Here is a 1,153,433-nt window from a genome sequence, read left to right as displayed (position 1 = left end):
AGTGTAATATTAACACAGCCTTTTAATGCACGTAAAAAGAGATCAGTTAGTTTTTATTATATTACCTAATACAGGTTAGATTCTCTTTTGGAGTTAAAGCTTTGCTGGTTCTAAATGTCAAAGTTAGTGGAAGACAGTGAAGTGAATTCACGTCTTTTGAGAGGTACTGGGTAGGCAGCATTGCAAAGTGGAGTTAAATACTGTCTATACAAGTGATGGACAATGTTACTTTATGCCTGCTCTGCACGTATGCTCTGATAGGGTACTGTGTCCTATATGGAGCAAAACCCCAGGAAGTGTAACAGCTCAGTTCTCAGGTTCCCTGCTGGAATTCTTAAAAGCACAATGTTCAGTGAGCAGATATGAAAACTGTCAGCAATCATAGATTCATTCAGGTTGGAAAATACCTCTAAAATCATCTAATCTAGCATTTAACCTAGTACACCACTAAACCATGCTACCAAGTTCTACATGTACATCTACACATTTCTTGAAGTCCTCCAGGAACTGTGACTCAACCACTTTCCTGAGCAGCTTATTCCAATGCCACACAACCATTTCTGTAAAGAAACTTCTCCTGATATCCAACATAAATGTGTTTGCTGGTCTGATATGTATTTAACAGAAAACAAACAAAAAACAAAAACACCCCACAAATTATTATGTAGCTGAGGAATGTTGAGGGGTATTATAACATATCATGCCCACTTGAGATCATGTGGTAGATTCCAAATGATGGCTCAAGAAGTAAAAGGATGAGTATCTCATCATTTTGTGGTTCTTGAATATAATTGGAATTTATTTTTTAATTTTTTTTAAATATTTACATTATGCCCTTGAAAATACAAGCATGAACTGAAATTCTCACAACAGCTGAAGTGAGCAATAACGTTGGATTTTGTAGAAAAATTCTCCAAAAAATGTTAAGTGATGTGAAGAAATATTATCAAACCTTTCCAGTTCAAAAAATGTCTTATATTGCATGCCTCTGTCTGCTGAAAGTTCGGCAATACTCTGCAGCATCTCTTCTTAAGTTTCAGTTAAAATCTGTACATTTTAAGGAATTCCTGTCCTTCATTAAAAGCAAAGAGATGTCTTAATGTACACTTACATCACGAACACATGATTTTTCACTTGGAATGACGTTATTACTTGAATGTTTCTTTTCAATCCTTCCAGTGTGACGCTTTTTCTTAGTATTTCTTCAGTGACCTTCTCATATCCCACAAGTTCAACTTTTATCAGAGAATTTCCCTCATTTTTCTTTTTTTTGTACCTTCCCTATGATTAAGTTCTGTTAAAGTAACCAAGCACAAATTCTTCGAATTTCCAGGAAATCCATCTGTTTTTGCTAAGCCAGTAATTGCAGCTTATTTTTACTTCAGTGTAAGGTGATGAAATAATTAATCATCTTAACAGTCTGAGGTATTGTTGCTAGATTTTGGACTCAGTATATTTTAGATAAATGAACCTGCCTTTAGAGCACTTGCATAACCATTTCACTGAATAACAGTATGGCTTTGGTAGTTCGTAAAATAGTTATATTGAAAAAAAAAAAAAAAAAAAGACAAAAAAAAATCTGCTGAAGATAGGAGTAATTAAAATGTATAGCGTGTCAAGATGTCCCAAAGCCTATGCTTGCCATAAATATTGAAGATTTCAAGAAATCACCTAATTATCACTTGGCTCCGTTGTAAGATTGTATTTCTCAGTGTTTTTCTGTCATAGTAAAATTCATAATAGAATAGTTACACCAGTTGTTCAAACAGTGGTATGAATTGATCCTTTCAGAGCTGATAGTGGTGGTTTCTTGAAGTTTGCTAAATGCCAGATAAAACTAGCATTTTGGTGTTATGCAAGACACATTATTGCTATTTGTATTTATTTCAGAGACATAAAAATCTACAGTTTATTTACGTTTCCCGAGGAACGTTTTAAACATTGATTTTATTTAACAATATTAAATCTATGTCACAGACTAAATTGTTGAATAATAGTTAATTACTTCTATAAAAACTTCTTGTTTGTTGTATGAACCTCATAGTCTCTGTGAGGTGGGTAGGTTATCTGGAGATAATGCTCCTGAGTTGCAGAGCTATTGTTCATCTGAAGATTCTGTCTAGGATAATTATACTAGAAAATCATTTCCCATAAACCTTGCTATAAATCACTTGAATAAAACCCAGTATGCTTATTATAGGCAGTTTGTCTTATTTAGTGATGGTCTTAGAAAGCTGTGATGGGGTCACTGGCAACATGTGGAGGTTCTGTTGGAGTCAAATTCCAGAGTTAATATTCTGCTGTCATTCTCAGATATGTGACTAGTCTGAATTCCATCTTGGGAGAGAAATAATTAAATTTACTTTCCCAATTAAGATCAGACTGCAGAGTAGCAATTGGCTGCAGGGAAAAAAAAAAAAAAAAAAAAAAAAAAAAGCCTACTATTATTCAAGCTAGAAATTACTCTCAGTGGCCAGGTCTTGGCAGGTAGTTGGACATCACTGTTTTTGGAGGGACATGCTGACCCAATCTAGCACAGAATGGAAAGTTTCATACCTAATTTAATAAGCTTGCAGTTAGGTTTGTCAGGATTTCAGTTATATCCCCAGTTCAAGAGCTTTATACTTGACAATAAGAAATAATTTTGAGCTGAGACACCTTTTTTTTTCTTCCTAGAACCTCTGTCCAAGACATTACTGAAAAATAAATGCAAAAGACTGAATGATTTATTTGTACAGAGACAACTGCACAGAAAACTCCTGTGATTTTAGGATTGCTGGAAGAGTTGCTGTTATAAACCACAAAAACATGCACATATGGTGGAGAAAGTAGCTAAAAATAATGCAAAATCTGATGTAAAGAATATGTGCAAAGACAGATACATATTACTTAAAAATGTAAACTAAGGAATATAATAAAAATATGGTAGCGTTGAGACAGAAAACCAATAACATTATACTGTTTCTCAAATGTTATAGGAGAATACAAGTTGAAATGTAATTTTTTTCTAAGAAGTATACAGAATTTCCATTTAAAATGTGTTTTATCAGAAAATTTGTATGAGCTTTCCACTTCATCACAATAAAAAATAATAATTCTGTAGGTGCACCACTGCATACCTCCCTAGACTTTCATCAGCTAAATAAGGTAGGTAGCTAACAGTTAAGAGCAGAGGAAAAGGAACATAAAAAGCATAAATTATGTCTTTGCATATGAAAAGTCAAATTGTAAGTGCATCTTTCTAACCACAAATAGAATGCTAATGTATGTTTTGTATGAACTTTATGCTTAGCAAAATTACAGTGTGTAGGGTGAGATAACATCTACAGATCGATTAAGATTTTTTCTCCTTTTTCTCAGGCAAAGTGGGGATATCTATCTTTTGAATGCAGTAAACAAAAACAGAACTTCATAATTTCAGCAATGAATCCCAGTTTCATACATGCTACAGAAAAGACAATTTACAAAGATTCGGCTCCCATTACTTAAATTTTTAGTCTTTCTGTGCTTTGTCCACATACTATTCAGAGGGAGTTGGGTTGCATTCTCAGTTTAATATCTTGGTAGATCAGCTTCCAGTGAATTGTTTTGTGTCTGCCTTTTTGCGTGCTTTTCAGAGTTTTATTCCAAGTAGATTTTAATTCACTAAGTAGTAGCAAGGTCTACGTATAATACACCATTTTACTTGAATCAGTTCAACAAACCTGAATGCTACTGATATCACTGAATTATACAGTTTTCCAAGTAGCAGTATTTTTTACTTCTAAATGTAGGTCTGGTTCTTTGGGCCTGTATTCCACAAAGTACAAATACTGTTGAGTGTTGATGTGTCCCAGGTTGAAATGTGAACTACAAACAGTAATGAACATTTCTTCCTTGAAACAGCAGCTACATTCCTGTGACAAAACACAGTATACTTCTGAGCTTCTTCCTCCCATTTCAGTGAGTCAGAGTGTTATGTTATTGTTGAAACGCCTACAGTCGTCTTTAGAGATTCCCAAGTCAGAACAGCCTGAAACTTTCTCAGGATGTGGCTGACAAGTCCTGTGATCTATGAAGTGAGCAGCATGAGAAGTAAAGAAGGTATAAGCAAATTCTCCCTTTGCACACTTACCTTAACAGATGCAATTTTTACAGTAGTTACTTGATTACTTAAATTACTGAAGCTTGTTAGGGATTTAAAACTTCAAGGAGTATTTTTAAATATATATCTATATATATCTGCTTTGTGTGTGTGTATATTCTCAGTTCAAAAAATAACCTTTTCTGACTGAAAGGGCAAGACAAGAATGGTATTCAGTAGCTGATTCAAGTGGAAGCCTCAAGTTCTGTGGAAAATCTGTTCAATTTTTCAGTACATTTGAGACTTTGTTGTTACCTCTGGAAAGCTTGATAATGTCTCTATACATGCACAGAATTAATTTTATGTTGCTGCTATTCAACTCAATCATTGGTATTTTTGGGAAATGTGGAATAGTTACTGAGAGTTTCTACATTCGCAAATCCATGACAGGTGACCTGAAATCTACATAGCTTCTCAGATTTGTTTTTTATCAAACAAAGATGCATGCAGCCTTTCTGGTGCTCAAGATCTTCCTCTCAAAAGTCAGCTTTCACTTTGTAAGGTAGAATCATGAAACCTCTAGCTGCTATATGTGTAGCAGGGACAATTCTTACTGTATGTATATTACAGTTTTGATTTGGGCTTTGATTTTAAGTTTAGGCCATTAGAGTTTAGCCTTGAAGTTGTTCATGGGAGGTGGGTCCTGCTGACTGTGATTCCATGATAAATACTGCCTCTTAGCAGTGCCCATTTACGCACTCCTGTTGTGCTCTAGTGTTCTAGATGAGCTTATTTGATTGTAGATGTGATTCTTTATGGGAAGGCAGAAAACTCACGTGAGACTGATGCTAGCAGTTCAGGATCTTATGTTTTGATACCATTGGAGCAGAGGATGCATATGAGTGCTAGTCACAGCTGAGAAGCAGTCACAGCAAAAAATGATTCCGCTCTGTACTTATGCATCCTCAGCTATGCTTTGTTCTCAGCTAAACTTGTTTAAAGATACTGGTAAAGTTGAGCAGAATGGTCATTCCACAGACTTCACTTGGGAAGCAGGAGTAGCAGCTATATTTCCTACACAAGTTCAGAGGCCAATTGCACAAGCATGTTAAAGGTTCTCCTGAGAAGAGCTGCATATTGATCTTAATGCTAAATTGGTCACTTTACTACATAAATGTAGCACGGGATGAGTATGTGTGCAGACAGGTTCTAGTTTCATATCAGGAGCAACAACTAGAGCTTTCTAAACTTCCACAGTTAAGTCTCATCATTTTGTATATCAAAACTTAGTTGTAGCACCATAGCCCCCAGATTCAGACATCTTCAACGGGCTGATATATCCTGAAGTTCAATAGTATAGAGGCATGCAGATTGTGGCATAATTTGTGCTCAGAATCGTGGAAGGTATAAAATACTGAAGAATAGCTGGTATGCTCTCCCAGGGAGAGGGGAAAAAAAAAAAAAAAAAAAAAAAAAAAGGCAGTTATTTTTTCCTGTTTGTTTGTTTGTTTGTTTTAGCCTAAAGCAACTAACTGAATATAGCTACTTTTTGGATATAGCTAATATCAGGCAGTTCTTAGAAAGGCATAGTACTCTAAAGTAACTGTCTGTAAAATGAAGACCTCAGAGATAACGTGAGAATTATATAGAGTCAGCATAGGTAGACCAGTAAGATCTAACTTGGTCATATCTTTTCAGAGATATTTTAGCTCCTGTGCAGCAGATCTAGTAAAGAGAACAAAATTGTAAAATCCAAGCAGACAAAATGTTTCCTCTTGCATTTTTTTCTTCCTTATTGCAAACTTGGCGCAAATCCAGGTGCTATCAAAAAAGCAATTATATTACTTGTCTTAATGAATTCATCTTTGGTATTATATTTTATGTGAGCTCTATGCTGCATTTCCAGTGCGTTCCATTCATTTTTCAGGAAGGTGTGTTTAGTATAATCTTTATTTATTTTGCATATTTCTTCTATTGGCATTCAGCCATATAAAATAAACACTGTTTATTATCCCCTTTGACTACAGTATTTCAAGGACTTTCCCTCTTGGACCTTCTCATGGAGGCTCCTTTTCCAAGGGTTCTTTATGACTAGGCCTGTTAGTCTTAAGAAGATGGGATGAAAAGATGTGTGTCTGACTTTTATTACTTGAGAATGCAGGTTTACTTCTTTCTGAACTGTGAAATTTGCAACTGTTTTGTTACATATTTCAAAATTCTTAGAAGACTGTATGCAAAATGGGAAATCGAATAAAGCTTTTCTGGAAAGCAAGTTTGCCACTAAAACCATATACCGTATATAGAAAGTGTTCCTGTTGCTGAAATCATTATATATTATCAGATAATTGTATGATTGCCAAGTTATGAAACTAACCTGTTTTTATCCTACACTTTAAAACTGTTTTATATAAACATATCTTTTTCAGGAAATATATATATATATATTTTTTTTTAACTTAATTGGGATCTTTTGCAGAGGACCTCGAGGCTTCCTTTGGGCTATAATGGCAACTCAAATGATACTGAAAGTCAAGGAATCTATAGCCCCACAAAAATGAACTGTTGAGGAGAGGAGTGAGCTGAGTTGCAGAGCTTATGTTCGTGTAACTACAAGGATAGTGTGCTGATCTAGTGTTGGCTTAACCTAAATTTGGATGAGTTTAGACTTTTAAATCAGCCTGGAGTGTGCTTTCTCTCAGCTCACAGCTGCTGAAGAGAGAAGTACAAAGTTGAGCGACAGTGAAATACTGGTCTTGCCTCTAATGCAATTAATCTAACTTTCATTACAGTGGCCAGACCTGGACTTATAGGTGTGTTTAGGCAGATTATCAGAAGTACCTTGATAGCTCTGGTTTCTGAATACCCTCTCCAGACAGTGTGAGTTGTGTTTCTGTCTATCTGAGAAGTTATTAAGAATCTTGACTGGCACACTTCCCAATATTGTAAGGATGCAGATCTTAGTAAATCAGTGCATTCACCTACCAGTGGAGCTAATTGTGTTTAATAGTATATTTTAGCAAGGTTGTGAGTGGAGCAAATGGTTTGAGGAAAGCTACACAGAGCTAGGAAAGTACTAATTTTAGTGTGAGTGGCTTCACAGATATGGTTAAAGAAATGATGGATAGTTTTTAAAGCTGTCTTACAGTGTATTTCCAGGTTCTCCAAAGCTTGATTTTTTTCTACATTTATTTCCACAAGTATGGACTGTACAATCCTTTGAGAACCCCAGATTTTAGCATTTGAAGTTGTACTTGATATCTTGTGCCCAAAGTTGTTCCAAAAAAGTCAGTGAAACTCAGGAGTGCATGGTATGTAATGTGGTAAAACCTCATAAAATTATGGCATAGTTTGGGTTTGTGTTTATTAGACTGATGGGATCTTTTAAAAGAAAAAAAAAAAAAATCCAGCATATTTGACAGTACAGATACAATTGCAGTATGTCATAATAAGTATATCAACTTATAGGAGAGGGTATGGATTTATTAAGGGTTATTTTACAATCAATCTTTGATGCTTTAGAATGATGAAGTCCTAATTTAAATTCCATTTATCAAACCTACTAAAATAAACTTAACAGCCGAATAGCAGCATTAAGGAATTGCTTTCCCTAATCTTAATTTGGAGATTGCTATTTTCTTGACAAAGTGCTGCACCTGGCAAGAAAGTCAAATCAGTATTTGATAGATGTAGCCCTTTTGAAGGTATTAACGAACAATTTGAAATTACAGTCATTATTTACTTTATTGGAAACCTCTTAGAGAATATGATTTATACCAGTGACAAGCTTTTTTGTGCAGCATAAGAATCTAGAACTGCAGGCTACAAACCAGAGAGCTTTGACTGCAGAAAGTTCATTTAAAAGTCATGTTTCCAGTATAAATTATACGCAGTTGTGCAAACATGTCAAAGTTTGGTAAATTGGATTTGTTTAATGTAAACAATATTTGACCAAAATAATAACACAACTTCAGAAAAAAGACATTATGTTTCCACTTTCAAAAAGTTTGTATAACTTAACACAAGAAAGAGCTCAAATATAATTCTATGAATTACAATTTATTAGATCCAATCTCCATAAACCTAGCTTGTAAATATGTTCTAATTTCTTTTACTGGTCTGTTTTCTAGAGACACTATTAAGACACAGGAACATAGATGCATTATTTTTCATTGGTTGAAATCTCTTGGACATCAAAGCTGTAATAGGTGACATTAGGACAAACTGCTTAAAGAAAGAATTGATTTATGCATGTGATGGCTGAAAGTGAAAAGAAATTTGATAACCATGTCTTCAAGATGCAGCAAAAAGCAGTGTATGTAATGCTACTTTTAAAAAGACATAAAAATGAACAGACATCTAACATAGTATCAGTATTGTTTTTGGATGCATCAATATTATTCCCTCTTTCCCGATTTCTATGTGTACTAGGAGCTGTACAAACAGAAGTAGTGACTTATTTCCCAAATGATTTAGTATTTAATATGTTGACCATGGCAGAATCTGAAATTTGCATTTGCATGTAGTCCTAGAACTCATTGAGTTTGTATTTTCTTAAAAAAAAAAAAAAAAAAAAAAAAAAAAAAAAGGCATATAAATCCATGAACTGAGATTGCTGTCAGAGGTTTTTGCAGAATCTCCTGAAGTTTTGAGTAGTCTGGCCCTAATCCAGAACATAACTGAGGCATGTAAACTGTTCTGTTGATGTCTTCAGAAGTGAACTTAACCTCAATTCCTAGTTATCTGAATTTCAAGGTAACATGATGTGAATTACTGAAATGTTATGATAATTGTGGAATTGAGGAATAATTCCTCATATCAACCATGTTCAAAACAGTAGGGTCTAAAACCATGGGGACAATGAGCAAAAGGCTCTTTCCAAAGAAGTCTGTGCAGTGTCACCAGTTGCCAAGAGGCTGCCAGGGGGCTTAAAGGTCAGTACATACCAAAGTAATGAGTCTAATCTAATGCCTAGAAGAAATAGGTTTTCCAGCTAGAACTGGAAAGTTTAATTACATTTTGAATTATGCAGATTCATGAGATATATTTTTCCATTAACTAGGGAGGATGGGAAAGAGCTGCAAAGAGAAAAATCAGATGAAGCTTGTTTTTACTGATTTGAGGAGGGAAAAAGAGTTCCATCAGTTGGGAGATATGTGAGGGACCTGCACTGTCTTACGGTCTAAAATGTCTGCACTGAATCCATCAAGATTTTTCAAAGCAGAAAAAGAATTATAAATTCACACTGACCTTACCCTCCCCCAAAGCAAAGTTAAAACTCACCATCACAGCCCCATTATTAGTTAATGAGTCATTTGTCTGTAAATCTGTGTTTAACAGTGACACGGGGCCTGCCTTCTCCTTTCCCTTTCAAAGACAGAGAAAATATATATATGGCTGTTCCAGTTCATCAGGAATTGAAGTGGCTAACTGGCATGTATTGAATCATGGAAAACTGTATGGGCTCAAAGTTGATTTTCATGTCCTCATGTACAGGTCAAATTACATGCAAAGTTACTTGTTTTGCTATTCCAACTACCACTTGTGTATAGAATCTCCAGAGAGGGCTTTGGTTTAAAATGAAGAGAAAATGCTGCTCTGTTGTTGACACTGGGTTAGCTGTCAGGGATGTTCTGCCTTCCACAGAGGTCATAAGTTGTTGCTGAATCCCATTCTTGGCAAGGAAGAGTCTGGTTTTCATGGCATTGCTATTTGTTTTGATTTGGTCTCCTCCTGGCTGTGCAGATTATAGGCCAGTAAACCCCTCTTTCACTGACTAGTGTGGGAAGTTCCAGGCTCTCATAAACCTTAAATAAGTCTTAACTCCAAAATGGTGCATTTTGGAGATTAAATTTCTCAATGTTTTGGTGTGTTTTTAGCCCAAGGGTGCTGTTGACAGAAAGCAGTGTTTTTATTCCCTGATTGCTGTCTCTCTCTCTCTTTTTTTTTTTTTTTTTTTTTTTGTGTGTTGCATTTTTCTGCATTAGTGGAGGTATCTGTGTTTGAAAAGGGATTATATTAGTCAAAACTTAACACAGATGATTTGCCCCCACTCCTTACTAACTGACAGAAGCCTAAACTGCACATAATCTTTTGCAAAATACAGCCCTTTTGCAGCATCTCGGAAATTTCAGAACCAGAAGATCAGAAGATTTAACCTCTTAATACATCTAATTGAAAAGCTGTTGATTTTTGACAGTGCCAGACAATGGTAGTATAAGCTGCCTGAGATCTGCTGACATTGATTTTTTTGTTGTTTGTTTAACTGAACAGATAATTTTTCCCTATAATTCTCTTATTTTGCATGATATTTTTCTGCAGTAAGGGCAAAAATGAGCATTCTTTAAAGAGTTGCCTTGAAGTCAAATGAGAAATCATTTGCCCTCAACCTGAATTTTGAACACTGTAATTTTAGTGAAGCAAACTTAAGCAGATCACCCGTGTTCTATTGAGAATTTCCTGTAACATTGATATATCAAAGGCATAGCAAGCCTGTGTATCTTTCAAGTACTGAAAGACAGTCTTTCAACTGTTTTTCAAATATTCTGAAGGATGAGTTATCAAATCTGAGCATATTTCAGTCAGATGTAAAACTATTTTGAGTACAAAGCACTAGAGCTGCCTCTCAGTGCAGATGCTTGTGTCACATTTTATTTTTCTTCAACAATAGCTTCCAGAATTTTCAGTCCCCCTTCTTGTGTTCTTCCATTCCAACATGAACGGTAATGAAAAACTGGTACAGACTTTCTGGAGAGCTGTTTCCTAAGGCCTTCATTGATAAAATGTTGGAGTCGGGTGCATTCCGCGCTCCAGTCACAGGAATTTTTGTCCTATGGTAGTTCACAAGTTCACAGGTAAAGTTAAAAGTTACTTGCCGCTTCTCTTCCAAAGCGAGCTGTCTGTTTGTCTGCCATGGAAACCTTTCCTGAGATTTCCTAGTTGTCAAGGATGGGGTTCAGAGTTCATAGAGCTTTTTATTGTGCCTTTTTTGAGGGATAGAGGCTGATTTGCAGCACTATTTAAAGCAAAGATGCCAAATGAAAGTTCCTCGTTTTAAGTTTGTGCTTACACAAAGCTTCTTTGTGGTTTTTTAGGCCTGTCAGACTTGTCAGGCGTGGTAAGAAAAAGTATATTGTTTCCAGCACTTGGATTCCTTTCCTTCTGACATCTGCCACTCTGTAAAGATGATAAATTCCTGCCTCATTAGCCAGGGGTGTGGGATTACAGGCTGACAACACATTAATCACCAGCTTCTGTGGCAGGCTGACTAGCAATAGGCATTGTTAACAAAACTTTTCTAATATGTCAGTCTTCTCTATGACAGCCTGTAATCAATCATCTTGATTGACAGTGCTGATAGATTACACTATTTATACTTTGTGTAATGAAAGATAGCGTTTCCACCTACTGTCATTTCTAGGCTAGCAATGGAGGATCACTGAATAGAAACAAACACAAAAAAAAAAAAAAAAAAAAAAAAAAAAAAAAAAAACAGGCCTCAGCTTGGCATTGTGAAGTTAAGTCAGACAGCGTTGTAGGTCTTTTCTGGTAGCTTTCAGATGAGGTGTATTGTTGGGGAACCTGGTAAGCACAAGCCTTTAAGTAACTCTTGAACTGAGTGTTGCTTTGCTGACTTGGTTTCAATAAGCTGTCAGGTCAAGTTCAGGCAGGTAGGAGACTGTGTTAATCTGGTGGCTATAGCTTCCTTTCCCATCCTGTATTTCTTCTCTGGCTGCACCCCAGCCCCCCAACCCCAGCCAAGATGAGAGATGATTTAGAGGTTGATGAAGTATGTGTGTTTCATGATTTAGAAGGCAAAATTATACGTGTTTCCCGTAATTGTATGGTGCAGGGAAAGTAAACACAGGGAGGAAGTGCAAGCCAACTTGCCAAGACAGAGCAGAATCTGTGTTGGAGCTTTGTTAGCGTTTTGAAACTTATAAAACTAGAAACAAGATCAGGATTAAAGTGCATAACCAAATTAATTTTGTATTTTGATACAGCTGTTTCTTGTTGAAGAATCACTTGATTATGATCTTGAATTATTTTTAAATAAATAATAAATGTCAGTCAGCTGTATTGAAAAATTTAACATTGATTGTCACAGGAGGACAAAAGTTTCTTGTAACAAGTCTGTTATCATGGATTATTTTTTTTACAGTTGTCTTCTTTAGTTTCGTTTGATATTAAATACAAATATTAAACTGCCTTAATATAATTATAGAAGCCCAGTTGTCTTTATAAATCTTTGTTTGTATATGCACCTTGTGAATTTTTGTCATGTTCTGTACCGGTACATTTATTTCTTTACATATCTATCCTTCCACATATGTGCTGGTAGCTTTTTTTCCTTGATGGCAAGGTTCATGTGCTCAGTCACAATAAGAAACTTAAAATCAACCTTTTGATAAGGAAATAGGAGATGGAGCTTAAATTACAGTACTTGGGAGTTGTGCTAAATTTAGGCAGTTGGACAGGAACAGGGGTGGAGAAGATAGTCTAAACTTCAGTCTCCCTGAGAAGAGTTTCATTGTGAGGCCACAATGATTAATGAGAAACCTGACCATCTGATTAAGCCCCTCTGTGTCACAGGACATGATTAGTAGGTGACAGAGACTGTAACAGTATCCAGCCAAGCCTTGTTTCTTTCACAGCTCAGACTGTTATATGATTAATGTCCCCAAGGGCTATCTCCAGGTCAGGCAGGGAGAACCTGTCAGAACAGGTGGAAGTGACAAATTCTGCAGAAACTCCTTTTGCAAGAGAGGCAGCATGCAAGAATGGATGAATGGGGGAGGATTCCAGATGGGCTGGTTGACCTTTCTGTACTCCGAACAGACACAGAGAGCATCATGGGAATGAAACATAGTAAGTATCAAAAAACTGCAGATGTTCCATAGTTATTGAAGAATTATAGCATTGCCAAGTTGGGTTGGTAAAATGCACAGCACATCATATTATCGCCAGTGGTTTACGTTTTCTGATATGCTACAGGAGACTGTAGATCTAGCGTGTGTGTGTGTATAGACTAGATAAAATACCACACACTGTGTTTTATGGTAAGAGGGGAAGATTCTTTGCTTCAGTACAGATAAGGCTTGATAGAGCTGATGCTTTAGTATAGCGTTCTCTTGTGCTAGTATATATAATCTATCTCATCCTCATCAATAGTGGTCCATTTAGGGCAAGACAATCTTGGAAGTTAAAATAGTTTATAAAATCCTCATTCCTTTTTATTAGGTGGTGGTGATCTAGTAAGGTATTTTATATCATCCGGAGTACTTTCACCTCTTAGGTCATAGGTTCAAATCCCAGTTTAAGTATCTAGATACGCTCTACCTTGCAGTATCACACAACAGAGAATTAGGAGGGGAATTGCTAATATTGTCATCTTTCAGAGAAATAGACCCTTTCCTTGTTATCATAGGAATGCTATAAAATATCTTTGTAGTACTATAGAAGCAGAGGGAGGGGATGTTAGCACTTCCATTCTTAGGAAATTCTGTCAGCATGAGGTTAATATTTGAAACAAAACCAAGAAATTAAACTAGAAAATAGGATTTTATTTTATTTTTTTTCCCAAATGAAAGTTTATTCTGTTTAAAAAGTTTATTCTGTTCAAATTTGATTTCTGTTATACCATTGTTATCAATATTTGGTACTATTTCGAGCCATTTGTAACCTTGTTTTTTTTTTTACTTCTGTTTTAGTGTATGCAGAGTATCTTCTCCAGTTTAATGTTTCATGTCAGTTTTCTCTTACATCATGAATGTTTCTTTCTTCAGCCTTACAAATATTTGAGAAGAATGTCTTCTTTCCATTTTACAGATAGAAACATGGAGTACAGAAATTGGACGTAACACACAAAAGCCAGCACAAGCTAAATTATAGTGGTCCAACAATTGGCTTTTACATTCAAACCAATAAGTTCAGTCTGTGTATTTGCCACTTAAAAAGGAGCTGTTCTGAATAAGTGCTCTTATTCCTGTGGTTCTAAGACTTTCTGCTTTTTGCCTCTGTTTAAACTGTCAGAGCCAGGTTCGGGTATGGTAAATGCCATGCTCCCCTGAGCAAATCCTCTGCCATATGCTATAATTTACACTTTCTGAATTGTTACTGGCTAGGCAAAAGGTCATTTTTCATAGTGGTTTTCCCAATGTAGAATTAATAGAGGAAACAGACACACTTCGGTGGACCAGTGACCAGAGATGGCAGAACACCTGGATGTGCATAGTCACGAAGTGACATGTAGAATATCTATAAGAATAAGCTCTAAAATCTACAGAGGGAGTGGACTGAAATCCCTCATTTGAACTCTCCAGATTTTGAAGTCTAGGTCTGTTGGAAAATCTGCAAACCCAGAAATCTCTAGTAGCATAAAGATTTTAATACCAATTTCAAGTGATATCTCTTACTGTGTTCCCACAAAAATGATAGACTTTGATAAATTGTGACAACTTATCTTGTAAATAGTTTGCCTAGCTATTGCTTGTTTCAAACTTTACTATCGGTTTTTCAAATGGTTGTCACTGTATATCCTGTCCATTACGTTGATCAGTAAATCAGAAAGAGAGCCTGGATATGAATTGCTTGTCAGATACCGGAGGAGACTAGACTGGCTTTTTAACCCTCTGTGCAGCCCTGGGGCGAAAACAAAACTGTATTTCATATATTTTCAGCAACCAAATGAATATAATTTTACTACCCAAAAGAGGCTAAATCGTGTTAATTTGAGGAGTAATCTACTAAACCACATGCAGAAAATCAGTATCATGGTGGAATATTCTGAAGTGACCCAAGTCCTTCAATGAGCTTTGAAAAGAGCATTTTTGAATATGATTGCATTAACAACTTATATTATTTCTCTCATATAGCTCACTGCCTGAGGTACCTGACCTGAATTTAGAATTACCCCAATGATTCTTAGGAGCAGTGATACAAGTGTGCATCTATTTATTATATTTCATAATACACAGGTTTATTTCAGTTGTTATCAGTAATACTAATGAAAGCTTAATGTTGGTTTCAGTAGAGAGTTTTCAAGAACATCTCTGTTTCCTCAACTTTAAGGACATGTGCTTATACTTTCAAAGCATCTTGTGAGACAGTTGTAATTAAGATGTACATGTATGATTCCTGTAGAAGAGCACATGCAATAGAATGGACATCATAATCCAAAGCAAATGCAAGATAGTGCTTTATTTAATGGAGTAAAAACACAAATCCCTGTCTCTTTACAAAATGATGCATTGAAATGTTTCACTGTAGTGGCTATACTACCAGACAGAATAAGCTGTCCTGTCCATGATATGCATACAACTTGTACAAGTGCTATTTTTCTCCATACCTGTTTTGAGAAAACTGCTGCCACATTGCCTAATGAAACAATGTGAAGGGGTATTTCTGGTTTTCATTTGAGATATTTACTGTTGGTACAAAGAATGGGAGGGAGAAGTGGAACAGCACTCCTCACAAGTGTAGCTGTGCCCACAATGTGCCAGAATGTACCCCTGCTCCTTCAGAAAAGCCTATTTCATTGACAACTAACCAAAATTATTCAAGACAGACAACTCTTTGGGCTGGCGTGGATGCATAGTGAGAACCTGTGGATAGAGGTATACCAGCTGTTCTGGTATAGCTGTATCTGTTCATTCTTTCTAGCACACATGGAACCACAGCTTTTGACAAAGTCTGCACGTAGAACAGCAGACTGAAAGATAAGGTTGGGTCTGTCTTGACCCAACATTGCCACAGGAGAACTTAGCTGTTCTTCATAACCATAGTGCTCTTTTCCAAGAGAAAACATGAACTGAAAATTAGATGACATTTGCATGATGTTGCAGTTTGCAGAAAGAGTGTAATGCACCATCAGCAGGAAAGGAAATGCTTGGGTTTTCTGTAAGTACAAGTTTGAGTTCTGGTTGAGCTGCTGCTGTGGAAGATAATTTCTAGTTCCATGCCGTTTAATCCCAGGTGGATACTTTTAATGTGTTCTCTCACCTGTCATCTTTATATAGACGATCAAGATGAATTTTTCCCTGTATACTTGGCCAAATTAGGAGTAATGCTAATTATCAGCTTGCGGACTTGGGCACAAAAATGGCTGCTTTAAATTTTGTGTTTTGGTCACTAATCTATGTAATAGATAGAGGCACTCTTAAATATCAGCTTGTTTTTTGTTACAGGGAAAAGAAAAATGTGGCTTTGGGCATTCCTGAACAAAAGGAAAAGCACTGTAACATGTCTGAATTTTCTTTATATCAGCACTCTCTTTAAAGTATGCATTTATACTGTGAATGCTGCTCTGCTTCATTTCTACCTGAAATAGTACTGTGCTAATAGCTATGTATAATTTTTCTTGGCATAATCCATTGTGAAATTCAGATCAGGACTGTACAAAAGAGAATCTTCCTAGTACTGTGCCAGCTCCCATACCACTTTTTAGCAGTTTTTCAAAGAACACAGGGCAATATGCCAATAATAAGCTTAGAAAGTATGTATGAAGTTTCTGATAATGTGACATGATTTTTTTTTTCTTACTTTAACTCTTCATTTCATCTTAATTAGTCCCAGTAGAAAAGATTGATTTTTTTTTTTTCTTTTATTCTTTTAAAGCCTTGTAGCTAACATCTGTTGGTATTCCTGGGGTCATTCTTGCACTGTCCTATGTTTGACATTTCTTGTAAAAGAAGAGGCATTTGTTCATATTGACATTAGCTGCCTCTGTATCTCTCAGTGGTGCAGATGGCCTGTGAATAAAGACATCAAGCTAATAGGCAAGATGACAAGCCTCGATAGTGCTGGTGCTCCTCATGCTTAAGTGGCAGGACAGCATAGATTGCTTTACTTGGGAGGTGCTAGGTCTGTTGGCACTAAAGCATATGGAATGAGTTGAAAATGCAGTGGGTTCCTGGGAAAAGAATAGTACCGTGAAAATCTCTGGCTAGCCAGAAGTGTTTCTTTTTCTCCCTCTCCCTCTCCTTTTTTTTTTTTTTCCTTTTCATTATAGTATTTTATATTTCCTTGAGTGGCAACACTTAAAGCAAGCTATATGCATATGGAGGAAAGATCTCTAATTTACTTTACGTATTTAGTGAGTGGGACTGTTTAATATATCAGAAGACAACATTGCTGAAACAGTTCTTCATTACATTGTTTGCTTGTGCAATATTGTTAGAAGGAAACAATGAGCCTCTTGTGTAACAAGAAAGGTAAAATCATAGAATGGTAGATCTAAATGAAGATGCATTGTAAGTGCATATTAAAATTATACTGCAGGAGTGTTTTGGAAAATGTCATGGAGTCCCAAACGTGGAAAGTCTGTTTTGTCCCACAGTGGGCATTTACATTATCCTGTGGAGAAGAGACACTGGAAAAACTTGGCATTTCAAAGTCAGCTGATTATTTCTTGGGGTAGAATAGAAAGAAAGCTGGAAATTCAAAGTCTAACAAAGCATGGAAGAGAAAGATAATTAGGCTCAAAAGAAGTGGAAGATTAATAAGTCACTATAATTTTAACTAGGCAGTTAGTTGGCAGAGTTGGTGGCTTGGGGATCTTATGTCTGTATGGTTTGTAGGTCTTTTTCTTGGGGCTCATTTTGGATAAAATATAGCTTAGGAAAGTTCAGAGAAATAAAGGGATTTTGCCTAATCAGGGCAGACTCCAAATGCAGGCTTTTTAAAGGAGGCATTCACAAATACTGACTTTAAATATTGTCATGGTATTAAAGCTGTAAAAAGGGGGAAGGGAAGGAATATAGCTTCTCCTTCCCACTACTTCTAACGGGAATTGCTTTATTTAAAGTAGAAATACAACATTTTCTTTTTCTCCCACAAAAACACGGTGAAGTTAGTAAGCGTCTCTATAATAAAGAAAAAACAATCTTGGTTGAAATATTTCCACTTCATGGAAAGCAGAAAGAGAACAAATATATGAATAAAAGCCACGTTTTTATTTTTAAATTTAGTTCCAGTAATCTAGTGTATATAATTATAACTGGGTGAAATTGTCATTAAAAAAGCCAAGCAACAAAGGACAGACACTTAAAAACATTTTGGGATCTACTTCAACCACATGAAAAAGCCAGTATTTTCTTCAAGCTATACTTGAAAAAAAAAATCACATTTTTGAATTTACCAAAAACTCAGTGAGCAGTGCAATCAAGAATGATCATATATATTGTTGTGGTATGTTTGAGTCTACCATACCTAGGAACTGCAGATTATGTTCTTGTTTTTCAGCAGTTTAGAATCATCTGTTCTCAGTTGCTTTGGACAGTTTTTTGAACCTCTCAAGATGAAAAGGATCTTTAGTAAGGGATTTTAACAGTTTTATTTACTTTTTAATAGGGCTCTGAAGGCAAACACCTGCATCAAGAAACATTTATATCCATGAGGATTTAGGAGTGTTTGTAATGCATAATGACATATTGTCTACATTAGGCAATTACTGTATTTCTCCTTTGCCTTCTTTCCTCATCTCAGCTTTAAGAATTCATTGTGGAGCAGCCTCAAAGTAACTTTTACGAGGTTCCCAGAATTTTGCAAATGTGAACTAGTTAAATTTCTTTCTGTATCTCTTTGAAGAAGAGGAAAAAATTGAAAATTTTGCACGTGCAGTTTGTTGAGGTTAAATGGTATACAACAGATACATGAAGTGACATAGGGACAAAAGGTTCGAGGCTGGCTTGCCAAACTTTCAAAATGTTCAGATTTGAAGTCACATAACTGCTTATTCAAAAAAGTGCTTTTTTTCAAAGAGTTACCTGGTGACCAAAATAGACTTGTTAAAGGAGAAAGTCATATAGGTGGTCTTGGCAGTTGCCATTGCTTCTGGGAGAGGCTTTACCTGCAAAGATTTTGATGCATGCAATGTTTCAGGGTAGTGCAAGTCACCATGATAATGCTAGCAGAAATGGTGTCTTATTGTATAATTATCAGATTTTAGGCCACCTATCACACTTGAAAACCAGCTGTGACTAAGGCTTGTTAGGGTTCAGCTTATTGAGTTCAAGGACAATTTTTGGATATGTAGGCTTGAGTATCCAGAACTCTGATCAGTGCAAATATCTTATGTCTGTTTAGGGAGTTGCTCTTTAGTTGCTTCTTTGCCAGATCTGTTGACGTTAGTATACCTCGTGAGATCTTTTTTCTGCTTTTGGTTGTCTTCTGGTGTCTCACCTGAGCACTTCATACCCTGCACTACCTTGTGCCCACAATATGGGCCATCACTGGAGGGACCTGCTTTGAACTTTGTAAAAATGAAGGACTTCTTCACAAATTTAATTATTTGTGTTCTTTCCTCTATTAATATTAGTAGGCAAGGTAGATCTAGTCTAGTCCTGTTAGGATATCATCTGATGGTCTTTATTTAGTGACTTTGATTGTGCATGGATGGTTTGGCTATTGACAATGCACATACATCTTATTGTGACACATTGTGAAGCCCCGTGATTTTAATAGGGCAATTGTGTTGTTCATCTCTGTATCTTGAAATGATGGTAATTGCACTACCTTAAAGAAAAAAAAAAAAGTCAGCCACAGTGATGATGCTTGAAGACCATGTGGCAAATCAAGTCTGAAAGTGCGAGCAGTCTTCTGTTTGACAGTCACATAGTAGGCTGTCTTTTGCTATAAATATGATCAGTTTTACACTAAGAAATCTTTAAAACCTTGTGTTACAAATGACTACATAGTTTTTAAATGGCCCTCAAGGAATCCCATGTTCAAAGTCTTTCTAGTGCTCAAAATAGATTTACAGTGTGGCAGAAGACATCTAAAAACCTGAAGCTAGAGTGTTTTTTGTACAAATGAGATATAAACTGTTTATCTTCAGGTTTCACTATATGCAAGTTTAGCATCTCTGGAAAATACGGAGCTAAAATTAACTTATGCTGAAGAACCTGGAGAACTAGGAGAAAACATAGGAAAACACGTTGCTAGTTCTTGATTCTAGCTGTAGCGCTTATAGAAGCTTACAGGTGTACTGGTCTGTGTACATACAGTCTTACATAATCAGTGCATATGTGTATATATACATATACTTTATGTGAAATCATGAAATATTTCATTTGAAAAAAAAGCTAGATGCAAAATACCAGTAATTAAGACATGGCTGAGCATTGCTTTGTAAGACTAGCAAGCAAAGTCTAGTTTTTGTTTTTGCTATTATTTCACTGGTATTTATAAGCAAGAATTTTCCATGTAGCTTGGGTTGGGCCCCTTAGAATCGTAGAACAGAATCATAGAATCATTAAGGTTGGAAAAGAGCTGCAAGATCATCTGGTCCAACCATCCCCATATCACCAATATCACCCACTAAACCATGTCCCTAAGTACCACGTCCAACCTTTCCTTGAACACCCCCAGGGACGGTGACACTACCACTTCCCTGGTGGGCAACCTGTTCCAGTCTCTGACTACTCTTTCTGAGAAGAATTGTCTCCTAATTTCCAACCTAAACCTCCCCTGGTGCAACTTGAGGCCATTCTGTCTAGTCTTACCAGTAGTTATCTGCAATAAGAGGCTGACCCCCAGCTCCCCACCACTTCCTTTCAAATAGCTGTAGAGAGCGGTAAGGCCTGCCCTCAGCCTTCTCCAGACCAAACAACTCCAGTTCCCTCAGCTGCTCCTCATAGGCCTTGTGCTCCAGGCCCTTCACCAGCTTTGTGGCCCTTCTCTGGACACATTCCAGGCCTTGATGTCTTTCTTGTAGTAAGGGGCCCAAAACTGAATACAGTAGTCAAGGTGTGGCCTAACCAGACCTGAGTACAGGGGACGAATCACCTCCCTGCTCCTGCTGGCTGCGCTATTCCTGATACAGGCCAGGATGCCAGCCATTGGCCTTCTTGGCCATCTGGGCACATTGCCAGCTCATGTTCAGGTAAGCATTGACCCCCAGATCCTTTTCCTCTGCACAGCTTTCTAGCCACTCTGCTCCAAGCCTATAGAGTCGCATGGAGTTGTTGTGACCAAAGTGCAGGACCCTTCTTCAATCCCACATTCCCTCATAACTTGATGTTCCCCATACCTGTGGATTTCCTCTTTGGGACAGGTCATTCTGGTTTAAAGTGACTTTGATATGGCAATGGCTTTTGCTTAAAAACACCTTAAAGATATACATTGTGTTGAAGTGAACTGAGGTGCTGGTTAATTTGCACATGGATACGCTGAGGATGAGATGCTGCTTACTGTAATGGTTGGTAATGTGCTGCTATGTTATAGTCTTATGAGGCACTGGAAACCTTTTACCAGTCATGTTACAGTAAGTTTTAGAACAGCAAGTGAGCCCTGAACTCTGAATGTGATCCTGTCATTGTATGGTACTTCTAAGGTACAACAAGGTGTTGCATGATGGGAAAGCAGGTTAACTTCAGTGTTTTTCTAAAACCTCCTTCAAAGTATCCTAATGTGAAACAGTGGAAAGTGTAGTTTATGCTTGTGTTTCTTAAGTGCATGAAATCTGATTTGTCACATGACAATTTCATCTTGTTAATTTCTCTTTTTAAGAAGCATTTTTTGATAATGATTTTTTTTTGACTTATTCAGTCTTTGTCTCCAAAATGCCTCCAAAATTCTATAGTGCATAATTTTTGAGCTGTGAGTTTGTGCGTTGATGAGTTTTGCAGGAGCTTCTTCTGATACTCCAAATGGACTGGTACAACACCTCAGTAACAATCAGCTTGACAAGATCTCATGGGTGAAGCCTTGCTTCAGTTTGATACAGCTGATAGTGGTTTGCTGAGCTGAACTCTTTTGAGGCAAATCCAAGACCATAAATGAAAGGTTTAAATGACAGGTACAATGTGAACATCAGGAGATAGTTTTGGGATGTACTTTCTGTTTTGAATTGTGAATCCCATTTCAACAAGACGTGGTTGATGCTGCAAGTTTTAGAGGATTTTAGAAGATGATTAGCAATAGTTATCAGGGAAAAAGCAAACACTGGTGCACAGAGCATTTATAATTGAGGAAGTCCTTGAGCCATGAAACCTTGGAGAACATAATGGCAAAGTTGATAACTTCCTCTGTTCTTCTATGTTTTCAAGGCACCCAGAATTAACCAGGCCTTTATCAAAGAGTAGATCTGTTACTCCAGGCTGCTGACTGGGCCACTGTCTGAATAGTGTTTTTTTTTTTTTGTTTGTTTGTTTGTTTGTACAGTTGGCTATATCCTTAATTTACTGTTAAATAGACTAGATTAGGAGTAAGGTTTAGGGATTAAATATAGACCACTGCATCACAAGGTGATTTAGTCTTTTCTAGTGCAAACAGGTAGTAGTTAGGTCCTGTTGTACTCTTGTTTTCCCTGACTGGTGCATTCAGTGAACGTATGAGACAGTCCAGTACTGGAACTGGAGCTAATTGGAACATATGTTGTCAATCATGGGCAAAGAACTGATGAATACTCTTTGTCAATGAGGATGAATGGAGCAATAAATTTGAGATCTAAGTGGAGTTCTGTGAAAAATGATGTTTTGAATTATGTGGAGGCTTGTGTAACTGTATTCTGGGATGTGCCATTTGCAGAGTTTTCCATCACCTCAAATTTGCATTTTGTTCTCTGTTTGGACAAAGGTTTGGCCAAACCTCAGAATTTAAGCTGGACTGAAGTTGCCAAAAACTCAGGTCAAAACCATGTACAGAAACAAACTGATGTTGCAATATTTGGTTGAGATTGGAAGCTATTACAATGGATTAAGTATGAATAAACTTGAACAGCTGTGGTCCTGTCTAGACAAAGCAAAAGGAATCGTTCGTTTTTTAATACCTTTATGATGAATATATGATGTTGAAACTCTGTGCATGTGTTTGTGTGGTTCCTTCCTGTAAACTGGCCAGACAGTTGTTAATAATGTTATATTAGCACTACATTTTTGTTCTTAATTCAATTTCTTTGCTTTATCCAAACACTTTCACTAGTCAAAAAAAAAAAAAGTTGCTTTTTTTTTTTTTTTTTTTTTTTTTTTAAATCTGTTACTCTTATATATTTTTCTGTCATATAGAGAAGAGCATAGGGATGTGTGGAAGCCATAGGAAGAGGGAACTTGCATTTCTTGCTTGGTGTCTCATCTACAACATCTCTAGAGGCAGTGTGGAGGAAACGTGACATACCCAGTCATGTTTTAACATTTTTAGCAATAATATTTTGTTAGTAGTTTGCACTGCAGTGTGAAAGTACATTGTGGCTGAAATTGATGCTGTGGGTGTATATGAAACTAAAATGTTTTTCCCAAGCTGAATCTCTATGGACTGTACATACTGCCCTTAAAGTGTCATAGCTATTGAGCAAACAATGAAGTAATGTGTTCAGAGGGTAGCTAGTGTTACCTCTGTTTTGATTTTTTTTTTTTTTTTTTTTTAATAATATATGTATTTAGCAAACTATACTTTATTGAGTTCTAGTTTCTTTACTTCTTTGTCTTGGTTGCTGTTTGTCTCTAGCACTCATGATACCTATTATTACTGCCATAGAATTGATTTTGTTTAACGTTTTTGCTATTGCAAAACTTCTTTTGTATACATTAAAACCTGTCACTGTATACAAAACTAACAATCCTTATTCCTTAAAAGAAGGAACAATCTTCAATTTTAATTTGTGAAACATGGATTTTAGGAACCATTTTATTCCCAAAAGTAGCTATGTAAGTTTTCCACAACTAGTTTTTATTTGGATAAATAAACAGGGTGCAGTTTAAGTTCAGAAGATGTTTATCTGGCACCGATTGTTGCATGGCATTTGTTTATTGATTGTGATCTACTTTCAAGTAATCCAGGTGTCAGATGAAATGTATATTGGATGTTAGTAAAGTTTTTTAATCCAGTTAAAAGAATTGGGAGACAGTGTGAAAAGTCTCAAGCAAAAAGTCTTCAAGCAGCCAATCTGCTTATATTGCAGAATGAATGATTTGCTGATACGGATACAGCCTGTGATGTGCTCTGGAAGGTTTTGGTCTATTACATTAGTAGCTTTTTCTACTTCGGGAGAATTGTCTTATTTGTTTCAGACAGTTGTCTCATAACTGTAGCTGTTCTTTTCAAGTAAAGATTAGCTTTCTCGTTAGCAGAATCCTTTGAAAGAATTAATACTAAGACTTTGATCTACACTGTATATGTTGAATCTGCTTATGTATAAAGCAGTCTATAGAGTCTTCAAAGAAATTTGGTAAGTTGGTAAAGTGGATTTAAACCAACATGGAGGTTTTTAACACTTTTAGAGGCCTATGAACAATACAGACAAGTTCTAACACATCTTTAGCTCTTGTAGAATTGTTAGAGCTGAGTTTATCCACTTAACCAGTAAAAGGCTTAGTTCTCACATCAGGAGTTTTACAGGTTTTACTTCAAGCTGTATGGTATATATTTGCTGCATCTTATAGAAACAACACAAGAATGCTGCACCAAAGCTGTCATAATAGCATGTTGCTCAAATGTGTAGTCAAAGGTTCATACCTCCAGTTTTGGTCTTAAACTATGTTTATATCTTAACTGTAGCAATTTGGAACCCCTGTTGAACATGAACAGTGTTTTAAAATTAAACGTGGCACAGATTTGAAATTTCCACATCAAGTAAGTATCAGCAACGTTCTTCTTTGTTCCACTTCCATTAATCAACTGGAAAAAATATATACTCAATTATTTTTTATTAATTTATTTTTTCAGCTATGAGTTTTGCAGTTGAACTGGTTAATATAATTTTGAAAGTCTACATGTATGTCAATATTATGTATTGCTATCATCAAATGTATTTGTTTACAGTTACTGGATTTTTATTTTTTTTTCAATTTGTTTAATGGTCTTCAAATATACTTCTACTGCAGATCGGGTATGTTTTTTTCAGCAGGTGCATTAGCTTTTGCTACTTCTGCAGTTTCTGGCACTGGAGATGTGTCTGCATTTTGTACTAATAAGTGGAGTAATAAATGAAGGTAGACCTAGCAGATGGTTATTTTTTTGAGGTTGTTGTCAAGAGTTAGTTGTCTCAAAAGGTAAATATTGATTGAGAGGTGTAGCATCTTATGATAATGCACTGTGATAGTCTGGAAGCGATAGTAATTTTTTTTCTTTTTATGAGTGATCATTTAACTGGAAAAAAAGTCTTTTAGAAGCTTGAATTAGATAAAATATATCACATTCTGGCTTATCGTGTGATTGTTACACGCAATATCTGTATTGCTTTTAACAGTAATTAATGGCAACATGATGCAGAACTGCAGTGTTGTGAATATGAAAACTACCATATTGGGATAGTCAATAGATGAAATATCCTTTAATTCAGAGTAAGGGTAGTTACATGGTTTATGTGTTTCTTGCCAAATGAAATAAATTGAGATTATAATAAAGTAAAAAATTAATACTCTTGAGGTGATGCTTTTTCAGGAGACCAAAGATGTGAAATTTCATGGATCTTTGTAAAATTCATTAAAGTGCTCCTTAGATGTTCTGTTCAGTAAGCATATCTATGACTCGGGACAACACTCAGAAATAATTACTGAAGGACTAAAGCTGTATTCATTACATGTGTGCAAGCAAACATTAATTTCATTTTGAGTTTCTAAACACACAGCTGTTACTTGTAACAGCCAAAGTAAAAACATAGATTTTACCCAAAAGAATAGATTCTGTGAACATCCCCTTTGAAACACTGTTCTTGGGCTGTATGTAGCTAGGTACTGTGGAGTCAGCTCAGATCCTGTATGGTGTGGTACTTGTTCCTGCAATGTGGAGTCTTTCAGCACAGCTTCCCTTCGTAGAATCTGCCTGGCAAGTAGCTTCTCCGTTTTTACTTGTGACCCCTTTCCTGCCATCTGTCATTATATGAAAACCTAACTGTTATTTTCTTTTGCCCCAAGTGTCAGAAGCAACCAGGGAACACTTGCTGTTTCTGTTTCTGGATTTGTGATTATTATTAATCAGAATATGAATTTAATTAAACTGCACAGAAATTAATTGAAGGAGGACTGTGATGTTATAAGTTATACGTACACATGGAACAGCTCTTTAGAGCTTATTCAGTTCACACCAGTAGATTAGCTATTTGGTTCCCCCGTTCTCACCTGCCTCTAGCACCGTCTGGTGTTAATGGGATGACCCCAAAATGCAACAGGAGGTTTTCCATATCAATAATAATTCTGTGATGTACTCTTAACAAAAATAGGTAAATAAAAATAAAGACCTTGTGCAGAAAGCATAGATCCGAAGGCAGTGCAACAAGCAGCTCTAAATGAAGAGCTAAAGGCAGGCAGTTGTGATCTGTCCGTGTACAGTGCCCAGCACTCTGTCCTGTCAAGGGATGCAGCTGAGGAGAAAGAGCAGAGAATCTGACTTTCCAAGAGGATTGCTTCTTGATCCATTAAAGTTGGTGAAGTGTTCAGTGGGATTTTTGGACCTTTTTCACAGTGTGCTTCTGACCTGGTTGTAAGTTATTAAGGAAACGAGATACGAATTTTAAAGCTGTTTTTAAACAGTAAGGGTAATTTGGCATATTAAGCTTGATGCCCACTTCTAGTGGGATGCTTAAAGAGGTCTAGTCCTCCAAAGATGCAGGATTCCATTAGTGTCAAAATAAAAAATGATACAGGTTTGGAAATAGTTTGAAAAGAATTGTGTTCTCTACTGTTTCATAGGGTGATGGAAGTTGCAGTGCTGGAGGGAGAAGAAGGTTGTGCTTAATTTTTTAAGAGACTTCTTTATACAAGCAAGCACGATAAACCTGAGAGATTCTCTTGGTTAGGTGATCTGTGTTCAGTTATGTCATGGTCTTTTTCCCCCATTAAAGAATTCCCATTATCTAAACTTTCTGAAAGACTGACTATAACTTCAAAGACATTTATTTTTCTATCTAAAACAATAATGTAAGAAGAAAAAACATGCAAGAGGAATAAGAAAAGTGCACTCATATACACACTAGATATATCAGCATGCTGGGAGAAACGGTAGGCTTTGATTTTGGACTCTTTCTCCAGCCCATGCTGGAAGATTTTTTTTTTTTAGAGAGTTTGATTTTTTTTAGAGTTTTTTTTTTTTTTTTTTTTAAGTTACATAATTAGGTTCAACAGCTCACTGGATTTTGGGATTGGATAAAGTATATTGTGAGCTTCTCTGCAGCCGTAAGGTCTGTGCAACCTTTTACTTATTAATTGAAGGCATTTTACAATCTTTATTGAAAATAGTGACTGTGAGTATGTCCACACCTACAGAATGTGATTTTTCACTTACATTCATGAAACTGAAATAGCTTGATAGCTTTATTCATGAAACAAGGGCATTTTTAAAAGTAGAGAGAAGTTTCCTTGGATCTTTTATACAATCATTCCCCCCAACAAGTAATCATTTAGCAGATGGATATATTTTCCAGTTGTTGCCTACCTGTAGAATAATTTAAAATAGTGCTTTTCATCATATTATTGGAAATATTTTCATGTAATCTTAAAACCTTACTAGGCCCAAGAGCATCACAAAAGCAATAGAGACAATTATTCATAAAATAATTTATTCACACCATAAAATAAAATTGGAGTCATACTGGCTTTTTCTTTGGGATGATTACATGAACACTTATACAACAAATGTGCTTTAAGGATTGTTGAAGCAGTGGCAGTCTATTTCCTCTGAATGAAACATCTGTGGAAAAATACAGAATCCTGTACTTTACATGGGATATCTATCTAATGCTCTACAGTGCCAAACAACATGCTAAAATTTTGGATCCCATTCAGGAAAAAAAATACTTTGTCCCAGCATGTTGGCATGAAAAATGTGTTCTTTCTTCATTAAGTTGTCTTGTTTTCTAGCATTCACTTGACTTGTGACTTTTTCTTAAAACTTGCTTCAACTTTCATGTATATTCATATGCTTGTGGTATGAAGGCGAGACATAAATACGCTTTCTCCAATTTGTGCTGAATTTTATTATTTAGAATAATTATTTTTTTTTTGAGTAATTCACAGGAGTAACTGATTTAAATAAGAGTTTACAAATGATATACATATCTGTATGAAAATGTTTCAAATATATATATTTTTTTCTGATGTCTCATTACTTAAAATTATGAATGTTTTCTATAGTTTTCCTCACACCAAACGGAAAAATTTGCAGCTGTGTTTATCTTCTGGACAACTCCTAGTGCTTTTTATCTTTAACTTTGTTTGAATGCTAATAACTCTAGTACAGTACCTAAGAAGCATCTTACATTTTGGCATAAAAATGGAAGCTTGAATAGTAATGGAATCTGAATCGTTCTTTTATACCGCTAAGACTCCCCCACAACTGTCTGGAAATCAGGTTTGAGTTGCATTGGTAAGGTTACTGGGGGGTCAGCTTTGACTGTCATAAGCTGTACAAGTTCATGGACATGAATGCATAGTTGCTGGTGATATTGACCTTCATGTTTGTACTAACATTGTAGTAACTTTAAGTCATTTACATGATGAGTAAATCAGTGGCATCTTTGATTTGTATCTAGGTGTACGGTAATGAAGACAGTACTTCTCTTGGGTGCTGTACTTGAGATATTTCATGGTCTGTTCTTAAGGTTTCTAAGGGATTTGGTCAATTACATTATTAGGTCATAAATTTATTCTGCGTGATGGTTGCATGTATTGCCTTTGACTGAGAGTGTATATACTCTACACATTTTCACCAACTTGTTTTATCAAGTGATTACCTTGCTTCAGCAACACAGTTAGAATAAAATATTCCTTTATTTCTTTGCAGACAGCAAAGCTTAATTTAATTAGTAATCCCATGCAGTTCGAGAATTGCCAACAAGGGTGATGATGCCCCAAACAGTTGTCTGCAAAGTATGCTAAGTAGTCAAATGCTCAATAAATCTAGAAAGTAATTAATGGTGTGGAATCATAGTTTACGAACTGTAATGATTGATATTAGAGGAAAGTTTGATTCTCTGGTTCACTGCATATAGTACTGCCTTGTAATAAGATAGGGGATCTCACCAGCTCAGGAACAAGTTTGCAGGTAGAACTGTCTCTAGGTAAGACGCTAGAGCTCTGTCCTTTAGATGTTTGAAGTCCTATCAAAAGCTGGGTTATACCATTAGGAAACAAGTAGTGCCTACTCAATCTTGAAGTTGGTAGTCAGTGAGAGGTACCTGGTATTACATAGAACCATCGATTCATTTATGTTGCTAGGAACCAAGGGTGATCTCCCTGGAAGAATCTGACATACTCAGTTGAACTTCAAAGAAGTAGGATACCAGCCACACAGAACTTGGTGTATTGGAATGACAACCTCTCAGAAATGAATAATTAAGTACAGTGCAATGAAATCAGATATTGAAGTAGTTTGTGCAAGTGTGATCTATAGGCATTCTATAGAATTGGCCAGCCAGTTGCAGCAAAATTGTGTTCAGGGATTGGATGAGGAAGAATCTTGGTAAAAGGGCAGAAAGCTATAGGTTCATTGGATTTATTTGATTTATAGATGAATCCTGAGACTGCTTTATAGCAGAGTGCTGTGTGTATAACTCCTCATGTATGTTAGAAATCCTTTGGTGTTCAGTTTCAAATACTTACATCTTGAGACTGTATATTTAGGGTGTTTTTAGCTAGAGATCAAGGGTACCCTTAATTTGAATGTGAGGAATTGCTGGTCTGAGAGCCAACAAACTGGCAAAAACAATCAAACCACTAGTAAAAACTTATCTATGATACTGGCTCAACTTATCTGTCTACTACCAGTCAAGTTAGAAATCAAAAAAGTAGAGTTGTATGTGGAACCTTTGACATTTGCCAACTTGAAGCCTTGCTGTCAGAAAAGGAGTTGCCAGTTGGAATAAACAAAAAGCCTTTTTCAGGGATGATAAAATGTGTTGGAAGTGGCAGCTAGATTAAAGCCTCCACATCAAAATGAATGCAGAAAAAGCTCTTTTCAGGACTAAAGAGGAGATTCAAGTTGTCAGCAGCCAGTCTGAGTCTGGCAAACAATGTAAAGCACTTAGGGCTAGAGAACTTTAATTAGAGCTCTCTTCAGGCTAAACAAAAGTTCTTAGTCTTCATCCTTGATAACTTTCTGATTGGCTTCTGTTGTACTGACAAATATTGATATTAACTTTGACAAGAGTTCATATGTGTGTGCCATGCAATCAAGCCCTATACTGTTATCTGAGCAAGAAGTTTAGTCTTGTTGGATGCAATGGATAATGTGGGTGATATACATGTATTGCAGCAGTATCTCAGAAACAAGATTGTTCCACTTCTGTGTTTGTTTTTTTTTTTTTTTTTTTTTTTTATATATATATTTTTTTTTTTGGGGGGGGTGGGGGGGGGAAGGGGGTCCTGTGCTTTACTATAAAAGGTCTGTCAAGTAATGAGTTCCTTTATATTTTATCTTTCTCTTAAAGCAAAATCACTGTGTGTAATTTTTACTAAAGTTTACTACTACTTATGAAGTTAACTGAACTTGGCAAGGTTTGAAGATAGATCAGGGGTGTTATTATTATCTATTAGTTTCAGTGTCAAAAGAGTTTTTAAAAAGATAATTTGGTTCAAAAGCATGCTCTTGTAACTCGAATAAATAATTAGAAATGTATATCAACCAATAGTACACTATAAAGTGAGGTATATTATTTATGAAATGCATTAGAATTTGATCAGGAAAGTTTTAGAAAGAATATTTTTCTACTTTGATCAAAGTCTGATTATTTTGACCCGGAGTGAAATTATTCATTAACTTTTTTTCTTAGACTGTAGGGAAATGTCCCTCCCCCCCCCCCCCTTTTTTTTTTTTTTTTTTTTTTTTAGTAAAGACTTGGTTATTTTCCAGATTTTAATCTCAAGTTTCTGTCATTCAGAGTATATATCATATATATATATGATGGTGAGGCTAAAATACAATATTCTTCTTTAATATAAGTACTTTCTTCTTTAATATAAGAAGCATATCTTTTCTTTTGAAAATACAGGGATGCATGAAGTTGTTACCATTTGCATTAGATACCTGCATGCAGTTGTGGCTTTTGGTAGAAGTAAGATACATCACAATTGACTGATCACTGAAACGAGATAATTCACTATAGCAGATCTATACTGTTGCAATTGGCTATATAGATGAGCAGATCTATACTGTTGCAATTGGCTGTATAGATGAAATGCTATTTAAAGTTCTCCAAATGTTTCATTGAATTCAGAGCTATAAATACCAAAATTATTTGAAGTCACATTATGTTCTAGAGAAACGAATATATTTGTCACATTTGTCAAAAATGTGTTATAAATGTGCATGAAGCAAAATGGGTCTTCTTTTGGAGGTCTGTGCTAGTGATCTTTGCCAGTGATTTTTGCTATCTTAGTCCTCTCATGGAAACTGCAAGAAAGCTCTTACCATTTAAAAATACCATTCTTCTAAGAATGTTTCTGCTTAAAAATTCTAGTACATTTTATCTGCATTTTTATTGCTTTGACAAGAAAAGAACCAAAAAAATAATATTGACAACATACAGAAACATATTTCTTTGATATATTTAAAGCCTTTTAGGCAAGTAGCAACAGTAGACTTAATTATATTTCTGGTGATCTCTGAATATTTATTTGTGGTAGTCATTTAGACCAAGACACGTGAAAAAGTCCAATTCTTAGTGGAATTATTTTTAAAGAGATGAAATATTTTTTCCTTAACATGTGGAATGACAATATGTGTGCATTTCTTTGTCCCCACTACACTTAACCTAAACTCTATTTTTTTATACTGTTTGCCTCTTTAAGACAGTACCATTAGAAGCTGCAAGGTGTAGTTGTTTCTGTTTTTTCTTTTTAATGTCTTGTATCATACTTTCCCATGTTCTTTACTTTCTTTTTTTTCTTTTTTTTTTTTTTCCTCCCTATGGCCTAAACTTCATTTCCTTGCAGCATTTCATAAAGGAAGTAACAGTAACTCATGGAACTGTCTTCTACTTTCTTCTTGCTGCTCAGATTAGCCTAAAATTATGCCAGAGGAATTTTAAATTCTGATAGATTCTGGAAATCACCATGGTCATGGTTGTTTGATAGCCACTTGTCTTTGGGCCTTACTAAGATGGGTTTTGCTAATTGGAAACTATTGTACTTTTTGACTAGGCCTTTTGTCTTTCTGTTTTCATTGACAAATGAAGTGAAGGCTTTTTCAAGTGAAGGCTTCAAAGTCCATCCATATTGTCTTGGGGAGCACAGTGCTAGTAAACTAAAGATTTAGAGGGCCTATGAGTTGGAAATATTGAGTAATTCATAGAGGAAGCTCTTCTGTGTCAATGTTGATGAATCCGTCAGGTATTGTTTGCTTGGCTTTGCACTGAATATTTTCAGCCCAAGCTGGGAAGATATAAGTCATAGAGAACATCATCAACACAACTTCCTTCAGTGGTTAACTTTCAGCTCCACCCAAAATGGAACAATGGGTGTTGGGGTGCTGTGCTTCATTAGCACTGTGTCTCAATTCTAGTGGCTCAACATCTTATCAGAGAAATGCTATTTCAATTCTTGTGGTGGAAAGGCTCAGCTCCAGTCTGTGTAGAATGCTTAATTACATAAAGGATAGTTTCTGAAGCTGTGGGATCCCACATCATGCAGGACTTAACACGTTTATGTCTTCCAGTGGATTTCCATAGTAAAAAGTAGCTAGCATAGATTACAAAGAACTGATGTTGGGTGATTAATTGCAATAGGGTAATTAATTGCAATTAATTGCATTCTGAAGTGGCTCAAATGTCCAAATAGTTGGACTATGGCACTGCATACGATTTGTTGTAGTCACTCAGCCTTGTGTTGATAGAGAAGAGAGAAAGAGGTCTTACGACAAAATCTGCAAATGAAAGAACTTCACAAGATTTGATTAGCCAAGGCTGTCTCTAAACTTTCAGTCATTGACCTCTGTTGAGGGTTAACCCTGGCAGGCAGCTAAGCACCACGCAGCTGCTCACTCACTCGCCTCCCACCCAGAGTGGGACAGAATAAGCACAAAGAAACTCATGAGTCAAGACAGAAGTAGTTTAATAAGTGAAAAAGTGGAAGAAAGGAAGAAAACAAAACCGGTGATGCAAAAACAATCCCAGCCAGTTTCTGAGTAAAAGACAGCTAACCTACTTAAACCATTTTACTTTCTGTTTTATTGCTGATCGTGATGTTATATGGCATGTAAAAATCCCTTCTGATAATTTGGGTCATTTGTGTGATTGTGTCCCCTCCCAACCTCTTGTGCATACCCAGTCTGTTCACTGGCAGGGTAGAGTGATGCATATCTTCCCAGTTTGAGCTGGAAATATTTAGTACAAAGCTAAGCAAATAATGCCTAAACAGTTCATCAGCATTGATACAGAGGAGATTCCTCTATGCATTATTACTCAGTATTTCCTACTCAAAGGCCCTTTTAAGTCCTTGGCTTACTAGTATGATGCTCCCAAACACAGGGAATGCCTTGATGCAGGGCAAACACAGTTCAGCAATAGTTAAAACATTAGTGTGTTAGCAGCATTGTTTCTGTCACAAATCTGAATCACAGCACCACGTGTGCTACTATGAAGAAAATTAACTCCATCCCAATCAGACCCAGTTCAGTCACATACTTCTCCCTCTCCACCTCTGTGCCAAGTTTTGAATTTTAAAATTCTCTGTTCAAAGCCAAGAAGTATAAACAGATTAAGAGACATGTAATTAAATGGAATGAAGATAATAACCAAAGCAAAAAAAATCAGTATATCTTATATGCTCTTGCTCATCTAGATCGGTCAGAACCTAACTTGCTTGACAGTTAATGACTGACAAGCAGTGTCTTTGAGGTTAAGCTTCAGTGAAGTATAAAGTAAGTTCCTCAGCTGCTTCCCAGCAGTCTTTGGGTGGTCTGTTGCTGTCCAATGCAGGAGCACCCTCTTATCCTGCTGAAGGGAGGTTTTTTTTTTGTGTTTGTGGCACACTGAACACAGACAGTGAATACACACCAATTTCTACATGAGGTCTTGGGGAGAAAGCAAAAAAGGGAAAAAGAATGGGAAGGAGCCACAGCAGCCAAATACAGTTTAAAATAAACAACTTCTAAATTAAAAAGAATGTTAAATACAGATCATCTGCTCAATCCATGACAGCAGATTTAATTCCTTCCTCCTTTTACCTGATGGAGATGCGCCTGCAGGGCTCGCATCAATTACCTGTCGACATGTGGAAAATGATTGATGAGCTGCCTCAGGCACTGGAGTATACTTTGTCAACCACTCATAATTTATACATCTTATCTCTGCCAGAACAAAAGACAGGACAGCATGCACACTGGAAGGAAGAAAAAAAAAAAAAAAAAAAAAAAGAAAGGCACAAAAAAAAGGCTGTTTGGGTTCCAGTGTGTAGCATGAGTTGATAACACTGATGGCTATCTATTTGCTCCCTCATCAGACATCTCCTGCCACTTTCTGCTGTTGGTGCTTGGATTTTCCAGGCTATCTGGCCATTCCTTGCTGGAAAGATGCTGACACAGAAAGCATGGAGCAGTCTAGAATTACATTTTAATTACGCTACTATCTACAAGAGTCTCTGGAGCACTGATGTTTGCTCTGACCTTTTGTTTTAATCAGCACACTCAAGGCGTACTGTTAACTACCACTGACAGAGATTGATAATTTATACAGTGGGGTCTTCTTAAAAGCTTTCATTTTGAACCATTACAGAAATCAGATACTTTTACTTTTGCATCCAGATATTATTTTAAAATATACTTAATCTAGGTGATTCTTACAGTAACATAGAAATCAAATTTGAACCTTGACCTCAAATTGGAATTGGACCTAGAATAATATTTTTGAATATTTTTTTTTGAGGAGGAAAAATATTACTTTTATTTCTTTGAGGCTCCTGAAGCACTTTCAATCACACTCTTGTTCTTGTTAAGAACCTGCAGACAAACCTTAGGTTAAATATGTCATATTCTAGTTGAACTCTTAAGGAATAGCTATTTATTTATAGAGACCTCATCACAGTCTACAACTTCCTCGTAAGGGGGTGTCGAGAGGCAGGAGACCTTTTCTCCATTAACACCAGTGACAGGACCCGCGGGAACGGGGTTAAGCTGAGGCAGGGGAAATTTAGGCTGGACGTCAGGAGGGGGTTCTTCACAGAGAGGGTGGTTGCACACTGGAACAGGCTCCCCAGGGAAGTGGTCACTGCACCGAGCCTGTCTGAATTTAAGAAGAGATTGGACTGTGCACTTAGTCACATGGTCTGAACTTTTGGGTAGACCTGTGCGGTGTCAAGAGTTGGACTTGATGATCCTTAAGGGTCCCTTCCAACTCAGGATATTCTATGATTCTATGATTCTATGATTCTATGATTTAGGGGAAGAAGGGGTCTTGTTTGAATGCCAACCTGAAAGTGTGAACAAGGCTAATTTCCAAAACACCAGGTATTTATTGTCTTTCAAGTGTCCCAAACTGAAATGTAAAAATCTGTTGTGAGCTCTGAAAATGTTATTTTCTAGTTTAATAAAATAATGAAATGTAATGTGATTGTTACTCCACCCTAAGATACTAAGATACTTCTTCATTGTCTCCTGTTTTTGAAATAAGGCTTTTAGGGATGATGCTCTGTATTTGCTTGGAAAGCTGTACTGAAGTTGTCTACAAAACATATTGTAGCATGGGATTATAAACATCTGTGTTACTCTGAACCTACATGGTAATAGTGAAGGGTTAAACACGCAGTCCTGAGTTGAAAATTTCATGACAGAATGTTTAAGATTATTGGAAATTTTAGTAAATACCATACACTCCAGTGGTATATAAAGTCCAGTGCTGCTACACTGCTAAACTCTGTTTATGTAACCTATTGTCAGGTGCTCCTTGTCTGCTATCTTACTATTTTTAGAGGTAATTAGAGATAATGCTCTGACACCTCTGTTTTTTTTTCGAGATTTCTGAAAAACGTTCATTTTATGTATTTGTTTTTCTGACACTGCATTTTACCATGTCTGTATAGAATGGGGTTATGAGATAACTTAAGACAAGTTCATTATATAAGCTGTTGGTCTGTAGTTCTGTATCTGAAGAATTAGATGGCTTAACAAAGAACACTTCTGGCATAGGACATCATTTTCTCAGTCATAGCATTGCTTTACACAGTGCAAATGTGAGCAAAGCTTTCAAACAAGCAGTTCTATATTTTTCTGTTTTTTACTCTGAGTTGCTCCAACACAGTTCTCATCCTTCTGCCATGTAATACATCTAACAGTGGATCAGATTACCAAGTGGCAAAGAATTAAATTATTTACCAGTCCAAACCTGCAGTCATGCATGGACTTCAATGAAAATTAAGAATGTGTAATGGCTGCTGATTGTTTAGTTTCCACACAACTATTCACATATTTCTTAAAACGCTATTTAGTTGTCTCAGTAGAGCTGCTAGAAAAATGTGACCATTTGTATCCTACGTAAAGAGAAGCTGTCTCTTTCCTGATAGCAGCATATGTATGTTTATACTTCCTTGTTACCAAAATAGACCAAAAATATGGAATTTGTAAACGTAGGAACAAACAAGGAAGAGGTTTTACTCCAAGATAGATACTGGGACCTCACATAAGAGTGACAGCCAAGTGTCTCTACCTCGAGTATATGATATAGTAGAACTGAAGAAAGCAAATGAAAAAATTTTGGTCAGGCGTGGCATTTTGATGATTACAAGTAGCATTATAAGATTGCTGCAACCCTATTAGTAAAAATAATTTAGAAATTGCTTACTCTACTTATAAATCCATGAGACTAGTAAGTGGTGAGTCAGCAACTTACTTTTGTCCAAGTTCTGAGTGGATGTAAGCTTGCTTTTCTTGTGTTTCAAGTTGAGAAAAAGCTAATAAATGTAGTCACTGCTGAGCCTCAGTTGGTGAATCCAACATGCTCATCAGGATTTATTAGCTTCAGTATAGCACTGGACTAATGCAGATACGCAGCATTTGACTGGTTTGGTGTGGACAGTGTAAGCTCTTTTCTGTCTGTGATGCAGTGTGTAAGCACATTAATGTCGTGTTTAAAAGGGAAACTGATGAAGATCATAGAACTAATATGCATTAGTCAGTATGAACAAAGAATTTCACACAATAGTGCTTTGAGATAAGGTTATATATTACAAAGGCAGTTTAAAAGAGACATAAATTTCCAGTCAGTGGGGGCAAAAGAATTTTGATGTGGGAGAAACAATTTTGTTTCTTTCTTTGCTATCAGACTGCTATGTGACATTGAAGACATCGAAGAAGGTACTTCTATCTGTGTTTTATGCGCTCTCTCTCTCTTTTTTTTTTTTTTTTTTTCTGTCTTGTCAAGACAGACTGTATGCTGTTCAAGCCAGGGCCTGCGTGCTATTCTGTGATTGTGTAGAGTGCAGCAGTGGTGGTGCCTGACCTTGGGTAAAGCGTGTAGGTGGTGCTGTAACATGAGCGAATAACCATAATGGTGTCTTTGGGTAATGGTAAATGAATTGTTTCTGTTAAGTATGACAGATCAGCAGCAATCATTTTAAGAAAGAAAAAGGTCTGACAGCCTTGTGAAAATCTTTCCTAATTACTAAGGGTATAGCTACTAAACTATGAAAATAGCACATTTGTTTAATTTCTATATTCTTTCAGACTGCTTTGAAGCAGTCCTTTGTATTGGAGTAGTCTAACTTATCAGGAAACTAATACTCCTTGCCAGGTAATGCCACCCTTGTGACTTTTTATAAAAATGCATGTTCTCATTATTCAGCTTCCATGAGTGGTGTTTTAGAGATGTGTGATACACCTTCCCAGTTACCTCTCCACTCCTGCCCTTTTTCCCAGCTTCCCAAGCCTGCATCACAGCATCCCATTCTATGTGGTAAACCAGACCTTGTGTATGTCTGAAATGGACTTCAAAAAAAAAAAAAAAAAAAAAAAAAAAAAAGTCCTTACTTTGTTTTAAAGAATTTTATTTCTTCCTAGTGCTGAGCTGCTTTTTTGTTGTTGTTTTTGTTTTTGTTTTGTTTGACACGCTGCTGCTAGATAGAACAGTTTTCCATAAGGAATTGAAATCATACATCAAATGTATTGTTTTATATGTAAGCCACTTGAGAACAATGAAAGCAGTTGCTGGAACCCAAACACCATTACAAATAGATTTATTACAGTATGTTTTCTCCCACCTTTTTCTAGAAGTTATTACTTTAATCTTAAGAATTTATGTAAGTAGGCTTGTAGCTTTTATATGCTTTATGCATTCACTTTTGAGACTTTTTAGCTATTTAGTGGCATGGTGTTTAAAACAAGTGTTATCAAGGAAATAATTTCAGCTTTACATCATCTTTTTTTATATATATATTTCTCTCTGAATGCTACATATAAAATAGCCAGATGGTAATATAGAAGAGTTATAGCAAATGTCATGGAAACTTATCTTCACAATGCCCTTTAGCTTGGTGTGTTCATCTCAACATACAAATATCCAGAAGAGATAAAGATGCAATATCCCTTTGTCACAAAATTATGTAAGATTTCAATGTCTTTAAACTTTAAATGTATCTAAGAAAAAACTTACTAGAAATACATGCAATTAAAGTAATTCCAGCATTTGTAAGAGTAGAAATGCTTTTAAACTGCTCTTTCCTCCTCAGCAAGAACAAAACAGTTTTGAAGTGAAAATAATTCCTAAACCCTAATTATGACAAACTAGATCAGATGTTCCTAAGAGAATACATCTTTATTTTTCTGTCATTTTAATATTGTGCCTAAATTGGATCTCAAAGGGGGAGAAAGTTATTTACATGTTGTTCACCCAGAACTTAATACATTCAATAAGCATCAATATGGAACAACATATTTCATTTACAGCAATATCTAAAACGTTTTAGTCATCGTACTAGATGAACTAGAGTCTTGATATTTTTTTTTTATTTTTGGTCTCCTGATTTGAAAGGATACAAGATTGCCAATTACTCAGAAAGGAGATATATTTGAAGTTTACTATGGTGATAGAGAGAAAAACTGCTGATTAGATTGCTGCTGTAAAACGTTTTGTGTTTCCCCAGCATTTCTGTTTTCCAGTCCCTATAGCCCTGTGTAGTAAAATGGTGTCAAGTGGAATTGTTACTGCTCTTAATGTACTTTAGTGAACTATTGGATGAAATCTAGTACCGATAAAGTTGATGATACAATAGAAATGCGTCATTCCTGTTGAGTATTCAACTGATGTCCAAAAATACTGGAGGCGTAGTGTAAATGGTAGGTTGTGAAGCTATACTCATCATGGTTAACAGACGCAAGATTATTAAGCCCTTCTAAGTTGCTGCCCAGAGGAGGTGGCTACATTCTTTCAAATGTTGTAGCTTTCTAGAGATTGACATGAAGAAATTAGAGAAGTAAATATCTCAGTGAAAAAATAACAGTAATGATCAAATGAAGACAAAAACCATGAAAACAAATTAAGGAGGCTAAAAGAGACAAAATTGTAGCTGTGTTGAACCAGACTGGTAATCAAAGTGTTGTGATTGAGCAGTGAGCAATTTCCTGCTGTCTAGAGCAGTCCTTACCTTCTCTGTGAGAGTGGCACAGAATTAATTGTTATATTTCAGAAATGCATTTCTTCAGAAAAAGAAAAAGGCTATTTCACTTTATGGATCTTCTTGTCATGTAGCATCATTTAACTTTGCTGAAGTGATGTCAGCAGTATCTCACTTTTGCTGTTAAATAACCCTCTGCCTTGAAGTCTGTGGTATGTATTTTAGTTAAAATTTGGAAGAAAGCAAGGTAGCAAGGTACAGGTTTGATTTTAGTCTTGCCCCTACCTAACAGCCATTGGAATAAAAAAAAAAAAAAAAAAAAAAAGAACCGTACCAATGTGATTCTTCTACCTTGTACTTCAAAGTAGATACATAGATCTATGATTTGACACAACCTCTATTTTAGTTCATGAAGAAGCTCCTGAGTGCTATGTGCTACTGAATCAGTTTTGTTAAGAGCTCTTTATTAATTAATAAGTGAATTGCTATTGAAGAGAGAACAGCTATCTTGTGTATGCATCAGCAAACTTTTGTGATAACAAATCCTTTCTTTCACCATGTTCCATCAGTTTTGTCCCTAAACTTTTATGTTTAAACACTAAGGTTTCCATAGCCCTTCTTGCTTCCATGTCTTTATGTCCTTCTTCCATGTCCTTAATACTAAGGATAAGAAGTAAATTCTTTGTATCTAAGGAAACAAGTAGGTAATGTCAGGTTTTTTTACTATGCTCTTTGGAAGGAAGAGAAGGTAAAACTACCTTTATTCTTTCTCTTATCTTGACCCAGTGTCTTTACTGGTTAGTAAAGCTAAGGTGAGTAGAAAACAGATGCGTAATACTTCTTCCACTCTGCTTGTTTTGTGCCTGTTCTTTCTCAAGGGCATCCAAATGCAGAATGCAGACATCATGAAATCATAATTGGCTTTGTCCTGAAAGGTGGGATTGATGATTCCAGACCTTTGCTATGGGTGTGAGTCAATGGATTCCTGTTTAGTTCATCCTGATTTAGGTTTTTAAGCATTAACTGAAAATGAGTTCTCATGTGTATCTTCAGTCTCAGAAACTGTGGTTGTATGATAAATACTATATCCAATCTTACACATACTTTGCTGATTGGTTTTGGCTTGATGTCTGTGAAAATGCTTTTTTTTTTTTTTTTTTTCCATATGAAATAACTGTATGCTCAGGAAACACCGTGTTGTCTAGGCTGAGCTTATTCTATTGAGAAAGGGAGGAATAATCTTCCCTTTTGCCTTTTAATCCTGACATGGAATGAAAGCAAATGGTGGACACCGCTATTCAGAACCTGAGCTCTCATTTACTTTCCAATATGTAACAGAATTTGAAATGCACTTTCCAGATCCAGGCCAATAACCTCAATTAGTGCCTTGTGGCCATAGAATATTCCTAAAAAACGGAAGTTGCCAGATTAAAACATATTTCTGGAAGTGGCCAGCAGCTAAATAAATAAATAAATAAAAATCACAGGAGCAAAATGCACCAATTCCCAATCAAACTTGATGTTCTGCTTGACTGCATTGTAACTGATAAAGAGATTAAAAAAATATATATGTAATGTTATATATAAAAAGAATCCTACTTCACCATGTAGCTTTAGAGGCAAATAAATTATCATTTTTGTGTGCCTACCAGTGGCAGTTTAAAAAATAAAAAGGGAAGTCTGAATGAGTAACATAAGAAAAACGAGCATGTAAACATATACATATATATATATTTTTTTTTTTTTTGAAAGTATGAAAACTATTATGCTTAGACTGCCATTTTCTGTTAGGTGGCCAAAGAAAATTTGGGTTGAACATAGATGCGCTTATTTAGCACGATCATCTTCATGGAAATTTCATGGAAGCTCTGTATTTCTATTGGTATAGTATTTTTTATTGAATTCTCATTTTCAGTTTTTCTAGTTTCTACTTTAGGAAGCTGCAGAACCCATTGTCCTGAATCCATTGTCTCTTTATTGTGATGCATGCAAGAAGTGCAGTTTTAACCTTCCAATTTGAAGTGTAAAAAAAAATTGGATTGCACATTCGAAGTGGAATGAAAATGATCCATAGAAAAGTAGATCATTTTATAGCTACTGTTCTATTTTATGGAATGATAAATAATGATGTAAAATATGTTTTCCTTTGCATATTTAAATTGCTCAGTGTACATAAATGAATTTAAAATAAATTCAAAAATGAGTGCTCAGCCTTGCTGAAGGACTTGGAGAAGTACTTTATTCTTACTGTCTGTTTTAATAAATAAGCTGCTATGAATACAGCTTCTTGTTTAGATCTTAAATTTTAACTGGACTTTGACAGATTTAAATTTAATCAGGGCACTGGAAGAGCATATACTGTCACTGTTTGTCTGCTGAGTTTCAACTGACTGGTTTCTCATTCCCCACCCTCCCCCCGTCCCCAAGGAGTTTTCTATACCTTCATTTCAAAAGGAAGGTAAGAAACACAGACTGACTAATTCTTTAAGTGTATAAACTTGTACTTGGTCTGTCTGCAATGGAGTCAGTTTACTTTCTAGTAGCCCATATCGTGCTGTACTTTGAATTTGTGACCGAAACAGTGTTGATAGCATACTGATGTTTTGTCTGCTGCTGAACAGTGCTTGCACAGTGTCAAGGCTTCTTGGTTTTGCAACCAAGCAGGCTGGGGGTGCACAAGGAGTTGGAGGGGACATAGCGGGCACTAAACTTTATTATTAAGTTAACATCAGTTAATCTTATCAAATCAAAATTGTGGAGAAATATTACCTCTCCACCAATAAAATAATGTTAAAACAATAAATTCTTCTTGCACTTGGACCTTTCCATAAGTGTGTGTTGTTAGTTCAAATTAAGTCTTTTCTAAAGAAATGTTTGTTTTGCATATGGTGCATCAGACTGAAGGAAAGTTCAATCTTTGTTCTGGTTTAAGGAAGTCACATTGAATTATTTTATTTCATTGCCTCAGTCTCTCCAGCCTCTCATCTTCTAGTCTGTATCAATAGCCAGGGTTGCCCCATCCCAGGTGCAGAGTCCAGCACATGCTGTAGTTAAACTTCATATGGTTTGTGAATGTCCAGTCCTCTAATTTGGTAAGGTCTGTCTGCAAGGCCTCTCTACCCTTGAGGGAGTCAACAGCTACTCCCAATTTAGTGTCATTTTCAACTACATTCTAATATGACATATAAATATTTTAAGTAACTGGGATTGATGCTTGTGATCATTCTTTGATAGAAGTATTATCTAGATGTTTCAAATTGAAATTATTTGGTTTGCACATGCTTGTAAACATATATAAAAGAGTAAATTAGCAGCAGCATCTTTAGGGCATTTTTCTTAAAGACAACTCCATTGACTGGATACAGTGACGCTTCTCACAAGGTCTTTCACTCTCACGTCTTGTGCTGTTTGTGAAATTCACATTTGAGTTAAAAAGAAATCATAGATGAATAAATGTACATAGCAAAGGTTTTGGTTGTTCAAGAGATGTGCATTCTTGACAGTGCAGTTGTAGCATAAATGTCTTGGGTTTCACTAAATTTTATTTGCTCTTAAAGTGTGTCACACTTGGTTATCATTTTTAAAGCTGCTTCTGTGAGAGAATGATACTGTTTGAGAGTGATGTCACAGCATGAAAACTCCAGAGCAGGTTTTCCAGTCATTATTCACTTCAGTACAACACTGGCAGAGATATGGACCAGATGATCTAATATGTCTTCTCTGTCTCTAACTTCTGTGATTCTGTGAGTGATAGTGGAGTACAGATGATCAACAGAGAGTTTATTGGCAGTTGCAGAAAGACAAGGCACTAAAAATGCCCCTGCATCTTAGATGTGAATATACGATTGCATGTGGCAGTTACCTGTAGAGATCACACTTGAATATTGGGAGATTACTCATTTCCCTCTATTCACTCCCCACCCCCAGGAAAATCCTTCTTTCACTGTTGAAGCTGATACGTCTTAGTTACGCAGCTGATCAGTTTTCATTGCATCCCTAAAGTAAAAAGTGTGTGGCATGTGTGAGAACTGATACAGAACACATCTGTAAGTTGTCTCTCACCTCTTAGGACATCTGGAGAACAACAGTGCTTACTGTTTTTTTTCTTTTTTTTTTCTTTTTTTTTTTTTTCTTTTTCCTACATTTCAAATTTTATATCAAAGCTTTGGAAAGAAATTGCAATGGTCAAGAGTAGAAGCTATTTTTAAAAGGTATTCTACATTATAATAAGATCTGCCCAGCTTTGATATTCAATCTGAACTGGGCTGAGAATTCAAAGATTGGAAGTTGCAGTCAAATTCTATGGTCTTTCTGGGTTATATAGGACATTCTGCGTGTTGAGATATCTACCAACAGAGCTTCAGCTCAGAGTATATACAACCCATTTGGAGCTTTTAAAGGAATCAAAAACAGATTCTTATTGAAATTGAATTGGAGATTTGACTTGGAAGTGGAATTATTTCTAAATATATGTGTGTATGTATATTCTACATAGCTTTCTGAAATGTGAATGCAATATATATATATATTTGATATGGGGAATAAAATGATAAAACAGTATCAAAACTTGGGAAAATCTGGGTATATAAGAGAGAGTTCTCTTAATATGCTTTAAATGCTTTCAGAAAACTCAGAAAATTCTTGCAATATATAAGCCAGTCCAGATAGTATATGATCTGGACAGACAGACCTAGAGTTAGTTGTTAGCTGATTTTTTTGTTTGTTTGTTTAACCCAATAAACAAACATCTGAACATTCCTTAAAAAAGAAAAAAAAAAAAAAAAGAGGAGGAAAGAGGACCGACATATATTTCTCTGCTTACTTCACATACTAAATCTTTCTCTAGAGCCCTTTATTAGTACTAAGAAAGCACTATCTTGAGTATAAGAAATAGGTAGAAAAATATAGAAAAATGCAAACTGTATTGTGATAGTTCTCGTTTTACTTGATCTACCTTCTCTAATGGTCGGGAATAAAAATTAATGTTTTAGAACGTAAGATTTAGATTTTTTTTTTTTGTCTACATTTGACCAGATAACTGTGTATTGCCTCGTATGTTGAACATATGACTGATGCTGACACTTCACAAAACAGGATTACAGTTCTCTATGAGTGTAGTTTGAGGAAAATTTTACAGACATGTAGGAAATATTATGCATTTAATAGATAAAATTTAAATATTCAAGAGATGGCAAATATTCGATGGAAGCCTGAAACAGTTTGTTCTTTGACAGGAAGGTGAGTGGATAGAAAGAAGGAAAAGTACAAAATGTGGAATGTTTTGTGTGCGATCTCGCCTCATGTTTTGACCATGTTCTTGTTTTCTCTTCTCCATAACCCACGTCTATACTGATGTTCATTTTTCAGACCATCAAGTTGTTTATTAGAGGGATCTTCCTTTGATAAAGGTTTCAGCTTTGGGTATGTTGCATTAAACAATTATGGCAGAAAAAGAGAACTTAAATAATATAAAATGGCTTTCTGCTCCAGTGTATCTTCATTAATATTGCAGTCAGAAAATCAACAGTGAAAAATACAAAGTATAAGGTGGCATGCGATAGGAGGATGGTAGCGAAGAAAAGAGTGGACAGGAAGCCTAAATAATGATTAAGGATGATTTGGGAGGATTAGAATATCAAATACCTCTACTAAAAATGTAAAATCCAGGGGAAAAAAATCTAAGTAGATTAATTGTACTTTTTTTTTTTTTTTTTTTTTTTAAATAAGTTATCTAACAATGTGGAAAATTTTTGTTTGTTTGTTTGTTTGTTTTTTAACATTGCAGGGATATCCAATATTGAATCCGTAGCAACAAGAGGAAGTTTTTATTCTCATTTGTTAGTAACAACAAAATATTTACATGCTGTGCTGTCTTGTTTGAAGATGTGGCTACTTACGGCATTACTTACACCATTTGCATTTTTGTCATTACAAGCTGTAGAAAAAGTTCTTTTTTCTTCTCTTTTCTGTTATGGCATTTGTTCATGTGTTGTGTGTGTTTTGTTTGTTTGTTTTTTCAACGTTTTTCTGCTGTGTATCCAATTTTATTAGGGTTTCGATATTTGTCTAGCGCACTGGGCCACTGATTTGCTCAAAGGGAAACAGACTATTTGTGAGAGTTGCTAATTTTATTTTTAAAATATTAATAATAATAATTAAAGCCCTACCTTAAAAAAAAAACGCAAGAGAACTCATGTTAACGAAGGTATTTCATTTGCCAGTGTTAAACTAAGAGTTTTTAAGTTGCTTTAACAATAAGGCTGCTGTACTATATTGTATTTATCGACTTCATTGCTGTTTTTTTCATTCAGAGATCAGAGGTATATAGTGTGTATATAGGGTATCAGGTATCTGGAGTAATCTGCGGAAAGTAGCTGGGAATGTTTGTTAGCTCATTTAAATGGAAAAAGGCGAGTATAACTTGCTTTAAATTTAAAAGCCGTCACATTTTTTTTTAATCTGAAAGGCGTCTGTCTGAACTGTAGCCATTTCAAGACAAGGATAAGGCCTGTCAAGCTCCTTCTCCTGGGCCGTTTGTGTTAGTGCTTCATCTGCTTTGTCTGACATCTCTAAACAACTCTTTAAAAATGTCGATTTTGGCATGCTCTACAAAGGAGAACTGAAGGGTGTTGTTTAAGTTATTTGGGCCTTCTCTGTTTTTCTTTCTGTGGCACAAAAATGTGCATTTTTCCTCCGCCTTTCCCCCCAACAAATGTGTGTTTTAGCCTCAAATGACCCTGGCATCTTAACATGTCAGAGTGTTAATAAAGCGCTGAGGCTGTCATAATGTGGGGTTAAATAAAGTCTTCATGAGCTGTCTATTAAGCTGATTTTTTGTTTGTCACTTTCTGTAGTTTCTTTATGGATGCAGCTTGTCTTGATTTGTGGGCAGCCAAGCAAACGGGCTTTGTCTTTGTTCACTGCTCTGTTTAATTCTCCCCTTCATTCATTAATCATTCCTTTGACTATTTATACCAATGGCAAGTATAGCTAACACACTTAACGTTTTCCTTTGTCTCAGTGGCACTCTTTGTGCAGGCCAGAGGAGGGCTAATTATTAACTGTAAAGTGACATTAAAAACCCATAGATAAGCGTACAAATGCTGCATCCAGTGAAATGCTTTTTTTTTTTTTTTTAACCTTCAAGTGCTTGTGGCCAAATTAATTTTTCTTATTCTGTATAGTTGGGTGTTCACAGTAGCAGTGCCAATGTCTAGATAATTAATGAAGAAGCTCTGTTAAACCCAGTGAGTCTGCCAGTGTCAGGTTTTTTAGTTTCATCTCTGGACAGCTTAGCTGGATAGTTTGTACCTTATCAGGCAAAAGCAGGGATTTAAATTGCTGCTATTAGTTGGAAGCAGTTCCTTTTCTCTTTAAAGGTCCCACTTCTGTGTTTATTAGTATTCTGTATACATAAGGCTTTGGAATGTGCTTTTTGTTTTGTTTTCTTATGATGTGAAAGTTTTTAGCATTTTATTTCCTGCGCCATTCTGTCTGTGAAGTTGTCCTGAAATTAGAAGCTTTTTTTTTTTTTTTTTTTTTTTTAGCAGTGTCATTGATAATGTCTTTTTTGCTTATGCAGAAGTCCCATTTTATGACCTGCTTCTTTCTTACTCGTGATTTCATGGTATCAGCATGACAATTATTCTGGAAAGATTTCTGTGAAAAAGTATTACATAGAAAAAGTGTATGTTCTCACTGAGGGAAATAATGCTATTATATCACAAGATCTTTGGAACTGTAACCACCTTCATTTGTATTTTGTTCGTACTGTACTGTCTGCCTAATTCTGCCACTTGTTAATAATACATAGGTTTGAAGCAAGATTTTGTTTTTCTGTGCCTTTAAAGAAAAGTGCTGTGTGATACGAGTGCAAGTTAAAATACCACAATCAGCTCTTTTTATCTTTTAAGTGACTCTTCTGGTGACTGTGGAGTTGCAACTGGAGCCCTACGTACTTTTTCAGTGACTGTTGTATTGCTCTTTTATAATGATGGGTGTAATACAAAGATGAGGCCTGATGTTGAAGTTCAGTTAATACTTTCAAATGGCTGGAACAGCCTGGTCCACTAGTGGTCTGCTGAACAGAGCTGGAGCATTCTGGTCCTGTGTCATAGCTGACATTTTTTTTGGCTGTCAGCATGAGCAAAGATCATACTGAGTAAATAATATCCAGTGAGATGGGTCTTTGATAACAGCTAGAAAGAGGTTGTGCTCTTATTCAAGCCTGTATATAAACAAGTGAACCTGCTTCTTCGTTCTATTGTTATTGCCAAATTGAATGTCTTTCAAAAATTTCAAGCTAGCAATAATGTGAGGGTACTCTGCTTCTGGCTAACTTTGGCACATTACAGCCCCAGCTAAAGCAGGAGAACACTAGCTAGTGATGGCTTTCTACATGTTTCAGTTAGGACATTGGCATTTTGATTATAAAGAATCCTTATTTAGCATGAAAGTGTGAGAGGGAGAATTTGTCATTTTAAGAAGTATGGTGATTTAGTAGATTAGGTCGTCTAAATATCTTTTTCTATGTGATGTACTAAACTGAGCATATCCATTTAAAAATAACTCTAGAATGCTGTGTTTTGATTTTGAAAGAACAAATATTGGTTTTGTACCTCATGCTGCTTTCTTGTTTTCCCACGGGCTAAGCACAACTTCACCTCTGCATTAATAGTCAGCTTGAATGCGCTAAATTAAATGAATCTTGCTCTAGAATTATGGAAAAGCATTCATTTTTCCATAGTAAATTTTCATCTATTAAATTCTTATGACATTACCATCCTGAATATTGATATAGTTCATACCTAGTTTTAGTAGCAAGGCCCTGAAAGCAGGAATTCTTATTTAAGGAATTTTTCCTGGTGTGATGAATTGAATTGGTCTCCAGGTAGGTAAGGCTCCTGCTAAAAGATAGCAAAAGCTTTTTGACTCTTTCTTTAGGTCTTGACTGTGTAGTTTATACAAGACTGGGCCTATCTTTTAGGCAGAATGTCAGCAGCCCAATAACAAAAATGAGGTTAGAGGCTTTGATATTTTAATTATACTAAAAGTGAGAGATAAAGTCTCTGCAGAAAGAGGTAGATATGATTAATTTATTTAACCTGAACATACAAAAAAATGCAGTACTTCAGAGTATAGCATGCACAGACAATCTCTTAGATGAGGTAATACCAGCATTGTGATAATTTGATTCATTAAAAGAGAGCTGTTAGTTTTAGTAAGGTAGTTGTTTGAAATAATTGTACAAAAAGTTTCTTCTGTGTGTCGCCTACCAGGATGTGTTTGCTGATAAGTCTTACAGAAGCATATAGTATTTTGACAGCTTAGAACACTCTTGTAAAATGCTGATGGACTTCTGGCATTAGAAGATGCTGGGATTTGATTGCAAGAAGTGTGGAGAAAGTCAAACACAGATCTGATCTTCTCAGGTGCAGAAAAGCTGTAGTGATATAATAGATGAAAATGACCATAAACTTAGACTTACAGGAACAGTATGTGATACTGTGTCTTTTTTCTTTTTTCTTTTTTTTTTTTTTTTTAACACATTGTTCTATTCTACTGACATCTTTCCTGGATTTGCTTATGAGTCATGGTAGATGAAATCTATTCACCGATTTATTACGCCTATTCATTTAAATGTGCTATTCATTTATGGATCCCTTAATTTCTTGTGGTCTGTGTTTTCTTAGTTGTGTTTATTGCATCAACACCACTACACAATATTGGCATTTCTGTACACAGAGAAAGCTGTATGAAGAGAGAGATGAGTCCATAACTCAAGTTACATCACACCGAATGTGTGGTGATGAATAAATATTTTAAAAATGCAATCGTTCCAATATGTCACCTTTTCCTGAGGTGTTTCTCTCATAGAGAACATTTTTCATGCTAAAATAATTTATGAAGTGTTTTTTAAAAATAAATAACAATAATTTACACAGTGTCAGCACATGCACCCTGGGCATCCTCTGGCATAATCAAGAGTGTAGACTCTTGTGACCCAAGGGTGATAGTTCTGATCAGCTTTGCTTTACAGTTCTCTCATCCTATGGAAGTGTGATGCAACACTCATGATTAACCAAGAGGCACCAGATTACAGCTACATGCACACACGTGCTTGCAGATTATTTGAAATAATTACTAAATTCCAAGATTAGGATTTACATAGATTTTTGGCAATGCAGTTATTATTTTTTATTAGAGAGCTTTTGTGTATCAGACTAAAAACACAGGATAACCTGGTGTTCAGGGACTGTATAGGAGAGCTAGGGGAATTGTACCCAATTTGCATTTCTGCCTTTGACCTTGTTAGGTAGCCTTAGGCAAATGATTTAATCACTGTCTAATCCTGTTTTCTCCCTGCCTCTCCCTGCCCACTACCCTCTCTACGTGCCCCCCTCCCCCCCCCCCCCTTTTTTTTTTTTGCCTTATCTACTCAGGTTTTGACTTTTGGAAGTCTAGAACTGTTTTCTATCACACTTCTGTATTCCACTAAGGAGTGTAATCATTAATGTGAATAAACAATAATTTTATGTAAAATATTAGATCTTCCTGATTCACCAAATGAACTTGGGACAGACCTTTACAGATCAACAAAGTTGAGGGTTTTCAGATATTCTGCTAAAATAGGATTATTACTATCAGAATACTAGACTGAATAAATTATATTATTGCATAGTGGAGAAAAATATATTAAAAAAAAAATCTTAGGGGAGGCACAACATGTAAATCAAGGTGATGTCCCAGGTGTTTGGAAGAATGGCAAACAGTTGCCTAGAAGAAGTGATAATGCTTGTTTTTAGTGTTCTCTTTTCAAGTGTCTCCAGATCTGAATGCTATCTCCCTAGGAAAAAATTAAAAAAACAAACAACAACAAACAGAACACATTTGGTCAACAGTTTTCCTGTCTCTGTTCTTAGAACATTGTCTGCCTCCCAGATAAGTATTTCAGCAGTACAGTTACTTATTTTTTTCTTAAAAATTGGATGGAAAAAGCTGACTGATTCAGTAATACAGAAGAAGAGATCAATCCCTTCAACTATCTCTGTTGCTAGTAATGGCTTCAGAGTTTCCTTCAGAATGTCTTCAGATTCTTGTTTATAACATTCTCCAGGACTTCTATGAAGCAGTTGAGCTATGAACAATATAAGAATCATATTCATTTTAGAGTAAAGAGTGTATTTATTCATATATATATATATATATATATATATATATATATATATATATATATAGGTACACACGCATATTTTTGCTTCTGTGTGTGTTGGAGTGTCTTGGGAGGAATTAATTTAATTATTAATTTAATTTAATTATTGTTCATCGTTTTTATGGCTTAAGTGCATAGTAACTGAACATCATGGAAGGCTGTATCTGAGGTTTTTCAAACGTCTTGGAAGCTATTTTGATTACAGATTGTATGTTGCCATTATAAATACCGTTGACAGTTGCTTTTTCTGTAATTACTTTTTGATATAAAAATGGCTTACGTAAAATAGAGATAAAAACTCCAAAACTTTAAATCCAGTTTGGTGCTTTAATATTACTAAAAGAAGTTTCAGAATTCAGAAGTTGAGACAGAAACAGGGACGCTTGTGTGAGATGGGGGAAAAAGGAAAAATTAAGACATTTGTCAAAAGTTTGGCTGCAGAAACAGAACATTTAATAGAAGATCGATTGAAGAAATATGAGAGAGAGATTGTCCAAGTCTCAGGTATTTACATTTGAATTAATAAATAATGACATATATTAAAAGTTTTATTTTCTTTAGGGAAAAAAAGTTTGTTATTCTTCAGGTAACTTCCAGTTCCTACTGAGTCTAATCCTCCTCTGTGAGATAGGGGAAGACCTTAAGCATTGACGTTATTTGAGCATGTCCTTTCCTTTCTGGTATAACTGTTATTTTATTTTTTAAAGTTACACAATTTTCAGAATTTGCTTGACTGCACCAAGTGAATTGTAGTTGTCCATAATCAGCTGGGTTATAGCATCCTCTCTATATGTTATGTATTACTTCTTTGTATTCCTTCACAATTTCATTATTTTTATTTTTTAATTTTTCTTCTTTCTTATTTTTTTATTTTTCTTGCCTTTTTTTTTTTTTAAATATATTATTTATTTATTTTTATTGCCTTCTTACCCTAGTTACCTCTGACAATTCTGGAAATAAGTATGAATCCAAAACAAATTAGCAGGACAGTATTTGTGTCCACAGTGGTGTGGGAAACAATTAAAGAAGCAAAAAATGTAACTGTAAAGTAATTTCTGGCTTAAGATTCTTATTTATTGAACTGAGGTCACAAACTATGCCTTTAAAAAATGAAAAGGTGGGGAGGGAGGAATAGATTTACTTTACTCTTTCACCTGTCACACCCAATTATGATTACTCATTTCTGCTAGTTGCACATGTGTGCTCTTAAGTTTAATTTAGTATCTTGCATCTTGAAAAGATTAAATCCAGACAGGGACTGCATGACTGTCCTTGAGTTTCATTTTCTATATTCGGTCTTGCAAATATTCCTTGTTGGTGAATAATCTTGCTTTCCAGGGTTTTAGGAGTCATCATCTAGAGTTTTTGCAAGTAACTCACCTGAGTTAAAGGAGTGATACGGTAGACATCAATATTCTGTAGTTTATGGTAATTATTCTTTCATTCAGTTACTTTGTTTATGTATAGGAGAAATGCATAAATGAGACTGTTGATAGGGGAGTTTGTCCTGATGCAAATATCAAGGACAGTTGTTTATATATATGTGGCAGGCTGATCTATGTCTCCCTGTAATAGAGTTAGAGAAAGATAACTGTAGCTTCAGTTTTCAATATGGGTTACTTATGTTGGGCTGCTTGTTGATGGTTTTTATTTTTAGTTCCTGTAAGTAATGTGATGTCAGAGAATCAACTTTTTTTTTTTTTTTTTTTTTTCCATTTAAAATTGCAAGTAGTCATAGATAATATGTATCAGCCAAACTCCTTAAAAAAAAAGAACAGGTCAATAACAGGGTAGTCTTAATTACGTATGTAGAGATTCAAAAGATATAGTGTATTTTGTTTGTTTTTTAAATCTTCAGAGATTAGGAGGTTTCTAAACAAGTTAATGAGATCAATATATTTATACGTCTAGCCTACCTACTTGTGCGTACGAAGGGAGATAGAGTCCAGATAGCCCAAATTTAGGTCAAATGCCCTTTGCTCTTGGAAGGCTGGAAGGAGAATCTCATTTTAGTTGGATACTGCAGAGGAAACTTCCACATGTCCTTATTGAATGCTACTACCTTATTGAATGCTACTACCTTATTGAATGCTTCTTCCACATGTCCTTATTGAATGCTACTAACATCTGTTTGCCTAATAATATCTTTTCATGTCTTTAAATTTTATCATCTTTAACTCTTACTATATTGATTTTCCATAAAAAGGAAAATGTTTGAGTCTTTTAGTGGTGTTGTTTCTTCCTCTCCCTCTCCCTCCCCCTCTCCTCCTCCCATGTAAAGTATTAGAAAAAAAATGTGTTTCAACAACTTTTCATTTTCCTTCCACTCTGTATTTTGGATCTGACTAAGCTTTTCCCTAGTTAATAATACAGATGGGCAGAGATCAGGAATTTGCTCCCATCCGTATTTCTTTGCGGTGATAAAGCACCAAATGTGTGTGTGTGTGCACCTTCTTGGGAGCATCAGTAAATAGGTGCACACTGTCTGGAAACAGCGATGCTACTTGTTAAGCATCTAGAAAAAATCAGTGGTCAGTTGTTAAAATGAATGGGCAGAAGATCAGCCACTGAACACAGAGATGACTGATAGGAGTATTTCCCTGAACTCCTCTTCCAGCTTTGCTCTGTGACTTTAAATACCTTCTTCCCCCCTCTTCCCACTCTTCATCCCTGTTAAGTCTATTGAAGCTCTGATACAAAAAGTGACAAAAATAAATGAAATATTGTGATTTCCTACTGTCTTTGCATTACTATAAACATTTAAATTTGGGGAGAGTTGGTCTTAAAATGCATATAATTCTGTGTAGAAATGGATTATTGGGAAGGTAGGACCATGGTGTATTTGCACGTCATACTGAACAGGTGTCCAACAGGGATATTTCGTGCAGAACCTCCTATATGAGACATCACAGAAAGGAAACTGGACACAAAGAATATGTAGTTTTAAAGCAAGAGGACATAAAGATAATCACATTAGGCTATTTCCCATTACGATAAAAACAATTTGTCTTGTTTTAATGTCATCTTCCAAACTTATCTACGGTAAAGATGGAATCATATTTTTGTATATGCATGTGGTTTCACTTCACTAAACAAAAGGGGTAGCTCAGTGGAAAACTTAATAAGTATATTGAGCTGCACAGCAGAAGAATCTACTTTCAAAATGGTTTTATGTGAGTTAAGATTGTAATTTTTAATTTTTATTTAATGTTTGTTTTTTTTTTTTTTTCAGAATAAATTACTGTCTTAACTTGCTTAATCTGCTTTTAGTTAACAGAGAAAAGGGCAAATGTCTGGATCTTACGCTAAGACAAGAGTAAGAACTCCAGACAGGATTCCTACGTTTTCTATATGTGCTCTATAAAGAAAAGGACATTGGCTTATTCACTCTCTGGATTACAGAATCACAGAATTTCTAGGTTGGAAAAGACCTCAAGATCATCGAGTCCAACCTCTGACCTAACGCTAACAGTCCCCACTAAACCATATCCCTAAGCTCTACATCTAAACGTCTTTTAAAGACTTCCAGGGATGGTGACTCCACCACTTCCCTGGGCAGCCTGTTCCAATGCCTAACAACCCTTTCGGTAAAGAAGTTCTTCCTAACATCCAGCCTAAAACTCCCCTGGTGCAACTTAAGCCCATTCCCCCTCGTCCTGTCACCAGGCACGTGGGAGAACAGACCAACCCCCACCTCGCTACAGCCTCCCTTGAGGTACCCATAGAGAGCGATAAGGTCGCCCCTGAGCCTCCTCTTCTCCAGGCTGAACAAGCCCAGCTCCCTCAGCCGCTCCTCGTAGGACTTGTTCTCCAGGCCCCTCACCAGCTTCGTCGCCCTTCTCTGGACCCGCTCGAGCACCTCGATGTCCTTCTTGTAGCGAGGGGCCTAAAACTGAACACACTACTCGAGGTGCGGCCTCACCAGAGCCAAGTACAAGGGGACGATCACCTCCCTAGCCCTGCTGGCCCCACTGCTTCTTATGCAAGCCAGGATGCCGTTGGCCTTCTTGGCCACCTGAGCACACTGCTGGCTCATATTCAGCCGACTATCCACCAATACTCCCAGGTCCTTCTCTGCCTGGCAGCTCTCCAACCATTCCTCTCCCAGCCTGTAGCTCTGCTTGGGGTTATTGCATCCCAGGTGCAGGACCCGGCACTTGGCCTTGTTGAACTTCATGCAGTTGACCTCAGCCCGTCAGTCCAGCCTATCCAGAACCTCCTGCAGAGCCTTCCTACCCTCAAGCAGATCGACACACGCACCTAACTTGGTGTCATCTGCGAACTTACTGAGGATGCACTCGATGCCCTCGTCCAGATCATCGATGAAGATATTAAAGAGGACCGGCCCCAGCACCGAGCCCTGGGGGACGCCACTAGTGACTGGCCTCCAACTGGACTTGACTCCATTCACCACGACTCTTTGGGCCCGGCTATCCAGCCAGTTTCTAACCCAACGAAGCGTGCGCCAGTCCAAGCCAAGAGCAGCCAGTTTCTTGAGGAGAATGCTGTGGGAGACGGTGTCAAAAGCCTTGCTGAAGTCAAGGTAGACCACATCCACAGCCTTTCCCTCATCCACCCAGCGCGTCACTTTGTCATAGAAGGAGATCAGGTTCGTCAAGCAGGATCTGCCTTTCATAAGCCCATGCTGACTAGGCCTGATCACCTGCTTGCCCTGCAAGTGCTGCGTGATGACTGTCAGGAGGATCTGCTCCATGAGCTTCCCTGGCACTGAGGTCAAACTGACAGGCCTGTAGCTTCCCGGGTCAGTCCTCCGGCCCTTCTTGTAGATGGGCGTCACATTTGCTAGCCGCCAGTCAACTGGGACCTCCCCCAATAGCCAGGACTGCTGATAAATGATGGAAAGAGGCTTGGCCAGCTCCTCTGCCAGTTCTCTCAGTACCCTTGGGTGGATCCCATCCGGCCCCATCGACTTGTGCACATCTAAGTGCTGTAGCAGGTCACCAACCATTTCTTCATGGATAGTGAGGGCCACATCCTGCTCCCCATCCCCTTCCGCCAGCTCAGGGTACTGAGTATCCAGAGAACAACTGGTATTGCCGCTAAAGACTGAGGCGAAGAAGGCATTAAGCACCTCCGCCTTTTCTTCATCTATTGTAACTAAGTTTCCCCCTGCATCCAGTAAAGGATGGAGATTCTCCTTAGTCCTCCTTTTTGTGTTGATGTATTTATAAAAACGTTTTTTGTTATCTTTAACGGCAGTAGCCAGATTGAGCTCCAGATGAGCTTTGGCCTTTCTAATTTTGTCCCTGCACAGCCTCGCTACATCCTTATAGTCCTCCCTAGTGGCCTGCCCACTTTTCCAAAGATTGTAAACCCTCTTTTTTCTCCTAAGATCAAGCCACAATTCTCTGTTGAGCCAGGCTGGTCTTCTTCCTCGCCAGCTCGTCTTTGGGCACGTGGGGACAGACCGTTCCTGCGCAATTAAGATTTCCCTCTTGAAGAGCAGCCAGCCTTCCTGGACTCCTCTGCCCTTCAGAACCGCCTCCCAAGGGACTCCACCAACTAGTGTCCTGAGCAGCTCAAAGTCAGCCCTCTGAAAGTCCAATACAGCGGTTTTACTGGTCCCCTTCCTGGCCTTGCCAAGAAGGGAGAACTCCACCATTTCGTGGTCACTCTGCCCAAGACAGCTCCCAACAATCACATCCTCCACCAGTCCTTCTCTGTTTGTGAAGAGAAGGTCTAGCGGGGCGCCACCCCTGGTAGGTTCACTAACCAGCTGCGTCTGGAAGCTGTCTTCCATGCTCTCCAGAAACCTCCTAGACTGCTTTCTCTGGGCTGTGTTGTGCTTCCAGGATATGTCAGGGAAGTTGTAGTTCCCCACGAGTACAAGCGCTGAAGATTTCGCAACTTCTGTCAGCTGCCTGTAGAACTCCTCATCCATCTCCTCATCCTGGTTCGGCGGTCTATAGCAGACCCCGACCAGGACACTAGCCTTGTTGTCCCTGCTGATCCTAACCCAAAGGGACTCGACCTTTTCATTCCCAGCCTTGAGTTCTACAACCTCGAAAGACTCTCTAATATAGAGAGCCACACCACCACCCCTTCTGTGCTGTCTGTCCCTTCTGAAGAGCCTATAGCCAGGCATTGCAGCTCTCCAGTCATGAGACTGGTCCCACCACGTCTCCGTGATGGCAACCAAGTCATAGCCTGCAAGCTGCACGATGGCTTCCAGCTCCTCCTGTTTGTTACCCATGCTGCGTGCATTGGTGTAGATGCACTTCAGCTGGGCCATTACCTTATCCCCCGGCCTTGCCATTGTTCCTCCTGGCACAGCCAGATATTAGATAGCCCTGTTAGTCCAGATGGAAAGCTCTAAACAGTAATTTAGAACATCAGCAAACTAGAAATGTATTAGGTTTTCCAGCATGAAATTATCATCATGATATATGGTTGTGATTTTTTTTTTTTAATTTCTTTTTACTTAGAGATCTAGGCTTAACTTTTTAACTTTTCCCTAACAACAGAAATTACTGTCTGAGAATTACTTGAATTACTTTCTTTGTCTAGGGCTCATTTCTCTCTCTCTCTCTCTCTTTTTTTTTTTTTTTTTTTTTTTTTTTAAAGCCAATATTGCATACAATCTATTTTGGCTTACATGCTACAGAGTATTTCATAGATGCATGAAAAAATTTACCTAATAACCTACCTTAGAGAATGAAACTGCATATTTTGTCCTGAGCACTTAAAATGCATAACAACTTATTACTAATGATAATTATAATGGTATTAATATTACAGTGTTCTAAACCTTGGTATTTGTATTTGTATATTTGTTTTTTTCACATTCTGCATAATCCTAGTGCAGATGACTTCTAAGTATAAATGTTTGTAGCATGGTGCTTCCTGTTGTGCATGTAGGTATTACAATTTGAATCCTAAAGGAATCTAAAATAACAAAAGGAATATCTGGCATACAGACAAAAATTCATGAATCTGTTGACCACCAGTGAGTATCACCCTCCCTGAATACATGGAGGTACCTACAATAGATCTAACATTATCATCATCCAGCAGTTTTCCCTTCTTGTAGCTTTTTGTTGTTGTTGTTAAGCAAGCAGAATATGGCATTCGTCATTACTGTGATGACAGTGTTAAAAACACCCTTAGTTATAAAAATGCATAGAGTTTGTAATACAAAGGGGGAAGAAATTACTTTGACATTGTATCACATCAGCCTTTCCAGTTTTGCTGATTAATTGCTTGTCCTCACACTGAAGTAGAGAATGGAAACGAACCCTCATACCCTTGGCTGTATTTTAGCATTGAAAGGGATGGCAGAGGCTAGGAGCTGTAGAGAAAAGGACTGGCCGCTGATAATTCTTAAAAGAAAACTATGGTGAGAAATATTATTCTCTAGCAGCCAACAGACTTCACCCAGCATCTGTTTTCACGAACCCCCAAAGACACATCTTTAAGGGAGAATGCTATTAGCCAGTACAGATTGAACATCTTCATCAGCAGTGTGAATAGAGGCCCAGACTGTAATTGAGACGCATGTGGCTCTGTCAGCAGGTGATGGCAGACAGACACACCTGAATGACAGTGTGACAGGGAGCAGAGACAGGGGGCCCCATCTAGCCACTCTTACTGCCGGAGTGATGAGCGCACGGGAACACAGTCTGTGAATTATCAGCAGGCCAGAATGAGATGAGGCTTAGGGAGGGCTGCCAGACAGTTTGCAATGTGCTACACATTTCTTTCAGCAGTTACTGTTTTGCTATGCATAGCCCCTTGCTATTAAGCAGACAGAACAGCTCATATCCTGTGGACGGATGATAGATATGTCATATCACTGAAAAATTGTTTGTCTTCCACAGGTGTATGGGATGCCTTCTAAAGCAGGCAGAGCACATGACACTTTTCAACACTCTTTTCGATACTGATTTGGCATTCAGGGTCTATCAAAGGAGAAATCTTTCACATGCAATTATGACAGAAAATAAAGGTGATGAAGTGTTGTATACAAAGAATGGAGAGAGATCAAAGGACTGTAATGAAAACTGATTACAATAAAAGAGCTGCTTCAACTCTGAGAACTCTACAGAACTGCTTGGGGCATGACAACACACACACTTGCATGCACAAAGGAGAAAATGTAGATAAAATCACACACTAATTCATAGGAATGAATGAAGAAAACAGTACGTAGCTGCTTGCTTGGGTATCATATGGTATTATTAAGAAACTAAAGTGATGTGAAGCCACTGTTCTAACTTGGAAGAGTCTGATCTTTTAGTAAAGCATGTAAAAAAAAAACAAAAAAACAAAAAAACTACGCATGAATAACCTGGGGTATACGTGTGTTTCTTTCCATTTAAACTGCACAAAGACTTCCTGAAACTGTCAAATATTAATGATCTGAAAAAAAATAATTTTGTCACCTGTATGTACAACAAAAACTTTGGAAGTGGACAATCAATACTGTTCACAAAGAAGGTAACCCATATTTCTTGTAGTTGTGCTGTTTAGCACAGTAGAACTTGCAATGCTAGCAAAAGTTGATACTCAAAGCATTTAGTCTTTCCTATATCCTTATGTATTTTTTAAGTTATGAAAAAAGAATACTAAGGACTGTCTAATGTACTTCTTGAGAGGGAAATCTGTTGATGTTTTTTATAATGATGTATAGAACCAGGACAACAAATAGCAGGAAAAAAAGTAAATTAATGATGCTGTTAATCACTCTTGGATGTTCCCAGCAAGTTATTGTACTTTCACTAAAATAGGATTTCCATAATAATGATAGTAGAGCAGTAATTTGTTGTTGGATCTCGGTCCACTGAGAAAAAGTTGTCTTGAATTGCCCATATCATGTGCCAATGATTTCAAAATCAGTGAGTAGTCCATTGAAATCTCTAAATAGCCTGTACAGATCCATTTCAAAGTAAATTGCTTACAACTTAATATACATGTATGTTGTTCATATACATTGTTCAATATCTTCAAAAATCACTTTGTATGGAAAATAAAATCTGCTTAGAAATTAGTGTAGTTAGATGAATTTTATGTACTAAGGTTCTTTTATATTAGTGGATTAGAAATAATAAAATGGTCATATTATTTTAAAAAGGAGACTTTTAAAAATAGTGTTAATGATTTTTGGCAGTGGTTGAGAGATATGGTGAATAATTTTGAGCCTATTGTAACACAATAAGATGCTCCTGTTAAGTTTAGATCTGCTAAAGTAGGTTCTTAACGTCATACTTACAGGTATGGGGAAAGCCAAGGTACCTAAGAGCCTTCTCTTCCATCTCCCTGACCATTGCACTTTTTTTTGGAAGTGTGTGATGTGGGGACATTCACACCAATTTTGTACTGCTATAGTGCTCTTATGTAGCCTTATATGCTCAGTGGGGCTCCCTTCTCAACTCATAGTGAAGGTGTGACACGCAACATTCCAACCACTAGGCTGGGGCTAGTAAAAGTAAACTTTTTGATAAATTTAGTACTTATTACGATGTTATAGGTTTCTGACAACCTATTTGTATTTCTGTAATAAAATTCCTTTAGTTGTTTTTTTTTTTTTTTTCCTGTTTTTGTATTTTTTATTCCATATGAAGGCAAAATATGTATCCTTTTGTCTATGAGATCATTAAAGACTGCTTTTACAGTTTCTACTTCCAAATTATTAAGAAGTATATCTGAAGTTCACAAGCTAAATGTTCCTTATGCTGTTTCTCAGGAGCCTAGTGTCTGCAATAATTTTGGAAGAGGTCTCTGTGACAAAAGGAGTAATGGTTATTTATAAAGGCAGAGTATGAAATGTCCTCCAAGTATTTTTATATAGTGTTAGCTTTGTAGTAACTACATATTGTCAACTTTTTAAGATTTTATTTATTGTCTTCTGCAATCTTATGCAATATTGTAATTTTTGGATGTGCCACTGGGTAATTGTAAACAAATGAAAGTATGCTTGACCTGTATAAAATGTTCAGAAAAACATGGACTGTGAGAGTCCAGTAGACCAAAGCTTTAGTATGACTTGTGATTTTGGAAATATTAGTCTTCATCTGTTGAAGATAATGCAATTTGTGGATGTTTGTAGAGATGCCAAAAATTCCTTCCCAACCACATGCCTGTAGTTGATTTGGCTCTTCTGCTAAAGAGGCAGTGTAAGAATCCCTGAAGTGAAGGGAAATTGCAGTAGTGCAAAAAGCAGCCTAGTCTGAGAAACTGAGATCAAAGGATCCCCTGTGGCTCCTAATCCTGGCTCTGACTTCAACTTCTATTTAATTAGAGTCAAATCACTGAGGCCTACATTTTAAACTGTCTGCTAATTTTGGTGACTTATTTTTTGGCTACCTGACTTTGAGATATGTAGGGTTATTTTTCTCACTCTGTGCATTTGCATCTTTCATGATCTACATGGAGTTATGGATACTCAGTACCTTTGAAAATCCAGTAATATCTTATTTCACATTACAGTAATGAATGAAGAACTCTAAACTTGTGGACTTGTTAACGTTAGACCTCTTTCTTCTCTGCATTAATTCTCCAAAATTCACTTAAATATATCACAAGACTATTAATACCTATAACGTAGTACAAAAACAAACAAACAAACACCACACGCAATAAATAACTAAGTGATGGAACAGTTATTTGAATATTAAAAGGTTTTGCTGTCGTATTGTTTTTATTTAAACAAACAAACAAAAACCTAAGCACAGTGTATAGGCCCTAGAATAGCTTCTAGGGCCAATGTCTGAAGCCAATGTCTGTTTTTATAGAAATACTATGTTTTCATAGTTGCAGCCTACAAAACTATTTATTTAACATTCTCCAAAGTCACCTTGTGCCTTTGCAATGTAACCATAATTAGTTATGCGAAGAGGGAGAACTTTTGTTATGTTTTGAAGAGCAATCAATCATGATAATGCTAGACTGTCTGGATATATTTTATCGTGCTATAGAACGATATACTATACTGACGTGTTTGAATACTGCATGGTCTATGCGTAACAACTTTGGTGCATTAAACTATAAGAAATAAAATTTACTGCTCAAGAGTATTTATCTGAAGACTTGTTAGATCCTAACTATCCAGTGTAGAGAAGGTATGAAATCCTTAATTTTCGTATCTTCTGAATTTTGAGATTATAATAATTATTGTGTATTCACACCAATGAAAGTTTGGGCAGGAGAAAGGGAGTAGAGATGTATAAATACATCAAGTTGCTCCTGCTTTCTTTCTGCATTTATGAAAATACAGACCTCCTTTTGTGCATGGTATCTGCATGTGTTTGCATATACCTTAGATATATTTCTTAAGCCTTACTAAGTAAGTTTTGTTTCTAATTAATGAGTAATTAATTAATGATTAATTCTAATCAATTTTTATAAATAAAAAAATCTGCCACCAGGTGTGGTATGTTAATTGTCTAATATACTAAGGCTGTTTTTATTTTAAGATGGGCAAGATGAACAGCTGGTATTCTGTAGCCACTGGAAAGGTGTTATAAGAGTCTTCAATCCCATGCAGTTCAGTCCAGGTCTGGGGTAGGAATGCTTCTTTAATTGCATACCGTTTAGCCCTCATACTTACTCTGTACTTGGTCCTGCAAACACAGTATCTCTTGTGCTGCTGTTAGCAGGTCCCTCAGTGTATACACTTTTCTGATGCTTTTTTGTTTGCTTGTTTGTTTTGTATAAGTATCACTCCAGAAGAGTGAAGGCTAATCACTTGCTAGACTAATACAAAAGAAGAATTTTTCTTCGCATAAATTTTAGCTGTACTGGAAAACCCCACTGACAAATACCAAAACTGGAAAGAAAAAAAAAAAAGTCTTTTTGTAATGTGGAAAGAGAATTACACCAGCCTACCTAAAGTGCAGGTGGCAGGAATTTTCAGTCATCTCAGAAGTACTTAATTTTCAGAAGTGCAGCCCAGCAGCACTGCTTAGTTTATTTCTGTCTTGGGTATTGCAATCTACATTTATAGGGAAACAAAGTGGTAGTTTTCACTTTTTGTCGCAGCATGGCTGATTCATTGAGGCATTAGGAGTGGTTAATGACTATCAAGGTACCAACATTTTGTGGTTGGAATGTAGAAGTAAGCAGTCAGCAATGGGTAGCTCAAATGTTTTATTACAACCTGTCTAGTTTAAATGGAATCACCTGTTTCTGTCAAGTAAACACCAGCCATCCTATTTTACTCACATACAGAACAGCAGGTCAGTACAAAAGCTACTTACCTGTATGAGCAGGTTATGAAAGATTTCTCAACTTTTATATGCAGTTGTCTGCTGCATCTTTTCTAGATTCAGTTGCTGTGATAAAAAGTAGAAGCGCATTTGAAGAGCATCCTGGGAAAGGGCTGTGCTCATCTCTTTCAGATCAAAAAAAAAAAAAAAAAAAAAAAAAGCAAAACCTGAACAAGAAAACCCAATAAAAATCTTAAAAGTCTTTGTAGAGTACAGAGTTGGGATTCTGGCACTGCCCTGTTAAGAGTTGGACTGTGTCTTTTTACAACGTTTGAGTGACTGGAATGAATAAAGAGGATCACACATGATAGAGCTCTGGCTATGGGGCAAAAGACTCTAAATCAAGCAATTTTGTTTTGTAGTAAAACTGCATGGGACAAGTGTGTGTGTGCTGTGGATTAGTGTTAGCATATGTACTTTCTCAATTGTATTTTTGTTCTAAAGAAGTGACAGTTGCCTTACGTTCAAGGCTGTCTTGTGCTCAGACTGATTAAACTCTGCTTGTCTCTGTCTGTTCCTTTTCCACCAGGGGAAGAGGTGAAGCTCACTGACCTTTTCAGTATGGTACTGATTGCTAGCACTTGATTGATTGATTCTTTATTGTCCAGGAGGTAGCAAAGACTTGATGTTTCAAAACTCCTCTGAAGCTCTGAAGTTTCTGAAGCTGTTGTTTCTGCTTGTGCAGCCTATTAACTGGGGAGGGTGTCTGATAATTTGTGTGTGTCTGTGTGTGCTTACTGAATGTCTTGGGCTTAACCTTAAATTGGTGGCCGAAAATTGTGCTGGTGGTAATGGAGCTCTCCATATCATGTTCCCTTGTGCTTCAAGACATGACTCCTTTGAGACTTCTTCAGGAAAACAGCAAATGTCCTTCCTTTGAGATGTACTTCTGCTGGGAGCATGCTTTTTGTGAACTTTTGAAGGATACAACCCTCACTTCACAAGTAGCACATGGATGTGCTGCTGGTCTACAGCCAGTATACACTCACAGTCTTTTCTTGGAGTTGCTGTAATCTTCTATTGAACTTCTGTTTGTACTATTGTACTTCTATTTCAGAGGTAACGTCTTCAAGCAGTTAACTTTTTGTGAGACTTCACTTACTGTTTGTATAAATACAGTGACAGAGAGAAGTCAGTTTAAAGTCAAGAAGTTGTACAGCCAGGGCCATGGTATTTATTTGTCATGGCACAGTCTCTCTGGCACTAGAGAACTGAATCCTGACAGACTTGCTAGCAATTCAAAACATGTGCTTCTTCTGCTGAAGTTCCAGTAGGTTTACCATGAAAGCATAAAGAATCTTCTCTCAGTTCTTAGTTCAGCTGGAGTTACTCACCTAGAGCCACAGACGGAGAGGCTGATTGATTGATTTATTCTTTATTGAAAGAAAAAGGCATGTCTGAGCCAGGCACCCTCTCTTTGTTAACATTCCTGTCTGCTCCACAGATATTAACCATCTTTTCTCACAGATTATCTCACTGATTAGCAAAATCTAGCAAAATTCAGATCATCTTTTCTCAACTAGTATTTTTTTCCAATGTTGCTGCTCCTGTTTCAGTTGTGAAGAATGATATGTGTGTCAAAAGGTTTGTCCAGTTTTCATAACTATAGCCCTTGGTCTAATAAGTTATTACCTCTAACATTCTTCACCTTGCTTGTAGCGTATTCTTGTCTATTGTGTGTTCTTGAGTTTACAACATCTCAGTTACTTGCCACCTGATATAATAGCAGCCTTGAAGATATGGGGTCCATCTTTTTTGTTGGATTGATTTCCTTTGCTGCTATCTATTTGAGAGCAGTTTCCTTTGTTTCCTTTCACAGTTTCTTGTGAAAGCTTTGCTACCTAGTAGTTTTTGCCTGCTAGGGAATACAGCAACAGGATTTTAATGTTCTTAAATCAAAGCTTGGCGCCCTTGGGCATAAGGTGCTTTCTATGAGTAATTAAAAACAAAAGTAAATTTTACTAAGGCGTCATGTCTAGCTAATAACTGCATTGCCTGGCTGAGTTACGAACTATAGTCAGTTTATCTTTCTGGATTTACACTGCTGAGCCTTTTGTATTTCAGGAGCTTCACATTTTCTGGACTGTTATGACTTTATATATATATATATATATATATATATATATATATATATATATATCTTGTTGCAACCCTGAGTGGCTATCTACACCAAGGTTTTAATAATATTTCTCCTTGGTGAAGCTCTGCTGTGGGGTAGCAATGATGAGAATTCTAGTTGAAAAGTAGAAAAGACATCAGCATTTTTATCATTACGTCATCTACCCCTTCTCAGAGTGACCCCACAGTGGTAATATTCTGGCAGCTGACGGTATCTTGTCTTTTATAGTATGTACACTGTTGTCCCTGTTGGGAGTGTTGCATTGGTGGAAGATTTTGAAGTAAAGTTAAGCTACGAAAAGCATTGTGTTAAACTTCAGTGAGCCATCAGAATAGCAAAGGCAGTATCACCAAAGATAATGACTCCTTGTTTTATGAACATTACAACAACTTTATAACCTTATGTGGTGTTTCAAGAGGAAATGGAAATCTAAATGCTTATATTATCTGAATGGTTGCTGTAGCAAACCATGAAATCTAATCAAATGTTTCTGCCATGTGTTCACACTAGTAGCAGCCTTCTCAAGCAACAAAAATCAGCTCCATCTCTTCTGAGGTATGCAGTGGAGGGAGTAGGTAGGTATTTTTTCACTCTGGCAAGTGACCTCCATTTGTCAACAAATATTAGCAGGCCCTTTAGTATCCATAAACCTAAATGTAAGGGATTGGCTGCTTGAAGTGATCCTTGAGTGTTCATAAGCATTGATGGAACTATTACAGGACAGCAAAAGATGTGGTTAATTGGTAATGATGATTAAAGCTGTCTGAAACCTGATTCCCTGAATTTTTAGAACACTTAATTGTTCAATGTAATCCAGAGCGGCATTACTCTTTCATCTATATGAAGAGATCAGAAAAGAGAGATTTACAGCTTAGGTTGCCCTGAGCCACACATAGCTGACTTAATTTTCCTTTCCAAGGGAATTTAAAGATTGTTGTTGTGACTGGTTCTTGGTGGATTATGTGTTATTTTGAGGTCACCTGTGAGTTTTTGTTAAATGATTGATTGACTGAAATTAATTATTCTGTCAGGACTGTAATGGAGGTAAGATTAAGGACACTGATAAATATAAAAGTTAAAGAAATTCTTATAAATGCACTTTGGTCTTTTTGAATTTAAATAAATCAGCCAGAATACATATATCCTTTTTGGTGTTTTATGTCCTTATGTTTTTCCATGCATAGCTAGAGTGTTTTTTTGGGGGGGATCCCTAGCTTTGAAGAAAAAAATCAGTCTTCTTATAACAGAGCAGTACTTAGTGGTTAAATGTATTCCATATCCTAAACATATGAACTCAAATTGTTCATTTTTTATTTTATTTTTTCTTCCCTCAGATAAGCAGCTCTTGTTCTCTGTGACAGACTAATTTCAATTAAAATTATGGATTAAATGAACAAAGTGCAGACAAAACACACAAGATTAACAATTGATTTAACACTGGAAATGATACTGGAAAAGTAGAAACCTTGTGTGAGTTATATCTGAGAGACTGACCTTCATGTAAAAAGGGGAGGGGGGAAAAAGTCAAGAAAGGGCCTTTCAGCTCCTTATCCTTGTCTAAAATATGCCTGGTCAGTTGACCTCTTAAGCATGTGGCAAGGTGAATATATTTTTGTTGGTTCTTGAAGGAGATGGGAGTTAGTACCATATGACAGGAATGGATATCCTGGGTTTTGTAGGTGTACAGTTCTGAGACAGTGTGACAAGTGTGGAGGGTGTAGTTGCTATCAATTTTTGTTCATCTTCTGTGTCAGAGATGCCTAAGCATTTGGATGAGAATCAGTTCTACTTTCTTTGTGTACTGCAAGGCAGTGAAATAAAGGCATAATGGAGTTTTTCACCAAAGTCCTTTAGGCCTTTGTGAACTTTTTGATTAGTGAAAACATGATTTTCTTCTTCTAAAAAAACATCCTCTTCTTGAAAGTAATATAAAGGATGCATTTGAAGTGTGGTGCTATGTATTTTACTTTTATTGACAGTTCTTATTAGTTCCCGTTCTCTTCAGGAAGAATGATATCAGGAGACATGCATGACTATGAGTTTGGGTTTTGTGATTGGCTCATAGATAATTTTATTAAATCTTCCTGTTTTGTCAAGCTTTTCCTGCTTTCAGTAACAAGTAAGCCTATTAAAATCCCTTAATATGCTGTATATTCCTATGAAAGGGTTAAATTGTTATTGAATCAATGAGTTCGTCAGATGTACCAATTTTTCCAATTACTGAAAGCTCTCTTTTGACTACTATTGTGTGACAGGAGGTCCCTAGAAGCATCCATTTTAGTGCCATATCTCTGAAAAGAAACTGTGTTAACAGTGTAAAGCTACACAGGCGCTACCACAATGGCAGATGATCACGTATGTGTTATCTTTCTTAATAAAGCTGTTTTGCAGCTGCAAAAACAAAAGTTTAAAGGGTAATAAAATGTTTTCTTGTACAAGTCAGTGTGTTTTTATGATTACAGTGTGACCCACTTTCCCCTCGAGAGTCTCAGTATATGTGTGGGCAAGGGTTCACTGAACACAGTAGTAATCTTTCTCATACTTGTGCGTAGAAGATGCCAGACTTTTCTTCAGTTCATATTCCAGCAGTAGGTGAAAAGAGTTGATTCATATCTTGGTTCTTGAAGACACAGAGGCTTTTGTATCCTGCATATTCGCTTTTGCATTTTTTTGTCCATTCAATTTATCCTTATTACATTTTTTTTATGTTCATGAAGTTATAATTTAAATGGCATTTAGGAGAGCTAGAGCTAATGCATTGAACAGATCCGTTTCATGAGGTCTTGAATCACAGAATACTGCACTCTAAAATGTAATAAATGCTTTTCACGTGAAATTTGTAATTTATTTTATAGCTCTTTTCCTGAATTATTGTGTAAGTTTTGGCCATCCGACTGTAACCCTTTCTTTGTTGCATAGTCTTGTAATGTTTTATTTAAAAATTAGAAAACAAAGATGTTGATCCAGTTGATGCACTATTGGAAAAACAATCCTTAATACATAAATATGTAGTCTTAAGTATTTCAAAAGTATTAAATTGTTTTGTGGTGATTAACTATAGTCAGAAAACTGGAAAATTTGTTTCTGCAAATTACAATAATCAGTTGAATAACAAATGGAACAATAACCTGGTCTAGTGTGTGCTTGACCTAAATGTAATTGTTATGTAATTTGTAAAGAACTAAGTTCTGTTTGTGCATGCATATGTCTTAATGAAAAGGGGCTGCTTATTTTGAAAGACAAGCATATGAGCTGAGTGTAAATGCCCTATCATTTGTTACTATCAATAGTGGAGCTTAGTTTTAATTTTTTTAAAGCATTTAATTTGCTTTTAAATATGAGGTTTACTGTTTCACATTTATTGCTGCTAAATATGTCTTACAAAAAGCCATGTATGCTGCTCATTGTCTGTCTTAGATACATTGCATAAATATTTAGGTGTAGCTAAGGCTGTTTCTTGAAATCCAACATATGTCTGGGTTACTTTAGCAATATTTTGTTTGCTTTTATATAAAGCCTTTGAAATTTTAAACAGAGAAAAATTAATTTTTAAATAAATATGTTTTTGGAGGGAAGCATCAATACTGGTCTTGTTTGCAGCTGCAGCAGCTATTTCAGATATGCTATTTTATGTGCCCTTCATTATTTGCACCAGGTTGTTTATTCTCATAGATTTTGTTATAATTAATGTCTTGCCTAAAACTTTAGTAAGTCTTCATAAAATTGGCATTGGAGAATTTGCAGATATGTCAGGCAGTGGAGGTGGATGTATGGTTAGTGCAACTAGTGCCTTAGCCAAGAAGTGGTTAAGATGTTCGCCTTGCACAGTCCTTGTATGTTATCAGATCCCAGCCAGTTCCAGAACAGAGACTCAAAAAAACTGCACAGAGGACAGTTATTGAAATAGCCTGCCCCTGGGTAAAGTTTCTACTTAACCTCATCAGTTAGTTGTTGACTGATGCATAAAAGCTTATGTGTCCTTGGAGTCTGATCTAACTGTGTGTGTGTTCAAGTCTGTTGGGATAGCTGGAAATGAATGATAGAGAGACCATAGTTTAAAAGCAATTTGGTGGAAAGGAACTAATGTTTTCTCGAGTCTGAAACTAACACCCTTAGTTAGTGAAACAAATTACACATTTTCAGAATTTTGTGTAAGTCATTCTCAGGCATCTATCTGTTGTTTAGGGATATTAAAACAAGCTTCACAAACCAATTGTATCACCTTTTAGGGATTTAATTGGAAGCTATTTTGATGCATTTTTTTTTCCTTCATGTAGTTATGTATGAACTGTCTGGGACAAGCCACTGCTGATGGGACTGAATGTTTTGCCTGATCTTGTAATTCACTCAGTTACCTGCAGTTTTTGCTATGGGTTTTGTCATGTTTTCAATCTGAAGCTGTAAGTCTGTCATGCTTTGAAATAAGACCAAGATGGTCATATAAAATAAAAGAAAAACTTGTATATAAAAAAAAACAGTTTAATGTTCATTGATTTATTTAAGGTTAAATTACTGAAGTTATTGAAGTGGTACTGAATCTGAAGAATAAGCATGCAAGTTAAAGGACCATTGGTGAATTAACCACCACTTTTAGCACCTAGTTGGTAAATATATAAGACCCACTTCCAGTAGAGTCTAATACAACTTTTTCAAAGATGTCACTAAATAAACTGGGATAGGAAATTTGTAATATGTTAGTGTTTTTCACAACAGAAAAAAAATGCCATCCAGCACATTGATGAGAAGATACTAAAAATCATGTGATGTCAATTAGTGTTTTGCTGAGGAAATCTTGTGATTTGTGCCCTGAGGTGTAAATTACAAGAGTTACTCAATTGGTAGATATGGGTAAGTGTGTTAACAAAGTGGGCCTCGAGGGTGAGTAGAGCTTTGCAACCTACAAGTGCCAGTTGCAAAGATCTGAGCTTTGGCTCTGTGGATAATATGCTGTTCTTCCTCTCTATCTCTCCCTCCCTCACCCCCCTCCAGAAAAGGAGATCTCTTCTGAGAGGGAACATTGTGTTTGGCCTACATGCTGCTGGTCCTGAGAATGAGACAGTGTACTGTGGTAGCAGTATGGATCCAAAACAAAGAAATCAAGATCCGGTGGGGTGGAGGTTGGGAAACTTTGACACTGAATTTAGATGATACATTTGAATGCCATGTATTATCATTTTATTGTTAGCTATAGTGTAGTGATTTATGGACAGACTTATTATACCTTTATGTTGAATTATGCAAGGCTATTGAGGAGTAGGAAAAGCATGTACAATGGGTTTAGATAATTTACCCTGCAAAAGCACAAGTCATCTCCTTTAGAAATAGTTGCAGGTCATTAAATTTTTAAGAGTTCTACTTGCCCTCTATAGTGCAGAGATATATGACTGTCCCATTATGGGCTGAAATGGACAAGTGGAGAAAAATGTTGACGTTTCTTAAAAAAAAAAAAAAAAAAAAGCTAAAAACTAAGACAAGTTGGGTTGGATGAGAATGACTAAGTTACTGAACCTTCTTCTCCAAACAGGAAGTCATCCACTGGTTTTTAGGTCCTTCTGACTGGAAAAATGTCTGGGATGGGAAGCGTCTAACTCTGGGCAAGGAGTGGGCAAAAGTGGTAGCCTGACAATCTTACAGTATGCACAGAATGCTTCTGTTTTCCGGTTCCTAAGCAGGCTTTCCTCCACATGTGATAAGCATGCTATTTGTTTCCTGCACTCTTATTTGTTTAGGTAGCTGCTGGGAATACAACAACTTTGAATGCATGCAAAAAATGAGACATCATTTGCTGTGAGGTATTAACATTCTTCAGCCCTTAATATCTATGTACTCCAAGTGTAACAACTGAGGGAACCGTGGTCACCAGTCTAAGCCACCGGTCCCAAGTGTTTCAGAGGAAGTCCTTAGTTCTACAGTTGTTCACTGTGCCTGCAGCATACTCACTGTTGGCAGAAGAGGTTGCAAGCTGGATGTTCTACCTGAGTAGTCAGCTCTGTAGCAGCTCCATGCTGGTGCTGGCAATGACAAGATAGGTGCATTTAGAGAATTAGTTCAAAAGGTCAGTGGTTCAATTAAGTGTTACTTTGACAAGCGTCACACCTATCTTTTGACATCTAAACAATGGTAGATGAATAGCCCACTGTTTTACATTGTCAGTTACTACAAAAAGGTGGTGTAGACTCCACCAGTGTTTATACCATATGAAGCTACTGTGTTATATAATAAAGTTAGAAGTTAAATTGTTACAAGTGGCCACCATATGGATCTGTGGTAGAGATTATGTAGTATAATGAGTGTATATGTTATAATATTATTGGTTTACAGATGGTTATTCAATAACATGTTTCTAAATTAACAAAATATGCTGAGACTTACAGGGGAAAATATTCTTTTTTTATATACTTCGGATTCCAGGCTTGCGTGTTGGGCATCTCTAATTTTGCACATTTCTCTTTGTTCTGTAAGTAGGTGTGTTTTGACAGCTGCATTTTCCTCACATTTGTTTTCCTAGTTCTGAGCTACTTCTGACTAGGCAGAAGTTTTACATCTGAGATGATGGTAAGGCCAGTGTGGACTGTCAGGAATCTCAGTCTTTTGCACATTTCACTTGGCATTACCAATTGATGGTCATTCTTCTACATAACATCCTTCTGCCTTTGAATCTGTCGTCCTTTGGGAGCTCTTTATTCTCAACCTGATGCCAAATAATCTTTTCTTCAATTCCAGTGTGAATATTTTCTTACGTTGCTGTTTTCTTCATGCTACCCTCTCAGTCACTGATAACTTTTAACTTTGCTTGAGACAAAGCGAGCAGATGATGATTGAAAAATAAGCTTAAGAGTTATACCAGTTCTCTGCTGTTACTTTTATGTCTTGGTGAAGCCTGTACCTTTACTGGGAAAATGAGAACATTAGATTAAACGTACTCAACATCTTTTTCTCAAGAGACACTTGAGCAGTGTGGAAGTAGCAGCTTCCCTCCTCTGTGGTACTAGCAGGGTCTAATCCCGGGACTGTGTCTCTGTCACTAGCAATTATCCAGCTTTTGGTTTAGCCATCCCAGGGATTTAAAGGAATAGGAGAATGGTCTTTGAACTGACAGGCTAACCAGCTTTACAATGGTGAAGAGCAGAATTGATTCAACAATTTTACAGTCTCTCCTTCTGTTTTATTATGTCTTCTGTTCCAGCACCATTCTCATTCTGTTCTCAGTGCCTCTCTCCCTGTGCTCTCCCCCCCCCTTCATATTAGCTACTTGCATAAGAAATCATTGGAAGCACACTTGGAAATGATTATTTTTTTAATCTGATTAATTAAATAATCAGCCAGCTAGGCTACATATATTTCTCAGTTAAAGAAAGAGATTTGCACTGAAACAGGATTTTTTATTATTTTATTCAGATTTAACTGGAGGGATTGACAGAAACTAGTAACAATACTGTTACTGGGTTACAAAAAAAACCAACAACCTACATAAATAATTTCTACAAAAGAAGTTATTTCCACATGGTTTGCAACTCTCTCCTATAATTTTTATTATCTTTCTATTGTCACTTGTCATATTTCAAAAGACCTTTCTTTACACTGAGAAGTCTGAGAAGTATAAATTTAAGAACGTGTGCATTATAGTGCTGAAAAATACATTTTTTCCAAAATTTAACAATCTAATTTTTTACCTTAGTTTTATTTTCTATTTTTGAAAAATAAAACAACAATGACAACAACAACAAAAATTTTGAAAATAAGGTTTTGACTATTCAGTGGCTGCTTCTCTAAAGACATGAGCTGAATCTGAAGATAAAACACTTCTGAGATCTCAGTTTGGGACTCTGATACTCATGAGTGATGTCATTATGAAAGAAACAGAGATTTGCTTTTTTCAGGTCTCTTTGTGACAGCAGTGATATTTTCCTGCAAAAGGGAATATTCTGCAATAAAATAGAGCAAGTGAAAGATAAGTTGCTGACAAAAAAAATAAAAATTAATTATAGTGGCCTCAGTTGTAAGTGCATAAACTGAATCCCAGAAAAGAACTGCAGATGTTGAATAGTGGTTGAACTGGTGAGGAGACTTTTTGAAGAACTGAGAAAGGAGAAGCTTATCAAACCTAGAATTCATGGCAGTGAGAGATCCATCAGATAGATGAGATTTAGTAGGAAAGAATATAAACTGTGCTTTGGATCTTGGGAGCTGTGATTGGTAGGGTGGTCCTAGAATTGACCCTGAAGCACAGTGTTTGTATGCTAGGTAGTTTCATTAAGTTGTTCCCCTGGCCATATTCCTATGAAGACTACTGACTATTTCTCAGTTTGAGAGCTTGACTTGGTTGCTGGAATTTAACTTTTGATCCCTGTCAAAGTGGTGTAATAGGAAACAACTGTTGTGAAAAGTGCAAGGTTATCTTGTTGTCACCTTGACTGTCATGTAGTCTTTATATGTCCTGCAAATAGCTTGTCTTCCAGGACCATTTCACTGCGCTGAATGATTTGTTCATTACTATCACAGAGAACTGATTTTTACATACTGGTTTTCCAACACTGTATCTTCAGAGTACGGACAGTCTATTCCTTTGTAGCTTGTGAGGTTCTTTATGCATAACTAAAACTACCTAAAGAAACTATATTTACTGTGTTGTCTTTTACTGCTATTAAAGAAAAATTAAAGACTTATAAATCCACTTGCTCCTTCCCTGTGATGGGGACATACTGATAACTCATACGTCTAGATACAGTCCTGTTATGAATTTCAGTATGAGTGTTTGGGATCTTTTAGATGGATACTGGCCTGGAAATTAAGTAAGGACTTGATGTTTCTGCTTCTGATCACACTTGAAAGTCAGGAAATTCAGGAACAAATAATTTTGTTTCAGAAATCAGTTGAAATGGTTTAAACAACACATTTGATTATTTTTGTTTGTTTTCCTGGGAATATATTTTGGGCAAAACATGTACTTTTGTCATTCAGTTTCAGCCTGAGGTTTTTCTTGTCTTATTCTTTACACTTCAGAATATATTTTAAAAAGAACTTCCCTTATATCACAACAATAGAAGCTATTTTTATTTTTTAAGAAAGATAGTGCACCTCTGATTTGGATCGCTGTCACAATAACCTTTAAGTCACGGTGTATTAACATGGATAGTCATTTCTGCGTTAGCGCAACAAAAGACACACAGCCTGTAATGGACTGGAGTAATGATACTCAGCCCACAATGTCACACAGTTGACAGGCAATTTTATTTAATTATAACATGGTACTAGGAAATAAAACAAAAACAGTAACACTGATTTTATGTGGAAACTGTAACTGAAAAACATTTCCATAATGAAAACTAAAGGAAAACCCTCTAATCACAAGTGATGGAATGCAATTTCCATTTGTTTGTTTTTCTATGTGGCACATCATTTCTGAGTATTAATAAATTATTCTGGGTGTTGATTTATAATCTTTCACTATAGAAGCATCACGTGTTGAATGTATTAAGTGTTAAATCCTTTCTGCCCCTTTCTCATTATGTATGTCATGGATGAGGTAATAAATCAGGCCAGTTTGTACCACTGTGTATCAAAACTATTTAATGAATTCTTTGAGTTAATGAAACCAAATAGCTCTATTCTTATATATATAGTTTCATTTAACATTTGTATATACATCACTGTTAATTCAAAACTGAATTTTCGGTATTAAATATAGTAGGTTTCCCATTAGAAGTGTAAGAACATAAACACCTACTGTGAGTCTTAGGACCTTAGGGAAAGGAGAAATCCACAAGGGTGTGATGGAGGCGATTGCCTCTGTCTGTTGTAATGATGAGTTGCAGTGTTTCAATATTTCAGTTCTTTGCTGAGGTCTGTGGATTTTATATTAAGCTTTTTTTCTGGTTCTATCTGGTGCTCTTTGTGCCTTTTTTTTTTTTTTGTTTGTTTGTTTGTTTGTTTTTTGTTCTTGTTTGGTGCTTTTTAATGCCCTGTTTAAGTAAGGCTTCCTGTTCCTTCCTGTTCCACTTGAGAAGGAACTTTTCTGTAAAAGTATTGGCAGCAGAACTTGGATTTTTTTTTTAACCAAGAAAAACTATAGCTCGAAAATAAAAACAAAACAAAACAAAACAACAAAAAAAACCACAACCTTGTCCAGATATTATGCTATATATTTAATGAATTATTAACATCCTAGACTATAGTGCCTGCCTCAGTGCTGTTAAGTTTTATCAGGTTAATCTTTTGCTGTGAATGTGAATATGCTAAATTTTGTATAAAATTTCAGAGACGGGAAAAACTTACAAAATAGAACCAAGTATATTTTATGAAAATCGTATTTCCACAGAAACTAATTCAATCTATTTTTTATTGGCTTATTTTTCATAGATCCCACAGGCACCAGTCTATGGTATAAACATCCCCCTTGTAAATACATAGGATATTTTTGGCTTGTTTTATATTTGTAGGAAATGGAAGTCTGAAGCTTAGAAATAGCATCTTAATCATTGACAGATTTTTCCTCTTTGATGTACTTTTTTCCTTTTGTGTCCATTAGATACTCTTCTGTACATTAGAAGAGTATCTAATGGACACAAAAGTAAAAAAGCCTGATTAAAGTGATTAAAAAAGAACACTTTGGGATGAACCCTCTTTAACTTTACTTTTCAAATTGAAGCCTTGACATAGTAGTCATCACAGAATATCCTAGCCTGCCATTCACTATGTAGTGCTGAAAAATACCAAGAGGGATAAGATCCAGAAGCAGGACAGCTTCAGGAGCTGTGCAACCAAGGCTGGTGGTGCATTCTGTGAGAATGTGGGGTGGGAAGAGCCACCAGCTCACATTCTCCATGGTGTGTGGCTGGCTCCATGAGTGTCTTGGAGCAAAGAGCTGATCTAAGTTCCTGTGTTCAGACACAGGAGACAAGTGGAGATGAGAGTCCAACAGCATTTTAAAAAATGTCTTGCCAGCCTAAGAAAGATAGAAAGAGCATATCTGAATGTGACTGTTTAAAATTAAAGTACATCCTCCTAATTATATTGAGGGTTTTGAGCATATTTTATTGAATTTGCTGATTGCATGGTATAGATACGCATTTCTTGTAACTCTATCACTTATCTGTGCTATTTCACATACTAATATTATGAATTTATTTTAAGTTAATGTATACTTATGAAATCAGCAAGAAGAGGAAAAAAACACCTTACAGAATAGAACCAAATGTTTTATGAATAGTGAAATCTCAGAGCAAGTAATGAATTAGTAATTTATGTTTTAATTGAATTAGTGTGATTAATTAGTTTAATTAATTGTATTAATAATGCATTTTAAATATATTTTTTCACAGCATTCCTTTTAGTAGTGTGGTTTTGTTTCCTTTTTATCAGCTTTCCTGTTTAGAAATGTGCCATGTCATATGAGGAAAAAATTAAGTGAAATGTGTAGTTTTTTTTACAGTGATAGTTTTTACTATAAATAAATAAATAAAATTGCAAGGCTAGCTGGTAGTCAAAATCACTAAAAACTACAGCTAAGCGCAATTAATGACTTCTTCATTCTTATCTGCAGGCCAAATTGAGGGCTTAGTCTTACATAAGACAGCTTAGTGATGCAAAATGTAGAAAATGACTAGTGTATATCAGCTGACTGTTTATTAACAAATGAAAACAAATACCTTAAGTTCCTCAGATGCACATGAATTGTTTGGATCGTGCTAATAGATGACAGTTATAACCCTTAATACTTAAGGGAAAGTAGGTCATGTCATCAGGTAATTATGCTAAGAATACGTTGTCAAATTCTCCTAAATTATAGAACTTTTGGATTACAGAGGATGATTTTTTTCCTCCTTTCTAAGTTATTATCACTTACAAGTTTTTAGTATGAAGAGATGTATGTGTAGTATGTTTGGACATAGGTAACTGGGCTTGGATTTGGAGCAGAGGATCCTTATTACATAATGCTGGATTTACATAGTGAACCACATTGAAAGCTGTGCATTGTGAATGATGAAGAAAGGCTTTGGAGAATGATTCATCAGTCCATCCGATGTTTTACATATAGTGCAACTTACACGTCCTGCCCTTCTACAGAGACAGAACTCTATGTTCTGCACTCGCAATTTTTGCATAATGGAAAATTAACTTCAATAGATGGTTAATAGAGTAAAACTGCCCAGTGATGGGAATACATACTGGGATCACCTAGAGACTGGCTGCTTCAGTAAACTCACCAGCTATCTTGATAGATCTGATTTTTCAGGTTGCATGTTGTGTGGAGTATTGGGTCTCCTCTCCTCTCACTGGTCACATTCCCATATAGGTACTTAGTGGGGAGAAATGGGTTTGTATATACCCCAAATTGTATTGCTTTTCTTTAAAGGCTTAATATGAATCAGAGTTCTTAGGCAAGTGCATTTTTATGTCTGGAAAATATCTAGCTTGTTGAATTTAACCTAGAAGTAATATCCCTCAGGTTTAGGTGTAGAGAAAATTAACTGAATAGTACTTTTGTAAAGATTATTTGCCCCTGGTCTGTTCAGATATCATAGTGGAAAAAAAATAAGTCTGTATAATTGTATTTTCTGTGGGATTGATTTAATATGTATTATGATTGTGTTGAAGATATTGCTTGAAATTGTCCAAACCTTGCAGTTTCAGTTGCAGCATATTTGCTTCTTAAGTTTAGGTTAGAATCCTTTTGTCACAAACCTTGACAAAGAGTTTATTCCTTAACTTATTCTTAGTTACGGACTTTCTAAATTTATCTGTATTTTTATCAGCTGATTGAACTGTGGCATGTGTTATTTGGCAATTATAGTTGAAGAGTGCTTTGGGTATGTCTTGTGAGAAATTCTTTAGTGCATGCAGTTGAGGTAATATAACATTGGTAGAGATCAACCTGCCTCTTGGCAGAGTCTAACATTATACAAAATAGCAAGGTAAAAATTAGAAGGTAATAAGACTAATATCTCTGGGCAGATGAAATGTGAGGCCTAGAACAAATTGTACTTCATACTTTGTTTTAAAGCTTGTTTTCAGTGTTTAGAAGTTGGCCAAATATTGGCCATGGTGATTGTAAAGCACAGGTGCAGCTTTGTTGCATCTAGGAATTTTCATTTATGCAGACATTTGCTAAAAGTTTCCTCTCAAACTCACTAATAGAACCCTTTTAAGACTCTTTTGGATCTCAGTCATTTCTTTATGTCCTACAGAGGCATTTGTCAGCTTCTTAATATTTTGACTGGTTCAAAAAAAGCAATTATAGCTTTAAGCTTGTGTTCATGGTGTAACTGCTGGTTCTAAGTATTTAGGTACAGATCACCAGGGTAAATTTTTGACTTCTGCAAGATATCAGTGTTATTGTATCTATCTTCTGTTAATCATGGAAACTGCATATACTACAGCACCTTTTAGGTGATAAAATTAAGTACTTAACATCTATAGTATTAGAAATAGCTTCCTTTAATTTATTCCTTCTTGTGTACATTATGTCCAATTTATATTTATACAGTTACAGTCTTCTCATCTTGCTAGGACAGAGCATGATGCATGCAGGAATAAGAGGTAAATAGAATAGATTACTGCAGAATCAAGGAGACTGTCATCTTGTGTTCAGGTATTAACCCAGGAAAAAAAGGTTTATATTCCTGTGCTCTGCTCTTAGATTTGCTAATATTGTTGTCATATGAAGAGTAGTTGTACAAAGCAGGTTTCAATTACGCTTGCACAAGCAACATTAATCTTGGCATTTCTAACTACTGAATTTATTTTATTTTGTAGCCTCTTACAGAATGTCTCTTTATATGCACTCTTTGTGTATTATCTAGATGGACTGATACAGGTAAAATTAACAAACACAATTGTAAACATTAATAATTCACTTTGATGACAGTTTTAGCAGGGTATAATTCAAATTCTTTTTCTACCTCAAGCAATTCTTCAAAACTGAGGGCTAATGTTTTCTCTGAAAACAAAGTCTTCAATAAACATCATAAGATCTTAGAGAAAATCACATGGGATATTTCTTCAGGGCAGGAATGAAATTCAAACGTGACACCAATGTATGACATGTAACAGAACTGCAAAGTAAATAAAAGAATCAAAACAAGCTCTGTTTTGGGAACGTTTATTAAATAATTTTTGATGGCATGTGAAAGGTATGTGATTGTTTGTTAATGTGGTACTGAGCAAATAAGAAGCAAAATACAGTTCCTAAAAGAGCCCGTGAGGTAAACAGACAAGAGGAATTAAGAACTGAATTAACAGCTTCTGGCTGAGGAGTTTTTCAGCTTGAATATATTCTTCTCAGGTTGTTGGACAGCCAACATCATAGTTAATGCAAAAGAAACATTCTCAGACTTCTTGGTGTAAAGATTTATGTGCATGCAAAGGATTATTTTGATTTATTATTTGTTTTATTTAAATAACAGTGACTCGAGACTCTTTTCTTGCAGTATTTCATTTCTATTAGCTTATAGTATAATCCTACTAACCATCTTATTATCAGGATATTGATGATTCTGATCTGATACTGGTGGTGCTTCAGTCTTGCAAGTAAAGGATGACTGAACCAAAATAATTTAAAATGTATGCTTGGTAGGCATATTGGACAAAGTATGACTGACTGAAGAAAACAGGTTTGGATTTATTTTTTCTGCCTTTCAAGTCCATTGCTCAGAACTAGTGAAATACACTATTTCAGCACATTACTATTTTGCTTTAAGCCTACACGAGTGTCCACAGTATCTGCAGTCTTCTAGCAGGAAAAAAAAAAAAAAAAAAAAGTGGTTTTACTTTTTGGTAACTATTTATCATGCAGTTTAATTTTGCTAATTCTGAACTCTTCCTTTAATTCTTCATGCCACTAAATTATATGAGATGTTCCAGAGCTAAGCCATCTGGCTTCTATAAAAGCCACAGAGAGATCAAGGACATCTCCTACTGCTTTTATTGACCAGAGTGCCTCATGAGCCTTTAGTGGGGGTGGGCAGAAAGTTTGGTTTTCACAACGTAAAGTGCACTTACTGATAGGCCTCAGCTTTCTACACTGTGTTTCATAAACCTTTTATGAACACAAGAGTGTAAACAAGGTAAAGGTCCACTTTATTTCTCATTGAATGAAAAGGACATTCTAAAAATTTGAGACAGATTTTTTTACTTAAAGTTCTTCACAAGCTGCATATGATACTTGTACAACAGTCACTTCGAAGTGAAATGCCCCAGCCCTTAGTGTCTTGAAATAAAACAGAAACAAAGATTCTGTCTAGGAGATGAAGATACAAATGGTGATTGGGTAAGACCACCATTTTTTTATTTTTATTTTTTGTGTATGTCTGTCTGTCACAGTAAACTTAGAAAATGCTGAAAATGTGCATTGCATTTATAAAAGACAAAGCCTGTAAAGAAGTAGTTTTAGCAGTTGGGAACAGTGCAGTCACCAGTATTGCCATATTTCCAATCATCAATTTATTACAAGGCCATTATAAGTGGGTAAATTAGCTTTTTCTATATTCTAAATTTTACTTTTACAATAATTTAACTGAGAATAGTTGGGGTGTTGATGGCTGTTTCTTGCCTGCATTTTGCAACCATAGGAAAATTTTACTTGGGGGTTGGAAAATTGCTTTTTATGTTGAAGCTATTAAAAATGCTATAGGTGGAGGAATAGGAATAATAAAGTTCTTTGTTACATTTTGCAAGGTGCCCAAGCTGGTAATCTCATATTTAGAAGTTTCTCTGTCTTTTGACTAGATTAAGGCTTGTTCTCTCAAGTAAATGACTTCAGAGAATTTAGTTGTAAATTAGTGCTCAATGCAAAGATCACAAACACAAATCTTCAATTGCCTCATTCATAATATATGTCCCTTGCTTTCATACTTCTTCCAACATCCATATGCCCTCTCTGCCCCATGACTTCTTGATACAACTGATAAAGAGCTCTATGACTCTGACTGTGTCTAGAAGCCAGGACAGGTCCTAATGTCAGGTTCTTTCAGGACTCAATTGCTGTAGATATTATACCTTAAATAATTTAAAGACCTGATCACCTTGTAAACTATTATTGATTTGATGCGTACATTTTTGTTGGCTGCTTTGCTTCAAGTAATTTTGAAAGGATGCTAAGGTAAAAACAAAATGAACAAGCAAAAAAAAAACAGCAACACTAGAATCCATGAGACATGATGCAGGAATATACAGCCAAATATCTTGGTCCCAAACTTAGGAACCTGCAATTGCAGAATTTTGAGCTGACTGTAAGAGGCCTGCTGGAATCAGTCACAAGCATTAATTAAGTACAGCACATCTTCCAAGATGGGATGCTGGTGTGGGCTGTTGTGGCTGAGAGTGTGGAACGTGTGTTCCACAACTTCCAAGCAGTAACATAACAGCAAAGTTTCATAGGAAGGAGTTAAAACTGCTGGGGAGCTCTTGAGATGTCTCCACAGCATCTGCAGCTACTGTAGCTGTTGCACCCTATCTGAAACATGATCCAGGATTCTCAAATAGGTTTAGCATCTGTCCCCAGTCCAGATTGTGTGTAGAACCAGTAATCCCAATCATTTCCAAGTAGTATTTCAATACAGTACCTGCCTTGAACAAGAGAAAGACACATTCTTTTTTTCTTGGAGTAGCTGGAGTGTGCTGGGGTGGAGGAGAGGAGAGTGGGACAATGCAAGAGCAAGCAGTTTCATACTGGTTCTACATTTACCACAGCAGCAGACTGTCAATAAATTGCGTAAGAACAAGAGTTCATCCATTTTGTTATTAGATAAATTCAGAGCATTTTATTTCTGCAGCATAACCATTTATTCTGCATTACAAACTAATAGACAAATTCCAAGTATGAATACGTTGAAACATGTAGTACACGAATAAGGCATAATAGGAAAATGGAACAGATAGAAAAGAGTGGGCAGATTTACCACCCACCGCCCAGAACTATGAATCTGTCTGCCATTGTCACTGGTTAAAAGAGACAGATCTCTGCTTTGGCTTAATTACACGTAATTTGGCTGACAGTTGAAATACAAACCTAAACAGTCAGTCAGTTAAAGATACACAAAATTAAGTATTTCATGCAGTGTCCAACCCCTTCAATCTTTATTAATAACTTAATTACATTAATTACACCATGGTTTAAAGTATTGCTAGTACAAGAGGGGGGGAAAAATAATAGACTCCCCTAAGTAATGAGCTGCATAGCAATTCTGTTAGAATTAAGACTATTAGCAAAATGCAAAATAGTAATGATTTGTAAATATATGCTCCACAGTTTATATTTCCTGTTATTCCACCCTGTAATTTTATTATTTTTTTTAGCAAACTCCAGCAGACATCATTTTAGAGGTCAATTCAAATATGCCAGAAACATTATGAATCATAGAATATTCTCAGGCTGAGGAGATATTTGAGTACTGTGTCGTTTTTACTTAATTTTCACTCTTTTGGATTCATTACTGTTGCTATTTAGATGGAATTTCTGTTTGTTTTGGCCCTGTCTCAAGCAACCATCTGCAGAGGTAGAATAACATGATTTTTCCTTGTTTTGTTCCATTCTATGTTTTAGCATAACTGTCTCTAATTGAATCATTGAAGCCTTTATGTATCAACTAATGCCTCAAGACTATGTAGAAGGTCTATGTAGTGGATCATGTTTACTAGCCTTTAGCCTGCTTTTTTTTTTTTTTTTTTTTTTTTTGATAATGCTCTCCTTAAAGAGTAAAGAGTATAAAATTTATGGAAAATACCTTGGCAGTTCTTGAAAGAAGTTATGTCCCTGCTAATCTGTTTGAACAAGCAAGATCATATAAAACGTCAATTTGTCATTAAACAGTATTAGAGTTTGGAATTATAAGCACTATTTTATGGTCATCTATATTGTACCTTATGGAAGGAGGCTAAGTATATATATACTTATATAGCCTATAATAATCATGAGTACAAGATATTTATAAATACAACTTTTATATTTTGTCTCCATTGCTGCATGTATCAGCCAATGCTGAATTGCAAAGATGTCTGCTTTCTTGTCATTTAACTAAAAAACTTATTTGAATCCTTGTAATAAAACTGGAGTATGTTCAGTATGATTAGGAAAAGCAATTATTTTTGAGTTGTAATCTTAAATTCAAAGGGATAGCACCTCCTTAATGGCCAAGTAGTAGTCCATGTATTTAGTTAAGCATCTTTTCTAATAAAATTAGAATTTACTTCTAAAGTCAGGCTTTAAATTTAAAATGACTTTGAAAGGCTTTTTCTAGTAGGCCACACCTTTGGAAAGAAAGATGATAGATATCCTGTAATTCTTTAAGAGTGTGTTATTCTTCAAGAGATGACTGCAAGTATTCATTCCTGTAAGAATATGCCTCTAAACTTTCATAAATCATTTCAAGATTTAAAATTATTGGAATTATTTAAATTGTCTAAATTAAGGCTCATCCTTATTAAAATTTAAAACTATTATTGACAGGGGAAATGCTCTTGGCTAGACCTGGCAGGGATGATTTGAGAGATCTTGCTAACTGTAACATATTAAATATGTAGAGATACAACAAAATTGAAAGGTATTTTAGGGATTCATATTTGGGCTTGCTCAAGAACTCATTCACAGTTGAGGAGTTGGTTACATTTGCAGTTTGTAAAAGATTCTGGTGCTTTGTCATTTCCATGTTTACTTCACTGAGTGTCTATGCCTTGGAGATATCAGTAACTAAATCACTGAAGTGCCTGCCTAAAACGTTTGACTGTTTTTCTACTTACTGTCTACGGAAACTGAATTGCTGTATGGTGTAGACTGCAGGTGCTACAGAAAGGTGGTTTTCTTATTCTTGCCATGATAAATTATGGAAATGTCCATTGTACTCTCTTTATTACTGTTCTTTCTTTTACTACAGGCACCTGTCATCTGCCTTTATCATTCAGATCAGTGATTTGATGCTTATTCTTTGAAGATTCCCCAGATGTGATCTTTTTTATATTCTTTAATACTTCTGAACTTTTGAATACCTAGTTAAAAAGCTGTCAACAGTGATAGATATCTACATAGATGTCTCCATATTGTCACAATGGTGTGTCTTCATACCTTTAGAATTATAATGAAAATATTTTTCATGGTAGAACTGTTAGATTAAAACATGCTATCCAAGATGGCAAGTCTGGGGGTGAAAGGAGTTAAAGGCATGCCATGTAGGCTGTTTGTTTGTCTAGGAGTAGATCAGCACTGATGGAAAGAAGAAAAAAATGTTCTTTGCATATTTAGTCTTTGCAAGACTCTATATCTCACTCTCTTAGAATTTAATTCAAGTACTGTTTTTAAATTTATTTTGAAATTGAAAAATGCAAAGAACTGACATACTGAAAAAAAAGTTAGAAATTTTGAACTAGCATAACCATAGGCACTAGAAAGTGTGAATATGATCCTGAACAAGTCAGTATCCTTATACTTCTTTTACTGAGCTTTGATTAATACAAATACACTTTTTTCTTTTTTTTTTTTTTTCTTTTTTTTTTTTTCTCCCTGATTTTGAAATATCTTTTCTCAGCCTGCTGTGGCCTCACTTTTGGAAGTGTATTTGAGTGGATACAGTGGAGTGATTTATTAATTGTTCTGCCTAGTGAATGATGCTACAATACATGCTGTAAACATTAGGGGAGTTATCTTTTCTATTCCTTTCATGATAGATTCCTAAAATTAATTTAAGTTACTTTAGTATTGTTGGTTTTGGAATACAATAGAAAGAGGAGAACTCTAAGAACCTTGCATTTTGGGGCTGTTCTGATTTAATTGAAAACTTCAGTTTTTTGTAAGCCTAATGTCCAGTTTATAACTCTAGGCATAGAATTCCCAAAGGCAGTTCTTTATAGAGTTTTTGCAGAGCCACATTCTTTATTTCTTTTAATCAATGAGTACAGAGGTACTGTTTCCTGAGGAGTATTGCATGAGAACAATTTATACTGAATTATGAGACGCTGTGTGTAAGTTCTTCTGTTATGATTTTCATTCCTTTTTGTAAGATTGTCTTGATGATGTAATGATATAGGGAAATAAATACGGGCTAATAAATTAAAAATATAGCTGGACTTATCTATTTTTCTATTAAGGAATGTTGGGTTTCTTGTTCTTATGTTCTATTTTGCTCTACAGATATCTAATTTTGAACTTGGTAAGACATTCAAAATGCCACTGTTTCGTGTTTTAATGGGTTTATGAATATATATAAATTATGATAGATTAACAGTCACTATCTGCATTATGGCTGACTGTTAAGGTAAGGAAGTAGGAAACTAGTATATTGAGAAAGCATTTATGATAATATTTACTTTGTCAGTTTCTTTGTAACTTGCTTCCTCACTGAACCAGTTGGGTATTTTTCTCTTACACTGATGAATATCTAAGCACTGAATCTTCAGGTGTGTCCATGATTGGATCAGAACTGTTTGTCCAGCCCTGAAAAAGCACCTGTATTTGAAGTGGATTCTGCTATTGTAATATTTGGTGAATAGGATTTCACTGGGAACTGATCTGTGTGCAGTGAGAAATAGGTCCTTTTGCACACTATTTGTAATGGAGTGGAAAATTACATTTGCCATTGCAAGAACAGCCCCATTAGTGGGAAAGCAGATTCTCGTGCAGAGAGCTGGAATGCACCTCAGGCAGTGTCAGGGTGACAGTCCAAATAATGGGAGTTTGGAATGAACCTGGAGACACTAAAATGAAAAAATGTTTCTCTTCATACATTGTGGTTCCTTCATAAACTTACTGCTACATAAGGAACAGTTTGATTTAAAACAGCGTGAAGGAAACACACATGCTCTTGAATAACTGTTTTTAACTTGTTTTGAGGATGAAGTCTAGTGTTGTGAAAAAGAAATGCAGCAGTTTTCTTCCTGTTGCATTGTCTAAACCTGTATGAAACCACTAATGTACACAGGAATCCTGAAGTGTTTTGTTTCAATTTTTAAATAAAACTGCAAGTGTTGCTAATTCTATCCCAACCACATAGATGCTTTTGAAATTGAGTAGATGATCCTCTATGCAAGTACAAGCATCTAAGATGTGATGCAGCCATCTCTCTTCTGCCCTAACCCTTTTTTTTTTCTTTCATTGTGTGACTGTGTTAATCTTAATCCAGCAAAGAACAGTGAACTTCTGAGTAGGTATGTAAGAGGAATGGTGTCAGTTGTATTTTAAACTACTTAGAAGTCTCTGTCAATGAAGATAAATTGCAGATGTTGGCAGTACAAAGAACAAAAATCATTTATATTCCCTTGACGCTTAAAAAAGAAAAATAGATATTGTAATGACTCTGAAAAATGTAACATTAAGAACACTGGAAAATGCACTACTCTTTGTTTTATTTTGTAAATGTATTGGAAGCTATAAAGCTTCCCTTTCACCCTCAGATGAGGGGATAAAGATCCCTTTCACCCTCAGGTATGGCCTCCTGCGTAACAGAATTCAAGCATCAAGCCTATAGACATTCTGGTAGAGTTAGAATTAGAGTCCTCTAGAATTACAGTCTGACAGTCAGACTTGATCCTTGATCTATTTAAAATCTGCCATTTCCTATTGAAGTTGTACCTTGTTGCTTGAAAGGAAAATAAATAAATAAATAAAAGCAGATTTTTATTTTGTAACCAAACTGGAAATACTATCAACTTGCACAAAATCCACTAAAAAGGTTGTGAGGTAGCAATGTAAAGAAGTGGTAGTTCTGTCCTATGGACCAGGATTTTAGAGAGAATTCAATGGTCTTAAGTTTTGTTGTCATTCTTCAGACAATCCCGTCACCCACTGAGTTTATAGTAATTAACTTCTCTAGGAACCAATCTAAATGGTAACATTCAGATCAACATTAGAGTGAAATATTTGCTCTTGAAGACTGCTGCAACCATGTGAGCCTTGATGATTCACATATCCCAGCCTACTGAGACTGAAATGTATTTTGGGGTTTTCATATCCATCCCCTATTTTGCAATAGAATTTCTATGTAGACTTGCATCTTACTGCCATAGTAATTACTTTTTTTTTTTTTTTTTCTTGTACAGTAAGAGACACTTTTGTTTCATGACTATTAAAGGAATTTTTTTTTTTATTCATCCCTCATGTGCAGCATAACTTTACTTCTTCTCTGTGTTAGGAATGGCCTAGGAATACGAGCTTAAATTTTGAATATGTTCCCTATTCTGACACAGGTGTGAGAGAACTTTAACACGGGGGGTAATTAGTGTCTGTGCTTGATTTGGGGTCCCTTCCCCCCTCTTTTTCTTCCCCTTAAAAGTGAGATTTACAAGTGCTGACTGCTATCCTCAAGATCTAAGGAAATGCATAGTGTCAGGCCAATTTATATGGTTCTAATGATCTTATTTTTCATCATCAGGGCAAATTACTCCTGTTTTGGGTTTTTATTAGATTTTTGCCAACACTTGTTCTGTATCTTGGTTTATGTAGAAAGGCTTTCCTTATACAGATCAAGTTTTTATTGTACAAAAATGCAATACGTAAATGAGGCCTGATACTCATGCCTTATGAAAAGCAAAATATAGCATCTTTTGATTGTTACAAGTATCTTTTGGCAATATGGGGGAACGAATGCCAGTTAGTGTCCTGGCCCATTGAGGCAACTCTTAGGGTTCATAGTGGACAAACAAGCTTACATAAATTTTAGTCTTTGTTGAAACATAAGTTTTTGAGTTAAAAAGGTCTTATTAAAGAGGAATGTCCACAGCTGCACAATGCAAGGTTTTAGAGTAGAACTGCAATTGAAATACTTATCTCATTAGTAAAGAACATTTTTTTTCCCAAATATTTCTTCAAAAACTTAAAACCCTGAGAACTTTTAATTGGAATGATATATCCTGGTTTTGTTTTCTCTGATAAGAAGGTGCAAACAGCGTGGGATGAAATAAATACATGTTTCTGGATGACACCACCTTGGCATTTCTGCACATTCTTTTCTAAATATATTCTTTATCTTAGCTGTCTTGAAATACATTTAATATAATTAAAAGCATAGAATGAGTGCCAGACTTGTCAATTCCAACAACAAAGTGCTGAAATTTTTCAGTGAAACTGAGAGATCCATCTCCCACACATTGTAATGAATAGGTTCATAAAAGGAAAATAGTTTAATTACATTTTAGTTCATGGATTGTTAATAGGCTGGAGTATCTAAATTGAATAATGTGATTCTGGTAATAATTATGTGTAAATGAACTTGTTTAAATGATATTTTACAGCTTCTTTATAAAATTACAGCTAGAGGCAATCCAGTGATAGACAGACAAAGGCCATGCAAAAATTATCATAAACTATTAGCTTGTTTGCAAAGGGTTTTATGTTAATCTTTTAGTACTTAAAGCACTCTGCAATTAACATATCACGGGGAGCTGCCTCGCAGCAAAGGCATGCAAATTAAAGTGCTCAGATAAAAAGCCATTCACATAAAAAAAAATCAAAGAAAGGGTGGCATAGCACTGAAAGGGTACTGGTTTTATATTTGAGATTAAGGAGGTGTAATGATTGTGTTATCTAACTAGGGCTGTAATTAAAGCTTTTCTCCTGCAGACATGACAATAGATACAGCATTGATTTCGGTGTTTTAATTGTGAAAGTCATTTTATTTCAGGGCAGAAGATATGAATAGCCTAAATCAAAGGGCTAGAAGATTGCTTTGTTGATAGTACTTGTTCAACAGCTGCCTTGTTGCTTAATACACAAATGGGGAGAATGGTGAAAGAGATCCTGGGAGGTGCTCTGTATTGTAATTCTCCTGCTGGCTTCCTTTCCTTTTATGAAGAAGGCAAGGTTCTGTGTACTGATTGTAAACAAGCCATCTTTTCATACATCACCAATGTTTTTCCTCCTTTAATTTCTTCTGAACAAAAGAAGTCATAAAAGCCTTGAACTAACTTTTACTACTGCTCTTTCCAAACTCCAAAAGTTTTTGTAATGAAACCATCATCTGCTCTCAGAGATATCACACTTCCTGTGGGGAACAAAAAGTCTTCTCGAGACCATAATTCCTGTTATCAGAAATGCCACCCTAACAAAAGAGATATGCTGAGGAGAATTGGATGTTAGATTTTATTTACATTGTTTGTGGCTATACAGTCTCCATAGTGTTAGACTGGGAGGGGGTGATTTTATTCCCATCACTGTAGTAACAGAGTAGAAAATGAATGATCAAAGTAAATACATCTAGCTGGATTCGTTACTGACATATGTAACTGTTAGCATGGTGGAGGGGATGAAGAGCTCTCCTGTTCACTTGTGCTAGCTAGAGTGTGCAGCTGTGCACCTGAATGGATAGGAACACTGGGCTGTTGCAGAAATAAATGAGACTAAACCTAGGATGGATACAGTTGATTGATTTGATAAAGATGTATCAATATAGCTTATTTCCTCTCTAGTGTAGAAGGAGTTAACTCAATATGATTTATGTCAATGTAGTTTATTTCCTCTCTGGAGTGAAAGAAGTTAGCTGAATATGTACCTACATGCACAAATGAGGAATGGTATGTGTTCCATTAATTGCACTGGTATTCATGAAGTACCTCCAATCTTTTTTTATTATAGACAAGATGCAAGTCTTAAATGAGTGTGATTTCTATTTTCTTAACAGAAACAAAACAGGGATTAAAATGGTGCAGGGTCTCACAGAATAAGAACTGTCACAAATTCCCTTGGAACCTTTCTGTGAGACTCAAATATATAGAAATAAGTCTGACTTTTTGCCAGTAGACCTGTATATTTCCTAATTTGGGTTTAAAGTAGGAGACAGCATGCCATGAGAGAAGCTATTCTCTTGCAATTAAACATAGTAAGGACTGGTGACACTGGGACTGCACTCTACTGCTGATTCCCACCCTTATTGCTGCTGGAATATTGGGTTAAATTCACTTTTTTTTTTTTTTTTTTTTTTTTCCCTCCATAATCTTCAAAGCCCTCCATGGAACTGGCTCAAACTATCTAAGAAATTGCTTTTCTCCAGCTGCAGTGACAGATTCCCTTGACAGCTACGTTTCACAGGAACTATGAAACTGCCAACCTTGAGGATGATGCTTGTGAGAGCAACAGACAGCTTTCTCAGCAGCTGGCTCAAGGCTGTGGAGCCTAGTTCTGGAGGAGAACAGAATGACCACAAATCTCACTACTTCCAAACCTGTGTAAAACTTGCTCATTCAGCTGTTATCCACAGCCAGAGGAGAAATGGTGATGATTAAAGTAAAAGGTGGAAGAGACTGCAGACAGAAAAATTTCTTGGGGGAAGTGAAGAGATGAGACCATCTGTCAACTTGTGTAGCAGGGTGGTTATAACCTTTGTTAAAGTAAGACATACTGGGGAGAATGATTTGCTTACTGTGGAAGCAGTGGAAACAAAAATTTTGTACAGCTGGCCTGAGATTCTAGCCTGACTTCTAGGCTGTGGGTTTCAATAGGTTCTAAATGTGTGGTGCCATAGTTAGGAAACCTAACAAACATTTAGGAAGGCAGTGTGATCCCTATTTGCTTATATTTACATATGTACGCATGGACTATTGACATTCATTTGAGTGTGATGCTACTAATGTAAAAAGATTTTAGGGTTTAGGATTAATTTTATTCCTTTAAATCCAGCCTTGAATAGATCAGTGAATGGAAGAATCACACAGCTACATTTGCATAAATTCCACTACTACAGAACAAACAAACAAAAATGCTATGCCCAAATGCTTAGTGGAGTAGCTGCTTCTTGCCTGAAAGATTTAGAAAAACTCTGTGGAGAAATAAAAAGATCTTGTTGGAGTTTTGCTGTAGATTGCATAAGAATTTTCATTATGGGTTGGGTGGTTCGTGTGTGTGTGATGTAGAGTTTTGTAGCTGTTAGGTTTTACTGAACCTTGCTGAGGATTTTTCTTTAGTCTTACAAGCTCCCATATTTGTAGGCTTCTACTCCTCTAATTACAGAGAACTTAAAGGCAGGATACTCTCTCACCAGATCTGGTTCTTAATTCAGTATGAAAAGCCAGACTGAAGATAAAGATATGTCTAGACAGGTAACGGCAGATTTATCTGTAGCCCTGTGCTGCTGTTTTCAGTACTTTTAATTGAGGAAGCACACTCTAAGAAATCACATCAGATAGCATAAAAGTATTTTATGAAACTTTGTGTACTTAAAGAATTAATGTAACATCTTTACACAGAAGGAGATTATTTCTACAAAGTATTCCTTGATTCTTGGGGGGGGGCGGAATCAAAGCATTTCAAAAGCTATTATGTGTCTTAAAAGTATTTGGTAATGTGGTGAAACCTGTAACAGCAAGATCTTTAAAACAACTTCAGAGATCTCTGAAAAAAGCCTTTGTACGTTCCCCTCCCCTCTCCTTCCTCCAAGAGATGATTTCCAATACAGCTCCAACTGGAAATGTACATGATCTGTGTATAACCCCTATGGGAGAAACAGTTCTTGAATGCCTTAGGTCTTCAAGACCTATACTGATCACTAGGAGCTTGCCAGTAGCTTGTGTCTATCAAAGGGCTAGATCTCTGAGAATAAAATAGGCTTACACTGCCTCTCATTAGGATTATGTGTATATGGTCATTGACACAAACAGATGCACGTTTTAGAAGCATCCCAAGAATAATCTGCTTTCATCTATCTAAGTATTGTTCTACTCAAATAATACTGTCTTCCTGTAGCTTCAAGATTTGGATTTCTCCCAGTCTTGAGTGATCTTTGAATTCAACCTGGAGTCAAAGATTTTTCGTAGAATCATAGAATATCCCGAGTTGGAAGGGACCCATAAGGATCATCAAGTCCAACTCCTGGCGCAGCACAGGTCTACCCAAAAGTTTAGACCATGTCACTAAATGCACAATCTAATCACTTTTTAAATTTGGACAGGCTTGGTGAAGTGCCTACTCCACTGGGGAGCCTGTTCCAGTGTGCAACCACCCTCTCAGTGAAGAACCTCTTCCTGATGTCAAGCCTAAACCTCCCCTGCCTCAGCTTAACACTGTTCCTGTGGGTCCTATCACTGGTGTTTAAAGAGAATAGGTCACCTGCCTCTCCACTCCCCCTCACGAGGATGTTGTAGACTGCGATGAGGTCCTCACTCAGACTCCTCTTCTCCAGGCTGAACAGGCCCAGTGTCCTCAGCCGCTCCTCATACGTCTATTTATTTTATTTTTTTTTGTTTCTTGATGCCATATTTTCATATGGCATTTCATTTCATATTTCATTTTCAAGATTCCGTGTTTTTCAGACACTATTTTTCATTTAGGTGATTTGTTTCTCTCTCACGAACACAGATGTTCTTTTTCCTTAGCTGTTAAGAAACTTAGAAGATAAATCAAACCCCTCTATGAAAGTTCTTATGTTATGCTCTCCTGATCAAATGTCCTGTATTTTTGTTAGCCTTATTGAACAGTGGGACATATTAAGTTCACTCCCAAAATGTCTCAGGCTTGGTGTTTTTACTAACATAGCATCATTTGCTCTTCAGTTTTCTAATGAGGATTTCTGCTGCTGAAGCCACTGTTACTTCACTGGGGCTGAAGATGTTTTGCTGAAGTTTCTTTTGTGTAACTGATGAGAAGAGCATGTATTCAGTGCTTTGGTCAAGGGCCATCTGTGCTTGTGCTTAATGCTTGCTTATTATTGTCATATCACTGCTTTGTCTTCTGAAGCTCACATCTTTAGATATAGACTTTGTAACTGTGCACTTTGTAATAATTCTCTTCAAAGTTATTGCAGGGAAAAAAAGTAATGGATGAATAAAATGGTCACTGCCATCTTTAGTAGTTGTTAAAGATGTAAGATAAGGCAGTAGAAGATTAGTATAATTCCAGTTCATTTAGTGTTGCAGAAAGAATATGAATTCCTTAGAGGTTATGAAATTCCTGCATCATTGAACATCTCAGTTTGTGTGGAACAAGTTATATGCCATATATCTATTTCCCGTATCAGGGACAATGGAAGGTCGTCATCCCTAAATGACTACTGTTTCACTGGGCAACCTAGGGAAATCAGCAGAGTAAAGCCCTCTCATAAGAACACCTTTATCTTCAGAAGGCTGCAGTGATTATTTTAAAACATAAATAAATAATGATTTTAAGTATGCTATTGAATCATTAGACTCAGGGAAGCTACTTTGCTTTTTAGTTGTAAATATGTGCTCAAGTTCAGACTTCTGCTCATGGAACTGGCTTGAAGTTGGCTATGTTTCTAGAATACATCAGATAAGTATTGTTTGCAGGATCTGACCTTACAAGTTATCCTTACTGATGATTTGCATTTTAGTGCTGAGCACTTTTAGTTCCCCTTGCAGTAGAGCATGCTAGAGAAGGAATTCCCCAGTGGAACTGAACTCTTATTTGCTGGGAATTGTGAGCTTATAGCAGTAAATCCTGAATCAACAGGCCTTTGGTTTTCTGTACTTTTTTGAGCTTAGAGTGTCAGCTTAGAAGCATGTTTATAAAATACTTTTTCTTGCTAATTACCACGGTATTACTAAGGGCTATGAATATATTTTACAAGAAGTTAGAATGTCAGAAATATAAGATCATTCAGTGTTACTAATGAACATTTTATATAGTACTGACACAGGGATTTGTTATCTAGTCACAGAAGAGAGTTTCAGCTTCTTTAAAGGGGAGGAAAAAAAGCCCACCTATACAGAAACAATGCAAAAATATTATACTTTATTTATCCATTCTACTCTTCCTTTTAATGTTGGTGAATCTCTTATTAACCTCACCTTATTTTGCAACACGTTTGTGCAGCAGTACTGCTTTAACAGGAAGTTAATAGACATGATGAGCCTTTTTTTCTGTGATTAGCAAGACCTTCCTCCTCCTGTACATTATAGTTACTAAATAGTCACTACCATAGAAAAACTGTAGTCGAGACTTGTCATGGCTTACTTGATTTTTACAGGATTCTGCAATTTTTGGGTTTACTTTCCTTCCTCAACATTTTATGAACAGTTATATATATACGTGTATATATTTTAATGTGAGTCTTTCTAGGCTGGTACTACTTTGTATTTTGGAAAAATCTGGTCTTTAGAATGAAGGCGAGAGCGAGAGAAAGAGAAAGAGGAAGAGAAAGAGAAAAGAAAGGCCAACAACAACAAAAACAGCTTTAACATTGCTCCATTGAAGCCTGAAGTTGAAATTGGAGATGGGACAAATATTAGGAGTGACAGAAATGATGCTGGCCAGTGAAGGAGTTGCTGGAGAACTAACCAGGTGTAGCTTTACAGTGTTTATGTTTATGATGATGTGCTGTCATGAAAGTGTTACATGTGGTAGACTCATTACTGACCTGCATGAAAAAAACAGAAGTAATTGCTATCTTTTTCCCTTAAAGCAGCATTAATGATGCCTTATATATTAAGGTCAAAGCATGTATTTATTCAGTGCAAGTTTAGACTTAGGTAACTCAGGTGTCATTAGTCAAGCTAGAGAGTTCCTAAAGAAACAAGCCTTTCTTGCAGGAGTGTGTTTCTAGGGCGGAACATGTGAGAAGTGTGTTAAAGCATTGGCTCTACAGCTGAAAACGGATGGTCACCGAGACTGGAATATTTTATGTAACACAAACGGGCAACAGTTTGAAAAGAACACTCACTTCTAAAAAATGAGCTGTAGCACTGTGATAGGAATATGCATTGTACTTGCAACAATGGGAGTAATTCCACTCTGAGATGGGGTGCATGTGCATAATATGTTTTATTACAGCTGAATGGAAGTGAGGGCTTTTTAGATGATCCAGTCTGTCGGCACTTGCTGTGCTTTGACCAGTGGAGACAGATCCAAAAACTTACGTAGTCTTCTAGACAGATTTCAGTGTCTCAAATGTTGTATGTCAATGTTGTTGGAAAAAATCTGATATGGAAATCTAGCAGAAAAGTAATGGGAGTAATGGATATGGGGAGCAGTGGATAGACATGAGGCAGCAAGGTGGAAGTCCTCTAATTCCCATCTGGGCCAGATGTTTTGGTTGTTGAAATGCCCTGCTTTCCTTGACCTTGTTGGATGAATTAGTTGTCATTGTCACTCTGAAAGACAGAAAATCTGAAAACTGAAACAAAGTAAGCAATTGAAGTTCTCATTTTATATTGGGGTAGGTAAGCAAAAGAAAACTTTTCCCACTTTTCAGTGTATCTTCCTTCACAGCTGATGTGTTTACCTGCAGTCTGTTTACCTGCACCTGGTGGGCAAAAAATAAATAAATGAGGAAAAATGAATTATAGAGGGAAAATTGTAATCTAGCATTGGGCTCAAAAATTAGATGAATATTCTAGAAAGGAAAAAGCTTACTAAGCAATTGTAACAAGAGAAACAAACAGTTCTGTATGTTCACTTCACCTTCTGTGTAGTCTGAAAGGAACAAAGCAATCCTTGGAAGAGACAGACAATATCCTCCCCCAGGCTTAGCAGCACAAAAGATGGGTGGCACCATTATAGTGGGAAACCTACTCCACTCCTGTAGGATGTTTCTTTTAATCCATGCAGAATAGAAATCTCTGAATGCACAGAAATGCTCATTTGTGTTAAATAGAAAAGCTGTGCTGAATCCTTCAGTACTCACATTTATAACAGAAATAGCCTCCAGACTCGACTGTTTATTTATCAGTTGTTAATTGAGTTGATGTTTACTCATGATTGCAAACAGATGATTAATTTATAGCTGAGTTTTATTACTATGATAGTGAGGAGATCATTAGTGAGAAGGATTATAATAGCGTTCTCTGCACTTGTGAGGCTAGTAATAAAGATTGACTAATATAATTAGATAAAGCTTTGTAACAAATACTATTAAATTGGATCCGGACTTTATTTAAATGCACTGGCCTGTTATCTAAAATGTATTAGCAGGGTGTGTGGGTTAAGTGGAACACCTGCTTCCACTGTTTACTGTTGCTTTCAGAGATTTAAATGGGTCTATACTTGTGGGTTAAATTGCAATATTATGCTATATGTATGAGTATTATTTCTATTGAAAACTCTAAAAAATACTAGTGTAACAAATAATATTACTTTAAATTTTAACATGGGATATTTAACATGGGATCTTCTGGAGCTGCTTCAGCTACAGATGGCCATATTGTGAACCCTCAGGATATATAGAAATGGTCTCGTCCTGAGGAGTGCTGAGTCTCAAATGAAGTTGTTGTGCTGCTCTGCCAGCTCTGTGCTCAGATACATGATATTGTTTGCAGTTAGGAAAGCCAACAGGTTGACAGTCAAGTTGCTACCCCATCGAAAAATTACTGAAGTATTTTAGTAATGCTTTTAGTAATTCTGTCTTGGAGAGACTCCGGACGCGTTCATGGAGAGTTTCCACAGATAGGTTCTCCTAGTTTGAGCCTTGCACAGCAAGTGAAGAGAGACTTTTGATCTTGACTGACTTGATGGGGCAGGGGATGAAACAGACTTTAATCAGAAGTGATTATAAATTGCTCCCAAAATATAATTTGTCTTTCCTAGAGAAAGTCAATGTTTTTTTGAAACTCTTTGGGGAGAATAGAATTTTTAATGCTTTGTATAAATCTATCAACAAGTTTTAGCATTATCAGTTTTTACCATTACTCTGTCCCAGGGCTGTCTACTTGACTATGCTGAAAAGTTGTCATTCTCAATCCACTCTTGTCACTGGCTTGCCATATGTGGTGGTTTTTACCGTGCTGGGCAGCTAAACCCCACAACCGCTCTCTCACTCCCCCTCCTTTAGATGAGGAGGGGGAGAAGTAAAGCAAAGAACAACTCACGGGTTGAGATAAGGATAATTTAATTAAAGGGAAATAATAATAATAATTAAATAAAGACTACCATGAACTAAACAATTTAACTAAGGGGAAATAAAAAGGGAAAGGGGAAAAGGAAAAATAAAAAAGAAGGGAGGAAAACAAACAAACAAAATAAATGAAGGCTATATGGAAGTCCAGAGGAAAGAATTTACTCTCTACTTCCCACAAATGAACGATGATTGACCACGTCCTTGAAGCAAGGCCTCAATGCACGCAGCCGGTGTTCGAGAGGAGGACCGACAATTTCCCAACGAGAGCCCACCCCTCCCCTCTTCTTCCTGTTTCCACCTTTTATTGCTGAGTGTGACACCACATGGTATGGAATATCCCTTTGATTGGTTTAGGTCAGCTGCCCTAGTGATGTTTCTCTCCTCACTTTTTGCCCACCCCCTAGGAGGGTTAGAGAAAGGCCCAATGCTGTGCCACTGCTGCTCAGCAGTAGACACAACACTGGTGTGATAACACTGCTGTTCCAGCTACAAGTACAGAGTACGGCACTGTATGGGCCGCTGCCGGGAAAGTTAACATTCCAGCCAGACCCAGTACACCATATTACCAAATAAAGGTAAGGGAGGTATTTAAAAAAAAATAAGTGAAGAGGTGGTAGAAGTGAAAAGGTGTCATAAGTGAAGATGTATGAAGCATCTGAGAATGGAGTGAAGGCAAGGCAGAGAAATGTTTAAAAATAAAGTTTAAAGCTGAATTTGAGAAACATACATGTTACATATTTGAGGAAACAGAAATGCAGGTTGATAGAAACTGTGTCACCATGTTTCAATTTTGTTATTTTATGAGAATAAAACATGCTTGTTTTCCCTATAAAAAATTTGCAATCTGAAGCCCAGCATGGAAGGTGACTTCTGAATGAGGCTCACAGAAGCAAAATAACCACTTGTAGGCAATTCAAAGAATCCAAGAGTTACTGAGGGAAAAACTTTGGGTTTCAGAACAAATTTGTATGGAACAAGCTTAAGGTTGTTCCTGAGAAGCAGTTGGAATTGGTCAAAAACATGGATAATTGTATTAAACGTTGTTCTATATGAACTCATGAAGGCTTTCATTTTCAAAACAGTTGTAATAGTGTTGGCGGAGCACTTTCCATAGAGATTTAAATTTTAATTCCAGAATTTATTTATCCTTCCAAGTACCTGTTATAGCAGTGCTCATAATCAGGATCCCAGTTGCAATGGATCTGTAATTTGGGCATTACATTAGTTTTACTCCTAGGAATTTCGTGTTAAGGTATAAATGAAAAGACTCCAGATCTTACTGCTGTTAATATAATTGAACCTGTAAGAATAAGTCATTTGTTGTTATTGCTTTTTTCAACTTTGTGCTGTTCCTTTGGATTTAGTTCCTTTATTGTTTAGATTATATACTCTGGAGACCATAAACAAGGGAAAAAAAGAGCAGGTATTCTTTATAGAAGTTTATGAAAACTGGCACATAGCTGGCATGTGAAAAGCTGTCATGATAATAAAATCTTTGATAGATTTGACAATGATATACCTGCATAGATAAATCTATACAATCCCTAAAGACATCAAATGGGTACTTAAATCCTCTCAAATATAGACCATTTTATTCAGTTGCTGAACATTAAGCGCAGAAGAATTAGATAATTTTAGCTAATGTATATAGAGCAACTACAAGTTGACTTGTTTTGTTTTCTTCTAATCTTTTTCAAAGTTGCCAAGTCAGCCTTTCACTGAAGAATATACAATATTTAAGTTGTTTGATAAGTCTTACAACAAGAAAAGAAGAAAAGGCAGCATGGTGCAGCTGGTGTTTTTAAAGTAAGTAGTTGTTTGACAACCATAGAGATATTATAATTGTAATTCATTGAGAAAGGCTCTATGAGGAAGCAGAAGTCCCTGTTGGAACTACTCCATAATTTTCCAGCTGTTATCTGTTTTCTTCACACAAGGAGGGCTTGAATTGCATCTTAAGCCTTCAAGAATGTATGGTGCGCTGGATATAGTGTGTATTTAATTCTGGACTGGAAAATGAAGCCAATGTAAACTTCAGTTATTGCTGGGCCTTTTCATTTTTCTGACATCAGACACAAAAGGTCATGACTGCTTATATCCCATTTAAAACAGCAGTAAAGTTTCAGAAAACTAAAAAATGTCAGTGTCTTAATTAAATACTTCCAGAGAAACAGTCTGTTTACAAGTGCTACCTGTAGCTCTGTTTATATTCATATGCCATTTCTTAGCAGTGATGAGATTAAGAGATCTGTGGAAGAAAATGCCCATCATCTCCAAAACCTAATGGCATTTGAGCAGTCTTACTGGGCGGTGTTTTTTTTCAAACTGGCTTGTAAGCCTGTTGGCTTTTTGACTGGGGTGGAACCATGGCACTGAAATTTTAATGAAAGGGTAGAGCAGAATTGATCAAAATCCCCAAACTCATAATGGATTTGTGATCCAGTATGTGTTGTTCGCCTGCTATACTTGTTACAAATCAGAAAATCTAATTTAGTATTGTTCAATCTACAAGAGAACTGCAGAGCAAAGGATTATCTCAGCTGATGTTTGTTCTTTCTAATACTTTCTGTTTATATTCAGGAAAGGAGGTTGTCATTTGTATTAAGATTTCAAAGAGTGTGTGGGATTGAAACAAGATGGGTTAAAGTGAAAAAAAAAAAAAAAAAACATTTACAACAGAGAAATAACTTCAGATATTTTTTCTCAATTGAACTAGAAAACGAGGAGAAACTGGGACTCAGCAGAGCTTCTAATTGATTTGGAAAACAAAAACTGGAGAAAGAATATTACTAAGGGGAGAGTGATCTTAATTGGTATGGAGTAAGTGAACTATTTAGCCTGTTGAGTAGCTGGGGGAAAACAAGCAAACAAACAAAAAACAAAACACTTCTAGTTAGAATATCACAGTGAAACGTCTCCTGAAAGTTATTCACTGCTGATATTGAACATTCTAGTCTCTTATTGTGAGCTTGTAACATCAATTTTTGTTATCTAACTGAAACATTAGAACTGCTGAAGAGTTCTCCATTTACAACTTCTTCAAATTAAATATTGTGAATGAGATCTTAAGAAGGCCATAAAATGAATACATATTTATGTGAGATTGGTTTTAAAAATCACTTATATTTTTCATTAAATATGTGGCCTAGAGTGTCTTACATAATTAATATTATTGACTTTAGCTGTGTTAAATATATGTAACAGCTGTTGTTAACTAACTATCCAAAATGTAGTGAAAATCTAGTTCAGGTGATATTTTTTCATTTGTCTGAAAGAAATGTTTCTCTAGAAGGACACATGGTATGTCTTGAAGTTAGTTTTTAATTAAAATACTGTATCTCAAGTAGTATATTCTATTATTTCTTTTCCTTTTGTTTCTCTTTTTTCCTAACAAAGGACAAGAAGAAGCAATGAGCACTGGGTTAGTAAAGCCAAGTGCCTTACAGGAACTTAAATTTGTAATATTTCCTTGGATAAGGTTTAGTATGTTGTCATTTTAGATTGCAGAATTTTTGGACTCATTTAATACTAAAAGCTGGACAAATCCTTTCTATTATAGCCTGTGAGACTAACTCTGGTCTAAGAGCTTGTTCAGGGAATATGATTTTGGCATCCACATCAGCTGGAACCCCATTAATTTCTTATTTCTCAAATGTTGGATCAGACTTTTGTGTTGTGGTGTCTGACACAGAGTATTTTCAAATTGATTAAATAAGTGTAAAACCCTTGTTTTGTGTTCATCTCTGAATGTCCTATATGCTAAAACAGAAGTGAAAGCAAGGAATTTTAACAGAGTCTGAGTGGACAAGTTATGCACCTTGTGCTTATTTTCAGTGAAATTTGATGGTTCAGCTCCCCTGTGCTCTTTAAAAATTCTCATTGAAGTGTATTCATTGGGGAAGAAAAAAAAAGCCGATAACTTTCTGATGAATGCAGTTACATTTGAGTTTAGGAGGTCATGTAGTGGGGAAGTCACAGGACTCTGCCCTATGTATCTAAAATGTGCTTTACTTGGTTTCTGAGTGCTTAGCTAGTGATAGATGATTCAGTCCAAATGTTAGCTTTGTGTACTGACAGTCTGTCTCTCTGATATACTTTGAACTCTGGATGAATTTTTATATGGCTTTACACGAGTACTCATGAAAACAGGAGCAAGCTATTTCATTGCCAAATCTCAGGTGGCCAACCTGGTGCAACTGCTATAATTTTTGTAGGTGACTTGAGAAATGTAGTTATTATCCAGCAGTGGGGAACAATGAATGTGTTAATGGCTAGACTGGCAGGGCTGCTCTTGAGGTATTCAGAACAAACACCTTAGTCAGCAGTCACAGGTGGGGAAAAAATACCTTTGACTGTGGAAAAAAATCACAGATGCTTGATTCAGTTTTTACAGTACTTTGTCCTGTAGGCTTTTCCTGAGGCTTAGTCCCCAGCAGCTGCAAGGAAGTTTGTTCAGATAAGGCTGAACTGGTGTAGAGGGCAGAAGGAAAGAGTTTGTTGAATTCTTGAGCATGGTTTCCAAACTTTCTTCTTGTAGCTGTTCTGGATCATTCAACAGATCAGAGACTTTTCCCTTCATTCCTAATGCCTGGAACTGTGCTTTTGTGGACTTAAGCAGAGGTATTTGTAAAATATCTTTATGGGAGATTTACTGCTGAAAGAGGGGCCAAAAATACTAAATCTTTAACTGCTTGTGCAGAAAAGCTAAAAAAAAAAAAAAAAAAAAAAAGAGAGAGACTGTTTCTTCCACTGTATACTTCATTAAAAGAATCACTGGTTATGGCCAGTTTTTAGCAGCTACAAGTCCATTTCCCAACCAAAAGTAACCACGTGACTGAGTATTTGAGAATTTTGTACCCCAGCAGAAGACCCCAAAAATGGTATCTTAATGCTGGTATGTGCCAGTGTGCTGAATCACGCAGTGTGCCATGTAAAAGAGAGATGTGGTAGAAGGCATCATAGACCCAATTTCTAGTAAAGTATCCAGCAGTGAAGAAGCTCTCTAAAGAAAGGAAATGTTGCTCTATAACCCTGCAATCTGTACACAGCTCTGTTTTTCACCCTCCAGTCACAGGTAGATAGTGGATTAGAAATTACTTTTAATTTTTGTCACGGTGAGGTTGTACAATGGGACAGACTGTTTACCTAAAACAAATAAAACCATTAAGTTAAATTCCATGTATCTCTAGATATAACGAATCTTTTTATTTTAAATCTCATCATCTATGGGTTTAGTTAGACTTCTGTCAAACTTAATTCAAAATGTAGATAGTTCTGTTCACATTGTGGCAGTTACAAGCAGAAGAGAATTTTAAGATATATTTTTAAAATGTTATTATAAAGGAAATATCCAAAAATGAGTGTTACTTTAATTATTCAGGATGAACAGATGAAAGGAAAGTGGTCTTTAAGTGGGCTACTTTCAAGATTAAATGTTTGTTTTTTTAGTGTTTAACCAAGTCTCGCATATACATTTTTAAGCTTCAAAGGCATGTGAACAAGACCTGATACTATAAAACATAAGATTTTGAAGTTTTTAGGCAATGTGATACGCCACATTGTGTGATAGTGTGAAATACCATTTGTGCTTTTCAAGTTGATGCTGAAATGAATACTAAAACATTTGTATATTGCACAGATTAATGGAAGTTTAAGTATCTCTAATTGTCCTGAACATGTTTTAAAATCTAATGTAAGCTGCATTCGTAGATAGAAAGCTAGGTCGAAGTTTGAGATGATAATAGTACTGTGTTAGGTAAAACTACATGAAATTAGATTTTCCCAGGAAGTATTTTCTATATTGTAATAGTCTTTGGAATTAGATTTAAGGATGAAGGAAGTACTGTTTTCTACTGGTGGGGTTTGTTTGTTTTACATTTTCTGTTGATTACAAAGATTATCAAACTAAACTGATGTTGGGTTTAATCCTAAATCTTCTTTAAAATAGTTTGGCAAAGAGAATACAGATATTTAATATCTTTAGCATACATCTTTGATTTCAGCATGTTAGGGTTGTGGGACATGCTTTTCTGGTTGCGACCCTTTGAAGATGCCCTGTAGGCTTCTTTCAGATCAAATCACACCTCACAAAAACCCTTAATTGAGTCCAAGTTCCTCTTTTGTTGGTCTTCAAAAGCTTTAAAAATAGTCACTGAAAATAAGCCATCCTTTTAGGGGAGATACAGTGTGAATTGGATCTCTTTGAAGCTGTTTAGAAAACATGCTTCCTATTTAAGGTTACCTTCACTCATTTCTTTCAGTATCATGTGAACGTTTAACAGAAAAGCTGACATTCCTATCATAGTGCTGTGTGTATTCTTCTCCTGTCCTACACAGCTATTTCCCACATTTGTCAAGGCAAAGGTTGAAGGGGGTATGGACAAGGGAAATAGGTCGCCCATTCATTCCTATCTGTCAGGAGTTCACTTTGTCATGATAACATTCAAGGAGTATATTTATCTATCCTGCTACTGGAGGTTAAAGCAAGGGTAAAAAAAGGAGAAGGGAAGAAATCATGTTTTAAAAGTTTACAAATTCTGCTGCAAAGACTGTAAACAGAGAGAGGCTTGCCGTGGAATGTGTAAAATACTGCTGCATTGATAGCGATGGGGCTGCTAGCTGCTACAAATCCACTCATATAAACAGAGGAACTCTTGCTGCAGATTGGGTCTGTTTTGGCTTAAAGTCTGAGGAACACATTGCTTTCAAAGTGAATTCTTAGGTGTCACTTCCCATAACTTATAGCAGAAGATTACAAAGCTACTGATATAACATATTAGTTTGATGGACAGAATTATACCCCCAACGCTTCCTGCTCTCCCCAATGACGCACACTAACTTAGTGTGCTGTGACAGCTGCCTTGATTTACCACCAGGCTGGGAGGCCAAGTGGGAGAGGGAACATTCACATGAACGCAGGGGCTGATACTGGCCCACAGCCTAGTTTATAAAGCTGCCCTGTAATTCACCACAAATGTGTCACCATTAAAAGGGAAAAAAGGATTGCAGATAATAAATACTCTTTAATTTATTAGCTAACAACAAAGAGATCAGAGCCAGTTGTGATGTGATTGTTTGACATAATATTGTCAAGGAAAAAAGCTAAGTTGACCAAAGATGTATATTACACATTCAAGCAGATGCATCAACTCTTGGCTTGTCACAAGCGGAGCTAAACAAAACGCCAAACAGAGGAGAGAACTGGCAAACAGCACAGTCATTTATCTCTGAAAGAGACATATTCAAGAGCAAGTGAAATAAGACATAGTTCTTTGGGCTTGGTCAAGGGCCAAGTCCTAACTATTATAAATTAAATGTTTTGTGTATCGTATTTGGCAACTGCAGCAGCTCTTACCATCTTGGTCATGGTAGGAGGGCGTTAGATTTTCCTGTCTCCTTTTGCCAGAATGATGGCTTTTGTTGTGGGGGACACTATTAGAATGTGTCCATGCATACCAATTGCCACAATGCATGCTGTAAAAAAGGCATATAGGTTTTGCAAATACAAACAAGAGCTGTTGGGCTAGACACCCTACAAAACCTAATTTTTCCAGAGAAAAGTTTAAAAAGTCATGACTAAAAATCTCCTTCTCTGCATTGTTTGAGTTTACAGAATGTAGTCATCAATAAAGTTATTGCAGGTTCATATGCTTTTCATCTGTTTTGAACTTCATATAGTTTATTTTGAGAAACCTTTGCTTTTTGTTTTCTATAAGAATTGTTCATGCCACCACAGTCAGCTTTGTGTCAGCATTTCCATCATAAACTATGCTTGAGTGGTTTCGATGTCAGCTATAAAAATTTTTGCCCTGGTTTGAAAACTGATGCATAGAACAAAGCCATGCAGATTATATGTTTTTGCAAGCATGTCCACATACTTTTTTTTTTTTTTCCTTTAAATATATATATTTGAAGTTAGGTTTATGGGTGTTATCTTAGAACATTCTATCACGTCATACAGTCCCAAATGTGTCTCATTGATGCTGCACAGTATATTTCTAATATTGGAGGCAAGTTAATAATATGGACTGTCCCAGCTTCTGGCCATTCTTCATTCAGTGCAAAACTGGGGTAAATTTAGAGGAGTATCTCCAGATATGTTATACTGTAACTGAATGCTTAGATTTCAGGCTGGTGTAGTATAAGCTTCGTTCTGTACAATACTCTGATACACACACTTCCACACTTAGAACATTAAATGTGTAAATCTGTAGCTGAAAAATATGTTGATTGAGCTGAAGCAGTGTTTTCTGTACTATTAGAACAAAGACCTAGGGGTCAGGTATTCTGGGGGGTGCTTTCATGTGCATCAGTTATAGAAAGAATGCAGTTCTGTCACCTTTCAATTTTTCAGAAAAATTAAAAGTTTAAATCATCAAGCAAACCAGTTTTTCATAGCACATGGCCCTCATGTTAAGACTTTGTGCAGATATAAATATTCTCCCGTAGTTAAAGGACTGTTAAATTATTCGCTTGGACATCATCCTACACACCTGAAATTTTGTCTGCTTTTAGTGCACTGACATTGTCTTACAAACTTCCACAGACTGAGTTTAGAATATAAACTGAAACTCCATATATATTTTTTAAGAGCTTGCCTTTTCTCCATTTCTCTTGACAGCTAGATCATGCAGTGGCTCTCTGAAATAGGAGATCAAAAGTACAATAAGCAGTTTCCCTTAGTACAAATTTTTGCTAAGAGAAAAGGAAAGACTCAACTTATTCCCTCCCTTTTGGGAGGCTGCTAATTCTCAGAACAATCAAGGCCAGCAGCTCTGAAAGGTGAATAGTTCTTGGTACAGCAGCACGCACGTGTGTGTGGCTTTTTGAGGTGATGTGATTTTCTGATGTTGAACAGAGAATAGAAGCCTCTGTGGAGGTGTGGACGGAGCAGGATGCCTTCCCACAGCCATTTCTAGCACATTTAATGATCTCTGTCCTCGAGGCAAAATGTGTCACAATTTGCACACCTATCTGTGATGAGTAGTTAAACTAAACTTTTTAGTTTAAATGAGAAAGAGAGAAGGGGTTATAAACTGTGCCAAAACCTGGAAACTTACATTGCTCTTTTTTTGATGAGCTGGGCAGTCAATTCCCTGGAGGAGGGGTCCAGCATATGCTGAATGTGGAAAAGCAAGATTTGGGAAAGAGAAAGAGCAGTGCAGACTCCAGTCTGGCATTGCATGGGCTAATTAATGGCAAGCTAGATGGATTTGTAGCAGGAAGTCCTTTACCACGTGTTACAGGTTGTTGCTGTTTTGTTTTTATGCAGCAACATAGGAAGAAACAATCTCTGCCTTAAGAGTCTGGTGGTCTTGCAGTCCATCTCTTCATTCCCAGCCTTGGGGACGTAGCTGCAGATAAGGCCAAAGTTCATCTTCTGATTATAAGGCAGATTAATTTTGATTTTGTGCTAATAGTAACATAACAGTTTTTGTAATCATTCTGAAAGTTTATAATTTTTTAGTGTCCTGTCTCCTGACTGAAATTATTATTGGAATCTCAAGTGCTTTTTAAGAAAAAGAGGCAGAAATTGAAGATTTATTCTTCTCATATGTACAAAAAATCCCACAAATAAGGCCCATTTTTTCCTCAAAAAAACAAATATACAAAAAGAGAAGAAATCAGCATTTCACTAGTAGTTAATATCTGAAAGCTAAAAACCATAGAACTGTTGTGAAATCATACATTCTGATTTGTGGGGATTTGAGTTATGCCCTTCAAATGCTTGGTTGCTGTATTTCCTTACGAAATGGAATTCATCTTATTATTCCTAAAATTCATGAAAGGGAGGAGCATAGAAAACATGAAAGTGAAATAAGATATATAGGAGACTATACTAGTCTGCTATAGTTTAAAAAAAAAAAAAAAAAAAAAAAAGATTTATAGTATTAATTCCCACTGAAATATGACATTTAGAAATTCAGACACTTCAGATGAATTCAACAGCACACCATGATGTCTTCTTGGAATTATTCTTTATAAAGTTAAATACTAAATTGTATGCGTACATGCTTATTAGCACTAAACACATTATATTTTACCTCACTGCTCTCTAAGTATGAGGTAGCTTACGGAAAATAAATGCTGGAGCAGATGAAAAACAAATTGCATTAATCCCACATGCATGCTCTAAAAATTAGAAGCAGGATGTAAAACCACATCAAAACTGGTATGTGCTAGAACACATGACAAGGTGGATGTAAGAGATGAAGAAATAGACACAACATGCTGAGGCCTTAATATAACTTTTAGCAAAATGGATGCAACTCATACTGAAATAAATAAAACATAACAAAATAAAAATATTTTGTAATGAATAAAGCAGATAATAACATTGGTTAGAAAGTATACTGAACTGAATAAAATATGTGTCATAACTGAATCAAATAAAAATATAAAATTAACCTGTATTAAATTTATTAAAGCAAAAAGGCTGGATCTAAATGATGCTGAGTGGTAGTGAAACAATATACAACATGTAAAGCTCAAGAAAACTCTGGGTATGAGTCTGTCAGGGTCACATATCTAATCTCATCTTTTTGGCTGCATGCCACGAGCAGAGAATATGATTTAGGGACTGGACTTTGGAGAAAGAAGATGTACGTTTCATGTCTAGCTCTACCAGAAAATCTTTTAATTTGATATTATGTATGTGTCATGTTATTTCTTGAGTACTTTCTGACCCTCCCTCTCTCGCTCTTCGTTCTTGCTCTTTCTTTTCCACCCCTCTCTCATACCCCTCCTCACCCACTTTCTTCCTCCTTCTACCCTTTCTCCCACCTTTTACACTGCCTTGTGCACACTTTCTTGCTCTTAGACTCTTTTTCACATTAACCTTCTTTTGCCTTCACCTTCTTGTTTTCCCTCTCTCCCCCTTCCCTATTCCTCCATGTCTTCCGTAGTCTTCTTCAGTCTCCATGCTGTGTGCTTTCTGCTCTCTATTCACGCACTTTCCATTTGTTCTTTGATCCCTTTCTTGCTCTTTCTCCCTCTCTTGCTCTTCCTTGCACACATGCTCTTGCTCACATGCATGCTCTGTCTTCACCCATGCACCATTTTCCCTTCCTCCACCTATTTTTCTTTGTGTGCTATTTCAGTAATAATGATTCCTTCATCCTGGTTTTCCATCTCTCCTTTACAAATCTATCCAATCAGAAACTGTATTTGTTTTACTTACTTTTTGTGTTTTATTAGTAATAAAAACCTGAGCTATTGCTCAGGTCTTAGCAATATGATGGCCTGTTATCAGTAAAAAATGTTATGGATTCTGTTAGTCCAATCTCATTTCAGGCATGTTACATGTTAGCTGTGAAGTGATTTACGTAATCTCATACTTCCTCTCAGAGATGTGAAGGAACACTGCCTTCTGAACCCGTGTTTCTGAAATTTCAGGTAGCCATTTGATCTTGGAAATGTGCTTCAAAACAAACAAAACCAATATATTAATCTTTTAATAACCAATTACTTCAGAGTAACTTCAGAGTTGTTCTTAGTTCCAGAATTTTTCTCCTAAATCAACCATTATTTTCTACATAATCTCTTTTGTAATTCTATGTAAGTCTCCTTGGTTGCTCTAAACAATGTTCAAGAGAGCTTATGTATAGTGTATGTGTGTTTCATATACATAATTTTGGGTATAGAAATGACTGAGGTGACCTGTAGAAGGGATTAAGAGATTAGATATAAACTTGATTTGAAATCAGATGTGAAAATCCCAATATCTTGTGTGATTATCTACAGAAATGGAAATTTCACAAAACCTGCCTCTCTAGGCTATTTTGTTTGCATCTGAGCAACCTCCTCCCTGCTCTGTCCTTCTCATTCATGTCAAAACTTTAAATTAAATTTAGATTTGGAGTCTGAGTTTGATTGGAGCCTTTTCTCCTAATTCAAGCAATAAAAATCATACTGGTGTTTTGGATTTTACAAGCTTTAAAACAAACAAACAGCAATACTTCAAGTTTTGCCAAGACAGGTTTTAAAATTTAGGTTCTCCTTTCTTTCTTCTCTTCTGCCTTTTTAAAATTCAGCCCATTAAAATCCTAAAAGTTGGAAGGCCAACAAGCTCCTATCTTTGTAGTTTTATTTGTAAGCTATTAATCAGACTGTAAATGAGAACTGCATTCCTGCCAAGGCTGGCTTCAAAAGTTTGCCCTATTAAGTTCATTTTATAGTAATCTTCATTCTAAATGAATAAAGGTTTGCTCTATTTCAACTGCAGCCGATGATGATTTGATAGCTTCCTAGTGAAGTAATACTTGATATAGGAAGTCCTCAGTTAAGGAAAGAGTGACAGAAGAAACTCGTTTTTTATTGTTTCCTATTGATGTCTGTGTGGAAGGAAGTTGACTTCTGCAGCTCTTTGGTCACAAACTGCTAAAAGGAAAACACTGTCCGTGGATTTTTCTCTTCAAAACACATCAAACGGTGTATCACAGCTAGAAGATTCAAGTTGCCCTTCCAGTAATGAAGCTGACATGCTATGTCCATGGTGCAAAGTGTCAAAATATAATAGGATATTTAAAGCAAAGAATTTGGTGCTGAAGACTTAATATCCCCACTGTAGACAGTGGAGTACTTCGTTTTCTTTTCTGTATTTTTTCACTCTACATACAGTGGTGTCTGAATAGAGGATGCACCATATTGAGTGAACGTTTGTTAGAATTTTAAAATTCACAGTTTAAAAGTGTTTAAATTAACTCCAGCATTGCACTGGAGAGGCTTATTTTAAAGTCAGTATAGGATATTACTCAAGATACTTGTATCACTACCATTTAGCTGGTGAATTCTTTTTGAAGGTTAGTGATGGGTGCAGCAGGAAACTTGAAGAATGGCCTATAAGCAGTAAGTTTTGCCAGCTTATATTTTGTTTTGCTCTCTATTACTTAAAAAGTTGTTCTTATGAACTGAGGTTGGCTTTTATACAAATGGAGACTTTTTTTTTCTAGGATGTCCTTTGTTTTCTTCTTTTTTTTTTTTTCTTTTCTTTTTTTTTTTTCCTATTGTATTTTACTTTATTTTCTGTAAACTGTGTTCTTAAAAGTTCTTATCCTGTTACCCTTCATCATTCTTTCTAAGGTGTAACATTGGCAACATATCAATAGAAGAGAATGTACCCTAAGTCTGACTTAACCTCTTGTGCTTATTTTGCTGATACTTGTTGACCATTCCAATCCATTAAACAAGCATTAGTCAACTGTATACTGAAACTGCCACAACTTTCCATCAGCTGGAAAGACATTAAGCTTTCACAGCAGGAATCAGACAGCCTTCGAAATATAAAGGAATCTGTTGCAATTTTTAAACATTCATACCATATTAATTCCAGTGACAGTTATCCCTTAAGTCATTTCAGGCAGTTGCACACTTCTTCACTTTCACAGCTTTCATGTGGAGATCATGATTTTTTTCTGATTGAAATATTTCCCCCATCTCTGATACTTATATTCATACTGGGAATGTTTTGAATCGGAAGAAAATATTTTTGTAAGTTCCCAGGTAGTGGATTAAACACCTACTAGTTCCTTTAATGGCACTTTAATATGACTCTTCTGATATTCTAATCCTCTTGGTTTAAAATGGATTTGCTGGCTGATATTGAGTAACTTCCAAAGGCAGACCGACTATCTCTTAGTTCCAATGAAAGTTTATTGGATTTTTTTTTTTCTTTAGCAAATTCTTCAGGAAAAATAAGTAAGCTAAGTGAGGATATCAAAAGTTTTTTTTTTTTTTTTTTGTGGCTAGTTCAGTCTCTTCCATGTCCCTTCAGTAAGCTATTAGTTTACATAGAGAAATTTTGAGAAGTTGTCTGCTCTGAATTTGGAATCCAAATCTGAGCAGTGCATTGTTTATGTTCTGATCTAACTGTTATTTTCTGGAGCATTTGAAGGAGTAAATGAAAATTTAGTGTGGTTAAAGAAAACAGACAAGCAGAAGGCATATGCATAACTTCATATAATGCATCTGCTGTAATAGTTTTTGTGAGACAGTCTTATACTGGCTTTAATTTGACTGGTGACCTCTGAAAATTTAACCATTACATATTATAGCTCTTGAATTTACTTCTTCAGAGTGTAGCCTTTGCTTGTGCTACGAATCATCTTTTTCATTTCCCCCTTTTCCCACTGGACTAAATTATCAAGGTGTATTTAATCATTTTCATTTTTTTTCATAGTTTTCAATTTTGATGCTGGGTCTGCATCAAGGACATCACTTAACTTCATTTCAGACTATGGCCACAATGACTATGTCCATTTCCAACTACCATAAAACAGCAATAAATCAGGAAAAAGTGCCGTGCTGCTTAAAACTGCTGAAATGAGCTTTTGAGCATTATGCTTACAAGAATGTCAACCTGTCACAGAGTAAATCAGCAGTGTCCTTAAACCTTTGTTGCATCAGGGAGATCTCTGGCTTCATGGCTTGAAGCTTGGTTATTCATTTTACTGCCCCATTTCCGTCCGCTGCAACACACAGACATGATTATTATTTTGTTTGGACACTGCATCATGCTTAATTCTGTTTTATTTATGGCTGGTAATTATAGGTTTTATTGCTTACTCCTCTTTAGATTTTGTCAGAAAATGGTAAATGAAACTTCTGGTGACTCCAGGGCTCTGAAAGGCCATAAATGTGTGTTAATGCACTGGGAACTGTGAGTTTATTTTACAGTATTAGTAGATGCTAATTCTACAGATTTTTACAGTTCCCAGTCCTGTCTTTCTTGTGACATTTTTTTTTTCTGTCTTTGAGGTCAAAGTTCACATGTTGAAAGCAATCATCCCTGGAGATTGCCACTTAATACTTATGCTGAATTGCAGTGCACCATACACATCAGATTTATTAGTGATATTTGCACCATTTGAATCTGGCATGCTGTTATTGGACACTTCATTTATCTCTGAATTAGTCTTTGTCTTACGGAAATTTGCATGAACCCAGTGTGTTTCTTATTGCTTGCTTATTCACTGTCACTGAAATTCTTATTCACTGTCATCAAAAATCTCTTTCGTTAAGTTCAGCTATTGCTAACTGGTTTCTGAAGTGATACCATGTTGGAAGGTCAGCTCTGATGTTTTGTAAGAACTTTCTAGGAGAAGAAGTGGCTGTATTACACTCTAATTTTTAAACAGATAAAACATGAGGGGGAGTACGTGGCTGGGTCAAAAATCTTGGATGGTGTTTCCATTGCCAGGCAAGAGTTCATTCCTTTCACTACTGAGACCCAAGGGAGATGGGAGAAAAACTGTTGTTCAGAGGTAGTTCGGTATGCCTTGAAGTAGTTAGGGGAATGACTTCAACACAATGATGTTAATTATATTTTAATTGGGTTTTGAATTTTTCTTTCTGTTTTTGGCTTTGTTCTCCCTGTCAAAGTAGGATTCTTTTATTTTTATTTTTATTTTCATTTTTATTTTTTCTGTCAATCACATACTGTATATAGCAAGTTCAGTGCATCAAAATAGATCAAATTTTGCATTTCTAAGCTTTCAAGTATTTTAATTTCTGCTAAGATTGTGTTTAATCTCTGAGTTTCTTTTGTATAACGATTGTCAGTTTTAGGGATACCCTGGCATTCTTGTAATATATCTTATCCTCAATTGTTAACATATAAGTAATTTAATCTTCAAACATAATTTGGTATTAAATTATATTTTGACCTTTTTATTATTATTATTCCTTCAGGTTATATAGTATACATAAAAATAAAAGACCTAATATTTTTTTCAGAATATTTAATTATGAAACATGCCAGATGAAGACAATTTAGAATCAAGATAAGGAGGCTAGACCGGTAGATTTGTAGATAATTATTTTAAAGTTCCATTTGAATTTTATGTATAAATTAGGCAGCAACTTACATATAAATTAATAACCAAATCATTCTCTGATCAAAGAGTAGATATTTGAATTTTATGAAATATACCCTATATTCTTCATTAACAGCAGCATATTTAAGTCCTGGCTTCATCCATAAATTTCAATTTATCCTTACATGTGGTGCTTTAAGTGCTACTCTAGGAATGTGTTTCTCTACATGGAGAGAGAAGGAAATGACCGTGAACACAGAGGTATTCTGAGCTGCGATTGTGGAATGTTAGTTTTTCTTAAATCTGTTTTGAGTAGCTGCAAATTATTCTTTCAAGAGAACTGCAAATCAGTCTTGACTTTTTGTGTATCATCTTTTTACAGTCTTTTCCTGGCTTACTTATATTTATCAATTGCCTTTGTTCAGGTAGATAAGGCTGTCATACCAGGTGCATAACTGACAAAGTAAATCAAGTGTTAAGTAGGCTATATTAATTTGCATAATCCTTCTTCAAATCCTTGTAGGTGTATATTTGTTAATGACTTAGATATAATATTAGGAGAATATGATAGAAAAAGTGTATTGATGAAAACCTAGTGTTTCAACTTTGTAATTTGTTCACAGCTCATTTTCCCTGTTTTAATTATAGGTCGACTGGCAAATGCTATATTGATAAACAACTTTATAAAGTCTAACATAAACATAAAAATGAAACATAAAAATGAAATGTAATAAATAATATAATAACACGATTAATAAAAGGTTCTAAACTACTTAACATGATTAATAAGGTATACCCTAAGTTCACAGAGAATAAGCAAACATTATACCTCCTTTTTTGTGTTTACAAGGTTTACTCTCTTACATCTGTCTTTACCTCTAGAAAGTTCCTCATTGCTCAAGTCACTGAAATTAAACAAGAAAGCAAACCCCACCATTCCTTAAATTATGTAGAAGGATGTTTTCATTCCATCTCTTCTGACCCGGTTTTATTTTATTTTTTTCTGTATTCGTATCTTTTTGGAGGGAAGAAATTTAGTTGTAACTTTTTCCTGAAACAGTTATTGAAATAATTTGTGAGCTATTGCTTCCTCAATATATGACATGATGAAAAAGTAGACGTGTGCAGTAATTTCAAAGATGGCAGCTTCTTCACATCTTGCTTTGGCTCAACTGCTGATTAAAATTCATAGATTAATCTACAAGTTTGAAATTAAATGTGGTATTTAAATAGCAGCCGTGTGTTTCTAGTATTTCTAAATTTACTCTATATGGCTGTAGTTTTTCAGACTGAATCTGAAGAAATCTTTGCTTTCCTAGTTGCTTACCTGTGTTCTAATGATTATAAGTACTTTGTCAATCTTTGTTATGCATTTTGCAATAATACACATGGCTAATTAGATGTTTAGAATTGCTTTTTAAATGCAATTTGATGAAAAAAAAATCTTTCAGACTATTTTCTACGTGTCAATCGGCAGGAGACAGTGTATGTACACTCAAATGCTAGTGAATAGGGGCAAGACTATACTTACTGGTAAGTAAGGAGGTGGTCATGTTACACAGCTACCTGGCAATAGTGGTTCAGAAAAACAAACAAACAAACAAAAAACATGAGAATGTGCCTGTGACAGTGCTAAAATAACAAAATACAACAAGCATGAACACTGTAGAAAGAATATAGATTATTAATAACAGTGTAAATTACACAAACTGTCTATAGTATTGCTTCTGTATTAGTTGAGGTGATGAAAATAATTTCTTTGTGGTAAATGCCCCTACAGGTCCTTGTTGTCCCTTGTTTTCACCCTCCCTCCTCCCCCCCCCCCCCCCCCCCCCCTATTTGGCTTGCACAGTCTGTATCAGCTCACGAATATAATGCTATATTTTTATTTGTGTAATTTGTTTAGGGGGTTTGGATTTGTCCACTCAAATGGAGAAAGATTGGGTACTGCTTCTTAATTAAGTAAGTTTACACCTGGAATGAATTATTCTTATGTATAAAGAAGCAAGTGAAGCATTCTGAAAGGTTACTTATGCTCCTTTAAACAAGCTGTAATTTTACCACACTGAATAATTAATCAAACCAAGATTGTTCTGTTCACAACAATATCTTTAGAAATTATTTTTTGTATTTTGTTACTTTACCTCAAAATAGTTATCTTCAGTGGAATGCAATTGCTATCTGGAAAGTATGTGGCCATTTCTATCAACAAATTTTTAATTCTCTATAAAGATGGAGTTGATTATACTACTTCCAGTTAGTCTCTGGCATATTTAAATTGAGGTATTAGAATACTAGTGAATCTTAAGAGATCTTCAGGAACTTGACTCAGTAACAGATCAATAGTTTCTCATTCAATGTTTATCTTGTTTTCTGCCAGGACTTTGAGGTCCATATTCCTAATTTCAATACTATTACTTAATGGCTCTTATGTAGAGTATTGTTGTATACTCTAATCTCCTGCATAGATGGACTTCTGTAACATGAAAGATTCAGTGTATAAGGTCTCTGGAGCCGGTGCTGTCTTCCCTTCTCTGTAATGGCTGCCTAGTGAAGGCACAGAAATTCTATTGGTGCTTGTAGGTGATCACACAATCTAAGTAAACAGTAACGATAATCATATGATGTCACTGCATGAGTGCCTCATTAAAAAGAATAACCATGCTTGGAACAGAAAAAGATGTGGTTCTTTGATGCTTTTATCCAGTTTATTCAGTAATCAATCTAACTGTAGTTTTAATTATGCTTTAATAACATTACTAAAACCTGAAAAGGAATTACATTTTCCATGCAATATCCAGAACAAGTATGTTTTCAATGCACAGGAAATGAGTACTTGCCAAAACCCCATATATGAATAATAAGGTTATATTTCTTGTTCCTCATTCCTCTATCTATGGTCTCCTAATGGACATAATCAGTTTTGCTGATTCAGCTAAACCAGGTAGTTGTAATCCAAAATAAAAATACAAACCAGAAAATTACCTCATACATTTCAGCACATATCGTCATATTGTCACATTATTTATTTTTTTTTCTGTGACAACTTCTTTTGGGAGTTGGAAGGAAAAAAAAAGAAAAAGGAAAGAAAATGATGGTGTGTTCGATAACTACCGTATTCTTTGATATCTGTGGGCCAGGGTTTGGACAGGGGCAATAGATGTGTAAAAAGTTGTCTCTAGCTCATTATCTCCCTTATGCATATATTGTACAGTCCAAACAATATTTTTAAAAGCTAATGGATTTGGTTTGAATAAAAAGATCCTGTTTTGAATCATAGTTATTATGGAAAACTAGTTAATAGAAACGGAGAGGTCCAAGATTTTGAATCCTGCAGCTGACAGGATGAGCACACGTGCAACCCTCTTGGCTTCAGTAGGACTCAGCAGTGGTGCTTTAGGTTGTCATGGTAGGACCAAAGCTTAAACCTTCAGGACTAAAAACCTTCTCCTAAATAGATATAAAAATTAAATATATATTTACTTTGATATTGTTGTTTCCCATTGTCTAGTTACAGTTAATTACATGAGACTACTTGATGGGATTAAGCATGTGCTGAAACGCCCTCACTTAGGAAGATACCTAACTATCTGTGCTCCAGTATCTTTAACCAATTTGGGGCATACTTTTTGTCTTACATACCAGATGTTGCTTGTATGGAAGAGAAAATTCGTACTACATGCAGTTTAAGTAACATTTTCCTGTGAGAATTAGTGCTGCTGTCATAGTAAAAGACATAAATGTGGACAAATGAGGAGGATGTTTCAGATAAGTGATAACAAGGCAAATACGAAATATAATAGTACAAGTAGATGTCAATTGATGTTGGTTGTTACCTTAGGGACCCAGCTTTGTATGTTTACCTCATTTTTCAAGGACATTTGTATCATGAATCTTGTACTGTCATATTTTACTTTAGGAACGAAGGTTGCAGATAAAAACTGGTATGCTTTTGCATCTAATCACTATATAGAATCACTAATCACTATATAGAATTTAACACTTTTATTATTCTGAGTAAACTTACGTATGGCATCATTACAAATGAAATGTATAGATTTTCCCCAGATATTTGGTCATTCTAAAGTTTACTTCTCTGTCTTAAAGAGTAGTGGGAAAAGATTAGATGATCTTAATGCTCATTTACTTCTTTTTCTTGAAGTTTTTTTCTTTGTTATGGGAAAAAATAATGTTGTTGATATGAGATCAATTAATATGATTTGAAATTTATATTTTGTTTTGGAAAGTATGACTGCCGTGTGTGGCATAGTGTGAGGTGAAAACACATAGGTTAATAGAATTTCACACAAATCGTTATTTTGGAAAAATATTGTTAAGCCAAGTTATATACTCATTCTGGCAAGTAAAAGGATCCCAGAAGTAAGTATGATGCAGAATGTAAAAACTTAATTTGTTCACCTTCACAAGGAGAAGACATAATGACAAACATTTTTTTAATGATCTCTGAAGTCATCTACATTTTTTTTCCTCTAATGTACTTGTATTTAAGAAGTTTAATTTAGTTGTAGAAATTATCAAATGCACAGATTTTTGCATCCTTTTCCAAGCATTTTCCACTGTAATTTCCTTGATAGATTTAATATTATTTTTTTCTGAAATCTAGAATACCCAAAACATTTAGTGGATGTTCTGTCTCTTGGAAAACTCAGTCTGCTGAATAACATTCTATCAACTTGCAGCTGATGTGTGAAATAATAATAACAAAAAATCATCCATTGCACAGAATGTGCCCAAGAAGTATTTTAATGTACTTAGTCTGGATATAGAATAAAAAATTCCTCCAAATTTACAAGGCTAAATCTGAAAATTTTACTTTATCTTAATATTGACATATGATGGCTTGTTGTCTATTTCACCATGTTTTGTTGTCCATTTCATGATTGTTTTGATAAAAAAAAGCATACTCTTTCTCAAGCAAGTTTGTGATATTTTTCAAATTACTCAGAATTAGTCGAAGTATTTTTCAAAGTATTTTTTCATGGAAGTTTTGTTCTCAGATTTCAAGTTTTTTTTTGTTGTTGTTGTTTGTTTTTTTTTTTGTTGTTGTTGTTTTTTTTGTTTTTGTTTTTTTGTTTTTTTTTTTTTGTTTTTGTTTTTTTTTTTTTTTTTTTTGTTTTTTAATTGTTAGTATCATCCCAAAACTTTGTGGTTGTTTGGTTGTATAGCTTGGATATACTTTTTTGCCCCTTTTCCTTTTGTTCAAAATTTTTTTCAATTTTTTACTGAAAATTTAATTCCTCCACATAAACATAAGAAAGTGCTTGAAGCAGAGATAGCTGATTATTTGATAGCAAACTGAAGTAAAGTTTACCTCATATTCTTTTGCAACCATTTCTAAAAGTTTGAGAATATTCACGTAACATTCATGAATAGCTTTCAAAATAAGTGCAGAAAAGCATGTTCAGAAAGATGTTGTTGCTTATTTTTAAGCATGTTCCAAAGTCTCACTTTCTTCAAACAAACATCTCTCTGCTTTAGAAAAAGGGATAGAGGGGTGTTAAAGTGTTTTGTTATTGTTACATTATTCTTTGCTAAACGTGTTATATTTTGAGATGTTTTTCCAATATACTATTTGATGATTGTTCCAAACACCACTAACCATGTATCTCCTAGATGTTGTGTTTTTTTGTTTTGTTTTGTTTTGCTTTTCAGAAAGAAAAAATGTTTTGAATTGGTCATTAGAAGAGTTCACAACTCATATCAGAGCGGTGTAACTTGCAGGAAAAGGTCTAAAATAAACCAAACTGACTCTTCTTCAAAAGAAAATTAAAACAACAGCCCTTACAATGAAAACAACTGTTCTGCTGACTTCCTACCCTCTACATATTTTCTTTGATCAAAACCATTAGACCTCCAGTTAGGGTTAAGAGTGTAGTTTTGTAACATCAAAAAAAATCATGAAGCAAACCTGCTCCCCCTCCTCCCCCCCCCATGAAAAACAAAACAAAACAAAAAAAGAAAACAAAACCAAAAACAAACAAACAACAACAACAAAAAACCAGCAATCCAGATAAAGTAGTTTTACTTTATCTTTTAGTTCAAATTACAAACAACAGCTTTAAAGTATGGACACTGTTGTGAACCTGTATTTATGTAGGGCACTGTTCCTATGGACGTTAATTTTGGGCAGTTATGCTATAGGAGGCACTTCATCTATGCAAAATTTTGCACCATTAAATCTTGTGATTAATGGCTGTGATGGGACCATAGCTCCATTAGAAGTTAGAGGTGAATTTTCCTTCTTTCTTTCAGAGTCCTCCCTCCAAAAAACACTTATCAATTTTTCAGTCACATTTTTTTTTTTTTTAGATCATGAATTGGAATACAGAATAAAAAAAATCAGAAAGGAATCCACAAAAACTCAAAGGAATTTTGTCTACATATTTCTGCCTGGGCCTCCATTCTTTGGAGCAGGTCCTCTCCTTTAGGCTTGCTCCTAATCACAACTTGTTGGCTTTTCAGAATCTAGCAAATCTATACAGTCTCCCATGGACACCTAGGGAGAAAAACCTTTGTTAGCTCTAAGGCTAGTCTCCTCAGTGATCTCCCACTCTTTCTGTGGCATATTCCACAGTAGCTGAATTTTCCCTGCTCCTTCAGTTTGAACCTACATCCCGGATACTTATCACAGCTATCTGAATGAGTTCAGTTGCCCATTGCAGTAGTTGTGTCCTTCCCTCCAAAGGGTCCCACACTGTGGAACAGAAGGTTACAGTGAAGGCAACGAGCACTGATACTTGTATTTTATAACAATGCAAAAACACATGCATGTGCTCAACAAAGAGGACATGTATTGATGAGAAACTAATTTCTTGTTTCACTGACCCAGTCATGGCTTATTTGGTAGTAAGTAGAGACTAGGAGCTTGCTGTCTGAGGCTGAGCAAGAAAGCTATGATTGACAAGATAGAGGTGATAATAGATATGCAGGGGAACAAACAAACAAAAACTAACCAAAACCAGCATATCTGTTGTTTGGATCTCATGGTAGGAGATGGGAGGAAAAAATATAATCTGACCACATAGAAATATTTAATGGGATCTATTTGAAGTCAGTGATGAGTATTTACTGCAGTCGGGCTGTTGTATATCTTTGATCCACATCTAATCCAGGAAATAATGAACTTTTCTTTGGAATGCATACCTTACTTCCATGACCCATTCCAGTTTTACTCTGCAATATTGTATTTTGTTTTGTTTGTATTAAGCTTCTCTAGGAGCTAAGGAGGTTAAAGTATTGTATGATTTCTCAGGGTATGCACATATGCCATGGGCTTTTCATTAAGGATAGTTCTTCAGCTTCCAAGCTCCCAGAATAATTTTGATGTCACTTTTGAGTGATCAACCTTTTTCAGATAATTTTCAACATGATTTCCCATTCTTTTACAGGTACAATTAGTATAGATTTTAATGTTACAGTTCTCTTGATATAATTAAAAGTACTCCCCCCCCCACCCCTCACCCCCCCCCCCCGGAATTTCTGACCCGTGGTACTTGCTTCCAGAACTGGTCTGCTATAATTGTATTTCAAATTATTCTATATGGCCCACCTGTTCACTCAAACTCTTTGTATTGAAGAGTACAACGTAGAAGTGATATTTGCAGATTAGTTATTTGACTGTGTTTTCTTAGACATTTTTTCTCACTTGAAATAGTGTGATGAGGAATTTCTGCCTTTTTTTGTGTGTGCGTGCGTTTATTACACCATTAATTATTAAGCTTTCAAAGATTTTTACAGCTGATTCATGACATATTAATGAAAGATATAATATTTATATCTTAATTTTAATGAAGACAGACTTTCAGAAATGAACACATTTTTATTTTTTTATTTTTTTTTTTTTACTAATTATCAGGTAACCACCGCTGTCAAACACTTTTGTCCATGTTTTTGCTTGTAGTCATTGCCTGCCACTGATAAAATTGAATCTCCTAAAAAGGGGCAAAAGCTAGTCCATATTTTAATTAATACTCTAATTTTTATCTTCTGAAAAAGACTATTTCATCTCATAGTTAGCTGTAACTGGGATATATTTGCTTTCACTTAAGGAAGAGGGTGTGCATGGGGGAAGAGGGTGAAAGAAGGTTAAAAGAAAAAATATGAAGTACTTACAAACGTGCATGTTCTCATGCAGACCAGTTTTATGTCTATAATAACCCAAAGTAAGTAGCTGTATTCATGCCTCTGTCAATCTGCCCACTTTGATTTGTATGGAGGACATAGTTCTAGATTTTCTCCTGCACTGCACTGCTGAAAATGTTTAAACTGATGTGAAGGCACTTTGGAAAGAATAACTTTTATTTGTTGTTGGTGGTGAGAAAATGCCCCAGTTATCTCCACCCACAAATTATGACTACCTAATATGACTTTGTGTGTGTGATAAATAGTATGCAAAAGGTGCTTCAAGAAAACTGAAACCAAATCATTTTGAAAGCACACCTAATTGACAGTGTTTACTTATGATAGTTCTCAGCTTTGATAATGAACCATTTTTTTCCCCAGGAACAATACTGTATCCTTTTAAACACTGTTAACATATAAATACAGTGTTTCAGAGAAAAACTTGTCTGTTTTTCAGGAGGAAATTTGATATTCCTATGAAGCTTCTGTAATTCTCTGAAGTTTATTTCTGTCCCCAGATGTCAGCAATCAAAATCTGCATAAATATATTTTGTGTAAATCTGTTGGCAGCTGCTCTCCAGTCAGGTTCCTCAAGATATTAGCCTGTCTTTGAGTTTATGACAAAGTTAAAAATTATTCATTAAACTGACCTGCAGTATATTCAGTAACTGTAAAATTGCCTTGCAGTTCTATTTGGTTTGTAGATGTGATCACGAGTAAATTTTTAACTTAATTAATTGGCCGTTTCTGTTGACAAGAAATTTATGTGGTAATAATTTGCTCGAAATAGATGCCGACTGTAGGAAATGAGATATCCATCATAGGCTTGTGTTCCACCAGCTGCACAGTGGCTATTATGAAAGTATTTCAGGCTGCGACGACCCCACTGTTTGTGCAGTCAGGATTATATATACCCACGATCCATTGCCTGCCTGAGAGGCGCTCATGGAGGTCTATGATAACAAAGACTTTGTGATTTATGGCTTGCTGTGAAAGCAGAGCTTGATGAGATTAAACAATTTCATAGCACAAGTGTTTCTTAAGACCTGATTTGTAGTTGCAAGCTGATGGTAAATCACATTTATATATCTGAAAGCATGCTCAGCAGAGGAGTGCAATTACAGTTTAAGACAGCTACTTTTTATTTAATTTTTATCCTGGTTTTGTCTCTTTTATATCCCCTTCGTCTGCAAACCATTCACCTTCACAAGTCCTTTCTTGGCTAGAAGGCCAGAGACTGAAGTCCCTGATGCTCTTGTCTTGTGTGCACTATTATTAAAAAATAAAAACAAAAATAAATAAAGTCTTAGAGGCATTTTAGAGTAGCACTTACTGGTACATCCTGGCTGAACTGGCTTACTGGGTTCAGCTACAGTTCTTCATTTGCTATTGTGTTCAAAATCCAGCATACTTTTAGGCAATTTCTAATCTTAGAAAGATTTTTAAATACTAGTCTTAGTATCCTGCGCTCTGTAATTTATATTTAATAATTTTTGGATTCATTTTTTCCTTTATTTTTATTTTGTCTGTGTGTGTATGGAGAATACAAGATTATTTCTATTTATATGAGCTTGCTCTGGGTTTGAATGGTTATTGGAATTATCAGAGTCATCTTTGCTATGTTTCATAAGCAGCTCCTGCTAAATATTGCAGAAAAGCTGTTTACATCAATATTAAACCATGATTTGTGGGACTGAGTGCTTCAAAAACAAAATCACAAATGCTTATGATACTCTTGGCTTAGATGGATACATTTATTACTCTTTTGACTCAAGATCAGATTGGAGTCCAACCTGAAATCCCCAATAAAGCTGAATGGTTTCAGCTGTTGCTACACGTTGGTGCATGCGCTAAAAGGAGAAAAGTAGAATAAGCAATGGAATTACCATTCAAACTCCTTTTCTTTTCACTATTATGATAAAAGACCTGGTTTCCTAATATGCCCAACATCTCTTGTGGGGCTTTGAGCAGCTCCTCAGCTCCCATCTGCTCTCTCCAAAGCTCCCATCGTCTTTCGTCAGAATGCCAGTGTTAGTTTTCTGTTGAGAGAAGTAGTGAAGATAAGTTTTTCACGATTCAGTTTCCACAGTGAAACTGAATCTTTTGTTTATTCTTCACATTACTTGGAATAAATTTCTGTGCCACAAATAAAAAACAATTGTCCTATTACAGGGTCAAATAGAGGGAGAAGACTGAAATTCAGGAGGGTATTCTTTAAAATGATGTATAATAGGTCAGTGCAAAAAACAGATAAGGCACTTCAGAGAAAAAATTATGCTTTTACTAATATTTGGATGTTAGACATCTGAATGATCAGAAATATAATTCAACCAGGCATATTGTTTTTATGGTCAGTTTTTCACTCCCATTTCTCACTGGAGTTAGCTGTTGAATCACAGAAGTTGAGATGTCTTTGCCATAGCCTCTAGGATGTGTTCACAATGGATTATGGTTCAGAAGTTGACTTACAAAAAAATTTTTTTTGTAAGTACTTTGCACCTTTTCTCCAAAATTTTCAGCTGAATATCCATGTTCAAAATTTTAGTCAGGCAGTAAATTACTCACTGGAAAACGCACAAAAATTGAATGTATGTATGAATTCAAAAGTTAAAGCTTATTTTCCATTAAAAAAAAAAAAAAAAAAAAAAAGAAATGATAGAATACAAGATCATGCAGATGGAATACTTTACATATGGTAGTGAAAAGGTTTTGAAAATATGGAGGATTTTATCCAAAATTTTTGAAATAAGAAACTGGTATATTTTGGATAAGTTCTATGCTGATTCTTATCCAAAGATTTAATCTACAATGTAAACATTTGAGAAAATAAAACTTCATGGCATCCTTTTTAGACAAATACCTTTTCTGCATGTGCAGTGACTGAGAAACTAATCCATTTTACTACAGATGATGATGGTTTCTTCTAAATAGGACTGGATAGTTAGCAAAATAACATTTATAATAAACTATGTGTTTGAGCTATAAAGCAGTTTCATAAAGAAAAAGATGTGCAGTTCACAACCACTACTATTTTTTGACCAGGTACAAAGTACAAGATTCTAACTTCTCTCTTCTGTCAATGGGAGAAAGATGAGAAAATATATTTCCTATGCTTTTAACTATGAGGCCATGTAATGAAATACATTGTAGGATGTTTGGTATTTCCCTATGTGATAGGCAGTTGCTGAAGAATGATCAAGATTAGCTTCTCAGGTAAAATGCCTCTTCCAACTAGTGAATTACAAGTCCTCTTGCTAGTCACCCTTCCAACCCCCCAGGGTTGTTATTTTCCTTGGAGAAGCCATTATACCAGAATGTGCTGTAAGTACTAGAAGAGCTGATGTAGATGGTACTATGTGAAGTGGACTTAAAGAAAGGGGAAAGGGAACAAAATGTTTGACTTCTGCTAATGTTAGGTGGGTGCCTAGATTGTACTGCAGGCAGTATGATCTGCAGTTGAAATGATCTCTGTTATCTGGTCCTCCTCATTTCATTTTAAGTTTACAGAAAATGTGCTGTGAAAAGGCTGTTCAATGCTTCATATGTTTGACTATTAGAAAAAAGTTGAATCTATTTTATCCTCTTTTAGTCTAACCCACTTTGGGTTAGCCTTTTCAAAGGACCTGATAAAATAATTAAAAAAATATATAATGAGTATATATAATTCAGTCCTCTACGAGCTGAATTTTGGCAAGAATTTTGTGTTTTAGGACAGAAGATTTTTTTGTTGTTGTTTGGATATAGGCATAGTTTATCCTTGATTAGGGTTCCAACAACGTTTTCAGACATCTATACTTTTTGGAGAATACTGTTTTGGTGGCAGGGTGTTATGGGTCTCTTTTGTGTCAGTTTTTATCATTGATATACCTGCCAAGCAGTATAGCCCAGACTATAAAATGATTTATTTGGAACTTCCTCTGGTGGTTGTGCTAATCTGCATCTCTGAATTATTTGTTTGTGTTTAAAGCCACACCTACACTGCTATTCTCAGTCACTAGTAGTAAGATAGAGTGTTGCAGGTGAACTCCCCCAAGCAGGTGCACTGTCAGACCTGACAGTGCAAAAAATACTTTCAAAATCATATTGGTGAGCTTTAATATAAATGCAGTTTCCAAAACAGATTGCAATAGTATGGTTTCAGTGTAATTTTAAGTTTAGAAATCTATTAGTTTTGGCAAAGTTTATCACCTTCTTGTGCTGAAATGAAATGTGAAAGAAATATTCTTATTTGTGATTTTTTTTTTTTTTTGAATTTTAGAGCTTCTCTATTGGTTGAAAACTTTTTTTTTTTTTTTCACCCTTATTCTTTTCTCCTTTTTATTTCCTCTTGTCTCTCTTTTTCTCTCTTCCTTCCTTTCTCCTTCCTTTTATTTTTTTATTTTATTTTTCTTGCATTATTTCTTCTTTCTTCCCTACTCCTATATGTTCTCTCTCATAACTAATTAGATTTCAATCATATTAATTTACTTTTCAATGGGTTTTATACAGCAGTGTGTTCAGGCATACTTTAGACTGCAAACAAAGTGCAACTTGTCTTCTCTAAGTGAATAGCAGCTTCAAACTAGTACACCCCAGCAAATTAAACATTAAAACAGCATGACAGTGCCTTGTGTGAAATGGGAACCTGAAAACACCTGAAGCCCAGATGGCAAAAATGGTTGTTTGGCAAAAGCTGCGCAGATATCTGGTCTTTTGAAGTCAGCCTCATTCTGACATTCCTGGAGAGCAAGCTAATATGTTTGACCAGACATGCTAGAATGGATCAGTTCTGATCCTTAAGCACAAGAGAAAGTAATTCTGTCCTTTTGGATGTTTGCCTGTCTCTCATGTAAATAAGATCTTGTGTTGTATTGCTAGAAAACTGGGATGTACGTATACTAAAAAGGATGTGGTCAGGCTAGATTTCATTTTTTTTTGGTTATTGTTTGCTAACATTTTTTGAAACATAAAACAGTAATCTTTCCAGCATGCTGATGCTTTGCTCTTGACTGGTTTATTTCTGTAGAGTTGTTCATGAGTTATGAACTTTGGTGACAGCATTTGACATAGTTTGTATTTAGCTAGTCTTGAAGATCATTAAAAATACTGAGAAATGGGATCTGTTGCCACTGGAGTCAATGGCTAAATCTGCAGCATTTCACTTCCAAAATTAAACAAAACGAAGAGGAAGCAAAAAAAATAGGAATAGCTGTGCCTGGAAATAGGGTGAATCAGAGAGATGATTTTTTTTTTTTTTTGTATGCCTAGAGACTGTAGTCCTATTTCAAAATATGTTTACATGCCATGTATGTAGATAGCGTATATACACACATTGATGAGCAGTCCTGCACAGAACTGACAGCTAAAAAGACAGGACCGACAAATGTTAGAACGGGGTACAGACATGCAGAGAGTTAAAACCATGTGTGTGAGGTTAGTGGGAATGGCTGGAGTAGAGCGTTAAAACTCCTGTCCACATTCAGTCCCCACTGTGTCCTAACACTGCTCGACATCAAAGTGTCATGCCTTGCCTTTCCCATCATTCCCTCAGACACTGGTTTACATTGTTGGCTTGTTGTTACCTAAGACTACACTGCCACTGAAAAGTATGATCCTCTTCTCTGCCCGTATTTTTGGCTTATGATTGTACAGTAACTCAGGTTAGTTTGTTAACCTGATGGAAAATTAATCTTCTTATTTCTGTATTATTTTTCTTTGGCAACTTTCAGATGGATCAGAGAGATAATCCAACAGGTTGTGTGCATGCATGTGCCAGCACATGGGAGAGATGGAAATGCATTTCAGGCATAATTGGGAGGACAGGAAAAGGGTTTTTTTGTTTTGTTTGTTTGTTTTTCCCTTTTCAAATCCTACTGTCAAGTTGTATTTTTAATAATGAATATTATTTTGCATCTCTAGCATGACAGTGACAGTTTGGTACAAATGCTAATAGGAGCAAGGCAATTCCAATCAGATCAGCTGGCTTCTCATCTAGATTAGACTCAAATAGCTTTACACCAACTCTAAATTAAGAGCTTGCCTACTGACAGTTATGGCAATACTGGTGATGTGCCCTAACAGAAGTTCAGTCATATATCAAAACTAAAGTGCATAGATAAATGAAAAAAAATACTTTTTAATGATAAAATTCAAATCTTGTTTGATAGTGTAGATGAAGAAAGAATAAATAAGCACAGAAATTATCTTCATGTACATAGGCAACTAAATTTGCATTACTAGCCAGCATACCATTAGAAACAGAGAATAATATGATTTGAAAAGTCCCCCTCTATCTTTTATTATTAAAAGTGAGATAGAATTGCCCAATGTTTGTTTTTCACTAAATATTTTATTTGTAAAACAGGATTTAAGAGAAATACAGGTTTTAGAAATTTTTGATTTCTTTTACTCTTTACATTCATCATTTAAAATAGTAAGGCTGACTTAAAGATTACCATAAAATGAAGCAAGACCTCATTTATAGTTATATAATAGTAGAAGAACATCACTACAAATAAATTCAGAGTTCTCAGTGGTCTCAAGATCGATGTTATAGTTACTGTATATGGCTTTGTCTTCCTTTTCCTTAGGTTCTTAGAACAAATAATACAAGTACTTTAACTTCAGGTAATCAGAATTACAGACACCTGGGATAATGCAATGAGCAATGTAAATTTTATACACATATAGTCATAATAATTTAGAATGTCATCTTAATCTATTTATGATCGTCTAATGACTGAAATGTTTTACCATTGTGTGGGATATTTTATAACTGAAGTTTTAATGGGTGAATCAGTAACACCTGGCTGTCTGCAATGCTTTTCTTTCCCCCCTGTTAGACATTTAAATACATCTCTGGAAGGCCCAAGGGGTGTGATGTGACATATAAGCTCTTAAAAGGAAGAAAATTAGTTCTTGATACCATAATGATCAGTGGGATGAACGTTTGCATACTTAGCATTAATGCTGTTAAATGTAAGAGTTTGATTAAGACTCTTAAGAAGGTTCCCCCCCTACTTTCCCCACTCCCCCGCCCCCCTTTTTTTCTTTTTAATGCCCTTTCTGATTTCACTTTGAGAAATTACAAAAGGAGATGATGTTTTTGCTAATGCCTCTGGAGAAATCTTGCATCTTTTTATAGCCTTTTTTCCTCTTACTGCTATTGTCTATGTTTTCTTCTCAAATCATCTTTAACACCAGTAGATCTTCTTAGCTGGTAAGCATATTAGGCACCTAGGTGCCAACCGTGCAGGAATGCTAATTCAGTGAGACTCTGCTCCTAACAGAATACCTAGTATTACACTCTTAAATCCAAAATATCACTCCAGTGGCAACCAACTTTCTATATTTGCATGAAAGTGAAGTATTTATAACTTTTTACTCTTTTTTTTTTTTTTTTTTTCCCCTTCACAAATGTTTTCCACTTACCCATTTCAAGTATACCAAGCATAGGAATAGTAAAATCACAATAATTGGAACTTCTTGTCATAAGTGAATAAGTGTATAACTTCTGTCTTGATAGGCACATGTGCATATGTAATTGTTATCCTAAAAATCACTTTAGGACTGTCTTTTTGTACTACCCTTTCTTTACAGCGATATATGAAAAACAGAAATTATAGTTCATAGAATGAGATGAGTGAGAAAAATTAATGACAGTGGCAACTCATACGTTATTTGTTAACAAACAGTATCTGTGGAAACTTTGGCAGGTAAGTGGAAAATCCAGAAATCTATCTTGATCAATGGATGTTTCAAGTCTTATCATTACAGAAAACAAAGCTTTTATTTTCTCAATAGTCATTAACATAGTCTCCATCTTGATGCACTTTTAACTTAGAGAATCAAGTCATTCTTGTACTCTATTCGCAAGAGCATTCTTTGTATCATCCTGATTTGAAGAAATTATTCAAAATATGGATCTTTATACATATTAATCTAGAATACCAAATGTATATCTGTTTCCCCCACTAAAATAGACTGTATGTTTATCAAATGATACACATGAAAAAATGATAAACATTACTTAAAAATTTATTAAATAAGGAGGTCTGCTGAATCACAGTCTCATCCAACTTTTTTGTTTGTTTGTTTGTTTTTTGTTAATTTTCTTGCTTCAGTATCTGTTTTGGGTGGATTTAACTGTTGTTTTTATGAGGTAATACTCAGGGGCTAATTAGTCATTCTACGTAGTGAAACCCATCGTTTGATAAATTTCTAATAAGGACTTTTTTCCATACAACATGTATCATATATAATTTTCCACTTGAATAGGTAGCCTTCTGGGGCATTTTGATATTGCAGAGTTAGTTGTATAAACTGTAGAATGGTTAGTAGTGGCATTCTTCTGAGAAGACTACAGCTACCATGGTAAGTGTGAAGGTGTTGTTGGATGGGAAAGTGGTATTAATAACAGAAAAGTGTCATTAAATATTGAGAGTAAAGTCATAGTGTGAAAAATAAGAAAAAGAAAATGTTCCATTGTATCCCATACTGTTATCTTGCCAGGGGATACTCTAAAATGCATGGATGAAAGTGTGTTCAGAAAATTCTGAAGTGTCAAGGTGTTATATCGTATCTTATGCCGGATGCATCACGGAAGAAAACAGCTCGGAACTGTGGGTGGATTGTCTGGCTCACAGAAGTTTTGGGAGTATTTTTGTTACCTTTTGGGCTCTCTGTTAGGCAAATGATTGCAAGGATTAGATAGTTTCTAGGACGGTTGGTACTTTTCTTGTCTCATGTCATTGTTTAACGGAAACGCTAGAGAAATTTGCATCCAGCTTTCTCTCAGTACTATCTGGTGTGTGATAGAATTAGACCCTTTAAATTTAAGTTCCTTGTGTCATTTAAAATTAATTAAATATGTCATTTAATGGGTACAATTGAATGTTTTCTACAGTATTATCCTTCATGCTTTATGGAGAAGTTCAGTGTTAAACTTCTGATCCTCAGTTTTCAAACACTTTCTCCACAGAATGACTCTGTAATTGCAGTTATTTTTAGGGGGAAAGTGTGCATATAGAGCTATTTTCTATGTAAAAAATAAGCCATTTTATCTGGTATTATGAATGTAATGTATGTATTTTATTTCTGTTCCAATTCCATATCTTAGCCCTGATCATACTCACCACTGTGGCACTATTTCCCTGTTTGCTCTCTCCCCTGCTGTTGGAGACATGTTCTCCAGTCTGGAATAGAAATAAAGTGAACCTGTGATTTGTAGCTCTCAGGTATATATTTGGACAGACAGAGCAAAGAGATGAATGATTTATGTTTCAAAAGTCATTTTGACAAGTCATTTTAGAATGAGCACCCAAGAAATGGTGATGTCCAATGCTTAACTTCCTTTCTTGTCCCATCTTAATTTAATAACATCTTAAGCTGTTTGTATTCCTTTTTTGCACATTAGAGGGTTTCTACCGAATAGCCTTTGTCAAGACACTCTCTGCCAAAGAAAATAAACCTGGCAATATTGTGAAGCCTTCAGTATAATGTACTAGGATGTTGGATTTCGGTTCACCTGTTGGTAGATGTTATGTTGCTAGGTGTGAGGGAAGGAATAGCATGGCCGCATGGTGACTTCCCTTTATTCTTGCTGTGTGGATTATATTTTCTAGGAATCTATTAATTTGTGGCTACTTTATGACAGTTTGGAAGTCCTGGGTTGTTAAAATAGACCGAGAATTTTAATTCTGCTTGTGATGCCTGCTGTTGCTGTCTGTCACCTTCAGTGTTTTAATATATATACTACTTAATTTTAAGGTTCAACGTATGTTATAAATAAAATAGATGGGCTTCCAGTGTACTGATTTATAATGATCACTGAAGAAAGTTAGGCTTTTAATCTTTTCTGTGAAGTAATGAAAATAACATTTCTTCTTTTAATTACATTTCATTGGAAGCAGTACTTTTGATCACTGCAAATAGGTAGTGAATTTTCATCTTAAGCTGAATGACAAGAGAAATAGAAAACTTAACATGTGTCTGGAAGGCCAATGTATTATGTATCTGTGATGCATAGAACTTGCATTGCCCTTTTCTTAACAGATTTCAAAGCACTTTCCAAGGTTGATTAGGAATCCAGAAATGCCATAACCACGTAAGTCTGGCTGAGATTCCTCAATTTATAGAAATCAGGAAGAGTGAGCAAATAATTTAGTAACAAGCTAGAGACAGAAGCCAGACATTCCTTTATTTTAAGACTCCTGGTAATCAACAGACATTCCCTTTCTGGAGAGGTTAAAACACTTGCGTTCCATTTTACACAGCAAACTTCTGACACAAATACTGCATGTGTGCCCGCAGGCTCTCACAATTGCATGCTCATTTTCAGAATCAGCCCCCAAACATATTTAAGGGAATAATTTGATCCTTTTCCAAATCAAACTCAACATGCAACATTTGATATTTTTAATAGTTTAATGTACAAATAGCTGTACAGATGTTGTTTTCCAGTCTTTTTTATTATTGAGTTAAGCATTGTTTCTGAGTCTCAGTTCAAATTGTAAACAAATTATTTTTGCATAAAAATATTTGAAACAAGATACTTTTTTGAGCATTATAGTATTTCTTACCTACATTGGAAAGATAGGTAAATTTTAAATATAAGGGCATTTTTTGCCATTAGTAGTTTGAGTATCAAAAAGCTGGATAACTTCATAAAATTAGCAATTATTATTTTTGGTTATTGAGCTATTCATACAAATGCATTTAAATAAATGAATATTTTAAAAATGGTTTTAATTTCTGATAATTAAATGTGATTTCATTTTTTTTAAATTAAAATGTATTTGGTACTTTTAGGGAGTTTTACATAATATCTTTTGTATTCAAAGTGTATTCAAATAGTTTACAACTAATTAATTAGAAAGTAAATAATGGAAGGGCTCAGCAAAACAATTAAGTTTGTGCTCCAATTCCAGCACGTTCTCTTGATATGAAATATTGACATTGGATTTTAGATGTTGTTTTCTGTCCAGTGCTGTTTCAGTTGTTTATGTCTTATACAAGGGCTTTTTTGACACTTAAAGGGCAAACTTCTTCAATCTCTTGGTTCTTGGCCAAACATCTGCTGCCAGGGAGGAGATGCTCTGTGCAGTTTTGCAGGAGCACTCCCTGGTTCTCATGTACCCCTACTCGAATCTTGAAGCTGCCCCAAGTTTGTCTGCAACACTGCTTTTTCTGAGTTTATTTGATTTGAATTTCCTCCTTCCCTGAAGGCGTTATGAGTTTGACAGTTGCACTCTGATTTACTTATTCCCTAACATCAGACTGGCTTGCCAGTAAGATGATCTGTGCTAAGCAAGAAATAAGGCTAAATGTTGAAGTATCACATTGGAAATGAATTTTACTTTTACAGCCTTCCCTTTGTCCTACTTCACAGTCTGTTCTCAGGTTCCGAACAATCTTATTACCAACAAGTTCCCAGGTGAATCCAGACAGGACTTCAGCTGAGGGCTTGAGGAATTAATTCATCTTCTGAGTGCTATTGTCTGTCTTGTCACTAAAGTTAAGTGGAATCCCTAGACTTTGCAAATTCTCCCCATCTTTCTCTGTTGTCCTAGTCATTGTTTCTGCTTCTTATGTACAATTGCAGCCTTGATGACTCATGTTTCTATCTGTTTAGAAGATTAGGTTACAGAGGTGTAGATGATTTCAACATCTCTTAGTAAAATAGGACTGTTTTATTCTGGATGCTTTATGACTGAGTTCTTCGTTCATAGCTTTACCATGGCCTCATTTGTCACACAATGTGTATGGTCTTCCAGGCCCACTTGAAGCCTGCCAGCATACCCATATTTAATCTGATGCAAAATATCAGTTAAGCATAAACTTGTATCAGGTTCTTGATGTCTAGACAGACAGGTTCTAATGCACACGGATAACAGATGTGGTAGCAAGTTCACAGAATCACAGAATTGTCTAGGTTGGAAGAGACCTCAGAGATCATCGAGTCCAACCTCTGACCTAACACTAACAAGTCTTCCACTGAACCATATTGCTAAGGTCAACCTCTAAACGTCTTTTAAAGACGTCCAGGGATGGTGACTCCACCACTTCCCTGGGCAGCCCATTCCAATGCCTCACAACCCTCTCAGTAAAGAAGTTCTTCCCAACATCCAACCTAAAACAGCCCTGGCACAACTTTAGCCCATTCCCCCTCATCCTGTCACCAGGCACGTGGGAGAATAGACCAACCCCCACCTCTCTACAGCCTCCTTTAATGTACTTATAAAGAGCGATAAGGTCGCCCCTGAGCCTCCTCTTCTCCAGGCTGAACAAACCCAGCTCCCTCAGTCGCTCCTTGTAGGACTTGTTCTCCAGACCCCTCACCAGCTTCGTCGCCCTTCTCTGGACTAGCTCGAGCACCTCGATGTCCTTCTTGTAGTGAGGGGCCTAAAACTGAACACAGTACTCAAGGTGCGGCCTCACCAGAGCCGAGTACAGGGGGACGATCACCTCCCTAGCCCTGCTGGCCCCACTGCTTCTTATGCAAGCCAGGATGCCGTTGGCCTTCTTGGCCACCTGAGCACACTGCTGGCTCATATTCAGCTGATTATCCACCAATACTCCCAGGTCCTTCTCTGCCTGGCAGCTCTCCAACCACTCATCTCCCAGCCTGTAGCTCTGCTTGGGGTTACTGCGCCCCAGGTGCAGGACCCAGCACTTGGCCTTGTTGAACTTCATGCAGTTGACCTCAGCCCATCGGTGCAGCCTATGCAGATCCTCCTGCAGGACCTTCCTACCCTCGAGCAGATCGACACACGCACCTAACTTGGTGTCATCTGCGAACTTACTGAGGGTGCACTCGATCCCCTCGTCCAGATGATCGATGAAGATATTAAAGAGGACTGGCCCCAGCACCGAGCCCTGGGGAACGCCACTAGTGACCGGCCTCCAACTGGATTTGACTCCATTCACCATGACTCTTTGGGCCTGGCTATCCAGCCAGTTTTTAACCAATGAAGCATACACCAGTCCAAGCCATGAGCAGCCAGTTTCTTGAGGAGAATGCTGTGGGAGACGGTGTCAAAAGCCTTGCTGAAGTCAAGGTAGACCACATCCACAGCCTTTCCCTCATCCACCCAGCGCGTCACTTTGTCATAGAAGGAGATCAGGTTCGTCAAGCAGGACCTGCCTTTCATAAACCCATGCTGACTGGGCCTGATCACCTGCTTGCCCTGCAAGTGCCGCGTGGTGACATTCAAGATAATCTGCTCCATGAGCTTCCCTGGCACTGAGGTCAAACTGACAGGCCTATAGTTCCCCAGGTCTGCCCTCCGGCCCTTCTTGTAGATGGGCGTCACATTTGCTAGCCGCCAGTCAACTGGGACCTCCCCCGATAGCCAGGACTGCTGATAAAAGATGGAAAGAGGCTTGGCCAGCTCCTCTGCCAGTTCTCTCAGTACCCTTGGGTGGATCCCATCTGGCCCCATCGACTTGCGTACATCCAAGTGCCGTAGCAGGTCGCCAACCATTTCCTCATGGATAGTGAGGGCCACATCCTGCTCCCCATCCCCTTCCACCAGTTCAGGGTACTGGGTATCCAGAGAGCAACTGGTTTTGCCACTAAAGACTGAGGCAAAGAAGGCATTAAGCACCTCTGCCTTTTCCTTGTCTTTCACAACCAAGTTTCCCCCTGCATCCAGTAAAGGCTGGAGATTCTCCTTAGTCCACAAACATTTTTTGTTTTCTTTGACGGCAGTCGCCAGATTGAGCTCCAAATGAGCTTTGACCTTTCTAATTTTGTCCCTGCACTGCCTCGCAACATCCTTATAGTCCTCCCGAGTGGCCCACCCTATTTTCCAAAGATTGCAAACCCTCTTTTTCCTGCTAAGCTCAAGCCACAATTCTCTGTTCAGACGGGCTGGTCTTCTTCCCCACCAACTTGTTTTTGGGCATGTGGAGACAGACTGCTCCTGCACCATTAAGATTTCCTTCTTGAAGAGCGCCCAGCCTTCCTGGACTCCTCTGCCCTTCAGAACCACCTCCCAAGGGACTCTACCTATCAGTGTCCTGAACAGTTCAGTCAGCCCTCTGAAAGTCCAATACAGCAGTTTTACTGGTCTCCTTCCTGGCTTCTCCGAGAATGGAGAACTCTACCATTTCATGATCACTCTGCCCAAGACAGTTTCCAACCACCACATCTCCCACCTGTTTCTGTTTCTTGTCCCCTCCCTCTGCCTGACAACACTTCTCTGTTTGTGAAGAGAAGGTCTAGCGGGGCACCTCCCCTGGTAGGCTCACTAACCAGCTGCGTCAGGAAGCTATCTTCCACGCTCTCCAGAAACCTCCTAGACTGCTTTCTCTGGGCTGTGTTGTGCTTCCAGGATATATCTGGGAAGTTGAAGTCCCCCACAAGAACAAGCGCTGACAATTTCACAACTTTTGTCAGCTGCCTCCTGTAGAACTCCCCATCAGCCTCCTCATCCTGGTTCGGCGGTCTATAACAGACCCCCACCAGGATGCTTCCCTTGTTGGCCTTCCCGCTGATCCTAACCCATAGGGACTCAACCTTATCATTCCCAGCCTCAAGTTTCGCGACATTAAAACTCTCTCTGCTGTAGAGAGCCACACCACCGCCCCTTCCAGCCCCTTCCATGCTGCCTGTCCCTTCTGAAGAGCCTATAGCCAGACATTGCAGCACTCCAGTCATGACAGTGGTCCCACCACGTTTCTGTGATGGCAACCAAGTCGTAGCCTGCCTGCCGCATGATGGCTTGCAGCTCCTCCTGTTTGTTACCCATGCTGCATGCATTAGTGTAGATGCACTTCAGTTGGGTCATTGCGTTCTTTCCCAGCCTTGCCATTGTTCCCCCTGGCACAGCTCTAACAAGCTTTGTTTCAGCCCCATCCCCTTTCTCACCTAGGTTAAAGCCCTCTCAACGAGCCCTGTCAGGTCCTGGCCCAGGATCTATTTTCCCCTTAGAGATCGGGAGCCATCTGCGGCCATCAGGCCGGGTGCCGAGTAAAGCGCCCCATGGTCAAAAAAAAAACAAAATTTCTGTGTTGGCACCAGCCTCTAAGCCACGTGTTTATCAGGTGGGCTTTCCGTGTCCTCTCTGTACCCCTCCCTGCCACCATAGGGATGGACGAAAGCACCACCTGTACTCCTGCTCCATCCACTAACCGTCCCAGTCCCCTAAAGTCCTGTTTGATGGTCTTCAGGTTTCTCTCTTCAATGTCATTACTGCCAGCCTGGACTATTAAAAGAGGATAATAGTCAGAGGGGCGAACCAGGTTGGGAAGCTTTCTGGCAATGTCCCTGACCCTGGCCCCAGGGAGGCAGCAGACTTCCCTACAGGTAGGGTCAGGCTGACAAATAGGTCCCTCTGTTCCCCTGAGAAGGGAGTCGCCCACAACAATCATCCTTCTTTCTGTCCTGGTGGAGGCAGTCCTGAGGCGTGGAGTCAACTTCCTCGCCCTAGGCATCCTCCTGGGTAGACTTTCTACGTCTTCCTCAGCTGCCGGTCTCTCAAGCTCCAGGGCCTCAAACCTGTTGTGTAGGGGCACCTGGGAAGGTGGGGACAGTGGGAGAGGGCATCACCTGCAATGTCGAGTGGGGACCTGTTTCCATTCCTCCTCAACTCCTAGGTCCCCTCCCTTTGCCTGACAACAGCAGGGCAGGGGGTCCACCCCCATTTGGGGTGTCTCACCCCAGTGCCTGTCCTTCAGGCTGTGCAGGGAGTCGCTCCACGAGTCTATCTCCCGCTCACACTCCCTGATATCCCTCAACCTCTCGACCTCCTCCTTGAGTTCTGCCACGAGGCGGACCAGGTCGTCCACCTGCTCGCACCTCACGCACACAGTCTCTTTGCCCCCCGCAGGTGGTAGCAACAGGCTCAGGCACTGCCTGCACCCGGAGACCTGAACTGCCGCAGTTTTGAGCGGGCAGTCGGTCTGGGTGTGTACAGGCTTCCTGGAGAGCGCACTGTGCCTGGTGTACACCATTGCAGCTGAGCTAGCGGTAGACCGCCGTTAGAGGAGGTGTTCGTATGGGCGGGGGGGAACGCACTGCCCTTCCTGCTTGCCCTGCCTGCGCGAACTGCCGTGCTAACTGCCACGCTTCACCCTTCTGATGCGCCACAACCTGGTCACCCGTCCTGGTCGCCGTGCTCCCTAGGGGCAGTTTATGAACGGCCGGGGGGGGGGGGGGGGCGGGGCGCTGTTGGCTTCGGCCTTCACTGCTGGCTCCGCCTGTGCTTCCTTCTTGCCTCGTTCACCTCCCTCGCGAGGGCTGCCGGGTCCTGGCTGCTCTCTCAAGTGGGCTCAGTGCCGGAAAAATTACACCTGCTTGTCCGATCCCCTGCTCCGCTGCAGAACGCATCTGCCCTGGAGCCGATTGCCTCGGCAAGTGCCCAATTGCCTCAGCAAGTAAAGTTGCTTTGCCTGGGCATGCTTCTGCAAGACAGTTCCTTCTTCCCCTGTATTTCCTGAGCTGTCTGGGTTGCAGTGATCATAAAGCCTACAGGTGAATGTTAAGGAGAAACGGTATCCAAACAAGGCTTACTTATTGTGGTATTTTAACAAAATGCCTTTTTTTTTTTTTTTTTTTTAATGTGTTGGACAAATCATGAAAGGTTCTATATTTTGTAGGTTAAATGTACTTGCAGCAACCCTTGCAGCTAAAATTGATTTCACTTTGGTGAAACTAACATGCTAACGTTTTGACCAGAATACTGGTGTTTCTTCAAGTTGAAAAGCGGTTGAGAATTCCTCATTTCTGTAGTCTATAACTGTGGTAAAATAGTTTTGCACAACTGAATACAAACTTAAAAGAGTACATATGTTTTGTTAAAACTTAAAATCCCTTATATACAATATAAACGGAATATGCCTTACACAATTTGGCACGAGGATCTCCTCGCTTGCATCTTATTGTTGTGGTACTGGAAATATTATTTTCGTTACTGGTTTTAGGTTCCGGATTTTGTTAGATGCAGATAATAAACTTTCCAAGAATGAAATATTGCCTTTGTAGGTTGCATTCCAGACAGACATGTGGAACATGTAAGATTGAAGAGAGGTGTTGTTTACTGTAGATTTTAAAAATGATGAATGGAAGTTCTGTGCTGTTTTTAGGTTAAGAAGTTAGTACAGGTTACTAGCTGGTTTATGATGGGATATGGAGGCATCTTGTTGTTTCTATGGTGGATGTAAGGACTCAGAAATAAATAAAGAACTTATGTTTTAGGGTTTAGTGCTTGTGCTTAGAGTGAGGAGAAGGATTGACTTTACAACAGGTGGGTATGATGAAGAAAATCAAATGTCAGGTCCTGGACTGTCAGCCAGAAAATAACAGACAGCTGTGAAATGAAATGCATTTTTCTACCACATCACTCAACTGAGGTAATGCATGCCTGCACAGTGGCTGAGGACTACATCTCCCTGGGCCTTTCTTATCCTCCTGCACCATCTATTTAACAGGTATATTAAAATATATATAATAATGTTTGACTATACGTTTATCATACATGAAGTGGAATTTTAAAGGAAATGGAAACCATGGAAGTGTTGGCATGTTCTTGTATTTTAGCTTGGAAATTGTTTTTGGGAAAAAAAAAAAAAAAAGAAAAAAAGAAAAAAGAGCTAACCTGAGTGTTTTCTGTCTAGAAGAACTTTTCAGGTTGAGAGAGTAGTACGAACTGCTCTAAAGAGAATAATTTGGCTTACCGTTGGATTATTTTTATGGATCAGGCCTGGGAGGTAGGATTTTTCCTCAAATAAACTGTGCCAGGTTATTTACATCTTGAAATTTCTTTACGTATTGAAATAGGAACACTTGACAAATTAATTATTTCTTCATTAGTTTCAAGAGCAGTACTGAGAAAAATACTAAACACTGAAATCAAAGCATAAGGCTGAGGATCATTGCTTTATAATGTCTCTTACATTTAGAAATTGCTTGTGTTTTCTACAACATGAATGATTTAAGGTTTTGTTAGGTTCAAGCTATGTGAGTAGTAGCAGCTCACCGATCATGTATTCTTTTGATTTCATCTCCACGTGAAATGAACCTTTTTGAACTATTCTGGTTTATATTGCATTTCTAATTTTTTGGGGGAAGTGATTGTGATGTTCTTATCATTTTTAGAAGTATTCTGTATTCTCTTAATGGCTCAAGCACTCCTTAGAAACAGAGGGCAAGGAAACATTAAGTTTAAAATTAATGGAATTATTTATTGCAGTTTTATGTTTGTGTTACCTGAAGCAGAATATATATAAACATATATATTTTGTTTTTGTTTTGCGTCCTTTCATCCATAGAGAATGGGGATTAGCCTTTGGCTAAAATAGTGCTTTCAGGACCTTTCAGCATTCACTAACTGTTTACTTATCCAGGAATAAATGAGTAAAATGCAGTTAAAGCTTCCAGCTGCAAGGTCAGCTACCTTTTTAAAATTCAACCTCATGAGCTCTGTTCAGTTGCGGACTTGCTGGTATGAGCCATTAACTGCCTGTTGTATGTAACCTTCCCTTGTCTTACACAGAGCTGCACACGAACCTCTGGTACTATACAACAGACCCTCAATTCATGCCATGCGAGAAACAAAAGCAGTTTAACTTGTGATCAGTGGTCATATGATCCATTTACAGGGTGCAAGCTCAGTCAAGTAGAACTGGTAAATCATTAAAAATTCACCCAACACCATTCCTGCTGAGTAGAACATCACAATAATATATTTTTCTGTAAGTTAGCAGTCCAACACTATTAGCATGGTATAACATGGTATAACAAGTTTATCAAATAATAAATTAATTAAAAAAGTGTAAAATTAATGGCAAAGCACAGGATGTTAGTTAAAAGCTATAATGTTGCAAAAAAATATGTTGCACACAAATGGTCACTGTGGAAGCTAAAACACTGGGACATGCATGCTATAAAATAACAATAGTGACTCAGATTGCTGTATCAGGCCTACTTCAGGACAAGAAACTCACCTCTGTTCAGAATATCACGTAAGAATAGGCTTAAAAGCTGTCCTGAATAAAATAATGCTGCATAGAGGTCCCCAGCCATGACAGAACAGTTTCTGTATTTACCTTTTACCCCTTATCATGCAAAGTTTGCTTTGCTAATTTTTCTTTTTGTGGCTGTCTTAGAAAGCAGCTCCTGTGCATGAAAAATAGCTCTTTTTTATCACTCTTCTGATTAGAAATTAGTATAGTTCATCTGGAAGGGACTGAAAGATCGAGTCCAATTGCCTGACCTCTTCAGGGCTAACCTAAAGTTAAAGGATGTTACTAAAGGCATTGTCCCAATGTCTCTTGAGCATTGTCAGGCATGGGGCATCAACCATCTTGCTAGGAAGGCTGTTCCAGTGTTTGAGCACATTTTTTCCTAATGTCCAGTCTGAACCTCCCTGGGCCCAGCTCTGTGCAGTTCCCTCACCTCCTGCCTTTGTTTGCCAGGGAGCAGAGGCCAGTACCTCCCTCTGTGCTTCCCCTCCCCATGGAGCTGCAGAGAGCAGCGCCACCACCTGTCAGCTGCCTTTTCTCCAGACTGGACAATCCAGGTGTCCTCATCCTCCTCTTGTAGGATATGCCTTCCAGCCATTTTGCCAGCCTTGTTGCCCTCGGGATGGTTTCAAATATATTTTTTTTTTAGTTATATGTGGAAATGCATTTTGGAACCATATTAACTAGTGATAGCTGGAGCTTGTTTAAATTCTTGTTAGATGGGTATGTATCATTTAGAAACATGCTCAGTGCTTCTTGGTTTGTGAAGTCCGCCTTTTAGATTCATTCTCTATAAAATCATAAAAGACTGTTAAAACAAAACCTCCCTTCCTCTATTAAACAGAACAAGAGAGGAAAGGAGTGGATAAGGTAATGCTGTAAAATTAAAAGTAAAAAGTCAAGTATATTCTGAAAGATGAGAAACCCATAGATGAGAGTTTGTCTCACTGAAAAGTCTCCTGCTTACTTTACCTTTATTTTTCTCAATGAATTTGAGCCTGATAAAATAGGTTCTATACATGTAGTATTGCCGGTGTGCTAATTGACTTCTATTTTAAGTAGTTGAGCTGAAAAATATATATATTTTTTTCCATCACCAGGTGGATTTTTGCTGTTCCTGTATTTGTGACTGTTCATTTAAAAGTGCATGAGCGTGAATACAATAGAATTGAACTTTGGAAATATGTTAAAAATACGTAACAGGTGTTGTTTTCCCCTTAGGTGAAAATTGAGGTTACATTAAACATACATTAAATATTAGGTTTACAGTAATCATTACTTAGTCAATTGCTTCTTTTCTCTCAAAATTATAATCATAAATTAAGAAATGGATCTGTATTAACTTCTTTCTGAATTGCAGAAGAACATTCAGGTGTTCTGTTTCAGACTTCTATAATGGGGAGAAGAAAATAATTTTAGTATTCACAGAGCAATTTGAAAAATAAGAGCTTACAGAAATAAGATATGGAAGAATTTTACATATATGATATGTTTTAGGAGTAAACAAAGATGGAAAATTCTTAACCAAACCAACCTCTAAAGAAACCTAGGACATATCATTTTTTTTTCTTGGACTGATATACTTGCTGTTCTGATAAGAACAAATGCTTAAATCTCCGTATGTTGACATGGGAATAATTCGCTAATTGATGCAACTGCTAAGGGATCATGCTAATGGGAATAAGCCTAATTCCGTTGATGTTTCAATAGGAAATTAATGAAGTGATGCTAGTCTACAGGTGTCTACCTGTTAGTGAAAGGCATACATCTGATCTTCTCTAGCTGAAAATCACAGAAGTAAGAATGCTTAAAAGTGACCATCTGTTGGCTGCTCCTTTTGGGGAGGGATAAGAAATAATAAATGTTGGGGATTTTATTTGCTACGTAACTGGAAGCATCTCGGGCAATTTTTGTGATAATGATGCTGCAAGAAATAATGCTAAAAAAGGAAATTCAGTATGTGTAACTATGTAAACTGCTGGGGACACTTTTCTCATCTTGCTGTGTTGTATTTCCCCATCCTATTAACATGTAGTCTTCTGTGTATGGAATCAACAGGAGCTTTGACTACAATGTTTTGATTTAACATTCACTATTAGGTGATACTGTTCTTGAAGGCATGATTTAATAATATATTTTTTTAGAGTAAAGTACAGTTTTATTGCAGTAATAAAGTATTAAAGTAATAAAATCATATTGTATCTTAAGTGCCAGATTCAATTGCAAAAAAAAAAAAAAAAAAAAGTGTCCTTTAGCACAAAGGTGCTTCTATGTGAGAAAACAAGTAAAACTCAGATGTGAGAGTTATATATGTACTTCAAGGAACTGAGCAGTTTCAGTTTTTAAAATAGTGCTGTTGGAGCAACTGTTGTGCTAAGTCTAAAACATTTTATGCATCAGTCTGTTTCTAATAATTTGATCTAAAGGTATGAGTAACAGAAAATGAGTTCTGACATGAATAGTCAAAATATGTCATTTTCTTTTTTACTTTGATACTCTATGCAGCCTATAGATATAATAAGAAAAAAAGTCATGCCAGGTGGTAGATGCTGAGGCCAAAGTCCAGCATGGAAACCACACAGTGTTATGAAGGGCCTTTTTTTTTAGAATTTCTTCCAAAAATTTCAGAGTAAGTGTAACTGGAAATAAATCTTTCATTTGAATCTAAATGTCTGAAGATATTTGCCATGATATTTATTTCTGTTTTTCCATGCATGAAGCAGGATAACTGGAGCAGAGGAGTCAGATATATGAAAGCTGGCTCTGTTCATTTTGTTTCACTATATTGTCTGGGAATTTGTGGCAATAGAACAATTAACTCAGTGTTCTAGAGAGTAGACATAGACATTAGATTTGCTACCATGACTCCAATCTTCTAATTCCATATTGATAGATTTCAAAAAGAAAGGAAGAAAGATAGAAACAAATCAAAAAACTTGTAGATAAGCATTTCGTGGTATAATTTATGTAAATTCAGAGAGAAACAGCTGATTCTGAGTTGTCTGCTTGTGGCATCAGTATTGTTTCCACCTATTTTATTTTTTTTTAATATATGTTCAATGTGGGAAAAGGGAAATATTAATTCAGTTCCCCCTCCACGTTATTGATCCATTGTTATCTCCATAGTTTCTACTGTTCCACAATAAGCATAACACCAATTTATGTGAACAGTCTTACAATTCACAAGGCATTTGTTACAATCTGTACGACGTGTATGCTTTTTCTGAAAGTGTCATCTTATTGGCAGGTACCACCACTTCTGGTTCAACTTCTGATTTAAAGAAAGAGGGACAGAACAAAACAGGAATGAAAAAGGATATCATGTTCCTTTAGTCTTCTGCTTTGTCAGTGCAAGCTGTGGCCTTCACTATTGACTTTCATTTGGCTTTGAAATAATGTGAGGCAAATATTAAACACTTTATTTATATTACTAAGCTAGAATAGTACAAATTCATCACGGCATGTGTTTAATGAATTAAACACCAGTGAGCAGGTTTCATGTTGACAAAGTAGACATGCTTTCATGGAGATCTTGTTGGCCCTGTGCTATATAACATATTTTATTGATGAAATACAAAAGAAAACCATTAAAGAAACTGTTACCAGATTGTGAAATAAGATGGGAACACCAGTAAATAACAAGAAAGTGCAAGTCAAACTGGGTGCAAGCAAGCAGTATGCATTTTTACAAAGCCAGATGAAAACTCTGTATTTCCTAGCTAAGAATATAGAACTCTTCCATGCTTGGAAGAGTAGGGATTCTATATTAGAAGTCAATGACACTGAAAAAGGCTTGTGGTTACTCAGCTGAATATGCTTTCCCAGTATACACAGCTGACATAGTACTTTAAGGTACCAAGTATGAGAGGGAAATGTAACACCACCATTGTATTTATTAGTACAACCACTTGAGAATACTGTGTTTAGTTTTGGAGAAACCTGTGGTTACAGAAAGGTGCTGGGACACTGAAGAGAGAACAGGGTGGGAGTGGTGGGAAGATGACAAGACAAGTGATTTTTTACAAGAGAAAAAATGAGATGGGCCATGGTGAGAAATTCCAGGAAATTCTGTCTATCTTAAGTAACCAGGGGGGTGTGAAGAGATGCATGAAAATAGCATCAGTTCAGGTGAATGGCAACATGAGGAATAAAATTCAGCACTTCCCAGCTCTACCCAGCAGTGGATATGAGAAGAACGAGCTGTTGCACCTGGAACTTCACACATGCAGCACAGGAAAAAAAAAAAAGAATATCAGTGGCTCGGCTAATTTATTGGAACAGGTTTCCTAGATTTGCAACAGATTGTATGTAAATGGCAGGGTTTTAGCTAAGACTGGAAGTGCTCTGTACACGTAAGCCTTGTAATCAGAGGAACTGCTGAAATCAATAAAAATATCAACAATATTCTAAATGAGCGGTCACTCTCAGCCTTAAACAAAACAAAACAAAGAAACAAAAGCAAACAACAACAACAACAAAAAAGAAAAACACCAAAAAAACACAACACACAAAACAAACCACCCTACTCTCATCCCTGAACTGTAATATGTCCTGAAGATGAGCAAATCTGGGGGGAGTAGTTTCTGAGGAACCCTACTGAGCTGAGGGATAGACTTTGTCAAGTGCTATCTTTGTTTTACAGGTGAGGACAACTAGTTAGAGCATTTACTCACTGACAGCATAAAGCCTCTCAGAGAGGCAGAAGCTAATGTATTTTGGGATGATGTTCATTAAATCCATCATCTCAAGAAACAAAGTTCTCACCAGTCTTTCATCACCACACTCGTACGCCATCAGCATCCATCTGAACTCCTGTCCTCTAAATAAAATTTAAAAATGGACATCATTTCTTAATAAGTTGAAGAAAAGCAATTATAAAAATATGATATGGAGTTCACCCTCTTCTCATTATGCATTGCTGAAATACAAGTATGGATCAGAAATCACAGACAGGTCTGTACTGCTTTATGTGGGACATTATTTTAGATGTAGTTAAGGTAAATTCAAGTCCTAAAGTGTCAGCCCTGCAACAGTGTTTTTTTTTTTTTTTTTTTTTTATGTACAGCAGTTTTACCTTTGTGATTTTGTTTTTCACAAATTTGTATTATATTTTCCATAGCTATTTTTGATCGTTGCTCCCTCTTATAGCATCTAGTGTTTCCCAGCATTTTTAGTTTGATTCACTAAAATAGAATCTAGGTAAATATACTGATGTCATGCTGCTGATATAGCACTATAGTCTAATGCTTCTGTATCATTTATACCTTAATTTGTGAAGATCCTAATATTATTTCTTGTTCATTTGTTTAATCATTCCCATGGGCATTTGTTTTCTGTCTACTATGCAGGTGCTTTACAAATTAATGATACATCAGTTAACCACATGATTTATGTCCCCCAAATTTCCTGTATTTGTATTATGCTATGTCATCCAAGTCATAAAGCCTAAATGTGTTTTCCATGACAGCTCAGCTTTACTGTGACATTGCCTTCTTTTGGTTAAGCCCTCTGGAAACAAATCTGAAGATAGAATTTTAAAATCGTCAGTTTCCAAGAATGTTTTAATATTGGCAGGTGGTAGCTGAAAAGCCAAAAGGAAGACACAATGTGTCCTGTGTACATGCTGGTCCTTCTGTCTGGGAGAGAAAAAAACAAAGTCATGCAAGGGGGAAATCTCACTGTACATGCACATGAACAGTTCATACTGCTAGTTTTCTGGACATGACTGGGACTCCAGTTCTTCTAATTGAGATCCAGGTGTGAGATCCTTCAGAAGATAATTCTTCTTCCTCATCTTCCCCTCCCCCAAACCTTGGAAACTTTATGTTCAGTCAGGTCATCAACTCTATAAAGAGAGAAAGTGGAAGTCTGTTCTGCATTCTTCCTTTTTTCCTTCTCACTGTGATGTTGGTGTGTATTTCTTACTGGATCAACATCAGCTTCATCTGTGCCTCCTTTCTGATTCCTATAATCATGTTCAATTAAGTAATATTTTTCATGTATCTGGAAAAGGTCCCTTCAAAAGTTGCCTTTGTAGACCAGTGCTCTTCTTCCTTTTGTATTGCCTTACTTTGATGCAGTGGACTTACTCTAATATTATCATAATGATACAGTGCAAAACTTTGAGTGAATAGGTCTTTTTTTTTCATTGATTTATTATGTGGTTGTTTGTTGTTGTTTTTTATTACATTTTTAGCTTGTTTTTTTTTTATTTTTTTATTATTATTTTTTTAAGTGCTTTGTGAGAACACTGAACATTTGACAAATACAGCAAATTGAACATACAAGCTATTTCAGCAAAACTGTCCCTAGAACTTTCAGGATGGATGTTGAGTTACCAATACAACATTTTCTAACTGGAGTTGTGCGTGTTTGTTTATTCTTTTGTTTATTTTTGAAATATTATTTCATGCTTTCTAGTGTGTTCTGAAGGAAATCATGCTTCAGCTTAGCCCACATAGCAAGCAATACCCTCAGTAACTTTAAAATTCAAACCTTTCATTATATGACCTTTTCCACTGGCGGCTTTCCTTAAATTCCGAAATCCTTCAAAAGACACTGTACAACATGAAGCTATCATGCAAAGATGATTTTATGTTTGCCCAATCTCAACCTACTTAGTGCAAATAAAATTTTGTGTGAGTCAGCTGGAGATGTGTTACAGGCCTGTTAAAGCGCAGCCTGTTAATTACAAACCTTTTGCACTGTTTGTGTGATGCACAGATTTCATGGAAATACATTCTCTTTGGCAGTGCGTAGTTTTACAGTAGCCATCAGACTCTGTTGGACAACAGTGATTATACGAGTAAGGACAATGCAGAAGCTATTGGAGTGAATGCTTTAATGTTGATACTTCTTTTTTTTTTTTTTTTTTTTTTTTTTTCCTGATAAAAGGAACTTAGATTAGAGGATATGCAAGTTATTGTAGCAATTAGTTTTTCTAAGATGTCTATCTATAAGAAATGTTTCATGGTAGAAGAAAAAAAGCTAACAACTCTGTGGTAGAATACAAAGTTTATTACATTTCTAGACTACATTATCCTTGTCAGATAGATTAAAGCATTCTCCTAGTTTCTGTCCTATATTACCATAACAAGTGAGGAAATAATGTAGTGTTGTTACACAGAGCAGCTTATAAATTTTGACATAAGTGTGAGAGAAATCACTTGAAATGTGAAGCAACCAAGAGGAATAATTAGGAACAGCAGAATGATCTCAGTAATATGACAACAGTTTCTAAAGCACCCCACAGGATTGAAATCATCAGGTTTGCTTGACCTATATCTTTAATAATACAGCTCATTGCCCTTGTATTGAAGCTAGAGGGTAGGACAAAGTATAAGCTTTATCATGTTTTAGGAGAAATTGCAAAAAGTTTATTTATTAACACAGCACAAAATGGCCCATTTCTATGATTACCAAACAGGAAAGCAAGTTGGGCCACAGTTCACCACACAGAACATTTCACAGTCAGGCTTGGCTGGCAAAAAATATTATGTAACACTCAAATAAGATAAATGGCTGCACTGGCAGTGGAAATAACCTTCTGTTTAATTAGAAAATAAGAGCTATATGGGACAATAAAAATGGTTACTGCTGCCCTCAGTCACTGTTTAATAAATATGATAGTGCTGAAGATAATGCTAAGTGTTATTTATTTGTGCAATATCACAGCCTCAGTAATTGTTCATGTTCTTGATAGTTACCCTGCATGTAGAATGAGTCCCTTTTGCATTTTCTTTGTTTAATTCATAAAAAGGGAGGAAGATTTTTTAAACCTTTAAACTGGTTTTATAAGGCATATATGTGTGATAGAAGTTCATTCACCTCTCAGTGGTGCTGTAACCAAACTACTGGTTTTCCTAGCTGACCTTTGGGATAATTAAGTTTTGAGTCTAATAGTTCCTTACTTTTCCTGCTTGATTGTCTATCTGCCTTGAATATACTTCTGCATCTATGAGATGAGAGCATAATTCAATTTTTTTTTTTTTTCTGTCCATTTCATCACAACTGTGCTTGTAGTTAGTGCAGTTCTAAGGTCTGGCTTTAGCATGGCTTTGGCTTCCTTTGGAGTTGTAAACACTGAATGAAGTCCTGCAGGGCACGTTGCTGAATATAGATGATTTCAGTGAAGGCTTCTCTCTCTAAAGGGAATAACTTTTACTAGTAAATCGAGCATCAAATTGTGTTATGTGCATATGTATCAAAACTTCCCTTTCCCAATACAGCATATTCATGAGATACTGACTTTACTATGGTTTCATGTATTTAGGAATGCTCACATTCATCAAATGCTTGATAGAAAAGCAGGATATGGGATGTGTTTCACAATATGTTTTTTACAGGCTTGGTATCCCACCCCTATTGCTCTAATTTGAATCTACAGTAAGTACTGGGATTTGGAAAAAGGATGTCGAAGACTTCGCCTGTTTTTATCTAAGGGGAAAAAAATCAGATGTTTCATGAACAAGTTTCATCCCCTCCTTCCTTCCTTGCTTACTCTCCATCCCAAAAAATTACACTATATGTCAAGAGGCAAAACAAAACAAAACCCCTTTTCTTCACACAATTCACTTTAAGCTTCAAAATCCTCCAAAATCCCCAATCTCCCCTTGCAGTCTGGTTCCCACTCTCCAGCTTTCCTCATCTCCCTCTGAAAGAAAAAAGCTCTTCTTTAAGGGACTGATAGGTTGTAGAGCGATGCTTAGCAACAACATTCCTGTGCCTTAAGTAGCTGCAAGCCCCTAGCTGAACCCTTTGATGTGACTGTCAGGGCAGATTTATTTTGTTTTAGCACATTGTCTACTTGTCCAGATGTATCAGGAGATAAAAAGGAGTCATGTTTACACTCTTTTGGTGAGCAGGAGGAGGAGGAGGAGATGTAATTAAATCGCATTTTTGATGAATCTCTGAGAGATCGAGATGAAGAAAAAGGAGTTGGCTTGAATATATAGGGGAAACCCACTTGCCAGCCCTTACACCTGACATTGTCAGAAAATGAAGTGTAAAGCCATAGCACAATGTGTTGATTTGGTTCTGCCGAAGTCTTTAACTTTGTGTTTTCTCCTGTGCCAATGGTTCATGAGCGTCTAGAAAGACCTATTAGAAAGAAGTGGTTGTGCACCATAGACTCTTTCCTGTCTGTCTTATTTAATAAATTTGTTTGTCCAGGTTGAAAATAACTGTGTTTTTCTCTAGAATGTTAATGTTATAGATCACATATCCCAGGACCTCTGGCTGTGGTAAGTAGTTGTCAATCAAATACTTGGGGGGGAGGGGGGGGGGGGAAAGGAACCTCGGTGATCTTGGATAAACAAATGTGCAGTGTAAGGCAGGCCTTGCTGAATTCTTCCAGAGAACAAATACCACAGATAAATCCATTTTTGTTTATTTGCTTTTTAACTTGCGCATTTAGCAACACCACTCTGAGCTCTATTAATAACCTGCGGTGCGCAGTGACAAGTCTGATTCCAACATTCAGTATGCTGTGGGTATGCCAAGTGAATAAAATGCTAGTTTTAATCTGCTGTTACAGAAGTTACTCTATTTGCATTTTAAATAGGTTACACTACAGCACCCCCTTCTGCTGACTAAGTAGTGTGACAAGAGGTTTTAGCTCCAGTTCAGTTCTGTTCCCATTTGGCAGAATTAAGGTGCCTTAAAAGCGTTTTTAACCTTCCAGTTTCTTAGTTCCTGGGCCCACTAAGCAAGGTGATCAGTGTAACAGAACATTAGATATTAAACTGATGTCATCATATAACTTTTAGGACCTGTGTTTAATTTTTGCACCATTGTCCATACATGAAAAAATGAAGAAAGACGGGGCAGCAGAATGAATAGCAAATCAAAGCCAACCCTCTAACATTGCAAACAGTTATGTTTGGGCAATGAGACATGCATGCAGTTCTGCATTCCTCTGGTTGTCATTGACTTGAATGTGTTTGCAAGTGATGATATTAGGTTACTGATTTAATTTATGGAACAGTCTCAGAGGTTCTTACCCAGAAAAGCAATTTACCAAACTGATTTCCCCTTGACTTCTGGAAAATCTTTGGGCATCAGATTTGCAAAAACAAGTGTGGAAGCTCTGAGTCATCTGTATTTCAGAATATCATTCTGAGAAAAGCAATATGTCACAATACTGTAGATAACGTGTGCTTGAGTTTTGCATCTGGGTTTATATGTACTTTGTATGCTACTTATAACTGCCATAACGAAGCATAAATCACAGAATGACCCAATTTCATGCGTTTTCAAAAGTTAAAGGTATTTTCTCTTTGTAAGAGAAAATGGATTGTGAGTATCTTGTTTTGGATACTTTGTCAGACTAGTTTGATAATTATTGTACAGTGTAAGGCAATACACTGAATAGCATATTTTGATTTGGAGGCATTCGTGTGAAATTCCTGAGGAAATGCTTCACAGTATATTTATATGCTCAGGATATCATTCTAGCAAATACGGTATTCCAAAGAATATAGAGCATTTTGGGACAGTCTGCTTGAAAGAAGGTATATAAGAACCATCTGTCATTCAGTAGGATTTAGACATGAAAATTTAAAGAACTACAGTTGTGTTCTGCCGTTCTGATATCATTGGTTAAAAAATATTTTATGGGACAACTAAAAGAAACTTGCAGTCTAATAGATTATCAAATTATTTCCCTTCCCATAAGTGACTTGCCTGTGCTTTTGCACCTTCTGATGAAGTTATAATATCTAAGAAGTCAGTACTGTTCTCGCTCTTTCAGAGCCATTGTGTGATGAGCAAAATGCAGTGAATGGCACTGCTTGCATCTCGCGGTTCATTTGTGGTTTGCTCTACAAGACACATCAAAGAATAGTTGTGTGTGACTTTTCAAAATTCTGTGGCAAGACTTGCAGAGTTTTCTGTTTTGGGGTATGACATGATCATTTATTTATTTATTTTCTTGCATTTTCTTTATGACTGTACACCCATTGAATCCTTCTGCATACTGTAAATGAAAAGAAGTTAGCACATGTTCCCATAAGGTGAACTGGTGGTAAAGATACTAGTAAAGAAATTTAAGAAAAAAATGTAAACTTCTTGGTTGAATTTATTGTCCCAAACTCCGAACAGCTGTCAAGGCAGCAAATTCTTCTGCATAGCTTTATGCTTTTGGGGCGGGGGGGGGGGAGGGGGGGGTGTCTTGTGTAAATTTCCTGGTTAATTAATGGATCAATGCCTAAGAGACAATATGTATTCAGAAATCCATTTTAGGGAACAGTATGTTTTAGCAAATTCGAATTTATCTTGTAGTGTGATTTTATTCTCCTTTTAAAACTGAGCCTGAAGTTTTACAACAAATAGGTTTCTTGTGGGGATACATTGATGGGTAATCCTTTAATTCACTGTTGTGTTGCTAGCATTGGTAATTGGTCCTTTGGGGACAGATTCTATTATCTTGCATAATGAAAAATATTGAGCCACTTGAGGAATAACTCTCAACTTGTCACGATTGAAAATATTAGAATCTGGGATATGACTAGGGAGAAGTGATCTTACTGAAGTTCTTTCCTTAAGTTCATGAAACTGAATGGAGTGACCAAGCAGAATCTTTTGCATCCTTTTGCTGCTAAATGCAAATAGCTAAGATACAAATTTTAAACAGATAGAATGCAAATATCATGCATTAAGAAGCCACTTTTTCTGCTGTGGTTAAAAAAATAACATTAGGTAGTTGCTAAAATACTTGGCTTTCAGTGACAGAAGTTGAAAATGATTGGTCTTGAAAGTCAAAAAGACTTATGGGTGTTTTCATGTGTTATATGTTACAGTAAAACAAATCAATTCAGGCTTCTTAGATGCAGTCATTGCCTTGTGATTACATTTGTGTAAAGTCTTGGAGTCTTTGATCAAAGGCATTTGTGACTAGGTCTAATCCAAGCTCTTTAAGGTGTTTAACTTGCCGGGGGTGGGGTGAGAGGATGGGGGCTGATAACAGCTGGGATTTAAATTTAGTTTTGCTGAACTTTTGTTTTGAAAGGATTTCTATTATACACTGCTTCCTTTTCCATACAGAAGATGGATCATTGAGTAAACCTAAAAGGGAAAGAGGATATGGGAGGAAATGGGTGGGGACTTTGAATTAATCTTCTGAAGAAAAATGTTTGATCAGCGGGTAGGAGAGGATGAAAACCTCTGATGTTGACAGCAGGCAACTTTCTGACTAGTGTGTGATTGACAACTTTGATGCTCCAGTGGGGAGCTAGTGTCCAGCCGTGCTCAGGCATCCTCTGTCTGTGGGTGGTAGTGTTAATAATGTGGCAACTGGAAAGATTAATTGTGGACAAGCAGCAGGATTACGAGGAGGGCTTCACAGGTCTAAAAGGAACAGTGGTAGGAAGGCCTCTGATCTGTCAGCCCAAAAGGAAATTAGTTAGGGCAGGCTGGAGCAGGCTTAAAAAAGGGGAGGGGGGAAAAGGGGGAAGATGGAGTAATGGGAGAAGGGAAACATTTAGGATATTAAAGCAAAATGAAGAGGATATTGTAAGGGGTTGGGACCAATGTTCTCAAAAGACCTCAATATGTACATCCTTCTACAGTACATTCAGAGTTCAGCTTGTTTTGCAGTGAACTGCAAAGTGAGTTTTGTAGTGGTTAAAACCACCATGTTAGGTAAAACCTGTTAATTGTTTTCAAAATGAACCTGAGAATAAACTTAAATTCAGAATTTTTAAAGACTTCTTAGATGCAAAATACACAGGAGAGAGTTTACATAAGCTTCTCCTGCAAGTAGCTATTTGCTGTGTGTTTTACTTCCCACCCTTTTTGGTAGAAGTAGGGATTTTACCGATAAATTCTGTGTTACCATTAAAGAGGCCATTCATCATGCTTACTAATGTTATTAATCAAGATACACCACAGTACCCTTAAAATGAGATCATTTTGATAAATCATGTATGACATGAAAAGACTTTATTCCTTTTAAGTGCAATTTAGACTGTAATTTTTTTCCTCATTTATGATTCATGGAAGAAACATGGATAAAATTCCCTTTCACATTTACACCTTATCTTCAGTAATAATTCAAAACTGCTCTTAGATGAAAATTCAAGGTCTGATTCACCAAAGCTGAATGCCAGCTCATTATTTTCTGGCATTCAGTAGTCCAAAAATAATGTCCATGTATTAGGTGCTTTTCACAACAGTTGAATTTGGCTGCACACCAGACATATCGATTACACTCAATTAAGCCTAAATGCATAAGAATTATCTTATGTTCATTTACATCTTTGATCCAGTTGCACCTTGCTTTCAACCTTGCAATTTAATATTAAGTGCAAACCAAAAGGTAAAGTAAATTCAAGGGAGAAGTTATAACCTCTCTTATATGAGAATGAGAGAAATATATTCTGAAATGCTTTGCATCTCCTTCAGCTCCACTACTTCTGTTAAATAAGCAAAATCCTCTTGCCTTTTCTTGTTAAAGGTCATTGGAATTGGAAGGTCAACCAAAATATAAGATCGCTCGCTGTTCTTGTCTTCCTAGTACTACAATAATTTGATCTATTCTGTTAATAGCATCAGATATGAAAACAGCCTGGTAAAATGTCCTGAATGAATATTTGCTTAGTTCAAAGTCACACTCTTCATTATAGCTGAAACACTTGTGCTATTTATTAAACTAAAAAATGTCGGAAATGGGTTACGGCATTCTTTGCTAACACAGGTATGGATTTATTAGATAACTGCTTGTTTATTCTGACATTTAGAAATATGAAAGGGAAATATCTAGTAAAGAGATTTAATTTTGGAAACAGAGTCATTTAAGTTTTGCTGTTTCTCAACCCATGACTGAAAGAGGATTGGCTTATCTGAATTACAGTTCCCCCTTTACTTTCTTCAGCAGCTGAAAGTATTTGAAAGAACATGTGTGGTTGCCAAAAATAGCAGTCCAGGTGTATTTTTTGAACCATTGATCTATACAAATCTGTTTTGATGTAGCCGATGAACAGTATATCTACACGAGATGTTCCCTTCCTGGTACCTTCTAAATATTGCCTGTTTATTTATTTATTTATTTATTTGTTGTTGTGTTCTTAAGTCTAATTAGGTTTCTCTTAAGAGCCAGTTGCCACTGTGGGCCTGATTTTAATTTCCTCTGAAGTTAGAATGTGTTACCCTTTCTTTGTTTGTTTATTTTTTCTTCATGCTTTATTTTGTATTTGCATACTAGAGAAGCATTTTTCACTTCCATGTAGTAATGCCCAACAGACTTAGAAGTTCAGACTTCTGTTTATTGTTATTATTTTTTACTATTAAGATTATTAGATTGGTAGGAAGAAGAAACATAAAGCCAAATAAACCCCTTATCCTACCAATACCTGCCCTTAAGTTCCCTTCTTGTCTCATGAATTCTCTTTATTACTGATAAGAAAAAAACTTGGTGAAAAGAATCCCTGTAGTTAACAAGGAAATCATGTGTAATGAGGTACATTTATAATAATAAATTAAAATGGTGTATTAGTTCAGAGTAGTCCAACTGTATTTATCTTCTTTATTAGGACTGGTTAAATTACTTGTTTTATTTAATTTTAATGTCTGCTGATGAAAGAAAGTTGTTCAGATCTTTGTGACACTAGGCAAAACATAAAGCAGAGACAAAAAAAAGTGGTACCTCTTTTCTTCAATTCCACCTTCCGTACAATATTCATTTGTGGTGCTCTTGTTTTATTTCACTACCATGGCCTAACGTCTAAAACCAGATTTTGAAATAAATCACTGTTTCTGTGCAGGGTGAGGAGGTCATCCCAGTAAGCCTCTACAGATAGGCAAGTTGTGGTAACACCATGCCTCTGTTTCCCCCTCTCCCTCTTAATTAAAAGTTCCTTTAATTTATGCTGGAAGTTTATTAAAGACAACTGCTAACCTGTAGTTAATTGTGCTTGGCTGTGGAGCAGGGGAATTGGAAAATCCCATTTCATCAAGGAAAGCTGTCTTCCAGGTAGTCATGCCATGCCACCTGTTGGTATTTCTAAACATAACAGCTTATTGGGATTTGTCACAACTGCAGGCTAGCCCATTGGAGACCTGTATCCCAGTTCACAGGAGGGGAAAGGAAAGCAAGATATTTTGCTTTTGTAGCCTGCTGTATATAGTTGTCCTGTCAGGTTCTACCTTTGCATATTGTTTAGTATCCTTCTTTACCCCTTTTTTTAAACTTTATCTTTCTTTCACTGACAACCCTTCTGTGTGATTCCTGAATTCACAAAAAAAAACTGAACACATTATAAATAAAGTTCTTCCCTAGCCATTCCCTAGGATAAAGTGGTTAAAGACTAAGTGTATCATTGCTTTCTATAATATTTTCTGCTATCACGAGACTCTCAAAGACCTCACAGTGAAATTAAAGCCCCATAGCACTTGGTGCTGTGTGAATTTACAGGAAGAAACATTCCCTCTAGACTAGTGTTTTGATACTCTGTGCAAACATGTAATAAATTCAATCCACAATGGATACATTTAATTTTTTTCTATTACTAGACAGGCTATGTTTCTCATCACACATCTATACACGACAAGTATACATAAATTAATATTTTATCTGTAAAGGATGAATTTCTAGTTATGTCTAAATTTTTGAAAAATGTCGATGAGCAGGTGTGTGGAAAGTTTCTGTATGTTTTATCACAAACATGAACAAATTTAGATGGTTTAATATATTCATAGGATTGAGACATGTAAACGGCTGCAGCCAGTGGTAGTGAGTGAATCAATAAATAAATACCGTATTGGTACATAGGGCAAATTTTAAAAGTTAATGGAAATTACTGAAGACTGTTGCTATTGTGTTTCTTGGGGAAAGTATCTGTGCCCAAGGGATCCAAAACTAGTCCTTAGACTAAATAGATCACAGAATCACAGAATTGAAGGGGTTGGAAGGGACCTCGAAAGATCATCAGGTCCACCCCCACTGCCAAAGCAGGCTCCTTAGAGCAGGTTGCCTAGGTAGGCGTCCAGATGGGCCTTGAATATCTCCAGAGAAGGAGACTCCACAACCACCCTGGGCAGCCTGTTCCAGTGCTCCGTCACTTTCACCGTGAAGTTCTTTCGCGTGTTGGTGTGGAACTTCCTGCGCACTATCTTGTGGCCATTACCCCTTGTCCTGTTCCCACAAACCACTGAAAGGAGGTTGGCCAAGTCCCTCTGTCTCCCACACCTCAGGTATTTATACACATTGATGGGATCCCCTCTCAGTCTTCTTTTCTCCAGGCTGAACAGACCCAGGTGTCTCAGCCTTTCCTCATAGGGAAGATACTCCAGGCCCCGTATCATCTATGTGGCCTTCTGCTGGACTCTTTCCAAGAGATCCAAATAGATCCCATAGATGTTTATGTAGAGAATTCTTAAAATGATAGTAAGCCACCTTTTTGTTCATGTATAATTCATTTTAAGTCTTGAGTACAAGCACAATGAAGACAGAATAGGCTTATCACAAAAATATTGCTGTGTGTTTACATAAAGCAAGAAGTTTTTCAAAGGCAAGTATGAGTTGATCATTTACATTGGAACTATACCACAGATTATCTCGTTTATCGTTCTGGAGAAATGTTTTTGTCAATTAAAAAAAAAAAAAAAAGGTAATACAGTGATTTGCTTCCTTCTTAATTGTTGTTTCCCTGTGCATATATTAAAAATCTTTTGAATATTCATATTTCCTTAATGAATTCAAGTTTTGTATCTTGTAATGTGATAAGTACCATTGGTTTTCCATTTTTATTTGAACATAAGTCACCAAATGAGAAGCAACAAGCTTTCAAATTGCTAAGGTCACTTCTCTGTGACCTTACTAGATGACTTTGACAAGTGTTAAAACTCTGATGAATGAAAATAAACAACACTATCAGAGAACATAAGAATTCTTGATAATCGTGGCTCAGGCTTACAAAATGAATATCATACTGTAAATTTGCTTCTTGGTCAATTCCCTGAAAAAAATGATTGACAATTTGAAATGCTGAAGATTTGATATAATCATATTAACTGAGAAACACATTGTAAAGGAGAAATCTTACACACTTAAAGTATTTCTGAGATACACAAGAGAAACTTTATGTCTTGAGTTCCATATTAAGTAATATATTAATTATTTTGTTTTTCTCTGTTTTCTTATCTACCATTCTAATATTACTTGTCAAGTTATGTCTAAGTCTTTCCTGAGTACGTATTTTCTTACCTGGTGCTGAGAAAATATCAGCAGTGTACTTGTAAAGTTTAACACTATGCATATGTGATAAGCATAGTGATTTTTAGATGCCCAAATATCTGTAAAGAGATGCTAAGATTTTTACTAACATAGCAAAAAATATATAAATTTATGCAAATGATAGAAACTAGATATCCCCTCACTTCATACTTTGTAAACCAAAAAAGTATGGACTACTGAAGCTGTACAACAGTGTTCCAAGTTCATCTGCTATGTACAGTGTCTGCTATAAGGATGACCAAGGGTGGTGTTAGAACTCAGCATGAGCTGAATGATCATGATTCATCATGGCATTGTTGTCTCCTGAGGTGTATGGCTATGAAATTGCTTTAAATAAAATTGCACAAAGTTTAAATGCACTTTTATCCCCCCCCCCTATTTTTTAATTATAGCACTTCTTCCTACTGTACATTCTACAGTATGTCTCATTTAAATGAATGTGATTTGAAGGTCTGTTACTGTTTTACTATCTATTTAGGACCAAGTACAAAAATGTTTAGCTCAGACAAAACTTGTAGGTTAATATCAAGACAGAGGTAGAGACCTCAATTTAGCAAGTGCTTGGCTATGTGCATAACTAAGGCTGCAAGAAACTTTATTGGCCTTGTAACTTTTATACCTTGTACTATGATATACTGAAAAGTTTTGAAGACTATAATGCTTGCAAGAATACAAGCTTCCAGTAATAATACTGTTAGAATTTCCTTACTAAGCTGTCTGGTTACTTGTACCTGTAACACTGAAGTTACCACCTACTTTAACCAGCTTTCCTCAAAGCTGTTTATATTTGTAGTTTCAACTGCAGCAAGAACTCCTGATGCATATGCCACCAATACTTAAAGACATAATTGTCACATGTCAGTGCTATCACTGTCAAAATATTCTTGTGAATATCAAGAATAATGTGATCTGTACAAATCTATTTGGAAAATACTTGGGGCCAAACATAATCTGTAGTAGGGAAAACAAATTGTCTTTTTGCTGGGGCACAGGCTTACTCAGAAATGTGACTCAGAGCTCCAGACAATGTTTTTTCTCAAAACAATCCTAACTGTGGATGATATTCCATAAAATTAAAGCTGCTCTAACTGAATGCTTAGCTCAAAGATAATGAAAACTGTTCTATATTTGACAGGGAGTTATATACTGTACATAAAGTAGCAGCAAAACACCAATAAACAAAACCTCCTGTTCTTGCTTTTCCTAAAATTGGAAATAAAGCTAAATTGCCCCTTCACTGCAATATCCTTTTTAGAAGCTCTTGAATTTTGCTCATTCAATGGTATATTGCTGAAAAGGCAAAGTCTCTTCCAGTAATTTTAGGAAAAGCTATCATCAAGCTGTCAACAGTCTAAATTGAGATTAAAAATACTAAAGAGAAACCTTCACTATTATCAGAGTCCCAACTAAGTACACTTGAATAGGCAGATAACATCTAGAGTGTACAGTATGAGACCACTTATTCCTTCAGGTTTTGGAGTGATTTACAGGGATGAAGTCTTACGTTAAACAGTTACTGACATTTTTCTTCTTGGCTTTCCCAGAATTTATAGGCCCAAAGAAAACAGGTAGCTGTGGATAGATGCCTGTTCCTGGGATTATTTTCATATGTCATACTGTTGGCATTGATCTCATCCTCTGAGGTGTTAGGTGCCCTCAGCTCATATTGGTTGTAAGAGGGAGGATCTCCAATCCCTTGTAGTCCAGGGTAGATTGGGCTGCGTGTTTACAATTGGTTAAAATCAAATGATTATTCTCTTTCTCTGATGGCAAGAGCTGTGTTTGTATTATTACCTCTCTGAAAAGGACAGCTTTTTGTCACTGGTGAGACAACAGACAGAGGAGTTCCTAGAGTTTTCTTCATGTTTTGGCAAACCTGTCTCTATTATGACATCTGTCTTAATACATGATGTATTTTCATGTTATACATTGAGTTTTACTATGGACAAAAATGGGACTATAACTATGATCTGACATAAAAGCTTAGGGATAGCTTAGGGATATGGTTTAGTGGGGACTGTTAGCGTTAGGTCAGAGGTTGGACTCAATGATCTTGAGGTCTCTTCCAACCTAGAAATTCTGTGTGTGATTCTGTGTGAAAAATTGAAAGCTAGTCTTTGAAATCAAAAGCTTAGTATATTAATCTACTCGGTCACTTACCCTTGTACATCTTAATATGCTACCATCTATACAGCTATATAGCTATACAGCTATAAAAAAGAAGATCTATAAGTACTTTAACATAGCATTAACACTATTAACTTTTGTTATTATGGATTTCTGCTTGTTGTTCTCAGGTTTAGCCTGGTAATAAGCTTTTTCTTCCAGAAGTCCTATTTTGTGTTTACTTCTTAATCCACCTTTTAAAATCTGGTTTTGAATTAATTTCAATTAATATATATATATATATCTAAAGGTATGATTAATTACAAAATAATAAGAGATTTGGGTGGATTGCTTTTGTTGATTTTTGTGGCTTATAAGCCAAAATATAATTTAAAAACAACCTGCGCAGAAGATAAACAATTATTTTCTTAAAATTCCCTTAGTAAATTATGAGATTCAAGAAATAGTTTAGTTTTTGTACTTTATTTTATTTGCCTTATCTTTTTAATTAGAAATAATCATGTAACTTTTAGTGAACACTGTCCTTTGTCCTTTGTATCTTCTATTAAAAAACTTTATATTTGTTATGTACATTGTGATGGGTAGATTTTAAACACACCAGAGCAAACTCAGTGCCTGAAACTCAGTGCATGTCACCACCATGGTATCAGTCCATTTAACTTAAATTAGACTTTTTAAGATGCTGTGACGATTCTTTAGGATGCTTTATTTTCTTATCTCCGTCTAAGAATGTAACATTACTGTTCTATAACTAAAAAGCAAGATGGTAAACATGGCTTGTCGTTATACTGCTCTTTCCTTCAGATGAAACCTTCTTCAACTGTCTTAAGATTAGTTTACAGAAAACTATAGCTCCAGAATCTAATCTTGTAAAATCAGAATCATAGGATCTTGAAATATTTCTTTATTATGAGGAGGAAAAAAAAAAAAAGTTTCCTCTCTTCTTCCTTTAGCATTTTGCTTTTAAGGATTCTGAGTAAGTCTTTTTGGGACTTCTTTAAATTCCTTACAGTATTGAGGTGGGTTTTTCTGTTTATTATTAAAGAATCTGTATTCTTAAAAGAAAAAAAAAGTCCACTTTTTGTACATTATAGGCATTATCATTTTAAGTGATTCCTTGGTTTAGCTTACAGTGCAGTGGAATTATAGAATCTGTTTTTTGCTTCATTTTGAGTAGTATGCTACCTTATTCAAGCTATTTTCCTTTTTTATTTATTTATTTATTTATTTATTTTTTTTTTGTAGATTCATAACTTCCTTCAGGTAAATGTTTTTCCGTTTCATCAAGAGGAACATTTTTAACATTGTCCAAATATTTCCTGATAAAGATGTAATTTTTTAAAGCTGTGAGCTGTATGGGAATGTTATTTTAGTAATGATACTGAATATCATTGTGTACGTTCTGTAAACTTTTGTGAATACAACTTTTTAAAAAGATTGAAAGCAACCTTAACAAATTAAACTTTCTTTCAGTTATCAGTAATCTTCCATGACTGGTAATTCTGTGCACCTGTAAGAGCATCATATTGCAGATGCATCCTCTTTGTATAATCACTGACCTTCACTCAAGAGTACTGATAATATTTGTTTTATTACACAGGCCTCCAGCGAAGCTGCCTCCCTCTCCCCAGAAATGAACTATACACCTCTGCCTTCAGGATCCAGGGACCTCACCAATCATAGAGGTATGAACTGAACTTTTATTGGTATGGACTGCTGCAAGGTGGTAAGCTTTGTTGTAAGGCCTTCTCTATATTAGTTATTGCTGTATTAGCACTTAAATATTTAACATTCAAGCACTAGAAGAGAAAACCATACCTGTCAAGACTACAGATTTTAACTGGTATTAAATAGGAGTTCAAGGTGGTCTGCTGGGAAAGCACATAAATCTGTGGAAAACATTCAGTGATTTATTTTTTTTGTGTGTGTGTGAGAGAAAAACCTAAAGAGATTAGAGTACTTAAATATTGCTAAGTAGATGATTACATGCAGTATTGGTAATTTTGAGAGAATTGTAAACTTTCTAATATTTGTAAAGAGAGAGCTGGCAGTTTAATAATTTAAGGCTATAATTTTGAAACGTTAACATGTTTTCCTCCCAGTAAAAATGGATTCTTCTATGTTTTTCAACATTAAAGGTGGATCAGTGTCCAATTTCCTTTTTCACCAATCCTTAGAACTTAAAAAGCACCTTGGGCAAATTCTTGAATTCCTTCTGCATACCTATGGAGCAAGAAGTTCAGAGAGCAGGTGAAAAACTAGATCAATCAAGAAGGGCAAATTCCAAGATCTTTCACATTTGTTGTATAAAGGAAAGATTTATAAAGCTTGCAGCATTTTTCAGTATTTCCAGAGGACCAATACTCTTGTGTTTTCCACATTATGCATTTGATTACATGGGGATTTTAATATTTCAACTGTTTTCCGAGTTGTGATCATGTAAACCGTTTGTGTAGAGGTGCATTTTGTATAGAGTACCAGAATCAAAATCAATCTTGTATTTATGAATTGATGGTAACTTGGTTTTAGTGTGTGTTCAAATTCTACGACAGTGCAGGTGATAGAGGGTGTTTGTAGAATGCCTTATTGTTTTAAACCTTAAGAAAGAACCAGGTAGGCAGCACAACTGGACAAGGATCCATGACTCAGATGGGAAGAGTGAGGAAAGCAACTGATTAGACTTTCATTCCTTGCAGTCTATATCACTGTTGTTTTGCAAGGGCTCAGATGCATATCAGGCTACATCCTGTCCTCAGCGTAAACTGATATGTTGTACTGAAAATCAGATGTCATGAAAGTGCTGTAGTGTGTTGTGTTCTGCCACTGAGGTCATCTAAAGAGAAAGGACTGAACCGAAGTCCTGGATTTGAGCATACACCTGGACTTCAAAGATTATAAAAACAAACAGACCAAAATAATTTCAACCCTCTATCTCCCATTTCCTCATCCCCCCAGATAAAATAAAAGAGAGAGGGAAAAAAAAAAAAAAAAAGGAGAAAAAAGAAAACAAACCCAAGGTATGTGTTGTGGTTTTGATTTCCAGGTAAGTATATTTGCTTTGAGGTTGGATTGCTGCTGTTGGATTAAATAGGGTCTAGCATGACAATAAGTAGAATAACAGAATGTTATAAATGCCTAAGATCTATAAAAATACATTAAATATATATTTAAGCCAGGTATCCTCAGATATGTTTATCTATATGATGGTGAATTAGAGGTGTGGTTTCATGGCTGACTTTGACATAGAGATGCCAGTAGCTTTTGTGCATCAAAAGTTGTTTGTTTTTCAGTATGGATTGACTTTTGTAGCTATAGTAGGTGCTACACATGTGTCTATATGGGTGCCTGTTCAGATCTGGAAATCACCAAATACTGAATACCATTGTTTTCACTAGGGTTTGAGAGTGCCTCCTGCCTTGCTGTGAAAGGGGAGAATGATATTTCTCCCCAAATTATCAACTTTTTACCCTTAGCTATTCACATACTTCCATATTATTTCTGTCTTGACTCTCCCCAGAAATGTTCTGCTTTGCATACTAAACATATGCTGAAAATTTCCTTGAGGATTAAACACGATTATGTATTAAGTGAATAGAAAAGAGTGTCATCAAAAAAAGGGGGGGGGGGGGGGGGGAGGAGGGAGGAGGAGGTAAAATTAGCCCTAAAAGGCGTTGTTAACATGCTTCAATAAGTAATGTGTATATATACATGTATGTGTATGTATTCACAAGGAAATCATTAAGAAATCTTTCCAAAATTCCAGGTGTTGTAAATAAAGCTTGGAACAACCTGCTGGCAGGGCTTATTAACTCAATCAACTTATTTTACACAAAGAAATATGTCCAAGTTCACAAGCCCATAAAAGATTAATTGGAGTCAATAGAAAAATCTCCAAGAAAAGAATGAAATACTTAAACATGCTATTTTAGGTTATGAATATCTTTTTTTTTTTCTTCACTGAATGCTTTCAGTGTTGTAAAAAAAAAAAAAAAAAAAAAAAAAGATTGAATCAGCTGTTGTATATGTAAAATGTTGGCAGTTTTCAACCCTAACTGAAAAGAAGAATGCTCTAAGTTTGTCAAGTGCTCTTATGTGTCCCTGGAGAAACTTGTTTACCAGAGTCTGAAAGTCTGGCAAATGGTTTGGTACAGCTGTAAATAGATTTTCGGGATTGGGAGGGGGAGCAGAGCAAACAGTATTTGAATGGTAGAGTTTTACTTGCGAAATTCATAGCTATATATAGGGAGAAATATGAAAGGGGAAGAAAAGCATGTTATTTTGCTTGTGTTGCACTATGTATCTTAAACCTTTCATGTTCATATATTCGGTATATTGTTTCCAGACAGGATCTGGTCTTTCGGGGTTGACTCAGTATTTTGTACAAATAATGTTCAGGAATTTTAAAAATCTCCTTCTCAGTGTCAGAACCCACAGAATCTGCATATGACAGTACTGTATTAGAGTGGAATAAATACAAGGGAATAATCACTGTAAATATTATATCAAATGCTGTGATGATTGAGTGTCTAAGTACATGATGAAAATGATAAATATTGAATAAACATTTTTAAGCTTTAGAAATTTTCTTCCCATCATGGAAAAGTTGTTTTCCCATAAATTATATTGTTGCTCAGAAGCTCTTTTCTATGTTGAACATTTGCTCAGTCCCATTTATTTCTTAGTAGAAAATGTATTGGCCTTCTTTTGTGCAGGTTTTGGGCACCTGACAGCAATATGATTTGATTCTTTATGAGACCTAATTATTGTTGCATTAAGCAAGCCTTCCAAAGTGGTAATTTTATAGCTAGCTTTATTTTTGTTTAGATTTCAAAACGATGATCTTAAACTCCTAAGGGTCTTTGTTAAATTAGTATCTTATATCTGATTGTATATCTATTTTTATATTGTTTTAGACATCAGTGATTTAGTTGTGTGAATTTTATATATTTCTCTTACCCTGATAAAAAGAAGTCAGTTCATAGACACCTTCCCCTGCCATACAGTATGCTCTAATAAATAAATAAATAAAATCCATGATTTGTATTGTAGTAGTTTTCAAATTTGCTACTGAAACAAAACGGGCCTGACTTCTCTTCCTGCTTCTCCTGATCTATCTAAGAAAATAGCTACAAAAAAAAATCAAAGATATATACTGTTGTTTTTAAATAGAAATGGCCATGCTCCCAGTACACAAAATTAAAGAAATGTAATGTGTTTTACTAGAAATGTATTCTTAAAATTTTGCTTATGTCAATTTCACTGTTTTGTATACGTGGACCTGTTACCTTTCTGTTCCTTATTATCATCAATTTATTAACCGAGTAAATATAAAATCTTAAAATAGAGCTTTAAAATACTTAATGTAGTCATAATTGATGGAAAAAGAAATTTTAAAATTGTTATATTCTAATTTTAAGGATAATTTGCTGAATGTGCAGAAAAATGCCACTCTCCCCCCTTTCCCTAAGTGAGGTTCTATATTCCTTCTTCATAATGTCACCTCTGGTAAGGAAGTCCCTTTGTTATGTTTAAGCATTCAGACTCAAGTTGCCTTTCAAAAAGAACAGTGCTTTCCATTTGCTGGGGAAAATAGTAATTTGTCATTCTATCTCTTGAGAAGCAAAGTTATTAAATCATAAATATAATGAATATCTGTTTTTCCCATATAAAAAAAAAGTGCTGGATGCTCTTTGTATAAACAGATATTTTATAACATTGTCTAGTATCTGATTTACTTGAAAACTTATTAGTTTGCCAAAGCTATTTGGTTTCCAGTAACATTTTATAAATGACTCCCTTTCTTGAGATCTTGCTTCTGGGAACAACCAGAGGTAAGTCTTCCCCATAGGTTACTGGTGGAAGGAAGAAGAAGCAGTTTCCATTAAAAACTAAGCTTGTATTTATGTATGTAGTTTTTAGAGCCTTAGATTGGATTTATGCCAAGTTTTAATAGTTCCAATCTATTCTGGCTTGTAAGAACTTCCTGAACAAATCCACTGTCCTGTTCTGGTATCTATTCAGTTAATTATCCAAGCATTCTGGTATGCACAGAAATTATTTTGTCTTTTTTTCACCCTCATTTTGAATTATAAGTGCCTGAATGAAAAAATGTTATTTATTCTAGAAGTATGTTTGAATCAACATACTGACACATTTTCTTACTTTCTGAAACAGTCCAATTTGAGAAAGAAAGTCATAAACTACATTCAAAAGCAATGCTTAGAAGTCCAAAGCCAAAATATTTTTAAGTTTTCCATTAGTCCTCTGAAGGTAATCTTATAAGCCTTTTTTTATTATTATTATTTTTTTAGAGAGAGAGAGAGAGATTGGAAAAGAAGAGGTTCCTTCTCAATTTCTCTCTTGCTCTGATGGATGTATAGAAGAATTGATATAATTTGAAATTAAGATCTTTCTAAACATTAGCATTTTTAAGCAAGTAAAAGCATGTTGGTATATAGTCTGTTACAGAGACACCGGCATTTGATACACCTGTTTTTGTTTGATCAGAGAAAAATAAACATTATATTGTGCTATAGTGCTCAGAGTATATAGGTATAGAATTTTTAATAATGACTGGTAGGACTGTACATAATGCATTCTGACTGATTTTTAGGGTGTAAAATCCAGCTACTGTCTTTGTAGGAATGGAGATATGTACTAAGTCAAGGCAGAAGTATACTTTGGAATGCACAATGAGCACTGGGTGATCCAGATGTCCTAGAATTTACTATCCACTAGTTGTCAGAGAGACCTACTATTTTCCAAGTCTAGCGTTGTAGACAGAAGATGGAATTTTTGGAGAAACAGGAGGAGTATGTGTGAAAGAACCATTTGATGTAAGGTGTGGAAGTCCCAAATGATCCTCCAGGGATTTTCCTTTTCTACCTCAATTTGCTCTGCATGTGCAGATTTTAGACATGAATATTCTGTGGTTCATCTGGAACTAATGTGTACTGATCGTTCAAGGATTAGGTCTTGATTTTTAAAATGATGCTTCAAATTTAGAAGTAAAATTACAGAATTGGCACACACTTCTTAATAATAAATGTTAATACATAAAGTCCATATTTTTGAAGGCTTTCAACTTGATATATGTTCAGTCTGAAAAGCTGTGCTATCTTTAAATCACAGACATAAAAAGAAATCAGCATAAAAACTTACTTCCAGAAAGATAATTATCCTGTTTATATTATCATTGCAGTCTTCTCTGTTGTTATTATTGACACAGTTGTTAGGTACTCATTGTGTTTTCAAGCCAGAGGCTTATTTAGAGTTTGAAATTGATTGTTGGAAAAGTCACAAAGCAATTTACGTAGCAACTTATCATAATTAGTTAGTTTCCTTAATGTGAACTGCACTTTATGCTTATCAATTGATTTTTCTGTATAGCTGCATAAAACAGCTCATTGTGTGCTGTCCAAAAAGAGAATAATAATCATAAAATAACTGTGGGTTATTTTATCATTCAGCTAATCTGATAAATTCTAAAATAAATTTTAACAAAAGGTGTACATATATGTATATAGGAATATTTGCTTAAACTCATCTGATAATTCAGAGCAGGATGAATAAGAGAACTGTAAACGGGTGCAATATATGAAAATTCAGAGGTAGAGACCTGTGAATAGTGGGTAAATTTTTGTTGTTGTTGTTAGTTTTCGTGAGGTGCAACCATATTTCTAGTTTCTAAGCTACAGTATTTCAGATTGAGTGATAGGCTGCACACCTCTTAGGCCAGGATCTTCTGACAGTGAGATGACTGACCTTTAAAAAAAAAAAAAAAAAAAAGTATGTGTGTGTGTGGAGGTGTTGCAGTAACATGGAACAGAAAAATATCTTCCAGGAGCAAGAACACTCAAAAGCTGTGACATTTCTTATTAATGGCAGAAAACATGTCCCATCAGTGAGTTGTACTGTGCTCATGACAGCCCCAAGGGGAGCGTGTGGAAATCCTGTTCTTCTGGCACCGTAGGAGATGACTAAAATAAGGATTCTGTTATGATGAAAAGAAAAAATGTCATTTGGCTTGCCTGCCATGATATGAGAAATTGGTTTCTAATGCCTTGCTTATATTTTGAGTTTGGAAAATTTTCATTCATGGAAGCACAAGTTACACTAGAGAAGTATGGGAAGCAAAGTGATGGTAAAGATGAGTGCCAATGTGAGAGGAGATTTGAATAAGAAAAGATTTGGTTTTCCTGTCTTAGTTTCCCTTAGTTAAAGGCATTTGAAAGACAACCTCTCCTAGTGGTAGGCTGGAGTCCTTGCAGTTTGGAGGTGTAAGGAGATAACAGCAGATTTTTAGACTTCTCAATTGTGAACTAATTGTTTTTGATGCTACTGAGAGGGGTTCATCCTGCAGCCACTGCTAGATGGCCCTTGCATGTGCATATAGACCTGCCAAATCATGTATTTGGAGCTGATGTGAAAGGTATGGTCCCCTGTTTCTTCAGTGGTGAAGCTGATTTCATGTTTCTAACCATGTTTTTCCCTTCCAAACTGCACTCAAATTTATTTCCAGCCAGTTTCTCTGATGTGGTTGCTTTGTGGGAATGGAGAGGAATAGGTAGAAGGAACCAGTGGAACAATGTAGGTGGGGAAAAATGCTAGAAGGCACGTTTCCTTGCAGAGGTCTAGTGCCTTGAAGTACATCCATTGGATAACAGTAGCCCACATGTATTGGTATTTACCCTGAGTCTGCAAATGCATTAGACATCTGTCCCCCGTTGTGTGATTTGACACACAGTCACAGATGTTGCCTTTCAAAGGAATTGAGAGGTTCAGCACACACAATCCATTCAGCTTTCAGCCTTGGAGTGGTTTATTGCTGGGCACTAATGAAAAAGATTAAGGAGTATCTCATATAGTACCTCTCCTGAGCCTTAATCTGTTTATTTACTGGAATAGAACCACCACAGTAACAGTGGTCTTTTGTGGACCAATTTACCTCACTTGCTCAGTCATGATAAGTCTCTGCCAGTGCCTGCGTGTTTCTATGTAAAGCACAAAGACTTTCCCAAATGTGGAATAAATTGTGGTTGGATTTGAGTGTGACCTTGACTAATATGGTTCAAGAAATACATTTTCTGGGTCATTGAATTCATGTTCTTGACACTTAGAGGGTCAACAATTTCTTGTCTGTGTACAAAATGAATGTTGGAGTTGAATCAGTGTACTGTAGGTTATTAAAAATTCAGCATTAAGACACATTGTTATTTTCCATGATGAGAGCAACTAGGCATGTGAAATCAGGGTGGGGTGAAAGAGTTGGGAATGGTATATAAAGTGACTTTCAGTTTTGTTCAAAGCTTTTCCTGATGGTTAGAAAAGTTAAGATTTATTTTTAAAAGACAGTATAGTTTTAATTTATGAGTATTCTCTGCGTCCTGGGGTTTGAAAGTGAACCCAGGGGGTTGAGACCAAGCGGACAAGAAGTTCTAGGAAGATCACTTCCTGAAGTGCTACTTTTATGTTGAAATGAACTAATGGGGTTTTGGGGGGCAAGACTTTAAAAGGCACTAAGATTAACTTAACCTTAGTTACTTAAGGAATTAAGTGTTTAATCAAGTTTAGGTTAAAATTTTGTTCAACATCTAAAGAGTTGCGTACAAAATTTCAGTTCTATATCTAATGGGAATTAGGAATATAAAACTCAGCCTTTCAAAATTATCAGCCTTTTTTTTTTTTCCAGATATTACAGTTTCATTTTTTCCACGGTGCATATTTTCTAATCTGACTGTTGAAGCCTTTTTTTTTTTTTTTTTTTTTTTTTTTTCCAGTATTCCCATAATTTCTGTTGTTTTCATTGCAACTTTCCCCACATTTGCCAAAACTAACCTGGCAGTCTGGGGCTCAGTCACCCATACAAATGTCACATCAGAGTGAGTATGATTAATGAGGAAAAAAAACTTAGTTCAGATTTTTGGGTAGACTAGAAAGTGTCTGATGTTTCACAACATAGCTCATTTTGTCATGCTGGCAGTAAGAAAACAATGCTCAAGCTCCAAGCAATGTGAGTATAAGGTGGCAGAAAAACATGGAAAATGTTGGCTTCCTTAAGTGGAAACTCGAGATCCAAAACCATAAACCTATCTAAAATCTTTCGGTATGCAAAAGAACTAAAGATGCAATGAGTGTGTAACTGGTGATTAAAAATAAATAAATAAATTTAAATAGATATTAAATAGTCCAGTAAATTTGCCACTTGGCTTTATAATAGATAACCTTTTACAATACAGAAGGTCAGACGTAGGCAGTGCTACTACAGTCCTTCCAGAGGAAACATGTTCAAAGCTGAGCACATACAGTCTCCTGAGAGATCCCCATGTTTGGTTAACACTTCAGCCTAGCCTGGATTTTGCAGGAGTCCTCCAATTTTATCATTCAGGCGTTTTTACAGCCTCATTGGAACAAATAAACAAACATCTGGAATCATGTGGTATATTTAATTAAAAACCTTTTGTTTGGCCAGAAATAGTAAAATCATGAAAAATTGCCTGTCTCCAAGCTCAGAAAGGCCAAATGATGAAGCTGTTGGCTACAGACAGTTTTACAATGTATTGAAATTCATAGATACGCACACCTGCTACAAGTGCCCCCCCTTTATTTTGATTCATAACCATTAATGAGTGCTTAGTACACAGATTGTAACCCTTGTTTAAATAGGAATTTACTGTTTTTAATAACATACAGGCACATGTTACTATATTCCATACAGCGTATACTGTTCTGTAATAAACAGAGTAAAGCTTTATACTCTTGGCTAAAAAAAAAAAAAAAAAAAAAAAAAAGGAATCTTTACAGTACAGGTTCCAATTGAATATTCTGTCAGGTGAGCACATGTTAATTCCAGAGGCAGTAAATATCTGCCTCATGCCATGAGTCTGTATATCAAATGTTGGAAATGTGGTGATGGCATTTTCTCTTTAAAATTATTGTGTATAAGGAAAAAGTATATTTTCATTCTTTCATTTCATGCTTTTTTGAGGAAAATTTCTGGAGTCTCTTGATGCTTTTGCAGATAATACTGCTTGCTAATGATCTGAGATATTTTGAATTGCACATGCCACTTGGTCACAGAATATTATACGATTCAGGATTATTATTTATGAAAACTAGTTAGCCTAATGGACTACTACCATTTTGCATGCATTAATTAATGCCTTTGAACATGTGACACAGTCTTATTTTTGGGCATGTACATCTCAGTTTCTAAATAGCTAAATCTCTACTAAGAAAAGACGTTTAGATATAGAGCTTAGGGATATGGTTTAGTGGGGACTGTTAGCGTTAGGTCAGAGGTTGGACTCGATGATCTTGAGGTCTCTTCCAACCTAGAAATTCTGTGATTCTGTGAAAATGATATGCACGTAGGAAGACCTACTGCAGATGAATATTGATCACCATTCTTCATATTGATGAAGATAATTCGAACGTTCAATTTTGAGCTGCTTTTCTCTGAGGATTTAGATTTCTTAGTGGGATAGGATGCTTACATGACCTTGGCTTCTCTTCTGTGGTTAGTTACTGATTTGAATGAGGGAGAAATGGGAGTCATCAGAAACAAAGTACTCATTCCCACATAGTGAGTACATGTAGAAGCCTACTTAAAAAAATACTAAATAAAAAACTAAGAGAAATAGGTGAGGAAATAAATTTCCTGCACAGTCAAAAGAACAGCCATCTGCATAACAGCAGTGAAACTATTTTACTCCCTTGTGTGTTGGGTCTTTATGGTTCACACATCATACTGTAACGTATGTTTCTTCCAAGCTATGATCAGCCAAAAAGATGCAATGTATTTTGAATTTCTGCATTCCGTGTGCGTAGTTTGTTGGGAAGCTGTGGTTGAAGGTTCCTTTCTTTAACTTTGCCTTCAGGAAAGAAAGGGAAAATGTTTGTGAAACATTTGTTATGGGAAAAGAAGTTGTCAGTGTTTTATAGGACATGAATATCAGTATTCATGATCTAATGATATGTTTGTTGATCAAAGTTTCTTTCAGAGCCCTGAAAGCAAATGTTAGGAAGGTTGACCCCCCCAACTTTTTTTTTTTTTTCCTGTTTTGTGATGTTTCAGTGGTCTGTTAGTAGCCTCAGTGCTAGAAAAATAAATGATAGGAAGTACCATGACATCCTTCGTTAGCTTTGTATGCCCTTAAGCAGAGAGCTTGCACCTGGCGAGAAGAAGGGAAGGAAAGTGGTGAACAGTAAGTATAAACAAGGGAAATTGTTTTGTGTTCCTTGCCCAAAACAGGGTGGTTGATTTTTTTTTTTTTTTTTAATATCCATTGTTCTGCCTCTTGCAGTTTGGGAGATTTTGCAAGTTACTTCTATTTACACAGGAAGGAATTCTTTTACTGCATGATTGACAACATTGGTGTGTTTTTGTAAGACCTTTTTAAGAAAGCTTGTCTATGACTCTAAAGCGCCTAGTAAAGCTAAGCAACCACCTGAAAGACCCCCCCACCTGTGGCTGCATAAAACTGAAATAAAGAATTGAAAATAACCCATTGACTATGCACTTTCCCACCTACTGAGAGCAAAATGCAATGCAATGCAATTTTAGTACTTGCGTGCCACTGGGGAAAATAGACTCCTAAAATCACATAGTGAAACACTGAAAAAATTCAGAGAATTTGTACTAAGCACTATGTTATAAAACCTAAGGAACCGTAGTCTTTGCTTCTCAAGTGAAACAGATTTGTATTGCAGTTCTGTTACAATGCCTACCAAATGTAATGATGATATTTAGCACAGTAGGCTGAAAAAAAAAAAAAAAAAAAAAAAGTAGGAGTCATTTTGCAGGAATGCTATGCAGAAGGGGATGCAAGCAACCCTTGTTATGTCTACTTAAAGACCAAGCAAGATTGTAATCCCTGAACTTCTTTTCTTTTACTTCTGTTGAGTGTTATGTGGTCACACATAGAGAGGTGGAAAGTGAACATGGCCTGAGTTAACTTTTTTAAAACTGTTTATGGTAGTAGACTTGATTTCTCACAATGAATGGAAAACTAAATTACTGTTTATGTCTGGTCTGAGTGTAGTTAGAATAGATGTGTACCAAACTTAAGGGGCTGCTATGCCAGTGTGCTGGGTTTCCCTACATTGGCTTAGCTTCCTCAATACCAACTGCTGCAGTACATTTGGAACTACATTCAGTCAGAGATTTTGTTAGAGAACTGCATCTGTCCCATCTCTACCTTTTCCTTATAGGAGGGAGGCAACTCCCAGATGGTGTTTTTTTGCTGAACTGTAGGGGGGAGTAGCCTGTCTTAACAGTCATTTTTGTTCACATGAAATAAAGGGAACAGGCTTAATGGAAATCATTCCTTGGGCCCTGCTGGGCGAGCTGGACAACCCCCCACCAAAATCAACCAAACAAACCCCGCCCAATTAATTCAGTTGTTATTTTCTACATTGTGAGGACAGTGAATGATAAATTCCACTGGGGGAAAAAAAGAGAGCAACTTTATAATAACTAGATTACAAATAAGCTATTAGATCATTCAGAAGCAATTTGTGTTTCTGAAGCAAGCATTACTGATGTAAAGCATGTATGTTAAGAAAAAGAAATACGAGGTGGAAATGACAATAAGGTAAAAAGGAGGTATGTAGGCATCCCTTAGCCTCCAATTGTGGGTGTAAAGTTTGCCTCTGTCCTGTTATCTGATGTTAGATAATGACAGAAGTATGGAGGATGGCTGAAGGAGTTCCTTGCCTAACTGTTAATCATTGCACTGTTTTTTTTCACTTTAGTTCCACTCTGTTATTGTAAAAGGTAATCCCTTTACCAAGGTGAGTTTAATAATAAAACAAAACAGAAGTCATCTGATATTTTTTTATTTAAAAATGTGTTTGCAACAAAGGAGTACAATGGTACTACTCATTCAATGGTCCCACAAATGAGCATAATTAGATCATCAAGACATACTATGAAGGAGAGTGCTTAGTGTCTGTAAGTTCTCTTGTTCTGCTGAGCCTTAAGTACTTTTTTCTACTGTCTGCATCTTTATGAAAGATAACTGTTCAGATCTGGAAGAAGTGAACTAGTTAAAATAGACTGCAAGGCTGGTAAATGACATTCATTTAGGAGATACAGGTAACATCAATCAGGCAGAAGAGGTTCCAGTGCAAAGTTAAAATATGAATTGAGGTTTGATAAATTAAATAAAAATAAAAAAAATAAGGTGCAGGTATGATCTGTAGAGTACAAAGAAAGCCTGGAAGATTTCTAGGGGAGATTTGACCAGTGGGGATAGACACTGGCTTTCTGTAGCTAAGATACAGTAGCTAGAAATGCACTGAATGGGAGATCCAAACAAGACAAGTCACAAGCAAGAATGCACTTCTAACCCTAAATTGTCCATCCTGCATACAAACAGTGTTTTCCTGGCAGATTAATATTTAGTTTATACCGATGTAACAGTTCGCTAAAATCGTTCTTTGTCAACTTACTCCTTAAAGAAGCTGCAGTGTTTTACCAGGGAGTCAAATTTTGCTCTGGCGTTCTTTTTTTCATTGTCACAAGCAGGAAAGGTGAAGAATTAATACTGTTACTGTGGAGCTGTGGGGGTTTTGCTGGATTTGTTCTTGCATATTTAAGAGCTCAGATGTAGAATTCTTCTGTGGACACTCTAGAGGATGCCAGTTTATAAATCAGCTTACAAAGTTGTGCACTTAGTTTATACTTTGTTGACAGTTTGGGAGGGCAAACAGCATCTGATTCATAAAATGAGGTCCTGAGAGTAATGAACCAAGTTTTCAAATCTGAATAAATATTTTGGTTTATATTATGAGTTATTTAAAATTTGAACAGGATTATTCTGATAGCACTGAATTTTAACTAGTTCCCTCTTCAGAAGGCACTTTTAAATAGATAAAGGTGCAACAGCAAGGTCTAATCGTTTTGATCTGTGAAGGTCAAACTCACTTTGTTTCATCATAAGTAGTATTTAAGTATGGAGATGGAGCAAAGAGTGAAACGCAAAGCCAAAACCAAAATATGGCGGTCAAACTGATGTTTATATTTTTAAGTAAAAGAATTAGTTCATTCCTTATCTTAAGCTTTTGCTCACTTTGTGATTGTTTGTCTCTTAAGGGTGTTGAAGGATTATTTTTTTCTTAAGTTCCAAAGTAAGCTATTTAATACCAGTTTGCAGGTATTTTGGACTTTCCTAATTCATGGATTTTGAGATAATTTTTTTTTTTTCAAATTCTATGTTATTTCTAAATAAAAATGGCATCTAATTTTTGTTTCTTGACAATTCCCATATTTCACAAGCTTAACACACAAAAAAATCAGTCAATCTAGGAAATGGTTTCTTTGATATGTAGCTTAAAGTACTGCTTTGGAAACAAATATATTAGTATAGGAGTGGAATCTCTAGGCAGTTTCTCTTTCTGGCTGTAGTTAGATCTGCACAGATCTGTACTTTGAAACAACTAGCTGCAGGTGTTTTAGCCATGCACATGTGGATATATGATGAGGCTTTTCAAATTTTCAGCCTAGTCTTCACTTTCAGGGTAATGAAATGTTGAAGGAGCAGAGAAACAAGATATGTATATATGTTGATGTTATGATGTGCATAGTGAGTCCATATCAGCGTGGCTACAGATTGTTAAGTATCACATCTATACAATGTCAGTTTTGTATCACATCCTAAAGAGTCACCTCAGGTAGCCTAAAATTTGTTGACAGTATATCAGAAGAGTAACTTAAGAAGGAGAATTATTTCATAAGTGTGAACATTTCCTGTAGTGCCTAGATAGATAGGAAGCCCTCATCCAAATATTGATCATGGTTTTTGTTTGCTTTGTTTGTTTTTATATGTTGTTTGTCAAGCTTTACATGGCAACAGAATAAATTGAAACTTCTGGGTGAATTCTATCCAAGATGCATATGAATTTCTGCTTCTCTTTTAAAGTAGTTTAAATATTTTGTTTGATTGATCATCATCAGTATTAATTTTTTGGTGACTCTTGATTTGGAAGTAGACTTGGAGATGCCTAAGAACAGCTTGATGAGATTTAACCCCTGTAATAGGTTGATAGATAACATGTTTAAATCAGGAGGAGGGAGGCATTATGATATAGGTTATGTTGTAATTTCAGTAATCAAATTCACTGAAATACGTCATTGAAAAGGTACTTATGAATCTTAAATCTTAGGATGACTGTCAGATTTCTTTTAGTCTATGAACAATGGCAATCATAAACTGAAGATGAAATACAGTCAGAGCTTCTGTCTCTTTGACAATCCCTCCAATATTTAGACAAAAAAAAAAAGTGCTCTCATAGATGTCATTTAGTAGCTCGTGCTTTTTACCTTCTCCCTTATGTAACTCTAATACCCCATGAGAAGCCAAGACAGGCAGAATTGAGTGTTATCTCTCATAATTATAAAAGAAATTACATATGAATACGTAAAGCCAGAGGAACTTTCAAGTATAATCCCATGGATTGCTTGTGTGACCTAAGGAATAATAGGGCTGAATTTGATGAGTTTTGATGTGCTTTTGAGCAATTAAAAACCTTCTCTAACTGATTTAGAGCCTCCTACGTTTTCCTATACCTGTTGCATAGCTGAATGAAGTTCGTTTTTTCATATGCTGTTGCCTTGATGTTTAATAAGGAAAAGGAAAGGGGGAAAAAGAGGAAAAACTAACAGCAGTGAGACAGTCTTGAAGAGCTGCTTTGGCTAACAAGCCAGAGAGAGTGAAGAGATTCTGATTAACAAGGTAATCTGCTTTTATGAAGTACCTTTTATACAGTGTCTCTGGGCACTTACAGTGCAATAATCTGTGGAGTTTGGCTAAGTAAGGCAAAACCTTGAAAGAATAGGAATTTTGAAAGCAGGGAAAGAAGGGAGCTTGATCTAATGTCATAAGGCAGGGAGCTTTGGAGCCTTGGGGCACAATTAACAAAGGGTCTGGCACCTGCCGTCTCCAGTCTTTGTGTTCGTTAGAGAAAGATTTAGTAATCCTGCTCATGGGATGTAGCTCGTTCTTGTCTTGACTTCAACCCACCCTGGCTCAGAATTTATCTGAACACCTGTGTGGCAATAACATATCATTTTGGGCCCCTCACTAAAATAAAGATACTGAGTTGCTGGAACACATTCAGAGAAGAGCAACAAAGCTGGTGAAGGGACTAGGATGCAAGGCGTGTAAGGAGTGATTGAGCAAGCTGGGGTTGTTTAGTCTGGAGAAAATGAGGCTAAGGGGAGACCTCATGGCTCTCTTACAACTACCTGAAAGGAGATGGGTGTTGGTCTCTTTCTCAGGTGACAAGTGATAGGACACAAAGAAATGGCCCCCAGTTGTGCCAGGGGAGGTTTAGATTTTATATCAGGGAGAATTTCTTCACAGAAAGAGCAGTTAGACATTGGAACAGGCTGCCCAGGGAAATCATGGAGTTGCCATCCCTGGAGGTATTTAAGAGATGCTTTGGATATAGCACTTAGAGATGTGGTTTAGTGGGGAACTTGGTGATGGTTGGCTAGGTGATGGTTGGACTCGATGATCTTAAGGTTTTTTTTCCAGCCTAAGTGTATGATTCTATCTCATCTGCAGTGATCTTTTAGCCTTTGAAATAAAATTTGCATTTTAATAAATTATTTTGATTTGAATACATGACACAGTGCCCTTAAAAAGATTCTCTGTTTTAATAAAGATCCCACTTTTTGTATCAGCCTTTCTGTTCAGCAATTACAAAACACAGTTTCAGGGAAGGAGCAATACCATATCATTTAGTTTGTTCAAACCCACTGTTCTTTAAAGATATTGTGAAGAAAGTGACAGCAGCCCAGCTCAGCTTTAATGGGCAGGTGATGAAGAAGCCAATGGCTTTTTCATCTAAGCACAAGTTTTTTCCTGTCCAGTAAACCCAAATATTGAAGTGATCCACGCTATACTTTTTTGAGTTATTCACAAAAATAATTAACTGTTAGGTGATCGCTTCTGATGCTGTGTCATTTCTTTGCTGAAACTGATGCTATTATGTCTATAGCATAACAGCTGTTTATCAAAATATTCATTAAAATCTTCTATGACAGGAGAAATGGGCATACTTGTAATACTGTTTCCATGGAAAAAAATGCATGTGCTTAGATTTAGTCAAAATTATGGCATACTGTTCTAAACTTGACAGAACTAGTTCAGCACATAATCCATAATAAAATAGGAACTGTGGTATTTAAACACTAATTCAGTGCATATCAGTTTGTATGGAAAGACTATGTTTAAGATATTGCAAAACAGGTTTTTATAGCCAATGCTACCCAAGCTATGGCATATATCCCAGTCCTGGGATATGAGTAAGGTCTTTATCTGGGGTCCAGGCTGTGGTTCCATGGTTTGCTGTCTCTGCCCTGTAAAACAACTAGTGGATGTTACATGGATTTTTGATTGATGAGGTATTGAGGAAGATTTGGGAATCTAAAAAAAACGCATAATTACAAAGCTTAGAGAACAGTGGGAAATGGAGCCAGGAATGTACCTATAATTTAGGGTAAGGAGTAATGAGTGCCCATAAAAATAAATAACCATGATGTTAAATAGACTGCAGATCATTTGCACCTTGAGGCTTTTCTCAGATTTTGTGCCAGTAAAGAAATGTGGTAATAAGTCCTCATGGTTTTATCCAAAAGAGTTTCTTTTGCACAAATTTTATTTGTTTTAAGTAATTTGAATAATCTCAGAAATATCTAGGAGTATGAAGGGGAGGAGAGGAGGAAGATGAAGGCAAAAGTCCTAAAAAAAATTATGCTACTTTGAAGAAGTACTTTACATTCAGATTGTCATTGATCACAATTTTTATACTCTTTCTGAATCTTTCATATCTGATAATGCCATTCTGAAATATATTCTGAACAATTTTTATTTCAGTTCTATTCGATAAGAAGTCATTTTTGATCATTGTAGACATGCAGAATGAATTGGTGTGATTGCTGACCAGTTCTTATAACAGTCCTGAATGTTGTCTCTTAGCTTGTCCTTCTGCGTGTCAGTCAAAAAGTAAAATGCTTTGTGTCTTACTTAACTTAGTCATGTTGTTGCATGTAAATACATTGAGCTAGAGAGTGAAGTATAACTTTTCCTTCACTTCCAACTGTAGGAAAAAGTGAAGGATCAGCTTCCATAGTTGAGGAGTTAAAAGCTTCTGCGCAGTGTGTGGTGTTACTCAGTGCTTCTGCTTTATCACAGAAAAATTTGACCGATTAAAAATTACTACACTGCTGATTTTTAAATAATATTCTTCCATGTCAATATTTATTCACACCCCATGTTGTAATCCTATTTGTTGATACCATAGTAGTGTCTATATGTACTAATCAACATTTTACAGCTTTCCTTCTCATTCTTGAAGTTTCATAGAATTTATTATGTATTTAACATTGCAGATCAATCATTATCATCTTCTGTACAGATTCGGGCAGTTTACACTTGGTTGTCATACTGTTGTGTTAGAATTTTTGTGGATGTACTCTTTTTCTCTGACTAAATTTGTTGAACCACACTGAAAAGAAATTTGGAAAGCAACCTGATTTTAGTAAACTTTATTAGTTCAGTGAAAGGTGGAACAGTCAACAACTTCTCCATACTTCGGGTTCCCAAAGCAAGAAGGAAATTTATCCTCTCCATTGAGACATAAACTAGTTTATTTTCAGTCATTTATTTGAAAAGTTGATGCTCACTGCAGTAATTCATCAACCATTTTTTGTGAAGTGTATCTGGCAGGCCTTCTTGGCATCAGCCTTTGAAATTCTAAGAGTTCCTGCATCCTCCGGGAACAGAGTGACTCTTCTTATTGCATATCTGGAAGGAATGTTTCTGCCATTTCCTTTCAACAAGGAGAAATTTTTAAGATAGTAATTTCACTTCATGGTATTGTGTGCTGGTATCTTCAAATTTTTATTATTATTTTTTAAGATGTAAAAGGAAAAATGCTACTATTTATAAAATATTTTTGTATTACAATTTTAATAGCAAACCATAAAATAATCATTGCATAAGAATAACAATTGGAACAGAAAAAAAAACATTACTGGGAAAGCTTTATTAATGTTACCACTAAATCCACTAAATTAAAGATTTTTAACAATATTAGTGCATTTTAATTTGTTTAAACTAATATGAGTTACCCTATTGTGTTTTTTGACATCATCAAGCCTATAGTTTAATGAAACTCATGCTTACTTCTGTTGAATTTAGTGTTCCTTTTTAATAACAGTTTAGTAACACTTCATACAGAAAAAAAAAAAATCATTGTAACTTTAAGTTTTCCAAAGGTGAATTTCGCTACTAGGAAAAGTTCCCACCTTGTATTCAATTCTGCAGCATTAACAGAATGACAAGAAATGTCCTAATTCTTTGTTGCAAAACATCAATTGTAAATGTTTGTGCTTTATTATTTAACTTCTTAATTCAAATGAACAACTCTCAATTCCGTTTTCCAGTGTAAATAGTTATCTAAAAGTTCATCCTCTTTATTGTGAAGTTATTATTTATTACCATTATTAATAATAATAAATAATTATAATTAGGATCAATTACATTACTTACCCTAATCCAGCAAAACATCTGAACTGTCAATTAAATTTCATTCTGTGATTTGGCCTTTTGCTGAATATGGATGGCTTTAAACATATGCCTATAAGACTTATTGAATGAAAGGCTAGTTGTTGGAACAGGGGTTAATGCTGTTTGCAAGCTTTATGTTAATAAAAATCTAGAAAAGATTGAATTTGGTTTAATATTTCAGTGAAGAATGGTGTAAGGCAGAATGCCAACAGGAGATGCTTTAATAACCCATAAACCTGTGGTAGCCAACTAATTTGGGACATCATAGAAAACCTTGGCTTTATGTTGGCCAATATTTCTAATGTGAGTTTCCATCAATAAGTGCAGGAAATACTAAACTGTGTTATTAATCTGCAAGGAAGAAACTAAAATTCAGAAAGTCTTGATCTCTCTTCAGGAAGACGTTATAGGCATTAAATTTTTATCTACTGCATTATAGAAGAGACATAGATTGTTTTTTGGTCTTCAAAGTAATGTTTTCTCATTACTAATTAGTAGCAAAATCTCAATAATCTTTTATAAGAGTAGCTCTGTTTCCGCCAGTTTCTGATTCAGTCTCCCACATCTCTTCATTCCTGACTGGAATCCCAGTCCCAATATGCTTTTACTACTACAACTAATGGTAGTTATCATGGTGCATGTACACAGTGTTATCAGTCTTCTTGCCTCTGCAATACCATAATTAATTGTTCTATGCTACAAAGAATTGTGCAATTGAAAGTTCAATGTTTTCAACAATATTCTGAGAGGCAGTGTACAAATATAAATCAATTATAACTGTTAGTGGACATTTATGATCTCAGAATTTTCACTGTCCTTGGCAGATCTGCTTCCTTCCTTGTGGCTTGCCAACAGGGCTTCAATATATGGGCTGATGAAATTTGGATGTTACGAAGATGGTGTATGGGATTTGTGCTTAAGTGAACACGAGGAGGTTTTAGGCTGAATAATGGTTTTGATTTGACTTCAGAATTTCATTGTTTTCTTTGTTTTTATTCTTGTTTATAATCTCACTTTGTTATTTTATAGGAATTTCTTGGTTCACCTTTTTCTTGAAATTTCCATGTTCTTAAGCTGAATTATCATATTCACAACTGTTCCCATGTTATATATCCACACTGGAACTGGAAGACATGAACCTTGAATTGTATAGATTCAGTTTCTCTGTCTTGAGTTTTCTGTTGTAACTGGCCTTCGTGCAGTCAAGAACTAGGAATCAGGTTGTATCGTCTATCCAGTATTCACGAGTTTTTCATATTCAGATATTTCATGCTATCCCACTTATTGCTTCCATACTGTGTTTGTTAAGGTATCTAGATGCATGAAGATGCTTCTGTCTTAGTAATATGAACCTTAAAAATGTAGCCTTTAGACTGTACGAGACAAATATATTCACCCCTCGATAAATGCATTTGAAAGGTTAAATTTTATGAGTGGTTTCACATTCAGTGATTCTATGATTCCATTCAGTGATTCCTTCTCCTTGAAAGCTATGAAACGGAATGAAGTTTTCCTTCCATTATTCCACCTAATCAGGTGAATTAGTATATTCCAATTGATTTCTCTCTCTCTCTCTCTCTCTCTTTTTTTTTTTTTTTTTTTTTTTGGGGGGGGGGGGGAGGGGGGGGGGCAGGGGCAGCTTAGCTTTTAGTGCTCATATTTTGTCCCTTAGGGCTCTTACACTGTTTTCTGGATTTTTCCTACCCCTTTCTCTTGCTATTCTATATTTCTGTATTGGCTCTTCTTGATGTGAACTGACATGTTTTTCATTTAGGAAGATTTTAGAAACAACACCACTGTGATATGCAATGTGATCTGATGGTGGTCAGAATCTCTCCCTATGGAGTTGTATCTATTTGACTGTTCCTCTGAGACTTGCATTCCCAGGCCCTTAGTCCATCTCTGAGCCTTTGCTTGAGCTGATTCATCTGAACTAACTTCTGAAGAACTTAATAATTGTCTTCAATATCAGTTTGCTACCAATGCACTGATATGGAGCACATAGTCAATGCATTGACTGTTCTGAGCAGAACACAAACGCATTAGTATATTGCAGTCCTTTTAGACGGCAAATTCTTATACAGCAGCCTAGTTACTATGGATTTCATGAGACTGTTAATCCACTACAGGAGATTATATGATATTTTAGCTCTATTACATATGACTGCCCAAATAACAGATTTTCAGAGAATAGTAGAAATTTCCTTTTCATCTATGTCTGTTTGTTAGAAGTTTGATGATAGGAAATGTGTTGAAGTAAAAATTATTGATTTCTCACGTATCCATATATAGTGTTACTGATTTCATAGTTCAGCTTTCCTTTTGCTGTAGCGAATTTTACTTTTAGGGGATTCTACAGTGCTAATCTCCTTGGAATTTAGTGATTATCACACTCAAAATAGGCATTAAGTGCTACATTCCAGAAGGAATTATCACCTTCTATCATCTAGCTAAGTAGGAGCTATGACTAGCGCTTTTCTAATAGAGAATGAATGAATGTGGAATTTCTAGTTTCAATTCATACTGTGGCCACCACCACTAGAAAATGAAGAGGAATTTTCTGTGAACATCTGCAGGCACCAGAACAGAAATACCTCTGGAGTGGTTGTGCTCTTTCTAGCCTTCATACTTACAAGAAACAAATTGAAAAACTGTATGGTTAAGGATTACTTTTATTATTAATTATGTTCTTGATCTGTATATAACTCACCAAAGAAATCAAATACCTTTCCCTGATTGTTGTGGTATAGGCAGTAACATCTACAGTGAAGTTAGGGTATTACTCTGTGAAAGTCATAGTGCTTGTTCCAAGAAAACTGATAGAGTTCCAGTAGGGGCACCCACATGGTGCCTCCTGCCCATATATGGCCTGCTAGACCAATTTGTCCATCCTGTATTCTCTTTATGGATGCTCCCTTTCTCAGGAGCCCCTCCAATGCAATGCTGGCATGGCATATTCTGTAGTCATGATGAATACCTAGTATTAATGCTGCAGGTAGTTAATTGAACTGAGCATTGGGCTTCACTCCCTTGTTTCAGTGGCAAGTTCATGCTCCAGGTACAAATATTCAGAAATAATTCTTCATTGTTATATTCTTAGGGTTCAAACGTTCTTTTTTTCTACTTTTCAATAACCTCATTATTACATACTTCTAACATCCCAGAGAAGATTTTTTTTTTTTTTTTCTTGAGTGATATCCACATTTCTTTTTTCAAACTACTCACCATAACCTGGAAAAGAATAGAGCTCTCAGATAGACAGTCAGTGAGTGTCTCTGTCAATGGCTGTATCTTGGTACAATCTACTTCAGTGGACTTGCAAACCAAATTAATTATGAATTACTGTGCAAGCAATATTCAAGATTATGGATACTTGCTAATATGTCTTAAAATGTTCTTCCTATAGTAGTATTATGACTAACTGGCTGTCCATCTTTTCAGTAGCCAGTACAGCATGAAAGGAAAGGAAATTCATATTAGATTTTATGAATAGATAAACATAAATAGGTTTAAAACAGTCAAGAAATAAGTACTGGTATCGATGTGTTTTGTACTCAGATAAGTGATGCTTTTACCTAATATTGCTGCTTCAGTCACTGTACTTATTTTTAGTCTGGCAAAGACTTTGGTAAAGAACTTCTAGCTAGAACTTCTAGGTGGAACAAAAATTCAAAAATAACCTTCAGCTCTAAATGCTGAGCTGTTTTTTTGTACTCTGAACTATTATCCCAGTTCTGTTGTGTAGTTAATTCTGTCATTCATTCCTCTGGGTTTTTAGAGAATTGCTAGATGAAATGATCAAATATTAGTGAAATTTTAACAGTAGATATTTCACTCAAGGGAACTTGTTAACTACAAGTAATAAAAATAGTTTTATATTTCATTAGTTGAAAGTAGGAAAAAATATTAATGATGTATATAAAAGATACACCATATTGATCATTTCATAAGATATTCAGAAGTCTATTAAGAGTTGGGATACTAAAAGTTAGACTGGATTCTGAAGCAAATGAAGAAGCACAGGTCTTCACAATAAGATAAAAATGTACATTTTATAAAAGAGCATCAATACAAACATTGATTTTATGTCTCTTTATAGCCTCGTAATTGCTGAGGAAAGAGTGTCTTCCTATTTGGATTACAGTTTTCACAGGCATGCTGTAATCACTGGAACAACAGTAATGACTTAATCTCCCTAAAGTAATCCCATTGCAGTTTTCTGAGAGATGTTAGGTATTTACTCACATGGCATACAGCATGAAATTCAGACTGAGCAATGAAAGAGTTGTGATTCAGTTCTCTTCTATCTTCTGCTGGACACAATTCCCAGAACTACAGTACCTGTGAAGAAAGATAATATCACAGTTAAACTGAGGTTATATGCTTCCTGCTGCAATGCTTGCATATTGCTCTGATGAACACGAATAGTATATGAATGGTATGTTGACCTCTTAACTTGGATCCAAAGGAAAAATAGAAATGATGGGAACATGAGTGGATCATGTTATGAAATCCCAGATGCTGTCTAAATTTATTGCTTGCTTTTACTTTCCCATATGCCTATTTCAATATTTAGGTCTCCCAAAGTAGTGCAGACTACCTTTTTTTTAGTTACAGGGACTTAGTGTTTGGCCTGCATCTCTTTGTCATGATGGCATTTGCTTATCTCTCGTTTTCTGTCTGTCTCTGCAAGACCCTGTACTACTTCTTTACCTTATCTAATTCCTAGATTGCACAGAGTACAAGATGTGAGTGATGCTATGAGCCTTTTATGACTTTTCTGTTGATGATGTGGAAAATTGTGAGGACAGGGAATTAACATAGGAGAACTAAATAAGCTAAAAGTATAATCACTCCTGAAAACAATGCAAGATAATCTTTCAGGAGAAAGCTTGCGGGTTAAAGAGATTCACAGAGATGAGGCTAGGAAGTGTATGTAAATACATGTCATGACACCCACTGATATATATGAGAGTGAAAAGGAAAGTGTCCTGGTTTCATTTAGGACAGTTAATATTCTTCCTAGTAGCTGGTAGAGTGCTATGTTTTGGTTTAGGATGAGAAGACTGCTGATAACATGCTGATGTTTTCATTGTTGCAGAGCAGTGCTTACACCAAGCCAAGGACGTTTCAGCTTCTCACCCTGTCCTGCCAGCGGGAAGGCTGGGGGTGCAGCAAGAGCTGGGAGTGGACAGACCCAGAACAGCTGACCCAAACTGGCCAAAGGGGGTATTCCATACCATCTGATGTCATGCTAAACAATATATAGGGGTGGCTAGCTGGGGGGGAGGCCCGGACTGCTCGGGGTTAGGCTGGGCATCGGTCAGTGGGTAGTGAGCAATTGCATTGTGCATCACTTGTTTCGTATACATTATTAAGACAGAAAAATAATATTAATAGTAACAATAATGATGATAATAGTACTACGAATAATAAACTGTCTTTATCTCAATTCACAGGCTTCACTTTCCCCTTTCTCTTCCTCATCCCAGAGAGGGAGGGGGGAGGGTGGGCGAACAGTTGTGTGGTGTTTAGCTGCTGGCTGGGTTAAACCACAGCAGAAAGTTAGGAGATTACAATATGATAGAGAAGAACGGTGGATGAGCTGGGGATTGAACATGCATAACCCCTATGTTACCCTCCTTAAGTGTCATTGATGAGAGATCCTAATGTTGAGTAACTTGTTTGAAAGATATTTGGAGATTGTTAGGAGTTACGTATGCTAATGAAAGTGATCAGATGTCTAGAAATTGCCTTTACACACACACACAGAGTTAAATACCAGACACTTGATATACCTTGGCTAAGCAAAAGAGCACTGGTTGACGAGGAGTATGTATGTGAGCAATTAATGCTGCATATATAAGCAAGGACATAGAAGAATAATTAAAGTTAGGTTAATTAACATCCTTCAGAGCTGAATAGCTCATCAGGAGAATGGAATAAAGAAAATAAAATTAATTTTCAAAACCAGATAGCTAATAAGTATAAATAATAACAATAATAATAAAAAAATGCAGGACCTACCAGAGAGAACTGTTGAAGAATGGTGAAAATAATGTGTGTAGCTGGCCAAAAAAAGTCTGCAACTGTCTAGTGAAAGGAGACAGAATTATCACTGGGATGATTGTCTATTGTACATACAATGAGGAAATAGAAATTAAGTGAAATAAAAGCAGAAACAGTACTGGAAAAAGCTGCAATGCTATTACCTGCAGGGCAGCCTTCTGAAATCAGTAACAAAATCATAATTTGAAAATGGCCTTTAGCCAGAAAAGGTCAATATGTAAAGGAGAGGAAATTTAGAGATGATGGCTTATATGCAAAAAACATTATAGAGGGAAGATTTGGGAAATTATGTATAGTTTCTATGTTGTTTGGCTAAACAATGAAAAAAGAGCACCAATACCACTTGCAATCTGTAGGACTGCAGTAAATGTTTGTTAAAATATTGAAAGATAAAAAGACTTTATTCCCCTTTGGTGCAGTTTAGTAAGCTTTGGATCATGTTCACAGAAGATTTGTCTCTTAATTTTTTTTTTCTCGCTTTTTAAAATGTAATTAAAGGCACTCTCTACATGGTTGAGCTGTATTTGGTATTTTTAGGTGTCATTAATTGAATTAATGGAAGATTCATTATTTGCTCTTTTCTTTATTAGAAACATTGACATGAAAAAAATAATACAAATTTTACACCAGCACTTGGTTTTGCAGCTTTGGAAAAGTTGGATAAGTATGGAAGCTTTATGCTCAGATACGGTGAAGTTTATACGATTTTTCAATCTGTGTGAAATTACAGATATATTTATTGTGATGCCACAAGCCCTCAGATTTTCCAATCTAATTTAATCTCCTTGAAATAGAGAAAATATAACTTGAGTTGTTAAAGGATGTCATAATTTCAGTTAAGTCCATTTCAAACTTTCTGCTTTGTCTGGATGAATATGAAATCATGCAGAGAAAAACAAAGCAAAAAAAAAAAAAAAAAAAAAAAAAGGCAGCAGAACAGTCTCCAAAGGTTTCTTTGGAAAACTTAAGACCTCAAGTTGCACTTCAAGAATCTAATCTGGAGCTGCGTATCTGGTAAAATATAGTAAAGAGACTTTTTTAATGTCACATCTCTGGAGAGAGTCTTTTTTTTTTTTTTAATTGCAATCAGGTTTACTCTAAATATGTTACACCCTGCAGGTCAAAATGATTTACTTCTATATTTAGGACATCTGAGTTCTATTCTACTGTTGCCAGTGTGTTTTCAGCTGTGCCAAAACTGAGCAGGTCTGTGGTTCCTTTGTAATATCAAAACGAAGACATTTATCACTGAGATTTATCATGGGACAGCTAGCCAGATGGTTTGGTATTTTAAAGGTGAACTATTTGTGTCTTGATTAGCTCATGTGATCTTTTAGTTAAAGACAACTATATCAGCTGCTCAGTGGCAAGGGTTAGTGTTTTTATTTCATTGTTGTTGCTTCTTCATCCCTTTTTTAGCAATGCAGAAAACATTAATATAATAGCAGATGTGGCATAGATTGTCATTTTAAAGGAAACTAAGTCATAACCAACTGTATTGATTGCATTCTAATTATAATGTGACCTCCTGTTGCTTTGCATTGAAGAAGCATTCATTTCAGACACATGCTGATAAACAACATGCGCAATAAATGACCCTTTAGAGGGGCAATTGCAAGATTCAGGTTTGGAATTTTTGCTCGTACCAAAGGCATTTATTTTGCCAAGTTTGTAGTATTAGGCCAGAAAGAATTAATTTTATTATAAAAGAAACTAGGCTTATTGGGAGCAGAGCCCTGTGAGCTTTGAAATGCTTTCATTCAAATTATATTCAGATTTTAAGTCATTATTGATTATGATACAGACTGGCCATTTTAAGGCACCAAGGAGATGAAAGGCTAGACTGTGTTCTTACTAAAGCTAAAAGATTCTTCAGATGTTTGTGTGTTTGGGTACTTCCTACTAACAGAGGTGGCAATGCTTTGACCCTGAGCTGTAAATCAGCTTAGAAATCTCAAGAGAACACTGCTTCCCATGAGATTTGTATTACTTCCTGATGCTTGTCAAAATGGGGGATCGTGACAGTAACTTTCCCTATAGGATTTTGGTACTTTGCATTCTGGTCTTTGCATGACTAAGCAGGGCAGAGACAAGGGGAGAAGGAGGTATTTTTTCCCTTACTTGAGGGAATTTTCAGGGTTCTGTAGGATGGGGAAAAGAAACACTGAGGTTTATAACACCAGGTAATAGCTTTCATTACAGCAATTGATGTAGAAGGTAAAAAAATAATAAATATAATAAATGTTTTGGACACACATGCTGTTCTTCAGGTCTGTTGTCAGGACACAAAGCTTATTTGTTTAATCAACAGACAAAAACGAATACAGTACACAAGTATGGAAGGAAGAACAAGCCTGAAGAAGGGCATATGTGGCAAAAACATTTTATGTCTGACTTTTTTTCTGCAATAGTTGCTCTAATTGTAAATGTATTACATTGTATAACAGGCATACTTCACAGTGGAAAGTAGACTGTAGGATTGAGTGGTTCTTTGAATAGAATGATGTCAGACTAGAAATTATGGGAAGGAAATTTGAAATCCCAACTGATGTATAAAATAAGCTGGGTATTGTTACTTACTTTTACATCCAACAATTGGATTTAGATAATCTTGATAAATGACATCAGACATACAGTAAAAATAATCTGACAGCAGACACCTTTTGAGTATCTTTAAAAGTGTCGTTTTCTTTTTCTTGTTTTTTCTTTTTCTTTTTTTTTTTTTTTTTCTTTCCCATTATTTGTCTGTGGAATTGAGGATGTTAATTTCAATTTAAAACACTATTGTTTCTATGAAAATAAAGTCAAATAAGCATTATAGGGATACCAGATTAACATTTCAATTAAAATAAAAGGCCACCTGGCAGTATGAAAGGGGAGTCTTAAACTCCTCTTATACCTGCCTCTACCTTCACTTGGAAGGACAGAGATGCTCAAGTTCTCTGGTTGTCACTCTTTACTCCACAGTTTTTCCTTGGTGCCACTGGTGGTATGTAAAGGCTCTGATATAGTTTAGCCTTAAAATATCTGAGTCTCTTCTACTTTTTATGAAGTAACTGAAGGCCATGGGATTTGTCCTGCTTACTCGTGCTTTTTTTCATCTCCTTCTGAGGTGGAAGCTTTTGCCATGTGAGGCTTGCATGTGTTCAACTCAGAGTTTGTTCTAAGCACGGTCTCTTTTAAGAGTATAAGAGTATAAAAATGTTGCTTTCACCTCTCATTTCAAACTCTTGAGTTTCACATCATTAAATATTCCTATTATAATATATATAATATATATATATTTCTATCACTGTACCCATATAGATTTCAAAATAATTTGTTCCCCACAAGCCCCACCTTTTTTCTACTGATTTTTCAAGAAATCTGTCATACAAACTGAGTCCAAACTAACCCATCAGATTGCAAAATTGTATACTGTCATAGTCTGTATTGTATGTGGTTGATTGTTATTAAATCTGTTCTTAATTGAAATTACCTCATAGCTCTCCAAACTGCTTAGGCCTTCTGTTAAATTCTGTGGTCTCAGAAAATCAAGCTATCTTCTAAGTAAAATCTGTTGCTGGGTCGGAACCAGCATTAGATTGATTGTTCAGAAAAATGCATATTCCTTATTTTGGAATGAAAATGGAACAACAGATAGTATCTGTTAATATTATAATAATATGTTAATAACTTCCCCATAGGTTGACTGTTTAAGCTAGTCAAAGCTTTCTTTTAGCTTGAATATTAATTTATTTTTTTTTGACTTAGAAGAGGTTGCAGTATTTGAAGACTAGTCTTGTTGTGTTGTTTTTTTTTTTTTTTTCTTTTTCTTTTTTACCTCTCAAAAGACGAGCATTCTTCTGATTATACTAGTGACAACCAGTGGTTAGATGTGTTTCAATAACTAAAAGACAGGGAATTGAATGGTTTCATGCTGGTTACTACCAAAATGTTCTTTTTCAAAGAAAGTAAGGAAGATACTAAGAATTTTTGATTATATATTTACTACATCTTAGTATTTTGTCAGATTGGAAAACAAAAGACAGACAAATACTTTATCAAAATTCAGTTTGCATTGTTGATAAGAATCAGAAGTAGAAAAATTTTTATTGAACTTCCTATACTGTTTAGGTCTGTTAAGTCTGATGGGTTACTTACCGGCTTTCAGTTCTGGTTCAGTAAGAGCTATTTCTTTTCAAGGATATTCAGATCTTTTTATGTTTAGGAGTAACGTCTTAATTCCCCATTCACACGCACATACACAAGCACAAATGTCTCCATTTTTACATGCCCATTCTGTCAAGAATGATTGGAAAACTTGATGCATTGTTGAGTACTCCTAGATGGAGTACTATGGAACACAGTACTGAAAAGTCTTTAAGGAGTACACTCCCTTCTCTTTACTCACTTAGTCTTTGTGTTTGTTTTCTGACATCAGTTCTTTAACAAGATGGTTTGTTTGAAGATTTTATGGAAAGGTCTTATGTCTAGTAAGAACAGAATCTTAATTTTAGTCATTTTAGTCATTTTAGGCCCTGAATAGAGAGCTGGAATGTCTCAGGTCTCTATGTAGTTTTTAGAACTTGTGATGTTTGGTGATTTCATTAACTGACATAGGTATTCCTCTTAGAGCATTTAAACATCAGACAAGAATGTATTATGCACAACTTTGTCTTGTGATGATAATATAGCAGAGCAGGGATGCAGCAATATCTCCTACAATATGTATTAGAGGTGAATTTGGCATGCAAATACCAGTTGGGAATATCACGTTCAGTAATCATGTTAGGGTTATATATTTAAAACTTTGTAAGAAAGCATCAAGTAATATCTTATTTTCAAGAGTCTCTTCATTATTCCTTTGTGTTAGCTTGTTGCAGTATGTGTGTGTATAAATAAAAGAAAGGCAGAAAATAAGTTAGAAGAGATGGAAAACTAATGATTCAAGAAATCACATAGCATCAGATAATTCTATTTTGAAATCACAGCAGTAGCACCCAGAGGCATAAACTCCCCAAATTGTTAGTGAAAACCCCCTTTGATATATCCAGTGCTACAGGAGCCTGAAGGCACTCTTTTTTATTAGTGCCTAATGTTTCCTGAAAGAAACGTTTAGCAGACATTAATATATATATACCTGTTTAATTTTATAATCCAGTTTCTTTGACACTTATTTACTGGTGCTTCATCTTGCTATTTGGCTTTAATGTTTAGTATTATTTTTACAGCTTTGAGTATTTCAGATTCTCTAACAGATGCGTATGAGTGATTTTGTTAGGTAGTTTTTGTCCTGTCTTCAAGACTGTCCTTTACCTTCACCTTTCAGTGTATCATTATAAATATCTTTTTCTGATCTATTGGGCTATATGGCTCAGCGTTCAGTATAGTGAAAGCCTGGGAAGCACATATCCACAGTCTTCTCTGCCATCATATTTATGCAGAAATATGTAGTCTGTGGTTGTTGTTTAGGAATGCAGTTGGTATTACGAGTCTTATACTCGTAGCATTCTGATCACATAGTGAAGAAGTGGAGGGAGAAACTGAATGGACAAACATGAATAAGCTACTCTTTTTGAAGACAAAACTGTTGCTCCAAATGAATTGCACACTCCTCTAACTTAGCCCCAAATAAGCTCTATGTATGTAATCTCTCTGTGCAGGAACAGCTCTCTTCAAAATTGATATATGAGTATATGCTTTCATTCTGCTGAAGTGGAACTTAAGCACGGTTTACTGACAGACTGGTTAGAGAGTTAAGATCTTACCTTTCAGAAAAGTTTTGTTTGGGATACGCTTACTGTACTGAAGACATGTTGGGAAGGGATCAGTGTGTGTGTCTGTCATTCTGCTTACAGTAAAATCTCCATTGAAGAGAGACTTTGTAGCAGTTTTCCTTAAAAAGAACAGAATTTATTGCCCTGAAGTTGAATATCTAAGCATTACTGGGAACAAGGGAAGAAAGGAGGAGATGCAAGGAAAGTGATTCCTGAGGTTTCAGAAATTGGCACAAGTTCCTCGTTGTTTCCCATCTGGTTTAAAATGAAGACGTTTTAGAACAGAATGGAAATATTCTCACCTACTTTGTCATCCTTTCAGAACATGTCAATTCATCAAAGAAATTTCGATTATATGCTTCCCTTCTACCTCCCTTTGTCCTCTAGTAGATGAAGGGATAAAATACTTGGATTATGATAAAATTACGAAGTTGGTCCTGATGGAAAAGCACAATGCAACATTTGTATGGAAAAAACAGGGTAAAGTATCATTTTAATTTGAGAGGACAACCCACTTCAGTTTAAGAAGTTGATTGGATGATGAGTTTTGACAAGCAATGTCACTTCAAGAAGATTCAGATAAATGAATTCCAGAGGTCAGATCTAACAGCTGACTCCCAAATACTGTAGCTTTGACTAGTAATGGATTGATTTGAACCAGAAAAAAAAAAAAAAAAAGATAGAAAAAAAAAGAAATGGTATGTAATTATGTGGTTAACCTTAGCATTTACTTTTTTTTTTTTTTTTTTTTTTGTCTTTGCAAAGCCAGTAATTTAAGAAGGTGATCAGAACAGCCAAAAGCCTCAGATTTTCCTTTTTCATCCTTATAAAAACCCATCTGATTAATGATGGAACTCAATAAATTACAAAATAAAAAATTGATCTGGTAGATTTGGTTTACAATCTCATGTGTTACTTATTTAAAAATTGGATTGCACTGGAAAACGTCTGACTCTGCGGGTAAAAGAAATAATGGTAGATGTCTCAGAAAAGATGGAGTTGCGTAACCATATATTTATTCCTATTAATCTGCTATATTGAAAAGGAAAAAGTAGGACTATGTTTTCGCAACTGGAATCTGGATAAGAGTGGAAGCAAAAGCCTGATTCCCAACACACCTCCTTGGAACTGCTACAGTAATTCTGTGTGTCAGTCTTTGGGTTTGCTGATGTGACTATATGCATACTTCTGTGTAGAACCTGTTCATTTAGGCTTTAAATTTGCATAGAAAATGTTTTACATGGATGCGGATCACTATGATAAATGCTTCTTTTGGTAAACAGCATCTACTGCTGTTTAGATGTGGCTTCGGATCTGTAATGGTATTTCTGTGAAAAGGTAAGTAGGAATGTTTAACAGCAATCTGAGAAACAATCCATAATACCACCTTCTCCCTTGGAAGCAATCTATATCTCCAGGTTTGGCAACGAGGTGTTTTATCAGTTTAATTCCCAATGCTTTTTTTTACACCATTTGGATATTCATTTTTAAGATTAGTTTTCCTTTTTTTTTTTTTTTTTTTTTTTTTTTTTTACAGTTACAACTATTTTGAATGTTGCCAATTCATGAGATATGAATATGGCTCCCTGAAGCCATGACAAAAAGGATCATTACAGTCCAAATCCAAAGGTTGACAGTAATTGCAGGACAAATTTTTAATAGACTATAGGTCACTAAAATCATGATTCTATTCGTTATTTATTTCTTATGGCTTTTGGTTTTTCTACCCTTTTCCCAAAAAATTATATCCTCATTTAATGTTCTCTCTAACAAGCTGTGACTTGGAAAATGGTTTAAAGGGAAGAGTTATTGCCAGAAAGGTTCTGAAAACACCAACTGGTGAAACTATTTGCAATAATCATCATAGCTGGAAGCTTAGATTTTCCTTCTAAAGTGCTTTTAAGCTGGAATCTGCTGCCTTTGAAGTGAAGAGTTTTGTTATTGACCTTATTAATCAGTCAATTGGTCTGTGTTTCCATGAAGAGGGAATGGCAAAAATGCTATCATTACTAATTTTAATATTAATAAAATCAATAAAATTTTTGGTTTGATTTATTTGTGATGCTTTCCTGACAAGCTACAGTTGGCATTACTGATTAACATACGATTAACATACTTTTTTTTTTTTCTCATAAAAGAATTTAGTTTCAGGAACAACTCTGTGCCATTGTCAGGCCTTCAATAGAGGCACATCACATACCCTTTGTTTCTGTTCCCTTCCCTGCCATGTCATTTTTCTTCTTGGAAATCCTCAGTTTCCAGAGGTATGTTAAGCTGGTGTGCAAATTTTAGGTGAGATTGTGCTGAAAGAGTGGGCTGCAAATTGTTTGAGACAATTAATAACTGTTAATGAAAACTGTGCTTTCCACAACAATGCTTTTAATATTTGTGTGTGCCATATATGTGTGTAAGATAGGGTAGTAAGGAGAATGGGATAGACCAAGACATATACATTAAGGTATGTTGGAACTGTGCCACATGAAAATTGTAATTTGGTTCCTTCATGTCCTCATTCTCTTTGATGGTCTATGAGTCTCAGCTGGACTAGCAATCTATTTTATAGACACATTTCTCTCCTTTAGCAGCCAGTAATGTGTCAATAAAGTAACATAGTACCTTTTCAATTCATTGGCAGTTAAAAATAATTGAAAAATCTGGGAAATTTCAAAACTGCTTTAAACCAATAGTGAGCATAGTTTTAAAAATAAAGAAATAAAAGTAATGTAAAACATTACATTTCTAAAATTAAAAAAAAAAAAAGAAAAAAAATAGAAAAAAAAGATATATTTTAGGGTGTCTCTCTCTTACCAAATTGAAATCAAACACATATTCAGGAAATAGTTTAGTGTCACTATGTCTCAATTTTGTTGCTAAAGGAGTTTCACGTCAAAAGTTTTGTTTGGTTGTAAGCTAAGTATCCTAATGATGTGTACAGAAAATATTTTTATAGAAAAGAAATTGTAAGAAATGTATTGAAAATATATGCTATGCCTTACTTATCTCTTAGTTCATTTTTAGTAATGAAAAGAAGAGCAAAAAGCCATATTTTTTTTTTAACAGTACAAGTTGTTTGTTCACCACTTATGGTGTGCTGACCATCACTTGGTTGTCAGAGTCACAGAAGAATCTCATGCCAAATGCTGAATTTTTGTCACCAAATTTTACATGCTACAGAGAAATAATTGATCATTATTTGGAAGATTTATTTTTTTCCCGATCTTTTTCTTAAGGAAAAGTTTATACCATATCTAACTAAACGTTGAAGGAAATACTTGCTTTTGCATGTTCAGCTAGTCAAGAGATTATTTATTTAGTTCTTTTTCCCCATTGTAGTTCAGACTGCTATTTTTTTTTTTTTTGAAACTGAGATAGGGTAATCCATTATTTAATGAAGTAGTATTTCCATTTTTTTTCTCATTGGCATGTTCTTGCCAGCTTCCAAACCTTCCTTCTAAAAGGATTTGTGTTATTAGAACATGATGAAGAGCCTTTGTTGTATATTTAATTCACTGTTTAATGCTGAATATTTCATTCACTATTCTATAATATTCTATATTCTATATAATATTCTATATTACATAATAAACATTACATATATATATTATAAACATTATATATAAGTTTAGCACTTACATATAAGTGCTAAATTTCATGGAAGAAACTGTCTTTATTTTAGTGTAGCAGTTTTCTTGTTTGTTTACTTGTCTTTTGGATCATACCCTTAATATTGGTTCTTTATATTGAAGATTGAATATAGGATATGGGGATCCCGTTTCCCCTTTTGGCTGCTACTTTTCATTGTTATTCATTTTTTCATTGTGCTTTTGGAGAGTGTCCCAGTTCCATCTCTTCAGTGGTTGATATGTCATGTTGTCCACATTAATTACTGCTAGGTGGAAAACACCTAGCCATGTGTACTTCATATTTCGTTTATTTGAATTAGGTGCCTTGCAATCCATGGCTCTGAAATAGAGTGAGCTGGTATCATGTGCCTGGCCCTGTTAGTTTCAAAGCAATTCTGGCAATAAAAATGTTTTGTGGTTTTGGGCATGACATTAACATTTGTTTTCCCTTAGTTCTTGTTCCATTTCCTTGATAAAAAGTCTTTGATGCCTAAGGGGGTGACCTTTTCCTTCATATTTCCATAAATTGAGTATTCACTTAGTTGCTTAAAAAATTACACATGTAGCCCTCTTGTTCACAATCTGCATTTTGGTCTCTGTGCTTTGGCTGACTTCTGGTGGCCCTGTCTTCCCTGTATGCATGTTAGGGTGTCTCCATGTCAGTCATATGTCAGTTATCAGAAGCTGGCAGGACAGTGGGAAATTTTAATTAACAGCTCACTTTAGGAGATAGAATTTTACACCTGTTGTAGAAGGCATTTTGCTTCTCTTACCTAGTATAATGTTTCACTATCTAACCGGTTTCCTATTAGCTGAAAAACTGTCAGTCTGCCAGTTATTGCTATTCTAGAGTGATTATTTTTATTTTATTTTCATTTTTTTTGCCCCTCTTTTTTTCCCTTTTTTCTTTCCCTTCTCTGAATCTCGATTACTTCAGTGTCACCTTTGCACTGCTGGAATCTAACCAGTTGTTTGTATAAAATCTGAGATATTCCCTTCTCCCCATCACAAATATATAATATAATTGACTCTAGGCACTAGTATTGTATAATCATATATTGCAATTCTGGAACTATTGAAAGAGAGCAGTTTGTATTTCACATTTTGAAAGTTAGGCATGAATAAAATTTTAACAAAAAGTTTAAAAATAATTTAAAAACAACAATTCTTTTGAAACTTCGTAAATAAGTTTATAAGCTAGTTTCTATAAAACAAACACACAAAAAAAACTACCACTGCTTAAGTGTAGTTATATAGTAATTTACACTGATGGATTATCTAAGAAATCACAGATTTTTATTTTATTTTTTATTTTATTTATTCATTTATTTTTACCAGCCATCCTAGAGCAAGACATGGTTTGTGTCTAAGTGTGTGGGTAGGAGGATTGATAGGCCTTACGTAGAGTTGGGAAGTATATTGGGGAAAGGAAGTTGCCACAGAGTAAAAGAAAGATAAAAATTAATTTCATTTGCAAAATGAGATGCTTGGAATATTGTTCTAATCTACTGTACTTAGCATTTCACTAGAGGCTTCCACATTTTTAGATGTTTAGAAAATATTGTGGTAGTATGTATTAGCTTTGTTCAAACCTCGGGCTATATTTGGTTTACTCTGTGTATGAGTGTGTCTCTGCCCATGGCAGGGAAGGTGAAACTACATCATCTTTAAGGTCCCGTCCAACCCAAACCGATTTTATGAAATGCACCTTTTAGGGGTGCTGGAAGAGAAGAGGAGTTGTGGTTTAAGTCTCACAAGTAAAAAGGATAGCACCTTTATAGATTAGCCTTTGGTTTCTTCGAGAGTTAAGTATTTCCAAATGGAAACAGAGTTGAGTTCAGAAATTCTCATTGCTTACTTTCTTTTGAGGAGAGTATGAATATAATATATATAAACATCAAACAATAAAAGTAATAGCCTCTAAGGGGAAGGGAATTATTTTTTTTTGAAACCATGATGTCATGGTCTTACCTCACCTTTAGTTTCAGCCAAGCAAATAATGTGTACTGAGCTCTCTATCATGTACCATTATAATTAGCTCTGTCAGGTCTTAGCCCTGCAACCCTCATGCAGATAATATGATAATATGTCTTCATAACCAAGTGACCTTACATGCACAATATTTCTCCCCTTATGAAGATTGCATGTCAATAAAGTAATTGAGTCTCAGAGGCTGCAGCGAGTGAAGATTTAGATGATTGGACTTTCAGGGCAGTGATGTATGACCGTTATTATTCTACTTGTCAGAGAGCTGCGTACAAGCGAGGATGGTCAGAAGATGACAGGGATGAAAGGTTGTGTTTCATTAAAAAAAATATTGCTGTTAATCACCACTCTATTCTTTTGAAAGTCATAGAGGAAAGAAACTCCTTTTTCATTTTAGCTCTGGTTAAGAATTTAAACACGAACACATAGCAGGCTTTCAGAGACAGTTATCCAGCTTCATTATTGCTTAATTAGGGAAATAAATTATTATTTCGTTTAATAAAATACAACAAAATGATAGACACAGAGACCACCTGTATACTTTTATTGTATCATTTTAAATTAACATTAAATACATCATGCTTAGCTTTAAAGCATATTTTGCCTACAGCTTTAAGTAATTATAACAAGTGCTATGAAGCTGGTACAAAATCAAACCATACTCAATTCAACTATTTTTGCTTGTACTAATTTGTTTGGACAATTGCAGTGCTTGAAACATTTATATTTCCATACTTTGTAAAAGCAAATATTTTTTTTCTCACCAAGCTGTTTTGTAGCTGTAAATTTATCTTATGATATCATAACAGCTGGAAACTTGTAGCTTGACAAGATTTTGTTTCATATTTAAACAGCTTAGAAATTATGTTTGAAACATAGTATATTTCGTTCTCTCTGTGAGACTTTTTTTTATTTTGTTGAACATTATCTTGGAAGTATCTGCAGTGCATTTTAAAACAGATTATTTATGCATTCATTTAGTTAATAATCCCTAATGATTTATATATAGCAGAGCTTTCTAATATACATAAAAAGACCAAAACTAGCCCAAAATAGTATTTACTGGGTAGTACTATATAATGAAATACGGATGTAGGTTTTGGAAGGCCGATGAGCAAAGAAGCTTGACAGTGCTTTTAGTGAGTAGAAAATCCTAATGGAAGCACATTTTTGAAGAACTAGTTTCAGAAGTCTTTAAATCTTCACAGTTAGGAAATTGACTGAGATATAACAGCTCCGACGGAGAAAGAGCTTATCAGATGATTTTTGGCTATATGTAAAGCAATAATTTATGAACTAAAATTAGCCACTGCATCTTTTCAGGGTTGAATGCCGTAAGGACAATTTTGTAAACACAAGCAATAGAAAACAAGAATGAAAACTGTATGAAAAGTGAAAATGATGAGCTCTTTTATGCTTACTCCTGAACACATTTTTAAACTAGCAAGGTGCAGAGTCATTGTTGTTTGCAAACTTGTCTTCACTATTATTAATGATTTTTTTCAACAACAATGTTCCATGTGACTAAGGCCTTGTTGTTCTTATTGCTATATGGAAGGTAAGTGATGTTCTCTGTTCAAAGGAAAAATGGGTATTTGAGTAAGAAAACAGAACGCTCCCAAATTATGGGTATTTAATATCTGTATGGCTGTGTTGTTGGTAGGTGGTGGACAGGAGCAAAAGCCTCAGTCTCTTGAGCTCTTTGTTAAATAAACTGATCATTGTGTCTCTTTTTTTTTTTTTTTTCTTTTTTTTTTTTTTTTCTGTGTATATATAACATTAGGAATATGGCTGTTGGTAAATCAAAGTTGGTGTCTCTTGACATAGGTTCTCTCGAGTCAAATCACAATCCTGTTAAGTCAGCCACAGCATTAATGAGAACATTGGTTGCTTTCTCTGGTGCAGCTGTAGAACAGAGGCTTTCAGCTCTGAAAGTCCTGGAGAGTTCAGAATGTGGAGGGGTCACTAAGGAACCAGAGGGTTCCCTTAAGAAGAAGTTAAAACAAAACAAAACAAACAAACAAACAGAAAAACTTGAATAGCGATGCAAGAAGAAAAGCTAATAGCCCATTATATTTTTATATGTCCTTTTAAATAAGGGAAGAAGATTGATACCTTACAGTTAAATGGAAGACTGATGTGAGTGGTCCGACTCCCCTATCAATGTGACATGTGACTCACTGTTAACAGTTATTGGTGTTGATAGGCACACCCCACACAGCCAAATGCAGTTGTTTTGATCCCTTGTTCTTTTATTTCTGTCCCTTCTCCCCGTTTTCTGTCACAGTGTCATGTTAAATCATTGTTCGGTGGTACATGCGGAACCTCTCAAGTACTGAGATATCAGACTTCAGGAATCACATTGAAATGAATATAATAACGAGAACCAGAAGGCAGCACAAAACCACTTCTCAGGAAAGGAGGCAGTTAATAAGTGTTGTTGGTGGATTCTAGGGAGAAGAACCAGAGGTGCATCCCGTGGATGAGTGGGTGTTGGCTGGCTTGTCCCAGGGCCCAGTTTACAGGCACACTGAGAAGATCCGTGCTGATGTCTGTCACTTTGTACACATCAACATGCTTATTTGAAAAAACAGAGTAGTCAGTGGTTATCTGGTAATCAACTCTGGTATGAAGAAAAGTTACAAAAAAAATAAAGCACTGTGTTTTTTATTCTTCTCTGGAGGGTCTTGCTAGACTGGCTATCTGTATTCTCTCTGAAAGAATACTGTCTTGCCCCTGTTGCTTTGCCTAGGCTCATTACCTTGTGATCTAGAACTGCCTATGTATTCAACATACATGCAAAATGTGTGTTTTATTCTCCAGTTGTTCAGGCAGTTAGGTGGGACTTGCTTTTCAGATTAATTAAGAGTGCTTTTTATGTTTGCCTATTTGGAGAGTAGATTACAAATTTGCTTTCTATTTTGTAAGCTTGTAACTGGAAATTTGGATATTTGTCGCATTTTATCTGAGTCTAAAAGTTTGGCAAGGATGACGAGTTTGAATAATATTCCAGCTATAGCCTATTTTTACATGTGTTGATGTATATATGCATGCTAGCTTGACAATAATTCTATTTACAGCAATAGCAACAGCAATGATTGATGTGGCTTAAGTGTTTCCATTTGCTTATAATTATATGAAATTTTTTAGCTCTGTGAGATAATTTGGTGCCTTATTTCTGTCCAGAGGAGAAGGCTCTTTCAGTGTTTCTTTCTCGTTTTCTAATATTTCATCAGGTAGTCCCATTGTTTTTTATATGTTTATAGATTCATGCAGTCCAAAGCCATTCAGAGCAGCTGTTGTGCAAAATAGACCTTACATTTTGCATAATAATCCCTTAACTGTGGTCAGTAAATTGTATTTGCTAATGCCTATTTTATACAGAAGCAATGGCTTGATTCAAAAATGTAGACTGCACTGATTCATCTGATGGTCAGTTCAAACTGTTAATTACTGTGGGGTTTAAAAAAACAAACAAAAACAAACAGAAAAACCTACTTTCTGGCTTGCACTTTCAACCTTGTACTAGCTTTGTAATATTAATACTGAACATTAATCCTTTAATACTTATTATTTTGTTCTTGTCTAGGGAAATTATGCAATGTAATGAAATAGCCTCTCAGTCTTTTTTTTTTTTTTTTTTTTTTTGGATAAATTAAAAGCATTGTACTGTTGAAACCCCTCACTCTGAGGTATTTCGTCGAATTCCCAAGTATAGCTTGTGACTCTTCATCACCTTTTCCAATTTTCCAACATGCATTAAAAATTATGGCAGTCAGAACTGTTTGTACTGATCTAGTCTCATAAATGAACAGAAGTAAAACCATTTTAACCATTTTCCATACCTACTCGGTTCCTCTCTCAATTTTCTCTCTCTACCCCTTTACACATACAGAGCTTTCTTTAACCCACCTTGCTTTACCATCATATTAGGAGATTTTGTTGAATTGGATATTTGTTGCATTTTATCTAATTTTATCCAATTTTGTTGAATTCCCTAACTTATTTTCAGAGGCACACAGTTATGTAGTCTCACATTTTAAGGATATGGCCAATCCTCCCTCAGTCCCTGGTAAATACTTTTAGATGATGATGAAATTGATGACAGGCATTTCTTATATTAACTTTTATTTTATTGGTACTAATGGTACTAATTTGTTTATTTATTCATTTATTTTAGTACTGCATGGTACCAGTTCATTACTAGGTATTTATTACAAAGTGAATCTGTATCTCCTTTTTGCCTTTCATCAAAACCCATATACCATTTGTTGCTAGTGTATCTGGACAAGGAGTTCACATCTGAGGAGTCTTTACTGAGTGCTTCCTCTACCACCAAAACTTGGGATGTTTTCTGTGCCCAAGCAAAAGTAGGACAAGGTGGGATGTTGGCACACTGCAATTATAATGCTCATTCATTCACCTTCCAGAAGTGGCCAAAGATCATGCCATGAGGCTAGATAGCTTGTAAATGAGCAGAAAGCAAGAATGGCTTGAAGCCATTTTTAGTTTCTGCTTCCTCTTCATTCTGAGAATCTGCATCATTTTGTCTCTAGCAGCATACGTATCTCCATATAAGTATATGCTGTACCATCTTTGCTTAAACAAATTATGAATGTATTTGTCTGTTTTTCCTTAACGAAACAGCTCTGTCTTCCATTCCTTTCTACTGCTTTTACAGTGAACTTGCAGCCTGCCTTGGATTTAGTCTTTAATGTAATTAGTTTGCAACAGAAATAAAAGTGATTGGTAGCTTACCAATGTTTTCTTCACACCCATCTGTTTTATTTTCTGCCTTTTAATACTGGGAAAAGAATGCACCCTTTCATTAAATCTAGCATAACTCAAAGGTCACTTCTAATTTGCATTTTGAGAAAGAAAATGCATAAAAAAAATAATCAAATTCTCTTGGTTTTGTCACAGACAAGTCTAGAGACAAAATGTCTTAACTTTTGTTTGTCTTTTTGAGGTATAATCAATTTACTCCTAAATGCCTTTGCTTTGAAAAGCAAATCACAGTGCCACTGCCTTTCATATTTTAGCAGTTATAATTCAACATGCAAAAATATCTGTAGTTTTCATGATGGCTGGAACTCTGCTTTACAGTTATTTAATATTAAAGAGAAATTACCTATATGGTCCAAAGTTGTTTTACCTGGAGATTCTTTTAAATTTCCTTACTAGCAGACAGTGGAAACCTTGCCACATTTAACAACTTTTACATGATGATGATCTTGAATGTAAAAAGGCTGTCTGGGGAAATTATTTAGAATTCTGTACTTATTTCTTCCCTAACAAAGTTTTGTTAATTGTATCACCATTTTTGTTTTAAAATCAACATGTTTAAAATCTTCATGATGTGATGGAGGCTACCTACCAAAAGAATGGTTTCCAGAAACATTAGAAGTAGTGACGTGTTACTAATCGTATGGGAGTTCAGCTATCTGAACCACAGAAAGACATTCCCAAGTAAGGACTAGAAGAGGGTATTAGCTGCCACACATTTCTGGATTTTTATTTATGTATATGTCTATTATTTAAGTATCCTCCTCTGACCACTTCTTAACACATGCAAAAAAATTTTTTAGAAATTATCACGGTAGACTGACTAACTAAAAGTATATTCAGTAAAACTATAGGTTTTATCAAAGAAAACTTGTGGAGTTCTTCAGGTGGGTCTACTTCATGTATGGCCATTCACAGTCTTTATGTGACTTGGTATCAAAAGTCAGCTATTGACTTAGAAGCATTCTTCAGTGGCTCTGAGTTATTTTGTCGATCATAGGAAACATACATAGCAACACTTGTTGATTCAAATTGAGTGTTATTTTCTTCACTAGCCTATGTGGTATATTTGAAGTATTTAACGTAGTCTCAGTAGGTGCTAAATGATATTTTTAACAGCTTAACAGTGGAGATATAATCCAGTTTCTTTAAGAAGTTATTTATATTGTTGTTTTGTGCCCCTCCATGTGTTTTTTGTTCCTTACTTCGCAAGTACTACTACTTCCTGAGAAAGAAATAAAACACCAATTTTCTAATTCTGTTACTCCATTGTAAGGTCTTAATTCTTAACCTGTTTTTCACAAGGAGTCTTTGATGCCTGCGTGACTCTTCAGAGAAGGAATTGTGTGAATATATAATTCAATAAAAACATGTTATAACTGTAAGCTCCCGTGGCCTGCCAACCATTACATTATCTAGATCTTGCTGATGTATTTGTGTTGTTGGATTCTTTGACAGTGGTGTTCCTTCACTCTTGAAGATACGAAGAGCACCCAAAACTGCTTAAACTGGTAGCCAGTGGAAAGTAAAACTGGAGCTGATGAAAACTTGTCTTGAGTGGACAAGTATTTTAAAATTTGAAATGTGTTGAACCTGTGACTGGTCACAAAAATATGCTCCAAGTATTTTCTCTTTGCATGCTGTCCTAAGGAGAGTTGGTGGGGAGGATGACCTCTAAAGACTCACATAAAAGACATTCTGTCTATCTGTATCATAGTGAGAGAAAAGTACCTGTTCATAGCAACACCAGCCTTTAAGAGCTGCTGCTCCTAAAGGTGAGTTGGAAAAACTCATGGAACATGAGTTGGAACATGGAACATGAGAATAAAATAGTCATTCAGTGTATGTTTGGTCTGATCAGTCCTGCTGTCATTTACAAGTGAATAATTAGAAACTACTGGAGTCTCTTAAGGTAACACATTTTTCTTAGGTACTAATCTGACAATAATAATTCTTAATATTATGTAATTTAACACGTGTGAATATTATTACCAATTTAGAGTAGAATATTCACAACTTCTTTTAGAGTCTTCAAGGATAGGTGTTAGGCCCTTCTATGAGTAAATAATACTTTTCATTTTTAAGGCTCTTTTTAATGGGGTTCTCAACATGCCTGTACAGTCTATAAATAATGCATCTAGATTTGATGTTGACTGGTGTTGCTTCTGGTAATTTGTTTTAAAGTACGTAGTGTGTCAGCTCTAGGTTGATGTAAACTAACAATTGTAGCATGAATCCTATACTATGGACATTTAGCAGTAGGTTAGTTAAGTTATAGGAAAACAGATCTTGTTTTTTATGTGATAAAAAAAATAACAGGTGAATCATCATAGTGCCATGATATGCATGCACTGAAGTAGAAAATCACTGCAGTTCATGGGGTAGAACTGTTATCTCTTCTCAGGGGAGTTCTGTTGTATCTATGACTATCAGGAAGAATGTTTTTAAAAATGACTTATGAAACTACTGTACTTAAGCTTCAGAACTTGAGCTGAAGCTCTTTCAGTTGTTGTTTTATCAGCATGTGCCCCATTATATGCGGTGATGACCTTCTAAACCACTCCATCTGAATTATTTTCTGTCTAGCAGTAACTGCCCCAAAGAGAAGAGTGATTCTGTACACTTGCACATGAAGATTAAACAGCTTACTCCTGCTAGAAGTCTTAGGCTTTCTGGCCCAACCTCCAGCACAGCAAGCAAAGCACTACAGAGACATTTTGACATCTGAGTGCATGTAGCTTCTATTTTAATCCAAAGGTGGGTGTTAAAGTATTCTGATAGCCAAAACAAGTGTAGAAGGGTTTGGAAGGTGAGAGGAGAATCTCTTTTCACAAAGCTGATATTATTTGCAAGAATAGCAACCTAGAATCCAGCCTATTTCCTCTTTAAGCCTAGAGATTTGAACAAAATTGCTGCCATTCAAATACAGTAAAACAGCAGGGGTTCCTTAGTTTATGAGGATTGTTGATTTTGTTTGACTTGTCAATACCTGACAATACTGCTAGTAAGCATAACAAGAGGATGAATGTGACATTAAGTTGTGTGTTCTAGGCAGATTAATTGCAGATGGGAATCAGGAGAACGAAATCTTGTTTTGTGTGGCAATATCTTACAATGCAGGGCTTTGTCAGTCAAGAACAATAAACCATAAGGTTTTGGAATGATAATTCAGGAGTATATATCAGCCATCGTTGTTTCCTCATTGGATTTATGATATTTTTATTGCTCTTTACACCAATAGAAGTACTAAAATATTCAATAAAACACTAGTGCGTTTTTAGTTAATTTTAAATGTAAAAAGAAAAAAAGAATCCAAGACATGCCAAAAATCACGGCTGGTTTACACTAGAATAAAAAATGCAGTGCTACCAATTCCTGAAGGTAACTGAATTTCTGAATGTGACTACAAACCTCAAGTGAGTATTTTAAAAATGCATAATATTTTATTAATTGTTTAAAAGCTATTTTGGAAAGAGATGGGGCTTTGAAGAAAATGTAAATAAATAGACTCTGCTAAGGAAATTGGAATGGATTAGTTTATAAGGGGAAATGGAGAGGAAGCGTCCTGTTGGGCTCAGTAAAATCAGAGAGAATTAAAGCCTCAATTCACCAGTTTATAGTTAATCTTCAACAAATGAATGCACATGGTAAAGTCCCATTGGCAGTAGGATGGTATCAGAAAATATCTTTGGAAACACAAGTTGCTTGTGAATTTCTTTGAAAATGTGTTCTGAAATGTGACTACACTGCAAGTCTCTGTGACGAGCAGACTGAACATGAAGGGCAGGTGTGACCAACCATCATTGGTGACTTGGGCATAGACACAGTTTAAACCTAGTTTAAACGTTTAGGATATTGTGACATGTTTAAGTGCTTTGACTCTCGAGAAGAATTATTGTTAGGTTCCTTGTGTGCTTCAGTAGTTGCATTTTTGTTTGTTTGTTTTTCTGTCTGGAACTAGAATGCTTTGGATTATTATTATTTATTTTTATTTTTTTTTATTCTGTAATGTAGGTGGGTAATCCTGCACAGCAAATCTAAGACCTCAGCCCTGACATCCCAAGTCTTTCTGCTCTTATATGGTAGAACTAGGACAAAGGATCCAGAAAGTCAGATTACATATTTTTGTGATGACGTGATGACTGTCCACAGGGTTGGAAATAGGTCAAGTTCCAGAACAGAGCAGACTTTGGCCAAGAAATTCAAATATCGTTTCAGTTGCATTGATGCATGTACGGAAACTGTGCCACAAAATACTTTTAGTTAATCTTCTGGTACTAACTTCAAACAAGAGGAAATAGTTGTTCCTTTAAAGTCAGTCTTGTGATTTGCATCAAAGAAGATGTTTTAATTATTTCTCTCTTTCCAAATAACTAAGCTACTGCAAGCTAATTTAGATTTTTTTTTTTTTCATTTACTGCATGTTTCGGATGTCCAAAAATGTAACATTCTGTAGCCCTTATTATACATTCTTGTCCTACTATCCCCCACCCCACCCCCCACCCCCTGTAATATCTCATTTGAAGAGTCATTACTAGGAATGATTTCTGTCCAGGGTGGGCTAGGCAAACAGTCTTCTCAGCTTTCAGTCCCATAATATTGATCGTGATATATGGTGTGTCTAGGTATATTGTGGTTACTTGCCCTTACTGTAGCATAAACACATTATACTTTTTTACAGGTAAGAGGGCTCTCTCTGTATCTGTTGTATAAACAGAAAGAAACACAGCAACTCATATATCAGGTCTGGTAATTCACCTCTAAATTAATGCAGTGTTTTTTGATGCTATGTCTTTACTTGCTATTGAAAATTTGTGGAAAATGATAATTCTGAGCAAAGGGAATGTCTGGGAAGCTATATTTGAAATTTGAGTTTTGAAATGAAATGTGAATGGTGAATTGTATATATTTATATTTATATAATAGAAATATACAAATACATTCATATTTAAGAAGAAGAAGTAAAAACAAGAGTATGCTATACTGTCAAAACAATCTACTACTAAGTTTACTGCTTTGAAACTTCTTAAGTTTCACTTATTTTTTGTAAAATACCTGTTTTGGATGAGATTTAACTTTTTTACCTTTTCTTGCTCTCATAAAATGAAAATACTGTTGCATTCTTCTTCTTACTATTGTTAATCTCTGCTATGTAAATAAATTAAGAAGTGAAGGATTCCCAAAAGACTGATAGTGTTTATCATTCTCTAGCTACTGACAGACTGCTACCCTGACAAAGAATTATATTAATAAATGTCTTCAACTTGGAAACTCAGTCTGAGACGGAACACTGAAATGACCTGTAGTAAGGGGGGAATATGAGCCAGGGTTATCACCCAGAATTCAGAAAAGGAAAGACAGGACTGAAATGACCTGACATACCTCTCAAAGGGGAGTTGTATCACTCAAGAGCAGATGCTGCAGCATCAGTGCCACACACTCTTCTGCACTCCACCTACCTGGGATACAGACAGGGCTTTTTACAGAACCAGTCATAGCATGACAAATGTTCATTATGTTTAGGTAGCTAATGGGTCTACTGGACTACATGGACTACTTCTATTCTTGTGTTTCAACTAAGTCGATCTACATTCAGATGCACATCAGTGTAGACTGCTGTCATTCAGGATTTTAAAGGACAATACCTTTTTGATGGTTTGTTTTACTAGCAGAGAAGCACAGTTTGTTGGGACCTGTTTTCAGCAGCCTAAGGCTAGAAAGCTCAATTTTTCAACAATATTGTTTACTGGAAAGGAAAGGCTTCAAGATCTTTGTGATGAGTTGAAGACAGTTGTCTCAATACCTAGTGATAGGGCTCTGTAATACTCATAAGTCTCTAACAGACAGGGCAATGCTAGCAGATGTATTTATTTATTTATGTATTTTGGTAATGTAACACTGTGATAGCAAGGTTGTAAAGTCAGGATGACAATAATGAAGAATAAAATATATTAAAATAACTATAAAGTCTGTAAGTCCACTCTTGTGTACTAACTCTGCCATGTTAGAAACTTCTGTTGAGAAGGCAAGAAATGTGGTCTGTGACTTCCTAACATGACTTTTAATTACTTTTAGTCCTATTTTTGTCATTGTGACATACAATGTAATCTCTCTCAGCAGTTTTTACTTTTTAAAGCAGGGTTAGAAGCTTCACATGGGAGATCTGAAATGTACATTTGTTTAGTAAATGTTTATGAAATATCTGAGAGGTGGTTCTGGAAAATGGTAGGTTATTTTATTGCTGTTGCTGAAGCTGTGAAGCCAACTGTTGTTTCAGATGTTGTGGTATTTAGAGATTTCTATTAACTAACTCAGTTTCATCAAAAATATTGACTGAAAATGCATGTTAACATAACCTTTTTTTAGTCTTTACCTAAATAAAATTCTGGCATGCAATAAGAATTTGGACATTTGAGTGTCAATTTTATTAGTCAGTATTTATTTCTAATCAATCTTGGCTGATTAGAACTATAGCATCCTTAGGCAAAGCAAAACAGATGGTATTCTATAAAAAGCATTTTATCAAAGTGGAGTCAAGAGTTAATGCTATCATTTTATCTATTTCAGAGCACTGATTACTTCAGCAATTTGGGGATAGATTTCCCTGATCCAGGACATTCGTGTTCAATTAGCTGTTGTTGCTTTCAGTGGCTTTCAGTGTTTCTTTTCTTAAGAAAAATGTGGATTGTCTTCTCATATATGTTTTCTGGAAATTTGCAGCCAAGATTAGTAGTACTGTCCTTCATACAGGAAGAATTTGATGGTCATCGTAATTACTGATATTTTTCTTTAGTTAGGTGAATCTTTCTCATTCTTGTGCTGTTGTTGTCTTTCTCAAGTCCTTTCTTCTCATTCTGTCTCAGTCACTTCAGACTGATGACCTTAATGCCTGCCATTCCTTCAATGCTGTTTTCTCTTATATCTCTCTTCTGAAACATTGCTCATGGTGCCACCTGAGACTGTAGTCTTTCATGACCAGTGGCCATACAGCTTTAGAGATGAGCAAAACACTGATGCCAAATCAGTCAAATCAGTTACAGAGCTGTTAGCCTGGTTACTTGTTTTAAAATACTCCTTAATTCTTATCAGAGAGAAAAATAAGTTTGTGTAAATGGTGTATATTATACATCTATAGTAATGAGAAAAATGTTTCCAAAATTCTGTTTTAATTCCTCAAGCTAAATTGCTGCACACATCATGTGAAGCATAATTTTTGTAAGTGTGCCTGTAGAACCTGTAGTAAAACTGTTTCCTTTCACCATAGTGTTGTTAGCACTTTAGTCTGGCCAAAATAATTTTAATTCGTCATTTTCCTATAGCAGTAGGTTATGCATTACAAAAGAGTCATTAATTATTTTATCTACCATGTCAGTACTATCGTATCTACTACCGGATATGTAAGTTCAAGTTCCACAGTAGCAGTGAACAACACTACCAGAGATGAAAGCTCATAACACGTTGACAAATTTTGCATAGTTTTTTCAATCCCTAGTGCATAATAGGGGCTGGCAAAACAGAGTAATTATCTGAAATCTGGGGACTCTCTCTCAACTAATGAAGAGATCTTTAATTCTGAGATCCTGAAATTAACCATGAGACTTATTTAATAAAATGATACCCTTCTTCCACACACCCAAAACCTGGATTCATTGGATTCTTTCAATTAGCTTTCTTTTTGAGATTATAAGATTTAATTCAGGTCAATTTTCAAACTTTTCTTTTCAAACTTTTTCAAGCAGGAATCCTAATGTATCACAGATAGACGGTAGAAAAAAGATGTCTTAATTGCAGCAGCTAGATGTTAAAGACAAACATAGACCTGGAAAACAGTAGGATTTACAATGATTCTGTTTCAGATGCACAGCCATATTAGTGACTTAGGAACATTAATGTGTGGGATCACTGACACATTTTGTAGAATGCTCTTATTCAAGTATCAGGAGAAAAAAAAGATAAAATACGTATGCCTCATCTTTGCTTTTTATCCTTAGGTGAACTTTCTTAAGCACCTAATTTTGATAGGAAACTAAAATCCCACCAGCATCCAATAATATTTTAGGATATACAGTGCACTCAAAAATAGGAACAATGTAAAAATGCCTTGATGGTTTTAAACATTTCTTCCTTGTGCCTTCATGAGGATTGACTGAGGTTTGATGAAATTTTTGCATATATGATCAATGATATTTTAGGATGTATCAATAGAAGAGTAATACAAGTTTACTGCAGATGATTACTGGTTTTGTGTCACTGACCTTTGATTGGAATTGGAGCTGCTTTATTTTTAACCCTGAAAATAAGCCTGCTGAGATCAGAAATTCCAAACTGCTGCTTTTTTTCTCCTATGTAAGCAACAGCTGCAGAATTGAAATGTTGCAAATAAATTTACTTGTGCAAGTATTTTAGGAGATACAGACATTTCTACCAGCCACTGAGGCTCAGATAGACAAGCTCTTCGTATGCTGTCAAATACCAGAAGATTACCTGGCTGCTGACGATCATTTTAGGTTATGGCAGGAGGAGATTAGCTCAAATTTATAACAGCTCACATTTTCCATTTTTTCTCGGTTTTCAGAGTGGCATGGAAATTATATTTGTGAATCCCTGGGGATTCTCACATTGGTGTCAGTTTTCAGATTTTGCCAGATACATCTAAATGTGGACATAAAATGTAATGGAAAGAAATTGAAAAAAATATCAGTTTCTTGATTCTTTATTACTGCAGTTAAGAAAGCGATTCCTCAGGCTATTACACAAATCTTAAACTGGGAATTAATGTTAGGATGGAATCAGATTCTTTAAGAGTCCTTTGCCTGTACATGTCTTTAAAAGAATCATATCAGAAATACAGCAGCCACGTGGGCTTTGAACATTTTTTGGAAAGGTTGTACCTCAATCAAAATTTGCATAAAATGTTTATTTTGAGATCAGTTTTATAACAAAAGCTAAGTGTATTATATGTATGTGCTGCCAAAGAATCTTTCATTACTTCACTTTCATGTTCACTAATTCATTATCCACCTCAGTATCAGCAACTGTTAAGCAAAATATATTGGAAAAAGTTTCTGTATATTCCTTACAAAATCATCAATTTAAATTGGCATTATACGGGAATTAATGTTACTTTTAATTAAGCAAATAAATTGCATAAATTTGTTTCTTCAAGATATTGTATATAAAAATCGTAGGATATCGTCAGATAAAATGGGGCTTACCCATCTTGTGAAGTGCAGTGTCAGCAGGACGTACTATCAGTACGTAATAGAAAACTTGTCCAGTGCTTTCTCTAGCTTTCTCATGTTTTGTCTCCATGGATGCTAATCTCGTAAAGAACAGAGGAATTGAAGTGACAAAAAGCATTTCAAGTGTTAAAGTGAAGATTGACTCAGACTCCATATTTTTTTCCCAGTATTTAGAAAAAGGAGAACTCAATTTTACAAATACTTCCAATCTTTATTTTGAGCTGGATGTGATGATGCCTACTCCAGAACTTTGAAAAGTGTATATGCAGATACTAATGTCATGGCTTGTTTTTTTTATCTTAGAGGTTTTAATATGTATCTGAACATGTTAAAAAATGAAGCACTTTTATCATTCTTAAAATTATGGTTGGAATTTATAGGAAGCACAGATACGTTGAAGAAGCCAGAGGGAAGGAAAAGGATCTTTAATATTTCAGTGGTGTTCCAGCAGATTCCAATTGGCCAAAGTTTTTGAGAAGTGTCTGGACTTCACCAGTATGTAAGGAAACTAAGAACACACAAAAGAAAATATTTTACTGTATGGCAAAAACAAACAAACAAACTAAAACAACAACAAAAAACCCTCTTATTACCTACATTTTATCTCTTAAAACAAAACAAACAAACAAACAAACAAACAAAAAAAAACACCATAGAAACTTGCTAAAGTGGAGATGAAATATACCGATGGGGAACCACGTTATTTGTGCATCTTTTCAGTGTCACTTGACAAAGAGTGAAAGTGAATTTCTTGTATGCAATTTAAACAGCTCCCAATAAATTTGTTTTGAGGAATGGCCATATTGTACTGTTTGAAAGATAAGGCTTCTGTAGTTGATGTCAAGTGCGGAGGATACTGGAAGAGAAGTTGCTTCTTCTAACTTTCTTCTCTCAACCTCCTCAGTGTAGTCCTGCAATAGTGATCAAGATTTGGTCCATGTGTGTGTATATATATATATATCCTTCTCTCTTTTTTTTTTTTTTTTTTTTTTTTTTTTTTTTTTTAGTATCTCTTGTAGTGTATTAAGCTGGGTAGTAAGTGATTGATTATTCCTGGAGAGTGCTGTGTACACTGTTACTGTGAAGTCTGAGCTTTTATTTGACCGTTGTAGCTTGGAAATGTGTCTGAACTTGCTTGTTTGTGTTATAGCTTAAAGGTGATTTATTGCATTTGATCTTTGAGAGGTGCTACAAGAAATGGTTTGATAAATAACTGCTCATAAGAGGGTAATTAAACTTTTAAATTCTACTAAATAGTGCTATTGTTATTGCAATTTAAAGATGCCAACTTTGTTTCTTACCTGTCTGTGCCCTTCAGTGTCTGTTTTTAACTATGTATGTGTAGGAAAATATGTCAAATATTTAATCTCTATCGCTAGGCAAGTGTGCATTATTTGCAGCTTTCAATCTGTAAAAGCCATAATTGACTGGTTTAATCTTTACAGCAACGTGAAATGTGCTTGTTCATCTAAAACTTAGATGTTAGTTACTTTATCTGAAATTAAAAAATTACTAAAACGATTACTAAAATATACTTAAATTCCATGTTTTACAGTTACAGCACCATGATCAGACTTGTGCCAATATTTAGCTGAATAAGAAAACTTATTTTGATATTTGCATAGCACAAAGTGGTTACAGTAATTAGTTCAGATTCCAAAAAATGTGGATTTTCAGCTACTCATAACTAAGATATTTGTAAGCCTGGGAGATTTTTTTTTTAGTTATATTTTCACCAAAGATGAACATTTTTAAAAAGAAAAATTAAAGTTCAGTGCATGGAGATGTAAATAATTTGAGGTATAAGGAGAAGAGGTATGCAGTAACCACTCAATTCTCATGTATTGTTTCAGGTTATAAAAAATAGGCTTTGCAGTAATCAGCTATATATGTTTCAGTTGCATTTTTCAGAAACACTTTAAAAAAACAAAAACAAAAAAACACCACCACCAAAAAACAAAACAAAACAAATCAAAACTTAAAATAGGAATGTGTAAGTGTATATTTAACTACCTAGTGAAAATTATCCAAGAGATATTGTAAGTTGAGGCAAGAACAGTCCTCACTGCCACACGCTAAATGTCTGTATTCTATCTAATCTGAAGGGCTGGACAAGGCATTCCTCTTAGTGTTAGACAAATATTTCCCAAGTGTGGTGTTGCAAAGTGAGCTTTCCTTATGAAGCAGTAAAGCTTCAAAATCTTAATGTGTGCAATTTTTGTTGTGGGTTGTTATTTTTTGTTTGTTTGTTTTTGTTTTTGAAAATAGAATAAGAAGTTCCTTATCAGAAATATCTTAAAGATATCGATGTTTCACTTTTTGTGAAAAAAAAGGCACTATCATTTAATTTGTGCAAGTAAGAACTATGTCAAGAATATTTATACTTCATTTTCTGCTTTCTGCATTTGAGTATACTTAATTACAGGTTTTTTTAAAGTGAAAATTGCCCGGTACCTTTTCACATAGACATGGAAGATCTTAGAATATTGTACAATAGTTTGGAAGTAATTTACTAAATAATTTGGAAAGCATTGCGAAAATTACAGTTAAGTCCTTTCACTTAAATTACACCCATGTCTAAGTCTTCTCAGCTTGAAGTACAGGTTTATATGTTATCCTGCACAGAGATCCTTTTCTGACACAGGCTAATATTTTTTGTCTCTTTCTTTCTCTCTTTCTCTCTATCTTTCTCTCTTTCTCTCTTTCTCTTTTTCTCTTTCTCTCTTTCTTTCTTTCTTTCTCTCTTTCTCTCTTTCTCTTTTTCTCTTTCTTTCTTTCTTTCTCTCTTTCTCTCTTTCTCTCTTCCTTTCTTTCTTTCTTTCTAATTCTAAAGAAAACAGACTATAGCTTAGTTTAAGTAGCTGAGTAGTAAGGATATTTTATCATCAATTTTATCATTTTTTTTAATTTGATTTTATCAAATATAGATGTATGTTGCTTTAAATGTGTATTTGATCACTTTTTTCTATATACAGTGTGTGAAGAAGTCACTGTTACTTTTCAGTAAAGAAAAATATAAGAAGTAGTAATTAGAGCAAGACATTAAATACTAAATAGTTCATTTAAGCATTGGAACAGGTTGCCCAGGGAAGTGATAGGATGTGACACTAAGGGACATGGTTTAATGATGAGACTCTGTAGGTCAGGCTTATGGTTGGACCTGATGGTCTTGAAGGTCTTTTCCAATCAAGATTATTCTATGGTACCATGATTCTATTAAATTAAAACTAACAAATATTAGCTTTTTGGTATTATTGTTACATGCTATTTAATACTTACGTAAATACCAATATATACATATTTAAATATTTAGATACTAATTAATTACTATTTATACATTAATTAAAATTTATGTAAAGTAGCTGAAAATTAACTTAGTATTGATGTAGAGTATTATCAGAGAGAGACTAAGGAATCGTTTGACCAAAATATATGGAAGCAGTTGACTTCAGCACACAAGTCAGTGATAAGATTTCAGGGGGTCGTATTGATATGGATATATACCTTTACTTTATGCTGTTTCTATTTTAATATTTCCTGTGCATTTACTGTCTGCAAACTATCCACACTTTGAAACCTAGAACCCTCATTTGGAATTGATTTCAGTTTTATTCATGTCCCAACAGCTTTGTAATTTTTAGACAGAAAGAGACAAAATTACATTATCTTCATGCAAAACTATTAATACTATATAGTTTCTTGGTGTTTTTAAGACTTTTAGGTGTGCAGTTACTGGTTATGAGTATACAACTTGGATTAAGCATCTGTTAATAAGAAAATAGGGGCCACAGATGTTCATGTGCTGAGCTAATTTAAATATCTTAAAGTTTATACATCTAAAAGTGATGTTAAGCATCTAAAAGTTCTAATGGTGGTTACATTTCTGATGTATATTGTCCAACTTACTAGTGAATATATTAAATATGAGTACCTCTGTCTCTAACTGTATGCTTGTTTTCCCATATCAATAATACATGTAGTTAGGGCATAAAAGAGCTAAGATCAAATTAACATTTTGTCTGTTTAAGCAAGTTTTTTGTATACTTACAGTATAAAGATTCTGCTCATGTTTCATGTTCACAGAAAGCTGTCTCATCACAGCTAGCTTTAATTCTCTTTCCTTCAATCCTTTTTTTTTTTTTTTTTTATAAAGGTGTCTTGCTTTAAATAATGAGATTTCTGATTGTTTGCATAGCCATGCCAAGGTTGTGACGTAACTTTATATAGTACTCATGCAGTTTTTTGAACACTTGCTTTGATTATTTTCAAAATGATTTTAATGTTATAATTCCTAGTATACATTAGAGAAGCTTTCAGTTAGGAATGTTGCCTTCAGGATTTTGCTGTGTCAGCTATTCAGAAATGCTAAGAATACTGAACACTTTATATCACCTTTGATATCAATTTTCTGCCTGTCTGTTCATTGCAGAACTGAGTCAGAAGTGTTATTTCTGCTTATTCCAATAAGTCCTTCGCATCTTCTTAATTAGCTGTGCTGGTGGTTCTACTCTCCCTGCCAGTTCTACCACATTTGCTCCTTGTTCACTGCTGAGTATCTCAAACTGGTCAGAGTTCCACAGCACCCAGAATGTGTTTTTGAAAATCTGTGTTGAATACTTCTATTTTGATATTTTTATGTGTGTTTTAGCTGCCTCTTTTTATACAGTTTTGAGTTTTGAATTTTGAGTTTAAAGAGTGTATGTAGGCTTGGATCTTGAAAACTAACTGCAACTTACACAATTAGAATAGTGTAAGTACTATGGCACAACTCCTACACTTCCAGTGAAGCAGAGCTGCAAATGCAAACAAAATTCATTTTGATGTGCTCACTGAAAACTGAAAGCCATATTCGTGCAAGTAAGGGACAATATGGACTGTGATAATTAATCTGCTACATTTCCATATTGCAGTGTCTATACCTTACTTCTGATACTATCTATTATGGTGCTGTAGCATTTTTCATTCTTTCTTTCAGTTAGGTAGCATGTTTCTGACTGGTAGAGGTGGTTTTTGTACTGAGGGATTAGGAAGATCTAACCCACGCATTCTCTCCTCAGAATAGGTGGGACCATTTGTGCTATGGCCATTAATAGCCCGAACAACGACACAGTAGTTTTTGCCATTGGACTGGGGGACCTGAGAAGAGAGCGGGTGTTGCTTGGGGAAGTGTTTTAATATAAAGTCCCCATAGATACTTGCCTATGACTGTACTCCTCAGCTCCAGACTCCTTTTCTGTGAGGCACACAAACCAAACCTGGGATTTTGGTATTTACCATTTCTGACATTATTTACTGGTAAATACATGAGTCCCCCTGATTTGAAAAGTGTAACATTTCATGTGTTACGTAGCTGTGTTAGAACCAATAGAACTAATCCTGTGTTAATTAGCTTTGTATCTAGTGTGCATGGGATGAGAAAAAAGGACTAGTTCCTTTAGTTATATACTCGTCTTTTGTGTCTGTTCTTGAAGGCTTACTGCTGCAACAGCACTTGCTTTTCCCCTTGCTCTCCTTTAGAGTTATGGAAAGCTGAATCAAGGAAGTGCTTTTTTCCCCTTTCTCTGTCAGGTCATCTTCATCTACTGTGGTCATGTTAGAAAGCCTTTGCTGTCTCAAAGGACAATTACTTCTTTTCTCTTTATTTCAAGGCCTTTATCCAGCCCAGACTAGTAAATTAGTACAAAGTGCTTGCTCAGAACAAAACTGGAATGATGTGATTTTATTAAACGGGGTTTGCAAAGGCTACCGTAAAAGTGAGGAATGATTTTCAGTCACTTCTTCTGAACCGTATTCAAGTTCATGTCCCTGAGAGAGCTTAAAAGAGCTGCAAGCACTAATTGTTTGTTTAATGATTTGGCCACCTTTATAAAAACTGCAAAACTAAGTTTTTCTTTACTGCTTTGAGTCATTGCTCTAAAACCTTGCTGTTTAACAGTTAAACGTAAATCTTAAGTCTTTATTTTTTGATAGTGTGTTTTGATATGTCCTAATATTTTCACAGTCATTCACAATTGTCATTAAAATAATGATTACACTTGTGGGGATTCAGGCCAAGAATAAAACATAACTGATGGGTGATCACAGTGATTAATTTTACAGTATTGTTTTTGATAAAGAACAGTGTTTCACATAATATTCAAACTATTGCCTACTGTAAATTGTGCAATTTTTTTTTAACCTGTATCCCAGGGATTTCAACAGTGGAACATCTGTTTTATTTTGAGTAAAATATGATAAGCATCTCTTTGCATGGAAGATGTGAATGAAACCAGACCACATTTGTTTGCAGTGTTATGGATTATCTGGTCTTACATTGTTTATGAATAAATCATGCCGGATGGATAGCACTGGTAACCACCATAGTGTATTTTATACTTCGTTTAAAGCATAAATTTATGTATTTGTGATTTTTCCTGTAGACACTGAAAAAATTTATGTTTTAAATAAAGAAGCAGCCTGTTGCATTTCTAGGCCAGTATTAAGCTCATGGATACCAGAAATTCTTCTAAGCCAAACCATGCCCACTGTTGTTAATGTGTATGAGAATATAGGATGATAGCTACAAAAAATGAAAAAAATTAGCCTGAGCTCAGGCAAAACAAAACATTTTTTTTTATTTGAGAAATAATGTTCTGTCATGCATCTATGCTGTGGCATAATGTGGATAGGGTTAATTTTGCATGTGTAGCCTGGAAAACACATCTTGCAAGCCCTCATGCCTAGTTGTGTTACTGACTGTCATAAATCCTTTATGTCAACAACAAAATATTTTGGATTCAAGGGAGTGGGTGGATGCACAAACATTTTTGTGTTCAAGGTAATGTGGAGATGCCCAGGTTTGAACAGGACACTAGTTTGTGCAAATGTTTATGAGTTGCGTCCATCTGTTCAATAGTCATTGTATTATTATAGTTTAAAAGTTAGGTCTGCGTTGGGTTGTAGGTGTGAAACTAATGGGGTCTTTTGGTTCTGCAACAGAAAAATATGTCTTCTACTGACAGTTTATGGGCTGATTTTATACTTGGTAGCCTGCCTATACAGCTGCTTTGGGACTGTTGTTCCTACAGCACTTTTTGGTGTTTCTTGGAGTCAGTACTCCTGGGCTCAGTATTTGAAGATACCTTACTAAAGCAATTCACTGAAGTCTTAAAATACCTTGTAAGAATTTGTAAGCCTCTTGGTGGGTATGCAGCCTACAGTCCACCATGCACAAAAGATTCTGATGGGGCAAATAGATTGGGACTTCAGACCTAATACTAACTTCAGGATTCATGAAATGTGGGCATCAAGTTCAATGCTTGACTGGTAGCTTCATCCACTCAGCTGTGAGGGGGTTTAAATGGACTGCTCCCTCTCAGTGGTTAGGTACTGCCTCTCTCACCTTTGATGTGTTGCATATGCCTTTGTGTGGGTGACGTGGTGCATATTAAGATGTGAAATGTTAGCACAAATCTGGTGTGTTGGCATGAATGCTGGGATAAATTTGGGATTGAGTGAAATCTCCTAACCATGTATGCATACCCTTAATCTTAGCCACTGATTTACCTGTTGAGCTGCGGGTGGAACACCTTATATTTCAATTGGACAAGTGCGTCTATATTATGTATTAGTTAATTGAGTTTCTCTGTCCTGCAGGAGTCATTCTTTCTGAATCTTTCTTCTTTCCCTTTGTTTTGGGGTTTTAGGGGTATCTTTATTGTTACAGTTGTGGCTTCAAGGCTTTTTTTTTTTTTTTTTAATTTACTTTTTCTTTTACTTTATTTTTTACCTCCCTCACCACTTCTCAAAGTTAATCTCCTCAGTCAATTCATCTGCAAAACAGACTGGCAAAATCTAGTGCAATATTGTAATCTGCAATATTCACTGTAATCTATTATAACGTCGTAAACTGAGTGCGGATTTCTTCATCTTGTCCTCCAGTGTCCTAAAAATACATTGGTCTTTTGTAGTCTCTCTGAGGTCAGCTAAAGTGAAAAAGGCAAATTAAATTATTTATATGCACATATAAGAGATGAGAAAGGGGTTTTTGAATGGAAAATTGGTAGTGGGAGGTACTGGATAACTGTATTCTGATGTTACTTTTTTAATAGGTTAAAAAAAAAAAAAAAAAAAAAAAGAACAAGATAAAGAGGGTTGGAGAGGTTTCTTTCCTTCTTTCCCCCACAGCTCCAGCTGTTAAAAGAAGATGAATACTTGCTGGAAAAGGCCAGTGGAGAGTTCCTTTTATGGGAGCACTTGTTGATGTAAAGTGGCTGGGGTCAGTGTTAAGGGTGGTGGGATCTTTCCCTGCTCCACCACAGCTTTCTAATAGCAGCATGTAAGGGGGTAAGGTAGAATTTTACTCTGCTCTGTCAGTTCACAATTGATTTAAGGTTCCTGGAGGAACACGTGCTAGAGAAATAGTGTAGAAAATACTTAAGTTCAGACAGCTTCTTCAGGAGCAGAATAAAAACTCGGTGCTGCATCTTTCCTGTGCAGTAGCCCAGCTCAGTTGCATGGAGAATTAAGCCAGCTGTTTGGAAATTCTTTCTTAAAAGCTGCTGATTAGACATAAACAAGTGCCTAAATTATATCGGTCTAGATAATACGCGGTAATTACTGTAAAGTGTTCATAAAGATGAACATTAACAGTGTGACCAGCAGGGCTAGGGAGGTGATCGTCCCCCTGTACTCAGCTCTGGTGAGGCCGCACCTCGAGTACTGTGTTCAGTTTTGGGCCCCTCGCTACAAGAAGGACATCGAGGTGCTTGAGCGGGTGCAGAGAAGGGTGACGAAGCTGGTGAGGGGTCTGGAGAACAAGTCCTACGAGGAGCGGCTGAGGGAGCTGGGCTTGTTCAGCCTGGAGAAGAGGAGGCTCAGGGGTGACCTTATCGCTCTCTATAGGTACCTCAAGGGAGGCTGTAGCGAGGTGGGGGTTGGTCTGTTCTCCCACGTGCCTGGTGACAGGACGAGGGGGAATAGTCTTAAATTGAGCCAGGGGAGTTTTAGGTTAGATGTTAGGAAGAACTTCTTTACCGAAAGGGTTGTTAGGCATTGGAACAGGCTGCCCAGGGAAGTGGTGGAGTCACCATCCCTGGAAGTCTTCAAAAGACGTTTAGATGTAGAGCTTAGGGATATGGTTTAGTTAACTGTTTAGGGATATGGTTTAGTTAACTGTTAGCGTTAGGTCAGAGGTTGGACTCGATGATCTTGAGGTCTCTTCCAACCTAGAAATTCTGTGATATGAAATATCTGTGTTTTATACTGTTTTTTAAAAATATTTCTGCATATTTATTGCTTGGGAATAAAGATAAAAGTGAACAGAATAGAATCTAAGAAATAATCTAAGGAAAATTCTAGTCTTTTCCTTTAATTGTGTACACCACGTATTTAATGTTTTATTTAGAATTATTTTATTACTCTTTTGTACTTACTATTTTGACAATACTGAAATACATGTTTTTGTAATTTATATCAAGGTTAACACAAGAGTTCATTAGCAGTGATCTTCCAAACATTTTAGCTGCACTCTTGAAAATAGTGGCTTTAAAATCCTGAAAGTTAAAACTAGTGCACTTGGTTACTAGGTTTTGAACTTTTGAGTTCACAGTCTGAAAAACTGTCATACTAAAAAATTTATTTTAAAAGCAACTAATTCCTTGCTACCCAATGATCAAAGAATTACAGGTTTAATGAGGAGTACTAGACTGAAAGAGAATTGACAATATGAAAACTGGTCACTTCCAAGAGGACAAAGGACAGAGGCTGTGTTATGGCAGACAGCAAGGACTTTTACCCATTTTTGAATATTGAATTAGATGGACAAATCCAAGTATTTTAGTTGTTACTCTTTTTTTCAATGAAGTACTTTTTTTTTTTTTTTTAACCCTCAAATAATTTTTTAACTGTTGCCAAAAAAAAAAAAAAAAAAGGCATTGTGTTGCTTTTCTCTAGGCAAAAATTCAACTAGTCTTGGTAAATTTTTTTCATGAAAATCCAAGTCCAACTGATCAAGGTTTTGAATCATAATGCATTGAAATAGCGGAGGTGATACCTTAAGCTCTTAAAGTCTAACTGCTAAAATGATTATAGAGCAGTGTTAATATAAGGAGGAGAAAGATCCAATCTCATTGAGGCCAATTTGGATAAACTGGTAAGAGTACAGAAAATAAAATTCCAGTAATAATGTTATAATTAAAATTGTTGAAGTGGTAATCAATGTTTGTGTTTTAGCAGTTTGTTTTTTTTTTGTTTTGTTTTGTTTTGTTTTTTAATATTATTATTGTTTGTATTTATAAAAAACAGAAATATTGATGAAAATAACCCTGATTCAAAAAAGACCTTTATTAATGGAATGGCTTTGAGGTTTATGTTACAGTTGCAGATGCATGGTGAGAGATGATTTGAGATTTAGTAAAAGAAACGTACACACAGATGAGTGAGTCTTTCCTGTAATACTTCTTGTCATGAATGTTGGGTTGTATTTGCCTTTCAAGATCTTCTGTTATTGTGACTGCTGACATTTTTCTCTCTCCCTGGATCAGTTCTTGAGGTTGAGATGTTCCACTGAAGATATTTGCTCAGAGCCCCATGGGATGGTAGAATTTGACACAGTGGAAGGTGCCTTTTTGTCTCATTTCAGCCTTTCTTCATTCTTACTACTCCTGTGGTAGTTTTGTGATGGGAACAGTTTACTCTTCTCTCTTGTGTAAGCCTAACTTTCCTACATGGCTTGTATGTACGAGGGAATGGAATGATGACAAGGATTTGTGTGTTATTTCAGTGCTGCTTCGCTTAGCTTCTTGTTCTAATTTTTCCTTCCATGAGCCTCTGGTAAATGTGCTGGAGTAGAATGGGCCAGGCAGAAGTCTCCAGACTGTGTTTTGTGTGTGTTTGAAAGTGTTTAATCACATGTTGGACTGGGAGTCTGACAGCTCAGGATTATGACAATGGTGACTTAATTGCATGTGTAGAAGACCTTATCTGTAAAAACAGTTAGCACCATATTAATCGTAGACTTGCAAAAGTAGAGGTGCTTGTTCCAGACAGAGATGGGGATGGCTGGGTTAGTAATATCCTCTTTGTTGGCACTCATCTGTACCGTGAGGGAAGCACTGATAAGGGCTTGTTCTTTAGAGAGGTTATGGAGTCCAACTCGTTCTTCCCCCTCTCCAACCTGTTGTGCCATGCCCTGGATCATCTGCAATGAGAGACCAGGGTGCTTGTGCTGGGATCCCTGCTTCCAGCTTATGGCAGAGTATCGAGGGTTAAGGAGCTGCTGAGAGCTGCATGCTATAGGCAACATGGGAGATCAGTGTCCTATTTTGTGGATGGGTTGTAGGAAAGGTTTGGGACAAACTAAGTGGAAGTCTGAGATACAGTTTTCAGAGTACCTGATAGGTGAGAGGTGCAAGAATGGAGGAGTGGGCATGATGATTTTTGTGGCAATTGAAGGACTGGGAAAGGTAAGAATATTAACTGTGGGGGGTGTACTAGCAGAGCACGGGTGTGCCAGGATCCTGTTTTGAGTAGTACACACCAAGAGGCTGGGAAATGGGGGTGACAGCATGTAACTTCGAGTAAGGCCTGGCCGAGAATCAGAAGCTGTTATTGCTCCGGCTTGTTATCTTTACTGCCACTGGTGCCAGGATGAGTCTTACAAGCTGTCTTCACAACAGTTTAATTTGCTTTCTAAGCCAGACTTATGCATCTTATTCCTAACCCAGTGTTCTTGTCTCATTATGAATATCTACATGTATCTAAACTAGGCTTTGGCTGATTTTTGCATGTACTGTGTGTGTCCTGCCTTTTCTCCCTTTTCTGCAGGAAAGCAGTGAAATACAGTTGAAATAAGGTGCATGAGCTTAGAGCAGGTCCCTTGCAAAGCAGAAGAAAAATTGGTAATTCCTATTTAAAATAAATAAATAAATAAAATAAACAGAATGAAGGAGAATTTTGATTTGCACAATCAAAACTGCTCACCCTTTTTTAGCTTACTGTGTTGCTTCTAGAAAGGATTATTGTCCATGTCCAACACCTATACCATATTCAGAACGTGTTTGAAGCCTGAATGTCAGGAAAAGGTTGTAAGAAGCTAATATGGATTTTATTGAGTTCCAGGTTAAGGTTCTGACTGCTAAAATAAATCTCAAGAGTCAAAGTCATAGTATCTAATATTCAGTATGGTTTGTATTTCCAATACAGTCTTGAGATTTTACTTACATGTAAACATTTAGATGAACATTAAAGGGCTTATTGATTGTCTCTACATGGAATGATTTATTGATACTTTTCTCAGACTTCATAATATTAATTTGCTAATTGCTCCATTCATAGGTGTTCAACAAAGAAACCCCCACATTGAGGAGAAAAAAAAAAAAACAACAAACAACACCCAACCAACCAACCAAACATACAAAAACAAACACACCGCCACCACCAAAACCTGTGGAAGGTGAAGATGTTTTTTTTTTTTCTGCATAGTACAGCTATGTGTAGAAACATGTACTTAAAGTTAATAAGAACATATAGCAGTTGTAAACCGGTATAGTTGGTTCTGAATATAAAGCCACAATCTCTGCTAGTTGTATTCCTACCAGGAATCTGTATTATAAGGTTTGTACCATTACTATAGGCTGCAATGATGGCTTTACAATTTAATTGTTTATATTTGAAGGATCATTTAATCTCCTTAGGGACTGCAAGCTTAAAGCAAACTCATCTTGATTTTTTATTTTATTTATTTATTTTTACATATATATATATATATATATATATGTAAAAAATATATATATATATATATATATATATATATATATATATATATATATTTTTTTTTTTTTTTTTCTGTAGGCAGGCTCACATGCCTGTGCAGAATTTTAACATCTGTGGGATTTGGGGCAAGTTCTGCCATCCCCTTTCTTTAGCAGCTTGTAGTAAGTGTTGCCCCACTTCAAGGTAGCTGCTTCAGACTCACGAAATAGATGAAAGTTGCAGCTTCTCAACTTTGTTTCATCTTTACCTCAACACTCCCTTTTAAAACATGTTAATTTTGCATTTAATTTTTTGTATATTAAATAGAGGACATAACTGGCTTTTTACCAAAATCAGCACAGTGGTCCATTGTTTTATTACAGTGCATTAGGATACTTTATTTATGCATTTAACAATTCCGGATGTTATGATTAAGCATTTCTGAACCTCCCTTTTTATGTTAAAACACCTAAATGCACTTTGAATTCCCTTGTGTTGTTGTCTAAAAAGATGGAGAAGACAGTAGAGTTGCAAGCTTCAAAGCATTATGGAAGTTTTTAACATCAGGTGCATGAGTTAACTTGTCTGCCTTCATGAAATGCAGTGAGTTCAAGGAGATACAGAATTGAGCATGTACTTCTCAGTTTTCGGAATTAAGGCTAAATTGTGTGCTGAAGTAGTGTTTGTCCTTTGTTACCTTGTAAAAGTAAAACACTGGAGAAGAGAGGTTCCACTGTTAAATTCCTGCAAGTCAATATTTTGTTCCTAATATTAAAAAGAGTATATGCATTTTAATATTAGGACCAAAATAGTGGTAAAAACCTCATTACTGTCTCTTGCAGATGTACTGACTTCTCTTATAGAAGAACTTGTATCGTCTAAGCAAGAGTAGCATGGAGCTTAACTAAGTGGAGCATTTTGCCCTTAGTACTGTATCACTCTGTCCCACAATACAAAACCTAATTAGTGCGTCCAAAGAAGCGTTAAATAGATTTCATGCTGTTTAATAAAGGCATTACGTGTTTTTGTCTATTGCAAAACATTAGAGGGAACGTTCCTAGTGCATGTTTCTGCTGCCTCTTTCACAATTAAGGTGCAGTTTTACATTGTATCTGCCTCAGGAAGGCTCGGTAACTTTTTTGCTCATCAAATCTTTCCTCTCATTGTTATGCTCTATTTGTTTTGGTGTTATTGCGTAATGGTATTGAAATAGACTCTTAATGCATATCTTCACTACTCATTTCAAATTGTGGGGGACAGCTCTTAGCATCAGCATATATCAGGCTGTGGTGACCTGGGGTTCACTAATTCTTTTTTGGTGCTGATCTTTCACTAGTAACTAAGAAGAGTTTACTTTGTGACATCTGTAGCCTGAACCTTTTCATTCTTTTGAGTTCTCATTAAAATGTGAGATTTCTTCCCAAGGGTCACCATTACTGTCAGGTCTACACAGCCATAATGGTGACGTTTTGTTTCTGATTTCATCCCTTAGCTGGCCTTGTCTGGCCTAAAGTGTCTGAAGTGCAGACCTTCTAGACTATATATGCTGAAGTTTAAAAGGAGAAAAATATCACCTTAGGGAAGGGTAGAAAGGCTTCTTGAATTCTGCCCAATCTTGCCTTGTTGTACATGAACCTATAAAATTATCTAAGCAACTAATTAAGGAATAACTCACTGTATCCAACTAATATGTTGTTTGCCTGTTGGCAAGGTATCCATTTGATTATATTTATTTTTATTTTTATTGGGGGGGGGATTGTAGGCTCATCTTTGGGTTTAGCTCAGTTTCTTTAGTTGTTTTTAAGGGATGTGAGGTTTAAAGTATTTATTAAAAGTTTTATGTGAAATGTTACACATTATTCTCATCTAACATGTTTTGCTAAACATTTCTAAGACTTGGAAATTGTGCTGAATTATTCTTCATAACTTGTGTTTTATGTAGGCTTGTGATAGTGTGAACTGATGTAGAGAGCATCAGTGACAAAGCTCTGCATCAACCACAGAGCTTTGGTTACCCTTAGTCTACTGTAGACTGAGGACCTAGATCAGGACCTAGTGATATATAACTATCATTGCATAACATCTACTCAGTGAGTATTTGAGAATGGTACTTGCCAGCTCAATATTTATCAGGAAATCTGCTAAAGCTGTGCCATAGCACTTCAAGATCAAAACACTGTGGGAACTGTTCCATCATTATGCTCTCAGTTGCTGGTGCAACATAAATTTGTTCAGGCAGCCTTATTCTGTATCTTGTAGTTCCGCTAATCAGCATAAAATACCTCTAAGTCTTGCAACACAGTCTTAGATCCCACCTTGGAGTCTCAAACTCCTTATATGTTGTTTCAAGAGCATCGAAAGAGCTAGCTGCTTCCAGAAACACTGAAAGTGTAATAAAAGGCAACATAAGAAAACGCTTAATCAAGTCCAGAGACAACCAGTGTCTTTATGTAGTTACTTCATGTAAGCCTGCAAAACCACACAAGTAGCAATGCGATCTGAAGGTCACCAAGTGCAGTGAATTTTCCAAATGTTATATAATTAAAGAAACACCTGTGCCCCAGCCAAATAACTTCATGCTGATCTACTGTGAAAATGTTATGCTTAATAACCCTAAAAATGTCTAATTTCTTATGCCCAGTGGAGGTTACAAACAGAGCAAGAGTATATAAAACATGAGGCATTAGTTCAAGATGTCTTAATGGGTCTCTTAAGATTGATTTACTAATGTTTCAGTGTGTGTTTCTTAGTTGCTGCAATTATGTTTAGCACACTTCAGGTGGGTCAAAATGAATTTTAAGATTGCCAATGATTTATGAAGACTTCAGTTCTACTCCTGAACTGCTGATGTTCTTAAGCCAACAGAGGTTTGGAAGGGGGATCACAGGTCACATATCCTATTCTAAGGAGAAAGTAAAAAATACTCACATGCTTGATATTGGTCACCATATCGAAGTATCCTCAATTTTCTCTGAAGAGAGTGCTATTGGTAAAACATCTGAATGTTATAGATTCATACCAGGAGGGAAGGAAGTTGGTACCAATTCTGAGTTTCTTGAGGCATTTAAACTTTTCTATACAGGAGAGAAAGAAGAGGAAGGAGAGATGATGTTAACATTTTAGGACTATGAAGAATCCATAGAAAGTTGGAGGAGGGAAATCCCACATAAGCAAAATAAGATTTCAGTGTGGGTGGAACACATTTAAAAATCAGGTAAAATAAGATAAATGAAAAGGCAGGACAGATAAGCTGCAAGGGTATTTTTCTGCCTCTAAATTTTACAGATGCATTTCTTTCAAACCTTCCCCACTGAGTGCCAAACTACTGCTCACTCCTAGGTTGCACTGCGAAGCAGGTGAGAGCATAAAAAAGGTGTGGTGACAGTTCTGTATTCATAATAATTTCATCCCAACAAGCACTTATCTTTTTACGCAATTGATGTAGATGAATTATCTTGCTGTTGCTAACCACGTTCTAAATATTAAAGTTCATTTTTAAGGATAGATTGGCAAATTTCTGATTTCACAACTGAATAGGTTTACCCATGACTGATAACAACACTACTTGGAAGAGAAATGCACATCTACCTGCCTCTCTCCCTTAATCTGGAGCAGGTCCTTTCTGTTAGTGAGTTCAGAAAACACTCATAACTATCCTACATCATATTAAATGTCTAAACTGAGTGACTGATATGGGCTAGTTTGCATTTAGTCTCAGGTTGTTCTTGACTGTAACTGAAAACCACAGTGATTTGATGTTTGCTAATTGGAATTTATGAAACAAGTAAAGGCCATAAATCTTGAATCGGTAGTGATATCCAGGTGTTTGTATCTCTAAACCTGTACATCATCTGCCTAAGGAAAAAAAAAAAAAGCATCTTATATTTGGAGAGTCAGAGGTTGAATTATCTATAAAGACTTTACAGTCATTATTAGTTCCTAAAATGTAAGGTCTGGAATAAAAACCCACTGGAAGATAAACATTGGTGGTATTGAATTGAGCATGCAGAAACAAACTCACAAGAGAATTAAAAAAAAAAAAAAGGCAGGAGAGTCTCAGATCCCTGGCAGTGAAGGTACCTTTAAGATTCACTGGAATTTGTATAGTAAGTAAGAGCTGAAGGAATCTGATGCTCCATATGTCCTTAGCTAATTAAACAACTCTTTACACTAGGAAAATCAGTATGCTCCCTCTCCTCTCAGACTTAGCCAAGTCCCCAGTCAACGTACAGTTCAGTCAGGGAAGAACATCTTCATTCCGCAAAGGAGTGAATAGCACAACCTCACTGATCTACTGAGCTCTTTCCATTCTGCATAATGAAATCTGACTAATTAATTAACTTGGATCATGTATATTCAGGAATGCTTGTCCTCAAGCTACATAACCAGATGTATATGTGTTGTAGGTTGTGATAGCTCGTTAAAACCAAGCCCATAGTTTGCCATAGATTCTCACTAAATCAGGACCTAAAAGGTGAAGCAACAGCATTTATAGATAAAGGTGATTACAGTTATGCTTATTTTAAAGGAGTGTTGCATATTAAAAAATCTTGATAAGTAATTTTACCAGATAATTAAGTTTTTCCAAAGTCACCACGCTGTGTGAAATTGTTTCATCTAGGTTTAGTTGCAGAGCAGTATGTTGAAATCTCCCATTCTGGCATGGTTTGGAAGCTTTTTTTTTTTTTTTTTTTTTTTTTTTTTTAAGTGAAGCTTTGGTTTTGACTTCTTCAACTGGATTACAATGCGAAATTAAGAAAGATGAAATTTAGAGAAGACAACCTAGTCAAATACAAATAGACTTATTTTGGAATTCTCTCTCATGGAAGACATACTTTGTTATGTTCTCAGATGGACTGAACACAGATCTAGGATTTTTAAATCCTTCCTAAAACAGATTTTTTGTCCTATACATAGTAAGATGTTAGTGCCATGGTGTTCAAGAACAGTGGAAGTTATTCTGGGTTTTGTAGGATGAGTAACATGGTTTCTGTGTTCTAAATGCTTCCTTCAGCAACACTTATCTTCTATTAGCAACTCCCGCTTTTTTTTTTTTTTTTTTTTTTTTTTTAATTTTTCCTTTTAGATTCCTTAACAAAAAGACTGATTTTCAAACGTAAGATACCCAGCAGCATTCAATCAGTTTAGCTAAGTCGTTGAAAGCTGCTGAACAAAACCTAGGCTTTAGTAGCTTAATTTTAAGTAGTCAGTTTTGTAATGTTGACATACATGTAGGTCTTCAGACTCTGTTGACTAAAAGAGAATAAAAATGTAAATGAATACCTGGCCAGAATGCAAGCAGAGTTTGTGTAATCAGGAATAACAGAGCTGGACACTTCAGCAAAATCAATGTGGTGACTAGTTGCAGTGTTTGACAGCACTTACCTCAAAGCAGCATCTGCAAAATCATTGTTTCTGCTGCAGCTGTAATAGGAAGTGATTATGTGTTATACAGCATTATGTGATAACTCCGTGTGAATGTTGGCTTCTTAACAGAGATCACTAATCTATGCAATCAGCCCTGTTTCATAAAAAACAGTGCAACTCCAATGTTGCTCTTTTATACCCAGTAAAGTTCTGGGTTTCGTCCAGTGAGTTTGTATGTTTGACTTGTGTTCTGTGATGTTCTGAAATGGACCTTGGATCCTAAGATCTTTAAAGTTTTATGCTGAGTATATTTCTTAGATGATGTGCTTGCTGCTTGGAGGACAGATATGATTTATGGCTCCCAGAGACTTTGGTCTATTGTAACTTCTATGTAGGGAATAAGGGGCATTGGTAATGGTAACAGAAGAAAAAAAAAATACTGGGGAGGGAAATAGCAGAAAAGGAGAAACTTTCAGGTTCTGAGGCTGGAGTTTATTATTTCAGTGTCAGACATTAGTAAGAACATTTTCAAAATGATGCCTGTCTATTTAAGAGAGTAGTTATTAAAGAATGATGGATAATCCCACATTGGTGTTGCTTCATGCTTTTGGCTTGAGATAGTGTGTGTTGATGCATGAAAGCAAACATTAGATGCTACGAGGTTTTTGAACCAAGCACAGAAAATGTGCGTTGCCCTGCAAAAAAAACACAGTCCTTTCCAATACACAGTTATAGGCAAGATTGGGAAGTGCACGTATATGTCACTGTTGTAGAAACCAGAATGTTGAAGCCATATGGAAAAATGTTTTTAATGCCCTATAAATTGGTGAAGATTGCTGTGTTTTCAGTTTCATTGTTTCACTTTTAGTTCCTAAAACTTAGGACAGATAATTAAAAGTCCATGTAATAAAATAATACACCATACTCTTTTCAGTTTTCTCTAGGCATACTATGTATTTTTGATAAATTCAGTAATATCTGTTTTAAGAAAAACGTATTTATGAAAATTGCTTTTCACCTATCCTAATTGAGGTTAGGAGTTAAGCATTTTGATAGATTCACTGTTTTCTGTTTATTAATCTGAAGAATACTGCAGTAATCTTGCACTTGCGTTCTGTTTCAGACAATAGTGATAAGCTAGTTTTTTTATCCAACTAAATAAATTGATAAATACAGCAGATTCAGAGCGTTTACATAATCTTTCCAATGTCAACAGTCAGTTAAATTATCCTAACTTTATTCTGAATCTCCAAAATCCAATTACCAGCTAATAATAATTGTCAGTTTTACTTTAAACCTTTAATTATAGGTCACAAGGGATGTTGTACCAGAAGGATTAAATCGTTGTAGACTGTAGCTATGCCCAGCCTTAAATTACTAGCCTCTTATCTCATGGTAACAGAGCTACTATATGTTTTGTCGCCATTTTTGCTAAATAGAATAAATGTCACCAAAATTAATTTCATCTTTCTTAAATTAGCTTCTTAGTGTGATTTCTCACTTCAGTCAAAATTTATTTCTTGAAGAATTTAATTTCCTTCTTAATCTATTTTCTTTGAGAAAGAGGAGGAAGAACATTCAGGAACAAATGCCTTCTAAATCATTCTGTGGCTAATTTTGAAATTTACCCATTACTAATAATTGCTGACTCCTGCAGGATAAAGTTTTTTAAGTTGCTGTATTAGACTACATTAGACTGGTTCTTCCTAGATCATCCTGGCTAAATTCTAGGCAATAAAAGATGAAAAGGGGGGAAAATCCTGCTTGTAAGGAAAGGTAGTGCTTGATCATGTGAATACAAGATTTTCCATGTGATGAATGATTTGAGGGAATTTTGTAACTAGGTTGTTTCATTTAGTTGCACTTACTAGTTTTAGGACACATACAAGTGAAGGAAAACATACTTCATGTAAGGAATAGCTGTACAGCTGGAAGAAATGCTGCCTTGAAACAAAGGCATGGAGAATTGGCATTGTTGTACAGTACAGTGACACCAATCTCTAACTGAATTGCTGGCATACTTTAAAATATTTCCAATTAAATTAATATTTAAAAGGCATTAAATATGCACCTATTGGCAAACTGCTTTCTATTACATTTCCCTTTCTTTTGATTTTAATGACCTCAGTCCAAAACTTCTTGTAAAGTTATATTAGTTCTCCTAAAAATAAAATAAAATAAAGAGGAGGATTCAAAAGATAAACCTGAAGTGACAACCTCTTTTTTGAAATTATCACTCAGCTGGTATTATGAAAAGAATGGAGTAATAGGTAAAAAGAAAAAAATATCTATTTAAAGCTCATAAATAAAATCTATTTGAAATTATTGAAATCTAGAGGGAGTATATTGGCTGGAATAGTAAAATATATTAAGTGCTTATGATTTCCTTTTGGAATTTTGTTTCTCTTTAAGAATCTATAACATAAAGAACAGGAATGACTAGGAAAAAAAAAAAGTGATTTCTTCTGTCAGCTGCACATGCTTGTCAAGGTTTTGTAAACTCAATTAGTAAAGAAGAGTGTATCCAAAATCTGATTAAATATTAGTGCCAGCAGGGCAGAAAATTAAACAGAGCATACACATTAATAATCTATTTAATGTTCTATCAACTTTGAACAGCTGTAGTAGTTGTAATCAGGCATTTCTTTGTGGCATACTACAGACTTGTATAGGAGTAGAAAGTCACTACTAGATTACTGCAGTGGGTGGAAAGTCAGAAGTGTCTGTCACTATTCTGACTGTGAAGGGAATCTGTGTATAGAAAAACATTGCTTTTGTGTTTAGCAGAGCTGTCAGCTCCACTTTTATTTGAGATGTTGATATTTTTCTGTATTGTGGCACTGTATCTGTATCATGATATGTATCTGGAACATGACTGAAATATGGCCTCAGAGAAGAGGAAAGTCATAAGAACCTGTACCAGGATATGGTAACTCTTGCTACCTCATCACTTCTGAAAAAGAAAGCATATACCAGTCAGGTTAGATAAATGGAAGGTCACCTTGCCAGCTGAATGATATTCTGAGGAATTGAGCTTTAAGTTCTTTCATGAAAGACTACTCACTAGCCAAAATAAGTAAAAATAGAAAAAAATAGAACATGGAATAAGAACGTGCAGAGTGCTTGCACTGCCCACCTGGCCTGATATTCTCTTGTTAATTGTTGCTAGAAGCAGATGTCTGGAGACGAACTGAGCAAGTGTATATAATTCTTCGCCGTAGTACTTTCTTAGTTTACTGACCTGCAGTGGCTCTTTGGTCTCCTCTGGCATTCACGTAAGTGTCTTCTATGCCCAAAAGCTTTTGGCAAGCGTCGTGGTTCCGCTCAAGTGGGCAGCCGAGCTCCACCACAGCCGTTCTATCACTCCCCCCCTCAAAGAGGAACGGGGAGAAAATAAGATGAAAAGGGCTCAAAGTTTGAGATAAGGACAAGCAGATCACGCAGTAATTATTGTAACGGGCAAAACAGACTCAGCATAGGGAGATAGTAAGATTTATTGCTTATTACTAACAAGCTAGAGAAGTGAGAAACAAAGGAAAGAAACCAAAAGCACCTTCCCCCCCATCCACCCTCTTCCACCTCCTCCCCCTGAGCGGCACAGGGGAACGGGGGAATGGGGGTTATGGTCAGTCTACAGTTCTTCTCTGCCGCTCCTTCTCGGTCACTCTTGTCCCCTGTGCTGTGGGGTCCCACCCACGGGATGCAGTCCTTGATGAACTGATTCGGTGTGGGCTTCCCACAGACAGCAGCTCTTCCAGAGCTGCTCCAGATATGGGTCCGTACCACGGGGTCCATCCCTCAGAAGCAAACTGCTCCAACCTGGCTCCCCTACGGGCAGCAGCTCCTGCCAGGTCACCTGCTCCTGCGTGGGCTGCTCTCCACGGGCTACAGGTCCGGCCCGGAATCTGCTCCGGCAGGGGTCTTCCACAGGCGACAGCCTCTGTCAGTGCAGGTCCACCTGCTCCACCGTGGTCTCCTCCACGGACTGCAGGGGGACATCCTGCTTCACCATGGTCCTCACCACAGGCCACAGGGGACTTCTGCTCTGGCGCCTGGAGCACCTCTCCCCCTCCTTCTTCACTGACCTTGGTGCCTGCAAGGCTGTTCCTCTCTCCTCTCACTCTCCCAGCTGCTGTGTGGCGCAGCGTTTTTTTCCCTGTCTTAAATATGCTCTCACAGAGGTGCAAAACAACATCGCTTATTGGCTCAGCTCGGGTCAGCAGTGGGGCCCTTACCAAACATGGGGCAGCTTCTAGATCCTTCTCACAGAAACCACCCCTATGGCCCCCTGCTACCAAAACCTTGCCACGTAAACCCACTACAGCAAGGAATTTCAATCTTACATTTGTCATGTAGAGTCACATCTTTCTGTTTATTTTGAACCTATTTCCTACTTTCTTTTGATGAACTCCAGATCTTGAACTGGAGAAGACAGTTGAAGCTTAATCTGTCCTAATCTTTTCCAAATCATATCTGATTTTGTAGGCCTTTAGTAGTTCCAAGTCTAAACCTGGTATGACAGGATTTCTGCATGTTAATTGTTAAGCAAAGCTGAACACGTGTAGGGCTGGTATTTTGAAAAACTTAAAATTGAACAATTTTTCTGTAGTGTAATCTTGTATGTACAAATGAGAGGGAAAAAAAAAAAAGGAAGAAAAAAAATCATCTTTAGTTTTCTGCTGGTTCTATTCCAGACTGTATTTAGATGAAGAGGACTGTGGTTTCAGAGTACCGTCTCCAGAACAGGCAGGTGATCTGAATCAGTCTCTGCAATTTCTGGTATCGTGAGGCAGAAAGGAGGGTTCTCTTGTTAGTTACTATTTGCCGTCAAGTCCTTCTTCCTCTTAATTTATGTTAAAAGAAACATATGACAACAAATACCTTTCTGAAAAAGACAAGAGGTTTCTACCTTTGTAAATGCCCCCCTTGGAGGTATTATTTTAATGTTTCCTTAGAGGGTTTTGTTTTATTTTTGACTTTTTTAATAATTTATTTGCTTTGTTTTCACTTAATAGAAGTGGAAGGAGGCAGTATAACCATTTATGAAACAGCAGAAATCTGTGTTGAAGTGGGAACCTAGAAAGGCTACAAAAATGAAGTTTGAGGATGAAACATCAGGTTGAATTTCTGACTCTAATTTACTCCTGAGAGACAAGGTAATAGTAAGGTTTTGAAAATGGTTCATGATAACTAGTAGCATGTTTCTTATGTGTTCTAAAACATACTCCAAAGAATAATTTTCCAAAATATATTCCTGGTTTAGCTTAGCATTTTGATTTGTTAGGAAGTGTTTACTGTGCTCTCATGGTTGTAAATAATCATACTAATTTGGGCAATGCTAAATGTTTTCTTCCAAATTCTAATTGTATCTGGGTTTAGTTATAGTCACATCCAGTCAAAAAAACATTTTGGTAAAATTTAAGTTCATATTTCTAACCTAGGAAATGTTCTGGATTGAGTTATGTGGCATCATTTCTAAGAATAGCTTTTACAGTGACTGTAAGTAATCCTTATTACATTAGTCATCTCTCTTTTGTTCGTTTTTAGTCTTTCCTTTGAGTTGCCTTTTTTTTTTTTCTCACTGTTGATCTTTATACAGGCTAGATTAAATACATAAAGGAAAAATATTGTTTTGTTTTGGCCTGAAAAATCCAAGTGTATTTCTTTTGCTCATCTTTTCAGTTAGCAGGAGTACAATTTACTGCAGAATAATGGCACAATCCCAAATGTCTTTGCTGTGCAGTGAACTCAAATTAGGATTAAAGATTGTCAATTTTATTCTGAAAAGCAATGCTAGGATAATATTGGCCATCTACCAAAGCTGTACAAGCTTGAAAAGTTTTGCTGAATGTGCACAGAACTCCATCCAAGCATGGGCAGTTCACACTGGCAAAGGTCAGCTCTCTTTTTCATTCTGTAAGACCCCTAATTTTTCATCATTAGAGTCTTCAAGGATCGGTATGGAGTTCCACAAGAGATAAGGAGTGAACACAGGTTTGTAGTATGATGGCACAGGTGCTGCTCAATATTTTGAGCTACATGCCAGGGAATATTTGTAGGTGGAGGAGGATGCACAGAGAAGAAACTAAAACATTTCTTTCTTCCCCATGGAAACCTGGGCTTTTGATTAAAATAACATATATAAAGTCCATGCTGCTGTGATCATATAAGTACATTTCTCCTTGGTCTGCTATATGAATGTTGTTTAAGACATGCAACAAATGAATGGGATTTATTCAGTTTAGGGGTGAAAAGAACAAAATCAATCGCACTGTGCTAAAGGAATAAAATATGTGTTTGAACTAAATAAACAGGACCAAACCCAAGTACTCTAGAGTAAATGTTGCATTGCATAATGTTATGTACTACACATGTTGCAGCAAATAGTGATAACTGACTTTTTACTGCAAATATGCTATTTTTCCACCCCACAGCTGAGGAAGTGTTATACTGTGCTGAGATGCTTTCTTAGTTTCAGATAGGGGTTATTTCATATCTTACTGAGTTATGTTCTATTTGAGTTCTTGACCTTTCCGTGGCAAGTCTGTAATGCAAGCCTCTCCTACATTATTTTTTATAGTGATACGGCTATGCAAACATGGATATATCAGGATATTCTTCTAGTGAAGAGACAGCTTATGACAACAGATTTTTATTTTTTTTTTTTTTTAGATCTAGGCAGAGCATCTTGAAAAATACGAGCTAATTCTGTGGTGGGGTGGTCACTGCAGAAACATCTGCACTTGTTTGTAACGTTACAAATTACTGGCAAAGTCAGAAGGTTAAACTGGGTCAGAGCTAAGCTGGAAGAGGTTAGCCTAGCTCACCGTTGAAGCTTTTGCAAATTCAGTCAGCTGACTTTGCAGCGGAGCAGATGATGGGTCTTGCACACACTATTCCACTAGCTCAGATGTAATGATAGTGACCCTCAGCAAAGGATGTCAAAAGCAGTTAGAAACTGAAATAGAGATTAGCATCCTAAACAGGCACAAGCATTTCTCTAGTGACAATTTGTCATGGCTTACAGGATTGATAGATTCAGCAACAACACTATATTGTAAAATTCAATATTGTCCTAAGCATGGAAGATCGTCAAATGGTCTGACTTTGCAATATTTCTTACCCTTGCCACATGTGTAGGGGGTGGCTATGAGTATTTATTTTTAACAATAGGAAAAATCTGAAATATTGGAAGAAAGGGGATGTACCAATTGAGCCACTTACATTCAGTAATACCAGCTATTTCAAATCTGGATATTCCAAGTCCATTTCCTTTATGCACAGTGCTGTTTTAAGCATATTGGGATCTTCTCATATTCTGAATGTAGTTTAGCTACATTTGTATGGAACAGCACCAGAGGCAGAAGTTTTTATTTACTGACAGGCTGGCTACCTTAGGTTCATGTCAGAACTGCTGCTGTTTCTCTGATAGTGTAACGACCTGGATCTTCCCTTACAGTCTGTTGCAAGATGTAGATATGTTTTATATTCACTTATTCCATTGGTTTTCTTACCTATTTTGTTGTTGTTGTTTTGTTTTAATTCCTTTGAAATGGTGCTTATGGCTGCTCAAGGAAAAAGGAAATGTGAAAAGGGACACAGTAACTTTTGTTTTGGATCTACATTTGCACCATTCATCAAAACGTATTTCCTTCTGACCCCAACAATATTCAGGGCTATACTTGGGCTTGGTGATTGCAGGTGATTCCTTGCTCCCTCAAACTGCTTTCACATATCTCATTTCCAGATGAAACATGATATTCATGGTACATTCCTTTCCTTCCATTTCATGTAGGTGAAAATACATATAGGCTATGGGCAAAGTCTTTGCTTCCTTCTTTGCTCATTATTTCCAGCAGAGCAGTAATGTGTAACCTGAAAATCAGAAAGATGTGATGTCTGCCCACCCTAGCAAGCAATAAAGGGAAAGCTTCTTTGTGCACCAGCCATCCCCTGTATGTGCTAATAAAACAGCTTCTCTTGCTTTTGAATAATACCAAGAGGAATCAGAATAGAACTGTGCAGTTACTCATTGTAAGCCTCTATACCTCGCATAAATGCTTCCCCAGCTCTTAGCATCCTCCAGTGTGGTTTCAGCCCACCTGTAGTTTTGACCAGAGCAAGACCATGTAGCTCAGTGAAAACGTGGATATCTACGGCATGAAAAATAAGAAAGCATTTGACAACAGATATCTCTTTATTGCAGTGGTGAAAGGTTTTATTTGGCTTACAGAATTTTTAATAGAAGTTTAACAGACTTGGGGTGGGTAGGGTATGTGTGTATTTGCACTGGACACGGTAATTAAACACAATACTGGCTGGCTGCGGTATTTGAAGAGGCTTAGATAATACGAAGGTGTCTTTTCAGTTCTTACATAGAAGAAATTTACTGTGTATGTATTATAAAACTTTGATTTATAAACATCGATTACATTAATAACCAGGGGCTTCATTCTTGTTAGCACTGAAAACGTCTGTTAAATTTTAAAGTATTTATTTATTTATTTGAATTGTGACCTCATTGAAGCCATGTGAAAACATGGCTTCAGATTCTTGCCTGTTGTAAATCATCAAAGTCTTGTAACTAGTCCCGACTGAAGATCCAGGCTGTAAACTGAAAGACTGCCCTTTCCATTTGCCTCCTCAATCCTCTCTCAATCCTAAATTCTTGCCCTTGTGTTAGAAACATCCCCATACCAACATCAAAAGTCATTTCAGTAACTTGTTTTTTGTGGCTTCTCCTGGTTAATGCAGTAATCTCTCAATGCACCTAAAACTTCTGCGGACAGGTATATAAGAAGTAATGTGGTAAATTTCCTCAAAGAATTAGAGGAAGGCTGTTCACAAATAATATGAAGAAGTGGTGAAAGTTGGGATTGCAAAAACTGTGAATGCCAAATGAGTTTAGGTTTCAGTTTCTTTCTTTCTTTCTTTATTTTTGAGTGGTAAGAAAGCTTCATTTTTGAAGTTTTCTAAAGGACTGCAGTTAATCTGTAGAGTGTCTCATAAAAGTGGCTCAAGGGGTAAAACAGAATCATAGAAATATTTTTGAAATTAAAGTTGGCAGGTTCTGGTTAATGAGTGTCTTTTTTTTCCTTAATGTTCCATAATTCAAATTCAAAACCATCTTTAGATTATTGTTGGATTGTGGCAGTTGCACAACTTGTTGGGGGTTTGCTCTTCATAACAGGTTTATTTTTCTTTCCCTATTTTAAGATATTGGAAAACCCTGGTACCTAATCTTTTACACTAAATCCCGAACTGTTTTATTTATAGTTGCCAGAAGTAAGTTCCTAATGTCATCTTAATTAGAAACATGTGGTGAAAAAGAGGCAACTTTTAAGCTGACACTATTTTTGAGTTAAAATCTGGCATCCCCTTTCTACTGACAAGCCTGACAACTGCAGCAGCAATCACCTCATCAAATCTCTCCGTTGTGTCTCTCCTGGTTTTTGGCATCCTTCCTGTCTAAATTTTTATCAGATGAGTGCTTTTTTCTTGGCAAGTATTTTAAATACCTTCTTGTAGCTTTATCTCTGCTCCGTCACCCTTTGCCCTTAATGTCATTTCTCACATGTAAGGCTGTGGCAGAATTTGAAACAAATTAGTTAAGAATGTGGATTCAAAGATCAGTTTTTCTCCTTGGCTCACCACTCTGTTCTCCCCCTACTTTCTAAACACCAGCATGTCTCTGATACCACAGGAATGCTCAGTTTTTAAGATGCATTTTGGATGCTTTAAATTTTCAGCACTGCAAATACCTTCTTTCTGCTATGGTGTGGCCTGTGTTGCTTTTCTTTCTCTTGCTTCTTCATGCCATTGAACAGTTTTCAGCTGGTGATAGCGGGACGTCTAAAATGAAGTTTTTGAAATACTTGGTAGGCTATGTCAGCATAAGAGTGGGATGGTAGGGTATGGAGGCTTTAGACCACAGCCAAACTTGATATATTTTCTGCAGTTTTTCTCAAAGCTGGGCTGGAATAGACTTTCTTGCAAGAATTCTGATATTTACTCTTACAGCTGCTGTTGATTGCAAAGTTGATTCTGAACCTTGAAATTCAGATGAACATCAAGAAAAATGTTTCCTGAGAAAGTTATCCAAATGAATTTGTTTTTTCAAATAAATGCTTAAATATTGTATGACATTTGCTATTTGAATTCTTATGAATAATGATAGCATGCGTCCAAAGGAAATTCTTGTTTATCCTACACAACATCAATTATATGTCTTTGCTTAGATTAGAAACGTGTTTGATCTCAGCTGACATTTGTAAGTAAAGTAATATAAAAGTAGAGTTCTGTCTTCACCTTTATATATTGTTTAGAAATGAAAAATAAGTTTCATGGAAGCAGAAGCCTATCTGGCCTTTTATTTCTCAGTTGAGGTGTATAGTTTGTCAGACTCTTAGAATTTATGGTTCAACATTCAGCCTAAATTGAGACTGTTTTTTGTAGGTTTGAAGGAGGAAAAAAAAAAAAAAAAAAGAGAGGAAAAAAAAGTCAAGAAAAAAAATGAAGACAGTTTTTGAGCTTTAAATAAATCAATGGGTCTCAAAATGGTGTTATGTAGGCCAACGTATTTTGTGATAACCTGATTTAAGAATTGTATAGAGTTAACCTATCAGCAAAGTAACTTTATCTATAAAGAAACTGACAGGTCTTGTGAGCTTTTGTGGTCTTAGCCATTCAAATGTGTGGTCTGCAATGTAGATAACGTCCTGTGTTAAAGATGTAATGCATGGACACAACTACCAATCACTGATCACATACACTGTGGACAGGACTCTTCAGAAGAAAAAGTCTTCCTAGTAGGACTGTTTTTTCAGCTTTTTTTAAAAACCTTTTTGACACCTCTTCTAGCATTTAACTTTTTCATGAGACTATTGTATTAATATAAAAAGACGCACATGACTGCCTTAAAATGAATTTTAACCCTGATGAGGTACCATATAATTAGTGACAGTGTACACAGATCTAAATGCCAACACTAATGGCAAGGACAGTCTCTGATGGGCAAAGCTCCATGTCCAGTAATTTCTGTCCAGTTGTGGGAGTTGATACCATTGGCTGTTAATGTGTCTGCAAAACTGAATACTTTCCTCATAGAAACCATACCAACATTGCAAAGTCCTATCAGAAGCTGCTGGAGTACCATTGGGTTTAAATGTATTTATTTTTACAGTACTACAGAGCAGAACTACTATTTAAGCAGGTAAATTCATTAATAAAAGATTCTGCTGCCAATTCCCAACTATTTCTGTATTGTTAAAATGGTCCTTCTTATTCACAATTAGAAAAAAATATTTATCCTGTTTCAAAGGGTGCATTTTAATTAAAATTTTGATGACAAAGAATTTATTTAACCAAATTCCAGTTTATTCAATACTTCAAAAAACACATTCATCATCCTCTAGGAATACAGGTAATTATTGTAATGTGGAGTGGGGTTTTTCCTGGGTTGTGTTCTGTTTTGAAATTCAATTTTTAAAGACATTGTTTTACAATAAAGATAAGGATCCTTTTCCTTGCCAAACTAACTACTACTACTACTACTAATAATAATAAAAAAGCAAAACAAAAAACACAGGTGTTCAAGTTGGAAAAAGTGATTTTTGAAGTTATTCAACCACTTTCAAAAGGACTGTTAGAACAAAAATCTGTAGAATATAAGTAGTGACATTCTAGATCTACTTTCAGAGGGCACAAATTGTCACAACACCTCTTTGTAATTTGTGAATCTGTACTGCAGCATGGCCTTTTTATAGATAGTCTTCAAGTGTGCAAAATGCTGTCTAAGTATGGGTCTCTGCAGAGCCCAGGCAGTCGGTTTGTCGTCTACACTACCTGGGGAAGGAGGATGGAGGAGAGTCTGACTGGGTTTTAAGATGTAATCTATTCTGTTGTAGTAGTGTTCCCTTCATGTATTACATTTGTGACCTGCGTCATAGGTCAAGATTTTCAAAACATGAGCCTAAAATGAATCTTGCACAATTGTATTTTTAAAAAGTAATTAATATAGTAGCTCTTACTGAGAACACTGTAAGCTGCTGAATGCTCAACTAATGAAACCCCTCTTCAGGGTGCCACGAACAGGCAGTAAACTTCAAATGGTTTTGAATTTGAGTAATGGAGCGTTAAGGAAACATACTAATTAAGGTAAATTTGGCAATTTTATTGGATCCAGTTTTCTGGTTTCTTTAGTCAATGAAGGCCACTGTAAGCTGCTGGACACACGGCATTCTGAGGTGCTGGCTGCTTCTTTTCATTGCCTAATGGGAGTTAAGCTCTTCTGAATATCCAGACACAGTTGTAGTGCTACGTTCTTTTGAAAACTCCAGTTATAAATCCCAACTTAAGCAACTAATGAAGTGGACTCCTTTTCCAGTGCTCAGCACCAAACCTCCCCTGAAGGCAGTAGAAACAGCTAAGTGTGCTGGGTTTGTTTCTATCAATACATATCTGAAAACGCCTGCCCTGGGAGTTTAAAGTAGCTAAGAACTAGTCTCTGAGGCAAGATTGATGTGGTTCAAGCTTTTAAGAGCAAGAAAACAATGTACAAAATGGTGATGAGGTGCCTAAGTGTCTGAAAGTCTCCATCTGTCTGTGCTTTAGTTAGTAAAGTTGCCTAACTGTGTAATACTCTGCTGCTGCTCATGTCAGCAGAGGCTGCCATTTTGGCCATGCTGTGGCTTTGATGGCTGAGTCCTTTCCTGGTCTCTTGTGATGTGAAAATCCTAAACCCTTTGGGAGTAACAGGGTATGTCTGAGTGGGCACCATGCACTCCAGCGCTGGTCACGGCAGTCACAGGTACATTCACTCTGAAATACCAGGCAGAAGAGTAACAAAACACTAGTCAGGGTTGGGGCTATTGTGAAAGTCTGGGAGAGGAACATGTTTTTTTCCACCTCTCCAGGGCCATCTGACAATTTATTTTCATCTTCCTCTGTCATGAGGTGACCTCTGAGGAGAATCCTCTTTATTAACTCTACCTTGTGCTTGGTCACAGTGCTTGGTGGTGTGTCCTGTTGTCCCGGTTTTGCCAAGTGCACCCAGGCGACATCCCAGCTGGGGTTTGTGTTCCCCATGGTGCACCATGGAGCTTGAGTTTGACCCACCAGAACCTGTGCAGCAGCTTCTTACCTAAGATAGTCAGGGAAACAGAGCAGAGCCTTGTATCTTCCCTGTACAGAGATGTGCTTGGGTACAATATTTGCAGTTTGCAGAACACAGATTCAGTCTTTGAAAATCTATCTTTCTTCATAATCACATTGTAGGGATCTTAGTTGCTAGCTGGAAACTCAGAAAGGCATAATGGTTCTCTTTGTTGCCAGATTAACGTTTTTGTGGGTTTAGGTCTTCGTAAGAATTTTTTTTCAACCACCTAAATTAGTTAAGAATAGGATTTAGGGACTCCTGTAAATTTAATCCTTAAATACCTTAAATTCATTGGAAAATTTCATCATGTATGAGCATTGTAATTTTTTTGTTGTTGTTGCTTATGGTATAATATGCAGTCACTCTAGTAAATCCCTTTACATAAGAGCAATCAACCATCTAAATGTATCCAATCCTGCTTCAGTGTAGAGACTTCTTTCCTATGATCACCATCATGAACTAGTTCAGTCACCTCTTTCTATTGCAATGCCACATTGTTACTTAACAAGCAAAAGTATTTTTTGGGTGCTTTGTGTATTAGGATGCAGGACAACTAAGGCTATAACTGACCTGTCCCCTGGAAATGAAGATGAATGGTAACACTCCAGTCTGCTACTGAATGTTAGTGCTAGTTATTTTCCAGCCTTGCATAGAACATGTGCTGCAAGGCGTCAGCCATGGCACAAATGGACTACGAGCCTTCTTTCAAATTTCTAACTCTGTGCCATTTTAGGATCAATCTTGATGTTACTTAAAACAACATGTACCTATGTGGAGAAGTTAAAGCTACAATTCTCACATGCTAATAGAAAAAACTATTAGGAATTGAGATGCTGATTTATTAAAAAATCTTGTGGAATAGCAAGCTATAAAGCTCTTGAAGCCTTTGTTCAAAGGGAATGTTTAATACAAGGATTTAAGACCAAATGCAATTATTTTTCAGTATAATGTGATGCTGATTTGTAGAATCAGTGCACAAAAAATACTATAACAATAATGTTAGAAGAAGGTTAAGCACATCTTTATGAAAAACCAACATTGCACAGTCTCATTGCTGGTATTGTTCTCTTATTGCATTGTAGCATGTGCAACATCCAGGTCACTGCCAGTGCAAACCAGACAAGCTTAAGCTGTGATGAGTGATACTGAAAGGGGGCAGTGTGAGGGGGGCTGCATGTGCGGATCTGGATTGTCTCAAACTCAGACCCCAAGCAGAGATCCAGTGCTGGCAAATACAGTGAGAGTCTGTGGGGAAACTTTGCAACTGAATTCTGCAGGGAATGGGAAAGAGTAGTTCCAGATAGGCCACCTTGACAAAGGTATTAGGTGTAGCAGGACATGCTGGTGTTCTGAAAACACTGACAGTTATGAGCTTTTTAAGCAAATGTTTCTCATTTCTTTTCTCCCTTTGTTAGTTAAGTTGGATTGGGTGGCTGGTGCTGAAACAATTTAATCCTTGTCTACAAAGCAATTTATTGCAAGTTATTGCATCCTATTGCAATTGATTGCTTTATTGTTGTTGGCATGTTCTGTGCTTTTTCTCTTAGAAATTTCATTTTGCAAATGTAGTAATAATATTTTACATGTGTAGAGTGCCTTTCATCACAAAATACTTCACAAACTAGATAGAGGTTTTTCAGTCACTCAGTTTCAGCTGTTTGAAAGCGAGTGATGCTGGCATCAGGACATGCAGTCGCCTTTGCCCATGCAGTCTGGCCAGGCTGAAGCTTTATCATGCTATCTACTTTCTTGTAACTTATATTGACACCTGAGTAATAAATAGCTATCTTCCATTCCTGGCTCAGAGCATTTACTACTCTGGCTCAAAAACTGAAGTACTTGTTGGGTAGGAAAACAATTTCAATTATACTGACTGCCACCCTGTTTGTCTGACTGGCCATAAAACTGAGGAGAAAAACAAAAACAAAGCAAAACAAAAAGGTAGAAGAAAGGAACTTCAGACCGAAGCAAATGTATTTTTTAAGTCTTGTTATCTTGTGAATTGTTTTAGGAGAGTGTGATTTTAAAAAGTGTTACTGATCCAGATCCTGTGTTTGTTTGACCAAGCTCTGTTGGTTTTAAAATTTGCATTTGTCTTACATTTATTTTATTGTGTGCTATAGCCTAAAGCTAAGACATTGTATTAATAAACCAACTAGAGGTAAGGGCACAAGATTTGGTGTTCTGTGGTAAGCTGGCCTTAAATTTGAGCAAATCCATGGAAATCCTATGGCATTCAGTGGAAGAGGTGAATTAATTTAAACTGAACTACACACAACCTTTTAAAAAATAAATCTACTACAGATATGGATAATACTACTCTCTTAAATATTCAGCCTCGGTTACTTACTTTAATTCAGTGGATTTTTCACTGTCTCCACAAAACTTCTATGTAAAAGGAAAGGATAATCTACTGGTTCAGACAAAAGGCTTAAGCACAGCTGATCTGTCTTCTGTTTCCTTTGTATCACGTTCTTGCATTTTTTTCTCCATCTCTAAAAAGGAGATGACAGCACTTCACTGCCTCATGATTGTGTAAGGATAAATACATTAATTGTGATCTGTTCAAAATGATTGAGCTGAGTATGTAACTAGGCCAATGTTTATAGAGAGAGATGCTTTCGGATGAGAAGTTGGGATATTTGGGTCTTGGAGAAGTATGGAGGAAAAGATAATTGATCTTGTTCAAAGTATTTAGCAGTGAAACGGTTAACAAAATATATATACAGGCAATGTTTAGGTTTCAGAGTTAACACCCTATTGAGATGATTGAAAATAGTTCACATCTTGCTGAACTGTCATTTTGAGCTGTCTGCCAATTTAAGAACATATTGCTGCCTCAGTTAACATATGGTTCGAGTTGATACAGTTTTCTGTGCAACCATGAGAGCTAGACACATCATTATATGAAAATGAAAACAAATGGCTGAGTCCTGAGCTCCACTGCTTTAGCCCCCCTGGTGCAAGCATGAGTTCAAAGCCACCTACTCTTCCCGTTTAGAGATTCTGCAGCGTGAGAGAGTTCCCATGTGATGGTGAGCTGTTGTACCCAGCTCCTGTGTCACAGGGCCGTGCCACACAGCCTGTGAGGTACACTGGCTGTGTTAAAGAGCTGGATCCCAAACTCTTGCTGCATCTTAACTGTGTCATACTGTAAGTTAATGCTAGCAAATTGAAAAATAAAGGTGAAAGTTTTTAAGGAAACACTGTCTTTGGTAGTACCATGAGGTAGCTTTTGCTAACCTGCCCAAGTAAGTTGAAAACTCTTCCACAGGCTATATAATAGCTCTGTTCTGGGACACCTGCAAATGTTTTGCATACTATTGGGCTTTTTTTCTTTTGCGATGTGATAGAAATTCCATGGTTGTGCTACAATTTGCTTTGCTTTTCTTATTCTAAGTTGCGGTTTTGCCATTGCATATTTTTTCTACTTAAGCTAGGTAAATTTTGCAATATTCCCATCCCACTTGTTATCAGGGTATTTTCCTTGCTGAATCTCCCGGTATGTCTCCTGTCATAGCAGGAAATTAGTTCACTACAAACAAATTATATTTATATTATTTTGAAGGTCTAACTAAAGCTGATAAAACCAAAACAAAATAAAACCCATGAAATTGAAATTCCTCTTTTCCTTGTGTGGTGGGGCAAGATGCAGACCAGAGTGACTCAAGTTATGTGTACAGCATAAAACTATCCAGCTTTGTATAAATTGACTTTTTTCCTTGTCCATATGGCTTTGTAACTGGCTTATTTCCCAACATTCTTTTTGACTTGACTTTCAGATTCAAAGGAATCCAAATATCTGACCAAAACTCATTTAATTTTCTCCTGCCTATTAGAAGTAAGTATTTGTGCAAAATGAAACCACAAATCAGCTCAGGCTTGCTTGTGAGATTGATGAACCATAATGAATCTTTCGATGAACTCAGTCTAAATTTCAAGCATGTTATAAAATACAAAAGCGTATCCAAGATTCACTTTGACTACATCCCAACATATCTGGTAATTTATTTTAAGGTCACTTATTTGGCGGCACTTACAAGGCAGTCAACTGACAGAAATGCTCCTTAGCAGTGCCACCTGCAGACTGCCTATATACATAGTGGCATACAAATTGCCGTGGCATGCACCAAATGGCAGTTTTTTGGCTGGTTATATAATGGCAGGGCAGCATTTATTTCCTCACACTGCTTGAAGATATAGGCCAAAATCTCATGCTGCTTCACAGAGGCGGGAGGCTGTTTGGATCCAGTGTCACCTCTTCTGCCCTCCTTGGACTTGGTTAGAATTTTTTTCCCCGTTGTGCCTTAGTAGAGAGCATCCTGTGATGGGATCATGGCTCACAAGGATGTGAGAAGCCCAGGCAAGACTGCATAAGCAGGCTCAGCATGGCATCAGCCTTTCCGTGGTGAGGCCTGCAAGAAGCAGTACACCTTTATGGCAGATGTTTTGTCATTCACATGTGTAGTGTGCACCTTTTCCAAATCTTTGTAGAAAATCTTTCCTTTGCCCTGGGTCTCCCAGAGCTCCAGGGCTGTAGTTTTGACTGTCCTCGACCCCAAACTTTCTGAAGCTACATACTTGTGTAGCTCATATTGAATGGCTCTTTTGCACCTATGCCATGGCTAGGTTTGTGCTGTATTCAGGTGCTCTCTTCAGGGTTCTCTTCACCTGGGTTGATATTTAACAGTAAGTCCATTGCTGGTACTAGAAGCAAATTATCTCATACTTCCTTGTTCTCAAAATATATGCATAAATCCATGTTTATAAGATGGCAGCATAGGGATTGTTGCTGTAGGTGGAGATCATTAAATCCTAGATGATGTATTAAGCCCACCTGGAGATTTCTCTGATACAGGGTGGAACAGGGAAGCTGTCAGCTTTGTCTTATATCAGATCTTTGGTTTTGGGATCTAAATTACTGCCATTAGGCACAATGAGTCTAATGCTGTACCACAATGAGTTTAGCTCACACTGTGACACTCTTTTATTTATAGGTAGCAAAGAGGAAAGAAACCAGGATGCATTTCATTGATCTTTTCATGTTGTAAATGTAACATTCATGTGCATTTTTGTTTGCTTTATAGCTGTTCTCTTTCCTTTTCCTTATTTAATATGCACTTCATACTGTGCCAAGGGGTCAGTAGGGCAAATCAAGGAGCCAGATGGCTTACCTCTACCCTAAGGAAACATACCAATATTTAGCTGGGCATTCTACCAAATAAAGGCAGGACTGGAATCCACAATAAATGTGAGAGTTGGTTAAAGCTGTATCCTTTTCTTAGATTCACAGCTACAACCTCCTTAAGGCATGAGCTTTTCATACTTCACTGCCACTTTCCAGCTTTCTCCAAGTAACTGCATCTTAGGAGATATTAGGGAGGGGGGGGGTTGCAACTCATTTTATTTATGGCCTTTGCACAGAAACAAGTTTCAGTTATTTTAATCTGACTGAAATAAGAAACCATAATCCATGGATGAAAAGACAGTGGACAAACTCAGTTAAATCCCTTGTACCCTGAGGACGTATATTTTGTCCATTTCTGTTTTTTTATGTTCCTTTTTTTCTGCTGTTGTTCCCAACTTTAACTTCTGAAAAACCAAGCAGTTTAAGTGGCCGGGCCTGGGGAGCTTATTTGTATGCAGCACAAATTTCAGGATCTGTTCCCAAGCCTGTGCAGAGTGAAAAATGGCCTGCATTTTCTTGATAGCCCATGTGGTTGTAAAGAATAAATGGCTAATGAATTACAGATGAACATTGACGCAAATTAATCTTCCTGATGTCCCTGGGTTATATGGCAGCCATTTAAAAGTTTAATCAATACACTAAAGTTGAAAACATGCAGGCACTGCAGTTGTTTGGATGTAATAAACATCAGAGGGAAACGGGAGGCTTGTACCCAGTCCATGTATCATAATGACAGGTATTTATGTTTAATGGACTAAATATTTTTTATTGGAAGAGAGCAAATGTCAGCTTAACTTTGTAAGCCCCGCATTCAACTTTCCTTTGAGGTTGGTGAGAGACGGCTGACATGTCATTGAAAATGAAATGTAAAAAAAACAATTGAGACAAAGCGAGGATAAGGAGCTGTTTTGCCGACGAGATGTTGCTTTAATGCTCTGCAACTATTCATTAAATAAAATGTAAACTCTACCATTTCAAACGTTGCAGTAAAATGGTTTACTAGGGCAGACTTTTAATGGTTATTAGGGAAAACAAGAGCCAACCTCTGCCAAATATTCTTTTCTGGGAAGCATTTTATTTGAAAAGTCTTTTCCTGAGTTAGAATTTCAGAAGATTTATAATTACGGAGTGGTTCCCCCCCACCCTTCTTTTTGAGACAAAGAAAAACCGAAAAAAATAACTTTCAGAACAATTATTTGATAGTCTTTTTTTCCTTTTTTTTTTTTTTTTTTTTTTCCCTCCTTCCCTCCCTCCCTCCTTTGAACAGAGTAATAGCTTCATATAAGCTTCCCAGAGGCTTGGATATTAATTGCACTTGAAGTCAATAAATTTTAGAGCTGTGTGTGTCCAGGACTTACCCATCATTGCTATAAATGGGTAAGGAGGTTATCCAAGACTGCCAGGTTCACCAGGCCTGCACAGTCACTTGGCTATGTAGAATTTTTCTGTAGTTATTAAAAATATATATATAATCGTTGTCATATCATTTGGTCTTATTAGAAGACAGACTTCTTCCGTGTTAAACAAAAACTCTAATAAATGGAAGAAAAAGGAAGATCATGCTCTAGCATCTTTCTTTAATTTCTTTGAGTGCCCTCTTTCTTGACTGATCTTATCTGAATGGACACTTGAGGGTCTAGAGTGGTCTCATGAAACTTCTGGTAATGTGTACTATAGAAGAAAGGGAGAATGGTCTCAAGGTTTGTTTCTTTCGTGAGTAGCTGAACTGGTCCTCTCTTGACTTTATCATCTCTTTTAAATATGCCATTCACTTAAATCATTGCTTTTACTAGTTCAGTGAATCATGTGTTAGAGGTTTGATGCCTAACGTCCCACTCCATGATACATCTTCAAACATACTTTGTTGGCTTCACCAATGACTGTTTAAGGCAGACAGATGTATTGGCAGAATTTTCATACTTCTTCAAAGGCACCTGATGTATCTCACTTCTGTTCAGCAGGTAAGCAACTTCATTGTAACAGCAATATTAGTCTCAGAATCAGCTTGGTATGTGGCATTAAGTTCTACTTCCCATAAGGTGACTACTGACACTGTGAATAAAGCCAGATCTGGCTAAGTAATGTAGAGTGATAGTATCGTGTTTATAAGATGTTACAGACCGCTTCCTGGTAACAGAATAATTGTTGAAGAAGCATCTGGAAATATTAATCTTGTCTACTTCCTGGATGATGAACTATTTGCAATTTTAAGCAAGTCCATAAATAAATATGTTTACACCATGGAAAGCAAAAGACTAGACACTGGCCAGACAGTTTGTGAAGGCCAAAGAACTTAGTGCAGCACAAGATTGAAATAGTGTAAAAGTTGTCTTCTCTGGTCCCCAGCCCACTCCACCCCACCTCCACCCCCATGTCCCTGTGTCACTTGTCCTAAACAAAGTAGCTTTCTAGCCTCAGTGACCCAGTATGGCCTTATCTGATGATACTTCCAGATGTTTCTCCTGATCTTTCTCATAATCTTATATCCTGTGGTAGGCAGTGGGTTTCTCCTTCCATTGCATGACCACATCACACAATGATTAGGATTTACCTGGAATGCATACGGGGGACAACTGAGCCATGGCATACTATTCCGTGGCCATGAGATACGGTCTACTGCACAGCTCCGAGCTGACTTCAGCGTGACTGGTTTGCAGCCTTATCATTGTTGTAATGAAGCATCAAACACACAGAAGCAGGGTTGCAGTGTGTTTCTAAATTAAGTTAAAATTTGGTTCAGTTTCAAAAATCTTCTGTTTCATAAAGCTCAAAAACAGTTTTTCTGGTAACCTTTAGTAGTAAAGTAAAACAGCAGGTATCTATAGCAAAGAATTAACAAGATTGCACCAAACAGAGGCGGTGCTAGCATAAAATCAGAGATAAAGATTGGGTAACATTAGTTTGAGTCTCATTATCAGACAGAACACTCCCTTTTCAGTAACTATACACAATAAAATATGAAATCTTTTGTAAAAGGGGCTGTTGGGGAGTGCTGGTATGCCACTATCCAGCACACTACTCCCACAGCAGCAAACATAAGTTATTTTCTTGGTCAACCCATCATACTATGGAGTAAATTACTCCAAGTTAGAATTTCTCAAGAAGAAGTTTGAATTTCAGTCAAAGAATAACCAAAAATAGTCTTTTTACTGTGGTTTCTGTGTATTTAATTTCTACAGAGAGGCTGCTGCTGTGTACTATAGGCTTAATGGATAAAATAGAGGAAAAAAATGTAAAAAGATTTTTTTTTTAATGCAAAAAGCAACAAATGGAGAATAGAACTTCACATTTAAAAAGAGGTTCAACTTCAAGAAACTATCTAAGCATGTATGAAAAAATATTGTCAAATGAAAAAAATTATTAGTGATTAAACATGGCTTTGTGATGGCATGTTTCTTTCAGTTCAAAGTTACGTGGGTGTATATATGCACTTAAGTGCAGCAGCCTCACACAGCTGTCTTGAAGATTTACCAGCCCAGACACACAAATTTATCTGCTTGGTCTTAATAAGTGAGAATGAAAAATTTAATGGCATTTTATCTGTCCATCAAAAAAAAAAATGCCCAAGACTACTGGCTGGCTAATGTTTTGCAAGGCTGATACATACTGTGTATTTATGTATGTTTTTGTGTTTCACTTCCTTCCTACATAACACCAGTGCAAAACTGATGCAAAAATGTCAGTCCTATAGTTAAAATATTAATAATAATATAAAACTATTATTCTAAAATTATTTGAATCTAAATGAAAAAGAAGCTAGGGAGACGTGATTTGATGTAGTACCTTCTTCTTTACTGTGTTCTTCCTGAATTTCTGAGAAATATGAATGTGGTGCTTAAGGAAGATTCCAGTCACAGCCTTCTCGAACTGGGACCCGCAGCCCTGACAGCTATTCAAAAATGAAGTAACTTTTGGTTCTAGTTTTGTATAATGAGTGTATATAAAAAGGGGTTTACTTCTACATTATCCTGCAGGTGTAACTCTGCTGTCTGTCAGTTTATCCTGTATTTTATTTTGATGAAGAGAAAGCATTAGGGAGGGGGGAAAAAATCTCTTCATCAAAAGCTCAACGGGTAAGAAAAAAGTCTCAAGACAATGTCATGTATTGCTGGTTATTTGTGATGGTTAAAAGAATTATTCGAAAACAAAGAAGTCTTTCACAATGAATCTGAAACACAAAAGCTTTAATAACATTTACATCTGTGTATCATCCGTGTCTCCAAATGCAAGTCATGAATAACACATAAACTAAAGTATATAGGGAACAGAAGTGCTAGCACATCATTTAAAATCCAACACACCCCATCGTCAGTGGAATCAAATACACAGCAGGAACGGTTCCAGTTGATAGACACACAATGAAGTCATTGAAAATGAAAACATATTAATTATGTTCCTTAAGGTTAAGATAGTAATGGTTGAATTCTCTAATCCTGGAATAATATTAATGCCCAAAACCCATGCAGGAAAAGTATGTAAGGCTTCAAATTGTGGAAGATTTTGTTTTGAATTCACGTGTTCGTGTCTCACCCATGACTGACTCCACAGCATGGGGGGTAGCAGCAAGAGCAGGAAGTGCAAGACAAAGACAAAACCAGAGAGAATTATCAACAACAACAACAAAAAAAGATGTTATTGGTCCAAACAAGCCACTTGCACTACATGAGCTAATTGTAAGAATAGACCATTTCTAAACTGCAGCTGTTATGTGCTTAAGCAAACCCTGCTGGGAGAACTGCTTTGTAGAACACCTTTGCGAACATAGACACGGAGAGCCCTTTAATAGAGGGATTCAAAGTGCAGTGTTCCTTCCAATTCCTTTTCTGAATTTTCCTGAGCTTATTGCAGGATGTGATCCTAGCTTGTTACTCTGTCATAAATTTCCCTTTCCTATTTTTTTTTTCATTATCTTTTTGTCTATGTTGAATCAAAACAACAGCGGCTAAAGGCAGTGTGTATGTTGAGAAGGGGGGTGGGAGTGGCCGAGGAGGGTTGTTCATGTTGTGTGATAGAAAATGATAGGTGTCAAAAAAAACAAGAATAATAAAAAACACCTAGCTTGGTTGCGGTCATTTTCTTTGTACAGCAGTATTTTTTGTTTGTCCCTGGGGATTAGTAAGATCACTCATATGGTAATTAATTTTTAGATGTGTTCTTTACTCTTCTTTCTTCTCCCTCCTGCAAATCCTCATCCATGCAGCTCTGACACAAGACTACTGCACCTGGGCTTCTAATTATATTAACTCCATTGTGTCAGTGTAGTGAGTGCCCCTGATCCTTAACATCTCTATGCTAAAACCCAAATCCTCCCAGCAGCAAAGGGTTAATTGTCTTCTTTCAATGCACTTTAAAACTCTTAGCTCTTGGGAATGATGTTTCCATGAGGCTTGAATGTAATTACACAATAATATAGGTACTCTGTCTTATTTTCAGTGAATGATACTTCAGTCCTCGCTGTTGTTGCTGCGTGTGTTTATTTTGGGGCTCTTCCTTCAGCATACTTGATGCAAGGTATTTGCAAATCTGAGCCTTTGGGCTTTAAATGTTGTGCCACTTCTTCTGTTCCTTATTCACTACAGATTATGTATAATTGATGACCTGCATTTACAGACATGGGTGGTATACAGATGTAAATGTTATTATAGCTTTTATATTTTATGTTCTCTCTGAAAGATCATTTTGTCTTTGAATAATACTCCTGTTCAGATTTTGGGGGGTTTATCTCTAAAAGAGAATATGAAATGGATATTGCACATCGTATATTTCTTAAAAGTAATTTGGAATTTTAGGGTATGGGATTGGTGGTGACTGATACACTGCCTAGATGAGATATATCCCTTTGAAAATAACAGCGCCAGTACATGCCTGCATCTGTCTAACCTCATAATTCACTTTCACATTGGGTTATGGATGTCTGCATTCAGTGAGTCTATCTTCCCTTTAGGTATTATTTCAGCCCTTTGAGATAATAAGGAAAGTTTAATTGCGTTGTTAATTGATTTTTTGCACAACATTATTACCTTGATTGATTGCAGAGTTGATGAAAATGTTAGACACAGGCAGTGTAAAGTATCAGCCCAGTAAGGAGTGGGAGCCTTGTGGAGAATAGATAACCTTGATGTTAAGAGCTATATCCTTCAGATATGTCTTCCCTTGACATATTGATGGCCCTTGAAAAGGGAAAAGCTGATTGTATGCAGAATGCAATCATTAAACCCACTTCAGCTGGCTGTTGATTAATTTGTTTTTTCCTGAAGGATCTAGTTAAAGAGAAGGCCTCACTAGTATCAACAGCAGCCATTTTCCAAGCTTCAGATTATTCTTAACCCTCTCCTAGAAGAAAGAAAAATGATACTGTCTTGGTTTAGACAGGCAAATTGTCTGAAAACATTCAGTCCAACTGCAATTTGGGGATTATGACACTCACTTTACCCCGTTAACTACTGCTTCCTCAGCGACCTCTCCTCCCCCTGCCTTCAGTATTCAGCTTAATTCCAGCCACAGCTAGCAGAAAGTCACGTTTGATGTTTTCTGGGTAAGGCCTGTGTCTGTTCTCAGCAGAGATGCCAACAGGGATGTCAAGCTTGTTTTGCCCAAAGACTGAAATACTTCAGTAGCGTATAGCTGCTTCCCAGGAGCCTCTCTGAAAGGACCAGAGGGTTCACTGCACACATGTAAGTGGTTAAACTTTCCTCATCCCTGAAAAAGATCTTCCTTGAATATTTTTTTTTCTGTTATTGCTTTTGAGATCTTTGAGGTCTTCAGCAGGGCAGTTGTATTGTGTATTGCTGCTGTCAGAGAGCACAAAGGATGCCATGGAAGTTGGTGTGCCTAATAACACTGCTCCTAGCACTTACTCTTGCAGGACAAAGCCCAGGTTTTAACAGCAGCAGTCATGTACCCTGCTCCTTGATATGCTTAACCGAACAGTGAATGTACGTGACCAGCTCTCCAGTCAAATTCACATGATGGTTAATTCCAGAATAGCTGCTAGCTCCATAGCGCTTTCTCATTTTGTGTCTCAGTGTCACCCACTATGAGAGCAGAGGTGAGGAGTGTTACCTGTGAGAGCCATTGCCTAAATGGCCTTCCGGAGGCAGATGCGGCTTCCTTGGCAGAAAACAATCTCTGGGTAGGGGGACAGCTTCTGTCCTAAGCAATTCTTCCACTTGTATCAGCAAATGACCCAAGCCATCTAAAACGTTTATGTGGCTTTAACCAAGCAATTGACTGTCTTGGAAACAGAATGCTGTGGAGGCTTTATCCCTCAGTTAACCGTTTAATGGCTATTTGGTAAGGCAGTAGGTTATTGCTTCCTGTTTAGCTTGGTAGTCTCACAGACAGTCGCTGTTAATTTGTGCTTGTGAGTGATACAGTGATCAGTGTTGCTTGATTGTTTGGCCAGATGTGTTTTATTAGGTCCAACGTGCACATTTGCCAGTTGGCTCCTTTTTAATATGGGGACATGTTAACTTACGACATAGTCAAGTCTGACAAATTTGAACCAGCCAAATAAGTGAGTAATATTTCAAGCTGTCAAAGCGGGTGAATACTGATTAACTGACACACTCCAAAAGCTCTCACCAATATCCTTGCTCCAGTGGAAAACGTTTACTAAGCATAATACTTGTTAGAAAGTCTTTCGTGCTTTGACTAAACTTTAATAACTCTGACCCTAATGGAAGGGTTTTAATGTGCCTCTCTTCAGCTATTCCTTAGCCTCCTATCTTTAGCAAAAGATTCCATAGAGGCTACAAGTGTGCTTGTAAACTGCATTCTGCTGTCCACTATGATTTAACCTTCAGCCCCTCTCTCATTAGCGTATTTGTAAAAGGAGGCTGAGGAATGGGAAGAGAGTTGAAGATAGGAAACCATGACAGTATTTTGGCATTCAGTATTGGAGGCAGGCAGTGTTTGGGAATTAGACTATGGCCAGTAAGGATTTGGCAATAGGCTATGGTGGTGTAGATGTGATATAGCATAGAACTAAATTATGCTAAGAGACAAGCCCAGGCTTAGTCCAGAGAACTAGGCTTTTAGTGAACGTTTAGGGTGCTTGGATCCAGATGCATTTTTGATTTCATTTGGTGCTATACAGTAATAGCACCCTACAAGAGGGAAGGCATTTCACCAGTTATGTGGGGTCCGGATGTGTCTTACAGAGTGCTAAATGCCTTTAGCTTCCACTGGAAATCAAGGAAACCCAGGGCTTTGCAGTGTCAGCTGCTTAAGAATGCTTGTTTTTGTATTAGCAAGAATCATAGCAATTCTATCATTAGCAATTAGTTAAATGTTTCCTTTGTTTCTGAGGAAGGGCTTATGGAAGGGAGCAAGTAATAACATGCAAAGAAGGTTCCCTTAACTGTATCATAATGTGACAGCAGCACTATTTCATTATGCTCTTTAATTTTATTTGAGAGACTTTCTTTCCCAGCTTTAAAAATAAAAAGTAACTTGTCTTTATTTCAGATGACTCTCTTGAGAAATTTCAAACCATTTGAGCCAGACTGAGTTTTGTATGGCTTTTTTTTTTTCCTGATGTGAACTCCTCCAGCAGGAACACATTTGAGATCCAAAAGCAAGTTTTACTCATGAGATGAGCCAAATTTATGTCTAAACTCTCCAGAAGGGCTCTGCTGCTCAATTTTTTTCATATAAGAATTTGTAATTTTATTGGAATGCTTGTAGACTTTCCGAACAATTATTCCAAAAGTTTGCTTTCTGCTACATAAATCACAGTACATTTGTTTAATTCTATCACAGCTACTAAAAGAGCTTACTTCCCTCTTTTTTTCCCCCTTACATTTACTTGTAATGCAATCTGCGCATGGTTAAAGTTTGTAAAGTAAAATATAATTATATTCACTTTCTGTTTTCTTAATGATCCTTTCATTCTTTATGGTTTAATTCCGTTGCTGATTAATGTACATATTATTAGTAGAATGTTGCCCAAAGTCTAGAGCAGCCTATAGAAATGCCATTTTTACATATGTTAGCCAAATTAACTGAAAATCTTGGACGTTAATATGGTGAGTGTATGCTCAACAGCTGAACTTTAATATACAGTGAGGATGGGATTTTTACAACCTCCTTGCCCACTATAGCAAAGGTATTAAAAGTGTCTCTTAATGTCTTAACGTCACTTCAGTGATCACACTGGCGCATTATCAAAAGTAATAGAAAGACTGTTGAAAACAGCACTAACATTTATGTTGTGAGGGACTACAAAGTGCCACCCCACCTGCCCTTGGAGCTGGTAGTGTGCACGGCCATCACCTCCCTCCGAACAACATTTTGAGCCTTTTGTTCAGACCATTGCCCGGTGACATCCTTCTGCAGCTATCTGTATACACAGACTGATGCTCACTGAGGTTACTCCAGCCAGCAGTCAGGCTCCTGGGCGAAAAGCTGAAAGCAAAGACTGTATAAATATAGGCTTTGATCATGACAGAACAAGAAATTGGCTGCAAAACTAACAAACAGTATTGCTTTAATTGTCAGCGCGGCGTATTTCGCTTGCTGGTGTGGTCCGTTTTTTAGACAAATGCATGCTGCCCTCTAGTGCTGCTGCTCTCGGCGTGGAGCTGCTGGCAGGGAGTGGCTGGTGGCTGAAAGTGCTGGTCCAGTTTGGGTGCTTGGCCATCAAAAGAAAGCACTGCAGCTTTTGTGACACTGGTTGAGAGATGGAGGATGCTTAACAGATGCAACCTGATTGGCACTGGATCCTTACAGTAATTTATTCTGCTTTTAGCCTACTGCTTTTATTTAGACCAGTACGAGAGAATGAGGTATATGCAAAAGTGTTCAAAAGACTAGAAGAACTATGAACCCATACTTCTTTTCCTCCATCCCCCTCAAGAGTGGTATTCTATATATATGAATTTAAGTATAATTTAATCTGTAATATCTGGTGTGCTGATGTTTTCTGTGTATTTGGGTTTCTTTGACTGCAGTACCTCACTGAATATACAATTTATGTGCCTAACTATTTAAAAATATCTGCTTAAAAATGTCAGCATATTCAACAAGAAATATTTTGTTGTAAAGTCTGGATTAATTCAATCCATGACACTACCTGAGTGTAAAAACTGTAAAGACACAGTAAAGAGACAAAAGCATTTGGATTTTTTGTTTGGTAATTTTTACTTTATTTTCATTAGAGAGACAGATGCACACACCCCCCAACATATTTCTCTGATGATGGTTACAATAAGCATGGAAAGATTCCAAAGAAATCCCAAGTGTGGGACCTTAAATTGTAACAACGATACCCAGAGGAGTACAGTACTGGTTAATGATTTAAAGTATTATGCCCTAAATGCTCCTATTTTAGCCAACAGTAAAGAATCTGTAGACAGCACATGCCTAGATCAAAGCTGATCATGTCAATGTCATTCAAGGAGGGAGAGATACCCTCCTTTCTCCCTTTTCTTCCCCCTACCCTTTTTTTAAACAAAGTATGACATCTGAGGAACAGTGTGTTGATTGTTCCACTGCCAGGATACGCATAATGGAAACATTAGCTCCAAGATAACTTTTAATCTGTCAGCCTAATGGCTCCTTAATGTGTAGAGGGCTTTAAATGTATGTCAGCCAGGGCTGTATAAAGTAATATAGTTTGTGGCCTGAATGGATCTAGATGACTCCGCACCATGACACAATATGGTTTATTATTAAGTATCAGCTCATCAGCTTATTCCCACGGACTTGGACAAGCTTCTCAATTTTCCAGTAACAGATTATGTGAGAAAAAGCTTGCAGTGCATTTTTTTTTTCCTTTACTCTTTTTTCTCTTACTTCTCTCTCCCTCCCCCCTTCCAAATTACAAGTTTCATCCCCAGCTGCATTGGGAGCCCTGAAGTGTATTTACAGCAGGCTGCACTTTATCACACATCAGCTTGACTGCTAGTTTACACTGAACATTTATGCAGCTCCCTTGGCCTGGGATGCAAACTTCACATCTTTATATTCCTATCACCTTCATTGCAAATTTTTCCAACATCTCCCTGTTGACTGCTTTCCTTCCCCTCCCCTACTCTCACTTCCCCCTTTTTCCCCCCTTCCTACAAACAGGCCAGTGAGACTTGACATGTCGCAGTACTTGTCTGTGCAGGATGCTTGCAATAATTCTGGGTCTTAGTTTTGCCTGCCCTGATTCCTCTCAGCTCTAGCTTAGGTGTGTAATTCCAACACCATTGCCACAGAATGGATATGGATTTCATTTTGTGCCATTCAGTAATTTCTTTCAGTATGAAGGAGAGCACTTCATGCCCCATGCTGTAGGGTGTCCAGAGGAAAATATTATCATTTTTTGGAATCCCTGTGCAGGGAGAAGAACGAAGAGGTAATTCATCTCCCCTGAGCATGAAGGCTACCTTATTTTAGCATTGCAACCCACAAAGGGAGGGCTGTGATTAGGACAGTTGTTTCTGCTATCAAAAGGACATATTGAAAGGTACTGAGTCTTCCCATTAGGTCCTCACAAGCTTATAGGTCAAAATAGGCAAGACAAAAGAAATGGATACAGGATATTGATGCAGACTGTAACAGATGCCTACTTTATTCTTGTGTCTTGACTCCAACCTGTAGTGGGGCATTTGGAAACTGTGGTCACAACAGATGGGTTGAACTGTAGTAGTCAGGGATTCCTTCACATTGGCATTGACAATGGTAGCTCTTCTGTTCTTTTTCCATGTCACGTTGCAGTTTTTGAGCTTCAGCTCCTCCATACTGACAGTGGTTTGTTTGCTGTGTGGCACTGTGTTTTATCTTGACAGGGCAGGGTGAAAGCTTGCATAGACTCTCTGTGTTATGTACCTGGCTTCTCTGAGGAGGACTTAGTGACCGACCCAGGTGGTCCCTTACACTTTTTATTACATTACAGTTGATCTTTTCATGTTCTTGTGTCAGAAAGTTCATGGGCTGGAGCATATTCAATAGAAACTTGTTTTGTTCCACCAAAAGTAATCGTGAAGAACAAAAAGCCTGTCTATAGTTCCCTCCATTCTTGCCCTACAATAAGTTTATTATTTCAAATTTGTAATTAATTGGTCCATTTTACAGATTATGGGTCAAAAACATAACTAGAAAAGAGTTCTTTTCTGCTTTTGGCTCTAATAGATCTCTAAAGGTAAATGATTTCTTGTTCCTAAATTGCTCAGACTATTGTTCTTTATAAAAATGCATTTTCTACATTTTTACAGAAACAACTAAAAAGACCAACTACAAATGCATAAATGTGTGGAAGTTAAAGCAGGTGAATGAACCTTTGAGTGAGTGACTTGGACAAGCACTCAACATTTGGGGAAGGGAAGGTTCTTTTTTTTTTTTTTTTTTTTTTTTTTTTTTTTTTTTTCCATTTGTAAAGTATCTCCCTGCTATTACAGCCACAAGACTCAGTAGAACTAAAAGCTAACTACTTGGGCCTAAGTCAACTTTTTGTTTATTCTTTTTTTTCTTTTCTTTTTTTTTCTTCTTCCCTGTGAGAGATTTAGCATTTCTTCTCCCTCTAGCACCCTCCTCAGGTTCCCACCCTTGTGTGCTGTGAAGCTTTGCACAGCTTTATGCTCCCTGAATACCAGGCTGATTTACCTGATATTTTTTTATTTTTTATTTTTTTTTTAGTTTTATTTGCTTGCTTTTAAATAACTAGATGGTCCATTTCAATTAAGTTGTGCCAGAAATGATTTACTGAGGTTTAAAAAGTGAATATTTTGAAGGAGTATGTTTGAAAATATTTTGATGCTTTTTACAGCATTCAGATGCTTTAATGTTTTTAATGATGATTTGATGAAAATGAGAGAACCTATGTGCTATTGAGGGTCTGTAGGATCAGGCTACTAATTTATTGAAAAACCCTAGTGCTTCATTTCTGATAAAAAAAATCAAAGTGAAATTGAAGATAAGAAATTGTCAAGTACAAAAAGTTGTTATTTACATGAAGATAAACATAAAATGAAAAAAAAAATTAAACTCCTGTGCAAAAGGATTTTTGTTTCAAACTAGCTTCACTTATACCCTTAGAGAAAGAAGTTTTAGTTTTAAATTGTAGCAGCTGATGGATGTGTTTTGCCTAAATCAGTAGCATTGTATATATGAAACTGTTTGTAGATAGGTATTTATTCTCCTCTGAATGTTGTAGGTAGGGAATTATTTCCAGTAAAGGAAGTTCGTATTAATATTTCAGGGAATTTTGCAACTTCTGTTCATTAATTGTAGGAAATGCCCAAGTGCCTATGAAAAAAATGATAATGGTATTGATATTTCATCCTGAAGGGTCTCAAAACAATTTACAGACTGGTAGTATAACCACACTGAAATGCACGCAGCTTCTTAGTGGAACATGGCAGCTGTTTAATAGCCCATAGCAAAACTATACAACAGCAGGGTGTGGAGAAAGAGATGAATATGGATCAAATACAAATTGGCAGTGGAGGATTTAGGTACCATACTCAAATTAAACTTAGGCAAAGTGGAATCCTGCTAGAATATCAAGTCTGTGTGTGAAGTACTGCACTTTATCTGACCACAGTGCCTAGAATGAGGACCTGTGGTTAGCCCATGTGAAAAACAGGCAGAGGACTGTATGCTGAAATGTAATCCCTGCTGTGTACTGTAAACCAATGTGTTTGACAGACAATTTTAATTGTGAATACTTTGCTGTTTGCAGTTGCAGAGGGGTTTATTAAAAACATTTGATGTCAAAATGGGTGCCTTAGGGGGATCTTGGGCAGATGTGGCAATAGTTTTGAGGGGGGGATGGCAAAAGTTTTGGCTTGACTACTTAGTTTTAGTAATTACTTTTAAAGAAAACTGAATGCTACTGGAGAAGGCTGTGCTGCTAGCAGCTGCCCCAGCTGTGATGGCTGAGAGGTGCTTTTTAATAGGTGCAGAGCAGTTATTTACTAGGAAAAAGTGTGAACCACGATAGACAATGAGATGCTACCAGATAACAATTCCCATATGTTTCTGTTGGCTTCATCTGTATTTGGACCTATGGCTGAGGCTGTATGATCTGAAAGTTTAGCACATCCCATTACAGCTTTTTTATCATTTTCCCTGTAATACATGAACATCTACAAACTTTTTCTACTCTAGGAAAGTGTATGGAGTTCCAACTGCACAATAGCTCTCTGCAACACATGCCCAATTTAAAAGGAGCAAACATGACTTGAACAATTTTTCATATGCTTTAGTATGCATGTATGTATTTATTTATTTATTTGGATAATTGGGTTTTCCCTCAGCTAGGGAAAAGCTGGTGTTGCTGACATTACAATGTGTTTGTGAAAAAAGACTGATACCACAACACATGCAAGCAACTGCAAGGTCATTACTTACCCAGCATAATTAGAACATCCATTCCGAAGGGGGAAAACATTTAAAAGATAAAGGGTGAATTTAAAAATGATTTTTCCCAATGCATTTTTTTCATAATTATAGTTCTAACAGCTTGTGGTGATGGTAGAAGCAGCTACTTAAGAAAAATTAGAAGCCTCATTCAGGGAAGATGATCCCTCAGAAGACCTTGTGTTGTCATTCCTCAAGAACCGCGAGCAGCAACCTCATTCAGGATGCTGTGTGTTGTTTTGATGCATAGGCTGTGTACTTAGGTTATTATAGCCAAGCTGGATATTTTAATTAAAAAACACCACAAAAGTCACAGATGTATTGTTTCCCCCAATTCCTCCCCTTGTCTGCGTGCAAAACCATATCCATGTTCCTGAACTGCAAGGACAAGTACAATTACAGATGGGCAGGAGGCAAGCTGTAGGTTTCCTAAATTCACATACAACATATCTTAGCATCAAAACCCTTATTGCAGCACATAAGCCTTTTCTTGGTTTTCTGCAGTTGCCAAAGGGAGTGGGAAATGGAGAGGAAAAACAAAACAAAACCCAACCAGTCACCGCATTTAATTTATGAGCCAGATTATTGTTTTACAAATAACCTTCATGATAAATAAAGTCTCATGGCAACATTTTCAACTGCACTTTTATCAAGACTCTCTGAGCAGTGTGTGTAATATGCCTGGCAATCGAATCACAGCTGTGTGCCTTGGTAGGGAATCTCTGTGGAGACAACACTTCCTTAATTTAAACAATTGTAGGCTGCAGGAGTTCAAAAATTTCAGCTGACTTTAACTGTCACTAGCCCAAGCACCTTTATCCCCAGGCGAGCAGCAGCAGCTGGATTTCATTTCCTGCTGCCAGACTGTCCGACATCTTTGCTGAACATCCCAGGAACCGAGCGTCTTTACTTTAAGGATTTTATTCAAGGTGACAGCTCCTCACACTTCAGCGTTCAGATCACCTCAAGTAGCTGAGATATCAGTGAAAATGAGAGCACTTCTCCAGCAAACTCCAAATTTAGATTGACTGAGGTTATCCTTAGGCCTGTAGACCCAACCTCTGTGACAGAACAGGCCTGCCAGTAACTTTAAAACTACAGTGGAGTTTGTAATGATGTCTGGGGAGAAATATTCTGCTGGAGCAGTGGAGAATACTATAAGCGATAGGAAATGATGTCAGATTTAGTTAGGGCTGGAGACAGCGCTGGAATATACTTGGCATAATATGGCACCGGTATCTCTGTCAGCATCTCTGTTTTCTGTCACCGCACACAATTCGGGGCCTGTCTGTAGTCCTGACAGTGTCTTTTCAGATCAGGTTATTGCCAACTCGGAGACTCGCTCAGCGCAACACCATACAGCCCCCTTTGTTTGAAGTCTGCCCTTTTGTCGTTAATGCACTTGATGTCTATTTAAATCTGACGGTGAATGCAGTATCTGTTTTCCTGTCAAGAGATCATTGACAATATTAATACCTCATGTCCTTGCCTCATTTTCTAAGCGCTGACACCTAGCTACAGTCTCCAGCATTCATCAAACAGCACTCTCTCACCAGCATCTCTATAAACAGTCTCGCTTCCAGTCCTCAAGAAATGCGGCAGACCTCAAACAAGACTTTTATCAATGCCAGTGAAAAAGGACTCTGAAGAATGCCGTTAATAAACTGTTTGTATCCTTTACATTTAGAACTCTAAATGGTCTTGTTTCCAATCAAATGCCTGCTGCAGTTTGACTTGGAATATCATCTGGTTGGGGTAAAAGCTGGCTTTTCGTTAGACGCTTGCTTAGGGACGATAACATCACCCTTTGGAAACTGCTCCGCTACAGAAATTATGGAAATTGAAATTATTGAATAAAGCTTTGTGGAGAAGGGGAGTGGCACCAAACACTGCACTTGTCCCCATTTTTTCCTCTCCTGAAGAGGAATATGTTTTTCACAGTGAATGATGGGAGTATCTTTTTTTGTTGTTGTTTTGTTTTGTTTTCCATAGGAATGGGTTACCATGATGCTTTAGAAAGAAAGAAGAGCATGGTTTGACATTAATCTTCCACATCCCATGCCTTCCAAGGCTTTAGTTGCTTAGCTGGCACACATGGCACTGGAAACATAGATGCAGAATATAAAAGCTTGTATATCTGATTCATACTGCAAGTGAGTACATTTCCTGCTGTGTGAGTCCTGGCAAGCCAGAACTGAAACGAATTGAGGATCATGCTCCTTCCTAATCTTTACCCTTTATGTAAGGCAATGATTGTCTCCTTTCTAGGTTATATGTGCCCTTATGGGGGTGAACTACGTACTTCAGCGACAGCTGTGTCAGACGCTCCCAGGATAGGAGAGACTTTTTCACGTTTCTTCTGTGCATGGGAAATGACTTTAATTTGACTATATGTGCCTGGGGGCACAAAGAACAGCTCTGCTAGTAAAATTTAGCATCTTTGAGGATGTTCACAGGTGGGATGTGACTGTGAACTTACGCTTTCACATACCACTTAGTACCACCAGAGGGGATGCTTTTGAATAACGTAGTGAGATCTGCAGGTATATATGTCTCACCCACAGCAGTAAAGGCTTTGTCAGGCATCTTGCCTCCTGTACACACTGAGAATAATGTGCCTTTTCTCCCAAAAGCAGCGTTCTTGGTAATTTTTGAAGCCATCCTCTATATGTAACAATATTTAGCATAATTAACACTTGAATTGTTTTTAGTCATCAGGAATACCATGTAAACACATAGTAGGGAGATTGCAGACAGTACAAACTGTAAGTCCCATCCAGACTCTCTGTTTTTAAAAAATGGTCAAGGGTTACTGTGATTTACAATACAGCCTATGATGTTCTAGTGTGATGTCATTCCATTTTTGAAGACATTTACAGGTATTTGTTTAACAAGATAGCTCATGCAGCTATATGAACATAAGTTTTCCTAGTGGATTAAAAGCTGATGGTTGAAATGGTAATACTGAATATTTCCAACGTACTAACTTTCTTTTGCAGTATGACAAGAGAACTGTTCGTCCCCCTCCTTCAAATTTCCTTGTTGGTGTGCCTCTGAATGTTGTGCCACTGCTTTCCTAATTGTAATTCATTTCCTGTTTCCTGTAGGCATTTTGGGAAAATGTCGCTACATTTACTATGGAAAGCATTCCGAAGGCAACAGATTCATCAGAGATGACCAGCTGTAGAACACAACGCTCTTTCGTGCCTCTTCAGTCCCTCCACATGAGAAGCACAAATTGCATCTAAATTTTAAGCATGTAACTAAAGTCCTCTAGTGCCTTCTGCTGACTTTGCCAAGCCTGTCAAGATCATCCTTCTATCTTAGTCTGAGTAGCCACATAGAGATTGACATGATTGCCTTTAAGCAGGTCCCATCCACCAGTGTGACAGACAGCTGCAGCCGAGCACCCGGCCTGACAGGAGGAGCACCGTGATGGATTGCCTGGTCCAATTGCTGCTTGCAGAAGAGCAGGGGTCACACCTGGGGCTTCAGTGAGCATGCTCCATCAGTTGGCGCCTTAGCAAAAGCAGCACGTTTATCTCCTGCTTGCCTGTTGAGCGAGAGTGGCTGGCGATATCAAAGTGTTTATAATAGAGAGAGGCTATAATTTCAGATGAAAAAGCCCCTTATCTGTTCTAAGTTTTTTCCCTGTGAATTAAGTGCTTGTGTTTCTATCATCTCCTACATGCTCACACAAATCCTCTTCATAGAGCACGTTTGATTTTTCCACAATATGGATTATTGTTTCTTTCAACAGGAAAAAAAAAATCCTGAAAATATATTTCAGCTATGCAAAGTACTATCAATGTGTATTTTTGATTATATGCAAAGGAAAAGGGTTTAAACAATTTCGCAGACAAAATTTGCTCATTATTAAATTACATCTCAACATTTGCTTACTCTGACCTTCAGAAAGTGGGTCATTTTTAACACTGTAGTAGTTGCACAAGGTTGTCTGTCTACTTGGAAAAAGCCCTCAATTATGATATTAACAGTGTGCATTATTCCTGGTTTATTGCACAAGGTAGTTTTAACTTGTGTAGAGAGTACATTTTGAATGAAATGCTTAAATTTGGAATGAGAAAAGAGCTTAAAAAGAGGGATATAAAATAAAATTGCCACCAGATGGGTATGATTACTCAGATGGGAAAAAAGACAATAAAAGTAACTGGTGGAATTAACATAATTAACAGCTTTACTAGTATATTCTAGAGAAAAGTTCTGATTAATACCTTTTGAATTCTACCTAAGAAGGACTACTGTCAGGTTTTCAGTGAAAAAACAAGAACGCGTAGCATATTTCTTGCTTGTTTATGAAACACGTTGGACATGCATGAACTTCTTACTGTGAAAGAAAGCTCACAATGCCTAATAAATACATCATGTTAAACACTGCTAGTTACAATGTGAGTGACCTAGGAATATGCAAAAATTCTGCCCTCTGTTCCAAACCTATCCATATTGGTCCTAGTTGAGAGTCATCGCTGTCTGGCTGTTCTTGGTTTGTTTGAAATTATTTGATGCTCCTAATTTAGAAGTTGCCTAATGTTTTTGGCCATTGTCATGGCTGGTGTTGCATGCAGAAGTGGAACATGGAAGCCACTTGTAATACCTCTACTAACGTCATAGATGGTTACCAAGAAATGCCAATTCATCTTAGAAATCCTGGGAGATATTAGATAAAGGAAAAAAAAAATGCGTTTTTTTTTTTTTTGTTTGTTTGTTTTTTTCTCCACAAAAATAATTATTGGAAGTATGTAGGGCACTTGTCTTCTCTCTTGGTTACCAGAATAACAACAATTCTAGTTTGTTCATAATATTTTGTCTGTTTTGAAGCCTCCACATGCTTTGGCTGTGGCATATTATAGGCAGCAGGGTTCTGCTGGGTGTTGAGAATAACCTCATGTCACTTTCAGTCTGGTTGCATGTATGTTCTTGTCTTTATGAAAGACTTTAACCCTGCCTCAAACAATAAACAGCACTTGCAAACTGACCATACGATTTTTCCATCTTTATTTTGCTTGTTTACTTTTCCTAATGTCAAAACCATTTGTATCATTTTTAGGAGTGTTTTGTTCCATGCAAGGCTTTGGAGGCAAAAAATATTTTTGGAATGAGAGATGTGATCACAGTCTTGTCCATTTTGGTTTCTTTTTTCACTTGGAGGATTATATACCTATAGTTAAATATGATAAAGCCCTAATTACAAGATGCTCGAAGGGAATTGAAATTAAAAGTCACTGATTCTGGAAAAGCAAAAGGATAATATATGAATAATTATTTTATATTGCTAACAAGTGTTAGGGTATTGTTTAAAAACTAGTGTGTGCGTGGATGTTTATTGCTGTTTATACAAACAACATTGTTTTTTAGCATGTGGAGCATTTTCAAGTATCTTTTCTTCTTTTGGTGTTGTAATCCACTGGTTAGCCTAAGTGGGTTTAGCTAAAGAGAAGTGGGCATAAAGAAGAGTTGAAGACGTATTTGAACACCTGCCTCTTGAATGCCTCAATGCTGCAGTGGAAATTCATAACAGATACAAAATATAAATATATAAAAATGTGCCTTGCCATATATGCATTTAACATTTGTAAAGCTCTTCACTTTTTTTTTTTTTTTCCTCACATTGTACAGTGTCAGAAGATAGATTTATTCTGTATGGACTATAAAGAAAGCTTGAGCAAAAATCATTTCTTAAAAGCCACACAACCAGCAAATCACGAACACACACCAAAATAAAATAATAAAAAGAAACAAAATATTGTCCATTGTTATGGAAAATTATCTTCAGTAATCTGCTGGATCTTTATGCTGGACATTGTACAAGCTTTCAAGTTTTCTGATCCTTTGTAAGTACAATTGCTGTTAAGATAATTCAGGAGAAATACCAGTTCATTTGGCAGCATACTAATAAATATTTATAGTGCAAACTGTGCATATGAAGTTGTACTAGTGCTCCTCTGTTTAGTACAATTGCTTATTTTGAAAAGTCACTGAATTTCATCCAAATGCACTGAAGTTGTTGAACGTTGCAAAGTTACTGTTACAGTCTGCTGTTTATCTCAGTCTGAGGTGCACCTCTTCTAATCTGGACAGGGAGGCTTTCCATCCAATTTCTCCATGTTACCTGGCCCCTAGGAGTGCTTATGTTTAAGGAGGACACACTTGCATGAAGGACAGCAACATGTACAGGTGTCCTGCCAGCAACTACCCTGTGTTGTCCTTCTGTTAGAGTATCAGATGAGCAACCTCTGCACCCTCTTTTGTAATGGAAAGGCTTCTTAAAAAAAACAGCTGCTCTTGTTATCCTTTTCCAAATTTTTCTTAAAACTGTTTTTGTCCATAATACCTACAAATAACTTCACAATAGTTTCCTGTGACTACAGCTTCCATGCTGGGAGGGTGTTGTTTCCTCTTTCTGAGCTTTTTCTGCTGGTCAGTTCCCATCTGTTGTTTCTTGTGTGAGACTGAAGTTCTGTGCAGGTGAGAGCATGTACATGAGGATATGTCAAGGGATATCCCCAGCAGTGCTGGGGGCACAGTGTCAACTCCTGTCCCCAAGAAAGGGACAGGCTGCTCGTCCAGCCTGCGTCTTCATTTATGGCCAGTTGTATGTACTATGTAAGCTTTAAAGCTGTTAAGACTTGACAAGCTGAGAGGCAAAATGAAGATAGTTCTCTCCTTCTTCTGCTTCGAGGTGAGGGGATGGCATTTCTAAGTCTTCTGCGGAAGAATATGTGCTGCACAAACCAACCCTGAAGCCCCTTAGTTGTGACCGCATGGTATTGCCATGGCCTCATGGCCTTTGCAGCTGGCAGGTCCCCAGATACCTAAGTGGTCTTACTGGATTGAAATAAAAATCTTAGCTCATGCTTGAGTAGCTCTGCTAAACAAATAGTGTAGGCCCAGCTCTACCATCTTATTTTAGATAAGCCTCCTGCTAAAATCCCAGTATTTGTTTTTATTTGAATAAAAGGTGCATAATCAAGGCTGATGGGTCAGAATAAGGGAAGCTAACACTGAGAATTTTCTAAATCACTGGATATTGGTCTTATGTTGTTCCCCTTTAAGTCAGAAGAAAGAAACAAACCTGCCCGTGCTTTTGAAATTTCTTTCTTTAAATTACAGGGTTCGCTTGCTGCCAGTGGGTGTATTAATATTTTTTTTTCCTGTCAACCATACGAGCATGTTGGGAAATGTTTACCATCAGCAGAGCTTTGCTAGGTGTAGCCTATATGGGGAGGTTCTGAATCAGCCCATTTTGTACTGACTCAGACTGAGCCTTACCGTATATTTCTACTTTAAGTGGTGTGATAGCTGTCACAGGAGCCTCTGCTTGCGTTTCCTTTTTTGTTGTTGTTGTTGTTTTGTTTTCCTATTACTCTGTGTACGTCCGTCTGTCTGTCTGCTTTGTTAAATGGTTGGCATATGTGAAAGAAAGAGGTGAATTTCAGTTTTTCAGAGGTGTAGCTGTATAGGCAAGATTGTGGCTGGATGTTTGGCACGTTCTAAGTAGCCATTTGCCGGATTAGTCTGGGGAATTTGACAGTGAATCAGGTGATATCAAGTCAGGTCTTACATGCCTTGCCAGCTGTTGTCCTCTATTCCTGAAGATCTCTAGCTGTGTCTGCCTCAATTGCCATGTCATTGCTCTGCAAGCAAGTGATGGCGTGAAATAGGTAAGTGCTCCCATTTTCTTTTTAAAGTGAAATTTCTGCTTCACTGCTTGTGGTATAAGAATTGAAATGCATAGTTTGCTTTTTCAGTGTTTTTATATAAACACCTGGTAACCATTACATCTCACTGCCTAGTCTACTTCTGCTGTTTAGTTAAAATTTGTTTTCTGTATTCGTTTCTACTTTAGTAATGGGAATAAAAGAAAACAAGATATGATTGTGAGAAGACAACCATCTACTGTGGGACCATGGCTACACTAACAATTCCAAATAATGCCCAACAGTTGGGCGTTATTATATATACAAGCAAGTCTGAAGGTCTTGAAGGACCAAGCTGGTTTATGCCTTCTTGTTTTGAACTTACTTGAAGTTAACCTGTGACTGTGAGTAACTGATACAGCCTTTGATTTCCTTATGCCACTCTGTCAGTATTAAATGGTTAAAGAGTGTTGTCCTTTCTACAGCTAATGCTCATTTTACTTGTAATATGACCAGAAAAGCCTACAGAGATCTCAGATTATCTGAGAGTTAAACCCAAGAAAAGTGGCTTCTTCCAGTAATTTATAACTTGTTCTTAAGGAGTATTAAGAGTATTTTCTTTGGCATTTGTTATGTGAGAATGTGCAGGGTACAGCCAGCACTCCTATTTCATCAAATCTGTTTGAATTAATATGTTTTCTGTATGTGGTACTAAAAGAGCTGAATCTTTCTTAAAGTTACCTTTTAGGTTAGGTGACTCTGATGGACTTGCCTCTGGTGGTGTTGTCAACCTGAAGCTGACCCTGTCTTAGAGTTGCTGATAATTAGATTAAGGTTTCAGATCAGGATTTTCACAAGCCTTCAAGGAGCAGATATTTTTAAGGACAAACTAAGTCGTGGTCATGGCACATTCACAAAATATCATCATCATCTCAGCATCCTTAGCATTTTAATGTAACAACATCTTGGAAAATATATTTAGTTCAAAGTTAGTTGCATTTGGAAGTTGTAATGTAAAAGTCTATTCTATCTTCTAACATTGCATGTAATATGATGGCTGTGAGAGCCATCACTAAATATGTTCAAAACCACTTCCCAGCACAAGTTTAAAATTTCTTAGAAATATTTTGCATTCTGGTTGAATGTTTTGCTGCCAATTTAAAAACAAAACTATGTAAGGTCAAATTTATTTATTTATTTATTTATTTATTTATTTATTTATTTTTAAACTTACTTAATCTAGTAAATTTACTTAATCTAGATTTATTTTTAATCTTACTTAATCTTAATCTAGAAAGTTTTTAATTGACTATCTCACCCTTCATCCAGTTCCACCAATCCTCTTAGAATATAAATACATCCTTATAGTATTATACCTTTATAATAAAGTTTGTAGAATATAATATGTTTGGAAAAGTCTTTATTAATGTTATGTTTTAGTTTATTATACTTGGAAGTAAAGACGAGTTTCACAGAATCCCTTCAGATCACAGTCAAACACTAGAGAACATCAGTGGCAGAAGAGTGCAACTTAAAAATTTCTACATCAATTTTACATTTGCGTGAAGCAAATAAATAGAATACCAAGGTAACTGAAATTGATATCGCTGGCATAACTTTTATCTCAGATTGCACTGTTGCTTTTATGTTAATGCTATTTTTTGCAATTCAGTATTTAAGATTCAATAGAGTAAAAACAAAGAAAGGTTAAGATTTCTGAAGACAATCTGCTTATTCATTTTATAGGCTTCTCTGATTTTATAAGACCTTTGAAACAATGTGTGCACTCAATTATCTGGCATTCAGTGTATCTATCGAGTAAGCAGACAGTTGTGGACTTCAGGGAATTTTCAAACACACGTGCTGTTCAACCTTAGCAATCTTCTTTTTACCTAGAAATTGTTTTCAGAAATTCCCATATAATGAAATTTCTGTTTAAGTTGATAGCTGTAAATGAGGGCACAGTTGCTTCATTTCCTTTTGACAATAAGCCAAATGCATCCCTGGTGGAACTCCATTGATTTAATTCTACTTGAACTAAGCTACACTGGGGATGAATTTGGCCCAGCTTGAGATTTTTTTATTCATCTTTTCTTTAATTTCCTTTAGCTTAGTAGTCGATTTAGGGCTGGTCAGAGGATTACAATGCAAGAGAGGGGAAAAGAAAAACTTCTCTGCTCAAGATCATTTCCTTTTTAATACCCTACTGATTTAACCATGACTTGTAATGTGTTTCAGGTAGCCAAATTTCAACATCAATTTTGGAAAAAAGTTCACTATACTTGGAGTCTCCTTCCTTGGCTACTTCCCAAACCACCAAATCACCACCTACTATACAATGTGCATATTATAAAAGGCAATGGAAATGTCAGTGAGCTGGGAAATATGGACAAACTGCAGTTATCAACTGGTGCCTAATATGGTTAGCTTGAGCCCCAGTAATTGCACACCTCTTTGGCTATTACTTCAGATGAGGGTGGAGCTGCAAGATCTCAACATCTGTAATGCTAAACATACCACATACCTTTCCTCCCAGCTACTGCTTGCTGTGCTTGGGTTTCTGAGAGGCTTGGGGTGGTTTCTGTTCATGTGATGCTCATGCCAGTCTTCTTTTTTTTTTTTTTTTTTTTTTTTTTAATAAGTTTTGGTTATTGTGGGTTCACACCCAATAAGTTTCAGGATTGAGCAAAGGCTGAAAGCATCATTCAGCCAAAACCACTACAGAGCTGTATGTGGTTTTCATCTGAAACTGTAAATCAGCTACATTCACTGAGGGGTTAGCAAACCTGGCCTGAATGTCAAACCTCCAGCAACTCTCCCAAATCAGGCTAGCTCTGGGTTTCATTATGAAAGGTTTGCACAGCTCTAGCTAAGCCCTCATTTTCCACTTTCAGATAAATGCTTTTTCAGCTGTATTTATGAGGCTTAAGAGAAAACAACAACAACAACAACAACAACAACAACAACAACAACAACAACAAAAAACTACCAGCTGTTAATGTTAATCACAAGTTTATAGTATAAGCACATTCTGAGTCTTATCTTCTTCCCTTTCACGTCAGTGGCAAAGCTTTCAACATCAATGGCAGTAGGAGCACATATCACAAAACATAGGAATACACACCCATTTTAAAGGGAAAATATAGAGGTTTGCTTTGAACAAACAAAGCCAGGAACAGGACACTGTACACTTAAATGTTTTGCTCCATGTGCACATTCATTCTCTCATCAGGATGCACTCAGTGGCAATATGGAAGCAAGCACAGGTTTCAGCTTAATGCTGGAATGGTTTGCATTTTCTTATGAGACATCAAAATACATGTAAAAGCAGGCTCTTTGACATGAAAGTACCAAGATATGCAATATAAAATCATGAGCGTCTATCACCTGTGGTAAGAAGGAAGCCGAGAATTGTTAGTTCTGAAGCAGAAGCTGGCTGATAAGTTTCTGGAGGTTTTGACAGTGGAAACAGTTTGTTATCTATCAGAATGGAAATTACTGTTATTTTACAGAGGTTTAGTCTATTCCAGATATAATTATTTTAACCATTTAGTCAGGTCTGATGGTTTTGACTTGTGGTTTTTTGTTTTTTTTTTTTTTTTCTCAAATCACAACATAAATGATTTGATCTATAAGACATTCTGCTACATTTGTCATTTGGGTTTTGAGGCTTATAAAAATGTATGTCCCTGTTTCCATACTGGAAAATTATAGATGGTAGTTTGCTCTTCTTACCTGTTAGGATTCTGAGACTTAGTTAATTGAAACTTTCCCAGCTCTGTTGCAATAACATATCACAAGAATTGTATTCTCACTCTGTGTTGTTGTTTTTTTTTTTTTTTTTTTTTTTTTTTTTTACAAAATGCCACATTTTAACTTATATATATATATATATGTATATACACACAAAAGTAAATCCCAAATAAATGTCATTGTTAATGCCATTGTTAAAATTTATCCTTTAGGGCATTCTACCCAAAGTAGTGGTGATAACAGTTTACTTTTCAGAGCAGTTTGAATTTGAGGCTGTATTTTCTAAATATTATTTTCATCCATCTATCATGTTCATGTGTTTGAAAACGTGTAAATACTACAAAAAGCTTTGGTTGTGTTTTCTTGTTTAATCAGGTCTGTATCATGCATCGCAGTAGCTCCTGGCTAATGCAGAATACTGTCTTTATCAGAAGTCTCATATCATGCTGGCAGTCCTCCTTTCCTTATCCCTGCAGAGAAGAAAAGTAACATCATAAGAGGTTTGGAAATCTTGTTTATCCTTAGCTTATAATCACTGTATTATTGAGGATAATAAATGTATTCTTGCCCTTTCCACCTTTTTGCCTGCCTTTCACTCACTGATTTTCCAATTAGGCTGAACACAGTAAATTCTTGACTGTGTGCAGTGATAATTCTGGTTACTTGTTTGGTATTAACTTTTTCATTTAGTCTTCAGTGCAGCCTTCTTTAAGCATTGACTTTTAAAGTAACTTATATAGAGTTTAATAGAAGTTAATGAATTTTTGCTTCCAGTTATGGTCTTTCATCTAGCAATGAAATTAATGGTGAAACAGTGCCTCCAAGGAAAAATAAAACAAAAAATTGTAGTGTCCCTGGATGCCAGGATTGAATGTACAATGAGGTGCATACACAGCAAAGGTAGGGTGCAGCACTGAGGACTGGATTGCTCATCTATCCAGAGCAGGAATGGATGCATTTTACTTGAAGGTTTGGGAATGCCCTCTACAACAGAATCATGTCTCAGGTTACCCCCTGCTAAATGAGCATCTCACATCTAAGTCCAGCTTTCTTCACTGTCAGATGTAAATAGGCAGAATGGTTCTCCTAAAAAGCAATCGCTATTGTTAGGATCCCTCTAGGGGATTCCTCTAGTACTAGCAGGGATATGGACCTATATGATGTATTTTCAAAAAACATGATTGAATTGCATGTTTTCTCATATGTGCAGCCCCATGTGCCACCATTGCATTTTTGATCTTGAAGCTATTTTTTAAAAAATAAGAAATCTAACTAGGAGCCCAAATAATTATTTTAACAAGCTAAATTTTCTAAGTCCAACAGCCAGTCAAATCTGGCTGAAACATGGCCAGTTGAAATGGGTAAAGAGAGCCCCAGAGTAAAATTACACAGTGTTTAACTGTGTGAAACATGTCTGGCTGCCCATACACAGTCACAAATAACTCCAGGAGAATCTGAAGAACTCAGACTGCCCAGGGAAAAGGAAGAAAAATGACTATGTATTGTATCAATTAAACCCAAAGGGAAAATGTCATAATCAAGATGTCCAGTTCTATTATTTTGTTTTGTTTGTTTGTTATTTTTGTTTTTATCTTAATATTAAAAGACAAAGAAATCCCAATTTGAGCTTAAAAAGGATGTGCATTTATTTTACATAGGTGATAATGATATAAGACTGCTCTCTTCTTCTGAACTGTGTTTTCAGCTCTTGGAGTCCTGCCCTGAGACCTCTTAGTGTCCATTAGATGATCCATTTTGTACCCTTAACCTATGTATTCTTATCAAAATGTTAATTCTTCCAAGCCTTGAAAAAGGCACCCTGTTATACTGTGTATTTTGTATGCCAAATTATTCCACTTTAGTGGAAAAAGAACAGAAACGTTAAGGAATTCATGTGTATCTGAGTTGTGCACATCAATCTTCTAAGGCGGCACATAACAAAGGTCAGAAATAGCCTAGCGCTGTGTTTTGTGTAGCGCATTATTCTATGAGAAAATGTGCCCAAGTTCCTCCTAAAACATTGTTTTCAAGCATGGTTACTACTGAATATATTTCTAAATGACAAGGTTTATTTGCCTGTATTTTGATATGTTTAGGGGAAACTCAGGCTGACAGTTAGAGGAGGCAGGAAGAGGGAGCTACAACAAGTTCCACCCAAACACAAAATGTCATCTCTTCCCTAGCTAGGATACAGAAGCATCCTGATGAAAAAAAGAGCAGACATTTAAAAGTTTCTGACATGTGTCACAGATGCAGCCATTGAGCCACTGTTCCTGATGTAGCTCGAAATGACAGCATCCAAGCCATTGGAACTGGCTGCGGGACATTCAAAGTTTGGTGTGTGTCGCATTTAATCCTTGTCATGGCACATCTAGGGAATAAAAAAGACAAATGGACACAGGCAGTAGTGATAGTTCAAAAAACTTAAAATAAAGCTTCCCAGTCTAATTGATATTATCAAGCTGTGCTAACATTTACCAGCCACCAAGTAGGCAGACAGGAGGTCAGCACCCTTTTTTCCGGAAATTTTCCCCCAAGTCAGAAGGATAAATCTTTCAAGCTTTCTGTAAGGGTGACCCAAATACATGAACTGTGTACTCAGAAATAGCACTGACTTGCCAAAGAAACTCCTTAATAATCAAAACGTATAAAGACAACAAGGCTTCAGTCGCTGATGAAGCAACTTGTCATGTGTGCCCTCATGCTATTTATTTATACTAGCTGAGGATCCAGCCAATAATGATGATTATTGTACCAAAGAGTTGAATTTATTGATTTATTAATTGTACTATCTCTGGATATCTTACAGCTTGCATTTCTGATTATATCCTTTTAAATCTGAGTTGCAGACAACTTAAAATAACATTCTTTTTAAGCTATCATGTTGATATTTTCTTTGAAGTAGTGCATCTTTTAATGCCGGCCCCAAAAGTTTGTGCAAATAAAAGTGATTGTAATGGCTCAGGGACTGCAGCACAGATCACTTGAATCAAGAGCTTTATGTCGAGGTTTCCAGAGAATTTATGGTCAGCAACCCATTAGCTTGTCATTGATTGCAGTGGATGGGTGCCTGCTCCTCATCTAACTTCTAGTTTAACATAGGAGATACCTTTCTCTTTAACAGCCTGGGAGGTGAATACAGAGGATTCAATTTTAGCATTTTCCAAATACAATCAAACTCTGATAATGCGAATCCCCTGGCAAGCTGAAGTTGGAAAAAAAAATCTTTTGTATTAGAAAGTCAGTGGTACCTACAGGCTATTGGAGTGGTTTCTAGTTAAATCTTTTGGCTACCTAGGCATAGTGATAAATCAAGCACGGATTTAACAGTATTTCCTTCTGTATGTTAAAACAGACATTATAGATGTTAGGATGGAGGAAAAGAAGGCTCAGTGAAGGAATGTGTTTAAAACACACACTTTTTATGCAGCTTTATGAAAGGATTGACAAATAAATTTGTTACCTTAAATCCATCCATCACATTACTGGAGAAGAATGTTGTATAGTTTTGTTGTCTGAGGTTCTAAAATATTTTTAAACGTTTTTCTCTTTGCATCCAAAACTAAAGCTAAAAGTTGAAAACATTGAAACAACAACAGCAAAACCAAAAACCAAAACCCCACATATTTCTATCCTGGGTCAGAAATATGAAAACAATATATCCCAAAAGACCGCTTTTTTATCCTTGTATAAAATATAGCTTTAGGAGAAGTCAAGTTAGCATGCTAACTTAGACCTGAACTCCGAATGCTTTGAGGTTCTCCCTTTGACAACCTTAATACCGGTTATACTGACATTCAAACTTGGTTGACTTGGTTGCCCTCTGGAAGAAAAGGATGCTCAGACGGACTCCTCCATTACATGATTTCTTATGCCTTGAAGGGTATGTTCATGAGGTATTGCCTGGTGAACTCTTCCTGTGTCTAAATTAAGAGACTGGTGAGGCACATAGTTCAGTGGGGAGGTTGCAGCAGGCACCAGTATTGCTGAGGGACAGAGCAGGTAGGTGCTGACCTGCCCATAGAGATTCCCTTTGTACAGCACATTGTTCGCCTCAGTACCAGTGCAGGGGAAAACATACTAGCTTTAAACTCGGTCCTTTCTGCACAGGACAGGTAAATTGAAGCTCCCATGGGAAGCTAGGTTCACCTCCAAAATTCTTCTCTTCAAAGATATGTAATCAAGACCTACAGGGATAGCAGAGCAAAACCAAGGTAATAATATATTTTTCTTTATGGCATATCACAGAGAAAATAAGCCTTGGTCAACTTTCAGCTGGTTTTGACTGTCAGCATAAATGTAAATTAGTAGTGCAAGGTGGTTTCATTGCTGGCAGAGAATAACATTTGAAATTGTTTTGCTGAGGCTGTGCACCATTTCTGTGTATTGGTGATTGATGCACAAAAGACTTGGAATAAGAGAACATGGTGCAAGCTGAGATTGTGGGTTCTCTTCTCTTTTGGATCATGTCCTCTTGTTAAGCTTCTTGGACTCTGGAAACGTTGTGGCTGCACATCTGCTTTTTCCAACAACGTTTTTGCATGTTTATGGTCCTACACACAGTGAAATTAGAAAGTAACAACAAAAATGAATTAATAAGAAGAAAGTTGTAGAGGGGAAAAGGGATTGACAATTAATCATTCTTTTACAGTAATGACAATGAACAGTGGGAAAGAGAGTGGGTGGAAAAATATTTTTAAAACTGTTTTTCTAATATTTGTGGCTGTAGTTGGCAATCTTCATATATCATGTAGAAATGTTTACTGATCTCTCGTAGTGACTGTGTTCCACAGGGCAGAGTTAAGGTTGTGGCAAAAAGCCACTCCTAAGTTTTCTTCTTCATTGTGCATCATCTACTACTGCAAATAGGGTGTGGTTACTTTTTCCGTTTATCATATATGAACTATCAGTTCAAAGAAATGAGACAAAAGTGCGGGAAAGAATGTGTTCATTCAAATTATTGTATTGGATTTCATCTACTTATTTTGTCTCACTACAGAACCTGTTTGCATAATTGACAGCAATAGAAGTTCATTATTTCTCTCTGTAACGGAAACTCAGTTGTATTTTTTTTCCCTGCCAGATAATTCCAGAGGATTTATGTAAGCTAGGGATTTCCTATTTGCCTTAATGGGAGTTACCCCACATGGTACAATAGATCATTGGCACAGCAAAGGAAGATAAGTCAAAAGACCCCTAGAGAGCAATGTTGATTTTAAATATTTCTCTTCTGTTATAACTTCCATAGCATTCTATGCATTATGAAATGCCTGATAAAGTTAATTTGCTGCATTGTAAAATAAAGCCATCATTATCATTATTAACTGTAATTAACTGTGCATCTGATCACTGTGCATAATAGAAAAAGACAAATATAGCATAAAAACACTTTAATATCATAATTACTGGTCCATTTGTATTGTTCTTTGTAAATATGCAAATGCAAAGTAATTTGATTGAATGTGTTGAGCTATGTTGCTTTTTGCTTATCCTACTCTGATTACAAAGATTCAGTCTTTTCTACGAACATTTTTGGCTTCAGATGTTCTTTTAATGGCAACCCGTGCAAAGGAATGAAAACAAACAGCCCCATGAAGTGTGCTGGAGCCACTCTATAATGTCATTTCCTAGACTTGTACTTTCTAAGAATATTTTAAGCAAATTTATGCATTTAATCTGTGGACTCAAGTCTAGCAGTGGTAAACCTAGTCCTACAGAGATTAAGTTGGAAAACAGACTTTGCTAGGGAAGAGGAAGAGAACGTTGTGCTGTGCAGCAGTAAGTCATAATGTCATGGACCAGAATCTTTAGGTAAATCGGGTATTCTTAACTGCAGGTCTGGAGTGGAGTTACTAGTTTTCCTGGTCTGTTGAGGACTCTTGGTCCCAGCACTGATTGCCTGGCTCGAGAAAAGAAGTGGAGTTCCAAAGTCTGTATGGCCTTTCAAATAGCAGTCTTAGAAAAAGACTCATAAATGAAGGTAAGCCCAAGCCTGAAAGCCTTCCTAACACTAGATGAAATGGCCTGGATTTTTCTTCTTTTGGGAATTGGCCATTTTTGTCTGCATTGATTAAAGAGTCTAAACTCAGTGAGATTGCTTGGGAAATGAACTAATTAAGGAAAAAAGATTTCAGGATTTGACACTTTGGTAGGAATGTCATGGATTTTTAACGGGATTATTGACCAAGGGAAGAGGTTGCAGGACTTCACCATAGGCAGTTTATTGAAAAGAATCCATTTAACTTGCCTCTGAAATGAAACCACTGTAAAGATTAGCCTTTCTAAGATCTGCCTGTTACTATGGTCAGATGCCACCTCTTTTTCTGCAGCATTAGTCCTAGTGCTTGTTGCAACATTGTTCTGGGTGTTTTCTGCTTAACTCAGGGTGCCACTGATTCCCAGAAGCAGCATATTTCCAGTTTCCTTTAAGAGCTAGTAGTGAGGCTTGGGGTGCTTTATTTTGGTTTATTTTTATAATGGTCACTCCAGTAAAGCAAAGTTACAGATATGAAAGGTTTTAGTATGGCGCAGGATTGGAGGGGCACTGGTGGGAAATTTGCCCACAGATGTGTAAGCAACTTGCTGTGCTGCTGGACTTTTTCCTGTACTCTCTCACAGAGATTGGTTACCTTTTTTAATATAATAAAGAATGAAATGGTTAAATACATCACAGTTTTGCCAATAATAGGTGTTGGTGTATAAGTCTAACTGGCAGTCAGACTGCCCAGGTTATTGATTTTACTGTCTAATGGCTGAAAGAGATGTTATCTTGATTAATTAGAAGTCAAAAACAAATGCATCTTGCTTCTATTAGATCTTCTGGCATTTGCTTTCTTTCTTTTTTTTTTTTTTTTTTCCTCCCTCACTAATGTTGTTGTACATGTACCTTTAAAATGTTTTAAACTGAAAAGCTATCAAGGTCAGCAGTATACAAGCCCCAGTGACTTTATTTCAGCTGTCAGTGAGTCCTTAAAGCATACACCGATTTTGGTGGTTGGAAAGCACTCTTTTAGAGCATAACACTATTCATTTAACCTCAAAAAAGGAAAATCCAGTGGGCTACTAGTGCTCTTGAAGTAACTTATCACCTCATTATACTTTTGGGCAGAAATGCGGACATGCTGATTGACTATTATTTTCTATATTTGCTGATGGTTTTACATGAAAAAAAAAAATCGTCTTTTGAAGTATTTGGTGTTCTTCTGTAGAGGTACTTGATCCTTACTGTGAAGAAGCTTTAAAAAAACAAAAAACACATTCCAATAGTGAAACAAAGAAAAGTACACAACTTCGTATCTGCTACCTGAATTATGATCAGTAAGATGATGGAAAAAAATGATAGTTAGGGGGACAAAAAGAAAAAAAAAAAAAAGCTTAGGTTTAGTCAGCAATAACAAAACCTGTAGATTATAATATACCACATTAATTATGACTTCCTGGAGGTTTACATGCTCTCAGAATGTCATCAGCAAGGAATTTAAATTAAATAATAATAATAAATAAATAAATAAGGAATCTTGTGCATTTATAGACAATTTACACTTTACAGAGTTTACCTCAATCCAGTGAGTAGTCTTTTGTTTTTACTATAGTTTTTTTGTTTGTTTGTTTGTTTTGGTCTTAAATATGAGCATGATCTAGAACTAAAATTACCTTACAAATATACAGAAATATACTATATTGCGCATTGGGTTGCAAATCAAAGTGAAATTACCGCATTTGCATTTCATAGCATTAGAACAGATTCTTGTTATCACAACTGGTTTGATTCTAAAAATGCTATAAAAATACAAAAGACACATTTCATATATTTTAAAAATCTTGGGAATCCCGTAAATGCAGTAGCTTTCTGCTCATAACAGTGTGTACAGTATAACAGAAAAACACACAGCACTGACACAAGCTTTGCTGCATCACTTACTGAGCAGACGGTTTATGTGACTTCCTTTTCTTCTTACTTTCTCCACAATATTTTAGCATATAGTTAATCTGCTTGTCCAATTCTCTCCTCTAGATCTTGTTGTCGTGAAAGAATAGTTTCTAAAGAAGGATGGCCTCCAGCTCTGTACAATTTATAGGTGTGGAGTGGTTTAAATAGCCAATTTGTAAAGCTTCAGACTCAATTTATGTGCTGTTTTTCTGGTGGAGTTTATCTAGACAAAGTGTAAAATGCACAAGACTTCTAGTCAACTACTATCCCCATTTTGCTTGGCAACTCGGTATTCCCCCCAAAAGACTGGGAGCCTCTTCAGCCCAAGTGAGGAACAGCAAGTGTTTTCTGAAATAAGAACTTCAAATATGCTCTGAAAAGGACTTGATGTAAATCAAGGCAGCACTGTGGTTATTTTAATAGGCATTCTTACCACTTCTGCAGGTTCATGCAACTTCTTACTGTGCAGTTAAATAAAATGAGAAGTTCCCAGAGCAACAGCCATGAAAACATCCATGGTCTTTTTTGAGTATAGGCCTGCTGAAATATTGACCAGAATTTTATTTCGTGGAAATTTACAGTGGAGTTTCAGTAAACTTAATGATGCTGATTGCTGTCAGATTGAGTGCGTTGGATAGCAGGTTTAGGTACTGGTAAGATTAGCCATCTTGCATTGTTCTGCCACCATCCTTTGTCTCTAGTCTGAAAGGGCATCATCTAGGCAAAACTGTAATTCGCTATTTATTTTTTATTTGGAGACTATCTTGGGGGGGGGGGGGGTAGTAACAGTTGTAATGCTGAACCCTGTTCTGTAAAAACTGGACTGAAATTCACTCTATATGAGCTGTATGTATCTAATAAATATGTGGTATGTATATGGTTGTTTCCATCTGGAAGAAATGTTGACTCCTTGTTCTCTTACCAGCAACCACATCCATTTTGATTGAATTCTTAGACAGACAAGGAAGTTAACTGGAGGGCAAAACCATAGATAATGAGAAGTGCAGACCTAAGTCAGTGTTATGATCATCATTATTCTTATTACTATGCCCTCTATGCAAATAGGACCCAAATTTGTTAAGAATTGACAGATTTTGTCACATTTTAGGTATTTCAAGGTCTAATCTTTAGAAAAAAAAAAAAAAAAAAAAAAAAAAAAAGACCAAACCCACAAACCAACCAAAAAAAGAACCAACCAAACAAAAAAAAATTCGATTCTGATCTCTGATGGGTGTGAGGAGAGTGTCATGCTGACCAGGCCCTCTTTTTTTTTTTTTTCCTCTGGCATTTCCTCTCATTTTCCCCTTCACAGCATTACTTCCGATCTCTCCTCTGCTCCAAATGAACATTTTTTTTCTGAGCAATGTCACACTTCATTTGTGGAATAAAGGAAAATAAAAGCTGTAAAATATTGATTCTGGAAGTTTACATGAGGAAAATGCAGTCTTCCTTCTGAGCCTTGGAATTGCTGTCAGAGGGCTGCCTCAGCTGTTAAGCAGGGCCCAGCTAATGCAGTCAGGTTTGCTCTGTCTGCCACAGCTTTGAGTGACAGGTATGGCCCAGTGCACATCCACTGAAAACTAGCATCAGGGAATGACATACAGTTTGATAACATAAGATGCTTAGGTTTTTTGGCTCAAGTGAGATGTTCAGAGCTAATAGCCCTGTGAGCAGAGTTTCAGCTGTGATCTGTACCTTGAGATATCGGTTGTGTCTGGCTCAGGAAAAAGGGGAAAGAATGAAAGCTTATTTCTAGAAAGGTTTCCGATGAGCAGCATTTGTCATTGAAGGGGAAGATGGGTATAATTAGCTTGTCAGTCTAGTTTGGGCTGAGCTAGCTTTCTGTGGTAAGAAAGATGGACTAACTGCCAGAAGAGCTGACAGGCAGTCGATAATGCAGCAATTAATGTCATAAATAATTCTGGAACCAATTATATCAAAATGGACTCCAAGCTTTAAAAAGGAACAGAATTCCCTTATTCTTCCTGCTAACAGCAAGAAGCAGCTTTCATTTTTCTCTGTAATTACTTTTCATTGTATATAGCAATAAAGTAGGGCTTCTCTGTCCATATTTAAAACTTGTCTTTCTTGCCTTCCTCCTCCTCCTAAACCTTCTTTACCCCACAGGACAAGGTTGTTACAGTAGATCTTCACTGAGGTGAATGTATAATCTTTTCACATGGTTGTTACATGATAATTTCTGCTGCACCTAAATGACTAAGAGCCAAGTTTTCTCAAATGTCATGGGCAATGACAGCAGAAAGCACCAAACAATGGCATTTGGAAATAAAGACATTTGTGAAATAAATTGATTTGTCTTATTATTTTAAAGGTTGCTCTGACTTTGCTTACACTGAACTTATTGATTTTTTTCCACCCCTCTTCCTGTGCTGTTACAACTATGGAATCCAAGCCAAGCTATTCCCTTTATGCTGTGAACAGAATTCAGAACAGCCCTGTAAGTTAATGGGCTTCCCTTACTAAATACACTGAGTTACAAACACCCTCTTGAGTGATATTCTCCTTAGCTGTTTCCCCATGTTCTGTAATACATATGTAGATAACACAATGACTGTACTAGCAAAACCCCACACAGTACTGCTTTTGCTAATGGTCTTTTCTGTAGCCTCATCTGCTGTTTAAAAGAAAAAAAAAAGAGGGGGGAGTAGAAGTAAATTACTGTAGCATTCGTTCACAGCTTTGTTCAGAGCCTGACAAACGTTTCCAACTTTTCAACTATGGTGGCATTTACTCCTGGGAGGTTGGGGAAAACAGTTCATGAAATTCCCACTGTTTTAAAACCAGAAACATCTGTTGGTGTCACATGCAGTTTGTTGGCTGGGTCCAGGACTAAAGAAATCCTGCAGCTGATCAGCCCTCTCCTTAGCAGTAGGTGTCAGTATGGTGAGTGGTAATTACAACAGAGAGTTTTAGAGGACACACAATAATTAGGCTAGCTCACAAAAGCATAAACACTGACATTTACCATATCTAAAATGAGAAATGCATCTGCTGTGCATTTTTTCAGACCGCGACAAAAGAAGCATAACTAGTTTAATCAAGCTTTTAAGGAACAAAGGCTTTCAGATTTGGAGTATACAGCTCACTGTTTTAGGAGGAAGAATGGGAGAAAGAGTGAGAACTCTCTGGTGTGCAAAGCCCGGGCATGCAGCGGCTCAGAGCTGGCGTCCCTTCCAAGCCCTGCTAGAGAGATGCTGCTGAGTGACTGCAGGGAGGTCAGGGGGCCTGTCATCGCAACTTCCCCGTGCAAGAAGCACAGAGAACGCTCACCCCAGAAAGGTGGTGTGCATATTAATGCAGGTAAGGCTTTTTTAAGCAGTTGGAGATCCTCTATAGGAAGGGCATGGAAATTCAGTATTATTGAGGAAAGACCATCTGTTTCACATCTCATTAATTACTATATCCTGTTTCTACCCTGCAGCCCACTAAGGCCTGAAAACAAGGAGCTGTGTTTAAATAATACTGCCTCAGTTAAACTATGGTGTATGTAAATTAAACAGTTTTAGTCCAAATGACCCACCTCAACCTGCAGCTCACAGGAGTTATTACAAAATATAGCAGTAAGGTTTGGGCAGAATCTCTGAGGGACAGGCTCTGTAGCCTTTCAGGGGTCTTGCTGTCAACATTTTTTTTTGCTGTTTCTGTATTTTTAGGGACTGTACTTCACTATCCTCAGGCCCCAGATCATTCAGTGTACCATTTCTCTTCAAAGGAAGTTTTGATACTCTCCTTGTATTCATAAAAATGATTTCAAGCACCAAGGTAAAATCAGTTGGCTCTAGTCTGACAAGAGTGGTCTAGCAGTGGTCTAGACAAAACATCACTGTTTCATCTGTGCAACTCCTGTTGATCTCCATGCTGGGGAAGTTCTGCTCCATGGTCAACTGCAGTTCATAAACAGGCCAAGCAACTTAGAGTAAAATGGCAGATTATATGAGCCTAATTTAGCCACCACCACCTGTGATGCTACCTTTCCCTAATAGTACAGCTTTTCTGGTAAAACTGACAATATCCTTGATGACACTAGGAAATTTATGGTTAAATGAGCCTAAGCTTAAAACAAGTAACACGTTTCCTGTTGGTCAGGAAGGTGAGTTGTCACAGAGCAATCAATATTAGCTAAGGCTTCTAGTATCATTACTTGTACTTCTAACAACAAATATGGAATGAGCTTTTATTTTATTCTTAAATGGTTTTAAATATTCTATATTGTTAGTCATATTTTAATGACTCGTAAAGATATATCCTATGAGATATGTCGTAGTCCTGAAAAGGCAAATACAGAATAAATTAATGGCATGTCTTAGAAATTGCTGATCCTCTATCCTCTAAAGGCCTGAAAATAGCTCTTTGTAGAGGTGAAGTGCAAAATATAAAGACTTTAACACATTGGTTTAGCTCAAGATGGGTGATATTATCTGGTTTTATTCTGTGTATGTTAGGGTGTTATGTGTTTTTTTTTTTTTTTTTTTCTTTTTTCTGTTGCTTGAAGGTGCACAGCAAAATTCCAACCTTGTATGGCTATTTATGACTGAGATCACTGAAATCATACATACTAGTTATAATTTTGTGAATTTGTGCTATTAATGCAATAATGACTAGATTTTCATCATAAATTCTCATAAGTATCCTTCTGGAGTAACCTTAGGGTACTCCAAAATAAAGCACCCTACTAAAACACAAAAGTAGGAGCAGCAGTGTTAGGGCAGTAACAAAGCATGCAGAAGCAGAAAGAGGAAGGGGCAAGAATTCAGCTTCAGTATCTCTCTTTCTCTTGTAGAAAGAGGCTCACATACATCAATATAATTGATGTGATTTTTTTTTTCTTGATGACTGACTGATTTACATAATCATATAAATTTTTAAACATACCCCTCCTTTTTCCTTTAGGTCTAATTAGCTGCCATTTACTTCAGAGTTGGGTTTCTTCTGACTTTTACTGCAAACCCTCTTTTGCTGCATCACAGTTTGCATTGCTTGCTCAGATCTGGCTTGTCAGAAGGCCCAGCATGTCCAAACAGTGACAGATTTTTCTGAAGCTCAGTTCTCTATCATGCAAACAATTAAGAAGCCAGGTTGATAGTGGGCAGAGAATGAAGGGGAAAGGAGGGAGAAAAAAATGAAAAATGTCATACTAGTTCAGCATACTTAGATCTTTGAAATGTGGCTGTACATATCACAGACTTCTTCCAGGGGTTTGAAAAGCTGACCTTCATTAGGTACCTAAATGGGAATCTAGGAACTTTAATATTGTTGTCTTTGGACCGTGAGCTCTGAGGGCACTGACTTTGCACGTGAGCTCCTACAGCACTGTTTCAGAAGGGGTTTTCTGAATGACTTTAATAGAAACAGTAAATAATACAGCATGAGTGCACAGGATATGAGTTTCTTCCTAGCAGTTTTGTTATTGAAAGAAGTGTTTTATCTTCTGTGGTTTCTCCAGCAACCAGACTAACATACATTTAGTTTTAAAGCATCTATCATATTTTATGGCTTTGGTAGATAGATGCACTTAAAAATGTTTTTGTTCTTAGAATGTATTTTTTTTTATTTTTCTGAATCTTTCTAGATCAGTTCTTGAAATTGCTGGAAACAGAACAAGGGAAAAAAAAAAAAAGAACACAGAACAGGTTAATGGAGAGCATGCTAGTTACTAATAATAGTAAAACCATGCACTGTAATGTGAGCAGGTCTATGAATCTATCTTTGGCCAAAAAGAGCGCGGAAATAAATCTTGCTGAGGAAAAGGAAGAAAAGAGGGGCAGGAATATAGAGTGCTATCTACTACAGTATATACAGACTTGTCTACTGAGCCAACAGACTTTGTGTCAAGGAAGTTATGGATGATGATGCTATCACTTCTGTTGATGTTGATATGGTATATCTTGTGAGTAATTATTTCTTGAATGAAAAGGAAGGACATTTAGGTTAGTCTTATGATATTACTGATTCTCACCAAAACTCTGATTTCATTTTAAGTTTGTAATGGCTTTAATTTTCTTGATTATTGAAAGCGAGCTTAAAAGTCTTGTGCCCCTCCATAACACTGCCTTCTAATGCTCCTACAAAAATTAATGTATTTTTAATGTTTTGATTTTGATGAGGAACTCATCACCACTTGAATTCTAGGAATCAGAAGTCCTGCTTTTCTTTGGATGAGAAATAATGCCAGATGTTGTTTTAGACAAGTCTTAAGTCTGCTTATGGAAGAGGAAACTGCTACCCTGAGGTAAGACCCAAATGTGAAGCTACACTGGGACTCAAAGAGCTCATACCTTCCAGAAATGAATAAAGACAGTTAGCACAGTCAAAAGATACACAAAGAAGTGCAAGAGAGTGATGTTGAGACTGTCTTTTCTCATTAAAAAAATAATCTGTTGATAATATAGCGTTGACTACCTTTCTCTCAGAAGATGTAAAACTTTTATGCTGTTCCTTTAAATGGACAAATAGTAAAGTCACTAAAAGAATTAGGACATCCTGAGAACATAATGATATTACCTCCTCCAGTTTGTCTTCAGAGTGGAGGGTAGAAGGGTATTAAGTTACTACCCAGATTATTTAAGCATTTTCCTTTCAGGGACTGTTGCAGGATTAAAGCTGATATCCAGTTATAAATTTGAATTTCACCCATGCTTCTTCCTGAGGTGCCTTTTTTTTTTTTTTTTTTTTTTTTTTTTTTTCTTGGCAGACAGCAGGTGAGGTTAATTGCTCTTGATTCAACCTTAGCAGGATTAAGTTTTCTTGGCCTCTCCTCCTGCTGAGGAGGGTTCAGTTTCTTTCTTTTGGTTAATGTGTCAAATGCCTCCTTCTCCCCTTACCACCCCTTCTGCTCCCCAGTAACTAACTTTGTTGAAATACATAAGACAATAAGAGAATACACTGTGTAATCAAGAATGAAAAATAGTATCATCTACCACAGTAAATCATAGCCAAACAACACAGTTATAATAGAAATGCCTTTCCTATGTCTGATCCACTAACACATACTTAGTCAGATAACAAATAACTTATTCTTGGAGAGAATGCCCTGGATTTGATTTATCTCTGAGTGTAAGTAAATATGAAACAGCTGCCAAATCTGCCTATATAAATCTCAGCTATCTCAAAATGTTGTGTATGGGGGAAGTGAAAAATTAAGAAGGTGTTTCTAACCTAATATGGTATGGAGGCAAAAGGTTCTGCTTTTAATTCTTTTTAGAGATGCTATTTCTCTGCTTGATACCTGGGAAGAACTAAAGCAGGGCTGGAAAAATACAAATATATATATAGTGCCAAATTCTGGTCTTATTTTTGCTGATGTAAATCTGGAGTAGATCCACTACAGACTCTGGAATTAGTCTGGCTTTATCCCAGTGTAGCTGACAGCAGACTGAGAGCCTTTCAAATTAAGTAATGGTTAAATCTCAGTGTTGTTAAGATTTTTTCATTTTGGTTATAGTGGCTATTGTTTGTTTGAACAAATGGAACAAAAAGAAATCATCTGAAGATACTTATATACTGCTGAACAAGTAAGAATAGAAAAACTGGGTCAATGTGAAAATCAAGGGTAAGAAAATGATTTCTGTAACCATTGGTTGCATATGTGTATTCTTGTCTTGTAACACCACTGCACACTTAAGTGTCATTGTAGACAGAAAAGAAAGAGGAGGCATACAGGGCTAGATCATGCCACTTTAACTCAAGTATTAAGTAGTATCATAATACAGGCATAAATCCTGCCAGTTTGTAAATTCTTGCCCATGGGCTTTATATTTCTCTCACTTAATTCGGTGGATATCACTGGAATTACACCACCGTAGTGAGTATCAGATTAGGCATTCTTTCTCCTGAGTGGGCTGGTGAACAGGATGCTCTGTGTGACAAAGTGTGTCAATTAATCTGAAGTACTTGCTGAGCCCCAGTCCACCTGGGATTTCAAGGTAGTTTGTTACCTCCAAGGTAGAGGGTTTTAGTTGAATGTGTCATCCTACTCAAATTCATTAGATGAAAAGTGAGTATCATCTTACATTACATAGGTTCAGCTGGAATGTATACAATGTCAGTGGTATGGGAGAAGAAAACATGTGTTGAATACATCTAGTGTGTCTTGGGTCTCTGAAGGTCACTCCACTAAAGTAATATATAGTGCTAGCGCTAGTGGCTCAAGGTCAAGTCAGCTTGCTTTTCATAATGCATAAACCTGAAGCTCGCTCAGACACCAATCATCTGACCTAAACCTTGGAACAAATATTTTACTAAGTAAATCAGTGAGCATGCTGGCATTTCTATTAACCTTCAATGCACTGGTGACAGAAAATGAATAATGATAAATAATAACTCAGGCCTGTAAATCATGTTTAGCATCACAGGAAAAAAAAAAAAAAAAGAGGAAAAAGAAAAAAAAGGGTCTGGTGCACTCCATCTGCTAAGCCGGATGAGTCTGTAGGAAAAAACCTACAACAAAGAGAAATGTGCTCTCCCCTTCTCCTTCCCACGACTGTTCTCTGGACTCAAAAGTTGAGGGTAGAATGGAGGGGGCTTTTCAGAAGGACTGGTGAAGGAAACACTTGAAAGGGAAAAGCTGAATGTACACAAACTGCAGGGAGTCGGAGTAAGATGTGCACAGTTACACAAGCTGGTAAGATTGTTTGGCAAGCCTTGAAATGGATGAACTCTTCTCTTGTTCTTTCCCACTGTCTGACCATCAACAGCTGTCTGGTGATAATAGCAGACCTACAGCAATTTACCGGGGTTGAGGAGCAGCTTGTTTTGTTCTTCTGTTTTTCTTTTTCCATTGTTTTGCTAATGGTTAGGGTCACCATATGCACAAAATTGCCTTAAAAATGTCCATGAAGAATTGAAATACGGTTAGCTACACATAGCTCCTACCTCTGACACCTGCAAATCCTTCAGCTTCATTCAGAAGTGCTCTGTTTCTTGTAACCTTTGGATTTTAACCAATCTAAGTTTAGACAATGCAAGTCTGAATATTAATTTATTACAGAGTTCATTACAAAGAAAGATTTATGAAGGATTTTCCCAGCAACTGTGTTTAAAATATTTTTTGCCCTTTCCAAATGTGCTTAGATATTTTTTTATTACTATTTTGATCTATTTTTGATAGAAAATAAGTTTTGAAGAATCAGTGGTACAAACCGCTTGTGTTGAGTTCAGTGACTTAGCTGGGAATGTGTTTGTAAGGAATTTTCAGGTTGGAGATCTTGAGCATACATTGCACCCCTGCAGCAAGAAGGGAATGCAGTAAGCATCTTATGAGGATGCTGCTGCCAAAAAACATACTGGACTCTCTAGCCTTGTCCCTTTGCAGAAGGGTGTGCTGTGACTCTTGGATGGGAATGAAGATAGAGACCAGGAACATAGAATGATGGTTGCTGTGTGTGGGATCACAGCAGGTCATATACCTCAGGACCATTTATGGGTTGACAGAAAAAAACTAACAGTTGTTCCAAGGCTCATTTTGTTATTATGCTTTAGTCTGCTGGGGGATCACAAAAACCAAACCAACCATATCTAACCTGAGGAAGAGTAAGGACTAACTCCTGGGAGAAGATAATCAGAGTTAGGTACTTCAGTTAGTATTTGTAATTCACTTTTACTCAGAAATGAGTGTAGTGTAGAGCAGACTTTGAACTTTTCAAAGTTTAAAAGCATTCTTTTCCTTCATTGGACTGCAGTCCAAAATGCAGTCAAGTGCCAGCCATAAAGTTCAGGTTTGTATCTGAGTTCAGATTCCAGACCAGTCTTTGTCAGAAAAATTCCAGGTCCTTGAACCTAGTGTTCTTTTTGACTATTTCTCTCTTTCAACCAAAATACTAGTAAATGTATTCTTTACCATCTGGATGTATGCTACTTCAAAGGTTTGAGTTTAAATTATATTCCCAATTGGTTTACAGTAACATGATAATATCATGTACAGTGAGGTTACCTTGTGACATTAGAAACAAACAAACAAAGAGTAATTCTACACAACTCTAAAATTATTTTGTATGTATAGGTAAAATTATATCTTGGATGCAGCTTCTATTAATTTGGGAACTTTTTTCCTCCATATGTAATTGTATGAATCTGTTCCCTGCATCTGGCCCCCAAGAAGGATCCCTACTCAAAAACAAATAAATAAGAAATCAGTAATGCTCATAGCAATCCTTACGCAAGAAATCACTCAAGTCCAAATTAATTTCTGCTATACACATTGCATTCTTAAATACACTTATGAACGATTCTTTGAATAAATTAAATGTACATAAAAGTACTCACATACCTGAGTGATTCTTGACAAGCAGTAAGTATAAGATTGAGTTCTTTGTGGATTTCAGACTCCCCTCTTTAGATACCAGCCAATTCTCCTTTGAGGTCCGATGTTTACAGAAATGCATGAACTATTGACTTTGTGTATGGGAATTGTTAACAAATGAAAGGAGGAAGGTTGAACTACTCTATCAATATCTAGGACTAAATATCATCAAATCAAAATTCATAGAAGATATGAGATATTGTAATGGTATAATCAGAAAGTGTTCTACTGTCCCAAAACTATCTTTCAGTCTAAGGGGAATCTAGCATTTTCACTCTGTCAGATGATCACAAGCCTTTTTTTTTTTACCGAGTCAGTAGAACTTCTTATCTGTCTTTCCTGGTATAGTGTAGGTACTGTGCAATTCTGCATTTGCTTTCTTGCCGATAATGCTGTAAAATTTTCTTCATGTTGAGTGGTGAACTGTTATATCAGGCCCCTAAAATATTTATTTGATGTACACATTAAATTTAATGTTGTACTACTGAGATATGGCAAAAGACCACTTCACCTTATGGATGGTAGCCAGAAAAGGTTGCAGCAAAGGCAAGCATTCACACACTAAATGACAGTATATTCACCAACAAGGATGGACATCAGTAGTAGTGACTATAACAATTATCCTTGCATGATGGAAAGGGTAAACCATTTTATAGATCAGAATGTATGCTACACAGCTCCATCTAAACACAGAGCTGCATCAGGTACTGAGTGTGCTGCAGGTGAAAACTTTAAAAACATGCAACTTTAAAAACAACCTTTGTGTAACTGAAGTGAACCTGGCCTTGAAGCAGGTGCTGTAGGTGTCATATTGGCTATGTGTAACAAAGCACGTTAGTCAGTTTATCTCCATTTCCATACCTAAACCCTTACTTGATTCTTGTGACTCACATGCTATGGAATACAACAGGAAGTATGGAAAATCCAGTATTTCTTTCATTGCCAAAGTATTATGTGTTTAAAACCAATTTGGAAAATGTCCTCAACATAAGAAAAAGTAAGTGACAAAGAATGCCATAAACCAGCCTCCTTGTATCAAATTCAAAACAAGTATAATGACTAATAGTATGTTCCTTAAGTTTGGCTAAAGTATTTATTTTATTAAAGATCTGTTTCATGAAAAATGTCAAAACCTCAGAAAAAGACATCAGCAGATTATTTCACTAAAATGGATGTATGGACACTACTTCCAAAGAGAAAACTTATCCTCAGAAATTAGGTACAGTTGGCTGCTGCATTATTACACACACATTTTGCAGATTTCTTGAGGAAAAATTAGCCTCATCCCAAAGGGACCATCATAAATATATTTTATTCAGTCTACTGCTATATCACGACCTGCCCTTGAGAAGGCATTGTCCATTAAGCAAAAGTAAGCCCAGCTTGTATATATTATGTATCTGACATTGATCATTCCCAAGAAAAGACTGACAAATTAGTTTTCAAGCTGTAACATTCTGTATCTGGATTGGTAATGTAGATCTTTGCATCTTGATCCTCAATGTTTTTTGTTTGTTTGTTTGTTTGTTTGTTTTTTAATAAGAGGTTATGCTATTTTCTTTGTACTTAATTTAGCTATCTTATGCCATGTTTCTGAGGTTGCTCACAACTTTTAGGGTTGAAAATAACCCTCAAACAACTATGGCTGAAAATAATTCAATTAGCATATCATCACCAATGAATAGATTTATATTAGCCTTAATACCAAAAATCTTTAGAGATTTGTTGCCTATTTGTTCAAGTGGTTCAAAGAAATATAAATCTTTTATTATTATTATTATTATTTTTACAGACTAAGAAACTAAAAAGAGTTCAAGTGATTTTCCCAAAGTTTCACAGAAAAAACATACCAGAACCATGAATTATTCTTTCTATTAGCTGCAAACTACAATGAAGAATGAATTTATTGTTACAGGGGAATCCCAGGTTTCTCATCTGGAGAGTACTTAGTGGATCAATTTTATTTCTGACCCTGTTGTCAGTCCTATGCATTTACACACACATATACACAATGGTGAAGAAAACAAACAAACAAACCTACATGATGAATCCAAGTTGAAATTAGCATGAGCAAATGAGTACCCTGACCATCTTTTTAAACTTTTGATGAAATTGGCCCTATCCATCCGTAGGCATACAAGGGAAAATATCATTAGTAATTAGTACTTATTAACCACTTTATAATGAGACTCTATCAAATAAAAAATGAAAGTCTGTAGTTAAGATCGGATGTGTAATTTTAGCCATTGAGGTTTCTAAGTATTTCAAAGACGATCCCAAACATGAGCGCAGACTGGAAGATTCATTGAGATAAGCCCTGCAGAGAAGGAATTGGGGGTTCTGGTGGATTAAAATCTCGACATGAGGCAGCAGTGTGCACTAGCAAACTAGGTGACCAACTGCATCCTGGCCTCATCAACAGAGGAGTGGTCAGTAGGTCAAGAGAGGTGAACGTCCCCCTCTGCTCTGCCCTAGTGAGGCCCCATCTGGAGTACTGCCTCCAGGTCTGGGGCCCCATGCACAAGAAAGACATGAATCTGTTAAAGCGGGTCCAGAAGTGGGCCACAAACATGATCAGAGGGCTGGAGCACCTCTCCTATGAAAAGAGGTTGAGAGGGATGCGGTTCAGCATGGAGAAGAGAAGGCTCTGGGAAGACCTCACTGTGGCCTTTCAGTAAGTAAAGGTGGCTTATAAAAAATATGTGGAGTGACTTTTTACATGGGCAGATAGTGATAAGACAGGGGAACGGTTTTAAACTAAAAGAGGGGAGATTTAGATTGGATATTAGGAGGAAATTCTTAGCAGCTAGTGAGGTACAGAACAAGTTGTCCAGAGAAGTTGTGGATGTCCCATCCCTGGAGGTGTTCAAGGCCAGGTCAGATGGGGCCCTGGGCAACCTGATCTAGTGGGTGACATCCCTGTCTATGGCAGGGTGGTGGTTGTGTAACTTGATGGTCTTGAAAGTCCCTTCCAATCCAAGTCATTCTATGATTCTATGAGAGGAAGGACAGTGTGCTGAGCAGAGTTTTGGGGCACGAGTTATGATTAGACTCCCACCTTTGCCAAAATCTTAATATAAAGCTTTAAAATATTACTTAACTGTAAGCAGGTACATTACAAGGCTAGGGTGAGAGGCTGATGCATTTGCAGTTAAGCATGCATTTAGAAATATGACAACAATGGAAGTACCTGTGATTTGGTATTGCATAATTGGGGACCTAAGTTTTATTAAGCATTGCTAATGAGAAAGGCAAAAACTGGTCCTTTATATCTAGCCTTCTGGCCATCCATTTTCCCAGGAAGTTTGTCCTAGTGTGTGTAAACGTATGTAATGAAAAAGAATACAATAATTAAAGTAGAGCACAGCATCTTACATCTTCTCATGAAAATCATGTTAGAGATGGAAAACCTTCTAATAACTAACCATTTATTTTCATCTATCTAAGCAGACCTGTTCTTACTGAAGATGAATTCATAGCCTGAATATTTTGCTGGAAATGCATTTTGAGTTGTGAAAAGAGTGAAAAAAATTGAAGTTTTCAGAAAGAATTGAACTTGACTTTTTTTCCTCTATTTTCAGCTTTTCAAGAATATATTGTCTGTAAAGAATGCACATGTGAAGAAGGTTCTATATAAAGGAGGTCTTTCATCTTTGAAAATTCCCCTCTCCTTTGAAATTTGGTTTTATTATAATAGCCGTTGATAGCCGTTATGTTTTGTTTTGTTTTGTTTTTAACATGGATCTTTAAGGTTTCATTATAAATGTTTCCTCGTGCATTGTACTGTTCAAAATACAATACATGTAGAAGGGAGGCAAATATTTGTTTCATAACAGGTTTACAACTGGCTGACAGTACATCGACCTCATGATTTAGATACTGAAAAAAAAAATCTTGTAGATGATATATGTGCATCTCTCTCTTTGAATAATTCAGTAGTGTTTAGACAATAATTGTTGTGCACGGTATGTGCACCCAAAAACTGGATTTTTCCAAGTATGAGAATCACAGATTGAGTATAATATCTACAGATAACAGAATACATGCCTTATGATGTTGTGTTCTACCTAGCTTACAGGTTTTAAAATTCTCAGGGTAGAAATATCCATTTTAACTTCTAGAACTTCTGTGTGCTCTCTGAACAATCAAGATGTCAAGTACCCAAGCCTAAATAGGCCCTTATCAACATAAATGTAAGCTGGAATTTTCTAGAATTACTTGCATTCAAATTCAACAGCAGCTTCTTCTTTTGCATTGATGGGTCTATAGCTTAAAGCACTGAAATCCATTTCACAAATAAGTGATTGGCCCTTCAACTATTTGCCTTACAGAGAAGCAAATGCAATATATGGCCTCTACAGACATCTCAATGAACATAATCATGATATCACAATAGATCATGTTACACCAGTATATGTTCAGGTCATGTAATTTACTATCAGCAGTGCTAGGATTAACAAGGCTAGGTTATATGGATGCTTCATAGAAAGGTTTGGGTGCATTATGCTGACACTTTGGGCTTTAAAATGTTAATATTGCAAATGAAAGGTACACTTTGTGAATCATAAATCTAAGTGTCTATTCTTCCTGTATGCTCAATAAATATACTTCTCATCAACTTTTAATTATTCTGTTTGCATTATTCTGTCCTGAAGAGGATAGCACTCTGTAAATCATCCACTTCTAAAGTACACCACAGCATAAGTTTAGTTAATTAAACCATATATTTTATTAGTACGTACACTTCCATCTTGTAAAACTATACACACTGCTGGAAAAAAATAATATAGGGAGGTTTTTATTTATTGCAGCTGAATTTTAAATGGCATTCAAAAATTTTAATGTGATTAGATATGCATATTGCCTAGTAACTTTATTATAAAAATCTAGTCTCAAAAACTTATAAACTTATTGTTTACCTATTACTACAAGAATTGGAAACTTTTTGAACAAGTTGACTTTCCTAGAGAGCCACTTCAAGCGTATTTAATGCTTAGTAATATCAGAACTTTATCAGGTAAATGCTAATCCATTTAAATAATTCTTTACTTTATTTCACTAAATAATGACATCTCTTAGAATGAAATTCAAATTTAGTGGAATTAGAAGATCTTCCTATTCTTCTTAACTTTGAGTTTCTATTTGTTTATTGGATCAAGTACCACCTCCTATTTTAGGAAGCAAAATTTTCAAAGCTGAGTTATTTTATGGTCCAGTGTAGATGCTGGTACAGTGGCAAGTCATTCTTGTTGCAGGATCCCAGAAGATGCCATGATACATATGAAAAATAGTAATAAAGTATTGTGTCACAGTAGCATAATTTCATGAGATGTGTAAATATTTACCATAGCATCAAGAGCTCTGTGAAGATTAAAATCAGCTTTGGTGGGTATAGTCCCAGGTATTTTCTGCTTAGATGTAAAATCAAACCAGACCAAACCAACCAAAAACCTCAAAACAAAACAAAACTGTTTGAACATCTAAGTACAAATTCCCTGAGAAGATTTGACCTCAAGAGACATGTTTCTGATTGACATAGCTTCTACAGTAGTACCAAAATGACTGAATACTTTCTTCCCCAACTTTGATGTATAAATTAAAAAACAAAACCAACCAACCAAACAAACAAGAATTTAATCTGTTGTTTTATCTCTAGGATAGTTTGAAATTAAACATTCAGTATTCTGTTCCTTGAAGTCAAGTAACTTCTTTCCACCTACAGAGTCTACAGTATTGGAAGCATAATACTGTTGAATGAGCAGAAGAATGTTCTCTAAATGCTCCTTTCCATACCTCAGAAAGGTATTAGGACCAAAGGTCTCAATAGAATGGCAAGTTTCTAACATCAAATTCCAAACATTTTAACTGCAAGAAAAAAAAAAATAAATAAAGCCCTCTGTAGGGCTTTATTCATCAAAACCAAGAGTACAATGTTCAAGAAACTAGTATGATGTAGAAATTGCATGATTAGAATCATGTCTATGCACTACTTCGCTGTTTGGGTTTGTCCTTTCCTGTGATTTCAGGATTCTTGACTGGATAAAAAAACAGGGTATAGAAGTTAAAATTGTGTCCTATTCTTATTAGTTAGAAGGTGCAATAGGTTAACCTTGGTTGGCAGCATTAAGGGATCAAGAGCGAGCAATTGCTTGAAATATCCCTATTTTCAGTTGTCCCTGCCTGCAGATCATTCATAGGATTATACAAGTTAGAAAAGACCTCTAAGATTGTCTGGTCTAACCATTGCCCTACTACCAACGTCACCCACTAAACAATGTCCCTAAGCACCAATTCAAACCTTTCCTTAAATACTCCCAGGAATGGTGACTCCACCAGCTCCCTAGGCAACCCGTTCCAGTGCCTGACTACTCTTTCTGAGAAGAAATGTTTCCTAATTTCCAACCTAAAACCTCCCCTGGTGCAACTTGAGGCCATTCCCTCTAGTCCTATCGCTAGCTAGGACTGTGAGAAGAGGCTGATCCCCCAGTTCCCCACAACTTCCTCTCAGGTAGCTGTAGAGAGCAGTAAGGCCTGCCCTGAGCCTCCTCTTCTTCAGCCTTAACAACCCCAGTTCCCTCAGCCACCCTGCACGGGACTTGTGCTCCAGGCCCTTCACCAGCTTTGTGGCCCTTCTCTAGACACATTCCAGGCCTTTCTTGTAGTGTGGGGACCGAAACTGAACACAATAATTGAGGTGTGGCCTCACCAGACCTGAGTACTGGGGGACAATCACCCTCCTAGTCCTGCTAGCTACACTACTCCTGATACAAACCAGGACACCACTGGCCACCTGGGCACACTGCCAGCTCATGTTCAGGAACCCTGCATTCATGTTCATGGGAGCCCTGTGAGGCACAGCCCTGTGAGGAGCAGCCCTCTGTGGTGCAGTCCCCCTGAGGACCAGCCCTTTGAGTTGCAGCCCCATGAAGTGCAGAAGCAGCCAGCCCCCTGAGGCGCAGCCCTTGAGGAGTAGTACTTTGAAGAGCAGCCTCTGAGGCTCAGCCCCCAGCGGCCATTATCTGCCTGAGGCTGCCTCTCCCAGAGAATGAGCGAGAGGCCTCAGCGCGCCACCTGAGGTCGCCAGTAGAGGTTTTTCCCTTGTCTAAATACTTCTTACTGATAGCACCACAGTCTTGTTAATAGCGTCGTCTTACCTCTGGCTGGAATCACAAGGACTTGACTCACACATGATGTAATTGAAACTCCCAATTTACTTGGATTTGATTTTGATATGAAGTTTGATATTAAGTTTGTCACCTCTGTTTTGTGACTACTGTCTGCAGCGTCTTTGTTTCCTTCCCCTTGTGCAGAATGGTCCAAATCAAGAGCTAAGCCAAACGGAAGATGCTCTGTTTCCATTCTTAATTCTGCAACAAGAACAATGTTCTAAAGTAAATAATGAACAGCTTCTGCGAAATAAGCGGGAGTAGAAGAATATTTTTCCTTGATAGAAATTTTTCACTACTTCATATTTGGTACTGAATCGTGAGGTCAGTCTGCTTTTTTTCTGTTTGTCTTCCATCATAGAAAAGGTATTAGCGTAAGGTGCAGTAGAACAGAGAGCTGTTCCTACATGTTTTGGTCTCTATTGACACAACTGCCTCATCACTGTTGCACAGCAGTTCATGGTCTGGCACCATTGGTTAAAACATGATGACATTAGCTGGTTTCTTCGAAGCTTCTTTTATTTTTAAACAAAAATACCTATTGTTTGTTCATATGGTGGTATGAAAGCATAAGGACATAAAAGAAGATGTAAAACTATGGTTTTCAGCCAACAAAAAGCACACAGAAAACTGATGAGTTTTAGAAAGGCATTTCAAATGCTTATAAACAACTTCAAATCCCTAGGAGTACTGGCAGGATATATGTTTGGTTCAGTCTAAAGCAGTGTATGAAGACTCTGTATTTAAGGACAATAAAAGATTCTTTTTCTCTTAACTACTGCTGAGGCAGTTAAGAACCCTGTATGCTTCTTATACCCCTCAGGGTGCCTATGTTTTATTGATGGTGTGGACTTTTCCTTAACCCTAGCATACACTGTGCAATGGAGATCAGCCTGGCCTGGAGCTCTGAATCAGCATGCCCAGCTCTAAACACAAACAGCAGTGCTGCAGCTTGCTGCAGACTTTGACTTTTACTCACATTATTATCACCAGCTAGAGAGGGGTCACAGGAGGGAAAAACCCTTTTTTCTTTCAGCGGCAAGGAGGGGGGGGTGCTGTGCCCCTGAAGCAGGCGCTGACTCCGTAATGGATGCCAGCTGACCAGGGCTGCTCACTGATGTTCTCCAGTCACCAAGCACCTACACCTTTGATTTCATCCATGGAGGGTCAGCATGTTTGGGTCCATGATCCTGACAATGCAGGTGAAGTTAGCTGAGTATGCTGGTGTTCAGAAATGAACCTGTGCCAAGTGGCTCCACTTCCTCACTATTTACAGGCCTCCATTCCTTCTTCAGGGGTATTTTAAATGTGTTTTAAATATATTTTCTTTCTACAGGCTGTTACTAATTGAAAAGCTTGAAGCAAAGTGCTTTATTCTGATAACGTGTCTGGGATTTCTTGAGACATCAGAGTTTCACTCTGTGAGGGGACAGGCAGCAACGTCTACCAGGGTCTAGCTCACAGCTTGGTGAGGGTGCGATAATCCCCACAGTGTGCCGCCATCAGGGAGTGCCTGACATCACCCTGAATGTGAGTGCTTCGGGTTACAACTTAAACACTGAGATTTTACCTCTGTCTGCCATGAGCACACGTATGAGCACATTCATTATTCTTATCAGCAGAGCTGGGATTTGGAGAGCTGGGGAAAGTGAGACTGAGGAGTTAAATCCTAGCGGGGATTGCAGGGCCTCAGCTGGAGAATCTCCACAAGCTTGGAGCAATCAAATGCAGCTGAGGCCAATTTAAAACAAAACAACAACAAAAAAAATCTGCCTGTTCTCATGGCAGGGGAAAAAGGGGATTTGCAGAGCTGTTCTCAGAACAATAGCTCTAATGGTATAAAAGGCATGCTTGTGCAAGAAAATTAAGGTATACAGCAAGTAGGAGGATGTCTGTGTGTGCAAGTATGTGTGAGTAAAGGCTGGGTATTTGTTTGATTAGGAATTCTAGAACTAAACATGTTACAGCAGAGGAGCTTTTCGTTGTTTAATCAGGGTGTTATATGATCTTATAGCGGTTATGATCTGGCCCTGCCATAAAACCTGAAGGCTGAGAAAAAAGAGCATTTTTTTTTTTTCTTGTAAACTCTCCAAAATAAGTAATTTTTCTGACCAGTGAAAACCCTTTTGCTTTATAGTAGGTTTGTTTAGAATGTTGAAATTGTGTATATATAGATATATATTTATTATTTGTTTGTTTTAACTTCATAATAAAATTTCCCATGGAATTTTGCAAGTAACTCAGGATTGCATTTAGTAGATTTCTAATGAGCAGTTACTGTAGTTGGGTTTTGAACTTTTGATAGGTTGAAATCTGGTATGTAAATGAACGTACAAGTAATATTTTTTTTTTCTCACTCTAGCAAGTATATCTACCAGATCTAGCATATTGATATTAATATTTATGGCCTTTTAATCCTTAGTTCAGTACTTATTTAAAGTTTGTCACTTTTGCTTACACTAGTGTCAATAGAATGATTTGTTAGATTAGTGAAGAGCATGAAAAAAGAAAAAGCTTTTTTTTTTTTTTTTTAAAAAAAAAAAAAAGGCGGGGGGGGTGTGGATTTTTTTTTTTTTTTTTTAACAGTTGTTTGAATTTTTCTCAGCTTCCAGGTAGGATAAGATAAATCTTAGCTGGTTGCATTACCAGTTGTATATCATGCTATCTTAAAATGTCCTGCACATATCTAGTGTCATTGTAGGAGGGATTTCAAATTTGATTATTGTGGTAATTGTACTGAATAGAAATCTACATTCCTTCTAAGTTTACAAGGTGCATTTTATTTTTTTATGTTTTAAAGAAATGCCTCGTGCTATATTCATTCAAAGGTTTCCAAGGTTTTGTTTTTCCTTGGAAGGTGTCCTACATTTTATTCTTTAATGTTGTTCCTGATTTATTGAATGTCCATGTTTCCCAGGATAGTACCATCTTTTGAGTTATACATCATCAGAGTGACTCATTCCAATGATGTATTGCATTAATACATCATCAAAGCGCCTTGCTCTGCTGTTGCACTAATGATATGTTAGTATAATACATCATCAGAGTGAACTGCACTGATGATGTATTACTTAGATGGTGATGGCATTCTGTGAAGAAAAGGTTGAAGAGCAGGTTCAATACAGTCACAGGAGAAAAATTAGTCAATACAGGGTATAACTGTTTCCCTGGTAGTGATGCTGATGCTAAATTAGCACCATAGCCCCTGATCTGTACCCTTGCAGAAACAGTGAGACATGCATTATCCCCGAAAGAGAAATGAATTTAGAACACTCAGCAAAATGATTCCACAGAAGAGTGGAGAGGTGTAACTATACATATCACTGGAAAGCTAAAGGTTATACATATAGCTATAATTACTGGGTACTGAGAGATTGAATGAATCGAAGAGGGCCCAAATAGGACAAAAGTCTACATGTGTTCAGAAGTTACCTCTCTGGAGAACAAGTCATATGGGAGTATAGAGATTATAAGGGCTGTAAATGAGCTGTCTGAGTTAAAATGGCTGCCACTTAGAAACCTCTAACAGGGATATTTAAATGTTGTGAGGCATCTAGGAAGGCCATGGTACAGTATTTCTTTAACTTCTAGTTATGTTCTCGTCCTAGTCACGCTAACAGGCAGAGCATGTCAATAACTCAGTGCAGTATACTTTCTTGTGAGTTACTTGTACACTCAGTTAAACAAAATTTCCAAGTTAGGTGTGCACAGCTGTTATATATAGAAATTAAGGCAATAAAACTTGGTCTTTAAGTTGCTTAAAAATGTCTTTGTCCCAGATTAGAGGCAGAAACTCTGCTGCAAAATATGTCTGTATTATGCTGGCATCTTTCTAGAAAAATATGTAAATGACTTATTTAACATATTACTTATTTAAACATATCTCTTTAAATTTATTAATACAAAAATAACATCTCCTTATTCTTGTTTAAATAAGAATGAGTTATTGGCCTTCTCACCGCTGAGATTGTCTAGCCTTTCAAGAGAGGGCAGCTCCTTTTCTCCTAATTGTTAGTGATTTTTAGAAGAAGGTGTTGGAACAGCTGTTTTGTGAGTTTGCCTTCTAGAGGGATGGAGGTGAAAATTACAACATTAATGGCTTTCATTTTAATGTTGAGAACAGATATTATACCTGGATTTATTTATTTATTTAATACAAGGGACAGGCTGCTTTTCATGCCCCAGAACTGTACTCTGGCTGGGCTGGCAACGCATTAACATCTCCGGCTGGGTGTCTTTAAACTCTGAAACTGAGCGGAATTACCTTCATGCTCTAATGTAGGTGCTTGCCACACTCAGCATCAGCCTCATAGTCTCATTCTTGATTCCAGAATAAAAGAGAAAAAAAAGTATAAGTAAAACGATCACTGCTTTTTTTCTGTGTGGACAGCTTTGGATGCTAGTAATACTGTAAGGAAGGAGAAGCATGCAATCTAGGTGCATGGCAACGTGTGTCTATGCTTCCTACTAGTGTGAAGGGGAATGCTCTTGTCTGCAAATCCCAGCAGTCTCACCACAAAACTGTTTGAGAACTCCTATTCTTGCTGCTTCAGAGTGTCAAATTCCCAAAACACTTCTTTCTGTCTCTTTCTTTTTATACTTTCCTCCCTTTCTATCTCTCATTTGTTTCCCGCTGTTCCTTTTTGTGACTGTATTAAACTCAAGTAATGTGGTCAAGATAAACTTTAAATATAAGTTAGCCTTTCAAAATAAAGCATATTGTGCCAGTTCTTAAAAAGCCATAATGGTTTGTGGCAATATTTCCAAGATATTTATCAAGGCAGAAAGTTATTGTTTCTCGTTACATTCTTATATTGATGGATTCTACTCCTAGGGACTGAAATTGCTGTTTCAAGCTTTTATTTGGAAATGAATGCTTCAAAGCTACTCCCCTTGCTGAGGCGATGAGCTCTGGAGCAGACGCGTTCTGCAGTGGAGCGGGGATCAGACAGGCAGGGCTAACTCTTCCGGCACCAAGCCCATTCAAGGGAGCCGCCACGACCCGGCAGCCCTCACGAGGGAGGTGAACGAGGTGAGAAGGAGGTGTAGGTGGAGCCAGCAGCGCCCCCTCCCTGGCCGTTCAAAAGCTGCCCCTAGGGAGCACGAGCGACAAGGATGGGCAAACAGGGCATGGTGCGGCAGAAGGGAGTGGCGCGGCAGTTGGCACAGGCAGGGCAAGCAGGAAAGGGAAGGGCAGTGCGTTCCCCCCCGCCCATACGAACACCTCCTCTAACGGCGGTCTACCGCTAGCTCAGCTGCAATGGTGTACACCAGGCACAGTGCGCTCTCCAGGAAGCCTGTACACACCCAGACCGACTGCCCGCTCAAAACTGCGGCAGTTCAGGTCTCCGGGTGCAGGCAGTGCCTGAGCCTTTTGCTACCACCTGCGGGGGGCAAAGAGACTGTGTGCATGAGGTGCAAGCAGGTGGACGACCTGGTCCGCCTCGTGGCAGAACTCAAGGAGGAGGTCGAGAGGTTGAGGGATATCAGGGAGTGTGAGCGGGAGATAGACTTGTGGAGCGATTCCCTGCACAGCCTGAAGGACAGGCACTGGGGTGAGACACCCCAAATGGGGGTGGACCCCCTGCCCTGCTGTTGGTCAGGCAGAGGGAGGGGACCTAGGAGTTGAGGAGGAATGGAAACAGGTCCCCACTCGACATTGCAGGTGATGCCCTCTCCCACTGTCCCCACCTTCCCAGGTGCCCTTACGCAACAGGTTTGAGGCCCTGGAGCTTGAGAGACCAGCAGCTGAGGAAGACGTAGAAAGTCTACCCAGGAGGATGCCTAGGGCGAGGAAGTTGACTCCACGCCTCAGGACTGCCTCCACCAGGACAGAAAGAAGGGTGATTGTGGGTGACTCCCTTCTCAGGGGAACAGAGGGACCTATTTGTCAGCCTGACCCTACCTGTAGGGAAGTCTGCTGCCTCCCTGGGGCCAGGGTCAGGGACATTGCCAGAAGCTTCCCAACCTGGTTCGCCCCTCTGACTATTATCCTCTTTTTAATAGTCCAGGCTGGCAGTAATGACATTGAAGAGAGAAACCTGAAGACCATCAAACAGGACTTTAGGGGACTGGGACGGTTAGTGGATGGAGCAGGAGTACAGGTGGTGCTTTCGTCCATCCCTATGGTGACAGGGAGGGGTACAGAGAGGACACGGAAAGCCCACCTGATAAACACGTGGCTCAGAGGCTGGTGCCAACACAGAAATTTTGTTTTTTTTTTTGACCATGGGGCGCTTTACTCAGCACCCGGCCTGATGGCCGCAGACGGCTCCTGATCTCTAAGGGGAAAATAGATCCTGGGCCAGGACCTGACGGGGCTCATTGAGAGGGCTTTAAACTAGGTAAGAAGGGGGAAGGGGCTGAAACAAGGCTTGTTAGAGCTGTGCCAGGGGAAACAATGGCAAGGCTGGGAAAGAACGCAATGACCCAACTGAAGTGCATCTACACTAATGCATGCAGCATGGGTAACAAACAGGAGGAGCTGGAAGCCATCATGCGGCAGGCAGGCTACGACTTGGTTGCCATCACAGAAACGTGGTGGGACCACTGTCATGACTGGAGTGCTGCAATGTCTGGCTATAGGCTCTTCAGAAGGGACAGGCAGCATGGAAGAGGCTGGAAGGGGCGGTGGTGTGGCTCTCTACAGCAGAGAGAGTTTTAATGTCGCGAAACTTGAGGCTGGGAATGATAAGGTTGAGTCCCTATGGGTTAGGATCAGCGGGAAGGCCAACAAGGGAAGCATCCTGGTGGGGGTCTGTTATAGACCGCCGAACCAGGATGAGGAGGCTGATGGGGAGTTCTACAGGAGGCAGCTGACAAAAGTTGTGAAATTGTCAGCGCTTGTTCTTGTGGGGGACTTCAACTTCCCAGATATATCCTGGAAGCACAACACAGCCCAGAGAAAGCAGTCTAGGAGGTTTCTGGAGAGCGTGGAAGATAGCTTCCTGATGCAGCTGGTTAGTGAGCCTATCAGGGGAGGTGCCCCGCTAGACCTTCTCTTCACAAACAGAGAAGGACCGGTGGGAGATGTGGTGGTTGGAAACTGTCTTGGGCAGAGTGACCATGAAATGGTAGAGTTCTCCATTCTCGGAGAAGCCAGGAAGGGGACCAGTAAAACTGCTGTATTGGACTTTCAGAGGGCTGACTGAACTGTTCAGGACACTGATAGGTAGAGTCCCTTGGGAGGTGGCTCTGAAGGGCAGAGGAGTCCAGGAAGGCTGGGCGCTCTTCAAGAAGGAAATCTTAATGGCACAGGAGCGGTCTGTCCCCACGTGCCCAAAGACGAGCCAGTGGGGAAGAAGACCGGCCTGGCTCAACAGAGAATTGTGGCTTGAGCTTAGCAGGAAAAAGAGGGTTTACAATCTTTGGAAAAGAGGGTGGGCCACTCGGGAGGACTATAAGGATGTTGCGAGGCAGTGCAGGGACAAAATTAGAAAGGCCAAAGCTCATCTGGAGCTCAATCTGGCGACTGCCGTCAAAGACAATAAAAAATGTTTTTACAAATACATTAATGCAAAATGGGGGACTAAGGAGAATCTCCACCCTTTACTGGATGCAGGGGGGGAACTTGGTTGTGAAAGACGAGGAAAAGGCAGAGGTGCTTAATATTTTTTTTTTTAATTTTTTTTTTTTTTTTTAATTTTCTTTGCCTCCGTCTTTAGCGGCAAAACCAGTTGCTCTCTGGATACCCAGTACCCTGAACTGGTGGAAGGGGATAGGGAGCAGAATGTGGCCCTCACTATCCATGAGGAAATGGTTGGTGACCTGCTATGGCACTTGGATGAATGCAAGTCGATGGGGCCAGATGGGATCCACCCGAGGATACTGAGAGAACTGACAGAGGAGCTGGCCAAGCCGCTTTCCATCATTTATCAGCAGTCCTGGCTATCGGGGGAGGTCCCAGTTGACTGGCAGCTAGCAAACGTGACGCCCATCTATAGGCCTGTCAGTTTGACCTCAGTGTCAGGGAAACTCATGGAGCAGATTATCTTGAGTGTCATCACGCGGCACTTGCAGGGCAAGCAGGCGATCAGGCCCAGTCAGCATGGGTTTATGAAAGGCAGGTCCTGCTTGACGAACCTGATCTCCTTCTATGACAAAGTGACGCGCTGGGTGGGTGAGGGAAAGGCTGTGGATGTGGTCTACCTTGACTTCAGCAAGGCTTTTGACACCGTCTCCCACAGCATTCTCCTCAAGAAACTGGCTGCTCATGGCTTGGACTGGTGTATGCTTCATTGGTTAAAAACTGGCTGGATAGCCAGGCCCAAAGAGTCATGGTGAATGGAGTCAAATCCAGTTGGAGGCCGGTCACTAGTGGCGTTCCCCAGGGCTCGGTGCTGGGGCCGGTCCTCTTTAATATCTTCATCGATCATCTGGACGAGGGCATCGAGTGCACCCTCAGTAAGTTCGCAGATGACACCAAGTTAGGTGCGTGTGTCGATCTGCTTGAGGGTAGGAAGGCTCTGCAGGAGGTTCTGGATAGGCTGGACAGATGGGCTAAGGTCAACTGTATGAAGTTCAACAAGGCCAAGTGCCGGGTCCCGCACTTGGGGCGCAATAACCCCAAGCAGAGCTACAGGCTGGGAGATGAGTGGTTGAAAAGCTGCCAGGCAGAGAAGGACCTGGGAGTATTGGTGGATAGTCGGCTGAATATGAGCCAGCAGTGTGCTCAGATGGCCAAGAAGGCCAACGGCATCCTGGCTTGCATAAGAAGCAGTGGGGCCAGCAGGGCTAGGGAGGTGATCGTCCCCCTGTACTCGGCTCTGGTGGGGCCGCACCTTGAGTAGTGTGTTCAGTTTTGGGCCCCTCACTACAAGGAGAACATCAAGGTGCTCGAGCTAGTCCAGAGAAGGGCGACGAAGCTGGTGAGGGGCCTGGAGAACAAGTCCTACGAGGAGCGGCTGAGGGAGCTGGGTTTGTTCAGTGATTTGTTCAGTTATTTCAGTGATACTAATTGTGATTATTGAAATATTGGAAATATCTTTATCAAATTCCATTTGTGGATTTGTACTGAAGTCAGGTGATATCGCAAACAGCGAGGCATAATGAGGAAAACTGTATATGTCATGAAAAGTATTGAGCTTCCTACTGGGTATGTTTGAAATATTATGAACCTTTGTCCTGAACCTGTTTGCTTGACTTCTGTATCCCTATTAGCAGTAATGGCTATTAATAATGTAAGAACTGGAACATATCCTTTGGGTCTGGACAAACTGAAGCTGTTTTATATGTGGCCTATGCGTACGTGTTTTATGTCATCTAAGACTATCTGCCATAACACAGGACAAAACAAGATGTTTTCTCTCTCTCTTTTTTTTTTTTATATATATATAAATAAAGCTTTAAGATAGAATTGCCAATTGCAGAAATACACAAGTTGTTCATAATTTATAAACAATAAACACTCCTTTTGGCGGGCTGCCATGCAGATCCTTTTCTGCTCAAGGTCTAAACTGTGAATGAGAAATGATGTGAGAGTTACAAATGGTATGACTAGTGGGCCTGGCAGCGTTTGAAGTAACATTGGTGCCAATCCAAATGAATGTTAGATTCTGCTAGGAGAGGCTTGCTCCAAGATAAAATACAAGTTACTGGAAGTGACTGTATCAATGAAATGTAAAGTGAAATATACTGTAGTCTTACAGCCATGAGGTAAAGGCAGACCATCATCTGAGGCTTTTGCCATTCCTGACTTTAATGTAGTTTTGTGAATGCAGATAAGCGGTAACTTGTACATCTGGTTTTCTAACATTTCAAAGTTCACTTAGCTTTATGGTTATAAGAGCAATTTGCTATGAAGTGCACTTCTTTTGGTGAAAACGTGAGAGCTTTAGGCCTCAGACATTACCATATCTAGCAAATAGTTGAACACTCATTACTCTGAATCTGCAGCGATGTTCTTTCTTTCTCTGGCCTCATCTGACCTGGCTTACTTGTGGGGGATCACCTGTGATGTTGTTTCCTTCTTCTCCTGCTTGCCCTGCCAGTGAAAATCATAGAATCATAGAATATCCTGAGTTGGAAGGGACCCTTAAGGATCATCAAGTCCAACTCTTGACACCGCACAGGTCTACCCAAAAGTTCAGACCATGTGACTAAGTGCACAGTCCAATCTCTTCTTAAATTCAGACAGGCTCGGTGCAGTGACCACTTCCCTGGGGAGCCTGTTCCAGTGTGCAACCACCCTCTCTGTGAAGAACCCCCTCCTGACGTCCAGCCTAAATTTCCCCTGCCTCAGCTTAACCCCGTTCCCGCGGGTCCTGTCACTAGTGTTAATGGAGAAAAGGTCTCCTGCCTCTCGACACCCCCTTACGAGGAAGTTGTAGACTGTGATGAGGTCTCCCCTCAGCCTCCTCTTCTCCAGGCTGAACAGGCCCAGTGACCTCAGCCGTTCCTCGTACGTCTTCCCCTCCAGGCCTTTCACCATCTTCGTAGCCCTCCTCTGGACACTTTCCAACAGTTTCATGTCCTTTTTATACTGTGGTGCCCAGAACTGCACACAGTACTCGAGGTGAGGCTGCACCAGCGCAGAGTAGAGCGGGACAATCACCTCCCTTGACCTACTAGCGATGCCGTGCTTGATGCACCCCAGGACACGATTGGCCCTCCTGGCTGCCAGGGCACATTGCTGGCTCATATTCAACTTGCTGTCTACCACGACCCCCAGATCCCTCTCTTCTAGGCTGCTCTCCAGCGTCTCATCGCCCAGTCTGTACGTGCAGCCAGGGTTTCCCCGTCCCAGGTGCAGGACCCGGCACTTGCTCTTATTGAACTTCATGCGGTTGGTGATCGCCCAGCTCTCCAACCTGTCCAGATCCCTCTGTAAGGCCTTTACGCCCTCATTTGAGTCCACAACCCCTCCAAGTTTGGTGTCATCAGCAAACTTGCTCAAAATACCCTCTATTCCTACATCCAGATCGTTTATAAAAATATTGAAAAGTACCGGCCCTAAAATGGAGCCTTGAGGGACCCCACTGGTGATCGCCCGCCAGCCTGACGCAGCCCCATTTACCATAACCCTTTGGGCCCTGCCCGTTAGCCAATTGCTCACCCATCGTATGATGTTTTTATTTAGCTGTATGGTGGACATTTTGTCCAGTAGGATCCTATGGGAAACCGTGTCAAAAGCCTTGCTGAAGTCCAAAAAAATCACATCAGCTGGTTTCCCTTGGTCCACCATACGGGTGATCTTATCATAAAAGGAAATCAGGTTAGTTAGGCAGGACCTACCCTTCACAAACCCATGCTGGCTGGGACCAATGGCTGCTTTGTCCCCCAGGTGCGCCTCAATAAGTCCGAGAACCAACTTCTCCATGATTTTACCAGGCACTGACATGAGACTGACAGGCCTGTAATTGCTAGGGTCTTCTTTCTGACCCTTCTTGAAAATTGGCACAACATTTGCCAGCTTCCAGTCTACCGGGACCTCTCCAAATTCCCAGGATCGTTGAAAAATAATTGAAAGAGGTTCCGCGATGACATCTGCCAGCTCTTTCAGCACCCGGGGATGAATCCCATCCGGACCCATGGACTTGCAGGGATCCAGGTGGAGTAGCAAATCCCGCACACGTTCAGGGTCAGTTGGGAGTTTGTCATCCCCACCGTCCTGGCCCTCCAGCTCAGGGCACCCTGGGTCCCGAAGCCCATCATCGGCATTGAAGACAGAGGCAAAGAAGGCATTAAGCGTCTCTGCTTTGCCTACGTCATCGTCTGTGAGGAGACCTTCCCTATCAAGGAGCGGCCCTATGGATTCTTTAGTTCTCCTTTTTCCATTTACATATCTAAAAAAACCCTTTTTATTTTCTCTCACGGACACAGCCAGCTTCAACTCTAGCTGTGCTTTGGCCACTCTAACTTTCTCCCTACAAACACGAACAGCATTCCTGTATTCTTTCCATGATGCCTGGCCCTCCTTCCAGTAGCGAAACACTCTCTGTTTCCGCCTAATCTCCATTAGAACATTCCTGGTCAGCCATGCCGGCCTCCTGCCCCGCCTGCCTGACTTGCGATATTTTGGAATTGCCTTATCTTGTGCTTCTAGGAGGCATCGCTTAAAGAGTGACCAGCACTGGTGGACATCGAGGCCTTCAAGAGCAGTTTCCCAGGGGACCTTGCTGACTAGTTCCCTGAGCAGCCTGAAGTCCGCTTTCCCCATATCTAGGGATGAGGTTTTGGTGGCACTTTTCCTTCTGTCACCATAAATTTTGAACTCAACCACTTCATGGTCGCTATGACCGAGGCGGCCACCAATCACCACATCTCCCACCAGACCCTCTCTGTTTTCTAGCAACAGGTCTAGGAGGGCACCTTTCCTAGTTGGCTCCGTTAGCACCTGCACCAAGAAGTTATCATCTAGGTGCTTCATGAACCTCCTGGACTTGCTCGTGTCAGCCGTGTGGCACTCCCAGTTTGTGGATATACAATTTGAAATGGGTAACCCAGCTGCCTTGCATCACACAAGCATCATGCTCAGGCTTTTTGAGTTAGTAGTGGATTCACAGAATCAAGGAATCGCTTGGGTTAGAAGGAACCTTAAAGACCATCTGGTTCCACTCCCCCACTATTGGCAGGGATGCCACCCAGGGCCTTGTCCAAGCTGGTCTTGAACACTTCCAGGGGTGAGGCATCCACAACCTCTCTGGGCAGGATTGTTTTTGTTTGTTGCTTGACCCGGTTTTCTGACACTGCATAAAATGCCGATGTACCATCTGTGAGGCAGCGAACGGTTTAACGAAGTTGAAGTCTTGATTTCAGGGAAGTTTAGAACCTAAACGTTTTTAATGCGTTCATCTTTAGTTAAATTGCAGCTTACCAGCTCTGTTTGGAATCTGTACTGAGGAATCAGTACATCTTTAGGATCCAATGTGAGTTACTCACCTACCTCTGTAACCGAACCTTCTCTTCCTGTATAATTTATATACTAAAATTGTAATTCCCCATTGATTCAAAATCAAAAAGCCCATTGATTTTTGCAATTCCACTGTTTCAGAAATGGTTTGCTACATTGACTAAAGGCCTGAGCCGAAGCTCACTGAAGTAAGTGGGAGTCTTTCAGATGCCTCTTAACAAGCACTGGATCAAATTCTAACAAACACCTTTTTTTTTTTTTCTGCTAAAAACCAGCAGCAAACCTTTACAGATTACCAATAGGGGAATACTGTAAGGAGAAGAGAACAAATTCATGTTTATACACATATTTTCTCTGATGAATGCCCCCTTAATGTTGGGGACAGCAGTATAATAAATATCTGATTAAAACCAAAATAATTAATCTGCAATTATGACAGATGTCAGGCTCATTAATATGTAAATATTCATAAAATAGCTGACAAGTTGCACATTTGCAAGATGAAATCTTTAAAAATGAACATCCCTCTGTGTTTGCTGAACATAAGGGCAGGAAGTTTCTGATTTGGTTGGGGAGAAGAGCAACATGTATTTCAAAATAATTTTGCTTTTGTTTATCAAATACACATTCCCAAGAGTGAACAATGAACTGTGATGTGTATAAATAAAGTCTCTCTCAGTATTCCAAAAGTTAAGAAGTTTACTTAAAATTGGCAAAACTAGTGTAAATCTGAGTCATTCAAGCTCTGATAATATTAGTATGTATATGTAGTTCAGTAAAGAAGCTGCAGTTACTTCACTGTTTTCACTAGTTAATAAGTCACTAATTAACAATCTGGGTTAATTAGTATTTGTACATCAATCATGAATTTTTCATCCTCTGACTTTACTTAATTGTTAATTCATTGCCTATTAACCACTCATAACCAGATTTACGCTTTAACTAATGTTGAGGTAACCTATGTAAATTCATTTCTCCTCTGAGTTAATTATTAGTTAATTCCCTTGGAAATTATTCAGTAGCTATGCCTACTTCATTATATTCCACCTCACAACCATTATCTAGTCTTCTCTTAATGATTGAATAAACTCTTTCCTCTGATTTTTTTTTTTTTTTTTTAAACTAGACATCTCTTATTAACCATTAAATAACCCCATAATTGATATATCTGTTCAAAACCTCAGTTTACATGTGTCTGGGCTAGTCTCATTGTCATGTAGCAGTGAATTAATGCTGCATTTGACAACTTCATTAAATATAACAGGCCAACGTCTGAGCTGGATTAAACTTTTACCTCCTTTGCTAATGGCCATCCTGCTGTCAGAATGAAAGCACCACTCAGGAATGAATGCTATTGGTTTTGGAGAAGATGTGGGCATAGCGATATGTCTACAGCTCTGGTCTCTTTTTTTTTTAAAAAAAAAAAAGATGTCTAAGGTGTAGCGAGCCTGACTTGGAAGTTTTCCCCTAGCTTTGCTATAGCTACGCAATAGACTTTAGACTTCTGGCTATTAAATCCAAAAGGAAGAATTTTATTTATTTATTTATTTTTTCAGAGAAAAAAATAAGAAAAGTGTGGCAAGATGGATGAATAGGAGGAGCGTCATGAAATCTTCAGGGCAAAAAAGTGTATTGACAACCCTTCTGTTGATTTTTTTTTTTTTTTTTTTTTTTTTAAGTAGTGGAGAAGAGTAATCTACATACAATGATATCTTGTAAGGCATATGATGACAACTCTGAGCTGTTCTTAGATCTCACCTTTGCTGAAGCAGAGAGGGAATGCTATGTAATCAAGATTTCTGTTGTTGCCCACAGGACATTTGATGTGGCTAGCATATCTTCTTAAATTAAAATGGATAGATGCAACCAACCTATTTCATGTGGACTGCTGGAGGATCTCTGTCATTATGTCCAGAGGAAGTCCTATAAACTCTAAAAGAAAGTCTGTTTATGTAGGTACTTTGAAGTTTTCTTAGTATCAGTCCAAATCACATTATCGCAAGTGGCATCCTCCTGGTAAATAGAAAGAACTGGTTAGAATTTCTGTTAAAACTTTTCACTAAGAATACAGAACCTTCTGTAAGAAGGTAGTTACAAAGCCCATAGAGAGAGAACAAATGCTAGCTACCTGTGAGATACCTAATCTTGTGATGCAATCAGTTGAATTGGTGCAAAATAAAAGGCTTTGCTATTTTAAACCACTGCATTTTTCTTTAAAAAAAAAAAAAAAAATCCATCCCGCAAACATTCTCAGAACATTTTCTCCTAATTTCTTCTGGAAAATATTTCCACTGGAGGGACAGCTGTGCTGAAGAATTAAATCTCTTTCACCCAACCCCACAGAGAGATTCATACTGTTACTTGGAATATAGGGAATATAGCTTAAATACTTCCAGTTATTAATATGCAATTTTGAAATCTAACACTTGAACACTTTAATTTGAGACTTGTTTAACAATCTTTTGAAAATTGTAATTATCCAATGGAATGTAGATAGAGGTTTAGCTGAGAAGAAAGCAAGCAGAACGTAAGTCTGAGATATTCAGCTATCATGAAGGGATTGCATAATCTGTATACTTGACAAAATTGATGAATTCTAAACTTTTGAAGAAGTGGGCATTTAATGAAAGTCCCTTGACTTCTTAACGCTAGTCTACAGTGTCATTGAGGTTTCAAACTAGAACATCTGGTCCAACCACCACTATCACCCACTAAAACATATCCCTGATTATCACGTCCAAACATCTCCAGGGACAGTGACTCCACCACCTACCTGGGCAACCTATTCTAATAAATTTGAATATATATCTAAAAGTCTCTGCTTAATATATTTAAGCAGAGTGGGAGAGCGAGATGCATTTTGTTTTCCCCATGCAATTGAAAACAGAAATGTCTCTAATGTTTATAGCCATTTTGTTATCAAAAGCGGCTATTGTAAAAAGGAAAAAATAAAATAAAAACCTACTTTCAGCCACAACTTGTTTCTTTTGGGGAGTAGAGGGTGACATTTGTCTCATGGTGGATGTTCACGTGCAGAATATATACTTAAGGTTTCACTTGAATAAATACTTTTGAATAAATTTGAATTGAACAAATACTTTCCTTCAGACAATAATATTATCACAGGAAAACAAAGGAAAAGATAAGATTCAGATATGTACTGCAACAAAGTTAACAAATAAAAAAAAAAAAAGAAATGGCAGGTAATGATTTTCTAGAGGAGCAAACCAATTTGTCACAAAGAAATCACTCCCTGAATTAGAAGTAGTGTTTTATTAGTATCAATTTACTGAGTGTCTATACATAATGACAAAAAAGCTTTTCTCAATATACAGGTCTGAACCTCTGGTCTGTGGTTGAGAATAAGTGCATAGCAATAACTAGTGTAGCAAAGTGGTGACGGCAAACAGGAATTTCCTTGCACTTCATATTTCATATTTTCTGCATGAGAGTTCAGAGTGGGTGTCTGGGTAAATGAGAAAGGGAATCTGTGAATTGTCTCATTTGCTTTACTCATGATTACTTCAACCTTTTCCTGAATTATATAGTGAAAGCTCTGCAAAACCTTTATGCTAAGAACACAAAATACTCCTGGATAAGCTAATTACTTCAAAAAATGTTACGTTTTTTATCACTTTAAAAATACCAATCCTTAGTGTATTAAGGTGTGAGGTTTCGTTACATGTAGCAGTTTGACAATCTTGTCTGGTGTTGGCCTTTCATTCCTTTCCTTAACAACTGGAATGTTCACTGACTTCACGTTTTCTTCAGTGTTAAAAGACAATTCTGATGCCAGACTGTTACAGAAGCTCTAAAACCATGAATGCAATTAAGACCAGACCTAATGACTGTGCAAGGAATTACTTTCACAGGGTTAAAGATGTTTCTTTTTGAAGGCAAAGCAAACCATGAAATAAGATACAGTAACAATACTGAGATGTGTATATATAAACCCTTCTAAGCAAAATTGTAGATGAATTACAGTCAGAAGAACCTGTCTTAAGATAGCAAATATAACCAGCAGAGTATTTTCTTGTGTGTGTGTATATATATATATATATAATATAACAATAATAAAGTCTGATTAAGGAAGTAGGAAAAGGGGAGGGTGAGGGAGAACAATGAATAAATGCGTCAGAAACTAACAAAATTGCTTTAGAAATACCACCTTCGGCTACAAAGATAAATCCATAAACAGCCTTATGGACAAGGAGCTACTTAAAGATTTTGTAATGGGAATAAAAATGGGGAAAGCGAATAAACAGATGAAAATCCTAAGAGTGAGATGAATTCCATCTGTGGCCAAAGGCATCAAAAGACAGACTGAAAAGAAATTGTTAAAATTAGAACTAGTTTGGCAGGTATAAAACCAATGCTTTATTGCATTCGTTCCTCTGTTATTGGCAGTTTTTCTGTAAGCAGCTCCTTCAATCTTTTACCCTTTTTTAAGCAGAATTTTGATTTGTCTGGTTAACTGTTTCTCTTAAACTGTTGTTTCAAAGGCTTGTGACACTCTTTTGATATTGTCAAGTTATCTGACTCCATGGAAGAGCTTAGCACTTGGACAAGATGACTCCTGGATCTGCACATCATGAAAGAAAATGCTATGATTATTTATTTATTTATTTATTTTTCAAGGGGAATAGGAGCTATTCATTGTTTAGATAAGCGCTTCCTACTAGCTTAGCCTGACTGACATTTCAGGATGAACTTGTTCTATGTTTTGCTTCTTTACAACTCATGTGCCACTCTTTCAATATCTTTCCTCTAGCAAGAAATCTCCCTACTCCATCCTAAAATGTCATGCTTTCTGCTAAGCTACACTGTTTTCAAGTACTCAAATTTCATCACAGCTGTGATACCATAGACTGATTGCCCATGGCATGTTATTCTCTTCTTACAGATTGTTTTCCCGTATGTGACGTAGGGCTATAGAAGAGTTTCCCCTGTATGTATTTGAAATATAAAGCCTGAAAGTGTTGGTGTTGCCTTCTGTGCTCACAAAGATGGACAAAGCAGTGGTTCAGCAAAATGGTGGTTCAGTATTGTCACATGCAAGGATGATTGCTAAATGGGGATGCAGGCCTATCTAAATCTGTGTCATTCATAAACTTCTAAATTATATTTGTTTCTGCAAATGGGTTTCCCTAGGGTGTTACTGCATTAGGTTATAGAATGAATATAACCATCTGCAACTAAAATACATGCTATTTTCAGTTGTTCATTGTAGTGTTATCTCCTAGGCGTTATACTTGGTTTAGGAACCAATAATTTGTTTATCTCCCTATTTATTGGTTCATTTCAATAGTTGACAATTTGATCTTATCAGTCATATCTAGTCAAATGGTCTGACAATACCAGGAGAGATAAGCACTCATATCAATACACAATTACCGTTATTGATACCATTACTGACTGCATAATGCTTTTCATGAAAATTAGGATATTCACATTGTTGGTTTTGAGTGCTTGATTTCACATCAAATATTGCCAAAAAATGTCATCTACCTAATATGTGCCTGTGAAAATGCCAAAGACAACAAAAATAATTCTGGACTGTGTTCTCATGTTCCTATAACTTCTAGGAAAAATAAGGAAAATATTACTTATTTTGTTCTCTCCTCATTGATATCTCAGAAGTAACAGAGCAAATTTATAGTAATAGTAACAAGATGAGAAATTATTTATATTATTTGTACATGTTGCATGTAGACTTTTGTTGGCTATACATTGAAGCAGGCTCAGATTTATACTTTATAATACCCAGTTTAATTGTCTAAACTGTTGTTGCTGTAATGGAATAAAACACTAAATTTTGAGTGTTGGAACTGATGACACACTTCCTTGTTAATTGGCTGCATCTGGAGTAGAGGACTTGATGAAACTGAGTACATACAGCTGTTTTTAGCAAGTCTGAAGTATTTAGCTTCTTCAGTAAGAGACTTAGGGGATGAACTAAAGACTGACAGCTTTTGTGTGTCAAGTCGTGGTCAAATAGGTAAGACAAAATTCCTGGCATCAAAAGGAAGACATGAAAGTCTGAAAGAAAAGCTATTGTATGTGCTTGCTTTTTATTAAGTGGAATTATTTTGATAATTAAGCCATTATTTACTTTTCTTTTTGGGTATGTCTGAGAAAATTGATTAGGCAAATACTGTTGATGATTTGCTTAACAATTTTTAAAAGGTCTACAGTATGTGGCTGTAAACTGCATTTGTTAAAGACTTCTAACGTTATTTTGTTACGAGACGTGGAAGTGGAAAAGATAAGATGGTCTACTTTGGATTGCAAGTCTGAGAGCCGTTCTTCAGCTAAGGCATGTTGATGTTGTTAGTTACTTCAGAAGTAAATGAATTTCTAATCTCTTCGGTTTAGGAATTCAAGGCAGTCAAATATGTGCACTTGTTATGTGATTCCTTCAGAAGGCAAGATTTTTTTAAGTTCAAAGCAATACTGAAATGATGTGGTAGTTGAAATCATACGAAGTCCTCAGATATTTCCCAAAAATACTTTCTTTGAAGGAAAAACACATTCATTGGAATTTAGATATATTTTTATTTTACTCTTTTTAACTTAAAAAACTCTGATTTAATGATTTAAAGAAGTAGTGGTTTTCTAGGTGCAGCTCTTAAAATAACCAAATTTTTTCCTTTTTTTTTCTTACAACATAAAAATTTCATTAAAGGTTTCTTTTTTTTTTAAATGATCTTAAACTACTATTATACTTCTCAATATTCGTCCTGTATACTCTGTTGCCCCCTTTTATTTTTAGGGAAAAAACACTGTATAACCCGGAACAGATTGCTTTGTTTGTATGGGATCTTGTGTAGATTTGATTAACGCTACACTGTCAAGTCTTTAGGGTCAGGGCAGATTGTATTAGAAGCATGACAAGTGGTTAATGAATTTGCATTGACTAATCCATACAAAGCTAAAGATTTTTCTGTCAGGATTAATGTCCAAAAGGAGTAGGACACACTATTTGATACATTATCTTACACTGAATCACACTCTTATCGGACATAAGATTAAATAACTATGTTATTTTGTCTCCTTCCATAGATGCACAACTGTTTTTTTGCTATGATGCTGATGTATAGTCATTGCGTTAAGAACTCATTTAATCCTCAGTAATGTCCTGTTGCAATTCCTATGTTTAAGATAGGTGTAGTTGCAGTAATGGGATAAATACTGAGTCTTGCAGATCTTCGTGTCATAATAGTTATTGCTGCTGTGTAGCTATTCAGATTATTACAAATGTTTATTTATGCCTCCTGTTTGAACAGAACTGTTGGAAGACCTGGTGATGAAATGTTTTTTTTTTTTTTTTTTTTTTTTTACTTTCAGTTGCTGTCCAGATAGGTTGTGACCAAAAAGAGTTGCTGTTTATTAAAAATTTAGTGGCCTAAATGGAATGAATACTTGGTGATCCTGTGTTATTTCAGGAAGCAGAACTTGGCTGAAGGAATTGTTGGAATGTTTTTTCTAAGGAAATAGGACATTGCTAGTATTTTGTCAAAATAGTAAGAAGAGAGAGGATTAAGCCCCAGGTTCTGAAGAAAAGGGGTTAAGGAAGATGTCTCATTAAGTTTAGAGCACAATTTTGGAAGCTATGTGAAATAAGCCAATGAAAAATTATATCATCATTGTTATAAGAGATGTCCGTTAAAATCCCAATAAAGAAATTAGTCCACACAATAGCAACAAATCCTTAAAGAGAGCACAACAGGGGAGAGGTAGGGCAAGCTGTTCTCTTTAGGCTTTTTTTCCCTTTATTTTTAAAAGTTGATTGCTTTGCTTATGACTTAAACCATGTAGCTGTCTGGCAAAAAGAGACATTCACCAATTATAATGTGGCACCTTTAAATAGTGCAGTTTGTACTAGCTGTGTTTCAAAGAGGATAGTGAACAAATTGTGAACTCTTATTTACATCTTCATTAGTACCAGTTGTCTGTTATATAGAGAGATGGCTATGTAAAAAAAAAAATAATAATAAAAAAAAATTTCCAAACAATGAATCAATAAGTACCGTGTTCAAAATATATTTTGAACTAAATAGCAAGGCAAACTGTAAATGGGGACAGAATAGCAAAATGCATTTCTAAGCAAGGAAACAGGTGACTTTTTTGATAAGTTAGGCTATTAGCTTGATAATTCTATAAAAATTATATTCAGGAAAAACACTAATTACTTAACTTAAAAATCAAGGCTTTGGGTTTATGGTAGTTAAATGAAAATGACATTTCCATTCTCTGTAATGGTCTTAAAAAAAGAAAAAGCTAAAAAAAAATAAAATAAAAAAAAATTACATTGTACTAGAAAGATTAGAAAGCAAAACAGGAAATAATGCTGCTCTATAAACTCATGGTGTTCATGCATATTTAACACTTCAGCACTGATCTTTCCAACTTAAGAGGAAAAAAAAGTAGAATTGAACAAATTTCATAAAAATACAGTCAACAAGAATGTTCTAAGGTATGGAAAGAATTTCGTATGAAATCCTAAATTCAAACTAAATTTAGTGAGATTTCTTAATCTGGAATGAGAGAACTGGAAAGGTGTGTGGAGAGAATTATTATTAATAAATAAATAAAAATAACTTCTTATTTTTTTCCGTGCGTGAGTATGAGTAATTCTTACCAAATCAAATATTCTGAAGTCCATGGATGACACCTCCAGCTCAGGGATTTGCTTGAGGCTTGATGAACGTAATGGAAAACTTTTTGGTTTAAAATTATTTTGTGAGAATTGGTAGTAGATGGAAGTTACTTTATCATGCATCTGGGTCCCTCTTCCTCTGTTATCTAAGAGAGAAAGTTCATATCCTGCGTAAGAGTGTTTGTAATGAAGTCCTTTTGCTTCGTTTTCCCATTTTAAGAGAGAGCTATATCTTTTAGTTCAACTAGTTAAGTTGCTCTTTGAGAAATGTTTTGTTGTCCAAGGCTCAAGTCTAGTTTACTCTCTGTATGAAGTCATTGCACAGAAAATGTCTGGCAGTATCTAAAAGAAGCTTGAGTAGTCTCAGGGCTGCTTAAAAGTATCCAGAAGAATAATACGATAATATAAAGAATAAAAATTAGTTCATGAATAATATTCGCCTATAAGATAAGAGCAATGTGAGGCTGTAAATTAATATTTAGGGCACATCCTTCAAAAGTGGAGAATACTAAACGTGATTTACCTTGCTAGTAAAGCTGTTGGCTGTGCAGATTACATTCATCATTATCACTTATTACAGCCATCTCAAGATGAATGTCACTGGCTGACACCAACCGTTTGGTTCCTGAGGTGAATGTAATCGTACACCCCTCGTAAATACTGCTCACTTATGTCTCCTGCTGTCTTATTTTTGATCAACTCTCTGCTGTAAATACCAGCCACCTACTTTCATACCACATGGTACATCATGGTGCATTTAGGTGTTGTATATAAGTGCTTTCACAACCGCTGCAGCTATTTTAAACTGGGGATAGATCTCTGTAACTTAGATAAATCAAACGGAAACTCTCTCTTCAGGGAGAACTCTAACATTTCCACTATCCAAGAGCTTGCTTAGGCTCTTATATATGTGTGCTCCTCAGTTTCCCATTCATGGCCATGGAATTCATCTATGCCAAATATTCTCTTTTTATATTCTCTAAATGTTAGTGAATTATTTTTATCACTTTTTCCTCGACTGCTTGTATATGCAGTGAAATCATTCCTTGTGCATCTCTTTATTCTTCTATTTTGCCTGTGGCTTTTCAAGTTTGATGTTTTTGATAGTCAATTGAAATAATGCTGTTTGTGAATCTGAAATATCAGTTCTTGCAGTGTATTGGTGAAAACTTCATAAAAATCTTACAGAATCTATATTCGGGTTGGAGTGCAAGGAGTATGAATTTCATCTGTTATTCAGAAGAGATCGTTTAGTTTCATGGGATATTCAGTAAACTTGGGTGTTCTTATCAGGATGCCCTTTTCAAGATTCTGTTGCTACTTCTTTAACAAGAATAGGGAGGGGAGAAAAAAAAAAAAAATTAATAGAACTGTTGTGCTGCATCAGAATACTACAGATAATATTGCTATTTGCGTTCTTTTAAGCTACAGATATAATTGAGGCAAATGAGGTAATGATAGTGGTGCCCCATTAGAGCTCCAAGGAGTTTAAGAGGAAGGAGCGCTCAGAAGCGTAGTGGTGGCAACAGTTTTAAGTGCTTCACTAAGGAAGTGAAGCAGTACTTAGCTTTGCCATCAGATTCAGCAAGATTTCTGTTTAACCCATGGCATACTGTATTTTTGATATAAACCTGTGTAGTTGCTAAATATCGTTTGAACATATTTGATTTCCATCTAAATAAGATTTCTGTGTGGTTAGGAAATAATTACTTAAATGGGAGATCGTATCCACACCTTAGTCTTCTGCAGTATGGCATTTTTGCATATTGGGAAGCAGGGGGAAACAAATTTGGAGTGTTAAGCAATTGTGTGCTGCCATGCTGGAGTGGTGCTAGTGGAGAAGATGTAGTTTCCTTGTCCTCATCTGTCCACTCTGCCTTCTTAAGTGCTCTCTGTAGTTTAAAATGTTCACTCTGTCAGTCACTGTCTGTTATGTGGTGCAGACAATTGGAGTATGGTTTTATATTAATAAATATGTGGTAAGACTCCTACTGCTTTCCCATGTGGAAAGCCACTATCACATGCTTTGAAGACAAATACTTGTTTGTATTTCTTATGCTGCATTTTATTTTTCCTCTAGGTAATCAAGCAGCAAAAACAAAAGTTAAGTCTGGATTTAGATGTCATGAAACGGTGACAATGCAACTGAAAACCTCCTTTGGCATATTGCTCTGCACCACCAGGTATGAGGTATGGTGTGGTGGAGAAGAAGAGTCTAGCTTGCTTCACAACTCTTGTCTGGAGCTGCCTTATTTCTCAAGGTAATCAATGCTTCAGTCCACAGATCAGTGGTAAGAATACAACTGTTAGCGTGGGAACAGATGAATGCAAGTGTAACACTTTAAGTTCCCATCAGCTGTACATTAATCAGGATGAGACAATGAAATTCTACCCCCAACTACATTTGTTCTCTCATTTTGGTCACTGCAAGCACTTGTTAGCCGGCCCATAAGCATGGTGAGGTTGTAATGCAGAATGCAGTCAGCCAGGGGTCAGTAATTACAAAGCCATAAGTTGCCATATTTTGTAGCTTCACAGGTTGTTTTGTTGTTAGGAAAAATGTCTTTACCAGTAGTGTAGTGCAGCAATAGAATAGGTGATCCAGAGAGTCTGGGCAATTTGCTTGAAGGCTCATAGAACTTGCCTAGACAACGCAGTTGACCCGATTTACTGTTGTCAGTAGTCTCTTGTGAGGAAGCAGGGGCAGCTCTCTACCACGGAAGCGGTGGGGTCCACCAGCAAAAAAAAAAAAAACCTGGAGACCTCACATCTTTCTTGGCTGTTGTGGCAGATTAGTACTACAGATGTTTAGCTATGTTGTACAATGTATTTCATAAAATCATAGCATATCCCGAGCTGTAAAGGACCCATAAGGATCATCAAGTCCAGCTCCTGGCACCGCACAGGTCTACCCAAAAGTTTAGACCATGTGACTAAGTGCCCAGTCCAATCACTTTTTAAATTTGGACAGGCTTGGTGCAGTGCCTACTTCACTTGGGAGCCTGTTCCAGTGTGCAACCACCCTCTAAGTGAAGAACCTTTTCCTGATGTCAAGTCTAAACCTCCCCTGCCTCAGCTTAACACTGTTCCCATGGGTCCTATCATTGGTGTTAATGGAGAATAGGTCACCTGCCTCTCCACTCCCCCTCACGAGGATGTCGTAGATGGCGATGAGGTCCCCCCCCAGCCTCCTCTTCTCCATGCTGAACAGGCCTGGTGACCTCATGCGCTTCTCATACATCTTCCCCTCTAGGCCCTTCACCACCTTTGTTGCCCTCCTCTGGGCACTCTCCAACAGTTCATTGTCCTTTTTGTACTGTGGTGCCCAGAACTGCACACAGTACTTGAAGTGAGGCTGCACCAGTGCAGAGTAGAGCAGAGCAATCACCTCCTTCAACCAATTAGCAATGCCATGCTTGATGCACCCCAGGATACAGTTGGCCCTCCCGGCTGCCAGGGCACACTGCTGGCTCACATTCAACTTGCTGTCAACCACAACCCCCAGATCCCTCTCTGCAGGGCTGCTCCCCAGCATCTCATCGGCCAGTCTGTATGTATTGCCAGAGTTGCCCCGTCCCAGGTGCAGGACCCGGCAGTATTTGATATATCTGCAATGAGTTACAAAAATAATTATTACTGCAGTTACTCTGGGTTGCAGAGTACTCATGAATTGTGTCTGCATGGTAGCCCACTGGAGGATTCGTGTGCAGGTTTGCATTAGGCAACACGGGCTGAGTATGAAAAGGGGCATGCAGAAAAGGGACATTGCAACATCTTTTGCAAAATGGTGTGTTTTATTTTCTTCCTGCTTTCAGACACATAGCAAAACAATATTCTAATCTTGGTATAGAATAACCCATACTCTAATAGCCGGTATGATACTAATCATTTAAAACTGCTATAAGCGTCTGTGCACTTGTGGAAGTACAAGCAAACACAAAAGTGTGCAGCGCACTTGCACAACAAGTGTTAAACATACTGTAACATTTTTGACAGATTTCCAACAGATGAAAAGCATTAGAGCTGCCACTGAATGCGAGGCTGGTCTGGATAACCTCCAGAGATCTTTTCCAGCTAACATTTCTATGATCAGTCTGAGTCACTCTTCAGGAAAAGCTGAGTTTTGTCATACTAGAATAAATTTAAGACTGATTTAAGATCAAAGGTAGTCAATTCTGTAGGCATTTTAAAACATTCAAACATATTAACAAGCAACTGCTTACACACTAAGAATTCTTGTCTGTCTTATGGCTTTATAAAGCTGATGAGTGTCCATGCTTCTATTCAGATAGAACTGATGAAGCAAGTACATGACTTGCTGTCTTTTTGAGACTTGCTTTAAAGATATACGAGGACTTCAGGGTAAGCACTTCTGTATATGTTTGTACAGTCCATGATCAGTGTCTATCAGGACAGTTGTTTTACAGATGAAACCTATTACAGTCCTTCATTACAAAGTAAACTCTATAGTATTGTGATGAAGGATCCAAGAAAAGAAATTTTATTTATTTATATATATACATACATATATTATATATATAAATAACATATATATATACATATATATATAAATAATATTAAATAAAACAGGGTACGATAATACAGGTACTAAGGCTCAAATTCAAGAAACTTTCTTATGCATAGAAGAATGGTGTGGGACTAATTGGTATATATAATTTTTAAAATTGTGTTGCTAGGCTGTTTCCATAGCTCAGTGAAACATTTATTTTGTAACTAAATAGCATCATTGTCAGTACTGGTTAATTACTATCATTAACAAATGGGCTAATTTCTTTTGGTTCAAACTCCTCTTACTGAGAAGGATTTAAAATACATTTTTATATATGTATATATAAACTTATTCATATTTTATTTTTTAAAAACATAGAATAATATATAGAATATATTTAAATATACTATATAATAATGTTAGATTATATTTTCTGTTATACACTACATATACATACAATTTTGTCTTTCTTTTAATGAGTTCTTTGTTTCTAGTATCTATAATGACTTACTGAAGACGTCTGAACATCCTACAGATCCACTAGCTCTACTATATAATGTAGCTTGACGGAGGGAATGCCCAAAAAGCTACCAGTAGAAAAGATTTAAGTGGATTTCACCACTTGACATCAAGCTATACTGAATCTAACAAAAACTCTATTGTAGGTCTTACTAGATTTTAGATGCGTCATGGCTTAGATTCATGAGAAAATAGAGTATTTCAATACAGTGTTGTAAGAGGAGGCTGTGCTGCTAGAAGGATGGGAAATTTTCAAGTAAATCTTTATTTGTGGGGTCTTGGAGCAATATTTTACTGTCTAAAACTAGTTGAGTTTTGTTTTGTTTTGTTTTTTTTTTTTTTTTTTTTAGAGCAAACTCAGTGTGCTAACTTGCACCATATTTTTTGTATGACCTTTCCTCTTATACCTTCTGAAAACAAAATGTTGCTAATCTAGACTGAGAATTTTTGCTTTGTTTAATTTGACATAATGTGGATGGTCTAATCCTGAACAGCGTTGTTTTAATTGTTTGTTCCTTTCATTATGAGAGTTCCATTCTAGAAGAATATGGAAGTCAGAATCAAAAATACCTGAATTCACTGCATCCCAATTTGAATACAGTATCATCATATAGCTAGAAAAAAAAATAGATTACACTTTCATTTGATTAGACTCGTTTTTAAAAGCTAATATTTGGGTGGGGGAGTTGTAGGGATATGTAAAGACTTAATGTAAACTAAAATTGAAACAATATACTACTTCTTTCCTACTGGAACTATATATTACCCACTTATGGTAATTTATATTTTTTACAGACAGACATATTGAACTTGTAACTCATGTTGGTTGTTCTTGTACTGTCTGTGTAGCAATTTGAAAGGGGAATGCATTTCTCTTGGTCCATCAAGGGAGTTTGTTGCTGCTACTTTTCATCAGTTCACACAAACTGCCAAAACCGATGTCTGCCTTGCCCTCCTTAAGTCTAATGTACTTTCTTTTTAAACTCTGGGGATTAGACAAAGCTTTTATAACTGGCAGCATGGCAGAGCAAGGGAAGAAGGCAAGGAGGGAAAAGAAAGATACTAAAGCTTCTTACTAAGACGCTAGGACCATTGCTTTTCATCAGAGCTGCCCTTGTGAAATGGTGATCCTTCCAGCAGCCCTTGGAAAGTTGTACTCCACCACTAAATGGAAAACCACAATTATGCTCTGGTGGATGTTCCAGATTACAGTATTTCTTATTTTCACTTTTTACAGTTTCAAATAAATGTCTCCCTTGTTTCTTTCTGCCTTACTGGACCCAGAATCGCATTCACACGAGTGAAGAACTCCTTATGTTCACAGCTCACAGGTTTGCTGGACTGTTTCTGTTATGCCTTTTTCTACTATCATGGGAAGTCAATATTTCATGTACATCTCTTTCCTCTGAAATCCAATCTTCTTCCTGCCTGTCTCTTCTTTTTTCTGAATTTTAGAATCAGGGTGGATTTTTTTTTCAGCTTGCTTATTTATCCATGAACCAACTCCTCCTCCTTGTGTTACTGCTTTTTCCATTGAAAGTTTCAGTCCTTCTTATAACACACATTTAATTCTTCTGCTCCTGACTAATTCCTTGTTGGAAAAAGTAACATCTTGATGACACTTTGCTCATAGAGACTAATTGCTCTAGTGCCTGCCACATGCCATTTTCTATTCTTTAGCCCATCCTATTTCTTTGGTATTTCTCTACCTACGATTTACTGACTCCTCAAAGGAAAAAAAAAAAAAAAATATATATATATATATATAAATGTACACATTTAAATACTGTTTTAGTTTTCAGGTCTTGCATATGTATTTGAGGGACTAGACTAAAAATCAGAAATAGGTATAGGCTGTGTACCACAGATACTTATTAAGGTCCCTCCTTTCTAGGCAGATACTGACAGAGTTAAGTGAGATCCCCAAATTATGTATTCAACACATGGGCAGGGTTAGGAATCTCAAAACAGCACCTACAGCGTATACTATCCTCAGTGGGGATAAAAATGCTGTCAAAAATTCAGGAGAGGGGGGTGCCTGACTTATGTGGAAATATATGTCTCCATAATGGATATAGAGATAGAATTTCAAACCCATTCTTTCCACCTCCACAGAGCTCACTGTTTCTTTGCCAGAGCCCTCTAGGAGTAAATATTTAGTCCTGCATAGGGTTTTCTAGTGTGCACACTCCTGGCTGTGTTGACATATATTTTGCATAAAATAGTTAGAGATTCATGGGTGCACTAGGAGAACACGATCCTTGAGCTCAGAAACTCTGGTTGCAAGTGGGAGAAGGTGTCAGGTTTCAGTCCCAGACTCTGCTCAAGGACTATCCTTTACAGGAGGCAGGTGAAGACATTTGTCTCAGCTGATTGTTACAAAAAGTTGGGGGTTGAGGGGAGCAGGGAGGGGAGACAACACCTGACATATACAGGAAAGTCTTGACGGTTTTCTTCTAATTAATTCATTTAACTACTTAATTCCATAAATCAAAAAACTGTGACACAATCTATGACTGTGAAAAATGCATTTCTTCCCGAAGGAGTTGCCCTTTTGTAGGTGTGATCTATAAAACACATCACAGCAATCCAGCTTTTAGAATTTACATCTTAAATATTCCATGAGGTTAAATGAATTGGCTGTAGCTGTATTGGTAGTACTTTGGCATTACTCTCCATGCACTGTAAAATCACTTCAGACTGAAGACAAGATACTTGCACCGTATTTGAAGTTTTGTCCTTTTTTCTCTCCTTCCCAGCAACCTTGGTTAACATCCCATGATCTTTAAACAAAGATTAAAAAAAAAAAAAAAGTAATGACATAAAATTAAGATCCCTCTGAGAGCAGAGTAAGGCAAGATTTTAAAATATCAATGCTTATTTACTTATTCAGAATGAGTTTTGAGTGCAATGCAGAATTGATTGTAGAATAGGAAAGACTGGTAAGATTTGAAGGTCTGAATTGATGCAGTAATGTGACAGAATATAAGCACAAGTTAGTAAGTTCTCTACTAGTTTTCTTTGCGAAGATAGCATTTTTTTTTCTCTTTCAGTATTGCAGCACCCTTTTACAAGTCTGGTTTACATGGTATTCTTTATTAATTCACCAATTTTGCACCATTGCAAGCAGATTGGTTTCAGTAGAGTATGTTATGATTTACATTACTGAAGGACTAAAAACTTTCGTATACAAAATAAATTTTACTCAATAGATTTTGCTTTCTTGTTGTCACTTCATGTAGTATACTGTCTTTTTCAGTAATCTTTTAATTTCTCCATTTTTATCCTTACCTGTGTGTTTACTGACAGCTGTTTCATTTGTTCAGAAAGTGTGAGAATAGCTGAAAGACTTTTATTCCTTCACTTTCCCTTTCCCACAAGTAACAGTTAAAGCACTAGCAAAGAATGTGTAAGAATAAAACGTTGAGAGAAATATACAGATGGATCTCTGTAATGGTCTCAATAGTTCCAAGATAATGGTCCACATCAGATCATGCTTGCTGATAAGTAGTCAGTACAATCTGTCTGCTGCTGTGAGATCATGTATGAGGAAAAAGGATTGTTTTTGCTTTCTTTAAGTAGCCTTATTTACATAGCTATTTTCTCCCCTGTAAGTAGCAGAGCTGTGAGAATTCTTTTAATGCACAAATTTTTTAAAAGTCTGTGTTGCTACCCAAACTTCTATTTTTTTTCTTTAGTAGTAAGCAGCATCCATTTTCTCCTTGTATTGCAGATCCTTTTTCCGTATTTTATTGACTTCACGCCTTTATCTGAATCAGCACAGCTTTTAATGTAACTTGTAAGCCTGTCATTAGGGACTTGATGGAAGCATTCCTCAAATTGTAAATAAATTATACTTTATGTACAGCCATTATCATCTTTCTCTGGGGGTTTCAATGGCTCCAAGCTTTTGTGGTATAGACCATATCCCTTTAGGCAAGATATCCCTTCAGGATATTTCCCTTCAGGCATGATATGCTGGTTGTAGTCATTACAATATTACTTTGATTATTCTCCAAATTACCCCTCATTACTGTACATTTTCTCTGCTTTTCTCATTACAGATATAAACATCGTGTGTCTGTTGTGTTTTCAGTCAGTCTTTCATTCAACTCTGTAATATACAGCTTCTCTCAGTAATTTTTAATGGATTAAAAAAAAAAGAGAGACCCAATTTCTTGCTATGTATGTTAAGTATAAAATACAGGGAAATCAGAATATGGCTTGTTATTTAATTTAGAATTCAGCGTGCTTAATTAACTAATCAGCTGCAGTAGCATATTATAAAAGACGCCTTTACTTCCTAACAGAACTATATTATGAAATAGTCCTTGCCCTACTTCTTGATTGTCAACTGACCTGGGCTCTTTCAAAGCTATAATAAGAGAAGTGAGTTCCAGAGTTGAAGGGCCTTTGCTGAGAAATTCCTGTCAACATCCCCTGACATTTATATTTAGGGACTCAAGTGTTGCAGCTGACCTCAGCTGTCATGGTGGAACAAGGGGAGAAGTAGGTTACTTAATTACAGTCATTCAAAACCTTGACAATGCTTAACAAGTTCTCTGTTATGATTCCCATTGGGTTTACATGATTTCATGGACATGAATGCTATTGTCTGTTACATCATGTCCTATGGGAACATATGAGGATTTATTATACAGAGAAAAATTTGTATGACAGCATCTTAAACTGACATATTCAGAAATGTCTTATGACCTTAATGACTTCCTTTTTAGTTCTTTTTAATATAAAAGATATACCCCCAGCATATACACGTAACAGATACAATAAACTTCTGTCAATACTGGTCTATAATTACTCTACTTTTTTTTTTGACTGTTGAAGATTCACAGTCTCCATTTAAAAATATTTTCTTTCTTCAGTGCCTACAGTAGAAGACTATAAGTGTCAAGTGTTCCTCTTGTCATTGCTTTTCATAACCTCATAGGTTAATCTTCATTTTCAGCAATCTCTTCACTCACTGTCCACATATAATGTAGCTTTTCTTCTGTTTCCACAGAAGACATTATCCTTGTATTTGAAGTTGTGTTCCAAGGAAGTCATGAAACTAGAGTCTTGGATAAATTCTTTTGGAGGAGTTTGGGTTTTACAAAACTCATGGGACCTTCAGGTTTTCTGTGAAATATCATTAACCAAATAATTACTTCTGTACATTTTTTTCCCCTCTATTTTTTTAGTGTTTGATCCTGTTGGAAGTTTTCAGCAGCATTAGCCATACTTTCAAGCTTTCAGAAAGAAGCTTGATACCACATGAAATTTCAACATTGTTCTTCTGAAGCTGACCAAGTCCTGCTTTGTATAACAGTCAGGCTGTGTAGCTTATAACATTATTGTAACAGAAGTTAATTATTGAAGTATATCTTTTCTTACTCTTGTGTGAGTAGTAACTGAAGGGTACTAGTGGTCTTAAAAGTACAACCAGTGGTCATGAAAACAGAACCTGAATTCATCTATGAGATAGAAAGTACCACACATCTCTCCAAACTTTCAGTAGCTGATGCGAAATTTACTAAAGCAAAGTCAGAAGATACGAAGCATGAAGATGCATGTCAATCAGTGGAGATATGTGTACTCTCACATTCTTTTTTATTTTTCACGTTACCTCTATGTGGTTACTCCAGGAATTGCCAGACTGTTCTGCTACTATGCTGCAGTAGCAGAGAGCTCTGATTGGAGGCAGAAAGATAACTTCAAAAAAATAAGCAAATAAAGCTCTTGACATCTTCCTGTGGAACTTAAAAGAAGTTTAAGCAAAGGTATAGTTCTAAAGGACAACTTTAATTTTAAAACCAGCTTTTTTTCTCAGTCAAACCTTTGGTTCTTTTTAAGTCACAAGTTTCACAGAGCTTGTGAGAACATAAATTATTTGTGAGGCTTCTGAAATTTCATTTATGGGACCAAAACATTCAAACAGTATTCTTGAGGGACTCAGGCCACAGGAGAAATCTGCCCTGGGGATATGCTTAGTGATTACACCTAACAGAGCCTGAATTGCCTGGCAAGATAACAAGATAAGCAGGTGTTTATTCTATGTAAACATTGAAAAGTTAGGGCCTTTATTCTTAGTTTTTTGATTAGCCATCTTTGTATCTCTTGGTAGTCCCGCATGTCATTTAACGTCAGTTCCTGAATGCTCCTGAATCTATGGCAGTGCTTCAGGATCACTTTGGTTTGGCAGGTAACAGATGCTTGGTCCTAGCTTTATCCCAACACAAGCGGATTTTTATGCTAATAATATTAGGTTATTTTTCTTGTTAATTTTCTCTTTTTGAAAACAAACAAACAAACAAACAAAAAAACCAAACAACTAAAAGGATATCCTACAATCAAAACCATATAAATTACATTAAAAAAAATATGCCTGTTGCTAATATCTATTTGGTTTCATTATAGATGACCCTGCTGAAAGGGATTAATAAATGTTTACACACAAATATGCATTTATACATGTCTATAAAATAAAAAATAGTGTTCTGAGGGCTTGTTCTGTCACTTTAAGGTACAAAATCATCTGGAATACAAGTCTAGATTGTGCCTTAGATGGAAGAAGATTTAGGAAACAGAAATATGAGTTTGTTTGTCTCCGTAACCTTTGTTTTTGACAAGATGATGAAATATCATTTGTAGCTTTGGAGAAATTATGAACTACGGGGCGGGGGGGAATCAAACAAACAAAACCTCTTGAAATAGCAGAACTATTTGAACAAGAACTTTAAGTAAACATACATAAAGCATCACACCAAAAGACTCATTATTGAAAAGATTTTTCTCCAATATGCATTATTCAAATCTTCCTTTGTGTTTTAGTTTTTGATCTAAGTTTTATTGTGGCGAGAATTTAACTTTTATTTATATACAACTGTCAGGAAACTTATGTTTCTTTTCACACTAATTCTTCTTATTGGTGAGGGCACCATTCAAATGAAAATTAAAATACTGTCTCTTGATAGAGACAGTAATTGTCATCACTGATAATTATGAACTACCCAGAGGAATTCCTGCCTAGCAATCAGGAAATGACTCAATTTTAATGTTATCTATGCCTATTACAAACCTGAAAGGAATACCTCATATACTGTCTTCTATGATCTGTGTGATATCACAAATGCAAGTTTCTGTCTTCTCAGAGCTAATGATTAATGAAAAATATGCTGCTTAATTTTAAGAAGAGTAGCTTTGTTGTTTGTTTGTTTTTAAGTTATTGGAATTTGCTTCCCTCCCCCCCCCCTTTAGAATGGTGTGCTGTCTTGTCAGCTTTAATTTGCATTTAGAAATAGATCATTTTACCTCTTTTTTTTTTTTTGGCTAACTTGAGGTGGAGTTTCAATCATCATATAATGAGAGCTCTTAGTCATGTTTCAGAATTAATATATAAAAACCCGTCTTTTCCCAGTGTTCTTTTTCATACGTGCATGTACTGTCAGATTATAAAGTAATTCAAGATTAGAGAAACATGGTCAGGTTGATTAACAAGCAACAATTAAGTGATTTTCCAGTGAAAGACCTTAATGCTTCTAAATTCTTGCTATTGGGTTGTACAGGTCTAGAACCTATAACACATACTGCCACCATGGATGTAGAGAATAGTGTTAGCTGTACTTTATCAAACTCCAGCAGAGCATCCTGGAACACCATGGAACATCTGCCATATCTGCCTATGATTCTATCTAGAGAATCTTTTATGAGAAACATTTAAGTAAAATATATCAAAATAATAATGTGATTATATCAATGGAAATTTCATGCTACAATGGTAAGTTTGTACTCAAATGATAAATTTTCAGTTTGCCTGAAAGCAAATTGCACAGGTTTACTGATGTGTATGTGCTCTACCGAATTATGCAAAGTAACTAGCACTAATGTGAACCTTTTGTGCAACATAAACTAATCAAGATAAGAATACAACTGTCAATTGGTGAAGAGAAACATACATCATAAAACTTAATGTTGAAGAATTACAGTAAATGCTGCACATAGTACTGTATGTCATTACTACATTTACATTACATTTGCTCTCAAAGCAAATGTGATTAGGAATCCACTATTAAAATATTATCCTTTCCTATTTCCTATTTGGGATTGTGGGAGTAGCCATCTGTTTAAATTTTTTACTGCCTGTTGAATAAAACCTTAATCAAGCACTGAGGTATTTAAATGAATTCTGTATTTTTTAGCTTGTCCTGTTACAGTTCAAAGTCTGATAGATTTAAGACATAGAAACAAAGGTCTTCTGTCATATACAGCCTGGCCAGCATTGTGGCAGCGCTGCAAACTTCCCCGTCTGATCTGTCAACCTCTGGAGGGCATGACGCTCAGCAGCTGATAAAGTGCTCTATGCTGAAACCAAAATTATGGGTTCTAATGAACCTCAGAAATGCTGCTGTCTTTGAAATGTGACTCCCCGTCCAGTGAGAAGTGGGCTGTTTTCACAATATTGAACAGCCACTAGATGATAATGACCTTCAATAGCTACAGCTTGGGGCTAGATCTGAGTTTGATACTAAGAGGTGAAAAGCTTTCAGACTCAGTACCAGTCCCTTGAGCCATTTAGTCCTCCCAATGACTTATTTCTTGGTAAACATAAATCCCCTTTGTCCTCATAGTGCTTGTTACTCTGCAGCAGCTTTTGTACAGGCTTTGTATCATATCTGTATGATTTTCTGTTGGTTTGAACCCTAGTCTGTTCTCATTCACATCATCCGAAGGAAAAAAACAAAAGTGCTATTGGTATGAGAACTTGCTTCAAAGTCCACTGATGTCAATTAGCTCCAGCTTTGCTGGGCTTTGAATCTGCAATGAAAGGAATTTGTGCAGCTGTGTATTCTTCCTTTTCCTCAGTGCAATCCACAGCTCAAGCTCAGCATTGCAGTGCGTGTCTCAGAAGCCTAACTAGTTACGTTGAATTCAAATGTATTGCCAATTTTGTCAGTTAAAGTATATCTTTAAAGCAATGTGTGCACAAGTGGTAAAAATAATCTCTCAGTTCTACTAATAGATCAGATTTTCTCATTAAGACACACAAAGCATGCTGCCTGGGATTCTTCTTTCCTCCTTGTAACTTCTGTCTTCCTCTTGATTGAGTAGGTCAGTAATGTAAACTGATAAACCACAGAGAAAAAAGACGTGGACGTGAAGACTTTCATCGTCCTCATTACTTTAGAATGGCCTCTGCTGAAACTATCTATGCCTACATGCTTACACAGCTTTGTTTGATATTGAGTATTTGTTAAACATTGTCATGATAGCTATAAAATAAGGTACATAATGTGCACATGTATACTTGGGACATGTTGTGATACTGTATGGTTACGCTAGTTACGAAGTTACAGATCTAAAGCATCTTTGAAATAATGTTTGTATAGAATATTTACTTACCTGGAGTAGGACCCGTATGTGTAGATTAGCAAATATAGAATCGTGTTTTTTTTCCTTCAAACATCAAAGTCACTTTTGTTGTTGTTATTAAACTACTAGCTGATCATTACTGTATTTAGACTATACTTTGTCTCTGCACATTTATTCACAATTTGTAACTCCTGTTACAAAGAAATTAATTCAGGTCCATTCAAATATAACTTGGCTTGGAATGTATATTTAATATATATTTATACTGATGTACTTGATTATAAGGCCCCAAGTAGATTGCAAGCATGATCATAATAAGAATATCAGCCATAAAACATTGTGTGCCTTTGTTGTTGTACTTTAATTCTGTTAATCGCCCTAGGTAAAGATTAGCTGCTGTTGTCAATTTAATTCAGCCTCAAACAAAGCAACAAGGTCACTTTTTTCTTTTCTTTTTTTTTTTTTTTTTTAAACAAACAGGATTGAGTTGTCATGTAGTTCTAATAGGCAGCACAGGGAATCATTAGTCCACCTCAGCTCCCTGACTGATGGGCATTTCACTTCAGTCATCTGACTGAGCACTAGTGGCCCAGTACTATTGACACCATGTCAGAGCTGAGAGAAGATGCCTTAATCGGCTCAGACACTCTCTGCATTGATTTGACAAGTTGCTGTAATGACCTTCTTGTTTTTCTGAAGGATTACTGTTTACCCAGGGAGGTGCTGCTGAGTGCATGTATTGCATTGTCATGGAAACTATTATTGTTGCATCTTGATCCCATTAATGCTGTGGTGTGTGACACAGATATGAGAAGCTGAATATTTCAATGAAGTACAATCCACTTCAATAATACTGATCACTGACCATTCATCAGGCTTACAAAATTTGGAGCTAATTCTGCACAGCTTAGCCAACAGGAGTTAAAAGGCCATAGTGATTTAGGGTACTGACCCATCTTGTCTGGCTATTTTGTGAGGCCCAGGTAGCTCCTTAACTTTAAAGGAAGAAAGTGCCACTGCTTGTTTGTTTGTTTTCTGTTATGTGGTTGTTTTTTTTTTTTTTTTTTTTTTTTTTTTCTGACATAGATAGTTTGCCAGAAATTTAGGATATTTTGTATTTGAAGGAAGAGAAAACAAAACAAAACAAAAAACAGTAGGAGAAGAAAATACTCCTCACATACAAAACATGAGTACATGAATAACCATCAAAGAAAAGATTTTTATTATTATTTTTTTTTTTCCTCTTTCCCAGGGTGGGTGGGGAAGGAGGAAGTTATTTGGTGTACAGGACACTTTCTGGATCATGTTGGAAGTGTAGCAGTCTATAACTAATGTACTGTTTATTCCCCTATTTCCTTGTACCTTTAATATAATAGCAACATAAGACATAGCAACATAAGACATGTTATAACCTTATATTCTCCCTTTTCCAGAACAAGCGTAGTTTTCCTCAGCCATTTCCTTCTGGCATTTGTTATATGAATGTGTGGTAGTCTGATCTTGCTGTCTCTAGAAATTAGTTTCTTAGTACACCACGTTTGGCAACAGTCTGAAACAAGCGTGGTCTCACCAGTGATTTTGACAAAAAAGAGTGAAAGAGCCACTGATAGGAAGGAAACAGTCCTAACAGGTTAGTCTGTAAGATGTGATAGCTGATTTCTTGGAAAAGACAGTATAGCAGGCTCCCTTGCAGGCTAGATCTAATGATTAAGCAGCAACAGAAGTGGTTGTTCTGACAAATTTGAGCAATTTCCTTTTCATTGATTTTTGATGAGAAGAAAACCCCCAACGTTTTTTACGTGAAGAATCATCTTTCATACATGGCTTAGTAACTAGGAAATATTGTTGGAAAACATGTCAATAGTAGATGAGCTCTTAGCCAGTGACCATAAGCTGTGAATGAAAGAATGATGCTATAGAAGTAGCACTTTAGGAAAAGGGGGGTTTATTTGAAGATTAAGATTTATTTCAGTTTTATTCTCCATTCTTCATTTCACATGTTGCAAGGATACCTAGGCTTAGGATCTGTTATGTCTTAAGATGTCTAACTGAATTAAATGGTGAAATCAGTGCCTAGCTGTAGTAACACTCACCATTTCTCTTCATTCAATCCAATGTACAACTATCCAGTTATCAGTAGTAGTTTGGGTTATTGACAGATGCGTCTTATTGACTTCCGTGTTTAACCTAATGAATAATGAGATGCCTTTCACCATATTTGAGAAAGTACTGAGTAACTGTGTCATTGGTTTTCATCTGATCACATATTCATTAATCCATCTGCTTTGATTCTAAATGTTCTTGGTGAGATACTGTCATACAGTTCCTTGGCACTTTACTGCATGGTATAGTGTACCAAACGTTCTTCATGGCATTCTCCTTTGAGAAAAATGTGCAAAAATCACAATTTTTGAAGGTTTATTAGCCAAGCTAGGAAGTTTTTTTTTACAGTAATGTCTGGAACTGCAGACGCAAATATCTAAAGGTTTTTTCATTGATCAGCTATTTCAAACGATGTACTAATGTCAAATATGGTTATGATTATGTTTCCTTTTTTTTTGTGGAGAGGAATAAATCCTTCACAAGTATAGAATGGCCTGAAATCTTCTGAGAAGAGCTATTCTTGAATAACAGAATTAAAATACAGACAGAATACAGTTCCTGTATTTGCATTTAGGCCTATTTCTCAGTGGCCTCTGGGTTTGTTCTCAATGTGGGAAATATGTCTTTTTGTGCTAAGGAAATCCTTTGTTTTAGGGCTCACTTGAGCCAAAGTAAATTTATAAAATGACTTCTGGTTTGGAAAATATTTGTCAGGTTCACATTCTGAGCTTTTGTTTGCTTGGAACTTCCTAGTCCTCTGTTGCAACAATGAAAATCATAGATTGCAGTAGCCCAGCATTACATAAGCAAGTATATCTTGCACTGAGTAAGCTGTGGAACTAGGCAGGATCTGAGATGTTAAGGAACACTGTATTCATTGCTTGACTTCTACACGTGCAAAAGTGTGCTTGGTTCCATTAGGCAGAAGAAATTATTTGACTGGGACAAGAAATGATTGTTTTATTTTCTGTCCAATGTACAGGCATCTGCTTGTTATGTGCAACAGGAAATAGAACTCAGGAATTCTTCCTTCCCTGATGCAAATCGAAGCTAATTTATGCCATGCACAGTTATTTGCTTATTAAAAATACAGCCTCAGGTTGTCAACCTTAAATAATCAAGCATATACAAATGTAATTAATACCATTTCATATTTTTAAATTCTCTAGGGATTAATCTTTTGCATTTATTAATGTGTTTATGTGCAAGATGTATACACAGCTCAAAATAAAATGTACTTCTATACAGCTATGTCAGACAGGAAAAGACCAGAATATGTACTATAGTAAAGTAGATCATATGGAGTTTGTTTAAGTAAATATTGAAATGATGGACTCCAGAAGGGATTCACTGTAAACCTGCTAATCGACAGTATGTTGTCTGCTGTAACAATATACTAGTACCAATGATTCAAATTAAAGTGTGAGTGAATACATGATTATGTGTCACTTTAAATTCAAACATTTGAAATTGATAACTCAGCATAATTGCAGAATACTTACATGGCACTAGAATGTTCATTTAGCCAAAAGGGACACTGTGTGCAGCTGAAATAACACCTTAAGACATTGAAATTAAAAGTGGACCTAGCTTTATTTTATTTTATTTGTTTTTTTATTTTATGTTCGTATTTTATTTTATTTTCAAAATGCAAATTTGAATACCAATAAAATGCATTATACATTTTTAGAGACTGCTTCAGTCCTCTCCTGGTAGGCTTAAAGTAGGATCCTTGTTAGAGCTTGATAGGAAAGGGGAAAAAGGGTTAGGAAAGAGCTTGATAGGAAAGGGCTTTTATAAGAAAGGGGCTGTCTTTCCCATTTAAACCAGACAGTAGGGTTGTATGGCCCTGGGACTGCTTTGAGGTGACATAGTTCTGCTCTTGCTTCTTTAAAGGACACTCAATCTGAAACCAGTTTAACCAACTAACAAATAAATACTTGTTTAATATCCTTTTTGGAGACTTATAATACATGTATTTAGACCACTAGGACCAGATTTCTGCTACGATTTTAAAGCCAGTTCTATAACTAGTGTTGTGTGGAAAGACTCGGTCATGACAGCTAAGCAGTAATGTTTCAAGACTTCATACTTCACAAATTATCTCCAAGAGCTAAGAACTGACACTTCAAGATGGGTCTGCTGAGATGTAAGGTCTGGGAAAACATCAAGACAAAGTTATCTATTAAGCTTTCTTATTCAGTTGTGGTATTTCTGCATTTTATACAATCTTGCTGTTACTGCAGTTAAAAATAATAATCAAAAAAACACTGGTGGAGCATTTGATATTATGTTAGGTACGAAATGTGAACTTTAAGGGTTGCTTGACAAAGAAGTAACTTGACAGTGCACACAAAGTACCACAAACTGCAACTAGAGCAGCTGCTGCCTTGCATCTGAATGAGTTTGGAAGATGAGAAAGATGATTCTTCCTATATGTGCGTTGTCAATTTGTCTCAACTAAGCATGAATTGTAAATGTTTTTTTTTTTGTTTGTTTGTTTGTTTTAACCCCAAATGCATAGAAAGAGTTAGTGTGTTTAAAAACAAAGGGAAAAACAAAAACAAACAAAAAACAGCAACGACAACAAAACAAAAGTCAATGGTTGTTTCTGAGGCACAGATCAGCTCTTGTATTGATTGTGTACTTCATTTGGCATGTCTCAGCAGTCATAAAGGTGTTCTGTATGCCTAGCAGTCTTAGAAGAGTGTTGTTAAGCCAAGTAAGTATTCATGGAGCTTTTAAAGCTAGTGCTTTTAAATCATGATCAGTCATATGATGCATCAGTTTTTGTGCCACTTTAAAACCATTGAGAATGGAAAATAGGCCACCACTAAGGGATTTCTGTTCGTCCTGGGGTATGTTAGACCTTATCTGCAGCCAGACTGTTAGAGATTAAGTTTATACAATTAAAAACAGATTGGACAAAGAACTTGTAAATATAGAGTGATGAATAAGTTTTTACTGGCAGGACAGTGGTCTACTTGTTGTAATTTCAGTGGACATTTGAGATGATTGGTTTTGTCTGTAACTTGTAATTTCATAGGCCCAGAATATTCAACATGAAGCCACAGAAAAGACAACAGAGGTTTTCTAAAATAAATCCCTCCTGTTTTATGCCAGAATTTGCATTAGCTGTAATGATTGGTCCCAGTCTGAACAGCTGCTTGTCGCTGGCCAACTGCTATAACAACTTTTTTCATATGAGATATCAATGAGACTTCCATTTTCTCCAGGAGAGAATGCATTTGTTTGCTGAAACCAGTATTTTCACATTTTCAAGCAGAAGTTCCAATTGCCAATCTGGTAGCATTAAAAGGTTCTTTACCAGGATTAAAGTTTTAAGAAATATTTCACAAGAGATGATATAGACAGATTGTTCCAGGTATATGTTGCACACAAAGTATCTACTTTAATTGGTTTTAGATTTTCGTTTATGATGTTTATAATAACATCATAACTCTTGTTTCTCATAGCAGGGTACCAAATATTCTCAAAACTGAAGTCTGATTGGTTTTCATGTCGCTGTTTGCAATCAAGAATCCTGTAGCTATCCAACTTTTCGAAGTTGAATAACTATGAATTCTGCCAGTTTTTAATAGATTTATGTTCCACCATGCTTCTCAAAAGCTTTATTTCCCTTTTGTGGATCTTTTCAATTCCACTCTATTGTACTTCTGGTGAGGCAAAAACATACAATACTTCATATGAGGGCATCCTATTGTGCAGCACAAAGAAGCCCCAGCTCTTCCAAATAATTTGCTTAGGTTTTTATTATTATTATTGTATATGAAATGCACTTCATTTAGTAGTAATGGAAAATAAGAATTTCCCAAAGATATTTCTGTTGAAGTCAATTGGGAAAGTATAATCTGTTGGCAGTTAGGTGGAGCTCCTGGAGAGTAAGAATATGAGCAATTATTGCTCTGAATATTTAATTGAAAACGTAACATTTCTGGCACACTTGAAGCATTTGTTTAGCTAAGGGGAGTTGGACAGTGGTTTTTGTTTGGTTGTTTTTTAAGGAGAGGATATAAATAATTTATTGTTTAGCAGACCTGCCATGTTGCAATGAGAAGTTATTTTATGCTGCCATAGGGAAAAGACCTAGGTCTCCCCGTGTCTTTTAGCAGAGTGCAGCAATTGATGATTTTTACTATACAAAGCTTTATTTTTGTAATTCAAAAGGATGTTCTTTTTGGTTCTCCAAGTGTTTGAGTTTCTTTAATACCCTTTTACTTACTTTTTTTTTTTTTTTTTTTTTTATCCTTGTTCCATTTTTCCTCCTGTAAAAAGGGCAGCAGAAAAACAGAACCAAAGAACAGAATTTAATTGAAAAAGCTTAAGTCCAACCTTGTACTCATAATCTGGACCTCAGTCCAGCTCATACATTCTTGACACTCCTCAAGGTAAATTTTGGAGAAAATATTACAAAGAAAATATTTTTGTCTTTCTTTCAGCAGGACACATCATCTACTCTTCATTTTTTTCCTGCATTTGCTTATTTAAATCTCAAGCTATAACTACTCCAGCAGTCTGCTGGAAAGTAAGCAGGAGTGCACTCATGAGACAGCAGTTGTGCTGTGGTAGCTGCCAGCATACATCTTCTCAGGTAGATGTGATATAGCACAGGGCCCTGGTTGACAGGTGCAGGTGACATGGTATTTGGGGATTAGCCGAATGCCCACAGTTGTGGCTACACAGAAGGGATGCACATGGCCTTCCTCACCTTAATCTCCTGTATAGGTACCTTTGCTTCCTCAAAGCGGGATGCTTGGAAGTATTCTTTATAGAATAACTTCCATTTTGCTAAGAGTCTGCTGAAACTGCTTTTAATGATGAATTTATATAATTGCTGTGACAGTATTCCTGGCTTGATTTTCCTCTCTCTTGTGCCAGTGTGTGAACAGTGAAAGGTTCATCAAGCTCATTGGAGTGGGTGAGATCGAGTCTGGATTATTTCAGTCTGTATTTGGGTTGCTACCTTTGCTATAGTACTTTTGAGAAATTGCAAAATTTTTCATGTTTTCTTATTCCATTCATTTCTAAGAAAACTTCTAATGTTCCTAAAGCATACTCTACATATGGTAAAGGCTGTGGGTGTTGTTTTTTTGTTTGTTTGTGTTTGTTTTTTGCTAAGCTTAGTTTTGTTAAGTTAGCATGTCTAAGCAATACTATTTGATTTATTCATTCAAATGTCTCATTGCTGCTTTCGTCTGTTTCAGTAGCAACTTTTCCATTTTGTCTGCTGTTGCATATGCTATAGCATTACCTGGTCTTCATAAGTCCGTAGAGTTTTGAGCAAAGGAGTATGGTGATTTCTGCTCTCTTTCAAAGTCTCTTTCTGAAGGTAAACTTGCTAAGATGAGTTATTAGCAGCTTTACTACAGCCTGTTTTTTTTTTTTGTTTGTTTGTTTGTTTGTTTTCTACCACACAGCAATGAGTGGCAAGTCTGTCAGCATGGAAAGAAAAAAAGCCTTTGCTCATACTGTATTTTGAGGTTCATTGCATTGCATCATTGAATATGTTTTGTTTTGTGCTGGTCGTGATAGTAAATACAGCTAAGGTTGTTTTACATCACTGATGAGAATGTTTATCTCATAGAGCTTGGTTATGAGACTGACTTCAAATCACTTTTTTTTATCCTTCTTCTCCATTAAAACCAACCAAATGTTTTTCTATGTCATTATATAAACATGAATTAATACAGAGATGAAATATTAGTTATTCTTATTTCCTAGTTTTTGGACATTCAAGACTTCTTTGACTTTTTATTAAACACTAACAATTACAAATTCCACATTGTCTATGAACCCTGTTTATAGACAGCATTATTCACTCTATTGACTGTAAGAGTTATGATTACCATCAGTGATCTAAATATATGTTTATATTGGAATATGGAAGACATTTCATTATTAATGCATTCTTATAAATCCAGCTCTCATTTAGATGACAATCAGTTCAACCAACGTGGTTTCCAATTCTTACTTGTGTTTGATCACTGTGTGGAAGTTGCAGACTCATTTAAAACATCTTTGAATAAGACATACAGGTGTGCGGTAATCTTGCATTTTCCCAGATAGATCGCATATCCATGAAAGTTGTAAAATCATACAGTATTTTACAGCCTTTTAGACAAACTTGCCATCAATATTTTAGTGTATTTTAATCAAGAGGAATACAGCATTTATTTTTTAGTAGTTGGAGTAACAGTTAATGAATGTGATTTCTTTCTTTTCTTTTTTTTCTTTTTTTTTTTTTTTTGAAAGCAGTCATTACTTTTAAAAAACTAATAGTCATTAATTTAAAAAAATATTCAGTCAAACAGAATTCTTGGTATTCTTTTGATACATAAGCACCAATAATTAGCCTCTTATCTAAGCTTTGTTTCAATTTTATTTTTGATCAACTTAAAAATGTTTCTGCACGGTTAGATAGATTTTATGCTATTTCCAAGTGTTTGCCACAGTAATGCCTTATTTTGTTTAAATAAATAAATAAACATATATATATATATACACCAAATTAAATAAAACTGCTATTTTAGTTCTTACAGGAGGTATATGGTGGCAACTATGATCTTGTAGGCAGTGGCACTGTGTTTTGACACCCAAATTTAACCACATGAAGCTTCTTAAAACATTTTGAGTCTTTTGAATTTGTACCTTTTGTTGTCAAGTAAATACGATCATTGTAATTTTAAAGTATGAGCCCCTGGATTTATTTCTTTATGTTCTGTGACGTTGTAAAAATAACTTACACTGCCAACCTCCTGAAAAGTATAGTGGGCCTGACTAATGTTGGATTCACTTAGGAGGTAGAAGTAAGAGTCCAACTGAATCTGTCTGTCTGTGAGAAGACATGTTGATTTGCTATCTCTGTTCCTGTTAAAGCTATGTTGTTCAAAACAATATACTCTCAGAATGTTTTACCTATGTTGCTGCAGTCATGGTGAATGGGGAAAGTCTATTTCTCTGTGAACATGACTACATCACTGACTGAGAAATTTTAGAGCTGTGTAAAGCTGCGTCAGCCATATAGCTGGAAGGGTAAAGTGAGCACAAGTTCTAAAACACTGCAGTCTTTCCAGCTCTTCTCCAAACAACAGTACAGAAAGAAATCTTTGCTGCCGTGGGACTTCCGGTTCTGAGCAGACAAGTCTGCTCAGTGTTGGCTTTCTCAGGTATTCAGATCCCCAAGCTGTTAGGAACCTACAGCTATGCTCTTTGAGTTTAAAACCAATAATCCATAAAATCAATTTGTTTTCTTGAGAAGGCATCTTGAGGTGCAGAGTTGAAAATAATCTTGCTTATAGTTATAAAAAAACATCAAAAGCAGTTCAATAACAGCCAGTGGACAGAATAGTCCAGGGTGGGGTTTTCAAAAGTGGTTTAGGAGTGTAACTGATTGTGAAGGTCTGTGAGATTTATGCTCTTACACGCCTCTGGCACCTGATTAAAAAATCCAGTTTCAGCAGATAGGACTCTGTACTGGTACTTAAATTCTGTTTATTCAGCTTTTACCTGCTGTCATGGATCTGCTGTTTCAGTTCTCTGTGCAAACCTTATTGGCCATTCTCTATAGGAAAGCATTTTCAATGACCTCAGGACTTCCAATGTGCATTTAAATGCTCATAACTCTCAGGGTCTTTCTTTTGTCGAGATCATCCTTGGATTGCATGGCTTCATTAAGTGAAGACTATGTCCTAGAATATGTTTATGATGGACTCGGGTTTTGATTGTGTCCTCTGAATAAAGCTACAATGCAAAGAACGATTACCTTTCTTTGTGAGGTCAAGATGTTCTAAGAATATGAAGACTTACTGAAAACTGCTCTAAGAATACGAAGACTTACTTTCTTTTATTGGGTTATTTTAATTGCAGCTAACAACTTTTATTATCTTAACACTTGTGCTTTGAGTCTCATTAATGTAATAAGAATGTTACAGGGATTCACAGTCCTATAAGAAAACAAATTTCATTTGAGTTTTAATGCAACAGTGTACACAGCAGAGTGCAATAGGATATAGAGTATTTCATCTCCAGGTCACTAGCTTGCGTTTGGCTCCAAGGTTATTGACAGAAAGTAATTATAATATGACAGATGACAGTACAATATAGGCCTATGCTGATTTTTAGTCCAAACATGCTGCAAAAAAAACCACAACCCCAATAGCTTCCCTTTGTGCTCAGAAAAAGTATTTAATCTTAAGGTAGAGACGTATTGAGACACTTGTTTGCATGTTTCTTTAAACCAATCTCCCTGAGCATTTTAAATACCAAAACCTTCAGTGGAAGGGTTCTCCCTTCGTCATATTTGCACAGCACCCAAGGAAATAGTGTTGATTACTACCCAAAATCTGCGATTGTCTGGGTAATCTAAAATGCGTTTTGGATTTGCAGGTGTATTGTTCATAGTAATGAGTAATTACCTTGGGGCATGAGCTGAAAAACCATTGTTTCTGTCATGACTTGCATTTTCTGTGGTCTACAAATGATCAACATGAGCATCCAGCCGTAAATTAAACGCAATTCTGTAAACAGTAGCATTCAGACAGGATTAAATGTTTGAGCCTCATTTTAAATTACAGTTTCTGATTAAGCTTTCCTTGATGTTGGAAAGCACACAAGTTGGAAATCTTACAAGATTTATGTCTGGATAAATTTATAGGGGATGAGCTAGCAACATAAGTGACATTGTTAGAAGAAGCCTAACCTAGCTTTAGCAAAGGGTATTCTGGAATCTCTCTTTCTCTAGATACTCAGAAGAAGAATAAAAAGCAAGCTAATCTCTCAGCACTTAGATGAGTCAATGTGTCACTCACATTATTTTAAGGAAAAGAAAGTGGAAAGGGTTTAGATGCAGAATAGCTACATTTATTAATTCCTTATTCAAAAACAACAGAGACTGTAATATTGAAGGATTTAGAAATTAACTTTTTATTTTCAAATCAATGGGCTGCTATCATCTTCCAGCTACTCTGTGGTATCTCATCTCCTTTTTATGGCGTGTGTGTGGTTAAACATAAGTCAATTTTTTCCCTCAATTCTCTTTACTGTCAAGGATAACAGATGGGTGTTTATGTATGTATGTTTGTTTACATTCAAATCATACCATGAAGGATGTATAGCCCAGCACAAAGCATGCACTTTACTGTATCAATTGCACCGTTGCACTGTGTATGCCTTGAATATCACATGCTGACACCTTTTTCCAATTTTAAAGGAAATATGTACTTTTATGTTGACAATACATTTCACAGTCCATTGCATCAAGGAGCTTTAACATTGCTTCAGGTCTGCGTATATATTTTTGTTATTGCTGGTAAAGCTTTGCCGATCAGATGGTTTGTTATTATCTTCCACCAATTAACTTTTTTCAAAACCCAGAAAAGATAAATACAGTAATTACATGTAATAATTAGAAAACCTTGTATAATGAAGCAAGAATTTTCAGGTTAATAAATAGCTGAATGTGAGCCTGATAGCTTGCTTAATTAATCACTAAGCTGTGGAACCACTGCAATTCATATGTCAATCCAGGCTCTTTTATGGAAGTGATTTGAATCAATTGCTAATGAAATTGAGAAATTTAGAAGCGGCTTTCTGACTTTCAAGTGACAGGGCTCATATTTAACTCAAGAAATGTGACAGTTAATGACAACATAAAAGTGCCGTGAATCATTTGCCAGATCTTGTGAGAATTACAGCATCACACTATTGAAATAGCTCATAACTGATGAGTGTGAAAATAAACAGTCATAATTACATATTTAGATATTGAGGATGCTGCTTAAAATGTAAGAGAGTCTGTCAGAAATAACCAAAGGACAAAATCCTACAAGTGTTACAATAATATTTTAAGAATTCTCCTGCTTTGCCTCGTAGATGGATTTACACTTCTTACTGCTAAAACTCTAATCCTTTAGAAATTATCACACACTGTCTTTATTGAATCAATTTCTTTAAGCTGCCAAAGTATTTTATTCACTAATTCTTCTTTTTTAATGTAATTAACATGTTTATTCTTACTCGGTTCTTTGATTTTAAACTAATCTGCTGTTGCATTTGTTTCCTTAACTTTGTACTTCCAGCCACACTTTTAATTAATTAAAACTTCATCCAGATATAATGAGACGGTTATTGTGTGTTAATGAAATATCAGGGTAAAGTGCACTAATCAATAATTAATTTAATTAGGGTATATATGAGACTATTGCTATATAATTAACTGAAAACTGCATAAGTAACACATGGATATTTAAATTTTCATTAGTAAGTTTGTTAGGAATTTTTAGATCATGCTGTTTTATGGATTTACACAAGAGAGATAAAATTAAAGTGTTTGTCAAAGAGATTCTGAAATAGACATTAAATGGAGTACTGAATCATTTTGACAATACTGTAGCAAATTTAGGCAATGGAATCCACACTAAGAATGAAAGTGTACCTTCTCAGAAAGGAAATAAAAATCTGCGGGAGATTTCTTTTAACCTATGAGAGTCAAATATCTAAAACATCCTATGAGATGAAATTACATGAGAGAAAATATATTCTATATTTGAAAAATGTGCTTTAGAAAGGATTATGAATTATGGAAGCATTTTTGCTATTCCCTGCTAAAGCTGGATCATCCTACTAACATGTTCTTCAGGCACTCTACTTATTAAAGACTATGTTCTATTAATATTGATGAAGTTATCTCCTTTGCTCATTGTGAGTGACTTTTCTGAGATTTTACCAAGGAATCTGATATTTAAATGTGCTGCTAATTCAACACATTTGCTAAACTTTTAAATTCCAAATGAATAATACTCTTTATTTTTCCTGTATATTCAAAATTCATTACAGTTTGTATTATTGATGATTATTTATTTGCAAGGTATTTGAAATCCATAAAGCCTTTGAATCAAAAAAGCTTTTTAAAAATAATTCCTTGGGGCATCCTAGTAATATTCTACTTACACAGATGTTCAGCACAGAAGTCACAAATTTGACTCTCAGACTGAGTCTCTAAATTAAAACTTCATTATTGTATACTAGCAGTTGTAAACAGAATGAATTTTACAAGGTAAAGTAATTGTCACAAAGAACAGTGGTGTTTTTCACAATGGAGTTTGACCATAGTTAGGAGATGGAAGAGTGAGAGATTTGTGATAGTGAATGCCTTTTACAAAGTGTAGCCCATAGTTTGGATCTGTGTCAATTTTTTTTTAAGTTCAGTTAATGTACACGTTTGTTTCTCTGTCTAGGTGAAGCACATTGAGAACTGGTCTATCAATTTTTTTTCATGTTATTTTTGTCACGAGGCTTTCAGCATCCCCAGGACCATGCAGTACTCCTCTTGCATAAATGAGCAATTTTTTATTTTTTTTTTTTTCAATAACATTTAAAAGGAAGGATTCTAGCCTCATGTGATTGGTTCAGGCTATATATCTTTTAAAGAAAGGTGGACGTAAAAGACCTCATTTTCTTTTGAAATAGCTCTCAGACATCAGTATGCTCTATTTGTTATTTCAGAGAGGAGTATTTCTGGGAGGGCATATGCAGTATGTGTCTTGTGACTCAAAGTATTTTGGCTCAGTTTCACGGGCTGCAAGACTTCAATCAAATGGACTTAGACCCATTAGAGCCAAATTCAATGATTCTACTGTAAATTTCAAGTGGATTTTTTTTTTTCATTTTAGATCATAAATTCTTGCCTAAGTTTTCATTTAAAATGGCATGTTTCAATGTAAAATTACATTTAATGGGAATTATTTTAGTACACTTTTTCCTAATAATTATAACAACCTGGCAGAGAAAACCCTGGTCAATTCTAGAAATAGTGTTCTAGAATTTTTCTTATAAAAAAATAAAACATACTACAACATATGCAACTGACACAAAAGTCCATACCAAGATACAAATGAAGTACAAAAACATTCCAAAGAAGTATTTGGAGGTAACTCAAGCAGTTATCCCAGGAATTACCTTAATATTGCTTTGGAAAGAGAGCATGCTGTGACATGTTGTATTTGCAGTTTCAAATTAGAGCAAAATTGAGCTATTTCTAGCAATGCAGAATAAAGGTGAATTTTGTTTTCATGCCTTATGGGTCATATCCTTTGTCTCATGAAGTGTTGCAAACAAATTTGGACATCAAGGGGGTTTAAAATGAAATTTTAACGATACCTGTTTGGTATTATGAAATAAGTGCATGCCACTTTTATGCCATTTATTATGTGGATGATGTGTTTTTGTTTAGCTGAGTTCTGGTTTTACCTGTAAGAAACAAGAGCTGGGATTTTTTTTTTTTTTATTAAATTATTTAATGTTGATAAAATAGCTTAATAGCTTTAAAAAACCACTTTCCTTACTTCTCTGGACAGCTGCCATGAATCAGTACACCCATTAATTATATGAATATATTTTTGAATATGTTTAGCAATTTAGTTAGGTTTGGAATGGAGTCATAATTCAGTATTCTATATGAGCATTGGTTAATACTTTTTACAGTATTTCAAAGGGATGCTATTCACATAGAAATGTCATATAGCCACATGCTTATACTGTGAAATGAACTATTGGCCTTCTTTTCTACACCTACTAAGAGGAAATATTGCAAACTTTCTCTTTCAAAACTGCATATATTCATTTATATTTAAAAAAAAAAAAGTTGGACAATTTCTCTACCTCCTCTGCTTTATTAAATCAGAATTTTCAAACACCGGTCAATACTTTTCCAGGAAGCTGCTAACCAGAGTACTAGATAAGACTGATATCTAAATGCATTTTCAAAACCATGGATTCCTATTCACCACCAGTTAAGTTAGAATATAGTAGTCCTCCATCTGCATCTCTACCTCTTTTTTAAAATGGGAAACTGTAAAATTGCAGAAATTGTATAACCTCAAAGCTGAAATTGAAGAACTGATCCTGCATCTGAAATGATTTTCTGACCTCTATTTCAAGGTCAAATCAACCTCTTTTAATGCCTGAGTGTGACCCCACAGCCCGTGAGCATAAAGACTCCATCCACAAATTAAAGATTTCTCCTGCTGGCAGGCCTGCTGAGTAACCAAGCCCCAAGTCAAAAACACCTTCTGCTAAACACAGAGACTCTGGTAAGCTTCTGCTTGGGGTAGGAAATTTTTGCAGGGTATTGCACTCCCAACAAGATCAGAACTGATAGCCTGGATGCAGAGTAGTCCCTGGTACGAAATACTTGCTGCATTTTAAGAATGTAGGTCTTCTGTTCACCTCTGTTAAACTGCAGCTTTTCAGGTCTATGTTCAGGTGCAATTGCATCTGCTACACATCTGTATGTGTTCGCTTTTCATTTGAAATTCAGCGGGTTTCCCCTGAAGTCTCTTTCTCTTGTTGACCCACATCAGAAAAGACAGTCTTCATCTTTGTTTTGTACCAGTCTTAAGATCTGTTTGCATTTATTTGTTTCTCATACAACTACCATGGTACTACTCAAATGCTATAAAAAATTGTGATTTGTAGATGTCATTTCCTATTCTTGTGCCAAAGAAGAATCTCTGTTTGCCTTTTTCAGGACTTGATGGCCTACCCAGGCCTCACTTCTAAACTTTTCCTCCTTTTGCTTCTCATCCCAGGAAGAGACTCTTCCTCTTATCTCATGCAGAAATGTGTTTTAAAAAAATAAAAGCAACAAACATGATAATTGCACACATTCTATTATTTTTATCTTTTCATATAAAAATGTTTTCTTGTAGAGAGCTGTAACATACTATGCCATACATAGTTTTTGTAATCACAGAATCATCTAGGTTGGAAGAAATCTCCAAGATCACTGAGTCCAACCTCTGACCAAATACTAACAAGTCCTCCACTAAACCATATCACTAAGTTCAACATCTAAACATCTTTTAAAGACCTCCAGGGACGGTGACTCAACCACTTCCCTGGGCAGCCCATTCCAATGCCTCACAACCCTCTCAGTAAAGAAGTTCTTCCCAACATCCAACCTAAAACATCCCTGGTGCAACTTTATCTCATTCTCCCTTGTCCTGTCACCAGGCACATGAAAGAATAGACCAACCCCCACCTCTCTACAGCCTCCCTTGAGGTACCTATAGAGAGCGATAAGGTCGCCCCTGAGCCTCCTCTTCTCCAGGCTGAACAAACTCATCTCCCTCAGCCGCTCCTCGCAGGACTTGTTCTCCAGGCCCCTCACCAGCTTCGTTGCCCTTCTCTGGACTCGCTCGAGCACCTCGATGTCCTTCTTGTAGCGAGGGGCCCAAAACTGAACACACTACTCGAGGTGTGGCCTCACCAGAGCCGAGTACAGGGGGACGATCACCTCCCTAGCCCTGCTGGCCCCACTGCTTCTTATGCAAGCCAGGATGCCGTTGGCCTTCTTGGCCATCTGAGCACACTGCTGGCTCATATTCAGCCGACTATCCACCAATACTCCCAGGTCCTTCTCTGCCTGGCAGCTTTCTAACCACTCATCTCCCAGTCTGTAGCTCTGCTTGGGGATGTTGTGCCCCAGGTGCAGGACCCAGCATTTGGCCTTGTAGAGCCTCATACAGTTGACCTCAGCCCATCAGTCCAGCCTATGCAGATCCTCCTGCAGAGCCTTCCTACCCTTGAGCAGATCGACACACACACCTAACTTGGTGTCATCTGCAAATTTACTAAGGGTGCACTCGATCACCTCATCCAGATTATCGATAAAGATATTAAAGAGAATTAGTACTGAGTACTAGTACTGAGCTTTGGGGGACTCCAGTAGTGACCGGCCTCCAACTGGATTTAAATCCATTCACCATGACTCTTTGGGCCTGGTACCCCTCCAGTTTTTAACCAATGAAGCGTACAGCAGTCCAAGCCACAAGCAGACAGTTTCTCAAGGAGAATGCTGTGGGAAATGGTGTCAAAAGCCTTACTGAAGTCAAGGTAGACCACAGCCTTTCTCTCATCTACCAGGCACATCACTTTGTCATAGAAGGAGGTCAGGTTCGTCAAGCAGGACCTGCCTTTCATAAACCCATGCTGACTGGGCCTGATCGCCTGCTTGCCCTGCAAGTGCTGCGTGATGACACCCAAAATAATCTGCTCCATGAGTTTCCCTGGCACTGAGGTCAAACTGACAGGCCTATAGTTTCACAGGTCTACCTTCCAGCCCTTCTTGTAAATGGGCATCATATTAGCTAGCTGCCAGTCAACTGGGACCTCCACTGATAGCCAGGACTGCTGATAAAAGATGGAAAGTGGCTTGGCCCGCTCTTCCGCTGTGCTCAGGGACAAAACACAAATGGGCCTTCCCAGTTAGGTTGGCCCATTAGGTTAATACAAATAGATAATTTATGTAGCTCTCATACATGTTGGATGTGGACAGCTGTACCCAGACCCCAGGATCCCCATTTGCAGACCCAGTTCATGTTATGTTCCGAGTAGTTCTGAGAAAACAAGCATATTCGCCTTAGTGCCAAAGCTATAGACCTTAACTGTTCTCTTATCCTCTTGTTTATAGTGAACGTGGTACCAAACATAAATTACTGCCCAGAAACCCAGAAACAATATAACTATTAACGGGCTCTGGATGAGAGGGGGAAAAAATATATATATATATCCTTCAATTTTCTTACTTTTCAAGATTAAGGATAGTTATGTGACATGACATCAGTCCAATTTACTGAGTATAAAACTAAATTAAATCAATGCGTGAAGCTCTCATTGAATATGCCTCAAAATCAGTTCATCTACCATTATTGAAAAGTATCACATTTAAGTCTTAATAATTCTTTACACTAGAGTGCTATTAATGTCATCATTATTATTATACTTCCCTATCTTCGATACATTATAGCTGTTAGAATTCAAGTACAAAAATCAATGGGAAATTTGCATTTGATATAAAATATTCTAATCTATCACAATTAATTTTCTTCCCTGAATTATGTTAATTATCTTATCCCCACCTGGGAAGAAACCCCTATTGCATTCTTGACTAGATTTAGATCTAAAGCTGGTTCCCTGCAGTGCAAATCTTTGATAAAAATTCCATACTTGCTCTCTCTTTGCTTCTGTCTTTTGTACACACACCACAGTGAGAAACATTAAATGAAAGGTTTGGTTTGACCAACAGATTTTGAATACAGAAGACAGCTGTTTTTCCTTTGAACAGATAAATATATATGTATATATATTTGTTTTATATATGTATATATATATAAAACAAAAACACAACTTACTCCCTCAGCTCTTGCCCATGGGCAATTAAGCTGTACACATGCAATTTCAAGATCAAAAGCAGCACCAAAAACCCACTCATGATTGACTGCTCAACAGTTTATACACATCAGAAGAGATATCTTTGACAAGAAGTTTTCTTTAGTTGTTTCAAAGGTTAGCATCACCTATTTGTACCTCGAGGAGAACTTCTCATCCTCAAAACTATAAACTCTTCTTTAGTAAGAAATTATTTTAGATAACTGTTCATTGAGGACTTACAGTCTTGTACCTAAAATATTAAATGTCTGATTTATCATAAGGACAGTTCTTTTAGTCTCTTGACAGTCAACATCAGACTAATCATTGCTGGCTTTTCCAGGTCTTTCCCCAAATGTTTGAGTAACAGAGTTTACATCAGTTACCACTATTTGCGCTCTTTTATGTAAGTCTTACCTCTAGCTTTAAGTTTCCCCCATTAATTTTGCTTAAGGTCTCCTTTCCACCCTGATCCTTGCATCTGAGGGATGCTGTGATCATTTGTATTTAAAACACATTTTTACTTTCACTGAAATCCTCAAGGCCAATATATTTTCTACCAGTTTTTGCTCATGCGGATGAATCTCACAGTGCATGGTCATGAATCCTAGCTAATGTGGGGCCTTGAAAGACACATATGTACCACAGGAAAGTGTGTCATTGGCGGGGGGGGCGGGGAGTGGGGGGAGGAAAGCAGCAACAAACAGGTCTGTAAGAACAGGGCTTTACCCTAAAGGTTTAGGCTGGTTGTGCTGTTTATTCTGAATTGGCATCCAGGAAATGTACTTTATTTAATACTTTTCCCCATTAGCTTGCAGTTAGTATATGAAAACTTCCTAGTGTAATTTGTTAGTGTCCATTTTTACAATTGATCTAGGGAGATTTTATAAGAGGCTGGTGAGATGTGACCACATCTCTCACTTTAAAAGTTGATTTTCAATTTGAATGAGGTTGTGAAGTCAAAATGCAGGACAGACAGGGAAGGACTCTCTCTCAATGTCTCTCTAGATCGCAGCAAGAAAATATGAGGGTAAAACTTGTTCTCTAAACACATAGATTTACTGGACTGTGTCTTCTTGATATTTTTACTTTTGTAAAATTACCATTTACCCACAGATCCAGAGGTTTGTTGACATATGAAGTGTTTTAGCAAGATTGATTCTGCTAGGTGTAACGTGGCCTGGTCCCCTGTAAGGACATAAAGAATCAGATCATTGATTACAGTGCTTATGTGCTTTTGTTCACTTCCCCAACCTTATAACATTCTTTTCCTTAGCAAATAGATAACTACAGAACAATTAATATTCCCCTGGAAATCCTAACAATTACATTTTGAAACAAGGGAAATGACTGCTAATATCTTATGGGGAATAGACCGTTATACATAAGTACATGGGAATTTCTATGTACTTAAAAGGCAATGCATGAAACTAAAAGCAAAAATACATGACTTTTCATGAAGAGGCTTTCTGTGACTATCTGTGCATATATTTGAATTTAATTAAAATAAGACTTTCCTGGTGTCAGTTTGATACAGCTCAGACACTGCTGGAGTGGGTCAACAATAAAAGGACTGGAGGTTTCATCCCAAATTTACATACAGAGAAACCATTTTTGGGGACTCTGCCCTTTCTTGAGCAGAACAGTGCACTCACATGCAGGTCAATGGCGTTTGCCCAGAGTTGCACATTTGTGTTTTTGCAGCATGTATAGCACTCTCAGGGTTATTCTTTGAGTGCATAGATATCCACAGAATATATTCAAACAGTCCTAATTTAGTCAAAAATAAACTTAGAGCAGTCTTAGAGAACAGGCCACATTATGAGTGCATATTGGTATTTCCTGTCTTTCAGTCACTGTAGGAATCAGTTGACATCACTTGCATCCAGAAGATGTAAAGGTGTCAGAAAACTGTAGCTGGCACTACGTGTATGCACTAGCTCAGTTTGGAATTGCTATTGCTCTCCTCTAAATACGGAATGAGTCTGTGCCTTGGGTTTCTTCTTCCCTTCTTACCACCTCATATTGCTTGAATAGTTGATAAGTCATTTCTTGTCTTTTCAACTAGATTTTGTATACAATACATTCATATGTTGATAACCTCAGATACTTCATTCATACTTCTTCTGCATGATTTTCTGTTTCTCCGTGTCTATACTACATGTATGTGAACCAAATTCTGTGTGATAGATCATGGTCAATGTCTGCACTTGGTTGTCCAACCAGCAGCTGTTTTTGAATTGCCAATCTTATCTTGAAGAAACATGTCTTGTTAAGTTCTGAACCTGGTAGCTTATCTCACCTCTGAGGCTGCATATCAACCTGAGGTCTGGAGTGAAATGACTTCAGTGCTATCAGATCAATTTTCTGTGAGCAGCCCACATCGCAATACTAGTGCACATAAATCAGCTGGCTTTGGCAGTTTGCTCAGGAGAGAGCTAGGTCTACACCTTCAGGACCACTGAATTATTTCTTCTCTCTGGAGAAGTCTGAGAGTCAGAAAAGATCCCTTCAGGTCAGGGCTGAAGTCTCAACAGGAAGCCAACAGAGAGGCAGCTACATTTTACCTCAGTATGCTGGGCATCCAATGCTTTTAAGTGTTTTTAAGCTGTGCTTTAGTTTTAAGCTAAATAAGGTTAAGAGGCTAATCTCAGGCACAGATAATCAGAGAAACTAATGAGATTCATACACAGATCACATGTGGCTTCCTGATTATTATATATATTATTTGCTTTCTCTGAAATGAGGGTCTTTGTGTTACTCAGCAAATAGTACCATCTATTCTATGAGCATTGAGACGTATGGTTGATCAGCCTAAAAGACTTTTGTTTTGATTTTCCTTCATAGAAACAAATGTATTGCCCTTCACAAGCTTATTTCATGATGAAGATATGTTCAACAATTTTTGACATATAGTATGCATGTAACAATGCAGATAATACATAGTTTTTCTTTATTAATGACAATCAGGTTGTACTTTCCTTTCTGTAGTAATAAAAAGTAGTTTTAGCAGTACATCTGTCAAAATATTTACCTCTTAGGCCACCAAATTTCAAGTCAGTGTCTGCTTACAATTTTTAGTTCTGATATCAAAACCTGAAAGAAGCAGATGACAGCGTGGTAGTATGTTATGCAACTCACAAGTTAAAATGAAATAACAGTTTAGATTTGGGACACATCTTGGGGTCCCTAGATGTCTGTGAGCAAGGAGTGGGATCTATGTATTTATGTTGTAGTTCCTTAAGGTAATGCCATTAGTGCAGCACTTTTCAATAACTACTTTTAATTTGAATCAGTGTGGTAGCTATTAACTCTTGTCAGGTAGGTTTTTGTTTGTTTGTTTTGTTTTAATTATAGGTATTGAATGTGCCATTAGTTGTTCTCAGAACATAAAGGGATCAAAAAAACAGATATCGGAATTTTCTGCCAGTAGAGAGACTCCTGACTGAACAGGTTCAGGGAGGCTAAACCTTTGTTTCTGTCTCCCCGCTTTTTGCATGTAGCCCTAAAAGGCTGCCGAAGCAGAACTTGTCTGGTAGTTTGGCCAAAACTCATTTGCTAGCAGAAACATCTGTACCCCCTGCTGTAAACAAGATGAGAACTGCTGCTCACACTAAGGCATGCTTGGTGTTTTCCTGCAGCTTTAAATGTAATTAAAATAAGGGGTATGTCTGACAAATGGGTGAGGAAGTATACAAAAAAAGAAAAAATCAAAGATGTTTTTTCAAATGCTAGAGATGTTATATGAAGGAAACATTATGGATGAGAGATGGTTAAAATTATTTTTCTAAGCCCTCTCCCCCCTCACGCCCCTGCTCTTGTTATCAGCTCTGAAACAGGAAGAATCTATTCTCCTTTTACTTACCCACATTTTCTCTGACACCTTTCACTTACCTATATACATTGTGTACCCCGTGGAGGTGTTCATCTTGTTGTAAAAATGACACTTTCAGGGATATGACTGTAGAGGCTGAAATGTTGATTACCAGCATTAATCATTTCTGGAAATACCAGTCTCTAAAGATGCTACTTTTCTGGTGTGCATATAATGTACATAGAGAGGGACAGACTGATGGTACATGTTACTGTATGGGATAGGGGAGGAAGTGCCAGTACATATTTACTTTTGGCCATTTGGGGATTGATCTGTCCTTTTGTGGTCATGTTTTAAAAATAGTGTTGACTTTCCATTCCAGTTAATTAGTTTAAGAAGTCCTCTTCTTTTGGTGGTGCTTGATGCTGGTTTTGTTAATATGTAATGAGGTTTCCCCTTGCGCCTTCGTTGTCAATGTTTAAAAGTGCATCTGTAGGGAAGGCTGTAGACCATCAGTCTGGAATCCCACTTCCGTCTCAGCTGCTTCTCTCCATATTGATGGCATACAGGATAAACAGAACAAGTTAATTTGTAATCTTAGATAGAAAATGATAGCTGCGCTGTTTCTGTCATTGAGCACTCTGCCAGTTTAAACAGCTGATTAGTCAGCTTCTGTGGAATCGATCTGAATCAGTTCCACCTGCGTGCACCCACCAGGAGCCACTTTATTGTAAATCAATCATTCTGAAAACATCTCACAAAGGGGCCAGTCCTCACTAACAAGCCATCAATTTAAACTGTCTGTCTGGAGCACTCAAGAAATTAGAAGCGCAACAAACATTTATTCTAAAATTATGGAGAAGCCATTTCTTTAAACCACAATCTGTAAGTATTTGGTGTTTGTGGTAATTTTTTTTTTCTTTTAATTCATATGCATCGGGTTACCTTTCAGACATCCCAAAAGCGCATGTGCTTTCTCCTAGGAGAAAACAATATGTTCGGAATTTTAACAACAATGGATGGAATGGATGGCCTTTATTACTAGAAGGCAGCATTAACAGTAACTCAGAGACTTTATATCCTGCCCTTGTGCCCCTTGGGTGTTAAGATCGATCCCTAGAGTCAGAGAAGTTCTCCTTATTCTTTGACATGATGAATTGCTAAATTTTGCTTGTGCAGAGAGTGGGTCTTCCAGCTGGCAGTGGTTGGAGAAGGTGCCCCAGGGGGAAGATACAGATATATGGTTTGGTCTCCAAACTCTTCCTTTAAGACACTTCATACTACCCTAAATAAAAGAGAGTGAAGAAGGTATATTCTATTTTTTTTTCTCCTTTTATTGGTCTGTCTGGGCATTTCACTTATGTCAACAAAAAAAGCTGTGAGAATCATGTTTTCAGGTTGAGTGCATTGTTTAGAATCTCTGGAGTCTTATTCAGCTTGAGGAAAAAAATATGGCAGCACTATGTTTTCAAGGTGCAGCGCAAAATACTATGTGCAATGTTATGCTGTGTAATTACATGTTGCCACATGATTGCCTTGTCAACACTGTGTCTGATTACAAGGTAATTGCTTAGTTACTAGCTTTAACGCAAAGCCCCTCAGAGACTTGTGTGCTATACAAGTGTCCCACTCCTGAAAATAAAATCAAAAGTTTGGTGAAACCTCATGTGATAGCATGGAAGGTAGTTGTACTCACAGATGCTGTTGGGCCTGATCTATCTGTGATTAACCTCAGCTTAAATCCTCTTATTTATTGTAGGATAGTTTGCTGAGATACCTTTTAGAAATAGTGTAGGGTATTCACAGTAAATTTGGAGCTCTAGTGTCTCCCTCTCATAGCATTGGATTGTGGGCGGGTTTCAGACATTTAATACAGCTATAATTGTTGCGGTCTTCCAGCCCAAGCAAGTGACTTCTGCAGTTAGCCTCTCTAACCAGCCCTACTTATTTTAAGAAGTTAAGAAGCGGTAGATATAAACAAGACAATGTCAGCTGGTAATTCACTGTACCTTTTGACTTTCTTACTGTATGATCAGTCTGTATGACTGCATGGTACAGTCAAAAAAAAAAAAAAAGTACCACGTTACTATTAAAATATAGGATGACAGGAATTTGGGTGATGCCTCTTATGTATACTTTACCAACATCCATTTATGGGTCCCCTCAGTAACATCTGATTGACAGTATTCCTCTAGATAAAAGCTGAAGAATGTGGCAATGCTCCCTCCCTCCCTTTTCCTGTGTACAAATTCTTCCCCTCCTTGCCCATTAGTCTCATGGAGCTTGGGAAGCCTCTTCATTCTCCGTTGCATAAATCCCCTTCAGTAATCTGTTCAAGAGGGGAGATGCGTGAAAATCTTTGCAGCTGCCTTCAGGAACCAGAAAATACAGTAATCACATCCTTAGGTATCATATTCCAGACACTCTGAATAAGAGGCAGGATTGTTATTACCTAAATTGGAAGCAGTGCCAGAGCCTATTGATTTCTAATCTGAGCCACTGAACAAGAGAAACTCCTTTTTCAGGTCAGCAAGCTGTTTCTGGGCTGAAGGAGGACAAGCTTTGCAGGAGGAGGTCCTCTTTTCTCTAAGGAAAGTTCCCACAAGACTTTTCTGTTAGGACTTTCTTCAAAGGAACTTCATGTGTCTTTGTGGGCCGGGTTATTTTAAATGAGAGTTCCTCAGCTGTTTTCAGGTAGGGCTGGACCAGCTGCTTGCTGGATCTGCTGACTGGGTGCACTAAATTACTTCTTCTATTGCAAAAAGCCTATGTAATAAAGATGATCATTCTCTTGGTGTCTTCAGTCAACTCATGCTTTCACGCAAGTAATATTCATGCCAGTGTTGGTCATGATGTCTACTTAATTAATTTGGTACTATCCATTCATCAGCAAAAACTCCATTCCCATTTGTCAGCATGATATTTTTAATGGCAGGTTTTGAGCTGAGCAGGAGTACCTGATGATTATGACCTGCATGATGACTATAGTTTCCTGAAAAGGGAATGATTTCAATCCAAAGGTGGTGGTGATGGTGGAAATCTTAGAGCTAGATGGGAAAATAATCATTTTCTATATGTATATTATTTACTGTCCGTCTGCCCCGTTCATAGAATTAGACTGCATGCCCTTAACCCAGTTCTGTAGGCCACCATCAGGATGTGGATCTTTACTTCTACCTAATCCTCCCATGGCTGCTGAAACTGGTAAAATTCACCAATAGAATAGAATTCCCATGAGCCAGCAAGTGTGCTTTCTCTCTGGTGCAGTTGCCTGCTGTCTGATGCTGAGTTTTGTCTTTTCTGTGGAGGAGAACATAGCTTTAATTACCAATTTAGTTTATTACTGCTATTTTAATATGACAAATCTGATGATTTTATAGCATGTACTCATGGGATCCTCTATATTAAATACCTCACCATAGGTGTTTGAAGATTATCATGAAAGCTTGTTTCAGAGACATAGGAAAGATGATATTATAAAGTGAGGAATTGTCTGCTTGTAGCAAGTTCTGGATGAAGGAAATAAACAGGAAAAATGGTAGTCTGGAACAAATCTGGAGCTCAAACTCAGTACGGTAGAGGTATGCAAAGCAATTTTAAGCAGTAGGATTCTGATTTCGAAAGTACTGTTCAAGTCAGGAAAGGTAATGCTATGTACATAAGCAATGGATTAAGTAGGGGATGGTATAAGCTAGCAGGAACACTGACACAAACCAGTCCATCTGGTTTGGTATGCTACTGGTCTTCTTACAAGATGAGTATGTATTAATGTGTTCTTATTGGTAGTTCTGCAAATTACCTTTGTCATGTTGCATGAGTTATGCAGTGAAAGCCGGGTTCCTAGAAGTATCTTCTTTCTATTTGTGCTCTATACATTAAGGTGAATACCTAAATGAACACTGCAGTTTAGTATCTCTTTCCTGAGCAGTAATTTTTGGCAATTTGGACTCCTTTCCGCTGTGTTCTTTATTTCTTGGTGTTGAGCACTTATCGCTGCTTTGTAACTGTTAGTATATTTTTACTACTGTCTTGCTGCTAGTTATCGTGAATGTTATGCATTGATATTATTGGACCAAATGCTCAGGGGGCACAACAAAAGGGTAGAAATACTGTTTTTTGTTAATGTTGACAATATCTACGATCTTTAAACTGAAAGATGAAGAGGAAAAGTGCAAACATAATTACTTCCATATTATTTCATCCTGTTATTACAGGATGGTGAGTTATCATAAACTACAGTTAAAATGCACGTGTTAAAGAGATACCATGTACTTTCTCACCACTACTATTGTGGTGGTTTTACCGTGCTGGGCAGCTAAACCCCACAACCGCTCTCTCACTCCCCCTCTTTTAGATGAGGAGGGGGAGAAGTAAAGCAAAGAACAACTCACGGGTTGAGATAAGGATAATTTAATTAAAGGGAAATAATAATAATAATTAAATAAAGATTATTATGAACTAAACAATTTAACTAAAGGGAAATAAAAGGGGAAGGGGAAAAGGGAGAGGGAAAGGGAAAAATAAAAAGAAGGGAGGAAAACAAACAAACAAAATAAATGAAGGCTATATGGAAGTCCAGAGGAAAGAATTTACTCCCTACTTCCCACAAATCAGCAATGATTGACCATGTCCTTGAAGCAAGGCCTCAACGCACGCAGCCGGTGATCGAGAGGAGGACCGACGTTTTCCCAACGAGAGCCCACCCCTCCCCTCTTCTTCCTGTTTCCACCTTTTATTGCTGAGTGTGACATCACATGGTATGGAATATCCCTTTGGTTGGTTTAGGTCAGCTGCCCTAGTGATGTTTCTCTCCTCACTTTTTGCCCACCCCCTAGGAGGGTTAGAGAAAGGCCCAATGCTGTGCCACTGCTGCTCAGCAGTAGACACAACACTGGTGTGATAACACTGCTGTTCCAGCTACAAGTACAGAGTACGGCACTGTATGGGCTGCTGCCAGGAAAGTTAACATTCCAGCCAGACCCAGTACACTATGTGGTGAAAAAATATTTTAATAGAGATGTCATTAGCTTATTGAGGGAGATGATATCTGGAGGCATCTAGATTGTAGTAGCTAGTTCTGAAAATGTAATTTGTCAAATCTCTACTAAGACTATAGTCTCAGACCCTGGTGTCCGTCTTACTGGCTGCATTTCAGGGTGAAATGGGACAACTGAACATGGTCTAGCAGTATGCAGGGTCATCTATCTTCCCTTCCAGTCAAGTAGGTGATGCATTACGGATTTTTTTTTCCACGCCTTTGCTCGGGAACCAAGTAAGGAGGTGACTAGCTAAGTCAGAATAACATGATGGGACAATGTGGTTTAATGAGTATAACAAGTTGTGTTTTCTTTGGGACCCTTTTGTGCAAGATCCTGCAGGAGGATATGCACACTGGTTGTCTCTGAGACTGTGCAGATCTATCCTGAGACTTCAGAGCTCTCTGGCGCTAGGTGTTGACTCCCATAATGAAGTGTAAAGGCCTGGGCACTCCTGGCATTGCAACAGTTGCCAGATTCCAGAAGACCTGAGTTAACCAATGTGCAAGGAGGTGAATTGCAGGTATGGAGATAGATATTAGTATGATGACAGCTTGTGTGTGAAGGATTAAAGGGCTGACAAATGAGAACAGTTCCATCTGTTCTTACCAAAATGAACCAAGGTAGAAATTCACAAGTTACTTACTGTCTTTAGTATGTAAAGTGTATGTTCCATTAGTTATGAAACAGAAAAAAAGCACTGTAGCAAGACAGGTAAAAACTGCCATAATTTTAATCCAGATTTATCCATATTTTTTTCTCAGTCTGTCAGTGGTTAGAACACTTTCTGTTGTAGCTCACCCACCCTCTAAGCTGCATGTGTAGTACAGCACTGAAAGTGGCTCTTTTATGTCATTTGGGGCTTTGTATTTATTGTTATGCAATATTAGTTGTGCTCACTTTGCAACCAAGACAAACTATATTTACATTTAAATGCCAATTTTGCAAATTTAGCTTTGGAACGGGGAATAATAGTTTCTTTTTGAAATTGTATTTTGACCCTAGCAATAAAAGTTGAGAATTGGCAGAAACTTCCATAGCTCGGCTGAAACAATTCTCTAGTCTGAAGTCTAAATAGAGTACCTGTTTCAAAATAGCAAGGATTATGTGTGATCTGAAAAGAATTATGCTCCAGTTGCTGTAACATTTCAGAGCCAGTTGCACCACAATAATAAAAAGTGATAAAATATATCAGTCAAGTGAGCAGATCTAATTTAGGATGCACGTGCAAGAAAAGATAAGCAAATTCTGTTCTATTACTTTGATTTCAGTCTTCTATTATTCTGTTGATTTAAACTGAATTTCTGTGGATTTCTGCTAGCATAATTACGATCACATTTGAGTCTATGAAGTAAAACTCAGCATTGATGTGAATGATGGTCTAAATCACACTACTTGTTTGTTTGGAATATATTCCTGATCACTCTGAAATATATTCCAACAATTGTACTTCATATTCACACCCTTATGCATTTTACCCAGACCACTGTAGCATATGTAGCCAATTATTCCAGACTGTTTTACAAAGCTCGACTTCAAGGGAACCCATTCAGTCTCCAGTTTGTGCTGTACTCCAATGGCATTGTGCAGTTTAACAGAGTTTGGACTAACGGCTGTAGGACAGCAAGCATTAAATGAGAGGAATAGTATAAAAAGACTGTGAAATCTGTGTATTTTTGAAAAGACAGCAAATGGCATCTTTAGAAGCTATTCTGTCATATCCTTTGCTCATATTAGAAACCCAAATGTAATATTTATTTCTGATGGAGAATTTCATTGAGGCACTTAAATGGTTGTTTTGAGAAATGTTGGTGTTTTCAGGTCTCAGCCAGTAGTATTTTTGGGTGGGACAGACTGCTGCCTGAATTAAAAAGCAAAGAAACAACCACTCTCAGAATCCTGTTATTTACTGACATGATATTATTATGAGACTAAATGCAGAGCTGTGTGTAAAGAAGAATAGCTCTCTGCCCAGGCATCCAGTCCTACATAGTGCTCTACAGAAGACTATTAATTACAAAATACATTGGTCCCAGTAGCAAGTGTAACAGGACTGATCAATCCTCCTCAGCAATGAAAAAATCAGACAGTCTAAAACGCTAGTATGACAACAATGTATAGTTTGGGATCTAAGAAGTGCAATGACAATAACGATAAAAATTCCCATTTATGGAGCACTTTGTCAAACAAACATCTCAAGGCACCACACAGTAAAAACATAAGAAAATGAAATCAAACAGAGCCACAGGCTTGATCGAAGGGAAATCATTGATCCTTATTCCTAAAAGTACAATGAAAAAAATCCCTTCATCTCTGAGGTTTGGCTTAAAACTTAGAAAGCTTTGGAGGCCTAAAAATAATAACCCAGAGACTATTTCTTTTCTTGCTCATTCTAGATTTGTTCTGGCACTACATGGGATTGGGTGGCTGAAACAGTAGATTAAAACTGATTTAGAGAGCACTGTTACCACCTTCTAGTCCAAAGGGCTTTTCATTATTATAGAAATATTTTAGAAAAATATTTCTGGGAGTACTGTCTGCTCTACATTTGAGCAATAGTGCAAGAACTTACATCAGGCCTGATCCTTTAGCTATTTTCTTTCCTTTTCTCCTTTGCCGCCTTCCATCTCTGCCTCAGAGTCACAGAGGCAGGTCTAATATATTAATGTTGAAACAAGCCACAGAAATTTCTCTCCTTGTTTCCTGCTCTCCTAGTCCCATGTTCCCTTCAGTTTATACTGTGATTCCTGTCCTGCATCCAGCTGTATTAAGCTTGATTATGGCTGTAATCCCAAGTTCAAACCTTTTTGTCCATTCTTCAAATGCAAGAGTAGACACAGTATCAGTTTTCATCTTGGCAGATATACTAGGTAAAGAGAGTTATATATTAAAAATGTCATCACTAGTACCTCATTCTGCTGAACAGTGTGTGGGTGTGGAGGAAAGAAAGTCTATTATAGTCATTGATATGTCTTATAATTTACAATGATGCAGTTCCATGGGGCAACACAGCTACTCATAAATGCCAACTGTTTATTTACATTTAAGATCCCCGCCCCCCTCCAATGAGTTAAAAATAATTAGGATAATGACATAGTAAGGATAATAATGTGACATAGTAAGGATAATAACTGCATTTTTTTTTAATCATTAATTTTCCATTTGTTTTGATCTTAAAGGTGAAAGTTTATGTGAGTAAACTAACAGGTATCAATCTATCACCAGTAGTGCTCTGAGGTATTATTGCTACTGGAGGACTCCTCAGTGCTCCTTATTGTAATTGCAATAAACTATATGCCAATGTCTGTTGGGAGAAAGAATTCCTTAAATGGAATTCATCATAATTATTTTATTATTTGCAGTGTGAAGGCATGAATAATGAATCCTCACTGAATACAGAATATGCTTATGTTTTATTTTTTTTCCACATTTGTAAGCATGTAATTCTTTGCACTGGTTCCACTGACAGGGAAATACTTGGGCTGTAAGGTTCTGAAAAGTGTGTTAGAACCAAAAATTGGTGGTATTTCTAAATTTAAGTGTGTATTTGATAGCCAGTAATGCCTAATGTCTGCCTGTAGACTAAAACCAGTTTCTAGATATCTAAGTCTCAGTCTCATTCACTTATCGAGACAGCATAGACACTGTCTCCCCAGGAGCTGACACAGCACGGACTCCAACTATGTTCTCTATCTGTGGCTCAGAACAATAAAATAGTTACAATGTAAAGAAAAGCTAGAGTGAAGCTCCGAGAAGGATCTCCTGAGTGACAGTATGACCCATTATGGAGCTTCCTGTAATATCAAATTGAGACCAGTAAGAAAACAGGTACTGGCAGCTGAAATCATTCAAGTCCTTAGATTTTACAGGAAGAGTGTATGGAGTGTTGCAATGACCCCAAATAATTCCCATTTTCCTTTCGTGCAACAAAATGCAATACCTATCTGCTGATAGGTAGGAACTGATGAAGTAGAAATCAAAGCCTTCTTGACTGAAGGCCTGTGCATGGCTTCACAAACTGCAGAAGCATGAAGTGCAAGGAACAGGCCACACCGAATTGGCAGCAGGCTGCATTCAGAGACTGCCATGGGCCACGTACTAGATTTTACAGGTCCTGGTCACACAAAATCAGTCAAACCAGAACTGAATCCAATATCTCCTGAACCTGAAGGTCAGCCGATGTTGCTTTACATCTTGTCTGTAACATCATTGCAACTGGAGAAGCCTGTAAACTATCCAATTGCTGCAAGCTTTCTTGCAGCAAAAAGAAAGCTTTTTGTGTCTGTGTCTATCCCTCAGATGTAGTACAAGTTGATGATTTTCTATATGGCCACTCTAACCTTTCAAATGGTTCAGGTGTCTGTCTCGATCCTGAAGGGACCAACAAATGAGCTGAGGGTGTTCTGCCAGTTCCCTAACAAAAAATGGCACCCCCCATTCTCATGCTCAGAGGGATGTTTATGTTAACCATCAGGTGCAATGAAGAAATCCAGAAGAGCTCCCCATCGATATCCTTTTCCTCAGGTTCAGCTGTCATTGATATTATTTCCATGTTTGCTTGGAAAATGTTACCTTTTGTCATTTTTGTTTGTATGAAATGAAAAGATGCCACATGAATAAGGCTATCTGTAAAGTCAACACTGTTGATGAATTTCAGCATGCAAGTAAGTCTAGGTTGTGTTAACTCTATGTTTTGTGCATTCTGCATGAGCTGCATAGTTTGAACCTAGAAACTGTTCTGTAGAAACAGAAGACAAATGATAATCTAGGCAAACTGTGCTTATGCCAGGTGGCAGTCTAGGAGAAGTCTAGGGAAAAAAAAAAAAAAGAAAGCTGTTGACTTGGGCTAGGAGTGCAATCCTTCTAAATGTTTCCTGGGGATGAAACAGATCTGAAGTTAAACCCCCTTGTTCAGCAATATAAAGCAAACATATAGAAAAGCATAAAAGTAGGTTTGATTGCTTCAAATTTGAAAATGTATTTCACTTCTGTAGGAGTTAAATGGTGGCACTTGCATAAGAGCAAATATGGATTGCTAAAGGTCTCAACTAAACATTTTTCTTTACTCATCAGGAAAGTTTAATCTGCAAGCTACTAATGTTTTTAAATAAACATATCATTATTATTATTATTAATTTTATATTTTTTACTCAAAGTATATTGTAAAATAGTAATCATTGTGACATCAGACAAGGTAGTCTCAGACAAGACCTCCTGGCATGGTAGTCATTGACTGGCGAAACATCAAAAAGCGTCTCTCCTGAAATGAAAAAAATGAACAGACCTAATGTTGTTCATATGTAGCGTTAACATTGTCAGAGCCCTTCTTGTTTTCAACCTGAAATAGAGCGTGTGTTACACAGTACATGCGATGGCCTAATCACAAGTCTGCTTCGTTAATGATAGACTAAATATGAAAGAGTCCAAAGATTTTTCTAGCCATTTGAATGGTTGACAGAACATTTAAAGAGAGGATATCTAAGCAGTAGATGCCATGATACAGGCACACCTGTGAGAGCACGCACACCTGTGAGAGCAGTCTCCCCTAACTAGGGTTTTGAAATCTGTGGTGACAGATTACAGGACATGTAGGTGGAGCAAGGGGGAGAGAGGAATGGGAAGAGAAGGTAGCCAAGAAACCTTTGAACTTACTCTCATCATTTCTATTACCCTAGCTAATAGGAGGCGTCACCAGTATAGAAGAACCAGTAAGAGAAAAGAAGGTAGTAGAAAGGAAGAGGGGTGTGCATCAAGAAGGAATATATTATTTATTTATTTTTATGCACAGGTCCATCAAAACCTGGCAACCTGCAGCAACAGGAAAGATACATATGATAAAGCTTGGTAACCGGCATGTGTGATTGAACAAACCAATGAAGAGATAACATTTGAAAGCTTTACAGCTTGGAAAGCTGTTAGCAAGCTGGTGTCCCCTTCATCATTTTTAATTTTACTTTTACTGCCCTTCATTTGCTTTGACGGGTTGATGTTGCCATGGTGCAGTTGAAATTCTCATAAAAGTGCTGTTACCCTTTCAAGATGGCTATTTTTTCCTAGGGTTTATACCACATTTTATAGTTATGTCAGAAGGTTTACTTGGTTTATGAATTCTTCAAGCTCTGATGTTGCTCTGAAAACTCTGGGTTGCAGTTCAGCTTTTGCCTTTTAATTTGTGCGATTTAACAACCACTACATCAGTGTGTTATATCTCTACATAATTAGAAAGCTCATTTAAAATGTATTCTTTTGTTAATCAGGGTACATAAAATTTCAGCCTGTCCCTCAACTCTTTGATCTTTAGTTTCATTTAAAAAAAAATGTCTGTATACAGCTACATGGTTCCTTTTCATACTAACCCCCCAACTTGTAAACGATTTATCTGGTGTAGGAAAATAATTTTAAAAGGCGTTTTTATTCCCTATGAAATAACATCTCCAGTATTCATAGAGATACTCTTACACTCACAGTGGAAGTCGATTCATGTCAGATGTGAATTGGTCCCATGGTGTTTTTGCAGTCACTACTAATTTCCCTTTTGCTTGCTCTGTAGTGATTCAAGTTAAGGATATATGGAGTAAAAGGCTTGTCAGTAGCGGTACAAGTTAAACTTTGTTGGAAGATGTGTGTTTTTTTAAAACCAAAGTACATGTTTTGATAAACTTGAAAGGTATTAGTCATTTAGAAATGTGTTACATGACCCCTACTCAATGTGAACAATCGCCTAACTTCACAACTTGAGTAGGACTTTGGGGAAAGGATGGGTAGAAAGGGCAAGAGGAGAGTGAAGTATGACTCAGTATGAAAAAAAGAGGTCAGAGCTGGGCCCCACTACGTTAAATTCTAGAAAAGTAGTTCATGAAAGGTAAGTCCTGTAAGGGCAGCGGGTAAGATTCATTCATTTGCTACCATTTCTATTATTGTTTTGGAAGAAAAAGGGAAGTTAATAAGTGAAGCATAGCTGGCTTTCATAGCGATACCAGTGTTAGGGGAAGGATGGAAAGTTTCAGACACAACTCTATTGACTTAGTATTTAATCCTTTCAGCACAATTAAAACCAAAAATTAGAAGCTCAGATTTTGCTGTCTCTTCCATAAAGCCCTTCGGGAAGGCTCTGGAAAAAGATATCAAGCAGTGCGATTAACGGCAACACGAACTAATCCAGAGATGAAGTCAAGTTGCACTTGGACATAATATTTGAATGATCACAGTTTTTGAGTTTCTCAAACCTGGTTTAGTACAAATTTTGACACTAAAATAAAAAGAAATAAGCAAACAAAACTTAAATGTCAAATAAAAGTCAACAAGCAAATAGAGGAAGACCCAGAATCAGTCCTACAAGGAAGTACTGGAAACATCAGTTCTTGTGAGCAAGTCCTTTGGTGAAACAATATGTTGAAGAACAATGGTTAGGTATAACTTCATAATACTTTGGGCAAAACCTACAGAAAATCTTGGATATCTACACCTCTGAAGACACAAACTGCATGGAATGCATAGTCTAGCTCTAACGGGAACAGGTATTATTAGTGTCTTCCACAGCTTTGCTTTTATTTCCCTACACATACCTCTTTTATGCTGTAGAGTACCAACTGGTACAGTCGTTTATATTTATGCATAGAACAAGGACTGTTTCCTCACATATGACAGAGTTATATCCTCTAAGTGACAGAAGAAGGCAGCTAGTTTTTCTGGATTTATTACGCACCGAAAATTAGGTTTGCCCCTAATATAAATGTTGCATATTCAAAACCCTGGAATTTAGAAGAAAGCTTGTCTTTGGAAAACAAAAGGTAAGAAAATTACATCTAGTTATCCCAGTCATCCAGCAATAGATCCAATCAGGTCATCTGAAATAGGAATTTGTTTCTATTTGCATCTGTAAGTTAGGAAGGAGCATAAGGGAAGGGGAAAAACAGGCCATCTCAATACAAAAGTATTATTACAGCGCATCAGGCAGTGATGCATTTTTTCCTCCTAAGTTAATAGGTTTGTTCCCGTCACCCTTACCAGAGTACCATGCAGCTCTATGTCATTATTTTAGTTGAATGACAATGTAAATGTCATCATAACTGCGATCTACCCTTAAAACTGTATCATTTCATTTTGGTCTCTTGTTAAATACTTTCATCCCTAATTGCCTTTTCCTTCAATGAGAAGGCTTACAATGACAACTACAGCACAGCTGAAAAACAATTAATCGTATCAGTCAGACTCTCATAATGGAGCACCTTAATAAGAGCAAGTTCTGTACTTCCTGAAGGCACAAGATAAATTAGGTTCATAGTCTATTATTTGAACAAGAGTATCTGACTTATGGCAAATCTATCTGAAAGAGTATTGTAGAATTGTATTTTATCTTTAAGAAATGCGTTTTCTAAAAGTAAGATATTTACTTCTGTTGCAGTAAAGGATTTAAACGGAAGAATTTCTCTCTAATGTTTGTTGAATCGTACTAGAATGATGAGGTAGAAGAGAACCATACATTAAAAAAAAAAAAACAGCATGAAAAACTTAGCATTATATTTTATTTTGAGAGGGGAGGCTAAGCGTAGAACGCCCAAGGGTTTTGCCAGGAGCCCATTCTCTCTTCCTTATTTACCAAGCTATATATGCCATGAAGAAGGTGACAGCACCCTCTTAAACTTTTTCTACCGCTGAAATTTACAGAGGCGCACGTTTATTTCTTCTTTTTGCAAAGAGCATCAGAACGTCAGTGCTGGAGACTGCACTTCTCCAGCTTTGTATAACAGCTATAATGTAAAGAGAAGGAAGGCAGGTTTCTTTCTGCAGCTGCCCCATCAGTTTGCCCCCTTTGTCAAGTAGAGAGCCCGCAATGAGTGAAAAGAGAATTCTGGCCTTCTTCCCAGTCATGTTTTATGGGCTTTTTCTTCCTCTGTGGTAACAACTAGTGGCAAGTATCACAGGAAGGATTTACTCTGGTGGCCATTTTCTAATGAGATGTTCTCTACATTAAGCATTAAACTGACACCAAGGACTCATTTTTTGAGTGTCTGTGAGACATCATCGCAGAATTACTTGGTTTTACTGGGGGAGAGTCCAACTTACAGTGTAACATCTGAGAAATGCTATACCATGCTGAAATTTCCTATACGATTTTCTTGGGTATAGCTCAAATAACACAGATTTGATCTTACCATATAAACACTTGTTCCTAACCTTTACCCGATGCGTAAAGAGGTTTATGTGTCAGCCAGTACTTTATTGATATTTCCCAATTCCTGAGTAGGATACAAAAAAGATTTGAGGTGGTCGAAGTATCTCTTTATATAAAGTTTCTTAAGGTGTATAAGGAAGGAGACTTACCATGATTTTTTCACTTCGACCGTACTGTTGCCTTCATTTAACTGACTCGGTGTCTTTGGCTGTAATTTTGAACTCCTGCGATGAGCTGGGCTTTTTCAACGATTTAGATATGTTGGGTTAAAAAAAAAAAAAAAAAGTTTATCAAAACAATGAAGCTTTGCTATGTTTTCAACTACTACATCTGGAGGCTGAGGAAAAAGAGCAAGGCGAGATGGTAAACCCTAGGTGCAAATGGGCTACTAGAAGTAGGGTTTCATAGCCATCAAAATGTTAATAGGAGTTGAGTTCAGCGGTGCGGTTTTTCCCCATCACAGATACAGAGTGCCTACCTAACCAGGTGGAGATAACGGACCACTTAAGTCCTTCTGGTAAAGCAGCTTTGTTTCAGAGGAGTAGACGTGATGTCACAAGTACTTACAGTGATTATTGGAAAACCCGCACTAAATATGAAGAAGCAAGAAAACTGAGGAAAGCATTTACAGATCCTTCTTCCGACATTTAAGGGTGTACATAGCTACTGGGAGCCTCTCTCCTCTTTCCTGCTTGAATAAGTAAGAGTTCATCTTCCAAAAGACCGGGCTAGATACCATGCTGCTATCACAGCAGCAACTTTGGGCTCTGTTTTCTTCCAGTTGTGGAGACAGACCTCAGGCCTAAGGATCCGTAAATGAAATTAGGAGGGCTGTACGTCCATTATATATATATAAGTGTGTGTGTGTATAGATATATATACATATCTCTAAAGTGGCTTTATATATACAACTCTTCTTGCGACTCAAGAAACCTAACTCCTTCCCTTTTTGAGACTTTGGATTCACACATGGCAATCATCCTTTGTGCCTTGAGGGCTTCATGGGTCAATCTGTTGGTCTTCTGTGCATGTCCCACTAGTTCAGGATGGCAATGACCAGCTAATGTGTCTCCTTCAGCATGTGGGCACTTCATCACACGGGACTCTTCCATAACGTATTATAGGAAGCTCACGTTTCTGTCCTCCAAAGATGTATTTTTAATGACCAAGATCTCAGCTGAAGTTCTGGACTGTCCTGGGGAGACAGACGCATTTAGTTTATACAAAGTAAATGTAAGGTTTGGAGTGAAAACTGGTTTTCTGAACAGATGAAAGACAATTTGATGCCTGTCACATTGCAGCAGCAGGAGTGATAGTACTAAAATTAACTCAGCCATTAGATGTATTACGGTCTGCAGTTACAATAACGAGTCCATCTGTAAGGTATGTGGCAAGTTTCATGAAAACCCTCCTGAATATGCCAATAAACATTTTCCCAGATGCAAGAAAGATCTCCATAAAGATCACGCCCCAATGTTCAGCACTTTGAGACATTTATCTTTGACACAACAGTAGGACTACTACTCCTATCAGTTTTTCATAATGTTTACCAGTTTTAATAGAGATCCTTTCCATGATGTGGAAGCGGTCCTGCAATTCCTTACAATTTTGAGTAAGTATTGCTACTTTTAGAGCGGCTTCTTTCTCATAAGGGACCAAGAGGCGTGTTTCAGTGTTTGTATAGAGACAAGTTTGGCGGTTCCATAAGGTGGTTGACATGACATTACCTCTGCAACTGAATATTTTACAATAAGACTTCTACTGATATCCAGTAATACGATGAAACACAAAAGAAAACATGGTATCGTGGGGAACCGAGGTGATATTATTTCTGGAAAAAATACTCTCAGGAAAAAACATCACAAGCATTGATTTTCTATCCAGAAATTTACAAAACATTGTATTTGCCATATCGGTAGTATAGACCTCATCTTACATGCAAATAGCATTCTGTGGACCTCACTGATAGTAACTGAATGCCTTTCTGTCATAAATGGCAAAATCAGGACCGCAGTGATCACAGCAACAGTTGAACATGGCGTCAAGTCTGCTAGAGCTATCCTTCTCTTATTCCTATCTTAATCTGTGCGGAGGCTAATATAAGGGGCCTCTGATCTAGAAGCGAATGCACTGCAAATAGTAATACTAGGTAGTTTTTGCTTGTTTGCCTAAGATATGTGTTTCTCTGGCTTAGGGACTATCAGTATTCAGAGATACAAATGTTTGTTTAGTGTGATTTTGCTAGGCCACTCTAAATGGAGGAAAGGTTTGCCAGACAGTTTGTAGAATGAAATTGTACTGTTTCATTTCTGAATTTAAAGTTGTCAAACTTCTGAATCCTGGGAATAACAATTTTCCTCTCGGCTTTTCCTCCTCAGCTTTTCTTGTATTTTGAAGTGTAAATGCAAGGCTTTATATCCCATGTTTCGTAAGATCGGAGGTTTGAGGATCCTAGGAGCGTATTTCTGGTGAAGATTGTTTCTGAAAGAACTTTATCACAAGCATCCGGGTGGACTCTGGCACAGCTGAAATGTCTGATACCAAGGCAAATGACATTGCTTGAAAATGATGGCCATGAAATGTGAGTACACTGCAAATCACTCGGCTGCAGAGTCTCAGAATAAGAGTGCTGCAGAGCTGATGTATGGACCGATGTTGCCATTTAATGTGGTTTCCCAGCAAACCTTTCATAAAATTCATGACTGTAGCTGACCTCTGTTACTCTGTCCCTCTCAGGAAAAAAAAAAAAAAGGCTATAACACAGCTCTCTAAGGCAGTGCAATGAAAAGTGATGTGTGATGTGAAGCAAGGTGAGAGGAATCGTGTTCGCTTCACCACAGACACTAAAGGTGAGCCTGTAGTCAAACAGTTGATTAAATGTCACAGCATATTCGACAGCCTTCCAGACTGACGAGGTTCTCTGCTGGCCACGTTCAAAGCAGGAGTCTGATTCAAATCCCATTACCACCACCTCCGTTGCCTGTGAAAAGTCCAAAATGGCTTTACGGCTATTAAAATAAAAGCGGAATCAGCAGTTGGCTGCCATCAGGAAACATACAGCTTCTTTATATTAGTATTACCACAAAATATGAGACACGATGCTGCTCATAGTGTTTAACTCTTGTATTAGGTATAGGTTTTTGGTGTCTGACTTACATGTAGCTGTGAGTGCCGATGTTTCCTGAAAGCAGCAGTTCCGGTCCATCCTAGAAAGTCTTAGCTTGTAGTGTTAAAACTGGTGTACTATTTTTCATGTTCACCGTATCCTAAGGACAAGGGACAGTTGCCAGTGATATATATTAAGTAAATGAATGCCACAGCAAGCTAAATCAGAGAGGCTAAAGGACTAGCTGACATGGTCATGTCTGAGTTGCTTCCAGAGAGAGAAAAGGATTGGGGGTGTGTGTGGGGGGATATATCCAGAGGTGCTCAGGTACCATAATTACATGGAAAAAGGGTACACATTTAAACTATGAGAAGTGAGAAGGCGTAGTCTTTCACACTGTAAAATGATCCATTTAATTTGACTTGACACAAAGGAAAGATATCAGCTACAAGTGCACACTTGTGTTGCTATCATCCAGTAAAAATATATCAGCTCTTCCATTCCTTCAGATCATAGTAGTAAACAAATATGTGCCTGATGCATGTGTCCATGTGTTAGTTGATATCTATCCAATGAAAATAATCGGTGAGTACAAATGGAGAATACAAATAGTGAATACAGATACTACGTGGCTTGTAATTGCGTGCGATTTTGATACCCACGCTATCTATCAGTAGAGCATGCCATGGTATATTGGCTTCTCTAGAAAGGCGATGTATTAGTCCCTATTGTCTGTGGCACAGGTGAGAGCAATCGCTTTCTTCTCCTTAACTCTACATTCTCTGTTCCAGCGCGTGCGTGCATGTGTGTAAAAAATGAGGGAGGGCAGAAAGATGTAGAAGAGTGTGTTTCTGTTGCCTCTCTCCATGCTACCCCAGCCCAAGAGACAACATCTATTGACAACATCTATTGGCTGCTTGGACGTCTGCTCCCCGAGCAGGGACACCGTGTCTAGCTCAAGTGCCAATTTATTGCTGTGTAGCATAGCTTCTTATACCCATACACGTGACTGCCCTGGATCCCTGTGACCCTTTGCTCCACCCACAGTCCCTCCCAATCCTCTTCCCACAGTTTCCTGAGAGGAAAGGAATATCCCTTGTTCTAAGGCTGTAATAATGACGGAATGTCACAGGGTTTGCCTACTGAACAACGTGCCTGAAGTTTTTGCAGGTCAGCTACCAAAACCATTCTCTGCAATAGTGATGTGATAATACACGGTGGCAGCTGCATGTCAGACCTTCCACAGCTCCATCCCAGTCATAGCCCAAACAAGCTGTATGTATAGTAATACACTGCAAAAGAGTAAAAAAATTACAATATAATTATTTTGTGTTATTCCAGTTCTCCCTAGAATAACATATACAGTACCTGACCTGACTGTTCTTTTATTTACTCCATAGTTATTCTCGTTTTGTAGCTATTTTCTTTAGCTTGCATCTCTAAGGTCAGTCTAAGGACAAGATGTTCCTTCCAGAGAGGAGTTGCGAGCAGTAACAAGCGAGTTGCGTGTAAATGCCTCATTTCTTTTGCATTATTTCAAAACCCCAGAATGAGGGGGGGGGGGGGGGGGGAAGTCTCCTTCAGCTCAGGATTTAGGTCCTAAATTAAGATTTTGAGGTTGATGTTATCCTTTTGATGTCTGTTAGTAATTACAGTAGAAGAGTTGCAAGGCGAAACAAGCTATGCCCATGCAAGTTGTAATTCTCTACGTTTAGACTGTTTTTTGAAGTCACTAAGTGTAAGAGCCAGATTTTTTTTTTAAATTTTGCAAGATTTTAATATTTTGATAAGTTCATGTATGTATACATATGTTTTAATTTAAAAACAACGTCTTGATTGATAAACAAGGGTAGGGATCGCGCATCCCGCCAGCATCATCTGTCCCATGCCAGGACATTTAATCTAGGCATAAGTTACAACTACAGTTGTAAATATTTCTTCCATGAGGACAGAAGAGGTTAACATTTAGCCAGCATGATCAAGTAATAGAAAATGAAATGGTAGTAGTTCTATGCTCAGCTTCTCTGTTTCTTTCTTCTTCTGGACAATATAAATGTGCTGGCAGTACTAAATGCCTTCATTCATAAGCGAGTACAAAAAGATTAGTCTCTAATTATTTCTGGCACATGTCCTTTAAATTCAAAGTCTGTAAATCGCGTTGGGCAAAGGGTAATATGTCTTAACAGGTTACACCTCCCGAAGGATTTGCTGATTGACATCAAAATTGTTTCCCCTCCCTCTCCTCTGACTGACAGAATGGCAGGTGTGAGCCAATGGTGGCGTGCTGTAATAATGTGTCAAAAGACCTTAAATCAAGACTAATGCATCTTCAAGGATAAGCTCCCAAATGTCTGTACAGCACTAAATGCAACCATAGGGCAGGTTCATTCTGGGACTAGTATACGTTTGCATTCTCCCAAAACCTCTGCCCTATAATCTTCCCAGAATCCTAACTAAAAAGTGCTTTTGAAGTATTTCTTCTTACAAAGTCATCATCGGGAGAGAAATGTTTCTATACTTACTACTCTAAAGAGAAAAAACTGCTCACTTACATCTAGTGGTTTCTTTGCACAGTGATCTTTTAGGTAAAGTGTAATCTGGAGCCTGAAAGAGATAAAATATAAACACACACTCTGTTCAGCAAGTACCGATGGTCACGCCTTAGAACAAAGCTCAACATGTAACACTGGAAAAAGCAGATAATGGTAAGCATAAATAAGGGTGAACACCGCAGAGAGAGATTCATATAAGCCACCTCTGAGGCACAGTTTGTACAGAAATTCCCAGCCTACAAAGAAAGCAAACGCAGAGTCAAAAGCATGACAGGTCCATGTTATTTTACAGAGCAGTTATCTATATAAAGCCACTATGTATTTGTACAAAGAGACCATTTGTGGCATGCATAAACGTAAATAATAGAATGAAATAGCAAAGCAGCCATTGAAGTCCAGTCAAATGAAAAAACAGAGACTGTGTATGGAGTCCAGCAACGGCATGAATTCTGCCCAAGGGCAGATGAACATTACCCGACCCCCATGAAGGTTCAGACCAGGGCCTTGTTTCTCACTTCCCATTTTTGAGGGAACTTGAGGGGAGGAATCAAGCGTACCAAATGCAGGGATTTTTTGTGTACAAAATGCAGAATGCTTTTACGTGTTGTTACGGTGTCTCTCAAGACAAGAGATGTTGTATTTGCTGTACAGGTTTAGTCGGAATGTTATGAATTTTAATGAGGAAAAAACGACAGTCCCATTGACTATACGTCTTATTTGGAAAGCAATTTTTGTACATTAAAATGGTAGGGCATTTTAAGATAATCATTATCTGGAGAACCTCATGCCGAAAATTTGTAGAAAACCTGGAATTGGATACTGGCATTGTCGATGTAAGTAAAAGCCTGTCTATAATTAAAAAAATAAAAAATGAAAAAAAATGCAAATGCATATAAAATATTTATATGTGTAAAGAAATGGACAAATCATTTTAGGATAGGTACGAGGCATGGGCATGGGAAGACAGGGATTTTTCCCTTTAAATTTACTGTTCAGCATTTGCACAAGGTGCTAAGAATGGATGGAAAAGCATCCATGTTTCACAAATGGCATGATGGCTGATAGCAAAATGTTTTGGCCAGCACAATCTAGTCAGTATCGAATGTTCTAGTAATACCATGTCAGTGTGGATAGCATACCAAGGTTAAAATAGAAACTCTGATAAAAAACAGCAACAAAGGCTAATTATTTCTTTGGCCTTAGACAACACAACTGCGGGTAGAAGGCATGCCATCCCAGCAGGACTGGTGGGAGAAACTTACGATAATTTCTTCTGCGCCACTCCCGACCTGTGAGAAAATAGAGGTTTTAGGTTATCAGGGCTCCCCAAATAAATTAAACTGAAGGTAAAGCAATTTAAGAGCTTTATGTAATGTTTATGTGCAGCATCTTGTTTCATGCTCAGTCTGCCCGGCAGCAATGAGCTTGAGCAAGAAATGCCGGAGGTCAGGTCTTTACAGAGAAATCCAAGGAATGTTTTGCCTCTGTAGAGACAGTGCTCTTTAGGTGTGTTTCCCAAAATATCTGTTTGGGTATCTTTTAGTCCTCAGCAATAGGATGACAGATACTGGGAAGAAGGAAGGACTTGCATGATATTGCAGTCCAGGCCAGGAAAAAAAATTCAGAGCACCATATTGCACAGCACTCTATGGTTTCTGGACACACCCAGTCTGAACAGCAGCTCCAACTTCCCAAGTCGGTACTTATTCCCAAGGAAGCGGGTATGAAGAAATTAAAAGAGAAGGCAGGGCAATTCAAAACAATAACACAAACTAAACAAAGCTAAAGTGAACTAAGTTAAAGGGAAAGGGAAAAATAAAAGGCAAGGCAAGGCAGTCTCTATACGTCATAATTGTAGGTCAGGTAAAGGAAAAAAAAAAAATACCCAAGAAAATCTTGCTGTCTGGCTGACAGTGAAGTAATAATCATGAGAACTTTGCAGAAATGGTCTACCCACCTTTTTGAGCACAGCTGGGAGCCATTTCTTTACCTCTGCAAAACACAGCATCCTGTGACCTACCTTCACAGAAGCATTATGGCCCCCCAGCCCGTAATCCCATTCTAGGATCAAAATCCGGTTCGTGTAATTGCTGCACTGTTTTTTTTTTTTAAGGTAAGCTGCTCAGATATGCCTACAATCAATGATCATCAAGGCCAGCAGCACATAAAACAAAGTACATTGGCATATAGTCAGTAATTGTCATTATATGCTGTTTAAATTAAGATATACGACTAACGGCTATGGACAAAAGTTTCAGGTTTGCAAGTCAAACACCTAAACTGAGAAAGAAGTTAGGATTTTTTTTTTTTTCTTGGATTATTAGTAGTATTTAAGGGGAAAAAAATTGTTTGGGGGAAAAGAAAAAAAGTTGAAATAATTGATCTTTCTTTGTCTCCAAAGCAGCATTTTTGTGGTGGTTGTTAGCGCCATTTGAAGCAAGCTGACTAATTTGTGAAATCACCTATTTTTTAGATAAAACACTACAGAAATGCACACTATGATCAAGCCGTAACCTTCCACCCACGCAGCCTTTTCAGGAAATGTTTCCTTTGAAAAAGTTGGTAAACTACGACAATACTCTTAAAACTCATTTTTCCCTTTGAAGCTTTACTTAACCTTTAGGCAATAAAGTTAATCACTGAAGTGAGAAATTGAATCTTTTAGTAAGGCTTTTAACTACACGTCCTAATGGAACTTAAACAAATGGCGTCCCCACCACTGTGTTAGTTGCATGTGTGTTTATGTATACCGCAAAAGCAAAAGAAATACTGTTCATGCCTAGAGATTTATTGTCCTGTGGTAAGTGAGAACCAGGACTGGAATATAAACAGACAATTCTTTCTTTTTAAGAACCGCAGTTTGCCAGCTTTCTTCCTTGTGACTAACAACCACTGAGAAGAGCTTCGCAGCAGTATGGCCTGTTACCAGAGCCAGAAAATACTTGTTTTTGCCTACAAGGGCATTTTAAGGTATGTTTATTGTTATTTGTCTTGTTTAGTTGTTTGTTTCTTTAAAGACTTCTCACATCTCTGACCTCTGACACGGTCTAACCAGTGCCAAGGCCGCAGCAACAGAAATTTCCTAAATCCAGGCATTTGTGATGCAGTAATTAAATGCCTGCGTGCTACCTCCTTCCACCACCACCCCTCCCCCCCCCCCCCCCCCAGCCTTCTAATCCCAGTAAAATTTGCTGGGATTAGAAGCTTTTTTTTTTTTTTTTTTTTTTTTTTCCTGCTTTCTAAAATCAGGCAGTTTCAAATATGAATAAATCTGTATGTTAAACCACCCTCTTCCCCCGCAAATACAAATCTGAATACAAATGTCAGGACCCGTGCACGTGCCTAGTTTTTGTACGCGAGCATTCTGCCTATCCGGAGAAGTGATTTGACTGCTCCATATCGCATTAGACCACTGTCATTAACGACAGAGGTGTCATTTTGATGTGATCTGTGAGGCAGTAGAAGCTTTGAAGGTGAAAGATAGAATAGTCATAGATAAATGGTGCTCTGAGTATGCTGCTATCGCACCATTATCGCTGGCAATTATTTCACCGAGCGACACTTCTGATAAAAAGTCATCCGCCTCGCTATGGAAAGAAACTGCAGTTTGCTGAAGCACATGGCAGATCTGTTGATTTTTAGAGCCTGACAAAAAGCTTGTTAGTTTTGGCCCGCTCATTCCGCACTGATCTTGAACTCTTTTACAACGGTCCTCCCTCCTTTTCCCCCTCTGCCCTGTGTTTTTCTGTTAGCTTCCTTGTCTGAGATGGCACTTTTGCTTGTATATGTTAACGTGTCACTATTTTCTGTCTTCTCCGTACCACTTTCCTGGATGTAACCCTTTTTTATGGTGTTCCTCACCACACCCTTAACGGTGCCATGTTTATTTTTCTGTTGGTCTAATGAGGTTGTGTTCGTATTTTTCCCAACCTTTTTATTTTAATCTGTCAAACATATGAGATCTACCTTATACATATTAATAGCAGCAAGTCACAGGCAATGAAATTTAATTGTTACTTTTAGGTTAAACATGCGATACCGATTCGTTGTTTCAGCCAAGCTCCACAGGTTGAGAGCTACGCCTAGAGTGATACCATGGGCCTCCACCCAAAAGCGAAAGCTTCAAATAAGGGGAAGCATGTAGAGAAGATAAATTCCATCTGGAATGTGTTTATATTGACTCCTTTCCTTGGATGCTGATGCATCTCCGATGGGGAAAAGGGGACAGGAGAAAGCACAGGAATCCCTTATGTCAACTGTGTGATCAAGAAAAAGGTAAACAAAGTTACATGCCTAAGCATTTAGGGTGAAAGGGACAAAAAGTCCATAATTAGGGACAAAAGGTCCATAATTAACCATCAGATGTTTCTTTTCTCATTAAGCAAACAAACAAAAAACAAATGAAATAATGAGGATGGTGATCATAGAGCAATAGAACAAATACGTTGACAGATATTACAAAAAAGAGATAATATGAAAGGAGAAAACCATAGAGATCATGGAAAGCAAACAGCTTTGGAGCATGCTCTGCGAGATTTGGAGAAAGCAATGGGTCAGTTTCCAGCAACGTGAGTTTTACTGGGATTGTGCTACTCAGTCTGGGGGATTAAAATAATCAAAGCCTAACAGACAGTAGTATTTTTGCTCTAAATTAATGGCCTCAGTCTAGTCCTTATAATTATGTCTTTGCAACATTTATCATCAAGGGACAGGAGATTTAACTGGCAGGAGAGGCTCAGTCCCAGTACGAATAGGCCCATAGGTCAGAGGTCTAGTAATGAGAGAATCACAGGAGTATGATAAGCGGATCCCACAACCTCCAACAGCATGAACCTGATTAGGAGAGACCCTAAAGAACTGAAAAAAATAATCAGCTGATAACTATACAAATTGTACCGTGGATACAGCTGTCATTTTGAGTGCAAGCACGTTTACGGTTTGCAGGCTTTTTTCAGATGGGGGGAGGAAACTGCACCGCAGCTTGGGCCACATATAAACTCTCTGGTGGTCACGGTGTGGTGCACCACAACGTTTTAGAGGGACAATGGGAATAAAGTTTATATCCATGCCTTCCAGGACTCATATCCACTGTAGCTTGAAGCGTAAAAGACCCTTGTCTGTAGAGGGTTTCTCTAATCTGTATTCCTCAAGAGTATCTTAGGAGTTGAAAGTAATACAAGTAATAAACAGCTTGACATACAATGTACTATTAAGTATTTTAGGGGACAAAACCAAGAATGTTTAGTTACTAGAATGTGGCATTATTTGCATTAGAAAAGCACGCCATAGGTAGACATGGCATACAACAACTCTGCCTTCTGAAAGGGACCTCTAGGTGTATCTTGGAATTTCCTAATAAAGATTAATGTAAAGCATAGTTTATAACAAGTATAGATTTTCACATCTGTGTTATAGACAGTTTTGACTTGCCTCTTGCAAGCAAAGGACATGAGAATGAGAAATGACTCAAAGAAAGGATGTAAATGAGAAGGGACAATAATCCTTAGAGCTTCTGCACGCAGTAGGCAGTGGGTTTCAATCTGGGCAGAGCACTCACTTTTCACTGAGATTTGAGATATCAAAGAAGCGTTACAAAGCCCTGCCTGCTGCTTTCCCTACAAAACTGTCCACAGTCATTCAAGGCTGCATTAACAGAACTGTTTCTTGAAAGTCCAGCTACACCAAATTGATTCAAATGACTGTAGGAAGCATCATCGCTCGGAACTATGATCTTCCCTGCAAAATCTTTGGACTGAGTCCAAGCATGAGAAAGCATCCACAGAACCTAAAGTTACAAAGCAATGTATCCTCACAGAAGCTGATCCAGCACAATAGGGAAAGGAGGAATGCTGAATCAATCAGTGATTTTTAAAGGGGTTTCTTTGTTACGCGCACCGTCCATACAAACAACTGAGTTACCCCCACTACCAAAATCTACATGGCTCCAAATCACATCCTGTATTAAATCTTCCTAGCTATAATTGTCTCCACACCTAAGTATCAATTCTTCGACTCATTGCAGGTTCCCTAGTTCAGTCCAGGAGTCATTTAATAATTAGAATAGAATTGGTCAAATTCTGTTTCTCAGAGAGACGTTCAACAGAGCGTGAGACTACACGGCAGCCAAGCCTGTTGACTTTGTGTTCTCTACAGTCCCGTCTTTTGCAGTTTTCTATTTCTCCTTTCCATGTACGCTTATATGGAGGATGAATGAAGGATGTGAATGTATTGTATGGACCGTAACATCGCAGAACAAGCAATGAAGTTAGTGTGTTATGAAAAGACAGAACAGAGATAGCTAATCACATGTGGTGGGGGATTGGAAATGAATTTTATGGCACACCTCAGAAAGTCTATCATAAGGAAAATCTGCAAACTTGCTGGTGGTGCACTCACTTACTTACCCAATCCCATCATCTATATTGCAGACAAAGATATTGAAAATACCAGTGCCAAGACAGGTCCCTGAGGGTCACCAGCCGTCACCGACCTCCACCCAGATGTGGAGCCATTGACTACTACTCTCTGGGTGTGTCCATCAAGCCAATTCCTTATCCACAGAATGGTCCACCCTTCAAATCCGTATCTATCTATCAATCATCTCTCCAAGGTGGAAATCAGGATGTCATGTGGGACTGTGTCAGAAGCTGTACAAAAGTCCAGGTAGATGACATCAGTCGGTCTTCCTAAGTCAACTTGCTTGCTTGCTTACTTTTACTTGCTTACTTAAATGTGGTCACTCCATCACAAACGGCCAGCAGGTAGGTCAGGCATGATTTGCCCTTGGTGAAGCCATGCCAGCTATATCTTGGATCACCTCCTGGTCTTGCAAGTGCCGTAAAAAGCCTTCCAACAGGATCGGGTCCATAATCTTGCCAGGCACAGAGGTGTAGCTCCCTGGTCTGTAGTTCTCCGGGTCCTCCTTTCTACCCTTTTGAGAAATGGGAGTGATGTGTGCTGTTTTCTAGTTACCAGGGACTTTGCCTGACTGTTGGGACTTCTTTCTTTCTTTAAAAAAAATATGATGAATTACTGATAGAGAGCGGTGTGGCTGCTACATCAGCGAGTTCCCTCAGAACCCCAATATGTATGTCACCAGGCCCTATAGACTTGCTTATAGCTGTTCAGTTGCACTGGGAGGTCCTGAACTGCTCTTTGCCTACATTGGGAGGGACTCTGCTCCCTCAGGCTGTGCCTAGAGGTTTGGGAACAGGAGAGATGTGGGCAGCCTGAGTGCCAGTGAAGACTGTGGCAAAGAAGTAGTCGTGAAGTACCTCAGCTTTCTCTAGTCCTGTCATTACCAGCCCTCCAACAACATCTGTTAGAGGCAGTACACTCCTCTCTGTAGTCTTTTACTTTTCTGGCCAATGTACCTATAGAATCCCCCCCCCTTTTTTTTTTTTGTTTGGTTTGTTTTTTTGCATCCCTCACCACAGTTAGGTATGTTAGGTATGCCTTGGCTCTACTGATCCCATCTGTGCATGTCATGACAGTGGTTTTATACTCGTACCTGGGCACACAGCCCTGTTTCCACTGTCTGTGCAGGTTCTTCTTTCTTTTGCCTAAGGTTGACTGGGAGGGTATTGCCCAGCTGTGTCAGTTTCTTGCCCTCCCTGTCTGATTTATTGGATATGGGAATGGAGAGGTCTGGTGCTTGCTCTCAGAAAAGCATTCCCAAGGATTTGTCAGCTCCGACCAGATCCTCTTTCCCCAAGGACAGTGCATCCCATGGGCGCTCTTCCACTAATGGGGAGAATAACTAACTGGGAGTGTGTTCCTCTAAAGGTGAGGGTCCTGACCTTGATCTTTGACAGGCTCACGTCCCCTGAGATCACAAAGCCAACCAGGGCAAGGTCCCTGCAACGCAGACCGCCTCCAATCCTAATGTGTATCTCAAGGTCATCCACAGTGGTGAGAACTGGGTCCAGAAAAGCCTCTCCTCTGCTTGGCTTGGCTAATGCCTGGATGAGGAAGTAGGTGTTGTTCCCAGTGCATTCCAAGAGTCTCCCGGAGTGCTTACTATCTGCCGTATAGCTTTCCAAGCAGACATGCAGGCTCTCGCACCACTTTGACAGGCCCATCTGGTGTCAGCATTCCCAGCCTCTCAGGAAAGTGTCAGAGATTGTAGCACCTGAAGCCCTAAGAATGGCACTAGCTGCGTAGCTGATCTTTCACCTCATCTGTACGTTGCCTCTTCCCTGGGTGCCAGTCTCTGACAGGGAGGATTGAGGAGAACCATACCTGGGTGCCCAGTCCATTCAACATCTGTCCGGGGGACTCAGAGTCCCTTTTGATGCCGTGTAGTTTCCTTGTAGTGACCTCAGTTGTCTATAAATGAAAGAATAAGAATGGGTGGTAGTTGTGTGGAGGAACAACACCAGGAAGCCCCTATTTGTTTTATTATTATCCCTGACTTCTATGAGTCCCAGAGCATCATGTTTAGCATGTAGGGGTAACTCAGGAGCCAGGGTGATGTTCCCCTGTCAGCTCTCAGCAAAGATAAGGGCACAGCCTCCCTTGTCTTGAGAATCCATTGATCATGCCAATGCAGGGTTGGAGGCTCCCTCACCAGTCTCCTGAGAGGATATAAGGCAGGACTGCGGCTCAGCTGGTGCCAGTGCTTGATACCATGTGTCAATCTCTCATTTGGATCACCAGGTGCCTTACAGCCTGTAGAGCTCCTCTCGCCAGGTGGCCACTTGCTCAAAAACTGTGTTCACCTGGACATACTTGCACCCACAACGCCCAATTCGGCCCTGGGCCCCTCAGGAATGTGAAGTTCCCCACAACTCAGGGCCCGGGAAGCTTTTTCGGTCCTCAAGGGCTCTGTCTGCACATAGGCATCTGCCCCGGTGGGGGGTCGCAGCTCCTCTGTCCAGGTCATGGGCTGAGACCACGAGTCCCTGGGAGACGCCCCTGGAGATGCCCCTGGAGGCCGCAGCCTTTCACTGAGAGGCGACCCTGCCCGCGCTCTCAGGGTCGTGCACGGTCCCTCTTTGCCGGCCATGGTCGCCGCACCCCATAGGGGCCGCCTTTGTGCACGCAGCCGGCCCTACCTCGTCAGCCGCCCCTGCGAGGCCTGCCAGGGCCCGGCCGCTCCCACGACTGCCTCAAGGGGCCTCGGTGCTGAAATAAAGGCTGTGCCCGCCATGTCTGTCTGCGTGTATACGTATATACGTATATATACGCGTGTATATATGTATACAGGTACATATATATAAAAATATGCACATTTATCATGCCATGTTACAGTTCATTCTCCTGGTGCTCACGAAAGTGGAAGGATGACCTGATCCTATATACATCTATCCGGCCTTGCAATTTCTGCCACTCTTACTGTGTACCATACAGGACACCAGGTGCTATCGCTCTGTGATGTGCTCTGTTTCAGTGCTGTACAGCAGGCAGTACTGTGATGGCATGACCTGACAGCACTACTCCCCACAAGACCACGCGTAACTAAAGGGGAGGTTAAAGGAGATCAACCTGCACGTACCTTGCCCACGCATGTTCCACAGTCACGGTCTGGTGACAGGAACCCCATTTCTCATTTTTACCTGACTTCCTGACTATGCCTAATTGATTATCAGTGTTCAGGGAGAGAGAGGGTGTGGTGGTTTTACTCAGGTGGGCAGCCGAGCTCCACCACAACCGCTCTCTCACTCCCCCTCTCCTCAAAGAGGAAGGGGGAGAAAATACAACACAGAGAACTCGAGGTTTGAGATGAGAAAGGTTTAATTAAAGGGAAAGGGAATGGGGAGGAAAAAAGAAACAAAAGAAACAATCAGTCCTCATGGAAGCACAGAGAGAGGGAAAAAAATTATTCTCTACTTCCCATCAATGAGCGGTGTTTGGCCACATCCTGGGAAGCAGGGCCTCAAACGCGTAGTGGTTGTTCAGGAGGAACAGCCCCCTCCCCCACAAGAGCCCCCTCTTTTATTGCTGAGTGTGACATCAGGTGTTATGGAATATCCCTTTGGTTGGTTTAGGTCAGCTGCCCCGGTGATGTCCCCTCCCCATCACTTGCCCACCCCCGTCCGCTGGCTCTTGGGAGCTTGGAAGGAGTCCTGATGCTGTGCCAGCACTACGCAGCAATAGACACAACACCGGAGTGATATCAGGGCTGTTCCAGCTACGAGTGCAGAGTACAGAGCTGTGTGGGCTGCTGCAGGGAAAAGGTGACTCCAGCTCAGACAGACCCAACACAGAGGGTCGAATGTTGGGAAGAGAGCACACTTGGTCTAGCAAACAATACTGTTGGTAATCTCAGGGGACCAGTGCATACTTTCACTAGATCTTTATCAGTACTTCTGTCACTACCTGAGCACTGTTTCACTGCCACTGTCACAAACAGCAGGCTTACGCAGTTAAAAGTTGGGACTGCTGTGAGGCACTACAGCTGTTCATTGGCTCTGGACTCGCTTTTTAATTAGGGTCTTTAATTGCTATGTCCTCAGTACTTAGAAGCAGGCCTGAACATCCTCTACCTTTAGACTGCACATATGTACATATACACATGCATCTACATATATTCACAGACAGCTACGCCTGGACAAATATCTCCTTTGTGCCAGATGCTTGTGCAGGGACCAGGTGCCACATTACACCTACATCGACACTTATTGAGCTGGTGCCTCACTCCCTTTTTTTTTCATTCTCCTTCAGTACTTTTAACAGTCGGCCTTACTAGATAGTGCCTGACCATGACAGGGTATGAGGTCTGGTATGACCAGCTACAGTATTGATCATCTCAGTATATGTCTCTATGCAGATTTAATAACATTTAGGCACTCATCCATCACACTGTTTTACATACAGAAATCTTTGTTTATATGGCACAGTGTGGCCTCCGTTCCCCAGTGAGAGTACTTAAGGATGGCTTTGAGGTGCACTCAGGGAAGCTGGAACTGGTTAGCTATGCTGAGGGTGGTACCAAGCCACATTGTTGCACAGTTCCCCAGAGTTCTGCACAGGTACTATTGAGCATTGCTTTTTCCCTGGGGCACTCTATTATTTGCCTGGATTGCATCTGAAGCCAGTGCCAACGTTTGGTCCCAGCTTCTTCATATTGTGCATCTCCTGGTTGGAAGCAAACTAACTGCTTGCAGTGCTCTACCCTCCATCTTTCCTCTTCATAGGTTCATAGCAGAGAAGGTCTATCGTACTGCGGTTCCTTACCATTATGATGGCCCGGTACTGAAAACTACTGATGTCAGCTTTGATGACACGGTTATTTTAATTAGCAGAATCACAAACACATGTAGGTAACCTTACAGACTCCAAAGGGATTCTTGGTCTTCTTAATAAAAGTCACTTGCACATATCTGGACATAGGACTATACCTGGTTCCTTGTCTGCAATAGAGAAAGCATAATCCAAATTTTGCCATTGGATTTTACGTACATTTATGATACGGAATCAGAATCCTCCAGCAAAGTTTTGGATCCATTTTAACCTGAGCAATCAGAGCCGAGGTTGTCAGGAGATGCTGTGTTCAGCCACTGAAAGTAGCTGAATTGTGCTAGAATTATGACAGCTGTGACTAGAACTACGTAACTGGTGCTAGGGTGACATTAGTTGTTACAGCAGACTTACTTGCTTACAGCTGTCATGGGACCTTCTGCATTGGCTGATATGAATTATTATTAGACAATGGCTGGTCCAGGAAAACACATGAGGGCATTAGGTGCCTGCACTCCTCTTAGTTCAACGTATTAATAGCACTGGTTTCACAACTACAGTCTTATTAGTGACTCAGTGCTACAAGTTACACAATGTTTCAGGACACGGCCTGTCTCAAAGAAGATGCGGCACACAAACAGAGAAATCTCTCCTTGTTTTAGAACACAAATACATAAATTTTAATCTGAGAAAAATACAAAATGAAACCATGTACAAGTTATGTACAAACCCTTTTTACAGGACAATATATTTTTCCATGATTATTACATATGACAAAGTCAGGTAGATCATTTCTGAGCACCACCATTTTTTCTCTTGCCAATCCTTCACGTTAAAATGTAAAATGATGAAGTCATACTCCTTTTTCTCCATGAACCTCCTTGTAAGTTGATAGTTGTTTCTCAGTGTACTTTCCCCAAGCCCACCCCCAACCTACAACTACGTAGACAGGTGTAGCATCAGAATATGCTGTATACATGATTTTGTGTGTGTTTTCTTGGCCTCATTTTATTCATTTTATTTGTTATTTTATTTTTAAATTGTTTACTTATTTTTTCTGAGGAAAGGAAAGAAAAAATAGCCATGCCCTCTCCAGAAATGCAAAAGTTCACATTCTATCACTGACTTTTTTTTTTTTTTTAAATAAACTGACATGACATTCTTTGCATTGGCTAGGCATGTGTGTCCCGAGATACACTGTCACAGTAGCGGCACTTTTGAACAGCTACTTGGTGTAACTTCTGCTGACCTTTTCGCATGGCTCCTTTTTGTAATTTTCTAGTCAACACAATGCTTGAATGCCCCATTTTTGATTTCTGAAAAAAAATCTCTTTTCCTATTACACATACTCAACTGTCTATATATCATTGCTGTTGTTTTTAGGTTATAAAGCTCTCCTTTAAATTGCATTGACTGAGGCAGAAAGAAGCTTTCCCTTAACCTCACTGAGATTCTAATTGAATGCAGCATTCCCATCTTTTAGATTCATAAGAAGTTAGCTATTGCTGTTATTTAGACCCAAAGTGATACACAAGTACTTCTTAAATTTTCTTTCCTCCACAGAGATGTTATACAGGCAGCATAGAAATCTATTGATTTCAGTAGAATTTACTTGGTCCTATAGACTACTGAACATTAAAGACTACTTAGTTTCACTATGGCTGCGTGTTCTATAGCAGAGAATGTCTGTCTGTGCAGGATAGCTACATTGGTTGCATAAATATAGCTTTGATAAGTGCTGGGGCAGACTGTAGGCCGCAGTACCGTCATGAACAGTGGCGACAGCTGAGCAGCTTCTCGATTCCTTTCTTCATTTCAGATGGGGGCTGTACTGACAGCTACTAATATTACTCACTACAAAAACACTACAGATAGTATGCCTGCTAACTGAAGATTACCAGATCTATAAATGACATCTACATATATAATAAAATTAAAATCAAAACAGTCTGCCAGGCATGAGATTGGTAAAGCACCCTTGGACTCTACATGAAATAAAATTCATGTTCAAATGTTGTGGTCAATGGTGGTTCGGGTGGCAGGGAGAGGACAACAAATGAGGGAATACACAGACCTCTTCTTTCACCTTTCACCTGTTTTTTTTTGTTTGTTTGTTTGTTTGTTTGTTTGTTTGTTTATTCTTCCTTTTTTTTTCTTTCCTCCTTTTTTTTTTTTCTTCTACATCTGCCATTGACTGTGACAGATGTTCCCAGGCCCTCACAACACAAGGAAAGCATTTCTGTCTTCGCTTTGTCCTGCTTTTCCCCTTTTGCATGCTTGTTGGCTTGTTTTAGGCAGATTTTAAACTAGAAATGAAAGGTGGAATGCATGATTCTTTTGATGCTGAGGAAATTCACAATGATAACAGCTTTCCCCATGAATTTTCTCCCCCCCTGACCCACCCCCGGTATGCTCTCATTTCAAATACATTGCTCTGCAGTAGCCTTTAGGAACATGCTTTGCAATGAGAATCTGTGAATGCCTGCTCTGTTTTTTTCTGATTCCATGTGAGTGTCCCCATGTCCCGGGGAAGTTGTTAACAGGTTTATGGATTAAATGGTGAGTGACCGGGCAGTGAGGACAAACATGTAGGATTTTTACATTACTGCTTCCATCATGCATCCGTTTATGCATCCGGTTACTTCTAGACTTAGCTCGCACCCAAACAGAACTGCCAGAAGCAATCCTCTGCGATTGAATACACTTTCCTTTCCTTCCCCTACTCTATAAAGACTTCAGTATGTGCAAATACTCCTTTCATTGGCAAAACCAAAATCAAAACCAGACCACACAACAAACAAATGCCGTCGGTGTCTCTTCTTGCTACCTGTCGACCTGTAAAAAAAACGTTTAGACACCATTGTTCTAGTGTCCTGTTGCATATTCAGTGTCAACTCCTTTTCCCATTTTTCTGGTTTTGGCTGGGGATAATTCCCTATGCATGCAATCTGACTCATTGGGATGCTTTTCCTTTACAAGTGAAAAATAGTAAAAAAAAATATTTACTGCATCTGATTGTGGCTTCCTGTACATCCACAGCTGTTATAACAGCCTATAGGCTTCTGAAGACCCAGCGACTAGACATCTGTGTGGCTCAATAAGGCTGCATAGGGTCCTCATTACAGTCATTTTTACTGTCTTCACCTTGTATAAGTATTGCTGAGTTTCCCTTCATACACACATGGGAAACAGTTGCACACTGACATTTGTATGAGGACCTGGATGTCCCTGCTGTGCTCTTGCTTGTTGCCTGTCCTCACAGGCCTGTCTTTGGGGCTGCTAGGGTCTCTGCGTGCCATAGGTGGAATAATAACATTGTTCATGAACCTGTAGTGCTGCTTAAGTGACCATGTCCCCAACCAAGAGGCTTGTACTTTGAGCCACATGTGCCTGCTCTTTAACCACAGATGCTGAGTTCGACATGCAAGAGTTGTCAACACAGATGGCATTTTTAGACAGTCTTTGCAGTTTTCAAGAAACTGTGGTTGCCTTTTTGTTTTCTAATTTTACCCCTACCAAACAATACATTGCATGCCCATTGCCTTACACACACCACTAAAACAGCCCCATTGATGCTTTAACCATTGCATTTAGGCTCAGACTATCCTCTTTATGCATTAACTTGTGCTATGTGTGGCTGTCAGGGGGCTGTGTACAGTGCTCTGCCTGAGCAGCACCCTCTCAAATGCCAGGGCAGCGGGCAATTCTGTCCTTTCACTCTGGTGCTGGTGTGATTCAGAGGCTGCATTGTTAAAATACTGCCCACTAGACAGAGACCAGTTGGCTTGCAGGCACTGTGCTAGCATTCCAGCAAGTGCATATGGGACATAGTGCTGGCAGCACGCTGTAAGCATATGGCTGGCATGCAGCTAGCCACCTAGAGTGGCTTCTCCGTGTTCAGACCATGCGAGACCAGTAGATACATTTCCTCCATGTGTTAGCCCTTGGGTGATGTATGCCCTTTCTCTTTGTGTACATCTTCACCTCATCTCTGCTGTCCTCCCCCTCCCCTAAAAGACAAAACTGTCATCCTTTGGTGGTGGCTCTGACCTGTACCCAATACTTACAAACACCCCAAATACATGTGTCTGTATCCACACATATGTGTGTGTGTGCATTCACACGTGAAAACACATACATGGTGTCCACCACCTGATTAACAAACACCAAAGCCTGTTTAGCCTTGATTGATCGTGCATGCAACTCCTGAGAAAGCACACATTTTTCCTTCTCTTTTGAGAGAGGGCTAGGATTTCTTCAGGAACCTCAAAATTTCATTTCTCCTTCACTCCTCATATTGCCAGTCAGCTGTCCTTAGGCCACTTTCCCAGCCCCTTGCTGTGATGCCACTAATACATCCAAACCTTAGTACTGACTTTACTATGGTGTTTAATGGTTGAGGGTTAAAGATCTCCAAGAGGCTTGCTACATGCTCCTCCATCTAATTGCTAGAAGCTAGTCCTGAGCTTTTGATCGCTGAGAAGAAGAGCAAGAAAATATTTTTGATTTCTCTTAGGTTTTCTATAACTGGGAAGTCCAAAGAGCACAATTATGCCTGCTTGTCTCTTGTATTGATCTGTCTTCCTACCCTTATATACACACCTATCTGCAAGAGTGATCAGAGCTTGTCCTTTACCTGTGTACAGTTGGCAGCTTGGCATTTTGCTGTATGACGGTTACCTGGGACAGACACACAAACCTTAATGATGTAGGACTGGTTTTTTTTTGATTCGTTACTGTGTTTTGTACTTTGAGTACTCTGTTCTGAAGGACACTAAGAACTGGCACAGTGTGCACAGGTGTAATTTTCTATGCCCATAGTTTACACACCGGTCTTTGAAAAAGACAATTAATGCACACTTGGTGAGGTCCGACACCATTTTCAAGATTTCTCTTGTAAGTGGGACTGGCTTTTTCCGCTGAGGTTACCATGAAAGCAGTTCATAAATGAAAAAGGAGTGCTGACTTCAAAGAAAAGGCCTAACTTGACCCACTGCAGAAACTGGATGCAGATTATAACATGTCGTTAGCTTGAGTGGCACAGATTGGAAGAACTCGCCCAAATCATCTTCTGTTCTGGGACTGTGAAATGAGAGAAACATGGTCTAAATAGTAATGAGAAACTGCTTAAACTGTTTTGTTTCTTTGCAGGAGATATTGAAATATTTTAAACGATCCAATTCTACATATACTGCATAACAATTCCTGTTATTTTCTTTAAATACCTATTCTACAAAATGTAGCAACAAAGTAGTTGCAGTCCAAGAAGTCACTCCAGCATAAAGCCTATAAAGTGGTAGTATGGTTACATTTGTACCGCAGCCAGTGGACAAACATCAAGGCTGAGAGAGCTTAGCTTAAATGTTGGATTACATATTGGACATCATTGTTTTGACAACATATTAATCTGCTTTGTATCAGATTGATTCACGGATATTTCTCTAATGATAAAAGTACCACGGTATGTTTTATTGCGGTATTTCACTATTCTGCGGAATTACAGAGCCTACGGTTATCTTGCACCATGAAAAGCTGCCTTTCCTACTTACTGTGTCCTATGTTGTTGTTTTATTCCTTAATATCACAGCCTTTTAATTTTATTTATTTTTTTCTTCACACAATTGTATCTGATGTTGCTACTTTGAGATAGACAGGTTTACTGAATCATTTAGACCACCAGATGCTTGGTGTGAATAGATACTGCAGCACAGATATGAGAGCACTTTTCTCTCTGCTGGCTAGAAAGCTTGTTGGCAACTTTGTGAAACTGCTGACACAAAAGGCACCTGTTGAAGGCCTTTTGTAAGGTAGGATATATACATTCATTATTTTTACTTTGATTTGGTTATTGCCTTACCTTTAAGCATGGTGTCCCCGCAAAGCAAACTGAAATAGATACATAACGGGGAAAAAAAGACACTGCCAAACTGTGACGTTGCTTGGTACAGCACATCACTGACAACAGTGCATTGTCGTTGTCAAGCTGAGCCAAAGCCACAGGTTTTTATCCTGATCAGCGCTCAGCAAAGGCAATTCAATGCCCTTCATGGAGTCATGTGTTATCACCACAGGTCTGGGGCTAAAGCTTGCTGTGGATCAGGAAGAATTTGAGTCGGATACACAAGACTGATGCGGACCCATCAGCACTTCAGAGGTAAGAAACCAACAGAATATGGTAGATGAGAAAGCTTATGGCTTATGAGTTCACACACTGTTTAGGTACTCCAGCTCACAGTGCTGTAACGTGTGGCAAAGAAGAAATTGTCTGGAATAAGCCTCTGCTGATGCCAGGGTTGCCATTTATAACAAGTGCTGCCTGTGAGTGCCCTGCCTACATGTCCCTCGGTTTGGGGTGATGATGTTCCACAGCGCACTTGACAGCGCAGAGGGCTATAGAGGATGTGGGGCTTCTGCAGGGGCATTACAGTGCATGGGGTGGTTGGACTTGCATGTCACTGGCAATGAGGGTGAGCTGTATACTGTAATAAAACCAATAATGTCTCATGTTACATGTACAAAAATATGACTTTCGCATTTGAAAATAAATAGGTTCAGTTTATTAAGAGCTGGTGTCAATGCTGAACAAAATACACATCCTTCCGTAAAGAAACATGTTTTGGACTGTTCTTTCTTTTCTTTTTTCTTTTCTTTTTTTCTTTTCTTTTCTTTTCTTTTCTTTTCTTTTCTTTTCTTTTCTTTTCTTTTCTTTTCTTTTCTTTTCTTTTCTTTTCTTTTCTTTTCTTTTCTTTTCTTTTCTTTTCTTTTCTTTTCTTTTCTTTTCTTTTCTTTTCTCTTTTCTTTTCTCTTTTCTTTTTCATTCCTTTTTTTTTTTTTTTTTGGGGGGGGGGGGGGGTTACTGCAATACAAGCTGGGCCTTCACTTATTTCCTTTTTGTAAATATCTCTTTTGTCTCCCTGGATTATATATCCTTATAACTGTGACCATCATCCTCCTTTAGGCCAAAGACTGGGGTGTGGTGTTTTTGGTTATTATTTCCTGTCTTAGGAGTCCGGCCACATCTGCAGTTTTTGAAAGGGAAAATACTTGACAATGAAGAAAAAAAAGAAAAAATATATATTTTTCCTAATAAAGAAAAATAATTTAAACTGCTAGAGGCTATACATGACTAGTTCTGATTATGTTCATTTAAAACTGAAAGTTTCCAAAATACATGGAAGCAATATTAAAGGCAGACAAACAAAGATCTGTCTACTTTGTTTCCCCATTACGCTTGCCCTTCAAAAGTTCTCCGTCAGTGGTTCGGCATGTAAGAGGAATAAATGTCACGTCACCATTCATGAAGTTTGTCGGGCTTTAAAAAATTAGTTCTGGCCTTGAAGGAGTCAACATTCATCTTCAACTTCTCTGATCGGTGGTATCAAGCTGCTTGTCGATTTGTATTGATTGATCTGATTGGCCATGTGAGTGCTCATGGGCTTGATTTGAATGTTTCTGGGATAGGCATTATCCGGCTCATCTGTAAACCATTTCTTTTCTGCTAGGGAGCAAAGTGGGTAGAGACAGAATAAGGAGGGAAAATGAGAATTTCTCATTAGTGAAGCACACAGACACACAGACACCAGAACAAGGGGAGGGGGTAGCAGTCAGTAAAGTCTATAGAGAAAGGGCAATCAATAGAAGGTGACTTTTTGACTAATTACTAGCAGTACAGTGCATTAGATTAATGCCTCTGAAAATACTCTTTATAGACGGAACATGACGTGTTGGCATATTTGATAGAAGTTAAAGAAAACTGGCAGTTTGCTTGTTGGACGTGAGAGCTTTTGTACTTATTTTTTTCATGCCCAGGTGAATGTCATTTGATCCCTTTTTTGAACTAATGCTAAAAATAAAGGATTACACTGAGAAGCCAGTGTAAGAAGCCAGAGGATGGAGTAAGGATGATGTAGGAAAGAGCATGTGAGTTCTATACAGAGAAGTACCCCAGAAGTCAAAGACGTCTCTGAACTGTTTCAGCTGTGGGTGCTCGCTCTCATGTACAACGAAGACTCACAGCGTGTCCCACAGCTCTTGTGGCCAGAGGAACACGATCCTGCTGGGGATGGCTGTGACTCAGCTGCCTGGCTGCCAGTCCCTCGGGTCTGGGAAGGTGTGTGACCTACCTGATGATGCAGGAGACTGTAGTGGGGTGTCAGGCCTGAATGGATTGGTAGTGATGCATGACAGCAAGGCAAAGGAAGCGAGGATGTCCTTATCAGAGGGGACCCTGCTCCTTCCATATCTTTCAGCAGAGCCTGATCATAGGAGGAATTTTATGATACTGATTTGGGGTGGGCTGGGAGCAATGTGGGAAGGAGGGTGGCTGCTGAGAGGCTGTAATACTGCAGCTACACCCTCACCTCTTAGGCTTGCAGTTGCCATCCTGCATTGCTCATAAGCAGGTGTGGACAAAAACTTCTCAAATTTCACAGCAAGAAAAAAAAAAAAATCGCCACAATTTTCTTACGTTCTCCAGAGAGCAAGTACTGGTATAATTTCTAACTGACAGATAAGCAACTTGGCTCCATGCAAGGACTCATCTTTCCATGCAATGGCTCATCTTTCTGTGGCTTATGGTCCTTGCATGCTTGTGCTTTAACACGGATTTGTGAGGAGGATCTCCGCTCCTCTACCTCTCTCTGTCCCTCATTTCCAGAGGTGGGTGTGCAGAGCAATGAGCTCACGTGGTTCTGCAGATGCGATTCTGCAGCGGTGACGTTTCCATTGCTGCATGCCATGTTTAACATGAGCTGCCACAGAGCTGCTGCACTTACATTTATAGACTGCTTCTCATCACAATGGGGAACCCAAATAGCTTTGGAGGCCTTGTTTTCTCACCATACAATAAAAACTAGCACTTCTGCTTAACCCTGAAATGCTGCTGTATCCTGGCTGGAACTGGGGCAGGAGTGGATGGGGTGCTAATTTACAAACAAAACACAGAACGACGACAACCAAACTGAATGCAACAACACACGCACACAACTAAATCCACCTCAGACCAAGCACAAAAGCTTGGGAGGTGAGGCCAAGAACAGAAATAGAAAGACTGGGAAGAGTGAGGGACAACCATCTGAGCGCAGATGGATTAAAAATAAGTGACTAGCTTCAAAGGTAGGGGCTCTGAAGAGCTGCATGGATTTACCAACTTACTGTCCTTCTCAGTCACACCGGTGAATATGAAATTTAGGCAATGAAACCTCCTATGTATTTAAGGCGTCTACTTGCAACACAAGCACCAAACCCCAAACTCGTGAGGGCTTAATCCCTCTCTTTTACCGATACATTTGTCACCTGTGCTTATGCAATTATAACAACATAAAATAAATGTAAAAAAAAAAAGAAAAAAAAAAAAAAGAAAAAAGAATTTAGAGAAAGAAGTTATATCAGTTATTAGGGGTTGTTTATTGAGGGTAGGCAGATTTTCTGCATTGCTATTCCTATATTCAAAACTAGATTTTTCTTCTTTCTACATGTACACTGTCATGCTCACTTCAGATTAGGGTACGTGTTTTCCTGCCCACTTACAGTTGCCTGAGTCTGGATGTTGTTTCTTCTCCCATCTCTCTCTCTTACCTGTTATAATTAAGTTCCCTTTGATTTGAACAGATTGGACGATAGGAATTCATAATGTTACATCCTGCACACTGAAGCTAACTGATTAAGTGCTTTAAATTATTCTTCCTGACACAATGATAAAGTTACAATCTGTTCAGAGATGATCTACAGCTTGCCAGACTCCTACTGCTTCTTTCTACATTCATTTATCTTTTTGTCAGGCAGCTAAAAAAAAAGGGGGGGGGGGGGGGGGAGGGGGGAGGAGGGGAGGTAGGGGCAGGCCTTGATTCCATAGATCTTTTAAAGTCATCAGAACATCTGAATTATTAATGAGACTCTAAGGGAACAGCTCCTGATGGGGGCTGGTTTAGGAAAGGTTGTAGGAAAAAAAAATCTGGGAATGTGTACACATCAAAATAATTTCAGCTCCATTTAAAAAACCATTTAGTTTGAGTGTGACACATGAACCATTATGCATTTGTAGAAACCAATTTTATGTGATCTACGATTAAACTAACCTTTCAGAGAGGTGTAAAGTGTGATGGTTATCATATTTTAAAAGCCTTGAGAGATCATATAAACAATTTCAAACTAACAGTTTTCTAATGGGTTGTGTTTAAAATGATTTTGAGGCAAGTTAAGCGCCGTGAACTTTTATCTCCAGAATATTTTTTACCATACGGTGCACAAACTTTCCTTGCCAACAGAACTTGCTGCAAGTTATTGTGATCTCTATAGCGAGAAAGGGAAGAACGATGCTAGTACTACAGATCTGGGATGAACTGTGGTGAGCAAATAGTGATTCCGTTGCCCCTGCTTTCCCTGGAATGTATACCACAAGCCACTTCTTTATGTTTTACTCTTTACAATAAAACTCATGTCAGAGAGATGATCTTCAGAAATTGACACCATAGTCTCTTTCTGCCTTCGCTTGGAAAGTAATTAATACGGACGATAATTAGTAAGTGCAGAAACCTGTAGATTCTCCTTTCATTGGTTGGTTACATTTCGTTTTTAGGTGAGACCTTGATCCGTGCATTATCATCTCCAGCATCTACACTTGGACCTGGTTTTACACCTGTCTCATCTCTTTTTTTGCTGTTCAAATCGCCCATTCTGTCCATTGCCTGCTACACTTTGAAATGGGAGATGAATAATACTCCCCATCTTCACTTGTGGCCACTGGTGTGTTTTGCTTGCAGTTACTAAATGGTCTTCCTTCTTCTATCCCTCACACGCTTTTCCGTATTTTCCTTACTATGTTTTCAGTCTTCCAAAGTCTAGGTGCAGAGCTTTAGGTCTCTTACTAACCACAAACAATTACACCAACAAAACCACAACCTTCTTCCTTTAAATCTGTCCAGACAAAAAATTTCCGGGTCTTCACATATTGGTTTCTCCTCCAAAATAGTGGTGGGTCTCTGTCATGTTCTGTCTGTTTCTCTCCTTTCTGGCACGTGGATATTGATCCTTACCATATACATTTCTGTGTTACAGAGAGAAAGAGCCTTTTTTCCTATTTTTTAAACAGAGCACTTCAAGAGCGCTCTTGAAGTCCTCTTGAAGAAGATCAGGGACTGATCTTACTCTATTTGACAGGTTTGTTTTTGACAACATCACTTGGAACAGCTAGGTACCTTCAAATATCACGAAGCGGAAAACATTTACTTCCTCTCAAATGTGCGCTCATGTTTGTAATGGGCTATCAGCGCCTGAATGCATCCGTGGAGGTCTACAGGGCTTCATACTTGTATCACAAATAAATAGGTACTACTATCCTGTGTAGAATTTCCCCATGGCATCAACATATATAAATGATTAATCGTACAATGATCAAAATTGACATTTCATCAACTTCCGTTGGACTCTCACACTTTTCCTGAACAAATTTATTGCTCTGGTGCTTTAAAAATTCTGGCCTGAGCAATCATTTTTGAATAAGTGTCAGTGTGAAACACCCTCTCATCTGAGCAGAGGCACAGAAAATACCGGCTAAACATGCTGCAAAGTTTTATTAAATCTGTATTCTCACCACAATTCCAGGTTAGTTTACAATCCTTTAAACAAGGATTTCCATTTTTTTTTTAATTATTTTTTTCTTTTTCTGACACATCCATCTCAACTGCGTGCGTGGCCATGTGTTTGGGTAGCCCCTGTCCCCAAATGGGTAGTGTGTTTAAAACTAGGCTGAAAACTCTCCTCTGCTATTTCTTCCCATCTGAGAATAATAAAATGAAAGTTCTTCTGCTCTCAGTGATTCCTGGTTTGGCAGATGCATATCTCATTTGAGGTAGGCAGGAAGTAATTTGCAGGGATAGAGAAAAAAAAAGGGAAACTATTCTTACCTTCTGGGCATGCCTTTATTTTGCTCCAAGACAGTTAAAGATTTGGGATAGAAATGCTATACTGGACTTCCTCTTTTTGTTTTGTTTTGTTTTGTTTTTGTTTTGTTTTGTTTTTCCCTGTTTTTTTCAAGTGGCAAACTCCCTACTTTGACAATGGGATTTTACTGGAAAATGCCTGACTCTGATGGTTTAGGCCGGTTGGAACCTGTGCCAAGAGCCTGCGGGTGTCCAAGGTATTATTTTGTGTCGACATACAGATCCACAAAGTCACTTACAGTCCTAGTTTCCATTGTAGAAACTGTGCTTGGACTGAGACAAGTTGCAGAACCTCCATTTAAGGCTCTCATTTGTTATCTGTTGATATCGGTAATAGTGCAGTTTTTCCATTTTCATAACTATCGAGGGTAGCTATGAGTTTGATACTCTAGTTTGATACTATGAGTTTGATAAGTTTGATTTGGGATAGATGCCTGAACAAACAGGAGATTTCTTGGTATTTTCCAGTATAAAACTTTGAATGTTCCTCTACGTTTCATGACCGACCTTCCAAAGTCCTTAGTATTTCCATATCGGAACATTATCACTGAAAGAAACTATCAGGTCACTTAATGGTGAAAATTGTTCAAGGCATAACTGAAAGTCACAACTTTTGTCCTGCAGACTTAAGGTCAGAGGACAGAGGAAAATTAACTTCGATATGATCTGAGGACTTCAGACATCAGGTATTTCTCTTCCGTTGCACACAAAATAGACAAGTTATTTCTCTAATGCAGACTGTTTATGTTCTTCCTTATTTGAGCTGCACTGTTATACAAACACCATTTTTTGGTAAAATCATTATTATTTAGTATGTGACAAGTAGCTACATATTAACACTCTTTCTTCCTCTACTAAATGGAATACAGATAAAACATTAATGGAAAAGCATTTTGGTGTCAAAGCCATTAGCATTCTTCCAAAATGCATAACTGCTCTCCAGTATCTTCCGTCAATATCGCCAACATAAAAAGATGCTCATGTTCATACACGAGGGACGGGATAGCAGGGAAGGGAGGAACGGGGCTAGAATGAGGAATGGGAAATTACAGTAATGTCTGTACCAGGGTAGGCGTCTTCGTTGAGCTGGGTGTTTACGAGAGGACACGTGCAATTAGAAAGGCAAGCAGATGAGAGGATCAAAAATAAAACAGGATTGAGCAACAGCAGCAGCAGCAGCCAGTTTTACTTCTGGTTTGGAGGGAAAAAAAGGCAAAAAAAAACAACAAACAAACACCCAAACATACAAGCCAATAACTGCATAAAGTTTGTAACTACTATTTTTTTTTTTTTTTTTTTTTTTTTTAATCTCACAAGTTTTCACAAGGACAAAGTTATAGAAGGAAACCCACAGCAGTTGCTAGGTCATGCAGAACCATTAATTATCATACCTTGGCCCATTCTATTCATCCTTGTTGCACTTTAGAAAAAGAAGTAAGCTATGTAAGTTTTACAATGCTTTTAAACTGTCATATTTCCTGTTGAGCACTTTAACTGGCACATCCTTGTAGTCATAAATATTCTTAGGGCAAAACACGATAACTTTCTTTGAAAGAAGAAACACACGAATGTGTCTTTTATGATCAAGTGCGACTGCAATGTACTCGTTTGGGGGGGAGCGACCAAAATTTGCTGCATATTTCACTGACAGGAGTTACAGATGCATTTGAATGCACACATACATATATACTGCATTCCAATCGTGCTTAACACTGCACGGTGGCACTCTCCGTAGCCCGCTTAGATGGTTCCAGGTTTTGTCAGTAAAAGTGCTTGGCTTCTTTGTCAAATCACACAGCAAGCAATTCTTCAAACTCATCATGCTCGGGGAAGGGGAAGGTAGAAAACGACACTAACCATAAAAGCACCTTGTCTGGATTGGCCGTTACAACACTCATCGCTCCCGCATCAAAGTACTTATTTTCTCCCTGCATGCTTTCTTGCTGGGTAGCGATGTGGCGTGTTTCTCCTAGCCTTCCTACCCGTTACCCTGAGCACTTCTTCACATCGCCTAGAACTATTTCTATATATTTTGGAACGTTGGCATTTGACATTAAACACTAGGCCTCATGTATCCTTTCTGTGGCTGTCTAGGATAGATTCCTTTCCACTACTTCATTTACCTCCTTGACACAATCTCTGGCTGAATGAGTAATTCCTGAGAATATGCAACAATCAGACCCTGGCATGTGCCTAGAACATGACGCCTCAGCACAGCGGATGTCTTCACCTCGGCCCTCTTGTTCTGCTCGTTAGCCATCTAGGTACAGCACCTTTTCTTTCCAATTGGGAGAGGAACCTCTCAGATCTCAAAGGTGCTCTGTTGTCTTCCCTCATATTCCTGCTTAATGTGTACTGGCACAAACCTGTTGTAAAAAAACAGCTGGAACATTGCCTGGGATTTCCAGAGGGTCCTTGCGTATTGGGACTCTCATTGGAAAATTTATACCATCGCTCTAACTCGGAAACACTAAACTACCATCTGGGGAAAGGAATAAAGTCCCCCGAGAACTAATACTTAAGCATAGAAAAATGCTTGCTCTTTTCTGAACATTATTTATTCTATACATAAGGTGACTAATTCACCTTTTAAAGATGTAAAAGTCCCAGCAAGGCAGTTTTTATTGACTTACGTCCGATATTTATGATACATATGGCTTTTTATCCCAAATGTCAAAAGTGAAAGTAAATATAGCTATTTCTGTGGCCGTATAAATAGACAGAATAATAATTTAATATGCAATTAGACTCTTTCTAAATTGAAATTAAACCATTGGAGTTTGACAACTCCATTCCCAGACAATTTCAGGATTAAAGGGAAAAAACAAATGCTATCTCAAAAGGCTCGTATTTCAGAGAATAACCTAAAATGATCATCTTCGTCCCTGATATCGCTTTGGTATAAAGCAGGTGCGTAGCAATAATCTATACAAAGAGTGTAAGCCCTATACAATATAAGCTTTGAGAGTGAAAAATTAGTGTTTTTGCTGTTGTTTTTGTTTTACAGCTGGTTAGTTTTGTAAGCTTCAACTACATGTGGCAACTCCTGTAAATATGATTATAAAAACCTACTGCAACATACATCAACGCTTCTGTGCTAATGACTTCCTTTGTGTAACTCTAACATCAAAAGCAAGTGTTCATGTTAAATACACTCTGTTTTCTGATACGTAGAGTAACTGCAGTGAGTTATTTAAGTTTTCAGTGTGCCTATGGGTTTTAGAATTTTTATCTCCCCTAGCATCATAAATAACTTTTTGGTCCGTCTGCTTTGTTGCTGTTGTGCTTAAGGGTTTTATGGTGGTGAAATAAAAATGACAATCTCATGCACACTGTCATACATATGCAAAAAATGTGTACAAAAAGGGAGAGCTCCATGGCAAAACGGGGAACGTTACTGTTGGACACATTAACTGGGGAGAATGGGTGGTGAATGCAAGTTTCACACACAGTGGGAGCAGGTACACACATCAAAGTCTATCTTCCTGCACATACTTCTGTTTTTCCCGAGAATCCCTGGTCTTGGTGCGGTTGGGTCGGTTTGCTGTGGATGGGATGGAGTGAACAGATGAGCTCTTCTTGCTGGAAGAATAGGAGGAATGGGAGGAATGAGAAAGACTGGCTCGGGACTGGCCGGCGTTGTGGTCAAATTGCATCAAACAGAAGATCAAGTCTGTCGGCACAAGCTCAAACTCGTACGGTGGGTTTGTGATAACATAACTGGAAAGACAGAAAAGGCAATAAAGAAAGAAAGAAAGAAAAAGAGAAAGCGGGTTTAGATTTCACCTAAAAAATTAATCTAGAGATGTTACCTCATGAATACTTATTCAGATTTCTGTCTTTCTGTTTCTTCAATATATACCTGATTTTAGCTGACATAGTGGCAATTATTTGTTGCCATCTTACGTCAGATATTGCTCTCTGGATGTTTGTTGAGTGGGACAGACATACAGAGTAGGATGTTCTCCAAGGGAACTGCATCATGATTTTTCAGAGAATACAGCATACAGTTCACCCTCCTATCTCTAGCTGAATTGGAATGTAGTGACTCTAGCAAACAGATTCCTATATTGATAAAAAGCAAAAACAGACCTACCTGAGATGGCATTTTCAAGCAGGTTCAAATATATATTTACTATATATTTATTAAATATTTAAATACTGTCATCTGAGCAAAGAATACAGTTATTTGTCTGGCTTATGACTGTACCTAACACAAGTATATCAGGAAGGTGGCAGTGAGGTTAATTTATTTTCACTTTTTTATTTTTTCCTTTCCACTTGTGGATTTGTGATGTCAACCAAGCGTTTATAAAGATAAATCCACACGTACAAGGATCCAACATTGCTAATATACATCACAGGCCTCATATACGCATTTCTCAGTTTCAAGATTCCACCACTATTTTCATTTGTTGGTTTGTTTTAAAATGCATTTGGTGCTGGAAAGAGCTTGGCTGCCTCAGGGATGGAAGTCTCTTGTTATTCCGACTACTAATCCCATGTATAGCAAGTACAGTGTCAACCTACACTGATTCCGACTTCTACCCACTTTGTCCAAATCCTTACGGACGCAACTGCTTTGGTGGACTGGACTTACCGTTTAGTGCATTGGCTGGGAGTGCTTAGATGTGCATCCCTTAATCGGTAAATTCCAAAGCAAAGCATATTGTATGTTTTCAGTGCTTTACAAAATAGATCTCCGTAGCAACCTCCATCCTAAGATAGAAAAAAAAAAAAAAAAAAAAAAAAAAAAAAAAAGGAGGTAAAGAGAAACAAAAGAACAGCACATTTTTGCTCTTTTCTCATTTAAAACCATGACAGTGCAGTGGATTTTCAGTAGGATCTTCTACAAAACCAACAATGTATAAACAGCCTGTTTTTAATATGAATTTCCTTACCCAAGACAATGAATAAACTACACATTTCATTTCACATAAAAACAAATATATAAAATGATCATTATTTTTGACAGCCTTGGTCCCTGAAAAGTTACCATAGTGGTAAGAGAGAATTACTTGCTTTTGGATGGAAATGCAATTTGTGTATCAAACAAGGCATAATTCTATACATTACATTATCTGTTGTCCTACCATTATTCGTAGTTTTCACCCTTTTTGGCAGTAGCCGTAATGTCATCTTGACAAATAAAATCGCTGACAAAGACAACTGAAATACAGGATCTGGGGAGTTAAAAGGATACTAAAACCTCTCCCACTTAAAAAAAAATATGCTGATATGTATGCCATATTTCATAAATGATATCAAGTAATTGCTTTCACTAGCAAAACATGTTAGTTTTTAACTAATTACTTTTTAGCTGTTCTCTTAGGATAGTGAAGTGAGAATGTCAGAAAATTAGGCTTTCAGTATAGTTCATCTGGACACAGAAGAAAACAAACGTTACAGCTTAGTTTCCAGGCTAATACATATATTTTAACTGAGAACTGAAAGCTCCATGCAAAAACTAAATAAACTTATCAAAACCTGATGAGGGTGTACATATTGCTCATGTTTACAGCGCCTTATGATTAGGAGGGTTCTTTCCTCCAAATTGGCTCATCCATCTCTTTAGATGACATCTAGGAAGAGACAAGCTTTTCTTCTTTTGACTCTGCTTGAAATACTCAGGAAAGTATGCTAGGAGGTAATGTAGCTTCCTAAAAAGCATAAGAGCAAACCTAGCACCTGCGTAGTAAAGTGTCAAACCATCCAAAACATTTTAACTGAATAATCAAAATGATGCAATAATTAGGATAGATTTTTGATTTGGTCTCAGACACAACACCTAGACCACAAGACCGGCTTTGGTCCTACCTCTCTGTTGTGATCTTACCCCTAGGTCTGCAAATGGACCATCATACAAAGCCAACTGAGCTACTCGACACCTGTCCCTGTTTGCAAGTGTCTGTGGTGTGCTGTAACCTCCTCTCAACGCATTTTCCTCAGCAATCAGTGCTTCCAGCTCCGGTGTGGCTCCTCCTGTTACCAATGTCCGTATCAGTGTGAGGATATTGTCATTGAAGTATGTCTGCCAAGATAAAAGAAAGCTCTTTAGGCAAATACCATTAAAGTCACAACGGAAGACATCCAAATTACAACTTTTCTGGGTTTCTGCTGTTTAAAGTTCTCGGCTGTCTCTTCAAATAATTTTATATAGAAAGTGAAAAGACAGCAGCCTCCAATTACTCTATTTGCTTCTATCCCATTAGGCTCCTATACTAAATCCTTCCTTTTAAACACCAATTCGGGCTGATTTTTGTTAAAGTACAAAAATTTGAATGATTTATGTTTCCTATAATTGGTGTTAGTAGTGATGCGATGACTGCTTTCCTTCTCATTGCCTTCATGTCTAATAATGGGCTTTAGGACATGTAATTGTAAAATTCAGACCACATTTACAGCTTACGCAGGCTAGATTGCCTTTTTACTCTTGTCACCAATTCGTTGGGGAGCTGCCTTTGTGCTGCAAATGTCATTGCTTATTACTGCGGCTGGACTCTAGCAGTCTAACCGAGGTATTGTACTAAACATCTTATTACGAGACTTGACAGTGTTCAGACATAAGCGTGTATCAATTAAACATCTTGAGTTCATTCCAGATAAATGTATGATGAGTTTGGGATCCTGGTGGTCCTTTTAAAAAACTCTAGGGTATAGGGTAAGAGTGGTTTATTAGGAAAGATTTACTCCACACTGACATTTTGCCAGCATCTGTACCATTGCTGGTCTGTCAGGCAAACAATGGGCATTTTAAATATTAATTTAATGCCGAATGAATGACTTTCAAGTTCACTTGAAAGTATACTGGTATAGTTCAGAGATACACAGTTAGGTATCTGCAGTGTAACATACTGGGCAAAAAAATAATGATCAACAGAAAAAGGAGACACCATCGCTTACACTGACACCAATGTCTGGGTTTTCAGAAGCTTTGTGAGTGTGGAGGACGTGTGAGAAGAAAATGAGGTAGCTGTAGAGTACACAGGATTCACATTACTACTCTTATGACTTTTGTTGAACTTAGAACTTGGAACAAATCTACTCCGACACCATGTGAAAAAGGATACTGCATTCTCAAAGAGCGCTTGTTATCCAAATACCTCAATATACCTTTACCCAAATACCTTTTCCAGTGACATTTATTGCTCTATCCATATAGTGAAATTGCCTTCAATACATGGGTAAACTGAGGTACAGACTAAAATGTTTTATCCTGAGCTAAAAATGCAGACCAGACTCCCTATCCATGTTACTTTGATACTCTTTCTTTGCATAACGGAACTTCAGTTTCATTGTTTCCTTGATATGACAGATAAAACCAGAGAACATGAATTCTACATGGCAATGGTTTTCACCATTACGTTGAAGTTTCAGAACTTTGGGCACCTCTGCTTATTTCCATAGCCATATATGCCATTCCCCTCTTGACAACATTAGAATGAGAGGAAAATACTGTTACTGTGATGCAAGTCCTACAGCAAATATTTGCATCCCACTAGCTCTAAACGTTTAAATTGCCCTGGATAAGGCAGTATGTATTTTCAAATACGAAGTGTACTGTGAAGAGTATTGTGACATTACCTGGGGTTCAGGAGGAATTGGTCTAGAACAACAGCTATTCTCTATACAGCTCTTACATACGTGGATGGGCTGTGTAACCATTCAAGTGTAATTCAAACCTTTCTAAACATATGGAAAAATCATTGTGACCCCTTGTGAGACTGTAAGTCTGGAGTAATTATATGACGTTTAATAGGTGAGAGACCAGACAACCTGGCGTGACTGTTTATTCTTCAATTAATGACTTGTTCCTTGATGTCACTGAGGTGCGATTCACAGGTGCCCTTTTTGGCAACACTTTCCACTCCACATTATACTGGGGCCGTATTACTCAGTTTACTATGGATCTCATACTAAACTCATAACTGAAAGCAGCGGTACAACAACTTACCAGGTCAGGCACCAGTCACAAACTTACTGACACCAATAAAATAAACTAAAATAACATAAAATAAAATTGAACACCACCCTTCCCCACTCCCCCCCCCCCCCCCCCCCCCGTCCCCATCGCAACCCACTAGGACAAAAATAGGTCCAATTCTGACTTATGTCATAATGAGCCAACCAGGAGTAACTCTGGTAGCCATACACTACTATGAAACTGATGCAAATGAGAAATGAATCAGGTCTACTGTCAATGCAACTGAATGCTGTCACCTGAGAAGGGCCTCCCACTGCTAGACAAATGTTGAGGCAAAGCTGCAACACTTATTAGCAAAGGAACCACCATTTCTCTTGGAACAATGGCTTCCTTTGGGTTTCGTGCCATGACTGATATGGATGTCACCATTTAATCAGATGGATGAGTGCTGCCAAATGATGGTTTTGTTCGTTTGCCATCAATGAGTGAAAAGATTACAGCTTTCAGGATGGACTGTGTTGGCATTGCAACTGACCAGAAAATGCCCAGACATTACCAAGAAAGGATGGGTGAGGAGGAAGTAGTTTCTTGGCATCTTTTCCTAAATAGGGTTGCTTCCTCCTGTACTAGTATTTACCACTCCTCAGGAAAACCCCATCCACCACTGCTTTCAGTTGTGACAACAATCAGACTCTTTTCACTGCCTCTTGCCAGTTTGGAGCTGGGGAACACTGAAAAGCTGAACTAGCTGATATCCATTTCCTTTGGAATAATAATACACTGAAATTAATTTGAGAGTGATCTTGTACTTGCTCTGTGGGAGGGTACATGGCCTGGATATGCCAGTACTTGTAAGGAAGCAATCCACAGAATGACTTTGGAAAGGTGCTGCTGTGCTTAAAGTAACACTGCACTCTCCAGTAATGGCAGTGATTTCCTTTTCTTGGCTGTAAAATCAGAGCTGAAGACAGACTTGTTTGCGGCTGCCATTATCTGTACCCCACAATGAACATCTGTATAGCATCATTATAATCAGTGTCTGCAATGCGAATATGACATAGGTACCAGCTTGATAAAATAAAAAATGTAATGCATGATAGACATTAAAGCAGGGTAAACAGCAAGGAAATCCTGGCATAGATATCTGAGGTAGCACTGCCACCTAGCCTATGTGCCCGAATTGTTGTGTGGCTCTTTCTGATGTTTCAGGGACACTTTCCTGTTTGTTCAATCATTTTTTAAAGTATAATTACCAGAGCACTTATGTTTTGCAGTTAATGCTGTCAAGCCTCTTAAACTAATTGGTCTTTTACAGAAAATTTAACTGAAAATTAGCACATCTTTTAATAACATTGCTTTAACTTTAATAGCACTTTGCTTTTCATTTATAATTACTCTAAAATTGTCATTTTCCAAGTCATATCACCATTTTTTTTAATGTTTTCTAGGGTGTTTTTTAATATGGATTTCTTCTAGGAAGGCCCTCCTCTACCGTGTGCTGTTTTTTACCATCTCTTTCATGCAATTGTTTTAACTTCATTTTCTTTTCCAGTTGGAGGAATTCTGTTGAATGGATAATGTATATCCAAACATGGGGAATGACTGAGCCAGTAACTTACTAGTTACTAAACAGTTACTAAATAGTTACTAAACAGTTCTTTAGGACAGGATAAAGAGCAGAAAAAAACAACAGGGTTTTACAGTGTTTGACAGTGTACTGCTGCTCAAAATAGTGTCCAAAAGATAAAGAAGTTTGGAGCACTTTGTGGTAAATGATGCTGTTTGCTAACCACCTGAACAGACTCGCACAAAAAGAGTCTTGTGTTTCACAATACCCATATAATAGATTAAACCAGTTTATTTTCTTTCTACATGAGACTGTAGGAACTCTGAAAGGGGGAAGAACTATTGAATACAGGATGTACTGAAAAGTAGCTCTTACCTGTTTCACTTTCTTCCACTCTGCTGCTTTTGCTTATATGGGGAAATAGGATTTTGTGTTATAAAAGAAAAACCTACACCTGAAGTTCTAGCACAAGGGCATACATTCTAGGATATCAGCTGTTAAATTTTACTGTCTGGTTCCGGAGATCAGAAGGGAGAAACGCAGATGCTATCTGGTCTAATGCCAGCAGTATGTATGGCAGGAATGCCAACCTGCCAGAGCTTCTCTGGTTTTCGTAGCTTAGGCACCAAAGGCAGACACAGGCAAGCTTTGGCTCTCAGGCCAGATTTTCAAGACTTTGAAAGTACTGCAGAAAACCAAACACCTTGCTTCTCTTATGTTGCGTAAGTTTTGTTTAGATGAAGATGATATCTTTACAACAACTTCCACATTGTCTAAAAGATGCTTCTAATCCCCTGGTTATTATTTTGGTGAAGAAAATACACTTTGCTTTCCAGGACTGGACCCACCTTGAGTGTGACTACAAATATTCCTTCCCTGTTTTTGCATTGTTATGACAAAACCAATATTACTATATCACTCAAGTCTCTGATGACTGCAGATGTCTCTTCACAGACATAACAATGACTAGCTGGTGTGCTTTAACAATAGCCACTGCCACATTAAAACTTGAACCACACGTGCGGTCTTCACACAGAGTACAATCAGGCACTTCAGCTTAAGCCTGGAGAGATGACTCTTACCAAGTCATCAGAAGGCAGTGCAGTTTCTGAGCTCATTACTCTTTTCTGAGCAGCGATCTTCGAACTACCACAGTGTGAATCATATGCTTTGCGATAATGTGCCTTTGCTGCAGAGGACAAAGTGTAGATAGCCTGTAGGCGGCCTTTTGAGAAGTACACTTAATTACGTGTTTTACCTTTGATTTAGGAAAATATCAGACAATTTCAAATTTCAAATGTCTAATACTATCATGTACAGGAAATAACAATAACACAAAAGTAAAGACTTCCAGCATTCAGATTTGATTCAGCAAGTGACCACAGGTTTTCTGGGATTTGCAAAACGGGTTTAAACCACTATTCCTATATTAATAAAGTTACATATACTACAATACTATTTCAACACTGATTAATACTGTTGAATTGGTATTCCGTAACTGAATACTTTAACTAACGCATTATACTTGGCAATGTGATTTGAGGATACGACTCTGCATAGACACTTCATAGAAAAGGATTACTGTGCAATACATATTTTTTCCCTCTTTTTCTACATATAAACTTCCTTCAAGTTTCAAATTGCCTGGATGTTGGAAAGACTACTGTGTGAATGGGTATTATGCCACTGTCTACTCCTATTCTATTTTCTACTCTTTTAGCACCTGTTTGGCACACTCCACTGCTGTAAGAAGCGATTAATTCTTAATGAAGCAGTTCACGCAATGTGCATTTGTATTTTAGCACATACGAGGAATTGCCATTCCTGAGATATCGACAGAGATCATAAATTGGAACTTTGCTATAAAAATTAGGAAACAATAAAACTCAGTCACTGTATAGTAAACTATTTTCTTGTCCCAAAATGAACTGGCAAAGGCCTGCAGAATGTGATTTATTTCCTTCTGACAGAATTCCACCTAGTTGCACTGCAGACTGCAACTAATAGGATGAATGTACAACTGCACAACTCACAGTTTATAGGATTTGGGGTTTGGTTGGGGTTTGGTTGAAGTTAGGCACGGTATATAGATGATGGACCCCAAAGCTGAGCGCACTCTAGAAAACCAGGGATAATACAGTGCAAGTAAATTAGTTTGTGTGAGAAATGCTCCTTTCCTTGGAGAACTGCTGAAAGAAGCATACATCCTTCCCAGGAAAATAAGGACAGTAAAGAGAAACCATCTCACATATCTTACACTTTCTGGAGGGTTAGGAAGCTATAACATTTCCAAGTTTTTACTAGGCCTTTGAGGAATGAAAGAGAAAATAACACTGCCACAAATCAGCAAAGTGGTGAAAGAAAAGATGGAACAGTGACCAATTCTAAGTGACCGATCCTTAGCTTGTTTTCTTGACTTTTTTTTTTTCTTTCTTGGTTGGAATTTTCAATTCCTGTTATCACACCTCTCTGGCTTCACACTACATATAACATGCCACTTAGCTGTGCCATTGTTTGAAAAAGGTCTCTGTTGAAGAAAGGAATTACAGAAATGGAGGGATGTGTTGTCAAAATCTAAACGTGAATGAAAGATGACAATAACTAAAAATCTTGTGAGGATTATGTGATGAGTTCCAGGTAGAAATTTCTACAGAGTATTGTTCTATATGTTCCTTACTGACTCTCTATTATCTACATTATGTACGTTTGCACAAGAAAGCAATGGTGTACACAACATTCTGCTCTCTTTTTGTGGAAATATCAGCGGTGATTGGAAAAATTAACCCAACTTCTTCCAGGACTCTGGAAGTGGCCTGCAGAGAGATTCATTCGGGGACATTGCTTCAAATAATATGAGTAGATGAACAGTTCTCAGTATAAAACTTGGAACCTTCCAGTTAAATTACTGCCATTTACAATGTGAAAATGCTAAATATTTTATTGCTAGAGATTTTAATTAGAGAAGGTATAGCGTTTAGGTGGGTTTGCTTAGGCTTTCTGAATTTGTCAAGTCTGCAAAACATAGCCAATAACTTTTCAACAAGGTATTTTCTGAGCTTATTGCAAATTTCTATGCTGCTTTAGAATAAAATGTTGTCACTGTTGACTGATACTACTCAGCTGTGGATGGATCATAGGAGGAATAGAGCAGAGAATAAAAATTTGAAGTATAGGTACATAAATTTTAAATGTGAATAAAATATCAAATAATAAAGATCAATGTGGTTTTTCCTTACAGGCAGAAAGCTTCATTCTGATTTTAGGTGACTTGGCTCCTTAAAAGAAACCCGCTTGCTCTTTACTAATATTTTGTGGGGTTTACAACAGCTGATTTCCAGCACCATGGAACTATATTCCAGGGGGAACTCTGAAAGCTTACGCTCAAATTTTCAAAAGGCTACAACCTTGCTATGCTTAGCAGAGCTTAGGGTTCTTCTGAAAGAAGTGCAGCTTGCACGGAGCAAAACTGTTCTGAAAACGTAGCCAATATGAAGCAGGGGAGGGTGAACAGCAACATGACTGAGACACTTGATTTGAAACTGTACTATGGCTACAAACCAAAACCCTACTGTAGACATAACCAAAGGTCACCATCTGTAGTTTCTGGCACGCATTTATGGTTGGATTTAACCATAAATGTGAACTGTACTCTTCACACAAGTACAGTTCACTTGGTGTGTACATTGGCTTTCATATGGTTCTCTTGGTGCTCCTCAGCACTCACAGAATTGTTCCTAATTACAAGCTTAAAACATGGTTGACGCTGTCGGACATGAACAGTGAGCAGAGGCTAACACTGAATTTGGGTCTGGGTTTTAGAAGGGAGATGCAATATTTTTTGGACACTATTATCCTTCAGGCTGCACATGACACTCATTGCTTTTAAAAATCATGGTGGTCCTGGATATCTCAGCTGCTTAAGGGTCTCTGGATCCAACTGAGAAAAAACCCTTGCCTATGCTCTGGAATTCTCTTGCTATCTAGGAAAAAAGTATCATTTCTTAACTACCTGTGGAACAGAGATTACACCTTCATACTCTTTCACAATAAGTCTGATGGAGGAGAATTAAAAAAGGTTTGGTTTGCTTACTGCGCTCATGAGAGAGTCCAGCACACTGACAGCAAATGCGGTTCCACATGCAAAGGGCTGCGTGAGATACAGTTCTGTGTCTGGATCGTCATCATCATCTTGGTCCAAGAACTGAACGTTTGAATCATTTACTGAAAACATAATAATAATAAAATCATAAGGTGCTTCTGCATCTTCAGCATGTGACCTCACATTTTACACAGTCAGAAAGAAAAAGAAACGGCATATGTCTGGAAACACAGACTTGTGTCTTTGACATCACTGAAATTAAAATCAGGATGGATGTGAAAATGTGCATTTAAAAACCTTTGGGTCAGAATCCTGCTCATAAGAGGTGACTCTCTTGCTCTTCATAGGTGACTATCCCTTAGCCGTAGAAGTAGTTTCTTGGCATCACCTGCCTGCACTCCACATGAGATCTACAGGGCTCTTTTATATATTGAAACAATCTTGGTGTTAGTCGGGTACTGTGGCTAGGGTTGTATGCATGTGTAGTGAAATGTTATCAAAAGACAGCAAGCCCGAACCCCTTTGTAAAATCGAGGCTGCCCATAAAACTCTAATCTAGCCCACAGGCATCCGTTAGATGTGCTGCTGTGATTCTTGCTGGAGTGGTGTTAATGCACTTACAGCTCAAAAGAGGATACACTGTCCCTTCAACGGGCATCTGTCTGAATGCATGAGCAATACTCCAGCTGTTCTCCTGCAGCATCACCTTTTTCTCATGTATTTGTCTCCCTAACCTCGCTTCCACAAAATCTGTCTTAGCCAGTGTGAAAAAGGATCTATATCAGGCTGCTTTAAAGAAAAGGCCAAACAAAGTCACATTTGTCATTCAGTCTTTCTTTGGCATTTCATCGTCACAGTTAGGTTCTCTGCTTCCACCTCATGCCACTAAAAATAGTTGTTTCCCTGAGATCAGTTTATTGAGTGATTCATATTTCATTGTATATTTCATTTCCATATTAGTCCTCCTCTAGCATGAAAGCACTGATTGCTTAGCAATGTTATTGCAATACTATTTACCTTAGTAAATAACAAACTGATTCAAATTCCCTTGCAAGGAAAGGAAATTACAAACTTTTTTTTGGCATTTGCTATTGCACTCTTTGACTACATCCTTATTCCTTGCGTGAGCCCGTCTGCTGACGTCTCCAACACAGGGGAGCTTGGAAATCAACATGAGAGTTGCCGTTAATGTTATCAGATTCTGGCTCTGAACTCTTTAGTTTTAGCCATTCTGCCTGCCATTCTGAACTTCCTTCCTGTATAGTTTCATTTTCCACCCAATCCTTTTCCAACCCGTGTATACTATTACACTTGCTGTGCTTAGCTTACAGAACACAAATAATTATGGAGAAAACCTCGCTATGTCTTTCAGAAAGAGGTGAGCATTTCTATACTCCTTCTAGACCACTGCTGAGATAGTGCTTGGCCATGATCGTACACCAAGTCAGAACCAGAGCTGAGGTAGGATTTAAAAACCCTGCCTTCCCACTCCAAGACGTAACCATGTGAGCATAACACCTCAGCGTTTTAAATGGAGAAGTGTTCTGCTCTGTGAGTTGGATGATTTTCACCCTAGAAAACACCGATACCTACGCTACTCCTTTCTTTGTACAATGGCTATCAATTTATCCTCTGGGATCTTGAACAAAATAGTATTTGAAAGCCTGACGTATCATTTCAAAATGTACTTTTTGAAGAGCTCATGCCTTAGTTTAATTTGCTAGCTGAGAGCAGGCGCTATTGACAGTAGCATTCTTTTTCCACTTACATCTGGCAGACTAATACCTGACTTTGACACACACTTGCTAGCCGTGCGTGGTGTCAGTTTCCACAGTACTACAAATCTAATGTGAATCCTGTGAGTGGAGCTTCATCCTCAATATCTTTATCTGCCTGATGCAAGTTAGCTGCTATGATTTCTATGAAAGGTCTCCAGGCTACGTGAGGTAGGCTTGAACGTGTGGTGCTGCACCATAGGAAATGCTAATCAAACACTGCTCACAAAAGCTTCTGAGATCTCTCTTTACTGAGAGGGAAAAACACAGAAGCTTGGATGCTTTTTTGCAGCTTCAAAACCTGAGCTTCTGAGAGATGGCCTGCTCCCCCAAATAAACAAATAGCTGGAGGGAAAGTGTGATACTGGGGTTTCTTTCCTGTTTTCTTTACTTCTTCTTTGACTTCCTGTGAGAACTGCTAGGGCATGTCCACCAAATTGACAATAGGCTGAAATAACAAACGGAAAAAAAGAAGGAGAAAGAGAAAAGGAGAGAAAACTTGGTGGGGGAGGGCCCGGGAGGTGGGAATCCAGGCCAGAGAAAATGAATTGGTGAGAAGGTGCTATGAAAACAGCCGGCAGGTCAGACGAGTGTGATCAAAGGTTTACTGATGCTGCGTGAAAAAAAAAATCATTAAGAAAGGCCAGAACAAGACAGTCAATTTCAACCAGAACCACAAATAAAACACATTCAAAGCAGTGCCATGAGGGTAGCCCCTCTGATACAGCCAGATAAATAAAGAAAAAGCTGATGACAGTAAGAACAACAGTGGAAAATAAGACAGTGATGTGAAGGAAAAAGGCACTTCTTACCCAGTTCAGTTATCATTAGAATGTGGGTTCCACTGTTTTTTTCCTGACTGATTGAAACCAAAGGCAGAAGTTTGCCAGGCTTAGCTAATAGGTAAAGTATTTAAGGGGGAAAGAAAGTACAGAAAGAGAATAAAGTAAGGGAAAAAGACAGGTAAGGCTCTAAAAAATAAAACTGAAAAAGAAAATAAAAGGACAAAGGACCACAAATCAGGTTTGTATTTGCCGTGAAAAAAACAGACCAGCTTCTGCACTTCACATCACACCACTTGACAACATAAATACCCACAGCCAGAGTGGAAATCAGAGCCTGGTTACCTACCATCATCATATTCTCAGGGGTAAAATTTCTCATACTATTATACAGAGTTTGGTTACACATGATTAAACAGTTCTGGACCATGAAGAAATAAACAAATGTCCTCTTACTATTGATTAAGTGCACAGGAAATGTCTGCTCATACTTACTGTGCTTCTTTTTATTTTATTTTTATTTGTTTCTTTTCCTAACCTTATCCCAAAGAACCCTGTTTATTTGTTACACTATGTAAAAAGCATCTTGTCTGATGGTGTTTATTTAGGAAAATTGAGAAAACCCAAAGGAAAGAGAGAAACATAATTCAACTTTATGCATAAACTGAAACAACGGTTACTAATCTTTCTTTAGAAGGAATAATTCACAATAGTTATCAGAGGAGAAAACATGGCAGTATAAGATACAATTTAGGTAATTTTCTTATGTGGTCACACAAGAAGGGAGGTGGGAAAACAGACAGGGAAGAGTACATGAATGGAATAGCACACGAACGGATAAATGTTAGCTTGTCTTACCTAGCTCTGTTATAATAGGGATGTTGGCTCCTGTTGTAATGGAAGGTTGACGTAACAGGCCATGGACCGGACTGTTGTCTGGAGATGACCTATCCATCCCAGGGGGTGTAAAGCCTGAATAAATAAATAAATAAAACAAAATAACATGAAGAATAGGAGATTCTGTATGTAAAAAGTTTATTTAGGCTGTAGAAAGATATACTGATAGAAATTTAAAAAAAAAAAAAAAAAAAGGAAAAAAGAGACCATCAGCAGGGAATTTCATAACCTTTTTTTTTTTTTTTTTGTTGGCAGGGAGGGAAGGTACTGTAAAAACATCTTCCTTTCTTTTTATTTTATTTTATTTTTTTTAAATTGACTTGATTTTCACAAATTATTTCTTAAAAGCATAATCTTTCAGAAATATACAAGTCATTTAGAAAGCAGGTTATTTGGTAGCTAAATGTTGTGCTTGTGTAGGAATAAAAACAATAAATATACAAAAGGACTTTGATTTTAGGTAGGTTTATTTTAGTGTTTCAAATAACAGGTGTCTTTCCTTAAACCTCAATTACCATTACAAAGAGTACTGTTTGTACACAGTAGTACAACCACAAGGAACTTCCATTATCCTGTTGTAAGCTTCCATTTGTTAGTCTGATATTTGATCAACATGCAGGATTTAGGATTTGTCATTTTCCAGGAGCAGTACAACACAAAGTTTTTTTTTTTTGCTTTTCGGACACACCTTGCATACCCTGCATTTTTACGGGGGAACCCCAGTTATAGGAATACTGGGATGAAAGGGCCCATTCTTACAGAAAAACAAACCAAGAGTAAAGAAGGACAAAGATTTTCAAAGAACGTTTAACAAGGACACATGAAAAGAAACTAGAAAAAGACTTACATCTTTGAGGATATATGGGAAACAAAGGTGGAAGAGGAAACGCATCAGCTGGCACGCAAAGAAAGAAAAGACGTGGAGAGCAGCAAGGTTCACCTCTAACACAGACTGTGCTTTCAGCCTGATTCTCTGCATGGTTGGAAATGAATCCCTTGACAATGAGCATTTTTTATTTTATTTTCTTTTTTCTTTTATAATTTAAAGAATAACCAGGCAAAGCTTTTTGGAGTTTGATTGTTGTTGGTGGAAGATAGGTAGTTATACAAAAACTCATGTAAGAGTTAGCCTCGCATGCATTCCATCTTCCTTGTTCATTGCAGTTGTAGAAAGCATGGGAATGTTCATTTAATAACATCACTGCAGGAGTGATGGTGAAGCCAGCGTTTGACTTTAGGATTTCATTTAGGACCACTAAATCAAGGTGATATTTTAAAGGAAATATTTGTCATTTGGAACACGACTGACCCAAGCTCCCTTCAAAATACCCATTTATGAGAAAACTTTTTTTTTTTTTTTTTTTTTCCCCGCATTGGGCTTGCATTTTCCTGCATTGAGTTCTTTAACCTCACGCTGGACATCCAGGACCAGATTTCTGACTGCCTCTCATTACTGATCTGAAATATTTTTGATTTCTTTATATGCCAGTTCTAAATTAATCACAGCCAAATTCGTTCCTGATATAACTTCGTTATCTTCTTGCAGTGTGGAAATCATTTTATTGAGTTAAACTCATTGGTGCATTCATCTGCTACTAAATTCGGAACAAGATGACGTGATGTTATCTAATTTACTTTCTTCAGCTATAAAACTAATTTACGAAGTAGGAAATCTGAACTACACTGTAGTTTTTAACATGTGGTACTGGTTCTGTATTGTCATTGTGAGGAATTTTTGTTCTTTTCCAGTGATGATTACCTTTGCTGCCAAACTGTTCCAAAAATTTTGACCACTCAACTTGGACTTCTTGATGTAATGGGATTTTAATTCTTATTTGTCATTCATTTCACTTCTCCCTAGTTTTTTTCTATATCAAATATAGAATAGATAACTAATAAAACTAGAATCACTGATAAGAGAAACTTACTCAGCCCTCCAAAAGGTGCCAGTACGAATTTCCTTCTATCATGAGAAGCTATACACATTAGGATAAGGGAGTTAAAAGTCTGTAAAGTTGTTCTTTAAGAGAAAAGAGGTGAATGTGGTATCTTCAGCAGACTTGCAAGATAAAAGCATTGCCACAGGCAAACCTAAGACAGCAAAGCACTTCTATATCATATTATCAGTGCACAGAAAATCTTTTGACTGCAGATTTCTTAGAGACAATCAGAAATGTTGGCTGCATGAACAGTTGGTCATTTAATACTAGTTATTCCACTGAAACTATTTCGTTGAGACCAGCATGGTAACAGCGGTTTGCATTTCCAACTGATATCATTTTGCAGACATTTCCTTGTGTCTGGCACCAGAACTGATAGCCATTTTGACTCTTGGATTCCATACTGCTGTATGACAGAGCCTAGGACTCTAGGCTCACACTCACAAAGTGAGTCTAATGGAAATTTTCCATGAGCCAATTCACAGGTCAGAGGTAACTGTGACACTCTCAGAACAGCAGAACAAAATGAAAGTGGGGCCCCCAAAAAAGGGAATGCTATCTGAGGACAGGTAGATAATGTGAGACCTCCTCCTGCAGCAGGCTCCTATGTCTAAGTCTTGTGTTCCATTGCACTACAGGAACAGCACAACAAGGCCTTTGTGACACTACATTAAAAAAGTTCAAGTAGCTGTGGACTACTTGAACTGTTACAGTGGCACGCCTAACCAGGTTGTGCGGAGAATTACAAGTCAAAATGGCAATGGCAAGACTTTTGGCACTCACTTATATGAGAGAAAACTATTATTGCTTCCAAGCAACCTAGGGTTGTACTGCTGGGAGCATCCCTAGAAACCTCCTTTTCCCGAGGGCTCTTCCCATCTCTCTCTCCCTAAAACAACTTTCAGTAAAGCAGGCTCTTCAGATGGAATAAGCACATAAGCATTTCCCCTATCAGCTAAAAGCAAATTGAGGAAAGTTGGCACACCTACCCCTAAATGCATAAACGTTTCTTGCCCTGCCACTACTGCAACGTCCACACAGGTGCACATGACTGCGTGCACACACACATATACTCTTCATAGGTGGCTATTTGCAGACACCTCTCTCTAACCCTTCAAATATTTGTCTTCCTATGATGGTGTTAGAAGATTGAGGTAAAAGTGTCATTTCTGTTAGACACAGGCTGACAGGAGCTCTATAATTGCACACTGCATACACAGTGCATTCAGTCTGAAATGCAGGAAGCATGTTAAAGGGATTTTGTTTTCTCCTTGAATGAAACACAGACTCACGCCTTAGTATTTTTCATTCTATGGTCTGGGGAGATGTAAGAAATGTCTGCTATTTTATTTTAATTTCCCTGCCTCATGAAGACACCTCTAAAAATCTGCTTTTGAATAATATAAAAATATTGGAATATTTGGAGAAAAAGGATAATTGGAATTCTTGGAGATTTGGTGTGCCTAAGAGCTAGGAGGCAAAAGGCATCGTCCACTTTCAGGCCACACTCTTTCTCCCAAAATAAAATGTAAATTCCATAGATAGCCTTTTTTTTTTTTTTTTTTTCCTTTAGCAGAAAAAAAAAAGTGAAGGAAAACTAACCTGCTTTATCACAACTTTTATTTAAAAGCATGAAAAACTACAAGTGACAGCTGTGCAGATTCAGTGAATGTGACATTTTTGAATTTCTTCAACTTGACAAGTAAACACCTTAAATCGGTAATGCTATATGCATAATACATGACCTGTATTTTGACATCCATCATCAAATGCTGACTTGAGAAAATACAGGTTTGTACGTCAAGGAATAGCACCCATAAAGCAGGGAGAAATTCAGGTCACAGGGTATTAGGAAAACTCTATTTCATTACAGAAGCTGAAACAAGCTAAGGCATCAGATTTAAGATCCATTTTCAGCTGTGAAAAGATTCAATTCCTCTGCAGAGAGCATTCATTTAGAAATGACATGCTTTCCTCACAGCCTCTTTTCATTTTCCTTTTCATATTCCATTTTCTCCTTCAGTCCCCAAACCTTGTTCCATTAACTCTCATAAAAATGGTAAAACAGGGCTGATAGTTGTGATCTTCTTATAACCACAGTGTCTCCTTGCTCACAAACAACCGAGGGAGTTGCAGCTACAATTGCTCAATAGGATCAACCTCTAGAGTAAAATTTGTGTGGCCTCATAAAGCCTGAGCACACTAAGGAAATACAATGGCAGTGAGGGGCTTATGAGGAAGGACAACTGGGGTCATGCCACCACAGCTGGCGATAGTCCTAATAGCCATAACCTCCAAAGGAGGAAACAGCTTGGACTTCAGCAGGATGTAGCAAGTCCCTGCCTTTCTCTGGAAGAAAATGCTGCCAAACAGTGGATTAACTATATCACATCTCTGAGAAGAATACAGAACCCAGGCTCCTGACATGCTCAATGTCAGTGAGGACCAGCAGTTCCTGCTTCTTTCTCAGCAGCGGCCTTCCATGCTGAGAGGCTGGGACTTCTGTGCCCAAGATCCTTTACCTACACTGAAGCAGTCTGAGCCTCCTGAAGCCTCTGCAGAAAGCAGCTGGTTTCACACCTTGGTTCTGTGCAAAGAAATATTTCTCAGCTCCCTCTGGAATACTACTGCTAAAATGGGTGGACTAACCAAACAGTTGCATTAGAGACAACACTGTGTCTCTTTTAAGACATTCTTTGTTTTGCAGAAGGAGAACCCCTGGGAAACCTCCTCTCAGTGAGATAATCTCCTGTTTCCAAGAGCTGCTGAGGATCCACGTGCTGCCGTGCTTGGAGCTCAGCAGGGCCACTCAGCCCTGACCCCTCCTTGTCTCCGTTAATTCCACCTTCAAAAAGATGAGCAGTACAGGGCTTCTGTGAGACCTGTGCCTGATGAGCCAGGCCCTGGCACTCTCAGGGGAGCTATAATACTGGTTTAGCAGCAACATACAGGTACTCTGGGAGCCACAGGGGCACAGTGATTAAATCTGAAATTATGAAACGCTGGCATGGCTGAACAGTGACTTCTGCCCACTGAAAGCACTGAAAATAATGTTTGCTCTGCTTATGTCTTGTTTGGAGCGAGTGGCCCGATGGCCATGTGATCTGCTGATTTTGCTGGCCAGAAACTGCTTTTCCTTTGTTTCTGTGCAGTTCACTTGACTAAGTAAAGTCCTGAGAACTGCAGAAAGGCCTGCTCTATGTAGCAGTAGATATATCCTTTTACTTGGCTGATATACCAGTAAAGGCTTGCTGGGGTTTTGAGGTCAAGACAATTTTGGCTCTTGGATGGATGTACACCACATGCGTTCCACTGGCTTCACTGACACCCAGATGGGCATATTCCCAAACCAAATTTTTACTTTAAATTCTAAAAAAAATCTTCCATCTGAGAGGGTCACAGAAGATCCTTTACAGCCTCTTGCCCCTTCCCCCTTTGCCTCCCATCCCTTTCCAAACATGCATGTTTTCCTAAACTGGAACTCTGTGTAGCCAGAATGCAGTTTACCAAACTGAAAACCCGCCTGGTGAATCTAAAGTTTGTGATCCTGTCATTAAAGTGCCATTTAAATTGATAATGCATTTCAATTAATGCTATTCTAGGAAAAGGTGCCATGTGATTCATTGGGTACAGTAAGCACTACTGTCCTCAAAAATATAATTTATAAAGCATACATGCTATGAACTAGCTCTGGCTCATCTGAAAATGATGAAGTGCCATTCATATTTTGAGTAGCACACAGGTGGTGAACTACCAAACACATCCCTGCCAAGTTATTGCACAGGAATATGAGACAAGGATTTTCATTAGGCAGAGCCAGACAAAACGAAACAATTCACTTACAAAAGGACCTCACAGCTATATCCCTTTGCTACCATTTGCTGACAATGTCCATTAATATTCCATTGCATTCAAAGTAATGATAGACTATACCTGTTATTCTCCAAAGTACAGCCACTGGGGTACACCTGGAAAGTTCAGCAGCAGTCATGCAGCTAAAGAGCTGCTGACATTAATGGGAATCTGTTACCACCATTCAATTTAGAAACAATTCTAGCTTCAGTATCCCATGCGATCTGTCAGAGAGTTGTAGTTTGGCCTTAGAGCCTGAATATCCTAAATTCTGATTTCAGTTCTGACTTTTACTGTCATTTGTGCCTGAAGATATAAAAACCTCTTGGAGGTTATCTCTAAAGCTCTTGAAGAGAGGAGGAACATGGGAGAGCAGATGTGACTCTGTATGCTCCCAGCTTTCTTACAGTCTGCAACATCTTCAGAGATGCTCTCTTACCTGCCTGGGCCCAAACACAGGCCATGCTACAGCCAGTGGAGGGTGAAGAAGGATACCTGTTTCAATTGTAACAAGCTTCCAATGATCTGGGACTGGAACAACCCCTGAGGCACTGAATGCTGAGAAACACCGTTATAGAGAAAAAGCAGTTCATCTTCCTCCCAGGAAAGTGCTCTTCTCTGATATCTGTTCTTTCCTGTACTGTTAAATTACAGAATACTCATAGTGAAAATGTCCCAATTAAAGTTCTTAGGAAAGCATGGGGTAACACTGGTCTTTGTTCTCCCAGGGTGTGTAAGTGGTCCCACATAAAACTGTAAAGAATTTACAGGTTTACAGGTTCTAGCACTGCTCTTTTGAGGCAGAATTCAGCTGTAAAATCAAAGACTAGGAGAAGGCTTGGATTTTCATCATTTTGAGGTCTAGGACTGAATGATACCACATTGCTTCTCTTTTCTATTGTGAACTGCATAACATGTTAGAATTAGAGCTGTATTTTAATCATAGCACAGAATCCTGTATAACTTTGAGCCTTTCATTCACAGCCATACATGAGTCTTTTCCCAGTATGAGTCTCATTTTGAATTTCACTAGGGAACACACGCAAAAACTCTGATGAAGGCCTTTTGAGACTAATGTATTTTTACAAAAAATCTCACATAGTAATTACCCAGACCATACCTCTGCCCAGTTTCATCACAAACTTACACAACTCAAAATTACCAAAACAAACGGTCTTTCTTTACCACTGCTTTGCAAAGCATAGCTGTGATATTCTCTTTTTATACTCTGTGCTTTTTCAAATTCTGTTCTGGAAGAATCAATAGAAATAAAGACGTATTTGTCAAGAGGAAGAAGAAAGAGTAACAATTGTTCTTTCAGGATTTTTGGATCAGCAGCTATCCAAAATGTTTCACTTACTATGGAACATCCTTAAATTCATAACATCATCAGAAAATATAATTCTGGCTTTTTTAACTACTTTACTTATAACTTCAGTGTGCAAGGTGTACATTTTTTGAATTGTTCTTACATTGTTCTCCATTTGCCATTTAATAGGTTTCTATGCCGCATAATTCTACAGTATAAAGTTGGTAGCATCAAAGTACAGCACAGGTTTGCAGCTAGAAGATTTTGCTATATAACAAAGCCAAATCCTTCTCTGTTTATTCATTAATCACCTACGCATATCTAGATCTCAGGCAAACATAGATAAATATGTTGAATAAAACTTATCAAATAAATTAAGCTATATTATCTAGTTCACAGAGACAGGTATTCAGTAAATGCAAAGAAAATCGAAAGTTTAACATTAACAATTACATACAGGCATTTTAGGTAAAACTCTACATTATGTAATTATATTAAATAAAGTAAATTTTTCCAAGTCAAATAAGGAAGAGCAAAGCTGGATGTTACAGACAGAAATCAATAAAAATATTTTAATAAATAAAAATAACAATGCTGTCCACTGCATGATTGGCAATTGCTGAAACATAAATTAAATAAATTTCCCATTGCTGCTTATGGGAAAATTATGCAGATTAGAATGTGATTAGGTTTATATCATGAGACTCAATTTGGACTTTTAATCTATTAAGCTCCAATAAATGAGGCATCTGAATAGCTCCCCTGAGCTGCCACAGTAATAACCACAGCAGTCATTTTTTGCAGTATGTATTCCTACAATTTCTTTAGCAGATGAGGTTAAGAAAATTCCACATCTTTAAGTACAATTACTTAGTAACTTCTACAAAATTTTCAAGTGTATGCATTGAGGAAATGGATCCATACAAAATGCTTAAACAGACATTTTTTTGATAATCAGCATCTGTCACTATTCTAGCAATATTGTTTTTACATCAACTTGGATTTACTTACAGTTGACTTCATGGTCTGTGTGGGCTAGACTGTGCCAGCAGACTTGTAAATTACTCAAGCTGGAACTGAGCTGGAAACCTATGGTAAAATGTCATTAGGTTCTCTACAGGCTGGGTCAAAACTAAAATCCCACATTCAAGGCTGTCTTGGGGAAAAGATTTAACTGTAAAGGCTAAGGCCTCATTTTATTGAAAAAATCTGAACTGGATTCCCAGAGCTGAGACAGGCTGGATTCAGATCAAGACCACCTCTAATTTATACGGCAGGTATGCTCCACAGGCCTACTGCACATTTCCTGTAGATTAATTTCTTTACAAGTATCTGAAAGTTCTCCAGTTTTACTCCATTTTGTAAAAAAGCAGCTCTAGGCAAAGACTGCCAACTAGGGAGCATTTTGTGCCCGGGTCCAGTCCTGCAACATTTCACCATATCCTGCCACCACTCTTTAGCTCTTTAGTGGCCTGGATCTCATAAAAGCACACAGTCAAGTGACAGTATGCAGGTGATTCCAACAGATTAAATTTGTAGGGTTTGATTGAATGCTTGGAATAAAGGAACAAGTGTTTTGTGTTTTGGTATGAATATATTTTCAAATATATTAACATAACTATTAGCATGCATTAATATATATTTATTATATTATTAGAAAATTATATGTTAACAGCAAAATATAGGCATAGATTTTACATATTTTAGCAGATAATTTCCTTTCTGACTTTTTAGCATACTAAAATAAAGATTCTCCACAAGCCAAAATTTTTACCAGAATCCACACTGGACTCCTTCAATGCTGGAAAAAAAATCATTCAACCCTTTGTCGCTCCAGTTTTGCCTTCTATAATGCATAAAACTTCAAAGTAACATCTCTTTTAAAGACTTGTCATATAAGAAAATAAATATCAAATCTGCATAACACTACCTCAACCAACTTTTCCAGAGAAATGTCACTCTCCCCAGGGTTCAATAAACATTGTGGAGAATGATAATTGCCCAAGGAGCATTTGTATACTTTAAATAGAACCCTCTTGATCATAAAGGGAGCATACTACATCCCTACTACAGTTTAATCTCAACCCTGAAAATAACACATGGTGCCCAATTTGACATGGGAATAAGGAAATAGCATTTTAAGGATTGTAGAATATTTTCAAAACACATCATTCCAACAACACAATTATTTGTTCTGTAGAATTATCAGTCTAACTGGCCTGTATGAGGACCAACCCTGTCACGTACAATAAAGTAATAAAATACCTCCAGAAAGTATTTCCATTAAAACAAATATCAACCCTCTGATACTGAAATTCACAAGAATGGCTAACATATCAACCCAGCCTTATACTCTGATCAGCTCAAGAAATTATCCCTGTTTTGTATGTCATGTGTACAGAATACCACATTCTATTTTGACTCTGTCCAGGAATATACAGACAATAAAGATCTCCATTTCTCTCTACTTCTCTCTCTCTCTTTTTTTTTCTCCTCACATACCAAAAAGAAAAAAAAAATTAAATAGAAATTGCAGAGATATGGATTCAGGAAGAATTTGAGGTTTATTTAATTATAATTATTTATAATTATAAATAAATATTAACTAATCATTATCTAATTGCATATTCTTGAAGGGTGTATTAGCACCACCATATATTATATTATTATATTATTTAGGAAATATATACATATATTTCCTAAAGTTATGTCGACACACCTGCCTGACATATAACATTGATACTACTGGTGGTACCCAGTCTGAATCTCTGCTTTGGTCAGTACAGGCTCCAGAATCAAAAAGCCAGATACAACCTACACCTCTTATGGCCATTGTGGAGGAAAGAATGTCCAAAGCACATAGTCACCAGTTTAAATAAACAAATAATTTGCTAATATATACATATATATGTAGAAAACAAAAGTCTACAGAAAACCATTGAGATACCGTCTACTCTTAGGTAAAAAATGAAGTTTCAGTTGCTACCTTTGCACTGTTTTGGCTCACAGTTTTTTCCCCTTTTCTCTGAATATTAATCTTAGAAAGAAAAGTAATTTATTATCATGACAGAGTTACACACATACTCACATTATTTTATTAGAGTTTTTGTTAAAAACCTTAAGACTTGTCTCACTTGGTTCAAATATCTTTGTCCATTTAAAAAAAAAAAAAAAAACAAAAAAAAAACCACCAGCGGAAGTTTCTCTACACCAGCTCTGCTTCTATATTATTTATATGAGATCCCATTTTATTAGAAACTTGGATGATCAAGACAAAGGCAGCAGTAAAATGTTATGTGGTGTTCTTTAGGTACTGAAAAATCAAGTGGCAACCATTACATGTATGGCATGCTATCCAGTATACAGTAAAATTACACTGAATACTTACATTAGGCTGTTTTTTAGTTTTCAGCCTTATATTGACTGTTTATTGTCACTCACTCATCTATGTATTACTGTTTATGCCACTTACAAATGGCATAATCTCTATAAGCACTTAAGCACTCTATAATCACTTAAACTTTCCTACACAATATTATTTACTGTAAAGCTAGACAGATCAATAAAAATTCTTTGCTTTCATATTGGACTTTCATTACTACTAATATCAGTAGAAACAGCCATCCTTTCCAGTAGGGGTTTTGAACACTTTTGAACATTTATTTCTTGTTATTTTCTTCTAATAAATATTCACATTGATGTGATTTTTCATCACACAGAAGTGAGAGAGAATTCAAAAAGTTGGTGTCTGTGGTTTGTGGTGGGACCAGTCTGAAATTTAAACCTGCAGATACATATTAAGGTCTTCCTCTAAACTGCATTATAACAGAAAATTGAATTACCTGTTTACATGTGAAATCACAAAGTACATGACCATAAAGTAAGCTTAATAACGTGGAATCACTTTCCTCTCTTGCAAGGAAACTATCTTGAAATGTGTATTACAAGATACCTTGCTTAAGGACTGCCTTTCCTTATCTATCCTGACAAACTTTCCACTAGTTAGCAAAGGATATCTCGTGCTTCAACTCATATGAGGAGAGTCCTAAGGAACTGAGAACTGACAGAAGTTCTCCTGGAGGAAATGGGGAGAAATGGGTAGCCTTGGGAAGTCTCTGCTGCTCCCCTGCCTCCCTGGGCTGTACTCTCATGCCACATTTCTGGCTAACAAAAGGTTGCAAATATGGCTTCAAGTCTGTGTTTGAATGACTGTTTTAATTCCAAGAATCCTTTTCTATGATTCTCTGGCAAATCCCTTCCCAGCATAATACTGGTTTTATGAACTCTAAAGAAGATTGGTAGCAAGGGGCAGACAAGGAAGTGAAGTAGTTTATAATAGAGTGTCTGAACATGTGAGTTCTTAGGCACACACTAAAAATAGCTAGGTTCATAAATTGGAATTACATGGGAAAATCTTTCTGATATTTGTCTTCTAGGAAAGAGATCCCCAAAGCATTATTTAAAATAGCCTTAACACTGATTAGATAAATACATTTAGATAAATTAAATAATTAAAACAGATTAGATAAATTTAGTAGTGTTGTGTACATATAAATATACATATACATATATTTATATATATATATGTGAAATTATTTTGGAAAAGTTTTAAGTTACTTTAGTCTAGAAAGATATCTTCATACAGGAACAGTTAGAACAGGAAAAAATGCAAATTATTGTGGCATTTTAACAGATATAATTTCTAAATATACAGCTTAATATCCTAAACAAAATAGTGCACATACCTTTTTTATTTATTTTTGTTTACAACATAAACTGTTTTCGAGCAAGCTTCTTCTTGTCAGTAATGAAATGTTTGTTCGTAAGAATACCTCATATACTTGTAGCATTATCAATCTAATCCATCTGTCCTCAAAAAAAGGAAGAAACAATTCCCCATATTTTTTCCAGCACCTATATGACACTGTCTGATTTCAGAGAAATCTCTCTTTTTTTTTCCTTCCCCATCCCCTCCCCCCCCCCCTTTTTTTTTTTTTTTGTTTGAGGATACATTCTTTCAAAAATGACATTCTATCTTTGCCCTCATTTGGAGAATTAGTCAAGGAACAAGAAAACTGCCATAAATTTACCAGAAATAAAAAGTCCTATAAAGACATCTAATTACAGAGTTATAGTTCTGCCACTGTATTTTAGGAAAACTCTGTAAAGTCGAACAGAAAATATATATTCACAATGTTGAGATACTTCATCTTCCAATACTGACCAGTACTCATACTCCTGTATTAGTATTGTAGTATTCAAAATTTAAAGTTGAACAACAGCCAGTCCTCAAATCAATATGACGAGTTCAGTCTCAACGATACTCTCATAGGATATACATTAGAACTCTAATGAATGTTTGCAAAAGATCATGTATTCTTAGGACATTACCTAAACTAGATATTATCTTACTCTTGTATCCAATTAAGTCAGCACAGAAATTCTATTTTATTAATCTTGTCCTGTTGAATAAAATTAAGTCACAATACCTAGACAAGACCAAAGCTTACCCTTCTTCCTTCAATAACAAAGCCTACTATGCCCGTTGTAAAGTTCATGGCTTTAATTTTCTGGGTTTGGTTTGTTAGGATAGTAAAAAGAAAAGCCGCAAAAATACAGCATTAGGATCACAGCAGGTATTGAGACCCAAGTGAAGGGAGTGCCTCAGCACAGCCTGCATAACCAACTCTAAGGATGCTGAAAGCTTTGGATGTTGTAGGTAACCAGAAGCTACCAAGTTTTTAGAGAGTGCCTATTTTGGAAAGGGTGGGCAGCCTCCAATTTACTCATGTCAGACTTCAGGATTAAATATGTTCTGATAAAAGAACTACTCATTTAGTTTTACCTTAATGCTGTCAAAGTTTACTGGCAGTTCTGCAACTCAGTAGTGAGTGTTAACTTCTACACTTCTATAATGGATATCACAGAGCAGGATTTAATGGGCTAGACCTAAAATCCTGCTTTCTCCTGGAGCCTTACTAGCTCCAGTGGAATCTGCTGGATATGGATGCTTTGCAGTTCTTCCACATTAAAGACAAAAGCAGTGTCATTGATCTCTGAAGTCATGTGTGTCCTTTTACAAAAAATACAACCTTTATGTATATAAATAACCATCTATTAAACAAACAATACATACAAAAGAAAAGAAAGATAGTGGAATAGTGCTCAAGAGGCTGCCTGTTATGGTACATAACTTTCAAACTATCTACTAATCCTGTAATATATTATCTATATGTTCCATTTTCTTGAGGTTATCTTCATAATCAGGATGCTATCACAACTATCATGGGCATTGGAACTATTTTTAATTTTAATTTAAAGAGCAATTAAAGAAAGACAATGGATACACAAGATAATAAAGTAAGTGATTAGCAGCATGCAAATGACATAGGCTTAATGATAATATCCTGTTCTATTCTCCAAAGGGCCTGTTGAGAGAAGCCCTTCCTACATGTGGTTGTTCAGCTAATGTGCCTCAGCCTACAATTACGACATTGCTGACACCATTAACCACTGAAACAACATCACTTCATGAGATCCTTGTTGTCTCATTAAAATGCAAAGGGTCAGGTAATTTACCAGCATTGTGTATCTACTTCTGTTGAGGGTAATTAGCAAGCATTAGCCAGCACAGACTCCTACTGAGATCTAGTGAAACCCTCTGAAATATTAAAAAACATTTTTTCATATATTTGATGGGAATTTGAAAGATTAACAATTATAACCTCAACACACCTTTGTATTCAATAGCCCTAGAAATACAGAGGTATAGATATGTTCTGACTATCACAAGACTTTATGGTTGGTTATTTTAGAAACCATCCTTTAATTTTTCGAAAATTTACTCTTGCATACTTGGATCTGGATATGTATCTCCTTCTGCTATTAAGACTGTTTAAAAAACAAAGAGGCAGAACAGCAAAACACCTTGCAGCTTCTTGAAGACTTAAAAAACAATTTTTTTTTTTTTCAAAAACACATTTTTCTATTAAACGCAGAGATTGGAGTAGTACAGCCAAATGTCCATGTTATCTTTCCTCCTAGTAATTAAAATTCCATAATTCCAAAATTCCATTCCATTTAAAGCAACCTTGATGACATTCACTATTGGTTTACATCTCATCAGGGAGCAGAATGGTCTCTTATTCTTTAAATGGAAGTTTTGGAGCATAAAACACATTCCAATAAAAGTGAACAGAAAATTATGAATTCATTAAACTACTTTGGTATCTTGTGCTATATATAATATTTATATTCCAACTACTGTAAAATATGCTTTAATATCTTTAGGCAACTATAAGGACTTAAATATTTATAAAATGGCTAAAGATAAAGTATAGCTCTCTTATTCCTACATACAGATGATGTAAGGCATGCAATCAAAGACAATAACACTTTCAACCCATTTGTCATCTTAAAGGAGCCTTTCAACTTCAGATCCCTTGTGTGCAATCTACATAAGAGTTGTTGCCTACATAGGCAACTCTAGAGGAGTTTGCTCCTTAAAAACTACCAAGAGTGCTATACTTCACATAAAACAGGGTTTTCTGAAAATGGAGACAAAACTATAAATTTGCAGGCAAAACAGCTCCAAGTGGGGCTTCAAAATACTGCTGTATTTATCTCTGGGACATCTGGGAACAGGAAGCATTTTGATTTAATATTTCATAACATAGAGGCAATTGCTTCCTTGCCTGGTGTATAATTAATGCTCATAAAAAGAGCAGGTTTTTTTATTCCTCAGCATCAGAAATGCACAAAACAGTACACCTTCATAATAGGGGGTTTGCTTTCAAGATGTTGAACAGCAAATAAAAATAAAATAGAGTCACCATGGATTTATATCAGTCTTGGGATGGTTAAATATATTTATAGTATAAGTGTGAAATCACGTGCTTGATGTACTGTGCTATCTACCTCTTTTGCCCAGTTTAATCTTTCTTTCGCTGAAGCAGAAGGTATCTTGAAAGCAGAGGAGGAACAAGCAATTGTGAAAGTTTGATGGTATTTGAGCTAGGACCTTGCAGCATTTCTCAAATACAAGGAAATTGCATCAAAGAAATGCGTCTCTCCAACCTTTCACCAACACATTTTTAGTTCATAAGCACTAGAATAAAAAACTTATTTATTTATTTATTTATTTTAAAGCAGTTTTTCTCTCCACCTAGCAGAACTCTGAAAGAGACAGGAAACCCTTCTCTATGTGTTCAGGTTCCAGCAGCTAATGCTAGCATCCAGCTACAAGGAAAATACAAGACATGCAAATGCTGCTGTGTGGGAACTTTTCTCTCAAGGGTTTCTTGTGAGGGCTGGAATGCTGGCTGCATCCTGTGACAGAAGGAAATGACTCCTAACATTGATGGCTTCTGTAGCCCCTGAAACAAAGTTAAGTGAACAGCCTCTCTCCCATCTAGCCTCTTTAGTTTATTTAAGTCACAGTCTTGCACATAATCTAACTTCACACAGGTGGATAGTTTCATTGAAGTCAGAGAGATTTATTAACCTGTATAACATTAGTCACATAACTTACATTTTTGAACAACAAAGCATCAGACTGTAAACTTGCCAGGGCAAAGGCCATATTTTATTCTTGTATATATCAGGACTATGACAAGAAGCTCTTAATCCCATCCAGAGCCCTGTGTGCTATCATCAAATAAATAACAGATATCAGTTGATTCATCTGGTTCAGGAGGATAAGAAATCATGTGTATGATGCCAAAAGATAATACTGAGTTATTTATCACAGTGACCTAATCTTAAAAAAAAAAATAAATTATTTTATTTATTTATTTATTTATTTTGGTGCGCAAATTATGATGTAGGACCTGTGGTGGGAAGTCAGGAAACCCTTATCTCATTTTTCGCTTATTTACTTCATTACCTAGGATAAAGTTTTGAAAGCTAATAATGAAACAGAACTACAACAAACACTCCAAAAAATCAGTTGGTTAAACAATAACAACCAACTAAATACATTTTTTTTTAATAATCAGGTTATGAATTTTGTTTGTCTACACAGAAGAATATTTACACAAACTGATGCTAGCAAAAATACACCGAGAACTCAGGAACACGAAACGTAAGACTATCCTTACCAAGTGTAATCCCTGCACTAACCTACCAATCCTGACAAAATGATCATCCTGATGTATTTGAAAGTAAGGACTTTAATTTTTGCTTTTTCATATGATATAACAAATGAAACATAGGAAGCAGTGCTAGGGTTGCCACAGATTACTGAATTCTGTAACAGTCTAAAAGATAACTGAACTTATGATCCTCAAACCTTGTATTTTGAACTCTTCACTTTAAAGCTCTTTCTTATGACTGTAAAGACAGAGAAAAAATTCAATATTCACTAAAAAAAATACCCTTTTGGGATTATTCATATCAGAAATTTACTTTTTGCCTTTTGAACTTTAAACATTTCTAACGACACTACAATACAGTTACCTCTGAAAATGACACAGCACCTTTGCTAACTAAAGGTTTTCAGACAGTATTTATCCTTTCTCTTCATTTAAGACTTTCCCTTATTTCCAATCCTGATAACACTATTGTTCTCTCTCTTTTGCTAACATCTTAGATAAAACAATCAGGAATAATTTATTCGTAGAGGTGAAAAAAAAAATTATTACCTGCAAAGACAACAGAATATAGATCTGAAATTGGTTTTAATGGGAGTTTTCTTGCAGCAGATTGGGGGACAAAGTCCACCAAAAGTTGCAGTAATGTAAGACTCAACCAACAGGTTGAGAAATGAATCTAACGACACTCAGTGGCTAATGAGTACCAACATCTTCTCTTGTCATCTTCGTAAAACAAAATTTAGGATTGCATCAGCAAAAAAATGATGATGAAAGCACCAGTGATTTTTAAAGGAACTAGATCAAATGAAACTAAACTTGTACGAGGATATTTAGCTTATATAATTGGATACACGTGAAAGTCCATGTATAAAATCCTGTGTATGTTTACTTGATTTTATAGGATTTTCCCCAAAAGAATCCTACCATGATGTATGTGAGATGTATTACCCTGCAGTTCATCCTCTCTTTATTTTTTATTCTTTCTTATTTTTCATTGGAGGATCTTTTATGAGAACTGTAAATGGAAGCCTTAGGAAGATCTCTCATGTTGAAAGAGTTCCTAGGGAAAATTCTCATATGTTGAAGCCCTTCAGAAAGGACCTGCAATTGCTACTGTGCTGAAATACAACTACCTTTCTGTACTGTGATTTGTCTTGTAATGTCCATTGAAAAAATGTTATTATACAGCCTCCTCTTTCTGTCCCTTAAACCTGCTTGAAGCCATGACTGCTTTTTTTCTTTTATTTTTCTACTCTTTAGTAAGTGCTTTTTTAATGAAATGTACTGCTCTTACTATAAGGGACTCAAAATAAGATCTAAATCACTGTCCAATAAATGAAAATTATTGACTTGTGTGTCTGGAGTTACTACTCAAAGGCTACTCTGGTACAGTATTTATAAATCTATGAACAGTTAGGTATAATTGTCTTTCTGTTTTTGGGGGAAGAAAGCTAAATAGCAGTTTTAGTTACAACTGAAGAAAAATATTTTGTGTTGGGTTCCGTTCATCTGGTGGCTAAGCCAACAAGTAAAATTCCCACAATGTAAGACTGAAAGAAAATAAAGTAAATATGAAAAAAATATATGGAAACAGTTACTAGGTACTACTTGAGGAGGAAAGGATGGAAAGGTCAACAGAAGGAGGGAAAGGAGAATTACTGGGGATCTCCCAACATACTGCCCAAGGCAGAGCCCATCCTAGACTCCTTCCTGGGTGTTTTGGAGAAATGTTATTGCGACGGTACACAATTGCTTACCATGGATCTAATATTCTTTGGGCTTCTCTCCAAACTACCTCTTGATAAAATAATCTCACTTCCTGGTTGAGGGCACAGATTGAGAATTGGAAAGAACAAGGGACAGTTAAAACAAATCTCCAGTACCTGAGTGTGGCTTTTTCTTTTTTTTTTTTTTTTTTCCACCACCACAACTGTACCTTTGTATGAACAGTTCTAGAGGAAGTGAAAGATATAAGCATGACTTCTTTTATCACAAATTAGACATCTGACTGAGATTATGAGTCATTTTGTGAATAGGCAACTCTACAGCATTTCATATTTCAGAAGCTGAGGTATCTTAAGGAAAATGATAAGGTTTGCTGCAGCTTCAATGGGACATGCTTTGGCCTTGTGTCCTTAGAATCTACATCTCCCAAAGGCAACAAACTGCCCTGATGATTCGGAAAAGTTCATTTTCAGGACATCAGAGTCTGTACCCTTTACATTTAGTGGGTCTAAGGAGTTGCCAAGCCAGCCTTGAAACCTTCAAAGGCCCTGAGACTGCTTTCAGCAGGAGAGCCTTCAACAACACAAGTTCACTTTGAAGAAGGTTCTTGTTAATTTTGAACACAATTACATACTACATTTTATGAAAAGAAAATTAGCAAGTACCTCCAGAACAGTTAGTATGCTTTTTCTTCTAATGCATGTTGCTTCACAGTTCTGTGTAGCTGTCAACTAGACAGCTGATGATGACTGTAGATCTGATATCTAAGATAGTTTAGTCTTATCTGCTCTGGGTAGTCCAGTGTCTGCTGTAGCTCTGATCCAGTATATATTTTATTTTCTGTGTCTTGGAAGTGTATTTCCAAGTACACTAGTACTGTCTGTGTCTGCACACACAGGACTGAAAGCAAGAGCTGAAGCGTGAACAAGAGACATACCTGAGGTCGATGGACTGTTTGCTATCTCACTCATTCAGACAACTGATTGTATTAGTTCCCTCTTTGTTCCCTCTTTTGTTTTCTCTCTTTTTTTTTTTTTTTTCTCTTCTTCTCTTAATCGTCCCTAATCAGAAATCTGTCAAAATCCTCTCATCTTTGGACAGAAGATCACTCAAAGAGCTAAAAAACAATAGCAACAACAAACAAAACTACTCCTCATTTTACTTATTGTGTAGTGGGAGCAAAGAGGCATTTCCACCTGGCAGCTGAGCATCCTGAGCCCCTGTGAGCCAAGGTGGCAGGTCACCCTCAGAGAAGGGCTGCAGAGATGCTCCTGGTTCGGTAGTGGGGAGGTGCAGCCACTGACCACAAACCCCGCCAAGCTCATGGATGTGGGCACCCACGGGTACCTGCCTATGGCTGCCAGAGCCCCCTGGTCCCCCTAATAATAAACATAACTTATGTATCAGGTTTGCATATGAGATTCAAGTGACTACAGATTTATACTAACTTTTTACTTGGGATAGCAAGGGTAAGACTACACATTAATTCCCTCACCAAAGATCTTGCAATGTAGGCCATGTGTTTCTCAGGCTGTTCACATGTTTTGTTTTGTTTCTTTTCTTTTCAACACCCTGTCAATGGTCAGCTGACATTCTTTCACATACCCAGATTTTCTAATATCAGTTTTCCCTATGATCAGTAATAGGCATCACATAAAAGAGCAGCACAAAACATGGTGGTGGTGAGGAAAGTCAGAATTCAAAGTCATGTATCCAGAACTAAAAAGCTTAGACTGGCAATACTTAAAGTTTGTATAAGCTGATGTGAACTGGATTGTTTACCCAGAATAAGTACATTGCATAATACACAAATGTTTAAGCAAAAGTACAGTGCCCATTCATGCTGTAAATAAAAGTATTTACTTGGAGTAATAAGCTGTGAGGTGGTTCTAGGATGCCACTTCTTGACCAGCAAAAGTTGAATCATGTTGTTTATATAATTTTCAGAACAGTTGTGACCACTATATGTTAAAAGTTCATTTTGTCAACTAAAATGTTGCATTGGATATAATTTCTGGTAAAGTTTGTGCTATCTATTGATCTAATTGCTTCCAAAAAACTAACCATTGCATTCAAGGTCTTTCTAGAAAATTTACAGCACTGAAAGCAATGCAACCAATTCAGTAGTTATGGACACCATAATCAGAGAATTTACTGGGAAGATACATATGAAGCAACTAATTTTAGAAATAACACCTCCTAGTCGGTGCTCCAAACTAAAATAGGCTCCTGGTCATCTGCCTTATATTATGTCTTGTTTCCACAGAAAATCTGCAGAAAGAGTCACCTTTTTTACACACAGAATAATATTTGTCTGAAGAAATGGCCAGGAATTCCTGTGAACTAGCCTATTGTCCCCCTGCTTCTCTGCATCAACACCACTGAACAGGTCTGAAGGGATTTAGACCATGATCTTAGTCTACATTTCCTGAGCAATAGGGGCTGTACCGTAGAAGCAACCTGAGTATTACAGTCACAGATTCATACAACAGTTCAGGTTTGAAATGACATCAGGTGATGTCTAGTCCAACTTCCTGCTCAAAGCAGGGTCTGGTATTAAATTCCTTTTTTTTTTCCTTTCTTATTCTGAGCATTTTCCATATTTGAGACATTTCCGTATTCTATTCAAGAAGATATATTTCTGAGCTTCTGATACTTGACTCATAATTCTAAATTCCTGATTAGAGTGTGAAGACAAAGAGCTTAGTCTTAGTTCTCCCTCTTCTTGAGGTAAAACTATCTCTAGGTCAGGCTCATGGGGAAATTGCAGACCAAAACACTACCCTTTCTACACCTACATTTAAAGCAGGGCTGGATCCAGAGGGAGTATTTACTGTACACTTCCTAGGTTTATCATAGGTAGGACTTGAGCTGCATAAGCTGCAAGACCCTTCAGGGATGGAAAGATGATTAATTTTACACTGATAGTCTTTGCCAGGATGCTTATGACTGCTTTTCAGCTGCTTTGCACAGCCACAGTTGGTGTAAAATAGCCTTCAGCTACCAAGGAATCAGTCCCCTACTCTCAGCAAAGACTGAAAGATTTTGATCAACATCCTTAAATGGGATGAGTACATGTCAAAGCATGGGAAGACATCAGCTTTGAGTTAATTCTAAGTGGCTTTTTGAGCAAGAAGGCATACGAAGTATAAAGAGATTTAATTTAAAATTTTTGCTCTTTTTTTTTTTTTTTTTTTTTTTTAAACTTTGTGCCTTGTACTACTCAGCTCTTTTTCTCTCTGGCTGCAATGTGCTTTACATAAAAGAGAAATGTTTTTATACCAAGGCTTAAGGTATTCCAAAGTTACTATGACTTAGCTTTGACTCTATAACATCAACTGCCCTGATAAGAAAACCACTGAGCAGGGCATGGTGAGCAAGCAGTGATTTCATACATTTTTTTAGGACAATTTAAAAAAAAAAAGAGAAAGAGGGAAAAAAAAAAAAAAAAAGATTAATGTTCATTCATTTTTCCTCTACAAGATGTGCTTTGTGATGTAGCAGAGACACTACGTGACTGTCCCTTTAAAAGCCATCATACCAATCAGCAGGTTTAACTGTCAGGCAAGCTGATGTAGGGCTCTTTGAATTACTGAGTGAGGGATATTCTTCTTGCCAGGTCCTGTCCCCTGTAGGCACTGCAGAGAAGTATTATAGGGCAGTCCTTACCTTGGGAATTAGCCTGCAAGACCCCAATGCTGTCATCAAACTGCATAGATTTGATGTTGAGTGACGCCAAGATGCATTCCTTGTCCTGCAGCGAAGCATCATCAATATTATTCTGATTGGCTGACAGGATAACGCACATGTCGCAGAGGTTGATGTTGACAGCCCTTAAATCAGCCCGACTTAATGGCGTACCCTTCGGCACAGAGAAAAAAAAAGGGGGGGGGTGCAGGAAAGGAAAAAAAGAAAAACAAATTAAAGATTGAGAAAGAGCTTTGGGAAATTATTTAACAAGTATCTTTTTTATGCTCTGACATTAAGTTGGTCTAACTATGTGCCAGGGAATAGGAGATGTGTGCTAATCTAAAGGGTAGTTGGTGCTGATGGCAGCATTTTGGGTTCAGTCTCAATACTCAGTCAAGCTATTACTAACAAACAAGAAATAGGAATAATGCCAGCATTCTGCATCTCATCGGTGACTTGAAATTGTCTTGATTTAAGTTGCTATCATGTGGCAACCTCTGGCGCTCTGAATATAACACGGGGTATGTTTTAAAAGTCTATTTATCTGCTACCAAATTGCAACGGTCTTGGGCAAAAGAATAACAATTTAAACTGGAAAGCATTGTGTGTCCTAGACATCTGAAATGCAATCAAGATAAAGGTGGTTTTTGTACCTGGAGCAATCCACAAAAAAATTAATCCTTTTCATTGCGTGTTTTTGGTACTTCTAGAAGGAAAACATATTGATCTTCAAAATTGTGTGATTAAATGCTTTGAAACAGAAACAAGACTAACTAAATGGTCACAACTAATGCACCAGTCTCTGTTACCACAATCCTCTATCAGAGATTGCAATATTGAAAATGAAACATTGCAGTAGATCATGGGTTTCATAGTTAACACAACTAAGACATGACACAATCCATTCTGTTTGGTTTAACAACACTTGCCTTTCACATCCAACGGACCATATCTCTAGTTACAACATATTGTGTCTATGTCACAGAGGCTGCAAGTTCCAGGAGAAAAAAAAAAAAAGTATAGAAACTAGATTCTGCTCTGCTGCCTTGCATGGTTTGGCATCCAGAGACCCTAATGATGAGAAGGAGACTACGCTGTCCCCTTTTCATATGTCACAAAACAGAGTCAAGACCCTATTCTTCCATCTCCTGATCACTCATGGTGAACCACTCCACCAAGAATACTCAATGCAAAAGTGCTTTTAAAATATGCCAACTGAAGGCAGGGTTCAATTCTTCTGCAGTGATGGCCAGCAAGTTTCAGATATCAGCTTGACTGTTTCAAGTTACTTTCAAAAATTTTAGGCCAGAAACCCCTGGAAAACAGCATATATTGAAAGGATATGCTTTCATTATAAAATACTCAGAGCTTAAGATATGATTATTCTTGCCACCTTAATTCTGCTCTTTGTGTCTGTACTGTGCACCAAGTGAAGCAGGATTCCTGTGGGGAAAAATAATATGTAATCATGTAATTAATTGAAGACTTACTCCTACTGATTTTATGCAAAGGGACAGAATTAAGGCTGCCTGAGGATATTTAAAATTGGCATTTGCCTACTTTTTATGAGTTTACTCAGTAGCTTAAACACATCTTTTAGTACAAACTTTGTATGAATTTTTTAGGTAATTTTTTTTAAACACTAACAATTGTTTCTATGTCTAGCTGTAACCACATCCCTATCAGATATAAGCAGCAACCTTACTTTGTGAACCAAAACACTGTGAATAAAGAAATGAGTTTGAGTGGCCTCCATTTAACACATGATCTCTACCAGCATGACCTCAGTAATTTTATTAGACTTTTATCAGAATAATGCTGATAGCTTTACTTTATATCACCATTTTGAAGCAGATAGGCTGAGGGAAAAAAAAAAAAAAAAAAAAGGCCTTGAAGTCTGTGCAGTCTTCAGCTCCCTTGATACATAAGATACAAGAATTCCTTTACTTATTCTGTATTTTTAAAGGTATACTAACCAACAATTTAGGCTGTTTAACCTGAAATTAGACTGAAACTATTCTAGAGCTGGACGCAAACTGATTGGGGAAAGTAAAGGTAGTATACATTTCCTTAATGCCTCATCAGAATTCAGAATCAAAACTTTACAAACACACATTACAGTAATGTAATGTGCTGGATACAGCTGGATTCCATTTTGCTCACAGATCAAATATTATTATTTTGGTACTGATTCCTTAGTCTTTATCCTTCACAGTGACTGGAATTAAAAGCGATTGGCAGGAGGAGGAGAATATTAACTAACTGACCAAATCTGATACCAACATCATTTCTGTGACAGCAGAGAATCTTGTGACACCATGTGTTGGATCAGTTTCCAGAAAAAAAGCTACAGGCTAACACTAAAACTGCATTTACAGTAACAAGGACATACAGACTTAATCATAAAGTATGGGCAGTCTTTCCATTCTATTGCTATTTTCCTGATTATTCACTGCAAATTACATCCATTATTTACTTATTTTTAATTGTTGAAATGTAATTATTAAGAACAGGTAAACTCCAAATTTTTCATTCTGATAAAAACATCCACCCTCACTTTACTCTGTTAAATCTAGAGCATTGCTTTCGTGCTTTTACCATGAGATCATTTCCCTCCTGCCTGTACCTTTGTGGGTCATTTATAGCTATGATCATGCTAGTGATCTGATATGCATCTTCATTTGTTTGTACTGGAGCTCATGTTTCTACATTTTGTGCACACAAGTGAATGACACTGATACATAGAGTGGAGAAATAGGACCTCTGAATGGTGGTTTTAGTGGCTGTCCCTACTAAAATCAATAGGAGCTTTTCACTGATTTCAAAAGGGTCAAGGTTTTGCCATACTTCCTCAACTTTAGAAATTCCTCTTTTAGAATGGGTATGGCAGGAACTGAAATACCACAGCAATGTTCCTATAAAGTTGGCCAACCTACAGTAAGTTTTTATAAATTTAGACACTTCTTATGTAGATAGAATGATTTTTTTTTCCAAAGGTTTTGCGGGTATAAATGCAACAATAATGTCATAAATAACCACTATCATTCTGTGAGGGAAGTCACATCAAAACTGGCTACATGCAGTGCACTACAGTGAATGTTCAATATATAACACAGCTAATACATTTGATAGCAGCTGAAATTCATCCGATGAGGATGACGAGGCACTGAACACTGCAGCAAATATCTTCTAATAAGGTCTCACAGGGCTCTCTTTTCATAGACACAGTAAGGGAAAAGCTAAGTCCTCAGGCCTATAAGTAGACAAAGGTAAAAAAAAAAAAAAAAAAAAAAGCCTAAGATCAAAGTCAGTATGAATCTGTCCAGTTGGTGTCCTAAATCACAAAGTATCAATAATATGGCTTTGGACTTACAGGCAAGATTGAAACCTTTGGGAAGTTATGCAGTGTCTCCCACTCCCTTCTCAGGTATTCAAGTGAACCCACAAACACAATGTGCTTGAGTTCATGGTAGTGAAAGTTGCTGGCTCGTAATGGCATCACTAAATTTCTTAATCCAATCAAAGCAGATTTAACATCCCCAAATATGCAAACGACTACATGCCCACTTAAAACTGTCATCGCTGCTTCACTTCGAGTCTAAAAAACAAAACACAACAAAACAAAAAGACAAGGGAGAAATGAAACAAAGGGAAGCTTAAATCAGATACTGAGTTTTAAACCAGGACAAATACAACTGTCAATATTGTTCATGCACAAAGAAGCAGTTTGATAATAGCTGTTCATTTTTACACTTATTTATCCTTCGTTAAATGTGCTCAGCAGAAGAAAATTCCATTCTTGTTCACAAATCCTTCAGCACTCAAAAAGACATCGTAGTGGACCAAATTCTGATCCTGTATATGTTGCTGCACATGTGGATTAATACTCTGGTTACAACAGAAGCACTATGGATTTAGCTATGAACAGATTTTGACCTACTGTGCATTCAGCCATTAGAAGGGTTATAGGAAAGAGATGCAAAACCATGCTTTAGCTTACAAATCACTAGTGTTTTTTCAGAACCAATCTGAAAAGCAATGTGTGAGTGCTCAGTGGTCTTAATAAGGCTTTTGCGGCATCACAGGTATCTTGCGAATTGAGGACCATATTCTCTTAGAGTCAACGTTCTCATTTTAGAACAAGCTGCTACCACCCTGAGAAGCAATCAAAGAACCCTCTGCACTGCTCCACTTTACCATAGACGCCCACCATACTTCAAGCTTCTCTCAGAAAGAAAAATCTAGTGTGTAAGATCATGACTAATACTAACTTCTCAGGCCAATCAGACTTCCTGAGTATTTGGATAGACAGAAATAAATTTCATGAAGTATATTTAACTGATGTTAAGAATTATCTTCTTGTCTCAGTGACAAGAATTACATTTTTGCATTAATCTCATCAGTGGTAATATCAGTTGAGCAGGCAATTCAAACACCACGATGATTAAATAAAGTCGTTAGGAAACCATGACCTTCATTTCTGGAGCCAATCTTATCATTACTGCACTCCATCAAGTAACTGAAAATCCACTGATATCATATTGCCAAGAAGTTTTGCCAATGAATAAGGCAATGGTGAGCTCCATTAATTTTCCTCTCACTTATCCATACTATATGTCCTGTTTCTGAATTGTGGAAGCATAACAATGTGTAATATGGACTAGAATATGTAGCAGAGATGTTCATTACATAATAAGGGGAACTCTGATTAGAAGTTCTCTAATCTGCTAAAAAGAATACAAGCTTCCGGTTTCTCTCGGGTAATTAACCTGACGTTTGTACAACTCTCCCATAAGACTGGTCTTGGCCCTTCATATGAAAGAATACAAGAGTAAATGATGAAGTTAAGCATGCAAGTTGTCCCATGCCTCTACAGATAGTTCTGCATGGACTACTGAGACTTTAGAAGGCAGACCAAGTCTTTAAAAAAATATATAATAAAAGGTACTGCACAGTTGTTAATCTGTAAGTAGTCATGTCTATTTGACTGTATCAAAAAGGGGAGTCCTTACTACCTGATATTGCTCAAATGTTGCAGAGTCAAAAGAGATGCTGGGCAGGAAAATGAATTATTTCCTGACCAAGACATTGTCAAGTATCAGTTAGTGGACAACCTGGGAAATCTTTAAATTATGTACTAAACTGTATTTGTGTGATCTCTAAGGACAGTGTTAAATTTTCATGGATCTGAACATAGACATACATTGTGAACTGTGAGCTTGACATGGTGTAGGAAAGCATTTTGTTGGCAATGTCTTTATTGGTGATAGTGCACAAAACAAAAAGAACCTGGCCAGACTCACAGATTCACAGGCTAGTAGGAGTAAAAACTGACATGCCATCATCAAGAGATAAGAAGTGAGGCACTCCACAGTGACATTTTCAGAGAAACACTCTGAAGAGTGGTACAGTATATAAAGGTCATACTAAGTCATCTAAAATGTGTTCTGAACATGAAGGCAAATTTTTATCACTGTCTATTACAAAATATTGTGCAGCAGGGTTGCTCCTCCTTGCCTGCTGAATACATACATATAAATGCATACTAATTAAAGCTGTTTAGCCAGGCTCTGTCCCACAGTTCAGTCTCTAGAATTTGGAATTGACTTGCTCGACTATCTAAACACCAATACTGCAATTCCGAGCAATGTCATATTTAAAACAGAAACACCCAAGGAGAAGTGGAAACAATCATTTTACCCCTGATCATTACAATAAACTAGCGCTGTCACCATCATTGGCTACACCATACCACAGTGCAGGAAAATCTAAGATAGCAGGCTCAGGAAAAGCTTTATAATGTGCAACAAAGTGAAGATCCACAAGGGAGTTCGTTTCAGATATCATCAGTTTTGAGAATGAAATCTGGAGTTAGTTACTTGTTACTCTTAGGTATGAGTACATGAACACAAGTGGCACAAACCTTCACTGAGCAAAATAGACTGTGATAGGCCTTCTAATTATTTTTAATGACTTGAGTCAGTTTGATGCTTCCCCAGTTAAACAAATGAAGCAAACAGACTAGGCTCACTGCAACATGCTAGAAAAGCAGACTAGTAGTACTACTTACTCTGGCCTATTTGGGCATCTTGTCATGTTGGAAATTGAGAGAGAAGTTTTAAGAGAGCAAAATTCGTATAAAAAAATAAGAGATAATGCAAAGCAGCACTTGCCTGTATTAGAATCATTACTACCTTGTGTAAAGACATAAATGGGGTACGTAAACATTTAAATATTTCCAGCATGGATTCTCTAAAGATTTAAACTCGATATGCAAATTTCAGTTTATGAAAAAAGAAAACAACAACAACAACAACAACAAAACAGTATATTTTGGACTGATTTTTATTATTGATTCTGGCATACATACTTATATAATAATAAAAATAATTCCTTAACCAAAATGCTCGCTTCAATTTTAGCACATTGTATTTCTGATTTCAATATGCTAGTTTAAAGGATAGTAGAGATTAATTTATCAATATGTTAGACATCAGTGCTATTGGTTCAAATAATCTCTTTTCAAACACAACTTATCATCAGTACCTACCAAAATGACCTTTTCAATGTCCTTGGCTGGACACCAATGAAACATCCCAGTAGAGTCATATTTTTTCACATTGGCATCCATATTGTCAATCTGTTCATTGCCAGGAATTAACAAGGGGTCATGCCTGGGGAAAAACAAGTTGAGGACAACGTAAGTGGAAAATATTATGAATTATGGATGGAAAAATATCCCAAGAGCTGTGTACAGAGGGAAAAAAAGTAAAAAATGAAATGTATTTACACTTTAACATGCTTCTGTGCAGGCACTTTAAAACAAAGGCTAAAAAGAAAAAAAAATATTAAGTTTTAAATTTTGGGTGCAATTTGAAAGATTTTACATGCTCTTTCCACACCAATAACCATTTAGTTTTAAACAGGGCTTTCTGACACCATCATGTATATAAAAGTTTTTTGTTTTTTTTTTTTTTTTTTTTGCCAGTCCCACCCCTCCAAAATAAATATCAGAGTTGCTATTAGCATCTGCAATGAAGTAGAAAGGATAGGAATAGAGCCCCATGCTGACTGACTGGCATAAGTATGGAAAGCCAATTACTTGCTTTTACCACATATAACTTCTGACGTGATGCTCTTCACAGTAAAAGCTTTAACAGGCTGCACTTTAAATATTTTAGCAATTTGCCCAATCATATTTTGCTTTTCCAAACTGAAGCCCTTTAAAGATTCAGCGGTATGTCATTTTAGAGCGGACTGACTAACAAATGCCCACATCTGGAATACATGATCTTAATACCAAAGAACAATGTCCATTTTCTCTGACAACTGTATCCGTGATAACCTCCTAAGTGTGTGGTGTTGTTATTTTTTTCCTTTTGTGTGTGTATGTGTTTTCTAGCAAGATTTGAAAACACAAGGCTTCTCAAAGGAGAAGCAAATAAAAAGACATTTTCATAAACTTCCTTACAGCAGTACAGCTACACCTAAGCACAGATTCATACAATACACAGTCCTTTATTTATACACTGAAAAACAAAACAGAGCAACAACAACAAAAACAACAACAACAAAAACAACAATAAAAAAACATTAGGCTAAGAACTTCAACACTCTCACACTCTCAGTAAGGACCCCTAAGTGATTACATTACACAGCACAAAACATTAGATGGAGGATCTTCTTCACAGAGAACCAGTAAACTGATCCTTGAAATATTACAAGTAAACAAGGAACTGATCTTTCTCTGGGAAAACTACAGTCTTTACTTTAGGTTTCTGTCATGACTGCTAGAAATATACTGACACAGAATTGTAACCTTTCAAAGAAGACTATACTTCTACTTAAGAACGTGCCAAATATTCAGAGACAGGCAGACAAATTTTAAAGCAGTTTCCATTTTTGAAGACTTTTAACGAAATGCCCATATTGGCTGAACTCTCAAAACGGGAGTTTCCTGCTTTTCAAGCACTTGAGCCAGCAGAATGTGGTAAGACTCTTTCTTTTCAACTGTCCACTAAAGGAAACTTTGAATGTTGTGCATGGCATAGGTTAATTTACACTGAATACAGGATGATAAGTTACCATGTTTAACACAGTTACACTTGCACGACTAAGAAAGGTATAATCTCTAATTCCTTCAGGGTGATTATTTTTTGTAATTTCATAGTCGCTGATCATATAGCCATTGAAGTCAGTGGAACATTCTCATTCATTTCATTCAAACAGGGTCAACTCCAAAGACGGTAGCTTAGAAGAACTTGAGAAACTATTAATATAATGATCCAGTTAAGCCAGAGTCTCTTCATGCTTTAAGAAATAACAGTTCAGTGGGCAGCTAAGTCATAAATTGGACATTTGGAAAGAAGAAACACTGTTTTCAAAGTTTTTTTACATTCACTCAACAGAGATGGAGTTCAATGCATTTCACTCTCTAGGGGACTGCATGCAGTCTGACCCTGCTCCAGGTTTAGTAATGAAAGTTTTTGCAAAATTGTGCTCCCTGTTCTGTGGGAGACAGAGATGACCTGTACCAAAGTTTTTTTGTTTGTTTTTAATTTCTATAAAAATATCCAGAATCTGCATACTTTTTTACTCCATTGGTGAGTGAGCTGCAACCATAGCAATTTAGCTTGAAATCTGACTCTAATGCTGTTCGTAGTGTGTTCTTTTCTTGTCATACTTGCACGTGGTACAGTAAGGTCTGCAGCCATGGATGCAATACTATTTGAAGGTAGTACTGGAGTTCAGACATTTAATGGGACTTTATCCTGGTTATTGTTTTCTGATGGAATGTGTTAGCTACATGTTTCCTAATAAGAAACTTTGTCAAAAGGTGAGGAATCTTCAGGAGAGATGTTTTTATTTGTCCTTTTTTTTATTTTTCTCCTCAAATTTTTATGAGACAATTCTCCATGAACCTTTCCTAGCACAGCGCTGAAAAAAAAAAGGCAAAGTTCACTGATCAAATCTCCTCTTCTCATTCTTTTTCTCTGAGAAACCAGATGCATATGGGAGGGAATTTTCCCCTTTATCAGAAAAACTACCTTAAACCAATTTTTAAAAAATGCACCATTTTAATTTTCTAATCAGTGTATCTTGAATGCTCTGAGACTTGAAACTAAATAGATCAGTTGAAGCTTTCACACAAATTAATATTTAGCAATACTGTAATCCCTTTCACAGAAAGGTTACAAACTGAAATATAAGAACAGATATCTGACTTGAAATGATGGCCAACTGCCTTGAGGTCTGAGACAATTTTTAGTACGTGAGTGCTTAAAGCCTAGTTGTAGTCCTGTCTTGGATAAGGGCTTTGCATCCTAAAGGGGAAAATTTAAAGTAGCTTGTGCCAAAGGTAAATCAGAATTTTACCTCAATACTTTATTTTCCAGTTACATTAGGTTTAAACACAGGAGTGCTGTAGATGGCATGAGGAGTGTGAATAATCAAATATAAGTTTCCTTTTGAAGTTTTAGATAATATATACATATATAGAGAGAGAAATATGTGCACTTATTTGTAGGATGATAAACTATTTAGATCCTCTACTTTCACTGTTCGGAGTACAGCAAGTGGTGGTCTTAAAAGCAGCAAATTGGAAGGGGCACACAACAAGGAAGTATGCTAATAGAGCCTGTTGTACTATTTTTGTTGTAAGATAACAGATTATTGTCTGAGAATGAAACTGTGATAAGACTAGCCATGCTTTGTGTTTCAGAATCCGTGTTTTTTACAATTGTGTCCATTATATTGAACGTATGAATCTTCCGAGATAGGCTAATATCTTCATCTCTTTAGTCAATGATTTTCCATCCTCCATAAAGCAATCTCTGAAGATGTCTGCAGAGGCTGAAAATTGTTTACAACTTATTGTTTCTAGGGTCAAACTTTGTCCTCAGATAATAGTGGATACTTAGGGAAAAGAAATAATAATATATCTTTGGACTTGTTTTGCTGTTGTTGTTTCTCAGCCCATGTTGTTTTTCTGAAGTACTATATTAACAACGCAGTATTACTACTTTAGATCTATACACATTCATAAATCTGGTGATCCAAACTTGTTTTGCAAATAGTAAAAATTCATTAAGACAGACAAAGAGAGGCCAAGGCTGTCAAATCTGCCTAAGGGGTTTGGACACCCTCTTCCCATTAACATTCATACTACACATAGCATTATATTTGTTCTTATAGCCAAATCAGGGACTGAATGTTTCTAGAGCATCTCTGTCTGCCTCACCCTTGAAAATGGCCCTGTCAAGCTATGCTTGAGTCACATTGGCAAGTTACTCTGGAAGTATTTGTATTAGTGTTGTAGTTATGATGTCCTCCAGGGCTATAATACTATCTGCTTGAAAAATGCTTGAAAAATTCACATTATGGAAAAACAAAAAACAAAACAAACAAACAAACAAACAAACATAAAATCCTTTTTTTTTTTTTTTTTTTAGGTGAGATGTTGGCTTTTATGGTTTGCAATGACCATAGAATTTAGTCATTCCAGGCCGGAAAAGACAGGCATGAATAGCATGCATGGAAAAAAAAAGAGTGAAAGCTACATTTCCCTCATTCATAACTCCAGTTAAAAATTTGCTTCTCTGGCTCTTATGGCAGATATTACATACACATGACTTAAAATGAAGAGCAAAATGCCTTCTTTTCAAGGTTTTCAAGAGCATATTATGCCACTTATGATCAATTAAATGACATTAAATGCCATGTTACAGCAACAACTCCAAAAAGGCTGCCTGGAAGACAACAGCTAGACCATAAATCCCATTTGCAGCACCCCTACTGTGAAGAAGCCAACATTACATTTTAAAGAGCACTGCTTTCCTTGCAGACATTTATAACCACTCCAAACTTACTTGCAGATTTTGAGTCTGGAACTTCTGTCTGCAGTTTTGCCCTTCTCACATAGATACACTGTGTCTGATTCTTCCACACAATGAGATGGTAAGCAGTCTAGTATAGACTCAGGGTCTTGAAAGTCACCATGTGTATGAGCCAGGAACTTCGAGTTTTCCTACCTTACTTTATCCATGGATGTGCGTTTGCGAGCATAAGCACACACATAATTTTAGGAAGAAGGACAGGGTTTGCTGAAGATAAGGACTGAAGACACGCTAGAGAATGTCTCACGCCTTTGAAATTTCTCCTACAACTATCCTAACAAATTGTGGCAATTAACATGCTGTTAGTGTTAGATGTATGCAGCCAGTGCAGGTGCTAATAATTGAAAAAGCATTTAGAGCTTTTACACCCTGACTGAATATTTCATGATGTGCTGCATGTTTCACTATTTACTCCGTGGGCCTCTGTCACTTCAATCTTCGCTGACTGCTTTGACTTGTGCTATAAAGCTCAACCAAGATAGACTGACGGCTTGTCACAGGCAAACTCCACCGACTCCTGCAGCTCACTGGGACTAGCTGTGAAGGTTGTCACGACATTCTGATGGAATTCAGCAAATGTTTTGTGACTAATACACCCAACATTTGTCGGCTACCATTAGCCATTCCCCGTGACCCTCTGCAGTCTGTGTATGTGGCTGTGTATATTAAGTTGTAATGAGAATTTGTTGTCTATGTATTTTACACTAATGATGCTCCTACTGATCTTTACTTTCACAGGTTAATTAGCAATGAATTTTGTAAAGATTTAGTGCACAGATGCAATGAGCTTTACAGAAGAACATCTACTGCAACTACAGAAAGAAAACCTGGTGTTTTACTGTTAAATGCTTTTATTTCCATATTCAGAATCTACAGATACAATCCCACAATGTCTTACATTTTCCATAGATATACGAAGAGGAATGTAACTAATACAGTGGCTGGTACACAGTGCCCTGTGCTAGCTTACAGGCTGAACTACTGTGCTAAGAATACTAATGATTCTTCCTCCCCTGTTCTCCTCTCTACTCAAATATTGTTACAGTTTTTTTGTTTGTTTGTTTGTTTGTTTGTTTTTACCTCAGAAATCTTAGTGATGAGTTCATGTTAATTTATCAAGACTACTGAGGATGCTGATATAGAGCTGTTTACTGTCAGAATCTTGCTCATTAAAGTATCTTGCTACCTCAGGACATTCTTAGAATATGCTTCTGAGGTATGAATCCTTTTACACAGGAAAGTAACAAAATAGTTAACTTTCAGAGTTTTATATAAGCAACTTAACAAGGGAGAGACAGGCACACATCCTTTGTTCTTAAAATTTCCCATTTATATGTACTCAAGCTGCAGAGCTAGCAATCATTGCAAGGTAGGAGAAAGTACCTGAAAAAATAATTTTTCATTTGAAAAATATAAACCCACAGTTCAATGGCATCATAAAATATAGGAGTGATGTTTTCCACTTAAATGAACTGTAGCTTTTATACCTTATGATAAAAGCTACCTCTGTTGCAAATCAATGTTATAAAAATTAGCTACTTTCTTTAAACCTGGTTTATGGCTGAAGAACGTCTTCTTTCCTTTACCTTGATCTGAGTGGGTCTTCTCTTTCTCTGAACTTTATAAAAGAGCTTGTTGATTATTTATTTATTTATTTATTTATGGAAATTTCTTCTTTTCTTTCCTGACTCTGTTCTCTCATCTCAAAAACATTTGCACAAGATTTCACATTACTTTGAAAAACAATCTGATACTGTTCTTATTTCCATAGTTTACAACACAACTACCAATGGTAGCAATCATCAGCGGGCTAACGTATACTACTCCCTACCATTCAAACCTTTTAAATGTATAAACTTGATAAAACCCGATCTAAAATAACATGGTGATTACTGAACCTGATGCTTTTATTTGCAGCAGTGAACTTGTCAAACAGAACCAGGAAGAGAATTGTGCTATTAGGAACCTGCTGTGTCACAGCTTACTTTTAATTTCATATTATCAGTGCATAAAGTTAGCCTTGTAAATCCTTAACAAAAGCTGTCAATTTAGAGTATGTTATGAAAATCCAAGGCTGAAGGACATAAATATAAACCATTATTACAATTAAACTGTGAGCTTTCAGCTCTTCAAAACTTGCCTTCGTATCTGGTTTAGGGGAGTCTCCAAAAATGATCAGATTAAACTCATTATACCAGTTTTTGTTAAAGAAATATTCATCCTTTTGACCTCTCCTCATTTATTTTATTTTATTTTATTTTATTTTATTTTATTTTATTTTATTTTATTTTATTTTATTTTATTTTATTTTATTTTATTTTATTTTATTTTATTTTATTTTATTTTATTTTATTATTCCTGCATGAAAGATCACAGTTTCAGCTTGTGGAAGGGCAGTGCTACAGTGGCAGGGGATATGCAAATTCACTCTGAGAGGCACCAGAAGAAATGTGTTTGCACATGCAAGGACATGGACCTGGATGGGCAGATGAGGAGATAACATGTGCACAGCCATTGCTCATATACTTAGAATATTATAGCCAGCTTCAGGAAAACAGACATGAGGTTTCCCACTCAACTTCAGATAAATCTCATTAAGGTTTCCAAAAACGTATGCCAAAAAGCTCACTTTTTCCACGTCACTTAGCTGAACAGTCTCTTGACAGTCTCTGAACTAGTTTTATGGTTTAGCTGGGAATTATTTTGGGGCCTTGATCAAGAAAAATCCTCAGGCCTACGAAATTCTCCTTGGCAACACACTGAAAATCCAGCATCCTCTGATGTTGCTGATTCGTATATGATCAGGGACGCTAATGATAATGACCCTTTGCTGAGTATGCTACTTGTCTAGAGGCCTATGTCAACTACACCATTCCTTTCAGAGTGGACAGGGACAAACTATTTGTTTGCTCTTCAGGCCCCTTGGGCCCTGTCATATGCTATTTGTTCTTGCATTAAGAGGTAGTTCGACTCAGCTGGGCTGACATTTCCTTTAACTCAGTGTATTCCACTCATGCAATAGCAGCTACCAAAGCAGTAAGTGAAGACTTGAGCCCCAACAACAATCCTTTTAAGTGGCTTTTTTGATTTAAACCCAGGGCTTTTCACATTTTTACTGGTCACTATAAATCAACAATGACACTTTTTTAAAACTAGCTTTGCTACTTGATACTCAGGTGACATAGTCTGTTTACTATGGCTGTTCATCAATAGCATACATCGAAACTTATTACTGTCAGATAATGAACAGGTGACTATGTCACTGCCTGACACCAGAAGCATCAAATAGTCCCACTTTCCTCACCATCTCACGAAAAAGGAAACTTGATATGTGATTATTATTCACAAATTTCTTTCCTTTTCCTTTCAATTTCCATTTAAATTTTACTTCTTATTGCAATAGTATGCCCTTGTGTTTACCTCTCCACAGGAGAAGTATACTTCCTTTTTCCTTTTGGAATTCAGGTATATTTGAAGAAGACCCATGTTCTTGTGGGTTTAATAGGAGAGACTTCTGCTGGTGTGAAACAGATAAAAAGTAATCCTGACAATGCATAGTGGCTCAGTATTTTCCTAATTCATTCACATTTATAGCTACAGTTGCATTCTGAACTATTTTTACCTGATTAACCACTGGTTCTTCTGGCATTGCATCAGTGTGATTCTGCCAGTGTCATTGGATGTGATACAGGAGTCAGTTAGAACAATGACTTTGTAAATGTGAATGTAAACCATGTATGACATATACAAAGAACATTTGAATACGTATCATTTATTTATTTCGGTTAGTGACTTATTGATACCTAGAAACAACAACATGAAAAAATTGACATTGAAAAGATGTCTTCAGTCCATCTATCAGCATCAGATTTGATAATATAGATTTCTATTTATGTATGAGTGAATCTCAGGAATGCCCACCTTCTGACCAGGTCTAAATAAGCACCTGTCACAACTTCCAGGGGATACCTGTGATACAGCATCTGGTCCTCTGTTCTATTTCAGTGACAGCAGAGGTCGCATAGTTTCATCTCATGGCATAATACCATCTTCCCTGATTTGCCCCAGCCACTGCAGAAATCTAAAATCTATGCAGCATTTTCAACATTTTCTTAATTGTAAGGCTGCTCATAAAGTGACTCTAGAGTCACAGCTCTTATTATAATTTACAGATAACTTTCCACATACTACTTCTCCTTTACATGCTCCAGTCTTGTTCTTCAGGCCCCCTCTAGACCTAGGTCCGCAGCTGAGGAAACTCTGCCAGCTGTTTCTGTGGGAGGGACAGGGATGAAGCTGGATTTGAAAAGGCTCTTTTAATGTAAATTTAGGAAGAATATTGCAAAGGTATATATCAACTGCAGACATGACAATGTTTTAGCTGACTTATATTTTTGTGCACTTTTAGCTGACTTATACTAAATATTTCTGGGCAGGAAAGCAAAGCAAGTACCTGTCATTTTAGGTAACCGGCAAGTATACAAACTAGCAAATAATACAGCCCACCTTCATTTATTGTAAAGCTGAAAGATGGACATTGCACACAAAGCTATGCAGAGTTTTCTTCTGATTTAATCAGCTTTCTCTTATTTAGCACCTTGAACCAAAGATCAGTCAGTGTAGATAATGGATAAGACAAAGAGACCATTGGGTCTGGGGAGAGGCTGAGGGTGCTGGCGGATAAATTAGCAGTAAGAGAGAAGAAGAAAACAATGTCTAGATCTGGAAGCCTGGCAAGTTCTCTGCTTGCTGCTCGACCTGTATTTAGCAATTCTGATGTGCTACTGAGCAGACAGCTCAGGCTCAGGACGACTACTCTCCCTCAGTCCCTCTTCAGCAGGCAATGAAAGCAGGCTCCACTTTGAAAATCTTCCCCCATCATGCAAACTGACACAGGCATGCTTTTCAAAAACCCACAGCCAATCTGTTGATCATTACTTATTTACAAAGGCCTTCGGGCAGAAAGTCCTGTAAAAACCATACTTGATACGGTATACACTAGCTTTTTCTGCTTGTGGAAAAAAGTACCCCTAAGGCTACCTCAAACCATCACTTTCTATTGCACATAAAATGTACCGTGTAACACTAAAGTATTTAATATATATGGTATAATATATCTACAGGAAAGGCATTTGTGTAGAAGTATGTTACCCTGTATTTGGTAATTTGATGTTTTGCTGAAGGCTATGACTTGAAAAAGCCTGCACCTAGTACAGAGGACCTGTCATCTCAGTACCCAAGAGCCAATAGAATAAAGAAGTACCCTTAAGCAGCAAAACTTTGACACAGCTTTGAAGCATATGAAAACAGTATAACTCCACAGAATTATTATTACTCAAGATCAAAGAAATGAGGCATACTTTACATAGCAAACAGGGACAGTGCACTCAGCTCCAAATGTTTCTTTTTTTTTTTTTTTCCTCTCTCTCTTTCTCTCTCCCCCTTCTCCTTTTTCTTTTTATTTTTACTTCCCCAAAATTAGTATTTGGTGGCAAGACACTCTCTCACATTTTAAAAACTTTAAATGGTTAAAACTACTAGCACCAGATAAGAAGACTGTCCAAAGGTAAGTAAATTGAAAATGATGCTAGGATGACAACTGGCATAATAAAAATGAGAAGCTTGCCAGTATGCTCATTTTATTCTTCCTCATAAACTGTAAACAAGCATGTAAATCAGTGTCATATGGGCAAGAGTGAGCTAACAGGAAGGCAGAGAACTTTTAATGATACATTTAACAGAAATAGATGGTCAAGAGTCAAAAAAAAAAAAAAAAAAAAAAAAAGAGGACACAGCTGTGTGCATTTTCCTCCGTGAATCAATCTCACTTTTGGTTCTATAGTGCAAACAGAAATGAAGACTTGCAAAAGTTATGTCCTTAAATACGCCCTACAATGCAGAAACAATAAACAAGCATGGATGTTCTTTTAAAAATTCCCAGTGTGAAACGCAAAGAGACATATTATTTACCTACCTGTAACCCAAATTCTTAAAGGAACACAATAATTGTCAACAATAAAAGCAAACACAAGTGAATTTATATGGGAAATAAATATACATTCATACTTTTTTTTTCACTTAACCTTTCTGTTTGCAGAGCCGTTACTATTATACGTATACCCAAACCCCAAACTGCATGAAGGTGGCTCTATCTAAGGAAGTTTGCATTTTTTCTGTACATGTATGCAGTAGAAAATCACTGCTATGATATTTAGTTCTGGATACAATTATGGACCAAGGTTCTAGACTGGTTATTTTAGATATGCAAAAGCAGAGGAGGAACTGCCTCCTTACAGAGGACTCCACATCTACTATTTGATCCTGTTGTGACTGACTTGAACAGGCAAAGGGTGAAGAAAGTGAGACATAATGAAAATGCCATATTATTTTAATAGATTCCAATTTCCTGTTGTAGTTCTAATTTTAACAACACTCTTGGAGGAAAACTGTCCTACGGAATGAAACTACATAGTTATACAAAGATGTTACAAGTGTAAAATAATGTACATATAGCAACAGGGGAAAAATATTACTAACAAGATGACGTTTTCATCACCCACTTTTAGAGTATATACTACCCTTTTAAAAAATCCTTGTGTTTCATAATTAATATGCTTTTAACCTGAGTACAACTGCATTAGTTTTGAACTTTGCTTTGGCAAGTACATAGATTATTAGACTTTTTTATCAGTCTAAATCAATTAACAGAAATTTTATTTCAATCGACAGGATAAAAGGAAGGTAATATTCAGGTTCATTTTTGATTGTGATGATACATCTCACATATGGCCTTAAGTACAGAAAACAGTACTCAGAGGGAATCCAACAAAAAGAGAATTGCCTGAGGCAAACTAACCACACGAGTTCCTCTGATTGGATAGTGCTATCATTAGTGCCACTGCTGTTTAAGAACTACACACGGACAGGACAGGGTGACAGCTAAGACTTTAAAGCCTATGTATTTTTCAAACAGCTTTTCAAACTGTTTTTCATGACAGAATTTTTTTCAGCTCTATCATTAACTGCTGACAAGCTGACAGAATAAATACTTCAGCCTTTCAGAAACCATCTAACAATCTTTTTTTCCACCCCCTCCCCTTATTTTTTGATGTGGGGGGAGGAGAAGGGGAAGGGAGGAAGAAAGAAAGGGGATGAAGACATGAGTTTCTTACAGTCTTACCTCATCAGTTTGGGTGAGGAGTTGGGTGAATTTCTCATGCCTCCATTTCGTTGCTTTTTTTTGGGTGACAGTGTCGATGGCTGCTCATCTTCAACTGGAAATATAAGGAACTCATGAGATTAAGCACTGTTCTAAGTACAAAATGAAATACAAGTGAAGTAGCAAAGAACACACACTCTATGTCCATTCACGCACTGATAGTTCATTGCTAACATAGGCCCAACAGTAATAAAAATCAAATACATGTTAGTCAAAGAAATTGGTTTGAAGGAGAAGCAGGGAAGAGTACCAGGGTTTTGAACACAGGCGTTCAAATTGCTTTCTTACTTCAAAAACAAAGGGTGGGGGAACCACATTTGGGTTATTCTTAGCATTATTTTCAGTTAATCTGAGCTACAGAAAAGTAAAATTAGTGCTTTGCTATATTCCCAGAAAGATAAAGCACTATTTGCAATACCAACATAACAGCTGCCAGCCTGCTTTTGCTAATGAGCCAGACACCAGTTGGTTCTTGCTCCTCACATGCCAAACAACAGAGTCTTCGTGAAGAGATGTAAAATATTCAATGCCTTGATGTTCAATGATTCAGTTAGTCGGGACTGTGAGCACAGCCTGCCATTGTGCACAGATCTCCAGCACAAGTCAGACCTCATCACTCTACCCTTCTCACAAAAGGGAGTTGTAACAGGAGAGAACAGAATGAGGTTGAATGGAAGTGGGGAGACAATACCTGTGTAACAGAGGATGCATGTGTTACACAGTCTTTTAATGAGGATGAGGTGCACTTTCAATGACAGATCAGTTTCTAGATGTAGACTCAGTTATGATTTTGCCAATCATAAACTAATCTTGGATAACCTATGTCACAATGCTTATTGTTTAAACAAGTGCAGCTTCCTAATAGCTCATCTATAAGAATTATCCATCATTGTTACTGTTTCAAGACTGTTATTGCACTTAATAATCTGTGCATAAGGTTTACATTTGCTAGCAAAGGGAATTATGCCTGCTTTCTCATATTCACACTAATGCTGAGTTGTTCTAATGTAAAGAAGGAAAAACAGACTTTTTTCATCCTATTGTTAACTTGAAAATGAACTAGAAAGCAATATAACAGATGCCTAGAAGGCTGTTACTTTAGAGCTAAAAGGAAAGAGATTAGTAGCAGTAGTAGTATCTGTATTAAAAGAGCTTAATACACATTAGCAGTGCACAAGCAAAGGCTGGAAAAAAATCAATTTGCAATGAGCTACATAAGAACGACACCAAAACCACAAACCTGGATATGTGTCACCTGCCCTAGATTTATCTGGGAACAAATTAAGCAATATCCTTCTGCTATAGCCCTCTTCTGACACTACTTTATTACAGTCTGCGTTCTAGCCTGTCATGTCTGTCTGTTTTCCAAAGTCTGCTGTGGAACTTCATATTGCCTTGGTCAAGACCGAAGGACTGGGCCCTGAAAAGACAGATGTGCTGTCTTTTTAAATGACCTGGCATCATGTAACACATCCAGGCAATCAAAGCAAAAGAAAGCTTAGCAAAAGAATACAAAAGCAAATGAATCAACCAAACAAACAAATAAAAAAAATGCCCCAAACAGTTGTGTAAAAGGTTATACTTATTTCAGAGCAATGACTGTCTTATAATGATTTATTTCACTAATTTAACTCTCTGTTCTCTGGCAGCATCCCCAAAGACAAAGCCATTTCATTTTTTATTTTTTTTCCTGATGCTTATTGATGAATAGTCTAGTTCTGTTCTTTGGTTGAGATAGAAATATGTCCATAGAAAATTATCAGCAATATGCAATCGGAAATTTTCTTTCTGGTATTAAACTAGATCACTTCATTATTCAGTTATTTGTAAGCTGAAGTGTATATTTACAGAATTATTTTGTTAGTAAGGAACCTTTTTTTTTTTCTTTTTTTTTTTTTTTTTTTTTTTTTTCCCCTGATTATATCAAAGTTCAAGCATTTGTGCATTTCAGAATACCCCTCTTGGAAATGGCATTGTCTCGCTATAAACTTGTCTATCAAAAAGTTATTCACATGCTATCCCACAACACAGACAATAAGCTGCTTTCAAGACATACGCTGTGCTTTCTTGTTCTTTATATTATATAAATATTCAGTTCTGAACTAATGATTCTAACATTTAAAAGATCAATTGACACAAAACTATGCAAAACGTTCCTTACAGAAACAAGCTACAACGGACATGTTTCACTCTCCTGGTAGTAAAAATTCTAAGTTTCACTTAATTTCATCTACTACCATGGAGTTACAGAATATTAGTAAAGAGATTCAGTATTGCACCGTAAGTATATTGATATACGATTTTAATAGTGTAAGGAAGCTATATACCCATCAATACAATATACAAAAACTTAGGGGGAATACAAGACAACTGTAGATTGTATTATAGCTGTTATATTTCTATGAGCAATAAAAAACAATACTAAAAAAGAGTAATTTTCCAAGCTTTCAGCTAGTTCAAAAGACATGTCTGATCCTTTAAATAAGGATCTTTTGTACTGTATGGTCCAGCATTCATGTTCTCCACTGCTACTAGTTGGTACTACTTTGTTGCCCAATTGTAATACAAAGTCTTGGTACTAATCATCCAGAATAACCACCTATAGATTTCTAGCAGTCTGAAGTTATTTTTTGTTCTGCATATACAGTAAATAAGCACCCTCTTTTGATATGTGCTTGTCATACTCAAACTGTTACTTTCACTGATTGGCTGTAAAGTCCAAGGTTAATGTGGCTCACTAGTTAATACCTGTTAGCAAAGCCTTCTGAGATCTCAATTCATTGCTAAAGCAATGCCTTGCTAAGCCAGGAAGCCATTCATTTTCATTGTAGCAATGAAAGATAATCTGTCTTAATCATATTACATTCAAACAAGATTTTTTTTTTTCAATGAAATCTGTGTGCAGAGTTTATAGTGCATCTGCAGTTTAGATATGCAGCTCCATAAGAATGAGGGAAGGGAATCTATGTATCTGAAATATATGAATGGAATGGAATAGAGACCATTACCTATGGTGTGGTTCCTAAAAGTGTTGCAATGATCACTTCTTAGTAATAAGTAGGATATAAAACATATTTCATTACATATGATTATCAATTTCCTGTGTATTTAAAGAAACAGATCCAGAAAAAAAATTAGCAGTCATAAAATATCAATTTAGTTTCATGTTTTCTGTGTCTGCATTAATTTAAAGGGGAGTCTTAAATGTACTTGTTCTTCTGAAAGACAACCATATTTGAATAATGGGTTGTGATATATGACAACTCAACTCTGATGTTCTATGTTTGACTTAGTGCATTTGTTAATGAGAATATGCCCCCATTTTTAGTATATTTGATGTCTTTATGCTACAGGAGTTGTATTAAAATGCAGTCATATTATATTATGCAGACTTTCCTTACCAGCTTTCATGAAAAGTGCAAATAAGTTCAAGAATTGGACACAGAATTTTATAGAATCTGAATTCAATCCAGCCTCTGAGTTCTAACAAAAATCAAGATCTTGTTTTGCACATCCCTAAGTATAACACTTACTGTACTGTTGTAACAACCCAGTGCTCACTTGTCTAATAGGCACAGAATCTAACAGTTTTGCAGTTCAGGAAGACTCAGTGCTAGAAAAATGTCAAGCAAATCTAATGAGGCTTCAGATACTCTGGTTTATACTGGGGTTTAATTTAAAGTTACACTGATGTTTTAACATGTTTGCTTATTCTTGAGTAAAGAGGATTCATTATTTCAATGACATAACTTCCAGATAATGTTCCAGGAATTGATTTAAGATGTGCTGGTAATTTTAACAGCCTTAATGTGGAGCTGAACATCTGTAACAACATATTACTTGACTTTCATCCTCATTTCATTTTTTAAGCAAAATAAAAGGAATGCCTTTCAGAAACGGTAGACTAGTTCATAACTTCTTCCTTTGTTATTTTGTTACCATTTTTTAAAATAAATATGTCTCCTTCACTGTCTCCCTCAGGTCACTACTAGCACAGTCTATAGACTCCATTTTTTTAGGCCCCCAAAAGAGCTGTAATCTGAAACTGCATCTATGTTACTGAACAACACACAAACCGGAATACCTGGTAAACTTCTTTTGCCTAGAATGTAAATGCTTCAGAGCAAATAAACCATATGAAAGGTAAAGCACAAACCACCCAGAAACATTAGTTGACTAGCTATCTTGATTAACTTATTAATCACCACATCTGGAGAAACCCACATCTGTAAGCACTTAACAGAGCATTAGTAATGTCATAGTCACATTGAAAACAGATTGCAAAACCATGCACAAACCAATTGGAATTGCCTTATGCATCCAACTACGGGGCTACCTACGGAGATCTTGGTTCAACCCAGGCTTTTGGGAGTGGTAGCGGTATTTTACAGGCAAGCTGAGTGCCCTTTGCAATCTACAGTAGGTAGATTTTCCTTGTTCAACAGAACTCAATAAGTTAAGGTGCAGCAGCGAGGGATTGTTGGGTAGGAAGAGGCTCCCTTTACGGTTATTAACAAGTGAAACAGGTTCCGGGGCTCCTTCAGTGGACTTGGCACCAACCAGTGCATTAGTAGTTGCATTCTTGAATTGATATGAACTTTTTGGGTAACTTGGTCTAGCTGCATTCTTTACTTCTAAATAATAAGAAAAAATGTAAATTAATGTCTTTGTATTGAAAATGATTTCAAACCATGAATCAATTTTGATATCATGTGGAATTACAGACTTTAAAGCTTAAAGTATCAGTTTCTACAGTTGAAATAAAGGTTTATACCTGCAGCTTTTTTTTTTCTTTTATTTTTTTTCCCCCAAAATGGCTTTTTATAAAAGAATACTTATAAAAGGATTATTTCACAATATTATTATCTTTAAGCAATAATCCCATCCTAGGGTAAGTGTGTCTGAGGAAACACTTATTTCCCATATGTTGATAAAGGCTTTGAGATTTACTAGCTGTGGAAGATGTTTATTCCCCATATTCTACTGAAAATGACAGGGGAGGTAGAACAATTCTGCTATTAAAATACGTAAGAAATAATAGAAGAAAGGTCAACACTTTAAAATTGTGCAAGCGTATTTATGGAATTAAACTAGTATTAGGAACCTACATAATAGTAGTTGGGTGTTCAGAAGTGCTGAGTGCTGTAAATTTCAGGAGGTCATATATGTAGCATCTCTGAAAATAAGACTAATAAGTTTAATTTCTTAGAAACGGGTTTGATTTGAAACTGTGATCCTTTTTGTTTTTTCTTTTTCATTTTTTAATATATCAAAGCTAATTGAACTACAAGAACATATTAATATCTCTAACAAATGCCACCCTCTGAAAAAGACAATAATACAATGTTCACCAAATATTTTTGGTAAAAATACACAGTAATACTAGTTTCATTCTGAATGGGTATATTATAGAGAAGGTATACTACTGAGCCAATAAGATCTTATATTCTGGCATGTGTTATGAGGTGAGAAGGGAGTAGGGAGTAGTTTATGGACTGATAATCTTGCAGCATTATTTCCATATGTTTCAGTTGCCTTAAAGTTTCCATGGAGAACTTTGAATAGACAGTAGCTCAAAATCATTTGAGGAGGTCAGTGTGCTTTTTGGTATTTTCGTCTAGTTTATTATTAGCTAGAATCATTATATTGTAGATGGACAGATACATAAATAGCATCCACATGCTTGCCATTTGTGCTCAAGCACTAGATCTGTCTCTATCAAAAAAGCTGATTATACATGGATAACAAGAATACTTTGAATGTACTCTTTAACCAGGTTCACTAGGTTCAACCATTTGGTGACAAAGTCTCCATTCCTATTCAAGGATCTCAGAGTTAAAGGCTTGTTGCTACTCTGAGTGATATAGATTAAAAAAAATAATAATAAATAAAATAAAATAAAATAAAATAAAATAAAAAATCAGAACAGAACCGGAGTCTAACTCAGGGTTATTTTGCTCTTTTTCAGATAATAGTAACATTTAATGTGTAGTAAGAATAATGCATACTCAGGAAAGTTGAGATGACTTTTAAACCACTAGAGGATAGTGTATATCTTTCATTAGTAAAACTTCCACAAAAGAATTGCTGTGCATCATATTGGATACATTACTAAAAAAATTATCCATCTTACCTCAGAGTTACTGCTTTTTGGTCAAATCTTGTACTTCTATCTTTGGTATTCCTCTAGTGAAACAATTTTCAGATGATAAAATAAACCTGCAGAGCCCTATCTCCCTACGCAAGCTACTGGTCAAGCACGTATTTGTACAATTTAAAATTTATCTATCCAGTTCAACCTTTAAACTACAGACAGTAACATTGGAAATAATCTGTGTATATCTACATGCCTGCATCAAAGCATCTTCACATGTTATAGAAGGTAATAATGCTTATCCACCCTCCAATCAACTTAAGAAATAACACTTTTTCACAGTCTCTTCTGGAGTTCAATAGGTAATAACTTCAGATACAAGATGTAATCCTTATGCACTAAACTTCCATCATAGTGTATATCTTATGGTATATTCTATGCAGACATAAACAAGGATTGCGTGCTTTCTCCATTCCTCTAACAGAATTATGTATTTTTTTACCCTAGGAGAGTAAAATTGTTTGCTTTTATTCTAAATAGCCCGTCAAGATAAACTGTACCACCAACACATCAGGATACACATGGAAATACATGTGCAAGCACAGAGATGCAATTTTGAACAAAAATATAACTGCGTTCTTAGATTAAGGAGTATTGTATAACTAGGAGAGAAATATAGGCCAATGCTGTCACTTCTGCAGGTACATAACATTATGTGCAGGACTTAAAACACTTTTAAAGTATCCTGTTGTTCAGCAGATAATTTTTATAAATAGTTTCTTAAAAATCTGATTGGGTGTTTGCACTAGTACGTGGATTCATTTCCATGGAAAACATATTTGTGACACAGAGATTGCTCTTAATTATATGGAACTGAATACATTCTTACAGACTGTCACTGTCTCACAAGGTTTAGCAACCAAACTGCTTGGATCGGGGTAATTTGTTGTACCACTGTGCAATATTAAACCAGAACCTCCACATCCACAAGAGTTCTCCTCTAAGTATGTGAAGAGTTTAGCACCAGCAAGTCTACTGAAGGAGAACTACTTCCTTGTCACAGTTAAATTAGTTTTCTTTATCTAAAATGACATAAGCAATTATTTTCAATGAAAATGGTCACAGGATGAGCATGCTGCCTGCATTGTACATTTTGCCACAGTTTGTTAGAACTATTCAGGACATTCACCATGTACCCAAAGGCGTTATCATTAACTAAGAATCATAGCATTTATTAGTCATTTTGAGAGCAAATGAATAGCTTACTGAGAATGGCAAACAATAGGAAGTGGATAAGAGTAGGAATTTAGGAAATTCCATGTTTTCTGTAATATTTCCTAATTGCATTACAGAAAAATACTGTGCAGAACTTGATCAAAAAAAAATCTGTCAACATTACATAGTTGTAATACCTTTAAAATGTGAGATATTAATGGGATTTAGATAAAGACAGTTTGAAGCTGCATACATTTCTACCCTCTTTCCCCCACCGTCAAGAATTCTCTTTCAAGCTCAATGATTATACACTTGCCTACAGACTGCATTGAGGAATCATGCCTGTTTCTATTTCTATACATTTTATTTATTATAATGAAGATAATTTGAAATGCAATCTGCAACTCCCTGAACATTTTTAAAACAACCAACGTAGATAATATAATGCCTATGGCAATCTCTATTTATTCTTTGCAAGCACACACTTGCCATAACTTAAAACTGGGCTGAGCTTTAATTTAAATGTAACAAGGCAGAATACCAGTACAGTGCTTTCAACAAAATGGCTGAAACTGGCTTCAGCATGATTTGCCTGGAAGGGATGATGAAAATGTGTTTTAAAGGGGAAAAAATATCCTGACCAAAACCAGACATTCTAAACAACCACCACCAATGCCCACCACTCCTTTCCTCCCCCATCTCTATCAGCTGCTAGGCTTTCAGCACCGTTTTTCGCCAGACACTAACACAGTGTTTTCCTTCTTAGTCAGCCATCAGCCAGAGCTGTCACTTGCAGATACTTCATTTTTGTTTCAGTCTAATTCATACTGCACCCCCTTAATCTCTGCAGTGAATAATGCCATGTCCCTGTATTGATATGCCAGATCCAACACTAGAATCATAGAGAGTGCTTTTAACAGTCAGACTATCATTGTTTGAAACAATATTTTATTCCCCCCTATACCCCACCCCCTATCTCTTTCTCCTAAGCATCTTTCCAGCTGCCCTCCAAAGGAGCAATCACTGCTTTGCAATCTGGCTTGTCTTCCAAAAAGCTCAGCTTTCGTATTCTCGGTGAAGATGAACTGCAGCTCAGTATTACTAAATGCAGATAATCAATATGTTGATTGAGCTTTTGGCTACCAGAGATCTTTTGATGGGAACGACAGTGATCATGACTTCCCTCTTTCAATGACAAGCCTGTTTAGACTTTGCTACCTACCACTTTGTGAATCAGGCAACTGAAAATACCCACAGCAATTCCTCCAAACTGTCAGCTATTGCTGTGATTCTACCCAGCACCCCCTGCACAAGACAACAGATTAACCATTAGGCTAGATATGTTGAAAATATACAGCTTCAACCTTTCCCCAGTTAGCTCAGAGCGATGTATAGATGATTATTTCAACCGTCAGCTGCCGCATAGACTTAAACCCCTGCACAATAACTCCTGGATTCATCTGCCCCTTGTCAAACTTGCACAGCTTTAGTTTGAGCATACATAGTGTGGCAGTTTCACTGCGGATCTAGAATAATCCAGACGGCTGCTGTCTCTTTGTTAACAGGAAGCAAAACTGATGAGTTTGTAATGCATTTCTTATCAAAGGTAGTTTCAAAAAAAAAAAAAAAAGTGCCCAATCAGTTTGGGTTGGAATGTAACAGAGTATCAAAAGATGGTTTATTCAGAACATCAGTTATTTGTGCAGAAAAAAAAAAATATTGTTATATATATATAGAATCTGTTTAAAAGTCACTTTATACCAATAAAATATTTTAAAACAAATTTGTAATTATTACTTGATTTTTTTTGTAGTAACATATGATGAAATTATTGACTAGAAACTACAGTGTGATGGTGCTTGATAAGACACAAGAATTTTAGAAACTGCAGAGCAGTGTTTGGTTTTTGTCTGAAATGGTAATTCAAATGAAAGAGGATGGCTGTTTTGGTTTCTATGTGCATTGGAAACTCAGGAAAATGCATTTCATTGTTTGCTGTTTTTTATTATTTTGTTCTTTTCATGCAAAGAGAAACAGATATGCTGTATATCTACACATACTAGCACCATTAGAAGAGCAGGTGAGGCTCACTGACTCTTAGTTGCAGTTTGTGCCTTCTGAAGCAGATACTAAAACATCAAGATCTGAGAATGTCAAGAATGCATCATTTCAGAATATTTTACAAATACTGAATGGTGATTTTTACAAACATGAATGGTGATTACATGAGACACTCTCTTTGAACAGCACAGCCGAAGAAACATTTTATTTTTTTGGTGCCAGGCTTGCCCCTTTTGGCTAAAGGTACCTGAAATTGGTTGACTGTCAAATGAATTGCCCTTTTTTTTTTTTTTTGGTAATTCAATGGTTAAATTTTATACAGTATCTTTCTGTCTTACTTGTCATCACACAAAAGCAATTGAAACAAAGCTACAGGTTTCTTCCTCACCTCTGCTTTTCCCTGAATGCTATTAAAAGACAGTTAACACAAGATGTGGATTGCTGCTGGTCTGGATGTTGCTATATGTTCTATATAGCTGCTCTGATCTTCTGTTAAACTATGATAAAGTTAAAGTTCATGAGCTTTTAGGGTTACGCATATATATATATATAATGAAGGCAAACTGCAGAGGTGTTTGGAAACCCAACAAATTTTTAGCTTGCATCATTTGATAAAAAAGCTCAGGCTATTGTTTTATGGCACTTACAGCTCTTAATTTATTTCTAAGGGTAGAGCAACCCTCTGAGGTTACTGTATAATTTTGATTTTTCCTTGCTCCCTCCAGCTTCACTCTAGAGCATAGATATTCAAAATGCTTTCCAGAGATGCCAGTTGTTATCACTTCTCTATTACTATGACTTCAGACTTCATTTAAGGCTATTCAAATTGTGGCCAATCTACAGTCTATTGAAGTCAGAGAAAACAGTGGACATCAGTGGACTTTAGATCAGGAGTTTTTCATGCATCACGCTTCAGGGCGCAAGCTGATAAAACAGGACAGGAAGAAAGCATTTTTCATATATATATATGAAAATATATATATATATATATATATATATAAAGAGAGAGAGAGAAAGAGAGAGAGAGAGAGAGGGAGAGTATTTCACAATTGGTTTCGGCATTTTAGAGAAGAAAGGCTTCCAATTTCAAGGACCTAACTTCTTGTTCCTGCGTAGAAGTATATATGAAATGTGATACTGCTCGTACGCAACAACCATCTTCCCTTTCCCCTGAGAAGTGTGCACAATGGAAAAAGAAATATTTAATTCCCAATTAAATCCTAATTTATATTTATTCATATAACTATGACTAAGTCATAGTTCCACCAAACCTCGAACACATTTTCTGGTTTTAATTTTAGTATTTCCTCGTACATTTTTCTTGATTTTGAGAATCTCCATTCTTCATTGTCTTCTCATTTTATGATTCGCTCTGTTATGCAAGCCATTACATTGCTATTGGCAAACTGTCAAATAAAAAGCTACAACAACTAAAAAAACAAACAAACAAAAAAAAACTTTTTTTTGCCCTGTCCATCTCATTATCCAATTGACTTCTTCACACGTTGCACCCATACACAATACTATTCGAGTACAGTAAAGTTTACTTTGGGAAAGGGTGAAGAAAGGAAGATATCTAATTTATAGGACTTAAAACAAAACTTTGTCTGTGTTCATGGGGGTGTGCATTTCATGAAAATATCAAAGTCAGGTCACTTGACTTGTCTTTTGAGAGTACACTTTGTAGAATAAGGAAACTCAAAGTCTCTCATCAGGTGTGGTGGGAATAAATATTCTCCCAGTTAAATTTTAAAGTTTGTTACTCTATTTTGACACTCTATTCTGCTGTCTGAACACTGAGGAGGAGCAACAGCAAAACATTATCCCTGTGTCTCAAACAAGAGCTGTTCAGAACCTGTGTGTCCTACCCTGTCACAATCAGTGAGGAGATCCAACTTTAGAGCTCCAGTTCCTGCATCTGGCAAAGTACAATAGGATTGCTCAAAGCCACATGTTAACTGTTTAGTAGAATATCTGATGGCACCATGACTACAAAGACCTACAAAAGACCTACAAAGACCTGACTTGGAATTTCGTTCTGCTACTGATCTTTAACACAGCTGTGGGTTGCTCATTTACAGTCAATGTCATCTGAAGTGAGTTCCTCACTCAGAGCTCTTGCTATGACTCAAGTGGCCAAATTATCTAAAAACATTGCTGATAATGATTCATTTTCACAGGTCTGCAAGGTATAACATGATGAGGTTCTATTGCTGTTTTGAAAGTACATTTAAAATATATTCCATAAAAACATACAACGTGCACATGTGATGAGTAACTTCGTCCTAGAGTGTTTTGTTTAGTTAGTTTAAATTGGACATGAAGGTGTGTATCTCTTTCACATCAGAACAACTTTCTGTACCATATTTTCTATTTTGATTAATCTACTTTTCTTTCCTTAAAAAAACAACCAACAAAAAACAATGCACAAAAACAAACAAACAAGAGAAATAATACGGTGTGAGAAAAAACAAACAAGAGAAATAATACAGTGAAAGGACACTGATTTATTTATGAGTGGTCCTTTGGCAGTTCCCCATGGTATGGCATGTAAAGTCACAAGGAATGTTTTGGCAGGGATTATTTAAGAGTAGTATCACACAACGAATTGTAGTGTTAAAATTTTCCACACCCACAATTGTAAATTCAGTGCATTGTCAAAGACTATTCTTGTTTCAATAAATACATAGCAACCCAAAGTGTATTGCCCTCAGTCCTACTGGCTCGGAGAAGATTTTTGATACCATTGGTAAAGGACATGGGGGCAGAAGTTGCAGTAGGAGTAGAAGTAGGATGTAGTTACTCAGTTCTGTGTAACCGCAGGAAGAATCTGACCTGTTGCTACTAAGCAGGGGAAGTTTCCCCTTTGTGGCTGAATACGCTCAGTCACTCATCAGTCACTGCTAAAACCAGTGGCTTATGTGGACAAAAATAAGCCCCTATAAAATAAAAGATGGAATTTCAAAGCCCACTCATCACCATGCCTTGCTTGTACAGTTTCCCTCAGCTCCATTAAATTCAGTGGGAAAATATACAATGCACTGAAATAACTTAGGGGAAAAAAGGGAGCCCAGGAGACCTTGGTGATTGCTCTGCTCCTTAGGATTAGAAATCTTGTATTTACAGCACAGATTATGTTCCACAGGAAGAGAGAGTTACTCAGTGCATAGGAAAGGGACAGTTTACTTATTTGGAGCAGGCCTCTACCAATCTCAGCTAGGTCTTGCTGCAACTGTTTCCTTCCTAAGAACATTGGGAAGTCTAGATTTCACCCTGCAGATATCTAATGAGAATTATTACTTTGTTTTCAAGTTCAAAGTGCCAATTTATCTCTACATCTTAAATATACACATTTCCACTGCAATTCCAACCTACATATCCTGAAATTTTAAACCAAAATAAACTTTTCCCTAGCCTGTTAATGACAAGTTTAAAAACAGATTTGTGATGAAGATGTTTTTATCAACACATTTCCTGAAAAAGACATAGGAGGTACCCTTACACATTTCCTTACCAGTATTACATTGCTGAGTATGAAGAGATTTGCATAAACTTTTTATAAATCTATGGGACTGTATTCCTAACTTGCAAGATATTTTGAATTCTTCCTCTGCTTCGTGGTCAGTTGTCTTAGTTTCTTAGTTCTTAGAAATACACAACTTAGAGGACATTGCTGTTATGTTGTGTTTGTTTTTGTTTGTTTGTTTGGTTGGTTTTAAATATTATTATATTTTTTATTCGATTTTGTGTGTGTGTTTATATATATATGAGGTTAATGTGTCACCAGAATTTTTTTATTTTTATTTTTTTTTAATAAACTTTGCTACCATTGAATTTCTTTTCCCTCCTGGCAGTTGTTTACCCTGTACAAAAGGGTGTAGTACTGTCTGTGTCTCTGAACAAGAAGAACTGAAATCCTGACATTTAACTTTAGCTTTCTTATCATCGGCCTTATCTGGCTTTCCTCTACATCAGTGGAAAAACTTGCATTTATTAAATGTTAATAGGATCAGGCTCAGTGATCCCCAAGACTCTTTCAGGTTCAGCTGCAATATTCCTTAGGGATGAAGGTCTTCACACTACTGTTACCTGTGAACTCATAATATACTTTTCATATGTTAACTAAGCATAAAGTGCTGTTTATGTACATGTTGGTCTTAGATACACATGCTTACAGAGTATATACGTATTCAAGAACATCTGTATACAATTAAAATGAACCAAAAAAGTAGTATTTTTTTTTTTTTTTTCATTTTAAATAGTATTATTTCTTTAGAAAAGAAATACATTAAAAAGTTCTTGGTGGCTTTTCTGGGATACTTATTTCTAAGCTCGCAGCACCATCTGCTGGTTATATTTAGTTTCAAGAACCATTGCTGGTTTTGTATCTTCAAACCTACGTACAAGTTTAGAAAAGGATTTCTTACTGCTGTTATACATAGAAATTGTATTGTCAGAAGACAGATTTTTATCACACTGGTTGCAGTTAAACAATATTACTGGAAGTATGGCTTCCATAAAAATGGGGAATGCTAATAGCTGACAAACCAGTTCTCATACACAAAGTACTGTAAGTTGCAGGGTACACATCCAAATTAATCAAATATATTCAACCTCTTGTATCAAAAGCCTATGATGTTTTTATCACTTAGAGATACAAAGTTTAACACTGTTCATGACAGTAATAAATCAGTATTTATTTTTTCCTTAGGTGCTCCCTACTTCAGTGATTTCTATGATGTACTTCAATGTTGTAAAGCTCTATTTTTCTCTGATCAAGTGTATCTAAAAAAAAAAAAAAAAAAAAAAAAAACAACAATATAATCTGGTGAATACATCAATATAACAAAAACCCAAGATAAAAATAACTAAGATTAAATCTGCATAATAATAGTAAAAACAGCAAGGGCTAAAACAGAGGTGGAATATAATTCATTGTTATTGAGAATTAGGGAAGTATAGCTAAAAATAACAACAACAACAAAAATGGATATGCAATGTCTGCCTCTGACTGTATCTTCAAAAGAATTAATACTTACACCTCTGCCAAAGCTGAAATTGATTGTTATGGGTAAGCAAGGGCTGGCAATTTCATAAGAGTTGAAAATAAAGCGTAAGGTAACAAATCCAGTGGTGATAACTAATAACAATGTTACTTACAACAGCAGTTTGATCTCTAACGGAGTACTTAGAAGGATCAATGTACTTGACAAGGATCATATTTTTCAGATAAAACCTAAGCAGGATCAAAATATGTCCATACAAAATAAATAAATAAGACTGTTATACATTCCCTCTGATTAAATCTCTAATACTTAAAAATACTACACTGGTAATTCTGAAATACATATAGAAGTTAGGATTGAACTATTTAGAATTACTGTAAGAGGGAAATGCATGCTATCTCATATTTACTTCATGTAAGACTAACTGTAATGGCATAAAATATGCAGACTAACAACATATGAATGAATAAAATAACGCTGACTTTACCAGCAAAATAAATTGATAGTCTATTTAAAATAGTAACAAATCTGCTTTGCTGTTTTCTTAGAACAAAAGATACACAGAGATGTCAAGCTTGCTTATTTCACAAGGATCAGGAAGATTGCACAAAGAGATCATAATCCATGATGAGGAACAGCTTTAGAAAGGAAGCTTCATCAAAGGTAAATGCATTGTGCTACAAACCATGATGTGCGATATGAGAAGTGAAGGTAGCCTAACAACAGCATCCTCACTGTTAGTACACAGTGGCAAGAGGAGAGGAAAGAAGGTAACAGAGAATTTTGACAGATTATCACAGTATTGAATTAGCAGCACAGGTTGCTTAGCTATGTCCCACAAAACAGTTGGAATGTTCAGGGTTATACCAAGGAAATCATTTATACCCTGAGTGTAAAATAAAAGGCAGAGGATGCTCATTTCAAAGGAGCTAGCATGATGAAGAAGAAAGAAGACTAATAAGAAACAAACCATCAAAACAAAACAAACAAACAAACAAACAAACAAAAAACACACAAGAGCAACCCTTTAAAGCAAATTCTGTAGAAAATCACCATGATTAATTCTGTTTGATTATCACACCATTTTCATGATAAAGTCCACAATCACCTGGAGAAAGAGGAACTCTCTTCCACAAACTAAGAATTAATATACCAGCTATTATAAGATTTATGGGTCAGTTACTACCATGAAAGTAACTATATCAACCACAAATGCCACAGGATGTCAATATATTTAGAAATTGTGTTGCTGCCAGATGTTTTAAGAGTCAAATACTAAAAGCATCCAGAAATCCAGTGCTCAGGGGACAATGACAGCTATCAAGAAAGCCATCTTCCAAAGGCAAATTGCTTACAGCTCTACCTCTGAGGAGTTTATTTTTTCCTGCTTGTGGAGAAAGAAGAAGGCAGACAAAAGACTCATATGCTAAAGAAAGATTAAAACCAAATGCATATTTTGACAGTTTTTGTTGTTGTTGTTGTTGTTGTTGTTGTTGTTTGTTTGTTTCCCTTATGGGCAAAACTTCAGGATACTGCCGAGGAATTCTGTGGCACCTGAAGGACAACTCCAGGATATTTCTTGAGGAGTATACAGAGTTTGAGTATTAAGGCTGAATATATCAGCCCAAAGATACAATTCTTGCATTCCTCAAGCTACAATTTGAGATGCAAAACAGCAGCTTATCTGTTTAGCGGAAGTCCCAGTAAAATTGTGGATGAATAAGCTTAAGCATTCATAGATTCAATCAGCCAATGCAAAGACCATTAGAGCTTGATCATATACTAGACATGATAACACCATAAACTTGAGTCAAAAATAAGAGTATATATTTTCATTCAAGGAGGAGATAGTATATTCAGGAATTATTCAGAACAAAAAAGTTCCAAAGACCGTGTTATAATAAAACATGTGGTGGTCACAGAGGAGATCTAATACAAAAATTAAAATAACTGCATGCTCAAAAAGAGACAAATTTAAGTATAGGGTGTTGTAAGAATGGCAGAATTACATGTATACAATAGTGGTGTATTGTAGAGAAGGTACAGGATTCTTATGATGTAAATCAACATGCAGAAGACTTTGGTGCCAAAGTAAAAGAATACTCTTGCAGGATTTCAGACTGATGTTACATCAAAGCTAGACTATCTGATCACAGAGCCTTGGTTTGAATCTTCACTGTCACTGCAAATTGTGGGTTCTTTCAAACATAACCAAAGACTTTTGCTGAGTCCTATAACTCTCCAAAGTAAAAGATACCTGTAAGTTGGACTCCTTTTATGGAAGATCTTGTCAAATAGCTAGGATTACATTACTGATTCCATTCTCTGCAAATCCTTATGTTATGATTATCACCACAGAACCTGTGATGAATCTGACATCTGTCCCAAGTCTACTGCTCTCTCATCTTTCCTCCAAAGGCATATATTATATGTCTGGATGAAGAAATCAATAAAGTACATCTTGTTACTCAGGACAGTGAGACTCTTGACTGGTAACAATCAAAATATATTCAATGAAATGTTTCAATAAATATATTCATCTTCCCTTAGACATTTTTTTTTTTTTTTGTGTAGAACACTAGCGAAAAATCCAGCTTTTAAGAAGTCTGGAAAAACTTAGGTCTTTACCAAATGAAAACCGATTTAAATTTCTACAGATTTTTCTGTGTGCAAAATGCATCAAAAACAACATTTCCATGCCTACTTTAAACAAAATACAATTTATCAACAATTAAAATTAAATTCAGGTAATACTAAGAAACTGTGCAATCCCACACAATAGACTAGATATTTTCTCTGGAATATCAAAAGCAGTTCTTAGTATCCAAGAATTAGCAAAGTGTATTTTGGTATTTTGTTGCTTGCCCTGTCATTACAAAGCTTATTGGCCTATCTCACAACCAAGTAAAAAAGCAGTAAATCATGACAAAGAGAAAAAAAAAAAAAAAAAGGAAGAAAATTAAAAAAGGACAAGGTGCAAGAATGGCTGACTGATTCCATTCTTGGTTAGAAATATTAGTATGACATCTGAAAATTTCAGGAACGTTTTGTATGTGTTATAAAGGACACTACATTTTGGAAGACAAAATAGTACACCCTGTTCAACTCAGCAGTGTATCTCACTTCTTTTCACCATTCTGCTGCCTCATTTTTTAAATTATATTCATTTTCACACTCATGATTCTAAATAAATATTGTATCACTTCTTCACTGTCACCCATCTTATGAACTTATGATCACTGAGAGCTGGAAAGTCCTCTAGCATGTTTTGGTAAATCAGAAATAATTCAATAGAGATAAATAATGAATAATAATAATAAAAAAATACTTGGCAAATGGCATTGGTAATGGAACATATTATCAGTGTTCAACTGTGGATTATTCCTCATGTTACTTATGGAACAAGAATAAGCATCATCTCTACATTAGCCTCAAATGCAGTTGCTTTTACTCTTTGCTAAAAAGAATCTTGATTTATTAGCTGATGGAACTTTATCACCCAAATGTTTATCCTGACTTCTAAGTTGCTGTTCCTATATCACAACTGCTATTGTTACTGCAAATCCAAGCGATATGTCTTCTATAGGATCAATAGCTACTATAAAAAAGAGGCTAGTTATAAAAATAAACCTTCTACAATTCTAGATGTCACACCTGCTAGTCCATTCAGGCAAAAGAACAACATCTCCATTTCTTGTTGCCACTCTTCCCCCATAGCAAAGCTATCCTCCATAATACTCTCCAAAGCACTCTCTCCATAACGTAAGGCTGTCCAACAACATGTACCATTAGAGTTAGAGAGTGAAGATAATATCAGGAAAATGAGAATAGCGGTAGCGGGTTGTTCAGTGCAAATAAAACCTTTTATGCGAGAACAAATGAAGAAAATTGCATGACAAAGACCAGAGATTCTATAACGTGGATTTTTTTTTCCTTTTTTTTTTTTTTTGTTTCAATCAGCAGTTCCTCACAGTGAATAAGGTCTGCATTCCAATTAAAGTTCAGAAGCTGCTAAAAACTGTAGATGATTTTTTTTTTCTTCCAGAAGTCTAAAAAGAGATTCATCCCCATTGATGCAGATAAACAGAATTTATTCATGCCCTCTTAGTATCCCCTTTCACTTTCCTCTCCTCCTCACTGTGTATCTATGACTTCCTTCAGCAAAGATCGGAATACATGAAAATTGGCTTGTGTAGGGAATCACTAATCACTAAAATGATGCCTATTCAGCTTATATTCGGTACTTCAAACATAAGGATCTCAGAGCACTTCTCATCACAAAATATAATACAATATATGGAAAAGGAACGAAAGTCATGTAATAAGTCAGTGGCTCAGTCAAGGTATCTCTGTCTTGTGCCATTTGTTTCACTTCTGCCTAGCTAAAATTTCTATTCAAACCAAAATATCTGCAGGAATTTTTAACTAGATGTCACTAGCCACATCTTACACTTTAGTAATGCTTTGTCCGTCCTTCCTTTTCAGAATTGTACTGTACTAACAAGACCTGATCAGTGAAGCATATATGTCTGAAGTAGCATACATTATGTTTCCTAAAGTCACTGATAAAAAGTGAATCACAACAATACAGTATTAAATAATATATAAAATATCACAATGAAAGCTATATCAGTGTGTTATAAAAAGGTCAGCTAACAGAAGCTGGTAAATAGTTTCACAAACAGTAAAAGTACAACTGAAATTTAAGCTAAAGTATTGTCAACATACTTAAGAAATTATATACTATACAAAATCTATGGTTTTTGTTGTTGTTAAATCAACTAAAACTCTTCCTTTTCTGTTCAACTCCCTCCCCTCTACCATAACCTCTCACAAAGTGATCATATAGTATGGGTGCTGGTTTTGGGGCACTTCAAGAACCACACGTGAAATTACAAGACAAAAACCTTCTCTTTTTAGGAGACACACAGACAAAAATCATGACCTATGTGTATTGGCTTACACAAATACCTGGAAAGGTTCTAGGAGCTCAGTAGAAAATATGATGACCCAGAAAAAAATTGTCTTGCAAGTTGCCTCTGGCTCCCAGGGTGAGAGCTGGACAACTCTGCTGAACCTACACTGGACTTGATAAGATCCAAAGATCTTTTGTTTTAATTCAATGGACTCTCCTAGCTAAGGAAAGCATTAGTTTGGCTCCTTCTGGCTCCAATTCTAGCACGTACTGAATCACATAGTACGTGAATGAATGGACACACTACAGCTAATGTGACTATTAACCTCATTAAAAAATATATCTAAAATATATTGAATTATCAGATGATGGAAACATTACTTTTTTTCTTTTCCTCTTCTTTTTACGTCATCAGATAGATTAACAATCTGATATATAATGCAAGCACGTTTTAACTTGGTTTGCAGGGGAGTTATTCTATTTTTTTTTTCCTATTAAGCTGTACTTCATTTTAGATATCAATATTATATCATAGTCTTATGTATATTTCAGTAAGTACTTCCTTGTGTACATTACAATAACTTTAGATCAAATGAAATATAGAAGACCTAGGCCAGAGAGAACTTCTTTTTCTATGAACGTGATTGACAATATTCCAGGTCAGGGAACAACTTTTTTCTCTGAATTACAAAAGGATCCAACCAATAAAGACATCAAATAATATATATATATGTGTGTAATAAATACAAGAGAGTATGAGAAGTACAGGCTTTACAGATCAACTGTCTATATTAGTTTGGAAGCCATTTGAAAAGAACACAAATTATGCATTAAAGTATATCTATGATTAGGATGAGCTGATAGCTTTCTACTGTTATTGGTTCAATATTAATTTGAGACCTTGCCCAATAACATCAACATAAATTAGCTCAGACTCAAAATGGCAATCAGCATGGGGAACCTATCCTGAAAAGTGGTACTAACATCTTCCCAGCATCAATGAGCTTCTCAATCCTGCAGCTGTTTCTAAAAGCTTCCTCCCAAAGGTACATTTAAAACTAAATTAAATGCAACTTTGACTTAATTAACGTTTTAAATGATAATGAATACAATGTAGATTCATAGAAGGCATTTACATTGCGTTATAAAACTGATAAAATTTTAATAACTCTTTGTTAATAACTTATGTCTCTCCAGACCCATAAAGCCTAAGGCAGTTGGTGCGGTCTAATCTAGGTTCCTAATGCAGGTGGAATAAGGAGGCAGGAGACTGACTTGACATTTGACATTTGCTCCAAGCTTGCTCAGGATCAAGCCACTGTTTGTTCATAAGTACTTTATTTCATATAGTAAAGGTCAGAATTTGGGCTCAAGGCAGGGCTATGACAGAAATGCTCAAGCTGAAACTGAGCCAGCTCTGGCATCTGTCACTTGAAATAGCTCAGAAACAGTAGAGATGGAGAGCTAACCAACTAGCATCTGTCCCACACCAAGGAGGTAACAGGAAGAATCTGCTGCCTGGTGGTAAGAAACTGTCGTGGTGAGTTTCATGACAACCAGCCACACTCAGGAACTAAAAATGAAAACATAATTTCCATGTCACCTTGCATAAGACATGCTGTTTAATTCACTCCACAGGATGCTGACAGCATTTTTTTCTAGCTTGTCCCAATCAAAGCGAGCCACTCAGTAGTCTCTTCCCTGTGACCCTAGTAAAAATCACTACTCAATATAAAGGCCTAAAGGAATTAAATCTAGACTTCTTGATCTCTCCCTTCTTCACCTTCCCAATTCTTCAAAAGATTTGTTGCTAAACTTAGTAGGGCCTCCACAGTGACATGAGACTTCATCTCCTTGTTACAGACATTACAAACTGGGCAGAGCACCCTCCTATCAGCCTAGCAGTATATACCATATCAAAAAAGTCATCTGAAAAGCCGTGTGCTTCATTATTTATATTTTCTGGTCATGAGTAACAAGTCAGATTGTCTGATTTCTACCATTCTACTGCTTGACAAGGAACAGCTGGGGGGGTTATTTTTTTTTCCTACTCTTGCATTTCTACATCTCTATATTAATCTATATGCTTGTATTATATCCCAAAGAAAAATAAATAATTTAGCAGCACTCAGTTTCTATTAAAATATACAAGAATAAAAAGAATTAATTTTTTGACTGTTAGACCTACCTACATACTTGAAGTCACCTATCTTAAAATACATTATTTCATGCTACTTTTTCCCCCTGATATATTAATACCTTCTATCCAGTGTCTGAGAAGATAATATAAAAGTTCCAGCACATTCATACACATAAAGCAATACACAAGACTTGTGATTTGCCAACACCACAGGCTACAGAGCAGGCTGCAAATATGGCCAACCTCTTGCATGTACAAGCACTGACTTCACATCAGTGTCTACACCATAAGAACCACCATAGAACAGCACAGGAATCTCCCACTTGGGTATTTTCTTTTCCAATTGTTCCACTGCCTAGTTTTATATGCTTCAGGACACCATTACATAGTTTTGTTAACAGCAGCTTTCTTGAGAGTAGTTCATTCTGAGAAGGCTAATGAAGATTAGTTGTTTTGTTCATTATCCAATAGCAACATAGACTATCACAGAATCACAGAATTTCTAGGTTGGAAGAGACCTCAAGATCATCGAGTCCAACCTCTGACCTAACGCTAGCAGTCCCCACTAAACCATAGTGCTAAGCTCTACATCTAAACGTTTTTTAAAGACCTCCAGGGATGGTGACTCCACCACTTCCCTGGGCAGCCTGTTCCAATGCCTCACAACCCTTTCGGTAAAGAAGTTCTTCCTAACATCCAACCTAAATCTCCCCTGGCGTAACTTAAGCCCATTCCCCCTCGTCCTGTCACCAGGCACGTGGGAGAACAGGCCAACCCCCACCTCGCTACAGCCTCCTTTAAGGTACCTATAGAGAGCGATAAGGTCGCCCCTGAGCCTCCTCTTCTCCAGGCTGAACAAGCCCAGCTCCCTCAGACGCTCCTCGTAGGACTTGTTCTCCAGACCTCTCACCAGCTTCGTCGCCCTTCTCTGGACTCGCTCAAGCACCTCGATGTCCTTCTTGTAGCGAGGGGCCCAAAACTGAACACACTACTCGAGGTGTGGCCTCACCAGAGCCGAGTACAGGGGGACGATCACCTCCCTAGCCCTGCTGGCCACACTGTTTCTTATGCAAGCCAGGATGCCGTTGGCCTTCTTGGCCACCTGAGCACACTGCTGGCTCATATTCAGCCGACTATCCACCATCACTCCCAGGTCCTTCTCTGCCTGGCAGCTCTCCAACCACTCATCTCCCAGCCTGTAGCTCTGCTTGGGGTTACTGCACCCCAGGTGCAGGACCCGGCACTTGGCCTTGTTGAACTTCATGCAGTTGACCTCAGCCCATCAGTCCAGCCTATCCAGATCCTCCTGCAGAGCCTTCCTACCCTCAAGCAAATCAACACACGCGCATAGCTTGGTGTCATCTGCAAACTTACTGAGGGTGCACTTGATGCCCTCATCCAGATGATCAATGAAAATATTAAAGAGGACCAGCCCCAGCACCGAGCCCTGGGGAATGCCACTAGTGACTGGCCTCCAACTGGATTTGACTCCAGTTACTGTGTGCTTCTCTTCACTCTAATTTGCATGAATCATAGAATCATTAAGATCGGAAAAGACCTCCAAGATCATCTGGTGCAACCACCACCCTACTACCAATGTCACTCATTAAACCACGTCCCTAAGCACTATGTCCAACCTTTGCTTAAACACCCCCAAGGATGGTGATTCCACCAGCTACCTGGCAACCTGTTCCACTGCCTGACTGCCCTTTCTGAGAAGAATTGTCTCCTAATTTCCACCTAAACCTCCCCTGGTACAACTTGAGGCCCATTCCCTCTAAGCCTATCACTAGTTACCTGTGAGAGGAGGCCGACCCCCAGCTCCCCACAACTTCCTCTCATGTAGCTGCAGAGAGCAGTGAGGCCTGATCTGGGCCTCCTCTTCTCCAGACTAAACAACCCAAGCAGTTCCCTCAGGTGCTTCTCATAGGACTTGTGTTACAAACCCTTTACCAGCTTCATAACTCCTCTCTGGACATGCTCCAGGGCCTCAATGTCCTTCTTGTAGTGAGGGGCCCAAAACTAAACACAGTGCTCAAAGTACGGCCTCACCAGAGCAGAGTACAAGGGGATGATCACTTGCCTGGCCGAATCTACATTACAAAAGAAATTACTTGGACTGTTCGACCACTGTTCATGCAGCAATCTACCAAAAGCAGCTAAACCTGAAAATATCTGTAGACACACACAAATCTATTTCCTTATGTTTAGAAAGATCATCTCTATTTGTGCTTTTTTTTCTTTTTTTTTTTTTCCAAACAGCTGCCTATGAACTCAAAAGCTATTTTAATGCAATTATATTTAACCATAATAGGTTTTTCATCCACTGAAAGTACAGACAATATTATAGCAGAGAAAATCATTCACAGTGGAAAATTTACTGCAAGTGTTACTTTCTCTACATATTATACAATTAACACACTAAATCCTGCATACATCATTAAATACGTAAATTGATATCTTCTACTTGACATTAGATTCTTACCAACAGCATCAATTCTTACAAAAAAAAACAAAAAAACAAAAAAACAAAAAACAAAAAAAACTTCTTTTTTCAAGAAGTTTGGTTTGTGATTTTATCTACCTTAAACAAAAAGAAAAGCCTGCTTTTGTAACCCAAAGGAAAAAGAAAAAAAAAAAAAAAAAAGAGAGAGAGAGAGAGAAAGAAAGAAAGAAATGCATTAAGCAATTGTAGAAGCAAACCAACCCAACTGGGGCACCACGACCAAAGCAAGCCCTGTAATAGTATAATGACCTTTAATGAGTGTCTGGGGAAACAATACAGTCCTAGCATAAAAGACAAAGGGCAAAACCCATCATGGCTCCACTGACACTAATTTAAAATGATTTTCAGAACAACTAAAGAATGTAAGAGAGGTAATCTGATCCACCAATCTGACCTCACTTTGATTCTGGGGCCCTGCTGCTGCCATTTCTAATTGTCAAACACTCTACATTTCACATCTGCTCATATTTAATGAAAAGCTGAATCTCACCGCTATTCTTTGAGTTAACTAGCTCTGTCAAGATGGGCATCATACGACCCCTGTGCACTGCAGAGAAAACACAGTTATTTCTATTGAAGCCATGCCAGTGAAATTTTGCATGTGTGCATATATATATATATATACATATTTAACTGGAAAAGAAAGGCTTCTGCTGGTTTGTAAAGAGCATGAATTGGTATTGATTTTCATAGTTATTATTAACAGTCAAGGGTGAATAGTTGCACAAGGAGAAGAGTGAGTTCTCTTTTGATTTGATGGAGTGATGAAGGGGGAAAAGCCTCTTGAAAGATAGGATGCTAAAAATCCTCAAAGCTGTCAATACCACTTATCCTTAAAAATATATTTAATTTGTTTCCCAATAATACTGATTCTGGTGGCAATAAAACCATGCAGTGGATATTTTTGGCTCAGCAGGCAACACAATCAAAAATGTTTATTTTTTCTGCCTCTGTATAGTCCTAAGTGAACTCAAAAGCTATGATGAACCTACAAATTATGTTGTTTATTTCCTTGCCAAACAAGTGATAATGGCAGAAATCTCACCCATTTGTAAGGGACATATTCATTTAGCCCTGTCTGCTTGCTGTTAGCACCCATACTGGGACCTAACCAGTTAATCTCTGTACAAGTCCATATTAATGTAAACAATAGCAGACATTGTGTTGTGTTACAGAGGCTGTTAGGCCATAGAAGTAACACTGGAAAAAAAAAAACTTTTCCTTTCCAGGAAAGCTTTGCAGCCACTGTTCATAACAAACAAAAATATTTTGTTGTGTTTTACTCTAATACAGGACTCTCTGAAGAATAAAAACTCCTGTAGCTTAGAATAAAATCTAAAACTGTCTTTTCCCTGAGGTGATGTACAAGTTACAACAAAGCAGATAGAAATGATATTCTGGGTGCTTATACACATAAACAAAGAGAAGATTTCTGGCAAAATCTCTAAGAAATCCTATTAAATTCAACTTAATTGACACAGTCTTCATATATAAAAATACTAACAAAAAGCATAGTATTGTATACATAGTATATACTCCACATTTGTATCTGGAAAAATACTTCAAATGTCAAAACGGCTAGCAAAAAGTCATTTACCACATGGACTACGTACTGCAATACACATATGGCATCAAAAGGCAACCAGATGCGTAATCTACCAACTACATTGTATTCTTAGTACTGGAAGACATTTTTGTTCATGATGACTTGTAATGTAAAGTGGATATGTTTCCTGATAAAAACTCCTAATATTCCCTCTAGATATATCTGAATAATTTGTCAATTCTTCTTTGTTATTTGGATAGGGAAAGGAAAAGAATCCCTGTCCCAAGATACAGTTTTGCCTATTATGGATGTCTGTAGAGGATATGTAAAAAAAATAAAAATCACTAATTAACAGTCTTCCTCAATAGTTCACACTGATAAAGAAAGCTTTAGAAAGTTTTAAAATCCCTACTCAGTCAAAGAATTAATAGATACTTAGAGCTGTTCTAATTTCTCTTTCTTCTCCTTCTCAAACTCTGATCTTTCAAAGAGCTTTGGGGGCGTATTCCAGAATGGTACTATCCTGCAAGGCATATTCCACAGCTAATTTCAAACAGTTTGCATCACAGTTTCCATCAGTCTAGCCCTTCTACAAAAGCACTACATAAGGTACATCCATTTTATTAAGGTTTCTGCACTTTCAGTATTAGATGGAAGGTCCTGCCATATTAATCATTAAAGACTAAAGACAAAACTAAAGACAATGGTGGCAGTCTAAAATAGAATGCCAGTCTATAAGAAAATGCTAGAAGCAGTTCAGCAACTAAGTTGTATCCTTTATGTTTACTCACTGCCAATTATATACTGCTCTATTGCTAACCCTATTACAGTTGCAAACTTAGCACTCATCACAGATTTAGACACAGATCTGTTCCTCCAGTAAAGCATATACTGGTTAATTAATGACAATTTATATAGTATGAATTAAAAATATATCACCAAACTGCACTACTAGGGTCCTGCATGCTATGGCAAGAGCATGCTTCATAAAGAGCACACAAAGCAAAATAATGAATTCCATTTTTTTGGTACTAAAAATAAATAGAAACAGAAATATAAATACAGAGTTCTATTAAAATTTGGTTTTGAAATTTAAAAAGCATCAGCCCAGTAAAACTCACAGAACTACAATGTACGACACAAGACGGGGATGATACCACAGACACCACAGACATGAAACAGCATGTGTTGGTGTTAAAACTTACAGGCACGTAAACTGGTGGAGCAATCATTAACAGAGACAGAAGAAAGTGGGAAGGCTCTCTCAAGGGTGTCCATGTTACTATGTACACTGCCTGACATGCAAGAGCAGTCACGCTCAGAGCGTCCGCAATCAAAACAACATGCCAGTTTCATTCTCTTGTAGATGGACATCTTGGCTATAACCATGTGTTGGATGGGAGGAGAGGAAGAGCAGCAGGTTAATGGCAAGGTTATATATATAACAAGGCAGCTGGAAGGTAATTTAAGGGTTTTAATACAGGCCTTAGTTTATGTTAACAGTCTTGACCCAGGGAAAAAAAATGCATGAGATTATTGATAACACTTTGGCTGTACATTAAAAGTAGGGCAGAAGATAAATTGTTCTTTATTTCTCTTCAGTCTTAAAGGGTGACCGCAGATATGGGAAGTATTACTGATTACAGTCAAGTGTTTGGATCAAAAAAGAACATGGTAAAAACAGAAAATCCTAAGAATATATTTTTTTCCCTTGGCACAATTAATACTGCAGGACTAAAACAACAAGAAAATATAAAGTTGCTGATCCAATAGATGTTTTTGATCTATTCTGCTTCCTGTAAAAGTTGAAAACTTTTATATATATGTGTGTATATATATATATGTATGCATGTATACAAAGACAAAAACACACACATATTCTTACATACACACACTCACACATACACATGTATACACATACACACATGTATATAAATAAATTTATCCTCAAACATATACTGATAATTGTTTTGTATTAAACTGTGCCAGGGAACGCCTTTATTGCAATAAATTACATATTACTGGAGACTTACAAGATGTGCATAAAATTTTCTGAAAAATTGACTTCATTTACATTATATCTTCAGGAATTCAAATTAACTCTTGACAGAATACCAAAATTTGCCAATATAACAGACACAACTAATAATGGCAAATATGCTTGACATTAAAATCAGTTCACAAATAAGGCATCACCAAAAGCACACAGAGCATTGGTCCACTGAAACATGCTGAACCAATCACTGGCACGCTTTTTACCCTGAGGAGTACTGAGTCTGGACAATGCAACTGGATTGAAAGGCACATCAAGAACCAAATAACTGGATGAAGAATTAGGCATTGATTCCAAAAGAATCGCCAGGTTGGAATAGAAAATTTATGTTCTTTAGTCATGGGAAGGACGGTCTTATTGTTATGTATTTCTAGAATCCCATTTTATAACAGAATCCTATTTTATAAATGTAGATGTAATTACCATCACTCAATTTTGTATGTTACCTCAATCACAAGTAAGTTTAATTCTCAAGAACTGCAAAGGCCACTTAAATTGTTTCACATGTTGCACTGAACCAACACTTTTGGTAATGGTTTAGATTGAACTGACTCAATTATACTAAAAACAAAACAGAACACCAACAGGCAAAAACAAAACCTTAAAAGCAAATGCAAGAAAAAGGTAATGTTTCTCTAGCCTGTACCTTCAGTTTAGGATGTCTTTTTTCCTTTTTTTTTTTTTTTTTTTTTTTTTTGTATTATAGCAGTAACATTAAATTTTTAATGATTTCTCTCTTTTCTTTTTCCAGTTTTTTAATGCTACAGTCAACAGGGAAGAGGGATTGAAATTGCTCAAATGGGTCAAGTCCTGTTCTAAGGCCTTGATGACTTGCCATACAGTATATTTGTCAAGCAAGGGTAACATTATGATTGTGGAAAACAGGCATTGAGGGAGATGGATGAGTGATCTCTTCAGCAGCGACTCCATTCCTCTAAAACTTTGCTCACATTACTACTGCCATGTTCTTTCAGCATCCTAGTAGAGTTATCTTAGAGCTGTTCAGAAAGTCATCATGCAGCATCAGGCTTGTTCATTGCATGGTACATCATTCCTCATAGCTTGGCTTTTAGTTAGAAGGTTTCCACTGAAGCTTTTGATGCATACACATTCAAACTACATAGAAAATTCAAAACAGCATTTGTTTTCTCATAGTTTCCCTCTCTCTAACTTTTCCCAACATATTCTTTAAAATTGAAAAGTTGGGCAGAGAAAAAAAGTTACCAAAAATGTGGAAGTGTTTCCATCATGCCTATTTTGTTATTTTCACTTCAAGGAAATGAAAAAAAAAATAAAGAGCATTTGTGAGACACACTAACAGTAGGTGAGGGAAAAAGAAGGCCCATTTTGTTTTAATTACAGCTGTTTTGAAAGACTTTTTCTAATCAAATGCTGTAAGCAAAACACTGAGCAGAAATTCTCAACTGCTATGTTATTGGTTAGTAACAGTCCCTGGTTTTCATTTACTTGTAGCCATTACTTGTCATTGTAGCCATTACTTGTCAACAGTCAATAATAGGATAGGACATATTTATTAAAATCAAAATAAATTATTCTTAAGGACAAACACAGTTGGGAAGGAAAACTTTTTGTACCATTTTCATCAGACTTAAACCAATGAAGTTGGGAATTTAAGCACTTCTGTTCAATTGGGGAAGGAATCCATGGTGCTTCTCAAAAGTAACGCCCTTTCAGGGACTGTTTTTAACTAGTATTATCAGTTGTTCTGGAGATCATGCATCATTTTAATATTTCACATCATTAACATGCAGGAAACAGGCTTGAACCTGAAAATGTAAGTAGCAGATACCACTTGCTATAAGGCTTTTGATCAATATATAAGCAACTGCATATCAGAGCAATACATTTTGTAAAATTAAAAAAGTAATAAAAAAAACATGCTGTTACTCTTCATTCCTTTTAAACAGTCATTGTTACATTCATACCAAATACAATATTTATTTTCTTTTAAATAAAACAAAACATGGGTTATTATTAGGGATGGCTAGTGACAAGATCAAAGACAAGACAGAAATGATTTCAAATGGTACAAGCCACAAACATACCATTTCCTATTAAACTTCCATAAACGTTAACAAAAAATGGGAATCATCAGAGAGACAGGGGGACCTTAAGAACAGCTTATGGGTGGGTGTTAAGTTCATTTGACACCTGTAGTACCCGCGTAAGAATAATCTAATTTCTATTCATAGAAATGTTATGGATGTTCAATAAAACTGTTATTTGTTAGTAAAAAATTAAATTGAGACAAAGGACATTAATTCCCTATTTCCAATTGAACAATAAATGGATAAAAAGGAAGAGATCCTTCTATTTAGTATGATAACAATCCCCTAGCATTTGTAAAAGTATCAGGGGATGTAATCATGCAAACAGAAATTAGGCTAATATAATAATTTACTGACAAAACAAGGCATATATGAACCAGAGACATTTTCTGATTTTGTAAGAGCAAAAGGAAAGTAAAATTGTTGAGTTATTTATAAAAGCAAATAAATACTTTAAAAACTTTTTGTTGCAGTTTTTTTGAAAAGGCAATAGCCTTCCTATTCTAATGAGGAAGGAATGTGCCTTTGATGTCTACACTTCTAGCAATACCTTGCTTTCTGATGTCAAAAACTCAAAAAAGTCCAGTCAAAATTTCTAGATTATCTGGATCTGAAATGTTACTTAGTGCTCACAAACAGTAATGGGAAATATTTCCAGCTGCAAAAATAAGCAAAGGAAGCTGCAGATTATTCTCTATCTAAGATGTCATGGAACAGCTCCTTAAAAAAAAAAAAAAAAAAAAAAAAAAAAAAAAGTTAGAACAAAGTATCCCTTTATCTTGGCGCCTTTTTTTTTTTTTTTTTTTTTTTTTTTTTCCTGTTTTGTTTTGAACTTTACAGGCTACCCAATCCTAGCATTCCACCCATCACTACAGCAGTTTTCCTTGTGACCTCAATGGTAACAAAAAGTAGATCTACGAGGACATCTAGTGGATCTCCATGAGACAACAGCTGGTTACGAATCTGAACTGTAGCTTCCTTGACTAGCAAATGGTTAAAAAAGGGTCCCACTACACTTAAGAATTGAAATGCATGTCATGCAATATCATTTCAATTCATCAAGTTCTCATAACCCACACTAAAAGCAAAATAACAACAGCGTTAAAGGAAGACCAGACTGATTTAATCGCTTTGAGGGATGTTGGTTAACATGAGACTAAAATATTGAATGGACTTTGCCCAGAAAAATTTGTTTTCTGAAAAATACAGCAACATAACTTAATTTGTTTGTGATAATTTATCTCTTACCACAACAGGCAAAGCTCTGTCTCCACTATTTAAGTTTTACAGAATAACTTCAAGACCACCTACTCAGCTGTTCACTAATCTTACAATTTTTCTAATTAAAGGCAATTGGTTAGTTGTTTGCTGTAATTCATATTACAGCATATTACTGTTCTTTGTCAAAACTGTAGAAACAGTGGACATTCTGCCCCATTTTAGTAGCTAAAAGAAGTAATGCTGTATTTATAGACCAATTCATTTTAATATTCAATTATCTTCATGAACTTTCCTTCATTGCCATAAAGACTCTCAGCCAATGTACTCCCAAAGCTAGTTGCATTTCTAGGCAAACTGAAGCTATTGGGGATTTGGGAGAAGTAAAGAAAAGCCAAACATGCATGAACTTTTTTTTTTTTTTTTTTTTTAAATACTCTTCTAGCATGAAGAGCTTTTTTGATTGATTATTTATTATTATTTAAACTAGTTTATCTGAGTTTATCTGGTCCAGAAAGACCTCAATTTATTATTTTAAAATTATTTTAAAATGAATTATTTTAAATGAATTATTTTATTACAGTTTTTTAAAATGAATTTAAAATAAATACATTGCAGTAAATAAATCCAAATTACTTCCACTGTTTTGCCTCTAGGTCAATTGGATGCATTATTTTATCCATAGCAATTTGTTTCTTTTTTTGGTTTATTGATTCTTACTATACTGTCCTGACAATCTGCTTTTCTGAGTTCCCTGTCTTTCTGCTGTATCATTCTCTTGGCTAGCAATAGATACTTGGAGAAATTTCTGTTCTATATATGAATAATTTCTATTACAATGGGATCTTAATCCTTTAGTGTAGTAATGGCAGCACAATTCACAGTTTAAAAAAAAGTGATTAATGATTATCATAATGAAGGCCATCATAATTACAAGATGGCCAATGCTCTATCATGCAACTCCAGGGGCATCAACTTTTTCTGTATTCTTTTCAAGACCCTACAGTGTGTACAGCTGAGAGGGGAAAAATATCACAATCGGGATTAAAATCTTAAGTGTTATCAGAAAACAAATTCATAATATATGGTGAAATGGTGAAAAAATCTCATAGCCTCACTTATTTAGAATAGCTGTGGTTGTATAGTATCATTAGCACCCTCAACCTGGTACAGTAATGTTTCATTGCAGCTATGAATATTTGATCCCTCTTGCTGTTTGAAAAATCAAGCCAACACTACCTATAACCAATATATTTTTTGCAGTGTTTGTATTCCTAGGGAACTAATTCTTTCCATGTTTTATCTATTTAAATTATTAGCACCTTGCACACTAAAAGTGACTGACAAGAGCCTCCATAGATTCTGTATATTTTGAAGTGGTATGACTTAGTTTAACATGAAGTGGTCTATAAATTTCATATCCTATATATAATAATAATAATAATACAACACTTTACAGTTGTAAAAACTTGAAAAAACAATGTGGCTCTCTACTCATGTATTTTCACAGCAAGCAAAACTGTTATAGCTGGGGAAAATAATCACTGTACCTTGTTTGTTGTTGAGGATAGTTTTGGTTTTATATATTAAACATATTAATTCACTGTCTGGCTTTCCTCCTACCTCCCTTATTTTTGTCAGTGGGGAGAAGGGAGTTAGATAAGGACAGTATAAGACTGCTGTGTTGTCCATTGTGTCAACTATGCAATTGAAAAGACAAAATACAAAAAAAATATATATCTAAAACGTATCTGACAACGAATTCAGTTTAAATGGGCAAACAGTGCTATAGTGCTATTACCCCAGCCTAACCGATAGCCCTGCAAATTCATGAGAGATCTCTAGAATCATTTCAAGGAAATGCCACTGCCTAGATCTCACTTTCAAATAGGGATAAAAGAGAAGGTTCTGAAAAAAAGGACAAAAAAGTGGAAAAGGGGAAAACTGCTGTATTTTCTTCAACGTCACCCTAATCTCCGTGGGTGTAAACGATGAGAAACTTGTGGGTATGACGTCACTGCTACATGCAACATAAATAAAGAAAAGAACCAAAATACTGAACAAAAATACTCTCTGCTAGAGAAAGACAGGTTGGACCGCACTCTGGGCTACAGGGAACCCATTTTTACTCACAATAGATCACTATCAGTGTGCAGTTAAAATATAGTAGGGGCCGTGTTCCAAGGCAGCAAGAGGAAAAATAAATCAAAAGTTTGTCAATTGTCATAGATTACAAGAAATTTCTTCAAACACATCAATGTACACATGATATGTCCCCTCTGGGGTTCAACCCCCATGGTTCACAGCAAGCACTGTCACTGGAAAAAATATATGCAGAATTAGACCACAGCTGTTGCACAGAAGGAAACAAACAGGAGGAGTAGGTCATCCACTTTAGAGTTTTCATCCCAACATGGCTTCATTTTATCTAAATATATACATGTATTTGGCCCCTTGAGAAAAAACTACAGTTAAATGGAATTGGAAAGAAACTGAAAGCATTCTGAAAATATATTAACAATCTGTGAATAAAATTTCCACACAAGCATTGCTCTGTACAACGTGACATCAGCACTCATATGTTATTCAGGGACAGGGATGGGTAAGGAGAAGGAGGGATGGAAGAAACTGCAAAAGGAAAGCAAGGTTACTTTAATTATCCCTGGCCTTGTGGAAACGTACTGATCTGCCCTGAATTATTAATATTAGGTCTAACAGTTTTGGACAACTGGCTATGTAGGTCAGACTCACATTTAGACCCCAACAATACCACAAGCTAACATTCAGACAGCATCTAAATTGATGTGCAACCTCAGATGCATTATTAAAGAATGTGGTTTTCAAGTGTCACAGGAAGCTGCATTAATTAAAGCCACAATAATTCGGATTTCCATTTAAAGAAGATATTCTTTCACATATAATTCACCTGAATGTGCCAATATTTTTACATAAAACCTTTCATCTTACACATTTTTCCACATTCAGCTGTCTCTAATTGCTATGTTGTTCACTAATTTATATATATTTATCATATAGGACTATATATATGCATGTGTGATTATTCACAATGTCTTTTGAAAATCACATTGACAGATTAGCTGTTGACAGAGCAGTTGACAGTTTCTTAATTCAGTAGGGAAAGAGTTTTCATAATTTATGCTTTGTTTTGGTTAGACTGCATTTTTAAGACCAACAATTTGTGTAGCTTATAGATGGATAACATAGTGAAGATTTTCAAAAGTGATAGTGATTTGAAAGCTAAAACTAAGGCATCTTACTTGAATAATAGACTGCACTAAAGACTTACCTTTAAAAAAATAAATCCAATCCCATGAAAGGGATCTCAAGATCACCAAAAATCACTAATTACTGTTGATTTTCTTTTTTTTTCTGATTAACAGTAATTTGAAAGCAAAACAATGATATTATTCCTAATAGTTGTGAACATTCCACTAAGTGGAAGCTATTCTGAAAGCTGTGCTGAAAGTTGCCAAATATCATGATGTCCTCAACTGTATGCCTGGGTGTGGGGGGGGGAGAGGGGGGGAGGCGGGAGGGAAGGGGAAAGGCAATGGGGCGGATGGGGGATAAAGGTGAAATGACAACAAAAGAGAAATTTAAGATTTTGCTGTCTTTTTTTTTTTTTTTTTTTTTTTTTCTTCTTCTCCTTTCTCACCCTCCTTTGTGCTCAGTGCTCACTGCAGCAGCTCTGACAGCCTCCTTTCTCAGCCTCAGCCTAACCCCATCACCCCATCATTTTTCTTCTACATCTTGGCAACATCCCTTCACTTATTGAACTGATACACTGATACATGTGACCCTTCCTTCTGGGACATTTTCTAGTGTCGCACACAGAAGCTGTCACTCTCACCTGTCCTTGGCCTGCTGTTGAAAATAGAGCCATAACATTGGCAGGGGGACAGGATCCTCTGTTTCCTTGCTGATTTCCTAGCACTAAGGTTACATGAATGTTCACACTCCTGTAGTTTGTACTGTGTTTTCCAGCTTCTTCCAATATATAGATCTCCCACTAAAATGACAATCTTCAGTTGTTTTTTTTTTGTTTTGTTTTGTTTTGTTTGTTTGTTTTTGTGTGTGTGTGTGGTCAGCATTGGACAAAATTTAACAGGTAACATATTTCTCCTTCTTAAGCATTGGGTAATTTGGAAAAAAAGATTGGCTTTGTGAGTTACAGGCACTCTAAGGCATCTGTAACTTGCTTTACCAGAACTTGCTCAGCACTCACACTGGCTTTGGCAGCAGTTCCAAGGTCACGTTCTCACATGGATAAACTGTTCTTGAACAATATGTTAGGCATTTTTTTTTTTTATTATTTTTTTTTTTGAAATATGTTAGGCAATGCATACATTCCTTTCACATCAGGCACGCTTTCCATGTGCTTTACTCTCCTTGTGGCTACTGGGATAAAAATCCCATTTTCTGTCAGTTCCTCAGCTGTTTTCTCTCAATTATATTACTTTGTTCCACGCTCCTATTTTCTGGGAGAAGAGTTTATTTAGAATTCATCAGTTTCAAATGGCCCTTAAAGGTAGATAAAGTCCATTTTAGTTTTTTGTTTTGTTTTGTTTTTGTTTTTGTTTTTGTTTTTGTTTTTCCAAGAGAGTGCAATGATGATGAGGTGACTGGATCAATACATAAGACAGTTTTGTTTGTTTCTTTGTTTTCCTCCTCCTAAAAGTGCAGGTAGAATAGTTGTGATCAAACTCTTTTGAGATATTTCATTTTGACTAATCAGTGCTTTTGTAGTCTATGATCTTTTTCATAACAGAAAATCATGGAACGCACATATTCACACACCAATTGAGAAAAGGATCCCTAAACCCTTTAGATTTCAATAGTACAAATACGCATGGGTCAAACCCAACTGTGTCCCAAACTAGGTTGTGACAATTTCTGCAAAACATCTTTTAAAAGTATGTATAGATAAAATACTAATGTCTACATAGTTATAAATATACAAATGCAAAGTCTGATTTAAATTTCCAAGCTCAATTATTACTTCACACACAATTTTCCAAAGAATTTAAACAGCAGACTTAAGAACCTTACTAAAACAAATGTTAGCATTAGAGCTATGGAATCTATTGAGAGCAGATATTTAAGGCACCAATATTTTATTTCTTTCAGATAATCCCTTACTTCAACAGTAACAATAATTTATTTCAATAATAGTTTATTTCAACTGTTACAATATGAAATATTAATCCCTAGATTAATCTTTTGCAGAATTGTGTTCAGCAAGGAAAACAAAAGCTCTTTACAGAAAACTATTGAAATTACTGGATTACTGCACGGTATGAATGAGAGCCTCACTGTTAGCTCATTCTTAATTCAGAAGCCTCCAAATTAGATCTATCTTGGTTTAATTTAACTTTTGTCTGTTTTGGATGCTAATGGACTTTTTTATATGGAAACAGGTGTGACTGGTGTGAAATTTAATAAAATTATTTCCAAAATGCAAATGCACTTATTATTTTGTTGTGAAATATATTTTTTTATCTTTTCTATACCACCGTGTAAAACATGTAAATGCATGTACAGATATTCTTCAAGGCTGAACTGTTCAAGGAAAGAAGAGGAAGGGATTGATAGAAATATTACTTACGCCGTTTGCAGCCACATTTTTTTATCCTTTTGGGATCTGTGATGTCATCATGACAGGCCTTGCAGTAAAAAAATGCCCTAGAGAGACAGAATGGAAGAACTGACACATTTCTTAATCCATACAAATGAAATTAGTCCCACATTTCCTCTTGTTGCAGTGCCAAATTAATGAAACATGCCAGCACTAATTTCCTTTAATCTCTGAAGTTTTAGACATTTAAAGTAGGAAATATTTGCTGCAAGACCATTACATTCAAACATAAGACTCCAAATTTGTGTTTCTTTTCATGTACTTTTTAAAGTAATTTTTTAAAATAATTGGGAGAAGGGATGATAATTGTGACACAGTGTATCAGTGCAGTTGTCTTTCATCTTAGAGAAGAACATCCACTGAATTTTGTTGAGAGAGAGTGTGTGTGTGTATATATATATCAGTAAACATATATTTAGAGAGAAAAATATTGAATGTATTCTCTGTTCTTATCAGATATACTTTTTTTTTTTTTTCAAGACCATCTAGTATCCTGGGCCAATTTTTCAGCCCAGTCATAAGTAGGACATACTTTTATATAAAATAAGAGATTGTAATGTGATCAATGTGACAACAGCAACAGACACACCATTTGCAAGAAATACAAAAAATAAATTAAAAGAAAGAAAATCCACCCAAAATTAGTTAATTTCTAAAGGAATAATAAATGAAAGAACTAGCATTAGTTTAGATTAAGACTAGATTTTTTTCTTTGATATTAGAGCAGAATCATACCAGTTTTGAAAAGTCAAGCAAGTCAAATAGAAAAGTCAAAATAAAAAAAAAATGCAATTATTAAAGTGAACAGTCCAGGTCATTACTGCTCATTGACTTCGGATGGTTGGATTGCTACAACACTAGAGAGGTCATTGAAACAGAGAAATCTACAGCCAAAAGCATAAAAATAAAAATAAACAATAAATACACAGTCTCTGTGTAAACACAAACACAACTAGTTACCTAATTCACATTTAACCTAATTCACATTTTACCTAATTCACATTTTACCTAATACACAAATTTATCTAAGATATTTCACATCTCTGAATTACAGAAGATTTAGTGCAGGACAAAGATGGCAGGTCCAGTATATGAGGTATTGACCAAAAAATACAAATTGAAATTTGCAACAAGACTTCATTAAATGCTATTAATGTTTCTGACACCAAGATACCATGCAAACTACTGATAGAAGACGTAAGTCTTCAATGTAGCAGACTTAGTTTCTCTGAGACTTCCAGAAAATTTAGTCTTCCTAGCTGTTAAATTGTCTTAGTCTTTCCAAGACTCAAAACATAAAATGAAAGAACCCTTTCTGAGCATGTGCATACTTTGTTGCAGTAAGGTTCTGGCCTTCAAAATGTTCACCTTTCACAAAATAGACAATTACTACCTATAAGCAAATGAGAATTAAATATTTTTCACACCATGAGTGTGTGAGCAACGACATAAGGAAAGAGAAGAAAACTGTCTACAAATTCTATGTGTTTTTTTTTTTTTTTATATATATATATAATTTTTATTTTTTTTTCCACTTAAAACGTAGTTCCCAGTACCAAACAAGAATCAACTATCACAGATATTCCCTCATACAGTCTCCTGACCTCGCTTGGACTGAGGTTATTTCTACAGCATGTTTATAAAGTCCACTAAGGAACAAATGTCCTAAGGAGTTCTTCCACTTCAATGTGGAAAGAGCAAATGCCTGAAGTAACTGCTGTAATAAAATCATTCCTCTATATAATTGGGTTGAATTAAGTGTAGTTCTGATGTTAGAACTAAAATGTAAGCAGATAAAGAAGGATAAATATATAGCTCATGTTCTTTGTATGATATTTAAACACTCAAGATTTTACACGAACTTGTTTGCCTAGGTATAATTGTTTCTAATAAGAATCTATTATTCTAAAAATGCAAAAATAATTCTAGCAAGATGAATAATAGCATATTTCATTGTTTGAATATATGACTAGTAATTTAAAAATAGCCTAAAGGAGCTGCAATTTCTCCAGTAATATATAACACAAACCCATAATAATTTGAATTTCAGGTATATAACTTGTTTATTTTCATCTTATTGACCTTAAGAAAAAATAAATATTCTTCCTGATGAAAAAAAAAAAAAATCTCGAACATTTTCCTGACTTTGATTCATAGCTCTAAAGGTTGAAATCAACAATTTTCATATTTAAATTTTTTTTTTTTTAGTTGAAGCACATCTGATAATGATTTGTTTTGCATAGAACAGCTAAGGAATGTCTGAAGGGAGGTGGCATGTTTCTAAACAAAGCCTTCTGCTAAAAGCCATGCAGAAGTGGGAATTCCTATTCAGCTTGCTATTAGATAAAACATGCCTGATGAATGATGTGCAAATTTTCCCTAAACATATTAATAACAGTCAACCGGCCATAAAAATGATATGTCAGGTAATTTACAAACACCTAATACCTCAATATAGGAGCATGTAGACTGATATTTAAACGTAAAAAAGCGAAAGTGAAGAAAAGAACGCTGAAAGGCAGTGTGCCTGAGGCTACACTAGGTGCAAAGATGGTGCTTGAAAAGTGAGAGGACAGAGGCCTTGCTGTGCTCTTTTGTATTTTTCATCTAGACAAACACCACCTTAACTCTTCCAACAAAAATATAATTCAAGTTCTTAGTGATTTCACTATTTTGATGTTTTGACTTTCTTTAAATATTTATAACAAACATGCATTACTTAAATATTAATTTCATGTTAATTATACAAAGTTTAGGACTAAGTAAACATTATCATTTAGTATTTTATCTTTTTTCAATCCTATGGATAGACATCAAATAATTATTTATTTTAAAAACTATTTTCTCACATTGCTATTTTATTCCTTCAAAGCATCTTATAATCATAATAGACCAGAGTTCATATGTTTTGTCCTAAACACAATACCATAAAACTCTTTTTCATCTAAAACAAATCTAAAACATCCAAATACACTGAACCAGCGAAATTCTCTACAATGGTTGAATACATTATACTGTTCTAGTTTGATTTATGATTATGTGAACATAGAATATGTAGTTCCATCCAAGAAAAATGACAAGAACGTAAATATTATTATGCTAATGCAATTACCGAATAAATACAACAGCTTGCTCACATCAAATATCTGATAGTCTGTATATAAATAAGAACTACTCTAAACCTGAAACTTGGAAAAAACTGTCAACCCAGTTCTGTCTGAGAGTAACTCCACTGAGACAAATTAACTTACAGAGAAACCAGATCAAAATATTTTACACTTTCCAGTAGGACTTTGAATTATTTTTTTTTTCACATTTGTTGTAAAATTATTTCACTTCTTGATACTTAGCACTAGAGTAAAAAAAAAAATAAAAAAATAAAAAAATTGTTTCATGAATGTGTCAGTTCAATTTTCCCTGAGAATCTTCCAACATGTTAGAATGAAAATTAGTTGAGGTATTTATAAGAAAAACAAAACAAACAAAACAAAACAAACAAACAAAAAAAACCTGTATATTAAATTTTAAAACAAAAATTTGTGAATTACCTTTTTACTTCTTTGGCATCACTTGCAATGAAGAATCCTAAGGTACCTTCTTGAATCTTGACATGGTTTCCAGGATTGATTAATATGCTGTTCGATGAAACAAAAACAACAACAACAACAACAAAATTACTTTTAACTGAATATTCAAAAATATATTTATTTTATTCTATTATAGGGGACCCACTAGATAGGAAAGGCTGCCAGGAAATGTTAAGCCATTCTTCCTTGAAATTTCCAATCAAATAACATTTTCCACATGCCATTGCTTTAACAAAAACATAAATTTGAGACATCCACATGCTTTTCCCCCAAATCACACCATTCAAGTGTTTACATCTCTATTTATATGTTTTTGCATGAAATGCATACTGTGCAATATAACAAAGCCTCTCAGAAATAGGATGTGTGAAGCTGAGCTTTTCAGCTCTCTTGCTCTGCCATAAAAAGTGGTGAAAAATTCAAAATATTGTGAAAAGAACCAGCAACCACCACTCGATAACAACACAAAAAGTCATTTATGAAGCTAAACCCTTCTATGCAAATTTTTGCCAATTTCTAGTGAAATAGAATGTTAATGGGACCCCTATCTGGACATACAACGTTATTGCTTAAAATAATAAATACACATACACTCAAGGGGAATGGTACAAGACAACCAGTCACGATAGCTGAAAAAACATAAAATGAATTAAAAAAAAATTAAAACACTGCTATACAGCCATGGAAGAACAAAAATAACCCAACCACACTGACATCCTTAGCTAAATATGATGAAGGAAATTATAAACTGCTATAAAGAACTGAGGTACCCTATAATTCTTTATGAATTATTGTATTTTCATAAAGATTTAACAGTAGATATTACTTAAGGAAATTCACAAAACACCAAGCTAAATATGCATATGCAGATAGAGATAGACATAAGTATATTCTTCTATTACTATTGTGTAATATGACTAATTTTTTAACTTGATAAAATTAAATAAACTTTTCAAAAGTTCCCACTTTTTTTTTTTTTTAAGAAAAAAAAAAACAGTCTTTGTTAGTCAGTATAGTAATGGCACACATGCAATCCAAAGTGTATAAAGACTACTAGCAATTCAAATGCCAGTATAAAGATACCTATAGAAAAATAGATAAAGCACATATCTGGATAGACATACATTACTTAAATTAAAAGATCACAAATCTTTGATGTTACTGGTAGGAGGAAAAATGGATCTCAGAAGATCTCATATTCAAAATAGTATTTATTTTCTATATATTAGTAATAAATATTTGTGACAAATAATATACCTGAAAGCTTTATATATTCACATGCTTATGTGTGATTACACATGCACAAAAGGCTGTATAAAAAGAATATTCAGGCTGCAAAATAAAACACTTAAGAATTAAAAGGGTGGTCATACAGACATAATTTAGCCCCCATTATGCAGTCATTATGATAAGATCTTTAATTTAATATTCACAAGCTACATTTTTGTTACAATCTGAGACTACATTCAGGAGCATCTTACTGCCATTACTCTAGACGTGGATTTGTGTAGTTTATCTTCCTTATGTACTGCAGTGTTCATCAGAACAGCATACAGAAGACTCAAAGATATGTAATTTATTTTACTACAAAAATGAAGATATAATGCTATTCCATTTTACAGATGACTCAATAGACTGATGACTCAATAGAGTCACTACGAGATAAACCATCTATTAATTTGGGATGCCTACAGCCTATTTTTTTTTTTGTTAGTATTTAGCATTGCTTATCTCCTTATGCAGTTTCCAGGGACTTTTGCTGCAAGTAAAAATGCTTGGCATTTCCAAAAACCTAGCCTCTGGTTCCCAAAATAACAAACACTTAATCAGAGATCACCTGTAAAAATTTTGATTTAATTTATTAGCTCACTCTCACACAGATTTTGTACGGCAGAGGCAGAAATAGAAATTAGTTTTCAAAGTAAGTGTTTACCAAGATACCTTTCATTTTCCTTCATTCACAGTTTCTATCTTTGCAACACTTTGAAAGGAGAGGAAAACTAGAGAAAATGGAACGTATCACCAGAGAAAGCAGGTTCACCTCCATAGCAAAAAAATGAAATGGGATGGTTTAAACACGTTCTATAATGCACACAGATAAATGGCAATGAATTAAGGTTGCATAGCTGAAGTTCACATCTGGTATTTCATTTCTCGGTGTTTTGGGCTTACTGGTTGGGCTTGCAAACCAAAACATATATTTAATGCAGTTTTAAAATGTAATAAAGCTGACAGAAAACAGAACAATCAATCAAACAAAAAATTAAAATAAAAAATGATTTCTTTATAGGAAATCAGTCACTTAAGTCACAAACAGGCTTGGAAAATTTACATTCCTTGCACAAACTTTTGTCACTTGAGTCAACGGAATGCTTATTGGCTGTTCCAGAGACAGCTTAGCAGGCCATCATTAAGGCAGATAAGACATACACAGTCTAATACACCAATACACTCACAGAAAAAAATTGAAATAAAAATGGGAATGGCCAATCTCAAAAGCCTATGAGCCTAGGTAAAACACTTCTCAAGAACCATCAGGGAATCATTCTGATAAAAAATCTCCAAATTGTTTCTACCAAAACATTCTATCTTGTCCTTTTAAAGTACATCTTCCATCTTCAACCCTTCCTCTTCCCTGCCTCCTTATCCTTAATCTGCAGTTTTGCTCATAATTTAGCTATCTTCTACAGATGCTAGTCTCATTTGCTTATATATTTATATACATATATATATATATAAAATACAGTTAGGTTTGGCTATTTTTCTTGGGTACCAATGAGTACTGCATTGTCAGAACACTTTTTTTTTTTTTTTTTTTTTTTTTTGTTTGTTTGTTTGTTTGTTTGTTTGTTTTTGGACCCTATTTCATTCTTTGACATTAATTGTGGCAGTATTACAGCCTTTCAGTGAAAACAGATGAACACATTTCTTTACATAGACACAACTTTTTTTCTTCCTTTTTTTTTTTTTCCCCTCACAGAACTTAAAGCTTGACAACATAATGAGCAGCTCTTTTAAGAAGCAGTGAATGTAATCTCAAATCAGAAGGAACTGGCTTCATTTAAGTTGCAAACGTACTGAGAGCATGATTTTGTATCTCAATGTTTTCTGAGACACATGAAATCAGTTCAGTGAAATCAGTGTATAGACTTTATTTTTGTCATAATTCATTCACATATACTTATTTTCACAAATACAGTGTATTTATAGCCACAAAATATAGATATGATCACAGTTAATGTAGTATGACCCCAGCAGCAAAATTGTCTGCTGGGAATAAAAAATAATTTGCTCCATCACTGCTATTGACAATGAGTTACAGGAAAAACTCATAAAGCTTTTGTTTTATAGGGACACACTGATATTTAAACAGAGCAAATTCATGAACAATTTCTACCGAGTCTATACGGATTTATTAAATATGCTACTTATTAAAACACCAATCTCTCTTATGAGACCTGGAGTGTCATTAGCTAAAGCTATGCTTTGATAAGCACTCACTTTAATATGTACAGCAAGGGAAATGTTTTGAATTTAAAGACATAAGTAAAAGGAAAAAAAAGGACAAAAAAAGAAATAATATAACAGACTTAAGAGTATACCAAGAAGAATGCATCCATCAGTTATTTAGAGAAGCATGTATTTGTTGAAGCAGTTCATGAGAATGTGCATACATATATCCTCCCAGATGAGAAGTATATGACAAAGGAAATTTGTGTTTTAAGAGGGAAAGCTTCAGCTAACTTCTCCTATTTATATTTTGCCAAGGCTGTGGGGCTTTGCAGGTATAGAAAAACACAGGAAAAGGAGAAATGACAGAAATCCATTATGTTTAATGGGAAGATATATGGATAACCCATATTCATTCTGTGCCATGTATTGGAAAGTGTTATTTAAAATGACATCCCCAATTTTTCCAAATATGTATGTTTTCATCATATAACAATTTGATTTTCATGTCTGTGAAAAAAGCACACTAAAAGCAAGGAATAGCTAGTAGTTAAAATCTGAGATCTTAATTACATTTTACCCTTTTATAACATTTCTAGTTTAGGTTACCTCATACACTAATCAAAGCAATAGCAATCTCAAAAAACTTTCACTCATAATTTCCTTGACAATTTTAGTCCCAGAAATACATTCCTCAAAAGAAACCTTTTCATGACAGGTTTGACATGATGTTGCCATATATACATATATACATATATAACTTTTTGCATTGCTTGCTCCTTCATACATGAAAATTTAGAATACATGGCAATTAAAGCCATAGAAGTTGAACATTTATAAATCAAATATGATTTAATGTGATTAACAGTAATTTAATTTACTTTATCAGTATGAACTTAGGAAAAGTCATTTCCATTAGCTTATGATAAGACTAAAATTTGTTGGTAAGCCCCTTGTGGAGTGTAAAATGACATTTAGAAAACTCTGCTTTATACTTAGCTGTTATATAGCAAAGGTTAGTGCATTTGCTAAAGAAGATTCACCTGGTAACTATATGCAAGACTGTGCATCTAAGAGTAATGCTAATGTCATATATCAAAAATATGGAAATCATCTAATTGTACTCTCAGGAATCATGAATGATAAAAGCTATACAGTTGAAACTGGGTTTCCAGACAGACTGAAAGCATGTGAATCACAAATAGGAATTAGTGCATATTTAACAAGTAAAATTTAAAAAAAAAAAAAAAAAAAAAGAAAAAAAATAGTTAGAAAAACAGTAAAAGAATGCTTGGGGACGTTTTTTATTTAGACAGCTCAATGGAAACTTAAGATATGATGGCTTTTCCACATGTTGGTGGAGAAAAGGTATCTAATAGTAACTGTTAATTCTGATTTATTTACTCACTTACTAGATTATATACTATGATTATACTAGTTGCAGCTCTTTGATGCTTGCTTAACTTCAATTACTGAAGAATATCTGAAGGAGAACCTGACATAGTTTTGAACTGTAGGAGAGTTTGTGAACTGACACTAACAAAACTAATTCCTTTCAACTAATTGTATTTTACTAATTGCTGCTGCTGGGTGATATCTATTTGTCTCTTACTTACAGATGTCATACAAGTTGGAAGAGAATTATGTTCTTGTGTTGAATCACCCTTATAAAGTTTGATGGCTGATCTACTTGCATTTTATTAGGATTTATAAAATGTTACTTTTAATCAATTTTCAGTATTTAGTAGTATATGAAAATTATTTCCTGGAGCTTTCTACAATATTTAGCTCTCTATTATATGAGATGCATATGGGAAAAAAATAATAACCAATCAGCTTTAGAGTCTGAATCATAGTTACACACTATCTGCATTTATTGGCAAGCAACTTGTGAAATGGCATGGCTCTGCAATTTTCAACTTGAAACTGAGCAGGCTTCCATTACTGCGCAAGTTGAAAATGAACATAACTTAATGAAAATGTACTCTTAATCTAGGCATAGCATTTCTATGGTAGAAGATTCTTAGATTTGTATAACCGTCAGTCTTTTCTGAGAAAAAAATTGAGGCATAATTTTGGCATGGAGGAACTGCAGTAAAGGTCTTAAAACTAAGCTGAAAAAGGCATGCTAAAATACCCAGCAAGTACAGTACAGAAAAAAATCAGGCAAGGGCAACAACATTTTAGAAGCACTATATGCAGGCTAAGACTTGGAATATATAAAGAGATCAGTCAGCAGATACATAGACTAGAAGAGTTGTCTTAAGATTTTTCCTTGTCATCAGCCTCTGTTATGTACTATTCTAATTTGTTCTTAATTTCAGTGATGAATTTTAGACAGCACTAAAAATAAGATTTATCTCATCAATCTTAGAATGGAAGCTGCTTTCAAGAACTGTCCCTGTCTTCCCCTATAAGCATGTAAGTCTAAATAACTAAAAGGAGATCAAACAGCGACCAATTGAACAGTTCATCCCTTCATCCTTCTCTAAAAAAAAAAAAAAAAAAGAAAAAAAGAAAAAGAGAGAGAGAGAGAAATTTGTTGAATTAAATGAAATAAAAAATGGCAAAGTTTGGACTAAACAAATGACAAAAGCTGTAACAATTCTGTTTTAAACCTTTTGGTAGCTGTACTGTACCATTCCCCATGTGACTAAAATAGTAACATCATATATTAATCAGGAAGGTATAGTATTAAATGTTATTAATACATTAACTAAACCAAGACTATTTGGTATTACTAACTAAAGCTACCACATTGTTAAACACATCTAGTATTTTTGACTGTTTCATGCCATGCCCAGATGAAATGCACCATTATTAGCATAATGGCTTCTTAGAATATTCTATGTCATTCACACAACTACAGACTTAAAATTACAATATCAGTTTGAGGCAACATGTATTTCAGGGTATTTTTCTAAGTGGAGTGTGAGGGTGCATAAATCCCAAAATGGGAGTTGTGTGCATACCAGCTTCACACTGACTGTAACTTGTGAGTATTGCTTTTTTCTTCTGGGCTCTGTCATTGACATTAATTCAGACCCATATTGCTCTACACAGAAAAATCCAGTAAAACACTAAAAAGAATACAAGGCAAAAGACACAGGGCACATTACATGCTACAGTATATTAAGGCTTAATTACTACAAGCATATTAAAAGGTTGCTCCCAGGAGTTCAAGTCCTTTACAATAGCAAAAAATAAGTTATGGACTACAGGATGTGAGGCATTTTATTGGGGCATAATCCAAACTAGTTCAATGGTGTTGGTGAATTCAATATACTTTAAAGCAACTAAATTATTCTTTCTGGTTCCAGAAGTGATTATCAATACAATGAAGCAGCACAATATATTTTATTCTGGGAGCAAGCAACTTTACTTAGTACAACACTTTTTCATATTGCCCATCATGCCAGCGTTCACATGCCTTAACCACAAGATAATATATACTTAAAAGCAAGAAGCGAAGTAGAGGTGCAACAACTGCAGATCCTTGGAGATGCTAAGTGTTGCAGTAACTTCTCTGCAGTTGGATCATATCAATAATGCCAAACTGACAGGAAGCCACCTCTCTTTTCACACATCTACTCAGAAACCACAGGAGAATAAGACTAAAAAATAAATTTAACATACAGCACACGCAACAGAACAGACATGGAAAGTAAAATTTGGGGAGAATGACAAAGAGGGACATCAAAATGTCTGGACAATGAGAATGGGTCTCCAAAAAGCACCATCAACAGTCAGACTGCTGTGAGCAATAAGAAGAAAAAAAAAAGGCTGTAAGGGAAGAAGATGAGAGGGAGGAGAGGAGATGGGACAATATGGAAGAGCATGCCTTCTTGATTTCATACAAATCAGTAGCAGCAGATAGCATGTAGAGAGCATAGAGAAGGGCCTTCAGCATGGTGTAGAAAAAGAAAATACAAAACATGCAATTACAAAGGAAAAAATTGAGCTTAGAAACAAATTCAGTAACATCTTCATAAATGAGCTTAATAAATGTCATTAAAATGAATGTAACATATAGTACAAACTACCCACGGCACTTTCACTGAAACAGTACAATAACTTCAATGACTACTGTATTATGAATAACTGGGCTCAAAACAGGGTCAGCAATGCAAAGAATCAGGCATTTGGCTGTTGTTAATGGAAGGTAAGACTACAAGAGCAAATGAACTACTGTACTGTCAGATGTATTTTAAACGGGGAAAAGAAGGGCAGACTGGGGAAAGAAGGACATCAATGAAGGTGTGAATATGGAGACAATATGGCAGTGCAAGGGCTGGTAAAGACGAAAAATACACTGTTACAATGCAGTACAAATAAAAAAAAAAAAAAAAGATGAGGGGAGATGTTAACAGTAACATCTATTTTTCAAATATAACAGTCTGATACACCAATGACTGCATAAAGGGGAAAAAAAATAATCCTAAAACGTATACTTTTTTATTTTGTTTTTCCTGCAAAGAAGTTAGTGCATGAATCAAAAGAACCAACGGAGAGACAAAATGCTATCCTGTCTCCTTTTTGAGAGTGGGGGCTCATATGTAAATACACACACATATAGATATATATATATATATACACACATAGACAGATGAATATATATATATGTATGTATATGTGTGCATATACAGAGAAAGATAGACAAAGATGTTATCTTCCTGTGTTCTTGACAAGGAATTAGTCCTGAAGTTAGAAGGAGTGGAGGTAGGATTGAGGTTGGAAGGAAAGGTAACGAAGAGGGCATACCGCTTTCGGCTTCTGCGAACGACAAGAAAAAAATTGCAAATCAAACACTTTGATAAGAAATCAACTGACATCAAAGCAAAAGCAAAAAAACCCTTATATAAAAGTCTCCAAGGCTCAAAGGTTTTTCTGCTGAGAATGAGGACAAATATATGGATAGACAAAGAGAAAATTTAACAAGAGGAGTAAAAAAAGGGTGCAGGAGAGAAGAATCTTCTTTCTTACTTATGGGGAAAAATGAAGTAAAAATATTTGTAAAAGGGATTTCAGATGAGGAGTTTGAACGACTGTATTTTGAACTTTTGAAATTTTGCTATCTATTCATCAGGCTCTGCTAGAACACTTTCAGGTTGATATTCTCCATATTCCTTTAGCATTTTTTCTACAGCAGAAATAAAAGCTCCCTGCAAATGAACTATGAAAGAACATATTGTAAATCTAAAGTATTTGGCTTGCACAAGGGACAAAAAAAAACCAACCTTATTAAGTGCTTACTGCTATTAATAGCAAGGATTATAATATTCCTGGGTAGATAGAGATGAAGGAATGGCTGACTCATATTGTGACCTGGAACTACTAAAATGCAGATCTGAGTAGCTTGTCAGAAACCCAATAAGTTAAGTCACATTTTGAACAAAGAGGTTTCTCTGCTAATTGAACAGTAATTCAAACATTATTAAATATATAAATATTAATATATCTAATCATAGCTATTTTCACTAATCATTAAGCTATTCTGATGAGAAACAGTTATATAAATAAAAAACATACTGTATTTTGCCTATTATTTGAAAATTATTTTATACATATCAAATCTAAGAATATATTGCCTACATCAGGCTTTGCAAAATTCATTTTATTTCAAAGCACTTTAAAATTCTGTTTTTAAACAAGCATTTAAAATCTTTTTTTATATATAATTAACAATCAATACTATCAAAAGTTGTTATCAGATTTTGTTTACTGCTTTATGTACAGAGTTTTATGTACAGCTTTATGTGCTTTATGTTCAGAGTTGTGAAAAGAGGTGAAAAAAATGTGAGCAGGAAACTCAGCTATTGCTACCTGATAATATTGACTGAAATAGAGTTCTGATGATTTCAAATTAATATTGATCTCAAATTTCCTATGGTAACAGAATCTGGTTGTAAATCAGAAAGCTTTAGAAAGGAGCACCCAGGAGACTCTAATAGAAAAAACAAACAAACAAACAACAAAAAAAAAAAAACACGTAAGTTTGTAGGTAAATGGGTACTAGTGCTTTTCTACATTTACTGAAGACACCGAAAAACTCAGTGAAAAATCTGCCACTGACTTAAAGTGGTACTAGGATTTTTTCTTACTATTGAGGTGAACATTTAAAGAGGGGATTAGGAGGTCTAGGATGCCCTCGAATTACCATTTGTGAGAGCTGCATGCACTTCTTAATTCACTTTGCAGTTGCTTTAGCAGTGATTACAAAGTGATGAAGATATATAAAACTAATCATATATATAATTATATTTCTATATTAAATTTATACTATATTTTAATATATATTAAAACTATTAACAAAAATCAAAGTGGTGGAAGATCTCATTGCTTAAGCAGAAAATGATATGAAACTTTTCTCTGGTCCTAGACCTACTTCAAATATAGGAGCAAATCATGTCTCATACTATGAGGGTGACAACTAGATAGCATTCTAAATTTGTATTTATAGATATAATTGTTGCTATAAATCATAAACTATGTAAACTTCTCAATATTTTTACAAAATACGTACCTAAACTAAAAACATAAAATACATCAGCACGTATCTATCAGTCATTCTCCTGATAGAATGAGGGTTGTCAATATTCAGTTTCCCTATCACATTTATGAATTATCAATGAAAAATTGAAGATTTGAAGTAGGATAAAATATCTCCAAAGTTAACATCAATTAAAATAATTGGTGAATGATAAGTTTATCATGTTCAAAGCCAGCTTGCACTTGTAAACCATGTTATTCTACTTTTTATCTTAATTCCTCATCTTGTCATTTAAGAAGACACAAGGAAATGCAAATATACCTAAAAAGAAAGAAATGGAAGTTTTGTTCTATTACCTTTCTGATTAGACTAACAGACTCCAGCTCAGAAAACCAGAAATATGTACTTAACATATTTGTGCTGAAGAACACAAGGACAAGTAGAAATGTAAAGATATGCTGCAGGTAGCAGTGTGATTTACCAAACAGTGACCATAAAATTGTCACTGTTTTATGAAGTTAAAAGTTACTACTGTGGATCAGGGTTAATAAAATGATACGAGTATCACAGCCACTCTCCTCTTGTTATATATGTGTTTGCAAAATCCATCTGTTAACATCCCTTCATTAGTACTGCTTCCTGTAATTCTTAGGCTCTTTTATCTACTAACCTATTTCATTATGAGCTGTTACCCGTGTGGCCTTAAGTAAGAAGGAATATATGATTACATCACATTGTGTTACTTTTTCTGGGATCCTCTGCATCACCTTATGATTAAGAACTCAATCCAACTCCCACTGAAGTTAGTTCAAAGAATGATATGGAAGCCATGAATTATATGTTATTACTGAAAAAGACTATAATATTAGCACTTAAGAAACTAAATGACAAGTGAAGTAACAACAACCTAAAGTTGGTTAATAGTTCTCAGAGAGACCCAAAGGAAACCAAATACTTTATAAATATTTTAAATGCAAAATATAGTGAACAGTACCATTGCTGTTAATATTGCAGTTGTTTATTTTTTTGCTAGAAAATTTAGATTAAAATGCCCAGAGATAAAAGAATAATTACTCATTTGCTTTACATTAAGTAATGCAGAATGAGGTCAATGAATGGAAAAGTATTTATTTTAAGATGAGCCCATGGGAGCTGGAAACATTAAAAAAATATGAAAAATATTTCAAAAAATATTTCAAAAAAGGATTTTTTTAATCAGCATAGTGCAGACATAAGTAATATCCAGTATCACATACACCACTTCACATACCACTTACCACATATAAAAGAATAAAGTAAAACCAAGTACAGGGCATGGAAATACTGTCATTAACAGGTGCAATATTAGATTTCTGTGTCAAATGTTTTACTGATACTATCATGGGTGTTACAGATATTAATACAGAAAAAAATAAAAAGACACATATAATAAAAAGCATTAAATCAAAACCTCAGAAATCGTGGTATGAACTCAAATAACAGAATTGGTTCTTCTTCAAGAAGAAGCAACTGCCCTCAAAGGGTTAGATACTTGGTGGCCAATTACCTGCAAGATGGTGTAATATATATGATTCCAGATTTACTGCAGCACTTATGAATGTAACTTTTGACAGAAAAAATAAAATTCACCTCAGAGTCAGAATAATCAGATTTCTATTACATGCCCCTCTACATGTTGCAGACCACATTTATAACATTTTTGTTATACGATAATGAATGTTGTGTAAATGCACTGATGGACAAGTTGACAGGAACTTGACTCCAGTGTACACTCAAATTCTTAAGGTTTGTTTTACAAAAGGTAGAAATGCCTCCTGTCTGTGAATTTGTACTAATTATAATCATGAAATTTCTTCATTTTGGATGAAGAAAGATGTCAGTCAGTTGGAAATTTCACAGCTAAATTAATCTTCCAGTTACCTGATTGTATTAATATATACAGTCTTTGTCGGAATAGATACCATATAAATATTTATTCTATATTTCCATTTGTCCTGTATCCTATGTAGAGTGGTATTTCCAAACTTATTTACATGAAATTATTATTTTGATAAATACAAATAGCCATAACGAACTGTGATTTCACATCTGTTTTCCACTTTTCCATTTTCAGTAGAACATTGGACTTCTGATTATAGTTGATAGAGTATGAACAATAACAACAACAACACAACAACATTTAATAAAGTATATTTAAAAAAAAAAAAAAAATTGCACTTCTGGAGGTGGGACACAACACTGTCCCTCCCACCTTCTACTAAATGTTTTGACTTTGATTTGGCAAAGGAAAAACAGGGCAGAAATACAAGCCTTTCAGTGCTATGTGAAATGGTGTAATGTGATGGCATGTTAATTATACTCCTAGAAGTTTCAAAAGCATAGGGATATCTATGTTAATTCTGAAAAATAAGCAGGCAAAATTCTTAACAGTGCATTCCAGAACTTCTGAATTTGTAGACAAGGACATACCTGCTTTCCCGTTTTTCTGACTTGTATTCTATGGCTATCATTAAGAGCTTTAGTTTCGCAAACACCAGTCTGCAGAAAGACAAGACAACAAGAGTCAGTTCTTTTTCATAACCAATATCATTTTTACAGGGATGTTTTGCTAAGATGTTTACCCATTCTTCACTAAGATATACAAAGATCAAGTATTAAGGAGTTTCTTTTTTGAAGATAATAAACATGTTTTTTTTTTTCTTTAAAATATAAACTAACAACTTTCTTGAGTTGTCGCACAACTTAGCATAAACAGCAGCACTATATTACTCAGTCTACTTAAGCAATAATTACAATGGTCATAATACAAAACATAAAATTGCATTTGAGTATAGCTGTAAATACATTAGGAATTTTTTTCAAATCTTTGCTAGAATTTAGTCATATGCTGATTGCAGTGCACACTCCTTAGAAAGTGTGTAGAAACATACATTCACATACATTCAATGAGTCAATATTTGCTAGTTCCTGTCACAGAAGAAAAGAATAACTGGAATCTATTTCTGACCAGTATATGGGAAAATACACGCTGATACTGTAATATATATTTATTAACTGAAGCAAACTTTTCACATTTCTGAAAAGACAACTAATGTGACATTAGAGAGCACAGTAGGACCTTATAACCTCTGCTTTCATGTGCTGGCTCTTGCTGTCTTACAGGTGTGTCTAAGACTATTTAGCATGTATTCCTTGGCTGGGTTGGGGTGAAGAGGTTGGCCAGCCTTTTTTATTTGGGGGGTGGGAGGGAGAAGGGGAGGGGGTGCAGAGGAGAGGTTATGACAGAGCTTGGAGAAAAGTGTTAAAAAAAGATTTCATTGGCAGAGTCAGATAAGTCTGATTTTACTCACAGTTAGAAAACTGGAAGCTTTATTTAGAATCATGTTTATTAAGAGTCATAGAGGCTGGCTTGGCCATTACCTGAACTAAGCTCGGGTTTGTGGTGTCTAAAATTTGACATGTTTGCAATGCTGAATAAAATCCAGAGTTTGGGAAAACATTTAACAGCTATGGCCTGATCCAGCATCACTGCTTCAGAGAGGCAAAAATTGAAATGGGATTATTATATGTGAAATAATTAAATTTTAACAGTCCACAAATACAGAAGAGGTGCCTCACCCTCTGAGATAAGTTAAAGAGAATGACTCAAAGATAGAAGCAAGAACTTAACAGTGACAGACAGTCCAGGATGTCTGTGATAGTTAGTGGCTTAATTTGGAGTCACTCTCAGAGTAGAAACTGCTACTTCTATGAGTACAACCAGAAGAGAAATAATCTGTTCTGGAGCTGTGAGAGAATGCAGACAAATAGTGAGTGTTGCCTACTTGCCTAACTTAGTTCTTTGACATGGAAATGTAGTCTATGACTTCTCTTATTAGCTCCCCAAACATGGCCTATTATAAAAAGATACAAAAAATATCATGACTAACATGGGAATATATGCCACGGTTGTAAAACATGCAACAATACACTGCACAAATGAAGAGCAAATAAAATCTCTACAATTTTGCCTTTTCTTGAAATGGAAGAGAAAATAAAACTGTGCTAAACTGTCGTATTTTGGTGGCCATAATAGGTATCATTGCAACCCTACACGTATAAAGCTGTCATCTACAAAATGATTCTAGGACAAATTTAAAGATTTTCAGTCTCTAGAATTAAAGTTGTAGCATGCCTTATGCTATGGTTATACACCGTATGCTTAAAATACTCCCTTTGCCTTACAGAATATTTTTTTTCAGACATACATTTCTCTTGGTTAATACAGTTTGCAACCAGTTCCATAAAGCTCTGGATGCCATGCTGCTTGCATGACTCCAGTACATCTGCTTCAGTTAATGAATAGTTTCCTTGGAATGGGACATAAGCCAAGACAGTGATGCTGACAAACACTATTCAAAGAATGGAAATAATTAGAAGAAACAATAGGACAAGTAAATAACTCAGTTTAAACCGATTGCTAGTTAATTTGTTCAACACTGAAAACATTTATGCTTTCATTTAGAATCACTGAATTCCAAATCTCTTCTGAAAATGAGCATTATAATGTTTGGAATACTTCCATTCTGTGATTTCTTTAATGTTTATTTTATTGGCTTCCATCTGATGTAGCAACAACATTAGGACTGTAGCAGAGTGAGGTCTCCTACAGAAACCTTTGGTTTCACTTGAGAGCAGGCAAACAATTATGTCTATTAATATGTATTTCTACTTACTCACAAACTGCAGGGAAAGACAAACCCACAAAGGCACTAGACAGATATTCTGTATACATTTCATTTGCAACTCCTTCCAGATAGTATTTCTGCCACGTATCCTCCTCAATCTAAAAATAGAAAAAAAAAAAAAAAAGAAAAAACAAAGAGAGAGAGAGAGAGAGGGAGAGAAACACAGATGTAGAGTTCTGAGTAAATTAAAAAAAAATCTTTAAAATTAATTAAAAACTTAAACATGTATACTTTTTTTTTTAACAAATAAATTAACTGACCACTCAAATGCTATGTCATTTAGTTTTTTTTGTTTGTTTTTTTTTTTTTTTTTTTGTACCAGCCAAGAAAAAAAAAAGAGTTCATAAAGACAGTAAATCCTATGTAAAAATAAAACACAATTCTTGGCAGGTACATTCAAGCATGACATGAAACAAGGTGGTGGAGAGCTTAAGGAGAAAAAGCTACTCAATTTTCTCTTTTTGAAAACTCTCTAGCAAAATAGCTGCATTATATTTTTATTGAGTCTTAATGTTTGTTTTCACTTTTTTTTGGAAGTTTGTCAACACTCAAAAAGCATCATTTAAAATTCTAAATAATTGTTCATTAACAAGGTAATATGAGAAGCAGATATACTCAAATGGTTTCAATATATAATTGAAGACTGTATTTATGTAGAAGAGCAGTTAGAAATGGAATTAATGAGAGAAGTTGAGATATCAGAGATTTTCTATTTTTGAAATAAGGTATGTGATCTTACAGATCATTAAAATATTTGTTTACTCTGTGTCTAAAAGCTGTAGTTCGTTCTTTGCAATGAACATGAGGAAACATTTAGTTCCACTGCTTAGGTAGCTCCATTATGGTCTTTGTCTTACAGAGCAGAAAGTGAGATGATACTGATTTTAGATATAGAGGAAAAAAAAATATAGTAAGAAAGTATTCATTAGAGAAGAAAGTATTTATTTATTTATTTTAACTCTTGTTAGGAACTTGCAAAACTACCTCAAAGGTTGAAATACTAAATACCAACTGATCAAAGGACTTTGATAAATCTCTCTATTATTTCACAAATTGTCTTTGTCCAACATCTGCAGCATTTCCCAAGCTCAGTCCACACTGTGCAAACAGATAACAATATCAAACCAATCCTGCAGGAAACAGAACTGTAGCCAGACCAAATGAGGTGGCAAAAAGATGCTTCAGGAACATCCATCCTTCCAAATTAGTGCAGGTAAGGCTCAAGTGCTTTAAGCTATACTGCCTAGCTTGATTATCTGAAGTCCCAGAGTCAGTGTAACCGCAAACAGCTAAAACAGCCCTTTTTTTTTTTTTTTTCCCCACTACATAGAGAACTTTCAGCACATCAGAAATCTTTATCAAATAATTCATTTCAATATGATAAACAACTTATTACTGCTTCAAAATTTTGTGCAGCTACATTACTGCTCACCGTGTCAAATTCCTTGGATAATATTCAGCCAACGATTTTTATGGTATGGAAGCACTTAGGGCAGCAAACCATAGGTTTGCATATTCTTTATGGTAAAACCATTACAGTATATTAGGAGAAGTTTGGGTTTTGTTATAAATATATATTACAAATATCAATATAATTGTACATCTCTGTCAGTATTCAAGGAAAGAAATTAAGATGCGATGTGAGTGAGTTGGGTAACAGCATCCAAATGGATTTTTTAGCCACTCAGCAATAAATCAAATCAAGAAAAGAATCTTTAAGCAACAATTTATCTTTGCTCTGTCAGACTACAGCTGTTTTAAAACAACATTAAAGCAAGAATTTCTTGCATTACATACAGGGCTTAACTGAAGTATCTCCACGTAAATACAAAAAAGGATAAAAATTTAAGGTGGAAAAAATTAAAGCACATACTGTGATTGCCAGCCAGTTCAGAACTGTGACCGACAACATATTATATGTAGCATCCAGTAACTGGCTTTCTGGCTCTTAAATCGAAAAACAAACTCACACCTACATAAATGTTATTCAAGATTATTTTATTCCACGTATTAATTTTATTTTTCATTTAACTAGCTTATTTATACTGTTGCTTAAGAAGTTTTATTTCTTATTATCTTAATCTAAATTATGTTTCTAAACCAAGGTAAAATCAAAGGAAAATGGTAACTGTGTAACAATTTATAAAGTAAATACCTAATATTTTTTAATTTTAAATTAAATATTTAGGAACTGGAAAATATTTTTGTTTTTAAAGTTTGTATAATATAGGAAAAAAAATTATATGAGCACAAGCTGTAAATGTAATCTGCACTTTAAAACCAAAAGCTTTAAATGGTAACCAAGACCTATTAATTCCTTAAAAGTCCAAAAACAGATGTTTCTTGTTCCTTTGTATACTGTCCTTGTTTTGGCTAGGACAGAGTTAATTTCCTAGTAGCTTCCTAGGTACTTCATTTTGAATTTAGGATGGTAATAATATTGATAACATCTCGATGTTTTAGCTGTTACAGATAAGTACTTACATTAAGCCAAGGGCTTTCCCACCAGCAAGGAGGATGGGGGTGCGTAAGGAGCTGGGAGGGAACAAAACCAGGACAGATGACCAAACTTGTCAAAGGGACGTGACACCATGCTCAGAAATAAAAATGGAAGAGTTGGATGGGGGTCTGCCATTGTAGCATCAGTCAGCTGGTGGTGAGCAACTGGGTGTACATCATTTATTTTGTGCATTCTTTTCTTTCTTGTTTTTCCTCTCTTCTGTTTCTTGAACTGTCCTTATCTCAACCCATGAATTTTAATAACCAACCTCCAACACCCCAATTCTCGTCCATCCTGGTGTGAGGGGAAGGGAGTAAGCAAATGGCTGTGAGGTGCTCAGATGCCTGCCAGGTTAAATCACAACACACTGATTTGAATTTTCTAAAAGTTTTAAGCTATACTGCCATGTATACTGCCATATTCTTACTCTTGTCCCAAATCATGAAACTCACAAAACCAAAAAAAATCAGAAATATATAAAAATACAGTGATTGTCGTGGTTTAACCCGGCCGGCAGCTAAACACCACGCAGCCGTTCGCTCACCCTCCCCCCTCCCTCTCTGGGACGGGGGAGAGAAATGGAAAGTGAAGCCCGTGAGTTGAGATAAAGACAGTTTAATAAGACAGGAAAATAATAATAATAATAATAATAATAATAATAATAATAATAATAATAATAATAATAATAATACAATGATGATAATAGTACTACTACTACTAATATGTACAAACAAGTGATGCACAATGCAATTGCTCACCACCCGCTGACCGATGCCCAGCTTAACCCCGAGCAGTCCGGCCCCCTCCCCCCGGCTAGCCACCCCTATATATTGTTTAGCATGACGTCAGATGGTATGGAATTGGCTAGTTCGGGTCACCTGTCCTGGGTCTGTCCCCTCCCAGCTCTTACTGCACCCCCAGCCTGCCTGTTGGCAGGACAGAGCAAAAGTCTGAGGTGTCCTTGGCTTGGTATAAGCACTGCTCTGCAACAATTAAAACATCGGGGTGTTATCAGCACTCTTCTCATCCTAAGCCAAAACACAGCATTCCACCAGCTACTAGGAAGAAAATTAATTCTGTTCTAACTGAAACCAGGACATCTATCCACCCCTTATTCCATACCATTTATGTCATGCTCAGGTTACACTCTTTTCCACACATTCTAATTAGTCACCTATAGTAGTCATGGTAGTGGTAACATACAGTATTATATAGCAATTAACATGGTACAATTCAGTTCATGGGCTATTCTCACCCAGTATTAAATCTCCTTGAGGTACACACCGGACCTCTCCGTTCTTTTGCATCACCCACCAAGTGTATCCAGGTCCCTGAGCGAAAACAATTCCACGAATGGGTTTGCCTTTTCCTGAGGCAGGAGTAGCCCAGACTGTTTTACCCAGCATATTTTTTACATGCACTACAGGAACTTTATCCCCATCTACAGTACGTAACAGGTTTGATTGGGCAGGTCCAGCTCGGTTGGCAGATCCCCTAGTATTGACTAGCCAGGTGGCCTTTGCCAAATGCGTATCCCAGTTTTTGAATGTCCCAGCGCCCATTGCTTTCAATGTAGTCTTTAACAGTCCATTGTATCGTTCAACTTTCCCGGAGGCTGGTGCATGATAGGGGATGTGATACACCCACTCAATACCATGTTCTTTGGCCCAAGTGTCTATAAGGTTGTTTCGGAAATGAGTTCCATTGTCTGACTCTATTCTTTCTGGGGTACCATGTCGCCATAGGACTTGCTTTTCAAGGCCCAGGATAGTGTTCCGGGCGGTGGCATGAGGCACAGGATATGTTTCCAGCCATCCGGTGGTTGCTTCCACCATTGTAAGTACGTGGCGCTTGCCATTGCGAGTCTGAGGGAGTGTGATGTAATCAATCTGCCAGGCCTCTCCATATTTATATTTCAGCCATCGTCCTCCATACCAAAGAGGCTTTGACCGTTTGGCTTGCTTGATTGCAGCACATGTTTCACAGTCATGAATAACCTGTGCTATAGCGTCCATGGTCAGGTCCACCCCTCGATCACGAGCCCATCTGTATGTTGCATCTCTACCTTGATGGCCTGAGGTGTCATGGGCCCATCGGGCTATAAATAATTCACCTTTATGCTGCCAATCCAGATCCACCTGAGCTACTTCAATCTTAGCAGCCTGATCCACCTGCTGGTTGTTCTGATGTTCTTCAGTAGCCCGATTCTTGGGCACATGAGCATCTACGTGACGTACTTTCACAGCCAGGTTCTCTACCCGAGCAGCAATATCTTGCCACAATGCAGCAGCCCAGATGGGTTTGCCCCTACGCTGCCAGTTGTTTTGCTTCCATTGCTGTAACCATCCCCACAGGGCATTTGCTACCATCCATGAATCGGTGTAGAGATAGAGAACTGGCCATTTTTCTCGTTCAGCAATGTCTAAAGCCAGCTGAATGGCCTTCACTTCTGCAAACTGACTCGATTCACCTTCTCCCTCAGCAGCTTCTGCAACTCGTCGTGTAGGACTCCATACAGCAGCCTTCCATCTTCGATGCTTCCCCACAATACGACAGGACCCATCAGTGAACAGGGCATATTTCTTTTCATTTTCTGGTAACTGGTTGTACAGTGGGGCTTCTTCAGCACGACCCACGTCCTCCTCTGATGATATCCCAAAGTATTTACCTTCTGGCCAGTCCATAATCACTTCCAATATTCCTGGGCGACTGGGGTTTCCTATTCGAGCCCGCTGAGTAATTAGTGCAATCCACTTGCTCCATGTAGCATCAGTTGCATGATGTGTAGAAGAGACCCTTCCCTTGAACATCCAGCCTAGTACCGGCAATCGGGGTGCTAGGAGGAGCTGCGCTTCAGTACCGACCACCTCTGAAGCAGATCGAACTCCTTCATATGCTGCCAATATCTCCTTTTCAGTTGGAGTATAGCGGGCCTCAGACCCTCTGTATCCCCGGCTCCAAAACCCCAGGGGCCGACCCCGAGTTTCCCCAGGTTCTTTCTGCCAGAGGCTCCAGGTGGGGCCGTTCTCCCCGGCTGCAGTGTAGAGCACATTCTTTACATCTGGTCCTGTTCGAACTGGCCCAAGGGCTACTGCATGGACTATTTCCTGCTTAATTTGTTCAAAGGCTTGTCGTTGTTCAGGGCCCCATTCAAACTCATTCTTCTTACGGGTTACTTGGTAGAGCGGGTTTACAATCAGACTGTAATTTGGGATGTGCATTCTCCAAAACCCCACAACACCTAGGAAAGTCTGTGTTTCTTTTTTGTTAGTTGGTGGAGACATAGCTGTTATTTTGTTGATCACATCCATTGGGATTTGACGACGTCCATCTTGCCATTTTATTCCTAAAAACTGGATCTCTCGTGCAGGTCCTTTGACTTTATTTTGTTTTATGGCAAAACCGGCTTTCAGAAGGATTTGGACTATTTTCTTCTCTTTCTCGAAAACTTCCTCTGCTGTGTCACCCCACACAATAATGTCATCGATGTACTGCAGGTGTTCAGGAGCTTCCCCCTGCTCCAGTGCAGACTGGATCAGTCCATGGCAAATGGTAGGGCTGTGTTTCCACCCCTGGGGCAGCCGATTCCAAGTATATTGGACTCCCCTCCAAGTGAAAGCAAACTGTGGCCTGCACTCTGCTGCTAGAGGGATGGAGAAAAATGCATTAGCGATATCAATTGTGGCGTACCACTTGGCTGCCTTCGATTCAAGTTCGTGCTGAAGTTCCAGCATGTCCGGCACTGCAGCACTCAGTGGTGGCGTCACTTCGTTCAGGCCACGATAGTCCACTGTTAGTCTCCACTCGCCATTAGACTTTCGCACTGGCCATATGGGACTATTGAAAGGTGAATGAGTCTTGCTGATCACTCCTTGGCTCTCCAATTGACGAATTAGCTTATGGATGGGAATCAGGGCGTCCCGGTTAGTGCGATATTGCCGCCGGTGCACAGTTGTGGTAGCGATTGGCACGTGCTGTTCTTCGACCCTCAGCAACCCCACAACAGAGGGGTCCTCTGAGAGACCAGGCAAGGTAGATAATTGTTTAATGCCCTCTGTCTCTAAGGCAGCTATACCAAAACCACCGGAACCCTTTTGGGTCCTTGCAATATCCTCTTCTGAGATAGTCTATGCCAAGGATACATGGAGCATCCGGGCCAGTCACAATACGGTGCTTTTCCCACTCATTCCCAGTCAGACTCACTTCAGCCTCCAATACAGTCAACTGCTGAGATCCCCCTGTCACTCCACAAATATAGATGGGCTCTGGTCCTTTATAGCTCGATGGCATTATAGTGCATTGTGCACCGGTGTCTACTAAAGCCTTATACTTCTGTGCGTCTGATGTGCCAGGCCATCAAATCCACACAGTCCAATAAACTCGATTATCCCTCTCCTCCCCCTGGCTGGAGGCAGGGCCTCCCTAATCCTGGTCGGAATCTTCTTCGTTTCTGTGTTTGAAGGACTGTCTGCTGGAAGTTGGAGCAGCAAACTTTTCAGAGAATCCCTTCTTCCTGATTGTTTTCTTTTGCAACTCACGTACCCGTACCTCTAGGGTCGCGGTAGATTTTCCATCCTATTTTCTCATGTCCTCTCCATGGTCTCGTAAGTAAAACCACAGGGTAGCACGGGGTGAGTACCCACCATATCGTCTTCCTTGTGTGGATGAACGACTACCCCTGATAGCTGAGACACTGCTCTGTATAGGTACGGAGGAGAATAATCTCTCTTCAAGTTGGTGAACCTTTTCAGAAAGTTTCTCCACAGTGTTCTCTTTTGGTCGGTGGACACTGGTTGGTTCAGGTGGGGATGAAGATAGATTCTCTTTAAGTTGGTGGAACTCTTCAGAAAGTTTCTCCACAGCTGAGACGCAGGCCTGTAAGGAAGAGGAGAGACTTTCTTCGTACTGCCGGAGTTGTTTAGCCACTTCATCCACTGTGGGTTCCTCATCCTCTTTCCAGGCCATTATTGCCAATGAGCTGGCATATGATGATGGTGCACTCCGTACAAACTTCCGCCACATGGGTCGCGTACACCTGACTTCATCTGGATCTTTGGATGTTTGTCTGAGGTCTGGATCCTCATAAATCACTTCCCGTACGGCTAATTCCCTCAGGTACTGGATTCCCTTCTCCATAGTGGTCCACTTGCCTGGTAGACATAAAAGTTCTTCCTTGAAGGGATACCTTTCCCTCACAGCTGAGAGGAGACGCCTCCAGAGGCTGTGAGATTGTGCTCCATCTGCAATTGCTTTGTCAATGCCTGCATCTCTAGCAAGGGATCCCAGTCGCTTGGCTTCCCTGCCATCTAATTCCACACAATTGGCCCCAGTGTCCCAGCATCGGAGCAGCCAGGTGACAAGCTGCTCACCTATACAGCGACCAAAATCTTTTCGCACATCTCGTAACTCACGCTCGTTTAGGCTTCGGGTAGTTACTGTTGATTTTTCGGCATCCTCATCTTCCTCCTCCTGAACCCTTGATGGCCCAGCGTCGTCGTCGTCTCCGTCGTCTCTATACCTAGATTTGGCAGAAGATTCTCTGCGTTCTAAACGACCTGAATCTCTATACCATTTTTTCACCTTCTCTACAGGGGCAGCTTGCACTGCTACAGCTCGTTTCTCTGACCTTGTTATAGGGTCTGCCACAGAGGTTGGAATACCCTCTGCAGGGTCAACTTGCACTGCTACAGCTCGTTTCTCTGACCCAGCTACAGGAGCTGGAGCGGCTGCAGGAGCTGAAGCAGCTGCAGGAACCGGAGCTGGAGCAGCTGCAGGAGCTGGAACTGGTGCGGCTGCAGGAACCGGAGCTGGAGCGGCTGCAGGAGCTGGAACTGGAGCAGCTGCAGGAACCAGAGCTGGAGCGGCTGCAGGAACTGGAGCTGGAGCGGCTGCAGGAACTGGGACTGGGGCGGCTTCAGGAGCTGGGACTGGGGCGGCTTCAGGAGCTGGGACTGGAGCGGCTGCAGGAGCTGGGACTGGAGCAGCTTCAGGAGCTGGGACTGGAGCGGCTGCAGGAACTGGGACTGGAGTGGCTGCAGGAGCTGGGATTGGAGCATCTGCAGAAGCTGGGACTGGAGCGGCTGCAGAGTCCACCGTAGGGGTCACGGTGGCCGCAGGGTCTGTCACTAAGTTGATAGCAGTATCCATGGCAGCTCGATAGGCATGAGCCAGGCCCCAGCATGTTACAATGATTTGTGTTACTTTGGAACTTCCCGAATCGCGACACCTTTTATTCAAGCATTCTGCCAGTTTTTGAGGATTTTGCACTTGTTCAGGGGTGAATTTCCAAAACACTGGGGGTGCCAACTGGTCTAGATGCCTGCCCATATCCTCCCATACTCCCTGCCACCCACAACTATACTGCCTCCGGGCAGATCTCCGGATGAGCTTCCTAAGTAGTTGTTTAACTTTAAGCAGAACCTGAAGTGCATTCAGGAGGCAGAACAACAGGACTATGCTGGTCTGAGTATCCCAAGGATATTCAATATCTTGGAGAGCTATTGTAATAAACTCGGAGGATAAGAGGGTGGTGAAGGAGGAAGGGAGAGTGATCAAGGAGGGTACAGGGGTGGTGAAGGAGAAAGGGAGAGTGATCAAGTAAGAAAAATTATCTTCCCCTTTCCCCTAATGAAAAAAGGCAACAGATACAATTGATAATAGTTTCCAAAATACAGTTTCCAAAGTATAGAATCGAAGATGTTACTGAGTACAAATACCAGGTTAGAGTCATGGCCAGATATTTCATCATCTCATAAGCCACTGATACAACACACAGTACCATAATGGTCTGAAACCAGGGCCCAGAGAGGATAAACAACATGACAGAGAGCACATACGGAAAATAACGTGCTATAATACTCAATTTGGAAAACAGGCGCAGCACAGTTGAGATTAAAGCAATCAGCATTATGACAAGTGACTATTAAGCAGGTCTAATACTTATACCAATTTTAGTTTAACACACTCTGGTCAGATCTGCCGTTATCTCAACCTTTCGAGCCCCACGTTGGGCGCCAAAAAAGACTGTCGTGGTTTAACCCGGCCGGCAGCTAAACACCACGCAGCCGTTCGCTCACCCTCCCCCCTCCCTCTCTGGGACGGGGGAGAGAAATGGAAAGTGAAGCCCGTGAGTTGAGATAAAGACAGTTTAATAAGACAGGAAAATAATAATAATAATAATAATAATAATAATAATAATAATAATAATAATAATAATAATAATAATAATAATAATAATACAATGATGATAATAGTACTACTACTACTAATATGTACAAACAAGTGATGCACAATGCAATTGCTCACCACCCGCTGACCGATGCCCAGCTTAACCCCGAGCAGTCCGGCCCCCTCCCCCCGGCTAGCCACCCCTATATATTGTTTAGCATGACGTCAGATGGTATGGAATTGGCTAGTTCGGGTCACCTGTCCTGGGTCTGTCCCCTTCCAGCTCTTACTGCACCCCCAGCCTGCCTGTTGGCAGGACAGAGCAAAAGTCTGAGGTGTCCTTGGCTTGGTATAAGCACTGCTCTGCAACAATTAAAACATCGGGGTGTTATCAGCACTCTTCTCATCCTAAGCCAAAACACAGCATTCCACCAGCTACTAGGAAGAAAATTAATTCTGTTCTAACTGAAACCAGGACAGTGATGTTCCTTTTCTTACTGCTTTCTTTAGCTGCTCTTTCAGAAAGCTGCCTTCATCCTGACTCCCCGCATTGCCTGTGAGTTCTCTAAGTGTGCACTTGACTTTGCCTCTTTCTGTTCTCCACCATTCATTACCTGACATCACAAGCAATTCCAACTGAAATGTTACTCTATGCTAATATCCCATATATCCTTCTTTCTATTTCTCTCTTAACTACTTTATCCAAACTGAAGTCTCAGCTTTCCTGACATTTAAGAAATGTCAGGAAATATGGACATTGGAGGTATAGCCTCCAACTCAGAGGCTAGTTCTTACTTTACCACCCCATTGGCACTCTTCTTTTAGCCAGTGTTGAACCACACCAGCACACAGCATTGTGCCTATCTTTCAAGCTAATAAAGCGGGTATTTTCTTTGCCTTCTTCAACCCAGTCTTTATATGCTTAGACCATTCAAATCTTGTTTTCCCACATATCAGTATAATCTGTGAAAAAATGCTTAACGTGTCAGAAAAAAAATAATAAATCACCTCTAAAAGCCATAAAAGACTGATTCATTGTCCTAGCATTTTGTGCCTATCCAGTACCACAAGTGTGAGGGATACAGTAGTCATTCATGCTAAGCTCACTGACTAAAATCAGGATGATATTACCAGGAAATAAAGCAACAGTCCCATTGAAAGGATTCAGAAAAGGAATTACATTTGAGCCTCTGGGGACGCAAAAGCACATGTCAGGAGTATAGAGTCCTAGCAACATAAATAAGACCTACAGCTGTGCTGTCTAACTTAAAGATCCATTTTCATACCATGTCCACACAGCTTGTACTGAAATGCTGTAATTATGATGAGCTTTTTAAAATTTTACAACTTAAAAGCATCTCTTCCCTGATCTACAGCTCATTTAAATCACTTGAACTAATCTCTACTGAATGTGAAATGCTTAGGATCATTGTCCGAACAGCACAAAGTAAAAGGAAACTGCAGTGTGTTTGACATGGTCATTCAGGTGAGGGAAATAAAATTAAGATATTAATATATAATATTATTTAATTAAATGAAATTTATTAGATCGGTATATTGTATTATTAAATATTATTACACTTATTTTATGTATTATTTTAGATTATAATTTTCATTAGAATTTAGTGTGACATAAGTCTCTGTTGCACAATTTTCCACTATTAAAAAAAAATATTATACTGAAACAGCTATTTTACTAGGACTTGTACGGTATTTTATGTATCTTTTATCCTACAGACTTGGTACTAACTTGGGATTCACCAGTCTTTTCCTAATGCTAAACTATTCAAAAGGCAAACTTTCAAAGGAACTTTCTAAAGAACAGAATAATTACAAACTTTTTAATAACCCAGTAAAATATCAGTTACAAACAAATAATTTTTTAAAAATTTTCTTCTGCTGCTGACAGGCTGCCAGGTAATGAGTTACTTCAGTTCTGGAAAAGTAAACAAACAACTACAAGAGTAAGTTACAATATGGAGATGATCTAAATCATATACTCCCTGACAAGTGGGCTGCAAACAATCAAAAGAAATTTCTTCCACAGAAATTGTTTCACCATTCGGAGACCATGTGTGATGCTAAAAGGGATTTGCATTGTGTTATTCTCCACCACACACAGAGAAGGCATATCACATTTTTTATAACCCTTTTATTTATGTGAAGCTTGCAAACGTTGCTGATCAGAAGTTCTTTATATATGGAAAACAGATAAAGTGCCGACTGGATAAAAAACGGAGTAACAACAGTAAGAACATGTTTGTGACAAGCTCTATTTTGTTGCTTTTTCTTAGATTGACACCACCTGGGGTTGGAAAAAATATACAAGGAGAAAAAAGATAAGCATAAAGATAGCATAAGGAAAACCAGAGTAAGGTTGTTTTCTACTCCATTTCTCCTTTCTACTTTCTTTCCTGGCTTTCATTTCTTTAAGCTACTAGGTTTGATTTGAAGGAAGGAGCTGCAGGACTGAAAAACAAAACAAACTTATTTACATAGTAGTGATCAAGATTCATAAATTCACCTTCCTGTAGTGATTGGGATGTTGAAGATATGTTCTGTTAGGATACTACAAAATGTTGATTAATGACTTTTAAGAATTGCTGATATATGGGATGTTATAAAAGATTATTAAAATATAATGGAGAGAAGATGATCTTTGCAGTTTGTCTTCACCTGACCTATGATTTTTTCCTTGTAACTTTAAAGAGATAGATGGTCACCTGCCTGGTATTTTGTGAAAGGCAGTACCTGCTGGTCTGCTAGAAATGAAACAATGATTAATAACCTCCAGCCTTCAATATTTAATTTCTTAATTCCTTGAGTCATGCAGACACCCTGCATTTTAAGTAAGGGCTCCACAGGAAAACACAATCAGTTTCTCCTCCCATAATCCATATCAGCAAGGTACTAATTCTAAAACATTTACAATGACAAAAAAGTACTCCTGAAGTATCAGGAGTTACTATACTCTTGACTAATTTAGGGCTTTCTGATACTTTGTAGTAACTATTAACCTCAGATACTGTATCCTTAAATAATTTTGTTTATTTAAAATGTGCATTTATTTTATTTTAAAAATAACTTGAATGATTGTAATCCGTTCATTTTTTTTTGATTTAGTGACACTCATATTTTACTTATCTATTCATTAATAATTTGTCAAAATTTAACCATTAATGGGCAGATGAAAAAATCTGTCCCATATACACTTACAAAACAGATGTTTTTCATGTCATTTGGCTAACAACAATGGAGAATAATAAAACGTTTCGCTGTACTCAGCAAAAAGAGCTGAATTTGAGGTGAATATGGTCAAGATTCTACTAATCAAGGTTACCATAAATCTCATTAGGTAAAACTATGAAAATTGCTATGGTTAGTTAAAATTATATCTTGTATTTAGCCTAGCTGAAAATGTCACCAGTGAAGAGAACAACCTTGATTTTAAATTACAAAACATTCAATTTTATGGTAATCCACTTCACCCTGATCTTATTGCACCCTACTATCATTTAATATTTTCCCTTCTTTCTTTTTTAATTTCTTGCATGTTATTTCCATTTTATTTTATTCATTTAATTTTATTACGATAGGCCTCTACAGATCTTATATAAGGTAACACTTTTAGTCCCACATTTTGTGGGGGAGGAGAAGAGAAGCAGAAGCTTCTAGCTCAGAAAAAAACACAGACTTTTTTTTTTTATTTGATCACAGAATAAAAAGGTATGCTTTGAAAAAGTACTTCTAAAACACCAAAGCCTAAATGTTTTCAAATCTCCAGCATATGATATTATAACTACATGAGGACAGAAAAAAAAAGTCAGACAAGCTTTAACAACGCCCATTCATGTTTCATATACAACTCTTGATGTTCCCTAGATTCTGACTATAAACAAAGGTAATAGGCACTTCCTATAACCACAGATGCCACTTACCTCTGCAGATTAATAATAACAATTTCTTCTTATAAATCAGGTACTTAACTCGACTGTTAATTGTTGGTAATTCAGTTATTTAATATATCTGTTTTGGTTTTCGCAAGTCATTCCTACATGCTTTGTGCATTTATATCTCAGATCTCTGGAGTTCAACAAATCTCAGGCAATTTTCTTCAGTCTACTCTATATTGAAAGTACAGAAGAATGTTCTCAGGGGGATTTTAAAATTAAAGCCTACCATACTGCATGCCACGTATAAAAAGCTTTCCTTTGTGTTGCACTGTTTCTGCAGAGGATAATCACACTCTTGGAGTAAGATCCGCTCCTCTCTGGCACTCAGTAAATTACTCAGAATGGAGTAAGGTAAAGGACTGTTGTCCAAATCCTCAGTCTGAGTTGAATCAGACATGGATATTGCTCATAGCACATTTCAGAAACACCTCTCCAGAAGTATGTCATTGATGCACCATCTCAATGATGACACTATTATTTTTGTGTAGCCAAAACTCTACAGAGACAACTTAATCTACCTCTCTACTGTAGCTTTTGTGTTCTAAATTAATTTTATGTTCTAAATAAATTCTCTTTCAAATTCCTCCTTATTTGCTCTAGAATTTGTACTCTCTTGTCCACCTAAGCCTATTTACCAATTTTCTAGAAAAAAGGAAAATAATATTTATTTTAAGTTTAACTTTAGTTAGACTTAAAACCTACTAAGTTTTAACTCTTTATAAAGGTTATATGCTTTAGCCAAATGGATACAATTGTGCGTGCATTTTCAGATGAGGTGATTTGGGCTTTTTAAAGGAATTTGTCCTCTAGTCTCCCCATGTATATTTTCCAAAGATTTGTTAAGAAGTTGGATGGGAAATTTGCTTAACCTCAAACTATCTTAAATTTATGGCTTCTTTTTGGGCTGGGAGAACCAGAGGACCAGGCTCCACTACATTTCTTCATTTCTTATGAATCTGACTTTCTAAGAACCAGCAGTGTCTCTTCTGTCAAGAAGCTACAATAAAACACAGCTAGAAGAAGCAACAATGGTCAAAGATAGGTTAACTGAAGAAAAAAGATGATTTTTTCTTGGTAACTAGATGAAATGAGAAAACTTCCGCAGTGACACAGATGACAGACAGATTATAAAAGCTGCAATGGTCTATGTTCCTCATTGCACCATTAAAAGACCAAACTTTGAGGTCTATAGGAGAGAAATCTTTCTGAAATGTAGCTTTACATTTCCATAACTAGAATCAGGCAACCTTCTTTAATGAGTAGTAGTATAATGTACTTCTGTAACATATTCATCATGAACTAGATAGCTAATCGCATAAGGAAAGTCCACCTGAACAAGGAGGGAGAAGTGTTGTTTCATTTACTCTTCAGGAACAGACATTTTAAGAGAATTTCAGTTTGTAAATCACTAGCAGTTTTGTCACTTGAGAAGAAACTATTTAAACTGTAGAAGAATAATATTTGCAACAGAGATTACAAGTTTGTTTTCAACTCCTAACTGGAACTGAATGAAGACAAAATCGATCAAGAGCAATTCTATTCCCTCTCTCTTTTTTTTTTTTTAAATTTAAATATGGACCCCCTATTTTACTCATGCAAATATTGTACACCTCAAGCATATTACCAAGCAATGACAAAAGACAGACACTTCTACATCCCTTTCCTTTCCTTACAGAAAAGGAACATTCTTCTGTTTGGAAGACATTCATCTGCATGATCCTAAGTAGCAGGCTTAGCAGGTCATTCTGTTATTTTTACTCCTGAAGTTAAATAACTAATATACTTCAATCAGATACTGCAGCAACATCAGTAAATGTAACATTCTATAAAGATAACAAGATAGTACAATTAGTGATTTATAATGCAACAACAAGGAAACATTCATGATCATTGACTGACAGCCACGCTATAGCATACATGTATACTATATTCTTTTGATTTTTATGTTGAATCATAGCAAAACGTTATCACAGGATGCTATGCTGGTTCAGATAGTAAGAATTCATTTCTCTCTTCAGAGACCTTACAAACTCAAGAGCAAATTCTAACAATCAGTGACAAAAATTTAAGTTATTACAAACAAAGCTAGCTAAAGAGCATTTATCTCTTTGTGTGGGATCTTACACAAAATGTGTCATACAGTGGTTTGAACCTACACCTCTCACATTTTACTCTAGTACTCCTCTGCTCTCCTCTATCTGTATATAGGCACAATGTTGTTATCTGCAAATACATTTACATAAAACAATCATTTACCAGCAAGACAGAGAGATCAAAAAATGATGTACATCTCACAAACACAACCACTAGTATTGTCAGGACACCTTAACACACCCAGCCCTACACCCTGTCAGTATAAATATCAGCAGTTCGGTAGCCCCAACTGATCTACTAAAGCATTTGCTTTTCAGTGTAATGACATAGTTACATGTAAGAAATTGAGTGTATCTGAAGCTGACAATGCTATATAATCTTTTCCGTCAAAATTTAGGTCTCACTATCAAGACAGAGAACTAAGACTAGAATTGCAGTATGACTTGGGATATTATACTATACTTTTCATTTATCAAGGAAAAGCAGGGAGAGGATGATGGAATGTCTTTATAAATATTAAGGAAGTGACAAAATGAAAATTCCTTTATAGCATAATTAAAATACCTGTAAAGCCTGCTACCTGGCATTGAATAAACTCAGCTCATCACCATTCAGGGAAGAGCAAAAGGCAGCACAAATGCTTCAAGACTAATTTCAGATGTTTAGAAGAACACTGTCCATTATATATTTTGAAATATGTTTTATTTGATAAGCAACCCTATTTTATTGGATAAAAAGAAAAAATAAAAGTGCTGTAGAAACCACGTGAAAGTTGTCAACTATTTCCTTTTTAAAATACGTATAAAACTTGCTTTTCAAAGATGCCCAGAAGGTCATGTGGAGAAATGTTTCACCAGAACTGCCTAGAGAATAACCTCTTAACTGAAGCAATTCATCTGAGCCCTAACTAAGCTGTTTTCTTTTATATACATCTAACACAGGGACTCCTGCTAGCACCAAGGCTCACAATGCTTCCAGGGCTTCCTGATAATTTTATAATTCTCTTCTCCATCACATTTTATTTTCTGGCTACATACATGGAAATAAAGAGGAAGTGAAAACATAATGTTCTTGACTGGTAGCTGAAAATAACATCTCCAATGTATTTTTAACATTTCCTCATCCCCATTCATAATGCCCTTTCAGTCTATGCAAATTGCTTGTGTGAATGTCTGGCTTCATTGTACCTTTAGACACAGAAACCAAAATCTGACTGGTAAGTGTCAGATAATTGGCTCAAAGCTGTTCATAAATTCCTAGCAAAGATTTAAACTTCTCAGATTTAGTCTTATAATCAAATTTCCTTAAGCATCATTAAGTGTCAACTATCTCTTTATTTGATTCTGTTGTTTTCCTAAGTCAAGGTACTCTGTTTATTACACAGCCTCCTTTCCTCACACTACGAGAAGCTGCATTTTTCACCTATTTTCAAGTTCTCCTTTATTAGAGGAAACTCACTGAACTCACTCATACTCATTCTCATATTCTCAACAGCCCAAGACTGCCTAAGTGGCCAAAAATACATAGAAAGCCAGCTGCTGTGCTCCATCAGTGTGTATAAGCACCCGTCTGATGTAAATCTGCGTGGCTTCATTATGTCCATCTCTCAGCCTGTACTAGAATAGAATATATTGAGAGAAGCGGGCATTGCATACATGTGGGTGTGAGCAACAGATGCCAAAAGAACCCACAGAACATTCCTGCTCTCAAAATAGCTTAGAAGAGAACTGAGACTGCTCTAGATCATTTTTCAGTTCTGGAATGATGCCTACTGTCTTACCAACAGAGCAAAGACAAAACTAATTCATTTTTGGACTTGTGTTACACTCAAGGACCACATTCCATACTTTATTAATTTATGTAACAATACTAACTCATGTTGGATTCCATGATTGCAGACAAGGACAAAATTTGACCACCTCTGCCTTTTATTCTATTTACTTACTTTTTGCAATGTTTTTCATACAGTTAGACTTCTTGTATGCATTTGCTAATCCAAACAATACTGAAAGTGCACTACAGTATAGTATTTCAATCTTTTGCTAGGACTACGCAAGCAGTAAGTCCTGATTTCTTTATTAATACAACGATAGCACTTTCTGCTATAAAAAGAACAGACTATTGAAAAACAGTTTATACGTGTAAAGCTTTTGGCTTTTTTTCTCCCCTCAACATGACTTGTTGAACAGTCTTTTCTCCTTTAAGTGTTTATAGACCCTTTTTGTTACAACTGTGCATCACATAATCTTTTTGAGCTGATTTTCTTTTTATCCAGTTTGTTGCCAAAAGAAGCATAAAAGATTCCATTTGAGATTACATTTCTAAAACCAAAAAGAAAATATTAGACACAAATATAATATTTTGAGGTTTCTTTGTTTGTTTTACCTTTAATACTAGGCAGACTGTTTACACAAATCATTTTGTTATAAAGTAACATATAATGAGTTAAACGTGTGCAATGTCACCATCAATCATGTTTGCTTTTGTTTGACTGCCTAAGCATTTATGGCACATTAAATGACTTTTGAATCACATTAAAAGAAGAAGGAACAAACACACATTTCAAACTTTTTTTTTTTTTTTTTTTTTTTTTTTTTTTGAGAGAGAGAGAGAAATTTCAGTAAATCTCCCTGGCAATCTCCTATCTTGTGTGAGACTATACTAATGGCTCAAGGAATTTATGAAGGTCTGACAGCACGTAAATTCAGTACTTTAAATGAAAAAGATTGGAAGTCCTTTTAGGGAACTTACATCTTTCTTTTCAATAGAATCCTCCTTAACAATTCCAATTAACATAGCTGCTCTACTACAATACTCTCTTTAAGCACAACCACCACTTAGTAACAGCTTTCTCTTTCAAACACAGCTTTTGGAGTGAGATAGTTTGCTGAAAGAATATCCTTTCAGTTAAATAAAGAAAGAAACCTTTTGCTATCACCAATTGATTTGAATTATAATAGAAAGAAGTATATTCTCAGTTCTATGTTTATTTTACTTTAGATTTTTACACTCAGAGTTCTTTGAAAATGATTACATCAATTTTACTTACCTGGATAACTCATTCTTAATTAAATAGCAAAATTTTTAACCAACACTAGCAGAGTCTTGCATTCTACCGATGCAGTATTTGACAGCATTCTGTTAGTGCCACCTGAAGTAACACAATTTAAGGTATGTCTGCATGCTACTCTGTTTATAGCTGCATATAATCACAGATACAACAACAAAACTGACATTGATACCTTTCTCTAAATCAAATTTGTTGTTATTTTTATGTTTATTCTGTACATATAGAAGCAATCGCAATCAATAAAATGCAGACTGTCTTAACCCATTTAGATCCCATTAGAAGATTGGGATGGTTTCTACCTCAGCAAAGGGGCAAAGTGCTTTGCAAAACTGAGTATTCAGCTTAAAACCGTTCATCAGTGAAACAGCCCAATGCATGGAAATTATTATAAGATTACCTTATAAAATAATATAGGGTTGAAGATGGTAAGATACTGGTGTAAGTGGTCAGAGACATTTTCTGGAAAGTTGTTACCTTTAACTTTGCATTTTTTGACTTGTATAAATATTTTAAGTTCAAATCCAGACCATAAGTGTGTGTCTCTGGCACAGTTCCCCAAAACCAGACACTTTCTGAATCTCTCTTTCTCTTTTTTTCTTTCTTTCTTTCTTTATTTTTTTTTTTCCTCACTGCAAGTTGAATTTCATCATTAAAGTAACTTGCATTAAGGCTGGGGCTGAAGATACTGGATTTTCTTGGAGATAAAAGATTTTGGAAGACAGAAGCTGAACAAAAGTTTTTGACCTACTTCTGACATCAAGAGCAAGTTCACAGAAAACTTTGCCACACTAATTTGAATATATTAGTTTGACTACTACAATTTTTTGAGACTCCTGAGAGTGCATGACCTGAATGAATTTCACAAAAAATTGATTTTTCTTCAGGATATAAGTAGAAAGAATTAATAATGAATCATGGACAGTTTTCAAGTTTGGCTTTACTGAAGTAAAACAGCTTTTTTACTTGAATGTAAATAAAGATGCAAGCAGCCTAACTGCAGACAGTAAACTGCAAAGCCCAGATTTATTTCCATATTGCAAATGGGCATTTTTTGACAGTATGTAGTAGTCACAAGAATCTGTGGTCTCCATTACCAGGATTCCAAAGAACACCTTAATAAGAATTTCAGGATTTCTTGAGAAGTGAATAAAGACTCACTACTCTACAATGAAATGCGCACTTCTGTGGAACAGTCCTGCCTTTCTCACCTGATAACATTAGGCATTATGTTGGTATTTCTTTGTTTGTGTTTTTGTTTGTTTGCTGTAGTTTTTTGTTTGTTTCCCTTGCTAACTAGCACAATGGACTTGAAATGGCCTTCCTTGTACTTCAGTGTTTCCTGTCCTATTAATAACAACTGTGCATCCTTGATATTTGGAACTACTGTCCCACACAGGGGAAGGAAGCATGAGAGAAGCACTGACTGCTTCAGTCAAGGCCTTAGTCCAATTGCCACAGATGTCTAAAATAACCGCATTAAAATTTTGCCATTTAAGTTTGAAAAACCTCTTTTACTGAGAGGAAACACAAATGAAGTTGTAGGATGTTTAGCCTTTGGTTCCAACACATTTCTTATTTACTCTCACAGTCAAAGGTCCAAAGAACAAAATGATCAGTCCTTTCTTCTGGGCACTTTTTTTTTTTTTTTTTTTTTTTTTTTTCCATATGGAACATATATAAATCACATTTTTGTTTTAGCAGAAGGGACTTTTCTCATAGATAAACACATGGTTTGTTTAAAGCAGAGCAAAACACAAAACACCAGAATTATCCCCCTTGAAATGGATGATAGTTTGAACAATTTTTTAACACCAAACTTTCCAAATAAAAACAAAAACATAACTTTGACAGAACCTGACAGTTTTACCAATTTGCAGCAGGGATCTTTTGCATGCAAGTGTGTGGTGTTTTCTTCTTTGTTTGTTTGCTTTTTTTTTTGTTTGTTTGTTTAACAGAAGTTCTTAATGTGTTCCTCTCTGTTGCATATTTGAGCCATGTTCTCTATACAACTTTCTGACAAACGGAATTGCAGACTAAAACATTCTAATGAGACAAGGCATTACCTTTATGAATGATCTCATAGAGAAGAGGTTGGCTAACATTGTTGAAAGGCCAGGTGCCAGGCAGCTCTGGGCTATGAAACCCAGCTTGAGCTCCGCAAGACAGATTGCATCATCCCCTTCTTTCCAGTTCCAGCTTGGGATATTTAGTAGATGGGCCTGAAGAAAATAAAATAAAATGAAACAAATAAAATAAAAATAAAAATAAACTCCACAGGTGAAGAGGCAGAAATACTTCTGTAAATAAAGTACAGTAATGAAGGAGATAGAAGTGAATGACTTTGTTACTGGGTTTATTTATTTGTTTATTTTTCTGACTAGGGAAAATTACTTTAACTACTTAAAAATTAGTTATATGCTAAGAAGCACTCCAATCTTTTATACATATTATTGTAACAGAAAAAAATTCACATTTCTCAAGCCGTGTTCTAGATACATATATGTGGCTGTGACACTCTGGCAGGCCCATACTCGCATCTGAGTGAGCCTTAATTTTCACCTTAATTTTTTATTTTTTTTTTTTGAACCTGCAGTTCGACAATTACAGATCCACATTGCCGTTTAAGAAATATAAATTAACTATAAATGGTTAATAAGACTATAATTCCATGTGAGTTTTTTTGTAACTATCCATAAAGAATTGACTTTTCACAAGAGCTGACTTGCCTAGAAACCACCAGTTCATTTCAGGTAGCTCTAGTGCAATAAGCTTGACAAAATTTACGGATTCTCAGTGGTTAAAAGTTCACCTGGAATCAATAGCAAGTATGGACACTGTACCTTTGAGAATTATATCCTAGGTAGTTAATAAATGTCAGAGAATTTTGATAAGGTCACTTGCATATATAAATAAAAGTGAATTACCTTGTAACTGGATTATGTGACAAGGCTTATTAGGGTGTTTGGAAAGAAAAATGCTTATTGTTAGTGAAGCTAGAAAAAATAGTGTACGAGTGCAAGGTAGCAAAACACAAAGCAACTAAAACCTGTGGGGAGATACACTACTGGTTATCACATTACCTTATTATGATACTGCAACATCTGAGTGATAATTCTTATCTTCGGATGGTAATTCTTTATTGATATAACTCTAAAAGTAAAATAAATATATGATTAAAATAACATATTTGGACGTTGTATCCCAGCACATCACTGTGTTGTCAAATCCCACAGTTAAAACTGTACTCATGTGTTTGGCTGTAAAGCATAATAATCGAAGTTAAACATATGCAAAATTTACATCTAGTCAAGTTCATTTAACAACCGTCAAGTAATACTAGACAACAAACTTTAGGACTTACTCAGTTTAATGGCTTCCTTACAGATTTTGCAGAAAAAATAAAAATACTTGTTTTAGCAGCTTTGTTCAGATATCCTATTCTTTGTGATAAACTAATAATACACTTGCAATTATTCTCATCTTTAGTGATTACCTTTGTTTCTTTGAATCAATGTAATCAAGTTTTGCAATGATAAATGTCTGAAAGGACATTTCATCCCCCCTTCCATTATTTGTTTATAGTTGTTAGACTTCTATCGTATTTAAACACCTTGAATGATGATTTTATTTGACTTGAATCCAAGTGCAAGTTCATCTTCATTTTTTTCTGCATTATTCCTAAACTCGATATTGAAATTGATATCTGAACTCTGAATTTATAACAGATAGGTCTACTTCCATAATCTGCAGCTATTGCAGCTATTCTTCGTTATTTAATGAGGGTAACATATATCCAGCTGTATACAGATTGGATATGGCTGGAATAAAAATGCTGTAGAACTGAATAGATTGATAATGTGTTAGGAAGAGAGAATGAAAAAAATGCAGTAAAATTAATGAAAGAAACAAGCCATGTTCTGTATGATCAAACTTAAGAAAGAGAAAAAAAAAAAAGGTATTCATTATTTCAATTTACATCATCTTTTAAAAGGACAAAACATTTATTCCTATTAATTTTCCATTTCTTTCTGAATTATTCAATTAAATATTCAATTTAATTGAATTAAATTCATTTAAATGTGAGAAGACACAAGAGAATTCCAGTCTTGAAATTACACTTTTGCATTTTATTATATTTAATGTATTAAAGGTATTAAATGTGTTAAGAATGCACTAATCTGCAGCTGAAATACTTTTAATATATGTATGCAACTAACATGGAAAATATATTTTTTACATTAAAACACAAAAGCGTGACTGAAAAATAACATTAGGCATATATAAACCCTGCCCCTTCCACAGACACCCAGGTATCTTGTGCATAATGAACTTCTTCTGGAGAAGTAGCTTTATTAAATTTCTTTTTATTTCTCCTATTTCCTTCAAATCCTAGAATGCAAACATCTGACAGACAAATAAAACTGGTTCAATGCACTGGTCAATTTTGTTTGAGAATTTTGTTTGAGAATTTTTTAACAGATCTTTGACGTTTTAATTTTTAAAAGGTCAGACTGGTCTCATTAAAACTAAGATTTTATGAACAAAACACAAAAAAATTGAATGACTTAGTTTTACTGTAACTACCATCCACATCCATTAGCTACCATCCACTAATTGATCCTTTAATCCTCTTCCTTCAGAGGATACAGGGAGGAAGCAGGACAAGCTTTGGTGACCCCTAATATAATAAGCGACTTGTTATCATTAAGCAATGTTGGTCTTCAGAGTTAAAAAGGAGGATGGATCTTGGAGACCACTGTATCATTGCTATCATGAAGTTCATACCTCACTTTCCCCAAGTAGTGTGATTACTTGGGATATCAGATTTACTGAGGAGCAATGAGGTATGAGGTGATCAAAGGTCCTTCTGTCCCATTGTCAACACCAGCCCTTGCAGGGCATGCATTTATGTAATTTATTGTTGCAGCAGCACAATGACTTTTTCTTTCCTTTCACTTTTGTTGTTCCTGTGCATAGTTATGAATACTTAAACTCTAAGGTTTACAAAATGACAAAGAGTACCAAAGCTCATGCTCCATGTGGCCATGTCATCCCTCACCATAACATCTAGAAAAAAATGAGTTTTTAAAGTAACAAACACAGCAAGCAATGAAGATCCAGAAGAGAGATGTTGCTTGCCAGTGGATTTGGAGAACATTAGTAAGTTACTCTGCTGTACTCTACTGTACAACAGTAATCACAAGCCAAATAACTGCAGCTGATTCTATTCTGGATGCACTAGTACTGTAACATTCTGAGAACTAGTACTGTAGCATGACCTGTAAGTGGTTATAACAAAGAAACAGAAAAGGCGCTACATAAAGCTCTCATGTCCCTTTTGAAAGGATGCATTTTTACCTACACCATGAAAATAGAGATTTACAGGCCATTTCTGGAAAAAAAAAAAAAAGAAAAAAAAAAGAAAAAAAAAAAAAAAAGGAGAAATTCAAATCTGTGTGATTCCTTCATTGACTTAGCAGAGAAGAATACATAAAATGTTAGTTGTTTATACAATTATACAATTACAGTTGAGCTATGCTGGAAAAAGAGCAATCAAATATCTGAATATGCAAAGATACTGTAAATGAGAAAAAACGGCCAATATACATGTACAAAGTCCGAAACAAATACTCTGATTTCAGATTTCACTTTTGGTTCAGTTTTTCCTGATTTTTTTCTGACATGCTATAAGCTAAACTAAAACAGTTTAGGCAGGAATTTAAGGGTATCTTCATCTCTGAGATTCTGAGACATCTTAAAATTTGCCCCCTTAAGAAAACTCTGAAATGGTCTTCAGGGTAATTTATCAGCATTGACCTTCAGATCAGCAATAAAGCTGTATGTGGAGGATATGGCCTATTTGAACACCAGTTGGCTAATCAAATTTAAGAATTAAAAATTAATGACATTACCTCATAATGTTGGAGGCATCTTCAGCATCTGGGTCAGCGCAGTATTTATTGGCAAGAATTAGGCACGCATCTGCTGACTCTATCTGAGACACCAAAGAAAAAGAAAAATAATTAGCAACCTCTGTTTTCAGCTATTTGTTCATGATGAAGTATTAGGGATTCCAACACTGCCATCCTGATTGTGTGTCATAATACTAATAAGAAAAAGTGTTACAAGATTTTATAAGCAACGTGGGTGATGGCAACAGCTTTCATATACACATAGCAATTTATTGAAGCTTGTTAATGGTGCTCAGATAAGGTTGATAGTTCCATTCATTACTACTATGTTGTATTAAGCTAAAGCACGTAAGTTTTAATATCCTTTAATTTAATAATTATAATTCTATATATTTTTATTATTTTTTATTTATTTTTATTTTTTATATCTTTTAATATAATAATTTTAATATATTTTGTAATCAGATACTGAAATTTAGACCCCTAAATCCATAGGAAGTTCCTGTTATAGTACTACAGTGCTCCCACTAGTCTTGCAGTTTTGTTTGGGAATTTAAGTATCCTCTTATTACAGAAAGGAAGAGATGGCTGAACCTATGATTTAGGATCTGAGCACGAGTTTTCAGGAAGCACAAGGACAAGAGAACTTATCTGTTCACAGGACCTCTATGTTCATGCAAACCTTAGCCCTATTTAACTAAAAGCAGATGACAAAAGATTTTTTCATTGTATACAACCAAATATCAACACAAAAAATGGTGTAACAGAGAACAAAATACCAGTATACAACTTCATGGTAATAATGAGAACACTGATGAACTGAAACACAGTATGCGTTGGGCTACAAAAGGTTAAGCAATTTCTGTAGCCAAATTGGGCAGAAGACACAATTACTACTCCAGAAAGTGCTAACGCTGCATTAAAACCTTATTGGCTTAAGTAGTTGGTTTACATTCCATGTGAGGGAAATTAAAAAAAAAAAAAAAAAAAAAAAAAAAAAAAAAAAACAAGGTGGTGCTCTATAATAATATTTTACTACAGAGAGTTCTAGACAATGAACTACCTCATTCTAACTACCAAGTATCTTAAGTTGTATTTTTATCAGGATTCTAGACAATAGAAAAAGGATTTGACAGGTGAAAAATCATTTTCTAATTGTTCTGATGAAGGAGCATTTTAAACAATTACAGTAAGACAATGTCCTATTATATCAAACATTAGTGTTAAATAGACTTGAACTAAACCCCAATTAAAAATTCATAAAGAGTTCAATAGAATGGCATACAATGTTTCTTAAGTAACAGCATTACTGTAGCTTTGAAGATCTAAAGATATATAGGAAACAAGGTTTATGGACAGAAGGACTGATACTGTAATATTGTAATCATTAGACAAGCTAATACAAAAGGAAAAAACATTTTTGGGGGAGCATCTGAGTAAAAATATCACTTTTTAGATATTATTTTATTAAAATAATGCAATGAGTAATTAAATAAAAGTCAGGTAGCAGGAGAACAGAACAAAAGAGCTATTACCTTCACTCTTGCCAGGTCATGGGGATTAAGGACTGAACCCTGATAAAATTCCACCTGAGTGAAGTGTCGTTTAAAGAGAGCCTCCAGCTCAAGGTTAGGGGAGATACTGCATCGAGAAGAGGAAGAAAACACAAGAGCAAACAAGAATTTAGTTTCCATAACAGTCCCAGTTTACTTCATTTATTTATAAACTGACCCATTAGGTGCTCAGACTTCTGCTGATGCTTTTTCTGTGGTGTAGAAACAGCATGTAGTACTTAAAAGACAAATACTATACTGCTTACACTTCCTCTCTTCTGTCTATGGCACATCTGGCCCATTTAATTGTGCCACTCTGCATGTTCATCATTTGTCACTTTTTCACATATGTGAATCCAGAAGAACTGGTGCAAAAGTTTAAAAACATCCTCTCACAACATTTTCCATAGAAATCATCTGCTAATGCAACAATCCTCTGTACCTACCACTCTCAAAATGGTTGATTGCATCAAATAAGAGAGCTCGATGTAAAATCACTAAAATCCAGGAAAGGAATCCCATCGGGACCCTTGTGGCCTGTAAGAACTAGAATTAAAACAAACGATTTTGCTCTGACTTTGTCTTATTTCATTCTGCCATAAATGCATGACTAAATTGAAGAGCATCTATTATATTATAATACATTATATTTTCAAGGGCACAACCTTGGAAATACTTTTCTTAAATAGCTATGTTACAGGTACATGAGATCATTCTGATGCCAGATGTTAAATTAATAAGCAAATAAAACAGATACATGCAAATATTTTTTGGGGGTGGGCGGAGGAATAAAAATAAATAATAAAAAAAAAAGCAGGCACAAAAAAGTAGACAGGTGCTGAACTCCCTTTATAAGCATATATAGTTTTGCAATTCCTATCACCATCACTGTGGAAATTCACTTTTCTCTTGCAGCCAATTCCTGTACTTCCTTAGAACTGGCAAACAAGAAAACAAATAAAGTAGTACCTTGAGGATATCATCTGTAATTCAATTTAAAAGGTATAGATAAGAAAAATTGTACAAGTGCTGATTCTTAGTTTTCCAGCTTCATTTGTTGAATTATCACAAATGATCAGCTTTTAATAATTTTCTTTAACAGGAATAAAAGTACAGAACTTGCTGCTAAATACAGAAATATCACTTATTCATAGTTTAAAGGACTTCAAAACAGATGCTATTCCAGATCAGAAAATAATCTGCCTCTCTCCCAAGCACATGGCTATTTCTAACAAGTTCTTCCATAGGTACACCTATTTCGTGTTACATCACTTGTTAGAGCCTGTAAGTAATATCAACCACCTCAAGGCATTCTTCCAAATCTCTCATGAAAAAAATGCAAGAGACAGCATGTGTAGGTATGTAGGGTAAAAGAACAGTACCAAGTATGGTAACAAGAATTTCTCTTCTACCTTCACTATAAAGTAATGCATTACATTACTTTACAAGTTAAAACTACCACATACACACTAAAACTATTTCTGTGCCCACATGTTTCTTTTTATAAATCTTGTTCAATACAAAATATGCACTTTTTCCTTGTGAAATGAAAAGTGAAAAAATATTTTCAGAGAGCATAAGTTCATACAACACACAGCATTTTTCACTAGTTTTGCAGATTTTACCAATTATGCTAGTTTCAAATAAGTATCTTATGCTAAAGAACTCTCACATCTATTTATTAGTATTTCAATATATATTTTTTTCTCATAATTAAACTCCTATTTGAGATATCTAAACCACGGTTGACATGACTGGCTCTGAAGTCTGTTTGCTTGAAATACTCATACAAGTGGGCTTAGCAATGCATTATAAAACAATTGCACAAAAATACTTTTCTTAAAAATGCTTCTTGTATTTCTTTCTTGTATTGTGTAAAATAATTTTTAAAATATTTTATTGTTTATTGTTTAAAATATTTTTTAAAATAATTAAAAAAATTGTTTACAAGCTTCTTTCTTGTATTGTTAAAAACAAAAAAAAAAACAAAAAAAAACAAAATTGCATATATTCATTTTACAGTTGTTTGGAGTTTGAAAGGTCCTATATCTTCCCCCACAACATATTACTTAATTCAATGAGTTTTAGTAACATGTGATAGGACTTATATTGAAAATACTCACTTATGCAGAAAGACGATTTCTACGTTGACATCATCCCTATCCTTGTGCAGGAAGTCCTTCAGGAAGTTGGACACACTTTCCAGTGTTATGTGACCACAGACAACTATGTGCCTGTTACAGAAAAATCACCGTTAATTTCACAAAGAAAGTAAAACAAGCAAGCAAGAAAGCAAAGAATAAAACAGTAATTTATTGGCCAAAAGAGTATTAGTCATCTTGACATTTCTCTAACAGCTAATTCCACAAAGTCAGAAAAAATAAAACATACAATTCCAAAAGGTGATTTTCAATTCATAAAACATATACATTTTCACCTGCAAAGATTATTATCAACAAACCATTTGGTCAAGCATACTGCCCATTTAAGAGCAAGTGGCATCATTTATATACATATTTATTAGCTATATTAACCGGCCCATTTCAGTCATATTTCTCTATTTTACACATATGTTTTAAAAATCTTTGCTTCCTTTACCGAGAGATACTATTAAATTTTATTTATTTATTTATTTATGACATGATGAGACAACAAATCTCCCTAAAATTATTCTATTTTTTCCACAGTTAAAAGCTGACAGTTTGGCCAATGAAGGCAGCACAAAGCTTGCCAATTATAGGCCATAAGTAATTAAAAAAAAAAATCCTGCTGTAAATCCTACAGGGAGAATACATTACAATAAGAAATCATTAATTAACACACTATTGCAGTAGATTGATTAAAGAACCAAAGCTTGAACTAAGGTTACAAAGGTACTCCACATTTTTCCATTTATACTGAACAGATGTATCTGACTATGCAAAATGGAAGCACATACCAACATATACATTCTTGAATTATACAAGAAGCTGAGGAAAAGGCCTAGGAAATTGCACTCTTCCTGACTTAATGGATCATTGTTCCTTTATTATTGTAAAGCAAAGTCCAAAATTTTCTTGATTAGAATATCCTACATTGTCTCTCAGTTTCCTTCACGGAATAAACTCAACCCATATTCCATTACTCTGTTTTGTGACATTACTCCATTACTGTTTTATGACAGATGGTGATTCTGATACGCCTAGTGCTAATATTTCCAGTCATCGCGTTGCTTACAGAAGTCAGGAGGATGGACAAGGTGATACAGACAATTACTGAACTAAGAAAACCAGCTTCGTTACAGTTATATGGTCTACACACAAATGCTTACAGAGACATAATTTCACAAACATATACAACCACTTGAGCTGCCAAATCTGAAGCATGGTATTTCAAAGGGAAAAAATAGACTGCCCAACCCTCACTTATTTCACAATTATTCTGTGGACAATTCAGTAATGCAGAAAGCCCATAGGCTGGAAACAACAAATAACAGGTGGCAGCAATGATTACTAATGGAATGGGCCTATTCTTGCTTCGTAATTTGGTGCTTGATGAAATGTGTGTGAAAATTGCACAGAACTCATTGGAAAAAGGATAATGATGCAGAGCAGAGAATAAATCAACAGCATATATCATGGTGTAAATAATATCACCTTCACTGTACTGTTACTTTTGCATTGGTTCAGGTGGTCACTAGGAAAGCAAAACACAGTATCAGACTAGTCCAGCACACTTTATGGTATTGTTCTACTACTACCACTTCTATAAACAGCATAGGACAGTTTAAAAGGCTTATTTAGAAATATGATAATTTCAAACACTCCTCTTGTATGAGTTCTCAGTGACATCACCAGGCCTTGGATATAATTTTAGTCATAGTAACCATAAAAAAAATTATACTTTTAATTCCTTTTGACAGGGAAAAAATATATGTTGATATGAGATATTTAACATAGAATTCGATACTACGAACTTTTATTGCTAAACTAGCTATCTGGATTGTCAGCTTTGGATTCACCAAGATTTAGCTCAATCTTAACGTAAGATTTTGGTGCAGAAGTATACAAACCACTGTATGCTTCTCAGACTGTAAGCACAAAATCCCTAACTTCAAGCCTTACTGTTTTATGACATAGTAAGCACAATATCAGAAAACAAGACAAAATATATTAGTTCATACCTTTTTGGTGCAAAAAGTCCCAGAGGTTTCTTCTGGGATCTTTAGAGCTTGGCAAAGTTTCCAGCAGCCTCTGTGCTGCATAAAACCATGCCTGAATTCCCAGTCTGAGAAGCACCTTTCCTCAGTTTCCCTAAGCGATCAAATCACCTGAGCTGCTGGCACTGCGTGTGCATGTATTATTGTGCATACAGTCTGATCAGAGGATAATAGCCTTTAATATAGGAGAAGATATGATTTCAAGCACTAAGATTCCCGCACTATCAAATGGATGAATGTCCATGCATTAATGAATCCAATACATCAATGTAACTAGAATTTTTCAAGAAAGTTCAGATTCTGTAAAGATGTTCAATAGCTTTGAAAATATGGACTAACCAAGGAGAAAAACTACAGAACACATAGAGTTTGTAGCCCAAGTTAATCTATTACAGAAGAAATTTTCACAGGATTGCAAGATTACAGGATACATGAGGTTGGAAATGACCTCCAGAGGTCTTCTACTCCAAAAAACTCCCACTAAAAGCAGCTGCATTTGGAACAATAATTCACTCTTGCTATGATTCTCATTCAGTACGGTTTCATACCAATCTGATTCAGTGAAAATAAAACATTTGGCTGTCAAATACACTTGCATTTGAGCATCAGGACTGATTATTTTGGAAGCGTCAGAAGGCATCTGCACCATGTGTTCATTTTAGCACTCTGATTTTGAGTTTTTTAGGCATTATCCTTTCTTCCTGTCTTTGCTGTTCTCAGGATACAAGACAGCATCCTGAGCAGTGACTGTAACAAAAAACTCTCCTGGTTTTCAAACAATGTTTTCTGATGAGAGACTAACATTAATTTTTGGTTGGAAACTCCCACAAAGAAATCTCCTTTTACCATAAATTATGTTTTTGCTTAGAAGTAGAAGAAATTGAAAACAGATTTCCTATTTGCCCAGAGAGAGTTATTCAGTACATTATCTTAGAAAACTAAGAGAGCTTATATTGTTCCAATCTGTCTTGTGTATGATCTGAAGATTTATAGCTTCCTCTGTTTGTGCCAATAATCACTCCTTTTCTATGCACCACCCAGTTTTTACATGCACCATGAGGTAAAGTAAAGCCAATATATTGGATGTCTTTTGCTTGCAGCTGGAGGTGCTTGGTAGGAAAATACTGTATTAATAATTTTGGTTCAACAGAAATATCTAACCTCAGCATTTAGGTTTTGTTTATGAAAATCCTCAGAAGTAATACAGCATTCATCTAAATTATTATTTTCTTTTTGTTACCTAAAAAGAAATTTAGAATTTTCCCTATAATATTGAAAACTAAACTTCATGATTTTAGATATTTTCATTGCTGATAAGCATTCAGGAGGACTACTACTTCTGTAAAGTAACAGTTGTCAGTGCAACTGCACCAGAGGCAAAATTTGGTGAATATAAGAATGGAAATCCATACTACGTAATTGTAATGTTGCAAAAATCATCTTTTACAGAGAATACAAAGCCTATCAGGGAATATATGTCATCAAGCAATGGTGTCCGACTAATCCATTCTTCTTCCATATCCATCTTCCTAATGGTCATTAATTACCAAATACAGAAGAGTACACTTAAATAAGAAAATTATTCTACCCAGCTGAAATTCTCTACAATACCTTATTTTTTTCCTCTCAAGTACTGACAATGAAACATCATCTAAAAATGCAACAGCTCCTTATAAAGTAAACAATATTGCTGATATAAGGTCCCTACCCACCACAAATACAAATAGTTTCAGGAAGAAAAAATGAAACAAGCAAAAGCTAAAACATATAGAATTCCTACATGAGATAATTGAGAACATATACTTAATCCATGTAAATAGCACTGTAAATGAAAACAGATCCACTGTGAACACGATTCTTCAAAAAGGATTTTTACATGGTTCTTCCTTCAGAGGACACAATACAAAATGCAAATCTTTTGCCTGTTTATTTTGAAAGAAATTATATCCATTTTATTGGAACAAGTATAAAGAACTTGAAAAAACTCACTTTAACTAGTCTGTCATAATAAATCAAAGATAATAAATAGAAAATTCTGTTCAGCATTCAGTTGAATACACAGTGTTCACTTGTCAAGTAACTGAATGATATATGGCACATATTGACCTAGATGTCTCTATAAAACTATAATATTTATATCAAATACATGTGCTCAGATATCTTTATCATCTTTCTGCTTAGTTTTCTGATCATACCTTTAACTATCAACCATCTCAATTCTTTTTTTTTTTTTTTTTTTTTTTTTGCATGCCAGTAGCAGACTGCTGTGGTTGAAATCAAAATGTCCTTCTAAAGTCTGTGTTGTTTTTTTTTTTATCAACAAAGGACAGGTCTCAGCCACTTTGTCTTCCTAACAGAAGTCAATAAATGTCAACAGATTCTGTAGATATGATCTTCTTGTTTATCTGTTAGATTAGTATATTTAAAGAATGCTGATGTATAATACCTTGCTAGCTGCTTGTGCTTTTATGATTTACCCCAATATTAAGATACTATTAATTCAGTTCAATTAAGTGACAATTCTACACTTGTGTTTGTGTCTCTCCCCCTATTACTCAGTTAAACACATGCCTTATTTTAATGTATCATATATTAATTTATATATATATATCAATATATATATCAGATTAAAATAAACGGAAAATCATTAATGGCACTCATTTAAACATTACCTCTGATGCAGACATGAATTTAATGTGTGATCATTATATATATTAAGAACTAAGAAGAAATAATTTCAATTTCTTAAACTCAAACTCGTTAATGGGCACAAAAAATGTACAGCCACATACAAGACCCTGATTAGTTGTGAATTATGACAGCTACAAAACTGTGGCAAGCACATATATATATTCAGGTTTCAGTCTTGCTCAGTGAATATTGGTGGTATGTCACTGGCAACACTTAAATGCTAGATAGTGTTTTTCTGAACCACATAGAAATAATACAGAAAAATTCTGTTATGTAGGTTCTCAGATATTTCATGCCCACCAAAGTGAGATTTGTACTAGAGAAGAGGCTTACTGAGTGCATTTCAGTGACTTTATTCCTGGATAAATGGCACACTCCCTTGTTTAAACTGCATATTACAGTGTGCATCTCAGTTTGTTTGCAATAGCATGTTGTCCTAAGTGATTCACTGTAAGCTTCTTTATTTCATCTTCCTTGCTCAGGTACAGTTAAATGAAATTACCTTACATTATCATGATCTAAGAACTTGTGCAACACTTGTCTATAAAGCAATTTAAGAAATAAAAGTTAATATTCTTAGCTTGATGCATGCCTATGAAACTGCAATCATAAGAAGAAAGCACAGTAATTTGTTTCTGCTGGGGTCTGGATTAGATGAGAGGCTTCCACCAATTTAAAGGACGAAGACTTATTCTTTCATTCAGTCTTGATGGTACTAAAATCCCTATCTACAGTACTTCTCCTTTCATAAAAATACCACAACATTAGACACAACACAGCTACATCACCATGAGAAATTAGTGCATAATTTAGTATAAAAAGAAGCAGTTAAAACTGTTAAATGTTACTGCATATACAAGAGGTCCATACTAGAAAGCTTGTAGCGCAACACAGGAGTAAACCATATCTCCACTGTCATCATCTCACTTGCAAACAAACTTTAATCTGATGCTATAATCACACAAAACCCTAGGCTTCCTTATCAGACACCAGACACGCCCTGTTATTATTTATGAAATTCCTTATATTTTCTTCTGAATTAATTGTTATGCTTCCACTATTACTCTTCAAAGTTGCCTTAGGGGCTTTTTGAATGCTCAGTAAGCCTTTACAGACAATGCAGAAAGTAGCAAAAGCTTTAAAATTTCTGAACATTTCATTCATGAATACAGCCAGTGCATTTCTTGCCATTGAAATCACCCCAAAGTGTCATGACTGATTTTCTGCAAGAGCACCTGAGAGGAAACAAAGAAGTCATAATTCCTTAAAACTTGCTGATTAATTCACAACTTCTGGCATCTCATGTTCCCTTTCCTGGAATGTCCACACTGAAAATCATGGCTTGTATATTTTGTGGAACATGGTAAATCAGGGAATTTATAGAACAGAGTCAGTCTTTCTTGAGACAAAATTTGGACAGCAACATCTACTACTTTGATGCCTAACCCAAAAAAGCTTTTTAAAAGTTTAAGCAGAGAGAATGAAAGAAGTTATTTATTTTTTTTTACACTTAACTAGAAGTATAAAATTATTCAGGATCTGAACGTGATTTGAGACCTAGAAGACTCTTTTAAAAAAAAAGTCATAATATTATTATATATCACTTCCCACACTTCCCTTCTTGCTTTCACAAGAATGGATATATTTAATAAGTATGCAAAAATGAGGGGAAAAGTCTGTCCTATTACTTCTATCTGTCAGTCTATTTAACACTCATCAGATTTTCTTTATCACTAAGTGAGACTTCATTTGAAACAGTGGGATTAGAAGAATGGCTAGCAGATGGAAAACAGAGACACCCCTGGGGATCATAATGCAATCCATGTCACATTCTCTTATTACAGCCTCATCCCACTGGAATATAGTATCTTACATCTTGTATCAAATTATTTAATATAATCTAATGTCACTTTCTTCGGAGCTATGTCTCATTACTGTTGCAAGTGGACCTTTGCCAAAGTATTTGGATAAGCTTTAAAAAAAAATTGTTCTAATTTTTAATCAAATTCAAATGTCTAATGAATCCAAGATGGTCTGTCAACTTAAATTATCTGTTTGTCTTTCTGTTTACCATATCTATCTGTCTGCAGTTTTTATTTTTCTCTGTGAAGTTTAGTTATTGAATCCCATGTTTCCTTCTGGAAGGAATCTCTAACAGATGATTCTTCCCATTGACTTACTGATGACTTGCTAATTTATGGCTTATAAACTTCAGAAATCTGAAGAAATCTCTGGGAAGTAGAGCAGATCATGAGAGAAAGGAAACAGGGTATTTGAATAGCTTATACAGTAAAGAACTGTGATGGCATTAAAATACAATGTTTAATCTTGAACATTAACTAGAGTAATATGTAAAGATCATTTAAAGCATCCTTTGAAAATTTAACAAAATTTAGTTTATTTACTATCAGGGCAACAAAAAATAATAAAATTCCCTTTCACTGTCTATATTCATATGAAGCCATGTTGTTGCCTCATAAAGAGTTTTCATTGGAGCTGATAGGAACATTGCATACAAAAGGAAAAACATTTTAGACCAATAAATTAAAAAGTAATAATTAAATGCAGAGGAAATAATGGAAAAGAAAGAAAGAAAGAAACAACAAAAAACACATTAAGTTATCCAGAGCCTCTTTCAGTTCATCAGTTTACCAGTGTTGTTTCCATCTGTTTTCTAGAGCTTTGTGCAGGCTAACTTACAAAAAGATAATGCCTTCAAATGGAAAATACTTCACAGAATTAAAATCCAGTCTGAATATATGAATGCATAAATACAAAAATGAAAAAACAACAATCTTGATTCTCAAATAAATGAGTAAATTCTGAATAAAAAGTTAATTACAAATTATCAGATGTAAAACATATCTGAATCTTCAACCAAATCTCAGACCAGACCTGGATAATATGAAGGTTAAAAAGAAATAAGAAAATATGTGTTTATATATGTATGGCTTAATAGGAATAACAGCCTATTTTTAAAGCCCTATTCCGGGTAGGACTGAAAGTGTAAGCTCCAAACATCAGAAAAAGCACATTAGCAAAATTTTAGTGATCCCCAAACCAAAAGTTTATTGAAGAAAAATTCAGTAAGTCACTCAAAAATTCAAAAGTCACTCATGTATGACTTAAAGCTTGAATTCTATAGTTAAGAGGTTAGATGGAGCACTTTGGAAAAGCATCCAAAGCCAAAGTGATCACTCTTCCATCCTTCCAGATGTATATAGGTTAACATGAGCTAACCTGTAAGCTTATTGCTCTTAGTCTAAAAAATAATAGTCTACCAGCACAATGAAATTCATAATAGCATGACCTTTTCATCCCTCTATGATACTTCAGTTAAAAAAGGACCCCTTCAATACTATTTCATGAGCTCTACAGGCATGTAACAAAGATCCTGAGATCCTGAAAAGAGTAAGGCATCCTGTAAGTCTTAAAGAGAAAAGAGCTAAATGTGGATAGCATGTACGGAACTGGCTGATGGTCTCAAAATTATTCAGAAGAATGGCAAATATTAATATCATAAACATTCAAACTGTATATCATTTCAGTTTGTTAGTGATAAAAACAAATGTCAAAACCAACCAACCAAAAAGAAAAATTGTAAAACCTCTCCTGCTTTTATATATAGATACATATTTTCTAAATTGATGTCTAATCTAGACCTTTGTAGAACTTTTATAATATTGTAATAAATAGATCATATCTTTTCCTTCTCCACCCCATAACTTGTTAAATCTAGCTTTTATCTCCAGTATTTTGTCTATTAAAAACACTAGTTATTAATAATAATAGTTTTTCACTAATTTACTGAACATTTACTTTATTTTCTCACCTTCTGCATTAAGCAGATTTTATGTAAGTCTATGTTAATAAGACTCTATGTCCTATAGAATATTGCAGATATTTTTCACTGTGATGACATTATGCTTAGTGATGAAACAATTAATTAGAGTTTAACTTTCATTATAAATTTTTGTCTACTGTGTATTTCAAAAGCATTCATCATCTTCAGAAAGCATAAACGTGACTCATATAAGTCTCACAAAAATTCTGTCAGGTAGTTACCAGTCTATTACAATAAATAGTATTTTTCTATAATACTTAAAGTATTTTATTATATCAGTAAAACATTGGATAATATATATAGAATATAATATGCATTATCTGCTTTGCAAAAATTATTTCCACAAAATGTAAAATCATATACTACAGAATTAATCCACAGAAATGGATGGAAAGACAGGAAGTAGAAACAGCAGTACTGACTGATGTGAGCAGTAGTGGCTCACGTGATATAACAGAAACTACGTAGAAAACTAGAAAATTAAGGAGGTTACTCTATTGTTATCATAAGATAGCTCTTACGAACATTTAAAAACAATATTTTTCAAGTTCTGATTGCTTCTTACGTCTGAATTTTATTTTACAGTTACATCTTAGATATCTTAGATTTATATTTATTTTAATATCGATGGTCTTCTCCATGTCATTTGTATTTAGTGGTGATTCTAGCATGAAAAAATTGTTTTGCGTAAAAGTAAACTAACTAAACTTAGAAAGCCCTTTTTTTTATCTACTGACTAAAACTTTAGAGAGTGTTCTGATGAACTTATCTGTGCACAGTAGCAAAGCAGCTGTTTAACACAAATCTCATTACCTATCAGATCTCACTGTTTACAAATCTGAAATTCAAGACAAGGATTATTATCCTTTTGGGTAACTTTTGTTTGTTTGTTTGTTTTCTTTCTTTTTTTCTTTTTTCTTTTTTTTCCCCACTTGGTTGCAATTGTGACAATTAATTATCAAATGACACCTGTCATCAAATGTGTATGTTTGATCTTAGTCACATTTTGTATAGATATGCTGGTGTGCATTTTGCTTTATATGCAACAGCAAGTACTGTTGCTGTTTTAACAGATGAGACTTCAGTCAAAGGCTGTAATAATATTCCTACTTTACATTCTGTGAGACCTTAGAAGTCTCATTACAGGAATATATTATTAAGCAGAGATTGTAAATCATATTAAAAATAAAATAAATAAAAAAAATCCCTGTGGAAATTTCTAACAAAGCTATCTAGTAGTAGATTTAACCAGTGATAACTGCATACAGAGAGAGAAGTATGTATCTTTATTGTGGGAAATTATTCCTAGTTTATGAGACCTTTGGGGACCTTACTGGCTGAAAAATAAAATGAAATGTGAGATTAAAATTGCTGGTGTTTTCTTTTTTTTTTTTTTTTCTCCCTTTAGGAAGTGGAGCCTGTAGAACTTTTTATGCATACATTCCATCTCCCAGTTCAACAGCTACAATTCTTTAGTAAGACTGTCCTTGTAATAATAAAGCATATAGTGCAATCCTTAAAAGATATGAAATCATATGTTAATTTTAACTACCCATCTAGATTTTTAGTACTCATATGGAAGCATGTTATTCCACAGACATAATTCATGAGGACACATTATATATATAAATACTACAGATTCCATGTACTTATCTATTTTGGATAAAGAATTAAAAGTGCACACTTTTGCTATTTTAAGAGTTGAAACGATCTCTTTCAACAAAATTCAGCTGCTTTCATTTTCTACATGCGTTTAATTTTATCTGAAAATTTTCTGACACTAGAAATAGAACAACTGTAGTTTCTCATTATGTTTGCTGCCAGAATCTATGCTTGGTTGTTCAACTAAAGACCTTATATTGCTAATTACTACCACATGTCCATATCCCAAGCAAAGGAAAACTTATTGGTTCTGACAATCCATTCTCTCATCACTGAGTTCTAAATGAAAACTTAAATTTTGGCCAAACATAACATTTCATCAATCTTGTTCTACTGACTGCAAAAGCAACATCAAACAGGGATTGTTAATAGCTTTTTACTGTGCAGTTCCCAAGCTTAGATTCTCTGATGAAAGACCCACATGAGCAAAAGACTTCTTTTAACTACTTAGTAATTAACATTTGAACCAGAAAACAATGCATAAAGTAAATTGAACATTTAGTATGTTGATGACAGAGATGAGTTCCAATCGGCAAGTTATATGGGCAGTAGAGGTCAGCAGAGAAAGCACTAATGACAGTGAGCTAAAAACAAACAGATAGTGCATATAAAGACAAAAAGAAAAGGTGAGAAATTAAAATGAAGAATGCCCCAAAGCTATCAGGAAGTCTTTGATCTAGAGTTGAGGTTTTCAGGATATGGGGTTCTGACTGAAGATCAAGTCCAAGTTCAGAGACATCTGAGCAATGCTAGGTACTAGTGACAATGTAGAAGGGGGGAGACTACAACTCTGTATGCAAAATAGTTTTAAAGCCACATTTACATCTGCCATAACTCTTTTGTAGCTTCAAAACCAAAAACGTCAATTCTCCATTTAGAAAACCTCTCTTGAGAAAACAGGTATGAATACAAGTATGAAGCTGAGTAGGCCTCTGTTACAAATAAACATTCTGGGAAATTAGTGACACTTCTTTCAGAAATACAGTGCAAGTTTCCAACATTAGTGTTGGCCAGAAAAGAAAAAACAAAGCAAAACAGAACAAAACAAAAAACAAAACAAAAAAAAAAAAACACAACACTTTAGACATTTGAGGGTAGCTTAAAAATAGAATTATTGAAGTTGTCATTTATATGCTTATTATTCATTAAACATTACTATAAGATATAACTAACACCACCAACGACAAAAAAAGGATTGATCTACCTGGCGATGTAAATCAGTACTCTTGAATTAGTTCTATGGGGCATTTGCAGTCTTTCTGCTCCACAAAGAGGAGAAAGAATTTACCATAATGCACATCTATGAAATGATGCATGGGTGATAATTTGAAAGGAACAAGGTGAAACTTCTGCTTGAAGTACAGAGAGGGACAATTAATTAGATATGTTTCTTGGAGATCTTTCCTATTGCTCTATGGAAGCAATTTCATATAACTTGTTGTTCAGGGCAGATGTATTTTTTTATAGTGAAAAGTGAATTTCATAATGATATGTAATGACACAGAGGATGGCAACGTTAATGGTGATATAAAGAAGAAAATAATATATCTATAAGTACATCTAGTTCATTAAAGGCTATACGCCATCAGGTCTAGATGCTGGGAATGCCATAATAAGCTAGTTTTAACTTGGTAAAGAAACAGGCTTTCAAAAGAAACGAAATGAGCTAATGTGGTCTAATAAAGGTAGCTGTTACTAGAAGACAAAATTATTATCATACTTCACTGATCCTAAAGCTACTACTTTCTCTTCTTAAGATAGACTTTACAAGGTTAGTGGAAGAGATCACTTTAAAAACCCCTCGTCATAGATCCTAAAACTATGATTTTGTGCAATATCCATTTACAGTTGATAGTTGGTGCATGAAATCTGAATCTGTTTCAACATTTTTCATATTGAAAGATTTCCTACTGAAGGTTTTTCTTATTCAAACAGCACTATTAATTGCCTGACAGAGTTATGGAATAACCTGATCAACATAAATGTCTTATTTTATACAACAGCAAACTGGAGTTTTGTAGTCTGAGTGGTATCCAGGTTTTCTTGAAGAAGGGCCAAAATGTTGTGACTTGTACCACAGCATAGCCCAGGTCTCTGTAGTGTGACAATTCTCCAGTGGTAACATCTGATATCAAAGAATACAGCCTTTTAAGCTGTAAGTCAGCTATTACCACCTTCAGGGGCTGTTCAAAGTCACACAACCACACCTGTTTTTTTTTGACTTACTTTCTGCCTCGAGTTGAGTTAAAAGTCCCGCCGTATTTCTTCCGATTAAGGATGAGAGCAGCAATTTCTGGCACGTAGCGAGCAAACATTGCCTACATGCATGAAACAAAACAAAACAAAACAAAACAAAAACAAAAAAAAAAAAAAAAAAAAAGAAAATGGCATGCAGAGAGTGTTCTACTGCAGCAGAGGCAGCAGAGCCTCTTGGGATACTTACTTTCTTCCACTAACCGCACTATAGGAACCACCATATTTCTTGCGGTTTCCTATTAACTCTATGATTTCAGGGACGTAGCTGGCAAACATGGCCTAAGAAGAAGATAGGAGACAGAAGAAAAGACTAAAAAGAGAGGCCAAAGAAAGGGGGATGATGAATATTTTCAGAAGATATATATATCTTTAAGATCTGAAAATGCGAAAGAATTAGATCTGGGAAGGTGTTTAAAAAAGAAAATTTTAAAAAAGTAAAAGTTCTTATCAAACAAAACATGAGGGTTCAATGTAAAAGTTGGTCTTGGAGAAGGTGCATACTTTATAAATTAAGAAAATGGTAAAAAGAGGGAAAATGGGCTCACAAAACAAAACAAGAACAAAATGAATTCAAACTGCAATTAATCATAAAGTACAGTTATGTTTAATTCTTCCTGTAAAGGGGAGGGGAAAAAAACTATCCATCTCCACTGCAAAAACCAAAACCAAAACCAAGTAGTACCATAATGGTTGCATTTCTATTTTAAAAGACAGACTTGTTCCCCTGTGATTAGGATTTAAACAAACACAAAAAGATGTAGTGAGGGTCAATGCCCCTGCTGAGAAACAAAACAGTCACCACCACCACCCTCAAAAAAAAAAAAAAAAAAAGGGGGAAAAAAAAAACACAAAAGTTTATGTTTTTTAAAAGGATTGGAATAACATGTGATAGGAAAAAAAAAATAATAATTAATAAAGGGTTTAAGGAGAAAAAAAAAATATTCTGCCATGTTTTGTCCAACAAACATCTTCCTTGTGGCTGGATACTTCGAAGAGCTACTGCCAGTTAGCATGGTCTCTCTCTTCATGTCAATAAACATAGATGGGAATGCATATATATATATATATATATATACGTGTGTGTGTGCGTCTGACATATATGGCATTCATAACATCAGTTATATACATATCACCTTTGTAAGATGTATGTATATGTGAAATCAATATATAAGAATAAAATAACAATACACGTGTATGTATGTCAATTAACATATGTTGTTAGTCATCTGTAAAGAACTTACCTTGCACTGTGTGAATAAACCTTGCTGTTTTAGAGAGAAACATTGCAACAGGCCCCATAATATTATTAATATTGATATATAATAGAAAAGTTGACACAAGTAGCAACTTTGTTGCTATGTATGTACAGGACAAAGAACACCAGAATTTGCTGATATAAAAGGATTCTGGTTATGGCCATGGTTTGTGTGATAAACTGTGAGTTAAAATTGTACTACATGACATGAAAGGATGTTTGAAATTAAAGAGAATGTGGTTTGCCACCAGGATCCGGCAAGCCGCTCTTTAAGGCAGTCCAAAGCCACAGTGTTTGTTGGAATTCTGGGAAGGAACACAGAAGGGTGGGTAGACTTCTGAAACCGCAAAGTGTCTCTAAGTAACAACAGCATCCTCAAAAAATGCCCTACACTCGGTCACTGGAAAGTAAAAAACTAGGAATAAGTTTATAAGTGGAAAGGCTAAAGCACTTCATGTATTCACATGCATTATGCATTTAAGTGGGACAATAACAATCCTGACTCCACTACCTGACAAGCTCTGCCAAATATTAATCTACAAAATAAAATATGGTGTGCGTCAAACTTATTTAAGAGTTCAATAATTAATTTTAATTTACTAAGCCATATATTATTATTTCTTCAATTATAGCACTGAGATATAAAAGGTCAAGTTTTAATGTAGAAGGAATAAATAATAAGTAATAAAATTATTATTTTACCAATCCTCCAAGGATGAAGAAGACCATGAAAAGGCGACCAAGGGTTGTTTTTGCATAAACATCTCCATAACCAACAGTGGACATTGTAACCATCAGTAAATAAACACATTCCCAATATGTTAGCTGTTGATTATTTTGGAAATTTTCCCATGGATCCCCTGAGTTCTCCACCTAAAATGTACAAGAAAATATATTATTAATAACTAAAGAAGTAACAAAAATCAACTCTACTGATAAAGATATATATATATATCAGCATCACAGAATTATCTAGGTTGGAAGAGACCTCAAGATCATCGAGTCCAACCTCTGACCTAACACTAACAAGTCCTCCACTAAACCATATTGCTAAGCTCTACATCGAAATGTCTTTTCAAGACCTCCAGGGATGGTGACTCCACCACTTCCCTGGGCAGCCCATTCACAACCCTCTCAGTAAAGAAGTTCTTCCTAATATCCAACCTAAAACATCCCTGGCACAATTTAGCCCCTTCCCCCTCATCCTGTCACCAGGCACGTGGGAGAACAGGCCAACCCCCACCTCTCTACAGCCTCCTTTAAAGGTACCTGTAGAGAGCGATAAGGTCGCCCTTGAGCCTCCTCTTCTCCAGGCTGAACAAGCCCAGCTCCCTCAGCCGCTCCTTGTAAGACTTGTTCTCCAGACCTCTCACCAGCTTCGTCGCCCTTCTCTGGACTCTCTCGAGCACCACCATGTCCTTCTTGTAGCGATGGGCCCAAAACTGAACACACTACTCGAGGTGCGGCCTCACCAGAGCTGAGTACAGGGGGACGATCACCTCCCTAGCCCTGCTGGCCACGCTGCTTCTTATGCAAGCCAGGATGCCGTTGGCCTTCTTGGCCACCTGAGCACACTGCTGGCTCATATTCAGCTGACTATCCACCATCACTCCCAGGTCCTTCTCTGCCTGGCAGCTTTCCAACCACTCATCTCCCAGCCTGTAGCTCTGCTTGGGGTTACTGCGCCCCAGGTGCAGGACCCGGCACTTGGCCTTGTTAAACTTCATACAGTTGACCTCAGCCCATCGGTCCAGCCTATCCAGATCCTCCTGCAGAGCCTTCCTACCCTTGAGCAGATCGACACACGCACCTAACTTGGTGTCATCTGCAAACTTACTGAGGGTGCACTCAATCCTCTCATCCAGATCATCGATAAAGATATTAAAGAGGACCGGCCCCAGTACCAAGCCCTAGGGAACACCACTAGTGACTGGCCTCCAGCTGGATTTGACTCCATTCACCACGACTCTTTGGGCCCGGCTGTCCAGCCAGTTTCTAACCCAACGAAGCGTGCGCCAGTCCAAGCCAAGATCAGCCAGTTTCTTGAGGAGAATGCTGTGGGAGATGGTGTCAAAAGCCTTGCTGAAGTCAAGGTAGACCACATCCACAGCCTTTCCCTCGTCCACCCAGCGCATCACTTTGTCATAGAAGGAGATCAGGTTCGTCAAGCAGGACCTGCCTTTCGTAAACCCATGCTGACTGGGCCTGATTGCCTGCTTGCCCTGTAAGTGCTGCGTGATGATACTCAAGATAATCTGCTCCATGACTTTCCCTGGCACTGAGGTCAAACTGACAGGCCTACAGTTTCCTGGGTCTGCCCTCTGGCCCTTCTTGTAGATGGGCGTCACATTTGCTAGCCGCCAGTCGACTGGGACCTCCCCCAATAGCCAGGACTGCCGATAAATGATGGTAAGCGGCTTGGCCAGCTCCTCCACCAGTTCTCTCAGTATCCTCGGGTGGATCCCATCTGGCCCCATCAACTTGCATTCATCCAAGTGCCGTAGCAGGTCACCAACCATTTCTTCATGGATAGTGAGGGCCACATTCTGCTCCCCACCCCCCTCCACCAGTTCAGGGTACTGGGTGTCCAGAGAGCAACCGGTATTGCCGCTAAAGACTGAGGCAAAGAAGGCATTAAGCACCTCCGCCTTTTCCTCATCTTTTGTAACTAAGTTCCCCCCTGCATCCAGTAAAGGATGGAGATTCTCCTTAGTCCTCCATTTTGCATTCATGTATTTGTAAAAACATTTTTTTGTTGTCTTTGATGACAGTCGCCAGATTGAGCTCCAGATGAGCTTTGGCCTTTCTAATTTTGTCCCTGCACTGCCTCGCAACATCCTTATAGTCCTCCCGAGTGGCCTGCCCACTTTTCCAAAGATTGTAAACTCTCTTTTTCCTGCTAAGCTCAAGCTACAATTCTCTGTTGAGCCAGGCCGGTCTTCTTCCACGCCGGCTCGTCTTTGGGCACGTGGGGACAGACCGCTCCTGTGCCATTAAGATTTCCTTCTTGAAGAGCGCCCAGCCTTCCTGGACTCCTCTGCCCTTCAAAACCTCCTCCCAAGGGACTCTACCTATCAGTGTCCTGAACAGTTCAAAGTCGACCCTCCAGAAGTCCAATACAGCAGTTTTACTGGTCCCCTTCCTGGCTTCTCCGAGAATGGAGAACTCTACCATTTCATGGTCACTCTGCCCAAGACAGTTTCCAACCACCACATCTCCCACCGGTCCTTCTCTGTTTGTGAAGAGAAGGTCAAATTTCTGTGTTGGCACCAGCCTCTGAGCCACGTGTTTATCAGGTGGGCTTTCCATGCCCACTCCCTGCCACCGTAGGGATGGACGAAAACACCACCTGTACTCCCGCTCCATCCACTAACCGTCCCAGTCCCCTAAAGTCCTGTTTGATGTTCTGCAGGCTTCTCTCTTCCATGTCATCACTGCCAGCCTGGACTGTTAAAAGAGGATAATAGTCAGAGGGGTGAAGCAGGTTGGGAAGCTTTCTGGCAATGTCCCTGACCCTGGCCCCAGGAAGGCAACAGACTTCCCTACAGGTAGGGTCAGGCCGACAAATAGATCCCTCTGTTCCCCTGAGAAGGGAGTCGCCCACAACAATCACCCTTCTTTCTGTCCTGGTGGAGGCAGTCCTGAGGCGTGGAGTCAACTTCCTCGCCCTAGGCATCCTCCTGGGTAGACTTTCTACGTCTTCCTCAGCTGCCAGTCTCTCAAGCTCCAGGGCCTCAAACCTGTTGCGTAAGGGCATCTGTGAAGATGGGGCTGGTGGGGGAGGGCATCGCCTGCAATGTTGAGCAGGGACCTGTTTCCATTCCTCCTCAACTCCTAGGTCCCCTCCCTCTGCCCAACAGCAGCAGGGCAGGGGGTCCACCCCCATTTGGGGTGTCTCACCCCGGCACCTGTCCTTCAGGCCGCACAGGGAGTCGCTCCACAAGTCTATCTCCCGCTCACACTCCCTGATATCCCTCAACCTCTCGACCTCCTCCTTGAGTTCTGCCACGAGGTGGACCAGGTTGTCCACCTGCTTGCACCTCATGCACACAGTCTCTTTTCCCCCCGCAGGTGGTAGCAACAGGCTCAGGCACTGCCTGCACCCGGAGACCTGAACTGCCGCAGTTTTGAGCGGGCAGTCGGTCTGGGTGTGTACAGGCTTCCTGGAGAGCGCACTGTGCCTGGTGTACACCATTGCAGCTGAGCTAGCAGTAGACCGCCGTTAGAGGAGGTGTTCGTATGGGCGGGGGGGAACGCACTGCCCTTCCTGCTTGCCCTGCCTGCGCGAACTGCCACACCATGCCCTGTTTCCCCGTCCTGTTAACTGCCACGCTCCTGGTCGCTCGCGCTCCCTAGGGGCAGCTTTCGAACAGCCGGGGAGGGGGCGCTGCTGGCTCCGCCTACGCCTCCTTCTCACCTCGTTCACCTCCCTCGCAAGGGCTGCCAGGTCCTGGCGGCTCCCTTGAGTGCCAGCAAAATTAGCCCTGCCTGTCCGATCCCCCGCTCCGCTGCAGAACGCGTCTGCCCTGGAGCCAATCGCCTCGGCAAGTGGCCATGTAATATAAACTCTGAATGCTTTCCTGTGATTTATTTTGAAGAAACAGAGAACCTAAGCCTGCCCTTATTATAGCCTTATAGTTCTTCTGTCAATATGTGTAGTCTTGTCACTAATACTGTTTAGGGACAACATGTTTTTTCCCAATCACTACTAAATAATACAGGTATAAATTATTTATTTAAAAAGAACAATAGGGTTCATTTCATACCAGTTTGTTCAGATATTTTCCAGTCTATGTTACTTCTAATGCATTCATACTGCTTAATGTTTTTGTTTTGAAACATGCAGTTATTAATAGCATTAGTGATATGCTGAGTTTCATGATGCACTACTACACAACCATTTTTACTAATCATTATTGGAAAGCTATTGTATGTGACAAAGGTAAGTTAAGTTATAAATTTATCAATGGGAAAGGAGTATACCCTCTATAATTTCTATTAAAAGTTGTTCCACAGTAGGATGCTTGGAGTTTGAGAATTCCTACAGCAGAGGTGTTTAAATATATATATATATATACACACACACACACACACAACACATAACAAAACATCTGAAACTTCCTAAGAGTGAAAATTGAATGCTAAACATGTCTCCCTGGTAACCATTGACAGGACATTTGTGAATGGCACAAAGCTGTGCCAGGGGAATTTTCAGGCTACACACTAGAAGAATTTATTTACAATGAGGGTGATCAAACACACCCAAACATAGGCTTCCTAGCAAGACAGTTGATGCCCCATGCCTGTCAATGTTCAAGTGGCATTTAGATAATGTCCTTAATAATATGTTTTAACTTTTGGTTAGCTCTGAAGTGTCCAGGGAGCTTGACTTGATGTTTCTAAGTCTCTTCCAACTAAACTATTTTATTCTATTCTAAATGAATTCTGGGATAACTAGAAGATAAACAACTGAATTTCACGTTATATAGGTGAACATATGTACTGGGTCTGGCTGGAATGTTAACTTTCCTGGCAGCAGCCCATACAGTGCAGTACTCTGCACTTGTAGCTGGAACAACAGTGTTATCACACCAGTGTTGTGTCTACTGCTGAGCAGTGCTGGCACAGCATTGGGCCTCTCTCTAACCCTCCTAGGGGGTGGGCAAAAAGTGAGAAGAGAAACATCACTAGGGCAGCTGACCTAAACCAACCGAAGGGATATTCCATACCATGTGATGTCACACTCAGCAATAAAAGGTGGAAACAGGAAGAAGAGGGGAGGGGTGGGCTCTCGTGAAAATGTCGGTCCTCCTCCCGAACACCGGCTACATGTGTTGAGGCCCTTCTTCAAGGACGTGGTCAATCATCGCTCATTTGTGGGAAGTAGAGAGTAATTTCTTTCCTCCGCACTTCCACATAGCCTTCATTTGTTTTATTTGTTTGTTTTCCTCCCCCCCTTTTTTTTTATTTTCCCTTTTCCCCTTTCCCTTTTTATTTCCCTTTAGTTAAATTGTTTAGTTCATAATACTATTTATTTAATTATTATTATTACTTGTTTAATTATTAAACAATTAATTTATTTTATTTAATTAAATTATCCTTATCTCAACCCATGAGTTGTTCTTTGCTTTACTTCTCCCCCTCCTCATCTAAAAAGAGGGGGAATGAGAGAGCGGTTGTGGGGTTTAGCTGCCCAGCACGGCAAAACCACCACAACATATCACAAGGTAATTCAAGTAAAGTCAATTAAATTACTGTAGATTAACCTGATTATCATCAAATTATAATATTACTCCAAAACCATTCCAGAATAACTTATTACTACTAGCACCTCAAAATTTTCCTGATTCTAAGTTGGTCTTAGAGGACAAGTCCTCTAGTCCACATCCTTTGTCCTTAGTGGACAAATACTTCAAATACTTAAACATATTTAATTATATTGATTTAATAATTTAGGAAAAGCTTATGGTTTTAAATGAATACAATTGACATATATCTTTCATATAAAATAATATTAAAATTTATGAAAACATACATAATTCTATACTAAGTATCTTACATTTTCCAGGCATTTTTAAGAGCAGGATAAAAATGTATGAAAAAAAAAATCTGTATTTAGTGAAGGATACATCTAAAAAAATGAAATTTAAGATCAAAGCAGAAGGCATGCTATCCCGAATGTTAGCAATCCTGTTACTTCTGGTGGAAATACAGATTATTTTATTTTATTTTATTTTAATTTTCCTGGTACAACCATTGATTTACCAGGACCTCACTCAATTCAGACTCTACCAACCCCTTCCAGGAAGCACTTTCAGGTAGTTACTTAGGAAACATTGCCACCTACTGGTAAATTGCAATCGTTCAAGAAGTTGCATCAGTTCAAGCCTCATACTTAACTACTGCTGAACCCAAATAAAATGTTAATGACGTATTACTTACTATTCAGAACAAATTTTGAGTAAAAGTCTTAACAATTGGAAACTGTGATGTCTTTTTGTTTGTTTGTTTGTTTTTTAATTGTACTCAGTAGATGTACCAAGGGGTTAATCAGAGCAAGAAAATTTCAAGTAATAGAGTAATTCAAATAGCAGGTGATCCATGAAAAAAGCCGAAGAAATATTTTCAAACATACTTACCAAATGTATGAACCCAGCTGCTGTCAGCCATGTGCTGATAAATATAGAGCACAGATTCACAAGCTTGATGGAATTACTGTGGAGGGTAAAAAAAAAAAAAAAAAAAGTAATGTATACTGATATTTATCATTCGTTTTTACTATGTACTTGCATAAAACTGTATATTCTAGACACTGAAAGATTCTCATGATGATTTCTGAACAGAACCAAGCTCCCTAAAAAAACCTTAATCAATGGCTTATGCGAAACATGTATTATTTTTGACTTTGCAGTGATCGCATTTGTGTAATTTAGATGGTTTGAAAGAGCTAACAAATGGATTGAAAAGGAAACAAACTACAAAAGTTCAAATGGATCTGAGAGCAGAAGGATGAACAGAAACCTTAGCTACATCTGGACTCCTAACAAGATAAATAAAAAAAGAAACCTTCCAGAGAAATGAAACAAACTCTTTTTAGTCTCACTAAGTACTATATGCCCTACTGTAGTCAGAATTGATTTTGAAGCAAGTACCTCACTCTGAGTTCAGCAGGAAAATGCCATACTTAACAGCCTCTGGATGAGGTTTAGGTAAAGCTTGGTCCCTCTGTTTTTACAAAAATCACTATGATTTGAAAAGCTAGGAAGGATGTTCAATAAATATTCAATGAACTGAAGTTCATGTATTATTATGTCTAAATGATCTTAACCATTCATGAAATTGTATTGAAAGCAGCTGTCCTTTGGTTTTGGAAACACATCTAAGAAAGAGCGAAGCCTCAGAAAAATCCCTATTTTCCCCAAAGCAATATGTTCCAAAAGAAGAAAAATAGGGAAAAACTCACTATCAATGTGTATTACTACCATGCATTAATTTCTAAACAAAGGTGAGAAATGAACCTGGGAAATAAGGCAGACATTAGCTCCACTGGAGATTTCTTTTAAGAATTACAGTTGATGAAATGGGCATCTGTAGGGACTAGGAAAGATGCACAGTTGCTGTAATGATTATTGTACTCAAAACTCTGATGTTATAACTTCAGTTTTGCAATTAATTGATGTTCATGCACAAAAACATTTAAACAAAATGATAAATAGAGAAACTCCTGATGTAATAATGCGTCAGCTGGTCTCCACATATTACTGTAATACAAGTAAATGCTAGCAGTCATTGAAGATAACTATTAACATAATTTGTCTGTAACAATTTTGCAAGTTTATTAAAAATTGCACCTTTTCTGTCCTCTATGAAATACTCCTGTTTCTACCACAGTCTAAATATAGATGAAGGATTAGTCACAAACATTTTCCTGCTCTTTAAGCTCTTTCCAACATCTGTGCAAAATCCCTTAACTGTGAGTCCTAAGTCCCTGTAGTTTTGTTGAAAAATATTAGAAAACAGTGAAGTGGAGGAGAGAAAATTTCAACTCAACAACAGACAATTCATTATATTTCATAAACATGGGAACTAAAAAAAAAAATATGAGTAAGATTCGCTTTATTTCAAACTAGGGAAACAAATAGATCATAGGCAGAGTACTGTCTCTTAATAGGCCACTGTCAAGCTTTGCTTTTTTCGTATAGATTCTTTTTAAATATAATTGATAATTTTTAATATATTCTCATAATTATCACTATTTTGCTAGCCTTCTCACTGCCTCTGTTTTTGCAGTGTTTAACTTCTTCCTTTGGACTCTAGTATTTCACATGGCCTTTCTTGTGTACTGAGTGACTGAGATGTGTTCCTTTAATCCTCATATCCCCATCAGTAACCAGTAGTAATTTGCATTTAAAGTAAAATCTTTTATTTAATGAAGGAAATAGGACAAGGGGGACAGAGCTGCTTCTCTAATTGCACCAAATATTAAAAACATAGCAGTGCCCTTCATACCCTATGACTTTCTTGTCCTGTCAGCAGTTATTTTTTATTAATACCTTTTATTAATACACTAAAATACCTTTAGATTAATCCTTTCCATATTTTTCATATGAATACATCTCACCTTAAACAAAGAACTATCTTAATTATTATTATTATTTTTTCATAATTTTATATACATGTTCAGTTTCTTTTCCTGTAATATCATTTATGATGTTGAAAAATTCATTGAAAATTAGAAATGGATTGCAAGAAAAGGTGAAAATTATTTTTCTTCCTTTTTAAAACAAAAAACAAAAAAACTGAGCATAATTTGAGAATTTTATTTATTTATTTTTTTAACTCAGCAAAACAATGTTGCAGTAACTGGTCAAAAGTATGCTATACAAAATAAGAGTTTAAGGTAACAATAAGATTTAATGGCTACTGTAATTGAAACTGCTCAATTTTAGGTAAGTAAATTTTATTTAAGCAAAAAGTAATAATAATAATAATAATGAGGGCAATAGATTAAATGCTCTATCTCTTGCAAAACTACTGATTGACCATTTGCAAAAAGTGCTTTTTTGCTTCCCTGAAAGATTAATAATGTGGAAATAGAAATAGGCCAAGAAAATAGTATTCTTGTACTGTAACAGCATGTTCACTTATCTCAGATCACCTCTGCTAAATAGCTTTTATTTATGGTGGTAGTTTAGAATATGCTGAAAAAAAAATATTTCTCATTTGAATTTAGCAGTCGTAGTAACAAACTTTTTTTTTCTTTCTGCAAGTCAAATCCATGTAAAATAAATAAAAAAGAAGGCACTCACATGTCAGATGTAACTAAAAACTATTCTAAAATAAATAGAATTTTTGTCCATTTGTTGTAGTTTGACTCATCCACTTTACAAAATGCTGCTTTGTGAACATCAATAGTAATCCCAGTTATTACATTCATTTCAGGCTTATTAAGTAAGATACAAAAAAAGACCAGATAAGGTATTCTTCTACTGAAGAACTAGGAACAGGGAGAGACATATAAAAGTATTTTGAGACACTGACTGTTGATGAACTGCTGGGGGTTTTATCAGCTGAGTAAACTGAAACAGTCACATCAGAAAGCTCTGCCTTATAAACTTTATAAAATAGTCAGCATTTGGGTTTTACAGATATTTGGGCATTCCGATAAGATAATTACAGAGATGATAACTAATCTAAGAGTTAATTTTGAATGAACAGGTCAATCTTGAATAAGTGAGCTCTGAATAAACTGAACTTAATTAATTCAATATCCCTTCATTTATGAATCTGGAGGTTTACAAATCTACCACATTTGAAAGGGACTTTTAGCCTTTATCCAAAACTTGCTGAGTTTCTGGGACTTTTCCGTTGATTGCTATGTCTTCTGTTGAGGTTGTTCAGTGTGTTGCAAACTTACTGGATAGTCTGTGCTCCTGGACAAATTATTTCCTTTCTTTACCAAACCTGTAACATTCTAAGCTACCGGGCTATATCTTTTACGTTTATTATTTTCTCTACTTGACAACAGCTGGATTTCTTATAGTCACATAGCTGAAGACAGAGTTTGGCAGTTCCAGAGCACAGAAAATAATTTTAAGGTTAAGGAATGAAGAAATAGTTGTGTACCATGATTGCCTACAAATCTGAAAGGTTTTTTTGCCCACAACTAGCAGAGCATGCTCTGCTATTATTAACATAGAATGTAGACAGCTATTTGTATATTAAATCCTCACACATGCACCTCAACTGATAGAGAGAGCATAGGAGTTCAAAATGGAATTGAGTACTTGCTGGAAGTTAGGTTCAATACTTCAGATGGAGTAATTTAGGAAATGATGAAAGGCAAAGTATCTACTACTGTGAGGCATGGGAAGGTTCCTTTTTTGTTGCTCAAAATCATCTTTTTTTTTTTTTTTAAAGTTATGCTTTTTCTACATGAATATCATGTATTAATGGTTCAAAGAATCAGCAAAAAACAGGAAGTTAATTGGGGAAATATAACATACTATTTGAAAGGAATGCTAATGACAATGAGCACAAAATAAAGACATCTGAGTGTAAAAACTTATTATTTTTCAAAAAAAAAAAAAAAATTTAGCTGTATTCCATTGTTTGAATTTTGATTTCTTTTATTTCTGTTTTGGCAAGGCAGTCGAATACTAACTGATAATGTGAAAAGAAATAATATCTAATCAATGAAGAAATCTGTAATTCATTCAACTTTTAGTTTATCTGCATTCAGATATTCCAAATAAAACCTTCTACAGATAACATGGAAAAAGATGCTTACACTGGTAAATCATTCATAAGCAAAATAAAAGCTTTGAAGAACAGATAACGAGTAGGTGTATTATTTATTTATTTATTTTTATTCCCCACAAAAGAAAATCATATATTACTAGGACCACAGACAAAAGCCATTTCTGTTCTGCCATTAATACACAATACATAAGGAAATGTCTTACCTTGTTTTAAGGATATTCAAAAACTGCAATATTTCTGAAAACTGTATCAGCCTAAGGGCTCTTAAAAATCTTAAACCTGCATTAAAGAAAAAAAAAAGACTATAGTAAAGAAAGTAAAGAATAATCCATATTATAATAGCATTTCACTTCCAACGACAGTGACCAGTGAAATGAACGGAGGTAGCATACAAAATGTCAAATACCTTTGAAGTGTTCTTCCATATTTAACAGTTCCAAGATCCTAACCATGACTTTTTCAAATTGTTTTAAATTTAATTCTTTAACTGTTGAAGTATCCTACCAGAAAGCCTTAGTTTAGGTAGGAAGCCATGGGAGGCTTATATAGGCTGAAAACTAAGGGGGAAAAAAAAAAAAAAAAACACTTCTTGTAGTTCCAGTACGCATGACTTTCTCTTCCAGACTGCCAAAGACACAAACACATCATAAACTTCTCATTCCTCCAACCTCCCACATCGCTTAGTGAAAAATAAGAGATTATGGGCAAGAGATCTGATAACCCAGATAAGCTAGACTGTGGATATGCCTGATTAAATTGGTAAATCTTAATGACGTAAAATCATTTACTGTAATAATGGTCTCTATCTCCACCCCAATTTCCAAAAATTCAACCAGAAGAACAGGCAGAGCACACAATCTTTCCTAAAAATTAAGATCTGCCATATAATTCTGCATAATAATAGATTACACTCTATTAAAAGTAGCATTTTTAACAAAGAAATAGCATTTTGTGTTGAATTCAGGTTGCCTGAATAAGCAATTCTCAGGCAACTGAAAAGCCAGTGAAAGGAAGTATGCAAGAGAAAATAGTATAAAGGATTAAGGGCTTAAATTATTAAGAGAGACAAACCGGTAGTAAATTGTCTGCAGATCTTTGGCATATTAATAAAGGTACATAGCATAGTCTACACAAGCACAACTTAAAAAAAAAATAAAATAAGGCTTTGAGGAAAATTTGTAGTAGACAGTGCAGGTAAGAGTTACATTAAAATTGTGAAATATCCTACTGTGGATGTTACAGTTGTGTTTAGGGTTGCTTCATCTCATATATCCTTCTTTATTGACACATTTCACCTACTTCCAGTGCTATAAACCTCTTTTTTTCTTTCCAGAAATTTAAGGAAAGCGTGATCCTGGCAAACAAATAAATTTGGGCACAACCTTCCTCTTCTCAATGTATAGAGGTTCCCCTCAAAAGCAAAGATGTGTGTTAAATCAAGACTTTCTCTCCATAATACTCTACGAAAGTTGCTAAATGTATTTTATTTTTTACTCTTGGTAACGAGACAGGGAACAAAATAAAGGATGTTGATTTTGTAGGTCTTAGCTAGCTAGTATGTTAACGACCCCAAAGATAAGGGAGTAAAAAACTGTATGCAAAGAACCAGAAAGAACTAGCTTGACTGCTGAAGTCTGTCAAAGGAAGGGTCAGGAATTTAGAAGACTCGTAGCCTTCATCAGAAGACCACCAGAGTACACCAGATGACCACCCAAGGACTCCAGTATGCATGTGAATAGGTGCGGGAACCTACATTAATGATTCTTCGGAGGCTTGACTTACTGCTGGGGGTGGGGGGAGATGAAATGAATATGTATTTGTCACACTAATATAAACACAAACATACTCCCAGTAACCCTAGGCAGAGTGATCCCCCCCCACCTACAGCCAGTGCTGTAATAAAGAATACCTGCTTAATAACTTTGGTTATTGAGTTTTCACTCCATCAGTAAGGTTCATAAATAGCCACGAGTGTAGAAAATATCTCTTATCTGTGCATCACAAACATATAGTTTCTTTTTAATTAATGGCTATGTAGAAATATGAAGATTAATCTTAACTTAAAAAGTGGATTTGGGAATCTAAGCAAAAAAAAAAAAAAAAGCAATAAAATTATACTTAATAATTCTAAGTTACAGATCCATTTGAAAGAAGAGAATAATCATTTTAGATCATAGTTCTCACATTGAGAGAGACATATCCCTCTGCTGCACTTGCAGTAGTTCCCACAAATGGTACAATTCAAAATTATGTGCATTTTGAAACTGTGCATCACTCCACTCCCTAGCAACTTTTTAATAATTGCGTGGTCAGAGAAAAATCCCTCATTTCAAATGCACCGCATCTTAAGAGAAGTTAATGAGCTATCCATTGCAACATTTCAAAATGAAGACTCAAATTTAGCAGTAAAACCTTTGCTACCAGCAAATATTTGAGATATATTTTACTTGCTACAACATTGAATAATAGAACAAAAAACTGTAGCTTCAGTGTATACTTTGCTGAAGAAGAAGAAAATCTTTACAAATTAAGTTCTGCATTTGCTACAGCCTGTACTATTTTAAAGAATTCCCTTTAGAATTTGAAATGTGTGTGTGTGTGTGCGCGCATGGTGAGGCTTAAAAGCTCAGCTTACTTGGTCTACAAATAGAAGTGGCTTGTAAAAATTCATCATGTAACCTTTATATCTTTTGTCGGACATTACTAGTGAGGTTGTGTTTTATAGCTGAAGTAATTATTACACAGAATGGATCAAATTTTGATTCTCAGAAACCTCAGGGTATTACCTACTCTGTGAGGCTCACCTGTGAGTAAAAACGAAGAGAAAATGACAGTTTTCCTTACCATCACAGTATATGAATACTTTCACAAAATTCTACTCTTTTCAAGACCCAAATGGTACTATTATTAGATTCCTACACCCATGTCATTTTAAATGATTTTTTGTACTTCCTGTCTTGCAAATAATGAGTTTCAACACACTAGAAAGAATACGGTATTTAATAATAATCTCTTCCTATGTTCATAGTATCAAGCCATAACAAGGCATAAAGCCTATGAAAAGGCATTAGAAAAAGGAGGACCCTCTAGATGATATTGAAAACTTAATAGTCAAATTACCATGATACTATATGATACTACTTCATATTTTCTAGAAAACACATATAATATATAATTATCTTTTGTACAGAGATCAAACATTTTAGAAATATTTAATTTTTGTAACTAGGCTTACAAAGAAACAAGCAGCAGCTGGTAGTAGCATTTTTTGTATAAACCACTGTGACAAAGGCAGACTGTTTGCAAATAAGGCTGAAAGGCTTATTGTCAAAGGCTTGAGTGGGGAAGAAGTCTATTTAAAGTAGAAAAAATCAGGAACATGCATAACAACGGGACATTCCAAAACAGCCTAAAAAAGAGCTCTGAAAAGTGATCTGAGCTAAACAGACAAAAGCACTGGACAATGGTAGGAGTACAGCTGGCAGGTTGGAGTAACTTTATTTCTGGGTACTTATAGTATCCTGCTCTCAAGTTTTGAGTTTGGAAGTATCAGTTCATTGCCTGTTTGTAAATGAAATCCATTATGCCTACAGTGTTTATCCCCCATAACACCATTAACACAGAATCAGTCAGCCAAAACAACTCTACATATTAGAGGCAAATTATACTAATGTGCACATCTCCCCAGTGGGGTATCTTCAGACCACATGAAGACTGGGGGGTTACTGGCAATATCCACTAATACTAGCTGAACTGAAAGAAGGGAGAAAGGGGAATTCCCAGTCTTGAATAATTAGTTTTAAAGCTGTGAAAGAGATGAGGTGCTGTCTTTGAGTTAATGTTTTACACTCTAAAATATTTAATAGCATGGACTGCACAACCGTCTGCAGCAAACTGCATTTTGAAACTCTGCAGGTAATTCAGAAGTTTCATGATTACTCTTCAAATAAGCTACAGAACCGATGTCTAGGGATAAAGTGTAAGCATAAAACTGATGAAACAAGTCTACCCCAAATATGTTATTCACGACACCCTGCACTTAGCAAATGGATGATGAATCAACTGAATAATTCCCAGAGGAAAAGTCCGAAGAGCACTTCATTCTGGTACTGGAATTAATGACATGCCAAAGTGCGCTTGTAATCATGTATGCATCCATAAGCTGATGACACAGTAACCCTCACAGCAATAACCTTGTTGCAGTGAAACTGTTGTCAGACTGAAAATAGCCTGAATTATTCAATAAGTATCTTACTATGAATCCACACTAGATCAAAATCCACACTAGATCCTGCACCTGGGGCGCAGTAACCCCAAGCAGAGCTACAGGCTGGGAGAGGAATGGTTGGAGAGCTGCCAGGCAGAGAAGGACCTGGGAGTGATGGTGGATAGTCAGCTGAATATGAGCCAGCAGTGTGCTCAGGTGGCCAAGAAGGCCAACGGCATCCTGGCTTGTATCAGAAACAGTGTGACCAGCAGGGCTAGGGAGGTGATCGTCCCCCTGTACTCGGCTCTGGTGAGGCCGCACCTCGAGTAGTGTGTTCAGTTTTGGGCCCCTCGCTACAAGAAGGACATCGAGGTGCTTGAGCGGGTGCAGAGAAGGGCGACGAAGCTGGTGAGGGGCCTGGAGAACAAGTCCTACGAGGAGCGGCTGAGGGAGCTGGGCTTGTTCGGCCTGGAGAAGAGGAGGCTCAGGGGCGACCTTATCGCTCTCTATAGGTACCTCAAGGGAGGCTGTAGCGAGGTGGGGGTTGGCCTGTTCTCCCACGTGCCTGGTGACAGGACGAGGGGGAATGGGCTTAAGTTGCGCCAGGGGAGTTTTAGGTTAGATGTTAGGAAGAACTTCTTTACTGAAAGGGTTGTTAGGCATTGGAACAGGCTGCCCAGGGAAGTGGTGGAGTCACCATCCCTGGAAGTCTTCAAAAGACGTTTAGATGTAGAGCTTAGAGATATGGTTTATTGGGGACTGCTAGCGTTAGGTCAGAGGTTGGACTCGATGATCTTGAGGTCTCTTCCAACCTAGAAAATTCTGTGATTCTGTGAAAATTAAGCAAAGTTAAATAGAAGAGATTTTGATGAGTCTCACTCAAGAGTACTTATCAACAACAGGTCCATAAAGAATAGCCTGGCTTTGAAAACTAATAACATGCTAATAACAAAACTAATAACTAGTAACACAATGACCCATGCTATACTCTCTCACTGTTTCTACCCCAAATTTGACTCATTTACTACTAAGATGACATTATCTCTTTCAGGCTCACCAACTCACCAGGAACAGAAATTTATGACATTTGTTTATGAATCAAAACTACAAACAAAAATTCTGTAATAAAAACACTAACAAAAATTCCTGTTTTCAAAAGCTGTGTGAGCTACTCATACAATTGTGTACATATCTCTTTCCTAAGTAATATTTGGGAAGGTTTTATGTATGTGGGAAAGATTTCTTTTAAAATGAAATAATTATAAAACTGCTTTACATTTAAATGATATTAATAGTAATTTAAATAGGGTAGATTTCTTATGTATTACAGTAAATTCCATTCTAACTTTGCACATTTAATTGGAACCTGACTTGTAAAGTTAATTGAGCAAGCTGCTGAATAGAACACTCAAGAAGTAATTGCCATTTTGTCTCTATCATGTCACTCACCTTTTACTTGGGAAAAGTTTTTTATATAGGAATTTTCTCATGGGATCTGATTGGAATAGGATAGAATCCTACACACTGCAATTTATAAAAGGAAAAAAAAAAGTTTCAAAAGATTTAGTTTACCTAAAAAATCACTCTAACTAGAAGAAAAATACACACAAAATCAAAGGTCTCTTCTGTTTACATATCTTCAGCTTCTAAATGCATACTAAGGTATGCTTCTGACCTGCAGTTTCTCTGAGCTGCAATGCCTAAGATAAAGCTATGAGATGCATAGATTTTTAGACCAGAAAAGACTATTATGATTGTCAAACCAGATTCTTCTAATATAACACAAAGTATTTCAGTCAATAGTTTCTGCCTCTAGTCCAATAATTTCAATTGTAGATATAATGAATGACTCAAATAAGCATCCAAGTGTTCCACAGGATTGTTTTCTTACTGTGCAAATATCTGTTTAGCTACATTTGTCACTACTAACAATGAACAAGCAATTTTCAAAGAACACTGAAAAATTAAAATGTGTGTAACTTATTTTATTCCTTTTACCACATAGTTTTCTAGCTAACATAGGAGGTTACTGGAAATAAAAGAAGCAATTATATTTCAGAATTAAAATTAATTTGCACAATGCATATATTTATTAGAGCAGATGACTACCAAAAGTTAACTGGTAAATTATATGATTACATTAAGCTAACAGAAAATTAGATATTTCTAGTAACAAGGGAGAAACATGTACGAACCTATGTTTTTGGAAGTATCTACAAGTTCAGAGTTGTCAACTTGGGATATGCAAAAACAAGCAAAACAAAACACAATACCAACCTGACTTCTAGAGATGCCTACCTCCTTTAAAACCTATGCACTGAATTTGAGTATGAGAAAGTGACACACCCAAATCTCCTGGACCAATTTTGAAAGGTGACTAAGAGTATCACGCCAAAAAACTGAAATCAGCCTCAAATATTACAAAAGCCAATGAGCTGTGCAAGAGGAAACAACATATGCTGTTGAAATAATGGGATAGATACAGAATACAACAGGAATACTTTGATTCATGTTTCTGCATACTTGCTCACTTCCGTGAGGTTCAAATATTCTGCAGCAATTGTTTTCTGTGTCTTTAGTAAGCTCAGTAAGATGAATGCTTTAGATCAGAATAGTGGTATGACAATAAACTAAGTGACAGTAGAAATAAAATGAGAGCAGATAATTATTTACTTGATGAAGTTTACAAAGAAAAAAAAATGACTTAAAACTTTATTTGACTTCATAGTCTTAAAACTTGCTCAAATATGGTATTTTCCTGTCAGTCAGACAGTTCTGCAGTCTTGACTGAATTGATGCTTTCCGTTGGATAAAAATACAGCAGTGATTAGAAATTGCTATAGGTTATAAAACCCCAAAAGGAAATTTACAACTGTAAGTCTGTAATGAAGAAGAGGAGAAAACAACCGAACTATTATTTGTCCTTAATGAGATTGTACAAAACAGAAACAGTAACTTGATTATTTTCTCATTCAACATAAGAGGTCAATCTAGTGTAACAGAATCAAGTAATATATTATTTCTTATCAATGAAATACATAATACCTTTCTTATTGTCATATATTGCTTTTTCTGTCAGTTGCATATCCAGATGTACTGGCATAAGAATCCAGAGAGCTTTTGCATACCATTTCTATTATTTGCAAACCATTCACTCATTTATCAGAATCTTATCTTCAGTGAATCATTTCACTACTCATCAAACCTATGAATGGCTACTGCTACCCTGTATATGACTGAGACCATGTGTTTTACAGAAGACTGAATAAACAATAAATCCTTATTTAGGAAATCACTTCAAACCTTTTCTGAGACAAAAAATAAAAAAATAAAAAAATAAAAACAGAGGGGTAATTTTTAGGATGCAAAATAATCCTGTTCTGAATGGTTTCACACAGTGTAGCAGAGCAACCTGAAATTCCACTCACTGAAAATGAAATCTCAAAAAAAAAAAAAAAAAAAGATAAGAAAGCATAGGAGTAAGAGAATCTGCAACAGAGCCCCAATATTTTGATACATGTCCCTGTTTCTGTTATGCAAGTGTACAAGCAGAGAAAACAGGCCACAGCATGAAAAAATCAATAACCTATGAACCAGGGCAGCGAAACTGCAAGTTAAGAATCTATACAGGTTGTATAATTCCTTTAAAGTAGTGCTGCATAAAAAAAAAAAAAAAAACAAAAACAAAAAAAAAACAACTATTAATAAATATATCTGCTACACATTTCTTTAACTTATATATCCACTTACTAACATTTCAGCCGTTTAAAAAAAAAAAAAAAGCAAAAACAAAACTAACAAATAAACAAAACAAGAATTTCTCAATAAACATACCATCACAGAACTTTACTTTCCAGCCTTCAGTAAAGATTGAATTATTTGATTCTAGCTGAAAACCAAACCCCTTTGAGGAGGTGTTGGAGATATGGGCACATTGCATCATGTGAGATTGGGAAGGATTTTTTCCTAAAAAGCAACTGAAATCCTATAGTGTTGTTTTAAATATGAAACAAACAAAGAAACAAACAAAACAAAATAAAACAAAAAAAATCACAGCATTAACACCAAAGACAGAATCACAAACTACAGTTCTGAAGAAAATGTTTAAAGTTGGAGTTGGACCTTACCCCAGTAGGAGCCGACCCTATAAAAAGACACCAAGGAGTTTCGAAAAGTATGTTGTTCTTCCTTTTCAGGGCTATTATGTCCAGCTTTAACACGATATCCATTCTGGAACAATTCTCCAAGAGACTTTTTACGCCTTCTAGTACTTTTATAAGTTTCTGTACGTGTGCCCCCAGAAGGGTTGTGGTAGACTAAAATCTTGCTGGGAATCATGACTATGTATCTTCTGCTTCAAAAGCGCTGCACGTAAGAAGTATTGTGGTCCAGTCTTCAGTCACAGCATCCACTAATAATGAAGTTATTTTTATATCTATATCCTTTTTTTTTTTTTTTTTCTTTTCTCCTAATTAAGTATCAAAATAGAGAGACAGCTCAAAGATCTTTCTTAACAGAACTTCTCTTTGAAAGTAGATTTATTTAACTGGACAGAGGATAATGCAAAGTTTACCTTTACATGTTGTTATTGAAAGACAATTCTGGATAACCTAACCTATTTCTGTTAGCGTGAAACAAATAGAATTAATGCAAATACAAAACTCAGCCTCACAAAACACACCAAGAGTATCACCGAGAGGGTGGACAAAACAAATCAGAGAAGCAGGCAGGCAGGCAGTACAGATGCTCCTCTGATCCGTGATGTACTAGAGCTTAAAACCCATCTTCTATCCGGATATTACCACATAAGCTTCTTTCAGCTACACCAGAGAGCCACACCCATCAATCCAAAACCTACAAATATGATGCTGTTCACTTGGAATGAACAGGTACACTCATAAAGAATATAATTGTTGTAGATCATGTACATAAATAATACATGTATGTTGTTTTCTTTGGCAACTTTAAACATGTATCTTCTGGTGAAAGTTATTATGTAGAAAGCAAAAATCATGTTATCAGCAAACTCTTACAGGATTTTTCCCAGATGAAATACATACAATACAACCACCCTTTATCTAATCCCAACTATATTACTTAAAAAAAATAATAAAAATTAGCCATCAAGAACACAAAGAACATTAGGTCTCTCAAGCAGACTTGTTCTGTGAATATTCACAAAATAGGATTTTTGTTCAGGATTTTTGTAGTATCTCAATAAGAAAAAATAAATATAAATAAATAAATAAATAAATAAAATGTAAAGGTGAGATCGTACCTCCCGTAGTATATGATGTGCTTTTCTAGTCAACTTCCTGACTTTGAGCATAACATGCACATTTCATTTTGAAAAGTTATCTTCATTTCAAGGAATATGTTTATCATTCCTATCTTTTGCCACAAAAGAGCCACAAAGATGTGTATGCCAAAAATATATCAATGCCATCTGTATTACAATGAAATGCAGACACAAAAATAGACTGCACCATGTGCTTATAGGATCTCAGAAGGATATACAGGATCTCAAAGCATTTTAGAAATGTTATTGAAGTGTGACAATGCCAAATAGAGAAACAGGAAGCACAGTACACATGAATTTCCAATTTCAAGTATTATGCAGAGACTGAATAAAAAGCAAATCACTTCAGTGACTCCTTTACACTGTAATGCTTACACTATGTTCTTACAAACAGCCTGGTCAGGTTCCCACTGGTCACAAAAAAAAAAAAAAAAAAAAAAAGCTCCACTGAGTCCAGTGTACATCTGTACATATAGTGTACATCTGTACAAATGCATGCAGACATATATAAAAATATCTTTGAGTATTTGAATTATTGGAAAGATTTTAACAAGGTAGCACTTATCTGTGTTACTAATCACATCCTGTACTGCTCAAATTGAAAGAACTTCCTACTTAGTTTTTACTACATAAGCCATACTACTTTTCTTTCTTTTTATATTTCACCTTGAATTATAATCTTGTTATTATTCAATTTTAAAGCTATCATTAGTATACTTTGTAGTTAGTACAGCAATTTTTTGGGTGTAGAATCCATTAGTCTTGTGAGCCCAGAATATCTCTAAAGCAAATCAGTGTTCCAGTAATAAATTGGAATAGCCAAGCTTTTTGTTTACATAACCTATATTTTGGCTTCAGCAATCTGACAGTATTTCTTTAACTCTTTCAGCTCTCTGGCATAGGGGATGATAGATTTTTATTGATTTTCCCCCTTTTTGTTTCAGTGCACTGCCAAATCTGTTACATATATCAAAATATAAAAATAAAAAATAAAATAAAACCTGGAAATACATCTGAAATAAACCTGATTCACAAGTTAAAAATATTAATCTAGACTTCAGCAGCAGGAGGATGACAACATTAGTCCTGAGGACTAATCAGTGTCATAGACAGATGTTTCTATTAATTTCCACAAAGCTTCAATTACTATTTACCATACAGTGATGTTTTTTACTTTCATGTCCAGTGCAGAGGCTTCTTCTAGGGCAGTTTTAACATTCTGTTCTACAATCTGATCTGATTATGCAAGATAGCTTATTGTTTTCAGTAAGAGTAAGGTTCTCTACCATCGATTTCATCTAATGTAAACAGGCAGTAAGTGTTTGACCAAAACCTGAAATTTTGTCCTGACCAATTTTTTAGAACAGTAGATGTGACTGTAATACGAATTCAGCAGGTCAGGTGGCCTTTTTTCTCTCCAGATTCAGCAGCAAGCAATTTATTGTAAGGTGTTAAAGATTACTGTACAGATCAGTCACAAGATACCAGTTTCAGCGCTGAACCAATTTTGCAACATCATTTCAGCAATACAAATTAATCTTCAGGACTGCATAGAAGAGTTTTCTCAATTTCAATCTTAGCTGTTAAATTTGTATTCAGAGTGACCCCACATATGTTATCTAGACCTCATCTTTACATCCAAATGGCACAGGGTTAAAACAAACAAACAAAAACGGTTCTTCAATATCTGATCATTTCAAAAAAAATAAAATCATTTGATTCCCAACTCTAATATAAATAGGATAAAGGGCAGTTCTCAAATGTCATGAAACTTTCACAATAAAAAAGAAAAATAACATGCAGGAAGATAAGGCCATATTTTTGTTGCTTTTATTTTAAAAAATTCTTCAAAGAAAACAAAGGCAAGTGAAACTAAAATTGTAATGTTTGTGCCAACTCTTTGTAAACCCTACAGCAGAAAATTTATTAAAAAGTTATTAGTATCTCATTGCACATTTGTGTTTGTTTTTCCTTACAATTGTATAATCCTTTCTAGATAATGAAGTCTGTACTCAGAAAGGATGTAATAGATGCCTTTTTTACTTCTTTGATTTTGGAGAATATATTAATTGGACAGTTTAAATAATGATGCTACTAAAATCAACGTGACCCTTGAAATCAGAAGTTACACTTCAGTGAGCTGAACTTGCAGACAGGTGGCACTGAAGGTTTGAAATTTTGGGGTTGTGTTTTGAAGTGTCCATTACAACTCAGAATAAAGTAATTTCACTTCCTGAAGAAATTACAAGTTAGCATCTTGTTTAATTTTCTCTGGCATACATCAGGAACAAATTGCACTAAAATCAACAATATTATATTCTGAGAGGCTGTAAACATGGGGCAGGACAGAATGATAAGAACAAATGCAAAGGAAGGACAAAAGCCAGATCTAAAGCCTGACTCATGCTGCAGGACTTTTCATTTATTTATTTATTTTAACAAAGACAAGCAATTCTGTCTGTCTTTGCTCCTGTGAGTCACAAGGCCATAACTGTCAAAGAACCAATGAGCATACTATGAAATAAGACTTGAATAGGTTTCAAATATCTCAGTTCTAATCAATTTGTATGAAACATTATTTAACCTTTGAATTGCACATAAATGAAATATTTAAAGAATAGACTTGAGCATATACATATGCTCATATATATATATACATTTATACATATATATACATATATAATTAATATATATATATTAATATAATATATAATATATAATATATAATATATAATATATAATATATAATATATAATATATAATATATAATATATAATATATAACATATAAATATAATATATATATAATAATTTATACATATATATACATATATAATTAATACATATATATATGTATTAATATATACAAAAAGGACTGTGGTGGTTTTACTGTGGACTGTGGCCAAAAAGGACTGTGGTGGTTTTACCGTGCTGGGCAGCTAAACCCCACAACCGCTCTCTCACTCCCCCTCCTTTAGATAAGGAGGGGGAGAAGTAAAGCAAAGAACAACTCACGGGTTGAGATAAGGATAATTTAATTAAAGGGAAATAATTATAATAATTAAATAAAGACTACCATGAACTAAACAATTTAACTAAGGGGAAATAAAAGGGAAAGGGGAAAAAGGGAGGAAAACAAACAAACAAAATAAATGAAAGCGATATGGAAGTGCAGAGGAAAGAAATTACTCTCTACTTCCCACAAATGAGCGATGATTGACCACGTCCTTGAAGCAAGGCCTCAACGCACGCAGCCGGTGTTCGAGAGGAGGACCGACGTCTTCTCAACGAGAGCCCACCCCTCGATCACGATCCCATCTGTAAGTGGCATCTCTCCCCAGATGTCCTGATGTTTCATGGGCCCATCGAGCTACACCAAGCTACATCGAGCTATATATTAATACATATATATATATATGTATTAATTATGAAAAACAGGTTATGAAAATGATACTCCACAAAATTGTATGTGATTTTGATGCAAGTGTGGAAAGAAAGTTCAATTTCTGACAGATGTGTGCCAAACACTTCATAAAATATTTATGCCTGTCAAAAATTCTTTCAGTAATTAAAAAGACTAACATCAATTAGTCTTGATGCTGCAGAATTATCAACACTAAGAACAGATAGTGAAAACGTATATGTTCTGTCAGAGAAGATTAGAAAGTTTATAGAAAAGTGTGTGTCTTTCATTTTTTCCTAGAAGACAGCCTTCCTCCAAATACACACATTTGATCTTTTCTAGTGATTGTAACGTATTTCTTACAAGATCCATCCTCCATGCAATTGTATGCCATTTGCTTTAGATATATTTCTACAGTAAGTTTGAGTATGAGTGACTCTAAAAGCTATCTTGGTTCATTTTTATTTCCTAGGTGTGTCTGTTTTTACAGTGCTGTACATTTGTACATTTTACAGTGCAGTACAGTAAAGACATTTTGCCCATGACAGGAAGGAAAGTGAAGCCAGGCAGAAGAATCCAAATTCAGTGTTAATATAAAATTTTATAGAAAATAAAATATGGAATCACAGTATTTTACTTACAAATTATCCCATCTCATTTAACTTATACTTGTAATATCTTCTGTGTAGAGACTCAGATTTTCATTGACTAACACATTATAATGATATATATTGCCTGCTAACTAACCACTATAAACTTTTTTCTTGAATTAGAATTGCCCTAACCCTATATCTAGCTATTACTAAATGTTTCATTAACTATGCTTTAACAGTTCAAATAATATCAAGTTAATTGTACATAAATTATATATTAAAATATACAAAATGTATATATATTATGCAAATTTTATTAAGAACAATAAATTATCTCAATTTGTTTTATTTCTTCTATAATTAATCATTTAAGTGCCTAATTAAAAAGTGAACTTTTAAATAATATACCTACTACTTACAGCAGCCTTTATGTAACATCACATTGATGAGAATCCCTATTAGATTTAGAATTGCAATTATAGCTATGGAAGTTGTATGTTAAATAGGAAAGGGTCACAAATGCTCAATTAGGGAAAAAATAAATATGAAAGTTGCAAAAAAGAAAGAGAGAATACCTACTCAAATCATATTAGTATTCTGCATTAATCCCATTATGATTATTTCCTCTTGTGTCACAAGGCTGAAACAGCATTACATCCTTAGCTTTATTGACTGACTTGGTGTTCCTTAGAGAAAAGCACCCCAGAACAGAATTAAGTAAAAATGAGCAAACTGATATAACGTGAAAACATTCACTCTGATATCAACAAAATGTCAATGCCATACTTCATCAGTAACATTACAGCTGGCTAACTGTTAAAAAACAGAACAAAAATAAAAACAAACAACAAAACCCTTTCTGCTAGGTTATGGAGGTATGCATCCCCCATCCCCAAAGTCTATCATCACCTGAAATCATAATGCATCTTCAAGTACATGATACGTTGAATGACCAAAAGGCAGCACTGTAGATAAATGAGAATGCCATTAAATGCTGGATGCACCGTGATTGGAAAGGTAGTGCAGCATAAACGTATCTCCACAAAAAAACTCAGACATACAGTTTTGTTGGAAAATGTTCTACATTGTAAGGGGTTGAAGAAAGGAAAACATAACCAGCAATTAGGATTGAAAATTTACACTGAGCAGCTGAGTAACTGAAGTGATAATGGACAAATAACCACTGGTTGTTTGGATATATTTCAAAAACCTTATACTGCAGTAGACTAAACCATTTTTGCCCTGTAATTTTTTCTTCTGAGAGACTACAACATTTTCCTGTTGTTTAGGTAGACTATCATCTGCAGATATCCTAACCTGAAAAAAAAATCTTGCTATCAATCTTGGCATTTAAAACACTGAATGGGCAATTCTTTTCAGCTAAATTCTGTAGTGATTCTACAATATTATTATTGTTTATAAAAACAGCACTCCTTATAGGACAATGCTGAGCAAAATGCTGTGTACTAGATCTCATCCTGTGCTGCATGCTACCATCTCTCTTACTGTATAGAGCCTGATTTAAAAAAAAATAAATAAAATAAATAAATATATATATATATATATATATATATATATATTAGGGAAATATTAGAGAAATATTAGGGAAATTAGGGTTTAGGGGAAAAAAAGGTTTACATATGGGAAATTTTACATATCTAGAAAAGCAGAGTTTCCCAAGTTTAAGAGTTGCAGTTCTGTATGTTTTATTGATTGGTTGTTTTTGTGGGTTTTATTATTTTTTATTTATTTTATTAATATAGATGCTGTTCTGGTTTTGATCCTTATATGCCATAGTTTTACTTACAAAAATTTACTTACTAAAATTGCTGATGAAATCAAATAGACTGTTTTTCCAATATTTCTGCTTCTGATCTGAAGTAGCAGCAAGGAAGATTTCATATGAGAGCCTATCTCTGGCAAATGTCTGTCTAATCTTGAAGGCAAGACAAGCTTAGATAGTTTGAACATAAATACTGAGAAAATTTGAATTCTTTGCCCTTGTATTCCTTTATAAAGGAATCAGAAAAGATTGGTAGATAGATTTAGTGCAGAATGTTTCCTATGTAACAAAAGCTTATGTAACATTTGCAAACACACTATACTGATTCGTTCAAAAAGAATTAAAAACTAAATGCCTGAAAGAAAAAGCAAAAAAAAAAAAAAAAAAAAAAAGTATTCAAAAGTTTAGTAATAGCTCATTTAACACTGTTCTAAATTAAAAACTCCTCTGAACAGAAAAAAAAATGGGAAACAGAAAGATGTTAAAGCATGCACACAAAGAGCAAGCAAACACTGCCCTCTGAGCCGTGTTAGCTTTGTTGGTAATGACTTTTAAGCAATCCATCAGGTACACCACTGCAGTGCAAGCTGTCACAGAGAAGATAATAATTTCATTGATGCTTTTGCGAAGTGGAGGAATGTTCTTTCATTCATGGATTTCATTTCCTCTGATGTGTATTTATTTTTGTTATTTACAATTTGAGATAGCATGATACAAAACACTGCTGAAGGTGATACCAAGGTTAATGAATTCTGAATATCTGGGGATTGACTGTGAATCAAGAATAAGCCCTGTATAATGTAAGCATGGACATTATAAATAAAAAAGTACTAGAGAAGGTTAGGAGTTCAAAAACTGATGTGAAGCAAGCGGCAACTCATGAAAGATACTGTTTTCTTGACTTGGCTCAATATTGTATGAAGTTTTTCCAGACGTTAAAATAACATAACATAACGTAACATCCTGCAGTTCAAATCCTCGGAAGATGCCTTAGATACTTTAGCCAGAAGAACACTTATCACTATATCCCAAAACTTCCTTCTCTTCATTTGACCTGACTTTTTATGGCATCACAGTACTGATACAAAAATTGCATAGTGAATAAAGGAACAGATAGAGGAATGTAGCATTGTTACAAATCTATCCAAGTGTTAATCTGAAACATCACAAAAGCATGAAGGTCAGAATTCTGCTGAAGCAGAGAAGGTCAACAAATATTTCTCCCTGTCCCAATGGGATATTTGCCTATCAGGCAACTGTCAAACTGTGCAACTAAATACACAGCTAAGTTTCTCCTTTTGTACTTTATAATAACAGTGATATATAATAAATCTTAATCCAATCCTCCCTTGACTTTTCTTTTATTCACATATATATTACAACTAAACAATCCAAAACAGTCTCCTGAACTGTTCCCACTTTGACCAGGCCTTGCTGATAAAAACATGGTGAGGGGAGGGCTGTTCAGAGACAGAACATTAACAGATAATGACAATATACAATTCAGGTATATCGGAAAATATAAAGTCTAGCTCTTTTTTTCATTATTATTTTATTTTTAATATGTAGTACAGATGGAGAAAGAAAAGTGTTTACAAGCTATGTTAACTAAGAGTTAAAGACTTTATTGCATATTGCTAATAAAAGAAATATTATTGCAGCATTATGTTAGTAGGGGGCTGGTAGACATTTCAAAAGTAATATAAGCAAGGCAGAAGTTTGTACCATACATGATTTATTTAGAAAAAAAACAATCATGTAATTACAGCAATACTCGCCCTTCTAAAATAACTGTGGAGAATGCTAAATACATCTGTTAGGCAAAACATATATAAGTCATTATGTCTGGATACTTCACATTCAGTCATTTTAAAATTTCACTCTGGGTACTACTTAACATTGGTTTTCAGTGAGTGTGGCATTGTCTATTGTAGTTCCAGAAATATGTAAGAAAGTTAATATTATTTTCACATATTTAAAAGAAGCAACCACAGACCACAGTTAATCAAATCTCATAAAAAAAAATCTATTAAAAAGTAACTAGGAGGTTACAATAAAGAATTATGTATGCATTTTAGAAAAAAGATCTTATTACTGCAGCTTTTCCATCCAATTTCATATTTGAGAGGTAAAATTATAAATCCTAATGTGGTTTACTTAGCATTGCTACAGCATCCATTAAACAGACCAAGAACCAGTAAGTCTTTAAATGAATCTGGCATACCTTCCATGACGGTCTTGTCAGGGATGGGTTCTTAACTCTAAATTATTTTATACTTCTATTAATATTCTGGAGGGAAAATAAAATCCATACTAATAAAGTTAACAGATGATGTTAGGGGATGATAATGTAGTAAGCTAGTAAATAGCTAGGATGATAATGTGAAGAACAAGCAGCTCCTGGTATCATATCTAAAACAACAAACTATGTGTTTTTAATTGGTAACTCTAAACTTATGACTGAATTTTTCTCCACTAAAGATACTTTCTGTCTCAAACAAGTTCTTCATTTGAGAAGGAGACAGGAGAAGAGATGCTAAAGGTCAAAGTAGCCCATCCCTTCAACCAGGTACACTAGAAGCACTAAACTTTAAAGCAATAAACTTGGTTTCAGCTATCATATCAACTTATGACAGCTATTCAACACTCAGAGTGAGACCAGCTTGGAACTGCCACTTATTCACACTGGAAAAACTGAAGTTCCCCCTATGTATGGTCCCTCCAGTCAGAGTGGACTAGAAACCAGAATGAATTTAGGGTCAATTTTCTATTTAGTGTTTCTTTAGTGTTTTAGCTTCTGTGTCTTTTGGTTAACTTTTTTTGAATTCTCATCAGTGGAATAGAGAGAGGGTGAAGTGTTTCTGTCAGTTTGCTTGCAACAATACTCATTAGAATTAGTTCTGGATGTCATCACAAATACCTATTTGTCATAAGTTTACATTTTAATATTTATTTACCAACTCAATGTCTGTTATGAAATATCACTCTATCTGGTACCCTGACAAAGCACGCATACTCTGTGAAATCTGAACTGATTCAAGTTCAGTTTTGATTAGAAGAAAGCAAAACGTTGTCTTCGATATAATACATATGTGACACAGTCTTTTCAATGACTTTTCAATGACAGTCTTTTCAATTGCCAAATGACCAAACAGGTAGAATATTAAGGATGACTGTCATGAAAAATCCTTACAGCTGTTTGAAGTCTTTTGAAGTCAACAAAATATGTTACTGCACATAAAACTAGTGCACTTGCACATAAACAAAAAATACATTTTTTCCTACATTTTTTCCTGTTATGTATAACTTCTAATGCAAGTAAAACAGCATAATAGGTTTTAACTAGCTTTGTAAAAAAAAAACCTGCTATGAAAGACATAAATATTCTGTAATTTGGATGCATATTTGAAGTTCTTACCAATAGATGGCAGAAATGCATAATACTTAAACAAAATCACTGAAAAAAATGACTGCAAATTAAATGTGCTAAAACAAGGATACTTTTGAGAAGTGCAAGTGCATTAAAACACAGGAAATTATTACAATGTTTGGTCCTTATAATTCATCTACCTCACTATTCAGTTATTAGAATACTTCTTTGTGTCACTATAACTAAGTGTGTCAGTATAACTATATACTGCTCTACGTTCCATACTATTTTCCAAAAGGCATTAAGTCTTCTGTGAATTCAATTTCAGACTGAGCTGTTCTGTAGAGGTTACATAAAAAAAGACTACAGGGTACCAAAATAAATGTTGTTTTCCAGGTCAGTTTTCCCTACATAGACTTTTAACTAAGGCTTCATCTTGAAGCACACTTGCTGGATAGCCAGGAGGCATTTGCACTGTTTAAACCTTGTAAAAGAGGTTTTTTTCTCATCATTTCTCTCTTGTTTTTTCTCATCATTTATCTCTTTCCATTAACCACAGAGGGAAATTAATTCCATTCTCTGACTCATAAAAATAGCTGAATGTCTACCAGAGACATTGGAAACAATCTTCTGAGACCAGGAATTGATACCGAACAACAAGTCAGAACAAAATTACTTGTGACTTCTGTAAGAGTACCTGGACAGGATTTGAGCAAGGACTTGGGAGGGGAGGGAAGCCCTCTTTTGCTAAGTACACTTGCCATACACACAGAGAGATTCATTGTCTATGCTGTGGATATATATACACTTGTGTCTACTGTCTGTCTTCTTTTTCCCACTGTAAATCTGGACTATTATTCCAAAAAAAAATAGCACACCTCAGCAGCAAACTAGACTGCCTGGGGGATATCAGTAGAGAAAGATGATGAAAAAATCCTTTTGATAGTAGAATCTGTTTGGAATCTAACAGCAGAACAGATGAAGCACCGAAAGCATATAGTCAGGAAAAGGAAATGGATCTTTTTCTTGTGTGATTCAATGATTCAGTATGGAAAACTATCATATATCTATGTAATTATGAAGGCTTTATTTAAATCACTGTAGTTCCACAGTCAATTGATCCTCATTCACATGTTCTTGTAAACATGAAGCCAAGATGATTTTACATACCTAATCTTCCTCTATCAATATCACCCTGTCAAGGCAATTAATTGCTTTGTTCCTTGCCTTATTCCTTATTACAATCTGCTCATAATTTTAATACTTTATTTTTAAAAATCATGCAAGTGCATGAAAAAAGGCATTTCAGTCATCTGAAGTGCCTTTGCTATCACAGAAGATGGAGTTTTAAGTGGAGTGTAGAGTGTTTGTAAATCATTACTGAATAAGGCTGGAAGATATTCACGTGTTGCAGGGCTCTCCAGCTTACTAGAATGCAAGCTATCAAAGAAAAAAAGATCTGATCCAAAACTTAACTGTAATACTCAGATCATAATGACTTTGTGTTAAAAAATGAGTTTTGCCATGGCATCATTTCTGCCATTGGAAATTTTTTTGTTTTCCTCCAACAGCATTTTTAGCCTACCTTCACTTAGACTGTAAAGAAAGCATATAGTAATTCACTGAAATTTGGTTGAATGTAACTGTGAAAGTGACTTGTAAAATCTTTAGAGCCAGAAGCTCCATCCTTTGCATAACCATTCTTCCCTTGGGAAGATTCTCTCTGCTCCACAGAAGCCTGCACTTGAAGTAGAGAATTGTCCTTTTATCACTATCAACATATTTCTTATACTGTGCGGTGCAAGAAGTGTTTATGATTTTATGAAGCATAACTTTAGTTTACATGTAAGTATCTGCACAAATGCTACTGTTTGCAAAACAGTTGGAAAAACGTCAAGGGGATCTAGATGCAAATGAACTTCATCAGAAAACACAGTGATGTTTTTAACTGTACAGTTTTAAGTCTCAGCACAGTGGATTTAACTCCACTGACTATTGCAGTATACCACTGAATTGTTTACAGATTTATTTCCTCCATTTATCTACTTATCTCTTATTCTTTCAATAATATAGCATGCAGACCATTCCATGTGCCAGCTGTAGTCTGCTCATATGTTCTCTTTGCTTGTGCTACCCTTGGACAGCTAAGAAAAATGATACACTAGAAATCTTTTCTAAAATGATTTATCAAATGTAAAAATGTGTTATTTTTGTCGGTTTTAAGTGCTGTTGTGCCTTCAGCTTTATATTAGACAGTAAACACCCTACCATTCACAGGAACAGTTTGATGGTAAAGCATAATTTGATCCTTCTTAAATTCTGAATTTTGTTTGCATACTGGAATCTAGCTTGAGGATTAGGTCTGAAACATCATTCCTTATGAATACTGATTGAAAAATTGAAAAAATGAGATACACAAATACATTTCATGAACAACTGAACCCCAGAGAGAATCAGGAAAAGGGGAAAGCTTCACATACTGAGTTAAATAAGAGTTTAATGGTGGCATTTCTGAACTAGTATAGGAGTAGGAAGAGAACCAACTGGCTTTCCACTACCATATACTAAAAAAGTATTTATTCAGATGACACATCCTCTACTGCATGTCTTTCTATGGGCATTTAGTGTTCTGAAGACCAAGTTTAATTTTGACTTAGGACAGCGCACTAAAAAAAAAAATATAAAAAAATTGAAGTATGTGTTCATATTTACTTTATTATCAGTTAGCTAAACCCCAATGGTTCTTGTTAAATCAGGAATTCAAGACACATTCTGATAACTTTAGTTGTTTAATACTTAGACAATTCATCACAGCTGACTAAAATGAATTAGTAGTAAATAAGCTGGAAAGACCCTGGTGTGCTATATATTCCAGATAAACTTATCATATTTGGGCTCCAGAATGATTTTGAAATGTAGGGCATAGAAAGAAACCCTGCTTCACAAGTAACTGATTCCTAAAATATGCAAAGAATTGCTGGGATAGAGTGAATTTTGAACCTGTTAGATGGTCTTTGTGTTGCCTAACATTAAGCACTCCGTATTTACTAGCCTCACTAGAAGGCTAAACTCCCTGTAATTCCTATACCCATGGCAATACTTGGAGCAGAAAATTGAACTTACATGTTTTGAACCATTCTCTGGATAAGCATTTTTCCCTCAATTACAAAAATACATAAAAGAAACAGGAAAAGCGGGCACCTAACCTGAAACTAAGTATTACACTCAAAACACCCTCTTTTCCTTTCAACCACAATTCCTGTCCTTCCATATTTCCATGAGTATGTCCCAATGTCCCAAGCATTTGGCTTCAGCAGGGTAAATTTAGCTGTCTCTTTAAAAAGTGTAAAAGAACAGACAGTCTTACTTAATACACTTCTGTGTATTTGATTAAAAACTCATCACAGCATCACAAAATAATAACTTTCTGGTCTAAATTACATTTGTCACAGACCCCAATAATTCACATTTTTTTTAAACTAGTAAAATATTTTAGTAAGGATGATTTTCCCTTAAGCAAAAACTGCTCTGGAATAGAATAGACACAGTGAAAGGAGGAAGTGCAAAGATCAAACACTGTAAATATGTCACTGCTAAGCCAGCTACATATAATAATAATAATAATAATAATAATAATAATAATAATAATAATAATAATAATAATAATAATAAGTCTCAGCAGGTGATAAATGTCTTAAAAGGATTGAGTCAAAAAACAGGTGAAGTGGGACTATAAACAAGATATCCAGGAAAAGTAACACTGGTGCAATTAAGAAAAAAACAAAATTCTTTCAAACCTACAAATAAATATAAGTACAACACTTAACTCTGCCTGTAAAATGACATAGATCATGAAAAGTTTCTCCTTGATAGTTTTTAAAGTGTTCAAGGTCTCTCATTATTTTTATTGGTACTGTCAGATTGTCATGTAACCATGAGTCTGTCAGTTGTGCAATCACAAATGCTGTTCATCTCAAATAATTACCTCTTCGCCTCATTTCCTTTTTTTTTTTTTTTTTTTTTTTGTGCATGCACTATTTTCTCATTTCATATTCATTTTCTAATTTCTAATTTCTAGTCTTTACTCTTAGATCACCTTCATCTCCAATTATTTAAAGCTGAAAATTCTGGGAAACCAATATGGCAGATTCAAGTACAAAAACATATCCTATTCACATACCACAAACAATCTAGGATTGAGTGACAGCTAGTGAAATCAGCAATTTTCTTTTAAGGGTAACTTCATTTGTTATTAACATAACTTATTCTGAATTTTATTTTCTATCATATAATATGGAACTGTATCACATTTTCTTCTTCAAAAAGCGTTAGTTTTACACACACAGTAGAAGAACATGATGAAGACACTAATTATATGAGGATTTGTAATCATATTTCCTGGCTGTATTACTGCTTTCTTCTTTGGTGTATTATTAAAAACTAATGTATAGTGTGAACCCAAACATAGTTATACAATCTATTACACTCCTTTCATAAAACATTGAATCATAAATCTTTTTTTTTTTATCTTTACATTTCTGTATAAAATTGGAAATATTATACTTCTATAAAAGGTAGTCTGTTTTATTTTCCTTTGAGTGAAACATTCCAGTTGACCACTCCCTTTGGTTTTCAGGGACAATGAGTGCTTGTATTTGTAGAAAATTGAACCGAAAAATGTTAAGGTTCCCTATGTTGTCCCCAAATAAAAACTTCCAATTTTGACCCTAATTTTCCATAACTAGAAAGGAATATGGACTTGGTACAAGAAACTTAACATGTGAATTATGTGTGTTCTTTTTTAATTGATTTTTTTCTTCTCTGTTTCTTTTTGCAATCCTTTTTATGTGTGGCATATTTTTTTCTAATGAATTCGTAGTGGTCTTTCCTATACAAAGGTTAAAATTGGTAATGTCTACCCAAATGTATTGCTTCAGTTGATTTAAAATTTAGCTATATTGGTGTAAAATGTGAAGAGAACTTGTTGATTTCATTGTTGAAAATGACTAATGACAATAGAGCTAAGTAAATAATGGTCTGGATCAGATTGTAAACTGTAACAATTACACTAAATTCCCCTGTTTTGTAAAAACAGCCTGATGTAAGTATTCTCAAGCTGGACCTCAACACAAGTTGCAGTATGAGATTATATTAGTCATTTGAGAAAAAAAATGAACTTAATAAGTGCTTTTTCTAACATAACCCCCCTGTCTGCTGAAATAGCAAATTGACTGCAAGAATAATTTTTGTACTGTTCTTCTGCTTCCATGATGCCACAAGATGAAGGTATGTATCATCTATCAAAATATGGCAAACTGTTTCTATAGCAGCTTTATTTTTATAACAGCTATTAAAAGGAAAAACTATTTTACTCACCAAGCCAACTTCTGTTTAAATATACTGACACAAACACTGGAGGGACCGTGAAGAAATCTACGACTGAGTTAACTTCTAGCCAAAACCATAGCTTGTCATTGGCTGCTATGAACTGCAAAAAAAAAAAAAAAAAAAAGAGGGGAAGAGAGAGAAGAATCAGGTTATACTCATGGTGATTGCAAATGGGTGCAATATTTTCCATTCCAAAATACTAGATTCCGAAGTTAGTGTAGAAGTAACTGATGTTTTTAGGTCAGCGCAGACAAGACAAATGGCGTCACTTTTTGGCAAGTCTGTATTGTGCATTGCTTCATAACTACATTGAGATTAAAGTGAAGTTTCTTCTTCTAACTAAAGAAGCAGAACGTTTATTTGATGGGGTGCAAGATCTGTGGTAAAGAACTGTTTCCTCCACATTTATTAACAATGTATCAGTAATATAAGAAAAGTGTAGGTAGGTATAAAACATTTGAAATTATATCACCTTTGCTCTAGCACTCCAAACATGTAGTCCCATCATGTATTTGCTGTTCACATATTTCCAAATATATGATAGCTTACAAAGATCCAATAATCATCCTATAGAGAGAGCTAATTACCAGGCTGAACCCTACAAGGAATAATTCAGGATAGCAACCAGACTTCAGTCCTGTGAACTGTGCTGTGGAAGAGGTCCTTTGTCCCTGCTTACTATGAAATCAGTCTAAGGAATCTAGGAAACTCAGATGTCAGACATCATAGTTTGAACTTGCTTATTTATGCTTGCTTGCTTAAACAAGGTTCAACAACTAATTCATTCAAGTAATGATTAAAACAAGCTTTTTATAAATACTATATATAAATATAAATACAAAATATTAGCACATGATGGAGATATCTAATGGAGCAGTATTACTCAGACAAAACATAAAACTCGATCTAACATATTTTAAATTTTAAAACAATTATATATTACATATGTATATTTATACATAAATATATATTTATATATAAATATACATTGATATATTAATTAATACTATTAATTAATAATATTATATATAATTCATAACAATCATAATATTAATTAATAATATATATTTAAATATATATTTATATTTAAATATTACATATTTTAAAACAATTTTCTGAGTTAGAGACAACATCCGTTCACTTTCTTTCAAAGCCTGCACTGGTATTCCATCTGATTAGCTTTCCCCTTTTCTGCAATTACATTAAAACTTTAACAGTAAATGTTTATGGTGCATACCAACTTTGTTAGATCTGCTGATGTCAATAATGTTAAAGTCATACTTAGAAGGGAAACAGACAATAGAACAGAACTTGTCTCGGAGAAAAGTCAAAAATTAAAATGTATTGACATTCAGTTAATCAAACTTTCAGCATGAAAACTGAGCAAAAAATATCCAGTTTCATCAAAATCTTTGATTTCCCCTCTGTTGAATTTAAAAGTAGTCAGAATATTTGGAACTCAAAGTTTTTCAAGATCTCAGATTGATATTTTCTTAATTCACAACATGTATTCGGATCAGCATTTTATCTTTCCATAGCGCTTTTCCATAAAGGCCACTCACATTCACAGTGTGCAAGTATTAACATCAGTATATTCTCACCTATTGTGCTCTGTTGTGCTATTACAATATGTAATTTTAACTATCTTAGTAAGAACATCACCAACACAAACTTCAAAAAGTATCTGGATACTTCTAAATACAGGGTTCTTGGAAGTTCATATGTATCATGCATTGAATCTACTGTGTCAAAAAGTCAACCTATACTGAAGGTCTCGTGGACATGTACAAAAGCTCCTGAGACACTGAATAATTACAGTTTATTATATATGTTTATATGCAGCTTAGAATACATATATAGTAGTTTAAATACTGAAGGAATTTATCTGTTAAATTAAAGGACAGACACTGCACCTAGTCTGGGTAATGAAATAACCTAGATGTGCAACAGACTTACTCACTGAAGCACCAGAAAAAGTTGGTTAAGTTGGTCTGAAGAGAAATAGGGGGAGCTAAACTGCCACTGTGATAAAGAAAAATGAGCTCCTGTGATTTGGAAGAAAAATGGGCAAAGGAAAAACATGAGACAATGTCTGTATGAAATTTAAAGGCCAATGAGGCAAGCTTTCTGCTCTTATAAAGTTTCCATCGTAGTTCTGCTATGTTTTATGCCTTGTTTCCCCCTATTTTCCAGTTATCAACCACCAGTTAACCTCAAAGAGTATCTCCATGTCCTGAAGCCATAGAAGGAAGGAAAGAAGGAAAGGAAAAAGGAAACATGGAAACACTTGAATTGCTGAAACCGCATCAGTGGATTTTCAGAAAGTGAAAAGGATACTTTAATGATATATTTTTCAGCACATTGACTGGTATTTTACAATTCTGCAAAGTATTCATTAGCCGTTTGGGAAAATGGATGTTCATAAAACTGATTATAGCAGCTGTATCAGCTGTTATCTCAACTCCAAATGCCAAAGACAGATTGAATACAGCACAAGAATAATTCAAGTATTCACACTCACTGAGAACACTGAAACTACTTTTGACTTTACTGACCAGCACCAACCTATAATACTTTTCACTTTCTGTCATACTACAATATACTGAAACAGTTTAAGCTTATAAGCTATTGGTTTCCTTAGTTATCCTATACATTTATCCTTACTTTTTAAATATTCTTAACCAAAAGCTTTGCTCATACATTTTAGAGCTTGGCTTAATTTTGTTCAGTCATTGTAAAGTCAGTCTGTTTTCAAAGAGTTTCCTACCTAATATTTATATTCCCTCTCTGATGCATATTATCAAAGACACACTACTTACACGCAAGCCGAAGTAGAGTAGGAAGAACACATTGAAAGCCATGTCGATCTGTAACGTGAAATCTTTGTAGAAATTCTGGCAGGACTCTATTGGGCTATTTGAAAAAAAAAAAAAAAATCAAAGTAAATTGTCGTTATATGAGTTTCTAATCTGGTGAGAATTTTATGCATTTCATTTAAAAACTTGATCAAATCTCAATTTTTCCAGTTGTTTACAAGATACAAGCAAGCATTTCAAATGAATTATTTCATTCATTCAGTTAGTTTCTTAATATTTACCTGTTCAGGTAATATCTGAAAATTAACATGCAGATAAATTTAATAAAAGACAAGCAGGAAAATAACCCAGGATTCCCTAACCCCACATTAACCCTTAAAGAACTGACTTCTTTCTATAGGAACATACTCAGTACACTTTAGGAACAAACATAACAAGCACACAGCTACAGTGAAATATTACATGTTTTAATTTAATTTTTATTGTACCATAAAACCTTAAAAAAAAAAAAAAAGTTGCTTAGAAATACATTACCCATTAGCAATCTGAGGCACTTATTTTTGTAGAAGCCCTTGCTTACAGTAAGATTTGGGTTTGTTTTGTTTTGTTTGTTTGTTTTGCTACTTATGTACTTGATGACAGTACTATGAGCTGAGTAGAAAAGCAGCATAGCCCACTGGTAAAATTAAACAACAAAATAAATAGAGAAATTTGAAGCAGTACTCTAAGGGTTAATTTCTGCATGCAGGTTAATTAAATACCTTCCTGTGTGTCAGGCAGCCATTGCAAATTCTAGCTTACTATATTATGCTTTATTTAATAGTGGGACAAGTCCAAAGCATACTCTATACAAACTGGTACTTTATAAACATACTTTAATCTAAGGAAGGAGATAACTTCCATGAGTGTGATTAGTGATTTATTTGTGAGTTTTGTAGAACAGGTTGGTGAAGCCACAGAACAGTGTTGAATTCAGACTGAAGTGAAAGTCATGTCCCAATATATGCTGATGTATATACTACGTATATACAATGTCCCACTATATATACATATATATACACATATATCGCAAATGATCATGTATTCACAATGACTAATAGAGTATAAAACTAAAATGTAGATCATTTGGAACCTTTGAAAACATTCTTTCAGGAAAGAAGAAATTCCAGGCTTCCCAGGTCAAATAGATCACTGAATGTGACTGTAATACCAGTTCATATAGCTGCAGCTCTTCAAATATAATGCTAGACTGCTCAACAAGCAAGATTCTATGCATTATGAATGTCTGTTACCTAATTTAAGGCATAAAGGAAATTACCCAGGCTACCAGGTCATTACACATGCAGCCAAATTTTCCATTCCTCGTATACATCACAGATCAAAACAAGTTAAATACAGCATGCCCTCTCTTGTCTTTAGATGCATGAATGCACACAGTAAAATTCTTCTTGATGTACAATAGCTTTATATTTTAAGAAACTTCAGTGATACAGGAAATTACATTAAAATGTTGAAAAAGTTATTTATAAAGACATTGAAGTTATGAGACATTTCTGTTATAGATCAAATAAAACTGATTTAGAAAAGCAGGCAGAAGTTAAGAGAAGCCAAATGTTAACATATAGGACAGAAAATAGCATTTTGTACTTCAAAAATACAGGTTTAGCTACAAAAAGAGTGAATATAATTTGAGAATCCAACATCCTCATTTTCTGTATGGCATTACTGAGAGGAAAGCATTTTGTTAAAATAAGGTCACTATCATCCTATGCACCCTATCAACAGAAACCACAGAAAATGCCACAGAACCAGAATGAAAAATCTTGTACCAACCCAGAGGCTGAGACCCCTGATTTCAGGTTAAGTTTCTGTAAAAGCTGCAGGCATTCACTGAAGCTGATAAAATTGTACAAATATAACTGGGATAAAGATAGCTTCATTATCTTCCTCTCCACAGTGATTTGGTACTTGTCGTAAAAGTTAGATAAGGTCAGCTAAGGTTGCAGCTAACTGCTCTCCCTTTGTGCTATTGTCCTTAACAAAAAACTGCAAGATCTGAAAAATAATCTAATACACTGTCGTCTTCTTTGCAAAATACTTAGCAGCGAATCATAATCCTGATTTGGGACTGCTGTTTATCAGTAGCCCTTTGTAAGCTAGTCTTACTGCTAGTTCTCGCTCTGTAAAACATCCTTCATTTCAGATATGATCCCTCTTTTTCAATTTCTAAATTATCCATCTACAAAACAAACACAAATCTAGCACCAAGGTTAGATTACCTAAACTAGGTTAAATTATCCTAGGTTAATTTAGGTTGGATATTAGGAGAAATTTATTTACTGAAAGAGCTGTGCAGTATTGGAACAGGCTGCCCAGAGAAGTGTTTGATCCGCCATCCCTGGAGGTCTTTAAGAAATTTGTAGATGTAGAATTTAGTAGCATGGTTTAGTGATGGACTTCAGTACTAGGCTAAAGGTTGGACTAGATGATCTTAGAGGTCTTTGCCAACCTGAAAAATTCTATGATTCTGTGGTCCTCTTTATTTTAAATGAAGATTATGTCAGAAAGGCATGTCACTAAGGCTAAATAAATGATTATTCATACACAGGACATATAAGATTTTGTACTGCAAGTTATATTTTGGTGATATTACTCAGTTTGGATTTTTCAGTTTCATCTGTAGCTTGCATATGGACTGAGAGAAAAGAAAAAAGACCAAAAAAAAAAAAAAAAAAAGAATGAAAGAAAAAAAGACCACTTAGCTTTATCATTGCAGCATTCAGCCTGCTGCAGAAAGGAAGCCATTTTGAAACTTCCCTTTGCACCGAGTTTTCTCAAACCGTAAGTGCTATAATTCTTATGCTCACAGGCAATATATTGCTAGGATCTCCAGGGCAAAGAATGTGTTTCCTATTCTGCACTAAAATTAGATGTCTTTTCCTATGGGATTTCACCCTTTTAGGCCATCAAAGGTATTGCCTTTGAAAGAGATGACTTCTTGTCTTTTCCAAAGTCATAGTGCCGATTTTATTTCATTTAGTGTAAGGATATCCTGTTGATAATCTATGACGCACTATGATATCCCTTTACCCTGCCATCTCTGTATGTAATAAACTATATCCCACAAGGGATGCCTGATTTGAGGCTTTATTCATCTCAATGTTTATATCAAATTATTTGCTGCAACCCTATGCTCCATGCTACCATTCAATATAAATTGCATATAGAGATATAAAAGTGGGCTTAATTTGCCTAATCTGCAGTAAAGACAGAGCCTTACTTATTTGCCATATATATATGTCACATATATGTCATATATATGGGTTATCCTCTGTTAATTTTCGTCCTTCCTCTTATGCTCTTTCAACACCACTACTCATTTCAGTTTCACATTACCTTTATTTACTTGTTCTGTTTATTATTACTGCATTTTTACAGCAACAGTAGCACTCACAAAGTCCAGTTATAGAGGCATTATAAGCATAAATTCATTCACTGAAGAGTAAGAAAGTTAACTTTACACAGATGGAGCTAAATGTTGACAAGAAGTAAAGATGACGAGGCTTTGAGCTGCAGTTAAAAATGGGCTGTGTATCAATAAGACATGACATATCAACACGTGTCACACTGCAACCATTGTCACTATGCCATTAAGACAGAAGCAAAGGGAAGGAATTCTATGTTCATTCAGACTTTACACCAGTTTTGACACCATAGTGACATCTACCTGGATGATTTTACATGAAAATTTCTCCACTGCAATGGAAAATGTTGTGCCTACCCAATTCAGTACTTGAAGTAGCTACTCAATATGTAATTTCCATCTCTGTATTTTTTTGGTGAAAAAAATATTCTGGTTTTGACACATGATGTCCATCTATTCCTAATGTGTTTTTTTTTTTTTTACAAGGCCTGCAACCCTAGCATAAATGCCAGTTTTTAATCTGGGTGCAAATAGTTACACACTGAAATAAAAGAGGTTAATTCTAAGTCAGATTATTCTGGTTACAAATTAGCAAGCATTCTGAAGAAAAAAAAAGTGTTTTGCAACGACGCATAGTCCATAAAGGAAAATAAGTGCTGTAACTAGGAAATTACTGATGTTAATATTGCACCACGGCTTCTATAAATTTGGAACTTTAAGAAGTTATTGAAAATCTAGAAATTAAGAGAATTGAGAGAAAATGTCCTAATTTAAGATCTTAATTTTTGGAATCAAATTTGTCTTCTGAATAATGGTGGAGGAAAAGTTAAGTCCATTATTGAAATTAGATAAGCTAAAATATAATGAATAATGTTAATTAAATGAAATGTAAAATTGAAAAATTTGGAACTAAAAGAAAAAAAGTCATTACAACCTCAGCATACCAGAGAAAGAAATAAAATTATCTGATACTAAGAAAAAATAAATTTCAAATTCAGTTGCACAGTAGACCATTATATGAAAATATGGTACAATGTTAATTTTCTATCAGAAGGAATGTCCATTGACAGTGAATTTTAAGATCAAGGGATGGTTTTGTGAGGAAATATCAGTAGATGTGGCTAAAATATAACCAACACAAACAAATAAATGAGAGAAACCACTCAACATTTAGAATCTCTTTAGTATCATATATTTTAAAGACATTCCACTCACTTGCCATTTTCAAATTTAAATTGAATGCAATTAATACTTATTAATTGGATATATAAATTATTTGTTCATAATTTTGTCTGAAATCACCTTTTTTTCTCAATTATTTTCCCTGAAAGCTCCCCTATAATTCCACATTCCTTCAAATTTATTTATAGAAAAAAAACAATGATACAAGATTTAGAGTTTAAAAAAATAATTTTAAAAAAAGTCACAAATTTGATACAACAGTGTTCCTTTGCACCCCTTTAAAATATATATTTTAACAGTACAAGGAATGGAAAATTATGGGTGTTGTGATTAACTTACTGTTTCAGTGACATAGTGCTAAGACTAAACTATAGGAAAAGACAGGTGTATCATTTAGTATAAGCAATGTTCATTCAGTGCAGAATACTGTCTATTCCTTTTACTCTGGTTTAGTTGTACTACTCAGAAGGGAATGAGAAGTTAAAATATTATTTACAGAAACTGGTATGAACATATAGCAAAATTCTAAGGATAGATGGATGCCTAGCAAGCGTCATCCCTGTGAAATAAATATCATAATTATAGTACATCAGTGAGGCTAAGAATTGAATTTGTCTAAAATCTCACAGAGTGACAAAGAGCATAACAGTTTTTCCTCTCTTAGTTCAATGGCTTTATTAACCATGTTAGGGTAACAGGAAGAAAAAGTATTTTCTTACAATTCATGTTACCTTCTAATTATAAGAAAGCTTGATAAGCGATTCAGTTTATAAGGCCTTTCTTTGAATTATAACATCAATAAGCTCATTATTTTTTTATGGAAAATGTCTTCTAAATTACTTCACTCTCACTTGACATGATGTCATCTACCAAGGAAGTTTTGCTGCTGGCATTTTCAATTAGTACTGAAAGATACTAATTTAAAAAACTTGATTTTTTTTTTTTTTCAGAAAACTTAAGCTTTCCCTCGCCCAAGAGAGAAGAGAAGTCAGCTGAATCAGAAAAATGTGAAGGCAAGAACTAACTTTACCCCTAGCAGAAATGCAATGTAATCTGCTGTCACAGACTTGGGATCCATAAAAGTCCATAGGCCCATTACATTCTTTGTTACCAGTATTTTCTAAGTTTTGTATACCTGAAGGTAGTAAGTGAAGGAGTAACAATCCCTTTCTTACTGAATGTTATTGACAGTTATCCCCTAAATCAAGGATAATGCTGTGACAATTTCCTATACCTTCTTGTCAATTATAATAATATATTACAATTCTTTTTGATCACTTAACCTCCTGCTTCTAAAGTTAACTCTGTTTCTCCTATGCACACACATACGCAGAGAACTTTCTGCTCCCAGCCATTTCAGTGTCAAATCTTGCACCTTCTGTTTTTGTACTCATAACTAAGATACTGACTGTGCTTGGCTGTCCTTCACAGGACAAACAATTTATTGTAGCATCTTCGTGTTTAAACTCCATATTGCCTATTACTTTCTCCTCCTGTTCCTTCAGAAAGCTTCAGACAAACATACCTGTATATTTATATACTTGTATCTTTATATTTATATTTAAATATAGGTATATATACCTGTATCTTACATGCTTGACTTTCTTATACACTTGACTTCAACAAGTGCCTTTTTCACATTCTCTGTTCCAACTGACCTCTGCATAATGAATTAAACCATGATTCACAGTCTTAAAAACTCCACTATTTCAATATGCAATCAAACTATTTTGAATTAATCCACACCTTTCTTTGTTTTCACCTCCATTCCTGCCTTTTCTGTATGTGAAGTGGCCTCTTTACTTTGCTTCCATATGCATCTCTTACATATTCCTTTTCAAAATGTATTACTCATGTTAGGCTCATAAACACTACAAAACCATATCTTAGAATTACATCAACACTCAGCATCTTCTTTGTTCAATTTTAAAATAAATTTTCAAAATATAAATTTCATCAAGATAAAAGATGAAATGCCAAATAATGTGAAATAAAGCTATATTGCAAGATTTCTGAGACATTTGCTTGGTTTATAAAATTGCAAGCATGTAAAGAGAACTGCTTTTCTCACAAACGCATGCACACATGTGCACACAAAAGCAGGAGCAATGCAAGTAACTGTCCTTATTTACCTTTACCTTTCTATCACAACATTTTCTGTTACTTTTTAACATGTGATAGATCATAAGCTGGCACTACAATATTACCCTTCTATTTCTCATCTAATTTAAAAAGTGCATCATGACCCCTCTGCTCTAAAGATACTTTCTACAATTAAGTACTTCTCTATTATGTCCCTAGCCCACATGGAAACCTTGACAAATTTTAGACTAATTTGAGGTAAAATTAAAAAGTTTCTTAATTCTTTTTCATTCTTTTTTCCAAAAAATACGCCATCAGAAGTAATAAGCAACAGCAAAAACAGATCAACCAGTATCAACTGGTACAACAGAATCATTTAGTAATTTTTTTTCTGAGAACCACTGTTAGAGACATACTGTTTTTCCTTATAAATCACTTACTTTTCTGTCTCATGATAAGGAGGAGCACTTTTTACTCTAAATGTTTATTTGTTTTATGTATAAGAATATATTTATATTAAAATATAATTTTGACAGATTTTTTTTTAATAGTATTAGTTTCATAGTGCATGCTTGCTGACACATCCATAAAGAAAATTAAGCTTCTTCCAACTAGCAGAAAACAATTGGCTATGCAACTGAATAGAGGTTGTTGAAACTTCGCAATGAGAACCCAGTCATGGAGATTTCTTCTTCAGTCAAATTCCACGGGATAAATTGTTAAAAAATAAATTTCACATAAGAAAACAAGCACAGATCACAAAACAGAGGCTGCAATCTGAGAGTCTCTTATGGAAAAGTAATTTAGAAAGTGAGACAAAGAAGGACTTCTGGTTGGAAATACAGGGACTACTAATGTTAATTTTTGTCACATCCATGCATGAAGAGTGAAATGAAGTTGGTACAACTGCAGAACCAAAAGTATACTAACCCATCTCAGATGCTTCAGATCTTCCCTAGCATAACTCTGACTTTTAAGGACTTATTTGTGATTGACAACATATCTATCTAATGACAGAAATAAGTAACTTTGCAACTGCTTACTTTATCTATGTGAACTAATAAAACTTGGTAAAATCAGTGGTGATGTAATTGTCGTGTTTTTGTAGGGCTATCTGTGTTGTGAAAAATATGTAAATAAGGAATAAGGCAAATAATTTAATAATTGTGCTTCTCTCAATATGACGACAATATTCTGCAATATCATGTCTTTCCTGGTTGAAAAACTACTTCCCAGTATAACTGCTTCCGAGGCTTCATCTTTCTTATTCAAGTTTTCCATGAATTTTAAGTACATTTTTGTTGGCTGTCCTTTTAAAATATAAGGCAGCCTACCACAAAATTCAAGCAAAATCAAACTCTTACCTTCCTCAGCCCCTACTCTAAAATTGTGAAGTATGACTACAGGAAACTTTTCTTATCATTTTTATATTCAATTACTGGGAACTACAGAACATTAAATTTCTCACTCTAAAAACAGCATATTTATAATGTACAGAATGTACATTGAGTACTACTCACAGCATATGTCTTCTCCAATTACTGACTTGCAAAAACAAAAGCTAAAGTAAGATTCCTTCAGTACAGCTAAAGCTTCAGAAAGCGAGTGCTAAAATAAGCATAAGTAAAAAGCCCAGTGTCAATCTCCATAACCTTGAATGTTCGTTAAGGTGTATGCACTTTTTTTGCAAAATACTCCAATAATTTCTCAACGCTGCTCAAGATATCTGCATCTGAAGAGCTTTGCCTGAGAACCACATAGCTACATAGATTGTATTTTACTTTGCATTAGATTTACTAATTGTTTACCAAAAGCTGAGAACACTGGCAATTGAAAATGGTCTTACATTACCTTGACAAAACAATCTCACTGATGAAAACCCAATTACATTTTTAATTAAAGGTTTTTGTGTGAAATTACTGGGATATTAAAGAGAAAACTTCCAGTATACTGTTTCAACTAACATTTTATTGTTAACCTTTTTGACAAAATTTATTAAGTCTCTTTAGTTCTCTCTGCTATGGTAATTCTGTTAAATTGCATACCCTATTTACTGAAGTTGGCCATCTTGCATGTTTCTACTCTGTAATTAGACCCTTTTTTATTACTTCTGTTGTGATTACATGATTTAATATAGAGATGCTATTTAATATTCTTTATCAAAGTCTGGCAAGGAATAATAAGTTGTAGCTGTTTACTCCAGAAAACAGAAAATAATTGGTGAAATGAAAATGCAAACATTTTATATTACGCTTCTAGAATCATAATAATTCTTTTTCACACAGGCTACTTACAGTCCCTTGGATATTTATAAATGATTTCTAGTTTTTACATATCAACACAATGATCCACATATGTGAAATTTCTAACATTTCCTACAGAAAGGAAGAGGAAAGCAAAGGGCCTACAAACAACTGAACTCTTAGCTAAGAGTCTGTTGGAATAAATATATGTATAGCCACCTGACATTCCAGCAGAAGGAGGAATATATGACTTTCTGAGATTTTCTTCTTGCCCTATTTCATATGACTCTGTTTTGCAGCTGCTGTCTTTTTGAAACTACCACACGTACTTTCCTTAAGCATGAAGCTTTCAACATCCAACCATCATTGGTATCTAACTTGAACTACTCCTCCATCTCAGTGATTTATGTCTTTCTACTCTGTTGATGCTGCTGTGCAGCTTTTAAGTCTTCCTCATCTGGCTGCACTCTTCAAAGAAACAGTTACAATCTTCAAAAATGAGAACATACTTCTACTTGACCTACTCCAGTTTGGAGACTATTAATCATTTTGCTTTTGTATATCAACATAAAACTGAGTTTTGATTTTCTGCTTGATACATAATAAACATTAGATTCCTCCAGATAATTTTGAGGATTGTTTCCATACGCTTCTTCCTTGCTATTACTGTACATAAAACAACAACAACAACAACAACAACAACAACAACAACAACAACAAAAACTCTAATATTTTCTTAAGAAAATTTCAGCCTAAGATTCAACTATCCTATCTGAAAAATGAGAAGAGTACCAGATGAAGTGAAGCCTTAAAATTCATTTTCAGTTCATTCATCTGACAGTTGTTTTTGGAATTTGCCTCCTGTTTCCCTTAATTAATAAAAATAACTGGCTACTCTCTCATTTTTACTTATTAGTTATAAGCTTGAACCTCAGGTATACTATTGATTTTAATGTCAGTGAATGACATAAATGAGCAATGAAATCCAAAAGCACTGCAAAGTGGTAGAAATCTGACATTTCTGACAAATCTGACATTACTGGGCCAGCTTTTTCAGTCATGCTTTCTAGTACACGTACAGCTGTTACCCAAGTTTATTATTACCGTACAACTATAGCTATATTTTTTTAATTGTAATTGTATATACCCTAATACGCAGTTACACCAGGCAGGATATATTGTCTCATATTTCAAAGGCATATATGAAAATATAAATATAATAATAATAGTAATAATATATATATAATATTATATAATATATATTATATAATAGATAATATATAAATACATAAAATATAATAATAATAATAATAATAATAATAATAATAATAATAATAATAATAATAAAGCTAGAAAACACTGTACTTACAAGCATTTAATAATTTTAGATTTTCCTCTCTCTCATTCCTCAAAAGGACTTGTTAGCCTTATCCACCCCATCAACACAACAGTCCTTAAAGCACCTTAGTAACTTAGTACCTAAGATACGTTTTGGGTGCCACAAATCTCACCAGAATTTTCTTATGAAACAAGATCATGCGGCTCAGCTTCTCCCAAACCAAATTATTATACAGCCAATATTTGTATAAATTATCATTGGGAAGTCTGGATTCATATTCTTACTCCACTTTATTAGGAATAACATAAAGGTGAGTTGAAGCAAAAACCTTTTAGCTACCAAGAGTAACCATCTGATATCTTTGACTATATCCTGAACATCACAGTATGCATAAGTTTAAATTTTTCACCTTTAAACCAACTCCAGAGTAGTTAAGGTAACATTTACTCCCAACATATATAAATATTTATGATTGCCCTTTCTATCACTTTTTTTTTTTTTCCCCCCTCCCTGAACTCCTGGAAATTTTTTATCATACATGATTTTGGAAGTACTGCACACATACACAGTTTTTTCTGACCTCCACTACCACCTGTTTTCCAGGTGGATATAACTACAACCTAGTAATTTTTTCTGCTTGGAACTTTTAATATCATAGCTGTTCCAACTGTGGGACCTATTTATTTACCAGTAGTCTTAAGAGCAGATTACCGTATTCTTAAGACAAAATGATGATATGAAAGACTCGCTAAAAATAAAAAATAATAAATAATAAAACAACAACAACAACAACAAAACATTTACTTTGCAAAAGAGCATAATTAATTTAAATGAACAATTTAAAAAATAACTCAACTCTTTCCTAATTCAACTTATCAGACAAGGAGACTAGCCTGGAGCCTGACTGACAGTCTCAATCACAGTGACTTTTTTCAATGGCAAAGACAAAGCCCTTTAGATTAATGACAGTACATGATTCTTTTTTCAGCAGTCCCTTCACCTCCATTAACAAACGGAATAAGGTATTGCCAACACCTGTAGCAATTGCTCACATGAATTATCACAAGCCTGGTATAAAACCATTTTATGTCAATGTAAGAAGAGGAATACAATGATATAACAAAATGAATACATAGCAGCACTTTTTTTTTTTTTTTTTTTTTTTTTTTTTCTAGCACCACTTTAGCATGGCTTGCAAACATGCACTATATTATCCAACACCTTTTTATCCAGGCTGCTGTGTGTGGGAACGTAGATGTGCAGTCAGGTTTAGACGCTGAGCTACCAGAAAATCAAAAGGACTGGTGTAATAATAGTCCATTTTGCACTGATTTCAGGTGGAAAAGCATCATGCTGCCCTATAGATACGTCTGATCAATTTTACAGTCTTAAAAGAATTGTTCTCCATTATAAGAAAAAAAGAAGTCATGAAATAATTATGTAGAATCTAGAAATAAAATAAAAATAAGTAAATCATGGGTAATCTTGAATAGAAAATATTGCTAGGGCAGCAATATTTTGTTGGTGATATGGTGATATAACATGATGGTGATATAACAGTTGTCAATTTGAAACTATTTCTCTTGTTTATTGTTTTGAATATTTGAGCATGAACATGTTTTCATCAGCTTGCTTAAAAGTAAACACCAAAAGCATATTTTAGCTTTATATATATGTTCACAATGATCATTTTTCAAACATTATAACATTCCACTATTATTAGCCCTCAAAATTAAGTGTAATTTTCATTCACCAAATCAAATATTAATGTGCAATCTGTAAATTAATGCTGACCCCCCACCCCAAAAAAACAACAACAACAAACACATAGTATAACCTCTCATCACATACCCTCAATGTTTGTACTAATCAACAGCACTAAAAAAACGTTTCAAGTCACTTTCCGAAGTGCTGTTTCATCATTTTATCAGGAAACAATAAGATTAACATTAAATCATATCTTCTACTGTGCTGATGTAGGATGAGCAAACATACGAATAACAGGTTGCTTAGGATGGTCACAATGTCATTTGTAGTAAAAGGATCTTAGAGCAATGTTACAATTCTTTGTATGAAATTTCATTTTAGTGGAGTTTTGTAAATAAATCCATTTTAAATTATTTTTTCAATTTTTGAAGTTGCATTTCAAAATTCTTCCCAGATTCTGACCTTTAATAATTATGTATAATCTTACCTCTTGTCACTGTCACCTGTTACTAAAATTGATATCAGGGATAGGTTTATCGTACTGAATGCTACTTGCATCATTCAGCCTTTGTCACACCTGATAGTTTGTGCACTCCATTTTCCCACATCTTAATAACACTGCAATTGTCTATCTAGTCCATAAACTACTTTAATATGCTGGACTTTTTAAATATATAGACCTGGTACATATTAAGTCCTATTCATTCTATGCTTAACTAAAGATATCAATATGTGTAATTTACATTTACTCAAACTTCCTAATTTTATGGGTTCTTTTAATTCCAGATCATGCACTTAATGCTTAGATTGCATTCAATGTATACACCATTAGGATAAGCATATTGGCATGCACAGGCAATACAAGAATAGATTATAATTACTCCCGTAGACAACCAAAAAAGGTGAAGTTGCATCATGCAGTGAAATCACAGCTTGGCCTGGACTGCCATGCAGAAAAAAACCTACATCAATGAGTCTGCAGTACGGCTCCTAGGTAAGAGTTGATATGAAAGAGGTGAGTTATTTCAGTAATTATGTCACAAACTGGAAATATTTACACTACTGTAAACAAAATACTGTACATAGCACCAGCACAACTTTTTTTTTTTTTTTTTTTTTTTTTTTTTTTTTTTTAGGGGGGGGGAAGGAATGCTTTTGAAGGACAAAAATTTTGAGATTAGGAGAAAAAAGGGAAGGGGGAAGTACAGTAATCAGTCTGAAATCTAATCTGTCCTTTTTAATAAGCATGTTATTTCATTTGATATAATCTCATTTGGAGCTTTCAAAGAAAACCTGAATTTTCAATGTATTTTGAAATAAAATATCAGATTACATAACGAGATACAGGTCCACAGTGTTCAGTAACTGATGAATAACTGAAGATAATAAATACGCAGATATGTAGAGGTGAAATTTTCAATGCAGGATACAGGACCTAAACCATACAACTTCAAAAGATTTCAAGGTCAGAAAGAACCATTTGATCAATTAGTTTATTTTAATGTAACACTCATACAATAGATCCTACACTGTGATGGGGGGGGAGAAAAAAAAGTATGATACCATATGTTTGTGCCATTACAGAAAGATTTGTTCCATATTTTTAAACAGGCACTTTTCCATAATTATATTTAATTAGAGGCAGTCACTCTATCTGTATTGCAATTGTCACATATAACAGCTAATGATGTAGGGTGGTAATTCATGGAACATCAAAAATAGTTTCATCAAGAAAACTACAGTATTATCAGTATTATTTACTGATCAATCTTTTCAATAGAAACTATTGTTCCAATTACAGAACAATAGCTTTTGGTATCAATTTTAGTCACTTTTCACAGAAACAGAATCCACAGTCATGACTGGTACCTTTAGCTACTATGTGCTATTAACAAGGATAGGAAGGTGTTTCCTTAGTTGTATACTCAAGATGTGAACGTTTTCTTGAGTATACAGGTATGCTGTACATATGTTATGTACATATATGTACAACATAATGTTGCCCTGTACCTCCAAATACTATTGACTAAAAATAGTCATGAAAACGCTGATGGAACACAGAACTTGCCTTTGCTTTACAATCTAGTCATTCGGGATATGAGCACATCAATTTGAAAACAAAATTAGAAGAATCAAATCCTCAGTATCTGCTACTTATTCAATAGAAGATAATCAAAACTACAAATGTGAGGCTCTCTGAAGATCAAGTTAAATTACAGTTATAAGTATTTCTACTTACAGACTCCATAGATTTCACCTAGGTTATTCACACAGAGGTAAGCATATTTGTCTTGTCTAAATAGTGACTGAAATTACTAAAAATACCCTGCACTGCTAGGAACATTTTAAAGCAAACTGGTCCTTCCTACTCACTAAAGAAGATTCATTTGTACATTCAGAACCTTTTTGACTAATCTGTTCTGAACACTTGCATAAACAAAGACTTGAGATCTCTAGATAGCTTGTTTAAATGCTTCATAGCTCTTAAAAACAGAAATACATCCAGTCCAATCATTATTAACTTCAATAATTAATGACAAGCTTTAATTTTTATTATTCTTAATTGCTTTTGTTTATACTTAAGAAAATGTTTACAGCAACAAGAATTTTTCCCTCTGATTTCAGAGGGAATTTTCTAACCTCTTGATGTCCTGGCCATTACTTGCTTTCAATACATGTAAGCTTCCAGAATCTAAAAAAAATACTGTTTTAGCATGCTGCTTTCATTATTTTTGCTTAGATTTACTAAAGCTAAAAATTGATACTTTAAAGAAACCTAATAATTAAAGCTTCTGGGTACTTCTAAAAAATACAGTTTATTATGTTACACATTCCATATTCTAGGACATGTATAAATATTTTTCTAGTAATTGCTTTTCTCTATGTACTGTTTCTCTACTGACATTTCACAATTTCCTTGCTTTTAGTCAGATGTGCTGTTAAAGTGAAATCACAATTCAACAGAGGTACAATAAAAACCTAATTAGACATTCACCTGTATTTTCCTAAGTATAAAAAGAAGCCAAGACAGAACATTAAAGCTCATTTAAAATTGAAGGTTTATATTACTGAGGCTGATAAAAATTTATTATGTGAAGTGGTACATAACGCTTCAATAAGGAACCTGACAAAATTTCACTTATTCCTTTAATAATAAACATAAATGACTAGGAAAAAAAAAAAAAAAAAAAGAGAGAGAGAGAGAGAGAGATTCACCTTGATATTTCACTATGTCACTACATTCACTAACTGAAAATTAGCTTACTCATAAAATTATATTATACAAGATAGCAGGCTATGGATAATCTATTTTCCCTATGGTGGAAGCACTTAAGCCTGATGATTAAAATGAAGATTTGCAACAATGGTGCAATAAGCAACCTGTATTCTCAACATAAAAAACATCCATCAACCAATATTATTGCAACTGTATTACATCACATGGTATAATAGAAATTAAATCACTGTAAAGCATAATTGTCACAGAAGTTTTTGCTTTGGAAAATAAGTAGTCAGCAAAGGAGATTATTGTTTGTTATTTCTATGTTCCATAATATGAAATAGATATTTACTCATCAATTAGAATTTATTGTACCGAACTACAACGCACTACACTGACTGTTTAATGGAAAGCTAGAGAGATGAAATAATGATTTACATATTTTGAATAAAAAGATTTACTCAACAGTTCCTTTTCTAAGATACAAAAATCCAATTTACGTAATATCAGAATAAAATTCTACATTATAGACGTCTGTCTACATGTTATATCTGTATTCCAGTTCTGAGCCTGTATAAAGCAAAGTATAAAAATCAGAAAATAATTTGTCTTTTGACAGTATAAGAACTAATATTTAACACTAGAGACAGAGGAATTACTGTTACGATTATATACTGAAATAGGGAAAAAGCTCTTTCCAATGAATACAAAGAGTGTATTCATGAGCAAAGAGTGACTCGAGACAAGACTATTAAACCAGTCCTTAGTAGTTATACCTTCATATACAAAGGTAGACTGACACCACATCTCCATCCCTGAAAAATTCTTAAGGGCTTATAGGACCCTTTAAGGACCATGCTAGTTTGTCCCTGTCTGCCAGGAATTTTCTCTATAATGTGCTCTTATATGCGGCCATAACTATTTCCAAAAGGGCCTACCTTTTTCTCAGATCTGTAGGTAGTTAAAGGATTGACATGTAGGCTAATAAAAATAAACAAAAGAAAAAAAGAAAAACAAAAAAAAAAAAAAGGAAAAAGAAAAATAAAAAGAAAAGAGAAAAAGAGAAAAAAAAAAGAAAAAAGAAAAATGAAAAGGTAGACAAAGCCACTATCTAGCTGCCTTCTGACCAAGAAACCACAGTTGCCCTTGGTCAACTGAAATGTGTTACTCCTGGACAAGAACATTGGCTTCCATGATTAAAGGGAAATCTATTCACCTGTGTTCTCTGTTCAGGGACGCCTCTGTCTTCCCTTCATTCACTAGTTTATCCACACTCTTGGTCCCTTTGCCAACTCAAACTAGAGGGAAAAGCAATGTTATATTTTCTCTTGTACTAGAAATTGAATTAAAAAAGAAGAAAAAAAAAAACAATTAAAAAAAAACAAACAACTACCTAATACCAATTTAAAACACTTGCATCAGTGTTTTCCATACAAGTTAATCAACAGTACAAATACTACTGACTGTTAAGTTAAAGCAAGGACAGAAACCTCTGGTTCTGCAGAACATATTTGGGATAAGATGCACAACCACTGAGCAGGTGTTGCAATTTTATTTATGAAATACAGAACAGAAAGACATAGGAGATGAATAATTTTCTTTAAGTAAACAGTGCAAAAGTGAATTTTAAAAATAAATAAAATCATTTTACATTCTTCCAAAAGAGCATATCTACATAAACACACTTGGTAAGATAGGGCACAGAGATGACCTGGAAGCTTAGAGATAACAAGAAGAAAAGCAGGATGCAGCAAGTGATTTCTGACACTAGTGACTGAGTTTCCAAATTCTTGACTAGTCAAGGGCTTAGGGCAGAATAAGCTAAGGAAACAGAACAGATGAGAACTGTAAGCTACAACCTATTCATGGAAACAAGAGTTTTCATTATAACACAAATTAGTAGGGTTCTAAGTTGCTGACTGGGAATATCATAAAGACTATTACTAGAATACTCAAAACACCTTCAGTCACAAAAGTACTTGTCCAGACAAAAAGAGGAAAACATTAAGTCAAATGTATTGTAGGAACTAGGAACAGCAGTGTACAAGGAAGGCTTGGAAAAGTTTAAGTAATGGAGTAGTAGATAAGGTAGTAGATAAGTAGTAAGGGCCAAAACATCCTAAGAGATAGATACTAATCTCTCTCTGATGATGGCTATAATAAAAATGTTTCTATTCAATATCTGCTTTTCTAAAAAGTAGCCATGTACTGAAATAATCATTAGCCACTAAAAGGGACTAGTGTAGTGGAAGACTTATCAGGATTTTGCTTTTTGGACCAGTTGGATCCTCAAGTATTATTTCTAATGTAAAGCACTTGATCAAAGAGCTTAAGTTAAGAAACATGTATTAAACATTCTTACACAGTATTATTGATTAGCTTGTTAGCACACTCATTATCCGATCGTTGCAGAAACCTAAATCTAGTGGTCTATAAGTAAAACACCAGTGTGAAAGTTTGTATGGGTTTTCTACTTTCACGATGAAAATGCCAAAGGATGTTTTTTTGTTGTTTGTTTGTTTTTTTAAATGAAGTGTCAGACTGACAGACCTAAAATTCTGAGTTCAATAAGAGCCGGAGAGGAAGTTCAGAGACTTGATGAACATTTTCAAAAAAAGTGTTGCTAATGGTTTTATTAAAACCAACAAGCCAACAAAAATTCAAACAAAATTTAACTGTTTAGAAGTATTTATAATTATTTTTTACTAAATCTACTGAAAAATAAGGCTAAAATTCTCATACTATCTAGTGAAATTTATGTATTTGACTCCAAAGCAATATGATCTTTGGGCTGAACCTTCATGTCCTGCTAAATTCAGCAGCAGTTCTTAGTACTCAGTACTTCTGTAAATTTAGCCATTTATTATAGTGAACTCAGATGTTTATTTTTGGATACTAAACTTTGAAAAAATACCACTGAAAATTGCCACAGATTATAATCTGGATAACAGAAATTGAGGAACCTTTTTACTTCTACCACTGTAGAAGCTAGGGAATTAACTGGGAGGCTAGTAGAATTAACTTTTTAACCAGGGAAAATCAGCTCCAAGCCTCATTAACCATATAATCATCACCAGTAATGTAAATCTTGTCACGATCTGAATAAAGAAATCACTGTCTACAGTCTACAGGGGGATTCCCTCCCTTTTTGATGCTTGTTTAGATGGAACACAAACTACCAGAACCATTATTCTGTAGTTCATTCAACCTCTTCTAGCAGTCTACATGCACGCCTGAGGCCTTAAAGAGAGTTATATTTATGATACACAACAGCAGTAACATATTGGAGGTTATGAATTATTACAATTTCACTCACAGACATGGTTTTGCACTCACACTAAATCTGATGGCGAATTATGGCCTGAGGAAAAACAAGAAGTTAAAAATGTTCTTGACTGATTGTGACATTTCTTCAGTTACATAACAGTAAATAAACATATACATGTGGAACAAACTCTGTGCTTCCATAAGTATCAAGGTTTGCAACCTCAAGTACTTTGAAATGTACCTCTATTCAAGCAAAACTTTTTTTTCTTGTATTTGTATGTGTGGAAATGCATAATTGAAGGAGTTACAGATATTCAAATACACGCACAGCTAATCTTTGTGCACCTGCAAAGTACAAACACTTTTTCATTTACAAAAGTGGCATAATGGTTAGGCTTTGATTTAGACTGGCCATATGCCACAATTGTTTATGCCTTTATCTTTTACAGATAACACAAGCAATTTTATTATGTTAAAGTGAATATTGTAAAGTAATTCAGAATCAAAATATTTCTGTTTTCACACAAATGTGCTACACAACTTTCATATTGGATGAACAGCAAAGATTAAACACATCATTCCCTAAGAAAGAAGTTACTGTATTTTTCACAGTAAAAGGTTGTCTTTAGGATTATGCATATTTAAAAATCTTATCCTCTTCTGCCTAGTCATTTTTCACTGCATATGGTGAGCGTGCATGGACAGATATAAACTTAGTCTTAAGAGAAACAAATGAAAGATTTAAAAATAATCAAATTGTTACAAAAATGAAAGTGCATGTGAGATATTTAAATTACTGAAAATATGCTTCTACTATTTTTATATAGCTACATTTCAAGTTCATGTTCCCAGAAATAAGTGTAGAAATATCAATCACCTGTGCTCTAAACCCTCTGTTGTCTTCCAATTTACTTTAAGAAATTGCACAAAATGGACTACCACACTCGATATTATGTTAAATGAAGTTAGTAACCAAGATGATTTCAGAAGTGTCCATAGACAGTGTTTTCAGTGAGAGATTTCTCTAATTTTTCAATCCATTTGGCAACTCTCAGGTCTGTTGAGTTGAACGATCACATTGCAACTCAGCTTTCCTAATTTCTTTTTCTTTTATTCTTTGAGGAGACAGATAAAAATAGTGGTTGGCAAAATAGTGTGTTGCAGTTTTCACTGATGAGCATACTCCATCTAGATTCACTTGTATGGAAATTTCACGTTAAGACCATAAATATGGTCTTAATATTAGTATCTTTGGAAACATATAAGTGTATGAATAGTAAACTTTATGCATCTAAAGACCTTTATGCAAATACAATTTTTACACATGTTTAAAAGTGTCATTTATCTAAAATACCTATTGAAATCAATTTGAGCTACATTAGAATACTTACCTGTTTAGTGCTGCCTATATGCACTACCCTTGCATGACATGCACTTGAAACAAAACATAATTTTTTTATCCTAGCTCTACACTTACTAATTTACCAAAGATATGAAATGAGCAGGCCAGTTTAGAAATGAAAGAGTCCCTACTTTAATTTTGACTGGCATAGTTTAAATATATACATGTATATATATATACACACATATATATATATTTTAAGAAGGTACAAGCTTCACTTCTATACAATTCCTACCTTTTGATACTCTAGAGAAGAAAAGGAGTCTTAGATTTATCAGTTCCACATAGATGTTCCCATGCCACACAAACTGACATTATTTTTCAGCTTTACACAAGGACATCAAGAAAAGATAGCTGGATCCCAAAATAAACATTCATAGGACCAATACTAGAACCTCTTAATGAACTTTGTTGTATGTCTTGTACATCACAAGCCATACAGCTTCGTGCATGTAATTCCAAATGGTGTCAAGTAATTGGCATTTTAACTTAAGTATAATTTATATTTTGACAAAGTGCATCTTTCAGGAAAAAACAACCATTCCCAACATGAACACAGAGATGACAAATCCTCTTGGTTTTTGATGGAATATTTCAGTGGGTAGTCCACACAATCAGGCTTTATGCCTTATTTTCCATTTGAATTAGACACTAGCTTCAAGACATTGGTACTTGACAAGACTTTATTATATTAAACAACCCTTAACTTTCCTCCATAGAGGTACTTATTACTTTATAACCAAATCACACATCAATTTTCTTTTTGATAACTCAAAGAGATGAAGTCCTTTAAATCTCCTACTGTATTGCTGTTTTCTCCAGCAATCAAATTTCCTATGCCCTTCACCCTTCACTTATATAGTGCATCTGCAATATGGAGATTATACCCCAAAGATGTAAGGCTGTAAAACTATACTTTTCCAGTGGAAGGCACTGTTATCAATGGTGATACCAATGGCATTATTTAGACAGCGTGTAGCTGTTATTTTCATACGGTTCTGGAAGCTGAAAGCATTAGAAAACTGTTGCAGATCTTCAGATACACATTTCAAATCACATGCTCCCAAATCATTAAAAAAGGCTGCGGGATACCTACAGAAGTTGAAACACTGCCAATTTCACACATTGAACCTTTCATTTTCTTAAAAAAACATTGACAGGCTTAAAAAAGGAATGCAGACATTTAATTATCTGATATAAATGTACTGTGTCATGTTTGATAGAATATTGTTCGTAGTAAAACTCTCGTACAATTAGACAGCTTTCCAAGTGGACCTACATCAGTCTTTGGGGCACAAATGTTCTTTGCAGTTTTTCCTTTCATGTTATTAATAATATAATTAACTACATCTTTCATTATTTGACCTTGGTAAAAGCCTTATTTTTCCTCTTTTTTTTTTTTTTTTTTCCCCTAAAGTTCTGATCAACTGTTCTTTTTCTAAGCCGAAACATGGGTGAAAAACTGCATGTAATAATTCCTTACATGCAGGTGGCAATTTCTTGTCCCTTTAGAAGTGTAAGAAAGTTTGTGGGAGTGTGACTAGTACTTCAATAGCAGAATGGAACTCATTCTATTTTGGTCTTTGATCCCATAAAGCCTGACTGTAGTGTTTTCATTTAGAATTAAATCTAAGCTTATAGGCAAATAATACCTGTATGATATTAAGACTCACAAAACATACGAAGGCACTTAATCACTTGTCTTTCAATAAGAAATTTGTGTGTCTGATATTGTACTTCCTGAACTCTGAAAGCAATATATTTTTTCCTCTTTCCTCAATAGATTTAGTTTTCCTCTTTCCTCAACAGATGGAAAAATCTTTATTGTTGCACCCAATTGCTAGTCTTCAATCAATAAATTAAACTGAAAGGGTTTAACATTTGGTTAACATTTGATTTGACAACAGGGATCCTAAAATCCTTTTAGAAAGTATGTGGTTCTTCCTTTTAGTCAATTTGCTGTTTTCTTCTCTTGTGTCTCCTCTCTATAGTTCATTCCTTAAAAGTTTGTATGAGACAAGGTATGCCCAGTAGTATACCATATATATCTGGAATAAAATGTGGTATGCATGATGTCAGCAGCCCCGGAAAGATCAATTTAAATTGCAATAAATTCCACAGAGAGCTAGAGACAGCACTGAAAAATTAGAATGTCATTTATTGACAGAAAATCCAATAAAAATAATAATTTTTAAAAATAGTTATTTAATGTAGCAAAGTTAAAAATCTAAATAGATAAGATTTCTCTGTGAATACACTGTAGATAGGTACCATGTAGGGACAGAATTTTAACCCAAGTTACTTAGAAGAAAAATGACTATTCAATGTTCAGGCTTAAATTTATTTTGGAAACAAAAAGATTTATAACTATTAAAGTAGGGAGGTTATGGTTCAGCACGTGAAAGGAAGCACAGGGCAGAAGAAAACAACCATTCTATAAAAAAATAAAGTTTGTTTTATTTATTTTACCAAAACACTATTGAATCTCTCTTCTCCTTTACTAAAATAACTTTTAAAGAATTCATTATGATCTTGAAAAGGATTTATATAAATAGCTATGCACCTGCATGGAATTTTACTAGCCACATGCTGTGAAGTTGATACTCAGAATATTAATTTGCGTTACAGGTCTGCTGTCATGCTAAATTCTATTTTCACTGTGTTTTAACAGTTTTTGCATGGAAATGTTTACTTGGATTATTTTGTTTCTATGCAAGTAACTGTTCCTGAGGGAAAAGCTTTTCTAAGTACTGTATGTGCACTTGTATATAATACACAGACTTGTCTGCATACTGTATCACCTATTTTCTGTCCTCTATGAATGTCAAAAAGAATACAAGTCTCAAGATTGCTTTTCAAAATGTTGAGAAAAAGCAATCTTCAATATGATGTTTAAGCTTACAGAAAATGAAAAATCTGTCTTTAAATAAATGTTGTCAGTCTGCCAAATATACTATAAATATTAGTATTTGTGGTATTTCTTTACCACTAACCTGTACTTGTCTGCCTGTTTACTAGAATTTTAGACAACTTTCTTGTCTTTTTCCTGTCTTCCTTCATCCTGAAGGCACGCATCCTCATTGCGTGGTGGTGTTTTTGTTTGTTTTTGTTTTTTCCAGCATACAGAAAAAAGGCAAGGTCCAAATGTTCATCAGGTACTAGCCCTTTGAATGAGACATTTATGATATTAGCCTAGTCTCATCAGAGTTTGTTCTCATACAGGCAAGTCATTTATTTTCATTTATCTCTTGCCTGAGAGGTTATTCCACTGATTAATCTACACAGGCAGTTTCATTCCCATCTCTCCCAGACTCATGAAACTGTTAGTGACAATCCTAATCAATACAAAAGAACACTGATTTACTTTTTACTGTTAATCACTCCCATGCAAACAGTCTCTTTCTCCATACAAGTTTTATCTACGTAGCAACCAAGAGAGAAAACTTATTTCCAGAGTATTAATTAAATTCTCCCACATATCAGACATTATTGAGCTGTGGTGAAAAACTTCCAGAAGGTTATCCATATTCTGTTCATTCTTGTAAACCTGAGTGGCATTATCCCATCAACACATTTTCTATTTACTGATAGATTGCTTAGTTGACAAGCACAGACTTTGTCTACAAGGCAAAAATGTTTTGTACATGACAACTGTATTAATAATGATAACTAAGCACAATTAATAAGAACAACCATCTCACCAATTCTTTAGAAACATCTTGTCCCCATCAGCAGGTACCATCAATGAGACAAATGATGTCCTAGCAACTGGGACAGATTTTGCTTTGTATTTTGCAATTTGCAATTTTTTTCCTGATTTTTCAAAAACTATTTGAGAAAGATAGTATCTAGATGGGTAAACATAATTGATCTTTAATCAACTTTATAAAATAATCAAATTTTAAAAGGAAATTTTGCTTTACTTCCAATATGTCAGCAGGAATTCACCCAAAGAGACCAATTCCACTACCACTGATGCTATTTGGAAAATGACATAGGTAAAGCCAATTTTATTTTATTTTATTTATTAATTTTTTTTGGGGGGGGAAGGCAAAGATTACCTTCTTCTGAACAAGAAGTTATTTGCAAAAATACCTTTGAGTGGTTGTGAGTGGCAGTAAAAAATATATCTATAAAACTGCATGTATTAGTGAAGAGAAAGAGTCCATAAAATACTTAAAGTTTCAAAGGGGAGAGATAATGGTTTTAATAATTTTTTTCAGCCTTCCTCACTGCTTCTGAGAGATTTTTTTGAAGCACAAGCAGAAAAAAAAGGAACATGTACTGAAAGCACCCTTGAGAATATATCAATTCTAGCTACTATACACTCCTTTTATAGATATGTAGATTTACTGATTCTTAAGTTCTTCTGAAACTCAGCCTCATGAACTGGGAGAAGGAAATGGTAAATGTGTCCAATGTCCAGTGTAACCAGAACACCTCAATTTAACATTCATTATAAACACCACAAAATTATTTTTAGTTTAAATAATCTTCTTTCATATAACAGCAGCTCAATAATATTTACAGGGTAGGTCTAGAATTTGAGAGTTAGGTGGGGCTCAGTTAAAGTTGCACATTGTAATTTTCCTTAAATAAGCATGTTTAAGTACTATCTGGGGCACAAATTACAGATTTAGCTAGGAAACGTGTCTATGTGGTGGAGGAACGTGTTTACCAATCCACTGCAAAATTAGTTCATGTTTCCATCTCACAACATGACATCTTCTCCTTCCAAAATATTAAAAGATTATTGCTTTAACCAGGTACTAAGAAACTATGGCAGTACTCTGTTGTCAGAGGAAATCATGGCTCTTGTTCCAGCTCCCAGAACAGCATGCTTATTAGTCACGGCTTTGTAAATTCTCTCACATGCAGTATGTGAACAATAAGAAAAAATTCCCAAGTTTCTCATTGCAAGCATGAACTACAAGCTGAATCACAAAGCACTAAGGCTTAGTACACGGATAAAAAGGCACTGTCTCCTAATAGTAGACAAAAAGTTACAGACTCCAGAAAAAGCAATACTCCTAATGTCATACTGGCATTCGGTTCTGCCAACTCTTTCACTTATCAAGATCCAAAATCTTAGAAAAAATTGGTGTTGAGGAATACACAGAAAATAGACTAAAAATAGGCAGTCTTCATATTATTGCACTTAAATGAACCCAGATAACCTTATCTTCCACCGATTAACTAGCATGTGTTAAAATCACAGAATTTCTAGGTTGGAAGAGACCTCAAGATCATCGAGTCCAACCTCTGACCTAACACTAGCAGTCCCCACTAAACCATATCCCTAAGCTCTACATCTAAACGTCTTTTGAAGACTTCCAGGGATGGTGACTCCACCACTTCCCTGGGCAGCCTGTTCCAATGCCCAACAACCCTTTCAGTAAAGAAGTTCTTCCTAACATCTAACCTAAAACTCAACTTAAGCCCATTCCCCCTCGTCCTGTCACCAGGCATGTCGGAGAACAAACCGACCCCCACCTCGCTACAGCCTCCCTTGAGGTACCTATAGAGAGCGATAAGGTCGCCCCTGAGCCTCCTCTTCTCCAGGCTGAACAAGCCCAGCTCCCTCAACCGCTCCTTGTAGGACTTGTTCTCCAGGCCCCTCACCAGCTTTGTCGCCCTTCTCTGCACCCGCTCAAGCACCTCCATGTCCTTCTTGTAGCGAGGGGCCCAAAACTGAACACAGTACTCGAGGTGCGGCCTCACCAGAGCTGAGTACAGGGGGACGATCACCTCCCTAGCCCGGCTGATCACACTGTTCCTGATACAAGCCAGGATGCCGTTGGCCTTCTTGGCCACCTGAGCACACTGCTGGCTCATATTCAGCCGACTATCCACCATCACTCCCAGGTCCTTCTCTGCCTGGCAGCTCTCCAACCATTCCTCTCCCAGCCTGTAGCTCTGCCTGGGGTTATTGCGCCCCAGGTGCAGGAGCCAGCACTTGGCCTTGTTGAACTTCATGCAGTTGACCTCAGCCCATCGGTGCAGCCTATCCAGATCCTCCTGCAGAGCTTTCCTACCCTCAAGCAGATCGACACACGCATCTAACTTGGTGTCATCTGCGAACTTACTGAGGGTGCACTCGATGCCCTCGTCCAGATCATCGATGAAGATATTAAAGAGGACCGGCCCCAGCACCGAGCCCTGGGGGACGCCACTAGTGACTGGCCTCCAACTGGACTTGGCTCCATTCACCACGACTCTTTGGGCCCGGCTATACAGCCAGTTTCTAACCCAACGAAGCGTGCGCCAGTCCAAGCCAAGAGCAGCCAGTTTCTTGAGAAGAATGCTGTGGGAGACAGTGTCAAAAGCCTTGCTGAAGTCAAGGTAGACCACATCCACAGCCTTTCCCTCGTCCACCCAGCGCGTCACTTTGTCATAGAAGGAGATCAGGTTCATCAAGCAGGACCTGCCTTTCATAAACCCATGCTGACTAGGCCTGATTGCCTGCTTGCCCTGCAAGTGCTGTGTGATGACTCTCAGGAGGATCTGCTCCATGAGCTTTCCTGGCACTGAGGTCAAACTGACAGGCCTGTAGTTTCCTGGGTCTGCCCTCCGGCCCTTCTTGTAGATGGGCGTCACATTTGCTAGCCGCCAGTCGATTGGGACCTCCCCCGATCGCCAGGACTGCTGATAAATGATGGACAGTGGCTTGGCCAGCTCCTCTGCCAGTTCTCTCAGTACCCTTGGGTGGATCCCATCCGGCCCCATCGACTTGTGCACATCCAAGTGCCGTAGCAGGTCACCAACCAGTTCTTCATGGATAGTGAGGGCCACATCCTGCTCTCCATCCCCTTCCACCAGCTCAGGGTACTGAATATCCAGAGAACAACCGGTATTGCTGCTAAAGACTGAGGCAAAGAAGGCATTGAGCACCTCCGCCTTTTCCTCATCTCTCGTAACTAAGTTTCCCCCTGCATCCAGTAAAGGATGGAGATTCTCCTTAGTCCTCCTTTTTGTGTTGATGTATTTATAGAAACGTTTTTTGTTATCTTTAACGGCAGTAGCCAGATTGAGCTCCAGATGAGCTTTGGAAAAATACCTCTTAAAATACCTCTTAAAAACTGAACTGAAGACTGGGAGAGTTTTTACTAATAACTGCCTACAGAGGAATGTACACCAGGCTAGTACACACCATAACTATCCTGTCTCTCCAGATACATGATTTAAGTCCCATTGTATTTGCCAATTCCCTATTAAATGATTTTTTTTTTTTTTTACCTGTTGTTGCCAAAATGGGATCTCCTGGAATGCATCCATCACATGGTCACTGATGTGCCCAACTGGCAGTTTTCGAATTTAGAATTGCCTGTGACCACTACTTGTAAACTAACTGCTGGAACAAGTACTAGAGACAAACAAAAAATCAATATGAAGGCAGCTAAAGGTTACAGCTTAGGTTGGAAGACTCTGCTGCAACTTTAATAGCTTTAGTTTGACCATTGCCCAGGACTCACAGGGCATACATAGCTTACTTTGCTGCAGCAGTGGCACAGAGCAAGACTCTGAAGCTCATAAGGACCAATGAAAATCAGATTTATTTTTTTTTTCTTACACATCCAAAATACTACTACAAACACAAAGAATTTGTTTCGATTATCATCTAAGAGAATTTTCAATCAATTATGAAGAATTTCCTTGCCAACTAAAAGAAAGGAAAAAGCAGAGCAAAAGCATCACCTGGAGATTCCCTGAATATCAAAGGGTGATTTTCTTTAGTCTGTTTTCAAAATCCTGATTCTAAAACTTGCACTCACACCTTTGTCAATGAAAATCGTGTATGTAATCATCTACCTTGTTCATCTGTCCTTCTCCATTCCACCATTGGCAGAAGTAGATTAACAGAGCAGAGAGAAGAAAGAACCGAGTCTACCAGCAAATACTTGTTCAGCTTTCTGGGAAGAACACTAGAGATATTACTCCACTATTTGATGGTCTCTTCTGATGATAACCCTAATTGTTCTTTTGCCCATTTCCAATTTGACTTTCCATTCTCCACAGAAAGAAGGAAACTGAGCAAACTGCTATTCAGGAAATACACAGTCTGAGAACAAACGCATCTGTTGGTAGCAGGTGAGTCCTGAAACCCACAATTACCAGCTGGAACTGCAACTGCATAAGAAAATAAGCCAGAAATTCCTGAGCTAACAGCAGCTGCTCAAGCAATTGTTAACAGCTGCCAAAAAGCAGCAGAAATCCATGGGAGTCCCAAATATTTTGAGAGATCTGGCAAGTAAGACAATAATCATCGCATGCTAAGCCAGAGCTCTAGATCCAAAAAGAAGGTGTGGCACATTGCCTAAAATGAATAAGACTAGAGATCTTTATTTTGCACAGAATAAACGGTCACATCATTTAGGAAAGTGGTGAAGACAAGCTTTTTATTTCTTTCTTACATTTTTTCCTTCTCCTTTCTGCATGTCTTTCTGTAGGTTCTGCGCACCCATATATTTTAAAAGCTTAAGATTCACAGTTCTCAGGTTTATCACTAACTCTAATAATGTTAAAAACTGTAACATACATTCTGTAATCACAACAAAATGTTGCTGTAATGACCAACATGCTGCATGCACACTGAAATTCACTTTCTTTTGCACCAGAAATTGTTTTTCCAAGCACCAACAGAAAAAAAATTATCTTGCAGCAGTGCTGCTATATTATCATTACATTATAAAAGATCATATTTCTTATGTATTTCATTCAGAAACCTTTCTAACAATTATCACTTTCTTACGATTGTCATCATGTGGCTGACTTCAAAAGAAATTTTTCTTGAAGGAAATAACATCACAGGCTTACATACAGGAGGCTGGCTGGGAACTGCAAGACTATAAATTGCTGCTTTTACTTTTAAGTAAAAGCTACAAAGTATTATTTTTGAGATTGCTTTCTTAATCTGTCTTCCCCAGGAAGAGATCTCAAAACTGACTTCCGCAATAAAAATTAATTTACAGGGCTTTAAGTACTAGGAGAAAAAAAAAAAAAATACATTCTTCTGGCTGCTATGCTGAGAACATAAATGAGATGGAGCAAACTAAGAATGAGCATTTAGCTGCATTACTTGGTTTGGTAATCACTACTAGTGGTATTTTCCATTAAAGCAAAAAAGTAATTGCACAAATGTGCATCATTGAGAATATGCCATTCCTAAAATATATCCTATGCCTTCTGAGGGCACCACCAAACATTCTGCTTAGTTTGATCATGAATAGAAATTAATAGAAAACAGGGATTGCATTTTCCTGATCCATTTTATAGCAAAGTTACCCTGTTCCATTTCAGAGGAAATTCATGAAAAATTAAATAAATTTTACATAAGTGCATTTTTGCAATAGATATTTGTTGAATATTTTAGTAAAATATATTCCAATATTAATAGGCAAATAATATGGTAAAAAAGGAAGGTCAAGGTAAAGAGCTAAGCTATGCTCAGATAACAGAATAGTAACATGAATATAGTAATTTTATAGTAATAAAATATTCTGATTCTGTTTATATAAGTCCTGGAAAGGACTAGCCTACAGAAATCACATTTGCTTGGAAAAACTGATTAAAGGTCATAGATTGGCTGTTTAATGTAAGGTAAAAAATGGCATTTCATAACAATGCCAGCTCTATAGATTGAAACACTAGAGTTAAACTTTTATACTTAAAATGAAGATTTAACACCATTATTAACACAATTGCCTGTTTGATAGAGCCTTTTAAGGAGGTTATACAGATATTATTATTGTTTTTGCTTTTTTAACATCTAAATTTGTCAGTCTTGATCAAATCTTATTTATGTTTAACCTTTACATGGCAGCCATTGAAATGAAACCTATAGAAGTCAACTCCTTGGCCGTATGCTTCCTGAAACACCTACAGCTTTTAGCACTCCAAGCAGTCTAACATCTCACTACCGATATTTAGAAGCATACTCCTGCTTTTACGGTCAAACATCATTAACATGTTTTAATAGAAATCATTTACAAAGATGGATGGTGCCTCTTTCCCTTTCTGGCAACTTTTTCCCTTATTATCATTTTATATATTAGGATTTCCTGAAAGCACAGAGAGTGATACACTATCACAGCAACAACTTATTGAAGTTGTGGAATAACTTAGTTCTCAATAATGTTTTCAGTGCCAGACAGTGAGCTAATGGAAGCCTGTATGATTTCCTGAAAATGAAAGAACACACATCACCATTATTACAGTAGACAGTTTTGCTATGTCCATAGCTTTGAAGTTCTCACTGTTAAACATCTGCCTTGATTCAGCAGTAAAAAATTCTTCAGCTTTCAACCCACAAACTGCTCATACAGCCTTGTCAAGTTACCTATATTTTGACACCCTACAGAGTCTAACAGAGATTTCCAAGTCTGCCATGTAATACAATCTGAGTTGCTGGCAGCCACAACTGCTTCTGCATGCCATGTCTTTCTGATCTCTGTTGTTAACAATACTTTTAAGTGTCAACAGATGTCATCATGTGTAACGGGTCAAGAAGAGCCAACCCATGTGTGCTAGAGTTGACAGATTTCCTTCCAAAGATATATAGTATGTGTATTAAGTAGATAGGTAAATTATAGCCATTTTGACAATGGAAGCCTAGTTCTGTGTTCACTTTTAAAGTACAAACTGCTTCATCTTTCTTTTGGCAAGAGGACTGATTGGAATAAATAAATAAGTCCCTAAACAAACCACTGATAGTTTCTTCCTACCAATGAGTATATCACATGTCCTTGGCAACTTACAGATGATGACCTCTCCTATTTCTGGATAGACTCTTCAGTGGTTTAACTTTATGTTAACATTTAACCTCCAAAGCTCAGGGCAAACTGTGAAATCCACTATGTTCTACACTATAGCACTTGCACATGCATAAGAAAATGTTCCAGTATTGTTTCCAGACCACAGTAACTGAACTTCAAGAGACAGTGAGTGTTTGTGGATTAGAAGCATCTGCGCGCCCTACACATATACCGATCAAATGAATGGAAAATCCATTTCATTTAAATGAGTGGGTTCATTTAATCATCTTTTGAATTGAATCAGTAACTTATAATCAATTTCCTAAATTTATAAATGCATATAGTACTAAATTTGCATATATGCCAGACCACAAGTGATCAACAAAATATTATAGTAAGTGATGACAGTCTGAGAATCTCGAGTTAGGAAAATGATACTTCATATTAATCACAAATTGTAAGAGACCTTCACCAACATTTTGAATGTACAAAGCTGTTTGGTCAGCTGCATTCACATAACTTTTAATATTGTATATTAGTGCAATAAAAGAGAATAAAAGAAAGACACTCCCACCAGGGCAGACTTACTCACTATTCCCCAATTTAGAATGATTCCACCCTCCAATAAAAAAAAAAAAAAAAAAAAAAAAAAAAAAAAAGTTAGAGGCCACATTAATCAAAATAACAGTTAGACTAGTCTGTACTATGCTAGCCAAACAATCAGTTGCCAGTTCTCTCATGTAATTTCTCAAAAGCTGTCTAAAAAAACACAGTTCTGAGAAACTGAAGAATAGTACTTAGTGTAAAATGGTAACCCTTTAACAAGCACTTACACAAAACGAGTTTTCAGTCTTGACGTGACTATCAGTACTATTATTATTTAACAGTCGATGTTGATCGTATTTAAAATGATGCACACAACACACAAAGAATAGCATTACACTACACTCAAATAAGAGGACTTATGGAAATTATTACCACATTAAACCTTTCACTGGTATTCAGTAATGGTTTAAGGGATTCATTTTTCCACCAGTGTTGTTCAAAGCAGTGAAGCAAGAAAGAAAACAAAGAAAATACAGATTTTGGACATATTTGATAAGATTGTAGAACACTACAGTTCCATTAACATGTAAGGAACTTCAAGGCATAAAATGTCATTCTTTTCAGAAAATAAAAGAATGTAGTATTACAAAGAGAGTCCAAATACCCATACGGAAAGCAACTGTGAATGAAAAATAATAAAAGAGAATGTGCTTGGCTGAGCATATAGCAGATCAGCACTTGGCCAAATAACGTCAGCATTTGAAAGCCATTTGGTGATCTCTTTGAAGCTAATCTAGAAATACCACTGTCTCAGAGGAAAACAAAGCCAGCAAGCGTAGAAGTCCCTTTTCATCTTCATAAACAAAATAAATGACTGGCTAGGTCACTGTGATGCAGTTTACACTAATTAGAGTCCACTCAGGTATGCATATCATAGAATCACAGAATCATAGAATGGTTCAGGTTGGAAGGGACCTTAAAAATCTAGTTCCAACCCACCTCCCATGGGCAGGGATGCCTCCTACTAGATCAGGTTGGCCAAGGCCCCACCCGACCTGGATTTGAACACCTCCAGGGATGCAGCATCCACAACTTCTCTAGGCAACCTGCTCCAGTGCCTCACTACTAATAGTGAAGAATTTCTTCTTAATGTCTGATCTAAATATATCCTCTTTATGTTTAAGATCATTCCCCCTTGTCCTATCATTATCTACCTGAGTAAAGCATTCCTTTCCATCCTTCTTATAAGACCCCATTAAATACTGAAAGGCAGCAATGAGGTCTTCCCAGAGCATTCTCATCAGGCTGAACATCCCCAGCTCTCTCAACCTTTCTTTGTAGGAAAGGTGCTCCAGCCCTCTGATCATCTTTGTGGCCCTTATCTGGGCTTGCTCTAACAGGTCCACATCTTTCTTGTGCTGGGGGCCCCAAACCTGGAGGTAGTACTCCAGATGGGGCCTCACGAGGGCAGAATAAAGGGGTATAATTACCTCCCTGGACCTGCTGATCACACCTCTTTTGATGCAGCCCAGGACTCAGTTGGCCTTCTGGGCTGCAAGCATGCACTGCAGGCTCATGTCAAGCCTTTCATCCACCAGAATCCCCAAGTCTTTCTCCACAGGGCTTCTCTCAATGAGTTCTTCTCCCAGTCTGTACTCCTGTCTGGGATTGCTCTGAACCAGGTGTAGAAATATAAACAGGTGGAGATGTCTATATACCCTGGGATGTATAATAAGCTGCTATATTCATCCTGGCACTTTTCATAAGTGGCAGACAAACACCAATAATTTCAATTACATGTATTACAATTATTGCACAATAACAGGGTAGATAAATACAGAGATATACTTCAGCCTCTCAACAATTAAATAGAGAAAACTGAAATATTTAGAAAAAGCCCTGTAAAGCCGGGAGTTACTTGCCCATGTGAATTCTTATTTCATACATGTGTAATGAAATAAGAAAAAATTCATACATCTACCTCAGTCACAGACAGCTACAATGCTAGAAAGAACAAGAAAGACACATTATAAATATAACATCTGAAAATACACAGCCTGTGAAATAATATTAATAAGTAACAAATAAAAGGAACCTATGTAATTGCTTCAGCCAGCCAACAGAGCAGTACTACAAAGTTTTCAGTATGAATCTGTTCTTTATGTACATATTTTTTATTTACCCATACGTTATATTTATATTTACTCACATATATATAATGTGCGAATAAATTCCCTGTGCTGACAGCTTCTCTAAAAATTCCTGTAAAAATTACATTGGTATTACAGATTTGACTCCCAACTATATTGTTACACTGCTTATATTAGGAAGGGAGAGAAAAAAGTGTTGCAGTGAACTTTAAAATGTAACAAATCTGAAGAATTTTTATTCTATTCTTGCTAAATACAATTTTACTTAAATTGTAACTGCCAAAGTTATTACTTGCTTTTACTGAATTACATTAGAGCAGGAATCAAAAAGTCTCACACATTTCAGAGTCCATTTGCATGCGTTGAGGCCTTGCTTCAAGGACATGGTCAATCACCGCTCATTTGTGGGAAGTAGAAAGTAATTTCTTTCCTCTGCACTTCCATATAGCCTTCATTTATTTTGTTTGTTTGTTTTCCTCCCTTCTTTTTATTTTTCCCTTTTCCCCTCCTTTTTCCCCTTTCCCTTTTTATTTCCCCTTAGTTAAATTGTTTAGTTCATGGTAGTCTTTATTTAATTGTTATTATTATTTCCCTTTAATTAAATTATCCTCATCTCAACCCGTGAGTTGTTCTTTGCTTTACTTCTCCCCCTCCTCATCTAAAGGAGGGGGAGTGAGAGAGCGGTTGTGGGGTTTAGCCGCCCAGCACGGTAAAAGCACCATACCATTTAAGGTTCTCGGGTTTTCATTTTTTTTATTTTTTTTTGTTTGTTTGTTTTGTTGTTTGTTTTTTCCAAAACTTTTATCTATAAACGTGTTTTAAATCCAGAAACAGTCAATATTCTTCAATATTAAAATGACCCTTACAGAACTAATTTGATTACTAATGTATGTGTATAGTCTAAACACCAATTAAACACGTTTCAGCTGCCTCATACCTTTCTTTGCAAAGCTCCAGACAGCTTGAACTCAAAGTGGACATTCAAAAATTGATCACCTTTCTTCAGGAAGGAATCAGGAAACCAGGACAGCTGGGGACAGAGGGATGTAGTGGGAAAACTAAAAGAAATGTCAGGGCATAAGATCAGAGAAGTGCCTCAGAAAGACAGTTTGGGAATGTGAACTATAGACTGGAAAATACTTGGAGGAGACAAATGACATTTTGGGCCATTTGTCTTCAGGCCTAGGCACTTCAACCAGCTTCTGACATATACTCTCATTTGGGTTCAAGGACAAAGATTTTATCTGATTTCTCCACTTTTTTTTTTTCTTCCCTCCTTTTCCTTTCCTTTTTCCTGTTAGAAAAGATGTAGCCCTAGACAAGATATAACTGAAAGTTGAAAAACCTGAAAGAAAAGAAGAGCATTTTTGCTAAAGCCCTTTTTCCCCCTCACTTACATCCTGATAGAAAATCTTCCATAGTTTTAGTGAAGAATGAAAACATTATGTAATATTTAGTATAATATCTTGAAGGTGACAAGGCATACCGCATTAAAAAGAGAAACAAAGGAAAAAGAAAGGGGGATTTTCTTTAGGTAAGAAAGAGGTCAAGCATATTGAAATGGGAGCACAACTTCATAATTTGAAGTGGCAAAAATCTACAAATATTTAAAGCAGTCTAACAGCTTAGGAAAAAAACCTTCAATTATTTTCTGATAATAGTCTCAAAGGAAACTGAAAATTAAATAGGTTCAACCTCATGTAAAACCAGACCAAAATCAACTCTTTAAAAACTCTGCATTATCTTCATAAGCCATCAGTAAATTCATTTGCCACATCATATTTTAAAAGTTCTAACCTTATATCTAATGCAGACTACAAATCACTAAAAGAACTTCCACAGATTCTGTGCAAAAAGATCTGTTTTTCAGATCTTCTGAAAAACAAAGGAACCTATTAATTAAAACATTAATCAAAACAGTTTATAGCAAACAACTTTAGAGAGCCCAATAGATGTCTAACCTACATGTACACAGGTTGAGTTTCTCAATAAGGGGCGAAAGCCCTGCATTCTGTTTTTGAATCATGTTATATATCACTTGATAAAAATCAGCTCTTTTTAGGGGAACAGAATGTTCCCCTAAAATGCTTGGAGATTTAACAGTCTTTTAGGGTCTGAATACCCTTAGCTTATGAATAACGACTTCCTAGCACAATGTCCTTCCTTTTGGTAGCTACTGATACTATCCTCCCTGATGTCAAGTTCCATGAGTTTGACTACAGCACTCCAATAATTAAAGATGAGCCCAAATCCTAATTCTGGATCTGGATACTCCAAAGCATATGGATTAAGATCTAGGAAAAAGGCAAATTAAATATTATTACACCTTTAAAAAGATGTACTGAGCATTTCTGTAACAGCAGCACACTGTGGTGCACTAAGTAGTCCCAAGTGACACAGTAATGACTTTGTACAGTAAAGGAAATCACCCACAGTTCACTTATGAAAGCTCGTTTGAATGGCAGATCTGGCTGTTTATTTTTGTTTGTTTGGTTGGTTTTGGTTCTGTTTGTTTTGTCTTTTTATGCTGCTATTGACACAGCAGAGTTTTATTTGGTTTTGCTATACTGTAAATTCATTTTGGCTAGGATAACACTGAATGATGCAAATAATGCATTATGCAAACTTTTACATAAAAAAAAATATTTTGTTTGTTTGTTTATAGCAGCTCTTAACTCTAAAGTCACTGGTTAGGTAAATAAGCAGGACAAAAGTTGGCTTTATACAGAGACCAACTGACTAGGAAAGAACTGAAAGCGCATCCTTCATCACTAACTTCAAGGAAATCCTCTAAAAAAGATTTCCACCCCTCCACCCCCCTACTGAAGTAAACCATATGCTATAACCTCTTCAAAAGCTAGCATTGATGTTGATTTTGCTTTGTTTACAACCTCCGTTTTCACTGGTCAGAGATTTTAAGAAAACTACTTGGTGGTTAGATTGAGTAAAATCCTCTAGTACTTTAATATGCAGAGCATATTACAGTGTAACATCAACAGTGTCTATGAGACATGAAGTCAATGGACTCTCTAGAGAATTGCAGTAACTGTAACAAATAATAAAATTGTACCAGAGAACATTCTTCAGGAAAAAGCACTTTATATATTAGCATGCCAATTTCTACCTAGTGAATTCACTTTATATATTAGCATGCCAAACAACACTAACTTCCTCCTTAGAAATAATGAGTTTCAAGTCATAGGTTGACCTCTCTACTATGCGTAGTGGAAATACTAAAAACTAGAGTAGAGAGCTTTTTATTCTCTTCTGGGCAAATGCAAAGAGGTGAAAGGATCTCCTTCTCACATTACTGACAACATGAATTAACAGGCAATATACAATCAGCGATAGATCAACACTTAGTCTTCTAAACTGTGGGACTAATATTACATATAGATATTCCCTTTTGAAGCACATTTTCCTCTCTGTTTTTCTTGTGAAATAATGTATATACGTATTTATCTAATACAGTGGTCTGGATAACTCCTTTTCCTCTGTTTCTGTTGGCCTCTGATAGCTTTGTATGTCTCATAGAATGTGTCAGGGCTGATCTTGCTTCTGCTGCATCTATTGTCCAATCTCTGTATGAAATGCCTTATCAGACATATTGTTTTAAATAATTTATTTCTGTCTTTACATTAGTTCCTTTCAGCTGACTTTGAATTTATGTTAGAAAATCTCTTGTGAGTTACATCATGATTACATCATGATTCTTTCCTCATGTTATATGGGATCTATTTCAAACACCACAAGTTCAGGTGGTCTCTCTATATGTTAACAGATATCAATTTCCTGAATCATATAAAAATCAACTTATATGTAGACTACATTCAATTCTATCAACATTTGATGTGAAAACCTATATCAGATGCCAGGTGGGGGTTGGAAAAGATCTGGCAGCTGGCATGAGTGGGAGTAAGCAGACTAAGGACAGTGTGCAAAATGCAGCAGTGAATGACTGCTGTTTCCATTTTTATCAGAAACTTAGCCTGGGTTTGTTAAAGAAACTGATCTGCTGCTTAAAGTTATACTTCTAACCTGAAAATCTTTCTTATTGCTACTTCCAGCACCGAAGTGAATTTAAATTCATTACAAATGTCTCACTAATATGTGAAAAAGAAGAGCAAGTTATCACCTTAATGAGTTTTATCGTTTTATGGTTCCTTTTCTTTTTCCTTTTTTTTTTTTTTTTTTGATTGAGGCTACACTTTAAAGTGTTTGAAAGTGAAAGTCTTTAAAGTGTGTGAAAGTGTGTAAATGTATACTAAAATCCTCAGCTTTATTGTCCTGAAGCTGATTAAAGCTAAGAGTGTCTGTGAATCTTTGTTTTACTTACATTCAATGGTTATCTACAGAATGCTTCAGATTTTAAACAAATACATATATGTATGTATTTGTTTATATGTGTACATACATGCACACAAACATCTAGAGAAAATAGAAATACGAGAGAATATCCATATGTATGATAAATTGAAAAGCTTAGTTTAATATAAATCCTTAATTGAAATATATATTTTGTATTTTTTGACATTGATACTTCAGGCAGCATGATTTATATATTGATATTAAAAATCTATTAAATGAACTTGTTGTAGAGTGGGAAAAAATGTTACTAAGCAAAGACCTAGCAAAATGCTATATGCAGTATATAGCATCTGAACCACTGAGATCCCAATAATCTTTAGCTCCTACTGATTCCTAAAATCAGAACTATAAAATATTCCTTTTGTATTATTTGAGCGTTTGATGAAAAAAATGCTTTGTTTTCTGTCTGTGAATTAATGTATATTGTTAATTAAATTAGCAACATTTTATGCATTATGATGAGCAAACATCATCAAAATTATTTGTCTATTATTACAAGATCACCCTTGTGCCACTTCATTGTACTTTCAAAGAATCTTTAGTTAGTCTCTCTTCACAACATAATGAAAAAAATATATTTGTGAAACACTTAGAGTGTAGATTTTTTTATATATATGAATTTTCTCAATATGTTCTATATGTAGCAATCTCCTTAGCTGTTAAAATGCACACCTCAGGAAAGACTTGTTGCAATTTCATATTGAAAGTAGTTTCTTGGTATGCAAATCATTTATTAAGGATGTCCCATCTAAAATAATTGTTTTCCTATCATTGTTAGGAGAAGTGGAATGTGACAGATGGTAATCTACAACGTGACCACTGGGGGTCATTCATTTTACGCAAATACTCTAGTCCAGTTAATTTACTGTTTGATTGGGTAGGAATATATATATATATATTAATAGAATTAAGTATTTCTAAAGAGACACTTGGAGATTAAGAACCAGAATATTAACAAATTTTGGCCTCTATGAATCAAATGGTAAGTGGGAGTAATGAATAGCTCTTGTTCAAAGAGCTATTGAAATTATCATCAAGAAACTGAAGAATCAGATCCAACAATTAATATCTACCTAGGAAAAATTAAACGCATTTTCCATATATTTTATTCTAATCTTAAGGTGAAAAACAGGAAATTGGAACTGCTCTGACACGGATTATGCAAAATGAAGCACTGTGAGCTCAGATTTACCTTGTATGATTTACTAGGGCTTTAATCAAATTGTCCTCAATCCTTCTACACACTGTATAGAAGTATCAGTGAAAATAAAGCTCATTTCCAACATTCAGAGAAAAACAAGCATTTGATTCATGAGATTGTATGTGGTAAATAAAGAATGATATAATCCTTAGAAGCATGAATCCTATATACTTGTTTATCAGTCAACTATAAATATAACATAAAAATCAAGGCACACTTTAAAAAGAAATGTAATATGCTTATCAAAGGTTCATAAAATTTAAAGAAAATAAACAATAGGCATCTGAACCTAATATCTCACTACCAAAGTTTTTGAAAGTTCAGGAAGTAGCTTGTTTTACCTTTTAAAATACAAGCTTATAAATGAGCTTTATAAATATATAAATACTTATATATTTATTTTTATATGTATATACATGTATATAATCAGTAGTTAAGAAAATGAATCACTCAAAAAGTCATCTTTTATTTTTTTCCCCAGTAAGGAAACACCTTACTTTGTACCTTGACAAGTAATGATCTTGATGTCATTTTTCCAGTAAGACACTAAATTTAGGTCTTCACCTACTTGTCTAAATAGTATCTGTACTTGGAAACAGATCACAAGAGATACATATAACCTTCTAAAAATATGGCCAGTGTAATATTGACATTACATATTCCGTCTGCTAACTTCTGATCAAGAAATCATATGCTTACAAAGGAAGACCAATCCCCCATTTCAATGTATATTCTGACTCATTACTGGCTCCAGTTTATTACTCCTCAGTCTCTCCCAAGCATACCTAGTCTCTTGACTATAGATGCAAACTCATATTACTACTAAGAGGACATAAACAAATTCACCATTGAGATAATAATATGTTCAAAAAGCTTTACATATGTAAAATGATAGGGCTTATAAACTATACCAGGAGGTTTGTTACCACTTAAATCTAAAAAAACAAACCAAACCAAACCAAAAGAAAAACAAAAACAAACTAACTAACAAAATAACAAACAGAAACTGAAAAACAGCCCAATCTACCATATACATCCCACAGCTTTATGACTACTCTCTCTACCATCTTCTGCATTCCAAAATGACCTTTGCTTCAAACGTTTCCAGAATCATCCACATGTCCTGAAATTTTATCAGGCATTTTACACTGGGCAAGATAACTTTACCAAAAGAGAAGGAAGTTTGTACAGCAATACACCCAGCTACCAGATATGAATATTATGTAGTGGGAAGGAGCACTCTGTCTTTATATCTTGTGTTCATTTACATAATCTCTTGCTAATTAAATTGAGTTACTCATTTTAGAAGCAAATATATCTTTTATAAATCAAACTATAACATATCCTCAACAATAGAAATCACCACAGCACAAGAAGTGACTGTGTTATGCTGTTTAATCTTAACAATTAATGCCTCAGCAACCTTCAGTCACTAAGCCTTCTAAAGCTTTTGAATCCTTGCCCTAAAACCGCATCTGCCAATTCATCTGATTTTTGAAAAATTAAGGGCACGAGGGGTATGAGCAGCAAAGGTGAAGGAGGAAGACACGCTTCTATTTTTAATTAAATATAAAAATTGGCAAAAAATCTACCATATTTGCAAATTTGGTTACACTTTCAGCACTTCAAAAAGAAATGGAGCCATCTAAGAGTTCAGACCCTTTCAAAATATTTTGGACTGGGTAGTGTCAGTTTGCCACAGGTTAGAATTAAATTGCCTGGAAAAATATTTCATGCAATAAAGATCTAACTAAATGCTGTTTAGTAGCTAGTTAACTGAGCCCAAAATGAGCCCACAATTCTGGGACCTACTCAAGTACAATAATTGGCCTACCAATTAAACTTGTTACACATCCTCGGAAGCTTGCCTTTGCTAAATAACATCTTATTTCCTCTTTAGTATAGACCAGTGCATCAGTCAGTGATAACAGAAGAAATTTTGAGTTTTGAAGTTTACAAGAAAAATAAAAGTAAAAATCTGAGTTACGTACTTCAGGAGCGCAGAGTTTAGATCAACAATTAATCAAATAATACAACTCTCTCCCATACATAAACTTTGATGTGATCATAAACTTCATCACAGATCACAGTATGAGATAAGTCATCTGAGTGTGAGTACCATCAAGGGCCACTTTGCCAGTACAAGCAAGAATTTCTACTGTAGACAGAAAGGACAAGCAGAAAAAAAAAAAAGTCACACTAAGCCAATAAAAGAAATTAACTGGATCTGAATTTTCTTAATTCTCTAACTCATATACATTATTTCTTATTAAACATAAGTCCAGGGTGGCTAGATACTGCTGCAATCAGTTTTCCTGAACCTAATATCAAAACTGGAAACCTGTCCAAAGAGGATTGGCACACTAACCACAGGATATCTAACAGCACAGCTTGAATCATTTTAAAACCCACAGAAGGATTCCTATTACTGGAACTTAAAGTTTATATTCAGATGTCTGAAAGAGACTTCCTTCAGCTGGACCTTCAGTATTCCTTGGCCTACTCAAACCAAAGCACTGAAAAAAGTGAAGATTTTTTACACATCTACAGGCAATCACCTATTTCTAACACAAAGACTATCCTACTGATCCCCCAGAATCATTACAGTTCTGGCAAAGTTAAGCATAATGCCTTTTGATCTTGAGTTACACAGAAACAAGATTGTAGCAAAGATCATGCAATGCCTGATATGGCACAAAACCTGTAACCAGCTACTGGAGCTGAAGGTGCGCTGCAGTGTGTGGAGGCAGAGGCTTGATAAATTGCTAACAAGTTATATGTGCCTATCCAACAGCACCAAGGGAGTTTTATGACATCTTTACTAAAACTTGAATCTGACTTTCTGCAGGGAAACCTCCAGGGAAAGACAGATGTGTAAATAGCATCTGTCCCATCTTTGGAGTGAATCCAAGCTACTGAAGCCTCTTTTGGTCCTATGATTCTGCAGCTAAAGCTACAGTAAATCTAAGCAATTTTTATTTTAAGCATTTGGACAACTTGAACAAGGTATTAGGAAAATGAGATATCAGAAGTGTAAAAAAATCCTATAAAATTCCATGCTCGTAATTCTGTGAAGTAAACACAAAATGTAAACACATGGTGAAATAGAGGGGAAGAGAGAGACACAGTGCAACATCTGGCACAGATCAATAAACATTATAGTTTTTGAAGGAATGTACATTTGAGTCACAGATATTTTTCTTGAGTCAGACTGCAAACGAGATAAGAAAGAACTTTTTATGTCTCCTTTCCTGCCTTACCCTTATTCTTTTGTAATATAATATTTGGCATGACAAAGTAGCGCTAGTTATAACTAGTTCCAGCTGGTACCATACTACCGCATAACACTTGCACCAAGATCTTAAATCAAGGAAGTATCATATCACTGTGACAACAGAAGAGGAAACAGCCACTGGTATGTACCCTGAGTCATGATATGAAGTATGAAATATATTCCCTTTAGTTCTTTGGAAAGTCCCAACATTATCAGTCCCTGAGTAACCAAAGGAAAGTTAACTTTGGCTTCACTGATTCACATCAAGATGAGAAAGTTCCAGAGAATTTTTTTATTTTGTTCCTTTTTTTTTTTTTTTTTAAATCTATACATTACAAAAATGCCAAAGCACAACTATTTCTGTATTTATTAATTCACTTCCTATTTATAATTTCCTAATTACTGCAAACTTTTTTCCATGTGGTGCCTTCCATTCAGCAACACCAAACTACAGGAATGAGTAAGACCTCAGTGCATTACAGAAACTAACACATAGAAGTAAGGTTTTCTTCAACTCTCAGATCACACCTCAGAACTGATGTACAGAATTCAGATGTTCCACAGTAAAGTCTCTCAATCTTATCCTATTTACTGTATCTCCCAATTACATCTTGTCTATATCAATTATCCAATAAATAAATAAATAAACAATAACACAATAGGGCTAGAAGCTAGATTTCTGAGTATAATATTCCCTATATATTCAGTGGAAGCTACAAATATTTAGCACCCCTGAAAAAAACAGGCTGTAAGCAGCTTGCATATGGCAATAACTAAAGTTTGTGGTAGAATTAAAATACAGTCCAGATATCTAGATTTTATATGATTGACTACAAGGCCGGAAACAGCAAAATAAGATCAATATCGTACTACAAGTAATTTTCACTAAGTACAGTCAACCAAGAAGTAAAAATGATTGCAGCAAAGGTGGCCTTAAATTCAAGTAATAAATTGAAATTTCTATGTCATATGGTCTTAAAGTAAAACAGTAGCTATAAGCTACATGAAATAACAGCAGAATAGACTTAAAACAAAAAGTCATTTTGTGAATGTTTATTAAGATAAGCTATTGCATTTGAGGGAACGGGGGCTGTTTAGTCTGGAGAAGAGGAGGCTCAGGTCAGGCCTCACTGCTCTCTACAACTACCTGAGAGGGAGTTGGGAGGAACTGGGGGTTGGCCTCTTCTCACACATAACTAGTGATAGGACTAGAGGGAATGGCCTCAAGTTGCACCAGGGGAGATTTAGGTTGGAAATTAGGAGACATTTCTTCTCAGAAAGAGTTGTTAGGCAATGGAACGGGTTGCCCGGGGAGGTGGTGGAGTGAAGCCATCCCTGGGTGTGTTTAAGAAAAGATTGGAGGTGGTGCTTAGGGACATGGTTTAGTGGGTGATATTGGTAGTATGGTGGTGGTTGGACTAGATGATCTTGGAGGTCTTTTCGGACCTTAATGATTCTATGATTCTACAACTGGGATGAATAACTGCTCATGATACTGTCAAAGCCATAACTGGGAGTTGATAAAAATGTGTGGAAATTCTGAATTCTGTGATACTTAAGAGGAAAATGTTTGCAACAAAGCACATTGTTTTTCAGCACGCTGGGGAAAAAAAAAATAAATTTGAAAACTCTAAAACTCTTCCTTTCATCCTGCCAATATTTGACATTTCTTCAGTAATTTCTGCTAAACTTAACAATAATAGGGGTCTGGAAGCTTACAGAATATGCGAATCTGCTAGCATTTTAAGTTGGGAACCAAACCATGTTTTTGAAGTTAATCTCCTTACCATGCCCATCTATGGAATTTTAGTTTCTATTGCATAGTAGTATTAGAGCACACAAAATAGATTCCTTCTGGATAAAACTGGATAGGAAGATGTGCTGCCAGGACACACCAAATAGCCCTCACTTGCTGAAAAATCTTCACTGACTAGGAGTAAGTAATTTCTAAGTTAGACATAGATTTTCTTTTCATGTTTGCAATTTTAATTATTTTATTTAAAGATAAGGGATTTCTTATTTGGACTAGCATTATTTAAAATGTCAGTCATTACAAACTGATTCAATTGCCATTTGTCTAGATAGTCACTATGTAATTTTTTTGGCTTTGGTAAACTTGCTCCAAACTTGCACAGGTATGAGAGAAGAATTAAACAGACTTTTCCTAAATTCCTTGCTACCTAGAAAATCCTACTGATCCCTAGGATGCTTATCCAGTACTGTTCTCCTTCACACTGATGAATCTGGCACAGACTGCTGGCTTTGAAGTAGAAGATGTAAGGATTCTTTGAAGAAATGGGATTTGTATTTGATACAGTCCTAGTCTTCCTTATACAGATGCTACTGAATCAATTGATAAAGGACAGAGAGGTGCAATGACAAGCCAGGGGGATTATAAAAACAAAAATAATAAAAATCTTTTACAAATTTCTCCTGTTCAAAGCTGGAAGCCAAAAAAAAAAAAAAAATCTGTTTTGTGGACAAATCATTTGCGATGTGATAAAGAAAAAAAAATAAAAGCACACTAATAAATTACTAACAGTAAAACTGTTATGCAACAAAAGAACCTTTTCTACCTCAGTATGTCTTCCAATTCATGTTCTCACTGAGTGCTGTTTATTTCATGGACAAGGTCAGCACATACATGTAGGAGAATAAATTGGGTTATTCTACCTATGCTCTGACAGCATATCTCATCAAAATCTTACTTAGAACTCATCTGTAAAACATTTAGCGTTAATGGTGACTGCAAGAAAGGCCACACTGATTTGCACATCTCATTTTGTTTCTGTATGGTCAGACAGAGAATCTACTCATTTTTGGGGGGGGAAGGGGAGGGGAAATAGGGTTGAAGAAATGCAAATGACACCTAATTTTCTGAATAATCACACTTTCTAATCTCTTTTGAGAAATATTTATTCCTTCTGCCTTTTATCAGTCTGTTTCAGTGCTACCATACCCAAAAACATCATCACTACATAAAAAGCCTTTCAACTTTGTTTCAAAGCTATTTAATCCTACTCATCTTTATTTGAAATATTAGGATGACAGAAAACAGACACAAATGCTCTCCCTCCTACTAAAGGAATTCAGTAGTTTATGTCAAATATAGACTTGTTTCCATTTAAGTCCTGGAAAATATATCCTGTCACTGTTCACAGTCTGGTGACTTAGCAACAGTACTTGAAAAGGAAGTGGTGGTGGTGTGTGTGGGGGGGGGGAACCTCACACCTAACTCACATATTCCAAACCATACTGTTTATATATTCACTGGTCTACACCTCCTATTATCACCTTATATTATATTTAACGATTATTTGTATGAAACAACCTTTCTTGGTTTTAATAAAAAGATTATTTATTTACAGATTGTAAAATCAAGCAGCATAAAGCATCTTGATTTTATTGGTCATATTTCACATGATTATATGACCATGATTTATTCTAAAAAAGAAAATCCATATCTGAGAAGAGTAATGCCTTAATTATAATGGTTTCCAGAGTGTGCCCTACTATTCTACATGTTTGTCTCCTACAGGCTTTTTCAAATAGTCCCAAACTAATGCTACAACAGCAAAACTTTCCAGGAAAATTTGAAAAAAAATTTTGATTCTATTAATTACTGTCTTCGTACCTTTTTCTTTGTATTCTGTACATCATAGGAGTAGTGAGATAAACTGGGAGAAGAAAGAGTAGTTGGGTATAAGGAGTTGAGGCAAGGTACTCTGCTAATCTGTGTGCAGGTTATTTAAATGAATTAAAGCTTTGAGAGGACATTTTCAGAAATGGAATTTCTATGCACACACATAAGTTATTATGATATGCTAACATATACATGTAATACGTGAAGATGCAAACACCTGTCATACAGGTTTCACTACTGTAAAAGAAATCAAATTCTGGGCTTCCATTCAAAAAATAAACAGTTTCTACAACATGAGCTAAAGGAAAAGTTTTCTTCACTACTAACAACATTACACTGTTTTTGTTTTGGCTAAACACTCAGTAGTGAAAACTGAGCATTACATTAACTTTGACCTTCATAACCCTCCTGACTTTTGTAAATAACCAGAAGAGAATAAGAAAATATAAAGTTTTCACTGAAAATAAGTACTCAGAATATGAATTTCCAGTAGTATCCAATTTTGATTGCAAAATGCTTGAACTGAACTGGTAGAAATAAAATTGAAATTCAGGAGAAGAATGAAAAAAAAAAAAAAAAAAAGCTGCCCCAATAATCTAAAGTCTAAAAATTTGTACTATTTAGTTTAACTAATTTTCTACTATCTTAAGTTAATTTTATGGGAAGAAAAGGGAAAGGGAAAGGGAAAGGGAAAGGGAAAGGGAAAGGGAAAGGGAAAGGGAAAGGGAAAGGGAAAGGGAAGATTAAAAGATGAAACACAATGTTTAGATAGAAAGTTAACACATTTTTAACAGCAAGGTCAGTTACTAATACATGTATTTTTTTGGATAAATTGAAGGCTTTACATCACATCATATCTTTAAAATAAAGTCTGAATATCTTTCTGATCAGAAGATACTTGTTTGAAGATAAATAATACAGGGATGACTATATTAACAAATGTGGACTAAAAATCACAGTAGGCCCTTGGCCTTAAATTTCATAACCAACGGTATTTCACAATTTCTCTCAGCATTTTCCTCAGCCTACTACAGAACTCTAATAATGGAAAGAAGTATTGAAGAAATCTTCTACCTAAGATATCACAATGCCTTTATATATATTTAAGCACAAATTAAAAACGTGAAATATGCCACTATTTCATATTGGATAAGTAGTCAGCAACAGCAGTCAAGATGAATTTAACTCAGCTCTATTCCTGACTTTTTCAAGATCACCAACAAAAAAAATCCATTTCAGCTAATATGTTGAACTCTAATCTCCAATCAGAGTTCATGGTTCAAAGAATTTCCCAGGCAGCCTTTGCAAATTAATTTTAATTAAGGTAAGCCAAGATAACACCTTGATAAAACCAAAATAGAACCTTATTCTTATAATAATATTCTCACATAGGCATAGAAACTGAACCATCTTTGTTAAAAATGTTAAGGTTTTTTTTCAAAAGACATGGTGTATAACTCATACAGGTTCAAAGAATGTGAGGAAAAAACTCCCTTTTTTCAAGAAAATATTAAATTCAAAAGGATAACAAGAACAACACTGTGCAATACTTTTTAGGGCTATTGGCATCAAAATCCTTTATGTAGTGAATCTTACAAGTATCACATTGTCTCTTGCAAACTCCTGCAATTTTATGAATTATAAGAATTATTTTATGGATGACAAAAACAAAGCAGCATACATAGAAACCCACTATTTATTAATGCTTACCAAAGTGGAGATCCTGTGAGAAAAACAAGTCTACAAATCTCCAGAACTTTGTGTTGATCCATTTTTATGTGCTTGCAAAGCATTCCATAAAAGTGGCTGGCCCTTATTTTTGAAGCCAAAATATTCCTACCATTATCAGATTCACAGATATGCCACAAGCTAACAATTTTGCTAAAGGACAGAATTTGACCTGCTCCCTCTAATTGCACTAGGTTTGATAAGAGGGGAAAAAAAAAAAAAAAAAAAACACACAAAAAAAAAAACAATTAAGTGAACATGATCACAAAGCAACATATAATCACACCAAGTAATCTCTTTTTTAGGCTAGTAGAGGTTAGTCCCTCACTTTCACCTTGTGCTGAATAAAGCTGATCAATTGATCACAGTTCTCACAGTTCTCTGTGCAGCACTCTGTCTCTGCATATTTAAAGCACTTCACAAATAACAAGATAACAGTATTATAATGTTCCATTAGTGCTTTTTTTTTTTCTGTACATACCATTGAGACCTTATGGTTCTCTTTGTGAAGGTGGTGTTCTGTCAGGTCTCAGAGGGCTTTATTAAAAAAAAAAAAAAGAAAGAAGAAAGTGGACAATGGTGTCCATTAAATTGCACCAGTTACCTCAGAAAGGTTAAAAAAAAAAAAGTCATTAACATATAGGAGAATAAAAAACAAACAAACAAAAAAAAACACAAGTATTTACATATACGGAATTTCCTACTTCTGTATTCATTGTTGTTGGGTTCCAGGTCTTGTATTTACTGAAGAAAGATGTTTTCTTTTTCCTTAGGTGCTTAATTAACATGGCATAGTTGGCCCTGCATCTCTGTCAGAAACAACATATGCGTCAAAAGTGGAAAAAAGTGGAATGGGTGTCCTTGCTGCAAGGAATTCTAGCACAAATGACTCATCAACTACTGGCGTGTCCCAAAAGCTACAATTTGTCAAGCTGTCAGGAGAAAAAGGGAAGAAGAAAAGGAAAAGAGATCGTATCTTTATTTGTATTTGTAACTTGAAAATTAGGGGATAAGGCACTGAGTATGTATGTTAAACTCAACTCTAAAAGGCAATCCTCCATTCAAGACATGCTTTGATAACAGAAATGTAGTGAAATACTTCTTTGAAAATAGTATCTATTCTTTTAAAAACATTGTCCAAGTTATCTCCTTTTCTATATTAGATGGATTTATAAATTTGTCCAGTAGTAAGAAAGAATGCTGTTAATTCAGTGTGCGTAACATATCTGTCTGAAGGGGAAGAAAACATTGGATGAAGTACTTGTAGATGCATTCTCAGATACTCCAGGAAGAAACAAAAAATGCAGAGTTTAATTTGAAAAGAGGAAAGGTATGTGAACTAACAAAAGGTTTTAACCTGTATTTGAATTACAATATACTGGTATCGTTTTGAACAGAATGTAATTTAAGAATACGTCCCCACAGCAATACTATAAATACAAGGTAACACTGCATGAGTTTGTAAAAACAGAGGAAGTGAAACAGAGCAACAAATGTGATCTACATAGTTTCATTAACACAAATTGACCTCCAAATTATTACATATAATAGGAGTTGGAAAATAAACATTGGACGGATTATCTATGAATATGTTCCCAGTGAATCTAAGCTGCAATTAAATACTAGCATAAATTTCTTAAACCACGTTTCTTAGGTTACTAATTACCAGAAGAACATGCATATGAGTATCATGGTGTCAATAAACTCATTCTTTTGTTGCTATTTTAAAGACAGTAAATTACTATTCGGAGAGACAATCGCAATTAGTGAATTGTATCTCTAGCTGCCAACTAACAGTTTGCTCTTCAAATGCTGCATAACACGTTGTGCTGTAAAACATATTAAATATAATTTTAAAATAAACATAAATGTAAAAGACTAGCAAACCACAGGAGTAAGAAACTGCGATCTATTGATTTTATTTTATTTTACCATGGAAACACTGTACAATTATTCCTTGAAGCATATTCTTCAGACTAACGTCCAAGCAACATTTTATATTGCTACCTAGGGAAGACAAGGAAAATAGTAGTAGCATCAGTCTTTGCACTGATTCAGGAAAAAAAAAAAAAAAAAAAAAAAAAAAACACAGATGGAAATTAACAAAGGACATTGGTTGTAAGTTTTTGAGATAACAGAGATACTTTTACCACTTTGGTTTCACTGTCCTCACAGACCAATTCCTTGCAGTTCTTGCAAAGATATGAAACAAGTATCGTATCAAAACTAATACAAGATTTATTAAAGCAGGGCAGCAGACAACAAACTACAGAACTTAAAAACTTGTTCTTGAAAAATATGGTTTTCTCCTGTTGCCTGATTATGTCAGGCATCTGCCTGGAGCCTTCAGGGGAATTGAAACACACAGGCCTTTTTTGCTCTTGCAAAAATCAAGCTTTGAGATATTGCCCTACAAACACTAATGAAATTTAAAGCAGATAGGGACAATCTCCCCAAAACAGAGTGAGTAAACAATGAAGAGTCAGGAATCAACCTGATGCCTTTTGCTTTCTCAGTGCGCAAAGGAAGAAACAATTCAATGGGAAAGAAAAATGTAATCTGGCACAGAGGGATGTTGAATACTAGACAGTTTCACTGCCTTCATCAATAAGTGCTTGCTCTGTGCCAGGTGAGTCAACATTCTGGTATACATTCTTTGTCAAGCTATTCTCTTTCTTTCTTTTTTTCCCTTCCTGTTTATGGAACTCAGATATCCCACATAAAGCATAACAGCATTCAAAATAAATAAATAAATACATGCAACAGAATCTTAGGACAAAAGAATTCTCTTCTCAAATGCAGATTATCACACAGCAGTGCAAACCTCTGAGAAACTTAAAAGAAGATGGATTATCAGTTTCTTGTTTTTCATTGCTATAATAGTTCTAATCTCATTTACATCTTACTCTTTGCTAACATTCCCATGCAGAACTGCAGGAAGAAACAGTACGGTAGACAGTAAAACCTGGAGGAGAAAAAAATGAATTATCCGTTCTCCTAAAAAGCATGGCTTTTCTGGGGGACTATAGATTTTTCATGCCTCCAAATCTACTTGAGAACAGCTCCAGAGTCACCAATATAAACTTTCTTGCACTGAATGACATTTGCTGTTGAGATCAAAGAACTGATCTGCAACACAGCAAGCAAAAGAAGAATTTTGTTTTACATTTTCTGTGTTGGTACTAAATACATGTTAGATTCATTTTCTGATAAGCTACAAAATGCTAGCATCTTTCTGCAAGTTGTCAGAAGCTTTCCTGGGTACCTACACACAGCCGCTGGATTTAAAAAATAAAAATAAAAATCTATTCCTTGGCTACACTAAAAAACAAACTCGTATCTGTGTTACCGTGAACTACAGAGTGGTTATGAAAAAGAGAGTCTGTACAGGCCAGAAAGGGTCACACATCTTCCTTGTGCCTGGATCCATCTCAGAGTCTTTTGAGACTCTCTGAATTTGTCCTCATAAATGATAAACTGTGCTAGAAAAGGTGAGCATGTTAAAAGTTAACTTTTTTTTTTTTTTTCCAAGACTATTTTCTAGCAAAAAAAAAAAAAAATACTTTTTAGGTTGAAATCCTACAGATATCTTTGCTGCACCACAGGCTTAGATCCTTCAAGTAAAAACATGGTCTCCATTTCCTTTCAGTGTTCCAGGACGTTCAAGTCACCTTTATATTACAGAAGATATTTTTACAGAAAAATGAGGAAAAACTCCTTACTTTTTTCGTCACTTTCAACAGAAAAAGGTGAAAAAAAATCACAGACGAATCACCTGAATTCTCAGTTATACTCTTCTACAAGGCTGAGCACAGTCCTGTGACCCAAAAACATATCAGATTGATTAGGACACAGAAAGAATATGACTGTGCAAAAGGAATATGAATGTGCTGTGAGCACTGTCTTCTCACCAGAGCCAAAGGTAGAGCTGTAACTACAGAACTGGAGAATATTCTACCAAATCCAATAGAGGATGCAAACTTACTTCTTTCACAGTACATGATCCAATAACATTCAGGTTGCAACAGTCTCACCCTCTATCTATAAAACAGGTTCTTGCATCAGTCTAGATATCGTTCATGTTTCCTTGTAACCAGAAAACACAGGGTTAAATAGACTTGAAACAAGAGGAAACAAAATCTTGAAATAAAGACTTGAAAATTCTCTAAATATGTTACAAGGTCTCTTAGGGAGTTTTTAGCATTCAGAAATAATGGTACAACACAGATTTTTCAGAGTAGCAAATTTTCCAGAGGAAAGATTTATGGAAATATGGAGGTTTCAAAATGCCAGTTTTATTAATCTGTACAATGTTATTACAGTTCACGTTTTCACTAATCACCACATTATTAAAGACTCAAGATGAAAAAGATGCTGCAATGGACAGCATTAAAGCCAATCTTTATAGTCAGGATATACCAAATTAGTACTGAGATGATCATGCTACATACATGTGTGCATACTGTATCAAACAACTAAAAAGTAAATGTATCTAGTTCTTCATTCAACATATATTTGGAATCTACTTGCATTTAGTTCCCTTTCACTCATCTAGCTGATAGTTTACTGTAACACATGGTACAGAATTTCACTTCTCTGCTCTATTCCACTAGTACAAAAAATAAACAAACAAACAAAAAACTTCACTTGAAATTCTGCCAGTTGCATTTAATTGCATAAATTGAGCAAGCTAGATCTGGAAAGGATAGTCTGCATCTCTCAGAAGGCAGGCAAGTAGCGACCAGAATCAGGCCCAATTTTGTTTTGAAAGAAATTAAGAAATGCAATCAGCCAAATAGTATGAGTTAGAATAATTGCAAGACCTACTCAGAAAACTGAATTTGGAAACCTGAAGCTCCTATGCACATACACAGCACAGTGCAACAGAGTATTTGGTTATAATAAACCAGTCTTCACAGGTCAGGGTACTCAATAATGGACACCGGCATCATCTAAGAAAACTGCATGAACAAAACCGAGGAATTCCTTCTACTTGGTTTAGTGGAAGGTGTCCATGCCCACGGCAGGGGGGTTGGAATTACACAGACACAGAATTTCTAGGTTGGAAGAGACCTCAAGATCATCGAGTCCAACCTCTGACCTAACGCTAGCAGTCCCCACTAAACCATATCCCTAAGCTCTACATCTAAACGTCTTTTGAAGACTTCCAGGGATGGTGACTCCACCACTTCCCTGGGCAGCCTGTTCCAATGCCTCACAACCCTTTCAGTAAAGAAGTTCTTCCTAACATCTAACCTAAAACTCAACTTAAGCCCATTCCCCCTCGTCCTGTCACCAGGCACGTCGGAGAACAAACCGACCCCCACCTCGCTACAGCCTCCCTTGAGGTACCTATAGAGAGCGATAAGGTCACCCCTGAGCCTCCTCTTCTCCAGGCTGAACAAGCCCAGCTCCCTCAGCCGCTCCTCGTAGGACTTGTTCTCCAGGCCCCTCACCAGCTTTGTCGCCCTTCTCTGCACCCGCTCAAGCACCTCGATGTCCTTCTTGTAGTGAGGGGCCCAAAACTGGACACAGTACTCGAGGTGCGGCCTCACCAGAGCTGAGTACAGGGGGACGATCACCTCCCTAGCCCTGCTGGTCACACTGTTCCTGATACAAGCCAGGATGCTGTTGGCCTTCTTGGCCACCTGAGCACACTGCTGGCTCATATTCAGCCGACTATCCACCATCACTCCCAGGTCCTTCTCTGCCTGGCAGCTCTCCAACCATTCCTCTCCCAGCCTGTAGCTCTGCTTGGGGTTATTGCGCCCCAGGTGCAGGAGCCGGCACTTGGCCTTGTTGAACTTCATGCAGTTGACCTCAGCCCATCGGTGCAGCCTATCCAGATCCTCCTGCAGAGCTTTCCTACCCTCAAGCAGATCGACACACGCACCTAACTTGGTGTCATCTGCAAACTTACTGAGGGTGCACTCGATGCCCTCGTCCAGATCATCGATGAAGATATTAAAGAGGACCGGCCCCAGCACCGAGCCCTGGGGGACGCCACTAGTGACTGGCCTCCAACTGGACTTGGCTCCATTCACCACGACTCTTTGGGCCCGGCTATCCAGCCAGTTTCTAACCCAACGAAGCGTGCGCCAGTCCAAGCCAAAAGCAGCCAGTTTCTTGAGGAGAATGCTGTGGGAGACAGTGTCAAAAGCCTTGCTGAAGTCAAGGTAGACCACATCCACAGCCTTTCCCTCATCCACCCAGCGCGTCACTTTGTCATAGAAGGAGATCAGGTTCGTCAAGCAGGACCTGCCTTTCATAAACCCATGCTGACTGGGCCTGATTGCCTGCTTGCCCTGCAAGTGCCGCATGATGACTCTCAGGAGGATCTGCTCCATGAGCTTTCCTGGCACTGAGGTCAAACTGACAGGCCTGTAGTTTCCCGGGTCTGCCCTCCGGCCCTTCTTGTAGATGGGCGTCACATTTGCTAGCCGCCAGTCAACTGGGACCTCCCCCGATCGCCAGGACTGCTGATAAATGATGGACAGTGACTTGGCCAGCTCCTCTGCCAGTTCTCTCAGTACCCTTGGGTGGATCCCATCCGGCCCCATCGACTTGTGCACATCCAAGTGCCGTAGCAGGTCACCAACCAGTTCTTCATGGATAATGAGGGCCACATCCTGCTCCCCATCCCCTTCCACCAGCTCAGGGTACTGAGTATCCAGAGAACAACCGATATTGCCACTAAAGACTGAGGCAAAGAAGGCATTGAGCACCTCCGCCTTTTCCTCATCTCTTGTAACTAAGTTTCCCCCCGCATCCAGTAAAGGATGGAGATTCTCCTTAGTCCTCCTTTTTGTGTTGATGTATTTATAGAAACGTTTTTTGTTATCTTTAACGGCAGTAGCCAGATTGAGCTCCAGATGAGCTTTGGCCTTCCTAATTTTGTCCCTGCACAGCCTCGCTACATCCTTAAAGTTCTCCCTAGTGGCCTGCCCACTTTTCCAAAGATTATAAACCCTCTTTTTTCTCCTAAGATCAAGCCACAATTCTCTGTTGAGCCAGGCTGGTTTTCTTCCCCGCCAGCTCGTCTTTGGGCACGTGGGGACAGACCGTTCCTGCGCCATTAAGATTTCCCTCTTGAAGAGCGCCCAGCCTTCCTGGACCCCTCTGCCCTTCAGAACCGCCTCCCAAGGGACTCCACCAACTAGTGTCCTGAGCAGCTCAAAGTCAGCCCTCTGAAAGTCCAATACAGCGGTTTTACTGGTCCCCTTCCTGGCCTCGCCAAGAATAGTGAACTCCACCATTTCGTGGTCACTCTGCCCAAGACAGCTCCCGACAATCACATCCTCCACCAGCCCTTCTCTGTTTGTGAAGAGAAGGTCTAGCAGGGCACCACCCCTGATAGGTTCACTAACCAGCTGCATCAGGAAGCTATCTTCCACGCTCTCCAGAAACCTCCTAGACTGCTTTCTCAGGGCTGTGTTGTGCTTCCAGGATATGTCAGGGAAGTTGAAGTCCCCATGAGTACAAGAGCTGACGATTTTGCAACTTCTGTCAGCTGCCTGTAGAATTCCTCATCCGTCTCCTCATCCTGGTTCGGCGATCTATAGCAGACCCCGACCAGAACACTAGCCTTGTTGTCCCTGCCAATCCTAACCCAAAGGGACTCGACCTTGTCATTCCCAGCCTCGATCCTTTCCAACCCAAATCATTCTATGATTCTATGAATTCATGACAATATTCAAATTTTGTTTAAGGGAAGCTATTTGATAAATGAAAGGCAAAGTGCAGAAACCTATGGACAAACAACAGGAAGGGACAGGAATGGAAATGGACAAACAAAAGGAATCAAAAACATCTCATGCCAGTGACACTGTAAGAATAGGATATTAATAAAAGAAAAATCAAGTGAGTAAGATAACACTCAGAATAGTGCCTAAAGGCTACAAAAATTTTGGTTTAACATTAAACATAGAGGAATTTTAAAGCAATAGACTTTTTAAAGTGAGCAAATTTGAAAGTAACTAAACAGAAAGAGATGTAGAAGTTGCTACTCAGACCCAAGCAACCTAAACAAGTTCAAAAAGATCCAAAAGATCTAAAAAGATCAACAGAACTATTTGTATTGGTGTAAAAGCATGAAGCTTATGTTAGGCAAGACAAACACGCTGCTGTCATTAAATTAGATATTGAGTAATGGAGTGTGATGCTTTTTCCTTCCCCCCTTTTGGTGAAAGAATAAAATTATTTGAAAGAAATCTCATATATTAGAACACAGGCTTTTCCTTTCTACATTCTGACCAAAAGCAACACTATAGTAAAGGGTGTTTATAATATGGAAAATATTTTAAGCAACACGTTGAATAGAAATACTATAAAATTAATAACTACAGAGTTGCTGGAGAAGCTAGCTAAGCCAGAATCCACCAAATCAACATTGAACCTCAGAAAAGGTAAAGCCCATGAAACAAAACAACAGAACCTTCAGCAGTGAAACTGAAGCTAATTTAACATCTTCAATTTTCCTTAGTGAGTGTAGACATACTTTTGTTTAAAAGTAGCTTTTTAATAAAAATAGTCAATATTTAAATATGTTCAAGATTAAAAATTAATGTTTCATGTCACTGTAGCACTGGAATAACTGTGTTCGAACACCAATCAAATGAATTTAAAAATATCAAATTTCTACAAATCACCATTTTCTAAAAACAAAACAAAAACACAAATAGCGAAGATCTGGACCTGATAACATAAAGTTCTGTGTTAGATGTTACACAGGGAAGCATCTATATCTGCAGCATCATTAAGGAGCTTCTAGATATCCCTTTCTTCTTTTATTTTTCCACACTAGCATAAATAATCTCATGGTAAAAGCACATTTAAGCCCAACTGTGCCAATTCTCTAATTTCTCTAATTTCCAATCTTTTTACAAACTACATTATCAAGACCTTTTTTTTTTTTTTTTTTTTTTTTTTTTTTTTAATACATATATATATTTTTTGTGTTGAAATTGTCAAAAAAAATCTTTTTTATTTCCTTTCCCCATCTTTTTTAAACAGGAAACCTACCACACCATAGTCAATAAATAAATAAATAAAAGGCAATAAAAGAAAAAAAGCTGAAAAGCTTAGGTAAGAGATGAAACAGAAACATTTGTACATCTCATTACTGAAATCTAGAAAGATTAAGGAGAAGATAAAACACTGAAATCTAAAGAAATTCTAGAACGGAAGGTAAATAAAAATGCAGGATATCAGGAAAGTGTCTTGACTGCCAGCAGACTCTACCACACAAACCCTCATAACTATTAAAAAAAAAAAAAAAAAAAAAAAAGGTGGGAAGAGATTAATTTTGTCTAATAGTCCAAACTGTTACCTACTTATCAAAATGGAAAATAGGTAGAGAAAATGGGAATTTCACATTCTGAACATGGAACTTTGCTGGAATTCTAGAATCAATGAAATAAAGACATGTCAATAAATTAGCCCAACATCCTACCATTTGGAGTATCACCAAGTGACCAACTGTACGTAAAACTAAACTACCAGGTTTTTTTTGTTTGTTTGTTTGTTTGTTTTTCCTTCAGAGCTTGTTTTACAGAAAATTCCACAACCTTTCTAGGTTATCTTTTCCAATACTTCATAACTATCATTTTTTTTTTTTTTTTTTTTAATATCGAAACTAAACCTACACAGTTGTAAATTGTACACATTTTACAATTTTTTCAGACACCACAGAGAAGACCTTTGATTACCCCTCCATTTACATTGGAATGGTGTCATATCTGCTCTCCCTACAACACAACACGGAAGGGTTTTTTTCGTCCCCGATGGAACAAAAACCACTCCTCTTTCTTTTAACTTATCCCTCACTAGAAGATGGATAACTAAACTTTTGATCATTCTCCTTTTCTACATCTTTCTTCAGTTTTTCTGCTTATTTCGGATACAATGATGTAGCAAAAATATATATACATGCTTGGAAGAATTATCATGTCTGTGGATGCTCTACTGTCCATAGTCTAAAAATTACACTGCTGTAATCTTTTCATTTCCTCCTCACAAAAAAATACGAAACATGGTTTCTGTGTAAAATCATGCTCCCTTGAAACAGCCTTATAATGTAAATATAGGTGAAAGAGTATTTAAATTAGACAACACTTCATTTAGAAGTTCCTCCTTCATCCTTCAAACAGATGAACTATGCGGAGCAACATGCCATGCCCTCCTGCCAATGTGCCAGTGATACAGATTTTTGTCCATGTCAAAAACAAATTTCAGCTGTTCAGCACATATTGGGTAAGGTAGCACTAATGGCAAAGTGCAAAGAAAAAAAAAAAGGATCTGATTCTTGAAATATTAAGCTCTGATTTTTCTAAGTAATATTCCAAGAGAATTCAAACTGTATAAATATTAGCTCATGAAAAATAATGAGCTAACTTCTTGAAGATCAAACTCTTAAGCTAGCTGTTTTCGGTATAAACACTATTAATTCAAGTGATGCATTAATATACAGGCCTACCTGGCAAGATTTTCATACAAATAAATTCACTAAATATCACTGCATTTATAAGCCTTTGCTATTTAAAATTACTGGCATATTTTTGGAATAATAAAATAAAAATAACAAAATAAAAATAAAAATCTTGAACTTCAGCGATTCCTTATCATGTATCTGGCTCCAGCTGTAAAGCAGCATTGCCAAAAAGGGTCCTGATGGACAAGATCAACATGAGCTAGCAATGTGCTCTTGCAATAAAGGTTAGCAGCATCCTGGGCTACATTAGGGAATTTGGGAATTTATCTTTCCCCTCTGTTCAATACTGGTGAGGTCACATCCAGAGGCCTGGGTCTGCTCTCCATACACAAGAGAAAATGACACAGAAGAGCGAAATCAGCGAAGGGCCACAAAGATGATTAAAGGTCTACAAGCATCAGCCACATTGCATTATTTTATCTTGAGAAAACAGAATAGTTACATGTTGCCTAACTAGTGATTATTTACAGCTAATAAAAATCATTCTAATCCAATGTTGATTCACCAATATGATTAACAAATACAGAGGAATTAACTCTATTTATGATAATAACCTAGCTGGATAACACAACAATTTTTTTTTTTGAAGGAGTTTTAGAATCTTCCTCAACTCCTAAGTACAATGGAAGAGCTATTCAGGCAGTGTTTTGCACATTTTAGTGCATATAATTTACCAAATTTAAGTTCTCTGAGTATGTCAGAGAACAAATGCAAACACAGAATTATGAGATGGACAGTATAGAAAACATGCATCTAAATTCCATATGTATGTTTCAGTATATTCAGCATGTGAATGAACAGTTTAAGATAACACCTATAATGGTTGGTTGCAGTATCACAAGAGACAAACATCTAGCAATAAGCCTAGGGAACATACAATCATACCTAATCATATTTAAAAAAAAAATCACTGTAAAATAAGATTTTACATCTTGTCAGGCATTATTTGTGTTAACACTGTTAATTTTGCAACTACCTCACATCCCAATTCATGTAAGACTTAAAAAGCTGCCATTTATGAAATCTCAAAATTTCACAGATTTTTTTTCCTATATACGGTGTTCATTGCAACACAATTCTACCTTTGACATAGGCAGCTAAGAAAAACATAGAGAATAGCTATTTGTTTCACTGCACCCCCTCCCAACCCTTCCCCCCACCCCAACCCCCAGCATTTTTGCTTTTTGCATTAAAATAATCACATCATTTTTGTTGCTGGATTTCACTCTTAGATAAGATCATCTGTACCTAGCAAAGGCTATGCATCTTTCTTCTATCCAATTGTCTTCAGAGCCCATGCACTGCACTGCACACCTACCTGCTTTCAACTCTAGCATGCCACACAACAATGACCACTGAATCTGTTGATGCTTTCCCATGAAACTCCATAGAACAATGAGGAAAATTAAAATCCACTGCAACAAATAAAGATTTGTTCTGTAAATTCCCTTTTGATTAAACAAACAATGGTGTACACCCAGTTGTCTACTAGAAACACTGCAAAGATAAAACTAGCTTTGTCTGCCTTCATTTATGACTGAGAACTTTATTCAATGATGTATGAGTTTAAAGGGTGTTGAATCCTTATAGACCATACATTATCACTTGCCAAGAATCATCAGTAAAAACAGCTAACATGATCTTTCTTTTTTAATAGTAAAAAAAAAAAAAAAAAAGTGATTTGAAAGTAATGACCCAAGAGAGCTTCATTTAGACTTTTAACCTAGATTTTCTGTATTTCCAAAAATAAAACCGATCACTCAGTTTGACTACTGAGCAGTAAACAAAACTAACACGTTAAGAATTAACCCCACTTTATTCCCCCCCCCCCCCCCCCTTTTTGTTTTTGTTTTTTGAGAAAAGGTAGTTAGAAGAAATTCACTTTGATTTACTTCAGCATTAGACAAAATTTATCATCTCAAAGCAACTCATGGAAGCTGCTGCAGTATTAACAAAACTTAGATGAACAAAAAATCAAAACTGAGGAGGAGACTGGCTGCAGGATACCAAGGGAGATTTGGACTGTCTGTATGAGACTATTATTTACAATGAATTATCATTATGGAGGGAATAATACTGTTTTAATCTACTTGTGAAGACACAGACCACAGTAATTTTAGAAATTTGAACAATGGTAAATATCATCTAACATTTTCTTGAACCAGATCCCAGAATTTAAAGTCAGGTTCATCTCTATTCATGTGTCATGAAAAAAAAAATATGCAAACTCTAACCAAAAGCTTATAATAACGTGTTAGTCTATTTTTTGTTAAATAAGATCAAAGATCAAAAAATTGAATTTACTGTGAGAGTTGCTTTTCTGGGAATCTTTGACATTTTAATTATTATAAATCAGACCACTGGGATTCACCTGAAATTCAGATGTAACTATTGCATTTTCTGAGTTACAACTGAAATTTCAATTTTTTTTTTTTTTTTTTCTCCTAAGTATCACAAAACTGAAGAAGTTACCAAAATGTTCTGTTGATTAGTCCACATGATGTGGAAAAGCTGGCTGATCTGTAATGAAAGTATAAGACCGATATCTTAAAATATATTTTTTTGGCATTTGAACAGTTTTACTACCTATTCAGTTAAACTTCATATCTCAGATGTATCTATAAAGTTTATATATATGCCTATTTATAGATCTATATATACAGACTAAACAAATGAGAAAAATTTGAATCCTCCTGAGCAGTGACAAACTGTATCCATACTAAAATTATAGATATATTCTTCATCAGGCTTGTCTTATTTCTACAGAAGACACTATTGCACTAAATTAAATGTTTTCATGAGATAAAATGGCAACAGTAGCAAACAATGGCAAGCCAAACATCATACACAATCACAATTTATCCTCAAATATTCCCACAGCATAAATGAATTTATAAGGACTTGGGAAAAAAAAAATGGCATAGAAAAACAAAATAAGTTCTGCTAGTAAAACACTCCAAGAAAATGTAGTTGCTTTGCTAATAATTTCTCTTTGTGCAGTCATTGAGTAAATTCCTAAGAATATTTATTTCTAATGCATGCTTCCTAATCTTTTCCCATTCAACGGCAAAAGCTGCAACGTGAATCCTAGAAAACCCGACTTCTCACCTTGCATTGTTTTTGGCAAGCGATTTCTAGAGTAGCGTCTCTGATAGCTTCTGTTATTAAGCAGAAGTAGGTAACAAAGACTTGCTTCACTCTAGATAATAAAAAGTAGTCAAAAAAATAACTGCAAGACACGCCAGGAGACACCGAAGCTCAAGGATAGAATGACAACACCTTCTAAAAATCATCTACATATAGAACCTAACACAAGAATACAACTGGTGTGTCATTTTTAGACAGCCAAATATATATGCATATACTTATGTGTATATATATATATATATAAAAATAAATGTTTTCATTTTTCTTATAAAATTATTTGATTCATGTTTGGAATAAACTTTGTGACTCATTGTCAAAGAACACTACCTCAATAAACCACTTCCTTGAGCCCTAAAGCTAGTTCATCTGGTCAATTAAAACTGTGTTTTAAATAACATTATTATTAATCTTCAAGGATTAATTCTTAATCAATACAGTCCCAAGTATGTCAAGCTCACTCAATCCCACAGAGCACAGACTGACCAGCATCAATCAAACCTGAACTTGTGGTGACTAAAAGTACATATTTTCATTCTCTTTCATGTTGAATAATTGATGAAAAAGGTTCAGAGATGAAGATATGTAAGATATTTTGATAGTTTTGAAACTCAGTAAATTTTAAGGAAAGTCTAGAATAGACACATTTGTGGAAAGCACAAAGTTCATATAAAAAAAAAAAAAAGTTGTTTTAAAATTAAGCTGTGATGAGGGCATTTTCCTTACAGTGTACTTAAGACAAGTGTGGTAGTTTTACATTTGGTTCCCTGGATATCTGACCTACACAAATGGGATTTTACACAATCAATATGCAAAAGGAGCAAGTACTTCCAAAACTTTCTAAGATATACAAAGAAAAGTAGAATGAAAAATTAGAGTTATTTTTTTCCCATGTTTAAAAAGAAATAAAGTTGTCTTATTAAGAGGAGCAGCAGTTAAGAGCAAGCTCAGGGCTCAGCATGATCCTATATGCTTGTGTGGACATTTGTGTACATCTTCATATTCACAATGGCACTGTTATTCTTAGATCCAGCTGTTTTACACTCATTGCCAGATGGTACTTTTATGTGCAATTCTAATTAAGTATAATATGTGGGACAGTACTGGAAAAAGACAGCTATTTAGTAATGACTACACTAATGCCTTTGAAAATACAAACAAATCCTAAAAATAATAAACTAAAAAACCTCAGGTGAGTAGAACAAAGCAAGTTGTGAGACTTATGTTTTCACCTTGCCATTGTTCAGTTTTACTTCTGCATGGATTCCAGTTTTTCAGGAAGGAATTCCAATAAATGAGGTAGACTTCAAGAGACAGTGCAGCAATAGCTTGTCATTAGAAGCTTTATTGCAGAAGTATTGAATTTCTGTGCCTGAAAAGCACAGCTCATATCTATGGTTGCATATGACATTGTCTTGCATCCCAGAAGAGAAAACAGAATCAGAGAAAAGGAAATTCACATCACAAACAGTTCCTTTACTACTGCCATTGCAAGTAAGAGAAAATGTTGAAAAGTTTTGTGTGTGTGATGAAAAGTTTTAAAGGAAACATAAACTGGGAAAGAATTATTATTAGGATATATGATGCTACTATGTACTCAAGTAGATCACTTTCTTAACCAAAACTCTCCTGAGTAACTGCTTATGACTTTTTCTTTGAATGGTATTTTATTCAAACTAATTTGTTACTCCAAAAATAAAATAATTTTGTGGATGATATTGACAATATCTCTTTGGAAAAATTTTCATGTTTAACTATTCCCAGTATTTCAAAATACCATTATCCATGGAAGCAGTTTTTTATGAAGTTACCTGCTATAAGTAAAGGAATGAAAGAGGCTAGTATTTAGTAAGAGGTGAAACATTTCATACTGGGATGTGACTGGATTTAATTGGTAGGAATGGTCATTTCTCCACTAAATGATTTTCCACTTTCATGGCTAAAATCTTCCATTAGTGGCTAGCATGCAAAAATGTCCTATATATAACTTGTGGTACTAAGAGACAATGACTGAAGCTGTCAGCATGTAAGAAGTAAAGGCATTGAATTTACACTCCTTTCAGCTGTGACGTCATTTGTTTTACCTGCAGTCACCTTCCCTACACCATGACTGTAGCAGAGGGAACAATGGGTAATATCTTCAATATTGGCCTTACAGAATTCCTCAGTGCATTTCACTAGAATTAATCATAACAAGTCCTTGACTGACAAAAAGTGTTCTCCATTCTCCCCTTCTTTAACCAACCAAGAAAGTGGTGTTAAAATCTGTGCCCATTTTCTTGAGGCCTGTTGTGTATGAAGTCATGTAGGATTCCTTCAAGTACATAGCTGTCCATTGTGTCTACAAAACTATTGGTAGATTAGGATGAATAAATCCAGCTTTTTGTTCTGGACAAATGCTTACTTTTCAACTCTGTATTGAAGACATGATTTTTGTCACTCTAGGTGTTATATCTAGGTGTTATGACAGCTAAGTGTCATTGGCACAGGTTGAATACAACAGCTATAGAATGCACTGTCAAGAAAAATCACGCAATGGTATATATTAGTGTCCAGTGTGCAAACTAGACCCTGTTTGTCTCCACTTGTCCAGCTGTTTTATCATGGTCTTCCTCTCAACTCACCTTCATCCCTTCACCATCTCCTGTTTGACCAGATCCTAAAAGGAATTACTTAATCATACACTTAGGACCTTAAATAGACCGATACATAACTACCACATTTCATTCTACATTGTTGCAGTGGAAGTCAGCTAAGCTGTTAATACAAAACGAAGCAGGATTTTTCACTTCAGGGAAATATCTGGGGAGCTTCTAACCTGATTTAAACAACTAATGAAAAAAAAAAAAAAAAGTGTGTGGGAAGAAAGCAAGATAAGAGAAGAGGAGGAAAAACAACAGGAAAAGTCTGTAAGTGTAATACATGTACATTAATTTCCGGTCGCTGAATTTAAACTGCAGATGGGAGTTGAACATTGGCTGAAGGCTTACAGAAACGTACAGTTAAAATATTTTTCTATCCCCATTGAAAAAGCAGCTAATAAGCTAGTAGCAGTACATAGTTTAGGTAGCCACAGAAAGCTTAAGCACCCCAGAAGCATCTTCTATTTTGTCAGCTTTGCTGTTCTTGAAGAAGAAAACTAAACAAAGGTTTCTAGAATGCAGTGCCTGAAAGTCATTATATAAACAATCACTATCACAACAGACAATTGTTCTGAGAAATAAGTATCTGGTTTTTGGTCTGAAATTGAAATGTAAGTGGAAGCAGATCTTACTCTGTTTCACACCTTTGACTTGGATATGTTGGGCACCAAGAAATTTTACAATTGTGCTTGAAAAAGATCAGAAAAACACCACCTTATGCGTTTCAGTGGTAACATATTAAAGAAAAAGGTTGCTAAAATTGAGAGCACTCTATTTAAGGAAGGAGTATAGAATTTGAGCTTTCTTACAACTTCATTCATCTCCACAAAGAAAATCTCTGCCTTAATTTACTTGGCACATCTAGACTACAAAGGTATGACTTGACTCACACAAAATATTGCTGACATTCATATATTCAAGACCACCTTTTTCTGGTGCTACCACCTGCCTAGATATCAGTAAGTACAAATAGCAGAAGTGAAACATCTGATTTTCTGGGTCATGTAGGAATTGTATCACATTGCCGCACTGTTACTACTGACAGCTATGCAGGCTCACATGAGCAACTCCAGCAAAGTACCTTAACTGTTTGAGTAAAGGTAACCTTAAAACTCATTCAGAAACCAAACAAAACAAAATAGAACAAAAAACTGTAAATGTAAATGTACAGTTCAAAAGCTTTGAAATGGTATTGACATTTCATTATATCATACTCCCAAAACAATTACATTTAAGAGAATAATATTTTACTAACTATGGTTTCTTCTGAGTTGGGCTGCTGATTTGCTTTTTCCACCAGTGTCAGCATCCAGCTTAACACAAAAACAAAGGTGGAATATGAATGGAACTAATGGAAGGATATTCCTAGTTATGTTGTTCTGTACCAAACCATCACACACTTTAATAGGTCAGGATTAAACTTTCTGTTGCCTGGCCAAAACACTGCACTCTATGATAATGTTGGTGTGTGACAACATAATTTAAAAAATAATGAGATGTTTTGCAGATTTTAATGGCCTACTTTATCTTGGGAGATGTCTATCAAACACAGGAGCTGGAAATCTGAATAGATATGTGAAATATAATACTCATGCTGTCTACCTCATTCAGAATTTTTTGTTGTTTTCAGAAGTGTTCCTGTCAGTCTCCTGAAATGTTTTTTTGTTTGTTTTTTTCTTCCTGCAAACTAATTTTTTGGCAGATATTCTTCCTCTTTGGTGGATACCTATTATCCCAATCTTGAATTAGAGATTTTACATATACCCTATAAAGATAAAAAACAATTTTGCAACAGTATGTATAAACTCAACACACAGAAGTATTGTTTTTCTGCCTATGCTTCCTACAGTTCCAATGGCAACACACTCAATCCAGTTAATATTGGATATTTTTCCCATCTTTGAGTTATTTGGTAGACCATGCACCATTATAAAGTTCTTCACACTCAGGCAATGAAATCAAACACAGAATTGAAGTAGATCAATGGAGCAATTCAAAGATGTATAACTGCAGTAGGAAAGGAGAGAAAGGAAAATGTTCTAGAATACTCACTTTGATGAATCTATGAAGTATATTACAAGAGCACCAATACTAAGAGCGAAGACTAAGACAACCTACAAAAGAAAAGTAGGAGTGGTTATTAACAGTGTTAAAGTGAAACATTTCTTCTTCTACACACACACCAAAAAAAAAAAATCATAAAATAGTATTCTATTTCATCTGTCATTTTCTTTATTAAGGTTGTTACTCATTGAATTTCAAACAGTATATATTATCACAGAATGCTTTCTTGCAGTGAAAAAGAGCCACAAACACATCAAATCAGGGCAATCCAGTAGACAGTTAGATCTTAAATCCTAACCTCTGCTAACCTAGATTCTTTAATTTCAAATGGCCAGCAATCTCATTGCATGCCATTAAAGTTTCAGTATACATTTAAAAGAACTGTCCTTCAGGACTACAGTAAAAAGTATCTGCTCAGTGGTAGGTAAACCAAGAGAAATGATAGATTACACTGAATTTCCATTTATAAACATGCTTTTGAAATCCACAGGTTATGTACATGTATAAGGCTGTGTAAAAATATGTATTTACGTTTCACTCTTGTCCACTAAAACACTAGTTAACTTCCAAACACATTAAAAAATAAAAGTTTGATGCAGCTTGTATACAAAGGATACACACCCAGAGCAATTTTCCCTCCTTAAAATCTGTTGAATTTTTTGAACAAATGTATTTTGTTAGGTATGGCATCTAGCCCTTATTAGCTGTGTAGGAATTGCTTTTTTGCCTAGTACATCAGAAGCTGGACTGGAGACACATCTGTGACCTACACAATGTGACCTACATCATGATCTACACAATAGTTTCCGTACCCATTGTAACTTAGATGTCTGACATGGTAATGATAGGCTTATTCTCTTGAACAATGCCATCCCCTGGGTAATTTGGAATTTTAAAACATGGATCCAATAAGCTATTTTTTATATGATAGAATATGATTTTATTGGAAGAAATCAGAAAAAAAAACTGTCTCTTATAGTGAAGATGCAAAACAGATTAAAAATTATGTCTCCTGCAACTCTTATCTGATCTACTGGTCTACAAAATCAACACAGAATGTTCTTGTCTTCTGACAGGCACTTCTCAAGTAGCTGCTTAGAAGTAACATCCCTTAAAATAAACCCAGAGCATTGGCAGTTCAAGACCAGATAGACCAGAGTACTACTAAGGGGACATGCTCCTCACAGTTAAAATACAACTTCTTATGTCAGAAATGGCTAAAAACCACATCATCTAAACAACCATATTTGTGAAATAAACTAGCAATATAAATCCAATTCTGACTAACCAGATTTATTCATCTGTATGAATATCACCACTAATGTGTACCACCACAATTATTGCTACTTCTCTTGACAACCACAACTGTTCAAGCAACAGATGGACAAAGAAACAAAAATTTGTTCATCCAATATAGGCTTCAGACCTAGAAGATGGCACTGGAAATTATTAGAACTGCTTTTGGCTAATGAACACAGAAATTAGTTCCCTAAGACTGTCTCACTAGATCCTTGAAACAGCCATGATTCACTAACTCCTCCTCTCCATATATTAGAAAGAATTTGGAAGGAAATTCTCTTCCAGCTACAAATTTCACTATAATGATTAAACTAACATTTTATTTTTTTCCCAGTTAAAGGACATCAGCTACAGTTTTGCTTGCTTTCTGTGCAGATCTTTCTTTTTTTTTGCCAAGTAATCACAACATAGTATTCTATATTTTGAGATTATTTTTCACCTGGATTCCAGAGAAAAGGATTTTTGTTTTCATTTTAGACATTAAAAGATTTAAATAACATATTTTTGAAAGAGCAAGACATTTTCAACAATAGAAAAATTCTTAATAAATATAAGTTAAAACACCTTTTTCTGAAGCTGTCATAATAGGAAAGAAACTGACTTACTCTTTTCATTTTTTCAAGTTCTGCAAAGTACAAAAGTAAAGATGGACTGATTTTCTCGTTCACTTGTCTTAGGTCACAATATTCAGTCACTGCCTACTAGCCAAAGGATACCTCTGTAATGAAACCAGCATAACTGTATACCAGTCTTGCATTTTCATCATATCCAGTCTCTTAATAATCATCACTGTGGTGCTTAAATCAAGTTAAAGAAATCCTAGGTAAGATATTCCAAAATGCTTAAGGAATTTAAATGTTCTATGACAATTCATATAACTTCCATTAAAATGCAAATATCTAAATTTTGTAAGACGCTTGATTCCCATGCTACTCCAGTGAGATATGACAAAACTACACCATTCCCCTGTTGTAGTATATACCTGACTTTAAATCAAGTCCTGTTTTCTCTTCTACTACCCCAACACACATCCCTGGTATTACTATTCATAATGTCCCCAAAAATCACAGAAAGGGAATTAGAAGAAAATGGAATCTTAAACTCCATTATTATCCTGCCAGCAGAGAGACACACTTTTCATTTGCTTAAGTGACAGTGTTATCAAGCTCAACACAAATATGCTAAGTGTGAGGAAAAAAAAGGGCCTGAATCAATCATTTTAAAGGTATATTAAAATAAAAATAAAATTAATATCCTTCCATGCTAAATAAATCAATTTGATAAGAGTCTCAAATGCAAGGTTTATTTAGGTATTTTTTTTAGGTATTTATTTGGGTATATGGGTATTCCCACCATTTAGGTATTCCCACCTAAAAACTGAATGTAACCTGGTTATTTAGATCCAGGGAGACAGTTTTTGAGTTTAGGTCTAAATTCAGATGAGTCCTTGCAAGATTTTCCATGGGAGTCAACATCTATTTTTGAGAACTTATTATGTTTGAAGAGAGGTATAAACCTAGACAGACTGATACCCCAAACAGAAACTAGAAGCTAAGGGAGTAAAATAGCATATATGTATGTGAATTACTTCCATGTTAACTAGGCCATGGGGAGAAGCTTGCTGGCTCTGTTTATTATTCCAATGCATTTGGCACAGCACTGCAATTGCTACACATCTATTATAGCTTCTCTCTGGAAGGAAAAAATCTTTTAATTTATAATAAATTACTGTTTGTTTAAGATTGAGAAATGTGAAATCATATGCTAGCAGCTACTCTGACTAAGCATTTAGCATTAAGTTAAAAATAATATCAGTCTGATAAAAAGAAACAGAGAATAAACATGGAATAGTTGCTACATATACTTATTTTTTTCATTAAAAATAAAATTAAAGAAGATCCAGACAGAGTTCAACAAAAGTATACACTGCCTTTTTGAAGCAGAACACAGAGAAATTCTAGAAAAAAAAAAAATCCACTTAAAGAAAACTGCAAAAACATTTTGCTTTCTCCAATACTGGTAAGATGCCCCAGAAGACCTTTGACCATTCTTTTGAGGTACTTCATGCATCTACACTAAGAACAGTCACAGGAAATAAAAGGGGAAAAAAAAAGGGGGGGGGGCTGACATTTTTTAAAAACAGAGTAACACAGCAAAGCTGCAGGGGTAGTATAGACATTGAGCAAATACTATTAGGATGAAGCCATGATAACACCAAAGGGACTCAGCGCACCTTCCAGGGCCAGACCTATGTAAAAGAAGGATAATAATGACCAATATAATAATATAATGAATATAATAACCAAATAACCAAGGGGTGGCACTGTTTCTCCTACAACTGCATTGAACTCATGTCCTGGCATTACTGAAGAAGCATGGAAAAATGGAAAGGCTGTTCATATTAGGGAGAAGTTATAATTATTACATACACAGTAATGAGTAATGTAAAGATTCCAGTGTAGAAACATTTTTTCCACGTCAACCCTGCAATGAGTGCATCAAAAACATCATACCACAAACACAAACTTCTTATGCACTCTTATACAGCAGTCTATGTTCATTTAAATCACTAATGAAGTGTTAATACCAGATGTTCTCCCTAAATTACATTTTGATGCGTATATCCACAAGTAGCACTTCAGTCCAATACCACTCCCACTAAAGTTATGAATTCATCTTGAATTTTTTGCGTTATTTGCATGCACAGAATTTAGAAACACCTATCTGACATCAAAAATAAGTCAGAAATATCAACAGTTTTCAGGCTATTTGTTACACTAGCTAAATCCTAGCCTCATTAGTTACAATTATTAGTTGCATATGTTTCTTCCAGGTTGTATATGGAATCAGGTAAAATACTTCAAACAACAATGTTCTCTTCTCCCTTTCCTTCCTGCCAATTCTTCCTATATATAGCGAATGTGCTATAGGTCTAAACATTACTGATAAACATATCTCTGATAAAGACTTACACAAAATAAATGACACAATAGTTAAAATTGGCTTCTTTCTCCATGTTCCCAATACTCTGTACTCCTCTGTTCTTTTTCTTCCTAATGGTTTCTATGAACTATTTCTATGAATAAATTTTCTGGTATTCTGAGTACTAAATTAAAACATATTTATTTACATACACACACACACAGATAAAGTAGATGAAAATATTTCCCTTACTTTCCAACTCAAGATCATACATTACGCTATTGATATTGTAGATTGAGAACATCAAAAGAACATCTTTTAAGTAAATGCATATCAACGGTAAACGTACTGGCACAGAGGTTTCTGGGAGTGTGGGGGGAACATATATGTTGAACTTAATGTCTTTGAAGAACTTAGGACATAGATTTTGTGCTTCTTGCTATGCATTTGTTTCAAGATAGGTAATTTCAATATCTCAGAAGCAGGATGAGATCTTCCATATATGCTATGCAGTAGGCAGGCAGCAGAAGTCATTCAACCATCTACTTGGCACGTGCCTGAGGGCAAACTTGTCAATCTCTGCCACTAAAGAGTCATTTTTACTATTTCCCTGACTCCTGAAATACAACCCTTTTCTCTTTCATGTCTTCAGGGTTGAAAACTTGTAGTGTGATAGCATGTATTTAATCTTCTTTGAATTTTATTTTTTTCCCTAAGATGACTGAATTGGATTTGTCTTGGAGCTAATGAATGGAAATATCTCATGTAACATCCCATACCTTTTATTTAACACTAGGTTTACAGAGGCCCTAGAGAATATATGGTCCTTATTCTATTGGGGAAGAGAGGGGGTGGTATTTGTGAAAAAAAAATAAAACATTTTATGCTTTGCAGAGGGTGGAAAAGTTCTTATTTTGTTATCTTATGACAATCTATTGTGCATTGCTCTTCAGAAATCTGTGTCTGAAGCTCTTACCATGCTAAGATGAAGTTTTTGACCACTAGGCCAACTTTACTGTTTATAATATATTAAATTGTTCTATTAACATTTATATTTCAGATTACTTAAGGAGAATACAAACCATAACATATGACCTCAAAGCTACATCCTGGTTAACTCAAGGATCCACTAATTTTGTAATTCTAAGCTTTTCATTAGTACCATTCTAATAGTCTGAGGTTTTGGCCTATTTTGAAAGAAAAATTACACACTGGAAATATCAAAATAAACTTCCTTTGACCAGAAGAATGGAAAGCAATTGTATTTCTTTTATATATACAGAGAATTTATTTGTTTGGATTTGTTAGGAATGGAAACCTATACACAACTACAAGTTATATTTCAGAAGGAGGAATTACTTAATCTTTGTTTGGCAATCCAATGTTAATTTGCAGACTCTAGGATGTGCACCAGGACATTTACAATTAATGTAGTCCAACAAAAGTAAGACTTGAGCAAGACTAGACCTCAAAAGAGCCAAAACACCCTGCTTCAATTTAAGTCTCATTAACTGATACCCTATATGTAAACAACAAAATCCAGAAAGCATTCCATGTAGGCAAAGTGGTAAGAAATTATGCATTGCAGCTGATATCAACAGCTGAGCAATTAGTATCTCTGAGGTTACTATAAATACAGATGAAGAAAGAGCTGTTTACTATAATAAGAAAGTCTTTCCAAAAATCAGTGTTCTCCACTCATTTTTGATAGCACTTCATTAAGATTTATTGCTATTATTCCCTGTGGATATATCACAGTGAACTAAAGCAGCTGCATTATGTTAAGTTTATACAATTCACAGAATCACAGAATGTTAGGTACTGAAAGGGACCTTGAAAGATCATAAGAAAGGTCATGTAGGCCAATCCCCCTGCCAGAGCAGGAACACCTAACTCCCTCAACCTACTAACCACTGCCCTTCTGATACACCCCAGGATGCTACTGGCCTTCTTGGCCCCAAGGACACAATGCTCATGGTCATCTCGTTGTCCACCAGGACCCCCAGGTCCCTCTCCAACTCACTGCTTTCCAGCAAGGCAGTCCCCAGTTTATAGTAGTGTCTGTAATTCACGTTAGTTCATCCAACAAAATGGTCTTCAGAACTTCATGACTTGTCAAGACAAATAAATTGTAATATGCATTTTTATAACAATTAGTAGAGAATTTCTGTTAGAGATGTTCTCAGCTATACCCTGACAAACAAAAGTAGAGACAGGAGTGAGTATATCTGAGATCCATGAGTAGGACATAGTACCATGCTCTGGGTAGAGCTGCACACTGAGTTTTCTCTGGGTTTAAACACATTGCCTGTGTCCAGCTTTTCTGCCTCCACTTTTCTACCTGGTCCCTCCCAGGCCAATGCATAAATAAGTGAGATGAGGAAGGCAAAAGTATAAAATATTAGGAATACTGCTTTCCACCATCTACTCTATGAGGATATGAATTCCTAGGGGCTCTTGGGAAGTCATTCTACCAAGTCAAGGTTCGCAAAGTCATATTCTTGTTGACAAAATGCTCTCTTAATGTCTTTCAGAACAACTGCATACAATATCAGCTTCTCTTTAAAGAGAAACATCTAACCACATGTCAGCCATCATGAGCCACCTTACAACAGCAAATCACAAACAAGTGAAGCATGAAGCAGGTGAATCAGATGAAAAACCTAGTGATAAAACAATAAAGAGAGAAAAATAAGATTCCATCTTGTTCCTCCCACCAATAAATAAGAAATGCGAAGTTCAAACAAGCCTTCTAAGAAACTAGGAAGTTTCTTGTCATTTACCTGTTATTCACAAGCATAGGGAACAGATTTTGCAGCTAATACACTCCCTGTAAAAGAGCCATGCTTGCTGGGACACAGCAGAATGAAGAACCAGCAGTGATATATATACATGAGTACAGCCCAAGAGCAAATTCTACAGTCAGCACCTGCTGCTGATGACAAGATACATGTTAACCACTATGAATCTTAATGCATGTGTTCTCTGGACGTTATGCTAGCTAGTAAATCTGCCTTGGTGACTTATCGATCCTACCCTTTTGCATGCAGAAGTGGCAGGCAACAGAGTTAAACAAAACATTTTTACTATTTCTTCCACACTTTGAATGTCAGATAGGATTTAGAACCTAATTCTGGAAGGAACTAGGCACCTCCAAGCTAGACAGGGAACAAACTCACCTTTTAGGGAAGTCAGAAAATACTCAAAAGCACCTCAGTCTTCAGAGCCAGCAGCTACCAGCCCTTAGTTTTCGGTTTGATGCAATTAAAGCACTAAATTCAAACATTGTAAGTTGATGGCCACATTATAATCTTCTCAGAAACCCAAAGACTTGCAAATATTTGCATGCAAATTCTTTCCTTTCAATTACACTGTCTGCTTTATTATAAATTTCACTACAGAGCTACTTAGCTATGAAATTCTACAGTAAATAAACTAGTCACCAACATTCAGTAAAAAGAGTACTAAAAGTTTCATCAGCTTTATGAGAACTGCTGTATAAATTTTGCCCTTGTTCAGCAAAGTTCAAGTAGGCTTTCTATTTACCAAGAAAACTCAAAGTTTATCCAAAAGTGGAAGGGAACTACCTTTATGAACCAACAGGCAAAGTCACTGTGAATTTATCTAGGGAAATTAATAGCGAGGATTTTATTTTAAAAATATAACTAAAACAGCAATAAACAGGTCACCATAAGCTCTGGCTGACAATCACAAACAATCAGAAAAATTGGTTATTAACCCTAGTTTGGCTTCTTACTTGGTGTGTGAACTACAGCATGTTACTTTACCTCTCCAGGCTTCCGATTCTCACTCTTGTTTTCGTTTGGCATGGACAATGAATGCAACTGCTTTCTTTCATTATAGGTGTTTGCAATGAATCTAACACAGCTGAGACCTCTATTGCAGTTATAGTAATAATAAAAGGCCTGACTAGGACACAGTATTTGAAACTATTAGCGCTATGTAAGAGAGCAAATGGACTTCATTTATTCAAGGGTTTTGTTTAAATAGAAGGCCTTTAACATCTCTTTCTAAGCTAAACTTCTTGTTTAACTTTCTGGCATTAAAATTTAGTTCCATTAAGCCAGTACACAGTGTAGTAGGATTTTAACTTATTACTGATACTAAAATTACACTGAAAATCTCTTTTAAAATATAGTTCAAATTTAATTAATCTGTTTCTAGAGACATTTGTAGTAGTTGCAATAAATAAGAAACTTAGAAACAGAACTCTTGTGAGAGAAAACAAACAGCAGATACAGAAGTTTAAATAAAAATAATTTCAGATGTATTGAACTTGTACATCAGAACAGTAAATTAAATATTATTTGAATGGGGCAGGTAAGATGCACAGCAAAGGCCTGAATCACTGCAAGCTTGTTTAACTATTCATACCTGTAGTAAATAATTAAGATAACAGGTCATGAAGTAGGTAACATCTTTGGGGAGAAGGAAAAAAAAAAAAAAAAAAAGCAAATTCAGCCTGTTTGCCATGAGCTGGATTTTGTTCTCTCTCCAACAAAAGATACAACTTATATACACTTTAGCAGACTACCGCTTTTAGCAGACTGCTTGAAATTAAGTCTACTATAAAAGGATGCTGTTGGATCAAAATTAAAGAATCATTACAGTAATCATTACAGTCATCAGACCCAAAAACATGAAAAATCAAAGCAGGAAATGAACCAAATTAAGAGACTTTGTTAATATACTTTCTTAATACACTTTTATTTTATGCACACATACTCATTTTAAGAGGAATCTTAAAAGAAATATCTTTGTCATTTCATGTTCTGTACATGCTTCTAACAAAGTTTCTATTTCTCCTTTCATTATGCAAAGTTATTTTTTTCCTCAACTTTTAACTTTTCCTTAACTTTTTTTTTCCTTAACCTTTTTCCTTAACTTTTATTGTCAACATATTGACAATAAAATGGAAATTTTTGTTTAATCCATAAATTTGAAAAGAGTGAGATTTTCTAATTAGTGAAAAAATACAAGACAAAAAATCCCATCTGTTAATGGTGCTGTGTAGCTTGAAGCTAATTAGGTTTGCTGGGAGAGTGCCTGGTAATATGACCAATTAAAGTGCATACAACTTTCCAAATCTAGCATTTAATTTCATTAGTTTAAAAAAAAAAAAAAAAAAAAAAGTAGTACTTTCCGTTACGTTGTGCCATTTTCTAGAGATAAATGCTAAATTTACAGCATCACATGTATGTATGTATATATAACATATATGTATATATGTATGTGTATATATATGTATATATACATATATATGTATATATGTGTATATATATGTATATACCATATATATAATTCCTCCAAAAAATAAAAAAGGCCCTTCCTCCTGATTACCTATCAGTCATCCAAATTATCCATTAATGTCAAGAAAAATAAAATTAACATATATATATATATATATATATATATATATATATAAAGTCACAAGCATAACTCACACTGATTTTCAGTGGATGCACGTGGATCCAGTGTGACTCTACAATCACACTATGCAAATAAGATATGTTGATTACAGTTACCTATAAACTGTTCTTCTCAATTTTCCTTTTTATAAGTTCCTCATAGCATGACTGTAGCTGAGAGCCAATATTGAGCCCTTAGCTAGAGTGGAAACAGAAATTTCTTGATTTCAGTAAAACCCAGTGACATTTAATTCATGAAGACTGAATGAAGAAGAAATGGTCAAATCATTCATTGCATATATATATAAAAATAAAAAAAAAAAAAAAAAAAAAGCACTTGAGTCGAGAAATGTACTTTAAAACATATTAAAGACAGTCCTCAGAAGGGAAAAGAACCACTGCTAAATATATCTGATGAACTGCAAAAACAGTTTGCTGCTGTTGCTCACCATTAGATCTCTCATCTCTCCTTTAACATTACTTAATGTATTTAAATATCTTCTGTAATTATAAGGATATTTTCCAGAATTGTAATATTTCCATTTCTGTTTCCAGAATGAGACAGAGTATAACAAGTACCAATATCTGCAAATGAATGAAGCCTTGTATTCATTGGTCAAGTTCTACTTTAAGTCTAGGAAAACCCGTAGCTGTTCCCGACTTTTAAAGAGAGGTAGTCAACACCAACATGACTTCTTAATAGGGACAATGGTATCTTCAGAGACTTGTGTGACCAGGAGCTCACTGTACATGTATCTTGATTCACATGGTCTGGCCATTGATCAGACACTGCTTACTGTCAGTTACTTCAGTAGCTTTCCTGTGGCAATTAAATGAAATACCAAACACCAGAAATCAGTGAACAAAATCAATGCAAGGAAACCCTGCTAAATAGGATGGTGGAAACCTGTTGAGGCAGTTGAACAACACAGTAGTTCTGAAAGACACCTTTACATTTTTTGTTTTATTTGTTTTATTTGTTTATTTATATTTATTGTATATTGTTTATATTGTATATGTAAATGTATATTGTATATGTATATGTATTGTTCATATTATATATGTATATATTGTTTATTTGTATTTATTTATATATGTGATTTGTTTTATTTTAGCTCATTCTTTTCTTTTCTCTTGTCTTTTTTTTTCCTGATATCGTTTGTCCTTCACTTGTTCCGTTGAAATTGACAGCTTTGACTGATAGACACAAGGAAGCATCTCTCATACCAATTTGCTTTAAAGACTGAACATTTGACTTTTTTGATGATTTTTGATCAACCTACTTAATTATCCAGTCTTATATGAGAATTTGCAAAGACAAAAAGCTGTCTTTAAATAGCATATAAAAGCAAAAATGGAGAAAGCAACAGTCTGAGCACTGACTACAAATTGTAGCAGTATATTTATTAAATTTTGGTCATTGTATAGACTTAAGATGTCTGATAAGTCTATACAAGAGCATTATATTTCAACTTATCTGAAAATAGCAAGCGGTTATTTAAATTTTCAAGTGGTTATTTAAAAATATATCTCTAACCAGAACTCTCATTTTCCCATGGCAACATCAGTATAGACAATGTGAGCTCTTTTGTTTTTAGACAAATTTGAACTGAAAAGCCTGCCAATAAATTCTTTGACACATTCATTAATTAGATAGAGATCTCTAAGATCTCTATGCAATTGCACAATAAAATTTAACAATTTCATTGGAGCAGCTAAACCTAAAGCAAACAAATTTTCAGGATCATGGTGATCTTGGTTTATGGCAAAGCATTCCCTTATGTTAAGAAAGTCACTTTTACAGGCTTTGGAAGTAAACTGTAAAAATGTTCACGTAGTGATTTTTACTCCTTTAAAATACATGACTGAAAGTTTTCCTTTTATTTTATGTATAATCTGCACAAGTATAATTATATGCTACTACAGGTGAAACTTTGGTTCACAATTTGATGCAAGGCTGCATTCTTACATGCAAGTTTCTTCACATTTCAGAGAAAGGCATGGAAGCTTTTGATACCATTAATTACATGCATCAGTAATTTTCATGCTGTAATCATCAAGGAAATGCTGATTATATGTTTTCAGAATAATTTGGAATTATGATTCAACATCATGTGACAAATGCTGTGAAATCCACACAAGGTATGAAACAGAATTGGTGTTTTAAAACTGTCACTGAAGATCTAATGCAAAAAATAAATATTGCAGTCATGTAGCCAGCAAAGGCAAAATGTTATGTTTCCACAACAAATGTCTACTTATGGTGAATATTTTTTCTATTTTCTGAGGGCTAGGAGGGAAAGAAGAGCAGTTGCTTTGTAAGGACACAAAGACTGATTCATTTAGCAAACTTATTTTCTTCATGTGAATGTTTCAATGTTGCTCTGTAGCTATAATTCAAAAATTGAAAGCTTTTTTAATGAGCATTTTTAGTGTGATTGAAAAATAAGATCAAATAATCAGGTGATAAAAGGCTTGTAGAAACAACTTCCAGTTTAACTCTCTCCAATATCTTTGTTTTATTACCCTTACCTTTCAAAACCATACATCTGTAACTCAACTGTAACTACTTAATCTGAGACTCAACTGTTACCTTAGTAGACATTTTCTCCTTAGTAATGTAAGTATATCAGGTCCTTTAAATTAACATTCACCCTCCTGTGCCTTGGCTTTTCTTGTTCTTTTTATACAACATGAAGAGCTTAATTCAAAGATAATTTTTCAAAGTCATTCCTTCCTCTGTGACTGTAGTCTTTTCATTTTTACCTGGCTTAAGATAGCAAGGGTTATCTCACATCAGTGTTCTTACACTTACAGTCTTTGTCTTATTCTTACAGCCTCTGGCTTGAGGTAAGCCAGAAAAGGGCCAGTCTTCATGTTGCTTTATATGGTCCCTTGAAAAGGTCTAAGAATTTAGGACTACTGACTTTCATGCTGGAGTGGTCTTGTCCACAGAGATAAAAAAAAAAAAAAATGGAGTATGGAATGCAGAACATACAACTTCAGTTTATATTCTCTCGGAACTGTCACAGTGTGTCTTAACTTTCACCCTTTTCTTGTTTCAGCTGGGCTATATTTTCTTTCTGAGGAACTACAAGAACAAGAGGCTTTATTTTGAGAATGGCTTAAAATTGAAATCAGATAAACCACCAGGTAATGATGCATATATACTGGCCAAAGAGATTTCTAAGAAGTATTGCTGCAATTCCATGTCTTTATATAGGTGAGCGGCTTTAGTCCACATTTTAAAATATTACAGAATGGGCAGAAGATGGAAGCATACGTTGGGTTTTAAGGACTCTTTTTTTTTTTTTTTTTTTTTAAAGTATTTCAAGAAAAAAAAAAATCCCAGATGAACTATGTAAAATCTATAGTGTGTTTTGTTTAAGGTAGAGTTTTTTTTTTTTTTTTTCTCTGAATGAATACTGTAGAATCCAGCTGTGATCCTGGCCAGGTAAACTATGTCATTGAACTTCAAACCTTCTTTCTGTTCTCCATTTTTCCTTCATGTGCTTTACTTCCCTCCTTCCCCAAGCTGATCTATTCTGATTCAGTCCTATGTTGCTTTGTTGAAACGATAATACTGGATTTTAAAATAGGTCACCTTTTTAGAATTTACTATAGGGTAGGGAATTTGGAAGCCAGAGATAAGGAAATTACCTTTTAAACACAGACTTTTAAGGTGCAACAACAGTGTAAATCGTTCCCCCCCTGCAATGACACTGCTGCTCTTCCCTTTTAGAGAAAAGCAGCAGCTGAAAGAGAAAGTGTGGATGTCTATTTGTTTTGCACCAACTGAAAATCCCATCAACTCCTGGGCCAATGACCTCCTGCTTCCATTGAACCAGCTTGCTCACAAGACCAAAAAGTGAAGAAAAAAGAATGTCAGAGTCTAATGAAATTAAAAAAAAAAAAAAAACTTGTACCAAAACAATATACGAGAAATAGTTATATTCTGCTGATGACAAGGCACAAAAACAAATGCTATCACACAAATGCTATCATGTTCTAATAGCAATAATTTTTTCTTGACACCTTAACTGACATGCTTCCTCTATGACTCCCAGACAGAGATGGAAGAAAGAGCTTTCAAAGTTCATAATTTCAAACATTAAATTAAGTTAAAATTCCTTTTGTTGATTGCCTAAAACCTCAGAAATCCTCTTTGATCAAAACAATGTTATGACAAAGACCTATGTAAAAGTGTGCCAAGGCTGCTAAATGCTGCTGACTCAGAAAGGAAGTCCACCTACTGATTCATTAACACGACTGCCAGCAGTACTGATGTATTCCTTGGAAGTCTCTTGTTTAAGCAGTTTCTCAAGTCATGCTTTATTTTCTTTTTATTGTTCCAGGTATATTAAAACACCAGAAAGACCAAACACATCCATATCTGCTTATATATCTGACTTTAAAGCTACAGTTTTTTCTTAAATACAAAAGCCATAGTAGGATGTCACTAGTACCCAGTACGTGCTGCAGGACTATTCCACAATGTAAAACACAGCCAGGAGAATGAGCTTTTGTGAATGAACAAAGCCTTTGTTAGAATGGGTGATATGCACTGCTTCTATTGACAAGGAAACCATGGAACAGGCATTCTGCCACTGACAGCAGAGGTATAAGCTTCACATTTACTGAGCAAGCTGTCTTGCCTTTGCTCCAGTTCCTTGCTGGACTAGAAACAGATGACCACTGCACTGAAAATACAGAGCACCTGTTTTGATTGTATTAACTCTGACCTCTTAATGTATTTTCTCAGAACAAATTTCTGGATTGTGATTCAACAAAATTTAAGCAGAGTCCCCTTATTGGCTAAAAAACAGCAGTCATTATTTCACCTTCTTCTCACATGTGCAAACAACAAGCAGTTACGACATTCATTTATGATCAGTTCATGATTTGAAAGGTATCTTTGAGAAAACAGAGGCCAGAGAAAACAGAGGCTGTTTTTTTTGAGAAAACAGAGGCTGTGTTAGAAATCAGAGTTTCCTGGGTATCAGAATGCATTCCCTAAAAAAAAAAAAATAAAAAAATCTAATTGATGAAAAAGAGGTGACTTTTTCCCCCATGATTTAATGAAAAAAATGATTATTTTTGTGTTTCTGCTATCCAAGAGGTTCTGAGTGATGAAAACTCAAAGATGATTTTACACCATAAAATTCTCAGTCCATTAACTTGATACAATAACTTCTTTATATTAAGACCCCAAGTTGCCTGGAGGAGATCTTCTAGCAAAAAAAAAGCAGAAGAATGTGCCTAAGGTACTACCTTGTCATTGATTGTTCTTAAACAGAGAAATCTTGGAGTATATTTACATGCTTTTTAAAAAGAGGATTAAAAGCTAATAAGAAGTATCTGAGCTAAGTTTGTATTAGCAGGTTTGATCAACACAGAAACACTATGTTCAATAAACCAAAACTTATTGAAGTTCATAATGTGTCTTGACAAATATATCAGTTTGGTCTCTCGTTTCATTTTATGTTCCTGTTTCCTGAGCTGTGATAATATGAGTATTTCAAATTTCATTTAAAATCACACACACACAAAATCAGCATCATCTAGTTATAAAAGTAGTAACCTTTAATCACAGTGAACCACTTTAATGGCTGAAATCCACAAGTTTAACATGTAAAAGTGAAATCATCTGAAAATCATTTTGAATCACCTGATTCAAAATTTAACACCAAGTTTATTGTGTGTGTGCTAAATTTATAGCAACAACTTAAGTCCTCCTACAGCAGTAAATTATTAGCAAATACTGACAATTCTTGAACGAGAATAATATAAACTACAACAGTAAGAGACAAAGAAATGTAGAATATCTAAAATGTAACAGTAACGTTATGTTTTCTGGGAGAAAAATAATTGTCAAAATATATTGCTTCAAATTACCTCTCTCTTATTAAAGAGGTGGATGACTGGAAAACAAAAAAATAGAAAAGATGGAGCACCAACATAGGTTACAATAAAAATGAACTTCTCTGCTCATAAATAGCAAGAAATAAAGAATGCTTTAATACATATGATTACATATGATGATGGAATCAACTGATGTCCAACTGGAAATTTTCAGATAAAACAGATTTGCTTATGTTTACGTTTTATATTTGCTTATTTTTTACATTACATTTTAAGAAAAATAAATCTACTAAACACAATGGTTTGTGTTTAAAGCACTGGATACTTTAAAGATAAGGATGAGAATTTCATCAGAAATGGGAAGAATTCTATGCATTTCAGAGAAATCAATGGTTAATAGGAAGGGTAAAGTGCAAGAGATTAAAAAAAATCTGAATTGGGTGTTAAATCTCAGACTCTGAACATGAAAGCTTTGGCTGCATCTCTCTTAATCCCTCTTGTCTGAGATGTTCTACTTTGTGTAAATAATTAAATATGTTATGGAAGAGGAACATGGCACATCTCCCACAACCTAGATAAGTGCTATAATTACACTGCTACTGAGAGGAGTTGGTAGACTCCTTTCTCTCCTCTCAGTCTCTTTTTCTTTCTTTCTGATTTTGAAGTAACATGCTTTTATCCCAAAGCATTTTTTATTTTTTTCCATAACTGGACAAGTCTTTACAAATGAGATTCTAGATTCTTACCTTCTACATTTATTTTTTGATTAGTACTAAATGCACAATATTCAGACTGTTAATTTTTTTCTTGGACAGAGTTGCTCAGTTGTTCAAAATTGCTCAGAAAATGACCTATGGAAAGATATATCCCTAGGGACAGTACATATGGTACCTCATGGTAATTTATCTCACTTTTATTAGATAGATGATGTTGTATAACTCAGGTGTAAATCTGAGACTCCTATGACTTCTGGATTTTGCAATCTTGTACAAGACACAAAATTTATCAAGTTGTTTTTATCTTTGGCCAAAAATTTCTAAGTATATTTGAGTATACCTGCTTCAAGGACTCAAAATGCATTCCAGGACGATTTTGTGTCAGGGGAGCTAACACTGAGCCAAGAGTGTTCTGACTTTCAGACCTGTCCTGCAGCTCAAAACACCTCTGTCCAAATCCATGGCAGATGATGTTTTACTTCTCTGGTAACTCTTAACCAACACTGAAAATGTGTTTAAACGTGTATTTGTAATTTATGTGAGTGCGAACATAAGTTCCTCTTCTGCAAATGTGTACCTCTTTATACAAACACATATGTTTTGACCAAGTTAGAAAGTAACCAGCAAGGGGTAAATAGTGGCCTCTATGTAAAAGGTGAAAGGAAGAAATGTTATTTTATTTTATAGTTGTCAGTGCTACTCATTCATCTGCTTTTGGCAATTATTATTTTTTTTTCCACAGAAAATATGAGCGCTGGCATTCTGCTGTTGCTAACAATTCATGTAGGACTCTCCATTTCACCAGAACAAATGACAACAAAACCATCCAAAAAAAAAAAAAAAAAAAAAAAAAAAAGCCTTACTATTCAAAAGACAGGCAGGTAAAGCCCAGCTTCACTTTCTATGGAACAAATTAAAGAGTCTACTGCCTTCAGCACAAAACTTTGATAAGTAGTTCTCCATCTTAATCAAATTTCTGTAAAATGTATTAGGCTGATTATGGGGTTTGAATTTGGAGGGGTTCTTTACACAGTTAAGTTAATTTTATGATACAACCCCTCCACTGAAAAAGATGCATAAAGTGAATCCAATCACTTGAAACAGAATTCTGGGAGTCTGACATTTAAGAAGTTATATTATACTTCAACAGCATAGGATATCAACAGCATACATAGGTCCTGCACCACCAAATAACCTCCCTTTCTGACACTACAAAAGAGTTTATGGAAAAAAATAAAAATAAAAATACAGCAAGTAATATGAATTTCTAGCCAGGAAACTGAGGTGAATGATGATAAAGCCTTACATCACTAGATCACATTAATTTGCTTTATCTCACAAGGCTAATATGTATTCATTAATATTAGTAACTAAACTTCAAATACACCAGAATCTCATCTGACTCATTATGTTTCCTCTTCAGTGACTATATTTTTAATTTTTCCAAAAGTGAAGAACTATGAATTCTGAAAATACATAGAAGAAAAAAATGTAGTGGATTTTAGGATATTTCTTTTAGAAATTTAGAATTTATTCTAATTAAATTTGGAGAAACTTCATAACTCTATACAAAAAGGTGCAAGTTCATAACACAATAGCTTAAGACCAAGGATAATGATTTTTTAAATAATTTGTTATTCTAGTCACAACACACCAGTATAAATGTTCATTATTTTACACTAGTTAAAAAGTGAAAATAATAAAAAGCTTTACTATTCTATTTGTTCCATTTTTTTTATTCCAAGTGCAATCACATGAAGTTTCCTAGTGCTAAATAAGTGGCATTACAAATGGCATTATAAATAAAGTAAATAATTTGGTATAAAGATAAACAAAGGGCAAGAGACTGACTGCCAGATAAACAATGAGATCTATGATCTGCACACACAATCTGAGATAGCACTGCTAGTCCCATCAAAAGCAACTTCAATCTGAAATATAGGTATAGGCATATGTGGTATAGGTAATCCAAAAGCTTTCACTCCTAATACTTGAATATGCATGAAAGTTGCATCACAGAGTCAAACATGTGGGAGTAGCAATGTCACTAGCAACAGCACAACTGAGATCTAACTAGAAAAAGTATTCCTTCGATGACCAAACAAACTCAAGGTATACTGTACAATAATTCACATATCCTCCAGAAATACCAAAGTTTACATAGAAATCATACTTATTATATTTGGGGTTGTTCTTGTTTAATTCCTTAAAATATTAAGGATATTTTTATTTAGAAAGTATACCTAATAAAGCATAAGCTGTATTTATATATATATATATATATATATACACACACACACACACACATATATATATATAACAGTTAGCAGTCCTGGAGGAATAAAAAGGTAAATTAGAATGACCAAACTCTCTGTAGTGCTATCGGGCCAGATATTTAAGGTTAGTTACTAATTCAATTTACACTTTTTATAAAGGTGGGCAGATTTTCATGTGAATCATCCCCCATTTCAAATAATCTTGACACTAAAAAACACTTGGCAGTGTTTGTATCCAAGCACTCCTGAAAATCCAGTCTTTAGGAGTCTTTAGCATTCAGTTCTAAGAGTTTCCCTTTTGTCCAGAAGCTTTAAAACACTGGGGTCAAATCAATACAGTCTCCTGATGCAAGCACAAACTAGAGAAGAAGGATGTACATTTAAAAATTGCATTGCTATCCTTTTTCATAGTAAAAATAATTAATGATAATAATAATAACAGAGAAATAAATCATTATTACTCTGTGATGTCAAAACAAAGTGTTTTCAGCACAGGAATAGTACTTTCTCATGTTGACAACCTGAAAGTATCAGGATTTTATAATCGTAGTTTTGCTTACTCTGTATTTGTTCATGTCCTCAAAACACTGCCTCTAGCAGGCTGATAAAAAACACAGACTTTCACCTTTTTTACAATTATAGAAAACATTGTAATGGACAAAAACGCTTTTCTTCCACTAAAGCAACTCAAGTTGCTTGTCTGTGATGCAGAATTCAAAGGAGAATTTGAAATACTGCTTTAAAGGAGGCTCTAACAGAAAAGAATTCATGGGACTTCGCAGGTTTCCAAGCTCTGACTAGAGATGACAGTTCATGATTGATATTACTGTAAACCTGGATAACTGTTTCCATTTCCTTACATTTACCTCCATTTCTGTGAGATGATGATCTTCCAGTATATAGATCTCAGAATTCTCTAAGACTTATTTGAATAGCAGATGGCTTTCTCTAGCACAAGGCAGAAAACTCTCTCTACCACTATTTGTGAGTTCTTCACAAATAACAATTCTGTTCAAATATTTTAGGTTCTAGAGGCACAGTATCACGATTCCATGGCTTTGAGACTAAAGTTATAATTGCATAGTCAGGTAGCCCTATTGGAAAGACATAGACTGCTCTCAAGTTCAGATCCACTACCCTCTTTGCAGCACATAAAGTAGGCTGTGTCTGGCAAAGGCAAGAGGCAATGCACAGACAGAGCTAAACAAGAGCAAGTGGAATTTGCCCAGCCACATTAGCTTCTATTTAGCTTCAAAATCCCACACCTCTTAAATTTTTCTGTTTATAGCATGCACATTTTCTTCACACTATTCCTTTCACACCATGTGGGCTGACATAGTTGAAAAGTAGGCCATACAACTTTTTGCATGAATAGTGTACTTTAAAAACAGTTCTGGCACTTTGTTAAAGATCCAGGTAGTTCTCTGCTGGTCTTTGTGCAACAAGATGCATCTTGAGTCTGTGACTTATTACATTTGAGCTTCCTGCTGGAAGACCACAATTCACTTCAGCTGTGTGAGAACTGAAGTTATTTTTTAAAAAAATAGGAACATTTAAAAAAAAAAAAAAAAAAGAGAGAGAGAGAGAGATTAGTTTTATACTTATTTTGAATTCATTCTGCATCTTATATGTTCAGCCAAAATTCACTTCAAGCATCAATTTCCACTTCAAATAACAATGAATTTGAGAGAATCTGGATTATCTTTTTCCCTGTACCAAAACAAACTGCAGTTTGAACCTTCTCATCTAGCTTCATTATCCTATTTCAGTGGTATGACAGCTTCTTTAGCTTTAATGATAAACAGCATAGCAGCATACATTAGTCAGCTTTTTAACGTCATTGCAATAAAGGTGCAGCAGGTGTAAACTGTGCTCCTTTAGTTGCAACATAGCACACCTATGTGTATTTTTCTTCACCATAAGGAAGCAAATTTTCATTCATTACCAATCAACCAAAAGTGAACTTGTTAATTAAAACTTTTTTTTTCTTTTTTTTTTTTCCTTTTTTTGGTTCAACTAAATTGTACGCTTTCATTGTCAGTTTTGTATGATTACCTGGAAGTAGAATAATTTGGAGAGGCCTGTAAAGCTGACAGATTCAACAACAGTAAATGCATAACAGACAAAAACTTGCATGTTTGGATGCTGAAGATGATAGAGCTTTTCCATGTTCAGCAGTATCAAAATGGAACACTTGCTCAGTTCTTAAAGATTAACCCCCAAATACTGGCAAATACTATGAGTGGTGCACAAAAGTAGGCAGCAAAAAATACAGTATTTCAATATTTACAGAACTTGAGAACTTAATATTTATGTTCTTTTTCCCACTTAAGAATAGAGACAAACAGACTTAATGGCATCCAGTTCAGAAAGCATACTTAAAGCATGGTTAAAGGTAAATCTTACAGCACAAAATACCATTCTTTGACATTAATCAGTTGCATAAACTGTATTCATCCCTTTTTTCCTCAAAAACACACATTTTTCGATTTGTGAAAACTTGTGTGTATTTTTCTGTAGCATTTGGAGTAGGAAAGTATTATTTTGTGTATTTCAAAAATGCTCAAAAATCAATTCAGAAATGATTGTATTCAAACAGATAAAGGTTATTTAATAAGAAAATTAAATTATTTATTGCTTTGTGCAAAATTTAAAATAGTATCAAATACAACTTTAATTGCAACACATTGTTAGATGTCACATAAATAAACCTGGCCCATTATCTATTTCCATCAGCCTAATTATTCTTTTACAGCCGCTACTTTGTTTTTGAAATGCAGCTGCTTTTTGCTGCTAAAGTATTATCCAACTGGAAATGCATCTTCCTCTCAAGGGCTTTCTGATTTACTAACTAGCAACAACTAACTTCCTCAGTGAGTTTCCACTCTGCAAAGGTGCTCATTAAAATTCACATTTTTAAGTGTTTACTGCTTTGTTTCCAAATCAAGCACTGAAAAGTGTTGTTAGGGGTAGTGGGATGAGGGTGTGTGTTTGTGTGTATAAATAAACCTTCCAAAGAATCTTATTAATAAGTAACAAAATAGAAAGTACATTATCAGGTTTGGCTCATTGTTCTCAGCTCCAATATGGTGTCACAGCATAACAAGGCAATTAATGTATAATGCATGGAGAGGATCACTTTCCATGATGTGAATGAAACCACATCTACATTCTGCTTCAGTGTATGCCTTTTTATGAACTCCACATAGTTGGCAAAAGGGCAAAGAGAAACTCATTTTGTTTGTTTTTGTGATGTTTGGAATGACAGTGAAGTTTCAGTTCCTCTGAGAGATTCAACTTGAATTTAGACTGAATGGCCAACAGTATCTGTACTCTTATGTCATGTCTGTGACAAGCAGTATTCAACTTAAGCACACATTAGCAAATATCTTCTAAGCCTTTATAAAACTTTAAAGAGTAAAAATATTCACAGAATTTTACCCCATAACAACATAATTTACTTTTAGCAACTGTCTTGTCATCTCAAATTACATTCCATGACCTGGAAAGAAGGGGCAGCCCATTATCTATCAGCACTTCCAGTACTATTTTTCCTATCAGATTCTGTTTACCTTTCTTTTATTGCCTTCTACTCTCCCACCTTTTTGGCACAAACATATACTTCTCTTCATAAATGAAGCTCAGACTTTGAAGTCAGTAAGGTTTGTGTTCCACATAAACAGATTATTTTAAATGTGTGTGCCTGGGCTCTTGAGTTAACACTACGGACAACATCTGACTGTCAGCCTGTAGGAATCTTATCTGGCCCCTTGCTTCCTTACTGACTGATAACTGACCATAACCACTTGTGGCAAATGTGCTTTTCCTGCCTTTCACAAAAGAGCTTCCACACAGGAAAGAACTCTTATTCACAGTAATTATTTGTTGAGACATACCTATCTGAGCCACGGATCAGCAATTTGGCAGCCCAAGCTGCCAGATTTCCTTCTTTTAATCACTCATTAGCTGTCCCAAAACCTGACCTGCTCAGATGAACTGCTACCTTGTCTTCTCCTGTAATGTTTCCCAATAAAACTTCACTGCAGATTGTCGGCATAATTAGTGACAAAAGCAATAGCCCAAGGAAACAAACAAGCTAAAAGGAATGTAATAACTGGGTCTGAAAAGTGCAATCATCATAGTTAATCAGAGGGAGGACATCATATTAGAGTTTAAGATTTGAACACATTTATTTCAACACACCCTCAAAATATTTGGTTTGCCATCAGTATATCCTGATCTCAAAACAGTAAGAGAAATTCCCCTCCTCAAAAAGTCAGCTGTTGACAGACTATTCAACAGAGGCCTTTCTAGCAATATCAGCACCATCTCTTCTACTTCATCCTAAACAGAAATGACCTAAGTACTACTCAGCCTCAGTCTCTGCAGGGCTGAACCTATAGGATTCCATTGTCATTCAAAATACTCCAGGAGAAGAATTATGTTATTGAACATAGTCAAGATACAAAGCAAACTCTTTAAATTAAGGTGTCAGAGGTAAGAAGAGAAGGAGAAACAGGTTGTGGATTTTGATGGACAAATTCTTGTTTTTGAAAGGTATTAAAGCCCAAATTAACTAAAGAGTTAGGAGACAAAGCAATATTCTTGAATTTTAACCAAACTTCATCACGTGCTCTATTCCTTCAAGGACAGATACATCATTTTGTGTAGGACTCTCAGTCTTCACAAAAGCCTGGGGGTAAGTTTACTGTTAATAAACCTGGCAAGTAGCACATGATAATATCTGGGTACTTGCAAGAATAGGTCCGAAAAGTTCCTCACACAAAATAATTAATTGATTAGCTTTCGCATGAACAAAACTTCAACTAGGTATCAATGAGACATTCCCTTCCAGTTTAAGTAGATATCCTGCTCTGAAAGATTTTGATCTCTATTGTCTCTTGACAGACAGCAACAATGTCCTTTGAATCTGCAAATGTAACAATGGCAAATTGGCATGGTGACAGATACAGGATGTGATACTCTATTTAGAGCAGGGAAAAATTGTTTTAGGAGTAATGGGAAATAACATTTTCTATAATGAAAATTTTACCTGAACATCTGGTGTTTTTTTTTGTTGTTTTTCTTCTTTGCTTGTTTTTAAACCTGGTTTAAATGACTATAAGGCAGTAAGGAAATATTTCAATTTCTTTTACAGTGGACAGTATATAAGAACATCACTAAATGCAAACTGTTTTTTCTGTTTCAGTACAGAGCTCCAACTGCTTTAATAAGTCCAGGTAAGTGAGGTTGTCAACATAACCTCCTTGAAGCTTGTGAAAAACTCCCCAAGCTCCCTGATATTTCAACCTGCCAACTGGAGAACACAAAAACTCTAGCATCATCTGTGTGTCACACCATTTTCAACTGCTTTTCTGAATCAGGCAAGTGTTTCTTTGACTAGTCTGAAATTACTGGCAAAGACAACTCTTTTTGTTATTGTTAATTAATAGTGAACAGAAGTTTATTTCATATGGGCTCTGATATCAGCATGTGTAAAATGAGATCCTAGTTAACAAAACTGAGGACGTGTCAGTTTTCTGGATAAGTAGCCTAAATCCTGTAACTATGCCTCTGTTGCCATGTGGCCATATCCAAGCCAATCTCACTCAGCTAGCTGCTCTACTTAAAATAGTTTAGCAGCAGCCCCATTGCAGCATAGTGCACAGCACAAACAAAAACTCCCCAAGAAACTAAATAAATAGTCAGGCATCTAAAACATCTTAAATTCCATCTGCCCTCTACTGCTGGAAGTACTCTATCTGGTTTTCATAAAATTAACTTTGGCACCCCAGTGCTACCAGATATATTCTGAAGCACAGTTCTGATACATCCTGCCATGAAAACAGCATCTATTCTGTTCAAATGGATGTATAATAGTAATGTAACATTTTTCGGTGTTATCCAAACTGAATAACGGCAATGTCTTACAGCAAGTTTACAGGGTAAATTAAAAGCAAGCAAGAGCACCACTCTACTGCTGACAACTGCCACCTTTCATCTTTTTAAATACTACTTAGCATACCAAATTTCTTATCGGAACAGAATTAATTTGAAGCTACTGTGTAATACTTGAATGGATAAGTGTTTATGTGTATTTTTTTCTATCCACACATGCATGCACTCCACAAAAACAAACTACTCAACCTACATGAATATTCTACATTGATGTTCACTGCAAAGTTGTACATTTTTGTCACCCCAAAACATTAGAAATGTTTCTCTCTCTGAGCTAATCTCTCTGATTCATCTCACTGGAATGACACGAAAATTCATCATGTAACATTTACATTGAGTTTAGGAAGCAAAAATTATTTTTTTTATTATTATTTTTTAATATTACCTAATGCTCCATAGCACAAAGGACATAGTCAGAATCAGACCATGTTGTTCTTAGCTAAGAGATTAGCTAGCTAATGGGATTAACAAAGAGATTTACAACCTTTCACTAAGACAAAGCTGAATTTAGTTGATAATAAACAAGTTAGCATGTAAGAGTTGCTCAGCAATAACAGTAAAATGTTTTCCTTAATGAATCAATATTATTTATTTAGAGCATACATACTAAATTCTCCTTTACTAAAACTTTTGAGTAGCTAAATATGCAGACAGAAACTAAAATCTCTCTCTTGAAAAGTAGGTCTCTATAGACAATACAATGTTTATTCTGGGTTTACTTTAATTGGCATCTCTCCTTCCTTCTCTGCTCTTTCTTCAATATCTCCTGTGGCTTTTTTTCCACTCACCCTGTTTTTCACTTTTTCTTTCTTCTTTTTTTCTCTGCCTCCAACCTACACTTCTACTTCTGCCAAGAGAATTTTAAACCATTAATCGCTGAGTCAGATTTCCATACTCACAACATTCAAGTGAATTCAAACAATTAATTCAACCATAATGTAGTAAAACAAATGAGAATATATATATATATTTAAGAATAGTAAAGTGTCTTAGCTTTCTTTGAGGCTGATAATTTCATTTTGTAAACATCAAAGGGTTCAACAGGCATTATTCAGTATTGGAATTCCCATCTAATCATGATTTTATGATAAGACGTTTACACGAAGAGGATCAGATTGCATAAAAAGAATAATGACATGAATGATTAGCCACTTACTGTATTGTGTATACTTGTAATAAGCTGAAACTGCTACAAACAATTTCACCATCCTAACATATCTACTGACAGTCATTAAGAAAAAATTTCCTTAAGAGGACAGTGCTACACTGGAGCAGTTTGCCCACAGAGGTTATGAAATATCCATCCTTGGAAGCTTTCAAGACTCAGTTAAATAAAACCACAGCTGACATAAACTCAAAATTAAAAAGATATGGTATGATAAATATAACCAACTTAGATAGTCACTTAACTGCAGAATAGAATGCTCTTATTTTTAGACAATGTGACTAGAAAAAGGAATTCTAAAAAAATTTAAAAGAATAGAATTATTTAAATGAATAAGTTAATGAAAACAATACGCAACATAAATTTGAATCTTCAGACCAAGAGAACTATAAGTAAGATGCAAGTAGAATAGCTGGAAAAAAATATAGCAAGTTCAATTCACTGCCTTACAGATGAACTGCAAATTATAACAAACTTATAATGGCTGAAGTGTTTATTTTGCCATTGTCACTTTATTTTGTTTGTTTTTAAGTATTTTATTGTATCCCTTTCAAGTTAATGTTGGAAAATTCAATATTTACAAAATGTATGATGCTGCTTCTCATTGTAAAGTTCCCTTAAAATCATGTAGTTACATACAACTACAAATGTAAAGCTCCTACCTTAATTTAAAACAGTCTTTTCAAATAGAGGCCCTAAAGTGTTTGATGCATTTCTTATAAATAGACCTTGACCTAAATATCCTGAGATTAGGCAAGTCCTTAAACAGCTACAGTTAAAAGCATTACCTGCAGAGGATTAGTCAAGTAGTCACATTTCATACCAAACTATGACCTTCACCTAATACAAATGTCACATTCACTTCGGAAAGGTACCTGTACAAGTTAAACAGCTCTCCTTTCAGGTTTCTTCAAACTATATGGCTCAACATATTTGATTTCATTCAGTAAGTGCCATAGAGACCTGTAGTATGAAACTGCAATGCTCCATTCCACTGAGTGGAAAGTTAGACAAACACACTCAGGACTGTATTCCCCCTTAATGCATACGTAACTTCATCATCGATGATGAAACTTAGTTACACTCACTGGTCACAGCGCTCGCTATTCAACATAGTGATTGCTATAGGACTTGTGCTTCAGGATTCAGCACCACTAAAGACCACACATAGCAAAGCAATTGCCTTATTTCCATATTATTAGATTTAGTTCAGTTTCGAAACATTGTGTTTTATTTAGAGGTTTGAGGATGTCCAGTATAAAAATGACCGAAAGAAAACAGAAAATTATTTTAAATACAAAATTAATATATAACTAATAAGATTGCATTCTGTTCCTTCCTCCCCCTCACCCCCCCCCTTTTTTTTTTTATTGGGGAAAATACCACATGTATTTTTCCCATGGATTAATTGCATCATTTTACAGCATTAATCTTCTGCTGAAAATGCACACAGAAGAAAAGCAGCATAATCACCCTGTTTCAAACCAAGTTAATTTGTCATGGAAAGGTACAGAAAAGAAATAAATCCTTGGACAGGTACTGAGTTAAATTGGGCACTAGTATAAATTAATTATAATGCAAAATACTGATAAGATATGGAGGAAAGGGAAAACATAGTTTATGATAAATTATTAAGCTTTAAGCCAGGCTACAGTTTCTCAAATTGTATTACATAAAGAAAAGCTACTACCACACCAATATAATTTTGGAAATAATTTTTTTAAGCAAGCCTGCTGAGGACATGACAATTTAATCATAGAATAAATTAAACCTTTTATTATTTATCAACATTAGACCGCCATTCTCCTTTATATTATAGAGGTTATAGCATTGAAAATACTTGTAAATTTATAATACAATCGGGTATGGAGCATTCCAGGCTTCCCCAGCATCACCATTTGTTGCAGAACTGTGATCCAAAATTTAAGCTTTGATTTTTTTAATTGTCACTGTCATTTACTCTGGAAAGCTGAATTAACACAGTGTTATTTGCCTCATACTGCAGACAATATGAAATAATAGCTTAGCAAAATAAAAGAGGACAAAACTCAGAGCTTGTAAACTCTTACTTTATAAATATAGGATTATATATATATAAATACATATGTATTAGAAGTCAACATTTCACATTTTGCTGAAGACAAAAGCATCAACATTTTATTTTTAATTTCTACAATTTCTATTTCTTTCCACTCCCAGTTCTAACTTTCCAACAATTACACTCTAGTTCATATTTCCAACACTGGTCCTTGGAGGATACAGAGCAAGGAGGACAGAGCAACAGTGGTGGGAGCTAAAAAAATAGTCTAAAACAAACTTAGTTGCTTAGGATATACTGTTAAGCACATAGATGCAGAATGCAGGGATCTAGAACATGACTGTAAATTCCCTTCCCTTCTCTGTCCCCTCTATATATAAAAATCAAGGCTATCACAGCAAGAACTAAGGAATGGCAGAGTGGTGAGCAGAGCTGAGACAATTTGTAACTGCTCTCATGGGTATATTGTTTATTATATTTATACAGCATGGAGAAGATCACTATCACAATAAAGTAAGCTAGAATAAATAGACATAGAAATTAAACAAATTCACCTTGTTAAATGTCAGAGTTACTATCTGTATATGAAAAGATCATAGAAATATTTCAGATGATATTTTCATACATACAAGAAAAATGAATAAGCATCCAACAGACTTTTCTAACTCAAGTTCTGTCTAACTTCACACACCTTTATATGATTAAGATAAACTTTCTTGGCTTGTAAAAGCTTTTACAACAGTCCCATGGTCCTGGTTAATCTAAATGGGAGTCTATGTGCCAAATTCAGAACTGACACTAGCAGAAGCACCACTATTAACACCAGTTATGCTCTGCCTACTTCCACCGTAGTGCTTTGGGCCTTTAGAGTCCAAACCTTTAGGGATCTCTTACTACAAAAAAGAAAAGCTCTTACTACATTTTGATAAATTACCAGCATATCCTAACATTTAAATAGCAAGCAGTTCTACAACTAATCATTTGTCTTCCTGGGACTCCAGGGATACTACAATATAAAGGTGTTCAAAATAAAAAAAAAAATGTTCTCAGTATATTGCACATACACATGGCACAGTCAGCATGTTTGTTTCCTTGTATGTCAGATGGACTTCCTGCCAATACTGCTATAAACTGTCTGAATTTCAAATATTAGTAGGAAAAATCTTGTGGTTTTTTTGTTTGTTTGTTTGTATAATAAATGTGGGTTTGTTTTTGGTTTTGTTTTTGTTTTTTTTTAATATTTTATGGATTCTAATAATCTAAGATTTTGCTTAGTTCTGTAACAGGTAAAAAAAAAAAATCATCTATAGACTTGACATTTAAATAAAAGGCAAACAAAGAAACATCTTGTGTGAGAGTTGTCTCAACCAATCATTATAAATGGCAGATGACTCTCAGCCCTCCTTCAGGAATGGGAATGGAAAAAAACATGGTACCGTATTGTATTAACAGCTGAATATTACACACAACTCCTTCATCTCTCCATTTTTGTGCAGGCTCAGACAATCATAGTTAGTCTTCAGAGAAACAGAAAACTCATATAATTAATTTCAGAATGATGGTTGCTTTGAAACATATTCATTAAGTAAAAAGCACCAATTATTTTAATAGGCTTGAGGGAAAAGAAAACCGTGAAGTAATGCCTACTTTTACAATCTGATTCCATCAAATTAAGGAAATTAATTTGGGGGCTTTGCTTATTTGCCTTTTTTTTTTTTTTTTTTTTTTTTTTTTTTTTTTCCCTAAGCAAGGGGATGCACCATTGTTTTCTAGTTGAGTGAACTTCATTTCTTCACTGGAAAAATCAGTCTTAATTTCATTGTAACCTCCAGTATCTCTACTCATGGGTTAGACTCTAAGTCTAACAAGACAAGATTGGCCTATTAGGTTAAGGGCAGCAAAATTTTAGTTAAATGTTTACTGCGTTCCCTATGGTTCTTTTCATATTGAACACACATACCCTGCTGTGGTGTTATTGTACCAGCTTTGCATGAACTCTGCTGCAGCTGAGCCTGTACGTTGCTTTGTACCACATGGATCCAAACTCTGATCCTGACCTGAAGACTTGCCTTTTCCCGGCTTTACCTCAGACCTGCTTCATAGCTTGACTGGCTATCCGAACTCTTGGTTGACCTGATTACAGCTGTTGAACCTACTCCGCTATTCTTGTTAGGGCACTGCTCAGTGACTGCACTATGCCACCCTTGGCTGCCAGCTCCCAGCTGTGTTCCACACAGCAGCTGCCATTTTGCCCCCTGACAGCAGCAACTGAGGTGAAACAGATGAAATCAAAGTTAGAAGTAAAAAGTGGAAAACAGTTAAAATAACTGAGATAAGCTTCATTATCCACAGCCCAACTCCAATTCTAAAAGCAAAAAACTCTGGAGAATCAGAACTGTAGTTTCCAACTGCTTTGATCAGGTAAATTACGGGTATGAAGGTATTTGTTCCTTCCTATCTATACAACATATCATTGAAGACTGTTCTTGATTTGATTAATAGGTGCAGTTCTAACCTTTAAAATAGTTATGATGTTTGGGCCTAAAGATTATTCTTTTTTTTACCCTCCCCCCCTTTTTTTTTTTTTTTTTTTTTTAATAAGCTTTGCCTATTCGCATCCCCAAGGACAGGCTGACATTGCAAGAGAACCACAGAGCAGTAAAAAGACCAGTACAACCACCACAAGAAACAGCCTACAGACTATGCCTAACATACTGACAATCTCGACTGATTCCAGCTGGACTTCTAGGAGCTTAGTGACTCGGTGAAACCAAGTGAAACTCATGCATACATAAAACATTATTTAGACACCTTTCAATCAGTTACATCTTGCTGGATGTTGGTACAGGCAAGCAATCTGTCATTGACATGGAGTGCAGGGAAGATTTTGGTTTGCCTTCTGAACCTATCTTGTTCTCTTTAATGTGAGTGAATACAGAAATAACATAGCTACTTCGCAGCCATAAACTGAGAACTCAGTGGGTAAAACTGACCATAGTAAGTACTTAGGAGAAACAAAAATGCTTTTTTTAAAAAATAAGTCTTAAAAGAAACATACCTGAATTGTGCACAGTACAAAGCCATTAATCATCCTCTTCAGAACCTCCTGTGCCCCTTCAGGCAAAGATATTCTTTGTTTGTTTTCTACCTCCTTTTACCTTTGAATTGTTGCATATATAATTCACAAAATGCCACGAGCTAGCCTATGAGTTTATAACACAATCACGTGTAATATGTCAACATTACAAAATGTACTCATTTAAAAAATGTGCATTATGGGGGAAAAATATTTTAAGGTTAGTCTTCCTGAATGTACAGAACTCATCAGGCAGGCATCATTTACAATATGACTTCCTTTTAAAATTGAATTCAGTGTTCTTTGTAGTCATTTTCGTCTGGAAATTATTTAAAAAAATTTTTTAGTCTTGTCCCTGAGATTCTGCCCAAATCTTTAAGTATTTTTAAAGTCACACACACACACACACAAAAAAAAAAAAAAAAAAAAAAAAAGACAAATGATGAAGTTGTCATATTTGCAACACTTCTGTGGATGGCTTTTCTACAAACAGGTATTTAAGTAAAGCCTTCAGTAAAACATTCTGAGACGAAAACAACAATCCATCTTTCATATACCCTGAAAGATCAGGTCTTGAAAGGTGAATACAATTCTCTACTCTAAAAGATGATTTAAGACCGACATGTAAGGCACTGTAGAGAAATTATTAGAGACCAATAAAGATAGATGAACTGACTCATTCAATTTTTGGAAGCAATGAGAAAACAGAAATGCAGAGCTATTTTAACATTAGTTAATAAGAAAATGTGATCATCTCTAGTTGTGTTACGAGCAGTCAGCAAAAACTTTAGGACATCATTTATATAATCTATTCCACACTAGAGTATTAAAAAAAAAATGTTATTTATTTTGTAATATTATTTTATTTCAGCACAAAAATATTAAATTCATTAGCACAGCTGTATCGTGTAATTTACTTTCTTTCACTCTATCTGTTGATGATTAACAGATACATAGAGGTCAAGCACATGGCTTGTAAGAGAATTATAGCCAAACAAAATGCAATCTGTTAGCAAAAGCGTGGTACTTCCAATGCTGCAAATATGTTAAAAAAGTTATACAAAAAGCCATTCCAAGTGAAGCATAGGTAACAGATAACTAGTTTTGTGGATAGAAAATTAATTGCTGTGGAGTGTGGATGAAAACAGATTTTTTAAGTAGATCATTCTATTTACTTGAAAGCTATTCAGTCACTTCACAGATGTCAATAGGATTTTCTGAAATCTCAATATCTAGATTGAAAGGAAAAAAAAAAAGATTCTTTTTGATGGTATCCTATTAACTCTTCTAATCTTTGTAACTGCAATTAGAGATACTAAGCTCTGCAGACTGATTTTTATGGTATACTTATGCAGTATCTTCTGCAAAAGGTTCAAAGCATAAACCACTACTGTATACGGGTGGGAGGGGGGAGGGAGGGGGGGAGTGCATTACTCCCTATAACATTCCTGCTACTAGCTTACACAGGGCTTGAATTTGTGTCAAGGTATCTTTCACTGCACTACATATTTGTGATGAAATGCTACCTTAACACCACCCCCCCATTGTTAAGGCTTCCTTTCCCTGGTGAATCTAGGCTCATTACAGTCCATTCAGCACATCTGCTATAGCATTCATAAGGTGATTTGTCGACACTGACACCACTACATAGAAGAAACAACTGCAAGGTATCAGACACCAGCCTGATTAATGAAGAGAATGAAGAGTAATGATAATTTTCTAGTGGCTAACGTAGCAGCAAGAAAGAACAGGAAATAAAGAATCTTCCTGTTCAGGCTGCTTTGAATTACAACTGTGTTAAACACAACAATACTCAAATATTTGAACCCATCTAAAACAGTAACAGTGAAATAGTTCTAAATCCTGTCAAAGCCACATTAAAAAAAAAAGTTACACACATACTTCAAAATTTACTAAAATAGTAGTATATTGCCATCTATTGCCTCTGCCCACTCAAAGTTTACACAGATTATTTATTTTGTTCTTGGCAAAATTTGGCTTTTCAATTTCAACAGAAAGAAGGGACCAGAAAAAAAATAAAAAATAAATAAATAAAAAACATGAAGCAGCGAATATAGTTGAACAAGGGAAACTAATGGGGGATTTCCTACTGTGAGGAAACAGGATACATATTCAAGTTGATGGCCCTACTCAATGTTTTGAACCAGGGAAAAAAAAAAAAAAAAAAGGAAAAGAAAAGAAAGAAAAGTTATTATATATCCAACCAATTTTGACAAAGCAATTAAGGTCTTAAAATTAGTAACATCTTGGATTTTCTTGATAACCAGTATCTGAAGAGAGCGTGGCAATCCTATTAGTGCTCCTTCTGAGTAAAGAGCAGACAGCTGAGCCTTTATACACTTTTATCCATAGGGCAAGAGACAGTGACTAACCAGGACATTAGCACACACCTAAGTTCAAACAACCAAAGTATTTGTCATCTATGGCCTTCCTGATAGGTCACACAACTGAATGAAACAGATTTCAGAAGGATTTTAAGACGTGGGGTAAAGAGGGATGAGATAGGATAGCACTAAGTCTATGGAAGGAGATAACTGCTGGGAAAGTTTCACTGACATAAGGTAAGTATAGTTTTAGGTCAAAAGGGAACCAACACACAGACTGTATGTAGAAAAGCTGATCAGTTGCACATTGAGGTCCCACAGCTTTCAGTTAATTAGACAGAGGAAAGAAACTGGGAGTTCTATTCAGAGCAACATCAATGCCAGATGAAAATTTGTGGGGAAAATTAGAGAGAAAGACAACTTCATCTTTGGCATTCTTAAACTGTAAATCTATAGAATTATATGAGTGTTATTTGATACTACATTTCCTTTGGAGTCAAGAGAACAAAGAGAAAATTAGATGCACTCATTACATCAGTAATCATCAGTGACCACTGTGGGGTGGTCGCAATACCATTTGATTGGTATTCAAATCATCAAATTAATCAAAATCAAATTAATATGTCAATTGATCACACTAATTTACAACAAAGACAACTGATCTTGAAAGGCAATGCTAACCAGGAAGTCATGCCTGAATTTGTAAACTAGAACAGTAATCTCCATACCAAGTGTGCCATTGCTCAGCATTTTATTTTATTCTTTAGTACCAATGTTATTGAACAGCACAGATGTAGACGTTTTGGTTTAGCATCCTACTTAGAAAATAAATTGAGATAGCTGCAGAAATGTGTCTTGATACTGTGCCTAACATTGCATTTCACAGGGATTCCTCAAGGCAAACAAGAACAGGTTGCCCTAATATGACTCAGGCATCTTTTGAATCACACCTGCCATTATAAATTAACTTAGAGAGCATTTTTGTACATTATTTTTGGTTTTGGATATAATAGCTATTGCTGCTTTCAAATGCCAGCCCTATAACTCAAAAACTAAATTAAAATGTTACACTGTTGCATTTCCGTACATTTGGAGATTCTCCAAGCATACAGGGATATATTTTCACTTTTGGGAAAAATCTATTGAAGAAAAACTGAGATATTCAAGAATTTTAGTAGAAAAGTAAAAGCATAATGGAGGAATTTAAATATTTTCTTCCCAAGGAAATCTTTATAAGTGAAATAGAAGTAGAAAATACTGCTGCTTTTACTTATTTTTTGATTGTTTTTGATTTGTTTGCTTATTAAACAGAAACTTTTGATATTGTATCTATATTAAAATTTTAGAATATGCCCAACTGGCAGAGGTAAATTAAAGTATATTTCGGTTGCTGTACATTGTGTTTTAAAAATTCCTTTGCATTTTTTAAGGTAACTTTTATCCAGTCTAACCAAGATGAGTTTGGGACCCTTTTCACTGCTAATTATTATTTATTTAACAATTATTTTTATGTCTAGTGTATTTACATTTCGATTTAAATTTCTGTTAGGGAAGAGAGCAAGAAAGACAGATTACTACATTACTAGTAGTTTGGTGGCATTCCCTTATGGAGCTACGGACAGCAGTGAACCAACAGTATATATGCTTGAGTCAGAAAACTATGTTGGGTCCAGGCTTCCTGCATTTCATTCTGACTCCTAAGTTACTGTTATTACTTACATGTTTTGTCACATTAAAAAAATAATAACCTGAGCTTAACTAGGGCCACAGATGGAAGGAATTTGCACTAAATGCTGTTTAAATCTTAGTTAACTCAATGAAACTTGCTGGTAAATGTTGTATACACATATGAATACTAACAGTTCAAACTTTATTTAAAATGTGAAACAAGAATGAATATTGAAAATAAATAAATAAATAAATCCACCTTAATTAACAATACTCAGCATTTGCAAGAGTATTCCTGACCTGTATTTCTATTTCAAATGCCTACTTCTTACAATAAACTGAACATCCATGTATTATATATATGTATTAGCTATAGGAAGTAGGCAAATATGCCTAGATTTTTTTTAAATGTATTACTTTTTGTTGTAGTTACTTCAGTCATTTAATAAGTCTCCATTACAGAGAAACTTCATATACGCAGTATTGTTATAGAATCAAACAGAACAAATTTTAACCATTAAAGGTCATGAATGTATGAATTTAGATGTCATCTTCATCTAAAATACATATTATAAAGGTCCCTTATGATAAACATACAACTTTAAACACATTATTTTGATTTGTCTCTCTTTTTAGTGGTTTTAGTAGTCTAGAAGCTATTGCCAATCATTTTCACAATCGTATCATACCATAAATGTGCGTATATTTGTGAGAGGAAAAAAGCAAGGTAAAATTCTGACTGGCATACAATCCTTCTCTTTTCATATTTCTTTGCTATACAACCAGGACTTGCACCATTGACAATGACGTAGTTGCCAGAAACATGGATTTTTTTTTTTTGAGTGCTCGTATGTCCTATCATACTTTGTTTTGAAAGACTGTTACATGAAATTTCTACTTCCTCCCAAAATTTCTTCATCAATGCAGTCTCTGTACCACCCATTATTGTATTCTTATCTGCCCTGGGATTTCCAAGACAAAGTCAGACAATATATTCAAAACACAGCAAAAGCTTAAAAAACTAATAAATGTAGCATAATGTATCATAGAATCACAGAATGGATTGGGTTGGAAAGGACCTTAAAGCTCATCTTGTTCCAACCTCCCTGCCATGGGCAGGTGTGTCACCCACTAGACCAGGCTGACGAGAACCTCATCCAATCTGGATAAAGTACTATCTTCCCTCCCCAAAAGTTTCTCCCTGTACCATGCAATATCTGAATTGGCTCACACACAGTTTACATTTCAGAATGAAAGACTCGACTTAGAGCCCAATGAACTAAATAGAAATTTTTCCACTGATGTCATTTAGTTTTGGATTAGGCCCTAAACTGACAACAGTTCTTAAAATGGTTTCTTTTTCCTTGTTTTCTCTCTCCCTCTTAGTCCTGCTCTACTGTGATGCGAGATAAATTGTCATAGAAAATGGACTGACTTTTCCATAGTCATATTAGCAGTTCCTGAGAGCCAATAGAAATATTCATGCATATGCATATTTATTTCTAAGTAAATTACAGTTAGTGCCACATCTTGGCTTAGACAACTAGCACCAGTGAGATCATTTTTGGCTCCTCATCTGCAATTTAGTATTTGAACATTAACAGTTTTTAACTCCATTAAGAATGTCAAGTCTAGAACAAAACAGCTTGCAATGTTTGTTACCCATTTCAAACACCTCTTTAATCCTAGCTTATAAATACCATGTTCTATAACATATACATATCTATGTGTATGCAAATTGTATGACATAGAAAAGGGTGAATTCTTGAAATTATATTTACTTTCTTCTAAATCATTTACTACTTCTATAGTTATGTTCTTCATGTCTTTTTGTGTTTTGTTTTGTTGTTTTTTTTTTTTTTGGTTGTTTTGTTTTTATTTTTTTTTCTGGTTGTTTGGTTGTTTTTCTGGTGTTTTGTTTATTTTTTGCCTATCACACCCAGTTTACCTGGGTGCTCAAAAACAAAGCAATAGCAACAAAGTACTTGAGAGAATTTGGGAACACTGAACGCAAACTGCACTCTCCCTGAACCTCAGGGAAAAATATACCTTTAAAACGTATTTTATCTTGGAAAAAAATTACGTAATGCCTTTGAATAACAGAAGTGATCATGTATAAAAAGTATCTATCAACTATTCCATTATATATACATATATATATATATATATATATATGTATATATATAAAAGCAACTCAATATTTCTGGAAGTTCAAATAAATCACAAACAACATGGGATGTGAGACAAACACATAGTTGTGTTTGGTCAATAGCTGACTAGGTCAAAAGCCAATAGTTGTTCAGGTTCCCGAACTGGAAGTTCTACAGAAAGTGCTTGATTGCTCCTGTCTGGAAAATGACATTAGCAGAATCTGAATAGAAACTGAGGGAGAGCTGAAAATGCTAATCATATACTTGGAGAAGAAAGTATCTCAGTACTTCAACAAGATGGCTATAAATAAATACAGGTGAAAAGAAGCACTGCCTAATTTACAGTTTCATGTTTAAATACTTAAAAGCTCTTAGTAGGTTTTTGTTGTTGTTATTGTTTTTTCTTCTAATACTTATGAGTAAACTGGCCTTGCAAAAGGTGGTAACACCACTATTACAAGCTCAAGGATTTTTAAGACTCAAGGCTATCTGAAATCTTTTTGTCTAGCACAGCCTAAAAATCACTCACACAATAAAAAGCCCAATGAACACTTCATTGCCTCTAGCAACCACCTGGTCTGTCCATATGTGGTCACTGAGAAAACAGTATAAAAAAGTGTGTGTGTGTGTCTGTGTGTGTGTGTGTGTGAGAGAGAGAGAGAAAGAGAGAGAGAGAGAGAGAGAGAAAACAAAAATAAGAAAGAAGGAAGCCGAAGTCCTCAACAAGAAATGCTCAAAGGTTTGGAATATGCAGTTAATACAGAAGTGAATTGATCCAAGAAAGCCATATTTAAAGACACTAGCTGTTCCAAATGAGCAGTTAGAAACGCTAAGGGGCATACAAAACAAAATTATATGCGCAACTTTATGAAGCTGATACTGTAAATGAAGCTTTGCCTCTACCACCAATTCCAAAGCTGGGAAAAAAAAAAAAAAAAAAAAAAAAAAACCTGGGAACTGACATCTGATATTCCATCTTTGAAATTTTCACTTAATTCTTAAGACTGATATAAGAAAGTTTTCTGGTAGAACAAAGTGCCCACCTGCACCTACTCCCAGATAAAGTTTTAGTGGTCAACCTTTTCCCTAGCTTCCTCAGGCCTCACAAATCATGAAAATTTGTCAGAACTGGCTGGGAGCAGTTCCAGAGAAGCATACTCTGCCATTGTCCTTATTATATTTGTATTCTGATCTAAGACTTTCAGTCTTCTTGGCTGTCTATCTCATATTCTTTTCTAGGATTACATTCACTTAACAAGGAAGAAAAAGGATGCAAAATAAAGTGATGTCTGCACGTAGTTTCCTGACATCAGATATGTACATAATTACATACATCACTAAAGATCCTTGTCAATACAACACTGTGAGTCAAGGTACATATCTGTGAATATTTTCTCTGTCACAAATTGAAATAAAATGTCCCTAATATCCATGTGCAGAACAAAACAAGGAGCCCAGGCTTATTCATGAATTTTGAATGTCAAGTGTCTCTTAGCACATCTTGCACAGAACATCAGACCTATATAATGAAATGCATGATGTCAGCTGCTATGTCTGGATGTGGTAAAAGGATGCAAAACATCCTGATGCCATATTTAAATTGACAGAGCTTACTATATTGGGAATTTTTGCTGTCTCAGTGGGAGCCCGGGGACACTGCTGTCAAGCCAAGAAGCAAAAATTGCCCTGTGAAAGGAGCCCTGTCAACTTGTTTTGCATCTTCCACAGTAAATGTTTCTCTATGTTGTTCATACTTGGAGTCTCCATGTGCTTATTTCAGTTTCAGATGCACATCTTTAATTTTTCAGTCATTTGAATCACCCTCCACCCTCATGCCTTTCCACCAAATCCAAGAGAAGCTAAATAGCAATGCAATCACCCCCATGCTATGCTTTCAGGTTAAAATTAGTGTTATCAGACTAAGTAATTCCTACTTACTGAAAAAGAGACAAGCAAAAGTGAGTAGTCTCTTCCTCCTTAACATCAATGAAACCACTGACCAATCCTCCCTACAGATAGCTGCACATTTATACTTAGTATGTTCTTCTGCTTATCAGAAGCTTACTGATTTCATGAAAATCAGATTAAAATGCATTATACAAAGAAAGCTATATATTCAGTACAGCAAACAAAGCTATTCTGACCCCCCCAAAAAAATAATGCTGCTTGTGGCACATCTCTAGACTTTGCAAAATCCACTTGCCAATTTAATTTGGCTCAGGTACACCAGACAGAAAGAGAAGCTAACATGGAAATTAATATTTCCATGAGGCTGGCATTCAGACATATGATTTTACATCCATTCATTAAGTCTTCTTACCTGAGCACAGCAGAAATAGAGTTAGGTTGCCCTTCAGATTCATAAGAATCAAATACAAAAAGTTATCCAAATGTAAATGAATAACTTGAATCATATCCTTTGAACATCAAATTATTCATACATAAAAAAGAATGCCATACAATTTTTTAGTAATCTGTCCTAACAGTTCATTTGAGATTCTTGGATAAATGAATATTTTACAGTCGTACAAGGGATGATTCATTAGGATCCTGGTTTTTATTAGTTTTTACAGACTAAGAAACTAGAGAAATCAAAGGAAGATTGTTTGTTTTCTGAATGTGAATTTCAAGCTTGGTTTTGTTAGGAAGGATAATGACTATTCTGCATAAATATCCCTGGAATCTAGTCTCTAGTATCCTGATCTTTCTTTTCTTTTTTTTTTTTGTTTGTTTGTATTTGTTTTGTTCTTTTTTTTTTTTTTTAATTATTATTATTATTATTACTATTATTATTAGATATTAGTTGTACTACAATATAAACATGGAAACGGATGTAAATTTGCTAGATATATCACAATACAAATACCCATCAATTGATTTAGAAATTATTCCAATGTTCAAATGACATTTTTGCATTAAGAAAATAGATTTATAAGTGGGCTGCTGTTAGTGCTCTGCCTCACTAACATCTAAAAAAAAAATCAAAAAGCAAATCTAATGTATATCGGTATATACATGATGGCTACTTCTTCAGAGCAAGAAAATACGAGGTTTGTTACATGGGAGACTTGGGCCCTTGGAAAATCAGGCCACTGAGATTGTGATGAGAAAAGTGGGGTACCCAGAATCATCACCCATAGAAAAGGAATGACTTTAGTCTTTGTAATGGTTTATACACAAGAAAAATAAAGCTTTAGTTAACTTCATTGCATTTTTTTTTCACATTGTTTGATACTGAAAGCTCTTTCCAAGCAATCACAATTAAGGTTTTTGGGGTATGTTTCCAACACAGACATGTCCCTATGTCAAATAGCTTTTCTCTGACACGCTTAAGGCTTGTCAATCATTCTCAATGGAACCAGTCATCATTACTTATAAAGCAACTGGGAGTTCATCTCCTTTAAAAAAAAATAATAAATAAATCAAAAAACAGTTTTCCATTTCTCATCCAATTTTTAAGTTAGAAGATTTAAGGTATTTAATCAAGCTTCATTAATAAGAATAACATGAAATGCTGAAAAATAATAATTCCAGGCAATACAAAATTTGTAGCTAGCCAGCTTTCCAAGTAGAGATGAATTTCATGACATCTGTTTAATCGACTTCTAATTTAACACTAAATTGTCTGACTGATGGACAGGTGACAACTGTAATGTTGCCTTCCCTGGCAGTATTGCAACAAGATAAAAATAACTGAGATTTATTTTAATGAATGCTGATGCCAAACATTCAAGCTGAAAAACACAGACAGACATACTCATCCCGCAGCCAAATTCCAATGGAGGTATTCATTTGGAAACCCTAGAAATACCCATAAGAGACAGTTTAGTTATGCTTAATTTCTTAGGCAATGTTGGTTCATAGATGAAAATTCACATTAATCAATATTTTTGGATGGAGCTTTTTTATGTGTCTAAGTGCATTTCTAGACCCAATTATGTATTTACAAATTAGTAAAAAGAGTACAATGATACTAGTTCTCTGTAAACCAGAAGGTTCACTAAAAAAAAGAGCTAAAATGTTTAGGGAAATAAAAGTGACCATAAAAGCATTTTAAAATCCCAAGTCCTGGAAAATCACCTGGTAGCATACTGCAGAAAATAAAGGTGCTTTACTTGCCTGGAAAGGCTGTAAGAATATTCTTCCCATTTTGAGAGTGAAGTTCTGCAAACTGAAACGGTCTGAATAGGCTATTTAGATAAATCTTCAGTACATTTAATATGGGAATGCACTAAATCTAGAATTGCCAGGACATCAACTTTAATAAACCATTAATCTAAAATCACCTCCACACAAGTTTCTTCCATATTTAAAGCTATTATTCTCCAAACAGGACATCAGCTACAGGATACATTCTATCAAGGGGTTCTGACTGCTTTACCCAAGTGCCCTCTGCACACTATATGAACTACAACAGTTTTGGCTTCCTCAAGGAAATAAAAATCATCTCAGTAAGAAGTAAGCTTGAGACCACTGCTCTAATTACAGAGCCAGTTATATACACTGTGAAAATTCATCTACAAGGAGATCCAAGAAGATACTGTAAAAGCAATTTAATGCATTAAACACCTAAAGAGCTTCTCATATAATATTCAATAAACAGAAAGGTGAAATGTGTTTTCTCTTTATGCAGTTTTACTGCTTCGCAGTAGATTAACTCTTCTTTTCTACATAAATAAAGCAGTAAGCAAATAAACAACTTCTTTGGGTGTGAATGCTTACACACCAAAAGTCTGGCAAGAATTAAGTTACTAAAAAAAGATACAGGTACAATCTAAAAACTTTACTGTGCAATGCTAGCAAAACAATTAATGATGCCAAAGAGATTTTAATTCTAAAAGCTGTATATACTACCATAAAAAAGTTTTGAAATGGAGGTGGAAAAAGAGCTTAACAAATTTTAAAAATTCTGAAATATATCTCAGACTTAATTAAGAATTTAAGCAATTGTTTTTGTTTTTACAGTTGTAAACTGTTCTCAGTTTACAGTTTACTACTGTAATATATGCAGTCTTGTAAGTTCTAAAATACGTAAATTGTGGCTAATTAACTATTTCCTCTCTTCCCCCCCCCCCCCCCCCCCCCCCCCCCCAGTTATTTCTTTCATTGCCTAGACCATATAAGATATGGGTAATGTCTCTGCTCTTGTCCTTATGTTTTGTAGCTCTTCAAAAACACTCCTAAATGATTCTTTTTTAATCACTATTGTTTGCTTAAATTCTTAAGTAAATCTTCCAGTGCTAGTAACAAGATTCTTCCCCTTCCATCTCTGACAGAGGCTTAACATTGTTTTCTGAACTTACTAGCTGCCAGAGGTGGGTATAAATCAACGACAATCTGAAGAATAAGGGAGAGCTGCTTTGTACATGCAGCTGTTAGAATATTCTTAAAACTAAAACACCAGTTTTTAGTATAAAATGATTATTCTAGAACATAAATAAATTAAAACAATACAAATTACAGTCTTGTAATGGCTTCCCAGTTAACTTCACGTTATACACTTATTGTGAACAACTTTTCCTTTGAAAAACATTTTGAACTTTTTTTTTTTTTGAAGAACTTTTTCTTTTGAAAAGGTCAACATAGAAGAAAGGTAGTTTTCAGGAAAACATTAGAACTTTGAAAGGAAATTCTACCTTGAAAGCTATTTTACTTTCAGTGGTGACTTTCCCCCGCTCCCAACACAGAAATGATTAAACAAACATGGCTGTCACTTTCCAAGGGTGTCGTTCAAGCATGCTAGGTTAGTTATCGTTTAGAAATCACTAAGTTGTATAAAATTCTAAACCAACTGAAGCATCAGAGCTTATCTGAGGATCACCTTTATATAACTGCTTAGTCTAGCGTGAAACAAGACCAGAAGTGTAGGAAGTGAGCTAATACCTTTCAGTCTAGTGAATTTTCTCACTTGTTTTATGGGGGCTGCATCAACATTTAAGAAACTTAGTACAACATTATCTTGATTTTATTGTATTGCTGCTTGTAGAACAAACTTGCATTTAACTAGCATGTGCCACAGAACTATATTAGAAAATGTAAATGAATACCACACACAAAAAATGATGATCTTACTAAATTTACAATACAAAACTTGTTTGAATTGGATATCTTCCTTTCCCAATGCAAGAGAAAACAGAAGTTGGTACTGTAATTTAGCATATTCAAAGATATTTAGATTTAATTTTAATAAGAAAAATAGAAAACAATAATAAAAAAATATTTGTGATGAAATTTGTGTCTAGATTAGACAAAAATTAATTGGATATTTCAGCGTGTAAATTTCATTCCAATTGGCAGACAACTTCAAAAGTGTATTGTTTTCCTACCTCCCAGTAAAACTGAGTGAGTCTGAGGACACAGATATAACCTTAATAACTTTATAAAGTTATTCTAGCTAGGCATATCATACAACCGAAGTATGTGTAGGTTTTCCAGCCAACACGTACATGTGGGTGGATTTTCTTATATTTGATCATTTGACTGGTATTTCAGATGTGCAGATAAAACAGAAAAAAACGTACTCTGTCCACTCCTACTGGATGATCAGATCAATACTTTGCCTTGGGCTTTGAGCATAAGCAGGAACAAAAAGTGAGTCACACAAAAAGGTGTGGGCTTGGAACACAGCAGGCTGCCAGCCCGCAGTGAGCTCTGCCTCCACCAGCTGCATTAGCTTCTTGAAGCTGCAGCATATTCGTCCAGATTGCCATAACTGAAAAAGCTTTTTTTTCCATGAACCACATTACTAGAGTGACTGTTCAGTTGTTATTCAGTCCCAAAATAGCATATCCATCTGCCAAAAGGAGTGTATAATTAAAAGATTTATTGTTGCATAAGCTATATATTCCATACTGTTCCACGTCAATTTTGGAAGGCGTTGAACCAAATTCTTTTCTGGGGCTTCCCTTCAGAATAATTCAGATCAAATTATGATTCAGCCCATTATTTTGCTATAAAGATGGATAAGATAGTGAATGGGTGTGGCTAACCTACCACTGAGAAAAAAATCAACCACAGAAGATCCCCCTGATCATTATGTCCTGAACCAGCCTTTTTCAGCCAGGACATCCCTGTACAACTCCCTCCTATGCCACAAGTCACACTCTTCTCTGTATCAGGCTTCATGTCCTAGCCTTTATTTTCCCAGCTCTCAATTTCTTTCTCCATTATTATTTTTATTTTGTCAGAAATAAGGTAGTCCAAACTGAGGTGAAAGAATGCAGACTACAAAGTTTAATGCAGTCCTTGTTAGAACTTTTAAGCTCACTTGATTGTTTATCATTAGATTTAAAGTTCATTATAAACAATTTTTTCACCATGCACCTGGAGGTCAGCATCCCAGCATCATTAGGTCTTCTGGAACCAGTTCAAAATACAGATTCATAGAATGCTGTCTGCCGTTTTTCCAGGTCTTAATAGTGTGCTGAGGTAATCACACAGCTCAGTCATCCTCTGCAGGCTCCCAGTCAGATGTTAATACAATAGGGAACTACCAGAAACTGCTGGGAGAAGCCATCTCAGAGCTGAGGAACAAAATAATTAAAAACAAGTGGATGTTAATTCTTTTATCAATTTCTAAGAGTATGTAATAATGTTATTGTTATTGTGTATGCAATCTTCTACTACTGCACAGGAACTACATATTAACCATAAAAAATAATTAAAATTTGGGTTTTGAAACTATAGTCCAGGATCCAGAAAGGGTTCAAGACACAAACTTGCTCACTACAGAGATCTGAAAAAAAGCCTTATTGTGTAGGTTTGTGTAAATTGGAAACTACAGACTAAAACAGAGGGCCTAATAGTATGTGGTTTTGTTGTGTTTTTGTTTTTTTTTTCTTGTTTTACCTTTTTTTTCCCTACCTACCAAATACTCATTACACCAATGACACTAGTTGAGTAATAATCAAAACTGTAAGTAAAAATCAGACATAGTGCACTTGATCATGGATTTAATTCAGAAAAAGTATCTTGTAGAAGTTTTTTCTTGGAATCCATACTAAGACTTCAACGCCAGATTAGGCAGTCAAGAGTTTGGTGTGATCACATAAAGTGTTTACCCTTGAGCTTTGAGAAGATTACAGGGTTGAAGATAAGTAGCCTGGAGGACAGCTTTATTCACTCTTTCAAGAACATATGCTGCCCAGTATTTATTGAGGCCTTCTTCTGTTGCGACTATTCTAAGCCATTTCAGAACTCTGTCTTACTTCTCTCTGAAACACAAAGTAATTTATAAACTAAAAAAAAACCCTTATGCTTATTAAAATGAATAATAATAAAACATAGTGTAAAGTTCATATCTTTGCCAACAGGAGACTAACAATGCATTCTGTAATTTTTCCAGTTATCACTGATCACAAGAATGATGTGCATTGAAAACCATTTTGGAGTTCTTGTTTGCTACTCATATGTTGGTCACAGGATAAAAGTTGCTATATTTCAACTAAAATTGATTTTAGAGAATGAGAATTATGCTATTACTAAATAAAATTTATGGTTGCTTATGTTCCAGGAATAGTTACACATTTAGAGGAGGCACTGTGAACAAAACATAGCCACACTATGGACTATGTATGGACTGAAAACTTTACAGATCTTTAAACAATGGAAGCATCATTTCAAGAGTATGCCTGAGGGTTTTCAATAGTGGCAATCACTGAAGAACCCAATGAGGCAAAATTGCAAACATTAGAAGTCTCTCATCAAAATCTTATCATCTCTTCTTATCAAAAAAAAAAAAAAAAAAATTCCATTTGAGATCTATCAAGCACTCTTAGCTACATTTTAGAAACTACGGTAAGCTTAGCATTGCAATCACATTTTGCAAGGGCAAAAGAAATCCAGCAAACGTTCCTTCTCTCCAGGTAAGACAAGTGTTCCTAGGTCTTGTTTGTGACAGAATTAACATTTATTTATATTGCTCATAAAACCATATATTATTAATCAGCTTTTCATAGCCAAAATCTATGTGTTATGTAAGAGTGATCCTTAACACTTTTCCCTAGAAGAGCCACAGTTCCCAATAATACAAAGAATACAAGGCAGTCTGTAGCATTTTATCAAGTATTACTATTAAATTTATGTAAATATATTTTGATACTTTAAGGTGCAGTCACCAGTTTAGGGTGGTTTTATTGATACAGCTAGTTATTTGCAACAATTAGGTAAGCCAGAATTAGTATCACAGAACAGAATCATGGAATATCATAGAGTTGTAAGTGACCCAAAAGGATCGCTGAGTCCAACTCCTGGTTCCGCACAGAAACACAAAACAATTTGTTTGCTTTAGTCAATAGGCAGATGCTGTTGAGGTCAACTGATATGTCCTACCAGCTTGAAATCATCTGAATGAGCAGTAGTTTGAAATAAATACGGAAATGACCAAACCAGCCATCATAAAAGTTAGCAATGGTTACCAAGTTAGCAAAAGTTACCAATCTTGTGGCAGGAATAGCAGATCCCTGCAGTTCTGCGATTCTGTGATCCCTGGTAAGGCTTGAATAAAGATGTGCTGTCAAGATAAAAATGTCTCAAGGACAGATCTGGTAGAAGTCTTAACAGATTTCGTCTTGCCTCCAAGCTGATACTGTGTGCTTCCGTAACGAGAGAGTTGCCAATATAACCCTGACCCTCATGATTTCTCATGGTGGAGAACACACATATTTAAGACCAACCAATTCAGAATGTAAACAAAGAAAAATGATAACTTAAATCACCCTTACATTACAATTAAAGAGCATCCACTTAAAATATCCATAGGGTGCTACTGTAAGACATAAGAATTTAGCAAGCCAATAAAAAAAAAAAATCCTTGTCAAACCTAAATATATTCTATGTTTAAGAGTTCAATTTGCTACAAATGGCTGTCATCCCTAACCCATATACTGTGTTTGCAACAGATGTTGCTTTAATAAAGTGTTCTGTGCTGGAGATATTTATTAAATTTCACAAAACAAAGCAGGATTTACTGCTCCATTGGCTCATCCTCTTGGATTTCAGATTGTCCTTCCCTCAATGGAAATTTTCTATTACGCTGGCAAAACCAAATTTTAAAAATACCGTGCAACAGACTTTGGCAGACCATTGATAAAGTACTTCAGAAGACGAAGTAGTGCATGGTTTGGATATCATAACAAGCAGGATCCCCAAGGCAACTAGAAAGAACATCACCTTAAGCATCTATGCTTTGTGTTAGCTTTGTCATGTCAGTTATCAAGGACTTATAAATATATTCAAATTAACTGAAATTAAACAATAATTCCAGAGATGTAGTGGATGGGATGACATGTTTATTCTGTTCTTCAATTATCAGTGATCTCTGTTTCACAACTAGCAGCGGGGATGGAAAAGCACATTTCACAGCTGCCAAGACCTAAGGACACAGCAAGGTTAAGTAAATAGACTGCACACAAGGAAGACCCAGGATCTGTTCCTGCCCAGTGCAGCTTCTGCTCTAGTCCTCTGCAGAGATCTAGCTTTATTTCTAATGGAACTTCCAAGTAAGGTAAATTATTACCTTTACAAAAAAAGAGCACAGTCCTTACTGTTAGAGTGTGAGACAATTCACAGATTCAACTCCTAGCAATGCCACTGTCTCCTAATATGGCCCTACATATACTTAGTTTGATGGATTACATTTTCAATAATGTTTTATTTATTTATTTTTTGTTGGGGTGGTTTTAATATTATGTGTAGATAGAAGTTCTGAAATAGGAGCTCATTCTAGTGTTTCTTGGTTAAATGCCATAAAAACGCTATTCTCAGAAAACTGCACAACTGAAAAGTCCCACAAATTTTACAGGCAAAGATCAGAAAAGACATGGCACTTTCAAATATCTGCTTGCCATCTAAAGCAATTTCCTTTTTGGTCTGACATGTGCAAATTCTAGTAATACTGAAATAACAACAGATAACTACGAATGTCAAAAAAAAAAAAAAAAAAGGAAGTGAAGAAGTGAACATACTTTCTGCTGACATACCTTTTAATAGTTGAAGATAGACTTGAATAGACTTGTATAATACAAAGACTGGGAACTTGGGTTTAGATTTGGTCTCCTTTATTCACTATCATTGCTTACAGGAAAAGGAAAGCTGAGCATGTGAGGTGGGAGATAAATATTTTTTCTCTTGATATATAAACATAAGAGACACAAATACAATCACAGATAAAGCAAGACTACAGAACTATTAATTTATTAATTTTGAGATGCTTAAAATATTACTTGGAATTCCTGCACACTGTTCATGCTTTCTGCCTGTTCCTTTCCTGTTCATAAACTTACAGTACAAATCAAAATTGTATTTTTCTCTTAACAACAGCCCTACGTAAACAGATAGGACATCTGTTTACATGATGGCATTGGAAAAACATTGGAAAAGCCACCACTGTGTTTTAACAAAATAGATATCATCACTGGTATTGAATTTAGAATAGTTCAAATTCAGTACATTCAAACAGTTGTTGAGTAAACATTAAATGAAAATGAATAAGCTGAATGACAGGAGTTAGACTTTTTGCATAGTCAGATGCAATTCTACAGATGATGACAATTCCTGTGCAGTGACAGTTTCTTCATGCAAGTCACCTGATACACCAAGTCTGGCCTCTCACCCAATTCATGCAATTACAGCAAACTTTTCTAAAAACAATCAATCAAAACAACAACCAGCGCAAAAGAAAAAAAAAAAAAAACAAACAAAAACAACAACAAAAAAAACCTAGAATTTACCTTACATATTTTATAGCCACTGATTTAAAAGAAATTGACTCTCTGCATACTAGAACACAGTGATGGCATTTGTTATTACTGCATCATTACTTTTTGTTATGTCCCTACAGAAGCACTTCACTCTTAAATGAGGAACTTCTCTTTTTCTTTGACCTGCGAACTGCAATTAACTATACTCCGTACACTTTTGTAAGAGTTCAGAAATACAGTTACAAAACCAAGAACCCAAATGTAGCACTAGAAAACAGGTGGGCAGTACAGACAGTAGATAATATTAAAAGTCAGCATACAGTATTCTACAGGGTCTGTATAGAAACAAGGAATATTGTATTTCAAAAAGTAAAGTGAAACTGTTGATAGGATCAAATTAAAAATAAAACAAAATAAAATTAAGCACCACAACCTTCTTTTAATGGAACCAATTTGTAAAGGTAAAAGAGAGACACCATGAAGGCATGTTATTTGTTCTTTTGGACAGATTTCAGAACACGAGCACTGAAATAAGTCCTCTGTGTTCGGATAAATGTTTTTGTCACCTAAACCTTACTAAAGGAAACACTTGCAAGATCATCCATTTCTATATTTTATAGAAGTTTTAGTCATTATGAAAAATCTTCTGACATTCTACAGAGAGTTTAGCAGGAGGCTATTCCTCAAATCCAACTGCTAAATTACTTGGTAAAATTGACTAATATGAAAAGAAAACCTTTCCGTCTAATACTTATTAGAATTATCATGGATAGCCATGAGTGAAGAAGAAGTAGGAGAAGTTGAAGAAGATATAACTGAAGAAGTAGGAGAAGTTCCACAAGTCCACGGTTGCTCATAGGAAGTTAGGCAGAAAACCTATTGAGAAGCGATCGATCTTAAGCTTGAAAAACACTGATTTAAATGAATTTCAGTTTACATGCAGCAAACTGCAGCATCCGTATACACTGCATTTCTTTTTAAAACATCAATGACATTTTGCAATTCTAATTAAGCCTTGCCTTCCACATCTTAAGCCAATGCTCCAACCACCATGTTATAAGCAAATTAAAAGCTACCACATTTTTCCTTTCAGTTCTGTCATGCTCCCTGACACACACTGGTGAAATATTGGCTCTTATACTTCAGCATGTCAGTCAGGAAAAAAAAAAAATCTGGTATAAACCTGCAAAGCAGACAGTTACATCTTTACAGAAAAATACTAAATTTTATCCAGTTTTATCATTTGGGCATCAGTTATCTCAGACGTAAAATGCTTTTTTTGTATTTACAGAGACTTGCATTCTAGCACTAGATATAACTGAAAAAATCCAAAGACATTAAAATTTAACAAGACCCTTTTCCACTTATTGTAGATTGTTCACCACGATATACACATGGCAAATACCTACTTAATAGGTTAAATACTCCCTCCTCCCCCCAGATAAGTTATCATTCTGGGCTTTTATTTCTTCCAGAATAAACTTCAGCATACAACTTTTTAGTTGTTTTTGTTGGTTTTTTTTTTTTTTTTGTTGTTTGTTTGTTTGTTTATAGCAACAGTTAAGCAATATTTTGAACCAAGAAAGATTTAACAGGAGGACAGATTGTCACCAGCACCCTGTGGCACAAAATTGGGCAAGCAATTGCTTTGCTTCCTTTGCCTTTCTAGTTAGATCAAAACTCTTTATATGTGAATGGACATTTTAGTTGGACATTCCCAGGAGGAATAAAACAGAAGTGCATGCTTCATGTTTCTTCAAACACCAGCCATAGTAACTAGACTATGGATTTCTGCATTTCAGTTTTCAATGGCAGTTTGAGCTCATACTTGGAGGCTAAATTGAAAGTTTATTCCTTATGGACTTGAAAATTATCAGGGCAACTACTGAGTTGGTGACTGAGGAGAAAAATGAAAAATGGAACGTGAAGAACTGCCACCATGAGTTTCCTAGGTTAAGTGGCGTGACTATTCAATCATACAATTCAACTCTTGCCTTAAAAACTGAACACCGGTATCTCCTAAACGTACTACACATTCTGTAAATTAATCAACAGTATTTCACGCACTTAGCAAAGATAGGATTAGGTACCATTTTTACTGGTTGATATGCATGAATGATCTGTTCAGAGAACATTCTGGATGAGCTCTGTAGTTTGAATGCTCACATACAAATTAATATAAATTAAGAATTTCTGCATTATGACACCTTTAAAATCCAATTGAAATAACTGCATAATCAACAGTCATCCAACTGCAAAATCTGCCAAATTTTCATAAACAGACAAGTTGTCTTCCAACTTTCTATAGACTCTTGGAAAAAATTGAAGAACTGAAGAATATTTCACTTCACAGTTGGTAAGGAAAAATGTTTGCAATCAACACTGAAAATCAGCCTCACCTGACATATTTAAATTTAATCACTCTGAGTACAACCCACAACTCACAGTGAAAGCTGAAGTTATTAAAAATTCTATGCACAAGATTATAACTTAGTATACTAATTTAATAATAGTAATAATCATAATAAACTAAATTTCAGAAGGCTGTCATTTTTAAGTTCAACCAATTTTAGAGCATTTAACAGTTTATTCAGGACCCACAGGAATTGCAATTATAATTTCCATTCAATACAGCATTGTCCCAGAAGAGAAGAGGAAGGCAAGTAGGAAAGAAACTCAAAACTAAAACTAAACAAACACCTCCCTCATAATAATAATTTGTTGCAACAGCTCAAGTTATTCACTTCAAAATTCACACAAAAAACTCCTTAATTTCATTTGAACTATTTGAACGCTCAGTGTTGTCATCTCAGTAGTGACTTGAGGGAGGGGTTGTAATCTTTTGAACAGACACTAAAACAGTTAAATTGCTGCTTTGATACCTGTAATGAAAAGAAACTTGCGGTCTTCTCTAACAGTTGGCATTGTTATACAATAACAACTGCTATAATAGGACCTGTGAAATACCCTGTAAAAAATGAACTTGTCAATGTCAATAAATGAAATGTTTCCATGCAAATCATCTTTCAGAGAGCAATAACTCTTTTAAACTCTTTTACATTTCATCTCCTAGAGAACAGACTTATACCATAAGAATATACCAAAAGTGTAGAATTAAAGACTGAAAGGTAAAGGTAAAAATCATAGGAATCAATGTTCTCTGCCTATATATATGTGTTATGGCTAACAGTTGATCTTGCTTTCATATGTTGTTAAAATCAAATGCATATATGTGATACAATCTCCCTTGCAATTACTCTATTATTCTGTCTCTCTGTCTTCAAGATAGATACTGGTTCTCACACGACTTTCCTCCTCTTCCTGCCAATATCTGAGGATTTTATCCTTTCTGTGATGTTTTTCACCTTAACTTTTGAGAGCGTCCTTGGCATCTTTACATTTTCTTCACATCTCCAGATGCGTAATCACACTAGGGTTCAAAACTGTTTTTCATCTCTCAGAGGTATTAGCCATCACATACACTCACTTAGTTAAGAGGTAGCAATGTTCATTCAAGGATAGTCAGGAAGAATTGCGATAAGAATTCAGATGTGTGTACTAAAAGTAAAAAGGGACTATTAAGAAGAACAGTCATGCTTTTATTCCATCATAGAAAAAACTTAGAAAAGCAATCATAACATATTCCATCATGGCAGATACAACATAGGCAGCTGTATCTAGTTTGTGGTGGAAAAAGAGATTGATTTCAAGGGTCAAATATGTTTTCAGTTTAAGTAAGTCCCAAGATAATTAATTCTCACTAGGGATTTATTACAGTTTGCAAATGAATTTATCTATTCACTATCTTTTCTCTGACAGAGGTTCTAGATATGTGATTAAACTCTCCTTTCAACCTCAAATCCATCACCTTGCACTCTCACCTTTCCTCAAATTGAAAATAAGGACCATTCATTTGGAAAACCTCTTAGTTCCCTATTAATAGAATCATGACCTTCTTGTCAAAATGACTGTCTCCCTACACACTTGAATTTTTTGTTCACTTGAATTTACAATACAGAATTACCACATTTAACTCTTTGCTGACACTTCAATTACTATTAAACTACAATAATTTCACATTTACTTGACACATACACAGCCATTGTAGTTTATCTAGCATGTGAAATCACAAATATATCAAATAAAGATGCAGCTCTGACATGAATCAGATTATCTTAGTGTTCTGTTTCATATATCCCCAAGCATTATTTTACATCTGGCAACATCAAAGAATTGAGGAGAAATTTTAACAGAGGAAAACCTAACACATATATTTTGAACCTTTGACAGCTGGTATTTTTTTCCATGTTTATTTTCTATCTCCACAAAATTTACATTTCTGCCTTTTTTTTTTTTTTTTAGCTCAAGTGATTAGAACTGTTCATAGTATAGTAACTGAGAACACAGCATCAATATGTATATTATCTAGTATGGCACCGTTTAACTACACTTTGGAACAAACTCTCATTTAGGTTATATGCAGAAAAAGGATTTTTGAAGGGTTCTTGATGGGATTTCTGAATTTTAAACTTACTTTATCCCTTCCAAATTGAAATCAGTGCAAAAGAGTTTATACAAGTTAGAACAGGTTTACTCTCTCAACTGAATAATCTTCATATAATCAGAGATAGCAATTCAAAACTCTGCCCTGCTTCTGAAACGTTGTTTACATGCAAAACCTCTTTAATAAGTGTGGTTTTAAGTTGTATGCATTATTAATAATTTTATTTTTTTGATATTTTCATATGCCTCTTAAGGAGGATTAGTTAAAATTGCCAACTCTTCTTCAACAGGATGAGGGTAAGGAACTGCAGCTATGTAATAATATTGTATAATATTCCATAATACTAAGATGTGTGTTCATGTGCAGCTTACCAAAAACACTTGCTTATCTGGCTCTCAGCAAGGAGCACTCTTCTTTTTTTTTTAAATTAATGACAAAGATAGAAGTGTACACGTGAATATGTTAGGAAGCCTGATTTAGTATTGTAGGTTTTGATAAACCTTGTCTTACTAGCATGTGCAGTGTTCTCTGGCATAGTCGCAAAGCAGGCATCTGCTTCTAAATAAACTTTACAACCATTGTTTTCTTCTCCTGCCTGAATTCTTCAGGAAGAATAGCAACACTAGCATTGCCTAGCATTCCCCAAGCTAACTGCTATATCTGACGAATTCAGCATGCATACTAGTGCATTGAAATAGTGTAACACTCCTCCCTCAGCTATTAAACCCAGCCACAGTGCAGGGTTTAAATAAAATAAGTATTTAAAATCACAATTACAAAACAAGCATTTGAAAAGTGAGTAACATTCTGAACAGCTTAACTTCCAGGAGAAATGCACATGCATTTCAGAGAAATACATTTCCCACACTTGCATGTACTTTAATGTTCTGTTGAAGTACATGATACAACCTCTTCACATTGCATCATTAGGACTAGATGCTTCCTGCTTAAAAAAAAAAAAAAGAGACTACAAAACATAGCAAAGCACACAGAGCTGGCAACACTATTGGTCAGTCCCCAGAAACTGTTTTACATGGAACAGTTTTGAACAGGAGAAGGAAAACACTCTAAAGATCTTAGGAAGAACTTCTTAACCGAAAGGGTTGTTAGACATTGGAACAGGCTGCCCAGGGAAGTGGTGGAGTCACCATCCCTGGAAGTCTTTAAAAGACGTTTAGATGTAGAGCTTAGGGATATGGTTTAGTGGGGACCGTTAGTGTTAGGTCAGAGGTTGGACTCAATGATCTTGAGGTCTCTTCCAACCTAGAAAAGTCTGTAATTCTGTGATTCTGTGATTCTCTTTTCCAGAGGTTCCTCTTCTTAGTGGTAAACTGTGCTGCCAACTAATCAAAACCACGCCTCTGTAAAAAGCAGTAGGAAATAACCACACATACATATTCAGATAATCTGCAGGCAAGAAGTAAACTGGATTAGTCTTCCTAACCTGACAATGCTTTTTGCTGGTTTCTTTCATATGCTCTTTTATTTCTGCTCTGTCTCTCTCCAGACATATTTAACATGAATAAACCTTCATGCCACAAAAAATATGAAGCCCTACACAGTACTTATTTATGTTGCTAACCACCAGTGGTTTTAAATTTTAATCGGCCAGCTTTTTTTTCTTTGCTTGCTTTTATTTTATTTTGCATTTATTTTATTTTTATTTATTTTTCATTTAATACTTTGGTGTTTTACAGTTACTGGAAGGGACACCTCACGATAGCTGGTCAGGTAGTTCCAGTTTAAAGCATATGGTGTGAACTCCTTTTAAGCCTATCAACATCTTTACTTTCTCTGTTAATGAAAAACTAATTAGGAAGATAAACAAAATCTGAGATCAGGGATCTGTGGAAATATCCTCCCCAGTTGAACATTGTCATGGATTCTTCTAGTCCTGGACATGCCAAGTCTAAAGTATAACAATTTACTATGAGTACTACTACAGCTTACTACGGAAACCCACCCACACCACAAGTAAAGCAGCTTTGGCAGAAAGCACTTTGTGCACTGATTTATTTTTTTTTTTCTTAAGGGGTGGCCAATGGTGGAATTAATGAGCTGTCAAAAGCCCCTTAGTATTTCAGTCTGTTTTCATTTTAAGAATAGGAGCGAGGTATAGGTAAGAAATATTAATAGTGTCTTCAGTTGAGTTTTGTATGTCCCTCAACTTACTTTAACATATTCAAAGTTCAGAAATATAGTTATAAGCCACAGTTCTACTTATCTCTTACAAGAATGTTTTTACTTCCTAGAAATATAATGCCAAAACTTGTTGTCAATGTCCTATTTTAGGCAGAAGTCGCCATTAAATTTACTAAGAACTTTGTAATAGATGAAAATGAGTAGAGCATCATCATATTAACATTAATTTAAGATATGAGAAATGTTTCTGTAGTTTCTGCTATTGAAATAAAAGACATTAAAAATAAAACATAATTCAGATGTAGGACGGAAATTGAATTTTTAAAAGACCAAAAGAGAAGAAGGAGAGAGAGAGAGAGAGAGAGAGAGACTCCTGATTTACATTATGAGAAACTAATGCTTTACAGAAGGGTGCTTAGTTTATCTGCTTCCTCTGATTTTTTGTCTTCCAAGTTTATATACATACAAAGTGTGAATATGTAGCAATTCTGAAAAAAATCAGGAGACTATTCTTCTGATTCCTACTATTCTGTAGACATGCTAGTATGAGTGTATCTTTGGACAGGGCAAAAGCATGACATGATTCAATTCTGCCTGGAACTATTGTAAAAAACATTCCTTTCAGTAGCAAGTGATCCTGTTGTACAGAATGGAATAAATTTTCTTTGTTAAAATTAGTCATACAGGTTTTCTCTCTACAAAGTGTCTTCAAATTTATATTACAGTCTTGCAAAGATTACATGTATAAGTCAATGGCATAAAGTTATACTTATATTAAGACATTTTTGAGCTTGGAGATTTACTAAGTACTGGCACCATTTTTCTGATGTATAAATCATGAAATACTGTGAGTTTTAGCAAACAGTGGTAAAGGCACATAAGTCAGAAGTTTAATGCTCTTAGGTCTCAATTATGCCATATATTCATAGTTTGTTATCCACCACACTACATATTTGCATGAATTACCTGGCATTCCATCTGATGAAAGATTGCTTTGAGGCTGTATTTATAGAAGCAAGGGATTTTGCATCTCCTAAGCAAACTACCAAGAAGTTCTTGAAACTTTTGTGAACAATTGAAGAGTGTTTAGCAGAAGTATAGATTTTTTTTTTCTTAAAGTAAGTGATATTATATCATTTAATTTTGGAAAAATATATGAAAATGAAAAAGAAAGCTATGCAAACTAAATGATGAGTCATTACTAGAACAACGGGTTTTAAAAAAAATCATGTTTGGGGTAAAATACAAATATACTTTTGTAGACTTACAGTTAATACCCAGGCAATGCACTTTCTTCCTTATACTAATGCAGGACTAAAAAGAACTAGTAAGAATAAAACTGTATTTACTGCATGTATTCCATCTAAATACCCTTTGCTGTATCAACTGTTATTCTTAAAATAATAAGAGTTTAAGATAACCAAAATTTATAATATTAAGAACTTCAGAACTGTTATCTTTCAACACTGGGGGGTGGGAATCAAAAATTACAGCAAATCATAGGGTCTTCTAGATAAATATCAATTTATTTATTGTTTTTACCTGCACAAATGCTAACCTTAAGAAGCAGTAGGAAAATTCAAGATTTCTGTATCAGTCTTATAGGACAAACAAACAAAAGAAAAAACACATTTACTGGGATAACACATTATGCCAGTGATAAAATGCATTTGGAAAAATTGTGAAAAGCTCTTAATGAAAATCATTTTTGCTACCTGACATAGCAAGTGAACCAAGATACATCAACGTGTCAGAAAGCAAAACAAACAAAAAGAACCCCACAACCAAACATATTATTCAATAGAGTTGAAAGCAAGAGAAAAGTTATGAAATTCTTTTAATTTCCTGACATCCCAGTTGCAAGAGATGGACAGAATATGGTACTTTTCAGGAGCACAAAAAAATGAAAAAATCTGTATCCTGTGACCAACATACCCACACACATTCATCTGGAATGTGGTCTATATGAGCACACATGTAAGTGCAGGATTGTAGTGAAAGAAATCAGAAAAATCTAGGATTTTCTTTCTTTTCAAACACTGCACAATGTTAATGTAAAATGAGGGGGAGGAGTTCAAGGTTTTGTTTTATTCTTTTGGGGGAAGGGAGATATTAAATGCAAATTCATATTTTGGAAATGCATTTGAAACAAACTGCCCCATTTCCCTACAAAGATCATGGCGAACCATAGCCAAACAAGTGCATCCTTACTTTTACAGAATAAAAACAATAAAATAAATAAATAAATAAATAAAACATAAAACAAAAACATAACAAAATAAAAATAAAAAACACCCCCCAAAATAGCAGAGGTCTCTGGGACACAAAATCCTGATTTGCTCGAATCATCTCTTGCTCCAATTTACAATGTTTACCCTTTTTTCTTTTTTCCTCTTCCACCACCTGATTTACTAGGCAAGTACAATTAGAGGTTCATATCTTAGGACTACAAAATTGACAAATAATACAATGATATCCATGCATGATTGTGTTACAGATGATCCAATCATCAGGACTAAAATTCCAAACTGGTCCAAAATTCAAGATTTAATTTCTTACTCAGTTATTACAAAAAGCACTGGCAATTCTGCACAAGCATTCAATCTTGGCTCCCCAAATGAAAAATAACCACATAGTCTGCCAAACTTCTTGGTTTGACTCTAAATCACAATCTCACAGGAGATGCCTCCCTTAAATCAAACCTGATTCAATATATTCAAGAAAGGGCTAAAGTAAATGAGCTACAGATGACATTCTGGTCAGCAAAATAAGAAGCTTCGGTTCATCCAAATCTAATTGCTAGACATGCTTGTTTTTCTAAATCTTATATCTAAATTCAAGCCACAGGCTCTTTGTTCAGCCATGCTGTATATATTGAACTTTCACCTATATATGTATCTTGTAATTTTATTAAAGTCACATTCTAATATTGACTCTATTTTACACAGCTCAAACTCCACCAAAATCAATAGCTTAGATTTACAGTGCCACAAGATATGAGGAAAAGTGGATCCTCAGCTCTTGCAAGGATCATGAAATTAAAAACATCCTTCTTAATACGATAAATATCTTCTGTGATACAGATATGTAAACTTTAAGAGTGAACTTGGAATACCATGTAATCATCTTGCAGTTGATGAAAGGTTTTATTCCTATTGCAACCCAACAGAAATTACAGGAGTGACAATAGTTACAGCAGGCTAACAGCATCTTAAGGAGGTAAACAGGTACAAATTCCTCACAGGAGACTAATGCAGCATTAACTTTTTCATTAGCTACAGCTTTCTGTTCTCACATCATACCACCCACATGTGGCTGCTGTCCAGTGCTGTAGCTTCCCTCTGGAACTTCAAAACCGTGTGATTTAGTCAAGTCAAAAAAAAAAAAAAAAATCATTTCTATATCAATAAAAAATACATATTTACGTTATTAGTTTTTCCAGGATGTTATTTCTAGGACTCCTCATTCCATAACAATTTAAGGAGGCATTTCCAAAGCAAACCCAACAAATTCCAGCTATGCTACTGCCAATTTCAGTGGCCTTTGTGACCTTAGAGAAAAAAGTAAGACTTCGCTTGTTTCTGGAAAAAATATTGCAGAATTATTTAACAGGGATTTCCCTAAGAACCACGGGTAAACTAGCATCAAGAGAATGAACAAAACAAAAAAGTAGTCGCATACTCTCACAGCAAGAAAATGAAGCAACTATATACCCACAATTACGATTTATTTCTACTTCATATCATTTATAATGCTTTGTGGAAAGGAAAGGGGTGAATTAAGCTCTAGAGATATAAAAATAGACTATCACTTTTGTGTCTTTTGTTCTGTGTCAACAGAACAGTCTTAAAGAACAGCTTGCATTTACTGTCTGTCCCCACCTATTCCCCATATTAGAAATGAGGTGCACTAGCTACTTGCTTTTCATATAAAAACATTCTGTATTGGCTATATGATAAAAATGTTTGGAAATATATTCCTAGCCATCTTCCCTAAGCAGACTACAATCAAAACCAATTCAATATGACTCCAATATAAATCCCAGGGCAGCTTGTATGGGTGGTTACACCTTCCCATGCATCTTTGTTTTGTCTCACAAGTGTGACAAAGGATAGCAATTTTTCCTTGTAACTTGTTTTTTCCATAAAAATCAGACAAAATTAGGATTTTCAAGGTATAGAATAACTCACTGATTATATTTTATTATATTTGGTTTATTTGCCAGCTACCTCTGAAAGAGTTAAATAAACTGAATTTAACTACCTTTCAATTGGAGTCACTCCAACTTGATAAATGATGCTTTACATGAGCAATGATGTGTTGAGGACTAAAGATGAGAGATATTACCATGTACATCACAGACTGAAGTCTATCTTCTTTCATCGTTAAGTCTAATCTCACTCCAAGAAAATATAAGGTAAGTGGTGTTCCTTCTGATTTACAGAAATAAACCTGAAGTAACCTATTCTTTCAACAACTCGAGACTCTTCTGAATATTTGGGCATGTTGAGACATGATTATAACCTAAGTTGCAAATGAGTTTTGCCATGATTCAAGACTTCAAGGCACACCATCCTCTAAGATTTTAGGTTTATTTTTAGTCACATAACCACACTAATAAATTCTTCTTCTCAGCTGAACTTATTAAGAGGGCACAGGAAAATGTCTATTTCTCATGTGGCACTATGTGCTAACAGTGAGCTTTGAAGTAAAATAGACTATCTGCAATTAAATATATGCTTTAACATGGGAGATATTTAGTTTCTGTTTTTACCCAAGCTAAGTTCTGCTTTCTAACGAAGAGACTATGATGAAATATTCACCTCTATTTACAGCTGCGGGTACCTGCCTACATTAGATACATTAGTGTCTACATTTTTAGGGTAGAATAAGTTTCTTAACATATGTTCTATTATTTAGCCATGTGGAGGCCATACTTTTCTAGGTCTTACATTGTATCATCCCTCCCCAGTAAAACTTTTTACATCCTACACAGGCATGAAAACAAATGTGAAGATGGTAAGCTAGTAATAATTTCCACTTACAAATGCAGGACTAAGGACAAGCAATATTAGGGTTAGAGGTTGCATAGAATGTAAGTGGCAGTCAGTCCCTATTCTCAGCCTTAAACAAGAGATACTCTTTATATAATAAATACATATTATATATCCTCTGCAGGAGGTTCTGGATAGGCTGCACCGATGGGCTGAGGTCAACTGCATGAAGTTCAACAAGGCCAAGTGCCGGGTCCTGCACCTGGGGCGCAATAACCCCAAGCAGAGCTACACACTGGGAGAGGAATGGTTGGAGAGCTGCCAGGCAGAGAAGGACCTGGGAGTGATGGTGGATAGTCGGCTGAATATGAGCCAGCAGTGTGCTCAGGTGGCCAAGAAGGCCAACGGCATCCTGGCTTGTATCAGGAACAGTGTGACCAGCAGGGCTAGGGAGGTGATCGTCCCCCTGTACTCAGCTCTGGTGAGGCCGCACCTTGAGTACTGCGTTCAGTTTTGGGCCCCTCGCTACAAGAAGGACATCGAGGTGCTTGAGCGGGTGCAGAGAAGGGCGACAAAGCTGGTGAGGGGCCTGGAGAACAAGTCCTACGAGGAGCGGCTGAGGGAGCTGGGCTTGTTCAGCCTGGAGAAGAAGAGGCTCAGGGGCGACCTTATCGCTCTTTATAAGTATATTAAAGGAGGCTGTAGAGAGGTGGGGGTTGGTCTGTTCTCCCACGTGCCTGGTGACAGGATGAGGGGGAATGGGCTTAAGTTGAGTTTTAGGTTAGATGTTAGGAAGAACTTCTTTACTGAAAGGGTTGTGAGGCATTGGAACAGGCTGCCCAGGGAAGTGGTGGAGTCACCATCCCTGGAAGTCTTCAAAAGACGTTTAGATGTAGAGCTTAGGGATATGGTTTAGTGGGGACTGCTAGCGTTAGGTCAGAGGTTGGACTCGATGATCTTGAGGTCTCTTCCAACCTAGAAATTCTGTGATTCTGTGATATTATATACACATATACTTGTAAACATATGTACATTATTATACATATACTATGTATACATTATATATACAGAGAGATATTCTTCACATAGATATGAATGCACACATACATACTCTCGCAGTGAGCCATGAATACAGCCTGTCTTGATGTCATTTCCTAATCAAGGGGTTAAATACAGTTTTATTTGCATCTAAGTCAGTTACCTCAGCTTTGAAAATCAAAAGAATCAAGCCCAATTTAATTTCACCACAGTAAGCAGAGATGCAGATCTTGCAGTAAGCAAGATCCGGATGTACTGAGCATAATGGGAAAACTTTTTGCCAACTCAGAAATGTAATAAAATTTTAATGCTAATCAGAAATCAAAAACGTACTGTGACACCATAAGCTTTTTAATTCTTAATTTTAAGAATCTTTTTGATGGTTCAACTTCTATTCTGTTTTCCTCTTCTAATATTAAGAGAGGCAAGTAAACAGGCTGAAAATATTTACAAATTTTTCAAGCTAGAAAAAAAAAAAAAAAACAGTATAATGCAGGAGCTGAAACTGATATGATGCTCCAGCTGTTCACAAACTGGAAAATAAATAGCCAATATATGAGTTCCACTGAAAATGTGGAATCAGACTAGGAAGGAAATTAAGCAGCAAATTCTAAAATTTCTATAAGATTCCAAAAATTGTATAGGATTCTACAAATTAGTCTGAGGAGGAAAAAGTATACTTAGGTTCTATATGGTTCCACTACTATGTAGTTATTGAAACCACAGTCTGCCTTTCCTTGGTGCCCACAAGCTACCAGAGCAGCTGGGGTGGCACAGGGCTTTGCAAAGGTCTCTCAGAATCTATGGGGCTCGGCAGTATGGATCAGCAGAACCTCTACTCTCTGCAACAAATGTGCACATGCACAACCTGGGAGAAATACACCTAGGCTTTTCCTCCTGTAATCACTAACTTTTAGTCTTTCCTAAGACATCAAGTATTGCTGCTCTAGTAACCAACAAACCACCTTTCCATATCCACCTGAGACAAGGAGTGTTTCCAACATTTACAAACATACAACCATCTGTAAATCTTCTTGTTCAGCATAAAAAAAAAAAAAAAAAGCACAATTCAAAACCTTCTATAAACATTAAAATCAACAGAAGTAAAATGGTATTCTAAAAGACAAGAAAAAAGACTTTAAAAACATGACATAAAATGATATGAAAATGTGTTAAAAGAAATATTTAAAAAAAAAAAAAAGCTCAAAGATGTTACACAGAAGAAGATAAAATGATAACATGACAGCCTGGAACCAAGATGGGGACTAATCTGACAGTAAAAAGTCACGTGAAAAATATGAACAAATAGAAAATGAAAAGTGAAATGTTTGAATTACACCTCTTGCAGCAAAATAAATGCTGGGACACTTGGAAAACATGGGCAGGGAAGTACTGTCATTAAATATTTGATGGAAAGTTAAGCCAGTTACAGAGAGAGGATAGCTTTGTAATAATGCAAGGCAACAGGACTTGACTCAGAACCTGTTTTGAGCACGAATCCACAATATTTCTGCAATGCAATGCTTCTGTGAAAGTTCTGATCATTTTGCTTCTAGAGATGCTAACTATAACTCGTTTTATACCACAATGTACTTCAAGGTTTGGTAAAGAAATAAGCATGTCATAGTGCCACCAGCATGAATTTTCTTGCCTAATGCTAATATATTTTCAATTTCCATCATCTGTACGAATCTTGCTAAGTCAAATGTTGAAGAAAAAGATCTAAGGACATAAGAGGTTACAAAACATCTAAGGTTAGTTATAAAAATAATTAATCACAATTCATTCTGGACAATTAAAAATAACAGTATAGGCAGACAGGTCTTTCTGATTAGTTGTCCTAAATATACTGCAATAATTATTTAATCATATATTACGGTTAAAACCATATATAATATAGGAAAATTTATCCTTTCAAATGCCTTGTTATTAAAGACAATGTGACATTTAGCATTTGCATAGGACAAGGGGTAATGGCTTTAAAGTAAAAGAAGATAGATTTAGATTAGACATTAGGAAAATATTCTTCACAATAAATGTGGAAAGGCACTGGAACGTGTTGCCCAGAGAAGCTGTGGATGTCCCACCCCTGCAGGTGTTCAAGGCCATACTGGGCTTTGGGCAACCTGGTCTAGTGGGTGGCATCCCTGCCAATGTCAGAGGGGTTTGAAACTAAATGGTCTTTATGATCCCTTCCAACACAAACAATTATATGACTCTATGATTTATGAGATTGTGTTTAAAATATTTTTCATTTTAATTCTTAGTTACTGAAATTTGCTGGAGAGGTTTTTGTTCTTGATGCATCAGAATACATTAGACAACCTTATTCAAATTCTAAGCAAAAATCCACTGCTTTGTATAACCATTCCTAGGTAGAGATTGACTGGGAAGCATAATCACTGCTGCAGATGAAGACATCGATATTAAAGAAATTCTTGCCCTGACCCTGCTCTTACAACTATCAGATTTCTTCGAGCCATTATGTCAATGTTTCAGACTGAGCACACTGTATGTCTACATGTATTAGAGATGATATTAGACTGCTGCAAAACACAGTAAAAAGCTACCAAGGTTTTTGGAAATCTCTATTATCTACCACACAGGTCGATAACAGAACAATAGTTCAACATGAAACACAGTGAAAACTAAAAAATAATGCATAAATCTAATGTTCCATAATGTTTTCTATTGCATTATTTTTTTTACATCCTTGTCTTTTTGCAATGTAGAACATTCTACCTGATTACAAAATCATGTATTAGTTTTCTGACATTTTCCTGTGTTCAGGAGATAAATCATACACAACTATTGCACCAAGACTATGTATTAAAAATGGTTCTAAAGTTTTCGTTCTTCATCAGTTGATAAACTTTGAAGTCAGGTTGTAAGCAAAGCAAACATTCTACGCAGAAAATCTTGGGTCAAACTGTCGGTGACCTCAGTTTTCAAACAAATGAAAGCAACTTTTATCTCCATAAAAAGTCTAAAGAAAAGTCTTGATAAAGACTTTAAGTATTTTTGCACATGTAATTTGTTATGGAATCAATGCTTTAGCCTCATACCAATAACACATGATGGGGAAAAAAAAAAGTGAAGATTAAAAATTTAACTAAATCTGCTAGTTAAGAAGGTAAGAAGGTATAGAAAACATTTACATTTCTTAGCTAGCAGAAAAGATAGCCTACAGTTCAGAATGAAGATCATGGCCCCATCTCTCTGTTCCAGCCTATTTAATTACAGAATTATCTCCCTAGAGAAATGCAGATGTTTGGACATGATATTTGAATTGGACTAGACCAGTAGTATCTCATCAGTGTAGAAAGAATAAAAGCAGCCGTGACAGCAGAGAGTGATACTATTCTCAAGGTGCACCAAGGGAGGTTTAGATTGTATATCAGGAAGAGTTTCTTCACAGTCAGAGTGTTCAAGCATTTGAGCCAGCTGCCCAGGGAAGTTGGAGCTCCCATCCCTGAAGAGATGGAATTTTAAATTGCATCCCTGAAGAGATGGAATTTAATCCCCATATTTAAGAGACACGTGAACATGGCACTACGGGATATGGTATAGTGATGGGACTTTGTAGGTCAGGCTGATGATCAGACGATAATTTTGAAGGTCTTTTCCAACCTAAATGATTCTTTGATTCTATTTGTATAACTATATCTGTAGATGTAGAAGAGGCAGATTGCTGAGTTAAAAAGACCTACATAATTTTCGTCTTATCAGTTTTTGTGTGTTTGGTTTGTTGTTTTTCTCGATTTTTTTCCCTATGTGATATTATTTTACCTGTGATCTGCAATAATTTTGGTGTAATTTTTGTATCATTCCAACTCAGTGTACAAGGTAAACAAAAAACATTTAAAATGTCTATGATGAGAAAAGTCACTTAGTTCTTCAACAGACATTCTCACACTTGGATCAAAAACAAATCATAACGGACTGGAAACCTGAATGAGGTCAAATATCACATCAAGGGACAACCGAAGAATTATTTATCAGAATAACAGAATTAAGCTACAATGCTAATTACTAGACTGCAGAAATAGATATCTTTAACAATGAGTCATATACAAAGACATATACAATGAGAGAAAATGCAAAGACATTTTTTTTTTTTTTTGAAAGAAGACAACTTTTTCCATCTTTTGTTTGTCCTCCTTATTCAAACTGAAAGCTCTGCAGAAAATAACTGTGTGCTTCTGTGTACGTAGTACATAGCAAAACCTAACTCTGTGAAAATCTTAGAATAGTGTTTATATACATTTCCTAGACAAGGTTTCTTTCAACTTAGTATCAATGACCTTATTTTTCTTCAGGGCATCAGTAAAACACAAGGGCTTTAAACTCCAACTTTCAGTTAGATTTGAATAGCATGCCTACCCAACATTTGTTAAATAAAACTGATGTGACAAATGTATGAGCAGGTATACAATAAATTAAGATTCCATTTTCTAAGAGTAGAAAAATAAATACATATGAGAGAAGAAGTGATTTTATTATGAAACTTGATTCTTGCCTTTTTTTTTTTTTTTTCCTTTCTTTCAGCCAGTATATCATGATTCTGACACAGTTTGTATTTCAGGAGAAAAGATTGTGTTCAATTTGTTTAACACTACCCTTCTCCAAACTAAAACCTAACCTAAGTGTTTGCATTAAAATGGAAACATACAAAACAACTTTATCACTCATTCTGTATTAACATCCAGAAGGTATTTAAAAAAACATTCTGGTATTACGTTCTGCTTTCAGGAAAGCACAGTTAGAACAACTGCTGATTTTCAGTAGATGTAAAGGTTCAAGAAAGTAATGCTCTGATATTAATGAGGACTGGATCTTAGATGAAACTGAAATGAAAATTCAAGGGAAGTTTAAGATTTGTGAAATTCTGTTTTGTCTTTTCTAAAGGGTAAGTTACATGGCTAGCAGTTGAAATCAGTAATGCAGCCTTAAGCACCCAAATTAGCTTTCAGAAAGAAATAAAAAGCCAGAAAGGCTTAGTTTACAGAAAATACTCAGAGGGTCTGAAATTTTATGGAAGATGAATGAAATGCTTCAAGTCAGAGGGAAGGAGGATGAATTATTTTACCTTTCTTTATGAAATAGATTGCGAAAGGGAGGATCAAGACTTGAGAATTAAGGAAGCAAAGAGTTCAATTTCTACTCCCATAGAAAGACTGAAAGAAACAATTGGTCCCTGAGGTATCTGGGAGGACATGTGACATACACATAAGTCCAAAATAGAATACAATAGACTAGGTCACTTTTCTTCATAAAATGTAGAAAATGATGTGAAAGGTGATATGAGATCACAAAGTATTCCACCAACTAGTAATGTTCAACTATTACAAAACAAACAAAAAACTACAGAACTGGAAAACTGTCTTTTCATCCTACTCACCTGTGGGAATCTCCACTTAATGAAAGATAATGATGAAACAGAAATCAGAAAAAAAAAAAAAAAACTGAAAAAACAACTAACAAAAATACCAAAATAAAAGGAACAGGAAGAGTACTAACAGGCTCAAATGAAAGCATGAATAATTCAGACTAGACATTAGGAAAGTCTTCAAAATTTAAAGGACTCAGTGCTCAGACTGCTAAATAGTCCTTGCAATCCTTGTTAGGTATCTTCAGGAACACATTACACAAGTAAACGTCAGGAACAAAATAGAACTGACCTTACTTTGGGGCAGGGAGATCAGATGGCATGCTGAGATCTCCAGTCTTCTTTCTACCATTTGATAGCACCAGAATCTCAGAATTCTTATGAGACTGTCTCAACCAAACTGAAATCCGTGACAGAACTTGTTCTGCTTCTGGTCTGACCAGACAGCAACACTTTGCAGATTCATTCTAGACTAAAAATGTTTGACAATTTAAAAATGGCAAAGAGGGTAGTACTGAATAATGGAAAGGGTTTGTTTGTATTAAAGGTGGAAGTCTTCACAACTACATCTTGATAGTAAAAAAAAAAAAAAAAAAAAAAAGTTTGAAATACTAGGTAACTGTTTTTGACGTTAGAAATAAACTCTTCTGGGAAGAGTTTTTGTCAATAGAAGAAATGTCCTACTATAGGTGACATACATGTAAGTACAGACATTTTACCTAACATACTCTTGACTGTTATACTGGAGGGGAAACAAATAATGAAATCAATGTACAAAGAGATGGCTCAGTGCTCTGTAGTCATCATCCAGCTGAGCAAGCTACAGTGGATTTACTGGTTAAGAGATAGAACACTGCCACATTTTTTTTGAAAAGTCAAATATTGCTGGCTCCACCTAGAAGCAATTTTCCAGGTTTTGTCTTACACAGACATAACTTGAGAAGAAGCAGTATTACATACCTGTCAGAACAATAAGTTATTCTACTTCTCTTCTATGGCATTTTACATGACTGCAAGTTAAATTTCCAATCACAGTTAATTGAAACCATTATGTTGTCAAGATATTTCATAATATTAGCAATAGATTTATACTCTTTTCATGCTACTATTTCAAAACGCTTCTTAAAAGAAATGTTGCAATTTACTATGTTAATTTATGTGTTACCATATCTATTGATTTTCAAGGAAAACGTTGACAGTAATACAATGCTTTCCTTATAAAATGAAATACCTCTTGTAGAAGACTAGCTTAACCTGGTTAAATATGGAGGACTCTAGCACAGTAGGACAAAAAGTTAAAACAATTTTGACTGTGCAATTTCCAACACAATTTTTCCAACACAAATTTCCAATTTGCTTTATTCAGCAAATAAAGCTGAAATATACCTCCCATTCAATAAAGTCTTTTTTTAGTTCTACCTGATGTTTAGTGAAATACTGAATGGAGAATTCATTGCAGCAATGGTCACATTCAAAACATTTTGTACAATCACAAAAATAAAATATTTTGAGGAAAAGAAAAATAAAATAAAATCAAGTATTTGCATGGCTAAACACTAAAAGAATTTTCTAGAAAAAAATACACTTATCTATAGAAAATATACTATATATATAGTAGTAGGAAAGCAGGCATTATTTCATACAAAACTTGCAATTTATTTTTATTTTTTTAGTTCTCACAGAACACTGGATAATTCTCAGATCTAATTAATTTTAGAGAGATAAAGTTAATAAATGAAGTTATCAGATCCTTCACAATAAACGATCATTTGTGTCTCTCAATAGCGGAAACAAGCAAGTAGGATTTCAGTAATTAATATTATGGGTAAACACATCTGCTGAAATCAATGGAAGACATACAAAAGCATGAGTTCACATTTCCTTTCCTATCTTTTAAGAAATTACTACCTAGTAAGTAATAAGTAAGTAAGTAATAAATTTGATCATTTTTACTGAATTTTCCAACATTTGTCACCCGTCTTGCGACTCATGCAGTCAGTTATACAGACTCAGTCTGCATGGTATTACAAATCTGGATGGATGCCAAGAAAACCTGGAAGTGCTATGGAGAACCATATAAAAACAATAATGTCTTCTCCAAAATAAGAAATTGCGCTTCAACTAAAGTTTTGCTCAACCTGTACCTGCTGTTAACATTAGATAAGAATTGTATATACACATCTGGTCCTACCAAGTGGAAGCGTTGACACATGGAGTTTTGACAGAACTCATTTCTATTACACAGCATATGACCTTGAGTCCAGAAAATTCCCTAGAGGATTATGGCAGGCAAGTTTTTCTGTTTTAATTCTAAATCCTGTTCTTCTTCCTTTAAGAAATATACCATAATTAGTTTTACATTAATGACATGCTTTTACATATATTTGCCTTCACATTTCTTGTAATGTGGCAGGTCTCTCTACTTCTGATAAAGTTTGGTTTGGCTCTCTGGCAGGAACAGGCTTTTCCAAATATGTTATTTTCATCTTTGAAAATAGCAGGCTACATCTCTCCTCAATTAAACCAGTGTAAATTTGGACTGACTGCACTAACTTCAGTTAAATTATACCAACTTAGATGAGAGTACAATCTCACCCAGAAAATAGAAACAAATTTAAACTTGTGTTTTCAAATGCTTTCAGTCTTACAGTTCCTTCAATATATATATATATGCATATATATATATTTATTTTTTTTGGTCTTTTTTTAGACATTTTCACAATGCCCCGCACAATATATTTTTAATCCAAATCAAAGGAAAAGGTAATTCAGATAACACATTTGTGATAAAATTTATGTTAAATTTATACTTTTTAGGATTTTTTGTTTATTTATTTTTGCTAGTAATAGAGACATGACAGTTCTTTTTATAATACTTAGCTGTGTTTTATTGGTGCTTAGAACACACTGTTTATCACAGCAAACATATTCCAGTCACCTTTTTCTACACGGAGAGTTTAATATGGAACAGTGAACTAGCACTGAGGGCATGATAAGGTCCATAATGTAGTTACATGCTATACCTTTTAAACAATACTACATTGGAGAACTGACCTTACAACTATATATTGACTATATTCTTGAATATGAACCCATGTTGAACCAATATTACAGTAAACATCCTACTGCAACAGGGAAAATATAGTTATTAACAGCTCACAACGGTTTTCTATGGCCATGACTTATAGGGTGATGACAGCATTCATACTACTTGTTAGAGATAACCACAGATATTCACGATGTCTCTTCTGATACTTACTACTCTCCATCAGCAAGACGAATAATTTTATCTCTGTTTGATCATACAGCCATAATATATTTTCTTGTATTTTAAACACTCCCCTCCCCGCCACCCCCCCCCCAAATTAGTATTTTATTTTGTAGATCAGTAAAGCTGAACAGTAAAAGCCATATAAGCATGTAGTGTTTTCAAGTTGTTTCTTTGATCATCTACCTGCTTGGACCTTCTGCAAACAGCGATGGAAAACATGCAATTAACACCTTTACAGAACAATGGCCCAATCACGTTACCAAGACATTCTCCTCCAACTTCTTTCCTAAATTATTCCATTCTATTAGCTTTTAAATTGCATTATTCATATTTTATATAAAATACATTTTTATTTACTTTAAAATACTTTTAATTACTTCTTAAAAGTAGCTACTTATTACTTTTATTTATACTTTTTTAAATTCTAAAGCCTATTCACCTTCCTTTAAGAAATAAACCATAATTAGTTTTACATTAATGACATTTTTAATATACTTCTTGATTCTTAGGGAGACATTTCACACATTATCACCCATAAAAAGCAGTATTTTTCATCTTCATAAATTACCTTATTAACTATCAGTGTGGCTATAACTGATTAATTTTTTATGGAAAACTTTGTCTTTTCATCCTTGGTTTACTGCTAAAAGGGTTGAGGGGAGGGAGATAAGAGACATGACATACAGAAAGTTGTCTTGGCAAAATGCTAGTACAGATAGGGCTCTGAAATTTTAACCTTATTATTTGTAGATGAGATAAAATTCAGGAGAAGCTGATCTTGAAAAGCTATATCAAGGTGAGAACAACCTATGCTTTATTTGTACCAGAGCATTCTATCAAAAGAACTAACTCAACTTAGTTACCATAATGCAACAGAACAAAGCCACGAGGAAAATAGTTGATAAAACATTAATTGGTGTAATATGAAGAGTAAAAAGTTATTCACGATATTCACATAAGTATTTATATGTCCTTAGTTATCAGTATTACAAGGTATGACACACTATGTTTGACACTGTTTCAAACTGCTGTTACTCCAAGATAAAACTCCAGTTCCCCTGGCTTTCTTAATGAATATTTGATAAAATCATAAACATATATCAAGAGTTTGGTTTTTTGTTTGTTTGTTTGTTTGTTTGTTTTTGGGGGGGGGCAGAAGGAGAGGAGGGAATGTAATATTGTTTCATTATGTAATTGTGAATTACTAGTAATACATTCACGTATAATCCAAGTTTCCTAAGTGAAATCCATATTTTAGACTTTTTTTTTTTTTTTTCTTTTGAGTCTGTTAATTTTTATGCAACATTTTTATCTTTACACATTTCTAGACCTGAAACTTAACCCAACGTCCAAGATCCATAAAAGAGTGTCAGGAGGCACTTAGTGTCTCCCTTTATAATTACTTTATTTAACGTTTACACCAGAATTCTTTAATATCAGTTTGCACTCTGTTAAAGAAATCAAAGGGCTTGATACCATCCACAACAATGAAATTGTAGGACATTCAGTAGCTTCAGAAATAAAAGACATGTATGTATCTTTCTGTAGACATAAGAAAGTAAGGGTGCTTTGCTTTCTTTTCTTTTTTTTTTTTTTTTTTTTTTTTTTTTTTTTTACCTGAGAGACAGCTGTGACAGAAGCCCCAGCTTCTCAAAAGTGCACTTTTTATTGTCTCTTTTTATTGTCTCTTTCTATTTAATGGTAAACACAGGTACAAGAGCCTACAGATCACTTCAAACTAACAGATCTCATAGATGAGGTATATATTTAAGCGTAAGCTTCTGTTGTCCTTAGATACAGCTTGCCAGAGCATAAGACAGCAGACTTACTCTTTTGCCAGGCTATCCCCGACTCCTACTGAGGACTTGGAAACAGTGAAGCAGACAATATCCAGTTTCTGCTTTTTATTGCCTTTCTGTTGTACAAGACTCTGGTTGTCTTTATTGGGTTAGATCTCCTACAAAAAGTTTCATTGACAAGTCAATCTCCTCTCTCAAGTCACCTCTCCTAGGCTGGAAAGTAGCCTAATGTTTATAGAAATCATGCTTTTGTGCAGTAGCTTTTAAACCAATCTCTGCAGCTTATTTACTCCTCTTATCCATTAAATAATTAAGATAAGAAAGCTTGGGAAGTTAAAAGACCAATTTTACATTGAAAGTGAAATATTTAATCTGACAGAGACATGGTTTCTCATCCAAAATAGAATCCTTCAACTAACCACTGAAACCTGCCAGTCTGATACTGCCTGATACATTCAATACAAAAATAAAATATAGTCAAAATCAGAGAACAGGAAGAACCGAGACTTCTGAAAGTTTAAGGATAAAGCTTTTGAATCAATAACAAAACACATGAAGTCTCCCATTTGCAATACCTAATATAACTAACCAGCAGAGAACTGGTCAGTTCATCTTACTGTATTCAAATTTCTATCAGGTGCTGACTATCACACCTGAAGGAACAGAAAAGCAGTCTTACTTCAGTACCAAGTGGACACGTTGAAATATTCATTAATTATAATGTAAAAGTCTAGAGACATACAGTGTCATCAGTATCAACCTCCAAAGCTCCTAACACATAACCTTTAACCTCGTTAACACATGACTTTGAGAATGCCAATCCAAATTGTCTCTGTAATTACTTTAATGACAATTACATAGTCAATCCTCATAGAATTCAGGCTGTTACTGTCTGCTGAAGAAAGCTTGGGGATCTTGAAATCTGAATCCAACAATATCAAATGGTGATGATTAATTTACTATAAATATATCACTCAATAACAGTAAAACAAACAAACAAACAAACAAAAAACACATGGAAGTGATTATACTATATATTTGTAAAACGCATTCTCTTAACTTTTCTTTTGGGCAAGCAAGAGAGCATGAATATATCCACTGTATTACATTACAGTATGGAAATTGTTGAGAACTGCTCATTTTAAATCACTCAATGTTCCCTAAATTCTGTCAGTTAAAGAAATGTGCATATGGATTTCAGCAATGTCTTAATTTCCTCTATGCTTTCTGTGCTACTGATTAAATCAATGGACTTTCTTGACGATTATGGCATTTCACAGAAGACAGAAAGGGATCTACACAAATGAGATTTCAAAATATGTAACAAGCTAAGGGGTTAAAAAGTTCTTACACAGCAGGCAAACAAAAATGCAAATGTTATCTAAACCTTTCAATGGCCAAATACAGTTCACGATTGAACTTCATAGTTGTTAGCTTTTTTAGAATCATTTTCCTAACTACCTGTTCATTTTTATGAAAGTTACAAGGGTTTACCCAACGGGAATATGAGCATATCAGTAGTAACGTAAAGAGATAAACTATCTGAACTACTTATACATAACTCCATTTAATGTTTTAATGCGCATGCTTCTTCAGAAGTGTGTATTCAAAATAGTTGGGGCTGACATTGCCTGTTTAAAAAAGCTTGCTACTCTTGATATCATTGTAAACTATATCAAGTTGTGATGCTTAATTTACAATGAAGACAGTTTGCTAATTACTGTATATTTATTCAAAGAATACTTTTATATGTATTTAGAATGACAAAAGCACCTAAATAAAACCTAACTACAACTCTTTTGGCAATGATCTCCATGCCAATATCTATGCCAAAACAGATGTTACAGACATATTAAAACTTCCCTATAATAAAATGTAAAAGAGGATTCCTACATACTTATATTTGTGCCCATAAATGAGACCTAAGTGCAGGTAATAAAGTTGTATATGATTGCCAGGTTCATTTTGGAAGTACAACAAAAATGAGGATTTATTTTCCAGGCTCTATCATACATGCCTGTCCCACCCTGTCCTCCTTTTGCTCCCCTCTTTATCTCCCCCCAAAATCAGAAAGTTAAATAGGAGAATTCCCTTGTAAGTGCAAACATTTGATGTCAATATTCTTCACTATACTTTGTAGGATAAAGCTGAAGCCTCTCAAACTGGTGCTTACTTTGTGGCAAATCAAATGAAAAAATTCAAACTTCAGCTTCTGCTTCTTGCTGTAATTCCATTATCAGTGAATTAAACTTGATCAATTTTCAACCACTAATAAAACAAAGTTTTATAAAAACAGAATTCACTTTAAAAAAAATAAATGCAAGATACATTCCCTTAAGGGAAAGAAAACATCTCACATAAGTGGGTTTTCATTTCTTGGAGTATAAAAGTTGTATATCTGTTGGATATGTAACAGAACTGCATCATTAAAAAAAATAGGTCTTCCATATCAAGAGCCATCAGTTCTAAAGAGACCATGAGCAACTGGTGTTGATGCCCAAGGCTCTTTCCAGAAGGGAATACATAATGAGTCTAATGGACTGAATGGCAAGGAAAATTTCATATTGTTTATCTGTCTGCACCTATCAGGCACAGAAAGGATAAAAAGCAGAAGTGCAGAACTAAAACACCAGGGAAAAGAGTCTCTATGATGAAAAAGCATTTTGATACATGGATATGCCATCTTCAACTAGCAAATATGGAAATAAAAAAATGAAATAGATATGGAGATAAAATGTATATATAAAAACACTGAAAATTTTATAAAGTGAGCAGAAATATATATTTCATAAATGCAACTATATAGGCCAGAAATATGTTTTAGACCTGAAAATGTGCACTAGTAGAGTCAAAATAATAAATAAATAAAAGTTAATTTACGATCAATTCACCCAACACTTTGCAATGCCTAGCACGAGAGAAAAAAGACTGACCCGAAAAGTAATCCTTAGGGGGAGAACAAAACAAAACAAACAAACAAACAAAAATTCTAGAGTTTGATAAAAAGTATCTACAGGTTTTTCAGACATCTCCTAGTGTAACATGCAAACCCGTTATGTTCAACTTGGTGAGTTACGTTACTGTTGTATAATATGGAAGAATTTCCAATTCATACATACTTCAGAAGGATGGAAGGTTAGTTTGTTGAAGAGACATACTTTACTTTATCAAATTGAAATCTCTCAGGGTACTATTTTCAAGCAGTCTTCCAATTTAAAGACTAGCTTTACAGCTCCATTTTCAATAATATTTAACAATTCTTTAAGGGTAGAAACATTTTAAAATCTCATGAAGTGGAGATTAGTCATATTGAAGGAAACAAACTTTTACATTTAAACATCAATTTACTAAGGCCTTTGTCGAAACTAAACAAGAGCAAACTGCTATTGTGTTCAAGAAACATCATTATGAACTTAGCTTTTTGTACCTGGACTGAGTTTTCATACATAATACTTTTGAGGGTTAGCAGAATGTGACAGTTCATCTTTGTTTATATTGTTTAAAGCAAAAAGTAGAATTATTTAGCTAAACCAACAGAACTGATTCTGCCAGATTCTGTTTAAATACGCCTGGTCACTAAATTGTACCGCGGAGTAAAAATGGTAGCATGCAGCTGCACTGTCCAGATACTCTAGTGACGTTCAAAACACATGTAATTTACCTACTGGTAAATATTAATGAAAATGAGCAGTCTGAAGCTGAATGCTGCCTCCCTTCTCTGACCATTCTTATCCTTTCTCTCATGGAATAAGTATTGAACTGTAAAGTGAAACTGGAGAGTAAATTCAAATGATGTCTGTCCCAAAAACATATTTCCTTTTATACGCTCCAATTAATACAGTTTTCCTTTTGCAGTATGTGCAAAACTATTGTCATATTGAAAGCCTTAGTAGAAGATACTCCCAAAGTGTAAGAGATTCTTCCAGTTCAAAATTTTCTGCACAAGGTTTTACCTTACAGGCTGTGAGTTGGATAGATTTAAAAATTAAAAACAAGGCAGCCAAAGTTACAAGACTAGACTTCCTTCCTTGTTGCAATGAAGGAAGTTGCAAACATTTTTAATTGATGCTATAGTGTGGATAATATACTGCTGCTTGTTACCAAGATACATAGCTACAATTTCTCAAAGTACATTCAATAGCTTCAGAATGCACGTTGCGGGAATAAATGTACTAATATGTCAGTCATGCATTACAGCTACTCACTTTCAAATTAAGCTTGCAAGTCCTGTACATCAGTAGCCAGCATTTTAACTCGTTCTGAGTGGCATACTATTCCTACAGCAGCAGGAGAGACACTAGACTTCACAAGAAAAGTGGGACTTTCAGCAGCTTTAGTGGTAAGCTGTCAAGTTGTCTTTGCTGCAGCATTTGAAGCTGAAACTAAGCATTAATTACACCAGAGAGGATCCTCCTGTGCCAAAGTAATGCACATTTAAGGAGCCATGTAAAACTTTTCCAATCAATTAGAATATACTGAGAACATTTGTCAGGAAGCTTGCACAAATTCAAGTAACTATCAAACAACCGTTATGAAGAAAGCACTAAATGAATATATAAGACACAAAAAAAAATGATTTTAATATACTGTATTTTGCATGGACAAACTATTTTTTTTTTTTTTTTTGCTAAACACTGAAATGTAGATTTTTTTTTTTAACCTATGAGTTTAGCAGTTGATTCCACACCTCAAAAAAATATCACTGATAGCAAAGCTACACAAAAGCATAGCATAAACATCTTCAAAAGTATTCATTATCTCATCACTGCTTCATTTCTGATTACAAGCACAATTTTATTAAATATTCTAAATGCAGTGAGAAAAATATTAAACAGTATTAACTGCATCATCATAGCAGCCCTTTGCATGAGACTGAATAGGTTCCTTCAGGGGAAGCTATCTGTCTCTCTAGTGAGTTTTGCAAATAGGCTTCATTTGCACCAGTTGCGTCCATATATTTTTGTTAAATGTTTGAGTATTTTAAGTGGCCCATGGGTGGAAGCTAAATTTCCTCTGCACCAGTCTTATCAAGAGGATGCAACACACCATTATCATTAGGAACACATGTATTTACTTACTTTCCTTATAGCTGTACTCAGGAAAGAATTATCAAGGACTTTTCCAAACTCGTGCTTGACATTAATGTAATGATAGTCTTACAAATATTTTTCAACAACAAAGACTTGTATAACAGAAGTCACCTTCTTCAGCAGTTGTTTCCCTAAGACAGTATTGCTATAAATCTGAGTGCTAACGATGCTCTTGACTTTCTCAAAATGATTATCTATTTTCTCTTGAGAAAACATTCAAAAGTTGACACAACATGATTTGCAACTGTTTGCTATTCCTCATTGTAACAAATGCCACTAGTACCTTAATTTAGGGGGAAAAATTGTAGGTCAAAAGGTGTTAGCAGAGTATTTTTATTCCCACTGTAGGAAAAGTTTCATGCTTTGTTATGTGCATATAGTACACATTACATTGTATTATAATATATAATAATTATTTATTTATAGATTCTATATAGAGATTCTAGATAGATGGCCATGCCTATATTCTATAGGCATGGCCATCTATCTAGAGGTCACAGAAATCTCTGCAACAAAACACAAACTTTCTGACAATAACTTAACAGCAGTCAACTCCCCTAGTAGAAGCTATAAACTGACAGTAACGCCACAAAGAGTCTGGATTAGACTACACTGCGATCTGATTAAAAAATTAGTCATTTTAAGGTAAATATTTATGAATTATATCTGATGTATACACTTAAATTTCTGTTTCTACTCTTCCATTTTCTGAACTAGGAATTCAATAAACACACACTTGATCCTTTTCCTAACTTGATTTTAGCATGTGTATCCACCTGGTGCACACATAACCCATCTCCACAAATAGTATTTAAAACTATTTAAAAACAAGGAGGAAAAACTATTTATGTTTGATTATCCATACACTTCATGGAAGCTACAACAGAAAAGAAAGTTTAAGAAAGGCATAATTTAGCAATGAAAGAAAGCTGATAGAAGAACATCAGCTACTTCCTTTAACACAGTGCCACAGCTGAAAATACAGTAACTTATTAATCCTAAATATTGGACCATAGTGAGAAATTAACACATTGCTGTTTTTCATTATTTTAGTTGCACCTATTTTTTTCCCCAAGTATTCAATACTTTTAGACTTCTTTTTTTTTTTCAAGTAAGACAAGATCCACTGAAACTACAACCATTTCACACAAAGGCAACAAGATGGCTATCTATATATCTAAGATATATTGATATATCTTAGATATATTAGATATATCTAATATATCTAATTTTGACAACCCAAAATCTCTGCAAAATTGAATAGTACAATGCTAAAGAAATGTGTATACTAGAAGAACTTGCTTTCCAACAGGATCGTGTGAAGAAGCACATCCTTCAATCCAAAGCAGAAACCCTGCAAAACAATGCTTGGTATTGTCAATAATAAATAAATATTCAAAAAAAAAGAAAGTGCATAACTTAAGCTAGCTGCAGTTACCAAGGAAACCAGCAAGACTTCCTTAACACTTCCTACTCTATTCCATTATCATTCAGTATCTCATGAACTCAAATGGAGAAGCATTGTTCCTCTTCCCATGGAAACCAAGGAAGTAGCCTACATAATTTTCACAAGGAATTAAAGTAATCTAGAACACATCTCTTGGACTCATTTACATGCCACCAAGGACTAAGGAAGATTAAAAAGAACTAAACAGACAAACTCATTTCTCAATATTGAGGAGCAGAATCCAAACTATCCCCGATGAACAGTAAATTAGTGGAGAACAGTTGCAAGCAGCATATAATCTGTGAACAAATGTGATGAATAGATCTGTGCAGTTACACTAACATACTGATAGGCGCATTCTCAGCTGCTTTGTATCCAGTCTTAATGCAAATTTCCTACCCTGATAAGGCTACGCTCTTTAGTCTCTACAACATGTTTTCTTATTTGTTGACCAGGGTGAGAGAAGGGGAACATCTATACAGATGTAATACTATATAATCTAAAATGCGTACACTTTTTCATCTCAGAAGACCTAATTACTACTACTACTACTAATAATAAAAGATCTGCTACAGACACATTCAGGAATGTGCATATTGTTAAACAAACAAGATTCACGAATATTAGAATGCCCGTGTGTTAAAGGTTAAATACCTCTCCTTTACTCCCTCTGCCTAGACACGTCTAATCTATTAATCTACAGATGTATAGTTAAGTACACCTGTGATCTAGCGATTAGAAAGTATAACTGCAAACTGCAAAAGATGCCAATCTGTCTTGTTCTTGACAACGCTCAGAATTCTATCTTTCTATGACCTCAAGTGCAGGGTCAGTCAATTACTTCAAAGAGCTATCCACGATGATGCCAATATCTTTTCTCAGCAAAATCCATCAGTTCTGGTCTCAGAATCATTTAAGTGTTTTTAAGGCTTTTTTTCTCTTGATTCATTTCCCTATACTTACACACACTGAAATTCATCTGCCACACAATTGTTACTATGGTTATGAAAATGCTACTAATTTCTACACTTGGAGGTCATCAACAGCTTCTTTATTTATGCGTTACTTTCTTCATCCATAAAATAAGAGATAGTCTTAACAGATAGTTGTATACTTAATTTATCACCTATCTACTCATTGATTTAGCATCCTCAGAGATGTGTAGAAAGGCAAATTAATGGTTAATGTAATTAGATCATTTATTTTAATGTCCCTGAAATGTTTAAGAGTCCCAAATAGTCAGGTAAAATCACAATTTCATGCTAGCAATCGGAAGCAGATTCAGTTACAAGCAGATAAAAAATAAGTCCTTTCTCCTCAAACAGAATGACAGTTAACCTTGCACTAAATCTTTAAGGTATCTTTCAAAAACTTTTAACTACATGCCGAGAAACACATTTTCTTGTAACTTTCATGAACTATTTTACTTGTTTATTCAAATGAGTGTTGGTATAGGTCTTGGTTTGATGAACATTTAAAAAAAACACCGAGGTCAGGGGGCATCCTATGGTTCGTGCCTGTGTTCCTGACATGGAGGCCAAAATACTTTCCTCCTTGCTTGTAGTTCAGAATATTACAGCACACAACAAGGGAAAACGTGGAACTTCCCTTGAAATGGGAAGGGAATTTCTAGTTATTTTTGCCTAACTAGCAGGATTTCACAAAAAAACTTTCTTTAACTAGCTAAGAAAAATTGTCATGCCTTAACCAATAAACTGCAAAACAAGTCCTGTTATCCAAGAATGTAAGTGTGTCACTGCTGAAAAAATAATGTCAGGTTCACATTTGTAAAATGCTTGGGATATAATGAGTATGAAAGACTAAAACACAGAAGAATGAATTCTATTTGTATCATCACGTCAATTAATACATTTGATTCTAAATGAAGTCTTATTCCAATTAACTACACCATAAGAACATCACAGGTGATCAGAAAAAAAAAAAAAAAAAAGGTCTGTTAAGGCGACAAAAAGATTAGTTGCAAGAGATCTCCTCTTGGGTGATAGGATCCCACACTGGAAAGAAAGAAAAAAATTTACAAAACTTTGTTTACCATCGAGAAATCATGCTCAACTCTCAATTCCGTGATATCGTATACTGCCCAAGGCTTCTCTTTCTGCTCTGGAAATGTAGTAAAATAGCTGATATTGTCAAAAATGCTGAACAAATTGTATGTATACCAAATGTACCTGTCTTCTCCAAATTCTTATCTGTCAGGGCTACAAATTTATCCTTCAAGCACCTTGCCTCATTAAAGTCATGAAAGAACTCTTATTGCCTTTGGAAGCACCGAGAAATCCAAATAATTTCTATGCTGCTAAATTTTACTTTGGCTGCTAGGCAACTGTAAATTATTGCAAGGGGGTTTTTGCGTGTGTGTGTTGTTTTTTTGTTTTTTGTTTTTTGTTTTTCCCCTTAATGTTAAAAGAATTTGAATCCAATCCTTCAGAAAAATAAAAATAAATATGTAGAAAGAGTAAAGCTCTTTCTACTGTAAAAATATCCTAAAAAACAAACAAACAAACAAAAAAAAGGACATAGCATATTTATGTATTTTTCCAGCAAAATCTACTATAATTTATCATATATTTAAAAATCCACTGTTTTGTTTTTTTTTCTGTTTTTTTTTTTTTTCAAAACACTCTACCAGCTCTCAAACTATTCTTCTGACTATAAACAACAATAAGAAAAAAAGTATTTTTCATTCCATTGCTTCACTTATGCTTTTTATTCCTCCCAAATGGAGTACTATTATTTGCTATCTTTTTTATAATAAAGGATACGATCCTATTTATTTAGGATTGTATTTATTGACAAAAACTACAAATTCTCCAAGGAAAAATAACTGACACATTATTTCTTGAGTAAGCAATAATATAGCAAATTTACTTTTATTTCAGCATCATATGTATTTATAATTAAACTGTGATGGTTACAAACAAAATAGACAACTTGAATTTTGAAAAATTTCAGTCATAGAAATACGCCACTCTTCTATAGAATGAGCAGTTAGGCCTTACAACATTTTCAGCCGTTCTTCAAAATTCCAATCAAGTGTCCGGGTGTTTCAATAGAAAAACTTCATCACATTCTCTATTGATTTGGTGGGCTTTGATTCAGACGTTTAAAGTTTTGGCACCAGTATCTCAGAAATTACGATGTTCAAACCTTACAGAAGGCCAGGCAAAACCTAGTCGCGAGTTTTATTACTATTTATCTCAAAGCTCTTCCTCTTCTTTAGATATTTAAATAGAGTTAATAAGCATTAAGAATATTAAGAAATCAACCTTAGGAGTCTTCTAATGAAAAACTTCATTAATATACTGCTGTCACTATTTGTCTATGTCACTCCTCTTTCCCTGCCCACCCCCACCTCCCACACCAAAAAAGGCTTCTGTTTTCCTCTTTCCTTCAACATTGCCAATTTAAAAGACATTTTCCTTATGCAGTGATTAAGAAAAAAAAAAAAAAAAAAAGCTTTATATATTATAATATAATACAAATTGACCTCTTTCTGTTACTGTGAGTCAAGGCAGCAGGCAAAACCACCACATGGCACCCAGCACTAGATAGCCAAGTAAAGCTTCTATCTCTGCTACGCATTCACAGATCATGTGTTAAAACAGAAGAAAACAGCAACTTGCTCTGCCATTTAATTTCTCAGATTTGCAATTGAAATAGTGATTTTCTTGGTTGGTTTGCAGGAGAGTCCACACTCAACTGTGTCCTAGATTGAACTGTGGTAACTTCAACAATACACTTACAGTTTTCTCTTATATATCATGATATGCTTTTAATTACCTAATTACAGAAGTCTTTTTCTTCTTACTTGAACGAATAAAAAAAATAATTTCAGGAAGCAAAATCAGTTCATAAACACCTTCAATTTCCTGATTGTTCAGATTAATTATGAATGTGTCTGATTCTTTTCTGAGAAGCTCAACTCAGGAACTGTTATTTGATACTTCCATCATCTACGTCTACATTATATTGCACTTAAACAGCACTTCCATGAGCAGATCTTCAGGCAACTTTCACCATTTTTGGTGATTTAGACCTATGACATCAACTGCAAACAGTACTGCATGGGTTCAGTTTGCATGTTCTTAAATCATTTGCTTATGTAATTTAATAAAGAGACATTTTTAAACAGTATGTAAAATTCTTATCTACATTATATAAGAGCATGAGTCACATTTTCAAAGGTTGTGCCACCAAGAATATTAAGTTCCAGGCATGTTTTTAAAACCTCAAAAATGAGGAAAAGGATATTCAGACCACACAACTGTAATCATTGTGCTTAACTAACTCAGTGTTCTGCACCACTTCAGGAGACAAAAAGGGATTCTAACTGGAAAACATTCTGGATCATCTGCTACAAATGCCTTCTTCCAAAACCCGCCCTTCAGATAAAACTGGGTAGTGTGAATATTCCTTCATGCACAAATCACTTTTGAAATGTCAATGTGGAATTTAAGCTCCTACAGCAGTAAGCAGTGCTTAGTGCAAAGAGTGATTTTAATTTAAAATCTCACAGTGTAAAAAGGTACTATAATTTCCGCAAATATCTCATACAGTTTTGATTCTGTAGCACTGTAAGGCCACTAGCTCATTCTCAAAGGAAAAAAAAAATTAATAATAATAATAATACACATGTTGATTCAGAAATACAATAGCTAGTAGAAACAGACTGTTCAGTTAGTTGGAATTCATGAGTAAGTCATAATATTTTAAAACAGTATTTACTTTATAAAAATATTGACTTGACTTAGCTATATCCTATATCTCCAAATAATGTGAATATTCCCTTCAGCACAAATGTTCATTGAAGCAGTTAACCTTTAGCAAATACAACCATAATGTAAATTTTAAATGAACAGTTACTGTTGACACTGCAAATGGTCCTCCAAAAATTACATCGTATTCAAATCAATTCAAATCCTGAAACTGGTGAGTACTACATTAAAACAAATGTATCTCATTTTCTAAACTAACGAAAATTAACAGGCCCCATATATAACCATTTGTTTCTCATATTGATGTGCCCAGATGCATACAGTAGCTGTTGTCCTATTTGAGAAGAACATCAAATATTCTCAGAAGTAATCTGACTCAGTGATGCTGTTCATCTGCCAACAAAGTGCTCAGGACACTAGTTGGTGGAGTCCCTTGGGAGGCGGTTCTGAAGGGCAGAGGGGTCCAGGAAGGCTGGGCGCTCTTCAAGAGGGAAATCTTAATGGCGCAGGAACGGTCTGTCCCCACGTGCCCAAAGATGAGCTGGCGGGGAAGAAGACCGGCCTGGCTCAACAGAGAATTGTGGCTTGATCTTAGGAGAAAAAAGAGGGTTTATAATCTTTGGAAAAGTGGGCAGGCCACTAAGGAGGACTTTAAGGACGTAGCGAGGCTGTGCAGGGACAAAATTAGGAAGGCCAAAGCTCATATGGAGCTCAATCTGGCTACTGCCGTTAAAGATGACAAAAAACGTTTCTATAAATACATCAACACAGAAAGGAGGACTAAGGAGAATCTCCATCCTTTACTGGATGCGGGGGGAAACTTAATTACAAGAGATGAGGAAAAGGCGGAGGTGCTCAATGCCTTCTTTGCCTCAGTCTTTAGCGGCAATACCGGATGTTCTCTGGATACTCAGTACCCTGAGCTGGTGGAAGGGGATGGAGAGCAGGATGTGGCCCTCATTATCCATGAAGAACTGGTTGGTGAGCTGCTACGGCACTTGGATGTGCACAAGTCGATGGGGCCGGATGGGATCCACCCAAGGGTACTGAGGGAACTGGCAGAGGAGCTGGCCAAGCCACTATCCATCATTTATCAGCAGTCCTGGCTATCGGGGGAGGTCCCAATCGACTGGCGGCTAGCAAACGTGACGCCCATCTACAAGAAGGGCCGGAGGGCAGACCCGGGAAACTACAGGCCTGTCAGTTTGACCTCAGTGCCAGGAAAGCTCATGGAGCAGATCCTCCTGAGAGTCATCATGCAGCACTTGCAGGGGAAGCAGGCGATCAGGCCCAGTCAGCATGGCTTTATGAAAGGCAGGTCATGCCTGACGAACCTGATCTCCTTCTATGACAGAGTGACGCGCTGGGTGGATGAGGGAAAGGCTGTGGATGTGGTCTACCTTGACTTCAGCAAGGCTTTTGACACCGTCTCCCACAGTATTCTTCTCAAGAAACTGGCTGCTCTTGGCTTGGACTGGCGCACGCTTCGTTGGGTTAGAAACTGGCTGGATAGCCGGGCCCAAAGAGTCGTGGTGAATGGAGCCAAGTCCAGTTGGAGGCCAGTCACTAGTGGCGTCCCCCAGGGCTCGGTGCTGGGGCCGGTCCTCTTTAATATCTTCATCGATGATCTGGACGAGGGCATCGAGTGCACCCTCAGTAAGTTCGCAGATGACACCAAGTTAGGTGTGTGTGTCGATCTGCTTGAGGGTAGGAAAGCTCTGCAGGAGGATCTGGATAGGCTGCACCGATGGGCTGAGGTCAACTGCATGAAGTTCAACAAGGCCAAGTGCCGGGTCCTGCACCTGGGGCGCAATAACCCCAAGCAGAGCTACACACTGGGAGAGGAATGGTTGGAGAGCTGCCAGGCAGAGAAGGACCTGGGAGTGATGGTGGATAGTCGGCTGAATATGAGCCAGCAGTGTGCTCAGGTGGCCAAGAAGGCCAACGGCATCCTGGCTTGTATCAGGAACAGTGTGACCAGCAGGGCTAGGGAGGTGATTGTCCCCCCTGTACTCAGCTCTGGTGAGGCCGCACCTCGAGTACTGTGTCCAGTTTTGGGCCCCTCGCTACAAGAAGGACATCGAGGTGCTTGAGCGGGTGCAGAGAAGGGCGACGAAGCTGGTGAGGGGCCTGGAGAACAAGTCCTACGAGGAGCGGCTGAGGGAGCTGGGCTTGTTCAGCCTGGAGAAGAGGAGGCTCAGGGGTGACCTTATCGCTCTCTATGGGTACCTCAAGGGAGGCTGTAGCGAGGTGGGGGTTGGTCTGTTCTCCCACGTGCCTGGTGACAGGATGAGGGGGAATGGGCTTAAGTTGAGCCAGGGGAGTTTTAGGTTAGATGTTAGGAAGAACTTCTTCACTGAAAGGGTTGTGAGGCACTGGAACAGGCTGCCCAGGGAAGTGGTGGAGTCACCATCCCTGGAGGTCTTTAAAAGACGTTTAGATGTAGAGCTTAGGGAAATGGTTTAGTGGGGACTGTTAGCGTTACGTTAGAGGTTGGACTCGATGACCTTGAAGTCTCTTCCAACCTAGAAATTCTGTAAATAAAACTCTGAAATTAAACCAGTTCCTTGTAAGATGCAACAATAAACTTAGCACACACACGAAAATAAAAATAAATAAATCAAATGGAATCCAATAAGTTCTCCTAGTATCTTGAAGAAAAAGCACAAAATAAAATATGTTTTATAGTTTGTGTTTTGGCCTAGACTGTTGGTTTACTTTTGTTCCTATTCCCCTCAGTAAAAACAATATAGGCTTATTTCTGATTACATAGCTAATAGCAAAAGACTATTTTGCATGATTTCTAACCTTGATGCTTAAACTAGAAAAAGAAACATGACTAATATTTGTCACTTTTAATGCTGAAGATGTCAGAAAACATGTGAAAGATCAATATGCTGCTTCTTATAAGATGATCAATATGTCAGTTTGACATTGAATAGACGTAATGCTAAGTGTGGCACTAGAACATACTTTTAACATATTGATGTAAGTCAGCATTTAACATAAGCAGTAGTGTTGTTTTTTTGTTTGTTTAGGAAAAAATAATCAAAATAATATTAATGCAGAATTAAACAAGACAGTAGCAACTAAGCCACCTCAACTTCTAACTGTAAAGGACTTTATTAGGATGGGAAAATTCATTTCTTTTCCTTCTATCGCCACTGCCAAATAATAGTTCTACATACAAGAACTGACCGTAACATATCTCTTACCTGAAGTAAACTATCAAGAACTGTTTTAATTTTAATTGAAACTAGTTCAAGAATTTCACTGGAATCATACAAGTTTTAAATAGGACTTAAATTGCTTTGGCTGCTAGTCAGTATTTGCTTTCTAACAGAGAACTAATCAAAATCACACGAGACACCTTTAACTGCAGTGGATTCAAGACGAAACCTTTGGTAATCAAGTATGATTTCACAAGGCTATAAAATAATTATATTCAAAGTGAAAACTGTAAAGCTTTTTACCACAGCTTTAAATCGCAGATTATCCTGATCTGATTTGTGGCTCTATTTGATATATAACTCCTTCATAATAAAAATATTTCATATCTTCATAAAGGAAGAAATCAAGGGAACATAAAATCATTCCTAATCTATTGGAAGTGTCTGTGCACAACTATCATCACATATTCTGTTCAGATTTGTCTCTGCTTTACAGTTCTGACCACTATATACACGTATTATATAATGCTTATTTTCCTAGTTGGCTTCTATTTTTACTAGCACAATTTTCTTCCAGACAAAATAGACCTATAGTTTTACAACATAATACAAACATGAAATTATTAGTATTAGTGTTCAGAGCTCAGAATCCCGGTGCCAGAATACTGAAACAGGCTAGGGCAAAGGTGAAACTATGGCAGAAAGCAGCTTTTCTTTATTGCCATCTCTGCTTCTCTTTGTAGTAAGAATTAGTATACTATTTAACTTCCAACAGAGAGAAAACTGGGATTGACTTCGTGCTGATGCAACACACCAACTCTAAATCTTCCACTAATGCTGGATCACAATGCTTGTGTAACAAATGCTCTTTAAAATACATATATAGAAAAAAAAAAAAAAAAAAAAAAAACACACAAAAAACTTACAAGTACTCTGCCAGTTAATGTCTGGGCAGATATCATGACTCCTGCCCAATCTTTTACAGAGGTCATCCATCCCACTTCTGCTGCCACGTTCTCTTCTTTTTCATCCGTTGGTTTGCAGGCCCCATCTGCCTGTGTATCTCCACCACCATTGATCTTCTGGGCCTCCTGCAAAGGAAAGGTTTGTGTTTGTTAATGTTTAACAGTTTGACAGTGAAAGTCAGCATACAGTCATGACTAAGAAATGCTATGAGCAATCCTATAAGCAAAACCGTCCTGCTAGATGAAAGTATGCACCTACTTAGCCATGTCTCTCTAGAAATAGTTGTTCTATAAGGTACCAGACTAACTGCTAGATAATAATACTCTTCTTGACATTAAATCAGAAATCATCAAATATGCTATATGTTACTTGCCTGTATGCAGCATAATTGCCAAGAGCCATGTATGCAATTACAGAGCTACATATAAAAGTCTGAGACATACACTAAAGGTCTGTTTGATTTTTTTGTTCAAAACGTGTGCGAAGGGTAAATGTAAAATATGCACAATTTTAATTTACTGTCTCTACAATTAACTATATTAATTACCTGTGCAAGCCCTTGTTAAGAAGCCTCATATAACACAACCATAATCATTAAGTGTGAGGTGAACAAAATACTCCACAGAGAACCTGCAGTGAGCTGCCATGCTATCAGCAACCAGTGTTTCAATGAAAGTGTTTAATACATCACAGGAATTCTTCTGTCAATAAGTGGTTCTCATAGAACAGACAGCTAGAAATTAAAGAGGAACTTCATCTGCACTAAGCTAACTGATGAGTCACATGCATTGGAATTCAGATCAGTCTCCCATGGATGCTTCAGCAAGGATGTCTTGCTCTGTAACTGCCTGCTATCTGCTGCAGTCGGATGCTGCTATCTGCTACGGATGCTGCACAAAAATCAAGGGAAATTATAATAGGAAAAGCCAGCTTAGATTGTACAGCATTTAAAACACATCATATGCAAAGTATCAGACTGTGCCATAAGCATGCCTTTGGTGACAGCATAATACTAATGACTTCCTGAATACTTGACAAGTTACGCTAAACAAGCAAAGTGTAAGGGAAGCAGCAAAAATTCAGTACTAAGGTAAGTACTGAGTACTTGAACTGCACCCATAGATCTACATTAGTGCTTCAAGCATGTAGTATGGACCAACAGCTTGAAAGATCTTGTTTGTATATCAATCACTTACAAGCCACTAAGCAGAAAATCAATTTTCATTAATCCTCTTTGGGATTTTTGTTATAAAAACATGTTTGACACTAGTTGAGTAATTATTACTGCTATAGGAATACTGCACTACCAAGGTCAGAACTCACAGTTCTGAGATGACCTTGAGGACACAAGTGGACATAAATGAAATGGCATTTTCTGAGAGCAGCACTGAACTAATAAAGCAGTTACACTGAATCTGTCAAAAAAGAGCAGTAGAACAACATTAAAAATGTAATATGGGGACCAACAGTTGTTTTTGTAGAATCTCAGTTTTGCATCTTAATTAGCTAATCAGATTCCTATCTGCTACTCTCCCACCCAAAATGTGGGCTATGTCTTACTAGCAATGTGCATGACGTGGCTGTATTGTTAATAAATTACTCACAGTTACAACAGTAGTTCAGCAAAAGCAAAATTCAATATTTCTAAGCAAATAACGAGACAAAAGATAAAAGCTACTCTGTATTTGCATAACTGGACCTCATTCCCTGATAAATATGGATACAATGAATCAGATGTTTTACACTCAGCATTGAAGGAAGTATACTGCATTGCACAGGCACAAAGCACAACCTACAGAAATGAACTCATTGCTTAGGACAGTAATATGTGATGCATGCAGCACAAGCCAGGAATGATTTGTGACCCTTATCATCATCCAGCCATACAGATCTTAAAGAAATGCCTGGACATCAGGAAAGAGAAAGAAAATGAGAAACCTCTTTTCTTCTTTCTTTCTTTTTTTTTTTTTTTTCCTTAAGTGGTAGGTGTGGTTGTATGTATTACAGTCAGTGTAATGCAATAGGATGTTGATGTTTAGTCAAACTAGATGTATCTCCATGGCTCTGGGAGACTCATAGGCTTCACAGGCCCTGACCCCTCCCCTCTGAAGGCTCCTCCAACCCTGCCCATGGCCCAGGACTCCATGTCAGCCCTGCCCATAGCCTTTAGACCTACCCAGCTGCAGGTACCATCGAACAGGGCCACACTAAGTTGGCTGCTTAGCAGCTGTCTCTGACCCTGGTTCCTCTCACTGTGCCTGATCCTGACCTTTACGCACAGGCTGACACCTCAGCCTGCCCTCCTCTCCAGGGCATCTCCTGGCTGGGGCAGTGAGACAGGTCCTGGCTGACATGCCCTGGCTGCTAGCCTGGGTAGGCCCTGGCCCTGCAGGGCCCTGACTGCCCCCGACTTGTTAAAAATTACATGGTCTCCACACCATTTATTTCTATCTCTCTACCAGTTTGTCTGCCTTTTGTAGCTGTCTTACAGCTGATCTTTCAGACTGTAAACTTTTAAAATCAGATTTTACTGCATGATGCTCCTATGTGAAGCACGTAGGCTCCAATTTATGCTCTGAACAAGCTTACAGTGAATTACAGTATTAATGTGGTTTTCATAGTAAGGGAAATATAATTATCTCATCCAATCATATAAGAAACTGAGACAGTGATTAGGTGCCTAAGTCAGTCACCAGAGAAGTCAGTGGCAGAGCAAGGATGAATCATACAATCATTAAGGCTGGAAAAGACCTCCAAGATCACACAGTCCAACCATCGCCCTACTGCCAATGTCACCCATCAAACTATGTCCCTAAGCACCAGGTCCAACCTTTCCTTACACACCTCCAGGGATGGTGACTCCACCAGCTACCTGGGCAACCCATTCCAATGCCTCTATGAGAAGAAATGTCCCCTCATTTCCAACCTAAACCTCCCCTGGCGCAACTTGAGGCCATTCCCTCTAGGCCTATCACTAGTTATCTGTGAGAGAAGGCCAACCCCCAGCTCCCCACAACTTCCTCTCAGGGAAGAGAGCAGTGAGGCCTGCCCTGAGCCTCCTCTTCTCCAGACTAAACAAACCCAGTTCCCTCAGCTGCTGCTCACAGCACTTGTATTCCAGGCCCTTCACCAGCTTTGTAGCCCCTCTCTGGACGCACTCCAGCGCCTCGATGTCCTTGGAGTGAGGGGCCCAAAACTGAACACAGTACTTGAGGTGCGGCCTCACCAGAGCTGAGATGAAACCACAGACTTCTTTGATTTTTCCACCCAGCACTCCTATTTGAAATCACAAGGACGCATACCCTGCTAAAAAAACATTCCTAATTATGGATCGTTATAAGAAGTCACAGAACTACACGTCATAAAATGAAAAGATCTGAATGGAAAAATCCATTTTGTGGCAGTGAACTTTAAAACATTAAACTATTAAAATATTGTTATTGTTTACATGTTCCTTACCCCAACCTTATTGTCAATATATCAAACAATTTGCAAGATGTGATTATTCATAAGAATATAAAAATAATATTTCCTGATATACAATAAAAATAGCAGATGAGTTACTTGTTGAAGGAAAAAGGTAACCTTGATATTTTCAATAGGTTCCATTTCTCTGGAGTTCTTTGTGGAGTTGGATCAACTTTTGGTTGCCAGCAGAATATAGCAATAAGATGTGACAGATTTATTCAGAATTTCATTCTCTGAAGGTACTCAAGTCTGCAATACCCTTGGATGGCTGTATTTATGCATGTGTACTACTTCTTAATTAACATGTAAGTAATACAATCATCCCCTGCCAAGTATCCTTTGGAGCACAGTCTCCTGATCAGCTACACAGCAAGCCTAACCCCTGCTATCATTGTAGCTCTAACTACTATTTAGGTAAATCATTGTTATGTAATATTCATATTCAGTTGGAATGTTTTTATATTTTCATCTCCATGGATAACTTATTAGCTTACTTAATTGGCAGTCAAGTATTAACAAAAGTTTATTCCCAAATCATTATGCAGTTGTGTAGAGATCACTAAGGGAGATTTAAACTCCGATTTCATTTACACTGTATACAAATCAGTGCTGTTATTATCTGTATGATCCTGTCCTATTGTTATTTCTTCACCTCAAAGCATTAACGAACCAACACTGCAACCTGAAAAAGGTGCTTAAAAATAATCTGACAGTGATGGTAATTGCTTAATTATTTACAGGCTTAGTAGCTACAAGTAAGACAATACTATCTTTACCCAGTCTGCTTACCTGTTGTTTCACAAAGTGCTCATTATTTTAATTACTTGATAACAGGAACATTCAAGTAGATAAAGCAATAAAAATATTTTGCCATATACACACACACACCTTTCCTGAACTTATTGACAAAATGGAACATACATGTAATGCATGAGGAGGAGTTCAACACAAGTTGAACCAGTACGCTCAGTTTAAGCGGATGTTTAAACACAGTAATTGAATGGCCTTAAATAGATTCTCTCACCATTTTGAGATTCTCTCACCACTTTGAACAGGGGTCTTAAACAAAGCCCAAGTGTTATGCTGAGTTCTCAGAAGCTGGCCATCATACCGTGTATATCAAAACATCAGGTACCAACTGAATATTTCACAGAATCACAGAATCACAGAATTTCTAGGTCACACTGTTCCTGATACAAGCCAGGATGCCGTTGGCCTTCTTGGCCACCTGAGCACACTGCTGGCTCATATTCAGCCGACTATCCACCATCACTCCCAGGTCCTTCTCTGCCTGGCAGCTCTCCAACCATTCCTCTCCCAGTGTGTAGCTCTGCTTGGGGTTATTGCGCCCCAGGTGCAGGACCCGGCACTTGGCCTTGTTGAACTTCATGCAGTTGACCTCAGCCCATCGGTGCAGCCTATCCAGATCCTCCTGCAGAGCTTTCCTACCCTCAAGCAGATCGACACTCGCACCTAACTTGGTGTCATCTGCGAACTTACTGAGGGTGCACTCGATGCCCTCGTCCAGATCATCGATGAAGATATTAAAGAGGACCGGCCCCAGCACCGAGCCCTGGGGGACGCCACTAGTGACTGGCCTCCAACTGGACTTGGCTCCATTCACTACGACTCTTTGGGCCCGGCTATCCAGCCAGTTTCTAACCCAACGAAGCGTGCGCCAGTCCAAGCCAAGAGCAGCCAGTTTCTTGAGAAGAATGCTGTGGGAGACGGTGTCAAAAGCCTTGCTGAAGTCAAGGTAGACCACATCCACAGCCTTTCCCTCATCCACCCAGCGCGTCACTCTGTCATAGAAGGAGATCAGGTTCGTCAGGCATGACCTGCCTTTCATAAAGCCATGCTGACTGGGCCTGATCGCCTGCTTCCCCTGCAAGTGCTGCATGATGACTCTCAGGAGGATCTGCTCCATGAGCTTTCCTGGCACTGAGGTCAAACTGACAGGCCTGTAGTTTCCCGGGTCTGCCCTCCGGCCCTTCTTGTAGATGGGCGTCACGTTTGCTAGCCGCCAGTCGATTGGGACCTCCCCCGATAGCCAGGACTGCTGATAAATGATGGATAGTGGCTTGGCCAGCTCCTCTGCCAGTTCCCTCAGTACCCTTGGGTGGATCCCATCCGGCCCCATCGACTTGTGCACATCCAAGTGCCGTAGCAGCTCACCAACCAGTTCTCACTTGAGAATAAAAAACAGCAGAGCCCTACATTATGTGAAAGAAAGCACAAGAAGTACTGAGTTCAAAGTCTAGAACTTCATACATGTTAATGAAGGAGTTACAGTCTCTTGTCCTCTGCCATCTGACATAAGAGAAAGCTAAAATACTTGGAGACCATCATAGTAAACATCAGCAGACAAAGACTTTGCTGGTTTTCACAGAGAGCAGAGCTTGGATGTTAAATAAAATTTTTGAGTTTTCAGCACATAAAAACGTAAGGATTTGATTAAAGTATTTTAGATAGATTTTTTTCAAAGATACAGCTTTCTATTTTAAGATGGTGCCCTCAGTCTCAGATCTAGACGGAAGATCACATAACATAATGGTTCTTGCAGCAATAGAAGATACTTCACAAATATTGCAGAACACTGCGTTACGTTTGTAAGTCCCTAACACAAAAGGCAAAATAATGAATAAATAAATAAATAATGAAAAATAAGGAGGGGGGGAGAGAGAGAGGATGTATAAACAACTTACAAGTCTTATGCTTCTTTGTCCTTAATTTGCTTTTGAGCCTTCTATTTATTACTTATCCTTTATTGGACATAGGCTTGGGAGACTAGCAGAACATTAATTTGCCCATCAGTTTTAGCTCATATTTCCCTTCCTTACTATTATAGTTTATAGCCAAACTTATCTCAAAGCCTAAGTTTACTACTTTTGTTTCTTTTCAGAAACTTTTAAGTAGGCAAAGGGAGCTTAAATTTGGATGGCAGACTATCTGGAGAGAAAGTCCAACGTATTGAAATAGCATAGCAATTTAATATAGAAGATAAGTTTACAAGTAAATTGTTTGGACAATTTTCAGACATGAGGTCATAAAGTCACAGTCGCTTGGTGATCAAAAGCTAAACATATTAAAAAAAATGCCACAAAGAAAAATATGATGTAAAACAATATTTCTGAGTAACTGGAAATCTGCCCGAGTGATTTCCGCATCAGTCTAGGTATTCGGAGACAGGCTGAAGTCCCTTTTCTGCCACCAAAATTTTGAAGTCCTCAGCCACGTTGTCTATTCTTCATTCTGTAACTGTAGAATATGAGTAATGGTAGCTTCTGTTGTATAGAAATCTTACCAAGATAAAGATATTTAGCATTTAAAGTGTTTCAATATTACACATGTAGCAAACAATGCAGGCATAGTATATCACAAAGTAAGACACACTAAAACACACTGGGAAAAATTGTTAAACTAGTTACACAAGACAATTATACATAAGTGTAAAATGGAAGGAACAAAGAGCTCCAGGCGTTATGGTGAGATGAAAAAGCAATTTAAATCTTAATGATACCAGGAAAGTAAAAAAATAGGTCATAACAATAGTGCCCACTGAAGTTATAGAAGAGGAAAAAGGGGAAAAATGTAGAAGGATTGAGCAATATTTCCAAAAAAAAAAAAAAAAAAAAAAAAAACCACTTGAAGAGATAGAGAGGAGAGCACAATTCTTGCAACTAAAGTCTGCGATATAAGCAAAGTCATTACAAACTTGCATGCATTCAAACGGACAAACAGGATGATTTTTCTTTTATTTTTTAAGAATTTATGATGCTTTGTTCAAATTAGCACAGTTTTAAGACAATAGTTACGCAAACATTGGATGCAAGTTCAGAAGTTTGTTTGAACAATTTCTTTTCTATTTATTCATAAAAAAATCCATAAGTTTTCATTTTGTTATTTCAGACTGTATATCAGACCACCATTTATAGAAATAAAAAAACAGTACACTTGTCATAAATTTAGACAACAATTTACTGTCCACAATGAACAAACAAAACAGGACAAGTCTGTGATGTACAGGTTGGGAGTGTTCACTCAAAGTATTTCACAAATTCTCGAAGTATCATCTGGCCCATATTAACTTTATTTTCTATTAAGTTATTTCCATTTTCTATAATCACCAGGTCACTCCTTATTAATTTCCTTTATGAAGACTGAGCTATTTATCACATAAAAATATTCCCTGAAGCCCCTGTTCAATTATATAATAGAAGGGAAAAGAGCAACACAAGAATTTCATTTTATCAAACAACAACAACAACAAAAAAATCACACAACTTAAGTCAAAGGAGGAAAATCATTATCAGAAATAGGCGTATTAAGCAGATCAGACACTTAGTATGTAATATAGAGGATTAGAGGTTAACTGTCTGTTCCATGGTTCAACTATTTTAGTGAGACCATTTGTTCAGAACACATTCTTTAGGAAGAACTTTAGAGTAACCATGCTAGATTACTGACATTTAACATGATAGAAACTAAATTTGTAAAAATAAGTGAAGTAATGTCAGATGGGCCTGATTTATTAAAATTATAAAAATGGAAAGAAATCTTGATAGAAAACCACAGAGAAGGACAGAAAGGCATATGCGTTTCCTGTTATATCCTCCCATTTTCTTTCCACCCTCCTAAGAGTAGCCAAACCAAATAAATACACAATTGAAAATACATGATACAGGGCATTATCATGAAATGAACACTGCCAAAATACCCACATAGCACTGACTGATTAATCCAGAATCAACTTCTGTCATAGATGCTAAAATATTTTAAATATCAATAATTAATCAAAAGTTTGCTACAAGCAATGAAATATTTTGAAATTTCACTGTCTTCAAACTCAGCTCATTTTTGTGAAAGTTTACTGCAATGCAAAAGTCTTGAAGTGCTTTTCTCATGAACATGAGAAGAAAGTCTTAAGACAAAAAAATACCTAACTTGTTTACGTTAATTATAGGAAGTACTTCAGCTGATTCCTTGTAATTTTGTTGTTGCTGTTAACATTAATTAACACCCAACTCCAAAAACATATACAGTTTTTCAATCATCATCTCTTCATACTATTTTTTAAAGTACTAAAAACATGAAATACGAAAAATGAATGGAAAAATGAATTGCTTGATTTTGCCCAATTTTAAGACAAGAATTAACAGTAAATCTTTTGTGATATATGTGATTGAAATTAATGAGAGTAACTTAGGTAGTTGTGTTGGGTCTGTCTGAGCTGGAGTCACCTTTTCCCTGCAGCAGCCCGCACAGTGCTGTACTCTGCACTCGTAGCTGGAACAGCACTGATATCACTCCAGTGTTGTGTCTATTGCTGCGTAGTGCTGGCACAGCATCAGGACTCCTTCCAAGCCCCCAAGAGCCAGCAGGCTGGGGGTGGGCAAGTGATGGGGAGGGTACATTGCCGGGGCTGCTGACCTAAACCAACCAAAGGGATATTCTGTAACACCTGATGTCACACTCAGCAATAAAAGGGGGGGCTCTCGTGGGGGAGGGGGCTGTTCCTCCTGAACAACCACTACGTGTTTGAGGCCCTGCTTCCCAGGACGTGGCCGAACACCGCTCGCTGATGGGAAGTAGAGAATAATTTTCTCTCTCTCTGTGCTTCCGCGCGGACTGATTGTTTCTTTTGTTTCTGTTTTTCCTCCCCATTCCCTTTCCCTTTAATTAAACCTTCCTTATCTCAAACCGCGAGTTCTCTGTGTTGTATTTTCTCCCCCTTCCTCTTTGAGGAGGGGGGGAGTGAGAGAGCGGTTGTGGTGGAGCTCGGCTGCCCACCTGAGTAAAACCACCACAGTAGTAAAAGCTGAAGTAAAGAAACCGCTAAGAAAACTATTCTCTACCATGAATATTCATTATGAGAATAGATATTAAAAGGTTCCAGTGGTAAAAGTTTTATTTATTTCACTGAAAGATATATGTAAATTCCATGTAAAAAATAAATTGTCAAACTGCTTTCCCAATGAAATTAAACTTCACAATATCTTTACAGCTACATGCTTTTCTCCATCCTGCTCAATTACAGAAGACAAAGCTTTTACCCATTAGCAACCAGTACAGTTTCTTTCATACTACCAATTTTGTAACATTATCTTGCTTGTGGAACAAGAGGTATCAGAGAGAGATGCCAGACTGGTTCATGGAAAGTAATTCTTCCCTTCTTCCCAACTTATCTCCTCTGCCTCCAAAATCAGAATGAGAAACAGTGCAGTTAATGATCTCTTCCAAAAGGATAATTTTCCAATAGCTCATATTCTGCATACTACAGAAGATCAGAAAACTAGAGCACTTCGCACTGTCAACTCTTTCTGTTGCCCAGAAAATCACAGAGACTGGCTGGATGAGAAAAGGTATTACACAGCTTGAGAAATGGCCTCTAAGCACAAGGTACCAATGCTACTCTAAAACTGGTATCTTGGTCCTGGCATAACAGAATCAACTCCTCACTTCCTTAAATTGCTGAACTCCCTAGAAAACTTGGTGACAAGTATCTTTGGTCTTCATTTCTTTCAAATACAATATTTACACATGGGGGAAAAGGACTTAAACACTTGTGGTCTTTATTATTCATGAAATAGCAAACTATTAATATCATTTGGGAGTATAAGCAACCTACCTTTGTTTGCACTTACGTTTTTATAAAGGAATTTAAGATTTTTCACAAAGTTTTAAAAGTAACAGGACAAAACATGAAAGACAGGCAATAGGATGAAAGTAACTGTGAGACTTGATAATGTAACTGTTTGGCTGTACCATTAAATACAGAAATCAACACCGCTTTGAAGAATACCAGGGAGTTATTAGGTTATCTTCCATATTGAACAACCCGGTCACCTCTAAAATCTTTTTCTGATTCAAGGTTACTATATAATATTTATGCTTATGATGTTATAATTACAAAGGAAGTTGCTATGAATTAAAGGCAGCTCTGTAGGATATAAGCTATTATCTTTTAGCTTTTGCTGACATAGGAAAGAAATTAAGTTCCAGGGTGTAGCATATTTAAAGAGCAGCAAGTCATCCAATAAGTAATTAAAAATACTTAATAGCGCACAACACTCTTCACCTCAAAGATTACATAGTCAAATACAATACTCATACTGGGAGAACTTTATGAGAGTTAGAGACAGAGCACACAGACAAATATGAAGGACTCTGGAGAAAAAATACACAGCTGCAAAAAAGTTGGAAACACAGATTTAGAAGTAAAGCAACAATTTTAATGATTACCTTGAAATAATTATATTCAAATAAGCATTTCCCTCCACCATTCCCCAGTGAACCAGCTGTTTTACACTAAGAAATGGACAGGAGCCATTATTTAATCACGTAGTTGTGACATCATTCATTACCCACAGCTATAGAAACAAATGTGTGTGTGTATTCTTAAACTCATTGCTCCCTTGTATAGAAAACTAAATAGATCAAGTTTTTAAACTTAGAGGAAGAACAATTCCTTGTGGATAAATTTCTTTTAGGTAACATACGTTATTTTTTGTCTGGAAAGTGAACTGAAAATATCTGCATCGAAGTTATCCACAGCAGTACCTGTAGACTACAAAAACAGCAAAAATGATGCAAATAAACATACATAGCTTTTGCAAATTCATAAATATTTACTAAAATCTACGGCAGAGGAGGGGAAAGCTAAACCTTTTTGACTTGCATACTGTAGCTCTATGAATTGAAAGGAATATGGCCAGCAGGCCAAGGGAGGTGATCCTCTATTCTGCCCTGGTCAGGCCTCAGCTGGAGTACCATGTCCAGTTATGGGCTTCCTGGCAGAAAAAAGACAGGGATCTCCTGGAAAGAATCCAGCAGAGGGCCACAAAGATGATACGGGGCCTGGAGCATCTTCCTCATGATGAAAGGCTGAGAGACCTGGGTCTGTTCAGCTTGGAGAAAAGAACGCTGAGAGGGGATCTCCTCAGTGTATATAAATATCTGAGGGGTGGGGGACAGAAGGATGTAGCCAACCTCTTCTCAGTGGTTTGTGGGGATAGGACAAGGGGTGATGGCCACAAAATAGAGCACAGGAAGTTCCGCACCATGTGAAAGAACTTCTTCACAGTGAAAGTGATGGAGCACTGGAACAGGCTCCCAGGGAGGTTGTGGAGAGTCTCCTTCTCTGGAGATATTCAAGGCCTGTCTGGATGCCTACCTGGGTAGCCTGCTCTAAGGAACCTGCTTTGGCAGGGGGGTTGGACCCGATGATCTCTCAAGGTCTCTTCCAACCCCTACAATTCTGTGATTCTCATTCGTGCCACATAAAATAAGCACAAGCACCCAGTGAATTCTCTTTGGCTTTCTTAACCTCATCTTAAAACCTGCATGACAGGGAAAATTAAATCTACCTAATCTACCTATCACACGCAAAGCAATACCAAGGACTGAAAAAAAAAAAAAAAAAAAAAAAGGAGAAAAAGATGGAGATAGAACCAAGCATTTGATATTAAATAGCTACTTCCAGAAGGGCATGGCATAGCCCCAGGATAACCTATCATTTAGCAGTTCTCCATGAAGATGTTGGCTTTGTTTGTTTGTTTTAAATGGTGGAGGCATGGAGGAAACGTAGGCAGATGTGTAGAGTGACAAGGAACAGACAGGACTGCAGCATCAACTAAAATCGCTGTGCAAAAGTGTCTTAGCAGCAGAGATCAGGAGTAACGACAATCACTGGAGTAGTTGCAACTAGTATGTGTCGCATCACTTGTTGCATCTGACATTTTTATACCAAAAATAACTGCACAGTACAAGTGTTAATCAAAATTAATTGACTTACTATTGCTCTATTGTGACACATTCAGGCTCCAGGTAACGTAATATTTTCACCCTTTGGACATGCACTGGAGAATGGGTTAAACTCAAACCATAAGACAATTGATGGCTGGGGTATTTCCATATGGTTCCTTCTAGTATCTGAAGCTTTTGGGACCGTCTTTCCAGTTTTTTATTTCTACAACTGTTATGAGCAGGAGTAATGCGGCAAAACCAGTGACTCCAAGAGCTGTGGCTTGTAGAAAAATACAAGCAAGATTATGAGGTGTATCAAAAATATCAGATGTCAGAAACAGGAAAACAAGAATGGAGTTTCACAGAGAGCTCGAGCTGTATTGTATTTCAAGCTAAATTACACTTATTTGGGGCTTCAAAGTAATTAAGGGTAAAGTAACAGATTAAAATCAATGTGGAAGTCAAGATCCTAAAACATTTTAATTTAACAAGGTATTTGTCCATTAATGGAAGACTGGCTGAAGATCTTTGTTGATTCGCAATGAAATTTCTGTCTTTGGATGCTTTACATATCCTAGTTATCATCACTTCAATTGGTTTATTTTGAAGTTATTTTGTAAAAAGAATGGTAAGACCAAGCATTTCAGTCTCTGTTTATAATGTTTCAACCAATGCTAACGAACCATTAGAGTAGGTCCCATGCTATGTTTTACAACTCTTCTGTATCTTTTAAATAACAGGAATAATTAGAATATAACTGATGCAGAGATTTGCTCTTTCCTTTTTTTTTTTTTTTGGTGAGCATACCAATAATGCAGTACTGGAGATTGATGCATGACTGTGACATTAAACATAGCCTTTGTAAGCAAGCAGAAAGCTACTGGAAAATAAAGATACCTACCATCAATTTTCAGCTCTCATAGCAGGACAAATTATATTTGTCCTCTTTCTCAAGTCTTTTCTTAAGCAGGTTCAAATCTGCTTGTACCAAACTTTGGAGATGAAGCTCCCAATCTGACAGGTTATTTTCTCAATGACAACAACTCTGAGTTTGCTCAGAGACATGAATTATAGCCCCAGAGAAGCAGCCTCTGACCCAGTTGCAAAGGGCAGATAATGTGCATGAAAGGCAGGTATTGTTCTGACTTATTATTTTGCAGCTTTTGGCTTCAAGATTTACCAAACCAGCAAATATTGCATGTGCCATAAGAACACATTACCTCTGAATATTCAATCTGTTTTTAAATTGTGTGTGACACAGCTAGCAGCTATTGCCCATTGACCAGAAATGATAACAAACAGAAGTGAGAAGATAGATCAATTTAAATTTTCAGCTATTCTTCTGAGATTAAATAATAGAAGGAAAGAAAGTAAAGGATAGCAGTTGTTTAATCATCATGGAGCACAGTTTTAATTTGCTCAGCCACCAAGGTGGGAGAGGAAGTTGAAAATGGTTAATGCTACCACAGGGATTTCATTCTTGAAGAGAGGCAAAAATCAGCTGTACCCTTTGGTTACACCGTGCAGTTTTGAGATAATCTGATATTATTACATGGCCTAGAATTTGAGTTTTCCTTTTTACTTTTATATAAATTATTCTAGTGAAAGAATTTGCAGTAGCATAAAGATCAACTGATGCTTTTTAAGCAAATAGCTCATCAAAGCAGACTCTTCCAGTTTATACTATTCACAAGCTGTGTTTTACAGAAGTAGTCATCAGCTTGAAGCTTTAGTCTTGCTCCATTTTTAGTGCTTCATAAGTACCTCATACCTTCCCAAGAATGCAAGTACCATCTATAACTTTTTTTTTTTTTAAATACCTTTTTTAAAAGCTTCTCTTATTAGTAATCCTAAAAGAAAAGAAAAAAAAAATGATGGAGCCTGCATTTTGATACTAGTCATCTCTCTGAGTACTACTATTTCTGCAGGAATCACAATCCAGAAAAAGAGAGGTCTATGTAAACAGCTCCCGTGAAGTATGACGGGATACTATTAAGTATAAAATGACATGACTCCATGCAAAACAGAGATAAAGGTGGTTGTTCTTTTGATTAATCTCCCCACCTCCATTCTAAACCTGCCTTTTTCTAAACCTAACTTTCCTTAAAACTCTTATTCTTCCCTCTTTATACACCCACAACCTCTGAACATGTTAAAATGTTTATCCTAACACATCATTAGATGGAGAAAAAAACCTCTTAGCCTTCCAACTAGTTCAGTGAAAGGCAATTAGTGACAAAGTAAAATGGTAGAAGGTAAGATTTATGATTTAAGAGAGTTAATTCAGGAGATATGGAATTAAGAAGATAAATCCTCATTTGCTATTTTCTTGATTTGAAGGGGGGGAGGGGAAGAGTTGTTTTTTTGTTTGTTGTTTGTTTTGTTTGTTTTAAGTTTAGTCTGCGGTTTGTGGTTTTTGTTGTTGTTGTTGTTTGTTTGTTTGTTTTTGTTTAAGTAATGATATGACATTTTTATTTGATGTCTGCAACTTTGGCTCATAGCCACGATGATCTTCTGCTATTCCCATCGATTGTGGTGGCACTAAGTACTGAAAAGATAAAAAGATAGAAACTGCAGCACACATCCTTCTGGATGAAACTCCTACCAGCCTCCTAGGGTGACAGCAGATGCTTTGGTTATTCTTCATGACTTGTAGAAGCCAAAACCAACACAAGGAAGGAGCCAAAATCCAAAAGCAAGACTGACAACAGAAATATCATGGTCCAATGGGCATTGAGGTAACTGTTTAACTAAAGAAGACTTACATGGGAGGATACAAGTCAAATTAGTAAAACGGTTACACAGCCTTTCATCTTGCTGGAAAGTTTCTTTTTGCAAGAAGAAAAAAATATAATTGTAATAATAATAATAAAACATTTTTTAGGGTGTAAACTCAATAGTGTGCTTGGCAAGGCTAGTGCAACTGGGACACTGGAATAATAAAAGCTACCAGATACAGTAACGGGACACCAGAGGGAGGATGAAGGTTGCATTGTTTTCGCTGTTTAACTGTAAAAGTAAGCATACAGGAATTCCGGAAACAAATATGCAGCCACAGTCAGTTTGCTGATATATAGTTTACAGAAATTAGGGAAAAAATGAGTTTCGGAAAGTTGTATAAGTTCAAATTTAGATTTATCAGTATGGAATTTACTTGGAGAATGCCTCATTATTAACACTGCGAACAATAGTTTTGCTTAGTTTAGATTTAGAATTCAAATCTGAACATACACCTCATTTTCAGATCCTAGAGGCAAGATATCCTCTAGTTTATGGAGGCCAGAATTCAAATTCCATCACAGAAGGAACTGTAAGGACTTTCTCACACATTTGTAGTGTGATGTGTGTTCACTTTACTTCATGCAGTCAAGTTGTCTTAAGTTTTCTGAAAAAATAAATTCCAATACTGACCTTTTTTTCAAATGTTTTGAAATAATGACAATCCCGAAAAAATGTAACACAAACTTTATGTACATTTAATATAGTAACTATTCTAAGTTATAAAGAAAAAAATACTACTGATTTTCTTAATGGAACTAAGGGACAAGTTGAAGAAAATATCTTTCACTGTAAAATATAATGACATTTTACTGGGACATTTTTTGAGGCCATGAAGATTTCTATGCAAATGAGTTTCTAACAGACAAGTAATGCTATTTTTAAAAACAAACTGAAGCATGTCTACTTTTTAAAGCAAAAACAAAGCCATACAAAGTTTTCATCTGGTACTGGCCAACTACTCTACTCAGTTCAGCCTAACCTTCATTTTCAGTGGTAACTAACAAAATCTGTAAGACAAGCTTAAATATGGCAAGGAGAAAGAAGAGAAATAGAATAAATAAATCCCCACAATTTATATTACAATTAGGGCAAGCTTCCCATCACACGAGACTTCTAAGTGGATTACATGACTCACATCACCTTGTGGGAAAAGGAGTACCAGATTTGTGAGCACAAACCTCATTTCTGGCTACCAAATTAGTATAAATGCCATACCAACAATTAACTCACATGAAGATAAGGGGCCAATTTCTTGAAAAAAGTTTATGGAGCTTTTACCTATTAGTTCTAGGTTACGAGAACACAGCTTTGAGTCAGCTTCCTGACGTCTCAGAGATGCATCTTGAACACCCAGCATCCCAGTGATGGTGGCATCGCTGGCTTGCTGTGCTCCAGACACTAGGCTCAGAAGAATGATTTCATGACTCAGAGAACTACCAACAGTGATTTAGTAAAATGATCATCAGTCACCAAAAAATTACATTTTTAAAAATGTATGATTTTCTGCTGTGCTCTGCACTCACTGTAATCAGCAAGTTCTGCTGGAATCCAAGTGGGGGAAATTTTTCATCAACACAGGCATATCAATTATAATAATGCCAGCCCTGCTGGAAGCCCAACTCAAACTGTTAGTAGTTAGGCTGTTTATGACATAGCAGGATCAAAACAGTAAAAAAGTATAAAATAAATGGAACCCTTAACAGAAACAGTTAGGTTAGAATTACGGACAACTTGCGTGCAACTCCCAGGTCACAAAACCATAATTGTTCCCTCCCTCATTCCTTCAGTGGAGCTTGTTGTTGTGTTTGTGGGTTGGTTTTTTGTTGTTGTTTTCTCCCAAATTAACTCTCTGAACATGCTCACATGCTGTTCAGGTATTTTAAAACACAGGTAATTTTGGAAATACCGATACATGAACTATTTTTAATGACACCCTCATCCACTGGAGCGTGATCACTTTTGCTGCTAACCACAAATACAGCACACAATACTGACCAAAGATAAACTAGTTGATGCTGCTGCCCTTTGTATTATAGGCATCAATAACATTAAAACACTTCTAATCTATAAAACTTGCCTTGGGACTTCTATTAGGCCCAAAGTTCGTAAAAATACCATTTTGTATTGGTAACTACACACTGATTACTAAAGAAACACTAACAGAGTGATTTTGAGAAGGAATTCCTACAGAACAAGGCTTACTAAGAGCACTTCGATCAAAGAACTTCCCCCTTCCTATGCTCCATCCTCCACCCCGAATATCAGTATAGTCACTAGGATGAAGAGAGATTCTAGTGTACTCCTACTGGATTCTAGAACCAAGTTCCTTGAGAAACCCTAAAGCTGTTTCAGATATGCTCCAGCTGTTGGCATACGTACACACAATCACAATGCTGAGAGAAAAATATCTGGGAAAAATAGTTTGTTCAGGTTATCACTATTTCTGTCTAAATATATACAGACATAAAATATTACTTCTGTTAACTCTGAATCTTTTACTGAGTCTTCTGAAATCTTCACAGGTCTCTGAAGAACTAAATATGGGTTCCTGAAGAAATTAACCCTTTCATTTCTGTGAAAACATGCATACCTATCTCTAGAGCACAAAGTCAATACTTCATTTTGATCCTATGTCTCTTTGTAATCAAAATGTAGCTTTTTAAAATACCTACTTTCTTTAAAATGTGATCAGAGAGCATTGCCATCAGATAACTTCCAACAAAATCCCTATTATTTGGGTATGCAGAGTTCTACTCCATTCTAATTCATTTATTAATAAAAAAAAAAAAAAAAAAAAAAAAAAAAAAAAAAAAGGTGTAATTCTTGTGGTGGTGGTGTTAAGGGGGAAAAAAGGAGAGGTGGTGGGTGGGGGAAATTCCAAGCCAGTGACCTAGAGTAAAAGTATGTTGATTTATAAGAACTAAGAGCCTGGGCCAGCAAGTATAAATACACATTTTCTCATTTCCTTACCTATGCTGTATTTGATCCAACATTTGTTATCTTTATTACCACACATTTTATTGTATTTCAGAACCATACTCCCTCATACTTAACAGCACTATATAAGCATAACCTGAGAATAATTTTTTAATGGATTACATACAAAATGAGTAAAACTGTAGTCAGTCTTCAATAGCAGAAAGATATTGTACAATCTCATGTGATTCATCCCAAAATGTTCACTGGATTTACAGATATATCAAGGGTAAAATATACACCCCAACTCTGCCATGGGAAAATCACTAACATGCTTATTTACTTGCTGCTTTGCCCACAAACCATTACACACAGTTGCATTATGACCTCTTCCACCATGCTGTGAAAAGTAACTCAGATGAATTATTTACTCTGCTGACTACTTAGCCCCTTTCACTGAATAAAAGCAACTGTCATCCAACCATATAGAAAGCTGGCGTTTTTCAGTTTTAGTATTTTTACAAAGGAATTGCCATATTATTTCTCTGGTGTCTTTCAGACCTGAAATAATTCATATTATTAAGTTCCCACAGTTTCATGGCCACAAATCAGTCAGTAGCTCACTTGGTTCCATTGATTCAGTCTGGGAACAGAAATTTACCAACAACTACAAAAAATATGTATAGAAAATCCTATAGTTCTGTCAACCACAGCTGTGCAACAACTACTAGCCCATGTTACTTGTGCAAGATGAATGGAAGTGAGATCTCGTGGGCTTTTATACATGATCCAGAAAGATACCAGTTTCAGAAAACAGAAAAAGGATTACTGAAGTTTGAGACACGTACACATTATACACAACACAGAACCTTTGTATTGAAATTATTTCAAATAATATATTTACTAAAAAAATATACGTAAGAGTGAGCCTCACCACTGATTTCCATTAAATATATGCTTGGCCAGCTTGGCCTTTTCTCAGTTCAATGTCTGATAGACTGCTATCAGTGCAAACAAAAATGACTCAGGCTAACACTATGAGGGAATATGTGTGGTTTTGTGTTTGTTCTTTTTTGCTTTTTTCCCCTGAAATGTTAGAGATTTTGCTAAAAAGATTTAAAATGTTAATTAAAAAAAGGCTTTTACAAAGATGACAAACAAAGCTAATAGCAGTCCAACATTAATTACCACTTTTAACTAATGAAACAAAACTTCAAAAAGTTAAAAACAGCTATTTGAATGTATATATATATATATTGTAAAACTGGAAACATTGTTCTACAAATTTCAAATTATTTAGAGCATGTAGCATCTGTGACATACTAGTTTAAGTTCAAAATTTAAGAAGCACTGTGACTGTGCACTTAGTCATGTGGTCTAAAATTTTGGGTAGACCTGTGTGGTTCCAGGAGTTGGACTCAATGGTCGTTATAGGTCCCTTCCAACTCTGGATATTCTATGATTCTATGACTGCTGGAGAGTGGGAGATAAGTCACAGACATAAGGGGAATTACGGGAACTGCAGATGATGAAGGAAAAGATTTATCCAAGATTAAAAAAAATAAACCTCAACCTTAACTCTGCTTTTCTTTGACACACAATTATGTTGATATTCTTCTGTCAGTTCATTTTTACCCAGAATGCATGCCATGAAATAAAACCTTCTCATACTTAGACTATAATAAATAGAAAGTACTATAGCTTGAGTAAGGGGAAGGGGGGAGGGGGGGGAGGAAAGAACTAGTGCTGGGAAATCCAGGGAAGAGAATCATCAAATATTAGTGCATATATTAACTTACAGCAGCAGCAAATACAGCATACTGATAAAAGTGAAAATTACTGATGTCATTTTTAGTACTGAAGCTTAAAATAATTTTGTTGTGAATAAGAGAAGAGGAACAGTATGTGTGTTAAAATATTTTTGAAAGGTTGCACTATTTCAAATTAGGAAAAAATCTCCAATTTATATCATAGTTATTATGTTCCGTTCTCCCCAGAGCAGTAGATGCTTCTCTGTTAAATACATTCAGATGTGCAATACATTTGTGAAATCTGGTAGAGAAAGACCATGTCCCCAAAGATTAACCACAGTGAGTCAAAGCCTGCAACAGAAGACACCACTACTTTTGTATTTCTAAGACAAAATAGCTATAGGGGAAGGGGAAATTCTCTTGAGCAATAGAGTATTCCCATTATTGCTGAGCAGATTTTTAATAAGTAAAATGAAATTTTCTGCACTTGAATTTGACCATGGTAGCACATTTGCCTTCACTTGCAAAATGGTAGGGATTTTTTGAATCATTGTAAGCAATTGATTTTTGTCTTCTTATATTCTACCTTTGAATTCTAATAGAAGATGCTGAGATGAATGTGTCATGTGTCAAGCTTCAATAACATTTAAAGGCATTGTGCTCAGATGAACAATTCTTCCATATACATTAACCTGTTTGACCTAATGCAAACTCTAGAAATGTGAAGGAAAGCAACACCGCAGGAGAGATCTTAATATTTGCTGAAGCTGCTTAATAGATTACTTGCAGTCTAAGCTTGCTGTATGGAAGGATGGTACAAAACTTTCTCTGTGCACCTGAACACAGGGGCCTAGAAGTAATTTTCACTATTAATGCGTTCCCAAGGAATACTAAGAGCTAAGGTATTTACTGTTTACAACAATTTCCAATTTATTTTAGCTTCCTTCTTAGTACTTAAAATAAATTTTGAATTAGCATCCTTGTGGAATAAGTTCTTGATTTATTCTCAGAATAGACAGTACCACACCCTGAATATTTTACCTTTCTTCACCTTCCCTGTTAGCATGGTTGAAGATGAACCTAGGCAGAAAAATATGAACAGAGATTTTTTTTTTTCATTTATTCAATTTTTTCTCTCCTTAGGCTACCTTGATGTATGATAGGTGAAGTAAAGAAAGGGTGAATATGCAGACAAAAGTGAAGTCATGCAACTAACTCAGTGCTTCAGCTGAGAAATAATGAGTGAACAATTTTTTTTAGCTGTTTCATAAAATTTTGAATTGGCTTTTAAGGCTGTTTTGACTATTAGCAAAACAATCAATTTGACTGAAAGTATTGAATAACAAATTTCAATGTTGTATTTCTTAGCTTTAACAAACTTACTTGACCCTAATGACATACAGCTCAGAGCAACTTTGAATTAAGACTTCATGCGTGAATGTCATCTTGTTTTTGAAGAGCAAACATACAGTAGTCATAGAATCACAGAATATCCCAAGTTGGAAGGGACCATAAGGATCATCAAGTCCAACTCCTGGCACCACACAGGTCTACCCAGAATTTTAGACCATGTGACTAAGTGCACAGTCACAATGCTTCTTAAATTCAGAAAGGCTTGGTACAGTAACTAGTTTCCTAGGGATCCTGTTCCAGTGTGCGACCACCCAAGGTAAAGAACCTTGTCCAGCCTAAACCTCTCCTGCCTCATCTTGATTCCCATGGGTTCTATCACTGGTGATTAAGGAAAATAGGTCAGCACCTGCACTTCCACTTCCCCTTGCAAGGAAGCTGTAGATTGCGATGAGGTCTCCCCTCAGCCTAAATTAATAGTCCTAAACTACAAGTTATTTTACAGTTTTTCAGACCTACTGTATTGTCGGTAAAACTTCAGCACCTTAAATATTTTTCCCTTGCAATATTAGTGTTAAATAATCCATTTAAATAATCCATAACTTTACGTGCAAGAACTGTAGAAAGACAAATCCGTTTTTCCTACAAATTAATTTTACTACATAATCCATAACTTTACGTGCAAGAACTGTAGAAAGACAAATCCGTTTTTCCTACAAATTAATTTTACTACAAATTAATTTTAAAATTTAGAATTAAAAAAATCCAAAAATCCAAATCCAAAATGCAGACTGAAATCTACTTGATAATATCATCTGATCGTTTGTGCAAGAAGGATGAGGAAAAACAGCATTCTGTAATTTTATTACCTAGAATGAGAACAGTAGGCTCGGGATCCAGAGAATATATGTATTAACCAATGTGCAGAGTAATTTCAACTAAATGTTAGTTTATTGTATAGGGAAAATTATATTGAAGCTCTGACAAGAACTGGCAGCTCATCATATAAATGACCAAGGGAAAATTTTCTAATTCAGCACAAGTCACATACCTCCACAGAAGAAATACAGTTTAGATTTTTCCCTATAAAGGACATCTTAACCAAAATTTAACACACACATACAAAGAAGTACTTTGGAGCCTGAATTTCTTTTCTATGTAAATAAACATAAATTATATATATTTTTTCCAACTTACACTTCTGTAGGAATAAAAATGTAGTACAAATAACTTCTTGACACGCGCACAAATTAAGTATAACGTAACACTAAAGCAAGAGAAGACATCAATGAACATACCACCAACAGAAATAAAACTGTCAATTTCCTAGTCCACATTGAACAAAGCCAAAGCAAAAATACAGCACTGTATAAAAAAAATAGACTTTTTAAAGTATAGTTTTCTTGTTATTGTGTATTATCCAAACTATTCCAAGTAGACACATTCTTATGCCTAACCACAACACCTTGAAGCTAATGAGGGTTCGCTCAGAGTCAAATTTGAACACTGTCTGCCAAAGGATAAACACAAGCATCTACACATGATATTATTCTGACTTCCAACAGAAATCACCACATTAATCCTGTAAAGATTACCTATATTAATATTACAGAATCACAGAATCACAGAATTTTCTAGGTTGGAAGAGACCTCAAGGTCATCGAGTCCAACCTCCAACCTAACGCTAACAGCCCTCCACTAAACCATATCCCTAAGCTCTACATCTAAACGTCTTTTGAAGACTTCCAGGGATGGTGACTCCACCACTTCCCTGGGCAGCCTGTTCCAGTGCCTCACAACCCTTTCAGTGAAGAAGTTCTTCCTAACATCTAACCTAAAACTCCCCTGGCTCAACTTAAGCCCATTCCCCCTCATCCTGTCACCAGGCACGAGTGAGAACAGGCCAACCCCCACCTCTCTACAGCCTCGTATCAACTGAACAACAAAAATCATTTATTTTCAGCCAGTTGCTTCTCTCAGAACATCAGTTCTATAGAACTGGAACTGTTTTTTGCATGCAGCAATTCACAGAAATAATTTGATACTTTAAATCTCACCTACCACAAACAGACGTTTGAAGAACAGAAAGCTAAAGGGCTGAGGGAAAGGATGGAGACTGAGGTCTGACAAGTTGTGTTCCTTAACAGCGAAGCACAATTTGGGGGGCATTATTTTGGATTTTTCCAACTGAAAAATTCAGGTAGACAGAAATAAAAAAGCATGTAGAAAACCTGTAACAAAGGAGATGAATTCAGGCTACATGTTTTAAGCTTAAGCACTAATGAGTGGAATAACCTTCCTCTTTCATGTGATGCACATAAGTAGAATCCTTTGCCTTGCTCAATAAACCATATGCTGAGTTAAACTACTTTTCAGAAATCTGTTGCAAGTCTTTGAGATTATCTCTTTGAAATAACCTTATGCTACTTCGTGTATAGGTAAAATGTATTCCTTATAGTCTAGGTCCTTTGACAATTTCATATTCTAATTAGATACCATTGGGATAGAAAACACAGTTCTTCTCAGGACTCTGAGAAGACTGAGGACTCTCTATTTAGCCTGTGTCCTCATTCATTCCTTTCTTTAAAGAGAAAAAAAGTCATCGCAATCAAAGCCAGCTAATAACCAAGTTGTGGTAGAGTTTTTGTAAGACATCGTCTTATCATAAGAATTGCTGCAGTAAAATTTCTATTTAGATATCTGATTATCTATTTCATTCTTCGATCAATTTACATCTGCTACCAGCAACTCAGTCTTTGAATGCAATAAGAGCCGAAAGACAGCTCAGAAAGGTAGCTTCATCTAACACTTACTTCTAAACCTTGACCTTCTAATCCTAAGCAAAACTAGTCCTTGCTAGTGTTTTCAGGTTAAAAAAAATATATACATTTAGTATTTCGGTTCACATCTAAGAACTCCTATACTTGTACAGAGATGGAAATCCATCTGGAATTCTGCATGGCATGCCAAGGACTATACTTTTATTTTCTTTCTATCCAAAGAGCTAAAATTTGAGAAAAATAGATTCAGTCCCATGGATGTAAGTTGCAGGAGCAAGAGAATAAAGAAATGCATTCTAAACATGGAATTGTTTTCACATGTGAAAGTTTAGAAAGCCAGAGCTAATCATTTAAAATTAAACAAGGCATACTGCAACACTTTTTCTAGAGGTTGCCGTGTCTCTGAAGTGATACCCTCTATTATTTTAAGGAAAGCAATTTACTGAGAACTGTAGTGATTTGTGGTTTATTTATTTATTCATTTGGTTGCCTAGAGAGTAAGAGGTGAGCATTAGACTGAAGTTAATTAGGACCAATAACTGATGCCATCTGCTATGATTTCTGAATATTAAGATTTTGTTTAACGTCTCAGCTTTGCTGGTATCTAGCATTCTATCAGCTGAACCAGCACTGTAACCAGGTAAGCACATTAACCACCAGACATCAGGTGATATGTACACAAAGGAAGCAATATTTAAGCATGGAAACAGTAAGTCTACCTGAGGATTTTTGAAGCATTACTCTAGTATTCAAACAGTACCAAACAGCTACTAACAGGAACAAATAAAAGGCTACGTAGAGATTTCCAAACAGTTCTTTGGTATCAATAAATCTAATATTCAACAGCAACACTTTTGGAAGATATGTGAATAAAACAAAGAGAAGGCTGCTCTTTGAAGCTCTCCCACTGAGTACGTTCACCTTTCTGAAATCAACAGACCCTGGAGAATAGCTCTAAAAACTGCACGTCACAGGTGTCTTAAATTCTTATAGTGCCAATTAGAACTGTTAGTTTTAAATTTGTTTTAATATATCCAAATAGAATTGTATACATCTACATAAGATTGAATTACAGAAGCTGATGGTTGGTTCACTGAACTCAAACTATACTCATTCAATATTTAGAAAGTTAATGAACAAAAGGACTTCATTTTGTCATTGTTGTTGTTGTTATCTTCTGCTGCTGGCACTGGTGTTCCACTTGATAACAGTCACGTTGTTGTAAAAAAAATAAATAAAAAAAACCCAGGGTCTGTGAATATCATCAGTAAAGATATAACACAGAAGTGAAAAGACATTTCATCACATCTCTTGTGACAATAAACAAGAATTTGTCTGAATTTCTTCCAGTAAAATGGCACTGAAAATTTCCAATATATGAGGAATTCTCTCAAAGATTAGCATTATGGTTTTTCAGTAATTTCAAGTGCACTTTTGAATTATGCTTCATATTCATCTGCCATGAAGGCAACAATACGTTCTGGAGATCATAAAAAATAGAAAATATTGACAACTTAGCTTTTTTCTTTAATAGAAGAAGAAATGAAACTGTTGGGAATCCATAAAATAGATTGAACAGTAGCAGTGATCCTACTTACTTTTCCCTCTGATAAGCTATTCCATGTGTTCGCTAACATACCAGTAGAAACAAAAAGTGTGAAAGAAAAGAAATTCTGGTAACTTGAAGACTACAAGCAAAAACTGGTCTGTACGTATTTGCTTTTCTCATTGTCTTATCATTTGCATTGATGTTTTATCTGGGAAGAAAAAGATACTGTATACCTAGGTTTGATTACTTTAGCACCAAATGCAGAACACCTGAGCATTGAATCTGATGTGCTTGTTTTTTTCACTTGCCATTCTTCACATAGGTCCACTCTTAAAGTTTTCCTTAGAAAAGCATTGTGAAAAAGACTCAAATTACTATTGGTTTAGAAAGGTTGAAAAATGTCATGTGGTAATTGAGAAACAGCTGGCTATTACTGTGACAATAATATATCAAACAAAAATCTTTTCCACTGGAATATGTTTCTGCCCCTGATTATAAGTTGAAATCCAAGAATTAAGGAGTCATTCATAAGGATTTGAAGGCCTGAGCTTACAACTTAGCCTCCGTACGTGCCTGCTCTCACAGAAGTGGGATGCTACTCCATCACTGCTCACAAGAGCAAACAGAACAAAAATATGGCAATGGGGAACATCTTTAAACTATAAATGGTTATTAACTGAGATATGGTACGTGCCGCGTGCCTTATTATGGTATACCAAAACAACTGTGACTGAAAGACTCCAGAAGCCTTAAGATTTCCCTACTTAATATAGAACACTTGAGCAACATAATTATTTCTTATGCAATTCCTATGTCAGTGGCCATCATTTATTTAAATTTTGTAGGTATTACTGCATTAACATGATTTCTTTAATCAAAAGAAAGCATTTTCTTCACCCACCACTGCCATTTTCTATTGATTTAACAGGAGGCATAGAAGAGGAAATGCACTTAAACTGAGTTTTTAAAGATATTTTGATACTGTATAAAATCCAACAGTGCATGAGAATAATATATTTTTTCACAATATAAACGATGATAAACGATACTTTTCTTGCATCTAAATGGCAGCAAATCTGTCCTGACCCAAATGCAGTTCACACCAAACAACTGTAGACCACAAGACAGCGCTCACAAGCTTTGGTCTGAAATACAGAACCAAATTTCTGAATGATTTTCTCTACCACAAATGAAGATCCATGTTGGAGTCCAAGTTCCAACTGAATTTAAGATGAATTAATGTGGTTTAGTCTGCAGTACACAAACACCACATGTTTACCATTTGCTACAGATGCTACATGCATCATATTGCCGACTACTGTGACAAGGCTGGGTTGCTGCTGCAGGCTAGAAAAATACTTCTCTCTTTTTTCAGCAAATGAATTTTGTTTACTGCCTTTGCTGTTCACTGAGTGAAAAACCATCACATTTGGAACTGAAAACGCAATAGAATCAGTAGATAAACTCAGCAGATCCATGCAGCTAATTGTTTTGCTTTTGGCTATGGCATATGTATTACTTGACTGCTAATTTCACGCTCTGATACTGCTTCTTTATAGCAGCAGATGAAACTGAAGCTCTACTACCCTGCTCAAATAGGCTGATAAATATGTATTCCACCCCTTCACAATATGTTTGACACACTCCTCACCCATTGTTATGCCTCTCTTTTATGAAGTCTAAATCCCCCCCCTAATTTAACTCTTATTCCTGCCATTGTTACAGGAAACATATATGCTTCTAACATAATTCAATATGCAAAGAAGAATTCTCATTTTGATGTTCACAGAAATCCTCTTAAAAGTTGGATAGAGTACTTGGGTTTGAGGTGGGTTTTGTGTTTTTTTTTCCTCGATTTTTCATTTGTTTTTGGCATAAACCAAATCAACACACTGCTGTACACTTCTAAGAAACTTCAAGAGAATAAAAGCAGAACATTTCCCTGCAAATGGATAAACAAACACTGAAGAAATCATACAATTCCATATGCACGACTGAATCTCTCAGTTCCAACTGAGATTCTGATTCCTTTTGGGAACAGCAAGTATTGCTACTTGAGTTAATTTAGATCTAGCTTTAAGGACTAAGTTGACAGAATAGTTGTGCATTGGCAGTCTAAGTGGGTTGCTAAAACCTAAAGCTCTGGCTGCTTCCTGGACTACTGGACACTGCTTTGAAAGCAACATTTCTAGTACTACCTTTAAAAGAAGTTAAAAAAACACCAATAATATGTCTATCTATCAAATTCATGACACTTACGCAATAGTGGATCAAATGATTAAATGACAGGAAAAAAAAAAAAGAATGATTATAAAATCAAGCATAAACAGGATGAAAATAAAAAGAATGGAAACTAAATTTAAGTAGACAAATCCTACTGGTCTAATTCAAATACAAATATCCATTTCCCCTAATATACTACAGTAAGATTACATGAACTTACACTGCTGATACACCTGGAAACATCTGCTACACTTTAACTCTGAAAGAACACAAAACTGTTCTAACAGAAGAGGTGTGCCAAAGAATACCAACCCAACTTTTTTTTTTTTTTTTTTTTTTTTTTTTGAGTTATTTTTGGTACTTGGGTAATTAAGGAGAGGATCAAAACCAGACAATAGATAGTAGACAGGAGGTGGAATATGAAACAAAATTTTGGAAAGACGGGGTGTTCCAGACAGGTCAAGAATGAGAGGACACATAATGAGTATAAGTCTTTATATTCACGTATGAAGTCTAAGATGTGAAAAAAAAGCATTAGTATGAGCAAACTTCCAAGTTCATACTTGTTTACCAAATTTACAAACATATACAAAGTCATGCATTCCTATATAAAAATAAACACACTCAAACATGACATGCATGCAATTTTAGATCCTGGGCAACACAAATCTGGTTTCCTATAGAACAAATCTTCACTGCCTAGCAACAAGAGCTATTTTTATGTCAAACTGTAATAATTCAACATTTCAGCTGCCTTTACTGAGATTGGGGAAAGGGGGAGACCACTTAAATCCCATCTCTTCAATACTCTGACACTTGAACTTTTGAAAAATATAATTCACTCTTTCACGGAAGAAAAGTTCAGAATATTTCATCATACAAACTGCAAATTTGAAAAAAATTGAGTGACAGAAAAAGGACACATCAGCAAACCACTCCTTCAGTCCCATATATGGGTATGTTTTACTGTTACCATTTATATTTCCTATTTTCAGAATCCTCTGTAGGTTTGGAGGCAATAAAAAATGTCTGAAGGTAGCGATGCCAAATACTAAACGAATACCTTGGTTACTTAGGCTAGTAAAGGAAGGACAGAGAAGGCTTTGGAATTCATATACTGATTTTAGTGCATTAGAAATCAAAACTGATTGTAACCCATCTTTAAACGGTAGTGATCAGCTGTGCCATAAATAAAATTTAAGATATTTACATAGTTGAAGTACAGTCTAAATATTAGTATTTCTGGCCTCATGTGAACCTAGAAAAAATTCTGAACACTTTGAAATCATATTAAGGTTCAGTCTGATGAAGCGATTGGACCACAATTGATAATATATATCCGTGTGCAAGCTGCATATATCATATGTATAAATAAAGTATGAGGAAAGAAGTAGGAAAGAAGTCATACTGAAGACCTTATCCCTGAATTCTATGAGCAATCAAAACAAATAAAAGTAAGGTATCAAATTGTATTTTAAAAAGGATGCTGACATTGCAGCACCTCGCAGAAGAGATGCTTTTGAAATGTTCATGGAGAACACTTTTTAAATGCATGAAACATCCTACGGTTATTAATATGTTATTCAAGAAATTGTGCCAAAAATGATTACATCAATCTCAGTATCACTAGTGGCTTGGATCATTTATGAGACTGGTACACTACAGTTCTAAGTGCAGATAGTAACAAGAAATACCTAGAGATATAAGCAGTGTTGGTACATGTGCTAATCTGTAATCCGTACTCTTCATGCACATTTCTGTACATAAAGTTAAAGGCATCTATATATCTCCATAAGGAAGCACAAGTGGATATGAATATTCATAATATTTTTCCATCTTGTATGTAGAATGCATAGAATATAACTGCAAGTCTATGGAAGAATATCTGTAGGTTTATAAAACATACAAGTATGGCAAATATAAATACTAATGGCAGTGATGAAGTTCAGGCAGCACACCTGCAGGCACAGCATTTTGGGTGTTATTTTCATTGCTATTATTATTCCTTTCAACCCTATAATCCAAAACACAAGCAAATAGAACATTTTGACATTCATTTCACATACCTAAACAACACTGCACAAACCATCACCTTTTTTAACCTCTGTTTTTTCCTCTGGCCATAACCAGTGATCAAGTGGTTGGACAGGAAAACAGCTACATGTAAAATGTCTGAACCTAACTTAGCTCAGCTGCATTCAGTGACTTCCAGTGCAAATAAGAGGCTAACACCAGGGGACCATGCATCCTTATTCCATATTTACAAATATAACCCTATGCTATCTTCCTTTCTACTTTGGAAGTCACATAGGTATTCTGTGTCACTACAGTGGCTGTGTCACTGAGAACCTTGCACATACAAAGCAAATAAAACCAAGATTAGAAGCCTAATACGGATTTTTTTTTGCAGTTAGACATTCTAATTCAACGTTACTGTAGGCTGTTTGATATCCTCAAACTACCTAATTAATCACCAAAGCTGTATGCTAGTTTTCAGCTTATTCGGCCTGGGTTTTTACCATTAGAACTACTATAACATCGTTATGTGTGTGATAAAGGCAGTGTAACCATAACACAGAGGATATAAAGAATAAGCACATACAGCCTTTAGTGTTCAACTGGGCAAAACAAATTCCAACAGGCCTATAAACCTTCTGTCTTTAAAAGTCTTTATTTTAAAAATTAGTTGCATAACATCAGTAACAAGAAGTAACTGCATTTATTGCTTGAATTTTTTGTTCCTTGTCAATCTCCTCCCTTGCTTTCTCTCTCCTTTGGAACACTCAATCTAGGCAGACAGTGAAACAATCACTTCGATCTTCACTAGGAATATCAAGGCTACAATGTTGACCATTAGATATAGCTGTATATCATTCTCAAAGTTGGCTGTACAAAAACATTCTTCAATGAAGAAACCAATTAATATATATCTGGTATGTTTAAAAGAAAAAACAATATATAATAAAACTCAACCTTTTGACTAGTGTTTGATAATTTTAAAATAAAGAAAAAATATTCAAAAAAATCTACACATTTTATATGTATTTTTACCTCAGTCATTCAAGTCCTTACAGTCTGTGAAAACTAGGTCAGATCATGTAATTTCATTCATGTAATTCTCTTTTTCTCTTTCCATTCAGTTTTCATTCTTCTGTGGCTTCAACTCAAGGAAACATTACTTCAATAAATAATCAGGACTGTGCAATTGCTGAGTTTTTGTTTTGTTTTGTTTTTATTTTTGTGTGTGTGGGTTTTTTTTTTGTTTTGTTTTTTAACTCTATGATTGTCTTAAGAATCTTTACCCAGCTATAGTGTAGATTTAACATAGGCAAGATGGAACATAGGCAAAACAGGAATAAGAATTAAAAAAAATAAATAAAGGATGCTAAGAGTACTTGGTTCACAGCTGCAGCTAACATTAGAGCAAGAGGGACAAATTACCACGTTATTGTAGTAGGAACACTCTGGAGGACTTAAAATGATTAAAACCCATCAGTTAAAGTTATCGCAATTTCGTCCTGATGTGATGGGGGTTGGGGAGACCACAACACAATACCATTTTTGTGATGATGTTGTGGTTTTTCTTGGGTGGGCAGCCAAGGTACACCACAACCACTCTCTCACTCCCCCTATCCTCAAAGAGGAAGGGGGAGAAAATACAACACAGAGAGCTTGAGGTTTGAGATGAGAAAGGTTTAATTAAAGGGAAAGGGAATGGGGAGAAAAAGAAACAAAAGAAACAATAAGGCCACGTGAAAGCACAGAGAGAAGGAAAAATAGTATTCTCTACTTCCTATCAATGAGCAATGTTCAGTCACGTCCTGGGAAGCAGGGCCTCAAAATGCGTAGTGGTTGTTCAGGAGGACAGTCCCCTCCCCCATGAGAGCCCCCCTTTTTATTGCTAAGCATGACATCGGGTATTATGGAACCTTTGATTGTTTTAGGTCAGCTGCCCTGGCGATATCCCCTCCCCATCACTTGCCCACCCCCAGCCTGCTGGCTCTTGGGGGCTTGGAAGGAGTCCTGATGCTGTGCCAGCACTACGCAGCAATAGACACAACACTGGAGTTGTGCTGTTCCAGCTACGAGTGCAGAGCACAGCACTGTGTGGGCTGCTGCAGGGAAAGGTGACTCCATCCCAGACAGACTCAGTTGGACAGTTACAGCACAACATCATCTTTAACAGCTCATTTCAGTCACTAGTAAGAATTCAAGACCATAGAAAAAAAAAGCAACAATATCCCATGGAAATGAAATGTCCCCTTCACTTTATCCCCTAACATAGAACTTACTGTACCGAACACAGCAATAGTGAAAACTTCCATGATTGTCAGTCATATTTCAGAGAGATTTAAATGACCATTCAATTTAAAGGTGCAACATGTAAATCTTTTATTTCACAAGGAATAATTAATAGACCTGCAAGATGCCATAGCATCTTTAAATAAATGGTACCACTATGGACAAGACACTACAAACCACACAATGTGGTGTGTTCCACATCTGTTTCTGTTGGAACAGCTTTGAAAACTCATCTCCTATGTCTAACTATTTCATTAAGCAGTATAAATCATGACCATAACCCATAAGCAGCTCAGATCTGCTGCTTGAGGAAACACTCAGATGTATTACAGTCAGCATCATTAATGCTTTGTCACTTTCAAAGAAATGGAAAACTTCACATCCTTTAGATCACTAAATTAGCAGATATATCTTGCAGACAAAGGAACCAAACTTTAGATTATTTTAGAGATGATAGACTTCATAGGTATTAGAGCTACTACAATGCAAAAGAAAAAAAAAAAAGATTTTTTTGAAATACAAAAATATGAACCATTAGAGGTTTTGAAGTTATTAAACTCTAATGCCTTAAGTGGCCTAGTTTTCCAGAACTGGAAATAACTAAGCATTCTGGGAAAAAAAAAAAAAAAAAAAAATCAGGCACCTTGGAAAACAGCTAATATTTGAGTCTGCTTTTCAGTTTCTTTAAGTTGCAGATGTTTCACCTGTCTTGGGTTTTTTCCTACAGAGGGGCAGAAGAGAATGACCCTTGAAGAAAAATATTCAAAAACCACCTGTTTGTTGGAAGAATTCCTTACAAAGCAAGATTAAAGGACTGACAGTATGTACACTTAACCACCAAAGAAAGATTGAGGTATTTGCCTGAAGTATCTGAAGATCGCTGCTTATGGAAACAGATATAAAAGGGAAAAACAAGACAAGGAATCCCAGCTAACACGACAGACTTTTTGACTGCGTGATGATAGTGTGATGGTGATGAAAAATCTTTCTCAGGGATTGAGCAGAAGTTAGTCTTTTAAAGCACAGAAAAACTTACCTACATTTTTGCAGGATGATAGAGATGGAAAAGTTTATTCTTCTTTCCAAATGTCTACAATAGCTATGCAGAATAAATGTGCACTATAGCTGTTAAATAGGTGTAATTGAGCTTACTAAAATCTTGAAGAAATATTATATGTAAACCTACAAAATGCTAAATTGAATGCACAGCTGAATTCCTAAGCATTGTCATTAACCTAAAATTAAAGGTTAATTTCACATACCAAAAGTCATGGAATAAATTCTTATTAACAGTAGTAGGAATGTATTCAAGCTTGAACAATGAAATCACAAATAGTCTAAATTAATTTCTGGTCACTTGTCTCTGATACTTCCAACTACAGAATAAATTATATATGTTCCACAATAAATAAAATAACAGCTCTTATTCACCAAGCAGCATGTGTATCTGTATTGTCCACATAAACATTGCAAGTGGCAAACAGGAAAGCAAGTCAGGAGCAATTTAATTGGCTTCCAACTGAGATCTTGGCTTCTATGATTCAGAAGCACTAAAAACAATTTTTCTTTCATATAAATATTTCAAGGGAGACAGGATCAAAGCCCCTACCATTTTGCAGGTATCTCACAGCTTTCATCCCAGGTAAATATAAAAATAGTTAGAAATAATGTTCTGAAATACCAGTCAGAAAAGCTCTTCCTCAGGAAAGGTTTAAGAGTGAAACCATCTAATCCAATTAGAGGCACCTGATGACATGACAAGCAAACTCTAAAGAATCAAATCCAAAGCAACAAACATCCAGCCAAGAGAAATTAGGGTGCAAGATAGGAAAATGTAACTTTTTAGAGACTCAGATCCTGCAGTAACAACTCAAAAGAAAAATACTCAAAATCTCCATGTTTTCTTCTCTCCCTCCCTGCTTTGCACAGCCATCAAGTCAAAACAATTCATGAACATAGGTACCTGTCCTTCAGGAACAAGACAGAGTGTGGACTACTGCCCTACCACTGAGAGTCCACAGATTATATGTATATATATTTACTTTATATATATACATATGCTGTTGTTCCTTAGTTCACTACCAACACGTATTCTATTTGTAAGTAAATCTTAGAGACAGATGGACTATTTTTGCGGTATACTGCCTACTTAGCAAGTTGCTTCACCCACAAATCATAAATTTAGTACAATACATTTTTTAAAAAGTTAATGGGTTAGCCAATAATACATCTGGATGAATACACTGACTTCACGTCCATGCATTTTGTCCATTCAACTTCAGTTAAAGCAGCAAGCTCCCTGCAGAATTATTAGAATACTTTGGATTTTTTTTTTTTTCCAAATCAAACATGATGGAAATTGTCAGAATAAATGGCTGGTTTTCAGTTTGTTTAAAATATGTATTTTTTTTTCAGCTACAGCTAAACAGATGACCAAACAGCCATTATGACCAAACTTTTCTGTGCCTTCAAAAGGCACATGCATGAGCTTATCCTTGCATTTCTTTCCTTGCCAACCTATGTAGATCAATACAGAATGTGGGGAAACATTCTTTGATTTTTTATAGTTGGAGATAAGTAGAATAAATCCATACACATTGTAAAATTGCACATTTATGCCATGGTTTCCTCTGGAATCATAAAAGCCTTGTCTGACACATTTGTTTTGCTTTTCCAGAAGTCAAAAACATGCAACAGTTCTGTAAAATAGAATGGTACAGTACAAAGGTTTTCGTTTTATTTGGTTTGTGGGATTTTTTGTTTGTTTGTTTGACACTGGAATCACCACATTGATTACATACACGTGAATAAGTGGTTTGATTTCTTCATCTCACAGTAAAGTTCACATAGAACTGATAAGAATTTACTAAGTTAGAAACAAATTAATAATAGGGCTGATTTGTTACTACTAGAAGAGGTAAAAACAGGTTTTAAACTCTCAGTGGAACGGTAGGCTTAATAACAGGTTTTCACATCATGTCCTATCTCTATTAGCGTTATATGCGCCATTTACTTATATAGATTAGCTGTATCTAATTAAAAAATAATAATAAAAAGTAATTTTCAAAATCAGTGCAAGTCAGTGAGCACAGAGGTAGCAGACAACAGTAGAGATTTTATAGGGTATGGAAGAAGTAATGAAGAACTAGAATGACAGAATGAAGTATCTACAGGAACTGGATGAGCTCCCTACCGAGTCTCTCTAAATGGAACAATATTTGAAATTAATTGTGCTGTAAATAACCACTGTTACATTTATATTTGTCACTTATACAGTACTGTTGCTTAGCGCATGGAAATGGATATATTTTATGGCAGCTCCATGCAGAAACTGAAATGCAATGTAACTTCGTAATAGCTCATTTCCAAAACAATTTCCTGGGGAAAGCACAATCCCCTTACTTATGTATACATTTAGATCTTCTCTTAATGCTGAGGTATGCATGGCCAATAAAAGGCTAATGTGTTCTCTAGCAACAGTAAATATTTTCAAGCAATAGCACTTAAAGACTTACAATGTGCAGCATCTCCAAATAAACTCAGATACTAATTCTCACTTACAGGACAATCATAAAAATAAATGGAACCCAAGTCAGCCTTAGTGTTTGGAAATCAATGTCATTACTGAACTAAAAAGCATGTGAAAATTGTCTTGTTCTAAACACTCAGTCATATCAAAGATGTCAAGGTGCTGAAAGATAAACACCACAAATCCGTTACAGTGGAACCTTAAGCCACCAAATTCATCTGATCTTACTTCCTGACCATATCCCATTAAACACTGTTTTTATATGAAAAAGATGTCCAGGGAAGGGGAGAGCATTAAAGACAGATTGCACTTGGAATTTCCCAATGGAGCATATGAAAAAGAAAAGATAATCTATTGTTTTTGCCCAGGAAGACCCAAACCATTGCTGCACTGATGCAGCAATCAGTAGATTGTCCGGAGATATGGCTAGCAGGAAGGTTTATCAAGAGCTTAGAAAAGCACAATACCTGCATCTTTCATAAATTTCAGAAATGATTATAGCATAATTCTGAAACCTTTTGAAAGTAAATGTCTGTAGCTAATAAATCATTTTATATTTCTTCAATCTTTACCATGCTGTCCATGAAGTGACCCCATTAGAATCAAAGTTCCAAGACAGTAATGATGTGTGTTTATGCTAAACATAACGCTAAATAGTTATTTAACATAAGTAATTATATTAAATAAGTTTAGTTAAATGTTGAAAGGTTTTTCCTCTCTAAAAATTAGCCTTATTTTCACAGACATTTTGTTGTTATTACCCTTCATGTTCTCTTAACGTCACCACTAATCAAAATTACTTGAGTTTAGCACATCAACTAGAGACCTGATTTTCTGCCAGTTACTTCTTATCTGGTGTTTTTGTTTGTTTTTTTCAGTACAACTGTTTTGAAAATTAAGTTCCTTTAACTATCAGAAAAAAAAAAAAAAATTTGTCTTTATTTCACTTCACTTTTGATATTTTAAGAATGTACAAGTGACCAAATTACTGCTTCTGCTTTGTACAAAATGGATTGCTCTTCCTTCTGCTTGACACAGTATTTCATGAGACAGTAGTAACATGTATCTTGAAAGCATGTAATTAACATGTCTGCTGTTATTCAGTTTTGCATCCTGATCCAGAACAGGAATCAGAGTAAGGAAATTAAGCTGATTTGAAATACAGTGTTTTACAGTTTCCAGATAGTTATTTTGCACACATGGAAGTTCTATGTACTGTTAAGCAGAAGGGAAGTCTAATACATACATACGTATGCATGTATGTGTGTGTGTGTATATATTATAAACTTAGTTGCACTAATACCAAAACCAAACAATTCCTTTAATATTGATTCAGTGGTAAATCACAGACCTCCTAAACTAGAAAATGCTCTTTTTTTTTTTTTGTCCCCACTTAACTTTGGAGATCTTGCACACTGTAAATGCCACTGACTTGCTCTTGCTCTGCCCCTTCTCTGAAGTTATAAAAATAAAAAAATAAAAAATAAAAATGAAAATAAAACAAAGAGAGAAGAAAAAGAGCACAGAAGTCAAAATATATTGGCACTGTCTCCAGAAGGACTTGTTGACAGCAGAATCCACAAAATATATATTAGATTCCTGGCAAGGATCTAGCTTTCAAAAACATCTGCATTTGAAGATTTTGGAAACACCCACGATGTTGGTGCTTAATTAGAGCATCAACTTAAAAAAATAAGGAATATAAATTCCTTATATTGCCTTCCAATACCCCTCACACCTTAGCCCCTCCCTTCCCCTGAATTTAGCTGAGACCAGATTTAGACACAGCAAATTGGTGAACAAATACGCAAGTCTTCAGATCCTTTGTCAATTCTGGCTTCTGACAAACAGGGCAATCCTACCAACTGGCTAAGACTGCTATCTCAGTCTTACAATCTTATCTTTATCTGCCTGTCAAGGAGGGAATGGGAACGTAAAGCACCACTTTACAGAAGAACAGATAAGGTTTATCAGTGATTTAGATAAAAATAATAATAATCTAAGGAGATAAAGCTACCTCAGGAGGTTTAGTGGTGATGGCTAACATCTTCTTTTAAGTTTTCTAAAATCATTCTAAAAAAGATTTCTAAAGGAAAGCCTATTGCTACAAATTAGTGAGGAGCTTTATTCAAGTGTGCGTTTTACATGAAAGATATAAAAATTCTCCAGCATAAAGGCCATTCATGTGGACTTGTTAACTACAGTATATGCAAATAGATTTAATCTAAGGAGCTGTTATCAGATCACTACTTGCAAGAGCAAATCAGAAGCAGTATTTCTGCTATCAATTACCCAGTCAAACATCTGATAAATTCAATTTATTTGGGTTATTAGGATGGCCTCCATTATTGTACGATATTATAACTCTTTGTAATTGTTACTTTCCAGAACTTGAATAAGATCACAGTATCAATCAATTAAACAAGAGCAATAGATGCAGATATTTCCCCAGTACCAACCAGCCCATGACATGACATAGGTTTTAACTAAGGTCTCCCATGTCCAAGGCTGTACTCTATCCTTGAGACTTTATCCTCTTACAAATTTTGCGCTGAACAAGAGTAAATTAAATAACATACTACTACATGCAGAATAACCACATAAACTGTGTAACAGAGATACACAGAATCATAGAAGGGTTTGGATTGGAAAGGACCTTAAAGACCATCCAATTCCAATCTCCCTGCCATAAGGCAGGGACACCTCCCACTAGACCAGGTTGCTCTAAGCCCCATCGTGCCTGGCCTTAGACACTTCCAGGGATGGGACATAATATGAGGAAGAATAAATTATTGTTCCACAGATATTAAAAAACAGGGAATTAAACAAATGTAATTCTCTCTCAAACTGGAGAGACTTGTTTGAAACAAGTAATATGCATAATTCATTATTAAAAACACTATTTTTCAGGGAAAATGCTTCTTACTAAGAGCCAACTGCCTGGTTCTAGAGTACCATCTACTTTCATACCTTTGCCTAACAATCTCAAAGGTTATTAATTAATTGGGTGTGTGGGGGTTGAGGGGGGCGGAGTTCTGGAACCAGTAGAAATTAGCTCAGCATATATTGAATATAGTGTGATTTATTATTGACTCTAGCCTGAGTTATTAAACCAATAAAAAGATGTTCTGAAAACTTGAACTTTCCTGCAGGTGAAACATGTAAGCCTCCTACTTCTGTCCTGTAAGATATTTATATGCAGTGGGTTTTGTTTGTTTGTTTTTAAACAATAGAAATAAAAAGAACAAGCTTTTGTCCTCTTGTACTAGTTTTGCTCAATGTTCTACTCAAAGTGGAAAAGCTGCAGATCACAGAGTCAGAGTTTGGTCAACGAGCTCATGTGGTGCTTCTCTCAAGATATTACACAGCACAAAGGGATTAACGACAACTACTGCTTCCAAATACACACCAGAACCCAACATCCAAATACACACCAGAACCCAACAGCTTTCTGTTCTTCTTCCTTCCATTCACGTGTTCATATTTATATACGAACACCAAAGATTTCCACATCAAAATGCATCAAAATTGAAATATTTTTCATAAGCATTAAATAAAATACAGAGCAAGCATATCACCCCCTTACAGGATGCAGAGTTCCAAGCACTGAACTTTAAGTGCCCTGTGGGAAATATTGCAGGAGGCACAAATGTTCATTCATTAAAAAAAAAAATGATTAAACTTTTCCTTCTTAAAGCCTTAAGGGTATTTTCAGATTCTTCCTTCCCAGAAGTGGGTCACCTTCACTTTTTTATCCCCCAAATACATAATTTACTAGCATTAATTACCTTAATTTAAAATAAATTCAAATAAGCAGCACATGAAGAAAAGGATTACAGCAATACAGAATGAAATAGAAGGAAGGATCACTTCTAGAAACCTTCTACAGAACCATCAAGAAATGAGCAGGAGACTGAAACTAAACCTTTTCTTCTCAAAATTCAAACAGAAACCCATATGAATTTTCCAGATAGAAAATTCATGCCACTATCTATACTCACTGTTTTCCTACAGGTTGTTTTTATTAATAAACTTAGACTAATCTACAATATCAACCATCTTTGAGCTTCCACAGGGAATTCCCTTTTGATCCATTCTGCACCCCAATCTCCCATCAGAATAGTGACAGTTCATGTACACATCCATGCTAGTAATTCCATCTGGCCCTCAGAAGACACCTTCTTCTATGTGTTGCTACCCATCGCCTATGCTGTGATCTTTAGATAGCGTCCTTGTATTGCATGAGGAAGACCCACCACAAAGAGAGAGATTTTGATACAATCCTTGTTCAGAATTGCATATTATTCTATGGACAAGAAAAAGTACAAGTACAAGTCTGTAACCACTATGCTGCTTCCATTCCTGAAGTGCCAAAAGAAGTCCCAGTCCACATGCCACCTATTTAGATGATTTACTCTGTTTGGACATAGTGTAACAGTACAGAAGGCAGTCATACAGTGGGAATGCATGGAAATAAAAATAAGCCATTATTTTAGACTGTTTTGGGGGATGAAAAAACTGCTCACCTTGGATGACCAATTACAAAAGCAAAGCACATGAGGCAGGCTCACTTGAAAAGAAATAGCTTAGAGGTTTGGGGAAAAGGGAGAAAGTTTATTTTCCCAGTCCATTCTATAACCAGAATTGAGATCAAGGAGGGGAATAATCAAGGAGTAAGAAGCTTGTAAGAGAGAAACAAGCAGCTGAAAACCCATTACTATCACTTGGCCTCAAAACATGCAATATCTGTGCTCCCCCTATGGAAGGGGAAAACTAAAGCAGAGAAGGAATATTAAGGACAATGGAAAAGTGGAGTCAGTTCTGCCAGTGATGAGCAATTAATAGAACAAAGGAGTGCAATCATATTAAAACTATTTCCTAATTAAAATAATTATATTAGCTGGCCTTTAAGGAGATATATTTATAGTAAGTGTGACAAGCTATTAAGGATTCAATTTAGATGAGAAGTCTCAAATTGTGTCTTTAGGTATGGGGAGAAAGTGAGCTGCTTGCAAGCAAAATAACTCATTTCACATTAGATTAATTTGTCTCTGGCAAGGGATATAATGAGTTACCCTGCTAAAATCAGAATTCAAGTAACTTCTGTAGTTGTACGCATGTAGATTAGAAAGCCTGATACATTCAAGAAACTAATGTAGTTGTCAAATGGGAATCATTTGATTTGTAGTGTTTATGTTACAAGCTCTCATACAAAATCTCATTTTATAATGATAGGCTTTGATTGATCATTTTTAATAAAAATGTTTTGTCCACTTTATACTAAACCCTATTAAGTTGTTAGAATTGTTTAAATGTTGCTGAAGACATATGAAGTCTCTCACCTATGAAAAATCTACAGTGATTCTATGTGTATTTACAATTTCCAGAATAAGCACATTAAGAAAGGCTGAAACCTCCACATTGAACTATCTAAATAGCATGGAGGTTTAGGAGGTGAGAAGGTGATGTCCCTTCTCTACAGGGAGAAAGGAAAAATCCTAAGAAAATTACCCAGGATTTTTCCCAAGTACTTAAATGGCAAAAACATTGCAGAACTGTAGTTTACGACAGCACATGGAATTAGTGGTTTGATATTGCTCTTTCTAAAGAGCATTAGTAGAAAATCTCTGTTGCCATATAGGTCACTCATAAGTTTGAGTACAACTAAAGGATAAATTGACATGGTTTTGTACAGAAAGGTCTCCTGAAACTACAACTAACAAAGCTACTGCAGGTACACACCAAGAGTTTTTCGCCCATAACATTCAGAAAAATAGCTGCTTTGTCAGTCAAACCTGACAGATTATACCTATATATTGTAGTTACTGGAATCCCTAGAAGTCATTACGAAAAAGTTTTCAATTATTATAACCACAAGTCAACTGGTACAGTGGTATTCTTAATGTACATTAATAATACTGTAAAAAGTAACTTGACTAGCATTTTTTAATTAAGCTGTTGTCACCAGCATTTTCCATCCCACAGAGTTTTTTTAATTAGATTTCCAATGCTTGTCTGCTCCATAATCCTAAACCCTTGCCTCAGGACCACTAAGGACCATTGGATTCATTTTTGTGATGCTGTTTCATTCCCCAGACACTGCTATTTCTCAGGAGTGAACTTTTCCTCTGGAAGCCCTGATTGTTATCCCTCTCCAAGCACTGATGTGTATTTTTCATCTACCCCAGAATTATGGTTATCTGCAATGATTTACTGATGAAATTAGTTTTGTCCCCGAAGCACAGTGGTGTATTAATAATCCAGAGATTACTTCAATATGTTAGGGTTCCCTGTAGCAATGTGGGAAGCTCGTTTGCTACCATGGAAAGCATATAACAGAGTTCAGCTAATAGCCCAACTAAATGTAATATCCTATGGTACTGAACTCATTGGGGATCAATTGATACATACCACAATACTTAAAATTTTCTTTTTGCATTCCTTTACTATGCAGGTTAAGTCTGCATAGACTTAGTTAAGTGACTGTTTAGTATTTCATCCCAACTTCACTGTCTTTTTCTGGAGAAAGAAGAGTACAGACAGTTGTGGTACTGCTATCTTTAATATGGATGTTCACTTACTAAGAAGATTCTAAGAACTAAGAATGGACAGCACCAGATCATTCCATACAAGTCACAAACACATACGATAAGAAATATATTAATTGAATGTATGTCTGCTAAACTGAAGTCAATAATTAAATTATTTAAAAAGACATTTTTAAAAATTGGTATTTAACTGCTTTCATTCACTATAAAACAATTACCCTTTTCAAGTGTACATATAAGCTTTTTCTTTCCCTGGCACTATTAGGCTTTGAAGGTTTCACTAAGCACTTCATACAGCTATTAGTGCACCACTTTCATGAAAGCAACTCCATTTAAATCATTGGTCTGTTCAGCTAACAGTAAATGCACACTCAGCAATGTAATAAACAATTGAATCTTAACTCCTTGATTTTTTAAATCATTGAATAAATAGCAGATACTCTAAAATGAGAATATTTAATACTACAACCCTCCCCCTCCAAAATAATTTAAATATTTTCCATATTGATGTCTAAATATTAAGCTGAAAACGAAAATAGTAATAATGACCTCCACTGACAGTCTTACAGCTCTAGTTTAGACAGAGCTGATCAGAGAGAAAGATGCATGTCCTCCATACACTTACATCAGGAAGACAGAGCTCTGAGGTTATTATGACAGTCCAAAAGCACTTTATTCTACAGTATTCGAATGAATTCTTAAGTCCCTCCATTTTATTTAATCAAAGCAAAGAATTCATTTTAGATTTGCACAGTTCATTCATCAGACTAAATTAAATTTTTGATAAGCCATATTTAAATTTTTCATAACAACGATCTGCAGTATAATAGCCTTTCCCTTTTTTCTCCTTTGCCTTTCCCATTTCTATGCCATCAGGCAGACTGAAGGGTCTAGACACAGCAGAAGAGAAATATCAGCTGCTTTAAATGCTCAGTATCAGAATACTCACAGAACTTCAGGTCAAGCATGAGTATGCACAAGGTGTTAATTTGGCATATGTTGTACTTATATTAAAAAAAAAAAAAAAAAAGTGGAATCAAGGAGGTAGGCTTTCTTTGCAGGATATCCAGATTTAACTTGAGGATTTATCCTTCCAATTTTCTCATCGATTCCAAATACCAAATATACATATAGATACATAGATATAGATAGATTTTCTTTTACCTACAGTCCTATCAAAGACAGTCCAAGAAATTCAAGAAAACCCTTTTATACAGTGTTGGTCAGACATTTTTGTATGAACTGTTTATTTTGCTCTTTGATTTATTTAATGCTACATAAAATGAAAGTCTATTGATGGAACATATATGAATAAAACAATCAAGTAAATCTGCTCCCAACTCAAAAAAAATATTTTCCTAAAAACAGTATTTGTTGTTGTAGCTACTTCCTGTTGTTGCAGCTACTTCCAAAATAAACTCCCAATTTAGCAGCAGGAAGAGGAAGCAGAGTTGTCTGATTTTCCTGATGAGCTTCCAGTTCCACCAGTCTTCATTCAGAATATATCTAATTAATTTGCCAAGTACTCAAGGAGTACTGAATTAAAAAAAAAAAAAAAAAAATGTTGAGAAGGTATTTACATATATATTCTCTTAAAGTGAGAACTTAATGAGGCACCAACTAAAATCTTTTAAACTATCATCCCATCTCCCTCAAAATCATAGTTTCAGTGAAAGATTCAGGCTGGCAGAGACCTCTGGAGGTCACTTTGTCCAAGCTTTTACTCAAAACGTGTTCTATACTGAATTCAAATCAGGTTGCTTTTCACAAGGTCTAGTCAGATCTTCAAACATCACCCCACCCCAGTTGGTGGTCTCTTTCTCCACTTCTCCAGAAATTCTTGTCAGAACATACAGTAGAATATGCAGTAGCTGCTGACTACCTGATGAGGTAGACGAGCTAATTAAATCATTCTTTCATTCTGTCTCAATTTATTAGTAAGCCAATTAGAAGATCCACTCACTTTTCAGTTCATACACTTGTGGATTCATTTTGATAATTACTAGGGAGAAACAACGGTATTCCTATGGCTTAGCTGTTAACAGTGCTTGAAGTGTAGATTCCTCACAGTCTTTTCACCAAAATATTCAGTTTTAATTTGTAATAAGGCCAAAGAAAGAGAACCAGAGAATTTTATGGGTCAAGCTATGAAAGGTGGCAAATATGTCAGTTTTCCCAGTGCAATAAAGATAAAGCGTACAAGTCTACAAGAAATAAAGCCTGCAATACTGGAGCAATATTTATGCGTGAACATAGACTATGTGCTATAGACATAAAAACACTACAATAGAAAACTAATAAGCCACATTGCCACTATTTCCACAGTATTGCTACCAAAACAGTTCACGTGAAGCTATGACTCTCACAGAGACTCTGTCTACCTTGTACAATGCAAACATTTCATATTTAAACATTTGTGCACAAATTTTCAAAACGGTAATAGTTTCATACAGCAGAATTAATTCCCGTTGGTTGTGGTTTTCTAATAAATTTTCCAAACAGACAAGCATGCCCATCATTTTTAAATCCAGCCCAACAGTTCAAAAACACAAAGCAGAACCACATTTGAAAAGTCTAGTATTTGATACTGTCAGAATTGATGTATGTTACAGAAGTCAACACACTTGCAACAGCAAACGTCATTCATAACATGCAAATCCAGATGTGGAACCTATCTTTATTCAGGGTTTGAGTGTTGGACTATAACTTTCTCATGCCAGCCAGCTTTTTGAAGTTGAACAAAGTTTGAGAGAGATTTGCCTAGGTTTTAAAATGGAAACAGATTTTAAATTGATGTTAACAATAAAGTTGATGATCTACCTAAAATAAAGACAAAGTAAGTTTTTAAAAATCTGAGGAAAAAGCCATATAAGTGAAACAAAACACCATGTTTGGATATAAGTAAAATATCATGCATTGTTTTTTCCATTGGTAAGTTCATATTAAAAGATTGTAGTTAGATCTGTAGTTAGAGCTCTTCTACACAAATTTGTGAATTCGAGCATAGGTACTAGGATTTAATTCAATAGAAATCTGTTCTTTTGTTGTTGTTGTTTTAAGTTTTCCATAATGAAGAAAGAATGTTCAAGACAACAGGAACAAGAATTGCTACAGGACGGTGTCAGAATGTTGGATTTAACTGCTTTAGGCCCTAGGTGAACTAGATCTATGCACCTTATTGGGTTAAGAGAAGGTGAACAAAAAATGAAAGGATAACAGGTGCCATTCCTTAGGACTCAAAAGGGAGAACTACTTTGTGGTAATCATCATAATTGAGGAGCCACTAGAAATATTATCTATGAAGCAGGCAAATCTCTGTGATGGTCATCAGGGATATTAAGACATCAGATAAAATAAATACAGATTCTTTTTACAATAATTAGTCGTTGAGAGATTTGCTTTTAGTAGTGAGAATTCTTGAGAAACATCTTATCACTAAATAGCAGTCAACATACACCTAGAGGACAGATGCAACATACACTTAGTTGCAGATGCTTGGATTCATTCAGACCAACAAAGAATGGTGACCCACATACAGGGGAAATACTGCAAAAATTATATTCCAGATTAAGCACAGAACAAGACCAAAGCACAAAGATAAATACAAGATAGATACTGTACTTAAATTTAAAATACAGCATGATTGTTTTTTTCCCTTAACGCCATTTCAACAAAATAAAAAAAAAAAAATGTAAAAAAGCCAAAGATTAAAAAATTGTAAAAAAAAAAAAAAAAATCAAAGCAAAAAAAATAGAACAACCAAAAGAACACGTGAGAAAAACAAAGTGATAAAGCCAAAACCCACAATTTTGATACTCCTGCCAACTCCCACACTTCATTATAGCCAAGCATAAAGAGCTGCCTTGCATTCCCCCCACTCCCCCCCCCCCCGCCCAAGGCAGAATCATAGGAGTAAGGTAAAGATATTTTATAAACTCACGATTTCCTAAACACAGAATGTTTCTACATGTAATATTTCAACAGCTAGGTTGAAAAAACATCTAACCAACTACCTACATCCATTGAAAGCATCCCAGCAAGTCTTTTTCCACACTCAAGTAGAGAAGTAGAAAAACACATCCTCAGGAGCTGACAGCAGTTTAGCCTTGTAAAGGAGGTTGAACTGACACTATAAGACTTATAGCATTTTCACTGGGGCTGTATGGTCTGTAGTCTGCATATCCATTTTAGATACGGCTGAGACTGGTGCACCCAGGGGAAAAAAAAAAAAAAAAAAAAAGAGCATCTCAATGGCTCTGATTTATGCAGTTTTAATCCCATATAATTCCACAATAGGCTCCATGCCTGGTGGTTTTTATTGGTTGTCTCCAAGCTTTCAAAGGCATGTAGCCAGTAGAAAACGTTAGACAAAAAGACTTAGGTGGAATTAATGCTGTGTGAATATGGGCCATACTATGCTATCCTGTTGCTGGCAGTGCTAGTGTGTTTTGACCTATGAAGAAGTAACAGATTTATGGGAAAGAACTGTATGTACAATCTATGTCTGTTTCTGATACATATTTTCAATTCAGTCTCTGCAACATCAGCTTTAAAGAGTTTCAAGGACCCTAGTCCAGTAGAACGAAGGAAAGATACAGTTCCATAAACCTTTTTTTTTTTTTTTTTTTCCCCTTTGACTTACCCTGTATAACAATACTAAAAATTCCTGGTCTGTAACATATTCTGCTCAAGTTTCTGCCCTCTCCTTTTCCTAAATGAACTCTTTTTCCTCTCCTTTTCCTGAACTGTTACCTTTCAATGTCAATTATAAAAAGCTATTAAAAATGTAAAGGGCCAAGACAAATTAGTGATTGATCTCCAGGAATGCTAAGAGAAAGAACTGTGTGTAATCCAGTGACACTACAATCATTTGTACTACCCTTAATTAAATCATTCTTAATATAAATCATTTTAAATACACAAGCACAAATAAATTAGGCTTTAAAAAAAATCCTATTACACTCCCTTTTACTTTTGTCTCTCTGGTTATGGTATTTCTCTGTATCCCTACAGATCATAACAATTCATTGTCAGATATCTCTATGCATAAAATCAAGATCTAATGAAACTGAATTTTCTCTAATGTTAAATACAAAATCTTGAAAATTCATCCGAAAAACTTACCCCCAAACTAACTTAAGAGCAACTCTGTGTTTCTCTGGTCATGCACACATGAAGGATGATAAATTTGTCTTTTAGGAAATTACACAAGGAAAGGTTAGAGACATACTGATAATCCTCCACCACAGTGGTCTCTAAAGTGTGTTTTGCAAGAAAATACTTTGGGGGTGCAGTAAGAAAATATTAGAACTTCAGTAGTACATATATTTAACTAAAAGCACATATATTGGGCATGCATGTCCAGAATTTTTTTCTGATAGGGGCACACAAAGAATGTTACTCACATGTTCTTCCTCAAAGAACATCTGAGGAAACTGAGAAAAATTTAAGAAAACCTTGACACTATGCATGTGCAGACCTTCTAAGGCTTCCTGTTCCAGAGAAATTTTTCTCCCTGAAAGTGTATCCTTAATCACTAAACTGCTGTTAACATGATCAAGTTCTATTGCAAACAAGACATTTCTAGTTCACATACAAGTGATTAAGACAGTTTAGACACTGGCTTCTCCACCCTCTCCAGCTTGTGTACAGCTGCTGGAATTTTGCCCTGGGATCACGTTTTCTTCTGTTTATTTCTATTTTCTTTTATTATGATTTTTAACGGTACAGCCCTGCATTAATCACAGAATCACAGAATTTCTAGGTTGGAAGAGACCTCAAGATCATCGAGTCCAACCTCTGACCTAACGCTAACAGTCCCCACTAAACCATTTCCCTAAGCTCTACATCTAAACGTCTTTTGAAGACTTCCAGGGATGGTGACTCCACCACTTCCCTGGGCAGCCTGTTCCAGTGCCTCACAACCCTTTCAGTGAAGAAGTTCTTCCTAACATCTAACCTAAAACTCCCCTGGCTCAACTTAAGCCCATTCCCCCTCGTCCTGTCACCAGGCACGTGGGAGAACAGGCCAACCCCCACCTCGCTACAGCCTCCCTTGAGGTACCCATAGAGAGCGATAAGGTCACCCCTGAGCCTCCTATTCTCCAGGCTGAACAATCCCAGCTCCCTCAGCCGCTCCTCGTAGGACTTGTTCTCCAGGCCCCTCACCAGCTTTGTCGCCCTTCTCTGCACCCGCTCAAGCATCTCCATGTCCTTCTTGTAGCGAGGGGCCCAAAACTGGACACAGTACTCGAGGTGCGGCCTCACCAGAGCTGAGTACAGGGGGACGATCACCTCCCTAGCCCTGCTGGTCACACTGTTCCTGATACAAGCCAGGATGCTGTTGGCCTTCTTGGCCACCTGAGCACACTGCTGGCTCATATTGAGCTGACTATCCACCATCACTCCCAGGTCCTTCTCTGCCTGGCAGCTCTCCAACCATTCCTCTCCCAGTCTGTAGCTCTGCTTGGGGTTATTGGGCCCCAGGTGCAGGACCCGGCACTTGGCCTTGTTGAACTTCATGCAGTTGACCTCAGCCCATCGGTGCAGCCTATCCAGATCCTCCTGCAGAGCTTTCCTACCCTCAAGCAGATCGACACTCGCACCTAACTTGGTGTCATCTGCGAACTTACTGAGGGTGCACTCGATGCCCTCGTCCAGATCATCGATGAAGATATTAAAGAGGACCGGCCCCAGCACCGAGCCCTGGGGGACGCCACTAGTGACTGGCCTCCAACTGGACTTGGCTCCATTCACCACGACTCTTTGGGCCCGGCTATCCAGCCAGTTTCTAACCCAACGAAGCGTGCGCCAGTCCAAGCCAAGAGCAGACAGTTTCTTGAGAAGAATGCTGTGGGAGACAGTGTCAAAAGCCTTGCTGAAGTCAAGGTAGACCACATCCACAGCCTTTCCCTCGTCCACCCAGCGCATCACTTTGTCATAGAAGGAGATCAGGTTCGTCAAGCAGGACCTGCCTTTCACAAACCCATGCTGACTGGGCCTGATCACCTGCTTGCCCTGCAAGTGCTGCGTGATGACTCTCAGGAGGATCTGCTCCATGAGCTTTCCTGGCACTGAGGTCAAACTGACAGGCCTGTAGTTTCCCGGGTCTGCCCTCCGGCCCTTCTTGTAGATGGGCGTCACATTTGCTAGCCGCCAGTCAACTGGGACCTCCCCCGATCGCCAGGACTGCTGATAAATGATGGATAGTGACTTGGCCAGCTCCTCTGCCAGTTCCCTCAGTACTCTTGGGTGGATCCCATCCGGCCCCATCGACTTGTGCACATCCAAGTGCCGTAGCAGGTCGCCAACCATTTCTTCGTGGATAGTGAGGGCCACATCCTGCTCCCCAGGTAGCACAATATGCATCCCCTTTATTTAATAAATGACCAAATCTAGATATCATCTGGAACCCTATTTAACAACTACTTCTTTGAAGGCATTACCAAGCAGACAGCAACCCAACAGGTATAAATGGCCTTTGATCATAGAATCATAGAGTCATTCAGATTAAAAATAAATAAATAAATAAAAAGATGATTTACTCCAACCTTTAAAATAGTAAAGTTGATGGTGTAGTTATTAAATGTTTGAGAGGCAAGGTATAACACAGAGCATGGTAGGCTAGATTTCTCTGTACTCTCCAAGTAATGGATACCATCAAGTAATAATAGCTACGTTTTCCCCTAACCAGTCCAAGTAGCTGCGATGTCATACAAGAAGCACAACTGAAGTTCCAGGTAGGAGAAGGATCATATTATCACTCAAACTGATGAAAACTTTAGCTTTTTGTTTTCTTTGCCAGAAGATTTAGTCTTAAGCCCTCACAACCAATATTGTAAAAGGATCCATTACCAGAGTTCACAGTGCACACAACAGTGACTACTATGTGCCTTGTAAGACATTCTTGATTACTGGAGGAGGAAGCATTCATGAGGCATTTCTATCTCCCTGCCTTTGCCTCATTCGTTTCATAGTCCTCTTCACAAAACATGTAAAAATGTTCATCTCTGTGCATGATTGATATAACTGTTCCGTGACTTAAATCAAAAAGTAACAAATTTACCTAAGATTCCAGTCCAGTACTTAAGCATGTTTGTGACCAGACCATAAGTACTTAAAACCCTTCAGCTACAAGAAGGAAAAGTAGGAAAAGAACAACTTTTTCCTTTTTAGCACTTTAGCATGTTCCTCCTCTGTGACTGACACATGGTGCATTCCCCCAACATGTACCAGCAGCATCATTTACATTAGGTCTACATAAACAAAAGTCACAGATGATAAATAGCTTTTCTTCTCACTGAAATTCATCTGCCATAATTTATTCTAGATATTTAAAGTTTATATAGAACCAAGACAAAAGTAAATCATAGAATCATAGTATATCCTGAGTTGAAAAGGACCCATAAGGATCATCAAGTCCAACTCCTGGCACCACACAGGTCTACCCAAATATTCAGACTATATAAAATGCTATAAAGTAGTGTTTGTTTCACTTTTCCCCCTTTACATTTATTTTGCTGACTTTGCTGTGCTGGTGCATTATCTCCTTTTTTTTTTTTTTTTTTTTTTTCCCCCCAGAAGGACCAGGAACTTTCCCAGGTAGATTTTTCTAACCATCCAAAAGACATGAGTGATCCAAGCATGGATCCTACTAATATCCTATTAGCCTCCTATACAAACATGAATACACAGATAAAAATAGTCATGTCATTTCTTATGTTTTCCTACCTACCAAATCTGACTGCATGCCTCTATATTTTTTCTATTACAAAAGCAAGCCCCACTGTACTTTTTTTTTCTTTCTTTCCTCAAATGGAAGCTACAAGTGGAGCTTCAGTAGAACTCTAGTGAATATTATCAGTACAGAGAAAAGAGAGGAATGCTTGCCTTCACTATTCAGGGCAAGTAAGATTTTTATTTTTTTTTTCCCCAGAGTCTTTAAATTCTCAAAGATTAAGCAAGTATTTGAAATTATCCTTTGCATCTTATATATATATACACACACTTATATATATACTTACATACTTATATATATACATACTTTATACTTATATATACATACTTTTATATATATATATGTACACACACACACACTTGTTATCACAGGCAGACAAATCAATGTATTTTTCTCGTACTCCCTTCTGTTCTCAAACGTTATTTGAATACCACTTCAGTAAAACCTAGTCTTGGATGGAAAGTTTTCACACATTTGACTACGTAGTTGTTTTTTTATTATTATTTTATTTATCTTTTTTATGGCATTTCTTTTAAGAAAAACCTGTACTTTGAAGAGACCTTTGTTTTCTCCTGAAAGATTGCTCAAATGCAGGTAAATTACCTTTCTTAATTAGTTATAAATCTTGTTCTTCCTATTGATATTTTCAAACAACAATACACTCTAAAGAAAAGCATGCTATAGTTTAACATCATTCAAACTCTAGGGACTGGATTTCCAAGCAAATTTCTATTTTACAATTTTTATTATGTAGAACTACACCTGGTCATACTAAAGACTTAAGCTGTCCATGATTTGCAGAAATGTGATGGCTACAAAAAAAGATAATAATAGTCTATAAAAATACCCTAAACACACTTTAAAAACTTGGTATATCATGAATATTATGCTTGATGGCACTCTTGGACATCAACACTTTACAGGGCTGTGGTTCACTGCAAACTGATAGATAAAATCCCCTGTACAGTCTTTGACATACTGCCTCTAGCTAAAACAGATATGGGTTAAAACATAGCAAAATTAAGCAGCCAAGCATAAATCATTTCAGAATTTAAAATAAATCAGTAATTAAGTGACCCTTTTCAGAAATACGATCTCAATTCTAATTTCCTTTTTTTCTATATACTTTGCTGGCTGTTATTTTGAGGCAGCTATTAACCACTAGGTTATTTTTAATGTCCTGCATGTGACAGATGTCTCTGAACTAAAAGGCAGCTGAAGGACAACAAGCTCATTCTCCAAGATGTTTTTTATGCCCAGTGTTACTGTGAGGATCAACCCCAAATATCCTCTAATAACCTCAGAAATCACAATGACAGTTTTCATAGAAATAAATAGCCATTGTATATCACTGCACTCTCACAAAAAAAAAAAAAAAAAAAAAAAAGGAAACAAATAGACTGGAAATACAGTGAAAGTGGGACCTTACTTGAAACTGAGCCAGTGGACATGGAAACAAGTTAAAGGAACTCTTTCAGACAAAAATCTGTGATTGATTTTGCTGCTGCAGTTAAGATGACAAGAGGGACCACCATACAGTCTCTCTAGCACCAAATACGTAGTAATTGCTATGGAAAAAGTGTGCTAAAAGAAAAAAGAAAAAGTGGAAAGTCTCTAACTGAGAAACTATCTTTCAAACAGTAGTACATGAGTTACCATTATAGTCCTACCTACTGAAAGAATTGAAAATTCCTCCATAATATAGTACATTCATCTGTAACATGTCAGCATTTCTGAAAATAGGAAGTAAATTGAGTGCTGAAGTGGTGTGGTCAGACAGTAATACCGCCCCCATCTCTTCGATCCAATGATGTGAAAACACCAGACCACTGAAGATGAAATAATGGATTTTCTACTGAAATGCCTAAAATAACTGGTCCTGCAAGCTTGAGACAGAAGATCCCTTACTCTGAATCAACATCTGGGCCTGGTATTAACTGAAATTTGCAAACTTCCATTACATAGTAAGGAGTACATTTGCCCAACAGCACACTAGTTCATCCTTCTGCTACATAAGCTCTTCCCTGCACTAGCACTGTTATGCTGGTACCACAGCCTTAATCATATTTGGGCTGCAGTGAAAGGGTAGCTAAGATGTGATGAAAAACACAGTCAATTTATTTATTTATTTATTTATTTTTTCCAAGTAGGTTACATCAGCCCTTTCAGATGTTGCTGAAGCAGAACGTATAACAACAGGTGCCAGAGAAATCCATCTGTACTCCTTGGAAGTGCCAAAACACATAAATGGAAAATGTTGCAGCAGACGTTCTCAGATCAAAAATGACCACAGAAGACAAAGTGAACCACCAGCCAAGGAATCTGATAATTTATGGCAGCAGTTCTGTTCTTGTCCTAATTAGAAATAAAAGGCAAGCTTTCATAACATCAGTACTTGGTTGCCTGATAATCATTATGACACCAGTGCTAAAAAGATACCATGTAGATGCTATTACTGTTGTTTTGCCTAAGCATCCAGCACACTAAGTCACAGTAGAGAAGATAGAGAAGAGACACACAAGACAAAGATCCAAATTTAACTCGGATCCAGATATATTAGAGAGCTCTGAAACTTACTATCAATATGAATATGAATGCTCAAATACTGACTTGGAAACACTTGCATATAAGCTGTAATCAAGCATGCTGCTTGTGATTCTGATCAGCCAAAGAAAACTAACTCAATACCAGTTTTCTGTGAATCACTGTCAGTAACTTGACTATGACAGAACGTGGACTTCAGATCTGAGTTTTTATATATCTGGAACTCAAAGGGTCAGAAAACTTGCCACTGCCAACACTGAGGAAAATGAAAGGCGGAGAAAAGCAGCTTACTAAGCCTTCACTTAGAGTTGCCATCAGTCTGCTAAATACGCTACCAATTAATGGAAATTGAAGCCATTTATTGACAGTTTATTGACTAATTTCACCATTCACTTATTGGCCCTGATTCTTATGGGCTTTATACAGTAATCTTCCTTCAGAAAATTTTCAAGCAGTTATCTTTGACTCATTGTCTTGCATTCATTCATAGTAAAAATCCAAAACAGGGTTACTCAGCTACAGCAAAACTGCTCACATTATGGAAGACATGAGAGCGAGGAATTCCTGTTATTGAAAAACATTTTTTTACTGAAAGGGTTATAAAATTCAGCAAATATAGAACTGGAGCTAAAAGTCCTCTCCGCCAGAGGTCAAGGACACTCCCGATTTGCAGCTGTATCCTAGAAAATATATTTTTTTCAATATCCTAGAGAAGTATTTTTGTCTGTATTAGCATGAAAATTTAAATTTGACAGCCTATGTTCTATCAATATAACACATTCACAATCTTACATGTATCCGAAGATATAACAAAGCAGTCAGACCAAAGGCTAAGAAGTGTCAAATCGCATTCCAGGCAAAATTAGAATTATATTTTTTGCCTCTAGTTTACAAATGCACTTATTCAGCATTTAGAATTCTTGATTTAACCATCACTAGGAAGAAATAGAAGGAATATCTATGTGCAATTCACCTTAATTCTGCAATCTCTAATCCAAACGTCAGCCACTGATGGAAGAATATGATCTAAATCCTAATGACTGTTCAAGTCATTTTAGGTTTTGGTTAAGAAGAAAAAAATTAATGAAAATTAAATATAAACAAATGCCTTGACATCATTTCCTCATTTGAAGTGGAACAGAGAATGTACAAGTACAAGTTAAGAATTTCTGAATTGCATTCCAGTCTGCCACCATGTCCTTTAGAATACTTGTCTTAGTATTCAAGAAAATGTTTGCTTACTTGCTTTTTTAAAAACAGATTTAATCAGTTTAATTGAAAGACAGTAAATCCTTTGTAAGCATAAATTCTATATTTATATAATGCTTTTAAAACAGAAATTCATAAGTAATAGGTCCTCAAATGAAAATATTAACACAATTTGGAAGCATCTTTCTTTTTAAGTATGTCCGCATGATCAAAAACTGTATTAAAAGTCACGATGCACAATGACTTACATTCCACCTTCTTTATTTTGTGAGGGCAACAAGGATATGGAAAGAGAATTAAGCAATTAACTGTTTCTACTTTGCTCCCTCCTGCACATACTTATTCTCGTCCTCCTGAAGCAAGAGAGATGCAAGAATACAAAGATAATTGCTACCATGATTTTCTCTAATAGGATTTGTATCTTGAGTTCAGCAGGACCTAAATATTATCTCCAGATCTCAGAAAGCTATAAATAGTTCTTGCTATTTCTTAACTGCCATGCCAAACTACTAACACAGAGGGCTCTGAAAGTTTGTACTGCCCTGGCTGAAGAGTCACTGCTCACTCTTTGCAAAAGCACAGTCCCACAGTAAAGTCTGTTCATACAGCAAAGCTTAGAAAACTCTGAAATTTTACATGTTATTCTCTAGTAAAGCCCTCTTTATTCCTTTTTTCTAAAAATCACATCAGATTTCTGCTTTTTCTATCATTTTAGTAGCACCTTAGGCCCTTCCTCCTTTTACTCCATCCTTTCCAACCAATATGGTTCTGTTTGTTAGTGGAAAACTTATGCTTGAATCTATTGGCAATAATTCAATAGAGTTTAAGAATATTCCCCTAGTCTGAAAGCTGAAATTGCCCTCGAGTTCTTCTTTTTTTCTCCACTTTACAAACTGGAGAGATTACATGTAAAACAATATCAAGAAAATACAAAACATCTTTAGAATGTATATACTTGTTTGTTTCCTTAACCTAATTACCATTATAGGTGTTTTTTTGTTGTTGTTTTGTTTCATTTTAACAGCAACATTTTGCCAAAGAACCTTGCTTTATGATGCTTTAAGCCTTTTCTTAAAATCAATTAAATAGAACACTTAATGGTTAATGTAAGTGTACTCTATTTTTCCAGGAGATCTGAAGTTGTCAATAAACTTCCAATTAAATATAAGAGCAACGTGCATGTTCCTGAGGGAAAGGATAACACAAAAAAAAAGTTTTATCTTATTTTTATCCATTAGCCTGAACCCTCCAAACTGTACTCTTGGTTTTGAGGTCAGGAGAGTGTTCTATTTTATGGGGCAAGGGAAGTAAGAGAAATGTGAAGTTATCTAAGGCGTTAAAGCAGCTTAAAAAGATCTAATGCCATAAGCTGCTTTTAATGCCTTCGATCTGTTTAAAGAAAGAGCAGGGAAGAAAAAGTAAGAAAGAAAAAAAAAGAAAAAAACAATGTGAAGGAAAGGGGAGAAAAAAAAACCATGTGAAGGAAAACAGTAATCATAATTGAAATTATATATATTTTTAGAGGTGGACATTCGTAACATTTAGAGCAAAGGTGTGAAAACTTAAGATTACCTTTTAGGAAGATGCACATACTAGTGGTGGTGGTGATGGAATCAAGTGCATAATTCACGCTTCATAATGCATAGTTACAGTCCCAGCCTCATTTGGATAATTATTACTAGTACTGTCGCTAAAAAGGTGGGGAGGGTGGGAGATAGAAAAGGCAAATAAATAGAGCAAGGGAATAACCACAAGCACAAGAATGCCAAAGGCATAAATACCAAAACATCCATATAACAAGTAACTATAACAATAAGGCTGGATCATGGAACTTCCAATACAAGGCCTTTATATAACAACAAAATGATTTTTATTGTAAGTTTTTACCATATTGAGCTTCAAAATTTCATATTAAACAGAGACAAAACTCAAATGGAAGGGGAGGAACCCACCTTTGGAAAGGCTCTACCCTGAATTATCACACTAAATGTCTTCAGTTACTTTCTTAGTTGGGCTAGTCTGTTTATTATTCTCTTATCTAGATACTAGTAATCATCTGGTTAAGGTTGGCAACACCAAACAATATTAATGCCTGTAAGAGGCAATTTATCATTAGGAAAGAATGCATCTTGTAGTTACTTTTTGTAAACATTAAAGGAGACCAGCTTCAGCAATGCACTTGAGAGAAGCTAGTGTCACATACACTGCATGTCATAACTGCACTGACAGCCCCCATTTGATTTCTAGCCTTCTGGGGGAAATACAGATTAAAACACTGGATAGGAACTATTGATATTGGTTTGCAGAAGAGGTTTCTCTCTTACTCCTTCTTATATAAAATTGACTTTTTTTTTTCTTTAAACTGCTTAAATTATGTTTATTTTACAAGTATGTTTTGTTATGTTGGTAGATCTGAACAGTTTCATTACTATATAAGCATGATATAATCTTATCTAGTTGGACATGGCTGTTCTATACAGGTGATCATCCAGAAATAATTTCATGCACCAAAATGAATGCTAGGAATTTTCTTCTAGAGATCTAGATTGAAGAGCCATTGACAGTTTTTGAAGTTGGACCCTTAATTGCTCTTAAATACCTTGTTGCTACCTATCACTTATGTAACTTCACTGACAATACTGTGGAGTCTACAGTCTACACATCCCAGTCCTCTGTGCTACTTAGAGATTCATCATATAAACCACATCACTTCTTGGGAATAGAATATGAAGAAATCCATATTTTCTGGTGTTTGTAACTGACAAAAGGGCTGATAGACCTACGTTATTGTAGACACTTATGAACACAAATTACCTAACACAAGGGAAAAATAAAAAAATAATAACAATAATAAAATAAAAAGCCTGAGATCCCAGGGTAAACAATGCAACTGTTGAGACTATTTATGCTTTTAAAGAGTTTAAAATATTAAATGAAAACTATTGCAAGCATTTTTTTAAAAAAAGTCTTCACAAGATTAGAAACAGTATGATTAACTGAAGTAGATGAAACTCCCTCTCAATGAACAATTACCTTATAACCATCTCAAGTGAGTATCATGGTTATTTGCACAGAATTGTAGGATTGAAATTCACACATCCCCTACTCCAATTCTGCCCAAGGACTAGTACACTTACTGTTAAAAGACTACAAATGCTCTATACCAGCCTAGGAATAACAGCACAGCAGCTGTACATTATCCAGCATAACTGAGCTGCAGATGACAGCCCTCTGACAGAATAAAACTTAAGCTGTTGTTTAAGTCTCAGTGAGTTTGATGGAAAAAAATAAATAGCACTTCAAATGTTTTTCTCTGTATCATTATTACAGTTAGACTAAACAAGGTCAAAAGGTTTCTGGAAAATTCCCATAAGTAAACAGTACCAACAAGATACAAGACTGATGAGTCTACTGTCTATTTAGCATCCATTTATTTAGCATCCATTTATCCATCCATCTATTTTACTCTAACAGAATTTCACAACAAAATAAGACTAATTGAAACTGCTTGGAATTCTAGTACAGTTAAACTAGATAAAAATAGCTTAATTGTTTCTTAAAACATAGCTCATCTTTTCAGTTACACTGGAATATTTTCCTAGCTGAGTAAATCATGTTTTTTTCCATGTTAATTCTCCAGTTATTGCCTATTGAATAGCACCTCAGTGACCCTTTTTACTTACAGCTATAGGTCAAGGAACATTTCCAGAGTCAAAGTACGTCAGGATTATTTCAAAGTCAAACCAGTGAAAAGTAAAGCTATTTTTATGCCTGTATTAAATTGGTCATTATCTACCTGGTATTATGAGAATAATTAAGGACACACAGTCAAGATAATATTTCCTAATTAGAAAAATATACGTACAGTTTGTGATGAGTTCTTGCAAGCATGAAACTGAAATCTGCTTCCTCAATGAAAAAGTTTTAATTTCTAACTGAAACCAACAGACAAAATATAGTCCTCTGCTACACTCATGGAACTGAATGCATTCACATTAGAAATGATGTTTTTATTAAGTGAAAAAAATGAAAAGGTATTTTGATGACATGGGAAAAGAGCAATAGGAAAAAAAAGGATAGGTGTAAATTAGACGAGTCCAGGTTTCTGAGTCCTTCTGAGCTATCTGGAAACCAGTATTTACTTTTATAAGCAATCTGAAGTGATACTATTCATTATATTAACAGCTACTACTATGAAGAATTATCATTACTACCTCAAGAAACATTTTTTTCAGGAAGAATAATGTCCATTCAAATAAAATATTTCAACTTATATTTGATTTAGAGAACATGGAAAAACATGTTCTGTTTATACAGGTGCAGAATTTCCCATTGAAATTCATGCCAATAGCATATTCACCGCATAGGTCTGCAGTAAAAAAAAAAAAAAAAAAAGTAAATAAATATTCTTCTTTTAAAATACCATCCTGGCTTGATGGTACTTCAGAAGAATCCATCCCATGAAAAACATGAAAAGCAAGACACCATCATCTTTTTTATCCACTTCCCATTTTAAACACCATTAAAGTACCATCACATTTTAAGCTGTGTTTTTATTTCCCTGTAATTTTTCATTTTTCTGGGTTAGATACTACTACCATACAATGGTATCCCACTGATACTAGAAATCAATAGGTAATGCTATCTGAAGTAGCAGTGGTTCAGACGGATTTTGGAATGGATAAACACTTAATCTAAGGGAAGAGAAACCCTACCTCTCCCCAGAAAACAGAAATATTTTTGAAAGGTTTTGTAGGTTTTTGACAGATTTAAATCTTTATATACCTTTGGTTAGATACAGAAGGGATGGTGCTTAAATAGCAAGAGGGTTATTATGGAAATACTATGGAAGTCTACAGAAATTTCAACACATAGATCACTGCAACCAAATGCTATTTCCTCAGATTAGCAGGTCTGCACAATTTCAACTACAGACACACACAAACAGCTGTTGAATGCAAATATTCAACAATTTCTATCAAAACATTTGGATATTAACCATTTGTGAAGCAGTCATATTTACTTGAATGTTTATTATTTAGTAATATTGTCTTTATCAGCCATTCTCAGAATGTCCAAAAGCATTATCCATATTTGTTGTGATGGCCCAATTCACAGCAGAAACAATTCACTATGACAGGCATACTGGATGCCATCTTCACATTATTCTCTTGGCTCCCATCTCTCCCATTGTTTGGATAACCGTGCTTCAGAGGACCAAATAAATACTTAAGCAAATGGCTGCCATTACAATAATAAAATCTATTTGCAACATTAAGTAAATAGATAAAACAGAGCTTCTAGCTTCATGTTTTTCCCCCTATTCTGTACAGTTCAACCATTAGCATATTCATATTTTCTGGATCGTGCTATCAAAATCTACATAACAGAAATGAACTCCCTCACACAGCAAATACGTGTGAACATCTCTTAGCAACAACCGGTCATGAGCCAGCAAGGAAACATAGCAGTGATCCCACTTAAAACATCCCACTTATGCATTCCAAATGATAATGCCATCAGTACAAATCTGAACCGTTCACTAAAGCAACATGCTCTTGAATGCTTGAAATTAAATCTTCCCCACAGAAGCCAGACACCAGAAGGAGCTGTGCTTTGTCCTTGACAGCTTTACCAAGAACACTTGCAGAACAGTAATGTGTACTCCTGTCCCTAACTGTTTCAATTCCAAAAATCTTTCACATGCAGGCACAGCTTAAAATTCACTATGCACATAATGTGCCTACATAAGCATCAAAGGAATAAAGAAAGAAAGAGGAAAACCATAAGCATCCTTCCGTGTTACTCAAACATGAGATAAATACTGGTGCCAGACTTAAATGCAGGTACCAACCACTACAGCATTAAAACAAGTTTTCCAGCTGGCCTTCACAAAGATGCCTGAAAAATAAGAAAGAATTTGATGACAGTGGCCTCTTAACTGTGCATGTAATAGCAAGGGTAGCTATCGTAAAGATACTGGACTCAAGTTTTTCAAGTCAGTCCAACTTCCTGAATTCTCCCCTGGGTGGAGAACTCTAGAATTAAAAAAAAAAAAAAAAAAAAAAAAAAAAAAAGTTCCTAATAAGCAAGTTCCTTCTCCCTTTCTCCTCCTGCCCTTTTCTGCTCAATATCCAGGCCTTTAATGATAATCACAAAAAAAAAAAAAAAAAAAAAAAAAAAAAAAAACAGGTAAAAACAGGTCTAAATCCTCTCCTTTGCCATCATGATAGTTTGGCATTATGACAGATGCTCATGCTTCAAAGAAGGTGATCCTCTTGAAAGATCACATTTATACATATATGCCTATATGTGGATTTGGTGAATTAAGTTACTTACTTAAGAGTTCAATTTCACTCACTGAATTTACACTGATTTATTTATTTTCTTAAATCCGAAACCTCTTCCATTTTACTCAAAGTTCTAGAATCTTTAGCTTTATAAAGCTTACTTCTCAAAGAGCTGCTATATACTAGAACCATAGAACGGTTTGGGTTGGAAGAGACCTTGAACATCATGTAATTCCACCACCTTCCATTAGACTAGGCTACTACCAGCCTTGGACACTTCCAGGGATGGAGCATCTACAGTTTTTCTCTGTGCAACCTGGTCCAGGTCCTCAGCAACCTTATAGAATTTCTTCCTTATATCTAACATAATTCTACCGTTTTTCGTTTAAAGCCATTACCCCTTGCCCTGTAACTACACTCCCTGATAAGAAGCCCCTCTACAGCTTTCCTGTAGGCCCTGTTTAGGTACTGGAAAACCATAGTAAATTTTTCACAAAGCCTTCTGTTCTCCAGGCTGAACAACCCCAACTGTCTCAGCCTGTCTTTGTAGGAGAGGTGTTCCAGCACTCTGATCACCCTCATAGCCATCCTCTCAACTTGCCAACTCCATGTCCTTTTTACGTTGGGGACCCCAGAGCAGAGCACAACACTCCAGGTGTTGTCTGATCAGAGTGGAGTAGAGGGCACAGGTTAAATGCAGTTAAGAATTCACAAACTTGCTTGGGGTAGGTGTGAAAAGAACAATGCTATTTAAAGGAAATCAAGGAGAGATGAGTTAACAAGTTCAGAAAGCTGGATGAAAATAAAAACTGACCTGACTCTGTAAAGTGCAGACCACACAAGAGAATGACCAGCATTAACTTCACAGGAGAATATTTTCCCCAAACAAGATGATAATTAAGATAAACGGCACTGATGCTACACTCAGGAAGGAGAGATGCAAGCATAATAGGAAAGACAATAAAAAGATGAGCAGTGTTTTCATTAAATTCTATCTCATTTTTCAAAATAGATATTTCATGCAGGCAACAAGTTTCAATTAAATGGAATGTATAAAAGAATTAAATGTTTGTTAGCAAAATAGAGGCAAGAGAAAGACACTGAAAAATATTTTCAAAGTATTTCAATAAAACTTTCAAAGAAATCTAACTACAAATTCTCACAAAATTTAAGGAAACACACTACATACTTACATAGCAGTTAGTGCTTACATTAAGTGAAAAACAAAATCCATCAACTCATTACACTGTCAATAAAATCTAGCATTTTCTGAAGTATTCCTCTCTCCTTGTATTTGTCATCATTGGTTAAATTGGTTGACATCATTTGTCAACCTTGGTTAAAAACAAATACATTTCTTATCTTCTCCAGTATACATGGACTTGTTTGAATTAAATAATTTCACTGAAAATTACAGTGCCATTCAGCTAGCTGTGACAAAAATAAACTTTCTGAATTTTTACGTAAGGTAAGCAGCCCCACAGTTAAGACCATTATCACTGCTTAGTTGTGGGTTCTGTAACTTGATCACTTTCTCATTTATTTTATTTTATTTTTTTAAAAATACACTGAACAAATTATTCTTACATATTCAGAACAAAATGACCAAAAATGTTTTGCAGCTTAGCAATTCAATACTTACATACTCATTTTAAACAAACCACAGTTGGTTTTTGTCTCTAAAATTCCAAGTACTCATCCTAAAACAACTGGGTAGCTTGTGTTACCAGGTACTGAACTACTCCAAGTTTTAAACCATTCACTTTCCTATAACTGAATGACCACTTGTTCATTATGCTTGCCTCAGAAACCCAGAAGTCCTTAGCTGATTTCTTACTGAGGGCTTCTGATTTTTTTTTTTTTTTTTTTGCTGGACAGTTGAAGATGACAGTCATTGTCTATCTATGATTCTATTAAGCTGAACACCAGTAAGCTAGGAGTAGTTTGCATGAAATGCTGTAAATAATAAGCCAAGTTAAAAGTAATATGTGTTATGAGGCATGCATGGCCTCTGAAGAACTGGAGACAAAGCAATAACTGCAAGTTGAACAGCAAGAAAGTACCACGTATTGGCACACATAAGATGCATAAATAACTTCAACCATCCTAACAACCTTTAAAAATTACTTCATAAAGAATAAGGTGTAACAACCTGTTTCTTATGTCATTTTAATATTTAATTCTCAGAAGTAACATTTTTCTGTCCAGTCATTCTCACAGTTTGCTAGAATCCTAATGAACAAAAACAAAATCCATTTGAGATGAAGTATAGCATGAGGATGTATTTTACTGGAATCCTGGTTTCACGTTCATATACTGTGTACAAATCTTTGCAAATTAAATCTGTTGTTTTTCTCAAGACTAAAGTGTTTTTAACCTTTAAGCCTGTCTGAGTGTCATTTAGGTGAAAGCAGTATACAAACCACATTACCCATGCTCCTGAGTGGTAATGAAATGAGCTGAAGTGTGATGTTGGCCAGCTATTTGGGGCACCAACAACCCAGATCAGGTTTGATGAGATTGAGGCACCATTTGCCTCCTGGCTAGATGCAAGAGTAAGTTAGAAGCTTGATGTCAAACAGTGCTGGCTTCTGCAATCAGAGCACCTCTGGCAAGGACTCAGTGGAGCTGAGTTCATAGTTCCAAGCATCTCCCAGATAATCCAACAGTCACACTGGGAGATTTTTTTTTGCAAGAGAGGTCAGTATTAAACAATCAAGGAGAATGAGCATCCCTCAAAATAAATAAGTTTAAAAAATATAGACTAATTCTAGGCATTCTGCACATGTATTGCATCTCTTTGTTCATTTCATGCCTACATGAAACGCAGACCATAAGCATGTTCTTACTCTGAATGATGATGGCCCATTTTTGTGACACATAAATGCATTATTAAAAATTCTGTGAAGATAAATCTGCAACTAAGGTTGAAAGAGGGCTTTCCAAAAAAGCATCACGTATCTGCTGATTAAATATTTTGGAAACCGCTGGACATTGAAGATGGTAAATGACAGCACAGACTCAGGTTGACCATCACCAGTAGAGCCTTCTACAAGACTTGAAAGAGCTTCTCACCTAAAGCCTCTCATACTGTCAAGAGCTCTAAACATTTTGCATACTTCTCTTCGAATGTGTGAAAGGAACTGGGTTAAACCCAGAGAGATGCTGTCACACAAAAATCCCTTCCCAATATTCTCAACCATTAAAAGTTTGGAATTAATTTATTCTGTTCTAGACCGAACTAAAAAACATTCAAGATGCATAATGTAACAGAACATAAAGAATAATCTTCTGATACAACCAGGATTATGAATGCCATTTGTTGTTATGCAGCTGAACTGACTCAAAGTCCTGCATTAGACCTCATATTGCAGCCCCTTTTACATACTAAATTGCCAGCTTGAGTATACTCCCACATTACAACAAGCATGCCATGAAATGGCTGAGTCACAGATGGAGCCAGCAGAGTTCTCCCCATTCTCATCTTTAGTCATTCTGCAGGCACAGAAATACACCGGCTACACAGAACCCACCTCCGGTAGCTTCAACAACAACTCAAGAGCTCTGCTATATACATTCAGATTATCTGTTTGTGCCTGCGTCTTTGGTCCGAAGATGTACTCTGCATTCTCTGCACACAAGATCCCTTGTGTATTCCTGACACCGCAGCACTTTTTAAAACCCATACATTAAGCTACTTATTCCCTGCCTTGGTCTGAAGGTCAGTTCTCACTCGTAGGTGAGCTCTGTCAGAGATCAAGAGCACAGGATAACACTGATGTTGCTCCAAACCTGTTCAGTTGCATTCTACCATGTGACTTTCTCTGTAGGTGCTATCTTCCCAGAACACAGGAATCAGTAAGCAAAATGGAATCAGAAGTTCCATTTTTAAAAAGTATCAGAAAGAAATATTTCAGTATATCTAACATTCACATTTTCAAAACAATCTGACTATAAGGAAGCAAAAAATACTGATTTGGTGCAATTAGCATATAGTTCCATCTCTATTTAAAAACTTCAGTTTCCCCCAGATGCTTAAAATGAATTCTGTATTACAATGTAGAAGTAAAACATATTAGTCTCTTGACTGACACCATTATGTTGCATTTCACCCTTTCTACTTTTTCATGATTTACTCCCCACATTTCCCAAGTCACAAGTTTTTCTTTCACATAGAACATCCAAAGATACCTCTTCCTGTGCAGTTTTGGTGAGAAACACTAGCTTACAAGTACAGAATCACAGAATCATCTAGGTTGGAAGAGACCTCCAAGAGACCTCCAATATCATCTAGTCCAACCTCTGACCTAACACTAATAAGTCCTCCACTAAACCATATCGCTAAGTTCAACATCTAAACGTCTTTTAAAGACCTCCAGGGATGATGACTCAACCACTTCCCTGGGCAGCCCATTCCAATGCCTCACAACCCTCTCAGTAAAGAAGTTCCTCCTAACATCCAACCTAAACCTCCCCGGGGCAACTTTAGCCCCTTCCCCCTCGCCCTGTCGCCAGGCACGTGGGAGAATAGACCAACCCCCACGTTGCTACAGACTCTCTTAAGGTACCCGTAGAGTGCGATAAGGTCACCCCTGAGCCTCTTCTTTTCCAGGCTGAACAATCCCAGCTCCCTCAGCCACTCCTTGTAAGACTTGTATCTCTGACAGAAATTGAGACAAACATTACAAAGTAATTGCCATTACTAGGAGTAGTGGCAAGCACTAGCTTAACACTGTGGCTAAAAGGGAAAGAAACAGAGAAAAAACTCCAGAGTATGTAAGTAACTCATCTTAAAAGTGGCCCGGGACACCTTGATGAGACAATGGCTAGGTCTACACCACAGACCTCTGGCTGCTACAATCAACTCTTGTTTGTGAAAAAAGCTGAGTACCATGCTGTTCCAGCACAACCTGTCAGCAGTGCACAAGCAGCATGTGCAGCACTACAGGATTGGTTTTGTTGTCATTTTACCAGTAAAGTATATCACTATCCTAGAATACTAAAGCATTTTTGCTGAAGACATGACATAACATACAGAAATCATACAGTGTAGGCATTGTCAAAATAACAATACATGGGAGTTCGAGTTTGCTAGTGGACTGATAAAATCTGTGATAAGTAAACTATGACTATGCCTCCTTTCTCCTACCTTCATTTGTGTGAATCACATAAAAGTGATTGTTCAACAAACTAAACTTAGCACATATGTAAAGCCAGTTCAGCTGCATTTAGCCTTTAACAGAGAAATAATATGTTCCCTTAGGGAAAAAATGTGTTTACTGATAAGTTCTGCTCACCTTCCTTTGAAATTGGGACAAATCACCTTCCACCATTTACCTGTTCCATTTCCTTATTCACTAATGTGGCTGTGATCTTCAGCAGCGATGGCAGCGGCTTGCTGAATTGTATGTCTGAAGTCATTGTGACTTTTTTATAAGACTCTGAGTTTGGAGCTCATAGATAGAACATAGAGAGAGAAAAACATACATGTACTTTTGTATTATGCATGTGCACGCACACACAAATATGGTGCAGAAAAAAATAATTTGCTCTTAACAGTTGCTCAATGACTAGAAACAGTACTCCAAGGTTATTTGGAATGTATTATTGTTAGAAACTGCAGAAACTCTAGTCGTTTTTCATTCTTTCAATAATTGTAACAGTTTTTAAATAATTCCTATTCTAGAATTGTACAACTCAAATCTAAAATACTGCCAAGTTAAAGACAAACACTCATAAATCAACTGCAAAAATGTGTAACAGGCCTTCTGTTTACACTTTTCTGAAGAGTTTGACTCTCTGAAGAAGACTAGAGAGAGGCAGAGATGTTCTTCCTTATTATCTGCTTTCAACCTTAATAGCTTTATATTTCTGCCTGTACTAAAATACTGAGCATTTTTACCAAGCAGTATTTTGTTAGCTGAAAACAAAGGTATATTAAAACAGCAACAGAAAAATCTACAGAACTACATTCAGAAAGGGGTCCACATGAAAGGTTCTTTGAAAAAAGGTTTTTAATCAGGGACTCTCACATTTACCACTCCTACAGCAGAAATATACTACTGATAGTAACAAAATGAGGAATCGCAATATTTCAGTATTTTCAGTACTCAAATTATAAGTTCTGTGAATCTAATATTGACTGGAATGTGTACCACATGAGTACCACAGCTGACTGCTGTTTTGTAAGAGACTACAGTTGCCTCCTGCAGTCAAACAGAAGTTTATCACTCCCATTGCTGTATTACAGTGCAACACAATATTTGAAAGAAACATTTAAATTCACACCCCATTTTCTTCCCACAAAAAAAAAAAAAAAAAAAAAATTAGCTAATTTATAATGGTTCAAGTGTGATATACATAACTGAAAACAAATATGTAGATTCAATGTTTTCAACAAGAAACATTTTCATTTACAATTACCTTCAAAAACATTTTTTCTACTGAATTTCTAATAGAAGACTAGGAGTAAATAAAAAAGCCATCCTCTGGAAAGTTCTGTTTATGATACAGCACAATTTGTGATCCTGAACAAATTCAATTATTAAATTCAAACAGGAAACAGAGCTTGTATTGCAGCCATGAACCCCAAGTACAAAGTTGGTGTATGAAGGTCTCATTGTGCAACATCTAACATCTCTGCTGGAAAGAATCAAATCCCTGTCTACTTAGAATTTATATTAGGAAATCAACCAGTTAATTCTAAATGGATCTAACATTTTGCAATAACAGTTTTTCTTTTTCTTGAAAGCCAGAAACCACTAACAAAATAAACTTGGAAAAAATAAATACTTTTGTTCCTTTTCCCTTTTCACACAGAAAACACCAAAATTAGAGCAACACAACCTTTTTTTTTTTTTTATCATGCGTATTGCTTAAGATTACATATGCATATCACGAAGCCTAAAATTTAAAACCAAGCTAAAAATGACCTTTTGTTTCTCTTTACATTTTCTAAGTCTCTTTACTACCTACTAAGTCTCTTTACTACTCAGCACTACCTATGCTGAGCAATGTGCATCTCACTACCTGTACCCTCAGAAGCTTGTCCTGCAGCACAAGAACAGGTACAGAAATAGAGGAAGAAAAGAAATAAAAGAAAGGGAAAGCAACTAGTTGACATCTAGAGCCCTCTACTAGGGTGCCATAAAAACAAGACAACAATATTTCCTTCTAGGACAGGCTCACAACATTCTACTGTCCATGACTGCTGTCTGCAGAGCTAGTAGGCAAGTTGCAGTTTCCAGGTAATCCCAGCCACAGAGCAGATACCAACCTATTCTGAGAGATTTAAAATTAAGTCAGCAACCAAAAAACTTTTACCACTTAACATCTTCCTACATAATTTGAGATAATTTTGCTTATAACTTTCTACTCTTTTGTCTCCCTTTACTAAATATTTTACTATGTGTTCATGCATGTTCTCTGCCTATCAAAATACTAGACATGGACACTATTCCTTGCACTATTACCTACGCCAAGTTTGAGAATAAGAAATGTTTTGGCACTGCTCTCCCTACAGCCAGCAGAAAGCAGAAACATGCTGTCAGCAGCTAAGGTGTTGGTGCACTAGGTCTACATGTGGATCTTCTCTGAGTTACCAGAACGCTTGGAAAAGCCACTAACGAGTATTTTAAGGGAGGAAATCTAGACCTAATAATTCTAGAGTATTTTACATTTTATTACTATGTAGTTAAATGTAAGGGAAGGAATAAAAATATGATATTATTGTCTGTCTGAAAGAGGAAGCCAGAGCAAAATCCCTTCTTTAACAAAACACATTACTTTTTACTCTCCTTAAATCAAATCTAGGTCTTCCATCCTGGATCTTTCACATTCCAAGCAGTACTTTTTTTCTTTTTTAAATCACCAAAAATTGTCAGCCATTGTCCACTCAATTTGTAAGTGGTACGATATTTAAAAGGAAGAGGCTCACACAGGCTTGAGTCTTCAAGCTACTAGTGAAGAAGAAGTAAGATCCAACAAATAAGGAAAGAGTGAGAGTAGAATCCACATCTGTGGGCTACATAAGAGTTATTCAGACCAACAGTCCACATCACTCATTCAGATGTGTGAAATACTTTGTGGAAAGGTTTAAGTCTAAAAGTTGATCTCTCCAGGTAAAGGATGAAACGTGTGATAAAACCCACTTGTCAGGAATCCTTTTCCAACTGTAAGCAGCATTCTCAACAGCAGTAGTTGCATCTGATGTGCTTTGTCTCTAAGCCAGAAGAGACTAGTCTGAAAAGCCTGTTTACAGATTCTTTACAATTACTGGGTACTAACTACATAGGAGAAAGAAAAAAAAAAAAAAAGTAGACAAGGTGAAAATAAATTGCATTTGACATTTTTAATTGCAAGGCAAATTTGCCCAAAGGGGGAAGAGATTACAACTTTCCCCAAAGGGGCTTACGTTATGCTGTACAATAAAAAAAAGAAACTACACTTAATGGAGCAAAATATATTCTAAATTTAGTATGAACCGGAAAAAGATTTTTGTACAGACTACAGCCTAGTTTCTTGGGTTATGTGAATAATCAATCCACAGTTCAGCATGCTGCATATAATTAGCCTTTGCTGCTCTTAGCCTTTGCAACATTTAGCATGCTTTAGCCTTAGCAACATTTTAGCATGAAGTTTCCTTTTCCAGTTAAATTCAGTGGAATTAACCAGGTGACGAACAGGAGATTAGTCAATGACTAACTCGGCAAATAATTTTTCAATAACAGTAACAAAAAAGTAAGTACTAACAAGGCACTGGATGTTTCAGCAAATCATTATACCTGGTAAACCAAACAGCATGCAAAGAAGCCAGCCTCTGGCCTTGGGAATACACCTCTGAAATCAGTATAAGACCCAAAATCATATGGATTTCGGGTGCAATATGGTCTTGGCAGAGAATCACTGTTCAAGCTACCATTTATTCCTTTGAAACCTGTGCCTAGAAAAGCATTAGAGCATTCTAGTAATCTAGGATATATCTCACAGCAAACAGCAAAGACTCTCCCCCATCCACAAGGATTAACTCAGCCCTGCTCTGCCCTCCCAGAAGGCAGTTAATTGGAGGAGCAAGGAGAGAGTAATGATCAGGAAGCCAAGTGCCAATCCCAGAAGCTGTTGGTTTTTTTTGCCCCCAGGCTGCAAGCCCAGCACCCGTGCCAGCATAGGACCAAAGCCCTGCAGCACCTCTGTCACCACAGGCAGGCATAGCTCTGTCATACTATATCATTTTTCTTCTCACCTCGAAAAATCTGCCCTTTTTCCATCCTTCTCCAAATACTCTGCAGAGGTTTTAAATTGTAGGGGAAGAAATATGGTGTTTTCTCTTTTTTATTTTGAGCTAATCTGTATGCCTGATCACAATACAACCAGTTGTATGAAGTCACACTTAATTTCCAGCTACTAATATGCTATATATCCTTGAGTTTTGCAGAGTACTTCTGTTACATATTAAACATGCATCACATCTTATAAGTGCTATCTCCCATAGCCATATCTTGTTTCCAGAGGAAGAAGAGGGGGAAAAAATATCAAACACCTACTAAAGCTGTGCAGACAGAATAAATTCTAATTACAGTTCCTTCTTACCAAGGGAAAAAAACAAACAAACAAACAAAAAAAAAAAAAAAAAAAAAAAAACCACACTAATCAGATGCTTACTCCATTAAGAAGCCTGTTTTTCCTTCAAGGCACTGAGAACTGAGGTACCTAACTCTCTGAGACAGGAGATTGTAAATTGTGTGAGGTGAAGTCTTAGTGTTATATATATATATATATATATATATATATATATATAACACACACACACGTCCAGCATAAGTGAGTAAGTCTAGCAATAGAAACTTCCTAGTTTCCATTGCTGGTTACTAAACAGGTCAGCAACACATTAACTTATATCAAACTTCCTCTCTCAATCAATAATTCAATTTTGGTAAACACAGAATTTTTCAGCTTTAATATTAATAGACTTATCTTTACTGTGTTCGTCACAACTCTGAAGAACAAGAAATTCCCGATACAGTGCAGAGTAAGAGACACCTGAAGTAACGAGGGCTCAAGTTATTAAACTCCACTGGAATAGTCCTCCCCAGCTTTTACGTTGCTTTATTTCTGTGTGTAGGAAGCCAGATAAAGAACTCTCAATTTGCTGTTATTTCAGTCAATTGCAAAAAGGACCTTTTTGTACAAATCCCCCTAACTTCATTCTGTTCTGGCCTGCCCAGAGTTGTCTTCCATCCCATGTGGTACCATATTCTATTTCTTCCATTTCTGGCAGAATTTCTGTCTTCCCTTTCCAGTAATTTACCTTGTGGAAGGCCACTGCAGCAACTGTATTTTCATCTCTTCCCTTCCCCCCCCTCTCCCTCTCATCTTCCTGACAGCAAAACTACCTTTCTCTATTGTAATTTAATTTCTGGTGTTCTTTGGCATGATTTACTGCAACATGAGCAATTTTACTTTAATTTAGGGCTAAGTTGTACTGAAGCTTCTAACTTAAAGCCAAGTACATCTAGAGCTATACAGCTTCCCACTCAAACCTGGCCTATAAGCTGTATGGGCAAAGAAAAGAGAAAGAATATAAAACAACATTTGGAGACATTTTCAAGATACTTTCAAGTACACAACAGATAATAAAACCCGTAACAGAAGACCAAAAACAGAAACCAAAATGATTCTGCAAGAATTAGTCTAGAAACCTATGCACCCAAGAAGTAATCTGTTTTATTTAAAAGAATTGAAAAATCACCCATTTGACTGGAGCTTTCCAACTTCATGTTAACACAGACACATGCTAGAATGACCTATAATGTGAAACAAATATTGTTTATGTTCATGTAGCATATAAAAATAGGTCTGTCTCTGCCACCTGGGTATGTCAACCAAGATGCCAGAAAAAATATAAAGTCAGTGCAATCTGATTGTCTTAAGAATTGTGTTTTTTTTCTGTGTGTCTTAGATAAAATAGCCTTAGCAGGAGATCAACTTAGGATTCTTTCTGGCACCTAGACTGTTGCACATGTTCAGTGCAGTTACTGAAAATTCCAACAATTTGTTGTGTTTGTTTTGTTTGTTTGTTTGTTTTTTTTCCCAATTTTTCAGCGTCTTGTATGCATCTCTCAACACTTATTCTAATGTAATCTATTACCATACAGAGACTTCACAGAGCAGTGCCAAACTGGCAAAATGTATATTCCTCTGTGCCAGACCTGCAATTTACTCAAGTGGCATGCTATGTCTCCAGGATATTTGAAAGGACTAAGGCTTTTTATTGCCCACTTTTTTATTCCTCAGATGGCATTACTAGATAGCTGTGTTTTCTGTTTGCCTCACATACCTCATATAGGAAAGCCTATAAAATCTTTCTTCATAGTTTTCTAGTTAGCTACGAAGTTCAAGCAAAGGCTGAAGTAAGATGGATGAAAACTACATCAAGAATGAAAATTGATGTCCCATACCATAGCAACTGATATACAAAACACAAAATATAAAATAAAAATAACTGGTATGCTGGCTACTAAGGAACAAAGCTATCTCAAGGATTTAGAAATGATAAACGGTCTGCTCCCTGAAAGTGGTCAGTACAATTCCAGACCAGGTCAGAAGAGCAGTTCAAAATTAGCTTTCTTCTGAATAGATAAACAAAATTGTGCTGAAACTGCAATCGCAGTTGGAAGTTTTTATTAGCGCCATCTGTAGAGAAACCCAGAGTTAAGTGACCATGGAAATTGTTCAGAAACTTAAAATATGCACTTCAAAGAGCATAGAGACATAAATGAGTGCAAGAAGATTATTACTGAACAGGCCTAGAGAGCCAGTTCTCCCAATATTTCCCAAACTGACTCATCGCCAAAATAATAAGATGACTTTAAAAGGAATAAAACAAATCTATTAGCATTTAGTGTGATTCACGGAACCCAAACTGTATACTACAAAGATGAAATAGGTCATAAAATCCTGTGCAGAAATATCACATGCTATTTCTAGATAGTGGTGTGTACAGTACAAAGGTCTTCCTTTATGATTAAAATTCATTTAATGACATAAATTTTAACTTATTTCTTTGTACCAATAGCCATACAGGTTTTCAGAATAATGGCTTGCTTATTAATTGGAAGCAAGCTAAAGATACACCCTTCAAAACCATACACACCCACTAAGACACCAAGAAGCAGAACATACTCATGAGTTTGCAGTCATATTAGTACTCTGGCATTTATGACTCAGGTTGTTGATTATTTTTTTTTGGTCATGTAGCAATAGAAATGTGAAAGTTTCCCAGGAAGGTTCTAATAGTAGCAACTGAAAGGGAAGTACATTACTAAGTGTGAAAATAAATATACCAACAGATTTTCATGTCACTTTTAACACAGAAAAACTTCTGAAAGTGTTTTTTTTCTTCTCTCATTTTAAAGAAAATTGATTTTTTAAGATTTTTCAAGCATTTTGCTAAAAATAAGTATTTGGGTATTAAACAGCTACTAACGTACTGTAAATCAGCATCTAAGATGTTTTAACTTTGCTAAGTAAATCTACTTCTGGACTGAATGCAAATAATACACCATTAACATTTTATGTCTGCTAAATTTTTCTGCCTGTCAGAATTGTGTCAAGAACTATGGTATTTCACTACAATTCTTACTTCACTTTAATTTAACTTGATGACCCTCCAAGTTTAATTTAACTTGAATCCTCACTTCTTTTTAACTGAGGTTTCAAAGTCAGATCAACATTTACTGAACAAATTCCTGAGTTTCCCTGGGTTTTTGACAATACTGATGAATGGTGATTTTTAGTTATTCTAGGAATCCAATCCTGGCATTTTAAATGAAAGCTACTTGGCAGTTTTTCTTATAGCGGTTACAAATTATAAGGCCTTCTGTTGCCGCTATGTCTGCCACTAGGTCTTAAAAACGTGTGACTGCTGATATGGTCAAATCCTCAATTACTGATGTATATATCAGTAAATTTATTGTAACACATTTCTGCAATAAATGTGTATTGCACTGGATTTTCATTTTTCCCCTCTCTTCGAAACCATTCAACTTCTTTTTAAATGTTAAGCCTTCACACGCCTTGACAAGTTGGAGATCTTTGTGTACCTGGATATGACCGTTTGTGAAATAGGTTGGCCTTATCTCCATTTTGCAAATAGATACAATGAAACAGAACAGATCCAAGTGGTTCTCAAAGAAGTACTCACCAATACATTTCAGAATCTAGTAAGGAAGTACATTGCCACAAATTCTAACATTTTTCCCCAGTATTTGCTTCCAAACTTCATACAGAAAGTTGCATATTAATGTTTCCAATGGAAAATGTTGCTGCTTCCTGGGATTGAGATGTGTTGTTCAAATAGAGGAGCCTAGAGAGGGATTTTAATTCTTTAGGGTCCCACTTGTCCATATATACAAATAACCAAAAATTATCCTTTGTCCTCTTGCTGATGTTCAATATACTCTACCAACCTACCCCAATCAATCACTATTTTGTTTTAAACTTCCATTTTTGTATAACCAACTATCTCATTTGCTCTAGTAAAATATCTTTGAAAAATAAGTACTTTTTCATGAATTCCAACACTAGACAGAAGATGCACATAATTTGTTTCCAGAAGGAAGTGTACCATTTCAAAAAGTATTTTCTAGGAGAAAGTTTTTTTTCTGGTGGGCTGGGGGGGGGGGTGGGCAGAAGGGACAAGCTTGGAAGTACATTATTTAGATGTGCGGGCCTCAAGGTCAATTCACTTCTGGTATCCAGACCAGAATTTGTTTTGTTTACATGTGCATGCATAGGCATACATAAATATGGTCAATGCGCATTAGAAAAAAATCGTATTTCCTATCTACTAGATCTAAACAACAGCTGTTGTCACTATGAACTTTAGACCCATCTCTCTTTTTGTAATGAATATTGGATAAATATCAGGACTATGCTTTGAGATTGCAGCTAATAAGAGGAGTAGCACCAATTCTAAATCACACTGATGAAGTCCATAAAAAATATACTGCTGAGTTCTAATAAGTCAAAAAGTAGACAAATATGCACAATGCCCACTCTTTTGTCACTGAATTATTTGTCACCAGCAACTCCTACAACTCCTTGTGAATTTTCCCTCCCTGTGGCTTATTTTCAGAGCTTTCTGAGTCATTGGGACAGGAAGGAGACACTCCTGAGTACATTATCTCCCTGAAAAAATGTCATGTCACACTAAACCGTATTTACCATGATAAAGTACATGCTTCCCACTGGTATTATTTAGATATGAGGAACCCATATACAGCAAGAGGAAGGAAGAAAAAAACAGCAGCCCCTCAACTCGAGCCACAGCCAAGTAAAATTTAACAGCACAGATATTTGTGCTAGTATTTTGAACACCATTCAATCCATCTCTCTCTAGCATATTTTCAGCAAATCCCAGAAGTAGCAATTAAGCTATTTTTATTATTGTTCAGCTCATACAACCTAGAAGCAGACACTTGGACTGGATTATCCCACCTTTGGCTATACTAAGCAATATCTCACTCCCCGAACAGTTTCATTTAATATAATTTGACTTAACAAGGGTTTAATGAGCATTAAAATATCATTCAATGAAACAGAGTATGAAAACAGAACTTCTAATTCTTATTTATGCTGCATGTTACATTTGTAAATCACATGAAAATAGCTTTATTCTTCTAGAGGAAATCAAGTGCTCCAGTAAGGTAACTCATTAGATAGATATGAAGCTTCAAGAATAAAATAGTGACAAGCACTCAGAGCTAAGCAGAAGTGCAAAAGGAGCTTCCACTGCCTTAAATCACATTCCTTTTTTTCACTGTGGACTTGACAAATTGTTTTCTAGTGCTCTGCAAACAGGTAGGAAAACCTGAAGAAATAAGGCAGACAGTTACACAGGCTGCAGAACCCAGATACATATTACACTGAAATAGTCAGAGAATCAGACATGCAAGGAGTATTAGCATCCCATCTGGTTATTTTACAGGTGTGCACACCATTTCCTTGCTCTTCACTATGTCTGAAGACACTATGGTTTGGCTCCCAGAAGGAACTGTGAGCCAGTTCTTCATAGAACTGAGATATGCCACAGAATTGTCTAGGTTGGAAGAAACCTCTAAGATCATCGAGTCCAACCTCTGACCTAACACTAACCAATTCTCCACTAAACCATATCGCTAAGCTCTACATCTAAACATCTTTTAAAGACCTCCAGGGATAGTGACTCCACCACTTCCCTGGGCAGCCCATTCCAATGCCTAACAACCCTCTCAGTAAAGAAGTTCTTCCTAATTTCCAACCTAAAACACCCCTGGCGCAACTTTAGCCCCTTCCCCCTCGCCCTGTCGCCAGGCACTTGGGAGAATAGACCAACCCCCACCTCTCTACAGCCTCCTTTAATATACTTATAAAGAGCGATAAGGTCGCCCCTGAGCCTCCTCTTCTCCAGGCTGAACAAGCCCAGCTCCCTCAGCCGCTCCTCGTAGGACTTGTTCTCCAGGCCCCTCACCAGCTTCGTCACCCTTCTCTGGACTTTTTCAAGCACCACCATGTCCTTCTTGTAGCGAGGGGCCCAAAACTGAACACAGTACTCGAGGTGTGGCCTCACCAGAGCCGAGTACAGGGGGACGATCACCTCCCTAGACCTGCTGGCCCCACTGCTTCTTATGCAAGCCAGGATGCCATTGGCCTTCTTGGCCACCTGAGCACACTGCTGGCTCATATTCAGCTGACTATCCACCATCACTCCCAGGTCCTTCTCCGCCTGGCAGCTTTCCAACCACCCATCTCCCAGCCTGGAGCTCTGCTTGGGGTTATTGCGCCCCAGGTGCAGGACCCGGCACTTGGCCTTGTTGAACTTCATGCAGTTGACCTCAGCCCATCGGTCCAGCCTATCCAGATCCTCCTGCAGATCCTTCCTACCCTCAAGCAGATCGACACACGCACCTAACTTGGTGTCATCTGCGAACTTACTGAGGGTGCACTCGATCCCCTCATCCAGATCATCGATAAAGATACTACAGAGTCTAAGATGGAGATGATACAACATGCTTGCTTTCTAAAGGATTGTTTCTGTACTATCAAAAAAAAAATAAAAACAAAAAAAAAAAACAACCAACATAATTCAATTGACATTCAGTATTCAAGATCCCAGTTAAGCTTTAGTATTTAGTATGTGGGATTAAATATCTTCACCTGAATTTCGCATTATTTTCTCTTGCAGCACCTCTACTCCAGTCTAGTACTCAAACACCAATCAGGTCTAAAAGCAAAGACCTGATTGTTTTTATGACTACAAACATCTCGGAACCACACAATTTAGTCTAACAGAAAACGTCACTCAATTCACTACTCATGTAAAAGAAGCTGTCGTATCAGTGATGAGTCACATGCGTTTATTAAACATGTTCCAGATCAGGCCATCTCAATTCTGGTAGGTCTTAAAGGATTTTGAGTAGGCACTGGAATGCTTTATAACAAATATATTAACCTAAACTTGCTTAAATTGACGTAACTGAAGATAAGCTGTCACGCTACTGGAAAACCAAAGGAGTGATAAATTACGTGAATGAGTTTCCTACCAGTGGGAAGATAAACTAAAAATCAGAAAAACTCATACATGCATTTGCTGCGTATGTACTAGTGTACTTTAAGACAATAAAAGATTGCTGCGTATACACTAGTGTACTTTAGGACAAAAAAAAAAAAAAAACAGAAGTCCAAATACCAAGTCTAGGTCAGTGACAAAAGTCAGGATGACCCCATATCTCTTTCCAGAACCAATTTCCTTTCACCTCAATTTCTATTTTTCTTTCCTTTTTATGATTCATTTACCTGGTAGAATCTACCCACTAAATACAGCTTTGCTACTCTATGAATGTGTTCACCTCCTCTCTTCCAGGAATATGTTTTTTTTTTTTTTTATTAGTTTTTGTTCTACATTCCTTAATTATGTCAATCAAACAATTCTGATACTCAGAATGTATTCTTACACAACGGCACATACATCCTCTGTAGGATTCTGGACAGAGACAAAAAAGTGTTCATATCTGCATAATATTCATAATAATAAGTAGAATACCCAAAGCTTCAGGTTAAGATAGATGACTCAAGGAAAATAATAACCATTTTCTCTGTTGTATCCTATTTATTAAGCTACTCATTAAAATGATCAGCCAAAAAGCACAGGAAGTGAAAAGGAAACTTAGCTTTACACATCGTTGCTTAGTCAGGATGACAGTAACAGTAACAACCAGGAAATGAGAAAATGCATGGATGACAGCCTCCCACTTCAAGAAAACCAGCACTGACCTTCAAGATGCTCTTTTCAGAGTTATTGCTTATATCCTTGCTTATACCACTCTGGAAGGCTCCGTAAAGTTTATAAAATACATGAGAAAACCAAGTGAATTCATACTCATACTGTTAAAACGTGCATTTGGGATACTGCCTAGCAAAGCACTGAAAGCTCCAGACCAGAGCATGCCATCAGAAACATTACAGTTGCAGACCCCAATTATTGTGCAGCCTCACTGGACTGAAGCTTGGCTTTTCATAAAAGACATTTAGATGTAGAGCTTAGGGATATAGTTTGGTGGGGACTGTTAGCGTTAGATCAGAGGTTGGACTCGATGATCTTGAGGTCTCTTCCAACCTAGAAATTCTGTGATTCTGATTCTGTGATAAGCACAACAGTAGTCAGAGCAGAGCAAGGGGGTGGCAATTTTTCATGACATTTAAGGAAAGAGAAGACATCCATAACAACTATGTTCTTCATTTGTAACTTGATTTCATGCGTCTGATAATATTTCCTAAATTTTGCCATCACATTTTAGGGTGTTCTGTTGATATACATATTTAATGTATCAATAAGTTTATGATTCAAACAGAATGTATAGAAACTACTGTCCTTAATGAGTTTGGAAAAAATATTTCTAAGATTTCTTCAAGTTAATTTAAAAACATAAGTATTTCAGTTATCTACATAAAATGAATCAACTATGACTGAATAGATAATAACAGGAAACATTTTGGTAAATCACATCCTAGAAAAACGTAGCAGGAAGTTCACATTATGCACATTATGTACAGTGCTGAGAAGCCCTGTTACTTGCAAACTGATTCAGAGAATCACAAAAATAAGAATCTTTTCATTCTGATAAGTCTGTTTATGTTTGAGTTTGATCATATATTCTTAGCTCTGTTTCACATGCTTAGTAGTGGTTATAGCGTGTGACAAAAAATAAAATGGCTTCCCAAATTAATTAAAAATACTAACAGTGTAGTATACAGACAAACTTCATGCCTGACTCAGTTCTTACCCCCCCCAAAAAAAAACAACAACTTTCTATGACACTTTGAATTTTCTTGTTAGCTAGACAAAGAGCAAAGATCAATTTTATTTTTTCTGTATTTCTAAGTCAATCTTTCATTTACACATAATTTAATCTTTTCTTGATTTTTTCTCAAAACAGTTTCCAGGTTTTTTTTTTGGATATGACTTAGAGGTACCTGGCAAATGAAATAGAATTTTTGTACGTAGCACTAACGAAAACTTAAAGGAAACTACTGCATATACTTGTGGTAGGTATTGTGAATAAACGGAAGTCCTGTCACTGATTAACCTTTTTCTTGTAATCGTTTCCTAGTGAGAATAACGCTCCTTATTCACACTAAAAGATGCACCTAAAATGATGGGGATTTTTTGGTTTGTTATCCTGAAACACTTCTTAACTGCAAAAGACTACTGAATAAAGTATTTCCATAAACTGACTAGTCCAATTAGGATTGTCATCCTCCGGCCTGCCTCCCCTTCATCTGTACAGGCCTCAGACAAATAATTTAGACTTGAACGATTCTTCTGTTCATCAGTGCTAGTTATTGATGCCTCCCCACAATAAATGTATGAGTGAAGAGAAAGAAAAGTAGTCAGGTACTGGTGACATGGTGAATAACTACTGGTGCACAGCACACACCAAATATTCTTCGCACATAATCCATAAGCCTTATCTAAATGTGGAAAAAGCTTACTGAAGAACAGATAACAAGAGCCCACTTATTTTTAAGAAGAACCTCTCTTATGTTTATGTCTCATAGCCATCACTTCATCCACAAGCTGGGTATCTTCATATTAATAGAAATGATACAACCCATCATTGTCTGAAAAGGAAAGGACAGCAGCAGTAGGTCGTGAGGGGCACAGCAGAGGCAAACGTTTCGACAGGTAAACAGTGAAATAAACTTCAATGACAAATTCACAAAGATGGTCAGAGTAAAATCCTTATTATTGCATTCTCAGCAGCTGTCAATCCTCATCAGAGATAGTTGAACCTTACAAAAGTGATTTCATAACAGTGTATTCTGCTATCACAGCATTAATCATACAGAGACAGTAATTTTAGACATATGTATGTGACTATAGATAGATAAAATAGGGTAAGACCAAAATAAGACAGAATAAAACTGCCCTCAGAAGCTAGAATTAAATAACTCTGGATCACACCTTATAAATGGCATTAGATTCACTGATAATTCAGCAACAGTATTCTCCAGCACTCATTAAAAGCACTCAACTCCAGACTCATTTACACAGCATTACCCATGTTATTGATCTTCTGGGACCTACCCTTAGCTACTCTAAGTTACCTTAAGCTGTAAACTTTCTGAGTACACTTGCATTAAATACCTTCTAAAAAAAATTACATGTGGTGTGGAAACTACTTCGCATTGCAGTACAGCAAGACCTCTTATTCTGAAATGCATCCAAGAGCTCATCTCAATACTGCTATACTACAAAATGGTCACAGAAGGATCAGCATGTTTTCTTTAGGTTTATATAAAGTACTGCCTATATAATCACTGCAGAAACAGCAGTGCTTTAGAAAAAATAACCTCTATTAATACACGGATCGAGTACAAAAAGATACCAAATGTTCTTCTACGTAAGATCCTAACAGAACATCTCTGCCCCAAACCAGAGACAACATCTGCACTGAATTAATGTTTCAGCTTGCTTTTCTTTCCATGTCTACATAATGTCTTTGTACCTACTAAAGTCACATTAAACCACTGTATGTTTAAACGGGTTCTGAAATCAAAACTTTCAAATGTTTTATATCAACTCCTCAGTACAGGTTAAAGTGTACCTCATTCAAAACAGACAGCTTGGGAGTGCAGCACAGTGCCCATAAGCACCATGCAATGCACTGACCACAGACTAGATCCAGGTAAACAAATCTCAGAATTTCAACTACACAAAATTCAGTCATATTTATTGCTTTAAATATGATTTTGTTTCACATCAATCATGGGACAGATGTTTATGATGAACAACTGAAGAAGGAGACCTGAAAACAGATGCCATGAGGTCACAGCGTTTCCCAGAGTTATAAAGGAGATGGGCAGGACCACAGCCCTCAGCCCCAGGCAGCAGCTGCAGACAACCCTGAGCTGACAAGGAACAAGGTAGTTTCCAAAAATCTTCTCATGTTCTAGGGGAAGCTCATCAAATCAGACTTCCGTTCTGACTAACTGTGACAAAAAGAACATTTCATTGGAGCATTCCTGAGGAGTCCTGCCCATGGCTGATCATGTATCTGTAAGATGTAGATCAAAGAACAAGTGCTGTATTAATCACACAGAACCGGGACCTTGCCCATTCGGGTCCAAAAATACCAGCCACGTCAGTTTACTCTCAGCAAGCGCTACAAGAAGGTCAAGTAACCCCCTGTGGGTGGCACAAGTACTCATACGGGAGCCACTGCCACACTTTCACGAGGGACCGTGCTTCATTGGCTCACATTGTGCGCAAGTTACTGTAGCCTCCCACCAAGTACACTTACTATGCTTCACACCAAGTAATTCACTTCATGGAATAAATCACTGGAAAGTTAACCAACTCCATCATGACACCTTGGTGACTCAGACTGAGAGGCACAGGACTCACAAGGACAAGAATTATTACTACTTCTTGGGTTTGGGGGTTGGGGGATTAATATACATATTTAGATATTCTCTATCACACTTGTACACTCCTGTAGGCCAGTAGACTTCAGGAAAATTATTCCATAATTTACACTACAATTAAGCTTATAGCAGAACTTAGCATCTGCCCTTGTCAACTTGACACCAAATAAGCCTCCTTGACAGTCTTCCCACAAATTTCTCCAGAGTGTTAGCCTGCACATGTCAAGTCTTTTTAAATTGTTACCAATCAATTTAAAAACATGCTGCTGCAATATGAAGTCACTACCTTTTCTAGCAGCTTCTCTGACTTCTTGATCTTTTCTCGCCTTTTGAACCAATTACTTCTTCCTTTTTGTCAACCAAGATTTTATCCTGGGACAAACAATGTTAAATATTCTCTGGAGGGAAAAAAAAAAAGTCAACTGGACAAAATAATCAACACTAACATCAAAATGCAGGTGTAGGAAGGGTATTAGTTTGTTTTCATTGATTAGAAGCAATCATATGGCAGAATTGCTGCACTCCCATGCTGGACACACATTTTGAAGTTGTATATGCTTGAATATTTCCTATGACAACTACATTGTATTTCCTGCATTGATCTCATCTTTCCCCTCCTGTTGCAGCGTCATGAAAAAAAACTCACTTTTCATATGAAATTTCCCATTTTCTTTGGATACGCATCCTCCACTAAGCAAACCCTCACCTGAAGTATCAGGAAAGATGTTCTACACTATTGCTTTGCCACCTGGCACTTTAGCTAGCAATCTATTTAGGTTATTTCCCATGCTTAAAAATCTTTTCCTACAGCAGCATTAAACTTTTGTAATTTGTAGGAGCTGATACCTACTGAGCTCCGAAATCTTAATGACAGTAAACAAACAGGCCTGTTTAGCATGCTAAAGATTAGCAAAAGCATGAAACACATATCCCTTGCACAGCACCACAGAAGAAACGCAAAGCAACCCTGCCAAGGTCTGGCATTGCCAGGGACATGACCAATCTTACCTTTACCAGTCCCTTGCACTAGGCACAGGCTGAAGCCAGTAGAGCACTCTAATTTCACTTATCCCCAAATTCTTTGCCAACTAGACATGAAAACTTAGTGTAAACTGATTTGAAAGCCCATATGCTGCTACAGAAAAATTCCACATGAAATATTTCATACTAAATGCATCAGTAGACAGGAACTTGCCTGATAATCATAAGGCCAATACACTTACGTGGCTTGAGAAAAGGGGGATGATGTACTGCTATCCTTTGTTAATGACACCTATTCGGTTCATACACTGCCTAAACCATTATGACTTCAAAATTTTACCAAGATGGTCACTGGAATGATTTTTTAAGAACTTCAAATGGGTCATTTTTAGATATTTTCTGCCTTGGTGGTTTTAAAACAGGTTTAAAATTGTCTATTTCCTGAACAACCAGGTCCGGTTAGGATATTTCAAAGCCTTTATCACCTCTGTTGAGGTGGATTTAGACTTCTGTGATAAAACCCTCCTTTTTTAAACCTGATGCCAAAGTAGACTGATCTATACGTATATATATACACGCACACAGACACATACCTCAATATATATATATATATATATATATATATATATAAAAATATACAATTTATTTGGTGGAGTGGTAAATACAACTATTTATATATAAGTTACACTTGTTATACATTATATCATTTAAAATTTAATGTATATAAACTTACAGGCCTCATTATAATTTATACACAGTTCATGAACGTAAGCTAAAATGTCCAAAGACAATTAGGAAAAAACCAGGTACATTTTCATGACTTTTAGCCATCATTGGGACAGGTAATATAAAGTCTAACCTAACTTGTTCTGGCCTGTTAACAAGACCTCCTTTTTTCCACACACATTATGTATTCCACACTAATTAAGAAAGAAAGTGAAGCTGCACTCTGTGTAAGGCAGCCTGCTTGGCTTGAGAATAGGAGCTGCCCTTCATCTCCTCTCCAATCAATAATCCATAAACCAGGGTTGAATGTGCAGGCTCTCTGCCAGTCAGCTGAGGCCGAGATCTCAGTAGCTTTTTTAAGCCCTTCCTTTTCTACCACTGTATAGAAGTTTTACAAGTTTTATTTTGAAGCACAACTTCAGCATGCTTGATGTTTAAACCCTAGTATCACTGAAGCTACTGCATTCAGCTTGAATTAACCATACAGTCTACTGAAAGCTTTTCCAATGATCTCAGAATTTAAAACAAATAAAAAGACAGGCATGTAAAAGAAGTATTTCATTTTTAAATAAATCTAGGGGGGAAAAAATATGGTACTACAATGACGATGCTAAGAACAACAGAGTATCGTCCATTGGTCTGGTAGGTTTTCTATTACCATGTATATATTTGGTTTTACATAAATCAGTTAAATATTTCTGTGTTTATTCCCTTGGTGCATTACAATCACTCAGCTGTTTGAGTTACCACATGTTGCCACACAACTATTTTAAACTCTCAGGAATTCTATTTTTTATTTTTTTTACCTAGGAAGTTGAAAATCAAGATCTTCAATAGATCTAAAAAGATATCCAGGACAGATTTTTGTCCTTTCTTGGTATGTATTTTCAGTATAGATTCAACTAGAAAAAAAAAAAAAAAAAAAAAAAAAAAAAGTAGTAACAGACTGTTAGAAGTATAAGAATACCATAAAGTGAAAGATTGTATCTATATATCCTACAAAAAAAAAATCTCTTCAATACAAGATTTCTTGGGGAGATGGAAGTGTTGTGTGTGTACACAATGTGTGAGCCAGTGATAGCCCAAATTGTAATTGATACTTGATCTTGTCGGTTGACGCTGAAATAAGAAAAGAACAGAGGGTGGGGTGAAAAGCAGTCTTGCAAGTCTTTGTTTTTAATTTTTAATCTCAAAATGTGTCATTTCAGCTGCAGTGAAAGAACAATTACATTTGAATTTAAATACTTTGTCAAGCTTCTGTGCTGTACTAAATATTACTTATGAAAAAAGATAAGATTCACTTTAGCATTTTAAATTCCCTCTGAGCATTTAACTTATAATTTTAGCTTTTCTGTCATTATTACAATCATAACTTCAAAATTAAATTGTAATCAAATAAATTACAGAAACAGGCATGGAAGTCTAAAAAGAACAGGCTGGAGAAAAAATAAAAAAAAAAAAACAGGTTGCCCTGAAGCCTGTTGTTCTGAAGAAAAAACACAGACATTCATTATTATATCACCTTGCTTTGTTTCCTATCCATAACTGTCACTTCCTAGAAAGCTTTGGACCCAGCCAATCATCTGATGGGCACAGAAAATGTCACACATCTGGAGGGCAGCAATATTGCTTCTCCATCCCTATTAAGTCAGACGTTCTCAGAATGACAGGAAAGCATATGCATGCTTAGGGATGTAGCTTAGTGGAGGACTTGGTAGCTTTACATGATGGTTGGACTGGATGATAGTACTTATTTTCCCCATCATAAGTGATTCTATAATTCTATATGTGTATATATATATATATTAAACTTAATGTAATTCCAGCTGGAATGATTATTTTTTTTTTAGAAGAAATCTACATTTAACAAAAAAGAAAATGGAAATTTTTCAGTTAAAATAAGTTGCATACAAGAAGCAGATTTGTAGTTATTTTCTGGTAAAAATAAACATTTCAAAAAGCAAGCCACCTTTTCAGTATCGCAAGGCTGTTCTGTGAGCGTGTCAATTTTTAACTGAAATCCTGGTGTGGTAAGAGGAACTAGACATCTCCCCTATTTTAGTCTCAGTTCCCAAGATACCCTAATGATATTCCAAGCTGGACTGCAGATAACATCCAAAAGGGATGTTTTGGATTGTAACACTACTACATGGCAGGATGTACAAGTCTGTGGTGTAAACAGCTGCAGGGAACCTGACTGTAGGTAGGAAGCTAAGTATATGCACTTGTCACAGGATGCAAAATTAAACTACTAAAATTCATGGAGCACAATAAAGGAACAGGAAAAAAGAAATTGGAAGATTAAGTAGAAGAAGGGATCAGGTTTTCCTGATCCAGTAGAATTCTTGCTCATGTAATTTTAACACAATTGCCACCCAACCAGTCATACATACTGCTGGCAGACAGACACTGCCTTTGGGGCACTACTTCTATTTTTAATTTCTAGGGCATTGTTCTAACCAGTACACAGGCGTGGAGGGAAATTCCTTACACAAGCAATGGGAGAAATTCCTTAAATGAAATTCCTTTAATGAAATCCTTTAGTGAAGACTAAAGCCATTCAACATTAAATGATTTTATATTGTATCAAGGAGGAGACCATGCACTTGAAGAAATATCTCAATCATGTGCCTAAGAGCTGGAAGTAGTTATTTGCTTCTACCCATCCCACCAAACGTGGATTGTTATATTTACACAGTGACATCATGATGTAATTTTACTGCAGTGGTTGCATGGAGAGTAATATTATCTGGAGTGTAATTACGCATGATGCAGTGCCTATTTGGATAACATGGCCACAGTACTGTATGATGAAATATTGCTCTGCTTCTCAAGATTATCTCAAGATTACTCAAAATATACTCGGTACAAGCATACCTACCAGAAAGGAGAAAAACTTCAAATTGAGGCTGACCCAAAGAGAACAACAATTTAGAATGTGTTATTCACTGATCAACATTTTTTTTTTTTCCAAAAGTAATCACAGAATCACAGAACTGTAGGGGTTGGAAGGGACCTCGAAAGGTCATCGGGTCCAACCCCCCTGCCAAAGAAGGTTCCTCAGAGCAGGAACCTGCTCATTAAACAGACTATGATGCAACAGTAAAATACATTTTTGTTTCCCAGCTGAACCGCTATTGCTCTCCCTGTTACCATATGTACTTCAAAAAAGATGCTGAAATCCAGTGCACAGAAGGCAAGAAGCTTTTAAATAATAGAATTTGACTGAAAAAAAAAAAATATTAACCTCTCACCAGATGCTTCATGAACGTGGATACTTTTGTATTCTCCCCTGGGGGTCAGCACAGCCCTGTGTAATTTACAGCTACAGAATGTGCAGGCAGTGAAGAACATCAGCAAGGTTCAGACACTGCATGCTGCATGCAGGCCAGGTGCTGCTTCTGAAACCAGCAAGGGCAGTTGCACCACCTGACATTCTGCTCAGCCCAGTGGTCCTCGTGTTTCCTCTTGCCGAAAAAACTAAAAATGTGTTTTGAAGTTTTCCAGTTCCAAGAGGCATTCCTGGAGAAGCCAGCTGCTGGGAGCATTGCTTTTGCCAGAGGCAAGTGACCACACATGTGACAGAGGTACAGCCAGACACCACAGCAACTCCAAGAATATTTGGAAGGCAAGTCCAAGGAAACATTTGGACCTCCTTTTTCTGGTTTAAAAATGCCTCAAATTCCTTTATCACATATACAGAGCTTTAACTTTTTTTTTCTTTTTTTTTTTTTCTTTTTTTTAAACTTACTGGTAGGTCATTTTCTCATTGCAAACAAAGCTTTTACATAACAAAGCATCAATGAAACATCACTATGATTTTACTTACCTGCTGTAAATAACAATCTACCATGTCAGAGCCCTTGCTGAACACTGGTCCACTAGAATCTCAGGCAAGGAGCCAAATTCTGGACTATGCATGTGCCTCTCACTGATTTCAGTGTGAGCCACATGAATGAATCTGAAAGCTGAAGTTGACTTTAATTCATATTTTAAGCCTAATGAAGTGGTAATAATCAAATGCTTCACTCCATTATTGCCTTGTATTTTTTAATGGGATAAATTAACAGCAAGCTTAGGTAAAAGAAACAGAGCACCCCAAACAATTCCCAATACACAGCTCTTCCCTGATGTAAAGATTTTTAGTATCACTGGTAAAGACAAATGACCTAAACAAGTTTTAGACAAAGCAAGATCAAAAATTAGGTTACTAATATTTTCTGTTATATGATGGATATCATTTAAAATGTGCATGTATTCCACAGAATGAAAATTATATAAACCAATTCATTTAGCTTCACCTGAATTAAGTTTTTATTAATCACACAGAAGAGTCTGTTAGAGGAGCATCCCATCAACCAAAAGCACAAAGGAGAATGAGAATGATTGATGAAGAATAAAAATAACAGGGAAGGAGGGAATACAAATACCCAAACAAGACTCACGTGCAGCAAGACCAACCTAACAAGTGCATGGGAGCCCCAGACACGCATGGGAGCCAGCAACCCAGCAGGGAAAGGGGAAAAAAAAAACAAACCTTGTAGAAAAGACAGCTCAAGCAAGAAACATGATTATAGTGCAATTTCAAGTCAAATTTGTATTGACTTGGAACTTTCTTTCGCTATCAAATCAATACCCCTCCCAAACCATTTTGCAGGTTAATTTTTCCCTGTGTTTGGGGGAGGAGTATAAAAGATTCCAGGTGCAACTCAATCCTCTGAAGAAAGGACAAGAAACTAGATTTTTTTTTTGTATTGTTGCTATGTCAGAACTTGGCTCCCTCAAATGTTCTTTAGTCCTTTTAATGCATACGTACTTAACAGAACACATTTAACAAGACAAGTATACTTTCAGCAATTTCCACATAAAACAGGTGTAAGCATGGGGCTGGGACTCCTGTGGTGCAGGCTGTGTTCTGAATTAGGATTGCATGCTCTGTGTCCTCAAAGGACAAAAACTACTTCTACATATTTTTTTTTCCTAAATGCAAATATATTTTTATTTGCTTAAACACTTTAAGCAAAAAAGTTAATATTGTGGCTTATCAAGCCTAACATGTTTGTTATTTGCTAAACTAGATTAGTAAATGTTTCTTGGATTTGTTGCAACATTTGTAATAAATCTGACAAACTGCTTCACTACAGCCATCCACACTCATCCCAATGGGGAGCTTGAAATCAAAACCATTGATTTCTAAGTAAATATATTTCAAAGTCACTCACCTTTTAACGTTCCCTTGAGGAACTTTTGGCCCATATAAACACAATTGTGTTTGATTAATTTATAGAAACTAATTTAATTTTACGCGTAATGGGTTGTTCTTTTCCCAGCTGGGTTGGGAAAGTAAAACAGAACACGTATGTACCCCTTAAGACAATGCAAAGAAATGAAAACAAGCTAAGGGCTTCCCATTTGGGCGTGTACGGTGAAAAGGTACATTTCAAGAATTGTTGCATCTTTGTGTTCCTTACTTAAAACTAAAACTCTGGAAAAAAAAATCTTTAAATAACCAATACTATAAGTCCAGAATCGATCCAATCTTTGAGGTAGTAAGTCTTCACCTATTCTCGAAAGCCATGTCAGACCCATGTAGGACTGACTGAAATGACATATTCCTGCCTTACAATGAGCGAAGGCATTTGGGGTTACTATCCGAGGAACCCAAACTCGCAAGAAAACACAAATAGCTTTCACAACACTGATCTTAAGCAGTTGCTTCCTTGCTTTTAACAGTTCTTCACAGCTGAGCCAAATATAACTGAGCTGGGTTCTGGCTGCCTCCGTGTATGCTGCTGCATTACTATATTTACAGAAGTGAACTTGCTGGAAGATTTAAACTACCAAAGTAATGTTTTAATGTAACTTAAAAAAAAAAAAAAAAAAAAAAAAAAATGGCCAGAAGAAGATAAACCTTTAAAATGGTAACATGACATCTTCTGCATCTGATAACAAAAAGGACAGGACCTGTTTGCCAACATTGTTTTCTAGCTGATCCGTTTCTGTTTTTTTCTGAAGTTGGAAAAAAAAAAAACAACACTATATTACCAGTAAAGTGTCTTCTAATTGCCTCCAGGTCTGTTCCTTATGGTCAGCAGGGTCATTCTCAACCAGTTTCTCCTGATCGGCCCTCCTGCTATCAGTGCCCCTAATTCCTACCTCTTTGGCTGTCTCCCTTCCTCACCCTATCTTCCGAAACTTTCTCCTCCTTGACCAAGCTCTTCGCTCTGAGGGAAGAAACACTTGCCCTTCTCTCTGAGGGGGTGTTTGATGTGACCCAGACCATCCCAGCAGCACAGATGAGCTACCCATCTTCTCACCACGCCCATTCTGACCATTTAGAAAATATACTTAGTGAATTGTAAAGTAGACGAAACCAATCACCAAAAATATCTAAGCTTCTCTAGTCCTAATTTAACTTAGAATGACCTACTTAGCTGTATTAACTCTTCATGTTTTGAGCAATAGAGATGATGGTTGAGAAACTACTCCCCATTTCTTATGAGAATATTTTTCTTCCTGATTTTTTGTTGTGAATTTAATAGAAAACAGTTTTCCAATAGGTCCAAATATTTTAGCATGAAAAGTAACACTCATTCTGAAGGGACTTTCTAAGAAACACAAAGAAATAGACGCATGCTGTTTTTGTCATGGAAGTCCTGCATTCCCCCCTCAAGTTTCAGTTGGCAAAGGTCCAAATGCCCCTTGGATGGATCTCCTTCTAGTTAGCCTAAAACTGGCCCTTCTGAGTACTGACAGGAGCAGAACTATGACAGCCTGGAAATTCAACACGGGCTTCACATCTTGCCTAAAAGAGGTAAGGCCAAGCAGAGCTTTGTGTTGCCATAGCTACACCATTGTTTTTACCCAAACTACCTACCTAGTTTAAAGTTAGCAGCAATCTATCCCCACAAGCTCCAGTCCCACCTTTGACTTCCCTGGAGACACACAGTCTGATTACTCAAAACACACAGGTCTCCACTAAGGAGTCATTTTCACAGGGTCTACAGAAATAGAGAGTTGAGTTCCTCCTTTCCTCCCCACCCTGCCACCAAAGCAGGAAAGCATTTCCTAAAAACGCCCTACTGCATTTCTAAAGATGGTGTGCAAATATAAATAGAAGTGGTTTGGCATGATGAGATCCAGGGGAGTAAATTGGTTCATTCCAACTCCCAAAACATAAATACAATAGTCAAATTGGAAAGGACTGACCTACGCTCAAAATTACTTCCTATTTTATTACTAACTTTATTACTAACTTTATTACTAATTTTATTACTAATTTTATTACTATAAAATTACTAACTATTTAGAAGGTGCTCAAGAATGACAAAATTACAGAATATATGAAAATCATGATAGATTTTTTTCCTCATAAATAGAGTGAGGCAGTTCATTCCTGAGTTACTTGCCTATCTTCTACAATGGAATTTGCTATGCTGTAGCCCCACCTGTAATCTCAAATTAAAAATGAACTAAAGAAGAATAAGATCTGGTCCATAGTTTAATTCCACTTGCCTTCAAGAAATAAGTTCTTATTAGAAGGAAAAAAAAAAAAAGAGCATTTCTGCAAGTGTTAAGGATATTTCAAAGCATCCTATATTTACACAGAACCTTCAGAATAAAAATTAGCATGCACTTCACAAACGATTATGCAATGGCATAAACACTGGATTGGATTCACATGTTCAGAGGCATCACTTGCTGTACCATTGCAATGCATGAACCACAGAGACACAGACAGCTACTAGTAGCTGTCAGAAACACTACCCTTAACACTGCAATAATCTGTTAGGTTAGGGGCTAGGACACTACTGAAAGCATTAACTTCCTAGTTCACAGAGTAGTAATTTTATCTTAGATACAATAGCTGTGCATAACCCCAAATACTGCCTGCAAGCTCCTTTCTAGCAAATGGCCATACTCTCTGAAGATGACTATTGGGGAAAAGGATGTTTAAAAAAAAAAAAAAAAAAAAAAAAAACACACGAGGATGGAATTACTTGTGAAAATGGCAAACTGGACTTCTGATCATTATGAAGTTCAAAACCTGTGTAAAATAGGACAGCACAAAGGAAAGCACAGACTGAACAGGGTGCCGTGTGGCACTAGCGTCGATGCATGCTCCCTGAAGCTTGCACTTCTTCCCTCATGCCTCTTCCCTCAGACCCTTAATAAACATACAAACTCCTATTCATTTTCCCTGTACAGGTTTGTATTACGTGTCTTGTGGCACATAGTACTGAAACACAGCCAATACTTACATAGTTAGTTATTTTTGCCTCTTCAGAACATGAGCTGATAAGCTACTTTTTGTTTCAGGATTTGTTATTTTTAATTTCTCACATTGCAGACAAAACTCATCTGTATGCCATGCAAGGAGCTAAGTCAAATTTAAAAAAAAAAAAAATCGCTATTGTAGTGGCAGCATTATGTAAGAATCTGATGCATTTTATAGCTTCAGCTGGTCTCCTGCCAGACTGATAATGCTTCTGTTTTAGGTGACTTGCATAAGGGCACCAAAGATTTAGGGATGGATGTGCACAAGTATCAACAGAACGCTGCAGTGGTTTTGCTGTACAACACAAGCACTCACATTATTAGTCAAGGGCACTTCCTCAAGAGGTAAAAGTATGATGCAGCTGGTAAACAGAGTAGGAAAGGCAATACAATCTTTTATCCAGAATCTCATATGAATTCAAGTGAGATAAGGTACAGTCACCATGTTCTCAGCTCAGGTTCACTATGTCACACTCAATATCACAGCACAGGCCTTGAGATGGCAGAAAATAAATTACTACTTCACGCTCAGCACGCCTGGATTTTTATAGCTTTGCCACAACAGGATTTTCCAGCTCGTCATAGAAATACAATAATTCCCACAATGGTCTGAAAGCAGCATAAGATCAGAGAAACAGGGTTGCTTATATATTAAGCCACTTTCTAAAAACCTTTCTACTTGAAGTTCAAGAAATTCACACTTAGAAGTCAAATTCTTATCCTTTTAAAACACTTCTAAAACTCTCATGTCTTTTTAGTCACACTATCATCAGCACTTCATGCTGTAATTCCAACAGCAACAACTATATGATAACTGCTGTGCACTCTAATCAACTTTTGCCAATAACTAAACAATTTCCCATTTTCATTATTTTATGGCTCCAAGCAGAGAAGGATCCATGCCCTTTCAAAAGGTATGTCCATCTTTCACTATCTATCCGTTTCTGGTAGCGTGTAACAATTTGGACTACCACCTCCTCCAGCAGAGCCAATTCTGGCCATGGGCAGAGCAGACAAACTGCGCTGGACAGCAAACACAGTGTAGCAGGGTAACTGCTTTACCTGCACTCTGTAAAACCCAGCTGCTACTCCAATCCATTGCTGCATGGAAAGGTCCAAGTAGAGAGGGCATCATGATGAGACCAGCCAAGAAACAGGAGCTAATGATTAAACCTGCTCTTGAGCCAGCGCAAACACTGCCAGCCTCTCCTCATCCCCAGTGAAAGCCATTGAGCCCTGCCCCATCTCCAGCTTTGATTCCCTGAGAAGGCAAGCAAAAACCTGGAATCACAGCACCAGAATGCCAGGTGTCACTGGGTCTCACAACCACTCCAACATGGTCTCACAGACCTCTTTCCTTTTAATTTCATCGTCTTTTTCTTGTCCCTTACTTCATTCTTTCCTAAAGAAGTCCACTCCAAAACAAAGTGGCAGTAACTCGCCACTTGCCTGTAATTCCATTCTCCATGTTATTTTTTCCTCTGTGCTTTGTCTGCCCATTCCAAATAGTCTCTAAGTCCCCCAGGGCAGACAGATATGTAATAAGTTTTTATGCACTGATTAGACTACGACTTCCTAACTCCCATAAAAATGCTGCTATTATTTGATTATATATAAATACTTATGTTTCCTTAAATGCAACAAAGCAGTATAAATAGAAATATTTTTAACCCTATTTTCTTAATAGCAGCAGTTTTAGTTTTCCAGAGTACTTTCCTTTATCTCTATTCAGATGAACCATTATCATTTTTCCATAATTTTTACTTTCAGTTCAAGAGGTAATGATTCATAAGATGTACAAAGAACAGGTCCCTGGAAGCAATCCTCTCAAGAATAGTATGTTTAACTTCATTAATATTCTGCTGATATTCAGGCACTAGCTTTTGTTTAAGTGTACTTGTACTTTTTGGTTGCTGGTGGTTGTCACCTCTTGAGAAGGCTGGCACTGCTGCTATGCTTGGGTTATACTAAAGCTAGCTGGGTTTTTAGAAAACAACCTTTGTTATTTCAAGGACTCCTACCAGTACAATATATTAGCTGAAATAAAGCTTAAATAGGATTCTAATACTTAACAAATGTTTCTTGATGAGGTACATTTCTAAAAATATCACTTCAGAATATCTGGGTGCTGTTGTCCATCCATGCATTATATATGGGACCAATAATGATAGCTGAATTTCTCAGTGGAGCCTGATCAGGAAAGAGGAAAGGCTGACAAAGCAGTTTTTGACTGACAGATATCTATACCAGGGAACTGAGCTTAGACCAACTACCGATTACCATGATGGACGCTTTAACTCTCAGAACACAATGAAGTAGCATGAGCTTGACAGACAACAGGAATCCTGCTCTTCTAATCAATCCAAACCCAGGAGCTAGGCCAAAACCACTGACATTTATGTCTGTTACCAAGTTACATGGAGAAGACCAACTTAGGACAGCATCCCTCCCACTCTCAATTGAATTAAATGCTTTACAAATAACCCCCAATGATAATTGAGCAAATTCCAGTATTCTTCTCAGGTTAACTGCTCAGTTTTTTATGAAAGAAAATGCCTAAGAGCTACACTTTTGCTGATCAGAGATAACTCACTTCAAGAGCAATCATGGGCAGAGGGGGAAAACATACCCTAACAAATGAACTGAAGGCAACCAGTACAGCACAGGGATTCTTTAGTGGCCACCACAGAGTAATTTCCCTTGCACATCCGCTTCAGTGATAATGAATCTAATGCTTTTTTCCAGTAACTTGAAAGAGTCAGAAGTTCAGAGACAGGCATTGCAGTAGCTTTTCATACTTGCATGTTACAATATAGAGCAGCTTAATGATCTAGACCACCTAGACTTGCTGTATCATCTTGCTGTAACATTAGCACCTAAGGAATTTTCTTCAGTTTCCTTAGCCATGATTACATGAGATTCTCTGGTTTCATGAAAATTTCAAATTATTTCAATATCTTTATGATTTTCAGGAGAAAACCCTGAAGGCTGAAAGATGTGAAATGTAAACTTGAGAAACTAAAATTTACCTTAGTATTTTGGAAAAGGAGCTATCTATATTTCTGCACTTGGCTTCAAAGTAACCTGCAGAAAGTCAGCCAGGTAATATTAACAAAACCTGAACCAATGGTTTAAACCAATTAACCACCTTTTAGACTGCTCTCTTCAAAGGCTGACAGTGATCTGTACTGCAATCATACACCATTACCTTCATTCAAGACCAAGTACCTTGACAGCAGAGTCATTACACTTCATTTTCCCTAACAAAATTGTAACCTCTTTTCTTATTAATATTTAGATGACTCATTTTAAGCCGATTAAATCCTAATCAAATTTCAATTTTATAAGCATCCTTCCCTTTCCTTTTGGTAGGTAAATCACATTTGCACCTGTCTCTTCACAAACATCCTCATGACAGAATCCCACAAGTAAGAACTGTGAATTTGATACTTTAAAATATTATAATCCTACTACAAGCCACGCTCTTGACAACAGCGATATAGACTGTTACATCAGGCTATTTATATTGTGTTAAATGCATGTAACCCAGCCAGCTTCTTACATATATTAATTTTCTTAACTCTTTAAAGGACATATGCATGGGAAAGTTACACTGCCACTGTGGATACAGACATGATTATATTTTTTCCTTTTTTGCAAGGAGTTTACTTTTTCTGAATCATTATTTCATTCTTGTTCCACTGTTTTCATTATATCCTGTGCTGAAATACTAGCTGTAATAACTAAGTATGGGACCAACACCAAAGACTTGGTTTACCTAAATATCTCCAAAAGCGTTCTTAAGGGAGCTCTACTAATTATTTTTGCATTGCGTCTAAGGATGAAGAGAAGACACTTCAGGACAGCAGAGGACAACTAGTTTCATCTGATATGTGGATGCTCAAAGAGATTTAAACACCATGAAATTACAGAATCATCTAGGTTGGAAGAGACCTCTAAGATCATCGAGTCCAACCTCTGACCTAACACTAACCAGTTCTCCACTAAACCATATCGCTAAGCTCTACATCGAAACGTCTTTTAAAGACCTCCAGGGATGGTGACTCCACCACTTCCCTGGGCAGCCCATTCCAATGCCTCACAACCCTCTCAGTAAAGAAGTTCTTCCTAATATCCAACCTAAATCTCCCCGGGGCAACTTAAGCCCATTCCCCCTCGTCCTGTCACCAGGCACGTGGGAGAACAGACCAACCCTCACCTCTCTACAGCCTCATTTAATGTAATTATAAAGAGCGATAAGGTCGCCCCTGAGCCTCCTCTTCTCCAGGCTGAACAAACCCAGCTCCCTCAGATGCTCCTCGTAGGACTTGTTCTCCAGACCCCTCACCAGCTTCGTCGCCCTTCTCTGGACTTGCTCGAGCACCTCGATGTCCTTCTTGTAGCGAGGGGCCCAAAACTGAACACAGTACTCGAGGTGCGGCCTCACCAGAGCTGAGTACAGGGGGACGATCACCTCCCTAGACCTGCTGGCCACACTGTTTCTTATGCAAGCCAGGATGCCGTTGGCCTTCTTGGCCACCTGAGCACACTGCTGGCTCATATTCAGCCAACTATCCACCAAGACTCCCAGGTCCTTCTCTGCCAGGCAGCTTTCCAACCACTCATCTCCCAGCCTGTAGTACTGCTTGTGTTTTTTTTGTTTGTTTGTTTTAATTACAGCAACTCCTCTTTTAGTTCAGCTTGTCCAGGGAGAATAGGCTAAACCGTTTAAGAAATTACTTTAAAATCTTAGTGTTTTTTTTTTTTTTTTTTTTTCATTCAAACGTTTTACCAACTTCATATTCTTCAATTCTTAGTCAATTGGAGGAATGGAAAAATAATGGGGACTGTGGAGAAGCTCCTTTGCACTGCACTCTTAAGAACAAAATGAGTGAAAAGACAGGGATGGTATTTGCATTGGTGGTAAATATTTATGGCATTCTAAACTAGGGTTTGGAGGATGTAATTACTTAGATTGCACTTTGAATAATGCTAAATTAAACTATTCAATTCTGTCCTTTTAACTCTGATACTGATGGACTGTGACAAAATTCTGCTCCAAATCAGACTTGAAAAAGCAGTAGGTATTTTAAACAAAACACTTTTAAAGCTTCAAAAGAGTTGAGCTGCAATCATTGAGAAGGATCAAAGGGAAAGTCACTTGCGACTTCTTTGTTGTTTGCTTGTCTTGATTCTGTACATTTTAAAAAGCCATTATAAACTATCTTTCTTTTCATCAGCCTCCCCCCCCAAAAAAAAAAATTCAGAAGATGTTTAAGTATGGTGCCAAAAAAACACCACTTCAGGAGAAGTGGTGTGGGTTTAACAAAATTAGCTCTTGCCTATTAAAAAAAAAAAAAAAAAAAGAATATCTTGCCTGTTTAAAAAAAATATCCCAGATATGTCATTTTTTTACTGTAAATAAAACATAACTTAGTCATAAACATATTATGTATAAAGTCAGTGTATAAAGGACCACACAGTGAACATGCATATGTGTGCGTGCTATGATACATGCTATGCTCATATCATCACCCATATGTAAAAGCATTTAAGCATCCCTAAGTATTAACAATTAAAACAACGAGTTACCCATTTGAAGGATTGACTTCAGAAAATGTACAGTAGGTATGCTTTAAGTCTCTCAGTCCCTTGTTTTGCCACAAATGGTTACTTACTGTAACAGGGAGAACAGGTCATTGTGTTCTAAAACATAATCTATTTGCCAGACATAGGAGCCAAAAGCTCCTAATTATTTTGGCTACACATTTCCATCCAGAATCAGATGACACAAGGTCACAGGTGCTGAAAGAGCAGAAGCACTACCTGGCTGCCTCCAAAACAGGTTACTTTGAAGAAGAATGGGGCTTCCATCCAAGTGACGCAAAGTCCTATTTGGCACGTTGCACCCATATATGAGAACCACCATTACTGTCATCTAGGTATTGAGCTCACTTTTACTAGAACATTTGCCATATGTCTGGCTAAGGTGTAGCATGAATCATGAACAGATCTTCTCAGTTCCCTACAGCTAAATATCCAACAGCCTGCACTCTTAACAATCTCCACAGAAAGATTAAAGCCAAGAGACCATTACACTGAACGTCTCCCTTTGAACAGGGCAGGACACAGATTTTAATTGCCCAAACACCATACTACAGAGTCCCCAGGATTATCCCAAACCCTTCCATGTAGCAACAAACTCATTACTACCAGAACCACTGGTCTTAAAATGCGTGTTGGAGAGCATTCTTCATACTCTGAAGAAAACTCAAACCCTTCCTCCCTAGTTTTCAACATATGCCTGACATTCTTGCTTACTCCACTATGCTGCAAGAATACTTGCCAAAAACATAAAAAACTAATCTTTAGTAATGGGCACGTCATTCTTGAGTTTCATTCTGGTCCTTGCTATCAACCCCAGAAGCTGCAGCTGTTCCTCTACTTGGTTCTTTTTCTTTTAATTAAGAAAACAGTATATAGGCATGTAAGCACAGATTTTTTGGAATTCATTTCTTGCTGGAAAAGTTGATAGTTAAAGAAAGCATTCCTCTTTTTAAGAACACTTCCAATTTCTCTCTGTGACAAATGCTGTATAGCATCCACAAATTTTCTAACAATTTCCAATCATATAACCATAAGTAATTATTAGACATATTTTATATTTATCACCTCCAAGACCTTCCGTCTTACCATAAGGAAAACCTCCAACTGTATCAATTTCTTTTATTCAGGACACTACTTTTCATCAGCAACCCATTTAATGAATTATAGGAAAGCTCCCCTGTAAACAGAAAAGCATTGGTGTAGCCACACATTAACAAGCAAGTCCAGTATACTCTGAATACTCTTCTAGAGTATTCAAGTATTTGAATCACTATATCAAGTGATTATCGTTACAGATTTCAGATAGTTCAGCAACTAAAGCGTTTTGAAATGAGCACAAAGAACGGCTGCAGAGACAGGAAGTGCTCTCCATACAAATCAAGCCCTTGTGAGAGTGGAAGATCACCACCAAATGGGACAAGAGAGAAGCAACACTATTAGGGAGGCAATGCTGCTGCCCTATGAAGCAGAAAGAACAGCCGATCAGATTGGGGGCATATACTTATCTGAATGTCCTTATCATTACTTAGAAAAATCTTGTTATTCATCTTGATACATTTTTTTGTCAACATTTATATCATCTATTACATTAATAGAAGTGATATATAGTGATCCATCTTCTACCAAATATTTCTTAGAGCTAAAAGTGAGAATATCACTTTTGGTTTACACTCCATTAAACGGGATAAAACATAGGACTTGTCTATTTTTCCTCAAAAGGTCAGTAACTCCACCTATTATATTTCTACAGCACCTCACATGGCAAAAAAACAGAATTTTTCAAACCTTCAAATGTCATCCATCTTGCAGAAAAACCTTCCGCATGCAAGAACCTGGTCAGTATTTAAAATTGATAGCACACCTCTTCAAATGAAGTCTTAAGAATTAAAAAACTAAACTCTGTGCCTCTTTCAAGTAGCTTTTCTTGTAACTAGACAGCATAACATTGTCAGGCTCAAAACACTGGCCCAGAACCTTACTGTCTATTCTATAGAGGTGTGTTGATTTACACAAGCTGAGATTTTCATTACCAATGCTGCTCATTCTACAAATGTGAAGATGGGCACAAATAGACTTTTGGTGGAGTTCTTGATGATTCACAGCACCACATACATAGTTTCCACTCAGAAGTGTTTGTTGGTGGGGCTCCAGTGACTCACCTCCAACGCACTTTCTTCTCCATCATCACAGCCCCTCGGTGATTCATTAATGCAGGGCTAGTCACTTCAACTCAAGAAGTCTGCCAAATGACTCCACTGTGACTTCTGCTAGCTATGCAAATGAAAAGTGTTCTTCCACACCAGTTCATATCTCTAGCAGCTGAATTCTGAAGGCAGAATTCATCTACCAGCATTCCCATGAGCCTGGTCCTTCCTCGTTTTTCCTTGCCCCAATTATTTCTAGAAGCTACTGGAACACTTTGCCTTGGTATTCCATCTCATTTTCCATATAGTCAGGTAACTATAGATAACTAAGAAAAGGAAAACTTCAGAAGACCAACAGCACTTCCAGGCAGCTCAGTGAACTACATATTGGGTTGAATCCCTACACCAAGAATAGAGAATATCTTAGCTACAACATTATGAAGTTAATAGTGATTACTACCAGAAATCTAGTAGTACACAGCTGTGTTGACAAGCTGTGGACTTATCCTTAGCGAAGATCATTCTTATTTGTCTACTAGGGAATAGCTATCAAAAAACAATATGAAAGAATCTTAAGGTACAGTCCAAGAAATACTATGATTAAAAAAAATATATATTATATATATATACACACACACAGTAAAACCAACTTCTATAAAGTTCTTCAAAAGCCTGTTCTGGAGGAAAAGATCAAATAGGACTAACTTTGAAGATGTAGAAGCACACAGCAACAATACAGATCACCTGAAAAATGTTCTAATCCAGAATATGCAGGCAGCCATGGCATATTACTCCATAGGTATGTGCATATAACAATAATTATGCTGTTTATAACTACTATTATTAGAGATTATGTTCTTTTAGCCCATTAACTGAAAATACAGAAGTTGCAAAAAACTCCAGAATGGAAAAGAAAAATAGGCCTGTTATTACAGTTTCTAATGTGAGCAGGGAAGATTCTTAGGACTCAAAATGAATAGCAGTTTAGTTCACCCTCAGTTTCCTGTTACAAGCTTCCCCACTGTCCTGTTTGTTCCCAAATTGCCTTTGTAAATCATAATTTGAACACATGAATTAACTTATTTTTAAAATATTTCAAAATCAATTGCTTTTGATATGATCTGACATAACTTAGTTTTATCACAGCTGTAAGTGATGCTATACATTAAGTCTGACATTTCCCATGTGCTGCGGTAGTTGAGGTAACATGTCAATCATAGGTGTTCTCATTGCAACTCCACTCAATGAAAAAATACATGTAAACCTGTAGCCCATTTTGTGCTGCTGTCACTGCCGAAGACGTTGTCTATTGTCCATTGAATAAAAGTCCCCCTCCCCCAAAAAAGTGTCATATGACTTGGCTGCAGTCCTCCTTATGTCCTTCAGTGAAAAAAGGAAATACTGTTTCTTTTCTCCTCTCTACCAATCAGTAACAGCTTAGATTAGCAATTACTTCTACCTATGTGTGTATGTATATATCTCTCTACAGATCACCTTTGCTAGTCTAAAATGCTACAGCTTTCTCTCCAAAACTTCCAGTTTTAGTTTACAATAAGATGGCCCTTGGTGCAATCTAAGAAACAGTTTATTTAGAAGTAGTTCACATTTACTGTTACTTTGTTCTTAAGTTTGTACCTATATTCACAATTACTGATCTACAAAGGAAGAAGACATAGCAATAGCAAAAAGCTGTAATGCTGAAAATTACCTTATCAATGATACAGGAAAGTGAGTAGGCATATAGGAAGGAAGGACTTTGTGTGTTCTTATACTTTGTATGTTATGATCATGCTGGTTTCTACAGCATTAAGCCCCATATACAGATTAGCATCCCTGCATCCAAATTGTTGTTTCAGATCAGGAGAGGCAGACATTGGAAGCTGAACGGATCAGCAACTTGGCTGTACAGACAGTAGAAGTTGTCAGCAGCATGACCACAAAGATGTATGACTACAGCTCACACACCAAAACAAACAAAAAAAAAAAAAAAAGAACTAAAATAAAACTGTAATAGGGTGCAATTGGAAAAATACTCATCAAGAAAAAGTCCATAAGAAATATAGAGCAAGAACCCACACAGCTGACTCCTTCTCCAAAAAAAGATCCCAGCCAATATTTCTGTGCACACCCTCTGACTCAAGCTGAAATGTAACGGAAAAGGCTGAATGTAAGTACCCACCTCTTGGGTAAGAAGGAAGCTATGAGCTTATAGTCTATTACTCATAAACCTTAACAGAACACAAGCCCATATAGCATGCCTTAGCTTCCCAAAACCCATGCCAGAGAGGATGTTTTCCAGTTGTGTGAGTAAGGCATCAATGCTGTTAATCTACCCCATACAGATATACTTTATTTACATTTATATCCATGGTAAGACTTCAGAGGCTGCAATCATACAGAAAACATTTTGGATAACTGAATCCAGACAGAATGGAAGACACCATGGCTTGACCTTCGGTCCTGCTGAGACTTGTGCAACTAGCAGTCACACCAAAGAAAAGAAATAGAAGCCTTCTAACACAGCACTGAGTACTCACAACCCTGCAGTAGAACCAATGATGCAATCGAGCACTGGCTCAAATGCTTTAGGGTGTTTTTCCAGCAACTCCTAAGTAGGCACAGGTATCTCAAAAGCCTCCCATTACCTCTGCCAGACACATTACTATCCTGTAATCTTCAACAGAATTTACATCTCTACAGAAACAGTAACACTAGACACATGAACACACCAACACCAATACTTTTGTGTTTATTCAAGCATGTAAGTTCCCCTACTATATTAATGCTTTGTTCTTCCAGTATCAACACTAACAAACTTATCACTGGAACCTACTAACCGCCTAACAGCCATAGCATGAGAATATCACTGAAATGTTTCATTTAGCTTGGATGACCAAGGGCAAATTTGAGCCTACATACTCCTGCGTACCCTGGTGACTACTAAACACCTCCAGAACTTCCTCAGATGTATTAAGACAACCCATAATCTGAAAGACACCACTTAATGTTTAGCCTGATCAGCACGAGAAATTACAAAGAGCCCTAGACATGTGCAACACTGCATAAAACCAAATTCAATCCTCAGGAGCATGACAGAAAAACGAGAAAACCGTCAGAGCACTACAAATTTGTCCCCAGACAGTACTACAAAGGCTGTGCTTCATCTGTGTATGTTCTAATGCCAACAACTAAAGACTAAAAAAGACTAAAATAATCTTTTCTTTAACTCAGACATTATTATACAGTGTAGCACATGCATAACCCAAAGCAGTAAATCCAAGATCATTCAGCACCTGTTTTCTCCTTTTTCCCCTACTACCCAATTAATCAACCTCCACCATCATCTCATGAACTTAAATTCTTCTTGACATGTAAAAAAGTTTCTAATTATCAGTTCTGCAATTTGAGATGACATTGTGAAAGCAAGCTGAGACACGAGAACACAGCCAAATAAATTAATACTTCTTTTCCGGTAATATTCAAATGCACATAAGTTGTCCCACCTGTGATTTGTTGTGTGCAAATCAAAGTTCTACTCAGTTTTGACTTCTTTTCCTGAATACATAACAAAAGCTAGTACAATTAATTTTGCAAGGAAAAATAAATGCATTTATACATGGATTTTATTCAAGGGGGTGAGTGTTTAAAACGAGTTCATGTTTTAAAATGAACTTCATTCCATTTCCATCTAGTTATTTCTTCACATTTTGTTTTTAGAGCAAAGTTGCTGTCCAGAACTCCTTACCTTGAATTACACAAGAATCTCCACAAAGTATACAGGAATTGTACATTTAGTACATGATGAACCAGGCTATGAAGACACTACAAAAAAGCAGACATGTATCACCCATTACTTTGGCTGGCTAAAGCTATGAAAACAATCTGTTGTTATGACAGCTGCAAAATCACCCCATTACTCAGCTCTCCTCTCTCAGCTTCATGTCTTTCTTTACCTTGTGCACACATCCATTCACATGTGCCCTGCTACAGTGGCTAACTCCAACAAACCTTCTTTCGGTATTAGCTGGGGTGTTAGCACTTGTTTGTTCCAGCCTCCCTCAGAATCAGGCTCACACCAACCTGTCACTTCCAGTACCAGCCTGCATCCTCAGTGGCACTTCTGCTCCAGCCACTGCCTTTTCCTTCACCATCAAGTCTACCCATTGTCCCTGAAAACTTCCTTCTCTAGGGTTGATCACACTCCGCTTATCGTACACCAACGTACTGTTCTCATGCATGTCTCTCTGTTCATGCAATTGCCTTTAGGCATTGGGTTAAGTCAAAGTCACTGGAACTGGCAACAGCATCTATAGCATCAGATATACCCCCTCCCTAGTAGTATTATCTGTCCTTAATTTTGCAATTAGCAATCGAAGAAATTAAAGGATTTCAAAAGCTGGAAGGATAAAATGAAAAGGATTTTAGAGTATAAAACAGTAATGAAGGGAAAGGACAGAGAAGATGGCAACCTTCAAGTACACAACAATTACTCCATCCCTTTAAGCATAGGCTCCAATACAGTAACACACTGTACTAATCTAACATGTAAATTCAACTTGTAGTATTATTTAGCCTGCTTTGCAGGCAGTTAAATTTGTTTCTTCACAACTGAATAAAGTAAATAGGCAATTTCATAGCCACACTGTAAGATATCTCAAAGTGTTTTAGAATATTCATTAGGCAGCTCTGTAAATCCTGCATTCTGCCATTCTTCTGATCACTCCAACAGGAAATGCCATTCTGTATTAGCTGACACTTCTGCAAAGTGAATGTGAAATTGTATCGACAAACCAGTCGGTGCAAATCTGACTCAGTGTTATCTCACAGTTTAAACAGCTGTCTCAGGAGCAGGGCAATACGAAATCAAACGAAAAGCAGAAGTCAGGATTTATTTTCCCTTTAAATAAGACTCCAACAAACCAGAACTTCATTCTAAGTTCTCAAGGTGGTCCTATATGCTTTGGTGCCTTCAAAATGTAGATCTTGTACATGCATCCAACAAAACTATAAGCACAGTAAAAACACTAAGAATTCTCCTCAAAAACACAAATATCTGTACTTCCTGAGTTTACCCACAGAATTATATATATAATTAATTCTTGAGAATATTTCAAATTTTTTGTTGTACCTGTTTTTCAGATTGAGTCTGTGCTTATAAGCACTGATTGTAAAAGATAGCATAGTAATAGATTATATATGATGATTTTACAATCATCATATTCAATTTTATTTTATAATAAATAAATAAATAAATAAGAGATAGCATAGTAATAGATTATATATGATGATATTACAGTCATCAGAGAGACACACTGCAATCCTAAGCTTGCCCACCTGTTGTACTTGGACCTGCGTAGTTTTGATTAACTTAAAACTTTCCCCTAAAAATGCACTTTTGATTTACTCAAGTAACACTATATATATACACACATGTATATATATTATAAATAATTTTAATGGAAGGAAGATAAGTCCATGAAAGACTTAGGAAGAATGATGGTTATGCAACACAGTCAATTACGCATTCAAGGTATGCTGTTGTGGCTTTGCGCATGTTCAAATACAAGATTGCTCTTGATAGTGGGTCAGTTCTGGCTAATGCACTAAACACTGAGGAGCTTTTAAGGACTGGAAAAATATATCCAACTGAATTTGTAAAGCAGAGTTATAAAGTTCTCATTTCACTCTAAACAACTCATACTTGAAATTCAAAACAAAGTACAGAAGTTTAGCATTCATATACCATTTATCTACCTAGAAGATCATAGAAGATCGGGAAGCAGAGGTACTCCTGTGAGCCTGTATGCTGCAAGCCTTTCACATTGGCATTGACACAAACAACTCACAGCTTAAGTCATTATATCAAACTGGCAATTGCAAGCAAGCCAGCTTTTCACTACCCGTCTTCATGTTCACCCACTGCACTTCATCCTTATTACTAGCTAAGGGAAGTGCAGAACATGCATGTGGTTCAAAGCTAAGAAACGCCCTCCCAGGTTCCTGCATGGAAGCCATAAGCGTGGGTTTCTGGCATCATAAAAATGTAAATATCAGAAATAACACCACATTTAATTCACTGGACATTTATCTCTCGAACAGGTAACTTGCCACATAAAGCTAGTAAAAATAATGATTAAGATGCTTTTTACAAATACAAAAAGTAATACTGAATAATGTTACTAAGATAAGACTCCACAGACCGCATTTTCTTTGTGATCTTGCTTCAGAAAGATTATGCTTGCTATGTCAGAATTACTGTTGAGATTCCACTAAAAATAAAAAATAAAAATGGGATCTCTAAACCATAAAATCTTTGAATATCATCTCAGAATATGTATTATGGACCCAATTAGATAAGATTTTTCCAGTTAGGATTTGGATTCTCTGACATCTTAGTACACAATAAACTCAATTATGCAGGATTTATGCATTATACCTGAATCAGTACCCTGAAAGTCTTCAGTATGGACACTGCACTTACCCAGGTTAAAACATTAGGATTTCAAAGTAAAGTTAGCCATAAACCAGTAGGTAGACTATGACAAGAAAAGTATGTGTGTCAGTGATACATGCCCTTACAGGGTAAATATTTTTCCAAAGTGAATATATATTGGACAGTTTATAAAGAGATCCCCAACTTCAAAGACACTACTGAGGAGAGGGAAAAAAAAAAAAAAAAAAAAAAAAAAAAAAAAAACCTGCAGTTCTCAGGCCTTGAACTAACATCTTGCAGTGGAGCATAACCAAAATATGGGTCTGAATTATTTGCCTTTCCTCCATGTTGAATCACATGTAACTGTTCTGGTAAACAGCAAGCTTCATTTAGGCAGTGCCAGCTGTCACAGGGCAGCATTACGGAACAGCTCCCTGGGCTGGGTACAGCCACAGCAGAACATGTTGCCCAACACACCATATTTACAGAGGGGTGGAGACGACCAGAACATCCTACCTGTGCCTCTGGGCTTCCTTTATTGCTAGGATACTCCTGCAGGAGTGGAAATTTCCTGCAACATCGAATGTTGGTCACCAGCAGAACGTGGTCAAAATGTGCTTACTTTCTTGAACCAGATAAATATTTGCGGTAATTTTGTTTTGAACCAATTAAAGATCAGCCTGGGTACTCAGACCTCAGACTTCTTGTTTTCTCAGTATAACTGTGTGTGGTCTCATAGCTTCGCTTATAAAAATTCACTTCTCGTTCTCTCATTAAGTCAGAGGAGAAGGGAAAAAAGCAGCTATGTGTCTCATGACAAGTTCTCAATTCAATCCGATTCAGTCATATGGTCCTAACACCTCCAATTACGACTACATTTTCTCTCTCTCACTTAAGCAGTTTGAGTTTTCCATTGCAGCTTCATCTCAGCCTGACTGAAGCTGAAAAGCCCATTCATGGTTTCTAGGCAGAAACAGAAGTACACCATGAATGCCACAACTTAAATCTGTTTCATGCTTGGTATGATTTCTGCATGACACAATGAATGAACTATTATAGATAACTATAAATTCCAAGACTGCTAATATCCCAGAAATTAATAATTCATAAAAAATGAAACTCCAGTTTTACAGTCCAGTTTTACAGACCCAGTGCTGAATAATCTGTTCATTTGCAAACGTACACCAGAAAGATAAACAGTTTCATGTGTTCATACTTCTGTACATGCAAAGAATTTGCCATGCTACAAGTGTTAAAAGCATCAATATTTTATCTCTGTCTCTGCTGCAGAACAGCAGATGCTACCATCACCATGGGAAGTAGAAGAAGAGATATTCATCAGCCATTCTAGCACTGTGCTGAAGAGCCAGTTTCTAGAGGTTCAGAATACTTGCAGATCCGCAATTGAAGCTTCAGTTTCAATGCTCAGAGCCATAAAAGCACTTGGGACCATTTCTGTTATTGACTTAGACAAAATGCTTAGGAATACTGAGGTGTAAATCTCACTATGTATTTTCTACAAAGGCAGCATCTGCCTCTACATTGTGACCCAGGAATTTCCATGCAATAGTACTCCACAAGGCAGGTTTTTGAACAGACACTTTTTTTTACTTAAGATTTCTCTACATCACCAGAAATACATATATATATATATACATATATATATATAATTTACCTTTCATCTCTTAGCCCACAATGCTTTAAAGATTTGAACCATGCACCTAAGTAGGGGTCAGGGCTTTATTCGATACTTTCAGTCATTCCACTTACTTTGTCTAAGCTGCACTGGCATTAGATCCACAGAAATAGATGTAAATACCATACTGTAAAGACTATTACATAACTCTCCAATTTACCAATTGCCATAAAATGTGATTGTTGAATCAATAGGCATACCTGGCTTCCTAATTACATTGCTTCAAATTAAAAGCAAATAAGGTATTGACATTTATGATTAGTGGAGGAAAAAGACACTGATGCTTGTAGTTCAGCATGGGATCACAGCTGTGGCACATTTATCTGCTTCAATTAAAACTCCAGTCACCTCATAATGCTGAGGTACCAGCAAATAAGAGCATCAGTGTACCTTGGCATCAAACAGGTTTCTCTTCATTCCATGACATCACACTACTACAGTCCTAATTTCTAAATCTTGAACACCATGAAGCAATTTTCTTCATGCCTGAGCTTTGGAATTGGCATGTCATTCATATTTACATAGCCCTTTCATTAAAAAAATAAATAAAGGGAAGGCAGCAGTACGAGGAGAATCTCAAGGGTTATAAAGGTGTCATTTAAAAAGCTGCATTTCCAGGAGATGTACAATGACTACATAACTGCACCTTCCATTTATAAAAAGTAAATTTCTTATTCCTTTGGTGAATATGAATTATCCTCATTTTACCATATGTGATGTTTCGTTTAGTATCCCAGGCCTGTCTTAAAAAGCGGAACTTGCACAGCAGTCCACTAGTCTTCAAATGATCTAAAGAAACAAAACTGGCAATCTATTTAAGGAACTGTTTTTCTAACACCAGGGAGAAATATTTTGACTTTGGATAGAATACAAAATTCCCACTGAAGTCAGTGAAAGAAGTGTTTGGATGATAAACTGAGACCAATAATGACGTACCTCAATCTTTTCCTATTTATATTGGATCAAAAGAGACCAGTGGACACTTGCCAAGCAAATGTAAAAACAAGAGATTTTGTAGAGTAGAGTAGTTTACTGCAGGCTATCCAAGTCTCCCACCCATCATTGCAATTCGTCATCCTGAATGATGTGGTACCCACTGTTGTTTAGTGGTGTTTTTTTTTGGTGTGTGTTGGTGGGTTTAGTTTTTGGGTTGTGTTTTTTTATTTTATTTTTTTAAATTATTTTTAGGGGCATGGTTGTCCTTTCCCTTCTCTTCATCTTTTAAGATGAAACTCATTTACCATTCCACACCACAAAGGTTCATAGTAGCCATTCTTCACTCCCATTCTACTCAGTTTTTTATCTGCTCCTTGCACCAGTAGCAAGACCAAGAGCTGCTAAATTCCTTTGTATAGTGCAGTTTTTCTTTCTATTAATAAGGCTGATGACTGCAATATAATTTCTACTACTGCTGGGTTTACTGAAGCCTGAGAATGTTTTTAGGCCATTCGCTGTGCCCATTCAGTACACTGCCTTCCCTTTACAAGGCTAGAGCATTCTCGACCCTCCCACACAACTGCTGTATCCTCCATTTTCTGCAATATGCACATTCTTTGCCTGGGTGATTTTATACTCTCTTAAAGCATAACCTAACTTCCTGGCACTCATTTTTCTGTAGGCAGATTTTATGTTATTCTCTTCTCTTGAATAAAGTAGCATAATACACGCAATCAGAAAAACAGATCCAGGAACAGGAAAGAGGAAATGTGATCTTACTCACATCACGTAGACAAAGGAAGCCTCCACAGAAGCTGAAGGGTTAGAGTATACGGCACATGGACCACAAAACATATAGGGGTGCAGAAGCAAAAAATGTTTTGGAGGCTCTTACATGGTCAGAAAACTAATCTTTTTACTCTTAAGCTCAGCTTTCCATCAAAATCCAGAATTGGCTTGTTTCCTAAGTTCATTCACAACTTTCAGTGTATATATGTACATTCATGTTTATTATAATTTGAAGCTTCTTGGGAGAATTCATTTTGAGTAAATACCTACACATACCTAAAGTCAAATTCATGTTGACTATAATATTCTTCACTCCTCTTTCTTTCCTGGAGTGCTTCCATGTGCTCTTACACAGCTGCTACACTCCACTTGACTGATGATTTTCACACCTATACACATATTTTTCTGGAGATCTACTGTTGCCCAGCTGTTTTACTAGCTTCTTATACCTAACTAATACACTGAAATTTCAGCGACTGCTGTTGCATTCAATTTGCGTGCCTTGCGTCTATATTTTTATATCTTAATGATGTTGGAATTCCTAAACGTATTTCTTAATAGGGACTCTCCCAAACAAACAACTATAGCTATAGAAACAAAATTTTAGACACTTCTCCTAAACTTACGGGAGACATCTTCTTGTTTCACTAAGTGTTCTTCTAAGGAAAATAAAGAAAAATATGAAATTATCAGATCTCAATATGAATTCTCAAAAATGAAAAGATTCCCCACATCATACAACTCTCTATTACCCTCTGGGATCTTCACTGCTGAAAATAAAACACCAAGTCACAGTATTTCAGGTGCTATAGAAAACCAGTGTCTGTAAGGCTTTAGTACTTCTGTTTTTCTTCTTTAATTATTCATCTCGGTGGCAAATTTCAGTTCGTCTGAGAGTCTCTATTTAAAGAGATTTCATCTCTGGAAGCAGTCTACTCAGGAAATCACAAAGACACTCACATTCTCATGTTTTCAAACTCAATAACCCCCTTAGAACTGTTATCACCACATTTTCAATACTAAAAGAATTAAACAGCTGACCTTTTCAAATGCTGGAATTTCACTTTCATGATAAACAGCTTTGGACCTGGAGTATTCGTACTAGAAAGCCACCAGTCCTGGCCCAGGATTTTCTGAGTTTAGGTTGAATTCTTGGAGTGGATTCCAAATCCCTGTATTTGGATATCAGCCTTTGGCACTGGCCCATTTCTATCCATAACAGTAATAAATTATGCAGTTAAGAATTTCATACTGATTTAAGAACCTCAACCGCCAGCAACTTCAATACAAACAGAGAGTTCTCAGAACATTATGGAACAAGTGTTTCAGCTCCAACAAGATCAAAGCAATTTAAGTTCAAGTTGGATTCCACTAAGACTACTTGCTATATGCATTAAAAAACAGGATGGGATAACATTTTTGAACACACCATGTTACTTCAGTTCAGGGATTGTGTCATCTCTGTTAACCTCCACCTCCCAGGAAAGACCTCCAGTCAGCCAGCCCAACAAAGACAGCCACTGACAGAATGCTCTGACTGAAAGTGACACAGAGCTGAACTTCAGATTGAGAACCGTCATGTAACGTCTTGTAATCAGAAGACTTATTTTACATTAGTATCATAGTAAGACTTCACACTAACGTGTCAGGAGGCATAACTGAGGCAAATTATAAAAAAAAAAAAATACTTGATAACTCTTTTGGCAAAGTAATATACAGGCTGACAGGGAAAATGCACCCAAGACTAGACAAGATCTCCATAACCATACACTATAGTATCACAGTGACACACCATCTGATTCTAATTCCTATGCATGCATTAACACAAACTAGTCACCCCCAGGGTCATGATATCATTAGAAAAACCACAGATGGACTAGCACTCAGTCTTGTGCTGGCATTAAGTAGTACATTGTAATGTATTTCTTGAAGAAAATAACAGATCTATGTGATACTCAAAGTAATCCAAAAATGACATAGTAGAACCAGGTATTTGTACCAAGCCACAGAATGGCTCTTCTTAACAGAAGAAATGGAGCACAGGCAGGAGGTGAAGACAGGATAAGGGTGGGTAAGCTAAGTGACATTTGGCTGAACAAACAGTGGGGATCGTCTGTGATGTCAGAACTATTTCACTGGAAAATGACTTCGACAAAAGAGGAAAAAAAATAACAACTGTTTAGCCAATAAAATGGAAAAATAAAGCTGCTAGGAAGTCGTGAAGTAATATAGCACAACTTCTTTTAAGGCATCTCTCAGTGCACTATAATTTAGATGAAGAATAAAAACACAGTAGAAAAGAAAGACTAAATCTGCACTCATCTAGTCTTCTGAATGGTTTCAGTTGCATGTTTGCCAACTGCATTTGCATAAATGCCACACACACGAAGATCCTGAGACCTCAAAAGCATTAAGACAATAAGTCACTCTAGGTAATGCTGTAAAAAGTTAATTTTTCAGAGGCCTCTATGCAAGTACTGTTTTTTCTAAGAATTCAGAGGGAAATTTTACAGTTTCCAACAAATACTTATACAGCACTTGCTTGTGAAGTATGATTAGGGGCTGTGATAACATAGTACACTACTTGTCTGCCATGCAACCACATCTAGAAGTTTTAAGAATTTCCTTAAATTGCTGTTTTATTTGAAATGACCAAAAACTATTCTTGATAGCTTCTAAAATGAAATTCCACCTCTAACTACTCTAAGAGAGCAAACTTTTTTTTCTCTCTGCTGCAACTATCAGTATATACAACTATAGTAATCTTGTTAGCCTTTTTTTTTTTTTTTTTTTTTAACATCTAGTCAGGAAAGGATAAAGTAGAAGGCTTCTGTTTTATCCATTATCTGGTGACCAAGCTATATTTTAATCATCTACAAGATTAATGTTTACTTCCTAACATGTTCTGTAGCAAGAGTTTATCTTCCAAACAGAACACAAGGATTGCATTGTACAGCACCAAAGTAGTAAGAAAGTAATCTAGATAAATAAAAAATGACTTAAGGTGCTATTCGTCTCCAATACTGAGCATTCACAGGTTAAATTGAAGTCAGACTGCAGAATTTCAGCACGTTTGGAAGCCCAAGATTTCAGAGCACTTTTAAACTGCAAGATACTGCATATCTCTGTTGTACTGATCAATCAGCTCCAATCCTTCCTGACCTAAATACATTTCCAGCCTAATTCAGCTCAGCCTAAGATGACCAGTGGAGTACTCTTGATGCTTAAGAAGAAGTAAATATATGAGGGTGGGTGAATAGGAAGCATCACCCTCCATAGGAAGCATTACCCTCCCATATATATTGAAAATAACTATTTCAGGCCTCTCTTTGCAACAGGGAATAGTCTGAGATATCAACCTATTTCTCATGTAAACATATATAAAGATCACTAAAACCTCCCTGACTTCTCGTAATCAGTCTTGCCAAAATCCTGCCACAAACCAGGAAATATAAAGTATACTCCAGAGGCAATGGGTCTCCATGTTCTGATGTTCACCTCTGGAAAAAATAAAACAATTTCCAAACATGGAGCAATAGCCTCTATGTAATTTATTGCCATGCATACCTCAATCGATGTTAAGAGAAGAAACTTCAGATAGTATGAAAAAAAAAAAAAAAAAAAAACACATTAGAGAGCTAAATCCAAAAACAGTGTGCTGAAGAGTTAAGTGAACTATACAGACACCAAAAGAGTGTGCGAATGAAATGTATGAATGCACCAACAACTTGAAAAAAAAAAAAAAAAAAGTTAACATTCAACACTTTTTCACAGATCAGCTGTGTCTGCAACGTATATCGCTCTCATCTTGCAACTTCTTACTTCCATTCCAGTCTTGAAAAGCTGCATTAAAATTTCCCAATGGGCTCATCATTCTGCAGGTTTGCCTCTTACAGCATATTTCTGTGTTTCTGCTATAATACCAATTTCAAAAAAAAAAAAAAAAAAAAAAAAAAGTTCTTAACAAATCAACAAGGGTATGAAAACTGAAGAATTATTAAAAACCAACACAACACATCAAATGGTTGACCACAGCTTTTATAATTGTTTAGCTAAATCCTTCCTTATTGTCCAATTGATTTCAAGGGGGGTTGTTGGAATTATATCCACAAAAAGAGAAACACAAATTGCATATTCTTGTGTGCTTTCCACAACCTACTGCAGACATGAAAACAAGCATAAAGCTCATTTATTCTTATAAAACAACACAACATGAAAACACCTAACTTTGATGTAGTTGTTAATAAAAGATTTAGTCATAAAATGTGTATTTTTGTATATTATATATAGACAGAATTTTATAACTATATCCTAGGAATGGAAACATTCATAGAACACAGCTAGGCAGATAACCCAACTGATGGATTGCATAGATTTTCACAAATTGACAGATTTGCTTCTACCTTGGAAAGAGCTCCTTGCAATTATAAAAACTTGTTAAGACAATTATTTAAAGAAGAATCTGAAGAAAGCTTAGTTTGTGTCAATTCTTAGCCTCATAGTATGAAATATTTTTAAAAAGTCAAATATTTGCTTGCTGTCAGAAATGAAAAAAGACTTAGTATCACCACCTTTTCCCTTTGCTGGGTATATAAAACCCTGTTCAACTGATAGTTTTGTAAACATACAAATTTTGGCATATTATTATTTATTAAAAGTGAATTTTAATGCTCTCCACTATGGGAAAACACCCAATTTTCTGCCAAGCAACCTAGAATCTTTCACATGTCAATTGGAAACTCGGAAAGACAAACAAGAAATTCCTTCTATTCTTTGTAGGAAATACTATCATAATTGTGTGCGCGCTTTGTTCTTTTCTTTCCCCAAAAAGGTGAAACTTACACAGTAGGCAGAAAAATAATTGGTGGGTGAGGATGAAATTTGACTTAAAGGCAGCTAATGAGATTTCCATAAGCCAGATAAGGTGTACTCACTCAGCTCCTAGTGTTCACAAGAGCTCTATGCCCTACTTCCCCCATTTCTTTTCAACTCATGCCAAAAGGCCTAACACCTGCTCTGCCCTCATGAAACTTGTCCCCAAAAACTGCATTATCAAACATACACTCCGTAACACAGTCAATCACATAGAAATCCTGCCTAACTTGTGCCATATGTGCCAAGTGCAACATATATTAATGAACCCTGCCAAACTACAGACACAATCTTGAACCTCTTCATTGACTTTTCTTTTCTAATCTAATTCACTTCTTCCCAGTATTTATGCTGTTTACCTTTTGCATGCCTTCCAAATCAGGTAATACAATTCAATTTTTACAGTCATTTTTCCATTCCTATTCCCAGTGTTGCAATGAACTGCAGAGAACTTCAAGAACAAGGTAATTTGGGCAACAAGAATGTCTGCATAGACATTCTTAGAAAAATATAAATTTCAGAGTGAAATTGAGTTAGCTGTATACTTGTGACAATTTTCATGTTGGATAATAGCTTTTCAAGTGTTAAACAGTTTCACTATTGCTCTGAAATAGTAACCTAGTTTCATTTTCATTTCAAACAATTCAATACATTTATTTTCAAACCAATCCATACAGGGAATTCTATATCATTTATGAAATAGATTAAATACGTGTGACTTAATAATCACAAAAAAAATCTACCTTATTAGCAATACAGCAGAAAAAAGAGTTTCCCACACAGTATTACATGAACCCTTTGACTTATAAAACATGCTCTAAACAAACAGTAAGTAACCTAACACAAAGATCAGTCTTCATTTGTGATGTGCCACAAATTACATTACAGGTTATATAACACATTGTATGTTTATTCTGGCTCAGATTCTTTCACCTGTTCTTCTCCCCTGGCACTGCTAGCACTACCAGATGGGTCCATTTTAAATTTAATTCATTTGCCCTGTCTCCTGGGATTCCAAAGAAGTAAAGCACTGACAAGAGTCCTGGTTATTTCCTTTCTTGGATACAAAAAAAAAAAAAAAATCTAGGCAGCTATTTTCCTTTTAAGAACAGAATACAGCATTCACAAATAAATATCTGAGGAGAATGTGTGGTTCAAAGCAGCTAAAAATAGTCCAATCAACAAGCATATGCTTAACTGGGAACCTTCCTAGAGTCTAAGAGTAACATTATTCTTTAGTCAGTGCAAATGGCTCAAAAGCCATTTTATTATGGCAGTGGAGCAAGCATATTCATCACTGTCTATACACAAAGTGAAAGCCATACACACTGCATACCAAACTACACAGATTCCCTTCTTGGCAGTCTTCATTCCCTCTATCATGTTACTTGTCAATTCTTTCAACCAAATCCTGCAACACATTACAATTAAATTTTCATTTCATCCAAAATAAAGACTTTTTAATTCTTTTACTATCTCTTTCTGAAAGTTTTAACCACCTGCAGTTCCTTAAAAATAGGAAATGCTGTAAGGGACTTGCAAGCTGTGTTTCCTTTGCAACTCAGACAAGTAGAGCAAGTGGATACTAATGAAGTCATCTTATCTTGATTACTAGGTTGCTTTACATGGACTTGGGCAAACCAGTACTTCACAACCCCCCACCTCTCCTGTATCTCTCATTATCTACACAGAGAATGCACGATGCAGAGAATTGCCCCTTTGCTAAAACCAGCAATAGGATAGTAACTACACCTGCAGAACTACAATATTTTTCAGAAGTAATGTTCAGATTCTCCCTTGGGTATTTTGATGTTTCAGATGGACTTTTCAAATTGCTAGGTTGAATTTGAAATATACTATGCTCCTTGTATCAAGTGGTACATTTTAAACCGCTATCCCGGAACCCTAACAATTAATTTTCCCACTCGCAGAAAATACTATAAAAATACCACAAGCCTTTCAGACCTATAAAAGGAGGTTAAATGGTGTAGAAAAGCCAACACAGCACAGGAATGAGTTTTGCTTCAAATATATCAATAAGAAACACAGACTGACTTACAAATAGTGCTGCTACCTCTCCAAAGTCTGTCTGCATAATGGGCATGGTACATCCCTACTATGTTAAAACATTTACATTAATTTTTTGCTCTTAATGTCACAGAATCATATAAGAACTTCAGGTTTTCACCTTCTAGTGATATGCTTATGGGGTACAGATTCAAGGCTATGTGAACTAATCAAAAACCTGATGCAAGAAGACAAATAAAAATAACCTATAATTAAATTCTGAACAACTGAATGATCTTTCAAATACTTAACATGAATGAAGCATTGCCTACAGAAGAACCTGTACTGAATTAAAACAAGAATTTTAATTATTTTAATATAAAAAGGAACTAAAATTTAAGTTGACTTCAGTGTTTTTTTAAACTATTAGAAATGAGCCCAAATATACCAAAATAACCTGACCGAATACAAACAGACACCAAAGAACCAATACAAATGTAACTATGGAAATGAAGAACCCTCTACTTTAACTGATATTAATGATTAAAGCACTGCTATAATATTAAGACAAACAATTTTTGGATGAATTGCCATCACAGAGCAGATTTCCATTTACTTATCACAGTTAAGTTCATCAATTTGAATCTGCGTCTGTCTTTTTAACATTGTTTCTTAAGGAGTTGAACAATAGCTTGGTAAAAATCCCACACTTTAAATGATGCCTCTACTTGTTTACAAAACGACATTTTAACAGACCTGACAAAATACAAATACACACAGGGGAACCTTTACAATTCAGTTTACATTTCCAGAGGTTTTTTTTTTTTTTTTTTTTTTTTTGAACTTTTACCTTTAATTGAAACTGTCATGACCTTTCTCTCCACTTCCTTTAAAAGTTTTTAGAAGTAAAAACCCCAGAGCTCAAGTTTACAGTGACATGAAAAGCCCTCTGAAAACAGCTTGGACACTAAGTTCTATCACCTGTTATCTCAGTCCATAATGCTTTTTTTTTTTTTTCTCTAGGTTAAACATGCAACACCTGTTTAAAAACAGTCTGTCCCAAAACAACTCAATTTCTCCTCAGTCAGGATATAAAATATCTTCATCCATACCAACTTCATACACCCTTCAGAATCCTCAGAAAATCAATAAATAAAAGATTATTTTAGAATATTTACACTGAGATGGACCAGTAGTTCTGTCACAGCCCAGCACCTGTGATACTTTAAGGCAATATCAGGTCATCCAAAGTCATAGGTCTTACCATCATCTTCACCAACCTGTTGGTTCATTCTCCCATTTGCAGTAGCCTGCCAGGGTCACAATAGCCAAGGCACAGAAAGAAACCCATGAAAGAAAACTGAACTCCAAAATTAACATTACAGCACAGCAGAATAAAAAGAGATCTTTGGAAGAGCAATTGTAGGAAACTGTACATATATTATAGTGATTTAAAAACAAAAATCCCACATCAAAAAGAAAGGAAAATAAAGCCAGAAGCATGCCAAAAATACTAACGTGGTGTTTTGTTTTGTTTTTTTTTGTTTTGTTTTTTTCTCCTAAAAGCATTGTCTAAACAGATTAACTGCACATTTGCAAAAACAGGTATATTAAAAGAACATAAGAGCTTCACGCTATCTGTGCTTCAGTATTTATACCCTCAAGGCTAGTTCTGGGGACTGAATACTTGTTAGCAGGTGCAGTGAGTGTACTAGGTATGCTGGAGCTCATCTCCCTACATAGTTTCACCTGAAGGCAATCCTCTTACCAGCTCTAGAAAAACTGGAATTTACTTTTAAAAGTGCATTCCTTATCTGGCTAAAACATTGAAATGAACAAAGCTACGTTCACCAGAAGGACATCATTAAATTAATACTTCTATATATAATAGAGTAGAATGTCTATTGCAGTGATGTCTAATAGTGAAATCCAACTCACTTTTAAAACTTTTTGGTATTTGAATTTCACCCATGAGATCCCTTCTGCTCAGCAAATGCACCTAAAAATGCAGTTAAGGATCGGGAGTTATTGTTGGTTGGCAGTCACAGCCTGTCCTCAACACAGGTCTGCTACCTTGCAGAGTCTTCTTCCACACTTTACAGTTTGGACTTATTAGCAGTGTCAAACCATGACCTCAGGATGATAAAGCAAGTTTTATAATCAAAAGCACTGCAGCCAGAAAACACTTAACTTCCTCTGCAGGATTTTTTTTTAAAGTAGTAAATGATCTAACTTTGTTTAAACAGACATTAGAATAGATGATGTATGGCCTACATCACTTTAACTTCATACGAAGCCATAAAGTTGATGTAAACATAACATCACATGGCTTAAACACCTTCACAGAATTAATCAATCATACTCTAAACCAAATTCACCCACTCCCACCATCTCAGGACTGCACAAGTGAAATATAAATGCTGACCAGCCACTTCACACTTTACCTCCCTCCCCCCCCCTCCACCCCCCCATCCAGCCCGCCACCCAGCCCAAATCCACACAGAGTATAATCTGGCCCACCTGTTGACAGGACACAGCAATGCTCTATCTGATCACTAGTGAAGGATTTTGATAATTAGTAACCCAAAAGCTTTCTTTCTTTGCTGTATGCAATGCAAGCCAAAGTATCTTTGGGCTGTTCTATACTGAAATACTACCTATTTCAAAACCTATAGTTCTATTTTTCCATGTACTTAAAACAAACACAGAAGCTCATAAAATACTGAATTTATTTTGTTGCTTGAAAAGTAAGTAAACATTTCATCCTAGAGGTTTAAGTATTTTACATGTCTACAAAGTATGAATACACATCCTCTCATTCAACCACTCCTTAACAAAAAAGGAAGGTTTCTGAATAAACTTTCTAGTCAGTTGTAAGGACACGTTACTTTTGTATGCAGATGGCACAGGACTAGGACTAAGATCTATTCACCCAACCATTAGCGTTTCTCACCTGATGAACACCAGCCCAGACTGTACTTTTGCATGTACAGTAAAGTTTACGTGCAGTCTTATTAAAATCACTGTAGCCATAGAAACAATAACCTATTCTGAGTACTCCCCATAATTTTAATATGGGAGCATGAAAAATTTGCTTCTTACCTATTTTTAGTGAAGTTATTTCTTAAAAAAGCAATTGGCTTGAAATAAGTATTTTTGTTTAAGTGGTGTGTATCAGCCTCTTACATAAAAGAACCTCTGAAATCAAAATTTTTATTCAGACCTTAAAAATAAAATAAATTTTGGTGTGTAATAAAGTGTTTTGTGCAAGTGTTGACTCATGTTCCACATGCTGACCTAAATAGCTGCTGTATGAGTTTTCTTTAAAAAATATTCATAATTTAATAACAAACATAATGCCATCAATTGAAAATCAAAAGATTTGATCTCAAAACAACAAAATGTTTTTTTCTTCCACTCCTAGAATCGCATCTTATGATTCAACTCAAATATGTAAAGGTTTTCCTACAATACATATCCTTATGTTAATATGAAAAATTTATCATTTAAATCATTCAGGCAGAGTCAAATCTGAACACTTTGGATGACATTTGACACTTTCAGTAAACAAAAACTTTGTTATATACTTATGACACATTCCAAGGATGCAAGTAAAATGATTTTTTGTGAATAGGAAAAAAGGGGGGGGGGGTATTTTTTTAAGGAAAAACAGATAGGGAATTTGAATTCTGCTTTTATTACTCATGAAAAGACAACATTAAAACTTATACGTGTAAGAAGGTGTCAGAGGATGAAAAGGAGCATTTAAATCAAATGTTGTATGGCCTTAAACCAAAGGGAAAAAAAAATCCTAAGCATATAATCCATATCTCTGTAAAAAAAAAAAAACAAAAACATAACAGACAATAACCCTACCCTGCAGACAGCAGAAAAATAAAACTGTGGTAAAGGACCCAAGGTATACATTATTGCTGAAAGCCTGAAATGATATGAAGATAATGTGAACATAGAAGCAGCTGTTCACTGTTTCTAATGCTGATGGAATCAGAAGCCTTCAATATAAACGCACCTGGAACAGAAGACAACTAACGCAAGAAGCTGGTAAAAACTTCCCACGTAGTACAACCAGTTTATCTGATGTGTATAACCAGAGCATTAAAAAATTGCTTTGTGCAGAGAAACATTAGCACCACACATAGACAGACCGTGCAGTTTTCTTCTAACTAGACTGTGCTTTGATTCCAAGTGATAAAAAGAAAATGGCAAAAGGAAAGTGTTTTTGTGTTTGTTGTTGTTGCTGTTGTTTGTTTATTTTTTCTTCAGTTCTTAAAAGCCACAAAGAGTATATCAGCTTCCTCATATAACACTATTTATAGTAGGGTAACCTAGAAAATGTAAAAACATGACACAACATTGACCTGTTGACTGGCAAACTCACCATCAAAAAACTGACAGCCAGTCACTGCTGGTCAAAGGATTTGCCAGGATATTTGAAAGCTCCTGAAATACTCTACACTAACTATGACTGTTGTTACAGGTCAAAGAAGCTAGGAACCTGTTTCAAATAATCTGCCCAGCAGAATACCAGTGTATAATCACTACTAAAATGAGTTTAATAGAGTTCATAATATGGAGAAAAAGAAAAGAAAAGAAAGATGCTAAAACAAATAATCAAATACAACATGATTATTCACTTTATTTTTGTAATATAAAGGCCATCATTTGCAAATTGTTTTTTTTTGAAGACCTATCTATAATGTTTCTCCCAATCTTAAAGTAGAAAATAAATCCAGCATCAATACTGCTACAGTTGCTCTCATTATTAATAGCACATTTAGAGTGAGTCACCTTTTTAGTTTAACAAGTAAGAGATAACACATTACATAAGAATCTAAAAGATATCGTGAAATTGATGAAAGATATCAAAAAGAAAATGACAAATATTTAGTTAGCATTTGCTTGGACAAAGGGGAACAAATCTGTATTGTAACTGTATTATTAGGTATATAAAAAGTAATTAAAAGTGCAGCACAGAAAAGCTGCATCTAATAGTTATTGTGACAAGCCTCTCAAATTCTAGCCCAGTTGTTTTGTTATGTTACAATTGTTTATTATGGTACAGCATGTCTCAACAGCCTTTCGGCTAGGTAATGAGACTTGTCTTTTGTTATCCACTTTATGTTAGCAGTTCTGATATCTATGCTTCTATGTAAATTAGGTGGTGATAAGGGCATGCAAAGGGATTTCCAGGACTGCAAATGCATCTCTGTCCTGCAGGTGAGCCACAGGGCAAGGGACCTTTGCCAGTTCCATCAAGTGGGCACTTACTGTGTCCCTAAAAAATACCCAATGCTTGTCCTTGCACATCAACTTGCAGGAGAGATGCCATGAAGAGTTATTGCCAACAGTTCAAGCATGCAAATTTTGATTTCCAAGAGCAGGGGGGCTGGAAGGAGGTGCAAGTCTTAACTGGAATGGAAACATACCTTGTGTGATTTTTAAATATTGTTTCTAATGTGGAAATCCCAGACATAATGGCCACAAGCCAAGTAAATATATGTCTCTACAATAAAAGAAAAAAGCTTTTAAAAGCTTAAAATGTTAACATAAGAATCGTTTGGAAAAAAAAAAAATATATCAGATTCATCTAGAACACTGTGAACATCTAGGCCCGAGTCCAAAACCACTGAAGTTATTAGGATTGTCTCCCTCTATTTCAAGAGGCTTTGGATAATGCTCTCAGTTTCTGTAGCTCTGAAGCTGACAAATATATGCAATATATCATCTCAAAGCAAACTGAACTCAACACATGTCAGTGACAGCACATTCATTTAAACAGAACCACGCATACTATATATGGGAATAAAGTGTTCCTTTCACAGATGCAAGCCTGATGTATTCTCAGGCTATTAATACCATCAGCATTCAAAATGGGCCTTTCCTGACCAATGCATCTCTGACAGGCATGGAAGACAGGTATCTTTCTTTTTTCATTTATTCATGCAGCTATATTATTGGCAAAAGTGCTAACAGCAACTCCTACTGCATTGCCACCTTCTTTTGTTGCCCAAGAAGACCTATGTGCCACAAGGAGTACTTGCGCTTACAGACCATGAGGTTGAATCTGGAAGGTGTACTTAGCCCTGCATAAAGTTGGTATAAACTCTGCTCTAGCCTTATGATCTCATAGGGTTTGGCACTGTCCTGTCACAGTACAGGCGCAAGAGTTACACCATAAGCACTCAACCGTGTAGCAGCATCTGAATCCAGGACAGAAACAAAGCATATTGAGATAGCTTTTTCAGTTGTAGTGCATTTATTTTTATCTCTGAAATTATGTGGGAGAGAAAAATATTTTTTGACTATTAACATCCACACATGCAATTTTCCAGCAATCTTTCCCTTAGAAAAATTCCACCTGAGTTGTATTCACAGTCCTTCTTAGACTTCCCACTGACAATTTGATAATCTTCATATATGTGAAATATATAATTATATGCAGGGTTACTATAAAGTACTTAATAGAACCCAGCGAATACCCCATCTTCCAAATTTTATTCTTCCATCTGACTAACTTCTCCGGAACTTCTGTCCTTCCTTTAACGCTAGAATGCATCACTGCTTCTGAATGAGAGCCTCATCTTGCAGAGGAATTATTACCAGCCAACCCTGAAATTCACATAAACTTTCATCAATGTGAGCTAGATTCCACAGAATAGCAGAGCCAATCTCTGCAAATCCCTCTGGGGGGAACAGTGACCATTGTTCTTCATTTTGCCTGCTGACTAGAGATTACTGCTGCTGCTTGAGATCTGTCTCAGGAAGGACACTCAATGACTAAGATTCGCAATCCACCTTCTTGCAACAGTACAGGACAGACATGGAACATCACTGCTTTTCTAATTATAATCGTTAGATCTTGTCCCTACAGAGATTATACTTAGGACCAGTGTTCTCTAAATTTTCAGTGTTTCTGTATCCACGGCTGTAAACTGCCCTCATTCTGTACCAGAAATCCCACAGCATCAAAACTGTGTATATAGATCATTGTTACTAAAAAGCTTTTTGTTCCCTATTACAGACATTTCTTCTGTTGTGCTAAACTGGAAAAAAATGTAAAATCTAATGGTTTCCAACCACCATCTACAGACTCACAAATGTGTGAGAGTTGCAAATTCTTTCTGAGCACAGATTTTTCTCCTTAAATGTATGCGTTGCAAAGCCTTGAGAATAAGTATTACACTGCATCAAAATAACATTTCTGTCAAGATTGTTAGGTTTACAGCTTAAATCCTTGTCCATACATTTTCTTTCCTGCATACATAACCAATTTTATCATGTCTTTATAAAATGTGAAATCCATTACGAGCTCCAGAGAGCTGGAGCCTTCTATTTCACAGGAGACCAGCAGTGTGGCAAACAGCCGCACACCCCTCTTCATATCGCTGTCTCGTTCACTTGTAGGAACACCATCTGCAAAGAGCTGCAAGCCCCTCTTCTCCCAGTCCTTGACCTCTCGAATGTGCTCGTGTCTCAACTGGCAACCTGTCCGGTGGGACGCTCACAGGGCGCTTACACACAGACCACCTGATAGCCATAAGATAGTAATGTTCCCGTTTCTCGAGCCAGATTGAGCATGTGACTGAAGAGTGAAATGCTTAGCAGCCCACTGATAATCTCTTGAGCCTCCCAGTTGTTCATGCACTTCTGTTCAGTCCATCTTCGAGAGAGTCGAGGTGAGGCTTCCAAACACAGATTTACGTGAAGGTATTTCCAGCACTATCCCCACACAAGCACCTTCTAATGTACTCTCCTACTTTTCTGAGTATATGGTGCCTGCCTTGTTTTTAGATTGTTTCTTTATTTTTATTTGGAGAGGAGATTTACTTCAGTACTGTTAGGGAACCAACAAACCTAGCTATCAAAGAGACAGTGTGGCCGAAACACTTATTCTTTTAGGGAAATCAGAATTTTTTCCATTTACAAACTTCCCCAAGCCTGGGTGAAAACGCTCAGCTTACCAAAGAGGTCTTCTGCAAACATTGCTCTTCCAGTAAAACTTCAATTTTTCTATTGACAACAAACAGCAATGTTGGTCAGTTTCTACTGACCCAATCTAGCACCGTGTAGTTTATTAAACTTCCCAAATACATAGACTAATATCAAAGAATACTATTGTGGCTTGTCATTTCAGGCCAGTAACTGCCATCTATAACCAAGGGACTTCATTTGATATACAGATGAGTCCTGGATTATGTGGAGAAAAAGCTCTTCAACACTAAAATCATGCCAACATAGTGATGTTGACAGGCATAGTGATGCAGACAGCACCTAGACTAGCACCTGCCTTGAACACGTAAGGGGCACACAGGTACCACCCTGGGGAGACCAGGAGCAGTGGTATAGGGTCCAGTGTGGCAGTCTTCAGACAGGTACAGTGTGCACATTATGCTGGACTTCAGCTCCTCAGCTTCAGGAGCTCTCCTGCCCCAAACTTGTTGTTTCTCATTTCACTGCACCTTCTTGTTTAAGAGATTGTTCAAAGCCAATATACACCATCATTAATGTTTATGAAAATTAAAATGCCCTTCAGAAGCACAAAAAATGCAGAAGCAGATCTATAACATCAGAAGAAATACAGATTGTACAATAACTATTTAGCTACTGTGTGTAACTGCAGACTTTATTGCGCTTTTTTATTTTTATTATTACTTTATTTCCAGAAAAAAAAAAAAAGAACAACTAATTAAGTTGCTCAGAATGAAGCCCATTGAATTTGAATCTCGTGTTCTACTTTTAATATACAAACAGGAATGAGTTGGTCAAGGGACAAGGACAAAGCAAGCAGAAGACATGTTCTTTAACAAAATCTAAGTGTTTCTTAAAATGCAGATGTAAACACTGACGGGAAAAAAAAAAATCTTTTGTTAAATCTCCACAAAATCACTGTAGTTATTTTTGCAAGAATTACATTTAAAATTATAAACCACATTAAGTAAAGTAAAAGAAGGGCTTCAACTGTAATGACTCACATTACATGAAACACTGATAACACAGGTCAAGATTTACATTTTTCTTTTCAGCATATTTTAACAAATGTAATCTCACAAAGGAAGCATGGAGCATAAAAATTCTGTAACTTCAGCCATCATTGGTACTATATGATTAATATTAATGTTCTGTTAGTACATAGCGATATAAATTGGAATGGAATTTCAAGGCACAGTGTTTATTTTTATTAATGGAATTCTATTACCAGAAGTTTTAGTATTCTCAACCTACTGTATCTTGGCTTTATCTCCAAAAAAAAAGCAACACTACTAAAATTTCATACAACAAAGTGTTAAACAATTTATGCCACGTTTTTGAATTCCAACCTGAAATTCAGTGAGTTAAGGAGGAAAAAATATTCTAAATTCTTCTATGCAGCCACTAAAAAGGCTTACATCCACTAAATAAAGTTGGCCATGATTGCTAAAACTGAGAAATGCAATGTGGAGACTAGAGTATAGCAAGAAGGAAATGAAATTTTTGCAGTTCCTTGCAATAACATATATGGATATAGGTGTTAGGATAGTAACTCTGTGCCCTCTTCCTTTTAATATACATGAGCTATCCAGCAAGAAGCCAAAGAAAAGATATATGAAAAAGACTTCTCTTAGCTCACTTGCTGGGACCACTCTTTTGATGAGAGGATGATGGACACCCCAGCTTTGCTACAACCCACAGAGTAGCAGAAGAAGCAGCACAGGTAAGGAAAGGTCCTAACGTGAAGAAAAATTCTTCAGTTCCACAGCAGGAGGAGCTACTTCTCATAAAACTGCTTTTGCTAGCAGGTCCAATATAGTCAACGGAGTATAAGTGTGCATTTGCATTTCTCACCTGGGCATCCTTGCCCAAGTTACCATGCAGCACAAAGTGGGTGTTTGGTAACAGCCAGGTGTAAGGAATTTCTAGTTTTTCCTTCAGTTAGCCTTCATACCCTAAATAATTTTGAAAGTGTTCTGCACTAACTCATGGCTCCTTACACACACAGAATTCCCTCCAATTCCCCATTTTAGCATGGAAGGAATGTAGGATCAGCCCTTGAAAGTTCTTATTCAACAGAGGCTTGAAAACCCTTAGAAGTGTAACAGACACTCTCTAGAAAGAGACGTCTATCTCCCCCTACCTGCAGAGCCCTCTATCCGCCTGCCCCAGGGCGTGATACTCACGAATTTAGCTACTTCAAGTCTCGAGCATGGAATCAGCTCCAATCTTGCTACCCCACATAGCTGCCGTCTGTCAAATCATTCAGACTGGAAGAGCTGGAACCTGCTGGCAGTATCTGTTATTTAGCTAATGGATACATTTAGCCTATGAAACTTTAAGGACAATTCAGATATGTTTTTCTGTATTGGTTAAGAGAGAAATGATCTCTTTAACCATGTCTCAACAGCTATCAGACCACTTAGACTCACCAAGACGCTATGCAAAGGAAGTCTGCGCAGAAGCCTCTCAGCCCTAACTTCTAGTTAGCTCAATGAAAGAAGCAGTAGGTGATAACCTGTAGGATTTTCTTCTTCTTCAAGATCCCTTACAGCCCTTGCAGATTTGTCCCATCATGCAGTGAAGAAAATGCTAAATATACATGAAGGATAGTAATATACAGAGGATGAGTCTTAACTACTCCTCCATTCTCAAAAAAAAAAAAAAAAAAAAAGTCTTTTACAGTTGTAGGAACTGGTATTTTACAAGACATTTATTATTACAAATTCATTTGAGCTTTGTCATCATACCTGGCTAATGCATCTGAAAAAGTTCAGGCTTCGTTTTGAGTAAAATTAAAAATGTCTATAGAGAAGTGATACTGCCTAGAAGGTTTCCTGCAGCTTAAGGTTGAGTTAAAAGCTTTATATTTTATACTGTATCTCTAACAACCTCTTCTTCCGTAGATAGGCCAAGTTCCTTGCCAGTGCCCTACTTTAAGCCGCAACAGAGGGGTTCTTTCAGGCAATCCTAGCTGGACACTCACCTAGCTCAACACAAACGCACCAACAAAGTACGGTAACTTCTCACACTCTAACTCTGTTTCTGGTTTCCCTAAGTGTCAGATCCTTGCGAAGCTGGGTTATGCGCCGTATCAAGCCTGTTTAGGGGGAGGGGACAGGAGAAAGGGGAAGACAGCTCACTGTACGTCAAAGCAAGCCAGCAACCTAGCAACCATATATTAAAAGGTGTGTGTGTTTTGTGGGTGTCTGTGTGCCAGGAATAACTGAAGCAGATATTATTCCATTTGTAATCCAAAAACTGTGAAAAGGGAAGGGGAGAAACTCCAGCTGCTAGTCTATTTTGGGGTCTGTCAAAATCCACTTTCACAAATACAGAGTCTTAACGCTTTCTATCCCATTTGTCTTAAACAAAAATGGAAGTCTGGACCTGAGAGGATTCTTAGCCTCGGCTTGAAGTGCCTCCTTCAAACCAAAAGGCAACCTTATTTCACGTACCACAATTTCTTCCAGCTGGTAACATGCAAAAATTGAAATAGTTGAGAGGTTGCCACAAAAATTTTGCAATTGGATTAGAGGAATACTGACCTAATGTCTTTCCTGGGAATTCATGGTACACCTCTGGATATCAACACTTAATTCATGAGAAAGGTATGTAAGAGATTCTCAGGGAATGGAACTAGCTTTGACAAGATTTACTTGAGTGAGAAATTTCCCTTCTTAATCTTCCCCAAGTTTCTCACACTGTAGGAGAATCAAGAGTTTAGCTTGGCACGAACGCGTTCCCACCCTACGCGATCCTAGGGGGTGCACACCAACTTCTGAACCATACTGTTCCAACGTGCCAGCGCGCACATCGCCAAGTGGTTGAGCTGGTCCCAGGCGCACCCTCACTGCCACCAGACCAAGACCTGTGTGCACCCCTGTGAGGGCTGTAAGGCACAGAAGAGGCTGAGGGGCACCTGTCTGTGCTGCATCCAGCGCCTTGCTCCCCAGCCACGCTCCCCACATTGCCCCAGGCGACCCCACTGGAGCAGCATGCTGTCAGCCTACACCAGCCGTGTGACACCTCCTGCGCTGCCACCCTCGCTGAGGTGTCCTGGGATACGAGGCTGGACTCCTACTCCCCCTCCTCACTACCACCACTGCACCAGACCAGCAAAAGCAGCAAGAAGGGAAGGGGAGGGAAGGAGTGGGGAGTTACCTTGCTTTTGACCCCGCAGTGGCAGCAGACAGTCCACAGGTACTTGAGGGTCCTCCACAGCAGGATGATAAACAGTCCCCCAAAGAAAGTGACCATGGATGAGGCGAGGAAAGCCCACCACATGCGCTGTCCGCGGCTATCGCAGGGCACCTCCATGGTCACCGGGATGATGAGCGCATCCATCTTGGGCACATTGACGGGGGAGGAGGACGAGTCTGTGTTGAGATTGTTGGCGTTGATATTGTTACTCATTCTAAGGCCGCCGCCGCCGCCGCTGCCGCCCGGGTAGGAGCCGCCGCCGCTGCCATTTGCCATAGCTAACAGCGAGCCGGGCGCGCAGGGGCTTCCGAGAGCTCCTCCCGCCGCCAGCGCCCCCCAAAAAACCCATCACCAGCCATATTGCTGCCGCCGCCGCCGCTGCTCAGCGGGAAAAGGAAAATGAGAATAACGGCAACAAAAAGCCAAATCAAAACAAACGACCCGACCGAAAAAAAAAAAAAAAAAAAAAAAAAAAAGGGAAAAAAATAATAAAGAAAAACGACCGCAACAATCCCCGGGTCCCTCTCGGGAGCCGACAGGCCGGTGAATTCCGAGCGTCCTCCTTGCACGGCGAAAATAATATCAACAAATTAAAAATAATAATGGAAAGGTAGTCCGCTCCTCCGACTCCCACCCCTTCCTTCTCCCGCAAACACGGCCCCCCCCCCCGCCCCCCCCCCCCCCAAAAAAAAAAAATCAGCCACCACCACCGCCACAGACTGATGCCTCGGAGCGTCTCTCCAAGCTACCCAGCGCTGCAACCCCGCTGGCCTCCGCGGGGACCGCTCAGCCTCCGCCGCGGATCTTCCTGGAGGTGGTCTGTTATTATTGTTATTAGTCTTTAACTTGTTATTAGCGATACTCAGTCCCCCCCCCCCGCGCACCCTCCTCCTCCTCCTCCTCCTCCTCCTCTTCCAAGTCCAGCCCCTTCCTCTCGTCTTCCCCCCTCGGTGCCGGCGGCAGCCTCCTGTGGCTCCTAATTCATCCTCCGCTGGCCCAGCCGTGCGTGTGCCGCCTCCTCCTCCTCGCCCATCCTCCAGGAGCTCCCTCCGGGCCGCAGGCTGCCGCTCCCCCCGGTACCCCCCCACGGGCGGAGAGAGGCGCCGCCGCCTCCCGCCCCTCCCTGCCGGGGGGAGGCGGCGATGGAGGCCGGGGGGCTCCGGCTTCGGGGGGCTCACGGCCCCCCGCGGGGCCGCCGAGGCAGCGGCCGGGGAACGGGGCTGCTGCGGGGGGGGGCGGCGAGGCGGTGCCCGAGATGCTGCCGCTCCGAGGCGTCCCCCCGGCCCGGGCGGGCTCCGCAGCCGCGGAGGGGCGGGGGCCGTGACGCGGGGAACGCCCGGCGCTGCTCCCCTCAGCGCTGCTCCCCCCCACCACACACACACACACCCCGGAGCCCAGCTCCCACCCGAGCTGCTCCCCCCGGAGCTGGACATGGCCGGGCCGGGGGCTGCGAGAGGGGACGAGGGCGAGCGACAGCGGGGGGGGGGCGCGGGAGGCGGGTGAGTTGCAGCAGCAGGTGCCCGGGGATGCGGGAACGGGAGGGGGGATGCTGCTGCGGACAGGCGTTGGAGGAAGCGGGGAGCGAATACATGGATATCGGGGATTTTTATTATTATTATTATGTTTCATTTCTGGAATTGACACGGGGAAACGTGGCGATCGCGCCGCGAGTTGCTGCACATCGCCAGAACGTTCCTGAAATTAACCCTTAGGGATTAAAGCAGCGATTTGCCGGGGCACGCTTTGGGAGGGGGGGGGGGAGAGAGGGAATCCAGGGAGAAAATCTAAGAGGGGGAGGAATCCAGCAAGAAAGTCTGGGTAGTTGTCTCCTGCATTTATATTCACGTATCGACTGTAAAATTTGAGATTAATCATTTATAAATAAAATCTCCCCTTGGCACATGGTCTGATCACCGGTTGCCTGCACCCAGTCTGGTGCAGATCCTCTTTTCACCCTTCCCTGCTGAAATGCAAAAGCCAGCATTTGAGGCGTTTCCCCACCTGATCCACTCACTGCTCGTGCACAGGGCCACCATGATGAAGCAATCATCTGTTAACCTTTGCCAGCAGTAGTCCGTTTTGGCATCTGCCACAGGTCTGTTTATTTTTGTTTTTTAGTTAAGTGTTGATAATGAGATTTTATGAGTTCTCAGGGCTTTTTATGGGTCTAGCTAAACCTCTCACCTCCACTTTTTGATGTAATTGCAACACCATTTGACAAACTTTGTAGGTTTAGCATAGTATATTGCTCCAGTGTCCTCCTTCAAGAGGGGGCTTCGTTCTTCAAGCATGGACTCACAGAGGCCTCCGAATAGAGAAAGCACTAGGCAGTAATATGGAGGTATATACAAGTGAGAAAACACTACATTACTGTATCCCAGGGGAGGTCAGATGCTCAGTTACATGGTGCACCTGAAGCAGCCTGCTCCCAGGGGACTGTTGTAAGAAGAAATTAAGTAGAGGATTTCTAAATGCAGAGAACAAGTGTGGCTGGAAAGAAGTGGCATGTTGCAGCTAACTCGTGCAGCCTCTGAAGGAGCTGCCACCTCCCCTGCCTGTCCTTACCAGCCCAACCCAAAGCTGGAAAGCCACCAAGGTGACCAAGTGTCATGGTGGCAGGGTGCACACCTGGAGGGCTGGGCCCAGAACCTGACACATTGGCTCTGGGTTTCTGGACTGGAGTTGAAGGAGTGCCCCTTCCCCACCTGTTACACATACCTGCAGGTTCATTTGTTCATCAGCTAACAGGCACGGAATGAGGGCAGGGACATTAGGACACAACCACTTGATGCCTGGTCTTCAGGAGTGCCAGGTGTTCACAGGTGCCCTTACAGCTGGTGGAAACCCCAGGCCCTTTGCACTCGGGAAGACCTGGGCAGTGAACAACAGAAACACAGCATATCCTCAGGAAGGTTTTTGCATGTAGGAGTTCCTTCTGTGTCATCGACTGGTGGCAGGCAAGGGCTGGACCTCTGAAGCAGAGGTTATACATATGTCTTCTCTTGCTGGTAGTTGAGAGGCTCCAGCAGGTATGAGAGAGGACTGCAGCCTGAAAGTGTTACTTTTCCCAAGAAGCACACTTTATACAGTCAGAAGATATGTGCTAAAAAACTATTTGACCCTGGATACTGTTGCAGCTGAACACTTCATGCATTGGGTTCCTGAGCACTCCAGATACAAATGAGAACACGAGGCACTTCTAAAATTGCATCCCCATAGGACACTATTTAGGAATGCAAAGGATGGTCCTACATGAAAGTTCAAACTAAAGCAAACCAAGTACACTGAACTATATAGACTGTACTCTAAAATAATTGGCTTTGAATATGTTTACACAACATGTAAACATTTAAGATGTATTGTGAACACTTATAAAAAGCTGACTTAAGTTCTGGGGCTCAAACCTTCGTAAAATAACCAAACAGTGGTTTGGGTTTCTAGTTTATGAATGTCAGACTACATACCCAGGGAGTAATCTTTCCTGTTACCTGTATAAACGAACTCCTGTTATTTACATAAACAGCTCTCAATCCTACAAATATTTATAATGGAACTCACACACAAAGTTAAACTCATTGATGTCAGCTGGTGAGACTCACGCTGTTTCTGAAGAGCTTGATTAATATGAGTTGTCTGCAAAAGACAAAGCATATATAAAGTAAGCAACTTTGTATTTTGTTCACTGATTCATAGGTAGAGAAATGACACTTGAATGAGTATCAACCAGGTGCCAGTTGAGTTCACGCTGTTATGAATAAGGAAAGCCCCACTTTCTACTGGAGTTTTTATAAAGTGCAGTTTGAGAACGCACACTGGAGCTGCCTGCTTCATTTATGGTGGTAATGCCTGCCTTTTACATTGCCTTCAGAACAAACAAGGTTTTCCAACTATGTTTCCTGGTACAACCTATCCTCAGTAAACACAAAATTTAAACAAATTAGTTTTCTATTTAATATTTCAACACAAGATCTCAAAATTTGTTTGCCTGAATAATATGTACCAAACTTAATGAGCACTGTGTTTAGCTGTGATTTTTCTGTTGCTACCACACACCATAGTCTGGGACACAGCTTGACATAAATCTGGAGGGTTAGGTTCCAGAAAAGGAGCATTTTAACAACAAGCAAATTGCTCCTCTTTATGTAAAACAGTTCCCTCTTGTGGATGTTCTGTGCACAGTATCTCACAGAAAGCATTTAAAATATGCATTCAACCTCTATCTTTGCAATTAAAAAACAAGACCTCCACTCCGCGATGATCTCAACATACAGGACAATCTTCTTGCTAGCAATTACACAGACAGGTAAGGAAAAACAAACTATTGTATTTTATCCAGATATAATTAAGCTGCAAAATCACTCATTATCAATAACAATTTAATTCATTGCAATAACCACAACAAAGCTAAAGAAAAGTTGCATAACTGTACCTGCATGAGTCTAGCATAAATCACAGTAGTTTTGTTTGCTTCTTTGTTAGTTGCATTTATATGAGAAAACCTTCTTCACTTTACATAAAGAAACCTATGATTAAAAAAGAAGGAAAGCATACGCTGTGTAAAGAAAGGAGACAGTAACAGCAAAATAGTAAGGATTTCCAAGGGTCCCTGAACTAAATACTGAAGACAGAGAAATTCCTTAGAATGACAAAATTTTCATTAAAACTTAAGAGTCCACACAATTAAGTGGCACAGCTTTACTGCTGATACAATATTGCATCAGGGCTTAATTTGGCATGATGGTTCAAACATCACATGAATGCAGTAACCAGGTAAGATATATAGGTTCCCTAAATTATGACTACATTACACAAATAATATATATATATATAGTTATTGTTAAGAAATTAGATGTGAGAGACTGAACACACAGACTGAACACATTCCCCCGTTTCACTGATAGGCATCTGGTCTAGCTCAGTCTGGGGAAATGATGGAAAGCAATTGCATGTTATTAGCATGTTTTTGTCTTGAGGGAAATAAAATAAACAAATAGTAAATAAATAAATAAATAAATAAATATATAAAAAAAGGATAGAAGCTTCTGATAGAATCCAGTATACCATAAACTTGTTTACCACAATTTGTTCAATGATCATATTTGAAACCTTCCTATTTGATTAAAGGTACAGCATGAATGTTGTAAAAACAACTTAAGGTTTTTACTTTTTACTTTTCCAGGGTAAAAATTTCCTAATTTCAACAGCGAGGTATTTATTTATTCTCTGCCACACCAGGCTTTGGGTTGCTATCTGAACAATCCCTTATAAGATGCACTGTTGATACCTTCTGTGATAGTTTAACCAGCCTAAATAATTACTATTTGTGACCTCCTTCTTTATGTTTTTGTTGTCACAACAGAACATACTGTTGGCTTTTATATAACTCGAGTAGTTGTGGCAGAGGAACAACTTACACAAGGAAGTACAATAAAATAATAATAAAAATTGTTTACTTCTCAATGAGATAGATCTGTATTATTGAGCTCAGTGGGACATTTGTTTTTGACCACAATGTTGCAGACATATAGCCACAGATGTCCTGCATAATTAACTCTGAGCATTGCTTTAATAATATTCCTAGTTTGTCTTGAGACGGGTGAAAAATAACAGATTTCTAGTGATTAGACAGGTATAGGAAAAAAAACAGCATGAGATAATTCTAAGGTATTTGTGATTTAATGCAAAACGCTTGCTCTCTGAAATGCTGAGGAGGATCTCCTGCTGATGTAAAACACACATAAGCATGCATCTGCTGTCCTTGTTTTAAAGACTCTGAAGTGGAAATATTTACAGGAGGTGATACTAATGTGCTTACAAAACTAGCATGACTGCATATAGCTCTATATTTGTATATGACAAATGATTACCATTTGTTCTTTTAGCACAATTCAGTCAAACTATTTCCATGAGTACTAATTGACAGTCTTGCTTAGCTTATTCTGCATATACCCAATGCCCATTCAAAGACTGAGGTACATATTTAGCATTATCATAATTTGCACTCTCTAACACCTTCTTATCGAAGCACTTTGCAAATACGAATACATTGAGCTTCATCACATCTCTCTGTAACAGTATACACGAACACTATTCTTGGCAGCAAGATTACATAACAATTTCCTTGAATTAGTTAAAACTTCAGTATTGAAATCTATTTTGGCACTTAACCCTGGCAAAATCCTCCAGCTGGCAGGACAAAGACATACCTCAGCAGAATGTTTTAATGGGTCACCCAATCATTCAGAGCGATCGTCTCCAGAATACTGGAACCCTTGCACTCAGTCCAGCTAAATAAAATATTAAAGAAAGTGCCCTACTCATATTAATCCACACAGTATGAATAGAATTTTAATACAGATTAGTATTGCAAACATATTTTCACTTGGCTTGCCTTTTTTTTTTTTTCATAAGTGGGTTCTTGAATATATTTTGTTTATTAGCTGGGTCCTACATCAAGACCTAAGATACTTCCTTGTCCTCAACTTTCCCTTACCAAATGACCTGAGCCATGCAGTATTTGGTATATGTGATATTTGTTGCCAACAGGACTCCTTCTTACTGGAAAATAAGTGTTCTTTATGCATTAATTAAACATGAAGAAGACATGGCTAGCATTTGAAAAAAAGGTGATAGCAGAAATGGCTTCAGCTATATTACACCTTCTGAGCTTGGCAAGTGCATTTAATAAATATCAATACACCTATGTGAAAGGACTCTTGACTTCTCAGAATCAGAGCCTGTTTATTACTGTTGGTACTTAAGATTCTTCCTTCTAGCCAGGGATTTTACCACAGGGCAAGAGAAAATGGAAAGACATCAGGAAATATTCTTTATTAAAGATCATTTACTATACAGCTCTGCTTTGATTTTTCATAGTTTCTGCACCTAAAAGAAAAACTACCACTACCAATTATTAGAGACGGAGTGAACAGAAACTAGAAAGGAAGGACTGCAATTCACCATTTTTTCGCTCCCACAGCTAGGGGGAACAGGCTGGTTTATTTATTTATTTATTTATTTATTTATTTATTTATGTTTCCCTTCAAAAGTTCCTATAAAGCTTTCATTTTCAAAATTAATAATCTAATTTGGTGAGCAAGCATTGCATACAGACAAATAGAACTCTAAACTACTGCTGCATATATGCTAAGATACCATATGAGCAGGGAGAGGTACAGTGTCAATGCCTGTTACAACAAACATGGAACACCCTGAAGACAGAAGTGGAGCAAGCACTGTTAAAACCCAAGTAGGCTAAATCACTATCAAAGGAGATACAGGAACAGTGCAGTAATATAATACATCAAAATGTATCAACGTAAAAAAAAAAAGACTTTTAAAACGTCCCTCTTATGTCGCTAATTCCCCTTTTTCTGAGTGGGCTCTGATGTCTGTCCAAACAATTGAAAGAGAGAATAAGCCAACCCCTTCACCCTGCCCTGAAGGTAACAAAAGAGCAGAGACAGGAGTTACAAGAAGTGGTGTGCAAAGAACCACCACATAAGTGGGGCAAAAATTCTCTAACTTTGCCTTGGGTTGCTTTTACCATGCCGTATCACATCAGGATGGCAACATCACCCTGCAACAGCATCAGCCCAATGCCAGAACTTGATTCTGCGTTCCTTTGCAGGTTTGTCTTGTGGGTGCAGCTGTCCAGTTCTTTGTACAAGTATCTGCATTCTTTGGTGCTTTCATCCAGGCCCAGAAAAATTCTCATGAGGAATACAGCAAATATTACAGTAATACAGCAAATATTACAGTAATACAGCAAATACGTAGGTCTCTTATGTGCTACCATCATGAAAACACCAAGTAGGGCGTGTGCATCTCCCATACCTTTGGGCAGCTTCCCACTGTGCTGTTACTGCCAGCTACGAATAAATTATTGCCATAGCAATCACAAAGACTAATACTTCTTTTTAAAAATATAATTAATTTGCAGGGATAAAGGGCTTTTGTCTCAATTTTTAATATTTTCTATTCATTTTACTTGATATCTTGCACACTGAACACACATAGATCAGGTACTTGGACTCATAGACTTGGACTCCCTACCTTTCTAAGGGAAAAATAAAATAAATAAAATAAAATAAAATAAAATAAAATAAAATAAAATAAAATAAAATAAAATAAAATAAAATAAAATAAAATAAAATAAAATAAAATAAAGAAAATTCTAAAAAGGAGGGAAGGAAAAAGACATTTCATTCTAACATATGATTTGTTTGTACTGGACAACCCTTTGTCATGTCCAGAAGCCAATTGTGCCACGTGGCACTTGCAGAGAGACGCTGCTGGCAGAATCAGAGCCCCTACCATGGAAACACTGCCCATCATTCCTGAAAGCAGCTGCCAGCCTTCACATACTGTAGGGTTCAAAAGTCTGTGGTGTACAATTTAAAACAATTATTTGGGGAGTAAAGTGGTAGCAGCAGCACTGTGCTGTTGCTCTACTCTGATTAGGCCAGCGGAAATTTTCACCAGAAATATTTTGTTTCTTTTCATAAAAGTCAGCTAATTTTGAAAAAAAAAAAAAAAAAAAAAAGTGAATATGTACTGAAAATATCCACTGTGAAAAACAGCTCTGAGCTCTAGGTAATTGAATGTCTACCAGGTGTAAATCTGCTTAACTCTGACAAATCAGACATCAGGCATACTAAAACCATAAAGGAGACACCATATGTTTACAAGCAGCTACTCCATTTATTTGCAGCTTATTGTCACACTTACACTTTGTTCTCCCCAGGATATATTCACATTAAGGAAGCTGGTGTTTATTTATGAGAATAGCCTCAACATGATTTCAGGAAGAGCTGAGTTTGTGATGATTTGCTTAGCTTACTTGTCTCTCACATTTGTATGGAACAGAATGGCCGAGAACAGGAAATATGCAACAGAAAATAAATTAGAACAGAAAAAAAAAACGGGATTGCTTTCGCTATCAAACACCAGCAAATACAATAAGTTTTGAAATGCTGAGTCTCAGCATACTCAGAGAACACTCTCATCCCACTGCATAAACTCATATCCACCAGAGTCTGAAATGAGGAAGAGATAAGATCCAGTTAATGCGCAATCCAGCAAAATGCTGCCCATGCCTGCTTTGATCCACCAAAGCATTTAAACAGGTGTCTAATTTTATGCACAAGTAATCTCACAGAATTCTGTAACCAAGTCACATGTTTAAAATTAAGCATCTGTTTTAGGGCCAGGGTGACAAGGCTCAGCACCTTGTATGATTAAGTGACTAGTAGGCTGAAGAGGTTGTGTAGGAGTCATGTCCTTAATTGCTTGCTGACTTCATCAACACATATCTAACTGAGGTTGTATTTTCTACTGTGCACTATAAAGGTGACCTTTAGTTCCAGAATGAATATGACCTTAGGATTCTCTTTCCTGTTTGGGACTATATGTTCTTAAATTAGCAAATAATGGAATAATAATACCCAATTTAGGAGTCACAATTTTGGAAAGATTGGTGATCTAGAGTTGTACACTAGAGTTGTATTCCTGAGAACAGACAAACTTCTGGAATACTAGTCTAAAGACATAAGTTTCCTCACTGATAGATCCTAATATGTCCTCTCACAAGTCAATGGTGCTGCTAAGGATTGGATACATACCCGTAGTCACAGATATGTGTCAAATGACAGAACTCTGCTAATGCAGCAGTCCTATATGCAGTACTAAGCCTGCAGCAAGCTATAAACAAAATACCCTCAGCCTGAACTCAAATTAACTGAAGTCAAGTCCATAATCAATGGCTGCCTTAAAAAGGCAATATTTTCCAATAGGGCTTTATTATTTATTTTCTGTGCTTAATTCAGTAGATCGTTAATTCAGTGGACATATAACAGCAACCAACAAAATGAAACTCCAGTTAAGACCTCCAGCCTATAGGCAACACGATAATGATGGAATGAAGCTTTATTGACTGAATAGCCTCATATGCTGCATATACTCACATACATGGCTTTAATTTAATATGATCTGCAGGCAGATGTTCATTTCTGTTTCCTTACATAAACTAATTGTAATTCACCCTATAGTCTGAACTTGGAAAAATTATTTGGGAAGAGGCATAGATTGTTTGTGTCTTATTCAACAGGTGCAGTTTTGCCTTCTAATCCAACCCTGTGGCTGTATTGATGAAAGATACATGTGGTTATCTAATAAAAATTTGCATGTGCATATCTAGTAATAGTTAGGCACAGGCTAATGTGGAATCAGTGGGGCAATACCTTTGGGGAAAAGCATAATAAAGAATTTACTCTCATATATGTTTGCAGGTGAATATCCTGAAGGTGTTTTTTATTATTATTATTATTATTATTATTATTATTATTATTATTATTATTATTATTATTATTATTATTATTATTATTATTATTATTATTATCATTAATTAACATGCAGCTTTTAGGCAATGGGATATTAAATTTTATTTGAACATGAGATATGAATCACAAATCTTCCATCTAGTCACCATCTCAGTCAAGTCTCATTCAAAGCTTCTGACAATAAATTCTTGTTTATTATTACATATATTGCCTTACCTCACACAACAGGTCTTCCCAGTGCCTCTTTTCCTAGGAGGAAGTATGCTGCTATACACGTGATAATAAACTATTGCTTATCTAACGTCAGTATTTTAGAAACAACTATGTAGAGCCTATTGACAACTTTGGTAGTTAGAATATTGTTAATTTTTACATAAGGCATTTCTGCAAATTTTATAGTGCTTGAATATGGCCTGTTTCTCATAAATTAAGGCTATCATTAAAAGTGTATTATAAACTTTTATACGTTAATACAAAAGTGTATTATATACTTTTATTATTAGCTACAGTAAGATTCTGAAATATAGAATCATAAGTCCTTCAGTGGTCTGAGTGTAGCCTCAGAGGAACCCTATTGGTGAGGTATTCATTCCTATTAAAAATAAATAAATAAATAAATTAGAATTTCAGGGATTCACACCTATAGACAGAACAGGTTTATTACTAACTTGCTTTCCTAGAAGGAAACTCACCTTCCTTATCTAAAAAAATAATCATAAAACACTTTATCTTTTGTTTGTGGAAAGATTCAGCTGTTTAGTGACAGGTAATCACTAGCAAATTATTTACTAACTGTGACAGAGCAATAGACCAATGAAAGTTTGTCAAGGGCAGGTTAAAATTAATATAAATCAATACTGTTTTAACAGGCACTATTTAGACAATACACTCTGCTCATTGTACATCAGGTTAGTGTCCTTTCAGTGACAGGCACTGTCAACTAATTAGGGTGTGATAAAATCCTGATTGATGTATCAATACAACACACTTCTGTGTGCACTGCATTGATAGATTTAACCAGTTCTTTTTATCTGCATCATTAAAATGAAAAACAGAACCTAGATTATGTTGAACAGGACCAACTTTTATGAGTAGAAATAGACAGTAATGCCCACTGAGCATTTTTATTCCTTTGTTCTAGCTTTTTACAAATCATTGAAGTCATTCGATTTCAGACAGAAATCCTACAGACTTTGTTAAAATACCACAGTGAGTGACACTGTAAAAGTATAAATACACACCGCTATTATAGCATGTATGGATTTTCTGCATTTAAAATGTGTTTGAAATTAAAGTTTGGGAACTGTACCCTGATAAAAGTAGTTATCCATAAGATTTAACTACCTTTTATTATCAGTTCCTTGAACTTTTGTCTGTGACCTTTGGCTGTTGCCTGCATTTTAGACCACAATCTTCCCTTTGAAACCCAGTTCTTGTGATATTTTATTCTGGTATCTGGAAGCTCAGGTATAGCACCTTTAGCCATTATTCTGCAAAAATAAGAAATAAACAAACATTTGAAATGGTGTAGGAATAAGAGAAACTTATTATTGTTCAGTCTGAGATATAATATCCACTTAGGACATAACCACTGTTTATCTATTGGGTGAACTTCTTCCAGCCTTGTACCAAAAATTGCACAAGGACATTTATCTTTGCACAGGCACTGTCAAATGGACAAGCAGGAGATGTCACACTTCATTCTCTGTGGTCTCTTCCATGAAATTTTAAATACAAAAACTGTGCCAACTAATAGTCAGTCTAGATTGTAAACCCTGAAACAATGTCTTTTCTTTGGCCAGCAGAACTTCATGGAAAATCCCCCATTTCCCTGGCAGCAGCAATAGCATGGCTACAGGGAAGTACATAGTCAGAAGTCATTTATGCTCCTCCAATCCACTGATGCCAAAACACTTGCATTTGTGCAGACCCTGAGGGACTGCATATCAAATGCGTATCAAAGCGAGTCTGTAATTACTGTCTGTGGTGACTGCAGCATAGTGACAGTGTAGTCACGAAACAGACAGAAAATGCAGAATTCACATTTGAACATACACACCAGCTGCCTTTTTCTGTCACGTAAACCAGAATGAGGAGCCTGGTATAAAACTGAGGTGCATAGACTTAGCCCCTTTCTCCTGCTACAAACCTCAGCACTGACACAACTCAGCTTTCTGGGACAGGTGAATGATGTTCTTTAACATATATACCATATACACTATTAAATATAAATGTTTGTCTACATAGAACACTAAAGATATTGTAAGTACTTCTGACAGTAGAGGAAAGCTCTTGTTCTTTGCACTGCCTCCAAACACGTTCTTGCCTAGGGTAGTAGCACATTACAGCTCCTGGGAAGAGATGAAAATAAAAGCAGCAAGTTTAAAGTATTGCAACTCTTGAAAACTTGAGCTTGAACACCTAAACTCTGCTGATCTACCTGGAATTAGAAATAATTTATGATGGTTAAGTATTTCAGTAGATAATTCAGATGTAATGCATAATCTCTCCTTAGACATTATTACTGGATCATGTGCTTTTGCTGTTGGCAGTAAATGGTTTAAAAAAAAAAAAAAAAAAAAAAAAGGAGGGACAGGCCCTTTTCCTCAGATGGTAAAGTAACCACTTTCTAACACCAACAGAAAAATATAGCCAGCCTTTTCCAGTGGCTTACCTTCCTTTTTCCTGAAGAATTCCTGTGTCCCAGAAACTAATAAAATCAGTATTAGCCATTTTGAAACATTAACTGTCATGTCTTCCATCTTGTCAGTCTTCAGAAAATACTAAAGACTGAGCTATTTCTTGTTTGGGCCAGATCACATTTGTTTTACCTTCTTCATCTTGGTCCAACCTGTCCAAAGCTTCCACGTTATTTGGTTCCCACCTTAGCTCTATACTTCTGCAGAAACATCATCTTCTTATCATTGCATTGGATGTGGGTCAGTGCACACACGCTTTCTCGTGTGTTTTTCTCTTGATGCCCAGAGTCTCTTGTGCAATGCGTACATGTTCTTGAAAACAAGACAGAGGCGTTTAAATCTCATCTAAACCAGGCAACGTAACTATTACTAGAAAGTACTACAGATGGCTGACTAATTGAACTATTGAGAGCATCATCACACCATTTCTCAATTTAGAGCTCATTATTCATTTGAGTTCAGTCTCATTTCATTACTGTTATAATTCCATACAAAGTCAAAGTGAGCTTCAAATTTACACACCTGCATGAGGTTGATTTATAATCTTTTCTGAACTGATGCTTCACTTCCAGCCACTCCTACCAGACCACTGAATGTGACTGGGGGCACAGGGGGGAAGAAAGGGGAGGTGTTATTTGTTGATTTTCTGAGAATCTGGGATTCAAGCTTACTTATTAGAGCAGAAGCCTTAAAGCAGAGCCATGCAACCTTGGCTCTGTAACCTTGAGCAAGACATACATGCTCCCTGGATTGCATGTTTACTTATGTGCAAAGGCTGTTGTGGGGGGTTAATATTTCTGCAGCACTTTTAGAGCTTCAGATATAACTCACCGTAAAATACTTATTAATAATATATATATATTTCTAGTTCATTTCTCAGGTATGCAGCATGGGAATTTGTATTTCTACAGTGCTGAGGGTCTTCTCCAATAAGAAAGACTACAGCAGCTACTTATTTAAAGTTCTTTTGCACCAGATTAACTGAATGCCTGAGAGAATGATACTAGGTCACCTTCTTAAAATGGCCTGAATGCCAGAGGAAGATTAAGAAATGGTGGGAGTGACTATATTTTGTTACACTGAAAGCGTTGCAAAGTGTATATGAGCAAAGTGACATTCAGTGACAGATTGAATTGCATTATGATAAACTAAAAATGGCAGAGAGACTCAGTCCTTTGGAATAATAACTATTGAAGATTTTCCATTTTGATAATCAGTTGATTGACAAGGGTGTTACAATAAGAAAATGGCTGTGCTTTTTAGTTCAAAAAAAAAAAAAAAAAAAAGGCCACCTTGTGATCTGACATAGTTTCAACATTACAGTGGAGTGTACCTGCAGTTCTGGTGTTTCTCTGTGAATCCCTGATCACTATTTAAAAAATCATCTAATCCTTGACTTTCCCAGCAGTAGCACAACAGCAGCTGTAACCACATACTCATAATGCCAGACCATACGTGATGGAGGAACACGAGCTACCTTTCATCTGGCCAGGGCACTTACAGTGCCACCCTATAATTAACTATTGCTATGACTTGATTTAACATCATGCGTGTTAAAATATAGTTGGAATTCTGAGATTCTAAAGACCTTACTTAGTACCTTCTATTAATTTGTCCCATCTCTCCCTGAAGTATCTTAATGCAGAACTTGAGTCTGTGGGTTACTTTAATTGCCATGGCATAAACATGCATCAGAGAGTAATGCTGTATTAGTAAAGGTGAAACAAGGAGAGAACAGAAAACACCCAAGAGTAGGCAAAGCTGCAAAAATCGAAGTAGGAAAACAAATGTAAGACAATACATTCTGAAAAAAGATAAGCTAAAAACAACAAAACAAACAAACAAACAAACAAACAAACAAACCACCTTCACTGAGTTTCTAACTGCCATGTTTGTAAGCCAGGTTACCCTTCTATACTTTTTTGGCTAATTTCCTATATAAACAAAAACATTTGTGAAGTATAATCTCAAGGGTTTTTCTAGTCAGGGATAAGCAAGCACTGTTTGTCGATAATGCATAATTTTATTTGAGCAATGTCTAACTGATATAGCACAGGTGTTAGTAAGGGACTATTAAGCATGAAAATTTGCACTCTTTATAATACATTTCTAATACATCTGTGCACATATTTTATCTGTTGTTTTTAAAATGAAAGACATGAATGCAATTAAATCTTCGCTTTTACCCTTTGAGTAAAAGTTACACAAATGTTACAGGCCAATGAAAAAAGTCAACGTACAAGATACATATAAATTTGTTGTGCTCTCTTCATTGAACAACTAAGGCATTAGATTTGCTAGTGGACTTTGAAAAGATCTGATGCTATAGTTGGCAGTAGGTGACAATCAAGCAGGAACGGCATGAATGTGATTTTATATCATCATATATTTACATTGAGTACTACTGAATGCAATGTAATACCATATTAAAAAAATGGTTGCAGGATTTCCTAAAATATACTCTTCATATAGAGAAGTTATTTGTGAGGCTTCACTGCTCTACTGGAATTTCAAAAGTTTGCTACACATTACATTTCTTGCATTTGCATTAAGGAAGGCCTTTCTGTTCTTTACAGCCATATTCCAACATGCAGAGTGGTTGTAAAGAACATTGGCCAATATGCAGAGTTCCTATTACAAACAGCATTCTGTCCCTGGAACAAGTAGAAGCACAGCTATACCAGTTAGATTATGTATTTTTATGTAGTAAAAATGCAATGCAAGTTTGTCATACTGTCTTTTGTGCAAGTTAGGTAACAATAGCAAATGAAAGAATCCGGAAAGGGCAGTTCTCTCAATTATGTTTAACATATCTTCGTGGCCATTTTACATGCTTGTGTTTTTCTGGTTGTTGTTGTTGTTTGTTTGTTTTGTTTTGTTTGTTTGTTTGTTTGTTTTTAATTTAATTTATTGGTGTTAACACACCGCAATTTTACTATCTTACAGAATTAATTTTCAGCATTATATTTCACACTGAAAGACAGGTTGTTTTTTGTTTGCTTGTTTTTTTTTTAATTCAGCTTTTGTGAAAGAAAGATGCACTGTGAGAATAAAGTTACTAACTGGCCAGTATCAATATAGAAAAGGGAATACTGTTTTTCCAGGCCTAGTAACATCGAGGTGAGAAGGATATCTATATCCTCAGTATGCCATAAGCTAGTCAGTCAGCCACTGGCAGCTTGAAACCAGGTCACAGTGGAGTACAGTGATCCTGCTGCTGGGTAGTATTCTCTAACAGAGAACATACATGGGCAAAGGTACAAATTGCATCAGCAGCAACAGCTGGGCAAAAGAAGATTTAACTGCTTATTGGAAGCAGATGGTGGGCTATTAGAAATAGTCTAAAGCTGCCCTGGAGGAGCAGGAACAGGCATGAGAGAGACTGCAGCAGGCAGGAACTGAAAGCATTAGTGTGAGGACTTTGTAGGATGAACATGTTGAGGAACTCATTCCTAATGTCTCCCCACCTCTATTATAAATTTTAAGGGCCATGAGCAGAGGAGAAAGATACAAATTATAGAAACAGATGGAGAGCCAGTGAGGCATAGAAATGCAGGTGCTATATGAACAGATGGAGTGACAGGAAAAAAAAGGAAAGGAAGAGTGCTAAGTCTGAGAGTCAGTGGACTCTGCCTATATCTGGATGCACAAAAATGTGCAGGTGTCTAGCAGTTCAGTCTCAGAGAAGGATTAAGAAATTAATTACATCACTTTCCTATTCCAATAGATGACTCTTTCCTACTAGGGATATTATTTTTTCCCTCTCTATGTGCATGAAAACAAGTTAACTTGTCCTTGAATGTATCTCACTAGCACAAGTTTTCAGAAAAGTTATCTTGTGACAAAGCATAAGTAACTAGAAGCCTTTATCTACTTAATATAATGTCATTGCCCTTTTTCCAACTATAGACAGCGTTAGTTTACTGATCAATACTGTCAAAAAAATGGCAAAGCTGGAATGTTCCTCCTTTCAATCCCTCTTTTATTCCCCAAGACTGATATCACTCTCCTAAAAGATGGTGCCAGTAGAGGCCTTCAATTTGATTAAGTGTCTGATAAACTTGGAATGCATTCACCAAATGCCAACTCCAACATCAACTTTTTATTACACAGCAAGAAGCCACCTCAATATTTGATGTTAATTACATCCTCCCTTTTGTAGTAAAAGGAAAAAAGATGGGCTGTAACCCATCTGCAAATGTTAGTGTGTTGTTTGTATTTATTTTTTTATGACTTACAAAATGGGTAAGAAACTCTTAAATTTGAAAACAGAGTACCTTCTTCTCTCCACCTCTGCTTATTCAGCACAGCAAACTGCCATTACAAATGACACTGCTCTGCAGCAGAACCAGCTCTGTGCAAACTGCACGACTGAGCCTAACAGAAGCCTGTGCTGGCAGTAGCCTGGGGCTGTGATCTAGGCTGCCCAGCAATCTGGTGACTGAAACTCAGAAGTTATACCCACCGTGCCCAGCAGCAGCAGCTGGACACACAGATGAGGCCATTTACATCCAAAGACCAGTTCTGTGAGTAATTTAGTTCAAATTAAAATGCACACAAGCATGCTGTCCTGAGGGCTCCCCTTCGAAATACCACGTTTGGAGGAATTTACATTTGAAAGCTTGGCATGGCATTTCCTTCCATTTATCATTATGCTTTTTTCCATTACCTTTTGGAAAAGGAGGACTTAGTATTCCTGCTGGATATCGTTGATCACAAAACTCTCAGCTTCTCTGTTTTCAAATAAAGTCTGGTTCTTTCCTTCAACGCCATGTCTATTTGAAAACTTACTAGAAAAGATAATATGTCTTTTTCTCATTAAGTCCAGAAGTTAGATTGCAAAAGATCTGTTAGGTCAACCAGTCTGCCCTCTTTCAAGAGCAAGACTTCTACCTTTCACAAATTTTACAATATAAGTTTTGCAGGTCTACTTTTGGTCCCACTTTGAAAGGGTCCTGTCCACATCAACACTTGCATGCAAACCCCAGATATCACCCTAAATGCTAACATTAAACAAGGTCAACACTCAAGCCTTTCCTGGCATATGATCAGAATGGAGGTGAATGCACACAAATGCAGCAGGACATGCTGGGATCCCAAAGCGGCATCCTTATGGATTCCATGACACTAATTTTCTGCATAGTTTCTGGGTCACTCTGTATAACCCTGTGCTTTGGCCTTTGGTTCTTTAGTTATCTCAGTTACACTAGTGTGGTTATTTCAGTTATCTTTAGTTATCCACTAAACTTCAGTTCAGTTGCCTTTTGTTATATCAATTCAGTTATCTTCAGCGATCACTGATTCACATCAGTATTTTACCATAAAATCAGAATGGTTTCACAAAGGTCTGCCAGCTGGCTGCGGAACCAAGTTGAATGCTTATGAGATTTTGAAGGCAATGTGCAATAGACTACCATTTTAGTAGATTAATGCAAGTCATGTAGCCCTACTACAATAAGATGTCTCATAAACTATCAGCTTTGGGAACACTGCAGGATAAGGCATACATTAAGCAGATTGCAAACAAATAGGAGGTGGCAAAAGACAATAGCAACCATTAAAGGAAGGATCACAAGATCTGTTGGACAAAGTAAACACTCCTAATGTGGAATCACACTTCTATAAAATTAAGCATCTCAGGCTGCTGCAGTGATATTCAGAGCAGTAGGGAAAAGCAAGATGTCACTGACAACCTTGAAAAGCAGTGACAAATTCAATGCAACCATCCACCACTACCACAAGGGACTCATGTCCTGAAGAAACCTTACCTTTCTAACAAAATATCTGAAAGATATTTGTATATTGAGATAGCAAAACAATAGGTCATGATTATCTGCACAATTATTGTTTTTACAATTACAAAATAATTTTTAGCTTGGCTAACATATCTAAAGGAATATGTCCTTTGATTTATCCAATCCATGAAAGAGATGAAATCTTGGCCAGACAAAAAATTATATTTTCATATTAATTTAATTATCAGAAAAGTTTCCTGTAGATAGGAGGGAAAAAAAAAAAAAAAAAAAAAAAAAAGACTTTACTATCTAACCTGTTAAGAAAAAAAAAAAAAAAAAAGTGGTTTGGCCTGATTCCAGACGTTTGTTCTTATATGATTGAAGAAACAAAGGAAACAAACTAAAAAGAGGTGACAGAATTCTTTGCACTCATGCACAAATACACACAAGAAAATGTTTCGAATCTACAGCCACTAGCATGACAGATGCACCCAAGGTCTTGCTGTCATTGGCAGCCTTGCAGGGGCAATCTGTATATAAGGACAAGATGTTCTTGAGCAATTCCTCCTAATGAGGTAGGCGTAAAGATTAGTTCCTTTAATATCTCTGGCATGAAGTCTTGTCTAAGTCAGTCTTTTTGCTTATGAACTGAATACTGCAGAATCATTAGAGGACAATACTGAATAATAATAACAATATAATTTGTTATCAGGCCCTGAAATAGATCCCTGGAATCTTCTTTCCCATAATACAAAATACTTTTTACCCCCCTCAATTGGCGACATAGTAGCTTAATAAAAGGTTCGACCATTTTACTACCATTTGACCATTTTCCTTTAACATGTAACTGCAAAAGCAAAATCATGCAGACTGTGAAAAGTAGTCTATAATTTAACCATGCCACATGAAACACTGAAAAATGCAACTTCTACTTTAAAGAAAGAATATTCACTAAAAAAAAAAATACTTAAATGTTTGCATATTTAATCAAATAAAATGTTTTTTTTTTATTTTAGTACATATTAAATAAAAATTTATTTAGAAACTGGTTGAACACATCAAAACTGATATGTCATCAGAAACAATGCAGTCCTGTAATGAAAGATATGTGGCAAATAGTCTCTATTCTGATACTATGACAGCAATATAAATTGCAACTCCTGTGCAACAACACCAAGAGGAAGAGCCATGCCATATGAACAAAATAGCTTTCAAATAGCTCCTGTCCTGCTTACAGTGGTAAAATGAAACAAGCTCATGGGAGCCCCCAGCTACAAATTCAAGGTAAACTGGGGCAATCTATTCCCATATAGAAGACTTAAAATGCTTTATGGATCATGATTAACCCATCCTTCATCCCTAGGGTTCTTATATGTGCTTCTTAGCTCTGTTTTTGTAAATGGAACAATTAACCAAAGAAATGCCACCTATTTGTTTTCCCTTCCCTTCCCCTCTGAAGCTCCTGTTAACCTTAGCAATTCTTTATCCAATCTATACATAGCTGATTTTTTTTCCAGATTAAACACTGCACTCTTCTAACTGCAGTTTTAAGAACAAACTTTACACTGTTCTTGCCATGTGAACTCCTGAAATGTGTTTTGTTGTCATGGAAGGTGCTGTTTTATATTTAATTGTAGTAATTTCCTTTAAAATAAGATTTTTTTCCCCCCCAAAAAATCAGTTAGTACTTCCCTTGTGGCCTCTTTCTGTATGCATGCATCTCTGATACACAAAGGTATAGGCATGGATAGCTTCTTAATCGAATTAATGCACTAAATATACCTGTATAGGTAGTATACCTAGGCATATTATCTGTATGTGTTATTATGTAATTTGGTTGTCCTAATCAGAATCACTAAGATTGAACTGCATGCTGTAATTGCCATCTATCCCAAAAGCTCTGTTTTGCATTTCCTTTTCTTTTCACAAGGTTGCTTAGTAAAGCAGATACCTTGCAAATAATGCTTGATAGACGTGATGGAAGTAGAAAAAAGACATAAAAATTTTTAGCTGTAACCTTTTCTATAATGTCTGTTGTTGTATCTGAGTCTTTCATAAACAGTTAAGGTACAGGCTCTAATTTGCCTACAGTATTTATAGTCATTTCTATACTGACAGTGAATCTAAAATGTACCTGATATGGTAGCATTATTGTCACTTGTGGTAACAAAAGTGACACCTGAAAAGGTAGTTCTGCTTCATCTAGCCTCCTAAATAATTCATTTAAGAAAAATAACCATCTGCACTGTATAGACCAAGAATACAGCCAGAGAAATGTTATTATATGCCCAATGGCCCCTCACCGTAAGTCAAAATTAAAAACAGAAACAGAACAAATGAGCACACATGCACTGCAATGCCTGTTCAATCCTCTTCAAACAGAGTCTGGAGACTGAAGATCAGCTGCAGCAGGAAGATGGTGACAGGAATACACATGCCTAAAAACTTTCTGGAATTCAATTCCACTTAACAAATACATACTGTAGGAATGCACTGGATTTTCTGTGGGTTTGCACCAAACTAGGATTTGGATGCTTCAGGCTAGTTTTCTCATTTTTAAGCACCCTTTTTAGATCTGAAAAAGTGCAGCTCAGTTATGAGTAAATTGATAGACAATCAAAGAGGAGAGCTCATGGACAGTCCATGTTAATATTAAAATGACTTACATCACCTTATTCACACACTTCCTGGCATTAGGAGAGGCATTACCATGTGCTCAGGGCAGTCATACAGGTAACAAGATCAACAAGGTATTTCAATCTAAGTGACACAAATAGGCTTCACCAAAATGAGAGAAATGCCAGAGCACAGTTGACATTTTCATCTTGTGCTTTGGGCTCATTAGCTCTAATTAGCTGTCAAACCAATTAGCCTGAACAGACACACCAATCCTCCCTGTAAGACCGGCTGATGTGAGCAAGCCAGGGACTGGAGAGCTCCATGAACTCTTGGTGCAGCCAGTCCCCACCTCCCACTGAGCAGCAAGAACCTGAGCACCCCTTCGCACAAGCAGAGGAGGAAAGAACACAGCACATAGTAATGACAGCTCCAACTTCACATGACCCAGAGGGGGCTGTTGCTGAGTCAACCTTGGTGATCTGTGAATTACTGTACCTTTCATTTCCTTTGACTACCTCTTATTTATTGCAATACACCGTCATAGATGAAGGGAAGGTACAGAATTTGCCCTGCATTTATTTGTGAGCAGAGAACCAGTGCAGGGTTTATGTTTCCCTTAAACTCTCAAAACAAGGATTAAGTGTGATTTGACTGCTGCTGGGCCAGCCTGTTCTTTTACAGAGATGTGTGAAATTCATTTAGTCTGATCACAGCAAAAATATTTTCGTCTTCTTTTCCAATTGGTACTAAAGCTAACTTCTGCCAAATGAGCCTTTTGCAGGAACAGCTGCAGTAGCAGTGGTTGGTTTTGCAAGCTTTTTCAGCTCTCCCTAGACTTAGAACTGTTCTAGCATGATCACGTTTTTTCCCATTTTTAAAGCCGCTACTTTTTTTGTCCTTTATTAGATTTTTGTATTGTACATTTTCATATATTTGTATATATTATAGCTATATTTCAATTATATTCCTCTTCCTGGAAAATTAAATTCTAAACTTAAAATTACTATCCCTGTTCTATTACATTGAGCGTAACATCTTTCTTAACAAGACTATTGTGCCCAGTTATTTAACTTCAGATGCTCTATAAGTGATGTTTTTTGGAGGCACTATCATGGTAGAAGCAGCTAATCATATATTTTGCAGGGCTGTGATCTTCACAAATATACTTTGTTAGGTAGTCTTTTTTATTTCCTAAAGCTAAGACAACATAGTTGGAGGTTAGGTCTTGAAGTCCTCATTTAATATTTCAGGCAAAATCAAAACAGCAACATAGACATCCCTGAAGATGAAAAACAACAACCCAAAGATGACTCAAGGGGAATTTGCTAAGAGAATGGCTTCTGAATAGAGTTAACAAGAAAAATCCCACTTGCTTGTAAGCAGTAAATTATGATACAGGAATTAAGGTCATTCTGAAATTGGGCACCCTCCACCGAAACTCTCTACTAGACCACCTACACTAGAGCTTTCAGTAAGCCTCTAATTGAGCTTGTGTGAACCCAAGCCTCACCATGGCCCACAACATCTGTACAAAAGTATGAGAAGAATTATATATCATGCGCATCTGGGAGAAAAAAAAAAAAAAAAAAAAAAAAAAAAGAGAGAGAGAGAGACAGCTAGGTAACCTGCACAAAAGGATAGAGCAAGGTGCAAGCTAAGCCTTTAGGAATGCCAATTGTCATTTACACTCCCTGACACTTGATTTGACTGTCTTTCTACATGCTGCATTGGCATATCTTACTATGTATGAGAGGTACACACATGCTGTTCTACACCCCTTACTGAAACTAGTCAACTTTCCATGCTAAAGCTCATCTAACATCTCACCAGCATGACATGCTTGGAATGCACTGCTCAGAACATGTGAGCTGTTAATTCACACAATACAAGATTTCCCTTGGAGGAGAATTCCCACAGTGAGATTTATCTGCAGAGTTTACTCTATGCTACTTAAGAGACAGCTGTTACAGCAAATGACAAAATCCAAAAACAAATTGAGACAAGCATAGCTTCGATATGTGGAACTGCCAAGAGGTTTACATTACAGCATGGCTCTGGAGGTGGAGTTGATATGAAACTTCAAGGTCTGCATTTGGCATGTAACGTGTACCAATTTAAGGAGATGTGGCTGGCAGGACACTGCTACTTAAATGTGCAACATATCTTCATTAAAAACATAAATGTTGGATAAGTTTTGTCACCAACAATATGACTTTAAGAAAGTAAACAGCCTATCTTTATGCACCATCTGATACTCCACAGATTTAACTTTTAAGATTACCATAATGTTTCCCAGAGCAACTTTGGATGTTTTTACTTCAGAGGCCAAATCTGAGACACCATTAGAGAGGTCTGCTTCTCCAGTAAATCAGCATGTAGCCTCCAAAATTAGCTCAAGGGGTCTCATGCCAAATGCCCAAAATAAAAATCACGAATGATTGTTTTTAAATTCCTTCACTCAGATCTTTACTGATTTGTAATTTTCCTCTTGAGGTGAAGAGAAGCCAACACATTCCTACTAGAAAGAATATCCAGTTGAGGCTCTGGGCCCTCAACACATATTCCCTGCAGGCAAGACCCATAGTCTGCTTCGGACATACAGAATTAAATTTTGTAATAATAGGCATAAAGATGGTAATATGTCTCAGCTGACTGAATAGCAACAACAAAAGGTTCTGAAATGACAAGGTTTTCCCAAGAAAGTGAGAGTATTAAATTACAGATGGTAGTCTGTGTACTGAAAAATAGGAAATTGTGTAGTTAAGGAAAATATATGCTACCACATGAGAGCTGTTTATCATTGCTAAGCTATTAAATGTTTTTAATGAGATTTATGCATATGCTAATTATATAGCATATATTAAATATATTATATTAAAACTTTATACTATATTATGTTATGATTATATTATATGCATATGTTGTATATAATACATAATATAATATGGTTATATCGCTGCTAATTTTTCCTTGGATTTCTGTTTTTCTGTAACTAGTAGAAGAGTCATACCTGGCCTGGATATGAACCTCTTAATGGGAAATATCTAAAAAGAATTATTTTGATGCCATCTAAAAGATGGCATCAAAAATATAACAATATTACTCCCCTGCTGCCCTTAAACAACATTAAAACCTGTCATTACTCATATATGGTTGTCTTTGAACCCCCTGCTCCTCCCAGAGTTGGCTCCAAATCTTACAAAAAAAAAAAAAAAAGTATTCTTCAAGACCTCAGAGCAAATACAGTTAAGCTTTGATAACCAACTTCTAAATAAACAAAATGGTTATTGAGTAAAACAAGTATTGCTACTTTTGCAAGTGCACTATGAGATTGGTGATTCACTTGTGATTTCTTTAAGAAAAACAGACTGTAAACTGTCTTCATTACAACTTCTCAGATATTCAAGAAGGACAGTAGTATGCACCTTCTCACAGCAACCATCTCTAATTCAAAAACAAAATTTTCAACCAGGCTCACACTCCAGAATCTTCCACTGAAAACAAGTCTAGTCCCAATTATAGAAGCAGCATATTTTTAAAACATTTTCCCCAAATAAATTAATAATTAAGATACCTTGAGCTCAAGTATTAGTCAAATGCATAAACACATAACTACCAATAGTATTTTGAAATTGCAAAAATGAACTTCCGTATTGAATCTATAATTTTCAGGGTTTTTTGTGTTTGTTTGTTTGTTTTGCTTGTTTTTTATAGTGACATAAAGATCTTAAAACCTTGTGATGAGGGATTGTTTCTCTTGTAACTTCTAGCATATTTTGCTCACAAATGCAAACAAAATAATAAAAGTAATTATAACACAGAAATACATTAACACACTGTTTTAAAACTCTTGTTTCTTTAGGCCCTGCAAAATTGCCATATCTTTTCCAAGTAAGACTTCTTCATGAAGAGGTAATATTTTTCATCACTCATAGCTATATGTGATGCTTACAAGTGAAGCATGGAAACATATCCATTTCTTTTTAAATACTCAGTTTTGATATGAATATCTTTTATCTCTAAACTCACTGAAACTTAAAAAAAAAAAAAAAAAACTCAAACTGTTAGCTTCATAACCATTTTAGCACTGCTTTAGACTGAAGAAAAGAAAAAAAAGTAAAACATAGTTTGTATTTAAAAGCTATCTGCCTGGGGAACCATTCACTGGCCTAGAATCAGCCTGTGCCAAATAAGAAGCTGAACAAGATCTGCAGTATGCAGAGGAAAAGTCAGAGCCCTTGACAAGCTGGACTTCGTGCTCACTGTAGCCTTGCCAGCCTGCCCAGAAATTTACGCCTTCACTTACTTTAGAGAGTTTTCAGATCTCGTTCCATTGATTTAATTTCATTTAAACATCAATTATTTCATGGCCCACTGCTGATAGGAATGGAAATCTCATCTTGAATTCTTCCTCTGGCTTTTAAATGTTGCTAGTCTAAAGATCTTTGCTAAAAAGGGACCTCTCTGTTCAACCTGTCAAGAAAAAAAAAAAAGTTCACAATATAAATTAAACACATCCAGGTTTGGGGTTAAATATCTGACAGACCTTGTGTTAAGCAGCTGGTGATAACTGGGCTGTTAGTATGCTGTGGTGACATGAGCTGTGGTGACAGATCTGTCCACAACAGAAAACTGGGATGGCCCTCAGGCTTTGGGATCCATTACCCCACACACAGCTGGCCCCACCAGAAAGGCTGAGCTGAGCCTGCAGACTCCTTGCACGTGCCCATTGCTTGTTCTTCCTTCAGCTGCTGCATTTAGGGGGAAAAAAAAAAAAAAGGTACCTCTAGCATTTGACCATCAAATAAATTGAACTGCAGGATGAAGGAAAAGCAGCCCCAGTCAGGCTCTGGCTGGCCAGCATTGCCCTGAGCTGTCTTGACCCCATCTGCTTTATCTCTGCCAGCATTCTCCAGCTCCCGCCACCTGCTTCCTCCATCCTGCATGCCTCCAACTGAAGAGGAGGCAATATTTCTTGGCCAGCCAGGGCAATTACTGCTTTTCAGCTGCATAGCTTTCTCACAGATATCAACAGCATTGCCTTCAAAACAGGATCGAGTCAGAAAATTTATGTCTCAAGTTAAGGCTCAGTGTTCTATTCACACCATAGGCTGTAATAACCAGAGGCCACATCTAGAGTTCATGAGAAAGAGCTCTGCTCAAAGCAATCACTCAAAATATGCTCCCAAATACTTTATTTGACAGCCTATATCACAAAATCAGAGCATCTATCTTAATCATTGACTAAATGAGTACTTCATTGCTGTGAATATAAAACATTTCCCTATTTCTTACACAGAAATTGTGAATTAATCCTCCCTTACCTCCGTTGCTTCTTTCATCAGTATTAGAAATAAGGTCTGAAGTGGACAAATGATATCTTAGGTTAATTTGCTCAACTGATTGTAAAGAAAGTGTTCTGAGTTAGTAATTTCACAGAATATTTAGAAGACAGAAAAGATAAGCAGAAAGGTGTTGCTTTTTAAATACTTCCGCTGCTCAAAGACATTTCAACAGTTTAACATTCTAAAAATCTCACCAACACACTGATGTCTGCCCTGTGTACTTCCCCTGACTTGACATACCACATTATAAAATTTAACATCATTTTAGCTGAATCACAATTAACTCCATCCTACTAATTAGGGATCAGTTGTTACAAAGGCAAAATGCACAGAAGCTGACAGCCACTTCCTACTAAAACCCCAATCTTACAAGCATGATGTGATTTCACTTTTAAGTTTTCAAACCTTCCTTTGTAGTCGTCATGTTGTACAGCCACATAGTTTTTGTTTCTTTACTTGTTTTTTAAAAGTGTTTGGAAGTATTATTGGCACAAATAATTTAATTTATGTTTTCCTTTGAAGTTTTACTGCAGTATAGGGAAAAACATCTGAAATACAAATTCCAAATTAATTTATTTCAAAGGCAACTTGCAACAAATGTCAATGTGCTGTTAGTCAGCTGTAGTAACGGAGCTCTTTTGTTTAGCTACTACAAAGATGCAGTGCTTGTAGCCCTGGAGAGACATGCCATGCAGAAGAGGTATTTCTCTAAGACTATTTCTCTCAAGGCCTTTTTTTGAGATAGGCAACTGATTCATTTTTTAAGTTTTCATTAGAAAATAAACTTTAAGCACAATGTCATCTCAGAGAGCACCTCAGGCTCTTAGCTACTGAGTCAGTGATGCCAGCTTTTCAGAAATGGGAGGTTAGTCCAGTGTGGAAGCAAAGATCTGGAGTGAGTTTCTACATCCCACCACCAAATCCCTTTGTACTGGCCATGCAATCTGGTGTCCTGGCCCACTTCCTAAAGAAAGAAAACCTGCTCACTCACCAGCCTCCCTCTCCTCCCACCCCAGAGGCTAGGGAGGCCTGAATATCAGCATGCCCAGCCTGCTCGGAAACCCTCGTTGGTCATGCCAAATATGATGACAGAGTAATGCCATTTGTCAACCTGCAGCTGCAAGACCTGTGTGCCATGGTCTTGCCCAGTCCTGCATTTCAACCACGTGGCATGAGGAGGAGGGTTTGGTGCTGGGGCCCTGTCTGCTCTCCCAGAAGGGAAAGCTTTAATGCTGTTACTGCATGGAGCCAGCTGCTCTCTGGCAAGAGCCATTATGAAGTTATCTGCAATTAGCCGTCGCCTCCCCTGTGCATGCATACTCTCCCTAAGGCAAAACAAAGACTTTCTCTCTCAGGGTTTCTTCTGTCATAAGAAACAGAGCTGAAAAAAAAAGCCTAACTGGGTCATTTTGAGCATTCTGTCGCCACTTGAGCAGGCTGTGTGAGGCCTGCATTTTGTACAATGCAGTTTTAAATTCCTCAAGTAATGGATCTAAATGAAAAAAAAAAAAAAAAAAGTTTCTCCTTTAATCCTTACAAGGACATGTGAGTGTATTCCTCCTTTAGGAAATAAAAGTTAATGGTTCTCTTTTCAGGGGTATATTTGATTAGTCATTTTATACATTTGAAAAGGGTTGTTTGCATAGTCTGAGATATAATATTTGATTTCTAGGCCTCTGTCTTAAACAGCAGCTAGCATCATTAGACATTTTCATTCAATAAAGAAGGATAAACAGGGATAACACTAATGGATGGTCTGTCACATCTCATCCATCTTTTTTATTATTATTATTATTTTTTTTTTTTTTTTAATAAAAACCATCTCATAGTAAACAGAGAGCCTCTAAACACAGAAAGATGCCTCACTGCCCTGGGTCCTTTCAGCTGATCAAACTATAGTCATTCAGATCCTACAGCCACTATTCACAGCACCTTAAAAGTGAAATCTCAGCCCTGGAACACCTGCCAAGAGAATAATATGAGAAAAGACTGTGTAGATGGATTCAGAAGCCTTAAATCCCTGAGAGAGCTATGATTAGCTGGCAGATTTAGATTTCATTTTTGCTAGAAAAAACTTCAGACGCTGGGGACACTTCATCATTAGCAATAGAGCAGAAAATAAAATGCAGCAGCTTTTATTTTTTTAATATATGCAATACCATATATTGCATTTGAAACAAAACAGATACTTGAACCAAAAACAGTTCTCAATTTAGAAGCACAAATCAATGTAGTCAAGATAGACTGCTGAAGACTTGGCCAATATATGTCTCAGGGGAAAAGTAAAAATTGTAACCTTTCCTAATAACAATCCTGAAGAAGCTAGGTTGGCCAGCAGGTCTCCCAAAGTTAACCATGATATGAGAAAAGATTCTTATACATACAAATGAAACATTAATTTTATTTGGAAACATTCCAAGCAAAATAACAGAAAGTAAGTAATTGACTTCAGGGTTTTTCTTCCTGTTTCCTTTCACCTTTTCTATTTATTTAATCTTTTTTCCCTATACAAAAGAAACATGGAAGAAGAGCTTCAAAAACCTAATTGCCAAAAATATTTAAGTTCAAAATAGCTGAAAACAGTTTCATGGGGAAAAAAAAAAAAAAAAAGAGGATTTGAGAAAAAATGAGTCCCCTCTGCATCCCAACACTTTTTTTTTTTTTTTTTATATAGCAATTAGAGTGACTGCTCATGTAGGATGAGCAAACAGCATTTATCCCACAGCTTCTCCTTCAGTCAGATCACTTGTAGGGTCTCCCCTCTCTTTTTTGACATATTTTCCCTTGATCTACAGAAATTAAATTCTCCTGCAGATTTTTTTTTTTTCCACTTCTGTCAAATGAGGATGAAAACAGCTGCATTAAAAAGGATTTCAGAAAGATAGTAATTGCAGGAAACAGACAGCACAGAAAGTCTTCTTTTTTTTGGAGACCAGACTATATAAAAAAAAATAATAGGTGAACGTTGCATGATAGTACATTTTTTGCAAACCAGAAGGCTATGAGCCACCACTATCTGCTTCTGTGTGGAACTTTGAAACAAAAATGCCCAACAAAAGTTTCATGGCTAGTGAAATATTTTCCAAAATACATACGAAGTATTTTATGAAAGAGGTCACATTATTCTGACACTCCATCTTCCTAACAGCAACTTGAAATTGAATTGAAAGAAAAAAGTAGATTACATTGTTTGACAGGAACAATTCAGGAGGCAGAAGCATGCAGGATGCACATGTAAGACTGCCAGGGGCATCGGCTCAAGGATGTGTTCTGTTCCTGACCTTGCTGTTGTCTTGTGGCAAGATCTTAAACAAATAGCTCTTTTCATGAGTTTTCTTTTTCACTTCATCTCTTACCTTTCTTGTCCATTTAGACTAAAATATCACGATGCTAATGTTAAGAGGTGTTCCTCAGGATTTGTGTTTTATTTGCTGTCTCTTTCATACTTTCTTTTAAGAAGGCAAGGTTTTTAATAGAAAATTACATCTCTGAACTTTCAAGTCTTTTCATGTTTCAGTGCAAGAATTAACTTAAAAAGCTTAAAGACTATACAAGCAGTTATTTTACTTGAAATTAATAATTCAAAACCATAATTCAAGCAGTGGTCATACTCTCGTTGTACTTAGTAATAACCAGGAATAACAGTAATCAGCACTGGTCTTTTAAAATGTCTGTGTGAATTTTCTCCAACACTCCTATAAAACATTTTAATTTATATTCTCTGCGTTCTACTACTTCATTTTTCATAAGCATCATTGTAAACAAAGGTATAAGAGATGTCTTATTTATTCTTTAGCCTCTCCCTGTTTTGAAGTGTGATTTAGTTGAAAGTTTGTTTGTTTTTTTTTTTTGTGTGTATGTGTAGTTTGGGGTTGGGCCAGAACACATTTCTCGGGATTTCTGTTTGGAAAGTACATCTTAGGGAAATAACAGTATTTTCTTGTTCTCTTCTTCATGTTTTCATTTGTAAGACATTACTCAGGCTATACACGCTGTTTCTTCTTTCTACCCACACCCCCCCAACGGAACCTCTGTCCTTCTTACAGATAGAAGGATGAATGTTGATTTATTCCAGAATTGTTGTCAGGTAGGCCCAAACCTAGGCATCAGTATGAATAAAAATAAACAAAAAGAAAAGCTACATTGTACTTTAAAGGCAGACATAAGCTGAAAGTTAAGATGTTAGGATAATTCTTTGGTAATAAGAAATCCACTCCTGGGACGTCACACATAGAACAAAAGAACAACTAAAGGACAGAGCATCCTGTAATGGATGACAGTATAGGACAGGGAGGGGGTCTGAAAATAAACTCTCTGTAAACTCTCATTGTAAGCTGGGATGAGACCCTTGCATCACATCACCATTAGTAAATTAAAAAAAAAAAAAAAAAAGAGAGAGAAATGGGCATTTTCTGCAGTGCAGGATGCTTCTGTGGGTAAGGAGATCCTCTATAACATTTTTTTCCTCTTCTTTTCAAGTTTGATTTGCTAAATAAACAAATAATTTGAATGTGAAACATGACAGAAGGATAATAAATGCATTAACATATGAAATGAGCTGCCTGATGGTGTAGGTCTAGCCCTGAGTAATGAAAATCCATTTAATTGATCTGGGGCTGATGGATAATTAGTCCTCATCACTGCCTGAAGCCTCTGATCTGTCAAACATCAGGTAAATGTTCAATGAGCTTTCTTCTGCCACTCCTTCCCAGTTATATCAATATGTTGAATATATATGTTGAGTTAAATGCTCATCCAAAGGCAGACAAAAGAACCCACACAACTTCCTACCTGATGGTTGTTAGCCTGGCTTGGGCCTTAGCTCCAGTTTCTACAAAGTGGAAGACCTGCTGGAGACCTGCTGACAGCCTGCACTGCAAGCAGTTTATCCAGATCAAATGAAGAAAAGCTGAAGTTCTCCCTAAGGCACAATGCATGCATGAACTCTTCTTTTGAAGGCTCTCTGATGCTTTGCAAATCTTACCCTTTCACACTGCAACTATGGGTGAATTTAGTTTTGAGAGCAACCTAAGACCCACAGAATTAAGTAGAAGAAACTAAACGGCAGAGATGTGTTGTAGTGCTTCACAAAGGTCTATACAGGCTAGGAAAAAAAAAAAAAAAAATCCAAGATGCGATTAATGAAGAAAATGGCATTTTTTCTGTAGAATGATTTTGTTTCTAGCTTCTTTACCCTGGAAAATGGCTCTTTGCCAGAGAACGCTTTCTGTTCATCTCTAGTTCTATACTAAGAGAATAATACTAATTCAGACTAAAGTAAAACTTGACATTTTAATACTATGGGAAAACCTGTTTAAAGAATTTCCCTGCTGATAGATTCTACTGTCATGCCAACAAAGGAGGCCACAATGCAGCTATTCACATTGTACCATCTACCAACTTCATTCTATGGCATTACTTCAACAGACAAAGCTCTCAAGTCTCCACAGAGTAGAGTTGACAGGAAAACATCCAGATGTACATGCTGTTCAAAATCTTTCAGTTTGCCCTACAGTCCAAATATAAGACCTCTCTGAAGCCTTTGGAATCCATTAACTTCTCACCTATATAGGCAGTACTGTTTTACCTTTTCTGGGTAATATTTTGTGTTCTACTTAAGTCTCTGAGAATTCAGAGCATGAAAGCATTTAAAGAAACTGCTTAGAGGGAAAACAGAAAAAAATAAAAACAGATTTATGTGAACTGAAACCACTTTGCAAATATTAATTGAGGAAGAAGAACACCATGGCAAATTACTAAAATAAAATACCAAAAATCAAAGATGAAAGCAGTTTACTATATGAAGTCAGCTACAGAACTGGTAGTACAGTTTGTATCACGCTCATCTCTCTGGTTTCCCTTTTACATTCTTTTTGTTGAGATATATGTGTGCATGTATATATATATATACACACACACAGACACAGAGAAACAGACACAACAGATTAAGCAGCTGAGAATTTCCAGAATCAGTTAACACTATTTATTTTATCATTCTAATCTCTTGTACTTTGTAAACAATTGCTATTGAAATATTTAGAAGGAAAATTTCCAGAAAGACAGTAACACGTCAGAGTGACATGTGTCAACAAGACCTCATAATCCCTAACACTGGTATACATTGTGTGGTATATCAAAAAAAAAAAAAAAAAAAAAAAAGCATCACAATGTTCTTTCTTGTCCTGAATGAACTTTTTACTTACCCAAGTTTGGAGAAGATGAGAACTGAGAGCACCACTGCAGAAAATGCAAGATTTCAACTGAACTGTTAGAGAACTGTATTGCCCTAAGAGCTGCTGCTTTGTCCCTTCCTGCTGGCATTGGTACTCAAGTGGCTGCATGAGTCAGGTCTTTCTCACTGATTTGCTTAAAAACTTGCAGCTTTTCAGAAATGATCTTCCTGATCAACCAGATGATTTGGCACCCTACCTGGCCACTCTTGCACTTGTGATGCAATAGAGCACAAGAAACAATACTCCACTCCGTTAAAACATGGGTATTCTGTAACTTGCCAGATTAGCAGTAACCAGAACATGGTATTCCCAACTTGGGCTGTGAAAGAACACAATGTTTGCTCTAAGGAGCACAAAGGGCTTTTTTTGGCCACCTGTGCATGGATTAATTCTGCAGAGATGGGCAAGGGAAGCACAAGGCATCCAGGCAGGGACAGGAGCTCCCTCGCTCCCACCTGTCTTCATCTTAGCATGAGTAATGGGTAACCTGCAGGATTCAGCCTCACAACAAACTCAGATTAAAGGCAGTTTAGTATAACACTGGATTTAAAAACAATTACATAAAAGTTTTTTAAATTCTGTTTGAGTTGAACTCAGCACTAATATAAGCCCCAGCGATTTACTGTTGCCAAACATAGGATGTAATGGAAAATAGAGAATGATACAGAACAACAGTTCTGCTGATCCTGCGTAGGATACACAAGCCATGCACAGACACGAGACTCACATAGCAGCTCAATGCCATCAGAAGTAGTAGCTCCCCTGCCCACTAGCTGTGCATACCAATTCTGCTGTCAGCACCTGCATTCATCTAGTTCTGCAGTGAGCTGGACAAGGATGTTCACCCAGCAGCACTTCTACATCTCCTCCTCTGCCTTCTACACCCACAAAGATCATCTTTAGTATCCTATCAATATTTCACCCTTACTGTTGAATCTAATTATTTCTCATTTTGCTTAGAAGAAAGTCTCATTCCTCCAGAAATGAATGAAGCTGGAAAACTACACACTCTGTGTACACACCTCATTAGCTTCATCAGTGAGCAAAACCTTTACACTGTATAAATAAGGAAGCATCAAATTTAGTTCTCAGGTCTTTGCCTGAGTTTAGACATCTAACCAAAAAGGCCATCTGTAATTTATGACAGAACATGGTAGTAATATAGCTACCCAGCATGGTGCTAGCACCATGTGAGCTTTATAGAGTCTACCCCCATCTACAGGTTCCACATTCATACATTTCTCTTGCTTATCCCTTAACCTTTTTATTAGAATGCACTGTTTGTTTTTGTTTGTTTGTTTTTGTGTGTGTGTGCTTTTATTGTTGTTTGTTTTGTTTTGTTTTTCATTAGAGATAATACATTTTATCACTTGTGATAGCAGTAGGGAATTATATACTTCTTTCTTCCCTTCTCCCAGAATACAGCTGCTTTGGGAGTTACTTCCTTTGCCCGAAGTTGCAGTATTTAGTATAATTCACATTCTCAATGTTTTGTTGGGGATATAAACTATGACTCTTATCCTCTACATGACAGAAATACAGATTTGCTGATCTCCGGAGTCATCAGAGTAAACAAAAAAATTATCCCATTCCAGCCATCTATCATACTGCTCTAGTCCCTTCACTGAAAATTGGGCTGAAAATTATTCCTTGCAGCTTTTAACTCATAAAGATAATGTGCACAATATGTTTCTAGAGAACACCTTACAGGAAGGATTGCCCAAGAGCATTCAACACCCTGCTGTCCAGTCATTTCTGTTCTATATTCCCTGCAGCTCATTTGCAAGCATAAAGCTTGTCCCTTATGTTAATGCAAGCATTCATCCTGCTAAGTTCGGGTGCTGCTAGCCATATGGCTACTGCAGACTGACACACCTAGAAAACTTACCAATGAACCTAAATCGATATTCAGGTAGTGAGCCTGCAGTGAATTCCTGTCCACCACAGCTACGTTGATAGTAATATTTAATTTATTTCAAGTCTAGTTTCTTCATCTATGCATTAGATGAAGTCACAGCAGTGCTGGTAATATTCTCAGGAACATATGTAACATAGAAACAGGGACTGCAGGGCAGCATGTGCATGACCAAGTCAAGGCCCCCAGTTTCAGGCTTCTATGCAGTAGGTATCTGTCTAGTTCAGAAAGAGTCACATCTACTGTACACACAGAGCACATGCCACAGAATAGTGCCATAAATATACCATAGCAGAAAACAGACTCAATCCTAATGTGCCTCATGAAGAGAGCAGCAGCAGACAAGGGAAACAGCTCCTAGAAGTTAATAAATGAAACCTCTAGATGACTTCAGGTAGCAATTGTGCAGAGAAGTGCTGGAAACCTTCAGTGAAACTTTAGCCTGGCCTGGGCCCTCCCCAGCTTGAATGAAGAATGTTACTTGAAATAAACAGTAGGTTCTTTAATACGGATGAAGGTACAGGTAACCATCAACAAAAATTGAGTTTGGTGTATAGCTTCCTAGTTCCTTGTGTTGAAAATGTGGTTTGGTTCAGCTTTTATTTTTTATATATTTATTTTTTTAGGGGGAAGGGGTTGAAATTGCATCCATAACTCTCTACACCAAGGTGATCTGGAAGGTAGTAAAACCTTGAGGAGCCTCAGGACCCATGTTTATTTCAGTTTTAATTGCAGTTGTATTTAGCATAGATACTCTTTCTTTAAAGTTGTAATAAAAATAAAAGTCTCTATTTACCAAAGAAAGCTTGTGTCCATATATGTATTCTGTATCACCACAGCTCACGCACTGCTCTGGGTCTTAATGAAACTCATGTGATATCAGTTATAAATGGGAACTATGCAGAGCAAGTGACACAGTGTATCTGAGAAGGAGTTATAAAAAAATATGCTAATTCTGAAAATAAGATTCTTGGAAGGAAATGTGAATACATTGGTGGAACACTACAGAAAGCAATACGTCCTTCCACAAAGAATTTGCTGTTGCCAAGAACCTGTTGTTACTTTTCTTAAATGGTTACTTGACATAAATGAAGGACTGGAATGTGCTTTTCCAAAAAAAAAAAAAAAAAAAAAAAAAAGCTCTTGGTGATGCAGAATCTTCAGCTGGCCATTATGTTTTACAGCTTTTCAAACATCTCTATCTCCCAAAATCAGACGGCTGAAACATGTTTGCAACAAGAACAGCTATAGTTGTAAAGACATTTTCCTTTTTGAAAAAACATGGTTAATGATAGTTTTTTAAAATGATCTTCTCCGTGCTCTGTATCTTCTAGAGGGCTTGTGGGAGGAAAGGATTACATGCATTCCTGGGTGCTCCCTTTAGTTCCCCATTCTATTTCTAAAATCCCTTCTATAACTTGATGAACTACTTGTGAAAAAAGCACAGAAGAGTGCATTTATCAGTTGCATCTTCACCCAGTCACAAAATACTATCTTCGAAATTACTCATCTAGATAGCTCCTTTTAAACAAATATTCTGTTCATTTTTCACTTCTCACATTCTTAGGTCTCTTGACACTACCTTCATTGAAAACAGAGAATTTGCTGAAATTTTGCAAATGAACATCCCCCCCCCCTCCACCCCCCGAGGAAACTTTATCTGTTTGGTTAAACAGTTTCTTTGTTTTGTTTTGTTCAATTGATTTTTTATTGTTGTTTTAGAATGCTGATTTTACACAGGTTATTTTGATTTTAATAAGAAAAGGGAATATTTTCTATTATTCATTTGAATGTCTTTCCAAGTGTTAGCATTTCATACTACCTACAGCTTGTATTCTTCAACTTCTTCAAACCCCGCCCCCTGTGAGCTAGGATCCTTCACTGAACTATGTGTCCATGCAATGGAGAAGACTCTGTATTAAGAAGTGACTACGGTATACAGCCACAGATTTAATTTATGCAATACAGGCTGTACAAAAAGACCACCGATCCATTCCAAGATACAAATACAGCAGCTTTCACTGAAAATATTACATATGTCATTTTCTGTGTTTTTTATTAATTCTGTCTATATATTCTCATTTTTCATATGCCTCACTTCCAATGCCAAGTGAAACACAGTATGGCAAAAGTATTTGCTATGGATGCTGTGATATGTAACCTAATTCATGTGCAATAATTTCAGTACTTTGATAAACAAATACAAACTCTTAGATGCAATAAAGGTCAACAACTAATAACCGTTAATGAATTAAAGCACACATCTAATTGATATAGTTGTTAAAATTATGGTAGCAGCTTATATGTCTCTATTCTATGGCTTCAAAATTTACAGTATTGAACCAGGGTCAGTACTGTTGCCCCTGGAGACATTACGTTATACAGTGCCAAGAAAGTGGAATATAAAATCATGATAAAAAAAATCCATAAATCAATACAAAACCAACTGTAATCTTGTTAATTTGTTTAGTAGCTTTAATAGCTAACATATTTCTGCCAGAAATGAAGCCTTCTCTGCTTTTTCCTCATGAAGATATTGATAATTAATGTCAGAGCAACACAAAGAATGTGCATTTCTGTTTCTAAAATATTCATCCAGAAATACTTCCTGCTCTTTTTTAACTTAATAAAGATCAGCATAAATGTATTGCATTTATTTCTTTTATACTATCCAAATAACAATGAAGAGCAACATGAACTGGAAACAGAGTGGGGAGTAAGCCCACCATATCTATTAAATTGACAGTTTATGGAAAATGCTAGTGAATTCACTATGTATTTTACCATTATTTCAGCTTGTATGGTGTATCTGGAAAACCTTCTTATGTCTACAAGAGTTTTTTTCCAGAAGAGAACATTCATTACAGTTGTCTTGGCAACATAAGCACCAGGGAAATATAAATCAGAGCTTAAGAAGATTTTGTTTATAAACTCTGAAACAAATGAGAATAAAAATAAGAGGTCTACATGATCCAAACTTCACGATCTGGTATCTGCTAAATACGTGAAATGACCAGATCCATTGCACATTACAGTATTCCACCTCCCTTGGTGTTGTTGAGACTTGAGGTGGAGTTCAGCCCTAAATAAGAGCCAGGAGCCATACACAGAGGGAGGTGCAAGAAGGCTGCATGGTGCCCACATTTATACGTAAATCATGCTTAGAAGAACAGGACACTTGACAAAATTAGGAGGAATTCAGAGTAGAAAAGACCAAAGGGACACATGATCAGGATTTTTCAAAACCTTGATGCTGTTAAAATGCATAAAGAGAATAAGGATTAATTTTCAACATGGCCATCAGGAACTCAGCCTTCAAAAGCAATGCAGGGAAAGACACAAATTCAGCTTAATTGAATCATTTTTTTAAGCTGTTAATTAGTGAATATATTTGAACAATGTAATAACCTACCTAGAAAAGTTATCATTAGTAGTTTTTTTTTAAGTACAACCTACACGAGAGATTTTGAACATTGGTTCTCATACCATTTTAAATAATTTCAAAGTTTTGTAAAATTGTTATATCTTGTATCCCGCTGGACTTTTTTATTGCGAAAACCATCACTCCCTTCCTCCTATAGTCTGGCTGAACCCAGCACACAGCTGTGTGCTTCCAGGGCTGCCACCTGTGGGACAGATGAACCCAGACACAGAAGCACTTGAGCAGGTACACAGCCTGGCTTAGAGCAGTTGCTGCTGCTGTCACTGCCCTCATATTAACGTTTATTGAGAATCACAGACTTCACACTGGAGACCAGATTCTAATAACCTCTCTTCTCCTGCTAGCCTAAAAGGCTTGTCTAGTGGCAGTTGCAAAGGGAGAGCCAAGATGATGAGCCTGGAGGAAAGTCCTTCACCTTTGTGAACTGCCTCTGCTGCTGTTACTAGCTTTAGCCCAATCCTACAGAGGAAAAATATCTAGTGAAAGCCAAGCAGGTGTTTGAAGCATTTCAGGCTAGCCACCATGTAACCCTAAATTCATCTGGGGATGGATGAAAAAGTATCAAACTTGCCAAAAGCCAAATTCACTTACCAAGGGTGACACATACAAAGTAAATTTCAGCCTGGATCCAGATTTCAAGTAAGATTTGTCTGTACTTTCGTAAGAGCATGGGATGTCCTCTGAAGGTCTTATATACTGCTCAGCAGTCACTAGTGAATGTAAACAGAAAATAAGCAGTTCAAAGCAACCTCACACCAACCAGATCTCAAGCAGTTTGCAGCAGCAACACTTAAGACTGGATAAATGCTCTCCTACTGATGCTGCTATATTTAAACTGGGCTTTATAATCTAAAATGGATATGTGGATTTTAAAAATTGGGCTAACACTTTTTTCATAACTTTCATCCTTTCCTAATCTCAAAAATTAATCTTATTATAGCTGATATTCTCAAAGTACCACTCAGAAAACTGTTGATGAAACAATATAGAAGCAGCAGGTCTGGATAGGAATCACTTCCTGTCCCAATGAAATATATCTTTTCTAAAAAAAAAAAAAAAAAAAAAAAAAAAAAAAGATATATATATACACAATATGAAAGATCTGGAAGATCAAAGTCTTCTGAAAACTTTGGAAACTCTTAATGTGTTTCTTTTAAAGAGAAAACGGTGTTCTCACTTTCTCTTCCTGTTCTTTCTCCTTCACCTCTGTTAAGCTTGGATGTAACAAAGCATCTTTATGACAGTACGGCAGACATAAAATGAACACCAGTGATCTTAAGCTTGCTCTTGTCTTCATTTCAGATCTAACGAGGGCAAGTAACGCCAGTCACAGGAAGGGTTTTTGATTTTTCACCCATGCTATGTATCACGCAGTACTGCTGTGAAAAAATTGCTCCAAAGCATGACCCACTCAGAAGAAGAAAGTCAAAGTACAGAGACACAAAGACAAAAGGGCACTTACTGAAGCTCAGCAAGGCAGATTCCAATGCCAACTTGAAATTATTTTTTCAGGAAATTGATATACTTAAAGATTATAAAGATTAAAGGCAAACTTAAGCCTGTTGTCTACTCATTGGGTAAGAAACTTCATTGGCTAAATGTGTTAAATTTTATCTTTCTTGAGGTAGCTGCTACCTCTGATTCTTCTGACCCTTACGTTACGGAAGTATCTATGGTACTTAAAGTGTATCATGCACTTAACTTCAAAGGATGCCTGTGGGAAGAAAAGAACAAAAACAAAAACAAACAAATAAAAAAAACAGATATGTTTTTCCCCATTTTATTGATGGGTGAGAGACAAAAGGCATTTTCGGTTGTGCCTAGAATCTCATAGGAAAATGGCAGAGTGAAGAAAAGAACTCCATTCTTCTAACTTTCAATCTCCCATGTGCAACCTGACTGCATAAAAAGCTTTCTATCTCTCTCTTTTTTCCCCCTTCCTATTTGCTATACCCATTTACAGTCTGTGAGTGTCTCCTGATAGCAACAGTAAAAGAGCAGGGGAAATGAAACCCAAGATATGCTTATAGCTTCTTGATATAGCTTCTTGACCTCCCTCCTTATTTGTATGGGGAAGATTTGCAGTGCTAGCAGAGTTTCATTACCTTAAATCAAATTGGACTGTGTTTGAAGTAGGTGATTTGACTAGTTTCAATGCCTTTTCCCCTGTGATTCTGTGCATCTCTGGAGTGATCCTATTTGACTCCAAATTAAGAAGAGCAAATTGGTTACTTGTGGCTGGGTCATGCAGATATTCTTATACAGGCTGAAATGCTTTGTTTTGTTTCTCATTTCTAATGGAGAAGAGTGTATACTTGCATGATAGAAGAAGGAAAACAATGTTTAGCTTTTAGTTGGAGAAGACAGATGCTGAATTTTCACAATTGCTTGCAATAATGTGTTTTCAAAAGATTCCAGTCTAAAAGCTGCTCTTTCACTTGCCATATTGCCCTCAGAAACAAGTTTTGCTCATGTCAAGGTTGAATGATCTCAATATCTGAAATGGCAGCATGATGACAAGCACAGAAGAGAATGAGAAATAAAAGTACTCCCTCTCTATCTTGATCTCTTTTCATTTGATGCTTGCTGGTGACGCCACTGCAGCAAAAAGCATTTTATTTTTGGTACAGAGCCTCTGGCTGGAGTCTTAGAGCTGGTAGATTTAAGATATGATGTTGTTCACTAGTCTTCTAATTGTCAGGAGATACTTTAATTTTATTAATGGAATCCAATGCTCTTGCTGGAGGATTTACCATGCACGGGAGTGTATAACTATCAAAAGAACTTGAACTTTCATAACTCCAAAACTGGTTTCCTGGCCTCCAGACTGTTAAAAGAAACATGCAGAATGTGTATGCATTCTGAAGCAGCAAAAGACCAGCAGGTATATGAGACCAGGTCTTATCTGATATTAAGGTTGTGAAGTGAGCATAAGCTAGCAACGAGAAAAGAGGAGGCGTAACACAGTTGTTACAAACCCTCTCCTTTTCTGGCTGCCTGCCATCTCTCTCCAAATACTGTACCTCAGCTAATTTTATTTTTTTCTTTCAAGACCCTTTTCAACATCACACTATAACACATGACACAAGCTCGGGTCTGACAGCTAGAAAATCTGACTGGAAGTTCACTTCTCTATAACACTCATTCTTATCACAAAAACAGAATAAAGGTTGTATTATTTACTATTTGAGGTTAGTAAAATAAATTTGTTTTGTGATTAAAATAGTATTTTCCAAATGTTTTGTGCTTTTACCAAGTGCAACTTATTCTTGAAGGCATTCACAAAATACAGTATAGCGTGGTAACTATAATCCACTGGAATTAAAATTTAAAAGCATGATGCTATACACCAGCTGGGCAAATAGGTATTTAGGGGATTTCTTAATTCTTTATTTTTTTGATTTTTCTCTACAAAGTTGTTTCTTTACATTTTAGAGATTCTGTAAATCTCACTGATAGTTATTTTAGAGCATAGATTTAATGAGACTTTTTTAATCCTTTACATCTACTTACTGATCTTCTCCCCAAATGACTGCTCTAAAAGCACAGGATATTTTCATCTAGAATTCAACATGGTGCAGTCTAAAGTTCAGATTTGATTTGTCTGCTATGTCAACCCATAAAGTGCTATAGAACATAGTGCTGTGAAAAAAAAAATAGATAAAAAATTACACTGCTCTACTCTTGAATCTACAAAACTAAATTGTTAGAGCTAGGGAACAGTTTTAGGGCTAATAGCTTTGTTCCTCCGGTGTCCATCTGTAAATTGTGAACAATACTATTCATTTGGTCTCATAGTGATATTGATAAACCAAGTTAATAACACATAGATAGGATACAGTAGGAATGAGTCCAAAGAAAATGCCATGAATCAAGTGGCCTCACTGCTACTTTGCCCTCAGAACAAGGTAATGGTACAGGAAATGGTGTAAGTGAAAAATAATCTGTCATTACTACACATCTATTGGGGAAATCATTGTGAAATTAATAACTTCTATTATAAACTGATTTTGGACTGGTCTGCTGGCTTATCTCTTTCAACACAAATGTTAAGACCCACTGAATGGCCATGAGGTAACAGCATTCCCCAACCTGTCTGGCTACAGCACACTCTGAAAAACTGCACCGTTAGCCAACTCCTAGTCATATGGAAGTCACACTGAAATTTTGCTCAAAATGGCCAAAGAACAAAGGAATGGGCTCCTGTAGAAAATACAAAGAATTAGTAAAAACAAGAATATATCATATTAAGGTTACCACGAAACCGTGTTTCTCTGTAAATCTATGTTGAGCTGGGATATGCATGCATCCTGTCAAATATTTTGTCAAAATATGTTATGCTATAAGGGCTCTGCAACACATTTGCACAGGAATGAATTTTAATAATTGTACTGTTTGAATCAAGTCAGTAGTTTCAGTTGCAAAGATGTTCATTAATAATAATATAGCTTTTTTTTTGTTGTTGTTGTTACAATCACATTTCCTTTTTCTGTTAGGCTCGTCTAGCCTCGCCAAAACAAACAAAAAAAAAACAACACCATACCCTATCAGAATTAGTTGTGCTCCATTTAGCTTCAGGAGTTAACTTTCATACACGCTGCAGTCCTGGAAAACAGCTTCTAGTCTAATATTTGAGTTATTAGGAAAATTTGAAAAACCTGAACTGGATCCTTCAATACTGGCTTCTGCTGATGCCCTAACAAGACTTTGTCTTGATTTCATTAGAATACAGGATCACATGGACTGGGAATAACACTTTCTTGTTTTACTATGTTTTACATAGCATGAAATACTACGTTTTACATAGCATGAAATGATGTTTTGTAAAACAATGTCATCTTAGACTGTGAAATAAAATTTAAAATAGAATATTAATATTTAACAGCATTCCAGTATTTCTAAAATATTCTAAGTATAAACTACAAAATATTTATCCCTTATGTTCTAATATACACTATATTCTGACGCATTTTAAATACAACTGAAATATATCCGTAGCTTATGATCGCAATTTTTTCTCATCAGCTGCCTTGAAAAAGACATATGCTACCATGCAGAGAAACTTCATGTTAAATTGCTGTTGGAATAACAATGTACATAAAAACACATTAGCATTAATGCTTTTCTCATTAAAGCTAATGGCAAAACCTCATTGATTATAATAGGAGCCCTCTTCAGTGAGCATTTCTGCTTACTTTTACTGCAGGCCGAATTATAGCCCTGTTATCTCTGGAACCCATAGTATTTTCCATTGCCACATCAACAGCTGCTAGCAAGTGCTCAGACTTTTTTCAAGTGCATGGTTCTCTGCCGATGTCCCCAGCTGGCTCACTCTATGAGGTCACATCTGAAACATACACCTTCTGCTGTGTGAATTGTCCTTTCCCTCCCATTTGGTAACTAACCTCAGCACAGATTTATACAAACTCAAATGAAAGATGTAAATGACATAAATATTTAGGTGTAAATCTCTCTGTATATACTTATTTTGGGGGTAATACATCAACTTAATAAAGACCAGTGACAAGCCTATATTAGCCAAATCAAGATTAATCACCAAAATATCAAACAATCTTGTCAGCAATTTCAACTAAACAATGTTTTTAATCATACTTCCTGTTAGCTTGATTCGCTACAGCGTAAGAATACCAAAGGACAGCAGATGATTCTTTTCTATGTGCAGATAAATTGCAAACAAAATTTGTGGTATAATTTATTTTTTAATTTTTAAGTAAAACTGCATAAATTATTGTCCATTATTTTTGTTTTCTATGACTATTGTAGTGGGTTTACGTGGCAAGGTTTTGGTAGCAGGGAGCCATAGGGGTGGTTTCTGTGAGAAAGATCTAGAAGCTGTCCCATGTTTGGGAAGGGCCCCATTGTTTTCCAGATCCGAGCCAATAAGCGATGTTGTTTTGCGCCTCTGTGAGAGCATATTTAAGACAGGGAAAAAACGCTGCGCCACACAGCAGCCGGGAGACTCAAGGGAGCAAGAGAACAGCCTTGCACCAAGGTCAGTGTAGAGGAGGGGGAGTGAGAGAGCGGCTGTGGTGGAGCTCGGCTGCCCACTCGAGCGGAACCACGACAGTCCCACTCGTGGGATTGTCTTTGCCCAAGGACCAGGGTATACCTGGTGGGTAATGCAGAAAGATGGGGATATCAAGTGTGTGCCTCAAGGAGATTTAACACTGGGAGAAAATTAATCTGTCATCCAAGTTATGTGTTGTAGGAGGACACTGCAGAACCAATGACAGGTCAACTTTGCAAGGAACCGGGCAAGTGCAACACTGATGTGAGCTAAGCTGGTGCTGGTGTCAAGAAAACCAACTTCGCCTGCCCTGAGTGACCACTTTGACAGATGAAGGCGAAACCATCAACAGTTTTTATGAGCATTTTGGGAAAAGACCTATAGAATAAAGAGAAGTACAGACATAAAAATGCTTCAATGGACAGAAAATAATGGTGATGAGAACATCTATACACTAAACTGTACCTGATCGTGACACAAATGTTATGGAATAAGGGGTGGAAGTTGTGTTGGGTCTGTCTGAGCTGGAGTCACCTTTTCCCTGCAGCAGCCCACACAGTGCTGTACTCTGCACTCGTAGCTGGAACAGCACTGATATCACTCCAGTGTTGTGTCTATTGCTGCATAGTGCTGGCACAGCATCAGGACTCCTTCCAAGCCCCCAAGAGCCAGCAGACTGGGGGTGGGCAAGTGATGGGGAGGGGACATTGCTGGGGCAGCTGACCTAAACCAACCAAAGGGATATTCCATAACACCTGATGTCACACTCAGCAATAAAAGGGGGGGCTCTCGTGGGGGAGGGGGCTGTTCCTCCTGAACAACCACTACGCATTTGGGGCCCTGCTTCCCAGGACGTGGCCGAACACCGCTCGCTGATGGGAAGTAGAGAATAATTTTTCCTCTCTCTGTGCTTCCGCGCGGACTGATTGCTTCTTTTGTCTCTGTTTTTTTTCTCCCATTCCCTTTCCCTTTAATTAAACCTTTCTTATCTCAAACCTCGAGTTCTCTGTGTTGTATTTTCTCCCCCTTCCTCTTTGAGGAGAGGGGGAGTGAGAGAGCGGTTGTGGTGGAGCTCGGCTGCCCACCTGAGTAAAACCACCACACTATAAAGAATGGGATTTTGGTTTTGGGGATTGGCTCTTGTGAAGATACTGAACTTAAAAAGCTCCTACCTGTCAGCATCAGTTCCTTTCCAAAAGTTTAAGTTTTCCCTTTTTCTTCACTCAGCAAAGATACCCACAACATGACAGTCTGTGTAACCAAATGCAGCTATACACAGTATAGTTAATGTTAAAAGACCTCAGAGAAGAAAAAAAAATTATATGATTTTAAAACTCACTCCCCCTTCAGGTATTCCTGAACTCAAAATCTCTTAAACTTCTACATAAAAACATTCAATAAGGACCTACATATGTTTACGGTGGAGCTGCCATTTGGGATTTCATCCAAACTGCCATCTAATGGACACAGATGCACACACACTCTGCTTCACATCATGGCCTCTATGAACTGGTCTAAAGGAAGGTGCAAGGAAGTGTCTACAGGCACAGGAAGCCGCAAAGAAAATCATACCTATAATGCTAATTACTTTCCAGACTCTGACAATCAGTTTCAAAATTTTGGTCATGAAGACCAGTATTTTTCATTTAGTTAGTACTGTCACACAAAGGCACTGATTATGACAAATTCATCCTATCAAACCAATGTTATTTTCTCCATTTCTGTGCTAAAGTTTCTGTACTTGTTTGATTCTACTCAGTGAAAGAACCAAAAGTTTTGCCTTTTGCCTGTACTTTGGTTCCTTCTATTTCTCTGTTGATTGAGAGGACAATGAGTTCATGTTTACAATGGAGTGATAAAGGATGAATCTGTACAGCCCTTCAGCCCATGCCATCTGCAGAGATGGGTCATCATTTATAATGATGCCAGCTGCAGAAATGCTGAAGGCACCATTAGCCAAAAAAAGGGAGGGGGCGGGGGGAGGAGGGATTAACAGATGTAAAACAACCATAAAGACACATTACTATTAATTAGTTTCTTTTAGTAAAGTATATGTTCAGTGTGCCAAGCCAGAACAAGCAATATCAACAAACTTGAGCTACCTCAGAAAGAATCTATTATCAAAACAAAGACATGCACAGCTTTACCAACAAAATCTGTAATCACAATGCACATTATACAAAGACTTTTCATGTTGCAACTGAATAAAGACTTGAAGCTATTATCAAATTGACAAGGCTGCTGACATAAAGCAGGCAGGCAATTATTTTAGCACATTGATGGCTAAATCTCTCACAATATTTCAACACGATAGCTATTCTTCTCCTTTCAATGCCCATGTGTAATTCTCATGATCATTATTATTAACTATGCAGAGCAGCATGTTAACTTGTTGGATTCTGTTTGCAAAGGGTTGGATTCATAGTGTTTTGTTCTTATTAAGGGATATACTTTGTATACATTCATATCTATCTGCCCTGTTTTCATCCCATTAAATGTTTCTACAGACCCTAGAAAACCTAATGACCATGCTGAGTTCTCTTTGAGACAAAAAGAAAAGAAAAAGTTCTGAGGATGCATTATACAGGAAGCCCACTAGCAGAGTTCAGCAGTTCCATGTGTATGGCAGTAATGACGTTAGTACATACTAATGAGTATGAGAACAAAATTAATAGTTTTAATTTTAGTTTAACTAAAATTAGTTTTTAATTTGTTCTATTAAAATTAATAGAATAAAACTCTGTGACCAGAACCGAAGTTTACTCCAAAGTCAATTTTCCAAAAAATATGGTCCTTTGAGAAGTGGCTTGTGAGAAAAATCGACACTGGTTCCTGACACAAAGAATTAAATTACTGCATTCACAAATGCAGACTTGTGAGGTGTTGACATCTCCTTTCAAACAGGCTGTTTTCTTTTCTCTAGTATATTATAGCTGTGTGTCTATGAATTGTATTCTATATTACCGCTTCTACTAATCCGCTTAGTATGCAAGCCAAACTTACAGTCAAGCTGCAGTCATATCTGGAGCCAGGCTGTTGATGTCCCAGTCCCGTGCCTGGTTACTTTCTGCGGAACAACTAACATACCACATTATTGCCTAAAAATTCCACTTTTAATGTATTTTTGAGCATGAAGGTAAATAATTAGTGATCCTTTTAGAACTGAGATAGACATTTTTATCTTAAAAAAAAATCTCATATGACCTCTTGAGATTAAGACAATTTCTCAAATTAGTGTGAGATTAAAAAAAAAAGAACAGAAAAGAAAAAGTTCTGCTGAACGAACTTCCTTGATAAACTTCTCCCTGAATACTGATGCAACCAATGTATCAATTTAGCTTTTCAGCAATGACTTTTATTTCCCTGACTTCTTCTTTTATCTCTGAATCATCAGCCATCTCCAAAACTATACTCTGAAAGGCTTCTTAGGTTCTGACGTGATAAAACCAGATTTTGTTACTAGCTTTCATGTTCTTAACAGGATGCTCCAGTATAGTTTTCTCTTTAACTAGTAAAAGGTTAGGCTTATTCCTAGTTGCTTGGAAATAATTTCTACATTGACAGACTTATTTATTTTACTTCCTTTACATTGCTGTGAAGTTACAGTAGCTTTTGAAGGTCACTAAAAACATAAAATGCTAATACAGTGGATTTGGTTTACCCTTTCTCTTTAAAAAAAAAAAAAAAAAAAAAAAAAAAAAAAAAAAAAAAGCTATTCTTTACAGAGCATCTTTGCTGCAGTTAGGTCTTAAACTAGTACATGTCACTTCAACAAGTCACAATATAATATGGAATGTCATATCATGCATTACAATCATCCTGCCATTTATGTAAAATGTCATAATATGGCATGTAATACTGCATTATTTTATTTTTATACAATATTTTATTTCATTAAAAAGACTAAGACAAGGCATAACGTAATACGGATTGACATCTCGTCTAATTTATTGGGTAGCCTGTGATACAAATGAACACCAAATACAATGAAACTGTTTATTACTAGGAAGAAGAAGAACAGATAAGAATTCAGTGTGCTAATTAGAGGAACAGCTATTTTCTGAATATGTTTTTTAGCCTGGAATCATTTTTGTAGAATATTGAAAACAGATGCTCTTTTAATTAGAAGCAAAAATTCTGAGTTTCAGCTAGCAACACCCAGGAGTATGCCTGACTGTACTGGAGATAAAACAAACTTTATATGAGTTCCACCACCTTCTGTTATGTAAATGTCTGCTTATGTATATATCTGCTAGATGGCATCAGATCGGTTAAAGCATGTGCATCTCCATGTGGCTGTGACAGTCTCCTTTTCACAGGGAAGGGACTACTAGTCAGTAAACAAGCATGAGCTGTTCCTCTTTAATATCAGTGGTCAAGCTTTTCAAACATGGGATCCTGGATTCTATCCCCAGTACTGTCTATATGCAATTTAGTTAGCTGTCTTCTATGACTATATATAGAAGCAGATTTATTACTATGGGTGTGATACTAAGAGAGCAGATCCAGCCTGATAGAAGGAAAAATATTAATTCCCTGCAGCTGAAAAACATCTTCTGTAGTCTGCTTACCCTTCTCACTTTTATAGCCACAACAACAGTGATTGATGCCTAAAAAAATACCTAAGCTAGAATAAATCTCAGAGGAAAAAAAAGTGTGACCTCTCAAAAATTTTCATTTTACAACAACAAAAACACAATAGCAACATACTACAAATGACAGCTTCATACACACAAAGAAAGTAAACTCACATGTTCACCACAAGTCATTCCATGTCTAAAAGTGGACAGCCAGAATAAGAAGGAAAAAGCACGGTCTTATTTACAATAATTCCTCCTGAGATTTGGGCAGCCATCCCAAAAATAATAGCCAGCAAGTTACAATAAAAATCACAGCCTAGACCTTAACTACTTTTGGTTCTACATAAGGTAAAACTATGGCTTTTGTTTATTCCTTCAGAATGCAGGGCTGTCCATGACAACACAGCTACAAACATTCTCATATTCTACATTGTTTTAACTGCCCAAGGTTGCATCCTGTTCACTGGGCTTTTCTAAAAGGCAGAAATATCCTAATGCTTTAACATGTCACTGGTTAAAGTGTTGGTTGAAAGCTGCGGAAGCTGAGAGAGAAACGTGCAAGAGCTACCTACCCTGTTGGCCTGAGATTATACCACTGATCATGAGACTTGCCTAAGGTAAGCCACTGAGCTGTTACCTTGAACACTCTGAAAGCCCTGAAATCACTGATGTGACTGCATAGCTGTGATAAAAGAAAAGCATTACTCCTTCCTAAGCTCTCTTAGTTAAACAAGGAGGGGGAGAAAGAACTAATGGAACAGGACTATAGCCAGCTCAGCAGTGCAAGGGCGCCTGCAGTCGTTTGTTTCCTCAATACACTCTCGCTGGATTTGAGTAAAAAAGGTTGGGATGTTTAAGTTACACTGCCATACCAAACATATGTACAATATCCAGTCTCTGCTTGCAGACCTCGGCCCTAAGAAGATCACAGGACATCTGAATGCAGACTGTAGCTGCTTGTTACTATAGAGAGGAGAGTGTGGGAGGCAAGCTGTGGAGTTTTAAATAGGTTTTGAGACCTAGAAAAAAAGTCTGAGTCAACTGCAGTGAATAGGAAGAGTGAAGGGAAGGAAAACTGATATAGTGAAATGCATAAGCAGATTGGCAAGACTTGTGACAGTTGGTGTTTTCCTTAGAACCTCAGCTCTTAGAATTAAGGACTAAAGAGAGTCTGATTTAATTTAATATTAAAACATTTCTAGCTCTTGGCAAGGTCATTTCAACATTAAATTTGTAATGATCTCTCCTACTTTACACATCAATTTAATAAAAATATTGAATTCTTTAGGTAAGGGAAAAGTTCAGTATGCATGGCATTTTCACAATTTAACTATTAAAAGCCAAAACCTTCTTATTGCAAATACGATTTCATTTTCCAAGTCAGTATTTCTCTGACAGAATCATGTTGAAGTATAAAGGGAACTAGCAAGATTCTGGACAGCAGAAGGTTAAGACGGAATAAGATAAGAATAAACTAGGTTTCTCTTCCTATAAAACTGTTCCTGTTATAGTTGCCTTGGAACATGTAATTTAAAAGCTAACTTAGAATCACAGTATTGACCAAAGTAAATCTAGAAATCATGGCAACTAGGGCCAAAGATTGAAGGATGCATTATGGATGCCTTAGTCTAGTATGCCAAGACATATTTCCAAGGAATTATTTGAACTCATCTATTGTAAAGTTATTTTTCCTTTAAAATTCAGAGAAATGAGTACCAAATGTATGTGTGGTCTCCTGCTTATTTCTACTACCGCTCCAAGGATCTTGAAGTACTCTGCAAAAAATGAATTCCTTCATTTACTCTCCGGAGTTGCAAAACCAGCATTATACCTACTTTACAGACAAATAATTGGTGATTTGGGTACACCATGTGACAAACTCAAGGTCACAGAGCAAGGAGGAGCTTGGAATAAACCGGGACAAGGCTATAATTCCTGGTCCCTCTTGGCTGGCATTCTTTCCTACTCCTATGCTCGCATTTAATGACTATACAGCACTGTAAATACCAGCCAGTCCGCCAGTCCTTCAGCACAGAAGGACAGGGTTTGCTTTAGTGCTATTTTTAGTTGAGCAGATCCCACTTTTAAATCTGCAACGCCTCCATTTTCAATATCGTGATTATGCTTAATGTTCCATAGGAAGATGAAGGAATTAGCATGAATCAGAAAGCACAATGCAGAGTAGGCAGTACCATGCTGCCTTCTGAAACACCAGCACAGAGCAAGCAGGAACTTTGGTGGAGGCTTTGCACAGGGTGGAGGCATCAGGCAGCTGGACATGTCAGCTGGGTGCCTCATTGGGCAGCTGGTGCAAGTGGAAGGTCAAGAGCAAGTTTACTGTTTACTGAATTCGTAAATTACTAATTATTCAGCTCACTAAGCAATGCAGGCTCCTTGCCTGCATGTGATACTCCCCCTTCTGTCACCCTGAAGCACATAGGGAAGAGCAGGAATTCTCAGCTATATTTTGATAGATGGATGTCATTAAATCACCATAATAAAGGGCATAAAGAGCTATAATGGGTAGGTCACTAGTACGTGCAAGCATACTTCCATGTTTGTCAGAGAACACCTGTAGAAGATAAAGCCCAGCTTTGTACTGATAAAGGACAGTCTCAGCAGAGAGCTTGGGGATAGCCTTGCTAACCAAGGGACAGGGAAATGTGGGATCTGTGTGCATGGCAGGTGGTGGCCTAGAAGGAGCTAAAAAGGAACTTTAAAGTTATAGGGAGACCTCTGTCACAAGGAGAATCAGAACTTCTGAAATCAAAAGGGTTAAGAGATGCAGATACTCTTTCTACATAGTCACTGGTTGCTGCAATATCCACCAAAATGCTTTAGTATTCTCCCAGACTGAAAATCATCCCTTTGTTGTACTTAACTGCTCAGACAAGAATGGGAGCGAAGGTTAACAAATTAGCAAATGCCTAGGATAAAGAAGGCAAGTTCAGAAAACTCAAGAAAAGACGACTTACAGGTAAAGTTACTGCTTGGCATGGAGGAATAGAATATGGGTCAATTGTAGCAGAAGAAAGAGACAGCATGATTTTCAAAATACTGGAAACAGCAACAAACACTTCAAGTGGGAGGGGATGGACATAAACACACCGAAAACAAATAAAACCTCCATTAAAAAAAAAAAAAAAAAACCAATAAAACTCCTTAATTTATTGGGAAAAATAATAATGAAAAACAGCCTTGAAATCCAACAGAGACTGACAAATTGCATTGGTTCAGAACAGGTTCTATGCCAGGATGCTTTTAAGTCACCCAATTTATACCCTTCTCTCCCCCTCGCCCCCATTACTATTATTATTGTTGTTGGTTTTTTTGAGTTGGACCACTTCAATACAGGGCTCCACAGAAGGAAGCAGTTGGAGGCTTTTTTTTTCAATCAGTTTGATGTGCAGTGCCTCTGTTTACCATAAAATGCATGAAATTCTACCTGACATCGCGAAAGACCCTTTTCAAAAATAAGAAGCACCATTAGCTTCTAAAAGCTTTTCGCACAGCTCAAGACCCAGGGGATAGATCCTTACACCAAGGATCCATCTCTTAACATTCTTTTGATAGAGTATTTCAGTCTTGCTGTGTATATATAAAGCTGTTTCACTGTTTTAGAGTGTACATGAAGCTGCTCCTCTAGGCCTCTCAGTATCATTTTTGATGATGATGAGCATCTTGGATGTTTTTGTAGGTGCTGTTGCAAGTTGTGGTCCAATGACATCACACAGCGGCCTTCTATTGCTCTATGGTAGGTAATCTGCATGAGATTTAAGCAGCTCTCGAATACTGGAGCTTTTAAGAATACCTGAATAACTCTATCAGTCATAATGACATGCTGAGCTGTATATACACGGTACTGTGAAACAGTTGTTCATACTAAATGATAATATGCACCAGGGATAGCTGCACACAGGTTGGGGGGCATTAACTGAGTTTGGGAGCTGACTTCTAAGTGACCTGAAGACAGAAGAGGGAAGGTAGTAGCTCACGTTCTGTCTAACTAGAGAAAAGCTTGTTTGACTGTTAATTTTAAAACAGTCATGTTATAAAAGTTGGGGCATTCCCATGCAATTACTAAAGAGGCCAGTGGAGTAAATTAAACGGGGCTGAACTATGGTAGGATATAATGCAAACGGTAGAGGAGGAAAGGCAAGCAACTACTACATGCTATGTACAATACAGCTAAAAACAGCCTCTCCCTCTTGGTATCTTCTCCCAATCAGAAAATGTCCCAAGAGAAATCCAAGGAAAATCTTGAAAGAGATAAACATCACGCTTATCAAGCAGCTTCCATCTACAACCTGAGTGAGCATTATCTTGATTCCCTGTGCATTTCAACTCAGTTTCTTTCTGAAATACATTTCATCTTAGTTTTCCATTTGAGCTTAACAGAATAATTATGAAGTGGCACTTCAAAGAAAAAAAAAAGCATATTTAGAGATCCTCTTGCTGTTGAGTATCTTCAGTTGTTGGAAAGGGCAGCGAGATGTGGTAGACTACTTCACAGTGATTTTAGCACAACTTTTCAGCAGTCATATATATATATATGTATGTGTGATAGTTTTGCTCTAATTTCTGCAGAAAACAGAGCAACTTTAGTCACTTTGATCATAAGCCATAAGCTTCTTTTGGAAAAGGGCAATGGTGAGATTTGGAGTTTGCATAAACTGCTAGTGACCACTGCAATTTTGTCAGTGTCTCTGCTGCACTGCCTCTGGTCCTCACTCAGTCCCAAGCTGAGCTTTCAAAGATCCATTAAAAACTGCAGAATAATTACTGCAGTACTTGGCTCCAGATCTAACTTGGAAAGTGCAAAGTCATCAGCTCTACAAGCCATAAATTATCAGTTCTGGTCAGTCTCAGTGAAAAATATGTGAAAGCCACAGTTTCATTAGTGGTTGTCTAGACCTAGCTGAAACCCAATCCAATTAAAACAAAACCACACGATGAAAATGTTGTGTTATGTTTTCTCCAACAGACTGTGGTGTCTTAAATACCAAGGGCAACATGGATAAGGGTGGCTCTGAGACTGAGCAATACTCACCCTAGGCATGTTGGTGATGGTCTAATCCTAGCCTGAAAAGCAGGGAAGACATACTTAAACATTTATTATGTTATACTTAAACATTTACATACTGATAACATAAAGGCAACCTTGAACACTTCCCTTTTTGGAGCTCCATTCTCCCTTGCTTTGTGCCTGACTACAAGGAAAAAAAAAGAATTAGAAATAGCACTAACTGTCCAAACAGTAAACATATTGGTAAAACTATTTCATTTTTGAATTACCATTGAACATTTTCTGATTTGCATGTGCCCTCTGTACACTAATTTTTGCAATGCATTTTTGGCCTAAAGATGGTCTGTGAGCAAGTAGACTTCTTTTTTTGAAATCCAAGCCTTGCAGAGCATTTCACAGATAGCACACGAGCTGTTTCCATTACTTTGAATGAAACCAGGCTCTTTTTTTTTTTTTTTTTTTTTTTTTGCAAATAGCAGTGGTTTAGAGTTCAATATTTGCCTTCTTTAAACACTTTTATCTAAGATTAGCTGTTTCATAAACATTGTTCACCACAGATTTCTTTAAAACTACTTGCTGAAATACTCTAAGGTAAAAGTTCTGCTTGCAGATAAAATAATTCTACCTTTTATTATAACATGGACAAAAAGCACTTCCAGTTACTTGTCCAGCTGTGTTAAGAGAATATTAATCAAACAAGTAAGAAACATTTATCCAGTTTATCCAGTAATGACTCCAGTCCTGTTGCTTTTAAGTACCTTGCAATCTTATCCAGGGCACGTTTCTATGAGGAAAGGATATACTGGTGCTCCTATTACAGAGACCAAGGGCAAGGCCTGGAGAGGCTACACAACCTTCTAAGGATGACCCAGAGCTTCAAAGTGAAAGGAAAACACAACCGCAGACTCCACTGTTTTTCTTATGAATACCCACCATCACCACCCATGAAGGAAAACTATTTTACTCACCAATCCTTGCCAACTAATACCACTCACCCCCCAACACCCTTTTTTTTTTTTTTTTTTTTTTTTTCCTCTCAGAAAATTAACTATTTGGAGTACAAGTGGTAAACTATCAATTGGCTGGTGTGATGTTTCAAACATCACAGACAAATAGGAAACATACAATTCAACTACAAAATGGGCCCATCCAGACCAAAATTCTGAGTAAAAATTATCAAAATTCAAGCAAATAAAACACCCAGATTCTTATGTAAAATTTTCACTCTGTATTTTCAACTATGGCCAAGACTTAAACACAGGCTGTATGTTCAATACATTCAATATACAAGAACACTTAAATGGACCAAAAGAAGGAGCCCGAAACACCCTCCTGATGCTCAAAATCTGATGGCAAGATATAATAAGGCAAAGATATTGTATGCCTCCAGGTGATAGTTGCCAGAGCAGAAAATAAAACCTGGATACCCGCATGGTGCTCTAGAAATGCAGATGCTTCAAAAGGCGAGTTCAGACACCCTGTGCGTTGAGCAGTAAAGGCTCAGTAAAGGCTCAACCCTGAACGTTTCCAGGAGTGGTGTTGGTGGGAGGGGTTGGATGGTTCAAAGCTGCACCTCCTTTCACTGGAAGACTGTAGGATCACAACTGAGAAGGGTCTGCGGAAAGGAATGGACAAGTGAGCATTCAGAGTGGCACTTGGAGAGAGAACTGATCCAGGCAGTGTCTTTTAGGAATATTCCAGGTATGGAATATTCTTTGTTCTACTCTCTGATGCTTTGTCTAGTTTCTGAATCCCAGTGGTACTAAGGTAAAATGTAGTTTGGCACATTGTGAAAAGTCCCAAACTATTGTGACAGATTTACTAAGGTAACGTTCTGTTAAAAAAAATTAAAAAAAAATAAATAATAAAAAAAAAACATGCTAGAGTCTTTACAAGTACACCCATTTACTTCAGCTTTGAAGTTAAAAAATCACTAATGCTTTAACAAGCTAAATATTTATAACAGCTTCTCTCATACATGCAATGCATAAAGCCTTCCAAATACTTGAACAAGCTAGAAATAGAGAAATATTCAAAGCTGAAAGAGCCATATTTGGGGGTGAAAAATGGAAATTGTTTAAAAACACCACCCTCAGTTAGAAGACAAATGACATATTTTAATGTATGTGCTATTTTAAGTTAAGTAGGCTGTAAGGATTATAGTTAGAATTTGGCCAGCATATCATACTTGCAGAAGAGAACAGCTGCCAGTAGTACAAATAAATAAGCAATAGGAGCTCTGCAGAGACACTGCACCTATGGCCAACCCAGACCCTGAGCTCTGGAGCAACCTGTCTGCAGAGCTGGTGGTGTTCCTTCCTGCAGTATCTTGAATTTCCTTGTAACAAGGCATTCCCTGAAAACTATTTACTGTCCAAAATCATCTGCAAGATGTCCAAGGCATGCAAAGTAATTGTATTAATTTGTCTTAAAGGGTTCTTGTTCATTTTCTTCCTTTACTGGCATTTTTTCCTCACTCAGTATCAACAGTAATGCTTGCTTTTATACCACTTGGATTTCTTCCCTAAACACCACAGCTCTCTGATTGCTATACTTTTGCAAAGTGCCAGCACAACAGCAGTACCAACAGGTGAAAGACCTTGGCTGTTTTCAGCACATGCCTGTATTTTCTGCAGATATAAACCATTTTATGTGAGAAGTCAAGACGCTGGCAGAAACAGCCAAAATGTGTATTCCATTGGTGTTACAGCTGTCACTGCAATCAGCTGACAGAAGATGACAGAAAAGCTTATGGCTGAAGACATGACCACTCTTCTCTGTTTTGGGTACTCTGAACATCAACTCCCACTTTCTCTCTTGTCACAAAAAGCTGTTTTCTTTAATGTGAAAGACTGAAAGGGCCCATATTTGCTCTGCAGTCAATAAATCTCTCTTTATATTATTTTAATACATTATATATATTCCATTAGCCCATTTTCTGCAGCTTGAAAATTATGAGTGTCTGCAAAATACAAACTTATATTCCTTATAAAGTGGAGATAGCATTGTGGCATTTCTGTCCTTCGTTTCTCCCTGCTCTTGAAGGCTGTTTTTCAAATGCAGTATTTCTCTTCCCTGAAATTTCATGACAGATGGTGGGTGCGGATGGATATTAAGGCATTTTCAGAAAAAATGAAAGTGCATTTGACCATTCTTACAGACTCCTGAAGAACTCAAGCTCAGCAAGGCAGGGCAGGGCAGGGCACAGCAGGAAGGGCTGCTTCTCTCATGTCCCTTTGCTGTTAGGACTCAGCTGAGGTACTGAAAGCATTGAATGCTTTGTGATCAAACAAATAACACCTATTTTTTGTGTTAGTTGCTATTTCAGCAGCTCCAGATCATCTCCCTTCCTCAGTGAGTTGCACTATCTGAATGTTATTACATTCAGATATTTCTCCATATACATCAGTTCTACACATTTTCCTGTTGGGCTGGACAAGGGCCAGAATGAACAGCCTCTTTGTACAAGGTGCTATACCAATTCTATATCAAATGATACAATCTGATTTCATCAAGACTGGCAAAAAAAATATTAAATGGCATTCTTCTTCATGCAATTGAGACAAAGAATGGTAACCATTTCACGATGCATCTACATAATCTAGATAATTTGGGAAAAGGGTACATGAAGGAAGATGAAAATAATATAAACAACTTTCTTCTTCTTCTTCAAATTTGGGTAGATTTATGCCAGTGTAATGTTGACTATAGTATCTTCCTCTCTTCTCATCAAGTCTGCTAAGATTTTCATGGTATATATCCAATGCCAAACCAGACTGACTTAAATAAGATTCTACAAGTATTTCCCAGAAATGGGAGACAAACTTTCTCCAGACTCCAGCTAGCAGCTTTATAATCACTTTCTTATTTCTGCATCTTTCAACACCACTGTTAACTGAATGCAATCTCTGCTTTGAGGAGATATATATCAATTATATAGAGAGGAAAGAGCTGTCTCTTCTCCACTGACCAAGATACGCTACTAGCCTTCCCTTTAACAGTTGTCATACACAGTAAGAGTTTCAAAAGGGATGGCAGAAAACTAACTGTCAAGACCACACAGTTGATAGGAGAATCTCCCATTATATAAATATGCTACACACACATAACATAGGTGAGTATTTCTGTGGAAGCATGCACTTGACATCCCATGTTATATTTATCCTAAACTAGTGTAGCTTCAGATGTACTTGTTCATACAACCCTCAGAACACTCATCGACTCTCAGTTAAAATACAAAGGCAGCTACTATGCCAAAAGGAGATGTTCTGTGAACTACTCTCAGCTGGGAGTCTCATTTTATGCATCTTACAGAAAGGCTTCTGAAAAACAGCACATTAACACAAAACAAATCATAACTGAACAGGGTACAAAGGGACTGTTCTCACAAATGTCTCATCAATAAACATCATAAAAGACTTGCGTCAAAAAATATTACTCCATCTACCAGCATACTCAAACCATAGTAAATAATGAAAACATAAATACAAGAACAATAAGGAAGACAAGCAGGGAGTACAAATGATATAATTGAAACACACATAAAGAAGCAAGGTTACCGGAGAAAATGGAAAGCATTGTCTTCAAGGGAAACTGTTCTGCTACAAGAGAAATTAATGCTGGGGATAAAAGTAAAATGCACGGACTCATTCTTTTATCAAGATGCTGGAGTTATGGGAACTGAGTTTTGCTGTTTGCAAAGAGTCACTTGCGAAAAGTAAGTTGACTTTATTTTTAGCTGAAGTACTTGCACATCTCACACTGTGGTGTGAGTGTGCTCATCGGAATTCAAGGAACTTTTGTTTCTGCAGTGTAACTCACTTCAGAATGCCTCTGTTCTTGAATGAGTGTATCCATACTGTCCATTTTGATTTCAGCAGTCAACATTAAATTCACACAACTAGATTAACTGTCTGAAGTTCCTCCACACAGGCAGGCACTAAATGAGAATAGGGAACAGAGATACACTAAAGATGAAGAAAAGAGTAAGACAAAACTATAAAGCTCATTCTGTGTTGTGCTGCAGGCAACACTTGCCTCTAAAGATAAAAGTTAAGCATAAATGCAGTAGAACATTGTTAAATTCATTCAACATATACACAAAGCACATTTGAAAAAAAAAAAAAAAAAGATAAGATTCGTGTGAAAAAGGAATGCATTAAGAAACCGAGTTAATGATAAAAATTCACATCTATTTATGCAGCGTTCTTACTGCACACGCATTTTCTTTAATTAGAAGCAAACATCCACAAAAGAAATGTAACCTTGTAACTTATAATAGCTGAAGCACAAGCATAATTACTTGTGATGGAAACTCCAGATTACATGCTCTCATCTCTTGACCTTGCAGTCGACACGTTTCTCTCTAGCTGTAATTGATACCCACGTTTTAGGAGGGCAATAACTTTGCAGGGAATGTCAGTAAATATAGGTATTCTCACATCCTTGGTATTGACAAGTGCTGCAGGTCAAGTCCATGTTTAAGGCTGAGAGACACCAGCAGTTGGGCAGCCAGCACCTCTCTTTCCTATAGGCAAAGGTTGTGCACAGAAGTTCGGTGCAGACACCACTTCAAGCAGTGAAAAGGGCACTGGAAAGTTGACCCTTTTCTGAATACATCGTCCTTTTCCCACTTCAGAAATACGCCTGCAGGTTTTTTCACATGACAGAGCTGTATCATCCCAATACTTGATACTCTGTGTGCAGGAGACAACGTTTTTGAGAAAGCTGTGCAAGTTTGCTTGCAGCTGGTGCTACCACCTACTGCTATGTATTAGGCTTGCCCTTATGCCTCCTATTAGGATCTGCAGATGGACTAATGGAATGGACAGAATGCAAGGAAGAAAACTATCCAAAATGCATTCTGTGAAATTTGGGAAGATATGAGATGAAAACTGAGTGGCCTCTTCTAATTGACGTATCATACTGCCAAAAAAGCAAATGCTTTGTAGGAAATGAAATACAAGCCTTGATAAACAAACAAACTAAAAACAAAATAGGAAACTATTAGTCTTTGTCTTCTAGCAACTTAAGTTTAAACTATGCGTAAAAGTGTCAGCTTCAGTGGAAGTCCATCTATAGCAGCCATTCTAGACCACTGTCTTTCAGAGAGCACAGCACTCATGGCAGCTGGGAACAACAAACACCAAGCTGTAGTTTTGTACTGCATCAAATGTCCCTACTGCCAACTTTTCAGAGGTGCTCAGAACTCATTTTTGTCATTAATGAAAAGAATAGAATATTGGTATTTAGTACTTGTTGGAAATCAAGACTGTAACTTCACCATATTCCAGCTCTCCTGAAAATCTAGGGCTACCCGAGATGCTGCATAACAACGACTAATCCTCTAGTAGGAAACACTGGTAAATTAGAGCAAACTCCACTAACTGAAGCACTAATGTGATCAAGACTTTTGTCCTTCAAATTCCTTTGTTCTACAAGTTTACAAAAGGGAAAACGCAAGCAGCCAAAAAGAAAAACGTTAGCAACTGTTAGAAAGGGGAATTTATGTCCATCTCTGCTCTTCATCAGGTTAAAACTGACCAACTCTTCCTCCAACTTTGGCTATAGTCCATTACTATATCCATTGTGTCAACTGGCATAAACTCAGCTTTACTTCAAAACAGGACCAAATTGATCTTTCAGCTGTCTGAGCAATGACAAAAGGTAGCAACAAGCTTTGCCTTTGAGCTGCCTTCAGTGGCACTGGAGGGAGAAGTCCTTTCTGAAAGGCCAAAAGAAATAGGAACAGAATGATGCAAGAAGTAAACTAGAGAAATGCTGATTGTGAGATACTGAAATGTTATTTCCTGGAGTAATTATTTGCCTCACTGAGTGCAATGAAATCTGCAGTCCTAAGGTAGTTTGACTCTTTATGCACCATTGTGCACCACACTTCTCCTATTAAGCAACACAACTGGACTGACATGCCTCTCCTCTTTAAGGCATTACTTAGAGTACTACCATAAACCAGGGCAAAGATGCAAAGCTGCGTAAAAAGGACTTATCTTCTGGGATACGACACAGGAGCCAAGAGACAACAGCACTGGACAACCAACATGTGGCCACCCCTGCCATCACATCTGGTGTTGCTCAGCCTCTCACAGACCACTTCGCTATTCAAGGGCTTGTTTTCATTATTTTACTCTGGGTAATTGCAGCAGCTAAACATTCACTGACCCTGTTGTCCCATTCCTTTTCCATGTTGCTAGATTTTCTCCAAACACAACCAGGGAGGCCACCTGTAGAATCTAGGTAATTAAAACAGCTTTTAAGTACTTTCATGTTCTCAGAGCAAATGGAGGTGGGGAAGGGGTGGGAGGTGGGGAAGGGAACATTAGCAAGTGGGAATCCTGGGGCCTCTGGCAGGGTAAGGAGCGATTAGCAAGAAACCCAGCCAGCATCTCAGTCCCTGAAAAAACAGCAACCCGAAACGTACAGGGAAAACACACAGCAGGCAGTGCTGGACTGCAGCCATGCTTCTCCTCGTGCCAGAATAAGACCGTTTCTTGTGCCCTTTGATGGTAGGGGTTAGCACTACAAACAGGGCACAGTTCACATCAAAACCTGTACTCAGAGGCGTCTGTAACTTGAATAAAGAAATTTAGAAGTGAAAGGTCATGGCCCAATGCATAGAGTGCAGAAGGAAAGACGTAGTAACTTTTAGTTTGGCACCGGGATAATCTGCATACGCTGTGTACAAGACAGCAACACATGGCAGAATAGTTAGTTGACAAGTTAATAACTGTATTACTTACATAGGTACCTAAGCAAAACAAAAAGCATGCAAATCTGTATTTATTTATTTTTTTCAGTTTAAAAGGAACTTCTATAAGTAGATAATTCTAGAAACTGGTACTCACTAAATGTGCATGTTAGGGGAAAAATGCTGTTACCATTGAATTCTGGACCTTTAAAATTTAAAGCTCAAAGTCAACATAACAGGACACTGGTATTTAAAACGCTTGTGTATTAAAGGGCTTTCTCTCTCTCTATTTGTATGAATATACCTTGGAGGACTGTAGAGAGCTTTGAATAAGTCCTAAAAGGAACGTGCTACTCCAGCTGTACATATGTTTCCATAACGAGACAAGTGTTAAATCTGTGAAGGCTTATACAACAGTGACTTCTGCTGTGAAAGCCTTGTCAAACAAGCATATAGGTTATTAAGGTTAAAGCTTCCTGGTATTGCTCTGATCACTCAAAACACTTAATATGCATTAAAATAGAACTTAACAATATGCTTCTGGCAGGAGCATTTATAAAATGAGAGGCCTCAGTTCCTGTTCTTGTGCCTACAGCAAGGGGTAAAGTGTCTATTTCAGGGGGACAAGAATGGAGGGTAAAAAAAAAAATAAAAATTGTTTCTTCATGAGTCCCAGAACAAGAAGAACACAACTTGTTCCACTATCAGGAAATTGTAGACACTTCATTTTAAACAAAGATGGATTCAAGAACAGTTCTCAGAACCTATGTCTTATTCCATTGCGCTTTACCTGAGCTGAAAGCAGAGACAGTTTTAGGAAACTAATATTATGCTTTAATCGTCTGAACACTTATGGATATTTTTTTCCCAGGCTGAGTTCAACAACATGTTTAATACTCTTTGCCTCTTAAACAACAAACACACACCACTGCAGAATATAATAAAATAATTAGCATTGGTCGGTTCAGGAAGTCACTTTTTTTTTTCTTTTTTAATTAAAAAACTCAAGTGGTTTGAAGAAAGTGCTTTAACTATGAGAAAAGAGCCATCAAATCCTCACAAGTTCTGCTACAGTTATATTCTGTAAAAACAATTACTACAGAACAAAAACCATCTGCTGCCTATAAATTACAAACAGTTAAATGCCCATCGGAAAATATTTATTTGACTAAACAAATGAACTGTCTGCAGCTCTCTGTGTTTAAAGCCAATTTCCTTGCTTGTGTATTTATGAATAGGTGGAAAATAACTCTGCATAGGCTATACACATTGAGCTAGTCAGCATAAACTGTCACAAAGGCTTTCCATTTTAAGTCATACCTTTTATAAGTATGACTTGACACCAAGCCAGTCAGCTTGATGCTCTCTCATGCTTTTTGCATACTTTAGACACTAGATTACTATTGTCTGGTCTCATCTAAAGGTCTATGGCCATACAAGGCTTAGTATGCCTTCATCAATTTAGAGTGATTGTTACAAAATAGCCCATATTAGGCATTTTGAATTAACACACTAGTAACACTGGATTTACAGATAAGAAATATGCCATGTTTTTTTCAATCTCCTCAGAACCCTCATTATTGGAACTCTCATTAGTTGTGGGTTGTAGACTACTGCTTACACTATTTTAAGATTCAGTCTCTTTGTGCTTTCATGTAATGTGTGAAAGCTGTTGATGTAGAGTCATCACTAACATTGCAAATTCTCACCATTGATCTTGCTAACACTTTGTCTTAAAGAAGAAATTGTCATGGAATAAGCATTCTTTTATTTTCTTTATTCTAAACATAACTATCTGGCTTAGCTCTTGGTTATTGAAGTACTTCATAATATACAAAAAAACTGTCAGGCTTGTGACCTTGAGGATGACAGTTTAAAACTCTACTCAGTCTTCCAAGAAAAACAAATGACTATAAATGAAATGTTGTAACTAAAATAAATAGTCAATTGGAATAAAGGGATTTTTTTTTTCAAATTTGAAAATCAGATTTGATAAATGCCAATGATCTATCAAGTACTATTAATTCTTTTTTAAAAAACAAAACAAAACCTTTTAAAGGTCTTTTTTTTTTTTTTTTTTTTAAATCTTGTAGCTTTGGTACTAGCAATATTAACATACTGGGAAAAGCAAGGCTTAGTCTCACACTCATCAGAATTGTTTCTCCCTCTAATCACTGCATTCTGTCTACTATGTACACTAAATATCCCCAAACAAAACTCTTAGTGATGGGTTAATGGGTTATCCAGTATAACTCAATTTTTCAACAGCTGGCTTGAGACACATTTACAAGTGTCCTTTCTCTTTCAAATATTGTTAAATATCTAGCTTCTATTACTGTAAAGATTGAAAAGCTGCAAGCCCCTTTGACATGTCATGGGTTAAGATGCCCTGAAATCACTGGCCAATACCTTGATTCAGATGGGGGGAAAAACATTTGTGTTGAGAACAGGTAAAGGAAAGTGAAAATGAGATATTTTCTGTGAGAAGCAAAAAAATAAAAAATTAAAATCATGCAAACAGTGCATACCATAAAATTGGATGAAGCAGAACAACAGCCCTCCTGCTGCTGAAACTGAATGTCCTATTTCAACACTTACCAAATGAAATACTTCATTTTCAGTATATTGAAAATATAATTTCATTTACATTTTCTAAATATAACTTTCAGACTCGTACCAGTTTTTTAAATTGTTATAGTAAAAATTGAATAAGGCTAAGTGAAAAACAGAACACTTTTTTTTTTCTTAATGTACATAATCTATCAGCTTCATTCTAAACAATTTGATAGTTTTTATGTTTCATTTTTACTAAGAAACCCTAAATCAGCCACTTACCTATCTGTAGTACCACTGACTTCTAAGAAGTATTCTTGTTGTGTATTATATTTGCAGAAGTACATATAAAAACAACAACAATAAAAAAGGAACACCATACCTTTTATATATTCTGATGGGAAGCCCACACTGGACAGGTTAGCTGGCCTTTTATTTTTCCACTGAGGAACAGAACATCAGTTTGGAAGGACTATAGAACCATGAATTCATATTATCAAGCAGGCCAATTTAATGATGGAACAAACCCTTACTTAAACAAACAGATCTGACAAGTAGCATGGGACAACAGAAAGACACACACTCACACACACAAAAATAACATTAAAAAAAATTATTTTGCATCTGGTATACTTGAAGAAGTGTCCCTGGATTAAAGAACTCCTTTAAGAATTCAATGGAAAACTGACACTGTTTTAAACCACACAGTAAGATTGTAGCATAGCCAGAAACTTTTTGTAAATGGAACCTTCATTGCTCCAATCAATGTAATTGCTCTGCAATAGAAGAGAACAACTCTGTTCTTTTGCAAATGTTAACTTCATTTAATGACTTGAAAGTCACATTTCCATTTGCTCATGTGGTAGTAAACCTTAGTTATTCGAAGTACCTTCATTCAACCTATAAAAGGCACAGAGAAGAGCTTGCAGGAATGAAGAATCTACTATATGAGAGACAACAGGTAAGTTTGTTTATCTTAGTAAAACAAAAGCTGAAAGTGCTCTGCATCATCAAAGACATACTGAGACAGTGAAGTTAAAATAGACCAAGAACAAATAAGCATTAAGGTGCCACTGATGCATTCAGTCTGGACACAAAATGATTTCTAAAAATAAGGTAGTTTGAAAGTCATTATCAAAGTACTGAAAGCAAAAAAGAAAATTACTTTAGAACTCTGGCGTAATTGTTTAACAAAAGCATTTCTATATCTGAACAGAACTCGCAGTAAAAGAACCAAAACGGATCTTAAGGGACCTTAACCTGTAACATCCAACAACCGTTGTTGTTTGTCACACTGTGTATTGCAGACTAAAGAGTGATAACACATAGGAATTAGAGTAAGAATTGGGCTTCAGTGCAAAAGCAGGGTGGGGAAGAAACAAGACAAACATGGCTACTTCAGGTGAATTCCAGCACTTCAGAACTCATCAACTGACCTCTTGTAACTTCAGTAGCATCCTAAATTAGAGCAAACAAAAATAGAGCAAAAGTGGTTTATTTCTCCTGAAGCACCATTTTTTGATCTCGATAATTTTACCAAGTCGTTCAGCTATACTTCTGCATACCTTACCAGTGCAGTGTGACTGCAGAATGAGAACAGTGTAGACAGAAATCAAAATCAATTCAAAAACTGCAGCCTCTGAAAGCCAACAGAGGTCACAAAACCCTAAGGCAGGTGTGTGTACTTCCTCAAGTTGTCTTCTGTTGCTTACCAAGTCAGTTCTTTTACAAATGTAGTGCTGACACTACTGGAAATACAGCAAGGCATCTCCTTCAGAAACTGCAGACTTGGAAGCCTTGCTAAAACATTAGGTCAGTTCCTACTGCTCACAAGATCCTCAACAATGAGTATAACGAGTGTCTAGAATCAAATCAGTAATTAATACTCAACTGCACAGCATGCTTTACAAAGCAGGCTTTACATAACATCCTAAGATACTTTAACATTAGATAACAGGGTGAGGAAGAGAGAGATTAGGTTGCATCAGCAATGTAAAAAAAACGAACAACTCAGCGTTTAGGTAAGAAGTAATGGAGCACTGATGCAAGTGATGCATGAAGAAAGGAAATGGTGCTAACACTAAGTCTGCACTGAAAGACACACCTTGACAGAGGATTCACATACTAAAGGTAGCAAGACTAGAGGAAAGAGAAACTAAAGCTGCATCTAATTAAAGCTGCATCTAATTGTAAAAGAGGGACCTTGTGATGTATCCTTAACAAAGTTCTTAGATAAACCTATTCCAAGGAAAATTTCATGGAACACTTACTGAAGTTAATGTGTCTGTGTATATATGTACACAGCAGCCAGGAAATGACAAATGAAAAATGCAGCAGCAATTGCTGGTCAGAAACCCCATTTTAGAAGCATTCTACTCTATTTTCTGTGCTATCCTAGAAAACGGAAAGCTGTCTCATCAAAAGGACATGGTTTCCCCTGAGGAAAAAAACATCTGTATGCTCTTTTGAAGCACCAAGTGATCTCAGAGGACTTAGACAGCCAAGGCACAGTGTGAAGCCCTGGAAGGCTCAGAACTGCCACCATGCCCTCTAAGTCATCTGAGCACACTGGGGCCAGGACTGGAAACATCTTCCTAGGGTTAATTCATGTCAAGATGGTCTGAAGTGTTCGGAAGTATCACATGGAAGAAAACAGCTGTGGATTGAAGCCAGTGCAGCCCCACACTTCTGAACTCAGTGTCTCCTGGAGTTCAAATCATGTGTCTCTGAGGGAAACTCTGCCATGTAAGGTCGAAGGATAAGGAAGGGAAGGATATGCAATTGTTCTTACAACTTCATTTGGGTTAGACTGGGGCTGTAAAATAGTCACTCTGGAACCAACTACGTGGTGCCACCCTGAAAAATGAATTCTAAATAATTGAACTGCAAATCAGTCACAGCAGGTCTCAACAGCTCACACCATAATTGTGGCTATTAAACACACATTTTTCACTACAGAACAAGTCAGGGTATAAAAGTCTGAGTAATCTCTTCACATCTGAATTTTAGAAAAACATTTGCAGCCAGAAGCTGCACAAGGTCAGACAGTTCAACCAGCTCCACATATAAGCTGCAATGATTTGTAGCCATGGGACCAACCTTAAGGGTTACTGAGGACTGCAGCTTGTATCACCATCCTGGAACTCCACTCCATATACCTGTGTTCTTCAGAAATTGTACTAATTTATCTTGGCATCACAAACCTATTTGATACTAATATAATAAAAGCAATTGCTAGCATTTTCAAATCATATCTTCACAGGAGAAAATAAGTTTCTCTCTCATATGTGAGTCTATAACATACCTTAGGACCTTTTGGTTGATTTTACTGAAATCAAAAATTTTTAAGTAATTGTAACTACAAAACTACAGGATACAAAATCATACTTAGACCCCTTACCCATATGTTGTGGTTTAACCCATAAGACAGCTAAGCACCACACAGCTGTTCGTTCACCCCCACCCATCCCCAGTGGGACGGGGGAAAGAATTGTGGTAAAAAAAGTAAAAGCTTGTAGGTTGAGATAAAGACATTTTACTAGGATAGAAAAGAGAGAGAAATAATAACAACAATAATAAATAGTAATGATAATATGTACAAAGCAAGCGATGCACAGTGCAATTGCTCACCACCTGCTGACCACTGCCCAGCCCGTCCCTGAGCAGTGGTCCCCCACCCGGCCAGCCACCCCATATTAATTGTTCAGCATGACATTACATGGTATGGAATACCCCTTCGGTCGGTTCGGGTCAGCTGTCCTGGATGCATCCCCTCCCAGCTTCTTGTGCACCCCTAGCCTCCTCACTGGCAGGGCAGTAAGAGAAGCAAGTCCTTGACTTAGTGTTCTAGCACTGCTCTGCAACGATTAACGGGCATCAGCCTGTTATCATCCTTATTTTCACCCTAAATCCAAAACACAGCACCATACCAGCCACAATGATGAAAATTAACTCTAACCTAGCTGAAACCAGGACACCAGATTTGGATGGAATGACGCATTTTCAGACTTCTGTTGCTTGCACTATGTAAACATCAGAAAAATTCAAAACACACTCAGGTTTGTCACAGGTTGGCTGTAAATAGTCTTAATTGTGTTAACCAATTAGAGGATTTGAGTAAAGTTTAGTACTTGAAGAGTAGTCAGATCTGGCTCATTAGGAAGTTATGATTATTTCAAATGACTACCATTATTTCTAATGAGATAAGTTGGATCTGTACCAAAACCAGAAGCAGAAGTTCTGGGAAAAGGGTCACTTGCTCTGCAGAGCAAAGTCACTGTTTCCAGAAAGCCAATGATCCCCTGCCTTTAGAGGACAGGAAGTATTACATGAAAAAAGCATTCCCACCTGCCCTGAGAAAACAAAACAAAAGAAAAAAAATTATAAAGGCCTTTACAAATCAAAGTGAAACATTACCAGATATTTGAAAGCACCTAGCATTGAATGACCGGGTTCCAATCTTACAGAAATCACTGTAATCTGTCAGATGTGCATCATGTATCGGGATTAAATTGAGAGGCAAATCTTATACAGGAAAACTCATTGCAAGCTCATACTTGGATAAGATACACTACAATCGAAGTACCTTTAAAGTTCCTTTCTCACTGTTTTTAAACTAAATTACTATATGAAATGAATATAATACGTAAAAGAAAACATTTTCAGTACTGGAAGTTGTTTTGTAGGTTTACAGTACTGAAAATATTTTGAGTTTTTTTATTCACAATATCCTTTTAAGCACAATTTACTTGAAGAAAAAAAATCCATCTAGACAGCTTTTTTATTTAAAGTTAAAAAGTTAGCCTAAAATTACTCAAAGAGAAAAAAATTGTTTGTTAAAATAGTGCTAAACAATCCCAAATTAAGCTAGTACATTCACACTTCAGTGACAAATCCCCTATTCACCTGGTTTTTTGGTTGCACTATTTAGGTTGTGACAGCAAAAGCAGTAGTCTTTAGTAGTCTTCGAATACTAAAAGGAAAAGAACGCAACTGGAATAATTGTTTGCTATCAAACAATCATCAAAAATGTACTTCTTCCGTGAAGAACGCTGAGATATTTTCTAAGCAAAATGACAGAGAATTAAGGCTGAAAAAAATAAAACATCTTTCTTCAAAAGCAACCAAATAAATAAAAAAACACTTCACATCAATTGACACAGCAGATATAACAATATTTAGATATAACAGAATTTAAAGGAAGAATCCAAACACCTTTTTTTATTTTGTTGAGTTTCTGCAGTTCTGGGACCATTACTGAATCAGTGCACAACACTGAAGTCTGCATTGTTGGATATTTGTATTTTTCACAGATGTCTCTTCAATTTCCAAATGAGTGCACATTTCTCCAGTGTCAGCATATTTTAAAAGAAATCACCCATTGTGGAATAGAAATATTAGAAATTATATGCAGCCTTAAGCATAATTTTAGAAAAGATTATAACACTTCAACCATGAATACATCTATCTCAGATGCATCTAGGAAAGCTGTTCAAGACTGCTTAGCACAATGATTGGCATTCACTGAAAGGGATTATGATATGGCCTCACAATTTATCAGACTCTGAAAAAAGACCCTTGTCTGATGCAGAGGAGTTGGAGCTGCTGGACCGCAACTCTGTATGTAACAAACCCTTGCCCTGCAATTCAGGTCAACGTGAACAGAATGCAAAGGTTTGTAAGTACGTAGACAGATGCTTGTCAACAACAGATCATACAGATGGGACACAGTATCTTCAGCCATTTTATGCCAGTTTAGCTATGGGAAATAAAGTAAAAAGTTAACTCCATACCTACAGCACACATGGCAGTTTAAAAGCAGGAGTGTGACATTTGCAGATTTTGTCATATAACTACATTACCTTTAAAGGATTTACAAAATAACCACAGAGCTATATTCTTTATTTGAAGACCTGTACAAAGTTATTGTTTTCAGAACAATGGCCAAATCTAGCTCCAGCATGTAGTATTATAAAATAAAATGGTGTGTCAGGTAACTCTTAATCTGAGCTGAAGGAAATTTATTCTGTGTTTAACCAAGCCTTCAGTTCTACTTCCTTGTGATCAGAAGGCATGCATGGTATGGCTTTTTTTTTTTTTTAACTGACCTTCCAAAGCCTGAGTATTCTCATTCTCTTTGTCCTCTATTTGAAGATGGTGTACAAGTTCTGTAGTCAGATTACTGGAAGACTGATTTTCTTCCAGTCTGGTTCATGCTCAAGTTGACCATTTAGTATTTGAGAATAAAACAACTGATAAAAAGAAAAAATAATACAAAATAATTACCTTCTCTAAAGTTTAACATAACTCAATGAACAAACCATGTTGGTTTATTTGAACTGTAAAAACAGAGGTACAGAATACAGGTACAGAGTACCTTAAGGCTATTAATAAATGTTTTGGCAATCTGGGTTTCACCTGAACACAGGGCAGGAATTCTCAGTGACACTCTCTTCAAAATAACAGGGATAGATTTGTTCTCCCATCAAACCCTGCATTTTTAAATAAAAAAAAAAAATCTACTTAAAATCCTTATGTGCCACTTGAACACAAAACGTTAAAAATCTACAAAGAGAAACCAAAATGTCCTTTCTTGCAACCTGCTGTTTTTAACGTCTTTGGTATTTATGGCTTTTAGCTATTTTATTTGGTATTTATGGCCCTGTGCACAAGGCAGGGGCAAAAAGACAAAACCAAAATTTGTTTCTTTCAAGGTGGACACTTGTACCTATATACATTAATTTTAGGCAAGAGATAAAACTATGTACTGGACTCTAAACAGAGTCAAACAGGCCATGAGGTATAAACACCTTTTACACACAAGTCAAGTTATAGAAATTGACCTTTATTTTGCTTATAATCAGTTTCTTTAACCTTTTTTTGATACAAAGTGACGTTATTTTAGTACAGAAAATCCATGTCAGAACAGTACCAGTTTAAGTTGTACCATCGTAGTCCACTCTGACCTCAAACTTTAAAAAACAAGCTAAAAGGAGATAAAAGAAAAACTGCTATCCCTCACCATACTTTGATTAGTAATTCATCCATGCCACCTTCTTAATTTATATATATATACACAGTATTATAACAGTATGGTTTAATACTATATAAAATAATACTGTATACATATATTTTGTATGTATTACAGTTCAAAAATACTCTCTATATAGTAGATAACTATATATAGTATTTTGAACTATAAAATAGCATCTGTAAAACAATTTATGTTTTGGACCAAATCTTTCTTTGAAGACCTGTACAAGAAGAATCCCTTTTTATTTACTTAAACAAGCTGCAAACAAACAAAACTGCAGGCTGTAGTGTAAAACTAGAAACCTCTACATAATGAAATGTTAGGAACAGAGATTGAGAAGCAGTTCTACTCAAATAATATTTAAAAACAATTAAAATACAGTACTCAAAAAACATGGCACAGAGATAGAAGAGACAGGTAGAAAACCTGTGTTAGGAACACAGAGTCAGAAGTGCAAAAAAAAAAAAAAAAAAAAGGAACTGATACAATGGAGTTTGGTACAACAGGTAAATAAGTATTGCAACCAAAACTAAATGATCACTTTTTACAGTGAAAACATTAACAATTCAGTACCTTCCTAAAGGCTTTTAATCAAAACCCTAAACCTGCGGCTGGTCTTAAATAAAAAAAAAAAAAATCCATGTGAACGCTACACACTGAAATACAAAGATAAGAATTACCCTGCAAAATTGCACCAACATAAGCTTTCCATATTTACAGTATCTAAAAGAGACAGGGCACAGCATGCTAGGCCTAGCTTAGGACTGGTCTCCACCAGTATTTAAACCAGGCCCAACAACCAAAAACCATTATTTCTCAACACATGTTAAGCTTGGATTGTTCAGATATATTACGACGTTTAAATATTAGATTCATGCATAAAACAAGAAACAGTATCTTTGACAGACAAGTGTTGACATAATACAAACAGTGGTCTGCCCCGCAGAGGAGTGTACTTCCTTCTGAGCTTACTCCCAAGACGTACCGATAAAATCCCACATTATTATCTGGTTGTCAAGTAAATGTGCTTAGAAATAGTAAAAATCGCAAGTAAGAGTCACGTTGCGCATAAACCATTCACTCAGAATTTCACTCTGTTGTGGAGAGTTACCTCATTACATGAAAGGACACAGAGTTTAAAAAAAAAAATAGGACATTCAAGTAAACAGCAACATCCAAATACTTAGAAAAGGTTTTGTAAACTGGTCATTCTACAGGGTTTTGCAGCATTGCTAAATCCATTATTTACGGAGAAGTACACACAGGTTGCACACCACATGACAACCTGTCACATGTACGCGTACAATGAGACAAGCTCGGTGAAGTGATGAACCCCTTCCCACGTGCCTCGTGTTTTGTTTTTTGTTTTTGTGTTCAGTGTTACCGTTCCCCTTCATGAAACAGAAATCACTTATATCTTTATAAAGACAGAAATGGACAGAGTCCATTGGATAGAAAGTTAGTTGGTTATTTACACCTGCAAAGCAGTTTCACAGCAAAATAAATCTACAGTGGGCCAGCTGGGATCCACAGGACTTTGTTTTGTTCTTGATCAACAGTTGTCATAATCTGAGTGCAAATGCTTGAAAGGGCTCCTCCCTGGACAATGCCTAGAGAAAAAAAAAATTAGGCTGAAAAACAGTTATGATTAAGTACGAAGACCAGTCTTAAGCATTTTTCTGCTGAGTGTTTATCAACATATCAGAATTAATTTGCCCAATTCAATATTTGCCAGATGCATGACCATTGAGACAGGGAGAAGAATAAACAGAGCAAGGAGGTCAAACATTCAGTACACAGTCTCTTCTGCTAGCTGTTAAAACAGCTCTGGAAAGCAGTAGAACTGATGGCTATAATCAACTAAGACAACTGTTTTTTTAGAGCCCTCCCATGTGCTATTTTCAGACACATCAGGTGGCGAAGTTTAAGTCTAAAGATGGTCAGAAACTACTATAATAAACCTCTGTTCAGCATGTGGTGCTAAGAGTTTTGTATTTATGTGATAATATACATAGAGACTATAGCTGTAGCAACTAGGCACTATTTACAAATATTAAAATCAAATTATGAAGCAGCTCACAAAGTTGAAGTAAAACAAAACAGCCACGGTTGCTACCCCAACTCTTATCGACAACTACATTCAAGGAATAGAAGGCCAACTGGAAGCAAATCTCTGAAAATGAATTAAAAGTTAAACAAAGAACACCTTGTATTCTACCCTTGATAAAGATAACAGTCACAAGAAGTAAAATACTAACACTGACAGCAAGGGAGAATATAGGAGCTTTAAGACATAAAAGGTAAGGAACTTCAGGACTTAAATGTGTCAGCAAAGCCTCTGGCCACAGCTAACGCTAATGCTGGAAGACTATGCCAAACCTTATAAAACTTAAGGTGTAATTCCCATTTCTGAAAATACAGATTTTATTCTTATGTAAAAAAGTAATTGATTCTGCAGTTTATACTATAATTAAGGATGTCACATGATTTTGGCTACAGAACGTGCAACCAGTAAGGTCTACGAAAGGTGACAAAGCAGTTAGGCAGTGACTCAGGTAACAAATTGTGCTTAAAATTTGGTGCAGGCAACAAAGGCACTTTAATGAGTCAAAAAATGTACTTGATGAAGTAGTTGCGGAACTCAGGTTGTAAAGTATACCATACAACTAACTTCATGAGGAAGCTACTGTATCCAACATGCTAGTCTAATGCACCAAATCACAATTGCAGTAAGCTTACATGTCAGTGCAGTTTCAACAGGAAACCTGACTAACAGCATCTGGAAAAGCTGATGACGGCTCGAGTTCATTACACTTGACACTAACAGAGAGAGGCCCTTCCCGCAGGCAACTAAGAAGGTACAGGTAGCACCTTGTTCAAGGGAGTCCACTTCCACTATCAGGGTGCAAATGGAATGTAACAAATGATTTAACAAGGAGCAGATGATAACGTATAGTTCTACAATATGGCCATGCGCAAATTAAGTTCTGTGAACATTTACTCAGTATAATTTAAATGAACAATTGCCTTGCTATTACATACCAGGGAACCAGCTTGGTTAAGGATGTGCAACTTCTCTCAGGATACACGGATGGATAGCTTTGCGCTAAATGCATCCACTCCCCTGCACTCGGCAGGTATGTCTCACAAACAATTCAGTAAGAAACCCATTGTTTTGGGGGTGAGGAGTTGGGTTCTGGGTGTGTTTCAAAACACTTCTGTAAGGAACCCATTGTTTTGGGGGTGAGGGGTTGGGTTCTGGCTGGTTTGGGCTTTTTTTTTTTTTATAGGCTCTGTTGCCATTCAAGTCAAGATGGATAAAATTTCATCCTTACTCTTTTGAATGTAATGTAGAACCACATGGAAATTTACTCTGAAATAAGACAAAGCAGCCTTCAAATACAGCAACATTTCTCTGCTGAGCAGCTTATTAACTTTAATCCAAGGTTCAGGTAACACACTTTAAGATGTTAAAAAGGTCTGTAAACTTGAACTATTCCCGATTACAATGCGCTTGAGACATCGTGGACAAAATTTGTCCTTTTTTGAAAGATTTGAAGTACACCTCAAATAATTAGATCACCAGTTACAGGTGGGTTTTTTGTTCGTCTTTACCCAATTATGAAACAATATTCCTTACATGGTATAAAACTGATAACACCGTGTCATCTGTCATTCTCAAATTATCTTCACTGTATTTCTAATACTCCTGGGCTTGTAATAAAACATTCTCAGAATCTCCTTCGGTTTTAAGATTTGTAACATGCTAAAAACAAAGCACAAAAAAGCAAGGGATAGTACTTATATCTTCAGATTTCCTTTCCCTGTAAAATGAAACACCAGAGCATGAGGTTGCACAATAAGGAAGGAGAAGGAATAAAAGAACTCTATGAAGGAACATACTTCTTTGGAATTACAGTGTAAATGGAAGAAATTGCCACAGTATTCCTAGTGATACACTGATTAAATACTAACCTGTAAAGTACTTGCTATATTCCTGTTCTATTTTTTGAGCCGTCTCAAACTGTTCTTTGGAATGTTTTTGTGTAACTTTGTCCCTCAGGAAGATTGGGTCTTTTTGTTCTCTGCAAAAACAAAAAGAAGGAAAAAAAGAAAAACCTTGCATAACAGTAATTTTATTTTAAATGGACTCAATATAATTACCTCTAGATACCTGAATGTGAGAAGCTAATTAATTTGCAGGCATAATGCTGTGCACAGAGTGCCATCTACTGTGGTTCAGCAGTAGTTCATCAGGTTCACTAAAGCCATCAGGATCATTTGTGTGCTAACAATTTTGGTTAGTTATCAGAGCAAGACAGTCTTGCATATAAGCATAGTTTCTTAGAGCAGTGAGAAAAAGAAGCAATATTTTATTTTAAATACAAAAGTCACTACGAAAATTTTAGTGATCACTGCTATGTAGGATTCTTATGTTACACAGCTTGTGGATGGGGAGTACACAAATGTACTGTGTACAAAAATATATACTGAATGTCAATAGAATCTGTGGCAAACCAAAAAGGTTCTTCAAGAGAAACCTTTGGTGCCCAGAGGAGACAGAGGCAAAAGCCACTGCATCTTACTTTATAACTATTAGAAATCCTTGCTTTCTGTCTCTTTCAATAACTTACCAAATAGAATAGCTTTAATGGTCATTACTATTATTTTCAAATGGGCTCAAGACATGACAACTCCATTTATCATTCCATGTACGAACATACAATCCATGCTGAAACAGACCTTTATGTCTTTCTTAAATTTGAAAGTGGTGATACTCATCTTCTTTATTAAAAAGAATCAAATTTATCTAAAGATCAAGAATCTAAGTCTTTTGCTATTTTCATTTTTGAAGTTAAAGTAAAACAAAACTGTTTCTTAATACTTATATAGGGAGATTATGTCACTTCTTGCACCTCTGTCAGAAGGTGCAAAGGCTTAATAAAACATCAAGGGATATTTTATTTAATAAAATATCACATGGTTTGTAATTCCTGCATCCTGTTTCTGGACAGGAATTCAAGTAGGAAATTCACAATTACTTAAAGAGTACTACCTGTCAAGACCACAGTATACACACTCCATGACAAAAGGTGACTTCTCTGGCTGGAGAATAGAGGAGCGAAAGCCAAAGGCAAGAACCAATTGGCTGCAGCGTAGGAGAGGAAACTGGCAAAGCATCATCATACTTGGCCCCACTGAGATGAAGCTCTAGGTCACAGTTACCACTTAATCCTCAATGTCATTATGGATCATGCCCATATCTATCTTATGGCTTAATACTATTATGGCTTAATAGAGTTAAGCAAGAAGAATTTGAATGACTCCTTGAGTACATTCAGTTTGGAAAACATTATTTAATTTCTGTGAATGATTCATTTAATTGCCATGCAACCTAAAAGAAATTAAGGCCATCTACTTCACAGGTGATTTTTATGGTGGTTAATTTCTGCATTTGAAAGAGATTCAACATGACTGGGATGAAAAAAATAACACCAGCACCAAAACTCATTTTAATTGAAAATAAACGTCCCTGAACTATACCCCTTACAGACTTACTTGATCTGTTTAGCATTTTTGTAGCGAATAAAAATTACAATAGGGTAGATATGAACACTGTGGAGCCGTTCGATGGCATGAGGAGCGATGTCAAGCAGACAATGACAATCCTAAGATCAAATGTAAATGCAAAACACTCATTCAGTTAAAGAGCACAAGCACACATGCAACCCCCCTTTTTCTCCCCCACTTACATCATAACAACTCAATATAATCTCACTACGTGTTTAGCATTTTAGGGCTACTGATAAATTTGTACCCAAATAACTTGCAAGTAAAAAAAAAAAAAATAAAAAAAGACAGAAAATGAAAAATTGCAAGAAATTCCATTCACAGTACCAAAAGCATGCACTGATAGAAATAAGAGTATTTTAAAAACTAATGAAATGAAAACTCAGATTGAAATATATGCAATATGGTGTTGCTTTTTTTTTTCAATTTAAATGCACATATTCATTTTATCTTTGAGAAATCAAAAGTAAACAAAAGTGTTTAAGTAATTAGATTTTTTATGGTTTGACAGAAAACTACAAGCAATGAACAGATTTTAATTTATGTCTGTTAATTAACCTGTCTTTAGTATCATTATGTTTACATTATGGATGACATTAAATGAAACAGTTAAAAAATCCTAGTTTTTCAGGGAGGTGAAACCTATGGATTCTAAGAAGAATAATTTCAAACTGTACTTAGCAATACTGCAAAATATCCCACTTTCTACAAAGGTGAGATTACTGAAAATGATTTTTAAACTGTTACAGGTAACCACTTTGTGACCTTAGGAACAAGCCTCTCAATGGCTTCAATGACGACAACATTTTAATAAATTTTAGCCCTCTCCCTGCCAATAGTATGACTGCATATTACAAATTTTACCAAGAACTGCAGGATTAAGTGGCTCACCTTTTCTGTTATCTCCTTTATTGAAGCTACAGTTGTCACATCAAAATGTCCGCTCCTCCGTTTATAATCTATAAACAGACAATCCTTCACGCCCCGTTCAATGGCTTGTTGGGAAGCTTTCATAACCTCTGTTACACAGAAGCACAAGAGAGCCATTGTTCATTCCTATTCCTTAGGCATAGAACAAAACTAGCAGAACAGCCTGTAAATTAAGGTTTTGCTTTTTCCATGTTTGTGCTACCGTTTAGTTCACATACAGATGTTATTAGCTAAGGGAGAAAAAATTATTTATATGCACATACTTACCAAGAGGACATCTGCAAAATTTTCCAGGGGATTCTTTGACCAACATATCTTTCACGGCATCAAGTAATGGTCCTAGAATAAGCACAGGCCTAGGAGAGGTACAGTCCACTTTCTGTACACGCTGATACGCCAGACTTGTAGAATCTACACACACAGAAGACTTGTTTATAGAAGTAGACATTATTCTCTTGGCATTCCTCAGATAATGAGATAACAGTAATTGTGAAAACAGCTACCTTGCAGCAGATAAGGGCCTTGAGAAGTACAAAAATGATCACTAGCCATTATAGCATTTCACAGCTTAAAATAGCTATTTTCATCAACGAACCTCCTGCTTCTGTCCTTCACACATACTACAGCCCCACCCCAATTTTTAAAAGCAATCATTCCTGTTATTTCCTAACAGTGTGAACAAGACACAATAATCAATTGGTTTGCTGGTTTCTTCCACGAAGTGTAATCAGCATGACTTCCGTACAGCACTAAACAAATCAAACTGAATATTTTTGAGTGTACTCAGGATTTATGTCTAGATTAAGTCACCTGGATAAAAATTAAATAGTTGAAGGAATGATCAAAACCCCACATCAAAAAGCCATCCCCCTCTGCAAATGAAACATTAATGTCAGTAGACTTAGGAATGAACTAGGAAAAACAAAACCTCTAGTCTACATTTGAGATAATCTGTCTTGCCATTTAATACATTATTTTTTGTTCTTGTTGATACTAAAAGTAATGTACGCTCATCATTTAAAGGCACACGAAAAGGAAACCTATTTTATTTGTAAAGGGTCTTGCTGCAGCAATTTAAAAACAAAAGAGAAAGGCTAGCCACTCCCAAGTATTACAAAGGTACTTGCCATCCAAGAACGGAATTGAGTCTGTACTAATTGTATCAAGAGCCAGTAAATCCTTTCCATCTTTGGAACCACTTCGCTTGTGTTTATGCTTTCTTCTGAAGAATGACCTTCGTGCTGCTGCTGACAATGTCTTAGACGAGCTGTTGTCATCTTTGACCTCCGACATACTATGTCTCCTATAGAATTCCTGATCCATCCTACAATGAAACAGAGTAAGTGGTTGGTATTCCAACACACACACACATATATACATGTACATGTATATTACTTTTTTTTTTTTTGACAAACCATACTACTGCTGTATCTGGAACAACTTCATGACAGAAAATTCATCAAAACCAAACATTTACAATAATCAAATAAACAACATTTCAAATCTCACTCCACCACCATTTTTTCAGGTTCTTATATTATAAATAGCAACAAAGCATGTAGGGTGACCACTCTAACAGCCAGGGCAAAATTTTCCAAAGCTCCAGTAAAGCCAGCCTTCGCATACAACTGAAGATACCATTCTTCATATGAAGCTGCATGTTATACACATCCTTAAAAATCATCTCTTATCAGCCCAAAACAACATGTAGTTTTATTTTAGATAAGCACAAATATTTTGGCCACATAACATGTGAAATGTAGTTAATTTTACTAATCATCTTCTAGTAATAAGCTAATGTGTATGCATCTGTATGTATATAGTGCTCATTCTACATAATACCATTTATCCCATGATCAGGTTGAGTTTTGAGTTAAAACATGGAGAGAAGACTATCAGAAAAATATAAAGGAAAGCAGAGGAACATTGAAATGAACAAGTGTTTTATCACTTGTAATAAGTATAATAACTCATGTGATTTCGGTAAGTATTTAAAAACTTGAGTTCTTCCATGCTCCTGAACTTTTCTACCCATGTTATGCAGTTGAGGTGAATACACAATCTTATATTAAAATTTATATCCACAGATAACTAAAACCATTGGTACTTTGCAAGAATGAGTGCAGTAGTGAGTTAAAGGATCCTTTTGCTGTGGTTAATATCACTTATAGTTATTGAATTACCTGTCACACCTTAAGGCTTTGTATCCATTCCATTTCTAATTTACTTCTCAGTAGCATTAAAGATGACTTGGTAGAGCAATATATTTAAAGTTATTAAAATATGTCACCCAGAAAACGACATCTGAGAATTAACATCTCCCGGAAATGATAGAAGCAAACACATTTTACATCACATCTCATTAGTCAGACACTTTTAAAGACCAAAGTAACTAACTTGTATGGCTGTCACTCACATATATTTACTGGGAATCTGTCCTCTTTCCAGTTTTTGAGCATTCTCATCTAGCTGCCAGGCCATCCAGCAACCAAAGTTTCCTTGTGGTAGAGTATCATCAACATACAAAATGTCATCCTTCTTAAAACTTAAATCCTGTTCCACTTCTGCAAGACGGTCATAAAGTGCTCTGGAAAGAAAGACATAAATAATCTCTTCAACTGGTCTCCACCAACTCAAGGGCAGAACAGATGCATTTTGAGAAAAACTATAATAGATTGGGGTCACATTTTACATTTCGAGAGTACAGAAGTTTACAGTGAAACATGCATCTTTTAACCAGTGTTACAGGTTGCATACTTGCTGTCAGAAACTAGCTGGGATAAATCAATAACTTGGAATTTATAAAACGTAGTACAACATTTGTACTCTTTCTCTCATATAACGGTCAGCATGCTACCCTAAGCTGCCTTATATTTTCATTACCAGCCACGCTCAAATACCTAATATAGAATCCATCTCCAGGAAGCTCTTTTATCTTATTAAATTCTTCTATTCTGTATTGAGTCTTTATTTTGATGTTTTCTCCAGGCTTCAACATTTCGAGATAAGCTTCCTCAGCTGTTTTATTGCGCATATCAATGGACCCATACTGCAAAACACAAAACCCTAAGTGTGATACAGATCTCAACGTGCAATAGAATCAGGTGAGCTTGAAAAATATGTAAAATTAGTCTTTTTCCTACTGACAGACTCAATATACAAGTGAATCTTACCACTCAACTATACTACAGTTTGCACTTCAAGATGTCTAACAGGAAATTGAGGGGTTGGGGTGAAAAGCAAAATACCAACTGAATGCAGCAGACATGCTCCATGAGAGAGAGTTTATGCTTCTTTAAATAATTTTCAAAGCATAAGCTGAAAATTGTAAAATTCACAGTGGAAAGAAGTTAATATTTTTAGGGGAAACAGGTAGTCTGAGGGAAAGTCCAACACAACTACAAAGCCAAGTCTGCATCTGGATACTAGAAGCACAATGGGAGAATCTCAATGCTCAGAAAGTATAGCTCAGCTCTATCTGAAAAGCTCATAAACAAATGCACATTTATCACCTTAACAGACCAGCCTAGAAGAGAAATATTCCCATGTCAAATTGAGAAAGCATAGTCAAAGACATGACATGTTTTCCCCTGAAGCCTCATTATAATTTCATTGGGGTAAACTCAACATTCTTCTAGGTTTCACAGTGTCATCCCTATTCCTATCTTTGTCATACATACAGCATTTGGATTCAAGGTTTTCCATTTAGATGAGAGAACAGCTCTTCATAATTCCATTAGACATATATTAGTCCTTCAAGCCTGTGCAACTTAGATTCTCAGTGGTAGCTCTCCAGGTGTGTATTATCCAGCTCTTCACAGGTTGCCGTCAGAACAAAGATTACACACCATTCTCACCAAGTTTTTCTGGCAGGCTCACAGAACATCTCCCATTGCAAGACAGCAAGATTCTTTGTACAACTCCCTCTTTATACCATCCTAGACATTTTGTCAGTATGCTGCAGTTTTCCTAACTTACCTCAAGTATCATGTCACCCAAGACTAGTCCATCAGGCCCTTTTGCTGGGCTATCATCATCTACATCTGACACAAATATTCCATAGAGGTTTCCACCACATATCTGGATCCCAAGATCCACCTGGGATTTTTTAACAACAACAGTTCTAGGTTCAGGGGTCCGTTTATTTGTGTCCACAGGGCCCCTTGCAAAAGGAAGAAAACACAGATGTAATTCACTTTAAAAACCTGTATTAAGAGTATACAATGAACTATATTCCTGAACAATACGTGTTTGCAAAATTATTATTCAAAACAGGTCACCTACAGATACAATCATGAGAAAAACTTCACATCACTTACTGATCTTCTCAAATAAATCTTAGTTGAGAAAAAACTTAGACTTTACTTCACTCCTTGCAGAACCCATCTTTCAAATCCAAACTGAAATCCTGTACTTTTATCCTGGGTCGACTTAATTTGTCTGCTTACTCATTTGAACCAGCCACATCTACTCTGACCTTTTTGCTTTCTGTTATAAAGACAAAAAATTTTACCTTAAGGAACTCCGGGGACTTGTAGTTGGTGTGGTTTGCTTGGATGGGGGTGTCATTGTTCCTTCATCTTGTTCACTCACAGTATCAATTATAGAATGATTGTCAGGTGTTGCAGCTCCACTGCCTTGAGGGGTGGAATGATTACTCACAGGTTCTAGGCGAGAACTAATAGAAAAAAAAAATATATATATAAGGCTAGTGGTTAGAACTTCACCAGTGATGAGTATTTTCCATGTAGACACACAGTTTTTAATTTGACCGCAAAAACAAGTGTAAAGCAAGAAAAAATATCCCCAAACAACATGCCAAATAACGTACGCTCCCCACAAATTTGACAAAGATAAAGGTCAATCTTGATATGTGATCATGCATGAAAATGGTTTATATAATTAAGTCATATGCCTTGTCCAATTTGTTTCAGGAAACTCCTCAGCTATAGAAAGAATACAAAATTGGTTTGAAGTACTGGAATCTCTTAATACTAGTATGAGGTAATCGTCAGTTTTGGTTTAATGAATCTAAGGATTATGTCTTAGGTAAGAATAAGTATAGGTGTATAAAACTTTTTTCTTGTGATAAGCATGTACTCACACATTACTTTTCTATGCAATCACACTACTTATCAACACATTTGCATACAAATTACTCATACAGAAGTTATCTATTATCTATACAACTGCATGGATTAGGGTAGTTCTTTAAAAGCCTTGCCATCCTTACCTTGATCGTGAATGATTGCCAAGCTGATACATATGTGGGTTATACTGAGCCAGAATAGTAATGGTGTCACACTGCTGTCCAATAATTAGTCGAGCCTGTTGCTCTGTAGCATTTCTCAAATTTATTCCATTAAACTATGAAAAAAACCACAGAAAACAGGATGCAAAGTTTTAAAATGGGAACTAGCAAAACCATTCTTTCAGTCTCCTAATTAGTCTAATAATTAAATGCTGATCTTCCCTCTCCCCACCCCCCCCCAACTGGAGTAACCAGAAGCATGGAAGAGTTGCCATGCAATGATTCCTAGGGTTTAAACTCTCTGGAAGGAATCACTAATTTTATTATTTGGTAACGTAACCATGAGTTGAAAATCCTTTTACTATTGAAAGACATAAGTATTCTGAACTGTGTTATGATTTGCTATCATTGATTAAATGAAAGTTGGTTCAGATGACTGATGTGAAAAAATTCAGGACTGAATGGTAAATTCAGATCCATAATCCTGTTCAGGTCCATTTTATGTCACCTGCACACTGTTTAACATACCTATGCTTTAACATACATTTACAAAGTGATTCCGTACTTTATATAATGTTCCTCTACATACTCTTTGGCCATATGCCAAAATGTGACTGTAGCTAATAGCATACCTCAGTATTTCTTAAACCAGCTATCTCAGGTATAGGTACAGCACAACAGCAGCACAAAACTCAGTAAAAGCTGAGTACTTATGAGGAAGACTCATAAGTTGAGTGAAGTTTGACTTTAGGACTATTTTGTTTTAAGCAACTTAGCTAGTTAACTTTAATTTGAAAAATATCTGTATAAGATGCAAAGCAGTCCTATCATCAAAAGACATTATTTTATGATAAAGCCTGATGAAAGCCACTAACAGTCACAATTACTGGACTACGACAATACAGAAAGAATAACCTCTGCTATTTCTCACAGCAGACAAATTTTCACAAGATAGTCTTTTAAGAAGGGCAGTTATTGCTGGTCTCATATGAACTGAAGTAATCATTAAACCAAAGGAATAGTAAGCAAACAATTACCTCTAGTAACTGATCACCATATTCAAGGCCAGCTTGATGTGCAATGCTCCCACCTGTTACTTTAGAGACAAATATTCCACCATTTTCTCCGCTCACAATGGAAATCCCTAGTGGCTCAGAACCCTTCTGCACTTTTACATGACGTGGCTCTTCCATGTAGGGCCTTTTAGAGGAGATAGTTAAAACTGATTTGGAAAAAATTGCACTTGAACTATAACAATGAGATTTACATGCAATATTTTATGCCTGTCTGAATTGCAATAATAAAATAAGTTTAATTGGTTACTTAAAAAGAATATTGTCAACTGTTTTAAATGCATTCCTTTAACACCATGCAATGTACGGTGGCAGAACTAAACGTATACCAGGTACACAACTGGTCTAAAGCATTATGGTAAATATGAATTACAAATATTATGGTGGAGAAATTGGTAGGAAAAGAAACTTCCAGATCCATATTATATAAAAGTAATTTAACTACTATATATAATATGTAATTTACAAGCGATATTCCAGAAGGGTATGTTACTTATAAATGCTGAAAGTCTTTACTGACCGTAAAAATAAACATCAAAAATGATGAGGTAGTAAACCAAGGAACAACAATGCACAATATCAGATTTTGTATTTGTATGCAGGGAAACATAAATTAGTAATGAAAATTAAGCAGTTGCAAACTCAAGCCATTAAGACAGCAGTTTGCATGGTAGTATTAAAATTACCATGCAAATTCTCCTCAGGGCAATTATCCAAACGTAAAATAGCACAAAGTGCGCAATACTGCTTGAGAAGGACAACCTTATATCAGGCCAACCTCAAACTCCTTAGTGATGAGAACCTAGGCCTAGGAGCCACAGGGATTCTCAGAAAAGACCTATTACGGAACAGATATCTGAAAGATGTAGAAGATTTGAGAAGAGAAGAACACTTAGAAAAAGACATACAGTAATACAACACCAGTAAGTATAACAAGAGAACAGATCATATGAAATAAAACCCTGATGCATTCCCCTGTCCGCCCCCCATAGTTGGGAAGTATCCACCCATGCAAACATGGCTAGTCCCTTCCACAGTATGTATAAACAAACGGAAGTGTCCTAAAAAGTGCTGGTTCATATTACCATGATCTTAATGATGTCTATATACCAAAAGGTACCACCAGGTGCTAACAGCTAAACTAGTTCAGAATGAAACAGATGAGGTACCAGACGTACCTGAGGGTGTCTAGAGCACATTACTGGAGACAGAAGGTCTTGGCAGCCCTTCTAGTACACAACTTTAATAGCATTATACTACTTCTGGCATGCATTAATTGGAATGTCTTCTTTCTGAACACTTCATTATATCAATTAGAGATTCTCTGAATTGTGCAGACTGTTTATTTAAATCCTGCTGCGTTAACTGCACTTCACTCACTGCTATTAATGTGACAGATGAAAGGTATCTTTGGGAAGACCGGGATTTGGGGGATGCATGGGGGGTGAGAGGAGGGAAGAGGACATTACTTCATAAATTATGCTTGTTGTTACAGGCTTTGAAGGTAAGCATTTGGTAGCCTTCTGCAGCAGGGCATAATATTTTGTCACCTTATTAATATAGAAAATATACAAACTATCTGATAAGTATGCAACTCTGGGACCTGAACCTTATAGCATCAACATCACTGCTAGCAGTAATGCCCTTGGAGCTTGTCTGTCAATGTAATGAAGATAAAGCAGTTGAGTAATATATGTAAATTACAATGTCATATGAAACCTCTTAATATCACAAGATGATTACATGTTAATGGGCCCAAACAAAAGTTATGAAGGTCTATCACCTCACTGGAAACTAAAATTACACCTTTCTGCTCTATTGTATTTTTCTGCTTCCATCTACCACAATCATTTTCAGTTTTGTTGTTTGTTTTGCATTGGAATGATTAAGAATCAAGCCCATACAAACTGCACAGGATCATATCTTAGAACTCTAGTAAATTCAAAATGAAAGATAACTAGTAATGCATATAGTAGGGATACAATAATAAAATAAAACAGCATTAAAAAGGTATCTTACTTGATTAGCAGCGTAATTAAAATCAAGTGAAATGCACTCTTTTACAATATTCAGACTGTCTGCTACAATCACTAAATGCTGTTTAGAAAAAAAAAAAAGTAATGAATCTGATTCTTTTCATTTTCATTTAAATTGGTTCTCCCATAACAGAATAGATTGGTTTTTTCATCTGTGTTATATATTCTATGGAAATGCCAAGCAAATCGCTTATATTTTATGGGGAGGAGAAGGGATAGAAAGAGTAAATAACCATTTAACATGGCATCATCGCACATTTACTTAAAATATTTCATTTAGCCAAGTAGCTATTTTAGGAACTATTTTTGTGTTTTGTCTTTTTTGTTTGTTTCGCTTATTCTAAACAAAATCATATCCTTTTTAGACTGTGAAAGTCATTCATACTACTGTTTACATGCAAGTACAGCAAGAGTTGATGGGCTGGCACCTGACTGTACTTCAATATTCTGATCACCATTAATAGAAGTTAATTTTTAGACATTAGAATGTCCTGACCATTACAAAAGTTGTAGGGATGTCAAAAATCTAGCTTTGCTGCCAAACACTAAACATAATTAGTCAGGTGAAGAAAATACTGACTTTGAACTTGCAATTGACAAGTACAGAAACATTTATATGAGAAAACGAACATAGTACAGAAGTCACACTGAAGTAAAAAAGAATGAAAACCCACAAAGACCTCTTTACATTCCGTTTCAAAGTAACAGTGCACACAATCTATAGTGTCACTACAATAACTTATTTAAAGATTCTTTAAACGAGACAAAAAAGTTTCATATAACATTTTATGAAGAAATTTTTATTACTACCAGCAAACTTAGAATACAAAATATCCTTATTACTTTGTTCACATTCTTATGGTCAGTCATTTTACAAAAGCCACGCAATACAAAGGGGTCCTGAAGTACACATAAATGTAATATACTCCAACACACCATAGTTCCCGGTATGCCATACCCTGCCTGAGTGGCATTTAGCTGCCTCAGTGTAAATAAAAGCCTGATTCAGATTTGTGTCTTGTTGTTCAATGCTTTGAGTTCATGCAAAATGTTTCATATATTCAGTCTAGCCAGATCACAATAAAATGAAATAAAATGCCTAAGACTGATACCATAAACAATGCATCTTGAACATACTCATCATGAGATAATAAGTCATTACAACACAAAGCTCATGATCTTAAGAAAACTATCATATGAGGTTCAAATTGTGCAAACAGCCATTCATATACTTAACGCTATTGCTAGTAGTGGTCCAGGTAAAACCAAAGCAATCATAGTCACAGTAGTAAAATAGAGTCTGTACATATAGATATATTCCTGCACAGTTACTTTATTCTTTTTATTCATCTGGCTGAATTGAATCAAGGCACAGTGGTTAGAACGCATATTCTGTTATACTAAGTCAGCTGATATTTAGCTATCAAATATTACTAGGTATTTTGTTTAGTTTTCCAGGGTACAGATGAAACCTATCATTAATAAGCATCTGAGGTAGCTCAGCTAAAGGAGTATTTTAGACTATTTGTGTTCGGTGTGGCCATTAATTTACCATAAAGAAGTAAAATCTTTATGAAATTCATTACTTTTCTGAACTCAAAGACTTAGGTTTAGAAAAAAAAACCACAAAGATCTTTTATATACTTCATTAAAAAAGTAAAAACATTAAGTAACAGGACCTGAGATGCTTTTCTCTATCTTTATTTGTCATTTAAACTAACTATTCATATTCCTTCTGGTCCAATAAATGTACAAGATTTCTTCAGACACATTCCTATTAAAAGCAAATAATGTGGGGACCTTACCTATCTTTTCTACGTTCTCCAACAGATACTGGGCTAATAGAAATTCTAGGTAAAGTAGAAAGGGAGTTCTGGGATTGGCTGCTGGCAAAGGAAGATGTTTCCAAGTTAAGAGGTGACTGTGGAGGAGTTATCAAGCTGGGACTGCTACATTCAGAGTGTGACAAGGAGCCTATAAAAGAAAACAACAAAACAACAACAATCAAAGTCAGGCTTCAGTGTCCTGCATTTGTCATGCTTCAGAAGATCTACAGAGACATAGGGAAAGACACCATACACACCAGACACAAATAAGGACCACACTGTTAACCATCTAATGAGCTTAGGAAGCCAGCTTCCTAACTTCGGTAACTACCATTAGACAGTGTAAACTCTCTTTCCTTAATATATGAAGTATGTCTTTTATATGTGTGCATAGAAATATTTCCATTCTCACCATAAAGAACTGAGTACAGACACAAGCATGTCCGAAAACACTTCACAGTGCAGTTAAGGAAAGAGTTAAGGAAAAATAATGGAAAACAGGAAAGTTAAAATTAAGATTTAATATGTTGGTTTAGTTTCAAATAAAATCTTTATTTACTGCCTTTTCCTTTGTGTATGACAAGCATTATGAAACACCTGAAAACACCAACAAAACCCCAGCATGAGTTTTACACAAAGACAGGAAAGTACTGCAATTTTTAACAAGCCTGACTTGTTTTTTTTTTTTTTTTTTTTTTTTTAATTTTCACTTGTTGTACCCTCCTTGAGACATTTACTAAACAAGTTCCCTAATAAGAACATTCAGTCATCTGCTTCTTCTGACAGAAAATAAATCTCAAGTTACTAATTACAAACAAAAGCCATTTGCAATAATTATATTTACTTGGTTAGAGAAAACAACTGCATACAATCAATTAAGGCTATAAAATATTTGAGCAATAATGGCAGCAAACAGCTGCTATTTACTGTAATCAAATTTTGAATTCTAAAGCTCTTGAGCACTCCAACTGGTATTTTTAATGTATGATATATTAAAAATTGCTCAAGAGAGAATATTTATAGTGAACTACTAAATTTTTTTCATTGGATTTCAAAATATGATTTATCATCTGTAATACAATAGCATACAAAATAATATAAAGAATTGAAAAAAAATATATACTACTGCAGGTCATTTCACTGTCAAAACATTTAAGACATCATTCCTGAGGAAAATTACAACCATAAAACACGCAGCTATGCTTACTCTTACTTTTTTGTGCACATTTTCTTGCTGTGTTCTAGAATCAACTAACAGAAGAATCACCTTTCATTTTAAAGGTTCTTTTCTTTACCTTTTTTTGTTTTAAAATACAAGTTTTGTAATATTCATAAAATTGTCAGATTTTCATGCAACGTGATAGAGCAACTGCAAAGGCTTTGGATTAGCAATACTTAAAATATTACAATAAAATTACTTATGAAATAATTCACCTCTGTCAGAGCCCACGATGGACCTTGGATATCTTGGTGTTAAAGGGATCTTAATTCGTTCTGTTCTGTATTGCAAGTTACTTGAAGAACCTATTTTTACAAGAGAAAAATTAAAACTCTACAAATTGAAACGCAATGACATTGAATAAAAAATACATTAATTTTTCAGGGAACACTAAAAGGTGCTCTAAATTTCTGTAGAAGCACTGATATATCGTATACAACATACTTTTTGTTAATTGTCTCGGTTACATAGCAAGTACAAACAACGTAATGCAGCCTGTACTGTGTGTGTATATACACAGTATATACTATATATATCAACATATACACACGTTCCATTCTTGATTGAAAAATATTCAAAACATTTTTAATAGAAATGCAACTTAACCTGAAGTCTAAGCAAGAAACTAATACCTGAGACTACTAAGAACCTATGAGACTTTCCAAAAGGTATTTAAAGTATTCTGATTATATTCTGCTTAGATGAACACACAACTTCTTGACACTGTTTCCATACTATTGTGCCATTTTTTCTGTAGCTCCATTGTGGCTACAAAGCTTTCAGGCTCTATTCAAATGCAGTCGCGGTCACAGGTGGAACACAAGAACACATACGTGTACAAAAAAAAAAGTATTACATAATTTAAAATGAAAAAAATTCCACAATATTAAATGTTACTGCTATAAAGCATATGTTTTCTTTGGTATTACTAGGACAGGCATAAACAATCTTAAACATCAATCAAGTAAACGTAATTGTAACTTATCTTCCAACAATACAATTTACATTGGGCCATTTGTCATAATTTCTTTGTTCTGCAGGCTCTCTCCTTCTTTCTTTACCTCTCCACCTCACTGAACCTCAAAAATACTTTCACTAGGCCTCCCACACCTTCATGAGAATACTTTCAAATAATAAGAGGCATCTAAAGAGCAAGTTTGCATCTTTAAAATAATAATTTAAAATAATATTTTAAAGCCTATAAAGAGTGAATTAAACAAGGCTACTTCCAGGAAACACCTTTAATCATAAAACTGGAAATATGATGCAGATAAACAGGAAAACTTTTAGGCTTTGCTAGCTATAACAATCCCATTAAGCATGTCCTTAAGGAATTTTCCATTCATTACTACTCTCCAAAAGGCAGGAGTCTCACATGAAATAAATCATAAAAGCAAGTTACCAAGTCTTGCACTGGATGGCAAGGAATTTGAGCCATGAGATGCTCTTGTACGTGAATTTTCAGAGTAATCATTGGAGTGTTTATGACTTAGGTCCAAACTCAAGCGACCTTGATGCTGAGCACTACATCAAAAGCAAAGAATAGGGCAACAGTCAGAACCACGCAAAGCATCTCATCAAAGAGTAAATGGCCAAACAATTTTCATTATCCTTATCCTGAGTAAAATAAATGTTCCCCTCCTTCCCACCTCCTAATGGCTTCACTACTTTATGAATTAAGACAAGTGAGAGAAAAGAGCCTAAACTGCTTTAAAAAAGGAAAAAACAAATGAAAAGCTTACTTTGTTTTGTTAAAGAAAAAAATATGAACTAGTTCATTAAAAAAAGTAACTTCTTAGCCAATATTAACCCATGGAACAGGACAGAAGCCCAAACCATCAGTTGCTGAAAGCAAGATGAAAGCAACTGGCACATCATCTCTATGTAATAATGTTATTGAGAAGTCTGGGTCAACATAACAGACAATAGTAGTCTTTCACTCTGCACTGTATAAACCAACTACCAGGAACAATTTCATCCTAATGTAAATAAGTACTGAAGGTGATATCAAGCTCAAAATACCTGGCATGCAGATGTTGATGGCATATTTGGCTGGCAACTGATGGGCAATTGTTGGTGTGAACTCTATGGCTCCATGCAGTATAGATGGGATTTCTCATGACCGCAGTTACTGCAGGGCATGGAGCTAAGCTTCTTGGTACAGTACCTGTTTAAGACAATAAAAAGACATTCTTACTAAAATTAATAGCATATAAATTACAGATTATAAATATATTTATAATACATAATTATATAAATATTTAATTTCTGCATATACATGTACATGTATCTCTAAGTTCACTACCATGCAGAAGAATACTCAGTATCATTCAACACCTTTTAAGTAGTACATACATACTTAAAATCTGGATTATAATTTTATAATGACTCAATAATAAAGTGCCTTGGATTACAAAACAAATAAAATTTTGGACATCTTTCTCAAACGCACTGCTAACTACAAGATTTCGTCTATTTTCAAATATTAAGCTTCTTTATACAACAACAACAAGCCTGTTTTTCTCTCCATACAGTCAAGATTTTATTCAGTACTTGAACTACATGCAGCTAAAATGATCTTGTTTCTGTTCAGACTCCTACTTTTGACATGTCCTATGGCTTTAGCTTGTAGTATTGCATTATTTTATTATTCAGAAGACTTATTACTCAAGCTGCTCATTCAAGTACACTCATCCTTCAGTATTCTAAATCTATTTGATCAATACCCTCTTAAGTGAGTTGGAGGCATAGCATACAGCAGCAAAAACTTATTCTCATTTCAAGACAGAATCATACCATATAATGTAGGTTTGACTTGACTGGGTTATTGTGCAATCAAGGGTACCATGACAAGATGACTATTTTAGGAAGAAAAAACTTATAACAGTTTTCTGCTTTCTCTCAATGAGAAGGAAAGTGACAGATAGAAAAGAACAACAGAAACCAAATAGCAAAAGATTCTTTCAGATGAGATACTCTTTAGTATGTCTTCACATTCTGAGACAGTCCGAAGCTGTCCATTCTTCTACACATACTAGTCATTACCTTCTCCATGGTCTCCAATAAGAAGTGCTCTAGAACCTGTAGCAGCTTGGGACTTGGCAAAAAACTGAGAGTATGTTCATAAAAATCAATATTGTCTTGGTTTGAATGTCAAGTGTCATATGAAACTGCTGAAGCACTGAAAACTGAACCATCCATCTGGCCACGAGTTTACCAGGTCTAATCAAATGCATCTTGACCAGCTCAAAGCAACCAGCATACAATAGCCTCATTACCTCCTGAGGCACTCTGCTTAGTCCATGCCAACTGTCAACCGGCTAACAATTCTACCTTCAATACTAACAACTGATGAACAGAGACAATATGTTAAATGTTTTCAGTTTTACCTGATTATACTGATTTCCATGTGAGCTACTTCTGATTCCCCACTTCAACAGTATCTCAAACACGCTGACTTAATCTTTTATTAAGACAGAATAAGATTATAACCAATTTGGGCATTCTATTTGAGATATTCCAAGCATTTTACTTCCAATAGGCAGAGTTTGATACACAATACTTCCTGAACATTAGTTCTTTTTTGCTTTAAAATATTTCAGAAGTTGAGTGTCCATCACTCAGGATGCCTCCACTTACTGTTCACTTTCAAAAACCTTGAACATCTCATTTGTCTCCCTAACGTACAGGCTATACCTCATTCACCACTAACACATTCAGAACTCCTTTGCACAGAAATAGATGAAACAAATCCTTCAGCCAGAAGCTGTTCAGTTTCCTTCATGGTTAAATACATTTTACTTCTTTACAGTCCAGAAAACTAACACACCATGCTGAGATTACAACAGACCCCAAAAATATATTTTGGGATTCATGTTTGCTCCTCAGTTATCCTGACTGATAGGGACAGATTCCTTGGGGCATTCTTAGAAAGTAATCTGAGTTCTTACCTAATCCCAGGGTAGATATTTAGAATATAGTAGTTTAACTAAGCGTATTTCTGGAATAAAATAATTCAGAAGGGGGAAATTTTACAGTTATTATTCAGGATATCAGAAACACAGACAGGTCACATTAGATATATCCGTGACTTAAACATAAAGAACCATACTGACACTTTATATCTTGCCATCCACATCAGTGTCACGCACCTGATGACATACTTCCAGTGTATAAGGTGGAAGACACAAAGCCATCACTGTGCCTAGCAGAACGTTTTGGTGAATATGGTGCCCATTCCTGTAGCTCTGGAGACAGATGCTCCTCACTGGCTGGAGTATACTTCTGCACCTACATAAACACAGGATGTGATTACAGGCAGTTGGAGATTTAGAAGAAAATATCCATACTCTAAAGGCAGTAAACAACTTCAGACTTCCTAATACATATTCCAGAATGTGCTAGCCATCACTTAAAGGTGTAACAAGAACTGACTTTTTATCTTCTACTGATATTATTAACCTCAACTCTTCTTCTTCCACACTGCTGTTATTTATTATTTTGTCCTCTTTTTAGGTCAGTATTTGCAACTTATCTGATATATTTTCCTTCAGAACAGTACACCTTAGTTACATTTTTTATTACTGTTTTCACAAGACACTTCAACTGTAGATCTCATTCTGTTCCTTTAGACATTATTGCAAGTGTTGCCAAAGGACACCTGGCTATCCTGCCAGAAAGTTTTCCTCTAAGTCTGCATTGTCAGATATATGTGAACCAACCTCGCCTTAACATAGCAATTCAGGTTGAGGAATCATGCCAATTTGTTCTCTATATAACAAATAGGCACTGGTGAGCTAGGAGACATGAAAATAGCTCAGATATTGACAGTGATGCTACAAAGATACAAGTTCAGGGTTCAGCATGCAGAGTTCACGTAATTTAAACATAAAACACAAAAGCATTACATAAAAGGATGTACTAAGTGAAAAATAGTTACAATTTTTTTTTTTAAATCAAAGTAGTATTTTAATTATACAAAGTTACTGACAGTATGAAGACTATAAAATGAAAAGAATCCTTCTTAGAACCAACACTTGAATAATACCATGGGTGTGTTAGTAATCGTACCACCCAGGGATCAAAATCGTCCCACTCAGGGATCAAAATTTTCTTGAACTTTCTATTTTACCAACCTACACAAACTTAGTAACATATACACATGCTATTATATGACATTTTAACTCATTCTGATGTTGATTACATACAAGGAAAAGTAACTCTGAAACTTGAGCCTTCAGGAAACAAATACAGGTAATATTTTTTCTACCTGAAAGAATCCAAGATGAAGGATCTGAAACTATATTACTAATTACACCACTTTGTATAACACATATAGCTAAATAGACTAGCCTTCCTAGACCACACATACTTTTTTTCTCTACCTAACCTAGTAAGACATGACACTCAGTCTCCAGAATGAGATTTATTCAAACAAATAGTCCCATTTTGAATAAATAATGTTGTTAAATCATATTTTCATAAATGGTCTATCTTTGCAATGTGACATGCCTAATGCTCTATCAATTTCAGACTACATTTACAGATACGTAGACATATAGAAAGACTTAGAAAAAACACCACTGAATTGTATACCCTTTTCCACTAATCAGTACAGTGTGCCAATGTAATTTTTATAAAACTTCAGAATCCTTAATTTCAGCTTTTCTAAGACTGCCTCTTTCTATTTATTTATTTTATGTTGTCAAAAACATACCAGGAAGAGCCCTGATCCTCCCTCCATGAAGCAGCATTAAAAGTCAAGATGTGGCCACTAAGCAGAAACCTATCATTCTGTTAGGTGACTTTGTATTTTATGATACTGTGAAGTGACAAGTGAGTCAGAGGTAGCTTCTAAGGGGACTTGGACCTTGACAACGGGCTATGTTTCCCCTGTAAAGGTATGCAGCTGGCTACCCAAAACCACATTTCTGAAAATACCCATATTGAAACAAAAGGCAGAAGCCTTCATATGAAAATTCTACCTGAAGGGCAGGATTAGGAATGGGCACAGGGGTCATTTTATGTCTCAGAGCAGGGGCTGATTTTGGCCTTGGTCTTTTAATCTCTGGCTCTTCAACTCTTTGAAAGCCAATATCATCTTCACAGGATTTTCTTGAAGACAGATGAGTGCAGTCAATTCCCTCCTCACGATAATAGTGTCCAGCGTTCCTGCTGCGACCCTTGAGAGTAGCTGAATCCTGCTTAAGTGCCAAGGAAACCGGAGCTTGGGCAGTGGCTGGGCTGGTGGGTGGTGATCCAGTTGTTACTGTAGACTCAGATGCAGAGCTTGCCTGCTGTTTATGTTTAAATTTGATCGAGTCACTTCTCTTGGGAGGGGTTGGAGGAGTTGAAGCTACTTCAGCTTTTGATGGCTGAGGCGAATGTCCTGTCACCTGATTAGGAGAAAGGTACTCCAACTTAGGAGGAGTTGGTGGTCTTTTGAAAGTATCAGGATCAAAAATAGATTTCCTTTGTTTTGGCTTTTTATAAACAGAGAACTTCTCTGTTTCTGTTGCTGAGATATTAACCATGACTTTTGGCCAGGTACCACCACTATGCTTAACACCATGTCCTTTGTCAAATGTGGTCTCCACCATCATACAGTCAGTTCCTGTAGGTTCATAAGGCAGCCTCCTGTTGTCCAAATCAACAACTCCATAGCCTCGGTCTCCATATGCCTCTGGGCTGAAGGAGCTGAGACTGTGTTCTGAATTACTGTGGCAACTGTGCATTGTGCTCCTGTGAGAGTCTACTCGTAAGGTATTATTAGGGAAGGGTTTGTGATCACAAAATGAACGACTGCTCTGATCACTCTGGTCCTTCTTGCCATCCATGATGTCTGGATTGAAAATGTCAGTTTGTGTTGAGCTGTTGAGTTTCAGATTCCTTTTGTTTTGGGCTTGTATCTCTGATGCATGAACCCTACAATTTGATATTTTTTCAGAATCTTTCAGATTTTCGAATATATTTTGACCACTCCAAGATGAACTCTGAGGAAAAACCTAAAACAAAAAACCAGAACCATATTTTTACAGCTGATTTCTGTTTAGTATGTGTGGTGGTTTTACCGTGCTGGGCAGCTAAACCGCACAACCGCTCTCTCACTCCCCCTCCTTTAGATGAGGAAGGGGAGAAGTAAAGCAAAGAACAACTCATGGGTTGAGATAAGGATAATTTAATTAAAGGGAAATAATTATAATAATTAAATAAAGACTACCATGAACTAAACAATTTAACTAAGGGGAAATAAAAGGGAAAGGGGAAAAAAGGGAGGAAAACAAACAAACAAAATAAATGAAAGCTATATGGAAGTGCAGAGGAAAGAAATTACTCTCTACTTCCCACAAATGAGCGATGATTGACCACGTCCTTGAAGCAAGGCCTCAACGCACGCAGCCGGTGTTCGAGAGGAGGACCGACGTCTTCTCAACGAGAGCCCACCCCTCCCCTCTTCTTCCTGTTTCCACCTTTTATTGCTGAGTGTGACACCACATGGTATGGAATATCCCTTTGGTTGGTTTAGGTCAGCTGCCCTAGTGATGTTTCTCTTCTCACTTTTTGCCCACCCCCTAGGAGGGTTAGAGAAAGGCCCAATGCTGTGCCACTGCTGCTCAGCAGTAGACACAACACTGGTGTGATAACACTGCTGTTCCAGCTACAAGTACAGAGTACGGCACTGTATGGGCTGCTGCCGGGAAAGTTAACATTCCAGCCAGACCCAGTACAGTATGAGGCATATTCTAGCCTCCTTGATTTACCTCAACCTGAATATATATGTACATATGTACAGATAATGTTGGGAAAATTTTAATAAAAAACTTGCAGATTTAAAGCACAGATAATCATATAAAATTAAGACCCCCCAAAATTGAAATACTTCTAAAAACAACCCCCAAAAGGGCAACTCCACATCTAAGTGGAAGCATCAAACTGACAGCAAGTACCTCCATTCTAATTCTACCTTTGTTATGTTGTGCTTGCAATCATCTTCCATTGCCCATTGCACTTCATACATTTTATCTTCACAGTTTCTTAAAAACTCAATCTCTCTGGAGCTGGAATTGTCGCTGACAGGCCCAAAATAATGGGATTCTAACCCCAACAAGCTAAGCAGAAGAATATTATTTTTTTTTTATAACATTAACCCTGAAAAAGAAAGCCTACTACTTATCCCTGACGACAGAGTTCAATTTTCTGTGCAACTTCCTCCTAAGAGTAAACCCTTCTGTAGTCAGGAGAGAATTTATCTTTCATGCACAGAACTGGTGCAGCTCTGCAGCAGAAAGCAATAAAATAGCAGTAACTGTGCTAGAAGTCATTCCACGTGACCAGCAAACAAATGAGAAAGAAAAACAACAAATAAATTTTGTTTCCTACCAGATGCCACAACAGCCTTAGTTTGGAAATAACTATTAAGTGTACTATCAGCAAAATACATCCAGATGGTCCTATTTATAGCAGAGACTTTCCCATGGTGATATATTTATTTTTAATACACACTTCCCTTAACAACTAAGACAAGTCTGTCAAAGTTCAAGAAAACTCTGCAAATTAAGCTTTTCTTACTCACCTTCATCAGTGACAGGGTAAGAGAATCCCTGCAGTTTCGTAGCAAAGCTTCACATTCAGTAAGTGACTTATTATCTAGTGCAATGCCATTGATCTACATGCCAAAAAAAAAAAAATCACAACAGAGATAGATAAAACCAAAATGGCAGGTGGGGAGCATCTTAAAGTACCATCTCTAACACAGGAAAAATACTAGTTCTACACGCATGTAAAACTTAAGTCTGATTGACCTTGTCCTGTTCTCCACTAAAAGCTAGGTCTTTTGAATAAATTTTACTATTCCTAGTAGAGATGCAATTTGATAACATCTGTTTGATTACATTAGCCCTTACTCATTCATACATTCACAGTTACCTTCTGTTTCACAGACGTTCATAAGGAAAAAAAAAAGTTACAATGTATTTAGACTTACAGCAATTATTCTGTCTCCCACAGAAAGGGAACCTTCTTTGGCAGCTGGGCTTCCAGGCACAACAGCAGCAACAAATACTCCATTTTCTAGGCTGACCCCACTTTCTGAAATTTACAAAACAAACATCAATGTACTCCTGCAGTTCAATTATCTTGCCCAAATAACTGTACATGTATGTCTGACCTGCCTGCATGAGAAAGAAATGTAACTACCAAACCAAATGAGCTTCTCCATTACTGAAATTCCTTTTAAAGAAATAAGAAAACGTTGTGTGAAAATGAGGATTTGGGGCATCCCAATACTTAACATAATCAGGGGTGATTGATGGATTTAATCAAATAGAACTAAGTATGAAAACAAAGATCAAGATACTTAAGGAAGAATCCTATCATCAATATGCTCAATTCCTAGTTTGCTACATAAAATTGATTCAAATGCCTATCTAGTAGTGGTTTAAATGGGATTTAAACAGAGGCTCAAAACATGTACCTTTATTTTGGTTGTATGAACATGTACATCCAACCTTTATATTCATTACCTTTATGACCAGAAACATTGATGTGAAGAGGTGTTATCACTCGCCCACCTAAGGACTTCCTTCTTCGAACCACCATGTTAATAACACCTCCTCCATTTAGAACAGCTTTTATAACTTGCTTTTTATCCTTATTAGTAAGATCCACATCATTTATCTTCAGCAACCAGTCATTCACTCTGGCAGAAAAATTCAAATACAGATGTTAGTATTCCAAGCATACTTATCAGGACATTGTATAAAAATAACATTCATGAAAAGGGGTGCAACATAGCCGATATCTCAATATGCTAATCCTTAATATTCTGGAGTTCTCCATTCCTTAAAAAGCATTAAAAAGAAGCTAAGTGAAAACAGGAACTTAACTGTAGTCTGCTCTTCACTAGCAAAGTGAAACCATCAAATCACTGCTAAGTACTCCTTATTTAAAAGGAACTCTTCAAAGGGAACAAAGCGATTAAAACCCTCCTACTAAGGCTAAGAACAGAAACAGGTTTCAAATTATCCTTGACCCCTAACCAAAAGCTCACCTTCATCTTTCCCAAACTTTAAACAATCAATTTGAAGTTTGAAGAGAAAATTAACAGAACAGGAGAGAGACAGTGAAACCAAAGACAGAAGCATCATTTCAAATCCTGGGGAGTTTTAAGAGACAAGTCAAAAAGTTTTTAATTTCTCTAATACTTCTAGGTACTGGTCTTGTCAGTGTCATTTCCTAACCAACATTAATATGGTACACATGACAATGACAAAAGAAGAAATTGAAAAACAGTTAATACTGAAGACTTTTCACAATATGCTCATATTTAGTTTATGATCAATCAAAGATGTATCTTCTAAAGCAAAGCCTTACCTTAATCGACCATCCGCAATACTTCCTTTGTCTACTTTGGTAACAAAGATCCCACAGTCTCCAGGGAGGTATGGTTCATTCACACCTTCTGCCACATCAAAACCAAGTGCTTTCAAGTCCATATCATCCTAAAAAATATTATTAACAAGTGACTCAACTGCACTGCCAACCCACGTGCCTCTGTCTGTTAGTAAGAGGCATCAGTGCAAGCTTGTACTATGCCCTTATATTTACAGGGTATATCCATTATAGCAAGTTGCTGCATTTTGTACTGCAACACAAGCTCCCTTTTTCATGAGGTATTAGACATTCTGTGTCATTAGGAAATTGATTTTCTCTCAGATGAAGGCTGAAACAACGTACTAGGGGAATTTCACAGAAGAGAGATGAGAAAGCAGAAGAGCATGGGAGAAAGCACTTTCAGAAAGCACCTGTTTTTAGGCATGATTCTGGATGTGTCATGAGAGAAAAAGGGCATGTTCTCCAAGAATGGGCATCACTTAGGAAGAAAAATAAAAAAAATTACAAAGCTAAGACAACAGTATTGCATCTCAGTGATGAATTCATAAAGCATATGCTTTAGTATGGGCAGAGACCACAAGTAAAAAGCAAAAAAAAAAAGTTTTAACATTATAGGAGAGTGATTCTAAATATATGTTAGAAATAACATCCAACCTTTGTATAAAACAGGTAGTTCTCAATGTTAAAAATTATAAGCATCTTTAACAAACTAGTCATTGAACTGAAGTGGGAAGTGTTAATTCAGTGTTCATTTTGGTAAATGGGAAGGTCACTGCCAACAAAAAAAAAAAGAAAGTTGGCCAAAGCGATAAACTGATTTGTTATTGTTATTTTCAATGTTAAATGATACGCTTAAAAAAAAAAAAATTACAGAACTCTACTTGAAATCAACTGGACCAGAATTATACTAAAAGCCTTGTGACTCTTCCAGCTGTTCTACGTAACAAGAAAATTCACAGGGAAGAGAGTGAGGCTTCTAGAAAATAAAAACGGAGATATCATAGTATAATTGCTCAGCCTCAGAGCAAAGTGAACATTATTCCTCTCTATTTTGAGTTGAGAAGAAAATATTATTTCCCTGTTTTGAGCTGAGTAATTACGCAGAACTCAGGCATAAGGTGAGGTTGAAGCGAAAATAAAACGATGTAGATTTATTTGACTCTATAATCTCCATCCAGAAATTCAAATGCTGATAAAACGCTGATAAATCAGCAAGATTTCCCCATATATCTAATCAAGGTTTGCACAACAGCATTATTATAATTTGTTAATAGAAAAAAAAAGGGGAAGTTAAATTCAAATGATAAAGGCTACACTCTTGAACTCAGTATTGCAAACATTTAGAAAAACCTTTAAAGTAAAGAATAACTAAATAGTTGTACATGAATAGAAAATTCATCAGGCCACTTTTTCTTTTTTTCTTTTTTTTTTTTTTTTTTTAACCAAAGGTACAGCATACATTGGACTTGATAGTTAATTTTTCCAGATAATTAAAACATGAAAGTTTTAGTTTTCAGTTAAAATAGATAAGATGGCATTGCATGAAATAAGTCAATGAAGAAGCTGGCCCGAAGAGATAGAAAACATGGTGAAAGAAGAGGAGATGTCCTGGAAAGATTCTAGAAGTGCTAGTCCTGATGAACCAGCATTGGTACTTGCTTCATATCTTCTTTTTCAATATATAATAATACTAAGTACTTTGAGTGTGAAAATAGGAATGTATTAATGATTCCGTTGGGACGCACCATCAGAACAAAACCATTGCAATGGTGTTAAAAGCATGACCCCAAGTACTGCAGCAAAATAAAAGAGATATGATTTGAAAGCTTTCCATTGCTAATGTGGTCATTCAGGATTCAGCAAGAAATTCTAGTATGATTAAAAGCTGTTTTAGTTGAAACAGAACATGGAAAACTACGTCTAAGTGTTGTAAGTCAAAAATGACTATTAGCAAACAGTGTGACACATCAAACAAAAATTTCAAATAGAAAAGCATATACATGTACAAATAGCATGCAGAGCAGTGAAATTTAAATTCTAGACTGCAATGAGGAAAAATAAAATTAAATGGCCTAAAGTACTACTAGGATAAGAAAAGGATGTATAGAACACCAAATATAAAAATATTTATGTTCTTATATAGAACACTAAATAAAAAAATAAATATATTAATATACCAAAGTTGAAAAGGCATATAACTCTTTCTACAGAGAGGGAGATTATCATCCCTTCATCGCAGTTATTTAAGCGGAAGAGCAACGTTGCACTATAATATTAAAAGTAGTCATGATGAACATATTTTAACTTTACTAACCACCAAATCTAAGCAAAAGTAGGTGAAACAGCTTCATGAAAGAGCTCACCTATCCTGTACACAGGTTGTAATTGATTTTGTCTATTACAGTAGACATCAGTGTTTCTATCACGTCTTAAATTTCTCCTGCTTTAGCATTGCCATTTCTGTTATAAATCACCAATTTAAAGAACAAAACATTTAACTTAAAAACACATTTTTGATAGTATATGGACCTGAGTATCCTGCAAGTTCAGATAACGGACTGTTTTTACTTATATACGGTATGAAGACAAAGATATAGTTTGTATGTTAACAGCTTGTTTTTGTCAAGTTTTCACCTATGGGCTACCACAAATGCATGGTTCCTATCGCAATAGAAAACTTTAAAATACTATATTTCATCATACATATTATCAAGATGTTGCAGTCGACTTCAAAACTACTCAAGACAATCCAGTTAGTATCTTTGACTTACTCTGTCTTTTTCAAATTCTACCACTTCTGTTTCCCATTCCAGAGAATCTGTGTCTATGGCTGAGTCATGAGAACTATGAGCCATCAGTTGACGGAATCTGGCCTCCTTTTCCAATTGATTCTCCATCTTCTCCCTAGGGAAAGAAAAATATTTATACACATAGACAAATCTTTTAAACAAACTGATGCACAACATTATAATGATGAGATAACTTGCATTTTATTTTCTAACTCAGAAGTCCAAGGTGTGCCAAATATTTGTCTCCTGCTTTCATCTTTGCAATATCCTTTGGCTACTATCAAACAGACTTTTACTTTCTATATATCATGCTATCTCTTCCTTACATTTTTTGCATTGCTTTTAAATGATTACAGTGCACAGCTTTATTTCTAACATGCCTTCCCGACAATGCATATATAGTTTACCCTGAGCTGAGCTGCATCAGTATGCTTATCACAAATCGGGCATAATAAACACCAGAAGAAAAACCTCTAACATAACCCATTGAAATGACATATAATGAAGTTTTTCTTTGCATTATTTTGGAAAGACAGTGAGAATACAGTAGAGAAGAAGTAAACTGCACTTAATCCAACTTCAGTGAAAAATTCCCATACTGCTTGTGTATTTACACAGTACAATCTTTAAAATCTTTGTCTCAGTAAGATAAAAATGTTGAAATTGTAAGAGTTTTAATCATGTCAGTCACAACAATTTCCACAGTAACTAAAAACATGAGCAGTGTTTCAACATAAAAAGATCGTGCTGCCAACAGGTATAAAAACAAACAGCTCATTCAGAGACAGAGCTAATGAAGTGAAGTTTTAATCACAAAGATTCCATGCAGTTCAATTATTTCTGTAACATACTTCAGTTCCTTCAGTTCACGCACAGCATCATTTTTCTGCTTTCTCATGTCATCCAGATTGCGAAGAGCTTCAGCCAAGTCACTCACAGCCCGGTCTCTCTCTCTCCTTAAGTTGTCACACAAAGTCCTTCAAAAGTAAAGGAAGCAGTTTCAAAATATCTAATAAGCTGCTAAATAATAAATAAGAAAAGGTTTTAAGGCAAAAAAAAAAAAAAAAAAAAGCTACTTTTTACGGAAGAACTCATCAGAATTACTGTATCTTTCTTCACCCATTACAAAACTTTTTTTTCTTCTGATCTGTATACTAGGAGAAAAAAATCCGATTAAATTATTTTTCCTTATTCTTTACGTGTGCAGTAACAAATATGTTAGGTACTTTTTCTGAAGTGTCCCCATAGGTGAAGAATTATTTGCAAGACTATAGCTATAACAGAGTGTAGTATAACCAGGCCTAGAAGAAGACATCCTTTGTTATTCTTTTGTAGCAGTGCTGCTAGGCTCTTAGGTATTTACTGGAGACACATTATAAAGATTAAAGTACAGACCAAGCAAAGTGTCTTGTAATATGCCCTCAACTTTACAGAACAAACAAAAGAACTGATAGTGCAGGAGTTCCAAGAAGTTGAAACAAGTGCTAGCAAAATCCATTATATCCTAGAATTGCACTGACAGCACACATGATGTTACAAACATCGCTCATGCACCATTTAACATTTATTTACCGTATACTTTCCCTTTCTGCAACGATCTTATCCCGCTCTTGAAAAGCCCAATCTCTCCTACACTTGGCTACTTCTGCTTCCTGGACAGCTTCCTTTAGCTCTTGTGACATCGCCTCATATTGTTTCCGAAGCATTTCAATTTCTTTGTTTGCTCTTTCTATGTCTAGTGTAGCAGAATCTTGTATCTAGAAATTAAGAAACATAGATAAGGACAGTTTTAAATATGCACTCAAAGAACCTTTACTATATGTTACCTGAAGTAGCTAATTCTCACATTTTCATGACAAAAATCTACTTACCTTACTAACAACTTTGGGTTAAAAATCAAAAACAGTTGTAATGAATTTCATTCACTGACACACATTAAAGGAAGAAAATCTACATGAATAAGAAATCTTATTTGAAATTAATACCAGTGAACATTTCATATTGTATAATGTAAAAAACATTGTGTGCTTTTATCCTGTTCTGCTTATCAGACAAAAATCTTCAAGGAGATTCAGGAATTAGATATACTATTATGAGCAGTTATAATACAGATTTCCTGCATGAGTGTCTACTCAGGGACAAGTAGATGAAGAAGGTCAAAAAAGTTGTATTTTAGATAAAAATTACTTACTTCTTATATTAACTTGTTCCTCTACCATTCGCTATTTTGAACAAGAGAGATGATGACAATGGTAACACAGATGCATAAAAAGTACCTGAATTTTGCAGCACAATAAGCAGAAGTAAACTGCAATGGAAAATGTGGTTTAATACTTCCACAGATGTTCATTCAGGGTTGGCAAATCCTGACAGTTAAGACTAAATCTTTCTGTACTGATAAAGGGTTGGTTAATATTCAGTAAAAAGAGAATACGTATTTCATGAAAAAATCTGCTTTGATATTAAACAAATTCGTATCCCTTTGTTATTTCATGAACATAAAAGTTATGGTACTATGCATTTTCAAACTAAGTTATATAAAAGCATTTACAGTTGTATGTGGATTGACTTTTACTAGCTCATACAGGATGAGCACCAGTAAGAACTCATCAATTTTAAGAATGTTACTATCCATACACAGAAACAGATTGTCTTTATAGTAAGAATGCATACAAATTTGAACATTTACAGTCATATTTTATTTAACTTCCTTTGTAAATTATTAGAAATAACTAACATCCTGAGCAGGTCACAGGCATGAACAACACGCAGTAATAGATGGCAACAAGCCTACCAGCAGGTAATAAATTGCCTAGGAACCTGCAGGGTTACAATATTATACTGGCTTCCTGTTATTGCTCTTTTTAAAAACAAACTTAATATGAAGCCTGACTGTATTTCTTGCCAATACAAAGCTCTGTCACTACTTCTTAAAGAAGATAGATGCATATGTAGGCACTACAGTGTGACTCTAAGCAAAGGGGGAAAATAACTTATGTTGCCAGATCTTGATCAAGTCTCATGAAAATGACCCTTTGATTCTAATAAGAAAAAATAAACTGAAAACTTGCAATACCTGACGGGCTTGATAGTATTCCCTTAGTAGATGGTCTCTCTGGATGATAGCTTCTGTCCTCTCTTTTCTGGCAACATCTCTTTCTTCCTTCACCGTCTCTATATCCTTGCAAGCTTGATCAAGTTCCTTCTGGGCCTCTGCTTTGTCCTTCACTTCATGACAATATTTTTCCAGCAACTCATTCCTCTCACAGATTGCTCGATCTCTTTCTACTAGAGCTGAGTTTAGCTCCTAAAACAAGATCCATTGTTTGCAGTAGGTTAAGTACAGAAGGAAATGGTTCATCTTTGCAAATGGATATATGCTGACAACCTAAAAATCCTACAGAGATTGTCACCAATTTTCTGAAAAATGGAAGCAGAACAGTACTGTGCTCATATTACATACAAGTAATGACTAGCAAAGAATATTAAGTGTGGTGTTACAGTTATCACAACATCACCGACATGTCTAGCAAAATGATACCACAGAACAAAGAAGATATGCATGAAGTGGCATGTGTGTCTCACAACTGACTCAGAGTATGGTTACTTGGTGCAACTATGCAGGACTAGAAATATTATATTTATTTTAAGGTGTTTCCGTAAGAATGAGGCACTGAAAAAGTTAAATTTCAGACTGCTGCATTTTTAGATGGTACAGCTCTCTAGGAACATTCAGCAATGGCCAAAGTCCTTCTACATACAGGCACTCTTTCTAGCTGGAAATCATTGATATTTTGATCTCAAAAAGATTCAAAACAGCTGGTATCTGAAAGACAGAGAAAAGAAAGGGTCTAAATACTTCAAGAGAGAAAGGCACCATGCAATGAAGTGACAGTTCTGTTCTACCTTCATGGATGATTTGCAGTGAATAAAACTGAGAATTTAAAGCATGGAAGACCATTGTATTTTGCAGTACAAACATAGTTGCTCTTGAGCTATGACAACTAATTAAGGCTACTCAAGCTGTTAAAACACTTCCGTGATGTATTAAAATGGAGAACTTTGTGCTAGAGTAAGACAACTACTAGAAATCATGACTCAATTTGTGAACTTCAAACGTATCAGCAAATCCCAATTAACAGAGCACTCAAGTTTGGTTGTAATTTTTATTTTTTTTTAACTGAAGAAAAAAATTCCTAAACCATAGGATAGTGCAATCAAATTTCAGTACTGTAAGCAATGTTTTGCACAGCTTAATTGTAGTCTGTATCAAAATGTGTGTTCAAGTATATGTGCTAAACTGCTAAACTTAAAGAAAAATATTACGTCTTTTCTAACATGCAGCAGAAATGAAAATCACCACAGTATCAAAGTAGAGGGAAAGTTGTCAGAAATCCCTTCATTAAACAAAAATTTAAAGTACTTCAAAACAATTTTAAAAAGTATTGCCACAATTTATTCCAGATTGCTTGGTATAATCTGTGTGTAGAAGAGCAGTCATTGCCTCCAGTGGTCAGTAGTAAAATTTCACCTCTGTCTTCTTCTATGACATTTGCACAAAATTACAATGCTACAGCACAGGACCACCTGCTATTTGGCACCGGTTAGTACAAACACTGTTTTGACACATTACAGTGCTTTGGTTTCAATAAAAGTCTGAATTTGTAAAAAAAAAAAAAAAAAAAAAAAAAAAAAAAAAAAAAAAAAAAAGTCATGTGTGAATAAACTTCTCACATCTGAAGACAGTGCAATCACCTCATACAGGATAAAACTCAACAGGCCTATTAAACAGAAGGGAAGGCTGAGTAACGACGAGATAAAACACCATATTCTTAAGGATTTGCTGAGCCTAAAGTTATGCCAAACCAAGAACATGACTGGTGGGAAGGGGGTGGTGGTGTTGACATCTGTAACATCTATTGAAATCTATATCATCTGATGCCTAGTTTGGAATTTAAATATCTACCTAGGAAATGGACTCACTGCTGTCCTTCATAGTAACTGCTCAAGATGTAATGCTTAAAAATCACCCCCTTCTCAATTTCAGCAGCTTTTACATTTCTTCTGTACACAAAAGGTACACTAATATAAACAAGCTTCACAGAAGAAACTACATTTAAAATAACCTCAATTTGCAATCCCAAAAAGTAAGTGGATGCAAGGTAACAGTGCACGTAAAGCTGCCCTACATCAGAACAAGAACACAGCACAGTGAATTAAAATTCAGCAAGCATCGGACTAGTCACTAATAGGAAAATCATAGAATCATAGAATCATAGAATATCCTGAGTTGGAAGGGACCCTTAAGGATCATTAAGTCCAACTCTTGACACCGCACAGGTCTACCCAAAAGTTCAGACCATGTGACTAAGTGCACAGTCCAATCTCTTCTTAAATTCAGACAGGCTCGGTGCAGTGACCACTTCCCTGGGGAGCCTGTTCCAGTGTGCAACCACCCTCTCTGTGAAGAACCCCCTCCTGATGTCAAGCCTAAATTTCCCCTGCCTCAGCTTAACCCCGTTCCCGCGGGTCCTGTCACTGGTGTTAATCCCACTTATGGAGAGGCATCTTGCAGTATACTATTTCAAGTGAACATATCACTTGATAAATCATTTTTTTCAACCTCTCTTACATATGCCTTGCCAGAGCTACAGAATCCCTTCTGCACTGAATGCAACTGCTGCTAGCCAATACAACGTGACACAGGACATAGCTGTTCACAACCACAAGTCTCATAGATACAGGAAAAGAAAATCAGAAAGAAAAAAAAAAAAAAACTCAATACCAATATTTTACACCATTTAGCACATTACAGAAACAGTTATTTCTGCTTTCTGATGAGCCTGTCTAGGGGGTAAAGAAAAATGCATGTCTGCCCCCTCTCAGCATCTCACTCACCAGTTCTAGGCCCTTTTTCGTTCTCTATCAACCACCTGTTCAAGACAGTCATCTGGAGAGAACACACATTTAAAATTCGACATCTCCTGTCTATTAAAGCACTTTGGAAAATTACTCATAGTGGCATGACAAAATATATAACAAATTGGAGCAGGTGTGCAAAGAAAGAACTCATGTTCACTGTCACCAGTACTCCTTATATAGCTACACTAGTTCCACTGAAATCAATAATTTCCTATTGGTTTACTGGTGTAGATTCAAGCAGAACATGTACAAAACTTATTAAAACCTCACTCAATGCAAAAGCTCAATTCCTTGGCTGGCACACATACAGCTTTGAAAGTTTTGTATTTTTAAAACCAGAAAATAGTTATTTTTAAAAAACTCTGATGCCATGTGTCATAATCTATACTATGCCCCTCAACAAGGGTATAATTTTAAAAAAGCTCTATGCCTTGAATTTTCATAAAGGGCATTTTGTTGAGTTGTAAAGCTGTGGAAAAAAAAAAAAAAAAGTAAAATGAGATTTATAGGCAATGAATACATTTGCTTTTATTGTTTTCATGCTGAATGAAATATTTGTAAAGCAAACAGTGAAGTGAATGCATTTCTCCTGAAATGAAACCAAGCAGCAAGCTATGTTTTAGGTATCTTAACAGCATTGTTGTAACAGCATCTTTGTAACAGTGTTGTGTTATAAACATTTCAAGAACATACTGCTGAAAGATACGATGTTCAGGTTTCACACGCTTTAAGGCATGCCTCAGTTCAAGAGAAATATATCTTCAAAATATCCTCTAACTCAAAGCAAAGCAGAAGGAGGGCAAATGAGTAAGAATATGCATATCAGTCTCAAAAATATTAATGTATTAATGCAAACCCTGCGCTATTTTATCTATCATGTAACATCTTAAGTCAGGGTAGATGGCATCCCATGGTTCCTCTAGTAGTTGTTAAAAGTTAGAAATAATGGATGTTTAGACCTAAATCTGTAGAGACAGCATTCCTTGAAAACAGCCTACAAAACTAACTTGGAAAAGGATGAATTGGTAATACACAAAAGAGAGTTAAGTCAAGCAAACAGCAAATCTCAACTAACATGCAGTCTATTTAAACATGGAAACTTAATAAAACATGAGCATGGAATTTCCTCTTTGCAGTGCATTCATATTTTCCACCAACTGGTCATACATTCCCAATTCTAGCACCAATAATGTATACTCATTTCCCTTCCCCACCAAAACAATAGCTTAGTACCTGTCTCAAAGCTTCCATCTCTTCACTAGCCACTCGTTTCTCCGAAGAGGTGTTCTTCAGTTTGGACTCTGCAAGCTCCAGCTCTGTTTGAAGTTTATCTACCTCTTTGATTACCTGATCTCTCTCACTCATTATGAGGCGGTATTCATTGAAAACTGAATCCCTTTCTTCCTTGTATTTTTCTGCATCCTTTGCTGCTTTCAGCTGCATTGTTTTGAACCTTGTCACCTCTGACTGTAATCGCTCCATCTCTCTCTGCAACTCTTTATTTTGTGTGGTGGCGTTGCTTAGTTCCTGCTGTACTGACTCAAATCTAGAAACAAGCAGAAATGGCAGTAAGATACTAATTCCTCACTTTCTCTTTTATATAAATTAAGGATTGAGCTGGATAACCAAATGTATCCATTGGTAAAACACAACCGCAGTTGTGTTTAAGAAGTTGTAACTTCTTAAACAATGTAGAGTACTACAAAATAAAAGTTACGCTAATTATTGCTTTAGTAATATTATCATGGAAGGCAGAACCTGTTTGAGGAACTGAAAAAATCCTAGAAGTTAGAATTACTTTTAATTATTAAAAATAAAATTAAACTCCATTATTCAAAAAAGGAATGCAAAAAAATATCATTATTTAATAGCACAAGTTTAACCTTATTTGATGTGCTGAGTTCTGATTATCTTAGAAGGTACTTCCTTTCCCAAAACACACTCCCAGGCACGTGGCAAGAAGAGAAACAAATGCAGAAACCAGAAAAAGACCCAACGTTCATATGCCCAGATATATGCCACAAGATTGGTATCAGACAGCTTAGAGGAGAAAAAGTGGGCTGATTATAAAAATCCAAACAATGGAACTAAAAAATTCAAACACACCCATTCGTTTTAATCAGTAGGTCATCCAATAAAACTCAAATGCTACACATCTTTTAAGATGTGGTTTTTTTTTTAAATAAAAAAAGATTGACACAGACGGAAAGCATATGTACTTGAACATTAGAGAAAATGTTTAATTTCTTTGTAGGTAGTAATTTTTGAATTTATATTGACAAAACATTTTTTACAAGTGGACATGAAATTCCACATGTAAGTTCACAAATTAGGCTTGAAAAAGAACTTGCTCTCCCCTCACCTCATACTGTTAAAGTGCAACTGCATGTCTAATCCAGCACGTTGCCTGACCTTTCCCCAGGGAGAGCTAATAAACCCAATTTCAAATATTCCCTTGAAAGCCTCAGTGAATTCAAAGGATTGCCATAGTATTACTGAGGCATCTGCCAGTAGTTTCAAAACCACCTCCCTGCCTCCTTTCAGGAAATTCTTCAGTCTAACAGACCATCAAGGCTGGCAGTACAGGACTCCTAACATTACAAATTATATATTATTTCTCCTTTCTAAACTGTCAACATGAAGATAAAAAGAATACACTGTAAGAGAAATACAAGGATATATAACGAATTTAAGACAAACTATGTTGAACAACCTCATTGCCATGTAAAAAGCCACAGATTTGCAAACTATTTGGGAGTCAAAACAAGGACAACACTGGGAGGACATAGGGAAGAAAGAAAAGGAAAATGGCAATTTCAGGCAATGTTTGCCAAACCAAGGAGATGTCACCAGCAAAGGAAAAAAAAAAAAAAAAAGATAAGCAGCCCAACATATGGAAAAACAACAGCCTTTAGGAAAGCAACCATAGGGAGGAAGGACAGTCTCCGCCATAGAAGGCAATGCTATATTAATGTGAAATTTTATAATATATTAATATATATATTAAATAGTGATAACCGAGGAAATCTTCAAGTTCTATCTGAAAAAGCACAGTCCTATTTTACACTTCATTGTCTCCTAAGGAGGAAATACAGGTGGCTGGATCACATTTTTACAGATGCCTTCTGCAGAGAAGGACCAATTGCAACAATTGTCATCAACAGGTTTTAAGTAGCATGTTTTAAATAACGGGTTTTAAGTAGCAATAAGAATAGAGTTTTTAAGTAGCAACTAGGGCAACCTGCTTTGTCTTCAATATAATCAGACTATGGGCAGATCTTTCTGAGTGCCACAGCCACATTCAAAATGAAGAGAGACACATCAAAAGTAACGTTTGGCACATAGGAATTAGCCTGTTTCATACGCAATATATTCACTAGGTCAGTCATCTTGGTAGAGTTCCTACGCTGTGTATTATTGCAACAACTTCGTAGATAAAAGAAAAATGGCTGAACAATTAAGATATTTCTTTCTTTTTTCACTCAAAAAAGAGAGCTGGGACACTAAGTCTTGTTCTTCCTGCTCTCTTTAAAAGCAACTGGTTTCCAGTTGGTATTACTAGGAAAATGCAGTGCTGCATTTTATGACTTATTCATCATTAAACTGCAAACCCATTGAATCTTGTATTCTGAAAAGTACACCCACTTGATACATGTATTAAAACTTTCTGTTCACCTAAACAAGAACAGTCTTGGTTATGCAGAAAGGGTATAAAACATAAGATAAAGACTGAGTTTCTGTAACTAGTAACCAGTACAGAGAAGTCCAGACCCAAAGTCAACCAAATAGCATGAATTCCTGAAGTCCAATCACAGTAACTTAGTTGGCTCACTGGTTCATAGGAATAACGAGATCAATCCTGACATTCTTAAAACTGATCTTTGCTCAGTATCAAGCTACACGTTTTTCTCAAGAAAGGGAGCTAAATCACAAGACCATAATACAAATACATTGAGCTTCTCCATGTATTATTACTAGTATGGTTCCAGTGTCTGTTAATAGTACATACATTGGGCTTTTCCTCACTTTCAGGAATCCATGGCACTCTAAAGTTATAGGTCAGAGGTTGGACTAGGTGATCTTGGAGGTCTCTTCCAACCTAGATGATTCTGTGATTCTGTAACTTTTTACACATACTCTTTTAACTTACTAGTTAGATCAGAAATATGCACATTCTATTCACAAGTATATTATCTACGCTAAATTTCATCTTTTAAAATTACTACAAGTCTATGAATGTGGAAAACAATACTTTCTTGGCTTTGGTCTATGGCAGTAAAAATATTCTCAATGCCTACAGATGTTCTTTGGATTCCTTTTATATGTTAGCATTCATCCTACCCAATATAGTTATCTGCAGACTCAGTATCAACCAGGACCAAAGAGAGGTATGGTGTGACACTGTGCCCTTCTGATTTGGTATTTGTGGTGCTCATAACCACAACAGCATCTTCCTGGTGAACCAAGACCTCCAGGTAGCTGCAGTCAACTCTGCTGCCAGTCTGAGGCTCTGTCTCAAGAGTCCCCTATGGTCAGCAATTCTTATGTCATAAATGTTAGCTTGATAAAATCGTCACTTGCTGATCATCATTGGAAATTATATGCACTTCTTGAGTATTTTTTTAAATATCTCTATAAAGATGCGTATGCCAATGGACTCATCACTCTTTGAGTTAACTTGGAACACTAAACCTGATAAAGCTTTGGTTGTGTTTTATTTCGCCTTTTGTTAGTTTGTTTTTTTAACTTTAAGGGCAGAAAGCCCTTCTTCACATGAGGTAAACAATGGTTAAAATTCCTCATACAATTCCAAAACCCTGATCTGGAAATCCTTATACAAAAATCTTATACAGAAACACACACTTACTCAACACAAAATTAATACCAGAGAAAAACTTCAGGAAAATATTAGAGATTTTACCACAGAAAAAGTCTGATGCTGTATTAGGAAAGTTACTGCCTTCACAGTGTATTCTAATATCAAAAACTGATTATACCTTCTGAGAGAGGATGAATATTGCTGTTGAAAATGAATTGCTGTGTCCCTTTGCTTCATTAACATGTCAATCTGCTTCTGAAGACGTCTGTTCTCCTCCTCAGCCTGCTCCAGACGGCTAAGATCTGTATTGTGACTTGCTATCTTCTCATTGTACCGCTTCCTTAAGGCATCGTAATCCTTCTTCACACCTTCTAGCTTGTCCATTGCTGTATCATAGAGCTTATTTAGTATCTCTGATGACCCATTTTGCTTCATAACCTAAAAAAACAACAACAACAACAAAAACAAAAGACAGAAACGTCATTAAATTTGAGCTATAAAGAGATAATTAAGTACACATCTTTTCACTTCTCATCACGGGAACATGATTTGTTTTTACTTGTTTTTCACAACTCCTGTCCCCTCGGGAAAAAAAATCTGTATTTAAGTAGTATTCAGACAATGCAGTGATGAAATATCTAGGGAATAATCTTGCCCTTCAGACTAATAAAAACTTAAGTCAGGAATTGTATTGATAAGGTGCTTTTAATCAGTCCAATATTTTTATTAAGACTATGTATAAGAACATAATAATAGAACAAAAATACACCAATTTTAATGATCACTCTTTTTATTGATTAAGAGATCATGGAGCTTCTCCTTAGCATTACTGCTACTCTAAACATCACTACATCCACTTAATTTTAACTGGAACCAAGTCTGGTTTATCACAGCTTAGGGTGCATAAATGTATCCATCTCTCAAATGGTAATTGCAAACAATATTTATTAAACTCACATGGTTTTCGAATAAGTTCTTTGAGCAAGAAGTAACTCGTTTGGTGGTCGTGCTGATAGCTGTAATTTAGGAAACGACCACGAGGTGGCACTGATGACAGACTGCCTATATCCTAGAGACATGCACTCAGGCATGTGTTTTAATATTCATACAGTATTTCAACTGAAAATAACTACAAACGTTCGAGTTTCAAAAACTTTTCATAAAATATCAACGGACAGAAAATCCATTTAAACATCAATAAAATCTGACCAGAACCCTGGTTTCAAATTAATTTGCATAAAAATCTCGCTGTTAAGTAGCAATGTTCATTCTAAATAACCAGCAACAACAAGAATCCATAAAGAACGTCAACAAATCTACTCCTTCTGTCTCAAAAGACAAAAAATAATTTGCACTGGTGAGACGGACTTATTTTTTTTTGTTGGTCATGTCATGCTTTTTTTCCCCTTCTCTTTTTATATTTTAAATCAAAATTTGAACTTCATGTAGTGGGAAGAAATAGGAAGGCTAAAGACAGAGGTGCCAGGAATTTATGTAAGCTTACCATTAACCTACAATACATTAGCCTACATCCCCAACGAGCTGAAAGAGGTGTGCGTCTGTGTGTGTGTCTTAAAAAGCTATGGAAAAAAAAGACAGAAAAGCTGCACTTTATAAAACGTTGCTAACAAACAGAGCAACCACTCCACAAATGGAAGTCAAATAGACCTCAACCAGACTTGTCTTTTAGCCATCTGCTGCAGAGTTGTGACAGCACAGATTCAATACTCAGTTGGAACACACTTTCCCTACTGTGCACACATACACCACCTCAGTGACACTTTCAGGTACTCTTTGGCTCCTCAGAGCACGGATGCCTGTGTACCAGAAATGGCTGACACCATGCAGAGACTGCCCACTTTGTGCGCTGCTCACTGCCCACAAGCAGCAAGTAACAAATTGCTACTGTCAGAAAAACACTTCTGTACAGAGGCAAAAGAAGAGAAGTTCTTCATCCTGATGCTGGTCTCCTTTAGCTAACCAAGGTACATAAATAAAAACAATGAATCGCTCATAAAGGGGTCCTGGAATGAGGCCGGACTTTGGGGAGTCTCACCAGCATGGCTGATTGCACACACTTTCACGTCCTCAGCAGCTTCAGAAGCACAACCTGCACAGAGCTGGGCCCATGATTAGCTAGCGTGCTTCACTGAACCAATTTAGAGAAGCTGAAGAAGCTGATGTTGCTTCTTATTCAAGAATATACTACCATTCTGTGTAAGAAACTGTAGGTGTATGTGAAGTTAGATACTGTGTTGATTTATATGTACTTGAGTGCTGTTTTTCCTGAAAACTACTTCCCAAAGCATATTTAAAACAGGTTTGAGAATGGAATATTTGAGAATCCACACAGAAACAAGCAACTTTTCACTGCCTAAAGCATATATATATATTATTTTGTTTAAAATGCTAAATAATTAAAGAAGGAAAAATATACCAGAAAGTTGATGAATTTTATCATCAATTTGCTAACAGATTTCACAAAGGAGCAAAGAAATACCATAAACAATAAGCAGGGGAATAAGGAAAGTCTCCCATTCAAAATCCCAGTATGAGGAAAAGTAAGTAGTCCCAGATGGGCCAAAGACGACAGCTATGGCAAAAAGCAACATTGTGAGCTGCAGAAGCATAATCTGGTCAGCTGCTAAACAGCAAATCAATGACAAGCCCACGGTAAGAGTAACTCAATCAGAAGTTTATACTCTCCAAAGCCACTAAGATGCTGTTTTGCTACAGCCTTACAATGGAACAACACTTCAGAGGTCAACATAAACAGAATTAGACTAACTCAGATGAGAAGTGGCACAGACAAGATAAAGAACTTGGCGCCCCTTCAAGACAACAAACATGATTCACTTGGACATGCTGAGAAACAGAGTTACACAACTTTCTCATCGAGGATAACATAGGTACTTTTCTGTAAAGGTCTTATCATGATACTGATGTGAGAATTTCTTTCAATAAATACTTATAACAATGCTTGAACCTCCTTTGCTGCAAGACAATTTCAGATTTCAAGACAGTCTAAAAATACAACAACCTTCTCTTGGAGGTTTTACACCTCTGCTTTGCAGACTGAGAAGCTGATGCACAAAACTATTAAGCCATTTATCCAGGTTAACACAGAACATTTACATGAAACAGCCATTTCTGCTACACAGAACACAACCCACCTTCTGAACGAAGTCAATAAACCACTTCACAGCACAACTATTAGAGGACGGGGTCACAACCAAATACTAATTTCATTCCTTTTTGCACTAGCCCCAAAACACCTCTGAAAGTGCCACTCAGCAATACAGCTTACTTTGACCTTTGCCCCTCCTACTCTAGAAAATAATTATTTTTGTTTGCATAGGTTTTGCTTCTGAAGCCTCATGTTTGATTTGCAAGTTTGCCCTGTGAATCAGCTTACACACAGTTAAATGAGATATTATATTTAACCATTTCATGTTACTGTAGCTGTGTTAACTTAATGACCAGACTTCTGGATGTGAACAATGGACTTGATAGCGCCAGTTACTCCTGACTATTCCTCTTGACTTTGTTTCTCCAGAATGTGCAAGCAACTTTGCTCATGAGACAGCCTATTATACACAGTACTGAAATGCCCACTTCTTCCAGTCCTGAAGAGATTGCCTTTTTCGTCACAAGTTCAAAAATATTCATCAGTCTGTAGCTTTGTTCTAAGACACTCAAGTGTCTGTGATCCTAAATATGCAACCTGAGTTCAATCATTGGCCTTGCGTTTAAGATGTCACCAAAAATAAGAAAAATGGTCACTCTTTATTTCTGTGACACTTTGAATTAAAAAAAAAAAAAAAAAAAAAAAGCAGAAACAGCATGCAAGTTTAAAGCTAGCCCCGTCCTATAAAATACCCTTTGAAAACAGCATTTTTCATCTCTTAGCAACTTCAAACTAGGTTTTTGATTCCTCCTCCACCTACTTACTGTCACCTACAATATTCATCACGTAAACTTAGTTCTTCTCTGCATCAAAATTTCTTCATGCTATTTAATATTCTACATCCCTTCTTCTTTCTCCATCTAGTCACAGAAGAAAAAAAAATCGCATTCAAGATCTCATGCTTCACATTTTACAGCACTGAGGGAAAAAATAGGTTCTAGACTACGTGAGACAAAATTCAGCAAAATCCAGTTAATTGGTTTTATTAACGTATTTACCAAAGGAAAAGCTTAGAACTGCTTCTAGCATTTACATTACAAGCTGTAGCTTACCTGCTGCTGCTGGCTGCGTAGATCTGTTATCTCTTTCTGATCCTCGTCATGAAGTCTTTTCATTTCCTCACATGACTGCTGGAGATGATTATGTTCTCGCACCAACTGTGTGTTTTTCCTCTTCAAGGTATCCATATCCTCCTTCAGCTGTGACTGGTCACTCAGCAGCCGACTGTGCAACGTGCTGTCATGGCATACAGAAAATACGCTCTTTGAGGCAAATTTGCGTAGACAGATTCTTGTACTAACTAGTTTCATGTATGAGTTTTCTACCAAGAAAACAGATCAAACTAACTCAAATTTTCAAATTTGAATATTCCAAGAACAAGATAAATCAGAGAAGAACAAACCTCTAAGTATAAAAAAATGTTTAAATATACAGTACTCTTAACACAGCATCAGGAGAGATGATGGACCTATACCACCGCATCAATGCCACTTAAAAGCAACCAGATAGACAAACAGGAATTGTTTGTGAGCCAAAGATGATATTGGAGATAACAGTAATTATCTCACTCATTAAGTCCCCTTCCTCCTCGGCCTCTCCAGCTAATCAACATACAGATTAAAACTAGAAAAATCTTGTTTCCTACTGTAAAAAACAAACAGAAAGTACTCTTTCAACTACATTCAAGTCGGTAAAATGCCACCAAAGGTATTCCACATTTCATTATGTAAGCCATAATCGTTGAGAGAGATTCATTCCCACTTAGAAACTAAATAACTAAGATAGAATGCTAGCATGATAAGGCTAGCATTCAAATTATAATTCAAGGTAACAGCCCAAAATTAGACCTAATCATTGCTGCATGAGAGCAAAACTCACTTGAACACATTATACTAGTGCATATTAAATAAAGACTGCTAGTTTGATACTGTCTTCTGTTGTTGAAACAGAATGATACAAACTGAAGTCTAAGCTGATGATCAGCAGGTGTGAAAGCCCATAATTAAATAAAAAACAGACAGAAGCAATGAATAGGACCATTTTACAATTTTAAAATAGCTAGTAAACTAGAGAAGATACTCCATCCTCAAAAACTCAAGTTTATTTGCCTCCCAGGTAAATAAAACTTCCCTATTTGCATCAATGACTGATTTTTAAACTAAAACACAGACTAGCATTATTCAACAGCTGCTGCCTGTTTTACTGCATTTTCATGAATGCTTACAACTGGTCTTGGCCTGTGATAAAACTTATGTAAGTCATAAAAAAAGCCATCACATCATCTAAGAAATCATGAATTCCATTCTCTCAAATAATATTCTGTTCTTCAGCCTGACTGGAGTGTAATTCTAAATCAGTAACTAGGCTTTCCTTGTCAGTGTCCCACCAAGTCATTACGGATTGCCACCTCAAATTCTTCAAAATAAGACACAGTCCATAACTGTCTCATTTCAAATAGTCCCAAAGTATTTTTATCTGATGCATTCAAACGTTAATCTTGCAATTAAAGTGGAAAAATAATACAAATAATGGTTTGATTACCATGTTTTAATACCTTACAGCAAAGATCGGTTAACTCTCACCTTTTATAGCTTTACTAGTACTTACTGATAAAAATCTGCCTCTTTTGCTGCTTCTTCACACCTTTTTAGTGTCTTGGTATGTTGATTCTGCAGAGACTGAAGGTCTGACATGGCCTTCATGCACTGAATCTTCAGTCTTTCATAGTCATGATTAGGTTTTGGACTAGGCCTAGCGCAGAAAAAGAATATTAAGTCAAATAACAGCTTAGAATAAAATCCAATAAACACTGTCACACAGCTTCGGATATATACAGACTATACTTAGGCCATATTGTACTTCAAATCAAATAGTGACAGCTTCACATCAAGATGCAACCACAAACAAAGATAAACCTGTACCAGTGTTGTACTGAGATATACCATTTAATAACGAGCCAGTTGTCCAATGCTAAATCAAATGAAAACTGTACTGTGAGTCCACATTCCTTTCTTTGGAGCAGCAGTATTATCATAGACCAGAACTGTCACTTGACAGCTCAGCCACAGAACAAACACCGCTTCCTTGCATTATTATGCCCAGACTTCCAAAGAAAAAGCACAGAGCTGCAGTGTGAGTGGGGATGAAAAGAGGCTTGCAAAGTCAAGTGGGGGTGGCATGGAAACCTGTACTAGGGAAAACTCATCATCCTGGAAACAGCTGGAGGACCTTATCTACAGCTCCCTAGGAAAACCACAGTTAGGGTTAGTTTTGAGACATAGAATCTCAACAGGACACCAAATACATGCATCTGTGCCAGCACAGTTTGATGAGACTAGTTAGACCATTTACAGTAAGCTGAACAACATGAAAGCAAAAGTCCATCAAATGATATTTTGTTTTATTTATTTAAGTATATCATGGTGACTGGGAGACGAGAAGCTTTCCAAAATTACCTATTTTGTCTGGCAATTGACCAACATAGATTACGTCTACAATGTGTATCCACTGTATGTAACACCTCTATTTATATTAGAATATTATAAATCTTTTTGAAAACTAAATTACCAGAATTATACCACCTTCTTCTGGAGCACTAAACTCTTCAAGACACTCTACACTGAACTATGTTCTTCCTCTGCAGTCTCAAATTTTTTTCACCAATCAATTTTCTACTTTCAAAATGAAACTACTAACAGCTGTCTCTATGGCATCTCCCAGGTCTCATACCTCTAACAAACAACAAGAAAAGAAAGATATTAATTGATGTCTAATTTGACTGCTTATTCTCCTATCACATTTGCTCCACTGCTGCACAGATCACCCTTTCTCCCTTTCCTTGCTAACATTCTCTCCCCCAAACAGCTTCACTGTAAGCTCTATCTAAGAAGTAATCACAATGCTCTTCGCTTCATATAAGAACAGCAGCATGGATTCTGGAACAGAAATTCAGCTGGCATCTGAATTGAAATGAAATGGTTTTGCATGGCTGCATGCTGACAGTAACAGAAAAATAAATAGCAGTCACATCTGATTCACAGATGCTCAGGGAATGTGTGCAAGATCTGAAGGTGCATTTTTGCAACCTAGTTGTGTTTAGGTTGCAGAGTAGTACAGTCTTTCATTTTAATTCCTCTTTTTCTCCCTACTCCCTGAACAAGTGTTCCTGGGGAAAACAAAGGCAAAGGAAAAAAAAAATCCCTTCCTCAACTGACATACTGTAAAAAGAAGTAAAAGTCAAATTTGTATAAAGTAACATATAAAGTCAGATCTTCAGGGATGTCTTTTCAGTGTTTGTTTGGATGTTTTTTCTGTTTGTTTTTACTTCACTGTTTATGGGTATAAAAAGAAATACTTCATTCATACAGATTTACAGACATATTACCATAACTATTGCAGTGTTAATTTCTCTTTGAAAATACAACCCCAATTAGTGTAAGTAAAACTACCTGAGATGTTCACACCCTTGACAAAATCACTAAAACCACAAGTATTGATTTAAATTAGTCTCTAGGATGAAATCATTGTAGGTAGACATCATCTGTCCCCCAGTCGTTACAATGAGAATATTAATTGAAGCATGGTTTAGTTCAGCTGAATCTTTAAGCTTGAGTTCCATTAACACTTGCTCATATTAAGCTTGTAATCATAAACACACATTCCTGCAAAATATTTGTGCATTTTTTTTTCTAAAAAGTAACTTAAGTCAGCCTCAAAGCTATGGTGAGAACTTAAACATATCTAACATCAATCACATCTGTATTTCATATATTGCTGAAGCATAATTCTAAACAGAAATCCTAGATAAAAAGATAACATGTTAAATACAAAAGTTAGCCTACCTATACAATGAGAAACAAACAATGCCACCAGTAACCTCCCGCACTCTAGCTCATCTACATGTAACAGAACACCTGCACTGCCAAGGCAGTTATGTCCTGCACTACTGTTTCAAGGGCTTATTAATCAGCAAGAATATGGATATGGAACTAAACATTGGTCAGAAGTCAAAAAACTAACTCTTAAAATAAAGCAATCCACTCAAAACCACACAGTGATCAAATCTCATTTAAATAAGACCACCACAGTATAATGCTAAATTGCACCAGAACATACAAAATATTATGATTTCAATAAAGGAGAAGCATCAGTTATTGCTTTGAAAGCATTAGTTCAAACAAGATACAAATTATACAAAAAAAATTAAAATGCTATTGTCAGAGTTCCAACTGTTGTTCTGATATTCACATAACAATTCTAAAAATCCTCTGCATCCCAAGGGAATCACCCCGATTCTAAATGAGGGCCACATCAAGACTGACGTTTAGATATATTTGATTAGGATGTAAAAGTTAATGCCAAGAGCAGTTCCAACCTTCCTACGGGCAATACTTGACCAACAACTTTAAAACATTTTCATTTACAATATCAGGTCCATGAACAACAACTGCAGACTGCACATAAACCAGTCCTTTCTCAAAAGCAGTTTTTAGGTGTTTTCTCTGTATTGCGGTTCTCTAAGGGAAATACTACAATTACTAACATCAAATATAAGTATATGAAGCTCACCTTGATCACACTAAATAATTTAGTTAAATTTTTGCTTAATCACCACAACACATGCGTGCGTATAGTCACTGTCAAGTGACTCAAGCACAGCATGAGCAATCCTACTCCTGTCCAGCAGAGTGACACATGCTAATCAGATTCAGCTCATCACAATCCACTTCTGCAGCTCCTCGTCCATTGCTCTGGACTTAGTCAACACCAGTTTTTGAAAACAGATCTCAACTTTGCAACTGCCAGCCTTCACATCCAGCCCAGCCCAGCCTATGAACATGTTGCAAGCTGAAACCATTTCTAAGCACGCCACCATGATGTGTCAGGATTTGTCTCTACACTACCTGCATTTGGTTCAGTGATTTTTCAAAGAGCACATGTAGACAGGAAAGCCAAAGCCTTTTGGCTTGTCAGAGTGACCACCTAAACAGTGGTCTTTCAGACTTGACAATTCAGGGTGGTAGCTGGCAATATCTGGGCTTTGAATCCTGGAAGGTTGACGATTAATTTTATATGAAGAAAGAATGTGGAACAAAGTGAAAAATACCAGCACATTTTCACAAACCATAGATGTATATTTAGATGAGAGCAGTAATTTCCTTTTTTACTAAAGGAAAACAGTAAGTCATCTAATCAACTTCATTCATTTCGACCCCATCAGATAATTAATTTTTAGGGGGGAAGTAGCATCCTCCATCTAACAAACTGTCCAAGTACTGCACAAACACAATGTTTATTTTCATGAGATTTGTTTAAGCTGTAAACATTTATATTTTCCACAACATACAAACCCTACATTGGCAGAAAATTGATTTGACAACCAAAAAAGAGAAAACTGGGACAGTCTAGAGGACAGCTCATCAGAACTTTATTAATAGTAGCTGGGATTATAGAGAACAATATTCTAAGCTGTAAAATCCTCAATGCCTAAGCTCTACTGACTTCAGATAAGGTCCTTGGTGTGAGCTAAAAGTAACACGAAGCTCAGCAGAAGATGTTAACATTTGACCTTTTCCTCTCCCATCCCTGAAACTCGTTTGAGACCCTCTGACAGAACACAAAGGTCCTCAAGCCCTACAGTATCTCTTGCAACCACCTCGGCTTGGGGAGCCTGAGAAGGTTAGCTAAGGAATGAATGATTAAACATTCTCTCAACATCAGTTCACTGGTTCAAACCTCAAGACCTCATCTCCTATGGATGAAATGCTCAATTAATCACCACTTCAAAACTGCGAACACTTCAGACACACAGTCTTCCACCTCTTTCCATAACATAACCTAGGAATCCTCAACAACTTGCTTGCTTTTCTCGAGCCCTATTCCCCTCAATCCCACAGTAACACTGCTGTAAAAAGCAGGAGAAGGCTTCCAACACGCAGCTCTGAAACCTGGATATGGTCACCTACATATACATCACCACAAAGCAGGTACCTTACATGCAACATAAATGCACTGTAATATTATTGCTGCTTTTCAAGCAAGCAGGAGACAAGACACTTGAAAATATTCCTGAAGACCGAATTCAAATGTACATTTGTTTTATTTTTATTTTTACCTGCAGTCATCAAAAGTTGATCCAGGAGATGAAAGTGCAAGTCGCTTGCGCAGCTCATCCCTCTCTCGAGTTACCTGACGGAGCTGAAATAGTATTGTCTCCAGCTTCTCACTCATCTGTCTTGTGTCTGTTACAGGTGGTGGAGATGACGCTTTACCAGTTGTACCTGACCAAAAGATAAATAACTGACAGTTAGAAAACCCCTCAAAAGAACAATACAACTTCACCAAAGATGTCAGTGCTAACAACAACAACAACAATAAAAAAATCACATACTTTTGGTTGCAGAATCCCATTCAAAACCAAAGTAAGTCATGGGAGTTTTCACCAGCAAGTTGGTAGAAGAACAACTCAATTCAGTCAGACTTTACATTATTGGAAAAACTCTATCCATGTTACAAGTTAATTTTGCACAAATAGGCCCCTTGCTCCCCCCATACTTACAAGTTACCAAAGAGAGGACAAATAACTAGCAGTCACAATTGCAAAGACCTCAAAAACTACAACAGTGACAAAGAACTCACAGATGCAAGGTCACTTAGAGAGAAGAGACATGTTCCATGCTTTATAAAAAAAAATCATATAGAAAAAAATATACCAACATAGCCCAACAACTGAGAAACTGCTACAGCACATTAGCAGCTGCTCCTTTAGCCTCACAGACACACTATTCTATGTGCTACCACTTTTTTTTTTTTTTTTTTTTAAAGACAACTTATGTTTTCATATGTCACAACTTATTAGTCCAGTTCATACAGATTTGACTTGCCAGCAAATTATGAGAGATGGGCTTCATATTAACACCAGTTAAAATGAACACATTACAATAATTGCAACTGGGCAGCACATCAAATTTCCTCTAAGGGGCAGTCATACATTAAAGAGTATGGTGGGATCTTCTTCTGTTTTCTAAATATCAGAGATGTGCAATGAATGATGTCTACTGTCTTCTCAGATACCTCAGACATCAACACAAAGAGGTCTTCCACCTAACAGATGACAGTCTGATATATTATGTTTCACAACATGCTGACATTAATTCAACTCTAATTTTATTTCTACCCATTTTAATCATACACACATGACAGCAAAGATATAAGTTACAAATGTGAAAATTAAAGTCCTGATGTATACCAGAATTTACTGTATTCTACCCAAAAGAAGTTCTAGAACTACTTGGCATTAGCTTTCTAAGATGTGCCCTGATAGTGCCTTTTTTTTTTTTTTTAATGAAACAACAAAAGATCCATTTGTAAAATGATGATCACTGATCTGTCTTTTGAAAGATAAAGATTTTCAGTTACTTCATCTGATCAAGTGCTAATGAGTTACAAGGATTTACTTTTTTATTATTATTATTATTCATTTTCTTCCTCTAAACGCAATTCAAGAAGGTATTACAGAATGCAAGAACTCGCTCCAATTTTAAGTAGATCTACCTGTGCTTAAGTTTCCACACCAAAGTAACTTTAGGGTTATGACTACCATACATACAGCATAAGGATCCTTGTTCTTACTCCCTTCAGCAGCTCCTATAATTCTGTGAAGGCAATTTGGGAGCATACACTCATTTTTAATTTTAGCTATTGCAAAACAGTGCATGCAAACACTTTAATAGCAAATGAAGAAATAAAGAACTGCAGGAACAACCTGTCTTCTGTAGAAAGACACAAAGACAGAGATTTACATTGCTCTAAAGAATTCTAAATGGAAGCTGCATTTGAGTTTTTCTCTCACTATTCTATAGTCCCCTCCTCCACCCAGGAGACCCTTCTTCTGTGAGGGCCAAGGATCTCACACTTGAAACACAGTTCTCCTTTCTTTTTACTATTTTGATTTTCTAAAACAGAAATCATTCTACAAGTTTTTAAGGAAAGATTATAGAGAAACTAAAAATAATAAACATGCACTATCCTAGGTTCATGATGTAAGGAGTAAATAGGGAAAAAAACAAATGCAAAAGTCAAAATGCATATTAACTTGGAACCGTTTGGACATGAGCAGGATCATTTCATAAAGAAGTGAAAAGGTAGACAAACACACTCTAATTCAAGTACTGACAGGCTGCATGGTCTTGGGCAAATTCAGTCCCAAAGCTATGCCAAGCAAGGCAAGGCTGCTTTACATAAAGACAAGCTAGCTAGCCTTAGGAAAGAAGCTTTCTTGACTAATGTGAAACCATTAATCTTAGTACCAGAAATTGTTTTTTCATTGACTCATCCCTTTTTACATGCACATCAACAAATATCTGCATGTCAAACTCAATGATGATATTGTCAATGCTTAATACCAGCCAAGATTTACACGTAAGTGCTATAAAAATTCAGATCAATGCAATTCATATATTCTCCTTCTTAAACTTAGAAGAAGTCCAAAAAGAATATCATTGCTCAATTTAATCACAACCTTACATTTTCAATAGTTGTACAAAACATCTAACAATGTTAAATCAAATTTGCGGACACTCCAAAAAGCTTCAGTAAGCTTCTCTTTCATCAGAAAAACTCAATACTCTTCATTTCCTTCAAAAGAGCTTTTATAGCTAGATGCTAAAAGCCCTTTATTGCATCTGACATCCTGATGCAGTGTAAGGAAAGCGACCTGTGCTTCCAGCTTTGTATTCTTTTTCCATCTGACTGCATATTTTACGCAACAGTACTTCCTTTCTGCTCTTTAACTAGACAAACTGGTCTTAAAATGTACAAGCCTACAGGCTAAACTTCCATTATCCAAATGATGCCACCTTACAGTAACTTACCTGCTTTCTCAGATAACCTGCATTTGTTAAAAAGGATTTACTGTGTGTCTTGCCAAGTACAACTCATTCATCTGCTTCAGTAAGCCTCAAAACTCATTTCTGATGTTAGGTCCACTTTGGCACTGAAAACACAATAGTATGCAAGCCACTTTGCTGGCCAGCCTCCAGGTAAGCTGTGCTCCACTAACACCTGAAACAGCCCTATGCTGGGTGTGCGTTACGGACGAAATAAGTTTTGACTCCAATGCAGTATATGCAATAAGTCCTGAGTACACATGAACTTAATCTAAAGCAGATTTCCCAACATATGCTGCATTAAAAAATAAATAAATAAATACATAAATAAATTTCCATCTGAAGCAATGGTATCTTCCCTAACTGTAGTTCAAACACCTGACTTCACAGAAATCACAAAGATCCATTAACATCGTACATACTAAATAAAATTATTGATGATTTTCCTAATCATCAATGATTGAAGAGATAATACAACCATACAGAAATCACAGCACTGTTAACTTCATTTTCATGTCACCCCCATTATTTTGGTGTGGGGCAGTGCACTCTTTGAAACACACAACATGAAGAGAAATGTGACTGTTGTGCTTTTTTTTAACTGACCAAGATGCGTAACACTGAAACAAGAGCATGTTGAGGTAGGAAAATGAGTACCAATGCATGAACAACTATTGTTTTTTTTGTTTGTTTGTTTTGTTTTTAAGAAATACTGTGAATATATTTTAAGTTATAATAAACTCATTAATTTACTCTGAGAATACACTTGTATGAGTGTTAACCAATTCAAAAGGCAATCTATCATAAGCTAACATAATGCTTCAAATTTTACTTGGATTTTTTCGTGTCATCTTACAAATTTGTGCCAATTCTTGCTTGCAAGCAATCAGATTAGTCATTACACACCTGAGCCTTTCTCACTGCTTTCATTCCAAGAAAAAACAACATGGATAGTCAGAATATCATTTCTCTATGGCCTTGTAAATCATGAAAGAACATGTTAATAAAACTAAAAGAATTTTGCAAAACAAGACAAAAGATGTGTTGCAAAGTATGACCAATAGGGTTTCTCCCTAAGCTCAGGAAGACCTACGCCAGGTGTAGGAAAATACCAGCTAAAATATTGACTTGCTCTCAGTAATTTACGAGGACTAGAATGGGATTACATAACAAAAGCTATCATTTAGATATATTTCCTCATGTGTATCTTTTGAAGTGGTCTTGAAATAACGGATCAGAACTGCCTTGCAAGTGAAATAAAACTTTAATGAAAACAAGCAGCAATGCATGGAGGAAGGGAAACTGAAAAGCACAATACTGAACAGTGGAAAGAGTTTCATATGACAGACAGAAAACTTAACAGGTTATGAAAGCAGCAAAGATCATGTAACGTGCAAGAACAAGAACATAAAACACTTCAGTATTTGCTTTAATACAGAATATAACAAGCTAAATCAACTGTCCAAAATATGAAACAAACTTCAGCTTAGATAAACTTAAGACTTAAGAATCTGAAGCAGTGAACCACTGAGCAGTGGTTCTGGAAAGATCAACATGAATGATAATCCCAATCTAATACCCAGTAATTACAAGAAAGGAGAAAAAATACCAGGTATGTCAGTTCAAAAATTCCCTGCAGAACTTTTCTTCAGTAAAATACAACAGAGAATAAAATCTGTAAACCTGTACCATGACCATGAAAATACAGCTGAAGCTTCTGGAGTAGAGCAGCTAAGAGCTCCCTTGTGGGAAAGATCAAACCCTTTGGAAGGCTTACAACCACACAGCAAAAGCATAACTTGGGCTCAAGAACCCCATGCAAACCTGAGCAGGGCAACTGCTAGGGTCAACTACTGCACCCCGACCAAAAGGTTGAGACCTGCCAATACTCACCCCTTCGAGGTTTTTCCTGAGGGGAGTTCTGAGCATCGTTCCACCATACTGTTTTACAGTCCTAAAAGAAAATTGCTGACACCAAAAGGATTTCCTGAATGCACAGACTGATAAAGGGCCTCAGGGAGTAGTAAAGACACCGTGTTCCAGACGTGCTGTCTGGAGTGCAGGAGATGGGTATTCACACATGCTGTATTCCCATTCAAATCATTACAGATGGAATCTTCAGGAATTCCATCAGTCAGCTGCCAAGCATTAAGAAGATACTGCAGCAAGTGAAACGGCATGAAGTGGTCAGATACTAATTACAGGTTTTCAAGCAGAATCCTTAAGAGACCAAGAAGTAATTCAAACTGATTTATTACAGGCAATGTAAAATAATAAAAATAAATCCTTCCTTTCCCAAGACTATATATCAGCAAAGTTAACATTTTTTTTTGTTGTTACTAGTTTTAAAAAAGAGCATCACGTCCACTTAACAATTCTTGAGTACTTCTGAAGTGACAGAAGTTGAAAGAACACTGCATGACTACATTTTAACCCATAGCTACAAGGAAATGGATGCCATAAGTCAGCAAGAATACAATGAAGCTGTTCAAAGAACTTAGTAGTTAAGAGAAGGTGCTTATTCGTAAACACATTGAAACTCAGGCAAAGAGATTAAGGATAACCTGTATGATTTATGAACCGAACAGAGGAAAATCAAAGGAGAGTGAAGTTACTCTAAGTTTGTGTAAGAGAGTGGTTATTTCATAAACCATGCTTCCAGTAAACTCAACATGTACTACTCAGATCAAAGGAAAAGCAAATTACATAGGATTTAAATCTATAAAAAGCGGTTTGCCTCAACTGTTGAGGTCAAACTTTACACACAAGAAAAAATGACTTCTGAATAGAGAGAACGACTGGGATGGAGGTAGCAGGTTGAAGTCTGGGATGCCCAAAAGGATCCTGATGTGGTGTACTGGAAGCATTCTTAAGTTTTCTGCATCATTTGTAACTCTTCAGCAGGTGTCGTATTAGCACATGCTGACAAAGGAACAAGTGACAACAGTCCAGGTGTCTTTATCAATTGTAAAGTTTGTGTTTGCATTAGCACAAAACCTGAAAACATCAACAAAAAAGAGATCTACAGGCCGACTGCCAAGGAGGGGAAGCAAAGGGAAGGGAAAAGACATTTTCCAGCAATGAAATAGAGTTTATCTTTGAAGGAGTATCATAAACCACACCTGTAATTGAACACTTTCTATGAATACTGAAAACAATTACTTTGTTATGCACAGCTGTACAAAGTGTGAGGCAATAAATAGAAACAACATCAATATAAAGAGACAGCTGTCAAAATGGCCAAGGTGAAGCGGTGAAAGAAAGGCTACGCTTTGTTGGGAAGGAATTATTATCAGATGGGAGGGGTGTAATGTTTGCTTTGGAGTAAGAATTAAGGGCCTCAGATTAAGCACTTGAATTGCAATTAGTGAAAAACTACCTGTAAATAGCCTGTCAGGCTGATAAGCTAACAAAGTGTTAAGCAAGGAAACACTGTTGGTTCAAGTCAAATTTGGAAGAGATCAGTGGGGACAGACATATGGAACCTGATAACTACAAGAGAAAGTCATAAAACGATAGTGCCGATGATGGCGTTTGTTACAGACGGGAATGGAAATTCACCTACTAAAAGGCAGCAGAGTGATACTAACAGGGAAGGGCAAGAAAAAAACACTTAGGACTAAAAGAGTGATACCAGTTGCAATGAACTGAACAGCTGGAATAATAGCATGGTTTCAGCTGCAAGACAGAGGCTTGAATACATGATGAAGAGTACAGGGAATACAAGATTGACAGCTGCAATCACAACAACTCAGATTTAGATATGGAAATAAGGAAATTATAGAAATGCAGATGGAGAGCTTATTCCATTCTGGAAATTCACTCGTTAATATCTTGGTATAGTTATGAAAACTGAAAAAGAATGTAATGCCATTCTATTCAAAATGCATCATAAAAAAGCATAACGCAGCAGAATGTCCTCAGAGCTATTGCCTGACCCCCGAATGTAACCGCTCGTTTTTCTTTACATGTTTCTGAAAAAATAAAGATTAAAAAAGAACACTGTGCAGCAAGGCGGGGACGAAGAATCACTTTTTTTTGAAAGCATTAAAAGAAAACTTCGAAGTTATATTACGTTACTGGGATATTTAAATAATGGCTTGATTCCAGAAACTATAATCCTGTCACGGCAAAACATTGCTTAGGTCAACAGCGTATTATTGGACACTGGGTTTCAAAACTCTTGTAGCATAGACTAAATAAATTCATAGAGACTTTTTTTTTTTTTTTTCAAAGAACGTGAGTCAGAGCAATGGCTTACTTGCCTACTACAAAAAGGGACAAAGGAGCCAGTAAAATAAAAAACTAGAAAAAAAAAGATGGGAAGTCAAGTAGATAATCCATATAGTCACAGAAATTTATTAAGACATTGTGTTACTACTTCCTGTAGCAAACAAATTTGACAATTTCATGCTGAAGTATAAGCAGGGTGGCCTTGGGCTGATGTTACATCATCTACAGGAAATGAGTCAGAACAAGCCTTCCAACCTTCCTTACAGGTCCAAAAAATTCTGCTGGAATACAGCAAGAGTAAAAATAACTTCACATATTTTAAAAGCATACTTCAAAAATACAACACTTCTAGTCTGGACTGTTTATTCAGTTTGAGTATATCAAGGTAAGGTAAAGAACTCAAGATACATTGTACATATGGTATTCACATAAATTCCCAGTAACTTAATACTCAGAGGAACTATCACTTGGTTCCTCCTAAGTAGCTGGAATTAAGTGACTCAGTAATTAGCATCTCTTTCTCTGTAATGTTACATTTATGGACGTTTCAGACAATGCTATACAGTGTGGTAGCTGATACTGTACAGAATACATGCTGTACAGCGAGAAACTGAGACTGAGATTAACCTGACATTAGGAACTTAAAACTATACTACACTTTGGAAAAAACAAACAGAAATCCAAAATGCAGATCTCCTGAATACTTCCACCATTTTGCCTACGTCATCTACTCCTGAACATCAACAGGAATGGTCCCTTGCGCCAGTCTGGCACACTGGCACTAGAGCTGAGTTCAGCATACCCTACAAATCACCTCTGACACACGAACTTAGAATAGTTCACGGAACAGCTGAGGTTGGAAAGGAGCTCTGGAGGAGGACATCTGGTCCAACCTCCCTGCTCAAGCAGGGCTGCCTGGCACCGGTTGTCCAAGACTGTGTCATACAAGTTCAGTTCAATGCTTGCTGAACATTTATCTTCAAAATTATACAAGTCAAATGTCTGAGTGCACTATACAAACTGGCACATTATAAAACAAAAAACAACCAAACAAAAGGTTTCTTTATTCTGTGCTCTTTCCCTCTCCGTTACCATTACTGGTCAAGTGGGAGATGGGCCAGTGACTGTCACATACAACAGCTCTGTTACTGGGCTCTATCCAATTCCTAAAGTAACACTGTTGTTCCGTTCCTGGCACGCCAGGCACTCCATCTCCATAAATAATTATTCTGATGTCAGAGATGCAGGATTGTAGCTCCATTCAGAGAGTCTGCTGAGCACGGGGAGTGGGCAGATGAAGGATGCTTCTATTTACACACAAAAATCTTTGTGACTAACAGAGAGCAAAGAGAAAGGAAATACAAAGAGAGCATGACAATTTAATGAGGATTTATTCCTTTGCAGGGGAAAAGGTGGGGCCAAAGCACAATGGTGGAATGCAGAGATTACAGCAGTTTATATCATAACTCTCTTGGGAATTAATAGCGACACGCCCCCCCTTACCCCCCTCAGTGCTACCAATGCTAGTTCCCATGCACAGCATGAACATTATTAATACAGTGGAAAGAAAAGGAAGGAAATCTAAGGGAACAAAGAAAATGCTGTTATCTAAACAAATTTTGAATGATAAGGAAGAAATACAAGAAAAAATTGTAGAGTACAACAGCCTGTCACTCTGTACTGTATTTATGTACAGACTAAACAGACAAAAAGGCAGTTATGTCTATGAAGAGCCAATTCTTTCTGCAGGTCTGATACCTTGGCTTCTACTCAACCACTTCTTCTACCATGCGTGGCTGGGATTTCATTCCTGCTGTATCCATCATGCCCTGCAAGCCCCTCTAAGCAGGGGAAGGGAAAAAAGCTGGGATAACAGCACAGTGCTTGCTACAGAGTAGCCCTACACTCTTCTGTGAGTCATATCAGTAATTATACATGCTACATCACTCCTTGCTCTCTTCTCAAATCAGGACTAGAACAGCTACTGAAGGCTAAAGATGAAAAAATTCCCTGTGAATATACACCTGCAGCAACACGAGAGGGAGAGGAATTTCACAATCTGGCTTCAAATCCCATCCATTTGTGCGCTTTCCTGTTTTGGGACAGTGAAAAGTGCATGAAACACTGAAACAGTTACTGTGGTCACTGAAAGAAAACCTTGCTCTGTTTCAAGAATCCTACCTAACACCTAATCATGAAACGCATTGCTACTTCGTGGTGTAACTGTCAAGAAAATCCTATTTCCCCCCACTCCAAACAAACAAAAACCCCAGCAATAGCAGTATTAAACAGGTCATGCTGTACCTTAGTTTATTGTAAGGAAGTAATAGTGTGAAGGGACTACTTATTGCCATCCTGCTTATCATAAAAACAAAGGGAAAAAAAAGTTCACAGGTTATTTAAAAAGCTAAGAAGGTAGTGAGGAAACTATTCTTAGGCGCATCAAAACCCTTTTAGTAAAATTTCTTCGATACCTACCAAAAATCCCTTACTTTCCTATTGTACCAACATTCCATGTTTACAACAATAATTAAGGCTACTATGGTAATAGAAAAGCTCGTTAATGAAGACAATGACTTTATAAATTTAAAAATCCTGACTCTAACCTAGAAAAACATACAGCAAAGATGCATGGACTTCCCACATGCTTTGAAGAATCACCTTGTGCATATACAGCTCTATCTTAACAATTCATGCCTCTCGTTCTATATTGTTCTTATCTTGGAACGAACTGTCAGAAAGCTTAATTTTCTCCCTCAAAAGACCTTTGCCCCAAAATGAGACATTTTTCCTCTTTCACAATTAGTTCTGCATTGGGATACGAAGAGACAGGCAAGGTCATTTTCTTGTCTTCCTGTGGGAACTGCTGCTTCTCTGATGAACGTCACCAGCCTGTCCTGCCCTGAAGGGTCCAAGCGCCTGCCCAGCTGCTGAGAGCCTGCAGACACAGCCACTGAGCATGCAGCAGGACAGAGAAAGAGTTCAAGACACAAACTGAAGCAAGAGAAAACAACCTTGAGGGACATGCACTGATACACTGCACTGCACAATGAATGCCTCCCCCATATTAATCTGTACCCTGTAATATCAAAACTGTGAGATGTAACCAGCCTTTTTTCTGACTAAACTTAACAAATAAACAGTTAACTCACTAAGAATGGAATTTTTAAAAGATGAACACTATTACACAAGGAAAAACAAAACTATCGTATCTCAGTGGCTTTATTAGTGTACTTCTTAGGTCTTCCCTTTCACCATTTTCAGGGATTAAAACATATAAATATTGTACCTATGAAAACACTTATATAATACACTACACAAAGAAGTAAGAGTGATACTTCAGCGATGAAGCATCTGACATGGAAAGAATTAAGCCAATGTAAAGCAAAGCTAGGTAAACCGTGTGCTTATCCATTTATTACATTTTTTTCAAGTACCATTAGAAAAAAAAAGTCAGTCAGCAAGGATTTCCTCCTGCATTCATGAAACGAAGGAGAAAGCTTTGCAGTCTGTTGTGGTGCCAAAGACCTAATAGATTGATCTACAAAAAGTAATTTTCCTTGTCTATTTCACTACTATCAGGTTTGCCTGTCCCACAACAAGTACAATCTGCTGATCAATTCTGTTTCTGCATACACGTATCAGAATTAACAATCATTAGCATCAGTTCATTTATACCACATGACCACCATTCAGTGTTACTATTCCCACTTTCAGGAGATCAGGATTCCAAGCTATTCATGCCATAAAATATGCACAAAGAAGGTAGAAACTTGTCACAGACTGTGTGGAGAGCATTTATACCACTTCCAGCACTGATGCTAATGAGAAAATAGATACCGCAATTTTACAGAGCAAACTACCAGCTTCTGAAACATCTTGAAGAATAATTAAAAAAAAAAAAAAGAGGTTGCCCAGAATTCTTACTCTCTCTAGTAATTGTCAGCTCAGGACAATCACCTGAGAAAGAGGTTTTGCCTTCATGAACTTGTCCAGTTGTTTGTCAAGGCCACATCAAATACAAACACCTGGAGTATCCTCTAGAATGAAGCTCTCTGATTCAAATACAAGTTACAAGAATTTGTCATGATAGCTTAAGCTGATGCCCATCCAGTTTTGTATTATCCATTCACCTTCCTCAAGCCATTGATGACTTAACAAGCATGTCTACAATTGTCCGTTGCAGACCAAAGAAACCCAGAGTATCCAGCTGTTCCCCACATAGCTTCCCCACAGCTGCTCCACAACCGTGCAGCTGTGCTGCTGCTCTGTGCTTGCTATCCTGTTCTCTTAGAATCAAAGATTCAGAAGTGCAAATAACCCCAGACTTAGGCACACCACAGGTTTACAGTGATAAAACCATCTTTCCTCTTCTTCCTTTCCAAATTCTAACACCATGTTTGCTTTGACTGAGGTTGAACACACACCTTCGTCAAATTGTCTTTTAAGAACTGCCCTAGAACTATTTTAGTCCTTAGATCAAGGTCTTTTTTTTTTTTTTTTCCTGAAATATGCTTCTTACTATATACATCAGCTCCATAAATTAACTCAAAACCAGCATAGCTGTAAAACTGATAGAATCACCTAAATTTCACAACATCCTGTCTTACTTGGAACTATTTCAGAAAAACATCATTTAACTGACAATGCTAGCAGCAGAAACTGCCTACAACAATAGCTAGGATTATTAAGACTGGAAATAAAAGATGAAGCATAAGGACATAATTCTTCACTATTTAGTTTTATGAACAAGAGCCCAAAGACTACAAAAGTTTGGATCATCTCTCCTAGTTGAAGATGCTAAGATAGACTCTCTGCTTCTTTACCTGGACTAAATTAGCATCTATAATACAGTTCTAATTTTCTCTGAAAGGTCAAATTTCCAACTTGCTTGACAAAAAGTAACTAGGCACATCAGAAACAAAAATTAGTTAAATGCTAAACGATAATGTGTTTTGAATCCAGAAAAAAAAAAAAAAAAAAAAAAAAAAAACAGATCCCCTCTCTGCCATACAAGGAACACATATGTGAGTAGAGAAATGTAAATATTCTTTTATTTACATGTGTGCACATACCTATCCATGGTCCAACGATACACTTCAAACCTTGTATTGTCTCCAAACTATGAGCTATTTACCTTTTTATACCAATGCATTCATTTCATGGGCAAAGAACTTACTTCCACTGCCCAACATGGTGGAGAGCAGTGGTGGAAGGCAGATGCATGTAACATTCCTGAAACACTGAAACAACTCACTATCTGTTGGGATTCCATCCAAGAAGTCCTAACGAGCCTTCAGGGAGCTGGCACACAAACATTTTCAGTTATGATGGCTTGTCACTCAACGGATCAGTCAGTATCCAAATAACCTGACTACAGCTTTGAAGTGACTTGCAAACATCTATTAGGACATGTTGGCTACTAAGCAGAGAAAATTTGCTATTGATATTAGACCACATTAAAAATATTATCTCTTGTAGAACAAGATATGAGGGAGAGAAAATGATTGGGAAAGAAGAATGATATTCAAGACTAACAAGTCTATAACCAGGCTATAAAACAAACATGCCAGCTTCAAACAAGGAAATCCCCTGGCTGTTAGTGTATTAAATATTAAATACCCAATTTAATTTAATCATATGATAACAACAAAAGCATGGAAATGACAAGTTTTGTTTAAGAACGGTCACTTTTTTCTTGTTCTAAATAACTTGTACCACTGCACACACCAAAGGTGTGTGCACTTCCAAGGATAACACTTCCAAGGATAGCTCTGAAGGTACAATATACAGGCCAGTTATTTAGTATGCACTTCAATATTTTCAAATATGAAATGAACAAAACAGTTTCAAAATAATTCAGTTCTGATTCATATATGGGAATAAAGGAAGTTTCAGAAGTAAAATGCCAAATTCTAAATACATGTGCAGAAACAGGAAAACAATAGTCCTGCACTTGCATAAGGTACAGAAAATCAGTAAAATGGAAAACAGCGGCTATATACATGTAACATGCAAATGGTAGCAGTTAAAGCAAAAGTTCTCTCCATGACAGCAAATACTAGCTGTTAATCTATCTAGCTTTACTTCCAAATTTATAAAATATCAGGTACAAAGGATCAACTATGTGCATTCATGAAGTTATAAAACTCGAAAAAAAAATAACAAGCTTAGGCGTTCCCTTCCTTTATTGAAGTTGGGAACATGGGACTAGAAAGGACCACCTGCATCCTCTCATATTTCAAGCATTATTTCATCTAATTATTTCACGGACTTAATAGTATTTCACCTTTGAAGAACTTCCTTTGGAAGGCTCTTTCTGCAAAAAGAAAAAACAATCTAAAGTTTAGAAACTTTCTTCTCTTCCTACTTACAGACCACCCCCTTCTCCAGCCCCCCCCCCATTTATTTTTTTTTTAAATAACTCAAATCATACCCTTCTTTCAGGTAGCACAGAAGTGTGACCTTGATAAAAATCAGAACAACATGTCACTGCTTCCCATACATTCAGAAAATAGTTCAATCAACCCTAAAATCTTGTTCCTTCATGTTGGAGTTAAAAGTTCACTCCAATGACTGCAACAGATGTCTACACGCATCCTTAAACAGACAACTGACTTGCCTGGTGCTGTCAGAGAACTCCATGGATGCCTGACACTACGGTGGAACTTGAAATATGCAAAACCATACATTCCCTATCCAAGACCAATGACTTTTACATGGATTTCACTATAAAATTATAAGTAAATAGGAAGATTAACAGCCCATATGTCTACTCTGAGATGATCTTGTTGTTAGAGGGCTTTTGTCCACATTCCTTTTTCCTCCAGTCTTCTTTTTTCTTTCCCAATAGCTTTAAAAATGCAAAAGATGAAGCAACTCATTACACTCAGGTCAAAAAAAAAAAAAAAAAAAAAAAAGGAAATAAAAGAAAATAAAAGAAAAAAGGTAGCTTGCAGCCACTTACAAGAATGTTCAAATACTATTAGCCAAGATCGTAGCCTTTTAATTTCTGTGATGCTTTTTATCATTTATATAATCATATGCATCCACATATATAAATGCCTGTAATTGTATGTATATATATACACACACTAGACTTGTAAAAACATTGCCATTTCTACATCATTTTACTCAGTAACTTGGAGCATAGTAATGTAATTTGATGTATCCAAATATCATAGATTTTATTGGCAACAACTGCATACAGATACAAAAATGCTTCAGTTGCACTACACAATATGGATATATTTTTTCCTCATCAAGATGCATAGCTCTATCATATAGTTCAACTTCTTTGATCCTATGAGTTGAAGCCCTCCACCCTTCACAAAGACAACTTGGTTAAAACCATGTTATCCCAGCTCCCAAAAGATTTGCTTATCAAGTTCTTAAATTAATCCTTTACTCACCGATGCTACTCAGAGAACTGCTGCTTTCAGAATCAGAAGGCATTATGGACAGCACACTGTAAGTAGATCCTAGAATGAGAAAAAGACAAACAGTGTTACCACTACTTCTCTTTTCTTCTCCCCAAATCAAGCTAACCATTTGTTTTCTTGGCACTGAATTAGATTTTTATGCATTAATAACATTTGTGCTCTCTAATAGGAAATGGATAACTTGTAAATAAACATCACAGTACACACCAAGTAGGAAATTATTCCAGGTGAAATAGTAAAACTGAAATCGGAAGAAAAAAAAAAGAACTAAAACAATGAGTATTTCTGACAGTGAAAATACAAAGTTTCTTCTCTGAAACATTAAGATTGAGCAGTGTCTGATGATCATCAGAATCTACTTTGATTACTTGTCTTTTAATGAGCCAATTTCAACTTGATCATCTTACTGATTTGTATTCCTTTCTTCACTTTGAAATATAATTTAATTAGTAAATAAGTTTTGCTTGCATACACGTGCAACTTCAAGTATCTGATCCCAAAAGCAACTGGAGCCAACTTGTCACTAATGATAATGAAAGCTTTTTTTTTTTTCCCCACACATAAATTGATCAACAGAGTTGTCTTTCATTTTAGTTGATTTAAAAGTATGCTAAGTTTGACTTCCCAGAAGAACTGAAAAAACAGGCTCTAGTTCAAAACCTTAACAACTAAACAGCTCCACCATCCCTCACAAACAAAACGAGCACCCCATAGTAAAGGAAAGGGAATCATTTTGTGGCTAAGTGATTTGAAATCTGGTCCATTTCCAGCCACAACTAGGACATGAGCTCAAGAATGAAATCAATATATTCAGGAGCTGTCTTTCCTATAGTCCTCCTTTCTATGTTTCATCATTTGTTTCCTCCAATCTTTTTGAAATTAAGACATGAAAGGTGAGAAGCATCACATGAAACGCATGGATCTACCTTTCAAATGAATTAAATAAAGTACAGCTTTAGCTCATCTCCTGTGCTACTTCAGGAAAAAACTAACACCTATCATCACAGTATCAGATAAAGGAAAGACAAGAAGTGATGAAGAGAAGCTGACCAACAACACAAGCAATAACAGCAAAATCAACTGAAAAAACACACTTAGGGCCAGATTCCCAGCCAGTAAAATTTGGTTGGACACCCCAGTTTCAATGTTTGCTATCTCAACAAAGAATCAGGCTCCCCAATTTGATTAAAGGGACAATGGCTAGGCAAAAGCCAAGTTAAACTCCATCCAAACAAATCCCTTGGTTTTACTAGCAGACGTTGCTCCAATAAGTACAAAAAAAAGAACTGGATCATGAAGTACACTGTTCCACCTGACACATTCCTATAAATAATGATTCAAAATACATTGGTCACAAATAATTTTAGTTGATTATACAGGATGTAAGGGCTTATTTTTGCTTTGGCTTGCTCTGGTTTTTAAATAAAACCTTACAAGCACAACACTGACACACCAGCTTCAGGAAGAAGTCTGCTGTGTATTTCTGCTTCCATTTGAACCATTTTCAGATAACAATTTAAGCTGTTTCTAATTAATTAGTGCTTATTAAAAGCAAAATAATTTTGTCATTAATTAAAATCAACGTCTGCCTGTTCTAAACTCAGATTTCTTGTGGTATGAGCTGGAATGATTAGAGACAAAGGGGAAGCTGAAGAAAGCAGATCGATGTATTAAACAAAGGAACACATATTTACAACAGACAATGTGTGTCGAGATCATATTAGAACTGCATGGGACTCAAAGACAATGAAATCGTGTGCCAAGAAGTGAGGCATGATTACACTCAGCAACTTAAAATCACTCACTTCCTCTAAAAGCTTACACAGGAATCCCGCATGGAAACATAGTTCAAGTGATTGTTAGCTGCTGCTGCTTCTTTTTAGGCATGGAGAAAGAAAATGTTTCCATGACGGATAATGTGATTAAGTGCTCTCCTCTTCCTTCGGGATATTTGCAAAAAGACCAACTGCCACAACCATAATGAAAAGGATGGAAAGCATTGGAGTTTTGTAAAACCAAATTTACAAAATAATCCATTGACTATTTTGTGATTGGACAGGATGTCTCTAGGTACCCAAGTAAGTATCTGCAATACTATTTTAAGTATGGTAGATCAAACTTACATGATCTGCATTTTGCCTCTAGCTCTTTCTCAGTTTTTCTGTGCAATCTGTATAAATCATGTATTTGGTACATCTCAGTTTCCCACCTTTAAATATTTAATTTGAGGATAAACTGATCAAGATGGAAAGCCCTGAAGATAGCTTGCTACATGTGCTGTACAAAGCTGAAGCAAAATAAAATTACGCACAGGCTTTTCTACCTGACACCTCAGTCTGATTTTCTCTACAGTCAGATTTAAGAATCAACATGAAAATTTTAAGAGACTTAAGATATATTCTAGTGCTTAGCATCTATCATCTCAAGTTTTAAAAATGGATCACATTACGTTTAGACATTGACTGATAACACCAGTTTAAAGTAATTACTACTATAAATCTGCATATAATGATTAGCTGTAGAGTTTGTCTTTCAGAAAAATACAGTAACTCTTGTAAAAGCACTTGATATTAGAAGATAACTACAGCACCTATATAGCACCCACAAAGCAAAAGAAGCCATACACTAATCAACACCGAGGCTGTAAGAAAAATCAACAAGGTGACATTCCGCAGCTGTCTTACATGTGTAACTATACTTTATTACTAAAGCCATGAACTACATTTCCCACACAACTTGGGTCAACGACAATTTTTCCAGAACAGTATCTTATTTTCCCCTTACATTTTTATGTCAACATTCTGTTTCACATGCATACTTTCAAATGATGCTCAACGGATTTCCACTGTTCAACAGATATGTCTTAAGTTACACTTGCCTACATTTGTTTATTTTAATTCACAAATTGACGAGGAAGGAGGAGGGGAAATCCACATAAGTAGTAGCGGAAAGAGAAATATATTCTGAAAATGAGTGGGCTTTTCGTGTACCTTTAAAAAAAAATACTGGATAGAACACCTTGATATGTAATCAAGGATTACAGCACTTCTCATATTTTAACAGTAATGTAAGCAACAGAAAAACTTGGATCCATTGTCCATAACATAAAGTGCTTAAATCGCACATCAATGATTGTACAAGCTGATCTGAAACAGATACTTGAACTACTCTCATCATCTGAGCTGATCTTGTCTTTATCTATCTTCAAGAGCACTAATCCCTTCTGTCCTCATTCCCTGAATTAAAAGCTAAAGACAAAATTTAAAGCAAGTCAAATTCTGCTCTCTGGAATAGATAGAAAAGTTTTGTCAAGCTGACTTCATCAAAGCAGGACATATGACTGTTTCCAGTAATGTTCTTAAAACATCAGTTCAGATTTCAAAATGCAAGATACGGCATGCATGATACATTATCACAGAAAATGTGAGAAGTGTGAAAACGGGAGGAATCACCAGACCCATTCATAATTCCTCACTACTAACACCCCAGCCCCCCAAAATCCAGTAGCACTGTTGATCATGTTTCCAAGCTGTTTGTGGGGATGTCTGGAGTTTCTAACTTCACAAGTTATGAGTTCATTATTTCTAATGTGCCATCATCATCATTATCAGCAATATTAAATGTCAGAAACAATTACTAGAAAACTCAGTATAGCTTTCATAATATTAAAATTAACTTTTAGCTGCTGAACTGAAACATATCCATGTATTAAATTCATGCTCAATTAGCACCATAGTTTACATGATCAGAAGTATTTGAAAACAGTCCTCAAGAGCATTTCCCCACCCTGTAGGTTGCTTCCTCACATGACATAGGAAAATGCTCCTAATCACTCCAACAGAAATTAAAATACAGAGAAAAGGCAAGAAAAAAGGCATAGGCAAGATTTAATAACCAAAAAGCATTATATGATCTATTCATGAGCTCTCCTCACTGAGCAAACTGTTCTCCTCTTTATTTGAAATTCTTGAACTTTTTGGCTGTCCATCTTGTCAGGCTGCACAAGGAGTAACATCGGAATAAAAAACCACCAAGAACCAGTGAGTACATTAAGTTAATATTGAAAATGCTTCACATCTGGGGGTTTGCATGCCTTTCACCACACTTGTCCAAGTATCTGCCTTTTATATGTTTCCCATAGTATTCATCACACGTGCCACAGTCTCCCAGCACACAAGCTTGTTATATCAGATGTCAATTCACTGACTCAAGTTCAAAATTGCAGCTTGAAGTAGAAAGATATTAGATAAACACAGTACATTTTGCTCGTACTTCATTAAAAAAAGTGACCAGACATTTACAGATACACATTCATACTAAAAAGAAGAAAAGCCCAAACATGCTTGCCTTTGCGTGGCAGACTTGCTTTTTGTGTGTGTGTGTGTTTTTGTTTGTTTGTTTGTTATGTTTTTTTCCTATTTTGCTCAACCAGATTGAGCTTCTTATTAGTTCCTGGCTACAATAAGCAGCTTTCAAAGAACAGAGCAATTTAGTAACTGCTACATTACGTACAGAAAACATTCAAGAATACCATTTCCTTCTATCTTATACAATTACAACACGTTGAATGTCTTCAAATTCTTGCTTTTCTTATGAAGTTTGATGGGAGGAAGACCACTTAAAAAATTGGAAATTGAGGAACAGAACTAAGAACTAACAGAACTACTTGCTTAGCTGAGGAAGTCACACATAAGCTGAAAGCTAGCTTTGCTACGACCTTCTCTTCTTCCAGAGAGCATACAAACCAGCTCTGCTCACGGCCCTGTAACAAATACTGTACTGATTACAGCAGCAAAAAAAAAGATACAGGGGACTCAGTTTTCTCTAAATTCATCTCATGTGTCATTAATACTTACTTTTCCCCCCAGAATGTATGTTTTACTCTCCAATACTTACAAAGTTAATAGATAAAATTCAACTGAAAGAGAGTTTTTGTCAAGTCTAAAGGCTATTTTACTTTCTAAAGTTTCCTATTCTGAGTAAGTGTGTAGGAATAAGAATAATTACTCCCTCAGATATACACCTTAAGCACAGAGCCAAAGAGGTGGGTCTACTGAAGCAGCTTCAGTATGAAGAACCAGGCTCTAACTCACAGAACATGGGGTGCTTCATCCCTCAAGATGTAGAGTGCTCTGATTTGAGCTGCACAGCCCCTGGCACGTAACCCATCTTTAAAGGATTCTATTCACAGTCTGCAATACTGCTGACTCTAACTTCATTACCCTTCCCAACTAGAACACTTAGTGCTGCAGGACTCAGCCTAGAAAGGCAGAAAGGCTGCTTTGCCCACACAAGGTTTTTTACTACACCTCTACTTTTAGGATGTCATTAAACAACTCCTCATGTTCCCCTGCCGCCAGTTTCCACTGTTAATTAACTCTGCTCTTCCTCCCACCTCCCTTCCCAGTGCTGCGGCTGCCAGCTGATTCAGCTCCTTGTCAGCAAGGGCTGGGCTGTTTCTGACGGGGGTCCAGCACACCGGATGGAGGGCAGCAGGACAAACATTTGTTTATCCACATCTCGGCGCACCAAGCTCAACTGACTTTGGCAGGACTCCTACTTGCTGTGGGGGAGCAAAAAACTTTGATTAAAACTGGAAATGACCCAGATTACAGCATTTTCATTGCTTTTCATGTTACAACAAGCAAAACTGCCCAAGGAGCTGAAGACCACACGGATCTGCCACGGTCTGTCTCTGAGGCTACTCCTCTCTTGGAAGCCTGCACAGCCAGGTTTGTCAGAAACCATAAAATGCAGTCATCTCTTGCTAGTTGTGTGACATTCAGACCTTATATCCTATTTAATGTGTCGTGTGAGGTCAGGATTTTCACTTCTGTCCGTGTCACCTTCACTTTTGATGCTTTGTAGCCATTTACCTTTAAGGATAAGAGTAACTCCAAAACCAAAAGGCACTCAACTTCACAGTAAAGGTAAAACAGTAGCAGAGGTCAGATCAGCAAAAGCTTGCACTCTTCTCCCATCTGCTTTTAAACACACTTTTATCATTTATTCATCATACCCACAGTTCACAAACACTGTGCCTTGAAGCATAAAATGCTCTCTTATTTTTAGGACAGTATGAAAACAACAACAACAAAAAAGCCATTTAATGGCTTTTTTTTTTTTTTTAAGAATGAAGCAGATGAAAAATTATCATTTTGATTTCTCAAATACCTCAAACTATAATAATTTTGCATAGACAGTGAGGGTCAAGGTATTTATTCTCCTTTTACAACTGAGACAGTATTTTACAACAACATATTTAAGACAACAAAAATATAGTTTTGGAAAAGACATACTTTAGAGTTTAGGCTATTTTTCAACTAGAAAAGATAAAGAATAAACTCTTATTAAGGACAGAACAGTTCACACACGTAAAAATCAGTGGCAGTGACAGAATAACAGATCAGGCTGATTGTAATGTAATGTGACAGTTTCTGTGCAGCTTGAGATCCAGAAAAGTTAAGTAACTTGCCTGAGGCCAGAGACATCAGTAAGCAGCCCTGAGTTCAGATGCTCAAGTTCCAAGCCATCAGTCATGTAATTACGTACAACATCCGATGTTCAGGTGTTAAAAACAACATATCCATATCTGGAAAATTCCTGTTTTCATGAACAAATGTTCAAAACACTTTGCAGTAGACCGAAGACACTCATTACTATTTCTAAACATGCATTCCTAAATATACCCTGCTAAGTAATGACTACACTCACTGCTATAGGTAATTATTCTGATAGTCAGCAAGGAATTCAGTGAGGTACTAAGAAGAATTTATAAGGTATCTTTAAAAAGAATATAAGTCACTAGAATACTGCTGTGCATCTTACTGCAGTATGAATTACAAAAGAAATAGAAATTGATGTTTTTAATAAACAAAGAAGAACAGCAGAAAGATAAGGAGAGAAGGAAAGGGACAAGAAAGATTTATTAACTTTCGTACATTTTCATTTTATCATTAGGATACACTTGCTGCTATCCACATACTTTATTAACATTATTTGTTCTCGTTTACTGAATTGTGAACCTGGGGTCAAATCATCCTCTTTTCACATAAGGATGGACAGAGAAAATTAAACCACTTGACAAACCTAAATTTGCGTAGTTTGGTTCAAAAAAATACACACGATGACAGTGCTGTAGTAAACAGCATACCAACTATTTTGCCATAGATACAATGCTCTGATCATGTCTTACGGAGATGCAACAAAAGCAAATTTTAAGAGCCAAATGACCATGATGTTTTATTAGCAGGATATCAGCTTACATATATCTATTGCCACCTGGTGACTGCAAACAAAGAGGTAATAAAACCTTATGACTGCTTAAAAGCTAACAAAAAAGATGCCCAAGTACATCAGGTCAGCTAGAAATAATATGACCCTTGCTACCTTCCACTCTTTCACTTATTTCTTCACTATTTACAAAACAACTTATTTAATTTCTTGCACTCTGTGAAACTACATGAGAAGCGATTAAATGTATGTGCTGGAGCACCAGGACCAAAGATGCAACAATAATTACTACTGCTATTACTTATTCAAAAAGTCCTGCAGCAATACAGGTTCTGAAGCAGCAACAACAGCTTTAACCTTTGTCTTCCTGCTTTTTGACTGGGATGGCTTTTAACTCTGCTCTAGTCAGTGCATTTTGCCTTGACAAGTCATTTGTCTCCAACACTCAGCTTCAACTGAGAGCTTCAACAGCACACAGCCAACAACTATGCCCCTCTTACAGCCCTGAATTCCCATTAGGTAGTGACATGAGACGGGCGATAGTTTTTCAGCAGTTATTTTAAGGCTAACAGCAACATACCTCGCTACTGTGGAAATACCAGAATGCTAACTTACATTACACTTAGATTCTGGCAAAAAGAACAACTTCCCATTTATAGAATGCACACACTGCCTTCACTGGTAACCTTCGTACAATAGAAATGTTCATTTTTGTAGGTTCACACTCAAAAAGGGAAAAAAAAAAACATCTCCAGATTCTTTAACCTCAGAAGTTCGTACAGACAGGAAAAAGCCGCATTTAAAGACAAGTCTTAGTAAAACTGCAATGCAGGCAGCTGAATCAACTTGTCACATATTCCAGCTCTTGCGCATTACAGTTAGTCCTTGCATTATTGCCAGAGCATTGGTGCTGTTTTCTGTTCTAGAAGTCTCATGAGATATTACTAAGTGATCAAACAGAAGTCATTTTCAAGAATCATGGTTAATATAAACTCGTCAAACTGCAAGTTGGCTTTTCCCAGAACAGGCCACCTCCATTACATTGGTAACGAGTCCATCATATTCATTAGATCTTCTTTTGCTTCTAGCCAGCAGGAAGCTGACATTTTCTTGGTGGATTCTATACGATAAGCCAAAGGGGAAAAAATAAAATATAAAAATGCCTAGTAGCATTTTACTTTAGCAAGCTTCCTGCAATCTCATTTTCATATCCTCATGTTTCTCTGAAAGTTATCTTTCTGATCTGGATTCCTCTGTAAATTATATATAACAGGATATAATTAATTTTGTTTATTAAGGTGAGATGTTTATTAAGAGAGATGTAATGTTTCAGTAACCCTCACAGATGACTAAAACCTAACAGAGAACATACACCAATCCCTTTCTATCTAGAGAAGGAAATCAGATAACCTATAGCATGAATTCACTTGGCACACTGCTGCTCTTCCAGGGCTCTACCTGCACCGTGTCCAGCCAAACAGCATCCCGCCCTCTCACTAGGTACTCCTGACACTGAGGTAGGACCCAAGGCTCCTTCGGCTGGGCGGTGCAGTGACAGCAGTCACCAGAAAGCAGCAGGCCCTATGGACGCACATCATGTTGAGTGTACTTCTCTCAGCTCTCCCTGTGTGATGCCACCTCCAGCAGGGACTAGCTGCACACCAGCGGGAGAGCAGTGGCACATGGCATGTCTACTCCACTCAGGGCGCACCCACAAATTTCCCTGTTTTGGTCCCTGCAGCACTCCTCAAGGAGCATGCCAGTTCTTTCTGCTTTTACACCTAGCCTGGTCCCATTTGTTCTCCAACCCTTTTTTTTCACCACACTCCTAACAGATCGGGGCACTTCAGACTCATCCATTTCTAAAAAGTTTCTCATCTGCTCTACACCTAGAGTGACTGGTTTTCATCAGTCATTTAGTAAAGGTCTTTTCCAAGGCCACTATGTAATCCATCTGGTCCATTTTCTGAGTTTTACTGTCACATACAGGGCAAATAAGAAGCTGAGGCATCTCTATAGATAAAAGCAAGATAAGGAATTGTTCAAGCACGCTGCTCTTGCTGCCAATGGTCTCTATTCGCAGGACCTCATGCTTCAAGCCTGATGAACCTGAACACAGGGTAGCTGGAGAGCTGGCCGGGGAGTTCCAGACATCAGCACCAAAAGGCCACAGACACCATCTGGGTTCCTCCTAGGCCATGCCTGGAGGATGGCATTGCTCACTACAACTGCAGAAGGAAGGTGAATTTGGAAATCAGACAAGTCATCTGGCAGGATTAATCTAGAGGATACCTTAAAGCAGTAACATGATGCTAGTTAGTCCTGGAGGCCAGGGAAGTTTCCTCATCTTCATCCTACACAGTGTCAGTCAAAGAAAAATTCCAAATGCCCCCCCCCGCTTTCTGCTGGTAGATGAACATATTTTTTGGAAAAAGGTTTAATTGGCTTTTTATGGCCAGAGGACTTAGTGTGGTGTAAATACAGCATTGCCAATAAATCTGCAAGTGATACCACTTCTAAAAAAGGTTTAACAGAACTGTGGTCAGTATAATTTCTTTAAACAAACAAACAAAAAACACACCTGTGCACACAAGCAGCAGCATGTCTCCAGCCTGCAACTAGAATATGAAGCTTGATGTAAATGAAATGAAATTATCTTTTCAGCTATCAGCGTCAGAGCACATTTCCCGTATGTGAAGTGATGAAATGTTTCTTTCTTCATATCTGTACTCAAGGGCTTTGGCAAGTAAATATTTTGGCTCATCCATTTTGTTCAAGGTTAACTATAAAGCCCAAATGCAATGATCAACTGATTATTATAAATATCCAGTATCAGCAGGACCCCTGGACCAACCTAGTGTGGGACTCCACTACCCTAGGAACAAACGCAGCTTAAGTCAGTTCTGAGAAGTCCTTACACCCTGCAAAAACCTGAAGCATTTTATACCCAGTGTATCAACAAATGAGTTGAGAAAACAGGCAGAGTAAGCTGTATAAGGAAATTAGAGCTGCTACAAAGAAAAAAAAAAAAAAAAAAAAAAAACACAGCAAAAGCAAAAACTGTGAAAAGTGATATGGAAGGAAAGGTAATAAATCAAAAGAAGGAAATGACTGTAGTAGCAGTGAGCACAATTTGTCCTACCGTGCAGTGCCATGAAGCATTTTTAAATGTGCACAGCAGTTGATGCTCTGGAAAACAAATGCATAACAGTTTATATATACACCCTTAAACTTCACTTGGCAAACAGAAAAGCTAGACATGGAGAAAACACCTGGTCACTGTTCCTCAGCGCCTTCCAACCTGCATCACAGAGAAGTCTGTCCCAACCCCTCTGATGCTGTGGTACAGCTTTTTAAGAATACCATCAAGTTGAGAGCTTAGCAACAATTCTTAAAAATATGGAGGTTATACATCCCTTTTTATTCTGGAGGGAAGAAAGGACAGATAGATGATGCACTGAGTTACCTAACACGTCATTATTTGGGCCGGGAACAAACACCTCTTAGAATATTGTTTCCTGTCATTAAGCTGTGGCAAAAGTAACATTTCTGACTACCTTCAATTCTCCTTGCTAGCTTCATTTAACCTCCGACAGTAATATATTCACACCTACTTTTCCTAGCACACTAACCAATTCTCGAGGTTTGACGAAAGACTTGTTGGCTGCCTATTTTGTTATTCAACAGTCCCTTCAGGGAAAGCTCAAGTTTGCAAGGATAGTTCTCTCTCTAGAGACAATTTTATTTTATTTCTACATGAAGCTATTTCCCAGACACTTTGCAAGTAACATGGCTGAGATTTCTAAAGGATGATGCAGTCTGCCCTTTCCAACTGACCCTAAAAGATTTAAGTGAAAGGAAACGATTTTCAAAACATACCCACATACTTACACAGTCAGAAGGAAGAAATTGGTGTGGGATGAGGGTGGTAAATACCAGATCCCTACAAATACATTAGCTATCTGTAACAGTAGGTCTACAAAATTTGCAATGGTGAAAAGAAATTTAAACTTCATTTAATTTGCATAGATATACACAGAGCTTTGCAGCATATTATTTCACCAAATAATTGTGCAATCAGGTAATATGAATGGCAAAATAAAATTAAACCCTGAACTAAATGCTATATTTAAAATTTAATTTACATTTTGGAATTAAATCAAAGTAACCACTTAATTATGTTTGTAGACACAACATGCCATAACCAAACCTACGTGGAAGAAAAAAGAAACTACAGGTAGGTATTTAAAACTGCAGACACTGGCATTCAGAAGACCAGAAATCTACTAGGTAACAAGGAAAGCAAGCACTGATTCAATGAGAACAACCTCTTACTGCATCCAATACTCCACGAACTCTCAGCCTTGTACTTGGGTTTTTACATGGAAGAATGTGCCGGGTGCATGCTTGCTACTGCAGGCAACAGCAACATCTATCAAGTGCCTAACTTGAGCTTTTTTCTAGCAGCTCAGACTTCTCCCAGAACAAATGACAGCCACAGTTCACTTTTTTCATTTTGAGAACAAGTCATCAGGAACACACAAACACACACATATCTACACCCATTCATAAATGTAGCCGAAACGTAAGAATTGACCTGCTTTAATGATAATGGTACGGTCAAAGTAGTACCGGAAGAGAATTAAGTACAAAAGAAAAAAGTACTTAAGCCATAACCATACCAAGGGATGATGGTGTTTACAACTTGGGGGGGGGAGGGTTGCCTTTAGGCCAATTCTTTGTAATACTAAGAGAATATATCAAAGTCAAGGAATCCCCCCCCCCAGTACTATACACTTCATCTCAACTTGCCCACACAAAATTTCATCTTACAAAGCTATCAACTCTGAATACTTCTGATTTCTACAATTCTAGCACACTGACAAAAAATACTTATCTCACAAGAAACATACAGTTTGAATGCACTTCTTAAACAGCAACCTTTGTTACTATTCCAGAACTAAAACAGCGACTGATTGAAGTTACAGTTATACAATATCTACTCATATGCTGCTCAGTATTCCCCTCTTCAGAAAACAACAACAGGAAAAAAAATGCTCTGAGATGAATAGTTTCATTCAGATACCTCAGCCAAGGCTCTACATTTAATTTTGTTGTGTTCTTACAATGGAAAAAACTACATGCTTTTCCATATAGAAGATGGCTCTCATCCAGGCTTCTTCCATCTTTCATTTCACGATTGTTACTTGAAATGGTAACAGAAAAGAAATAGATAAGCTACATTATTTAGTCTAAGATTTCCCATTTCCTTTACAATTTTTCAACGCTCTACCTGGTTGCTTTCATTTATAAAAGGAAAAATAACCAACAAAACATAGAGCTTCCCCCCTTCCTTTCCCCTCCCCCACTTAGTGCTGGAGAAGCCAGAAATCCTGCTGCCAGAAGTAATTCCGTATTAAAGATATACATATATTTAATGTATATATATTAAACATATACCTTATGTATTAAATATATCAATTCTGTAGGCACACAGTCCAAGGCTCTGGTCAGCAAGCAGGGTACAAGTCCCTGTCACCTACAGACTTAGGCGTGAGTTCTCCTGAAGAGGCATCCAGTAACAGGAAGCTCCTCGCAACTGTACAAATGGCACTACAGCATAGCACGTGCTGCAAGGAACAAAAACGTTCAACAAATGGTGAAGTGACTGAAAATCCTCGCTAAAATTGGTCAAATTGGAGCAAGTGTTATGTGTGTCTGTACGGGACCTTTCCAGACACGTACAAGTTCTCGCAAAGGTAATAGCTTAACCAAACAAGTTTCCAGAAATGAATATGCCAAGTACTGATACGAATGACCTCAGAAGAAGGAGTGGAGAAGGTAATGATATCAATTAAAAACGTATTTAAAACATAGAATATATTTTTTTCAGAAGACAAACACATAGGTATAAAAAAGAAACCACGCCTACGCTCTCTTTTAAACAACATAATTAAGCATGTCCTTAAGTGTTCTGCTGTACCGGGTGATTATTACAGAAGCCTATTACCTATGAACTATTTACAGCAATAATTTGTTGCAGAAATCCCCAGGGCGAGCTTCATGCCTCTTCTGGTTGCAGCTGCACCACCCACCTGCACTTCCCCTCCCTCGCCAGTGGCAGCGGCCTGCTACCTCCTCAGCTGGCACGGGCAGCTGTACGCTTCCAAAAGGGAAAGGCAACGTGGGGAGCTGAACGTGACAGGGCCTTCTTTCTCCAGGATGCCCCAGTACAGCAATGCTCACTCTCCTGTCTGAGGCAGGGAGTGGGGAATGCTGGAAACTCATCTGGAAGCAGTGACAGCACGCACCCCTGTCCCACTTTCGGCCTCTTCTCTATAGGGCACCCGTGTGACTACTTACCCTTCTTCCATGGTCATGGAAAACCATGGGAGTCCGTGCTACCCGTCCAGGCAGTTCTTGACAGGGCTGGCCAGAGTGTGCTTGATTTGACACAAGTATTGCCAGGGGGTCCCTCTTTCAGCTCCCTCTTTTTTGTCGTTCCTTAATGATAAACCCCTCTTTGAAGACTAAAACAGTTTTAGAGTCAAGAGAGCTTTTTTTGTACACAGCGAGGATATCGACATGCTAGGTGGATCTTTAGTTTCTTGAGATGATTTTTTGGAGAGAATGTGACTATAACTGCTCCAACTCTAGCAAGTCATGGAGTAGCTCATGACTTGTAAACAATGACCTCTTAAGCCAATAGGTCTGGGTAAGAAGCAACAGCCGTGAGCATACAAAGAATAACTAAGAATTTGAGCTATCAATGACAACCAGGCATATCTTGGTGATGCAAGTATTTTTATGAGCCTAATATTCACCATTAGATCAATGATGAGGAGAAAAAAATGCCAGCATTATTGGCAGTCATATGCTGCTCACTTCATCCTTCTGGAAAAAGTTTTAAAGCTTACTGGATAGGCGATACATGTACAACAGGCTGAAATTACACCCCTAACACCAAGTGGTATTGCCATCATCATTACATGACAGTGCACACTAAGACTAATGGAGTGCAACAGGCCTCTCCGGAACAGTCACAGACTGAAAAAGAGCACTTGCTGAATGCAGTTCGTGTCCAGAATGTGATTCCAAAGGTGAATGTAATGCCTTAGTCCAGCATTCAGACAGCAATGCACAAGAAGACAAAAGAGAAAAAGACTTCAACACCAGAGAAATGGAATGTGGCACACTGACAGCACACATCAGAGCTGTCAAGGACAGAAAGAGTGGCCTCCCACCTGAAAGAAATAGCTGAGCCAGTAAATGAGCCAAGAGCTGCCCTGCTTGGAAGAGCAGCTACCTCAACCTCCTCCTGCCTGCGTCTCACATGCAAAAAGCAGAGAAGGATGCTGCCTCACCAGCAGCACTAATTATCAGACATGAAGGCTGAGTGAAGACAGCTCTAACATTCAGGTTCAGGTTTACAGTGCAGTGGGACTACTGGTGCCAGCACAGATATACCTTAAACAAGCGTGTTGGGTGGCCTGGAGTAGCAAATAGAATAGGTAACATTTTGCAACCTCTTCATTTAACTGTATAAACATGCATGTGTTTTAACAGTTCCCATATCAACAGAGGAAGAGGCAGTAAAACTTGCGCCTCCACAGGCAGGCTTCATCTGGGCTGTGACATCTCTGCTTCACTTCAAACCTCTGGTGAGTGTGCTGGGTCTGGCTGGAATGTTAACTTTCCCTGCAGCAGCCCATACAGTGCTGTGTTCTGCACTTGTAGCTGGAACAGCAGTGTTACCACACCAGTGTTGTGTCTACTGCTGAGCAGCAGTGGCACAGCATCGGGCCTCTCTCTAACCCCCCTAAGAGGTGGGCAAAAAGCGAGAAGAGAAACATCACCAGGGCAGCTGACCTAAACCAACCAAAGGGATATTCCATACCATGTGATGTCACACTCAGCAATAAAAGGTGGAAACAGGAAGAAAAGAGGAGAGGTGGGCTCTCATTGTGAAAACATCAGTCTTCCTCCTGAACACTAGCTACGTGCATTGAGGCCCTGCTTAATTTCTTTCCTCTTCACTTGCACATAGCCTTCATTTGTTTTGTTTTCCTCCCTTTTTTCCCTTTCCCCTTCCCTTTTCCCCTTTCCCTTTTTTTTCCCCCTTTAGTTAAATTGTATAGTTCATAATAATCTTTCTTTAAATATTATTATTAATATTATTTCCCTTTAATTAAATTATCCTTATCTCAACCCGTGAGTTGTTCTTTGCTTTACTTCTTCCCCTCTTCATCTAAGGAGGGGGAGTGAGAGAGAGGTTGTAGTGTTTAGCTGCCCAGCACCGTAAAACCACCACACTGGACAGCTTGCTTCACATCTCCCTCTTCGAACAGACTGTGACTATACTGTGGATGCTTCTACTGAAGATGGTGTCAAAAAGCAGCTGCCAGGAGGCTCAGTTCAATTTTATTTCCCATTTCTCCATATCAATAGAATGGCAGCAAGGCACAGTATGCAGAGGAACAGGAACAACATGAAGAAAATGCCAGAGCATTAAAAAAAAAATATATATATATATATATATATATATATATATATATATATATATATATCCCTTACATTCACTGTTCTCCTCACATACATAGTGCCTCCAGTATGAAACGCTAATGGACAGTTAAGCACTGATTATAACCAAAACCATGCATCTTCCTCTGCAGTAAGAAAATACTTCTCCCCACGCCAAATAAAATAAATGAACATTTCTTATCATGCTACTTTAGCCATACTCATGAAGGTGTTTCAAACAGGTTACAGTGAAGACTGACTTCAACTAGTCTGTACTATATATATATACACATATATATATATACACACACACACAGACAGCACTGGATGAGATGTATCACTGTTTGGAAGTGTAGAACAAAAATCTACCCTATCATGTTTTACTCCTACTTTTGATACAGCAGCTCTGTTCTACAAGATGTTTTTGTTTTGTTTTTAACCTAATCTTGCATATTATGGCATCATTTCCCATTGTTACAACACACAGTTTTATTCTATGTTTCCATTACAAAAAAAAAAAAAAAAAGGAACACTCAAGATGTTTAATTTACAATCAGGTTACATTTGATTACATTTTTTCCACTTCCAACAGAGTACATGTCTGAAAAAATAAGATGTTTTATTGTATAAATTTAAGTACGTAAAGAGAAATACAGGATCTGAGCTCAGGTCAATAGTTTGATTTTCCCAATGGTGCTGTAAACCACAAGTTCCTTAGGAGAAATGTTTTTCTCTCTTCATGGATAATGCCTTCCAAAAATTGATGTTTTGAGTACATTTGAAGATATGTCAGAAATAAATTAAATGTGAATAATAGCTTTGATCCATTATGAAGTGGTTCCCATCTCCATATCCATAATGCAAATTTCCAAGTCTTTTAGTATGTGTGAAAGCATATAACTAACCCTTCTTTTTCCCCCCCCCTCCAAAAGAAAAAAAAAAAAAAAAAAAAAGCCGAACACCAGAGAAAATTTTGCAGCAACTTAAATTCTTCCACTGAAAAGATTGATAGCATGCACATTTTTATCATTGCTTCCACATCTTACCCTGTTGGGAAAACAGATATTGCAACTTCTCATTTGAAAAGCTTAATTTGAGGTATAATTAGCAATGCTTATGATGATTCTATTTTACTTTAAATGAAATGCAAAGAACCATCCAGAAATACGAAATAGATCGGTGGTTGTTTTTTGTTTGTTTTGTTTTGTATTGTTGTTTTGATGGTGGTGGGTTCTTTAAAGAAAGACAGTTAAATGCTCAGGATAGCGATAAATGGAAAAAGAAAAAAGTGAAATGAAATCCAAACTATTGTAGAAATCCCTGAAGGAAGAAAAAGAAAAAATAGCTTGTTTCTAACTATAAAAAAAAAAAAATAATTATAGGCTTTCAATCTGTTCATATTTATTTTCTGATCAAGAGCAACGCCAGATAACCTCATGCTGCTATCTTCTGCGTGAGCATAATAGGATAAAGCAGTGAGACTTGATCTGCAGAGCATTCCTGTTTTTTAGAACATTCTCTGCATGTATTCAGTAATACGTTCTGACAGATATGAGCTTGGAGGCTGGTCATACTTATTTTTCAGTTTCATAAACTATGTTTTTCTCCATTCCCTAGGCAAATTATCAGTACAAAGGCACTCAATGCACAAATGTAATTCAAATGAGAAAAAGGTGAAAGAAGGGCGTAAACTGAGGGAGATTTGCTGAAGTCCCTGTCCCACCTATTCAAACTCTCTGCACTGCCCAAGCACTCAACAGGAAAGCTAAGCTGGTGAGTTGGCCTCAGCTCCAGATGTATGACACACAGGAGCTGATTGTTCAGTCTTTGGAACTAAGATAAACTGAGCAGAAGCATCCTCCGAGGCATATAGAAGCTTTAAAATTCAAAAGCAAGCCCAAGCTGCATCCAGGAAGATTTGGAACCTGTTTCATTTTAAAAAACATGGAGGAATTCTCTGCCCAAAAAGCACAGCCTCAAGTGCTTTGTTGGTGATGATGTACAGAAGCAATTACAACATGGAAAGGGGAGCTGGTAGAAAATCTTTGAGAAAGGAAACTTGGGAGTATCTGACCTACAGTGGCCTTTTGGATAGGAAAGCAACATCCCTATCCTGGAAACCTATACAAGGCAAATATGTTTTATTTAACAAGTCAAAGGAAGCACCTCGCCTGTTTACAACACTTATCTCCCCCTGCTATGTCTATGAGCCTGTGTGAGCATTCTGGGAATAACAAATAATAGTCACTACTATAAAGCACTTCATGTCTGGACACAGCGCACAAACAGTATTTTAGTAAATCCTGCAGAACCAATTATACAGCATGGGTGACCTGATTCTCAAGATGACATGCTTCCAGTCACGTATTAAGTGCTTTTTAAAAATTATCTCCGCAGTTCCTCAGCTCACCATAAGCATGGAGGATATTTGCATAGATTAGCTGTTCAGCCACTGATTCTTGTCTGCCTGGCAGGTTATGATCTTCCTGGCTAGAGAGGTCCGGAACCCACCAGAAACAACATATTGGGCAGTTGAGGACCTGGAATGATTTCTCTTTCCCCCCGCCACGCACATTGATCACCTAAATGTAATTAGCAGTAGGTAAAAATAAAAGCAACATGCAACAAAAAAAAGTATCAGCGTTTATTGCAGCTAAGCATGACAAAAAGCACAGTATTTCATAGAAATGCTGAAGATTAACATTCAGAGAAAGTCCAGATCAGACAACCAGGCCATCGTGTTCCTCTCTACTGGAATGCAGAGGTATTACAATTGGCTTTGTGTTTTCCAAAGTACTGAGGATCTTTCTAACTATTCCCCTCCTGTAAGATTGGGTAGAGAAGCAACTGGTAAAACTAGTAGAAACAGGGTAAGGAAATCCACACTGGCAATTGCACTCCTTCATTTTCCTCACCAGTAGAAACCTGACAGCCCTGCATAATTCCAGCTCTGAGTCTCATCCCTCCTCAGTGGAGGCGGCTCCTATCTCCTACTTACATCTCACAACAGAAAGAGATAAGTCCTAGCTCTTTATCACAAACTTTTATCTGCTTTAAGGCATTGCTAATCTTCTTACTGTGGGCAGCTTCTTCACTTTAACTTCTATTTAATTTTGTCGCTCTTAGGAAGAAAAAGATACAAGCTTTACTACTCAGGGGAAGGGGCACTATTATGACTAGCATTTTGGGAGAAGTGAAGAAAAAAAAAAAAAGCCGTCATCTGGGAGCAAACAGCCCTATTTTCAACAGTGCAAGAAGTCCCTGCCAGGAGTCCCCCTCCAAACCAACACATGACAACCTCTTAGAACATGCAACACCACATCAAGTATCTCCTGTCCACTACTCAGAAAACTAATAGTCTATTTTCCCAACTAGAGACCATGCCTTTATCTTCCACTTGCCAACAAATAAGGAAGGGGAGACAGGAAAAAGATGATTAGGTCCTGGAGTAATTAGATTAGGAACACGTGAAAATGAAGAACAAAAATTGTTTCACTCGAGTCCCTGCTAGCTACTTCAAGACAATTGACCTGTTATAAAATATTTTTTATTCAACAAACAGTGGTTTTCCACTTCAGTAAATTCTCTAGGAAAGCACCTTGCTGGTGCTTTTTTAATATAGAACTATAGAACTACATAGAACTATAGCTGGAAAATATAATGCACAACGTGAAAAAACAAGTCTTAAATAATTACATCAAGTGACAACACAATTAGGAGGCAAGTGGGTTGCTTACTTGATTCCATTTATCAAAGTAAATTTTGTGTTTTGGATTAAATCAACAGACGTCATTTGAAACAAATGGCATTGTTTTTCTGTTGCAGGTCTTAGTACAAGACAGTAAATGTGGCTAGATTAGCTTCTTCAAAAGCAGAAAAAAAAATCACCAAGCATCACTGCCGATATATGGAAGCAAGATGTGTCTGGACTTACCTTCCCAAAACTGTGAACTGACATCAAACTATTTTTCCCCTATTCCAAACCTCCATGGTTGCAAGATTGATGAGATTTTAAGCCAAACGCAGTAGCCTACATTTACAATGGGAACATGAATGCGTCTAGCTATGACTGAAAGCATTATTACTATTTTTGAAACTTCAGATGAAAATTGCATTTAGAGCACAGTAAGTCTATTCATGGTGCACTATACTCCTATTGTTCTTTCTACAAACAACAAAAACAAAGAGAAAAGATAACTCATGTTTTTAGACAGCTATAAGTTTCAGACAGTAGAATACAGCATGAAAAAAAAAAAGAGAAATCAACCTTCAGAGTTGTTAAATTACTGGTCATGTTCTCCAAAGTTAATGGGAAGCAGATGGCTTTCTGGGAAGCTGCCAGCATACTAGTATCACTCAGAGTGGTTTTAAGTCTGTTCTCCAACAGTAAAGCTTTGAAAGACCAGAAATATCCATAAAATACAGCCTTATTTTGAGTGATGGAGGCATGGAAGAAGCTGATAAAACAGAATAGGAAACAGACTACTTGCAATGCAGTTGCTAACAACAGGATGAGGACAGGAGAAAACCCTGAGTTATGATATACAATGCTCACCTATCAAGTGGCCATCTCAAGGGGAACACATGCCTTAGTGTCCTGCTCTCTGTGTCAAACCTCCTAACAAACTTCCAGAGCACCCTAAGGTGCTTTTTGTGTCCCTGTGACTACAAGGTTGAAGCAGATAGTTTCAAGTGGCATGGAATTACCACAAGGATTGAGGGTAGCAAGGTAAATGGGCATTTGCCTTGACCTTGCACTCTGAATCATGGAGCACACTTGAAGCACACAGCCACATTAGGCATGAGTATCTCTTTTCTCCATGCATTTTGATATTCAAGCAAACACATACTAAATTTAAAAACTTAAATAGCAAAACACCCATTTGAAAAGCAAGAATTACTCTTATTACACAGGTTATTTCCCCATCAGAAAACTTAGAGCAACCTCAATGCAAATAAATCCTACATAATACAGACTACAATTGCAATTTAGCATGCACATGCTTTCCACAATTATAGTCAAGCAGTACTGAAGCCCTAACAGCACATTTTAAGAGGAATAAGACATATGAACCAGAAAGTCCTAAAAAAACAAGTCGTAACTTCATTTTAAAAATATTCTCTTGCCTCTGTGCCTAGCTGTGACTGGCAGGAAAGCTGTCAGGATGATTTGTATATGCACGCTGAGAAAACTGCAATGACAAAACCCACACTTCCGTCAAGGCAAACCCCTATAAAGTGATATTTTCTTTGTTAAGAAGGCATAGCTAAAAGATTGGGTGGGCATATTTGTCTGAACAAAAATACTACGGACGAATGGATGGATCAAGAATTTTAAAAGAAGGTGAAAAGCTTTTGGACAGGTGGAGAAAGATTAAATTGAGAACTTGAAGAAACTGGAGATACAGCTGAAGCTAATGTCACTTAGCCTTAATATCCCTACAGCTGCTCTGACAGTGATACTCGATGGGGTGGCAATTGCAATTTACTAGACTACAAGATGAATTTATCTTGTAATATTTAATCTTTTACAAAATCCATGCATGTGGTAATATAAAACATAGCGAAAGCAAAGTCTACATCCCCCATGAGATACTTATCTCATGTAATTAAGTGCCACGTCACTAAAGCAGATAGTGAAGACAAATGCTATTCACCGTGTCCCACGAGTCTGTCCCTGTATTTGCCTGTGGACTGAACAAGAAGCTACCGACTGTTCAAATCAGGCTTCACAAAAAGGTGATTGTGGTCCCCATTCAGCTTACTTTTCCACAAAACAGGCAGCAGATCTCTGTGACATGCAGGAGGTACAGAAGTATCTCTGCACAGCCCCCACAAAATGCAATTCCTGCAGACTCTGTAACTCTTAATCATTTTCACCCTTAGTCACTTCTTTTTTTTCTGTGGAGTGAGAAGCTGGTGTTTAGGATGAAATGCTACAAAACTTTGAAAACTTACAAAGCTATTTTATTGCAACTCGTTCCTTCTGAAACCTATTCTCACTACTGAAAAATTACACTAACTGTTGCAAAGGAAAAGGAACGAGAACAGTTGTTACTTAGGCTTCATGTCTTCAGTACAAAATGCTTAAAAATCATCTTCGCGTGAATGCCTTGTGATGGTATACATCACAGATGTGCCTAGCAATCCATGTGTGTATACAAAAATGCTCTTTTTAACATCATCTATAGAAACATCAGCTACATGTATTATTTTTCTCTTTAAACAGGTTTTAAAACAAGCTCAACTATGAACGTTTTATTAAAAAAAAAAAAAAAATTTCCACACTGCAGCCCCACTGATGCCTTTGATCAATGAGGTCTTCCACGATAGCCAGGCAACCCTCAGAAAAAAATACTTTCAGCCACGCTCCATTCAACACGCACCGTGCAGAACTAACGTTGTTAGAGTAAATCAACTTCTCCCAGAAAAGCTATGCATTAATGTCCCTCACTCCATTCAAAATATAGGCTGTGGCATGTCCAAAACACAACAATTTCCATTTGATCCCCAGTTTGGGATAAAAAGGTTGCTACAGCTGCAAATTCAAAGCTTCGTTACAAATAACACTGCTAATACAAACCCTCCCACAGAATTTCCAGGACAAGTTCTGTTCAGTGAGATCTTAAAAACAAAAACATTTGGGGAGGTGGGTACAGAAATGAAAACACCATATGTTTGAGGACAGTGACTAGCAAGACTTCAATTTACAAAGAAGCCACTTGTAGAAAGTCCTGGCTGTAAAAATCCAGGTTTGTAATGCCTTGATTTTACAGTTTCAACTGCTAGTGAGACTGTTTCCTCTATACATGGTTAGAAGTGGAAGAAGGTTAGTTGTGGGGTATGAACTGGAGACATCACATTCACATGTTCGTAACTTCAACATCACTTAGAAGGAATACTTTCCTGCCTATTACACTATTTATAAAGTATCAGGGACATGCAGACCAGTACGAGGTGGTCCAACATTTCTGAAAATGTTTCAATAAGCCATTTTATCTATTGCCAAACTATTACCAGAAATCATTTAACATCTATAGAAAAACTGTCAATATAGGAACAAACATAATGAAAAGCTACAGTGCAGAATTGCCTGCTACAGGTTCTCTACAAAGCTAAAAAGGTTAACATGGCTCATGAAGAAATTACTCCATGACACGTAGCCATATCATATATACTATCCTATATGAAGAAAAAAATTTCTATATCTGAAGGAAAAAAACAATCATCTTCCCCCATGTGTGGTTTTTAATCAGTCTCAAGGCAACCACAGGAAGCCAGGGTGGTTGAGACTTAAGCTGAAGAACCTCATACAATACTGAGCACTGTAAAAGGGAAGTGGGTTATGACACCATCATAACCAAACCACAAGAAAAGCCTGATTCTAGTCTCAGAATGCTTCACTTAACAATAGATAAAATGGCTTATTGAAACATTTTCAGAAAGTGTTCTTCCTTTCATAAAGGGATACTGGCAATTCGTTTCCATTAGTTTTGCTTGTGGACAGTAACTTTCTTTACTACTGCAAAGAATAACCAAAACACAGAATACCCTGTACAAGATGCATATCGACAATATAATGAAATTCACCAGAAAGAGAAAAAGGTAGCATAAAGGAAGCATAAGAGTAAAAAAAAAAAAAAAAACAAAAAAAAAACAACATAGCAACAGTAACTCAAGATTTTTCATGTCCTTTTTCCATTCTCTTTCGAAAACCAAGCAGAAAGGCAAAAGAACAGCCAACACAGAGCCCACACAGCCACACCACGCTGATGCAACCACTCAATTTGACAATACCTTTCAGTGCAGCTCTACAGTAACGCATTTCAGCTTCTGCTCTCTTCCAACTCATCCTCCACCTCAACTCAACGATTACAGGTTGATCATGCAGATGGTGAAGTATATATGCTCCTCCCCACGTCCTCCCAACCTAGCAAAGCTTTGTTATTATCATTTGGCTATTGTCTTCCTCATCAAGCCCATGTTCTGCAAACAGGTCCCTGATTAAAGGCAGACAGGTTGCTTAATGACCACAGTAATTATCACCTAGTTTCAGGTGCTTTGTGTAAAATTACATATTTTTTTTTTATTTTTTTTCATCACATCATAGCAATAATGTATTTGTTGCAATCTTCAGCTCTGCTTTTAAGATGAGTGAGATGAGAAAACATGAGTTAGTAAAATAGAATGAACTCTATTTGAGTTAATGCAAGCTTAAAAAAGTTCAGTATCAACTATGAAAAAAAGCATAAGGGAAGCATTATTAGAGGCAGTCACACCGTACTCTACATGGAGCAACATATATTCTATGAGTATGTATCAGAAGTCACTATTCAGCTTAGTCCCTGTGATTTAAAAATATAAGTTAATGCTGGGGAGGGAAACAGCTGAAGAAATTATAGCTATGCACACCAAACAACCAAGTATTACTGGTACTCCATTAGTTGAGCTGCAGAATGCATTTGTATTAAAATAGCAAGAAGATAAAAAAAAAAAATCAGAACAATCCTAGGAGCAATGCCTGAATAAATGTGACGCAGATCCAAAAGACCTCCATGGAAATCAGTTCAGATGCAGTTTCAAAATACTTCATATGCTTCCTGACATGGCAGTATTCTTATAAAGCAATGTCTCTGAAACAAGCCAGATCACTGGGTTTCCATATCCTTGGAAACCTAAGACATTTCGCTTTTATCAACGCTTACTTACTTAAAATTTTATTCTGATATCAGGGCATTTATACACACAGGTCTGGAGAAGGCAACCTAAAATAAGTTTTCATAGCAAACAAATATAGGTCTCTATCCCAGAGTTGCTAAAGACAAGCAGTTAAAAGACAAAAACAAAATTTCTGTTTACAAAACAAAACTAAAAAAGGTTGTAAGCTTTTACAAGCCGCTTCATTGGTATAACACATAAGCAGAGTACTTGTGAGGACACGGATAGAGAAGTCCAAGCTGCCATGATCTGCTAACCCACCCAGGACACCATCACCCTTGGGGCACCACAAACTGTGCTGTAGCGCAAACAGCAAGCACAAAATGTCACGGCACAGCTCCTCACGCTCAGAATCCAGAGAGGCACTGCCGATACCCTCTGGACTTTGTGCTGCTGTGGGAGGCAGGGTGATTTATTAGCACAAGCCGCCCGGACGCTGGCTGACAGGTTTGGCAGCCCCCAGGCCGAGCGACCTGCAGCAAGGCCTGGGCTGCCCAACAAAGGCCTCTTGTTCTCGGCAGCGCCAGGCCGCAGCTCAACCAGTCGGCCCAGTGCCGTGCTGGTCGGTGCGGCTAATGGCGGGACCAGCCGCCACCTCAACTGACAATTACTATGTGCCGGTGTAGAGTTACAAAGTTCTGGGAGGTCACTCACAAATGGATTTTACTACTGCACTACAACCCCTCTCAAAAGGGAAACTGGGGCGTTTGTTTGCTTTCAAAACTAGCTTTTGGATTTTGCCCAAATCTAGGAATCTAACCACAGCACTGCTCTTCCGTATAATGCTACAATATTGCACTGCAACTGCACAGATGAGCTAAGTAGCTCTCACATAACGATTTTAGTTGGTAAAGGGCATATACCATGGTTCTTCCTCTGCAAGTTCCTGATATCCACTAAACTTAATTAAGAAGCTGATGAGGAAAGGGGTGAGCATCTGTGGAGAAATTAGCAAAGACAAAAAAGCACCCCATATCCTAAGACACTAGAACTGCAGTATTGAAGTACAAAATTCCCTTCACAAACTTTAATCAGAACAATCTTCTCCACAGATGGGAAAAAAGAAGTGATGACAAGTTAAGTAGAGCTTTTCAGTTCTGTACATGCAGGACAAAAACAATTCAAGTTGTACCTCCTTAAAACAAATGCCACCTGAGCTTTCTTCTCCATCCAAAATGCTGCCAGTGTCAACAGCATCCATCCCATCACACAGCAAAGGGCTTCTTATCAGCTCAAATCCTCGTGGTGCTGTCCTAGGAGGACTATTTCCTCTCTCAATAATAATGCTCCAACAGACTGTTTCCCCTTTTCATCACCTATGCCTAAAGCGAATTACAAAGCCATACTAAAGACAGGCACAAAGCAAACAGAAAGAGGGACAAGATATGAAGACATCCCAATACCTTAACTGTCTTTTAACTAACTACAGAATAAAACACAGATTTTAGTTCTTAGATGATAACATAGTAAAACCCTAATCAGATTTCTTACTTCACTAACACTCAGCATGGCTCCAGTAAAGCTAAAGATCACTCATTAATCAGAGATTAGCTCAAATCAACTACTCTGAACAGCCACGTAATCAAGACCATTTTATGGCAGGCCTTCCCGCAATCCAGTAATAGGGGGTTCACAGAGACCATTTCTGTCCAGCTGTAAAATACCACAAACACCAGAATTACTTGGCTTTACTTTATTTCTGTGGAAGGCAACAGACCTTATGTAGATTGCCATCAAGTGAGGAAACGCATGAGAACTTGTTGTTATTTATTAATGGCATAAAAAAGTAGATGACAGTTGTTATTATCTGCAAGCAGTACACAAAGTTGCATATTTTCAGAACAGATTATGTCACGATAAGAACCAACTTAATTTTCCTAGTTTTTAAGGGAACCTTAAAATGGTGTATTATCCCATGATTAATCGAAAGTTTTAAGTAAAATCTTAAGTATTTTTGATGCTTTTCCTTATGCTTTTCCTTCAGTTTAGCATTTGCTTAGAAATTAAGAGTATTCTGAAAGATCTTGAGCAGAAGCAAGTAAAGACCAACTTAGGGCAGGTAACTTCCAAACATTGCCAGAAAAACTGGAACACAACTGACACTATACGAAAGCAAATTTTATTTGCAAATTATCTTATCAGTAACTCAGGCCCCAGTTTGACAGGATGATTAAGTATGATACTAATGCTAACTCAGGCAAGCAGCAATATCATTATAAAACCCAAGAGAAGAACTCATCTCTTGCTTAAGAGCAGCATACGCTTATAGATGTTGTTACACCAAATTGAACCTTTAATGTGTTGCTGTTTAAGGAAGGACTTCAGAACCAATTCCCAGCCCACACTTCTTTGGCACACATGCCAACCAATCATTGAAAGAGAGAGAATTTCTCTACTGTTCTTCAAAAAGACTATACCCTGAGAGTTCGCAGAACGTAATCAATGTTAATTCCTGCACATTTAACTAAATACTTCCAAACCACAGCTTTCAGAAACATAATAATGTCTGCCAGGACACCACCAGACCTTAAAAGAACAGTAATAGTTCAGCCTTCATATTGTAGTTCAAGAACTGAACTACTTATTTATGAAAAATGTGATACTTTCCAGAACAGTATTGATTACCAATGCTAAAATATTATGCACTCAGTTATAAGCGACCTAGTATATACACATCAACGGCAGAGGTATATTTAACAGCAGTAAATTTCAAAACCAAGAAAAGCGTGATTTTACATGGCATTCAGAAACTTTATAAATGTTACTGTGAATGCATGAAAGTCACTTTTACTTGCTTTTTCCTACTAATTATAAATGCAAAGAGGAATAAGCAAGATGACAGAAGCCGAGAGCAAGATGAAAAGAGAAATAAACCAGATGGCATGGGAATATATTTATATATACTTAAGCTATTCCCAAATTATGAGAAGAGAAAGATAAAAATGTTTTCATTTGGCCTATAATCAGTATTCTTTCAGAAAAGACTTTTCAGATTTTTTTTTTTTATGTAAAGTGGATTCTGAATTCTAATTAAGATATAGCTGTAAGCCAGGATCCTTCGTCATACAATTAATCTTAAATCCAACCTCTTGCAGAGCAGGCTGCAGATGTAGTTAGACTGATGTAATTACAAAGTCCATCAGCAGTAAGCCACTGGGAGAGGCTGCAGTATTTCCTGTATTTCTTCTTTGGACTGGGAAGTAGGCTGTTTCTGTGGAAACGTACCAAGAAGATTCAGCTACTGTGACACCATCACAGCACTCAAATATTAGTTTTAGTTTACAACATGTACTTTAAGAAAGCAATTTTTTAAAATGGCAATTATATTCATATTTCTGCGGGCTGCACTAGAGCAGAGTGTCTTCCAGTACTAGCCTGCTTCTGTCTCTTGGGATGACCTCCTCCCTTCACTGCCTCCCCAACTACAAAACCACATTTTATCACAATTCTGAACCTGTAAATTTAGATTAACTGCTGAAAATGGAATTAGGAACATAAATGCTAATAAAAATGCAATGCAATATGGCATGTCATTTATGTCTTTTAAGACATGATTCTCGTCTGCCACAGAGATTAATATTCACATATTAAAGTTTCCTAAGAATGACAGAAACCTGTTCCAAAAGTCTTCAATTAGATATTAGTTTACAGTGTATACATTTGTAAAAATGTGTAATTTTCACCAATTTTGAGGACACAAATAAGAATTATTTCCACCAAAGAAATAACTTCTTACATGAAAGTGAACTGACGTCTTTATACTCAGAGAACAGTTGTAATCTTAAAACTAAATAAAATATAGCAATTTTAACTATATGTTTATAATAGTCCATTGTCTTACAGCTTCAGCTTTGAGCAGGAATATTTAATAATGAGGGATGTGACATTTCATTCGACATGTTCCCCATGCAATACCATGAACGCTTGTTCTGCTTAGTGCTTGAAAACCAGCATTAGACTGCATATTTAAAACTTGAAGATATCTCCATTTCATTTTCAAGCAGCATTTTAACACTAGCAGTGCTAGTAAAAAAAATTACAGAAGAATTTAGAAAGGTTAGCATCAGTAAGGCTGGATGTTCAGTTCAGATGTACGACGGGATGGTATGGCGAAAACAGTCTGTAGGAAGTAGTTAACAAGACACCTTGTGCCAAAAATCAATTTAGCAGTTGACTGGTGCTGCGTGTGGCTGAGGAATGGGCAGAGTGCAGCCCTTCCAGAGGCACCAGCAAGCTTTGGCTGCCATGAGACTACACCTCTTTTTCCTGCCATTCATGGAACGGCTAAAGGGACATGAAAAGTTGGCAAAGAAAGTCTCTCTCTAAAAAGCTATTTTTAGAAGCACTATTTGAAGCTGAAATCATTTTTTGTATTACTATCAAGTGAACGTTCTTAGCTTAAAGTCTACCAGATCAATCCTTAATGAAACTGTTAACGAGCACAGAGCTGTCTAGAAGATGATGCAGAGTAACAGATTTTTCCCTCTGATGCTACTTCTCGCCAAAAATGCAGACACGCACTGTATCTGATGGAAACAGAATGAAACAGTCCAGGACTCAACGTTATTTTATTGAAACCCTATACTTGATCTGAGAAAAGGTATCACCAATTTATATATTTCATTATTTTCATTATTCTAACTGACCAGTGCTTAACGAAAACTAGTCTTAGGTAACTACTTCTTAACAAGAGTTGTGCAAATTTCTCCAGGATGATATGAAATGAAGAATAAAAAAAATAAGAACGACCACACATAAAGCACTTCCTTGAAGTGAGTTTAAAAGAATAGAAAAAAAGATATTAAGTTCAGCAAGAGCTGTAATACTAATAAATGTTTTGACAAGCCCAAATTTTATATTCAGAAGGCTGCAGATATACACTTATTTACCAGAAAAGAAACTGTTGCAGCAGAAAGACTAACTTCTAAATCACTTCTGTCACACATAACAGAATAACTTGGAGAACAAGTTAATTTCTTCAAAACCTTTAAAAAAAAAAAAAACACTCCCAGAGAAGTCTCACTACCGGCTTATCTTTGGAACAGCCAAAGACATAGATGCTTTGTTACAACTTCCCAGCGCGCCGCACATTCAATACCTTTGTAAATGCTCAGAAAGATGTTGTTATCCAGGGTAACTTCAGAACATCTCCCCTGAAGCTAACAAACATTGGTCATCAATGTAAGGACATGCTTTAAGGGAATATATAATGATTTTATTATTAATGCTTTCTTTTATAGATATATTTATCTTATATAAAGCCCAAGCAGGACTGAAAAAATTTTTCCTGGGTTCTTTAACTTACAGTGCCACACGGTATCTTACCAACACTACAAACAGTACATAAGATCATGCTGCCAGGGAAGAGATGGGGAGAACAACATAAAGTACATTTATATTTAAATTATCTAACATTAGAAATAAATAACTTCAAAATACTCCATTTGATCAGCTTTTAAGATGTTTATGTTTTTGTGCATGCAGTAGTACAGGTCTATTAATGCCACCACCACAAAAGGATGCCCAGTACTAGATCAAAAAGGTTGCAAATCTCTTTAACACTAAGGATTCTACATTAAATGCAAATACTATTCAACATCTGATATTAGTCACCATCAAGGGCCACAATCTCCCAGTTTCACCTACAGGGTCAAAATTTTAAAAACCCTATGATCCAAAGTCAACTTGCCTCATTAACAGGGAACGATTTCCTAAAATTGCTCTAACCATGGCAAATTTCTTCTCTCACAAACTATCATTTCACCACAATGTGGAATGCATATTTCATCCACTCTCTCCTTCCATTATTTATTTATTTTTTTGTTAACTAGCCATCTATAATCAAAATAACACAGTTGAACATGACACTATTTTACCAGATGCACAACTAAAAAGAATGCAAGTATTTCTGAAATACATCACCATAAACTGAGAAACTGATGCCATCATCTCTGGTTCTGAACAAACAAAGAAGCCAGCAAAAGAAACAATGAAAACAAACATGCATATGTTCTTGTGTAAGTGAATACACACAGCACACATAATGAAATCATTCTGTTTCTCTTGTATTTGGCCAATACAAAATGTCCTCACTTTTAATTCCTTTTTGAGGTCCTGTCCCATAATGTACTGATATCAAAGAGTTACCTAATCTTGAATTCATTCCCACTTGTCTTTGCTTCAATACTCACCCACTCCTGGTAAGGTATGAGTAATCTTAAAATGAATAACAGAAGGTTCAACAGCTTGTATTGGTGGTTTTTTTTTTTTGTTTTGTTTTGTTTTTTTTTAAATTTGTCCATTAAATAATAATGTAAACATTTCAAAGGTCCTGTGAGGTAGGTTGCATTTTTGTTTGTTTCTTTTTCGAAAACACTCAGAACAAAACCAATACCAGCTGCCTATTGCTGCAGTCTTTAGTAATCTACTAAGTATGCAAAGAGAAAAAAAAAAAAAAAAACATTTGTCTGAAGAGTTCATAAGCTGTATCGTCAATAAATCTTAAATCCTTAAGTTTTACCAGACTTCCCCTATGCCTGACTGCACAAAAAACATTTTCACCTGTATTATGTGGAAATGCTACCAAAAAAAATAAGTTAGACACAGGTACAACAACTGCATCGTGATTTAATATTTGTAATACTAGAAATTGATGCTTTTCTGAATAGATAGGAGGTATGAGAAAATCACAAATAATTGCAAGTCCTTTTCATTTTAAGAACAATCTGCATATATCAAAGGTTGACAATAGAAGTCTAACAATAAAAGGATGCAAAAAAAAAAATACAAGCATTGCTACACAACATTGTAGCATGCTCTGATGAAAGCACATGGCAACATATCAACTGTTGCTTTTCATTCACTTGCCTCATTCGTTCAAATTTATAGCATTGTTCAACATCAGAACTACTTGTCTTACTGCTTACCTCAATAGGTAAGTTTCCTGAATAGCCCAATAGGATCAAGAAACTTCCAGTGTAAACTCATACTCAGTAACTCACCAGTATATTGAAACATGCAGAAAAAAATATACGGGGAAAAAAAAAAAATAAGAGAATGGAGAAAAACTTATTAATGAAAGATTTCTAACGTAAAAAAAGGGATCAAATATTTAATGCAAGTCAAGACTTGGAGAATATTTTTACTTAATGCTGCAATTATTTACTAATCAGGCTTTGCTAGAATTTTTCAATGAGCAATACACACCCCAAGAACACATCTTCCACACACATTTTCCCAATGTTAGACAAATTTTTTTAATGTTTAAAATACTTGGATAGCAATGAAAATATAGTTTGCACTCGAACAAGCACAATAAAAATATAGAAAACAGCAAAATGCAGAAATTCATTAGGATTCCATTCTTTCAACCTGAATACTTCATTTAAGTGACTAATGGAGACCTTTATGATTTATTTTTTCTCTTAATAAAAGTATGCTGTTTTATACTGACTAGCCTATATAAAACACTACAATAGCTATAATTTCTGGCTGCCTGTAAGAAAAAAAATACTCTGATAATTTCCTCCATTATTAGCATGAAGGAAAACAGTCTAGCTACTGCTAACAGATACCAAATGTGTCTTCCTTTCATTTCATCTGTATCTATTTACCCCACTACTAAAAAAAAAGTTTCAGTGATTACTGTGGTTTCTTGTCTTATACAATAATGGTAATATATACAACCATACCTCAACAAAACCTAAAATTTTGAGGATTTTTTTCTTTGTTGCTCTCTTAAATGCAGCTATAATGTAGCAATAAGCTGAAATGTTCTAATAGGAGAGAACAGGTCTTCAAATTCTCACTTATTTTCAATACAATGCTTTTTCTCCAGTAAGTATTTTTATTTACGTGAGCAGGATGTATTAATGTCTGGACACTCATGATGATTTTCAAGATTAACTTAAGTTCATACCCAGATGTTGTCATTGTGGTGATGCATACAGCCTCAAAGAAAACCTTTAGATAGTCTGATTTCACCACACTCACTTGCACACTATTTGAAAGCCAGATAATCACGTTTTAAATGAGAAGTAGACCTTCCAGAAAATCCCTGCAAGCATTCACAAGACTGTGTAGGAGGTATTAAAAGAGAACTTCAAAAAACACATAGCAAGAAGTTTTCCTGAGTAAAGTCACTAAAACCATATCCATCTCCTGCTGACTTCCAGTTGAAGAGACAATCAACCATTCTTTCTTCCAGAGGATCATGAGGAAGACTTAAAATTATGTTAAGTGCTTGATAAGTACGAGATCACATGGCTCGATCAAGATCATTAAATCTATTTCCTCCTAAACTTATTTTTCCATGTAACCATGCAACAGAACACTATCCACAGAAACAGTAAAGGACGTAAATATAATTTTATGCTTATTAAAATAGCATGAATATCTACATAGCAATTTAGCAGCTATATTTAGTAATTTTGATATGGACGTTTACTGCATCAGCTTAGTTTTTCCTAGTCCCAAAGTTCTTATGCTTTTGAAGAAAATCATACATATCCATACCTGCTGGCCTGCCTGTCTCAGAGAATGAATACACTCAAAAAGCAAGGATTTTGGTGCATTTGCATCAACAGGATGCAGCTCATCTGCACAGAGCACTTGGAAAGTTTGAACTAAATTATAGATCAACCCTCAAGACAAAATTTCCCGTACAAGCTCCTTTTAAGTATTACTGAAAGGAAAAAAAGTAAGTGTGGCAGGTCTCAGCCATACTTACCAAGGCCCAATATATAAATGGCAGCTTACTGAAGATGAAGACATTGGTTAATCCAATGAGTTTCATATACAAGGCCTTGATCCTGCCACCGTAAGCACGTGTCCAACTTGATGCATATAAATGGGGATTACTTCACACGGTCAAAAACCACACAAATAATACCCATACTCATGAATCAGCAACTATGGCCAGGTACAATAAAAAGCTATGGTGAAAGGAGAGAGGACACAAGAAAGTTGTCACAGTGCATGTAAACAGTCATGAGAAAAGTTTCTTGATTTATCATTGGAATTTTTTCCTGTACATTTCTGAACACACAGTTGTCATTTACGTAAAATGTTTGCCAAAAAACAACCCTTGGTCTGCCAATTTTTCCTCAACCCACCAACTTGCCAGCTGAAACATTCACTGGCTTTACATTCCCTCTTGCCTTTTTTCTCCAGCTAGAGGTCCATTTGTATGCCTGGAAAGCTTCTGAACCAGGTCATAATGTGCCGTTTTGAATCCAACTCCTTTATCAGCCAACAATTCAAAAATAAAAAAAAATTACCAAAACACAAAGAGCAGAAACCCAGAGCACACTAATTCATGCTGTGAACAAGCGAACTGCTGAGTAACTTAGCCCAGGAATTGGTAAACTGGAGATTGCAGAAGCTGAGCGAGAAGGCAGTAGCTTGCTCTTAACTTCCTCTGACACAAGTTTAGGTAAAAAGGGCCCTCCAGTAATTATGTTATTCTGTATGGCCCAACAAACAGCCATTATCAAGAAAAAGATCTTTAATTGTTCAGCCCAAGTGGCCAAGCGATTGTCAGCTTCTTCAAAATGCAGCAGTCCTCCACATCTGCTCTATCCCCAGGTGCTTAACAATGCAAAGAGCATCCTATAGAGATCAGATCCTTCTCGCACAGCAGCTCACTGAAGGCGTTCCCAAACTTGATCTTACTTATTAGTTGAAAAAACAACAGATGCTGGTATAACACCTATCACCATCAAAATAACTGTTGCTACAACACAGCCTATGGTGAGTTCATAAACACACCAATGACACAGCAAACACTGTACAGCACGCATTTCTAACTCATTTCTGAGCAATGGTGCTGTGGGTTTCCTTGAATATTTTAGTAACTCTGCCTTGCATTGGCAAGAACTAATAACCCAGAGTGACACCCAGAACACCCAAACGTGACCCTCTTGGAAGAAGAGAACTCACATGTTCAAGATACAGTTAGAGTGCTCATCTCCTCCGGGGACAGCCCATTCTTGGAGGCTTACATTAGAAAAACATTGGTTACCCTCAAGTCAAAGCTCAGTCAGTGCAACATTTCCACCTCCTACATCAGGATGAATCAGTTCTAAATCAACACCATTTACTAAATAACAGCTAATGACTTGTATCTTGAGGGTGATAAATAATGTATTGGCAGCAACTAAACAATATAATTAGAAAATCACAGAAGCATAGATTATGTTAATAAAGCCCCAACTTTATTATTATAAATCTTTTCCTACAAAATTACGTGCACCAACATGTTTTGCTACCTAGATCATTTTTAGTTTTATAGCATGTTCAGCATTTCAAGACTGTTTATATATAAAAAACAGGAACACCCTGAACCATGCTGGACAATGAACAGCTCTGAAAGATAAAGTAAGATGCTGACATCTTACAGAACTACAGGTCTTCAAAAAATAAAAAAGTGCAAAACTGAAGAAATTTACCAAGACTTACTGGTATATGTTTATTGATACAGATTTTGATTAAAAAATTGTTGTGCTGTTAAAAAAAAAATAATAATGGAAATAGCAAGTAGGACTGAGGGCAAAAACATGAAAAGTAACAGGACCAAGGGAAGCTAAGAAGCAAATAGAATGAAACAAAAGGGGAGAAGAGGGTCAGAAAGTGGTAAAAGCAAACAACAAAGGAAAAAAAAAAAAAGCTCAAATTGCAGGCTGTTAGCTGAACTGGAAAGCATAAATTCATTAGCCGTGTGGTGGCTGAGGTCTTCACTATCTAGGGCAGAGGTCTAAACAGCTCACAACACCATTACAGCTGCAATAAAACAATAACATTAAGAATGATAGTTCAATTAGATCTGAAACAAGCTTAGATAGGCATTCTCTAGCTTGAACAAGTAAGTCACCAGTTACGGAAAGCTGTTGGTTTGTTACTGACCATGTCTGAAAGTGAACTGCTCCTATTTCAGAACACTCATGAAAGTGACAAGTTAAAGGAGTCCTTCAGAAACATATCATACTCTGCTCTGGTTTGTCATTTTGTAAGACATCAAGTCCTGTATGTCTCCAAAGCAGCTCAGTAGCTGTATGCGCTAATACCACAAAAATCACTAGTGATTTTACACTGCCAAAAACAGTGGCCCGAACAGTTTACTCTGGCTGCCTTGCTCCCTCCCATATGAGCACAACAAAAATGAAATTGAGAACCACCATGCTTGGGAGTTCTGAACTGCTAAAACAATCATTTCTTCGGGATGGAGAGACGACTTCCATCCACTTACTATTACCTATTCAGTTGTGAATACCCCTCTAACACCTGCCAGAAGCTTCCTGCATTTTTTTTTCCCTGACATTTCCAAAAGACACCGTGTATTTGAGGTCATCAGAAGGCACAGGTACTACAAAACTAGCACTGGCTATTTTCGCAACTTTAATTACTGCTCATCACTGCCAGAGACCTGTATTTCCCCTAATGTAAGTGACTCCTAAATGCTGCCTGCTTTTTAATCTGCACCATTTTTAAGAAGTCCTCTAAGGAGGCTTGAGAGGCTACCCTGAGAACTAATAAAAGGTCTGAAAGAACCCAGACATACTGCTCTACTTCTCCCACTCTTCAATTTTCAGCAGTGGAAGAGAGCATAAATTGAACCTAATTGCAAAATTGCCAGTTCAGCCCTTGAACCAGTAAATTATGCTTTTACAATTTCTCTTCATTCTCCATCTTTCCCCAGGGAGCGTACGCTTCCAGTGTTATTTCTTATCTTCTCCCTCTCTCCTCCCAAGCCTCCCTGCCTTCCCACTTCCTCCTGCAGGATGCTGCAGCCTGTCTCCGTATTTCACAGCTTATCCACTCAGGGTCTCGGCTCCTCGCTCCAGCTCCCTGGCTCTTCTACCATTGTGGAGCACCATTCTACAGATGGGGGCACAAGGCAGAGACCCCAGAACCAGCCTTGAGCTGTTGTGCTCCAGCCTCCTGGGGACCCTTTGTGCATTTCTTCTCTGCTCCTTGCCCCAGAGCTGCCAGCAAGCAGAGGGGGTCACAGCTTTCCACCTCCACACTTCATACATAAGAGGACACACTGCCTGCCTGTATATGAGGACTACAGCAATATTTACAAGTAAACTCTGACCTAAAATCAGTTTTGTCTGAAACACTATACTTTTTTCTTTTTAAATAAAGCTAAGGAAGGAAATTCATATAATCCTTAAAAAAAAAAAAAAAAAAGTTTCAATTCTAACTTATTTCTACTCCCTTAAGTGCCCACATTTACTTTCTGGACTGGAAATTAACTTTATCCTTGACCAAACAGAGCTAGAAAAAAATAAGTGTCATAAAACAGCAGAAGGAAACTATTTAGTCAATTTTTAACTATCTTCCTTCTTTCCTTCAGACCCCTTTCAAGAACTTGTGTAAAAATACAATCAGAGTTCTAAATTTTGAAATTTTGAAACTAAAACTGTAACCTAGAATTGTATAAATAAAACATCTCTGAAGACTGACATGCTCTGCTTTTAAATCCAAAAGGGTGCTTTACGCTTACAGGTAAAGGAAGTCATTGTGTTCTTACTAATCTTACAGAGACGAGATGCACTTACTGCAGCAAGATGGTTACAGAAATGAAGAAAAACAATTGCTAATGTAAAAAGGAGATTGTGAACCTACCTGTTTAATAGTTTTGAAACCATCAGCAAAGCTTTTTAAGTTGAACAATTCACTCAGTTTGCGGATACAGAGCTGGGAGCACCTTTGCCTCCACTCTGCAAGTTCATATCAAAAACAAATTTCAAGCATGGCAACCCAGCCTCTCCTACTTTTTTATTATTATTATTATTATTATTATTATTATTATTATTATTATTATTATTATTATTATTTCCAAAAATCACAACAATAATTAAATAAATATCTAACTACAAAGCCCCAATATTATTTTATGCTGCCTAAATGGATGTGTTTTGGCCATTTTATTAAATTAATAGTGAAAAACACTTTAATAGCATTTGTCACAAATACGTATCTTCTGCTGTATTCTTGGAAAAGTTTTATGTTAAAGAAATGTGTATTACATTAATGTGAAAGATCATTGGTTTAGTAGGTATCTGAAACAGAAGCAACTTCTTGGAAGTGATTTAAGTCTACATTAGAAGGATATATTTGACTATCGGAATACAGTATTTCTCATATGAACAATAGAGGTAATTTGCCCAATCAAGTATCAAATAATAATCCCATGGGTCACCAAAATAGAGAAATAAAAGTGACTAGCACACTACTTAAAAGAAAGAGTAGGTCCCTGTTCAAAAAGCACTGGGAGATTTTAAATCAGCAAAGCATTCACTTTGAAATGGACAGAGCCCATTTCTCACAAAAACACTTGCACAGAACTGTAACATAATAACCAAACGTATTATTCAAGGAAGAACTGAATGCCATCTATAAACATGACTACGGAAAACACAGCTAACAGTACTCTGTTTATTTTTTGCTTTGATGAAAAGTAGTTGCCCTTTCGGTTTTACACACTGTTGACTGACACTGTTAAAGCACAGTATTCTCAAAGTAGAAATAAACAAGCTTAAAAATACACATTTTATTGTAAAAACTGTCATCAAACCACTACAAAGTTTTATATTTAACACAAGCAAGTAGAAACTACTATAAAGTACAAAAATATTTAAACAGACGGGACTGGGAAAAATTCTACAAAGAATGCAAGCTCCTTGTAACCTAACTACACTTATCCACACTTGAGGTCTTCCAACAGATACTAGTACCCCAATTCTTTCCCTTTAGCTCTCAGAACAGCTGTTGACTTCCTTTCCTGTTGTGTAGATAAATACTTATAAAAGTGTCAGCTATACATTGTCCAGCCAGCCACAAGAGCTGTTGATATAAACAACAGCCTACATTTCCATCACAGTTCACATTACATTTCAAATCTGAAAGGAGATTATTAAAAATGAGACAGAAGAAAACACAGTGATTGCAACCGAAAAACAAAGGGAAAATGCAAGCCTAACCACATACATGCAAGCGTAAGGAGAACAACTCTCTCACTTGTGTCATAAGCAGACTACGTATGAATTCTCCATCTCTGAACCAAATTACGTTGCTGACTACCTTCCCCTTTCTTTCACAGCAACATCGGATGGAAGAAAGGAATTAACAAGTACTGATACAGTATCAGTTGTAAATCATTTTCACCTACAGCAGGCATTCAGGATGTGTCCTTTACTCAAGTATGCCACTGCAAACTGTCATATTCCATATACTAATGGTAATCCTAAAAATTAATTCAGCCAGACAAGTTCAATTAAAGGGGTATTTAAGATGGAGGTGTTTGTTGTTATTTTTTTCCCCTCTTTACGTAATACATGCTGAGAACTGTTTCTCTTGAGTATTTTAAAACCAGAATCCAACAGCATTTCTTACTACTATGTTTACAGTTTGCTACTACACCCAAAGAACAAAAAGCAGCTTGACTCATCCGCCTTCAGCATCCACAGTGAAAAGAAGTAAAAATCCTAAGTGGCAAGACAAGAGAAGACGGGTGGTCAGACTTCCTACAGGGAGACACTACAATAAAACCAGGTTACATCTGAATACAGGTTCAAACAAGAACCGTTCTACTGCACTTACCCTCAAACATTAACCCTTCACATAACATATTCAGGATGAATTTGCACAGCAGCTGTGATTCTTCAGAGGCATTCGGTGCTCACACAAGCAGTCTCATGACTACTTACCATGAGACCTCCTCAGACAAGTAATGCCGAAATACATAGGACAGTCTTTGAAGGCTCGGGTCCCCTACCTTCATACATGAGTGACAGCTTATCCCTAAGCTCACTCACTGGTAGCTATTTTCTGCATACTCATTTGTAGACATGTTTATTGCAAAGCAAAATAAAACAGAGCCCTCAAAGTTAGCTCTTCTTTTGCTTTCATTTATCGGTAGTAATGAAAACCACCCTGTCAGGGGACCATCCTTCCCCATGCAGATGTTAATAGAATTCAGATGATCCTCAGGACCACATTCAGTCAAGAAGGATATGGTTAGTTTTGCTAATTAAACTACATTTTCCTTATGAGCTCAGTGTTACGACATTCTGCAATTCTTTCATATAAAAAATAAGAAGTATTACAAAGTACAACATATACTGCATTTTTTTTCCTGGCATTCACATTTTACACCTCTGCTTATAAGGCTGGGGAATGCTGGTAGCCCAGTACAATTAATATGTGTTCTCAACAAGACAAGCCCCAGCATTAATCTAATCATACAGAAACATCATGGGTCCCATTTCTGAAAAGCAGCAGTGCCCTCATCTCCCATTGATGTCAGACCACATAATGCCAGAAGTGTTGAGGTCCATTGTTTAGTCTGTTTTCCCTCTCCTGTGAGGTCCTGCCATATATTCATTAGACAAGGCCATACACTATTAACACATGGATATGAAACAAAACAGAAGACCCTGACGTGTTTTTCTATTTGGCAAACTATTACCATCAACAGCATAACTCAAATAGGGGCAGATGACACGGTGTAAATGCGCACACAAGCACTATTTTCCTGACAGAAGCAGCTCTGAAGAGTTATATTGTTTTGGCCAAGTCCTATAGCCTGTAAGGGTCAGGAAGCCCTCCCAGAGCAGTTCCTTATGTAACCAGGTAGTCAACCTGCAATTCCCAAGTCTGGTAACAACAGCAAAAAAACCCACAACGCTCTTCTTAATCACTCGGCTTGTACGCACACTACAAGAGGATGCCTGCACATCCCCTGGACAAACACGTATTTCCTTATCTACGGATTTAAACACAGATTTATTATTTAGTTCAATTTCAGTATTTCTCATCTAGAAACACTGCTGGACTTGAGGATTACCACCTCTTTTTTGTTGTTGTTGTTTTGTTTTTTTTCTGAAGCTTGATACCATCCCAAGAAAAGCAGACCGTGGTGTGCAGAAAGGAGGAAAGGGAAGACCCCTGGGCCAAAGCCCAGCTTCCGAGGAAGGTTCCCGCTGAACTCCTCTCACCTGGGCGTGCAGTTACACCCAGCTCTCCTCCTCCCAGCTCACCCACGAGCAGCACAGCCCGCAGCAACCGCGGGACCCCCCGCAGCACAGCGCCCCACGCCCTGCCCTGAGCACCCGGCGGAGCAGGACCCCGGGGCTCGTCCCCACCTCCAGCCCCGAGGGGCCCGCTCTGCCCGGCGGGGCTGGGCGGGGGCAGCCGCTCGCCCTCCTTCCTCCTCCTCCTCCTGGTCCCGGGCCGTGCCCGCGCCCCCCGCCCCGCTCACCCGCCGTCTCCTCGGCCGCCGCCGCCGTCCCGGGCGCGCCGTTGAGGTAGAGGATGGAGAGCAGGTGGGGCTGCGTCTTCTCCAGGGCCACCCGCAGGTCCTGGAAGTGGTCCCGCTCCTTGGCCAGCAGCAGGGCGATGAGCAGCTCGGCCTTGCCGCCGCCCGCCGCCTCCAGGTCGCGCAGGTCGCGGGGGCCGAGGGCGCCGGCGGCCTCCAGCAGCTCCACCACCTTGTCCACCTCGGTCATGGCCTGCGCCAGGCTCTGGCGGCACTGGGCGAGCAGCTCCTTGTGCTTCGGCTCCATGGCGGCCGCCGCCAAACTTCGCCCCCCGGCCCCGGGGAGGCGCCGCCGCCGAACTTCGTCCCGGGGAAGCGGCGCCGGGCCGGGCCGAGGGCGGCTCTGCCGCTGCCTCCCTGCGGCGCACGGGGGGCGGCCGCTCCTCGTCCTCCTGCAGCCGGCGCCCCCCGGGCGGCGAGACAACTTCTCCTCCTTTTTCTTCCCCTCCTCCTGCCGCTGCCCGCCGGGAAAGGGGCAGCGGGAGCCGCGGGAGGGGGTCGCTGCCGCTGCTACTGCCGCCGCCTCCCGGGCAGCCGGCACCCCCGCCTGCTGCGGGGCGGCGCAGCCAACTTCTCTGCCCCGCTCGCTGCAGGCCACACGGCCCCAGGGCCGCGGGGCGAGGAGGAGGAGGAGTGGTGGCGGCGGAGGAGGAGGAGGAGGAGGAGGGGGGAGACGGCCTCAGCTCCAAGCGCCTCCTTTCATTCGCGGCCGCCCGCAGCCATGTTGGTTGCACAAGGCTGCCGCCTGCGCCCAGACGGGGCTGCGGCAATGCATGGCGCCGCCCGCCCGCTCCTCGCCGCCCGCCGCCACCAGCGAAGCGCCGCGGCCGCCCCGGCCCCGGCCCCGGCCGAGCACCGCCCGCCGCTCGGGGGGTCCCCGCCGGGCGCCGGGGGGGGCGGAGGGGGGCGCGGAGGCGGAGCGCGGGCGGGGCAGGGCCCGAGCCGCCGCTCCGGGAGGGCTCCGGCAGGAGGCGGGCAGCGCTCTGCGCCCGGAGGGGGCAGCACGGGGCGCCCGCAGGCCCGGGGGGGCCGCCCCACACCGGGCCCGAGGCCGTGAGGGAGGCGGCGGCGGCGAGACAAAGGCCCCGCTGCGGGCCGGGGGGTGCCGGCGGCCCCGCCCCGGCGGCCCGGTCGGTGCGGGGCGCGCACCGCCATCTCGTGGGGCCGCCGCCGCGCTGCAGCCCTCAGCGCTCCCGGTGCCCAGCCTGGGTCGTGAGCGGGGAGGAGGCCCGGGATCCTAGTAAAACGTACCCCAAAAGCGCCCGGTTTGGCCAAAAGCCACGAAATTGTACCGCCCCGGTTGGAGCTTGGTCCGTGAGGAAGTACAAAAATGAGAGTTTTCAAACAATAGATGAAAATATTATGTGTATAGATGTAGACGTTATAAATGTGTACAATGAGGTAAGTACAAATGGCTCATCTCCCCCTACTGTGATTTCATCTGTTTCATAAATCACTGGAGACCAGGTAATTTTCCAATATCCCATTCTCAGCAGCTGAGGGATGCAAGTTTGGCAAAGAATGAGTAACAGCGTGTGTCCGAAGGTAAGCAGCCTGCTACGAATCAATAGCACTTCAATTTCCAAACAGTGAGGGAACAGACTGCAGAACGACCACAGCCACTTACAATCTGAAACTGACGTTTTATCTAGAAGACACTCTTGCCTTGTAGGTATGTTTCTGATGTCCTGCAAAGATAACGGTGGCACTAATGACTTGGCAGGGTGTTACCAGTAATTGCGTTATCCCCACTGACTACATCCAGGAGCAACTGAACTGGTCCAAAAGTCAGACTCCTGGCCAAATCCCTGTATGCTACCGAGCTGGAGTCAGTGAGGTACAATGGGAAGCAACTGTTTGTTATTTTTTGTAATAACACACTGATTCAGAGAATTCAGGTGCTGCACTGTGTTTCAAGTTATATTATGTAGTTCAACGGATGAAGATGGTGTCTCTCAGATGTGAAAACAGCCTTGGGTTATGCGCATAATCATGATATGAATTCCAGTGCTGTTTTTAGAAGAGGCAGATATAGAGTAAAGGGATTTGGGGATTTTTCTCTGCCTTGAAGGTCATTATTCAAAACAATCCTCTTGATACTTGACAATATGCCATGGTTTTGAAACAAGTTTTTTCATGTTTCATCCATTGTTACTTACGCTCTTGTAGATTCCTTTCTTCTAATTTTGCATTGCTGTTTGTCTTAGGAACACTTTTACTAAGTAACATATACAGAGATTAACTATGTTGATTAACAACTGATGTTGCAATACCTGCAAACTGTGTTCTTCCTAAACCCTTTGATTTTATCTCAAAATAAGCCTATTTCTCTCCAACAAACTTTAGCCTGTAAAGCAATGGTACATGACAAAAATACTAATTAATCGTGGTCTACATCCGTTTTTTTTCAATGCAGAAAAAAGAAGCAGACGGGATTGAAACCAGTGGTAAGAAGGGAGCCCCATCTGCAGTCACTCAGCCAAGACAGACAGCAGTCGTAAGAGTTGCTGTGGAAGGTATCCTTTTGTGCCCTTGAGGATGAGAATCATGGCACTGGAGTCTTTCATAAGGTACATACACCAGAAGATTGAATAAAGATTGCACAAATTATTTGACTATTTCACAGTTATTCAGTGTGAGATTTTATAAACTCAACAACAGTCCCGTGTTGCACATGTGCTTCTAAAGTTTCCTTGTAGGACAAAGAAGCATACCACCAAATGTCATCACAGGGCACTTATGATCAGAGCCACGCGTTAGATGAAGCAGTCCTCTACTCTTTAACGTAAAGACCGATTGTAGGTTTTTGTCCTCTGCCTGACTCAGCACTAGGGCAGATAAGTGCTGGTTGCTGGAGGCTGCAGTAACAGAGAACAGTATTCAGGCACGGGGAACTCAGGCAACTCTGGTTCCTTTCAGAAGTCCGGAGAGAGGTACATTTTCACAAGCATTTACTCAGACGATTTACGCCTGCTTTTCCCAAACGTGTGGCGGGGTCCTCTGTTTTCTCTTCTAAATAGAACATCAGTCTTCTGAGCCTGCAATGCCTGCCTTGCCTTTTTTCTTGCAGAAGCTTGGCAGAAAATCCACATCTCTGCCTTGCATAGAATATACAAGGATTTACCCTGTATTTATCACAGTTCCCAAAGACAGGAAGTTTTTTTTCTTACTTAAAACTAACAAAAGGAAGGATTTCTTTAAAATGTAATTAAAATATGCTCTGTAATTAAAAGCTCTGCCAGGGGATGTCACGGGTGTTTGTATAAAATTGGATTCAAGACAACCTGACAAATTAACAAAAAGAAGATCATTAGATTGTCTAAGCTGGAGATTTGGAAATTAGGCTACCGGGAATGTATGCCTTGGGTATAAGAAAAAGCCACTGACCTTCAGGGAGCACAGTCGACCAGCAATACCTTTAGTCAGAAGTAAAATTATTTTTTTTTTTTGAATTTCAGGCTAAGCAGCAAAAAATTAGGGTGTGGCAACAGTGCCTTGTAGTAGGCAATCCAATAATTAGTCATACCAATCACATGTACATGTCCAAGTTTTTAGTCATTCCTAGGTTGCCTATACCGTTTAAGAAAGATTTAGGGGACAGAACAGGTATACAGAGGTGGAAATGGGGTTAATATTTTGATACAATACTGCATCTTCTTTACAGAAAGAAGTACAGAAACACTTGTGTTGCCTTGCGGAAATGAAGTACCCAAATACAGAGTTTGAAAAATCAAGTTGGGTACCTTTCTGGTAAATATGTGTCTGTGAAACCTCCCTCTTTAGATGGACAGTGGGAGCAGAAAAGGGCTTTTAGTCGCTTTTCTTGCAGAATTGGGATTATACTATAATCCTAAACACAAGCATTGTTTCAGCAATTCAGAGTCTTGGAGCTGAAGACTATTTTTATTTTTAGTCCATGCAACTCTGTGTGGTACACAAAATCCCAGCAAACTCCTCAAGATTAACTGTGGAGTTGCATTTGAACATATATATATATATATATATATACACACACATAGTAAGCAAGCCTTTGAAAACACGAAGAATAAAGAACAGCAGGAGCAGGAATCAACCTGTAGTACACGACCATTTTTGTTCCCATAACTGTCAGTACACCTTTTTTATTATGCAATCATTATCACGCTTGTGTATGCAACCTCAGCACATTTCCTGAAATACAATGGTGTGTCATACATTCACATTAGAAACTAAGACAAGATTCAGGTTAATGCAACCTAGCACAGTTCTCACTATAAAAGCATATCTTCCATAAAGATTAGTCAAATTTAGACTGAAACTAAGGTGGTTCTGATCATCATGGCAATCGCATGGAAAAGGGAAAAATGAGAGGAAAGTACAGAGGAAGACAAGAAAGTAAAGGAAAGATAAGAAAAAGATCAACAGAAAAGAGAAGCCTACCTGTTTTCAAGATGGATTTCTGTGCCACAATACCAAACATCGCACCTGCAATCACACAGACTGTACCCAGTGACTGCTCTTCTATATTGCAAATTCTTTACTTCCCAAAGACAATTGTAATTTTATACGTATATATGTATATAAAAATATACAAAGGTAATGACATTTATATTGTATATTAGTGATCCACATACTGAGTGACGCTATTGTGTTATTTTAGCTTGGGCTTTTCTGATAAGACACCCTTTGGAAACATCCAGGCTTTGAAACAGATTTCTTATACTTACTTTAACAGGTCTTACTATAGTTTTTCAGTGCCAAAAATACCTGTCACTCAGTCTCAAATACTTCATCCTTTTCTCCATCTACCTGCTACTGCTGCCTGAGTCCCAGCAGCAGCTTTGCTGCTATAATTACACTGGGAAATCTCCTCAATATCATCAGTCTAAGCTATCAGAAAGTTTAATGCCCAAAAGGAGAGGATTTACTTCAAGACTAGGATTTTTTTTTCTTATATAGAAATACACAGGAAACATTTCATGTCCTCTATAGCTTCAGAGCCCTTCGGATTCAGGTCTTCAAGCTTCACTGGCAGCCACATAAGCTAGAAGCATAGTTTGGTAATGCAAGCTAAGCTTCTCACATACTCATGTGACTCAGGGAACCCAGGATTTAGAGAAAAATATTGAGAGAGTTACAGTAAGTTAATGGAAGCTGACAACACTGAGTGGAGCCTGGGAAGGAAGATTATATATTCTCTCAGTAGGAGAAATAGAAGTGATTACAGAGGTGAGATTAGAGCCGTCTAGATACAAAGTAAACAAAGATTTTGTAATAGGCATTAAATGGAACAATAGCAGTTAAGCAGTTCTCAATGGGAGTGTACTGTTCCAGACTGATATAACTGGAAGACAATAAATTAGTGCTTTGATGATAGGAAGGTGCTGGTTTAATGGTCCAGCAGATCAAAAGGCCCCGTTTACCCATTAAAAGGAAAGAGACAGGTATGTATATAGTGTCTCTGCCCTGCCCAGGCCAAGTATTTCAGCTGGCAGCAGCACCTGCAGGCAGGGGCTCTGCCTGGAAGCACCCAGACCCCTGGCTCTGCTGCTGGAGCTGCAGCCTGATGGAGCTGCTGTTTTCCAGCTCACAGACACACACAGGTCACTGGTCTTCCTAAAAATGTGTGACCTTGTGCTACAGCAAATGGGTTAACACCTTCTTCAGAAAGTTCCTAAGGCAGACTGCATGAAGTAAAGCAAACCGAAGCTTTACATTGCTTTTTTTTGTAGCCTTAAAATCTATCAGCTGTTTCATCTTGCTGGGCAGTTTCATCACTGGGCAGTTTTCAGATAGATGGTGGTTATATGGATATATTTCTACTCTGGGCAAAGTGTTGAACTGGTAATTCAGATTAAAATGAAGAAGATCTGACAGTTTCCTCAGTCAGCTTCCATAGAAACAAACCATCCTGTCTGCTGAAGGTTTTTATCATTACTGGAGCTGCTGAAAAAGGAAAAGCAAATCAAAATGATTTTTTTTTATGTAAGCAACTAAAAATTTACCTACTTGAAGAAGAAAAGGCCTTCCTCTGGGGGCAGGATACCTTCCAGGAGGGGTCTTGGTAGTTGATGGATGGGAGGGAAAAGGCATGGGGAGGTACACCAGCTGTTCCTGGGAGGCACATACACATGGTTGCTGCTATTTCTCAGACAGCTGCTTCCAGAAACTGTCAGCAAAAGGAAAACTGCAATGCTATAGGTTCACCTGGCAATGCTACAGGGCTACAAGAATTGCATCTTCCCTAGGGAAGACACCCAGCACACACATCTCAAGTAACAGTCTGTCCAGAACAGGGCTAAAGGCAACTGGATTTTCTTCAGGAGGCTGATCTAACTGGTGACTTGCTTACCTCCATCTACAAGCCAGCACATCTTAAACAGTCCGTTTTTAAGGTTGTTGCTTGTACTTGGCTATTGGTTTAGTTCCTAGGACAGTTTTCAATTCAAGTAAATACAGGCTGCACCAGTCATTTGCTTTTATTTCTTTTTGTGCCAACAGGGAGATAAAAAGCAAACAGGTGCCCTCAACATCCCTAGGTAATATCTATGGACAAGCCATGCACAAGCTGATCATTCTTAAGGAAAACTTCAGCTGAAGGTAAACAGCTGTCATGTTAAAAACTTCTGAGTTCATCTTTGTCCTGTTTCAAGATCTTCTTTGTTTTCCTGTCAAGTCTTTTGGCTGTTACAGCAATTAATGTTTTCAAATTGCATTTGGATCTCATAAAGCAATCCTCCCATTCATTTTAAAAAGCTTCGGTTCATGTCTTGTTCATTATCCACAAAAGCATACACATTTTATTCTACCAGTAGAAAACATAAATATATGTTAAAAGTTCCACAAGAAATAAAGAGAAGTTGTTTGGATAGAATACAATTCACATCAGACATTAGTCCGATGGGTACAGAAAGAACAAAACCCAACTCATGGTGCCTAGCAGGCAGAAATGACAAAGCAGAGATTTAGAAGGACTTACAGGCAGAATGCTTGCAGAGCCACATCGGAAACATGGCCTGAGAAGCATGAAGATGCACACTTGCAGATGGGGAACATGGGGCAGCACTTCCATTGTGGGTTGGCTGGGGTCATAGACAGACTTCAAGAAAAAAGGCTCTGGCTGCTCATTAAAAGCTAATAATCCTCGAACGACCCAGGGTGCTCCAGGTGTCTCTAGTCCAAGCCGAAAGAGGCTCCTGAGGGAATGAAGACAGATATGCATGCAACTTCAGTTGTCTGGGATTCTCTAGATTCTGTGCAGCAGAATCTAGAATTTCCACAGGATTTACCTAGGTAAATACTGCATAATTTTCATATGCTTGCAATTTGAAAATAAACTTTTAATTTTAGCATTATAGGATATTCTTTGTGGGGTTGAGAACCTAAAGAGAAACCCTTGTACAACTTCCTACAGTCAGCTTGCTCAGACAAAGCAGGCTATCGTCCAAGATTCAACTAAAGACGGAGGAGTGCTCAGCATTACAAAAACACTAGACCTACCTAAATCCAGTTCTGAAAACATTAACTAACATGAAACCAAGTCACTCCCAAGTCACACTCTATTTTTTTAAGGGAAAAGGAGTACAGACTTTGAGCCAGTCTACATGCCTTGGCAGGGATGGGAAAGCCACCAGGGACTTTCAAAGACTTCCAGAATGAAATTATGTTTTAGCTTGGCACAGTGGCAGCTCCGTTACCAACTTCCACAAGGTTTGGTCATCCAGTTTAAACTGAGCTACAAATCTTAAGCACAACTGTATTTTTCTATATCTCACAAAACAAATGTAAAAATTAAAAATTCAACAGTTCATGGTCATTAATATTTTTCAAAGACAAATGCCATAAAAGTAATTTAGAACTTCAATTATTGCAAATGCTTAGTTCTGGCAGAACTGAACAATGTTTTATCTCTAATCCCCTCTTTCTGGAGGAGAATAAATACGTTGAGCTGGCAGTCAGAGGATCTGCCACTGCAAACTTGTCATTGGGCAGCTAGAAAAATGCAGAAAAAAAAATGCTCATTGTTAAATGCTATTGAGAGAGAGAGAAGTCACACACCTCCATACCAAATTAAAAATAACAGAATATATAGACAGCATCCCTAAATACTCAGAAACATCTAAGACATAGTCCTGAGCAGCATGTGAAGCTTTAAAAAGGATGTAGGTTAAAATGATTCTTCCTGGATCAAGTCTGCAGTGATGCTGTTTAGAAAAATGTTGTGCAACTGTTTGAAATTTATAGAGATGCATTGACTGGAAGGGAGTTGATGGATATAAATATATAAAGTACATATATCAAAGCTCATCCGGTTCTGCTGAGTTACAGAGAGTTCTTTAATTGGTTTCCAGGGGACTCAGATTAAGCTCCAACTTGGTAATAAAACTACCACGCAAAAGAAAACTGAATTAAGAAGTCTTTCTCCATCTCTGCTAGGGATATTCCACAAAGGATAAATACACTTCATCAGTAAGGCAAGCCAAATATTATCCTTTTTACCACAGACTATTTGTACTGTTATTTTTTTTTTTTTCCTTAACTCACCCTCAGAGCTGCCACCCCCGCTCCCACAAGGCTAGCAGCAGCACAGCAGCTCACTGCTTTGTCCTTGCCTGTTCCCACTTCAGTCGGTGTCTGTCTTACATCTCACTTCAGGAAGAGCAACTTCTGGCCTTTCTCTGCTTTCTTTGGAAGATGAAAGAATAAGAAGAACAAAGAACTACACACAGCAACTGCTAATCATATTTCTTAATCCAGACATCCTGGCAATAAGAACGTATTAAGACAAGAAGATATACCCTTTACCAAATCTTCTGCATGGCATATACTTTGCTCAAACACATCCTTCACTCACCATGATGATCCCGTCATTTCCTTTCACAATCGTGTTGCTGAGGAAAGACTATCATCATTTAGCAGTCTTTAGTAGATTAAAGTGCAGAGAGGCTAAGTATTTCCGAAGGTCATGCTAGTGTGCGGCAGGAACAGCTGATTTCACATATGCCCATTACCACACTCCTGCACGGAGCACGACTGCTTCTTTTTCTTCTCTACAGAGTAAATGTAAACACGAACAAGTGAAACAACCTCTGGGTCAGGTACACAGGAAAGAACAAAAATAAGACAGAGGAAAAAGTAAGTGGAAAATTCAACAGCTGAAGAGTTTTTAGTAGTGACAGAATGCCACATCTAGCAGGGATGCCTTGCCTTTCAGTTCAGAGCACAAATACATTTCCTTATATAACAAGGTCATCAGTTCAAAAGTTATTTGACCGTAACTGTAATTTTGATGGCAGTACATTTCCATATCCAGATGTGCTGAGGAGGTGTTTTTTCCTCAAGTGATTTCATTATCCTCCAGGCAAAGGTTCATAGCAACCTCGCATGGCTGAGCTGAAGCCAGCCAGTGGTACAGTATGGTTGATGTAGCACTGCTGCAGGGAAGTGGTGTTACCAGCAGTGACAGTCACCATGGCCCAGAAGGAAGGAATCTATGTGAGAAACAAGGACAGGAAGAGAAAAAATAAATGTAAAGGGAAATTAAAAAATGCAAAACAGTGGCGTAAGTCAGAAGAATTAAATATCTTCTTAAAACTTAAGTGTAGAGGAAGTCTCTAATGGAACTGCAAAATACTTGTATGAGCTGAAAACCTGGAAGATGGGCTTATGGGAAAGTGATCAAGAGTCTCATGGGCTTTCCAAATTACCTATACACATATACAAGAAATATTTTAATATCACTGTACTAGAAAAGTGCAGGAGTCAAGTAGCAAGCAGTGAAGCGTGTCTCTCCTAGGGTGTGCACAAAAAAGGTCTCCTGCCCTTCACCACCCCACTGCAGCGATACAGCCAAGCCCATTCCCACCACTCCAAAGACCAGCAGCAGTTGACAACAGCAACGCTGAATCAGACTGAGTCGGAGAAAGCCTTACCTGTGACTGCACATTGCTCAGGCTGAAGAATTTCCTTCCTTAGAAAAAAAAAAAAAGGGGGACTTCAGGAAGCAACTCCTTAATGAAGTAACAGAAAAAGTAATATCACAGGATTATAAGCAGGGATGAATCATAGCACACTGCTAACCAATACTTCTCAGAAGTGAGCAAAACACTGAATAACAAATCAAGCCTAAGTATTTTTAAGTCTGACAGGCCTAATTCTGGCACCGTCTGAGACGGTTTACCACAGTGCAGTCTCACTATTGCTTTTGCATTTCTTGGCAATTCTCTTCATTTTGTTTTTAAAATCTGCACGTAGTATTTAAAAAGGGGTGCATGCAGATAAAACAGTTCTATGTATGGGGATATTAACCAATCAACACCCACTTTAACGTGAAGGAGAAATAAATAATCCAGATACCTGCTGCTTTCACAAGAGCTTCATTTCTTGTCGACAGTGTCTCCACCAGATGAACCATAGTCACCACAGAGGTGAAAGGAACCTGGTATGAAGTCCGGCGAAGTATACCAGCTTTCAGTAGACAACAAAAGCCAGCCACAGCAGCGCCTGCACATCCTCTAGTCTTTTATTTATGTCTTCGGACTCCTCCACACGATCCAGCTTGGCTATCAGCAAGCTCATAACGCTATGGTGGCAGACATACACTGCAAACCTCTATATACACACATACATGTATGTACATTTAATTTTACATGGAATAGTTTTCCAAACCTTTGCAAATTCAAACCTTAGCAAATTATTCACCTGATCTTCATACATACTGTATCCTCTCTGCTAGTGTGAATGGTACCACAACTAGAAACTTAGTTGATGTCATTTCCATACCGTGGCCTAGCAGCACGAGTTACAAGCTCTCATTCAGAAGAGCCCGTGAACTTAGTTACACATCTGAAATGCACTAACAAAACAACAGCATCCCAGTGGGTTTCGGGCAGTAATGGGGAAGTCATCTTTCATAACTTCGCTGTTTTCAATTGTCAGTACACACAGAAGACCACCTGTTTTATATTGTTTTCAGTCCTAGACATTGGTCTCATATCTCTCAACATCACCTTCAAGCATTAGTAATTCAGTCTTGCTTGGGAGCTCTGTGGCATCTGCAAAATACAGAATGCTACCCTACCCAGCAAGCTGCCAGGGCTTCATCCTTCAGAGAAGCTCTTGCAGCTACAGTTTTAACACTTACAGAGACCAAACACACTATGGAGTATTTAAACACACTACAGAGACCAAGTGCAGATTGTAACAAGCATTTCTGCATGGAAAGTGCCACAACAGAAGACACTATCCACTTTCACAGTACATATACTGCTCTCCCACTTGTAAAGAACAGTTAACTACTTCAGTTCCTTTAGGAATGATTACATCTCTCTATCTCAATGCCACATGTATTTATTTTTTTTAAAGACAGATGGGGCAAGAGATATGGAAGTCCTTACTCGATCATGAAAAAAGCATGTGTGGACTTCCTTCTCTCCTTATTTCCTTAGTGAAACGTACTCTATTGTCCTCCTTCCCCATGTATACAATTTTGCAAGTTTACCTGCCTTCTTGTAGTTCTATTTCAACTCCAACATTGCAAAAAATTTATCTTAATCTAAAAATGAGAATTGCTAAATCTGCCCAAGCAGATCTTCTCCTAAAGGAAAAAAAAAAAAAAAAAAGAACACTGCTCTCTAGTGGAAGATTATCGTATGATCTAGTCTCTAGTCATGCCTTACAAAATGCTTCAAAGCTTTCATTTTATTATTTACAGAAAGACTTCATTTTTACAAGCACTTACATTGAAGTAGCAGCACTGGTTCATTTTATTTTATTCTTTCAGATTGTCCTGTGAGATTTGGGTATTTATTCTTTCTTAGAGATAAGTTTGCTCTGCCAATCAATGCTGTAACCACATCAAAGTGACCTGTACTTTTGCATTAAAATATTAATTTATTTTCTAATTTTATTCCTTACGATTTTTCTGTTCTTAGTAGTCTGTTGGACAATTTTCTGTTTTTAGTAGTGACAAGCTTTTCTAGGTCACAATGCACAGCTGTAGCTAGCTATCTTGAAGATAAAACATTCATGAGTTAAACTCACAGAAGAATTTAGGCACATAAATGGATACTACTAAAATCTTTATGCAGTATGCTATGGGCTTTAAAGACATTCCTATCTGCAAAGACTGTGATACCAATAATACCAAATCGAAGACTGCCTATTGCAATGGCTACTTCAAACATATTTTTTTTCCTTCCTCTGATAAGGACATGGCATAGACCCCAAACTGACATTTACTTCAAAAGTACAGCAGTAGTACATGAAGCTATCATTAATGCCTCTTCGCAGCTACTAGAAACTTCACTTCAGGAAACTTCATTTCAGAAAAATTGTCAACAGTCTTAACTAAGTCGATGAGGGAGAGACAGGTCAGGTCACCCATAAATTAATTATGCACAAATTATAATGCATCAATAAACAAACACAAGGTTTACATTTTTATCTTTGCCTCTTTTTATTGTCATAGTAAAGGCAATGATAACAGATGTAATTCACCAAATACTTAAGACACACAGAAGAGTAAACCCACCATTTAAATAGCTTAATTTCTCTACATTTACAAAAGAAAACTAGGTGGATACTCATGTCAGCACAAACCTCACCCGTTTACAACTGTAGAAGAATCTTTATTCATAAAAACGCCAAGCTCTTTCATCAGAACTTCCCACGATAAAACCAAGCAGTTATCCACAGCAAAGCTTTACCGGCTCTCTCCATTTGGCCTCTACCTGTCATATACTTGCATCTTTAAAGACAAATAAAGCTAGACTTCTATTAAGACAAACTCTTACTTGGCAATCTCACAGAGATTACAAAGAAAATTTAAATTTATTCTGAATTCTTTAATTATTGCAAGAGAGATGGCAAAATATATATGGCTTTCAGAGCAGGTACCAAATGCCCAACCTTTACCCTGGAGAAATCTAGGCAGAGGTATATCTTAGTATATCCTACAGAAAAAATATAAAAACATCTGAGAACAGCTATGCGTAATTTCACACCGTGTCTTCACTGCATAGAAGAAGAATTAAAAACAAAACAAAACCCTAAGAACAGTGGCACCCTCAACTTCAACCAACAGGTTTTACATTCTCTTAATATAGCCTTACACTTTTCTTTTGGTTGCCACATGAAGACAAACTGCAGCACAAACTCATGGATTTTCAAATGCTAGATTATTCAACAGCCAGCTTTTACTTTGTGAGTGCAACACTTCTCTTGTCTTTGTTTCTCTCTAACCTTGACCCATCATATGAGCACATTCAATATCCAAATACTGCTGACAAGAAAAAGAACTAAGATATTTGCCCTCTGCAGCGCTAGAGTAAATTTAAACATGCTACACTACAATAATTAAAAATGTATATTCATTCTGAAAACTCGTCTAATAGATGAAAATACTTGAATCAAATTATTTCAGGTCCACACATGAAAACAGCTTCCTTTTTATTCCTGCATCACGTATCAAAACAGAATTAAGTTGTTCCAATAACCCTGCTTACTTACGAAATTTCCCAAACTAAGCCTGCTCTAAGTTGCAGAGGCCAGCAGTAAAACAACTGCTATAATATGAAAAACTATTTCAGAATTGGAACATTATTCTAACAGTCTTCACAGAACATAGTAAGAAGTTCACAATCTGCCACTTGTTGTAGGTGTGTCCTAAACCAGAATCCTGGGGGAGGGGGGGAAACCATTTCCTGAATAGTAACTTTGGATAAGGGAAAAATATTTTTAAAAAGTGAGCAAAGAGCAAATACTTCATATACTTTTAACAACACTCCTGAAGTTAGCATAGGATGAATGAAATCAGAAACGAAGTTCTACTTTTCTTGAGGTACACTTCATTCCTAGGAGCTGTAGAACAACCTCTGCAGCGCCTGCTTAAATGCCTTTTCTGTGAGCTTGCACTGTACATTAGGAACTCTCAGGCAGGTGTTTTTATCAAATCTGAATACAGAATTGGTCGAATACTGAGTTAAGAAGAACTTGCACACAATAACAGTAATGCAAATAACAAAAAATAAAGCAAGCTGTCATACTGCACATATTTTATCGACTACTTGTAATTTACAAAAATATGTTTATACTACAAATGCCTCCTCTTCACCTTCACCTGTAGCCAATATTACAGCTTCACTAAGTACACAATTCTCATGGTCATCAATTCCCCGGAATTTCCTTAAGCCTCCAAAATTCATACCGCCAGTTCCCAGGAAATAATGAGCAAGTGTTGTGGATTATTTTCCCAAGCATTTGTGGGTTTACTATGAAGCTTTAGCAATCCTGTTTGTCTACAAGAAGCTCCAGTTGCCTACAGAACCACAATGCATGGCAACAGTAGCTTTGACACTTGATATCCACCCACACGACACACAAATTTCCAAGTACAGCACTTCTTTTCCTACAACACCATGTTTTAACATGCATTTCAATTTTCCTTCACCCATGCCACAAGAATACCTGAAAGAGAATTATTTCTCATCATGTGTTGTAAGCTAGCTATAGGTAATTTACTAAAAAACAAAACAAAAGAAAAAAAAAATGTATGTTGTAACATATATTATATCCTGAACACTTTATTTTTTCTTCATAAGGCAGCATAAAGTACATGTCAAAATTTCAGAACTTGACTTGTGGTGGTGAGGAAGCAAACTTGCTTCCTCCTCTACAAACGAGCATCAACTAGCCTGGGAAGTCATTTTCATAAGGTACTGACAGTTTCAGGTCATTCCAAAGCATGTTACTACAGGAAGAAAACCATCAGCTGAAATCCACCTTAAATGTATTTCTACTCTCACGTGCAGAGAAGCTTCTTGTATCAGAGTCCGTACAAACAACAGATGGTAAACAATTGGGCTACTCTTCTGCTAGTATTTCACCTACCAATTCAGTTATTGAGACACGCAGCACTGATAAAACACTTTCTTAAATTATGTTTTCTTGCTATTTCTTGTTTTTCTATCTGGTATTATACTCGAGTGCTACGTAACAATCGGAATATGAAACTCATTATTATCAAATATCAGAGGCCTCTTAGGAGGTGTTGATTCTTTGTCTGCTTTGTGCAAAAGTTTAAAAAGTCCTGTTCCAATATTCATTGGAATTCCCATGATGATGCATTCAGAAACACCTGGGGAGGGGAAAAAACAAAAACAAAAATACATTGAACACCCAAATAGTAAAGACCCTTAAATATTTTAATTTGCCCATTCTGAACACATTACCTATAACATCTCTTTGAACCTCACATCTGAAGGCCAAGACTCCTCACTATGTGAACTTAAATGTTACGGTTATCAGAATGTTAGATCATTATGTTACTTAGTTGGTGCTACTGCTATTCTAGATATCCAGGGAAAAATTCAATCTAATTTAAACACGACCTCTAGCAATGACAGAGCTCCAGAAGGTTTGTTTTTTGTTTTTTTTTTTCAGAGAAGACATGTTCCATTTGGTGCCAACATAAGAAGGTACCACAGCGAAGTCACTTCATATTAATTTTTTTATTAACTCAGTGCAAAGACTTCAGTCAAATCTGACCAAGCTCCCTTGAAACTCCTGCAATTTCCTGTTAAAAAGGTGTACTTACTACTTTAGTTTGGATTTTTTTTTTGATTTATTTATTGCATTTTCATTATTCAAAAAGAGCTTGGTTTGAACTCAAAGACTTAGACTGTCTCTATTATTTTTCATAGCTACAAAATTTCACAGCAATGTCCTGACGTATCTTCCAAATACACTGATGTATACAATTCTTCTAAAGAATATTCTATATTAAAAGTAAGCTACTAGATACCAGTGTTTTTACTTCTGCCTACAGTTACAATCCAAACACAAAATTTCACACATACTCAGGAACATGAGAATACTGTCCTTCATATAAGCATTTAAAAAATACATCTATAAATCATAAGGAACAGTACATCTGAATGCACATCGTAGGATGAAAACTCATTTCCTTAAAGTTCTGGCAAGATCTGATTATTTCTTCCTATGCAAGTAAAGATTCGATATTTTCACTCTTAGTCCAGTGTTGCATTTCTACACAGCATTATGCACATAAAAAAAAGAAGAATATGTAATAGAAATCTTAGGCGTTATTGTAAATTTAGTCCCACCTCTTTATGTACCCTTAGAGCATACATGTTGCAATGCATAAAGGAAACACCTTTCTTAAACTTGACTAAGTAAAGCTTTCCCAGTTTTGCATAATAATATTTCAAGGTGAGCCAGCCTCTGAACCATGTGAACAGCATTTAGATTTTGGAATTCCTTCTCCCCTGCCAATGCTTGCAATTATATAACCAGGAGCCCTTCCTTCCCACTTCCTTTTGCAGCATCTAGCAGTAGTCACATTGAGCAGGAGATGTATGGACAGAACATGCTGCTCATATATAGAACATATATAACCAAGGATGTTACATATGTTCTCAGTTTAATGAATTCTAGGAATCCATTTTGCCCACTGAAAGGTGGCATCAGCAACTTGCAGAAAAAAAAATACATCATCTTCATGTACATAAGGCATGAATCAGCATTGCCCGTTTTTCTCAAAGGAAAAAAAATGCCTCTTAAAATATGAGAAATTCAAAGGTCACGTTGTGTACAACTACTTCCAGACATTCTGGAGAATCACCTATGCTGATAGTGGGCACATGCTCACTTTTCTTGGCCATGTTTATATGTTTTCCTGCTCTGCAGATGCAGAATGTGAGATATTCTTTTCATAGCAATTCAAAGAGATAAATAGTGATGACCAGGTCAGGCAGCAGCACAGCAATTTTTCTTATAAGCAATCCAGTAAATCTCTTCTGTTTTGGGACACAGACAACCATTTTCTGTTTTGTCCACTGTTTCCTTACTTGAACTAAACCATTTATATAGAAGACAACACAAAAGTATCTTTGGTTTCCATATCATTCAAAACAGGATCTTACTAGGTCAGTAAGGACATAATCATTCTGCCATAGGATTTTTGCTTTAACCCTGGGCAGAATGATAGAAAGAATTAATAAAATCCCACCCACTTGGGAGGCTGGAGAGCCTCCAGTGACTTAAAATGCAGACTAGTAATACAAACATTTCTAACAGATTCCACTGATTCAGAAAATATTCCGTCTACAAAGAGCTGACTGCCCTTTTTAAGACCATCAAGAAATACACACAAACTAACAAACCTTAACCTAACACAATCATTTTTATACTTCAGTAGCACCCAGAAACTCTAAATGAGTAGTTACAGCTCCTGGACTGTAGGCCTTAAACACTTGATAAAAAGGGTGAAAGATATTTGACTTCTTTTCGCAGTTTAACTTACTAGATAGAGACTTGTTAACAAATAACTCCAAAAGGAGAATGAAATCTGGGAGGAATGTTGTTAAAGGAGAGGAAAAACAAAACTAAAAAATATTTCCATTCCAAATAATACATAGCAGAAATGCAAAACTGAGACAAATGTTGAAACAAATTCTTGTCAGATTCCTTCATTACTTCAGTGAAAAGACAATTTACTGGACATTAATGTTATCTCTAAAACTTAAAAAAAAAAAAAACACATTTAGAAATAAATTTCTCAGGACAGGGACCATCTCTGTTCTGAGTACTGACAAAATTCACCTATATTACCTGAAAAATAAATGTCTTTCTACTTCTCTGGAAACTTAAATATTAAGTGGGGTACTAGATTCCTTAGGTAGCTCTAGCTGTTGAAGATGCACAAACTTTTGCAATTGAAAAAGCATAACTACTGATAATGGGACAAATGTCCTGGTATTTCCCTTATCTAAGTAGTGAGAGACAGAAAATCCACATAAATCCACGTCTACTTTAAGGAATGTAAGACAAATGTCCAGCTGATCTCAAAATCTCTGACGGAGGTGACAAGTAGAGAAAAATCCACCAAATTTCTAGGATCAGGAACCATGGATCAGCCTCAGACCTGAAGTCTTTGACACTTAAGCCGAAAAGAAAGCTTAACGAGGCTAAAAAATCTAATACGTGTTCATGAGCTTTACAGCTGCTGAATGAGGACCTCAAACAGCAACAAAATTTGCAATACCTACCACAAACAGAATCCTTCTGTCCGAAGTAGGCAGCATCAAAGAGATGGTCTGCAGTCTTTTCAAAAGAAGCCAGCATCAACACACTTTCCTTCATTTTTGCCAGTCCAAACCTGGTAATACCCAGCACTTCACCCTTGAGTGATAGAGAAATCCAAAGAAAGACTCTCATAACAGTGGCTCAAGTTATACTTGTTAAAGAAGCAAATCGTGAACAACAGAGATGTGTTTTGCACATGGAACAACTAGTAAATGAAGTACTGTCTATAATACAGCAGTTTTGTAATAGGCTGCTTCACAGCTAGACATCCAGAAGGTTCTGTAGTAAAAGATATTTCAATAAACCCAAACAGAACACTCATATACTACAGAAACAGTTATAACTGTTATTAATACTCTTTCTTCAGAAAGTATCTTACTAAGATTGACAGAAACATGGACATGAGAAAAAACAGATCAATTAGGTTGCAGAGCCACAAACTTCTGTAGTCTCTCACAGCAATGCTATGAAAGCACTATACTCAAGCTACTGCCTATTGTCTACTGATAAATTTGATTTCAGCTTCCAGGAAATTAAAGAACATGTAAAATCTTTATTTTTTCACTCTCCAGAAAAAAAAAAAGAAAAAAAAAAAAAGAAAAAAGCTTTTCTTTTTAAACTATCTTGGTGTATCTCTGCCTCTTTCTAACTAACATCCGAGTTATAACTGACTCTGCAGTTTTGTAGCACAAGTCAGAAGTACAGACAAAAGAATGCATGCATGCTAGGAGTCCAACAAGTGTAAAACAGTGCACTCCAATGCCCTTTTTCCTCATTGTGTGGCAGCTGTGCACAGCCAACCCTGGGGACTGTTGCAGCTCAGTACAAAGCCCTACAGTTTTGGGAGAAGTCTCAACTTCTCCATCCATTTTACCCAAATTAAACCCTTGCCCTCTGGCAAAGAGCAGCGGAAAAACTGGACTTCACTAAGTGTACTTATATATACCTTTATAAAAAAACAAACGATCCCACCCGCCCCTCCAAAAAAAGAAAAAAAAAAGCAACACAATACACCACCACCATTTCAGATGCAAAGGAAGAAAAAAAAAGTTAATAAAGAATGGATAGGATGCTTTTATTAACAAGTTCTGGAAGCCTGTTTGTACTCTAAACGTAATCTGATTCCATCTAATGTCTGTATTCTTAGGCTCATCTACACAGTGCAGCTGCTATGAACCACACCCCATGTGGTTTTCTGCACAGCAAGCCTTAAATTGCATGGATGGTTATTCAGACAGTTGATTTTCATCCTGCAATTTTTAAGCTTCAGATTTTGAATATGAAACTATGATTCTCTACTCCTTATATCAACTTGTCTTCTATCAAAATAGAATTTTCATCTGCCCTCCAAGAACTAGATAAAACATTTTTGTTTGATACACAATCAACAGTATTTGGTTTGTACCACTTACAATTCTTTAAATCTGTAACTGGAGTTCCTGTTCTTCAGACCTGTTCTTCTCAAAGACGGTAAAATTAATTTGTATAAGCAGGTCAACGTAACATTGAAAAAAAGCACTGTACAAACCTTGTAAGTCATTAGATCAGACAGTAACATAACATGTCTCCTGTCAATGCTCATACCATGGTTCACCATAGTATACTGAATCTCATTGATAATGGTGGTCCGAGCAGCTTCAATTCCTAGTGTTTTTTCTACCTGCAAGAAAGATCAAATAGACTTCATAAAAACGTTGGAGCACATATGTTCCTGGAACAAATACCATCTGATGTCAGATAACACTCTATTTCCATTATTATCATTTTGTATTTCTTTGTTTTAAAAGTATTTATAGAAAAAGCTTTGAAGTCCGCTGCCAGACAAATTATTCTCTTGTGTTAATGCATTCTGACAACTATTAGTGAAATTATACTTGATTAGATATAAATTGTGGCATCTGAGCACAAACAAGCACTTGTAATCAAGATTCTACTGGAAAAAAGAAAACAACACAAAAAAACAACAACAACCACCACCACAATACACATTTAAACATTACCTCATAAGTGTTGTTAGAAGACGTTTTTGTGCCTTTCACTCCATGAGTAGCCATAACAGCTCGCAGATTATCACCTTCAACTAGAAGTTTGTATTTTTCCTTACCACTTTGTTCATCGATATGGATGACAGCTCGGGAAACCTCTGGTATACCTTGCACTACAACCTTCACAAAACAAAAACCCAAGTAACTTTGATGCATAGAGTAATGCAATATAAAGAACTGACCCCAATCAGTATTCCAACTGATTTTGAAGCTTCACTCTTTGGTGTAGATAGTGAGTTAAGATAGAAATCAGATTTCACTCTTAAATATGCCAGTACAAACGTAATGTTCACACCATACTATTAACCTTACTTAGTACCTACATTTTCTATTTCATTCCAAATATCCTTACATTCAAACCTATCTCTCTGAAGAGTAGGTCCACACAATTGCAAGTGCATCCTGCCAATTGTTAGGTTCACTCATCAATATTTTTAAAAGCAAAAAGTAGACAGTTATCCTCACACAAAACTGCAAAAACATCAGATACTGTCAACGTGGTTCAACTCTAGATGGAGCTACAGGAAGATAATCAGTTCATACATTTACAGCTGCTGCACTCAGAATGCTCCAGTAAGTGTTGTAACGAAGGCTAGGTACCAAGGCTTCTTTTTTTATTTATAACATTTAGTGGTGGAGTCTTAGTTTCAACTGCACATCAGTAATAAATATGCTCAAATTACCTTCAATCTTGTCAATACTGATAAGAAATACTTCATCTTCCCACTATAAAACCCCAGATTATTGTTACTAAACACCTCCTAAAACAAAGTCCACATTTTTACCTTTGGTAATTCCTCTTTCAGGGACTGCAATACATAATACATTGAACTCTTGCTATTTTCACGAGGGGTCACACATACAACTGCTTCTCCATGGACAGCAACATCCCCAGGCTTCACTCTGAGTTTAGATATGCAAATTGAGTAGCGCACAGTCTCTGCATTCACCTGCAGGCAAGAGTTAGTCAGCAAACATCTAAATATCTCTCAATATGTCAATGTGCTCAAAGACATGCAGCAGTCAGTATTTCTGCTCTTTCAACAGAAAATCAAAAGTGGAATGTAGAAAAAAAAACAACATAAAACCAATTACTCTTACAAGTTACATGACATACCATCCTATACTGAAGGTACATACAGGTTTGTATGTTCCTAACAGACAGACAAATAAAATCATTCTTGTATTGAAAATGACACTAAGAAACTAATTCACATTCTAATTTCCAAATAGAGGAAAATAGAGGAAAAAGTTATCTGATTTACAAGTTTGTTTGTTGTTTTTTTTTTTTAATTAAAAAAAAAAAGACACAACAGATTTAATATTGGCACAGGACATCCTTGGTTTTCTTTCTATTTTCAGTTTCATGGGTCTGATTTTTGTTTCCGTGCAAGGAGTAAAAGACCTGGATCCTTCCCAAAGCACATTCTGATTACGAGCTCAAAAACCTACCTCTAATCTCAGTAGTCTAATGCGCTCTAGAGACAGCTTCACTAGGATGAAACAATCATCTGGAAGAAACACTTCTTCAATATATTCTGATATCTTAAAAAGGACAAAACAGTTAGTATGTGAAAACGGTTAAAATGCCCTATATTGGCTAACATTTACATTTAAGGCATTACCAATACTACAATATTTCCTACCTCTCCTAATAATGTTTTCTCAATTCTTCCTTTAACCAGACGAGCAAAATCAGGATCATCATCTTTGTCCAACTGTGCTGTTATAATAGGTGTGCTACAAACAATAAACATGCAAGAAAACAGATTTAGGATATTGCTATGCTAGATTACAGATAGCAATTTGAATTAAAGCTTTCCTTATGAAGCTTATCACATTATCTAGATTAATATTTAAAAAAAAAGGAAGACCTTCAGCTTCCTCAGTCACTTTGAAGGAAGTTATCATTTATGTACTGCAGGATGGCAAAAATAAACAAACAAAAGAGATTATAATAATACATTAGGGACTATTGTGATGGCCTACAGAATTCCAGTACTGCTTAAGAATACCTCCAGTATACCTAGGTAGTTTTGGCTACCACTAAACAATGGTAAGCTTTGTAATATGAGAGATGCCTAACACAATATTATAATTAATTAACAAGTTTAGTTAATTTAATTTCCAAATAAATAAATAAATAAATACACTACTACCAAAAGAAACAAACAAACAAAAACAAACAAACAAACACATTTCTAATTTCTGTTTTTAAACCATCACTTAGTTGTACTGAAGCTAGATTTTTCTCATTTGGGTCATTTAGCATTCAATGTCATCTAGCATGTTACCAACAACAGGGAAATGCTATACTATAAATCCCAGAAATCAGAATGTTAAAAATTCATCAGGTTTCACTTCGGCAAAGAGGAAAGAAAAAAAAAAAGATTAAGAAATGAAAACCAAACCAAACCCACAATGTTAGTACCTAATTGCCTTTGAAGCATTAATAATTTCTTTGATTCTTGGCACACCCAAAGTAATGTTCATTGAAGCAACCCCTGCAAAATGGAAAGTCTTCAGTGTCATCTGTGTGCCAGGCTCACCAATACTCTGTGCACAAAGGGCTCCTACTGCAGAACCAGGCTCCATCTGTGCCCTGAGAAAGAAATGGTTTCATAAAAAATACAGGAAGATTCAGAACTCAGTAAGGCTTGCAATCCTACACAAGTAAAGACAGCAACTCTTCTGGCAGATATAAGAGAAGCGTATTACTTTTTAGAGAGGTTAAAAGGTCACCAATACTCAAAGACACTGGTCTCATTCAAGGCAAGAGCATGCCTTGTTATATACACATTCCACAGCCCCACAATAACATCCCTAACAGAAAAGATAAAATGCTTGGCTCCTTCTCCTCAAAACCATCAAGAAGTAAACTGTGGGTTTGCCATTCATGGAACTCACATACATTAGTATTTCCAAAATTCCCCTTTATATTTTGAAGCAGAACAGACCATTACTTATTTATTTAATTATTTATTTATTCTTTAATAAATTTTTATGCAGGCTGCTTCTAATCAGAGCAAAATCCAAATATTACTGCTTTCTGGTTTCCAGCGAATTCTTAAGCCATATTACTTACTTCCCGTTCAAGTTATGCATGTAATGGGCTCATTCCCACATTTGCCTCTTTCTAAAATTTCTGTTCTAATAACTGGTTGTCATTACAGGATAGAAAATGAAGATGGCTACACCATATCATGCGATCTCCAACTGGTTTACAATTCTTCCCTACAATTTTCTTCAGATCCTGAAGTTAGCGTTCTTAAGGCTCACAAAGAGTCTGATGTGATTAGCTTTTCTAGAGCAAACACAACCTCTGAACTTAAAGCTCAATACCACAAAGATTGTTATTGATTTGAAACTGACCTATTTAGGTCAGTTTCTGTTTAAATAAATAAATATAAAATAAATAAAAAAATACATAAATGAAATACATAAATATATTTTTAAAATATATAAATAAAATAAATAAATAAAACTGCTCATGGTCTCTTTGGAGGTTTGCAAAAATCTCCTGCAAGAGGAGGAGGAAGGGAACATGTCCAACAGCAGGTATAAAAATGTTGCTATTTAAACAATATCCTCTCTCCTTCCGAATCACATTGCTTTTGGCTTTTACCAGAAACTGCTGTCAAAATGCAATTTGTGGATATAACTGGTAAGGAAATACAGAAGAAGATTGTGCTTGCAGATATGACTAGTACTATTTCAGAAGACAGGTGCCCAAATGCAAGCAGATAGATTTCTACACTCAAGTCTCCTGATACGAAGATTAAAGAAATGTAAAATATTTTATCTGCTATGTTACAGGAAACCAAAAAAAGTTAGTCATGAGGATCTTTAACAAAAGAATCTCATTAAGATTCAAGACAGAAAGATGAAAACTTCAGGTGTGTCAAACCTCAAGAACTGTCATACAAGGCTCACCACTGCCTTAACAGATCCACCTGTAGATGTTAATGCTTGACATTTTGGCATTTAACCTTAGTCTTGCAAATTTCATGTCACTGGGGAAAACTGTTTCTTGTTCTTTATTTGTTTTGTAGTAACACTAAAACCAACATTTTCAGAGTAACAATAGCGAAGACTCAGTTTTGAGTTACTCCTAGATTGCAAACAAAGCAACAGATACTAAGCTGGCAAAATAAACAAGCAGAGAGAAAACAAGCCCCAAACTTACCTCATGTATTTGTCCCTACATGTCTCTAGAAACTTCTCCAGTTGTGTTGGTGTAATCCTATCCAACTGATACAAAACTCGTGGCTGAAAAGGAAATGGAACACTTGGAGAAGGAATAGCTTATGAAGACGTAAAATAACTACATTATTACCCCATTGAAAGTATTTACCTCTGTTGTGCCATTGTCATTGATGCCATACTTGTCCCTTGTTTTTTTTATTTTCTCAGAAACACCTTTGATGAATTTTTTAATTTCCTGAAATTACATGAAAACAACAGTAAGCAAAGTTACGTTCTTCATATTGAGATCTTCAGTATGAAGGTATTTGATAAGAGATCCAAATGAAATGTTTAGAATAAAAAATTATCTGTACAATATGAAGAGAGAAACATCAAAACTTAACACACACACCAAATTCACTCTTGTGTAACCACAAATTAGTAGCAGCACATGAGGAATATGGTTGACACTGAATAAAAGCATCCTTCCTGAGCACACACTGAAAACAAAAGACTTGACAATCCTTCCTTTCTACTCACCACTCACCAAAACTTCAAAGTTCTCCCATCAAAAAAAGTCATATTAAGTAAACCCTCAAAATCATTATTTTCTGAAAATACTGACACAAAAACCATTCTCTCTCATTTCTTAGTATTCAAAATAAGTCAATGTGAAAAGACTGAAGCAATAAAATAAAGAGTGAAGAATACCTGCTGAATAGGTTTCAGAGATTTAAGATGTACTTTAACAGGGAATATGGAACAAAAAATAAATAAAATATAAATAAACACTCAAAACCGATATAAATATATCAGTCTACCTAGTATAATTCAAATATCAACTTCTGTGCGGTGTCAAGAGTTGGACTTGATGATCCTTAAGGGTCCCTTCCAACTCAGGATATTCTATGATTCTATGATTCTCCATGCTGTGGAGAGGTCTTGCAAAAAAGTGCATTCAACATGTAACATTAATACATGAGCCAGTCACTTTCTTATTATGATTACGCCAAAGTATGTCTTCACTGGAATAGAAAATGAAACAAGACGGTTGGAAATATATCCAAAGTTTCTATGAAACATCATTCGGGCTTTGGGTATAGATATGTACACTAGAAGTCATGAAATATGATTAAGCTTGCTCACGCAAGTGGACTCTGTGCAAGTTGTTACCATAAGAGGCTTACCAAAACCAAAACGTGAACAAAAAGCAAGAGGGAATCATTTCCATCTACTTCAATAATGATTTAAGGAAGCCTCTGTGGAGGACCAACAAGTTAGATTTTGAGAGTCCATTTATACCCTGACAGCCCAGCCTGCTAAACAGACCAAGTATCCCCTGTTCTTCACTCAGTACTGAACTCTTTCCAACTACTGCAATAGCTGAGCACTGAAAATTACTTGCAAAATTGAGTAAATATTTGAGCATTTTGCCCTTTTTTATGACTCCATTCATAGACAATTATCTAAACACAATATATCATAACAGAATCCTCAGATTTTCAAAATCTAACACTCTTAATGGTATTCCAAGTATTTGCAGACAGTTCATTATGTTCTGTGAATACTAGCACAAAGTTCAAATGAAAGAATTCACAATAGAAATGTGCTGCTGGAATGGATGCTTCAAGTTTTTGCCCAGTTGGATGACACAAGTTGCATTCATACATTTCTGCCCCTTTTGCCCTGTAGTAAGTCACTGTAATTCACAAATGAAATATTGTGTGACTCGGAAGGTTTTTTTTGACACTGAAATCTTAAGATAATGTTTTTTTTTTTTCCTAAAATAAGTTCTAAGCAATAATGTGGTATTGGCAAGATTAATATTTTTAATTTGGTTGGATTACAAAAAAAGAAAAAAAAAAAAAGAATACTATAGGACTGGTGAATACTGGAGAAGATCACTCAGAACACTTTATCTAGAGAGAAAACACAGCAGAGAGATCCTTTAAAAGTCACTCCACTTGGAAAGATGCTTCTTTTGTGGAGGGGTAGAAAGGGGAAAGGGAAGACAGAAAGCATGACACTAACTTCTCCCTCCAGAACAACATAGACTAAGCTCTTTTGTGTTTTCATCTACTCATACAAAACCAGGGGAATAATAATAGTAACAACCACAGGAACCCAAAAGCCTTGTTATACTGATGGAAAAATTCGTCATGTGGCCATATGGGCTAAGTCTGCAATAGGAAAGACAAAACACCAAATTAGCATTGCACAGACTGTAAATACCATTGTGGCCTATTTTATCATCAACTGTTTCTCTTTGACAGTCCCCCAGTACTAAAATATATTTGTTTGTTTGTTTTTAAACTTCTAACAAATTAAATCATTCTGTTACATATCTTCCTGCAGAGTAAATGTATGGTACTCTAATGATACATTATTTCCTTGTACTAGAACAAAGAAAGAACAGTGAGAAATGTATGATACATCTCTGAAGAGGAATGTTTTTCATTGTCAAAACGTTTTACTCAAGCAAAAGAGAAAATTAACTATTTCTCTCAACTTTCATTTATATTTTGGCACTTTATGTAAACTATGGCTTAATTGACGTTAAAAATAAAACGTAGAGACAGGCTAAGCAAAGAGTCAGCCGTCTGAGTTATCATCTTCAGTGCAATGCTCCATCAGCACAGCTATGCAGCTCCCACAGCATGCTTAAGAAGTCATTTTTCCCACAGTCCAAACCTACAAAGTTTTTTTGTCAGGACAATTTTACCAAAAAGGCACCAAACCGACTCAGTGATCTACACAGCCAACACTCAGTGAAAATAGCAGTTTGCATGCATCCAGGGTATAAAGCCTCCTCACTCAGGTACTTGTACCATTTTTACATATCTGAAGCACTGCCAATTCCAACGCTGAGAAGCCCACTGAATTACTACTGAATTACCAAGTGGTACAGAACATCCCACATGATTAAGCAGGAATCCTTTCAAGCCCAGTCAGACCCACCAGGCAAGTTCTCCATGTGCCACTCACTGTCTAAGCCTTTTTTAGATTTGCATCACACTTCCTAGTGCTTGTCTCCTACCATCTCAAAAAAAAAAAAAAAAAAAAAAAAGATTTATGATTATTTATTTCTAGATTCTGTAGGTTTCTAATTTTTTTTTTTGTAATTTCCATATGAAGAAAAATATAAATTTCCCTTTAGCTGTATCTTTACATATTCAAGTATGCTTGCATTACAGCATTAAGCCCTGATGAGCTGTTCCAGCCAACAATATACTTTTTCATCAGTTTATTTCCCTCCAGTGCAGACACAGCACAGGCTGAAAGAATGCTAATCTGCTTGAAACAGGCTATTTGGACATCCTGTTTTCTAGACTGAAGTGGATAAAGCCATTATAATAACCTCCTTGTAAAATAACAGCAGTAAAAATGTCTCTGTTCTGGAAGGGAAAGGTAGAGGAAGGGAGAGGAAAAGATCAAAAACCTCATGTTAATATCCATGCAAATTCAAAGAATGCGTTTTAGAATGGAATGTTGTGTACCAAAGGAAAGGTTCCTCAAATTCTCAAATTCTTTAAAATCTTCCAATTTGACTCTGGGAATTAATTGATTCACGGTTGTCATCACTAAAAAAGGACTCGGTCAAATTATTGGGATGAACACCTACCTTAGAATTTAACAAGCAGTAATGTATATATGCTAATCAGTTACTTTAGCACTATACACACATCTTTAGCTAAAAGCACTAACATTAATGCTCACACAGTGCACACACATGCTACAATTACCTCATTATATTTTTCATAACCTGTTTCAGTTAATGTCTTCAAGGACGAACAGAAAAAAAAGAAAAGGAAAGAAGAAAATGTAACCGTATCTGAAACTTAAAAATCAGAAGTGAAGCTCATAACCATTACTGTGATGTAAATAAATTACCATTTTTCAGAAGGACAGATATAATTTTTACTGATATGATAAAAAAAAGAATCACACCTTAAAAAGAACAGCGTTATCTCTGAAGCTGGATTCCATTGTGTATATATATATATATATTTTTATATATATATATATACACATGGTATATATACCATATATAATTTTATTTTTTCTTTACAGGTGCATAAGATATAGAGAGTATTTCAAATACAGATATAATCGATTTTTCTACTCTACTCCAGCAGTGGAGTTACAAATCCAGTTTCTTACTGGTTTTGTCACCTCACAGTTCTGAAGCGCTCTGATCTACTCAAAAGAACCCCTCCAAAAGCAGGTTACTAAATTCATATTGTAGTCATTGCCAGATATCAGAAAGTTCGTCAAGCAAATACACATATACACATATACACACCCAGGTTAACTCTACAGGTTTTAATCAATTTCTCCTAAAATATGAAAGTATCTATACTTGAGACTAAGTACTTAAACACTCAATACTCTTTTGAAAGAACAGTTTTTCACAACTCAAAGTGAAAAGTCATGTGAATGTTCTCTCATCATTGGAAGACATGCAGGTATCTCCCAGAAGATAAAGCGCTTTCAAGCAAAACACTTCACATGGCTGAAGACTTTTGCTGGGTTAGTATCAAAGGAAAGCAACATACATAGGTATAAGTATAGAATTTATATTAAAGGAGAACATATATTAAAGGAGAACAAGCAAATGCCTTAAAGAAGTTATTCAGAAGGTTGATAATATCAAAACCAATGTATAAAGAGGATCATGAAACTTGATGCTCATAGTCTGCTATATATAGTAATTGAAAATTATTTAATTTCTGACATCCCAGATGAAGCATGTTAATTACTGTACCATTTCGTGCTATAAACAGAAATTCCAACAAGGCATCTCAGATCAGATCAATGCTCACTCCTACACAAAAAAAAATCACTAGATTCTTCTCTAATTTCTTGTTTCTGTGGTCACTGCGAACATCACCTATAGCAAGAACAACTTGTCCTACCTCCCCACCCCCAAAACACAGAGAAATATATTAACAAGCAAACTTCTATTCTTGCTATTAATGCATAAAATTCAGCCATTTCTCCTGCAGATTGATAAAACCATTCTATATAACTTCCTTGATTTATAAGGTATAGTTAATAAATGTGATAGCAAAGTGACATAATGGCTTCACCTGCAGAAAACTGTCTCGGCAGCAAAGAAATTCATTCTTCTTCATGATAGATTCAGATGTTAACACCAATTCATTTTTACTGAGGGCTGGTTCACTTCGGCATGGATATACAGCCTTAAGAGGGAAAAAAAATACTTCACAACTTCACATAAAGTATACAAAACTTTATTGTAAAGACTGAACAGAGATAAACAGAAACATATAACTGATTAACAGTTTAATTTAAAAAAATACACAAGAATTCTACCTTTGACTATTGTGAAGGGCCATATACGTGTCTTCCTAATGAAACTTGAAGGGATATGCATGCACATTCCTAATTGTTTCAAATCATCCCACTCAGATTACGGAAAAAAAACAAAACACACACTATCCTGTTTTCACACATCACAACATTTACAAAGTTATTCATCAGTGTGCTAGGTCAATGACTTAAGAAGCAGTCCAACATAAAAAACATGCATGTCTTGATTTATTAATGAATTACTCTGTAATTTTAATCTTACTTAGTACACAACTGAAACAATAATAACTTGGCTACTGTTTAGTATTAAACCCTAGAAATATACCTTAGCACTAAAGAAAACTCTCCTTTTCACCGCTCGTTGAGTTTAGTTCCAGCTGCTCTGTTCTGATGTAAAAATACATTTATAACTCTTTGCATACACATGCTGGAAGGCTGTGATCAGGACCACCATAAAGGTGATTTAAAAAAATATATTTAATTGAAACAAGTCTCTGCATAATCTCTGCATAATTTTTTACTTACTCCTTTAAGCTTTGCAGTCTTTTCACACTTCCAACAAAAAGTTCAGTAATACTTACTCTGATATTGTCTAGAACCCGCTTGAATTCAAGTGGTTCATCTTTCCCTTCCATAGCTGCAGGATCCAAGCCATCTCCTCCATAAATAAACTGAATAATGTCACCAGTAGAACTTCTGACTGTCAAATCATACTGCGAACAAAGATCTTCAAGAGATTTTACCAGCCGCCTCTAAGGGAAAAAGAGGTACAAGGGAGGTAAATGGGATCTCTTTAAAAACATCTATTAGTTGGGATTCTGTACATACACCTACAGCTTCACTGTACATTCCCTAAGTATTAAAAGCAGAAATAATAAAATTTGTTTTAAATTTTGTTCTCACATTGTTTCCTATACTACAGAAATTCTATATGCTAAACTCCCATAACCTATTTTAGTCCAAAGAGTTTTTACAGTCGTTTATGACAAAGAAACTTAATTTTCCATGTCTCGTATTCTTCCAATCGGGCTTGTTTCTCAAGCAAGACCAATTTTTTTGTATGGCAGCAAAACAATTATTTTCACTGACAGAAAACAGAGAGCTCATCCTTTAAAGCCAGTAGTTGCCATTTGTCCACCAGTATTAACTATCTACTGTCTCTTATGTTGATTCACTGTAGTGGGAAATCCCTTTGCTACCATTTTCTCTCCTCCATCTCCCAATAAAGAAGGCATGCTATGAATCATCAGTGTTTAAGAACCTTTTTACTTGAAAGATGGATTTCATCATTCTATCAATGTAAATTAGCTCACTAAGGAATATAAACCAGTATTTTTTTTTCACTGAGGAATAATAAGTTGAGATAAAATAGAAGCTAAGAGATGTTTTGTTCCAAAATCAAAGTGCTATTTATATAGGGTAAAAGTTGACAACAAAAAATATTTGCAGGTTGCACACTATATTTACGTACATATGTATGTACAAAAATTGTTCTTGAAGTTTGGGAGACAAGTGGTCTCACCAGCTTATCACCCCAACATGAACTCATTTCATTAACTTCGTGAAGTTGCTTGTGTACTTCTGAATGCAATCTCAGCCCCACATTATCTTGTTTTTTCTAATGACTACTACCTTGGAGAAATGGCTATACCTAAAATTCTAAACTATTTCCATTAAAGTTTCCAGACTGTTCATAGGAGCAAGGAGCTTTGGCAGAGGGTCATTTGTTTTTACAGGAGATACAGCCAAAGACACTAGCAACCTACAGAACTTTAAGTTGAAGTCCCTACTGCCCCAGGGACCTGCTACTTGAAGATGACAGATACTGAAAGCGAGCTTTAGCCATATAATACTGTATCTGAAAAATTACTCAAATCTATGTTATGATACTGATACCTGGACACACCTTACCACATAGCACTCAGATGCATTTTAAGCACACACAGTACCTAAGAAAGCAGTCCTCAACAATTACCTAGAATAAGGGCTTTTATCACCCACATCCAACTCGAAACAGCTTAATACAAGCATATTACTGTGCCATTGCTTGAGGTCTGTTTCACAAGCCTCATGTGTGTACTGGAGAACAGAGCAAAGTCTATTCTGCAGTACAAATTCTGTTAAATCAAAAATAAACAACAAAAAGGAAGATGTATTTACAACCCCATAACAAGCACAAAAGAAATAGTCTCCTTTGGCATGTTGGATAAAATCCCCACCCCACTGACAGTTACCTGCATGTATCCAGTTTCAGCTGTTTTTACAGCTGTATCAACCAGACCTTCTCGACCAGCCATTGTGTGAAAAAAAAATTCAGTGGGAGTCAACCCAGAATAGAAGCTGTTAGCAACAAAGCCTTTTGCTGCTGGAAGCTACGTGAAAGAGCAGAAAAAAAGTTAAAATGCAAAGTCTATTCTTTAGGTATGTAACAGAAAAACATATATTAAATGTGGTCTAAATTCCTACAAATAGTCAGCTGATACATAAACATGGAGCAATTGACTCCGTTACATTTAGCTCTTAAACTCAATGCATTTTAGGTCTGACTCAGGCTTCAAAACCCTCATCTACGTTTGCAAAACTAATACACTAGATTTTACACTGCCAACAAACCTTCCCATGCCGCTAGCCTTTATTTGCAAACACCACACCAACTTCTAACAATTCAGCTTCCCTTATTGCTAAAAGAATTGAAAGGATGATATGAACATTCATGACGAAAATTAAGGAATCCAGAAAAAATATAGAGGTATGTACATTGCTAACTCTTTTGAATGGTTTCCTATCACAACTCAGAGAAGTTCTTGACGATGAATTTGATGCAGGTATCCCACTGAGCCAAACAATACCATGCTGTCTCCATGATCACATGGAACAATGTATAGACTACAGAAAGTTTAATCATTTGCCACTATTTAATAGACAGTAGTTTCTAATTCAGTAAAAAAAAGATGGAGTTAAATTTAACATTCCTCCCCATATAATACATGGAGGTTTTCTTCTTTTTTTTTTTCAGGAAATAAAAGATTTTATGTTACAGAATTCAGAAAATCACATTTGGACATTTAGTGACACATGCAATGTCATGGCTATCATCCCACACAAGCTAAACAACACACCAAGTCTGACAACTGGTATAAAGAACTTTCTCTACTGATCGTTAAATTCAGACAAGCAGTTAAAACAAAACAATGAAATCTCATGGATCTGGATTAACAAGTGCATGAAACTCCCCATTGTTCCATGTATAAAGGAGCCCATGATACATATTCTAGTTGAAAGAAAAAAACAATCCAGACTCCATACTCAAGCTAACAAAGTGTCCCATAGCAATTCACAACATTACTGTTAATTCCCAAATTACATTCAGAACTCTTTATGTTTAACCCTTTATGTGTGTTGCACACATATGTTTAACCACATGTTTTTGTTTTCCTGCACCATGCCATGACACCACATCCTATCATGCATCCTTCTCAAAACAGTTTAACTTGTCTCACTTCTCTTTCCAGTGGACCGTAAGCATATGCAATTACCTTAGAATGCTTCTCAAAATGAGGCAAGGACCTGTTCTCAAATCCATCAGGAACTCGGGACCCACTGATAGCCTGTTGACCTACACATGCAATCATCTGGGATATGTTAATGAAGGAGCCTGAAGGGGAAGAAAAAAAATTGAGTGATGAGGAACATCAGCATTCCTCTGACGACTCAATTGCCTTCAGTTCTATGAAAATCTGTTAGTTTAGTAATTCTTCAAAAATACATTTAAAATTGCATCAGTTAAAAAAAAAAAAAAAAGATTTTCTATTTTTTGTTCTGTTCATATCAGTATTTATGCAGTAACTAAATTAGTTATCTATGTAGCTAAAACCACTTTTTAGTTTTTAAGTCACGGACATTCATGCCACCACTATTTTACGATGGGCCTTCTATTATCCTAATTTTTATTATGGGTTGTGGTTTATAAATCCCATGATCTTAACCTCTGTGTTTTGCTTCACAATTTTTACAACAAGCATATTTAAAACATTTTTTTTTTTAAATCAAGGGTTCAGTGTCTACCAAGATTCCTACAACAAATTAAGCCTTAGAGAATTAAGTCACTAGTTAAGAAGACTTATTTGCTGAATGTTTTTTGCAAAAGATGACTCCCACATTCCCAAATTATACATTTGATATAGCCTTCTTTTTAGATTTCAATATCTCTGTAAGACTTTGAAGAATGTCTTCAAAATGCAGTAGTCTCATGCCACCCTGAGGCTTTCCACAATTTCTAGACAGAGACAGAGTTAAGCAGTTCCTTCAAAATCTTACAAAGAACAAAGGAAAGCTCAGATCAGAATTTGAGTATAAAACAAATATGTACTATATAGGATATTCTTTAGAAGGGAAGCAGTGAAAATGGCTTAATGATTTCCATTTCTTAAGGAAACATTTCTGGATGATTTTTGTGTATGATACAGGTAATTGAAATGGGAAGTGCCACTGATGTCTCTATGCTGATAAATTAATTCAAGATCAATATTTTAAGAACATTTAAAGTTCTCAGAGGATGCTTTTCAACTTGCACCAATACATTAAAGATGCAATAAAAGGTACTTTAACAGTACAGTAAAAAGAACTGAAAAACTTGCTTTCAGTTAACTAGAGCCAAACTCTATTTGTTGAGGAGTCATTTCGAATTCATATAATGTGAATTTAGTACTTGCACAACTGTCTGTATAAAACAAGCTATAAAGACAGAACAAGTAACTCTGAGAAAAAAGATGGAATGAGCAAACTAATTCCAAAGCTCGGATACCTTTAGAACCACAGAGAGCCATAATAAGGGGACTATTGCTCTTGTCGAGTTCTCTGAGACAGGCACTGCCAGCATGATCTCTGATAACTGAGAGTTCTTTAAGGATCAAAGCCTGAAATCCAAGAAAACATAGACGTGATATTAGTTAAAAATACCATACACAAACAATATGCTATCACTTGCCCACAATACTGTCAGTGGTCAATAGGAACTTCAAAGCAGAATTAAGAGAAGGTTAGATGTTTCTTTGGGTAAAATAAATTGTAACTTAACTCATGTAATTTTCTATTTTGCTGTACAATAATTCTTTGCTGGGCTAAGACATGGGTACCTGGGGACATTACAACCTCTTTTGCTAGCAGCACCAGCTTAAGCTAATTAAACCAAACGTTGAACTGAGCTTTTCACTGTTCAGTGTGAAAGATTGCCACAAAAAAAAAGTAATTTTGGACTTAACTTATACATTGACAGTATCTTCAATTTTTAAGAAAACAGTTATATCAAAAACCATATGCATCTCAGAAGAATAGTGAAAAACATGGCAAAACTTTGTTCAGGCAGAGTACAACTTCAGACTAGACACCTGTGGCAGTTAAAGCACAGCATAGGATTTTCTACCCCTCCCTTTCCCTTTTATACTTCCTTTCTACTTTTTAAAAGATAAAAAACAGACATTGATAGCCAACAGAATAAACATCTAAAACCACTAAAGGCAATGAAGAGGGTATTTTTCAGTTGACTTCATTAAGAGCCTGTCCATATGTTTTTGGGCAACATTCATTGCTCTTTATCAAAGTTTTCAAAGAAAACCAACCAACCACCAAAAAAAAAAAAAAAAAGTAACCAAAGTACACTCAACCTTTGCCCTCATTAGTAAAAAGAAAAAAAAAACACAAAAAACAGATTTGTAACTAAGAGTATTTTTTTTATTGAACTAGATTCATTGCTGTTAGTGTTCTTAACTAACTTACTACACATGGGTACATGGAATTAACTCTGTTTCAATTACCTGTGTAATTTTATTCTATGTCACTTCCGTACTTCCAGTGGGGTGGGAGGATCCCAGCTGTTAACTATTTAGCTAGCATTTAACATAGAGATGCTTGTATGCGTCTAAGAGAAGATACAGACAACTAAAGTTGTGTATATAAGGGCCCTACTTGCTCGTATTTTGAAGTTTCAGTAGACACCTTTGAGCTTTACAAACTATGTGCATATATTCATGAACTTTCTATTGTATATATATATATACACAGTGAGTCCATTTAAAATGTTTACCTCTAGTGTCTCTTCTGCAGTACAACCAGGCTGCTGCTGTAGTTTTCCAGTATTCAGAGCTTCAATATACTCATCACATTTCTTATAGCCAGCATTCAGGAGTTCATACTTAGCTTTTAGCAGGCCCTGACCTGGTGTGACATCACCAATTCCAATTGAAAAGCCACGATTAGCTGTCATAAAACAAAAGGATTATAGGATCAACTCAATCTGACAGAAATAAAGTAGAAATGAAAATCAAGAAATGTTAAAATTTGTAAATATCAGCTGTTTCACCATTTGTCAGTTTCAGCTGCTTGGCTTGTAGTGTTTTTGTTTGTTTGTTTCCTTGATTTTTAAATGGGATACATTGTATTTGAAGCAAAATTCATGCTTTATTGTTGTTTTTTTTGTTTGTTTGTTTTTGTTTTTTTGTTTGTTTTTTTGTTTTGTTTTGTTTTGTTTTTTTTTGTTTTGTTTTGTTTTTTGTTTTTTTATCTGCTTTAGGATACTATTTCACAAGGAAACTTACTTCAGTGTTACTTACACAGATAGACAGGAGCAAGCCTGGCTAGTCGTGACATGGCATCTGCAGCTTCTACCTGTCCCCAGTCTCTCAGCAAGATGTAAAAGATATTGTTCTTGGATCCAGAACCTAAGGTTCCTTTGTCCATGCTGCCACTCATTAACTCACTGTTTTGAATTGTGACATCTACAAGTAGAAAAGGAAAAACAACTCATATTTTTTCTAAAACGTTACCTAAACTCTTGTGATCAGTTATGGAGCAGGTTTGTAAATAAATGCATTGCTGACCAAAAAAGAAGGACAAAAAAAAAAAGTTAGCTATTTACCATTTCTGTAGAAATGTTTAAGGGGACTATCTACTAACTAATTTTACCCAGAAAAGCAAACATTTATGTATTACTTTTCCTCCTTAGAAGTGCAACTGTATCTATTTTAAGACTTCTGAGAAACTTCTGAATAATCTTTTTCATTAAAGACAAAATAAATAATAAAATGCTAAACTTAGCTTCCTTAATCAAAATCAAGGTTTTAATCTTATCTGTCCAGAAATAAAGTCCTCTGTTGTGCATAGCAAACGACAGTTCTTGATTGATTTATTTTTTATCACACCAACAAAACTTCAGAAACCAAGCTACAGTTCTCTTTGTTCAAAGATTCTGATAATCATTTCACCTCTGGAAGCACAGTTTAAATTTAAAAGACATAGTGAAAGCAGATGTCTCATAGTGGAAGCATGTTATAAAGACATCCATCCTGACTTTAGCCCTGTGGCCTGTACATAATGCCTCTTTTCGACAACCTCCTGTTGCTTCATCACCAATCTTCCATTTCAGGCACTGAATCTTCCTTGTGACTTTCAGCCTTTATGCAGTTAGAAAAGTATCTTCTGCACATAAAATTTAGACATATTTGGTATGCAAACCATACAATATATGTTAATTCTTAACTTCATCATGCATCTTTCAAAGAACTTATATGTGAAGATAGATCCAATTTAAATCATTTTCTGCAGAACACTCTAAATGTATGTGTATAATACTCTACGCTCAGTATTTTCAATACCAATTTAAATACTCATCTTGAACTGCAAGTCCATGGTCTTTACCACTTACTACAAAATGGTAATAGGATTTCTTGAAACTTCAGAGAATTTGCACAATTTTCTGAATAGAATTAGTGTTAGCTAATTAGCTTTAGGAACCGATTTTTTTCAGAGAACTAAACAGAGCCATACAAAGGTTTTCTGCAGCACGTGTTACTTTTAAACACAGAAAACCGGAATTCAACCTATATCTTCTAGAACAAAAAGGATGCAGAGGAAAGACAAAGGTGTATGTTCACACAAGAGAATAAGATGGATTGTTTTGTTGCCTTTCACCCTACATTCTCTCAGGCTGAAAAAAATAGTATCTTCATGTTTATAGCCAACTTGACAACCACAGAGTGATCCTGTCTAACAAAGAAATCTGTCAGAATCTGGTGTGGAGTGTATTCAAGTCCTCAATGGGAATTCTTTCTCACATCACCATTGCATGCCTGAGTTACTATAAACCGATGCTTCCTCCCTACGCACCTATGTACCTAAGCTCAAATTTATGATCAGCAAGGAGACGAGCTAATCGCACCTGCTCAAGTTCTCTTTCAACTGTTACTATATAATGTTAAATGATTAATTGGAGAAGCCTTGCTCTTCTCCTACAGCCTCTTCAACCCTGATGCTGTGCATGCCATTTGCCACTCCGACTTCCCCAAATGGCAGATGGTCTGACCTCCAAAAGATTCTTATCTTCCTGTCCTTTATTTCCTAACTCCTTTCACTGTTTGATTTATAATCATTGCATCACTACCCTACTTGAGATATTTAATTTTTTTCCCATTTGCCATCCACATAATCACTTCCTAAGCTTCTTGGCTTTTCTTATCTTTCTTACCTTTAAATACTTCAGCATCATAATAAGCCTACCATCTCATAACAGAAATTTTACTACAAAAAAAAAAACACTTAAGTCTTTTCTTTGATGTTCAGCATGACTTCAACCTTTGAGAAAAAAAATAATGCATTTTTTTCCATTTCAAGAATACTAATGCAAGGCAGTGTTTTAATTCCTCCAGTAAGCTCAACAATGAACTCAACAAAACAGTGTCTACAGTTTTGCTGAAGGCTTTTAAAACAGAGCTTTAAAAGTGTCACTCACAAGAATCATTGTAACACAGGTCTTCCCCTTTGCCACAATACTGTTTGCCCTTGGTCCGCAGATTCGCTTTTACAGGACAGTCATCACTGGGTTTGAGAATGAGGCTGAAAACCTGCTTTCCTGTCCAGAGTGTTACAGGCTTAGGAAAACAAAAGGACAAGAAATACGGTTACAGAGTTTATGATACAACAGCAGTAAAACCAGCAAGCAGGAATTTAATTGTAAATTTTTGTTTTTAATATGTAATCTTTCTATACTGAACTATACTTGTGGCAGTCCATAATAGCATTATTATGAATACGGGAGTACTATGCATTTTCGAAAATATGTAAGACCTGATTCACAAATGGCTCTCCTTTACGTAAAGGTATGTGCATGAATTTACTGAAACATACTATTTCTCCCTTTGTCACGTTTCCCTTCCTGATTAGAAAATTAAAAAAAATAATAATACAATGCCACATTTATTTCATTCCCCAAGTATGATGCCACATTTATATTTAGTTCTTTATATAATGCTTCCTATTTAAATTTTTAGGAGGCTCAACATTCATACAATTATGTACTTTACTCACATGTAGTTAAACAGAAGTAACTGTCACATCTAGTGCTAAATTTACTCATTTGGAATGACAGAAGCAGTCAAAGAACCAATACTCCTTGTTATCAAAAAGTTCATATAAATTCGTAAAGTTTACATTAAATATCATTGCTAAATGCTCTGAACTTGCTTTACATTACTATTGTTATTATTATTCATTCAAATTTTAGTTTCTCTTTCTGAATAATTCAGGAAGTTCCCTTAATATTACACATATAACAGTTTTAAAACTATCTATGGACTATAAGAACATATGAATGAATACTTAATGACTATTTAACAAGTTAGAAAATGTACAAAATTCTCTCTAAATGAGTATTTGCCTTATATACAAGATTAATCAAATAGAGGTTCCCTTAAATATATTTGGAGGAAGGCTTAATAGACTCTAATCCATTCTATTAAATGATACTACAGGTCTTTTCCAAGTTTCTGACTGATACACAGATATTCAGCCCTTAACAATACTTTTTGTGTACATGATGTAACAAAAATCACATAGCATTCATTCTCTTTAATCTTCAACACAGTGACAGGTTAACAGTTAAAATATACTATCACTCAGATTTGACACCACCTACAGTTGGGATATTGAAACCTAGAACTGCTGAGCATTTTAACACTACTTCAGCACACCCTAGGAACAACAGTTTCTCAACCTAGCCCCATGCTCGGTTTGTCTGCTGTATGACCATCAACAGGCAGGTGGTCTTGGAGTAGGCAGTAACAGGACAATAGCCAAACTGTTTGAACCACAGTGGAATCCTGTATCTGGACCATACTATGCAAGGTTGACTCTGTTCAGTCTAAGGAACCATCAAACAACTTGAATTCTGATCTTTGCACTTTATGCCTTAGAGTATCAAATATAATACAAAACAAACACCAGAAGACACAATGACTGTCTCTCGGCTGAGAACATCAACATGGGTCAAGAGAACAGATGGTAAGTCTTTGTAATGTTAAAAAATAGTTTGACACACCTTCAAAATTGCTGGAGGTGGAAGACGAACTTTAATTTTTTCATCCTTGCCAACCAGGATAGAAGCAATGATTTGACAGGCTTTGGCTCGATCAAAAAAGGTATCTTTTAGTGTAAGAAGATAGGCACCTAGAATGTAAAAAGCAATTAAATGCAAAAGCTATTATAAATATTAAAATATTTAAAATATTTAAAAGCTATGTTTAATACTATTCATTATTAATAATTTGATTCTGATACTACTAATTTAATTTGATTCTGATACTTACTCTGCAAAATACCATGAAACTTCCAAAAATGCACAAAGACAGTGCACTGCTACAATCTGTTCTCTTTCACACACTATCCCATAGGTAAAAAATAAAGCCTTCATATTCCTTTTTTTACACTTTCTCAATATTCACTGGACTTTTCTCAAATAGATAAATAAACTTTACAGTACTTACTATTGGTTAAAACTCATTTTAGGATAATGAGTTCAAATCCTCTCCCATAATTATAAGGAGTTCACATTACACATTGCACATGAAGACACAAAATATTTACTTTTGAAATCAAAGAAAAGATTGTAGAACATATGCAAAGCTACTAAAAATTGCACCTACAAAGGTTGACAGTATCAGAAGAAATTTGAAGAACATCATTACATTTCAGACTGACAATGGCCTTACTCTCATACTGTCAATTTGACTCCTGAAAGGAGAAACTTTTAAATTAGTAGAGAAAAAATTATAAAGAAGAGGGAAGTGATTCTTAAAGAACTGTTAAATCACACAGCTCTAAATCAAGTTTACGTACACACCTGTAAGGAAATCTTGAATAGCAGCAATGAGGGGTTCTCCATTTCTTGGTGTTACCAAGTTTGCTTTAGTCTGTAAGACATAAGACAAAAATTACACACTTGAAGACACAATTGTTATTCAGCGGTAAACCTATTGTTTAAGACAGTTTTGTTAGCAATGGTAACAAAACCTTCTTCTTCCGATTGTAGCTAAGCCTAGCTACTGAGGATCTTGCATCTATTTGAATTCTTTGGAGACATAACTAAGAACCAAGAGGCAAAGTCACTTTTCAGTCTCTTGCATAATACTGCTAGGCTTTGTCAGGATCAGGAATTAGATCTGACACTGAGGTCAAAGTAGGTAGCCACTTCACTCCTGAATATTTTTAAAATATATCACTTACATGCACTAAATATTAAAACCAGTATGTTTTAACATGGATCACATTCATCAACTAAAATTGTTCTCCTCAGACATCAATCTACAGCAAAGAGATTGGTTAATAAAATCAGGGTATTTAGTATGAGTTCCCAGTCATACTAATGACTGCTCCAGTTACTTATCCCCAGATCCCCACCTGGGCAGTACATGGCTGCCACAGCTTTGCCTGAACTATTTGCAGGCCCACAGAAACCTATGTCATGCACTTCATTTTTCCAGTACAAGCACACTATTGCTGCCTCATTTCCAGTTTAACCATAATCCTGAAACTGCAGGCTGTCAGACCAGAACACGCACCTGTTCAGTAACAGCCACCCTATCTTGGTAGCAGTTGTTAACAGTAGCCAAGTAGAACTATACTGATGACATGTACTTACTTAAAAGTTCTGGATTTTCTAGGAATGCTAAATACGTATCTATTAGACTACCTATAAGGCTAACAGCCCTAGTTATTCTGAATTCCCTTCTGCACGATTTCAGGTAGCTTCACAGCTACATACTATCCATACCCAGGGATCTTAATGATTATTTCAGATTTCACATGCAACATAAGTACTACAAGGCATGGCCTAACTCAACACCAACTTGACCTGCATACCCCCATTAAAACAAGTGCTTCTGCTTTTGCTTCTTCTGTCTGAGGAAGGTGAAGGTTCATCTCATCTCCATCGAAGTCTGCATTGTATGGCGTACAGACACATTCATTAAATCTGAATGTCCTATGAGGTTTTACTCTAGCCTGTAAACAGAAGAAGAGGAAAAAAAAAGTGATGCACATGCAATCAAGCATGCTAACAGATGAAAAAACATGCCCGAATGCTTCCTTGTAGGCTTTATACTTTCTCTTATTAGACATGAATGAAAATTTCTGATCATAGGATTCAACTCAGTCAGAAACCAGACTTGGATTATATTATACAAATGTACCTAAGTTGCATTAAAAGAAATATTTATACAAAGCACAGAACACCATATGCTTTGTAAAGACCACATCAACTCTGCAAAAATTAAATCCTTACACAGGAACAGATACTGTCTGTTCACTCATGGCTATTCACAGAATCATCCAGGCTGCATAGTTACGCAGTTACACATTAATTCCCATGCAAACAGCACCTCATTCATGTTTGTCCCTGCAGTTAGAGAAGAAGCTGTTTATTTCAAACAGCAGCAAAGGTAGGCCACCTAATGCTCACATGATGCATTACCTGTCTGCTAGACTGTGTGCACTTACAATGTGAGCCATGATGCTCAGCTTATGAAGAGAAGGTTGTCGGTTGAACAGGACTATATCACCATCTATAAGATGTCGCTCCACGATATCACCAAACTTCAGCTCCTGGGCCATCTTCTCTCGGTTTCCATATTTCAAAAATCTTATAGTAACACATGACAATGGAGTCAGAAGACATAAAGACAACTGAAAATAAATCCCTTCTTTATAAGGCAAATTCCTCCATTGAACATTGGAGCATTTGTACTACAATGACTAAAAGCCAAAACTGGTGTTGATCGCATCATTAAACATCAGTCTTGTTGTTATTTTAAATAACGAACAGATTTTTAATGTTACTTAAAACTATAGTTATTACTACAGGAACTAAGAAAAAAGCTAATCCATACAAAGTATTCGTTTCAATTGCATCATGGAGAATAGGCCGTTTCAGTCACAGACAATTATGTTGTGTATCATAGTATGGCTTAGGTTGGAAGCAACTCTAAAGCTACTTCCAATTCCCCTTCCGTGGACAGGCACACCTCCCACTACATCAGTTTACCTAGGCCCTCATCCAACCTGGTCATGAACAATTCCAGGAATGGGGCATCAACAGCTGCTCTGTGCAACCTGTTCTAGTGCCTCACCACCCTCATAGCGAAGACTTTCCTCCTCACATCGAATATAACCCCCCCAACACCCTTTTTTTAGTTAAAAACCGTTCCCCTTTGTCATATCACTATCTGCCCATGTAAAACATCACTCTCCACAAGAAGTCAATATCCATAGATTGACTGCAGATTAGTCCTCCCATAAAAAAGGCCAGCACAAAGTGACCAATATTGTCTGCCTCCATTCGTCACCTGTCAATATGACCCAAAATGCACGTCTCATTCCAGTTCCTATATTATCTACAGCATCTTAGCATCTATTCTAAATAAAAGACACTCAGTCATAAAGAAACCTAATTGCAGTTCACTATCCTTATTATGTGCACTTGATATTTAAATCCAACATATAATCTCCTAAGGTTTAGTGTGTGAGTTCTTTTTAGGTGATGATTTTTGTTACTGCCTTTTATGAAAAATGCTAAAAATGAAGATCCATTTTAACCCTTGTAGATATTACAGGTTTCATACAACAGTAAGAATGAGTTGGTGAGGAGAGATGAAAAGTGAATCATTAATGACAGGTACCTTTTCATCTGTGTGTGCCTCTGCTGAATGAAGTTGGCTCCAGGATGAACATCTGGACCATTCCGGACAAGTTTCCTCATAAAATTAATATTTGCTTTGTTAACCTGTTGCATAAAGATTTCAATCAGGAACAAGCAAAACATGTTTCAAGACCTCTTGTTTTTGCTGGTGTTCTGTGTTTTCAAATTTTAGGCTCAACTGAAAATTCCCCTCACAGCCTCAGCTGCTGAAAGGAACAGGCAGGAGAAAATAGAGGAGGAAAGTTTAAGCCTGTTTTAGAGCAAAACATCACAGTGAAATTACATTAAGAAATCTGGGAAGTAAATTCAGAAATTGAAAAAAACACACAACGATTCCTTAGACAGTTACACCAATGAACATATGAAGCTATATAAAAGTTTAAAGAACAGCAAGCTGAACCATTCTCTCTTGATGTGTGTGTCACTCCTTACCCCATATGCTTTCACAGTACTTGTATATATCTGATACTACAAGCTTCACTTACCAGCAGCAACAGAACTGGCAAAACATCATTGAATGACATGCTGAACATATAAACCACACATTTACTCCCTCTTACAGACAGACCATGAAGAAGGACAAAACTGATATATGTTTAAAAAACAAAAGGGTACAGAAGTTTTGGTTCTACACTACCCACCTTTTCAGGAAAGGTTAATATTTTAGCAACATGAATAGGCACTGCTACTTCATCTATTCTTAAATTAGGATCTGGGGAAATGACTGTTCTGCCAGAGAAATCCACTCGCTTTCCAGACAGATTGCCTCTAAAACGACCTAAAAAAAACAGCAAGTGAAAAACTCTTTTAGAGAAAGTTGATTTCAAAATGCTGTCTGCTAAGAGAACACATTAGAATACCTTTCAATATGCATCACAGTAGCACAACACAATAGTAACAAAGACGTGCTTTGGAATATCAAATAGTTGTGACTTCATTAAAAACAGCTTTCTAGACAAACCTTGCTTTCCCTTAAGTCTTTGAACAAAACCTCTGGTCCATTTTTTAGGTGCCATGTTCAGAGGAATTCCTGAGAGCTCACTGTTAATGTACAGGGCGCACTGCAACTGAAGGAAGTCCCAGTCTTCCATTATCATCTGTGTTTTGGCTCCTGATATCCTGTGCTAAACAAAATAGTCACCCAGTTCAGAAAATAAGCATAGCAATAGACTAAACTAGTCAAGGTGTTTTTTTCTGATATTGAACACTCTGGAAAATAATGTTAAAAACCCTTCATAGTCACAGAAATGAAAAAGGCACAATTACTTTACATTACTATAGCATAACGCTGTTCACAAGAGAACCCAACAGAAAACCTAATTGTTTATGACTAGCATCAACACTCACAAAAATATGCATTTGTTTAAATTGCTATTTTTTTCCCAAGCAAGTGAAGTTAAGCTAATATTATTCCACAGCCAGGAAAATCACCAGAATTTAATCATTCTTCAGTCATGGGAGTTACTGCTCATTTGATTTTGTTTTCTTGGCAAAAGCCCAGTTTTGAAAATCCTGAAAAGAAAAAAATAGTCTGGTAGAGCTGTTTCTCTAAACAAATAATAAATCGTCAAATGCTTTTCTATCAGTTCAATAACCGTATTAACGGAACCTGGTTTCTTAAGAACAAGAATGACAGAATAAAGATAGAATAAAAATGTGGTAAAGAAAATTAAGGCATGCGCAAAAGAAAATAACTCTTTAGGTATAGTATAATGTTTTCATTGTAAGCAAACTCTCAAAAATGTTATAGTGATAGACTGTGGTGGTGGTGGGGGAAGTTTACAGACAAGAATTCAAATGAAAAAGTCTTCTCCTATGGGCTCCTGTAGATATTCAGCAAGTCCTACAATGCAAGCAGCCAGATAGCCAGCTCCATTTGGAGCAACTTAATTTCTTTCAATAAAATTCCAAACAGCACAGCAGTACAGTACAGACTGCTTGATAAGCCTGGGAACAACTAGATAAACACAACCACTTCCTCTACTAAATTCTAATCAAATATTTTTGAAGGCAACAGTCTCGGAGAGCTTGAAGAATGACTCACCTTTTTTATTACATCATTGAGGAAAATGATCTCTGTCAGTTTCATTGTCAAGTCGTCCTCGTTGGTGCCAGACTTCAAGTCGCTCACAACAGAGGGTCTGATACACAGTGGTGGCACTAAGAGTCGTGTGAGGATTAAATCTGAAGGCTTACCTGCTTCTGGGTTCATTAGAAGCAGAGGGATATCTTCTGCTGGGATTCTTTTAAAGAGGTTCAATACTACTAAAGGATTCAAATTTTCCTACAAAATCCATCAGAAAATGTCATGATTAAGCCATCAAGTAACAACTTTCAACCCTTCCTTCCTCCCCTCATTTACTGATTATTCTGATTATTTACTCCAACTTTTGATTGTCTCGTATACTTGGTATGTTTTCTCGGTGTCTATCTTCCCTCATTTTAACTTATATGTTTTGCCTTGTACCTACTTATGCTACTTTTTTGAAGCAGTATTTCATAGCTCCTTGTCAAAATAACATAATAAACATTACAACAAACTTAAAATATATTTTCTCTCATTTCATTAGTAGAAACTTACATGAATTACAATACTTTCTAGTGTTTGTTTTTTTTTTAAATAAATAAATACAAAAACATTTTTTCTCTTCTAGAACAGCTACTGATGCAGCATAAGAACTTCAAAATGCTCATTCCTTTTTCTGTTCATATATCTACCCTGAAATCTTTCCATCTTGCTAAGAAAAGAAGGAAACACAACCACACACAATGCAAAGCTGGATGAAACAAAAAAGCTTATTAAGCCTCCTCTTTCCTCCTCAACACTAAGTTCTTTTGAAGAAGATATCTCTGTGTATTGCAATCATCTCAGAGTTACAGTAAATCCACATGTAAATGTGCTATTTCTACGGGCCTACACTTTTTCTTTTTCTTGCTTCTTTAAGTTTCATACACCAAGAGCATCTCCCTTATTTACGGATAGAAAAGTACATATCTATTAAACAAAGCTGTTCATTGATTGCCAAGTTAACGTTATTACAATGCTAACAATATGGCAAACATGCTTCATGTGTCTTGGTATCCGGAACTACCGGACCACCTTAAGGTGCTATACTGAAAACCTTTGAGGAGTTTTATTTCACACACAAAAACTAGCAAAAAATTCAAGTTGTAACAAAATTCACCTGAGCTCTTCCCAATAAGGATTCTACTTCTTTGTTATGTTCTATGGCAGTTTCAAAGGACTGGAGAAAAGTGGATACCACAGGATCTACCACTTTCTTATTGGTCTTATATTTTTCATGTATTATTTTCAACAAACCACACTTCTTCACAGTTCCTGCAAGCAAATAAATGTTGCTTTTTAATTTTTAAAAACTTAAAACAATTGTAATTGTAATTGTTCCAAAATCAGTTACCCTCCCAGAGAACGACAAACATATTTAATCTTATGAAGAATAATGTCACAGAATTATGACAAATGAAGTTCAAAAGTAAAGTCTACATGAAGTTCAATCAAACTTAGTCTTCCATGTTAAGGTACTGATCGCTGACTAAAGGTTCCAATATTTTTATATATATATATATATATATATATGCAAATATGTGGTTGATCAAGACTTTTTTGCCATTATTCAAGTGTTAAATATTGTTCACTGCCATGAAGAGATACATAAAACAGAATAAGTTACTAGGCCAATGTCCATATCCACATACATGAGAAGTGAATAAGCCTGTGCTTGGCATTAAGAATGCAACTACGTGTTTTTTAAGAAAGGCCAGAGAAAATACCCATTACCTATGGAATGAGTATTTGAGATTTTGATGCCTACCACAGCCACCAAGGTAAAAACCATCACAGCAGATAACTATCACTAACTACTCACCATTAAAGGCACCACAGTAAGGACAAGTGTTTTTCTTTCGGCACTTTTCAGACACTTTCTTCTTTAGCCCTCTCTTCTGAAGATACGTAAGGCCTGGTCGCTTCAGGTAATCCAAAAACTGTTTTTTTTCTTCCACTGACAACATGATACGGCAACAGGTTTTGCAGATCATCTTTAATATAAACACATATAAACACAGTTGTTTAATGCAGCCATGGAGAATTGTAACAGCTATTAGAACCTAGGTTCTTCAATAGTATGCACGTTTTCATTGAAATACAGCAGTCTTGGTTTAAAGACAAATTCTCATAGTGTAACACACACACAAAAAAAAGGACAAGAGGAAAATAATACAGGCAATAAGGTAAATTCTTACGTAAGTTCTGCAGGACCTGAACAATCCATAAAAAGTAAACAGAGCTTAGTTTTATTAGAATGTTCTAAAAGTTAAGTTACGTTGCCTACACTTAGGTCAAACTACTATAGAAAGATAATGGATTAATGAGTCTGAGATCACAAAATAAAACTGATGTCTTTATATTACTAAGAGTGATACTTAAACACAGGTACTTTAAAAAACACCAGATCCAAAAAAACGTATAATACAACCTTATTCTTGTCTTCTAAACTAACGCCTTTAAAGTAATCTTTACTAATCTGAGAGGAGGTTGCAGTGAGGAGGATATCGGTCTCTTTTCTTAGGTGACAAGCAATAGGACACAAGTTGTACCAGGGAAGGTTTAGATTAGATGTCAGGAATAATTTCTTCATGGAAAAAGTGGTTAGGCATTGGCCAAGGGAAGTGGTGGAGGTATTTAAGAGACGTGTGGATGTGATGCTTAGGGATGTGGTTTAGTCACGGACTTGGCAGTGTTAGGTGATGGTTGGACTTGACGATCTTATGGGCCTTTTCCAACCTAACTTATTCCGTGATTCTAATAATTTCATTTCTGTAGCCTAGATATTGATAACAAATCATAATTATGTTTACCTGTAAGATGCCTATCACAGCTTTGAAGTATCCAACATGAAAACAGGGCAGTTCTAAGTCAATGTACCCATAATGTCCCAAACAATCAGCTAGGTTTTTTCCACAGGTTTCACAGGGGCGGTCTTTTTCACTGGTTCCCTGTGAAAGAAAAGAAATACATGCTGATAATAGAAATTTATAGCTATAATGAGCTGAACATACAGAAGATGCAACAGTTTTTAAGCTAGTAGCTATCCTGACAGCAGACCCTCAGCACTTAGGTGTTTTTTTTTTTTTTTTTCTAGCATTAGAAGCCTGTCGGTAGTGCTACATTTGGCCTAACCCTTCAGAAGTAAAAATGTTTTTCACACACTGGCCATCCTGATAACAGCGATACTAGCTTAACCAGCTATTGCCAGCAATCTACAGCCCACTGATCTCCAGCATGATGCTTTGCAGATGACCATCTCTGGGCCTCCGACAGTCAGGCAGAACAAACTCACCTCCTGCCCCTCAGGATGCTTTGTGGAACTTTCTCAAACCACACAGAAAGCAGCCGGCACAGCGACTGACAGTTGGTGCAATCGGAGACACATATGCATGTATTTTGAATTAAAAGTCTACTTTCATTATCTCACATTATTTTAACAATTTTAAGCAACTCTACGAAGAAAGCGTTTTTTTAAGGAAGAAGGAGAAGCCTCTCACCATGCGGTGGTCGAGCACGCCGTACTGCAGCGGGGCGTGGTGGTTGTCCTGGCTATACAGGTTCTTGCTGACCACCTGGATGTGCGCTTGCTGCCGCATCTCCTCGGGGGACTTCATCCCAAAGCAGATGTGGCTTCTGGCAGGGGGGACACGGGGCTGAGTGCGAACCGGGGGACACCTCCTCCTCCACCTCTACCTCCACCCCCGTCCCGCTCCCCACCGCCCCCGGCCCCGGCCGAGCCCCCTCAGCCCCTCTCACATCTTCTTGGCCACGTCGCTCTCTCGGAACTGCTCCTTCACCATGGTGGCGGTGGCGGCGCGGCCCCGCGGGCCGGCAGCAGGCACGGAGCAGAGCACAGAGCACGGAGCCCGGCACCGGGCACGGAGCACCGAGCACCGCCCCACGCCGGGCCGGCCGTGCGGCCTCCCGCGGGACGCCGGTAGCGAGCCGGTGCCCAAACCCCCTCCGAGGGACGAGCGGGCACAGCCGGGCAGCGACTGAACCCGCTGCGGGACCTGACCCGAAGCACCGCGACCCCTCCCCGAGCCCAAGCGCCCCCCCCGCAGCCCCGGCCGCCTCCCCCCGGCTCCGGCGCTGTGCTGAACACCCCCGGTGCAGCTCCGCCCCTTGCCCAGGCCCCGCTGCCTTATGCCGGGCCGAGCCGCACCGCCTCTTCCTCTTCGTGCTCGCCGCCTGCCCGCCGGTCGCCATCATGGTGAGGGGCCCGCGCCATCCGCCCGCCGCGCCGCCATCCCCGCGCTGAGGAGGCTCCGGGGGGCACGGCGCGGCCGGGGGGGCTCGGCCCGAGCGGGGCGGGCGGGTATGGGGGGGACGGGGTGCGCGCAGCGGCTGTGCCGGCCGGCGGGGCTGCTGCGGCCTGGCAGCGGTAGCTGGCGGGAGGGAGCCGGGTCCCTGCGGTGTGAGGGTGTCCCCGCTGTGTCGCCCGGCTTCTGCCGGGGCGGAGAGGCCGCAGGTCCTGCTGCTGGGGTAGTGCCGCACAGCTGCTGGCCCCTGAGGTGGGTTCGGGGCTGTTCGGAGAAGCCTATTGAGGCAAACCCTATAGCTCCTCCTGTAGCTGTCTGTGTGTTACTATAGCACTTGGGCTCACCATCCACGTCTTTCATTAAAAGCCATTTCAGTGTGTTAGGATAGCGGGGGCAGGGATGCTGCTGTGTTGGTTGCAAACTGGAGTTAATTCACTGTACTCCTCTGAGGTGTTTTCCACAACCTAGGACCAGTGTGCTTTTGAGGGCACACAGGTGAAGTCACGTTTGTGAGTTTGAAGTTACCTCATGACAGACAAGTCACAGTTTCTTCACTGTATATTATTTATATATTTGTTAGGCTTGTAATTTTGGATAAAGCTAGGCTTTTATTTCACTTCTTTATACTTCGTTTTGCAGAATGACACGGTGACCATCAGAACCAGGAAATTCATGACAAACAGACTGCTTCAGCGCAAGCAGATGGTAAAAATACTAAAAAATGTCTTTATTTTTTTTGTTGGTTCTGGGGTACAGGTATTCTTTTAATGGTTACAAGTAAGGGGCCCTGGAAATTGTTTTGGCTATCACTGTGTAAGAGCTTATGCGTTTAAATGTTTTCATGTGCATTGAAGGTAAATCTTGATGCTAAAGTAGTGAGCTGGCCTGTCATTATAAGCAGGAAGCTGCTAGGAACACTTCTGCATTAAATTAATAATACTCTGTGTTGCTAAGGTGAATTAGCTCAAGTTTTAAGCTTGCGAAAGTGTAGCATGTGGCTGTTGTACTGGATATTGACTGGTTTTTGTTTTTATAACAACCTGTTAATTTCTTTTTAGGTGATTGATGTTCTTCATCCTGGAAAGGCCACCGTCCCCAAAACAGAAATCAGGGAAAAGTTGGCAAAAATGTACAAGACAACCCCTGATGTGATTTTTGTATTTGGCTTCAGAACTCACTTTGGTGGTGGCAAGACAACAGGTTTTGGCATGATCTATGATTCCCTGGACTATGCAAAGAAAAATGAACCAAAGCACAGGCTTGCCAGGGTAGGTTTTGTTTTCCAGTAAAAAGAAAACAATTGGAATGTCTTTCAAGTGTTCCGTGGTTCATTTACATGTATAAAAACTACAGTTTGTGGAAGTACTGGTATATATGGGGAATTCAGTGTTCTGTAAATGATGTTAAAAGTACTGTATAGATTATCTTTTGCAAATGCAAAGTAGGTTGCTTTTCTTAAAACCTATTATAGGTGGCTTGAGCAGTGTTATTTCTGAGATAAGGTAATAAAAGTCAACTAATTGCTACTAAAGATCTTAAAGAGGCATGAGAGAGGACTGATCCATATAAGATATTAGTGCTTGTTCTATTGTGTCATTCACTAGCTAGTGAAGTTTCTAGCTATTTAGTATTTCAGGTTTAAACAGTATTTGAAAGTTCCGGGAATAGTACAATTGGTTTAGCTCAAAACATGAAAACTTCATTTTGGAAGTTAGTATCAGAGAACAGATGTAAAATATAACTCTTTTTTTTAATAGCATGGTTTGTATGAAAAGAAGAAGACTTCCAGGAAGCAGCGGAAGGAACGTAAGAACAGAATGAAGAAAGTCAGAGGCACAGCCAAGGCTAGCGTCGGTGCTGGCAAGAAGGTAGGATGAGATGATCTGTAAGCTGGACTGTGTATGTTACTTCTGAAATGTCAAGTAGAAAGTTTTCAACAGAATAACTTTGTCTTTCTTCCATTTATTTTTTTTTTTTTTTACCTGTTCTACTGGATAATAGAAGGTAATCTGTGTGGTCACATAGAGCTTCTTACCAGCTCAGTAGCTTAGTTTTGCTCATCACTGCTGCAGCTTAACTGATACACCAAGAAACCATGTTTCTTAGATTACTGTTTCCTACATCACTTGACTGAAGTTAAACTTTCTTAAATCTAACCATGTTGCTTTAATATCATAATTCAGTCATTCAGTATACAAATTAGATGTTCTTCTTAACTCTTGTTACTCAGACTGCATAAATATCTAATACTTATTCTGCCAAGGTAGTGTTCTGTTAGAAATTTTGTTAAGCATATGTAGTGTTGTGGGTGGTAGACTCTGTGTAATTAGTAACAAGGTAGAAGGGCTGCTTTAAATCGGTTCTGATGGTCTGATTGGGAAAACTGGGCGCTCTCTTCCTGCTGGGAGCTTCCTGTGCTGTGGCTGGAACTTGATACAAACTTAAAAGGTATGCAGCTTGGAGGGAGACTGAATTTATTTATCATGAAACAACCAAAACCACCAAAGCTATGTAGTAGCCTGGCTGTGAAGACCTGTCACCTTCCTTTGCTGAGTTCTGCACTTGGGAAAATACTGAGTAGGCTTGTGCAGCTAGGTGGATTTTACAACAGTATTTTAATGAGGGAGGAGAGGGTGATGGGTTTTGATGCTTAGCTTTGTAGCTGCTAAGTTGCTTAACATCTCGAACTTAAGTAATCTTCACTTTTGCTTTTTTCTACTTTCTTGGGACTCTTCATCAGAAATGAAGTATCTAGCAGGTACTGGAAATGAGCATGGATGTGGTGACTGAATCACTGAAACGCTTGGATATCTCCTGAAATGGAAGCACTGTACTGCCTTGCATACATACGTGTTTACTTGAAATGTCTGTCCTGTAAAGGTTCAGATGACTGCATAATAATTTTTATTCTGTGTGACTTAAAAGTAAAATTTGGCTAATAGCAAAGGAGATGCTCAAAAATAGCAAAATACCACAGAAATAAGGAATTCCCATTGAGAAGAAAGCAGATGTATTGACTTGAGGCATTGGTTCAAAACAGTACAGGTTCTGGTTCAAAGTAGTACAGTGCAATTGCATGTGTAACTTGACCTTTACACAAAAGTAGTTGTGTATTTTTATGAAAACTTAAGTCATGTCACAGCTTAATGTGTTTAAGACAGTGGTTGTAAACTATACAATTGTCAGCATTAAACTGCTAACTATTAGCCTGTGATATTGGAAGCTAAGACAGAAATCACAGCAGCTGTTCTGAGAAATTCTTCCTCTGTAATTGAAGTTCTTATAGATACATATCATTAGATACGATAAATCAGTGTTGTGGCTAACAACAGGGTGAGGGCTAGCTATTTGGAACCTTTTACCACTTCTGCTTCAGTGCTGTTTCAATAGCAAAGTTGTAGATTAATTTACAGCATAACAGTGTAAAAGAGCACCATCTTCATAGTGTTAAGGGAGTCGTGCAGAGTTGCACTGGTAACAGTAATGTGAGTGACTTCAGTCCCTTCAAGAATTTTGGTACTTGAATGTGGCTGTTACTGAGTGTTAATACAGAATGGTTAAGTAACTTTCACTTCAATTAAAACTGTCTGTTTCATCTAAATTTTCTTAAAGTCTATAAGCATTTTAGAAATCAAGACACAGTTGTGTTGAGATAATTACACAGCGTGTGACTTAACAGAATTATAGGGGATGGAAGGGACCTCAAGAGATGATTGGGTCCAACCCCCCTGTCAAAGCAGGTTCCCTAGAGTCTAGTTCCCTTGACTTGTTTTTCAAGTACTTGTCAAAGTAGCATGCATTCTCAATAGTAAGACAATTGTGTTTTGGTTGAAGTTTTTTGAATGTCCTCTAAAATGATAGTTTAGTTGACGACTACATAGTTTAGATCTTCTTCACCAGTTTTGTTAACCTTTGTGTCTTTGCATTAAGCATAAACTGAAGACTAATCAGCATGATTTCTGGAAAACCTGGCTGGGAAGAGTTCTGTGCTATATCACAGAAAAAAGCTTGCAGAATACACTCCTGCCCTAAAGCTTTGTCTTGAAAAACATGTGTTTGAACATAACGGTGTGGCATGGTTCAACATGCTTTAACAGCTATCAGCAGTTTTGAAAGAAATCCTGAAATAGGTTTTATTGTCCACCTACATGATCTGTGACAATTGTTTATCTCAGAAGTGTTCAGGGACTTGATTATTACATTTCTTCAGGAAAGTCTGTAGTTACGAGAGTAAAAACCCATGTCTTTTCATGTTGCTACTGCACAAATGTTGTTATCGACGGCTTTTGAGATGCAAGTCTTTCAAACAGGTATTTCTCAAGCATGATCAAACAGTAATGTGAATAGATAGGCAAATAAAGGCCTTCTGTCTTGGAGGTATAATTGAGCATGCAATTGTATCATGAGAGTTAGTTGAGCTGTAAACAGCTATTGTTAGATCTGATCTTAAGTTTGAGGGAATGCATGAAATCTAAGTCCTTAGCTTCCACAGTAGTCTAGATTTCAAGGTTTTCCTAACACGTTGCTTTGTAGCAATTGAAAAAAATATATTTTCTGTGTTCTCTTCTGTTTCTTCTACAGTGGTAGGACCTTGATTAAAACTATTCTCTTACCAAATAATGCTTTTTCTTTTTCAGTAACTGCACATACCTAAGATGGAAAATGGACAACAGGTATGACTTTGGAATGCTTTGTAAGAGTACACATTCAGTGGCCTGTAGTCTGACCATGATATAGGTTCAATGTTTATTTATGCAAAGAGCATGGTACTTGCACTGATACAGAACGTAGTGCAAGAGTTGAAGACTAAGGGAGACTTAAATATTTAAAATTCACTGTTGTGCTTACTAGTGAGCTGATAATTTGTAACTTGCATGAGATACCTGATAAGTAGATAAACTGAAGTAATGGCTCAGACTAAACTCAGATTTACTGTTGTTAAAAGATCTTACTGGTTGGTCTTATTGTGAAGCATTTCTGTTTTTAAATAGTCTCAGTATGCTAAGGGTAGGGTAGGTTTGTATTGTCTTAAATAGGTCAAAGTTGCATGACTTGTATTTTGGTGCCAACTTCGTTTTCTTGCTCATAGCTCAAGTAAATGACAATTTACAATCCTGATGCCATTTTGGATAAGTTTCTGACCACATTTTTCTATCTTTGCTGCAGAAACATTAGTGAATTTGATATGTTGTGGGCAGTAGCAGTTACAGACCAAAGTCTGGTTTTACTGCAAATGATTCTGAATGGCTTATTTTTAAGTAACTGTCTGGGAGTTGATATTAGCTGATAGTGAGTATAATGTCTTAAGCAGGTGTCTGTCAAAGCAATTGTAGGTTGTTGAGATTGTCTAGAGAAATGCTGTAATCTAGGCTCTCATTGCCATGATGGTTCAAGACTTCACTGTACTTTGCATTCTTCTAAGAAAGGCTTTGTTGTTCACCTGGCCTTGGCTTCTTTGGTAACCAGTTGTTCAGGCCGTATAGTGGTGTGGCTACAAAAATGTTTCATTCCTGTGGAACTAATATTTCTTTTCCTTTACAGACTACATGATTTTGTGAAGAAGTGCAGGAACAATTATTCTGGAGAGAAGCTGCTCATCTGGTTGTAACATCAAATAAACTATGTCAGTCAATTGCTGGTTTGCCATTTGTTTTTAATTTTACAACTACTGTTTTGTAAAGCTTGAAAAATTCAAGATTGGTGCACTATTTGCACTGTATTAAAATCTTTTCATAATTAAACAGCTCTTGTTTTGAGTATTGATCCAAAGTATGAATTCAAGCTTTCTATAGATAGTAGTTTTAAAGACATTCCAAGCAGTCAGTGTTAACTCAATGGAGGTAGACATGCTTTGTCGTCTATTGTTCAGGTTGTATTTTGCAGAGTCCTTTTATGGTGTGCTTGACTGCTTTTATAGACCTGCAGAGTACAGCTGAAGAGAGTGGAAAAACATATCAGCAGAGAGATTAAGAGCTGCATATTTTACAGTTGAGGTTTTAGCTGCTGAAGGACTGGAGTATAACTAGTCTTTGGTTCCTGCGTTAAGACAGGCTCCGGGGTCTCCATTTGCTCTGTGAATTGTGTAGTGCATCTCTAATTTTTTTATCTGGTGGTGTTAAACGAGTCATTTGAGATTGGATCACTTGTTGGATGAGGCATGCTTTATGCTCTTAAGAGCATTCTGGTGCAGGTCTCTTGAGTAGCAGGTAGAACAGAAGTTATACAGTAAATAGGAGTGAAACTGACCAGACAGCTCTAGTGGGCATGCTGATGAAGGTTCTGACCTCATTCTTAGGTAAGTGCAGTGCTTTTAAATTATACTATAGGTGTACTTAGGCAGGATATTGTAATACAGGTAAGACATCTTTAGTGTTTGGGGGTGGCAGGAGGAGTGGGAACAACCCTGGAGCCACAGCTGAAGTGATTGGGATACTGTTACCCTAGTAACTTCAATACAGTACAGATAAAACCCTGTCTTTCCTAGTACCTTCAGTTGGTTTTTGAAATAGTGGGTTTGTTCTTAGTGTTCAGCAGCATCGCTCTCTCAGCTGTGCGATAACGTTGCTGTACCTCATGCTATAGTATTTCTGTTTTCATTGAGTATTTGGGGTTACGCAACCGACCTAAAGAAAGGGTAGTTGCAATTTTTCTTATAAATGTAGGTGAAGTAATGAAATTAGGCTAAGGGTATGTATAATCAGGGAGTAATTTCTTCTACAATAAGTAGTTTTGATTCTTAAGTCTTACGGAAGTAAAGGTGTTTTTTATCTTAGACCTTCAAAGGTGGATGCTAGTTACACGTTCTTCCAAAAGAATATGCAAATTAAAATCTGAGGAGTTGATAGAGGAGCATTAGAAATAAGACTTGTTCTGCTACTTGGTGTGTCTGCTGAACTCTTGACCCTGTAGGAACACTTGCAGTAAGTGACAAATTTCTGACTAGCAAAAGGAATTTGAAGGATATGGAGCAAATATTATTCACATAAAGCATCGAGTTAAACCTAAACCTCTTTTTAAGGTAATACCTGGAGTAAAAACTTCCATTTAATGTTCAAAACTCAAGGATAGAATTCACATAAAATATAACTGAATACTCACTAGGGGGTGGTGTGAACACAACAATACAAATACAAGACTTAAATACTTATTTTCCTAATAAATAAAGCTGGAAGGAAGCTGAAATGTCCTGTCAGAGATGTCAACTCATTTGAAAGTAAGCATGGAAAATGGTTGTGGAGGATGTGAGGCTTTGTGTGATACTCCTGTCATTTTATTTGTTCTGTTTTTAATTGAATGGAAGTTGATTTTCAGTAAAGACCACATATTCAAAATACTGACTGCTTTAAAGCTCTGGAGTACTGACACTCAAATTCAAGTTGTTCTTTCCAGAATTTCTCTTACCGTAGTTAGAAGCAATCAATCTATAAATAAATCCTGACATGGGTGTCTGTTCTGCACAGTCCTCATGTTTTAATGTAAGAAAAACAATACTGTTTCCAAGGACATGTTCATCTTGAAAAATTTAGTTCTGGAATTGAAGGTTCCCTCCGCAATACTGTAGTATCTTCAGTGATGTATCATTAAAGGTTCACTGAAGTACAGTAGCTGTCCAAAGCAAATGGCTTGAAGTCGGTGGTCTACTTGCCTGGTACCATGCTTTGGTATTTGGTGGTGCTGTATGGTAACTGAAGATTGACAGTGAAAAATACTGACCTAGTGATTCAGCATAACAATTGATATGTTTTATTACATGGTTAGCTTATAACCATACATTGATAAGCTGTGTTTTTGTCTGAAAGTGGGAGGCAGTAAGCACAAAAAATGGGAAGGGGAGGAAATGATTTCAAGTGATCTGAAAGTAATTAGTCCAATCAGATTTTTTCAACTATTTTGCAGCAGTGTTAATGCGGTTATGCTTTTCTTCTGTCATTCCACTTGGAAAACGGCAGGCAACTGAAGAGCTGCCGTTGGAAATCCTCTGCTTCCACAGTCTGGAGAGAGAAGCAGCTCTTCATGCAAGTTTCTATTCTGCCAACATTTAGCCTTCGTATGCTGCAGTTTAAGCTATGTGTAGCAGATGTTCTGAATTACAGAAGTTTAATACACGTATCATGCTGTGAGGAGACTCTAGGTTAATCCCCTTTCCTGTGGGAGGTAAAACAATTAAGTGGAAAGCACTGATGAACAGGAATCTTCACTTCTTTCCCTACTGTGTGCTGAAGGTACCCTTTTATTTCCTGCTGATCTTAGCGCATCCCATCATCTATAGGTGATAGTTTTTGTCGCTGTTAGCTGCTTTTGGACTTCAGCCTGGACATCATGTAACAATATCCATGTTTTAAAAAAACAAGTCTCAAAGAGAACTTTTAAATACTGTATCTATTCAATGAGCCATCTGCAACCTAAATTATGTTACAAAGGGTTTTTGGAAAAGGAACTTAACAATTGATGAATAATGTGAAATTGATCTACATGAAAAGACTTCCATCAACTAACATTTTAATGGGTAGGACTTGTTTGAATTATGTGTTTGTTTTTTTTTTTAAGAAGGTATATCAAAGTTGCAGAAAATGTGTTGTTTTTTTTTATAGTAGTAGTAGTAGTGACTTGATACGGCTCGACAAGTGAGATTAAATCAAGTCTGTGTGTGAAATATGTTAAAAACTGCAGCAGCCTCAGAGGTTGACTTGAAGCTGGATCAAGTAGTCATATTTCTTATTGAGGTTCCACCTTTAGGTTCACGGACACAGGTAAGGCATGGTCTTATATGTAATGCAGCTTCCATTGTTACAATGTAATCTTGAAGGTAAAAGACAAACTACAGCATGTGAAGAGATAGAGGGAAGCTGACTCTGGAGGAGAAGAGTTAAGTGTCTTGAGGTCAGAAGTTTGATCTGAACAACAGAAGTTGCTATCATGGGTGTAAATATTTTTTGTTTGTTGTCTATCTACTGCAATAGCAGTAAGAGTAAGTTACTTCTACGAACAGACTGGTTGCAGTGCTTCTTACAGGTACAATGAGAAGGCTTAAGCTTTGACAAGTCAACGTCAGGATTAGGCATAAAGAAGTATGTTAATGTTAGTGGTTTCCTTTGCTTTAAAGAGATTAAATGGCAACTTAATCATATATCGCCTGTTGGCAACATTGATCAAGTCTATGAAGCTGTATCTAAAAAACAACAACAGAACCCCCTCTGTGGAATTTTATCTGCATCTGGACTTGCGTAAGCTTCCTTTTAATTTTAGAGTTGAGTCTGTGAAGGCTGTGGTTAATGAAACAGCTGTGAAAGTGACTAAAAGACATCATGTGCACTAAAGACAGTTATGGGGCTTTTTGCCTGAGCTGGCCATCAATAACCACTTCAAATATATAATGATATAAAAAAAAAATCATCTTCCTTTCCAGTTACTGCTGTTCATACACAGAGCTCCTAAGTAAGGTGAAGTAGTAAGATGAAGCAGAGGTAAATTCAGAATGTCTCTGACTTTGTACATAGCAGATGCTTTACAATCAGTAAAAAAAAAAAAAAAAGTGAATGCAATGTCTTGTCATGTGCCTTGTACATGATGATGGTTTTTACTTGTGTTCATTGGGTTAGAATACAGCTTGTTATCTAATAAACTGGCCAGCCTCTAAACTGACCTGTGTTAAGAGAAACATGCTTCACTGCCTTTCATGATGATCTGATTTGATTGTACTGGAGCTACTACCCTGCGATCATTTTCTGTCAATTTTCGCTAGCCTGTTTGTTAAGCCAGAAATCATTTGTGTGGCTTTGATAACAGGTTTCAATCACTGATAATAAAACTTCTGCAGCAGATGACCTCAGATCTGTATCTTCTGCACAGTATTGGCTGTAAGTAGAAAATTGGGTCTGACACGTTTCTCTTTTTGATACTTTGTCTTTTTTAACAAGAAACTAAAATGACAATGCAAGTAGGTTAGCATTGTTAAAGTAAAAAGAGCAAAAAGGTGATTTCTAAATAGTGATCATGTTTTTTGCATATTTTTACTGTTACCTTTTTAGTTTGACAGGTCCTGGTGCAAAGCGTAAGTTAAATGAAGTCTTTTTTTAAAGGTGAACATAGGGTTGTTACAAAAATAGGGAGCTGTTACAACTCAAGTTTTAAGTGTTTACTTCAATTGATCAGTTCTAGTTTTGGAGGAAAGGTTTAAGGGGCTTTTTTTCTTCCAGCGCAAAATTAACTAAAATGTAGGAACATAGAACTGGGAGAAGTTTGTGCTCCCATGCAAATATTAAACTTAAGACGTTTTGAGGTGTTCATTAAACTTAGAGGAGTATATTTTGATTAGCAGTGAACTGTACAGCATTTCCTTAAACAAAAACTCAAGCAGTGTACTGGGGCATAAACCACAGAAAACCTGATGAAAGTGAGTTGTCCAGATACAAAGAAATACTAAAAAGTGAACATCTAGCATTAAACATGAAGTAAAACAGAATATCCATCACTTCTTTGGTGTTTTTATTAAATAGGAAAATCTTGAAGGGCTTGGATGCTTGTTAGTTGCCTTGCCTGTTTGTGTCTTGTGCTTTAGAAAAAATGTAGTTTTAGTATCATAGGTAGTTGCTTTCAAATGTTTTTAGGTTTTGCAATATTTTTTGGCTACTGGCAGTATTTCATTTATATGGTATATGACCAGTGGCTTATGTGATAGACTTACTATAGGACAAAGATACTTTACAGAAGCTTTAACACAGACCAAAGCTGGGAGTGTTGTCTTAGGAAAACTTAGACCAGTATTCAAGGCAAGTGCAAGCACTCAGGGTCTCTGTCAGGATGTTATCAGACAGTCTTCCTGGGAGATTGGGAAGTTCTCATATTTCCACTTCACAGATGAAGCACAGAAGGGTAAGTACCACGTCATTTTTTAAGTACTGAAATGTTTCAAAAATACAAGACCCTGTGCAAATAAACTAACTTCCTATTACTATAAGACATGTCCTTCAGGGGCTTGTCCGTATGTCAGAAAACAAGCCAATGTTACACTGGGAAGTTGAACAGTGTCAAGGTAATACTCTATCTGCTGCACCAGCTCCCTTTATAGCAGACCAGAGGCAGGATTTCTGTGGAAATGGTCTCAGTGAGTGCTTCGGTGTCCATGAAGCACTGAATTCCCCTGAGCCTCTGAGTTAAGTGCTACATGGCAATCTTTGGGTCAGTAACTGTGCAACGTCCAGGCTTCAGCTCAGCTGTTAGTCCCTGTTTCATGTCCCAGCCAGTGTTTTCAGCCTGCTGCTATGCAGCTGCCTAGGAGCAGGAAATTCTTTCTGCTGGGCTGAGATAGCCCAGTTACTTTTCCTTTAAAAGCTGTCCTGAATGGAGCGGAGCCTAGTTCGTGGTATTTTTAACCATTCTCGCTGAAACAAAAGCTCCCGTGTGTCAGCTGTCTTGAAAACAGATTTGTCTCAAATATTTTCAATGGCTCATGTGGGAATTAGCTTTTGGTGGTAAGGATGCACTGAAATGATTTGGTACCTTGTAGTCTCACAGCTACATTAACCTACATTAACCCTAAATTAACAGACTTTGTTTAGTGAAGTTTAAAAAAATAAATAAAAATAAAAAAATAAAAAACAACAACAAACCAACAAACACTGGAGGGTTTATTAATTTAAAAGCTGTTGTCTCAGTGGCTGTTTTATTAGAATTAGTGAATGGAAGAATACTGTAGCAGAGGCCTATCACAAAATACTCAAATTATCTGTGAGGTCTGTTCTTCCGTTAATGTTCCTCAGTAACTTTAATGGCAGTTAAAACAACCTCACAGAAAACAGATACTCCAGTCTCAGATGCTGTGAAGCACCTCTTCTGCTTTTCAGCTAAGTTCTACTAGTACTTACTAACCCAAGATTTTGTTCTTACTTGTCTCATCACTTGAACAACGATCTTGCAATGCGAAATGCAGGATCCTGTGTAAAATAGTTTTCCTGCAGTTTGCATAATCAAAATAGTCTGGGCATTTCCAATAAGCACAACCATCAAGAGCAAAAGTATCCTGCTTTTCATGGAATGTGCATGACAGAGAAGAGCTTAGATTATCAAGGAGGTTGTGCAAAGGAATCATTTAGCCAGCAGAGGACTGTAGAAGCACACATCATAGCTATTGATGCAAAAATGTTTATTCACAAAGAATAAGGAGAAAATCTACATAGATAAGACAGTCTCTAAAACACAGTAAAATACTGAAAAGTGAGGGCTCAGTTCTTTGTTTGTTTCTCATTAGAGAATTTGATTTGCCCCAGGTTCCCTTTGTTGATGAAGATCTATGGGAATTTTGTTTACATTTGGAAGCACATTGTCAAGAAGAGTACTTTGTGCAGACGACTGAACCTTGTGGGGGAATCACAGTGCTGCAGTGACACAGAAATGGTGGCACATTCCCTAAAGGAAAGCATACTTCATTTGTAATGAACATTATGTCTGCAGAAACTAATGGCACAACCTCCTATTCAGTTTATGTAAAATAAAACAGGCCCATATGTTGCTGCTTTTAGAGTTTGGTTGTTTAAATTAAATGTTGTTTAATGAATATTCAAGCCCATTTGCTCAAAAGTTGTGCTCAGTGTAGTGTCTTTTTCCTCTGTCTTCGATCCTACCTAGAGTATTAAGCCATTTCAAGAAGGTGCTAGAACTGAGGCATCTGTTTCTAACAAACTTCAATATTAAAATGCCAGAGCAGATGAGAGGGTAAATAAAGATATACACTAAGAGGATCGTATTATTTTTTTGTTTTGTAATTAAGACTGAGAGGGGTTTGATATGCATGATGCCCTTTAAGAAACAGGAACATTCAATGTGCTATTGCAGCAGCTGCAGATGGGTTATGTTAGAGTGTATTCACTCCGCTTCCCTTCTCCTGTAGGAGGTAATTCAGTTTCTTCAGTACATGTGGGCCAGATGCTTGTGCTGGGCTGCTTTGGCAAAGGGACATTGAGAGGCGCTTACGCCTATGGGGGGCCACAAGAAGCTTCTAGATCTGTTTTGATGTAGACAGGATCAGCGGTACTCTGTAAAAGTTGGGGCTTGTGTGTTGCCAGCAACAAGGTGTAATTTTGTCATTGGTCCCCAGTTTGAAGTCACATACAAATCGTAGTAGGCTGGAAGAAATTATCTGGAAGCAAGATCTGTCCCTACAAAAGGGGTCCAGACCATTCAAATTTGAAATGCATCGCACATTTATCATTTATCATCACAGACAAGTAACAGCACTGGGGTTACTCTGAGCTGGGGAAAGAAGGCTGATACAGACAGATGATTGAGTTCAGTCTCATTGTACATTTACTTATGTCTATTACATCAAGCTTTAATTCATGAAAACACTCCAGTGTATGTTTAAATTATATGTTTTCAGGAAAGCCTCTCAACTCTAAGGCAAAAACTGAAATATGTACTTAAATGCTTCCATAAGCTTAATCTCCAAGTCCAGAAGTGACAGCACCATCGGCTTTTTTTTAATGGCGTGGAAAAAAAAAATCTCATTAGAAGACAGCTGGAATGTAAACACAAATCACAATAATTGGCTTTTACTTGTTTTCATGAGGGTTCTTCAGATGCTTGTTTTTACTGCACAAGTGCAATATTGTAGATATACAGTGAAGCCCTCTTCAGAGAATAATTGATACATGGATAAAATACTTAGAAGATTTCCCTAATGCTGTAAATGTAAATGAAGGCCAAGACTATTGCATGGGAAAAGCAAATATACAAACCCTCAAATTCTTTAAAATTCTGTTTTTGCTGAAGCTTCCCTTACCGAACTAATTCCGCTGTCTCTACTTAGCTAGGTTGTTAAGCACCCATTAGTGCGAGAACAGGACAAGAAATTGCCTGCCTGATGAGGTGTCACCTGAAGATGGTTAACCTGTGCTGGGCATGTCTGTGGACATAAAAATTTGCCATTTATCTGTCTCGTTTAGAACACTTGTTACATATCACAGAATCACAGAATTTCTAGGTTAGAAGAGACCTCAAGATCATCGAGTCCAACTTCTGACCTAACGCTAGCAGTCCCCACTAAACCATATCCCTAAGCTCTACATCTAAACGTCTTTTGAAGACTTCCAGGGATGGTGACTCCACCACTTCCCAGGGCAGCCCATTCCAATCCCTCACAACCCTTTCAGTAAAGAAGTTCTTCCTAACATCTAACCTAAAACTCCCCTGGCTCAACTTAAGCCCATTCCCCCTCATCCTGCCACCAGGCACGTGGGAGAACAGACCAACCCCCACCTCGCTACAGCCTCCCTTGAGGTACTTATAGAGAGCGATAAGGTCGCCCCTGAGCCACCTCTTCTCCAGGCTGAACAAGCCCAGCTCCCTCAGCCGCTCCTCGTAGGACTTGTTCTCCAGGCCCCTCATCAGCTTTGTCGCCCTTCTCTGGACTTGCTCAAGCACCTCGATGTCCTTCTTGTAGTGAGGGGCCCAAAACTGAACACAGTACTCGAGGTGCGGCCTCACCAGAGCTGAGTACAGGGGGACGATCACCTCCCTAGCCTGGCTGGTCACACTGTTTCTGATACAAGCCAGGATGCCGTTGGCTTTCTTGGCCACCTGAGCACACTGCTGGCTCATATTCAGCCGACTATCCACCAGTACTCCCAGGTCCTTCTCTGCCTGGCAGCTCTCCAACCATTCCTCTCCCAGCCTGTAGCTCTGCTTGGGGTTATTGGGCCCCAGGTGCAGGACCCGGCACTTGGCCTTGTTGAACTTCATGCAGTTGACCTCAGCCCATCGGTGCAGCCTATCCAGATCCTCCTGCAGAGCTTTCCTACCCTCAAGCAGATCAACACACGCACCTAACTTGGTGTCATCTGCAAACTTACTGAGGGTGCACTCGATGCCCTCGTCCAGATCATCGATGAAGATATTAAAGAGGACCGGCCCCAGCACCGAGCCCTGGGGGACGCCACTAGTGACTGGCCTCCAACTGGACTTGGCTCCATTCACCACGACTCTTTGGGCCTGGCTATCCAGCCAGTTTCTAACCCAACGAAGCGTGCGCCAGTCCAAGCCAAGAGCAGCCAGTTTCTTGAGGAGAATGCTGTGGGAAACGGTGTCAAAAGCCTTGCTGAAGTCAAGGTAGACCACATCCACAGCCTTTCCCTCATCCACCCAGCGCGTCACTTTGTCATAGAAGGAGATCAGGTTCGTCAAGCAGGATCTGCCTTTCATAAACCCATGCTGACTAGGCCTGATCGCCTGCTTGCCCTGCAAGTGCTGCGTGATGACTCTCAGGAGGATCTGTTCCATGAGCTTCCCTGGCACTGAGGTCAAACTGACAGGCCTGTAGATTCCCGGGTCTGCCCTCCGGCCCTTCTTGTAGATGGGCGTCACATTTGCTAGCCGCCAGTCAACTGGGACCTCCCCCGATCGCCAGGACTGCTGATAAATGATGGACAGTGGCTTGGCCAGCTCCTCTGCCAGTTCTCTCAGTACCCTTGGGTGGATCCCATCCAGCCCCATCGACTTGTGCACATCTAAGTGCTGTAGCAGGTCACCAACCAGTTCTTCATGGATAGTGAGGGCCACATCCTGCTCCCCATCCCCTTCCACCAGCTCAGGGTACTGAGTATCCAGAGAACAACCGGTATTGCCGCTAAAGACTGAGGCAAAGAAGGCATTGAGCACCTCCGCCTTTTCCTCATCTCTTGTAACTAAGTTTCCCCCCGCATCCAGTAAAGGATGGAGATTCTCCTTAGTCCTCCTTTTTGTGTTGATGTATTTATAGAAACGTTTTTTGTTATCTTTAATGGCAGTAGCCAGATTGAGCTCCAGATGAGCTTTGGCCTTCCTAATTTTGTCCCTGCACAGCCTCGCTATATCCTTAAAGTCCTCCCTAGTGGCCTGCCCACTTTTCCAAAGCTTATAAGCCCTCTTTTTTCTCCTAAGATCAAGCCACAATTCTCTGTTGAGCCAGGCTGGTCTTCTTCCCCGCCAGCTCGTCTTTGGGCACGTGGGGACAGACCGTTCCTGCGCCATTAAGATTTCGCTCTTGAAGAGCAGCCAGCCTTCCTGGACCCCTCTGCCCTTCAGAACCGCCTCCCAAGGGACTCCACCAACTAGTGTCCTGAGCAGCTCCAAGTCAGCCCTCCGAAAGTCCAATACAGCGGTTTTACTGGTCCCCTTCCTGGCCTCGCCAAGAATAGTGAACTCCACCATTTCGTGGTCACTTTGCCCAAGACAGCTCCCGACAATCACATCCTCCACCAGTCCTTCTCTGTTTGTGAAGAGAAGGTCTAGCGGGGCACCACCCCTGGTAGGTTCACTAACCAGCTGCGTCAGGAAGCTATCTTCCATGCTCTCCAGAAACCTCCTAGACTGCTTTCTCAGGGCTGTGTTGTGCTTCCAGGATATGTCAGGGAAGTTGAAGTCCCCACGAGTACAAGAGCTGATGATTTTGCAACTTCTGTCAGCTGCCTGTAGAATTCCTCATCCGTCTCCTCATCCTGGTTCGGCGGTCTATAGCAGACCCCGACCAGGACACTAGCCTTGTTGTCCCTGCCGATCCTAACCCAAAGGGACTCGACCTTGTCATTCCCAGCCTCGAGTTCTACAACCTCGAAAGACTCTCTAATATAGAGAGCCACACCACCACCCCTTCTGTGCTGCCTGTCCCTTCTAAAGAGCTTATAGCCAGGCATTGCAGTACTCCAGTCATGAGACTGGTCCCACCATGTCTCCGTGATGGCAACCAAGTCGTAGCCTGCCTGCTGCACGATGGGTTCCAGCTCCTCCTGCTGTGTGCATTGGTGTAGATGCACTTCAGCTGTGCCATTGCCTTATCCTCCGGCCTTGCCATTGTTCCCCCTGGCACAGCCCCAATAATCCTAGCTTCAGCCCCATCCCCCTTCCTACCTAGTTTAAAGCCCTCTCAATGAGCCCTGCCAGCTCCTGGCCCAGGATCCTTTTTCCCCTAAAAGATAGGGACCCGTCTGTGGCCATCAGGCCAGGTGCTGAGTAAAGTGCCCCATGATCAAAAAACCCAAGATTTCTGCATTGGCACCAGCCCCGGAGCCACGTGTTTAACAGGTGGGCTTTCCGTGTCCTCTCTGTATCCCTCCCTGCCACTGTAGGGATGGATGAAAACACCACCTGCACTCCCGCTCCATCCACTAACCGACCCAGCCCCCTAAAGTCTCTTTTGATAGCCTTGAGGCTTCTCTCTTCGATGTTGTCACTGCCCGCTTGGACTATCAAAAGATGATAATAGTCAGAGGGGCGTACCAGGTTGGGAAGCTTCCTGGCAACGTCCCTGACCCTGGCCCCAGGGAGGCAGCAGACTTCCCTACGGGTAGGGTCAGGCCGACGAATAGGGCCCTCTGTTCCCCTAAGAATAGAGTCTCCAACAATAACCCTCCTGTCTTTCTTGGTGGAGGCAGTCCTGAGGCGTGGAGTCGACCTCCTCACCCTAGGCACCCTCCTGGGAGCACTTGCTACCTCTTCCTCAGCTACTGGTCTGTCGAGCTCCAGGGCCTCAAACGTGTTGTGTAAGGGCACCTGGGAATGCGGGGCCGGAAGGGGTGGGCGTCGCCTGCGGTGTCGAGCAGGGACTTGTTTCCATTCCTCCTGAACTCCCAGATCCCCTCCCTCTGCCCGATGGGGACAGGGCAGGGGGTCCACCCCCATTTGAGGAGTCTCACCTCGGTACCTCTCCTTAAGGCCCTGCAGGGAGTTACTCCAGAAGTCTATCTCTCGCTCACACTCCCTGATGGCCCTCAACCTCTCCACCTCCTCCTTGAGCTCCGCCACCATGCGGACCAGGTCATCCACCTGCTCGCACCTCACGCACGCAGTTTCTCTGCCTCCCGCCGATGGCAGCAACAGGCTCAGACACTCCCTGCATCCGGTGACCTGAACTGCGGCATTTTTTAACGGGTAGTCGGTCTGGGTGTGTACCGACTTCCTGGAGAGCGCACCGTGCCTGGTGGAGCGCACCGTGCCTGGTGGAGCGCACCTCCAATATCTCCAATAAGAAAAAGAAATATCTACATAGACTAAACAAACAAACAAACAAACAAACAAACAAAACCAGAAAAAAAAAAAAAAAAAAACAACCAAACAAACAAAAAAATACCAGCACCTTTCTGAAGTGTGAGCTTCTGGAATGAACTAAACTTGAACTTCCTCTTGTATGTCAGTGGGAAATGTTCTGGCTACTGTACAGTAAGCAGTGAGAGGCCATTCTACATTGAAGTACTGGTTCTATTTTACGACTCAGTTTTGATCTCATAAATCTTGTAATACATCAGAAAATTATTTTTCTTTAAAAAAATATATGATTGGGGAAGACTTGGTGAGGTTATTCTAAATTTAAAGTGGAGCTCTGTTATATCTATTTCTTACACAATCCTCTGCGTGTTGTCATGTATATTCAGTGTGTTTATCTGCTCACTGTAGTGAAACAATTCTTTCTGATTTTATCATTTATTATTTCTATGGAGCCATCCCAGACAAAATGGGAAAAGGAACTGTCGTTTGCTGTTTATCATTGGTGGGACTCCTCCATGGTTGCCATCAACTACAGGTTTCTAAACCACATGTGCGCACAGGGGTAACAGGAAAAAACAAAATGTCAGGATGTTTTTGGAGTCAAACTGCACTGCAAGCAAATACCTGTATTTGTGCTGTATTTGCAGATAACTGTGACCTCTTAGCTATAGGATAAATACAGTCTGGACAATCCACAGACTTCCTGAGTTCTTTTTTTTGTGTGTTGGAAATGCCAGGTAATGCATTATGTGATGGGACATGGGCAAATTGCTAGTTAAGTTCAGCATTCAGACTTCAGACCATACTTACGGTTCTGTTTCCCTTTGTCCCTCCTTTTGAAGGACTCCCACCCTTGCCCAGTTAGAATCTGTTTAAATCGCAGAGAGCAAACTCTTCTCCAAACACACACATAAATACAGAACACTTTTTGTTTATCATGCTTTAAAACATACTAGTGCTTTCTTCTTCACCTTTCCTCTTGGCAGATATAACAAACTGCCCTGAGGAGAGAACAAACAATTGTTGTGGTTTGCAAACACTCTATGAATTCATGACATCAGTGCTAACATGGCTTGTTTCAGCACCAATTTAAAATCCATTCTCCTGCACCGTATGTCATCTCTTTCTGGCTATCTATCCAGCTTCTTCCAGGTTTGTTGTATTAATCTGGCATCCACCCTTTTGAATGCTAAAATGTGCTATCCTCCTTTTCTACAGTCATGTGCATGTTAAAACATTGAAATATTTTTGCATCCTCCTGAATGCTCTATAGGAGAGATGAAAGAGGCTGTGGAGAACAATTGTACATCCTGGATCTAGCCCTCAGGATAGAAGCAATACTGATGACAACCTGTTGAAATGCCGAACTCATGTTGTTGTTTGGATTAAAGAGAATGCAAATGAGGGATAAGGGAAAAATAAAAGCTCTGGGATGGGCAAGGGGGATTTTCCAGCAACACAACAGCAAACATTGTCAGAGCACTTGTGACTACAGGTCATACAGTTCTCCATTCTGGGAGCCAGATACGTCTCTACATCGTTTACACTCCTTCCCAGAGAGATTATAAAGCCTAAAAGAAAATAAACGTAGACAGCTTCTGCAAGCTACAGAAGAAAGATTTGCTTTATAAGTAGAAAAGACTCATGGGCTCTGCTTGCTTGCTTCCTGCTAGTAGTTATCTTAGCGTAGGCTGTGAAAGTTAATGCATTTCTATGGCATTCTGGTTTTGTATGTATGGCAAATTCACATCATTAAAATATTTATTAAATTATTTGAAGTAATTTCTTTGTGTAGATGTTCTCATCTGGTTTCAGTTCATCTTCTAACCAGTTGTCTTAGGTTAATTAGACAGTTAAATCAGTGCTCTTGTCCTTTATAGAAAAGACCTTTAGGATGATACCTAACTTCTGAAGTTAGTGGCTGTAGTTGACTCTTGTGGAGTAATATGAGGTATAATAATGTGTAAGTCTGGGATGTATTTCATTGGGATGCACTTCATTGTAGATAAGATGCACATCTTTCTAACAGATGGCCGGTTATTGCATTATGCATGAAGAAACACATTCCCAGAGCTCACACAGGTGTTTTTAAGAAGAGAACAATTCTGTTTTCAACCCAGCTTTTAGGCAGAACAGGACTACAATCAAAAAAGAAGCAAGCAGCAATGGATAGAATAACTATAAAGAGGAAATCTGATTTCCCCAGTCCTGTCTTTTTCTGTACTACGCCCTCACTTTTGCTTCCCCCCATTGCCTTGCAGGTAGGACATTAAAAGAAGTTGTGTATGAGGAACTGAGAGTAATCAGAGCACAGCAGTCTTTCTTGATTTATTACTTCATTCATTAATCCATATATAAAATGCAATTTAGGACAAGGCTCAGAAATCCTCACTCTGACATGTTCTCACATATTTGATAAATGATTCTACTGGCAGAGGCTTGAAGGGCATCTGCAGTAAATTCTGCCGAGATCTATTTCTCAAAACGTTTTTACACTTTCATATCAAATTAGAGGATATCTCTTAGATAAGGGTAAGTGATGGGATTTCTATCACTTGGGTGCATGTCTCATAACTCACATGGGTGGAAGAATACAAGCAACCAGCACTGTAAGAATGGCACAACTTTAGGACAGTCCCCTTGGAAATAATTCTCAGAATTGTTTTTCTTCAGCCCAAAGTTTTTAATAATCATTGAGATGCTTAAAGACCTTGATATAAATATTTTCTCTAACTGCAGAGGAAGAAGTACTGTGATGTATGGATTCCATTTGAGTTATTCCAGGCAGAACATGGGTTCTTAAAACTCATTTGAGGGAGTTGAAAAAATATGGCAGTCACATAATCTCCACGTACAGGACTAGGATGACACTGAAAAGTTGGAAACTGCATTCCTTTGAATAGGATAAAGAGGGGTGGTGGAGCAAAGAGTTTCTGTTTTGGTGAACCTTACTGTTTCTCTAAACTGGCTCCAGAATTGCTGCTTTGTCCTTAGACCTTTGTCTCCCCTCCCACCCTATTTTATGTATTCTTCTTCACCCTTTCTCATTTTTATGCATAAAATTCCCTCCTCCTAGCTTACTTTACTCTTCCAGAGGGCTTTTGTCAGGCTTTTGGTTTGTGTACTCATTGTATTGTAATATGCTCATGCACGTAGAGATGCACAAAAGCACACTCCTGTGTTCCTGCTGTTTGAATGCCAAAGAAAAGGTCAAATGATTCCTGAGCTCTCATAGTTATAGCAGAAAAAAGGGAGATAAAGTGGGCATTCCCCCTCTGTTCTGTGCTGTGCTATCCCACTGAAGAACAAAATCAGTTTAGGGAACAAGGCTGTACTCAGAACCTGTTCATTTATAGCTATTGTCAAGACTGACTGTCAGCACTGGGGCTTTCTGACAGGGTGAATGAAGCTTTAACACTCTATTTTTCAATGACAAAAAGGGTTCTAAAAAAAGCAAGATTTGGTCTTCAACAAACAACTCAGCTCAGAGCTAATAAACTTATTTGATATCTGTTTAAAATCTGAGCTTTTAAAAACAGGAGTACATTGACCAAAGCATATAAGACCTAGAAGCTCAATTTTCTCCCTTTTATTTGGATCTTGCTTTGCTGGGAAGGTAACAATTAGACTCTGAATTCTAATGGTTACTTCGTCATTCGTGCCAACCCTTTAGTTCCACAACCTTTTGTCCATTTCCCTTGAAATCTGGTACAGTGTCATTCTGAAGACCAGCCATAACCTGCTGATTTTGAAACCAATAAGCTTCTATTTGTGAATTCAGGGATGCTGGTTTATAATAGAAACTTAGCTGCAACATTTCCTCTGCATCTGTAGTAAACATAGTATGCTGCATATCTCAATCGGGTATTTAAATTCTCGACGGATATATAGATTATTGCTGCTGTGCAGAGGAAATCTTTCTGCTACCCTTGAGTAATATCCTTTAGCTTTATTCAGCTTGGAAGTATTTATCAGGAAGTCATTACAGCTGTTTTGTTTGCACATAGCTTTCACTCCTCATATTTTATTGTCTGGACAGCATTAGCTCAATTAGTCTAATGAACGAGTAGGTCTTCTAATATTTACTATGTAATTAGTTCATTGGCCCACACATAATGCGCTAGGTCAAACTGTGTGATGTCTCTAGCCAAGACTACTCTGAAGAACTTTGTGGTTTATCTTTTTGATGTTTTGGCCCAGTGCTTTCTGAGGCAGACAGAGCAGGCTAATTTCGGTGTATGCTTTCCTAAATATTGACAAAGCACTAAAGCTTCTTAGAAAAATTATGTTCTTGTCTTACAAAACTCCTAGCCAGAGAAGTCTAAACCCCTTTTGTCTGGGACAATGTGGATAGTATTAGAAAAGTAAAATAAAGGGCCATCAGCTGATTTCCAGTTGATACCAAGCATACAACACTAAAGCAGAAAACAACATAGTAGAGTATATAATATACCAGGGATTACAAAATGCTCTACTACATGCTTTTCTCTCCCCACAGGGAATAGAAGAACAAATGCATAGCAGATGTTAGTTATATTACTTATTAAGCAAATAGAAAGTGCTGAAATGTTTCAATAAAGAGCTGATATCAAAACATATAGATACAGCATGAATTGAAGCAATTAGAGCCAATGCTTCTATGTATAACTGAAGTAACTCAAACTTTTACTAAGAAGAAAAAAAAAAACAAAACCAATCATACTTTTTTTCTCCTATTCTGTTAAAAATAAATAAATAAATAAATAAGACAATTTAGTAAAAGATTTCTAATAGGCTGAACAGTATTACAGATACATTGCTGTTAGCCCTAACATCATGGAGGTTCCTGTCTAACCCCACCTGTAGCTACTGATGGTATAAAGCCCAGCTGATGCTCGTTTTCTGTTTACCAGACAGCAGGTCTGTGGTATAACAATTACCCATAACACAAGTGGGAGCTTTTGGTTTGCTTTGTTTTGTTTTTGGCTACTGCCAGTATTTCTGCTCTGAGGGCTGTGTTGCTTAGACTTAAGAAGTCATAACGAAAGAGGAGTGGAAGGGAATAGTTCAACATTCAAAGGTTTGTTTTCTTTGGATGAGAAGGTAGAAGAATGACTGTTTAACTCAAGCACGCCTGGATTTTCCAGGGATCGCCAGCTTCACCTAGAATTCAGGGAGAACAAATTAAAAACTCATTGAACTTAGATCAAGGTAGGAAAACTATGGACTCTCTGTTTAAGACTGATAGAGCCTCAGTAATTTTATTCAGTAACTGGGGATTCGTAGAAGGAAGAGACAGAATTTAAATATGTGAGTGAAATAATGTCTAACTGGAACTGAAACTTTCATTGCTTTTAAAGTAAAAAAGTTTGATTTACTTTTAAATTTAATTTTTCATATGCCAAAAAAAAAGCAGGGAGAGAATATAAGAGCAAAATAAACCGTGTTGAATGGATGAACAAAACATATTAGGAAGAAATATCTCAAAAAAGAAGGTGTTTCTTTTGATGGCCTTCACTTATTAGGGAAGTGAACCCTTACCTTTTGAGTCAAAAAGTGCATTTTTAACATAGGTGTTCTATAGTTGATAATGAATATTTCAAGCTACCCTTAAAACTAAAACTGGAAGATGGAAACAGAAATTCTTCCTATGTACTTAGAAACTACATAATATATTCAATGAGTAAGAGGTAGTGTAGCTTTGTATTTTTTAGGTTGTATCTTCTATGGTATTTGTTTTTTTATTTTTTTAAATGTTTTTTTTTGTAACTTAGTGACACCATGCACGGCTGCAGAGCATAAAAAGAAGATTTACAGGGCTGTAGATCTTTTGAGGTTTGCTATAGCAAACCTCAAACATACCTTTTATATATGCGATTGTGAAATCATTGGGTGTATCCGTAGTGTGCTTCTATGAGTACTGGAGACTCCAAGGCATTCCTGAGGTTTGCTACAAGATACTTGTATTTGTGATTATAAGAAGTTGGTCTCTAAGGAAAGTTGTGCTGTCTTTTAAGTCCCCTTTAATCAAGTAACTGGGTATTAAAGGCTTCCAAAGATAGGTGTTGGTTTTATCTTTCAGGTGGCTATCATCGTCATGGGGGTTAAAGTTATGGCTATATGCTATAATGAATACAGGACTCTGGTCACAGAGCTTGAAATCACATTATGAAAGGCATTCTGAGATGCAATGGCTCAGATGTTCTGCTCTAGAAGTACTTCTTGAGACAATTTAGAGATCCTCCTCTAAAATGGAAAGGGCAAGGAGCTATCTTAAACCTAGCATCCCATTTGTTCTGTAGAGCAGCGTTACTGCTGATGTTGCTGGATGGAATTCCTAAAACGCCTATTGTGAAGCATCTTAGAAATTTCTGTGGAAACCTTAAGGTTGATGTAGGATGAAAAGCTTTATGGAAATAAATATGGGGAAAAAAGCAACCTCTCATTAGTTCATATTGTTTATATTGATAGCAAACTTATTTAATTAATGTGGTGTCAGCATTATTTTAATATGCTACAGATGTTTAAATGAAGAAATGCTTGATGGCAAGTAAGGGAGGTGCTCCTTAAACAGCAATTTTACTTCCTGCCTTTCAGCAAGGTACTTATATTTGGGTGGCAGAAAGGAGATGGACTTGGCTCTTCGTGTTACCAGGTTTAAGAAGCCTTGACAGTTATCATAGGGTGTGTCAGTTTTCTGATTCTCCTCCTTGCTAATTGCTACTGTATTTGATGAAGAGGGATAATGTGTCACAGGTGCCCCCATAGTCATGGGCAGCAGAACACTTGCTGTTACTGACATCCAAATCACTACTCTGTTTCAGTATTAACAAACAAATATCTCAGACCATCTTTGTAATATTTCAAGGAACTGATTCTATTCTGATTCCCACTGGGGGAAGATTGAACCAGTGAACCAGATCTTTGTAAACAGCTTTAGATGAAGAAAATTCTGTACCAATGACAGAACTAGAGAAAGGTGTATAACTTGCCAGAAACTTCTACCTATATCTTTAGGCACTTTAATACCTGTGAAAGCTTGGTGCCATAGTTAATGGTTGTGGAAATAAAAGCTTGCATGGAGTACTACTGTGTCAGCATATCAGGAAGCTGTTCTGATTGCTGTACCAGTAATATTGATTGACTGTGATCAATAACAGTGCAGTCAAAAGCAGCAAGAGCAGTGCTTATGCTTCAGCTTTGGATCTGGCTTTTGGCAAAATAGGAGTATTTTGCATTCTGACAGTGCTTTTCCATCTCATCTAATGCTCCTTCTTTCTTCCTCAGTGGAGTTGTATGTAATCTGTGATGGTGCAACTCTAAAACAAGCTGGAGTCCTGCTTAGCAAACATATATAAATGTTTATAAATTGGTCTCAACATATCCTGTTATCTTATCTCTGGGCTGTGAGTGTTGACAGAATAATTTCTGATCCCTTCTACTTCATCAGTATACATTCACATAAATTCATGTGGCAGTTCAGAGCCAATTAAAATTTATAAGCCACAAGTAGTGAGTGAAATTCTGAGGATTAATTTACTCACTGGAGTATTAATCTGTGTAATGTAGTAGGTTATCCTTCAGTAAACTTGGCTATATGGAGATAGGGAGATACATTTCCTTGCATGTTTTACTGTAAATGCAGTAATTAGTCCCACTGGGCTGTTGAGCTTGAACAGTTACAGCCGGCAGTACCATCGCAGCCTTGGCCTGAACCCTGGGAGAAAGAGCCCAGTCAGCAGCACGAAACCCAGCTAGCAGGATCCATTTTGCTTTTTGTTCCCTGCTCTGAGTTAGAGATAAAGAAAGGAAAAGCGAGATAAAATTAATCTTGATTTTTTTAAAAAGGAAAGCAAACATTGTTCTGAATATCAGAAAGTATAACCTATTCCCCCTGTCATCCCCAAACTTCTCCAGTAGAGTAGCTATTGGGAAAAGATTTGAGAAGGAAGACAATGATAATAAATGACTTTGCATGTTCAAGAAAAGGAGCCTCATCCTTAAGGCTCTGAGCTAGGATCCTGCAACACCAGGAGAACCTAATTGATGAAGCCTAGTAAATCTGACTGTTGTTAATGGTTTTTTAACTATCATTTATTCAGCTAATGGTCTTGCTGATAGGGAGCAGGGGCAGAAGGATGTTGTGGCTTGTGGAGAGCCACAGAAACAGCTGGTACTTGATTCAACATTTTAATTTAGATCCTTTTCTCCCTGCTTTAAGACTGGCCTTTTCATCAGCTTCTTCCCTTTTCCTATGTTATTAACTGTAGACCTGTTCATGCAAAACTCACTGGAATTCATGTGTGTTTAAAAGAAAAAAAAAAAAGAAAAGCAAATACAAAAAGCTGGTGGAAAACAGGTCTCAGGGGAGAGTGGCAAGATAAATTATTACCATGGTTTTGTGTGGGAAAACTCAGTCAGGACAAGCAAATGAATAAATAAATATGTTATATGAACTTGCATCTGGGGAGCACTGAGGCTTGGGGATGAAGGCCTGCAGTAAGGCTTCCTGGCCTAGAGGAGGCTCGGCCTGGTGTTCATGCTGGCTTTTCACTGTCGTCGCTGGCTGTGAGTTGAAAAGCCAGCTTCCTTGCTGTTATCTCACATTATTGGATTTATCTATCGTATTCCATCTGACAGGGATGATACTGAAAGGCCAAAACCTGCTGAATTGCTTTTATCTGGCTGACATGTGAATTATCCCTGTCCAATCCTCTAGTCCTAATTCTTCTGTTTGTCAATCGATGTGGAGCAGAAATGAGTGTAAAAAGGTAAATATGGCTTTCAGCAAATAGCTCCATGTCAGCTGAGGGCATGGCAGCAGAAAGCGAGTTCTCCTCCTGCCCAGCAAGCCCTGCCCTGCCTCCTAGGCTGTGTGTCCCTCCTGAACCCCGAATGTTGGCTCCTGGGGGAGCTGCCTGCCCATTGACCAACCTCAGTCCCAGTGGGTTGTGGTCATTAAGGCTGCTGGGGGGGGGCTGCAAGGGCTGCTGGCCACCAGCCATGCCCCACTAGGTGTGGGGCAGAGCCCCCCAGTGACTGAGGGCTAGCTGGGCTCTGGCCCTTTCATGTGACCCACACTGGAGCACAGCCTGGAATAAAGGGCTGGGATTTAACTGGAAATCATGCTAGTGTTAGGTCACATAAGCAACTGTTAAAATGCCATTATTAAGGTTGTCCAAGTCTTAATATAAGAAAGGTTTGAATTGGGTCACGTATCACACAGGTGCTTTTGAAAATGGTATGTCAGAGAACCTGCTGCTTATACATGTATAATACATCCTAAATGTACCAAGAATCAAAGTCAAAATTGCCCTTTGGATTTGCCTATCTGACAGAAAGAGAAATATCCATTTCAATTATATCCATTATCTGGTTGTAAATAGTATAGTATATAAGTTGCTACACAGGTACGTACTCTAAAGGAAAAAACCCACAGCCTTGTGTGGTACATCATGAACTAACTTGTGGGAGAATGCAACCTTGTTTCATCTCATATTATTTCTAAAATGTTAACACTAATTCTTTCTTTCACCTTCTCTGTCTGGTTATTGAAGCCTGCATACTGTTTTCTTGTGTGCAGTGCCTTCTAATTATCTTCTATGAGATATTGCTGGTATATCCCCACAGAGAATAACAGAACTTGGTGGAGATTCATAAAACATGTTTAAGAAACATCTAATGGATGTGTGCATGTGGGAAAAAATAGTCATTTTTGTTGTTGTATGTAGTGTTTTTTGTTTTTTTTTTTTGATGTCTACTTCTATTCAAACAGTGGCCTTCAGGACACAGACTGGATAAGCAGAGGCTGTTGCATGGTGTTATTTTCTGGGGCAGTCTAGTAAGAGTTACCTTCCATGAACTTCTCCTTCATAAATAGTAATGCCTGTCATTCATCATCACAGTTCTTGATCATCTAAGTGTTGTTTTTTTTTGTTATGGCTCAATGTGAGTCACTTTTACATTTTCATATATACGTGTATACACACAGATATAGTGCATGGAAACCTCAGGGAGGGCTTCCTGCCCCTCGGTTTGGGGGCATCTGGCAGCTGAGTCTCTCACCCTTGCTGCCCAGCTGCCAACACTGTGGCAGCCGTGGCTGTGTCCAACCCATGTGCTTCTGGTGAGAGCCTGTCCCCATCCCCAGTGAGGTGCCTGATGCCAGGGCTACTCCTGGCTGGGGCCAGGGGATGGGGAACCCTCTCATTGCCTGTACCCAGAGTAACTTAACTCAGGTAGGAGTTAAGGACAAAGACAATAGGAAGCTTTTAACTGCAATAGAAGAACTCCAAGGGCTTAATTAAGCTTTGGATCAGCACTTTAGGTAGTTGTTAGTAATTTGTTGCATACAGAAATTGAAGCCTTGACCCGACGTGCCTAAATACATAATGACACAACATAGTGGTGCTAAGTGTTATTGCTTAAGGGGTTAATACCATTGACTACAAAATGCATGTTGCACAGACAAGATGTTTCTCCTGTTTGCTGTAGAGAACACCTAGAACAGTGCATACGCTCAGCTGGGAGGGTAGATGTAAATTTTTTTCACAACACTGGGAGAATAAAGCAGGATCAGATTTATTTCAAACCCATGTCTATATCAGGAAGAGTGATGAGATTTCAGACAGATAAGGTTTTAAAGAAATTGGTTAGACCTCTGGGATTATTGTGATGCTTTGTTTTCTCAACATCAGATTGTGGTCCTTTTTGGGATAAAATTGCGAAATTATGTGCTTGGTCATCTTTGGTCCTTCAGTGACCTGCATATATTCATATAAAACTGTTAGATTTAAATTCCTGTAATGTAATCGAAATATTCAATATTTTCAAAGCTTCTATAAATGAGCCTGGAGGCCACTGTGAAGCGGTGCTATCTTTGCCACCCCAGTACTGCTGGTATTCTCTGCTGCTGAGCCACTTCACATGCCTCAAGGTGCCCGGACATTTCATGGAGAGCTCATCGACCTGCAGCTGTACTTTCCTGAACTAGTCTGGTGTCTATGTCTCCTGAAAGTCTTTGATTTGATCTTTCTCTCCTCCTGCTAAATGTTGTAGTGGGAGATGCTATTCTCTGCTGATTAAAATGCAGGATGAGCTGTCTGGCATTGCTTTTGGCAAACATTGCCCTAGTCACTGGGGTGGGGAAAACATGGAATAATGAGCTTTAATCCTTGCTAATGATACATAGGAAACACACAGACAAGCCAGTTCCAGTTGTCACACGACCATGATTTACCAAGCCTCACCACTTTGGGAAGAACTGATGAAGATTAATCTCTGCTTTTTGTCCATCGGTGTTTACTTCGTATTCATTTTGTTCGTGACCTTTGTTCCTTGTGAGCTTTATCACATGTTAACAGACCCCAGTGTGGTCTTCTGCATGTCAAAGAGCTGGCTGATCAGGCAGTGGTTTTAAAGTGATAATTCCTTTTTATGCTCCAGCATTAAATCTGTTCAAGTTCATGTAAGGAAAAAAAGTATATTTCTAAAAATTGATATGTGACAAACCTGATGGTGATGGCAGCACAGCCCTCCTGAGGTGTAGCAGTGTACACACAGCTGCTCTCCCAAGATGAAAAGCCCTGGATGGGTTGTGATAGGGGATGTAACAACAACTTCAGTACACATTTTGATTTTGACCAGAGTTGAGCCAGAGTTCAATAATATGTGGGACCCCTTCGCTGTGCCTCGGGCCCATCCTTTATGGTGTCTTTCAGCTGTAGGCTGTTCTTGAGGTGTCAGAGGGGGAGCGTATCAATGCCTGGAGCTGCAGTACTGTATTATTGTGCTGCTTTTGCTGCTGCATCTTCTGCTGTGCTGGGAGGGAGAAGGAGCTGCATTAGATGACTCTTGAGGCTCTCTGTCCCCTGGCTCTCCCTTGCAGGGTTGGTGCAAGATGTGGGAGGGAAATCTGTGGCAGCGCTGCCCAGCTCTCTCCAATGTTCTGCATAGTGCATGGGTAGAGGGTATGATAGAGCTGTTGGTGTGCGTTGTGGTAGCCAATGGTTTCCAGTGTTTCACGTCTATCCAAGTAATTTAAGTGGGGGCATGTGGGGAGAAGTATCTGATTGGATTCTTCCAAGCAGTATCCATACCATTATCTTGATCAAATGTATTTTTAAGGGCTTTTTAATGAGATTTTCTAATATTAAATTAGTCAAGCAATGGCCTTGATCTTTACCAAATTAATTGTGTAAAACAATATGCTTTGGTCCTAAACTAGTGGTGGACGAGAGGGGAGGTGAACTTCCTCATTAGCACTTGTTTCTCAAGCTGGAGCTGCTTCTGTTCATATCCGTAGGCTTAGGGGTGGGTTAATTCAGTAAGCTCTGTCAAGAGCTGCTATGCTAGATAGACACATGGCTGCTGCTATTGGCAATATTCCCAAGGTCCTTGCTAGATCGTAGGTCTAGTTGCCTCTGTTTTCCCTAATTGTCAAGGTGATTTGTTATTTAAAAAATTAAATGTAAAAAATAAAGAAGAGAGAAAGGAGCATCAGAAAGAACGAGCTTCTGGAACTCTTTTGGTAAAGGACAACTTAATTGTATGTTTCAATGGCTTGAATTTGATTTTATGGATCTGCATACAGTAAATAAATGAATACATTGCTTTATATTGGGCCTCTTGAAGTGATCCCACAGCAAAACACAGAAAACCTTACTTGTATGTACCAACTTCTCCCACAAGGCCCTGTGTAATGCCTCTTTTAAAAAAATAATTGCTGTCTTAGGTTAGGTGCTGGGAGGTTACACTGACTTGGAATATTGCTGTATTGCATACAAAGTCAAATTACAAATGATAGGGCTGCTTTTGAATGCTATATTTTCTTCTGTAGGAACTTGAGTATACAGATGCTATTAGTTTATATCTGTCTTCCCCTGTAAAAGGTGCAATAGGGGTCTAGAGCGTAGAACACAAATTGTGTTGTAGGCTGCATGCTAGGGTGAGCATTCGCCGAGTCAGCCTCATGGTGCTGGTGGCTCAGGAGAGATCACGTTAGCTAAGAGAAGTGTCTTCTGTGGAAGGACCATAAACACATGAAATGAAGTCTCTGGGATGATTGGACCTTGTGTTTTTCAGCATCATGATGCATTATCGGTCAGCAACTTGTATACATGTGTGACTATTCACAAGCAGACTCAATCATTGTAGCTGGTCAGGTCTTAGTCTTCACTATGCAGTACTGGTATTATGGAAAGTGTTGAACGTTGATTAGCTGTACTGGCTGGGAAAAGTAAGAATGATGCAGTGTTTGTTTTGTCTGTGGACGTTGTGCTCTTGACACACACCTCACAAATAATATATTTGGCAAATGCACAGCTTAATTGCTTCAGTGGACATCACAAGGGACCTTTCAAGGAGTTGGACATGCCACACAACAATATTGTATCGTGGAGTCCCCAGAGGTCATACTATCTAGAGAAAGGTCACCAAGATGCTCCAGTATTCAGCTCCTCTTGACTCCTTAAGTGCTCTTGGAAGTTTAAGCCTTAGCTGCAGAAAATAGTTGTTCCCTGCTAATTGTAGTTATGGGTGAAGTTGGGGTGCAAAGTGAGCTTGAACAGTGGGATGCAGCCTTGCCTGTGCTGCCTGTTGTGTTTCCCAGTGCTAGCCAGGATTTCTTTGATTGAATCTGTTTTGTTAGAATCACAACCCCCTCTTCAAGCTGGTACTTGATTTTTGAGTTCCTCTCTGTACTTAGAGCCCTCTCCCCTGCAGAGTCATTAACAATGCCTTTTTGCTCATCTGCCAGAGGCTTAAAATACATCCGTGGCACTGGCTACTGCCACATAGTGCCTTTTTTCTACTGCTTAGTGTGTTCTGGTGGTCTAAAACCACTGCTGAAATAAGTGGATTCTCACACACAGAGTAAGGTGAACACATCATTTAGTCTTATTCAGGGAAACAGATTCCAATTGATCAGGCTGAGTTTCTGCTTTAATGTTCTTTTAAATATTGTTAGTGGGCAACTTGCAATCTATTAGAGAAATGAAAATTTGGTGGGTTTTTTGTTGTTGTTGTTGTTTACTCTTAATATATTGCCAGATCCCAGGACTGTAATGGTTTGCCTGATTCATTATCTTTTATTAGCAGTAAGCACAGTACCCAGCTCTGACTCTGAAGCTATAGAGCATGTTACTTCAAGAAATGTACATGAATATTTTGAAGCGTAAGGATTTCTCAGCATTACCAGATAAGGAATTGTCCAGTTTCCATCTATATGTATATATAAAAAGCCTGACCACTTCCCATAGTCATAATCCTTGGATTTATTACTGCTTTGGCATTATTAAAGAGGGGCTAACTCCTTTTTTGGGAACAAACATAGGGAGAATGTGGTTTAAATGTTAATAGCTTTTAACTCCACATTATGTGGTTTGTTAACATTAATATTTAATTTAATGCAGTCAAAAGATTAATGCCTATGTTTACTTCCAAAAAAAAAAAAAGCGAAGATGCTGCAGGACAGTTATCTTGCTCTGCTGTGCTTTAGAAAATATAGCTGAGGAAAATCCTAATGCTGCAATTGTACAAATACACTGTTCCTTCCCTCACCCCTCTTGAAATCTATCCATTCTCTCATTGCTTATTCCTAAAAATAAGCCATAGGGTTGTAATGGGGACACTGATTAAATATTCTGCTCTGTAATTTATGCAAAAGTGAATCCCAACAGGAATCAGGGACTCTGAAAATCTGTTGTGAAATAATTATCCTGAATGACATTGTAGAAATGGTCCATGAGGATGTTGTCAATAATACATTACATAAAATCTGTTTGAAATAAAACTTGAAAATTACATGATATTCAAGGGAACCTGAAAGAATTATCAGTAAACAAATTTAATCAGCTTGATGTTATGCATACCACTCAACCTCTTATTACCTGATCATCTAGGTTTTAGAATGCTGTGGGGAATTGAATGACAATTAATGCGAAGATAAAAACTGTAAGAGCTTGTGCAGTGGCTGCAGGACTACCTGATTCTCGTATTATTTGCTCATCTCTCTTCATCTGCATTCATTTCTTGCTGCTACAGAGTTTGGTGACACTCACTGACGGTGACCTAGCTGTTTGTTGTATCAGCCTTTCCTCTAACAAGAAGGCACTTGCTAATGAAGAATGAACCTGCTTGAAAATGAGATGATTCCAATACTTCCCACATACTGTGAAATGGTTACGCCAGTGTCTAGACGTTGCTTGTTGTAATATCTGAACAGCATTGTGACAGTCACATGCAACATAAACTACTTGTGCAGTCATGTCCAAACTCATTGATGTTACTTGATGTAAAAGCCAGGGCCACGGTGAACTCCATAAAAAACCAGTGCAGAAAAGTTGGGATCTCATTCAGCTTCACTAATGTCAGTGGAAGCCTTGCTACTGACTTCATGAGGAGAAACAGGATCAGAAATTTATTCACCTGAAATCTGTTCCCAGGCTGCCAGTTTCCCATAACTTTGTGGGGACATCTCATATAGATAAATGCGTAAGAGGACTCTGCCAGTTTCAAAACTTTATTTTAGTAATCAGCAAAAAAGTGCAGACTTAAGTGGTACATTTCTGATGTTTCCAATCTTCAGTAATGCATATGCTAGCACTCAAGATCCCACTTTCTCGCACTTCTACACATGCATTTCTTAGAGGGAATTTCTGTTTTGTATTGAATGTATTTGAGTGAAATCATCCACTACTAGAAGTGTGTTGTGATGTCCATGTGTAAAATATGACTTGCCTCCATTCACTCTTCTTGAGCATTCAGGTAAAAATACTGCCAAGAGGAGCTGCACTCATTCACAGAGGTAGCCAACTTCATCTATAGTTTTTCTTTCTGGTGAGTTTATGCCAAGGTGGCAGAAATACAGCCTGATGCCTTTTAAAAAAGGATGCCTATGAGCAGGGGAAGGGAGAGAACCATATGATAGACATTAAATGTATAGTTCTGCCCAAAGACTACATTTTCTTTAACAAGTCACAATAGAAATGACATCTGCTTCTGTGTGTGAGAGGTATATCCAGAATTTTAAGCTTATAATCATGAAGCAACTCTTTTTCCTTGGCTTTTTTCTTATAAAATGTATTACGATATTTATCCATTCAGTGGGGGCTGGCACTGAGTTAATTACATTTGAGCAATAACGTAATAGCAAGGTGATGCCAAGTCAAAGGGTCTATAATGAAGATCCTGTAAGTGACGCCTTCATTGAAGATGTTAAAAGATTCAATTCAAGTCTTCTGGCCTGACTAGGTGGTGTCCAGTACATTTTATCAGTTCTTTAACTTAAAGGAACTATTGGACATAAACTATTTGGATACGTTGCTGGAATATCCTGAAACCATATTCATGGTCTGAATTTTTGGATAGACCTGTGTGGTGCCAGGAGTGGGACTCACTGATCCTTGTGGGTCCCTCCCAACTCAGGATATTCTATGAGTTAAGGGGAAGTTGTAGTAATGAAAGAAAAATAAGATCTTCTCCATTTGTGCTTTAGCTAATAAATTTCTCATATGTACCATAGTTTTTGCCTGATGCCACAACAGCATTTTGCTGGACTCCACAATTTAAGTTCAGTTTTTCTTTTCCTCGTGTCTCAGTTGTCTCAACAGTGGTGAAATGAATCTGGGTTGCTTTATGCATGTGGCTGTGATTTCATTACAATAGTTCCAGTCGCTTTGCAAAGCAATAATGATTTCTGAAATAAAGGGCAGTATTTTATTATGGAGATGTATTGTTCTGATTTCTTTTTTTTCAACTTGAAACATCTTTGTTGCCAGTTAGATGACCGTGGAATGTGCGTTCTACTTTACTCTTAAAAGAAGTGATATAACATTTGGGAAGTTTCTTTTCTTGATGTGGAAAGTTGTGGAAGTTTCTTCTGCTGTAGCATGATAGTATATGTTTAAGGGACATCTGTCCGTATTAAAATTGTGTACTAGTCCAGAAAAAATAGTAATCAAAACTACAATGTTCACTAATGTGAAGTTTTTCCTTCAGGTCTCTTCACCATTTCAGTTCTGTCATCTTCCAAGTTAAATGGGTTTGTTTTTGCATCACTTTATCTGAGACACAGGAAAATTATAATGAAAATTAAGTAGTCAAGTCAAGTATCTGTTTTTTCTATTCTCATAATAAGAGAGCTGTAGTTAATAGCATTTTATTTATGTTTAAATAAACTTACTTCAGGCTGGAAACAAATGAAATTGAGAGACAGAAGGTACATTTTATTACCAAGATGAAGTATCCTAACCCCTGTCTGAGGGAAGATGACAGAACTAGCTAGTATTAGAAGGAGACAAGATCTGGGTTGGTTATGGTTGTATCTGCTCAAGAGATGTCTTTAAATACTTTATCTCTTCAAGTGAATCTGATTCAGTTAAGCACTGTGATCTGCTGAAGGACACAGTAATGAACTGTTCAAGAAGATACATGTAAGGGGTGACAGGACCACAAGAATTTAAAACCAGTTTATTAATGAACTACCAGCAGAATAACTTGATATGTTTTAAAGGATTATCGTGGCTTATTTTAGCATGGGTTAGGGAACAAAAACATTTAAAATCAAGAACAGTGTTTCACATAAAGTGGGATAACACAAATTAGAACACAGTTTGTCTTCTGAGGTTTTGATTTAATGTGAATTTGTACCTAAGTATGGCAGAAAATTGGTGCCTGATTGTTGTAATTCTAAATCATAATGGTCAAAATGCAATGAGTTAACTATATTTCCTTGCATATGCTAAGGGCTATAAACTAAGCTGTTGCAGATTTGTGCGCAGTAAGAAGTCGCCTAAAACTTGCCTGTAGTCAGTGCAAGAACTGAATTGTCAAAAACCCATATGGGAAGGAGAACCTCTAGAAAGGCTCCCTGATTTAACTTTTTTTTTTTTTCCTGAAATGATTAGGCAACCCACTTTCTATAGAGAATGTTTTTTAATTGTAGGCCAGTGCCTACACAGATGCTGTTAGTTTCATCAGTGCAGTTTTTGTCAGGTGTGTAGTTAGTCTTAATCCTCTGTGTTGTTTTGTGTGTCTCCTTCATTTGAAAAATACAGACCTTTAGGTGTATTGTTGAGCTGAAGCTTCTGAAATCCACAGTTTCAGATGTATGGTGAGTTCACTCTTTAAACATGTACTTTAATACAAATAGCATTTTTAACCCTAATGTCAAATTTCCTATGCTGCTTTCAGAATATTTTGTTCAACATGATGGAATACACAACAAGACTGGAATCCTTGTAGCTATAAAGTGTGGAGGGGTAGATAAAGGTAGCAGGATGGCACTACATGTTAGTAATGCAGCTAAACTATGTGAAGGAAGAAGAGAAAATCAGTAATGGTTTGCATTGCTACCACTTTGGGTGGTGATTATGTGAAGTTACTCTGTTTTCCTTTTCTTTTTTTTATGGTTCTGATCTTGATAACTCTAAACTTCTGCTTTTCTAGCTGTGGACTTCATTAGTTTATGATTTCTGTCTTGTTCTGCAAGGTCAGGCAAGTGGCTAGTTTATCTAGGTGATGGGTAAGACCTTACTTGCCCTTAGCCTTGCAACTTACTGCTCTCCATGGCTGGATGTTATACGATAGTTGCACTCTTCCTTATGTTCTTGAAAGGAGAGATTAGAAAGGAGCATGTGTTTGGCTTTTTTCCTGACAGTCTTGTTTATAGGCAGTCCTGATCAGTTGGGCAAGGAAAAAAAAAAAGGAATTTTAGTGAATCTGATGTACAGACAGTGTATAAAAGACTGGAGAAATGACATGACACGTTTATTGGTTTTGGTGGGGAAAGCATTAACCTTACTCATAAGAGCTCATATGCTGCTGTGTTTCGGATTTGTGACTAAAACAGTGTTGATAACATGCCTGTGTTTCATCAGGTAATGAACAGTGTATGCAGAGTGACAAGTTCTATTTTTGCCCCTTGCTGTGCCCAAACGTTGAGGAAGCTGAAGAGTGCCCAGAAGCTGGGAGGGGACACATCCAGACAAGTGACTTCCAACTGGCCAAAGGCATATTCTATCCCACATGTTGTTGTGGTGTTGTGCTTAGCAATAAAAGCTGGGAAAAAGGGGTAGGTGCTTAGAATTGCGATGAAGCTCTGTCTCAATGAAGTAGCTGAACACCTGACTGCTGGTGGGAAGTGCTGAATGAATTCCTGATTTTGATTTGCTTGCACATGCAGCTTTTCTTTACCTATTGAACTGTCTTCATAACCACCCACGAGTTTTCTCACTTATATCCTTCTGATTCTAAGGGAGTGTGGGACTGCCTGCGGCTTAGCTGCTCTGCTGGGGTTAAACTACAACAAGGAAGCTAACAAACACTCAAAGTCCTGATCCCACCTTTGCAAGATTGCAGACCCAGGGTGTGAGTGAATCCGCATTTTGAGTCAACATTGCAGGCTGTGAGGTGGCACCAAGATTTGGAGATACCTCCACAGATTTGTTTGTTGCATACCTCGTCCAATGTGTTTGTCCAAATATTTGTCCTATTTTTGATCTTCTTAAAGATTATATAAAACTGGTACTGGCTTAATCTTTTACTCTTGTCAGACCTATATCATATCACTCCTTCAGTGACCAGCTGGAATCTATTACTTTCAGCAGTCTGTAACCAGAGAATACATTGTCCTTTTCACATTATCTGTTTGAGACCTCAAATAAAAAACAATATCCAGTCAATCATAACTTATTCATTCTGGAAAAGCTGTGTTGATCAAGCTTATTAATGCAGGTCTAAAGTATTCAGTAAATCTTTGTTCTTAGCAGGTGTTTGAACAGGCTGGCAAATCAAAATGTATGTAGATTTGTTCAATAATAGTCCACCATTACTTGACCACTTCTATGACAGACTGTAATATTTCTCCAGCAATTGTCCTTTGTTATCTCTGCTTTCTGACCTATATGGCTTAAATGATAATACTGTCTGTTTTTCTTAAAATAACAAGTGCATTTCAGTAGTAAGGTGAGCAGTAGGTTTTTTTTTTTTTACATCTATATTTGTTTATGTATTTGTGTGCATACATAAAGAATATATGTAGTAGGTTTGAATGTGAATGTTAGTATACATACAGACACCTGGATAATGAATGGTAGAATATCTGACTTGAAAGGGACCCACAAGGATCATCAAGACCAACTCCAGGGTCCCCAAAGGATCACCCCACCCTCAAAAATAAATAAATCACATTATGTGCCTCAGGGTGTTGTCCAAATGTTTGTTGAACTCTGGCAGACTTGGCACTATGACCACTTGGGGAGCCTGTTCCAGTGTCCATCCACCCTTTTGAACAATGTTTTTCCTGATATGTAGCCTGACCTTCCCCTGTTGCAGAATCACAGAACTGTAGGGGTTGGAAGGGACCTCGAAATATCATCAGGTCCAACCCCCCTGCCCAAGCAGGTTCCTCAGAGGAGGCTGCCCAGGCAGGCATCCAGACAGCCTTGAATATCTCCAGAGAAAGAGATGCCACAACCTCCCTAGGCAGCCTGTTCCAATGCTCTGTCACCCTCACCATGAAGAAGTTCTTTCGCATGTCAGTGCGGAACTTACTGTGCTCTAACTTGCAGCCATTGCCCCTTGTCCTATCCCCACAAACCACTGAGAAGAGGTTGGCTACATCCTTCTGTCCCCCACCCCTCAGGTACTTATACACACTGAGGAGATCCCCTCTCAGTCTTCTCTTCTCCAGGCTGAACAGACCAAGGTCTCTCAGCCTTTCCTCATAGGGAAGATGCTCCAGGCCCCGTATCATCTTTGTGGCCCTCCGCTGGACTCCTTCCAGGAGATCCCTGTCTTTCTTGTACCGGGGAGCCCATAACTGGACATGGTACTCCAGGTGAGGCCTGACCAGGGCAGAGTAGAGGGGGAGGATCACCTCCCTTGACCTGCTGGCCACACTCCTTTTAATGCATGCCTGGATCCCATTAGCCCTCTTGGCCACCAGGGCACAGTGCTGGCTCATGGTCAACCTGTCATCCACCAGGACCCCCAGGTCCTTCTCCTCAGAGCTCCTCTCCAGCAGGTCGTCCCCCAGCCTGTACTGATACTTCGAGCTGTTCCTTCTCAGGTGCAGGACTCTACACTTGCTCTTATTAAATCTCATTTGGTTTCTTCCTGCCCATCTCTCCAGCCAGTCCAGGTCTCGCTGAATGGCAGCACAGCCTTCTGGCGTGTCAGCCACTCCTCCCAGCTTTGTGTCATTGGTGTACTTGCTGAGGGCAGACACTGTTCCCTCATCAAGGTCGTCAATGAAGATATTGAACAAGACTGGACCCAGCACTGACCCCTGGGGAACACCGCTAGTCAGAGGCCTCCAGCCAGACTTTGCTCCTCTGATCGCCACCCTCTGAGCTCAGCCAGTCAGCCAGTTCTCAACCCACCTTACTGTCCACTGCTCTATCCCACACTTTCTCAGCTTTGCTATCAGGATGTCATGGGAGACAGTATCAAAAGCCTTGCTAAAGTCAAGGTAGATGACATTCACCGCTCTCCCCCCATCTACCCAGCTGGTGATGCCATCATAGAAGGCAACGAGGTTGATTGAGAATGACTTTCCCTTGGTGAATCCATGCTGACTACTCCTCATAACCTTCTTCTCTTTCAATTGCTTGGAGATGGCATCTAGAACAAGCTGCTCCAAAACCTTTCCAGGGACGGAGGTGAGACTGACTGGCCTGTAGTTTCCTGGATCCTCCTTCCTGCCCTTCTTGGAGACCAGAGTGATATTGGCTGTCCTCCAGTCTTCAGGCACCTCACCCATTCTCCAGGACCTTTCAAAGATGATAGAGAGCAGTTTGGTGATCACATCTGCCAACTCCCTTAGCACATGCGGATGCATCCCGTTGGGACCCATGGATTTGTGTGCGTTGAGCCCACTCAGATGCTCCCGAACAACATGCACCAGGGGGGAGGCCTACATTTCCCAGACCCTTTGTCCTATTGCCAGGGGCGAGGAGTCCCAGGGAAGTGTCCTTGAAGCAAAGACTGAAGTAAAGAAAGCATTCAGTATGTCTGTCTGCTCAGCATCTCCCGTGACCATGCAAGGGACCCACATTATCCCTAGTCTTCCTCTTGCTGTTTACATACTTGAAATAACCCTTCTTGTTATCCTTTATCTCTTTTGCAAACCTCATCTCTAGGTGGGCTTTAGCCTTCCTCGTCGCGTCCCTGCAGGCCCTGACAACACATCTATACTCCTCCCAAGAGGACAGGCCCTTTTTCCACATTTCATAGACCTTACTCTTCCTTTTGATCTTATTGATGAGCTCCTTGCTCATCTACGTGGGTTTCCTGTCCCCCTTCCCCAGTTTCCTATTCTTTGGAATGCACCAATCCTGAGCATGGAAGAAGTGCTGCTTAAAAGTAGCCCAGCTCTCACAAGCACCCTTGCCTTCTAGCATCCTATCCCATGAGATACTCCCAAGCAGGTCCCGGAGGAGGTCAAAGTCGGCTCTTCGAAAGTCCAGGGTAGCAATCCTGCTTTTAGCCTTACTTCCTTTGCCTAGTTCCATTTGTAACTCCACCATCTCATGGTCGCTGCATCCCAAGCTGTCCCCAACCTTCACATCCCTAACAAGAGCATCCCTGTTGGTAAGAACGAGGTCCAGGAGCACTCCCTGCCTCATTGGCTCCTCCACCACCTGCGTCAGAAAACTGTCCTCAACACATTGTAGGAACCGTTTGGACTGCTTGTGCCTGGTTGAGTTGCTTACCCAGCAGATGTCTGGGTAATTGAAATCCCCCATGAGGACCAGCACTCATGATTGTGAGGCTACTAGCAGCTGCTCATAGAAGCCCTCATCGACTTCCTCCTCCTGATCTGGAGACCTGTAGTAGACCCCCACCACCATGTCTCCCATACCAGCCCACCCCTTAATTCTTACCCACAAGCTCTCCACTTGTCCTTCACCCTCCCCCAGCTGGAGCTCAGTGCACTCTAATTGTTCCCTCACATAAAGGGCAACCCCACCCCCTCACTTCCCCAGCCTGTCTTTCCTAAAGAAGACATAGCCCTCCGTGACTGCATTCCAGTCATGTGAGCTGTCCCACCATGTCTCAGTGATTGCAACAAGATCGTGGCCCCACGACCGAACACAGATCTTGAGCTCATCCTGTTTATTTCCCACGCTCCGTGCGTTGGCGTACAGGCACTTTAGGGAAGCAGCAGGTGCAGTTACCCCTGGGGGGATGCAAGAAGAAGATACTAGATGGGGAATTGGGGACACTACCTTCTCTGAGGAGCCCTCGGACAATCCTATGGGAGAGCTCAGAAGTTTTTCCCTGTCTTCAACAGTGACAGCAGTGACAACTTCCCCCAGCCCTTCTCTGTCACCTTTAGCTTCCCTCCCTTCCCCCCTCAAACCTAGTTTAAAGCCCTGGTAATCAGCCCAGAGAGCTTGCTCCCTAAAACATTTGTGCCCCACTTGCTCAGTTGGTATCTGTCTGTAGCCCACATACCCGGCCTCTCAAAGGACGGCCCAAGATCAAAATACCCAAATCCCTGGTCCAGACACCACCCCCTCAGCCAGTCATTTACCTGTCCTGTTCTGCTCCTTCTATCTGCATCCCAGTCACCCAGCGGGAGGACAGAGCAGCTTAAAGCTGTTCCCTCAGGTCCTATTGCTGTCACTAGAGAGAAGAGATCAGATCAGTAATAAAAACATATATAAATACAGGCACATTTAGATGAACTTAAAGAGAGTCTATTGCTGTAAGCACTTAATGGTTTACTTTATCAGTGAAATTAATGTGAGTAAAATTTCACGGTAGTAATTTTTTTATGAAGGTTTACAACATCAGTCCATGAATTTCCAGGAAATGCTTAAGGATAATTAGGATGACTGTGCTGAAAAATGGAAATCAATGCCACCTGTAACAGCTGGTCATAGCCTCCATTATCTGTGGAGTGAGGTTTTTACGTTTTATGCATGTATATCTCCAGTTAAAAGCAGTCACAGGGAGAATGAATGTTAGAGTCCCAATTGCTTGACTTCAGCTTATGATGTATGTTGTCAGTTGAAACAGAAGTGAGTGTTTTAACTGGTGAAGTCTTCTCAATTTGTGGGAAAGCTTGCTAATTTTACTGTTGGTTCCGTTGGTTTTTAAAAACAACACTTCCAGTGTTAGTTGTGCCATTTTGCTTTTTAATAAGAAAAGTCTAAAACAAATGCTTCAACTAAATGAACAAAAAATCTCTAGCATTTTCATACCAGCACTGGCAATAAGTCTGTGGGAGTTCTTAGGGAAGGAGATGGAAGTTTTCATTCAGAGCTGAACTACTGTTCGTTGATTTATAGCCCAGTTTCCAAAATGGAATGGAGAAAATATTTTGTTCTGGGAGAGCAGAATTTACTAGTGGATGCAAGTGTAACTTCAGCAAAATATGATCGTATTGGATGTGGCAATATCATAGTATTGTTTTGCTGGCAATTAGATTCCAAACTGGCAGGGATGTATGAATATAATACTCAGTTACAGTACTGTGGTGCTTTAATGCCATCTGTCAACAGTTTGCTCCTTATGCCACAGCATGTGTATCTTGGGAGGGAAAAAAATGATTTAATAGAATGAGTGAAGAGGTAATGCGCACCAAATTGTATTCCACTTCTTCAACAAATGCTGTCATTTATGGAGTTCATGGTATAAACAAATTTAAACTTTGAAAGCCCCACAAGCTGCATTGTCTCCTGGTTCATGTGATATATTGTTCAGATAAATAATAATATATACTGTTTGAGACCTCTATAATCTAAGAATGCTTGCTAAACTTGATACATATGTAAAAATAAATAAATAAAATGTTGTTAATTCCTTTCTGAGTTGCCATGTCTGAAATAATATGTTGTAAATGGAACAATCCTACCTGTATGTGGATTTTACAGATGACCATGGAACCCTTGGCCTTTGTTTGTCCACTTACCAGGTGAAGTAATAGAATTACGATTGTTCATGATGATTTTATTATGTTCTTCATGAGTATTTTAAATACTACAGAAATTTGCTATCAAATGGGCAATTGTTATGTTTATAATAATGTATATTTTATAATGTATTTGGTTTCCTAACAAACTGTATGACATTCTTGGGCTACTGGCTATAACAACACAACAGTGAACTCATGAAGATGAATTTGATCTAAGCAGAATGGAAGATGGAACAGCTAACAAGGCACGTATGGATAGACAGATGTCCTGCTTATGGATTATAAGAATATATATATATTATATAGATAATACAGATTGCAGCACTAAGGTGAAGTCACCAAGGTCCTACATGGAGAGCCTTTTGTAAATAATCTTGATGTAAGATATGTTTTAGGATGACACACTGATGATAAAATTAATAACCTCTTAACAATTAGGCCTTTGTACTTAAGAGGAAAATATGTTGGAAGAAGAATCTGTTGTGGTGACTACATGATATCAGTCTGTCTCTAATCTGCAACTACCAATGAATATATTTAACTTAATAATACGAGTAGTCCCACTGAAATCATGGAAGTGATTGATATGCATGTAAAAATGTATGTGAATGCTGTCTAGAAGCCTAAAATTTATACTTGCATATGAAGAACTGTATTATGAATTTCACCTAACATGTCAGATTCTAGACTGTCTGCTTCCAAAATAATTAGACAGTTTCAACTTGTTTCCAAATCTTATTTCTAGCTTGGTTTTGTTTCTACCAAACACAAAAGCAGGCACAGATTGTGTCAAGTCTTTATTGAACTACAAAAGATGAGGTTCCAGTGTCTAGTGGTGGTGGTGGGGATGAAATTTTGACTTACCAGTGGTTCTTTTTTTTGTTTGTTTGTTTGTTTTAATCTTGAATAGAAAGCTTAGTTTTGTATCTGGGAAATGTAATCATGTAATTACTAACTGAGGCACTATTTATAAACAAATGAGTCACTGTAAAAGCATGTGATAGGATGGTATCTTATTTATGGAACAGATCACTGTTCCATATAAAAGACATATAAGTATATTGAAAATGGATATACAAAATGTCTGAATGTTTATGTGAATTTGAGCTGTAAACAATGGTCAATAGCTGTTTGTTTATATTAAAAACAGCAAAACCTTGATGAAACCTACTAAATGTATAGCCTAAGGGTGGGGTTAGAATTGAGAAATACAGTACACAAAACATACGGAATGATCAAATCTCGCTTTGAATTCTGTTCATATATAGCTTTCTCCAGATTGCTTCTCTCTTCCACAACATGAATGGCAATTTAGATCCTTGGCTTCCCCTTTGGGGGAGGAATATATTAGAGTAGATATTACCATTTTAAACTAGAACAAATTGTGAGTCATTCTGAAGGCTTTAAAGTAAACACCTTTGTGTGAAAGCAGTGTTTGGGTGGGAGAAAAACTCTATCCTACTGTTTGTTGCTCAGATGATTCTACTTGAACAGCAATCCCACTGATCTGGGTTGCTTCTATTCTTTGTCTGTCAGGTAGTTTTAAGATGTGATTTGTTTGCTTGTGTCTCTTTTTGTGTTGTTTTAAGTAGCAGCCTAGAGACTGGAGAACAGAGCTGGCAATGTTATAGCTTTGGGCACAACACTTGTAGGAGAATATGCTGTCAAGCTAAAGGGAATTGGGAATGAATATGGGGTCAAGTTTTCTACAGAGTAAGGCAAAGCTGGCTTGTGAAAACAAGGAAATTGGGTGGGTGGAGGAGAGAAAAAAAACACAAAAACAAACACAGCAAAAGACGTTGATACAGGCTACAGGAAATGCACAAAAATTGTTTCAATCGAAGGAGGAGAAAGCTGCTGAGGCAGAGGAATTAATGGCAATTCATTACTAGTAAGGAAACCCACTTAAGAAAGTGTGTGTGGGGGAATAATGAGAAACATGGGGTTAATTTCTTGAATTAAAAGTCCAGATTTTCCACCTAGTGAGAAAAAATATAAACTGTGGATGCTGCCTTTCATTTCCAAAATAGTTACTCACATCATTCTGCTTGGGAAGCTATGACACGGGTGTTCCACTTTTTGAGTATTTTCTGCAATGCATCCAGCTCCTGGGTAGGTAAACTGACTATTGCTAAAATGTCTCGAAGATTTTCTCTGTTTCCTACTAGCTTACTATGTTTTTTATAGTCATAATTGTTTGGAAATATTTGCTTAGGAAACAGTCACTCTCCCCTCTTCATGACTAGCTTGGGAGAAAAGTTGTTGGCATCCAGCAGTGTTTTGGGAATTTTGCGTAGGCCCCAGTATAAAGCATGCACATCTCCACAGAGCAGAATGGTCTCATTGTGGTCAGCGATGCACTCTTCAGATGCTGACCATTTGCTTACCCTGTTCAGAATCCTGCTAACCTGACTTGCTGATAAATTCTCATGGGTTGTTCTGGTTCACCAAACAAAGAAACTAAGGTGAATAGCGGGGCAAAGTAGGTAGTTGTCTCATATCTTGATGTTGTCGTAGTGTGTAATATTGATATGGGAGGAATAAATTCCTTAGGAAAAGGATAGTAACATTGCAAAAAGGCCACTAGCCTGTAATACATGAGAAAATGAATTGGTTAAATAAAACATGACAAAATAGTTGGTAGCTGAAGTTCAGTTTTGCTTCTGAAAGGTCAGGTTTGATGCTTACTGTTACCAATTGTCCTGGCTTTGTTTTTATGATAAAATCTGTGCCTAGATTTTATTTTATTTTTTGGTCTTGATCAAAAATGCTATTTTTTTTTTTTTAAGTAGACATAGGCTTTAACACTAATACTTCAGTATGAAAGCTCAAAAAGTGAATCCTAGAACTTGAAATAAAAGCTGGCAAATAAAACTTGTCATTATTTTCAAAAATTAGTTGCAGAAATATTTATTTTGATCTTTACTGTTTTTTTAGTTATAGGATCTTCTAATTAAAACTGACAGGGAAGCCTTCTCATATGTTTGTGGCTCACTTAAAACATCAGAACCTTTTTAGGGAAAAGAGTTAGGTCTGAAGCAATGTTGGAGATATTTTGTAGTAGAACCTAAACTAGAGTCTCAGTGAGAAAGTAACTGTGAATAATTCCTCTTGACCCCCTCTCCATACAAAGGCTTGCTTAGGTCACTCCCCTGGGTCAACCTCTGTTTCGTCTTTGAATCAAAGCATTGCCAGCTTTAGCAAGGATCTTGTTTTTACAGCAACTATGTTAATTGAATAATTTGTATATAAAAAAGCTGTCAGACTGGACTCTTCTGGCTAATATCTGCCCTGGCATTGAAGAATAGGAACTTGAATTGGACTTCAAAATTGGTATGGGTACTACATCTGATGGAAAACTTGTTTGTCACTTGTCTACTGGTTATCAAGCCACAGATGGCTTCATCCATCCCTGTTTCTGTTCCACTTGGGTAAAAGCATCAAAAGCTTCTGGATTTGACTCAAGACTGAACAAATGAAGTGAAAGACGTAGAATTTCTGGGGGGGAAAAAAGAAAGGATATCACTTGTTTTCACAGCCAGCTGTTTTGGCAATACTAGTTTCCATGGCTCATGCTGGACTTGCTGTCCCATCACTGCTAATAAATACATTATTCCTTAGGGCTGACAACCTGTGATCATTCATGATCATGACTTCCTCCACGTTGTTTTCAATGATGACACAAATGGCAGGTAAAACCTATGAAGTTATAAATTTAAGTATTTGAATTCCACTCCAATTTAAATGTTATTTTTTATAAACTTCTGCTATGAAGGTATTTTTTCTCCCTTGTAAGTAATGAAGCATCCTCCTGTTGAGGTTGCTACATCTCTGCAAGTTACTGTGACTGACAAGTCAGATGATTTGTAGCTAAATGGGAAAAGGTGTCAAAATTGATGTGAGAATACCTTTTCCTCCATTTTGCAACCGTATTGTTACTTAGGCTGGGCTTCTGTTGCTGTCACACAGCTGGACTGGGCAGGGACAGCAGTTGAACTGCCGGCCTCACTCAGACCATTAGGGCAAGTCTCAGGTTTGTTACCTTTCTTTACACTGGTACTGTAGCAGCACTGAAAGAAGTTCCAAGTCTATCATCACAGGCAAAATATCTCCTGCATCCAAACCACGCCTATTGGAGCCTGAGGCTGACTGTCACCACAGCTCAGTCTTGAGGTAACATTTTGCCTCTCAAGCAATCAAAGGCCAAGCAGTTTTTCTGTTAGCTCTGGAGGTTTTTGCCACTTGGTATAGCAAGTAGGATGGTAAAACCTGGGGGAGGGTATAAAGACACTGAAAGAAAAAGCTTCAAGTAGATCTTGACAGATGGTGCTTGAAAATGAGTATCTCTTTGGCACCATGAATGCTCCCTGAGGGGTTCTTCGTTCTCCGACTCTTTCTCTTTCTTTTTTCCCTTCACTTGCTCCCTGACACTTCCCTTCATTTGTGGTAATTTAAATGAAAGCGCAGAAAAGGCATATTTGGTTTTAATATGTAAAGAGCTACTCCTGGGTTTGAAGCAGCCATTTAACATGCAGGATGAGTGAGGAGAGAGATGGAGACTGGGGCTGCTGGCTGTCAGTTCCTGCCACAGCAGTTGCTGCCATTGCTTGGCTGCTATCAAAGATTCATCGGGGGGAAGTCGCTGCTTTGCAGACAAAAATAACAGATGGTCGTTCATGTTTGCCTTACTCCGGGGGCCTTGCCACAATACATGAGGTCCAAGAGAATTTGCATTACCGGGGGTGGTTGCTTTTTGTGTGTGTTCATGCATATTTGAACAGATTTTTTGTTTTTGGATTTCATAAACTTGCTAATGAGTTTAATGATGAACCTATAGATTTCCTGAGATGGTTACAGGATGTGTTGGTTTTGAAGCGAGTTTTAATTAAATTTTCCAGCACTCATCCACAATTTAGTGCTGTTCTGTTGCAAAACAAGCTTCTTACCACAGGTGGCAGGGCATGGATGTGACTCAGGAAAAAAAAATCTCTATTTGTGCCAACCCAAATAAACATAGTCCATTTTGGAAAAATACTTATCACATTATTTTTGTCTTCAGAAAAGTGAGTATGACGTAGTCAAAAATAAATGCCTGTTCGTGTTGAAGGCAAATAAGCCAGAAGAAAATGAACTTCAAAGATTTAAAAAGAAAAAAAGTTGATGAAATTGAATTGAAAACATCTTTACCAAGAGGTTCAGTTACTTAAAACTTAACACTAAACTCGTCAAAATCAGGTAGCTCTCAAATACCAAGAAATATGTTCTTTGGTCTTTTTGTCATCTTGTTATTTTATGGTTTCCTGTTAACGAGATCTCAGTATTCCAATTGCTATACAACTCAGTCATTGTTAGGTGTCAGTGAATGTATCTGTGAAGAACTGGCATTGCAAAGGAGAAAAGCTGTTAATGATTTTTCCCACTATATTAATAGTTTTCCTAGTTAAGATGGTAAGCCTCCTTATGATTTTCTTAGTAGTGCTTCTCAAAATCCCACTTTGGATTCACATGTATTTATGAGCAAATTTTTGAAATGAATATAGATGTGATTAACAGCATAATGTTTTGTGGAGCCTAACAGTGAGGTGGTACTTCGTTGTGTACACACTTGAGTAGAGATTTCAACTCTTACACATTGTTACATTCTATTGTTACAACTGTACATCCAAAATGTTGACATTTTAGGTTCTAAGCCACTGGAATCTGCAGTGCTTGGCTGAATTTATTAAATGGGAAGCTTTAGAGCTGTTAAAAAATCTCAATACTTCAACAGAGAATTTCCTGGAAAAATACATAGTGTTATCATTTTATATGACATTTAAATTTTTTTCAAAGTACTTGTACTATGCTGAGGTTACTACTGATACAGGCTAAGAGAGAAAAGAATTTTGCTGATAAAGCTTGGCAGCTTCATCAACTAAGGCTGGTAAATAGTGGAAGCAAATATAATAAAGATGAGGGGAAAAAAAAGAAAAAGTTGGCAGACATCTTGAATCCCAGGAAAATTCAAGTAATTTTTAGTGAGTACTCATTTTTGAGTACTTTTTGAATACTTTTGAGTACTTTTTCAAAAGGGAAATGTGTTTGGAAGTAGAGTGTACAAAACTTCTGCAGTTTAAACAACCAGAGTTCCCTTTGCTCTATCGCAGACAAACACATGGGCATAGTTTAGAACTTAGGTTTCCAGATTTCATGTCTCTGTGGAAATGAGACGTGTTTTGCTCCCTTATGGTCTCTGTAGTAACCCATGTTTGGCTAAAAAATTTTGCCATTTTAATGGAAGAGGTCTTACTTCAATTGACAGATTTGTTTAAGGAAAATAATTTCTGTCTTCTCTTATACTTCCTGTGTAACCTGTGATACATTCTTAAACTTCTGTTTTAGTATTCCTATACGTAATATTGAGAAAGCAGGCAGAAGGAAGATGGCTTTTTTTTTTTTTTTTTTTTTTTTTTTTTATGAAGGTGAACTCAGTTTCTGTTTCATGGTAATGCTACATTATTTTGAGCTGTCTTTGAATAATTGACAGCAAGAAAGTAGTTGTTAAAAACCTTTGTGTAACTGCATTGTTTAAATAGTTGCCATTATGACTATAAACTATAGCAACTTGGGTGCTTTCTGTCAAGAGATTGGGTGGAAAGTAGATCTTTGATTATGGACTCTTGTCTCCAAAATGACTGTACATTCTGACAGAGGTGACTACTGCCAGTATGATTTGTGGCAGCTGGGGGAAGCTTGTCAGATTTCAGAGTAAATCGTTCTCTGCTTGTAACTTAATGAAGTTTCTTACGCTTCGGTCTCTGAAGGTGATTCAGAAAGTGAAGCAAGGAGGGAGTGATGGCATGGTTTGCTTCTGATTCTTTTTTAATTGATTTGTTTTTTTATTGATTATTGATCTCTGCATATGTCCCCAGTGGCAGATGCTTACCAAAAGCCAGAGGATAAGGTAAATGTATTTATTGCTGGATTTCAATTTATCCTACAATGTAGTTTCAACAGTGTAATGTGTTTAGCAATAAATAAATAAATAAACAGAAGGATTTTTGACTCACTCAAACAAGTAGACTTTGACCTCCAACCAGATTAAAATACTTGGATGGTTTATTGAGCTAATAGTGAGTAAGAGTTTAAGAAGGTCCTCAAATGTAATTTAGAAAAGAGCAAGCAAGTGAAAAATGATTTATGTTGAGTAACTTAACCCCAGTTTATATGGGTTATTTATAGATAAAATATATATTATGGAACTGTTGAAAATGGGGAGTGAACTTGATTGTGAATTAGGATTTTTGTTAGTTAAATTAGATTCCAGCATTGGAGAAATGAATGGTGGATTAAAAGTCATATTTGCAACATACCACAAACTTCAATTTGCTAGGTATAAATACACAGGTAGTCAAGAAACCAACTTTCAACACATGTTTCTTGACAAAGTGCTGCACACAGTATTGGAAGCATGCAAACACCATGTAACATCTAGCAGTTCAAGGAAAAAGCTTAAATAATAGGACAAAAATGGAGGCAAAAAAGGGAATGGAATTGTCCCACAGAAATAAAACATCAATACATGCGTACCATTGTTTTAATGTAAAAGCATGTTTTCAATATTTCCCTGATAAAAGAGTAGTGTGTTTCACTACTCTTGAAGTGCTATGGTTCCAAAACTGCATAAGAACTCATTAGAAAGTGACTGATGTTATAGTGTTAAGAACCTATTTCTTACTGAATGGCAATGAATGTTTTGCAGTTGCAGGAAGTAAAAGGAAAAGTAATTATAAGGAGACAAGTGAACCTGGATGTTTCTACCTGTTTGAATGAGGTTTGATGTACTCAAGCAACTTGAGGTGTTTAAGCTCAAAAGAAGTAAGCCATTCCTGAGGGGCAACTGAGGTGTTGTAGTGTAAGTTCCCTGAACTGTATACTTCTGACCAATATATAATGTGACAACGGTATAAAGACCATGAAGTGATGCAGCCCATAGCACTCTGGATCAGTGCTTTGTGACAGGCCATCAGGCAGTAATAATTATGGTTTGTATTCACATGTTAATTGGGAGCCCCAAGCCTTAGCTCAGGACATGCTGAAGGTACTAGCTGGGTAGAGTTTCCCTTCTCAAATGAGTTACCAATCTAAGTTGTGACTCTGAGCCAGCTGTACTTGATTAGCTTAACTGATCCACAACTAGTAAGCTGGGAGGAATTTGCATCTTGCCTGTGACCTAGAATAAAATAGGCTGACTTACTGCAATATACACAACATGTTTTGGGCATGGTGGATTCTCTTCAAGTCTGGTCTGCTGTTCTCTGGCTGATCTTGTCTTTTGATATGATCTCCATAACAGCCATATGTGTTTAATCCAGCTAAAACCAGAAACTGGGAGAGGTTAATGCCAGGTGCTTCAAGAGGAGGCAGAGCCCTCCAGAAGGCAGAGAGAGCAACTTCACAAGCAGTGGAACAAACTCTCGCGGTTGATCTGTGAAGAAAAGCTCTTAAATGTATGTCAGCAGAGCCTGTCTCCAGTCAGTTTGACAAAACCGTGGCCAGTTCAGACTGGGAAAAGGACAAGATCTCTGGTACCAATATGTGAATGGTCAAAACAAGAAAAGCAAGAGATGATCTTAATTCTGCTTACACTGTCAGCTTTGGGTAACAGTGCTGTTGCAATGGTACAACAGTGCCATACCTGTAACATTAATGCTGTATTCTTCCGAGTAAAACGAAGCACGAAATTAGATCTTAATCGGCACAGATGACAGTGCTGGTACTTTCATTTCTGGCAGAAATTAAGTTCCATAAGCATGTATAGGGGTAGAGCGAAAGGGTATGAACATCACTGCATCTGAGCAGCTTCTTTATTTGGAGGGTAATTAGAGAAAAAATGATTTTATCCTTTAATGTTTAACTTGGCTCCTTACCCCATGTTTTTTAGTAATTGTCTAAATACCACAGAATTACATCTTAAAATGTCCTAT

At 36.8% G+C, this 1,153,433-nt stretch overlaps 5 protein-coding genes across 8 annotated transcripts in view; 2 read left to right on the top strand and 3 right to left on the bottom strand.

Annotated features, from left to right (window-relative positions):
* The window catches only part of LRMDA (leucine rich melanocyte differentiation associated), a 677,631-nt gene extending 410,514 nt beyond the window's left edge, over positions 1-267,117 (top strand). Inside the window, 2 exon segments of the mRNA XM_084290336.1 lie at positions 160,700-160,784; positions 265,042-267,117. Of these exon segments, the coding sequence (XP_084146462.1) occupies positions 160,700-160,784; positions 265,042-265,121 (165 nt within the window). The 3' untranslated portion in view covers positions 265,122-267,117.
* Positions 267,118-395,200: 128,083 nt separating this feature from the next.
* KCNMA1 (potassium calcium-activated channel subfamily M alpha 1) lies at positions 395,201-873,207 on the bottom strand (the record flags this gene model as incomplete). The annotated part of the gene is made up of 29 exons (XM_084290022.1): positions 395,201-395,352; positions 401,188-401,216; positions 403,292-403,516; positions 404,397-404,515; positions 405,633-405,827; positions 413,378-413,508; positions 416,802-416,915; positions 438,428-438,620; positions 441,822-442,046; positions 444,999-445,122; positions 456,524-456,617; positions 493,012-493,088; positions 496,590-496,676; positions 509,038-509,106; positions 511,284-511,393; positions 532,143-532,298; positions 533,160-533,229; positions 535,992-536,074; positions 537,527-537,632; positions 539,668-539,778; positions 552,383-552,474; positions 554,153-554,323; positions 560,590-560,665; positions 564,916-564,991; positions 588,743-588,854; positions 591,574-591,667; positions 657,425-657,486; positions 744,546-744,710; positions 872,893-873,207. The coding sequence occupies 29 exons, from the start codon at positions 873,205-873,207 to the stop codon at positions 395,201-395,203; spliced, it is 3,633 nt and encodes a 1,210-aa protein (XP_084146148.1).
* A 70,843-nt stretch (positions 873,208-944,050) lies between these two features.
* On the bottom strand, positions 944,051-1,052,053 carry DLG5 (discs large MAGUK scaffold protein 5). Of its 2 annotated transcripts, XM_084289857.1 has the most exons (34): positions 1,051,497-1,052,053; positions 1,010,732-1,010,800; positions 996,314-996,479; positions 991,807-991,950; positions 990,252-990,435; positions 986,191-986,450; positions 982,427-982,739; positions 978,348-978,578; positions 976,844-977,028; positions 976,123-976,248; positions 975,254-975,386; positions 972,462-972,589; positions 971,612-971,787; positions 971,074-971,177; positions 970,663-970,755; positions 968,075-969,094; positions 966,242-966,380; positions 964,113-964,257; positions 963,493-963,614; positions 962,306-962,395; positions 960,851-961,019; positions 957,788-957,865; positions 956,974-957,136; positions 955,919-956,052; positions 955,199-955,363; positions 954,664-954,847; positions 953,586-953,734; positions 953,102-953,272; positions 951,813-952,009; positions 950,953-951,096; positions 950,647-950,774; positions 949,744-949,853; positions 948,160-948,269; positions 944,051-945,794 (listed from the first exon to the last, which is right to left on the bottom strand). In XM_084289857.1, exons 1-34 carry the CDS (start codon positions 1,051,798-1,051,800, stop codon positions 945,691-945,693), a joined length of 6,138 nt encoding a protein of 2,045 aa, XP_084145983.1. In that variant the 5' UTR covers positions 1,051,801-1,052,053; the 3' UTR covers positions 944,051-945,690. The 2 variants fall into 2 exon arrangements, with proteins under 2 accessions (XP_084145983.1, XP_084145984.1); XM_084289858.1 differs by lacking the exon at positions 949,744-949,853.
* A 12,013-nt stretch (positions 1,052,054-1,064,066) lies between these two features.
* On the bottom strand, positions 1,064,067-1,101,150 carry POLR3A (RNA polymerase III subunit A). Of its 2 annotated transcripts, XM_084290023.1 has the most exons (32): positions 1,101,046-1,101,150; positions 1,100,787-1,100,922; positions 1,100,100-1,100,237; positions 1,099,109-1,099,280; positions 1,098,407-1,098,561; positions 1,097,266-1,097,505; positions 1,096,183-1,096,345; positions 1,095,863-1,095,999; positions 1,095,202-1,095,305; positions 1,094,024-1,094,165; positions 1,093,388-1,093,528; positions 1,092,369-1,092,438; positions 1,091,568-1,091,695; positions 1,089,984-1,090,122; positions 1,087,810-1,087,974; positions 1,087,284-1,087,456; positions 1,086,006-1,086,117; positions 1,084,738-1,084,856; positions 1,083,436-1,083,573; positions 1,081,783-1,081,953; positions 1,080,958-1,081,071; positions 1,079,611-1,079,646; positions 1,076,037-1,076,123; positions 1,075,869-1,075,951; positions 1,074,114-1,074,284; positions 1,073,329-1,073,422; positions 1,073,135-1,073,227; positions 1,072,468-1,072,632; positions 1,071,638-1,071,802; positions 1,071,166-1,071,297; positions 1,069,601-1,069,733; positions 1,064,067-1,066,668 (listed from the first exon to the last, which is right to left on the bottom strand). In XM_084290023.1, the coding sequence occupies exons 1-32, from the start codon at positions 1,101,087-1,101,089 to the stop codon at positions 1,066,520-1,066,522; spliced, it is 4,209 nt and encodes a 1,402-aa protein (XP_084146149.1). In that variant the 5' UTR covers positions 1,101,090-1,101,150; the 3' UTR covers positions 1,064,067-1,066,519. The 2 variants fall into 2 exon arrangements, with proteins under 2 accessions (XP_084146149.1, XP_084146150.1); XM_084290024.1 differs by lacking the exon at positions 1,079,611-1,079,646.
* A 232-nt stretch (positions 1,101,151-1,101,382) lies between these two features.
* On the top strand, positions 1,101,383-1,107,183 carry RPS24 (ribosomal protein S24). Of its 2 annotated transcripts, XM_084290525.1 has the most exons (7): positions 1,101,383-1,101,502; positions 1,102,191-1,102,256; positions 1,102,610-1,102,819; positions 1,103,309-1,103,419; positions 1,104,292-1,104,309; positions 1,106,189-1,106,224; positions 1,107,093-1,107,183. In XM_084290525.1, the coding sequence occupies exons 1-5, from the start codon at positions 1,101,500-1,101,502 to the stop codon at positions 1,104,295-1,104,297; spliced, it is 396 nt and encodes a 131-aa protein (XP_084146651.1). In that variant the 5' UTR covers positions 1,101,383-1,101,499; the 3' UTR covers positions 1,104,298-1,104,309; positions 1,106,189-1,106,224; positions 1,107,093-1,107,183. The 2 variants fall into 2 exon arrangements, with proteins under 2 accessions (XP_084146651.1, XP_084146652.1); XM_084290526.1 differs by lacking the exon at positions 1,104,292-1,104,309.
* The last annotated feature ends 46,250 nt before the right edge of the window (positions 1,107,184-1,153,433 follow it).

Source organism: Netta rufina (assembly GCF_964035555.1).
Source record: "Netta rufina genome assembly, chromosome: 7".
In the NCBI taxonomy this organism is placed as follows: domain Eukaryota; kingdom Metazoa; phylum Chordata; class Aves; order Anseriformes; family Anatidae; genus Netta; species Netta rufina.
Note: the sequence above shows the minus strand (reverse complement) of the source record. Positions and strands in the feature narration are given on the sequence as shown.

Excerpts from the sequence above, each read along its gene's own strand:
- DLG5 (XM_084289857.1), bottom strand. The coding sequence starts at position 1,051,800 with ATGGAGCCGAAGCACAAGGAGCTGCTCGCCCAGTGCCGCCAGAGCCTG. Across the intron at positions 1,010,801-1,051,496 it reads GGCGGCCGAGGAGACGGCGG|GATCTACTTACAGTGTGCTG; the intron begins GTGAGCGGGGCG and ends TTCTCATTCTAG. Across the intron at positions 953,273-953,585 it reads GGAGATGGATTCTATATTAG|AGCACTTTATGACCGTCTTG; the intron begins GTATTTGAGCGT and ends CTTTCTTTCCAG.
- POLR3A (XM_084290023.1), bottom strand. The coding sequence starts at position 1,101,089 with ATGGTGAAGGAGCAGTTCCGAGAGAGCGACGTGGCCAAGAAGAT. Across the intron at positions 1,081,954-1,083,435 it reads CTGAAACTGGATACATGCAG|AGGCGGCTGGTAAAATCTCT; the intron begins GTAACTGTCAGT and ends TTTTTCCCTTAG. Across the intron at positions 1,071,803-1,072,467 it reads TGAAAGAGGAATTACCAAAG|GTTGTAGTGCAAGGTATACC; the intron begins GTAAAAATGTGG and ends TGTTTTGTGAAG.
- RPS24 (XM_084290525.1), top strand. Across the intron at positions 1,102,257-1,102,609 it reads TGCTTCAGCGCAAGCAGATG|GTGATTGATGTTCTTCATCC; the intron begins GTAAAAATACTA and ends ATTTCTTTTTAG. Across the intron at positions 1,102,820-1,103,308 it reads CAAAGCACAGGCTTGCCAGG|CATGGTTTGTATGAAAAGAA; the intron begins GTAGGTTTTGTT and ends TTTTTTTAATAG.